Consider the following 1,089,494-nt stretch of genomic DNA (forward strand, 5'->3'; position numbering starts at 1 on the left):
AAACCAACATTAAACGCCAGTGTCTAAAGTAAGAAGAAAATAGAAGTTCTGATAATATCGAACACTTACAGTTCTTTATATCCACAAAAAGTGCTGTATGAACATTAACAAACTGGTACATGAAAATATGCTGACTTTGACTCCAACAGTATCCTGACCCCAGATTCAATCAGAACTACAGTGTGTTGGCAGTAACTCAGGAAATGGCAATTTGCTAGAACAGACTGGAAAATTAAAGCATTAAGACACATCTGGAAAGTTATAAAACCTGTTAACAAGAAGCTGGTATTATTTATTTTCACTTCTATGCCGATTTGAGTCTAATGCCATTAAAGCAAAAAAGACAATTGTTTCCGACATCCTTTTGGCAAGTGATTGATTAGTCATCATTAGACCAGAATTTTAACACAGCTCCCTTCAGTGTGTGGAGAAAACTGCTGGTAGCCACAAACTGCCTTACAACTTTTCTCTTCAGCCTCTCAATTTACAGCTTTCTATTTTGCCTCTCAACTTTTCTCATGTGGCCAATGTTTGTTGTAGTATTTTTCCCCTCTTAGCAGTAGCTGAAAGGATCAAAACAAGCAGCAAAGAGAAATATTGTCTATGTATTAAGCAAATAAAAGTAACATACCAGAAGAAAAATGAAAACTGAACTACCACAGGAAGCAGATGGATTTTGACAACTGTTTACAAAGTTTCAGACAAAAAGGAGACCAATACTGAAAAAAAAAGGGAACCAAATCTGAATATTCAGTAGTCTAGTTCCAATCTGTACTACATCTTTAAGTCTTACTCTTCACTTCTACCTTGCTGACATAAAACTTTAGTGTAATAGAAAGAAAGTCATGTATAAAGAATGCAACTTTTACACTGAGGACTAGACCCACACCCTTCACTGTTAATTCTTACAGCAGTCTCCAGGCCAGCAGTGTCTCAGCTCTCTGCATGAGCTAGCAAGGGCATATTTTTGTACTTTGATTTTGCAACTTTGATTGTTTATACAGTATTAATTGGACTAAGTAAGCTACAACTAACATTTTCATTTGCACCAGGGCCAACACTAACGCAGTACAATGCAGCGTATCTGAAAAGCTGATCAGCTTTAATACATTTAAAGCACATTTCTGGGGATGAGAGAGATTTAAAACCCTCTTTATGTATGCTAACATTTGGGAAGAACTGTTTTTCAGTTTTCTCTAGGAAAGGAACTGACAAAGAAAAACCCTAGGTTTAGAATTGCTGACACTGTGAAATCACATAAGCTGTAATAATTATATGTGTTCATATGTTTCATCAAAACCAACATTTCTGCACTTCAAGAAAATAATTTTGACTTCCAGGATCATAGAAACACAGTAATTTTGTGCATCAAATGACTAATTACTCCAGTGAATCCAAGCCGAATAAAACTATGCTATTAATTGAATCATAACACTCAAATATTCAAATTTGAACAGGACCCCCACTGTACTTGGCACTCCATAAGCATATCATTAATTGCTTGTATTTCCTAAGAAAGATGCAATCACCAGACTTAAAATTTATTACCATGTTTGTAACTCCAACTTTAGACTGTTGAATGCTATGTCCTCAATGAATTGAAGCACAATATTTGACAGCACAATAGTAACTTCCTTCAGGCAACTACATCACACATAGGTACCTTCAAGCATGGCTTGAGAACTGCAGAGTGTGTCCTAAAATTTTATGATGCAGTGATGCCTCAGTAAACAACATGCTTATGCCTTTCAGCCACTTGCTGATCCAAAATGACATGTGCATGCATCGCTCCTGCAAAAGATTATGCTGGCTTAAACAGGCACTGTTACAAACAGCAAATGACTCTTAAATTTAAAGAAAAATATATTCTACATTGTGTATTCTACTATTCAAGTTATACTAGTATACTACCAGGAAAAAAAACCCACCTCCTAAAATAGTTTTGTACACAGCTTTGAAGGCAGTTCTGCAGGTATAGTAAGATCATAATCAAAACTGATTTGTTCTATGATTACAGAAAAGCCAATCCATTTCATATAAAGTAGAAAGCTACTGAATATTATGATACTTCCAGCCATCACCCTGATTTATTAAGTGCACATTCTGAAAACAGCTGTTCGTAAGTAAGTTCTGCAGGGATATGGCTTGCCATGTGGTTGGTGCTGCTTGGTTTCCTGCTGCCAAAATGCAATTAGACATCTCAAATACATCTGACACTCTTTCAATGCCATTCTAAGATGTAATTGCTTCTGTTACCAGAGGATGGGATGAACCTTGGCATCACTGAAATCAGCAGAAGACTTCACTGGGTCAAGATATCATGCAGTTGTGAACAGGTATTTAAATTACAACTGGCTTTCTTCAAAGTAGTAGCTGATTCCATAGCGTTCTGTGATGTTCTTTCCACAGCAAATTGTAGCAAACAGTTTCAAAATAATTCCACTTTAAGAATAAAGAAACTACAAAAAATTAATCAGTCTTCGTTTTATTAAAACAAGATTTGTTCTGCTGAAGGAATGAATAAATTTATAACTGCAAAACATAAACAAAGAACAAAACCTTTACTTCTGGGCATGCTCAGACCTGTGCTACTACAAAGTTTTCAAAAAAAGATGATGGGGAATGCTGCAACTTATAGCAGATAAATCATCAAAGACACAAATTCTGGGATTTTAATTGCATTAGTAACTGAGATACACTTATCTGTCCCCAAAACATCAACAGCTGAAACACTGTTCTATTTCCCAAATAAGTATGAATTCAGATTACTCCATTGTCAGGGAATTACCCCAGGGAAAAGAGAAAAGACAACAGCTAAAGAGATCACAAATCATCATACACTCCTGTTTCACACTATTCAGCAAAGTAAGCAGGCTCCCAAGCACAGGAGCACACATACCAGCTTGCCCTCTACACTACAGATCACTACACCAGCCACTCCTGTTACCTGTCACTGATTTACTTCTGAACAGGATATCCTATCCTGCAATACACAACGTAAAAAAAAATAAAATAAAATCCAAATACAGGACTGAGGAGAAACATGGAAACAATATACATATGAAATTAAATGAGCTGCAAATACAAAGAAAGAACAATGGCACCAGACAAGTTTGTAATATCACTATATTCTTACAAATTCACATTGCGTCAAATGACCACAGACAGAAAAGACAGAGAAGCAGATTAAAAAAATTACAGCATCAAGCTAGAGTATTGCCAAATACATTATCCATTACGAGAACTTTAAAATCACACACATGTATTCTCATTTGGGCAGAAATTCAGCAGGAAACTTAAAATGCAACTTCGGATTAAGTCATAGTTTCATTATACATAAAACTAAATACCTCATTTTATCAGAGTCCAGAGAAAAGCACTCTCATACAATTACAAGAACACTGGATGCAAATTTACCAGAAAGAACTAGAAAGCAAAGAATTCTACTAGAAAATAAACTGAAGAACTGCTAGATCTAAGTGTCAGAATAGCAAGTCCTCAAAACATTAGATGTCTTATGCTTGGTTAACACTTAGCACACTATGAGTCTGGGTCACACTTACGGTTCTCAATAAAAGTGAATAGTAAACCCCAAGCTGTTTAGAATGAGATTGTGTTAAATGGCTCAGTGAGTACCAGGGGGTGTGGTGGGGGGTGTGTGTGTAACACCTTTATAAAATTATGAAATATATTACAAAACCATAATTATGAACATCCAGAAGGTCAACATTACATATGCGTAGAAGAAATAACATTTTCCTCAACTGTTATAAAATAACCTTTATCTAATTGCTGCTAATTAGATTAAAAAAGCATGAATTTATTCCTCTTTAATCAGGTTACCTTTTCTTGCTTCAACATTAAGACACACAAACACAGTGACAAACATCTTTGTCCAGTGTTAGAACCAAAAAAACCAAAACTACCCCCCAACCAATCCTCCCATCAGTTTCACTGAGAAAGCATTTCAGCTCGCAAGGTTTCCATGTAGTGTAGCCTTCACCATCGTGTTTCAAAGTTTCAGCCATGCTGCTAATCAATGTGCTATTCAATAATGACAACAGAACCTGTATTATTTATCTAACTGGAAAAGTGTTTGACTAATTCCTTAAGATCCCAGAAAGCTTCTCTTTCCTCTTTCATGCACACGGTATTTTGAGTATCTCCACATTTTTTTATGCTTTCATTCCAAGGTAGTTTCTGCATTTACTTCTCATATCACAACATCCCCAGCTTGGATCATAGTAGTCATTGAGCACAGGGAATAGGTTTCTGAACAGTCAAAAGTGAGGCATTCAAGCTTAGAGCAAATCTTATTTTGACACTGGCAACCACAGAAAAGTTTCCAGATTTGTATCCCGAGTCTTATTCTTCTAAAAAAATTGTTACATTTAATACTTGCTGGTTTGTTTTTTGGTTTTTTGGTTTTTTGTTTTTTAAGGAAAATATACAGCTTCTTACACTTTTATTTAAATAGAATTCATTTTTCTTTTAAAAAACCTACCCTGAAAAGGGGCTCTATTATTAAAATTAATAATAATAAAAAAGACATTACAAGTTAGAAATATTAATCATTCTATAGGCCTCAAGATAGTTTTATTACTCAGGGTTTCAAGGAAAAGTTGTGTGCTGGAGAAACATGCTTGCAATGAATGAATACGGAGAACAGTATTTTTGGCTGTAAACAAATATGCACTAGTGATCTTAAAAGTACAGTGTGCATTAAACCTTATTTACACACAAAACAATTCATCCTCTTCATGTGTACAATACTGTGAAAAGCAAGATGAAAGAAGCTAGATAGGAAAACATTCTTGTATCATAAAAATATGTTAGATGGGACTTATCCATAGGGTTAATTTAAAGCTTTGCTTTAAAACAAACTTTATTTAAAAATCTTCTTTTGCTTTATCTAAAAATCAACCTTTCTATAAAAACCATTCCTTTAAAACTTTGCTTTAAAAAATTAGCTTTATATTAGACAAAATATTAAATTATACAGGCACAATCAGTTATGAGGGCTATGAGAACTCATATTATAACCCTTCATTTTCAAGTGACTTGCAATACAGTCATAAAATTCTGTGTCTACTGACAACCAGAGGAAAATTCATTCATAGAAATCAGCTTTTATTTAAAAAATAAATTAAAAAAAGAAATAAAAATCTGTTAAATCATTCTTGATCTGTAAAGGAGCTTAGCATCCAGCTGGCTTCACTACATGCACATCTTTTATTTATGCTGGGAAATATACACATACATTAAAAAAAATAAAAATCCCTAAACCAATTTTTGAACAAGTGGTTTATGATGACAGCTTTTATATTTCCTTCAAATAGTGTATCTTGAGATATAGTATTTCAGAGTCCACCTTTATCTCAATACAAACCAGTGAGCCTTGGCACTTCAGAGAATGAATCAGGGAAAATGCACAGATACTGTGTTCAATGGCAAAGAGAGAAGGGTCTGGTATTTTCTATAATTTTCTTGTGTTATTAAAGATGTATTGCACAACTACAGAATTTACAAAGACCTTTAAAGTAAGAGAGATAATATAACAAATTGCAGATTTACAAACCAGAGCCCTGACTGTGATTACATTTAACTATATGCTTAATACAAAGGAACAATTAAGCTTGGATTTTAATGCATAGAACCACCTGCAAGACTGGGGGTTTTGTTTCCTGAACACATTAAATAAGCTGTCATCATAATAACAAAAAAAAAATACAAAAACAAACATAACCCTCAAAACAAAACACAAAAAAAAACCTCACAACCAACCAAAACCAACAAAAAACCCAAAACCTAAAACAAAACACTATGGTCTTTTTTTCCCCATAAAATCACAGTAGTTACAGCATTGGTGGCCAAACATGAATCACTGTGGAATAAGATTTTAATTCAACTAAATATTTTAAACAGATTATTCAGTATCTGTTAAACAAATATTTGAACTCCAATACATTTAACTGGATGATGCTTTAGATTTATTTAAATATTTTACTGAAAGTTTTGACTACAGTAATAAATATATAACAAATGGTACACCAAATTAAAGTTTAAAAAGCACAGAAACTAAAATTTAAGGGTGACATTCTCGAGCCACTCACTGCTATTTGTTTGCACTATAACTTTTCCATCTGTCCCCCCATTAAGGAATGTGAAATTCACCTACAAAATTGATCGATAAGCTATTAAGAAACACACCAAAACCCAAACAAATAAATAAATAAAATATAATAATAATAATAATAATAAAAAAAAAAATCCACCAGACCCTAACCCTGTATTTCTTTTGGAATTTGAGATTTCACTTTAGCCACCACCACTTGATTTGAACAGTGCCCTAGAGAGAAATACTTCCTTACCAGCATGGTTTGTTATTGCTTGACAAGAACCCACAGTGACTTTTTGTCTAAAATAACTGCTTTGGACATGGTTTCAGGAAAAAAGTCAATATAAAAACATGTACAATTATACTTCATTTCAAGAAAGCACTGAATTGATCTGAACTGTATCATACTGTATTAATTTTAATGCCACTCCATAGGCAAATATATATTATGTGTTGAAGGTGTGTATTTACACAAATACATACACAAAATTCAGTCCAAATTAATGTATCTCCATTTTAACTTCTAGTGTAACAATCTAGTCATTTTTTGCACTTTAGAATTCCATGGAAAAATGAGAATAGGCACAATTAATACAGCTTCTAATTTACCGTATTACAGTGCCCTGGTAATACCATAAAAACAATATGATACTATTCAAGCTCATTTTCTGATGAACAGGTAAAGTCTAGTCATGAGGGTTCTAAATGCTTTTTAACTCAAACACACACCTTCTGCAGCTTTACACAATAGAACAGTGCAATACATTATGTCCCCGTATTCTAGGGACAAGAGCTGAGTTTACAGCTGTACCTGTTTCACAACAGACTGGCTTTGCACTTTCTGTAGCTCTAGCACTTCAACTGCTTCATCTATGATCTCCTTCTGTTCCATTTCCTTTTCTTCAATCTTTTTCCAGGTGCTGGTTATAGAAAAAACCCTCGATTATTTTGGTAGCTAGCTCTCACCTGGAGGAACAAGACAGTTTCGAAGTAATGGTACAGCAGAAGTTCTTCTAGAGGGTCGGTTCACAGTGCTAGGGTGACCCTGATCTCCACTTACTTCCCAGTTCCTGGCTTTGGAAGAAGCCTGCTCTGGCTCCTTAGGAAAAGATTCCGACATGACTTTCTGCCTCTTTTCAGGAATCCCTGTGACAGCTGTTGAGCTCAGAAAAGTCCTTTTTGGTTTCCTCCTCACTTTTAATTTTTTAGCATCAGGCTTTTCTTTCTTAGGGTGCTTTCCCACTGTAGTTTTTCTTGTCTGGCACCTATGGATGGACAAAGCAGATTTTTGGGCATGAGGATGAAGTTTCCTTCTCATCCCCTCTTTTTGCTGATTTTTAGGTCTGGAAGTTTGTTTGCCTGCCACTACTCTGTTTCCTCTCCTACCAACAGTACATCTGACAGACTTCGGTCCCGCAGCCTTTCTGGAAAAAACTGGTTCTTTGTTAGTGCCTTCTTTTCTCTTCCATATTGCCTTTGGACTCTCCCTCTCCAACCGCTCACTCCTGATGGAGGTCAGAGGAGTTCTGGTAACTCTACTGTTAAATGGAGTTAATCTAACATCTCCTTCTACTGCAGGCTGGCCGGAGTTCAAAGGTGAAATGATCAGGTGTTTAAAAGAGTTCTCAGAGTGACCAGATACCAGATAATCTGTTCTTTCTGTGGAAACAGAAGATCCATCAGCCTTTTGACTTGAGGCTGCATCATTCCCTTTACCTGGATCTGGCAGGAAAGATGTTGAAGATGAACCGTGCAAGTCTGACCAATTGAGTGACTTTGATGGCATGCCTTCTCTCTGTGCATCAACTAGTTTCCTGTTTGCATCAAAGCTAAGACTCTTGAAAAGCTGTCGAACGTGAGAGGGCTTTTTGGCCTTTTCTCCAGCTGGACTCTTCGGAGGCATCTTCAGAATTCGATTTGTTAGTGGGTCGTAATACTTGAAAGAACACTGTTTGTATTTATACCTTACGGACTCTTTGCTATCTGTGGAGTTATGATTTTTCCTCATTTTCGGAATATCCATAGGTTTACTTTTACACTGTTTTATCTCTGGGCACGAAAGTACATACACCACTGTCTTAGGCTGTACAGGACTCATAATCTTGCTATAGGACTCAGGAAGTTTAAGAGCACATAGCCTAGTTTTCATGTTGGGAGTTTTTTCATTCTCTGGCCACATAATGCTTGCTTTCTGATCAGCTGGATCAGATTCCCTTCTAGACACCTTTCTTTTTGCTACAGGGTAGTTCAATAGACTTGTTTGGGTGCCATGACTGACTTTGACCACCTGGCACCTTGAAGCCAGGCGCCATGTCCTTTTCCTAGGCATTTTAAGCATCTGTGCATTGCATAGTCTATCTGAGGCTACAGATGGGATATGAAAATCAGAGCCATCACTTAGAGCATTGTTAAATTCTGGCAATGCTTTAAATGATGCACTATCTCTTCTATTACTCTCAACAATATTGTTACTTTTTTCATCCTTCTGCCTTTTTTTCTTCATTCTCTTCCCTGTACAGTTGGCTGAGGATTCACTATCAAAGTAGCAGCGAAAACGACCTTCCCTGAAATCACGCACAAGTTCTTCAATTTTTATATCATCTTCATACATTATTTGAGACCAGGTCTTTCCCACAAAAGAAGGAGGCACATGAGGCAGAGCTGGAAGGACAGGCTCTTCTGTATGAACTACAACATCCTGTTTTACTGCTTCTACTTTCTCTATCGACTCACTTTTTAAAACAGAAGAGAGCTGTGTTCCATAGTCTTTATCTTGCAAACTTATTTGGACCTCTTTTAGGGTTTCTATATTTTTTATAGCTGCCTTGGGTAAGTCTGTTCCTGCCTGAATAGGTGCATCACAGTCAAAACTCATTTCAGAGCCCTCTAAATGAGTACGGTCCAGAAATGATATAAAAGTTGAACAGGGATTCTTCTCTTCTTTGAAATAAACTTCTTTAGATGTACTTCTGCCATGACAGTATTTCAAAATAACACCTTCAATAGTTTCGTCCACTGAACTTTCACCACCTCTGTTCGTCTTCAGTTTTTTGCATCTTGCTAGTTGTGGGGATGTCCCAGGACCTAAGGAGCTACTAATACCCACAGTATCCCTGAGATGGAAATCAGACACAAAAGTTTCATCCTGAGTTCGTAAACCATCTCGTTTTGAGAGTGATTGACCTGAGGTAATACATAAAGGATTGCTGCTGCTGCACAGAGTATTTCGATGAGAAACGGAAGGGCGTTTTGGGTGAACTAGTGCTGGACCAGGATTCAAGCATGGCTTCAGTAACACATCACTATTGTGTACCTCCATTCCCGTTTTACCACATCCACTCTGTGAAATCAGATTTGATGCTGCTGCCAAATTCCTAACATTTTTTCCTGTTTTAGGATTAACAGAAGAACCGTGGATTAAAGGACTGACAGAAAATCGCTGAGATACAGGACTCACAGCTGTAAACTGACCTTCACGGCTACAGTTTGCAATCTGAGCATCTTTCAGGGTGTCCCGTTTCTCATTGCTACAAATGCCCACAGAGTGCTTGGATATTCTTATAGCATGTTGCTGCCCTCTTTCTAGTTTTTCAACAAATGCTTGTGTCGCAGATGTTTTCTTTGTACCCTTACGAGACAGGCATGGAACAGAAGATCGTATTTCACCAGTAGACTCCTGGGCTTTGCTGGAAATCTCCTGTCTCTCTCTGTTCCTCTTTCTGTCCATCTCTTCCAGGGACAGGCAAGCAGTCCTAGCAGGCTCTGGAGTGACGGGGAGTGGCATGTCGTCATAGCTTGGTCTAAAGGGGAGGGGAAGAAGCACCTTATATAAATACTTTAAATACGGTTAAGGTTTTTCAAACAGTAGTGTGTTGGGTTTGGGTTCTTTTAAGAGTAATTACCTAGAATGCATCACCTAATGAACAAACACATTACCACCTCTGCTTACTTTAGCAGAGACAGCCCATCTGTAAAAAGGGCAGAGGGCTAGGGGACAACACTCCACAAAGCTAAAGATGACAATTAGTTGGTTACCCTCTTCATGCAACCACCCATTAAGAACAGGCAAACACATTACAATCATTTTATAAATACAGAAAAGAAATAAAAAGTAAAGATATTTCTTTTGTTTGAAGTTGGGAGCTTATAAAGAGGTTATTTCACTGGTAAAGCTATCAATTAATACTGAGCTTTTGTAGAGAAACACAACATTACAATATGGCACAGTACAAGAATACTATAGAGTATAGATGTTCTTTTCTCTATGAAAGGCGGCTGCATGACAGGAACACTGCACATATTGCCAGGGAATTCCATGCTCACTATTTCACACAGACATACCACAGCTTCTGACTCCCTTTTGAGAAGCCAAGTTATGACTGTTCAGCCTCACAGTGACAACAGCAGATTTTTATATACTCTGTAACTGGCTGCTCTATCTTTATGACTGCCTCAAATACAAGTGTTTATGTCTTGCAGAACTAACAGAAATGAGAGATATGGACTCTTCTGCAACATAGGAACCCACAAGGCTTCAATGTGTAACAGCTGGGCAAATCTAATGAACATAGTTGTGGTGCTTGCTTTAATACATGGCAGACATCCATGCACCTCTTATGGTGAATTCATCTGCTAAAAGTATTGTGAATAGATTTTATTGTACAGTAACTTCCTTGGTTATAAATGTTCAGCTTTCACATTTATTTAAAGTTAAAAAAAAAATAAAAATCAGGAGCCAACAGAATTAGAATGCTTAATAGTCAACATCTGCAGAAGTCCTTGAAAGACTTGGACATCAGTTGTTGTTAAAGACAGCTGATACCAAGCAACCTTGCAGCAAGTATTTCTACGTAGCTCCTTAACACTGAAAAACAATTACAGAAGAACTTAGCTGAATATAGCTATGCTTCAGCCTTTTACTGAGAGATGACAGATAAAGAAGAATTGTCAGCTTGGAAGAGCTACTTTACAGTTGACAAAATGATAGGTTTTGCCAGTGTTTAAAAAATAAAATTTAAACCTGATATTTGAACTCTATGAGTTAACAAGATTTAGTCTAGAAAAGTATACTTCATAGAATCACCACCAAACCAAAATTTCTGCCTCCCCCTGCCCCCTTATATTTCAAAGCACCAACTTCAAACCTCAGGATAGAGCTTAGTGGTAGGAAAAGGTTTCAGTGACTGAGCTCATGATCCACCATTAGATTTTGTTCTCTCCCTCTCTGAGCCAATAACAATTAAGAAAACAGTTTTCCAGCCAGCTACATATTCATTTCATCATCATTCAATAATAAACCAAATTTTCCTTAGCTTGCTTATAAACCTCATAAAAGAACATGCCAAAAGCTGGGCTTCTGAGAGATGTCATGATAGATGTGACATGAGAGATGATAGATACACAATTCTACTCTCTATATAATGTCCATTATCCTGCCAGAGGAGGAATTTAGGATGACCTGATGCGATTTTTCTTGACGAAAGAAGCAGTGACCATTACTCATCATTTCATTGTCCTCTAGGTTATTAGGAACAGTTTGGATATTCAGTTCTCATGGAAACACTATAATTTAAGCAAAGAAGTCTGTAGGCAGATCCTCTTCTCTGCCCTCAATGATAATCGACAATTGCTACATTTGTTTTTTTCCCAGTCCTTCTGAAACATCACATATTCTCTGCGGCCTCTGAAAATAATTACTATCAGCTCCCAGAATGCTTCAGAGAGTACTAAGTATCATGTGCTCAAATCCCTGTTTACTGAGGTCATTTGAGGAGAACTACAGAGCCACTAACAGTCATAAACAAAGCAACTTTTTAATGCAAAACAATGTGGAAATGAAAGTTATCAGAAGACCAAGAGCTACAAAGGTCTTGCCCACAAGACAGGGCCTGAAGCACTGTCCATCAAACAAACAAACAGGCCTTCTAAGGAAACAGTCTCCTCAACTCATTGCAACACATAATGCAGGGGGGTGGGATATGGGATGTGGGAAATCACACCGGCTACATAAAAAGCGATATGTAAGAAGTAGGGATGCACTTTGCATAACCCTACCAAACCACACTGATTCACCAGCAGCAGTATAAAACCCCCCTCCCTGAAAAAAATATAATAAAACTTTATAACAAAACTTGCAATATTCCTTGTGTACTCCAAAAGTAGCAATTTTCTCAAAGGTGTATCACCTTTTAGAATACAGTGGAATTCTGGTTATCTAAGTAAACAGGACTGAATTTATCAGAGTACTGATAAGGGTTATAGGACTGAATAAGCAAAAAGAAAAACCTCATATAATGAAACGTCAACAACAACAAAAAAAAAAAACAAACCAAAACAAACAAACCCAAGATTGTTTCTATTATCAAATGACCAAACAATGCCTATCAGCTGAACTTCTGTGGCCCACTGCTGCATGCATTCTTGTCCACCTAAGATGTGAGATAAAGTCCCTTTATTCAAATCAGAATTAGACTGAAAGGCTAAAGGCAGTAGAAATAATCCTTTAACTTTCTCATTTCAGAGTTCTTCTACCTTTGTGATAAACACACGGCATGTGGATACTGCTGGAAGATTGAATATAGGACTAAATGGATTTTGGTATGGATAAACTGCATCAAATTCCTAGGCTTCTAGCTTGCTTAGCAGTCTGTATTCGATTTTCAAAAATTCCTTACAAACAAATGTCTCTGAGATGGAGGTAATGTAAGCTAAAATGCTGAGCTGTAAATTGGGACTGCTCTGTTGAGAACAAGACTGGCCCTGGGGTATGTATAAAACAAGGGTAGCCTTTGAAGATAAGGAAGGAGTAATGATGCGGCAGAATAGCTCCCCCCTCCATAGTCAACCTAGGGTGAAGATAATAAAGGAACAACTAAGACAGATGAGGCCAGTTCTTCAAGATAAGGAACAAACCAGAACAAACTGACCTAAAACATGGACACAATTGTTAAGTAATTCACAGGAGTCTTTTCCACATGTGCAATCACAGAGGTCCATCAGCAAACACAGTGAGGAAGACTATCGGGATAGGCTGAGGGGTCTGAGACCCCTCAAGACCACCACTCAGCAAGAAAGCATGTGCGTAATTAAAATGCAAATATTAATTAGTTAGTTTTTAATTAGTTAGTTCCACGAAATGTAATGAATATGTAAAACATCTCCTAGAAAGTTTGTAAATATACACATAAGTTTGTTGTATATACAGATGCTGCTTGTAGACTCCCGGTGCGCTCACCTTTGAGAAATGATTCACATGTGCACCCAGCAGTGCAACAAAGAATGCTTTCTAGAACTCCAAATCAAGTCTTAAAGAGTTCCTTTGACTGTCTTTTGTGGTAACAGAACTACAGTTCTATACATTTACAATCTTCTGGCAGTTCTGTTACAAAGTACCCCCAAAAGCAGAGTGAAGATTTCCTCTCTTAAATGCTCAGTATTTCTTTATATAAAAACTTCTACACCAAGAGTTTGGAGGAAGGAATGATTTCTTGATTTGTGTGGGTTCTTTGGTTTTTGTTTGGTTTTGGTTGATTTTTTCTGGTGGGGAGGAAAGGCAAAACACCAATATCCTCTGAAATTCAGTATAAGGCAAAGCTCTGGTCAATATTTATTTTCTCCACATCACTACTAGGTTCTGCAAAACAAATCAAGACTCTCAAATATTTCTATAATCCTTTTAAATTAAGGTTAAGATACCTTTTGTGAATTCAGCTGAAAAATAAAAACAGGTATTTAAGAACTGAATGAAAGTATGTATCAATCCAAGTGGTTTTATGTATGAACAAAGACAACCCAGTTCTTACTTCAGATGTCAGTTAAGAATGTGGGGGCTTTTGCTTGCTTCAAAGCAGGCCTGCAACATAAATCTATTCACACTTTCTTTTCCATCTTTGCTTTCTTCTTCCTCCAATCTCTGTCTCTGGGATTACTCCTCCCCTTTCTCCCCCCTACTTCATCTAGATTTTGTACGTAATTTTTCTCATTCCAGTCCTTCTTTCAACAACTTAAGAGGAACATGCGTAGCTTGTTGCTCCTAGTTACTAAGTTTTGTTCACCAAAGAAATAAACTTCTGTCAGTGACACAGCAAGACAGGACTTTTTTTCATTAGGTGTTACCTTAAAGTGAATACTATATTTTCTCCATGGCAAAAAAATATGCATGCTCTTACACTAGCAGGATTTAATTTATTTATTTAAGATGGAAGCTTATTAGCAGTGATGTGTACATGTCCTGGGCTAACTTGTCATAGACACGTCTATTTTCTTGTTCTGTCACATCCCTGGTAATATCAATATGACTGCCTCCAGACAAAATACCCTTATACTTGTTTGTCAGATCTATAGCAGAGTTATATATCAAGATACACTGTACTGGGTCAGACTGGGATTTTTGTCTGCCTTGCAGAACATAATAAACAAGGAATGAGATTTAATTGATTTCCCTTCTTCTACAGGGAAAAAACACACCAACCCTCTCATGATAAATAAAGAGAACACTTTTGAAAATCTGAGCATTAATGAATTGGCCAATTAATGTAATCCATGTAAGTATTAAACGAATGCGTGAACTGCAAGGATCATGAAGAAATAAGCATAGAAATATTCGCCTGATTATCCAAAAGCAAGAAACCAGAAATATGAACTCTTTCAAAACATACCATAAAATACACTGCTATATATAAAGCTCAGAATTATAATAATACATGTATACAAAGCCCAAATTACAAGAATCCATAAACACATGTCAGACTGGACAGTCTGCCATTATACCCATGACCCATATGTTGCTTCTTTTTTCCACACAGTTAGTTGCCATCAATAGCGTTGTACCAAATCCTTAAGTAGTGAAACAAAGCTTAAAAGTACAGAGACAACACAAAAGCAGTACACATGGATATCGCTTCTGTAGATACACTCCTTTCAAAATTTTCTTCAGTGTGAAAGCTTCACCTCAAATGGCCCAATTTACTGCTCAGCAGTGGAACAGAACTAATAATGCACGCATTCTACCAACACATACTTGAAAACATTAAAAAAAGCCAGCCATATTATACCTGTTGTCATGGTATCTGTGTGGATGATGCTGCAAAACATCTTGCAAGAAACGTTCCATCAAGCTACTGGCACCCATACGATTCCTGCAGTAAGTGGTAAAATGTCTGTGCTGGGAGCTGAAAACATGCTGATGAAAGATAAAAGAGACAACTAGTTCAATATTACTGTTAACACACTGGCCTGTTCCAAAAAGTTACTTTCCAAATTAAACATTACACTGTTGCTATGAAAATACTTAAACAAAAAGAAAAACTTTCAGCCTTTTCTTTTTTAAGAAACCTTGACCCAACGAGGTTTTTAAACATGCTTAGAAAGTCTCAATACTAAAATGTGCTGAAACATCTTTTCTGAGTTGGAACATATCTAACATATTAATTCTAATACAATATATAGAGATCTCAAGATTAAAGCTACAGAAATAAACCCACTGGATGCAACGCACAGCAGTGTGCCACTTCAGAAAGCAGACTGCAGTAGCCATGCCACTCCATCAGTATCTTTTTAACAGGTAATAGATAAGGGGGGGGTATCATCTTCTTGGTGTATACACTGTGTGATACTGAATGAAAACTAATCAGTTTATGTATTGGTTGTTCGGTGTAAAGATTGATATTTTATAAGATGATAAAGCCTTCTCATACTCTTTGCTATCTGTTGCTGAATTATACAGAAGCCTTCTTACCTGTTCCAGGTTACTGTAGTGTACATGGCAACAGTTGCAGTATCCTTGTCTATTTTGCACAGTAGATACTCCAGGCCAAGAATGGTCTTGCCGTCTTGTGTGTAAACTGAAAGAAGCAGGTAATATTACCAAGACATGTTGGGATGCCTAATTCATGTTCTTAACTTGAAAATTCTACCCAGCTATCTTACTACAGAGCTGGAACAAATTTGCAAGATCAATGCTTTTATTTCAGAGTTTTAATGGCAAGTAGGACTACATATTTTAAGGTATTCCCAAGCAAATTTCACTAAGAAAATTTTTACTTCAGTGCAGAACAAAGGGTAACAGGTTGAATGCGCAGCTAACACAAATGCTAATTTCAGTTGGCTGAAATTTGAAGAGAACTGTCTCGTCAGAAAAAGGCAGTCATTTTTCAATTCTTCTGGGATTTTATTATTAAAAAAAAAAAAAGGCTAAAGATAAAGAAATCTTGACACCCACACATTAGTTTTGGGCACTACAATGCACCTTCCCCACAGTTTTTAATAGTACGTGGGTACAGATAAAAAGGACGTCCACCATATACTTGACCTATGTTGTATCACTGTCATCCATTATACAAGGTAACAGATAAGGTTGAAAACCAAACTCTTTTTGGTTTACTTTGTGTAAGCAGTAAACTGGATGCCAGTTAGATCATGACCTAACTTACCTGCTACTGCTGTCCTGTTGTACAAAGCCTTCAACACCATGCCTTTCGGTTCCTATAGGGAAAACAAACCAAAACAGAGTATTAAAGAAATAGAGTTTCACCTGCAATTAATTACTTCTCTTACATTTCATTTGTGAAACCTACTATTTTAAAGGAAGATTAAAAAAGAACGTATATGTAGAGAGAGATCCTTTAGTCCCCAAAGTTCCTCTGAGAGCTTCATCAAATAAGCTTTACTCTTTCATGGTTGAGGTGAGTGTGAATTTTTTTCTACTGATTTGTCTGGGATCAAGATTAAGCAATCTGCATTTATACTGCCATATCCATGATCACTGAGATAAAATGTAACATGTCTTTAACAGCTTATTTACAGGACAAGGAAATTACACTGACATAGAAACTCTGTGGACAATTCAGAATTCGCTTGTTCCATCTAAGTTCCACAACAAAGCCTAGGAAATCAAAGTGTGCAATTCAAACTACAAGGTGAACTGATGCTTCTGCTATTATTAGATTTAAAAAAATAAAAATAACTTCAGCAAAACCATTTACTTTTAAACTTCTCACCTTGTGCTGAAGAAGCAGAAGCTTCATCAGATGCTTTGATTCTGTCAAACATCTGTAAGTAAAAACCAAAATAACTGAGAACACACAATGTTTTAAAACCCACAGTAAAGCTCATTCTCAAGTTCATCCTTCAGTCCAAGCTGTTCAGAAGCACTTCACTGTTTTGGCTACAGACATGCACTGTAAAAATAAACCTCTGCTTTACTAGGTTACCCTAATATTATATTTAATAATGCACATTTGCTTTGACAGAAGGGGCTAATTGCTGTTTTAATTAATACCATACTTATGAATACAACTTAGACTGCTAGGTTATTAAGCAATAACCTTGTCAAATTCATTTAATTCATTTCCTGAGTTGCCTTTACAATAAAGATGAAAGATGTATGCTAATAAAATCTATGCATTATATATACCTAGACCAAAGAAAATAATTTTGTTTATCCAGGCTAAAAAGTAAACCTTATTGTTCAAAAGACCTGCAAACCAATATTTAATCCCACAATTTTTAATTAACATATGACTGCAGCAACATACAGTTACATGCTTTAGGGTGCCCAAACACAAAGGGCTTCCAAGCTTCACGCATTCCTTTTACCTTACTGAATTCAAGCATAAAATCAGCCTTCTAGTACAAACCTTAGAGTCATCAGCCTTCTTTATCAACCAAAGGTGACTGCAGACTAGCAAACAACAAATGTGGAGCAGGAGGCCATTTGCAGTGCAGGACGCTTATCTCTTCTCATCCCATCTGGCAACAATGAAGTTAAAGAGTCTTTTAAAACAGAGTTAATAATACATATTTTCCATGCCCTAGGGCACGTAAATTTTTCTGTACCACTTTGCAAACAAGTCAGTCGATAGAATGGATAAACCTCTATTAAAGTCTGCAGTACATCCTTCTTTTTTGTTATGGCAGCTGTTTTGACAGTCTTTCCTACACAAATGTTAATTATGCTTTCTGGAATAACTTTGCTCCTTCTTTCTCATAGTCCCTATGTATTAAATATTGTTATCGTTTTGGATGCCAGCACTCAAGACATAAAGTATATAATATAATATATACTAATATATTCTACAATAACAGAAAACAAATTCCTCTACATCAACCAAATTGAAATGAATCTACTTTGAGCATTGTTCATGAACCTGCTCAGAAAAAGAATGCTTTCTTTTGCTTATGTTACATAAGCTATGTAGATATTGCAGTAATACATTAACTGGAAATTTAAGAGTAGGGTGGATGTTCAAAGCATGTTACAAATTAATCATTATATATGTTCAATTAAGTATTATTATTAGCATTATAAACAGGAAAACAGAAAGGCCACAATAATTTACACAATCACTATTGCCAGCACCACAGTGAAAGTACTATATCCTATCGCAAAACTCAGGACTTCACAATTCGTAGATTGCTCTTGGCTTAGCATTTATGCAATTGTGCGATGACAAGCAAAGTTTCAAATCAACCACTTTTACTTTCTATGCTTTACAAACTGTTTTTACAAGAATCATCCCTTCCCTCCTCAATTCCCGTTCTCATATACGTAGAAAAGATGCTCCTATATGAAGCTACATGTCATCAGGCTTGACAGACTTGTGGTTTGTTTTTTGTTTTCTTTTAATTTGTTTTTACTGGTCATTATAAAATAGAAGAGCTGTTATAGCAGTTGTAGTCAGAAGGAATACCTTAATATCTCAACTCAAAAAACCCCAAAAGAACACTCACTCTTCAAAAAAAACGCCAACAAACCACACAACCAAACCACCAGACTCTTTTTCCTTCCCATAGTGTATCAATTCATGCAGAACTAAACAAACAAAAACAAAGCAAAAAAAAAAACAGCTGTTCTTATAAAGATTCTTATCAGGCAACTCAGAAAAGGTTTTCTATATGGAAAACTGATCTCAGTCACCCTGTTCTGTGTCTTATATGCAGTCAGGACCCAAAAGAAAATGAGGGGAGAGCCCACAAGACTATCTTTCATGAATGATGCTTTATGGCAAATAACTTGTTACACGTGCTCAAAGTCAACTTACCAATTTTTTAAGGTCTTGCTATAGATATATATACTTCAGAAGAAGCAACAAATGTGGAGTGTGACAAGAGAGCAGCAACCAGAGATGAAGCTACCCCATTGACAGGGCAGTCACACAGCATTTCCATCGTCAGCAAGGGACACCACAAACATTCATTCCACAGAACTGCATTAAAGCACTGTGATATACAAATATCTAGTTTCACCTCAGAGACAGCAAGCAACAGCAACTGCAATACATCGAAGGACAACTGCTACAACAGCTCATTACTTCCTTATTTCAAGGAATAATTCCAGTAGTGGTGCACTGCAGAGAGTTCACACACCTGCAAGTACAATTCTGTACGTTACACCCCTAGGCCAAGACACAGACTCGTGCACATCTAAACTGAGCTACAAGCATAGTAACTTTAAACAGGACAGGACTATGTCCTATAATTACAATTAATTACTCCAGTCTGGATCTCCTCATCATCTTTCTACAGTTCAAGGAGATTCAATGGACCAGATTTTCTCACTGGCAGAGTGACATATTAGGTAAGACTTGTAAAAGCCTGGCTATCACTTAATAACTGTCAGAAAAATATTAGAGAAGATATTTACCTATAAAGCTTGCAAGAGAGAAATTCCTATTCTTTTATCTCAAGTGTTTCATAAAGAACATCAGTGTACAGGACAAAAAAGCAAACAAACCAACATGAACTCAGTATGATATACAGCACAAAACCACCCAGAGATACAAACCTGAACTCAAAACAATACACAGCTTGCTTACTATCTGAAGTCAACCAACAGGCTAGGAACGTAAAGGATGTGGAGATGCCTTATTTATGTTGCCAAAATCTGAACAGCCTAACTGCAATCCTGACTTTATCAAAACAGAACCTACAGCTATAAATCCACACAGGATTTTCCAGATGTCCATGCAAAGCCCATGAAATTCTACCTTTGCTGAGATACTTTAAATTGTAAATGTTTTAAACAGTTGGATTAAAAAAGTTGTATCTGTACAAGTGATAGCTTCAACATTTTACCATTGCAAAATCCTGTAAATTGTAACAAAGATAACTAAACCTGGCTATATACATAAACGTTTGATTTGGTGAGTTTCTAACCAGGCTGCTCCCACTGCCTCTAATACCGATGTTTCTTTTTGGTTTTACTGAATCATGCTGTGCACAGCAACCAGAGAATGAAAAGCCTCATATAACCCTATTATAACAGGAGAAATCCATAAAGAGGCAACCAAAAGGCATGAAATACACACATGAATCAATAGTAAATAAATAAATTAGTGGTGCATTCTGACACTATCTGGAAGTGTCAAAGGCATCAAAGAAACTCTCCAGACAGTGTCACTCTTGCACTGCAATAGGTTACACGTAAGTAAAAAGGAGTAAAAAGGTGAATCGAAACGGCTCCTCCAAAACCACCTCACAAAAAACTCTACTGCCCCTTCACCTGAGAAAGCCTATGCTAGGTAAACAAGAGGGAAAACAAGGTTGAAAAGCTCTCCCTGAAACAAAGTTATCTGTTTTCCAGCAGCGCTAGCACAAAGAGAGGCGGGAATTCATTTCAGAAGCTGCTTCTGTTTCACGGCCACACAGCACCAGCTCCATGAGTCCTGTACCTGAGACCCCCTGAACCCCGCCGGGAGGCGCGCCCACAGCTCCCCACCCGCCCCGTCCCGTCCCACCGCGGGGCCTCCGGCAGCAGTGAGGGGCCAGGTCCCGCTGTGCCGTGAGAGCGCTGCGCAGCGGCGGGGCCGCGGGACGCCGGCAGCACCCACACGCGTTAACGCCCGCGCACCCCGCCACAGTAGTCCCTCCTGCTCGAGGCCAGCCCTCTTCCCTGCTGCTCCTGCCGCCCGCTCCCGCCCCGGCACCGCCTCACCTCCATTACCTTCCCGTGAGCCGTTCCGTGGCACACTGAGGTCAAGGGACGCCATCCTCTGCTTCCTGCTCCGGGTCGGCGCGGCGCGGGCGGGGCCGAGGGCAGCCCTGTGGGAGGAGGAGAAGGTGGAAGGAGGGGTTTATGTTTTCCCTTTGCCGGTGGGGCCCTTTGCAGCCGCTCTCTTCTCCGGTGTCGGGGTTGTACTTTCATTTTCCTTGTTCGCTCGGCTTTTGGCGAGCTCGTGTTCCGGGCCAGCCGCGGCTGTGGTGTGGGAGAAGACCCCGTACTACCGTCCCTGCGCCGCCGGTCCCGCCGGCCTGTACTGAGCGGCAGCTCTCTAATGGCTGGTTGAGGAGAGAGGGGAGCTGCCGTCCTTTCGGCCCTGAACGGCTCTTGCCGTGTAGGTGTGTGAACACCGCTTGAGCGGAGTCTGGAAAGCCTCGGTTCCCCCAGCCGCGGCGCTGGAAACTCGCTCCGAAAACCCGGGGGTTGTGTGTTTTTGTCGCGCTCAGTTCGGGGTTATTCTGTTTTGTGAGGCAGCATCTTTGATACGCTTTATATCAGCAACTTCCTCAAAAAACATCATTTCGTATGCTTGAGAGCAGGCTGTAGGGTTTATACCTTTGGTTTGTTCTTCGTTTTCTGTCATTAAAAATGGCTTGCTTTCCATGGTGTGCCTTGTTTATGGTGTGTTCTATCAGAAAGTGGAAGAGCTTAGTGTGAGGTTTTGATGGAGTTAATAGAGCTGCATTTCTTTTACTCAGAAACAGACTTAAGAATATGACCTTAGTTCAGGTTCTCTTTTGTTTTCAGCTGTAGGGTGTTTCTAATGTTTATCTAATCTCCCATGGGAAACCAGCTAGCGCGTGTTTCTCTTCTGCTGAAGCAGCAGGATTTTTAAGCAATCTCTGTAGACGCAGTCAATGCTCTTGTGCAAAGACAGGTGCAGATACAGGCTTGGGTTGTGCAGTGGTGGGGGGGATTGTGAATGCATCATATTACAGAAAGTTTGAACAGAGACTTCTGTAAGAAGACTGTGTAATTATGAAACCATAGCTTAGGAATGTCCACCCACACTGAGCAAGTAATTGAGTGCAAATCTCAAATGGCAGCACAGCAGGAGGAGGCTGTTCTTTAGGAGGAGACTACCTTACTTGCTGTTGGATTTTTTTGGTTGTGCATAGATACGAATTTTTATTGCCAAAAAGAAGCACTTACCACAGAACTAAAATTCCCTGGTGATATTTTGTTGTATGGAAAAAAAAGAGCAGGGGAGAATACAACTGTTTAGTCATATGGAACATAATGATACTGCCTTTAAGGTTAAGAGGATCCTGTATTAATTTTACACTCAGCTATGTATTGTGTTGGGATAACTGAATAACATGATGGCTTAGTTGAAGTATCGTGGCAGATACAAGGTTTTAATACAAGTATATAGAATCTTAGAATAATTAGGGTTGGAAAGGACCTTAAGATCATGCAGTTCCAACCCCCTGCCATGGGCAGGTACACCTCACCCTAAACCATGTCACCCAAGGCTCTGTCCAACCTGGCCTTGAACACCGCCAGGGATGGAGCATTCACAGCTTCCTTGGACAACCCCTTCCAGTCTGTCGTCAACCTCATAGTAAAGAGTTTCTTCCTTATGTCTAACCTAAACTTCCTCTGTTTAACTCTGAACCCATTATCCCTTGTCTTATCACTGCAGACCCTGATGAAGAGTCCAAACACATATGTGGGAGAATCAATCACTTTGTTAACATGGAAAGGATTTTTTATTTCAGTGCTGAACAAGTGAAAACCTAGTTTTAGCTGGAATCTTACGGGTAAGAGTGAAGTTCTGTAAGAAGCAATCATAAAATTTTGCAGATGCAGTATTTCTGTGGAGAAGGTTTATGTGTGTGAAAGCTCCAGCATGTGCCCAGATTATTGCATGTCAGCAGAACTGCATTGTTCAAACATGGCAAAACCGCTTTGAAACACCTTATGTTAGGCTAAAATAGTTTACTTTTATGATGGTTTATAGCAGGCTTGGTGAGTTACTATGGCTCAGCTAACCCTTCATAACTTGTTGAAACAAAGTAAGCTTGTATGTACCAGAATGGCTCATGTAAAATGGAAGTCCTTTGCAAAGAGAAGGCTATAGTCTGCCTTATAATGCCGTATAACTTGTCCTTGGAATGCTCCTGAATATTTTTGCAAGGATAGAGTGTAATACTCTGTATTTTGGACAGTCATTCAAAGATAGCAGAACTTAAGCTTATGTTGCCAAATATTTATTGGCTTTCAGCTCTTTCTGTATTTATGAACTTGAGGTTGCACCCTGATTGAAGCTCAGGTAAGGTATTGAGAGATGCCCTTGTCCCTCAGTCTCCTTTTCCCCTCTTAGGAACCTGTTCCTCACATATGTGCATGAACACTGAGCAGGGCTGGCAAACTTCCTTTCCCCTTCTGAAAATTCTCCCAGTCTGAGCATTAGGCTTTCTTCTCTTTGCTGATACCTATACTCATCTGTTCAATTTCCATAAAATGTCCTTTACACTTTTCACTGCTTTGCTTTCTGCTTTTACTTTGACTTGCTGTTTTTCCACTCCCGTTACCTAAATATATGTCAAGGTTATACCTATGAAAAACATTAAGAAAAATTGACAAAGGTGAATCACAGCTATTTTCCTAGACAGTCTCAGATTTCTTCAACAGTTGGGTTCAGATTGTAAAGGGAGAATGTGACAAAATCAAGGTTGGCAAAACTAGCTGGCAGGAAACTCACCTAGTTTTTAGTTTGCTGCATATGTGCTTTGTATGTTCTAGTTTTAAAAGCCTAATTTATCCTTAAATTGTTGTTTTCGTAATTGTTGTCAAAGGATCTGAGCTAAGTGCTGACTGACTGTCAGCGGTTGAGGGCTGGGGTTAGGGCCATAGAGGGAATACTATTGCCAAAGGTCCGCAAAGATTGATTGCTAGATCTAGCCTGGATTCTAACAAGCACTGCAACTTTCAGGGCAGTCTGAGTACATCTGTAGATTTTGGAGCACTTCACATTCTGACTAAGCTTTGGAAAGGAGGATCTTTTCAACTTTATAGCAGAATGGATGATCCATAATGCCTGGCACTAGATTAAAACCTTTAATTACAAGAAGTGTAAAATTCTCTTAGAAGTTTTTTATTGTTTTTCTCTGAATGTTCTGATGAAGGCCACAGTCCAGTATCTCATACGAGACTAAATGGAGCAATGAGCTTATCTATGATACTTACTTTTTTCCCCTTTAATATCAATTCAGTTATATTTAATAATAAGGGGTTTTGAAGTAAAAGAAAAGAATTCATCCTCTTGTAAAAGGCAAGGGTAATCTTCTATCAAAATAGAGCTTGGGGTTTTTTGTCTGCTTTACTTAGAGTAGGGTTGGCAGATTGCTATTACACATTGATTTTCTTTATTATAAGCATGTTTTTATTTTTAAAATTATTTTTTTTTAATATTAATGATAATACAACTTTGGTATGGCATTAGAATTAAATGCAAGCAAAAAGGAAAATAATTTTTTTTTAATAGAATCCTATTTTACAAGAAGGCAAACTTCTTATGGGCATTCTGTGCACTTTATTTAAAACTGAGCTGTCTTTTTTATGTTGTACTCAACATTTTGTAAATTTTATAATAAGAGCTTTACTTAACAATAAAAGCATTCTAACTATATGGAATATTAGTTTAACCCCCAAACTTAAGGGATAGTCTAAAGGTTGTTCTTTCTATTTTTCGTTCTCTTGTCAGAATTACCTTCTTAAGATTAAAACAATGTCAAATGAAATTATAATTCTAATTGCTTAATCATTTAAACCACCAAAAAGCTTAGTGTGATTGGATAGTGACCAAGGAACTTTAAAATACCTTTTAAAACTGAGAGGGTTATAAAAAGGGGTTTTGAAAAGCATGGACCAAGAAATTTCTCTTAAAAATATTTTACTTTCATGTAGTCAGGACATTAATCTTTAAAAGGTTACCTGAAGTACTTTGCAGTTTGAATCTTTTTGCATATCTTTGGCTATTATTTGAAGGCAGTGCTGCTGCTTACATGGGCTTACGTTTTCATAGTTTGTGGGTTTGCGCTTCTTTTTGTGTACTAAAATTGCTTTCAGTAATATATATCTGTATACATGCACTTTGAAGAATAAAGACACTTTGATTTTAATAGTGCTTAGCAAAACTCTGAGGTACTCGTGCTGATCCCAGGGCGTTCTGCTATTGCTCTTACAGCTGCTGTTGGTATTTGCTGGCAGGTCATTCAGAAGGAACAGCTGATGTGACAGCTGTAAATGTGTTACTTTAAACAATATGGGTACAAACTTTGTCCAAATTCAGCGTTTTCAGATATTTTCTGCATGACAGGCTACTAATGTTCTTACACTTCATTTCAAATCCATACCCTGGCATTGCTGCAGTTGTTTTGAATTTGTTAGCTTAAATTAACGCGGTTTTAGGGCTTTCTGCTCTAAGAGAAACAGCGAAGGAGTTAAATCAGCAGTTGTGAGGTTTGTGTGCCATGGCTCTAACACTGCATGAACTGTTTCTCTGCTGGATGAAGACTAACCATCTGTACCTAAGACAACATGGAGAAAACGTGGTCTTAGTGTCTAGAGAGCCTACTTGTGAAGCATAGTAAAATTCACTTGAGTTAAAAGGAAATTTGTCTCCAGATCCTTTTCCTGTTTTTAACCTGGAAGAGCATTTGGCTTTCAGAGAATACAGCTTTCATCATAAAATGCTGCAAAGTTTACTGTTACATTCACAGTCATTTCTCTCTTCTGTTAATGATTGTTCAGTCTGTTCAACCCTCTGAAATAACTATGCCTAGTTTTTTAGGGAAGTGACACAAACAAAAGGGCTAGCTCAGGAAGTAGGTCAGGGGTTGCCTGTAGGTGAATGCTCATGAATTACAGGATATTCTTTGACCTTCATGTTGTGCATGGGATTTTTTTTAGATTCAAAAATAGTCTCAGAGTTTCTCAATTCTATTCGGCATTGTTTCCTATTTACATTTTTAAAACCACCAATTTCAAAATTGACTGAGTAATGTAGTCAAATCAGCCCTTGAGAACTGGCAAAGTTTTCAAGTATGATTGTTCATTACCAAATTACTTGGAAATGCATGATAATTTCCAACATGTACATGCTGGAAAATACAGTAGAAAGCCATAAGATGACTATTTCCCCATGCTGAAGGGAGCTCTACAGAGTCTTCAACTATGAAGGGAACAAAGACCAACAGGTTCTTGTATTAACCAGTCATATAACATGATTGAAATAGACTTACATTCAGAACAGAATTATTCTCATTTGCATGGCAAAATATTTTGATCAGCATGTTTTAAACCGTTCTTATAGATAAGGGACAAAATTAATGTGGATGTTTTAATCAGATGCTAATGTGAGAGTCTTGAATATTTTAAGTATAGTAGATGACTATTACTCCCTTCTCACCTACCTCACATTCTGTCATTGTAGGAACTCCAAGGTATTTTTGTAAAGTAAATATTAATTCCCATTACTCAAGCAACAAATAATGTATCTCTGATACAAAGAGGTAATTTTCCAAAGCTTCCTGGAAGGTTATTCATTCTGGTTTTTTAAAGAATTTTCAGGCTCCCAGAACTTGAGAACCTGCCTTGACCTCTCAGAATATTCTAAATTAAACGTTTATATCCATCAATTTCAGTGGAACTGTTCTGGTTTTAAATAGATGCAGATGGATGTAAGATGATACTGAATGTAAAATGCCTCGGCAGCTTCCTTGTCAGGGAGTTCCAAATACATATACTATTACGTTGAGTCACTGGATGTTCTGCAGTCAATTTAAGGTGGGGTTAGAATGTATTCCCAAGGTAGTTAAGTATGCGTTATTTTCCTCTGCACTGGCTGTTCTAAATCCTGTTACATTTTTTTAATGTTCCCACAATAAACCACATATTTTCTTACGTCTGAGAGCCAGCAGACTCTCTAGCCTGGTTTATCCTGAGAATAATTTAAAGAAAGATTTCTTTATCCTATTTAGGAAAAAAGCAGACAGTTAAACGAGAAGTTCTGTGGGTTTTTTCCAAGGACAAGACTTAATTTTAAGCCAGGAATGCTGATAAGAAAGAACATCTGCCTTTGAAAAAAACCACTTTCTTTTATAGTTTGAAAATACAGAGATCTTTTCATGGAAAATTTTTTAACAAGAGAAAGTGGGAAAAAGAACTTTTGAACAAAAAGCTTTTGATTTTTCTTCAGCATTTCATATACTATTACTTGAGCTGTAGTGGTTCTTTGGACCACAGTTTAGTCTCTTTTTCTAGTCCATCAGTAAAACTTCTACGTTGTTGGATGGTGTAATATCGAAGTGGTCAGAATTCAGTTTCTGGTTTGCACCCAAGCTACATACAGTTGGTGTAATTCCCCTTTGCCTAGTTTTTCATTTTGAAATGTTCACTTCCCTTTAAAAGAAGGGAGCCTATTTGTCTTGAAAAGACAAGCGTCTACTTAAATAGCCTTTACTATGTGCAGAAAATGCTGCAATTCTAGTCTCTACAAAAAAAAAAAAAAAAAAACCCAAGTGAGAAGGGTTTAAAATAAACCTTTATGTGTGTTGGTGCAACTTAAGGAGTAGCAATAGAATGAGCAAATAAATACCGGGAGTTTTAGCCGCCTCTTTCCTTAGACTGATTTCCTATGCTTCCTTTCCTGAGCCCAGTTTTGCTTTCATTTGAAGGCAATGGACGAGTTAACGTTGCCTTTATAGACTGACTCCTTAACAAAGTGTTTTTCAGAGCCTTTAATAATTTGCTTTGCCACTATCACAAGCAGCAGGCCTATTGGGATTTATAAGGTCCCGTCTCATTAGAGAGGCTGAGGGATGGGTAGGGTTTAGAAGCAAAACTGTTCTCCCCCCTGAGAGGGATCAGTGGAGAGGGCAAATGTAGAGCAGTAGGCAGAAGCTCATGTTGGTTTTCCCTGTCTCACAGTCATTTCTATGGATAAATAACTTAAATCCCCATGGAGTCAACGTCTCCTGGCACCTTTCATAAGATATGTTTTCATCCACTCTGCAGGAAAAAAAAATCTGACAAATGTAGCTGACTAAAAAAAACAACTTTAAAAATACAAATGAAGATGTGCTTAAACCACTGACCACAGCTTCTCAGAACTTCCGTAGTTGATTGATTGGTTTGGATTTGATTTGCACCAGCTTTGCACTGATGTTCAGGAACGATTCTCCATTGCAAGGGCCAACTGCCTAATTTAAAACCTTTGCATCTCCATAAATCCTAGGGAATGTCAATAGCTGGTCAGTCTGACAGAGTAACCAGCAGGCTCCACAATTCCCCATGTGCATAGATATTTCTCTTAGTTAAGATTTTTGAGTAGTAGTGCTGCAAAGGAAAAAGCTTGCTTGATCACATGAGGCCTGCATAGGTTCCCTGCCTGTTAGCATGTATTTTCAGGGAGCTGTCCCTAATTTTATGTTAACCCTTTGATTTTCTCTGTGTCTTTTGCAGGGAATCAGAACTCCTTTTTAATTTCTCTGAAGTTTGTTAGCATTTAAGACTACCTCCGGCAGAATGAGCACAGTAGCCCAGAGTAATAATCTAGCTACAGAATAGTGAGGGGCTGGAAATTGTAATGTCTTCTCCCTGTGGATCTGCTTGTTTTGTGCATTGTTACTCATCACAACAGGTTTCAACAATTTAGCTGTGAATTGTTAATAGATGAATGCAGAACAGGAAACTTAAATACTTTTTGGGTCACTGAGTCATGTCCGTTGTACATAATGCCATAGTATAATCCCGTTTGAGCTGCGGATTTAGGGTTTTAATCAAAAGACCTATCACATAAAAGGTGGATGACTGAATCTCCAGAGTTTATACTTTAAATGGGAAATAAGATCTCAGGTCTTTGAAATAATAGGTGTAGGCAACTATGCTTCTCTCCTAAGATGTTTCTAAGTGACTGTAGTTTCTGGTAATTTATGGGATGTGAAAAAGTACAAGTTGGTTAATCCATATAGCAGTACTAAAGAACGTGAAATGCGTGGCGAAACAACTAGCTTGTGTAGCCTTATTTCTGTTTCTGTAATCTCTCTAGTTCTCTGAGATTAGTTTTACAAACACTGGCATTCCTTTCTATGGGAGGAGACAGCACTTTTGCTAAAATGGAAAAATACTGTTGTCAAGTTGACTGTTTATCTCTTCAATGACTTTAATCTTTAGCACTTAAATACATACCAGAAGGTTTGTTGTTAAGGGACCCTCAGAAAATTCCACGGATTTCGAGTGTCGTTGGAGTGGCAGGTCTAATCTCTTTCTTGATTCTCCTAATACAAAATTTGAATAGGTATAGCCTAAAATAATGTAGAAAATCATTCCTAATTATTTGTGGAAAATGAAAAAGAATGCAAGTATAAAAGCAAAATCTATGAGGGAAAATTAAAAGTAAAAGGCTATTTTTCCAGGTATCATTCTTCATGATTAAAAAAAAAAAACAAACCACCATCTTTTTTTCCCTTCCTTGTAAGTTATTGTCCAGTATTCACAGTTACATAGAATGTAACACCCTGCTGACTTTGTTTGCAGGAGTTACATGAAAGTGCTGGTTTCAAAGATCCTGCTCAAACTTGTATATGTATACATACATATACAAACACATACATTAATTTATATGCTTATGTGTTTTGACCTGACTAAAATAATAATTACATGAAGGATTTTTGCCTTCTGCAGAATTACTGAATTTCTTCCACACATTATACATTAAATTCTTCAGATTTCTAATAGCAGCATAGAAAGAGGATGTGGACTTGCCTGAATGAGGCAAACTTTCATGAGGTGGTTTGTTTTAAATGTGTTGCTAGAGAATTTTGTCACAGTTGCTGACTATAATACATAGTGCGCAGTTAAGCCTCAAGCAAACATTACAGCTTTACCAAAAGGATAGGCATGAATACTCATTACTTTCACAGGAAGGGAGGAAATTACAGTTTTCCTGATTGTCTGGTAGTTAAACTCTGTCTTTCCAGAGCCGATTTTAATCGATGAGGTGTTAATTCAAACAGTGTGGACAGAGAACAGTGAAGTTTGGTTGGGTATTTTTGTTTGTTTTTTAAACAGAACTGTAAGAACAGCTGAATCCTCTAAACGTAAGTAATTTCATTCTTGTGTTGATCATCTTAAATTAACCCTGAGAAAGAACTAAATACCTTTTGTCTGACCTGATTTGCAAACACATGGTTGGTATAACTTCATTGAATTAGTGCACATTGAATTCAGACAGGGGTGTTCATTAGTGCTAAGATTATCTGCACATACTAATAGGCAGCTTGATAAGATCTCAGCAGTGGGAAATAATTTTTAGAACTATCAGGTAATTTTTTTGTTAATGTAGGTAAATTAAAGCTACTTTGGTTTTGTTTATTGCTTTTTAATTTGTGCTTTGGTCAATACTGGTAAAGTATTTCTGAAAGTGTTTTCCATACATCCTCTGCTTTTTCTTTGTTTAATAGGGTTAAAAAAAACCCACAAAGAATCAGAAATACTTTTAGAATTTCCTTTTCAATTGACCTACTTTATTCACTGCTGGACACCCCAGTGTCTGTTATTTGTATGACAATGGTCTCCTTTGTTGTTTTTCCATCAGGTATAAAGTAGTATTTCTCTGCAAGTCCTGCATGCACTGTATGTTCATGAATGCATGTCCCTGTTCAGTGTAGCTCTGGCATATTGCCTTACTTAACATAGAGTAAAAACTCCAAGATTTCATTAACTTACGTGTTGAAAAAGCACAGATGACATGGTAAAATAAATACAAATTCCAAGTAGAAAAAGGAGAAGGCATGAAAGCAAACAAAGTACTTTTTTTTTCTTCATAAATTTTCTTCCAGGCGTATGACTTTCACAAAATTATCTGAAGAGATCACACTCATAAAATTATGTCAGTGGTTAATGGGTTGCATGAAAGTGTATTTAAAAAAAACCAACATGTAATCTGGGACTCACCATTCCAGTTCTACTGTGTCTGAGTATAGAAGGAAGTAAACCAAGGAAAATTTTAGGGCCCAAGTTTACATTCTTCAGAGACTCAAGATTCCCAGTGTGTTTAATCAGAACAGTAGAATAATAAAAAGCTGTATTTAGCTCTACACAGAAAACAGAACAAAATCCTTTTAAATTAAGTGCAATTTTGTCTGCAAAATTCTGTTACCTTTTTTCTTTACTCCCAGTTACAGATGCTGGTTATACTGTGCAATTTGGCTCATTAGAGCCAAAGTACTTTTCAATTGAAAAGGAGCAAATTTAGGTAGGACAGACAGGTGGAAAAAACTCTTTTAAATGCACTAATCCTTTCTTGAGGGAAAAAAAACCCTAATTTTCTTTTGAAACTTATTGCCACAGAATGTCTTCTGGGTCCTTAGCTGTTGTGATTTCTTATTGGTACAGTAGTAGAAAGGGTAGGAAAATTGCTGTGGGAGGTTTTAATCCTCCCTTGGTTCTGAAGGATGAAGGAACTGAATGATCATTCCCAGTACATGTTAAAGTAGTCCCAAGCCTGTTTGGTTTATGGTGAAGGAAACATTCCCTTAAGGACAGTTCCTTGCTGCTCAAAACTGCTAGCATCCATTGCGCTCTCCAGAATGCTCTCTTCACTGAGGTGAACAATGTTTGGCAAATATGTAGCTCTAGTTTGCTAGCTGAGGTTTTTTTCTTTTACTGTAGATCGTGGGTGAGGGTTATCTACCCAGTAATTTTGTCTTTTATCCTACTGAAATAGTACTGAGAAAGCCCTTGAATTAACTGGCTTACTATAACTGGATTTGGCAAAGTACCTAGAGACGCACAGACTTGTGCCATTACAAGCAAAAAAACCTCAGCAAATCTGCTGTTAAATGGTGCCTGAATTTACCTTATCCCAATATTTACAAAAGATGATAACTACTATTAAAACAGCTTTTATCAGTGAAGGTTCACCAGTCGGTTACCTAAAGAAAAGAGAAAATCTTTGAAATACAAGAAATAATGAGGTGCCAAATCATTAGGTCCTTGAGTCTTTCTTAAGGCACCCCCCTCCTGTGGCATATATTAACAGGAATCATACCTCCCTCCCCTTTCCTCATGCTCCAGGGACTCTGTCCCACTGTTGCATAATCTTCATCCTCCTTTCATTTTTAGCTTTCCCACCTCATGTACTATCAGCATTTTAAGTTATACTGGCAGAACAGAACAAACTGTAATGGAGGAGAGACAACACAGGGTAGTTTGGCTGGAAGGAGGTTCTGGTTCCTGTAAAGAGGATCTGTGGACCATAAGAGAGGTGCTTAAAACTGGTAGCCTTGCTAACCAGATGCTGAAGTTTCAGTTTTGCTGCTTTTCACTAAGCACTTCCCTCTTCTATGTTTGTTTTTTTTTGTTTTGGTATTTTGTTTGTTTTTCTGATTTTTCAATGGAATCAATAGAGTTGGTATCTGGAAAACTTGGAATTGACTAGATCCAATCAGTGCTTAACATTTTACATGTTTTGCATTAATGACAGAGGAGTGCTGCTCTTGGGTTATTTCTTCTCCTAGAAGATCTGATATTCAGTGAGGGTGGACTGACAGGTGCTCAACTGATTTACAATGGTATGATGAGTGTGGTGCCATCAGAGTTGGGTGAAGCTATCATATGTAGACACTAGTGGAATAATATTCCTCTTTACTGACTGAGAAACTAAATGACATTGAGATCATGAGGCCTGGCCACAAAAACTCAGCAGGCTCTTTATGGATCTGGGAATCAAGCCATGATGTCTCCTAAAACCCAGTTAAAATTTCTGACCGGTGTTGCAGTGACAGACAGAGGCACTAAGTAGTGATGTTTTGAGGACCTCACTTCTGTTTTAGGCACAAGATTAATCTACTAATTGTGAATACAGAATGAATTTATCTCACCGTAGAGTTACAAAATTATGCTTTCAGTGTGACTTTTTAAGACTCTTTCTGCTCATTCAACATCATGTTCTATAAACCAGAGTGCTTACAAAGGGATACTGTTAAACCTCATCTCTCTATAACAAAAAGCAGCCTACAACTGTAAGGTCTCTTTCTATTCATCATTCACCACATCTGTTGCTTGCTTGGACACTGACCAAAATGATTCATGAACTTATTTTGGTGAAATACTGGGATTATACAGAAAGCCAGTATTTCAAAACGGAGGAACCAACTTCCTCAGCTGAAGACAAACACAGAGTATCATTCTGCAGCTTCATTAGGAAGAAGGCAGTAGCCAAGTGAAGCAGCTGGGATCACACTGAAGTCACTCTGAACTCTGCAGATCACTTCATTCTTCCTTCTGCTACAGAGCTCACATCTCTTATTTACAGTGTGTTTCGTTCCAAAGAACTAAACAAGGTAAGTCAATCTCTCTGTTATATTTTAAATCTTTCTTTCCCTCTGTTCTAAATAATGTGTTTCTATAGCTGCAACACTTGCAGACAAATCCTGTGAGGTAGTGTAGCATATACTGGCTAAAATTGCTTATCGGAAGAAACAATGTGATACTTATTTTAGCAAGAGAAGATATGAAAGTACATGTGAATATAATTTTTATTAAATTTTGAATGTGTTTGTACACACTTCAAGGAGTCTTTTATCCTGTCAGAGAGTGGTAAGTGACCTTCATTTAAATATCTTTCTCCCCCTAATTCACTACTCTTGTGTGTTGGTTTTTGATTTTGGGGTGGTTTTTTTTGTTTGCTTACAGATAGTATGTCACCTATAGCAATTCCCAGTGTTATTAGAAATAAGTACACCAGTTCTGATCAGAACAAATTGTAGAACAGAAACTGGAAATCATTTCAACTTAAGTAGTGGAGTAACAAAATAATTCTATAGAATTAGTCATGCAGAATTAAAAAAGACTTCTATGATCTGAGCTGGGAGGTGAATGTGTTTTCCATAACCACCATGGAATGAGGTAGAATGTGGAATGAGGTAGAATGTGGAATGAGGTAGAAAGCTGTCATTAGGAGCATGGGAATGTTTTTCCTATGAAGCAACAAGAAGGTTTGAAGTCTTCTATACTACTGCACAGTGAGGCAGGGCTAGATTCCGCCTCCTGTTCCGACTTGGTGATATCAATGTCATTGTCACCTGTGGTCTTTCTAAATGTGATCTTGCAAAGCCAAACAATACCCCAGACTGTTTCTGCAGATTTACAGAAGATAAATAGATTGTCTATGAATTAAAACACATTTGCTTTCCAGCTGAATAAACCTGTTTTACTGGACAATTTTAAATGTTTATTAATTCATAGATAAGGAGAAGTGAGTGGGGGTATGCCAGTGTAAAAGAATTTGTCAGACGAGGTTTGTAGAAACCGATTTAATGATTAACTGGTTATGACACCTTCCTTCCACTAGCTTCATACTATTATTTTGCCTCAGCTGAGCTAGGAAGTGCAAATATTTTGAAAACCCAATTTACTTTTGTTGAATGCCACTGCAGTTTCTGCCTGAATTTAAAACATTATCAGCCACTTATGCCAGGCAGACAGGAGAGAGGTCCTACCAAGTTTATTTTAGTGATAGGGATTTTATGTATGCTGCAAGTCTACTTATATATTAGAATCCACTTTTACTGCACTTAGAATCTTTGAGTGCACCATAGTGGAAGTTATTTGACTCTGGAGAATGAACTTATGGTTTGGATTCTCTAGTTGCCTTTGTGGAAAGGGATCATAAGTCAGGGAAACTCTATGTAAGGATTCCTAGGCGGGATCTCACTACAGATTTTTACTGCACTGTTGGAGCCAGAGGAAAGCTCTTGATGACAATAATGCAATTTGTATGTGCTATAAATTATCATAGCATCATAGAATGTTTTGGGTTGCAAAGGACCTTAAGGATCATCTAGTTCCAACCCCCTTGCCATGGGCAGGGACATCTTCTACTAGACCCGGTTGCCCAAAGCTCCGTGCAGCCTGGCCTTGAATGCTGCCAGAGATGGGGCAGCCACAGCTTCTCTGGGCACCCTGTACTAATGTCTCACCACTCTCACAGTAAATAACTTGCTTCTAATATCCAATCTAAATCTTTGCTCTTTCAGTTTAAAGTTATTACCACTTCTCTATCACTACATGCCCTTGTAAAAAGTCCCTCTCCAGATTTCTTGTAGGCCCCCTTTAAGCATTTGAAGGCTGCTCTAAGGTCTTCCCAGAGCCTTCTCCAGGCTGAACAAGCCCAGCTCTCTCAGCATGTCTTCATAGGAGAGATGCTCCTGTCCTCTTACCATATTCAGGGCCCACCTCTGGATTCACTCCCATAGCACCATGTCCTTATTATGTTGGGGCTCCCAGAGCTGAATGCAGGACTGCAGGTGGGGTCTCATGAGAGCAGAGTAGAGGGGCAGAATTCAACTGCTGCCCCTGCTCCTTTTGATGCCATCCAGGATGTGGTTGGCCTGGGCTGCGAGTGCACACTGCTGGCTCATCTTGAGCCAGTTTCTCATCAGTCCATACCCCAAGTCCTTCTCCTCAGGGCTGCTCTCATTCTATTCTCTACCCAACCTGTATTTGTGCTTGGGATTGCCCTGACCCAGGTGTAGATCCTTGCACTTGGCCCAGTTGAACGTCATGAGGTTTGCACTGGCCCACCTCTTGAGCCTACCAAGGCCCCTCTGGATGGCATCCCTTCCCCTCAGTGTGTCAACTACACCATGTAGCTTGTTGTTGTCAGCAAATTTGCTCAGTGAGGGTGCACTCAGTCCCACTGTCCATGTTGCTGACAGAGATGTTCAATGGCTCTGGCCCCAGTACTGACCCCTGAGGAATGCCACTCATCACTGCTCTCCATTTGGATGTCAAACTGTTGACCACAACTCTTTTAAGTGCAATCACTCAGGCAATTCTTTATCTACCAACTGATCCATCTGTCAAATCCATGCTTCTCCAGCTTAGAGACAAGGATGTCATCCAGGACAGTGTCAAATCCTTTGCACAAGTCCAGGTAGATGATGTCAGTCACTTCCTCCCTTATCCACCAGCACTGTGAAGCCTTGTTGACTGTTACCGATCACTTCTCTATTTTCCATGTGCCTTCACTCCAGTCACAGGAGCTATCCCACAACATCTCCATGATGCCAACAAGATCATAGATTATAAATAATTCCTTTTCATTTTAAGAATTTATTTCTCTGCAGACAACCTAATGAAATGACCATTCCGAAATAGTCAGATTTGTGTTTATATCTGATAGATTCAAGAGGAAAATTTACATCTGTTTCCTACTAAAGACAGCTTGCTTAAAGAATTTCCTTCTCCTTGTGTTTCTTAAAAGCCACTTGAAGTTTGTGATCTGTTCTAAGATATTAATTTGTTATTAATAACTGCTATTCCAAGCACTATGCAGCTAGTTTTGCAGAGAAATGTAGTCTGTTGAAGGGTCGTCTTGTTAGCTTATTTATTCATTTTGTCTTACAAAATGTGCCAACAGTTCAGCTGTGTCTTACTGTGGTGGCTGGTTGTCTGGCTAATTTGCAGTCATTATTTCTGATAATGGTGTGATTTGTGTTCATTCAGTCTAAAGCTAGCAGTTTCACAACAGTGCAGGGCTGTGTTGTTGCTGGCTTTGCAGAAAAGAGCAGAGTGGGAGGAAGAGTTTCTCATGGCCTGTTAAAGAAGAAGGGATTGCTGTTACTGCGATGGGCAGTGTCCAAGAGGCACTTGGTTTTAGAAGAGAAGATGCCATCATGCACAGATCAACTCTCCCACACTTGCTACTACTTTTACAGTGTGCTTGAGCATCCTGAGACAAGAAGGGAAAAAATATTTGTCCTCACAAGAACCATCTAGTACTTCCAGGGGAGCTCAGCTCATTCTTTGTATCTTCAGTATGTTCCAGAGGTTGAGAGTCTGGAAACAGGAGCAGAAAGCCTTGTATCAACCCATGGCTGTTCTTTTCCGGAGAGAATTTTTGCTAGCTTGCTGCAGCTCTCTTATACTATTTTACTTCATTACATTCTGTGGATGAACTGAACAGACCTGTTGCAGATACAATATTTTTTTGTAAGTTGGCTGAAAGGGAAACTATCCAAACCCGTTGCTATGAGTCAGGTTTGATTGCAAGGATTATTTGCAAAGGTCAGCACTCTAGAAGTCTCCAGTCCTTGCCAAGAGCGTGAGCTAGCAAAGAGTTTGCAGCCTTCTGCTTCTCCAGCCCAGGCTGTCTTCTCCCATTTTGGTACTTCTTGAAGAATGTATTTTGAGAATCACAAGATACAAGTATGAAGAACTGGCACTTTTTTTCTCTATGCACAAAAGATATTTGCCTCTTCATTATTTTGTCAAGGTCTGAATCCTGCTGCCAGCTTTACATTTGAATCTACTGTTTGGCTTTGGGCAAGATAGTTATGTTCCTTTCCCTACTCTCCTTGTGTCTGTTTATTTTGTTTAATTATAAACAAAGTGGGAATTGTCTCTTATTAGGTGCTTGTAATGTCTAGATCCATTTAGGCTTTGATCTCAAAGGCTATCGCCTTTGGGTACTTTCCCAACATAAAATACTTGCTGCTTTCAGCAAGTGTGAGCCTGGCACAGTTTTATTCTCTTCTGAAGCCTAGACAAGAGACAGTGATGAGTCCTGTACCATCACTGTAATATCACTTTCTACACTCCCATTTCTGCTTTCTAGTAATCCTCTTTTAATGAGGTTAGCCCCACATCATTTTCAAGAGGCATTTTAGAAATGTTAAGAACCATTGTTGATTTAAGAAAACTGAGTAACATGTTGTTGAGGTCCTAAACTGTTTAACTGAGGGTGTTGTACCATATATGTTCAAATGAGTCAAATGAGAAGTGATTTGCAAAGGTAATATGGAAAGCCTGTAAAACCTGTATTTCCAAGCTCCTAATTTAACGCTTTGATCGTAGGTGCTATCTGTCCTTGTCAGTGCTAAGGAGTGTTCCCAATGCCATATTAGGGAGACAGATAAATATTCAGCCCTCCTGAAATAGTATTAATAAGTTTTGCAGGGATACAGGCAGTGCTTATTTTAGACTTGACCTTAAATAGTTGGCTTTGTATGAGTAGGAATATTAGAGTTACACTGATACTGAAGTAGACACCTTTAATCTATTGTACACAGTGAACCCAGTATATTAACTGTGAAGACAAAATAAAGTATGTTACCAGCTGGAATGTTTTGGTTACATACTAGAAAATTTTGGAACTGGATGTTCTGATACATCCATGCAAGAGTGTTGTTTAGAGTAATATAACCATAAGAATGTTACAATCATGTTAGCAGAAACTGCTGATGTAGATTTAATGAGCAGAAGAATAAACGTAGAAGAACAGAGATATATTTAGAAGGCAGTACATAACCAAGCATAGTGTTAGGAGTGACTAGGAAATTAATATGTGAAATGGAATAAGCATATTTGAGGCATGAGTTATGTTGCTAATTTTCTGTGGGGTTAGCTTCTAACTCTTCTTGTCACGATGACAAAGTATAATGGTTTGTAAGCTTCTTTATCTGTTATTCTATAGAGATTTTGTATCTTGCTGGAGAGGGTTATTTTCATTTTTCCATAATGATCTGTTGTTACCCTGCAGTAACTTCAGAATGGTTGTTGTCTAACATACGTTAATTGGCCTTAAATTAGTCTGCTGACACAACAGCTGATAGTCTGAAAGAAACCTCTGCTTTCACTCTTTATTCTCTGCTCTCACTTTGCTACTTCCTGTTAGGAGGGAGTTGTGGTTAAAGCATGTGTTTGCTGGAGGAGTACAACCATTTATAAAACATGCTCAGAGCTGCATGCTCATGTAATGGTCATACGAATGCTAATCAAAATCTTCTTTTGTCACAAATACATTGAACAGTTGCAAAGTTAAAATTTCAAACACATTTTGAATGAGAAATGTAAAAAGCCATGCTTGATTAGAAATACAAGCATCCATGGTCTTATCAATACCGTCACTGTGAAGCTCAGTCACTTGAAAATTTTAAATCAGGTATGTTGTTATTAGGGTGATTTATCACAAAAGAAAATATTGCTGGCATTTGTGGAGGAATAGAGAACACGTAAAACTTCTGTGGAACAATATTTCATTAGTGTGCATATCTTACATGCGGAGGGCACAGCCAAAATGATGTATCATGTACCTCCTGGCTTTGTCATCTGAGAGCTGTGCTTAATGGCTCTAAGGTACTTTCTGTGCCTGCAGAGACAGATTAATGTATATGACAAACAAATGGTGAGATCCAGATTCCTTTTCTCTTCAGTTTAGAGAAAACAGAACACAATCTGCAAGGGCTGCCCAGGTAGGTGCTGGTTCATTCCAACACAGAGGGCATGATGATACAGTAGAGAGTCCCTCTTCAGGAAGGGGAAGGTCTGCCAGAGGTGAAGCTGTGGTTTCTGCACTCCGTAATGAGCGAGGGGACAGTTATATTTAAGAAAGGAGGATATGACTGTGGTTGAACCACTAGGCAGGTTTAGCACCTGGTTTGATCAGAGACTTCCTGTAGGTCATCCTCAGCCTTCTTGTCTGTAAACAGACTGGTGATACTTCTCACTTGAGCCCATTTCCACTAAGGGTTATGAATACTGAGGTCTTTATGAGTGGTTATGTAAATACTTCGGCAGTGCTGACACATGCAATATAGGACCATACTTTAAATCTCAAGTGGCACTGTTTACCTAAACTTCTATTTTTACCCACTTGGAAGAATGCTTAGATTTTTTTTTTTCTCTTTTTTTTTTTCCTTCCCCCCCTTCTTTTTTTCAGAATGAAGCCACTTTATGTGTTTCACTTGTCATTTTCTTGACTTCATGGAATATGGTTGTGGTCACATGACAGACTTGCAGTGGTTACAGCAAATCCTTACATTCAGAAGGAATATTAAAACTCTATATTTCTACTTTTAGCTGTATTAGTGGAAGGGAATAAGAGCAGGAGCAAGTGTTCACTACACAGTTACCAAGTGCCTTCTCTACAGCTTCCCCCCATCCAATGCATATCCCAAGGACATCCAAGTTTTTTGTCTTCTTTGGGGATGGAAGTCTTGGTGCTTTGGAACAGCATGAACATGAAAATAAATCAGCTTTGATGATATGCAGTTGCTGGTTGCAGACATTTGAATTACCCAATTGTGGAAATTGTATACTGCTCAATTGCAGCAGTTGTCTGGATGGTTTGTTACATTCCGGCCAGACCTACTGTAGATTCTTTTCCTATTACAGCTTTATTATTTAGATATAAAGCTATTTTCTCCATTGGTTGTTTAACATCTCTGTGGCAGCAAAAGTGCAGGTCTGAAATCATTGTTTTACCAGTATCAACCGAACCTGCTCTGTAAGGGTTTGTTAATCCTGCTGTAACACTCACTCTGCATAAAATGTTATGAGGCTATTATTGGGTCAAATTACTTCAATACCGCAGATGAAGTGGTGTGTTATGACTAACAGGGTCATGTTTGGCCTTGCTCAAAGTTCGTTGTTTTTGGCATTAATTGTAGATTTTTACCTAGTACATTGTATCTATATTTCTAACACTGCTTCACTGGGAGACATAATGGAGAATGATGGTTATTTGCATTCTTGTCTTGTCTGCTAGAACAAACAAAAAGGTTTCTGGTCACATACCCTATCTATTATAACCCATTCTAGTTGCTGAATTGAGGATGGCTTATAAAGTTATTGTTACCATACATCTAATGAAGATTAAGATGATATTCAAGAGGTAGGCATTGTATATGTGTATGTGAAAGAGAAAACATCCACACAAACCTTGATTCTGCTTTTGTGTACACTAGCTTAAAATGCTTGTTTCCCAGTAGCTTTGTCTGCAGGGCCAACTTTAGGCTTAAATTATAGCATAGCTATGATTTAATTTTGTAGTATGAGTGTATCAGGCACTTCCCATTATAGGAATGTTTCTACATGGAGGTAAATGGTCATCTTAGCTTTGTTCTTCTGAGGCAGAAGTATGAATTTATGACAGTTTGTAATCTCATCGGTATTCCTCATGATTTTTAGGATCTTTTTTCATGTCTTTGTAAAATACTTGCCAGAAAGAGGTATATACCTCTAAAAAACTTACTCAGCCTTCTGTGTTCTGAACTTTACAGAGAAACTACTGGGTTATTTTATGCCTATGTTTTTGAAGCTAGATAAATCCAAAATTTAGCATCTTAAATGTTTGAAGACATTTTTTGATGGTCTTATATTATTTCAATAACCAGACAAACTTGCTGAGACCCAGCATGACAAGCAGGCTTTAGGTGACCTTTTGAGAAACCAGTTGTTCTCCAACATTTGGCTCTTGGAAATGACAAAAGTTGAAGTGAATCAACCAAATAAGCTTTTATTTAGCCATAGATGATACATGTGGAATGTGATAAGCTCAGAATTATTCATAAAGACATTAAAAGGTGGGTTTATGTAATATATTTCCATCATAATATATGAAGTTAACTGTTGAGATAGCCAGCTCTGCGAGCCATATTTTTCCTATTAAGTCAGGACCCACTATTGTGACCTCTGAAATCAATTTGGCTGGCCAGAGGCTCTGAGCACTGTTTATCACACTGAACAAATAGATTTAAGGACTACAACTCATATATTTATGTTAACTTTTAACCAACACAGAGAATGAATAAGCTCTTCCATTGAACCTTTCTGTAAACTTCATAAGTAATGAGGACCATATGTGTGAGAGGGTTGTGCAGTCCAAATATATGGCATAAACTACCACATGTAGTGTAATAAGGTTGGAACCTAACTTGCGTGGTGCTTAGAGAATTCAACCCCCCCGGAAGACAGCATCAAATGAAGTGAGTGGAAATTGCAACTGTTTTGTTTGTTTTCTCCTATTTTAGACTGAAAACGCAATGCAATTTAATTCAAAAGCCATTCCACTGACCTCAGAGCTGGGGCGTAAAGAGGTCAAATGATTTCCCCTAGTCAAACAGGGATGCATGTGGTGTTAGCCATGAATAGTGTCCAAAGTACTGGTCCCGTGTCATAACCATAAGGCCATTCTTAGTGTGACAAAAGCTGTTCTATTTTAAGCAGATCAAATTGTTTGTCCAACTTGTCATTATGGCTCAAATTTATGAATGGCTGTAGTAGTAGCAGAGAAAACGAGCTACTACTCATTACAAGTGTATTACAATTATACACTTGTAATAAGAAGCTATGAATATGTCATTTGAGATGCAATTCTGTAATTCCCTGCTGAAATTCAGAGAAAGATAGCTCATATAGCACATGATGAAAGACTCTTCACAGCAGTTCCATGGCTTTGTGTCTTAGAAATATTTTGTAATAATCTGTATTTCTTGGTAATTCTGTTTTCTGTCCCAGGATTTAAAAGGTACCAGGACTAAGTGCTGGTCTGTGATATTCCTCTGAAGTAACTTCATCATTAACTCCTGTTTTACAGAAAGGGACAGGAAATGAAACATCCTGCTCAAACATTCTGGAACCTATTTGCTTAACATTAAGCAACTGTATTCATATAATTAAGCAACTGAATCAAGGAGGCTCAGTTTTCAGAGCTGCTTGTGACCTCAGCAAACAGGAACAGGCTCCAGTCAAACAACTGCTCAGTGTATACGGGCTGTTTTCTATTAAAAAAAAAAAGAAAGAAAACAGCAGAATGAAGTCTGAACTTGTTATATTCATCCACATGCAGTACAAGACTCCTGTAACCTGTGGCTGCCCCCAGGTCCTATTGGCAGGCCTCTGACCACACATTCCTATTTATTGAAAAGTACTTTCCTTGCTCTGGCTCCTTCTCACAACCCTGGACCGGCAGGGACTGATCCAGTGAACTGCACTGAACCTCCCTTACCCTTTCTAGCAGCTGGCCTGAAAGCCAAGTGGAAACTGCTGGCAAAAAGTCTTGTTTTCTCTGCTGAGCCTTTGCAAACAGGTTCATGAGTGGCTTTTCCAGCCTGGAAATTAGGCAGTTTATCAAAGATCATACAGGAAATCAGTGACAGAATAAGGATTAATATTAAATTTCTTCACTTTCGAAACCTAGACTTGAACTGCAAGACAGTTCTGACTCTAAAGTTTATTAATAAATAAAAAACCCCAGCAAGTGCATGTATATGAGGCTGCATATGTTTCAAGAACACAAAGAAATATTCCTTCTGAATGATGATTCACAGTTATCCCTGAAGAAAAAATCTGGGTCCTTAGTGGTGTTAACAAGCATAGCTCCACTGACAATCCCTTACTGCTTACCTTTTTCAGAGCAGGGTTAACCTATTGAAGTGCTTCATATATGTGGATGCCAGAGGTAAAAGTGTATGGGCTTTGCCGAGGTAATTGTCTTTTCTGAGCCCTAGCCGTAGGGTCTAGTTTCAGCATCTGCACTGGGAGCAATCATAAGCAATGTTCCTCCTGTTCCCCCCCCCCCCCAATAAAGAATTACTGCATGGGAGGAGTAGGAGTTGGAGATAAGGAAAAATGCAAGCTTTGAGAAATAATTGCATTCTAAAGGTGCACTCTTTCAGTTGAGGAGTTTTAAACTACAGGAGGCTTGGTAAATATTTGGTATTTATTTAGGTGCATTTTCTTTCTCCTGCTATGCATCATGTTTGAAAATCTAAATATATAATCAACATTGTTGGGCAGTAGGCAAATGTTTGTTATTGTCATTAGGGTTATTTTTTAGCACCATTAGGAAAAACAGATTCTTGGGAGGAAATGTTAGAATCCAAGTATTGTTGTGTTGTGCTAGCTCTTGAGACACTTAAAAGCAAAATTAGAGACTGGAATACAGGATTGTAATCAACAAGAGTCTAAAAATAGGAATTTTTTTGTTATTGCATAATTCAATTTGAAGGTATTGTTCTGTATATAGGTAAAGACACTTAAAAATCCAGTTATTAACCTGACTGTCCCGTAAAACTGCCCAAATGTAATGTTGTTGCAGATGTTAGTGGTACTGCACTTTGTTTATGCTATTTCTCAGCAGCTGTTAAGCTGTTTGAAAAAATTACTCAGCTGGGTGGTACTGGTATTTAGTGCAGAATCTACCCCCAAGAGGCATGTAATTACATGAATGCAGCCCAGTACATATCATTTTATCAGGACAGCAACCAAATAACATTCCTTCAGCCTGATGAAAATTATGAAAGGCAAATGTTATCATAGCCTCTTGACAGAACAGGCTGTATTGACTCTTACTACATATTTTTCTTTAATTAAGAGATATAAAATTACACAACTTTCTCCCCCCCTCTCCACCCTTGCCTAGCCATCTACGAAGGAGAAATCTAATCCTGCTAATGTGTGTGCACATGCGTAGCTTCACTTGCAGGAGTAATCCTTTCCAAGTAAGCAAACTACCCTTGGAGGAAAGGTATGTACATAAATACAAACTTGCAGATGTGTTTCTGCAGGCAGCGTACTCTGGAGACCCCTCTCCTGTTGTCCTTAGCATGCTAAAATCAGTGGAATTGCAGGAATGCAGAGCTGAGTTCCAAAAGCCAGCTGGGGGCTGAATTTCAGCTTCTGAATGGAGCTAGCGCCCAGCAAAGTACCGGTGAGCTCATCCGTAGTATAATGGGCTGGTTCTGTCCTCATATCAGGGACAGGTTCGTAGTGCAGCTGAGTCCAGACAGACACTATAACTTTAAATGATAGCAGAATTTAGCAGAATGTTTGTTTTGACCATTGCAGATACTTCTGTAAGACTGTGGCCGTCTGTGGTGCGTTGGAATGAACACGTAAAGTCTGAGTGCTCTTTCCTGTTTAACCTCTGTTTGCTATTTATTTTCCCATTCATTTCTCTTTTTCTGGGTCTTTTGTTTGGTTTTTATTCACTCCTTCCTTTCCCCCTCTGCCCCCCTTCTCTCCCTCCCACACTCTTCCTTTGGAATTTTACAAGGAAATTCCTATATGAAATATCATGTACTTGTAAGTTCCAGAAGCTTTTACAACAGAAGAAAACAGACGATGTGTCTGTGGGATCTGTCTTAAAAAAAGCCCAAGAAACCAGACAGGCATATTCTCATCTATAGCTCTTACAGTGTGTCTTATTCTCCTGGGAAGCTTTATTTTCTTTCATCTCTTACTTGTTTCTCAGCTCACTAGCAGAAGAATTACCAAAGTTATATGTGTTGTCCCTGAAATATGTTCTGTATGTTTAGTTCTCTACCTCCTTTGCTGTGTTACGGAAATCTAATGCATTGAATGTATCTGAAAATCAGCATTCCTTTATACAAAGCTAGATACGTGATGCAGAGGAATAAATCCATGAACTTTCAATTGCTGGAGCAATGAAATGACTGTCTATGATTTTGTGAACTGTAATTTGAGGAGTGTGTGGGTAGTAATTTTATAAGAAATAGCTTCCTGGCATTTTAACTGCACTTTTTTGCCTACATTTGCTAGGTGCTTCTCTGTTTTCTGACAGATATAATCCCTAAACTTGCTTCAGAGAGGAACAGAGCAGTAAAATACAAAATCCGAAAAAGAATAGAAAAATCACACTTAAGTAAAACTTTGCATTTGGTCTCCCAGGGATTTATCAGTGATGCTGTGCCCAGTGCTCTGTCTTAAGAAATAAATGCAAGGAAGACAGTTCCTGAAGATTTCAAATGTTGTCTTGATTTGAGCATTCTATAAATGCCTGTAACCAAAATAGTCCACAAGCTTTGTGCTAGCAAGTCACAGCTAAGAAGTGATAGACATGTGAAACTTAAGTCAATGTTTGGGGTTTTTTTAGGTCCAAGAACCTAAAGGAATTGCAGGTTACTATTTGCAGTGCAGTAAAACAGTTCCCCTTTAACTGTTCCATTTATTTTCTTCCCTAGAAAGCAACTCTGCAACATGACATTTGAAGATTTTGAGAACTACTCGTACTTCTATGACCTGTCTGAGGAAGATGAATCACCCCAGTCCTCCCTCAGCATTGCCCATATAATTTCCCTTTCCTTGTACAGTGTGGCATTTCTGCTGGGAGTGCCAGGTAATGCCATCGTCATCTGGTTTATGGGCTTTAAGTGGGATAAATCTGTGTCTACACTCTGGTTCCTCAATCTGGCCATTGCAGATTTCATTTTTGTTCTCTTCCTGCCCCTCTATATTACATATGTGGCAATGGGCTTCCACTGGCCTTTTGGGAAGTGGCTCTGCAAAATGAACTCATTCATTGCGCTACTTAATATGTTTGCCAGTGTCTTCTTCCTGACATTCATCAGCCTTGATCGCTACATCCGCCTTGTCCATCCAGTCTTTTCCTACAAGTATCGGACTGTACGGAACACTCTCATTCTTAGTGGGATCATTTGGATGTCAGCTGCAATTATTGGTGGCCCTGCCTTATACTTTAGAGACACAGTTACAGTCCTCAACAATGTCACCATTTGCTACAACAACTTCCACGTGCATAACAGAGAACTTATTTTGCTGACGCATCACATTCTCATTTGGGTGAGGCTTGCATTTGGTTACCTCTTTCCTCTAGTGACCATGGTCATTTGCTACTCATTGCTGATTGTCAAAGTGAAGAGAAGAACTGTATTGACTTCCAGCAGGCTTTTCTGGACCATCATTGCTGTAGTTGTAGCTTTTTTTGTTTGCTGGACACCATATCACATATTCAGCATCGTGGAGCTGTCAGCTCACCATGATGAAAACTTGCATGACTTACTGCAGGATGGCATTCCCCTCTCCACCAGCCTTGGCTTCATCAACAGTTGCCTCAATCCAATCCTTTATGTTCTGATCAGCAAAAAGTTCCAGGCTGAGGTCAAGACTACGGTCTCTGAGGTGCTGAAGTTGGCACTGTGGGAGGTGAGCCGCTCTGGAACTGTCAGCGAGCAGCTGTGGAGCTCGGACAACACCCATGCGCCTGTGCACTATTGTGAAACTGCCCAGTGACTGCTCCTGTCACCATCCCTCTCCAAAAGAGCCGGCAGGAGATTTGGAGGTGTTGGTCTTGACTTTGCATCTGTCAGTCAGATGTGCATCTTTGCATCTACAGTTTTATGTAAACAGCTGGCTTCATTGCACTCGCTGCTCTCCTTGAAAAGGTTAGAAAGGACACATCGTTTGTGTGTGGTGAACTTGCAGTGCACACACAGCCTGAACTGAAAGTTGTTAGCATAAGTGGAATTGTTCCAACTGGATTTTTTGATCAGGAATGCTGCTGTAATCCTGTTGTTGTTGTGTATCCATACCTCGTTGATATCAAAAGAGCACATAATAAAAATGTTGTCCTTGCCATCACTGATGACGCTCCTGATCAAGCATTCTCATCCAAGAGGGCATGGCCATACATCAGTGGCTCGAGTCTCCTGATTGTCTAGTATTGCCTTAAGTAGGAATCACCTGACTGCATCCCAGCTAAGTGAAACTATTGGTGGCTCTACTCCACAGTTGGAGAAGAATCCTGAGACAGAGAAGAAAAACTGTTTTCTCCCAGCACTCTTCATGTTATGCTCTAAGACAGGAGATTCTGTGTTTTCTGGTCACTTGTTCTTCTAGGGCCAGTTGGATGCAAAATAGTGAGTAGATGTGTCATCTAGGTTTTAGTATCATTTGAAATGTGCAAAGAATTAGTGGAAATGTTTCTTACAGAAGCTGAGATTAAAGACTCTGTGCCACACTTGTTCATTTTCTGTTTAAACTTTCAGGCTCCAAGTGGTTTACAACTGTCAGTTCTTCCTTATTGCTCTGTCAAACAAAGGTAAAGAAATGATATAACATTTTGTTTGCTTTAATGCCAGTCTTCAAAAATTGGGCAGGGTGATTTTACCAATATTCTGTAACAAGCCTGCAGCCAAATTTAGACGTATTTACTAAATGAGAGGCAAATGGAAATGGAGCCCACTTCACTAAGAAAGATTACAGAGCCCCAGCTACACTGTGTTCTGTTCCAACTTGTTGCTTGCTGTAGAATCCCACATGCACCGATGCAAATATATATGCTAAGTGGAGTGGACCAGTTTCCGATGAAATACCACTTTAATTAAAGAGTTGAATGCGGGATAAAACTCCACTAAAAGTAAAAACATAAAGGTTTGGGTAAATTGAAACTGGTTTTTCCTTGTTGGAATAAAGGAAAGGAATCGTTATTGGCCTAGGTACATACAATAAAAGTGCCTTTCAGATAATCTACCTAGTTTCTATGGTCTGACAACACATGTAAGTAGCATTTATACTGCAACTGAGGCCTTATATGTAAATATATTTGCATTTGTATAAAATATGTACATGTGCATGCATAAGCACATCCAGCACTGGTACCTGTACAAATACAAATCGTCTGTCTATGGCGTGAAACTCTTTCTTTGAGCTTTGCTTTCAGGGAGTTTGGAGGTCGGGCAGGATCAGTGGAATTTCAGTGTATTTGACTCGGGGCTGGAAAGTTGGTAAGCAGCACCGTTCCGTTGAGTCATTTGCTGCCTGGTACATACTGACTCATCATAGTATTTGGCACTGTGCTGCTGAATGTGGCAAAATCAAACATTTAGCTGTTTTCCTTCACATGTTCCCTGACATACTCCTAAGAGCGATGCAGTAGTACCACTCTCCTGACTGTACTCCAAGTGAAGTAATAAAATAAAGTTTTTTCCAGAGAGTGTGGTCATTTGCTTTTCTCGGCAGCAATATGCAGTGACTTTCCATTAGAAGACCTCCTATTCAAAGATCTTGGAAGATGAAAGCAAGCCCTGACCCTTTCTACTACAGGAATAAGGTTTATATCAGCTTTCCTCCTGTGTGTCAGCTGTGTGAGCACACATACTGCTATACAGTAAAGAGATTGATTTTCAAATGGGGGAAACAGACTTACGCTGTCTTACATAATTTACCAGAAAGCCTCCCCTGAAGCAGAGAACAGAGATACAGAACAGAATACAGCCAAAGTCGGCCCTGGTCTATGCAATTAAGTGGATTAATGATTTTGCAATATAATTATTAACTTATTCATACCAAGATCAGCTACAGAACTGTCTCCAAATGCTTTCTGCAAGAGTAATGGAAGATACATTAACAAAACTGATAATGTTCTAAGTTCCTGTTTCCAAAGAGAATCTAAAACAATACCAACAGTTCTCTGCCGCTTGGACTAAGGAGCACTCGTTCAACCCAACACAATGGAAAAAGCAGCCCGAAGAAGGGGATTTATCTTATCATGCTATAAGTTACTGTAGAAAAAACACTTCATAGGAAATAGCTCTGTGATCAACCATTCATTCAAGAATAATAGCTATTGGCATGCTTCATAATAGACAGGTTCTGGTTACTTGCTCTTATCTGCTTCCTGAGCAGTTTGTACTTGTGGAGGTTGTTATGTAGGTCAGTTTGTAACCATTACTTTTGTTGAAGCTGTTTTCCCAGTATATCACATATTTAAATTACAGACCTTTCTGCTGGTCTTTCTCTTAAGACACTTGAGATAGAAGCGTCTCATTTACTCTAAGATGCTGATTTTTCACAGGCACAATGACACACCAACACATACCCAAATACTACACAACATAAAGATACGTTGATTCTATGGAGCTCTCTTGCCCTATCTCTTTTTCAGCTGCAGAGACTGTGCTCTTTAGCTTGTCTTGTTCCTGTGCAGCAAGTTTCCTTCTAAGATCAAGGAAAAGAAACCCACAAATGAAATCTCAACAACTGAGGAGTTTGTACATGCATGCTTAGCCTAACATATACACATACAGCGGAATCCAGCCTGGCAGGTCAGATGAATGGCTCACGGGGCTGTATTTAAACTAAGTTAGCCTATGAACCAAACCATTTTATCTACCTGAAACTTTAATTTCAATGTCAAGGAAAGAGTTTAAAGGTAAGAAGCATGTGGGATGGGAGGTCAGAAACAGTAATGGCCAAGGACAGTAAAAATTGTATCTTTATGTCAGAATTTTTTTTTTCTGATGTGGCATTTGCTGATTTCTTGCTTTTAGCAGCACCATGAAAGAACTGATAAAATTGAGCTACCTGATGTAGAAGCAGCAGCCAGAAAATTTGCACAGACAGGGCAATGTGCATTATTACACATGGGATGAAGCCAGTCCTTTAAGAGTTAAGTTTATGGGAGATGGGACTGAAGCCTGTAATTATACTTACTTTCAATTGTTGAATCATGCTTTAAACCTCTAGGAGGCAGATATTTTTTTCTCTGAGACAAATTATAAAACAAAGCTCTTGCATAATGTGAAGCTGGCAGACATTCTGACAGGAGAAACAGGACCTGCTGCCCTAGATAACCACACACATATGCTCTGTGAAAGAGAGCAAAAACTTAGCTGCTGCTGTCAGGCTTCAGCACTGAGTGACCAACATGGCACATAAAAGGCTTCCATTTCAGGGTCACAATTTCTAAGTCCAACAGAAGGCCTAGAAATGTGATTTTTAAGCTTCACAACTTTGACAGCCTTTACATTTCTATCATCCCTATGGATAAGGAATGGAGAACAGTTCTGATTGGTTCTTCCAAGCTTAAAACAAAGTTAAAAATCACTCTAGAAACCAATCTGGAGTGAAGCAAGCAGCTCAAGCTGGTGTTAGTTATACTATTTTATCTTTTGCATTCTAACTGAACACTTGTTCTTTTGCTGGTTTTAGTCTGGAGCGTGCTTTGCTTATTAGACAAGGAAAACACCCATCAGCATAAACTGCAGCTTTGGTCACTGCAGCCTGTTCATCCCCTCACTGCCCTGCAGAGGAGCTGGTGCCCGGGGTCCTGTTGGAAGGTGCATGCTGCCCTCTAGCCGCCTTTGAGTTGCAGTGCCTTTTGAGCACATCCCCACTCTCAAGCTAACCAGTGCTTGCCTCGGCTATTTTAAGGTGCAAGATGCACAAGGACCTTGGAATTCGAATCAAAGCAGGAGCTTTTACCAACCCCATTCTTTGCTGTACTAATTAAGCAGCCAAGGAAAAGATGAAAAATTTACAGTACTTTCACTGCAAATGTTTTCAGACCTCAGAGAAAAAGAGGCCAAAGTCCACGCCACAGGAGACACAAGGCACCATACTGGTCTCCAGTCCAATAGTGTTTCACTACATGCCTTGTCATCATCATTAGCGCATAGCAGTGGCTTCCAACTTAGCTTCACCTCCATTCCCCTCAGTGAAGCCAAGTTTTAGCTTTCAACAAAAGCCACAGTGTATTTGTTTAGTCACCAACTTTAACAGACAAAAAGAATTCATACTACTGTTCTTATCTGTTAAAGAGAAATTGCCTCCACTTTGCCAGAGCCCTGTGCTGTCCCCTTGAAACCATCCCTTCTTCCAGAGGAATTACAGAAATGTCTGAAGATGCAGCTTTCCCCAAGAGCAGTTCAGATTCTTCAAGCCAAGATGTTAAACCTGGACTGACTGTGTAAGTTTTCTTTCTCTGGCTCATGCTCTCTGGTACTACAGTGGGATGTTGGAGCAACCCTGAAATTCAGTTTTAGGTTCTACTTTACCCCTCAGCCAAATTTTAAGGGTTTGATCACACGATGATTTCGAATTAACCATAGACAAGGCCCCATTTTTGCAACTGCATTTATTCTAGGTATCTCAAGACTTAAATCTTATTGAAAGCAGCTACATCCATTGATTGTACGTAATCTTCAAAAGCTGTTATTCTCTCTTCCAGCATATCTGTTCCAACTTTATCATCTTCAACAACGCACTGGATCTGAAGCTTTTTGATACCATAGCCAACTGGTACCAGCTTAGCTGCAAAAACAAAGGAAGAAAAAAAATAGCACTGGTACTATTTGATCAGCAAGATCTCTTAAAAATGCAAATCTAAGATTGAACTTACTAAATCTGCAGAAATACAGAAACAGCATAATTTGCTCCAGATTATAAACTACCTCATTAACACCACAGCATGCATAAAGTGGTTCGAAAAGGGTTTCTTTTTGTGGGTGGCCCCCCCATGACCAAACCAGTGATGTGTGTGAATGGGTGTCTGCTTGCTGCATTAGGTACTGTACAGGGAGCTGCAGAGTTAACAGAGCCAGTTTTAAAGCTTCTGAAACCTGCATTTGGATCTTAACCTGGCTGCCGCACTAATACACCTCTTTGACTATGTGTCAAGATACAACACAGGAATGCAATTCCTGAACTGTTGCAACTACCTACATTTTAACAGATCAGGAGACAGCAAGCACAACTCTAACCATTCATATGCTGTATGTTAAGGGACTGCACTATCTTTCTGCCTTGAAATTTTCTCATACTTACAGGATCCCCAGACCAATCCATCTGCTTGAATGCTTCTAACACATTCCTCTAGCTTGGCCATGTCTGTCTCATCATCCCAAGGTTTCACATCAAGCAAGATCGATGATTTGGCAATAACAGCTGGTTCTGGGGGAAGAAAGCTACCATTAAAGACTAGGAAATGTTCAAAATCTCATTAATATACTTGCAAACTAGCTTTACAAGAGCTGTTTTTCCAATTTTACCAACAAGAACTTCCTCTTGTGACAGGCCTCTTGTACGAACATACATTTCCTAAAGTATTTCAGCTCTACCTATGTAGAAGATGTACATACGCTCTTCAGAAAGTCTTATAAGAAAACACAGATTAAGAATCTTATGCTGTTTGTTACACAGGAAGTCCTTTTCAGAGCATCTGAGAAAGAGCTTAATCCTGTGTAACAGTTTATTTGCCACAGAGGGAATACTGCAACTGCTACAATTCTGAACAGTTCCAGACCAGTAGCTGTGGAGGACCTTGAGTAGTGCAGCCTTTTCCATAAACTTTTAAAGAAAATCCTGGGGTTATCTCCATTTAAACCGAAAGCTCAGCCTCTGGATTAAATCAAACAAGAGTCTATTAACAGGACAAAAGCTATGTTAAGGTTCCTATTTGCTACATGAAAGGCTAAGCCCAAAGGCCATTCAAGTGAAGCTAATTACTCCATCTCATTCCAGTCAAGCCTGTAAATTACAGTTAATTAGTATTTCTAGCCCCCTGTTAAGTGTATGAAAATTAACCCTAGTGTAAGAGATTAAAAAGTTCCTGGTATACATACTTTTGGACTTCTTTGATTCATATTGGGCCAGACGCTCTTCCCTCAGTTTCTTTGCTTCTTCACTTTCCTGAAAGAGAAATCTGAAGTTACAGAAAACCAACAAACCCTGCACCTTCAAAGCATCACCAAACTGACTGGCATCTACTCAGGCAAAAACAAATCATCACAACCATCAGCCGAAAGATGGTGATTTTTTTGCTTTATTCATCATGTAGCCAGTCAAAGCAGGCAATTCATCCCATTGCAACCCATTTCTTTCTAACTCTTTTTACCTTCCAAGCTCTTCTGTTTCACAAAGAGAGCTGAATTTGAAAATTCCAAATAGGATCTGGTATCAAGGTCACAAATTAAAGTAACTTAAACTAGTTGAGGCAAAGATCTGCATACCTGGGTATTCCTAAAACCCCAAACGTAATACAAAAAAAGTCACACGTACCTCCTCATCATCAGATCCAAAAAGATCAATGTCATCATCATCTTTGCTATCTGTGGCTGCCCCTGTTGTGTCCTCCACATCAGCAGGACCATATTTCCCCAAAGCCTTCTTTACTCCTGGCAAGCTGAAAGAAAAAAGCAGGTATCAGGAACCTACTCAAGTGTCAATACAAATACCAGCAGTCTGTCAATGAAACTACAAGTGCATTCAGAATCAAATGCTGCTCAGAAAAAAAAACAACCCACATTGAAATCCAATTCTGCTACTTGAAAAGGAACCTCCCCAAAAATGACTCCTGATGCTCCTGACGTACTGCTGCAACTGAAGTCCCATATCCAAAGACTGTTAATCTGAACTGACATGATCCTGATTAACACTGCTGTTCCACCAAAATGTAGAGGTAAAACCCAGCTTCTTATTCATATCATTTATCTGTAATATAGTCAATGTATGAAAAGTTATCAACTTCCTGTTCATGGTCTTCTATGCATATTTTGTTTAAAAACAAATAGTGACAAAAACCACCTTGCTGCAAACTTTGGATGTTTCAGTGAATGCTTTACCCTGAAAGCTGTCTCTCAATAGCACAAGGAGGGACCACAACCCCCGATTTAATTGTTCTCCCACAGCTCATATAGTTCTGTAGTTTTACGATAAGCTTGTAGTTTTACTGTTACTGTGAACTGCTTCTACAAGAGTCACAAAACCAGCTTTAGCTTCAGGAACTGCGAGTAGTTTCCACAGAGCAAACTCTGTGAAGCAACTTTATAATCTCAGTCCCCTTTAGCATTGTAAAAGCTTCACAAACTTTACAAGAGTTCCCTCCAGACTGGACTGAGGCACACAGAGGAGGCAGTGCAGCAACACTGACACTACCTATGCTGTACCTTTTTAGAGAGGCCTGCAGTCTCCATGGAAGTCAATACAGCACCTTTCATGAACACTAAGATCACTAAAAAAGAAAAAAGATAGCATTTGCTTTTATATTTCCCCTTCTTTGTATGTGCTTCTGCATTGCAAATCATCTTTCTCGTTTTACCTACCAGGACTAAAAACCTTAATGAAGCACTTTCCTTATCTATCATCTACGTATTGTATATTTATCTCTCAAGACCCCTGTAACACTTTCCAATCCATTTTGGTGTTGCCTCTATGGGGTCAATTACTAGTAAGTAATTTCCAGCTTTCAGCAGTTCTCTGTGTAAATGACAGCAACAACACTCAAGCCTTTCTTATGAGCTTTAATAGAAATGTCAACAACTGACCAGAGACAAAATCACATTGCCTAAATGCTAACTGAGGAATATAAAGTACAGAAGAGGCCTGCTCTGCTGCTAGACCTGTTCCTATTCCAACAGCAACCCAAAAAGCCACACGGTACCAGTAAAAAACAATGGCTTGTTCAAACTCGAGGAAAAAAATACAACACTTAGTTAACCAGTTTGCATACGTATTTAAACTCTTTACACGAGACATACCTTGCCTTTTGCTTTTCATACGACTTGATATGATTGTACCACCGAAGAGCATGAAACAAGTCTGCAGGAGGTGGGCCACTGATTGCTTCAAAGACTGCTATATCAGCCTGAGACGGGACATACCTGCGGAGAACAAACCCAAAATTAACTCTCTTTCTCGGTGCACGCAGGAAGACGTGAAGCAGCAGCCACCGAGCACTGAGATGACCACGCCGCACCAGCAACTCTCTGCGTCCCTCGGCCTGCTACTGGGCCCAAGAACGAGCTCCGCGTTAAATGCCCAAAGCCAGGTGGGCTTTGGTGGTCCACGAGCTCTGCCAGCTCCGGCCCTGCGCCCCACACGGCGGCTCCAAACAGTAGCTGCCGAAAGGCCCCATCCCGCCAGGCCAGCGGACCTCACCGCGGCCTGGCGATGCCAGCCTCCCCCGAGCCCCAGCCGCTTCTCACCCCTCGATGTAACTCCTGTCAGCCAGGAAATCATTGAGGACCCGGAGGCCAGCGGCGGACTTCAGGTCCCCAAAGCCCATGGCGGCAGCGGCGCGAACCCACGCGCCTCAACCCAAACCGCCGCTCAAAGAGGCCCAGCAGCCCCCGCGCCTCCGTTATATAGCACATGGATCCCTCCGCAACGTTGCACGCATAAGTATCCCTCCGCAAGAATAAATCGCGAAGTAGTTCTTCACACATTGAATGCTACAGCGCACGGTGTGCAGCGGCTGGGACATTAGCTGTGCGGAGAAGGATCGGAGTAACAGCCATGAAGTTAATGATAGTGTTATAGGGGTATTGTGGCACTCTTTGTACAGTCGTGTTCTGCTCCCCACCCCCGCTCCGCAGGCGCCAGCGGAAGTGGCCGCAGTTGGAAGAAGAAAAAAGCGGAAGGAGACAGAAACTGCCAAGTGCAGCGTACTCGACGGTGGCCGAGAAGGCACTGGGAGAAAGGCGGAAATTGCCGAGTTCCGTCGTTTGCCAAATATTTGACGGAAATACCCGAAGCGGTTCGTTCCGAAGGTTGCCGAGCGCATACGTCAGCGCGCAGCGCACGTTTGTGAGGCTGATCTTTCCGGAGATTGGCGAAGGAGACACCGAGAAGTGGCGGAAATACCCGAGGCAGCCGCCATAGAGGCGGAGGCTAAGGGCAGCCTGTTCAACGGCAGGGAAGGCCGAGGCGCCTCTGCCGCCCGTTCCGCGCCAGGTAATGGCGGACGCCGCGGCGGGGACGGCTGTGGCGCCTCCACAGCGCGGGATCGGTGGGCTGCGGCGATGCCGCCATGGGCGCCCTGCTACCGTCTCCTTCCTCTTGTCGCCGTTCCCGGTGCCCTTGACGGGCTCGGCGGCGGGCCGGGGGCTGCCCCGCGGGCAGCGCCGGAGGCGCTTCCAAGGTGACCCCCGCGTCGGGCAGCGCTGCCGCCGGCCGTGACCTCGGTCCCGGGGACGGTGCCTTGGCGCGGACCCTGAGGAGCGGAGCCTGGGGAGACGGGGCGGGCAGCCGCCTCGCTCTTGGCCCGCTGTAGGCTGAGGGGCTGCCCGGCTCCTGGCGGAGCTGCCCCTCGGGAACCTTTGCGTTTGTTTGTAAACGCGAACCGGTTGCGGTGGAGGTGTCACCCGTTCTCAGTGGCGGTTCTTGCAGGGTCAGTACCTTACGCTGGGCTGCCGGCTATTTGTCGTGGTAACAGTCACCGGTTTTAGCGTGAGGTGACATACCTGTGTGTGAAGTATAAAAAGAGAACCATGTCTTTCAGTTTATGAAATTAACATTCTTATAGGCACATACATGCTTTTTGGCAGCTGGTCTAGAAGGTTTTGCTCTGCGTGTTTGCCACCTGTCAGCAGACATTTAAACTGATAAAAACCTTACGCTGTTTTCTCTCTTACCAAAGCACCATGCTTCGACTACTTGCTGTCCAGAGGACCTTAGCTGGGGTCACCCAGTCCTCCAAAGTATGTGGTAAGTGTCTCTAGTTTATGCGTATGTGTGTGGTGATAAAATTAACATGTGTAATTGACTTATTGAAGGGCATATATGCGTACTTCACTTGAAACTGTGGAGTTCTGCGTTGTGCTGTTCCTGGAACTGGAATTCTATCAGCACTGTGTAAGATAAGGAGCATGGGGTCTGATGGTTTGCATCTAGCAGTAACTGAAGGGTTTTGTTTTCTTTTTCCATCTCTCTCAGGGCGTACAACTGCAACAGCAGCCAGCAACCAAATAGAGGTGTTTGTGGATGGGCATCCTGTGTTGGTGAACCCTGGAACCACAGTACTTCAGGTATGAGGAGCAGCATGTTGAATTGTTCCTGGATTCCCCATCTCACTTCTTGGCAGCATGTTTTATTCTATATAGGAAAAAAAACCCCAAAAAACCCAAAGAAAAACCCTTTACATTGTTCTTTGCGTCGTTCAACAGTGTTTTCACTGACTGTGATGTAATTTTATGTGTGTAATTTTATTGCCTTTGGGCAGTTCAGCCCTGATTGTCTGAAAGATGGTGCATGTAGCACGAATCACAACTGCAAAGATGTGTGCAATGCAGTAACGGCCTTTGATAAATCCTGGTTGAATCATATGTGGCCTGATAGTCTTTCAGAACCTGTTAATTTTGTATCTTGTTAACTTAGTGTCTCAGGTAATTGAAGGCTTGTCTCCTTCTCGTTACTAGTTCTTATGATTCAGAATGTTGATCCTTTGCTTCTTTTGTTCTTGGTTGGGAAAAAAATGAAACCTAAATCTCCTGGCCCATACTCAGCATTGCTGCTTTTCAGGCCAAATTTTCAAGTCGGTATTTTTCCAGTCCAGCTTCTCTTTAAGAAGGCATTAAATGGGGCCATAGTATACTGAGTTAGGACATTAAAGTACACAATGTACAAAATACATCATGTTTTGGGTACAAGTTACTAATTTGTTAAGGCATTAGAATGCCCCCAGCAGGAGTCTACTGTGAAATTTTCTTAAATGATGATTTTTTTTTTTAGTTTTGCTTACATGTGTTTTGTTTGTGATTTTTTTTTTGGGGGGGGAGGGGGATTAGGGGGTTGGTTGTTGGCTTGTTTTGGTGTTTTTTTTAGAAATAATCAGAAAAATTAAAACTTGTTAGTTCTTTTTTATTTAATTCACTGGTATTTCTTCTGTCAGGAATAGCTAGTGCTATAGCATAGACCCCACCGGCTGTGGGGATTTTACACAGGAAAGGACATATTTATCTTCTCTGTGGAAGTCTGTTGTCTCTGTCCTCCTGTCTCTTTTTCACTCATGTCATGGAATAATGTTTGTTTGAGTTTTGGATTCTACTGAAGTTGATGAGTGACTGTGCCTCATGTACAGTACCTGTGAATTATCAGAACTCATTCTTGTTTCCCTCATATTTTTCAGATTTTCATTTTATGCACTTTTTAAATTGTGTGTTCTTTAAAAACTTACTTTTATTGCTAGTGTGCTATTAGAGAGAATTCTTTCTATTCTCTAAAGGGAGGTCGGTTCTCGTTTCACCAATCAGTTACACATTTTGGAAAAAATATATTTGTAATTGATAACCTGACATGTTTCAGCTTGGTCACAATCTTTTCTTTATGGTCAGTTAGTAAAGTGAAAGGGCAAAGGCACTCTGTTCCTGAGTACTGACACAGTTATTCTTTGAATAACTGCATAATGTTTTATGAGGTGGAACTGAAAGGTCTTAACTGAAATTTAGTTTTCCTTTTTTATTCATTATAGGCCTGTGAAAAGGCTGGAATTCAGATACCCCGGTTTTGTTACCATGATCGTCTTTCTGTTGCTGGAAACTGTAGGATGTGCCTTGTGGAAATTGAGAAAGCTCCAAAGGTATTGTGTGTGTTTCATTGGAAGTGCAAATTTCTGCTGTGCTTAGGGCCTAGTTAAGTCCTGTAGATAATTGTTTGTACTCTCATTAGCACACAAATTGTTGTCATTCAGCTGCTTGAAGCAGCTCTTTTCCTTCTCCCCATCGAACTGCAGTGATTGCCTATGGGTCAAAGTCAGTTCTTGGGTTATTCCAGATTACTTTCCTCCTGGACATGAGCATTTCATGGCTGCGTGCTTTCAGTCAGATGTATTTTTATGTTCTGTAAGTCAGGCTTCAGCTGCACATTTTCAGCTGATACTACACAAATAGTAAACTTCAGATACTGGATGAATACAGCTGTGGAATTAGTGTCCGCAGGTTTTTTCTAGCCAAGTAAAGATTGCAGTTACTTATTAATTTATATTTTAATGCATTTATGTCTGTTGTAAAATAATAGACTTCTGGATTGAATGCTTTCTTCAGCGGTATTAAGAAATCTATGCAGATAGTTGAGACATTCTTTTGTATTTCAGTCTTGGATTACACATCTATATTCACAAGTAAAACTCTTTAGCTCACCTTAACTTGAATTCCATAGTTTGACTTTTGTGTGTCTCTCGAAATGTTGGGTTACCACTACAGATGGAAAGCAGGATGATCTGTGTCAAGATGTGACCAAAAAGTAGAAGGAATTTGTTTTCTGAGCAGATTTGTTAAACTTGCAGTAATCTTGTGAAGAATTTTATTCCAAGACTTTTTTGTACAGGCTTTGTCCAAATAAATGTCTCATAAATGATGCATACTCTGAACTTCAGTTCTAAAGATTTTCCAGATCTCTGCTGATTCACTTTGATATGATTTGTATCTGTTAAAACTGACTTTCTCCTTTCTGTAACTATTTGAATTGGAACCCAAAAGTGTAAAATTTTCAACTTTAAAAATATTTAAGTCATAACTAATTTAAACTTTTTATATAGCAGATTACTAATAAATGTGGGTTCTAGTGACTTGAGTGGTTAGTTTTTCTTCTTTTTTTCTTTGCATGGATCTTTTTATTTCTGTAACATGTTAAATTAATAAGAGAAGCCTGTCTCAGAATTCTGGGGGAGGGAGAGGTTGAGGTTTGTGCACGTATTTTATGTTCATGCCTGCTTTTTGTGTTGATTGCAGCCAGTTGCTGCTTGTGCCATGCCAGTTATGAAGGGCTGGAACATACTGACAAACTCTGAGAAGTCAAGGAAAGCAAGGTACCTTTCTTTAGCCTCCTATAGCTGACAAGTGTGCTATCTGCTGAATGAGGTAAACTTGACACTAACTTCAGTTCCTGAAACCAACAGAGAGGGCGTAATGGAGTTCCTGCTGGCAAATCACCCATTGGACTGTCCTATCTGTGATCAGGGTGGAGAATGTGATCTGCAGGTACAACATACAAGTAAATTTTGTATACTTATGTATTAATACTCTTGTCTTAGGTGCAAGTGTGCTTTCCAGCCACCTGGATATGTCTGTTCTGTTCTCTGTCTGTTCTAGGATCAATCAATGATGTTTGGCAGTGACAGAAGTAGATTTAGAGAGGGAAAACGTGCTGTGGAGGACAAGAACATTGGCCCATTAGTCAAAACAATCATGACTCGGTGTATACAGTGCACTCGATGTATCAGGTAATGTTCTTTATTTTTCAGTGGAGAGGGTACTAAGCAGGCTGAGTTGTATCTGTTACTTGTGAAAGAAACACCATGAGGGGCAGTCAGTTTATTAACAACTATTTTTCTCACTGTATGTAAGGATTTGCTTCTGGTGGGGTCTGATACCTGATGTCCTAGAGGCACCAGACAGCTGCATACAGGAAACAGAGATGGCCAAAACATTAAAGTGAAATCAGAATACTCCAGGGCAGAACTGTTTCCATGGTGTTAGTGCCAGAATGGATTTTAAAACATTCAGTGCCTTCTTCAGCCACAGCTGCAAGATTTAGTTTTGCTTGGCAGCCTCTGGTTGCTGTGTTTATGCTGTTCCCTAGTCCTGAGGTTCAGTACTGGCTAACTTGACCAGAGGGAAAAGAATACAATGTACCCTCTTAGTTCGAGAAAGACCATGTTAGGACTAATCGTGGACTTGGACTGTGAAATGCAATGAGCACTGAACTGATCTGGCTTTTTATTTAACCCCACCAAGTTTGTGTAGCCCCATCAAATGAAATTCTTCAGATATGTAGTCCTGCATGTGGTGGCCCTGACTAATGCATCTAAACAACTGTTTTCTTCTTTCAGCTATATGAACTAAGGCTAATGTTTTTATCTTAAGAAAATTAGATAAGGATTGAAAAATGTGCTATGTTGCTGTTTGTATATTCCAGTTTTGGTTTACATTCTTTTTGCACCTGCCAGGTTTGCTAGTGAGGTTGCAGGGGTAGATGACTTGGGAACAACCGGGAGAGGAAACGATATGCAAGTTGGTACTTACGTTGAAAAAATGTTCATGTCTGAGTTATCAGGGAATATTATTGACATCTGCCCAGTTGGTGCTCTTACTTCAAAGCCATATGCCTTTACTGCACGCCCATGGGAGACAAGGTATGTATCCTGAATCATACTGAGGAGACAGTGTTCTCTGTTTCTGTTGTACACTTTATCTTAGAATATATCCATTCGTGATACCAAGGGTTATCTCTGATTTTTGTTGTAGACTTCTCCATAGACTGAATCTAAGACAGTCTGTTATTTATTCACGTCTTATTCAAGAAAAGGAAGTTACAGTTTGTAGACTATTATTCCCTTATTTTTTTTTTACCCTAAAATGTTTTGGCCTTGTAGGTTGTGGTGATGGCTCAGTAAAAAGCATATAAAGGAAAAATCAAATTCATTAACTCAGTAATTGTTGAGGATATTATTTAAAATATTATGGGAAACTAAGCTCCTATATATATATCTAAAGCTAAAACTACAGCACTTTTTTTTTTCCACCATTGTAAGAATATGGTGGTTACCCTGGTGGGTTTGTGGAGCGTGAGATAAGTGATCTGCCAGGACCCCCGTATTTATCTTGCAGCCATCGTCCTCCATACTAGAGAGGCCTTAGCCACTTAGTTGCAGCCTATGTTTCACATTCATGGATAACCTGGGCAATAGTGTCTGTGGTTAGGTAAGTGCACCCCTTGATCATGAGTCTATCTCTCTGTTGAATCTCTTCCTTGATGGCCATAAGTGTCTTGGGCCCAGTGAGCTACAAATAATTCACCCTTACAAATAATTCACTGCTGTCGTAGGCACTTGTTCATGTATCCCACATACCTTGCCACTCATAACTGTCCAGTCTCGGGGCAGATCTCAGGGTGGTTTTCTTAAATATAACCAAGACCTGAAACATTCAGGAGACAGCAGTAGGGACATGCTGGTTTGAACATCCAATTAGCCTGGAGGAAAAGTGGAAGAAGGTATCTCCCCCACAGATGGGCTCTCTGAGGAGAAAAGGTAAAAGTTGTAATTATTAATAGTTTCCAATAGATGGCTCCCAAAGTATGGAGGTGATGACAGTGCTGCAAATACCAGATTAGTCTCACAATTTTATAGATACAATTTTATTGTATCATAAGCTGGGGAAGACACATAGCAAGTAAGGTGTGACATAATGCAAATCTGAGAACACTCGTAGCAACTCTGAGAGCAAATAAACCAACATTGTGATTAGTGACTATTAAACCAATATAATGAATGCTTTTAACAAATTTGGTTTAACATGGTCTGGTCATATCTGTTAACTCTTTGTACTCCATGATAGGTATCAGAAAAGACTCTTGTGGTTTAAGCCAGCAGGCAGCTAAAGAGCACAGAGCTGCTTGCTCACTACCCCTGCCTCCCTAGTGGGACTGGGGAGAGAATTGGGAAAAAAAAATTAAATTTGTGGGTTGAGATAAAGAGACAGAATAGGACAGAAAAGGAGGGGAAAATAATAGTGGTAAAAGAATTAGAATATACAAACTAACTGATGCACAGTACAGTTTCTCACCACCCACTGACTGATGCCCAGCAAGTTCCTGAGCAGTGGCCCACAGCCAGCTTCCCCGCCAGTTTATATGTTCTGCATGGTGTCATATCTTATGGAATATCCCTTTGGCCAATTGGGATCAGCTGTCCTGGCTGTGTTTTGTCCCACCTCTTGTGCCCCCAACCTACTCACTGGTGGGATGGTGTGAGAAGCTGGAAATTCTTTGACTTTGTGTAAACACTATTTAGCAACAACTGAAATGCCAGTGTGTTACGAACATTATTCTCATCCTGATTTAACACAGTGATGTACCGGCTGCTAGGTAGAAAACTAATTCTATCTGAGCCAAAACCAGGATGCTATTTCTGTTTATATGTAGAAAACTGCAAATGGTTTTATTTGTTCTTCTGAACAGGAAGGTAGAGTCAATTGATGTTCTCGATGCACTTGGAAGCAACATCATAGTGAGCACAAGAACTGGGGAAGTAATGAGGATTTTGCCAAGGCTGCATGAAGATATCAATGAGGAATGGATATCTGACAAAACAAGGTGTGTGGGAGGTGTCTGCACCCACGTGCACATTTCTACACACATTAAAGGCACACTTTGCACATATGGACAATAGCACTGACTTTTGGATTTCACTGTTAATACTGTAAAGCTCTAGTGAAGATCAATGGGTAAAGCGTGCTTTTAATGCTATAATTGAATCTACCAAGTCTTCTAATGTTTTTGTAGCTTTTTTTTTTTTTACAGTAACTTTTTCGTTTGTATCACAGATTTTTTACCTGGTTTTGAGAAGGAAAAGTTAAACTTTCAGGGGAAATATTTCTTGTGTTTCTCTGTCCTCATCATTGCAAGCTGTTAAAAAACTCAGTCGTGTTAAATACTTGGTATGCACAGTTATCTTTTCTCTTTAATAATGTTAGTGGTGTTCACTTAGGTTTGCTTATGATGGTCTGAAGCGTCAGAGACTTACCCAGCCAATGATCAAAAATGAGAAAGGACTCTTTGTTTATGCCTCATGGGAGGATGTATTAACTCGTGTTGCTGGTGTGGTAAGAACAATTTTCAATATATGTAGTGTAAAATTAATATCTAAATCTGAGCATATAACAGTGATTAACATGAAAAGTTATACAGAAAAGGGCTTTATGCTTTAAAGTTGGAGGAGAACATTCTACTTTTAATCCATTGTATTTCCACTTACATTTTTTCTTTTGAGTATTATTTCCTGTTTCATGGATTGGACCATCTGAAAAACATTGTCTTATCATGATTTTATTTGGGACACTGGGAGATAAAATACTTTTATTTAAATAGGAAACTAAACTGTTCCCTCAGAATGTTAGGAAGAAGCAACTTAGTCCTGAATTTCTCTGATCTATCTGAAGACTTCTTTAAATTTATTTAAACCGTGCCATCACCACTTTTGCTATTAAAGCCATTAATTCTATATTACTTATATTTGAATTGTGCTTGCCTCAGTGCTTTCTCTGTGTGGTGATTGATACTGCTGTTCAAATGAAGTGCTGCATGACTGCTCTGGGTTTTGATTAAAAATTTTATATGGGACAAAGCAGAATTGAATAACTGTAATTGAATCTTCCTCAAGGATGTTTTTGCCCATGGTACAGTAGCAGGGTTTGTTGCAAAAGCTATTGCTTCTCATATAATACCTTTGAGTTGAGTTTACTGAGCTTGTGTTATGGAAGTTTGTATTCTGTCTGCAGTTCATAGTCATTAAAATAAAAGTACTCAATGATCTTCCTTACCTTACCACACCAAATGAGAATTGGCCACATTTGAGTAATGTGGCCTCCCAAGTGGGAGAGACCTGCATAGAACACAGAGCTGTTCTGTGCTTATCATGAGCTCTGAAGGAGCTGGAGTTGCTGTCCTGGAGAAGTCAGACACTGCTGATCAGTTTGTGCTGCTCCAGGCCAGCGGTTGCACTGCTGACTTTTGCACATCCTAATGTAGCAAACACTGGGCCAAATGGGAATTTATTTCAATGGTTTCTCTTGCTTATGTTTAAATTTTCTCTCTCCAGCTTCGGGCTGTAAAAGGTAATGAAGTAGCAGCAATTGTAGGAGGACTGGTGGATGCCGAAGCACTAATAGCTCTGAAAGACTTACTCAACAGAGTAAATTGTGATACACTCTGCACTGAAGAGGTCTTCCCTACTGCTGGAGCTGGGTAAGAGTCCAGGCAAAGTTTGGTTGTAATTAGTACATTAATAAACTTTCCAGTCTGCAAATGATCTTATGGTAAGAAAGATTCTGAAATGACTAAGAATAGTAATTGCTGATGCATTAGCAGGGTTTGTTTAAATTTACAATATTCATTTATAGAGAGTATTTATGGATTGTTAGTTGATACACAGCCTCTATTACAGCAAGGGTTGCACACTACTGTCTGTTGAGGTTGCTGCAGTTTAATAGGAGGGTACTGAAAGCCAGTTACACCCTTTCATAAATTGGATAATTTATTTCTATTTGTGTTGTGAAAAATGTACTACAGTTAGGATCTTGAAAACTGTGTAACAGCAGGTGAAGTTTGTGAAGGTTGTCAGTGACTGTAAATATAGGGAATATGCACTTTGTAATTCCTTTAATGTTTTGCTGTCTTGATACTCATGAAAGAGAGAGGTCTGCTTTTTTTGGGGGTTAGTAATTTGGATTGAGAAATCTCTTCTTTCCCTTTCTCTTCCAAAATGAAGAATTATTTTGTGCATCTAGGATTTTTATTGCATATTCATTCCTTCACTTTCCTGAATTCTTATCCTTTTTCTTTCTTACATCTCCTTGTTATAGCACAGATTTACGCTCCAACTATCTGCTTAATACCAAGATTGCTGGAGTGGAGGAGGCAGATGTCCTGCTTCTGGTTGGCACCAATCCACGCTTTGAGGCACCACTTTTTAATGCTAGAATTCGAAAAAGGTTTGTATTCCTTGGCAGTAAGCATGCAAATCCATCTGGGTTTGATGCAATGCTCGGGTGGAGCCGCAGGCAGTAAATTGAGAGCATTCATCCAGATGGACTCACTGGATTTAGTTCACCTTTTAGTAAATGGAATGGTGATATATGTGTAGAAAAAGGGGGTCTCTTCTCCCTATGGTTTATAGCTATGTTTTGTAAGCTCTTACTTTGACATTTATGTAAGTTCATGTACTCAGACATTTATTCCTGTGTTACATTACACAGACACTTCAGATTTTCTTCGAGAAGTTTGTTAAACCATATTCCTTAAAGAATAACTTTTCAACATCAGTTTGCTGCTTTTTGTATTGTTGTTGTAACAAATCAGACTTGCTGATTTTGGAAGCAATTACTCAAATTTAATGTTTTCTCTGACAAATAATGTGGCCTTCCCAGACTTCTGAACGTAGCTAATTCAACTTTAACAAGATATGTCAGCAGGAGACAATGAGGTTTATAAAAGCCCTGTCTTTCTTAATGCTGGGATCTTCCAAAATATATAATTTTAAACAATAGTGGCCTTAAAAAATTGAGTTGAGTAAAACTCTGTGTTTCTTTGATTTTTATAAAATGTTTATAAAATGTTTGCTGTGTTTTCAGCTGGCTTCACAATGACTTGCAAGTGGCCCTTGTTGGCTCTCCTGTGAATCTGACCTACACATACCATCATCTAGGAGAGTCTCCACAGATACTCCAGGAGATTGCTTCTGGAAAACATCCATTCTGCAAGGTACACACAACTAAGGGGTGTCACTGATAAATTTCAGATTTACTGGATTTGGATTCCCCCCAGAGATAAATTTGGAGAGAAGTACCATGTTGTGTATGGGGCTATTTGCTTTTAATCACATGCAGAAATGATAAGTGTGCACCAAGTATGTGTGAACTATCTGATATATTCAGGTGTGTAAACTTCACAGTGCAGGAAACTTCTGAGTATTTCTTGATATAAATGAGGCTGTTTCAGCTGCTGCTGTTTCTACTTAAATGCCTGCTTATCAAGAGTCTAGTTCTGTATTGACATGGTAGCATCCTGCTTATAGCACTTCCTCTTGGCTTTATCTCCAAAAGAAATAATGACCATTTCAGAACCACAGTTTTGCATGGAAGACTTCTGTAGAAAGGATGAGATTTATTACTTTATCTGCACCGAGAATTGTCTTCAGAGCCATGGAATGAATTCTTGATTCTTTACTTGCACAGGTCCTTAGTGAGGCCAAAAAGCCAATGGTGGTGGTAGGCAGTGCAGCACTGCAGCGCGGTGATGGAGCAGCTATCCATGCTGCAGTTTCCACCATTGCACAGAATGCCAGGACTAAGAGCGGTGTTGATCCTGATTGGAAAGTCATGAACATCCTCCACAGGTTTGCTTCAAAGCTTTTTGGGGAGCAACTTTCGTTCACGCTGGGCCTTAACAAGTTACCACAATCTATGCAGTGCACATTTCTTGGTTTACACACAAGCAGCTTACCAGGCTAGAACCTGTAGGGAATATAAAACCCAGAAGTACAAACTTGCATAAACTCCTTAATAAAAATGTGTTCCTTGGCCTGTCAAACTTTTCAGGCTCTCCATGAAATTTTATTAATCTATTATATTTAACTGTACAATTTAAAGTTTAAATTCAAAGGTATAGAATGCAAGACAGCTTAATAACGTAGCACAGTGCTGAGTAGAATGCACAGCATACCAGGGTTACTTGCTAAATGATTGCTTTTTATCTCAAGAAAAACAAAATGACAAGAGTATTTAAATAATATGGTTTCTCACTATTCCTTTTACTGTGCAATTTCTTAACTGAGTAGTTAATAGAAAAACTTCAAAGCTTTTAATTTTAGGGCTTGTGATCTTAGTTACTCAGTTTATTGGGATATTATTCCTTTTAAGAGGCAAGCCCCTCTTGGGACAGTCCTTCCCCATTCTGTCAAATTGGAAATCTGTAAAGGAAAAGTTATGTCAGCAGTCGTAGTGGTGCTCAGATTCAGAGACTCAACCAAGTCCTTCTGCCAAAATCAGCTTCATTGACGTGAAACTAGTATAGCAAGAGCAGCGCTTGGTCCTGCTTGAAACTTGAATATAAAAACCTGCTGTTGAAACTGAAACATTTAATACCAAAATACTCATGAGTTAAAGCCTTGTGATACCTTTTTTACATGGGGTTTGTCAGTCTTTCATGTTACCAACTTCCATGTTTGATGTACCATCCTCTCTACCTTAAATGTAAAAAGCAACTTAACTTACTGGAACCTATATGTCTGACTGGTCAGACAAACATGAGCAGCATTGAAAGGTACATACTCTACAGAGAGAATCTCTTTTAAATACAATTGGAAGTCTGGCACCTGATTACATAGGATTATGCAAAATTCTTTCTTTGGAAAAGAAAGAGATTGCCAGACAAATAAGAATTATTATTTCATTCTTTTAAAAGTATTTTTATGTGTGAGTAAATTAATAGTGATAAAATAGTGGTCTGAAGTCTTAATTGCTTCAGAGTAGATGATGCTCTGGTAGCTGGTCTTTTATCTTCCATGTGAGTGCCTTAAATTAAAGGCCGTTGAGTTCAACACATAACTGAAAGGTGAACCTTGATGTTCCATATGACAAGTGAGCTGCCTGCCACTAGGCCCTGACCTGGAATGTCTGCCTTTATTTTGCTATCCTATCTTAAATAGGTGAGATTCACTGTGAAAACTTCAAATGGCATTACTTTGTCAAAATGCAAAACCAACCTGGTATTCTGTTAAATACTCTGTCAGGAATTGTCAGCTGCCTTTATGCTTCTTTTTTGTCCTGTTAATGTTAAGAAATTTCTTACATCCCTTTCAGATATTTCGTTTAAAAAGTTAGTTTTGTTCTGATGGTAGAGGAAGAATTATGAAATAACTTAAAAGTCATAACGTGTTTGTTCCTACAGGGTTGCAAGCCAGGTAGCTGCTCTGGATCTGGGTTTCAAACCAGGAGTGGAAGCAATTAGGAAAAATCCTCCCAAAGTACTGTATCTCTTGGGAGCAGATTCGGGTTGTATAACACGTCAGGATTTGCCAAAGGATTGTTTTATCATCTATCAAGGTAATTAGTAGATGTAAATTAAGAAATGTTGCTATCTAATAGTTGGAGAGAAAGCTGAAACAGTGGTGTTCTTACAAACACATCTGACTCTTTGATAAATCCTAGCCTTTATTTTCTGCCAAGAAGTGGAACTTACAACACATAACTTGATATACTGATTACTTATTTCTTGGGTAAAAATGAGAAACTGTTGATGAGTAGTAAGGGAATGTCATGTCTTTGGGAGCATGGCTTCAAACCTAGCATCAAAACAGCACTGGTTCCCAGCTGTTCTATCATACTAAAACATGGTCTTTCCTTAATTTACCAAGTATCTGTGCTCCAGGAACCCCCAAAGCTGAGTGACTATAGAGACTGAATTAGCACTTACTACTGCTTGTAGTCCATTTGTTCTCTCCAGAGCATTAGGCAAGTAAGATCTCAGAGCAGTCAGCCTAATAGCCTTTATATTACTGGTTAAGCAAGCCTCAGGAACTCATTTTTACCAGGAACACAGAAATTCTGTATTGTGTAACTAAAACATTTCTTCTTATTGTGATTTACTTACATCTTCCATGGCTGAGTACTGTTTCCTCTTTCCATGTATTTAGGACATCATGGGGATGTGGGAGCTCCCATGGCTGATGTTATTCTCCCAGGAGCAGCATATACAGAGAAAGCAGCCACATATGTGAATACTGAGGGTAGGGCCCAGCAGACAAGAGTTGCAGTTACGCCTCCTGGGATGGCAAGGGAAGACTGGAAAATTATTAGAGCTCTCTCTGAGGTACTGTTCCTGTTATAAATTGCTTCTAATAAAAGTATACTGAGAGGTTAAGTTCCTTTTATGTAGTGTTTCCAAAAAAGAGGTACATTCTCAGGGCAATACATGAGTGTAGTCTTACGAAGTAATGTTCTGTGTTGAGTCCTTTGTTAATTCTGTGAGTTAAATGATACTGTTTCCCTTTTGAGGAAAGCACTAATATTGTAGCTGCTGTATGCTATTCGAGTACATACTGGGTGAAGTTCTGTCTGCAAATTTTAACTGTGGGCATCACAAGTCTAACAAAATACTGTGACTTGGCTTCAGTTTGTAAATTATCATTGCCTGTGTTTAGGAGTTTAGATTTTTCCTCATTTTACTTTAGGTATGTTAATGGCTTGGTAATCTAAACCACTGTGAATTAAATCCCTAGACTTGATGGCATTTCTTTCTGTGATGCTCTTAGTTGGCTGGTTTGACCTTGCCTTATGAGAACCTTGATCAAATACGGAAACGTTTAGAAGAAGTATCTCCTAATCTGGTTCGATATGATGATGTGGAAGAGGCTAACTACTTCAACCAGGCAAATGAACTGTCAAAGGTAATTGAAACTGAAGCATCTGGGTGTGATTTAGTGCTGTTACACAGCTTGATGCTTTTTGAAGAAATGGGCCTTCTTCATATGTAATAAGTACCACACGCATTCTTTGACCTGTGATGAATGCAGAATTCACTAAGCAAATGTGAATTCCTATCATAAAGCTGACTTTTTTTTTCCTTTCCTTCCAGTTAGTGAAGCAACAGCTTCTTGCTGATCCCCTTGTTCCACCTCAGCTCACAATAAAAGACTTTTATATGACAGGTACGTGTAGTGTGACCTTTCCATTCTGAAATCGATGCATTTTACTTAGCTTTACAGTAAGGTTCTTAGGAAGCATTTAAAGCTTTCCTCTTAAGATATGGAGGATTTGGGTCTTCTGAAGAAACAAAATTTTTCTAGTAAAATCATCTGGAATGGCTGTAAAGTACAGGCTGTCAGACTGTATTTTCAACTAAGTGCTTTTCCTTTATTCTCTTTGTATTCAGTCTTCTAAATCTCTTTTATATTGTGTCATTTTGAAAACAAACAGTTGTAACACACTGACGTGCATCTGGATTTCTTTTTTTCAGATTCAATCAGCAGAGCATCCCAGACAATGGCCAAGTGTGTGAAAGCTGTTGTTGAAGGTGCTCATGCAGTAGAAGAGCCAGCTAGCTGCTAGAGACTGACCAGACTGCTGCCACCTCCATTCAAGTTACCTGTTGCAGTTAACTGCTGTGACTGATAATTTTCTTTTTCAAAAATCTATCTTCTCGGTCATTTTATTTTGTTTCATTCACATTTTCATCAGTTGAAATAGTCCCATAATATTATAGGACTGTTGTGTTGGACAGAACATGCAGCACTCAACATACTGTACTCAGAGTACATGATGACTGTATACAAATAAATTATAATACCAAACAATCCACTACCTATGTAATTCATAGAGCTCACACTTCTGCTTGAAAAGAACTCAGTAAGTAACTCGGGGAGTCTTGTTTGCTAGGAACAAGTCTACATGGCAAAAGTACTGGATTTTAACTTTCTTCTAGAGTATCCAGTATCTTAACTGTAAGCATTGGTGAGGGTGTGAACATTCTATTTTTGTAATGTGCTGTCAGAGCAAGCTGTGCCTCTTTTGTGTCAAACATACCTAGTTTACGTCAGTGTTCAGACCTACCACTGCTTAAGATACTTGCTTCTCCATTTTGTCTGAGCTGAGAAACTACTCACGGAGGAAATCAAAATTGTTTTGAAGTCATGAAAAAGAAAAGCAGTTTTCACACAGCTTCCTCATATTGAGCTGCTTTAAGAATTCAGCAAAAAGATAAGGCCTTTAGCTACACCAGTTCAAATACAGACTAGATCTCAGAACAGCTTTTCTGTGATATTATAGCAAAGTGGGGGAAGAGGTTGCATGTGGTGGTTTTTTGGTTGGTGGTGGTTTTGGGGTTTTGGTTTTTTTAAGCTTTAGAATGACTTCAGAACAGAGACTCCTCTGTTATGTTAGTTAAGTCTGGAAGAAGGATAGCTTCCTCTTAAACAGGTTACTCGGGTAATAAGGTTTAGAGCAATCCTTCCAGGAATCATGCAAATGGGAACAGTATCATAACGCCATCCCTTCCAAGTTTATTAAAGTTGCATGAGGAGAAGCTTCATTTTTTCACTGTAGAACAATACTGAATGCACAAGAGTGCTGCTGTAGAAGTCTTAGCTTTATAAAATTCAGTTTTAGTTCTGTGCTTAAGATTTTTCAGTAACAAACAAGTAATGTTCTAAAAAGTTGTCTTCCTTTTGCCCAGGAAGAAAGCTCTTCCTGGTTATCCTTGCATACCATGGAGTTCTCACACTAGCTAAGTCTTACATGTTGGACATGGACTCAGCTCCCATCTTCCAGTTACCAGCAGGGTCAGTTCTCTTGGTGGTAGGAAGACAACCATTCACTTTATTCAACGATACTACTATGCATGTAACTAAGACATCTATAAATGGCAATTTGCAGGACCCGCTACTGTGTAAGTCCATGTGTATGACCAACTGTTGCAAAAACCTTCATGTTGTCCCTGTGGAACATTCTTTAGAAGGAAGAGGGGTTTATGGCAGGGACATAGCAAAAGAATGGTGTGAGAACATATGCCAAAATCAAGGCAGTTGGCTCTTCTAACAGATGGTAGGTTTAAGAGGAAAGGGTGCAGCTGAATCCTGTATTCAGTAAAACATTTGGTTCCCAGGTTCCTTAGGATGAAAACCTTGGGGTTCTTCCTGAAAATCCATGTTGTGCAAACAGAGGAATAATTTCAGCTGTGCAACTAGTCAGTTATCACTTCTGGATTTCAAAATCTGTGAAGGTTCAAAACTGTTACAGAATCCTTTTTTTTTGCCTTACATCTCACAGTGTTGCTTAACTCCAGGAGCTCTGGCACATGAGACTTTTGGGGGTTCTTTTTTGAAAGCTCTGCACCCTTCAGTCAGTGTGTGTAGGAGATCCTTATTTCTGTTCAGGAAGTTTCCAGCCCTTACCTTGAAAGACAAGAAGGATAAGAAGTACATGTGGTGCTGTCTGTCCTGCTTCTACCCTTTTACCTCCCTAGTTACTGAGTATAGACCTTTTCAGCTGAACTGGGTAACAGCAACAAGCCTATCTACAGATTTGATTGTTGAAAACCAGATAGTAATGAGAAATCTAAATGAGCATTCTTATCAACTGAGTTACTGTGTAGACCTTTCCTTATCTCTTCTGTTTGCGCTGGTGGCTGGACAGTCAGTGTACTTGTGGACTTTTGTCCAGCTACCAATTAAAGGCTAGGGGTCTGCAAAGGAAAAGAAATGACATAGGCTGGGCAGAGTATTGGAGCAAAAGTTATAGCAATGGGGTTAGTCATGCAGCTTAGTTGTGTTTATTAAGAAGTTTACAGTTAGTGCTAGTACTTGCTGGTTCTGAAGCTATAACCTCAGATTAACGCAAAGTATTATGAGAAGGTGGCAATAAAAAGCTGGGATAGTGGGAGATGAACATTCTCAAAGTATTCTTGACTGTTTAAGTAAGGACTTATTAGCTAGGCAGTGCATTGCCTGAAGGGTCAGTTCTGCTGATGCAGCTAACCTCCCAGTTAGCGGGTACATTTATCCAGACTCTGTTAGGGGTGGGCAGGGAGTTTATCCCACTTTATTTTAAAGCCAAGACCAGATCTGATTTCCCAAATGTAGCCCTAGTACCACCTGGTGGCTAACTGGCAGAATGTCTCTCTGGCTGCATCACCCATTATGGTTCACTAACCTTCATCTCTGCTTCCTATATGATTCTGCCTGCACAAACAGCATGACAAAGAACTGGCATGTGTCTGGGAGACAGATGGATAGGTTTAGTCATTAAGTACCCTCTCCACAAAGCACTGTGTAAAAACAGCTCTTACATACAAGCAATTAAACCCAAACGTGGTTTAGATTAAATGTTGTCTTTATGTAGCCTTGTCTTCTGCAGAAGGCTGTGGGGAATGGAAAAGGGTATGTTAATGCAAGGTAAAACCACACTATGCACTTAAATTTTCAAGCAAGTTTAGGGCAGGTTAACACCAGCAGTCAGATTAACAAACTCTGTCAAAATACTGCAGGCAAATGTAAGCATCTCAGTCTAACGATACGATTTTAAAACAAACGAAAGTTTAAAAACCCTGTTCAACAGCCACCTTTCTGGAAGCACCAGTGTCCCATGGGTATATCCCTACAGTCCCAGAGGGAGACTGCTTTAAATCCTGGCTGATTTAGTGAGCTTCTGCGATAAAAAGAAACCAGAAAATGTGGTCCCAACTGGAAGTCAAGCCAAACTGAAGTATGTTCTCAGCAAGACAGCCAGCAAAACTAGGCCATTCATCAAAAGTTATAACTGACTGTTTTTATGCATTTTGAAGCATAGCTCAAGGCAGAAAAGGAAGCGTCTGCAGCATTTCCCTGGGAAGCAGAATATTTGAGATCAATGCCCCTTCTGATGCTGGTAAAATCTTGCAAGACAGTGTCTGCTCTCTTCTTGGTTGGGGGATGTGCTGTGTGTTACTGTTGAAGCCTACAGAAAAGCAGCTCAGATTCACAGAGCTAAAAAAAAAGTAGAGTGGCAGCCTGGCATCAGCCTTAATCCAAAGAGAAAAGGTAACAAAACCTCATCTCCATCCCTGTTCCCCACAAAACACTCCAAACAATGGCTAATCCAAAACATCCTCTTCCAAAACAAGACCATCTCAATAATGATTTGTTGTGTTGCCCTTAGAATGTGCAATTAGATGAAGTCACCTCTAGTAATGAAGGGTTGAAAGACTGATTCTTTCAAGGCACTGAAGGGACATGAACAGAGAAAGTGCTAACAAGCAAACTGATAGAACAGGACTTGATTGTGACGACCATCATGGAAAAAATCAGCAATAAGTAAGCATGGAATTAAGGAGAGCAGGAAAAGTTAACGATTTCACTGACAACTGAAGTAAGTTGTGTATTAGGATACAAGTACATGTTCTAATGGGGTAAGTTGTCCCAGAGTTACCTGAGAAGCTGTCTTGCTCAAGAAGCAGTTTTTTAATTCCCATTAAAAAAACCCTATTACTAATACGTTACTATACATTATCATATAATTATTTATTATTATTATTATCAAATGGGCTCAGCTACCTTTGGCACTGAAGTTTAGAGAGTCACATGGAAAACTCTGTTCAGAAACAAACATTGACCCCTTCACTGGGAGGGGAGGTCATACAAATCACAGTCCTCTGTTGTCTTCATCCAAAAGCCACTTTACAGTAACACATATTAGCTGATTGAATGATGTCAGCAATGTGTCCCAAAGTACCTGGGTATCCCCAACAATCCACAGCTAAACATACCAGAAATGGTGCAGGGTCATAAGCAATGTACACAAACCCCTGCAGTTCAAACTCTAACATCAGCAAAGCCTGCTATACCCAACACTGTTAATGTTTCCCACTGGCTTCATGCAAGCATCAGTTCACAGTGTCTAATGCTGAGAAGCCTACTGAGATTTTCTGTGTAGCAAGACATAATGTCTGGTAGAGACATCTCCTCCCTCTGGTGCCAATACTGAATTTTGAATATACTTAACTAGTATTTCAAAGAAATAATTTCATTCCTTCTTGTCACCTTCTGTACACCTGTGACTATGTTTGAAATGGATCAGAGATGAGAACCATGCATCAAAAAGGAACATACTAAAAGCAAAAAGCTTCATAGGTAACAAATAACTTACAAAATCCCCTGGAATCTCATGACCCTGGACAGTAATTAAGTCTCATGCTTTGATGTTAACACCAACCAATTTTGAAAAAACCCTGTCCTGCATGCTTTTCATGTTTGAATTATCCATCACAGGCTATTCCACACCTTTGTTGAAAGCATTTTATGGGTACTCTCAGAAGACTAAGGGTTCGTTGATTTAGTCCACAGTGGGAACTGTCATCTTTCCGATCTGCAGTGATGACCACAACCCACTCTATCCTGAATGTAAATGAACAACTGAACTAATAGCAGAAAGAAGGACTGGTGATGAAGTCTATGGCTCCTTAACTGCTGCAATTACAGTTAATGAAATACCAATAGGAGCAGATAGTAAAACTACAGTAGCATACTTTGAATTAACAGTGGGTTTTCCAGTAAAATGGGACTGTATTAGAGCATTCTGCTGGGACAGTTTATTCCATTCATTTGGCCTCTAATTAAAGAAGCCTTCATCTACAGATGCCTTTCATGTACTCTGGACAACCTTCCCACAACTAAGTCTTACTATTTTGTCTTTGCTGAGCTTTAGGAAGACAATACCATTTATTTAATGTAGAGCAAAACACACATTGATGATGAACAGATTAGTAAGTCTTAGTTAATTACTATTTTCAGTACAGTTCACAATTAATGATACTATCATGCAATAGCTAGCATACGTCTGCTCCCACTTGGCTATTTAAATATTAGTATATTTAGAACTATTTTGTTCTGCAACTACTCCTACTGAACTCCACAGCTGGTTATGAAATCAGCTATCAGATGTGCTAGAGACAACCACTGCAATAAAATGATCACATTAAACAACTGTTGAAAAGTAACAATAAGCATTTTTCAGTAATACTACTATGCTGGGCTTTACCAGTTAGCTTGACTTCAGAAATTACCACAGCCAAACAAACCAATACCACATAAAAGCTGCTGCTCAAGATGCTGCTTAGAAAAATGTATCAAGAATTTTGGTATTTGTCACCCTTTTCAGTGTTTAAATACTACAAGATCTTCTATGGAAATGTGGCTGTATGTATAAAAGTCTCTAATGAACATCTACACAGAGTTGTTCCTCCCTTTCACAATATTCATCTGCATTTTAAATAAACTACTGATCCCTTTCACAAGCATTTGAAGATGCTGGAACTGTTCTTTCGAGGAATAATACCAAGACGCTGACGTTATAACACTATTTACTGAAAACCCCAGACTCTTTACCACATGCAGAGACTAAGTCATGCTCCAGAAATTCCTGAGGTCTACACCTAGGGCGCATATGACCTTGTGAGAGAGTCAGGGTTCATTTCTTTATGCAGCTTCCTCCAGTAACTGGTATACAACCTAAAGCATCTATTCCATTACTTTTATTAGACTCACAGAGTTTATTCACTATGTCACTGCCCTCTGTCTCACTATTAATACCGGTGAGACACACCAGCAAAGTATGCCTCATTGGCCAGAAACTAGTGATTTAGGGAACATTAATGTTCTGTGACCACTTTGTGCGCAAATGTGCAATGTGTTTACTGGCTGGAGCAGCTGGTCCAGGGATGTTGCCACTTTAAAGTCAAGGCAGACAGAAAGAATTTCCAGAATACAGTTCTCTGTGTTGTTTGGGGGATGTTTCTTGCTCTGGTATTACATGTTATCCTTGTATAGGAGTCTCAGAGTCCAATTCGTTCTCCAACGTTATTTCAGAGAACTGCTCGACGCTATCAAAATGATGCATCTCCCTATTCAAGTCTTGTCCATAAAGATAAACAAACCTTTTTTAAAGTCTTTTCATTCTGTACTACTAAAACAAGCACACTATCCTGCTTTAGGGTGTTACAGTGTAACACTGTATTGCCAGCAAAACAAGTAAAATAATATTTGCAATTTTTAATAAGTTACTGAAAAGCAAATCCTTTTAATCCTCTCAGGTAAATAAAGTTTGTTAAATAAACTCATCCATCTATAATGTACAGATTTTAATTTCTCTGTTGAATGATTACACAATAGTCCATGTAACTCAGATACAGTAATTTTCTTCTCTTTACTCTGTCCTCCTTAAAAAGCTGGTTTTCTTTTACGACACTAAAAAATACCCGATTTCAGCTTTTCTATTCTATTTTCTGTTCCAAAGTAGATTCAGAATGTTTCTCAGTTCCCTTAGCATTAAGTTTCTGGCTTTGCAATTAACACACATCAAATAGATCTCAGGATGTCACCAAAACGTGTAATGCTACTATGATGCATGTTTAAATTTAGGCATGCAAGTAATCCGATTAAAGTCAGCATCTGCAAAGTCAAACACATAGCCAGAGACAGGGTTTACTACTGTGTCTGTGTTCAGGTTCTCAACTGCTTTCATTGCCATTTCTCTTAACATGTTGGATCATCTGCATCCCATTATAAAAAGAATAAAAATACTAAGATGCCTCTCAGTGGGCTGTACAGATATTCTCAAAAGTACCACAGAAAGACTCAGCATAGGCTGGTTGTTTATGGTGTGCCTTCTCTTCCCAAAACACTAAAAATACTGCAATAAAGAGAACTTGAATTACAGTTGAATTACACTGAACTGCAGTTAAAAGAAGCAATCCTGTTGTTTAGCATAATACCAGATACAAGAAATCACTTAGGATGGAAACTTGAATTTGGTACTCTAGCAAAACCCTACCAACTTTTATGTAAGAGTTTTAATGGAAGTAAGTATTGAGTGACTCTTCAAACACTTCTGAATTACTAATCAGGCCTGCAAGCAATTGCAAAACTGGGATCTGAGAATTTGGCCCTTTATTAAAATAAAATAAAATGAAATATTAGCTTAATGCTGCCTTTGTTGAATTTCTGAATCGACTGAAATAATCCGAGTATTTCAAAAGTGTTTTTTTAATTATCCCATATATGACCAACATTTGTAATCCCTGTCATTCCTGTAATGAATTTTAGATATAGAATATAAAAGTATTTTTTGCTAAAATATCTTACAAAAAGAATCATTATACTTCGTGCTCCAAAGCACACTATAATGACTGGTAAGATTATGAAGTACTCTAGTTATCACATTACTTCTACGCAAAACACAAACTCTTTTAAAATACAATCTAGGAGCAGCATATTTGATTATTTTTTTGGTTTTCTAATGCCAGAGCAGAATAATGCATTTAATGGATTAATAACCTGATACAGAAAAACACCTTTTACGCAATAACTCCACCAAATGCAACACTCCACAATATTAAAAAGTGCTGGGTAGACTAACCATGATTTAAAAAAAATCCCGCTGAACAAAAACTCTGAAGGAATTACAGAATGATTTTAAACAGTTTGCAGTTTAACAAGTTTCCAAACTTGGAATTACTTGGAAATAGTGGTGAGGCTCTCTTTGTCTAGTTGCGTACCTAGTGAACAGTTAAGTTAGGATGTTTGAAGGGGAGATATCTATAGAAATCTGTTTAATTGTTGAAAGTCCTGGCCAAAGTTTAAAGTGTAATGCATACCTATATTTTACTGAGGGTGATCTTGCACTCTCATCCGTGCCTGTGTCAGGGGTGTTGGAATTAGATGATCTTCAAGACCCCTTCCAACCCAAACCCATTCTCTGGTTCTACACAGTTTGACTTAAAGACCAGCTGACTTGGAATTCAAATATAGAATCATAGAATCATAGGTTAGGGTTGGAAAGGGCCTTAGGATCATCAAGTTCCAACCCCCCTGCCATGGGCACGGATACCTCACCCTAAACCATATTACCCAAGGCCTCGTCCAACCTAGCCTTGAACACTGCCAGGGATGAAGCATTCACAACCTCCCTGGACAACCCATTCCAGTGCCTCACCACCCTAACATGAAAGAATTTCCTCCTTATATCCAATCTAAACTTCCCTTGTTTAAGTTTTAACCCATTACCCCTTTGTCCTACCACTACAGTCCCTAATGAAGAGTCCACCCCCAGCATTTATCTGAATGAAACCCCCACTATAAACACACAAACCATGCACTATACCAGCTAAGCAAACTCAGAAAGAATGTTTTGAAAAGCGAGTGAACCTTTTTGTTTAAAGATTACAGTAACTGAGCTAAACCAATGTATTTCAGATTTGACAGCTGAGGGGGAGAGGTTGATAACACGCTAAGTAGCAATTCAATACCTGCATTCTTATGATCTTAGTCTGACTACAGTTCAATTAGTCTGTACCACCTGAATAATCGTTACAAATGGAAAAAACTTAAAATACTTTTTTTTAAATGTGTATCTTATTTGTTTTCTAATTATTTCCTCTTCGTTCAGGACAAATAATCTTTGCAGTTCATCTCTGAACAAGGCTGTGCATAATCTTATCACAAGAAATATCATCACAGGTCTGCTGAACACAGTGACCAATGTCTTCCCCCACAGATACACCATAGCATCTCACACAGTTTTGACAACATTTCTTACATTCTTTTACTATAAATAGTAAAAATAAATAGCAAATGATCTAATAAAAACATATTCAACAAACAAAATGGCAACTTTTTAATATTACAAGATACTGTAGTGTACATTTAGAGCATTTCTCAACCCTGTAAATAAGTCAGGAATATTATTATTCATAAATACCAGGAACAAAGCCCCCAAATCAAAACAGTAACTTAAAAAAAACTAAAACTGATTTTAGAAGGCTGTAAAGCGCTTTGAAAACATTAAAAAAAAAAAAACTCAACCAAATTTCTTGCTATGAGCTTTACTTTTTCACATCTCATCCTGAAGGGCAGACAATGGTACGTTTATTAGCAGGTTAGCAGAATTTCTCTGATAATATATCACAGGTTCCACTCGCATTAAATCCCCTAGAGCTCCTCTACATGACCTATCCTAGGAATAAAAAAAAAAACAACCCAAAACACCAGCCAACAGAAACACCCAAACAACCCCCCCCAAAACAACACAAAACCCCAAACACCCCAAAAGTAAAACCTTGTTTTTTTCCTACCTGTACATTCAGTTTTATTCACAATGCTTTAAGAGAAAGACGTAATAATACAATTATGCGGAACTATCCCCCCACGTCAATCTCAGCTGTTCTACTGAAAAGCTACCAAAAAAGTTACACTAACTTTTACAATTACACATTAATTTAAAATCTATCACACAACAACAACAAAGTTATCAACTTTATGCATTACAGAAAAAAATACGAATTTTTAATTTTTGAAGAAAAACAAAGTTACTAAAAATGTAATTTTTTACCGTACCTCCTTTAATTTTTTTTTTCCAGAAAGCTGATCTTAACAGGTTACAAAGAAAATTATTTCTTCAGCCACACGCCTTTGTATTTTATTTTTATTTAAAATAAAAAGCCACATAAATGATAAAAAACCTGATTTTGGCCATTTGGCTCCATCCCGCAAACTGACACTTTATAAAAACCTTCCGTACTTTTTTCCCCCTCCCTCTCTCCCTCTTTACTACCTCCAAGATGGTAGGAAAGTTGTTGTTTTGGAGGGCAGAGGAGCCGCTCTCTGATGTTATGTCCTCGCAGTGCCTGTAGTGGTGCTGTAGGAGGCTGCTGGCTCTCTTCTTGAGCAGCCCCAGCAGCCCTGCCTTCTTTGCTGGAGAATATATTCAGGGATTCCCCTTAATAATCACCTACCCTCTGAGCACTTTGTAGTTTTAAAATAATAAAGAGCCCCCAAAGCTTCCTCCCCACAAAAAGCAGGATCTTCTGAGAGCCAGAGGGGCAGCAGCTCCACAGCACAGAGCCCGAGCCCATTCCTAGTCCCTCTGCTGGGGAGGAAACTCTGATCTGTCAGCCCAACAGAGGGAAAGGGGGGAGAGGAGAGAGAGGAGAAAAAAAAAGCAGCTGGAAAGGTAAGCCAGGCCCGGCCTGCATCCCCGGGCTCGCGTAGCGCGGCAGGCGGTGCGAAGGGTGCAGGGCGGGCAGGGAGGCGGTCTACGTGAGGCCGGGGATCGGCCGGGGCGGTGTAGGCCGCAGCGGGGGGTGTGGGGAGCCGGGGGAGCGTTCGAGGCTTTCAGGCGCCGAGAGGATCGCCGAAGGGGGGTGAGACGGTCGCCGGGGCCCAGCGGGAGGGTCGGGGTGCTGCGCGGCGGCGCCTATGCCCGGGAGGTGAAGGGCGGCTGGGGAGAACGGAGGCGGGGGGGCGCTAGGCCTCAGCGCGGCGCGGCCCGGCAGCTCCGCTCCCCGCCCTGCCGGGCCCCCCGCGCCGGGCCCCGGGCCCAAAGCGGGCCGAGCCTTGCCGCCGCCGGAGCTTGGCGACTTGGGGGAGGCGGCGGGGACGCTTCGGCCGGGGACACTTCCCCCCCACCCCTCCGCCTCGGGGCGGCGGGGCTCGGGGCGCCGCGGGACTGGACGGGGGGCTGGGGGCGGCATTAATTTGCCGAAAAGACTTTTAATGAGCGGCGGTGGCTGGAGGGGGGGGGGGGTTGCACCCTTTCCCCCAGCCCGGCCCGGGGCCGCCACGGCGGAGGCGGTGCCGGTCCCGCGGGGCGTGCGGGGCCGCGCCGGCCGCGGCCTGGAAAGTTTCGCGGCGTTTTTAGGGTGCTTCCCCCGCCGCCGTCTGCCCCGCGGCCGCGGGGACGGAGCCGGCGAGGAGGGGGCGCCGCGGCCGCAGCTCCCCTCCACGCCCGTCCCGTTCCCTCCCCCCCCCCCCCCCTTCCTCCCCGTCGGTGAACCCCCTCGTCCGGTCCGGTGTCGGGCTGCCTGGCCTCACAACTTTTTGGGGAGGGGGTGGGCAAGTGGTACTGGGGGTGTGGGGAGGCCGTCAGAGTGCCCCCCCTGCCCCGTAAGCTGTCGGCACATGGGGGTCCCAGACCAGCCCCGTTAGCTGGGGGGTGAGGGATAGGAGCGAGGGGCTGCCTCGGCCTCACCTTTGCGACCCGCCACGTGCGGGGTGGGCAGCCCCCTCAGCGCGGCCGGGGTCCCTCAGCCGCCCACCCTGCTCGGGGACGGTTGGCATCAGCAGGGCTGGCCTAGCAGCCCCCTGGCCCCGCAGCCACAGGAAGGGATCACTTCACCGGCCCCTACACGGCAAAGGCTGTGTCTGGATTTGCGCCCTGGGCCCCTGTCATGTCCCTGCTGGGGGACCCTAGCTGTGCCCACGGGCCCAGGTCCCACTGGGGTGGGGGGTGCCTGTGAGGTGCTGCTGCCCCCCGGGACTGGAAATGAAAGGATCGTTTTTTTTCTGTTGTTTTCAGGGAAAAGAACGTCTGGTAGTTGTGAAGTGAGTCCACTGGAAAGCCCACCAACGCGCTTCGCCCCGCACAGGTGAAATAGCTCTGGTTTATAGTGTGGGAGGTGTCTGATTTTGGTCAAATGCTCTTTACTGTGTCTTTTGGCTTGAAATGCTAATGGCTCTGTACAGGTAGCCTCTAGTGAGTTTAGGAAATTAAAGTAACGCTTACCTTAAAGCCTTGTATTATACCATCTGATTAAGATACATAGATCTGTAGTTGCTTCTAACTTTGTTACCTAACAACATACGGTAAAGATCTATTTTAAGGCTGTTCTCAATTCTTTAGAATTGGTAGACTTAAAATTGGCAAATTTAGGGCAATGCATCGGTCCTCTGTAGTTGAGTGCCTTCTCCTATGGACACCCTTGTGCTGGCAGTGTTTCACACTAGGGCTGTCCATACCCACCAGGTACCACTGCAGATGCCTGAACCAGAGCGCCTCTGTTCTGTGTTGTCACTTAACAGCCTGGTAGCATTTCCACAGCCATCTTCAGCCTTTTATATGATTTATTTGTAATACATACATGTATCAGACAAGTTTTATTAATCATAAATTATCTACAGAAAGCAACCCAAAATTTACCTAGTGGGAGTTTGATGTTTCAGTGTTGTTACAATGAGTGAATTGATCTGTACGTAGGGCCTGGTCCTGCAGAGTTGCGTGTACTGTGTTCTTACAGTATGGTGAATCCTCAGGAGGTACAGATTTACTGTAATATCATATTGAAACTTTGATAGCTCATTACTGCTAAAAGGCTGCTCTGTGAGGAGCTCTGCTCCTTTATTGAGTATTCCTACTGAACCAAGAATGATATTCCTGTATTGTGTGAAAATGAACCTGTTTGTCTTTGCAATATTTGGTCTAAAAATAAGACTGAGGCATTTTGTTTAACCTCATATGCAAGTGCAGATTGTTATTTGAATAAATAAAAGACTTGGACTTACAGCCATTTTTGTGTTCAAGTACAGATGTAAAGTATGCTGTGGTATGTTTAGTCTCTGCTTTCTCTCAGAATCATGGTTTTGATACTTTGAGATAACGTTTTAAAGTACATTTCTGCAATGTCGCAATGGCCTAATGTTCCATTTGTTGCTGTATCTGATTGAAGGCCACCTCTCTGCAGCCCCTCTCACCCTGGCAAAACATGGGCCTGTTTACAGCCACACTGAAATAAGTATGTTTCTGTGCCAGTAAGAGAATCTGCCTGTGAGGATGTGATTGCAGGACTGGGGCCTGAGACCTGCTCACATAGAGAAATCCTTGTTGGAAAGACTTCAAAGATAAGAAGCCTGTCTAGAACCTTAGGTCAGGCATAGCCATGTATAGGAAATTATTTTATTGAAGTCTATAGGAATGTGCTCTTAGCGACAGTTTTGAATGTTCCTACTTAACATCTTTTCTCTTTATAGATCCTTTGAATTTTCCAGAATTCCTACAGTCTTAAATGGTTGTTGGGTTTTTAGGCTTTGGGCTATCGTCACATTTTCTATATGGTACTGTTCATCAGATGAGTGAATCAGCTGAAATTAAAATTCCTGCCTAAGTTTTGTGTAGGAAAACAGAGAAGAATCTGTTCAGTTTTGGAACAAAAAGAATTATTTTTCCCTCCTCTTAATTACGTTTTCTGATGTTGATTAAAACTTGTTACAGGTCTGTAAGTTTTCTAGCCATTACTGTTATTAGGAATAATACTTAAATTTAATTCTCTATTTATTGCAGTATAATCTATGTTACCAGTATTGCCTAAAATGCACTGCTGCTTTTCTGTTAATGCGTCTGACATCCTTATGCAATATAAACTGCCTTTTTGCACAGTTGAGGTAATAAGCTTTCAAAAAAGGCAGAATGAGGACAGCATTGCTGCTTCTATCTTCCTCGATAGGTCTTAACAAGTGAAAAGAAGTAGTCCAACACATGATTCCAGGTGGTAACTAAAAATGTCTAGTAAGATCTTAACATATTACAGTGCCTTGATATGTCAGGCACTTGCATGTGTGTGGAGTACCTTGACTTGTGTATGGCTTTTCAGAGGTCTTCTTGAGTAATGATTGTACTATAGTTAATAAAAGCGTTCCCCACAGGAACTCTTGTAGTTGACTTTGGTTGCTTCCCAGTGTTTTCTGTCTCAATTTGGATGCTTTTACTAACAAAAAGACTCTTGTTTTCAGAATTACAGCAAGCTTGGTTTGGTAGCTTAGTGTAGCAGAGAATTGAGCTGTTAAATGACCAGAACTAAGCCAAAGTTATGGTTAGATCATAGAACGGGGACAAAAGTTATAACTTTGTTGTGTTTATGCCAACCACAATTCAGTGTGGTGCAGCTTCCCTTGATAGAACAGGGCACTTCACAGAGAGGTACTAGTTGCCTAAAGTCTCTTAGTATGAAATAGGAAAAAGGAATGTGTTTTCTCTCTAATAATATCATTTTTACTAATACTGACTGAAAGGGTTTACTGAAAAAGTAGCTTTAAATGCTTGTCTTTTTGCAATGATTTTTATGGTCTGTGTTAATCTCTGAAGAGTGGATGTAATTCCATGTTGCCGAAACATCTTCAAATCTCTGTATTTAGTGTTAGTTTCACTAAAAGGGTCAGGCAGTGACAACGCAAGGAATTGTTCTTTCTTGGTCAAGTTGAGGAATCAACAAAAGTACTTCTTAGCTGTTTGTGTTTGTGGAAAAACTGACGTTTTTGGAGATCCACGTTCCACTTCTGGCCCCAAGCTACTGGTTTAGGAAACATATGTAGGTGATTATACCTCGTCTGTGAGATTTCATGAAGACACCAAGAAATTTAACATGAAATTTGTGCTAGTATTAGCAAATGCTAAACGACACAGTTAAGATTTCTTTAATCGTGGCTTTTGTTTGGATGCAATGTGTGAAGCTCAGAGTTCAGTCCTCTTAATTATACATCTTTTAACCACCAACATATAATTGCCTTGCAATTTACAATGCATTTGGGGATTCCATTGCCTAAAAGGGTCTTACGTACGTTGAATGTCAAGTTCTGAGCATACATTTAAGAATGTATCCAACCCACATGATTTAAAATATTATTCTCAGCACAGTGTTTCCTCAAAATTACTGATTGATTTTTGGGGCTGTAATACTTTGGGCTTTCTAATAGTGACTAAGCCATTAACTTCTGTGTAGACTACAGATGATGTCAGGTACCAGATTTCTGTATGACATAATGCTGATGCTCAGGATGGTTTAGGAAAGAATGCCCCCCCAAGTTTGCTGCTGTGCCGTTTTCCAGCCTCTCTGAAGGACTGTTTAACTGTTTTGGGAGAGGGTGTGTGGGGTGCAGAGCTACAGCTTTGTTGTCTTGGAGCTGATGTGCGCTGCAAGAGAAATTATTATGCCTGCTTGCCAGTACTAGAAGTGGTTGGGAGCTGGCTTCTTCCTGTGCATGCCAGCAGGTACAGACAGTTGCGCACGTGTGTACCTGTTTGTATTTAAGTCTTTCATTTCTCTCTTCACAGTCACTTTGCAAACCACCTTCTGGTGTCTTACTGACCACCAGTGGCTGCACTCAGCAAGACAAGTAGCTCTGCTCTAAGTGATGATGTCACACAGTGTGGCTTTGCTCTGTGTCCTGTCTGTCCTTGCTGTAAAGTCTTGCTGGGATGCCGAGTTTCTTGGCCTTCACATGTACAGATAGGGCTTTCGCCAGAGAGATAGGATTTTCTTCCAGTTGACTGCTCAGGAATAAAAAATGGGAGAATGGGAGAAATGAGTCTGTTATAACATTACAAGTGTTAGTGGTAACCTCATAAAAACATAAGAAATACACTGCACTGCTGGTCCAATCAGGGGTTGATCCAACCTAGTATTCTATCTTGGGTAGTAGGAGTAGATGGTGCTATTTAGGAAGAGCACGAAGACCCAGCCACTTTAAGTGTTTCCACCATCCATATTTGTTAAATTGGACAGGCTAGGAGGTGCATCACTTATGTCCCCACTGTATGAATTTTTCTATTGTTTTTTTAAACCTGATAATACTTCTATAGCCTCTTGTGACAGCAAGGTTTAGCAGTTCACTACCCATGAGTGGTAAAAATGAAGTGCTACTTTAATGTTTTGAGTCAGTCTCTTACTAGCTTCATGAAGTGCCTGTAGTTCTAATACTGTGTGATATGGTATACAATTGTTCTGTACTGACCTTATCCCCTACCAGGATTTTTTAAACCTCGCTCATGTCTTACATGATTTGGCAATGGCACACATACATTTTTTTATTCTTCTCTGTTCTTTGCCCTGTTGCTTATGACCAGTTCAAAATCTTTTATTCAGAATCATTTGTTTAAGGAAAATTAAGGTTCTTCAAGAAGCAGCCTCTAGTTTCTCTTTCATGGGTTGTGGCTAATGCTAGTTGGAGTATATACAGGCATAAGCTATGTTTCTGTGCAGGCGTATATTATGTTTCTGTTGAACCTTTCTACATCTTCAATGTAGAAAACCCAAAACAGCTTCCGGAAAGTTTTGTTCCCTGATATTTTTGCAGTGAAGTACAGCTGCTTAAGCATTTGATTTTTTCCAGGGGAAGTCCATGTTTCCGTCATCTCTTACTGAATCCTGTGGGACAAAAATAGTTTCTCCCCCACCCACTGTTTAGCTAAGTGTAGTTTCAGTTCTCTTCAGTTAAGGGACATGTGTCTATTCCATGCTTGTGCTACTTCTTTATGTAGCAACAAAAAGCTCTGTTGAGAACTCCTGTATATTTTGTTCAAAATAAAATATGCCATTGGATTAATCAGCAGATTCAAAAATCTTTGTTATTTATGTATATATATATATAAAAATATATATGGTAAGCCATGGAATTAATAAATAAAACAAGCTATTTTTTTAGATTATGTACAATCTCAGTCTCTGATCCTGCCAGTTTATACACATAGCACCACTGTCTTTTGGGAAGTCTATGTAGGAAACTACCAATAAAGATATGATTGCAAGTTTGAGAAAGTTGCTGTAGGCTTTTTTAATGTAACATTGGCTGCTAGGTGTATTAGCTTTGCTTTTGTTTGTTGCACTAATCGATTGCTATCAGGATTTTTAACATGGTTATATTTGCATGAGCATCGCTTAGTATATATATAGACCCAAAAATTGATGCTCATGCTCATTGATTTCCCTGAGGAGTATTGTCAGTACTTTTGCTGAAACGTTTCATATGGCATTGTACTTGTGCCCTGTATCTTTCAGACAAACGAGAAGTAAAATACTATGCCTGCCTTGACACAGTCAAGCTAAATGCAAAACTAAGACTTAATTACGAGTTAAATCCAAAAGTAAGACTAGGGGCACAAGAATAAATCCAGGATTATAGTGGCTGGGAACTGTGGAGCAGTTTCTTTACAGAAGTTTAACGGAGGCACATCAGGTATATATTTCTTGCTGGTTGCTTTGGAATGTTCTGAGGTACTCTTTTTCTTTGGTCTGCTGCTTGATAACCTTCAGAAAATAAATGTTTTTGGGTTGTGCAGAAAAGGAGAAGGTCATTGATCTGTCAAAAGCTCTGGAAAGGATGGTAGTAGCTTGAAAGAAGGTGGTAAATAAAACAGAAATAGCAGCACGTGAGTCACTCCAACTGAAAGATGCACTGATTCTGTCAAATTTTTCATCCTGTCCAGTATGCCACCAAATAAAAGCTTCAGTTGTGTGTATGGATGCAATTAGTTAAGAATAAGACAACCTTTTTGCTGCCATAGTAATGGAGGAGGCTGTATCTCAAACATATGGGACCCAAACCCAGATCACAGCTCCTGTACTGAGCACATCACCATGGGATTTATGTTTTTGTTTCATGTTGTTGCTGAAGTGTGTGTCAGTATCTGCCTCAAAGGTGTCTGAAGGGATTATTTGCTTCCTAGCATGCCAAAGAAGAGAGAGTTCCCTCTTTCCATTCTGTATGTATGAAGAGCACGGCCAACGGTGAACTTTATTGTTCTTAATACTGATGTGTTGTGAAGGGTCGTACTCCAGGGATTGATTTCAAATATATATAGTAAGTGCTCCTTACTTTCATGTACTCATAATGCTTGCAGGCATTGAGGGAAGTTGGGAAAGGTGATTGGAACTGGATTAGGTATCTGTGCTTGTGTTGTGGCTATCCAGTATAAACAGAACAGGAGGCCTCTGCCCCTGGGGGTCTGTGCTTGCATGTGTGCGTGGAAAGGGAATTTTGTATGAAGAGGAAATGCGAAATGATCCTTATTATTGTCAAATGATTAATCAGGTCACTTGTGCTAGTTATGTTTTGTAGCGCATCTCCATTCTGTCTGCTGTGCATGCTGCACTTGTACATGTACAACTGTTTCAGTAATTTTAAGTGTGTTTTTAAATTTTCAGTAGTCTTCTGTCCTTCTGCTCCTAGATAATATGCTAATGTAAGGCCTGGTTTATACAATTCACTGTTAGAAGTGTGACAGGGTGTTTTGTTTTGCCTTGGTGACCTAAAGTTGCTTCTGTAGGTCCTCCAGTGCCATAGTGCTTTTTGTTTTCTCACAGTACATTTACACAGTGGAAAGTGAAGCCTTATACCTTCACAAGAGGAAACTGCATATTTCCTCAAAAGTCTGTGTAGGTTCCTTCCTTGCACGCATGTTCTTGCCGTTTCAGGCCTTGGGAATAAGTAAATGGATTGGGGTGGTAATCTGACAAGTCAGCACGTTTGTCACATGCCTCTGATTTATAATGTATTTCCTCATTATCACCTCTATGTACATTCATTTGCCTGGTATATGACACATGAAACAGAACTGAGTGATGAATACATCATGTTTAAAAGAGTTTATTCCAGTGAATAGATGGTGTTTCAAAGTTTATTCCAGTGCTTTTGGGATGGCCTTTCTGAATAAGAGCTGCCTTTGAAGGCTAAGCTGAGTGTAGCTGAGTAGCTGCAGAATATGTGTGCTGTTAATTTTATTTGAAGCTACTTTGGGTTTGTTTGTTTTCTTTGTTTCTTTGTTTGGGTTTTTTGTTTGCTTGTTTGTTTGTTTTTTTAAAGATGATTGCCAAAGACTCCATAGTGTTGGGAAATGAAAAGTATGATTGCATGAGTTTGCACTGTAGGAGTCTTATTTTAGAGTGGGGAAAAAACCCCAGCCTCTTGCTGAAATATTTCAGCTCTCCTGGCATTGATGGGAGTGCTTCCTCTGACATTATTAATGCTCACATTTACCTAAAATTAGTACAAGGAGGTAAGAAAAGCTCTGAAGAGCCGTGATGACCTCAGGAAAGACTGCGTATTGATGCTTGCAGAAGCTGTGGGCAGCCGCAAACTCTGAAGACTATTTATCAGTAATGGTCTTCATGGCAAAGAAAGCTTTAAAACCAAAAAGCTTTCTTGCACTGCCTGATGAAATTAAAATTTTGCAGAGCAGGGATAGTCACCAACCTTTTTGTAAGCAGATACTGGAAGTAAAACCTCTGCATTTAAATGGGTTATTTATCATTCAACTTGATTCCTGAAAGCAAGTGATCTAATCTGACACTTAACCTTTTTCACCTAGCTTCCAGCCACTTTATGGTAGATGAGTAGAGTTTTGTTTAACAGGTTTAGGTGTGGTGGCAGTAGCGTTATGCCCCCCCCCCCACCCCCCCCAATAATTTCCTTTAATGGTTTCCGAAGATCTGTGAATACTGATTGAAAGCTATTGTGCTAGCAGATTTGGCTTATTGGGTGCTAGCTGAACCACAGGTTTAGTGACTGGACCTGGCCACTTAGTTCTTAAGCAGTAATAATATCTATTTTATTCTGTCTGACTTTGACCTTTTTGATATTTTCCTTAGACAATCTACTTCATCTTGACTCATCATCATTCCAGGATAGAGGTGTCCTTGGGGCTCTCTCTTAACACTGATATGGTACAGAAGATTTAAAATCAGGTATTGTTCTGGGTCCCTTTTTCCCACCAAAATGAAACACACAATCTAGAGCTGAATGCTTTTTATTTTCCCCCCCCTTATGTGATTTGTCTTAATATTATGATTCTTTCAGCTGATGTTCACAAGGAATAGAGTCACGTGATGTATGAAGGCAAACACATACACTTCTCTGAGGTTGACAATAAGCCCTTGTGCTCATATAGCCCCAAACTGTGCAAGCAGAGGCGACTTAACGGCTACGCCTTCTGTATCAGACACGTTCTGGAGGACAAGACTGCCCCCTTCAAGCAATGTGAATATGTGGCCAAGTATAACAGCCAACGCTGCACCAACCCCATCCCCAAATCTGAGGATCGTAGGTGAGTTGTGGTTACCTGTTACAAAGTGGTAAGTGGCTGGGACATAGGCATAAGCTTTCTTTTATGATGCTGCCTGGTTTCAGAGTGAGGAAGGAACTCAAGTGGATTGAATTCCAGGAGGGAATTTTTTAACAGTCTTAACACCAGTAAACTGTATTTTATTTTCTGTGGGAGCCAAGTACTCAGGATGCAATAATGTGCTGCCAAGGAAGTTTCTGGGAGTTTTTTGCTTTTCTCAAATTCCCTATAATCTGTGGATCAAACCTACTATGCACTACCTGCTGTTCTAATTAATTTGCTCTGTCATTCACAGTATATGCTCTTAGAAAGGCCTGCTTGTTTGGCCAGCTGTGCCAAAAGCACACTTCCATCTGCTTTTTGATGACAAACGGTTGAAAATGCATACCTTCTGGGCTTTGGGAGCAGTGACACATGGGGGCAAATCCAGAATTACAATTCAGTGTTTGTGATTTGGTATTGATATGTAATGTTGTATTACTGGATTAAAATAAATATTTCTTGATAACAGATGAACCAGATGGGAAAGTGATGTCCACTCCCATTTCTTCTTTGCTTCCCCGCTTCTTCTTCCCCTCTCTTCCCAAATAGAGATGCCCATGGTGCCCAGGTATTAAGTGTCTTGCAAGAGACAGCACTTGCAGTTGTTGGAGAGCTGGGAATTCAGACCAGATTTACTGAATTGCCACCCATACTGCAACCACAAGGGCATTCTTCTTTGCTTTTTAAGGCCTTATGAACACCAGTGTCATTGGTGTTGCTTGGGTTGAAATAGTAGAATTTGGCTTGTCTTGTCTGCCAGGTATATATGACTTCAGTTTTTCAGTCAGTTGCATGCTTTGCCTGCAACACAGTATTTAATTAATGTGTATGTTAACTATCTGAGGTTTGATCTGTTAGAAGCGATTTTTTTTAACCTAAAATATAAACAAAATATGCCAAAAAAGAGTCAAGCCACCATTCACTGACCTTTCACATTATGAGCTGCTATTCACTAACCTTTTGCATTATTAGTAGTGTTCCCACTGTGCCCTACATACAACTTCCTTCTCAGCTCACAGCTCCCTCTCTTGTCTGAAACAACAGTTGGACTGTGCTCTAAATTAACTTGCACTTCACCTGCCATTTCAGTTGAGGAGACTGATGAAGTGAGAAAAAACCATGAATGTTTGTCAAAAGCTGTAGGGCAAATGCTCAAATGGCACAAGATGAATAACTTTAAGCTGTAATTTGACAGTTGGTGACTGTTTCTTTGCTGCTGTACAATTGAGGCTCTTTGGAAATAAGCTTGCAGAAATGATCATGGAAATTGTTAGCACAAATGGTATGCTGTAATTTCAGATGCAGGAGCTGACTGAACCAGAGTTGCTGTTTACCAAGGGTCATACTTAAAAACAATAGAAATAATACTACTTAATGACACTTTTTTAGGTCTCATATGTTGCCATGGAATTTGAGATTTTTCTTTACACCTTGAATTGAGTTCACACTTTGTTCTTTTTGATTTTTCTCAAGTTAAAGTGAAGTGTGGTCATGACATCTGGTGTATGCTATATTAGAATAATTCAATTGCATGTCGAGTGTCATATTACAGTACTTGAAGAGGACAGCAGGTGTCTGAAGGAGAAAATAAACTTTTAATTTCAAATGAGAGGATGTGATAGTTTGAAAGAATATTTTAAAAGACTGCTTCTTAGGGCAGAGCTTAATTCTAACAATAAAACTTAATGAATGATAGTGATAAGACTGTGCCTGCTCTAAACTCTTTTTTGGCAGGCAAACCTGTATCTGTTTCTTAGGTGACTTTTTTCACACTCCATTTGATATAAAGATCTTTGCTATGTCTGAGGTCTTCACTCATAGCTTTTAATTTTCTGTGTACAAAATTGCTGTCAGATGGTCATTTTGTCACAGTTGTAGACATGTAACTGTACATGATCAGAAGCAGGCTGTATGATGCTCTGACAGCTATCTTACTGGATACTTTTAAAGATGATAAAAAAAGAAGAGTCTTAACAGGACACATGCATTACATGCCAAAAGCTTCATAGTCTGTCCACAGATAATTAAAAAAATTATCACTTGACCTCAGACAAATGGGATGCTACCAGTCACAAAGATGTTTAATATGCTCCCATATTAGTAGATTTCTTGTTAACCATTAACATTCTGCAAATTAAATCTATTAATAGTGCATGACTTCACTGCTGTATTTGAAGTCTAGTTTCTCTATGTGAATATCTTGTTTTTTTAAAGAGTCTGCACGGGGTGATACAGACATGGGTTCTGTATATGTATGCCCTCTGAATATGTTTCCTAATTCTTTTTTATCCAAATATATGCATAGATACTGAAATTCAACTTCAATTTAAGTACAGGGTTATTACAATTTAGCTGGGTTAAATGCCATTTTATCTCTAATTCTTCTCTTTCAAGAGAATCTTTAAAATATTTTGTTAAAATGTAAAAATTTATAAATATATATTTATAAACATTTATAAGTATATGCAAGATGCTTTCCAGTTTATTTGGATCTACATTTAAATAAGGGACAGAACGCGATACCAGTCTGGGATGTACTGGGAAGCAGAATGCAGTTGTATGTGGAAGGCCATGCCCTGGGATGTACTGGGAAGCAGAATGCAGTTGTACATGGGAAACTGTCCAGCTGAAGCTTTCAGAGCCTGTCACCCTTTGTGTGTCTCATGTTACAATAGTTTTAGCGGATATCGACCCACTGCTCTTACCATATGTCCTCATTGCATTCGACCTCACCTGCACAAAATAAGTGCCTTTGTCACTGAGTAAGGAAGGGGTGGAAAAGACTATATTAGATAACTCCATGTGATCCTGTTATCTGGGAATAACTCACAGACAGGTTATAGAAGTGATAAATTGAGCCACTAAGACAGTCACATCAGAATTGGCTCTCATAGGGCCAGCTTGACAACAGGTTTCACACTCAGAGCTGCGTGGAAGGGCCTGTGCTACTTACAGGTGCTGTTCCAGTCTTCCCAGTAATCTGTCTTCCATGGTTGTGGTTTAAACCCAGCCAAAACACAGTGCTGTAACAGCTACATGGAAGAAAATTAACTCTATCCCAGCCAAAACCAGGAAAACTACTAACGCCTTTCCTGGCATTACCTCTGATCCAAAGCGTTTATTGCCTTAAGTCAGCCGGTTATAGACTGGTTCCGGCAGAGTCAGTTAATATCTGTAGCACTGTGTAAAGTCAGAGCCCATTTGGACCAGGGCCAACAAAAAAGCCATCGCAGAACTTGGAAGGATGGGGAAGTTGGTGTATATGCCTGCCTGGCTCTGCATGGGAGTAGCTAGAGCCTGAGAAGGCCAGGGTTGGGTTGGTGCTATTAAATTATGTCTAGCCAAAACTGCCTGTGTGTAGTCTTCTCTAGCCAGAGAGAGAAAGACCTAAGTGCTCTTCCCAGTTTTTTCTTGCTTCTTTTACTCCAAGGTGTATCAGCGTCAGTTGTGCTGAAAGGCAGAGATATAAGAGCTTAAAGCACAGAGCCAACTCAATGTGTACAGGAGTGTGCAAGTGCTTGTGATCTATGTTTTCATTATGTTGTAGCCTGGCATCTATGAGTTTTGTGTCCAGAGGTGATGCCTGCGTAAGATATAGTAGATCCAGTGATGCAGTATGGTCAGCTTTAAGAGCCAAAGCTTTGTTCTGTGCTGTATAAAAATGATTCTGTTACAGTTAAATGAGCAAGCAAAACCCTTGGTAGCCTAATACTCAGAGAATGTTATCAAAGCTTCTTACCTGTTTATTTACCTTATCTATTATTTGCTTTCTCTTTGTTTTTCACAATGAAAACACACAAGCTAGTTTTACCTTCTCACGTTGGCATAAGCACAAAGTGGCAATTTTTAAGTTCTGAACAATAGGAGGGAAGCATTCACGTGCAGCACAGCTCTCTTTTAGTCGGAATTAGAGGGGGGAAAAATTGCCTTGTGTTTTTTGTCTGTTTATTGTTTTGTTTTCTGTCATACTAAAAGTGCAGTTGCAACTGATCTTGGTCTTGTTCAAACAAAATACTTTAAAAGTGCTTAATTGTAATTTTGGGAATAGTGCTGTTGACTTTAAGGAAAGCTTTGTTGAGCCCTCATTATATAATTTTATTTTTAGAAGTGTGTATCTCACTATGAATTTACAGTATTCCAGCGTGTTCTAATAAGGATTTCACACATCGCTGGCTTTCAGCTTGCCTCATCTAGATTTATTTATTGCTTGCAACTTAATTATTTAGACAATAATAAGTAGCTGGACGTTTCAGCCTTTTCTGATTTATGGGTCCTTATGGGTGTGGATGTTTCAAGAAGTTACTTATATGGAGATTGTTAAAAGAGCATATATGAATTTGCTTTTTTGGTTTTTACCTTTTATGGACCCTTTAGAAGCAATTCATGCATTGTTTCTTTAGGGGTGGTTCAACAAGTCGGAAGTCACTAAACTGAAGTGTTAAACCTGGAGGGGGGGTTGGGGGGTTGGTTTGGGCTTTTCTGCTGTTTTTTCTCCATGAAGAACAGGAATAATTTAATTTTAACCTATTTGTTCAAAAAATCCCTTACTTTTCTTGGATTCATACTGACTGGATTTTGAAGGATACCTTCGTGGGTATTTCCTTATCTTGTCCATAGGTACATTGATGTAGACATCACTCTTTCCCCATATCTTTGTTTTCATCTATAAAGCTGCACATTGTAGATGGAATCCTGCAAGGGCAGAAGTCTTGATTGCTGGTGGCATTCTACAGAAGCAGAAGGGGCCTGCCTGTGTGAAACAGGAAAAGGATCAGATAATAGTTTCTACATTTCTATTAACTGCTTGTTTTAATCAGACAAAAATTAATTGTTTAGTTCTTAGTATGTTTTTTTTTAATCTGTGGCCATAAGTTGCAACTCTTTCCTTTTAATTTTCATTACAGACTTTCAGAGGCTTTTTTTCTGCTTTTTTTTTCTTTTAATAACATGACTTTCAAAGATTTTTTTTTTATACATGTATTAGAATAGTTTAAAATCTGTATTTGTGGATTGTATGTATAAGTATTCCTGTCATTGTGTAGACATTTTCTAGCAGCAGAGAACTTCTTTTAAACTAGGTTTTTGTTTGAAGAGCATTCAGCTAATTCTCTGGCTACAAAATTCGTCATGTTAAACTCCTGTTAAGTGCTTATGCTACTTATTCATCGAGTGCAAATAGTGACCCTTCTCAGCAGGTGTCTGTGGTGAGATTGTCCATATAAGAAACTGCTCCGTGCTACAGTGGAATTAGTAATAATACTAATGTGTGTATTGATGAAAATGTTAGCTGCTTCCAGAGAATGAACAGTCAAATGGAAGGAAGTAGTCTTCAGTGTACTTTTCCTTGGGAGCTTTTCAAATGATCAGATTTAATGGCTTGAGTTCTTGCTGGTTTATGTGTCAGACAGTCCATTTGTTTTGTTCACTTTGTTTTGTGTGTATTTACCCTGTTAGAAAGTAAATATTTTGAATGGTTGTGTGTGAATTTCCTGTGAGTAATGAATGAAGAATTTTATATCTTGAGATTACAAATTGTCACTTGTAAGTTTTTGTTTTCTGTTACAGGTTGGGAACACCACAGTTACCTGTTGTATTAGAAGCAGTTATATACGCTTCTTATAAAACCTCTTGTGTTTCAGTCTGTATTCACATGAGACTGAGGGGGCTTCCCTTAGTGATGTCTGTTTTCTTCAGGTTTTACTTACAGTAGTTCAGTTAGTCACTGACTGCTTTTACTTTTCAAAGGTACTGCAACAGCCACCTACAGGTACTTGGCTTTATACCGAAAAAGGAGAGGAAGAAAAAGAATGATCCCATAGAGGAGGTAAAGGTCAGGCATCAGATGGATGCTATGGCCTTCAGTCTGACAGTGCCCACCCTGGCCTTGAAGATGCCCAATGGACTGGATGGGATGTCCCTCTCCCCTCCAGGGGCTAGGCTTCCTCTCCACTACCTGGAGGCAGATTTAGAAGACCCCTTTGCTTTCAATGAGGAGGATGATGACCTAAAGAAAGGGGCAACGGTGAGGAAAAAGTTGCAGAGCAAGTTGGCTCAAAACCGGCAGCGCCAGAGAGAGACAGAGATTTTAAAAGTCCGCCAAGAGCACTTTAGCCCCCTTCCTGCACCTTTGCAGCAGCAGCCTCTGCAGCAGCAGCGCTCCCATCTGCCACCTTCATCAGCTTCGTTAAAGCCGACAGGGCTACCGCAGGGCGTAGTCTGCAAGTCACCTCAACCTCCGAACACCAGCCTACCAATGCAGGGAGTGGCACCCACCACACACACTATAGCACAAGCCCGGCAGTTGTCTAACAAGAGACCTCTGCCTCTCCTGCCACCCGCTAGGGCTCCTGTCACGGACCCTCCAAGGACTGATCGGGTCCTCATGAAAGCCACAGCCTTCTCTCCGCACTTCTCCTGCATGAGCCGGCTACAGAGACTGGTGAAACTGTGCACTCGAAAACAGCAGCTGGAGACTGATCTGTTTCCACATTTAGGTGTGTAGATAATAGATGCACTGCCACTTGTTTTTTTTTAACTTGAAAAAGGGAAATGTCTTCCTAGCTCTGTCCTGCATTTGTGTGTTGCCCTGACAAATAACCCTGACTAGGTAACATCTGGATGTTTTCTTTAGCTCTAAAGTGCTCAGGGAATGCCTGGACCCATCCAGTATGGTTTACAGCATTTTGCTTGTTTCTTAATGTTCTGTTAACCATTTGGGAAATCAAACAGAAGTGTAGAAAACACTGCTTATATGATACAGGCGTTGTATAGAAGGTTTGCAACTCCAGTAATAAAGGTGATGCCAGCTGTTCCTACAGAAGTGAGGAAAGTCAGAGTGATAGCTGTGTGACAAGTGCACATTACAAAATGAGTGAAAGTAAAAGTTTGGAGATTAGTCCATCATTCTCTGCAGATACAAATTTCCAGGGGACTGGGAGAATTGGAGCACAGGAGAATTTTTCTTGATGGGGCCTATTGGTGTACAGAATATGGATGAGCAAAAGCAAAAGACTACTGCAGGAGGGCAGCACCGTTACAGAAGATAATTGGAGAGGTGGAGTCTTGTCCACATTCCAGAGCAGGAATAGTTTCCTTCTCATTATCTAGGAATCGTTACAACCTCTTGCTGCTTGAGAAGATGTAAGTTAATATAGCCAACTTGCTGCTAGGGCAGTAGTACTCTCTAAAGCGTTAAAAAGGTGGCTGATCTCATGGCTTGTCTGATTATGAATACAGACCTAGGTAAACCTAGACAAACTTGTTTTCTCACCTTCCAAAGTCACCTTACTTTTCTGCTTAGTTTTAAATTGAACTTTTCTAACAAGTAAAATACTGATGGTGATAAGAGAAATGGGAATCAGTGGGTGATATTAGAGCAGGAGTGCCTTTTATGATGGGCCTTTCTTTAAAAGAAAAAAAAAAAAGACTTCAAATAAATCTGAACATTCTTCATACAGCATCTTATTTAATTGCAAACATCTGTAATTTTTGCTATTTCAATTAACCTTTTTTAATTTGCTGTTAAGATCTGGCCTTTGGCACTCATGGGATAGCTTGGCTATTTGTTCAGAAGATAATTAGTGTCCCATAGCATGTCTCCAAAGGAGGTTGTTCTTCAGAAAACCTCTTTGATGATCCTATATATAATGCAGGTCTTTTGAGGAATGGCAACTCCAGAGGCACTTCTGAGTGTCACAGACCCCAAAAGCTTAGAAAGTGACCCATGTTTTGAGAGACTGTAGAAACATCACTTTCTGTGTTTAAAGTTTTACATTCTCAAGTGGTGAAGAGAATACAGTTTCCTGAAAAAGAGGCATAGTGCAAAAACTGATTAGACCTATGAACATGTGCATCTGCATAACTGTATGTGTACTCAAGTAGAACATTTTCTATTTGGCAAATTCACAATTATGTGAGAGTGGAAAATACATTTCTAATTTATTCATAATATGCCTTTATATTAAGGACTAGTTATGCTGGTTCAGAGAATTTCAGGATTTCTTTTTTGTGACAGAGTAGCACTAGAGATGACTACACAGAATCTTTAAAAAGATGCAGCCAGTTTTATGTATACCTACATCACAGCTGAGTAATTGGATATTAATGTAACTGCAGTCTTCAGTTTGAGTATAGCTGAAATGGATTAGATTTTATTCCTTCATTTCTGCAGGGCCCATTAGAAGCAATACAGTGCAATCTCTGGTTTTATTTTTAAACTTCAGGTAAATAATTTGTTACATGGTAACAATTGTGGACATCTTTATCCAGTTATTGAGTTTTTTCATTCGTTAATGGAAGGGGTGGGAGTTAACAGTTAAGTTGAAGGTAAATTCTGGCATTTTATTAAATGTCTTAATAGATTTGAATTTATTTCAAATGAATATCTTGAAAATAAGAATGAAGAATAGAATTTTCAGGATGCTAAAGTTCCTGAAAAATATGGTTTCTGATATTGCTGGTTTATGTTAAAGTGTTGCTTCTCAATGATGAAGGTGTTCTTGATGGTGGGTGGTATTCTAAGTATGTGTGTCTAACTCTGAAAGGGGGTGACCAAGTACAGATGCATTTACCAAATTCAGAGCATCTGACTTCAGAATCGTCTCAGATAGACTTGTTTAGTTTATTTTTAGCAGAAATAAAGTGCTCCTTAACTCTATCCCAGCTACTGCTCCATTTTCAGGGAGCACACAAGAAAGTGAAAACGTAATAATGCTGGCTTGTAAATGCAGTTACGGGATTTTATCCCACATGCAAGGAATTGGCAAGGATTCCACTGGATGTGGGAGAGATAGTAGGAAAAACTGCAAAAGGTGAAGCTCCAGATAAACTGTTCCACCTGAGAACTTGCTGGATTCTGTTTCTGGCTGTCCTGTTCAATTGTGTTTAGCGTGACTAACTGAGGCTGCTGGTGCATACAATAAGTTGATCCTACTGCATCATCATTAAGCAAAAGCATGCTGCTTAGCAAAAGTGCAAGAGCATTTGCATCTCTCCCTTAAGCTCTCTTTTCATGCTAATGTATGCATTTGGCAGACAATTACAGAGGCTGAGTAGAGCAACATTCTGTGTAGCTGTGTGTCTGTCTCTGTCCATGCTGTTCTGTTTTGCAGTTTTCCTATTCTCCTTCTATTCTGGTACAGAGCAGGGGTCAGAATATGGGCAGAAATGAAAGTGACCTATTTAGATCATATAGTATTAAAAATTACCAGGCACTCATTTCCTCATGGCAGGGAGTTCTCTGTTACCTCTTCTCTAAAGATCAGGTGTGCTTGGTATGAAAGCTGGAATATTTTCCTATGGTTGAGAAAGCTGGTGATCTTGTTTCCACTGCTTGTGGATAAAGAAGCCAATAAGGATTTTAAAAGTAAAACTCAAATTTGACAAAAATCAGTGCATGCTGTTTGCACATTGTAATGGAGCTGTTATGGTAACTTTTCCTGTATAATTGAGGATATTATATGACTTTCTCAAACATAATTATGCTTGTGACTATACTACGCATTCATCTTTTGTACCATAGTTTGCTCAGAGACTTGTGTGAGGTAGATACACTTCTCATCCAGCTTTCACGTTTTCAATTCCATTAGGGCTGGATTGGTCTGAAGACAGTGGAGAAGAGTTGGAAGATTCAGAGCAAACCTCCCCTTACCAGGTTGCATGGTCTATCCGAGAAACCCTCGGCTATGATAGACATGGGTGAGTATAATTCTGTAGTATTCATGTTGGCACTGGTGGAATAAATCATGTAAATGTGAGCTTCACTTCAAGTGGAGTTAGTAGAATTTAAGCACTTGTTCAAGTGCTTTGCTGAAACAAAGGATTGTTTGAACTCATTTGTAAGAACTATGAAACAGCTTATCACCTTCTGTCCCAGTTTCTACCTGACTTAGACACCTTTGTGCAGTCTGCTATCAGAAGGGTGCATCAGGAAATAATTCAAGCTTATTTGCCTAAATTTAATTGAGTTTGGTTGGATTTACTCATTAACTTTCATGCCTTGCTTAGTAGAGGTAATTCCTGAATTAGAACCAAATGAAAGTAGTTGCCATTGGTTTCTTGTCTTTTCTACTTTCTGTGAATAGCTTTATTAGTAAACTTGCTACATTTTACTCATTAATCTGTAGAGTAATTGTGCAGGATGATGTTTTAATGTGGGTTTTTTTTAAAGGGTAAGGCACTTTTCATAATTAAGTGTTGAATAAACCTCTGTCAAATAGTTGGGAGCATGAGAGGAAGTGTTGTGATTGAAGGGATAAGCAGAGCTGGTGCAGAAAGACTTACAGTGTTCTCCGTATGCTGCTACATCATAAATCTGAACTTACAGCAGAATATGATAATATATGTCTATTAATGTAAACGTTTTAAGGTGCAAAGTTAAAGCAAAGCATCCCAAGCATAGTATTTTAACAGAATGGAAGCATGTTGGTAACAAATGGAAATTGGGGTCTCAGTAAAATTTGTGCTTTTTATAACATGATTCTCTTTCACTATGAAACTGGACTTTTTGAGACTACAACTCTCTCCCTTTGTTTAATTTTTAAATATCACAGTTAGAGTAATGATGTTAAAGAAATGTTAATTTTGTTGTTACATGAAAATTCTGAAACTTACCAGCACTTCTCACCATCTCTAAAGTCTGCTCACAAGGTGAACAACTTAGCTCTGTCTCTGTCATGAGGACAGACACCAGGATGCTACATACAGAGAGTCTTCAGTGAAATCAAAGCTGTGTAGACTTCACTTTTTTTTACAAAGAAGAGGTTTTTCCTGTTATGAATGACCGTTGTTTTTTTAGGGCATCAGCAGTCAGAGAGAGTGAGCTTTCACAAACACTAATTTTAACTTAAAAGGCAACTTTTAAATTAACTGTTTTGGGAAAACATGAACAGACTTTCAGACTTTTAAATCATACATTATTTTCAGAGCAGACATATCTGTTAAATAACTTCACTTGAACTCATCTCTGTTTGACATTTGGTCTGGTTTTCCCATAGATCCCCCTTTTTTTTTGTAAACTTATAAAGGTCATCTCTGTATGTTCTGTCTTCTATTTGTCTTAACTTCCTTCAGATTCTTCCTACTCTGTTCACATACCGAGAGAAAAGAATAGCTTGTCTTGACGTTTTCTGTTCCATTATAGCATTTTTTGCACCTCAATTAAACACTGTCTTAACTAATCATGATGGATAATTTCTTGTATGGTGCTAGCTGGTTTTTTACTTCCCATTAGCCTGCCCAGTGTTAGCTCTGTAACTACTTTCCTAATTTTGTTTATAGATAAATGTTGATACATTCACATGATGTCAGCCTTCTTAAACTTTTATTCCTGTTCTGCAAGCTTCTGTAGTGGCATCTGTTACCTGTGATGTTTCACCTTAACACTTCTGCAGTGTGGTCTGGCTGCTGCTAAAACCGAATTAGCTCAGGATATTTCTTGGGTGATTTGAGTTGTCAAAATGACTCTTGTTTTGCTAATCTGGAGTGGTGGCTCCTAACTTAGTAAGCTAATAACTTGTTATGAGTCTGAATTTTACCAGGAAACCAATGGAGGTTGTTTCCCAAAACCTTTAGATTCTGAAATCACATACCTAAATTTATGGGAGTTTACTTTCTTTTTTTCATAGTAAAATGAAAGCTATTTTTTCCTCTGTTCACTTGTGTTTGAGCTCATGGTCCCTGTGCAAGAGGGATAATTCTCTACCAGCTAACTCCATTCTTTTTCCGTTTGACTTCGTGGAACACAGTAGGAGTGATGCTTCTCAGAACAGATCAGTAAAAGAAAGCCAAGAATCAATTTCTTTGTTACTGGACAGCTTGTTCTCAGAATTTCTGGTTGTGTGATTATGGGGGTAATCTTCTGACTTCCTGTTGAACTTGTGATACTGTAGCTGCTCTTAAGCTATCAAAAATTCACCAGATTGATTTAAAATTCATGTCTTAACAGTAAACGTTTTTGAGTTCACCTGTGTTCTGGCATTTCAATCTGTAAAATTCATGTTGTTGCAGTCATTTGTGTAAACACAGGGCAAATGTTGTGTCACAGGGTTCCAGGATGCAGAGTTTGAATTCACATAGTAGTGCAGGAGTTGGCGCTGGACACAGTGCAGACAGGAATTCCCCACTGGAGCAGTGATTTGGAGGGAACACAGGGGCTGTTCCCAGCCATAGATTAGTGAAGCTTCCCCCTGGATGATTCAGTTACTGGGTCTTGCAGCTTAGAAAGTGCTGGAAAACAAATGACTTTAAAACAAAGTAGTTTTTCGCTTCTTATGCTGAAATACAGAGAAAGTGAGCGTTTCAAGTAGCAAGTTTGAAAACGGAGTATGAAGGAGCTCACTCAAAGGAGAAAATACCACCACTGTATTGTGAAAGTTGGATTTAGTAGCCCCCTGTAACTAGGAGAACTAAAAGAAGAAGGGAAGGTTCTTCAAATCCCTCCTTACAGTGGGTTTTGAAGTGTAGTTGTTGAGGTGTCTCAGACTAGAGAGTGTGTTCTCCTGGTTCCCTGGCGGTGCCTGGCTGCTCCCCGCTACCCTTTTGCTCTTCCTTTCTGCTGCTTCATGCTGCCTTCATTTTCTTCGTGAACACACAGCTGTAATTCCCCTGATGTTTACATATGACAGTCGTAAAGGGGAGGGTTGGGAAGGAGCATTTTGGATTATCAAATGGTTTGTGTGTGCTTTCATAAGAACGAAATGCCACGCATTAAGTTGAACTTCTGAAGTTTTGTATGCAGCTTAAGAGAATAAACTGAATAGAAGTTGGTAAACTTGTTTATGAAAAACCAATAAAAGTACCTTTCAGTTTCAGTATTTGCCTAATGAGGAAAGTAAAGGCAGTGTTATTGTGATATTTTTAGGTTTCTTTAAACATACAATTATGTTTTGTTTAATGTTGCTGACCTGGAAACAGAATTCTGAATAGACTTTTAGAAACTGCCTAAAAATAAGCCTTTGCCCATTGCAGGCATGATTTCTTTCTATGTCTCATATGTGTGTCTTCATCTACTTCCTTAAAAATGATCTGGTAAACTGCAGTTCAAAATATTGTAACATAGAATGACTTTTCTCTGTCTATTTCAATAAGAGAGAAGTAAAAAGTCTCAAATATACGGACACTTGCATTAATAAACCATCTTTTCACCAGAAAGAAACACTGAGGAATATTCCTGTCTTTTTAAAAAACGAATTTGTAACCATATTTAAAATTAAATCAGTTTGTATGTAACTTCGTTTAAAAATCTTGGCCCAGAATCTGAGACCTTAAACCTACCTATATCTAATTGATCCCATCTATCTATATTAAATAGCACACAACTAGATTTTTCTAAACAGATGGTTTTTCCCAGTGGCCATTCTTGCTATCCAAGATCTTTCCATTGACAACGTTGTGTTTGTTGCTAGGCACGTAACTGCAGAGGTTAATTACTTGTAATTTATGCTTCTAGAAAATTACCTGTATTCTGTTTTAACAAACAAAATATGTAGTATGGTTGACTTTAGATAACATTATATAAAAATGTGTTTGTTTCAAGGCAGTGTTTGCTCCTGTGGAGTCTTTGTGGACAGCCTTAGTGGAGATGGATGCAGTCTCTTATATTTGGCCTGCATGTAAATAGAATAAGTTTCCTGAAAGGGAAGTAGGTCTTAGTCATAGTGCCTTTCAGGGACAGCTGTGCTGCCTCCATTTCTGGATCTTGCTTTATTTAGTAAATATCGTGGCTGGTATCTTGCATCTCTTCTATCATCAGCTAGTTGGGGTCTACTTTGCACAGGTTTGGATGTAAGCACATTCAGTGTCACTGGCCAAGTTCTGCAGTCTGAACCCTAAGAGCTTTTAATTTGCTTCATTTGTTTGGGTTTGGTTCTTTCCCCCTGCCATTCCTTTGTTTCACAAGTAGGAAGTTAGCAGAAAGTTTCTCTGATCTGTAAGGAAAAACTGAACAAACTCTGCTTTGCTTAGATTCGCTGCATGCTCTTTGTTGCTCCATGAGCAAAAATTAATCATTCTACAAACTGGAATTCTTGTTGTGGAGGGCATCTGGGTAGCTTCGTAGGTCTTGTTGTTTTAACAAGTCCTAGTGATGGTTTTATTGTTACATGATTTTTACTTCATTTAACTGAATGTGTTGTCATGGTTTGATGGTCTTGCTGATATGTACCTGGACATACAGAAAGCCAAGATAAATGGGAAAAGGCTTTCTTAAGCAGGCAAAGAATTGGACTGAAAAGAATCAGACTTCATCTGATTGCTGCTTAGTGTTGGTCTGATTTTTTCCCTCAATGCCTTTGGAGTTAAATGTGCATTTCTTTTCCGTGGCTGTATTGTAACTCAGCTGTAACTCTGCAGCAAGGGGAAAGCAGTATCAACTGCTAGGTGTGTTAAGTGTGTATATTGGTTAAGAAAGGAATATGCTACCTGCAGCAGTAAGAGCAATTGGAAAAAGCAGTTTTGGTACTTGTTAATATTTGACCATCTTTTCCAGCATGACCTTTCTTCAATAAGTTTCCACTACATAGTTCCCCACCCTTGTCCTCTCCATTAATTGCACTTTGATTTAAGAGTTTGTCTCATTTGCTGAGACATTTACAGTAAATAAAGGTTAACAGTATAGATTTTTTTTGAACAGCAGGCTCCAGACATTTAAATGTGTCAGATTTCATGATGAATTGATGTAATCTCTAATAATGACATACTAAGAAGGGCAAGTACCTTTAGAATTCAAAAGGAATCCTGCTGTTACCATTTCTCATGCACCCCTGCCTGATTTCAGCCTTTGGGTGTTTGTGGAGCTAGAAGATGGATTCCAACTTAACCAATCTATTAAAATGACAAATTAGTTTCCTTGGGAAAAAGAAATTAAAAGTACTTAAAGCCTATTTGTTTTTATCTCCCCTTCTTTAGGTGCGGTGATGACAATGCAGATGACAGGAGTTCCAGGGTGACCAGACTTTGCACTTACTTTCAGCAGAAATACAAGCACCTCTGCCGCCTGGAGCGGGCAGAATCTCGTCAGAAGAAATGCCGGCACACACTCCGGAAAGCCTTGCTGCAGGCGGCCAGCAGAGAGCCGGAGCGTACTGGGCAACTGATACAAGAACTCCGAAGAGCTACGTGTGCTCGTACCAGGTTAGACCTTCCCCTGTGACTGCAGTAACCTGGGGTCTGGACAGGGTGGAGATGGACAGAATATCCAGCAGCTGAAACGCTGAACTGTGAAACTGGTAGGCATGCACAAGGCAGAAAATCCTCATAAATGCCTGTCAGTGGAGTAAAATAAACGTGGCATACAGGGCTTTCCATGAAGAGAGGCATTCTTCAGCTTTGTGCTTTAAAACGTGGATTGTTTGTTCAGCAGTGCCGGCGTCCGAGTCCTTAAATGTTACAAAACAAGTTAGCGACCTGCTAAAATTTATTCTTGTGAATTAATCTATGTATTTTGGCTGCCGTCAAATACGTGGTACTTTACTAAGGCCGGTTCTTTAGAAGGTGTGCAGTCTGGTTTGCAGGTCACTGCTTCAATTCAGATTTTGTTTTTCAGACAGCTTTTTCTGAAAAGTCTGTACCTGCTCTTAATTATCTTCCCAGCAAATCAAGCTTCGGTTCATGCTTTTTGTTAGATTTAACTCAATCTAACATTAAATGAAACCTGGCAACAGAACGAATATCTTCTAACAGCTCTGAAGGTTACCTTCTGTGGGAATTATTTCTAGATAATGTCAACATCCCTCCAGCTCTCAGCATACTGAGAGTTGGTTGGTTCATGTTTGTGCAGGAGCAGAGTAAGTCTGAACCCTGGCGTTATGTCTGGGGTATCAGCAGCATACTTTTGCTGTTGTGATTTTGCTTGACAGGATGTGTGACTGGGGGGGTAGGAGAGTCTAACATGAGAGGCAGGCTGGAATAGGGTATTGAGAGTATATTCTGGTTATGGGATGCTTTTGTTCCTGGACAGAAGGCTGTGGTTCCTGAAAGTTGGAGGGTTTGTTGTTGGGGAGGTGGGATGATGCTGAAGAGGTGCTCAGAGGTGTAATACAGAGGTATATTGCTAGTTTACAAAGTTGTGTAAATGCCTTCAAACTTAAACTACAGCAAAACCCTGCCAGAATTGACAAGCTTTTGCTGTTTGGTTTGGGTTTTTGTGTGGTTTTTGGTTGTTTTTTTTTCCATTATTTTTGCCTTCTCTTACGCAAAAAAAGATGATGTTGTTTTGGTAGACTGACAAAGCCAGGTATGCTAGTCATCACTGCTCTGGTTAATTTGAGTAATCACAGTCTTTTCAGTTATGAAATTTTGCACAAGAGTAATATTGCTAACTAAAACTTTGCTCAGTCAAAGTGCAGTCGATGACAGAAGTGGCTGAAGGAAAACAGTCAGGCTGCAGACAGCTTTTTGTCAACCTAGAAAACAACGTGTACAGAGGTGAAAGTCAGCCCTGGAATTGCCAGCTTTGTCTACATGAAGGTGACAAATGCCTCGAAAGCAGGCCAACACCAAGCAAGCTGTGTAACGCTTACAGTACTCATCCACACTGCTGTCTGGTCGCCTGCTTGCAGCTCAGGCTTAGAGCATTGAGGCTGTGCTGAGGGAGCACTCAGCTCTGGGCACCTGCTGGTGGATTGGGCTGTAGCACGTTGTTGAAGGAGAGCTTTTACCCATGTTGAGCACAGTCAGGCTCTACCACTCCAGAGATCAGTCTAAGTTTGTCTGAGCACATGCTTGCATGTAAGCTCTGGGGATGCTCGGCATGTTTTGATCTATGAACAGGCTTGGAAGTGCACCTGACTGCCCATCTAGGCATACTCAATACATGGTATTCTAGAGGTTGACCTCATTTTAAGGGTCACCTGTGTTGAAACTCACCTTCTGCTGTCCTTAGCTCTGTTGCAGGGTGTTGTACTATTTACATGGTAGTAGCACACAGCACCTTTCATTACAATTAAGGCCCTGTGAAATAAGCAATAATTCTGTTACTGCAGTCACGCCTTCGCCTGTCATTGACATCTGTCCCTGTGTAGAATCTGGTAATAGCGTGCACCCATCTGAATCATGACACACATGTGTGTTATAATTTTTCATCCCTCTGTGCCACATTCAGTGCAATAGTTTTGCTAACTAACCACCTGAGCCTGGGGTTTTGTTTCTGAACTCTTCTATGTTTCTTTTCTTTCCAGCACAAGCCAAGTGAGGCAGAGAGATGCAGAACCAACAACCTGTAGTGGGACTTCGAAGGGAGAACAGTGCACTAACAAGGCCCTTCCATTTACCAGGCATTGTTTTCAGCGTATCCTCTTAACACAGTGTGGGAGTTGCATTCAGGCATGGGTGCTGCTCTGTTGTAGGGTTTTTGTTTGTTTGTTACGTTTTTGCATTGCCAAATAGTTTTCACAAACAAATACTTGTTTCTTAGTGTCTCATCATCACTCTTAATTTGTCTCCATGATTTGAGTCTGTAGACAGTGGAGATAAAGTGGTTTGCCTCTTATGGTCACATCATTTTACCTTTGTAAGCTTTTCTTGGTGGGTGCACATTAGATGTGAGGCTTGATTCTGAAGGCTATAAGCAGGCAGGCTTCTGACCTGGAATACTTAAGAATTTTGCAGACTGTCTTTTTTGGTTTTAGCTGAAGAATTGTGCTTTTGTTGGAGTGAGTTCTTTTGTTGGAGCTTATAAGTGACTAGTGCTGTTCCAGTAGCTATCAGACTGCAGCACCTTTACAGCCTTTTTGGTTTGCAGATGCCTTGTTTGTGTTGGTTAATTTTTGCAGTCTCCTTAGAAGTAGTCTACAGAGCAGCTCAAAATCTCTCTCTGAGAGCACCATGGTGTACAGCTGTGTTTGGGATTTGCCTCATGATTCTGATTTTTTTGTTTTGGCTTGGGGTTTTTTGTTCTTGTTTATGGTCTTGCTTGTTGGTGTGCATAAAGCAGAGAAGTCAGGACTAGTGATTTTACCCTTATTTTTTCCCCTCTGCACTTCCTTCTCAATGGAAACTGTTTCTCGTAACATGAACAGACTCTTGGTTCTGATGCATCAGTACAAGTCTGATGGCTGGACTGTTCTGAAGGTTTTTCATTTTCTTTGTCCTTTCTTTTGCATTTTAACATTTTATGAACATACAAAGTGATGTTGAGGTGTGAGGGCTGTTCAAGATGGAAGGAATGCTTCTAACATTGTTTGAAAAAACACAATGAAATATCTGTTTGATTTGCTGTAAGTCTGGAAACATTTTCACTCCTGCAAGGGGTTTTTCTGAAGGAAATCTCAGCAAGCTTACATTTGGATTTACTTGACCTTTCTGTCTGATTGCACATCTTTTTTTCAGAGGAGCAGGAAGGATCTTGAAACTTCTTTGTCTGTGCTCTAAAGATAAATGCCAAAAATGTACCTTAAAAGACTGAATTAAGAAATACTCTTTCTTTAATGTTTCAGTATGGATTGTCATTAGTCTGTAAGGAAATAGCCCTGTTGACTACACTGTTCCAACTGTTTCTATTGATGTATTGATTAAAACTCCAGGAAAAGCCTTCTTTTTGCTAAGAACTCATTAGTGAAATGACTGCTTCTGTAAAACTATCTCAATATATAATAAAATCATTAGAGATTCTGCATTTATGCAGTTTTTCACTTTAAAAGTTGGGTTTAAGCTTTACCTAGCTTTGAACTTGCATAACAAAGTTAAGGTACTCATTAAAAATAGCATCTATGGACAGGTAGAGTTGAAGGCTCTGATCTTCATCAGATTGATAAATCAAAGGGCATTCCTCCATCGTTGCCTTCTGTGTTATTCCTGATTCAGAAATGTACAGATATCTTATTGAACCGTTCTCAGCAGCTCTTCTCAAGTTGCACAGCCAAGTTTGCGGATGGTCAGCAGTGCTCTGTGCCAGTTTTTGACATTACACATCAGACACCTCTGTGTGAAGAACATGCCAAAAAAATGGTAAGTACAAAGCCAAAACTGTAATGTATATATTTGTATATTGGGATGATCAGGAGTTTTAACCCCAGTCCTTCTATGAACTCTTGCTTGACAACTAGAAAGTTTATCAGCTTAAGAGCTTGTTTCCATTTATTTCTCCTAAGAGGGTACAACATGCCAAACATTCCCATTTAGTATAAAGTATGTTGTGCAAACCTTTTACATACTTTTGAGGATATAGTAAAACGTGCATGAGAATACCCTTCACTGGAAGAAATCTGATTCATCTCTTGAATCGAGAAATAGAAAATCATTGTGAGAGATCCTGTGGTTAGTTTATTTGGGCTCACTCCTGACCATTGGATCTGAATATAGCATGAGTGTGGTGTGGGTAAGAACACTGCTTCTCAAGCAGTCTCAGTACATAGGGCCCAAAATATTTTCTAGAGGAAGTGTAGATAGCAGTTACAGGCATACAAATAATGGGTTTACTACTTTATTTAGCTGTTGGTGACTATTAGAATTTATCTTTAACCTCCTTTAGGGATCTGTGGATCCCAGAGGAAAAGCAGTGGCCTACTACTAGTTGAGAGAATATGGAAATTAAGATGATGTTCTCTGCTCTCCTTTTATGCCTTCCACCTTCCAGAAAAAGCTTTTAGAATAAATCACAAACCCACTTCTGTGTAGCTCCTCCTTTAAGGCATTAGACATAAAACTCCTGAAGACTGATGATGGTTGGTTCATTTTTTCATTGGTCAGTGATTGCTGTTCAAAAACAATGAAGCCTTAGTTGTTTACCCACAACCTTGCCCTAGTCATACAGCATTAATTCTGTTTCTTCAGTGCTGTCCTACTCTTTTATGGCAGTGGGCAATTGAGGATGTTGGCTTCAGCTGCTGCACACTCTTCCCATTATCTCTACTTCACAACAGTGTTCTGTCTTCAATACTTACAGGAACACTGCCAAAGGTTACAGTTTTGCAATTATTTTAGTTAGGGTTTGCTATGATTATATTTAAAGCAACACTCCTATTTAGCATACCTCATAATATGATCTATGATTTTTGCCATTGGGATCGATGAGAAGGGGAACAACTTCATTTTTGTAACCGTGCCTGGGTGTAAGCTAGCAGTCTCTCTTGGATTACACGTGAATGTCTGTGGAATGACTGGGGGAAAAAGAAAGGAAAGTAATACATGGTCCGGATATGCTCCCACTGTTACTGTCTTATTCCCAAAGGACAATTTCTTGAGAGGGGACAGCTCCCGTAAAGTTCAGCACCAGCAGCAGAGGAAACCCAGGAAAAAAACGAAGCCACCTGCACTTACCAAAAAACACAAGAAGAAGAGAAGGCGAGGCCCACGCCGGCCCCAGAAACCCATTCCTCCTGCAGTGCCCCAAGGGAACCTCACCATGCCTGCCAGTGTCTCACTGCCAGTAGAGATGCCCCACATACGGTCAGTGGTAGCCCTGCCCCAATTTCCCATTGCTACCTTCAGTGTTGTCAGTGTTTTAGATTTGAGCATTTATTTGGTTTGTTGGATAAAATGTCTTGCTCCTGATGCTGCATTTTACCTATGTAATCAATAGGCTAACAAGCTTCCTAAAGAAACCTTATAAAAGCATTTCTTTTCCTAGAAAAAGGGAAAAACAAAACAAAAGGTGTGAGGAAGCACCCATTATAGATGGATATGCATTTGTAGTACTTGTTTGGAGGAATCACAATTTGAACACTGGGGACTAATGGTACTTTCTGTCTAGGAGCCCCTCAACGCCAGAGCTGAGTGCCGATGAGCTGCCTGATGACATCGCCAATGAAATCACAGACATTCCACATGACTTGGAATTGAATCAGGAGGACTTCTCTGATGTCCTGCCACGGCTGCCCGATGACTTGCAAGATTTTGATTTCTTTGAGGGTACTGTTTTATTTCGTTTTATGCTAATGTGAACACAGTGAACTGAAAAAGGGAGTGTTTCTAAAGCTCATTTTGAGGGGCTGCTTGCTTTCCTACAGAGGTAGTAAATTCTAGACAAGGAAGTGTGCATTTGCTTTATTGTTTGTGAGCTCTGAAGGGAAGCCAACATTAAGAAGGCTGGTGTGTGTAGTTCTTGCTTGCTCTTAGAACTACTGCTCTGAAAATCCTAATTGGTTTAGGATTTTAATAATTCATTTTACAATTTTACTGCCTGTCAGTGTTGCAGTTTAATCAAGAGTATTCTCCGTAATGGCATCTTTCTGCCATCGAGTGGGGCTGGAATCACAGTCAATGTTGGCCTTTGATAAAAGGAGAAGAGAGTGAGAATAAAATCTTTAAATACATTTTTGAAACTAGCTTTCGATCAGAACTGTACTTGAATTTCTGGATTCTAAGGCTTAGTATCTATCACATACAACAAAGAAATTAGAACAACCCAGCATCGGGGCATGTGATTTCTTTGGTCATTTTCTGATATAAGGTGACATCAGACTGTTTGAGTTGAAATTAACCTAAATAATACTGACTGTGTGACTTTTCAGGTCCAGGCTGTAATGTGGTAAACAGGAGGGAGTTTGTGGACTATTTGTGTTACTGCAGCATTGAAGAAAATCTCATTCGAGTGCTTTTACGTTAGGTCTAGTAAGCTGGGGAGGTATCTTGTACTGTAGTGGAAGAGGAGGGTGGAGAGAGGGAGTTCCATTGAAGAGGAAGGTGTAATTTCTCATTTTTTTACTTTGCTTATCTAGTTAACACAGGTGAATGAAATTTTCTGTGTACCGCAAGCCATTCTGGAAGGTTATCGTACTCTGCTGCTCTGTTCTGAACTGTCTGTACATCTGCAGCCTCAGAGTGCCAGTGCTGGCCTCACCTGAGAGGAGTGTGCTAACTTGTGTGTCCTTGTTCCTGCAGGTAAAAACGGAGATCTCCTTCCAACCACAGAAGAGGCTGAGGAACTGGAACGGGCCCTACAGGCTGTGACTTCTCTTGAGTGCCTGAGTACCATTGGAGTACTTACACAGACAGATGGTGTGCCAGTTCAGGAGCTGTCAGATAGAGGGATAGGGGTGTTCTCTACAGGTGCTGGAGCTCCAGGAATGCAGTCCTTGAGTCGAGAGGTTAACACGGATCTGGGCGAGCTGTTGAATGGGCGTATAGTACATGATAATTTCTCCGGTCTGGAGCTGGATGAAAACTTGCTCCGTTCTGCTACCTTGTCCAACCCACCTACGCCCCTGGCAGGGCAGATCCAGGGGCAGTTCTCAGCCCCAGCCAACGTTGGCCTTACTTCTGCCACTCTGATAAGCCAGAGTGGCCTTGGGGAGAGAGCCTTCCCAGGACAGTTTCATGGACTTCATGATGGCAGCCATGCCTCCCAGAGGCCCCACCCTGCCCAGCTGCTGAGCAAGGCAGATGACCTGATCACCTCACGACAGCAATACAGCAGTGACCATTCACACTCCTCACCCCATGGAAGCCATTATGATAGTGAGCATGTGCCGTCTCCCTACAGTGACCATATCACATCCCCTCACACCACATCCTTTTCTGGTGATAACCTGGCAGCTACCTTCTCAGCAGAGATGCCCATGATGGCACAGCACTTACTCCCAACTCAGCTGGATGTGCCACTTAGCGGGGTGGTCAACCCCAGAACTCACTGGGGAAATCTTCCTGTCAATCTTGGGGACCCCTCTCCGTTTAGTAATCTTCTTGGTGCAGATGGACACCTCCTGTCCACCTCCCTGTCCACACCACCTACCACCTCGCACTCAGAGACCACACAGCCTGCCTTCGCCACTGTGACCCCCAACAGCTCCAGTGTGCTCCCGGGGTTACCGCAGACCAGTTTTAGTGGCATGGGTCCTGCCTCCGCTGAACTCCTGGCCTCCACCTCCCCTAAACAACAGCTCCCTCAGTTCAGCGCAGCCTTTGGGCACCAGCTGAGCTCCCACAGTGGCATCCCCAAGGACCTGCAGCCCAGCCACAGCTCCATAGCTCCTCCCACGGGCTTCGCAGTGACTGGTGCCACCGCTACCAGTACCAATAATGCATCTGCGCCCTTCACCACCTCCAGCTGAGCTTGTCTGCCTGGCTCTGTGCAGGTAGATGGGGGACCTGTGTTTTCTACCTTTCCTTTTTTTCCTTTTTCTTTATTTTTTTTCTGTCCTCCCTTCCTTTTCATTTTTTTAAGAGGGGGTTGAGAAGAAAACCCCTGCTTCAATACTGACCAGGGTTAGCCCTCTGTGAACCTTGCTGTAGCGTTCACATGTGCTTGTTACGCACCGGTGCTCATTTCTTGCAGGCAGGTTCACCGTTCCCAAAAATTCCTTAAGGATACAGCACAGTTACTGGATGCAATTGATCTTAACAGTAAGACCTAGAAATAGAAAGATACCTCAGATTACTGATGCATGTTACTGTTCCCTAGGGTTTGGATCAGTGCTTGCCATCCCTTTAGCATTTGGTAGAAAGTTTTCCAGTGGGCAGAAGTTTCTTGTTTTTTTGTTTGCTTTTAATTTACCCTTTTCCAAAGGTAGCATCTGGCATGGAAAACTTGGCTGCACGCATTGATTTGAGAATGCTGCACTGAAGTCCTAAATCAAGGTCATGATTCAAGATGAGTTTGGCATTTTCTTAAAATAGTCTCTTGACCTCCTCTGTGTGCGTGTGTGTGTTTGGGGTGCAGGGAGCAGCAGTTCCTTTTCTGCCTTTGGTGAAGAAGTGGGAGTTGTCCCCTTACAGAACTGGTCACTGTTCTTGCATGCTGATTTTTTGTTGGTTTGTGGGGGGGGGTGTTTTGTTTTTTGGTTTTGTTTTGTTGTGATGATTTTTAATTCATTGAGCAACAAGGGGAGCAGCTGATTGGGTGCCCAGATATCTGAAGGCTGATACAAAGTTAGCCCAGGGGAAAAAAAAAAAAAGAAGAGAAATTAAACCAGAAGGATTTAAATAGATCAGAAGTGAAGATGAGTGAAGCTTCCTGTGCGGAAATTCCCTCCCTTGCTGAATTACTGTGGCCTTGTAGCACTGATAATTTGCCTTTTCGAGTGTGGGTTTGTCCAAGAACTCCTTGCCTGACAGGCTGACAGGTATTTCCCAGATGAAACAGGAAGAATTTGGTTGGTATTCTGCCCATCCACACAAGTCTAGGTCAGACCCTTTGGTAAGTTTCCAATGGATGCACTTCTCAAGTTATATCTAGCTACTGAAACTTTTTTTGGATAGTTTTCCTCCCACTGGGAGCCATATAATTTTTTTCAGCACTTGTAGGATTTGATACTCTCTATGGGAAGCTGAATGTATGTAAGGAACTAGCAAGTACCTATCAGCAGTCATGGCTAACCAAAAGAGAAATCACTAAATCAAAATAGAGAGATAGGAACCCCTTCTGTCTGCAGCACAGTTTTGCCTTTACTGCCCACCTGCTAAAGGTAGTATTCAGACTCTTTGGTAGTAATTTCAGTTCTTAAAGAAAGGAGTTCACTAGTTTTTAGATTTTTATGGTTTTTAATCCAAGAGATAGCAACAGCAGAAATCCTGAGGTGTGTTTAGTTATATCTCTTTATCAGAAAAGGGAAAAAGGAACTTGCTTGTGACTTTATAGGGCTCAAACTTGCTACTGTACTCTAACTGTAAAAGTAGCTCCTACTTAATGTAGCAAGTCTCTTCTTTGTTTCTGAGATGCAGATGAGAGAGAATGGAAAATCCCACGTTTCAGTCTCTTACTGATATATTTCATTCTACCTTACAATAAAACATCCTACCTGCATGTATTCTAAGTCTAATTCAGGAAATTAAGAGCTACCAAGCACATGTAACAGAGAGGCCTAATAAATCATTTGAGCCAAGGGTTCATTGAACAAAGTTAAGTTGCTATAGAAATTCATTTTGTTAGCAGTCAGGCCCACACCAGAATCTCTGACCCAAACCTCTTCCTCCGTCTTGCTAAGGAACAGAATTTAGATGGGATAGGTCTTGTGTCTTCTTACTATCATAGAAATCATTCTGTCCCTCTTTTCTTCAAAGGTTTTTCCTCCTTAAACACAAAGGAGTATGGATGATGCATATGTTCTTTTCTGAAATTGCAAGTGTTATGTGGGTGGAGGAAACAAAAATGATTTTCATGCTTCTGTTGTTATGAAGTCCTTATTTCATACTTGGTAAAATAGATCTTAATAATATAAGCCGAATATTTTTAAGTGATGATTTAAATATGTTTGTAACATTTAAATGTTTTAAAATCATGTAAAAAGTTGAAGCCTATGAAATCCTGCTTGTGATTGTCCTGCTGATTGAGGAATGCCCAGTGGTATTGTGAAATGAGGCAGATCTGCCAAGGCATTTATTTATGTTTGTATTATGTTCCCCATACTTTGTTGAGGAGACAATTGTTTGATTTGCAAATGAATTTTGTTGCGTCCGTATACCTTCTTAAATGTGTTTGGATGACTGGCTGAAAAAGAGTGGAGAATTAGTATACCAAATGGTTAATTCTTTAATCTGCCTCTTTATTCATGTCATTTTAGAGGATGTTAATTTCTGTAAATTGGTTTCAGGACTTTGGTCTTAATATCATTCTTGTGCCCACCAAACTTTAAAGAAGCTGCAGCTAGTGCAGGGTTTATTTGCCCCACGTTACATTTCTCTTTCTTAGCAAATGCAGGGGGTGAGGGGAAGGAAACAGAGGAACAGAGAGTCAAGTACTGCTTGGTCGCGTTGGTATGAGTTATGGAGGAGCTCTTTGGTCCAAGGTCATTGTGAGGTTGTACTGGTCTAACTGGGAACAGAACCCAGCTCCTAATCTGGGCATTGATTTAGTCAGGGTATTTCAAAATTGGGAAAAGCTCTACAGGTCCGTAATTCCCATTTGAAATCAAGGGTCGTTATGTACCTACCTGCGTTCCTTTAAGGCAGCCTAGGATAGCAACTCTCTTCCCCAACTTAGACTTCAATTTTTGTATAATCCTTGATGACTCTTCCTTGGAAAGTGAGTACGTAACGTTTTTCAGTGAGCAAACTAAGTTTGCAATAAAGCTGCACTTTGAAAAATAGACTTTGGTTTGTATACTTTTGAAATAGGAATCCTTCTGTCCTGTCTGACACAGAGCTCTGAAATGGGCCACCGCTTTTGCCTTTTCCTGGTTCACCTCCTGTTTTTTCACTGCCGCTGATTTCATGGTTACAGCCTTCTAAGCAGTTACGGGTCTTGATCTTAGCTTTACATGGTGGATCATTCCAGGTGGGCTTCTGCCCTCATGCGGCCTGTTGACTTCAGTGAATCAGTGTCTTACTGTTGGATGTGAGAGATCCAGTCTAAGATGTATGTGCAGCCAGTTTCACACCTCTTCCTCTGGGAAATACTGCAGCTCTGGTTAAGGTGGTCTGTGATGCCATTATTTATGTGGTTCCTGAGTAGAATCCATGCTCGCAAAGGTTTTGGAGTATCATCTTGCATAGCAATTAGCACTCTAATCACCCTTTCACCAAAGAGCCAGTGTAGCAATTTCAGTCCATTGATTTGAGAAGATCAATGCCTGTCATGCCCTTTATGTATTAACAAATGGAATAAAGGTAGTTGAACCTAGAAGTTAATTTCTTTACATAAGATTTGAGTTTTAAAGAACTGAAAAAAAAAAAAAAAGAAAGACTTAGAATAAAATACCAGGAACATCATTTTTTGTAATAATATCACCTCTATTAGTCTTTGTACAAAAGTACTTAACACAGGATGAACTTTGACAATATACAGGAACAGCTTTACGCTCTCCTGGTGTTTAAGGCATTGTGTAAGAGACACTTTAATGTTTCCTTTCACTTAGGAAGACTGTCTGCCAACTTTGAGGGGAGCCGTATGTGCTTAGATACCTCAAAGGTGATTTGTTCTTTAGCCTCGTAGTTACTATGATACAAGAAGATGTACGTCTAATGCAAGAAGATGGAAAAGACGCATCATTTTGTCTCCTCCTGCCTTCTAGTTCCTCCAGGTTTATGGTTAATTCCCTTCTTGTTAGTAGCATTCTTCTCTCTATGGTTGGCATAAAGCTTTAAATTGATAATGCTGAGAGGTAGCACAGTTGCAGGTCTGCCTCGGGCACTGTGGGGAACATGGCAACAGCTAGATTGCCCACTTCATTCAGCAGGTTAGTGAAATGAGGATTTGCAGTACTCATTTGGAAGGCACTTGAAGGCCCCAGAAGCTTATCACTTGCTAGGCAAAACTCAAGAGATGGTATTAGGGTACAAATGCAAGGAAAAAAAATATCAGGGGAGAGTCATTCGTAATAGCAAAGAAGGCAAGCAAAGTGGCTTTTTTTGGTTTTGTCTTCCTAGAGGAGATGGGCATTGAATAATGCGAAGTTTTGTTGTGAGTTGTTAGGCACAGTGTGCTGCTGCTGGCTTCAGGGGCATGGCTGGGGCAAAGGGCCTAGGATTGAACTTGCAAGCCAGTTGCCAAACTCAGTTTGAAGTGTGACTGTAACCACATCAAAGTACAGTCTGGGCTTTCTTGCCAGGAAAGAAGACTCATGAAAGAGTATAATCAACAGTGGACAGACGTCTTCACTGAGAACATGGCCCTGATGGTTGTGTTACATGTGTTGTTAGTCTGCCTCTGAACTCCAGGGCCTACCTGAGCTCCTGCAGCACCTTGACTGCTGTGTTTCCTTGTAGGCATCAGCAGGGCTCCAGGGGTATTTCTCACTGTCTCTGTGCTGCATTGAGCTGGTGAATTCTCCAACAGTGTGAGCCTTGGTATAGGGAGGTGAGTGTTCCTACAAGAGCCAGCCAGCTACCTGCAGTTGAATCTTTCAGGACCTGTAGGTTGTGCGTTTGGTGGCAGGAGGTGCTTTCAGCAGACAAACAGTAGAGAGCTTACCTGCAGTGACCTTCTGCAGTGAAGCAATGGTGTGGGTGTCTGGGCGGCTTCCCTGGTAGGATGTTTAGTTTTGCTTTTGTATTTTTCCATTTCCTGTGAAGGCTTCTCAGTGCAGGCCTGTTGCAAGGTCCAGTGTTGGTGGCAATATTAACTGAAGGAATAGTTTTGGGCTAGTGTGCTGACCAGATCTTCAGGTCTTTCTGATCTTCTGGGCCACATTTAATGATGGAGTGTTGTGGGATTCTTGTACCTCCTTTGTTTCCTTCCCCTCTACATTCTTCATTCTTTTATTCTCCCATTCTGAGATAGTTCTCCAGTGTAAGTAATGCCAACTGGTAAGTCTTCTGTGGTCCTGAGCAAATACAGCTGTAAAATGAAAAGGAGGAGAGATTCCTGCATTTCATAACATACATTTCAGATGCTAGAAAAACAGTGCAATAGATCAGAGTATTTCTCAAAGCAGTGAGTAATATGATGCTTCACAGCACGCTAATATGCCATAAACTAGATGCTGTGGGTACAACATCGTTAATGGGAGTGCACATGCTAGCAGTGAATATGCAGGTATTTTTAGCAGGAGTTTACCTTCTCACAAGTTCCTCTTGTTTTGAGAAGTGCATCAGTAGAAAGTCATATGGAAAACTGTAAATTGTTATTGTCAATATGCACAAGCCCAAATAAAAGTAAGGAGACTTGGTGGAAAAATCTGCATTTCTGTTTACAAAACTTAGACTTTAGGAGGAGAGGCCTGGTCATGAGAGGCCGTTAGCTCTATCAGGTGAAGTTTTGCTTTTGTCTTTAAAACTATACAAAAGCACTGTTGTTGCGAATTAAGTTTGGTGGAGGAGAAGGAGTTATGCAAGACATCTCTTTTGACAATTTTCTCACTCATGTTTTCAGCCCTTTTTTAAAAAAGAGAAGAACCCACCACATTAGTGACTGGTTTGGAAGGTTTTTCCTTGCTGTTCTGCTACTTCTCCTGGTTGTTGGGTTCTTGTTGTATTTTGCTTTTGCGTACTCATTCTCCGTCTACTGTGGAATCAGGTAACATAGTGGAAGCATGAAAGGAGAAAGTGGGCTTGGCCATAGATCGATTGCAAGAGTTGGAGAAGACTTTCTGTCTCCTTGAAGTAAGTGTTGGCATCTTTCAGTCTACTTTGGCTCACAGAGTTCGGTTTGGAAGTGAACAGGAGGAAACTTGTGCTTTTGACCTTAAAACTGTACTTAACCTGATACAGAAAAATTCATTCTTCCTACTCCTTCTCCCTGCTAGTCCCCCAAACACACACACAAGTGAGATGCCCAGAGTACCTGTGTATCGACCACATACATGTGTTGACCTTGGTCAAATAATGCTAATGTTTTACCTGCTTTCTGTCATCGTCAGCCGGTGCCCACAGGGGTGAACTCTGGATAGGTAACATTCCCAGATATCCTCTGGAAAACTTTAACTTTGGTGCAGATTGCTCTGATGTAGCTAACTGCGATGGCATTGGCTTCTGCCTTGGAGTGGACTGATTTACCCTGAAATGACTTTCTAATCTGCGTCTTAAACGGTGTGGTTGGTTCCCGTGCAAATAGATTCATTCTGAAATGATGGACAGTTCGATTCTCATGCAAAATAGCTACATCCTACCAGAAGGGGTTGAACCAGTTTCTCTGAACAGTGATGACCTTCACTGTACAGTTTTGGGTATGTCTCAGGGATTCCTTGTAGAAATAAGGGCAGTTAACAAAAAACAAAACATAAAAAAAAAAAAAAAGGAAAAAGAAAAAAAGTGAATAGTTTTAAAAGTAAATAATAATTTAAGGTAGAGCGTCACCTAAGTGAGAGCGCAAGAAGGAGAGATCTTTGTTCAGTTTTATAGTCCACAGTGTCTGGCTTAGGGACTCTTTCTCTTCTCGGGGCTCTCATCTCAAGTTCAACATACAGAATCTTTTTCATCACGCTCAGCTTTAAACTTTTTATTTAAAGATACCCTTCCCCAATGAGCTTTCAGAATACTTATTGTAGATTTTAAGAGAAATGGTATATTAATTTATGCTATTAACATCACCTCATAAATTATAAGTTTTATACTAAAGCTGTATTGAGTGTAATGAATTACGTTGCATATGTGTTTTTAATAGCTATAAAATTATATACAAGCTTTTTGGAAAAACAAACTAGTGAAGCACCTTTTTACACTGGATCTTTGCCGTGTCAAGGTGTACAGCTATTCTTTGCTACCTTGCAGATATCTATATCTATATATAGATATATATATATAAATAAAATAAAATGGTATCCTGTATCAACAAGCATAGAACTCTTTTTAACCCTTATATTACTGTTCATATAACTCTTTTTAAATTGCGTGTTACATTCTGCAATAATTTATCTGTGGTTTGTACCTATGATTAGAAATTTAGTTACAGGGTAAATAGATCAAATTAAAGAAATCCAACTACTGTAGCTGGAAGTTGTGAACCAAGTTTGTAAGACCTTTTTTCTTTCTTTTTGGGTATTTTTTTTTTCATGTATTTATTTCCAGTTAGCTCTGTGAGTTGGAATTTGAAAAGTCAGAACATTAGGAATCTACAGTGTCTTATTCAGGAATTTTTCCCCTCCTTTCCTCACAAAGGAATTCCCACTGTGACTTATAAATAGAATTAGACTGCTTGTGTGCATGTATGTATTATATATACACACAAAAAATATGCATTAGGAGGGATGTATGTGCGATACGAATGTGTATATTGTATGTAGGTCATAGTTTTGTAAAGAGAAAAGTAGTCAAGAGGTGATGGAATGTATTGTAGAAATGTGATTATTTAGTAGGGGGTTGTTATGTCCTCACTGTTGTATAAATAACTGAAACTCTCTACTACATAATCTTCTGTTATAAGGCTAACTCTGATATCATGTCCATTTTACTGTTTTTAAATGCGTTGCATTGAGCCCTATTTAAAATGCCATGAAAATACCAATCTCCCAAAGACAGCCTTGAAATACAACTAATGGGGGAGGAGGAGAGGTGGGAGAAGTGAGTGATGTTTTTCAGGAGAAATTGAAATGGGAAGGTTTGCATCTGATGGATGGGGAGGCATGGGAATTGCTGTATCTTTGCAAATTAATACCCGAATCTCCTGTGGTCTGACTTGGAAAATGTTGTCCATCAGTGTACTTGTGTTTTCAAATTGGGTTGTAAGGGGCACTGTTTGTGTTCTGTAACAGGATCTTGTCTTCAAAGTAGATTATTTTCTTTCGCGAGGGTTTTTGTGGATATTAATTTTGTCCCCAAAATTGCTGTTGTGGCATTGCAGAACAAAATACATTTTCAATCCAGGGAGTTTCACTTGCGCTGTGAAATTCTGAATTTAATTATGGCATTTAACTTTTCCCTCCCCTCCTTCCCCCCTGTAATTGGAGATGGAAGATTTCGTTATGGAGAGTTCTCACTTGCAATTGTGAGAAGTCAGAAACATTCTTACAGATTGGCTTATTCTTCATACTGTTCTGTTTAGGCTGGAGAAAGCAACCTAATTGTTATTTATTCATACAGTATCGCTTTTAATGATGATGATCCTGGTGACTTTAGAAATCTGTTTAGAAAAACAGCGCTTCCAGTATTGCACAGACACTTGAATTTTTTGAAGGCATTTTTTAAGCAGTTGCAAATCAAATCATAATTTTCAATTATATTTTTTTTAATATCCCCCTCCCTATCAACACCCCCCCCCCCCCAGGCATCCCTCTCCCTTTCCTCTTCCCCACAATTCATTTCTAGCACATACACATACAAGTGAAAGGGCAGGGAGGTGGAAGTTGTCAGAGGCCTTTCCTTCTGCTTATTTGATGGTAATGGGAGTTACGAGCATAAATCTTTTATGCCTTTATGGTGAAGAATATACCAATTTTTGTGTATACCTGTACAGAGAGATATATCTGTATATGAGATGTTGGTAGCACTTTGCGGAATGTGGACTTGCCCTCATGATGTACAATAAATACGTGTGAATGCAATCAATCTAAACCTATATATACATGAATATAGATGTATAGGTGGGGTATGCATTGTATCACACACATGTACATTAGTTGTAACATGAGCGAGTGTGTGAGCTAAAGAGAGAGACTATCCACGTAACATACGTGTAGCAGGTAAGCACTTGTGCCAAACAAGGTTGTTTTAATTCTTGTGAGGGATTTGGATGACATCAGTGACTGATACGAGCTTGGTCACCATTGATCTGCGTTACCTCAGCCCTCACAGTGGAGTTGCCTTGGTACGTTTCTGCTTTCATTTATTCTATATTAATACTCATTGAGGCCTCTTGCAATGCCGACCTCTTCTGTTCTCTGCTCCATTGCGTCCATTCCAGCTCCTCCTTGTCCCTGCATCTCTACTGTTTCTTTTGCTATCAGCAGTCAGGTTTAATGGCCCAATCCAGCTCTGCTTATGCATTAGGGAAATTCTCTTGGTGACTGTAGTGGAAGCTGAATTGGGCCCTAAGCACTTGCTTGAACTTATGCAGGATTTCCCAGCCATTCACTTGTGCTTGAGTATGACAGTGATTTGTAAATGAACACAAACATCTTTTAGAACCTGATGCAAAGCTTCCTAGCATACTAAAAGGTTAACCTGGCACTGTATTTTAGAGGTAAATGCTCAAAAGTAGAAAAATGAACCCACCAAAAACTGTCTTCAGTTTTCAGCCCCAGGGAGAAAAAGGGAGTTTGGTTTGTGTTTCCCGTGGTGCAGGCAGTAAACAAAAGGCAGCCCTGTGCTCTGTTCTGAGCAGTGGGGTTGTCATCAGACATATAAAGAGAAATACAGCTTGTTATATTTTGCCATCAAACAGATTTTAAAACGAGCTGCAGATTTGACCAATAACGTGCTAGCACTTTGCATCCAGTTGTGTATTGAATGATCTCGCTTATGTAAGTGCATTGTGGTTTTAAATGTTTTATTTTGTGTTTTCTGGCTAAGTGGAGCTTCTGTATCCTTTTAGCAGAAAGCAGCTGTCAGAACCTGCTCAGTCACATTTAAGCACTGTTGAAACTCCTGGCTAACTTAGGCTTCAGTTTCAATGCAGAATGCTGCTCCAGTTCTGTCATCGAGTCATACTGCATTCCACGTTTTCCGTATGGATATGGCACGATTTTTTCTTGGCCACAATTCAGCCGTGGAGCTTTGTCTTCCTTGCATTCCTATTAGAAAAAGGTGACTGGTGTGCTGTTCCATCTGAGCTTTCATGCAATCATACGCGACGATTTCTATGATACATATGTTGGGGCGTGTGTATGGGTATGTCTGTACTGTGTGTGTATAATACATATTTATACACACACGTATATTACGCTCTTTCAGTTTATGTATGTGGAGAATGTACCTGTTGGTTCTCTCCTGATATATACTCATGCATACGTATATTAAATATGTATATAGAGTGTAGATGTCCTGCATATACATGTGTATATGTTATGAACCTTGGTTGGCAATTTCCCCCCCCCCACCCTTTGCAAATTGCTCTCCCTTACAACATATTTTCACTGAAGCTGCATTATATAGAAGAAACGGAGAAATGTGTTATCAAAGTTTTATTTTAAAAAGGAGACTCTTATTAATTATCTAAAGCCATCTAATTGTCTTCTGAATTTTTACTAGAAGGGTTGTTATTTAAACAAAAAAAAAAAGGAAAAAAAGAGAAAAAAAAAGAAAACAAAAAAACAAAAGCAAGCAGACAAGCCCTTACTCCCACCATTGCTTAGATGGACATAAGGAAGAAGTGGAAACAAAAGTTTCTATGTATTTATTTCCTTCAGAGGTTTGTGAGGCATTCTGTAATTGCATTCTGCCCCATCCCCCTTTTGTCCAATTATAATTAATGATTCATGGTTTCTTTTACAGAGCTTTTTCCCTCATTACTTTTCTTTCGTAAATCATTGTTCACCTCCTACATTTAGAAGTTATTGATATCACTGAGGATATTTCATGTCCTTCTATCCTTTTTGAGAGAAGTACCAGTGCATCGCTATTGTGTTACATTTTAACATACTTTGTGGAGGATGGATGTTCTTACTGAAGATGTCTGTAACAAGTCTTTAACTTATTTAATATGAGAAGCCTTCTTTGGAATCTATAGTTCGTTTGTTTCCAGTGAGTTCCTGCAACAGTTTTTTCATCGACATATGAAGTAGTTCCCTTCTCACTTGATTCCTGAGGTTTTACAGTTTGGGTTTATTGTTGTGGGTTTGGGTTTTGTTGGGTTTTTTCCTTCCAATTCCATGAAATGTTTTTCTGCAAGTGCAGCAAAACAGATGTCAGAATCTCAACCAATATCCTTTTTTGCAGTTAAGGGTAAATATCCCAGATTTAATAAAGAGAATTTGGCAAGTGGACAATCCAAAGTGCTTAGAGGGAATGCTCACTCCTTTTAAGGCTGTCTCAAGAGAAGTTTGTGTTTGGTGTCATTTTAAAGGTAGCTTCATCACACTTTGATATCAGAAACAGCCTTGTAACAAAGAGCCTCGTACAGTTGTTTGGCCACTAGAGTTTAAAACAAGTTGCAGTGGGAAAGCAAAGGTGAGGCATTGTCTTTTGAACCAGTGAATTGTAGCTTGCAAACGTACCTGATTTTGAAGTAACTGCATGGTAGCAAGGATTAGCAGTCTCTTACACCCCTTCCTTCTTCCCTCTCATCCCCGACATGTGTTCAGCATACTGTACATTGGGAAAAATAAACAACTTAACTCCAGCAAAGCTAAATCCACTTAATGACTGCTTAAAGGGAACATACAAACTTGCATTGCTGCATCCCGTCTCGTGGTATTAGCTGGAAGACTAGCTAATACTCACAAAAAGCCCAGTCCAGATTCCTTCTGTGGATGTATCGCTTTTGGAGAGTGTGGTGCATGAGGATGCCCAAGAAGAAGGGTCCCTTCCTGCTGGGTGCCTGGCAGCGATAGCAGCTCACACTACTGCTTCTAGTGCTGGAGGCTCACAGACAGCATTCCAGGGGCGGGTAGGGAAGCTCGTGTTTGTACTTTCCCTTTAAATAGGAAAGGTTGGCTCTCATGTTCCTCATACTTCTCAATGAATGTACTGTATTACCATTAAAAAAAAAAAAAGAAAAAAAAATCAATGAAATGATAATAGATTGGTCTCCTTTTGTTATCTGGTCCTTGTTTAATTTGTTTAAGGGTTTTTGTATACGAAAGTTTACATTTTTATGTATATTTTTCTTGTGTAAAAACTGATGTAATATGTGTATAAAACACTGTATGTATTATCTGTATATAGTGTGACAAAATGATTTTCTTTCTTTCTTTTGGATGTATTAATAAATCTTGCTGTGAAGTAGCTGTGTTTACTATGTTGAAACCCTCTTCCTCAAGCCATTTTGACATGTCCGAGATGTATGAATATTGCCCAGGCTGCAATCTAATCCATGAAGTGATTTCGTTTTTCTTTTAAAACGTATCCTAAGTGCAGTTACTAAACTGTCCTTAGCTTAGATAGCTGTAGAGTCTGATTCTACTCTTGCTTATTCTTTATTGCTTTCTAATGACATTAGCTAATCAGTTTTGCAAACAAACCAGGATCTTCAGTCTCAGTCCTGATTCTAATTATAGTGCTTTCTAGCTCTGCATCACTGCCCTGGAGACCAGATCCCCTTCATCTTATTTTCTGGTTTGAGTTTGCAGAACTGTACTTGAAATACAATTTGAGGTGTTTGGAATAGATTTTTTTGTTCCTTACATGTTGTTATGTTTTCTGAGGTCTAAACAATATATCCCTGCTTCATCACCGGAACTGGTAAATAGGAGTTTGGCATTATTTTGAGGATTGGTATATGGATGACAAATGAGGGTTGCTGTGGAGCTCTGGTCAGCTCTTTGGCAGGATTGCAAGGCCAGGGCATGCATGTGGTGACTACCTGGATTGTCCAGACGTTGGGAATCACCACTGTCTTGTTTCAACACAGACACCTGAGCACTGGGGTAAAGCTGCTGTTCCGCCACCTTGCTGTGGCTGGTGCAAACTAGGCTGGCACTAACCTTTCAGTGCCATGTTCGCCTTCCGAGAGCAGCTTTTCCACCTCTTTTCAGACAGAACTATGCCTTGGATGCTTTGCAGTGAATAGATTGCTGCTGCATCTTCCCCTTTGCTTTCTGACACAAGGGGTATGTGCTTCAGCTGATGCTTGCCTTGCTGGTCTTCCATCTCCAATATGTTCGAGGTTGTGACTGGCCAAGGGTAAGTAGTCATGTCCTAGGTGAGACCATCTTCCAGGTTCTGTTTTTCATAAACAGTCCCACTTAATTCTGACCTGATCATCAGAATAACCATGAACAGAGATTGATGAGAAGGGGATTCAGTAATCTGACTTTCCTTCTTAATGAACAGTGGATCAGCCGTTCTAGACAGCGTAATTAGCGCAGCATTTCACAGTGCTTGGTTGTAATTCAGGCTGAGGGGTAAGCAGTGTCAGTGAATGATGCAGTCTTCCATGCTAACGCATGCTGCAAAGGTTTCATGGCAAAGGACACAACTGGATTGTACTTTAATGCCTTGTCTTCCTGAGAGATGAGAGTACACTGAAAGTGCTGCATCCAAGCATTTGTCAAGACAGAGTGATCACATTAAAAATGAGACAAAGTAAGCAAAAGGAGAGTGCAGCAGTGTAAGTTCAATGCAGTATGGCTGGAGAAAATCTACCCCAAGCTTGTCCATTCTAGGGAATTTTCGGGGTCTGTGATAGTTGTTAAAAACCTGCTTTTAACAAAACAGCAAAAGTAAGTTGCTATTTGGTGTAAGGTTTGAGGCCACAATGAAGAGTAAGGTTTTTCCTTTTGGATGACTTGGCAGAAGTAGAGTTGCCTGGTCTCATCCCAGGCTGGGCATTCTCCACTGTGGGCTTGAAGAGAAATGGGCTGAGACTCCTCTGCTGGCTAAGGCGGAGACCAGCTGAATCACCTGGGTTTCTTTCCAGCATTTCCATGAACAACAAAGGAATGCTGCTCTTAGGAAATGGTTGCATGGCTCTCGGCCTGAAACTTAACAAAAACAACTGGTCATTGCTGTAGTGCATTTCGAAACACAAGTAGGCTTTGTTTGAAGTATCAGTTCAGGAAGAATGTGGTTCATCTTTCTCTGTATTTACAGTCCTCTCGAGCTCCAACAGTAGTCTTTTAATAGTTGGCAATTATTTTTCTCAGGAAAGCTCATTTGGTTTGTACTGGTGACAGTTTGTTACAAGAGCAAGCGTTGCTCTTGCATGCGGCAAAGCAATCGGAAGGATAAACCTTTATTAAATTTGGGAGGTGTCTTTCTGCAGGTGAAAACCTCTCTCTCTGTATAGTCACAGGCACTTGTCCCATCTGCAGGAAATAATGGGGGATATCTTCCACACTCCCTACACCCCAGAGTGCAGGGTTGGTACTCTGCAGCTGTCTGGTATGAATTGGAGATACAGGATGCTTGTTTTAACAGGCTAAGAGATGATTGGCATGTTTACTGTTGTGCAGTTCAGGCCAGGAATGGCTGCCTCGGTTTACTGCTATTGCTGATTTATGACTAGTGGAAGATGCCAATGAAGAGTTTTGGTACCACTGCATCTAGTAAGAAGACTAAAATGTTGTGCTAAAAATGTCCCTGAAAGCAAAGTATTTTTGATATTCACACACACTCTTGTGTTTCTGTAGGGGAACAGCAGTACAAACCTTCTACACCCACATCCAGTAAATGCCATGGCAGACGTCCTTAGGACAAAGAGGCTTGGTGTCCTGTTCACCCCTTGCATCTTGCTTGCGATGGCTGACTTAGGCACTGGTGTGGAGGAGAGTCCTGTATGGTGAACTTGGTCTGGCTCTGATGCCTGTTTTCTGCTCAGCTTGTGCACCAGCTTCAGCTTCTTGACTTTAAAATACAAAGCCTTTGCTTTCACCCTGTGCAACTCTTAGCAGAAGAAACCCTCAGTAATCAGCCAGCAGCTGTCCCAGGGGCTCTTGCAAACCTCATCTGTGGGGTCCTCTCCTGTAATGCCTACCAGGTAGCTGATGCTGGTTAGGCTGCTGATACAGACATAAATGCTGTCACACTGAGCAGTGTGTTCTCAACAGGTACCATGTGTTTCATTTCCTGGGAGGGTGTCGTGGACTTCATCCACTTCTAGCTTCCCCATTGTATCTGTGTTGGATGCAGTGGTGGACCTTAGCAGCAGGAGACAAAGTGCTGTGGTGAGAGGGAGGAGAGAGGGTCTTCGCAGCTGCAGACCGGTGCTCTGAGCCTGTGCTGTGACCCCAAGGAGGGCAGTAAGGCTTGTGAGGAGCACAGCTGGCATCTGATGCAGCACTGTCTCCTATCTATATAGACCTTCATCAGAGAGTGCAAAGTACATAGTAGTATGGCTCATGCTGAAAAGAACCTCGCAGATGATTTCTCATGGGGTTTATGTGTGTTTAAGCATTTCTCTTCAAGCTGTGGCTTTCTTGCACAGGAGTCGAGAGGAGCAGCACTCATGAAGAAATTGGACCCAAACTTGATCTGAAGGGGTAGCAGCAACCCTGCCTCACCCAGCTAGTGCCAAAGCATCAGCAAGAGTAGAGAGGCTGATGTATGCCAAACGTGGGCTTGTACTCTGCCAAATTTCAATTTCGAGCTGTGGGTCTCAGTTACAGTGCTGCCATATCAGCATTGGTCCACGTTTGTGCCAGTGGAATTGTGCAGAACTGGACCCTGGAAGTGTTCATAGGTATTTCCCAAAGTGACCATTGTCACCAGTTCTACATGGAGCATGTGGCACCTGGTTATAGCTTCCCTGTGTCTCTCCATGGTGGTGCTGACCCCTTCCAGTGTTAGGAGAGGTGCCCAAGTCCAGGAGCCTTGAAGTTCTTACAACCAGTTCTGGGTATGTCTTTTAAACAATGCTTTTGTTGGGGTTTATTCTCCATTTGCTAACGAAAAATGTTCTTTGCCATCACTCCAGTAAGATGAACCCAACTGGGATGGGGGGAGAGGGTTAAGTGCCTAGAAGCATACAAATGGGTTAAATCAAGACACATGAAGCATCTGGGGTTCTCTGCACATTCCTGCTGCCTGAATCAAGAGGCACAGATTGTCATCAGCAGAGGATACCTCCCCAAGTGTGTAGTCTCCTCTAATCAGTGCTTTCAGCAGTTTGCATGTATTTGCCATGCTTTGGTAAAGAGCTTTTCCAGTCCAGCTGAGTGTTCAAAGTCGGTAAAGGCACTTGACTTACATATGAGAGCACTTGGTTGCTGTTTGCTTTTGCTGTGGGTTTTTTTCCCCCTCAACCACTTTAATGCCTTGTTTAATCCTGCAGAATTTAATTTTTCAGTTAGCCAGCATTTGCTCAGTGGAGCCAGCCAGTTTTCTCTATTACTAATCTCATTTTTGCTGCTCTCCCTTGGGTCCTACTGTTTAATATAGCTTTTGTTTGTTGGGTTTTGGGGCTTTGTTCCCCCCTCCTTTTTTTGCCCAGTGTTCTGCCCATTCCATACAATGTTTTTGTTGTGTTTTTTTTCTTCTCCATCTCCTTTCCCCTCAGATTGCAACTGAAATTGTTGCTGAAGCGATGCTGGTAAGCAAAATTAGATTCTTAGAGCTCAGAATTGTTCCTTGTCAGACCTTATCCTCCTCACTTGGCTGCTTCATCTCTACCAGCTCTGCCCAGCTACAAGGCCTTGCTTGGCAGAGCTAATCCTAATACCCCTAACTAATGAATTAGAACCAGCCAAGGTCTCGTACATTGATGTTGTCTGAGGTAGGCCCTTTGAAAGGTGATGGAGATGAGGGTCTTGACAAATAATATCTCTTCCAAAAATTCACCAAAGCTGCTGTGATGAGTCTGGAGAAGAGAAGGTTTAGGGGGGACCTTACCGCTCTCTACAACTACCTGAAAGGAGGCTGTAGTGAGGTGCGGTTGGTCTCTTCTCCCAGGTAACAAGCAATAGAACTAGAGGTAATGGCTTCAAGCTGCACCAGGGGGGGTTTCTTCATGGAGACATTAGAACAGGCTGCCCGGGGCAGTGGTGGAATCACTGTCCCTGGAAGTGTAGATGAGGCCCCCAGTGATATGGGTTAGTGATGGCCTTGGCAGTCCTGGGGTAACAGTTGGACTTGATGATCTTAAAGGTCTTTTCCAACCTTGTTGATTCTATGACATTTTGTGTGCCTTGCAAAGCTGCCTGCCTGTAGCAAATTTCCTGTGATGAAGTGCCAAAAAGATGATGCCTCTATCAGACGCTGTTTCCCATTAAACATGCTTAAAAAGCTAGCAGTCCTGCTCATATCGGCTCCTGGTCCACTGTGATGTTGGATGCTTTCATGCAGCCTGTGCTACAGGGAGCAGAGTGTTTCACAAAGACTGTGGCTGCGTCTCTTTGAGCTGTCCCTGCTTTGGGGCAGACTTTGCCCACAGGCAGCACTGTTTCCATCTGCCTTTGCCAGGTTACAGAGAGTGGGGCTGGAGGGTGGCAGCCTAACTCTTAATTATTGAATACCTGCAGGATCTCTTCTCCTTCATTCATCCCCAGTAACACAGCATATTTATCTCTTTGTGCTCCTTCCTTGATTCTATGACTGGTGTTCTCAACCAATGCCAGAATGTGTGGGCTGCTCTTAGCGAAGTCTGCAAGAGACAAACAACACATGGATCTTCTAGTAGCTACGTGTGTCTATGACAGACAGTACTTTTCATCTTCCTGCTGCTTTGTCAGCCCTCCCCAGCCCACATTGCTCATCCTGTCCTATATGGGCCAACAACCAGGTGTAAGACTCCCTGGCTGGAAAACTGGTGGGTTTTAAACGCATGGCCCCTCCGTGTTACTCTCTGATCCTATAATTGAAGCACAGCCCGTGGTGTAAAATTCTTAAATGCATCAAAACTAATCTCTAATGCCATAAAATTTAATCCACTCATTCACGTAATTCATAATTCAGTCTAGTTTTCCTTCTGCCCCCTGTTTTTCCACCCGCTCTCTGGGACTTGATTTGCAGTGTGCTCCACAGCAAGCGTGTGGGAACTGCTGAACGCAGTGCCAGGCCCTGGAAAGGAGCAAGCAGGGAGAACCTGCAAGCAGCAGGCAGGCAGCCAAGGGCAGGACAAAGGTGCTGCTTGCTGCAGGGTGCCATTGACCTTACTTGGTCCATCAGCTTTAGTTTTGCATTCCTGGTTTCATTCATTGCCCAAACTCTGCAAGGAGCAGCAGGCCATTGTAAGAGGTTTTTGTAGTATAAGTATTGCTTGAGCTTTTAATAATCAACACAAAGTCATTCCTGACCTGCACCAGGTTTATTCTAGGGTGGCCATGACAGCACTGCCAGTGCTGATGACAGACAGCACCTGATGGAAATGACAGTGACAGTGGGAGAGCTGTGGGCCTGGGGCTGTGCAGGGGATGCTCAAAGCAGGACAGGTCGCTCGGTTCCAATTGTTCTTTTGAAACCCAGACATCATATCCTGCAATATGTGGCACAGTCTGTGCAGAGGGTCACATGTGCAGAACTGATGCTCCCCGAGCAGCGTGAGATAAGGGAAAAAGCATGGGGAACTGGAATGTCTTTATTACTTTTTTTTCAAGGGGAGATTCTCTTTCACTTTTCATTTCCTCTTGTGTTTCCTTTCTGTATTTGTGCTTTAACATTAGGTTTGATTCTGTCCTGATAGCATTCAAGTGAAGGCTTACATATTTCATCAGGATTGTCTCTTTTGTTTCCAGGGCTGAAAGTCCCAAACAATATGAAGCAGTCACAGCCGCATACACATCTGGAGTCCTTTCATCCACTCCAAACAGGCACGTTCCTTTATTCCTATTCACCGTCATTACTTAATTTCCTACAGAGGCTGCAGCTCTTTAATGCCTGAGTGACGTATGTCAAAATGTCTCACTAGGCTCTTCCACTGTGTGGTAATTCAGTATATCCTGTTTCCAGAGCTGAAGAAATACATTTCCTTCACTTTAGCTCATTACTCTTTAGGAAATTGCTTTTCTTCTATTATCCTGACAGCCTGGATTTTGACAGCTCCAGACTTGCTGGGTGAAGCTCCTACAGTTTCTGCAAACACTTTTCTTGCTTGAGACTCCCCTGTCTGACACCTATCATGTCCTTCCTAGAGCGGACCTTTTATTTGCGACTTTTCTTACCTTTTCCAATGGAGGCTGGTGTCAGGATATAATTTACAGTGCTGACCCTGAAGGTTTACAGAAAACAGGCTTACCATCCCCTCTCCATCAAGGTAACAATGCATTGCTTTACAGGCTCAGAGATCTCCATTGCTGAACTTGTATCACCGATTCCTGTGTTAATGTAACTTTTATGGCCAAGTTTTAATAACAGGAGCCATCACTTGTATTGCCTGGAACAGGACCTTCAAGAAAGCATTAGCAAAGATAAACTACAGGGAGCTCTCCTCAGCGCTTTCTAATCTAAGAGCCACTTGACCTATCTGGAGGAAAACCCACAGATTATCTCGCAGAAAGCTGTCATGAGAGCTTTCAGTTACAACCAAATACACAGGAGCCAAACTTTGCTGTCTCCCCTTCCTCCTCTGTGCTATTGCTTGTGCATGTAGGAAGATGGGTGTCCACTTTTCACTATGGTCCTTGAGCCCCCGAGCCCAGCAGCAGCAGGGGAGCTGGCACAGCCCTTGCTGTGATGGTTTAATCAGTAACTCTGGCAACTTCTCGCTGGTGCTTTCCCTGCACTTTGTGGTGTCCTCTGGCATCTTAGGAGGCTTGGATCCAGAGGGATGGTGGCCCCATGCTGAGACACCTGGCTATCTCATGGCTAAACCAGAAATGTCCTGTGCTCCTGCACATGCTTCTTGATGTTGTAGGCTGCTAATAGCACCCTCCTACCTCTCAGGGACAGCTTGAAGAGAAAGTATGTGTCTGTGAGGAGTTCCCATGCCATGTGAGGAAGGAAGCAGCACAGATGGAAATCTAGACCTGTTCATAAGAAAACATTCTACCAAAATGAGGAGCTATTTATACTTGATGAGAATCTTGCATTTGAATCCTAGACCTGAGTAATGCCATTTATTCTTCAGAACTGTTTCATTTTACCTGCATAAGGGTCGTGGCGGCAAACTGCCCCACCTTTCCTATGGGCTGTCCTGACACAGCCATCTGTCTGCAGCAGAACTCCCATTTGCAAGCAATCCCATTTGTTTTCTCCTTGCTTTCAGTTTCCATCAGCTCTAGGTGACACCTGGAGAACAGCAGTCCATGGCTCCCCCCAGTCTCTCTAAGGAAGTAAAAGCCTCCCAGCTCTTCCCTTTCACCATACCCCACCAAGACTGACATGGCTTATAGCAAAGTTTCCCCCTCTTTAACTGGTGTCACTGGGTAGGATGCATTTATTCACTGCAGACACATGTTGATGCTATTCCCTTCCTAACTGCTGCTCTGAACATGTATCTCATTTTCAGGTGTAATGAACCTCTCTAAGCTTCTTGTCTCATCTTCAATTCTGAACATTTCTGGCAGTTTCCCATGGCAGTCTGATGGGGAAGAAGCCTTACCAGATGAGCTGACTGCTTGCTGATCAGTTCTTTCCTCTTTTGTGATGAATAAGCTCCTGATGGGTGTTCATCACCTGGGCCCTCCTTCAGGAGCGAAAGGAGAGTGGCTGGTGGCACCTTCAGCATCAATGGGCTGTCAGGTAAGTGGATCATATGGCAACTGCACCCATACCCATTGCTCTGTCCTGCTGGTGTGGCTCTTCTGCAGGCTTCACCAGTTTGCCTCAGTGTAGTCCTAGGTTTTGTAGCTGTTTTGTGGCTGCTTTTAAGGCAGCCTTACACCTGCAGTTGTGCTCTCCTGTTGACAACTCTCTTGCCTCCAGTCAAAACCAGACACCAAGCTCGGGGGAAAATTAATGGCACCTGCAAATTACACGTGCTGGAATACTGAGCTGCTTCATTTGCAAGTAAAATCAGATATTTTGGTATCTGAGGCCTGTGCCTTATGCATCTGCATATCTTAAACATGTAAACAGCTGGAATTTGTTTTGCAGACATGCTCAAGTTGGCAGCCAGGCATGCTGGTGTGGCTGTGCACAGCCTGGCTGAGATGGCTCCTCTGCACATCCAGCACTGTGCATGTGATGCTGGTGATCCCTGTCAAAAAAGCAGTTCCTGCTTTTCCTCCAGTGGGTTTGGGAACAGCTCTCTGCAATTCCCTTCGCACAGCTGATGTTTCTGACGACCTGGGACTCACCTTGCAGCAGCATACCCTAGGCCAGGTGAGATCCTGCACCACAGCCAGAAGGTGAGGTTTACATCCAGGAGACCTGCCTGGCCCTCTGGCTGAGCCCAGCCCAGCCTTGGCCACTTACAAAGAGGACCCACATGGCCTCAGTCAAGGGTGCAGTTTTCCAGGCCCTCCACATTGGCTCGTCTTTGCAGAAAGGCAGTATGTGCATGGTGTGCAGGCAGTTGAATCAAGCAGGGATGCGCTGCTTTTCCTCTCTCTGTTGTTTCCCTCCAGCTAATCTCAAATCGTTTTGAAAGCTCATATTTTGATCTCAGTGTATGCAGAAAACAGAATAGCTCCGAACCCTCGTCCCAGCAGCCCACAGGAATGCCCTTGCTGCACTCACTGTTGAGTACACACAGCTTTCTGTCACATCCTGGGGCTTGAGGCAGCAGGCAGAGCTCTCCCATGAGGCTTCCAGGCTGGCAGAGACTCAGACAACTCCAGCACCATCACAGACCATTTGGTGGGACCTCACGCTGGGGAATATGAGTGGAGGTTGCTCCCTGGCCCCATGTGTGGAGAGACATTTTAGGATCTATTGCAATCATGGATGCAATCTATTGCAAGGATGAGGGGTGATGATTTTAAACTAAAAGAGGGGGGATTCTGGCTGCATGTGAAGAAGAAATTTACAATGAGGGTAGTACAACCCTGGCACAGGTTGCCCAGAGATGTGGTGGATGCACCATCCCTGGAGACATTCAAGGCCAGGCTGGATGTGGTTCTGGGCAACCTGATCTAGTTGAGGATGTCCCTGCTCATGGCTAGGGGATTGGACTAGATGACTTTGAAGGTCCCTTCCAACCCAAACCATTCTATGATTCTATGTCCCTTGAAGATGGGCAACAAGAAGTCACTCCCTTGAAGAGCAGGGAGAGGGGAGTTTCAGCAGTGGGGAGAGGAAAGGGTTGCGTTGTTGACCAAGGCAGCGGCTTGGTGCAGCTGTGCTCGTGGCAGCCCTGAGCTCTCACCAGTGTTTCTTTGAATCCAAAGTGAGGTTTTAGGCACCTTGTCTGCTGGGTTGCTTTGTGGGTGGCTGGAAAGCCAGAGGCTCATGGCACTATCCTGTCCCTTGGGCTCTCTGCTTCCCTGTTGGGAGCTGGAGGCTGCAGGCACACATCTGTCTCGAGGGCTCAGTGTGGGGGACGGCAGGGCACAGGACCAAGATTGCCTCTTTGGTATTATGAACATGTGAAGCACAGCACACGGCAAATCCTAATCCTAATGGCTGCTGGAGCATCTGCTAAAATACTGACCCTCCTGCCCTCCATCGTGTAGGGATATGGTTGAAGGGCTGCCCGTGGTTCTTTCTCAGGCTGGTGATGTTCCCAAGCAGCACAGCCCTGTGCTTGGCTAGGGGGATGCCACCTGCACCCCTTCTCCTGCCCTGACTTCCTCACCTATGGACAAGGGCCAAGGCTGTCATTCCCTGCATGGTCTGGCCATGGGCAGTGCTGTGCAATGCTGGCTTCCCATCCTCACTGCCCAGCCCTTGCACTGCATAAACACAAAACGTGTTTCCGAAGCTGGGCTGCTGAGCAAGCACTGTGCTGAGCGCGCAGGTGGGACAGGCAGAGGCGTCTGCCCCGCAGGACAGACGGATGATGTGAAACCATCAGACGGGTGAGCGAGCCATGATCAAACAGAGCAGAATTACCTGCAAATGCAAAAGAATCGAAGCATGTCAGGGAAAGCAGGAACACAGGAGGGATAAAGAGCTCAGCATTAGGCTCCTCTTGGGGAGAGTGTCAGGGCAATAATAACGTGCCAGGGCTTTGATTTCTGGTGAATGCATATGATGTGAGTGATTTGTTCACTGCTGGCAGAAGGTTTTGTTGGGGGTGAGACCAGGAGGAGCAGCCCACGCTCCTTGGCTGTCCCTAGATAAGGAGCTGTTTGATGTTGCGGCACTCTGCCATCGGAGCAGGGAGAACTGATGAGCTGCCTTGCACAGGAACTTCATCCGGCACCACGTAAGGTCCTTTATCAGTGTTTATTATTATTGTTGGTGTAATTGTTGGTATTATTACTGCTATTTGTTATTACTGACACCTGCAAGACACACGGGCTATTTTTTCTGCCTTCCTAAATGCCAGCACCTATTTTGTTTGCACTGAATCTGGGCAAGCCACAGCCTACCCTGGCTGCGTGCTGATGTGGGGATGTTTGCAGGGGGCTCCTCAAGCATGGAGTGGTGTGTGGAGGTGTATGTGTGCACATCTGTAAGACAGAATGCCATTTCTTAACCACTGTGCTCATTCCTCCTTAGTGCAATGCCCAGATCAGGTAAAATCAAGCTCCAGTACATGGAGAAATGCGTTTCCCCATTCCCTTTTGGATGCCAGAGCCTCGTTGTCTCACAGGACTGCGGGCTGGGTGTGTTTGTGTCGAATTGCTGATAAATTCATGGAAAGTCAGAGCTGAAAGAGTTTAAAGTGCTGATGTTTTCAGGTGCAGAAAAACTGACCAAGACCGTTTGGCACTCCCTGCATGGGACTCCTGCCCTGGAGTGTCAAAGCAATTTTGGAATCAGGTGCCCAATGCTATTCACAGGGAGGGTGAATGTACATTTACATCCACACCCCAGATCACACAGACAAGGGTAACCAGGGTCAGGCTCCCTTAACAGCAAGGCAAGACACTGTAGTGACTTAGCTGATGTGGGGTTGAGCCTCAGGCCAGGATTGATGTATAAGTGGAGGGATGTATGATGCAGTTTCCATAAAACACAGTCAGAGGCAACAGTGCTGTGGCAGGTGGGCAGCCACAGTGCAGGCAGTAGCACCACTGAGGAAGCTGTTTGCAGACCCTGATGTACATCTGCTGCTGTCTTCGCTGGCACACAGGAACACGGAGGAGCTGGGCGATGCCTGGATTCAGCTGACTGACAAGGTGGAAGCAACCAGCCACAGTTTCTGCAGCACCCCAGGTCTGTGTGCCAGGGCAGCACCCTGCTAGCTCAGCCACCAGCCCTGCCTGGGCCCTTTCCAGGTACAGACATGACGTGTGGCACCAGCTCCAAAGCACACTGCACATGACAGCCGGAGCACTGTGAGGCCATCAGGAAGCCTGGGTGGCGGATGAGGCTGTTAGCACTCTTTCAGCCGTCTAATGTACAAGTCCTTATCAGAAAGCCCTGGCTTAATCTCAGCTCAACTGGAAAAATGCCGATGACTGGAAATGTCATCAGCTGCCTGTGGGCCAAGCTGGCCCTGAGCTGATAAGGAGCAACGCGGAATAAAAATGTCAGCACAAAACTGGAGAAACACGGAGCCTGGTTGCATCTGTCCTCCATCCCGTAGGAAGCCGGGCCCCTCTGCTGCCAGCCATTCCCTAAAGCCTCAGCGAGAAACCCTGCTCTCTCTGAGGAAGGAGAAAAGTGGCTGATCTCAGTGCTGCAGACAGAAAGTGAAACTCCTGCCCCATGGACTCAAAGAGGGTAAGGAACCCATATTTTGTTGCTCGCTTTATCTTAAGGCAAATCTCGTGATGTTCTGGGTTGGAACCTTGTTTTTTTGAAGCGCTGGTAGATGGTGGGGGAAGGAGACCCAACCAGAAGGAGATCTGACCCCCTGAAATGTGGGCTTGGAGCACCATCTGGGCGCTAGTTTTGGGCAGCAGCTCCTCTCACCCCATGCAGAGCATGCACTCAGGATCCCACAGGAACATCAAATACTGCAGCCCTTGGGCAGGGATTAATCCCATAAGTGACTATCTCACCTTCCCTCACTGGTGGGAGGGACATGTTAATTATCTATGAGGAATGGGGTGCAAAGCTCAAACCCTGTGATTTCCAGAGCAAAACAGTGTATGAATATGGTCACCTGCGTCTTGAGTCTGTGTTCCTTACAGAGAAGTTTAGGGAGGTATATTTGCATAGCCACTTGCACAGTTCATAAGTAAGTAACTTACGAACTCATGGAAGCAACCTGTGAACTTTTCCATCTGTGTTTTAGTGAGGAAACTTTGAAAGAAAGATAGGAGCCAGAGAGAAGCAAGGCAGTATGATTTACAAAGGCTGCAGGTGGTATCGATGCTGGCTTTATGTCACTATTGTGCTGGGGGATAGAAAGGAGAGAAGATGCACTAGTTCCTCACCCCACTGGATCCCTTGGCCAAACTCCAACCCTGGGACTTGCTCATTGCGCCCAAGGCACATGAGCCAGCTGGATTGGTCTCCTGCTTTTTTACTACACCAGCCCTGATGTCAGCTTTGCCCTGCAAGGCCCTGCAGGGCATCATTTCGTGCCCAGATGTGTATGATGTTTGTGGATTGTCTTTTAGAAGCTACTCCTTCTCTGGTTGGGCATGCTGGGACAGTCTGTTGCCAGCTCAAACAAACATCAGTATAGGCTGGGGATAAAGGGATTGAGAGTACCCTGGAGGAGGACTTGGGGTTAAGGGAAGTGATTCTGCCACTCTGCTCTGCTGAGACCACACCTGGAGTACTGAATCATGCTCTGTGGTCTTCAGTACAGAAAGGCATGGACCTGTTGGAGACAGTCCATAGGAGGGCCACAGAAATGATCGGAGCACCTCTCCAATGAGGAAAGGGTGAGAGAGTTGAGGTTGTTCAGCTTGGAGAAGAGAAGACTCTGGGGTACCTTACTGCAGCCTTTCAGTAGTTAAAAAGGGCCTATAAGAAAGATGGGGAAAGACTTCAGGGCAGGGGCAGTTGCAATAGGACGAGGGGTGATGGTTTTTAACTAAAGGAGGAGAGATTCAGGCTAGACATGAGGAAGAAATTCTTTACAATGAGGGTGGTAAAACCCTGGCACAGGTTGGCCCGAGATGTGCTGGGTGCGCCATCCCTGGGGACATTCAAGGTCAGGCTGGATGTGGTTCTGGGCAGCCTGATGCAGCTGAGGATGTGGCTGCTCATTGCAGGGGGGTTGCACTAGGTGAGCTTTGAAGGTCCCTTCCAATCCAAGCTATTTATGATTCTGTTCTCTGTGAAACCTCCCTGGCCGAGTTTCCCCCAGCTCCCTTTTTGCCAGCGTGGTTCTCATGACTGTGTTTATGGCATCATCGCCGAGATTAAACCCCGGACTCTGCCTGGTCCCGGTGTGGTCTTCGCAGACACGGGCCCTGCGTGTAGCCGAGCGGTGCTTCCGGATTTACAGCGGCGGCGGGAGATCCGGGAGGGTGCTCACAGGTGGCGGCAGAGGCAGCGCCCGGGGTTTCCTTGCCAAGGAAGGGGTGACTCCGGTTCCTCGGCTCCGCCCGGCTCGGCGCAGGGCCCGGTCCGGCCCCGCTAGGGGGAGCTCGGGGCTCACGCACCGGCCCGGGTCTGCGCTTCGCCCGCCGGCACCGGGAGGCTGCGGGCGGCTGTGTCCGGGCTGAGTCACCCCATATGCCCGGGCAATCCTTGCCGCTAGCTGTACGCGGAAGCGGGGGACTGCTGAGGGGCACCAAGGAGCGGGCAGGAGGCGGGTGTGGGCCGGCGGAGGGAAAAGCGGTGGTGAAGGAGAGCTCTCAACGGGAGAGGCGTGAAGGCGCGCAGAGAGGTGGCCGGGCGGGCGCTGAGCGCTGTGTGGATGGAGGAGTAAACAGAAAAGCTTTGCTAGAGCTCTTGGTTTTCAGGAGGTTAATTTACTCGGTGACATTAAATCCTCCCAATTATTTCTTGCCACGGGTACTGCCTATTGAGTAATTTACCTCATATAAACCTATCAAGCGGTTCTCACACGGCAGTTGGACAAACACACCCCAGAATTTTGATGGGACTGGACAAAAGTAATCAACAAGATTAATTATCGCTGTTAATTGCTTGCTTTGAGGACTCAGTTGCACACACCCCAACATGCCTGGTGCCCTAAGTGCTTGGAAAGCCGGGCCAGTGGGCTGGGGTAACAGCAGCAGCAGGGGCTGAGGGCAGAGGAGCCCTGCCGTTGGCACAACACTCATGGAGAGACAGATGTTTGGGTGTCCGTATGCCCACGCTGGGACAAGGAGGTTTTGTGGAGGTCTCTGGACAGCAGTGTTGTGACCAAGAGCGTGTTTCCTTAGCTTCCAGAGTGATTTGCTTAATCAGCCTTGACTTCCTGCTCAATCAGGCGGCTCCTCTGGTGGGGCAGCGTGGCCGGAGGGGCTCTGAGGAGCTGCCTGGGAAAGAAGAAGGTTCAGAGGCTGGAAAACTTTCCCTGGAGGGAGCATGAAGGAAGTTTAAACTAATTTAGCATAACAAAGGAAAGGTTAAGAGGTGATTGGATCATCATCGCCATGTACTTCTTTAGGAATGAGACTTCTGGGAGCTGAGGGCTCTTGAGTTTGGAGGACAAAGGAATAACAACATACAGTGTCTGAAAGAGGAAGACGGGCAAAAAAAAGGGTGCCTCCCTTGTTAATGCTTAAGGTTATCAACTCATGTACTCAAGGATGGAAGAGTTTCCATCCCTTGATATCTTTAAATCCAGATGGCAGATCTTTCTGAAAGACAAGCATGGGGTCACACAGAAATTATGGACTTGTGATTCTGTGGCTTGTGTCTTGCAGGAGTTCATATGAAATGATTTTATCTGGTCCTTTGGCCTTAAGATCTATACATCCCCTTGCAATAGCTAACAGCTGCTGCAAACCTGCTAAATCCAGCTGGTAGTTTGTAGATGACCATGACGTGATACACTTTGTGCCCTGTGCCATGGCAGGGTAGCCCCTTCTCTCAATGGATTAGTGTGGTGCTGCATTTTCCCATGCTGGTTTTCTGCCCAGGGATGGCTGAAGGCTCGCTGCTGCATAAGTTGAAGAAAGCGTGTTCTGCAGTCTGGGGTCTGCTGTTTGCTGAGGACTACTGAAGTATATGGCATCATCTGCAGAGGCTGTATGGTGTTATTTCTGCTGAGCTATGGCTACTCTTCAGAGTGACCATCAATGAAATAGTGGAAACCAATATCTGCTTCTATAGAAAACTACGGTTTGGGAGAAGGAGGCCTCTCTTTTCCCCAGGAAATGTTCAGGTTTCTGTTGTCTATGTCCAGATTTGCCTGATGGGGGCACGAACCTAAAGCTCTTGGCTGCCAAACTCTCCTGATTTGAGCCTGCTGCCTGGTTTGAATTTCTTCTCCTTGGAGTCCTTGGGTTGCTCAGCTGAGCGTTGCGTTAATGTTGGGCTTTGAATTTGCTATTCCTCCCCTGAATCGCTATGCTCTGCCGCCCAACCGTGCAGTAGTTCCTCAGCTGATGTAAATCAGTTTAGCTCCGCTGCCTTCGCCCTTCTGTCACATACCCTGGCTCGCACCGCCTCCTGCAGTCTGGCACCCTGAGGCAGCCACCACAGCAACCCTGTTTGCCCCAATGGGCCCTGTGTAGGAAGGTGAGGGTTAGATGGAGATGCCAGTTAAAGCCCAGTCAGCTGTAGCAGAGCTTCAGTGGAGAGATGCTCCTGTCATCTCCAGCCTAGGGCTGGGCCTGGACTCTTGTATCTCCCGCCTTTTGGACCGGGCAAGTGAAGCATTGCTGCCTGTCAGATCCCTTGGTGCTGGTGACGTGAAGGGTTCACCCCCATGAACATCGCCATAAGCAATACGTAAGAAGGCAGCATCCATGTGCTAGGTCCTTGACTTCAGCAGGCTTCCTGGTGGATTCAGACTTCCAGCATGACTCAGGATATTGCAGTGTATCCTTAAGATAACATCTTTTGCTTGCCAACATGTAGGCTGGCTGCCAAAGGTGGGGGAGGAGATCTGTTGTGAGTCTTTTGTATGTGCTCATAGTAAATAGATATATGCCAAACTGATTGCAATTGCCTTTCTATTTCTCCACTAGGAATTGAAGGAAGGGAAGCAGTGCCCCATGGTCTCCCCCAGACCACTGCCTTATACCCAGGGTGCCTGCAGCCACCCATCACTGTTGCAGCCAGCACACACCCCATAAACGACAGTGTCACGGTCCAGGTTTTGGCACATGCTTCGAGATGCCTGACCTGTCGATCAGGATGCTCTTTCCACTCTGCGTCTGAACGTGCTGCTGGGTGAGAGACGTGCAGATGTCCCTGGTTATGGGTGAAGGGAACTAGGGTGCAGCAAAGCAAAGTGACATGGGAGTGCTGCTGGCTGGGGTCAGAGCTGCCCATGGCATGGGCACCCTGGCTGGGTCAGCCCTCGCCCTGCAGAGCTGAACAGTGTGCTGGGCCAGCTCAGACCCACTTGCAGGACAGAGTCAGTCTCTGATCTACTGCCCAGTTGCCAAATCATTATCTTTTCTGGTTTAAATGCTTGATAAAATGGCCTTATTTTGAAGCCTGCCAGCTGAGCTGCTGCTTGCTGCCCAGGACTGACACTTCCAGCTGCTCTCTGGCAAGATGCTTTCTTAAATGATTAGGAAAATAAAAGTAATCAAAGTTGTAACCACATCTGTGGCTGCCTTTATTGCTGGGAGCTGGGAAAACCAGCTCAGAGGGTTTGAGGTACCTTCTGAAATGGAAGTCTTCTCCTGCAGACAGCACAGGTCCTGGTGGTAGGAAGACCAGACACTAATGTGGCTCTTACTGAAATTTCTGGCACTGGTATTCTGTGGCTAAGTGAAAAAAGCAGCCTAAAAGCCATCTAATTTAGGCTGTTATCCTAAATCAGCTGTGGGTTCTCTTCATGCACACCATCCAGCTGTGCTGATACGTTGGCAGGCCAAGCCAATGAGGAAATCTGTAGTGTTAGTGAACGGTTTTACTTAGATGCTTCTCTTTTTCTATTAGTTCTTCCTAAGCTGCAGTATCTGTCCTCCACCCTTTCCCAGCACAGCTGGCAGAGAAGTGAGCAACACCATTATTGCCTCGGTGGAAGAGAACGGCAAAGGTACAGAGCACATCTGGAGCATTGCTCTTGAATTGGAGGGACAAATTGTCTGCTGGTGTAAAAAGCCCCACCTCAATGGCATGCCGATGAGGTGACAGCAGTTTACTGCAGCGGAGGCTCTGTCCCTGTCATCTCTAGGAAAAGATGATTAGGTCCAGCAGATTGCTGACTTCTTTCATGAGGAAGCTGTAAAAAGTTCTTTTCTTCTGCTAGAGCTTCTCTCCAGGGAGTAGTTGGCAGAGAGAGGCGAGTCTCTCAGCAATAGTATGTTTCGAAGTTATTATGCCAGCAGAAAAGAAACACAAGGATTTGAACTTGATAATACATATTTCTATATGACAGGCCAGAGCACTAAAGACACACACACAGAGCCCTCCAGGCAGACCTCCCCAGGTCTGCAGGGCGCCTGATTCACTGCACTGTGGACCACGGCAGCTGTGAACAGGAGCCCATTTCAGGGCTAATCCACCCTTAAACACAGCTCCTGGTTTCAGTGGCTTGGTCCTGCCACCAAGCCAGCTCCTGTGCTGGCTGGGAGGGATGGAGATTTGGACAGAGCTTGCCCGGCCTCTGGATATGTCTCTTTTGTCTGCGAACAAATGGGGTCACCTTCTCTCTCCACCCTACTGCTGTAATGAACCTACTGGTTGTGGTGATGCATTCAAGTAGTGAACAGTGCAGCTGAGCCAAAATCTTTGTGGGGCTGTGGTAATAATAGTGCTTTCATGTAGGAAATGAGTGAATTGTCAACCAAGACCTCCTCTTTTTGTAATGATTAACCCTCCGCTAATGATTTGATATAATATTGGGTGACATTGAGTGCTGCAATATTGATGTTTAATGTGGTCCAAAGCAAGGGCTCAGGAAGCAATAAAGATTTACTCTAGCTAATGTGTGAGAGCTGGGTTGTCCCTGGGCCCCCTGCTAGCTGACAGTCTGACGTGTTTGCCGTGGTGTGGCAGCCTCACCTAACAGAAGCTGAATTTCTGGCTAATAATTTAATGAAGGCTTTGCTGTTATTTCCAGTTACTGGAAAAAGCCATGATTCTTTTCTGCTGTGTGTTATAAAATCAGCCCTTCATACTCCATGGAGCCAGGGGGTAGAGCACCTCATCCTTCTCTTTGAGCTCCTCATCAGTCTTCCAGAAAGCCTGCCCACCCTCCAAGGGGCTGGGAGGCAGCTCCCAAATGGAGGAGAGGGGCAGAGGCAGAGCACTGCATGGGGGAACCAAGCTGGCTCCAAGACCCACCCTGCCCCATACACAGCTGAGGTAGATGGAGCTGGCGCCACAAGTAAGTGGCGTGGGAGGAAAACTTGGAAGGACAAATTACTGCAGGTATTGATTCCCAAGGCTGCTTGCAGAGGGATTTCGTTTAGCAGCACTGCCAATGACATTATGTGCAGGATCTTGTCCATGGCTGGTTCAGTGGCATTAAGAGAATTACTTTGGCCTAATGAATAGGAATAAGAATATTTCAACCTCCTCCCTGGAAAGTAATGGTGGATCATCAAATGTGCAGCCAAGTTCAGGTCTAGTCACTTGCCAAGTGAATGCAAATGACAGGTTGTTTTATTTAATGGAGACCATGGTGCGCTGGCCAAAATTCTTTTCTTTGTGGGTTGGTGTGTCCCTCCCCCCATTCTAAATCAGACTTTGTCTCTGCTCCCGACTGGCTTTTATATTTCAAGCAGAAGAGATTTTTGCTGACTCTTGCACTGAGATCTGTCTGTAAATTGCTCTAAACCTCCTCAATCAGCTGTATTTCATGCTGCGCTGTGGGAGGAGGCAGGAGCTGGTGTGCTGGTGGTGGTCACCACCAGCCTGCAATGGAACTGGATCTCCCTGCTGTCTTCCAGCTCAGAGCCAGTGAGATGCTGCATTGCTGTCACTGCTGCCCCATTTCACCAAGATTAAGGGGATGCTGTGGAACCCCTCACCCTGGCATTGTGCCCTTTGCTGGCATGATGTACGAGCACCTGGACTGCATTGCATTTGGATTTAGACAAGCCACTCACTCCTGCAGAGCACCTCCAAAGGCCTCCTCCTGCTCTCTGCACCACTGTTAACAAGATGTTTGAAAAGGGCCATGTAGACACACACAGCCCAAAAGCCAGGCAGATGCACTGTGACACAGGATTTGTCCCCAACTCAGCACAGGGTCCAGAAAACCGGGGCCAGGGGCAGCGGGGAAGGGCAGGTCCTGTCTGGTCAGGACCTTAATTTTATGCTACACTTTCAGTGACTTACTAAACTCTTAGAGCACAGGCTCACAAATTACATCACCATGAGACAAAATACCATCACGAGCAATCATTTTTAGACGGGACGCAGCGTTTTGCTTCATATAACAGTGATGATTCGTAACAGTAATGGCAGAGGGTGGGTTTTTCCCCCTTCTTTTGTAAAAACAAGAAGTATTTGCAAAGTGAACTCTGATGTTTCAGCTACAGTCACCTCTCAAATGAAATGGCTGTGACTGCTCACCAGCAGTTAATCCTTGCGTGGAGGTTTTTGCTCAAGGATACAGGGTTTTCACTGTTTGCTCAGAATCAGGGTTCTGTCCTAATTAATCTTTTCATTGACAGGGAGAACAGGTTTCTGCATTGTTTTGCCAAGTGTTTCAATGTATGAGCAGAGGTATCACGTGGGGGATGTGTGTTTGCAAAAGAGGCTGATGGCAAAGATCAAAACTGATTTGTTGTGCTTGCAGAGGCAGTCTCCGTATCCACAAACCTGCGCAGGGAGTGGCTGAAGGCCTCAGACACCAGCATTTGGGGCTGTAATTGTGGCTGTGAGTGGGTGACCAAAGTCCTGTTGACCTCACAGAAGCCATAATTTCATGCTAGGTGTCTCTCCTGTCCTAGTCCTCCCTCCCAGTCCCAGTCTCTGACCTGCCCTGCACAACATAACTCAGTACAGCTCTGGGCCTTTCTCCTGCTCCAAGGCTGAGCAGAGAAGGGGCTGTAGGGTGATTTGGGAATGAGCTGGGTTGGGATTGATGCTCGTCAGGTCTCTGACCATTTGCAAACAAGCTGTAAAACCATCCAGACAATAGGCCTGCAGAGCCGCCTTTTTGGCTGGAACTACGCCTGGAAAATGTATTTCCCAAGTGGGGACTTGAGCAGTTACAAATCCCTGACTGATGTGGTCGAAATACATGGCAAACACATGACCCATTGCTATGATCCGCCAGCCTTGATCCTGCTGATGTGCTTGTTTAACCCCCTCTGACACCACCCAGAAGCTTCTGCCTCTGAGCACCGCCAGCACCAGCCCTTCCTGGTGCAAAACCCCCAATCCCTGCAGGCACAGGCGGATGGGAGATCCCTGTGGGAGAGCTGGCCCGGCTGCTGGGAAAGCAGCAGTGGAGAGCATGGGAACGGGTGAAGAACTGGCTGCACTGCTCCCATGGAGAGCCCAAGAGTGACTGCTTGGCGTGAGAGCTCACCAGGGTCATGGTACGTTGGGTGGGATGGAGGATTGTCACCTCCTTCTTGATATGTGATTGCTTCAGAAGGCTGTCAGTCCCCTGGCTCCTTTTCTGCTGCCTGATCCTTTGCTTGCTTCCTTTGTCCTTCATGGCAAACCACTGCCAGGGTAGGTGGGCTGTGGTGTGGGATCTGTTCTGGGATGGATGGAGGTAAGATGGAGGTCCTGTTTGGGCTCCACAGCCAAAACATGTGCTTTCTGGGCATGGCAGCGTAGCTTGGGGACCCTCAAGGTCATGGGCACCACAGGACCTCCCTGTCCCACCCTGCTGGTTGCTGAGGATGTTCATGTTCATGGGTAGGCAGCAGCAGCAGCAAGCTGCCATAGCCCTTCACAAGTTGTTTTGTCTCTAACAGGTCTCTAAGGGCACAGCTCTCCTTGACTGGTTGTCATCCACAGCAACACCATGACTGGGCCTTAAGTTGGTACCAGCTGAGGTGCACAGATGTGTAGCTGTGTACTTTTGCCTCTCTGGAGAGCCACAGTGCCATGTCCTGACACTGGCATGAACACTGTGCCTGGTGAGTTCAAAGGATGTTTTTACACAACTGGGGCTGGGAGGGACTGAAGAGGTTTTTCTTTTTCTTCCCCTTTTTAAACAATAAATAATGGCAAAATCCATTCCTTGCTTCTTAAAAACAGCTCTTTTTCCTGATGGATAGATAGATATAATGAGATTCTCAAGCTCATAAATCTGCTGCGACTTTATTACCTGCATCTGTTGGAGATGATGTGAAGAGAACTTCATACAGAGAGGACTCTTAAAAGGTTACAAAGGGAACCAGCAGTCTGCAGAAAATCTTCATCTAGAGAAGGCAGCCAAGAAAACCTGCGTAGAAAAAAGCACTTGAGCTGGATGAATAGAATCATAGGTATCAGGACTAAATGCAAGCTGCACCGGCGGTGGGGCACCTTGCCGTGAAGTGAGCTGAAGCCAGTCCCCTGCATGGGTAACTGGTGCAGGAGCACGGTGCAAGGGGCTGGCTGGCACCTCTGCCCTTGTGCACCCATAGTTCCTATACTGGTAAGGTGGGGGGCCACAAACAGTGGTGGTGTTAAAGCAAAAAGCATAGCTCAGTGCACTGGTGCTTTTTGATTCGCCTTCTGGTTCATGTGCCACCAGGGCAGAGAGACTGGTGAGAGGCTCAGCCCCTGCTCTGGGCTGCTGGGTCAGCCCTGGTGGACAGCGCCATGGGTGGGATGATGGCACATCGTGGCCTTGTCACATCCCTACGCTGCTCCTCCTTCCCTCTGGGCTCTCACGAGGGAAGATACAGGAATGGGGATGGGTGCAGGCAATGGGCACAGAAGATAGCTGGTTTTTAAGCTGGTTGATAGATCAGTGGGGATCTGACTGGCCCCCAGCTGAACTGGTGGCAGCTCTGTGCTTGCTGTGGAGCCCTGGACCAGGGACTGCGCAAATGCTGGAAGGATCCCAGTGGCTCCTGAGTGGGGTGGTCATTTCTCAGCTGGGATGTGTACCCTCTGGATGCATCTGTGTCTGAGAAAGCAGCAGGTAAATGAGGATGTCTCAGCATGAGCCTTGCCCCAGAGCCCGCCTCAGTGCTGCCAGGGGGCTGCGATTGCCAGACACAGTGAAAATGGGCTGGAAATGGTGCTGGAAAGTGCAGCTCCCGGAGCACAACAGGTGGTTGTGCAAGGTCATATCTACAGTGTGGTGCAATGATAGCTTCATGATGCTATAATGCAAGCTGGCAGTTAATTTGGTGCAGAGAGTGGGGCTTAAACTTTTCACTCCCCATTGCAAGGGGGAAGATAGAAGGAGCTTTGCTTGCTGGCTTTCCTGCCTGATGTAGACTCTGCTCACCCTTACTGAGCCAGGGAGTCAATCCAGAAAGCAGAGTTGCAAAAATGGAGAGAGCAGACGGCATCTTTAAGCTGTGATCATTGAAGAATATTAACCAATCTTGAGCTTTATGACTGCCAAAAAGTGATGCTTGAGTAACGTGGCACCAGGAATCCTGAAGCACTTCTGTAGCCTTGGAAAATGCAGCTGCTTTGGGATTTCAGCCCAAGACGGCTGTTATTATCCGCTGTGCAGAATGAAGCTTCTGTAGGGAGCTTTTACAAAGGCCATCATTCTTCCCAAATAGTGGTTGTTTTTATCACCTGGCAGTAATGATACTCTCTGGTCCCTTTAATATCTGAGTGTGTTCCCAAAGTGAGACCGGGAAACTCATTTAGGGCTCGCCCCCTCCGAGGGAAACAGCTTACAATGTTCTGCCAGGTAGCCCTTACCGCTGCGACAATGGACACTGCTCACCTAATAAAAACCTTGCTGACAGACACGGCCTCCTGGTCATTTGTTGTGCAGCACAGCAACATATATCATGGCTGAAATACGCGCCAAGCAGCAATCCTAATGCACACAGTGTCTCTGCTGTAATTGATTCGCAGGCAGGACAAATACCCGGTGGAGAGCGTGAGGGGCTCTGCGTGCTCTCCTGGCTAAACCCTTATAATGGTGTGTGAAATGGTATTGCTGAAACCTGTAAGCTAAAATCCAGCTTGTGGGTTGGCTGGCTGTAAAACCACATCACCCAAAATACGCCTGTCCCTGCACGCGTTGGTTGGAGCACCTGAGCTCCAGTTCAGAAGGAAAAGTCTTGAAAACCAGATCAGAAGTGATGACTCTTTCCAGTAATGTGTCTGCAGCATCGCATGGGCACTGACTTCCATTTTTCAGCCAATGCTGAGATTTTTTTTTCTTCAGGTAAATGTTGAACAAGGAAAATCCTTGTCCAGTTGCTTGTTTTGGTTGGTAAATGCCCTCAGTGGCTGCTGCCTGCCATCGGTGACCTGTGTGTCCTGATTCTCCTTTTCCAGAGAGGGGGTGAGTGATGGCACCTGCACTCACACAGGGAGGTGTGAATTTTAGGGATGGCTAAAGTTGGTGGGCATGGCTTGGCGTGGCAGCATGGTTCCTTTCCAACTCTGGCTGTAAAGCATAAGGTGGTTCTGGGCATACCCAAGGCCCCTGCACTAGGAAATAGCCCTAAATTTTGTCACTCAACCAGCATCTCCGGATGTCTGGTCAGAACAGCTGTGGTACTACATCCCCATCGCTCAGCAGCTGGGGCATGTGGGCTGCAGAAGTGATGGGAGAGATGTGAAACCTCACCAGATACCTCTAAGCAGCCTCCCCAAATATATGAGCTGGCTGGTGAGCAGGTGGAAGAGGAGGGCTGAGGTCTCACAGTGAGCTGCTTTAATTTCATCATCTGCAGAGGGCTGCTTCACCATGCATCCCCCTCCCCAGGATCAGGTGATGTTAGAGACTTGATCCTTGGGAGGTGCAGGGGAAAATGTCTTATGGTGCGAAACTGGAGGAGTTCAGCCTGTTTAGCTTATTAAAAAGAAGATCAAGAGGTGACTTAATTGTGCTGTGTGAGGAACCTTCACGGGGAGAGAAAGGCAGGTATTAAAGGGCTGTTTAATCTAGAGGAGAAAGGCATCACATGAGCCCACGCCTGGAAGCTGAAGCCAGGCAAATTCAAATAGGGAATCAAACAGACCTTTTAAAAAATGAGTATTAATAAAGATTAAACTACCCAGGAGAGCGGCGCATTCCCTCGCCTTTGATATATTTAGACCCAGACAGAATGTGTTTCTGTGCCATACACTTTAGCCAAGCACGAGTTACTGGGCTCCATACAGGAGTAATTGGATGCCAGACTCGGCCCTGTGTCAGGGAGAGGTCGTGCAAGATGATCTAATGGTCTCTGCTGGCCGCTGGTCCTCCCACAGCCAGAGCTGTGATTTGTGTGCCTGTGGCCGGCTGACAGGGATGTGGCTCTACCAAGAAAAATAGGCAGGGAAATGCAAAGGATGTGGCACCATGGTGGTAGGGACAAGAAGACAGGTGTGTGGCCAGAGTCAAAATACCAGAAAGGGAAGGCTTTCAGCCAGAAAATGTCTTTTCGTTAACAAAAATATGAACTCTGTGGGTATTTAGCAGACAAGTACACGTTATGTGCATATTCACCCCTCATTTTTTGCACAATTCCTTAAAAATTAAGCCACCTCTCGAGTTTTACATTGACTGGAAAATCAAGGTTTCAATATGAAAACCTCATTCAGGGAAAGAAAAAGGTAAGCCTTATCCAAATTTCATGTAAGAAGGGTACATGTACAAATATACCCTTCATGTAAGAATGTACATTTCATGTAAGAATGGTACCTGAAAACCTCAGTGAGACCCAGGAGTGGCTAAGGAGCAACACTGCTCACTTGACAATGCTGAAGTACACTGTGAACTTACTTTCCTCTTCATCTTCATGAGCCACTCCTGAAGGGCCGGCAGGTGAGCATGCCTGCAGAGGAGCTGCTTGGGCTGCCCATCCTTCTATTTAACAAGGCTGTGATTTAGCAGAGCTCATTTCCCACTCGGTGCCCGGAGTCCCTGCCCCAGTCCTGTGGGATGGTGCACTGGGAGCAGGGTTTTGAGATGCAGCACAAAACATGGAGGGCCAGGCTGAGCAGCGGGCTCCTTCAGCAGGGACGGAGCCTGCGGAGGGCTCTTGCTGAGTTGTTGTTGTTCAAGGTGCTTTTCATAATATTTCTAAAATGTGTTTGCTTCCTCTTGCAAATGTTCAAGCATCTTTAAAGTGTCTGTGGTGCCAAGCTGCTTCTCGCCCTCTTTTAAGAGAAATAAGCTTTCTTTAAGGAAAAGGAGCTGCAAAAAGCACAGCATGCCCAAAGTTAACAGCGAGCAGACCGAAACTAAATTAACACCAGCAAGATTTCAGCTGCCCCTCCAAAATATTGTGTCTCTCAGCAAAGGGTCCAGGAAAAGATGGGAGAACAGATTGTTTTAGTGCATCATAACGGTGTCTCTGAGGCACAGATGAAGCTCAGGCTGGGTTCCTTTCCCCTTGCCAAGCCTGCGGTGGGGACTCCGAGCACCCAGAAGTGGACAGTAAGAGATGCAGGCTCAGCAGTGCACCTGTAGGCCTGGGGTAAGACTCAGGATGCTGGAACTGGCTGGTTTAGAGAAGCGTCACCTGGAAAAGCAGAGCATGAGCCCAGAAATGATCCTGGTGGTGAGAAGGAGGCAAAGGACAGGTAAGGAGAGCCTGGCCCTTCTCCACTGCTATAAAGGGAGAAGGGAGAGTGAGAGCATTAACCGCTGGCCATGGTGTCACAGCTCTGTGCAGATTATGTTGGCCAGCTTCAGTGATGGAAATAGGCAGCTAACAGTGAGTACCTCTTTGTAAGGGAAAATAGTCAAAACAGCTTGAAAACTATTCATAATGAGAGCTCTGAGACCGACAAATGCTACACACACAGAGTGAATACTGTCATTAAGCACTCTTTGGATGACAGACCCAGCAGTTCATTATCCCCATCACTGTTTAGGGAGGGTGGAGGAGAGAGTGGGGTGAGGGTTCTTTTAAATAATGCTTTTTTTTTTCCCCTAAATTAATCCCCACTGCAGAGCAGAGCAACAAAGGAGCAGCATAAAGACAGCATCCTGCCTCGCCAGTGCCCTCCATGGCTGGAGCATGGGGCTCTGGCAACCACCAGTCAGGAAAATCAGGCATGGAGTTGATGGGAAGGGGATGGCCTCATGGTGAGCAGGGCTGCAGTCAGCATCAGTGTGGCAAGGGCCCTCTGCAGAGCGAGGTTATGATGGATAATGCACAGCCCAGGGATTGGCTCTTGTGGATGTGAGTTAAAGGTAGGACCGTGGGGTTGCAGGGGTGGTGTGGGGAGGGGAAAGGCCAGGCTGCAGGTTAGACACAAACGTGTGAGTCTGGCAAAGCTAACAGCAGCCCGTGCACCTCTGCAGCAATGTGCCACACAGCATGGCATGGCACACGGGATGCCTCTGGGCAGGCAGCCTGCTCTGCTTCCATACCCATGCCTGTGTCCCATTCAATTCACCCTGCAGGAGTGGAGCAGCATGCCAAAGACCCATACAAAGGGACCATGGTGCTGCTGCTGCCATGTGTCCCCCCAGGGGCATGGAGCCGGCCGGGGGCATGTCTCTGACCCATTTGCCACATGTGCAGTCCATCGTGGGATGCCTGCCGAGCCTCGCAGGATGCAATAGCATGGGGCAGTGCCTGGGCTTTTATATGTGCTGCAGGCAGTCTGTAGCCACTTGACACTGGGCACACGGGAAGGACCAGGTGTTTGCTTTTCTCTTCCCTTTTCTCACATGGGTATTTCTTGCTCAGCCTGCAGCTGAAGCTGCAATGGCTGATCACAGAATCCCTGTCAGCTGTGGAGGGAGAGCCTGCAGGGCTCTCGCTCTTGTGGCACATCCCCAGCAAAGGTTTTGCCACTCAGTGCCACCAAAACAGAATTACAGCCTTGATTTTATTTTATTTATATTTTTATATTTTCTATTGAACTGTACTTACCCCCATGCTTACTTTTATATATATATCTATATCTCAAGGTACGGTTTAACAAAAATTTACTTTTAAGGCCCTGGCTAACATTGCTGTGAATCCAGCAGACTTCAGCCCCACCACCCATTCACAGCAAATGAGGTACCAAGTGCTGGGTTCCTCCTTCTCCATACGAGGATGCTCATGAGTAGGTTGTGACTTGTCATGTGGATGCAGGTGGGTGTCTCGGGCCATGCCTCTGAATCCCCTGCACATGGGAATGGCCACGAGGAGCAGGTCTCCCAGCTCTTCCTGCAGTTGATCAAATTCCATAGTTATCTATGCTCAGGGAGAAGGCAGAGGATGCCAGTCCTGGTGTAGGTACAGAGCTGGCAGCATTTGCAGACAGAGCCAAAGTGTGTCCTGACTAGGGTAGGTGAGGGCATCAAGAGATGGTGTTTTATAATTAGGCTCCTTGTCTGATAAAGTAGTGCTTTTTCTGACAGGGATGGTGTTACAGTACTGCTTGTGTCACCTGACCAGAGGATTTTAGGGTGTGAAAATCCCTGTATGCCCATAGGACACCTCTGCACACTGCTTGCCTCGTCAGAGGGACCCAGCACCCTGCCATCCAAATTGGCCTGCGTATCCTTTGGGCATCAGGAGGAGCTTGGACAGGGCTTGTTAAAACTTGTGCAAATGCTTTCCCAGCCTGCCAAGCTGCCTGGGCAGCTGCCATGAGTCACTGTGGCTGCGCTGTCACTCCACCCCTGTGCTCCATCAGCATTATCTCACCTTCATCTCCCCTATCTGCGGGAATCATCATAACTTATTCCTGCGTCAGGATGCTGAATCTCCTCAGTTCCAGCAACAGCACGGCATTCACAACCTTGTCATTATCCTGAGGCTGGCAACCTCAGGCGGAGGTGTTCATGTTTTAAGTCATTGAGCAATGTCCTGTTTGTGATGCTATGGATATCCAGAAATACAAGCTGCAGCAGCCCTTTCCACCTTCCCGCATCACCCGCTGAACCCTCCACTGTCAGACCCAGCCTCACTGTCCTGCATAGCCCTTGAAATAGACCCCAGTGTAGAGCAGCTCAGCTGCAGGTCACCTTATGGCCCCCTGTTCATGTACCACAGCCAGGCAGTGCTGCGCAGTAGGGCCTGCCAGGAACTGCAGATCGCTATTTTAGTGGTTTTATCATGACACCCAAAGCATTGCAACCGGCTGGCTCCCAAGTGTGGCTCTGCTCTGGTTTAATGAGCTTTGGAGATTGCATCGGCACCACACACCCGGTTGCTTGACAGCGGTCAGCGGGGCTAATTAATCTGGTGTGTGCCCAGAGCCCCATGCCTGCCTGCAGCCCCAGCTGGGGCAATGCCGATAGCACAGCTGAGATCTGAAACTGCCTTAGAAACAGTGCTTAAAGGAGCCTGTTCTTACCCAGCTCTCCCCCTTGAACTGAGGCCAACACTGTTTCTAATCTCACAGTTTAGCTTCTTCCTTTGAAAAAAAACAAAAAATGGCTATTTTTGAAACAGTGTCCAAGTGGGACTCTGAGACTGGCTCTGTAACACCACCAGGCCAAATGAAGATGCTTCTTGCTGGTACCTGTATCTGGCCTCTGCTGAGACTGGGGCTCCCAGTCCCTGGGAGATGGGTTAATGCTCTTTATATCCCCCTTTTACCCCGAAACCCCAAGGCTGAGAGCCCCACCAGGGTGCCTGTGGGGAGAGTTAACAGTGCTGCCGACTTTGTCTCTGGCCGCTTCAGCATGTTTCCCTCTGTGTTTCCCCCGGCCCTTTGGTTTATGTTGCTGTTGGAGCTGGAAGGAGCTGCTTGGATGGGCACCAAGGTGTTTGTGTATTTGAAGTTCAGAAAAGTGAGAGTTGCTGAGATGGCTTTTTCTTTCCAGGAGGAAAGCCATAGCTGGGGCTGGGCTTTTCTTCCTCTTCCTTCCACCTCAACCAAAATGAAACCAAGCTTATAGCTGCTTCAGTGGGTAATCACTGCCTAAGTGTCAGAAAGAGCCATGGAAACCCCCCTTTGCTCCATAAAACTGAGGCACATCCATCACCCTCCTTGACACAGCTGTTGGCAGGGAAGCGGCACCTTCCAGGCACTGGGATTGTCTCGTAGTGCCAGCAATGAGCAGCAGTGACGGGCAGCCTGTGATGGGAGGCAGCATGTCTCCCTGCCTGTCCCCATCCTCATCCTTGTGCAGGCCATGAGAGATGGATGGCCCCTGTGTGGTGCTTGGCTCAGGCTCAGAGCAGAAGGTCTTTGGGCAGGGCCACAGTACCTGGGGAAGGCCCCTGGCAGCGGTTTGAGCTCCGATCACCCCATTGCATGGATGCAGGAGAGGGATGCATGGAGATGGGTGCGTGCAAGCCCCTGTCTCCCTGTCACCTGGCTGAAGCAGCACATGTCACCTATAGGAAGCCCTAGGCCTGGTTTTCTACACGTCTACAGGATGTCTCCTCATCCAGCAATATGTTTGTATAAATAAATTGGTAAATGAGAATCGCTGGGCAAGATGCGGTGGCAGGGTGCCAGCCCCAACCCAGCCGATTCATTTGCAGTTCTCATTAGCTTGGGCTGACCTTTGCTCACATTTCCACCACGAGCACGTTCAAAACAAGGCAGACATTTAACTTTGTTTTGGGCAATGTTACTCTAATGTGGCTTTTTTCCGCATAGCTCTCTCTTTTATGGTAATCAAATGTTCTGCCAACTTTTCCCTTGCTATGTACACCAGCGAAGGGAACCAGATGCTTTGCATTTTCCTCCGAAATGTATCTGAATGTTGTTTTTTGTTTAGTGTTTCAGAGGGAGGGCTGGCTTACAGACAGCAGTTCATAACTCCAGCCCTCGCTGCACCGTTTCCCAACTTACGGTGGGTCTCGGCTCTGCCTCCCGGCTGGATCCTCAGTCTCTTCCCGGTACATTGTGGCGGCAGCCCCCGAGCTGTCCCAGTCTCAGCAGGGCACGGCTGCCACTGGGGCCCCCAGTGATGTGGGGTGAATAGTGTGGGGCTGGGCAGGCCTTTCCTGCTGAGTTCTTGCACAACAGAGCTTCTGAAGCCTGGCCATGTTGTGCAACCAGCCACAGCTCTCGTGGAAACTCTGGGGTCAGCCCAGAGTCACATCTTGGGAGGGAAGTCACAACCTTCAGGAGCAGGTTGTGCTGCTCATGGAGAGCAGCCTGTGTGGCTTTGCCCAGCAAGTGCTGCTCTGCCTCTGGAATTGGAGGGGGTTCACTCTGGTACCCCTGACTATGTATGGGGGTCCTTGTGCTGGGGTGGTTTCAAGCTGATGCTCTGCATCCTACGGGCTGCTCCTCCTGATGTCCATGCAAGGTCCGAGTTGTTGAAGCCCACCCAGTGAATTGTTTCTGAGCAAGGAACACAAGTGGTCTCAGGCAAGATTGTCAAAAATACCTGTGCCATTGGGGCACTTCTGGCCATTTTTAATAATTTCTCTCCTTTACCTCCATCTGTACTTCTGCTGCTATTTTTATAATCGCTTTCTGCTTTCAACTCCTTATCTCCTTTGGCTTTCCCTCTCCTTTTCACTCTTTATGCCGTAAAATCTTTTCATCACCTTTTTCCCCTTCCCCCCCTCCTTTTTGGGTCTGATTGGGCTTTATTTCTTCTTCTCTGCCAGATTTATGTGAGTTGTCAAGTCCAGCAGCTATTTGTCTCTGCCTGATGACAGACTCGCCTTTTCCACACCCCCACACTCCCCCCCCAGATCAGATTCACGGCTGTTCTGTAAGGCCCTTTAATATTTTAATGTTCCAACTATAAATTCCATTTTCTTTGAGCTTCAATCCTTCTGTGGGCCTTCCCGTGGCTGGGTCGGTGGCTCCCCCCTGCTCCCCGCTGTGATTTGTGGCATGTCACAAGCGGCATTTGGGGTGGCTTTGCTCTGTGCATGGGAGCGGAGGGATGGGGAGGGGAGCGGAGAAGGAATTCGCTTTTCCTTAAGCTCAGACAGTTCCTCAAACCTTGACAGGAATTGACACTTTCTGTGCTTCCAAGACGTGATTTGTTGTGGGCTTGTTGTGCTTTTTATTAAAATGCTCTCGTGGAGTGCTTAAAAAGGTTGGCTCTGCACAGCCCCAGCTTCCTGCTTTAATAAATGCAGCCTCGGCTCACAGTTTTTCCCTCTGATGTGTCAGCTGGGGACTCGCTCTCCATCTCAAATACACCCAGACTGCTTAAATCATCCTTATTTTTCTCACAGGGAGAGAGACTTCTTTGCTCTCTGAAACTTTTCACACCCTAAGTTAATAAAACTTCTCTGCTGTAAGGGATGGATGTGACACTGCTGAGGGTTTCATGGCCGAGCGCTGGATTATTGCTGTAGTGTAAAGGGCTCCCCAGCTCTAGTAAGCACATTGAATGTCTTCTTAAAATACGAGGTTGAAATGCACTGGCAACGGCTGTCCCTGAAGGCTGCTGGAAGAGCTCCACGTTGTGTTGGAGCTGAACACCTCAGGGAATTGCTTCCCAAGGGGCAGTGCAGCCCAGGGCTGCCTCTGGTTTGTCCAACACAAGCCATCAGTGAAGTGGTGAGGTGCTGGAAGAGCTGCCCTGTGGCTTGGCTGAAGGGTACTCCTCTTGGAGGGCTGCAAGAAGCACTGGGCTTGAAGTCAGTGCAGTGTTACTGTCTGTATAAACCCGAGAGACCAGGAGAGCAAAAACAGTGCTATGCATTTTGACAGCGTTTGTACAGAAATCACTCATCTCCGCTATTAGCATGAGATTGGTGGCTGATCTGAAGGGTGACAAAGCAGCCCCGCACCATGCCAGGAGGGACCTGAGAGGAAGCCGTCAGCAACACCTGGGGCAGCTCTTTCCTCTGGTGTGTATAAACATTTAACTGAGGACATGTTAGCAGACTCTTCTGCAACAAAGAGTCCCGAGCTGCCAGCCCACGCCAGCTCATTGCAGCCCTACACCCGCCTCTGCAGCACAAGGAAGCAGGGCTATATTTCTTCCCTTGATTTTTGGCACCTGGGACAAGGCGGGGGTAGAGCTGCTGAGTGTTTAATTCAGTGCGTTTCATTTCGGATATTAGTGGTGCAGCTGAGTTACGATACAGGAGCCTAGAAAGGCGTCATTCCCTCTCAACACATTGTGGATTAGTTATTTTCCTATTAAACTGCTTTAGTCACGGTGAGCCTTAAATGGGTTGCTGTGTGTAACAGGCATTGACACGAAAGCCTAATCCTACCTGATAAGTGGCAATAAGGACCTATTGAATTCAATGAGAATTCTGCTACGGATGTATGTGGACCAAAGCTCGGTGTCACCCTCTGTATTTACATCCACAGGGCTCTACTGAATACCCACCAGAGCAGCCAAAGCAGGGCTGAAAGGACACAGCATATACACAGCAGTGGTGGCACTGGCTCAGCAGCACCCCTGATGCTCAGCTCACCAGGAGTCAGGGCTTGGGGATTCATCAACACCTCTCATGTCTAGGTGGGTCTGGCTCATCTGGTGGGGTGTGAATGATTTCAGTGCAGGTACAGTGAACCTCCCCGGGGAGAAGCAGTAGGGAGCCCCATGGGGAGAAAGAGCCTTTATAGATTCTAATCATCATAGTCTGAGCATAGGAAGCCTTGCAGATGTGGATATGTGAAAGCAACGTGCTGCAAGGAGGCTGGTCTCCATGGGGAGCAGATGAGAGCACCAGCCTCTGTGTCTGCCCAAGTCAGTGTCCATGGTAAAGCCAGCACCAGGTTTTGCTCAGTCCCCTTGGAAGGTTGGTGGCAACACCAGGCTCCGGGAGACAGAGGAGCTCTTCAGAGACAGAGGCGACGGGAAGCTCCACTTGCACCTGCTGCAATTAATTAATTACGAATCCAGTTATTAGCTCAGCCCCATGGCTCCCCTCCCTGCCAAGCCCCCAGCTGGCCAGGGAGCAAGCCATTATTTGAAAAGGTTTCCCATTAAACGTGAAAGCAAAGGAGTATTTCAAAGAAGACGGGGCAGGAGAGACAGTGAGGGCATGTGCACGATTGCAATCAGCTCTCAAGGATGTGCTGGAGCGGCTGGATCCCCATCTTGGAGCAGCTTGAGAATGGTGAAATTGATTTCATTAGCCCACTCACTCCCTGATTACTCTTGTGCCACATGCAACACTCCCATAGCCCCTACTGCATGGCAATTGCACACAGGCACCCGTGGGCCCCACTCCAGCCTGCCAGTGGCAAAGCAGCCCACCCAAATGAGCCCACCCAGCTCATGCTACAAAAGAAATCCCTAAAGAGTTAAATTTCCTGATGTGGGTGCCTGCGTTCTCTTTGTGCCCAGCTCTCAGGCTTTTAACCCAGGCAATGCACATATCTGCTTTGCCCCCCATTTCTCTATTACCTGCTTTCTGCTCTTCGCTTTAGAGGAGGCGCCTCTTTAACCGCAGTGATTTACAGGCGGTGTTATGGCAGGACAGGTCTGACACTGATTGAGTCGCTTATCTGACGTCTCTGTCCTGCTCTCTGACAGCCTCTCCCCCAAGTATCAATCTGCACATCAGTTCTTTATTCCTGGGTGAGGGAAGAGCTGTCAAGGTTGCAGCTACACTGTCATCTTCATCTAAGCTGCTAGCTGCCCTTCATTGCTTAAAGACCCTCTTTAACACACGTGTGCTTTGAGAGGGGGCCACAGACCTGGGGGTAAGGAGATGCCAGCAAAATCTCATTTGCTCTCAAGGCGCCCAGGGCTTGATGGATTGGCTCTCATCTGTCAGGGTGCCCATAAATAAACAAGAGCTCTCATGATGCAGGCTCAGCCCCACTGCTTCGATAGCCAGCTCCCTGCAGCCCCATGCTGGCTGCTGGACAGCCAGTGCAGGGACACTGCAGGGAGCTGGGACCACTTGAGATGCAATGGTTCCCTTGGGCCACGGCCATCATCAGGGTGATAGGACAGAGCATAGAGAAGGTGGAAAAGACAAGTGCATGGGATCAGGCTTGGCTTTGGGGTTTGCTGGGAGTCCTCACTGCCAGATGCTCTTGTGACCCCCAAAGATGGGCTGAAGCAAAACCAGAGGGGACCACGTCATCCCGGTCACTGCCCTCCGTCACAGGGCTGTGGGATCAGGACAGGGTTAAGCTGGCACCCAGCTCCTGCACCACAATGAGGTGGCTGAGCTGGGACAGTCTGGACCCCTGTGTACCCCCGAGGGTGGCTGGAAGGAGGCAGAGAGGGCAGGCTGCTCCTTGCTTAGTACCTGTGTCATCCCCTGCATTGCATGCAGTCATTGTTTCCCCCCAGACCCTCATCCCCGTGGCTCACCATTACTGAGCTCTGTGGTTGCAATGCCTTGACTGCACCTTCCTGCTCAGCACTGAGCTGTTTTAGTCCTAAATGATGTTTTTGTTAGCTAAAAAGAGCACTCCTCTCCAGGGTCACCAGCAGCAGTGGTGCAGAGTGGCAGGAAGGGATTGGATTCACTTTTGGGTTTGCACTCAGGTGCTTCTCTTGGGACAGAGCAGCTTCCAGCAGTGCCTGGCTCTGGGAGGAGAGGCTGTGTCTGAGGGAGATGATGCATGTGTGCACAGGGGCTCTGTTAAAGCCTCATGTCACCTCGGGGTCACCTGGAGGGACGGGCAGTGCAGGGGGGATGGCCCTGCACACCTCTAGCTGTGCCCGTTTCCCTGACGTTTCTGGCTGCCCATAGCCCTCTCAGTTCGGTTTCCTTGTTGCTGCTCTTCCATAAATAAAAACCTCACTGGAACATAATCTCTACCATAATGTTTATTAAATAGTAATTTTAAAAGGTTTTTATACAAATCATATAAACACAGTTTGATTTTTTCTTTTTTTTTTCTTTTTTTTGTTTGTATTTTTTTTTACACCGAAGAATCACAGTAAAAGCTCTTTTAAGTCCGTAAGTCCTGGCTCAGCCAGTGAATGGTCAAACACCTTGAACTGCAAACCTTGGAGAAGTTCCATTTCTGCATATAATTTCTTAATGCTTTAATTCCCATGCTCAGCCCCGGCACCTTCCCACAGAATGAAATCATCCGGCACTACATCCCGCCCGTTAGCAACACGTCCTCACCACGGGAAGAGCATGGAGGCAACAGCTCATTTCAGTGAAGGCATTAACACCAATTTTTTCTCTCTTTTCTGAATTTCACAGAGGGAATTGTGATCGGAAATCCTAATCTATTTGCAGAGGAGGATGCAATGAATCAAATGCACTGACGACTTTTCTTTCCCCTGTTGAAGTTACAATCAAACACAGTTTTCTGTAGAACAGTAAAGCACCCAGCAGAGGTAAGTGAGGTATCGGCTTTGCAGCATTATCGGCCTGCTCCTGCCTGGCAAGCGCACGCACGTGGGTCCTGCCCCGTCGGGAAGGGGCAAGCAGGACGCACGGGGCAGGCGCTTTGCTGGGCCCAAGTTAGTGCCAAGATCAGCAGTACTCTCCTGCCCCAGATCAAGAGATATATTAACACGAGTCAGTCCCACGGAATAAGTCACATACACGATACAGAGAATTCACGTGCGTGTGCAAACACACTATTTCTGAATATATGTATACATGAACTCTTTTCTCTGTACGCCTACTAGACACCATAACGTCACCTTTTTAATTTATATATTTTCACCTATTGTTTGCCTAAGTCAACTTTTCTACTGTATGGTCTTTTTCCATTCATCCTTCCCCTCTCCTGCGATTTGAAGGGGATAAAAATCATTCAGCAGCAGCAATCCAGCTTTGAAATGGTCTGGTACATTCCCTCTTACTGCCTGTTTCTTCTGTGTGGTAAAATAACACCCCTGTGGAATTTGTCCACGAAGAACGCCAAAAGAAATACAGTGACTGGAAAGGAGAATCTGAGATACATTTACTGCTGTTTCTGTTGGGCACACAGTGTAAATTAAAAAAGTGAAGGCCTTTGTGTCTGCCCGTCCCTGCATGTCTGTGTATGAACTGTGGATGTCTTGATGACACAGCTGCTGGTATCAGCTTCCCCAGTAACCCAGACATCTTTCTCATAGTGGAGAAGTCTTCCCCTTCCCCCCCCCCAACCTTACTGTCAGATGGAGCTTTCCATGAAACACTAGATAAATGTTCCCGTTCCCACCACACTGAGGAGCAGCTGTGGCACTGTCCGTGCTCATCTCCTCATCTCCCCAAACACCTGGCCTCCTGCAGGATGTGTTTGCAGGCGCTGTGCCAACTGAGCTTCACAGCACATCACACCTTTGGCGTTCTGTGGTTAGTGAGGCGAAAAAAATCCATCCCCAAACTATTTGCTAGGCAAAATGTAAAATCAGGACACGTCAGGTATTTCCAAAGTGCTCTGGAAAAGCAAGCACAACGTGTTGGGAAGCTTTCCTGCTTATATATGTGCAAGCTGATAGGGACAATCAATCTGTGCCGAATTGGAAAAGAAGGCATTGGTTTGGGGCCCAGCACTTGAATTCTTGTTTCTCCATTAAATTGTTTTCATAACACTCCTCTCCCACGGCACAGTGGTAAGTGGAGAGGTATCAGCTGCCAGACAATGTAGCCAGACCACTTGAAAGCAGAAGGACCAGACTTCTCCCAGGCTCTACAAGGTAGAGAGTGTTGAAGAGTGTTTTGCCAGGGAAGGATGAAGGCCTCACTTGTTGTTTGATACAGCACTGATCATCAGATGGAGGAAAAATACTTCTTCTAAGGCACTTGTTCAAAGTAAAACAAAACACAGCTCATCATAAATAAAACTTCAGGTTTTTGCTACTGATCGGGAACAGCGCAGCTTTGCTCCGAAGGGATACGGCGGCAGCCGTTTGGTCCACCAGTGCCGACAGTGCCAGCTTGTGCTCCCCAGCTCCATAAAGAAGGGGAGCACTGTGAAAGAGAGAGGGCCAGTGAAGGGCAGGGTGGTGGGTGCCATGAGTGGGTTCCCAGGGACATGGCCACGGCTCCAGCCTCCTCCCCTGTTCATTTTCCCTCCCTGGCACTTTGGAGAGGCCTCAGCACCATGCCCCAAGTCAAACCAAGAGTGAAGCCCCCTTCCCAAAGCCATTGCCTGAGCGCCGGCAGCCTGACAGGCTTTACTTTTTGTTTGCTGCAACTTTTGCATTATAGCAAAAAGAAGAAGGGCAGGATTGAGATGGGTGGGAGATTCAAAGAAAGGCCTTCCTGATGAAGGCCTCAGCTGTTGCAGTCCAAGATCTGGATTTAATAAACGGCTCTTATTCGCAAATCGCTTTAAGGCTCTTCAGCTTCTCTCAAAGAGGTGCTTCTACACATAGGGTTTCCTTTCTATTTTGTTTCTTAATGATTTTGGGAAGCACTGTTGCTACCACTGACACTAAAGCCAGTATCACACCTTTCCACCCTACCAGGAGAAGGAAGGTTGGAGGTAACAGCACGCTTCCATTTTCAGGACTGGAAACTGCAGCTTTCTGGACTTAGTGTGAAATGCACAAATCCCTACAGCCAAAACGATATCTGGATGGGATCTAAAATGGACAGGGTCTCCGTGTGTGTGTGTTATTTCTAAAGAAATCCCTCAGCCTTCTCAGCAACTCACCAGAGAAAGGAGGTGGAAAATAACAATCAACATTTAGTTTTAACATCCAAAAGGTAAACCAGTCTCCTTTGCCACAACCCAGCCACTCGCATCAGCAGAAAATGAAGATGAACCAATAAACAAGGGTCTCGGTTCCCCCTCGCCCAGCACAGTCCAGGTTGCGGAAAAACCCGCTTGGTCCTGGCGGAGCGTGACCCACCAGTGGGACCTGGTGGCAGGAGCAGCGCCTCCCCTCACTCCTCCCGCACTTCTCATTCCCCATTATGGCATTCAGTTCCCATGGAAAACAGCAAATAAAGTACCCCCCTGCCAGCCCACCTCACCGGGCACAATGCTGAGGGTGATTCCCAGGACACCCATCAGGCCTCCGAACAGCACTTCTGGTGGTTCATCTTGACTTTGTGCTTGATGCCATCGTACAGCTCGAAGTTGTAGTTCTCCAGCGTGGTGGAGCTCCGCGAGGACAGCCCGGCATACGAGCACGTGCAGTAGAGAAGCAGACCAGCGCAGATGGCCCCGAGGAGGACGCCAAGGGAGCTCATTGCTATGATGGTCACCAGGATGGGATCCAGGGTGTACAGCCAGCTTTTTTCTTTGTCCAGCTTTGGGGTTCCTGGAGAGTTAGTAGAGAACAGTGTGTCGTTCCTATCCGATCCAAAGTAATCTGCAGTGGAATGGGCACTTCTTATTATCCAGGGATCGCTTTTTCCCCATCACCTTTATTCATTTCTCACGTGAGTTATGATGGCTTTACAAGAGTATAAGCCCTGCCATGGGTATCTTTCCACAGGATTCACTAACCCAGGTCTAGAAGTAATGTGAAGCACTGAACTACCAAGAAAGTGAGGTGCCCTAATTCCCTTTTACATCTCAGGCTATCTAAATAGCATGCTAGCATTTTACACCCACCAAAACTCTGGCCTTTCAAGTGCCATTGGGTTCAGAACTATGGAAACAATCTGTCACAGCACCCAGGCTTAATTTTCTCCATTTACAAGTCAAAATGCCATGCAAGCAGCAATTAATGCTTGAAAGATCAGTTCCACTTGTCCTAACACAAATACAATATATTGACTTTTAAAGGTTGCTGGCTGGCTGTTGAAAAAGGAAAACAAGAAAAGAACCTAATGTCTTTGTCCAGACACTAAGTCACCACATCAGTGTATTTTTTCAAGCATGTTCTAGCTTATAGCTCCCACTAAAGCTGAAGGTTGTGAGTAATTAATTGTAGCATCTCATCGTGAAACACAAGTTTCCCCAGATAAATTGCCAGTGTGGCATTTGGGTACCAACCTGAATCATCGTTGTCTTCAAAGTCTTGCTCAGAGATCGGAAAGTCATCCTCCATTCTTGGGAAGTTTACTAGAACAACAAAATGGGAAGCACCATTTGTTTAAAGTGGATTTTTGGGGGCATTATTGTCACTGGTCACTGGACTGCAAGACTGGTTGGAAGAAAACAATAGTTAAACAAAGGCAAGGCTCTTCCTCATGGAAGGAGGAAGAACTCTTCCTTCGACTAAAGTCAATGAAGACTCTTTCAGACTTGAGAGAACAGCATCTTCCCACTACATCACATTTCATTACCACCAAATGACCAGCTTTTAAGAAGAAATGAGAGTGAGTGAAAAGCAAAGAAACCAGATAACTTGAATAGCACTAAAATATTGTCATTGGTGCCTGCATAATGGCCATAATTCACTATTAACATGCTCATGGGTATTATCCTTACAACTCTGAATAGGATCTTAGTGCCTGTCATTACTTGCCACTAATGCTAGATCCATTTAGGACACTCTACTTTTCATGTTTTCCCATACATCTTACTGGACACAGAGCTTCAATGACCCACTTTCTCTTTGGGTACTCAAATTTATCTGAAATTTGAGTAATTTGAGGAAGTCATGTTTCATCATTATATGTTTTAATGCTGGTTGAAATGGGGAGAGCAGCAAATGGGTGTCCATATCTAGACATTTATGTTAACACTCCTCTGATCCAAATTCCTTTTAGTGGTGACATTTCTCTTTATTGTTCAGCACAGATCAAGCAATAGTGACCAAATGCATACGCTGTAATCCCAGAGCAGAAGTTATTTTCCTGTGCAGCCTTCCTAGCATTACCTCTATGTATAGTTACCATGGCTCTTTTTTCAGTTTTCCAAAAGAAAAATGCCCTTTCGTTTCTATCTGCTTAGATTTTTCAAAGCTGACAGTAGCTTGGGGTGCTCAACTGAGAAGGCACCTTGAAATGATCAGGAATGCAGAAAATGAGGGACTGCTAGAAAATGCTAGAAGTCACACTCTTGAAATAGTTATGGTTAAAAACCAAGGGTACTTCACATCTTGTGTGAAAATAGCAAGAAGCGTTTAAAGAGTTTGCTTATAAACAACAAAACCCAAAGAATGTAGCTTGTGCCTAAAAAGCCACGTGTGAAGAAACCACTCAAAACCCTATAAAAGAATATTTGTGCATATTTTCACAGAGATTTAGCACTTGAAAAGCCCTCCTGAATTGTCAAATCATGTATTTTTGCTATCCCAGGCAATGGTAGGAGGCAGTTCCCCACCAGAGACTTTTCAAGGTTCACTTCCACAGCAGGGGGCTCTGCTGAATGCCATGCTGCCCCAGCACCACCTTATATCTGAGTGCAATGATCCTCTGTGCTGGTACTCATGATACTTTCCCAAATACCCATTCCTTGGGTAGAGTTCCCTTCTGCCTTCTGCACTCAAAGGATTAAGGGATTTCTTTGAATTTTCAAGTGAGCCTGGCAACAGGAAGAACACTTGGGCCTCCTGAGGATGAGGTCTGTGTCTAGTGAGCCAGGTAATTCAGCGGGTAGGTTGTTGAAGAAACATAGGTGCACACCATTTTCTGTAAATCCTCACTTTAGCAGCGAGTTCACATGATTTCTCAACACTTCCAGAACTGACAGGCCCAGATGGCAACATCTTAGGGCTGGGAGAACTGCCTGAGGGCCCCTTGCAAACATTTAGAGCTGAACATGTGGAAAAATAACTTGCAAAGCAGTTCACACGCGGAGACGTCTGCTCTGCTAGTCCTCCATCAGAAGACAAGCCATGACATTTGCCAGCCGTGTCACCCGCACAACGCTGTGGAAACTGCAGGTTGCTCGAACACAAGCAAAGGTCAAAACTGGACCATGGTTTGCTCAAGGAGCCCATGTGTGGGAAAAGACTGTTGAAGCCTTTTGCCTTTCCATATTGTAGCTCCTCTAAAACTGTGTGAGAACAAGCTAGCGATTTGGTGCTCTTTTATTTCCCAGGGTAGCCTTGAGGGAAAAGCCAGAAAAAAAGAAAGTATTGGTTAATCAACACTTTCAAAAGAACACCAGTTCTTCCAGCCTGAAAGGAAGGAGCACTGGGAAAACTTGAAAAGAGAGAACATTTATACAAAAAGCCAAGCCCAAAATCTATTTACTTTTCTAGCAATTTTCTCAATTCCCTATGCTAACATGACTCCAAGTCTTGCTCAAAAGATACCTTGTTCCTCACCCATTCTCCTTCCTCCTCAGGCCTGTGGTAGGCCCTCATTCTTCTGTTCTCTGCATGCCATTTCACTGCCATCAGATCGTCTGTTGTCACGCAGGGCTCTACCCTGGCTTTGGAAAAATAGGACTCAATGTTTCTTTTTCCATCCTTGGGTTTCTAAAGTCATTAACAAATCAGCTCTGCCTGTGGCTGTCTGTGGGAATTGAAGCTGGTGGTCTCATTGCAGTTCCTAGTGGAGATGATTTCTCTCACAAAGACTAGCCTGCTATTTGTCATCAATTGCGCTCCTTTGTGACAAGTCTCAGCAATATTGTCACAAGTGGAGCAGGCCATGGAAGAGTGCCCCTTTGGAAAGTGGTCCCCAGAAAAGCCCCACAAGCTGCTGGACAGAATGGGAGAAACATGCTGTGCCTTGTGCTGTGGGGAGACACTTCCCTAAAGGGCAGCTTTCAGGTGCAATTTTCTTTGCATTTTAAAATGAAAAAAAAAAATAAAATAATAGAGAAGGGTAGGCAAGAAAATTAGGGGAAACTGTATTTAAACATGAGGAATGCTTTCTACAATGTGAAAAGCCTTTTTCAAAGCGTGTGTGCTGAATTATAGCTGTGAGCACCTAGCCAGTCATGCCCCAAAGATGATGTTAGCGATGCCTTTGGAAATGGCCAGATGCTGATAAAGGCTGTTATCTGTTGGATCTGAAAGCACTGCCAGCTAAAAGGCTAATTTATGGGACCTGAAAAAAGAAAGATAAGATTCTAATCAAAGACAAGGAGCGACTTAAGTACCACATTCATATGAACTCACATAGAGGGAGAGGAGAAAATTAGTATTTCCAGAGATTAAGGAACTTCAATGTACATCTGGTTTAAAATAGCAGCAGGGGTGGGAGGGATCGGGTCAGGGAGGGGATTACTGGAAAGAGGTGACATGTAGCTTAATATGCCTTACCAGGGCAGCAGGGGAGGCACAGAGTACACAAGAGTACAATAAGAGCAAGGTTCTCTGGTGTCCCACCACAGATACACACACACCTCTTGCAGGAAAGCTCTCTCAGATCTACCCAAGGCCCCTCAGCTGCAAAGCTGAGGTCAGTGCATCATATGGACTGGCATGTACTTCCCACTACCACACACACTCAGTGCCAGCCTGCTTGCAGGGGCTTACCAGCAATGCACACTGCCTCAGGCAGAGACCTTTGCAGCAAGCCAAGAGCTATTGTTTTGGAGAGGACATCCAGTCCGAACATAGATGAATTCCTCCAAGGCAAATGACCACCATCAAGAAAAAAATGCTGTTTTCTTCCTGAACTGACTTCATCTGGTTTCAATCAGGGCACTGAGCACTGCATCCTGCCGGGTCCCTCCATTGCGGGACAAATGTTCGTTACCATGCATCACTCTACATCTACATGCATTTGCAGATGGTGCCTCTCAGTCTTCATAGGTGAGCAAAATGAGCCTCTCAACAGAAGGTTCCTTCCCCAAATGATACACTAAACTTGCAGTATTTTCCAGCCCTTTCTGTTGCCTGCCCACAGCCTCCCTGGCACACAGCAGAGCGCACTCCTGCCATCCTGCTCCGCATTTCCTGCAGGCTCTGCGGACAAAGGAGATGCAGCAGGTGATGGTGGCTGGTGGGCTCAGCTACCTACTATCTCTCACTCTCTCGTAACAACTGAGCCGTGCATCCTGGTACAAGAGGGGTATCCGTCTGCCCTCTGGTCCTTTCCACAGTGGGGAAACAACCATATGCTGCTTGCTTCCCTGAAAGCAGCAAGTGTCCTCCTATGTGTTCACCCCTCTCTCTTGTGGCTACAACATCCATCTTGGCTGGTGCTATCCTGCCCAGCAAGGGGAACACTGGAGGTGTACAACTGCTGCCCTGCCAAATCGCACCCAGGAAGGGCTGAAACATTACACACAGCTAAGTCCAGGAAAAGGGGGTCAGAAATTACCGCTCCCCAGCGCTGGCAGCCAGAGCTCCAGCTCTGCGCTCACGCTCGCTTTTCTCCCTTTGCTCATTCCCAGCCCTTTTCTCTCGGCAGCAATAGTGCGACTCCAACTCACATCACTTTGTTTTGACACAGCGGAGCAGCCGCTGTGGCCTCGCCTTGACTCCGCTCTGTTTGGCGGCAGCAGCGCCGCGCTGCTCCTTCGGCTGGGAGCCCAGGGGGCTGCGGGAGCAACACTTCCCACCCTCCGTGAGCAGGGAAGTGCTTCTCAAAGCAGCAGCACAGGCACCAGGCAGAAACACTCCCTCTGAATCCCCCACCGCTCTATTTCCAGCCCCAAATCAGCCTCACTTCTCCCTTCCTCACTCCTCCAGAAACACAGAACGAATTTAGTTTACAAAAGGGCTCAATCCCTGCCAAACTTCAAATTAAAACAGTGCTTTGGCTACAGGTGAGCAGTAAAGAAAGCAAACAAGCAGCTTCTTCCTGGCCTCTGCAGCACAGGAACCCCCCGACCTTATCCTCAGATTGCCTTGGGGCTGCTTCAGCAGCAATGCATGGTTCACATTGCAGAGCAATCATCAAACCAAGGGGCATTGAGGAATCTCTTGTGTTCTTTGGGTTCCCATGTGCAGAGAAGATAGGGAAGCATCGCTTGCCAGGTGAAGACCCCACTGAAAGCTCTTGGACGTGTGAAGCCAGGCTGGGTGTGGAGGCAAACGCAAGCAGGCAGCTATTACCAGCCCCAGCACTGCCCTCCAATGCGTGGCACCCTGCCCTCGCTGCACGCATGGCGGGTGGCCAAGGCAGCTGCCCAAACTCGGGACCCTGCCAAACCCTCCCTCCAGCATCACATCCTCTGTTGCAGCCCAAACCTTTCCCTGGCATGTCCTGCTTTTGCACCTCTCCTCAGAATCAGCACGAAGCCAGGGAAAGAGTGATGGCAGCATGTGTGTGTAGGGCATTACAGGGTGGTTTTCCTCTTCCCTTCTTAGTGCTGGACTACCCAGCTAAGGAGCCACTATTTGGGTTTGGTGCTCCGTGCTGGAGCTCACCAGTCCCAGCTCCTTGGCGCAAGGGCAGCACTGCCAGTCAGCTACCACAGCACAAGGGCTGGAAGCCGGGGGAGAAGCTGGCAGCTCTGCGGCATCCTGATACGTTTATCACCCTCCCTGTTGTTGCTGTTTGTTTTTACAGCAGCAATGGCTAACGACACTGTTCCTCAAACTGGCAGTCACGCCTGCAATCGCTGCTAAGAGCCGCCAAAGCCACTGATGGAGGAGCTGTGGCAGAAAGCCAACAGGCTGTCCAAGCTCGCCTCAAGGCCCTTGCCTGGTGTCTGTGCACCTCGCTCTGCTGTTCTGATGTGGGGTAAGATGGGGCCAGCCCTGATAAAGGTTTTCACAGGGTTTCTAGAGGGGCAAAAATCCCAGCACAGCCCCATGCACAGCCTGGTTTCTACCTCATTCCCTTCCATTCACCAGCAGGGGCATTTCAACCCTGCCCAGGAAAAGCCAGCGTTGCCCTTTCAGCATGGGGACAAGCAGCTCAGGGTTCCCTATGCCAGGTGTCCTGGCAGGAGGCTGACCCGGCTAGATGCATGAGCACTCCTGAGCCATCATCCATCTTGGGCATGCTGACATTGCCCAGGCAAGGCACAGCACAGCCCTTCCTGTGGCACCCTTTGCTTTGCCAGGTCATCGCTCCCTCTGTCACACCCTTGTTAGCCACCGGCTTTGTGCCACCACTTAGAGAGTGCCCTTGGGTCCTCACCCACAGCCACACGGAGTCACTTTCCCTACAACACGGCAGCAACTGCAGAGGTAAAAAGACACCATCACCCCACATACCACCAGGGGACTCACGCCTGCACCCTTCCCGTGACATGCAGGAAACAGCAGGCTTCCACCCCTCATGACACTCTGAGATACGGAGCCCCTACCGCTACCCCATTTACCCCTTCTTCTTTTAAAATAGACTCTTAAATGCCTGACACTACCTGCAGCAGAGGTTGCATCAAAATCACACCAAGTTGTATTCTTCTTAAACAAAGTGTGCTCATTTTAGCTGCCTTACTCCCTACGATGAGCAGCAGCCTGAGCAGCACCCAGCTCCCCGGTCAATCTGGCTGTGGCGCACATAAGGAATAATTAAACCCCAAATGATTCCTCCCTTTTTGTCTGTTTACTTCACAGAATTTTTTTTCCCCTTGTTGGGAAGCCATCAGCCAGTCTCTCCCTCCCTGCTTTTCGCATGTGCATATTTGTTTTGAGTTTTGCTTGGACAGTCACTGAAGTGTACGAAATGCAAATTACAAGTGTATGGGCTTTGCTGTACAATTAGATGGGGGGGGGAAGCTAAAGAAAAGCTGGTTCCTCAGTTCCATTTGTGTTTGAACACCCACAACGAGGGATCACATCTGAATTAATTTTTGTTGATGGCCTGAATTCCTAGTAAAGCCAGGAAGTTTCACTGCAAAGCTGAGCTGCATGCCAGAGTAAAGAGTATGATAGAAGGCAAATAAATGCAGAAGGGAAAGAAAACCTCTCAAATTGGCAGCAAAATATCTTTCACATGAAATGCAATGCTGCTGACTCCTCTGAAGGGGCAAAAGGCACACCTAGAGAAGATGGGAAGATGCTGCAGAAGAGACCCCTTTCACAAGCTGGGAGGAATCGGATGGAGGGAAGGCAGGGGACACACATCCTTGGTGCTGCTGCGCTTGGGCTGCTCCCACACAGCTCTCCTATGCAGCCCGACTTGCAGAGGCCCAACAAGGATTTCAGGGAGAGGAATGCATTGCCATTTTCATTATTCATTTTGGTAATGGCTTACCCTGTGTTCATGGTGCTTATGGACGGAGCGCACGGTTTGGCTGAGCTGGCAGCCAAGCCAGCCCCCAGGGCCCTGGGAAGTCGGACGTCCTGTCTCCAGGGGCCCAGATGGAGAAATTCTGCATAATCACAGTGAGCCATTTAGCACTTAAGAAACGCTATCGAAATCCCCAGACAACCCCAGTGTCAGTCCAGCCGCCCAAAACTCCCACTACGGGCTGGTACAAATGTAATGGATCTAAAAGCCGCTGCTAATGGCCTGATCCTGAATGTGGCAAGGCAGGGTGCGCACACAGGAGCTGTGTCTGCATGCAACAGGAACAGGAACTTCACTTCGCTAAAGCAAACAGCCCTGATGCTCCAAAAGAAAACATGGAGTTTTGAAGCACCGCTTTGCTTCAACCGACATCGTTCTTGTTAGCACAGAAAGAAGAAGGAAGAAAACCCCCAGATATTTGTATAAAAATATCATCATTTTATTACATTCCACACAATACATCTTCAAAGAGTTTCAAATTTCCACAAGATATTTTTCACACACAGGCAACTGGGCAACGCTGGGGATGTCAGGGCTTGAGGAGCAGGGGAGAACTGGGAATAAAAATCAGGAAGTGACCTTCTGTTTTGTCTTTGGTGATTTTGGTTTGAAAGACAGGGTGTCACATTCTCCTCCCTGACACACCGATGCGCACTTGCTACGTCCATGGGGGTGAACCTGGTTGAAGCGAGGGGATTGTCTGACCTAGGGAGATTGAACTGACTGGAAACGTGATGCTATCACCTGCTGACATGGCCAGGGCTGACCTGAAAATGCAGCAAGCACATGCCACTATTTCACATCTGTTTTAATCTGGAGCTGGCTGAGGGGGAGTGGATGGCCGGGATTTCACATCACCAGCCATATGCACTGCAACATCAGTGCTGCATAATGAGAAGGCTCCCGGGGAAAGCATTCCGGCCCTGGAAGCTCCTCTCTAGGAGCTGCCTCTCTAGGCAGCACTACCTGCAAGGTGACGGGAGCTCACATGGGTCCCTTCCGTCTCTGCTGGGACAGGGACATCCCTGCTGCCCTTGAAAAGCTCATGGGAGTCAGACCTTGGTGGGATGCTGCCCCAGGCACTCACCACCCCTAAAGTGCTCACCATGCCAAATCACCCCAGGCTTTTCTGCACTCCATGCACACTTTAGACACTTGCTGCTGCAGCTGGGGGGGTCCTGCTGAACCCTGTTGAGTAAACAGCATGTGAGCTAAAATAGGCTGCATGAATAAAGGCAGGGAGGGAGAGGAGACTGACACCCCATCAACAGAGATCCCCTGGGCAGAGGGCTCCACTGCAACAGGGACCAATATCACAGCACTGTTTGTGTTTCCAAAAGGAAGCTCAAGACTGCAGGGAAGTTAACAGAGCTGCTCATCTCAATTCATTCTATGCAATATTTATGGGCAAAGGATGGGTGGGGAGCACTAGCAAGTTTAGGATGGAGGAGGGAATCTGATCACTCAGCACAAATGAACACAAACCTTGCTCACTAGAGGTACTTTTCTCGCCTGCAAACAGATTAGAGTTAAGGATTCAAACAACTTTTGCATCTCATCATTCAGTAATTTATATAAGGCATTTCCACTACAACATGCTGGGCCACTCAACAGTCGGAGGCATGTTAGAGGCTCCATCTCACCTCCCTGGTTAAAGCAGTAGCAATAGCTGGGCCCCTCAAGGCGCGCCTGCTAGGCTTTGCTTGCTAGATGCTACCGATGCTTTAAGAAGCAGAACATTAGCAAACGCAAAACTAACTGACATTCTAGAAAGTCAACTGGCAATTTTTGTGATTCAGCCGCTAGGAATTGGGCAGAGTTAAAAAACCAAACCTAAGACCCAGAAAGGGGAACTATCCTTGTCCTAGCAGAAAGACAAGGAGGAGCCCTCTCCCCTTTTCCTGTGTAAAAGTAAAACCATCAGCACCCAGAGCAAGGATACTTATAAAATAAATAAACCTTCAATTCTCAAAAAACTACAGTATTCAGCATCCACCTTAGACCTCCTGAAGTCTATGTGTTACCCTAAGGCTGGCTTTAACAGATACAAACAAAACATTCATTATGAGCTTCTCTGATATAAGGCAACTTTAAATAGATTCACTTGCAGGTGAGGGAAGGAAGATTTCCTCCCCCCCCACACACTTCCAAACAATGGCTGTGTTATCATGTTGGCTGCAGAAAGAATAAGATGGAGAGATCTTACTTTTCGGATGTCTATGAATCTCTCTGGATTCTTCTAGCCATCTGAGGTGGACATTCCTACTGTCCAGCCTGGCCTCTTCTTCTCATTTTGCACCCGAGACATTAACACTATCAAACAAGAAACCCAGCCAAAGCTAGATAAGGCAACAAAAAAGCATTGCTCTCTTTCCCAAGTAAACAAATCAGGGTATTTACCATAAACATGACCCAGACCTTCCAGAGAGGAGGCGGGAAGGGGGAGAAATGGAAAACAAAACAAACAAACATTCCCTGTGCAAGTAGAAGCAACAACAAGCAAATTAAAAAGGGGCTGTTTCTAAATATACATTCAGTCAGTCAGACACGCACATTCCCATGCACCCTTGCATACACAGATTTAGCACTCTCGCGCATGAGCCGCACACACAAGCTTCCAGGCTCTCCATCAAGTTCCCTTGCAGGTTGCCTACTGGGAGGAGGGAAAAAACCCCAAACCAAACAAGCCTATTGACCAAAAAGCACTCCCCAAACAAACAAACAAACACAACGAAACAAAAAAACCCCACCCCACACCCCGAGACTCCTCGAAAAGTAATCGAAAGGGAGCATTCACTTCTGAAGTGAAGGGGCGTTGTGTCTCTTCTGGCGATCCAAGATGCAGCATTAGTTTAGAGTTTGTAAAAGATTCAGGGAGGGCTGGGGGGGACAGAGAAGGGACGGAGATGTCTAAGAGTTCACACGTATGCTAGGTAAGGAAAAAAGTGCAAAACTGAGGCAACGTATTTGAAGTCTTAGTTTCTGTCTGTCTGTCTGATTTGTGTTTTGTTTGTTCGCTCGTTCCTGTTCGGCTCTCAGCAGCGCGAGCTGGGGTCTTGCTCTAGTTTTATGGTTAGGGTGGGCTCCACGGCCACAGGGGCCCCGTTGGCATAGTGGGAGGTTTTGTAGGTGATGGAGTGATCGCTCTTCTTGGCCGCATAGCGGAACCGGTGGTAGTGGAGCACAAGGGCCAGCGCGACGGAGACCAGCACCACAACAGCACCTCCGGCGGCAATAACGTAATACCAGTAGGCTGGGATGGGCTGCACTGACACCGTGTCCACTGTGGGCTCGGTCCCTGGCAGGAGGGTTGCCCCTGGGGAGGAGACACAGAACAGGGTTGCTAGGTGGGAGGCATGCAGACGCACAAACAGAAACACACATGCTTTCAAGAGTACAGCACGGAGTAACACGAGGTGCCAGGGCTGCCTCTGGATATGGGGTGTGCGCCTGGGGGGGGAGCACAGCCTGGCATTCACTGAGCCCACATATTCAAGGGGCCTGTTTCTTCCCTCTTAATTCATCACGCTGCCTGGATTTCAATACATATTCCATATGCACATTATTATTACTGTTATTTCTGGCATCAACAAATGTTTTCTTCCCCCCTTATTTTTTTGCCTTCTCCAGATCAGCCGCCTGGCTTTGCCTCCACATGGCAGATGTTGTCAAGCAGTGACAAAACACATCACTTTCCTAATTGGAGGAAGAGCGTAATCTCAGATGGGCAAGGAAGTTACCGCAGGAGACTGGGAAAGAAATTGCAGGGAGAAACAGTTGCTGTTCTAAAAGAAAAGACAGAGAAGAAGACCTCTGTCTGAAAGTGTTCTGCACACAGGCCTGCTCTCAGTAGGTGCCCATTCACAGGCTTAGAGATTTCCTTTTTACTTTTTAAAGCAAGAAAGAACGGTTGCGATTATTTACATGGCACAGACTGGAAATTCAACCCAACGCTCACATCAGAAACTCATGCTCTCCGCAGCTTAAGCAAGCCAGGACCATGAATTCATGCTGATAAAGCAAACACACCCTAGGGAGGGCTGGAAAAGTACCTGCCTCCCTTGAACTCAAGGGTAGGCAGTGCCCAAGCTCAGCGCAGCAATGGCTAACCCTTCCTACTCCTGCAGCTGCAGCATGTTTTGCAGGGCAGGGCTGCAAGGCGCTGCTCTCCCTTCCTAGGTCATCCCGGGACAGCTGTGTGCACATCTGGTGATCCGCCACCACAGGACCTCACTGCCAGCCCGCACAAGCACGCACACATGTGCCTTGGCCGGCACTGAGCATTGGTGTCTGTGCTGACCGGCACGGCCCGAGACGAGCCACACACTGCTCCCACCTCCCCAGCTCCGTTTGTGTAAGTAACTCCAGAGAGATGCACTTCTGTACCACATTTATTCATTGGCTACTTCAAGGGGTCCGAAGTCCCCAGGGAAGCTCTCAAAGGGTTTGCTCTGGTGCTGGACAGATTGATCCCCTATTCTGCTTGTCTTCTCCTCTTGCCCCTGGCATGCTGTGGGGGGCACGGCCTGTAGGTGCTGGCAAGCAGAATTTGAGGGCTCCTGCAGTTTGGTGTCAGCATGTTGTTGAGCTCTGCTCTAACCAACTCCAGCTTGGTTTCCTCAGCAGGCTCGGAGGATGCCAAGGAGGAAAAGTAGAACAGTGCAGGATGTGTGTACTTTGCTAGCAGCAAGGGCATCTCACAGCACAGTTTCTGCCCTCCCCTACAAACACTGCCCTGCCAGCAGAGCCACTGGCTTCCAAACTTGGGATGGAGACAGCTTTTCTGCTGCTGGTGGCACAGAGGATGAGGGAAAATGCAATCACAAGGCTTTCCTCCTCTCCCCATCCCCCAAAATCTGAGCACAGGGAGTAAAACCAAAAATGAATACTGCACCCAGATGCATAGCTACAACAGAAAAAAAACTCAAAACCAAGAAAAAAAACCCCACACAGTCAAGCCAAATCCTGCTTTTATGGAGCAGCAGGCTGGGAACCACCCACATATTTGTCATTGTACGCAAGGAATTCGGATGTCTCAGGAGAAGCCTACCTGCCAGATACACCACCCTCACCCCGTCTCACCCCAGCTACCCCTCACTGCCAGGAATGGGGGTGGCCCTGTTGTTCCTGCCCCCCCCCCAGTGTCTAAGAGAGGGGATACAGGGTGGGCTGTATGTTGGGGGTGGGAAAAGCAGGGAGCAGGCAGTCCTATGCCCTCCTCCTCTATTTCTACCAACCACCCTGGTGAGGGGGAACAGAAGCAGCACATTCCTACACGGGGGGTGTCAGTGTGGGACATCCCTTGGGGGCTGCCATCAGCCCCCAGCAGGGTGAGAGCATCACCGATAACCTGCTGCTGTCTCCAGCACAGATCCCACTGACCAAGCCGCCCCACACCCATACAGAGCCCACCACCATCCCCAATGGATCAGCAACGCCTCGCCTCTGCCTGACAGTGCTAGGGCACGGGGCTGACCCCCAGGAAGAGCATGGGGCTGCTCACTGTGCAGAGGCCACTCATGTTTACACTCAGTGACAGTCGCTGCTTACATAGCGCCTCGGTCCATTGAGAGATTTACAGACAAACAGCGGCTCACACCACTGATATGCACTGGCCCCGCTGGTGGAAACTGGGGTGGGAAGGGGGGGGGGGGTGGGCAGGTGTCAGGGATGCCGACAGCTCTGGAGCCTGTAGGAGAACAGCACTCCCCTCTGAAGAATAGAGGGGAGGAAGGTTTCCATGGCTTTCTAATGTCTGTACATTACCCAGTGCAGGGCAGGGAGTAAAAAGGGTGGGTCTGTCAATAGAGGAACACACACCACAGTGCTGAGCCTGCGCTCCTTGCCCCTTCCCCACACACCTCTGCCTGCCTGGGGAAGAAGGGAGGCAGCACGATGTGCCTCAAATGATCCCGCTCATGGGAAGGACCCCTGGAGGATCTCGGGGCGGTGGCAGATTCAGGATAACCTCTGCTTGGCTCTGACCTACTCCAGATGTCCCTGTGCAGCAGCCGGGGCTGCAAGCATGAGGGGTAGTGCAGAGCCTCTCCTTGGCCCCTGTTTCCGCACTTCACGGCCCTGCTGAGGAGATAGCAGAAGTCTGGAGAGTTCATTTAGCAACTGAAGTCATTAAGGAATCACACTCAGTTGTCTCTGAGCCCTAACGAAGCCAATTCCCAACACTAATGATTGTTCTTCCTTACACTGGCAGCCACTAAATATAGCTGCCCATCCACTCAGCACACAGCGCTGATGTTATCTGCTCTGTTTTTACTGGCTCTGCTGCTCTCTGGAAGTTTTCTCTTGTATCAGTGGAAAAGTTCCCTGCTCGGGGAGATGGAGCAAAAATCCATCTTTGTAACTTAATAATTTTTCCACTCCCTTCTGCCTTCCGCCACACACACACACACACACACACACAACTTGCCCTTCCTCGTTTATTCACTAGGACTCCTGCCTTAATAAAGAAATGCCTCCTGCTGTTCTGCTCGAGTTTGTGAGTGCTTTGTTTATGCATGGCTTGGGAGACTGCTCAGTGGAAACCTTATTTAATCCCTAAAGGGTGGCCGATTTCATCTGGGTGCGCTGCTGCACTTACTTCTCCAACCTGGCCAGATACAGCCCCCTCTTCTTCCTAACAGGGGAGACTCCACAGGAGCCTGTTTTAGAGCCATGCAGCAGTGGATATAAAAACCCAAAAGAAGAAAGAGCAAAAAATCCTCTGGGGAAGAAAAAAGGAGAAAATCCTTTCCAGAGAGCCTCCTAGAGAGCTGCCTGCCTTGCTCTGCCATTGCTCGTATTGCTCTCTGAAATCACTGACATTAACTGCTGTGGACAAGCAACACAGCTGGAATTTCCATAGATGGCACAGATGAAAGCAAGTATTACACTCTTCTAATCTGAATGCCACAAAACCAGTGTCAAACTCAACCCCTTAGTTGCTGCCTGTTATTTCTCCAGGAAGATATCCTTGTCTTGATTTCAGGATACTCAGTGTGGAACCATCCCAAAGGCAAATTCACCCCAGTTTGTCTCCATGCTTTTTGGAATACATCTCTGATTTTTAACCGGGTATTTAGCTAACTTCTTGCTTCCAGCCACTTGTTACACCTTCTCTTTAAGGGTGAGATGCATTAACTCTCAAATGCAGCACAGTTTAAGCACACTTGACTGGTCTCGTAAGATCCCAACCCACTAGGCTGAAAGATATTCCTCCCACACGATTCTCTTCTTATTTGCCTTGTGATCCTGGCGCCTGGAAGGTGTGTATTTTCAGCTTTGCTCCCAAGCCAGGGGAGGAAGAATTTGCTATTATTTTTAATGGCATCTTACTTTGTCAGCTTATCATGTAACTGCAGGAGTGGGGGCCACAGAACATCTCCGTACTTCCTGCAGTTTTTCCAGCTCACCCAGTGCTAGGATGTCATTAGCAATGGGTGGGAGCCCACTGGCACAAGCTGGTGAGCTCCTAAGTGAAGGAAGGCGTGCCTGCAACAGCATCTGGCTGTGGTGCTCAGGGACCTTGCTGTGCTAGGCACAGCAAACACTGTCCCTACCAAGCCAGTGTGCCCTGAGGCACGCTGAATAGGACGTAGAAATGGGAGGCATACAGGCAGCAGGGCATGGGGTGAAGAGAAAAGGAAATGACATGAGTTAGCAGGACTTTGGGACAGACCCAGAGGAGGGTTCAAACTGAAGACAACACACATTACAAGCCCCAAAAGACAAGGATGATGTCTGCAAAACAGGCACCAGACCAGACCCAGGAGAACATAGAGTGATGGTGTAAGTAAGGAAGGGTCATGAGGCTTTGTCAGCTGAGAATATTGCAGCAGATTTTCAGTAACACCACAAGCCTGAGTTGCAGATAAATAAGCAGCCTACAAACCCAAATTCTTAGTTGTTACAGTACGGGTATGACTGTAAAATACAGTGTTACACCCTGCGGATGTCCCTCCTGTTGGTAATGCTCCACAGCCTGCCTCACATGCCAGGGACAGAGTTGTGCACATGACTTCAGTCTCAGTGTCCACTTTTCTTTTAGTAGCACAGCTCTCAAAGCACATACCCACCAGAGACAGCTTTGCCCCACACAGAAATGCAGCTGTTTCTAGGGAAGAGCCCAACCGTATCTTACAGCAGAGTAGGGGATGAGAAGAGCTCAAGTGAGTATGAAGTTAAGGGGAGCCCTAAGTTTGCTGTTCATCACAACACACCCCCCAGACACATTCCTGAAAAGGAGGGCAGGAAAAGAATATCCAAAATCAAAACACAGTGAAAAAAACCTCAAACAGACTGAACTGATCTTCCCTGCAAAAGCAGACAGCTTTTCCCACCCCACAGCAAGACAAACAGCCTCCCCGCTGACTGCTCACACAGAGAGGCAGGTTTTCCGAGTTCCTCACCTTTTCTCTTACTCTGTAGGTTTGATCAGACAAATGCCGGTTTCTATCCTCCAGGCTAGTATTAAGCTATTAAATGCACCATTTCACCTTGTTTTCCTTTTATTGACTGTCACCTTCAGAGCTCCTCTTGGCAGTTTGCTCTCCCGCTTCTACCTCCCAACTCCCTTCCCCTCCCAAGCACACCATCCCTGCCCTCCTCCGCCAGCAGCTCAAACACCACCACTGCCAGAGCACCTCTAAACTAGAAAACAACCTCCCCCAAATGAATGTAAGTCACTGCCACCTCATTTCACTTTAAACTGGTTACTGGTTTACTTGCTTAAGTCGGTTGATAACTACCCTTTACTCCATAACTTTTACATTATGAGCTCTGCTGCTCTTCAGGAGGCCGGGTACCTCATGATGGTGGGTAACCTAATGTTATTGAGCCCCAAGACAGTGTGACTTGTGTTTGCCTGCTCCCTGTTACCTAGCAGGAGTCAGAGGGTGCCACCTCCTGCTGCTGTGGTGGAGGAGGTTTAGCATACACTTGCCATTTCAATGCTCAGAACATTTGCTGTTTGTACAAGCACACACATTGCTTTTCTTCGATATAAAAGCCCATGCCAGCAGAAAGAAATCACCAAGAGAAGTGCAGTTTTACCTGGAAAGTAGAAGTTCTCACCTGGGAAAGCTGTGATGGGTTCTGCAAAGGAAAAACCAAAACCTAGTATCAGAGAGGGGGATATTACAAGGACACAGTTCATGTCTTGATTTGCAGCGGCCAAGTGGAGCAGGCATGTGGCTGTGCCCCACAGAAGCCACTTGCTTGGTGCTAGCCAACCTCACCAAGACAGGGAGAAACCCGCTCTCAGACATGTAATAAGCTTCGACTCAGGCTTCAGAGGAAAACATGTCTGAGGTTGAGGGTAATCTGGATTCAGCTGGCTGGCCTGAGTCATCCAAAGGCAAAGCCCCAGCAGCCCAGTGATGAAACCCTGAAACCCCCTAAATTTCCAAAAGCAGTTTTGTTTCTGGCTCAACTCTGGCCTTGTTATTCACATGGGAACTGTGTTACTTCTGGGCACTGATGCCATGCTCCTCTCTATCTCACAGTGACAAGAAACAAAGACAAGCAATTTTTTTTTCTTCTTTCTTTGAAGGAGTAATCTATTATAAATTACTGGATCAGAAAAGCAGTAATTGGCACTTATTACTGATTACTTTTTTGCAGAAGTAATAGATTTCTGATTATTTTTAGATTACTTCTGCATTATGCCTGTGAGTCACAGAAGAAGGCTCTGGCTCTACTGAGTGCTATGAAATCATCACTCAGGTTCAGAATGTGAATGACACATTTGTCAAAGGAAAAAACTATTGTGACTTATTAGCGTTCTTTCACACTGTAAAGGAACCAGATTACTTCCCAGGATTAGATCTGAAAAAACAGGAGTAGCCTGTGCTGGAGTCAGATATTCTCATGGCTCTGAGAGAGAGGGAGCAGCACTGTACCTCTGCCATTTCATTATTATTTTGGTTACATTGGAAATGACCCATGAGTTATATTGAAGTTTGCAGTGGGAGCCCTTTGTTAGAAATGATGTGAAACAAACTACCCTTATGGGTTTTAAGATTCCCATTCAACTTTCTGGAATGGGACAAATAATTTTGCACAGCAGTTTGGTGTTATTTTTAGGGCTGGTGATGCTTGAAACTTTATAATTTACTAATGCTTTTGTTTTGAAATGTTAAGCTTTCGGTTCATGAGGCCCAAGATACAGAAACACTGGAGCTAGGTGAACTGCTGAGCTCAAAAGAAGTTAGACAGGAAATGTTCTTAGTGTTAATCACCAGTCTTGCTTCTCTTTAATGCCATAGAAGGCAAGGGATTAAAACACCACTGTCAAATCTTAAATACAGGGAATTTGACATATGGAGTATTAGCTCCTTTGGCAGATGGGAGACCAACAGAGTTCAAAGCATCAAAGAATCTGAGACTGACAGCGCACAAGAGCATCTCTGGGGCAGTCCTGGTCCTCTGTTCTATTATTAATGCTGGTTCCTGCACCATCTTCACCATCACCTGCCTGCACAAGGTGGCAAGAGATACGACCAGCCCTTGCCAGGCACAATTTGTCTTGCATCTCCTTGCCTGAGATACAACCCTTGGAAGAGAGTGTCAGTCCCTCTTGGGTTAGGAGGCATTGGGATCCTCCCGTCCCTTGGTGTGGCAGAGGAGCTTCACTCAATGGGGCCTTTCAAAGCCCAACGGGAAGAGAGACTCTGCTCTACCCACTTTGAACTGACTTCAGGAGGGTCAGACACTCTGTGGGTGTTTAACAGTGAAACTTGCCTCGCCCGGGTCACGCAGAAATGCAGCTACTGTGGGCAGCTCTCAGCACAGAGCCCCCTAAGGGGATACTGCTGGTCCCATGCTCAATTGGGATGGCTCTAAATCCACATCCAATCCAGGTGGTCACGAGAGGTATCAGAGTGCACGCATGGATACGCCGGTTAGGGGAACAGCGTAGACCAACAGCTCCACCACCAAACTGCTAAAACACACTTTTTTTCCCTTTTTTTTTTTTTTTAAAGTCCTCTCTGCCTTTCACATTGAATGAATCCACCTGGCTTTTGGCCTGGTTCGGGAACAGTGAATTCTAGGATAAAAGTTTCCTTTGTTATGCTGTTAACACTGCTGTAAAACCCCTCTGCTATTTTCTTTCTTACTAGAGAAGACTCCTTTTGAACTCATTGCCCCCTCCAAGCGTGTAATACTGACTGACAGCTGGTTTCCTTTGTCCAGCACTTTCCTTTTAAATTTGGTGTATGTCCTTATCACGCAGAATAGTCCTCGGTAACCCTCAGCTGCTCTTCCAGCTTTGCGTGGCACAGACATGTGCTTCCTGACTCTCGCACCTACAGCCCCCATCCCACAGAGACTGAGTCCCCCTCATTTCCTTCATGAGCAAGCAAAGTCCCAGCTGAGATCCAGAACTCCCAGTACCACAAGCAGGGGAGAAGTGGCCCATGGAGCCTGCACGGGAAGGTTCTCCAGCCCCACCAGCCACCCCTGGCCCCCATGGCTGGATGTAGAACGTACCCATGCAGTTCTCCAGCGGGATGTCGGTGCCTATCCTGATGTCATCGAGGGCGAGCTCTCCCGAGTAGCCGTTGCGTATAAATCCCTCAAACACGATCTGTGAGAAACCGGGACAGAAATGTCAGTGCTGGGAGGCACAGAGTGGCTGCTACTCCTGAGGTAAAGGGCAGCAAACATGCTCCCAGCTTTCCCTGCACACCTGCGGATGACCTGAGACTAGTCCTACTTCTTGCCTTGACTCTACCACCCTTTCCCCAGGGAAAGATCATTACCTAGCCTGCCAGCATGTGGCTTACAACTTGTTCAGTTAAATGCCTCTCTTATAGAACAGACTCAGTGAATCAATGTTCTGCATTGCAGGCCGTCCCCCGGCCCTTGCACAAACGATGCAAGTGGCACCTAACACTGACTGACAGCAGCAGCAGATCTGGCCTGTGGTATTAACTGGACTATGATCAGAAAAAGGAAGGGAAGGACACAAAATGCACGGCTACATTAACAGTAAAGTGTTGTTCCCATTAATATTACATAAGAAGTATTGAAATGTTAGCGGAGAAGGGTCAATTTATTCCTACTTAATCACAGGCAAAATATATTTACAAAAATAAATAGAGTCGTTAGCTCTAAGAACTGCTGAGTGGAGAGACTTGCATATTTACATAATGATGCTGTTATTTAGCTAATGCCGGCATATTCACATTTAACGCACAAACTAGTCAGCCAGTGCCCATCATTCTTATCTGTAGGCATATTGTGTTTACTGGTATTTTATTAAAAAGCCAAACGCACACATGCAAACTAGTCATGCAGCTCCAGTGAAAAGCTTTTCCTGTATATCTCCCTGCCTGCTCTCGAGGGTCCAAATAATTTCCTAGGCCTATGTATTTCACAAACCTCCTCTTCCCAAACTAGGTGACCCCTTCCATCTAGGATGCCCAGGCAGCCCGGGCTACCTCCCTAAAGGGCTCAGCATCTGACTGTGCAGGACACAGAGTGTCAGAGCTGTTGGTCCCAAGCTTGGGCCATCATTCCACATGGGAGGCAGCAGCTCCCAGGGTCAGGGTCAGGGCTGGAAGCTGGATGGAGCAAGGCTCCCTGCAGGGGTGGTCATTGAAGTGCTACCTCAAGCCTGTAAGTGTGTTCCCTTCTGCTTTGGAGGGTGCTGGATGCCGTGCTGATGCTCATTAGCAAGTGACAACAGTAGCCCTGGCTCCCCAGCAAACGGCACACTGCCCGGAAGGGCTAATCATGCCAAAGGCACTCCTGGAAGCAGCAGCCTCTCTGTGGGGTGCTGGCACAGCCCTGCCAGAGGGACTCAGGCGGCTGCAGCAAGCAGCACAGCTCCCTCCAGATCATCCCTTCACTTCCACTGATCTCCTGACAGTGCTGCAACCTAGCCCTCTGATCTGGTCTAATGAGGCGTCTGAGAAATGGATTCATGGAGACTGGTGAAGGGCTGTTTGTTGCCTATCCTTAAGAGCTGGCCATGCTCCCTCCCAGCTTCCCACTTCTCCTGGCTGGAGGGTTTGGGTTTGCTCTCTGGAGCTCTGCTTCTTGTCAAAACTACCTGATGACCATCAGCTGGGGGGGGAGGGGGGGGGGGTGGTGGGAAAACACTGAACAAATCGAAACAAAAAAAGAAGGGAAATATTTGGAAAGTGGGAGACTTGAGGAATATAAAAGGCAACAGGCTGAACAAAGGCCCAAGTCTATGCAGAACACAGGCACTCTCTGAATAACAAACAGTGTCGTTTAGTTACTATGGTAACTTGAGAAACATAATGAAAACAGCCACATTCCCTAATGATGAATGGGCCCTGGCTCTGAAACACTGAAATAAAGATGCTGAGATGCCTGCCCGGTCCAACACACCTTCCCTGAGCATCTTACCCGGTACTCCATGTCATAGCTCGGCAAGATGATGCGGCCTTCCCTCCACTCCTCCCCTTGGTCCTCCATGATGACCCACAGTGCCTTGTGCTCCTGGCTGGCTTCCCGCCAGACCCGTAGCATCACTCCGTTGCTGCCCCATGCCTGGTACTGGAAGACCATGCAGACAGCACTCCGGGGCAGGTAGATGGCGGGGCTGACGATCCGGGCTCGCAGGCTTTCCCTCCTTCCACTGCTCTGCAGCTGCAGGTAATTCTTGCCATCTGTACAAAGAGGAAAACACCATTATATTGTATTATATTATATTCTGTGGGCCCTTGCAACAAGTGTCTCACCTCCTGCCAGGTAGCTTTGGCAGTACTCCCACACCCGTGCCTGCAGGAATGGGGTCTCATGCTGGCATCTACTTGTGTGCACAGCAAGCCATGCCACTGCTGCGCCCTGGGCAGGGCATCGAAGAGCACACTTTCCTCACCAGTCTGTCTGTCCCAGCAGGAGACCAGCAGCAACACCAGAAAGCGGTAAGCCAAAGAGCGACATAATTAGGAGAAATTAAAGAGAGTTATTGTCAGAAGAAGCAATGCCATAGTAATGACATTGGCAGGGGGGTGTATTTATTCTCCTGGGAGCTCGCTCAGTGAACAAGCCTGAGGTGGGTTTTTCTAACTGCCAGCACTGAAAACTCATCTCGGGATGGGGATCTCAAGCTGTGTTCATCCTGCCTCTTTTCATCCCCAGCTGTAAATACTCCACAATCAGGATCTAGCTGACAATTTTGAGGATATGCACGACAACAGGAAAGGTTGCCTCTCAGTTTTTCTGTAGTGCAGCAAAACAGCCCCTAAAGCACAGAACAGAGGAAGGACGTGGTCCCAGTGAGCGAAGTATGCACAGGTAACAACTGGGTAGCTGCAGACTTGAAGGTAGCTGAAATACATACAGCAGGGATTCACTTGCTTTAATATTACATTGAATTGTGCCATGCTTTTTGTCAGTCCTCAGGGAGGAGATTCAGTATGTTTGATATCTCAGGAGAAGTTCAAGGCTGAGAGACTGGAATTGGAGATACTTGATATGAATACCGATAGCAGCAAAAGTGCATGGATACAAATCCCTGGGCAGGAATCAGTGGTTTCCAGCCCTCTCCAATGAGAAGCCTCCTCAAGGAGTTTCCCATTTGCAGCTTGAATGCCTGAAGTCCCTTAGCACAGACTGAAAGCCAAGCGTATAGCTGATGTGATCCTTACCTGTCCCCCACATCATGCCCAATGGCCAGCTGGATTCCCTGGGTTGCTCCAGCTGCAGTGCCTGCAGTACCAGGCAACACAGACAGGACAACAGGACATTGCTGTAGTTTGCATTTCACTCAACAGAAGGATGAATGTGCTTCTCTTGCTACACGGTGGGCAAATGTCACTTCATGCCAGCTCTCCTGTAGCCCGTGGGGGTTATGTCTGCCCCAGGGCCACACCTAAAGGTCTGTTACTTCCTTTCCTCACATCTTAGCTTGCTGCGCTTGATGGACAAAGCACTAAGCAGCAGCTTGGCTCCTGCTTGCCCTGCTCCCTCTGTGGCTTCAGTGCCCACAGCAATGGCAGAAGAGTAGTGTCTGAACTGAGAATCTCGCAAAGGGCACCCAAAATGCCTCCAAAACCAGAGAGACCTGAACTTAGACCCTGGGCATGGAAAGACAGGTTCCACCCAGAAAACAGCAGCTGACCTCGCTGCTGCTCAGCAATCCCGTAACATCCCAGACCAGGGGAAATGGGTCGGTGGTTGCACAGCCACTGGTTTGTCACTGCAAGTTTGTCACTGCCAGGGAGCTGGGCTGAAACCAACCACCGTGAGCTACACAGCTTTCTAAGATAAATTTAGGACAGGACAGCAGAAAGATCTGCCATCACTCTGCTCCTGGGATGTATGGTCAAGACATTTCAAAAGCGTATCGGCTCCATATGAACTTCCAGTGACTGTGCTGCGTGAAGGACAAATCTGTCTCTGACCGGCCACAGGAAAAAGAAAGAGCAACGCTTTCCAGCAGTATTTTCCAGCACCTATGAAATGTACCTGAGCCACTGGGCACTTTATGCCAACAAACAATAGCAGAGAAAGAGATGAAAGCATGTTTGCCCACTCCTGCTTGAGTGAATCACTTGAAAAAGTACCATGCCGTTCTCTAATGGAGGAGTGTTCTTGTGATGTACCTCAGAGTGGTAGTGGTGGAGGAGATGGGGGAGATAAACAAGTGCGGGAAGGCAAAAAAAAAAAAGAGCAAGCTGTACTCCATGCTTAAGGAGTGATAAGGCATAATAAGTCATCAAGGTCTCCTGAATTAAAACCCTCTTTTTGTAATTCACTACAAGCCTCTTCAAAGAGAAAAGCAGCAACAACAAACAAGGTGGAAGAGCAAATCAGACTGCAATCGCACAATTATCTCACAGCTGAAATGGTCTCACAGGGAAACCTTTAATAAAAGCACCACCCAGGCTCAAGAATGATCAAATCCAGCTCCTCAAAGTTCAGGACTGACCTTTGGTGCCAGTATTTAGGCAGCCTGTCTGAGTGCAGGGATGCGAGTCATCCTTGCATCCACCCAAAGCCCACATGGGACTGTGTTTATTGTGCAGTTGGAAATCCCCCACAATCCACACCCCTCACTGGGAGCTGCTGGTACCCAGTGCCATTGCCTCCATCACTTCAGGAAAAGAGCTTTAGTGCCTCTGAGTCACATGTCTCCTGCCAGGGATGCCAATGACCTCCTGTTTGTTCCCATTCCTATCAGGCTGCGGTATCAAAGATACTCCTAAACTGCAGCCAAAACCAATGTCCCCCTCAATCGCACAGGCTCCTTCAGAGCCACAGGAGGCCTCCCACGTCCTGCTTCTCCTGTTCTCCCTGCCCAGTGCTTGCTGGGGCCCATAGAGCTCTCCAGGACCTACTGGCAGTCCCTAGGGCTGTGGGGAGGATCAGTCTTCAGGTGATGAACCCAGATGCTCCCCTGCAGGTAGCAGTGAAGGTTTGGGCACCATGTGCTCCCCTCCTGGTACCAGTTTCTGGAGTGGAGAACCTGAGTGCAAGCAGACATGTCTTTCTGCATCATGTGAAGATGAAATGGCTGGATCACTCTGATGGCTAGCTGGACCTCCTGAAAAGCCCTGCAAATTTGCTGAGATTGACTGAACAGGGGCACTTTGGAGCTAATTGTTGGAACAGCATGTGGGAGCCCGGTGGTTCCAGTAGCTGCTCTGTTTGATACAGTCAATGGAAGTGCTTGGCACAGAAGGAACCTGAAAGGCTGATTTTGACTGCTAAAACACTTGAAAGGAGCTTTGCAATGATGAGCTGATCGATTCTTTCAGGATCAGAAATACATTTTAATCTCTTTCCCAGAACTCTGCTTTGCAGCCTCTATTCCAGATAACACTGCAGCTACACCCCCCACCAAATCGGCACTGGCAGTTCAACATGCTGGCTCAAAAAAGGCAGGCCAAACCTGCCTCAGGCATTTTAACCTACCACTGCTTTTGCAACTGATGCTACAGCATAAATCTCATGGAAGATTTATGGGATCATCTGGATATAGGAGAGCCAAAGGACCGTGAACACGCAACCACCCCAGCCAGATGATGGCAGAGTCACTTGTATGTGAATGGCAGCAAGTCCTAGATAAATCACCAGCCAGGCTCTGCAAACAAACCATCTGGCCAATGTGGTTTCCTCTTGGCATACCCATACCCTCCTGCTAGCAAGCCATCTGAGAGGACATTAGGGGCAGTGGGGGATGAAGCCTTGTGGTCTGGGTCAGGCTGCAAGCACAAGCTATGGCAGCTGCCCCCTCTGCAAGGTCAGCCTGCCTGTGCTTGGGTCCTGCACGTCTCACCCCCTCTCCCAAGAAAAGCACCTTTCCTCATCGATCTCAGCAGCACATCTGGAGGTCTTCCAGCAAAACATGTCGGGCAGGATGTACACAAGCAATTACTGAGATTCGCCCTGCATCTCCACCTCACTGGGTATCACTGAGTTACAGCTGCTGCCGCTCCTATGGAGGACCCACACTGAGTTGTCTTCACTTATGTCCCTCCGAAGGTCACTACATTCTTCTTCATAGCAAAGTTTGTTTCATGGTGTGTTTTCGTAGCAGCACCACGTCCCAACGGCAGCCACCTCTTGTCTACCAAATCCCATAGGTGACAGCTCTGCCCTGGGCCCTCTCTGCTGCCTGCATACTACAAAATACCACCCTGACCATCCTGTGTCAGGACCAAGCGGGGCCTGATCCTGCCATTCTTTTGTCCCATTAAAGCCCTTCCCTTTTACTAGGTGAGGATCAGCTCAGATCCCCTCATGGCTGCAGGATGCTCTGGTAGCAGGGGGATGCAGCTGCATGAATATGCAGATTGAAACTGGATAGTTATTATATTCTTAATTTTTTGGCAAGTCATGCAAATTCACCTCAAAAGGCTGCCACAATAATTTCAGTGACAGGCTTGTCCTCAATGACAGACTTTCATTTATGAAGGGAAATCAATCCCCCGTAGAACTAATATTTATATTAACTAGATCACTGCATCTGCTGGAAAATCCCCTCAATTTTGATTATGTGTTAATTAGCCTGCCAAGTCCTTGCCATTTCACTCTCTAAATCAGTCCGTGAAAAGGCATAAAACCCCACACCTGCCCAGAACCAAGCCCTCCGCCTGCTCTCCGGAGCCTTTCTAATGGACGAGCCATTACATCCTCTCTCTTAATTAAGCTTCACATCCTCAACACCATGGCACAGTTGTGAGTCCTACTGCCTCCCCCCCGAGTGCATGGAGGGCACAGTGTCCCTGACAAACCAAATGCCAATTAGAGCCTGACATTTATGCTAAGTGAGCTTCCTGCCACTGCGCCGCGTCCACCGCCAGCCCAGCGGGCACCCTGCATACCCCTATGTGAAAGGGTGCCCACAGACCCACCCGCACCTGGCATCTTGCATGCAGAATTAACAGCATTAACCACGTCAGTGCTTCCAGCGCACACTGCAGCTTGCTCATGTGCACACATGCTTTCCTGAGCCGGGCTCTGTGATTCACAGGCTGCTAAGTCACTGCTGTGAAGTGATGGAGTGATGCACATGCTAAGATCTGTGAGACAGCGTCTTGCTTTGCAAAGAGCATTCCAGTCGGGTTTTAAAGGCAGTGTGTGTCACTTGTGTTTGGGACCAAAAAGTGACTCTCTGCCTACAGCCCAGTCCAAGTGAGTGGGAGCTTTGCTGGCAATGCAGGGATAGACTGTGGCCATGCGCTTTCGCTCATAACAGAGAGTATGGGCATGAGGATGGCCACAGCCCGACCACGTCCTGGCCCTAGCAAACTTCCCCTGACCTGGGTGCTGGGGAATCTCAGCTCCACCATGTGGCAGGCAGCCAAGGTATGAATGGTTTAGGGTTTGCTGTTCCTCCACTGTGCAAACCATGGTCAGGAGAGCCATGTACAGCTTTGTTGAGAGGCAGTCTGTGGTGCATACACTGCATGTGTGGTGCATGCACTGCATGTGTGGTGCAGACTGCTGGGTATGTGGTCTCCTTCCCACAGCATGCAGCTGCTCACTCATTGTGCAGAAGTGCTTGACTTTTACACCGCTCCACGTGCAAAGCTCCCTCCTACTTCAAAAGAGGCAGGATTGACCCTAGAGGTCAGAATGCGTCCTCAAGGCATAAACCGTAAGAGTGAGTCTCATGAGAGTAAGTGCAGACCCACTTGAGCCCACCTCTGCTCCATTAACACCATGAAAACCTTTCTGCTGGTTTGGACAGAGTAGGATCAAGGCCTTTAGGCAGCAGTTCTCATGGAACTGCAGGAAAAACATGAAACTTTCCCTTTTAAAGATCCCATGGGAAAAACACCGGAATGGTAAAGGGTCACCATCAGCGTAAAAACAGCTCAACATTTCTTTTCCTTAAAAAATAAGGTCTTATGAAACTTCAGAGCACTACAAACATTCCTCTGCTGGAAACGCTTTGAAACAAATAAACCTTTCCCTGCAGCGTCTGCAACCCAAATGAGCAGCATTCCTGACCCTCAAAGCCAGCAAGGCTGTGGCCCACAGCAGAAGCTCTCGGTGGGCTTTGAAGCCCAGCCCAAGAGCTATGTGGTCAGGAGAGCTGCAAGGTTAAAACGGCTTCCTTTTCTGTGTGCATGTACAGCTGCCAACACCCAAACAACAGCGGGTTCACAACGCTGCCAGGGCCCTGAACTCTGACACCGCGTTCACCCGATGGAGAAGCAGTGTGTGGTAGAGGTGCAACCTCACAGTGTTCTTCTAGGACCACAGGGTATTTACTCACTGATTGCAAGAAAAGGGGAGGGGAAAAAAAATGGGCAAAACACAGCAATTCCAGCTCTGCAGTGCTGGCCTATTAGCGTAGCATCACTGAGAAGCAATGCAGACGCACCTACCAGCTAAGGATATGAGCCAGGATTTTTATACCCTTCAGGATCAAGACCATGGTGAAGAGCTGTGCTCAACTTGCCAACCCAGATTTATTTTCAGGTCTTAAGACCTCTATCTTGACATCAATGGCACATTGCCATTGCGTGCAGCAGGACAGGAGGATGAAGCCTCATTGAAACCTGAACTTGTTGCTCCTCGAAGCGTGCTAGGTGCAGCTAAGGGGAATCTTTCTACAGACGGGAAACATCTGAAAACACACAGAGGGAAAAATCCTGGCAATTCCTTGTGGGGGGCATGGAAAAGGGAGCAACGGTATTTTCTAGGCTTGCAAAGGGCAGGGTAACAGCTGGAACCATGCTGGGTTTCTGCTGAGTTGAGCACTTTTGGTCCACTTCCACCAACGGGGTCCCCAGACACGTAATGGGAGCCTGCAAGAGAGGACGTGGAGCTAATCCATGGTGTGAAGAGCCCAAGGAACACAGGGCTAAAAAAAGAAACGCAGAGCTGCCTGAAAGAGTATCTTGGAAATAAAAATAGTGGGATGAGAGCAGTGGGTGTCTTGTCAGTCTCAAGAAGTTCTCCATGCCAAAGATGAGGAGGAATTGCATCCAGCGCATAACATGAAACTGGGAGATATCTGAGGAATTCAGGCCTGTCTCTCAGCAGACTTTTCTAATCAAGTGCCTCACAGAGGATATTTCACCATGGTCATTTCCTCCCCCTTTCTCTCATGCAGACTGAGCCAGGCTCCTCCTTTCATTATTATTATTTTGCTCCCCTTTTAATTTTAATTTTTGTTTTGCCATTTTCAGAAGAAACAGAAACACCTCCCACATGGCTCTTAAAGGCACAGCACATTTCCTTGCTACCATGGAGCAGCCACGGCCTCTAGCCCAGGCCAGCAGCTTTAAATCAGAGTAAATTGGGCTCCAGCAGCTTTGAGTTCCCGTTAGCTTTTGCCCTGCCCCTAAACCAAGCACAGCTGCTCTCCTTCACCCAACTGCTCACCCCAGGGTGGGGAATTCACAAGAAAAGACCACCCCGAACAAGGCCTTTTCATTCTTTACTCCCTGGAGTCTGAGGATGGATTTTCTAAGTAGAAACAAAGTGCTGGAGGGAGTGCGAGGGAAAGGCAGGGGAAGAATGGGGGAGTGTGAACCGAACAATGCTTCGATTCTGTCCCCACCGAGGGGCTGGCATTGCCTCTTTTTTATGTTTTTCAAGTTGCTTTTAGAAGCTTTGTGGGGAGGAAAAAAGCAAATAGTTGTTTCCTTTTGTGTCGCCTTAATTTCTAAGAGCAGACCAAAGCGAGGCATGGCAGTGATGCCTTTGCATGTCAGCCCTTCTGCAGCCCTGCTCTGTGTGGGCAAGGCTGCAGCATGGCAGTGCCAACAGCCATCCTTCAGCCTGTGACTGGTGTCTGCTGCTGACTTCTCCCACCACCATGGGCAAGTCACTTCAGCCCCCTGGAGCTGCTACCTCCTCCTCTTCCTCTGCCTGTACAGAGCCAGTTGATCTGCCAGGCAGGGTTCCAGTGCCCCTGCCTTATTAGTGCTTCAGTGCCCAGCTTAGCCCAGCACTGTAAGAGAGACCTGGCACAAAACCGGATCATTGCAGTCAGTAGGAAAATGTTCCCCGGGTTCAGTGATGAAGTTTTCCAATTCATAACTAACTAGGAAAGAGAAGAAAGGGTAAAAACCAGAAGGGTAAAAACCAGAACTGCATGCTGAGCTGTCTGAGGCATTACCAGCCTCTCTCAGGCTGTGCATACACATGCGCACGTACACAGTCTTCCAAGAAACTATGGCCAGCTAATTGTAGGGAGACTCGGGGGAGAGGAAATGAAATGAAAAATTGAGTCTGAGTTATAAAAATAAGTAATTTTTATCCTACTTGCAGGAGGCTTATATTAATTAAACATTATTACAGCGAATGAGATGGGGAGGGTTATTAAGTCTGGGCCTGGCTGTAAGTGTTCTCTCCTGTTGCCTGAGGCTCCACTGAGCTCCAGATACTAATCTTCTAAAGCACTCAAATGCTGAAGAGATAAACACTTGAAATATGAAAATATTTTTCCCCATAGCAGATGCTGTGTCCCTGTGTCACGCCGAAGAATTTGTCAGATGTCCACACAGGCTGCACTTACAGCATTTCCATGTCTCTTAGAAAAATGCCGAGCACCTCAGGAGCCGAAGAGAGAAATGATGTGTGCATTTGTGTGGGGGTGATTTGTGTGTGGAGATGTAGCAGATTCTCCTCTTCCCATATGTTTCTGGAATACATATTTTCCTCTTTAGCACTGCCTACCAGGTGTTGGCTGCACAGCTTTCCAACTGGCTGGCAGCACTGCCAATCTGGCCAGCGCCTCTGCCAGGTGGCTAACAGGTTCGCCTGCGTGTTTTCGTCTCAAGACTCAACCTTTACTGGGGAGGGCACAGAGGAGCCCTCAGCATGCATGCCTCCCTGGGCACACGACATGCAGACACTGGAGTCACGGGGTAGAGCTGAAGAGAGGTAAGAGAAGCCAGCTCTCCTTGGGGGAGTCTTAAGCAATGACTGATAGTGAAGAGAAGTGATGCTGTAGTGACACAGCCTACTGTTGTAAGGAACTGGCAAATATTCTTCATGCCACCAGTGCCACAAAGTCAGTGAGGGTAAAGAAAGGGCATGAGTCCCAAGGCTAGTTCCAAGATGTGAAGCTGAAGAACTTAATCTGTCAACCACACTGCCAGAGGCAGGCTCCCTTCCAACCCATGCCAGAGCATCAGTGAGGGCCGCCATAAATTAGGCAAATCTTCTGCTTCCAAAGTACAGAAGAAAAAAAGAGCAAAAGTCAAACAGCAAGACGCTGGCATATTACAGCATTTTTAGGGCTTAGCTCATCCTTCACTTGGAGGAGGCTGAAATCCAGCCTGTGCAAGCCCAGAGTGCAGAATAGCTGAAGACTATAAGCAATCCGAGCAACATATGGGAGGAAGAAATGCATCTCTAACGAAAAAGGAAATGCATTCTGGGGAAAAACCTTGGGTCCTATGTGGAAGAAAGCCCAGGCTAGCCTTCACAGTCACAGGGGATTCAAAGTCCAGTGTCTGACTCAAGACTATCTCAAGAGGATAGTATAATTCAGTGCCAGTGGTCACACTCCTATAAATAAGTCATGAACCATGTAGCAAAGAATCTGAAAGCTTCCACAAAAGAAAATGTTCAGCTCTGCACAGCATTCACAGCTCTTGATAGCTGTGCAATAATCAGTCATACTGTTCAGACGGAAAAAGCCCCATTAGCTCCCTCTTCCCTGCTTTGATATTCACCATCTTACCAGGCACAGTCTCAGGGCTTGGTTCAGAGTTGCCAGTCCAGGTGTTTGTAGGCTGTAAAGACCACGTATAACCCGTTGCCAAGTCGTGTGACCAACCACAGAGGTCTTCAGGGAGGTCAAAGTTGCAGTTGAAGTTTGCAGGAAGGTGGAAATCTTATAAAAAGAAATAGAAGCAAAATAAAGTTGGTTTAAAAAATGACCTACCCATGAAGGGTTGCTATTAAAAAAACAACCCAAAACTAAAATAGCTTGCAAGCCATAAATACTGACGAAAGCATGAAATCTCATTCACACTGATGCTTTTAACCTATCTCACATTTCATCAGCTCCAGGGATCAGCCTTAAGTTCTGCACCATCAAAATACTCGCCCCACGTCCTGCTGCTAATCCACCAAACTAAGCAAATATAAAAGCAAGGACCAAATGCTTCCAGACTCTAATCAGCACCTTCTATTCACCCCCTAGAGCGGTCAAATATTAAATGCCTTCTTAAATGTCAGGGAAGAGTGCTTCCTGAGTGCCCTGTGCTCATCAGTTCCTGCTTTGGCTCCAAAAGGAGAATCTCAAGTGCTCCAAAAACCCATCTCCTCAGTGACAGATCTAGCCACTTGCACCAGACAGGAGCTGTCTGTCAACGTGGTGAGCTGTCACTCACCACTTCCTACCTTCTTGTGGAAATGCCACCAGGGGAAATGTGAGGCCACCATGAGCTCAAGGTTTTGGATTCTGAGTGAAAGAAGCCAGCTTCTATTTCTAGCTCCACTATGGACTCAGTACATGGTCTTTGGGCAAGTCATTTAACTTTTCATCCGTGAAACAGGAGCAGAGCTAATTCCCCTGTGTCAACAGCTTTAAAAGCTCTGGAGAGCCTTCCCGCAGAGACAGGTCTGTAGGCAGGAGGGCACATGCCAAGGGCTGCATGTAGCAGCAAGGCAGCTGCTAGCTCCTTTGGTTGGGGAAGCAGCCATAAGGCACAGAAATGGTCTGAGACCATTCCAAGCACTCAGTAGACATGCATGTCACAGCCCAATTACAGGCAGGGTTTTTCTTGAGCAAAGAGGAAGTTTTAAATCACAGTGCCCACATAGTTAGCGATAGCCAGAAGGAGGTGAGTGACTCAAGCGATAGGCATCAGAACTCTGCTGTGAGGAGCCGAGGGCTTTCTTTACATGCTCCCACTCTGAAATAAAACAATGGAGATCATGGATCCTTTTATTCCAATCTAATCTCATACCCTGGAGAGAAGCATTGTTTCTGTTTGGCTGTCATAAATCTGATTGTCCAGAGAAATATACTCATTGTTTATGAAGTATGAGAATGAAAATTGTTGCTAAATCTGAGGGAAGCTGATGGGGAGGCTGGTTCCACGCTCCACAACATACTGTAGTCGCTGTCTTGCCCTGGACTGCACCCAGGAATCGTGTTCCTGCAGTGACTATTACTGGCCTAAATATCCTCTTGGCAGTTTCCCAAGTGCCTCAATGGTAGCAGGGCTGCACAGGCTTATCACTGAGGCAGAGCAATAAGAATCAGGCCCTTTAAGCTACTTCTGCAACTTGCATTTCCAGAACGCAACTACAGCAGAGTCCTGATGGGAGGTGTGAAAAAGCCAATTATTGTCCTTTAAAAAATATATTTATTTCAAAACCCGTTATTTTTTTCTCTGGGACTGGAAGCTGAAATGACAGAAGCCCTAGGAGCTGTCTCAGAGGATAGCCTTTCCTCATGAGATGTCTTGCTGAAGTCTTGGTGTATATGCCCCAGGCCCAGTGCTGAGGTCCAGGCTCTGCTGTCCTGCCCAGAGGCATGTACCTCCTACACAATGCACTGTACAACTAACCCTGCTTGGCTCTGCTAAGCCCTCTCCCCTTAATCTGCACATTTCACAAGCTTTAGATGCTCACATCTCCCTTGCAAGGAGCAGAAGAACAGAATGTCTGCTTCTACACGGAGGAATCTGAGGCAGAGAATATCAGTTCCTCCCAGCACTGACTCTTAGCATGTAGCCTAAACTAACATTCAACCTCTTCTACAGTCGGAAGAGGCAGGCAAGTGCCAGAGATACCAAACCGTTCCCTGTATATCTGACAGCCATCTAAGGCTGGAAGGACAATCTCCTGCCTGAAATTAGTGTTTCTCTCTCTGCTGCCTGCACAGGGAGCCCAGATTGTCCTCCTGAATTTTAGGCAGCTGTTATTAGGGAAGACGATCCTTAACATATAGATGTTCAGGACATCAGCCTTCTCTACATGTGATTTACTCTCACAGTTGTGACCACTGCAAAAGGAGCCCTACATACCAGGCAGTCTGAATCTCTCCCATGAATCACATTCTGAATTTATGACACCCAGCCAAGGGGATCTGGAATGGAGGTGGTTCTAAACAGGGCACTAAGTGAGTTTCTTCAGGTCACGTAAGGAGGCTGGGAGAGCAGCTCTTCAAGTCAAGTCTTGCACCCTACGGACTGAATTAGCTGCTATCTCTTGCTCTTGCATCCTTCCTTGATATAACTTATCAGATTCTGGCAGGTTCTGTTTGTGATTTTTTTTTAATCTTGGCCTATCACTAATAATATTACTCTAAGCTTTCCAGGAATCAGCCCCATATATAGGAGCTAATGGGAAGATAAAGAGTATTTGCTTAGCTCTTAACTCATCATCTACTGAGATAAAGATGTGCTGCTCTGATACATACCCTCCTCTTCTCCACAGCTATCACCACACTCGGTTGCTTCTTCATAAGTTGGATATGGGGTGGTGGTCTCTTCACTCTTCAAAGTGGGCACCAGCGTCTCTGCTGTGGGCTTTACATCTGAAAAAGAATGGAGTAGAGATGCTATTTCAATAGGCAGTATAAAAAGCCTAGGTAGGAGGAAATAAAGAAAAAAAATCTTTTTCTTGTGTTCTTATAATGGCAGGAAGAGACAGAACAAGAATACCATGAAATTTCCACATGCTAGAAATGTCAGCATAGTTTGAACTTCAAGTGAACCGGCTGTTTCCATATGGGAGTTCCTTTGATTTAGAGTTCCCTTTGGATGAGGCTCTCCTCTAGACATACACGCTACTTTTTCCTCTTAATTTTTTAATGTACACGGGTGCTGGCAATCCGCTTGGCTGCCATTGCTGGGTAACAGGGACCACAGGCAAGACGCCTTTTCCTTTCAGAAAGGCACATGACGCGTTAAAAAAAGCACACACAACATTCCCACCAATTGTGCCAATTTATAAAACAAGTCACTCAAACCCACAAATGACGTAACCGCAAACGGACCCCGAGGATCCCCTATTGCGCTCTGGCTCGCTGCAGAAAGCATCTGGTTTCACACTCCGGGCTCCTGACTACACTTTCAAAGGGTCTCTGTCCAATTTCCCTCTCTCCAACACAGCCTGTGTGAAACAACCTCCAAGCAGGTGTCAGGGGAAATTTAAGCAAGAAAGGGAAGGATATTAAGATCAACAGTAAATGACATTAGGTTCCAGCAGGCTCTCCTTTTATGGGTGCATTAACTGGAGTTCAGCAGGCTTGATTCTTTCCGTTTTTAAAAAGAGGCTGCTTTGCTCAGTTGTGTGTGATTGTGTTTCTTTGTTGGCACCCTTCAGGATATCATTTAATAAGCCAGAAGCAGGAGGAAATGGCTAAATACATTGAATATTTTCCATAGGTTCCTTTCTGCCCTTTCATTTTCCTGTTATTAAACATGTTGCACATAAACTCTCAGGGTTTTTTTTTTTCTTTCCAGTGGTTGTCTTTTGTTCAGGATAAAATACCAAACAACATCAAAGTCTTTTAATTTGTAAGTTCAAATTTGTTACAAACCCATAAAACTCCAGATTCAACAAAGAAGAAAATTGTAAGCAGCCAGGCACAGAAAAATGCCATAAAAAAGAAAAGAAAAAAGAAAGAGCAGCAGGTGAAGGTAACATATCAAAAGCTGCAAGTTATTTAGAGCTGGTGGTACAATTTTTTTTAGGCTGTTGCTCTCGTATACTGAGATTTATAGCTGAAATGTGAAAATGTGGAAGGACCTTGAAAGCCAAGTCCCATACGGACACAGATGCTGAGCGGATGTAAATCAACAGTGTTGCATTGCCCTAGACAAGCCGCAGAAATATATCTTGAAGAATCAGTTACCATGGCAGAGCTGCAACACGATGGTTACAAGAGATAATGAACACAGCAGGCAGGACAACATCATGTGTGAAATGGAAAGTGAAAAAGAGAGGTCTTGCTTGCTCGCTTTCTCTCTCCCTGGCCCTGCAAGTGTCTGTGCAACTGGTGGTAACCGCTGATCAAAATGCAAAGTCACTGAGCAATTGAAACCAGATGTTTGGAACTTCAAAAGAGAGAAAACCAGCTGCAAGTGAACATTCATCAATCTCCACTCTTCAGAGGGAAAATTTTGGCAGGTCTTTGAAAGAAGCCGATTCCTGACTGCCTGTTTCCCGATTTTTGAGTTACTAGCCAACTAGTGCGTACGCACAGTTGCTGTTAAGTTACCTGTTTGACGCAGTGATTAAGATGCGTCCTTGCTGATAAGAAATAGAAGCAGCTGGGTAGGGTAAACACAGGCTTAGGCCCTCACTTGAAAACGTTTTAAATCAGTTTATTTTAATCCATCCCTTAATCTTGTGCCCAAGCAAGTGCGATTGGGTTTTCAGAGCCAGTTCTGTGATGTGCCTGGGTCCTCCCAGCAAAGGAGGGCTATATCTTGGCACTGTCAAGAACTGCTGCATGTAGCCAGCCTGGATTTAGCATGCAGATAATGCCATGGGCTATCTCTGCTCCCCAGGTTGCATCATGGATACAAATGCTTTTTATAACATGGTGAAGCCACAAGATTACAAGCCCAGCTCTGATTACAAAGCTGAATGCCTCTAGATCAATAAAGCTACGAATATTTATGACTTGGCAGTTGAGTTTTAAACATTACAATGTGCAAATGATTAGCCAGACTGGGAAATGACCATAAAGCACCCTGCCTGGAAAAAACATGGGCTGTTGCTGCTGATATTGAAACTGAGTGGGAACATTGCTGTAAAAGAAAATTTGGACCAAAAATAGCACAAGTTGAGGATGCCAAGCCCCTCTTCTTAGTTTGGAGGAATGCAATGGAGGGGCTGACATGTACATGGTTGGAGGTACTGTGCAGCTGCCCCCCTTTGTGGCAGTGATGCACACTGTGATCCACCAGCCAGCAATGTCCTGCAGAGATCTGGCAGTGGGAGACTCCCAGGAGCTGCAGGAAGCAGCAATGGGGGAGCTGCCCGAACAGTTCTGTGGTTGCCCAGGGAGGTTGTGAATGCTCCGTCCCTGGCAGTGTTCAAGTCCAGGTTGGACGAGACCTTGGGTAATATGGTTTAGAGAGAGGTGTCCCTGCCCATGGCAGGGGGGTTGGAACTTGATGATCTTAAGGTCCTTTCCAACCCTAACCATTCTATGATTCTATGGAGACCACTTCGGCATGGAGCCTTGGCTCCCGCTGCTTGCATGAAAGCCACAGTGCCTGCTTCTCCTACAACATCCCAAAAATGTTGTAAGATTTAAATTAAGATCTAATCTTGATTTAAAGTTTAGATCATCTACAGTGGATTCCCAGTCCTGGGGGAGATCTGCCATTGACTTCAAACGTGACAAATGATCATTAGTAATTGTGTGTAGGTGTGTTGTGTGATTTGCTGTAGTCTGTAATGCATCTCACAGCACACCAGAGGAGCAAAGGGTAGCAAAGACTCTACAAAAGGGTAGAAAAAACCCTCTGTGTCCTTTAAGCTTCCCAGAATGGGAATTCTTACAAGAAAATTCCTTCTACAGATGTGCTTATAAAATGGAAATCTTACCTCCTTATCACTGACATCTGGATACCAGATTCAGATTTAAGTAGATTATTAAAAAATAAAATAGATTAAAAAAAAAGATCAACTAGCCCCTGGCACTGAAAAACAAGCATCACACCCAGTTAGCTGTAGGGTGCATTTTTAGGTTTTGGGGATAAAACTATGGAGCAATCAATCACTGTTGAGCCTCAGAGGGTCAGAGGCACAACCTCTACTGATGTCAGTGAGTGTGCTAGACAGTTTTCCCCTCTGTATTAAAAACAGTGGTGGCTGCAAGGCACACCACTTGTGAAAAACAGGTGGGTGAAAGTGAACCAACTTCTCTTGTCCTAGGGATCTCGTAGAGACATCACAGAGTTAAATCCCCAACTTTGTCTGCAAAAGGATTGCCACATGGAGTTTAATGAGAGGGACATCCTGCATCAAGACCAGTTCTTTTTAAGGCAGAAGTAAAAAGATGGGGTCTGGACACACTGCAGGTCCTGCCCTCGTGGCTTCAATCTCCTTGCCATGGCATGGCCCTGAGGTGGGATAACAGGGAGAGAAATAACCTTACACTTGCACCTTGCTGGTTTAGTGCTTGCTGCATCCCCAGTGCAGCCAGTGGGCAGACGCATAGGAGCTCTTACCTGTCCAGTCGCAGCCCAGCACCTCCAGGCGCATTCCTATTCCTGCTGGGGACCACCTCTCTGGGTACACTCGGATGTACTGTGCAGGAACAGGGTCAAACCTCCGGACTTCAGGGATATCGTAGTGGATGTTGCCTTCAAAAAGCTAAGAGAGAGAGAGAGAAAAGGCAGATAATCTGCGCATCCCACATGCTCTCCACCAGACTTGGCAATTTGGGTCTGGCTGGATAGAGCCAGCCTGAAACATTTCAGCTGTCCGACTCCAGGCCATTGAGTCCGGCTAAGCAGATATTGGGCTGCTCCTCCTCAGTTTCAAGAGGACCAGACAGGCTGTTCCTAAGAAACTTGCACAATCTCACTTGGCCTCTGCTTTATTTCCAGGGGTCGGATTCTGATCCAAGCCATGCAGGGGAAGCCTGGGGAATATCTGCTGGCTTCACATATACATAAGATCACAGTTGTCCTTTGGCAAATACAGAAGCTACTGCGTATTCTAGGATATTGTGAATGCTCAGTTTTCCTCGCAGTCCAAGTACTGATGCTTTTTAGCTTCCATGCATGAACTCAAGTCTGTGCAGAAGGCTATAGATAGCATCAGGCCTTCTAAGACTCATTTGTAGGATCAGGAAAAATTAAAACTTACCCAAATTTTCAGAAGCAGATGAGTTTGCATAGAAACAGAACAGGCAGTAGCAGAGAATTCATTTATTCCTTAAGCCCCCTGTCACTCCCAGACTGCTAAGCAGAAAGATTATGGGGAACTCCGATGATACAGGGAATTTAAGGGTCATGCCAGTATGGCAAAAGGGACTTTAGTACAGCAAATTTCCCAAAGAGAAGTTGTGATTCATCTTCCTCTTCCAGAGATGCAAGCTACAACAGCTTTCCCCTTAGAATATGTAATTAGTTTGTGCCAAACAAAATCGAAGACAAAAACTTTTGGACTCTGACCTGCAGGAGCTGGGAGGACCAGAAGGTGATGCCCACATCCCCAGGTCTGGTGCACAACAAGATATGAAGGAAAATTGCCATCCCTGGTGCAAGGTGGAACTACAGCCTCTAGTACAGCTGATGAGCAGGACCAGAGGACACAACCTTGGATTTCACAGTGACAACCCAAATTCCCAGAGTCTCTTAGTGAGGAGACACAGCCAGTTTCCCAGGACCACATTAAGCAGACTGAAAATAGCCAGAAACACAGCTCATTTTACAGCGGCTCCAGGCAGCGCCTACCTTGGCTTGCATTGTTTTGGGGTCCTGGATGAAGTCCCAGTCCTTCCCATTCATGCTGTAAGCCACCTTAAACTTCTTCACAAAGGAGCGGGACTCTGTGGTTGTCACACTATCCCCTCCACGAGCCCCCTGGATAATGACGCCTCTGACGTTCTTCGGAACGCCAAGGTCCACCTGCAGCCACTCCTCCCCGGGCTGGGCTTGGGGGACACGGGGAAACCAGCCCGAGCGGCTGCTCACCAGGCGGGCCATGCTGGGAGACCAGTCATAGCCTCTGGTCGAAGAGGCTGAGATCTGAGAGTCAGGGATGAGGCCGGAGAGCATTCCCAGCAAGTTGGAGCAGGGTGAATCTGCAGGAAAGGAAAGGGCATGAACAGTCAGGGCAGTTGCAAGGGAGTGCTTGTGGGTTTCCCTGCAGGTTTAAGCACTTTGCCTCCAGGGACTGGGTGCCTGTCCCCCAAGTGTATGCCTTGGGATGGGTGCCTCCCGGTGTCACCATTCCCACCCCAAGCAACCACGACAACTGTGGGAACGGCACCCCAGGACAGGCTGCTGGAGGGACAGAGAGGAGGGCTTGAGACCAAGGACAGTGGACCCTCACCGGTGATGCGGCAGCCATACAACTCCAGCCTCAGGGCGATGCCGTTGTGCCAGCTCTGGGGACGGATGCGCACAAAGCGTGTGAGCACCGGGCTGTGGATCTTGTTGAGAACCACTTCCGTGGCATCCTCATTGGCCTGAAATGTCTGCAAGGGAGAGGGGGCACAAATATGGTTACGTCTTCTCCACATAGAAAGAAATAACCAGATCAGCAGACAAAATAATCTCAGCAGGGTAAAGCAAGAAGAGGCTTTATGGGCAGCGCCAGCCTCCAGCCAGGGCAAGCACCCAGGGGCAGGCAGGGAATGCTGAGGTGCTGGCAGGACAGCATGCTGAATGGACTCCTCCATCAGGCAGGAGAACCAGGAGCTTGCTGCCCTGCTGCCTCTCATAGTAAATCGAGCTATAAGGCTACAGATGCTTTGAGATCACCCCCAAACTGAAAGCTGCTCCAACGCAAAAGGCCAGATGTCCCTGAATGCTACGTGAGATCTTTGTCTCCTCTCCATGGGTAAATGGGCTGACATCCTTGCACAGAGCACCACTGGGACACACTGTGTGCAAGCAGCAGCAAGAGCAGGGAGGATGCCTCCTCTGCCTGGGGCAACAAGCTCCTGTCCCAGCCAGCCCCTCGCCCCTGCCTCTCCTACACACATACAGCCTGCCACACAGAGACAGTTTTTCAGGAGAGTTTATGATCCGACATGATATGAAAAGGCTGCTGCTTTACCAGATGGCTGTAATCAATAACTACCAGATGGATGTTAAATCCACCCCTCCTGCCCATTTTAATAGGCTGGACAAGGACTAGATACTTATGTTTCTGTTTCAGGCTGCAGAGCCATAGTGGAGAAAGACAAAATACCCAACCTGAGGATAATTTTCAACCCTTTCTCTGCCCCAGCATAAAGCACTAAAGCTCACAGACCAAGGCTGCAGGCATTGCCTGCTTTCCCTCTAAGCATGGAGGCTCTCAGGGGTTGAGAGGACAGGGATAAGCATCCTCCAGACTCAGACAGGAGCTGCATCCTCACTGAGATGTTGGCTGGGCTCTTCTGCAGGCTCCTACCCTGCATACACTGTGCTAAGCACAGGAGCTCCAGTAAGTTTATCTCAGAGTGAAGCAGGAGGTTGCAATCTCTAGCACCAATCATCTGTTGGAGGCAAGAGTCAATTCAACTGCAGATCCCTGTGATCCGGGACAGAAAGAGGAGTGAGATATCCTGACCTCTCACCTTGAATAGCATTTAAGAAGTATTTTATAAGCATCCCACCACTCTAGGCCTGCACACAGCACATGTCACAGCTCTTCTCCCAGGTTCCAGCACAAAAGGTGTTTGCAGAAAGGGTCAGCATCTCTTTGCAGCACCACAACCAGCTCTGGGCTGCCTCTGCGCATCACCATCCAGCCTAGGATGGTGGCACTCCTGCCACGGCAGGGAGCAGCACCCCACAGAGGGCCTTGGTTGCAAATCTGGCTGGTAATTGGGATTTGGGGTTGACGTGAACTTGAGCAGAAATGGTAATCCAGAGAATATATATCATGCTGCTACCGTTTAGCAACACAGCATGGTTTATGTGTTTTTAATATCCTATTTTACCCTGTCTGACCCCACTTCCCATCCTTTTCCTTGCTCAGCAGACACCAAATACCCTTTTTTCCAGCAGGAGGGCTATAAGAAGAGTGGTTACTGTGAAACACTCTCCAGGCATGTGTACATGTGTGTGTGTCTTGTAAACCTATGGGAACGCGCACACACAGAGGCTGCAGTGGATGTATTTCCACACCACAGCAAAGCCTCCAGCTTTATGTCAACACAGAAGCTGACACACAACACCTTACCTCTGAACCTAACACCGGAGGACAGGAAATGTTTATCTGAGCCAGTGCAACTATTTTAGCACAAGGAGCAGCACTTCAGGTCAGCCTAAAGGTCCCTCTGTCCCAGGGGTGGCTCTTGATGGTGGACCCAGCAGATGCCTAGGGTTAGCAAGCCCCAAGGGAGACTTCTCCTGGCAACCTCTCTTTGCTTCCCACCATCAGCAGTTTGAAGACTCCACAAGCCAAAGGTTGCATATGGACCAGCATCTTTAACAGTCACTGACGAGGTTTGCTGTTCTTTTTGATTGAACATATTTCCAGTTTTGTTCTTTTATAGCTCACTTCGCACATACAAGCATCAGGGGCCAGAATCCAAGTTTACACCAGTTTAATTTGTTGCTGACTTCTGCAAAGTCAAGCTTGACAGAAAGCAGAAGCAGGACTGAGCCCAAAAACTTTATCACCACCACATGCATTGATGAAAGCATCTCTCACATGACCTTAGTCCCAACCACCTGCTTCCAGGGAGAGCAACTTCAATTCTGCTTTAGGTTTGGGGCCCAGTAATTTCCTCAGACTAAATCACACTCAACAAGCTACGTAACTCTGAACTGGGGCCTTGACACTCTGGACTGCCAATTATGAGGGCAGAAATGGCACCTGAGTTCCAGCTCTAGGATCAGCTGCATCAGCAGGATCTGCCACAGTGAACCTTGTTTCTGAGAAGTCCCAACTGATCATAGCAAGTGACTGCTTCATACCCTGCTCAGCATAACAGAAATAGGCCATTTTCAGAGGGCAGGTGCCTAGTGCTGTTAGAGAAGTGGGGTCCTCCCATGTGCCTGGCCTCTCAGCCTCCTTTCCAAGTAGAAATGCACTGCAAGCCTGCAAGTCCTGATGCTGCTGAGTGTACGGTTTCTCTGCACTGCAAATACCGACCCCAGAGCCCAAGCACACTGTGGACAGAGTCCCATTGACTTGAACAGGCTCTGTATCCTGCCTCAAATTAGCACTCACAGTATGGGAAGAACTAGCAGGAAAATGTGTGAAATTGGGAGAGCCAAGAAAGCAAAGATTTCTTCCCCCTCACCAAAATAGAACATTGCTATTCCTCCCAATCTATCTGCTTCCCATCCCACTCAGCACATATTTTGAGCCAAGTCTTCGAATGGTGTAAATCAACATATCACCATCGAAGTATAAGAAGTCACAGTAATTTACACCAGCAGGAAGGAAAAAAACCTGGCTGTGATTTAGGGAGATAGATAGATAGATAGATAGATAGAGAGATAGATAGATAGACACTCAGCAGAGAGCACACATGCGCACGTGCTGAAGCGCGACAGAGCTAGAAGATGAATGGGAAAAACATTAACAAATTAAAAGCACCTTCCAAGAAGCAGTCAAGGAACTAATTTTTACTGCTGCATCAAAAAGCTGCCCATCCCCTCCCCATGCACTTTATGTTTACTTCCGTCTGAGTCCAGACGCCAGAGTCTACATGTAAAATTAAACTGATAATCAATGAAAGCTGACCCGCTTAATTAATCTGCTGCAGAAAGCAAGCGGTGGGAGATGATGTCTAGGCTAGAGGAGGATTGGGCGAGTTCTCCATGTGCGCACGCATGCCACCTCTGCACCAACACTTCTAAGTTGTATTTCTGACATTCTGGAACCACTGTGGGGTGACTGGGGGATTTCTGAGGCTGCACTAATTCCAGTGGGTATGGGAGTTGTGTCAACAGCAGTTTGGAGTGAAAGGAATGAAGGACAGGGAGATAGAAAGCACTGTGAAGCTGAAGAGGCATCGCGTCAGGGAGGGGGCAGGAGGTAACTGCTCTCCAGCTTTATTTATTGTGCTGCTTGGCCGCTATGTAATTTCTTGGGGAGCTAAAGAAAGTGGCTGGGGGAGGCAGGGGAGAAGGCCAGGGATGGCAGCAGCCCTGCCTTCATCCGTATGTATGTGTCTCTCTGGACCTACTAGATTTATTGCAGGATTATGTTACTCCTGTGGAGACAGAGCCCTGGAACAGAGCATGCTAACAGGATTAGGGCTTCAGGATTTAGACAGAGAAGCATGAAGGAGAAAAGTAGGGGAGATTATTTTCCTTGTCAGATAGGGAAGGCATAAAATGGGGCATGTTTGATGGTGGGAGGATTCTGGCTTGAGTGGAGGGTGGATAGTTCTGGATTTATTAAATCCAGGAACAAGGAGCTAAAAGAAAAATGATACTTGGCAACACACAAGGAAGCACAGCCGTCTGGGCACAGCACAGCATGCTGGGCTGGGCTTGCCAGCGCTGTGTCTTTGAGAGGCTCCACTCACATCTGGGAGTTGCCAGGGACAGGATGAGAGCCACTCTGTTAGCCTGCAAAGGAGATATCAGGCCCAAAAGTACAAAGCTGCAGCCTCACTAGGAAAGCCAGGGCTATAATCCTCCCCTGGTACTGCACCAAGGGTGAATGTGCAGGGCTGCCTTTCCCAAACCCTGACATCTTTGTCTTGCCTGCAATAGCAGCAGAAGCAGGCTGGGACCTGGGGAGGCTTCTGGGTAAAGGCTTTGTGCTGTGATGTCTCTGGGTAGCAGAACTTGTGGCCTTCTGGCTGATCATGCAAGCTTTTCTGAGTTTTTCAGATAAAGAAGATAAAGCTTCTCTCTCCCTCCTCAGGTAGATAAACACAAGCGACCTCGCTGAGAACTGAAAGGACAGAGGAATGGTCCAAAGAGAAAGCACAAGGGTCTCCAAAGAATCATCCTCAATATTCACTGCCAGCACCAAACACCTCTGACATCTCCAACTCCATGGAGTGCCGAGATATTCAGTTGTTTGCTGCAATTCAACTTGCCTTCTTTCATCCACCTGGAATATCACTCAAGAAGGTTAGCTGATAGCAAGCACAAAGCCATGAAAATAAGTAGGAAATGGAAAACATGCACCAGCTGGATATTGCTGCCATTTGTCACCAAGTGACTTCTACAGGCTCTCAAAGCAAATGTTTCAGTTGCATCCTCCCATTTTGCACACAGGGCAATGGAAGCAGCGAGAGCACCCATCACAGTGCTGACCCAACACGAATCCTGAAACCCATCCAGTCCCTCACCACACTAGATGATCCCAGGAGATGATCTCCACAGTTACTAAGATGGAGTGGCTCAAATAACAAAGGAGCTGGAACTCAAGACCCTACAGAGAAGGAAGTGGATCAGAATGGATGAGCACTTTGTTTTCCAATAAAATCCTCATAGTTGAATCTGTCTGAAGAAAACAGCCAAAAACAAAAGGCCAGATCCTGTCAGGTGAAGAAAATGGCCAAAACTGAAAGGTCAGATCCTGCCAGGTGCTCTTTTCCTTCCTTGGGTTCAGGAATGAGTGGTTGCTTTTTAAAGACATTTGCAAATCACTAGATAAGATCTCGGCACACACACACCAGTGTCTGCATCCAGAAGATAACCTCTGGGGCCATCAATCCCGGATGGCAGTGGGGGATGCAGCAGGAAGGGCAAGAGCCAGACTAGCCTTTCTGGGGCAGGAGTTGTTTGGCCCTGTCCCATAAGGATGTGCTATTGGGTAGTAAGGGACGAGTATGGGGCAATAAGTGGTGGCTGCTCTCCTCCCCATCTCCTTGCTCAGGGACACATAGGCAGACAGCTCTGCACCTCTGGCCAGGTCACTGAGTTAGCCTCTCCTCCTGGTCCCATGCTCCAGGCAAGGACAGAGCATCACCCCCTCAACAGGGGGATGTCCAGGGTGTGCTGGGCTGGCCTTTGTGGGGAGTGGGCTGCCAGGCAGTAGGAAAGCCCGTGAGGGATGGTTCAGGAAGGGGAAGGTGTGAGTGTGGGGCTCCTGCCTTCCCACTGCCACCCACCCCAGAAATGCAGTAGCGCTTGGCATGATAACAGCCCAGCCAGCCCTGCCTGTTGCAAGCATGTATGAATCTTCTTTTCCTCTGCTTCATCCTGCCTTTCAAGCTTCCCATGCTGTGAATGCCAGCAGCTGGGGCCTCAAAGGTGAGCCATCACGTTCCACAGGGAAAAAGCTTGGCTCCGCTCTCCTCAGAAACACTGGAGGGAGGGGAAGCAAGGGGGTGAAAAAGAGGAAGTCAGAGCTCCCAACCCTCTGCAGAGTATCATCCCCTCCCCACCACTCCTGCACTCACTGATTTTCTCTTTCTTTAGTTCCCTGATGAAGATGCAAATGTTAGCTGACCTACCTATAACATGGCAGAGCTTTGCTTTTGGCCTACACAGCTAGCAGAAATTCAGAGCAGTGTTTGATACACCCCATATGCCTATGTGTGCATGTGCATATATATATATATGCATGTGTGTGTATATATATGTATGTGTGTATATATATATACACACATCTATATCTGCACGTATATAGAGGAATAGAGAGTCCCTGTCTGTCCACCCCCTTCCCTCCCTCCCTATTCCTCATGGCACCAAATCAAGCTGCGGCAGACTTGACAAATCTATTTGGCATGGTTCACTCCACCGTTGCAGCCTGAACCGTGCGGAGTGCCTCACTGACGCAGGGAGGAATCTGCACCTTGACTACAGACATCTGGGAGCTTTCCTAATGCAGGAATGGCAGGGATTAACTTGAGTGGGGAATGTGGGGCCAGAGCCCCCTGGCACCAGGCCTGTGAGCAAGGGGCTTTGTCCTGGCCCCACTCAGTGGGCTGGTGGCCAGTCGTTCAGAGGGGAGGGAAAGCAGTCACCCGGATGCAAGGGGTAGGCGAGCCACCAAAAAGCAATTACTTATCCTCCAGGCTTGGGAAGTGTCTGCTAAATTAAGGCCAGACCATGGGAAAAAAAGTGAGACTGGAATAAAGGAGTAAAAAATGAGAGATTTGATTCTTCCTCCTTTTTATGAAGAGAGAAAACAGAGCAGAACAAAGCTGATAGCACAAATCCTGAAAGGGAGGCAATTAACACGGCTAAGTGACTGTTTTGGGTTGGTATCAGCTGGGTTTAGGCTCTTGCTGGAGTGATGTCATGAAGGGTCTGCTGTGGCCAGTGGGTCCTGGAGTAGCACAGAGCCTCCCCATCGGTGCACAGCCACCCTGTTAGGTTATATGTGAGCTCTGCCATGAGCTGCAGCACTGAAGCCAGCCTGCCTGAGGTTTGAGCAAGCCCCACTGCCGACTCTCCTATGAGATGCTAGACTGCCCTGTGCCTCTCTTTCCCTACCTCTAAAATAGGACTAACACCACCTCACTGGCACGCAAGGAGCTCAGATGCTCCAAATGTTGGAGGTATGAGACCCTGCTTGGGGCCTCTGTGCACAGAGGACTTGTTCTGGGAAACAGAGTGAATTTGAACCGTGAGACACACTTGAGGGGAAGAGGAAATCAGCCCGGAAGGGAAGGAAATGTCTGGATGAATCCTGGACAAGGAAGGCTACTGCATTTCATGCCAGCAGTGCCTGTGCCAGCAAACGGAGGGAACAGCTAATTTAACCAAAGTGCTGAGCTATCAGAAATTGCTGGGACGTGCGTGTGGGGGGACGTGTGTGGGACTGAGCCACTGTGCCACTGAGCTCACACAGGCAGATTGTAGTGCATCAATGGGGAGGACCTGAGCTGCGGCAGCAGTGCGGGTACACAGGGAAGGGCTTTCCCAAGGTGCCCTTAACCAGCAGACAACCACATGACCAGGGCAAGTGACAGAGCAGGACCAGCCTGGCACTGTGGCTTGCTTTAACCCCATTCCCCATATACCAAAGCTCCCATGCAGACCACTTCAAGTTTGCCTTGCCTGGCCACACAGCAGCACCTGCAAGGCTTGGAACATCTAAACACCCATATTTATCCTCCCTCCCCATTGCTCCCATCAATGTGTGCCTCCCAGAAACACAGTGAGAGCATGCAGCAGCTCCCAGGGCTCAATGCACTCTTGCTGATCATGCCTGCTAGTGCAGATCCCACAGCTCTGGCAGCCTGAATTGCTCCTCATTATTTATTGTTCATTTTGTTGTCTGGGATGGTGTGATCGCCTTGTAGGATTTGTGCCCTTTCATTTCCAGGCCCCAATAACTCCTGAACTACAGTTTCATGTGGTTTTGTGATTGTTAACCCAGCATGCAGACGGGGCTACAGCCATAAAAGCTCAATGAATCTTGTATGGCAAAACACAGGCTGTGAAAGCATTTTCTCCTTCATTTGCAGTCAAAGAACATACTCTCACCACCACGAAAGATGCAACAGCAGCCAGGTTTTCCAAGGAATAGTGTTTCCTCATTGCTGTGCAGAGAAGAAAGGACTATTTCTGATCAGGGCATCATCAGTCTTTTAGCACTCATCAGAAAAAAGGTCCCTCACAGATTAAACCCTCTGGGCCTGGAAAATCTCTCTCCTCTTCCCTCCAGTCAGCTGCAAGACTCACCAAGGCGCATGTAAAAGAGACAAGAAGGCATTTACCTTGTGGTTTTTCCCATGTCGGTACATCATCCAGTCCTCGCCATTGGTGCTGACCTCCAGCTTGTAGGTACGGACATAATAACCATTCTGGGTTTCTCTAGAGATGGCACCCTGTGTGGCAATGGCTGTGAGCACAGTCAGGAAGTGGAGGTCCACCTGTCCAGGGTTAAAAGGACAAGAGAGAGTGGCGACCACCAGAATTAGTTCCTCCCTCCATCCCTGAAAAAGGCTTGAATTCAGTCTGCCTCGCTGTCTGCGGGCACACATTTCAATGGGCACAAACCCCCAGGCTGACTTCAGCAGGATGCTTGCAAATAGGACCGTGGGACAAGAGTGATAAAGCATCTTGATGTCTGTCCACACAGGACCATCACAAAGCCTTCTTCCTGCCACAGACCAAGCAACAGGATCTGCACAGAAGCTCATGTCCATTAAAGCAGAACAGAGGCCGACGTTTTCCATGTAAAATAAAATCATGATGTCCAATTAGCAAGTGCTGCAGTTCTTGGTCTTCCCTTGATTTTTTTGTTGTTGCTTTGGTTTTGGTTTTGATGGGGGTTTTTTACAAGCTGAGAAGGGTCAGCAGAGCTGGCTCGGTAGCACTGCCATGAATGAGGCATGAGATGTCTGCTACAGGCAATGAGATTCACCACTTCTCGTTCCCAGTGCCCTTTAGCAAGCAGGGTCTCATGGCAATGTGACACAGCCAGAAGCCCTGTGTGGACAGACTGTGGCCCTAACCAGCTCCCAGGGAAAGCCTTTGCTCTATCAGCCTCACATGACTTTAGGCCGCTCATGCTTCCTGCATCACTGATAAGATAAATACTACTCCAGTTGTTTTCCCACGTGCCGCCTGGACACTTTGGTCCTCAGGCCAGTGGCGGAGTCAGTGGCCCTTGTAAGTGGCAGAGGACCCTCAGTCTCTGTCAGTATGCTGGAAAGTCCATCAAGGTTTTGGGCAGGAAAGAGGGAGAGGGACAACAGGTCAAGTCAGCCCTTGTGCAGGCAGGCTAATGGAAGAGCCAGCCTGTCACATTTCACAGAGGCACTGCAGCTCCCCTGCTGCTTGCTCCCCGTGAGCCACACAGGCAATAAAATATTCAACATGCCCTATGGTCAAGGGTCAGTTTAACAGCGTGACACTCCATTTGGTGGGGGAAGAGACTAGGGAGCTGGAACGTGTGCATACCTGGAGGTACTCTTTGTTGCTGTCTACATTAGGGGTCCAGCCATTGTCATCACTGTTAAGCCGGCTCTGTTGAGGGGTCCATCGCCCATCTGAGTAGGTGGAGGAGGCACTGATCTGCATGTTGGAGATCCTGCCAGACTCCATCCCCAGTGGCATGTTGCACTGGAAGTCTAGAGTGGACACAGACGGACACACAGATCAGCTTACAGTCCCAGTACTTCACTCCCAAGTGGTAGGCAGTCCTGAAGTATCCTCCCCAGCTAACCCTGAACAAAGCTGCCTGCCTGGGAAGATCAATAGATCTGCACCATCCTGGAGGTTGTGTGCTCACAGATGGCACTGAAAAGTAAAAGATGGGGCAGCTTTATGTTCGCATGGCTCTTTGAAAACTAATACAGTCCAGATCTTTCTCCCCTTCTCTATCTCCTTCACCTTTGCACAGTTTCGACACAATCCTCTCCTTTCATTCCCTTCATCTCCACCAAGATGTCCCAAGTCCCCTTGCCACAAAGTTCCCCATCTTCTTGAAGGCTGGAGGTGAAATCTAAAGCACTGCCAAGAGGAGTATGGGCAGACGCAGCAAGAGGATGTTTACTGCTGTGCTGCTGGCCTGGAATGGGCAGGTCTAAAGGTTTTGCATGTGTGTGAGTGTGGATGTGTCTGTGTGTGTGTTTATGTGCATGCACTATATGTGGTATCAGACCCATAGGAATTAACCAACCAAGGATGTGAAAGACCCCGATAAGTTTTGATTTTGGTTTCCTCACTTCTAAGGCTTTAGAAGTCACAATTAGTTCAATCTTATTGCATATCTCATATTTTATGACAACTGTTCCTGTAAAATCAATAGCAAAGAAAACGCTGATAGGAACCACTGCTGTAAATCAATGGGGCTTTACCAAACTGCTTGTGTTTTCAATGGGGCCAAGTCAAACCCTGGTGGAAATGATGGGCCATGTTAAGATCTCAATTAAAGTTTCAATTTACATCAGCATAAATCAAAACAGGCCTAGCCCTTTTACAGCTCTTGTGCTTGATTTCTCAAGCTTTGTGTGTCATTAACAGTTTATTTCCCAAACATTTTGAAGAACAAAATAGAGGGCTAAAGAACAGATTAACTGAGCATGAAGATAGGTAATAGTGAAGAGCTCATGCTTGTCTGTAACATTCACAGCCTCAGCAGAACACCCCTAACTCAATCACAGAGCAAGAGCATGTAACCCAGCTGCCCTAGCACTGCACAACCCCTGCTCTACCCTGCTGTCCATCATTGGGCTTTCAGTGTCAGGTCAGGGACTCCCTCTCTTTCTCTGGGACTGAGGGGTGTCCTGAAGGCTTCTGTTTATCACAGGTTCACTGTGAACAGAGGTCGAGAACTGTAGCTCTGATGTAAAATTATCATGGGAAAACAAACCGCATCTTCCCTTGCCTTCAAGCTTTATCACAAAGAATTAAAATGCTCTTCATTCTCAAAACACACAACTTACTTGCTAGCACCACATCAATTTATCTCCCTAAATAAAGGATCTAAAACAAATTTTGGGTTGAAATTCTTAGAGCTTTAGGCATTTTTTAATTAGACAGTCAAGAAATTCAAATTTGTAGTTTGGGGCTATGAAATTTTGGAAAACCAGAGAGCAGGAGAGAGTATTTTCCCCCATGCTTTAATGAATCTGCTGCACCCACTGGGCTGAAGTTGTCCCCTAAATCCTTTGGGATGAGCACAGACATGAAGGATTCTATCCCAAAAGGTATTGAGAAGACTTCCTCAGAAAGCAAAAAGTCAAAGAAAGGTCAGAAAGTGTGATTCTTACTGAAATCTCACTTCCACGAGAAACAGAGAACACACTTAGTGTAACTGCTGTCTGCATTGCTGGGGGGAACCAGTCCCTTGACACACTCCTGCCTGTGCCAAATGAGAGAAAGACTTGAAAGAAAGAAAGAAAGAAAAACAGGTGACATGACTCGCTAAGGCATATGCACACAATTCCAACTTACTTTCTGGGACTTCCTGCTGGATCAAGTAGTACTGAGCAGAGAAACCATCCTTAGCCACTGCCAGATCCGTATGGAAGGTGAGGGAGAGGACGCCGGTGGTGGAGCGGATGTCTGATGGCATCTTAGTGCCGCAGTACCTGCCTATCAAGGGGCCAACTGCAAAAGGAAGAGCAGCAAAGGTTTTCCACCGGCCTGCTGGGTCACAGGCAGATTGGCATCACTCAGCAGGGATGCCTCAGCAGGACTGGCGGGATAAAAGAAAGGCTTTGGGGTTGGGCTATTTTTTACATCCGCTGGCCTGGTGCCCTGCAGTACGTTGTGCAGAAATATCCACTGCAGCAGGCGTTGCTCTGCAATTGCTGGGAAATGCTCCAAACTGCTCTGCTTCTCAGTGTTGGAGCAGGGGAGGGAGGTCCTCCCAGCACTGCATGAACCCTTTCCCAAGGGATGGCCAGTTGTATCTTGGAGGGCCCATGAGGCTTTTCAGGTCAGTGGTTACAACAGAGCAGCAGTCTGGGGTTTAATGTATGCAGCCTTCTGCAAGCACACCATCTCCACAGCTGGCCATGGAGCACCCTGACAGCAGGCTGCATGCTGCAGCTCTAACTGAGGTTAGGTACCTTTAGTGTGCAGACACAGACTGCACAGCTTTGGAACTTTGTGAAACACCAAGAGAGATAGAGAACAGCAACACAGTACCCCAGGGCTTACCCTGAGGGATGCCATCCCAGATGTCCAGCCAGTCATACTTGCAGTCTCCTTCCCCTGCCTGCAGTGGGTCATGCTCAAGGTCAAAGAGCAGAAAGTGGAGGAGGATTTCTGTCTTTGGCTTGGCTATGATGGTGAAGACGCAGTCAAGGTTGTGTGGATACTTGTCAGGGAAACCTGGAGACTCAATTGTGCCGTTGGAGGAGGTGAAGTTTCTGGAGCAGTCCTCAGAGCCTGTAAGTGGCAGGAAAAAGCCCACAGCTTAATGCCAACAGCCTGACACTGTGGAAACCCCATTTTGAGCTCACAGAGGTTATGTATTCACTTCTGGAAATGTTCTGTAACCCAAGAGCTCCGTGAATTCCTGCAAGGACCAAGAAGGTGATTTTCAAATCTTTCCACAGGTGAAGAGAAAAGGTCCATGTGTTTACTGGAGTGGACTGCATGGTTCTAAACCCCTAAGACAGCTCTGCAAGTGTAACCTGTACATTACTGCTGATACTGTCAGTTACTCCAAAAACAGGACTAGGAGAGTGATCCCACCCAAAGCCACAGCAGTGATTTGGCAGGCCAGCAGCCTGCCGTGTCCTCCACACTGGTGATGATGGCTGTCATGGGACTGGTCCTATCCCCTAAACATGGACCTTGCAGGAAACCTGTGTCCACTGCCCCCAGAACTCATGGAGGGGCCAGAGAGCATGCAGGGGGCTGCTACGTGGTCCTCACTGCTGTGGCTGCCACCCCCTGGCCACGCTAGCATCAGCTCCAGGTCAGATGGAGGAGCTCCTGTTTGGGGAGGATGCTGTCTGGGAAGGGGCAGTGAGGAGTAATGAGGATGTCACCTTTTGGGAAAAGCTGTCCCCAGGGGCTGGTCTCCTGCAACCTCCGTCCCTCTGGCACTGATATCTGTGCCTCAGTTTCCTCTCAGGAATAGCAGGAACACAAATATTTACGCAATGAAGGGGCCCAGGGGAGGGTGCCAATGTCTCCACTGTTAGCTGGAACCCCCCGGGAAGCACACAGTTAGCCTGCAGCCCCCTGAGACCCACGCAACAAACAATGGCCAGCTCCAGCTTACGTCCCCACAACGTGGCCATGGCAAGAGTAGGGGCCATGGCGGGGGGTCTCTGCCAAGAGGAGGAACAGAGCCCTCTTTCTCACAGGCTGAGCTGCCTGCACCAGAAATGCGAGTTATTTCTATCCTTAAGGAAGACCTCTGCACGGCGAGGAGGGCAGACAATGTTGCCTCTTATTTATTGCTGACCTCAGCACTGGCCTCGGCTGCGGCAGGGCCAGCTCAGTGCCCCCTCTCACACAGCCAAGGTGCCTCAGGGTGGCTGGGGAAAGGGGAATTTGTGTCATAGTCATACCACGGTGACTTTGAAACCCTTCACTGTGGAAACAGGACAATAGGCAACAGAAATCTGCAGCCTGGAGCTATCAGAGGCATAGGGGATGTTAAGAGAGGCTGCTGGCCACTGTGGCAACCCGGCGTTATCATTGGCAAAGGTTGCTGCTTCAGTTTTACTAAGACACCCTCCTTCTCCTCTACAAACCCTTCTACTCCAGCTCTTCCAGGCAGCACGAACCTTCCTGGGACTAATGGGAGACTTGTTATTCAATTCAGCATTAACCTACAGGAGTCAGGCCAGCAGCCCACAGTAATAGCAGGATCCCAACGCTGCATTATGCAGTGCCTAGCTGGATTGCTACTCAGGAGAGGCTCTTAATTGACTACCTAATGAAGCAGCCAGCTTTTCTGGTGTGAACCTGCGGGGTAAAACGCAGAGGCAAAAAATAAGGCCAAACACAAATCACATCCCTGTGAACAGGGATAAGGGTGTACTTCGTTCCAAACAGCTTGAAAGGCAGATAGATAAACAGGGAAAATAACACCAGCTCCAAGCTAGGGGGAAAAAAACACAAAGACTAAATGCAGAGTCAGCCTCTCTCCTGTCTAGAGTCAGGAACTGTCCTCTAGAGAGCTGAGAGAGACGTAACTATGTCACTGCATTAGACAGTGACAGTTTCCTCATGTGGGGCTCTTCCACATTTGGCATCTTTGTCTACAGTTTGGCTGATAGCAGCAAACACAATGATCAGCTTTTTATGCAGAAGCTGCAGATAATCAACAGGAGTCATGCTGGCTTCAGCAGCATGGACCAGCCTGAGAGGAGACTTTGATGGCCAGGGATGGAGGTCTCAGACCAGCCCTGCCAAACTGAGTCACAAAGCGAGCAGCGGGGAGGCTGGACCGGCCAGGGCAGGCGGCTCTTGTCTCAGCCCACAGACCACTGACTGATACCCATCGGGGGATTCAGACACTGGTATGCAGTCGCTTGTATGCAGATTGCTCCTCTCTCACACCATGATAAGGGAAACGTAGCACAGGGTGTGGAAACAAACGCTTACTTGAATTGTGGTTTTTAGGTCATCTTTAAGAAAGGAAGAAGCTGCAGCCACGATGCCTTTAGCCATGGGGACAATGGCAACCCAATGACCTTTAAAGGTGGTGATGTTTTTGCTGGCTTCCCTGACAGTTCAAACAGAAACTTTGCCCGCGCCTGCCTGCCTGCCTGCCTACAGACAAGGGCAGGGTTTGCTTGTACTGCATTGGCCCACTGTCCTCCCTGGGCACCCCAGGAGGGGCAGGGGTCGGGCAGATGAGGTATGCTGGGGTGCTCCAGGATCATCCCCATCTCTGTGCCAAAACCTGCCTTGCCAGGCTGGACTGTGGGGGGTGTGGCTGGAAGAAAGTGTGGCTATTTCTAGAGAGGGTGTATGCCTGGGGGGTGGGGGGTGATGGGGGCAAATGGCGTCCCAAAACCACTTCAGACCTGAGGGCAGCTCTGCAGGGACCTATGCTGAAGGGCACGAACTCAGCTCTGGATGCCATTCAACATCTGCTTTCCCCCAGATCAGCCCTTTCTTCCTTTCCATCTCTAACAGCAGCAATAAAATCTCCTTTTTCCTATGAATTTGGCTCCTTGCTGGCTCCCACTTGGGCAGACAGGGTTTCTGCCTGCCATCCCTTCCCACAGCCGCACTCAGCCAGGCCTGGCCACCTCAGCCAGCTGGACCATTCCACATTGCCCTGTGTCCTGATTCAGAGCATGGACCTGATGTGCAGTCTGCTGGGCTCAGAGGGTTGTGTGTGCAGGCAGTGAGAGTCAAGGGAGGTGGGTCAGCAGTCTTCCCACCTAAACACAGACATTCTTTGCCATCCTCCATTTTGGCAACTGGCCTCAGCAAACCCCAATATCCAGATGAGCCACTAAACTCTTTCAGGACTAATCTGCATCCTAACCATTCACAAACAGCCGTGGTGAGATGGCAGCACCACAACAGCTCAATGGCCAATTGTACAGCCCAGGCAACCACTTTCCTCATCCACCTGAACCTCCAGACACCTCACCATTTCACAACGAACTTGAGGAGTCCATCCCCACCCTCTTGCAGCTGTCTCCACATTCCCATCTACCTGTGACTGGGTTGTGAGCTGTCTGCATCCCTCTGCCCACAAGGCACTGGTGCCCATGCTCCCTGCCTTCCCTTTGGAGAGGCTGGGGAAGCAGCCCTGTTGTGCTCCTTCCTGGTTCTTCACCAGGCACGGTGTTTTTTTGTGCTGGATGCAATGCAGTGAAAGCTGTGTGTGTTTGCTTCCAACGTACCACCAAACGGATGTAGGCACAGGGCAGGCACCCACATCCTCATGCAAAACACACTCTTGTTGCCTCGGCATGCAGGCACACCTCTCTCACCCGCTCACACAGAGTGGGTTTTATTTTCTCAAGCCGCCTTCTTCACAGACACACAATTCTGGCAAATATTTAGACAGAAACACTATTAAAAGGCCTTTGAGCAGCTTTTCCTTTTCTCAAGAATAGTTCAGTATTAAACAGTATTATGAATAGTTCCTCTTATATCTGCCTGGAAAGGCATTGCCTCTGCCCGTGACAGCACTGCTGACAGCAGTCCCTTGAAAACCAGAGCTCCCCAGTCACAAACCTCACTTCCAGGAAGAGAAAACACAGCGTCATTGATAAGCCCTGAATCGCAGCTCCACAGGAGGGGGAGCTCCATGCACTCCTAATAGAGGGACAATCCCCTCTTAGCCCTAACAAGCTCCACACATGCCAGGGAGAAAAGATTTATGTTTCAAGTCCTTGAATACAAGAAATCATTTAAGGAGGAACCCTGCTTTTGATGCCACACTGTGATCCAAAATGCACTATCATGCGCCACTAACATCTTCACCTTCTTAGAAATGCGATGCAATAGACTTGTCTAACAAACAAACAAACAAAAATAGCCCTTTATCTCTGGAGAATATGCTAAAAATCATACTGAAAAGATAGCCAAAGACATCTCCTTGTGAAGATCATCGTGGCAAACGGTGCCTGAGAGGCAGGTGCTGACTCAGACACTCACCTGTCTTGTAGATCTCGTAGCGCAGGGAGAAGCCGGCACCTTGCCGTGCGTAGTCAGAGGTGAACTTGATATAGAGAGAAGGACCAGAAGAGATAATAGTAGGAGGTGCTATGTTCCCACAGTGCTTGCCCAGCAGGTCTGCTGCTTCACTGTCCCCGTCTCGGATCTCGATGTAGTCGTACCTGTGGAGGCAGGTGAAATGGCTGTGAAACCATCTGTGAGGGAGGCCCTTTGGGATGCCAGGAACAAACAAAACCCACTTCTTTGTGTCTGTATATGTCACAGACCATCTTCCAGACAGCTACCTGGGACTCTGTCATTCACACTATACCTCTCTCTGCTGATGTTTTCCCCTCTTTTGTCTGTCTGGCTACAGTTAAGTCCTCACATCATGAATTTATAGCACCCACATCCACTTTAATGTTAGAGCCAACATGCAAAATTTAGGACACAATTTACCTCCATTTCCACAAGACTCCCTCAGCATGGGAGAAGCACAGATACAGCTCTCCTTTGGCTGCTCTCCTTCCCTTACCTCTCTCCGTAAGTGTCATTGTGCTACTTAGTACAGCTCAGTTTATTCCACTACCCAGGCAGGATTTGGCCAAGCACACACCAAGCATTAAACAAATAGTCAATGTTCAATCCATGTCAGCGGGTAGCTATTTTGTGCACTGTCTGACACCACACTGGTCCTTTAACAAGCACGGCAAGTGCCTTTACTTAGCACTTGCACAGTAATACTGAAGCTCTTCTGTTAAGTGCTAATAAAGGTTCTCTGTGGATGAGAAGTGTAAGAGCTGGGTAACCACATTCACTATCCTTGTGCATTCTGTAACCGCAACCTGCCTTCACTAAACCCTACCTGGAAATGTCCCACTTGCCCACTGGCATGGCTCCTAAGCATCTGAACGGTCTGGGGGAGGAATGCATTGCCTTCTGGTGCAGAGATAAAAGCTTGTTGCAAAGTCTGGCTTTAAGGTGAAACTCCCACAGATTCCTTCATATTTTCTAGGCCATGACTGATGGCAAGGTGCACCAGGCTCTGTGTGCTGCGAACGAACAGATTTTACGTGAACATCTTGTTCTTCTGCGGCTTTCTAACACCCCCACTCTCCCACCCCTCTTCTCCTCTCTCTGGCCAGCACATTGCTATTTACAGAAACTGCCCATCTCTCTTCAACTGTTTATTTGCTTTGTATCAACCTGTTTGAACAACATGCTACAGCCCCTCTCACGGGGCCAGGGAAGGAAAAAGCATTTCCAGGCTGCCAGGAATCTGCCTTTCTTCTTTGTCACAAGACCTCCTGTTTGGGAATGGAGGGCTGAAAGAAGAAGTAGCTCGCTGGATACAGAATAATCCTCATGTGACTCATTCCTGTTCTGCGAAGCACGCATGGGCAGGCAACCGCCTCAAAACAAACTTAGAGGGACTCAGTGTGCTCCTCCACAAAGGAAGATGGCCTGGACAGCTTTCGTTTCACTCCTTTCTGGGACTAAATCAGGCTGAGAGCCAGCAGAAAAATGCCTGCAGATAAAATCCTGTCTATGCCAGACCAAGCACTCAGATAGCTCCAATCACCCAGCCTTTAACTTCATTACACGCAATTGGCTTGGCCAAGGTGAAATCCGAACGGTCTTAAGAAGAGGCACTCACACAGGAAGAGCACTTGCTTAATTGAAGGGTGGACACACAGTGATGTAAATGAAGATCTGCTCTCTATGCTCTCTCCTCACCTTGTGACCCCTTATTACCCTGACACCATCCAGCAGCACCCTGCGTGACCTCACTAATGTCCATCATGTGTGGCTTGATCCCACCATTTCCCCAGGGAAAAGGAACATAGAAAGCAGTGTTAGTGCTTCTTACGAGTAGAACTTTTTCCTCCCTGTTTTTCTATCTGTTTAAAGTAGTGCTGAGCAAACAGCAGGGACATTTTGTTCTTCAAATAACTAGCTGCTCTCAGCTTGCTTGCAGCCCTTCCACATCCAAAGTACACATCTGTGCTGCAGGACTACTGGCTACTAATGAGATTGGGAATATATGGCAAAAAATTAATTTGGTGAAACATGAATGTTGGCAAAACACAGTTAATGGAGTAGACTGTAAAAGCTGCTATTTGCATGGCACGGGGAGAGTTTAGCTGCATCCCAGAGAATCACATCTGTTTGTGTCCTCATGGGGTTATAACTCGCCAACACAGTACATGATTTCAACTACCTGACTGTAATGATCACAGCTTCCATGGTAGCCAACACACCAAACATCCTAGTGCTGTCCACATGGCTCCTCAAACCACCCAGTGCTGTAGGAGACCTGGCAATTTCAGAAGCAAATTCTGGACCAAGAAATATTTGCTTATTGAATGGGTGAATAACTTCCAATAATACATACAATTTGGGAATATTACAATCTGCTCATGGGCAATCTGCAAATGGAAAATTAAAAGAATGAATCTAGTAAGTAAATCATCAGGAAATATTTGCCTCTGAATTAAACCCTGTTTGGCTTCATCCAAGCATCTAACTGAGCTTTCTCCTACTGAAGCTAATCCTTAATAAATCAAACGTTACAAACAACTAAAAAAAAGCCCTTAGGAGAAGTTCAGGGAATCTTTCTTGGCAAATGTAGAATGAATAAAAATGCATAAGGGTTTTCTTCCCTAGTTAAAAAACCTTGGCCCAAGCCCCCTGCTCCTCATGAGGCAAAACTCCCTTTCTTCAGATCATATAAACAGCATGAATTGGGAGAGCATTACACTCAGGAGATACAAGCAGGAGCACCTACTTCCTCTCCAACAAAGCAATTAAGCTTTAGGCTTTCAGAATGAAACACCAAAGACGTCCGGTCCAGACCATGAAACTTTCAAACTTCAGCAAGAACACTGGCTAATCCTCACCACAGACTCTTTTGGCATCATGTGCTTTGGTCACGTCCGTGCTTTGGCCCGCAATCAAACAAGCTGATAAGCTCCATTCTCCTCACACTGGGTCACCAGCCATGTTAAAATCTAGTCTGGCCAGACCTTTGCTTCTTTGCTTCCAGACCTAACCTTAAGCATGGTTTCCAGACTTTTTTTCTTCCCGTGTGAAAAACAAGAAGAAAAATTGGAAGGAAGAAAACCCAACCCTGGGGATGTTTTCGACTAGTATTTCATTTCCAGATAATTACAGACTAGGGCACAGCTGGGTGGGAGACGTTTATGCAGCGATGGCATCCAAACCGTCTTGACCAGTGCCCAGCAATTTGCATTTCACTCATATAACCAAATCCATTGTTTCAGTCAAGGAGCACCAACATCCTTGTAAGCTGACCTCTCTGGTGTTACCTCAACTGGGCAAGCCGCCATCTCCAAGCACATCTCATAGCCACTTCTCCCCATCTAGGCATTGCTCCAATAAGCCAACCATAAATACGTGAGGGCAGGGTGCAGCATCCATAGCCCACAAGGATAGTCAATGGATTAACCAACTCTTGCAGGGAAGGTGACCGCAGTTGGCTGCTCCCCCAGCAGCAAGATATTTTCAGCTGCTGCTTGAGTGGGAAAGCCAGCCAGCTGGTTTGAAACCACCTCAAATAGAGGTTTCCACCAGGGAGTTTTAAGGCAAGGAGGCAAAGCTGAAGTGCTTTTAACTGCCCAGACAATGTGTGTGCGTGGCGGGGCCGGGGGGAGGTTGAGAAAGGAGGGAAGTGCATTGCTCAGACACTCTTCTTGGAGCTGTTTAACAGAATTAAACAGAAAACATACAATGCTTACAAACATTGCTGCATTTTTATTAAGGATTTTTAGTAGAAAGTGCTTTACTGATGCTAAGAGAGCTTTCATAAACTAATTATAAAGCACTTCTAATGCCTGTATTACTCATGCTTGCTTGCTTGCTTTTTCCTTCACTCAACCCTCACTGCTTCCTAGTCTTTTCTTTTTCTCTATTTTCCCTAAGTCAGTTTGCTGCTGGCTCTCCAAACAAGTCTGCAAGGCACAACAAAGGCAAACAAGACCCAGCTGCAGTAATTGTGAGAAGACCTCCACCTTTTCAGTCCTTTTCTGTTGTAAAATAGCTTAACCTACTCCCTGGCCATTGAGCTGTGCTCCACCAGCACAGACCTCCCAGCTACCCACTCAGGCACTGGTGAGTTCCAGGAATGCTATGACCCACCTGAGGAGCAGCATCAGAAAGCCTACAGCTCCTCTTCTGAGGCACACAGATCAGCACAAAGCCGTTTGGGGACTCATACTGCTCCAGACGTAATCAACAAACCTATTGCCCCTCAGCCCCAGGTCGTAAGAGATGCTGATTTCTTCTCCACTGTAATATGCTTCAAGGTTGTCACATGGACGTTAGCTTAGGATGCAGAGAAATACAAACAATACATTTTTTATATGTTCACAGGCATAATGCGAGTCCTCCCAGTACATAAACTTGTGCGAGCCTGGTTTCAAAGCCCAAGGAGAGCTGGCTCCCCAAACCATGCTCTGACCTAGTTGGCAGCTTTCTCTGTCTCTTCCTAGAGCTATAATTTGAAGTGAGTGAGGGCTCACATTCAGCTAAGCCCAGTTTCCAGTGCTTGCGAGGGCCAGAGAGAGTCACAAGGCTCTAACCTGAACTTCCCCAGTGTTTAATTTGGAGCTATTATTCATAGGCATTTTCCATGGGGCTCATGACCGCACCTGGCAAACCGTAATAATGGGGATGCTCACGAGACTGTGTGAGGTAGGAGGGCAGAGAGCAGCAGTGCTTGGCCTAAGGTCAGGCAGGAAGTTTGCAGCACAGCCAAGAACGGGAGCCAGCCTTGGTTAGACAGATTTGATTATACTGGGAGAGGCTGGCCTAGACAGACAGCGAGACAAATAGGTACTGACTGTATGCCAAACACCCTAAATTTGGGAATGCCCACTGTTGACCTGAGTCTTCGAGACCCTGGGTCTGCTTGAACCATATGTCATGGTGTCTTAAACAGGAAGGGAAACTGCAATTCGAGTGAAACTGAGCAGGCGTTAATATTCTGCAGGTAGCTGGAAGATGGCATGGGGACCACAACAGCAGCTAGCAAATGCAACTGTTCCCTTTCAAAGCATGGTAGGTGGTTTGTTTCTCAGAGATTGTTATAAAAAGCATGCGGGTTTTGTTTTTTTTAAACATTCTCCAAGAAAAGGCTGTTTCTTAGAAGTCAAACAGCAGCTGCAGGATAGAGATGGTTAAGAAACGGTGAACCAGCAGCTCTGTGCTTGTTTTGCAAGCCAGGAGTGGCGAGAATTAATGTCCATTCCATGCTAGCTGCCTTAGTCAATTTTTCTGTGTCACCACCCATCTTCATGGTCTTTCATATGCCACCTTCAAAACAAATCCTTATTTCACGGGTAGTTATGTTGTGAAAGACAAGAAAGGTTTTCTGTGATGTTTATACAATCCTGAGCAACTGCAGGACATACCCTTCAAAGGTTAAACTGCTGCAGAAGCTACTGGGGACTTTTGGATGGTTTTTTTAATAGCCATGATAGCAGAGGCAAGCACCGCTGTTGCCTGATGAAGCAAGAGCAGTGAAGTTTGATCTTAGCTGCCAGCCCTTAATCAGAGTAATTAATTATAAATACAGCAGATGAATTGGATTCTCCTTTGACTTGAACTGGTTTTACACATGTGTAACTCATCATTTGAAGGGTAATCACTCCTAATTTATCCTGGGGTGAGAAGAGAATCTGTCCTCATGGACACAGATCCCCATACAGATGTGTCTACAGACCTAAAAAAACTTGTGTCATATCTAACTTCAGCCAACTAAACATCCTCTGCTCTCAGTGGAAGCAAATTCCTCACACCCAGCTTGGGATGGGATTCATTGTTCTTCTGCACTGATGACAGAGGTAGTTTAAATCACTCCTGCTGACTGGACCTGGACTTTGGGAGGCTGAATATTGGAGAGGTGAACCTGGTCTCACTTGGTAGCTTGTGGGGCCATTTTTACCAATGCTGAAGGCAAAAGATGCTCACAGAGTAAGCATCTTGTTCTGCCCTGATGGAAATAACTGCCCCTGGCAACAGCAGAGAGAAACAGGCTATCATTGCTCTGAATCTGAAGGGATTTCACTGGATACCAGTGACTAAAATGACCAAAATCCAGTGGCAGCAGGCAAAGAGCCAGGCCTGAGGTTGGGGGGGCATAGCTGCTTAGGATTTCTCGGAAGTTTGTTTTGAATTGGTTGCCTCCAATTGCATATTGTGTAATCACAGCATTGTGGGGTTTTGTAATCATTCCACTGTGTTTTGGAATATTTACTTATCTCCTCAAAAATTTGACCAGAATTTCTGAGAAATGAGGAAAATCCAGTCATACAGTCAAAAAAAAAAAAAAAAAAAAAGAACAAAACCCCAAAAAATAAAAAGAAGAAAAAGGAAAAAAAGAGAGACAGGGAGGGAGAGAAAATAACCCTAACAGATTGGAAAAGTTCCTCAAAAATGCCTTGAAGACAAAAAATGGAAACTACAAATAGCCTCTATTTATACTCCTTGGGTTGTTTTCACCCCCGTACAGGCACCACTGAAGGGAAGAGTCTTTCAGCAGTTACAGATAACTGGGGAGGGGCAGCAATAAGGGTAGCCAACTGCTCCTGTAGCAAGTTCTGATTCAGGAGGGAATTTCAGCTCCTAGCATGCTGCATGCTGCTGCCCCCCCTGAGACGGGAGAGCAAAGGCTCCCTCATGCTCTGCCATTCATCCTCGGGCTGCCTTCTTCAAGCTGTGTTGCCAGATCGCTGCGGAAAGGCGCGTTGGAGTAGAGAAGTGCTCTCATCTGGGGCATGTCTGGAAAACCGTTCATTACATAAGAAAACACGATGTGCTAATGTGCACTTTAGGGGTTTTCTGCAGGCTGTTGTTCAGGAGGTACACATGGCTGTTTAATTTTATTCCTGTCTCCAAAACCATCTCTATAAATTCCTTGCCTTTCTATCTTTAGCTACAGGGGTCTTTTGTTGCAAGATGTCTTTGTTACTCCTTGGAGGAAAAACTCATGGCAAAACCAGGAATAAAATATATAAAGCATGTTAAGAATAAGCCCCCTTTCCGTGGCATTCTGCCTTCTGTCGATGCTCTATGGGAACTGAAGCAACTCACAACCCTTTCATACCCCAAAATACAGGACACTTGAGAAAATGCATTTGCACTTTTTTCCTTCTGCTACAATCCATCTGTGGGAAAAATTGGACTCCGGTTTCTATGTCATTTTACTGTCACCACTCACAGGCACTTGATCACTAACAGAAAGCAAAAAAAATATAATAGAAGATAACAACCACAAGAGGAAATTTACTGCCAAAAAACAGCAGAGTGGGCAGAAGGCAGGGGGCAAATGATCACTTTGCTGCTTTGCAGTGGGGCAAACAGGCTCCCATTGCCTGATGCGATCTGGTGCCCAACAGCTCAAGCAATACAGGGAGACCAGTTTGGGCCAGGCTGGCTGAAGGTCTAGGGACTGGCTGGCAGGCGCTGATGAGGAATAGGGAATGCTCACATGCTCTGCTGTGCCAGACCTATGGAGAACACCCCTCCATGGAGCCATAGCGAGTGACATACCATTGCACCTTGTATCACTCGTGGCCTTAGACATAACATGCGGTGAAGAACGAAAGAGCTGGTAATCAGTGGGATCAGACAGGAGCTTTGCAGCTTGGCTTCCCACATATCACTCACTTGCACTGCGTTTTTTCAGCACAAAACCAAAATAAACACCTCATTAAGCACCAATTGTATAAATGAGGTTGCAAGAACAGAGCCCTGACCAGCCCACCATGCTCCTGGCTGTCTACATCCCTTGTTAATGATGGATGTCACTCCAGGACCAGCCCACCACAGGACGGCTTTCTGACCCCACAGTTTCTCAGACACAGCCTGTTCACAGCCCAGCTCCTGCCTTAGCTGATGCACAAGCAAGCAAAGCTTTGCAGCCAAGCCTGGCCTGCAGCCTCTGCTATTTGGACACTTCCACAACAACCCAACCATGCCAGCTTGTAATAAGAGCCGGTTCCTGGGACAAACAGCACACAAAACCTGTCTGATCCCTCCTTGGATACATCTCCTACCTATGCCCTTCTCCCCCCAAAATATGGGTACTTGCAGTTCAACAGCCACCTGACCCAAGCCTTGCCCAAGGTCTGAGCACAATCAATGCCTGGATGAGGGCAAGTGCTGTGCCATGCACACAGCACACCTTGTTGCATGCTCACAGCAGCAGTGGCCTCCCACCCAGGTACCAGAGGCAGCAGTGTGTGTGGGATGAATTAGCCACTTGCAGGGGCTGGTTGGTACCCTTGAGGTGAGCTCAGCCCTGCCTGGGACAGCAGGCCGGAGGGGCAGCCATGCCAAGATGGAAGAGAGAGACAGAGACAATGGAGTGGGCATCACTGCATGAGGCTGGTTGGTACCTTTTCTCCTTAATGTGCTCTGGAACATTAAGGGACAGGGGGGTGGGAGTGTCCCTGTTTCTCCCACAGACAAGGGCCCTACCATTGCTTTGTTCAGGAAGGTTTTCTTTGAAGCAGCCCTTTGTGTCACCCTCTTGCTCAGCCGTGGCAGTGTGTCTGCTTTGTCCTGCCAGCTCAGCCATGGAGTGTTTACAAGCCTCCCTCACCCTTCCAGGCTGTGGTTCAGCTCCATTGACACTGAAGGCAACAGACTCCTCTCTTGGCGTGTGATGACTCAATTACTTCCTCTGACACTCTATTACTATAGCCCTTACATCTCCAGATTGAAGATAAAAAAAGCAGGCTGGAAGGGGGACAGGGAAGGGGAGAGGTCTCCTGAGGTCTCCTTCAATTGAGCTGTTGGACATCTGAAGAAATCCCCATCTGCCATATTTAAAGACACAGAAAGATGTTTTGCTCCTGAACTGCAGAAAACTCAGAGGGTTTTCACAAAAGAAAACTGAAGAAATCAAATGGGTCAAAAAACTTGAACATGATGCAGTGAACAGAGATCAATGGTAAGTCAATCCCCTCTGCTGATGGAGATCCCAGACCTTGCTCCTGCTCATGATTATCAGCCAAACATCAGCATTACCAAAGGCACATCATGGGAGAGCCAGGCGTTGCACCTTCCCTTTTCACTGCAAAATAACAATGTAAATGAAACCTCACACCAACGCTCACAAAAGAGGAAGGAAGCTGAGCACATGCCTCAACCTCTCATGCTGCTGGGGGGGGGGGGAGGGGGGGTCCTGCTCCTTGTTGGATATCCGTCAACAAGCCCAGCTCCAAGGGTTCCCTGGAGGTTTCTGATACACTGAGCACTTCCCATGCAAACACCCTGCACGTGGCACAGCATCAGCAGGCAACGGGGCTGAACGCAGTGGCTCTCCCACCACCAGTGAGTGCGGGCTGTCTCAGCAAAGGGGGATCCCTCCCCAAAGAACAGGGGTGCACCCTTCCTCACATCAATTGCAGTGTCTTCCCTGTCTCTGGAAGAAGTGACATTTGGGGCAGCCACAGCACACACACCCAGCAGCCATCCTGCCAGCTTCTGTGCCACGTGTAACAGGCACACTGATATCTCCATGTCTGACCCACTGCTACTTCAAAACCACCATCACTACTGGACTGTGATTGCTCAGCAACACTGTACGTAGCTCCCAAGAATTCCTTGGGATTCGGGGGTGGAAACCCAACAAAACCCCACAGGTTATTCACTCTTTCTAATGATCTACTGATCTACTCACTAAGCCAGCATAAGGCAGGCTTTCTATGATGTGTTTGAACTGCTATATCAAAGACAGTTGCTTAAAATATCCTAGCTGTGATTAGTGGACCATGACTGCTATTAACTCATAAGGAATTCCAGGATCACCAGACTGTGGTTTGCAACATATTATTACATTGCCATTCAATGGTGGTGTGCAGACGCTTGATTTCAAGAAAACGGAGAACCAAGTGTCAGACTTAAAACTAACCTCCCCCAGTTCTTCCATATGAGCGCTCTGCTGAGCTCTGGCCAAGAGCAACCAGAAATTTCTTCTGTTTTCAGTCTGCTCTTAGCAGTCTGTTCTTTTTATTTTGCATTCATATTTAATTGCAGAATTCACACCCAGCCAGAAAAGGCTGGGAACAAACTAGTCGTCGTCTGCAGTGCTCTGAACTGCTCCTGTGTGATGCTGCTACGCAGCAGCCCTTGGAGGGGAGCGTGCAATGTACTGTTGCTATCTAGACTGAGCTTTGTGCCTGCAGATACCCAGGTGTTCTCTTCTTTATAAGGCAGGGAATTTAAAGTGGTTTGCCAAAGCAGGACCAGTAAATCGCTAACAGGGAAGGGAGAGAACCCAAATCTCACAGCTCCCAGACCCGATATTGCTGGTGAGTCTGCCACTCCCCCATTACAGCCTGACAATAGGGATGATATCCATTAAAAAGGCTGTGTGTAGCTAAGGCAAACAGTTGCTCATTAAAAGCCTAAATCAGTTCCTATGGAAATCAAGGTAAAACCTCCTGCTGCCTTTGCTGGGCTTTGAGTCTGATCCTTAACAAAAAAAAAAAGGGTGTTTTTTTTTTTAATATCATTCTGGCACCTTCTAACCCCTGCATCCAGACAATGAACCTGTGACATGGAAGAGCACTGCTAGCCCCACCGTGTGATGCAAAAAAGTGACCAAAACTCATAACTCCACAGGCATTTAGGGTCCTGAGACCCAGCTGTTTGGGATGAGCCTCTGTGAATGGTGTCATTGATCTCACCCAGTGAGCCAGAGAACTATTGCAGAGACAGCCAAGGACCGTGGGCTCTTCGCTGACACCATGACCATCTCAGCGCTGTGGCTGTTCCAGCAGAATTGCTCTACTAGTGTGGTATGGCATTTGCACTAAGCAGGGTCAGCAAAGATGCAAAGGCCTTAGAGTAGGAGCGTGGCTTGCACTGCACGCTCACAAAAGGCACATACTTCAGCTAGACCCCTTTCAGCTAGACCCCGAAGCCAGTCAGTCACCAGAGCCAGCCCTCTGCTCACTCCATCCCCAGGCGCTGCTGGGCACCGACGGGTCCTGCTCCCTCCCACACTGGCCAGAGAGGCTGAGTAAGAAGCTAGCAGGAAGAAGGGGGAGAGGTCTCTATCTCTAGTGCTATTGTTCCCAGTGTCACCAGCTGGCCCTTAGTTTGTCAGAATTCCAACAGGAAACAAGGTGCAAAACCAGATCCAGCTCCTATGCACCGGATGTTGATGACCTGGCGGGACATACGAGACCCCACAAAAGTGCCTTTGGGGCCATCACCTTCTGCAGAGCAAGAGGAGCTCTCTCAGCAATGTGGATGGGCAGCAGAGAAGAGACATGAAGAACCCTGAGTTGTTAACTCATGCACCGGTCTAACGCCATCAAAGCTAACCTGTTCACTGATGTTTCATTTGGAAAATGACCTGGTCTTGACAGGAATTATGAACCATACAGCGGATGCTGCATGGAGTTAAAAAACAGTAGAAGCTTACTTGAAGACAAGCTGAGCTGCAGTGTCATGTTACCCAGACTGAATTATTTCCTGTACGTTAGAAATGTTACTTCTGGCTACCCATGCCACAAATGTATGAGCAAGCAAATGCCTTCCTTAACGACTCATCTTTGACTTCCTCTCTCTAAAGTTAAAGCTCCACTCCCCAGCGTTGCAGGAGATGCAGTCACTTCCCCTTGCGTCCCAGCAAAGAACCAAAGAACCCCACAAGCCCTGGTGTTCTCTAGTGCTCCAAATGTATTTCCCATTTCAGGCATTTTTGCAATCTCAAGATGAACTGCATTGTTTCTAAAATGTTTACTAATAAGCTAATTATGCATACTTTTCAAAGCATTTACTAATTAGATGTCCATAATTGCTGCTTTGTCTACTTTTAACCTTTGCTGACAGGAGGACAGCTTCTTGCAGTACTATGCTCTTGTTTGAGGGAGGTGGTCAAGAGAGCCAAGCTGAACACTGCAGCCACCAGCTGCCTGCCTGTGGGCACTGGGGCTGGCTGCCGCTCCCCCAGCTGCTCAAGCAAGGGACTTGGGCCAGTGTCTCTGCTGCTCTCTAGGAAGGATGCTTTGTTCTAGTGCCCAGCTTCCTGGAAGCACAGGAGATGGCCACGCTGCCATAAGAGGTCTTCACTGGCTAGCCAAGCCCATGTGCTTCATCCTTTGTACTGTGGCCTGGGAACACAAGTATGCTACTGCCAGCATTCCCTGGCAGGCAGTGCTCTGCAAGATGGGCACTGGAAGCATGGTGTATTCCCTTGCCAAACCTTGGTCCTCTCTGTCCTTCAGGCTGGAAGCAGGGACATCTCCTGCCATACCTGCCCGGTACCCAGCATGCAGCAGGATGCTGAACTTGGTTCAACTCTCTCAGCACCACTGTGGCACTTTAGAGGTCACAGTGACAACTGCATACATTTCCTCATTAAGGTGGCCCCAATTCCTGTTTCTGGAAACCCTTGGAGAATTTCACCCTTGGATGAAACACGAGGAGCCAAAGTCAGGAGGAAGAGCCTGACTGTGCAGCTCAGGACTGTCTCCAATGTGCTGGCTCCTGCTCATTTTGGAGCCCCGGTCCCCTGTCTCCAGGAACCTTTCCCAGCATTTGGCGTGTGCCACCAGAGGGGGCTGCGAGCCACGGATACGGTCCCCGAAATCCGCCCGAGGCAGGGATCCCACCATTGCAACCCAGTAGCAGCATGTGCTGGAAAGGGCTGCAGGGAAACCCGCTGGCACGGCCATGATCGGTCGGGCGTTCGTTAAGAAATAACGTTCCCCTGGTGCAGATGTTATGACTCAGCTCAAAGGTCTCCTGCGAGCACAAGCCCAACGGCTGCAGTGTGGAGGGAGCATGCCTCTGGCATGTGTATACAGCAACATCCCGGTGCTCAACCGCAGCGCTGCCCAGCCTAATCCTCATGGCCAGCGATGGCAGTCAGCAGCCAGTCTCATGAGGGGCCTTTTAATGTTCCAAAAAGAAGCCCAGCAGCAGAAGGGAGGCATAAATGGAAAAGGCGGTTGGTTATAAACACAATTCATTCAGAGCTGAGGTTTCTGACTTGGATTTTCCAAGCAATCAGTGCTGACAGAACAGCAAAACGGCGCTTAGGAAGGAGCCAGTAGCTTGGCTATGTGGCTGCACAAGCTGAGCTACCCCTCCTGACTGGACAGCCACCCGTTACACACCTATGGCAAGTGGTTCAGGTTGCTCCAGAGATCACAAATGAACCCTGGCATGCACAAAGCTGCCCAGGTACCACCATGGCACACAGGGAGTGGAAATATTTCACCATAGCAGCAGCAGCATGGGCTTTTCCACTGGATGACACTTCCCTGTTCAGAGTGCAGATATGATGGTGCCCGAGCAAAAGCTGCACTCACAGCCGAGAGAGGAAGAAATGGTGAGCAGATGTGCTATTACAGTTGTTCCTGAATAGTTCAACAAGTCTTTTATCAGAGCATCGAACTTCCCTTTGGCTCTGCCCTACAGCTGCAGGACAGCACAAGAATAGTCTAGGTCCCATAGTCCCTATCACAGCGTGCCCTACATCCCACAACACGCATCTCTGCTCTGCTCCAATTTTCTTAACCTGAAGTGCCTTCCCAAAGTAAGGTGCTTCCTCAAAGCGCAGATAAAGCACAGGGAGGTGGAGAGAAAAATAGTTCTGGGGCTTCAGTTCCACCCAATTACTTCATGATGGTGGTGGACACAGGTGAAAAATAAAAGCCCAGATGTGCTTCCAGAAGAATAACAGCAACACCCAGTGCTGAGCAGCCGTCCTGGCTCCCACCTCTGAGCATCCATCCCTGGCTGATGCTCCCGCCCTCCAGACAGGGAGTGCCGGCTGTGAAGCTGCACCAGCAGCCAGCTCTTGCTCCACATCCGGACTGCAGCAGGTAGACGGGCCCTTTCCGGCCAGCTGCTGATAGAGGGGAAATTACTGACCTTTCCACAGACGTCCCTAGGGTGCCAAGCAGTGCACAAAACACAGGAGGAAACACCTCCCGTCCCAAAGGGAAATCTAAAGCAGATACAAGGAAGGGCAGAAGGGACATAGTAAAACTAAGAAGACTTCTGCAGATACTTTTGTAAGCCTTAGAATGGGTTTTAGGAATGTAAATGTTATGTTTTATGAGGGAGAAACTTTGGCCTAATAAGGTAAAAAGAAACGTTGAAGCAAGAAGCAACAGAGGAAGGGTGTGTTGGTGTTTACCTCTGGCAGCTGGAAGCACAGACCAGCCTGCTGCTCTGATAGCTGCCAGGTAGCAATACAAGCTTAAGGAGAACCTTGCCTGCCCAGAGACAGAGGGCCACAGTGGGGTTCATCAGCCTGTCACCTTTGTGTGAATGTGCTCTATATTAATGATCAGATGTCAAAAGAAGGGCTTTGCCCAGAGACTGTTTCTTTGATGCTGAACTCCTGTTCCTGTTAAGGTTCCCACCTGCAGCTGTAATGAGGCCTTTGCCTCTTCATAGAATACCCTCTCATGCTCAGATGAGATTTATTACTAGCTGGTCACTTATTATAGCTGCTTAATGCCCAAGCATTACACAGTGGTAATACTTGTCTCCTTTTGGTAGGTCACTTACAAAGAAATATCCCTCCTATCAATTTCTTTCAGGCAGTGTTTATCACATATGATTTCATTTGTTTTGTTATGCTTCCTATCAACCACTGTCCATGACAATCTTTTAAACACACTCCTTTGCAGTGCTGGCTCTGGGGAGCAGGCACCCAATGTCTGCTTGGCTCCCAGCTCATACCTGTTGCCATCAGAAGCCCAAGTGCACTGTGGGTGAACCCCGTTTCACTTGCACAAAGGTGGCCGTTGAGGGGGTAAAGAGGTGCAGGCAAGCTTCGCTTTCAGGAGAGGTTTGATATTAATACCTGGTTTCTAGAGAGCAATGTTGCTGCAGGAGCTGAAATGAATCAGAGACCCTGACAAACCCTCCACTATTAATGTCCCACATGGGGGACAAAAACCCTTCAACCTTTAAAGGCTGCTTTAAAGTCTCCTTCATGCACATACACGCAGAAAGGGAAAGCGTGAGACCACATAGCAGCCACTCAGAAGATCTGCCATGATAAAGTAGAAGGCAGCAAAGGGACAACATCTCCAGCACTCAGGTACCCCCTCCAGCACACCCCACCTCCAGCTTGGGACCAGAACCTGCTCTCTCACAGGCAGCAAAACGTGGCAAAAGTTGTCCAAGGTGCTCAGATCTAAACCTGACAGCTTCCTACCAAGTGGAGTTAAAAACAGATGCCCATGGTGGTTTCTGGCTCTCTGACCAACTTGGCTTTGTTTGCCTGAGACCTTGGAGAAGCAGAAGCAGGAGTCCCTCCTGCCCAGTTCAACCTCTGTCTTGCACACAACGTTGCCCCACCTAATATCTACCACATACTCTGTAGACTGTGAATATAGGCCTATAAAGCTTTTATTACTGTGAATATGGGGAAACTGCATTAGCTATGAGAAGGCTATTCAGTTCAGCCTGTGCAAGCAATAATAAAATCTGATAGCAACTATCATTCTCATGCGCATTGCTGAGGCTTGTTGTGTTCATCTATGCTCACTATAGGCCTTCCTCTAACTTCTCCCTCTAAACACAGGCCTGATCTTGAAAAGTGCTAAATGCCTTGCATACGTAGTGACTTCAGAGAGAGTTCATAGTGCTCTAAGCCTTATTAGCCCAGGCTTTATCTGTAGGGGGTTATGAGATCCCAAATTACATCAATCAGCACACCTTCATTAGAATCAGAGGAGCTGATTTATGGTAGCTGAGGGTCCAGCTCTACACTTCATAACCTTCCGTACATCATCAAACCCATGCTGAATTCTTTGTTCTCCACAGGACCGATTCTACAGCCCTATAAAAGCTTCCCCTGTCCCTCTATCCCTTTTGAAAGCAGAGTTCCCCTCTCCATATATAACCCCCTTTTTAATCAACAGGACCAGCATGTCTGCCAAGACTGCTGTGTCAGGCCCCAAGCTCCTTCACAGCTCAGGCACCCCCATAGCTGGCTGTGGATTCCAGATTAAACACACAGGTTTATGTGTCTGCTGAGACCATGTTATTAACTCAGCCTTTTATGGTGCCCTTTGATGCCGTTAATTATTCTTTACTAGTTGTTAATTGTTTTTCCTGGGCATCCAGTTTGAGTCCCATCTTAGAAGAAGTCAAAACAAAAAAAGGCAAACAAAACCAACCTCCCAGTTTACCAAAAGCAGCAGAGTAAGCACTGTGCAAAGTCAGATCCAGCCCAAACAGCTCAGACCGTCAAGCCCCTAGCCTCACATGGCCCAAGCCTGGGTCTCCAGCCCTAGGGCTCTGTATGCCATACCTCTGCATAGTTACACACCAGGAAATTGCTCTGCTCTCTCAGCATGGTTTAAAAGGACAGTGTGGCCACTTCAACACTGAGAAAAACAAGCTGCCTTTTAAGAGAAGTCAAGCTCAGTTTCAAAGCCAGTTAGCTCTTGCTTTCATGTTGATACAAGGCTGAGTTAAGAACCAGCATTTCAGCGCAGAGTAGGCTCATCCTGTTTGTCCAAAGCTGCATCTTATAACCACCCAGCTGGTAAGGGCATACTTGCCCCTGAAAGGCAATGAGATGCAGATCTATGTGGCCCCAGGACAATGCTTGTTTTCACACACAAGGAAGCGTGAGGCCCATATCGCTAGGCAAAATTGGGAAGAAAAGGAAGAAGAAGTCTCTTACTTGCAGTCGTGTTTTTCAATTTCAAAGTGAGGGTTGAAGTTGAGGATAATCTTCTGGTTGGGTTCAGGGGCATAGATGACCCACTCACAGTTCTGGTGGGAGGGGTAGTCATTGGGGTACCCCGGAGAGGTGATGTACCCAGCATCCTTGGAGTTCAGGCGGCCCCCACATGGCTGAGCTGCAGAGACACAGAAGGCAACAGAGCATTGAAACAGGTTCAGGGCATTGCCTGCACATAGCTGGCCCCTCCGGACCACTGCTAGGGGTGGTCTGATAAAGGCCGTTGACATCCATTCAGCACTCTAATATGTCATATTAATCTCTGTGCAAGGGCAATTATGCTACACAACAAACGTGCTTCTTTTCCCCTCCACCTCCTGCCACACTTACATACCACATTTCACACAGACCAGAAAAAAGAAATAAATGCTCTTGCCGAGGCAATTACAGAGCCATAAAGCAAGAGACAGATTGATATCAGATCATCTGGAGCCGCCTCATTTTATCCCTTGTTTTACCTTCTTTGCAAGCTGCTCCATGCCAGTCTCCCACAGCTGCCTCAGGAGACACTAGAATTTGGATGCTACAAATACATCCGCAGGAGCACAAAAAGTTTTGCTGCTCCCAAAGGAGGAAGCTGAAGCAAGGCAGGACTGATGGCTCCAGTCTGCAGCCCCACGACAGCCGTTCCCCGCTTGCTGTGCTCTCCCTGCCCAACCCTGCCTTCCCCCATGACCCTATCTCAGCACACTGGCTTCCCATCTGAAACCTCTCAAGCTAGCCCCAGCCATTGGAACTGCAGGCGCAGACACTCAACAGTGGTGGTTTTGTGGGGCTAGCCCACAAATGGCTGGCAACGGCTGCGTGGTGAGCAAAGGAAGCACTCTCAGCTTTGGGTTAGAACAGGCCCTAGAGGGTGATTTCATCTTCAAAAAAACATTTAATCTCATGAACACTGCAAATCAAATTTATTATTGCATTACTTGCTGGGAGGAAAATCTGCATCACATGCTCAATTGATAACGCACTACAAGTCCCAACAAAGTCCCTTTTTCCTCAGGGCCCCTATTGCATGTGGCTTGCTGCCCCTCCTGTGTTGCCACCACCCCATCCCAACACTATGGCCCCATGGGCTGCCACAGCTGCCCTCAGAGACAGCACTGCCTCCTCAGACCCAGCAAAACAGGCAAAAAAATAGCAACATGAGCAAAACCCAGCAAAAACCTAAACCACTCCACAGGGCAGGCTGGCAGGGATACAGGGTGAAACCCAGACCCACACTGCAGAAAGGCTTTCCCTTTCCCGATATAAGAGAGCAACCACACGTCCCACACCCCATCAGCTCTGTGGACCATGCTCCCCACTGCCCTGAGGGCTTTTCCTGTCCCATCTGCAGCAGCAGTTGCTGCAAAGCCCTGAGACCTCCTGGTCTTGTATGGGGTCAGACGTATGCTGTGGGTCTGACTCTGTCCCTCAGCCACAGAGGTGTCACAAGTCTGCCTGCTCTTGGTGGGGACATCCCAGTCACCTTCAGACTGCCCCGTTGCCAGAGCCAACACAAGCAGCGGGAGCAAGGCAGGACCCCTCGGTGGTAATGCTTCCTGAGAAAAAGCACTTTGAATAAACAACCTGCTGCCTGCACGCTGCCTGCAGAAAGCACACGTGCCCTGTGAGGGAACAATGAAGCAGGAGGGCCCTTCGTGGGGGAGCACAGCTTCCTTCACCATGGAAAAGAATTGTCTCACTTTCTCCCCTGTTTTTCATGCCCTCTAACACATTCATTCTTCAAAATAACTTTCTTCTCACACACCCATGGCAGCTCTGCAGCCTTCTCTTGTCTCTTAAAATAAACCTGCAAGCATCCTGAAAGAATCCGAGGGGAAAAATCGCAACACTGCCATAGAAGAGCTGAGAATACCAGAAAACATCTGGTTTTGTTCCACAGGAGAGCTTGCTCAACACACAAACATTTACAAACCTACGTCCTTGCACAAACCTCTTCTCTCAGTAAGGCATATTTGCCCACACGTGTCTGTGCGGGCTGGGGGGGAGGGAGGGAGAGAGACATTCACGTGGAAGGAAGAAATTCACGGACTTGTTGACATCAATGTACAAATAGACGTGTAATTCACACTTCACTCATGTACGCACTTTCACACCTTCTCATAAAAATTCACACCTCGTTTGCACACATGTCCACCCCCTCCAGCAAAGAGAAGTATTCAAGCTGCGGATTATTTTTCTTGGAAAGGGCAAAGTCTCCAAACAATGAAAATACAGTCAATCCTTCCACACCTCGTCATCCCCTCCCTGTCTCTCCAGCTTTCACACACATGCTACCCGCTAGGCTGATACCACCAACATCACCCACCACTCAGAAGTTGCTAGCCCCTTAACGCTGGATACTAGGAATACTCTGTGAGCCGTTGCAACTCAACGGGTTGGAGGGGAACTGCAATGTGAACATTGCTTGCTCTGGATCTTCCCTAACAAATGAGCTCAGAAGCAGAAACCCAGATTTATCCCAGTCTTAAAACTTCTTCCTTGCCCTGCAAGGCCACTGCAGGTCAGCAGGACCAAGCCAAGGAAATCCATCCCTGGGCTTAATCCTGACTTCAGGTCAGTTTGGTACCCAAGCTAAACTGCTGGTGCTGGTGAGGACAGCCTGAGTGAGTGGGGCTGGAGCCCCGTTCTCTGTAGCTGTGGCCTCTGCATCAAAACAGACAAACAGGAGAAACCACTGAGTGGACGGGAGCACCAGCCACATCCCTCAGGTGTTCAGATACCACCAGTAAAAACTTTCTGTCCCAGAGAAAGCCTTCCGCCTGCATGAAACCTTATTTGTGTATCTCAGAGGAACAGATTGTGTCTTCTCGTTCATCCCTCCCCAAGAAGGTCTAGGAAAAGGAAGGTGGCTGGTTCAGTACAGCACTGACTTTACACACAGCACCAGGACACGTGATGGCCAATAGCATACCAGAAACCCAGGACTTCTTAAGAGTTATCTGAAGAGGAAAAATGACTTTAATATCTTTGTTCTGTTGGACTTCTTCTCTTCTGATTCACCCTAACACCTGCAACACAAAAATCTATCACTGTGCCCACTGACAGGCAAAGGGTTTGTCTCAGTAGACATGCCAGCCACTGGCTTTCTGTATACAATCAGGCCTGTTTTGTACACAGTAGAGAGTCAAACTTCAACATAAATGTGTCCTTTCAAACTCATGCATTGAATCCATGAAAAGAATACAATTCAGAAGAAGGAAGGTGAGTGGCATGGCTGCTGCATGCTTTGGAAGCAAGATGTGCTCCACAGCTGATGGGCTCTGGCAGCTTTTGCGAGCCCTGAGTTCACTTAAAGCTATAACAAAATTCTCAAGTATAAGCCAAGTCTGCCAGGTGCGTGGGACGTCCTTTTGCACAGTGAGCAAAATGCAGGCATTGAAAGCAAGCTGCTGGGGCCCCTGCCAGCCTGCATGGTGGAGGGACCAGTGCAGCGAGGCTGTGGGAGAGCAGGCGGGCTCCTCAATGGAGTCTATGGAGGTTGACACTCCCTGGCAGGGTTGGAGCAGGTTGTATTCTGGATGGGAGATCCCCAGATCTCCTCCTTTGTTATGGCCCACCACATGACTTAAGGCTATCCCAGCAACCCTCTTGCAGTACCACTCCAACAGAAGTACACCAGAGGATGGCAAACATGCCATAGGGATGGGCAAGGAAGACCTGGAAGACAAATTCCTGCTAATGCCACAGCATACAGCAGGCAACTCCAGTTTCCCATGGAGATGGGCATCAGCAGCTGAGTTCTTCACCCTTTGCAGGGGGCAGACCCCCCTTTCCCTGCTCTGACCTCCTGGAGGTGTCCAGGCTGATGAAGTCTTCTCCTGCCTCCCCCAGGCTTCAAGGAGCAACCATCACTCAGGGGACCCAAAAATAACAGCCACGCCTCGGAAACCTCCACCTAGACTTTGGACTTTTCAGCACTTCAGCTCATCAGCACAGGCTGAAACCTTAGGCCAGGAGCAGAGCGTTCTCCTACTTGAATTTCCTGGCAATTAAACCCCTCTGGATTTCTCTCACCCCAGGAGAGCAGGGCTCACTGTTATTGTTGGACCTTCAACACAGAAACTAAAGCCAACTCTGCCTGTAACAAAAATAATCATCACCAGAGAGGCCCGTTTCACAACAAACACACAGAACAGCCTCTCAGAGCTTGTAGTGTCCAGCAGAAAACTATCACATGTTTTGATCTCCTGGGTACAGTTGACTTTGGGGATGTAATTCAGGGATATGCACAAAAGTTAAGGCATTCTTGTTGCTTTAGAGGCAAGTAGCAGCATTTCTGTCTGCGCTGCTCGGAAAGAGCAGCCTTTGAGGGCAGGAAAGGAGCAAGGGAGACAGATCCCTGGAGTTCCATGGCAGAGATGCACCGCCTAGCCTCATCACTTATCTCCCTTCCCCACATGAGGCCCTCACAGCCCAGCTCCAGGATGATTTCTACGTCCCAGGATTCAGCACTGGGCAGAGTAGATCCACCCTGCCAACCATCCAACAGTGCAGCAAAACACAGGTTCTGGCTCACAAAACCTACTGCCCTCAGAGCTGCTGAACCTGGCATGAGCCATTGTTCATCAAACCCTGAATTTCAGCCCCATTAGAGTCAAACAGCTCTGCAACAAGTGAAGTTTTTCAGGGTCCATGTGCATCCAAGCACTTTGCTAAACCCTGGCATGGAGGGAATAAACAGATCTCTCCTGCTGAGGATTCATTAACGTTCATCCTGCCTCAATCCCAAGCCCGGGAAAGAGTCTGGTTATGGCTAATGTGGCAGGGGCTCTCACACCAAACCGTACAGCACAACTTTCACATCAGGCAAACTCAACATAAACACAAACTCTTGGGATTTAAATGATACAGCTTAGCCATCAGCCAAGAAGAGAGACATAATGCAGAGGAAGCTAACAAGATTAGATATTTTATCCCCAGTAGCATAGATCATTTTAGCAGAAGCATGTTTGCTTTGGATTGTGAGATAAAGCTTCAAAGGCTTCCTGAACAAATTAATGGACAAACACACCCAAACAGCACAAAGCACTTACATGCACATTTCATCCCAGAGCAGTACCCACATCCACGTCTTGGGATTTCACACAGCCAGGGAAAGTCCCCTGGACATTTCATCGAGGACCTGACCCGGTTTAACTAAATTTCCATGTAAGAGTAAAAGCACAGCAAAGCAGGATTTAAAGACTGCTTTTGTGATCTCAACTAGGGTTTTGTTTGATTCAAAGTGTTTCAAGCGTGTCACGAGACAGGCTCATAAAAACACTGCCTGGGCTTAAGCAAGAGAGGAACGCACCAATCCATCAGTTGAGGAATGCGGCCGTTTGACCACTTCCTAAGGCAACTGGGAGGGATGCAATATATTCACTTTATAGCGCTGGCCAGCAGTGAGAGGGGAGCACCAGAAAGCTCAGCAAATGGAACATTTTAGCTGTGAGCCTTAGCAGTAAAAGAGATCCTTTTAAATTATTTTTAAACACGAAGGGAGTGTTGGAGGGAGCAATAGAAAGTGAACTGAAGATTTCTGATGCCTGCGCTTTCTTTGCCATGTTAATCCACAGACAAATTAAGTGGAAACCTGAAAGAGAGACCTACTCAAGCTTCACTGTAGAAAATGAAAGGGCCAAATCCTGCATGCAAATCCAGGTAATTTGCTTTGAAATCACTGAGTTCAGCTGACTTCCACCCCTGCAGTTCCAGATAGCCACCTTTCAGGGGCTGGCATCACCTTGTAAGCCTTCCTTCAGTGGCAACCTTGACCTTTAAATGTTGCCACTTTGGGGTTTCGGTTGTCCCCCGTCCCCCTCCCCAGCCTCTTATCTTTGATGAGATTTTATAGCCTCCTTTTACATGCCACCTCCTCTAACTTTGTTATTTGTCATCTTATATCACAGACAAATGTAATTCCAATAGGGCAACCGGCTTAATAGTGTTAGTCTTTATATAGATATATGTGCACACAGTTCTCCCAGCTTGCCTGGAAATGTAATTGGTGGGTCTGGAATTACAACTCCTGGCAACTCCAGTAATCATTTGAGAGTGTGAGTGTGTGTGTGTGTGTGTGCGCACATGCATGGGAGAGGGATAACTGCATACTGAACTTGCAGGAATTATGCCTGTTTCTCCTGTCTCTACAATAGGCTCCCAGGAGTTTGAAGTCTTGTGGAAACACTGCCATCTCCCAGGAATAGGTGACATCAGGAGATCTTCAAGCTGCAGGTCGGGCACTTTCTGAGGAAACCTCACTGGTACCACAAGCAGGGAAATGGAGGCCTGGGGACACTTGAAAGCTCAGAGTGGAGGCAGAAATAAAGCACAGGCTTCCTGCATGGCAGCCTGCCACCTTACCTATAGGCTACAGTAGGAAATAATATGAGGATGAAACAATTTGCTGTGCCACCTCTGTGAATGCTATCAATAACAGGCTGGTTCGAGGGCCACGGAGGAAAAGCAAGAGACATTTTAATTCCACATATTAAAGAAAGAGCCATGGATTCACCTAGGATTCCTTTCTAAAGAGCTTCAGGCTTGATGAAAGGTGTTTGATGCCTCTGAAATACTAATTAGTATTGTTATTATGACAATTCTAAGAAGAAAAAAAAAAGCCTATATCATCTCTCATCTCCCCCTGCACCCTCCCAGCTTCCTCACACCTTTGGAGCCCATCTGTCAGGGTCCATTCTGAAACCAAATCTCTGCCTTTCCCCACAGGGCAATGGCAGCTTGTTCCTGCCTCTTCCCAGAGCGGCTGGCAGAGCTTCTCCGAATCCCACAACACCCCCGGCAGCCCTCCCTCCCAGGGGCCCTGTTTGACCTGCAGAGCAAGGCAAGAGGCAGCCCCATGGACAGGATGGGAAGGGAGGCAGTGCCTCCGGAGCCACCCGGGGAGATGCCCTGCTGCAGCTCCCTCCGTGCACGCTGCCGAGCAGCGGCAGCTTCTGCCTTTATGATGGTTTGCTCAAACCCAGCTACTGCAGAGCTGCACTACTAGTGCTGAAGTTATTACACATTCCGGCGAGTGCCTTAAACACATTGTTTCCTGCTGAGCACATATACAGCAGTCAAACAGAAATGGAGAAAAGCAGGAGCAAGCCTGGGGGTGTGCAAGGGGGAGAAAGTTGCCAAGGGGCTCTGGGTGGGCGAGGGAGAGCACAGGGAAGGGAAGGATGTAGGAGTGTCCATGTGGCAGGCAGCAAAGGTGGGGTGTCTGGAGGGGCTCCGTGAGAGAAAAGGTAGAGATTTGTGTGCTTGTGAAGAGAGAGGAGAAACCAGGGAGGTAAGTGTGTGCGTGTGTGTCTACCTGCACAGGGGGTTGGAGTTTTCCTCCGCCCTCACCCCATAGGCACCAGGGTCCAAAAGGAGCCTTTCAACAAAATGTAAGCAGAGCAGAAGGAGAGTGTCCTTTTGACTTCACCATCTTCCTAGGAGAGATGTAGAAATAGGCAGGCATTCAAGCCCCACACAGACAGCACTTCACAGCTAGGGGGTGACCCACCAGAACAGCTGGGGCAGATGTCTTGCCTTTGTCTCAAATGCATGGGGATAAATCAGGACAGGTTTCAAAGACCCAGAGCCCAGCAATTCATCTCTGGAGCCCATTTTCTTTGACTCATCAAGTATGAAGAGAGGGGGAGAAGCATTCAGACAGAAAGTCTCTGCAGCCATCCATCCCTGCAAAGTAGTACTTCAGGCTGTTCTGCATGCCGACTCACTGCTTGTGCCCTTTTCCCCAACCTGTTTGGGAAGAGGCTGCGGCACCAAGGCTGCAGTTGGAGCCCCAGCCCCGCAGCATTACCCTAGCCATCCTACCCAGTGAGATCCACAGGCACTGCTTGCACATAGAAAGGGTTACAGCTCTGAGTTGTGATTTCGAGTGTTTGGCCCTGTGCCTGCCGACCTCGCGCTGACAAACCTCTCCGCCGTGTCTGCGCTTGTGTCTTTTTATTGCGCAGACATCAATCCTGGCTCAGGATCTGGCCTTCCGAGATTGCGATTTGGCTCAGGCAGGGAGAAGGCTGACCCTTTGATTCTGAGCATGATTAAAACCATGCTACTGTAGCGCTAAGCTGTGCACAACACTGCTAGCAACAGCCCTGATTTATGTTGTTGCTAGTATTGCGGTTTCCACCAGGGTGTAGACAGGGATTTTGAAAATAGCCCAGCTACCTCTTTGTCTGTGTGTGTATTATAATTAGATACGTGTCAAAGGGCTGTTACAGAGGGAGGGTAGAGCTGGAAATGCTCACACCCTGCTTCTGCCCCCACCTCCGTGCTGACACCATCACCCCCAGCTTGGGCGCATACAGGCAGATCAGCTCTCCGCACTTCCCGGATCAGACAACTGTACTCCTGAGACCCCATGGGGACGCGGTGGTGACTTCACCCCACAACAGAGAGCAAGTTTAGCCGCTTCCAGTTTGCTCACAGGCTGCTGCAATCTGCCCCCACCATCGTGGCTAAATGCCGACTTTCTCTATTTCGATTTCAGATAGGATCACGGGTCTCAGATACAGAAGATTTATTTTCCTAGCACAGCTGGTCTGTCAGAGGTCATATAATTTGGCAGCAATCCCAGTGCTTAAAAATTAATTTTTCCTTATTAATACAACTGAGGGTCCCACAGGATAGGATCCCAGCCTTATCTGAACCTGACAGCTTCCTAAGCCACATGAAGGATGCTTTCTCCTCTCAGGCTATCTGTGATACAAGGCCACCATGTCCTGGAACCCAGCAGGACTGGAGGTTTCTGCTAGGAAACCAACCCACCCACCTGACCAGAGTGGCAGGCCGCTTGGACAGGGAGCGCTGCCTTCTCCAGCCCAGCAAAGAAGGTTGCTTTTGCATGTTAACCTTCAAAGCCACACATGAGGTACCAAACACCAAGTAAACATTGTGAAAGGGGCTGGATGGGAGAAGGAGCAGGGCAGCGAGATAGGAAGCACCTCTGTAGAGCCCCTTGGGATCAGCGTGTCCGACTGTCACTCCAGACACCACACAGCATGATTTTTCTGTGTCAGGGAAGTTAGGAAAACAAAAATGCAGCACCCTAACCTTGGTCAGAGCCCCCCAGTGGGCTCGTATCAGTCGTTTGCAGTGATAGACCTGACAACTGTCCGATTCCTAGGGTAAAAAAGCTTTTGTTCCCAATCAGAGCCAAGTTAACAGTGGAACGGGCAAAAGGCACTACACTCCAGGCTTGCGTGGGTGCGCGTGTGCGTGTTTGTATGTGTGTGGCTGTGCGCCTCCTTGGCAGCAATTTGTTTTGATCCCCCTCCCCACCTTGATACATCCCTTAAGTCATTACTAAAAATACTAGCTTTTAAGCAAACTATTTGGAAGGCTTCAAGAGTGAGCTTTGCTTGGAGCTGCATAAACATCATCTGAACGGCTCAGCACTTGGGTCACTCGGATCTGTTACTTTCTTACTTGATTGCTTTTTACGGGAAGATGAAAAACACACAGCCAGCCAGCCAGCCTTCAGATTTATCTTCCAGGGTCTCCCACCCACTCCCCTCTATGGTTATCTCAGGGTTTGCTTGGCTACATACAAATTGGCAGCTGCACTGTTTATCTCTTACTGTAGAAATATTACACGCAGGGTTTTTTTCCATGTGGATTATCATATTATTGTCTATTAAAAACATCTCCCCTCTCTACTAACCTCCCTTAGGGAATCTTAACAGGGACTTTCATAATGGGGGAAGGCTTTCAGATACACCAGACTGAAACATAAATCCACCTACCTCTGGCATGTTTTTCTTACTAGGCTGGCTAATTCACTGGAGCCAAGCATAGGCTGATTGAGGGTCACATCCCATTACCTTTGAGCGCTAGGCTAGCAATAAAGTCATTTGACGGGGTTTGCAGCACCACAACATCTCGGGAAACAGCCACTGGTGTCAGCCACAGGGAGACAACTTCCTTGCTGGCTCCACCACCATGTGATGCTCTACTTCGCCGGGAAAACCCCGTGTTCAAACGGACATTTCTTACAGCGACTGAATGGCCTTGGAGACACAAGTGGCTTATAAGCCCCTTCCCACTTATAAATCCTGATCCTTAGCCCACTCCTGGATGGAAGGAGGCACGCACGCAGACCCATACACTCGGGCTTGGCAGCCACAGGGATCGTGGCCAAGCTGGCCAGTGCACCCTCCTCAGCTCCCAACCCGACCTGCCTCAGCACAATACCCACTCCAGGAGACCCGACACTGCCTCTGCAACAGGGCTCATCCGAAGAGACCGCAGCACTCAGCAGGGGCCTCCCGGGACTTCGCCCTTTCTCTTCACCCCATCGAATGCCTATTCATTTGTTTTCTTACTTGAACAAAAGATAGGAATTGGTTTTTTTTCCCTTTCCTTTATAGCCATAAGGCAGGAGGCGATGCCAATAGGCAACTGAATGTACCCGGAGCGTGTTTGCCGGAACGTCTGTGCTTCTCTACTGCAAAAGAGGACTTTCTCAGCCGGCAGAGTCTCTCCCACTTCCCTTTCCAAGGGAAGCTGGTGGCCGGGCAGCCGCGGGGCAGGGAGGGAAAAGGGGCAGGGGAAGCGCGGACACCGCGCCTTGCCTCTAGCGCTGGCGGGGCCAGGCCGCGGCTCAGGGCGCTGCGGCTCCGCGGGCCGCCGAAGGCACGGCCCGAGGCCAAGACCGACGTGCGGGAAGGGAAACCCGCAGCTCAGCAGCTGCTGGCTTGGCACCACAGTCCTGCCAGGCAGCTCCCGGGCTGCCGACCGCAGAAGGAGCCCCGGGAGAGCGGTGACGGCCGAGTGAGGCATATATCCTTTTCCTCCAGATGGGGACCCCGCACCCCCGATAGCCAAACCCAAAGCCAGCACAGGGCCAGCCTCAGCCCACCCTTGTCCCTCTCCAGTCCCCAAGCCAAAGCAGCGCAAGCACCGGGGTTCATCGGAGCGCCTCCTAACAGCTTAGCCTAGCTCTTCAGCGAAGACCGGGAAAACCCACTCGCGTCCCAAATCCTGCCACGAACCCGCTAGGTCTCAGGACACACCAGGGCTTGTAAAGTAAGTGCGGTCCCGCACATACCGCGGGCAGGCTTGCCCCGGAATGCCGCCACCGCTGCCCAGCCTCGCCTGCTGCCAGCGCCGCCCTGCACGGCTCCCGCTTGCCTGCGCCCAGCCAGATGATTTCCCACCTAAAGTTTTCAGAGGTTTCAACCCGGCACGGGGCCGCGGGCATCCGGATGCGGGTGTCCGGGATGCGGCCGGTCCCTACCGCTTCCCATCACTTCCCTGTGCCACCCCCGAAAGAAAAACAGCACGCAACTTTCCAGGGTGGCTCCGTCCCCTCGCCCCTTCACGCTGGGCGGCAGGAGCTGCGCGGCTACACCCGCTGCGCGCCCTGCTGAGGGGTGGGGGGGGCTGCGCCATCCCCGCCCCGCCACACGCACGACACCCCCCAGCCTCCCAAAACCCGTACTGCGAAATCTGCCGGTCCCTCACCTACTCCCGGTGCAATGCCCGACGCCAGGCAGAGCCCCGGTGCGTGCGCCCGGGCACCCGAAAGTTGGGCGGGCGGGAGAGCTCCCTCGCCAGTGCGCGGCCGGAGACATCCCTGTCCCGGAGGGCACCTTACCTGTCTCCGCGGTGCCTCCGGAGCCGCGCAAGCACAGCCCTAGAAATCCCCACGCGAGAAGAAACGTATCCATCCTTCGGAAGGAATTAAAACCAGAACCAACAGAACCAACACCCGAGGCGGCGGGGCCGGGCTTCGCCTCCCTACCCCGGGCGCGCCGCGCCCGGCGTGGGCGCCCCACTGGCGATCGGCTCCGGCGTGGGGCTCAGCGCGGGGCGGCGGCCTTCCCCGGGAGGGGGCTGCGGGGCGGGCGGTGCCGGAGAAGCTCCTCTCCCTTAGGGCGACCCGCGGGGCCGGCGCCTCGGCATCCCCCGGGGCGCGGCGGCGGTGCGGGCTGGGGCGCCGTCTGCACCTCCTCTCGCTCCCCGCCGGCGCCTCGCAGCCTTTTCAGGCAGGGCGGCATGTGGCTGTCAGCGCCGAGCGCCGGCACCGCCCCCCGCGCACCCCCCGCCCCGCCCCGCGCCCGCGCCCCGCCCCGCCCCGCCCGCAGCCGCGGGGACACGCGGAGGGCGCCGCGGGGCGGCTCCGCGGGGTTGGGTGAGTTCTCTTTGCGGCGCCGAGCCCCGGGTACCGCCCGTCCCTGTCCCCGTGCCCGTCCGCAGTGCCGTTCCCCGGGCGCCCAGAGCCTGGCAGCGGAGGCAGGAACCGAAAAGCCCGGTTGAAGCGGTTGCGAAAGAGCAGGGCTGTGCGAAGGGAGACACCCAGAAATTGTCAGATGGGGGAGCGTCAGGACAAGGATTGTCCCTGCTCGTGGGCTTCGCCGCTGCCGGCCGAGACCCAGGAGCGCCGTGCTTCGGCCGGGGACCGGGAGCGGGGTGTACGCGCTCCCCGGCTGCTGACACCCGTGTTGTGGTGTCAAGGCTGCCACAAGGGACAAATGCAAAACCCCTCGGGAGCGCAACCACATTTGGCTTCCCCGCGCCCAACGGTTTTTCGCCGGGATGCTCTTTTAATGCACAAGCCGGGAGCAGCGTATTCGCAGTCACCTCAGGACTGCACAGCAAGTTTGTCCCTCCCTGCCCCTGCGCGGGTGAGAAGCCCCCGCCTGAGCTGAAACAGCCAGCACCTTGCGTTCATTTGCCGCTTAAATTTACAGACGGCAATAGGCTTAAAGGGTGGAACCTGGCAAAAAGGGGCTAACCCACATCTCCATCCGGTCTGAGAGGTGAAACGAGTCCTGAAACTCCGCACCAAAAAGGTTCCAAATAAAACCAAACTATGTTGTTGATCAGTCCCTAGATCACAGGTTCCGACTTCCAAATATACAGTAGACAAAGAGATTAAAACTACATTACTCATTTTATTTTAAAGTTGGTAATTAGTGAAGGCATACTGGCATGTGGCAGAAGTGAGACACATCACTGTGTGGGTGAGGAGAGGGAAAGTACAAACGTTTCACTGCTATTCATTTCGGGTGATGAGACTAATTATTTTGTACTCTGCTGTCTATCAGTTACGGGCAGCATCCACCAGCTCACGTCAATGAAATCACGATCCCAACCTGTTTGAGTGCACCCGCACGGCAAGCAAGCGCCGAGTTCCACTGGGGCCAGTGGATGTTCATTGACAGCAACAGCTTTGGCTTGACCAATAGATCTGGTATTTCAGCCACTTCTGAGGAATGCTCTTCCTTCTGTGTGTTTTGATACCTGATTTTGACTCTTCTGTGTCTCAAATCTGCTTCAACACCTGTTGAAGCCAATGTAAAGCCGGTGGCAACGGGGTGTGTTGCCTTATTTAATGTATTTTGATATGGAATTATGCAACTATTATTTACTACCTGCTTATAGTTATACTACTATCAAGCTAGAAGAGTGTGATTTTTTTGTGTGTATAACTAGCCCTTGAAAACTATACCACAGATATCAGAGTGTAATATAAGCCCACAGCATGAATCATTCCTGTCTTGAGATGTGCATGGGAAAGGAAGAGGATACCAAGCCCTAATCAGAGACAGCCCCATCTCACCCACCATACAGCTCAGGGGCAATTTTACTCACGTTACATTCAACCAGAATTTCCCCTAGTTAGGGTCAATAGAAGAGTGCAAACATGATCTTGAGCTGATGCCAGCTCTGATCTGCTACTGAGTGAAAAGAAGATAACCCAAGGAGAGAAAATGGTGATGGGAAATAGTTACCTGCTGCTCCACAGAGGTTTCTCTCAGCTGCTTTTCAATAGCTCCCCACAAATCCAGACCTGTGTTTAGTGTCAGATCTCAAGTCTCCTCTTCACAACTTACCACTGTCAGGAAAGCAAAGGCACAACTAAAATACCAAGCAGTACTACTGTAGTTTCTATCACTGCATGTGTTCAGGACAGCATTACAGCTAGTCCAGCTCTGGTACAAGTGTCCAAAAGACTTCTTTTGGGAGCATTAAAGACTCCGATCCTCTCTCAGGTTTGAAGGAACTGAGCACAAGGTGATGCTATGCACCTTGAACTTACCTCTGCCTGTTTCCAGGGCTGCTGCTGCTGCTGCTGTGGGTGTTGCTCCATGCCCCTTGCAAGGCTGGACCTCATCATCTTTCCATGCCAGGGAATTGCTGCTTCTGCCAAAGGGCTTGGGGCTCTGGTCTCTGTTCAGTCCTTCTGTGGGTATTAAAAACCCATGAGTAAGCACTGGCCAAACCCATTGGGAGCTGCAGCATTTTTCCATATCTGTATGTCAGAAACATCCACAAAACCTCACTGAAAATGAGACAATATGTAATTTAATGGTACTGTAATATTTAACATGCCATCTGCATTGAATTTGCGCTGAAGGAATTTTGCAGCCCAAGCGTTAGTCAGAGCTGTGATGCAGTGAAATTTCCCTCATCTCTCTCCTCCCCTCAAGCAGAAAGCCTTCTCCTCAAACACTGCCTAGTTCCCTGCTGCTGACCCAAGAGCCCATGTACTTAGGGTTTTCCCTGCTCTTCCTTCTAATTGCAGCTCCTTTTCAACATTGATAATACAGACTCATATATTTTCAATCACAGCTTCCTTCTCCTAAATGAGTCCTTCTCACCACACATACTGACCATCAGGAGGTGTCTGTAAAGCAGGAAACCCCCCAGGTTTTCCTTAGGGCCTTTCTCAATCCTGATTTAAAAGAAAATAAGATTAAAACCAAGACATCCTCTATTCCTGTAACCTTCTCTGGGCTCCAGAGGAGCTGGACAAACAGGGTCGCTCCCTCAGATTTATGTCAAAACACACTATTTCCAACGCAGAACTTGACAGCCTTCCAGAGAAAACAACACGGCAGGACTGAAACACAGTTAGGAATAAGAGGGGGGAAAAATGATACCCAGCCTAGATAAAACCATAAGAATTGTCAGTCAGCAGGAGAGCCGGGACTCAAACATTTTTGGCAGGATACCCGAGGAGTCGAGTGTGGGGCATGGGGGCGGACATCAGGAGTTGTTTCCCCAGCTCCACACAGGAGCACAGACTTTTTTTCTTGCTGCAGTTTTCCTCCTCCAGACAGTGCTTTGAGATCCTCAGCTAGAAAGCTCTAAGTGCATCACATAAAATGTTTTTATTAGTCTATCAGGTGCATGATTACGAGATCTCATTTTATAGCTACAAATAGCCAATAATTACCTTAGCATCCCATTAGCCCTAGTCTTCAGCCAGACTGTTTGCTCAGGAATTCGCCCATACAAAAAGCAGGCCAATACCCCAACTTCCAGAAGGCAGTTTGGCACGTTGCATTTGAGTCCATAAAATTCCAGTGTAGAGGTGGCTTAATTAGCAGGCTATCCAGTTAATTTTTCATGGTGAGTACCATGGTTGCTAATCTGTGGTTGGAAGCAGTGGCTGCAGGGTGAGCTCAGAGACTGCCCCTTTGGCTCAGTGGATGCTCTAGCAGGTCCGTGCTTGCCCACCCACCCCACTCCTGCCCACCCCGTTACTGCTCACCTCCTCCCAACATGTTCCTCCCCTCCATTTTTCCAGCCCCACTGCAGGGCAGCAGGGAGCTGTGTTCTCCTCATGCCTCTCCTGCTCACAGGTATTTGTAGAGGAGGAGCATTGCTGGTGCGCAACAGATACTCCAGTGTTCACGCTGCCCAAGTGCAGTGTGGTCTGGATCTTAAGTGGCCACGGTGGGCCCTGGGCCACTACTGCCCTGTCATAGTGCCAGGAGCTGGTGGAGGGCTGCGGGGAATGATGGGGAGCAGCACCACTGCAGGGAAAACAAGGGGAGCACTGAGGCAGCCTGGAAAGGAGAAGGGAGGAAAAAAACAAGAGGAAAAAGAAGAAAAGAGCAGAGAAGGGAGGTGATGAAAGAAACAAAGAGGCAGAACAAGGGGAAATGAATAAACAGCAGAAAACAGGGAAGAGAACAGAGGAAGCAAACTAATGGAGTTAAAATCCATCATCAGATTAACAGGGAGAGGGAGAGCAGTTCCTGCCGGCTCGGCTCAGGAGGTGCTCAGTCGCAGAAGGGGCGCAGGCATGCTGCTTGGGGGCTGCTCCAGCAGCAGCCTCTGCAGGGGCGTCGGTGGTGCCGGCTGCGGGAGGAAAGCCCCTGCATCTTCAGAGTTAATAAAAGAAAGCTTTCAGACTTCAGCAGGCTGACTAAATTAGGCTGAATATAAAGGTGCTGTATTATTTCTCAATACGGCAGCGGTATGAAAGGAGGCAATGGGTTTCTTTTGAAGCAGCTGCTGTGTAATCCAGGGCTTTCAGGTGTACTTCAACCAAACGCTCTCGTAGTTTCAGCAGGTTAACTTCATTAAGGGCTCCATCTACCTCTTTAATGTTCACTGACATCCCAATAGGTGGGTACATTAGGCAGAAATAACCCCCACAAGATGATTGCATGCTGTTGTTTGGCACAGTGAATGGACCTGGAAGGGGAAATGGGGGTCACACAGTGACCCAGACTGGATAGATCCTCAGTGACTGTAACATGCCCATGGGCCTGGCCCTTTGCTAACAGCAGCAGAAGTTACTGCAGCAAAACCCTCAGCCTGCAAGAGCCACCCTTCGCGACCCCATCTCTGCCAATAACCTGCTTGGCTCCTGCTTTGCTTTGGTGTTCTCCTTTTCCATGCAGCCACTGATGCTGACCCCCAGCTTGCGAGGAAGGCACCAATCTTCCACAGTTTCTCACCTGCTGTAAAGAGTAAAGGAGTCCACAGAGCTGTAAAGGCCATTTGTCCCACCAACAGACCCTGGCAATTCTGGTAGCTTTGCTATGGAGGGCTTTGAACTGGGCTTGAGTTTCTTACCCCACTCTAACTGTGGGATGAAGTTAAGGCTCTTGAAAAGTCAAACAACCTCTTGCAAGTGTAAAATGACCCAAGCTCTGAATGTTCATCTGTTAAAAGCACCAATAATGGACCACTGACCATGGTCTCTGCAGTCCCCTACTCACAGAGCAGCATCTGGTCAGCAGCATGCTGGAGAAGCTCCAGTTGGACCTCACTCAAGGTAGGCTCAACAGTAAATTTTCCACAGACTGAATTAGAGGGGCACATTTGTGGACCCCTACCCTGTCACAGTCACAAACCAAGAGCTTCATTTAAGGTGTGCTGAGGTTGGTGGGAGTTCATCCATCAACTTCACGGACATCTGGATGTGACCCAAATGGAGAAGCATGGCAAAGCCAGCATGACGTCTTTAACTGTAAGTACGGCCATCAACTTCCGCTGGGCTGGCTTCCACGGTGTAAGTGTCATGCTCTGTAGTAAGTGCTTACAGGGCTGTGTGCTCGGTGTTATAAAGGGCTATGCCAGCAATCTTATTAAAACACCTCCTTAAAAATACACAATTTTTTAAACCAACAAGTCATTTAGAGCCCCCTTCTCCTGAAACTTGGCAAATGAATCCGTAGTCCAGAAGTGATTTCTTTTTCTTCATAAACAAAATGCCATTACCATGCTTCGGCTCTTGGCTTGATAGATCCTGGCGAAAAAATGTGTGTGTATATTTTAAAGGGCTTTCTCCTTTGCTTATCATGCTTTAGCTTCTGACCTCTCTCCTCTCCACCCGTGCCTAGGCACATTCTGGCATTGACTCCCGTGGTGGTACATCGCACAGCCCTCCCAGCAGCTGGGGTTAGACACTCCCTCCAGCAGATAGCACATTCTTCTGTAGCACTGTCATGGGGGAAAACTTGAGCTATGGAAGGTTTTATTTCCCTTTTAATCTTTTATTTTCTTTGATGTTCATTTTAAAATAAATTATTATGCCTTATTTGTATTACGGTACCTGGCTCTGCAAGGACTGGGACCCCTCTGCTGTCCAAACACAGAGTCAGAGACAGTTCTTGCCTCAAACAGTTTACAATCTGAAGAGACAAAGCAGACAAAACCCAAGAGCCAGATACAACATAGATGACAAGCCTGTGGATTACTTTTGCATTTAGTTAAGTTGTAAACTGTTGAGAGAGAGATTGCCATTTAACTATGCCTGTGCAGTATCAGAAGTAGGAACTTTCTTCTGATGCTGCTGGATATCCAGTTGTTTGGAGATGGGTTTTCAACACAGACCACTTAGGTGAAGATGTCCCAGTAAGTCAGTGATTCCTAAGGGAACCATTGCTTTTCACCTGACGTCACAAAGCATGTATCAGTGATCCCAAAAAGCAATTTCGTAACAGAAAAAGATGTGTAATAAAAGACAGATGAGGACAGGAAAGGGAACAGATCTAGAGGATTCCAGCTGATAGCTGGAAGCAAGGCTGAACTGTGTTTTCATCATAGCCCAGCACCCCTGTGTTTTGAGAACATTTCAAAGCATGGTTGGCACAGTGAGCATGTACTTAAGTACATACTTACCTTCCTAAAAATTTCATAGTGATGCTATGATCCTGCTGGAGACAGCTCTGCTGGATGTATCAGGATGAAGACTGTCTTCGTAATCCTCCCTTTGACGTATGTGCACGTCTCAAGTCAGACCTCACATTTATGCTGCCTCCTAGACAAGAAATCCATAATCTTGGAGCTCTACCCTGCTTCCTCTCCCTTTTTGTGAACGTTTAGAGTCACAGTCATCACCTGTTCCCTCTGGGGATGGGGCTGCTTCCTTATCATTGCAGAGTGGCATTTTTGCTCAGAGGTGTCTTCCCTCTCTCCTCAGGATCCTGCAAATAGACCCCATTGATTTTTTAGTGTAACTTCTCGTGGAAATCAATGGTGCTAAGGCTGCTTCACAGTCAATAGGATGGCACTAAGGCCCATGCCTCAAATATCTATGTTGGATGCTCCTCCAGGGAACTGGGACCTGCAGAACAACAGTCAGAAAGCTGCCCATTTTCTAGGCAGCTCCTATGGCAGAGCAGTGTTTTCAGTCTTGTGCTCAGCTGCCTTCACAGGACATTAGAATTGCGTGGCCCTTCCCAGATTCAGGCTGTGCTGCTCAGAAATCCAAACCTAGGGCTCAGCACCAAGAATCTGTTGAAGGAGAGAGAGGTGCTAGAATAGTGACTATCACACACTGTGAAATGAGGGGTGGTTTTGTGGCCATACAGCCACAGATTAGGAGAATCGTTAGGGTCTTTTCGTCTTCCTGAGCCAGGCAAGTGACCCAGGACCCAACCCAGTGTAAGCCTGTGGGCAGTACGGGACCTTTACCATACTCTGTTTCATTTCCATGTTAGCAAAATGGGACTGCTAATACCTTTTCTCTCCCATCCCTTGTCTGACGTCTCTGCTCAGTTTTGAACTCCTGACTGGTCCTTCCCCAAGAGCAGCACAGTGGCTACTGTGATACAAACAAACATCAGTTGCAGGTTTTTCCTTTTCTTGCTCCGTGTGCTACAGTTATCAGCATCAACCAGGAGGCCAGCACAGTCAGGCTTTCCCCTTGCTCTCAGCACCTCAGAGCATTTGGGTTCGCAAATCTTGCTACTAATAATACATAGTGCAAAGTTGGTAGATAGAGAGCTCAAAGTTTTCCATGTGTGTGCTGAAGTTTGATTGTAACTGTGGGTATCATTATCATCAAAGAGACTGAGGAATGGCAGCTTTTAGTTAAACAAATGGAAAGCTGTATTTAGTCTCTTTTGCCACATTGTGATAGGAAAGAATAAAGGCTTTTAAATATATTTTACAGCTGCCGTTTCTTAGGTTTTTCTGCCTTACAATAGTCTCCGTGGTTCTGACTGGGAAGTTGTTGCAAAAGCTTTTTGTTTTTAAGCCTCCTATTGAAATAATAGATATTAATTACCTCATTCCTGAATTTTTTGTTGTGCTGGAAATTTCAGATGGGGGGTGTGGAAGGATGAGCTGTGAAAAATCAACAGCTGAGAGGGTGTGTCCTGAGCGAGTAATGAGAGAGGGAGCTGAGATGGCATACTGCTAGCAGAGCGTGCAAGGGAAGATACATCCCCCTGGAAAGCGAAAAGACAATTGACAGAGGAGCTGGGGGCTTTTTGGAAGAGCAGGACAGAGGCAGAGCTGGGAAGGGGCAGCAAGGAAGCCAGGTGGGAGCAGGGACAATGCTAGAAAGGAGCAGCATGAGAGTGTACTCTTTGGAGAGAAAAAAAGAGCTGGATTCATCATACTGTGGCCACTAGAAATGAATATCAATGAAGCAATTAGCTCTGTGAGCAATGGGACAAATGAGCGCTGCTTTCTAGAGGTGCTTAGCATGTGGTTGGATCCACCACTGTATGATACAGGTTAAGCTCAGGTTTTTCCTGTTGTGATGGCACTATCATGGTCTCTCTGCCCTACCTCCCCAGCTGTTTTTACAAACCTTGCAGGAGATTTGTGTTTCTGATTAAATTGCCCAATAGTTCAAAAGTTACCGTGGCAGCAGCAGAGAAACACACGCTCATATACCATATATAAGCCTCTTCTATTCCTTGCAAACTTAAGCCAAAAGTATGCACGTATATCCCAATACTTACAACCCAGTGCTATCCCAAAGGGCTTCAGTTAGTTTAGGAAAGTGATTGCAATTACCTCTGGTTAACATGACACAACACAGAGTTATGAGACCCATTCTGGGCAGAGCAGAGGGCCCTGTGCCCCCACACTACCAGTCACCTCTCTCCTCTCTGCTCTAAGAAACACTGTCTTTCACCTGCTGAAAAACATGGAGGCAGTGAGTGGCTTTCTCTTCCAAGTGCTCTAACACTTTTGGACCGAAGGCAATTGAGTTCCCTCCTGCTCTGGGCTCGGTCCCACAGCGCATCCATGGGCCCCATATGTGCCAGGTCCTGGGTGGCTGTCACCCAGAAGAGACTGGTTACAGTGCTGACGCCAAACAGAAGGTGAGCAGCAAATAAGCCCCATCTGTTAAACACATGAAAGGTGAATTGATGGGAGTTCAAGCTAAGTACTGAAACATAGCTGTGAATCTGAAAGCTTTGTTCCAAAGAAACAAAGTCCTGCTTTAAAATAAGTCCAAAAAAATCCCATCCTGCTGCCATTGAAGTCAATGGCAAAATTCCCACTCCTTTAACCAGGAACAGGATCAGGCCACTTCCAGACAGATTTACAGCTAACACATGCTGTAATGCTCACATACTGAATGTGCTTATTTCTATTTCCAACCATGTTAAAAAATTATAGCAAATGCCTATGGATTTGTGCGTATGAGTTATTGTGCTGCTAATGAGAGGAAGAATTACTCGAACATGGTTTAGATGGTCATCTGTTGCCAGCACAGATGAAATTGCTGGGTCATTCACTGGCTTCGTATCGCTGTTCATCCCATTAGCATTTCCATTAGAATTATTGCAAAATGTAACTCAATTTCTCGCCATTTTTTTTTTTCCTTGGCAGATGTGGAGAGGGACACAGGCTGTGTTTGCAATTAGAGCTGCTAAGGAATTGGAACTGAAACTGTAGGCACACTCTTGTGCCACACTGCAGCCACTAATAGCATACTCCTCTGACAGGACCATTTTTGCGTAACCAGGGGAGCGGGAGAAGTTCTGGGTAATGAAACAAACCGAAATGACTTCTTAAAGGTGAAGGCCCCTATACGTAAAGCATGCATGCTCATACACTATTGCCTCATTCATTTCCCTATGCTCCTTGCTTTGGGCAGCTGAGTCCATCCCTCTTAAATGTTAAGTTTGCAGTCTAAACCCCTCACAGTTCTTGTTTGTTGGAAGTGCTGCCAAGAGCCAGCAACCAGTGGGTTTTCCAGAAGCTGTGTTTGCCAGTCCCTCTGGTACAGAGGCACCATGTTCTTTGCTGCTATCATTACCCAAAAAAAAGAGAAATCAGCTCAGGCCTGAAGCCTCCCTCCCCTCACTCCTCCCACTTCAAAAAAACCCCATCTATTGTTTTCCTGTAATTGATGAAGCATAAACATTCAGCTCTGCAGTTTTACCACTAATCACTCTACTTCTAAGACACGTGTTCGCAGCTATGCAAGGCACCAGCTGCTGTCATTCCAATGGATATTAATTTATATTGTCTCCCGCTCCGTCCTCCCTGCACCGATACACAAAGGGAGTGGGGTGGCGGCGGGAGCTTTAGATGAAGACATCTGCTTGAAAGGCAGACAGTAGCCTCACTGCTGAGATTGCACCTGGACCGCCACTGGAAAATCAGGCACACCAGTTGCTTCCTGGCACTCCAGGCTTCCGTACGCACACAGGGTTTTGTCTGCCGTTATTCACTTGTTTACCTCGCTCCGAGGGAAATGAAACGTTGGGACAGAAGGAGGCAGGTTACAGGAGCAAAGCTGAGCTGACTGAAATAAAACGTCTCAGACACGCGGTGCAGTGCAGGGAGAGGGGTGAAAAGAAGGAAGAGGAGAGCTGGAGCGTCTGATTTTGCCCCTTTGAAAGGTTCTTTCATGATGGTTGGCTGTGCTCAGTTCTTCTCTGGAGTGGCCAGCAGCTGCCCGGGCTCATGTGCAGGATGAACCTTTAGCCTTGGGAGGAGGCGTTGGAGGAGGACTTGTTAGCTACCCCTCTGCAAGATCCCGCAGAGACAGACAGACACTGCCGCCTCGCGCCTGTGACCCTGCTGCAGCACACAAAGTTGGCCTCCCTCTCAGCCCCCAGGCAGCTCCCACTAACAGAACTTAGGAGCATCGCACACACATTCACAGGCTCTGCCCATCCGCAGCGTGACAGCCACAGCCCTGCTCGCAGTGGGCAGGAGGGAGTCTCACAGACCACCACGGAGCCTGCCACAGACCGCCTCTGGGACCGCCGCAAGCCACTTCTTCAGCTGAGACCCCCCGAGGGAAAGCCCTGTGCATGGGGACACACAGGGGCTAACGCGCTCTGGTAGAACAGTCTGTTCTGCTAAAGCGCCCAGATACCATCTCCCAGATAAAACAAAGCCGAGGGCTTGACTATAGGGGATATGAAAGATTTCTTTCTTCTAAGAGCAGGGCTGTTTCCCAATCCCTTCGTGTTCGCTAATCAAATACCAGTGTGACTGGGGTCACATTACATTATGCTGTCAGCTCTAAGTGCATACTGTATTTTTCATGTCCTGTCCTGGTCTGCTGCCTTGTGTTGCTGTTTCACCCCAGAGGCAGCACTAGAAGACTTCTCCTTATTACTCGCCTTGTAGTTTTGCTTGGAAGCCCTGATCCAGGCTTGGACCTGGGGCTGCCACATCCCATGCAAAAGGCTAGTGCAACCTTTACTCAGCAGAGAAGCTGGTTGAGCGGTTGCTGTGTGGCATTTAATTACACTAGTAAAGAGCTGAGGGATGGTAATGTGCAGTTCAGATGTGAGGTGCTGTTTGCCCATGTTTCCTGCAGCAATTTGTCACAATAAAGAACGAGGCTCAAACTGGGCACATATTTCATTCTTTTTAAGACGTAAATGGACATGAGGGTTTGGGATTCTTTTTTTATAACGTCTGAGCTAGCAGGGTTCCTGAGACAAACCTAAAAACCCTTTCTCGTTATTACATTACATGCCTGAATTCCCACTGCTCTCTACCACATGAAGTCACTTACTCTCTGCGAGTGGGTATAAAATACTGTTTCTGGTACAGAATTCATATCTAGGCATGTTTTACTTTGCTTTTTGCCCAAGGTAAATGAGAATGTGGGTGCAGGCTGGGGAGGGCAGCTTTCTTTCCTGGTGTTTTTTCATTAGCTTAAGCTGAACTTATTGATTCTTTCGGTAATCGCCTCAGAGCCTGTAGTTATGGGAAGGTGACACAACCATGCTCCACAGAACTTTCCCTGTTTCCTGAGCTCATGGTTTCACTCATCTACTCTCCCTGCAGATGTCCAGAGAGCTCTGCTTCCCCAGGGATGCACAGGTCATGGGGCACCAACCAGGGGAAATATTAGTGCTCCCTCTACACATGCACCCTCAAATAAGTAAAGGTATTTAGGGACAGGAATGTTGCTTTTAGCATCCCTCTTCCTCTGCCGCAGCCACTGAGAGGATGAAGCTAAGGAGCACTGACCATTGAGCCATCAGGCAGTTTAGACTGACTGGTCCCACTAAAATATACGGCTCCTGAAAGATGACATTGGGAAGTAGTAAGTTTTAACAGGCGCTTTGCCTCCCCCTTCTTTTGTATAAACAGAGGTGACATCTCGAGGGGCAGGCTGCAGATGGTATTGTTTGTCTCTTAGCAACACGCACACCCCAGGTTGAAGTTCCACGGGGAATTGTACCCACGCCACTGGTAAGTCAATATCTCTGAAGTAGAGCACATTCAAAGGGCTGCTTTCTAGCAGCACTCTTAGGCAGAAACCTAAGGTCTTGAGGCAGATCAGGGAAGACTCATATCTTAGGGTCTCAAGTTCCTCAATACTCTTCCGATGGATTTCCCAGTCCATTAGGCACGCTTTCTGTCAAGGTTGTCCACATTCCAAGGAGCTCTGAGCCAGATGATACTGGGATGATTTACTGGGGGTGGGAGATGACAAACAGGCTGTAGCAAACTTTTCCTTGTGGACTTGGCTGCTCAGTCAGCTTCGGAAAGGGCTTGGGAGTGAGAGAGAGAGCCTATGAAGCATGCACAGCACAAACTTCTACTGCCCCAACTTATTCCATTCTGTGTGCACACAGGAATCCTCACAGAGCATACACACATAGAAGGAAGAGCATATTATTATTATTACTATTATTATTATTATTACTGTTGTTGTATTAGATAAATGATAGATTGTTATTATTGTCTTAGATTAATTAATCTAAATGCATTAGATTAATTAGATAAATTGTATTAGATAAAATACATTAGATAAATGATAAATTAGATGTAACTTGGGATCAAAATCTCAGGGCTTGCCCACATAGCAATTCTGTATACTGCACCCATGCAATGCAACTCTGAATAGGAACTTGTATTTGAAATAACAGCTGCTTTTTGTTCGTCGGTTGGGTTTTTTGCTTACCTTTCTTTTAGGGGTGCCATGGTTTCTGTGTGCAGCTGGTGCTCCCTTCCACGCAGAAGACAAGGGCTCCTCTCCCTTGAAAGGGTTAATTGTGCCGTGTTTGCAAAGGTCTTGGAGAGCTCCAACCTCTGAGTGCCAAGTTGTCTCTTTCTCGCTCTCACTTCCAAGTACTACGATTATGTGGGCCAAATACAAGTTACTTTTACACGTACTGTAGCTCAGGCCAAGGGAGAATAAAGGTGCAGCTCAGATCTCCAAGCTCTGTCTATATACACAGGGTGCCTTTGTGCCCTGGGACTCTTCTGCAGGTGTGACTCACTTAGGTCAAGCTATTGGTGTTCCAAAACGTCGGGGCTGCCTGCCTTAGGGAGGCACAGAACATTTGTAAACCAGCTACATAAAGAACTGTTCATCTTCCACGTGGAACACCAGTTAATCACAGGATCAGCAGTTGCTGGCACCACTGAGGAAAACCATCCCTCGGAATGAAGCCAAGTCCTCAGGACCTCTCATCGCAGAGGTGCAGGAGGACAGGAAGACCCCCAGGTGCACATGACTGCGAGCGGGCTATGCAAGTGTCCAGGAGAGGTGGAACTAGAAGTGATCCTCTCTGCCCTGCCATCACTCCCCTGCCTCCCCCCTGCTGCCAACACTCCAGCATCTCTCCATGCTCACCATGGCAAGAGGGGTGACAAGGGGACACAGGGAACCTCTTCTCCCAGCTTGTCACAGGAGGTGCAGATGAGAAAGCAGCGGTAGAGGAATGTGCTGTGATTTCTGGCACTGTGGGGCTTGGAATGGATGCAGCCCCGATGTAGCTCCCAGCTTGCTCCCAGATAGGAGGTGAAGAGCTGTGGAAAAGAGGAGTGGAGGGCTGGGAGGCGGGAGCCTCCTTCTCCTAGTTGGTTTTCATCCATGTTAGCAGCCCGCATGCTTGACCCGGCTGATCAAAGCCTCAATAGGACATCGCCCTCATCTTCCTGCCCTGTCACAGCCAGCGGGGGCATGAGTTATTCCTCTTTTGTGTGTGAGGCCCTCCTCCCGGGGACCTCATCTTCCCTCTAATCAAATAATCAGATGCGTTTATTGTTGTGGAAATCATGCCCTCCCCTGCAATGCCTGACCAGCAACAGCTTCCTGGCTTTGTCTGCAGCCCTGCAGCCTGCGTCCAGCCTCTCCTCTGGTGTGGCCCTGGGGGGGTGCATGGGGCAGCCAGCCGCTTGCTCGCTCAGGAGCCTGCTCCTGTGTGTGCTGTGCCTGCAAGGAGGGGACCTCTGAGGGGACCCCAGCAGACAGGAGGGAAAATGCACCCACACCAGGGTTTCCCTCTCCATGACCAGCCTTTGCCAAGGGAGAAAACCATCAGCATTCCACTAAGAGAAGATGCTGTGTCACTGGGACACAGGAGTGAGGGAGAGGATGGCCAACAACCACGGTGTATCCCATCCTTGTCCAGACACAATGGGCACGGGGCATGCCATGCAAGCCCGTCCCACCCAACTTCCCCCCTGAGGCTGAGGGGCCATGTCACCCTGTGCCTGTGGGGCAGCAGCTCTGTTTGGGACCCTCACCCCACCAGCTGCCTCTGCTGCTGCACCACTGCAGGGACCTGCTGCTGAACTGTCCTGTTTCTTGGGCTCTCCAGCTCAGCCAACAGTGTGCTTAACTTGCCTGCTGATCCCCCCCAAAAAACACGTTACATAGCACATATTTTTTTCCTCTGATCCCATATCCTGTTAGGAAATGTCCTGCCTGCACAGCACCAGCCTGAGCTTTTGGGGTATTTTTTGGTTTTGTTTTTCTTCTTTTGTCCAGTTCCTTTCCTGTGTTTACACTCCCACAGCGCAGCATTTATTAATCTGAGGATAAGGACAACTTAAAACATCTTAGCTTGAGAAGCCTCGCTGCAGGGGGAAAAGTAAACTGAGCCCATGCCCTGCTTAGCCATCAGCCTGTGCTGGCCCCAAGCGCCAGGGCAGCCCTATGGCCAGGATCCCTGGGCTCAGGGAGGTGCTGCACAACCCCTGGCACCCCAAACACCTTCCCCTGCACACAGACTGTCTGAGACATGGCATGTTTGGTTGTCTGTAGCTGAATCACCATATCTGGAGCCTTCCTGCTCTGCACGGGGACCCACGCAACATGTCTGGCTGTGCTCAGCCTTTGCTTGGCCTATTTTATGTTTTCATACCAACTGGTGTTCTGGCTTGTGAGCCAAGGCTCTGGCTACGTGAGGTGTGGGGAGAAGGGCAAAACAGAGATAAAAGGAGAAGAGTGAATTGATTCGAAGTTAATTTTTTTAAATCAGTAAAGGACTTATGTATATATAAAGGCTTAACAAGTTAAAGCAGACAAACAGGTTAATTGTCAGCTAGGTGATAAACCTGAACATCCTGGGTATATGAAGCATCAAAGCATTAACCAAAGCAGAGGGCCCCGAGAGCTGCCCCGTGGGCTTGGTACCCAGGCCCTGTTCAGGTGAGGCTGTTTGCAACGCATGTGTTCATTCCTGCTCCTGGGAGCACAGGAACAAGTGTGCGTGCCCAGGGCACCACTGCACCCAGGCTCTCCAAGGATGCGCAGCTGATGGGCATACAGTTGGCTCCCTACACCTAAAGCACAGATCCAGCTGGACTCAACCTCATTGAAGTCAGTGAGAGAACAAGTGCCTCTTGTTCCGCACAAACATGCAAGGGGAGATGTGTAACCAAACAGCCAAAACAAAAGCCACGCTCCTTGAAACACTGCCCCAAACACTGCTCATGCTGGGCCAAAGGCTCCCATTGTTCTCCCAGAGTCTGCAGGGGCAGGGAGGACCTGGAGCTCAGCTGGCAGACAGGCTCCCCTCCTACCTCTGGGGCCCATGGAACACCAGCCAAATGTCACTGCTGCTGGCCAAACTCGTGACTGATACAAACCACGTTGCAGGGTGACCTCAATCATTTGCTGGCATCCCTTAGCCAGCTCCTGCCAAGGGAACAAAAAAAACCCTAGGGGAAAACCACCACGATACAGCCCTGCCATGACAGTGACCACCCTGGCCGTGTTTTTGGACCTGCTGCTCTGGTTGTCACCTCCCTGTTCCCTGCACCCCTCATGCAGCCATCCTGAGCTGAGGAAGCCCATGGAGGTGGGAACTTCTTCAGCATGCCCTGCACAGCTGAGCCCATAACTATGCTGCTCTTTCTTGTCCCCAGGCCATCGAACTGATGTGTGTGATATCCCTGGTCTGCAAGGGGAAAAGGGTTGTGAGGGCTCCCTGATGCCTTCATGCGTAAGTCATCCCAGGGAAGGGGAAAATTCACAACCTAAGCGAAGCCTCACAATTTCCCCTCTTTTCCTAGTGCTAAATACAGAAGAAAATCCACAGGCGAGAGCCTCAGGAATTCAAACGTGGTGAATGCTGCCTCTGCCCTCAGGAAACTTGGCCAGAAGTAAACATCCAGAGGAATGTAACCGTTGCAGATGATGGTGCTTGGCTTTTCAAATCCAAGCCTCTAAACACACTCCACTTTGGCTGTGATTTAGCGTTCTTGCCTTTCTTTTCCTTTTCTGTTTTGTAGCAACGGCAGTCTAACCACTCTCCAGCCCATCCTCACCCCCCAGCTTTGTTCCCATCACTGCTCTATCCACTCGCTTGTGCCATCAAAGCAATCTGGGGGACTGAGTTGGGAAATGACCCATGTCATGAACAGCCCAGTGAAGAAAAACAAGTCTTTTTCCTTCAATAGCAGCTCAGTTACCTTTGTCCTCTCACAGCAATGAAAATCCCTACAACTGGGGAAGGGGAAAGAACATGAGGGAGGGAGTGGGACCAAGCGTAGGGGGGAGGGATGGAGCAGGAGGGGGAGACTTGCAGCACATTGCTTGTGTTACATGCACATTGCACTGAGGCTTCACTGTCCTCTTGCTGTATATAAAGAAAAATGAATGGCCTGGATGGCTTAATTACAACAGAGGGGAGGGAGGAACAAGGAAGGAGGGAAGCAAGAAAACACATCCTCCATGGTAAAAAGGATGTGTGCATGTGCCTCTGAACAGTCCCCAAAACACCTTCCTTGTACATAAGCCTCCCGTGACTGAGTTAGCTGTGATTGATTTGGCCAAATCTGACTGCAGAGCTAGCAACTGGCCATGCTAAGAGTGTCTTTGATTTCCTCTGCTTGCTGAAATAGCCAACAGGCTGTCAGGCTGCTTAACATAATCTTAGAGCAGCCTTATGATTGCTCTAATTTATGCTCTGGTTTCAATCTCTCTAGACATGCCACCTGCCCTTCCCATTCCGGCTAGCCCAGGGAGTGCACTGCTGCTGCTGTGCCATGGCCCTGGTGCCTACCCAGAGTGCTCACCCATTGTGGAACCCTAGCAAATCCTTTCCACAGCTGGAGCAGGGACCTCCCTGCACACTCAGCCCACCTCTGGAAACCATCACTTACAGAGATGCAGGTGCTGGGGCTACACGTAGCATGTGGAAATGCTGCTCTAACAGAAAACCTCCTCCTTGCTTTGCTGTGCATGGTGCAGTCCTGCTTGCTCTGTGCATCCATCCACTCACAAACTAAGAGCTCACCATTTCTACCACTTTTCTTACATGCACACATTGCTGTAACTACCAACTCCCCCTTGGAGAGAGGGAATGCCTGGAAGTGATTTGGAAAGCAAACTCGCTTTTAGATCAAAAGCAGCAATACCTAAGTATATATACACGTATGTATGTGCAGATATATGCCTAGGGGGAAGGCAAAAGGAAAGGAAGGTGGAAGGGAGGGCTGGTTTATTTACTTTTATTTACTTCTAAACTAGTTTCTTCATATTTGCTCCTTTTTTCATTCTCTTTTCATTCTTAGAGAAATTATGGCAGATGAAGTCTCTTAAAATTGTAGCTTGCTGATTTGAAAGTCTAGGCTGCAATTTTTTATCTTCTTCTTTTTTTTCCCCAACTCTGGATTGAAGGATTTGATGTATGAAAACTCCAATTTAACTGAGCCTAGAGATTAAATCACATCGCACAGGTAAGGTTTTGGCAGAGAAGCAGACACTGCTTCCTAACCAGTACCCAGCATTCCGAGAAGAATGGGGTAGGTTTTAATGCAAGTTTACTTTTCTTGTAATGAATTTTAATGACAGCTTTCATGACTGTTTCTGTGATTCATAAGAGAAAATTAAAAACCTGCACCTTGAAACTTATATGACAATGGTGCTAACATCTTGCAGCTTCTGGCATTATCTCGCAGAGCCCTTCCAGTCCCGTTTCTATGCCACATTGTTTTCCTCACAAAATGTATTTTAAATATAAAACACTGAATGTTCATTGCTCCTTTATACCATTTTTATTCATTACCTGGTGAAGGCAAAGGGCACGGTTTTATAAAGAATCCTCACTGAATGTCTTATTTTGCAATTTTACTCTACTGTACACGTTTCCCAAGAAACTGTTTTCTTCCAGATGCAGATATTCTTCTGGAAAAGCAAAGCAGGGCTGTTTCCTCTGCACTGAGGTGTTTTTTCAGCCAACTCCCCCGGCTTGGGTTAGTTTGTCAGGCATAGTTTGGGAATGGTTTGAGAATTAATTCTGTTTTAAACACCATAATCACCTTTTTGGCCCCTAAAATCAGTTCGGGATTTTTGTGCCAGGCCAGAAATAAAACAGCTTTTGCACACGTCAAAGGCTTGTTCTAGACAAGCAGAAAGACAGTGGAGATAAAATCTGTGCCTTTCTTGCAATCTATACCCACAAAGCAACTGATTCAAAAGTGGCTGCAACTTGTCCCTGTCTGTAACAGGGACCCTGTGTGAGCTGGGCAGAGCCCCAGCCAGCACTGTGCGGGGACACCAGCCCTGGGGGCCGCGTGCTTTGGCTCTGTATCACTTTCAGGTGCCAGTAAAAGTCTGGTGTTGGTTACCTACCCTCACAGATGGCTCGAGGCTTCTCAGCAGTGAAGGCAAAAGTTGTGTCTGAAGGTCAACACGGCTTTGGGGATGTCAGATATCGGGGGAACCCAGGATGAAAGAGGCAGTCAGGGAAGGGGACTTTGTGGTGTCGGTGGTACCCAGGGAGGTGAAGGGAGGAGTGTAGGGAGCAGGCTGTAAGACCTGAGTGGCAAGATGTGAACTAGGGGAGGGGATGGTGACAAGTGAGGGGCGTCTCTCTCTCATTCTCCATGCTAGTTGATGGGTTTCCTCACAATTCCTACTTGCCCTTCTGCTTCCTCCCTCAGGCACAGGTAGCTTTGTACTGCAAGCAGGTCCTGATTCTGGCCTCAGTGGAGGGGTGTCACAAACCTGGAATGCAAAATGGTAACTGGGGAGCAGTGGTATCAGGAAATGCCACCTTCCTTGTTGGTATGTGACGTTCACACATCGGGGACAAACCCCTCTCTCCACCATATATTTCTTGATTAGGTCTGACATGCCTCACCCCCCCCCCCCCTTCCTCTTCCCTTCCTCTTTTTTGAATCCCTCTTCCTTTGCTCCAGTTGCCTGCCCCTATCATTTCTCACTCACCCCCCTCACCTCTCCTTCCCCATTCCCAGAGCAATCCTGTCTCTCTGGTTGCCTGTATCAGGCAACTCCTTTCCAGCCCATGGGGAAAACCAGCAACAGAGCAATGCTCCCCAGAGCAGATCCCGTGATTGGGAAGAAAGATCCCTTCTCAGTCTCATTTGTTACCGTGCTTTCCCAAGCCATGCCTGAATGCCTCTGCACCTTCTCTGGAGAGATAAGCACACCAAGCACAGGAAGCCTGAGCAACCTCCTCAGAAGGCCTCTGGAGCTTTTGAGCCAGAAGCCTCTAGCTCAATCAATACCTTCTGGGAGGCTGCAGGAGCAGCCCAGCTCCACTCCAATCTTGGTAATGGCATTTTACTCCCAGAAAGCCTCCCAGGTAGCACAGCTCCTCAGCCCGGAGAGGCTGCTATGCTCTGCCCCTGGGTAGTGCTCAACTGCTCCCACATTGCAGCATGTCACTGCATGAGGGTTAGTCACCCAACAGTGGGTTGGGTTACTCACCCAACAGCTCTGAGAGCCACTGTGCAGAGAGTCTTACAGCAGGATGCAGGTCCCATGAGGGTGTAGTCTGGTTCAGTAAAAATAATTAACAATCAAAGGGATTTCTTCATGCAGACACAGCAGTGACTGCAAAACAGATGTTAACTTGAGCCCAGGTCCCAGGGAAGTGAGCCCTGGCATGGGGAAACCATGGGAGACCACTGCCAACGCAGAAGGAGCACCTTCTGAAGCTGTGGTCACTGAGCTTCCAGCTTTTAATACACCCCTTGTTTGATTTTTGGCACTATTTGTACAACCTCAGCAGAAGGAGAAACTGAGGTAGCGGTGTTTCATTTGCCCGTTTTTTAGCTATGAGTGCAAGTTATGATGCAGTGACTTTTAAAATTGGCATCTCTATGGATTATGATTTAATGCCTGCTAAAACTGACTCAGAGTTGCCCATGAACTTGGCATTCAAAATGCTTCGGAGTGCAGTACACATACATTTTTACTGAACCACTACTGCAATTTCTGCTGTATCTTGCATTGTAAGCCTTCTACACTTTTCTGTCCTTCTGTTTTGTTCTTTCACCGTTTCCCTTTGTAGTAAAAAATACTTCCTCTCAGAAGGTCTGTATTCTTCCTTCTCCTTGTTTTGGTGACTTTTCAGTAAGTATTTGCTACTTGGAAAATTACTTCATCTAACATAACATGACTGCCTGAATCTCAGTGCTGCGACAAAGATTTACGCTGGCACATAATCTGGAGCGCGAAAAGTAGTGTCATCAGCATGAGTGCAATGACCCACGTACCTCCAGTGAAGTACCTGTGTAAAACTTTCAGGGAGTCCTAAATCTCTGGCAAGACAGCGCTGCAGCCATCTCACTGAAATACTGCTTGGACCTGGTACCTGCTGAACAGCTGCAGAACACCTCGGTTCTTACCAACAGCAAGAGCTTCAGCCATGAATGTGCGGTTTCCTGAGCTGAAATTCACCACAGTGGCAAGGGAATTCTCTCTCACTTCTCCTTTCAAGGGCTATGGCTTCAGGACTCCAGCTCTATAACTAAAGACAATACAGATTTGAGAGGGAACCAAGCTAAGCCCTGTGATGTTTTTCTCTATAAGGCAGTGCATGGCTGGTTTTTGGTGGTTTTTTTAAGAAGTCACCTTACCAATTTTGATCTGGCCTGATCACACATGATCTTTTCATATCAAATCACACCCAGGTGTGGGGATGACTTTTTAGATACAAAGGTGAGGAGGATTCTACACACAAATACAAAATCATACATAGTCTTAAAGCCTTTATTTTAATGCAAAATAAACCAGGTAAAATTTATATAGCCATATGTAACAAAAGATTAAAATCTTTGAGGTGGTACTAGAAAAAAACCTCTCAAATCTTGTGTTGAATTTCTCCCCCAAAACAATCGCACATGACTTTAAAATCAGTTTCATTTAAACATGCAGATATTGTCAGGATCACAACCACCATTCTCCCTCACAATAACAGAACAATGTCTTAGAAAGCCTTCTCTTCTGTGCAGATAGTGAATAAGCGCTTCCAATTCCGCACCTAAGGCTTAAAGACCCTGCACAACTACTGTGACAGAGATGGTGTAGGGCCTTCTGGGAGTGCAAAGCAGCCCCTGCTCAGAGCAGTGTCAGGATGTGGCCCTGGCAGAGCAGCCGGCAGGATTCATTCACAGCACTAACTCTCTGACAAACAAATCTGTGATGGCTGGGAGGAGGAGGTAGCACAATTCATCTGTAAAAAAATTAGGCAGCATGTGAAGCTACTTGTAGGTCAGGAAGCTGGAGTGAACTGGAATTCAGGGCTGCATGCACTTTGAAAAGGCAAAAGCCTTTAGTTTTTCTTTAATGCTTAGTTCCCCCCCCCCCTTTTTTTTTTTCCCTCCAACGGGCAATTGCTATTTCTTTATGCATTCGAGAGGTACCTAGAGACTTCAGCATCGTAATATATCACAGTGGTAGTGTCAGCTTGCAAGCCAAGACCATGGCTCACTAGTGGGTGGTCACTCAGAAAATCCACAGGCTCTCTTTTTATCTCTTAATCTTTCAACTGCTGGGCCCGGGCTGGCCCTGAGCCAGAGCCAGAAAGGCAGGCTGCACGCCACCAGCTCAGGAAACCAAAGCTTGCAGGTTCACGTGAGAGCGGGCCGCTCTCCCCCTTGTCCCGACTCCTGCTCGCACGCACACTTACTGCACGCTGCTCCTGGGGCAAACCCCACCTCTCCCTTCACACCCACTACGTCAGTAACTTCACTGCTGGACTGGCACATTTTGGATGAGGGAGCGCGAGGCAATTACGTGTCAAGAGCATTTCAGACTCATAATTTTTCCCAAACATATGGACATATGGGGAAAAGAACAACTTGTTACTTAACGGCTCTTTTGGATTTTGCAAGTGTGTATTTTCAACCGTCAGTTGTAGCACCTCGTGAATTCTGCACGGTACATATTTTTCCACAATATGGTGCTAAAATCATACATTTTACACTGCAGAGAAGCTGACTATATATACTGTAGTTACACGTTATACTTTTGAAAATACCATACCTCGACCAGATATTAAACCAGCAAATGGTAATTTTCTCCCAGAACAATGGCACCAGAGATTGATGAGATGCTCTGTAATACTTTTTGGTCTTGTTCCCCCGGTTAGGTCAGACTGTTCTGCACCCCTCACCTGTAGGATGCATCCATATATTATACTTTCTTTTTTTTCCCCTTTTTTCGGAAGACGCTCTGCACTGATCTAACAGCAGAAGCATCACTTAATAATCTGCTGGGTAAGATTTACAGCTCAGGTGGTGTTTTGTTGATCTGTCCACCTCAACCAAGTGGAGCCAATGCAGCCAAGGGGAGCTTCTAAGGAGAGATTCAGGTTACAGGCAGACAATTGCGCAGGTCCTTCAAAAGCTAAAAATAACGCAGGAGCTGTTTCTATCCAGATTTTATTTGGCCCTGGCTCTTGAAACACTGTAAGTAAGTACTGTTCACTGTGATGCCATCTGAAGGGTTAGTTGAGGGTGATTTACAAAGGCGGCAGCTTATATTCAGGGCTGTTCTTAATTGTGGCCTGGCTTGATAAAGCCACTGTCACAAACCTATTAGTTTCTTTACAGCTGGATCAAATGTATCAGGGGTTATATTTCAAGGAGGGAAAGGAAAGTATTTTAATTTGTTTTTGCTTCACTTTCAGCAGGCCTTCATAACACCAGCGGCTACCCTGTGGCTGCCAAGTCCTGGCTCAGTATCCTGCAGCATCTAAAACTCTTTGAGAGAAGTACAGGGCTCTGTACAGCACGTACGCGACAGGCAGAGTTTCCTTGGGGAATGTGCCTTATTTATGGAGGGTACCGAGAGACGTCCAGCCTTACATTCAACCCTCCCTCCAGAGGTTTTTCCCTCCTACATTACTGGGGAAGAGGGCAGAAAGACATGGAATGAGAACTGAACTTGCTCCATAATCAGTTGCATTCCTCTCCCTCTCTCCCTCCCACCAATGCTTCCTCCTGACTGGATTTAGAGCTGTGCCTGCCCCTGCCCTAGGGAGTCCAGCCCTACGTCTGAATCATGGAGATGTTCTCCCACTACCCCAAACCTGTCTCCTCTCCCCTGCTTCCCAGCCTGGCTGGTGGGTACAGATTGGTGTGAATGCAAATGACAGAGTCTGCGGGGCAGCTACATGTGCTCCTCAGGCCTCAGGGTTATGCCAGTCTCTCACCGGCATTAGCAGCACAGAAGAAACGTTGGCTGGGTTTAAACACTGCTTCTCATCAGGGCCATTACTGGTGGTGGCTCCTGATGAGAACCATGCTCTGGGCCTTCCAGAACTCTTGCTCTAACAAGCCCTTTTCCCAGGGGTATCTAGGAAAGGGACATGATCCTAGCAGGACAAACCTTGCTGGTGATATTTAATACCTGGGAAGTGACTTACGTGATTGAATTTCTTGCATACCAAAGGTGTCAAAAAGACATCAAAGAAATCCTTGAGCTTAACGCGTGGCCAGGTCACAGCCTCTCCCTGATGAGGAGAGGAGCCCAAATGGCTTAATAGCACTCTGCTATCAAGGCAGAAGTCAAGGAGTTAAGGGCACTTGGAAACTTCTCAAAATGTATTTCTAGGTGACAAGACTCTATGGTTTCCCCGTGACAAATCCCTTGAGACAAAGCTTTGCACAGCCATGGCCCTGTTGGGCCAGTAGCACAGGTCCCTGTGGCTGAGGACATGCATTCCTGACCTCCCCAAGGCTGGCTGGCAGCAGAGCAAGCTCAGGCTGTGTGGGGCAAACAGATGGCACGAACCCCACCACCCTGTGCCCCCCTCCAGCTCTGCTGTGCTGCTGGCCCCTCTTCTCATCCACACCTTCTCTCTTCCTACGCACTGCTGCATATAACATTCCCCACTGGCCTGATGGCCCCTGGCTGCAGGAACTTGAGTAGTTTGGCACTTGGCACCGGCTGAGGCTGAGCTCCACTGGGGGGACTTCAGGTGGCCCTGCACTGACAGGCTCCTTCCCGGGGCAGCAAGGCTGGTGAGGGCAGGGCACGCTGCTGCTGGCACTGTGCTGTAACCTGGCTGTGGCGGGGCTCCTGCTGGAGCCAAGGCAGCACCTGATGCAGTAACTTAATATGAATCATGGAGCTCATGTCTGCCAGCATCTGCTCAGGCACTTCTTGTAGGCCAGCTCTACTGAAACCCCAAGAGCTGGCAGCAGCTGAGGATCTGATCTCCAGGGTTTACATTTGAAGAGAACATACTGTATAATGAAGAAACAGTCATGAGTGCACACACGTACAGACACACGTTTCTCGGGTGGCTGGCTGCCCTGTCCTCTGCGAGCCTGCCCAAGAATGGTGGGTAAAGCTTTTTGTCTTACTCTAAATGCAGCAGCTGCAACAAGAGCAAAATCTTGCTACACAACCTGCAAAAAATGAAGGCTACAAGATAAATGCTGCCACCAGCAAACAGAAAGAGGAAGACAGGCCAGATTACAAATCTGCAGCATCCTTATAGCACAGCGCTGCTGGTCTGAACGTGCCTGGAATGTGGCCACTACCTCTGTGGCAGTCCCTTGTCAACGCACACTGGATTACACAAGATTCTCAGCTCCGCACAAAGTCCTTATTGCATGCTGTGTTCCTACTTAAAGGCTCTACAACAGCACTCTGAAGTAAACTCTGGTGACACCACTGCCCTTTGTATATACAGACAGCTGCATACTGTATAGGTGTAACTGGATTCGGTAAATAGCCCTGAGGTGTATTAAGTGTTGCGCTTCTTTTACAGCAGCCACGGTCTATTTTTAAAAGGAATTAAAAAATACTCAACTGTCTGGTACCTCATGTACTCAAAACACATCGTACCTCATGTGGCTTTAGTCTGCCTGTTAGAAAGCACCTACGCTGAGCCCAGCTCAGTAAGAATGACTCCAGGTCTCGTGTGCCACTCTTACAGGCAGCTACGCTTAGGAACAACTCCACCAGGATATTATGTCCGATGGGATTCCTCCCGAGCTGTGCTAGCAAGTCCAGTGTGTAGCTATACAGCTGCAGTCATGGGGTTCTTCTGCCTGGGATCTTGTTGCCTGTACTGGTACTGTTCTGGACCGGTCCCGCGGTGTCGGACAATTTCATTATACGCTGGTGCACGGTGGGACTGAGGAGGGGAAGGTGGCACATCCTGCCGGAGGGGTCCTTTATGCTGGTTTGTGATGGGCTGGCCTGGGTAGTACTGGGGGTACCTCAATTCTGCCACTCTTGTGTCTGGCACACGGACGTAGTTCCCCTTAGATGGGTGGATGACAGGCTGTCCTCCTTGGTAGTAAGGAAGATCTCTCTCTTTGTATACTACTCGTGGCCCTGTTAAATATTCCAGTGGCTCTGCAGGTCCACGCCTGAGGAGGAAAAAACATAATGAAGCACATAAAAAGGCAGCCTGCTAGCCCAGCGACGCGTTATTGTACTCACAATCTACGTTTACCTTGGAAAAGGAAATGCCACCTCAAGCATGACAGGTCCAGATGAATCAAAAGAACTTCTGAAGGGTAACGAGCCTCCCACCTGCGTGCTACGAAAGTTTGTGACACCCAGGATGTTGGAGGAAAGGTCCAGTGCACATCACAGCCCTTTTACAATGGCGGAGCACTGGAGCCCTTCAGTGCCCAAAGTCAGCCTCCTCTGATCCATTTGCCATAATGGAAACACAGCTCCTTTAAACAATGCATGTTTGACTGAATCTTATCTAGCCTGAGGATAAACAGATGAGTTGGGTCTGCAAAACTGCAAATCCCGTGAGCTTTACATGCACAAATATTCATGCTTTCCAAGCCATTTCCCACTATTTTTTCCTCCTAACATGTCAGACTGTACAACTTCCCAAACACCACAGTTGCAAAAACTGGAACTCTTGGAAGAAAGACTAGGGATGTTACCTGTGTTTAATGGGCAAGCTGCCAATGGGGTTTCAAAAACTCCTGTGATATGGAAAGCCTGATACTACAACAGCCCTGTAACTTATCTGCATCAGTATGGACCTGATGAGCTCTAGTTCATGAGAAAAGCAACATGTGAGCATGTCATCCCTGGGGATGCGCCATGGAGACCTCTTTGTAGCTTTCTGCATCTTAATTCCATGATTTGCACTAATGAAGCATTGATATTTTTTCCTAGTACACCTTAACTTGTGATACTTTTCAAATGGCAAAAATAATTGTTCTTACAGACATGTCACCAGAGCATCCCCAAAAGTTCAACTCAATTAGGAGTTTTTGCCAGTCTGATTGCAAATGTCTTTGCACTTTGGGCAAAGCCTCCTACTGACTGCAGAGGAAACTTCTCTCTGAGTGAGAGCTGAAGGAAGACAACAGGGTTTTGACCCAAATAGGGGCTAAAAGTATAAATCAATTACACCTGCTCTGTGGCTTTGAGACTGAACTCATCAACTGCTTAAATATTCTTTGCATAGATTTAATATAGAAGCCATCATTCTGGTCCAGCAGATCAGGTGTTCGCAATTGATCAACGACTCCCTTGTTCACACAGAGATTTTACAAGCATGCTCCCCCTTTCTTAATCTGGGCTCCCAGACTCACTGGAACTTGTTTTGCATGAAGTAAAACAAAACATGTGGTTTTCTGCTGCACTCGTTTAAGCCCATGGGGTAAATCATGGACATAGGCAATGAACAAACATTATCTGCCTTGAAATGAACCTACAGTTCTCCCCCTGGAATAACTTAGTGCAAATGTTTCCTGTTTAAAATGGAAAGAGCAAAAGGAAGAATTCCAGGCCTTGGACTTTTAGGACCCTATGCTCCCAAGGGACTTTTTGCTTTAAAAACAGAACATTATAAAAGACAGGCACTCCCAGCCTCCCCTTCTCCCCCCTCCTTGTGAGACAGTCCAGACAGAGTGCTGAAGGGCCTGAAGCCACCCTCTGAGATACTAAAAGGACTCTTAACCATATGCATTGAGACAACTGCTGTCTCTGCTCACACACCTACGCCTTGCAGGAAAGCCTAATTTCCACAGCAGGCCAAAGTGTTGCTCCATGTATTCCTATACAATGACTTGTTCACTAGTCAGTCCCATCACACTCAGCTTTTAGTTCCTCTGTGTGCAAAAATGCACTTCCAATCATAAAAGGCTTCTGCGATGGCAGGAACTGCTTTGTGTCAAGCAGCAAACCAATAGAAACAAGTGTCAAACCTACACCCATCACCTTTTAATATAAGGATAATGCTCAAAATCCTGCATATTAGATTTTATAAGAAGTTCTCATTGGCAGCTATAGTCAATCAAATTCTTGTGGATCACATTAAAAAAGGACTGAGCTTGGAACCTGATTCAGAATTCACTGAAGAGCCAGGTAGCTTTTGGGCTGCAAAATTGAATTACTCTAAAATAACAAATTCAAAACTAATTGGTATGAAAATGACTGGAGAACAGGACTGAGCCATCAACGTCATCTACTGAGGCTTCAGCACACAGCTCATCCCACATCTCACGCAGGAGGTCTGGATGCTGCAGTGTTTTGCCATCTAGCCAAAAGAGCTGTTTCTAGGAAAACTCAGCTGGTCCCATTCTTAGCAGATGCTGTTACTGTGCAGAGAGTAGTGCACTCAGGCAGCTTTGACCTAGGACTGTGCAGTGGAGTGAGGCATCAGAGCACAAGCACACTAGACCTGAAGCATGTACCCAAGCTGCTGAGCTTGTGCCATCAGATCTTCATTGCTGTTGCCTGCGCTACAAAGGTAAATCCACCACTGGTTCACTGAGAGCAAATACATTTGATTGTGTAGATAAACAGCAGAGGAACATAATGGAAGGGAAAAATCTGCCTCTAAAAAAATCAATGTTCAGGCACCAGTTTGCCTTCTCTGAGTATGAAACACCTAGAGATGGCATCATTCTTGAGTGTTTAAGTCAGGGCTTAGCAGCTGGGAGAGGTTGTACATGGAGACAAGGCTTGAATCAGCTTTACATGGATCCTTTAGGGAAGCCCCAGAAAGACAGAAGGCATGCAAGGGTTTTAGCAGCCTTGGCGATAATACAAGCAGTGATAGAACCAACGATTTCCAGAACTCTTGCATTAGTAAAACCTCAGGAAACAGTGATAAGTGCCCAAAACTGGAGGAAATTTCATGACAGATAACCTCATGGCTGCACCACATTCTCCAGCTCACTTCCCTGGTGATCCCAGCAGGTGACACGCAGGCAGATACATATGCTACAGTGACAACACTTTTCTTCCCCTTATGACCAGCACTGCATGTTGAAGCCAAGTTATTTCCTGAGGATTCATTCTTCCCCAACTACCAGCCATACCCAGTGAAGTCTGGTTCTTAGGGAACTGCTCACAGTGCAATCAACCAGCCTGGGGAGTCTCCATGAACCACTGACATGAACCACCATCTAACAAGTCTTACAACACAGAAGAAACAGCCCTTCCTTTCCCAAGTGAGTCAAATTAACCATGACAAAGTCAGCCTTTTTAAGGCAGAAGGAAAACCTACAGATACCAAGCTCTGGCTGTAGAAATGCTGTTATGATCAGGAGTAAGTCCGGGACACTGGGGGCAGTTCCTGTCAGGAAGAACAGGTCTCCTCTGAAGCAGCACCATTTTCACTTGATAGCTCATGGTGTAAAAGTATATGCTGTTGTTTATCCTTAAACAAATTGCCATAACAACTCAAAGCAAACACTTTCTACTTGGCAGCCCCTTGTAGATGCTGTGCTTGTTTCTACAAGAAGCCAAACAGCCCCTGCCTTTTCACTCGGCAGACATTGCCACCTCTGAAGAGGGCTAATGAAATTCTTCTCCCCTCCCTCCCTGTTTTTGTTGGCTCCTGATGAGTTCAGAGTTCACAGGGCTGTATCACACCTCCCAAGTGACCCACGGTTTGGGGGTCAAACCAATAACCTCAAGTGGAAAATCAATGACCCAAGGGAATGATCAAAAATCCACAAATTGGGTCAAGCAGGTCCAGCCACTCAAAAGGACCAGCCCAGGAGCGTGCCCTCTGAGAGGACATGCTGAGTAGGAGCTGCTCTGACCATCAGCTGTTTTCCAGATTTTGGGCAGTTGTTTGACCTGGGGGCCCACTGAAATTAATGGCAGGCAGAAGGTAGGGAAGCTGACACAACATCCTGGGAAGGAACTGATCTCAGAGCTCAGAAAGTAGTTTTGCTGATAGTTAACTCTGCTGGCTCCCACTGGACGAGGCATCACTGATGTGGGTCTAGCTGAAAGCGAGGCTGCTGTTGAAGCCAGCAATGGAAGGATGGGAGGCAGAAGCACCAGATTCAAGAAAGGAGTGAAACTGATGGAGCAGTGCAAAAATGCACTCCCCCAAAACGCCATGGGCAGGGTACCCCCTTAAAATGTTCATTTTATTGTGAGGAAGCTAAATCTCACCTTGCCCTGCAGAGAAAGCAGAGATCTCACATGTGTTTTGCCACATAATTTCATATGCTGATTAGCAGCTCTGCTGGTTTATCTTCTAAATGATTCACCAAGTTAAGAACTGTGATTGGTTTTCAGCTTTAAGAGCACAAAGTAGCCTTGTCGAAATAAAGCACCTAACTTGTTGCTGATGTTCAATTAACAGTATACGGGTTGTTATTTCCTCTATGACAAGTAAAGCCTGAAGTAGGTTTGTTCCCCCCCCTTTATTTATCTTCTAAGCACAAAGAATATAAAATCTAGTATTTTCTGGCTTTGCTGCACAATTTTTAAGAGCCTCTGGGTTTATTTAAAACTGAACCAAAGGATTTGTAACACTTAAGAAAGGCTTCTTTTACCCAAAATGTTATTTAGTTACTGAAGTTAAACCAGTATCTATAGGTTTCAAAACTCCAACTAAACCACTTATTGCTTTCTGCAGTTCCCTTTTATTCTATTTTAAGCTCCGATTTCGGTAATTCTTCAGTTGTGCAGAATCTCACAGGGTAGACTGGCCTAAATATCTGATGCTTCAAAAAACAACCAGAAAAAATCATTTCATTTCAGGTTTACTGTGTTTCATTGTTAACCCCCATTTGCAGGTCACCTTTAACATCAGCCATGAGACACATGCTTGGGTTTTCTGAAAGGAAAGCAAAATGACAGTCTGGCTGTTCACGCTGTGCCCCATCACATTGGGGGTTTGGATTTCATCATGACAAAGAGTTTTTCTTGCCTCTGTTCTATAGGGAGAATCACAGAGGTCACCCTCTTAGTACCTAGTAAAAAGCAAGGAAGGGAATGCTCTCTTCTTACATCACTGTCTCCTTCTCGCTGCTGGGGGAATATTTTGCAAGGGATATAATCTCACATGAAAAACTGCATTCTTACTTTGTCAGGGAGTACTTCTTGAAATACTTCAAAGACAACTACAGACTAAATGGCAAATGGAAAGCCCACATTTGGTTGCAGCCTCTTTCATGTCTAAGCAAGACATGCAGAGACTCTGGGTGATGGCATCAGGCAGCTCAGGCTGTGATTAAAGAACAGGAGAAAGCAATAAGGTCCTATCTTGTGTCCAGATTCTCACTGAAGAACTCTATTGTATGCATCGTGATTGCATGCTGTTTGTTCTCCGCCAGGAGGATCTACTTTTAAAGAAGAAAGGAGAAGCTGATGTAAGAAATAAATTATGCAAACAAACAATCTTACAGTATCAAATACATTACACTGTGTCTTTATAAAGCTTTTCTCAACATAGACTAAAAACACTGACTGAAAAGACCACGCAGTCCCTATCCCTTCAGATACAGTATTACAGACATCGTAGTGCTGCTTGTAGTTAGTGGCACTAAGAACTTCTGTTGCTTAATATTCAGTGTGCATATAACTAAAAAAGAAATATAAAAAGTTAAATCACTGCAGGTTTACAAAACAAATCACTGCATGACTCTGAGCTTCATTAAAGTCCGTCTTGAATCTTGATAGGAGAGATACTCCTTTAACAAATATTCTTTGCTGTTTCAGACCAATACTTCCCATAGACAATGATGGGGTTTGCATTTAAAAAGCCACTGGAAATCAAATTTGGTATCTTAGCGCTGCAAAGAATCTGCAGCACAAGGAAGTGCTCAGTGGCTGCTGTCTGTGTGAGAGGCTTGTACCTCTCAGCAGAAGGCAGATGTCTAACAATGTCGTACTAACCTCAAACACACCACACACAGATTATTTATGGGCTGAGCTGGTGAAGGTGCTTTCTTCTCCTGTTCTTTTATCAACAATACAAGGGTAAAAAAAATCAGATAACGTAAATGAATGCAATCCCTGGCTCTCATGTAGCACATGCCATGCGGAGAGAGCTGTTTTTAGTTTGAGGACTGTGTTTGGAATTCCTTCAGTGTCAGGTTTCCAGTTACCAGACCCTCATCCCTGGGCCAGGCACGACTGCGGTTGGACTGGATTAGCAGAACACTCTGCAATGTATATTACATAGCTTTGACTTCTATAGGCTTTGCAGGCCCATAAAAATAACGATCATTTCATGACCTGAGTTTCTGGGGCAGGGGGAGGAAAAAGCAGAAAATCCTCTCTCTCCCCTTTTTAAAAGAATTCATATTTGCTTTGGATTTGGAGAAGGAGGGATCCATACAAGTTTGTTTGGAATTCAAGCAAGAGTATGTCTCAGATGCAGTGTAGGCAGGCCCAGTGCTATTCCCTTGCAATCAGTTTTGCGAAACTTAACAGTGGCCTGGACTGCCCTGTGCATGAGAGCTTCTGTGTGTAGTTTTTCTTTCTCTACAGTACCATGGCTTGGAGTATTTAGAAACAAACACCAAAAGCACTACAGTCCAGGAAGGTAAGCGCATAGACAGGTTTACATTACTCTAGTTGAAGTCTAGCCTTAAAGCAGCTGGAGAGCAAATGTCCAGGGCTACATACTGAGAGATGTTGGGCCCCAGCAGCTCTCCCTGGGCAGTTCTTAGCAATTGGAGATATTTAGGTGTCCCTCTTGTTTTTACATCTAGGAACAAGCATAAAGCTTAGTCTGATACTAGCTTTCCATGCAGATAAGCAGACTGAAGAAACAGCTGTAAGACAGTAAGATAGGAAAACAGTAGTCTGACAGGTTTAAAACTTTACTATAGGATTACGTTACCACAGCATGAACAGTCTCTTTTGCACGCAATCAAATTGATTGTTCTCAATCCATAATGGAACAAACTATGTCACAGACTGGCTAACATCAGAATTCAGACTGCTATTTAATTAAACCCCCTCAATCAGCAACAAAACCATTAAATACCGTGTTGTTCCTTTGCTCCAGCATTAGTTTATTTTCCACAACAGATATCAGACCAGCTTCTGATAATCCCATCCTGCAGGCAAAGCTCCCCTTTCTTTCCTTCTCTAAATTCAACTTACAAACATAGGAACTACAACAATCAGGATTAAAACCCCCAAAGCAAGAGCAACAAAACCCCGAATATGGTAGCCGGTGCTCTATAAATGCCCATTAAGCATTCAAAACAACTAGCCCAATAATCCTTCCTACTCAGTTCCTCACTTTTTTGTTCATATGCTCTCAGGCATGGTACATCTCTTCTACCAGGAGGCATAAAATAAAGTGGCACCTATTGAACAAGATGTCGCTATTCTGTGATCTCTTCAAGCTTAGAGGGATCTTAAGTAGATTGGTACTTTAAGTAGCGAGTCATTACAACATGTGTCATTTCATATGTTACTCATTATTCAACACAACATAATACCATGTGAGTCATTAACCTCTTGGCATTGGTAACCTACTCTCAATGCTAAGCAGTCATGCTTGTTGCTCAGGAACCCCCATGCTCTGTTGGGAAGAGACCTCACTTAGATTTTAAGGTCCCTTTGGTCTTTTGTTTTGCAGATCAGCAGGGGCTGAAAGCTCCTCCTACAGATTAAAAGAGTTCTTGGCCTTTTCTCTCCTGCATCACATTTCTGAGACAATACTGGCCAAGTTATATTGGAGGGAAGAAAACTTCTTTTTAAAGGATATATGAATCTTAAGCCAGCAAGAGAAGCAAATGTTTATGCTTCTCAGATCAATTTTGCATTTCAACACAGACTCTAATACAAAGAAGTACTGAATGCATGCAGAACTCCCAGCACTGGGGCAAGATGCTAAAGTGAAATCCCCCTTATGGTAATATTTGTACTGCATTACTGTGCAGTAGCTCCAATGGACATGGGGGCCCCACTATCGCTGCCTGAGGAGAGCCAGCTATACTTACCCCAAGAGCAGGCAAGCAATGAGAAGGGAGAGAGATGCAGAGAAGGTGAGACCTGAGCGCTGGCCCAGTACAGAAGCCAGAAACACTACCCACATCTCTTTGCCTCACCCTAACCTCTACTGCAGATCTCCACTTTTTCTGGAGGCTATAAGGGTATAAATTAAAGGTCCTGTGGTGGTTCAGGAGATTTTAATTTGATATAAATGAAATTCCATTGCCATAGTCAAAATTCCTCTTCAGAAACAAACAAACACATCACACAGGCACCAGGAGAGCTCCTCCTCAGCAAGGAAGCCTCCTCCCTTTGCCTATCCAGTTCATAGCACTACTGCTATCCATGCTGCTTTGTAAAGTGCTTTCAAAGACATGTAAACCCAGTTTCTATCCTATTCTCATTTTTTCACCTGGAATGAATTTAAAGCAGGGTGCTTATTCAGCTGTGCTGCTCAAATAGTTTTCAACAAGTAACAGGAATCATTAAAAGAATCTTCCTAAGTAGTAACAAGCCAGGCCCAGCTCTTCACTACTCAGCTGCTGGGATCTTAACATGCTGTCTGATCTTTAGTGGGCTAGTAAAACCCTGTGAGAAGTGGTTATTAATGTTATTACCAAGCTTTTAGGGTTGGGTTTTGTTTTTGTCCAAAGAATCTCTCATTTAAATTAAAGTATTCCTTGCAGCATTTTCCCCCACTGCCATGATGAAGCATGACTGTCAATTCTGCCTCGCATGGTACAAACTCCATGCTTTAATAAAAGCATTTTCCTCATCTGGAATATTGTGTCCAGTTCTGGGCCCCTCAGTTTAAAAAGGACAGGGACCTGCTGGAGAGAGTCCAGCGCAGGGCAACTAAGATGATTAAGGGAGTGGAGCATCTCCCTTATGAGGAAAGACTGAGGGAGCTGGGTCTCATAGTTTGGAGAAGAGGAGATAGGGGTGACCTTATTAGTGTATATAAATATATAAAGGGGATGTCAGAGGATGGAGCCAGGCTCTTCTCAGTGGCAAACAATGAAAGGACAAGGGGTAATGGGTACAAATTGGACACAGAGGTTCCACTTAACTGAGAAGAAACTTCTTCTCAGTGGGGTACGACATGACAGGCTGCCCAGGGAGGTTGGATCTCCTCTTTGGAGCATCAAACCCGCCTGGACACGTTCCTGTGTAACCTTATCTAGGTGTTCCTGCTCCGGCAGGGGGATTGGACTAGATGATCTTTTGAGGTCCCTTCCAATCTCTAACCTACTGTGTGATAAAAAAAGGAATTTGGTTTTGAAACTGATGGTAGCTGGTTATTTTTTCCCTCCGTTTCGTTTCCTTCTGGGTGCAGACATTCTGTTAAACTCACTGAAATGTGCCATTCCCTATTTTCCCATTTGCAACAAAGGCAAAGCTCAAGATCCAGAGGAAAATAATGGCTGATTTCTGGAAGCAAGGGGTATCTTAAAGACAAGCAGCTCATTTTCAGTATTCCAGTCCCTGTTGTTCCCCTACTGCTCATGTACTGAACTGCTCCTAAAGAGTGCAAACAGCCTGTAAGTACATCCTCCCCCCTATATTTTCTTTTGTTAGAACCATTCATTTCTATACAGGCATTAGATTATACATTTCCTGGCTTGTCACAGTCCATTAACACTCTGGTAACCACCCCTTTTCCAGCCATCCATTAAACACCACCTTTAATAATTGAGATTTAAAGGCTCAGGGCATGATAAACAGCTGAAGTTCTAACTTTACAGCTGCCTCTACAGAAGTGTGTAAATCTCCAATTTTGGATAGGCAAATCAGTTAATTAGACTTGCATTAAGTCACAAACTTTGCGGGTGCTCTGACAGCAGATGTCCTGAAGTTGAGCTTTAAATAACCAGGGTCAAACCCCTCAATCCCACTGGGCTGGGAGAGACGGAAACGTCCCACCCGGTGCCCAGAGAGCAGTAGCACTGATTGCAGCTGCTGTGGCTCGTAGACGGCCGGGAGCGCCCTGCGACTGCAGCCCGTTCCAGCTGTGTTTATGCTGGCTTCTTCCTTCAGAGCTTCTACAGTTACACGAACATCAGTGCAGCTGCAGCAAGCGGGGCGGCTGCCGGCTGGACATGCTCTACCTGCTGCCTGTGGTGGAGACAACCCCTGTTTTACCACCCTGCCTTTCCCAGTCACCAGCACACAGGTTCTCTTTCAGAGTGAGGCCATGCAAGTTGGGGGGTTGAGCTCAGTTTCCCCTTACCCCTACCTGCAGCTGAGGAAAATGCTATGTGGATGGCCCTGAAGTCACTGCTAGCCAGTAAATGATCAAAGCTGGTGAGATCTGGAGCTGCAGGCCACTGGGCTCTTTAGGGGCATGGGTAGTAAGAGGTTAACCTTCAGTCATGAGGCCCAAGTGCCTGTGCTCCACCTCCGCATGAGTTATCTCCCTGTTGCTGCATTTAAAAATACTGTATGTAATTAACTGTTATCAGGTTGTTAAGCAGTGTGCTGAAGTGTGAACTTATCATTCAATTGTTTCCTCTATTTACAAAGTCCCTGCCATTCTCTGAGGCGGCAGCCTGGGACAGGCTGTTGACTTGTTCAGATGAGGAGGGTTTAGCGCACCAGATTCTGGTAGCAGAAGCAGATTCTGGGGAAGTGAGACACAGCCGTGAATCTCATCGGTTCCTCAAACACCCCCTCAACATGCCCTGCAGAATAGCTGTGTGTGAATGAGACACACACACGCCATCAGTATCAAATACATCACTGTAATTTTGCTCTGAGACCTGAACCATGCAGCATTCAGCAAATGCACGAACAGATCCCAACCGTTGTAACCCAGGCTCATGGGTATAGGTAGAGATTTTACTTACATATATGGTGCTAATTTTAATGTCTTTATACGTATATACACAAGTTATGTGGTCCATTCACAAATTAAAACAAGGTCTCCCATCCAAAATGACATGAGACACCATCGTAGAACCACAGAATGGTTTGAGTTGGAAGGGCCCTTCGAAGTCATCTAGTCCCAACCCCCTGCAATGAGCAGGGATATCCTCAACTAGATCAGGCTGCCCAGAACCACATCCAGCCTGGCCTTGAATGTCCCCAGGGATGGTGCAACCACCACATCTCTGAGCAACCTGTGCCAGGGTTTTAACACCCTCCTTGTAAAAAAATTCTTCCTCACGACCAGCTTGAATCTCCCTTCTTTTAGTTTAAAACCATCACCATCAGATCTATGTGATTTCCTTCCATGCATTCCTGGTCAGATGCAGCACCATGCATCCAGCAGGACTTACTAGCAAGGTCCCTGAAGCACACAGTGCCCTTTGCTCTTTGATGCAGTCATCAATACCCCAGATCTGTGTGCATTCCCCCCAGCATTTGTAATAGAGGAGATTATATAGCTTCTAAACAAATTTCTTCTGTGCCATCTGCACATCATGCCGAATGCCAGACGACAAGATATAATTTGCAACAGCAAAGTTCCTGGAGCACAGCAACCTTCTAGAGACAGCAAGCACAGCCTGTGACAACACAGTTATATCAGCTTAGTCATGTACCCAGAACAGAAGATATCAGGATGCTAAAGCTGGAAGAGGGAGCAGAAGACAGAAAAAAAGAATGCTTTTAAGACACACCAAAACACTGCATCCTTGAGCAATGGGAAAGCAATGCCAACAGCTGGGAATTAGTGATACCTTTGTGAGCAGTGATAGTACAGCCGTTAGAAGATAGTGGCAAGCCAATACGGAGATAAAGAGAAGCTTTGGACAGCACCACCAAGTATAGACTTTGATATCTTTTGAACACATATATACATCATGTATCAAAGACTACCATGTGCAGCAGAATCTTACGTGCAAGACGTGATGTTGTTAGTAACTTCAGCTGAAATTACGACGGACACTAGGACATTCAGACTCGTACCCCTGCTCGGTCCAGGAAGGCTAATACATGCCATCAGCTGAGAAAAAGAGAAGCAATAGCACTTCCTGATCTGAACCTGGTGAGAACATGGCAAAGATTTCAGACAGCGTGTCTCAATTTGATTCAGGGGGGAAGAAAAATTAAATTAATATACCCTCTAACTTGGAACAATCTTCTACATGATGAATCAACCAATTATCTTTGCTCTAGTATGTTCAAATCAAGGGAATCATCATTGAAAACAACAACCAATTTATAAAGCTCATTTAAAGCCACAGTAAGCTAAGCTGCTGATTCACTAATGAACAATAAAGGTCACTGCTACAATATCATTCTAAGTATTTGCAGATTGTGCAGTGTGATAGACATGAAGTGGCATGTTCATAAAGAACCATCAAGATACTTTGCAGAGGGAAATAAAGATGGAAAGAGATTCATGCTCTGCCTAGATACCAGACTGACAAGGGGGAATAACTCAATGCAATGAGGAACTTTGTGCCCCAGACTCATCCGGCCTCAGCCAAACCCTCTGGATGTCAATGGAAGCATTTCAAAGAGTTTTGGATTAGGCTCTTGTATTGGAGAACGGTATCTGAAAGGGGAGGCGAGGGCACAGAGAGAATGAGACATCTGTATCCTGGAATGAAGTCAGGAAGTTAAGGCCTGACAGCCTTACAGAGCAAACAAATAGCTTGAGTACTAGATGTGGATTGCTGAAATGCTTCACTCCACGTGGAAGAATTCCTTTTCAAATGTCTCTTTCAGGTATTCAGAGAAAAAGACTGACCAAAATGCAGTTTGTTTGTCACTTTTTGAGTGATCATGATCTGGAGAGGGGCGCATACATGCAATTACTAAGAAACAAGACATTCTACCAGATGAATAGCACACCTCTGCTACATGGATGCTACCAGATGAATAGCACACCTCTGCTACATCTACATTTATTAACAGCATGGCAACTGGGGCAACGTAGCAGAGTATGCCCTAAATTACAGCATCATGTCTCTGACTACTACCAGAACCACATGCTTCAGAGGAAGCTGTAATTAGTGGACAATTAACAGTTTGCATAGGCCTTACAGCATAAAAGCAATCCCTCTTCTCCTCTCCCCAGAAACTAACTCGAACCAATGCAAGTTTGCAGAAGGGTGCAGGTTTCAGAAACAGAAAACCCTCGATGGCATGCCTGTACTTAAGATGTGGATATAAAAAAAAAAACGAACAATGATAATATTTAACCTTGACAGACCTAATATTTGAATCCCATAGACAAAAAGCACAATACAGTCCAGACAGCCTGTAGTTAGTTGACAGTGACATCTTTTGCAGACCTCAGTGTTAAAATCTCAGTGCTAACTTGGGTTCCTCTTTAACAAAAATAAGTGTAATTCTACTTCCAGGAAAATGGAATTTTCTTTTTAAGAACTTTGCAACATTTCAAAACCTCCTCTTTTTCTCATGATCAAAAAGTAAAACAAACAGCTACAACATAAACCATTACTCAAGAAGAACATTACAGTTTCTAAGTCAGAAATGCACAAAGCAGCAACACCATTCTGAGGATGCAAAATGGTCTCTGTATACTAAAGTCCTTTGAAAAACTTATAAAACTTGTGGTAGAAACTAGTACAACTGAAAACAAAATGTCTAAGGAGAAGAACGGCAGGGTTAAGGATTCTGTATTGATTTATTTTCCCACACTGGGATTAAAGTGATTTCAGCTGGGACCCAGAATTACAGATGTAATTATGATTTCCATTTATATTTTTAGACTGTGTACAAAGAAGTGTAATAATGGACAGCTGAGCATTTTCCATTGTCCATTAAAAGCAAAATGTTTCTGATGAAATCTCTGTTAAGACCAAGGACCACTGCAGTAATCTCTCAATAACACAGCCTTTTTCAGATGTTTGGTGATGAGAGAGAAGGGATAGCTGTCGTCTTTCACACAAAGAAATCAGACCAAAATGGCACTAAGGTTATTTCCCTCAGTAATACTATAGAGATTCCAGGTTAAGATCTGTAACAAGTCTCTTAAAAGAAAAAAGTCAGATTATTCATTAAATAACCTTTCCTATATCATTTAAAGGGTATTTAACAAAAAGCATTGCATTAAGGGAACATTAAAGAGGCATTATTTAAACCACAGAAAGTGCAGTGAGTGAAAAAGCTAAATGTCTCCAAGTACCTACCACATCCTTCCCCCACGCTTTACAATGCATGTTGAAGTCCAGGTTTCCTGGAGGCCTCTGATAGCTAGGCAAATGACTGCTATTGAAAAGCAAAATGGATTCAAGGTAAAGCAGGTGCTTAAGTGCTCTGATGGATCTGGGCCTAAAAATTCAAGTTGTAAACCCCAACTCAATTTCAACTGACTTAATTGAATTTGGCTTTTTTAATTCCCTTTCCTTACAAACCAATCTGCTCTGTGCTTTCTGCCACAAAGCGTGGCACAGTCAGTATCGCAGCACAGCCTGTACCTCCGAGCTGCTTCCACTCGCCATTCCAGAGGAGGCTGCACACCACGCAGTAAAGAGATCCTTATGGAAAATGCTGAAAACCAGCATGGTGTATTCAGGCAGCTGAAATTCAGCCTAATTTGCTAGTCAGTGAGAAATCCAGATGCCTTCAGACACCCTTACAAAGCTAATTAGAGGACTACCAGAGTCACCCAGTAAGAAACAGTATGTGCAGCAAAGTTGCCGTAGGCTTTCTCAGCACAGCTACTGGGATCCTTAAAGCTTTTAACTGATTTTGGAAATCTTTAATCACTGAATGTAGAAAGGGTGCTGTTGTTTGAGGGTCTTTAGAAAAAAAAAGACTTATTACGTTCTTTAATCTACTCACTTTATCCCAGCTATTGTTTTAGGTGGTTGACTGCTGTTCAAAAGCATACCACTATTACCTCTTTAAGAAAGCAAAACAAAGGGGAAAAACTGATGATACCATGCTTCTAAAAATACATTCTTTTTATACTGAAGACATCTCAGTTCCCAGTAAACATAGTATCTCAGATGGAGCCAAAATTCGTAACAAAAATGCTAAATGAGGGACCAAAGCCTGGTGACACATGGGTGTGTACAACAGTACGCTAACACCTAGATCCAAGCAAAAAGCCATTCACATGGATTTTCAGCTGTGAAATCCTGCTGAGATTGGTTTTGCTTGCCAGATTTTGTCATGATCTACAACAGACTGTACTTCCCTTCACCTGGAAAACTATTTTTCTTCCTTAAATGAAAAAAAGTGCCAGCAACTTCACATCCGAGGACCCCCACAGGCCTGGGGGTTTACTTGATAATCTGGGCTGGGTTTTGTTCAGCCCATTCACCATCCTCCCTGGCTGGAACTGGCTACCAATTTTCAAGGTGCTGTCTCAGACTATCTAATGCACAGATCCAATCTCCTTGCAGAATTACATCTGGAGTGGAACAAAAAAGCCAGATAATTCACTTTGCATTAAAGTTAACACTCTCCTCCTCTTGCTTCCCACGTATGTTATACAGTGGACGTGCCTGCATGTTCTGCTCCGTTTTTTCAGCTGTTGCAAACGCATAAGCTATCAATTACTCTGTGCATGGAGAAAAGATGGTGACTTGAGGAACAGCTTCCAGTTTACATGACTCCTCACCTCATCATCGCTTAAACATTTAAATGAATCCTGTTGGGCAAGAAGCCTGAAACAGAGATTCCTCAGGCACTCTCTCCCCTGCCATTTCCCCCCTCATTGAATGGTTAATCAGAGCAGAATAACTCTTTAAAACTAATATTTATTCAAACAGCTGTAGGATCCCATCTGCTTGTGCACAACTAGCGGAGGCCACAGCGATACCAGACAGAAGCCAGCAGAAGGTATGAGTCCTGTCAATCTCTTTATAGCCAGATTAAGTTACGTTTGGCAGACAAAGTTTTCGAGTACAGCAGAGACCATTACCACAAAGGCGTGGTTAAGGTTTTAGCATATGCATTAGTGTATTTAATTTATCTCCAAAATAAAACTTGTTGAAAGTGTGACTCGTAGCCTATGCACTAACACCCATCACATGCCTACAAAGTTTTGCAGGCATATCCATGACATCTTTACCTGTAGCAAAGATGCTAAGTAGCTTATGCAGATTTTCCCAAATAACCATCAATAAAAGAACGGTATCACTGTGCATCTTGTGCTTTGTTTATGCCATATTTTAAAGAACTGTTCTAGTAGAAAATTTCCAATAGGTGCTAAGTGACAAGATTAGCACTAATTTACATAACTATTGAATGCTAGAACAATGCAATCTTTCCAAGCCTGAGATGAGAGTAAAGACTTTTAAGAAAGCAGGAATTATTTTTTTCTAATAGCATACGACAGTAGCTTTAGCTCCATGCTTGCTCTGAAGTTACTGGTCCATAACCGCTAGTGATCTGAACATTTGCAATTCTTCAACATCCTTGAATTACATTCATTTTGAAGTCCTACTTTTACTTCACTTATATCTGTTGTAAGATGGGATGGGCTGGAGAAGAACATATAGAGCATATATTCCTTTTTCTAGGATCTCCAAAATATGGAGAGACCGCTAACACTGGTGGGCAGAGTTCCTGGGGGGGAAAGAAGTCCTAATCGTATTTTATGAAAGTACTACCAGACTGACACAGACAGGAAAGAAATTAAGGAATATCCTTTAATAGTGATCACATTTCAGTCTAAAGCTACTGCTGATGACAGTCCGCAGGGAGACATCCATGGATTGCACCATGGATCAGGCTTGTACTAGCTTCTATTTGCAGAGTAAGGTGTTACTCAACATGGATTAACATAGCCAAAGTGTGACTTTCTAAAGTGTCACAGTTGAAAAGCAACTTAAAAGCCTTAGGTGAATTCATGGGACAGAAAGTTGGACAAAACCCTCTAGAATTTTGAATATTCTCTTGATGTGTGTTTAAGAAATTTCTGTGCAGAGAAATTAAATATGTCACCTACTTAAAAAATGGAAGCAGTTTGGCTGCCAGTTGTATGAGCTGTGTTGAAATAGCTGCTCTAGCAACTGTTTTTACTATTAAATTCTTCAGTAATTCTCTTAATCCCAAATTAGATACCTCTTTCCTTTAATCAGCGAGTTATATACAAGCTCTCTCCTCACAAGGCAGGGTTTCACCAAAGATAACAAACAACGGCAGGTCTGCTTAAAGCAGTGCCCCTCTGTTCCTACATGGCTTGCATCTCCCCCACTCTGTTTCTTATCCCTTGGTGGGTGGCACTCTGAGTGCTCACGACTCTGTCCCTGTGTGTTTGTTAAAAAACCCAGAACTATATTTGAGGTCTTAAGATTTCACAGCTTGTCATTACCCTGCAGCATGCAGACTGTCTGTCCACATACAATTCATTTCCCTACTTTATCTCCTTTCCTCTTTCCTATAACTGACTCCCTTCAAATGACTTGTTATTAGAAACTTGAAACTTGCCATTGTGATAGTGCAACTTCCTTGTTCCTTTTAACATCTTTCCTGTTTGCTTGGTTTTGTTTGTTTGTTTGTTTGTTTTCTGAGCCTGCTTTGCAAAGATTGGATGGAGACAAAGCAATAGGCTGGATTGTGAAGAACTAACTGCAGTCTGCCTCTGAGGGACTGGTGCCATCTCAAAGCTGTTGTTTGCTTACAGGAGCCTAGCTGAGCAGTGATAGAACATACAGGAGGTTCATGCACAATGCTATGAGCGCTGCAGGAAGCTCATTAAAAAAATCCTGATCCAACATGCTCAAAAACCATACATATTTACACCTGATGCTGTCGGCTTCCTGTATTTCTCCTTTGTTAGCTGTTTTTAAAGACAAATGTCTTTCAGCCACATCTCCAGACCTATTTATTAAGCGAAAGCCAAAGTCAAGAACTGCAGTGGAATTGTCTTATTTTACAATGCACTTTCTCACAGAAAGGAAAACCTATTTCCTCACCTTTGCAGCCTAGAGTTCACACTTTTTGATCAATTCTGAATTATAACCCAACATAAGCAGCAACATTTTTATTCCAAATATTCATACCTATAAAACAGCCAGCTGAGCTTCCCAGCCTGTTGGTCTCCTGAGCAGTTTCAATATCCATCTCAACAATGCAATGGATGTATTTGCATTTTGTAGCACGCATCTTATTCCCCAGGTTTCACTCAGCACATCACTCTGTTGACGCATTCTATGGGCTATATGCTTTTGGTTTTGAATTTGATCGGCTTCTTTTTAATTTGCATTCACTTATCTTTTTTCTGCAGATCCTCCATCTCAACCTAACCATTTTGTACTGACACTTCTTTCTTTCATTAATGTTTTCTTCCCTAACACTTGTTTTGTTCTTTTACTCACTGGAGGCATAACTAATGCAGCTTTTTCTTTTCTGAAGCAATGTCTCCACGACTTCATTAAATTTTATGATATTAATCCAAGCCCTTTTATTCAAAGGCAGTATTTTCCTCCATCTCCTGTATTTTTAAGCTGAATTTGGTGCCCTCAGTTTGAGTGGGATGTCCTTCTGCCTGGTTACGCACTAAAATCCATACCAGATCCACGTGTTTTTGTAAATGTGACACAAAGTATTATTTTTAGTTACTCCAGGTAGTAGCTCCTTGCAAAAGGCTGCTGTTTAGTTTCAAAATATTAACTGACTTGTAAACTATTCCATAGTTCATTAACTGCCTTTTTGCTACGGGAAGTTGACTGACTTATTAGAAATATTGACAAAACCCAATCCATCTGCCTCCCCTTACGCTCTCAAAGGATTCTTCTGGGACATTTGGCTTTTAGTGTTTTTTTCCAAGCTATGTCCCAGTTGCTGCGGACGTTTTCTTTGGACAATTTTCTTTAGGTATTCCCATGGAAATTAGAGAGGTGGCCCGCCAGCCATGAACCTTGACCTTTCTGACTTTCTAAAGTATACTTTTTCAGTGTTCAGACTTAATTTGGCTTGGATAGCAGCATCCTGTTCACTTTCAATGATATTTCTATTTTATTAGGAAGCTGGACATGTTTTACAACCACATCTCCTTCCTTTTGAATTCACTGTAGAGATTTCTGTATTTGTGATCATGTTTACAATTTTCTCTCCTCCTTTCAGGTAACTCTTCGGAAAGACACAAGGCCATGTTTTGAAACATCTACAGTACCCTGACCCTCTCTTACCTGCTCTGCTTTTAATGCCTGAGACTTTTTCTGCAGAAGGTATACATGGATTACTTATGAACTCTGCACATTTTTGGACAAATATGTTTTGACACCACACACAAAAACAACCTTCACACTTCACATATGACACTGAGGTGATATTTACACCATGGCACACTACGGCAGAGTAACTGAAACTGAAACAGAACAAGTTACAATACAGCACTTCCAGCTTTCGGCTGCACATACGTATCACCAGTCTGGTGTCCTGCTGTGGATTTGGATTCTGTCCTTCTTGAAGCACAGTGACTTCCCTGACATCTCAGAGACCCTGGGCAGTTTCCACAGCAATCACTTTAATGATCTTGCAGAGTTAAGTAAAGTTTAAGCAAATCTTAAACTGTTTGATATTGGATTTAAGCTAATCTTTTAATGAGCCCATCAGCTTGGTTCCCAAGCTTGTGCTCTAGCATGTAAGAATCATCTTTTTTCTTTGCCAGTATTTCATCTTGCCTGATTTATTGCAATCTATTTTGGAGGCCCTTGAGTAGGACCAGTATCTCCATTAAAACTGATTCTAAATTAATCTGCCTGGACTTAAACTCCAACTAAAACCATAGACATATTTTATTTAAAATGAGACCACATTGGAAGATGAAAGATAAAGACAGACAAGGCTTTTGCTGCATTTTCAATGAAATTACACCTGTCAAGATAAAAATAGTATTTTTAAAATATCCCTGAGTTACTGATACTACTTCAGATGATTAAAACAGAAGAGAAAGTTAATAATCAAGTATACCATACTGTTAGAATATTACTTACATTTCACAACTAGCATGATGAAATGAGGTGGGCCATTCATCTTTGCACCACACTTAGTTCTAATCCTATGTAAGATTCCAAATCATCAAGTCTTTTTAGTTTTGCTGTTATGTCATGGGAATATTAAAAAAAAAAAGATTTACATTGAAAATGAAAAAAGACCACTCGCAATTGGCTTACGAATCTTTCTCTTGAGCCTCTTCTCTTAAGTTTAATCAGCATGAGGAATGGGGGAAATACAGGCATCTTGTAGCTACCTGAATTACAAAGCTTTTTCTCATCACCCTGCCCTTCAGTTCTTTTCCACCACTTTGGAAGGAAAACCTGGGCATTACTGGAAATACTGTGTATTATATTATGCATCAAAAATTAATAGGTTTGTTTTGTAACTGTGTAATATATGTCCAGTAACATGGTTTCACTAACAGACTGTGACTTTGGTGATTCTGGACTGGGATGATAAATTATTTCACTGCCATTAGAGTTCTGGCAAACTCCCCCCCTCCCTTTATGTAAATATACCCGCAGATGCTGTTTTTAAGCAGGTGAGTGTATCTCCGACTTAAAACAGTGCAACAGGCAGTAGTGGCATTCCCTGTGATACCCGCAGTCTGTGTCAGCATTGCCACTCGCCACTCTCTGCCTGACATAAAGCACAATATTGTGGTAAAAAATGGACACCCCCCCCCCCCAATTTAGTAGAGCCATGTAATGAAGTCAACTGAAGAGCACCAAGATGGTTCCTGGAAGATAACTTGGCAGAACAGCAGCAGTATTATGGGGCAGAGCAACACTGTCACCATTACTGAGAACCACTGTGTCACCACATAGCATGTTTCAATGCAGAAGAGTCAACATCAAAAAACAACCAGGACATCACATTCCTCAGCAGATGGCTATAACCATGACTGCACAGCTGGGTCAGTGCCGTGAAACATACTGTTGGATGTCAAAGAGGAATGTGAATCAAATATACAAAATGAGAAAGGGAATAGATTTTTTGCAACATGGAATGGAATAAGTTAAATCAAAGGGATTTACAGCAAAAAAATTAATTGTGATTTAAACCAACAAGCAGGGAATTTTCATTTAAGTAACTGATTTTAAACCTTGCTTTTTTACCTAGTCAATTCCCATAGGTTGGGAATGTTCTGACAAGTTGATTTACAGCTAATTATAGTCTGCGCTAAAACTGTGATATCTTTTTGTTAACCAGGAGAATACACTATATACATATTTAAGTAATGTCAGTATATTAATTTCAGATTCTGCTAGACAATAGTGAATGATGACTTATTTAATAGACAATTCCTTGTGATTTGTGTCAAGTCACTTTCTGATGACATTTTGGGGATTCAATTAAATTCCAGAAATCCTGCATTTTGAAATAAAATTGGTTAGTAAAATTAAAGCACTCAAGTGCAAAAAACAGCTGATGAAACTTGCTTAGTAATTCATTCCTTCTGTTTGAGGAACCTTATCTTTTCATGAAGTAGATGTTAAAGAAACTTCGCTTTTGATACAAAGAGTTGGAAATATTTTTGACTCAACTCTGGAGGCTACCTCATAAATTGACTGCATGGGGACTGTGGCCCCTTGAGTCAATGCTTTATAGGGTAAGATGCTTTCTTGCTTTCATGCTTTATAGGGTAAGACCCAAGTGCTCAATCTGTTTAATTTATCGAAAGGGAGGTTAAGAGATAACATAAATGATCTCTGCATAGGAATACTGAAAGGGAGGCATTTTGCAGGCTTGTCTCTTAAAACCTAGCAGGAAAATATTTACCATAGTATCTAGAAACTGAAATTGGGTTATTTCAGACTTGGGGAAAAAAACCCCAACATAATCTTTTTAAAGAGCAAAATAATTAACCTCTGTAGAATGCAATGAATTCTCCACAATGTGACATTTTAATTCCAGGTTAGATGCTTTTGTAAATACATTTACGAAAGTAATGTCATAGATCAAAATTTAAATTTACTTTGATGCAGAAATGAGGCTTTTGGGGAGCTCAGGCAAGGTGATCAAAATTGCCCTTTCTGGCTTCATACCTAGAAACAGGATGTGCAGCATTTAGCTGCTGCCTTAAGCGCAAGTTGCATAGTCAACCTGAAGAGAACCTTCCAGCATGGCAAGACTATGTGCTGCCACTGTACTGCAAGGCTACTTCCTTAACACATTTGCAAATTTCCCAGTTTTAGGAGGCCTGTTACATGTAAGAAGCATATTCCTGTGAACCAATTACCAGTTTGCTCAGTGGTCTTCTCCCAGCCAAAGCAATTGATTGAGCAATTGGAACTCATCTACACAGCCTGAACTCATTTTTCCATGCTAGCAGTTGTTTTCCAATGCTCTTACTGCCTTTCCAACCCCACCCCTTTTCTTGACAAAGATGCATGTTTTTCAATAGCAGAAGGATTCCAGAGAAAGTCTGGAGCGTTAGCTTTCCCTTGGAATCAGCATTTCTTACCAGGAAGATGGCTGAGCTTTCTCATCTACACTCGTCATGTCACCAGTGTCCTGTCTCCATGTCTGACAGCCTGCTTTTGGTCACAGCCAGCTTTTCCATCAACACAGAAAAGAACGTGTCCTCGAACACGACATTTCTCCAAACAAGGCTGCCATTGGCAAGACTGTGATTTACATTAAGACAGACTTCCATAAAAGCAAGCTCAAAAACAAAACTATGAACAGAGCAGCTTCAGCATTGTATCTGTTCCATAGCTCCATCAGGAAAATATTCTGTATTACATCAAGAAAACAGGCATTAAAAATAGTTTGAAAAATACAAATTTTTTTTGTCTCTCACACCCTTGCCCTGCTCCTCTTCCCAAAAGAGGTTAAGAGATATAAGAATCAAGCCATTCTCCTAAGCAGGAAGATTTAACATTGCTTAATACTACTACTCAGCAGTACTTAGCCATAGCCCCAGGGCAACACGTAAGTATTGAGTGCAAAGAACTATATCTCTCTTGCAAAGCCTTCCATTCTGTCTTTCCCACTTAGCTGCTTTTCTGCAGACAGAGCAGCACAATGCAGTGTGAGATGACGACCTGCCACTCTCCTGCCACAGCCACTTACCATCTAATTCAGATGTTTGCTTCTCTAGACATTTCCAAACCAAGTCTACAGACTGGCTTTATTTGACTTAGAAACCTAACTACATAACTCAGCTGTTCACTCATTAGGCCAGTCACATACAAAGCCTTCCTCCAAAGGCTGCTGCCTCCTGTTTTCAGCTTTTAATTAAAAATGTAACCTTACACAGGAACAGATCCTGCACTGAGGGGCAAAAAAGGGCGTCACTGAGCTCAGTGAGACTGGGACACTGGATTTGCTGCTGCATCGACTGAAAAGGCAAGCACACTCGACACAGCTGAATCCCTCAAATACAGTTAATACAGACACATGACCTGAATCTGGCCCATAATATCTAGGCTTAAATTAGCAGCTGTGGAGAAAAACAGAAGAATACAAAACAAAAGGAAAAGGGCAAAGCAGCAACGATGTTTCAAAGCTTAGATTTTTACAACCCACAAGCAGATACGTTTGGATGCTGCTGGCAGTCTGAATTCCCTCTCATGCAGGAGGTGTGCCTTTGCACAGGAACAGGGTAGTGCTTAAGGGCACCAGACGTTCATAAAGCTGTTTGGCAGGTGATCATTCCTCTTTCTTGACCAGTGGGGAGGAAAACCAAAGCTCTCATACTCAATTTGTCCATATCCACACACTGGCATGACTCCTGCTGGCTTCCAGGTAAGCAGAACAGTTTTACTGTGTAGATCCCAGCTTCTCTTGACATAGCACAGATCCCCCCTTCCCTCCTCATTGAGTGAAACTGGTTGCAGTCTAAACACTTGCCTCTCTTTCCTTGTGTGTGCCACACCAGCGTAGCAGCAAAGATCCTGGACTCAACACAGTATTGCAGTAAGAAACTGTCTCCCAGCATCTACAACCCTCATCTGAAGACTCTCTAAATACCTCTTATTAAACTGGACTTAAATGGGCAAGTATGCAGACAGTTATATACCACGTCTATATCAAATGTGATTATATAACCCCCGTTTTCAAGAAGGGGAAAATGGAAGACCCAGGGAATTACAGACCAGTCAGTCTCACCTCTGTGCCTGGCAAACTCTTGGAGCAGATTCTCCTGGAAGGCATGCTAAGGCACATGAAAAACAACAAGGTGCTTGGTGACAGCCAGCATGGCTTCACCAAGGGGAAATCCTGCCTGACCAATTTGGTGGCCTTCTATGATGGGGCTACAGAACTGATGGACAGGGGCAGAGCAGCTGACGTTATTTACCTGGACTTGTGCCAGGTTGTATGGAGCCTTGGGCAACATGGTCTAGTGTGAGGCATCCCTGCCCATGGCAGGGGGTTGGAACTTGATGATATTAAGTTCCTTTCCAACCCGAACTATTCTATGACTCTATGATCAAGATAAGGACAGGACAGGACAAGACAAGGAGGGGAATAAACCCACAGGCAGGAAATCATGAAATAATACTAGAATGCTGGGGATAAGAAAGCAGCTCTTCGAGGAAATTATTATCTCTGTGTTTCTAACTTCCTTTCTTTTTTTTTTTTTTTTTGTAATAATGCTGCCCATTAGAGTAGTATTCATGGATCCTCCACTGAGAATAAGTTGGAAAGTGGGTAGTTTTTACCTGGATTCCTTTAATACTTCTGGGCAGTCAGCCATCAGAAGAAAAGAAATCACTCATTTCCATTAGTGGCTGGCAATGAGACTACATCCTCTTCTGGATTTAGACTTCACTGTAGCAATCTAGTCATTTGTGACTGCCAGGGCTTAATTACTGCAGCAACATGAAACTGCAAAACTTACAAACCCCAAGTATAAAAGGCAGCAGTGGATTGCTGGACTGCAGGCACACCTGAGGGTGCGCTGCCCCAAAGCTCTTCTCCTGCCAGGGAAGAAACCCTCTGGAGGCACAGCAATTCATGACCTGTGTGCAGCAGTGCAAGTGCTCGGATCAGAAAGCACACACAGCCCTGCTGAAGTGCAGGCCCACACTCTCTAGCATGATCCTCTTAGGCACTGAGAGAAACGGCACTTTTCACGCTGATCTTCAAAAGCTTATTGAATGTTTGGATGAATTCCTAAAGGGTGAGACCCAGCCAGCTAAATACTCAAACCTGTTAGAAAACCTAGAGTCGCATTTCCAGCAAGTCCCAGTTTTGGGAAGAACAGACCTATTTTAAACAAAAACCTCAAAATCCAACCAAACCTATCCCCCCTCCATGAAAACGCAAAGTGCAGAGTACCCCCTATGGTACACACACCTAGCGGACATGCCAAGGATGCAGAGCGTTTGAAAAAGAACAAGATAGAAGGAATACAGACAACACTGCTGCATAAAGCAAGGGCACATCTACATCTGCATTATTGTGCCCACTTCTGGTCATCCTCGAAAGAAATACTAGTGAAATAAAAAGTATTCTGGGTGATGGGAGTTAAGACTTCACTGGGAAATTTACATTTTATAAAGACTGAAAAAATAAGGTTGATTAGCTTTGAAGGGAAAATGAATAAAAAGAGACATGATACTGGAATATGAAAATTGCTGTAGAGAGTTACACTGGCCACCAATTGTTAATTCATTCTTGTAATTCACAAGGAAGTACTCAACAAAATTGAAATTTAAAATAGATAAAAAAAGAGTGTGCATAATTAAACTACACCTAACTAACCTGCAAAATGACTACTAAAAACATGAGAGGAGACCTGAGTACTGGAGAGCTATGGAAAAAGATGGCTACTTACCCAGGAGAGTAAGAATACTCACAGTCAGTCAGGAAATATGTACAAGACACTGCCTGAAAGCAGGCTTCTGTTAGAAAAGCCAGCTACTGCACAGGATGAATTTCCAAAACAATGGCTGACACAAATACTGTTTGAAGGCAGTAACTAAACTACAGACAGGTCGTTCAGTTTAGAAACCATGTACATTGAAAAATACCTACAAACATCCAATGATGTCTTGTGGTACAGCCTCTATATATTGGTTTCCAAAAACATCTTTGTATTTTCATCTGGAATTGGACACAGCACTACACATTTATCAATCAATCTCTCCAGTGAGACCTTTGAATGTAGATTGTGGAAAAAGAAGCAGATTCACTGATTTCCTAAATGCCAGCATTATTTCACAATGAAGAATCTCTTCTTGCTTTTAAATAGCTATTTTTGCTTTGCCTTTGCAAATTACCTTGCTTGTAGGACCAAGAAGTGGACTGGGCAACCCCCTTAAGGTCTTTCTTAGGCCTCTAATTCTAAAAGGGGAATATTTTTCTATTTTTGTTTTCCTCCCACTATATTTCCTAGCATCCTCTCGTTCGCCTTTCTGGCTTGCTACGGCTTACACTCTGCTATTAGAACTCCCACAGAAATGGGACTGAAATCTCTGAAATGCTTCCTTTTTGTTATGCCCCACTGGTTTCATACTAGAATTACTCTTCATTGAGTTGATAAGGATTAAAAATTAAAAAAAGCCCTCAGAGAATTCACTCTCATTTCCACAGTGCTCAGTTAAAGCACAGAGATGCTCTACTGGAACAAGACTGCTAGTCAGTCAGTCCTTGCAGCAGCAGTGGGACTTCAGTGGCTGTGGCTGCTGCAGTGGAGGCTTCCCACAGCAGTACTCTGTCAATGCCAGCTAAGACTGTACAATTGAAGCATAGAATGGTTAGGGTTGGAAAGGACCTTAAGATCATCTAGTTCCAACCCCCCTGCCGTGGGCAGGTACACCTCACACTAAACCATGTCACCCAAGGCTCTATCCAACCTGGCCCTGGACACTGCCAGGGATGGAACATTTAAACTCAGTCATTTATGCCCTGCTACGACCTGTTATTACTTCTGCAAAGCCAGTTTCCTCAATGTCATGTTCCCTACCTGTGGATCATGACTCTTGCTGACATATTCAATGCAAAACCTTTTAAAATACATAAATTCAAAAGTCCATATTAAGAGTAGAGTTATAAAGATGGCACTAAATCAGCAGCATAAGGTGGCAAGACAAAACTGCAAAATAATATCTCAAGCTGGAGTCAGATATAGCTGTGGGCTGAATTCCCCACCCACTGGAGGGAGGGTGAGTCAGACTGTGCGTGTGTGAGGCTCAGCGCCATACCTGGGTAAGGATGCATACTGCCTTTCCATCCCCTCGAAGTGGGGACTGTATGAGCTCCCATCTGGACCTTTTCCAGGCACCTGTGGAGAGGAGAGTAATTAGAGATGAAGATCAATTATGCAGCCCAGCTACTAACAATGCATCTCAAAATGATAAGGAGAGAACACATGATGCTGCAACATGCCAAAATTGACAACAGAAAGGCAGGGGCTCAAAGAAGATACAAATCCCGTACATAATCTTATCACTGCTAACAAGAAAGGCTTCCGTATCAAAGAGCTATTTAGAACAGGTACATTCTTCAGAGCCTTTCCCTTGCCTGTGTCCTACCTGTGAAACTCCTCCCCTGGCTGGCCTTTCCCCTAGAATTCAGTAACATGAGGATGTAATCTAATTAAGCACATCCCTTCTGATTTCTGTGGCGTAACTACTTGAATCAAAGCTTGTGTCTTAGTATCAGGTTTGCAGATTTTTCCTCTCTTCTGTGTTTTGGTCAAGTATAAAACGTGCTATAAACAGGCTTTGCTTGCATTCTTAACACACACGCAGAAACTTTCTCTAACGCCACTGCAAAGCTAAGTATCCCGCTGGGAGTTAAGTGTATTTATCATGCTCTGGTGCCATTTCAAAAGTGAAGCATTAGTGCACTCAGTCAAAATGCCAGCTCGCTGCTTGGTTTGTTTTCAAGATGGCAACTGGAGTTGGCTGGAGAGTGCAATTCTATCAGGAAGGCTCCAACTAGGGTACAAAATGGTGAACTTCAATGCTTTTAGCACACAGGAGCTCTCCCAATTTCACTCACTCAATGCCTGCTGATGGCCCAAAGTGTTAAGAGCCTTGTTAAAATGGAGCTATTAGTCTTTTCCTCCATAAATGCAGAAGGCTCTGACTGCCTTCAGTGTTTCCTACATTAGTATGTATTCCTATTCCGGTGCTGCTAGAATCAGCAGTTTTATAAGGCAATATACTAAAAGGCCATTTAAAATCCCCCTCCCCTTTTACAAATTAATAGCAGAAAGGAAGATTTAATGCCTTTTCAAACATTTTTAACAATTCATTAAAAAGAAAAGAATAAATCACACACAGCTTTCGGCAAATGCCTAGTTGTAAAAAGAGAAAACAAAAATTAACATGTTTTTAACATTCTACAGGTTAGAGTACATTCCTGTCAGTCCTGTAATTTATGAACAATATGCCATTTTCACTGAAGATATGTATAAGCTTCTACAATGGGAAGGGTTGTGCACTCAGGCATAGCCTTATCTACCTTTACATAGCATTTCTGTGTACAGTCTCTTATGGACCGATCACATAAGCCAAGGCCCAGTGCAAAGAGAGGCACTATCCCTTGAAGCTACTAAGCAAGCTTAGGAATTATTCCAGACAAACACCATTATACACTCACCACTCAACCAATACCATGCAGCATCCAAGATAATAGGTGAAAAAGATTATTCAGCACAGATCTCATGCTAACTGTCCTTTATTAGACTTAAACCAGAAAGGAGCTCTCACGGAACTGACGGCCACAAGAAATAACCACTTCCCATTTGAAATGACCCACGCTTTAGCAGTCCCTGACTTTGGACAAGCGAAAAATAACAATAATTGCCTTACATTTCAAAAAGAGGGCAGTAAGCTAAATGGATCATTCATTCATTTTTCTTTTTTTCCACCAGGAAAAGCAACATGTAGAGAGAATTTATAAAGATAGAGTCACCTAGGTGAAGAGTCACAGCCACTTCGGCTGTTCTTACACTGCTAATTTGATTAGGTTGATGATTTCCCTTAATTCGCCAGGTACACCGGTGAGAAAAGAGCCTCCAGATTTCTGCTGTTTTATGAGGAATGATGAGGGGAAAAGAAATGAACATATAATTTGGTTCGCTCAGCACAAAAGCCACGTAGCATACAGTCTACCTGCACGGCTGTAGATAGGCTGCTAATGATGTGCAGCAGCAAGATGTTTCCGAGCTAAAGGATATGCCTGCTAACTGTGCATTTGCAACCTCATGCAAGTTTCCTGGTGATGACTCTCACACCTATCGGGAGTAACAGCTGTCAGTCAATGTGCAGAAACACAAACAGATTCGGAATGGCGCCAGCACCCATCACTGATCCCAAAACTTACACCACTTACCAGAAAGTAAAAAATATTTACATCACAAGCCCTTTTTGCAGCCTGAAAACACCTCTTTTCCAATGGCTTCCTACAGACCAAATAGACGGCGATACCCCCTGCCAGGTCTGTTTGTATATATGATTTGAGAGACAGTTACCATAGAAACGCCCTGGCGGTGGATACACAATTTTGCTAATTTGGATCCATCGAGCGGCTGAGCCTCTACACCCTATATAAAACCCCAGACGCCCTGGAAAAGCATGCTCTGGCGCTGCACGGCTAATTAAAGACTCCGCCATTTCTTCTCCTTTCCCTTCTCCATCTGTCCATGCGACAGTACAAACGTATCATCACTCAGCCACCAACAAAATGGTGCCCAGAATAAAACACTACCCCAATGAAAGGAGGAATTGCGAAAATGAAAATACCTCCTTCATGCAAGTTATTTATGTTTCAGAGAGAGCCAAAGCAAAGGGTTCCTTGCTGTCTTTTACAACAAACTGAACTGAAAACCAGTGTGAGAGGTACTAATTAACAAGATCAGAATTCTCCTCCTTCCCTGAAACAGGGTGTCTGCAGCTGGCCCTCAGTCCAGGTGCAGAGGTCTTAACCACATAGCTAAGAATCACAAAATATTTAGGCGAGCACACAGTAGTCGCAATAAAAAAGGATTAAAACCTGGAAGTTCTATCAAAGCCAAATGGACACTGACCATGAGGTGACCATCAAGGTGTGGGAGCTGATGGAAGGTGTGTTACTTATGTGAGCCCATAATGGAGGTGGCTGGAAATGCTTTTCAGACCAACACCCCAGTCAGTAAAGAGAAGACAAGACAGCAGATGAAATATACTTTTCGCATATGGTAATGCACAACAGAAAGAATGATCCAAAACATGCTCCTTTATTTTTAGGGTTTAAATTAACGACATCAACTTAAATATGAGCCATCATTATGAAGAGATCATCTCAGTCTAAAGCAGCCTCAACTAACAAGCAAAACATGAATATGCAAAAATAATGGGGTAGAGATAAACACAGAAACAGCCATCATCCCATCAGTGCAATTAAAAGAGCAGCATGCTTAAACTGAGGAAAGGAAATGCTATCTTTATCAAAACCCAACAACAAACAATTCATGAAACTTAACTGTGGCAAAGTGTTGGTATGGCCAAACCATCTGTAGAATAGAAAATTAATAAACTGGACACACATATGAATCAAAACAACTAGCATCAGCCTAGAAGAAGACAGTAAAGCCTCTGACAAGTAGAAGAGAGGTAAAGCCTTGAAGAGTCAGTCATTCCCTGGAAGGGAGAGCAGGCAGAAACCTCTGTACCAGCAGGTTATTCTCCTTATTGCCCCCTTGGGAATAACAACGACTTTTCCGAAGCATATAGCAGCGGTCACAAAAGACAAACGGGCAAGACCCTGCATCCATATAAGTCAATGCCTTCGGGGTCAGGATTTTCTGTATGCCAGTAAGGCATTTTTTCAACACGGCTGGTAACAGTTTTGTTGTTCAAATCTCCTTTCCTGAAAACCAGTAATTTCCATTAGCAAATAAGATTTCTGTTACAGAAATGCATCACTTCAGAGGAAACCCTCTTACACCTCTACAGCTTTAATGAAACCCCTGCCAGTCCCCAGCGGCAGGACCAGGCTGGGGGAAGCACAGACTAAGTTGCGCACCGTGTGCTGCTCTCCAACTCCACAGCCTTCAGCAGGGGACCAATGTGACAGGTCAAAAGGCAGAGAAAAACAAGTGCAGGCTGAGCTCCCTCCTCTTCCCTGGACAAATGGAATGGAATGCACATTTGTTTCAAACCAGAAAACCACAGAAGGATTCATAGTGTTCCATTTCACATGCAGATCCCAAACACACAGAGAGGGAAAGCAACTACAAAGAAAAAGAGAACACAAAAGCTGTGCGGGTGTCAGTGCAAGCTCTGTCCCTGGCAAACACAGCAACTGCAGGGCACTTTGAGGAGTTTTCTAATACCCAGAAGTCATAAGCTATAGCAGGTATCTCTATCCTGCCAATTCTCCCTAGGAAAACCTCCCAGGACAAAAAAACCCATAAAGCAGGTGATGTGAACATGCACTTGCAGCTCAAGCCAGACCAAGTATCTTAGAGGATTCAAATATTTGCAAATAAATTATAAGGCTTAAGGAGAGCATACCTGCAGGCAGGTAGCTTGAAGTAAGTCTAAGATTTGCCTACAGGAAAATTCTGGGGCTGCAGAATTCCTTAAGAGCAGAGAAGGGATTTACTTCATCCTGAAGCTTGAGACTCCCTTGAAAACTGCAGAACAGTGCAAGAGGCTGTATTTTTTTCCCAGGAGACACTGCATTTCATTCCTCCTCACCTGCCTTATACTGCTTTCCTCCTGGAGCACTTGTTAAAAGCTAAAAGTCTAGCTGCCAGCAGGAAAGCTTCCCTTGCCCCTTTCATATGGATCAAGGTGTTTGGGGTCAGACAGCCATTGCGGTATGAACAGTAACAACTACAGTGATCTTTTTTGAAGTTTCAGCTTCATGAAGCCAGAATCAACTTTTTCTTGTGCATTCACACACGGCTCATGGTGAGAGTTACCCCACTGCAAATGGAAGCCAGCAGCAGCTCCTTGCCCTAGTACTGGAGACACACTTGGCAAGGACAGGTGTTGGAGGCAAGGCCCATGGAAGGGGTGTTGGAACTAGATTTATCTTAAGTTCCTTTGCAACCCTAACTATTCTATGATTCTATGACAGTGTGCTTTCAACCTGGGGCTCTACCTCCTCCCACAAATTCCCACCTGAGCCACTGGAGCTCCCTGCTCCAGGTCCATCCCAAGTGAAGTTGACACTGAAGACCTAAGACCATGGGTACTGCTCATAAGAAAAAGAACAATGCAGAGCCATTTCCCGGGTGGCTGTCTCAGAAAGCTGCAGTCACTGTTCCCTCTCCTGCAGCTATTTTTTTTAAAGCTGCACATAGAAAATTTCAATCATCTTTGCAGAGATCAGTTTGTTAAAAAAATTGTTTAAAGCTTCTTAACTAGCTATAGAAAAAAGCACGGCTCGGAGTCAAAAGTTTCACACTCTTGAAAAGGAATAATACAGAGTGGGTGTTGCATTCAGGCTTATTCATTTTTCACTTACAGGCTAAACATCTCTTTTGCCCTTTTAATTTCTCCTTCTAAACCTTCGTTTTCCCCACTTCTGAACAATAAGCCTCCTCCAACATTTCAATTACCATTAAGATCAGAAAGAAAGTGAGATAAGTAGCAACAGCTTAACTTCATCAAGGCTGATGATTTTAGCTATACATTTGCGGACCCAGTGCAAACCACCACTGACTTCGCTTGTGTCATGCCTGACTTAAAACTATGGGCGATCATGAAGAGCTTATGAAGATGGAAGTCCTGAGACTCCTAACTTTTTCACTGTGTCCACATCGAGAGTGACTTGAGCTTGTGCATTGTGGTTTTCTCACCATAAAAAAATGGTGTGATACTACCATTGTATTTTACATGACCGACATGCACTAAAAGACAGGAGTCAGCAGAGTGAGGCATGTGCTCTGCCATCACCCAGGTGTTTTGAAAATGCCACGCAGTTCTGATTTTTGCCTGAAAGTCTGTGTATAAACATGGCAGGCAGAGCTGCTGCATTGCTTAGTACACTTTTCAATAGTCTTGTGATCATCTGCAAAAGGACTTGATTCAGATGCTGGTTTGACCTCTGTTCTCAAAGCTCTTCTTTTGTCTGTGAGCGTTTCTAATCACATGGGTTGAGATTCAGCATGCCAAAAAGAGCCGTGGTATAACGGAATTTGCCCTTTAACCTTCAGGTCTCCCCTCTGCTGAGACACAGTTGGTTTTTGTTTTCAATTAAGTGAAAACTGGAGAAAAACTGAGAGAGGTAAAAGTGGATTTGTTCCCCACCCCAGCCTCAGCGTTTCATGCACAGGTGAAGCACCAAAATTCACCCACTTTATTTTTCTTGCATTTAAACGGTCTGCCTGGTTGTAGGCACTGCAAGTGCAATTTAAGAGCATGATTTGACTCACTAACACTTCCTTTAGCTGTTCAAACAGAGGTGGGTTATGTAATGCAGTGAACTGGATGCTCCATGTGAAATGGAGGAAGTTGATGAACGAGGTCTTCTTAATCACTTACTGCTGTGATATCCTAATTATCCCACCCTCCAAGACCTCCAGCATTTCCACAGAAAACATGTTTTCCTCCATCCAGCTTTTTAATGTTTTGCATCAAAGAGTAAAAATTAAAAATTCTACCAGTGTCCACAATTCAAAAGAATTTTCCTGATGTTTTCCTTACATACACAAAGAGGGATGTATTTTGCTTTCCTGGTTTTGCAAAGAAAGTTGAAACAGTGATTTTGCGTTATTATAACACTCATCATTTCTCCCTCTAATTTGGATGGTTTTTAATAAAGCTCCATTGATTCCACTGAAAGAAATCCCTCCTGGCAAAAGCAGAACACACATGCTGATTGCTAAATATGCAGCAATTATCATATTCAGCAGCGCACTTTAATATCTTATTTATAGATGTATCTATCTATAATTTGCTTTAATTAAGTTGCATTGATTTTAACGACAGAAGCAGTCTTCAAAGAAGAGTCTAATGTTATATGAGCCCATCAGTACTTCTTTACCATTGTTTAGATATAAGACAGCACCTTTAATACTTCTTTTTGATAACTGTAGTAGCGCTTTTCTTCGCTAAGTGGCTGCAATAGCAAACCAAGAAGATACTCTACGGGAACTCTCAAAATCACCTCCACTGCTGGAAAGAGAGCACTTTCAACTTTCCTGTTACAAACTTGCTTGTAGGACAGTTGCAAGCACAAGGAAGGAAGCAGTATCTTCCTGGCAGGTCTTGAGATACCTTTCAGTCCTGCTCCCACTCCCTTTTACAGATATCTTGGGACCGTAATTGTTAGAGGTTCTTCAATCAGGGGCTAACACCATCAAAGTTTGTTTTGGGTAATCTGGAAACTAATGTTAACTTTTGTATTTTCTTGTTAACAGAATACACAGGGAACATACTTTGGGAAGGTGGATCAACAGACAGCTACAGCTGCCTGCTCACAGCCTAATCATGACCAAGCCACCATCTCATAGACTCCTGAAGTTCTGTTTTCTGGGCTCAGCCACAGGGAATATTGAGTCTTCTTTCTGTTCAGTACATGCTCACTTTAAGCATTTTATACTAGTCTGGTTTTGAGGTTATTCCAAAGAACACTGATGTTATTATTAAGCTGTGATTAAGTTTGTCAAAAAACACCTTGAAGAACTAAAGGAAGGTATTGCACTCCTCATAGAGTCTCACAGCCTTGGTTTCTGATGGGTGCTACCACATACCTTGGCCCTGATTCAGGAAAGCACGCTAAATACTGATGAGGGTGGTTTGTTTTAATTTCAATAGCATTTGATTCCTCTTGGAGGCATTCCCAAAGCTGACATACACCTGCATCTCTCAGTGGCTGTATCTCCTTTTTGGGTGAAAATACGCAGGAAAAACATTTCTGTCTCTGTATCCTGAACACGTCTTCACACATTTGAACACAGCATTCTAGTGATGATGATCTTGGCATCTCCATCTCTGAAGTAACCCTGTAAGATATTACTGGTTCATATCAACTGAGGACCTATCTCAGAAACAACTGAGGTAGCTTTATAAAGTTACTTATGCAGATCTTAAGGTATCATTCCCTGTTAGTTTTGGGGTTTCTTTTTAAGTGAAAAATAAGTGCTGGCTTTTTCAAAAGCTGCCTTTCAGAATATATCAGCACTAATTTTATAAGAACTGTTTGTATTAAAATGCAAGGGCATGATCTCAAAGGAAAAGCACCAAAATAGCAATGCAAGTACATTTTCAGTTTCTGGTCATCATTTTTTATTCACTGATTATTGCTTAAGCGTTGATTAATAGTTATGTTCATGCTGCTAGAATGCATTTCCCTTGGGTGAGGAAAACATCCTTGTCTTAAGGAACGAAGAGACAGTAATCAAACCATCCTTCCTCTTCCCTGTAAGAAACAGACGCACACTCCAGAGTCACTGATGATCTTGGTTTTGCTGGTGAGTAGTTTTGAACACTTTCATGTAGAAAATCAGCTGTATGCAATCAGAGCACTACCTGGTTGGTCAGATTGCTAGGCAATTACATGCTCCCCTTCTGCCTGTCTCTGTCGACACATATATATACATACATACACATACATACACATATACACACACAAATGTCCATACTTACAGTCATTGTCTCTTCTCCCTGTGCAGGGAACACCAAGAACACCGATGATGGCAGTGCTCCCATACTGGAATTAAGCAGGGCTGATTATCTCAGGATTTACTTTTCCTCCTCAGTAATGCCCTACCTCTTGTTCAAGGAGGTGAAACTAATGGTTTAGATTTAGAGGGAGCGGAAAATTCTCCATAAAGGCAATAGACTGAGGGAAATACAAACACAGATGGGAACTTTAAAAGGGAAACAGGCTGTTCCCATAACAGTTTAAAAACATGGCAATTGCCTTAGCTTAGTAGAAAACAAGCTCTCAGCATTTGCTGTATCTTGCAACACTAAGAGAGAAAATAGCAAGGATGGAGGTGAAGCCAAAACTGCAAAGTGTTTTTGCACAGCCCCACAAAGATAATATTCTGCTTTCCGAACCCCAGCTCTGAGATCCCCCAATCCCTGGTGCTGGAGGACTATGGTTTACTTGTGACCGTGGCAAAATGAGATCATTTCCTGGCCTGTGTCTGTCTCTGTGGGTGGCTTCTTTTTCCATTAGTCATATAATATGTTTTGGTTAATTCTACCTCTTAATTGTCTTTAATGAGCACCAGACTTGTGACACCCTCACTTGCAAGCCTATTCTCAGCACAGAGGCAAATAGAGGTCTTTAAGCTGAGAGCAAAACTTAAAAGCAGCAAAACAAAAAACTCTGAGCACCCATCAGCACTGATTCTTTCCAACTATAAGAGGCCATTTCAATTGCTCTTCCACTGAACCAGGCCAACGTAATTAATCTCTTCCCAGCCACTAGAGAGAATAACTTGTCACTGAGCTACACTTGTGATGCAATATACAGCATACATAGCGCACACATGTGAATACATTTCTGAAGCAGATCTCCTGTAATTGTTCTACAGTACTGTGCACAATTCCTCCCCCCCGAAACCAGACCTCTGCCTTAGCCTGTTTGAAACTATGCTGCTTCTTGTTCTTCCCAGTCTTGCATTCTTCTCTTCTCACTGTAATTAGTTTACAAGACTACTTATCCAGATGATTACTGCTTTTAAATGACAGTCGTCTTTTCTTTTACTCCAGTTCATTGTTGTGTATCATTTTGTCTTGCTATCTGAATACCCAGCTTTTTCTCATTATGTTATCTCCTGATATAAGGCATTTTGAAATACTTCATGAGAGACACTGTATGAAGTAAATTGAATTGAATTTTCTCTCAAAGTCAGGGGCTTTCAGCATCTTTCTCTAGCTAAGTCAGCAGAGTTCTTGGCACCAATGCCGGGATGTAATGGCCCTGCTTTGCAGCCCAGCTATGAGTTTGTGTTCTTTTTAGGGAAAATGAAATGACACTGTCAGTACCTGGAAAGCAAACTGGGGACAGATCAATATTTCCATTTACGATGAGGAAGGCAAGACAAAAATGTTTGTGGTATTTTTGAGGTTTTTAGCATACACATTGAGATAATGCTATTTCACCGTATCTACCTACATCTGGTGTTGGTGCTGAATGTGTACATGGGGGGTATATGCATTTCTATGTCACAGAAGAAAAAAGGGAGGGAAGGGGGAAATAGCAGGGCATGGAACTAAATTGCAGGCCAAGTAGTGGAAATAGTGAAAAAGCTTCCTGCAGGCAGGCAGCTTCACAGGGGAGAGCGAGCCTTTCATTGTCTATAAAGTCATGCCTTGCTGGAGGTCCTCAAGTGTAGAAGGGGTAGCGCCTAGAGGCAGTAAATCTCTCACTGTTGTATTATTACATTCTAAACACTTAGCTACTGTACAAACTAGCACACTGCTTCAAGATAAGAAAAGGAGGAAGAAGGGGGAAAATGAACAAAGGGAAGAAGAGGAAGGTGGCAAGAAAATTGGGAAGCAACCCCCTGCCACAGCTCTCCCCAGAAATACTTCACATCAAAGAAAAACCGCAAAAAGTAAATCGTCATGGAGTTAAAAGTTAACCTCAACTCCTTCCATTGTGATCTGATACCACTGTGGAACAGTACTCCTAGAATTTGAATGGTTAGTCTGTAGCACAGGGTATTAAATCCACCTTAATCCTGTTAAACATAGATGCCACTAAAGAGAGGCGCTCTCTCAAAGGCACCATGACAAAAGCTCTTCACAGTGCAAATTCCATGTGGTTAAGGAAAAAAAAAAAAGGCAAGAGAAAAGTCCCAAACCCGGATTAATACTGAACAAACAACATCAGCATAAGCAGGCTCAGAGAGAGGAATTGCTTTCCATATGCTCTGGCATCAGGTTCCTCCGGATCTTCAGATACCAGTCTGTAAATGCTACAGACATTGTTTCTCCTGCTTGCAACTGCTGTTGGGTGGCGACCTTCTTTGCTTGCTGATACCAATTTAGCAGTTGGTACAGTTTCTTTGTGATTTGGTACTGTCTGTTGTTTGCCGGTACCAGATGGATACCAGATGGGTAACTGTGGGCAATGGTTCCTCTGTGTTCCAGTCCCAAAAATCACTGCCTATAGGGTCAGTCCTGTCAGTTGCCTCCTAAAAAGCACTTCAAAGCACCGTTCTGAAAAACCTCAACATCTGTTCCTTACTCCTAATGACCTTAAAAAAACGTTGCAGACATACTTTCCTTTAGCCAGGAGTTACTGTGCATCTGCAGGAAAAATACAACCTTGCAGATGCTTGCAGCCATCAAACTCGCTCCTGGCTAATGGCAGCTCCAGAAGCCACCACCTCAACTCTGAAAGTCAGCCCCAAATGTGAAGCATAATCAATATATTTTCTGTGGCAGCTCCACAGTGTAGGAGTTCAGAGACATTTCAAGGCATTTTTCAAACTACTTTCAGCAGCGAAGTGGAAGAACATGAAAACAAGTGCCTTTGAAAGGCAGCAGGTGTACCTGAGGACCAAACACAAGGCATGGAGGGAAAGCAAGGAGAGAGAAAGTGATGGAAGAGATCTGTTAAGTATTAATTTGTGATTGGTCTTTCAAAATGTTGACCTAGTTGTCAAAATACAGACAGGAGCTGAAAGGTCAGTTAATGGTTTTGAACACCGCTTACTGCAGCTCCCTCCTATGTTATTCCATATGACTGCTTCTGTTTCTAAAAAAGGGAGAAAAAGTTTATTTAGGACAGAACAGGAGCATTTTGGCAAATTCTCTATATGTGCTAGAGGAGAATGCTGTCTACAGAAAAATATAGCTGACATCAAAGCATGTTCCCCACCCCCTGTCTTGCTTCATGGAGAAGTTATGATAAACAGGTTATGTGTTCCCTAAGGTTACCATGGAAACTCATTCTTTTCAGGCCATCATTTGCAAAGGTAAAATTTGCATTAAAATGTGATGGAATTTGATTTTGTGCATGTGTGTGTGAAACTCAAGTGGGGTCATGCTACCACGCAGTATAGCTATTATTTCAAACCCAGGAGCACACGCTTAACAGGGAGATCTATTAATCCGCGTAAACACCTCAGTGACCAAATTACAGTTTAATTGCTAACTTGACAGGTATCTTCCTAGCAAATTAAGAGAAATACTTTGAAAATTAGCTTCAAATGCAAATGTTCACACTAATCCACTGGTGGGGACCACTGGATAGTATTTTGCTAAATTCCCCTATAATCATTCCACAGGAAAGATTGAATTTAGATTGTCAGAACTACTTCGTTTTGATGATGACAGACCAGGGATGGAAGGCACAGGAATGTATTTCAAATTATAAATTTTTATCTTACCTTGAAAGAGTTACCATCAAATTATACAGGATATAATTTAATATAACCATGCTTACTCCAATATAAGAAAATTTTGGATCTCCTCAGAATCCCAATTTGTTCACTTTGGTCTGAGTCATACCATAACTTCAAAGTCACAATATCACTCTAGGTATTTGCTACTCTAACTTTCCTTGGAATACCTGATGGTGTAAAAGCACCCAGGCTGGGCCTCCCCAAGATCCACGTTTCTTGAGAGCCACTGCTGTTATTTGTTGTCATGTGCAGCATTGGTCTTCCTAATACAAGAGTGCGTTATTTGCAATAGTAATTTTGCCAGCCTATCAAGAAAATCAGAAGAATCTTATGTATAATTGGTGACCATACTGCATTTTAGATGAGATACCACTATTTATCCTCTTGTTTAGTTGCATGCATTCCAGCATACATGCTGAATTTGATACGCTACTTTATGAAATCTATGCTACTATGGGACGCTGGATTATTCACACATTATCTGCCTTGAATAGCATGACCCCCTGAAGGCAGCAGGGCCAGAACTCATATTTCTGCTTGGAAGGCAGACATCCCAATATCACCTGGATTACAAAAGACTCATTATCTCCTATCATACAAGACTTACGACATACAGTTCAGCTGGAATGGCTCTTCTCAACACTGGGCAATATGACACTTAACACAGCAGCCAAGCCATTTGATGAGGAAAAAGCAACAACACCACAGGCAGCAGTATCTGTCCCTCTCGCTTTCTTATTGTTAAAACCAAATCAAATTAAAACCAACCCTTCAGATTAGCTTGCACAGTGCCAGTATTTTATCAGACTCCCTTCTTCATTGGGAAATTCCTGTCTGCAAGTTCCATTTACTGAACAAAGCAAGAAACTTCAAGAAGGTTTTAAAAAACAATTGCAAACAAAAATGAAATTGATACTAACTTTTGCAGAACTTCTCAAATCTCAGCACATTCAGTAGAAGGAATGTGTTCCGTTGGAACCCATACTGAGCAAGCAAAAAGGTGCTTAGCACTCCTTTTTCCCAGTGTTCTTTAATAACTAGAGTTGAGGTTGAAAGTTGAAAGGAGCTGGACTTGAGCAGAAAAGCCAAACTCCTGTACAGCACCAGCCTTACAGGGTAAATGGAGTTCTCTTTTCCCATTTTTTGTACTTTATTTTAATGCAGTCTTGATATTAGATTAGCATCTGCACTGCAGACCTTAGACTGGGAACTAATAAAGTTATCCTCCCAATCTCTCCATGTCTGAGTCAGTGACTTTCTTTTTCATTTTAAATAATTATAACAATGTCGCCTGTTTGTTGAGAAAAATAGAGCCTTTATATATTCATAGATAATTGCTATACCCAGCATCCAGCGATACATTCTAATTACTTTTCACACCTTAGCTGTGAACAAATCTTGAACTTTTTAGTGTTTTTTAACTGCAAGACAATATAGCCAGAGCACTGACACCCTGACTGCTGAAACCACGCCTAGGATGAAATTTAACAAGCAGCTCTGTTAATGCATTTTGCAGTGAGGAACTTCAGCAAAACGCAAGGAGACCCAAGGCTTCCACCTCAGATCTTGTGCTGCAATAATGAAAAGTGTTGCATAGACACACAATAGAAGAACTCAATCCAGAAATCAAAAGTAATCAAAAGTCCATTATTTCAGTTGGCTGCAGTCACATACTTAACTTTAACAAATAAAGGATCTGTACTCTGTAACAGCCTCAATGACATAGTTGTATTGCTTGACCCAGCTTCTTTCAAGATTGACCCTGTTCTGCACATGCTGGGCAACCATTGCTGCTTGCCTCACTGGGTCATTCTGCTTTCCATTATGTTAAATGGACAAATTTTGCAGTCCTTTGTCAAAACTGCTATCTGCTTTAGTGGGATGTCATCCCTAGCAGGCAAAACTGAACAGTGACCAGCACCTTTAGGAAACAGGGCGCTGTCTGGGACAACAGTAGCTAGGCAACTCTTTGGATCATCAGTATTTTTTTAGGGAAGAGATTTCTTTTTTATCAGCAACACACTGAACGAGAACATAACCCAGGGAGATTAAGCTGTGAGAATTCAAAAAGAAGTCATTCGTGTCAGCACCTATTTGATAAATGCACCAGATAGGTGGTAGTAAAGGCAAAAGCTTGTGCCTAAGAAGGGATTAAGCTTGAGGCCTGATTTCAGGCTGGTCTAACAAATACCGAAGCACATGCTCAGCTTCAGACATGAATTTCTGTGGCATTACAGACTTGTCTTGTGATTAAAAGATGAGCGGTGTTGTAACCAGGGCCCTTTTCTAGAAATTGAAGCATACCTCTTACTACTGGCCTGAGGAAGAGGAGGTCGATTTTAAAAGAAAACCTACTCCTCCCCCCTCCTCCACCTTGTAGTCAGGCCTGAAGTTGATTCTAGGGTATGCGGGGCACTGACTTGTTAGGGGTCGGGAGCAAGCTGTCACATATCACTGAATGTAATGAAGGTTCAAAGTGCAAAGTATTAGATTCAGCAACCCCACATGCCCCGGCTCCATGTTAAAATCTCAGTCCTCCTGCACCTTCTGCATGTGATGCTGGCCTGAGATTTGACTGTGCACACATGCTCAGGGGAAGTGGCCACACAGTTACCCATCTATGGAGTGATCAACAAGTATACAGAAAGCTGTTAAAGACTGGCAGAAGCTTGCCAAAATGGAAGCAAATTGCAAAGACCCAGCTACCATGCTACCCAGAACTACAGTGAAACCAGACTACAGCCTAGCTCTGAAAAGGCTATTTCTGTGCCCATGAAATTGCGCTCCAAAGGATAAAAGCTGCAGAGCCGTGGCCTGTGTGCCCAAATGTAGTAACTCTTCAGCATAGATGTAGCATGGATTACATGTCCACAACCTCCCCTCATCTATATAATTACCAGCTGGAGGTTTGCCTCTTGCCTCCCTAAACATAGTGGGAAATTAGGAAAAATATATACAACAGAAAACCTCTAGGGCCCTTCATATCATATCACCATGATCTGTGGCAGCTGTCATGATCTCCGTGATCTCCCCACTCAAGTTCTCCATTTTGGCAATGTCAGAAGAACCTCTCCTAACTGCAAAGGACATGACCACTGTCACATGTGTTAATGTGGAACCTCTCCGTGCTGTGAATCGGCAAGGATGGCCACAGCCTGGCACCACCACGTGTTTTTGTCTGATTTCCTTCAACTACTTGGATGAAGTAAGAGAAATTATTGAAATACAACAAAAAGCAGCTGTGTGACGAGCTACCTTGTGGCATAGATGGCACAATGTAATTCTGGAACTCACATACTATTGTAAGTACAAACAGCACCGGTGGACTTCGGTAAGACGACATATGGCACCAGAACTGTTTCCCTTGGTAAATAAGAGCGTGTACACAGTGCTAAGCATGAAGACATGAGCATTTCAGACTCCCCTCTGGTTCAGATAACCTATGCCAAATTCAACCTTTGTGTAAGTAGGAATGACTCCAAACCAGTTTTTAGAGTCATTCTTTATTACCAGAATTAATGGAATTGAATTTGGCTCTCTTTGCATGTGCCATTTGGAATAGTTTATTTTTCACATGAGGTTTGGCAGGGATCTCTCCAAAATAATTTCTCCTGAAACTTACCCCCAAAAGCCAGCCCGTAAATTTTGAAATCCCTCTGTTTAGTTTGAACGGCTTTTTAGAATACATCCTGATCTGCAACCTTCATTATACAGAGATAAGAAGTGACCATAAAAAGTCCTTGGTTGGTAAGTTAATCATACACCCTAATAAAATGTTCCAAATACTATCTTAATTACTATTTTAATAACATATATACAAATACTTTCAAATCCATAGTTTTAAAAGCTGCTATACTTTGAGTACATTTATATATATATATTTAATTCAATGTTTTCTACTATTAGTATGTGGGCTCAGAAAGTCTGGAATTCACAGCAGTTTTTGCTATATGGTTTCACGTAGTACATAAAATTGTCGGCTTCTCCCATTGCGCTAGAAGACAGGAATGTTATTATTCTAGAAGCTGGAATTCTGGTTTCTAACCGTGGTCCAACACAAACGTCTGTGCATTTTGGGAACCTAACCTATTTGAAATGCAACATCCTGAACCTGGAATTAATTGATCATGAAAAGTATAAACAGCTCCTTATTCATCCTGAAGCAAGTGTAGAACCCTTTGACACATTATGGAAAAATAATGCGGTTCTTAACGCTCCTTTTTTTGTTCTGGTTGATTTTTAGGCTTGGATCCCTGCCAGGCACACAATAAAGTACTTGGCCTTTAACACAGACAGGCATGATTCTTCTTTCATACTCTCAACTGGGAACTGACAAAACTCAGTACATTACAGATTTATTTCAACTGAAATGTTCACAGCTACTATCCAGAGACAGCTTTTCTTATATCTTTAGGTTATTTATCAGCTTGCAAATCTGATCTGCAAACAAGGAAATAGCTTTTAGAACCAGTTAACGCAAGGTTTTGTACAGTGAAGCTGATGCGATCACTAACAGGTGAAGAACTATTTGCAACGTGGCGGGTGTTACACGCAGTCCTTGAACATACATTAAAAAGATAAAGTTTCAAGGATTTACTGCCACCCTGAAGGAAAGAACTGATGTTTTAAGTAACTGGATTTGTATAAAGTCTGTAAGACAATCCAAGTAAATCCTCAAATAGATGATTAATTCCTCATTATTTAAATGCCCTTAAATACAAGTGCAGATGCTAACTTCACAGCTTTGTCTTGACAGCTCCTTTGCTATTTCTCATGATCTGGTATCAGTCTTTGACTATAAAGCCCTGAAAAGATGTGCCGCATGAAAAAACCCTCCAGCTCCTAAGGAGACTAAGTTCTAGCAGCTTAGTGCTTACATGGTTCTCTCAGGATCTGAGTGACACTGCAGTATATGATAATAGTATATAAACATATAATGCCTCTTTCTGTAGACCTGGATTACATTTGTATAGGGTAAGTTCATGAGCGCTTTCACTATCTCATGCCCAACTAAGACATGAGTACGTATGCACATGCCTAAACTCTGTCTTGAGCAGAGACTTCCCGATATACCCTAGGTGTCAGAAAATTTCAGGGTAATCTCACATTACACTGACAAGAACAGGCATTCATTTTCCTAGACAATATTTATACTTCTCATCAGCCTGTCCTTTGGTTAACTAGCTGAGGTTTACTTTAAGCCTTGAGATCCACCCTATAGCATTTGGCTTATCATCTATCCTAGTTATAAACGTAAAGGGGGGTTGGCAGGGGTGGGGATGAGTCCAAAGGATGCAAACCTCAACAACAAACCAAAGCACAAAGGAACTGGAAAATTTCAAAGGGTATGGCTCTCTAGCACAGACAGTGCTATATACATGTGTCTGTTTATGGAGACACACTAAACTGAATTATTCAGTTACTTACAAAAAGAAAAAGAACAGACTGTGGGGAAGGGAGAGCAGAATGAAGGCGCAACAGAGCAAAAAATTCATCCCGCAACAGATGAGAAGAACAGAGGAAAACTGGAAAATGGATGTGGGGGGGGCGGGTGGGAAATGGATGATGAGAGAATAGCAGGCCTATTTAAAATGAATTTTTGACCTTATTTTTAAAACATTTATGGATCCCAATTGCCTGTCATGAGATCATTTTCCCTTACAATGCCAGCTTTTCAGCCGGCTCTGCACTTTAACTTGATTTATCCCACTTTCAAAAAAAAGTAGATTGTTAGAAATACCCCTTCTATTAGAAATTCTGCCCCACTACAGTGTCAGCTAAAGGCCACTTGTCAATGTCAGCTTTATCAGATAGAAATTTGCCTCGTAAGTTCTCAGATACTTTTTGGGGAGGACAAGACCCAGGGTACGTTTCTGAAGCTGTTGATTTGTGATGGGATTGTGTCTTCTCAAATTATCCTCTGTTATTTCCCAACTTATCTGCATGTTTCATGAGATGGTGGGAAGTGATTACAGCAGCTGCTGTACATTAGAAAGACATCTTATAGGAAAGCTGGCTTAGGTAAAACAGCTGACTGACAAAAGCACAGAAAGAACTAACAGAGTATTAAAAATACATAGGGAGATCTCCTTTCCAGCTGCAGCTTCCCTTATGCCATAACCTCTTGTGGGAAAGAAGAAAACTTATACCAGAAGGTTTTCCTCTTCCTCAGCTGCCTGTCTTTAAAGAAAGACCTGACATCCTTAAGACAAGAGTTAGTTTTATTTATTTATAATTATGCAATTAGTCATCAGCATGTCTCTTCACTGATGAGTAAAGGTAGAAAACGTCATCTGTTGTTCAATCTGCGTGAGCACAGTACTGCTGAGGGTCAGCAGTTCGAGGTGGGAAAGGTGACGCTGCTTGAGGACTCTCCTGGCAAGATCCTTTGAGGCATTTGTTTTCTTGTTAACATTTTTGATTCTATTGGTGTTCCATTTTTTTCTGTCTGGACTGATGTAACATAGGTATTTTACAGGTAAAACTACATGTAAGAGTAGAAATTTCAGCCAGGAGTCCAAAGGGAGCAAGCTGTGGCCACAGTATTTTCCAGACTGAAAGACAGCGCTTATGAAAGCAAGGCTGGATGGATCAATGGATGATATTGTTGCAGTGAAGAGACCACAACTCTTTGAAATTTGTAAACCACTTCAACAAGAGGAACTGTTGCAGCAACAAACTTCAGAGTATTAAAGCCCTTAAGGTAAACTCTGATTTTTAATCAGACTGCCATTCCTCACAACAGGGACATTTAAATTATTCTGCATTGGAAGGACAAAAAGAAAAACCCTGGTGCCATTATTATGAATCAGTTCAAGATTGAGATACTTAAAGCTCCCTTTCAGGTGCTCTGATCAAGGACAACTTGCCTCACAGGAAAAGCAAAGCTTTGGAAATCAGTAATCTCTGGACAATATACCTAATAGGAGAGGCTTAGAAAGGATTACCTAGAAGAAACCTTTATGAATCTCAGGAAACTACACTGGACCATAAATCTCAACCTCCTCTGAGGATTAATAAAGCTTTATCAGTTTCAGATAAGAAGCAGAAAACCTCAGGCTGCTGAAGAGTGAAGAGGTACCACTGGCCCAGTCTGGGGCTTCTGTCAGACTTATCACACCATACATTTCAACAGAAAGACACATCTGATGCAAATTCTAATTTTAGTTTACAAAAGCTATTCAGAAGAAGAATGGGAACGACACATATTCCCAAATTTGGGTCAGAAAATATAAGGCAGTAGATAAAAGTTAACTGCTTTCAGGCAAGAATAACATATACAGCAACATTTGGGGGGTTAATGAACAAATACGTAGGATAACTTATGTAAAACCACCCTTTTTACTAACTCTCTGTGACTGCAATAGTCTTGTCTCACACACGACTTTTTTGGACTACAACCCCAATGCTTGAAGATTTCACCTCAGCATTCATGCTGATAAGTTTGGAGGACATCTTAACTATTCTGTGATCCTATGACATTAAAACCACGGTTAGTTCAAACCTCAGGTGTCTGTACATTCTTAAGATTTTAACATAATTCCGTCTCTTTTTAAACTAAAATTTTAAATTTAGCATAAATTGCACCTTATCAAAGTTACACTTGTGAATGCTGGTTGATTATAATTACTTTTAAAGAGACAGAGTCCAACTCTGAAACCTGCTCAGGTGGAGCTCTTGAGTACTGCAGTTGTGATCCCACAGACTACAGCTGTTGCATTTATTTAACACATTCAAAAATCCAGCACTGCCGATTTAATCTCTGGTTCTACCACAGAACCTTTGGTAGTGGGGTAGATAATACATCGTTGTGTGGTGTAAAACAGGGAGTACAGCATGTCTGTAGCAGCTCTATAGTGTAGGCGTAATATTTTAACATCTTTTGGTGGGAGAGGAGGAAATTATTCCATATTTCACTTACTAATTTCAGTTACTGAGGATGTACTGTGGCCAGATTGCTACTGTCCAGTGTGCAGACAGAAAGGCAGGAGCAGACATGCCTCTGTTTCCTCCCTCTCACTTTGAAGATAAGCACAGTGAGAGTCTGCTCTTCTAACGCTCTTTTAACCCAGGGAACCACTGGATGAACTGCCAGAGTACCATAAATCCTGTTGAAAAGCCTTGATTCTACCACATGTGACAACATCTGGCAATGACTTCATACCTTAGGCCTAAAGAGAGGAAACCTGGGCCTAAATCAAACACGGTGAACAGACAAGTTATTTTTAGCCAACTTTTCATGTTATTCATATTTTCTTTGGTGGGCTGGCATTAAGGATTTCTCTATTTCTACACCCCCCAAAATTCATGTTAAGATGACAACAGTATTTCTGGAAATCACAAGCAAATCAGCACCTTCTGCTAATCCTGAACCCTGCAAAAGCACTTTGCATCATACTGTGGACCTACCCAGCGCTGGTCGTAATCAGAGGGTTGCGTTCTTCCTTCGTCATCCTCGTAGAAAGGCAAGCCTTCCCGCCTGGCCTGATGGTACTCCTTCCGTAACTTCTGGATACGATCAGCATTCCCACCACCTGTGCAGCCACTGAGAGAAAATAAAAATGCTAAATACAACTCAGATGTACGCACGTACACCAGGCACCTATATGAGCACACACACAGAGTTGCCTCACCTGGGACAAATGGATTATGAATAGTTGATAGTCCTGACTTGTGCAGTGCCTGCTGGCCCACATCACCCTTATCTTTGTTTTCTTGTATTAATAAAGCTGCTAATTTTGAACTTGAGCCCCATTTTTTAAAAAGCTGTCCCTGTCCAAAGAACTTAACAATTCCAGTGCAAGACAAGAGACAACAGATGGATGCAGACAGATGGGGGGAGCACAAGGAAACTTTTAACATTCCTATGAGCAGCTATAAATGGCTATCATATTTTAATAATAATGATGATGATGATGATAAGCTGCCAAAAAAATGTTTCCTTTTGCTCCCACGCTAAATGTGGAATTCCCCTAAAATTACATTTGTTCAAGGTAAAGAATACACTATATTCACAGAGAAGCATAAAAGAAGTTTTATCTTACAAAACCCAATCTTCCTCCCAATTATATGAAGAACTAAAACATCGGCCATGAAAATACAGGGGAGAGAAGAGAGATGGGAAAGAACACTACCAAACCTTGTCACCATTTTTTAAAGTGGTAATTAAACAGTAATCCACTTAGTAAGCCACAAAGACTCTTGTATGCTGAACTGCACACACTGCGAACTGCCACGGTCATGCCTAGTGGAGTTACTTAGTTTATCGAGTTAAACATGTATCTGTCTTTGCAGATTTTGACCCTGGTGAGCCTTCTAAAACCTTACAGCTGGACTTGTACAACTGTGGAATCTCAAGCTATACATGGAAAGATTAAAAAAAAAGAATGATGAAAATAACTAAGAATAATAAAAAAAAAATACAACCACATTTAGAATTAATAAATTAAAAGTTTCCTGCAGCTATTTCAGCCCTGCTGTAGTCAGCACTGGGGTGAATACTGACTGTACGGCTCAGTAGCATTTACTGGCATCCACAGGGAATTGTCATACAATTTATTTGTGGCCATTCCTAAACTCAGACAATTGTTATTTGCAGAACATCATCATATATTCTCCTAATCTGCAACCTTAACTCTGCCTCATCAACAGGGCTAGAGAAGTACAGATTTATTCATATGAGCACAGACACTGTGGAGCAGCTTGTCACACTCCCCTCCAACATAGGTATGCCAGAATCTGGGGAAGCATTTAATAGGATTTGCATAGAGAAATGAATTTGGAAAACACATACAAAAGATTGGACATAGACCTAATAGGTCAATAAGAAGTACTTTCTAGCATCTAATAGCAATCTAGATTAGTTGGAAATTAGCTAGCAATGAAGGGAAATTCCATGTAGACTGCAAATGCAACTGAATATGCAGTCAGGATTGGAAATGTTTACTTGCAGTATCAGTATGTTTCCATGAAAAATCAAACACTTAAATCACTTGCCTTCCCTGGATCCTAAATTATCCAGCCCCTCTACTCTTACGAAGTCCCAGAGGTTTCAGGCTTTTCTGGCTGACTTACTGAACTCTTCCAGAGCATACACAATTTTTCTCATGATCTGCCAAGGCAGCACAGAAAGCTTGCATAAACACTGTGGACTGTTAAGGGAAAAAGAAGTACATTCCCTTTTCCCCTTGATTCCTTCCACAGATAAATACCCCCCTTCCTTGCATGAATTCTTGTCAAATAGGGGAGAACCATTTCCAGTTTGCAAAACACTACAATTGAGAACTAGCTAATAGGGGTTATCAGTTAGAACAGTGAAGCTTGGTCCATGAGCAGCACAATTCCCTGACTTTACTTGTGAGTACAGATAAAGAGTCTAATTAGGGCTGCTAACATAAAGATAAGGTCCAAAGTGTTGTCCCTGTTGTTTTGCAAACATCACTACACAAAGCAGCACTAGCTAAGAGAGGAAAATGCAGAAATACAGGCAACAGGTCTGGTTTATTCCAGTCCATCTGGCTCCCTGTAGTTCTCTGCAAACTGTCTTAGTGCCTGTCACCAGTGCCCTAATGGCCACACACCCAATTTCCATCTCCAGGTATTCTGACTGAAGAGGTAATCTGAAAGTACTGTATTTCCCCCCCCCCCCCCCCTTTTTTTTAAATGGAAGCTGATACCAATTCATCATAAAAGGCACCAACAGCAGCTTGTGCTCCATTTAATGCAGATCTCCTGTAGGTGAGCTTCCTTCTGCTTAAACCCATCTAGCCAGCAAGTGGAAGAAGGTGTTGCAGAGAACAAGATTATTATACATATTAAAAGACTGGGACTGACAGCATTTTCTTTAGCAAACCTCTGCCACACCATATTAAAATACAAATCCTAACCATGAGAATGAGTAGGAACGTTTGAATGAAAGATAGCAGCACATGGGAAGCTATCCATCTGGATTAGTGTGAAAACACAAGCATAATCTCTGTGGAAACAAGCAGCTCCGTGAAGTCTGATTTCCTGTGCTTCTCTCCTGTGGGTTCTCTGGTGTCCGATTAGGGACTGAGTTCACACTGCAGTGTTTCTCTCCAGCAAGGGCATTTGCCTGGGTGTCTCTAGCAGACTGCTTATTTTCATGAAACTTAGTGACCCAGTATCTTTGGAACACTGGATTGCCTGTCAAGGCTGGTCAAAAACAGCCAGCAGGTTCTGAATTGTAAGAAAGGTGGGGAGAACATGTTGAAAGAGGGTCAGTCAGTACATTACCTTCATTTCTTCAGGAAACAGTTAAAGCTCCACAGCTCTTTAATCTTTCTTTTTCCCCTCCATCACTGTTTATAGTCAGAAATGTAAAAGACATTGGCTTTTGAAAGCTGTATTCTAGCTTACCATGAAAGTTTTACCCACTCCTGAGTAATGCAAGATGAATACGATGCCCTGTGCAATGCTCATGAAACAGTTCTGAATTTCAAGTTGGCTCCTGACAATTATGTGAATATATGAACCACATTCAAACTCACCAGATGAATTCAATCAGCACTGTGCAAATATCGCATACATAATCTATTAGTTTACCCCAAAGAAACTGAAGCATTGAATTCAAACAGAATGAAGTCATCAGTAATAAAAAAAAGAAACTGATAAGGCAATATTAAAAAAAAAAAACAACACAATTTTCCAAGATTTGCAGGGAAGATCCTCCATTGACTGTAAACTATTCTCCCATCTGCCTATAAATACATAATTAAAAGATATAGGTTTGATCAGATAGCAGTTCTCAGACAGGGAACAGCAGATGAACACCAGTTCAAATATTTTGGCTGCAGGAGTATTTATACTGAAAAGGAACCTGAACTTGCAGAAGAAATACAAAAACAATACGCAATCAAAGTCAATTTATATTAGGAGACTTACTGAAGCTTTATACCAAGCCTAGTAAGTACAGCAGACAGATTTCTTCTACAGTAGCTTTACATTTAATGCAGTGCTCCCTCCTTAAGGAGATATAAATATTACAGTCCTCATCATATCTACAATTCTGTGCACAACTCACTCCCCTGACATGGCTCCCTGCACTGTACGATCTTCAGAGAACTGTGCAACCACCCCCTCCACCACGGGTTCCCAGGCTCTAACATTTAATCTACCCATGGACTTCTCCATTGTCACAGGGCTGTAAGAGAACCGTCCACTCTGCGCTTTGCAATTAATTTCAGACCCATTTCCCACAGTTGTGCTACATGTAAGCAGAGTGATTCAGAAGCAGCAGAGATAAATAATGTCTAGGTGAGGGAAAAGTCTCCAGGAAACCTTACAAGGAGTTTAGCAAAGACTCAGATGCTGATTTCAAATGACAGTAACAAAACCTGTCCAAAATCCCAAGCCAAAAATCATCTTAAGGGAAATTCAACAGTTCTTTGAATAAGCTGCACATACTGCAAGGATTTTTCAGGGAAATATTAAAAAATAAATAATAATCTTATGTAACATTCAAAAGAGGTAAAATGAGCACATTCCCATGAGCCTTTCTGTAGCTCTGCTAGATACAATCATTACAAATGAAAGCTTTCTTCTGCCCTGGGAGAAAGACGAAAAGAAGTCTGGATGATTGTTCTAACCCACGGCTCCCGGGGCTGTACTTCCAGTAGATAAACACCAGAGATCACCGTCTTTGTCCTGTGCCTGAATCTGTCAGAGGCACCTGATAGGTTCCACCTTGCCCACTGTACCTGTAAAGGGACCTGCTATGAAACTCAATCAATACAATTGGAACAGGCACCCCAAACCAAAAAGGAAACCATTATTTGGCACAGACTTAGCTTCAAGCTATCTCTAACAGTATGCAAAATATGACTGCGAAATTTGGTCCCACCATCTCTGAAGAGACAGATGAACAAGCACCATAGCAAGAACATTATATACCCAATATGACAGACAAGTCATTTTTTTCAAAGAATCAAAATATCATCATCAGTATTTAATACATATGGCTCATTTTTTGGCAATAAAATCTCCCCTCTGTTCTTCCTCTGAGCTGCTAACCTGGATTTCAGTCCTTCAGGTTAAAAATGCCATTTTTTAAATTAAGTGACTTCTTACTGCAGCTCTCCAGATAATACAAAATTAAAAACAAGTGCTCCATGTACACAGTAAGATGAACCACTTAAAGCTGTATATAAACATGCATTTAAAGAGGCGATAAACATTTTGTTTCCAGTGGTTTTCCTAAACACATTAATATTGCACAGAGCTTTTTTGCCAGCCACTTCTTTCAAACGCTGATTTCACCCAGCTGACTGTCAGCCTCTCAACAAACTGGCACTTCCAAGTGAAAATGAAATAAAAAAGAGGAAAGAAAGGAAACGAAAAAGTGATTTTCTATTAACAAACAAATCCAAGACAAAATGTGATTCACAGAGTCAAGAGAATGGACAATCTTCCACTCACAATCTGCTATAAACAGAACTAATTTTATATACTGAAAGGAACATAGTGGTCTGCAAAGATATACAGCATAAAGGAGTCCGACAGAGCATGTAAGAGTATCTTTCACTTAGGATAAAACTTTCATTTTGAAGTTACAACAAATAAATATTTGAGTACATTACTCCAGCCCTTGTCTTTCTACCCTGAAGTATCACACTGATACGAAGATATTTCTGCAACCTCAGTAGTGAGAGGAAATAAAAAGAATGGTGGGAAGTGATAAAAAGAAAATCAATGATAAGAACATAATTTTACAGTATTTCAGCTTTCACTTTTGTCAACCACCACGAGAGAGTTTAGAAAGAAAAGAACATTTGTTGTTTTCATATGCACTTGAGTAAATGAATGATGCTGCTGTGAAAGACTTGTCAGAAACACCTTGTGGCATCACTGGTACTGCCTTACAGGCCCAGGAATCACCTTTGATACACAGCCAAAGCCAGCCTGTGTCCTGGCTATACACACCCTATGCTGAGGACCTAATTTGAGAACAATGTCTTCCTAGCTACCAGAGCCATGCACATGGTTGTATTGGTCTCTGTGACATTTGCTTTCTTGCGCTGGGTGGGAATATACCCTATGTATATCCAATTACTGTCTTTATCAATGGAGAGGGGCCGCAGTAGGACACTTGACTTGGAAACCTGTAAAAAGTGACCATGAGGAAGATTTTGAGCCAAGTTCCATTTAGTCAGGAATATCCTGAAAGGGTCTGTATAGATGGGCTGACATGAGAAGCTTTAGATGGATATGTTTCTCTCTATCCACAGGTACATAAATACATATAAAGTCAAAAATCATAATTAAAATGGAGGAAAACAAACTACACTGAAGAAGCTACTTATGCTTGTTTGAACTCTTACACTAAAGTCCCTGAGACTTAATCTTCCTTACAATATTTAGAAAAGTCATAACTGTGTTTCAATGGAAGATACACTGTCACCTTTCAATTCTCTAGGCTAACATAAAAGCAGAACAACCACTTCTGTCCAAAAGGTCAAAGACTCCTAGGGCAGCACATGACTACCATTTGTCTGGATGTAAATTGAGACCTATTGACCCCGTAACATCACTACTGACCTCTTGACATTAGGAGCTTAGTAGAAAGACAGAAGATGATATTCTCAGGTTCCTACAGACTCATTAGGAAGAAAGAAGGAAAGAGAACCTTGCATGATATGAATTAGCAGTGTCATTAACCTTTTCTTTCCCCAAATAGCTCATAATATGTTTACAGAAGCCTCAAAAGAATGATTTGAAGATTGAGACCAACAGATTTGTATCACTTTCAGTTTTTCCAAACTGTTTATAAAATCTCTCAGTCGCTTGACATAAAGCATCCTTTTATGCTTCCCTCCTTTCACATGACATACAACACCTTTTCCTGTTTATCATGGCAGATGGCCTAGACATTCAGATGAGCATCATCTTTTCAATGCAGGCCACTTCTCATCTCCATTAGTCTCCTTTTAACTTACAGTTGACTACAGCTGGCCAGAAATAATGGGAGGTGTAGCTTAATTTGTTTTTATGGAAACAAAATTGGCACACTGAGGTTTAACTTCACTGTAACAGCAGCTATGGCATGTGCTACTCTACAGAAACAGGCTATTTGCAATCAGTTAGGAAGACAATAAAAAAAAAGGTGACATTTTCTTATTTGTAGCCAGCTTGTCATCTTCACTTAAAAAAAAAAGACTTTTCTTCCTTTTTTTCTGCTCAATGGATTGTGCCTCGACAAGAAAGGCAATCACCAGATTTTAAATAACAGTAGAAAAAAGATGCCTTACAGTTCAGGCTGGTTAATGGCAATGTCTGTTTCTGGCATGTGACCAGTTTACTGCTGTCTTGTTGATCCGAGATGTGCACGTGTCTCCAAAGGGCTAGGAAAGCAGAAAGATTAGGGACTCGGCTGCTGACAACAACCAAACTCTCTATAAACAACACACAATGAAAATAATGAAAACCAGAATTTCCTGGTATTTTCAGTAGCCTCTAGACAATGCAACAGTTTCTGGTTTCTTCACTAAAGATGATATCAATTATGCCTTTTATCCATCATGCAGAAGTCACGTGTGAGGCATAATTGAGGGCCTTCTCTCCAAGGTAATTTCTTCTGGATTTACACGGCAAAGTACTTAAATTGCCTTTTTTGGCACTTAGTATTACAACATGGCTTGGGAGGGGGTATTTTACTTTACTGATGTAAAGCAGCTGGCATATTTACAATTGATAGGTCACATCAACACAAAGCAGATTTTCAGCCCTCCAAACTCCATTTACAGCAGCTTTAACAATTCAACAGAGCAAATACTGAATGCTAAACTCTTGTGTGGAAATGTAGCTCTATTTCCTAATGGCTATCACAGCTGCCTGCGACTGGCAGCTAGCTTTTTCACTTGCAGACTATTGCTTTTTGCACTACAGTTTATTAAACTTATCGCTAAAGCTGAAATAATAAGTACTTTACAGACTTCCAATGAATTAGCCATTCAAGAGTCCCTCAGGAACTCCCTTTAGCACACACAAAGCAAAGGCAGGAGGGAGAAAAGGTGACAATTCAGTGCAGTCTTAATTTCTGTGCTCCTTTGTAAGGGAAGAATCGAGGATCTAAGCATTCACTCACAGCAGATGCTGCTGCCCATGTTCTAAAACATATTTTATTGAAAACTACAAAGCCCGGAGTAACTATCTGCTTTTTCCCTGAAATTACCTCTCCAAGTTTCACACTAGAGACTACAACCTGCTCTTCGTTATATGCATGCCACTGGCAAAGTGGCAGCAACTAATCCTCTGTGTGGTTTGTTTTTATAATACCTGGCCTAGGTAGAAATGAGGCAGAAATCTCAACCTCAACTGAAAAAAAAGAGAACTATCTGTGCCTGTAATCCTGGTACAGATGTAGTTTACATTGAAAACAAATACATTAATTTATACGATGTGCAAAGCATCAGGGAAAAGCACAGCTCTCATAGCCAAAAGGCATCTTTACCATAAAGTTGGGTTCTTTGTGGGTGTTTTTAACGAATGGTCACTCCAAGGATTACATTAATCTAGCATCAGGACTTTTACGGGAAAAAAATACAAATGTAATTTATCTTTTTTAACTGTCAGCTGCATTTCTAAAGCTTTAAAGTCTGAAGCTTCCAGCGACCTTTTGTCTTTCTGCCATGGCAGGAATATCTTGGACAGCTGTAAGAGCTTTGTAAGCTATCTTTCTCAAAATCCATTAGCTAATTCAAGGAACCTAATTAGAGCTGCCATTTTGATGGAGCATATTGAATGCTCTGTATAAACTAGTAACACCATCAATGTTTATTAAAAATTGCAAGAACCAAAGCTCTCAGTTCCATATAAATATTAATGGACAGATACACAATACTTATTGAAATATAGATGGCTTTATGTCCACACAAACACACAGAGAAATACTTACAACTCAGTGTGATGCATTTATTCACAAATGCTAAAGTACAGAAGCAAAACCTAGGGACAATTTTACACAAACTGTTGAAAATTGACCAGCTTCCATTTACACTATCCTTATGTGCATTAAGGGAAGCAACGCACACTAAAGATGATTTGTTTCTTGTGCTTTTCCTGAGTAGTGTGCTGACAATTTGGAGTGTATTTTAAGCTTACCTCAAGAATGCACTCCAGCTGGAACCGTTTTATAGCTCCTCTTAAACCAGCCACTCCAATCACCGTACTCTGTAGACATTTACACATATTCCAGTACTACACTGTTTAAAGGCATCCAAAGATTCAAAGGGAACTTGCGCTGTAGAGTTAAAACTCAAATTTTGCTGTAGACAGCAACAAAATCAGTGAAAGGAGCCAGACATCTGGAGCAATGTTCTCCTGCATTCTGCTCCCCAAAAGCCCAACTATAATGAAAAAGCAACTCACAGACAACGATACAACACATGAAATACTGACCATTCTAGGAGTGTATCAGAGCCCTAATTGGGTTAGGCTGTACAAGCATATGCCTTTGGCTGCAGAAATAAAAAGTTTTCTGGCTACTTCACAGCTTCGTTTTTAACTTGATACTTCATAAATGGAACTGCAGAAAACCTCATCTGTTACCATTTCAATCTGACGTACACTTTCATATGCATCTAACACTGCCTGGATTCTATTTATATGTACAACTAAATATACGTGCAGAGAAAAATCATCAGATTTGCTACAGAAAGACAGCAGATGTTCGTATTAAGCCACTGGCACATGCAAGGTGAAGCATGTAATCCTTATAAGGAAAGCATTTAACGTTCCAACTACAAGCCAAAGAAAAGCAAAGATATTATTTCTAACAGGTTTTACTAGCTGCGAGTGCAATGCACAGCAACATGCTCAAGTGACTCTTACAACACACGGAGCTTCTCACAGAGAGGTGTACAATCCACATGCACTCTTTGGAACATCCTAACTCCAATATAATGGTCCAGAGTTCACTTCTGAATATATACTAAAATGATGCACAAAGCGTTTAATGGATGTGCAGGAAAAACCAGGCTTAATTATATTTTCTACGCTGTAGTAGTGCAAGTGCAAAAAAGTTTATGACAGTCTTACCATGGTGACAACCCTGAAAGTAAATTCAGTTTAGTTCTCTGAGAGGGCAGCACTTCCAAAGTACAACTGAGATCAGAACAGTTTCACAGGAACACACTCGAAAGTCAAAACATCGGTTACCACTAGCTTCTCTTAGGAATTATACATGGCAAATTTAGCTTGCGGTTATTGCTCAACAGAAACCCTGCCAGATGCTAGAGTTGTTGATGGATTTTGCAAAGTTCTGCCGCCTTCAAGGCCACCCTGCCTACCCTTCCAGCAGCCTCCCTCCTCGGGCACCTCTCCCCAGTGCAGCTGGGCTCCTCAGAGCACAGTTTTGTTCACATTCACAAAGACTGCAGAGTGCACATTCCTCCATCACAAGCTCCCCATCAACAGAATTAAACACCTTATAAGCTGACCTGCATTTCAGAGAAGTATTTCTGAACTCAGGGGCCTAAAGTTAGCAGTGTAACTTTATTACTTTTTATTATGGTAGGCAGTAGAAGCTCCCAGGCTTGCAGGCATACACAGCCTTTCTAGCTCCTCCTACTTATGGCTTCAGCTCCACTGCACCTCTGAAATTACTCCCACTTCTCCACTTGGAGAAGTCAAAGCTGAATTTCAAGTGTTTAAGATCAAAGGTAACTACTGCTCCTTTTCAGCAATTGCTTTGCAAAATGTTAAGCTAAAATGGAAAGAACGAAGTAATGGAATCTTCAAACTACACACAGTCATTTCCTCACCTAGAAGAGGAAGAGCAAGCCTATCTCTTCGCATCTGGCTGGGGAGTCCCAGAAATACCAAAGCAAGTGTTTTGGTTCAGGCCCATCTCTATCTCCACAGAATAACTCCTTTATGATTTTAACCACTGTGTTCAGAGACACACCTTAAAAACCATTTCACATCTATTTTTCTCTTGCTCTCTTCATTCATATTCAGAAGTCTTGCCCTTCATACCTTTCAGCCAAGGGTGCTAATTTCTTCCACCCATTTACTGGCTTCCCATACAAGCACAGCCCTGTTTCAAAGGCTACTTTAGTACAGAAACACCACCCCTGATGCACTTTGGTCATCAACTCTCCTTCCAGAACTTCTTCAGACCCATCTCCCAGAAGCGTTTCACAAAGCAGCCTGCCAGTAACAATGAGGCTGCAGTTGGTACGGGACACCCAATGGCACTTCTTCCTTTCTGCTCTGGTTCAAATGAGTGTCTAACACACGTGTCACGTCTAACGCACTAACAGAGCATTAAACTTGCAGTACTGGTAAACTTCTCCCTACTCTCTAAGCCCCTACTTATTGTAAACAATTCTTCAAGCTGTTCCAGCAATTCTGCCTCTTCCTTGTTGCTATTCTTGTCCTGCCCATCCATAGCATTTCTAAGGATTTTACATTAAAATCAGCTCACCCTTTCCCCCTGGAACGTGGGGCACAAGGATGAAGAACGCTGATCACACCCCATTCACCTCATCCTTCATTTCTCCACCAGGAACCTCTCTGGTCCCTGCAGCCAGAAGAACCTACGACTGGAAAAACATGTCTAAGCTCTGGCAGTTCAGGACAAGCACTTTTGGTGAAGTGAGCAGCCAAGTTTCTATCATGTGTGTGGGAAGTACTCTAAGTCTTAGAATTCAGTCAAATTGTCAGTGTTCAAGGGGTGGCAAAAGGCACAGTCTGGCATAAGACTAGGCTGTCTTCCCTTCCTAAATATAAAGCCCCCATTCAGCGTATGGAAAGACTACAGCTTCTTATTGAACGAATCATATGCTTCTTATTTTTACTTTTACACAGACAAACCAACCCCTTGTCCCTCCAGGCCCTCCCAAAACAGCTGTCGCCATGTTCCATACAAATTCACCTTCAGCACACCTCCTACATTGGCATTTTCAACCCAAATGGTTGAAGACTGGTTATTAATAGATGGAGATACAGTTTTCCAATGGAAGTCAGGCCAGCAACTCCCCTCACACAACTGGTAAAGCTGGGGTTTGTATGGCTGTCCCCCTTTCTGCCCTCTAAGGCTGCATGCTCCTTGGTCCAACACCTGGCTGCGTATCCCTGAAGGCAGCATAAGGCCGGTTTGCTTCTGGCATCTGTGGGATGAGCACTCCTTAACAACAACTGCAACACCTTTGAGGTACAGCCTGATAAGCACACAGTACTCCTGCATGTGCTCCAAATTAAGCAGTAGTCAGCTCAATAAGACACTTAATTGATGAGTGCTACTTCCTTCACTTGTCCATTAAGGTAAGTACAGCACATGGACGTTTCAACTCATCAAAGATGAGAAAATGCATTAATTTTGGTTTTCTTGGAGCTGTTAATAAATCTAACACTGTCTGGCAGTTTTCTTCATTTCCTACCATTTGACAGATACTGTGATCACAAGTTACAGAAGATGTTTTTCCTCTGAAATTATCACTCTGGTAATACAAGCCAGAAGGGAACTTCATCAAGATACCAAGAAGCTGGGTATCATTTTTATTTTTAACTTTCTGTGGCTGGTTTGTGAATATCTCAATGTGATAAAAAAATAAATTCCACCCAGTACTATTAAAAATACACACACACACACATTACAAATGACTGTATTACAGCAAATAACCACAGGGTGTATTTATTAGTAAAAGTCAGTATTCCACTCCTATAATCAGGCTGGCTCTTCTCAGACCCCTTTACTGTAAGAACTCCTGTAACTGTTTTCTTCCTCTTTTTCTCTCTCAAATTGACATTTGTATGGAATCAAGAAAAATCTTCCTTAATAATTTTTCATTACTAATGGCTTTTTTTGGTATGTGTATCTGGGAGGAGGGAAGGCAAAGGGCAGGAAAAAGGAGCTTTAAGTGCTCTGCAAATTATCCTCCTGAATCTGGGCCCCATAAATCCTATCAAATGTTATATTTCATCAATAGGCTGGAAAAGCTTTTTTCTCTGCAATGATGAAGCCTGGCTTTAAAATTTATGGTTTCATTTTAGAAATGGACTATAAAAAGAGTCTGACTTAGCTGTCTATCAACTGTAGCTGACATTAGCAAGTTAGGTGTGGACTTTCAAAGTGTTATATGTATTCTTTATTTATTATACATATACATACACAAATATAGAGATATATGAGGACATGTATATCACTGTGGGTTTGTGCATGCGTAAGTACACAGCTGGCTTTTAAAAAATTATTTGTCTTAAATTTTTTCTTCCAGTGCAAGAGATCTGAGATATTCAGCAGATTACATTGTAAAGTGATAAAAACGCTCAGGCTAGGGTTGGCTCAAAGATCTACAGCATCATAAGCAAATTGCATTTTGCTACCCAAATGATTGAGATAAAGTAGTTTATTTTGTTCTCATTCTGGAGAGGTAAAATGCAATTCAGCAAAGGCAGAGCAAGGTTCAGGGGGAGGCAGGAAAGATTTCAGCAGGTTGTGGGAAAAAGAAAAGAGGAGGTGGGCAGCAAAGGAACAGAAAGTTTTAGATGGGGGAAGACAATTAGCAAAGGATTGATAACTTGGGAAAGAGGATGTACAGAGCTTCTGCACCTGTCACGCATGGCAAGGGAGGCAGACAGCCAACCTTCCCTGCCTCTGTGCAACTCCCTAACCTCTACTCCCTTCCACAAGCCCCTGCCTCCCCAGAGAGCTGCTCCTACTTGCTCTCTCTCCTGCACTCCCTGGGGAAGGAGAGTGCTGAGAACATGGCTCCTATTCCTGTTGCTGCCACCACTGACAGGAGACATGTGGGTGTCACAGCTGTCCCCTAGAAGCCCAAAAGCTTCCTCTGGCAGCCAGAACAGCAGCTTCCTCAGACGGAGGAGGAGGCAGCCTGTGCATGCTGTCGAAACACCCACTCCTCCTCTCCTCCCTCACCACCAGAGCTGGAGGTTTGCAGCCACTGACTACTACTTATTTCCCCCATGCTTAAAAGCAGTCTCAAAGGTAACACTTCTAATAGAAGCATTACTGCTCTCACAAATCCTCATGCCTGAAGAAGCAAACCACGTTTAAAATAAAAACCAGATGGACAAAGTGACGTAGCTGCAGCCAGAGAAAGTGAAGTTCCACTCCAAGTGTAGGGGAGCCCATCTCTCTCCATCCGCTACAGAAGGACCTAGTTTCCTAGCTCAGACAGTTAATGATAGATTACATGAAAACAGCAAATCAGATCATGCTGTTGAGGCATTATATGAACTAAACAGAAGAGCAGTTAATCTAAATCTCATGTGGGATGGTTATTATTGCATGTTGCCATTGTTGCTCCTGAGTCCAGATGTAACATTTGGGTTTAGTGGCAACACAGAAAAACCTGAAAGTCCTGTTGTTCATTATAAAACAAGGAGAAATCTCACCCTGGGGAACATGGACAAAGCTGACAAGTGAATACTACAGAAAAGGTCAGGAAGGAGAGGTGAATGGTTCTGAGTCAGGAGCAAGAAAACAAATCTCTTCTTCCATTGCCTCTGTTTCCTAACACGAACAGGATGAATAAATAAAAGATCCCATCACTGATGCTGAGAACGGTGATGGGATATTTTATTTATATTTGTATACCATGGTCGCAGATCACTCCTGAAATTCCCTGTTGGGAGGATGTTGGCCAAGGTTCCAGTCACCAGGCCTACTGGGGACAGCGGAGGGAGGCACTGCACCAGCAAGCAGCACAAGACAGGACTCCAGCTGCAGCTCCTCTAACATACCCACTGCAGGGGCCTCTTCTGACTATGGAAGGATGCTGGCTCTACTCACTGTAGTCAGTGGTGGCACACACTAGCAAGGGATGATCACTCATTTGGTATTATCAAGCAGGGGAATAGACAGGGGAAATACCACCCATCCACATCCTGTAAATCAAAATGTGTTCTGCTTCCAGTGGTATGTTTCTACCGTAAGTATACAAAATACATTGTGCTCACACCAATTTATGGAAATGAGATGAGCTGAAACTGCCTCTGTTTCCAAAAAGGGTATCTGTATTAGTGAAGGGTAACTTTATGAAACCTTGATCTACAGACAGCGCACCTCTGGAATTCTATATTTTTTACTGGAAGGAGGCATGGAGCAGTGTCACATCACATGAACAGAAGTTACTTAAAAAATACAAATCTCAAAATATTTCAGGTTCATACAAGTTAACTGCACTCCACAATGAAATTCAGGACACTAAACCAATATTGCCATGATAGTGTTTTCGAAGACAAAACACACTCATCCCAGAGCAAATCAAGAATATTTCTAGCAGTGTGTTTTTTTCCACATTTTTTCTGTATGTTTCTCCTTGAAGGTTTCAAAATAATCAAGCAATTCAGCTTTCCCTGTAACTCCTGGGACTTTTTCAAACCTGAATTAACTCTTCAATACACAAACATCATTTTGCCAGTCTGCAAAGAGACGCTCCTGGCACTGTTCAAATCATTACTTTTCCCTTCTAAAAATCTATCCTCTGATTTTCCCCTCCCCCCCAAAGGATGCTTTTTTACTCTTGTTATTCCTTCTTCCTTTGACTCCTTCTTTTCCCACCTCTTCCCTGAGACTCGTCTCCTCCAGCTTTTTTCTACTGTATTTTGCTTAAGCTCTTACGAAACCCTGACCTGTTTACAGAGAAAAACTCACAGAGCTCAAGGGCTAATGTTTTACCCCTTACTCATCGCCCTGTATCTGGCTGCAGTCAACAGTAACCGAAATTCATCATCATCAATGGATTTTCAGTGACATGCACTGTATTTGCTCAGATAATGGCCCCATATATTGCCTTTGAAATGAGGGTGTGACCATTACTTAGGGATATTCTCAAGAGGCTGTAACTGGCACTGCTGGGACATGTTTGCTTCATGTTTTGAAGGCAGACCTGCAGAAAAGCAAGCTTTGAAGTTGTTTTTTTTTGGATGGTACCGTGTTCTCAGAAGGACACACCAATATTGACCTTAACATAGCACCTTTGGATTGGTGCAGGCCATTTGCTAGCTGGTTTGGAGCACAGGGGAGGACCGGTCATGTGCTGCCTCTGAAAGGTCAGGCGAATACATGAGGGTACAAACCTTTCCAGATTCTGTGCTGAGGGCCAGGCTAGATAATGTAGGCTGGAGCGGCCCTTCTGAGAGGTACCCTCGTTACCTCCTCATATTTTTGACATGGCCTTCAAATCTTTCAATACTGCCAAAGAAACACCTGCACACAAAACACCACTGCAACATCTCCATCAGACACAACTCTCCTAGCAACAGGCTCTGCACAGATGTGTAATAAAAAGACAGGCCTGTTCCCCCACACAGCAGAACAATGGAAACAGTAAGAGCAGGTTGGGGAGCACAAGACAACACAGAAACAATATGGTCTGCAGGATGACTCAACTTTAAAAGCTTGTCAACTGAGCTCAAATGTGGATCTTAGCCTCCATTTGTGGAGCAGGAGAAAGATGGATATGCTGTATCCAGTCCAGCTCTGTACACTTACCCCATCTGGAGAGCAAGCCGGCCCACCAAGATTTGGGAGAAGGAAGAGAAAAATATCACGTTTATCTGCTGTATTTTCTCTGCAATGGCCAAAGTTTAAAACTCCATGGATGTGCATTATCACTGATTTCATCACAGTGACCATAACATTTTTTTCCTTCCCTCATTTTTCTCCATTCAAAAATTTACTCCATTAATGCACAAAATTACCTCCCCCCCCATCTAATTCATTGCTCCCAGAGGAATAGCCATTAAAATTGATTCATGAATACACTACATTTACAGGCAAAAGTGGGAAAAGAGAAACCCCCTCCCCATCATGTCCCTCTCCAGGAGGGAGTCTGAGACTCACTGAACAAAGAACCCTCAAATCTTCTGTCATATAGCTTAGAAGTCAGAATGCCATTTCCAATCTGTATCTCTTGCTTCATTGCAGAAGATACGGACCTTAAAATAGGCAATGATCAGTACTGTTTCAGGCTCTAGCTTTTAGTTTTTCTGCAGACTCTATGCTGCAACAGGCCACTTCCTCCACTCCTGCCCCCAACTCCAGCTGCAGCAGTGAAGATATCTAAAGGATATAGGCAGCTGTAGAAAATGCAAGACCCTGGCTCCCAGGCCTCATTTGCGGTTCACTCTTTTCACATACATCTGGATTTGACAAAGTCATGCTTATCAGACAGATCAGCAGATAGCCTGCTATCTGTGTCACGGTGCAGAATTAGGTCAGAAGAGCACTCTTCCAGCTTGTGTTTTGCTGTTTAATCCTGCATAGAGTAGTTGTGGAGGCAGCAATAAAGGACAACTCACCACACTAACCAAATTCTTCAGCCTCTAATCCTGGTCAATTTTCCAACCTTGAGAGGAAAATGAAATAAAATTCATACATTATTACTATTTAACTGCATATTTCAATAGCATAAATTTCTGAGGATACAGCTGAGACCTGGAGGCAAGTTTATTTTATGAAAATATATCATGTTCGAGGGAAAATTTAATGTTACAAAAATAAAGTCTCAACTTCTAAGCTGTTGTCTTCTGTGATGCCATAGCTGGGTCTTCCAGCCAGCCTCACCAGATGGCCATGTTGGCCACCATCAGAATAGCAGTCTGGAAACAAGTGCCCTACAGCCTTGCCTCAGCGTCTTGGCTAGAATACACTCTGAAACAGCAGTTATGTACTCATAATTCAGAGATATTCCCAGTGCTCTTGCTTAAGAATTCCTGAAATTTGTGAAGAGATTAAAGCCAAACTTCTAGTCCCATAGAGGTCAGGGAAAATAACAGAATGTTGGTTACTAGCTTTTAAATGTTAATAATCACTATTCACACTAAAACCTCGTTACACTAAAAGCAACCCCTCCCACTTCCCAGAACACAGTATGAAAATCTGCTTAAAAATAGTACTAAAAAAGGAAATTTTCTCCTAAGCAGTAGGTAAGTTCAGTTGCAGAGGATTCCAGCACCTACATACTATTTTTTGTTTGAGGGAGGCTATGCAACCATTCCTCCTCTTACATACAACTGTGCAAATCAGTGTGTTAGTGATGCTTTTGCAAAGAGGGTTTGACAACAATAGAGAGTCCCCAGCCTGCTAAATAAGAAGTGACAACTCCATTTGAAAGCTGTCTCAGGATGTGTTTTATGTGCAGAAATTATCTGTGACAGTTCAGATCAAAATAGAGTTTTCATTTCATGTGGGAGGTAAATGGACGATAGAATAGGTTACTTTAAATGCTGTAGTCTAGTCCAATTAATGTTTCAGACTTTTTTTGGTATGGATTTCTTCTGTATTGTATGCTCTAAACTTTGGGGAAAAAAAAAAAACAACGTAAAAGTCATTTTGTCAATAGCATGATGCACAGAACAGGCCAAAAGGTAATAAAAGTGGTTAACAAAAACAGTCATGCAGACGTATGGCAAAAAAGCTCAAGTTACAGTAATCTGGCTGTGAAACTAATAAGTATAAAACAGAAAAGCAAACATCACTTCATCATTCTTTCAGGGAGAACCAGGCAGGGGAATCTGTTCCAATTTCCCACCTCAATCAACAGAAATATTGCCACTTTGATGGAAATAAGACTTGTACATCAGTCTTCTTTCTGAGCAGCAGATACAAATCCACATGCTACCCTCTGCTTTGCAGATCACGCAACAGTTATATTTTCTAGTTATGTAACTATAGCAATGATATGATTTAGACTTGAAAACACTGTCACATTCAAGATACTGCTCCGGCCTCTGAAGCAAGGTTGCAGATTTTCCTGTTTCCCAGAACATCATACCTGCTGATTCTTTCAAAGATATGCCCCATTAAGTACCAGGCATACTATGCTACTGGAGATAAGACAGGATACAATATGAAAGCATTAATGACTTCATCTGTTCTTGCACCCGTTTATGTCCTCTGGCAATTGCCATGACCTTATTACAGTGACTATCACATGTTACTACCTACATCTACAAAAATGAAGCATCCACTACCAAATTTATGCGTTTATGTAAAAATTCAGATGTGAACTGCCACTTTTCTTCCCAGTAAACATACATTCACATTTGTTACTGGTAAATCAGTCACTTGTTTCCTGACCCATTTTAAAGAAACATGTTTTCTTAGAGGTCTGGAGCCATCACTGTTACTCAAGCACAACAGTGGCTCTCATGTAGGGCTTAAGGGAGCTGTGTTGATTCCATGCCAATAGCTTCCTACCTTTTTCAAAGTCAATGGGGAAACCAGAAGTTCATGCATTGCTTTTTAGGTGTAAGCATGAAGTTTTCTGAGTAGAGAAGCTACAGACCCCCAGAGTGAGTGATCTCATCCCAAACAAGGGCCCACGAACCTTACATAATCTATTTTGTTCATGCTACACTTTAAACAATGCATACTTTGGATCTTTTCTGAGAAACAGCATTTTTCTTGGCACAATTTGTAATTTCCACCCACTTGGAAGAGCAGGTGTCTTTATGTATCATTTCTCAACCCTGGGAATAAAGAAAACATTTAGAAAACATGTTAAAATTGTTTTCCTAGAGTCAGAAGACATTAATTTAAGGTTCCATGGGCATTACAGAACAGACCTCCACTATAAATGCACCAAGCCAGCAGAAACACTAACTGAGACAAAGCACTCAGAAGATATGAGACCTCAGTATCTCTACTGGCCCAAGACTGAACACTGATAATCTTACTCCTCGGAGGCAGGTTTTCACACAAAAGAGAAATTAACATCTATCTATGCGCTAGGGTCTTGAAAAGAACAAAATAACAGAACAATGAAGCTGCTCAGACATCTGCTTTATTTGCCATAGCTAATAGTAATGAGAGAGTGGGGAGAGAGCAGATTAAAGGTGAAAAGGTATGAATGGATACTGTTAATCATTTCAGAAACCACACAGCCATGTAAAAAAATACCACTACTCAGACTAATGAGTCTAAATTTTGGGAGGAATTCTCAAGCACTTCTCATATTTAGACTCATAATCTATTTGCAGCAACACTCAAAGAAAGAGAATTAGACTTCTGCCTATTCAGTTTTGGAGCCAGAACATGTCACCAAGTGCAAGAGACTTTTAAAGCTCTGTAGCGAAGAGGTCAAAGCATCACACTGATGAAGACAGTGGTATTTAGAGAGAAAAGGCGGAAAAGATCAATCCCTTCCCCCCATCCCCTTTTCTCTCACTCTCTGAGGCAGCTGCTGCTTAAACATTGCCATTGTATAGAGAAGCACAAAATAATTGCCTCCTGTTTTGTTTTGGGGTTTTGGTTTTTCTTTATTGTTTTTTTTTTTTTTCCCAAATCAGGGCAGGGACAGCAGCATATGTTACAGGAAGAAAACCACACCTTATTCAGGTGAAGGGCTGCAGTCTGTCTGCCTCCAATTTGTGTACTAACAATCAATAACAATTAGGAACAGGTTTATGGCTCTGATGATGTTCCCCAACCCCCTCCACAACCTCACACCCCTTTGTCATGTTATGGAAGTACCCGCTGATAGGAAAGAAGGGACTTCAGCCGCAGACGGCTGCCTCTGTCATTACCCGAGAGCAGAGCAGAAGCAACCCACATCCCCTGGTTGGCAACCAGGGCTCAATTAAAGCAGTCCTTTCAGACAATTACTGAGCATTACGGTGGCTCAGGCACAGGAAATAGTTGTCCTCTCCCCACTTTCCTACAAGATGGACCATGTTTTAAACAGGTCCTTTCCAACCCTAACTATTCTATGATTCCATGATTCTATGTTTCCATACCTCTGAAGGTGCATTGTTGCTTACTTTTTAGTTACCAGGCCATGTATGACACTTGCATTAGAAACACGCTCTATGCTTAAACTTACAGGCCGGTCTCAAAATAATTGTTTTCCATGGATTTTATGTAAATAACATAATGATCATTTGTGGTTGATTCCCATTTACAAGGTAATAACCATATTCAGGACTAAGTAGGCATCAAAGCCTAAAGGCGGAAGTGTTTATACAAGATAAAACTCCACTGCTGAAGGACATGTTCTAGCTAATACTGGTTTGAGAAGAACTGCCTCTAAGACACTATTATGCTGAAAAAATTATTTAAGATTCAAATTAACTGAATGAAGAAATTAAACCATAAATATGGGTCGAAGACTGAACGATAAGATGTTGTTTGAAATGTTAAAACGTTAGTAGGCTCTGTATCATTTCTTCTTACAGTTTCCAAGTCACTGGAGGGAAGGAGCCAACAACCTCCCAGAGTGCAGATTCAACAGAGGACTCTGAGACTGAAAAGCTGTGACACTGACCTACAGGTACACAAGTAGAAAGCTTCAACAAAACAAGGAGGGGGAAAAACCAAAGAGATTTATTGCTCTACAAGATGCTATATTTATTTCATTTTTAGCACTTTCTAGAGGTATCTCGCACTCACTCCTCTTGCATCTTTTTTTTATCATGAGTTGTGTTTTGTTTTCCTCCACTTCAGCATGGTGGAATGAAAAAAATGAAGGATACAACCTGCTTTGCAGGCAACTAAAGAGTATAGCATCCTCCACGCAATCATTCTCCAGTGCTTTCTAAAAATGGCCTCCAGACATCAAGGACAAGTTAGTGATAAAAGAAAGATAACCAGTGTGGTTATTTGAAGGAACACCATTTTCTCACGTCCCTCTGTCCTAATGAAAGACCTCACTTTCTCTCAGGTGCAGGTCACAAGGTAGTTTAAGACAAGCTATTTCTTTCATTTTCTATGACAGTCTAACATCACTCTCCACAAAATAGTCACAATTCTCTTAGACCATCCCGAGATCAATACTGATACCTTGATCAATGTCAACAAATGCTCTGCTGCTGCATGACCTGCCAGAGAAACTGCTCTTTAGCCACAGTCTACGTGGACTCCACATGGTGCCAGGACTCCTTGCAGGAATGTAAGGACAGTCACGGAGGTTCGGAGTATATACCAAGTTAAGTGCATCAGAAGACCTGAGCTGATGAAACAATCAACTATTTCTTGGCTTACTATGACCCCTTGGATTACTGTCCGTGACAGTGGACTTGTTATCATGGACTGAAAAATAGCACGTTTCAGAGTTTCTCATCGACTGCATGCTCTGCACAGCTGTCAGACAATAATTACAATTATTCTCTTTTTATTCAGCATCCTGTTGACTATTAAGCCATTTTCATCACATCTCTTCAGTCTTCTCAATATTTTTGCTAGCACAATATTGAGTGATTCTCAGCTTTTCGAACATCATCGATTTTTACAGTTTTCTTCTAACCCAAAGATCTGGTTCATGATTCTGCCTATACTTGTCAGCAACAGCTGCTTGCTAAATGCTTGGGTAACCTCTCACCACTGGTACCTTGATAGAAGCAGGGAGCAAAGTCCTGGACTCTTTTCAGGAGCAGTTGTTTTATCCTATTAGATGCTTGAACGCTGCATAAGAAGGTTCCCATTGATTCACTCTGAGGTATCAGAATCTTTTCTGTCTTGTTTTGTTTAGAGCTAAGTCACTCAGTGGTACAAAAGAATTAAGACTAGCAGAGAAAACGTAAAGATCTGCTACTGTAAACCCAAGGTAAACTGGGACTGCAGAAAAATCAGTGTATGGCAAGAACATCTCATGGATGCTTAGATATAACAATTCCCGCTGTAACGTTTCCACTACACAGTTAAGCTGTATGAGTACCGTTCAGATCTAAGCATGGTGCCTAGAAATGAGCAGTCATGCTGGAAAATCCTATCAGAATTACTGTAGGTCTGAGGTGTGCTGCATGGTTCCTTGTGCTGCAGTCATCTCAACTGGTGTAAGAGCTTTCCCTGGTGAAGTGAGATGACCAACCGAGTGTTTATTTTGAGTAAGTATGAGAAAGAGTGGGATACTGCTTGAAGACTCCCAGGACTCAGTTATGCTTCTCACTGCTTAATGAGGAAGGCTGGAGATTGCTTCACCTATAGTTCAGAAGAACCTGTAGCACAGGTCCCACTGACCTTGGATAACCTCAAACAGAAGTGAAGACACTGAAAACATTTCTCATGGCTCCAGTCATTCTATGTCCATTTTCCCTGTCACATCCAAGAGTTATTTCTCCATTCTTATAGACATATATCACTGTTCTCTTAACTGGAGCTACTCAGCTTTTTGCAACAGTCCAGTGATAGCCCTTTTCCCCCTTCCTCAAAACTTAACCCTTTGTCCATTATTTTACGACTTCTAGGAAATGATTTTTTGTCTCCCACTGACCTTTGACTATTTTTTGTCTTGCTGTGAACTCACATCATCACCTGGAGATGAACATACAGATGCTCATACACGAGCTTGCCTGTGCTCCTCATGTCCATTCTCTTCCACCTCCAAAAGTCATGTTTGTAGTATGCAGAGTTAAAAGCCTAGCACAAAATCCCATACCCTCATCTACTGGCCAGTTTTACTAAATGAAGATTATCTCTACAATGAAAGAAGGAACCCCTTTCTTCCATTTACCTAGTAGCAGCTAGGAAAAACCTTAGAAGAGGATTTTTTTTGGAAGTCATGGTTATGGATAGAGTGTGAGCTCCCTGGGGTCAGCAATGTAGATTGATCTTACACTGGGCTACACAGCAAAGCTTGCACAAGGCCAAGTCACCAGGGCTTTCTCTGGAACTACATCCACATCCAGAAACTAAGAGATTGTAAGGCAAAAATGATTGTGTCAAGAAGCTGGGGAAAAAAACAGCAGATAGTTAACAAAAAAATTAGGAACTGGACTGGATGGGAAAACAAAAGAAAAACAAACAGTTTCTTGGCAAACGACTTGCTGGAAGAATAAGCCTCACAACTGTGAACAGCATAATAACCTTCTGCTTGTTGTTTCTCTTCAATCAGGGAAATGGGACTAGGTTAACATTCATCATTTAACCAGAACTGCAGTACAGAACAAACCTGACTGAAAGCATACTTAGCTAGAACAACTCTGCAGGGCTAATGATGGGGCCAAAGAGACTCATTCTGACAGAAGACAACCTGGAGAAAAGAAAAGCTGGGCATTTTGAAAACCCTGAAGTCTAAGAAATAGAACAGACTACGGGAGAGTAGCGGGAAAATAGAATCACATCAGATTTAACCATGTCCCTTACACTTTATTTAAAAAAAGATTTAGCAATTTTAAGTAGAGCAATTTTTGAAAGGAAATGCATTTATTTGCCTGTAATGCTACCAGACAACTATTAATTGGGAAGAAGAAAACACAGTACACAACGCTACATCCATCCATCCATCCTGCATATCCAGTAAGGCAGACTTTTTTGTTCAAGGAAAATATCCTAGTTACATTGCTTGCCTGCTAAATAGAAATACAACATTGTATTAAGGTTTGCACTTTAAATATGGAAGTGACTGGTCTATAAACAAGATTTTAACAGCTTCTCTTTTGAACAACTCCGACTGTTTAATTAATCTTCAGCCATTAACCATTCATTTAAAATGCCACTTACAAAATCTTAATTTTGCACATTATCAGCTGGTTCACAAACAGCTATCTATGAGCAGAAGCGTAATGATCTTCCTCTCTCTTTTCCTGGAGCCTACAAGCTTATAGCCAATTCTAGCTTCTTAATTAACCACATGCACATATTAGCATTTAAAATTAAATGGTGTTTTGTTAAAAAATACTGTGCAGAGAAAAGTTAATACATACACATTCTGCTGCTGATTCAAGGAGTAAGTACAAGCTTTTGGTCAAACAGCATCCTGCGTAAGACAGAATTCAGCATCTCTTGCTCGCACTAGAAAATATTCAATGGCAGGAACACATGCAAGACCATATGATTTCATTCCAGCTGCATGAACTATCTCATTTTGTCTTTATTTTTACATTTAAGAGGCTGACACCACCATCTGCATTTCACTCTGTATCCTCTGGTATGGTCTCATCTTCCAGTAACAGACCTGTTCTTTCTCCAGGGACCTAACTTTTGCATTTGCATCCAAATGACTAAAAGAATGGGACATTACCAATAAACAGGCAAAATTAACACAAAATAATTCCATGCAATAATATATCACACAAAAAGACAGGGCTGGAGGAGAAAAAAACCCCTAATCCAAACCTGAATGCTTAACACAGCTGCCATAACTCAGGCTCACCAGCATCTGCAGCAGGACAGTCACAAGGGAGTTGTGGGAGTGCAGTATATAAAATTTTACACATCTGTCAATATGTGAGGTGATCCAAATGCAAACCCTAGCAGGCAGGATGCATGCAGGCACATTTGTGACAATTCTTGACAGAAGTTATTTCTGCTGAATGCATGGCCTTGAACAAGCAAGCACACATCACATGGCAGCAGCAGCTCTTCTCTGGTTAAAGTATAACAACTTCCTCCTGTTTAGACACGCTCTAAAATGCTCAGGGTCACCCAAGTTCCATGAAATCTGGGGTTTCTATGAAAAGTGAAAGATTGGGCTAGGGTCCCAAACTGGAAGGATCTATCTGGATGAGGGGTTCCTGGGAAACAGCACTTTGAACTCTATCTGAAAAGTAGTTTTTCCTGACTGCTACCAGTACATTCATTTTTCCCATGTAAGTGGGAAATAAAACCAAGGCTCATTTAAATGTGTCCCAGGAGGTCCAGTTACTCAACATTTTCCCTAGGTAGCACAGTGAGTACGCAGCACCCCTTTGTCCTTTCTGAGGAAGAAAATCACAAATAGTATGAGGAGCCAAAAAACACAGTGCAAGCCTCACTTCTGTGGCACATCGCACCACCCTGTGCAACTGGTGCCCAAAGGGGTTTCTGAGTTGCCCTGCTTCCATGAGGACAGCCCTACTGAGCTTCTGAACTTCTGCTGTACCTGCCAATGCGAGTTTGAATTAACTGTTGTCAGAAATCTATCTGCCAGGAAGGACAGTAAGTTGGCAAACAGTAAGTTTCTGGTTTTAACGTTATGGGGAACAGTGACCAGACAAAGGTTCAGAAGGCCCAGTAGTATGCTTCAGTAAGAATAAATTCCAGAGGAATCAGAGGAGAGTCTCAGGGGATGTAGGATAGTATAGGACAGGGAAAAAGTGTAGATGATTTCAGGACACCAAGCATAAGAGGCTGTATGGTTAGGGAGAGTAAATGATTTGCTTGTACTTGTCACTTTGTAAATCAAAATATTCCAATGCATGACCATCATTCTCTTTCCACTGTAACACAAGGCAAAGGGTATGTAGATACTACGCAGCCTCATTCAGTTTCTACCTTGCGTCCACAATATTCATCTTAGAAAATAACCACTCCTGAGTAAAGGACCCTCTACTTTTACAGAAGTGGATTGCTCTTTTGGTAGTCAGAGACAAAAGGTGTTGTAAATGGATGCGCAATGAGCAATGCTCACGGTACTTAGAACTGAGAACAAGAACATTTCAGTTTCTGGCTTAGGAGACATATAGGGCTAAGTAACATACCTGGGCAATCCTAACTTGCCCTTTTTGAGCAAAGCCTTCTCTGTACAGCTCTGAATTCCTATGGCCTTGAATTGTGCAGGATAGGAACGACCCACACCTGCCCAACAGACAAGCATTTAGCCTGCTTTTTAATTTACAAAGTTCCCTTTGCTAAATGTCAAAGCTCCAGACCCGTCTTATTCTCCTCTCAGGCTTACACATAGCTTACATCTGTCATTTGGTTTGTCAGGACACACACAACAATTTCTTCCTTTGATCCTTTCCAGGGAGAGGCGGATTGCTCAGTGTCTTGCCCCTCACTCTCATGACTCTGGCCAGCAATGCGAGTGGGACGCCAGGGGCAGAGTTAGGGTTGTGCAGAGGTATGGGTTTCACTTCCCCATTTCCAACTTTGCATGCTGCTAGACAGAACAGCCTGGAAGAGTGGAAGTTTTCATAAAGGAAACTTTCACCCTGAAATAAGGAAAATCCATTTTTCAATTAATAAATTAACTTTGCAGAGTATAAGATCTTGCACAGTGGGTCCCAACATAGCATCTCCAAAAATGGAAAGCTGACTCAGACTGGGGCTTTGGACTCTGCTCCTATGTAATAAAACAGTGTTTGGGTTTTTATAAGTATTTTTTTTAAATCTGCAAGAAGATACAGCTCTGAATCTATTCTCACTAAACAAAGGAAAGCTGTATCCATTTTTGTCAGACCAGCACTTTGAAATTCCCCAAGATAAGACACACAAATAAATGAAGAATTATACTTGGCAATGAGTTTGGCATCAGACCTTAAACGTTTCATGGTTTTGGGCTGAGGAAATAAGTTGAGCAAAGTTTCTAGAACCTTTCTGGAGATGTGCTCGGGGTGTTTGAATATACTTGACAGCACCATGTTCAAGGAAGGAAAAAAGAGGAAATTGCTTATTTGAAACGTGAGAAAGGGTTGCACCATGTGACATGCCTGACATTTAAGTGATAATAGCGATGTGCATATGCTCTTTTGGCTTTGGTCTGACACCTCGGCTGTGCCATGGTGCAACTTAGCACTGTCAAGGTACAGCCTTGATGATTAAACTCGGAGAGATGTGACTTACCACTTGTTTCAGGAACATATGGGCCACAGATCACCAGCCTCTGCCGCAGGCTGGGGAAATGTACAGCGTCTAAGGCAAAGACCCTGCAAGCTCCCCAGCTGCAGAAGGTGGCTGTGCAGGCTGCACCATCCTTTGGGATGCCATTTGCATTACAGAAAATTGTGGCTAATTAGAAATAAACAGAAAAATGCTTGATTTACAAAGAAATGTGTGATTTTGCCAGCTTTTTTTTTTTCTTTCACTCTCTTTAACTTAACATTCACAGAATACACTGATCATGCTAATGCTTTCGCTATAGTCATTAATAAGGACAATTTACATTTATATAGCACCTCTCTTAGTTAAGAATTCCAAAGCTTTCAGCAAAATATACACAAAAAATTACATCTATTTCACTGAATATAGTCATCGTTGGAATGAAAATCAACAATTGTGAAGCAGTGCAGAAGAACATTACACAACAGTTGCAAATAAGACACTCAGCAAACGCTTTAAAAACCCAAAGCAAAAAAACCCCTGAGATGCCAGATGCAAGCGTAGGTGAAAGGGGCGTTAGTATGCAAACAGCAATGTGAAGCAGGCCTGTGTGTGCCCTGAGGAGCAGTGCGCAGAGGCAGCAAACATACTTCATGATGATTAAAGCAAGAGACTTCATACATGTGCAGCCCACTGCTTTTCTGCATACTGAAGGAGACTATCAGTTTAAACATTCTGCTGCGAAGAATGAACCAGAAACCCTCCATGAACGCTGGCGATGAGAAAAGGGAAGGTATGTGTTTGTGAACAGAGAACAGCCCTTACCTGACCACTGAGCTTCATACTTTACAAATGGCCTCCAAATTTTAAAAGGCATTAGTTGTGTTAATACACTCTTCAGGGAAAAAAAAAAAAAGCTTCTTTTTCCAAATGATGAGTTTTAATTCTCCATCATAAGGACACATAACTGGAATTCCCAGACCAAAATGAAATCATCTATTCTTTCTGTGTGCAAGTCCCCCTTCTACCCCAAAACCCATTTAATTTAGTCACTGATCAAGTCTCCACATGCTATATTACAAGTCGAGAGTCAGAGGTGGGAGTAAAAGCCATCCATCTAAAGTAAAATTAATAACAAAACTTTGAGAGAGAGCTTGCATGCGTTAGCAAGACCAAAGCACAACCTATTACATGACAAATGTGTTGATAAATGTTCAGCCCTGAAAACACAAAATAACTCTGGTTCGGCTAATAAGCATCCATTATAGCCCTTTCCCATTGTTTTGAGGCAGACAAGGTAGTTTTCATACTTGACCCTTGAAAGCAGATTTGGTTTTGTAATTAACATGTTATCCAGGGATTTTTCTTTCCACATCTCTTTCTTCTTTCAATACTCTCCCTCTAGCACAGAAACGTTTCCTTGCCTGAAGTTGCCATTACATCCAACAACTGCTGGCTGAGACCTCATGACCCACTGCATAAATTCACATAAAATTATTCATGTTTGGCACATTTCTGCTGGCGAGTAACAATAAACTTTTTGTCTCAGACAAAGGAAAGAAAGATTTAAAAAAAGAACAAAGGCAGCCTAATAAGAATCCTGTATTTCCTATTTTTTTCCTAATCTGGTTAAACAGCCTCTACAACCCTGAGAAATTCAACAAAGCAAAGTTGTTGTGGACTGTTTGCCTTTCAGTACAGAATCAACACATACGGAACAGCTTCTCAGCGTGACTTCTGATCACTGACTCAGATATGAGGTAACTTTTCTTGCCTGTTAGGTGTTTTGGTTTTAGCTTTTCATTGAGCTATTGTGTAATTACAACTAAATCCACACTGAAATCCATGATCCTAGCACCAAATCCAAACCTGATTAGGACTTCAATCTTGTCCACGTAGCAAGTCAAGAGTTCATTCAGTGTGGTTACAAGCACAATACAAGCAATCAAATAAAAGAGGCCAGAGAGAAAGACTTGAGCATTTCTTTTTGCTGCATAGCAAAAACAATGTATAGACCACACTTCAAAGCTGATGGGATTTTTAAAGTGTAAAGCTATGAAGTCCCGTTAAAACTGAAATTATGAAGCAACCTTTACGACAATGTCTTCCTCCAACTGAGTTACATAAACCTGAAATTAGACTTCCCCCATGATGGGAATTCTCAGCTCTCAGTATACTGAGTTAGCATGAACTCTGTTTCTGATCCCTTCATTACACGCAAACGTTTGTGTGACTTCAGTGACAATAGCCTCAAGAATTTTCTAGTAAAGCAAAACTTGTTAGATGGCAAAAAGCTGCGACTGCTACCTCCAATTTCACCCTCTTCACCTTTATGCACTAGGGAAAGAGTTAAAAATATGCAAGAAAAACATCAGCAATATCATTATGTTTGGGAAGATTTCTACCATACTGTATTTAGGTGAAAAAGAGAGATACTTGGCCCATTCTCTGCTACAAACTTAGATTTATGTCAGATTTATGTTTGATTGCTATTTATAACAATGACTCAGTAGATGTTTTTAAAATGCTGTGATGCCACAAACTGAAAACACTCCTATATCTGTGCTCACATATTTCTCCAAAATTAACAAGTGTGGTATCACATAGCACAGACTGAGGCTATGGGGAGACACTACAGATTGTAACATGAACTCAAAGCGTGAACAATTCCTCAAGTCCCTCATGGCTTACTCTGTCAGCTCTTCTTTTCACATAGACTTGTGCATCTTTCCTACACACCAATAGATTGGTTTGAAAAACCCAGCATGGATATATTTAATGCCATGGCAGTAATGAAGTCTTACATTCTTCTAGCCCCAAATTCCAGAAATAATCAGTTTTAAAATCATCACAATGGCGGGTACACCATCAACTCAAAGGAATTTCTGTTTTCCTTTTAGAACAGGGAAAAACTTGACCATCTTTCTTTAATGCTATCAACCTGGAAGCTTGACAGTAAGGATTAAAAATTGCTCTTTCCTTCCCGCTTGGTTATTGGAAAGGCTGTGAAAGGCGATCAGTCTTGTGAAGCCACACTTCACAGTCTGCATAAAAATGCCATGATTCCCAGTCCTTTCCACAACCTAATGAAAGTGCGTAATATCACACAGCTGGGGAAAACTGAACCATAAACATATGCAATATATCATGCTATCATATAAAACCTGTTACTAATAGGCACTTGATGATCAGCAGAATCGAAAGGGATCTGAAAACAGAGATTATTTTTGCTGCAGGGTAAGAACTTTTCCCGATTGAAAGAGGGAAAAAACACTCTCTCAGCAGTGTGGGAATTGGACTGGAGTCAGTTCATTCATTCTGTTTGTGAAATATGGACTTTTCTTTAATGATTTCTGTTTGACTGCTGCCTTGCTCAGATGCTTCGGGGGCACTGCTGCAACAAATCGTGATTTTGGTGAAGAGGAAATTCATGGCTTTCTGTTCAGTACATACAGGGGTTTGGGGCACCTGAACAGCCCCCCAACCTAGCCTCACGCTCTCCACCCTCCAAACGATCATTGTTTGCTGTGCCAGATGGCAATACTACCTGTCACCAGGCGTCTGTGGGTAGTGCTGCTTGTTTATTTTTGCATACAGTCCTTCCAAGTGCTCCCTCTCCATTGGTGTTGAAGGAGAATCACGTGGATATACAAAGGTTTCTGCTACTGCTGGTGATGATGGCCTGTAGAAGCTTGCTGCTGGATAAACCTCTCGGAAGTGGTTTACTCTGGCATAATTTGGATCCACCTCATCGTCATCAATGTCAGGTCCTCCAGGACCAATAGAATAATCACTCAGACCTCTCAATTGCTTTTGCCGTAGCTCCTGATGCTTTGCACCAATCCTAACAACGAAAAAGAAAGCACAAATATACAGTTGGTTCAACAGTAACCACAGGCACCGATTCATCATTCAAATTCGGAGCACCAACCCCAACTGTTTAGATCTTCCAGCACACTGTGAAAGTGGTGCCAGATAAAACAAAATGGTGCATGCAGCAATTTTGTTGTTTATCTCTGGCAATCAGCTTTGTAACCAAGGTTAGTTATCATTCTGATGAAAAATGTTACTGCTGAACACCCTGTGGCTTTTCACAAGTGTGCGTGCCCATGAACACATACAGTTTTAATTCCACACTTACCCTCCACTTTTCAGTTAATATACCTAACCCAATCCTGAAACTTTTTATCTAAATTGGCCAGTAAAATTGTTACTGCCCCTTGGTCACTTGACCCACGCAGATCCTCCTAAATACATTACGTTGAGAAAAGTGGATTAAATGTGAACGCAAATGGAGAGATGGCACAGTTGTCTCAAATCACAGGATCACAATTAATTTGCTGCAGATTTAATTATTTTATTTTATTTTGGCTACATAAATGTGGAAATCATGCCTTATTATATAGGGGATAGGGAGAAAGTAAAACAGCAAAGAAATTAATAGAAACCTGACAGAGATGAATTGGTACATATAAGTGAATTAAAGACTATTACTGGCAGTACTCCACTGTGATAAAGCTTTAAGTGGTATTACAAAATGTTGCTGCTAATCAGGGCCATTGTGTAATCTCTTTGGAATAGTAAAACATATTCAGGTAAATTCCAAACTCAGCTGATATTCAACGGTTCAACATTCATGCTCACAAAAAAAAACCTATAGCAAGGCACTGTGAGAACGCAACTTCTGTTCAGCTACTCTTCAACAGAGTGTAATTAAATGCAGTGAGATGGATCTGGCAGAATGCTGACCATGGTATGTAATAAATAGCATTTACAGAAAATAACGCAGCATGGAGGGAGAAACAAAGAACGGAAGACAGATACAGAAATACAATGCTTGACAGAAGAAATCAACATTTGCTGTTGACTGCATCTGAAGTACAGCAGCAGCACAGAAAGAACAGCATAATTTGTACCACAGGAGAATAAGTAAAAAGGGTATAGCAGACCTGGTTACCCCGTTAAAGCACCATTATGGCCTCAGGACACTGCATTCTGAAAAATCCCTGGAAGCATTAAAAAACCCATGTAGACACGGCCCTCAGTGACATGGTTTAGTAGTGGACTTGGCAGTACTGGGGTAACAGTTGGACTTGATGATCTTAAAGGTCTTTTCCAACCTCGTTGATTCTATGGTTCTGTGACAATAAATGCTAATACTTTACAAATGATTTGTAACTAAAAAGGTTAACAAATGATGAGAACAACATGCCTTTCTACCCATAAACTAGTACATCCATGTGTATTACACATGCTTTCCAGTTACAACTCTCCATTAACTGTGTTAGGACATATTTAGATGCTAGTTTTTAACACTTAAAATGTAGCCATACTTTACAGCGGGATGAGCCTGTGTACGACACAGTCCTTGACAGCTGGGGGGGTGCTCACTATCCATTCTGCCTTCCCTTAGTGAAGGAGACTACCTTTCTCCTCCTTCATACTGTGTGCCTCACCTTGAGTACTGTGTGAAGTTTTGTGTGCCTCAATAAAAGGACCTCAAACTATTAGAGTGTGTCCAGAGGAGGGTGACCAAGATGGTGAAAGGCCTCGAAAGCAAGACTTAGGAGGAGAGGTGAGGTCACCTGGTTTGTTCAGTTTGGAGAAGAGACTGCCCAGGGGTGACCTCATTGCAGCCTACAGCTTCCTCAAGGGGGGCAGCAGAGGGGTAGGTGCAGATGACTGATCTCTGTTGACTTGAGACAGGACACAAGGAAATGGAATGAAGCTGTGTAAGGGGAAGTTTAGATCAGACAGCAGAAAAAGGTTGTTCACTGAGAGGGTGGTAGGTCACTGGAACAGGCTGCCCATGGAAGTCACGGCACCAAGCCTGCCAGAGTTCAAGAAGTATCTAGACAACACTTTTAGATGGTTTAGTTTTAGGTAGTCCTTCAAGGAGCAGGGAGGTAGACTTGATGTGTATGGATGCCTTCCAACTTGAGAAATTCTGTGAAATATTTTACCATAAAGAGCATGGTGAGGGAATAACATCTTCCTAACATGCTATTTCTGCTTTTCCTCAAGTTCCTGATCCCAGCCCTGCTAGTTCATTTTCTTTGATTTTTCTTAAGACAGAATTAAATGCACTCACAAAGCCTTACTGCAATTTACTACAGTATTTCTTAGAGATGAAAGGATGATGAGAAGAAATAAGCTACAAACGTTTTTTCCTTCATGGAGCTCCTCTTCCCTGCACAATCATCTCCTCCGGTAACCTTCACTCCATTTCTCTTTTGCTTCAGATTTTAATACCCACACACTCCTATTTTGTACTGAAACGGTGGCCTTGCTCAGGATAGGTATTATTCTCAAGTGCAACCTCAGCCAAGGTAGGGCAGGGTCTTGAAGTTGCACACTTCAAAACAAGTCTTTGATTCTGCACAATTCTGACTCTATCCACAAGGGAGATTTTATTGCAGAATCTTATGGAAAGCATAACCTGGTGTCAATATGTGGGAAATCAGTTAGTAAGGCACACATTCTCTCATTTTACTGCCAACTGCACTGGGGTAGGTGGCAGATGGCTCCTTGGGACAGTGAGAGTGGAATGGCATTTGCAGAACTATCGGACATGCAACTTATTCTTTGTAAAACTGGTGGTGACATTGGTATACACCTTGATAAAAGTCATGCTTTTATTGATAAAGCAATGGACAATGGCATGGGGAGAAAGTCAACACTGAGATGCTGTATATGAAAACAGACACTAAAAAGGAGTGGTCAGCTTGCATTTCTATCTAAACCACAAAGCACTGCTAGCAAACGAGTAATAACTGGAGAGCACCTGAAAGCATGCGAAATGTTCCCAAGAGTTTGTGAACAGGGATAAAAGACAGATTATGCAGCAGGGAGTGGTGAAGGGAGCCAGTCTGCCTGTGTCCATGAATGAAACACCACATTCATCGTTCACTTAAAGGAATTCGGAGAAAAGTTATTACTTGGATCATTCATGTAAAAACCAGCCTTTTCAGGTAGCTCATCATCTGAAAGCACTTGTCCTGCTGCAAGGACAGGGGTAGATTTCCATTGCAAATAAGGCCTCAGACATCAATGAAGCAGGGAGGGAGGTCTATGCTGTTGTTTTCCATCTTTTATACATATAGACACTTCAAGAGAAACCCTCTTACAGAATGATTAATATTTCACATGTCCCACATGGGATTATGTCAGAAATGTAAAAAAGAAGGCACTACTGTTGTTTAAGGAAAAAAAAAAGTATAATCACACAAGTAACCATTAGCTCCTGCACCAAACAACTGTCAATCTGGTAGTAGTCTTTGCCTCTGATTATCCTGCATTAAAAAGCATAATGCACTTTGAGATTGTCATTGTCTTCCAGATCAAGTCCGATAAAACACCAAACATTCTTTAAAATGTGGGAAACTTTGAGGGCTTCACCCTCAATTAGTGATCTAAAAAGCCCAAACGCGGAATTTAGTGCAGGAATACATCATATGAGGTACCAGTTTCATGGCACACACAGGTCCCTGAGATGATACAGGCAGAAGAAACAGAAGACACTGTATTTCAAGGAATGGTCTTATCACATGTTAGTGCAGAAGGCATGGCACACAGTCCCAAGAAGAGTCACAGCAGTTTCTCAGAAAATGATGAGCTGTAATGGTCTCTGGACCAATACATCACCTGTCCCCTATGTATTTAAGATGTATTTGAAAGCAAGAGTAGTGCAGCACAGCAGCATCTTGTGAATCTTGCTTTCAAGTCTGACAGTGAGAGTAATTTGTCCTGCTATCAATACTGGTATATTCTGCACAACAAAAGCTGGAATTAGGTCACCACAATTTTCTTTTGTTCCTGTGAATAAGCCTAGCTTCTTCAACTTCTCCTTCTGAATGCAGTCTTCAATTGCTGTTACTATTATAAGTCAAACCTGCTCAAGAACAATTATTTCCATTATATATTCCACAGACCAGTCAATACCAGGTTATGTGAAATTCTTCATGATCAATGTTTCATCTTTCCAGTACAGCTATTATAATTGCATTAATATTTCTTGTTTCATTTTTATTCTTCCACATAAATCTATAAAATCTTCTCAGTGATCTCTTTTTCATTTCAATCCAAACATCCAAACATAGGGAAGCATACTACCAGATGGCTGGAGGTTTCTTTCTTCCCTTCATTCTTTCCTTCTTCCCTTCATTCTTTCCTTTCTTCCTTCTTCCCTTCATTTCTTCATTCTGTCTGTTTACCTGTCCTTCCATGCTTTCCCTTACATTTTTCACCTTTGAAGTTTCTTCACATATTTTTGTGAAGTTTTAAATATCTTCGCTGTATTTCAGCATCATGTTTTCACCAAGTTTTAAACCAATCTTTTCCACAGCACATCCCAGTAGATGCCCAGGAATTCTTTACCAAGGTGCAAAAAATTAATGTGCTGATCCTTCCATCACTCATATAACACTCTGCCAACCCTGCTAAGCAGGCTGCTTCTGCTATAACACACTCTAGACATTTACCATTTCTGCACCTCCCTCTGCATTTCTCCCTATCTGAAACAGCAGTATCCTTACTCCAAATCTCAAAAAATAATATAAAAAAATAAACCCCCCAATCTTCCAAATCAACACAACTATCACAGCAACCAGCTTATTGAACAAACAAGAGAGACCCGAGCTCACAGCACAGGATGGGTCTGGTTAAACAACTGGTGCAAATTTGTGACAAGAGATAAAATGTCACTCAGCACCATGATGCTGGCAGTGAAACCAGAGATGAGGAGAGGCACAGGTCACCATCTGAACAATTTAGTGTAGCACTAAAATTTCTACAAACTTCCTGATGGTGGAAAGGGAAAAGAAAAACTCTTCAGTGAATGAAGGGAAGTTAGATATATTTCCTTTCTGGGTATCCCGTATCAATCCTGCTTGCTCTCTTCCGCCACCTGAACACCATGCTTTTCAGTTAAATGACTGCATGACAACTACATCAACTTCCCTTAGCTGTGTTTCTGTATAAACACAACCTTTGCACACAAGCAGCCAGAGGACAGGCAACAGAAGTGCAGCATCAAGCAATGCCTTTTTTTTTTTCCCCTCTTGTAAGCCATCTTTTTTGCAATAGCACTCAAACACGTATCCTATCCTCATCTTCTGTGCTGCTTTCAAGACCCAGTAGCTATCACTAGAACTTTCCTCTGCAACAATTTCAGAAAAAGAAATACAGTTTGATAAAATATATAACCTCAATAAACTATAGGTGACATTTCCACAGCATCCTATTTGCAGAAGTCAAATGAAGACAGGATCCTATATACCTAATGTACTGCTGGAAGTGGGATGTGGTATATTTTGAAAAAGCTTCTCTACACCGCACATGCTGCTCAGTAGCACACCCCCAGAGCTGTAAATCAAGGAAATGCTCTCATTTATCCTTCAAACAATCCTCCTACCTGACATGTCCACACAAATCTTATATGGTGATTTCTCATGTATTAACACTTGAAAGGATGCACAAACCAAGAGTGCAGCAGCCATAAAGGGGTTAACAGCCCAAACAGTTCCTTCCAGCTGCAGCTCAGACACAGGATTGAGTTACTGTGGCTTAACAACTTATTGTGTTTCTGCTGAGCTACTGTCAATGACCACATATGTATTCGCTGCCTGTGACAAACACAATGTAAAACGCTTTAGCCTGATGTCAGTGACAGAGACATTGACAGGCAAAAGCTGGACTAGAAGACTGCAGCATACACATTGTGAGGCAGCTGGAGGAAGGGATGTGGGCTACCTCAAAAAAACTCCAGAAGAGCTGAGCAGAAGTGACTTTTGTAGCACACCCAGAAATGCTTTTGGGAATGGGAGGGCTAGGAAAGCAGCAAGAGAGACTCCTCATCTCTTGGTCCACAGGCAGAATCTGGGTGGGAGTCTGGGTTGCAAGTGGGGAACAAGAAATTGCCTAAGCTTCTAAACCCAGTGCTCTAAGCCTCTGTGAAAATTAAAACATAGGACTTAATTTTACCAGCACAGTAGCCCAAGGGTGGCCAGAGTCATCAAAACCCATGGAAAGACTGCCTTCAATAGGGAACAAACAGCAGGATGCTAGATGCAGCCCAGCCTTTGGTTCTGGAAACCCAACATCAGCTCAAAATGAGCTGTAAGAAAGTAAGTCACACAGTCTAATAAGCCATCACCTTGGATCAGGACAAAACTCAAAGTAGCATGTCCTCCTGGCTCTGCCACCCCCAAGCAAGGGACAGGGCATCTGCTGCCCAACATGAGATGTGAGAAACAACTCAGTGGCACCAATGGCTACTAGGTCTAGCCACAGTGCGAAAACTACAGGTGGCAAGCTCAGCCCAGAAGAGACTGTGGGCTTACTCGGAGAGCTGCAAGGCTGCATTCTGTATCAGAACAGTTTTGGCTGGGGAAAACTGACAAAAATAGGCCCACAACAAAACAGAACAACCTTTACTGATGTGCATAAACTCCTCCTCCCTTGCACTCCCAGCATGAGCTTTGGGTCATCATGCTTCTTCTGACTTTGCAGGGAAAGTGTAAAAGCAATGCAATGTTTTTTTATTGACTGTGTGCTGGGCAGAGCACAAAGAACGACATGGTTTGAGCCCGAAGGTGCCTATCTGAGTAGTCAAACATAGGACAGAAACTGCAGTGGCTGACCAAAACAGTGTATTGCACAAAGGGACCTTGTTCATATTTCACATAAATTGAGCAATATTTCTTGTATGGCAGATTAAAGGCAACAGACTTTGTGGAAGCACAAACGGGTACATGAATGAGCAAGATGCTGGCTAAGTCAATGTAAGATGTTCCCAGTGAAGGCATACAAATAACAAGCAAAGACAACATGTTTAACACAGGGCCATAGGTCTGTTGGGATAATTTCCATTCTGTTCACAGTAAGAGGAGCAGAATAAGAGGAGGCAAACAAGTGTGTGTAAAATCAGTTTGAGGTATGCTTATGCTCTGAAAAAGGACCTGATCCTTTAAGTCTTTTGAAATCACTGAGATGCTAAACATTCTTCCACTCATTTGGTTGTTCCTTATGAACAGCAGAATAAAAGCTGCTGCTCTGTTTTTTTCCCCACTCATGTGACTCTCCCTGAGATCTACATACTGCAATGATTACTCAATTTACATCTGATTTAGTATCTTAAAACTTCAACTGTGATTTTACATAACATTTCTGCTTCTGTCTCTCATTTACCTAATTCACACATACATTGAGTAACGGGTTATGTAGAGGAAAGCAGCCTATTTCTGCAGGAGGTCACTTAGATTTCCATTGGGTTTAATGTTTTAATTCCTTTCTAGCTGTTAGCGAAATATATTTTGGTAACTAAAATCTTGTCTTCTCATTCATTTACATAATAGTGGACTGAATACATCCTGCCTTCAGATATTCATAAGCCATAATCACTGATGGGAATGGGTATATTTCGCTTGAATATCTGAGGAGATAATTTCAGTACAGTGCTTTTTTTGTTTATTTTGTAATTGTTTTTCAGACAGACATGGTCTGTAATGACATTACCAATCTTATTCAAACCCTGCGTCTTTCCTCAGGAAAAGACTGATTTGTATTTTTTCAACCATCACGTAGGAAAACTCTAGAGAGGCAAGTCTCGTAGCTAAAAAATAAAGAAAAATCCACCTCTTGCCAGTAAATTGAGGCCATCTGATATGGATTCATCAAGACCAAACAATATCTAATTTAGTATTATCTTTCAGGGTATTCTGCTGGAAGCATATTTGTCAAATATCTTCCCCATAAGCTATGCAATTGTTTCTTCATTCCAGCTCATTCTATTGTGCTGGATTTGAACATCATCTCCCCCATAATTAGTATCTGTAATTGTAAACAAGAACAGAAAAAGTCTCAGAAATAAAATAAGGCAAAGCTACAAATTCAAGGCAGTAAGAGACTGTAAGTCAGGTGTCGTGGTTTAACCAATGCCAGACAGCTTGTCCACTCACTCCCCCCCCCCTTCTTGCCCTCCCCTATTCTCAGAGGGACGGAGAGGAGAATCAAAAAGAATGCAACTCCCACAGGTTGAGATAAGAACAGTTTAGTAACTAAGGTATAACACAAATCACTACTGCTACCACCTATAATAGTAATGATAAAGGAAATAAGAAGGGAAGAGAATACAACACCCCATCACCAGGCGACCGGTAACTCGCCCCCCCAGCCCAACCAAGCACCGACCAATACCTCCTCCAACCCTGCAGTCCACCTAGCCCTCTTCCGGGTCCCTCTCCGTTACATCCTGGGCATGACGTGCTGTGGTATGGAATACCTCTTTGGCTAGTTTAGGTCAGGTGTCCTGTCTCTGCTTCCTCCCAGCTTCCCTCCTCCCTGGCAGAGCATGAGGCCCACAAAGTCCTTGGCCAAACCAAAACATCATTGTTTTTCAGCTCTGTTCCCAGCTGAACGTCAAAACACAGCACTGCACCAGCTACCAAGAAAGAGAAAAATGACTGCTACTGCTGAACCCAGGACATCAGGCTACACACAACAGATCTTAAAACAGCATTAACCAACCCAACAATAAAAAACACTGGGGCTAAACATAAAATATTGCCTGTTCTAGATAACTAGCTCATACCCATGTAATACTGAAGTGACCAAAGAAGCTGCCTTCAAAGGGCTGTAAGTAAAGAAACAGAGGAAAGAAAAACCTAACAACTAGATGGAACTACAGTGACCTTAAAATTTAAGATTATGACAAACTGGAGATGAAACATAGGCCTTTCATACCACAAAATGAGGAGCGTGAGCTTTGGACATACAAGACTGAGGTCCTAATGTTCTTCCATTTATTTCAAAGGTGACAGGGAATGATTGCCACCTTACACAGGATTATGCCCTCTAAAGAAAATCCTGGCTTTAATGAGGTCAGTGCATTTTCCCTGACACTATAAACTTCAATGAGAACAGGATTTTACCTTTTCTGTTAAAACTGAAGAACTTTTTCTGTCTCTCTTTTGTCCATATTAGTTGTACACGGAATGAAATGCAGCAGATTATAACTATTGGAAAAGCCAAGCATTTTGCTACATTATGCAATTTTCTTTACACACCAAGTTTTTTTTTAAGTGACAATATCAGAAAAGTTGGAAGGAACCCTCTGAAGGTCACCCTGCTCAATCTCCTGCTGAAAGCAAGGCTGACTGTACAGATCAGGTTGCTCAGTCTCCTGTCAACAGGATATTCCTTGGTTTGTGACAATGCGGACTGACAGTGGAATCACTCCAGGTTTGTCAAAGTTACCTTAGCATCTTACACCTAAGATGTTCCAATGCTTTTAAAGCCCCAAACTCCTCCTGTGAAGTGGCCATGAGTCTACAAGGACTATGCAAACCACAGGTAAGTTGCAGGCATAGTTCTCAACTTAAAGGAATTCTCAGGCTGCTGTAATTTGTATTTTTCCATTAAAAAGTAAGGTGCTGTGAGCATCATACCTGAGAAGTCCCCTTTGATAACATTAGCTCATTTTGCAACAACTAATCACGACAAGAGAATCAAAATAACAGAATACTCCTAGAAAGTAAGATTTAACTTTGCTTATATTTTAGTTATTGGGAATTTAATGTCAGGAATGGAAACAATACCAATTGCTGTCAAAGCCACAGATTCACCTCTCCAACCAAAACCTCAGCCAGAGAAGTTCATCGGATAAACAGTGAACAAGTACAAACTAACTGCAGTATATACCTGCAGCAATACTATAGGGAGTATATACAGGGAGACTTGAGTCTATATTCATTGCCACTGACCAACTCAGCTCCAGCAACTGCTGTAGTAGATATCAATCAAAAGCACTGAGGATTGTAACAGTCTGAAGAAAAATACCAGAGACACTATGACCATGGGATGACACCACATTGATTTGACACTTCATGAAAACCCAGCATTCACAAAAACTCACAAGGTAATACCTCTAAAGAAGACACCCAGAAAGACTGATAGCTACTGAGTCCCTAGGGCCTCCTCTTCAGTAAGCAGGTATTCTTGGAACATCTCACAGCTCCACTTAACTAGTGAGACATCATGAGTTCACACAACCAACTCTGCAACTGTATAAATATTATGCTTTCATTTGAATGGAATCCCAGGAGTGGAAGGAGCAAGCCTAGCTCAGTGATATGACAGTCCATGCATATTTCTTTATTCTACACATACAACACTGAACCCTGAACCTATTGAACAGAAGCTCTCTTTTCAAGATTAGGAAGAGGATCCATTCATCTGCCAGCCTGGGATTCACACGTTGTTCCTAATTAATTATAAGCAAATTATCTGAAGGGGGCCTATAGGGATGCTGGGGATGGACTCTTCATTAGGGACTGCAGTGACAGGACAAGGGGTAAGAGTTCAAACTTAAACAGGGGAAGTTTAGATCGGATATAAGGAAGAAGTTCTTTACTGTAAGGGTGGTGAGGCACTGGAATGGGTTGCCCAGGGAAGCTGTGAATGCTCCATCCCTGGCGGTGTTCAAGACAAGGTTAGACAGAGCCTTGGGTGACATGGTTTAGTGTGAGGTGTCCCTGCCCATGGCAGGGGGGTTGGAACTTGATGATCTTAAGGTCCTTTCCAACCCTAACTATTCTATGGTTGTATGATTCTATAATAGTCCTGGATTAGAAAGCAAAACTCAGCTTTGACTTTAACACTTTCAGGTATTTGGTTTAAGACCACTACTGAGAATTACACAGGCAAACTGATTTCCTGCCTATCTCCATGAGTTCCCATTTTGATCCTGTAGGTAAATTAATCTGAGAACAGGAATTCTGTGCTGTGGCACTACTTCAAAGTGCATGCCAGTGATTAATGTCAGACTTTCATAAATCACATATGGAAGGGCAATGAATGAAATACAGCTTCCAAGTCATTCTTATGCCCTCATTGATTTTGGGGTAGGCAAGAACTGACCTATATTCAGTACTGCATCAAAGAAATCTCTAGGCTAGTTTAGCTTGTCTCCTAGAAAGCATTCTATTACCCAGCTTGGCGAGTACACTGGCCAGTTTTACTTTTATTAGTTTGACCTGTGAAAGTTTCTAACAGCAGTGTTTCTGGTTTACAGTGTCATTTTAAAAAAACATCAAGTAATAAAGCTCCAATATATACATAAAAGAACAACACATTAGCCCATTTATGCAAGAAAGAGCCAGGCTATTGGCACCTGATCTGCTATGACATTTTAGATGGGCCAGTGGCACAGCCTGTGGAAACTGGTATCCAGAGCAAAGTGAAATCAGTGCCTCAATAAAGGACAAACCAATGGCTTAGATAAGAATTTTGGTGCTTAAATTCTGAGGGCACAGCTATGACACCTGGAAAGTGGTATTTTCATCAGTCTCCAATACCTGAATAGTACTGTAATTGTTAAAGGCCAATTCCACGTGCCATTGTTATCCTCAATTCTTAATGTTCTTGAGCTAGGATGATCTGGGATCAACTCTCAGCCTAATGCTTCCTTAAAAATGTCTCCAGCAGTGGATTAGCCACATGAAGCAGCTCAAAAATTGCTATTTGGCTCTAAATGCCACATTACAACCTGCAAAAGGTAGGCGAGACCCCTCTTCCTCAGCTGTTCATAACCAAACATCAATCTCTCAGTGTTCCATGGTAGGCTTTTATTACATGTTCTGGTATGCAGAGAAGCAGTGGATCTAAAATGAGAATCATTCAGAATCAATGTGTTGGGATTAATCTGTCCCCCTGTCCAGTGCAAGTGCTGCCACAGTAATAAACAGAAATCTGATAACTTCATACTGTCAGCACAAAATGAAACTATGACCTTGACCTGTGCAACATCATCCCGTAATTTTTTCATAACTTCAACATACCATACTACACAGCTATGATCTAATAAGAATCTAAAAGTAATTAACTGGAATTTTTAAAACTGAAGCCTTAATCAAATATGTATTCTTATCAGGGTTGCAAGCCAGCAATAAATTGGGACATTTAAAAAACTGGGATCTAATCCAATACGTGATCTGATCAGGGTTCAATGGTTATAATAAATTGGGAGTATTAAAACTGGGATCACATCCAACACTTTATTTTGTCTAAACCACAGGACCTAGCTGTGCTGCAGAGTCAGGAATATTCAATGAACAGATACACCATGTTGGATTAACCCTTAAGAAATAATGATGCTCAAGCTCAGGAGTCCCAGAAAACCACGTGGTTCAGCACAGAGCTTAATGGTGAGAAGAGCAATTACCAACATTTTATCAGAGATCAATATGAACTATAAACAGCCATAATAAGGCTTTTAGACTTAGCAAGTGGATAAAACAGGCACAAAAGCTACATGGGGTCAGCAATAATGTGTATGTGTATGAGCATGCTCTAAGATGTATGATGCATTTGAAAAAATAATACCTTGATTTCTGTAACAATCTGAGTTTCAACTTCAGATTCAAACCAGTCTGGCTTTGCTACCATACTGCCATGCATGCAGCTATTCCTGTTTTCATTTTGATTTCCAGTAACATACAAATCGTTTGTAATTAAATATAACGAAACAAATGCTGACAGAAATGGAATGGAGTTTCATACACGAGTATTCCCTCATATAAGTGGTATCTAAATGTTTTTATTTCTGTAAAATGCATTCCCTTCGTACAGGGATCTTGCAGCTGCAAAATTAAACCTCTGTTTGCCAAGTATCAAAAACATATGTATTGATTTTTTAACTATGGGAATAGGCAACAAGCATCAGAGCTGCTAAGACGAGAGAAATGCTCTTCAGTTGCTGGAAGGTTCCTCAAAAGTAAAGGAAATTCAGTCTTTAATACAGAAACTGAAACAATTTAATTTTACCCAAATTTGTGATTTACTGTAACTTAAGCATTCAGCTCAGACATTCAGAAAGCAAGGGCCAGATGTTCCTTCTGCTTTTGCAACACTCTACTCACTTTATATTATTTTAAAAGTCCTCAATTACTTCCAATGAGAACTACAAAACCGACACTGTTTTAACAACAGAACAAGCTACTTCTATGAACAAGCGCAAAGCATTACTTTTTCTACAGAGTGCCTCATTTTCAGCAACTCATTTGCTACATACAAAATCACCCCGTTTTCAACAAGGTGCTTCCTTTTGTGAAATTTACCCTAATATCAAGGAAATGTTCAACTCTGCTGGAAGAGACACTTTGGTCTCAGCAGAAATATCCCAACCAAATAATCCCAAACAGGAAAAAAAAGTTTTCTTTCAATTGATAGTCACTTTGTTTACATTTGAAAGGCAAACAAATTATTATGGGTAAAACTCCAGTGTCTAATATACTTATCCCAGTTTGTTTCATGATGATTTTTAAATGCTAGAAAATTAAAACACAATCCCAAACAAGTGGGAAAAAACATGGAGAAAGGGAGGAAGAGAAATCTTGTTTTAAGGGAAAGAAAGAAGATGAGAGGATCTCTTCCAGTATTTAATAATGTAGTGGAACATCTTGTGTTAAAATGATAAATTCTGAGTAATTTACACAGAACACACTAAAAATACAGATTTGAGTCAGCTTGATCAAAATAAACCTCAGACATAGCATTTGCTTTTTCCTTTTATGGGCAGATCCTAGACCTTTGGAGTACATGCTTTATTACAGCCAAACTCTTTGAAGCATGAACAAAATGATGAGTTTATTTAAAATAGGGCCTCAGTCCAATGAGCCACTTGACTTGTGTCAGGAAGGACAAACCACTACCTCAGAACTATATCACTAGTTAAATCTGTCCTCCTGAACTGTGCCATGAACTTCTGACTTCTTCAGTCAAGTTTCAGTGACATTGCATCAGTGTGGCACAAGGAAAGCTAAGGGAGATAGGGGCAGAAGAAGAAAACGGTGACATTTCGAGGAGGTGTTGAATTTGCATTCAATTGGATACAGATAAAGGCTATTACTAAAGAAGAAATGCCTAACATCCTAAGTTCCTGTTAACCACTCGAAGTTTGCAGAAGCAGTAGTTGTATAATAAAGTACTGGCTTTGAAAAGGAAGGAGGCCTGGGGCTGAGGGTCTGGAACAAATTCCTAGCCTGACAGGGGCTTTTTACAAACCTGGACAAGCAGCTGCACTGCCTGCATGTCAGATTCACACCCACAGGATGTTTTTTTTTTTCCTGCCAGATTTTCTCTCTTCTACCTCAACTGTAAGTGCTCGGGGTCAGGACCAAGCTTCCCTAACAGCAATGAGCACAACGAGACCTTGATCTTGGTGGGGACTGCTAGGGAATACAAGCAGTCAAAAAATAACGATGTCAGCATTTCAGTGCAGGATGTGGAGCTGGTTCAGAGAACTGCAGCTATAAGGCAGCACAGAGAGTTGTACTGAAAACTGAGACTAGAACAATGTGTAATGGAAATAGAAATTACTAGGCTATAGAAATACTAGATTTATTTTCACTCTTTGAGGTTCAAATCTGAAACTTGGCAGCCCATAAAAGGAGCTGCCAGGCAAATCTATGCTGAGGACCAATGTGCAAGCAAATGTAATCCTTTTGCGAAGCATCTGCACTACAGAACGAGTGCTGTATACTCTGTCTGCATACGCCTACTAGCTGTAACACATTCTGGATGTGCCAGACTTGTTGCACATGCACTGTACAGTTCTTTCTCTGTGCAAGCAGGAAATCCAGCCTATTCTGAGCATGATGCTCATGCAGTACACCTACGTAAGATCTGATGTTTCTTCTCAGAGCCAGAGTCACTGCACAGCCAACCCATACACATCTGACAGAACACATCGAACATCTCTGCACATCTGTTAAACCTGCCACAATTTATGGAAGAAGGCTACATCCTTCAGAGAAAGCCTACCCCTGGAATTCTGTGAAACATCTGCACTCATCCAATACCCACCAAAAAACTCTGCAAAACTCTGAGAGACGCCCTGCTCCTGTAAACTGGAAATGCACTTCCTACTGAAAAATACTTCTCAGCTGAGATCCTGGAACAGAATTCTGTTTTTTGGAGAGCTGCCAAGCATATACTGCATGCAAAATCAACATCCAAAACCATGCGAGGTCCACAGCTGCTAAGATGCTGAAAAGCACTTGATCATTAATCCTGTCACACCCAGCCCAAAAATCAACTACTCTGATCTCTTCCACCAGTATCCAAAATGGACAACTCAGCCTCTGAAAAACACCTGATATAATGAAAAATCGTAGTATCAGTTAGTATGACAGATCCTGAAATATTTAGGAAGTCAGCATTAAAGAAAATTGATGTTTAAGCAAAACTCCCTGACTTTAAGACTGTAATAATGGGATTGAGGATCTGAACAAGAATTACTTATACAGCTGATCTTGGAAAGGTAAAATTAGGTGCATGTTTAAGTTAATTCCACATAGGTTAAATGTTAGAAAAGCAATTTTTATTTTGTTCAAGCTGTTAAATATGGGATTTGTTCACAGGCATCAGGCGACAAAACATGCTAAATTTCTAACAACAGTTCCATATTCTGTTCTACTACTACATCATTGGTAGTTTTAACATATTTCAGTCTCAAGAAGAACAGGTTTGAAAAAATATACCTATGCTCTAGTAAGATTCAGTGAAGCTTGGTTTTATAAATATGAGACCAAGTATGCAGGATTTCAGCTAGTGAAGTCATAGAAGCAGAAGATCTATGGTGTGGATGTGCTACAAGGTTTTCTTTGCCAATATGTGCATTAAAATCTTGGACTTGAATTACATTATAGAATTACTAAATCTTGGGACAGAGCTATAAAACTTGTCTTTACTGTCTTACTGAGTATCATCACTAGGTGTATAGTCAGCAACTAAGCAAAAAGACTGAATTACCTTCAGGTCAGGTAATGTTTCTTCCTACTGATTTTAATCAATTTCCCAAACAGTTCTTATCCATATATAAGAACTGCTTTCCTTATACAATTTTCATCTGGAAAGGATGAATTCTCTTCTGTTTTACGATCAACTCAAGAAGAGTTCAACAGTCAGCCCGCATATAGTTTTATAGTGGGCAAATATATACAGCCATGTTCTTCCACGTTTGGAAAGCTGAGTGTTTTTTCCAGCATGTGTTGTATGGCTTTGAGGATAATGTCAGGGAAAATTTATTTCACTCCTGGTTTGTTAATTATTTTATAATTTTAATTCCCCAAACATACAAGATGTATTACCTGATACAAAAGTGTGATATTTCTATTCTTGTTCATTATGGAAGAAGAATCAAATAAGTGAGTTAAAAATATCATCTTGGTTCATCCATTTCTCAGCACACCTGCTGCTCTCCATTTCAGTCGCAAACTCTTCCAGGTCAAAACTGAAATCATTACTAGAGAAACCAGAATGATGAAGACATTGAGCTGCCAGTTTCTAATGCAGCCTTACCAAGTTACTGTCAATCAGTGACTGTGATTTAAAAAAAATAGCATACAACACTAAAGAAATATTAAGAACAATTATCTTGTGTCCAATTGGAACGTTAGACCTCCAGACAGAAGGGTTCATTCCTTGCAGCCTGCCAACATTTTAGTAAATGACACTGGCCCTTTAACAGATGGGATACATGCTTCTTAGCTTGCCAGGATCCTAATAAAAGACACTGGCTTCTTTACAATGAAGGACACATACCTCTCAAATTGCCAGTATCCAAATTGAGAGTCAGCAGTTTAAAATAAAGGCACTCATCAATCTGGCAAAATCAAGGACACGGCACAGAAATTTTAAAACAAATGGTACAAAGTTTCTCATGACACTACTTAACTCAGATGAACTAAATACTTAAACACTGGCTAAGCATATCCAGTAGCAGCACTGTAGCAACTGGATACCTTACTAGCTATTAAAACAGTAGATATAAGATGCAGACTTCAAGAGTTGGTGTTTGGTTTTATGTTTTTCCCCCATCAAACCTGTTAGCTACTACTTATTCAGCTGACCACCTACTGCATGACTCGAATGAAAGCAGGGTGTCTTTTCCCTGGGGACTGATCAGCACCCAAAGGCTGGCCCATATGGAAAAACCCTGCCTGCTTAAAAGAAACCATACCTGCTTCCATTCGGTCTCCCAGGAGCAGTGAAGGAAAAAGACCTCTGAAAGCTTTCCCCATGCCCTGACAACCCATATTACTACAACATGAAAAGTTTTACAGCAACTGCAGACACCTCTTGAGAGCCACAAAGTGTGGGGTCTTTAACTTTTGTGATAGTAGCCATCAGAGGGAAACAAAGACCTTCAGCATTTCATGAAGTACATCTGGATGACTTGGGGAAAGGGAGAAAGGCGTTCTCTGAGCCTTGTCAGCACTTACAAACTGTCCCCAGTTCCTGAAGGGAAACCAGAAAAGTATGAATTCTCTTTGTCTGGAAAGATAATGAAGTTGCTAAGGTTGGGCATGAAGAAAGGAGTGTTTTATGAATGGGACAGAGAACTGGACTTATTCACATCAGCGGTTCCTCTCATTTCAGTCCCAAAGCCTTACCTCAGAAATATTGCAACTCACAGCTGGCACACACCCAGCTTCTTGCTTCACCCATCTCACCCACCCCACCCCCTCATCAGACTGATTTTAACCATCTGAACCTACTTTACTCCTGGTGCCTCTTGGCATACTCAACATTTGTTGTGTACATATTTCTGCAACAAGTGGCTAATGAGCAAACAGAAAAGAACATACCTAAGTACAAATACTACCAGTCAACGGCACAGCCAACTGAAGATGGAGAGGTCTGAAGTGTTGGAAAACACAACAGAGGCTGTCAGGAGAGAAGGGAGGAGGTTCTTGCTTTCGAGAAGTAGAGGAAAAAATTACTAAGTCAGCTGGTGTTGGGAATAGGCAGAGGTAAAACAGGTTTTGAAGGAACTGATATTCATCAGCTTAGCGGAAGTTGGGATTTGAATAGCACCTACCACAGTGAAGAGCACAGAAGCTGCAGGAGGCAGACAAGCTCCTGTCATACAGCAGCCATGACTCCGCCAGGAGATCAGACTATAAAGCTGGTTTCCTGGACCTGACTGCCAGCAGGCATGGACCAGGACTTTTCCAGCCAGGCTGTCTTCAAGGAATCCCCTACTTTGCAGTTTTTTCATCTGATGAACAAAGATGCTGCCACCGTTTACCCACCTTTCACGTTCATCTTTCATCTTCTCCAGCTCCTCCTCCTTAAGCATGCCTTGCTTTGGATTCCCCTTCTGATCTGTTTTCCCACTTTTATCTTCTTTTTTCTTACCAAATCTGTTTAAGACATCAAGGAAGGAGTTGAGAGGAAATAATTACTAGAAGAAAAAAACAGTACTTATCATAAAACACAGAAATTTTAGGTAATCAGAATACTGTGAGTTTTAATCTTAGTCATTCATCAATTTCCCACAGTATGAAATGGGCTATATGCAATAAAGGACTGCTTACAAATTGATTTGTCCCTGTACTTTCAAAGCTATTGCTTGAAACAAAGTTGAAAGGCCCCACCAAACCTGAAATGTAAGGCGCTGCATGGCTGGACTATTAACAGGCAGATTTTAAAGTGGCTGAAGGTTATGACATGACACCTATCTCAGAGTAGTCTGCAGTGGCTGTGGTGTCAGCATCCACACTGACTGGACTATGTGTTTTGCTCTTATCTGCAATTATTGTCTCTCTCATTCATGTCTGGCCATAATTTAAGGATTTGTTCTTTGTTTCAATGAGGATGCAATTGGAAAGGATAAAATCTTACTAAGTTCTGAGAGTACAAAACTAGGTAAGTTTGTAAGAGCTCTTTTAAAGAGTACTTCTGGACTTTCCTTTCTGCCTACTGTTATACTGTCATTCAATATTTATGCTCTGAAAGTCCTCCAGAGACCCCAATCAGTTCGGGGGTCCCACTGTTCTATACCCTGTACAAATATGCATAACGTAAGTCTGCTTAATGCAGCCTATAAAAGGTGACTGAACTGAGGAGCTGCATTTCATTTCTGACAGAGCTAGACAGAATACTGGGGTCAAGCATGTCAAATATGTTCATGAATTATGGGCCAAAAGGTATAAAAACGTCCCCTACTCTTCCCAATTTGAAATTCTCAGTTGCACAAGTAAATGATCAATCTGTGTGTTCCTACACAAATTAATGTGTCCTTGCATGCCTGACAACAATGATATACAGAAAAGTAATGATTTCTTTATTAAATATACCTTAGTGCAAACTATGTACTCTGACTCAAAGCTGCAAACTCTCCTGTGAAAGTCTGCAGCATTGCCTCGGTGATCTTTTTTTTTACCTTTATTTTTCGTGTCAGGCCAAACTGACTTAAGTAGAACAGCTGAACTACTATGCATATACTTAAACTGTAAATCACTGACTTTAGGTTTCTCCTCTGGTGAAAGCAGAAAAAAGCAGAAATCTTGCAAATACTCAGGCTCATAAGTTAATGATCCAAATCTTTTGTGACTTTCATCAATAATTCTGAGCTTCTGATCAAATGAAGTTCTTGGGGACTCTGCAGCAAGTCTTCCACACAGGAAGAACTTGGTTAGAAAGAGAATGATGATCGCAAGAGACAGACATGTAGCATATGCTGCTAGTGAGAAGAAGGGAAAATACTACTTGGCTCTGCCGTGGGCTGTGCTGGGGAGTAGAAGAGTCGTATCTCAGTGCATGGTTTTTCTTCTGTATGGCAATGAGAAATATGGTGTCTTAATGTTCTTTGAGGGATCCTTTGATCAAGCCATATACACACCTCACCTATAAACAATCTTCAGTTCTTTTTTTGTGATCCCTACTCATTCCAGTGCTTCCAGAAAGACAGCAGGTTCTGTCCATGCTTTACTTTTCCTGAGTATTGAGCAGCACACTGATTCCACTGCTGCTTTTTGAGTTCTAGTAGTCCCAAGACTGTGGAGCCACAAACCCCACCAGAGAATGGTGGTGGCAGTGAAAGCAGCAGTTGGGAAACACAGGAGAGACAGAGGCCATACGTACAGAGTGAGAAGATACAAAGTGAGAGAGGCTCACAGATTTAGAGACACCCCAAGTGAAAAAGAAAAGCTAGATGAAACTCTGTATATATTGCTCTCTACAGAGATGTCAGGCAGCCAAACAATAAATTGCCTGAGGACGAGCACCAGCAGGCTGCACCTGAAACATCCCTGCTCTCTAACACACATGCTGGGAAGGTCTCACGGCAGTTTTCTCAAGAGAGGGTGTATCAGCACTTGCATCTTGGTCATAATCCAACTCTGGTACTTTGTTTATATTCAGGCTGCCTACTTTTCTGCCACAGTTTCAATTATGGGTTTGTGGAGTCTCATATTTGACTGTAGTGTGTATTGATTTTGAAAACATTATTCTTGGGCATTTTGTATTGCTGCAGGGAGTTGAAGTTGGATATGCTGCATACTCAAGAGGAAAGTAAAAAAAAAATAAATCTTTAACATACATCCCTTTCAAGTCAAGGTTTTATTTCTTGCTTACTGGGGAAATATATTTTAAATAAAATAAAGTGACAATTTTGATTGTAATAACTGCCAATGACAACTCTTAGCAAAAATAGCGCTGTTTGCTGGTAGAGCTGCTCTTGCCATAAAATTGTCAAGTTCCAGCGTAATTATAAATCTGAAATAGTGAGTTGGTTCTGATGAAAACAGCTTTTGTTTTTTTTTGCTTTGCTATTTTTTTACTTCAGATGGGATTTGTGCAGGCTTACAATTTTACCTGTTACGTTAAGTATACAGCGTATTGCCCAAGGCTAGGGAAATGTTCAGATTTTTGGCCTCTTTTGCACATTGCTATAGCATGAAAATCCATTCTCTTTCACTGTTATTGTAATATGTCTTTCAGTTCAACCAAAATCTTGCACAAACATTAAAAAGTAAAACCAGCAAAAAATTTAACACTGTTAAGAAAAGCAATACAGAGAAGACAGTATTAAACCAAATGACCCAGTGTCATCTCTGCCTGAATTTACACCCTGTTCTAAAAAATTCATGGCCTGCTCACTGATGCATTCTAATTGCCATGGGCTTCCAATGATAAAATTAACTTCCACCCACTGTAATTTTGCATGGGCTTGTGCACTACAGGCTTAATGGTTCTCTACTGAGAAAAAAGAAGAAAGAAATAGAAGTACTTGCTGCCCAACCGTGTTTGATCATGTTCTCACTGATATCAGTGTGAGGCCCTTCAGTGCTCTCAGCAAGGACAGGATAAAAATCTGTTGTCAAAATTATCCTATGGAATTAACCAAATCCATATAAAATTCTATGAACACTGAATAGCTTTAGGATTTGAATTTCCAATTCTCCAGGCAACAAATAATTGGACTGTGGTAAAATCTGCATTCCATATTAATACTATCATCAGAAGAATAAAAATATTAATGAAAAAATGTATGGCATACAGGCTTTTCAAAAGGTCTGTTTTGCCATACTGGGCAGAGCAAAATTCTCTTCAACAATATTTGAAGGAATTGCTACTCTGAAAACCCTAAGTAGCAAATGGAGAAATAGAAGACCTGAAAATAAATGCATCAGCTGTACCCGCTCATTCTATACCCATCTATAATCAATTTATGCCAAATGAAGCCACTTGTAATCATAATGACAGTAAGGAAATAAAACCATATCTGCTCCAGCTCTATGATTATCCACTGTAAATGCCTGGGAAGTACTGTTAAAGAAGTTAAAGCCCTAATAACCTCAGTATACTTTTCAGTTGAGAAAATTAATATTCCAACTACTCAGAGCATAGTCCTCCGGTAAACAAAAGCATAAAGGGATTTTCTTTATGTGATCAGATCTCTGAGCCCTTCATCCTTATGGGAAAAGCCCATATGCAACAGTTGAAAAACATGCTGTGCAAGAGTGAGGAGCGATTCTATTTCTATTAATTTCAAATGATGCCCTGCAAATAACTAAATTTTTTCCTGTTAGAAGCATTAAATGAAGTTTGAATACCAAATGTGTGTTGTCTTTGTGCAGTATTTATTACCATTCTATTGGCATACGTATGCTTCTTTACAAGGCTTCCAAGAGATAAAAATTAAAACAAGCGTCCTATAGACCTGCTCTGTTATACTTGGGATAAACGTCTTATATGCAAGACCTACAGCTGTGGTCATGGCAACACTTCGTTTCCGTGTGGAGCCGTGAGCTTCCAGATCTCAAATGTGTTGATATTTGCTTCAAGGATTAAAAAAGCAGGCAGGTCTATAAAGTATCAGACTTCTAAGCAGGCGAAACATCTGGTGAGTCGACCCCAGGCAGCTAGCTGACTGGATTTAGCAATTTGGATTTCTTAGTTAATTCAGTTGCCCTAGATCAGTAGGTGTCACTGCAGCTAACAGGGTACACAATGGAACTGCAAACATCTGCGGGGAAACAATTCCAGAGGGCCTATGACACAGTCAAACAAGATAAGAAGTCTAACAATGTCATAAAATCTTGACATCTCCAGAAATAATCTGTAAAAAAAAGAGTGATTTGTAAAGTACATATAACAAAAGCTCTGACTCCTAGTCATTTCACAGCAAATGGGGAAAAATGCCAAGATTATTAAAGCAGGTCCCTTATGAAAGACTAGAAATAACCCTTAAAATTAAATTTAAATGTGAGTAAGAATGAATGAGTGAGCAAGAAAGATAAAGATACTAATAAGGTATGATTTTCAAGTCCACACAGGGACTATAAAAAGCTTATTAACTGCCACTATTGCTGTGTGTTTTAAGTTATTTTATCACTCAGCTTTACAGCAGAAGGAATACTCTAGAAGCAGTACTGTGTTTTGATTAATCACTTTTACGCATACACTTTTACAGAGTATTAAACATTGCCATAAAGATCTTTAGTGAGTCAGACTTGTTGGTGATTACAGGCCAGGTTCATTTTACATTTACGTTAATAGATGCATTAATGAAATACATCTTTCACATTTTTAGTGGCTCTTTAAATATGTAAAAGGTTTGTTACTGAATGTTTACTTATTGGGCCAATGTATGCCATTGAGTATTACCATTGAGTATGCCATTACCAGTGGGACCAAGAGCTTTTCAACAGCTGAAAGAGGAAAAGAAAGAAGAGAACACGCTGCAGTAAAAAATGTTTCAAGAATTTAAGAACGGAGCACACAGCAAGGGCTGGACAACAGTGTTCGAATCTTCCCCAGTATCCAAGAAGAAAATTCCTCCATGCAGCTCTGCACTGGGGGCCTGTGAGCCTGGAGGGTAAGCATCTCTTTTCCTTGCCTCACCGCCAGCTCCCTGCTCCCAGTGAGTTGATCCCATTTCCTCCACGGAGGATTTAGCCCCAGCAACATCAAGATGCCACAGTGTACACGATCTATTGCAGCAAGGCCTCCTCATGACAAAGCCTTGCCCAGAAGCCTCCCCACTTTGGCAGGGTGAGAGAAAAACCCAGATAAGATGACAAACACAGGAAATGGCCATTTCAGCCCCTTCTGCTCTCTTCCTGCTCCTGGTGAGGTTTGTTCAGAGGAAAATCTACACGGCCAGCCTCGCATGTGCTTCCCTGCTTGCCCACCTGCTGAGGCTCACTCCCAGGGCAGCACCAAGTGAGAGGCAGGCAGCAAGAGCAGCAGCTTTCCATAATGAACAATGAGCAGCTTAGGCAAAGACAGCTCCCATGAAAAGGGAACGATGATCTAACCTCTGATTTATTCTATCAGTGGAGGCAACATATGAATTTGGTAAAACATCTTGTGCTACAATTCTTATTTGTATTTCACAAATGCAGATAAATTTAATAAATGTATCCTCATATTTACCAATCTTCAAATTATTTTGGAAGATAATCCACATCATTCTAATGCGCAATCAGAGTTAAACTGGTTATGGTCAGCAGGAAAAGAGAAGGTCATGCAGAAAATGTGAATATGAAGAAATCCACATTACTAACACCAACATATGTTGCTCCTCTTATGTCAACGTTAAGTGAACAAGTGCCTTTTTTTTTTTTCCTTTTCATTTTAATTACTGTATCAGGCTGCTGGAGCTAGACTAAAATGACTGCGCTTCCAGATCCAGCCTAATGGGAGCAAAACTTATCTTTTTAACAACTCTGATTAAACACAACCTCCCCCCACCCGTTTATTTCTTTGATGCCCAAATTAGCATCTTTTCTGCAGCATGCTGAATTAATTAGTACAGTGACAAAGAATTAGTCCAGATAAGATCAAAGCTGAAACCATATTTATCTGGAATTTGAAATTAAGAGCAGAGAGTATTAACCCTCAGCACTTCAAGGAGCTTTCCACATGGCATACTTAGTAAGCCTTCCAGGAGTTCATTCAGAATAAATCAACAGTGCAATTTTTTTCCTCACTGAAGTTTTGCTAAAAGGAAAATAAATTTGCCATAAAGCCTGCTACAATGGGGAACTGCCTTTAAAGCATACCCTGAACATGCTACTCATTATGTAACTTGCAGGCATCAGTAGAACAAAGCAAACAAAGCTGAGAAAAGACTGTTAATCTCATTTGTATTAATGCTTGGATCATCACATCGTTCCCAGACTTAATGGCTTATGAAAGAATTCCCAGCACCAAATCTGAGAAGCTGCTTGCTCTAACACCTCACAGGTAAATAATCTATGATCTTCAATGGAAAGGGTCACATGCAGAAACGCTATGTCAAACAGAAGCCCTGAATTACAGAATGAAGGTTACTCTGAGAGTGTCAACCATGTAGGCAGCAATAAAAGAAAATCTTCATGGCTAGTATCATTGTCTTGGATGTTATCTCTTTTCAGTATCAGAAAAAAGACTGAAGGCTGTTTACCATGTGAAATGCAAGATGTTGCTCTTAGGCCTAGAAATTGCAGACCACAGGCAATCTAAATAATCACCCCCAAACACCTGCACCCATCACCTTCCCTAAGCCTTTGAGCCTCATACCCTTTAAAAAAAAATAAAATAGAAGTTGGTCTTAATTTAGATACATGTGAATCATTGTAAATCATTTTGGTAATTAGGTATTAGGAAATCCTTACCAATGGGGCAGTTCTGTTCGTCTCTACCAAATATCAAATCCTACTTCTGAGGCATATGAGCAAAGAGGCTACAACAAGGACTGTGATGGTACCCTAAGACTTGGGCCACCTGAGTTAGAAGTGGTTGCTGTAAACTGACAAAGTCCACCTACTGAACCAATGGAATAACTCTTATCAGCTACTATACACAGACAGACAACAGAAGGCAGCTATGAGAAGTCATCCTTCATATTCCAAGGAACTTGTTTTTAAGAAACATGCCAAGGCAGTCTGAGCGTTGGAGACAGCATCCATGAAGAGGGGTCACCACTACTATTATGTGATCAGGAAAATCATGATATTGAATGGCAGCTATGTATCTGTTTCCACAAAATGATGCTTCAATCATCTCACGACCGTGTTTCTAGAGTCTTTAGTCACCAGTACAAGAACTCTGCATTCAACATCACATGCATCAAGAAAGAAAAAAACGGCAGTAATAGAGCACAGCTGTGATTTACAGCTTCATTAGAAGGAAAAAAATTGATTTATAGTCTGTACAATACAACAAGCCCTGCCAGCTTGTCCACCAGACTGTGGAATTACCCTCCACCCAAGTTAAGGAATTATTCCCATAAATTCTTATTTTTCCCTACTTCATACAGCATCAGCCATTTTCTCCTTGTGGTTCCACCTTACAGGCAAGTAATTTCTGCTGAAGTGAATACTAATCCTGTCCCAGCCAGTGCATAGGAACAGCTATGCCGGTTCTGCATTGAGTATGCAAATGCCAACCTGCCAACCCCATGGGAACGTGACAATCTCACCTATAGCGTGTTAACTCCATACTCAAAGCAAAGGAAAAAGACCAGACTATTAAGCCCTTGACACTGCTTTCTTAATTCCCATTTCATAGTCATCCATTTTCCAATCTCCATGAAAAGAAAACAGAGCAGTTAGGCTAGCCACTAATTTTTCCCGGAATGCAGAAAAACAATACATGTATTTTCTGACTGAACCTTAGATGAATAGGTTCAGTCAGAATTCCTATTCATCTAAGGTTCAGTCAGTAAGACAAAGTAGGAGACAGAGACTCCATGTGCAGTCTGTGGATGTTGCCAGCTCCCCCTCCAGAACTACCTGCTGACTTTGTGCTTTTCTCAGATGTGGCTTTGGAGATTCTGCAGTCAAGTGAGAGCCAGTATGCCCTGGTGTCCTACCTGCACCTCCAGTCCTCTGCAGGTAACTGAGAGCCACCTGAAGGTGGGACAGGGAAAAAAACAACTGAAAGCTAAAAGATAGCTCTTTAGGTGCCAAACTTGTCAAGAACAGGCTGATGAGTTTCTTTTTTTCTGTTTCAGGCCTTCTCCTCATCTGTTGTGTGTCTCTCTTCCCTATTACTAGCTACATGACCCTAGAATTCACTGAAGTATCAGCTACATATTATGTATGTATGTGTCTGTATTATGCCTGTTTATAATGGGAAATAATTCATTTTTCTCATCTCATAACTCTTGTGCTGCTTTGTGTTTTTCTTAGCATTTCAGCTACTGAGCCACTACATAAGAATCTCCACTCATGCTGCAAAACTTTTCGCTCAGCCCTCTTGGCTATGGAAAACCAACGTGCAATGTGACATTGACAGAGCTGCAGATACAAAACTCATGGAGCAAATTAAATACACGTTTGCAAAAAAAAAACCACCACAACACCCAACCCTGAAAACCTGCTACATTTGCACCAGAGCCATGGTACGCTGAGGTGTCAGACTTGCTAATCGTCTCACCACTGCAGTATTCACCTTCTTAACCAAACCACGTGCCTTCCTCCCCTTACATGCTGCAGAGGGGATTTGTTTGGGCTTATCTGACTTTCATGAAGTGAAACTGCTTACTGCAGGTTCCAGCAAGATCTCCAGGAAAAACACGTCCCTTAAAACAGAGCAGGAATACAGAGGACTCCCCTATGTTTCAGTTGAGACAACAAGCTCCATTCTCCATGGGAAGGTAGTGACTCTCTGATGATTAATTAATGTTGAGCATATATCATCATATCCATTCTCCAAAGGAAGAAACTGAAGCATGAAGGGTAAAAATGTTCAGCATCATTTGAAAGGTCCCGTTCTCCGATCACCTCAGAGCTATTATTATAATCACTACATATCTACCTGCCTCATTTTCCAGCCAGCTTGCTATGATGCTTTTTCCCCTTGACTATTTCTCCCCCATCTCCTTTAAGTTATTTCCTCATTCATTTCTTCCTCCTCTCCTAACACACTCTCCCCCTCCTTGCTCTACACGCCTTTCATATGCTCTACTGCTGCACTGCTACAGAAATACCTCTTCCTGGCTATTTCTGCTGGAGACTGCACAAAAGGAATGTGGCTTGGGAACCAACACTCTGGCCTTGTGATGCTATGCAGAAATATTCAGAAGAGACATGCAGATATCTCTACAGCTGCTGAGCTACCAAAGCCAGTCTCCATTCTCAGTGGGATGCATTAGATTGTATTTTAGCTCTGCACTGCTCAGAGTGCTTGAGAAACTGAACTAAGAGACAGTACACAGTGAAGAGACTCTTTCGAAGGGAGACCTCGAGAGAGAGATGGCTCTTGAATAGGAAAAGGAGGTTGTAAAGGCAAACAGAAAACTTAGTGTGACTCGTTTTTCCCAATGAACTTTTAAGGTTAAAGCATCACAAATTCCACTTCTGCACCTGTACTGCAGCTGAACATATTTACAAAGCTGTAACATTCAAAACAATGCCAAAGGAAGAGCGGAGTTATATGTAAAGTATTTAGAAAGATGTGTTTTTGCATAATAAATAAGAGATGGTTTTGCATTTTTAAACTGTCAAAATCAGTCCTTCAGATAAATAATACCTTCCCTCCCTGGCCTTGGCTATTGCACATTACTAATTAGACACAGTAGTTTGTGGTTAACATCCTTCCCTGCAGATTTATTATTAGCCTGTATATTGTTTTCAGTAGAATTGTGCTAATGGTAAGGTCTGCTGGAGGCCAACTGCATGAAGCCACTGGGAGGAGAAATCTGTTTGCCTGTCAAAACAGTGGCTATCAATTAGAACTGTAAATGTGATTCCTTTAAGTGTCTTGGATGGTAGCAGAGATTTCCAGTGATGGATTAGGGAGCTGAATCACTTTCATATTGTACTCAAGGAAGCTTTCAAGCAAACAGCTGTCCACATGAAACAAATTCACCGCTATTTTTGAGCAAATCTGGAAGAACCAACCTGATCTGCTATTTCTCCAGAATCCCAGCTATAGGGCATTTTATGTGGCATACTGACAAAACTGGTACTAGAGTATTCTGTGGTTTGCTTAGAAAAACTTGGCTTAAGATAGCTATAGCAGCAGGAAAAAAAAACAATGAAGTTGTTGAAAGACATAATGCATCAAAAAAGAACCAGTGAGATGATACAATTCCGCTGTTCACTGATTTGGGATGCAGGCCTGGCACACAGAAAGCAATTTCCCCTTTGATACAAGCACCCAGCTCTCATTAGCATCAGTGAGTTGTGTGGACATACTGATGGGAATATATTCCCTGTATTTTGCAGGAAATTAACACCACTCACTCGGGGACTGAAGGAGGCACTGTCTGTCACTCAGGCAGCCTCTCTGCCAGTTAATTAAGCAAAAACCTCTGCCACAAATCTCAAGAGGAAGCTCTTCCCTGTTCTCCTTGGTAGAGCAAAACTGACACAAAGCAAAATGTCAGGAGCAGGAGCTGGGAAGTGGTGATGTTCAGGGAAGATGTACTTCAGCCTGCCTTTGCTAAGATCTTTTGCGACTAGGATTTGTGGGTTTTGTAAACAGTTATTACCAATCAAATGGATTAGCTATAGCTGACTTTAAGCTTTAAGAATGATTTAAGAAAGTATTTTCAACTCATACATTGTGGTTTTTGGTTACTGGTTATTTTCAGTAGAGGTAATCTCAGATGGCATGTATAAAAACAAGTCAGCAAGACTGCTAAATCCTCCAGGACTCTGATGCTAATTTCATGCCAAGAAAGTGACTAACCAATACAAGAAGAACAAAGGACTCTACCATACTCACACAATGTGGCTCTGGCAGCTGAAGGACAAGATTTCAGGATGGGGAAGGTTTCACCCAGTTGCTACATGACAAGACTCTCTGTTCAGGCCGGGAGACACGACTGAACATAGTCAGTACCACTTTATAGATAAATATCAGAACTGACTGAAATTTTTAGCCAATTACAGGAACTACATAGCTCTGTCATATCTGCTTTCAATGGTATTGCTCATGAACTATGTGCCAGAAACTTACTTTATAAGGTTTCAATGAAAACCTGGCAACCACTTCTGTTTCTTGAATCTTAAAAGCGGTAATTCTGGCGCAATCAGAGAAATACATCTGACTGGATAAGGCCAGAGAAAATTGCCAGAATAGTGCTTCAAACCACGAAGTATTTTATTTTGCTCGCTATTACAACCACGTAGCTTAAAGTTACACAAACAACATAAACAGCCCAGATTCTAAAGCTTTTTCCTCCTTACTTATTTCTTGCCTTTCACACATTGACTCTATACCACAGATATTTATGCCCTGCATTTAAAAGAATTATTTGGCATTGGTGTTCGTATTGCCAGCCTGTTAATTTTCACATGACAACACAGGGGAAAATCTCTCTGCTTTCTTGTACAGCAATGCTTTACTCATCACACAAAGGCTTTGATTTCTTTTCCCACTACCCCCAAAGCTCCATGTCCTAAGGTGATATTTACTCATTCAACTGTTTGCAACACTAAGCCACTAGCACTAATTTTACCTAGTGACCAAAATGAGCACAGATATCTTACAAATTCTGCATGTTATCATCTCAGCATAAAAAAGTTAGTCTGAAAAGGAACTTAATTATGGGGGTGATAAAACAAATGCTAAATTCAAAGCCCACAGCAGCATAGAAGGCTGAAGAACACAGATGAAGACTGTCACTTATTTCATTAAAACTTCTGCCACAGGAGCTGCCAGGAGAAAACAGTATCACTGCATGAATAAAAACTAAATGGTGTTGATAAAAAACTACTCCAGGGTGTGCAGTCAGTCAATTAACTCTTTTTTTTTGTTTCCAACCTGTGCCTGGTTCAATCACATTTTTTACTGAATGTATTAGGTACTAGCCACTGTCCACTAAATAATATGTAGGGAAAAGAAAACCTGGCTCACAGGCTACCCCATGAACCGAACACAATCATTCTTCATTATGAAGAACATTCTGCTTATTTGTCATTAACCTCAACTGATCTCACATATTGTTTCCATTTCTAAACTTGAGAACTCATTGTTTAAAAACTACCTTCACAAGCAGAGGGGAGGAGAAGCTACTCTGCACTTCTTGAAAAACACGTTTTGGCCACAGGCCCAAAAAATTTACTGCATTAAAAAACCCCACAACTGTACGAACACAAATTTCACCACACAAGTGCTCACAGTTGATGAATTACATTTAGCTCAAAGTATTTCATCTGTAAAACAAACTAGAGACCTGACTGTGAAACAACTTAAGCATCTGCATTTCAATTTCTCTGGCTGTATCCTTGGTCTCGTACCATGGGAAAGAGTGGAAGGAATGACTAATTTATCAACTATATACCACTTATTATTTGACCTTTTTATACCACTACTACTTTCACTTTATTAGATAGAACATTTAAAATAGATTTTTTTGTTAATAACTGAGTTGTCTCTGTACTCTTGTATTATTGTTGTTCATCTAGACAATGGGACCAAAGATGTACGTAGATTTGGATGAAGCTTCGTTATTGACTTACAGGGCCATGATGCTGTTGTTTGGTCACGGTCTTATAACTAAAAAGCCTAGTTGCCTGGCCTCAATTTTGCTTTTCTTCTCACATGGGTAAATTAAACCCTTTTACCCCGTTCCCTCCAGTCATACAATTTCCTGCCATCTTCTTCCTCACTTATATGTATCCATTCACTTGTACCATGCTCTCCTTTCCAGCTGCTGATGAATAGACAAGTATCACTACAAATATAGTCCACTGATCCTTGGAAAAAAGAAATAACAGGATATGGGAATGTGAAGCAAAAATCATGGCCAAATCCAAGGTCCAATTTCAATAACTGGAAAGCAGTACACATGGAAAAAACATTCCCCGAAGTCCTCACAATAGCTGGAATTAAGGACGACATCTTTTGTGCTATTAGACATACTTCCTCTAGCAATTAGTTAGTATATTCTCTAAATAAGCAGAGTAGCGAAAACCAGTTAATGCCCCAGCACCGCTATTGGAAATCTTTAACAAAAATCGCTAGCATTTAGCAGACTGCTTGAAATCTAGTTCCAAATAGAGGACAGTGAGGATTTAGTCTCTTATAATGTGGCTATACTGTCTGAAACTGAAATAAAAAGGGGAAGGTAAAGAAATGGAGATACTTAGTGGTTCTCATCTTGCTCAAGATATATCCAGAAGGTGGAATGGAGTCTGAGAATGAGAATGCCTGCACAAGGGAAGAAAGTAGACAACAGACTTAACTGCACTAAAGTGCAAAATATTTGTTTTTTTTGTTGATTCGAATAAAAAAACTCAGATTTGTTTAGGCTTAAGCAAAAAAAGACAAGATAAATATACATGTGGGAGGAGCAAACATCAAATATCTGTGTGAGTTCTGTTGCGGAGGAAGATTGCTAGGAAAGAGAAAACACTAGAATTGAAACAAATGTCCAGTATCACTAACGTCTGTGCACTAAACATCTTGATCTTCAAGTTAATCTTATTTCTGTTAGCTACTCTTTTTAAAAGCCTATTTAGTGGACACTACATTCCAGTTTCTTGTATCAGCACAACCAGTCAAGAAAAAAAGTGAATACACAGAGGCCTGAACAACACTCCACCTGGGAAATTCCTTCTCCTCTTTCCAGTAGTTGATGTCCTGAATCCAGCATTGCCTAGGAAACAAAGCACAGGCTTTTTGTCTCCTTGTGATTCCAATCACAGCACGTGCTAAGGAATGGTCATTTCCCCGAGCCAGAAGCAACAGAGAAAGGTCTATTTTTGTTCTAGCCCATCTTTTTAATTCCCCCAGTAGATGCAGTGTTTACCATTTTACAGAACAGCTGCTCCAACCAAATGCAAACACTGTGTTTGTCTTGTGGTATTCAAGCTATTGCGCCAGAGAAACTCTGTGTCTCCTTTCAGCAAGATATTTCTCAGATGCACTGTTTTCCCAAATATCAAACACAGAGAGAAAACTGGTTGAAAATAATTTCATTGCAACTTTATCAAGACATGGAGAAGTCTTTCTAAAAGGAAAACCATTGAGATAAACCAGAAAAGGCTTCTCTTATCATTATTAAATAAAACTTAAGCACAGGATTAAAGTTAGCCGGATCACTTATGCTATTAATTACCTAATTTTTTAACCCATCTTTATCATTACCCTTGATGTTCCTAAAATAAAGCAAGCTGTTAGACCCCTTCTTTTCTGAGTCACAGCCCTTTGCAAGAGACTGACACACGCCTCTTTTTCTGAACCTTATACTTAACTCCAAATGAGGACCCAAAATAACTCAGCAACCTGTATTCATAAGATGTCATAAGTCCTACTTAAATTACTTTGCTTACTGTACTTCACCATTAGCCTCTGGGCCCTTCGACAGCCTGCAAACAGTGCTGTTCTTTGAGCTCTCCTTTCAGATTCAAACCTAAATATTAACATTAAAATTATCTCACCTAGACCTTTGCCACATCTAAGCCACATCCTTGTCCTTGCGCAGCATCTATAAAAGTCAGCTGGCATACAATTTGCTCACCTTTATTCTCACATGTGCCCTTCAGGCCATTGGCAACTGTTTCAGGCTGGAATCACGGCTATCCACTAGAATGCTCTTCACTTCATACATGTTCATCTTGCTAAGAACAGCTGGGATCCTCCACCTTGGGACTCACTGGAACATTTCTTAGTTGAGGACCAACATCTGCGAAACACACTGAACTTGGAGAACTGCCAGATCCAGAGTTCAGTGATGTTCAGAGAAGAGTATTTTCTTCAACATTTGTATTTGCATTTTTGTGTACATGGTAGGAGAGAAAAGGGAGCTGATGCAGATAGATATTACAGTCAGAAAGCATATGATAACAGCTACAAAGAGGTTCAAAGCTTTGTAAAATTTCTAAGACGAGCTACATAATAAGGTAAGTGCTTTAAACCCTCACTAATTTTAAAAGTGCAAGCTCCTTATTTAAGTCATCAAACACTAAGACGGAAAAGGATGAACTCAGTGGGGTAACTCAGTGCGGAATAAGAGCCGTCTGGCTTCTCTCATGAATTCACGATCATGTAAATTGTGTGATCTCCCCACTCTGCCAACAGAACAAAAGTTTAATCCACCTAAGTAAGTCAATGTATCAATTTCTATGACTCTCTGAAGCTCATTAAAGCCTGCAAAAGCAGTGAAAACCTGATATTTTCAACAGGCTTTTGCCACCAGTGTGAAACACGCTCCTCCCCCCAGTCCTTCTTAATTTTGCTGACATAGGGTGATTTCCAAAGGCACAAAGTTTGGCCTCCCCAAAGCTGCAAAAGCTGTCAGCTCTCCCTTGCTGCCCCACATGCTTCCTGGGCTTTTGCACCTAAGCAAGAACAACTTTTCTCCTGCAACATCTTAGAAAAGCAACTCTTAAGAAAACAGTGGCACATCTGAACTGGAATGGATAGAAGCCTGCAGCAACAGTCTTCTGTACTTGGGAAGAAGCTTCATCAGCAAAGTAGCAAAAAAGAACGGATGGCAGAAACCTGTTTAGCTGCCTGGATCCTCACTGTTCTGATTCTGACTTCCTCCTGTTTCTACCCATCACCCTCTCCCAGAACAGATTAAAAACAAAAACTCAGCACTGTTGCTTGTACAAGGTTCAGCTAGCTCCCTCATCACCTTAAGAAGGTGACAGCCCATAGGGTTAGGAGAGAGGAAAGCCTAGAACTCTATATAAATCAGAATTTGAACAAGTGAAACTAAGATCAGAATAAACAAGACTATTCTGATCTGATATTAACAGTACAGTAGAGCTTGTTTTGTGCAATGAGCAAATTATGTATGTCAAAGTTGAAAAGCTAATATAATATCACAGTATCACACAGTATCACAGTATCACAGTAGGTTAGAGATTGGAAGGGACCTCAAAAGATCATCTAGTCCAATCCCCCTGCCGGAGCAGGAACACCTAGATAAGGTTACACAGGAACGTGTCCAGGCGGGTTTGAATGTCTCCAAAGAAGGAGATTCCACAACCTCCCTGGGCAGCCTGTTCCAGTGTTCCGTCACCCTCACCGAGAAGAAGTTTCTTCTCAGGTTTAAGTGGAACCTCTTGTGCTCCAATTTGTACCCATTACCCCTTGTCCTTTCATTGTTTGCCACTCAGAAGAGCCTGGCTCCATCCTCGTGACACTCCCCCTTTATATATTTATATACACTAATAAGGTCACCCCTCAATCTCCTCTTCTCCAAACTATAGAGACCCAGCTCCCTCAGTCTTTCCTCATAAGGGAGATGCTCCACTCCCTTAATCATCCTAGTTGCCCTGCGCTGGACTCTCTCCAGCAGGTCCCTGTCCTTTTTAAACTGAGGGGCCCAGAACTGGACACAATATTCCAGATGAGGTCTCACCAGGGCAGAGTAGAGGGGAAGGAGGACCCTTATAATATAGTCATAACTTTTTTGTTCCCATTTACTTTTACTTCATGAAATCCTTGGAACTCATCTGAACTCTTAAATAAAACCCCAACCACACATACAAAACCATATCTTGTACATTAACACATTGAAAAAAGAATGCTACAAGGCTGCTGACCAATTTTCTTTTCAGCAACCCCCGTAGGCAGAATGTGTTCACAGTGGAAACACCATCACTCCACTTTCATGCAATGCAAAACTGTTCCTATACAGTCCGTAATGATCTTTTTGATAACTCAAGCAGGGCAGGAAGACTTGACTACATTCCATAAATCTAGCTAGTATTTTCTCCTGTTACTAACTCATTGGTGGTGCAGATTTTTCAAGAGCTGCAGAGAATCAGCTGCAGTTGGATAAAGAGGATCAGCAGTAGCCACTGGTGGGGACCTATGCCCCAGTGTTGTCCCAGGAACATATTCCTTCCAGTTAACTTATACATCACTGTGATTTGCCCACTGCCACAGTTGCAAAAAAACCCCAAACATATTCAGATCTTCCATTAATCCAGTATCTCCCCTTTACATCTCAGCTCTGCAGCCAGTAACACTTGCGAGTTCCTGCAATTATTATTGAAGCAAAGGATTCAAATGACCACTTGCCTGACACATACATTAAGCCATTCTGAACAGCTTCAGCCAAAACATGGCTCAGCACTCCAGGAACTGGGACGAGCACAACAGCACTTGCATGAGCAAGCACAGGAAAGCATGGCTGCCAGCCAAGCACACAGTGTGGCTACAGCCAGTGACCAGCTCTATCAGCTCCAACAAACAGCATTACATATACGGGCACCTCAAACCAAGCAGTGTGCACATAGCCCAGCTGCAGATGCATCCCTCTCAAATCCCTACTGAATTAAAACCAAACCAACCAGCCCAAAGCAGGCTCTGGAGAGAAAACAACTAAAAGGTTAACACTTACAAGTGTCAGAAACAAAATGGCTGTCTTTTAAAATGCCATTATTATCTCTCAGTTAGTTAGCCCTGCTTCGTATCAGGTACACAGGGAAGGATAGTAAAGGGTGGTTTATTAAAGAGTTACTCACTTCTGCCTGTCTAATGAAGATTCAGTTAGTGACTACTCAAGTTATAATCTCCCCTGACCTTCACAGATGCAGAACACTGTAAGGCAATAGAAGCAGCAGGAATGGGAAGTGAGCCGTGCTGTTCTCCATGGCTGGGAGTCGCTTCCTGGTTGGAGGTACTGCAGGAAGCATATCCTGACCTTTTCCAGCCAGGCTCCCAGCACCACAGCACAGGGCAGGCAGCCACCTGGGAACCAGAGTCCTCTGTGGGAAGGATCTGGAAGTTTTCTCAGGTACCTATGTAAATGCCTACATAGCTATAAATGTATTTAAATATGCACATAATCATACCCAAATGTAAATACCCCACTTTCTGCAATACATGCTTATTTAAATATGTACATACTTAAATGAGACTCCTAAGTAGAGACTAACTTCTGTCTTTCTCTCATCAATGTGGGCCCAACCCAATTCCTGAAAATACAAACAGGAATTTGTTAATCATCTTCACTGAGCATTAGATCAGGCCTCAGAAGTCCCTCCCTGGCTCCCCCCTGTACATACACTATCAAAATTCTTTAACAGCTTAATACTTCCTGAGGCCAGACATTACAATGATTAGTTCAGACAAGGGAATATCAGGACACAGCGGTCTTGTGAGAAGAGAGGTCTGGGAACTCTGAGTTAGTGAGAGAGAGGAGATTTCCTCCTGTGCCCCTTTCAACATGTACGTTTTCATCAGATAAACATAAATAAGTAGTACAGCAGTTGTTTAGTGAGCAGCTCAGGGACATACTGTTCCCACTGTCCTAATTTTCCTGACACAATTGGTAAATTTAGACATCTAATTAACAATCTGTGCCATTTATCACGTTACTCGTTGCTGGATTTTTTTATAAGGCCATCAATTAAGCTTTTCAAACCTCAGACATATTCTCTATCTCCAGACTGAGTCCTAGGCCTCTCACAGAGTGATTATTAATGCCTCTAACACCTTTCCTGTTCTGTTTATATGGGTTTTACAAAGCCCAAAGGAGATGAACTATCTCTAAAGATAGCTTCAAAGTAATACCGTAAAACCTGTGTGTGTGGGATGGAGCAGACTAAGCAGGAGAAAGAATGGAAGAATCTACAGTTCATCTCTAAAAAGTCAGCCGGGTACACCATCATCCAGTAAGAGTCGTATTATAAAACATCTGCATATTTGTTGTCATTTTCATAATTAGATTTGCAGCACTTACTTTGTAGGCCTTGCTGTTATGGGTTTATAAATCCACATTTTTACCTTTGCTTATTTATCCTCTTTTGTGCTAGTAGCTCTTCCCTCTATGTATGTAAAAATGTAACATTTTCCACAGTGAAATATTTAACCCTAGTAGTGACACAATTTGATTTCAAGTCCCTTTCATCGCTGAAGAAGGAAAGAAAAGTAAGAGCATTCAAGTAAGAAGGAAGATCTTTCACAAGTTTAGTGCCAACATGCAAAACCAGCTTGTAATCTATGACAGATAACACAAGTTTTGTTTGCAACGTAGTCTTTGACCAGACCAATGCTGCAGGCCTGTGCTACTGTGAAACCTCTTTAACAAGCAGTGAACTTATTATCACTTCTTTCCCAAAGAATAACAATCACATAGCATATAGTAGTATACCCTCTCACTTGCTCTCCTCACACAGGTAGGGAAAAATTGGTTTTACACTTCATGTTTAGCTAAATAAATGTCACTAAATGTGCATCTACAACAGATTTCTATAATGATATTCCAGTCTGAGAAAGGTACAGGCAGGAAGAAAAAGCCCCAGGAGAAAACTAGGTTCTCTTCACCCCCGTTCTTTTCCTTCTAGTGTTATGTGAGGGTCCTGAACCATCCAGATAATTGACAGATTACTACTACCAGAAGCAGGCAAAGGAAGAAAAACCTTTGTACAAGTATCTATTTATACCTGCTCACATGCAATGCAACGCATTTCTTTTTCTGTCAGTAGTAGCAATCCACTGAAACTGAAAAGGTAATTACCTCCAGGGTCATGCCTCAACCACATGAAACGTGTTTACAGAGATGCAAGGCACTAAAAACCGAAAATGCCTGCAATGACCATTCAGTAGGCAAAGACATGCTTTAAATAATCCGTTTTTAGGGTATGGTTGCTGTTTGCTTTGGCAACTTCTATGAAGAAGATAAGATAGGGTATGCAGCCCAACATACAACTAGAAGGAAAAAAGATTCTGACCAAGTTTTTTAAGACAGTAAACACCTTGTAGTGAAAAATCCTGGCTGACATCAATCTAACATCAAATAAGAAAGGCCTCCTCTATGCCTCTCAGCAGCTCACCCAGCTTCCCATGAAGAAGTCTGACCTTACCGTCTGTAGCTCCAAGGCAGCCCAGCATTTCTGCTCTTCTGGGTCCCAGAGCCTTGGAAGGAGCCATCCAGAGCAGTCCCTGAGCAGTCTTCTTGGGGAGCTGCTAAAGGCAGCCAGGAAGAAACCCAACAGTCCTTTCACTCTGCTCCTCTGCTAGCAGTACTGCTGCTTCTCTGCGGGAGCTGCAGCCTGCTGGCAGAAGTCAGGTCCCCCAGGTTCCTTACCTCTACAACAACTGACCACTTGGAGTACTCTGGGCTCTCTAGAAACCAATCTCAGCGTCAAGATTGGGTGTTCAGGGAAACTAAAATGAGCTTTCACAAAAACCACTAATGCTTTTGAGTGCCTTCCTCATCTCTCCCTGAAATACTTTTAGTTAGGTTCCAATTTTTGTATCCTGCCTGGAAATGAGATGAAGGCCTCTTGAACATTATTTAGTAATAATAAACTGGGCAACACAGGAGTTTTAAGGCTTTCTGCTTCCATTCTTTTGGTAGTTCTTTCATGCCATGGACATATTTCTAGCAGGAAAAGCAGTAACCCCAGTTTGCTGGAACTGAGTCGCATGCACGCTTGAAAAACATTCTGGCTGATACAAAGAAATTGCAGCATTTCCTATCAAGATATTCTCATCACAGAACTCCAGAAATTCAGGTCACAGGGAGGTTATTTTTCTGAAAGGGATAAAACATTAGGATTCAAAACTTAAAAAAGCATCTTACAAATTTAAGGACAAGGCTGTGACCAGTGGCCAGTGAAAATCTACAAAATGTCTGTGAATAGAATAATTATTACTGGTTTCCAAGGTGAGAGCTAGCACCTTTGACTGAAGAGTAACAACTAACTTGGGTTAGCTGAAACCTTGATTGAAACCATTGTGCTTCACTCACTCTCTGTGGTTGATCATGCCTAGGGAGACTTCCTTCATTATATAAAGTGTGTAGGAGATAAATGGAACAAAAATCTCTAGGATAGTTAGGTCAGATGACATACACCACAGTGACACATTTTCCTCTATGAAGCCAGAAATTTCCAGTCCTCAGACGTGATAGATGTGTCAAGTTTACTTTTCAGGGAGAAAAAAAGGTGCTGTTATAGCTCTGGCTAACCTTTATAGAAACCCTTAATTCACAGAACAAGTGTGGAATCGTGTCTGGGAAAAGCTGATCTCCTGCTTCATGCCTTCAAGCTACTACATGCCTTAAGTACCCTGACAAGACTTTGAATCAGACAATAAGGATGAAACGGAGGAAGAGAGTCTGTTGGGGCACAGAGAGGGAAAGGAGGGGTGGAAGGGGGGGGGATGAGAAGAGCAGATGGTAACATTTGTTATGTTTCACTTTCACAGTCCAAATAAGTCTAAAACCCAAAGCAACTGTGCTGCTCCAATGTAATCAAGTGCTTCACTAATGTGAAAACCTTTCTTTATGAGACACAGTTGAGTACAGACTAAGGTTGCCTCTGAGTGGCCACTCCAAAAAACCACCCTAATCAAAGCCATTTGCCAGTCTTATCAAATACAGATGCACTAAGTTAGGGGCTGGAGAGCATCTCTGTTAGCAACAAAAATTGGCAGTAAGACTTGGTACCTTAAAACAGAATTCAACTCTTCATCATACAAAATCTTAAATAGATTTGGAGGTTCTTCAAAGTCCAAACACACAGAATAATGATGAACACATGTCTGTCTTCAGTATACTTTTAACTCAAACTCAAGTATTTAATAAACTAATCCAGCTTCATATTCTCTAGTACATAAGAATTTGAGTATGAAGTACTGACCTTAGTGTTGGAGGGGGAAATGCAAAAGTTGAAGAGGACCCAGCTGCACTTTACCTGCAAAGAAATGCTCAGCTTCCACAGCTGACTGTTAAGATCTTGAAAACATTAATTTTGTAGAATTACAAGTATGTTCCAAAAAGCTACAAGGCACTGCACTTACCCCCATACTGAGAAAAGCATTATTTTCTTTGGAAAAGAAAACAATATGCTCCATTTCCTAAAACACATCGCGGGCAAGACTTCATTCTATGCTATCTGTGAAGAATTAAGTACAGCTACTCAGAGCACAAAATATAACTCAAAAAGTAATGGGCTCTGTGATAAATTAAGACGTTCCTTTCATAGATTATAGTGCATTCCTGTCACATTAAGGCATTTTGAGCTACAAAGCCAACCTTGAGATTGATTGGACTATTTTTTTCAATAATTGAAGGGACTATATGCCAACATTTATATTCCAAATAGTTTTCTTAAACCTTATTGAGGATATTTTTCTGAATGTTAAAATGAAATATAATCAGATTTATGATTAAGCACTGCTTTATGGAGTAAGTTAAAATTTGGAGCAATGCTACAAATCAAGAGGAACAGTATGAACAACTGACTTGCATATTTGGAAAAAGGTAAATACACTACTATAAATGGTAAAAAGTAAATGTGGTTTTGTTTTTTTGTAATACTTTAACATGTTGAGTATTATTCTAATATATTTTTAGAAACTCAGATAATTCTTATTATTTTTTAAACATGACTGACACAGGAAGATGCAATGACCACACGGTGTTTTTTTTTTTCAGAAACCTCACCGATTACTCAAGCCTTATTTACTAAAAGGGGGGCCAAAAATCTTTTCTGTGTAAAATAACCTGTGACTGAACATACAGCTAGGAACCTACATGTTTTAACTTTGTCGCAGGTCTGTGTCTTCCCACAGCTCAAAGTCTCTTAAATTCACTGACAAATGAATTCCTGTTGTGAAGATGAGGTTCTTGTCCCTGTCAGGCTGCTTTTGGAAAGCAACTGCAGAGGTAGCACCATGACTGGCTCTTCCTCCCCCCCAGTATTTAATAAAGGTCTGCAGAAAGTTAACAAAAAAGTACAAACCAAAAGAAACTCCAAATCACCACAAAAAACCCCAACCTCAAACCCCACAACACTGGACAGCTAGAATCAATCAGCCATCAGCACAGCTATCTGTCCTTCTGAACTGCACAGATTACATCTCCTTTGCTATGGTAGTTAGGTTTGCCTCTGACCTTAGCAAAGGATGGGCAGCACCCCTCTGCCCTGGTCCTTACATGGGGAAGATGTAAGAGAGCCTGGACACACACTATCATCCAAGCTATCCTCAAGGTCAACATGGCAATGGCAGAGTTTATCTTTGAAAGGTAATCACCCTATCCCTGGGGGAAGACTTCCTTGCTCAAACACCAGGTCAAAACTGCTCCCAGGCCACTCGGTACTAGAACAGCCTGAATATTGAAAAACTCCTTTGAATCCCTCTACCTCCCAGCACTGTTTTATTTTTAGATAATCCATCTTATGTTTTTACTCAGACACTGTGATAAATAACTGCTGTTTATAAAACGGTATACTAATATTTTTCATTAAAATTATTACAACACTCTCGCTGAGATAGATTAGCTAAATCATAGATGTGATTGAAAACCAAAACAGTATATAAAACTTACTAGAGATTTGTTTGCTCCTCAGCCTGCTTCCTAATATGCACTAAGAAACTCAGCTGCCTGACCTATGCTGCCCAAGTTCCCTAAACGAATACTTGGGAGAGGCAAATAAACAACATAAAACAGTAAAGCTAAAGAGATTACCAATTTATCTCTTATTTCCTGCTGATCATTGCCAGACTGTGTTTCTGCCCCAAAGTGCAGGCTTCACTATTAAAGATGGACAGAATACAAGAATATTCAGCAGAGGCCGGCTGTTCAGGAAATAGCTATAATTTGGTAAATAGCATAATAAACACTTGAGCATCCTTGATGCAATGGGTAATGAGCCAGTGCAGTCATAAGTATGTACATAACAACGTTAAGATTGTATCTATTTCACATCATATATCTACACACAGAGTCATGTAGAGATGTCTGTATAATATTTCAACTACCATATTTGTTTCCCTCCCGACAAATTTATTACTTTTTCTTCTGTATTCAGCTGGTTACTTGTAAAAGACAGCAGTGTTTTACTTTCACTCTTTGCTCTTTCTCTTTCATTTTACTTCTAGTATGCCTACATAAACCATCGGAAGCTTTTGTTCATCATGGCAACCGAATGCATTAGACTCTGAAGCACCAGAGATCCTGGAACTAAATGCAATCTCACAGCAAGTCATCAGCATGTCTATAGCCCATGCAGTGGAAGGCGATTTGAATCTCCAGCCTGTTCTCCTTACCACTATGGAGAATAATGACAAACCATAACATATCCCATTCATCTGAGAGAGTAATGAATTACAGAGATAATTCAGCCAGTCATTATTAAAAGATTACAACATTAAAAATGAAGGTAGGTTTGGTCTGTTTTTTTCTTAAAGGCAAGTGATCACGTTTTCATACAAAATGAGTGAAACAATATACAGTGTTATAGATTCCCTGATATATTGTAAGGGTCAGCTTGTGATGAAGTTCTCAAAGTAAGTTAGATATAAATTTACCACTTCTCTTTACCACTTACTGCAACTCAATCCCAGTTCATACTGGTTTATTCCAAATGCTGAAAACATCAGTACTATTTAACAGGAGTCTCTAGAATTTCTTGCCATTTGTCTCTGACAGCATTACCCATTTCAATAAAACTGCAAATGCCTACAGTTGATTTTGCTTAATATCATTCTTGGTCAGGATTTAAATAATAAGCAAACAAAAAAACCCACCCAGGAACACCCCTGCCCCAAACCAGACTATACTGCATGTTGCATGCCATGAAAAATGTAACTGGAACAAAGTCTCTGCATTACATGCTGAGCTTTTCAAGTCTATGCAGCTTATGATTCCATGTTAAACACCAGTGGCTTCAATTCAGAACAAACCTGTTAAGCTTTAGTAGTAAAAAAAAAGTTCTTTATCAAACAAGCATCAAGCTCTTCCATCCAAGGGATCTGGTTACCCATAGACTTTTCAGGTTAATTCAGTGACAGATGAAATATGTACATACCTGAAACTGTTCTCTATGTAGTATAGCTAAATGCATGTTTCCACAGGAGACTACTCAATCATTAGATGCAGGACACAGCATCATCTAACATAAAGGGACTCCATAATATAAAACACCTGCAACCTTTCTATCAGCTCCATCTAAGTGCCTACCCAGGGTCAATTAAAAAATACCTTGAAAGTTTGATTCATAACCTTTTCATTTTCCCAAATACATTTCTGCTCTTTGCAGGGTAGGAGTTGGGAGGAGGGGAGAAGTGGGAGGAGAGGGGAAGGTCTACAAGAAAAATTATGTTGTCAGAAAACACCAATAGTCACAGCAAATCTTCTGTAAATGATTTTTGAAAGTCTGTTTCACTTTATGTATAGCTGAACACTAACAAGCATAATGCCAAATTTCATTTTGGAAACAAGCTGCGAAGGGCATGTGTATGTGGACACAAATCGTAACCAGTTCAGACAAAGGGAAGTCCTGCATCGGGACTTCTTATGGAGCAGACTGTGAAGAAAGTACATTCTTGGCTGGCACAGGCAGGGGAAATCTGCAAACGTACTGCTAGAGGGCTCAAAGAAGGGGAATCAAAGGTGATTATTTTATCTCTAACTGTATTTCCTTTGTTCATTCATTCACATTATATGGTGGACTTCTCTGAGGTAACTGGCAAGGGCTACTGCAGGGTGGCTACGTATTTCTCGCTGTCCCTTACCCAACAAGTCAGAGCACTGTTACCACTCTGAACGCAGGATGGGGCCAAGGGGGATCCAGAGAGGAGAGCACTACTGAGGAAGGTCTTAAATCAGTATTCTTCTCTTTAAAGGAAGAAGACACACAGTGTCAGCTCCACTTTTAACAAAATAAGAGACAGAAAGGAGGGCAACGATACCCCTTCATTTTCACGTTTAGTATTCCCTCTCCATTCCTGGAGAGTTGCCGTTATTCTTCATTACTCATTTTTATACTATAAACTTCTGGCTGAATCTGCTGAGTGGCTTTCTTAGGAGTCTCTCTATTAGCCCATGATATTTGGGTTTGTTTTGAGCAGGCTTCTTACCTTCCTCGTAGCATTTTCAGTGCCACACTAAATCCTACCAGAACCTCATGGGCCTTCACCATCTGCTTCTCACAGTCAGTGCCTTACCAGAAGTTTGTTATTGCTACTATATACATTTTTGGATCATGAGTTGATTTAACTTAAAAAATCTTTTTAGCTCTGCTCCATGTTCTAGTAATCTCTCAAGCCAGATTTTTAAGAAATAATCGTAGTAATGACTATACAAAAGAGACTACATTTTTCAGGCACATCACGCATACATTTTTATGATGTTAAATCTTGGGTTCAGTGATCATTGCGGTCCTCTTCCTAAAGTACTATAGAAGCCCATTTCCATTTTCTAGGATGGTAGATTTTACTAAGCAAGCAGACTGTAAAAGGTTATCAGGTTTTTGTTTGGCAAGCAATTTTTCTTTGAAAGTCACAGATCGCAGTGACATGGTGTCAAATCCTGTCACAAGTTTTTAAATTGTCAAGTTTCCTTGTATTTTCACAATAAGCTGTTAAGGATTTTAAACAAAGTGACTCTTCAGATTAAAACCCATCTTACTCCTTAGTAAAAGGACCTAAAATTAAAACGTGAGAATAAAAGTAAGTATTTTTAACTGACCCAACCTTTTTCTTAGTTATCTTGTGAGAAATGCTTGAGCCTTGGAACTGTTGTCTCAACCCACACAAGATATTGTATGGAAATCTAGAAGTTCTCCCCTCTCCAAAACTGAGTGCTACATGGCAGAAAGTGAACTTCACAGATTTGCTTCCCCTGCCTTATATTATTAAGTAAATAAAACTAGTTTCTCCCACTTTTTACTCCTTTTAGCCCCGAACAACCAACAAAGCTAACAGACAAAAATTAATTACACGGCAAAATTCCATCTGGAATTATTCCTGTGAAACACAAATCAAAAGAATGGGATTGCGAAGATGCAGCAAAAGGAAGAATTTGGTCTCGGAAATCTTTGTATACCAGTGAAAATAAACAAGTATCAGAAATATATTCCACTTTAGGCTGCAGTTTTCAGAATAACCAATTAAAAGTTATTTCTGGGAGAAAAAGTCTGATACTGAGTCACTGACAGAAATACAGAACAGGTTCACTATTCAGGGAAGAGATGGACCTTATCAGCTCTCAGTTTCACGCTAGGATCTCCCCAGCAAGTCTGCAAAAACATTCATCACTGATGTCTAAGCAAAACTGGGAATTAATTCTCCTACAGTCTTATATCCCAAAGGGAAAAAACACCACATTAGCCACAACATTATAAGGACTCACTTCAAGCTCACAGCTCTATGTACTGAGGAAACACTGTGGGTCTCATCAAGTACAGGACTTCCATGAAGTTCAGCAAGCTCTGACTCGGGCCTGGAAACTTTTGCCACAAAGCCACTACACATTTTTATTTCAGTGATTTACAATCAATCCCACATCTGCTATTTTTCAGTTCAGGAAGACTGAAAGGCTTTGGGATGCTCTTCCCTATTTTCAAAAACTGGTAGTTATTTAGGTTCCCCAAAGCCTTCCCTCTGATCACTCTGCTCTGTCTCAGTTGGTATTTCTATTTCATTCTCTGCAATCTGATTTGATCACTTGTGCAGCTGATCCCTGTTCCTTCCACTTTTGTTATGAAACAATAAGCACTTTTACACTCAGCCTCATTGCTGGTCATGCAAATTCGATCTGAGCTTCTGGAATTTTTCTGTTGTCATTTAAATGCACAAATGTTAGCTGTTTTCAGAAGAAACAGGGTCTAAACTCCGCCTGTTACAGTACTCTCACAGCTTGCTTTGTTCTGTTTCAGAACTGCTACAAGTATATTGACTTTAATGAAGTTCTGTTTTTTTCAAGAGACCGACACAATTATTACAAGTCCAAGTTCCAAAATGGACAGATCTTGAACCGAAACTTCCGTACTAAAGGCCTATAATGATCTTTTTCTGCTCAGCCAAATGGATTGTTATCTGTGTTGATTCGATGCAACTTGTCTGTGCCATTCAATACAATTGATCACGAGATGCTTTTACAGAGCATTTGGTTATCCTTGAAATTTGGTATCCAGGGGTCCTGGAAAATGCCCACAGCTTGAGCTTTCTTCAGTGAATACCCCTCTCTATAGCTGATACTAAAATTGTTCTTTTTCTTATCTTGCTTCCAAAATTCCCCATACACATTCACAGAAATTCTGTTTAAGCCTCACTGTCTCATTCCTGATAGCAGCATCCACTTGGTAATTTTAATTAAATCTCATGGCTTCAATTATCTGTATGTAGACATTATATCAATTTAAGTTGTCTTTTGGGTTGGTTTTTTTTTCCTCCTCTCTGATATTTTATTTTGGTCTCCCTCACTTCTGCTTGGTCAGCCTTTGAAACTGGGTCCTTGGGAAGGCTACATCCTGTAATTTGGGTTGATTTTTTTAAATTGTTTTTTAAAGCACATTTTGAGTCAATATTTACAAACAGAGTGAAAACCTCATACTTCAGTGCTTCATTTACAATATTCTCCTTTTAGCTTATAAATTAGCATGACATTTATTGCAAGCAATTTAATTTTCTATTTTTCCTCCTCTGATCACTACTGTATATGCATTTTTCTCTGATTTATACTACAGATTTCCAGATAAATCTTTAAATCTGTAGGCTTATTTTAGGTTGCATCTGCCTTGCATGGTGGTTATTAAACAAAAACCTAAATGGTAAACATAATTTTCCATTTAGCTTTGTGGAAATATAATGACGGAGCTTATCTAAACCCTACTGGACAACATAAAATATCTGCTCCCCTAGACAAGGATTTCTCCTTACAGAAGAGAGAGGTCCCCATTTCAATCTGACTGGCATTTTCTAAATACAACACTTACGATTCCACACAAAGAAATCTGCCTGAGTTAATGACAGCCCAGATTCAACCAAGCTGTCATCTACCTGGAACAGCCACACTAGAACTTGCTATTGAGCTTTAACAATATTACAAAGACATTACAATATTACTGCAATGAATATGGTATCAAAGCCAACAGAAACCAATGCTATCACATGCAAGCAGCCTCATGAGAGTGACTTAACCTTTGACCAGTAAATTTGATCTGTTATAGGCAATTTGTGTCCCAAGGTACTTGGTGAATGGCTGATGTACACAAAATAAACAAAGACTGAGAAAGACAATAAACTCACAGCCAAGATCAACAAATGGTCTTGGTATCCCATGAAGCCATTAATACAATACTCTATTAAACATGCTTTTCTCCAGACGTGGGCTGTTTCAACATGTTTGAGGGCCTCTGTGTCCTTGAGAAGACAAGTGAAATATATAGTGATGTGACGAGACTATTCTACGGTAAAGAAGCTTATGTAGCCCTTAAGCACCTCCTTGTTTCCCTCCCTTAGAGTATTTATAGTGCTGAAACATGTAAACCCACCACCTCCTCTCCTAACCTTTTGCTGTTCTCATTATAGAGACAGAAATAGCCTGTCAAAGCAAAGAAACTCAGCCTTAACTTGATATTCTGGAAATTAGTCATACAATACTTCAAAAGATTTATGTGCTAATCCCACCAGTTCCATAAAAATAGAAGAATACAGGTAACAGGTTAAAACATCAAAGGCAGAAAATCCTGTGTTTCTGTGTGTGATGTGTGAATTATACATACACAATCTATACACATAATCAACACACTTCTCAAAAGTTACCTATTTTAATTTTAGCTCCACTGTAGCCTTTTACTATGGTGTGAATGCATTGTTTCAGTAAAGGTCTAGAGCAAAGAAGACAAGCATATATAATAGAGCTGTAGTTTATTGCTTTGCTCTGATGAATTGAGCCCTCAAGAAGTTATTAAACTGCTGAGGTAGGTCTTAACTATTTAGTTATTCTGAACCTCGAGCCTCACTCCCCCCCCCCATTCTAGGATTGTTGGTTACTTCACTTTCTGTGCTCCTTTTTTAAATCTTCCCCAGTGAAAGATCATCATCTCTGTGCTCCACTTTAAATTGCACACAAGTGCATGGACAGCAGTTTACGGTATAATGTAAGTTTTCTGCAGCAGGTCCAGGGCCAGCAGTGATCTTTCTTCCCACTCTGACAGGAACATCATCTTTCAATTTCTTTAAAATCTAGCCTAAAACCAAAAAAGATTAAACTTATTCTCTCCGGTGTGAACGCCGCCACAAGATAGAGGAAACTGGTATTTAAGCCAGAATAAATGTGAAGGATAAATTAAATAAATATACTGCTATTGGAATATTTTTGTTAGCATACTCCATACTGCCTAAACCTTGGTGTGCTTCTAATTAGACCACTAGAGCACATATTTTGTGTGACTGTGGCTTCCTTCCTCCCCTTCAAGCAAGCAGAAACACGTACATCTTTGTAAACCACTGAAATATCTCTACAACACAGATTTTTTTAATAGTAATTTCCATGCAGGAAATGCAATAAAGGCAAATTTGCTTTATTACAGCACTAGGGACTAAAGCCAGCTATCCACTCAAAATTAGCCAGCTTGCATGCCAAATCAGTTTTCACCACTCACTGGATGCAACATACTTCACAGGCAGATCAACAAATTATGCTGCTTAGAAAGAACCAGCACCAGAGGATTTACAGGTCTCATTGTGGTCTTACAGAACATCGTCAGCATTCATACTACAGCTACATAAATACAACTTCCACTTTGTAATTACTGAAATTAGCAAACATCTCACATGTAGGAACAAAGCAGCTAACACTACTGCTATAGGCAGAGAGAATTCAAAGCTGATCTATACCTAGAAATTTCTCTATGTAGCCTCCCAAACCATTTCAGCCCAGACCTCCTGAAGCCTGCCTACACCACCCTCCATTGCTGCAGATGACTGATGGTTCAGGAAGCAACAAATGACAACCAAGCTAAAATAGCCTAAATACGAATTCATTAAGAAAAAGATAGGCTTGAGGTCTGCAGAGATGAAGAGGCATATTAACCTACTGAAGTACTACCCATAATAATCTGCCTTTTTAAAAGAAAGAAATAATTGCTAATTTCTGAGAAATCGAGATCAAGTCACTCTCCAGTGAGTATGCATGTATTCTAGTCACAGGAAAAATAATCTGCAGCTGCATAGTGGGAAATTTTTTCTCAAGAGCACTGCAGACTTGTTTTGTGAAATCTTTACATTTTGTCCAAGTTTTTATATTATAAATTGTGTTTTAACAGTTTACAGTGGAGACTGCATCAAAACACATAAAAATCAATAATTTAAAAACATGTATTGCTAAGGAGACTAAATGAAAGAAAGTGAGCTTTTTTGACAGCTCTTCTTTGCTCCATGTTAGGGAGGCTGCAAGATTCAAAAGCTTATGAATAGAAACAAGCCCTTCCAAATGCAGAAGAGGATATGGAAAGCACATTCAGGGTAAAGGGAGAGGGGAAGAAAAGGAAAGCTAACTTCTTTGAACTGTTTATTTCCTCAATCTAATCTTAATTAAAACCAGGACATTACGATGTCTGTTATACTAAGCTACTGTACTAAGGATAAAAAGGTAAACAAAAAGACAACAGAGGTAGAATGAACAGTGCCCAACTCATTACTCACTAGGGTTCTTTGGCCAGAAAGAATGAGTGATGGCCTTCCACCACCAGAAAATAGCTTTATGATTCTATCTACACATTGTTACCAACCAATCTGATAATCTGGGGTTAGCATGAGGCCAGTTATTCACTACTTTCAAATAAGGGACAATGAATGGCACAGACATACAGTTCATCACTTCAAACCTAATGCTGAAGTTAGTAAAAGAACTATAGCAGATTCTTAACGGCCTGTGTATCTTGTACTACGCATACACACAAACACAGACAATCATTAACCTTTAAGACTTGAATTCATTTATTTCTTTAATTCTTAATCAGTGGTGACACGTATCTCAGAGTTCATATAATATGCACACGGCACACAGAGGAATATACTTTCATGTCAGTGCTGGGCTAACACTTCCTATTTGCCCAGGTTCCTTTTTATTAATTATTTACTGTTTCTTCTCAAGAATAAAAAAAAGAAATAGGACAGAAAAGGAGTTGCAGGAACACAAAGGGAAAAGGAAGATGACATCTTCATTTTCACCCCTAAGACTTTTCTAAAGAGGAAGATCAAATTCTCTCGAATGCTCCATGTCCAAGCCAAACCCTAGAGACACCATTTCCACTGAATGAAGTAAACAAGCAGATGAAGGTTCTTTGAAAGTAAATATTTCTGTGATGGGAGCACTCAATAGCATAATTCTGTAATAAATGCCATGAAACATCATGACCACTGCGAAATCTGAGCTTTTGCTCCTCTAGAACAAGGTGCATAGTAGAAGCTAAACAGACGAGGGCAGAGCCCAAACTCTACTAGGCTTGTTAGTCAAGGGTCTGCATAAGTTGGGTGACAGCTAGGACAAGAGAACACCAGGAGATAGCGGGGAAGAACCAGAGTGGGGTTGAGTAAAGAGGAGAAAGTAACAGTAGCAGAAACCGGTGAGAAACAAGCATCATTGAGAGGATGGAGGGCTGGATGTGTTAGGAAGATGGAGTTAACTCCAGTTAACTCCTGAAGTTAAGTGCTGAACAAGCACGAGCTGCTGGGTAAGGATCAATCCTCCACCTTTGCCTTCACATCCTAATAGCTTCCTATAAAATGTGGAGTGATGGAGCTGAAATGGGACACAGCCAAACGTGGTGCAGAGCAGGAAGCTGTAAAGAGTTTTTCTTTCTTACTACTGATGGACAGAGATAAAAAGCAGGAGCTGTGGTGGAAAGGACATAAAGCCTTACTTCATCACTCCTTTAGTCCTGCCAATGTTCATACACATCATGGAAGTTTTGCAGCAGAAGCAAATGTTAGGGCAGGGCTATATAAAATATTTCCTGCCCAGATACGCTGCAACATATTGCAGTAGAAAGCATGCTGCTAAGACAGGATGGCTGGCAAGTGTTCATGGCTGCTCAGAGCAATGTTACCACACTGGTCTGTTAATGCAGGCCAAACTGGGAAGGAGACAAGTCGGTGCTGTGCAGATAGGGGCATACAAGTGTAGTGAGAACAATGACCCATCAGTGTGATCCGTAAGTGAGCCTGACATAATCTGGAAGCAGCATGAATCCAAGCCAGAAAGGAAGAAAGTGGTGTGGTCAGATCTTCAGTGTAAGAAGTGAGCAAATTTTAGACACTGTCCCACTGAGTGGGTTTAAGGTTTACTGAATGATGATACCCTGTGTACGGGCCTTTGTAAAAGGGGGAGAACATGCTGCCAGCTTCCAGAATGACAGAAAAGGAGAGAAAGAGGAACAATCTGCTGAGAAAAAAATAGTTTGCCCATGTTAAATTTGAAATGACAAATCATTTTTTCTTTTTTTTTCTTTTTTTTTTTTTTTTCTTCTATCAGGAAGGCATAAATCAGAGTAAAAGACAGAAGGTCAGCTATAATTCTGAGGCATTATATTCCAAACCACATTTCTGAACATAAGACTATCTGTACCTGGAGGCAGTACAGAGAGGAGGAGGAGGAAGCCCCATTTTGTCACCTCATGCACTACCTGTAGCAAGAAGGGTAAGCACCCCTTAGTAATCCCTGTAGTAAGGGTGAGCAACCCAGTATGCTGTTAGTTTTCAATAACAGTGCAAGGGCAGAAGATTGAGATTGCCAACTGGGCTATGCTTGCTTCCTATTTTTATTTTTCCAAAGAGAGAACACACCAAAGTTTGCTAAAAATGGATGGGAAGGTAAGCAATAACGGACAAGGTTACAAAGACAATGGGCAACAGGAGATTAACAAATGAGAAAAATTGGGTAGCTGGAAAAAAAATGAAAGAAAGTAAGAAGTCCTCAGGGAGAGAAGAGAAAAATCCTACAGATGAGAGGAACATTCTTTTGAGAAAAATCACACAAAAGCTTACTACTTTTTAACTTCAATTTTCTTCAAAATAAGCCTATTTGCCTGCTATAATTTTACAGTTGTAGCCACAATAGGTTTTAGATGTTGGGGTTTTTTAAACAGATTTATCTGAACAATGATCATATAAAACAGGGAAATGTTGTTATTTTTATTTTTTATAAGCACAGAGGATAACTTTTGCATAAGGACAAATGCGGCTCAGAGAAGCTAAGTGAGTTAACCAGTGTCACCCAAGAAAATAGTAGCAGAGCAGGAACCTGAACAAATCCTCTCTCAGACTATTTTCCCATCTCCCAAACCATCTATTGTCCATTTTCTTTCAAAAATCCTGTGTGGAAAAGAAGAGGGAAGAAAGAGACAGAGCAGTTCAATGGGGTCAGTTTTTTCTGAAGCTAACATACTTCATATGCTCTGAAATTGTGACTACCCCAAAAGGAGCTTTGTTCCTTTTATATGTCAGCAAAACAAAAGGTCAGCCTATTGAAATATTGGTCAGGTCTGACTTTCTTCTATTAATAACAAGTAGAGACACATTTTTAAAAGTAATAGTTAAATAAATGGCTACATGTCTGCAATCATTTCAACTTAAAATGTCAACTGGATTTGAGATGCCATGTGCATTTAATCAATGACTCTGCATTATAATATAAATATTGCTTTGGTTTGACTGCTTTGTCTGGCATAAATCATAATTCAGGGAGATGAGTACATTTCATTTTCCCTACAGATGGCTGTTAATAACAATACCTATTAAACTGGCACCTGCCAGCACTTTGTAGTTAAGGAATCTGTCAGGAGCCCCCCTCTGTATAATTTCACTGTTAATTGTTGTCTCTCCCCTTAACCCCCCCATCCCATTTACCAAGTTCATGTTACAAGACTTACTGAAATAGAAAATTTGCAAAGCTGCCTTTTTCTTTGTCTCAAGGCAGAACTCTTACTCTGCTCTGTATTCCTGTTCAAAATATGCATTTATTGGTTAAAATGCAGCTCAGGAAGCCGTATTCAAATTCTTGCGGGCACAACTTTAAGCCCTCAAGGATCTCTGACCATAATAATTAATACAGAAATACCCACTGTATCATGGCTTACATAGAAAGTCTTGAATTCAAGTTTTATCCCTCATAGAAGAGATGGGTTTTAGAACAACTAACAGCCAGCTAGAGCAAACGAAGGCTATACACCGCCACAGTGTTCAGTATTCATCAAAAATACTCTTTGTTTTCTACGACTTTTTCTTGCAGAAGGCATTTCTTGGGTAAGAGGAAACAGACAGAAGAAATATGCCACCTCCAGAAAAGACCTGGAGCTTACTTTTTATTGTAGCAGGTGTGGCATGCACAGAGGCCAGTATGAAACAGGCAAGTACACATTTATGTGAACATGTCATAGGACTGAGTGCACAAAGTTAATCCTTACAGACAAAGTACACTGGCTTTTAGTTTTTCTTTTCTTTTTGCTTAGTAAAGGCTTGAATGATATTTCAACTTGAAATGAGCATGCAACTATTTCACAAAAAGCATGATCCTTGCAAACAGTTTGCAATTTCCAGTCCTTTTAAATAGTCAGAGGGAACTTTTTGCTCTGATCTGTTAAGTAAATATAAATCTTGTTATCCAAGTTCAGTAATGAGAGTGAAGGGTCTATTCTTCACTGCACTTGCATACATCTACCGTTAATGAGATTTATGCATGCATATTAAGAGGAGAACAGATGCTTAATTAAACAAATAAGCCTTTAGTAGGCAGTCCACATGATCATTTTTTGTACAAAACCCCTTATTTTCTCTGTTGTAGTGTGACTACGAATGCAGCCAAGGAGGAAGCAATACAGTGGAGGAAAAGAAAAAGTCACACGTAAACTGAAATGTTTGTCTTTTTTAGTTTAAAATACTTAACAAACTCAAGACACATTAAATTGATTAGGTATCTCCTCTCCCTCGTGCTCTTGTGGTCCTTAAAGGAAACAGGAGTTTTATTTACTAATTTATCTATTTGAAAGTGGCAATTTCATTAAGCAAAAGGAAATCAAGGCCTCTAACTCATCTGCCTCCTTAACTGATGCTGTCTATCAAAGACACAGGCATGATCTCAGATCATTTTGCTACTGAGGATAAAAAGCTAAAATATAACCTAGTCTTTTTTTTAACCTATCCATGTCCGTACTGATTTCCAGCAGTGTTGTGTACATACACACAAATACATTAACAGCTTATATATGCTGCCTCTCTCCAGCAAACCACATCTTTACTATTTGCTCGTTCCTCATTATATTGCTAACTTTTCTTCTACATGCTCAAATTCTAAGGGCACACAGACCAGAAAAAAAATCTCTCCATAAGCTATCATAGTGCTATACTTAATGGAAGTCAATATCTGTATATTATGCTATCTACTCTGCAATACCATTACAGGCTCAACAGTTCTGGTTGTAAAAAGTATCATTCTGAGCACAAGGCCTATAACAGTAATAATGAAAAAAGGGTCATTTCTGTCTTCCAACAAGAATGAAAAATTAAAATCGCTAAGGCACTTAGCTCAAAGGAAAATTGGCAAATTAAGGGGACAAAAATAAAATATTCATGGCTCATACTGTGAAATGGAAGGTAAATAATTTAAGATGAACTATTGTGTGAGGAAGGGCGATCTTTCTGAAGAGGAAAAAGCAAACGTAACAAATACACACATACAGATTCCTGCTTCCTGGGCTTGCACTTGCATGTATATACACACAAATATACAAGTCATGGTCGATGTGCAATATTTGTGAGGAACAGACATTTTCTCACCTATACTAATTTTGAAATATTTGCTGCTAAACTGGTGAAGTCCATTTGACAGGAGCTGCCTTATACAAAGAAGGTTGGTGGAGATTTTTCCCTGAATCCAGCCTAAAAATGAAGACTGACTGAGAGGGCGTTCTCCCACTGTACTCCAGTTCGGCAAAACTCTCTACTCTGAGTCACCAATTACATACTTGCTCTTGGATTTTCATACCACAAAAAAATTATGACTTCAGTCTACCGGTCTCTGCCTGGGGGAGCTACCTATTAAAATGCCATTGGTGTGGCTGCAGTCCATTAGCTAACTTACCTTCATACCCATAAAGCAGAAAGGGCTGCCCAGAATTTCTAACAATCACTGTCTGGAAAAGGTAGTGAGAGTTCTATAGAGTTATGTTTATTATATGCCAGGACTGTAACAACTGCTATGGGATTAGGATACAGATCAGCACCACGCAGCAGAGGTCACACTTCCCTGGTGATGTAAAGGTTCAGTTTTTCTCTAACTTAATTTAGAAACCAACAGAGTCTACCTTTGCAAGAAATAACATTCTGATAGTATTTCAAGGCATGGCAGTAACTACAGATCACCAATTCAAAATCTGGAGTTCAGCACCAAGCAAACTGAGGAATACTTCTTTTTTTTTTAATTAACCTCTTGCTTAGATCAGCTTTGCGTTCTCCGTGCTAAGTGATAATGCATTTTGCATTAGTGCTCGCCACCAAGGATTTCTAACACCCTGCACCAACAGGTTAATTAACCCTTCTAAACAGGCTACAAAGCCACCTCACAAGGCTTTTGACAGTTCTAAAGCAATGACATTACGCACTACCTTTATTCAAAGGCACAAATATGCTGCTTTTCTACAGTGTTTCTCATAGAAATACAAAACACCTTCAAAAAGGAGTGCAGGGAAACTCACATGAGGTCTAGAAGTGGCTTTTTCCTAAGACTACAGTGTACATGTAGTCACAATAATAAAAATATTTATTGTAGTTGTTTTCCTGATATACAATATCAATTTACTTCACTGTCATCTAGCAGTGGGTTATTTACTGAGCTATGATGGTGTAATGTGCCAGAAAACATAAAGAAGTAAAATATAATGCTCTTTAGCTGGTATTACATACAAACAGTTAACAGTGTGAACTTCTGCTGTTCTTTGGACAGCACATATAGATAACCAGTACCAAGGCAGGCAACAGATGCATCAGAACCAACCAAACAAGAAAACAAACACTGTGCAGTCTGCATCACAGTAAAACAGTATTTAGGATTATAAAAACTGATCAGTAACAACCAACATCGTTTGCATTTCAAATCTCCAGCAGAAGCAACCTACTTTGCTCCAAGTGCCACAGCCCTTAAAATGCTGCAGCCAAGAGTTCCAGTTAATACTGGGTGAAACAGCGGGACTTTTTTTAAAGCAATGATTACAAAAATAAAAGCATGATTTCTGGATGGTCTCCCTGAATCACACTCACATAAATAAAGTTTCAATCCAGGAAAAGCTTAGCAGGAAAGCAATCATTCTCTTCTTTTTTTTTGGTAGGTGTAAAAAAGAGACCAGGAACTACAAGTAAATAGCAGCTGAGCAACAGATGAGGCACTAAGTGAAATCTGTTAGCAACTGCTAACAGCTTTGCTATTTTCTGTTGTTAAATTAAAAAAAAAAAGTCAAAAACCAATGCAGTAGCAATTCCAATATGTTCAAAAATCTCAGATGCAAAAGACTAAAGCTCAACGTTGCTTCTCCTACAGATAAATACTTGTGTTTGGTTTTAATACCTTGAAATGCTTTGTTATTGATTATAATGCAGAAAAATGCCAATTTACATGGACACACTATTAAGATAAAAATAAAACTTGTTATAGGTGCATATGTGACCCAGCAAGTACAGCACAAACATCCCACCATAGGGGGGACTTTCCCAGCAGCTGTTTTAGCCTCAAATTCTACTTTCCTTCGCCCTTTACACCTGACTCCCAGTCGTTCACCAGAAACTGCATGTGTCTGAATTAGCATTGAGCTTTCTGGCAAGATCTTAGAAATATTTCCATTGTCCTTCTGGTCCTGGAGCTTTAACCACACATGATTATTTCCTCTTTATCTCAACCTAATCTTCACATGGGTTCAGCAAGTCTGTTTCCCTGTTCAGATGCATCTACACAGCAGAACTACACAGACACAGCTGAAATAACTCTGAACAAAGAAGCCCACAAATTACAAACACTATGAACATCTCAGTGTGGTGTTACAGCTCTCGGTAGGATCAATTATTTACATGGCTGTAGTGACTGGACCAGCTTAAAAATCCATGGCACTGGCCAGACCCAGGCAGATATATCCTCTTCCCACTCCTGCCAGTTGCTTTCTTCTTTACTCTTGGGTCTTTCTCTCCTGTCAGTCTAGCAGGCACTCTGGTTCTTTGTTCTTCATTTTGGTGGTTTCCTGCATGGAGGATCACAGTACAACCACCACCATATCCACAAAAGGCACACCACAGATTTCCTTCACCATCCAGCTTTCTGCTCCCTTATGGTGTTTACATTTCTAATGCCTCCTGTGGCAGGCTCCCCTTCAAATTTAAATGCAGCATGTCAAAAGCTGAACTCATCTCTGTTTCTAAAATACTTTTCTAGTTCTTTCTCCTAAGCTACCAAGAGTTAATAGTCACCTTGAAGGCTGCAGAGGCTCACAACTTTGTCATCTTCAGATTCTCTCTTTTCTTCCACAGATATTCTACCAATCAAACATGCCAGTTTCATCTCTACAATGTCATAAAAAGTCTGGCTGTTTCTTTCCATCTGTGTTGCTGAAATACTTGATCATTCAAACCTTCTTACTGCAGTCTCCTCCTCCCTAGCCCTCCTGACATTCACTCCTCACTCTTCACATCAGTACAGAACTCTGATTTGAAAAATAGCTCTTAAATCTAGTATTTAATCAGTATTTGACCCCTTCTAAGCTCCACCATCAGTTTCCTATTATTTCTTCTAAAAACATTCAGATTAGTTGGTTTTGGTTTTTCATGTCATCCATAGTTTCTCCCTGAAAACATACCAGGCTGGTTTTGCTCATCTTGAGGAGGACATATGGTCCCCAATTCTTTTGTAAACTCACACAGTTTACTTTTGTTCAGTCTTTATAGGTCATCACCTTTCTCTCCCTTTTATCATGGCTGGGATTCCCTAGGACTCTCACTTTCTCAGGAAGGAATTTCTTTTCAAGAACAATTTTATAAATTCTAAGAAGAAACACTGGTGAGAACACAGAACCTCTAAAAACCTCCCAGCTGAACTGTCAGCACCTACAAACAACTCCTCCGATTATTATAACCTGTTGCTTCCATCTCTGTGGCTTTGGAGAGATTTTCAATGGTGTGAAACAGAAATTCCCATTCTGTGCTGCTATACAGATAAATATTATTAACAATTGCTGTCTGCTGGGAAGACTATCAATCTAAACAAAAAGCAAGCTTATGAAAAGAACAGATGTATAAAGCTTGTGTACAACCAAAATGCGAGATACATTCTGAAAAGCGAATCACTAAGAATGGTAACCTATTGTTCACAGCTTTGCATATTGATCATCAGCAGATTTTCTTGTCGACTACAATTGCCTTTTTTGGATTCTGATGTCATCCTATGTTCCTTCTGGCTCAGGCATCACGCCCCCACAAGTAAAGACTTTGCACTTCAAACTTTGATTCTGCTAGTGATATGTGAAACAGAATACTTATCCTTTTTTCAGACCTCTGTGTCACTCCCCTCCTTTTCCAACAGCCCTATTCATGCCAGAGAGTTAAGAAGAATAATGAAAATAGACATAAAGTTTAAGATACATGAGAGTTGTTGAAGTCATCCTCCTAATTATTCAGTGTTTTGACTACTCTTCCATGTTAAGCCCTATTTCTTTAAACGGTATGAACACAAATGCACGTGCAATGCACAGGTGTGTGTGCCTCCAGCATTCCTAAAGAACCCCATTTAAATGCAGACTGGCATACACATGCACCTTCCTCTTATGAACAGTAATGACTACTAAAAACATGCAAATGCGGCACATAAGCATGCCTGTATGTTTTTGACAGTATGCCTACAGTGTTCAAAAGTTGACAGGACAATTTTAAGGATTTCTATTGACGATACATAGAAGGTCAGGTAAAACTTTCCACATTAATGTAACGCGCGCCATTTGACTGCAGAGGACATACCAACCAAAAGCTACAATGCAAGTTCATATGTCACTGTCCTAATGAATGTCATTGTAAGTGAACTACCTTGCAACTGAATTTCTTAGTTGACTAGTTAAATGTATCTTTGTGTAAGCAATGATTCTGGCTTTGTATGTTTCTAGCTTGTCTACAATACAACATGCTAAGAAACACCAACAGCCTCCTAAAGCCAACATTAAGTGCTCAGTCCGATAAGTAACCACGTTTATACAGACCAATCTTCAAGTGACCATTAAATTTCATTCAAATACTATATATTAATTGCAAAGATCTACTTAAATGGAAACACTTTATTCCTCAACAGACTGAACAGGTATCAGAGGCAGGGACGACAGCATCCAGAGTCCCTACAACACTCCAGCAATAGCAAGAAAATGACTTGGGGAACTTTGTCTAATACCTAATAACTCCACAGATGCAAACCCAACAAATGTCCACAGAAGAAATCCAAACACAAGCCTGCAGGCTAGGCAGGGAGGATGGAAAGCTTTTGTCCACTGCAGGCAATGGCTAAAGCTGTGAAGCAAAGATTTTATCATAGCTAGTGGTTAACAGCAACTGCAAATGTTACTGGACTGTTCAGTCACATGAGCGATCCTGCTCTCTCCAAAGCTTCTGAAAGAAGCAAATAAGCAAGAGAAGAGAAGGCAAAGGTCTGAACGTGGGAGTGGATCATGTATTACTCAGAAATATTCCCCACAAAGCCCTCCTCACCAACACACAATTGTTTTTAGACTGAAACCTTGAATCTTTTCTGACATATGGGAATGAATTTCAAAGGCACAAAAAGACATTTTGTCTGCCAAATGTCTTTTGCCTCAGCTACAAGTTTGGTGTAAAAGTATAAACTGCTTTCTTTTTAAATAACATAAACATTACTTTGAGTCCAAGTGAAATAATTTTTATATTTTATGAGAGTATCAGTTGTTCCCTACATTATAATGAGAAAGTGTGGCTGTTCTGCTTTGTACGATACCGTACCTCAACATGACACCAAAGCCTTTCTTCTTTTTCTTTTCCGGATCTTCATTTTCTTCCTTCCTTTTTTTCTCTTTGATTTTAGATTTGCCCTTTTCCTTTTTCTTCTCCTTTTCTCTATTTTTTTTGTCTTTTTTTGCTTTGGATTCTGTATCTTCTATTTCAGGGTTCTCTGGATGGGCAGATTCCATGTTTTGAGCTTCCTGACCAGAGTGAGAGCTCTTATCAGAGAAACCATCTGCACAGGATGAAAAAGAAGAAGCAGTGAGGGTGGCTAGGGGCCACCAAAATGCAAACACGTGGAATAGAGCACACGAGTGTCTACAAAGTGCTCAAATGACTCACAACACTTAGTCATCTAATTAAATAATTTAAAAAGCAGACTAAACATATCTAGTGAATTCAAGCAGATTTCTATTGCAAATTAAATACAGAGTTATTTTAGTGACTTGTTTTCTAGTTGCTATTCCTGAGACAAAAAATCCTGACATGGTAAAACACTATTCTGTTTGAAATCTAGCTTGTTAACCTCCATCAGCTTGAGAAAACTGACATTCTGGGATGCAAACACTGAGAGCTTACTTCAACAAGAGATTCTGGCAACTGACACAACCAACCTACGTAACAAAATCTTTCTATTTTAATGGCTGAACAAGAAATAGATAAACTGCTCTGTCTGGTTGGAGAAGATCCGTGCTGTTTCTATTTGGGGGGCTCAAGATCCAAGCACAGTTTTATGCTCCATGTTAAAGGAGACATATTTCCAGACTGGGGTCTGTAAGCCCATGGTGACAGAATGAACAGCAGGGTGCTATCAATACACTCTGCCTTGTCTATAACAGGAAACAAATTTCCTGGTTGGAGAAGGGGGAATTGTAGACAGCTCTGTAAAACAAGCAAGATAATTTTTAATGTAATCTGAAGAAGGCAGCTGCTCCTTGAAGTTGAAAAATATAATTATTTAAGGATTGAGTTCTAAATCCTCCAACCCACCCCCGCCCCAAAGGAGATCAGTAAAAGACTTTACACTAAACCCTGTCAAGGTTGGATGGGGTACTGCAAAGACAGGTCTATTCATTGCAAGACATGAACAGCTTTTAAAATATGATCAACTTCAATTGGACTATATCATTTGCTCATGTGCTTTACAAAGTTGGCCCTCAGCAGTGCTAATTGAAGGTGGCTCCTTCCATAAGTGCTATTAGCAACATACCCTCCTCTCCATCTTCAGGTCCATCATAAGACTTGTCAATGGCAGCTCGGAAACTCTCATTACACCCCCTACCACGGACCACATGAGGCCTGGGTCTGTGAAAAGGGAGTTCATTTTTCCTAACTTCAGCCACAGCAGTCTGAAGACTCTCAAGAGAACTGGACTTCTTCAATCCCAGAGTAGGACCGAAATCTCTGCCAGAAGAGTCTGGAAAACAAATAGTTAAGTTTTTATACAAAAACCACACAGAGAAATGAAACTAGTCAGACTTACATTTAATTGTGTACTTTATTACTTGGGGCCTTTGAAATAGTGTGCAATCAATGTAATTCGTTCTAAAAATAACATCAAGCTATACCTAGCTCAGTAGATATCCCTGTTCATAATTGGGAGGGAATGGCACATAATTTACAGACCTAACAACAGTGATGGGCAGGCAATAGGTGGCTCACTCTGCATCATTTTGAAGCCTGCACCAGTGGTAAGGATGGGGTTACTTCTTCCCCCTTTGACAGCAATGTGTCAATGTGCTAAAGGTCTCAAGGAGAACATTATCCTTAGACTCACAAAACCAAACACTGCTACACAACAAGAGTTTTGGGTTTTAGAATGAATCAGGTTGTATGAACAGTTAATATTTTCAAACACGTTTATCCTGTGAGAAGATATTATTAGCTCTCTCCCAGTCTGATCAACCTTTTTCTTCGAGCTAAAACTAGAGCTATGATATCAACATACACAGCAGGTTTGTCAAGAAACAAGTATTTCCAGCAAAGTGCTGCTTAACATAAATGATGCTGCTGCCTCTTTCCTTGTTTATAGGCATAAGAAAGCACTTCATACAAAAAAGAGCAAATATCATCCCAAGACTCCCAAATCTTTCCTCTCTTCAAATGCTTGACTATCTGACCTTAGAAAGGCATTACACTGTGGCAGCAGTAGTGTTAATGAGTTTTAATATAATGATAGTAGAATAGGTAAAGAAAAAAGTTCAGTGAATACATGCATACCAATCAGTGAAGAAATTCACAGCTTGATTTAAAAGCCTTTGCAGTTATCTGTTTACTTTTTATATGGCAGAACAGGGAATGTGACATACAAGCACAGAGGAAGAGACTTTGCCTTACAGTATGCCTTCGGTCTTTGAGACAACTTTTAACTGATACTAATGCAAGCAACAGGATAATGTAAGAACAGAAGGCCTTCACATACAAGTCCATATACTTTCATGCCTGAAGAGATTCAAGGATCACAGAAAAGACAGGTAAGTTAGTACTATATGCTGTGATTTTAGCAATCCTAGAGTGCAGGTATTTCTGTACTAAACCAGTGTTACCAGTGAATTCTTAAAAGGAAAAAAGCTAAGAACTGGCACCAAATAGAGACTTATCAGTAGTGCCTGCATAAAGCAATTTACACTTCCACTACCTGCAGACTGATATGTAGCTGAATATATCTGTGTGGTGTGGAGACAAACAAGTTTAAGGAAAGCCTGATTGCTGGGTCATACACTGTAACCTTCTTTGTTCACTAATTGCCATTCTGGAGACTACCATTATTGTCAAATTAGCAAGCGCTGAAACAGAGTTAGAGCAATGACTTGCATACAACATAAAGGTGCTTAAAATCAAGTAGAACTTGTGCTTTAGTGACAGGCACTGTGATGCCTATCTCAGGCTGAGAAGGAGCAAAACCAAGAGAAGCATAATCATGGTGAAAAGCAGCAAAGTGAAAGCCACTGATCAGCAGAGAAAAAGCTGGCTCGAGGTCATTTCACTGCCTAACATCAAAGCGTATTGTTACCTTAACAGACAGTATAAAATGGTAAAGATTAACTGTATTTTTCCCTCACTAGCAAAGAAAGTTAAACTTCACCTGTGTTCCACCATTTAAAAGGTGTCCTCATTTATTAAAAAATCTAATGAGAAACTTTAGTGACAGATTAGTATCAAGCACTCAGCTGCCTCTTTCTAAGACTGTAATAATTTAGTCTGAAATTTCACTGGCAACACTGGAAGTTTCTCACTATTACCACCAAAACCTACCTGTGAAGAAGCACCTGAACTCAGATAAAAAATAACTTGATTTTTTTTTTTTCTTATTGATGCTTCAGTAGTAGCAATGCAACCTCATTAAGAAGGGAACATTAAGTCAAGCAGTTTACATCCTTGCACATTCTCACCAGTGAGAAGTTAATATTCTTGCAATTCAGCTTTTATTCCTTTTTTTCTTACATTATAAGGCTGTAACAATCACACACGAATGCACAACTCAAGATACAGGAGCTGAAGAGCTTCCCTATGCAGGGAGACCAGTCCCCTTGCTTTCACAGCCAGCATCTATTACTGGATGCACAAGACCCCACAATGAAAAACTACCAGATCCCAACTACAGAAATTACTCCCCTGCTTAAGTTCCTTTTCCATTTCCACAGACATTTAGGACTGCCATAAGATGCATTTTTCCTCATGGGTTAAAAAAGCCCCCAACAAACCAAACCCCCCATAAATAAACCACAAACCCCCCATCTCATCTTTTACAAGTTATTAACAGGCATTTCTGCAAGTGCTTGGTGTATGTGTACATATCTAGCCCTCCCCATATTTTGAATACAAGAATACAGTTTGGCAAGGAGAACACAGCCTTTTTTTCTTTGTAAAAGTAAACCTTCTTTCTGTTCTTTTATTACTATTATTATTAGTTTCAGGACTTTCCAGGCTTCTCTCTTCCCGCATCTGCACATTCCTTTCTTCCTCTTTTTTTTTTAGCCCAGCAAAAGGAAAAATGCCAAAAGCAAGCTGTCAGTCATGAAAATCAAAGGGAAACAAATGACACAGCGTTGTGGGCAATGCAAGCCACCCCAAAGGCACGTGTAGAGAGAGAAGCCATGAATCACTGCCACTCTAAATGAAATACTACTCCTAAGACACCCTAAAGAGTAAGCATTTTATATATTTATCATTCATTTTACTTTTAGATAACGATTCTTCTTGAAAACCAAAGCTATAGGAATATACCTAAAGGATAATATTTACAGGCACATATTTGTGTGAGCTAGACTAATTTACTATTTACTTTTTGAAAAATACAGTGAGGTAAAAAGCAGTTATAAAGAAAAAAAAAAGGAAAGTGTCACTGAGACTGAGAAATTAGAATAAACACAGAGTTGCGATAGATTATAAATAGTCTAGCTCTGTATTTACTGGAGCCCTAAACACACACATTCCTGGTTCCTACTGCACTGCACATGATGGAGGTGCATGAGTTGCTAGGGAAGAGAAATGGTTATGAAAACAATTCATCTTCTACCCTGTGGATACTGGGATGCTGGAGATAGCACTCGAGTGCTTTTAGCAGGCAAACAACTATTTGTTCATGAAACATCAAGGCTGACTTATTTTGTGGTAGGACTCAGAGTGAGATATGCAAATAGCTTGTTTTTTATATCCAGATACTTCCTCAATAATCAATTGATTAAAGGCAGAGAATGGTTTAGGAAAGAGGAATTTAAAAGTCATTACATCATGTAGCTTGTGATTTTCAAATGAGAGCTTTAATAGGACATTTCTGTAGAATAACCTTAGATCATACTGTAGCCTGTTCTTCAAGACTAGTTTATACAGGTAGTCTAGAAGATTATGAAGGGTTTGATAAAAAGCAAAAGAAAAATCACTACCTTGCACTCACATATTAAAGACAACATGTATCATTTTGTTCATTTTATACATCAAACTAAGTATTCCAAATTAGAAGCAGGAATACTGAACACAGAACAACCCCACACCTGACATGAAAAAAAATCTAAGAAAGAGAAATCAAAGCATGGGTGAATTTAACAAGTTCCCTGATTAAAAGAACCAACTACAGTCTTCAGATTTACAGATATTTCAGTCTATTTTACCACATGTAATGATTGCAATTTAGCCCATATTTGCACAGACTGCAATTTCAACTATGAATAATGGCAGTTCACAATTTGTAGCCTAGAAGGTATGCTGAGCTTTAGCCAACTGAGGAGGAAATGCTTGGGATAAGGCAGCCATTAAGCAAGAGGTAAAAACGCACTACTGTCGTCTTAGAAATGTATACTGGTGTCACTGTTTTCTATAGTCTTATCACTAACAAAAAACAACACTGCAAAAGAACGTTAATGTTTCAAAAAGAATAATATGTACAGCATTAAAGGTCTCAAAATACTAACAGTTTTCATAGTGCAACAATTTAAAAACTAAGAATTAGGAGCAGAAGAAGAATGAGATTCAAGCAAAAGCAGTCAGAAATGGCACACATTTCTAGGTTAATGCTGAAAGTAGACAAAATGCAGCCAAGCCCTGTCTTTGCATAAAAGAATGTCTGACAGTATCTGTTAAAATAATTAGCTTGCTTTATTTAGTTACACGGGTTTAACCTCTTGCACAACCTTCCACTTCACAGTATAGCTCTGCATATAGTGAAAAGTTTTCCTAGGCACTTGAATCCCTCCTCTTCCCTCCAGCAGGCTAGTGTTCTCTCTCTAGTTGGTTCAAACTGAAGCACTTGCCCTTCGTACAGGTCCCAGTATAAATTAAGCTACCTGACCTTCTACAAAGCAGGAGCTTTCTCCTCAAGGATATTTATATATATCAAATTGATTTTAGATAGAGCAGTTACAACCTGCTAGAGGAAAACAGCTATAGGAAAAGCAATACAGACAGGAAAAAGTCAGTTTTTAGAAAATACGATTCCCCAGGGATTTCAGGCACCTTGTAAATTGATCAGTCTGAAATCGAGTAGTAGTAAAAAATTCCAGAGCCCTGTGATTGCTTTACTTTTTACTTCCACACCCACCCTCCGATAAGGTCAAACATTTCAATGTGGCTTTAAAAGATTGGGAAACGTGACACTTTCTGAGATTAATTGATATAAATTACACTTCTCAAACTAAACCAACATTTTTGTTCCCAGGCCAAAGTTTAACACGAAGTGAGAGTCCCTGCACTAATATTTAAACAAAGTCAATTTAGTGGTATGAGGTTAACATCTAGAGAGTTACCTTTGACCTATGGGATGAAGGAGGAAACTTCTTCAGTAGCAGAACAGAAAAAAACCAAGCCAATACTTACATTACTTTCACGGTTATGATCTATGTATTTTGTTAAGTCTTAAGCTTATTTTGAAAAAGCTGCTGAATAATTACTCAATCTTAGTCATCAAACTTGAAATCATTTTTAAAAAATGACTAATTTAAATCAGAAGTAACAAATCAAAAGGATGCAAAAAGTTCCTATTAAGCTTTCTGTTTTCTTTGTTAATTCAAAGTTCTTTTTTGCATTCTTTACACAGAAAGGCAAAAAGAAACCGTCTTATCAATAATTTTAGTCACAATTTATTCTTTTAAAAATTGCTATGTCCTTTTTATGCATCAGGTTTTGTCCTGAACACATTTTTACAAACACTCATATAAGCTGCATGTTAAAGATTGCTTTAAGCATCATTCAGGGATTATTTTAGGCTATAGAAACAACACGGAAAATGATTATTGTAAAAGAAAGGCTAAACCAAGGCAACAAAGAAACATGCATTTTAATTTTGCCAATTTAACTTGCATTTAAAAATTAAATTATATAAGCCACTTCCACTGTGTGTGCTTTTCCTTACCTGTGAAAATTAAGACTAAGAAAAGAAGTTGGAGTTTTAACAGAATGACCCAGGAAAAGGATACCTTTTGCTAATAATGGCACTGCTTTTGCACACCTGCCCACACTCTGATCAATGTATCCTACATGCTTGAGGTATTTATGAGCTATCTTTATTGCTAACCCCACCAGCACCAAACTGCCCAACAGCCACTCTAATTTAAGATGCTCTAAATATTGTTGCCATGGGTGACACATGAACATGGAGTAAGGCAAAGCTCTGCTAATAAAAAGGCTTTCACAGCATTTCAGTCCTTGCTCATAAGTAAAGTTAAAATTTATAGCTTTTAAAATACTGGATCTGAGAGAGGTCAGGTTAAATGGCTGCTAGTAATAAAAGGAATCAATATGCCACAGCATCTGAAGCAGCCAGCAAACTAAATAAACACTTCATTCAAATCCACTTGGCCCTGAATTAAAAGAACATAAAATACTGTATTTATTTTGTTTGCCCTCCACCAGTCCGTGGTTTGCATCACTACATCCGCTAGAATTCTACACAGAGCAAGCAATATGTTGGCCAAGTAGCAATTAAACTGTATGTCAAGGCTAGCAGCAATTAACTGGGCATTAACCTTATCAGGGAAACACTTCTGGATTAGCCAACTACAAACAGGCAAACATCTCAGTCTGGGAAGATTCTGCAACATGTATTTACAAAAGCTTCAGAGGACTCAGACTTTGTGTCTCAGGCACAGAGTAAATGAGCCATTTTCAATAATAATCCTTTCTTCACAAACCCGGAACAAAACCAGAATCACCTTTTCCAATGATTAGCGTGTCCTATTAGCACCGAAATGCAATACCACTTGTTCCTTACAGCACTTTAAAATAAAGCAGACCAAAAGAAGTCATGAACTAGCATCTTTTGCTCCTCACATTCAGTTGAGCTTACAGACTAATTTCCAGAAGAAGTTATGAAAACCTATTCTCTTTTGTTTATTTGTAAATATTTAAATAGAAAGTACATAGGTTAATTTTGAGCCTAAGAAATTAATGCACTTTTTGCTTAAAGTTGTCAGCAGGTAACTTATAAAAAAGGCACATACACACCTGCAATCAATCTATCTCCATATACACACACTCACAGGCCATTCACAAAGGCACTCATATTTTTGAAATTGCTTTGTTTGCGACTTTAATAATATTTGTCTTGAAATAGATTTGAACAGTTGATGTCAAAATCCAACTCTTAATGGGGATATGCAGAATTTTGTCAAACATTCTAGTAACTAAGAGAAACAGTTACCTGGCACAGCTCTGACTCAAAATCCCTATAGAATTTGAAAGGATTATGTAGATTTTCAGCAAAAGTCCTCAGCAAAGGTTCCTTTTTATTTCCTAGGGAGATTTTTTAAGATAATTTGAATGTTTAAGAATTTGATAACATTATTTTACTATAAATTCCTCACAGCTGAACCCACAGTTGTAGTGATAGCAGGTCTTTTAACTTGGCTTTATTTTACATGGTTCAACTGTTTATTTTTTTGTTACCTCCCCTAAACTATGCTTTGTACTGAAACTTCTTTGCTTGGTCTTGTATTCCAGAGATGATTGTTTTTAGAAAAACAAAAAACCCCAAAGAATACACATCCCTCCCGCCATATCTGAATGACTGAGAAGTGGGAAACCTATATTCTTCCAGCAGGGTAATACTTTTTGTTTCCCTATTCACCAATAACTCAAAAAGGACTGTAAGGAAACCTTTCAAATTTTGTGTGCAAATACGCTGTGATCTAGGGCCTTCCCTCAGCTTTTAGGAAAGGAAAGTTTAATTTTAACATGTCCAACGTTAGTTGGATCTGGGTAAACTTGGCTATAAACAGGAATGGAAATACATACACACTCCCACAGGTACATAAGCACAGAATGATATTCCATGTGCACATTTTCAGCAACTACAATGATCCCATCAACTGACAAACCAGAAGCTAGAAAGGAATATTCACACATGCTCCTTAGCCTATGTGTTTAAATAAGTCGCAAATCTTAGTAAGAAACTCAGGGAGGCAGAGGGTCATGTGAGCAGAAAGAGCATATAAGTAAGATAAAAGACTTCAGTACTGAGAAGGTCTTAAAACATGAGAAGCATTTTCACGGCTTTCTGCCACAAAACTGAATCCTTAGAAAAATCATGTCCAATTCATGGAATAAATGGCAAGGAATGTTCCTTCTAAACAGCTGCAGCAAAGGATTTTGTGAAACTGTTCGGCAGTGTGCAAAGACACAGACTCACACCCAATGACATCTGGCTGTCTTCTGGGGTTTTAACAGACACGATTCACAACTGGATTAGAATCCCAGCCTTGCTTAAAAATAAAATCAAAATATTACTTTAGTTTACTGGTTTGAGGCCTAGTCTGTACGATTTACTGCTTTACATTTGTTTGGGCATGAATAGTACAACTCTTCCTTAAGAGGTCTGCAGCTCCCTTGCTAGATAAGTCATCATGTTTCATTTTAATGTAAAGGTTATTAAAAAGAAAAAAATAAGGCAAGGGTATGAATGAGATACCAAATAAAGCTGGTTTTGCAAATATGCATTTTTTGAAAACCTCATTACATTCTTAGATGTTCAGCAAGAGTGCACCTAGCCTTCAATATCCCCCATGGAATGAGGAACCTCCCCAAATCTCTGTTTCCCCTGCAGCAAATTCTAGGATACTAAAGATGTTACTCTATTAATTACCGACTTACGTATTTAGAACCTTTTCAATATGCAGTTTTGATCTGCTACAATGTGTTCAAATGGCAAATTAGAAAAGCAAATGGAATTGCTGCATGGAATAACTTAGAATATGATTTAACTGTAGTAGCAAATGGATGCAAACTTCTCTTTAGATTTTTCTTATCCATTTTTCTTGCCTATGTACAAATCACATTACCCTTTCATTTGCCCAATAAATGAAGAGTATATACAAATATGTTTCAAACATAATATGGTAGCAGACTGCAGAAATGTAGGGCCAAGAGAAGGAAAACTCATTCCAATTCTTCTTGGCAACATCCCTTATCAACGAGTGGGGACATTTCTGGAGAACGTCATCAAAGCACTATCCTAAATTATGATTTAAAAAATTCCAAATTTCTCCAGGTTTAACAGGATGGTAAGCATCAGCCACATACTGGATACAGGTTAAATACAATTAAATTACATTTTAATACAGACAAATCCAAGATGGCTTATCTTAGAAAAACAAAGGTTTCCTCTAAGCTGGGATTCAATGTTACTGGAAAGCACATGCTTCTGCTCAGTGACTCCATGCATTCTTGGAGCATAAACCAAAGTCTAGTTAGATCAAGATGCACTTGGATAATCAGACTTTTAAATCAACCATAACAGAAAACTGATAGACTACCATAAGTCAGGTGCAAAACTCAGTGCCAAATTTAATCTACTTCAGCTATTTGGTGGCAGGATTCTTAGATGAAATTTCAGAATCTGGTACTGCAAAAGCAACTGTTCTACAGGAACAGGCAGCTCTCACTGTGTTCTTTTTATAGTTCTCCAGCATTTAGAAAAAAAACAAGTATTTACATATTTTTAAAAGAACACTTTTCCAAGTAACATCTTTTATGTTGTTCTTTTGTCTTATTTTAAATAACAAGCTTCCTCCTCTGCTGATATTTTGCTTGGTCTTTTGTGAAGATTGATGGAATCCACCCAAAATACGCTGGGCAATGCTAGCTTCTGAAATACTAACCTGCAGATACGCAATTACAGCTTTGGTTTTGCTTGAGATTGACAGCTAACTTTAGTAGAGCCTGACCTGTAGCCAGAACACCTTCTTGGAGACAAAATAATTAGATTAATGTGCAAAGCAGGAGTTACTCCTGATCATCAGCCAAACAGGAAATAAACCTGTGTACAAACAAATGCTGTCAGATATACAGCACTAATAAATAAAACCAAAATTTATTTTTGTAACCTTTTTCTGTTACATCAATTTGAGAGTTAGCAGGTATAAAGTTTTCAGATACTAATGGGATATTGCAAATGACATTGCTATTCAATACCCTGAATCATTTGCAACAATAAATGTCTTTCCAGTAATCTCATTCTGAATTTTATATTTAGGTTATTTAATACTAAATGGAAGGCACATCAATCTCTCTTTGCCTTCAAAATCCAGGTATTGCCCATAAACATAGAGTTTACTTACACATGAAGGTAAATATATTGGGCTATATATACACAGTCATACAACATAAAGGTATAAAACTTCATCGTTTGCAATCAAGTTGCTTCCTAGTTGCATTTCTAAATGCTATGATAGTATAAAAATTAGATACTACTACTTGTGTTACTTACCCTTCAGTAGATGCAAAAATGATGACTGTTACTAATATTCTTGAAATTATAAACTTTTGCTCCAACTACAATAAAAGCCAGTCTCAGCATGAAGAACAAATGCACACAAACAAGTTGAACAACTTTGAGGATATTAAGTAACTCTGCCAGATTTCTCTAGCATTATCAGAACATCCTCATTTGCCTTTTTACAGTGGCTAGTGCTGCAGTTTAACTCTTTGAAGTTGACTGACTGCATAAGAAAATAGTTCTCATGTTCAGTGATCACCTTGTATAACAAACTTTTAGCACCTATACAAGTATACTAACTTCCTCTTTCCTCTGTATCAACAGTGAACACTTGTATCTGTATTCTAGCCCATATCTTAATTTTCGTCAAATATTTTTGCCTTATTTATTCCTTCTCTGACTGCAGGCCAGTATTTTCTCCACATTAAGAGGGAAATTTGGTTAATCTGTGAAAGTCATGCTATTCCATTTCCTCAAGATAATGCAAAACAAGCCATAATGTGGCTGAATATAGACTTACGGCAATCAATTATTTCAATATTTATAAATTCTTCAAACCTCACACGTATTACCACATGGTTAATCAGAGCAGCTCGGAAGCTTCTTCCCTCAACCTTTAATGAGTATGTCAATCCTCCCATTGGATCGTGATACATACTATGGAATTTACTTCAGAGCATAAAACTAAAAATCAGAAACTGAAACACTGAGGTTAATGTCATTAGAATAAAAAGTGAATGGTTCTACTATATGCTTAACTGGCCTCCCTGCAAAAGAGCAGCCCACAGGAAGGAGCAGAAATCTACTAGTTGTGTTTGTGTTTTGCTGGAAGAGGAAAAGTAAGTAATGGATAATCAATCATAATTTCTTTTCAAAGCAACAACTCTGATAAACAGTTATGTGAATAATTTTATTTAGTTTTGGGTTTTTTTGTTGTTGTGGATACTGAGTTTACAGTTTTCAAAGGGAAGCAAGAAAACTCAGGAGAAGCAAAATCTGTTGAAGCTTAGCAGATGAATGCAAACTATTCTTGCCTTCAATGTTTAAGTCTCTGAATATTTGAAGGCAAAGAGAGCTCCTGGAGAAATAAGATATAGAACTTGTCATATCTTTATATTTCTCTTTGTGCACTGGCATTTGGTGGTATCAGAAATAGGACATGGGCTATAGACTTTTTGTTTGATCCAGCATGACCACTGTTATCTTCTTGTGATGGGATACAAATGAAAGGTGTCCAGAAGAACGTGTCCAGAAACAATACCCCCTCCAAAGTAAAGATGACACTGCTTCCTGTTCTTATCAATTCTTCATTATCTGCATTATGAAAGCACACAGAGCCTCTCTAATCATGGGCCAAAACCCCACTGCACTTGGTATTACAACAACTCAAAACAGAACTATTATTCAGTACCTCTAATAGTTTTTGATCAAGACGACCAGTATTTCTGCAATGCCACCTCAAATTTTGAGTGGCTAGGCCCTAGATATGTTTCTGCAGTGATTTCCTCACAATTTGTAAACACTTTGTAAAGTACAGTTCATCTCCTACTACATTCCCTTTATACTCCTATGCCTCAGATGTTTTCTATTTTAAACAGAAAAAAGCAGATGTTTTGGCACATTATTAATTTACTCAGATTTCACATTGAGGTTGAACTTGAATAGTTAACGTAAGTACAGTATTTCAGATGAATGTTGCAGGCAGCAGCCTGTAACAGAGCTCATTAACACGTTCCTTCCAATCTTTTAAAGACAACATTAGCAGTTCATTTCTTCTAAACAGCAATACAGAAGAGCTAAACACAGAATTTCCTTAAACTATTTTTGATACTTGTTCAAGTCAGTTCTAACAGTACGGTCCCTTCTTGCTTAGGTGCTGTTCACAGAATGGGTTAATTTTTCTCAAAATAGATTATAAAAAACCCCCAACCACCCTTACATCTGTTTTAGCACAGAAACCCTCTGATTCGGAGTTGGTGTTCTGTGGCAGCTTTAATATGGTCTCACTGCTGACTCTGCCATTCTTCTATGTCTGCGCTGTTAACCGTCAGAGAAGACTTAAATGATATTCCTGCATGCTAAGGCACATTACAGGCATACCACTTTCTAGTTCGTTCAGTTTGAGCTAAACCAGCTACCCTGAGTAAGAACTAATGTTGAAATTGCCTTATACCATATGACTGTTAAATTTCAATCACTAAGTTTTCTTAGTCTGATTAAGCAATTAAACTGCTTAACTGAAAACTACAGGCAATTGATTCTTAAGAAGGTACCAAGAAATTCTATTTAAAGTTTAAGAACAGTTCCCTACCAATGATAACAGCACATGAAAGCTCAAATTGCGAAAGCGTATTTCAGTATTAGTCGTTCTAGTATTGTTGGCTCTTTTGTTGCTTATTGATTCTATTTACTTGAGCAGTCATTCCTGGTTTCCATTTTCTAAAAATCACTAACAAAATGGGCACTCTGTTCTGCTAATGCAAATTACAGTGCAAGTGAAGACTCTTCATACACTGTAAGCGTAACTCATCATTAAATTGAGAGAAGAATTACTGGAATTACTGCCTCTGCTTCTTTAGCTACCAAAACTTCCTTAATAATTCCAAAGTTTCCTTCATCCAGTTTGGATCTTAAAGTATTTGCCGTAGCAAGAGAGAAGCTAGATAGGAAAAAGGTGGATGTTTTAATGTCAATTCATGTAGGTCTGAACGAGTTAAGTGTTGCAGAAGCACTTATTTTTTTGTTGCTGAGATTTGAGGAACACTGAAATGAGCAGGACTACCTAACACGGTAATTAACTTCTCAGAACAAGGACAGAATTTGCTCTCCAGCTGATCATTTTATTGTTTTTCTGTAGGTGAGTATGAGGAGATCCTTCCATCCCCAGTTGACATGAACTACTAAACATAAAAAATGGTGTCAGAACCTTGCCAAGACTCCCCTAAAAACAAACAAAACATCAAAAAAAAACCCAACCCAACCCATTCAAAACAAAACCAAACACCAAACCCCCAAACAAAAAGATGGAAAAAGATTGTGTTGATTTGCACATATGGTGCTAGGAAGATGTTGGGGTTTTTTTATTAAATACAAGTTAAATGAACAGGCTATTTTGGCTTGAAGCAATCAAGTATATATTCACATCTCTTACCACTAATAACATTCACTACCTACACATTGTTGCTTTGGCATCTTGCAGGGTGAAGGGGCATTATAGAAGACAGGTAAGCTAATCACAGACAAATACCACTGTGCTGAGGGGTGAGTGCTCAGGTCAGAATTTTAAAAGACTAGTTCCACATAAGGAAAAATAAGGTAGAAAAGGCAAATGGAAACCAGGCAACCACAGAGTCTATACAGGGGTAGGATTTTATAAAATATTAACTACTTGCTCTCAGAAAATGAATGCTGTGAGGTTTCAGCTTCGATCTTGTGCCCTATAACTCATGACTCCCCCCATTTTATTTATAATAGCTAGGATACTTAATCTTTTTATACTACCACTCTATATTGTTCCAAATCCTAAAGTTTAGGCCCAGCCAGTACTAGCTACTTAAATTCAAAGTGATTCCTTAAAGCATATGTGGTTTATAGAGTACAGCAGGATCTTTCTACATAGTGTTTGCTATATTAATAAAGAAACATTTTTGTTTACACATACAGTATTACTGTATCTACTACATACTAAATAAAATGCATAATTTATTTGCATTTTCCTGTCTGATTTTCTGAAAAGGCTCATAAAAATTTAATGAAAGTGGTTAAAGCAGCAGACTATGTATTAAAATTATATACAAAAAAATGACCTTAAAAGAGTACTATTAACATTGCAAAGAAAAGCATTTCAGCTTGGAGATTGCCACAGCAGAGGTGCCCATGGTTAACTTACCTCTGACTGTAAGAGACTAATTATGTCCCAAATACATGGTGACAATTTCATGTACAGAACTCCAGCTTCCTTCTTTTAGGGAAGACCCACAAATATCTTCTCCACATGTACAGTAATCACCCCCATTTCTGACTCAACACATACTTTAATAACTGCTCTGACATAAGCATTAAGCAGTCCTACATGTGTCTTTCTCAGATGGAAGTAAGCTTTGTTTAAAACACTAATGAGATCATTTTAAGACAAACATGTACTATCTGTGTTTCAGAGACAAGGAATTGAAACAGAAGGATTTCAAGATTCTCAAGGCCTGATTCTCCTGTCCTCCACTCCCTCTTCTGAATACTTAACATGTAGCATTTCCTGGGCTCACAGTACTATTGTCCCTGGCCTTGGTTGCAACCTGAATGCATTGAGCACTTCTGCAAATCAGCACACAGGCAGGTCAAGCAGCAGTAAGGTGAAGAACGGACTGACTATCTCATTGTGTGTGGTCTGAAGACACCTCCGGGCCCCCAGTAATTCTGAGGTATAGGCAGAGCTAGAAAATAGTTTCAGCAGCACTTAATGGCTAGAAAACAGAAACAATGTTTCTTTTTCCCTGAGATATCATAACTACTAATATCATATCCTCCAACTATAGTAAACGTAACACTTTGACCTCCAGTAATAAACAAGGCCAGGGTTAGGCCTTACACAATAGCCTTCATTACCCTTAAGCAGATCCCTCTTGTATACTGGAAGAATAGTCTTTGGGAAGAAGTAGGTTTTGGTTATATAGGCTCACACAATAAGCATTCATAAAAAGGGTGTGATTTGCCTTTGCAGATGACATCCTTACCGCTTACTTCCGACACCTTAAACCTTCAATCTTACATTCTTTTAATAGAGTTTTATAGTTTCCTAGATTATTTTTATTGTCTGGTTTTGTTTGCTTTGAAGAAAAGCCATTTTCTTTACTGCAAGGCTGTAAAAAAGGGCTGCCACTCTCTTCTTTCCCATGTGGATTCCAGATCCACTGTGCTAGATCAGCACAAGCCAGCCTCCCTCCCGCTCCCTCTGTTGCCAGCTCACTGCACCCCACACTGCATTTTCTCACCTAGCCACATGCCCAATCTCCCTCCAACCCCCACTAGCTTGCTATCATCCCAGCCTCTAGCCATGTATTCTTACTTTTTCCTCTCCTAAACAAAAACAAATACCAGAGTTATTTTAGGAGACAGTAAAAGAACAACCTCTGTCAAAAAAAGCAAATAAAACCCAGGCTTCAACTGACACTTGAATGGAAAGTTTTACTTCAAACAGCTCCAATTTCACAGGATCTGTAATGGGATGTGTCACGCATGACACTTAACAGGTGATAACGTAGTGACTATTGCACACTACACCCGTGCTTTATACACAAAAAGAGAAGAAGAAAAAGCAAACCATGTGTAAAGGAGAGCAAAGGTTTTTCCTGAGACTTCATGATTTACCCATATTTCCTACAGGGTGGCAGAAAAAGAATTACTGTGAGAAATAATTTTTCTCCTGCATTTTTTTTAATGTGTTTGCTTTTTAGGTATAAACTCAGACTGAGAATTATTCTTTGCAGCTATTTTATGATGCACATTTCAGTAATAAGCAGTGCGCTGTTTGATGCAACAGCTAACAAAATTTAGTCCTGATTGTAATGCTCATTCTTTTTTGTACCTTTAAAATTAAAGCCCATGTGCTATTTTTTTAGAAAAGAATGAAACTCCAGAAGCTTCGATTGAACAATTTTGTTATTTTGTTTTCAGAATTAGGCTTCTGAGCCAATTATAAAGCAATAAAAAGAGAGGCATCTGAATAACCACACTATATTGGATTTCTCTTTCATAACATCTCTGTTTGTCAACAGCAGTATTACAACTGGCAACCAAAAAAAACCCAACCCTTTTTTTAAACACAGGAATTTCTGCCAAGTGCAGATAGCAACAAAAATTGTAATTACATGAAAAACCCAAACAAATCAATGCCAGATCCTCTGTTCTGGTCCTATTGCACAGAGAGGCTTGAAAACTGCCACAGCAAGTTAACTGAGGTTTTTGTTTGCAACCTGTGTAACAGCAATCCCCTTTTCTGTAATGGACGTAGGCTTCTAGTGCCAAGTTCTAGTTCTGTTCTGTTTGTTCCTCTGTTTGCCAGTTCTGATCATGGCACTGGTAAGGGAACTGATCCCTGTTTAAGCTTTCAGTGTGGCAGTCAGGGTGTTGCTGCGATCATGGAACTAAGGAAACCAGCATTCTGAAATTGGGAAAATTGTAGAATTAGGGTCTGCCTCTTTCCAGTGAATTCACTGCTATGCCCCAAGCCCTCTATTCAAACTAGACAGAATGGGTCCTTCCTACTCCCTTCAGTCTGTGAACTTAGCAAGCAAGCAACAATAGAACAGGAGGAGATGGTCTCACAGTAAAAAAAACCCAGTGCTAACACTGAAACATACTGTGCAAGGAACTGTCCCCATCAGCTGCCCCCAGGAGAAGACTACGCCCTGGGTGCTCTCCTGGCACTGGGGGCCAGAGGAGAACCATATGCAGAACAGTAGGCAGAAATCTCTGCATGAACTAGTATCATGATGTCCAAAAGAAAGCGATTAAATAAAGATTATGTAGATATAACTGGGCTAAGTCTGTTAATATCCTTGAAAATCTGGAGGCGAAGCTTTCAGGTCACAGATTTGCTCCCCTACCAAACAGATACCCAATCCACAAAGGTTTCTTTTAGATGTAAGAGCTAGCTTCAAGAGGAGGGAAGGATTAGCGATGAGTTTCATGACAGAGGGTGAACAACTAAAAGGCCAGGAGTCAGATACAGATCAGCCTCAGTATATGTGCCAGACTACTTGAGGAGAAAAAGAAAATAAAAAATCAGTATTTAAGTTTCTTTAAAGAACCCAAACATAAGTAAGTTTGTTCTTGTTTCAACAGGGATCTTCTGTGCACTCATCAGTTTAAGATACCAATCATTACGCTTATTACTTAAAGGCAAAACGAAATGATTGGACACTACATCACTCCATGCAAGTCTAAATTAAAGCCAATGAGAAATTGTATCTATCAAGACATTAGGCAGGAAAAAAGGGGGTAAACACTACAATAACTTATATATTTTGAAAGGGCAGCATGGTGCCATTGCCTGAGATACAAGGAAAGTACCTGCTGGTAGTCAGAGGTAACTCAAGAAGTGCTTTCTATTTTTCTATGAAATGCTTTCCATTTGGGTTGTTACTGCTATGTACAGAAACACTCTCCTGCTCTGCTCTTAGGTCAGAAAAAAGCATTTTAGTAGGACACTTAATTACGGATGATATTCCTGGTACTTTCTGAGTGCTACGCAGGTAAGTGCTAAGTAGCATCGCTTTATTGAAAGACCCACTAAAAATAATGCCATTTCATGAGACATACAAATAGCAATACAACTCTTTTCTTCAAAGTTAATTTGTGAACCATATTGCTCTGCACAGCTTTTATTACACAAAGATGTGTATTAATAAATAGCGCCAGCAACCCACTTTAATATAATAAAACCTGATTTCAAACATTATGGAAGACAAACACTGTACAAGATACCATTCCAGAAGTGAGCTGAACTAGAAATAGCTATTACTGGTAGCTGTCTTCAAAATCCTTCTTATTGACATGGCAACATGATGAGACTCCAAAAGAAAAAATGAAGAAGAATCATTTGAAGTGGAGAATTACAAATGCTTCCCTGTCTATATCTCAGCCACAGAAGGCAATGTAACTGGCAAATACACAGTGTTACAAAACATTAAAACCTCACAAACACACACAAAACAAATAAACCCCAAACAAAACTACAACAGTCAAACCCATGGGGCTGTGTCATTTTTAACTTTTTTAACTAGTTTAAAATAAGTGTCCCTTTCCCCTCTTCATCCAGTAGCTCATTTAGCTCAGTGCTCTTCTTTCTGCATCTCATACTTCATACTCCAAAATGTAAGTTACTCAGCCAGATGTATTATCTGGGATGTTTTCCAAATTCATTAACTCCTTGGCACCAATGACTTTAGGATACCCACTGCCAGCATTGAATATTAAGCTCAGCAAAACCCCAGCTCCTGGAGGGAAAGGATTAATAAAATGAGGCATTCGGCAGTGGCTGTTGGTCTCTTTGATCACAACAAGCAACTAAAAGAACCACAGTAGCTGCCAACACTGGTCACAGCCAACTTTTTAGTACCTAGTACTCTGAAGGCCTTTCCTGAACATCTGCAGATCATTCACCACAAACCTTGAAAAATGCACAGGTACTATTGGAAGGAACATGAAACCAACAGTCAGAGAGAAGACTGGCAGGAAGGCTGTGACTCCAGTTCTAACTGCAGAGGGAGGTAAAGGTTACCCACGTGCATTAGGGTCACATCAGCAGTTTCTTCTCAATTAGAGAAGAAGCAGTCTGAGGCAACTCATTTTGCTTTCTGAAATAGATGCAGTCTGGCTGTCACCAGCTAAAGGGCCTTAGAGATACAGGAGACCCAACGGATCCACTTGCTGTTTTCAGCTTTCTTCTTAGGGCCAAAGGGGTTGTTCCATGAGGGAAACCAGCTTACTATCAGTCATCCCGGCACTTTGATGAGCCATCTGTTCAGGCACCATCACCAGAGAAGCTCTCCGATTTAAAGATCACCTTTCAGCAAGAAGCCCCCAGGATTTTAAATATTAAACTTCTTTTGCTTGCTTCTGTGCCTTAGTCTGAATCTCCACTGTTTCAATAAAAAGCAAACCAAATTACCTACATTCTTCAAACTTCCTGTTTCTTATGCTTTGATTGGGGTTAATGCCAGCTTTCTAGTTGTTGGGGTTTTTTTGCCATTTCCAATCAAATTTAGTAAGGATTCTTACTGGGTATTCCACGACCCAGAGATGCCAAGATTCCACATCCTAATAACCACTTCTGCAGCAGAAAGAGAGAGCTTTATTTCTGCCCAATACTGCACTCCTCATATAGACACATTCACTATATTTACACGTTCCCCTACCCCCATGTCAGAAACAACCTGGAATACGAGGCAGCTGGAAGCTCCAGCTCAAAACAGGAACTTTCAGCAAAGACATGAAATCTGGCAGACTCTGCGTAGACTTTTGCTTTTTGCACAGCAAAAAGTATCACAGGTCTCAGGAAGAGAACACGTGCCCCAAACAGCCTATAAGTGACAACTCATGCCAGCACCACACCATTTACAAGAGAGAGTATTTCAGCATGCAACAGATCACTACAGGCACAAAGTTATTTACCACAGAAAGACGACCACTTGAAATACTAGAAGGCCTTATGGAAAGTGGATGCATTCATTACAACTATTAGAAGTCTGCACTTTCTCATTTCATACTACTTGAACATTCTAGGGTTTTTAATACTCTCTTGACTTGCTTCACTGAATTCTGCACAGAACAATATTCAGCAATACTGACCAGGCGGATAAATAGCAACTATGAAGTGTGAGCATTAACACCCCTCACCCCCACACCTCAGCTAATATAATAATATGCCCAGAACTACTTCAGGAAATTAAAGAGGAAAAAAACACAGGAGGTAGAAGAAATATGAATATATGAGTATCATGGCTGGAAAAAATTGCGTGTTGGATTTTTTTTTCCAAGTCACTTCTCCATCAGAAGGAAGCTGTAACACTGGGTAAATGCTGAGCATGACATTTCCCAGGTCACATTAAACAAAGTTCCTGCCCCCTTCTCTGCTCCTGGAGTAAAGAATACTCCCCAAGGAAAAAGGCTGTTGGTTTGCAATCCCTGGATGCCAACAACTCATACTGGAAAATGCATAATTCCCATACTGCTGAGATGCGATAGAAAAGAAGTAAAACTTTCACCTCTGTTGCTTAGTTTTGAAGACTGCAGGTTGGGTATCTGCCAGACCAGGCCTTCTCCTCTGAGAGAAGGCCATCTTTACTGCCATGCAGACTGTCCACTCCCAAGTTTACCCACACACAAAAATGAGGCATTCCTGACACCCAGAATCACTCTCTAGCATCTTGCTGTACTAACCTTAATGTCACAGCTTTAGCAGCCATATCCCTAGCTATGCATTCACAGGAGTGCTCTGTATAGTTCCCATCTGGAGGAACTCTTTAGGTTTTGTTTCACGAGGGTCAAACTGAAATATCTATCTTTGGTACACTTTTAGGGCACGAGCTTCCTTCCCAGAGAAGTCCAAGTTGTGCAGGACTTCTGGGTAGATGTTCATGCACTTTCATGCTTAGATTGCGAATATGGAAAGGGCCTTCCTGTTGAAGCCCTGTTTTACCACACTCAGGCAGCACAGAGAATTCACATGTAGCTGGGTGAGACAGAATGAATAAAAGCTTTGGCTCAACTTACGCTTTTACAAGATCATTTGTTTTCTGGTTCAGCAGCTTTCTGTGATCAGCTGGACTGCAAAAGCCCCTGCCCAGTCCCTGTGGTTCTTCAGGAAAATTGTCCTTTCTGTCTAAGCTGCCTGTTCACTCCACCTGGCACTTACGAAAACTTTGCTCTGCTCATCAGACTCAGCTGCTCCCAAGGACTCCTCGGTCTTTTCTCATTCCTTAGGACAGGACCAGACCCAGCATTTAGCAGCCCCCCAAAAGCTAAAAGATAGCCATAGCCCTTTAACAGCAAGTAATACCACACAGTCAAAAATAGACAAACCCAAGTTTCACTGGCCATTAAACAGACCTCTCAGAAACTCAGTTGAGTCTTCAGGATAAGAAAGAAACACTCAAACTTGCTCTCCCACTTCCCTTCTTTCAGCACAAAGACATCTCTGTAATCTGCAAATCTTCTTTCATCCACGCTTTCTTCCTCAGATGTGTCTTTCTACCCCCTCCACCCTGGTCAACTTCCTTCAGCTCAGGCTGATCCCAGGATCAAAAACTATCGGTTACAAACTCATTCTTCTGTTCTCCTGAACTTCCTTTTTCTTGCTTCCTTAGCTAAACCAGAAGAGCACTATTCTTTTTTTCAGAATTACTTTCTTGCTAGATTAGCTCCCCCCAACAGCTCATCTCAGAATTATAACATTAATAATGCTGGCATAGAGAGAAAGGAGGCTAGGTATTTGTGATTACAGGGGTGTCATGGGATCCTGCCTCTTCAGCAGACGGGAAACCATTAAATCAACTACGCTATATTATAAAACCTCAACCATAGACCCTTGAATTTGCATCCACACTGCAGTTGGTCTAAGTTCAGATCTGCTCTAGATCCTAAATCTCACACAAGAACTTTGAGGGAAACAGGTTTCTCCTGCAAGTTTGTTATTGTTCTCAGATCAGTTCTATTCACTTTAACTGTAGTTCAAAGAAAGATCAACGGGCCCTGCTCTGCCATCTCTTAATACAATGTGCACTAAGAGTCAGCCACAGAACACAAAGAATTCATGAAATCAAAGTGAATAAGTGATGTAAGGAAAGATTCTTGCGATTTAAGGATGAGACAGCAGGGATGCCCTTCTTCAGTTTGCAGAGCTTATTGTTTTTTGGTTTTTTTTTTATTCCTTGCTCCTGCCACTGGTAAGTAATTTTATCTATGGGAAGTAAAATTCTTAAAAAAAAAGATAAATAAAATAGTCAGTGTAAGTTTGGCATTTGAATTTAAAAAGGGTATGGTTTGACATAGCAGATAAAGTGATTTAATAGACAACTGTCCCTGAAAGCCACAGTTCTCATGTCCATCCACCTACTTGCCAAGTTTCCCAAATACTGGCACGCAAGCTTGCCTCTCTCAAATGAGTGGTTCAAGGAGGCAAGCCTAGCACTATTCACTTTTGTCTGTCTTGTTTTAGTGTTTGGCTGCTTTAGCTCTCTAAACCATCTCACCAGCTAAGCTGTGGGACTGGAATAACAGAAGTAATGGGAACCAGGCAGCTTTGGGTAGGAGGTATGGTGACTAAGACTGCTTTTTTCAGCAGCAGCAAGCTGACTTAGATCAACACAGTAACATCAAACTGCACCCTCAAGTGAGGGATTTTTACCAACACATGACTTTCTCAGGACCTAACAAAAAAGGGGTCACAACAATCATCACTGCACAGCTAATAAAGTTCTCAAAAACAAGGAAAAAAAAAGCCGTCAAAGGAATAGTTACAGCTGGTGAGTGAGGGACATAAAATGATCCTTCTCAGAGTAAAACTGAGAGCTTGTTTCCCTCCATAGAGGAGAACTATCTAAACAGGTTTATCCGTGAGAGTTGTTTACCAGCCACATAGGCCTGGCAAGCAAAGAGGGTTTGTAAAGACCACCAGCCTGGCACTCAGAAGAGATCTTGATCAAGAAGCTGCTCCTTCCTCAAATTCAACAATACAGCAAGTTCTGTTAACTCAGAATAATTGTTTGAAGCTCAGGAACTGCAATGCCCAGCCTTCCTTTTCCTGAGGCAGTGTAACATCAAACTACTCATGCAGAAATACACACCATTTGATAGCGGGGGGGATATGACTCCTGCATCAGTTCCATTTTTAACAGCCTTTTAAAAACAATCAGTATCCAGGCTGTCCAGTTTGAGCTTCTCTTACTCAAGTTCTAATTTTGTTTTCATCTTGTCTCAATACACTTTCCTATCTCTGACAGGTTAAAATACATGAAGTTCCAACAGACAAATGAAAGTTTTTTCAACTAAACATTCATACTTTTTTAGCTTTTCCACCTAAACATTCATACATTATATTTAGCACTCTAAATACTAGAAAAATCAAAAGACCATTTATCTCAACACTAATTCTTAAGAGTCAGCTCATGAAAGCTAGAGGCTCGGGATTTATTCCTACAGACTTCCAGACTTTGACCATTCAGACATGAAAAAATCCTGCAGCCCAGCAGTTCAGTATTGTGCTCTCCTGTCCCATAGGCTTAGTAAAAACACAGTTTTGGTTCTTGTGCAACTAGGCAATGTCAAACTAGGCCCTTTACCAATCCCAATGTAGATGGTTAGAACAATCTATAACATGGAAACTAATACACATATTAAAATAAAAAATAAAGTGCACTAAAAACAGGGTAGTAAAGCCATACTGGCATGGAGTACTAAGTAAATTAATTTATCATCCTAGTTTCACTAGGTAAGCTGTGTTTGAAGATAAGGAAAAATACAACAGTAGGCAGAGATTCAATGAAAGCTAAACATTTTAACGTTCGGACTAGAAATCCTCACAAACCTCAACAAAATAATAGATTGAATGTAACATCTTTGACTTCAGACCTTACCAGACATAAGTATAGAAGTAAACATTAACTCTAAGTGCCCTGCAGAAAAAAAAGGACTCCTGCTGCGTGAGTTAATACAGATTCTCAGACGACAGCAATTTCTTGGGAACTCTATAGTCAAAGGAACACTCTGCTTGGACAATCAAAGTTGTTGATGATGATTATGATGATAATAATCATAATAATAACACCACCATCACCACAAGAAAAGAATAATCCAGGGAGAGAAGCCCAAGGTGAAGATAACAGTAAAAGGGTGAAAAAATCTTGCAAAAAATACTCCCAGCAATCAAGCATCAAACTTAACCCATAGCTTCATGATTCAAAACTTAAAGAGTCATGAGTTATGGATAATATGGGGCACTGAAGCGTCATAGACAGATATTTGCATTTGGTTTTGTGTCAAACTGAAACACCACTGAGTACTACACTGGCTGAACTAAGGGATAGCACAGCTTCCAGTGCCACTGGTTTGCTTGCTTCCAGTACCCAACCCAAGATACATAGGTTAACTTAGGCTACATGGGTATTGCTAAGGTATGCTGCAGTCTACAAGGTAGGCAATTCCTCTCCACACTTGCAAGAATGATTGACACAGACAAGTACTAGACTTTTATTATCAAAGAGAAATGAACTAAAATCAACCTTTTTTCTCCTCTCACAAATGAAAAGGTAAGTGTCAGATTCTATAAATTACGTGCTTTCAGTTCAAGGTCCTTGTTTGGACAGGCACTTCACTTGCATATGTCAGGCAGCTCAGCCATTTACAGGAGTCTTTTCTACTGTGGATCTAGTCACTATGTAAATCCTTATGAATTCAGTACTAAATCCAATGCCCCCTTTGGAAAGCTCAGCTTTAATGACATCTACAGCAGTGAGAACGCTTGTTTAACAAAATTATGAGATCTGATATGAGGAGAGGAAAACACCACTTCCTACACAACTCTTCAATGTAATTGTGCTGCCTGCAAATCAAAAGCAAAACAGAAGCCAAACTTGCTACAGTGGCACTGGTCTCAAATAAGCCTAGCAGTACCCACTAAGCTTTCTGTAGTCCTTCCTAACCCAACCATTAATCCCCAACAAAATCCTTCATTAAAAGAGCCTTTTGTGCTACACAAGTACACATAAGCCACTGGATTTTGCCGTGTTCCAATAGCTCAACCTTTGCACGATTCCTCCAGTTAAAGCAAAAAAAACCCACAAAAAAAGTTCTCCAATTTTGTGTGCCATCTGTTCTCTTACCAGAACAAATTGTAGCACACTGGATTCTGCCTACTCCAGACCCTGCTCTGTCCCCGCAAAAATTAAGCTAGAGTTCTTAAAATCATAGGACGGTTAGGGGTGGAAAGGACCTTCAGATCATCAAGTCCCAACCCCCCGGTTATGTTTATATTTGCAGATATAGCAGTGGCTGGGTACACCTGAGTTTACTAGAATGTGATCATTCTCACTATGCAAAAGCTATTTTGCTCTCACAGACACTTCCTAGAAATGGTTCAAGAGTTAGGATGTAGCAGGCACAGCTTCCAGAGGCAGCCTGAAGCCATCTTGCAATAGAGGCTCAGAGCACAGATGAGGATCACCCTTTGTCACTCAATGTTAAAGCCAAAAGGGACATTCAGTTTACACTTGTGTAAGTGTAACCTTAGTGTCTCAGACTTACATTGCAACCATGACTCCTACAAGAGGCTGAAGAACCTTTCCTGAAGACAATGATAAAGCTTAATCTGTTGCACTTTCCATAGCCTATTTTAGTGGGTCATATAAAAAAAATCTACGCATAACCCTAATTTTTCAGCCAGTCCTGGGTCCTAAGACATAATGCTCATACTGGCCTTAACGAAACCTCAGTAAAATTATTTAATGCAGAATACATCCTGGTATTAAATGATGCAGAGATACATCAAGACCTTTAACCTACCTTATTCCCAAATATCTCCAGTCCCAGTCTGAATCCCATCTTAACCACAACTCAGTTATCCATACATGAAGCAATACAGACTGGAGACCTACCAGATATGTCAGCACTTGATTCTCACAAAGCCCTTACTTTTGCAGGTTTTAGCTGTACATCCACCTCTTCCAGCCTTCTTTCTCAGAAGGCTAAACCTACCCATAGACTGAACATTAACCTGGTAACCACCCCATCAGCAAAATTAACAGTAAGGGGCAGAACTTGACCAGAAGCATCCGTCAAGTTACCCCAGTAGGCTTTTTTCCTGCTCAGGTCCTAAGCCTATCTCTTGCCAAATAGCATTAACTCAAATTCAACTTAGTAAAAGAGCTGTATCATTCAATCTTGCAAGTACTAATCCATAGCCCCATCACATGCTCCTCATGAAGCAGCCAGCAAGGAAATAAGATCTTCAACTCATCTTGTCTCAAAACTGTCTCGAAACATAGCCCCAGCCAAAAGCATGGTCTAGTGACATTAAAATAAAAATAGGAAAGCTTTTTTTGCCCATTTTGCTAATTAATATGTCAGAGCTCATAAAGAAAGACTCATCAGCTTTTCTCCAGCACTGCATCATCTGAAAGAGCTGTGTCAGCAAGAGGCCTCAGCAGACAGTCAATACATACTAAAAGCATTCTAAGCAGTAAATCAGAACACAAAAAAAGAATTTAAGGAAAAATATAATTAAAAATAGCCACGAAGAATTGAGTACTTGATTTCAGTATTTGATACAAATCAGGTTATATTTAAGGTACAACAGTCCTGCCCTTCCTTATTGATGATATCCTCTTAGCTGCCCTGGAATTGCTTTTCTAAAAAGCTAAGAGTTCCTGAGAAACTAAGCTGAAGTTTGCTGATTTTTCACCTCTGTGAATTTTCAGGGATATTTTTTGCTTTATAAGAGGCACCACTTGTCTGCTTCTCATTCCCATATCTGGAACTAAGTTTAGGGAATGTGGACACACCATTGCTGAGCACACAGGAAGGTTTGCAGAGGACAAAGACCTCCTCAGAGGATTCAGAGAAGATGCCTTGCACACAAATACTTGAACTCTGGTCTTTTCCAGAAAAGGCCATCTAGGCTACATCAATCCAGCACGCCGGTGCTTTTGCCAGTGGTACTGTAGCACAGAAAACCAACTGTATCCTTGGCTGTATCAAAAGGAGCGTGACCAGCAGGTCAAAGGAGGTGATCCTGCCCCTTTACTCTGCTCTCGTGAGACCTCACTTGGAGTATTGTGTGCAGTTCTGGTGTCCTCAACATAAAAAGGACATGGATCTGTTGGAACAAGTCCAGAGGAGGGCCATGAGAATGATCAGGGGACTGGAGCACTTCCCGCATGAAGACAGGCTGAGAAAGTTGGGGCTGTTCAGCCTGGAGAAGCTGTGTAGAGATCTCATAGCAGCATTCCAGAATCTGAAGGGGGCCTACAATGATGCTGGAGAGAGACTCTTTATTAGTAGTGATAGGACAAGGGGTAATGGGTTAAAACTTAAACAGGGGAAGTTCATGTTAGACATAAGGAAGAAGTTCTTTACTGTGATGGTCGTGAGGCACTGGAACAAGTTGACCAAGGAAGTTGTGAATGCTCCATCCCTGGCGGTGTTCAAGGCCAGGTTGGATGTAGTCTTGGGTTGCATGGTTTAGTGTGAGGTGTCCTTGTCCATGGCAGTGGGGTTGGAACTTAATGATCTTAAGGTCCTTTCCAACCCTAACTATTCTATGATTCTATGATTGTGGGAAATATTTGCAACACTAAGAACACCCGTAAGCACTACTGCAGTGTTCCACCAAGCAGGATGAAGGACAGGCCAGCTATGAGAACCAGAAGTCACAGATGCATTTCTGTGAGGGTGAAATACAGGAACAAGTCTCCAGCCATCTTCCCACAGAACATACAAGCTCAGGATGTGTCTAGAAATGCTTCTAAAAATCAAATCACCTTTTTAAGGAAGAAAAAAATAAACCCTGCTGCAATTGTGGGTGCAACATGTAAAAAGACAGATGGGGCTACAGCTACAGATCCTTCTAATGCCTTGGTCTTCTGTAGACTTGTGATAACGCTTTTTGAAATGAATACACACTACTAACTCCTGCTGCTGCTAACACGTAATATGCGAGGGATACAGCAGCTACACATAAAGCTGAGACTATATGCTTGAAAAGCCACTGCCCCAGAAGGAACAGAAAGGATATTTCCCTAGAGAGAATTACTCAACTGCGTATTTCATAGAACAAGTCATGTTGAAGGAGAGAAGGGATAATTGCATTGATTGTTGGTAGGTGATAATTAATTCTGTAGAGAAATATGTTTAATTTCCTGAACTCTAGAATAGGATGGAAACTCTCTGTTCTGTAATGAGAAAATAATGGTGTTTTGCTCCCAGCACAAGAAGCTGCAATGTCTCCCTTAGTGTGTTCTTGGAAAAGGTACCTATAAAAAGGCAGCATAATGAATGATACCGAAACATGGGTTTGGTGATGTGACTGTATGGCAGCAAAATGTGTGTATGATATGTAATTCCAAAAAACATACAGTAAAAAGGGACCAGAGAAAAAGAATACCATGTTCTTGAATAAACATTTAAAATAAATATTTGAATGGAACAATGAGAAAGCTGAAAGTGCAGCTTGATTTCTCTTTATGAAGGGTTAGGAAACAGAACACAGAGAGGGGAGAAATATGTTTCAATAGTAATTGAACAGCACTTAAAGAACCAAGAAAAATCATTCACAATTCAACCTTCTCATAAGTTAGCTAACTCTCTTTATTCTGAAGGGGGGGGGAAATATTCCAACCTGAAGGATCTTTGTATCTATTCCTTAGGTGATCTATTGACCACTGAATTTAGTCAATGAAAAAAGATCCTAGGTACAAGTAAGAAGTCTATGAAAGGTAAGTAAAGGAAACAAGTCAAAGTTTAATAAGCATGTTTTCACACAAAATTTGTAGGTGTCTTCAAAGAGAAAACTTTCCAAAGTCACAATTTTCAAGATTCTGGAGAAGTGTGCAGAAGAAAGATCAAATGAGCGTAAAAGTGATATTATAAAGCTTAATGTACCCATAACAACCGATTGCCAAAGAGTTATGATCTCACCGGGTTTCCCTACGATATTCTTTGATAGGAGTGAATTCCAGTGATCTTTGCAAAACTTCATATTTCAACATTTGTAGTAATTTTTCTGCACAGGAAAAAGCCAAGGGCCACCCTGTAGCTTCTTCAAGTTGACAAGATCATCTGACATTTTTATATTCTTAAAGCAAAAGGTTGAATGAATTTTTTCTCTCCAGGAGTGATAATATTACAAGACATCTGCACTACTCCCGATTCAGAAGAGAATCCAAGAAGTTCACTGACACAGGAAAGATGCCAGAAAGAACGAATTTGTTTGTTAAGTTCATGAAAAGGTTTTCAGATAAGTAAAATCCACACCAGAGAACTAAAGGAGGACACCCAGTTGTACAGAGAAGGAATACTATAAACAATCAGGAATCTCATAGTTGACCTTCCTCTACATGAATTCAGCTTTTTAGTTCTATCAAAGGAGTGGAAAAAGGCAATGTGCAATCATGCTACAAAAGGGGAAGCCTGATACTTTAGGGTTTTCAAACATCAGAAGAGATTGCTGAATAACTTTTCTAGAAAGTGTAAGGTTTCTTATGTCAGCTTACCCGTGGCTTGTGAAAAATTACAATTTTATGTGACATTTCCTTGACAGTTTTTTTAATACAAGAGCTGGAAGTTGAACAGTACCATGGTGTGGTTTGCAGACCTTATTTAATAAGAAAAGTTTTAGAAGAAACAAGGTATTTCTATCGCAAAAGCCCGATGAACGGAAAAGCTGTGACGTTTGCTTTGTAAACTGTAGAATTTTTTAATGTTATCTTCAATATTCCTGGGAATGGAAGTGGAACCCAGAGCAAGAAGAAAAAGCAAGAAATACTTATATTTTTCAAAATGTGTATCATTTGTCTCCACGCTCCACAAGACACATTGTATGTGCACTTATTTAAAAGGGAGTCTTCTTCAGTTTACAACACCTGCACTGACAAATAAAGTTACAGCTCTTCTGCAAATGACTCAGCTACATGCACTGTTTGGCTGGCAAAGAACAATCCCTAATTCATCACTGTACAACTAAGAGTCAGTGCATACAAAGTAATGCCTTAATTTGCAGCTCTTTCAGTCACCACAGTTTCTGTAAGCTGACTTAATTTACTGCCCATACGATTTCCAAGTTGCTGACTTTCTTCCAAAATGGGAGAACTGCTTACCTGATTTGTGTCCGGCCAACAAACCAACTTTGCTTTCATCTGCCACTGGAGGAATAAAAGAAAAGACACAAAGATCAGAAACTTATTTAAATTCACAAGCCTTTGAAATACTGTCAAATTATTTCAGACACATCACATCCTAAATCTTTTAACTTATAATTGTTTGTAAAAAGCTTTTTTTTTTACCTAATGCACCTGGGGGTGCTTCAAAGTCCAAATATCTGAATCAAAGCCCACTGAAACCAATAAAAGGACTATCAGCAGTCCTCATGGGTTACAGATCAGGACCTCAGCACTTACACACTCAAAACTGAGTTGTCAGAAGAGCAATTGCATTTGTAAATAACTCATCTTGCCAGACAAATCACAGGGCATAGGAGAGCTGTAACATTTTCAGATCAAAGACCTCAACTGTAAAAAGAATCCAGATGTGAAAACCATCTGCAAGACATCTCACTGACTCACAGGACCCTCTCCAGACAATGAGGTCCCACAAAACCTGATCTTTTCGAAGGCTTGTGCTTTCTTCTATGTTACAATTTATTTTACCTGTAAATCGTACCTTTGTAGTATTTCACAACATCTTATAAAAGAAGATGTTTACATTAGCATCAGTTTGCAGGCAGACAAGTGGAGGAGCAAATTCTGAATGTAACAAAAATTGTAATTTTTCTTTAGCAACTGTACTTCAGTTTATTATCGTGTATCTCAAGAAAGTAATTAAAATACTCTCCCAAAAGGCTGAGGGAAGAACCAATCACCATTTCTTAAAATGAATTCCATGCAAAAAAGAAGGTGCTAATGTAATGTTAGGGATGATAAAACAAGCACAGGAAATGAATGTTAGGGTTGAAAGCTTATCCTTGAACTCTGCCTGCCCAAGCAGCCCCTTATATCATGCCTTAAAACATTATTTCTTTATATGATAAAATAAATTGTCAAGTCATACCAGAAATACCATAAATGGGAACTTAGACAAAGCTTTGCATAGTGGTCACCATAAAAGGTTTACACACAGGGTTACCTGCAGTCATACAGGAATGTGTTATTTTCCACCCACTGCAGTGATTATTGACATTTAGGAGCCACTACTAGAAAAATAATCACAGTAAATATTTTCTTATATTGTCCCTCCACTTTTAGGGAAGCTTTTCCCTCCAAAACCAGCATCAGATTGAGGACTAGGATTCACAACTGGAATCATGAATCCAAAACTGGCCATGGCATCTCTTCTCTGCCTCTGTTATCTGACTGTCATCTGATTATTGACAGAATTGACATAGTGTCGTTTTGCTGTGCGACTCTGATACTAATCAAGGAGGACTCGTACTTTGCAGCATTACGCAGAGATGCTGCAAAACAAAGCAACCATGGTGCTAGTCAAAATTAGAACTGCAATTAAAATTCAAGGCAGTTCTGTACTCCTTGTCCTTTAACCTCTCTTCTAGGTTTTTCCAGTCCCTGGAAATATCTATTTAGCTCCCTGATACACAGTTTGATCCTGTAACAGAAAAAGACCAGACTTTGCTAGAAGGATAGTTCAAACTCCTTTTCCTCCTCTCTCCTCCCAAATTTACTTTTAAGCAGAACAAACATGGAAAACTTTAGTCCCAAAGGTTAGTGTTTTGACAAGTTATGACTGTGTGAAAACAAGGGATTATAATGGAAGCTGATTTGCAACGTTAATTATAGCAGTCACTAATGGCAACCACTGTAATATATGATAATTACTTAGAGTAGGTTATGTTACAGTACATACAAGCTTTAAAAAAACAGATACCAAGGTTCACAGCATTTTTTTTTTAAACTATGCTGATGACTTGGTTTGCCTGAAACTAAGTTTTACATTATTAAAAGGGATAAATCCATTTAACTTAATCATACTTTACACACCAGCTTCACACGCAAAAATTAGATTTTAATACTGGAGGGAAAAAAGCAAGACTAAAATGATTACAAAATGAAAAATAATCTTACCAGAATACAAGGTTAGCATTATGAGTTTAAGTACACACAGAGAAAATTTGGGAAATGCAAAAATTAAAGTTTTATATCAAAGTTTGAGCAAAATATGCGTGCTCCTTCAAGGGGTAATTTTAATTTCATGGGATATTATGCTTAGGCAGTAACTTCTAGACTGGCCATCTTTCATTAGACTGAATAGGAGTGCTACAGACAAGTCCAGTGGATGAAAATCCCATTCCTTCTCTTGTTTCCTCTGGGAACAAGGAGAAGACGACAGTAAAAAAGAGAAAGGCTAACGAGAGATAACTACTTTATATGCTAAAGTTGAAAACTTTGTAGCTAAAAATTTCATTTAGGAAGCATATAGGATGTTCTGTTTCACAAAACAGCATTTGAAAACACTGCTCCGCATGACGTTAAAATTTCATGCAATCATTCAGCTATGCCAAAAATAGTATTTCCCTGGCCATCTTTCTCAGCTTCTGAAAAAAAATATGAGCTAAGTGTAAACTTCTTTTCTAAGACTCTACCACTGTTCTCTATCTTTGCAGAAAGGCACCTAAAAGATTTTAAATTGAAAAAAAAAAATAAATAATACTGTCTACTCTTAAAACTAAAGTAAAAAAACCCTAATTATTTTTATAATGCAACATCAAGAAGTAATTATATTGTAACTATGAAAACTTCAGCTCATATATGGGATATGTCAGGAAAGCGTTTATAAAAAAACTTCCATTAACTATTTTTATGCAGACACTAGAAATACGATACATTCTTGAGCTAGAATTGTTAAATCCAAAACACTAAAAAAAAAGGAAAAAAGAAATCACCTAATTTGGGGACTACAGACACAAAAACAAAAATCTGAGAAAGATCAATGCAACAGAGTAAACACATTCACCAACAAGAAGATACTTCTTAGAGTCATAAACTGAATAAATACTTCACCTTTTGATATGCCCCTGGAACTCCTGGGGATGTTACTTCATGAAGTTATTAATGTTTGTCAGTATAAAACACCCTAGCTCTTTTAAAGAAACCTCTGTAATTTAGAAACTGCATTTGCACCAGAGAAGCCAGTTACATTTTCACTGTCAGGTAGCAAAGTAATTGCTGAAATACAGGTGACAGAAGTTCAACAGCTATTTAAGAAAAGCATGTGCATTTGGGGGACTAGCAAGACCGCAGATTAGGAAAGATGGAATATTACTAGAACACACAAATCTCTCCAGCTGATAGCAATCAGTTATTTTTTCCCCCTAAACAATGCTAACAACCACAACAAATGGTAAAAAACCCCAATCCGTTATGCCATGAATACTCAGATGTATTAGAATCCCCCATCGTAATATTCTGGAGTGCTGTTTTGCTTTAAGAAAACAACAGAAGCACCCTGCAATGTATCCATGTGCTTCCACATAATCTTTTGATTGCCATTTCTGTACCCTACTCAAGATAACCAAGGTAGCCATTTTATTTGAATTGCATGATTTTCAATGGTTCAGTACATAACAAGCCTTCTGTACTGCCTCAAAGTTTACTTAAAGGTCATACTACTTCCTAGCTATGATTTACAAAAGCACAAATCTATGCTGTGGGCAATTATGCCCAGTTCAATCACTGTACTATTATATTATTTTTCCCCAAACAAGGAGTTACCACTATTCACAAGATGCAGGGTACTACTATTCAACATAGCACCTCTTTTATGAAGGATCAGTTTCACGCATGGACTAACAGCTACTTAAAACCTTCTAAATGTATGAAAGTTACTTATATTTCTACTGGACAAACTGATACGTACCTTTGAAGACCAGCTGCAGTTCTGCACTCAGGAAAGAAGTAAAAAGGATTAAAATTACAATTAAAGAGAAATAATAAAAAGAAACACTGAAACATCAAAGAATTTCCTAGAAAACAAATTTCCTGATACCTTTTTATTAGTCTATAAGAAGCCCAATATAATTTTTTTTATTATACATTGATCAATTAACAAGGGCTGTATTTCCATATAAATGATGCTTCTGTGCTTTTAAGAATGCATCAGTCTCTATGGTATATACACATGAAAATAAAGTAAAGCTCCAAATTGATCACTGTTTTTTCTGATTAACTGTGTCCTTACTCAGCCCTTTCATTACAATGAAGGCACAGCACCACTAATTAATTTTAGTCAATGACAGTGCCAATGACATAATACTCCTGCTATTTTTATTTTCTTGGTGAAGCGTTTCCCCATCTACGAGCCACATAAATCACTCGGGGAAATTGTGCCAAATGTTGGCTCACAACTATCACTTTGAAAATGCTGCTTGCTGTTCTAGGTTTGCCCTGTAGTACTGCATACAAACAGTACAGGCTTTTACACTAAAATTTACATAAGCAATAAAATGTATTAGGAAGGGTAAACTTGTGCTGTCTTAAAAGTATTTCCTTTAATAATTCCCCTTCTCTCTAGCAACAGTGAAAGTTCACATAAGGGCCCATGTCTCCTTTTCTGTGGTCACCTGGTTATCCATCAGCTACTCAGTCTGGAAGGACTGAGTCCTTGATAGATTCCTCTTCCCCTTAATATTGAAAAGCACTGAGACTAGCAAAAAGCTTGCACAAGGACCAAGGATAAATTATACTTTTGTGGTAAAAAAGATAAGCCTTTTCCAAAATGGCATGCACCACAACATTTGAGATACCCTGCTCCTCACGAAGACAGGAATAAATCACATCCAAACTAAAGATTCTGGATTCGTTTTTCACCTGCATGAGGTTTTCTCTAATTAGATTTTTCACAGGAATTTAGTTAGAATTGATTTAGTACTTGAATTCAATTGTATTCAGAGAAAATCCCCACGGGATACATCCTATGCGTCAGCACATGAGAATGTAAATGCCTAAGCTTGCATTCACTATTACTACTACTTGTTGAAGAACCAGTAGTGTTGTCCACTGGAAAGGTTTTCTTCAAGAAGAAGATAACATTGTTTCACAGTTTCCCAGTCAGTGCCCTATAAACTTCTCCACTTTCTTTTAGTGGCACAGTTACTCATTCTTGAAGGTTACATCGCTAATTGAGGCCATCACAGCTTCTTTTACACTTCTCTTGTCTTCTCTAATCCTCTTTCACCTCTGTTCCAGAGAAACTGTACCAGGCTAAAACTGATCCAACTCCCCCGTTACACATCTCCTGTATGTCATTAACACTTCTTCCCACCTCCTAGGGTTAAACCACAAATTTCTAATCTAATCTATCATTCACTGGCTGAAAATACTGACAGGGAACAGATTTAAGACACAGTGTAGGTAACATTCATAAATTTGTTTTTAAAAGTTACTTCATTATCATCTGTACTTTCTTATAGTAGCTATACATTAACTTAATTGCCATTTCTCCCCACCACTTCATTAATCTAAACGCAGATTAACTCATTTAAAACTTACACTAAAGCAACATAAGAAACTATCGCCCTCAGCCATGTGTTACCGTTTTCTCAGCTCTATGACCACCATAGCCCACATGATGCTCCCAGCCTGCTCCACAGCAACTTCCTTTTCTACAAAACCGGTCCAGAAAGTTAATATTCCTTTCTGCCCCTTTCTGTTTTTATGCCACAGCACACCTTCCCCTCAACTGCATCAATGCAGATTTAGTATAAAACTGAGTAACGGAACTCTCCTTGTTAAACATCTTCCTTTTTCACACAGAATAAACCTGATTTTAGTCTCATTTCAATTAAATTCACAGTGTCTCTATTACTTAATAAGTGATTTTGTTTCATTCCCTACTTATGGATCTTACAAACAAGAATTTGAAAGTCACTTAAACTAAGAAAACTGTGTTGTGTTCATTTCTTAAAATTTATTCTGCAGAGTGGCCTCAGAAAACATACATCTAATGTGACAGTACTAGAAAGTTACTCATGACATAAGCTATAACAACTTTAAAATCTCTCTTGGCCCTTGATCCCAAAGCCAATCGCAGCTACAAGCAATAATGATTTTCCTAAACCCATGATGGTTTTGGTTTTGGAAAGTCGCTCTCTTCAAGAGATGATTTGTTAAATTACTGTTTATAAGCCAGTAAAATTGAAAAGTCTCTTAGAACTCAGAGCCATCTTCTCCACTTCCCCATTAATGCTCTAATGAGCTTAACTGGCTCCCAAATGCAGTTCTGAGGTTGATTTCAACCCAAAGCAACTTGATAAATATTCCATGCATACAACATGCTTAACAAAATACTGATTTTAAAATACCAAACCACTTTTGGTTCGACTAATACCATAATTCTCACTAGAGACTCCACAAAATGTATTCTTTTTAATTGTATCTGAATCAAATCATTGATTAAAGAGTACTCTCCATCAGTTCTGCCCAGTCCTCATTTGGTTATGTTTTGAAATATTTCAATATCCAAAATTACACTCAGAATAATCTGGTTCAGCGCAAATCACAAAGTAGCTAATAGCATCTTCACTGCATTTTCCACATACTTCTGGATGCAAAACCCTGGTTTCTCTTTGTTTTAAGGTGTTCTAGAAGTATAAACTGTAAGCAAATGCATCCCTTCGCTAACAAAGAAATTAGTTAAATACTGGCTTCCCTGCAGAATACTTCATACCTTACATCTTGCATATTCACTTGCTAATTATTCCTAAATACATACATAAGTTGGCCAGTATCTTTAATAAATAAGCCCTAAGGTTAAGGGCCTCTACGTCTAATGATGTTTTAGCAAATAATATTTTATGCATATCTAAAATCAAGTAAAGGGTATTTCAATTTCTTCAGGCTGTAGAGCTTAACCAGTTAAGATCTATGGGTTTTTTGCTATTACCAGGAAGGGAATGGGAGATGAGCAGTACTTTGGGATAGAGGTCATGGGTTATTATACCAACATCCTCAAATATAAATCTACGCAGTACTTTGCCTGAATTGATGCACAACAAAATTACTATATACTCATACGATTCAATTTCACATTGCTTCAGGTTAAAACAAGCCACACTTTCATGTGTTTGCATACAATTCCCATGGCTGCGGTTTTCACAGTACATTAATGCATAGCCTAAATCACTCCTGTGCATAAAGATTTATGGAAAATAGGGGCATTGGAGATAAATAATAAAACACCGCTTTTCCTTTCTTTTTCTTAATAGCACACAGATTTTCACCTTTCAATACAACATTTAAAAAAATATCCATATTGCCATTCACTCTCCACAAAAATTACCTTTTAATAGTTAAAAAAAAAAGAACAAACTACTGAAAATGGATTCTGATGAAATATACAGAAATTCTTCTCTAGACAACTGTGGTAATGTATGGCAAAATGTGTCTTTATAGAAGGTTGTTACATGGAAAATCATCCTTCCAATGACATGTATAGAAGACACCAATTTCTTCATTTTTAATCTGTCATTAAGTTTAAAAAAAAAGTGCACCACTTCACTGGGAAGGGTGAACATGACATAATTGTGGCATTTCTGAATTTTTCTTGTTTCTAACACCATGCTATAAGCACAAGTTGAAACTTGGCATACAATCTAAGCTTGGTCAGTACAGCCATGCATTCTAAGTCAGCATTTATTTGGCCCTGCACAAATTCTTGAAATCACAGTACAATCTTTGCCAACACATTCAAACACCATCAGGCCGTAACAAAAATAATGTGTCACTTAGTGGACGTGTCAGGTGCCAGGATCAGCACAAGGAAAGGGATAGCTGTGCTCTTTTGTCACCACCAGTTCGAAATAAAAAGCAGGCAAGACAAAGAGAAATATACTGTAAGACACAGGATATGAACTCTACCAGTGAGCCTGAAAGCACTGTCATTATCTCAACACAGCAGCAGGAAAGAACATTAGGACTTATAGCTGATATGGAACAAATCTGTACCCTATTACTCTGAATGAAGCTGTAAATTTTGAGAAGCCTTTGAGACTATGGAAATCATGGATGCTAAAGCAGGGAACTGGTCACCCTACCACCATATGCTTTGCAGAAGGACATCATCACTACCACTGTGCTTGCTTTTTGATGTTTGGGGTGTCTACAATTGTAACTCAGTAACACACATGCCACAGATTTTTAATTTATCTATTTTTAAGCAGATTCAAGCAAAAAATACCTCATCTGAAATAACCTGAATTCTTCAAATACACCACCTCTAGACAATGGTACTTCTAGATTCATGCTGTTTGTGAATTTAGCAGTGAAAACTTGTGTCAGTTCATACAACTTCTGACACGTGCATGGCAGCATAGAGCCCTGCCTAAACAAGTTGGCAGTGGTTCATGACCATTGTTCCTGTCCTGCTGTCCAATCAACAACCCTAAAATGCACTAAGAGTTAATAAACTAAACCATATCTGCCCTACAGGCAAGTAACTCTCATTGCAAGATTTGCTCTGGAGACTGACAATGACAAATCGATGCAACATGTAAGCAGTACTGAATACTTTTTGATCACCCATCCTTATTTCCTGATATTATTCACTGAGGATATTAATTCAGAATAATTATTTTGTAAATAAATATGACTGGAAAACAGATTAGGTACTCAAAGGTTTCTGGGCCTAAATTACATAAAATCTGAAAAGATAAACATCAGTGCTAAATAGGTTTTCATTGTGAACCTATGTAATTGCAGACTAGTGTTTACTTAAGAGTTTTGCTTCTTGTGCCTACATTAACCTTCATCAAAGCCAATACAATTTTATTAGCTCTCCAATTTAATGAATTTACTATTTACTCATAAAGTTCACAATTTGTAGAGAAGTTTGGATTCTGGGGTCTCTAAATGCTTAAAATTTTCTGTTACTGACCTTTGATGATCCTTCTGATGGTGATGCCATTATGCAATCCATGCCTTTCAAATCTTATAATAAGGCAATAGATGCATTATATACATTTTAAGGTAAAGTAAAATGTTTTGTAAAGTGAATAGCAGTACAGATTTCACACTGATGCCCTGTATCACACCTGATTCAGAGACAATTTGTTTTAAAAGGAAAGAAACTGCACCTAAATTGCATTTGTATGGCTTCAGAGCTCTCCTCCTGAACTCCAATTCCTTGATTTTTCTGTTCATGATGTTGGACTTATTTTGGAAGGCACTGGCAGAACTTAAGTACAAAAGAAAAGTAAGTGGACAGCACCCCATGAGGACTAGAAAAAGAGGGCCTAGCAGTTATACAAGCATTTTTGGGTGGTGTTCATCTCCTCTTTGTTACAAAATCTGCTCCATAGATCCTCTGTGATTCTGAACAAATCTTTCTGACAAGCTCAACTCTGGGTCTGGAAGATGAAAACAGCAGCACTTTTCTTATTTTGGTGGCAAACAATGCACTGAAACCAGTAACAGATACACAGCTCCACGCTGGGATGTGAAATTACTATGAGTCCCGACTGCAGTTAAGTAATAAGCAAAATATAAAAACAAACTAAGAAGTAACTTTCCTTCCCCAAAAATCCGCTTTGGAGTGTGCATTACATAAATGCTCTATTTGGAAGCACAGTTTTAAATACCAAGTTACTGGGATTTTTATTTATATTGGAAGCATTTTATATTGCAGTTACTTCACCTAAGATTTTCATGTTCCTTTTCCTTTTACTCTTCCAGCCAGAAGGTGGGAAGTTGAACACGGTACTTCACTGCTTACTAGAAAATGACTGCAAAAGGTCCCAGCTTTCATCTTTCTCGGTTTCTTTATTTGTCAAGCTATGTGCAAGCAATTCTACTTCATCTACTGTTATTTGTATAACACAGGCTGATTGTAGTTTGTCCAGTCCCTCCAGTTTTTTACATGACTATCTCAGGTAATAGATTTACCTTCACATCAGTACATATGACAAGGATAAAACTTCAGTGCTTCCAATCAGGCTGATTATTATCCCTTTTGTTTTTTATTTTCATAGCAGAAAGGGCACTTTCAACAGCTACCTTCGATGAGAAAGAATTTTTGAAAGCTCTTAAAAACATTTTTGCACCTAATTCTTACTTTATTGTTTCTGCACCTAATTTAATTTCAGTTTTTAACCGCTATGATTTAGTGACTCATATACACTCTCAAGGCATTGTTTCTGAGTGTCAAGAGCAGATTACTTATACAAACTTGAATCTCAAAAAATAAACAAATACAGACCAGGACAAAAAGAAGTGCAAATTACCTGGTAGTTACGGATATGCTCTCAAGCACACTTCCATGGATTAATTTTACACTGGTGCTTGTGAGCATTCTTTCTAGTGACTTCTTTAAGAGCTGTAGGTAAATCTTTCTAAAAGAAGACTCAATAAAGTTGAAAATTATTTTTTCCAGTAGACTACATACAATACACGTTTTTGACTTAAGTCTGTAAAACTCATTCCTTGTCGAGGAGCATTTCCATTCTTAAAAAAATATGCTCCTCTCTGCCAAAATAATGGAACAGAACTGCAAAAGGATGAGTATCTGCTCTGGTCATGCAGCAGCTTTAAAATTCTGCCTTAAGAACTACCCTAAATGAGTTCCTACCCATTCTTACCCTGCATTAAGAACTTCTTGACTTTTCTTACATTTCATTAGATTACACACATATTATGTTACATTTAAATATTACATTAAGATGACAGTAGAAATCAGCAATACAAAATCTAAGACCAATCTACAGCATTTCAGGGAAGCAGGGAAAAATCAGCATCACCAAAAACCTACCTTAGAACTATATATGAAATTCATTTTTTATTACTGGTGTACAAAATTTGATCCAACAAAACACACAAATCTATGATTAATGACATCCTAATGGGAAGTCTCAAAGTTACTCTATTGAATTCAAAAGAAACAGATAAAAAGTGCCAAAAAAAGGAAAAAAAAAAAAAAAAAAAGATTATTTGGTTTTCTTTGAGGCTTAAGAACTTTGTGATTTTTTCCTTGAACTCTTATCAAAACATGACTCTGTTTTCAACCGCAATAGTTTCAATCTTCCACCTGCAAATGCCTTCCCAGTATTGAAAGAACCCTTTACTTTCTGCTTCACCCACCCTGCAAGTTTTTCTGAACAACATTGACCATTCTTCAAGCATTTATAAAGATCTACTGCAACACTTTGATTGCCTGCTTTTGCCATTATGAATGAATACACAGTTTGTCTTATAAAAGTTATAGCCTTTGTCCAGTGTAGTTTTGCAATCATTTATATGCTACGTGGAAATGGCTTTTGTTATTGCTGTTTTGCTACATTTTTTAGACATATAAAACTCGTACAGCAATTCCTTCTGCTCATTTTTACAAGCTCGTTTTTCAGCTTAGATTTCAATACAAAGGATAGAACGGCCTCTGAGAAGGAAAAAAACGAACCCTTTCTTCAGCTTCAATAAAAAGGGTATTTGCAATTAGATGTTATAGAAAGCTGACCATTGTCTTCATCACTGTAGCTCCTCTGCAGAACTTACTCCCTGATGTTTGTGTTTAAGAAACAAAAGCAAGAAACAGAGATGGTGCAGATGGGATAAGACTAAAAAGCTGACCTGTATGTCACCCCGCCCCTTCTTACCAAGATCCATGCTTTTTGAGGCTTTCAGATTAATTGATTCGGACTGCTTGGCTGGTGTCAAGGATCTGAAGTTGATGTGCTGATCTGTTAAATGCACTGCTGAATTCATGATAGGGCTGCAGGAAAAAAATTAAAAAAGGACATGTAAGATATTTAGGCACCAGTTCAAAACACAAGTGAACTAATTAAAACATGCAGAGACATACATGTGTTTATTCCTACAGTTGCTTACAACCGTACATTTTAATATCAGTTATTGATCCTCAACTTTCTTTTCTGAGACTTAACACCTCCAGTCCCTAGCTTTTTATCACAGATGCAAATATAAATATAAATGCTTAATTGGTTTTTAACAATTCACATTTTATCTAGCAGAAGATGAGGAACATACCACTGCCTGCCCATTTGTCATTTTTTATTTGGTTTTGGTTGATTTTGGTTTTGTTACCCCCTGCTAATCTATTTAACCATTGCATTTCCAAATAGCATCCTACATGAAGCTGGAAAAATACTGCCAATGTAGCTGGCTCAATTCTACTTCATCTGCTAATATAAAGCATTTTACAGCCTTGTACCACTTCTGCAGAGTGCAGAGGCTGGAAATCTTAAGGAAGGTGCCATAAAACTCTGAAGAATTCCAAGGAACTGTATGCAGTTTTTTTTGTTTTCCAACCCAAATCATTCCATGATTCTCTGATTGAATTTTCAGCATCAGGATATGACAGGTTGAAACGATGCTTTGCTTTGAAGCCTGTGCTAGTTGACACAAAGTTTATGTCATCATGACAAAGTATATGTCATCAACTGCTCTCATGAGACCCGCCCTGGAGTACTGCATACAGTTCTGGTGTCCCCAGCGTAAGACGGACATGGAGCTGTTGGAGCAATTCCAGAGGAGGGGCAAAGGGACAATCGGGGGGCTGGAGCACCTCCTGTATGAAGACAGGCTGAGAAAATTTGGGCTGCTCAGCCTGGAGAAGCCTGCGTGGAGATCTCATAGCAGCCTTCCAGTATCTGAAGGGGGCCTTCCAGGGACTGTAGCAATAGGACAAGAGGCAATGGGTTTAAACGTAAACAGGGTAGATTTAGATTAGACAGCAGGAAGGGGTTCTTTACTATGAGGGTGCTGAGGGACTGGAACAGGCTGTCCAAAGAAGTGGTAAATGCTCCATTGCTGGCAGTGTTCAAGGCTAGGTTGGACAGAGCCTTGAGCAACCTGGTCTACTGGGAGGTGTCCCTGCCCACAGCAGGGGGTTGGAACTAGACAATCTTAAATTCCTTTCCAACCCAAACCATCCTGTGATTCTATGAACTTCAACATGTTTGCACTTTTTTTCTGCACTACCAAACTTCTGTATTTGCGAAGGAAATTAAAGCTTGTAGCTGCTATCAAGCACACAAGCCTTTACAACAGATATTCTTAAAACATCTGAAAAATCTACCCAATGCATTTCCAACTGGTAAAGTGCCCAGTAATCTTTCCCCTACGAATTTCAATGTTCAAAATTCCTAAAGCTTCATTTTGTAACTTCAATAACATTTTTGGACCACAATCTGCATAAGAAGCCTCATTTGGCTAGGACTTTTAAGAGACTTCAGTAATTTCATCTACACATGGCACCCACTGGTGCGATCCATATACTGTGGACAGCAGGCATTACTGCAGCTTGTGGACAACTGAAATGAACAATGCACTAAATGCTAACGTAACATTCCCAGCTTATATTAAAGGATCTTTCAGGTGACTGAAAGCAGTGGCACAAATTTTACAAAATAAAAAGCAATTTTAAAGTAAATTAGAACTACTATCACAACCACTAATGACCAGCTAGCACTGTAACTAGTAAGTACAGTCGAAGTCCAACCTATGATTATAATCCTCATTCAGCAGATCCTCACTGGGATGTGGTGGGAGAGGTGGGGGAGTTTCGTTTTCACCACTGCCACGATCAGACACGGGCAACTCTGAAATAAAATATAAAAAGGGGTTAAATAAGCTGCAGAAACAAGTACATTTCACTGATCAATGACTGGACCAGAAGGCCTCAAGCAATGCTGAAGTGAGTCACAAATTATTCAAATCCCTAAACTAAGTAAACTAGAATTAAAATCACACAAAGCAGAAAATATATCCCTTGGGATTTCCTGAGGAGCTGATTTTCTGATTTGCATATGCATAATTAAAGGTAAATATAGGGAAACTTACAGTGAAGTTGAGTATAAGGCACAAATTGCTTTACTCCATTTGAGTGGTTTTTCACTTAGACGTAGCTGTAACCTAACTGATTGTAGGTTCTTGCCTTCATTCACTCTGGTGGGGAGCATTTACCACTTTTCATGTACAGAAGAGAACCACATTCCCAGCAAAGAGTTCAAAAGAAAAAAAATTTCTGATACCCCATGGCAGGAGAATAAAGAGGCATTTCAGAATTACAGTCTTCATTTTCCTACCATTACACTAATTCCTTCTTTACCTTTACAAAAGGCATTCAGCTCACACCAGAGAATTACTTTGGACCAAGAGAAACATGAACTACTTAGTTAAACCATTCAGTGGTTTGCTAAGCAACATTTACATGCCTGCAGTATTTAATAGAACTGTGCCTGCTGTAGACCATTTTATTGTCCTGTAAATTCATCTCAATCTAATCTTACAAAAAGTTCCCACATTTTGAAATGTAGAATATGTCTTCACCCCTCTGATACTTAAAAGGAAACACAGACACTTAACAGTTCTTGGGTTTGAATGGCAGGTAACCAATGTAACAATACTGATGTACCACACTTTCATGTGACCTGTTCCCTTGCACTGAATGCTGCTAGTCTTTTTTACACAATCCTGCATGAAAGTACTAATCTAACTTGAGACAAAAAGGGTATACAGAGGGGATAAAGGCAGACAGCAATAGATTATACTCATCAGGTAAGAGCACAGAGGTAGCAAACAAAATACCCCAAAGAAAGCCACACTATTAGCTCACAAATCCTATAAAACCCCTCTTGGCTGAGCAACCTCCTAAAGGTTAAAGAGTCATAGAATGGTTTGGGTGAAAGGTAAGAAACAGTCTAGACCCTGTACCTCAGGAAAAGTGAGAACATCAAAAGAAGAAAGTGAAGGTAAGCAGACGAGGAGAAATGTTCTAACAAGACCTTAAAAACATATTAATTGCCAGTCTGATTCAGAAAACAGGAATGGTACCTGATGTATACGCATGCTGGCTTTGTACATTATGATCACATTCTTTCAGACTGCAATTTCAGGACAGCAAATGGAGAAGAGGAAAATGGGAAGTTTCCACAGCAAAAAGATTTCAGTGCCATTAACTGGTTTGAAAGACGAATCAGAAGATGAAAAGACTTACTCATGTAAAAATACTCAGAACTGCCAAAACCGAGCAGACTATGAAGCTCTTCAAAAAGATTGCAGGACGTTAAGGAGGAAATGCAGGTGAAAGTCCTGGTCAGTGACTGCAAGGTGATGCACATGGGAGTAGGGGAAAACTCTTGCCACATACACAAAGGCTATTACTTTTAGTGATTTCCACTCTGGAACAGTACATTAGAAGTGCATGGGATCGTTCTTTGAATATATACTTAGTGAAGTCAAAAGGAAATAGGCATTTAGAGAAGAGTCTGAATGCCCCATGCAGAACTCAGGGTTAAAGGTGTGCCTCGTTTTTAAACAGCATCCAAGGTTTCATTTTCCTATCTGAAAAAGGACGTAACATAATTCAGAAATTCACTGAAAAGGTGTCAAGGGCAGTTGGACACATGTAGAAACAAGGAACATGGACTAGGATTCTTTGAATTAGAGTAAGAAGCAACAAAAGGGGATACAAGAAGAGTCTATGAAATTGTAAAAGCTATGCAAAAGGTGAAACGGATGCTCTCACTAAGAATGTAACATGGTAACACAGTAACCAGAAGGCACCCAGTGAAAACATCAAATAGAAAGGACATACACAAAGTAGTATTTTTTCCTATATAATTAAATCATGCAACAGATTGCCATGAGGGAGTTTTGGAAACCAAGTTTTTAAAAAATATTAAGAAATCGAATGAAATTTGGAGAGCTATTAATGGCACAATGGTCCAGACAGAACCTCGGATTTAGGAAGTCCCTAAACCACTGACTACCCAGGGTAGGAAACATGCCTGGTGGAAGGAGAAGAGGAAATAGAAAAAAAATAATCATACATCACACTGCACTATACACCTGTGCCTTACCCTCTCTGAGCAGCCTCCGATAGCCATAGCAAGAGATTGAGTGTATCACATAGTTATACACACTTCGATTCACAGCAACTGATACATCATTTCATAAAGGCTGTTTGGTGATGGGTTACCACTGGCATTTTTCTTGCAGAACACAAATGTTACACACAGAAGAATGTTGGACTTCCTGAGTGAAATGAAAGTGATCACAAGGACTACAGCTTCCAGCAGAATGGGAGCAGGAGAAGAGCGAATTTAACCTAAGAGGCTCCATGTTCAAGGCCTTAGGAAATTACCGTAACAGATCCAGAGATCAGAGAAACAGCTAAACTACTAAACAAAATGTACCGAATTTTTAGATTAAACAGTTTTGGGTAGTAACTAACTGAATCTCTGTATAAAATAATGTAATGTTTACAAGCAAAATTTAAACATTAATTTTAAATTTCACTTCTTAATTTTCTAATCTTGGCATTGCCACACATGTATGAAAACAAAGATGCCTGCACAACTATGAAGACTTGGCAATCTATGGTAATAGAGGAAGCTCATGATTATTCTACTACTTAACCAGAGACGTGACAGCATTTCCCCTATAACCATTTATAATGTAGGGTTATAAGAGATATGTAAGAACTTCTAATGAAACACATTCCAGTAATCTTTCAACACCAGAAACGTAAAGCTGTTGGCACTGAAGTATCAATTCTCAAAGAGGTTGTTCTAAAAAACACTGAATCTGTGCAACAGCTTGGCAGCAAAAGAAGTGAGGACCTGAAGGCAGCAAGTATTATTCATGCAAAAATAGAACAAACACTGGCATTTCAATATTGGATCAGTATCCCCTCCCCCTTTATTTAAATATCCACAGGCAAGACAAAATGTAATGTTTTGGCTATAAGCACTTTTCCCCAGACATTTGTTCTTGCTCATGTATAATAAAAAAGACTCTTAAAACAGACAGCAATATTAGCAGGCCAAGCTTCAGTGTGTTTTTGCTGAGCTTTTTTATAAAGAATTTTATTTGTAGGAGTAGTAAATGATACTGGAAACAACTTACTAGAAAAAATTAATTGAGAAAGTGACATTTTATAAATATAATACAGCTCCTGTCATTAAATTCTTATATTAGATCCTGTATTATGTTAAAAAACTCTTCTACCTTTGTTATTCGTTGTAAAAAAATACCAACCATACTTCTACATACAAGATCTGGATAATACATCGTAAGAATGTACAAGTGACTGCTCCTGCCTGTCATAAAAAGGCTCATTACAACTGTGACTCACATCCTTAAACAGGGACACAACCCAAAGTTCATAACTGAGTTGAATGAGGGTAGTGCACAAGGCATAGCGTTTTGTCTTTACAGGTGCCTTGAAAGCCTGAGGATAAGATAATAAGAAACAATGCAAAAAAATATTTGAACCAGCAACTGGAAATAAGTGACACGCTCATATGGAAAGCAGAATGAGTTTTAGCTCAATCCTCCCTAACAATAGCCCTCAGCAGCACTCCAGAGCATCCTTTCCACATCCAACACACATTCTCTTCTGAGGCCATCACAGTTTTTTGCGATAATGCCAACTTACCATCCTTTTTTAATTAAAAATATGTCTACTGAAAATGATTTTACAAACGAGCTGTAAAGCAGTCATCCTGATTTTTGGACTGCAGTTGGAGAATAGTTATCTGAATGTACAGCTCTTTCATGTCTTTTGTTGTGAATTTTATTTGACAGGTTACCTGTTGCCATTCACCTATATCAATGGCTCCAGAGCAGTTGTATATATGTTTTTTAAGGAAGTATTTAAAGGTGTTTGCTGCGTTTTGATCCTTTGGCAATGACTGACTCTACAGGGCAGGCTAGCTCTGAGTATGACCCTTTTCTCCTCTAACTACAGAACCAATATAAATTCCATATAAAAGAAACATAAAATAGATCTAAACAGAATGATCTGATCTTTGGATATTTACAATGTTTGAGCCTGTATCTAGTTCTTTGCCTGGAGTCACACTGTCAAAAATATCAAAGTCAACACAATTATTTACCCCTAAATTACACAGGAGTTTCTCTTGAGCTTTACTGGTGCAGGCTCTTTGGTTTTGGTTAAAATGCTCATCACAGCAGCCTATGGAATTACTTTTTGCAGGCCACCCAGATTCCACAGTTGTCTCGAGAAGTGGGAAAAATCATGCATAATTCAACTACATCAAAGAGAATATTTTTTTTTCTTACTGGAAGGTATTTAAGTATGTGCTTGGCTTGAAGGATAACAGCACACTTAAAAGGAAAGGGGTCAAGACCATCTCAAATACTTGACTTTTCAGATAACCAGTACCTTGCTGAGTCAGGTGCAAATTGGACAGATAGTACAGAATGCCATCAGAAACGAAAGATGACAGAAAAATAAGTGGTATAAAAAGATCTTATTTATATGTTTGTACAAAGAAAACCTGCATGTACGAGCAAACGCAATGTACACATCTACCTAATTTTTTTTAATGAGTTCATTAATATAATTCCAATTTGTAGATTAAGGAAATGTTTTTAACCTTTGAACAAATTTTACCTTAAGTCTAAAATAAGCAAGTCTACCTTATGATCATCACACCTTTGTATAAATTCATTTAGCTTATAATAACCTGGGACGTAATCTAAGAATTCAATGCAAAAATCAGTGCACTCATTAAAGTTATATAGAAAATAAACATTTTGACAACATATATTTTGCACTCATCACTTGTTTTTTATCCAACCTTACGTGTTGGGGCAACGAGCTAGAAACTGTTACTTAAACTGGAATTTGTGCCAGGAATCTAATTCACAACTTCTGAGTCAGCTCTCCCACCCTCACTGGATCTTCAAGCCTCAAAGTAACATAGTGTGCACTTACCCTAATTAACTGCTATTATAGAGGCTGTGGATTTCAAAAACCAAAACCACAAAGCACTTTCTTTTAGCACAGAGAAGGGTATATAGGCGCTACCTTTTATTCTTTCCTGAGGACTGCACGTTACAAACGGCTGAAGAATAGCATCATTGCGTCGGGAAACAGCTGTGAAGTTATGACTCCCATCAAAGGCTGATTTTTGAAAGACTCCCTGGTCTGAGCGTTCCTAAGGGAAAAACAGAACCACACACTGTAACAAAAATACCTAAATGTTCAACAATGCAGAAGATCAGCCATCACTACAGAGTGCAGGAACACACTGTAATGCAACGTGTTCACTGTACATTGATTCCTTTCAAATGAGAACTTGAAAGATATCTTCAAAATTACTGTTTTGCTGACCATGAAATCAGACAATATCTAAGCTATAACAATTATTAAGGATGATGCGCAAAAATGAAGACTGGTTTGTTTTTTTTTATGACCCACAACTGGCTTCATTCAAATTCTCCATCTGGGAGGGCAGCTTGTGACATTGTCAACACAAGAACATGGGCAATGCCAATGGTATTTTTCTGCCAGCCAGCTGGTTCCCTTCTCTCAGAGACTGGGTGCATATGTTCCGATGATCACACACTAGAGCAGTTTTGCAAGTAAAGTTACACCAAACTCCCAAACGCAGGTCTTCTGGCTAGCAGCTAAACAAACTCCTGTCACACCTCTAGTCAGCTTTTCTTTCGAGATATTTCCCACCCCCCATACATGCCATATCGCCTAATTTATTCTCCTGAGCAGTCGCTCAAAAGAAAAAAGGGGGGGGAATAAATCACAGATTCTAAAACTGGGACAGACCCAGAAAGATGTTTCTGTACTTGTTATTCAGGAAATACAAAAAGCCCACAGAGGGGACTACTGTGGATAGTTTTCAAAATAACCTTTATAGTTTCTGTGATTTTGTATCTGCTTTTTAAAGGGGCCTCCAACTGTCTTCTATTTTTAAACTGCATGTTCATTACGCCAGCAAATGTTATGCTAAATATACCATTCCTTACATCTCATATAGTCACATCTCCAAAAGAAATGCATGTATCTAACCCTTAAAATTTCCTTGTAAAATGATACAAAGGATTTAATCCATTTGCAAGTGACAGCCTGCAAACCAATGCATAAGGACAGTATGTTACATCACCTTGCAACCTGCCTTTCAAGATGAATAATAGTAATAATAACAACAACAGTAACAACAATAATAATGGGCTAATAACAATTAAAATTAATAATAAAATGGCAAAAAATGCAACTCGGAACACAAATCAATGCTGGAATGCGCCTGTTGACAATCCAGTTACAAATGTAGTCCTAGTGGACAGAGCACATACTACATGTTTTCCTCCTTTTCAGTGCAGCATGAGGTATTTGAAATAACTATTTTGAACCTCTGTACGGAAACACACACACCACACAGCCACTGACAATTATGTTTCTTCTCGCTACTGGAAATTCTTTAGTTTACATAAGATACTGGTACCTAAATTAAGCCTTGCAATATCCCAACCACTACTACACTGGAGACTTGTACCCAGTGGGATAGAGGGCCTTAAATTATCATCAACAACAAATCTGCTTTTCCAGCTCTTTAATAAATGACAATCAATATACTAACAACTGATCAGTAACCAGCCTAATTAAAGTGTTCAGCTTATAAAACATATCTGTCATGGAAGGCCTCCATTAGTGTCCTGACCAATAAAAACAATAATGCATTTCTAAACATATACTTCTACCAAGCTGAGATGCAGTACTCAGGAAGCTGTTTTGGGGAAAGGGAAGAATGGGCAACAACCCATTTCTGCTACGGTCTCCAGGCTCAAATGGAATTAAAATTGAACCTAAAGACTACCCTATAAAAATTAAATGAATTCTATTCAACCAAGACTTCATTATGCATTTTTTATAGGCATGAGTCAAGATTATTTACCACTTTCATATATCTGGATAATATACAAAACTATACACTTGACTATAAAAAGCAGTCTCGCACCTTTATAAGGTCAACCTGATGTCTGAGTTCAAGTTTTTCTCTTCTAAAGTTTGGCTTTTGTTAAATGAAGAAAACTTGCAGGAGTGAGCTTTATTTGAAGGTGAGCTATCTTTCTTATGTCACATGAGTGCACAAGAAATACAACATACACTTCCTAATTTTTCTTATAGCATAATGCTATGTCTCATGCAAAAGGAAAGCAAAAATCCTCTAACACATTCCAAAATTCTTAATGAGAATTTCTCATATTTCCCTGGCACAACTGACATCCGTGAAGCTCTTGCAGAGTGTCCTCCCAAAGTCTGGCAAGTAATATACTTCTAGATCTATTTCTCAGTCAATCAATGATGGTAGTAAATCAAACAGGAAATTACCAAGAAAATATTAAAAGTTAATGATACTAAAATAGACCTGCATTCTTTTTTCCTGTCTGATATTTTATACAAATGCACCCACAAACATGATTGTTCTTAATATCTTAAAATGTTCAAGCAATGTTTAAGTAAGAATCTTGAAATCATCTCTTGGAATTCTATAAAGGGATTTATTACAACCTTTTAATATCCCAAATGCACTCATGTATTTTTATTTTAAGGAACTGCACAGATGTTAAAAAAATATTAAAATTTTACTCTAGGGTCAACAGTAAAACTGGAGTGGGGCAGCCACTATATATACCTACATCTATGTGAGATGAAGAGTGTGCACATTTCCATGAGGTCTAGAAAACAGAACCATTAAAATTTCTTTCTCTTATTTTGTTACCTTACTTAAGCAATTTTTATGGTAATCAATTCAGAAACCCATCCTGAAGGGGTAGTTTTAACTTACCAGGGAAAGTAAGATATTAATTCCTTGATGGTTAAAAGGAAAGAAAAAGAAAAAAGAAAGAAGGTGGGGGACAGAACCAGAACACACACACACACACACACACACACACACACACACACACACACAGAGAAATAACAGGCAACTTTTAGCCTGGTCTCAACAGAAACAGCAAGACCAGGAGATATCAACAAGAAACACTCCAGGAAATCAAGAATTCATTCTGCCAGGTCTCTGTGTGACCCATACTTCAGCCACCATATCTCTTGTATGAAGAAACACTGGGACCAGAAGGACATTCATCTAATAAATGTATTTATTGCTTCACCTCTGTCTGCACCTCTAGTCTCCTGAGAACTACCAGCTGGATCCTCCCGCGAATGTTCCCCTCCATGGACATGGAGCGCCTCAGTGTTTCCATAGCCTCGTGATTTGACTTGCCCAGAAGAGACTCCCCATTTACTGCAACAAGCTGATCATTTACTCGCAAACGACCATCCTACAAGCAAAAAATAAAACCAAAAGATTAAAAAAAAATATTACTAGGCAGAAATGCTACATACAGGAAAGCAACATACAGGCAATCAGATATTACTTTCTAAAATTTAAGAAACAAGAGACTGCATAGTACCAGAGAAATCTGTGGCCATTAATCGGCCTTTTTTTCCCCCTCCTTCTACTCTACTTTGAGAAGAGTTCCTAGGGCAATTGCAAACACAGAAGTGCATGCACACAATGCTGTTTTTCTTGCATATACAATTTAATTCGTATCAGTTCTAAAAATAAAACAGGAAAAGAAGCATTTGGTTAGTTAAAAGGACCCACATGATAGCTGTTAGTATCTGCAGTGCAAACACAAAGGAATACTGCAGTGTTATTTTCCATGCATTATTATCTGCTATTAGGGTCTGGCAAGAAACAGCTCCAAAAATTTTGTGTTATAGTCTCACTAGTGTCTATCTTATCACAATTACCATGACACCATACGGGGTAGTGTTCTCAGTTCAGAATGGTTAAGGCTTAAGCATCCTTATTTTAATTAATGCCATCCAAGTATTTTAACATCTAAACCTGCTGTCAATAACAAAATTGGGGTTGAGCCATATCAGGTAGCCTATGCTTTGAAAGAAAAGTCATTCAGTTTCATGGCCAAGGTTAACCAACATTTGTGGGTGTAATAAAATCGTGGACACTGCTATTTTGTGACTTAAGAGTCCTAGCGCTGTTGCCATTATTATCTGTGATTTATTTCTTTTCATAAAAACATGTGCCATGGACTTTTCTCTCTTTAAAAAGAGGATAAGGTCTATTTAATTAAGAGACAAGAATTTCTTTTTAAGCTAGACAAGTTCACAATTATCAGGTTGCCATCATTCTTCAAAGGAAGAGAAAGAGCAATAAACTGGAGACATACAGTATAGAAGGGCAGTAAAGAAAGAATGTCAGCGAAAGAACTTAGACAGAAAAACACTCCTTAGTTAAAATGAATCTGATTCATTCATAGGCCCACTACATACTCTTCATACAGTATTTTTTTGAACTATGTACATATTTCATGCATTTAAGTAATCAAAACCACATATACTTTTTGATTTTTATTTTTTCTATCACTAAGATGTTCAATTAACTCTTCTGCTATTGCTGCCAAGTCTAAGTCACTGGTGCTCAAGTAAGTTACAGCAGCAGTGAAAAACTCAGCTTTAGTAAGTGATATTTTTGTTGGAACTGGATATCATCATTATTATGGCGGAGTATGAATAGTCACAGAGCTGAAGAAGAATAGCATATACTAAAATCCAAAATGAACTGAGAGGTACAAGAAGATGGGAAGACAGAACTGGAAGATGAGTCAGTATGCGAAGGAAAATGAAGAGAAATAAAACTTTTCTCAGGAGGGTATGGGAATAGAGCATAGGAAACTGCAATGCCATTTGGAAAAGATACTGAAACCTCTCCAAACTCTTTGTTGAACATTTCATGCCAACTTAAATTTACACACAGCCAAAGTCAATAGGTTAACCTCACCCTTTCTCTACATACAAAATGATGCCATCACACATGCTAAAGTTTTAGGAGAGAAGAGTTAACATTGTTGAACAGGGAGTTTTATTATTTGCACATGTTGCAATTCCTTTGTGTTCTATCAAAATTTGCTGAAATGAATGGAGCCATTCATGGCAACAGGAGTGTAAGGAAAAAAGAATTTATTCTTTGTGAGTTTCTGTAAGGCTTTCAAAATTTTACAGGTCCTCATGTCCTCCTATGGTCCCACAGGTTATTGGATTACTATTTTTTCTTTCTGTGGATGAACACCCATGTATGAACATACATTAAAGCTTCTTACTAAAGTATATACAAATACAATGTCAAATGCGTCTTGTCATGACTACCTCTATTGACTATGCAACTGTCCTGAACACAATGTGTGTTTTTAAATGAATCACTGCAGCCTCAGAAAGCTCAGAACTGGCCTAATATTTGCCTTTGAATACTTTTGTATGGTACTTTGTATTTATTTATATTTTAATAATGTCAGTTCTTAAAGAACTTCTTTAGATGCATCTCCCTTCTTCCCACTCTGTTATATGCTCCATTTTAATACAAAATTCAACTGGAATTCAACACTCCAGCTATGATCTGAGGAAAAAAAAAAGGATGCATGCTTTATAAGTGCTGATCAACTACACTTGCCAAGTCACCTGCACAAGGTAGGTTAGAAGACAGCTGAACACTTTTCACACATGCTCAGGTAGAAGTTATTTCACAGAAAAAAACTTCTGATATATTAAAAATTGAAAAGAAAAAAAAAATAAACCCAGTGTCTCACAGTTTCCATTCATAGATTTTCACATCACTGGTGTTATGGGCTGGTTTAGAAGCCTGAACTGCAAGACAATCCACTTGGCTTAAAACAAAGTAAATGTTGTTTTAACACGTTTTTAACTTTCATCTCCGAAAGGTAGGTTTCTTTGTGGCTTCCAAGTAGAAAAACAGTATTTGGCACTTCAGCAAAATAGTTTTCAAATGCCATCTCTGACACAGCAAGTGAGCTAATCTATTAAAGGGTGAAGTTACTGTTCCCCTTGCTCATTAAAAACTATTATTTTAATGGAGACTCACAGCAATGGGTAGAACCATACACCCCATGGCTATCATATTCAGGCAGTCAGTCACAAGACTCTCACTTTTTACAGCAGAGCAGGGAGATATAATGCCATATTCCTTGTGGAGTTTTGTTTTTAATCGAAGCACACCTAGTTATTTCCCTTATCACATCAGTGACATTTCTCTTCGAAGAATTTCCTTGATGGCATTTACTGGAATCATCCAGTTCCCCACACACTGCATGCAACAAGCAACAGCCCTCAAAAGCCTCAAGGAGGTTCAAGCTACACCTTGTCTGATTTGAACAAACACACACATATAAAATACTCCATTGTTTTTTTTCTAATAAATGCTCTGCTGCATTTCAGCTGCAGTAGGCAGCAAATACCTCATCATCAGGAATGCATCACAAGTGAAAAGCCAAGATGTCTCAAGATGAATGTGAAAGCTGAAATCCCTAAAGTTATGGGAGAGAGATGATGCATTTAAACTCAGTCAAATGTTTGTTTTTTCACATGAAAGGCTCCGAATAATTATAAATATCAAGTATTCTAGTAATCTCTTTATCTTAGGAATGATAAAAAATATAGACACTTCAAAGCTGCAAAAGGAGGTTAAAAAGGGACATAATGGTTCCATCAGCAAACTCTAAATGCAGAAGTAAGAAAAAGTGAGAGAATTCTCATGTCAGTGACCATTATGATTTCCTCCTGTGATAGTTTCCCAAGAAAACTATGTACATCGAAAAGCAAATGCACATGTCTAAATCCATAATACCCTGTTTCAGAGTTACAATGACTAGCATGGGAATATGTTCTGGACAGCTACCAGCTGGAAAGAAAGGCTTTTTAAAAAAAAACCAACTTGCTAGAAGAACATATTTAAAATAAGGACAGTAAGGACAGTAAGGACATCTTTAAATATTTACACACAAAAATGTGCACATTTTTTAACTTGATACAAGAAATTTTATTAGTTGTTAATAGCCACTGATTAAGTTCTATATAAAGGTCATTAGACAGGAGAAAGACAGCTGTTCTCCATCCATACGCAACAGTTAACTGTGGTTCTTAAGACACTGCCAGAATGACTGCATCCTGTGAGTACTTATAAAAAAAAAACACATCAGAAAGATTCTCTCAACAGTTCTGCATGAAGCTAGAGCCTCAGCTACTACCTCATCTGCTCTGGAGCCTACATTCAGATCAATTGCTACACAGCTGTAATAGGTGAAAGGGTTATAACAAGGTAGATCAGAGAACAGGTCACAGGACCACAGGTTATCATGAGACAAAATGATCTTCTGGCCATGGTGACTATCTATGCCAGTTGCCTGTTTACTTTGGTGTGAGCACAGAAAACTTGCTTTGTTAGTATGCAGACCCCTCAAGCCAAGCTTTGAAGTAACTATGGAAGAACAGAGAATGGTAACCATACAGAACTAGAAAAAGTTGTTTTATATGTCTATGATGTGACAAGACAGGAAGGCAGCCCACTCGTGCTGTCAGAATATGGCTCCACAAGACTTGCTATTCAAAACACTGAGTTTATCTGTGCCAATACAGACTGTCATAGCACCTACTGTGGACAATCACTCAGGAAACACAAACCTGGGAAAGCAAGCCACATTTTGACAGTAAAATGAGTTGCAGTTCATAGAAGACATGCACATAAATTGAGTTTATCCAGCCCTAATTTGTCCAGTCACTCCCTAACTCATTTCTGATACACAACAAGTAGATGAGCTTATTTCAGTTGTATTTTAAGCCCTGAGGTAACCACAGTCAGTATTCTGTACTGCATACTTGAGAAGATCTGAGCTTTGAAATAACAGTGGGACTAGGACAGGTAAATAATAGAAGCAGGGAAATATTAAACAGTTACATCAAAGCTAAATCTTGATTACTGCTATTTACTAGCTGCTGTAAATAGATGATTATGAAAGTTTTAATGCTGTGAACTGTCTTACTCAGCAGGCTGATGTCAGTAGAGGAATTTACATACAATGAATTAAAAGGTATTTTTACAGAAAAGAGAAAAGTGAGGAATTGCTGAGATAACACAAGAGAAAAAAAATTACCTTATGGATCCACAAAAGTTAAACATACTAGCTCTGCAAGATTAACACTCTTTTCTAATTTCAAGAAAGTTCCCTTTTCCAAGTTTTATTAGGGAAAAAACCCGCAGTCAACAGTTTTTCCTAAAGATTAGAAAATAACTCAAATACTTTTAAAATCATAAAAATGCCCAGCAGTCCTTATATGGTCCTTAGAGGGAGCACAACAATTCAAACACTTTCATTTACTGATTTAATATTACCAATTCAATCCACCTCAGGAACAACTGGTAACCTGCATAACTTATGGCAGGCTTAGCCAAGTCACATTTTTATTACAGTGGTAAAAAATATTTGGAATAAAAAAAGAAAGAAAATGACGAGCTAGCTTTTAATTTACAGCATAAATTAAACTCATGTTCCTTAACCTCACAGAATTGTCAATTTCTACTTTTTTTGTGAGAAGTTTATCTTTTGATTGTTTTTTATAGGTTTGCCTGTATCACTTTGGGAGGACTAAAATCACCGCAGACAGACAATAAATGTAGGTATCTGCCATAGAGGCTAACAGTATGCAAGTTTTCCCATGTGCCTCTGTAAGCTGTGGGGAAGCTGGGAGGCAGCCTTTCCTCATCCCCTCATCCTTCACCCTTTTCCCCATTTCCTAGAGCACCCGAATGCCCCCCAAAATTTCCACCAATTCCCTTTGCTTGGGGCAAACCCTACCATGCACACCACCAGAATCTTTGGACAAATCAGTAGATTTACAGTTCACCTAAAGGAATGAGTGAAAAAAAGTTATTACCTCCTAGAATTTAGCGACATTCAGTACTTATCATAGAAACATCAGAAATTTAATGCAATCACCATCTGATGGGTTTCTTCCATACCTTAAAAGCAGCACCTCCGTGAATAATTGATTTAATGAAAATCCCAAGATCAGCTCCAGTCTCCCGAGATTTGTTGCCTTTTAAGCTCACACCAAGTCCAGCAGATCCAGAATCATTCAGAGGAATCTCAAAGGTCAACTGCTCTGTGGTTTCTGGAGAAAGAATACTGCAGTTTGGTTCTCCTTTCTGTTGGAGAAAACAAGGGTGAAAATATGGGTGAAAAGGGGACAGAGACAATGGATGAGTTGTATCCATAGGTTCCTAAGATAAGAAGCAGTCCTCTTTTCCAGAAAGTAGCTTGAAGAAATAGCCTTATAACGAACAGTACATTTAGCTGACATTTTGTCACGACATGGCTTAAAATGTTATTTTTAATGATACCCACAAATATGCATAAATAGAAGGTAAAATAGCTTAGTTCCACATGATATGAAACTGATGCAGCAGAATATAGAAAAGATATTTACTTTAAACACAGCTGCATTAAAAATGTAAGCCATAAAAATCTCAACATCTTTACATGCAGCTCACAAACTGTTACAAGAGTTGTACTGTTAAATCCCATTCCCTTCTGAAAATTGAGATTCATCCTTAAAAAAATTATCCTTCCCTTCAACCTGTCTACAGGGGGAAGTTGGTGCAACAAAAGCAAGGGTGAGAAATGAAAACGCAGTAACTTATTCTGCACTAACTCCCTTTGTACAGACTTTTAATCCATAGAGGTTTCTTAGGGATTTTTTTCCTCCTGGTACAGGTCAATCCCAGAATTTTGCCTAGATTAGATTGCTGTTTACAAGAGTGCCAAGTCAAGTATCCAAGTATCCAAGAAAGGACTTTCTCTTACTGTACACTGTATGTGCAGTTTTGTAGGGTTGTATGTGGTTGAGGGGGTGGAGGTTTGCCTGTTCTGTTTTTTTAAAGCAAGTTAGAATAGTGAAAATAAACAAAATCATATTCTTGCCTGAAATATTCATACTGGCACTCTAGAGAAAAAACTAGGACAGGAGACCTACTATAAAGTGCTCATGGAAGGCATTACTTGAAAAAAACCTTATGCATCACACCCAATTTTACTGCACTCTTCCTTGTCCATATAAATCGAAGACAATTCATTAGTTTATGCTTCTTGTCACTTGGATATTTTTTGTTCTTTGTAACAGGAGTGTTAAAAAATTAATAGGAAAAAACAACATGAAAAGGAAATACAGGGAAGTACAAGTTGAAAAAGATGACTGGGGGTTGCTTGCAAGCGTGTCAAAGTCTTATGTTAAATTATCAAGTAGAGGCCACACACAAGGAGGAGTGAAGTAGCTGGGCCAATCCTCCTTTTACCTAATGAAGCATTGTTTACAGAGCCTAAGCTGCAGTACATACAGTATCAATGCAATTGTCAGCAAAGGCACCAGCAGTACAGGTATTTTAGCAGCAGCGAGAGTAGTCCCCTATATTCATCTATTATCTGGTCTGACTAAAAAGAAATTCTGAACCAAGAGCAGAAATTACTGTCCTGAGGCAACAAATGAAGCAAGCACTAAGTGAACTTTAATTTATTTCAGATGCCCTTTCACTGATGAGAAGCAGCCACTGGCTAGAGGAATTGCATGAGCCAGAGTGCTAGGACTATAAACCTCAATCCCAATACACACCATGCTCACATTCTTCCTGGAATGTAACTGCGTGATATTAAGTCAACACAATTTGCCTAACTGTGAAATATAAAAATGACATAGCACCAACACTGACAATTGTCTTGATGCCAGCACTTGTCTCTAGTATCTGTTACTCATTTGTGCTTTTGTCTTCATTGACCAGTACACAATTCTCAGTTACAGATCTGTCACTTTCATTTCTTAGCTGTGGATATTGAGACATCCTGAACATAACTCCCCAAAACCTACAAATTCATAACTACTGTGAACAATACGGAATGATAATTTGTAAACAATCCTGCTCCAACTTCCTTCAAAAGAATCAGTGTAAGGAAAAAGCCTCACTATTTACTGGCCTTCTAACAACAGCATTTTGCACTTAAGGTTTTAGAAGAAAGATTTTCTGCCCCATCTTCTATTTTTCAAAACACACATATACTTGCCAGCCAATTCACAACTCTTAGATAATAACTCTACTCAAATGGAACATCCTGTCCAGATTTGGACAGGCATTTTTCTCAGTGTCGCCAGCATGTGATGTCCCGTGCAGCCCTTCAGGACAGTCTCGTTTGTATTACTTCCCTGGTGCCCGAAGCAAGCAGTTCCTGTGTGCTGCTGCTATTTTTCTACTTTAATCCATGACACCTGCACCAGACTCTTGCCCCTTCTGTATGTCAGTATTGTGGTTTTGTCTTTTCCAGTACTACAAGAAAAGCAGTGAGGGGGCTTATGTCACAGGATGTCACAGTGAGGGGGCTTATGTCACAGGATGTCACAGGACATACATCTAGTTCAACATAGTCCAATTATCCTAAAAGACTCTCTTTTTCATTATATTCAACATTAGCATAAGATCTTAATTTGATTTAAGAATAATGCTGAATAGTACTTAAAATAATTTGTTACCCATGAAGGAGGTGAATGACATTCCAATGATTTCACAGGGACGGGTAACAGGAAAGGAGATGCACATCTGCAAATCCTTGATGAATTCATTATGAGACCAAGTAAACTGTCTTTATCCCCCTTAACATTTTCATTTGCTACTCATTGCATGGCATCTGATAGCAAATGCCTGGTAGTCAGTCTACAACATCAAGACTCCCTGGTGCAAATACAAGACTGAAAACTTGTCTTTATGGGAGAAGCAGTAGAAAGGAGGAAAAACCAGATGAGAAATAAAAGGGAATGAACAGAATCTAGAAAAGCTTGATTTCATCCTATACTTGCTAAATGGTCTCAAATTATTATCCTGATGATAGTGCTCTTCCCAAGAAATTCATTTTTACTGATAGCCAAAAGAGCTCCAGCCATCCTTAAGTTAACAGCTCATCAATTAACTACTTCATTTGGGCAACTAATTTCATGAATGATGGTCCCTGTTCCTAGAATATGAAGGTATGAATATTAAATGCTGCTACTGCCTCTATTTCCCTGACTTTGCTAAAACATTATCCCAAGACATCAATACTTTACAACAGAGCAACCATCATCAGCTCAATTATTGTGTGGTAAAGGGAAGTCCTCTTCAATGCACTAATGCTTGAATTCTATTAGAAATATTTCTTATCTCAAGTTTGCCCTAGAATCTGAATTAACTCAAACATAGAATGAATGAAAGGAGTTACAACACAAATATGTTTCTAGCCCAGGAAACACTTAAGTTTAATGTTGTAAATTACCCAGTCAACAATCACATCGTGTATTTTCCATGACAAATGTATCACATTTCAGCACTTCAGGAATTAAATGACAGTATATTACTGAAGTTATTCCCTGCTACAGACATAGGTAAGTAACTCAGTGGTGCTTTGATGAACAAGAAATTTTGGCATAAATCAAAATCCAGACAGCCCAGTGATAAGGCTTCAATATGGTCAGAGCTTTGAGGTGGCCTGGCCTGTACTTTTACTTTAAGATGGGTACACTGGAGACTTTTAAGTATTAATAAAACATATTTAAAAAGGAAAAGAAAAACACAAGCCAAAACAGAACCAGCCCGGCCCCCCCCCCACAGGAGCTAACCTACACACACACAAAACCAAACCCTCCTCACAAAACCCCACCAAACATTGGAATAATCAGTCTCCACTGCTCATTCCGTCCTTGCTGCTGCTCGCTTTGTCCTTGTTGGGTAGGTGCCTCCTTCAAGCTTTAATACATCTTAGCCTGTAATCTTTCAGTGGCTTCCTCAGCTGCAACAAGCTCTGAACAGTCCCCTCTAGATATGCATGTTTCCCTTCCCAGTCACCTCTGCAACTTAGTGATGTTTGTTCCGTACTATTTATAGGGGTCTGCGAGCTGCAGCTCCTGCTGCAAAGCTCCCAGCTCCCTCCTGGTTGCACCATCCAGCATCCTACCCAGATAGTTCCTGAGCTCTTTCAGCTACTTGCAGAAGACAGTCTCCTCTCTTTTTCTAGGTGGTTTCTCCTGGACCAAATGCAGTAATCAGAAGTCAAAGAGGCAGTCTGTCTGCTTGCTGTTCAGAATCAGCTGTTAAACAGAATGGAGCAAACAACTGAACAGGCACCATTCCTCACAAGGAAAATCAGGACAGGAATATTTTCATCTACTGAGATAACTGCATGGTACTCCAGTAAAATGAATTCTCACATTTACTGAATCATCACAAACCAGACAAAAAAGTTCGGAAGAGTTTGTATGAAGGTGAAAGAATACAGAGGTCACTAGATTTGGGAGCAGAAAGCCCTAAAGATATGTGCTAAATAACATTAAGAAATGCAGACTGAATTTATTCAGTCTTAATTCATGGGCCTCAGGATATGTGCAATTAATTGACATTCTGCCAATGATTTTACTTAATTTTTAGATGCACGTCTATACCTCAAGTCTCCGATTTCTTAATTAAAAGCCTATAATAAAAGACTTACAACAACCTAAAATTTTACTTGTATATAATTTTCACCAACAAATTCTCAGTATTTTAAACAGTAATAAAATACTTATAGCTTTCTCTTATTCCCACAGCACACAAAACCTGCTCAGTCACCCGCACAAACAGAATTGTAACCTTTGAAAAAAGCACTCTGCATTGTTTTCTTTCCCTTTCTACTTAGTCCCTGGTTATATCTACTCAATATTGTGTCAATCCTCTGTCTACCCTGGGACACCACTTTCAATTAGTTCTTTTATTTAATCTTACAACGCCTGTTCTCATTGACCACGGTACTTTTGATCTGTGGATTTATGATAATCTAATGCATATCTCTCACTGGAAAGGTTGCCTTATTTATCCCCATTGTTCTTTTGCCAAAAGAGAAGCTTACAAAAAAATTAGCTCTCACTTAAGGCAGGAAGGAAATAGCATTTGTTTAACACAACAAGAGACCTTTCAGTACCTGTCTGCTGCCCTTGACCAACACACTATTATGGTCTCTCAATATGCTGGCTGCCCCTTGCCTGGCTGCTCATTTCTGATAAGAGATGCCAACTCCCTGGAGTGCCATTCAGAGCCAAGAGCAAAAGGCAAGAGACCCAGGAGGGTTATTTTCAAAGGCTTATGAAGGAAATAAGACATTTACATGCTTTTGCAATTATTGCTGAAAAGAACAAAAAAAGGAAAAAAATATCTGTAAGAGTTAGAGAACAGCCTTTAAATTGTGGTACCACATAACTACCACTGGCAGAAAAGCTTGAAAAAGAAGTCTTTTCTGCAGAAAAGATGATATGTCCTTATCTGTGCTATTCTCTATGTTCTTTCCAAGATCTTAGCCACAATTAAGAAATACTTTGCTGACAGCTCAGCCATTTACTCACTATAAAAATCTACACTGTATTTGCAACAGATATATAGTAATACTCTTGAAAATAATACTCAAAGGTAATGTACTGCTGTAATCTTGTCACAATCTAGTAAATAACTGAAGTCACTGCTGCATGTATTCATCTTTAGCATTTCTGACAGATGCTTTCAGATTGGTTTCTTTAAAATCATCTGTATTCCATACTGCAATAAAAACTAAATCGTCACTAATGGCACACCCTGCTAAGACAAAAAAGCCAATAGCAAATCCATGGAGATATATCATACTGTACATGGATACTTTTTATATTAACACAGTACACTACAAATTTGTGTCGTATTAGATAGAATAGTTCTGGTTTCAATTATGTAGACTCCCTGGAATTACAGCTTTGAAAACTGACAAAACTATATACAGCTCTTCATCCAAGACAGATACATCACATTTCACTGTTTACTATTCAGTGTCAGAGGACACTTCAAAACCGGAGATTCTCAAGTTTGCCTGACATGCCTATTTGAGATCCTATAGCAAGTTTCACCCAAGGAAATGGTGTGTCTTTGCAGAAGTGTTTTGTAATTTGATGTAGCACTTCTCTTCAGCTTACAAATGTAGTCTCACTTAACCTTTTACATAACTGTAGGAAACAGAGGAAGAACAGTTAACTTGGTCAGTTCTCAATAGAGGTATGCCCTACTGTGAAAACACCCATTTTCATCCCACATATGGGGTTAACCATGTACTTAAGCACCCTACTGAGCTGGAGCCTTATGCAGTTAATATACCATGCCACTTTGATCCTAAAGTCTTATCACTCATGAAGATGGAAGACTACATGGTATTTTCAGGGTGAATTTAGGATTGGTGTTACTGCATACCTTCAGAATATATTTCTGGCAAGCAGGTCACAATACTGATGCACAAATCCAACTCTTTAGTTGATTTACTGGTTACTGTTTTAAAGGGAGAGCAAACAAAGCAATAAGCAGTGTATAATTCTTTTATGTCTACTTCAAACACCACATGCACACATTTCATGTAAAGTCAGCTTAAGAAAACCTTTTTCATGGATTCTAAGGTAGAGAGACTTAAAAATATTCATATGGTATGTGGAAAAAAGCTGGTGACCCTTATAAATGGCAAGATACTACAGTTGCCAGTAAGATTTAAGAATTGCCCGAATACTTTGGTTTTATTAAACATAAATTCTGTAAATCTGGATAATGCATCTAAAATGTACAGAGACATGTAAGAGACAGACTTTACACGCCTCCATTCTAATGTATACATACTTCTGATTTCATAAGGTGGGCTGCCAAAAAATTCTGGACAATACCAGAGCTGAGACTCATGCTATCAAATAAACAGTTTTCAAAACTGTTTCAAACCCAATGCTCTGAGGTAGGGTTTCTCAAATTAGGAGTTTTTGGCAGTAATCCTGTAAACAAATACAGTATCTCATGGTACAAGTAACATGATGCTCTTTCCTTGTCTCCACTCTATTTCTTTACCAGCAGGCAGAGCACCATTAGTAGTTCTTGCAGGCAGTAAGTGCTATGACCAGAACTTTCAGACAACCCGTCTAAGGTTAATTGTATTGGCTGGAAAATAGGAAGACTGAGGTCCTAAAGACAAACCATTACTAGATCATAACACTGATAAGCTTGACAGCGAAAGCAATAGCAGACCAGATATAGCAAGGTCTCTGCAGCCTTGAAAAGGCTGACGACCACTATTCACACAGAAAAGCACAGTAAACGTGTTTGCCATATTCGTAGTTATATTGGCACTTCACAGCACATGAGAGCTCATTCTGCATTTCAAAATTGTTGGATCTAGTTTAAATTAAAACCAAAAAAATAACTTTTAAAGATACCTGAATTATTCAAGCAACTTATTCCTCCCTTCGGTAAGTTAGGCCCACTAAAACCTGGGATAATGGGATATTTTCTGCCGTACTTTCTGTTCACTATGACAGGAAGGACTGTCACATTCCTTCCAGACAGTGATCTTCCACTGACTTTTATAACAAGCACAATAACTAATCAACAAACCTCAGTGCACAGTTTCCAGTACTCTAAGCTATAATGAACTAGTAACCATCTCTGAAATAAGATAATGAAAGCTGAAAACCTTTGAAGGAGCTGTACTACACAATGTTTTTACTCCACAAAGATACATTTGCATAGATACAACCTACAGTAATTTCTTAACTATTCCAGATAAAGAAAAGCTACCCCAAATTAAACACTCTCCTTCAAAAGTTCTTGAAAAAATCACCCCAATAACCCAAAAAAACAGGACTTCTTAAAGCCTACAGAGTTCATAAAATTGTTCAAGAGAAAACATGTCACGTGTGTTCACAATATCCTTCTCTTCATTAACGCAGAACAATTCACAAACTTAATCTTGTATATGTTATTAAAAACCACTATGTATATTTTCCTACCCCCTTGCCCCAGTCAGGTTATCCTGCATTTGAACAGCAGTAACACAACAGAGAATTAGTACTTGCTGGAATCACTTTCTGATTGAAATTAATTGACCATTTCTGCTTACTTGAGTTAGAATCAGTGGTTTAACCTACCAAAACAGGTGCAAAAATGGTTAAGTCTAGGTTGAAATTCCACCTATCATTTCCTGCACATAAAAAGGCAAGAAAAAATTAAAAGGAAGCTATAGAAATTAAGCTTTGAGTATTAAAACCAAAAAGGACAACACTTCAGGCAAACAAATTTAACCAGGGGAAGACTGAAACATAAAAGTTAATCACATGGTAAAGCAGAAAAAGTGCTTAATTGAACTTGCCAGTCATCCTGCTTCCTTTTAACCTGTATAGTACATGTGTAAAGTAAAAAGAAGACTCAGAGGTAAAGATCAATTACTTCATTATATACACTGCTGTTGTTCTATTAGTTTTTGTTGTAAAAATGCTGTTTTACTCCTTTTCCTCCATTCTTCAGGGATCAGCGAATATGTCATAAACCACAGAAATACTGATTACATTTGAGACTGTCAAAGCTATCTTAAAAAAGAAAAATATGCAAAACCTGTACTATATATGTGCTCTAACTCAAAGAAAAAGGCATTGAAACATTTTCAGTGCTATACAATTTCTGGCAACCGCAGAACAGGCACATTCCTCTGCTTATGTGCATCATATCCTCTATCCTGAAGGTTCACGAAAAATGACAATAAAGAACTGCATAGGGTCGTGGTGTGGAATGGCTTACACGAGAGCTGCTCTCATTCAAGTAGCTTTGCCTGTTTTACCAACACAGGGATAAGGACAGACAAGGGGGGTAAGTGATCTTCACATCATTATTTTTTAAAAAATGGCAGCTTCAGATCACACATTTTCCCTGAAGAAAATACATGATGCAACAAATACACATTATCAAAAGACTGTATTTTCAAAACACAACAGAACGATAGCCACGGTTTTATGTGTATTCTGTTTACTTTGATGAGAGCTAGAAAATCCAAATCTGTCCAGTTAAGCCAGTTTCCCTCTGTAATATTCACCATCCTTTCTAAAACAATCAGTGTTACATAGTTTAAAGCCCAAATGCACCTTAAAGAATGCACTAATCACTGGCCACTCTGTAGAGTGTGGTAATTAAGTGAATCAAGATCTTCCCCTGAGTTTTGGAATCGGCTCCTTACTCAGCTGCTACACTGTCAACAGCTGGCATGAATTACTGGGAACATTTGGCTAACTGGATAATAAGGACAACAGCCTGTGGTTGGTCCAAATTCTACTTCACTGGTCTGCTTCAATTACAAAAGAAAAACCCCAAAACAACCAAAAAACCCTAAACCTCATTAGATCCCCTTTTTCTTTTTTTAAACCAGTAACAACACTACAAAGATGGGGTTTTCTATCTGATCCCCTCATTACGTGCAAGCAATACAACTGCACAACTCTCAGATGTTGCATAGGCTGGTGTAACTGAAGGCCCAATTGCCAACAATTTAATGATGCCTGTTTGCACCACTGACTCATCCTCACCCACATACATCTCTCTTGGCTCCGTCATAAATGTTTGCTATTCTGAATATGTTTTCCTATTTGCTAGCAATTCATCAGGATAGATCGCAGTAACAAAACCTCCGAACTCTGCTCCCACCTAGCTTGCTGAAGAGAAAATATCCGTGAGACCAAGCTTTCTCCAAACCACAGCTGTTACAAGAAAAAAATCGTATTATTAGAGACCAAGGCAACCAAATGCCACCGCTGATACTACTTTATATTACTTGCTTTGTACCCATGCAACTACCAAATTCTCTCCAGAAATCAACCTAGGAACCTGGTTCTCATGGGGCAACATGCTCGTAAGTGGTTTTGTGCATGGTCTCTAGTGGGTCCAACTTCCAGAGGCATCTTTGCCCTAGGAAGCTGTGGGGAGTGAGCACGTTTACTAGGCAGTCCTTCTCCTTTTCCTTGTAACAGGTAACAGCGAATCTAAAGAAAACAGCTTCTCAGGTTACAGACCCTGGAGAACAACTCAAATTAAGAACAAGTCTGATATAAAGCAATTACTTTATTATTGCCAGGCATTAACAAAAACCCCAAGTGTTTAGGTAAACTTTGCATGCATGTTACATAGCCAGAGCATTCAGTTACAGCTGTCCTTGAAAAATATTGGATTATCCACTGCCTTTCCTCCCAAAATCAAACATTTAAAGTGTTGGCTTTTTTCTCCTCTTTGATCAAAACAGCACTGTAACTTTCGAGGTAGCAGAGGATTAGTCCAATGAGTATCATGGCTAAAGCTAAACACAAACAAAAAAGCTAAAGCAATTTTAATTTCTTTTTTTAATCTTTGTCGAGACTATTCTCAAACATCTCATGAATTCTAACAAGCATTGTGTTATTATCAACATCTGGTAGCTTAAGGGCATGGTAATCCACACTTTTGCTGTGAGCTACCAAACAGATGTTGCTGAAAGGCTTTTTAATTTTGAAGGGCTGCTCCCATAAAATTACCCAGTGAATTTGTAACTCACATTTGTACTATATTGTTCTTGATTGGGATAACAAGGAACACAGAACAGTATTAGAATTCACATGTCATCTCCCTTACAGTGAAGGCCAACATTTATGCATCATTCTTTTGCAGAGAAAGCAATCTAAGCGAAGGTCAAGCCAGCAGGATAAATGTGGCTACTTTCTGGATTTCAATCATGCCAGTCATAAGTAAGTCACCTTTTGAAAGGTAGTTGATCCTTACTGTAGGGGCTAGAATTTAATAGCATGCAATTGTGGCAGGTAAAAATTATAAATAACTTTCAGATTCTTCCAGTCTTTTATGCCCACACATTGGTAACGTAATTTCAAAGAGAATTTGCACTATGACAATAAAGAATAAGGTATATTGTTGGGGGATAGGAGAGAAAGAAGAATAATACATACTTTTTTAAAAAGTATGTTTTCCAAGTGATGTGTTTTATAAGTTAAACCTGCAAAAAAACCCTGTTGATGGGCAGCCTTTTCGAAAACTAATCTCTTATTTAGAAGAGCTGATGGAAGAAAAGAAAACCCAAATATAATAGATAATTTAGTACTTTCAGACTCAGAAATTTCCCCCCACATAAATACTGACTCTCCAGCTTAAGGCTTACTAAACGAAGTATTACAATGACTAACTTTGGTGCTTTGGGAATCTGACAATGAATGCCCAATTAAAGGGCAGAATATAGAATCACAGAATCATAGAATAGTTAGGGTTGGAAGGGACCTTAAGATCATCAAGTTCCAACCCCCCTGCCATGGGCAGGGACACCTCGCTCTAAGCCATATTACCCAAGGCCTCGTCCAACCTGGCCTTGAACACTTCCAGGGATGGAGCATTCACCTGCCATTATAAAAAAGGAAAATGAAAACAAAACCAGTTTTGTTAGGACACTTCAGAATTGCTGTACTACAGGAAAAAGTGGGCACCAGTGGCACAAGAGGAAAGGCTCACATGAGAGAATCTGAACTCCCTTTCAGCTTCTTATCCTACCATAGGCAACAGACACCCTCACCTCAACAAGTTCCAACTGGTAACAAGGAAAAAAAGGAAAACTGTCAGCAATGTTTTGTTAGGAAAGATAATAGAGGATTTCTGTAGAAGATCCTGCTAACAGTCTAAAGCAAAAGGAAAAGCAAGAAGACTGCATCTTAAGAGAAGGACAAAGGTGGTTTGTGTCCTTTAAAGGAGATAAAGTGAGACAAAAGCAGGAAATGCTGTCCTTCCCTTATCCTGAGAACTGCTTAATGAAAGGTCAAGTATAGCCATCAATCAAGATAAGGAAGAGGCAACCAAAGAGATGACCTTCTTTGAGAGGAAACACGTATGTATCAGATAGCGCTCTTAACACTGATGTAGTGCTCCCTCTGTATATGTGAGAGAAAAGAGAACAGTTTCATGACAGTGTTAAAAAAAGAGTAAAAATTAAACACTTGGAATAGAACAAAATCAGACATGCAAGAGCCTATTAAGTCAAAGACTAGCAGCCAAATAAAAGCTTGCTTCCAAATTTGTGAGGAATGCAACGGAATTCTATTCCTCATGCTCCTGCACCTTGGCAACTGGCTTCGGAGGTGCATCTCCTGGGGGCAGCCACCCTCACTAGTTTGTTATTGATAAGCTGCAAGAACTTATTACATGCACTTTAAACTTCTGGTTTAAAGTTTGTTTGACTTTGGGTTTAAAGTCTTTTGAAAGAGAATTATCCATTTTCAGCCACAGTTACAAAATTAGTTTACAATGTTCACCTGTGAGTTATGCTTATGATGTCATTTTGGGGATGAAAAATCAGATTGCATGGAAATGCATCTAAAGTAGATAAAATGAAATATCCATCAAAATCAAAGGGAAGTGTAAATACTTCTCCAATGCAAGCCTTACACAGTTATTCTTTGATGGATAACTAGCTGGATAACCCTTTGCTTAGCCAACAACAGTTAATTTCTTGGTCTAGTTTTAAAACATGTAATTGTTTCAATATCACTCTTCAAGAAAAAAATGACAGATTTACCAGCTCACGAGGTAGAAAGGCTTCCTCCTGACGAGCCACCAACAGACTGACAGTTTCCCCTTGCTTTGTGCTCCTCAGCATAGCCACAAGCTCTTCTTGGGTTCTGCCAGTGACGTCCTGTCCATTCACCTACCAGACACAAAAGAACAGACAATATCATGTCTGTATAACTGTCTTTCATCATGTGCCCCTCACCTAACACAGGTGTCATTCAGTGACTGAGAGCAAAGAAGAATTAGCAACAGCTCCCACACTGTCTCTCCCTCTGGCCCTGCACAAACCACTTAACCTTTTTCCCTCATTTTCACCATCTGTTAGAGCAGCTCTGTAGTACTTACCCACCTTGCAGGGGGTTTGTGAGGCTTAATTAGTTTGTAAAGCACTTTGAAGATGAAAAGTATAGAAATAAGACCTAAGTATTAAAACTGTTTACTTTGACAGCTTTTTGAGGGTAGTAAGTAAAACAACCCATTAGATGAGGCTGTAAGTCACAAGGTATCTAAAAATATTAAACAGACAGATTTGAGCAAAATTGCCTTCAGATGAACGCTTAACCGCCTTGATATTAATCTGAGATTTTTGGACATGACTGAGGACCATGCTCTGTTTCTAAACTGATACATTTATCTGCTTTAAGAACCAAGATTTTATTAATTTCCCTCTATTCAAACAGGCACGGGTCTTTGTAAAAAGCACCTTTTTCCAAATCACAGTGTCAAATACTTGTTGACAAATAATACAAAAGACATGAGACTTTTTTTTTAAGGCAAGATCAAGAATTGTAATTCCATCATCAGTAGCATGTATAAGGAAATAAAACATTTATGCCCAAACCAGCAGTCAATACTCAGCAATGCAAATACAAGGGATGTTTATCCTAACCTCTAGGATTCTGTCTCCTGACTGCAAACGACCATCTTTTACTGCTGCACCTTTTGGTAAAATATTCTTCACAAAAATCGGACCAGGACCGTGCACTGAAGAGTCTCTAGTAACCACAGTGAAACCAAGTCCTTCTGGACCTAGAAAGTCAGATTAAAAACTCTCAATATAAAATTGAAGAAGAAAATGATGATCATTAAAAGTAAGTCAACCATGTCAGACCATATTACAGGCACTCATTCAGGTTAGCTCTTAAAAAAGAAAGCAAACAAAAAGCTGTAAACACAAGTATTTTCTGCACATCTGCACAATGCTATTGATGTCAGAACACATGCCCAAATCCTCCTGCAACAGCTACAAACGCAGATACTTTTGGATACTCCACAATAATACAAAACAAGCGAGAACTTTCATTTTAAAGTGTTTACATTTTCTCTCGGTGGTTTTAGTATCAGCCTTCACATTGATGTCAAGTCTTTGAAATAAATCAGAGCAATCAGAATTGTTTATTTATGAGCATACATATAATTTAGCAGGTTTTACTAAAGCTTGGTGAGAAGTGGAAAATGTCACATGACTCGAATGCAAAAACTGCTGAAAACATGCTGTTAAGAAAGGACAAAGTAGTGTTTCAAAGCTTCCATTAAGTGGAGTTGTTTGCTGCTTGGAAATAAACAACCTCAAGCATTCATAGATAAATGTGTTAACAAATAATTAGGGAGTAAAAATCAATATTAGCAGGTACTGCTTATAAGCCACCAAAATCACCCAGGAACAGCAGGGTCCATAAAAATCTTTTTTATATTGAGCAGGATTGCTACCCATTGTAATAGCCTTCAGAGATACCATCTCAGTATCTCATTCCTATTATTTCTAAAAATATAAATTACTGTTACAAAATCAAAAGCATTACACCTAAAATACGGAGAACACTGAAGCAGGTTTTGTTAACACAAAGCTGAAGAGTTCAGGAGTAAAAATGAGTGATTTAAGTTAAGAAATAACAAAAAATTAAGAAATGACAGCTTGATTACATTCATTACATGTTAAAAGCATAAAGTTACAGACAGTTTTTAAAAGGGCCACTTCTGGCATCAAATTTAAGTCTCAGCCAAATCAGAGACAAAAATTAAATGGAAAATATAAATGCTAATTGGGATCTGCTTGAGCACATTTTACTACATGTGCATAAACTTGCTACTCCACGCAAAAGAAGACATCTGCACTGAGCAGCAATTAAAGACATAAACGTAAAATTCAGCCTGCTTGACAGCTGAATAAATACAGATGGGAAGAAAGTGCAGAAAAAAAGGGAAAGACAGGTAAATCTGTAGTCAGCTCCTTGGATAACATGAAACAGAGCAGAATGTATTTTTAAACAGATCTTTAAAAGCATGTTGTACCAGTGCTGTGGTCAGTCAGCAGATATGAAGAAAACACATCATCATCAGACAGTTCACATTTTCATTCTGTACTTATGAAAAGTCTAAAGATCTCTTAATACTGCATGCTGCTAATGAAATACCTTCTGCATCATCAGTATCAGATGTTTTAAAATCAATAGTTCTAGGGAACATGCACCCAAAATTTATCAGAAAGCTGACTGGTGAGAACTTCACTGTTAACAGACCTCTACTGTTTGGATGTTTTGGAACTTTTCAACTACACTTCTAATGTCACTAGTTTAGTTAAATCATGTATATAATAGTTAAATCATATATATTTAGTTAAATCATATATATATATAATCTCACTATAGAGAACATGATACAGAATTAATCATATCATCTCCAAAATCTTACCTTTTTTCAGGTCAATCTTTATTTTCTTCGCATTTTTTTTATTGCCAAAGCCCATAAGTGGAGACAGGGAGGGAGAAGATGGCTTTCTACCCAGACGTGGGAGGTTGGGGCTCTTAGCTTGTTGTAGTGTTGCCTGTACACCTGCCTCAAAGCTGCTTGCTCCAGAAAGATTAACTATTTTCAGAACAGGTTTTGGATGAACAGGAGGTGGAATCTTTGTTTTTGCAACTCCTTCTTCGTTATCCAGAAAACAAAGAGGAGCAATAGCAGACTTCTCATATTGTTCTCGATTATACGAAGGAAGGATTTCCAAGATGACACTTGGAAACTTCATTGCCTGACGGAAGATGTCCTGAGCCCTTTAAAGGAAAGGTATGAAAATTCACTTCACAAACTGGAAAATTTGGGCAGAGTTTGAAGTTATTTTAAACTCCTTTACTTTTCAAGTAGGAAAACCACATCTGTCAGAATTCCTGACATCAGCCAGAATAAACTAATGAACACAGTTCTGCATGCGGTACATGAGGAATGGAAGTTCTGATGGCAAAAGCTCACCAAAAGACTCCTGAAGACATAGGTTGTTACCTTTTTCAAGTGTTTGTCTGCTACATATTTTCTTGTTGGCATAGAAGCACACTGAGCACTTATGACCAATTGCTCTGGTGGATACAACTGCTCTGAGCAAGCTCAAGACTCTGCTTATTCCAACTACAGCCTAACTGCCCCTCAGATTCCTTAATCTTTTCATTTTCACCTAATGCAACTACTGGCTGATTCTACAGCTGTAAAAAAGGATGAGGGTATGGGATATATTAGATATATTTCAGAAGAAATATTGTGACTGCAAATGTTGCAATACAAAAGGATGATGGTATGGGATATATAAATATCATTTTTAAAAAAAGGTGTACAAAAAGGTGCAACTCTTTGTGTGGTTCTACCTAAACAGATAAATAAATAAATAAATATTACTCACATCTTCCAAGCAGTAACCTCTTCCGAAGGTGGGCATATAGACTTAATAAATGCCATTATAGGTGTGCTCAATTGCAACATCAGAAACTGTGTCAGAGCATTTAATGAAACTACTCCCCTTGAACTGGTGGCATGGTAACAATACAGACTTCAGGTTCCCATGCATTTCAAGGCAATTAAGACAAGTCAACCAAAGCAACTGTTCATAAAGCTTTCCCTGGATTTTGAGTAACCAATAGATCTGGACAATCAAGATATTTTACAAACCCTGGATTCTAAAGGAACAAAGGATGCTTCTCTCTCTATATGCTTTCCTCTCCCACCTTCTGATGAAGTGCACTGATTTTCTTCCATATTGCATAAGACAACTCAAGTACAAACAGAAGTAGTAGCTGAAGCACATTTTGAGAATGAAAAATCAAGAACTCTTGCTTAGCAAAACTAGGTCAAGAGGGGACGTAGTGGCCACATTAATTTTTAAATAAATCATGGTGTCCTTTTGAAAACAATTTACAGTTCTCCCACCTTTCTGCAGCATGTCTGTCAGTCAAAGTCAATATTTTACTGAACTCTTCGCTATAGATTTACACTCAGTTATGCAACAGGAGTTAATCTTGAATGTACTTCCAAAATAAACAGCTTTTTACACGTATACAGAAAGGAAGCTACTGGAAACGTTAACATCTTGAATACACACCTATTGCTTTCCCAGGTGAAAGCCACATGGTACTTCCACCTTGCAGCTATACACAGCGGAAGGAAGGGTTTGTTTTCAAGAAGGTTTTTTGCAGCATGAAGATACTGAAGTCAGGGGGCAGTCCCAATGGATATTGCTGTGGGAAAGTACCATCTTGTCTACACTGAGTGTATGGGCACCAAGGGTCAGAATAATTAGTTGACAAGAAGCTTTCAGAAGAGAAACCTCAAACTCACAAAAGAAAGGTAGCACTGAGAGTGCTTTAAGGAAGGTATACTTTCAGTATCACCCTCAAAGATTATGTTTCAGATCTGTAAACAGCACTGTCCCTCAGAGGTTATAGTTTACACTCTCATCTGTGGCCTGTAAGTGTTTCCAAGGACAGACCTTACTCTGATAGTAGAAACTATGACATGCTCCCAGCATGAGGATGTAAACTCATAGTCGGGTTTCTTTCACACCCCATCTTCATCCTTGCAAGTAGCCACTTGGTCATACATTGCAAGGTAATTTAATAACTCAAGTTTCAAGAGATGAATATTTTAAATATATGAAAGAGAAAATATAAGACGATCTTCAAACAAAAAATAGTGTAAATAACACCAGACATCCTGTGGGAAAGCTCTTGAGGGGCAAAATAACTGGCTGCACTTCAAAGAGAAAAAATAATGTATGGAGGAATTTACATTTCTTGAGACCCCAAATGCATACTTTAAAAGAAGTAAGGGAGTCAATTAAAAGAGGTGCTAGAAACTCTGCAACACAACAGAATGTAATTGAATGGATTAACAGCAAATGAAAAAGCAGACCAAGAGTCCCAATAAATAAAACTATTATAAACATGGGAATACAGAAAGTAGGCTGCTATTACAGTTGCAGGAGCAGCAACCATCAGGAGCAATACTAGAAAGTCTCCGCTGAAAACGGAGACAGTATGTAACAGTCTCTGCTAAGTGTTAAAACAGCTTTTACAAGGGTTACGATGAAATGTCAATTTGAAACTAGCAAACAGATTTTCCTCTCAAAGGAGTATCTGATGACTGCTTCTGGGTCAACAATTATTGGGACAATACTCGTCACATCCATTGCAATTACTACATTTCTGTGACTTGGACTTCTGTCAGGTTAGTACAGCTATGTCATGCCAGATGAAAACTAAAAGACATATCCACTGAGAGTTTCAACCTGAAAAGCTGCATTCTTAGCCATTCTCAACAGCCAAGGAAGATGGATGATGCCAGAAGGCTGTTCTGGGAAGGCAAATTCAGCAGAACAATGTTACAGCACATGGGACCAGGCTAAAGCTTGTCCAAAATACTCCTCCCAGCCCCTAAACGATGTGGAGTACTCATTGCCCCCAGTTTTTCTCCTCAGATCCAACACCACGAAACCACTACTTGTAACTGTAATATAAGGTGATTTAGACCAATTAGATTACATCCTGCTCTGAATCACATTTTAGTTACTTCTCTCACTCTCCCCATCACAGAGAGAGATTGTCTAACAAGACCAGCCTCTCTAAACTAGCAACCGTCTTTGTGAATATCTTATCCAACTCCCAAAACATTACAACTTGGAGAAAACTAAGTCTCCTGCATTTCTCATTTTGAAGGAAATGCCTGATGGGGAACTGGCAAGTTTACTGCAGTACTTTTAACTGTCCCAAAATCTAGTAACCTTATAGAAAAATTTGTGGAGTCCTCCACTCCACATATATTTCCATGGGTGTAAAGTCTCTGGAGAGCTAGATACCAAAAAAAAAAAAAAAAAAAGATTACATATAATTTTGAAAAGGGAGGTTTTGATTCAGGCAAAATCTCACTTGAGAAGGATACAACTTCATTACAAAACTGCACAGGTGAGGCAACAAACATTTTCATATATAACATTCATGTTCTGATAAAGTCGGTATCTCATGTAGCAACATTGGTGGAAGAGAATGGCACGTATTGTATTGCAGCAGAATATGTTTACCACCAAATATGCAGAAAGCAGAAACTTAAAAAGCTGTTAAGCAGCAAAAAGCACAGCCTCAAAACCAAGGTAAATACCCGCACTACAGAACTATGCTGGTTTTATGAAAACCTATTTTGCAAATATTTATCCCTAACAGTGAAATTACTTATTGGATTTTAGTCTGGAAACCTTGAACTGTTTAGAAAGTTAAGCTTCAACTCCCTTGACATCTCAATAGATTTTTGTTATATTATAAACAATCACTCAGCTGTCTAAACATATGGATTAAAAGTAAAAACAAATTACTGTTTAATTACTACAGCAAATATCTGTGAAATTTGAGAGGCTATTCTTTTGTGCAACAATGTCACATTAATTCACAGCCTATCAAAACAACCTGTTACTTCATTTGAGATAGGGAATAAATGTCAACAGATTTGTAATAAAAGTCATAAGAGGTGAGACTTCCCATTTAGCTCAACTAAGCACAGTTTGACAGTAGTAGTATTTTTAAAATATTAAATGCTCAGAAAGCTGCAGCACCAAAAGAAACCCAAAATGGATCTTATTTCATTTGCAAAAGCTCATAAAAACCACGCTGCAATGTTGACTCATTCTGAAAGTCTTATGAGGGAAAAATTACAAAAAAAAAATATGGAAAGAGATAACAGAAAAATTAGAAAGTGAAGATAACTATTAAGAATTTAAAGCTACTTAAATTAAGTAAGCACAATAAGTTCACTAAGACTCCAAGTCAATTCCTTCCCTCAGATTTCACATTATTTGAAGGCTTCAGAAAGAAAATTACAAAGTCTCTGCCAGGTACCAATTTTACAGGCATTTTATCTGAAATAAATACTAATCCCTTTGCATGAATCACTTAATAAACACAGCACTGTATAAAATCCTGGCTAGTTAAAAGTATCTGCAAACTAGCACTTACTGTGCAAAGGTTTTATCTGTAAGGTCCACATGGTTAATCTTCACAATGCATTCATTTTCATGGAATAGACCATCACGCCTGGACCTGCTGTTTTCTTCTATACCACGGATGAAGAGCCCCAGCATCCTAAAAGACACACACACAAAAAAAGTGAAACCTATCCTTATTCTGATGAATGAATCTATAGCAACTAAAAATAGATCTTAATCTCTACCGTGTATCAGATGAGACAGAGTAGACCACTATGAAGGGTTTAGCCTGGAGAAATTATTTCCAGCTTGCTCTTTATCTAAAAGGCAGGGGATTTCAAGAAACACCAAGAAAAACTGCTGGATACTAATGCTATGCTGCTTGCTAGAACTTGGGGAACCACAGTCCCATAAGTCATACTTGGAGAAAAAGAAGAAAACACCTAGATCTCCCTATCCAGTAAAACATTTGAATGTAGTTTAAGCAATATTTTTCTGAGACTAAGAAAACTTAAAATGCTCCAAAGAAATGCACAAACAGATAAAAAGTAATTTTGTAACTCAACTACAGTAAACTGAAGAGGCATTAGGGAAAAAAAAACAAAACAAACCAAACCCAAAAAACCAAACCAAACACTATTTCTACAAATGAAACTTTCTAGTTGCCAAAGTCCCTTGTTTTGATACATGACAGCAATACTATTTATTCATGGAGCAGGAGAGCAGCAGAACATCAAAATCTACACAGAAACTATTGATAATGTGGTAAGAAGACACGTATGGGTGGTGCAAAATTCCATTGTGGCTAACTGCTGGGAACACTAGGCTAGTTCTGTCCTACCTGGCGCATCGCTGGACTGCAGACTACAACTCAACATAGATTTATCCAATGATACCATCATAATGTCCAAAATACCTGACAACTGCATGTTTGTGAAGAACTTTTATAATCAAGTTTTACCCACTAAATTTCCATACCACATCAGCATTGAAGGCAGATGACCTTTAGAGACCATTTACTACTGGTTGTACTCCATAAAATATTAACGTGCAATTTCCAACATGCCAGCATTCCAACAACAAAATGGAAGTCTTGTATTTTTTTCTCAGATTCATGACTGCCCCTCATATTTAAGTCTATTCAACAGATTCACAGCATGCCATTAACTATTTCAAACAATGCTATTATGTTCACTGTGAACCTGGTTTTAGATTTACTGCATGAAGATTTAAAAATTTATATCATATCAATGTACTTTAAGCAAAAACTTTGTTCCTATTGACTATTAATTCTTCAAAACATCTAACACAATAAAAAGATTTAATCTATCACACAAAGATTCTCATGCAACCAGTGTTACCCTTCACTCAAGGATTCAAAGGGGAAGTGGTGGTAAGGGGACACAGCTCTATTGACGACAAACATCCAACTAGGGGCAATCAGCCACCAAAACCCTAATAAAATATATAATAAAACTATTAACTATAGAACTAATACTATATATACTATATACTGTAAATTCTAAACTAATACTATAAATACTATATATTTACTATAGAACTAATAAAAATAATTATGTTAAGATGCAAACCAATAAAAGTAAAAAAATAAAAGAAACTACAAATTAAGTCAGATGCTCACTATTTCTGTGATACTTAGATACTGCATCCATATACTGCAGTAGGATTGCCCACTTATCTGAAACTCGTGTGTGCAAGTGGTTTGAGTTACATGTGCTGTGGCAGCTTAAATTCATTACTCCATTACTTTTTCCCATAGACTCAATTTTAGCATTATTTTAATACACCATTAAATTTTAATTTCTCTTTTTAATGATATCTAAGTGCAAAAGAAAGGGGAGAAATTATTTCTATTAGTTTTGTAGTTCCTGCAGAAACTAAGATTTTCTCAATTAATACAATTTTTAATGACCTCTAGAAAAAGCTTGCTCTGCAGCAGCACTGGGCTAAAGCCAGCATTACCTTGTTAGAAGATAATGCTGCAACTGAAATATGAGACCAAGTTAGTCATGGCCAGCGTGCCCCCATAAACTGCTATCTTGTGATTAACAGAAATAAAAGATGCTCTTCTGCACTTTCTCCTGTTATGATGAGTTAAAATTTATACACTAGTCTCAGGCTTGATTAAATAAGAGGGACAAGCAATTTAAGTCACTCTAGTGCTTTTACAAAGATATCGGTATGCTACTGCCAAGGGTCATTAAAATTTCAAGACAACTGTCTAAACCAGTAGTCCACCTGTCAAAAACCCCTTTGCTCCAGGGGATCACCAAAAGCATTTGCAAATAAGGACATATTATCACACATGCAATGTAGACCAAGGAACTCCATGTTTTCTTCATGGAGGTCTTTAAAAGCTGCACCTAACACACTGATACTTCAGTACAGAACTGTATTACAGTCACAATAATTACTGATTTTAATAGCTTGCAATTTCACCACATTTTTACCTAATGATCGTGAAGTAACAGTGTAAGCCCTACAACCTTTATGGCATACCTATAACAAAGATCTATTGTCTCCATTTCATGAAGGGGTAACAGACACAAGTGCCTTTCAAGACAAAGAAGCAGACTGCACAGTCAAGGACACAACTCTGACTTCCTACAGTTCCCACTGAAGACCAACTTTCTTCTTGAGACAGTGATGATACTTTTACAGGCAGCAGGTGGATGTCCATTTTCCCTTTTGGTAACGAAAACCTTGTGAATGAATTTGGGTCTACTTACAAACTCGGGTCTTACCAAGAAAACATTTATATACGCAGACCTTTCCAAGGCAATTTAGTCTTTCACATTCTCTGTTCTACATGAAAGTTGACAAGTAAAGAAACACTTAAGAATTAGACAATTTTTACTTTTGCAATAATTGTCTTTGTGTTACAGGCAGCCATTTTGCTATCAGGTAGTGTCACTTACGACTCTGGCAATTTCCCATCTCTTATTCAGAGCTGCCAGTGTCAAATTAATTCTCTGGTTAAGGCTCTGCATGTCAAATTTCAGCCTAGAATTTTTTATATTTTAACATCTGGGTTACCTAGCTTGAAAACCAGTTAGAATGAAAATGCTGACACTGTCTTAACTACAGTGCATCAATATGAGCATGCTGCTATAATAGGCTTTTGTGATCTCAACAGACTATGTTAAATCATTTATAATTAAAGTAATTGTATTGTGACAAAGAAAAGTTCATGGTATAGTGCACATTTTATAAATGCTATACAACCAGAACTGAAGGGTGGCTTGAAAAATATAAGGCACGACCAGATAAGAAAAGGGTTTTTTTTATTTTTCATGTCTGATATGTCACTAAGGAAGGGCCTATGAAGAGAAATTCAACAGGGGATGGGAACAAACAATAAAAAGAAAACTAACCGTTCCCTCCGCCCTGAAACACCCCCCCCCCCCCCAACTAAACTCAAACCCTACACCCACAAAACCAACTCGACACCAGAAAAAACAACTAACCCCCTAGGCCTCCACCTTTAGTATTACATTGTTCTACAGAGACTCTACCATTCAGAGAATAAAACCAGAGGCAATTAAAATGACATACAGGAACATACGGGCAGGTATCGTCTTACACGTAACTTAGACTAGAAAATATTTTGGGGTGTCATAGATGAGTTTTCATTTGACCATTTATTTTCCTTATGGTTAAATCATAGGTATTTTAAGAGAACTACAGCTGAAATCCTTTCATAAATACACTTCTAAGCAATGCAGAAAATCCTTACCTTCCACTCAGTGATGAAAAAAAGGGTACTACATGTATTCCCAAGGGTCCACCTTCCCCAGAAATCTCCACTGTTTTTGTCAGCTCACTAAAAAAGAGCACAAGGAAACATATCTCATATGCTTCTTCACAGAATTCTCTATGTTAAAAATAAACTTCTGATTATTTAGATAGTGAAAAAGGTAGAAAAAATATTCAACTCTGAGCTCACAAATATGTAAAAATACAATGAAATGTAAAATGGCTATCAAATTCTTTAATTTTTTAGATTAGCATTTGTGTACTTTGAAAGACACCAAGTATTCGACATTTTCCTAAGTCAACACTTAAGTAAATTAACCAGAATATTAAAGAGTAAGCTTGTAAGTCAGGAGAGACTTCATCAGTAAAACGAAAGGGTTCTTCTACATGTTCTTAATTTAAGCTCCACATGAGCTGCTTCAGGCAATTTCCCCATAGGGATACATTATAAACACAAAGATCACACATTAAGGACATCAAGCCAGTAAGTAAATTAGTCAAATCATATTTAAATATCTTGATTTCTGCTATCAGTTGCAGAGCCTCACTAACAAAGAGCAAAACAAACTAAAATCCAAAGTGCAACTCAGCTCATTTTATCAGGAAGCTTCCTTCCTCAAACACCATTATCAGAAACTTCTACATTGTCTCTGTCAGATTTTTGCTGTTTCATGGCTATGTGCCGTTTTCATTTCCTATTGAGTATTTTACACTGCCAGCCTTCCAGTGACCTTAACTCTATTCTGGGTGATTATAATTTGAAAAGGAAGCTATTTGAATTGGCTAAAACATTAAAAAAAAAAAAAAGAAAAGGAGATAAATGGGTGTAATGTCTGTATTCAAGCAGACCACATTCCTTCTTTCTATACTTACCTACTTTAACACCCCTCCCTTCAAATTGTACTGAACACCATCAACACTCAGGATTAGTTACAGTGGAAAACTACTGGAGTTTTGCATTGCCACTAAAACACCCTAACAACCTCAAGCTGTAAGAAGCTCTGTGCTTGCACACCAGTCCTATAGCCTTTACAGAACACATAAAACTGAATGAAATGGCCACTTAACGGACTGCCTGAGTTGAAGACTCAGCCTAACTGATGTAAATGGAGGCTGCTGTTGAGAATAAGATTTCTGACCTTTCTCTAAAAACCATGCAACAGATCTAGAAAGCCCACATTTGCAAGATAAGATGACCAAGCTGACCCTTCTGCATCACCCTACCCTCCCCCCCCCCCCCCCAAACGATTTTTTTCCTAGTACAACTTCCTCTGGGATCAGCTGACTGGTCTCACTGACCCATGGGCTTATGATTGTTGGGTATGATGCAAAAAGCAGCAGAAACTCACAGGCAGAACGGAGGAATCTGTGACCAGCCAACACACAGTTACACCGGATTAGCTACAACATAAAAACACACAGCACAGCTCGGCCCTCTCACAAGGAGGACAATTACTACAACTGATCTTAGACAAAGGCTGGCATTGCTTCCTCATAATGCAAGAATTCTTTTGATTTTTTTGTAATGAACCTTCATCCAGCTTCATAATAATTAATCAGAAGCAACTTGCCCTAAGATATAATAATTCTTAGCTTAGTCAGCTTAATATGGGATTAATCCTATGAAATAAATTCATATGATTTTCTCCTGGTCTTGGAGCTTGGAGAGGTGTGTGAGTTGTTTGTTGGGAGTTTTGGGGAGGGGTTTTTTTGTTTGTTTTTGTTCATTATTATTCCCAGAAGTCCAACACTGGAATGTGACCAAATTTCATGGACTTGATTTTCTATAAAATTGAAATGGACAGACCCTGAACAAGAAGCAGCTACCACTGATCCCAATGTAACAGATTTTCATGTTGTTATATTTATAACAGACACAATCAAGAGGCATTTCTATTTGCTGATCCTCTTGTCTCCCATATTTCCCCCTCTTCATAAATCAACCAGGGAAATCCTGACAAAATCTTCCTGTAAGTTTCTTTTTGGAGACATTTGTTTTCTAGTGAAACTGGCCAGAAAAGCTAATGAGGGTTGTTACCAAAAGCTCAAAAATGCATGCATAGGATATCAAACCTTCCTTCAATTCCATCTTCTACTTCCTCCAATTCTCTTAAAAAAAAAAAAAAAAAAAAGTTAAAAAACTACTTTATTGCCTTTTGAAATTCTACAGAGCTAAAACATGAGCAAATTAAGTAGTCAAATCCTATAGATCCAGAAAATAATCAGAAGTAGTGAATGGGCTTTCATCTGAACAGGAAAAATCTAAATAAGTTACTGTTGTCCCCACATAACCCCATGTCACTTAAGTACTCCAGGGAAGTTGTCTTCCCAAATAACTGTAAAACAGAGCAGGGATTTTTTTTGAGGGCTATCATTACAGACAGGTTAGCTGTCATATTAAATCAATGCACTTGCAGCTGTAAGAAGGCTCAAAGCCAAAGACAACACGCAAGTTTAGTTTTAAATCTAACATGAAATCTCCACACTAAGAAAAATATGTTTCTTTGTGAAAACAAATAGCCCACATAGAATCACAGAATCATAGAACGGTTAGGGTTGGAAAGGACCTTAAGATCATCAAGTTCCAGCCCACTTGCCATGGGCAGGGACACCTTGCTCTAAACCATATTACCCAAGGCCTCGTCCAACCTGGCCTTGAACACTGCCAGGGATGGAGCATTCACAACCTCCCTGGGCAAACCATTCCAGTGCCTCACCACCCTAACAGGAAAGAATTTCCTCCTTATATCCAATCTAAACTTCCCCTGTTTAAGTTTTAATCCATTACCCCTTATCCTATCACTACAGTCCCTAATGAAGAGTCCCTCCCCAGCACCCCTATAGGCCCCCTTCAGATACTGGAAGGCTGCTATGAGGTCTCAATGCAGCCTTCTCTTCTCCAGGCTGAACAGCCCCAACTTTCTCAGCCGACCTTCATATGCACATTCTGTATTAGTTTTGAAAACTCTGTGGCACAACCTGAAAGTCATGGATATAAGGAAGCACTAAATATCCAGAATAAGAGCACATTCTGTATACATATATAAAAGGTACTTTAGAATTATATTTTAAGAAAAATCTATGAGTCAGAATGACTTCTCAGGACAAAAGTGATTCTTACATCTGAGACAAAACTGTCCTACATAATAGCTTTAACAGATCTTTGAGGAACGTGTTTTTTAGAACTGTTTTCATTGTTTTGTTTAGGAACCTCAAAGATCAGAGACTTGGAAAAATTTGACATTATTCACTAATGCTGTCCATCTTTCAGCAGGTTTAATCTGCCCACAAGAACAGTGAACTCCAGCTGCGTACTACTCCACACTGGTTAGTTTACACTACATTGGAGAAAGTATGCAGGAATAGGGCATGGCTGAAGGAGATCCTAAACAGGGGGAGCTTTAAGAATTCTAATTACTAAACACCCAGGGGAAAAAGGGACAGCAAAATGCTGGGACTCTTTAGTTCGACAGAGTCAAGTACAAAAACTGAAAGAAGGGGGTAGGAGAAAGCAGAATGGCTTTCCACTGCTGGTTGATAGCTATGATACTGACAACAAAGAGGATAATACATACAGATATATTCTTACAGAAATCAAAATAAGTGAACTTTAAAAAAAGCATTTATCTCAGTGAAATGTATCAGAACTGCAGGGCTCATCCAAACCAGAAACACAGCACTCGGGCTTCTTTATATGCATGCTGGCATCTCCCTTCCCCTTGCTGCACTAGAGGTGCCTCAGAGGTCTCAGCAAAGGGAGGACACCTGCCTAGCATGACCTGACTGTGGCATCCAAGACCACATTCAATATTGTACTATTGATTTTTAACCTGCAGAAGCTCTCATCATTTACTATTTAAATTCTTCATTGCTTGATGTTTATTGATTTCTGCCAGATTCTTTACAGTCTATCACATTTGTCAGGAAGGCTTGCCATGCATATTATTAAAAATGTTGATGAGTACAGTTTAGCAAAGAGAAGATGTATGTATGTGCATAGTGAGGGTACACAGAAGTCCATGTGTAACATGGAAAGCAAAACTTAAATGGAGTGCTGCACATATCCAGTGGTGAATCAGTCTGATGTTCAGATTGGCAGTGACCTGGCTGTTGAATTCTATGGCTCCCCCTCCTGAGAACTGTATCAAGAATTAGCAGTTTGTCAGTTATGCAATGGGAAAAGGTCTTTTAGCTGAAACCTTCTCTGCACTATCCAATAATACCAAAGAACCAATCTCAACCACTGAGCAGACAGATCTGGAAAGACCTCTCTCCAGAAACAGACTATGTGCAGCTCTCCAACCGGACCTAGTTTGCTAACGCACTCTGACCTTCCCCAGTGACAAACATGAGGAGAATCTTTGTAGGGTATTTCTTGGAGAGTGCAGTAGATGCAGCCTGAAGCAGACTGTTTTGCAACATACTGAAGACAGTACCTTGGGAAAAGCTGCATTCTGCATGGGTTACGGGGAAAAACTTGTCATCATATGCATGTCACAAGAATCTACTGCTTGAGTAAACACAAATCAAGCATTTATCATTCCAATGGCATATGCTTTTGCCAATTTAGGCTTATTCAACACTTGCACATAAGTCTTCAATTCAGGCACAACATGGCAAAGTGAAAACCTTTGCATAGATCACTGAATTCCTCATATGTGTTTAAGATATAGATCATTAAGCTGCTGCCTCTGAAAAGAAAAAAATCTCTTAGCTCAGGATGTCAGCGTTTCCCTTGCAATCAGAAAAGCACAGCTGATACTGTGAATGCGCTTTGTGGTGGTGCTGACCACAGCCAAGTAAAAGGCAAAGGAAATGTCACTCTGATGCAAGGTGCTCACAGATGAAGTTACGAAGCTGCACTCCCTTACTTGTTCTTCACTTGCGCTTCCCACCCAATGAGCCAATGCTGCTGTTCCAGCAGGGGAAAGCATCCATTAACAAGGGGTGCTGACATCTGGTAGAGAGCACTGGCCTACAGGTAATACCATGATACCAAATGGAATTTTAAAGAGGAAGTATGCACGGATTTATCCAAATAAAGAGGGTGGTGACGCTGTCTATGAACTACTTCTGCATATAAAACAGTACGGTAGTTGACGGCACGAAAGTGTCTGTACCAATTCTTCCAGAGAAGCTTCCAGAGTAGCCAGCTCAACTCAAGCTGTCAGACAGCCCATTTCCATCTACTTCCTACCCCTTTTCCACATTTTAACTTCCCTCTTCTAAACTACATACTCAAAGCTCTGGTGAAAATATCTTGAAAGCCCTGAAGATGAAATGAGTTCAAGATGTTAAACAGTGTGAACACACTCAAATGATGAAAATCTGAGCAGTATCTATCTAGGGATAGAGAGCACCCTCCAAGGAGAGAAGAAAGCAACTGAGCATGCAGCGTCAAGGAGAAGCTTTCCAGTCACAGTTAAGAAAAGTGCTCACCCTCTTTTAGAAGAGACAGGCACATTTCATCTGCTCCACTTTATACAAAGCTGAACAAACTATCCACAAAGCTTAAATATTTGCTGTGAAATAATATCAGAATGTTCCAGGTTTCAGGTTTGAAGAGGTAATCAATCACCCTCTCCTAACTAAAACGCGTTAAATCTAGTAAAGATTCACCGTAGTCCAGATTCCCCCCCCCAGTAATATTAGTTCCCACAAGATTGACTGCCTAAAAGTTTAGAGAGAAACCAGACAGCCTGCATGCACCAGCTCTCTGTGTCTTTTTTATTTAAATCAAGTTGTTCCAATCATTTGTTATTAGACTAATGAAAGACACAGTAGTTTAAAAAAAATAAAATACTGAGAAGGAAAAGAAATGCTGCAGTTACACTTTAATTATGTACCTACAATGTTTAAACCAAGGAACTGATCCTGACCTCTGTGAAAAAGAAGTGGGAAGACAGCAAATTGGAACATAATGAAAACATGTAATGAATTATCTATGCATAAATTACCCTTTGAATTCCAAATAATCCACTGCTATTAAACTAAACATCCATGTCCAAGCAGATTCATGTTTACTACTCCTTAACATTCGATTTTACGAGGAAAAGCAAGGTTTTCAAAACCAGTATTTCTATGTATAAAGTGCTAAGAGATTCAATATTAAGGGTTGTGACAAATTTCTATCTGACTTCTGTGGAGTATCAAGATCCTGCTGTTACTTTAAAAATCTTTCAGTCCTAGTCCAGAATATGAAGGGAAGCAAGGAAAAAATATTAAATGTTACACACTGATGGCATTAGAATCATAGAATCACAGAATAGAACCACAGAATCTAGTGGAGTGCCCTCAAGGGTCGGTACTGGGACCAGTACTATTTAATATATTCATCAATGATTTAGATGAGGGAATTGAGTGTACTATCAGCAAGTTTGCTGATGACACTAAGCTGGGAGGGGTGGCTGACACGCCAGAAGGCTGTGCTGCCATCCAGAGAGACCTGGACAGGCTGGAGAGCTGGGCGGGGAATAACTTGATGAAATATAACAAGGGAAAGTGTAGAGTCCTGCATCTGGGCAGGAACAACCCCAGGTTCCAGTACAGATTGGGGAATGACTTGTTAGAAAGCAGTGTAGGGGAGAGGGACCTGGGGGTCCTAGTGGACGACAGGGTGACCATGAGCCGACACTGTGCCCTTGTGGCCAAGAAGGCCAATGGCATCCGAGGGTGTATTAGAAGGGGGGTGGTTAGTAGGTCGAGAGAGGTTCTCCTTCCCCTCTACTCTGCCCTGGTGACACTGCATCTGGAATATTGTGTCCAGTTCTGGGCCCCTCAGTTTAAAAAAGACAGGGACCTGCTGGAGAGAGTCCAGCGCAGGGCAACTAAGATGATTAAGGGAGTGGAGCATCTCCCTTATGAGGAAAGACTGAGGGAGCTGGGTCTCTATAGTTTGGAGAAGAGGAGACTGAGGGGTGACCTTATTAGTGTATATAAATATATAAAGGGGGAGTGTCACGAGGATGGAGCCAGGCTCTTCTCAGTGGCAAACAATGATAGGACAAGGGGCAATGGGTACAAACTGGAACACAAGAGGTTCCACTTAAACTTGAGAAGAAACTTCTTCTCAGTGAGGGTGACAGAACACTGGAACAGGCTGCCCAGGGAGGTTGTGGAGTCTCCTTCTCTGGAGACATTCAAAACCCGCCTGGACACGTTCCTGTGTAACCTTATCTAGGTGTTCCTGCTCCGGCAGGGGGATTGGACTAGATGATCTTTTGAGGTCCCTTCCAATCTCTAACATACTGTGATACTGTGTAATAGTTAGGGTTGGAAAGGACCTTAAGATCATAAGTTCCACCCCCTCTGCCATGGGCAGGGACACCTCGCTCTAAACCATATCACCCAAGGCCTCGTCCAACCTGGCCTTGAACACTGCCAGAGATGGAGCATTCACAACCACCCTGGGCAACCTATTCCAGTGCCTTACCACCCTAACAGGAAAGAATTTCCTCCTTATATCCAATCCAACTAGTCTTCCCTTGCTCTCAGCATCACCTTTGCCACCAAACAAAAAAAAAAACCATCCACCTTCAGAAATCACAAGAGGGTTGTCATTAGTCCTGTCTTTATTTATTCCATTAAAAACTCTACCAATGACCCAGTGTTTCAGTTCTCTCTTCTACCAAAGTTCAGTTCTCAAAAGGTCGAATTAAAATTTTCAGACTCCTGAGGGATATAATCCTGAAAAGTTTCCCAGTACTTTTACAGTGAAATGTTTTAAAGAGAATCCAAGCAAAGGATTTCCTTCCTATTAGCTCCGAACAGAGGAGCTAAAACTCGTCCATGCTGCCATTCATTTAATTTACCAAATGTGCAACTAATTTTACCTGCTTAAATCAGTGAATGGATTTACTTCAAATGGAACAGTTTTCCTACTTGAGTGAGAAATGTAAACCAAGTCAAGTCTGAAGCCTTTAACTTCAGCTGACTAGGCTTCAGAATCATAAAATATTAATCATGGTATTCTTTTCTTCTGCCTCCTTGTGAAATTGGCTGTAGTTAGAGAAGGGACACGGACCTCAGATAGGTTTGTGCTCTGCTGAGAAGGCTCAGATAATTTTTTTGGATGACTAACTACTGTTTTGCTTAAGTGCTATAGGTCATAATAATTACCAAACTCAGTGATGGGAAGGAATATATTCTAGTGAAGGCAGCAAGAACAATAGAAGCTTCTTTCTTCCATACTAGGTAGTGCCTCAAAATTAGGCTGAAATATTAGCCTTACTAATATCATTTAACATGGCTTATTTAAATGAAGGCTTATCATGATTTGGTGGTTTTTCACAGCCCTTGCATCTTTGAAATATCACAAGACAGATATCTGCACAAATCAGAATTTATTTATATAACTAATACTTTCTTTCAGAGAGAACAATGTAAAAGGAGTCAATTTAGATATTAAGATGCTAGTTTTACTACTTGTGGAAAGCTGTTTTATTGTTTCATAATATTTTATTAATATAACCTTATATTGAGTCAAATTAAGGTATAAGTAAGAACGATAAATGGTCTCTAGTGATTAATTTTTCTTTATAAACCTATTACTCTTTAAAAAAAAATTTGGGGAAAGCAGTTTAAAAAAACCCAAAACAACTCTTCACATTTAAGGAAAAAGCCATACAAAAATCAAAATAACTGCCTTAATTTAAATTCTTTAACTTTTGAAATTACAGTGAATTTCACAGAAATACTAACTTTGCTTTACAAAATAATGTGTTCTGAATTCCTTTTAAGGTGACTGAATAAACTGGACTATAATACAAACGCATGAATATAATTCCCAATTTTGAGGGGAAAAATAATCCTCATACTCCACATCTCAGCACTTGCAGGCAAAACAGCATTTTCAAAAATCTCCTCAGGACACAGGAAGCACAAGCAAGGTAAAATTATTTTACTGAGCCTCTACATTTAAAGAAAGACTGCTCCCTTCTCTTTATCTTCATTCTGAGGGATAGGGGGAGAGGTGTATATGTGTGCCTGTTTTGTTGGGGTTTTTTTATGTTTCTCCTTAATGCATCAGTCTCAATGTGGAATTGAGGTTAAGCTGGCAGATTAAGACAACTCATTTTAACCCAAAATTATTTTTTTAGATATATATATATATATATATAAACAATTCAGAAATGTACTCAGGAATACCTTGTTCTGACCAGTTTTCCTTTCCCTCGGCTCCCTGTCTGTTCAGTACTGGTGCTCAGGCCCCAGTTGAGTGGACCCTGACCTATATTCTTTATCACTTTTCCTTCCATGCTCCTGTGTCAAGACAGCTTGCAGAATTCTGCAAAAATCCTAAGGGATTTACAGAAATCCATGCTTATTATAGACTGTTCTGTGACATGCCAGAAAAATGGCCATTTCAGAAAAATGAATACCTCTGAAGAGTATCACAGCAGTCTTTTTCATTGTCAATGCTTCCAAAAACCACCAAAATTAGGCTGAAGATTAAAAGCAAATGAGCATCACAACCTTCTGAAGAATGCCAAATGCAAGCAATGACTTGTTTAACTCAATAAACAATAATACAATCTCAGAAAATTCCTAAGAGGACTTAGACTATCTAAAATGCCCTAGTAAAAGCATAAAGACAACAGTAAATATGAGCATAGTATGCACGGAGCTTGATTAATCCCCATTACAAATTAACGGATCAAGAGACAAATGAGTGCATACATTTGGTGATGCATAATAATTACCTCAGGTGAAACAAGCTGTAGAAGTCTTTAGCAACATTCCATAAAGAGAAAATAAGCATTAGCAGCTAAACCGACAAAGTTCTATACCTGCATGATGAACACTAATCAGGCAGTGTGTAACTTAGAGGCCTGGCAGGTGCAGAGAAATCTGGAAGAGCACTCCAATTCCTTTGCATGATGAGACCATGCTAAAAATATGTACCAGTACCAGCAGACAAGAGAAGAAGCTACAAAATGGCATATAAAGGAGGTGACAAGGAGGCCTCCAAGTAGGAAGAAAAGTATAGACAGATGAGTTGAAAAGCACAACCACACCAAGACAAAAGAAGTCTCACATAAAAGAAATAATAACTCAAAGAACAAGAACAGCTAAGAAATTAACTCCCTTGCATAAAAAAAGACTAATTTTTAACATGTTCTAACAGGAAAGGGGATCCTTCTACCACAGTCCTGGCATGGCCCAGAAGACCACCAGGATTAGAGCCCTGCTTTTGTGAACTTCCCCACAAGGCTTTGGGTATCATGCATCCTTCCCAGACTTCACGCATCCTTCCCAGACTTCACTAAGGTAAAATGGGAATATCAACACATGTTCTTAAATCAATTGTTTGTGAGGATAAATGCTCAAAGATTAAGGTATACAGATACTGTTTATTTCATTTTTTTTCACCCAAGAACGCTGAAGAACCTGGCAGAGGAGCTTGCCAAGTCATTCTCAATAATCTATCAGCAGTCCTGGTGTAGAGGGCAGGTCCCTGAGGATTGGAGGTTGGCCAACATGATGCCTCTCTACAAAAGAGGCAGGAAGGAATACCCCAGAAACTACTGCCTGTCAGCCTGACCTCAGTGCCGGGGAAAGTCATGGAGCAGATCATTCTAGGGAAAATGGGGGGATCGTGCCCAGTCGGCACGGTTTCATGGAGGGAAGGTCCTGCTTAACCGACCTGATCTCCTATTATAAGGTGACTTATCATAAGAGATGAGGGAAAAGCTGTGGACATTGTCTGTTTGGACTTAGTAAAGCATTTGACAATGTGTCCCACAGAATCCTCCTGGAGACACTGGTTGCTCATGTCCTGGACCATTCTTTGCTGGGTTGGAAACTGGCTGTATGGCAGAGCCCAAAGACTGGTGGTAAATGGTGTCACATATAGTTCGCAACTGGTCACTAGTGGTGTCCCTCAGGGCTCAGTGTTAGGGCCAGTGTTGTTTAATATCTTCACTGATGATCTGGATGAGGGTATCAAGTGTACCCCTCAGTAAATTTGCTGATGACACCAAGGTGGTTGGAAGCATTCATCTGCTGAAGGTTAGGGAGGCTCTGAAGAGAGATCTGGACAGTCTGGACCAACAGGCTGTGGCCAGTGACAGGAGGTTCAACAAGGCAAAGTGCCATTTAGAATTTTCCCTGTGATTTCAGGAACAATAAACACTAAAGCTCATTATTAAAGCTCTTGGGAAACACAGTTTCTTCTTATTTCAGCTATGCAGCTCTCAAATTTTACTGTATTGGCTTCCAATGCAGATTATATATTTACCTAAGTTTCACTCAAAATGTACTCTCATCAAAGTAAAAGTGATTCCTGAAACCATCAATGTAACCACTACCACCTTCAGTTTTAACAGCAATGGCCATCACTGTTTTATTATAACTGAAGAGAGAAAAAGGATGCATTCCATCCGACTACTCTAGTGAGGCAATGCACAGGGAAATACTGCAAATATTGGCTATAGTTTTCACAGTGTATAAACATAGACATAAAATCTACTACCGGATATAGCAAAGTAATAACCTTACTACCCAAAACCAGAGGTGACATTTTAACTAAAAAAGATCATTTTAGGATTATATGGTTCAGCTGAGTTGTTATTTATTGAGATATATTACCTACAAATATCCTCTATCTTGACATTAATACTTGCAGGACTGAGTAGAAAGCAAAAACAAGAGTATACAGCAGCAGCATATTTCCCCCTTAGCCTTATGCTACAAACAGCACAAGAAATTCATATTCATCAACAAGGTTAAAAGACTCATGCACAAATATGTGCTTCAGTATGTGAATTGAGTACATTTTTAGGCTGGGAAAGGAACAAGGAGAAAGAGATCATGACAATGATGAGAACAATGCAGATTCATAGATGCAGCTGGAATGAGAAGCCTGTCTTATCATGCATGTTGATAAACCACACTTGAGTTAGCACTGAACAGATGTTCCTACCTGACAGGGAGCCGGGCCCTCTGAGCCAATAACAGTTCTGTCGGTCCACTGAGGTTCATCTCCCCATCCTGAAATGATACCTGGGAAGCACCCTGTTGAGAGATTTCAAATCACATTTTTAGACTATTATGTATTTATGCATATATATTTTTGAGTCAATATTTTGGAGAGAAAACAAGTCATAAGTAACATCATCTCACTGACAGTGAGGACTGAATGACTCTTTCTGTATGCAATGTACGTGACACAGCATTTGGAAAAACAGGAGGAGATCTAAAGTCCTGCTCTTCACACCAGAGCCCCACCATGCTTCCACTACAGAAGTTCACAGTACCGCTTCCTTACCTGTCTGTCTAACCTGAATGTCACTCTTTCCCATACTAGGCCACCTTCCTTCTGCAACAGCCTCCACAGACCATGGGTAAACCCAAGGGCTTTTCCCCCTCCTCTTTCTATCCCTTAGAGGCATTTATCTGGTAAAGACGTATTTTCAGTTACTTCACAGAAAAAAAAAGAAGTAACAAGTTGGCCAGACATAAAAATACAGTTCACACAGGGACCTGGCATTAATGCTAAAGCTCTTGAAAACCATTTTTTTTCCTTCTTTTTGTGATCCTTAGACTCTCAATGTTTGCATTTTTTTTTCCATACTGGGAGAGGGAAAGAGGTACCAATGAGATAAGACCACTGTCAGCAGGTGATGTATTAGCTTTAACGTACTGTACTTCGTTACAACCCTTATGGCAATAATGTAAACAGAGCAAAATCCGTAACAAAGACCTTCTTTGGAGAGGTCACTTCTGTCAACTCCACAACAGGAGTATAGCTGGAAGACATAAATCTTCAGCTGTCAACACACCAAAAGAATTCAATTCGGAGCTTGATCTTAACCAGATAAAGCCTAAAGTTAATAATTATTTTTCTGTTGTTGCAGTGGTACAGTTTTCCAGTGTATATACTCGCCATATCAAGTTGTCTCAAGGCAGAAGGTTGCAGCGCTATAAATTAATTCCAAAGAACAAAGCCAGCTAGACAAGCAATTTAATTTTCAATAAAAGCTCTACACTGTGTATTAAAACTTCCAATGTCTCTCGAAAGGTGGCTCTACTCAGAAAGATGGCTTTAAAGGTTTGGAGCTTTCAGTCCTTCAAAGATCTGCAGAACTCATTTTCAGTTTATAAGAATCAAGAGAGCTGTTGGCCAGAGTGCGTTGTTTTGAGTTCTAAAAAAAGAATCATGACCAACCTCGCAAGCAAACCCTTACAATATAAGTCAAACTGGATCCCCTTTTGGTTCACACACTGCTTTTGAACCCACAATATTGGTATGGTTCTCTTTGTGCGTTAATCAGAGCACAAGCCAACAGACGGCTTCCACTGCAAGCCAAATATAGCTCACTAAAAGCGAACTGATGTCACTAATGGAAGAACTATTCTAAGAAATGTATACTGAGTATGTGCCATCTTTTCCAACCACTCTTCACACTGGAACCACATGTCAAGGACCAATTCTTGTTACATGAAGCATATTCCATACTAACCTCATAAATCAGGAGCTCAACCTCAAGTAAAAAACTCAATCACTTGTTCATATTTTACAGACTGATTGTCAGTTTTCAATAGCAGAAGGATTAATGACCCTGATTCCCAAAACTTAACTCAAATTCAGCTGACAGTGCAATAGATTTACAGTGACAGTATTGCAGTTTTCACTTAGGAAACAGGAATAAAAAACAAAATGGTGTGGTAAAAACAAAAGCCAGTAAAGCACATGCATCTAAGAACACTGGAAGTTTTAGAATTTATTTACATAGGGATATTTTGAATTAGGCAACTCTTCTCAGTGCTGTGAAAAGCACATTCTTCAAATTAGGACTGAAGCAGAAGAGAGGGATCCCATCAAGTAACAGCCCTCTGAAAACAACTGTAAACAAAATGCTTTGAATAGTCTTATATTCATTATGTGACAGATCTTAAATTAGGTAAATATGTGTGTTTAACAGTGGAATGAGTGAAGAGTACATACCAGTCACATTTTCTACTCTGTGAACATGCACAGTCTTCTCAGTTCAACAGTTAGTATGGATATATATTAGCTCCAACAGTAAATATGCTGGACTCAGAATCAGCTAGGTTGGAAAAGACCTTTATGATCAAGTCCAACTGTTACCACAGGACTATGAAAGTTACTGTCTAGAAAAAGAGACAGGGAGAGACAGAACTCACTGAAAATGGTCAAATCAACTGTTCTTATTTGAAACAAAGGGTGCGGCCTTGAGCAGGTAACAGCAGATGGCTGCCCTGAGAGCCAGGTTACTTACCAGCACCTTGCTCTGTTTTCTCACTATCATCACAACCCAGAAATCCTGGATTTTCATATTAAATAAAAAAACCCTGCACCAGATCTGTTTTCTAACTAAGCTCTGGTTATAGTGTAGTTTTACACTACATTTTAGCTAAATAAAAAAATAAAAAAATCTTTTGTTGAGGTGGTTCCGCAGCAAAAGTGTGCATGTTCACCCAAGAGTGGACAATACCACCCAGTCCAGTAGAGAGCTTCAGAAATATCCATGGGCCACCAGTGGCCCTAAAAGGGCCCTAATTCACCTCTTTTCTCCCTTGTAGGCTCAGAATACTATTGTTAAGACTTCTTGTAACTTTGCAGGAAGTATAAAATTGCAAGTATATCACTTCTTAGAAAAGTTATGTTGCAAAAAAATCCTCTTCTACTTGGAAAAAGAATTCCTATTGAACAATAACACACGAGGCTAACCTCAGACAAATTTACACATAGGAAGTCTACATAAACAATCGAAGAAAATCCTGAGTGCAGGGCATACTTGGAGTATGAAATAGTCAAATGATAACAATAAACTTCAAGGGAATAAATAAGATCTATTAATAGAAGAAATACACATGGAATCTCTTCAAGTTAGTAATGGATCAGTCCAGTACACCCAAGGGAAAGTATCTTTATCTGAAACTTCCCTTTAATGACAAAGTTAAAAGTGAAAATATATGTTTGAAGTACCCGTTTACAGTATCGCATTCCCCAAGGGCATCAGCTTTTTAAAACAAAGGAAATGCATCCAAACCCTAAAGCAGAAGGTCACAGAGCAGGGTGGCAGGCTGCAGAGTTCACTCTCCCTACATGGCCAACAGTAAACCTTCTTCCAAGAAGGTTCAGTGGGAGTTCAGACCCTACCAACATAACAAATAGTCAGATGCAAGGAAACCTGGGAAGGCGGAAAGGAATGCTTCGTTTACAAATGCAGGAAATGTCTCATCTTGCTCTCACAACAGACAATTTTAATTACTATATTTTAAAATTGACCATTTTTAGCAGCACTCTCAGGATCATGTGAGCATTTCTGACAGCCAGAGTGAGTTTAAAAAGCCATAGCACTATTTTTAGCTTTAAAAATCAACACTTTCATAAATATTCCCAAACCTATTAGTCCATGTTACAAAGTAAATGTGTTTACCTTTAGTTACAGCAACAAATGCAATACAAATGCAGCTGATACTGCATCCAGAAGGTGATCCCCAGGACCATATAGCTCAAGGAACACACATCATGGCCATTTTTCATTCAGTAATAATGTAACCAAGCACGGGTGAAAATACGATAGCTCTATTTGAATCAAAGTTTCATGCATCCTGATGTAACGTCCAGCAGTTGGATACAGTGCTGTTCCCAAGTTCTAGCCTATTGTATGTGACTGTTCCTCAGAAAGGCTTCTCCATGGGTCACTTTGGTCTGCTGGGACAAAAAGTAAGTTGCCTGTGTCTGTGTGTTTGTGAAATAGCTAAGAAACTTTCTTTGACCACAATAACCACTGCCCATCATTACAACACTCCTGTCACCCTCAAACTGTAAAAAAAAAAAAAAAAAAAAAAAAAGAATACAGCAAATCATAAGTTTTAAAAGTGTTTTAGACTAAAAAGTGATTCCTACATTTCCTCATCTGGCCTTAAATCTGCAATGGGCCTAATCAAAGAAGTGGCCCTAAAATCCTACATTAGGAAAAGTTATTTTATTATAATTACTTACAAAGTACAGAGTCAGGTTATCACAAGGCCAGGGAATACTCTGACAAGTTAGCTGAAACCTGGTTATAGAACATCGCTGCAGAAGAAATAATTTTCTGAGGAAAAGCAATAAGGGAAGAGGCTCTGAACAGGTTAAGCACTACACACTGAAAATACCAACACAAAAGTCAAAGTCATTAAAATATTATATATGAAAACAAAGTTGGTATCAATATATGGTTTCATCTGCTTAGCTAACCTTTCATTACCAAGCTAATACCAGACTATTTTCCTGCCCACACAGCTTTACCACTTCCTGAAACATATTTCAAAATGGTTCAATATTGCAAAAGCATGCATAATAATGCCTCAAAAAACGTCCAGATTAATCTTATTTTAACATACAACTTTCCTTTTTTTATTATTCAAAATAAGCATAACAAAATATCAAATATCTTTTTAAAACCAATAATAGAAAATGGAGTAAATTTCTCAGTATGCTTCTAAACATTACAGAACATGTCTGAAAGAGAAGACGCTGATCAACAGACATGCAAACTCTCATACTTAAAGTGTATTTATAACCACAACTTATTTATCTCAATTAAAAAATTCCTAACCATCTAACATCCCCACAGTATTGCTATCACCAATATATCAAGGATGAAAGCCAATGCAAAACAGGCTAATAAAATGCTGCTAAACTGAAAGAAAAAAATATTAGTGTTTGTTACTGCGTATTTCTTATTTTCCAGCAGTCTGCTTGATTTAAATCACTCTGCCTCCAGAAAACGTGATAAGTATTTTTAAACAGCTTACAATACTTCATTTCACTTACTTATTAAACTACATCATCCTCTCAACCATTCAGAATGAAATCCATTTGAAATGGATAATTGATGCAATTGTGAAGTATCTAACAAATGCAATTAATCACTTGCTAAAGACGACTTTTGGGTAGGTAATAAATACGAAAATAAGAACCATGCAACCTTCTCTCATGGATGTCAGTTGAAATGGACAAATTCTACTGGACTGGCAAAAGATATTTTTGAATACAAGAATAGCTGTACATCTTCAGATACTTATAATATGGAAGTGGATTCATGTTTAATTAGCACAGCACAAAGAAAAGCCATAATATAGAATGTTTTTAGCAATTACATGACAGTTTCAGGAACCACAATAGCAACATTTCTCCCTCTCACCTATCAATGGATTTCTTGAGTACTGTAGTGAGCTGCAGTCTCAGCACTTAAAAAGATATTTTAAAAACAAGGGCATAAATAGAGACCCTCCTGGGAATCAATCTTTAGTAAGAAATTATCCCCCAAAATTGTTTGCCAAAAAACTCTTTGTTGAGGGTTATCATTACAGCTGAAATGTACTGCTGGATAGATATTCCGTGCTGTTCAATGCAAAACTCAAGCTGGTTGAAACCCCCTTCCCTGGTGGGTCCAACTACTCTGAGCAACTTTGCACGGATGCAGGTTAGAAGCAACTGCATCACACATGTAATTCAACTGAAGTACTCAGTATCACCATGAAAATTGGGATAGGAACATCTTATACACACACATGTATTTTCAAAATAATTGCTCATGCCTTAGATCAGTGGTCAACAACTTCTGCCAGAAGTTTATGAGGACAAAGCCTCAGTAGTAAACAGGGTGCACTCAACACTGAGAAGACAGGGAGATGAACAGTGCATTGTGGGGTTAAGTACAGGAGACAAGGTTTTCTCCCCCCTAATTAGCAGTGGTCCAAAGTCAGCAAGCACACTGAAGCCCCTTCTTTCCACAGAGGTAAGATACTGTTAAATATCAAACACAGCTCCCACAGAGAACAGGAGTCAGCAGGAACCAAAACTAAGGAGCTCTTCAAAGACACAAACTACACCAGCCAGTTTCTTAACTCATAACTCCCACTGAGGTCTCCTGGAAATGCTCACCCTCTACATGTAAAACACACTTTGCCAATACCAATCTTAAAAATGTTCTCCTCAATACTTCCTGCTCTACCTAACTCCCAATTTGTTTCCAGTGTTAACCATCCAAAAATCTACCTAAGGAGTGTTCTCTGCATGGAAACAGCCATGCTCTGTTTTTTAAAGTCCTACGCACACAGTAAGTTCTTTATTTGTAAGAGCAGAAAGGGCTATTTTAGGCCTGGAGATCGAAATTGTTACATTTAATTTTGGTCATGAAACTTTCAAGGAGTCCTCAAATCTCAAACACTAAGAAAGAGGGGGGAAAAAAAGCAAATTCCACGAGTACTGGAGTTCACACCTTTCTTGGCAGTTGTTTTGCATGGGTGAATGGAAGGAAGAGGTGCAGCTTGAGTGCCTAAGTAGTTCCCTTAGTGAAGGGCTCAGAGGAAAAGAAAAACAGAAAAGTTGCCTCAGTTAAAAATCTCCAGAAGCAGCTTTCCTGCACATAAAACTCTGGAATTAAGCCCAACATTTTAAGAATTTCCAGAGTGAGGTGTGAGCAATGTCTTTTTCAAAGCAATAGAAAGTTGCTTTTAAAAGCATTGATAGCATATTGATAAATATTTGCATTTAGCACCTCTACTGGCCAAGAACCAATTCTTGAAGTAAAAGGAAATGTTTCAGTAGGGGGAAGAAAAAAACAAACCACCCACCAAAACCCCACACACCAAAACCAACCAAAAACCTACTGGAAACATAAGTAATACCCTAAATGTCTGCAACTTCTAGAAGCTGTCACTACTGAAGTAATTACTGAAAGGATGGAGTACATGGCCAGCCATATAACCATTGGCACCTTTAAAACAGAGGATATATTTATTAGCCCTCTCCTCCATTTATCATGCTGATTTAATTGCCTACGAGCCCTCTACCTGCACTGCAAGCCAACTAGACAGTACAAAGCAATGTTAGGAGGTCAGTGTACCTGAGCCAGTATAGTTTGCATCTCAACAAGATTATTAATTTACGATCATCTATACTAAAAGAGTATTTTAAAAGATTCTGGCTGATTTGAAACATGGCAACTCTTATGCGTGGGTATTAGAGCTAATGTATATAAATCCCTTGTGGCTCCTTCGCGTGGATCGTCCACCGCTGGGTCGTCGTCGTGTTCTGGACGCCGGTGTTCCTGGGTCCCGGCAGCCGGCGGCCCAGGAGCGCACATGTGGAGCTGCGGTGCCGTTTTGGCCAGCGGCGCGGTGCGGCCATGGATTTCTGCTGCCTGCCCCGTCCGGAGGGCCTGCAGTACATCGAGGAGAAGCAGAAGCGCAGCCGGGATACTTTCCGCTCCTTCGTGCAGCGCAGCCCAATGCCCGGTGGGGGGCGCGGCGGGGTTACTCGAGCCACAGGGGGGTATTTGGGGTCCCTGAGGGGTATTTGGGGTCCTGAGGGTGTTAATGAAGTCTAGGGGGTATTGGCTGTTTTATGGACACCCCCTTGTCGTGGGGAAAGTGCTCACGTGCCCTTGTGAAGTTGGAAGCTATGCTGCTGGTGGCTTATGCTTCCGGTAGGGTATCCCATGCCAGTCAGGTCTCAAATGAAGGATCAGACAAAGTGTGTCCATGGGCAGGATGGGCTCACTAGCCTTCGGGCAGCCATCCTAGGAGAAGGACAACTCCAACTTCAAACCCGAACAGATGGAGCTTGTGCAGCCCTGTAAGGCCATCCATCTAAGAGAAGGGCACTCTAATCAAACCTACGACCTGAGGACTTTGCTGTCACCGTCCAAGCTCGCTAGGCCCTGGCAGATAAACCTCAGGTGTAAAGGGTGAGGCCAGTTCTCCGCATGCTGTGCCTCACCTAAAATAAATCCACTGCGCAGGCCCGAAGGGTTTACCCACACTTGCAAAGCCCTGTAGCGACAAGCGATGGACGAAACGGCAGGTGATAAGGTGCACTGGAAGTCGCAGACCCAACCCTGCATGCAGGCGGTTCAGGACATTGGTCGCTCAAGTCTGACCCAGCACTGCTTGCTCCATATGGAGAGAGGCCTAGAAAAGGTGGCCTAACCAAAGCTCATCTCCCCCTTCACCTGGTTGGCTAGCCGTGGCCAATGGGCATCTTCTATTGCGGTCAATTAAAGACAAAGAGACAAAGGCATACACCTGCCTCCAAAGGTGTGTCCAGATTGACACTCGCATGTTGGAACATCAGAACTGTGCTTGATACAGTGAACAGTGGACGTCCTGAGCGCTGTTCTGTGCTAATTGCCCATGAATTGTCACGACTTAACATCGACATCACTGCTTTCAGTGAAGTTCGCCTTCATGAGGAAGGTAGCCTCAAAGAACATGGTGCTGGCTATACACTCTACTGGTCAGGCAAACCCAAAACTGAAAGTCACCTTTCTGGAGTCGGCTTCATGATTAAAAACTCCATCATCTCTAAACTTGAAAATCTGCCGCTAGGTCATTCCGATCATATCATCCCCTCACATCTTCCACTACACAATGAGCAAAGTGTTGTTCTTTTCGGTATATATGCTCCAACTCTGCAAGCTGATCCTGCAGAAAAAGGAAAATTCTACTCCGACCTGCATCACCTCACTCAAAGGTTCCTATAGAAGATAAGATCATAATCCTTGGTGACTTCAATGCCCGAGTAGGAAAGAACTTTGAAGCCTCGAAAGGAGTACTAGGCAAGCACGGTGTTGGCAGCTGCAATGATAACGGTCGTCTCTTACTAGAGTTCTGTGCAGAGCAACAGCTTACCATCACCCAACACTATCTTCCAGCAGAAAGACAGCTGGAAGACAACCTGGATGCATCCTCGATCTAAACACTGGCACCGCACTGATTATGTTTTAGTGCGTCAGAGAAATATTCATGATGTCTGCCAGACCAGAGTGATGCCTAGTGCAGAATGTCAAACAGATCACCGCCTTGTGTGTTGCAAACTTAATTTTCACCTCAAGCCCAAACCTAAGAGGGGCGGCATTCCAAGGAGGAGGCTCAATGTTAATAATCTCCAAATAGCTGCAGTGAGGGACAGCTTTCAGGCTAACCTTCAAACGAGGCTTGAAGACCAACTTATAGATTCTTCTCCTGAAGCGCTTTGGCAACATATTAAAAATAGCATCCTGCAGTTCTCCGTAGGATCCATTGGGTTCTCCTCTAAGAAAAACAAAGACTGGTTTGACGATAGCAACCAGGAGGTCCAGGAATTGCTCACAAAAAAGAGATCTGCTCATCAAGCACACCTCGCTCAGCCACTCTGCCATGTAAGAAAAGCAGCCTTTCGTCTTGCATGTAGCAAACTCCAACAGAAACTTAGAGACATCCAGAACAAGTGGTGGCTCAACCTAGCAGAGAAGACTCAACGATGTGCAGATTTGGGTGACCCCAGAGGATTCTATGAGGCTCTGAAGGCAGTGTATGGACCCACATTTCAGGTTCAAAGCCCCTTACTTAGTGCAGATGGCCAAACGCTTCTTACAGATAAAATCTCCATCCTGAATCATTGGTCTGAACGTTTTCAAACCCTCTTTAGTGCTAATTGTGTAGTCCAAGGAGAAGGAACCCAGCACATTCTGCAACATCCGATGAAAAATGAATTGGATTTAGCCCCTACCATGGGAGAGATTCTTAGGGCCATACAGCAGGTGAAAACTGGCAAGGCAGCTGGGGTTGACGGAGTCCCACCTGAAATATGGAAGCATGGAGGCCAAGCACCTCATGCTAAATTTCATGAGCTAGTTGTGCGCTGTTGGGAACAAGGTAAAATACCGTCAGACTTTCGTGATGCAATCATCATCACACTGTATAAGAAAAAAGGTGTCAAGTCAGACTGCTCAAGCTACCATGGTATAACTCTGCTCTCCATCCCTGGTAAAATTCTTGCAAGAATACTACTGAACAGACTAGTACCTGCTATCGCAGAAGAACTTCTACCTGAAAGTCAGTGTGGCTTCAGAGCTAATAGAAGTACCACAGACATGGTATTTGTTCTCAGACAACTACAAGAAAAGCGTAGAGAGCAGAATATGGGGCTATATGTAACTTCCGGTGATCTCACCAAAGCTTTTGACACTGTGAGCAGAAAAGGCCTTGTGGCTGACCTTGGAACAATTAGGTTGTCCCCCCAAGTTCCTCAAAATGATCATTCTGTTACATGAGGACGAGCAAGGCCAAGTCAGGTATGGTGATGCACTCTCTGAGCCTTTCCCAATAACCAATGGTGTGAAACAAGGTTGCGTTCTCGCACCAACCTTATTCACAATCTTCTTCAGCATGATGCTCCAAAGGGCTACAGCAGACCTCGACGAACAAGACGGCATTTATATTCGATATCGTACCGATGGTAGCCTATTCAATCTAAGGTGACTGAAGGCCCACACTAAGACCCTAAACCATCTTGTCCGTGAACTGCTCTTTGCTGATGATGCCGCCCTTGTTGCCCACACAGAAGCAGCTCTGCAGCGTTTAACATCTTGCTTTGCGGCAGTGGCCGAGGTTTTTGGGCTGGAAGTCAGCTTGAAGAAGACAGTAGTCCTCTACCAACCTGCACCGCAAGATTATCGCCATCCCCACATTACCATTGGCGAGTCAGACCTTAAGACAGTTCAGCAGTTCAGCTATCTGGGAAGCATCATTTCCTCGGATGCCACGATTGACAAAGAGATAGACAACAGAATAGCAAAGGCACACAGAGCCTTCGGAAAACTCCATAAAAGAGTCTGGTGTAATAAACACCTGAAGAAAAGTACAAAGATCAGTGTCTATGAAGCCATTGTATTGTCTACTCTTTTACATGGGTCTGAATCATGGGTCATCTACCATCATCACCTGCAACTCCTCGAACGCTTTCATCAGCACTGCCTCCGTACAATTCTAAACATCCATTGGACTGACTATGTGTCTAATGTCACTGTCCTCGAACAGGCAGGGGTCACCAGCATCGAGGCCATATTGCTGAAATTGCAGCTGTGCTGGGCAGGGCACATCTCTAGGATGAAGGATCACCGCCTCCCCAAGATCATGTTTTACAGTGAACTTGCCACCGGTAGCCGCAAGAGAGGTGCCCCAAAGAAGAGATATAAGGACTCAGTGAAACAATATCTTAGCCTTGGCCAAATTGACTGCCATCAGTGGTCCACCTTGGCCTCCAATCGGGAGACTTGGAGGCACACCATACATAATGCTGTTGACTCCTTTGAGAGTTCATGAAGAACTAGTCTCGAGGAGAGAAGACAATGCAGAAAGAATCGCACCCCACCTATACCACCCAAGGAGACCTTCTGCTGTGCCTTTTGTAGCCGGATTTGCCTATCCCACATTGGCCTTCTTAGTCATCAGCGCGCTTGTAGTAAGCGTGGGTAAAGCCCTTCCCAAATCTTTGTTCGTGAAATTAAGCCATGATGATGATATAGATCCTGAGATTCTGCCAAGATATTTACATTCATATTTTATTTACCTTTTGAGTTTTTAATTATATTTTAAGGACTATTGCTAAATTTACTATTCAGAAATCCATGGCTGCTCTCTTATTTATAGAGAATATTTACCAGTGCTATCAGCAATACAAGACAGTGAAGAAGCAGGTGTTTTCAAGCTAAATCTTGTGATTTCTTTTGCATCATCCACTTGGAGACAAAAAATCTGTGCTCAAAAAAAAGCACACAACCCTTGGACATAAGAGCTACTATAAAAATTACTTGTAATCATTCCTGTGGCAACAAGCATCATTTAAGAAGTGCACTATCATTAGCTCTATAAATGCATATTAATCCCTCCTCTTGTTTGGTAATTGCCATTGGACAAGTAATACTGCAAAGACAGGAAGGATACTAGTATTTCCACAAGAAAATCCACCAAAGTTTCTCAGACCAAGAGCACATCAGCATTAACTTCCCCAGCTTGACTCAGTTTTTTTTAACTCCCAGGATCTTTAGTTGAGAAAACCTTTACAAGAGATATGCAAAGTACAAATCTGTGTTTTGACTCCTTTCTTATTTGTGTAAACAGGAACTGGTTGTATTCCTTTTTAAAATTACATAAAAAAATCTCTGAAACCTATACACATTATATCAGGATGATTTCTCCATGAAAGTATTACACAGTTAATATCTAAATCTTATCTAGACAATCTTAGGTATGATGCCACATCACCATGTTCCCCAAAAAGAGGATTTGCATTTTATTCTAATTCACAGCACTTAAAAAAAACCCAAAACAAAAACAACTAAAACCTGAAACAAACAAAAAACCCAAACCACCACAAACCCAAGACACACCTAATGAACAATACAGAAAAGAGAAAAAACAAACTACCCTTTTCAAATGCAATTGCACTACCAAATCAAAACTGCCAAAATCCCTTAATCGTGTTTAGCTGTCTCTTTCATCCATAAGAAAATTCTTGTGCACCTTCACCACCACCACCAGTGACTGTGAGCGAACAACAGTGGTTTCTAAAATTTAAAACACACACCCATTTTCAAGGTTAAAAAACACAGTTGACTAAAGATTATATTTAATATTTTGCTGCTAACTCTCTTCATGAACAGAGCATATAATGTGATGCCTTAAACAAGTTACGCTGGTCAACAGGAATCCATAGTTCTGTTGTTTTCGTAACAGCCAAGAAAACCAAATTGTTACCACCCATCAGCCTGCCAAGCACTGCTCGAAGCCTGCCAGAGCCAACTTTAAGCTTTGTTTTGGATCAGAGATCTCTGTTCAGTCCTTCGGAAGTTACCAGTAACATCAGTAACATGCTGTGATGGCGTAAGAATGCTCTGTCTTGCTTTAGAAGCTACTCTCATAGCCACATTCAAGTGCAGACAGTCACTTCAGTAACTAACAGCAGATGAAACTCTGAAAAAGCCTTTCAGTGATCCCATTGCCCACATGTTCTTCAGATATGTGATTTTGTAGCACAACATTAATTGGCAATAGCCTGAAAGATCCCTTGTACCAGTGATCAATGGATCCCGCTCACATCTGAATACCTGAAGAATCAGGCCTACCTCTCAGCCGACAGCTGTGTTGTGGAACACCAGGCTTAGATGAGGCACCACTCTGCTTCACCTGATTTGGCTTTGCCACTTGCAGATTTTTTTCCTCAGAGTACAGCATATGTTAGCAATTGCTAAGCTATGTTACTACTATTCCTCATGTGGGATTATTACAGTGAAGTAACAGCACTGATTAATCAATTAGCATGGATTCATTAGAGAAGAGATGAAAGACAGGGCAATGTAATTGTGTTTACTGAACAATGGATGACAGTGTGCTTAAAGCCCCGGATTTCTAATAATACACAGCCACCTAGCATGATATATACATAACATTAAACTATTTAGAACAACCTCAGAGACAACAATCAGAATGTGACTCTTTGCCAGTGTGCAAGCAACGCAGAAGCCTGAAGAATGTGTAGAGGGCAGTGAACACAAGACAGATGGTGCAGCTAGATGAATATTTTAGCTTTAAACAAGTCTTTGTAGAGCAGCTACATCATTTCCTGTAGTCCAGCATGCACAGAAGCTTTTTCTCCAGATGTCTGAGGTGCACATCCTTCACTGCCTACCCTTGTCAAAGGTCGAATACTGAACTGACATCAGCAATTAAAAAACATGAATACCAAACTGCCAGACACATCTCGTGTTTCAATATATGACCCCCTTTAGGCACTAATGCAATAGCCAAAGACCCCTTCTTCTGTCTAATGGTGGTATACAGACTAGCCAGTAATGTATATGGATATCAAGAGATGAGACAAGAATTAATTTCTTGAAAATATGGTGCAGTCAGAAGGTACTGAAATATAGCTTCTGCTGCACTCTGTTTGAAAGGATAAAGGCTAAACAAGAATGTAAAAGGTTACAGAGAAAATGCTTTGGTAAAAATTAACAGTAGAAAATATGCCCGGAATATTTCACTAGATCAAAAATCTTCACAAAGCTCAGGTCCCATGAGAGACCCAATTTATGGCATGACAAGGAACTGAATACTCTCAGAAACCCACACTCATCCAGTATTTTCCTTTCCTGAGATACTTCCACAACACCTCAGGTAACCACAGTTTGTTATTAGCGTACAACTCCCTCAGCTTGGACCGCAGCCCTTGAAGACAAGGTACTAAAAGTTCCATTGCCTGTTCAGATTAAAGGCACTTTCATTTCTGCTGGGAGTAAAGTAGTCCCCCTCAACTTTGTGGGCTGCAAATCTGTTTACTTTTCAGAAGATTCAGGCAGTGAGTTAGTTTAAGACTTACCAGCTGGCTTCAGTCTAAGCGGCTTATTGAAAACAGCCTGAGCATCATCCTATGGACACCTAATACTTAACCATTTTCTCCAAATTTTAAGAGATGCTAAATTCTCATAATATTTTTTTATGCATATACATACATATCATAAATATGCATGTGTATCTATAAGACAAAGGGTAATAGGTTAAAACTTAAACAGAGGAAGTTTAGATTGGATATAAAGAAGTTCTTTACTGTAAGGTTGGTGACGCACTGGAATGGGTTGCCCAGGGAAGCTCTGAATGCTCCATCCCTGGCGGTATTCAAGGCCAGGTTGGACAGAGCCTTGGGTGACATGGTTTAGTGTGAGGTGTCCCTGCCCATGGCAGGGGGGTTGGAACTGGATGATCTTAAGGTCCTTTCCAACCCTAACTGTTCTACGATTCTGTCAGTTGCAGACAAAGCTCTTCCAGAATCATATCTGGTCACAAAGATACCATGGAAGTCTCACAACGTATCTCAGTACAGGCAGGAACTACTTCTCTTAGAAATAGTACTCTCTCCTCAGCTCTGCGCATTCTCCAAACCAAATTGGCAACCTTAATTTCTTAACAAAATTCACCAACAGTGTGGCCAGGGAGCCATCATGACAGCTTAACACAAGTTGGTCTTGCCAGGCCTTTATTTGACAGGTAAACCCCAAACTAGAGACTCTCGAATGTCATACTTTAAACCTAACTCTAAGAAAGAACTAGTCAGAGGAAAAACAGGCCATCAGACTTGAAGATGTCTCTGAGGGCCCATGAGAACATCTTAACCTAGACAGTATCAAATGAATTCATAAGGGTTAAATTTTTGTCTGAATCTCTTCAAGGAATTGACAGTTGCCTGCCTCCAAATGGAAGAAAACACATTGCCCTACATAAAGCCCTTGATCTTGATCCCAATTCTCAATGAAAATTAAGGCAACTGGGTAGCATTTTAATTCTCTTGAACTGTGTACAAAACCTTATTTTAGGATCTGAAAGTACAGGCACAGTGTTAACCTGAATTTATAAGTGGATATTATTAATAAACCTGAGTTGACTCCTTTGAGCCAACACATTACTATCGCTGGCTTACCTTAAAGCTAGCAGGCAATTTAAACTAGAGACTGATCACCTGAGAGTATACTGTTATTTCCAACAAATCCTTATGAATCATAATGGTATTTTCAATCTCTCCTAGGATTTTTAAAAGTCATCAGAAAATAAGCTTTCAGAAAATGATTCGGTTTCATGTTAATTATTAACTACATCTTGAAATAACAGCACTGGTTAGTAAATAATTTGACAGCACTAAAAATTGCAGTGGAAGAAAACAATTTCTCACATAGTTGAAAGAAAGCGGGGTGAACAAAGTATCGTAAGCAAACATGTATCAGCATATTCACTGGGAATAAAATAGAACAGAAATAATAAAACCATAGAGATGAATTAAACACAGGATATTATGACAAGTACAATTTTACTTACTGATCAGATTATGAAGGAAACAATCTTAGCTAGAACTCTCACATCCATGGATTGTTTTGAAATCATTTAAGGGAAAATAAGCAAAGGAAATCAGAGGGGTAAATTCATTTGCATGCTACAAAGTTACATTTGCCAAAAAAACCCTGCTTTTTTAAGGTTAGAGATGGACTTAATTGCACCACAGTTATCGGCGAATAACAGCATCTTTAATTGCAAGAACAAAGGTCAGAGAACACATTGCTGTTGCTTAGGTGTGCATGACAGGCAACACGAACAAATAATTCTGTTTGCTCTTTGTTACCTATTTGAGTCAGTTCCTCAGACAATGGTACAAAACAGAAGAAGGTGAAGCAAACTGTAGTTGTTTCATAAGCAGACCCAGAAGCAACACAGAGAAGAAGGTGTTCTTGGAAATAAGGCAGCTAACATACCTGTTTTACATGTAAAGCAGAAGCAGCCTATTCAAAAACAACCAAGCAACCAACCACACACAGAGACAAAAAAAGACCCCAAGCCAAAACAAAAAATGTGACAAGGTTCAATACATCTGAGTACTTTCTAGTGCTTCTGAGCTAAGGCATGTGAAGTGAGATTGATTTAAACCCATTATTGCCTTAATCTACAATTTCCTTGATTTTAAGAAATGTGTTGACAGAAAATTTGAGTGACCTTAACAGTAAGTTAAAAAGGTTTTTGATGTTTGTGCATTATTTAAGCTTTAAACCTCAGTACAATATGCTTTTATTTACCAGTTAAATATTTCAAATATTATTACTTATGAATAAGCCCAATATAAATTATCCAGGTTGGATTATAATTAGAAATACTTCACAACCAACAATAGCAAGAGCAGCAGCATGTTGCGGGTGAAGGGATAGCTGTTTTTTGTAAGGTTTTTTAGTTTGATTCTTTAAGGAAACAGGATTACCTGTGCCTGAAATATATAATTTAGAAAAGCAAATCTGTAAGTATTTTGTACAGTGAAGTTTCTTATGCTATCACACAGAAAGCAAAGCTTTAAGACTTTATAATTGTATTATAAAAGTCCAAACCACTGCAAACTCCTAGGCTTTGCTTGCATCTTTCCCTTTTTCAGCACTACTAATCTGCATATTTAATAGCTCCACTCTTTACAATCCTTTTAAAGGCTCCACTGATTACAATCACTGTAATGCATTCTAGGTGTTCAACAGACATGATCTTTTCTTCTAGATAGAAAAGGTAGGAAGAAAAAGCTCCAGTGAGTTACTTTGTGAAGAACAAGGTAGACTTCCTAAAGAAAGGCCTCTCATTCAGAGATGAACTTTGCCAAATTCAAAAGCAAGTGACAGAGGCATTCAGTGCTTTCTTCTGAAAATCAGCTTAGTCTAAGACCTGGTACATCATGCAGGCACAAGCAATACATCCTAGACAAAAGTAGCTCCCAGTAGATAAAAGGATCATGGAGGGAATGGGATTTTTTCAAGTATTTGTACATAATCTCATGCAGGGCTTTAAGTCTCAACAAAAAAAAAGCATGCTGAATTGGCCTTAGTATTTTAATAGGAAGTCCTGGATACGTGAAACAAAACAGTGGAAAACCAGGATAATACTGATCTGTGTTGCTAAACCAATGTACTGCTGCATTTTAAGCTACTCAGAACTTCCCCAATATACATTCAACTCTTGTACAGCAGTAATGGAGTGATGAAGCCCAGAGATCACAAATGCAAGGGCCTGGGGAGCTGAACTTCTACTCAAAAACCAGTCTGAACAGTTTGTTTCTCTCAAGCGTGAACTGCCTACAGCACAGTGTTTCGAGCACTGAAGGAGTCCAGGTTCTTAGGGGAACAAGGATAAGGCTTTCTATCTGCTTTGTCGTCTTCCAGCAAATTAACCCTTTCCTATTTAAATGGTTATAAAAGTCAATAGCAACAAGTTTAATAAGCAAATTTTCACTGGAACTTAAAGTGGAACCCAACCAGTATAGCTTCAGGAATAATGATTTACTTTCCTTGTGCAAGAATCCTCACTGCTGTATCCAATTCTAACAGCTACAAGCATCATCAAGTCTGGAAAAGACAAATACAAGGATGGAGGGAGCTGAATACAAGCTGAAATAAAGTTTTAACAGTTGGGGTTGTTTTTGGTTTTGCGTTTTTGTTCATTTGTTTTGGTGGGGTGCTTGTATGGGTTTGTCTGTGGATGGTTTGGTTTTGGTTTTGTTTGGTTTGGGCTTTTTGGCATGGTGGTGTTTTTGTGTTTGCTGAGGGTTTTTTTTTTCTTTCAAGTCTGAACTACCTCATATCTTTTTAACAGTCAAACAGGAACTGTTTACCATATGAAAGCAAATATTATTTCTGTTGTTATGGCTATTTGGACATCTGATAGCCTCAGGCAACCCAAAGGGGCCCCAACAATAACAGCTCAACTTAGAAGTCAAAGGGCAGATACCTTTGAAGTGAGAGATGACACAGAAACAGTTGTAGACCTTGAAGTTTGGTCCTGAACACTTCAGAGTATATTTCATTCATCCTCACAGCCCTCTTGAAGGCAGAACAGGCGCATTTGATCACTGGTGGTGCTAAATGTCAGAAAAACCTAGCAGTAAAACCCTCTTCTTACAACCTCCTCTAGGGAAAGGGAAAGGCTATCAACAGCTCATTTCAGAAGGGTTCAGGGCTCTGGCAAATAGCACTGGGAATGACTTGTGGATTCTCAATTAGCTTGCAGAAGCTGTTAATATTTTGTGAACTAATTAACTTTCATTTTTTTTAAACAATTCTCTGGTAAACATGAGTGATAGGGAGCCTTCAATTCTTTAGCATCCTGGCTGAACTGGCATAGAAGTTTTAAGGTTATCAGTCTATCAAGACTCATGAGCCCGTTTCAAACTAGTGGAAAGGACAACACTGGATTTCCAGTTCTGCATTTGGCTTCACTTGCAGAGCCCTACAACATAATTCAGAACACAGCTGAGGTACCATCTTGAAAACAAATGCTGGGTGCTAGGAGCAAGTAGTTTCAAGTTGGATTAACAATGGAACTGGAAGCCCACAGCCAGCTCTCCTGGGTCTTTACTTACATTCTACAGTGGTGGCGATACCTCTTGGCACAGGAAAAAAAACAAAGCCAGCAATTATCTTTCTGCTGGGAAAGGGGAATACAAGCCATAGGTAAGACTGCAATCCCAGGAAAGGACCTCACCTTGCCACTTGGGAGAAATCGTGGCTTTTTGTGCAATAGCTGCTTCTCAACAGTAAGGAGAGGTGCATAAATGTGTAGAAAAGGCTTCTATCGGGGTGTAAAAGCTGTTACACATATGTTTTCAAAGCTTGTCTAGGGACCTGTCATCCCTCTTTAAATCAAAGATTAATAGTAACGGTGCACCCAAGAACTGCACCAGTGAGAACGCATTTGCCACTGGTACTTTTTCATTTTTTCAATAAAAACAATAGCTTCAATCTGTGATCAGACTTCTAAATTCCTTGACTACTTTTACAACTTCATAAAAGCTATTAAGATCTAGCTTACTGTCTTCATTGGAAAACTTTTGGGAGTCCACAAACCAGAAAAAGTGAAGTTATAAACCATACTTCAGATTATAAATTGGTTGGCATTTCTGACACTGGCAGAGACAATCACTTCTCCCTTTTTTTGCTAGTGAAAAGACAGAGTTCATGGGGTTTTTTGTTTTTCATGAAGATAAAACTGAGATGTACTAAGGACTGCTGCTGGTTTTCCTCCTGGATTCACTTTGGATTTATTTATAGCAGGGCTTTCTACCTTTATCTGCAAATGTCACAAGTGAGCTAGTGACTTTATATGGTTTCTTGGTTTAATAACTATGGTAGATACAGCACATGTTCTGCCTCTGCCCCTTTCTGAAAATAAACAAAACTAATCAGGTCTAAAACCTAGTTTATATCTCACTGTTCATACCGAATAGAAAGAGTTGGGCACAGATAACCTAATTTTCACCTGTTTCTGCTTACTGCATATACAGTAACTCAATTTAGATTGATCGCCTCATGTTTGCAGGCTTACTACAGTGGCACAAGGGTACTACATCCATTCAGCTTATTTTTTAAAAAGACAAACCAAGATGAAATGTTGTTTGTGCTTCTTTTTTATTTTATTTTAGCTCTTTGTTTATCTCCTCACTTCAAAGCACTTCCAATATGAGGCACAGTTTCAGTGTGACAACTTTGTAAAATTAAAATAGAAAAAATGTGCCAGCATCAATCTGCTTTACATTGGAAAGCACAACAGCCTTGAGACAGAAATGACGACTTATGAGAGCAAGCTATAATGAACCCAGAAGTGCTATCTGCAGTAGGAAATATACGTTCAGCTGGAGGCTGAGCACTCCTGACACAATTTGTCTTCTTCAATTGGAGCCTCTTGGTTCCCAGTTGCAGTGTACAGTCAAGCCTGACTCCAAAAGCAAGGGAAAATTATCAGTAAGCATTCCCACAATTCTGTTGGTTACCATTTCTTATTTGACTTGAAGCTGCTTAAAGTCCAAATTAGAAAACACTACAGCACAGAGCAAAGCTGAGCCTGCAGGAGACTTCCCCTGTCTGTGGCCGGCAACTAGCCGGGCAGGAAGGAAGAAAGGAAGCCACTCCAGCAGTGGGAGCCCCCACCAATCCAGGACACACGAGCCACCTACCCCACCAGAAACCAGGGTAGCCCACCCAGGCACAGTGCTGGGGAGCAGGAACAACTGCAAACACACGAGGCTGCCAGACAGGACCAAGTGGCAGGGCCAGCCCATCCTCAGTAACCCTTAGGCCCTTGCATGAACAGGGTGGCCTCGCTATAGCAGGGGAAACATCCTAGTGCACAGGAGGACTCCAAGCCTGCCAAGCGGCTCCCAATTCCCCAATTTAGGAAGTCCAGATCTCATGGCAAGACAAGCACATTACTAAATATGGTCCCATTTAAGTGAGAGGTTAGAGAGGGTTAAGGGTCTGATCCCAACAGTACCAGTAAAAATCAGTGGTAGGTAGTTGAGTCCTTCTCAAATTTCAATGTTTCTGGAAAATAAATATTACTCTAGTGAGCTATATTCTTGGACTCCCTTGCACAGACAACCTTTCATTACCTGTGAACTGCAATATTTATCTAGTTCCTGTTCTTTTTATAACAATGTATCTGAGGCACAATCTCAATTCTCGTAATTCCTTGTTCACAAAGGGCACCACATGAACATATATGCTATATATGTCAATAAGCGGGTAGCATTGCTTTCTATTACTTTCCAAAGGCATTCTTTCCTGCTAAAAAGACCTTTTTGTAGGCTCAGAGACATTTTTTTCTTCTGCTGAAAAAAGTAGGGCTTTTTTCCTCCCCTTTAAAAGCTGGTGAATCCCATGAACTCGCTATCTAACTTTAACTTGTACCATTTTACTTAATAGACGTTTATCAAAAGCCTAGATTAATTATTCCAGCTATTTAAAAAGCCAACTAAAGAGGTTTTAAATTGTATATATAAATCAAACAGTATTTTTTCCATTTGGTTTTTGAGGTGAAAACTAAACAGAGTTGCCAACCAGCCCTAAATGTGTATGTTTGTCATTACAGAGTGAAATACTAGCAGCAGTGGAACAGAAAGCCAGACCTCAAATAATCTTATTAATTGAATAAATGAAAAAAGAAGTATTTCTGTGGTAAACATCATGAGCATATGAACATATAATATGTAATGAACTGAAATATTGAATCATTTTAACAAAAATAAAATCACTATAAACCTAGAGCCTGATGTTAGACCTGTGCTTAATAGGTAACTGGCATCAGACGCTATATAAAAGTCATTTAAGAGAACTCACATCAATAACTTTATGCTTTATGCACTTGTATAGCATTATAAATACATATAATTGGCAGATTAATTTCCCCAAAGTGTTATAATCCTTTGGCATCATGTCAATAGTATTTAAAAAAATAATAATTTTATTTAGGAGCACACACATCTGGTTCTAATGAACTAACTTTACCTGGTAATATCAGTGTTTGTCTGATTGATGACATTAACACAATAGCATCGTCAACTCGCCTCTCAAAACACCAATTTGAAAATGACAACTACACACCAACTAGACATTGAAAGGTAAAAAGGCAGAAAATCACAACGGGCATCAGCAATCATTTGGTTCAGTGTTTTGCAAACCTAAGGATAGCTTTGTTATTATTAACATGGCAATCCCTAAACTAAAAGTATTTCTACTCTTGACAATTTCTTGTTCTGAGGTGCTTCAAAGAAAAAAGAAAAAAAACAAACTATAGGTCAGAGATAATCTTTTGTGTATTAACTGGACTATCAATTTGACCATAATGCAGTATCCATCTCAAACATTCTGGCTAACAATGTCTGGATCTATGAACAGTGACCCAGACGATTTCCCTCCTTCTCTCCTGCATGACAGGATGGAGAATTTTCCCTTGCTTAACAACAGGGAATCAAAGATGGACAGAACAGCCTGATGACTGACATGGGCTATTTAAAAGTTTACAGGGTAATTTTTAAATAATAAAATTATTGTGTAAAAACTTTTCTAGCCCATTCTGACTCTCTACTCCTCTAAGCCTCCCTGGTAGTAACGAGAGGAGGACTTGTAACGTAAGGTTAACAATAGCCTTTGGCCTTTTTTTCCACAAGGAACAAAACTTTGACCCTAGCTCTTCTTACTACTGTACAACAGACCAGCCCAGTCATCAACATTTTCAGGATATCTTTTGTAGAATGTTATTCCTATAGGTATACAACATTACTGAATTCATCCTCTCAAATGGAAATCTGAGAGCATCCAAGGAGCACATACTATGCATGGAGGAAATGTGGATGCATTTATCCACGCAGCATACGTTAGCCATACTAGCCTCATAGCTGGTCTTCATGCCACAGGATTTCACCAATACCATTAAGAAACCCCAGGTTTGCAGAAGCACACCAGAACATCTGAGCCGAGAAGCAGCTATGGTGGACACCTCAGATCTGAGGAAAACGTTCCTATGTTCTTTTAAACCAAAAATACAGTTCAGACACTAATTCTTGGGCTAAAGAGACTATAACTACAGGAACTTCTGAAAAAAACAAAATTTGCTACTAAGAACTGCAGCTTTTTACGGATCTGATCTATTTTTAAGATGAAATATCCCTAATTTGGCTGTACCCTTTGAAACCAAATTGAAGGGGATGTTTTTCTTCCTGCTGATATACAGGATTTTTCCCTCTTTGTGATTTGAAATCCATTTAATTGATGATGTTTTGTTCCCTGGCCTCTCCTCCTTTTAATGTGATTGCAACTCCTCATACAAGTGTTCTATAAAATTCCACTTGGAGTATGTCTCTCCTGCATCAGAAACAGAATTCATCTGGGCTCTTATGGAAAGCATCTAAAGATAAGAAAATGAAGAATAACTGGCCCTTGCTCAGTAGTGCTTCTCACAGAACTTACTTTACAAAACAACATATTTCTGATTCCCCTTCTGCTGCTTGAAGGACAGAAAGATTTATGCAGATAGTTAAAGGGAGCTGTGGGCCTAAAAAGTGAATTCCAGATTTGAGGAGCTTTCACCATACTTCTTAGACTGATATGTGGCCAGCTGAAAAGAAGGGGTTTCCTTCTGTTTCTGTAAAGCTCACAGATACACCATGAAATTAATTGTACTTGGTAATTTCAAAAAAGCAGAACAGAAAAAGAGGAGGCCAATTTATTTCCATGTGTTAAATGTATAATCATCTCAGATACACCACAATTAGGTCAATGAAGCAACCATGATACAAGAACCACAGCAGCTCTTTTATTTAAGGTCCAAGTTCATGCCACTCTAAGCCAGCTGCTAAATGGACAACAACAGAGAGTAATTGTGCTAGCTCTAAGATACAGTAATACACTCTCAGCCCAGCCATGCTACATGTTGCAGTTCAAATATAATTAGTATGGCACAATGGGCACCCCTTGGGACTGATGCAAAGAAGAAACCTGCTTTGCTTGAATCCTAGAGAGGAACTCGATAATCGGTATGTTCTAATTGAAACCTACAGTAAACCAAGGCTCAAATCAAGATGAATTAAAGGCAAAACTTATTGTCACTAATACTTCAAGAATAGACAAGTAATTTTTAAAAGCTCAAGTCATGAAATTTGATTGCCAAGGGAAAATGTTCCTGTAAGATCTGTCTTGCGGCCAAAGTCTGTGGTTTGGTTTTGTTTGGTTGATTGTATGGGTGGGTTTTGGGGGTTTTGGTGGGGTTTTTTTGTTGTTTGGTTTTGCTTTTTTTGTGTGTGTGGTTTGTTTGATTGGTTTAGTGTTTTGGTTTTTCTTTCGTATGATACTCCTTGGGATGTGTAAAACTGCGGTGAATACACTTCTTTAGAATCTGAAATACATCGTAAGAACAACAGTGCCAGATCAGACCACAGGTACGTCCATCTTTGGGTGATCAGGACAGGAAAACCAGGGTACCTCATAAACAGGTAATTATTGTCCCTCGTAGCACAGAGGAACAGTGACAACAACTTGCTCTCACATCAGCTCAGAGTCTAGTAACTTCATTTTAACTGAAGATTTACTTATTGACCAAACTGTTTGTTTACTAAGTTTTATTTATTTAAAGTTATTTCAGAGAATTTCTACTGCCTGGGTTATGCAAAAGATCATAGTATGCTTACAGGCCAGATGAAACCATTGCAATTACTGACAAATACCAAAAGTTGAGATGTTTATTCAATATCTTGAGTATCACCATTTTCGTCTATCTTCACAGTGGTCTCAGTTTGTTATTCCCAACACCAACATGTCCTTTCCAATCGTAACTATTCTATGATTCTATGTCAAACACATGTAACAGCAAAATCACGCTGTAACATGGAAACAATAAAATATTCCTCCCTTCATTCCAGTTGTTATTGCAAGAAATTGCTTCACAGTAATCAGGACCTTCTGCCATAAAAAAACACCCTGAATGTGTAAGTTTCAAAGAGCACTATGTTATTATTATAACTCAGAAACCTGTAAATCCAGATTAGCTTAGACACCAACTACACAGGAAAAGAACAAATCCCCAGATAAAATGTCTCCAATGGGATGGGTAGGTTAGTGTCTAAAGGGCCTCTCCTAATAAAAATATCAAACCTCTTTTGAGTGTGAATAGCTGTCAAACCTGCAAGAGAAACAAAGAAGCAGATCTCACTTTCACAGACACGGAAATATTAACCAGAACAAGAACAGAGCCTCTGCAAGATGAAGTCTTAAAAAAATCCAAAGTGAGTTTTTTCCTAATGTCACAGCAACATCTGGATCTAAGTAAGTATCCAAAATCTCTGCCATTATTCCCAGTTGTCCACTGGCTTTCTCTGTGTTATGCAAAATGTTATTTATTTCAGCAGGACACCGACTGAAAACCTATTTTATTTTAGCTAAATGTTTCTAGAGCTTAACAGTAAATTATATGCATGAGCCATGTTGACTGTCATCTTCCACTTTTAATTTGACTGTCAGACATACAAGCAACTTGCTAATGTTTCATTCCAATTTCAGTGCCATGAGCCTGTTGCGTAAGCTGCCTGCTAAAAGCTGTTCCAGATGGAATGACAGTATTTTGTAGGACCCCAAAGATGTAGCTAAGAGATGAACGTGTCAACAGCATTGAAAGCATGACCTTTTCCCTTTTTCTTAACTTTTTTTTTGTCAGCAGTTCTTATTTCCACCCTATAATTTTTCCATGTTCTTTAAAAGATAGGCCACATGGGAAAAAGCAAGAGTTTAAGTCTCTTGGCCATCTTCCATCACCTGCAGCCACATCCACCTGACTACCCAAGGCAGAGGACAAAGGAAAAAGGTTTATAAACAATCAAGAGTCTACAAAATTACAGCCAAGACCCCAAATTTATTTTAAAGAGGAAGCAAAACCCAGCCCCCTACAAACATAAGTGCCAGAATGATGGAGAACTTCAATGGTTTCACAATAGATACTTTCTTTCATTAATAGCTAGTAAAAAGCCTGCGCTTCTCTCACTGGAACAGGCTTTAGAAAGCAACACATTAAAAATTATTTTCTTTATTATTTTTACCTACTGTAGCATTTTTACTAATAATCTATATATTAACATCACGAACATTCATTATTAGCTCTCATTCTAATAAATCACAAAAGGTCTACTTATCCTTCTCAAATAAAAATATGTAAATTGCACCCACTCCTCATCTTAAACAATACAGGTAAAACAATACACTTTCCTTGAAATGTAGGCTATGCAAGGAACACAAAGAGGACTTCCTCCTCCTTGCCTCCCCCCGTACCTTTTTGCACCCTCAAAAGAGGAAATTACTACAGGGCACTTCTGTCCCTTTTCAGATGATCAATTCAGTATTATGAAGTATTACAAATATTTCATTTACATTTCTTAGCTTTTCCTCTACAATATAAAGTAATTTCTTTCTGACACAGAATGCCACAGCACAGAGCACAAGGAAGGGGAAAAAAGCAGTGCAGGGTTGAAAAGCAACAGAAAGAATCAAGAAGGAATGGCTTTTGTTAATTTGACAGCCCTCAGCTAGCTGCATAGTTGGATTTATAAAAGGCTCTTTAAGAGCAGCAGTTTTTCATGGTGTAAGAGTGCCACACAGCTCTGGTTCCTGCAGTGCCTCACACCAACAACTTCAAAACTAACTCGCTGCAGATGTCCCTATGATCATCTAATCAGACATCAAAAGCAATACACTGACAAGCTCCTGCACTGATTAGGCGTGCTCTATATATGTTCACAGCATAAACAGACACACAGTAGTTGCTTTAAAAAAGGATTCACCCACATCAGAATTCCCTTTTCAAAAACTCAAACTGCTCGGAACTCCCCATCTGAATGACAGAAAATTCTTTTAAGTCTCCCCAGATCTTCTGCTCAGTTCCACACACCAGTGTTTCAAGAGCAGGAGTTAAATTATTAATAGGAAAACTTTAACCAGAAATAAATAAATGCCTTCCAGAATTTAAAAAGCTTGCCATTCCGAATGACAATCTGAGACCACACGACCTCAGGGGAGCATTCCTGCCTCTGCCCTGCAACACACATTGTAATACCCAAGATGAGTTTCCATCTCTACTTTATTTATATTACATTTATGTTTATATATTATTTATATTTTATGTCCTTCCAGCACTGCTAGTTCCTGAAGAATTACTGCATTTCTCTCAATTTCTGGTTTCCTTCACATACCCCACCTCCTGGAAACTTAAAGGGGGCTTATAAGGAAGATGGGGAGAGACTATTTAGCAGAGCATGTTGCGATAGGATGAGGGGCAATGGTTTTAAATTAAAAAAGGGGAGATTCAGGCTGGACGTGAGGAAGAAATTCTTTACAATGAGGGTGGTAAAACACTGGCACAAGTTGCCCAGCAAGGGGGCAGATGACCCATCCTTGGAGACATTCAAGGTCAGATTTGATGTGGTTCTGGGCAACCTCATCTGCTTAAAGATGTTCTTGGTCATGGCAGTGAGAAAGGACTACATGACTTTTAAAGGTAGCTTCCAGCCTACTATTCTGTGATTCTACCACATAACTATGGGAGAATTTCATATTGAAATTCTAACACATGCAAAGGTATCAGAAATCAGAACTACCTGACCTAGTCAGAGTGAGTAAACAATTCTGGACAAAAGTTTTACCTTCTAAAATCAGACAGACAATACCACCCTCATGGCAGTGCGGTCTCTTAGCTCAGGCCTTAGCAGAAACCTACTGGATCAACACAAATTACAGACTCTACAGCATTATCCCATCACTGTATCAAAAAAGACCTTTTGTGCTCTGCCCTGCTTTTAAATAGCTTTGTTAGATGAATTAATATTTCTGCCTCTTTCTTGTAATAAAAACCCACACACTTTGAAAGTACAACTGATAATATTTCTCTCAAAACCAAGCTCTGATTGCAGCATTTATGTTTACGTATGTACATAAAACAGCACGTAGAAGGCACAATCCGTGGAGCTGCATCCTCACACACACTCACATTATGCTAATCTGCAGACACTTAATCAGGAAGGCTAATACATTACAAACACAATTAATGGGCAGAAGAACCAGAGGAGGTTTCGACCTTTTTTAGCAAGGGCTTGAAGCATAAAAATGTTCTGATTATACATGAGCCCTATCCAAAATTGCAAATTATATGTCCACAATGCATAAAATACAGTCAATTTCAAGACACATCTAGGTAAAAACTGAAATGATATTGAGCCACTGGAGCAGCTCTTCAATTGATCCAGCATCTCATTGTATCTTAAATATGGATAAATTCAATTTGATCAGGCATTAGCATTGATTAACTCCAAGTTAAACTAAGTATCTGTCCAGAAAAGATGCAACTAGAAAAGAAAGTCATGCAGAACATAGCATCCCCATAATAATCAGCAAGTTAACAAGAGGGGATAAAACCTTAGTCCCAGCAGAATTAATGCAAAACTCCAATCAACCACAATTCTCCATCTAAAACATTTGATCATGGTTTATGATAGTAGGGAAGTCTGTCCCTGGGCAAACAGAGGCAAGCTGAAGAATCATCTCCAGAAAGTTCAGATGTTTTAATTACACCTTAGCAATTATTACCTGGATGAACTGGCTTGAGCAAAAGCAGCAAAATGCACTCTGCTCCCTAAAAAGCTCAAAACCAAACCAACAGAACCTCATAATTCAGACTTTCTGCCTTGCTGCATATCTCATCTTTATCAGTTTAGAGCTTGGGTGGAGGGATCCAGCGAGAAAGTTCTGAGTCAGTGCTGAAAATCTGAAACTACAGCTTCTCTCAGCAAGCTGGGGACAAGTGCTAAGTGGCCAAAGAATGGTTCTTTCCTCTGAAAGGCTTTGACCCTTTCAATCATAAAGCATGGCCTCTCTCCAGGGGAGATCCCTGGTTGAAGACTTCATGGCCTATTGCTAACCCCACTTTCTGAAGCCAGGGCATTCACAGCCAAAAAGCAGCTGGGCCAGCACTTGGCTACTGCCATAGCAAACCCACAGCCACCCAACACATCAAAGTGTTTTAAAATAGTCATGCTTCCCTGTGGTCCTCCCTGGAGGCCCAAGGAGGGAAGTTTCTGCTCTGAGAGCCTGGCCAGGGCTCTGTGATTATAACTGGACAGAAGAGTTTAACAGTTGCCTTCATAAATTAATACATTCACTAATACTTTTTCTTCAATAACAAATTCAGATATTTGTTATCCCTGTTTTTCTTTGATTATAGCCTCCAAATTTTTCAGTGGCAGCTATCATGGTAAGGAAGAGAGGTTTGGAAGAAAAAAGATACTCCAATTTTGTACCATCTGTTAAATGACTTCCAATCTGAGAGAACAGATGCTGGACTTCACTATCTGGTTTTGATTGATCTAGAAGTATTTTGTTAATTGGGACTAAAAACTACAGCTAAGACAAAATAAGCATCAGAGAAGATATGAAGGAATAGCTCAAATTCTTCTCAAGCTACCTGATCACTCAGCAAAGATTTTGTAATTTTGGTAATCATCATATGGCATGAAAAAAAATTAAAATCTTCCTTTGAATGAATGGGGTAACATCTTAAAAACAGAGTATGTGCTCTGCTTAGATTCTATAAATACTGTGAATGGTAATGGTTCAAATGGTTCATCAGCTTCACCGTGTTCACCTGAACTGGGTAGCAATGTTCTTCTATTACTGCATGTTTGCTGTTCTATTTTAGGCATTACTTATCATACCCTCATAAAAATAAATCAGTGCTGTCTTCAGAGATTCAGATGATAATCACCTCTCAAGAAAGTGATCAACTACTGGAGAACCAGTATGTACCGTCTAAGCACACAATCTAACTGCAACTGTTTCTACAGAGAACCAAACTGCCAGTTCTACATGTGCCAAACATCAAAACGCCAGAAGTGCCAAAACAATTATGGTAATTATGGAAGTCAATTTCAATTACAAAATGATTGCTAAGATAATTGGAGAATAAATACAGAGACTTCATTTTTACTACACACACTGAAAATTGTTTCGTCTACCCACAGCTCTGGTTTTTCTAACTTGCACGTGACTGCAAGGAAGCAGTTTAATGTGAAAAAACCCTCATGTTTGTGGCAAAGGAAATGCAGTATTAATTTTACATTTCCAGCAGCAATATATGGAACAAATCTTCTCTAAATATTGCTTTAACACCTGCATGAAAGAGCACAGCTATATTCAAAATGCAGCGTTCGGTTGTTTGTGCCATGTTTTTTCATTTGTCAGGTATTGATTCTTCCCCGTGTTTTAAAACAATCTGTACCTAATTTAACCTATGTTGTTTAAGCCTTCTATGCTTCCCAAAACATTACGCCAAAGCATATTTCAGCATGATTGAGAATGAGGGGTTTATAAATGGCACTGTTGCAAAAATAAGAGCTGGTGTAATGTATTTTCTGTAACAGATTTTTACTTTAACAATGAAAACTTTCAACCCTCTGGGCCTTCCCCCTGGCCCTTACATGGCATTTCAAAAAGACCCAAGAGCCTTCTCCACAGTTAAGTGTCCAGCTTTCACTGTTACCCTGCAGCTGACAGGAGGATACTCTCTATTTTAGGCATAGAGAATCCCTTTCAGCCTAGAGGATCTTTGTGCACTGATGCAAGTCAGTGAAGCATGGTGAGGGTTTAGCTTCCAGGTCTAACTGCAATCCTCATATAATGGTATAAAATGCACTTGTCACCACTAATACTGTATTTGGAGAAAACCCAACAAACCAACAAGAACCTATCTTCCTCTCCTTTATGGCCAAAAATAAAACATTCAAAACATGACCTGGAATGCAACAAATTTCACCATTTTTTCCACTTTTTTTTTTTCCCATGGTTATAATACACCAGAGTTCAGCATCACACATTGACGTACTCACTTTACACATCTCAACTTTGCAAAGAGAGAAAGATCTGCATTGTTAACCAGGAATTCTTCTTTGTACTTTTATTTATCAGACTAAGTCAGTATTTCATTAATATGTGAGTGCTTTCAGCAAACATCAAGAAAAACCTCTCAGCTCAAATAGGTCTGACAAATGACATGGGACTTGGACAAAGTTCAGCTCCCTGTAACACCATAATGTACATGAAGAGTCACTAGAAGGTTTAAAATTACACCACTTAGCAAATAACACAAGCCATTGTAAAATAAGAGGCACACTAAATATTTAGATGCACATACATTTGGCCACGTAAAGAGAAATGACAGTAACTAAAATCCTGTGCTGCCCTTCAGAAGACCAGTTAAGACTGAGATCCGCTGAACATCATTTATACACAATGTGACTTTCTATTTACTTACTTCACTCACATAAACTTAACCAGAAGTATGATCTTTAATACATCTTCAGCTGAGAAGGTTTCCACCACCAGCATGTGTTGCTGATCCCCAGTTATTTCCTCTTGCTTCCTAATGTGCCAATACAGCCATCTGTGGAATTTTACTATAAACTAGTTGCGATTTAGTGCAGAAGCAGATCTGAAATCTTTCTAGGCAAACATCAGGTCTATGATAAAGCTTTATTCTGCTCGATGCACTTATGTATCTCAGCTGACATTGACAGAGTATAAAGAATTTCATCTTTTTATAAGTAACATAGCAACACCTTCCCCACGCAAACACAAAGCTTCAGGCCTTAAAACTCAAAAAATGTGCCACAAGCATGACAAAGACATTATCATTTTTAGATTTAATGCAGACTGCAATAACATCTAATTAAGAGTTACTACATCCTCTCTAGCAGTGTCTTTGCACTAATATTTAGTAATAACTATTTGTTGAAAACAAATTTGTCTCCAAAGGGAAGTCAGGCTGCAAAACAGAAAAGCAAGAGAAAGAAGAGACCATGGAGGATAGTAGTAGGGTGCTAAAGGAAGACAGAAATGCCATGAGAAAACAAGGGAAGTGGAAAAGCATGGAAAGACAGATGATGCATATTAACAGGGAAATACATTTTTCCCACTACACAATGGTAACTGGACAAAATGATACTGAACAAATACATAATTGCTAAAAGCTCAGTTCATATTCCAGTGCCTTATGTCACCAATGAGCTTTATGTCTTATTTTTAAAAGAGAGAACCGCTGTTAACTGACTGTATAATCTAAACCAGCCATTTTGTCCAGAAGAAATTCTCTCCTTTACAGAAAATGAGTATGATGCACTTGTTTTAGAAACAAGTACAGACATAGCTTATAAAACTGTTGTATACCAAAAGGTAAGAACAGGTTTTGCCCTTCAAAAAAAGGTGAATTACATGACACCTACTGCTACAACATGCTTGAGACTGTGGTCGCTGGGATGAGAAGCACTGGGGTGGAAATCAGCAGGTGGGCCCAAAGATGGATCACTGCTCCTTCGAACTAGAAGTGGTGTACCTAAGAGACAAAATAAAGAGCAATGGTTCAAGGGTGCTACAGGCACACAGGGCAAATGTGGTTTAACTAAGACATGCATACAGTGCTTAAATATAACTATCTGTGGCAATATCCACCTGGTAAATTACTAGCTCTAGTGAGGTTCTTCCATTTATTATTTATTGAGCTAAAGAAACGAGAACATTTTAAGCTCTATATAGAGTTTCACCAATGAGTTGCTAAATTAGGTGAAAACTGCTGATGAACAGTAGTAAAAGGCACCTTCTTAGAAAAATAAGTATTTGCACATATCTGTGACCACATGCACCATCAAGTTCTGACAAAGAAATCATATGCTTGGTCTAAGGAATAACTAAACACAGGAAGAACTGGACTGCTACTGTTTGGTTCTGCAGCTGGTAGTGCTTACTTAACTGAACCAAACTAAATGCCTAAAGCCTTTTGTTCCACACACTAAGGACATGTCTCACCGTGATGTTTTACATTAACCCATCAAACTCACAATCTCATCTTGAACTGTTCCTTACTTTCTCCTATTGTATGCCCAAAAGCTGTAAAGAGCAACTGCTTGTCTCTCCCATACCAATCAGTTATACAAGCCCACACTTAAACTGTATGGAAGTTTGCTCTGAGTATGATGGCAAGACCATGTATTTAGAGTCATAAATCTTATTTCCATAAGCTCCCAAAATGCAGCAGTCCACCATCACTACTTCTGTACTGTCTTGACCTGAGGCATATAAATGACAGATAAGGCACAGGTTTTTGGGTACAGACAGCTAAAGGGTACCTGGACAACTCCCTATATATTTAATATATTACATGCTTTGGACTGGCTCTGCAGAGACAAACCTAAATAAGGATACAGGAGAAGAAAGGGAAGAGATGTTATTCACAGCAGATCTGCCTCCCACTACCAACTCCGAGGATTCCCAGGGAAGAGATGTAGGCAGTTGCAGTTGTTTCAGAGAAGCTGTAGACTAAACAGCTTTCTCTTGCATGCATCTCCAATTAGACTCACCAGCTATTCATGTCTATTCACACGCTGTCTGGGAACAACCTTAAAGACCAGTCAGCAGCTTCTAGCAACACAGCCATCCAGTTAGGTATAGAACACTCTCTGCAGAACTTGCAGGTGGAGTGAGAGGGAAAACATCTTTAGTAATATGAGAAAAGAATTTCTCACATTATCCAAAATAGAATTAAACAAAAATTACTTTTTCCCACGTCTTTCCAAAATAATTTATGCATAGGCAAAGAAAAAAAATGAAGAGAACATTGGTCCGAGACAGTCATTTTTCAAATGTTGCAAGTGAGTGAAAATAAGATTATAACTGTCAGTTATAATATTAATTATAGTGGCTGGGACCAATGGCAGCCATAATTACTAGATCTATAATAGAAGTTGAATATGCAACAGTTTCCTCATTAGAGATGCGCTAACAAAGCTGGAGTCATTGTACCACATTCATTCTCAGCACAACTTTCTAATTGTAGCTGGGATAAATACCAGCACCTGATGCTGAGGAACAACCAGAGAAACAAATGCTCTTACTCTTCCTCACAGTGAGCAACAGATTTTTTATGCAGGTAATCCCTTCCATATCCACTCGTACAGAAAATCAGTAAGACAAGCAAAAGTAAGACTTAAATTTGTGTCCTGATATTGAAGGAATGTTGAAATATCAAAAGGTGAATGTTGGGTTTTGTTCCAAGTGATAATAATCCTGATGCCAAGAGCTATGCATGTTTTTATGAGAAGATTCTGAAGAAAGCGATTGATAACCCACTTTGTATGTTTCATGTGCTCTTCCAAAGGTGGTAGTAGGTGAAAAGGAACCAAATCTCTCCACTAAAATATTCCTGCTCTTCACATGGTGCAGAAAAGAATTTTTTCCTCTCTAAGCACATTTGATAAGAAAGTGTGTGCAAACTGAAGCCAAAGTGTTGGATTTTTTAAGTTACTCCCTTCTGTAAGATAAATAATTATTCCTTAAAATAATTTTTCCTGTGTATATTGTGAACGACCAAAGTGTTTCCAGTGACCTGTGCCCAATTTTCAGTCTCTCTTCAACACAGCACTTTGAAACAGATGCTTGAGACACTTTTGTGTGATTCAGCATAATTTAATATCCAACTCCTTTGACATAAACGTAAACAGCACAGAGAAATACTCTTGCTAAACTATCAGAAAGTGCTTTATATTGGTACTTTTATATGCAAAACTTTCATAATTCAGTGAGCCCAAATTCTAAGTAAAACATACTGTTGCTTGTATTCTTCAAGGCCATTATCCCAGCCCCTTTTCTCATTTCTGTACCCCTTTTTCTACAAGGAGAGACCACCAGTAATTCAAAGAGAGTAAAAAAAATTCCCCACAGTCAACTAAAGAAGCCAAAGATGGCTGGGGGCACACAGACAGGGATGACACATCCCCAGAATCCACACTCGCTCCTCCTCCCAAAGTCCACGCTCTGAAATTAGGTTTCTCCTTTTCCTGTCTTCTATAACCAACTCCTCATTTCTCTCTCATTCCTCTGGCTGAAAGATGAAGTCTTCCATCACTGTGACTACTGGAAGGCAGGACTCTCTTTGTTCCAAGGTCTCCCAGCTGCCACAGCAGCTGAAGAAAGAAGATGTCTCCTGCATCACAGTATTATATAAGTCTTGTCTAGTAAGACAGGACCCTACTTCAGCATTTCTGTCTGTTCCCTGTACCGACTGCTGCAAGGCGCTGATTTTACCACATTCCCTTGTTCTCAGTTTTGAAGGTCTCCTTTCACTTGCCTTCTGCCACTGCTTTCCAAAAAACACTGACGCAAAATTACATGCTCCAATTCCTGGTTTACTGCTGTCCAAACTCTGAAAACAAAGTTTGCAGGAGCAATGGGATTAGAGGAAATACTGCTTTCATGTTTGGGAAGATGGCCTTGAAGAGATTTGGTTTCTTTCTATTCCTGCAAGGCTTTGCTTATTGCTATGAGGATAGGAAATTTATGGTGCTCATTTTGAAGTCTTCCCTCCTTGAACAAAAACAACTGGACTTTCTGACCACTGTCTCCAAGCCTTTCTCTTTTCTCCCAGCTTGCTGAAAATTTTAAGGCCCTACGGAGCATTTTCTTGTTGAAGAGAAAATTAGAGTCTATCTTCTTAATTTTTTAAAAATGTATTTATGAACACATAACATCATTTCTCATACAGAGATATGACATAACATCTCTGGGAATTAAGTCAACTGCAGTCTTTAGCTGCAATAATCCAAAACAATCCCTCTGGCCCTTATTGTTTTCCATGCATACACCACAAAGACAACAGGAGTAAGAAAACAACCTTTTATTAGACAAAAGTAAATTGAATCAAAATGCCCTCTCTAGTAGGGCAAAACAAATAGTAAGCAAGATTAAAGACCTGAGAAGAAGTGAGAAGGTCCCTTTTTACAGGGAGAACACCTGATCCTCTTTCAGGAGACAGATTGTTAGCAGCTCCCTGAACTAACCAACTCCCCTTCATTTCCCCTCAACCCCTGTAAGGCTCAGGGCTGCTCCCTGCCATATGAACACCTTTCCCTGCCACTCAGTGCATCCCAGCCCAAGCTTCTCTTGCAGTCTCCTTTCTTCTCAGCCTCTTCCTGCCTCTTCTGTAGTGCACATGCATGCTCCCTTGAACTCAGAAAGAGAGAAGGATCCCCAGATCCCAGGAAGCCAACTCATGAGTCAGACCATGTCTGTTATACACACATACATTAAATTTGTCCATCACTGTCTTCCTTAGACATGGATAAAAGGAAGAACCATCACTGATACCATTTACTACATACTATAGACAATTACACATGTTTACTTAAAGAGATTGTCATTGATTTTCTTCTGTTGAGAAACAGAATGTTGCCTTTTTCCTGTTGCTTTCCTTGTGTCATGCTCTGATTTTCATGTTATTGTACTCACGCTCTTAAGTTTATGCTGAACATTTATAACAGCGTAAATTCAAACAGAAAATTCATCTTTTCCCTCAAATCATGATACACAGAAAAACTCCTTTCTGCATACCAAGTTGATCATACAAACATGTCATTTACTAGCACTACTGTTTGTGACAGTAGCACTTTGTAACTTAGGAATTGTGTTTAAAAAAAATCCTAGTTATCCTCATCTTGCTGCACTGCATTGGTAATCTCCAGACAATGAAAATTCAAACGCATGCCCAAGACTAAAATTCTTCTCATGGTAGCAGATTTTAACCTCAACTGCTTCAGGGTGTATTTCCCCTTCTCTCAAAATTTGCAGAGTACCTTCTATTGTGGTACCACAGCACCTCCTAAGCACAGGGGGATGGCTCAGCCTTATTCACAATACATACTCTGTGACAAAGCTGATTACAAGAATTCCTGTAGTTTTTCCTTTGTTTAAGTAAACTGTATCACTTGGTTTCAAGCCATGTAGATCTATCTTTCCCTTTTGCTAGCATCACCCTAAAAAATTAGTATTTACACAGATTCATGGTTAACAGTGTATTTTCCCTGAACTCTTCTGTTTTGGAAACATTCTTTTTTAGCTGCAAATATGGTTGAAATAAGCATATGGAAGAAAACACACTTAGATTTAAATTGATTACTGTCCTGGGTTTAGCAGTGGCAGTCATTTTTCTCTTTCTTGGTAGCTGGTGCAGTGCTGTGTTTTGACTTTCAGCTGGGAACAGAGCTGATAAAAATGATGTTTTGGTTTGGCCAAGGACTTTGTGGGCCTCATGCTCTGCCAGGGAGGAGGGAAGCTGGGAGGAAGCAGAGACAGGACACCTGACCCAAACTGACCAAAGAGGTATTCCATACCACAGCACGTCATGCCCAGGAGGTAACTGGGAGTTAGCCGGAAGGGCGGGGTGGACTGCAGGGTTGGAGGAGGTATCGGTCGGTGCTTGGTCGGGCTGGGGGGAGCAAGTTATCGGTCGCCTGGTGATGGGGTGTTGTATTCTCTTCCCTTGTTATTTCCTTTATCATTACTATTATTGGTGGCAGCAGTAGTGATTTGTGTTATACCTTAGTTACTAAACTGTTCTTATCTCAACCCGTGGGAGTTGCATTCTTTTTGATTCTCCTCTCCGTCCCTCCGAGAGTAGGGGGAGGGCAAGAAAGGGGGGGAGTGAGTGAGTAAAGCTGTCTGGTTGTGGTTTAAACCACGACAGTTCTTTTTGGCGCCCAACGTGGGGCACGAGGGGTTGAGATAACGACAGATCTGACCGTCACAATGATGATTTATTGGATCTCAGAGCTTCAGAATGTTGTAACTTACTTAGAGCCGGTATTTGCTGTGTTAGTGTTTATCAAGTGTGGGGCTTGGGCTAAGGTTCTTGTCTCACTGTACTTTATGGCAATGACTTGTAATACGGGCGAGCTCCAGCAGCAGGGCGGGACGGACGTGGTCGTGGACTGGTCCCTGGCCGTCCGGCTGCTCCTCACCGTCCTGGCCCTCGCCCTCACCTCCGTCTGCTTGAGGCCCTGGGGAGCCGAGGGGGGGCGGCCCCGGGAGCCGGCGGCTGCTGAAGCGGCCCGGGAGAGCGGCCCCGGGGACCAAGCGGGAGCGGGACCGGAGGCCGCGAGGGGACGGCTGCCGGTGGAGGAGGTCGGGGCGGTCGAGGAGCGGGAGGAGGCGGCTGCCGAGCAGCGGGAGAAGGCGGCGGAGGAGCCGAGCCCCGCAGAGGAGCCGAGCCCCGCGGCCGAGCCCAGCCCCGCGACGGCCGAGAGCATTCCCCGGAAGCCGCCCGCCGAGCCCCAGGAGGACGCAGGAGACCCCGCAGCATTTCCCAGCAAGGCAGAGGAGGAAGATCTGGACTCAGGAAAAGAGAAGCTGGTGGTGGGAGAGCCGGCAAGCACAGCAGCTACACCAGCCCCAGTGACAAGTACAGCAGCATCATTTGAGAGTTCTGAAGGTTTTGGATGGCCTTTGGGTACCCTTGGGACCTGCCTGCTGATTGTGATGGGGATCAGCATGTTGGCACACACACAGAGTGTGTTTTACCCACCACCATTTTGTCTGACCCCGAAATTTAAGCAGAGTCAGGTTTGGGTCTTGTCTGGGGTTAGACAACAATATGGGAGGACCAAGAGGTTTCCCCCAAGGCTGGACAGCCATGAGTGGCAGGGCATGTGGGACAGTATGGGCAAGTATCTAGTCCACTGGGCCCCTCCAGTGCTTTGGAAGCATTGGAGATGGAAGGACAGTGAATTATTTTGAGCCTGGTGGGCCCATGACCCTTAAGGCCAACAGAACAGAGATGCAACATCGAGATGGACTCATGATCGAGGGGTGGACTTAGCAATGGACACTATTGCCCAGGTTATTCACAAGTGTGAACACTGCACATAGCCTCTCCTGCTCTGAAAGACTGTTACAAGAGATGGAGCCTGACATCATGGACCAGATGGACTCAGCAGCTTTATAGGGACTGGTCCATGCACTACGATGAGAGTGCACTTAGATAAGAGTGATGGTATATTGAAAATGTGGGATCTGAGCATGACGTGAATGGTATGGAATAAGGGGTGGATAATGTCCTGGGTTTAGCAGTGGCAGTCATTTTTCTCTTTCTTGGTAGCTGGTGCAGTGCTGTGTTTTGACTTTCAGCTGGGAACAGAGCTGATAAAAATGATGTTTTGGTTTGGCCAAGGACTTTGTGGGCCTCATGCTCTGCCAGGGAGGAGGGAAGCCGGGAGGAAGCAGAGACAGGACACCTGACCCAAACTGACCAAAGAGGTATTCCATACCACAGCACGTCATGCCCAGGAGGTAACTGGGAGTTAGCCGGAAGGGCGAGGGGGACTGCAGGGTTGGAGGAGGTATCGGTCGGTGCTTGGTGGGGCTGGGGAGCAAGTTATCGGTCGCCTGGTGATGGGGTGTTGTATTCTCCTCCCTTGTTATTTCCTTTATCATTACTATTATTGGTGGCAGCAGTAGTGATTTGTGTTATACCTTAGTTACTAAACTGTTCTTATCTCAACCCGTGGGAGTTGCATTCTTTTTGATTCTCCTCTCTGTCCCTCTGAGAGTAGGGGGAGGGCAAGAAGGGGGGGGAGTGGGTAACAAGCTGTCTGGTTGGGTTTAAACCACGACAGTTACATTGGGGGGGGGGATCTATTAAAAAAAAAATTGCCATTTCTGCACAATTACAAACTGAAAACTTGCACCAACACAATGGCAAAAGAAACACCTCCATGCCAGATGTAAGCCCATCTTCTTGTTTTGTTTTGTTTGAAAAAGATGTAGAGAGACATTAACAAATACCCTAAATAGGAGTGCACTCAGCCTTACTTCACTTTAGCCCTTTGGCAGATCAAAAATCAGCATTTCAGATTAGGAGGGGGCTAACCAATCACAAGTAACACGTTTTAGAACATTGCATATCCTCAGGTAAATAATGTAAGGTTTGAAGCTCAGGATCTCAATGTGGTTGGGGGAACTTAGGAGCTTCAGCTACCTTTCCTGAGGTGTCCCCTAAACTTATCAGGGTCTCAAGGCTCTAAATTCTGGCATAAAATTTGATGCCTAAATTTAAGACAGACGAGTATCACCTACAGTGACCACAACCACAGAAAAAGAGATTATTCCAACCCTTTCTTAATTTCTCTGTTTTGCTCTTAAGTCTTCTTGCTCAGGAAAGCACAATTCACCTCCAGGCTCAAATCCTTTTATTCTCTGGGATTTAGGCTGGAGGCTGCTGTTACAGGGACAAATTCAAAAAACTGCTGAAGACAACCAGAGTTTATTACCCATGAGCATTTTCAGTAGGCTGTGGTATCTATAATGCAGTCAAATTATGTACTAAAAAGTTATTTTTGCATTGCTTTGGGTGCAAATGTTCTCAGATGACTTCTGAGTAAGCTGACAAATCAAGGAACACAGAAAAAGCAAGCACCCCCTGCATCAGTGACAGCTAAAACATGAGGTCAGCTTGTCTGTTTTTCCAGGGAACAGGGAAAGACTACTTAAGAGGAGAACAAAAGATACACTTGGACAGAATACCATAAGCGGGTAGAAAGAGATTTACAATAAATCACCTATGCATTAAAGTCATAATTTTCACAAATGTGAAGTTGCACCTCAGCACAGACAATTCTTGCTGGAAGATCTCTGAACAGACTCACAAAAACAACCACCATTTACACCGGAAGTCAGAACTGCTTTCAAACTGGTCCTGTCATGAAACAGTTCAAGCACTGAAACAAAATCCTGCAAGCAGGACATTAATTTATATTTAAATATAGGAAAGGTCATTAATATATGCCTATTTTAGTTCTTCTATCAAAGAATTTCCACGTTAACAGGCATACAGACAGTTCTGCTGGTCAGCACTTTTTGAGAGCACTAAGCAATCAGTGCACCCTCAGATTTATTGCTTACCACCACCTGAGGCAGCATGTAATGGCTCTGCCATGTGCTTAAAACGTAGCTGACATTAGCTTGTACATTCTACCTTCCAACGGGACTGCGCCACTGATTTTTTTACTATTTTTAATATGTAACACTCTGGTGATGTGACTTTTATGTTTAAAGCTAACTCAAATTGTTCATAATAGTACCTATCAATACAGCCTCAGATCTGTCGCTATCTGTTCTTACAAAAGCGAGTACTGCAATTTTAAAATTCCCATGGATACAAGATTAAATTCATGAACCAGGATGATGTAATAGTTAATACAATTGACTTAAATCTATAAACAGATGGAAATACATCTCCAGTAAGCTCCCTCTCTTTTATATATTGGCCTGGTGCAGAACAAAGTTTCCCCTATTGCTCTAAATGAGTTGTAATGTTTCTTACAAAACAAAATAAAAGCAATTGCCTACAAGCAAAACCCAGTGAAAGATTTAAACAGAGATTGTTTTGGGGTGGTGGTCTTTGGAGCCATACATTTCAAAAGAATTGTTTTCTCTCATCTTAAGTCAGGTTTCAGTTACAAAGCACAAGAACTGTTCTCACCACTTTTATGACCAGAATGAAGTATCTTTGGTGTTGTCATTGCCTAATGAAGCAATTATGGAATATTTATGCTTACAGCTTTGGGAGTTTCAAAGATGGATGGACATGTAAGAATCACCCATGCACATATTTGCAGTAATGAAGTTAATCTAGATCCCATTTTCAGGACCAAAATCCGTATCCATATGAAAAGAAGTTTATCACTTGATCTTAAGGCATTAGGATACATAGGTATCTACATAAGATGTACAAGTAATTCTGCTACTTTCTCCCTGTTTCAAAATTTCTCTCAAGGAAGTTTCCAGCTGAAAGACAAGACTTTGGTTTGGATCTTAACTGAGTATTCTCTTCTTACACTTAACGTCACAGTACACATCAGATCTAGAGTCATTTCAGGATCTTCTGACCTCTACCAACACAATGCTCCTATTTTCAGCTCCCCGTAAGACAGTCATGGAGCACACAAAGTTACTGGAGTGCTGAGAGCACCATGACTCTGCAGTCTTGACAGCAGGTACCATGTGGAAGAGACCTAGCAGAAGCGAAGGAGCTACAGCCCAATCCTCCTGAAGAGAGGATTAATCATCTCACAACAGGGAGCTGTGATTTTTTTTTTTCCCCAACATGAGATCTAGCAAAATGTACCACTCTCATCCTTGCTGGGCAGACTGATGAGGAGCTTTGTGAGAACTATTTGGCTATTGTCAACAAAAATCAGCAGTTCTGATTACAGGCCAGGCTTTCTCTTATTCTTGTTCAAGTGAAACACCTTTGTGAATCAGCCAGTGGGTGCAAATCTCCAGCTTCAGACACAAGATTAAAATTTACAGCAGCTTCAAACATTCTGGTTTTAAACTATCATTTACGAAAAAAAAATAAATTTGTGTTGCATTACAATTTCCTTACACACACAGTTTTTTGGTTGGAGTGAAGGGGGTGTTTGTTTATATATACCTAAAAACACCAGTTGTCTTAGTCATCCAACTTGCTGCAGACAGTAAAACATATACATCTTATTAGACTGGGTTTTTTTAAAGCGGCATATTATCTGTAGTTACTGAATTTAAATAAATCATTTTAAGCTAATATATCCTATAAAATTTTAAAACTAATAGATCTCAGACTCTCACACCTCATTTTTATTCATGGATTGAAAGGTGAAAATAAGTATTTCTGCTATTTCAATTCCCAGCCCATTTCTCAACTTCAAATGAAATACTTAACGAACTGTACTAGTTGAATAAACTGACATAAAAAAACCCCAACAGTCTGTGCACCTGCAAAAGAGGCCAGACTGCCAAAAGCTGGTTTAGCACTTCAGCTAACATCAGTTACAGGTGCTTACGCAGTCACTTTTCCACAGTTCAATGGTTCCATTTTCTTTAAAACTTTGGCAGCTAAACTATGCAGCTTGAGTATCACTTTGGTAGCATTTTATTGCTAGTAGTAGAATAGCAAATTATCTTTTTTAATATATTTTAATGATATTTTAAAGGAGTATCACAAATTAAGGCATTAGCATAGGTGTTTGTAATATTTAAATGACCTATACATTTATATATCTGATCTAAATGAACAACCTTTTCTGGTCTGACCTTTCCTTTTAAAAGAAATCCTATTACAATTATTTTCTATTCTGGTCATGGTGAACTAGTTCTAGTCTCAAATTTCAAACTTCTTCCTGCTAATTTTATAAGACATTAACATAAAATAGTGAAACCTCCTGAACTTGAAACCTTCTGTGAGGTTTCAAGGAATAAGATCACAAGAACAGCTATACTGGGTCCACTTCATCTGCTATCCTGCATCTATACGTGGTAGCAAACACTCAAGGAGAAGGCATGACAAAGTGTTATATTCTACCAGCTTGGAAAAACTAATGTTTGAAAGATTTCCAAATCAGAGTAGCATCTAGACCACCTTATTTTAACAGTTACTGATGACTCATTTCCGGTGAGCTTGTCTAACTCTATTATAACTCATCCACTTTTGACCTGTAACACTTAATTACACTGTCTAGTTGAATGGTTCATGAAAAAGTTAGTTTTGGGTTGTTTTGCTTTGTAGTCTGTTGAACCATAATCTTGCTCAATACTTCCAGTTTTTACATGGTGAAGGAAGCAAATAATCATTCCCTGTTAGTCTCTCTTAATATTTAAATGTTAAGATGACTATTTTTGTAGGAAAGTTTAAAAGGACTCAATCACAGAGGGTCATTTGTCCTTTTCTGTCAAAGGGTTACGAAGAGATGACTGAAGTCTTTTGTTGGATTTCTCTCTTTCCTGAACGTAGCACATCCTTCTTTTACTTAATGTCTAGAGTAAACAGACTTTCCTCTAATGAAGTAATGAGTTAGGAAGAACACAAAACATAAATCAACAGCCAGTGTGGGGGAAAATTGTGCAGCATATTGGGAGGGAGGTGCATCTTTTGCCAACTACATTCAGGTGTAGCAAATACACAACTCTCCATTCAACTTGGCTGAGATTCTAGATTATCTGTTTGTAAGAAACAATCAAAATCTGAAGTGGCACTTCAAAGTAAAGAGACAAATAACTATCAACTATGGCTCTTGAAAACGTGTATTAAATAGATAGTGATGAGAAAGAACGACACGGCAATGGGCAAACTGACTGAATCATTTACCTGCTACTTGTAACTAATGATGACTTTCATGAGGATGGGCTCATCAGTATCCTGGAACATGCTCATATGGAAGCGAACAGTAGACAATCATTATCAAACATGGCAAAAAATGTGTAAAACTATCAGTTGGATTCTTAAGAAGAAGGGTAATCTACTACCTCAAGACCTTTAGATGAGGTGTTTCTTCAAGTTAAATGAGAAAATGTCAAACTATCCATCAGTCAAGCTTAGCAGGCTCATTTTCAAACTGAAATACACATTTTACCATACTGCCTCAGAGCTAAACAGCACATAGAGATTTATAAGCACACTTACACACTCCTTTGTCTCACCTAGCACTAAAGTGTACTTACTGACAGAGGCTGCACTACAGCATTCCAGTATATTATGCTATAGCCTTCCAAAACCTTCAGCTGCAAACATTTAGCCTACTAAATAGGTTGATCTGTTTCTTTTTAAGAGCTACTACCTTTGAAACTAAGTATGCATCATAACACTATACAAATACTCACAAAACCCAGCAACATCAGAAAATTAGTAGTACAGACAGAAATCTGAAGGAAAAACACTGACATCAAGCAAAGTATGTCAAAAAGCAGCACACACTTTTATAATAAAATTTATTCCATCATTCTAAGTCCCATTCATCACCTTCCCCAGAACCTTCCCTGAGGCAGTAAAAGGCTGGAAATTAACATCTCAGCTAGAAAGCTACCGCACAAAAATGTGTAACTAGTAATGGAAAAGTATTTTTCTTCCTACTTAACATACTTTCATGGAGATACCTGCTGCCGCAAAGTAAGGCATTTTAAACCAAGTGCAAAAGGAATAGGGACAAGGGGAATAATTGATGAGAAATAATTCTGGGCAAAATCAGAGGCAGAGGGGCTATAAAAAAGAAACAGGGGTTTTTGGTAACCGACTATGCCCATAAATTTATTAACTCCACTACTGCTAAATTTGTGGGTACTGGGAAAGGAAGACTGGCTTTTTTTCTAAATGAGCAACCCAAAGACAAAGAAACACATGGAAAATTTTTATATATGCATGTGTGTGTGTATATCTATATTTACAGAAAGCATTACTGTATTCTTTTGCTGCAAAACAAAGATAAACTTCAGTTATGCTGGTGCAAAGCTCATTTCCATGAATCAAGGACAACTAAATAATACCAACCTTAAGTCATAGGGTCAAAATATGCCAAGCCTGCACTCTGACTGAAAAGTTATCTTCAAACCTTTAGCTTGCCTAAGAACAGAAACCATTTGTTTTAGGAACACAAGTAGACTTTAACTGATCATCACATTTCTTTAAAAGCAGATTAAACTGAATGCTGCAGAGGACAAAATCTATCAACAGTGTCATTCCCACAACACCTATGACAAACAGAACAGAACAGTGCTTGATATCACTACTATAAGGGCAACCTTCCAGTGCACAAGAAGAGAATAAAGTCATATTTCCTTAAGGAAATAAGCAGTGTTGCCTCAAATCTCAGAAGGCAGCATGTGCTTCTAAGAATGCATTTCTGTTGAAACTCACCAATTTCAAAATGTTAATTTTCCCACAATCACACAAGAGAGACTTGTTATACACATGTAGTACACTCGGTGTACTGACAGACATCGTAACACTCAGCCAATAAACTGTCATTGCAAAATTAAGATGAAGAGGACAGCTTTTGTGTAAGAAAAAGGTGTCCTTCCAACTTACTCTGATGCAGTATAAACACTGTACATAAGCATTAGCAACACTTTTGTTTAGCAAATTAATAGTTTCAGTTTGTATCTGTTTTCGTAATGTTTTAGAAAGCATAATCATGTGGCTTCCTTGCATTTAAAAAACCACTGTGTATCTCAACACCAACTAGAAAGAGAACTAACCAAATATATGCTCTTTAAGATGACCACAAGCCTACTTGTAATACTTCCACTTCAAAGAGCATGAGAAAGAGAGGGAATTCTTCCCAAGCTCTAAAGCCACATAGAAATGGACAACATCTGTACCCTGGAGGTAACAGTTTAAGACCTGTCAGGCCTATCAAGGGAGAAACTTTCAAAAACTCCCAGAAGAAAGCTTGCCTTCAATTCCCTTGGACTTCAAACTAAAGACACTGCCAATGGAAACATCTCTGTCAACTGACTTAGTAACCCAAACACAGAGGGCCGTTCAAAGTAAACAAGTGTTTTGAACAATCCCATGAAGCACAATTTAAGCTAGATCAAGCCCCAAACCACACAAATATTTTCAGCTGATTAAGTATATTCTCTATCTGAAACCACCAAAACACTTGCAAGGAAATTCCATAAGAGTGCAAATAACCTTTCCCAAATGTTAAAAAAGACACAGCCACAACACCAACAACTGTGTCAAAATGGAAAATCAAAACTTTCTAGGCTAGTACTGTTATTATCCTGTACTAGACCTATTGGAGGGGTTGGAGCATTACCAGATAGTAATCACCGTTTTCAGGAAACAAGTGTCCACTGCAAAGGCACTACATAAAATAATCGTCTGAAATAACTGACTGTTCAAAGGCACAAGAGCCTCAATATCACTTGAGCTTTGACCATCATTGCCGTTTGTAAGCTTATGTTATGAGAGAAACTATAATCAGCCATCCCAACCACCATCTGCACCCAAGTCTTCCACTTGCCTAGAGCCTTAATCAGACTAGAGGGCTGAGGGTTATATACATATATATGAAAGGAGAAAATAAAGAAATAAATAAAGCAAAGACATGCAAATTCTGAAAAACCAAAGAAGAAATTTTGGTAAGAAAAGCAAGACACTTGCCCTACTTAGCATTGAAAGCTTCCAAAAGAGTGAAGTTAAACTGCAGTTTACAAGACAATTTTATAACCTGCTACTAATAACTGTTACAAGCAACAATTTATTTATCTAGCCTCAATTTTACCTAAACACTAGTAAAGGTAGAAACTCATTAAGAAGCTAAGTTTTCTTGTAATAGCCAAAGCAACGTAATTGTATCTGCTTCCTGTGATGCTTGCACTCAGAAAACAGCTTCAGGAATCTTCAACCTGACTCCCAAAGAAAGGGAAAATGAGGAAAGAATAATGAAAACAAAACAAAAATCATCATGGAGATATCTACACAAACCTCACTTTTTCCCCCCTATTTATTTAGAAGTGACAAGTATCACCGAATACTGTCTGTCTTCCTCCAAGAAAAATCATGACTACTTAACACCAAGGAAAGGAGCAAGAGAAAATGAACAACTAAGGTTATGTGCCCTCAGCCATCATCTATCAAATAAAGCAAACAGACCACTAAGCCAGTCATGAAAGCATTTTCAGCTCAGAGGAATGTGTCCATAAAATGGATCCTCCATGAGTATGTTAGTGCAGGGCTGAAAAGGTAAAAACAAACTGCCACCATGGAAAAAAAACCAAAAGGCTAAACCTCTTACTCCCCCTTTTCCTGTTCTACTAACTGCCATGCAGGGAAAAACACTAGAAAAGAACACTAAACTATTAAGTGCAAAAGAAAACCAGAAGGGCCAGTAGTGTGCTCATGGGTGCAGAGAAAACTACAAGATGGCTTCTTATGAGGGCCAACAGAACTACAAACATGAAAAACTCTAGACAGTTCAGCTACTTTAATTGAAAAGCCTTCAAGGAATTTGAAAACTCTCCTACTCAAAGTGCCTCTACCGGCACTCTACAGGCTTGAAATGGTATAATGACACACTAGTGCTTTAACAGAAAACACAGCCAAACATTTCTGAAGTGACTATGTTGAAGTTTGCAGTTGGAACTAATGATCACACAAAGCATTTCTATATAGACAGGTCACTGCTTGAAATATCATGGACACACCACTTTCATGCACAGATTTCTGGAGGGTAACCATTTCTTTGGGAAAGAGTTATTAAAAACCTCTAATTCAAAGCTGGCAAATATATAAAAAAAATTATGAAAATACTTTAGGAATCACAGATTCACAGCGAAGGTCACATCAATTTACACGTAGCCCATTAGTTGCTACCATAAAGTTGTGTTTCAACACTCTACATTGCTGGTTCATGTTTAATAATTCTAACAATAAACATGTATGCATTCAAAAACCTCAAACTACTAGAGAACCTCAGACAGAGCTATTTGCACATTCTGTTAGTATCCCTAATATACATAACCCTATCCATCAAGGGCTCTCTAAAGATCTTAACACACTGCACAAGAATGTCATCCACTACGCCAGCAAAGCTATCTTTAAGATGAGAGAATGACTTTTTAATCATACATCAGCAACAAAACAGCAGTTTGGAACAGAGAATAAAAGCAATCAGTCAGCAAGGTCTGCAAAGGTAAGCCCCTCCTCTGCAAAGATTTCACAGCCAAGATCTCTGGCCAAAGAGATGTGCAAAAACCTGAACAAAACACACAACCAAACCCAATGCCAACAAAAACCAATGCTAGGTAACCCAGTAATTACCACCTACATACAAGGATCTCCAAATGTTTCATCATCCCAAACACTTGTTAGTTTACCAGTCGTTATATCAATGAATAGACTTGTACACAATTTGCCAAAAATCCGACATAATACATTTTGTTGTTACAAAGATCAATGATCAGCAACAGTGACTGGGCAAAAAGTATTTATCTAAGCAGCATTTGTAGAAAGCAAAACCCACCATCTGTGCAGAATAAAGGAAGTGTGTTTCTGAAATGACTTTGATACACCATTTTTAAAAAAACATTACTGCATCCTAACTTTCAATTATCCATTCAAAATAATTGTGTCTGATTATGCAAGCTCAGACCAAAGGAGATGAAAGAACAATACAGAAATGAAACACTACTAGAGATGACATCTACTCCCAGAGAGCATCACAATCTTGTGGAAAAGTTGGGAAAACAACTAATTGTCAGTCATAGTCCTGCTCCAGTGAAATAACTGTATTTAGTCTTCTAAGGGTACACAAGTACAAAAGTGATGCTTACTATACAAGAGCCTTCATGCCAGGCAGCAGAAGGGCTGAGGAGTCAAACAGCCAGAAGACCATCTCTAACACAGAATTTTGAAATGAATTATTTTACTGAGGCATTTGTTGCCTTACAATTGGGCAGAGAAGAGATTGAGAGCAGCCCTGTAGAGAAGGACTTGGGGGTGCTGGACAATGAGAAAATGAACATGAGCCAGCTTCAGTGTGCGCTCGCAGCCCAGAAAGAGAGTGACCAGCAGGTCGAAGGAGGTGATCCTGCCCCTCTGCTCTGCTCTTGAGAGACCTCACTTGGAGCATTGCGTGCAGTTCTGGTGTCCTCAACATAAAAAGGACATGGAACTGTTGGCACAAGTCCAGAGGAGGGCCAGGAAGATGATCAGGCAACCGGAGCACCTCCTGTAGGAAGACAGGCTGAGAAAGTTGGGGCTGTTCAGCCTGGAGAAAAGAAGGCTGCATGGATACCTCATAACAGCCTTCTAGTGTCTGAAGGGGGGCTATAGGGATGCTGGACAGGGACTCTTCATTAGGGACTGTAGTGACAGGACAAGGGGTAATGGGTTAAAACTTAAACAGGGGAGGTTTAGATTGCATATAAGAAAGACATTCTTTACTGTAAGGGTGGTGAGACACTGGAATGGGTTGCCCAGGGAAGTTGTGAATGCTCCATCCCTGGTGGTGTTCAGGCCAGGTTGAACAAAGCCTTGGGTGACATGGTTTAGTGTGAGGTGTCCCTGCCCATAGCAGGAGGTTGGAACTTGATGATCTTCAGGTCCTTTCCAACCCTAACTATTCTATGATTCTATGCAATTCACCATGGCTAAAGTCACACAGCTAAAATGTATTCAACATACTGCAAGTTCAGTATTCATTGTGAGGTTTTGTCTATCCACAGCTTTATACCTAAGGAGCAAGGGAAAAAAAAGGCAATAAAGAATTTATGACAGTATTTGAGGTTAGAGATGTTGAAGTTTACCTCCATCCAATTTTTCAAACATAAATCACCTATTTAGGCATTCAGTTGCCTGTATCATTCTTTGATAATTGCTATAATGTCCACATCATCAGTGTACTCTGGCAAGTTCTGCTCACAAGGAGCAGTCTCACCAGACAAGCTCTCTCAGCTGCCAGTTCAGCAACAACATACCAATGTTCTCTACTTACCCACAGAAATACCAAAATCAGTAGGTCATTTCTTCACTGTTTCAAACAGATAACTGAACCCATTAAATAGTTGTGTTTCTTTAAATCTTGTAACAGATATTAACAGCTGCTTTATTAACATTTGTATTGTAGCATGAAATATGTTCCCTACCCAACCACATTTTCTGTCAAATAGGGATTTATTTTTTTTTTTACAACAGATCTATATTTATTTCATTGTCAACTGGAAGATGCACACCAGGATTTTCTATATTAAAAGTTCTTTTATATTTTGAAATAAGAAACTCTGTACAGTTAACAAAAGTTAACAAACCCCTGCCAGACTTGATATTCTTTTGCGCTAGACTTGAATTATGGATAAAAAATAGAAAGGGAACTGGAGCAGTAGTGTTCAGTTTTACATGCTTATTAAGCACTGAGCTCTTTAGTATTCTTTCAGCAGATCACCAAATGGACATTGTTTCTACCTAAAACCATGGATCTGGCTTCACAGAATACAGAACATCCAACAGAAATTAATAGGCAAAATTGTTCCACAATCTGACAACGGTAGAATAATGGATTCCCTGCAGTCCACCCCTAAAGCCATTCTGCAAAAATACTCCAAAAGGTTAGCACATATGACTGTTCTTGAAGCAGGGCTCTACCATGGAAGGCAACACTTATCACTACATCTATATTTAATCACATCCTTGCTCTCAAATGAAAAACAGATTTTAAAAATTATTTGTTTATTTCTGCTAAAAAATGTGGGTCAGTTCAATAACTGGACAAGGAGCCAAACTACTGTGGTTCATGCATCAATGATATTGATGCAACCAAAATATCCTTCTATTTCTTCATTTTGCCTGTAGTGGAAATAAGGACATAACTGAAGGTCCAAGGACTTGTACATGAAAAATACAGACAAAAATTAAGTCTAAAGAACTGTAATCTGTGCTACAAAAGAGGAAACAATTCTCTACACTATATTTCAGAGTTTATAGGACTGATAGGTAGAAAATCTTTCATTTACATCATAAAACAATCTGAAAGAGAACCACTGAGACAGACAAACATTTGGGTTCTCTTGTTTTAAGAAGCAAGCATCCATTTTAACTTCAAATATGTATTAATTTCCATTGAAAACTAAATGGAACCCTAATCGGCTGCTCTTCTCATGTCATATTTCATGTCCTTTACACTCTATAGTAGAAAGATGCTATAAATGCTATGAAAGCTGAACTACCTGGTAGCTTACCAGAGAGCTCAAGAGCTCCAGCATTAAGTGTTTTACATAAAATTGTATGAAGCTGAAATACTCTTCTCTCCAACACCCAACTTGCATACAATAGTATGCTAGACAAACTACTCAAAATGATTGGACTTTTTACTATAGCTCAGAATGTTATGGAGAACAATCTCTACTTTCTGAAACATGCTAAACTGTGTTGACATGGTATTATTTAAAAATATGCAATAAATGAAGAGACAAACCATTCAAGCACTGTGCCTTTAGCCACAAATTTTACCAAATTTTACCATGCTTACCAAAACTACAGATCAAATACAAACAAGTTACAGCAAGAATAGTCTTTCCCCAAGATTTTTAGGCATGAGAAATTCCTCTGTGACATTAAATATAGAAAAAGATTTTTCTGTGTTCTAGAAAACAGAAGTGATCCATTAACACAGAAATTTGAACACGAAAGTTTTCATGCAGCTTGAATTCCAGTATTTGCCTACATTGAGCACAAAAATCAGCACAGACTTCATCCAGTGAGCTGTATTAGAAGTTTTATTTTAGCTCACTGGTTTTGTTTATCAGACTTTTCCTTTAAAAATGTAATTAAAATAAGCATACAAGTAAATATTCAATTTCTGAAGTTGTAATCAGGCTGCCACACAAGAGTAGTACAACTAGAGGTACTATTTCTATCCTTACTCCACCTGCTTACACTCAGAAATTTCACTGCATGCCATTAGAAGACTGCCAACAGTACTGAGGAATACAGAGTGAACTGGGCAATGAGCTTTGTGGAATTCAGAGAAGCCTCTCCTGAGCATTATTCATTTGCTAAATACTGCCAGTGTACTTCAGCTTTACAGACAGACAGTAGAGGATTCACCTTCAATCTGTTTTTGAAAGCTCCTATATCTACTATCTAGGTGACAGCTGAGCCTGCTCTAAACCCGCAATGATACTTCAAACTGCCTGGTGCTCAACGTACGAGACTCTCTCTTTCTAATTGGAAACCAGTCTCTGAGCTCTTGGCCTTCCAGGTACAGCGAAACAACACAGGGGAACAGAGTTGCAGCACTTCACGTAGTACCCTCTGATATAACAGGGAATTAAGCAGAAGCCTCTCCTAATCAGTTTGCTCACCTGAAAGTCAAACAGGCAGACAGACCCTGCTGTGCAACTTCTTCAAAGGCAAAGAGCTGAACTGTTTGAAATCAGAATCTCCTTCCTTCTACCTCCCACCCCAAAACAGGGCACTAGCTCAGAGAATCAATAAAAGTATTTGCACACAGCAGGTTTACTCATTGAACCAGGTTCCTAAAAAAAAATAAACCACCAAAACCACCAAACCGAAACCAAGAAAACCCAAACCCAAAAAAATACCAAAACTGTGGATTTTTTTTCAACAACTTTGTAATTTGCATAGGTTTCATGTAAGAATACAATGAAGAACTGTCAGCAACCTATCCCCTCAAAGAAAGGAGAAAAACAGAGACCGCAGCTGTACTGATGGGCACAACACACAGCAGGGTAACAAGGCTCAGGTGCAAATTTGCCATGCTCCATTGCAGTCTTCAGCATCACTTGTTCAAAGGCCCAACTTTTATCATTACATTTGTCTTCACTGAACTGCAAATTGCAAACAATTAAAACAAGATCTTCAAATACATAAAATCGACTACAGACATACCCAGAAAAGAAATAAAGCAATAATATATATTAGTAAAAACTAAAAATCAAAACCCAAACAAATGAAACCAAATCCTCCCAAACCTAAACAAACATACAAGATGTACATACCCAGTTTTAGGGCAGAAGGAGTCACTTCAATCTCACCACCAATTGGCTGAAAGGCAGCCAGCTGAGCCGCTACCTCTGTCTCGAAAGAGTCAGGGCTATTTCTATCTGTCAAATTGCCATTGGTGCCATCAGTCTTCCGGTGAGTTTCTTGTTCATCATAAACAGCAATCAGCTATCAAAACAAAAGAAAACAGTTTGTATACTTAAAGTATTCCCAAACTTCATTTTTTTTATTGTTCTTTTTTAATTATTTTTTTTAAAGTAAAACTTATTCTTCATTGGGAGTACAAAAATATCAGTCTTTTTTTCAGAACAGCTAGTAATAAACATAGATTCATAAAAGTACATATATTTGTGTTTAAATACATCGAGTTCAATATGACTTCAATATGTGCTTCAGCACTGCCCTGTGCTGACAATTTTGTTTCAGAGTTAGCACACTACCATTAGTGAGCATTTTACATTGCTCCAAAATATTTAGGGCTGAACATGCTTATAAACACAGAACAGCATTTAATCCTTGGGGGTAGAAGGTGCTGTTGCAATAAAAAAATTTAGTGCTACTGCCTGACACACCAGACCAAGGTAACACAACCATGAGCAAGCAGATACATGTTTTATTTATAACTACATAATAATCACATTATAAAGACAAGATACACCTGGCACAGTGAAAAGAGCGTGAAGTTTCCTTAGTTGCACAACCTATGCCGCTGTACGGATGAAAGTTGCTTGATCCAGCAAGTTCACATACACACACATCTCTACCTACCATGTACCTATAATCTTCTCCTGCAATCTTATACCACATACATTGTTCCAGGCACATAGGAAGGTCAAGATTAAGCAACAACTGATGCTGACAGGATCCAAAAAAAGAAACCACCAGAAAAACCCCTACAAATACAAAGTAATCAGACAAGGTGTGCACAGCTTCATCAAGTTCTCAGATGCATGTAGCTGAGTGTAAACTGTGTTACAGTTTCAAGAAAACAGTTAACTATGTTGCAGTTCTGGGAACACAAACCCAATACTACATTAATTAGCAATGAATCTAAACAAATTAGAAGACTCTGCTCTTAACCAACAGGATGCTTGACACCCCAGAGCCCTCTCCAAGAGCAGAGGAGGTAAGGGCAGCAGTACAAGCGCTTTTCCTGCCCCACTAGCTGACATTGCGTAGTTCTCGTACCATACTTTGCCCAATAAGCGTTGTACAAGATATCTTCAGGTGTTTATTTCACTTTTTTTTAATTCCTTAGGACTAAAGTTTTTCCTAGCTAATCCTGAAAAAGACCACAACACACACAACTGGCTATACACTGTCAGGATACACAAAGAAACAAGTTTAAAGCACTGATTTACCACTTGTTATTTAAAGGTAAGCATTCACATTCTCTTTCTAAAAATGTTAGCACATTGAATCTCCTCCAACACTTCCAGTAAGTGTCAAAAATTATATCCCATGATAAATAGAACACAAACATTTAATGGAGCTCATTTGCCTATGGGGAGAGAAAATGCATGAGAGAGAAAACAAGCAAACAAAAAAAGAAGTAAAAGAAAAATCCTGAAGTGCTTCTAAGGAAGAAACTGACATTTTCAGGTCTTCCACTCATTTATAATTTGGTTCCTAGAAATGTGTCAGCTCACATTCACCAATGCACATTTCAGCAACACACAAAACCCCTTAAATAATTATGCAGAAAACTTGCTCTCTGTTTCCACATGGAGTGCATTTCCTTTCCACAGCCATTGAGCCAGCTCTTACAATATAAAATTTGTATTTGTTTAAAGCATATAGGGAAGATTCATTCCGGTAACAAAGACAACTCTGTACCTTACTCCTGTGTTATAGGCAAACCTTACAGGTGTTCACACTTCATTCATCACCAGGTGATCACTATGCCCCTCAACTACATAGAGCCAAGAAAGGCTGCCTTAGAGCGTGGCACCAAAAGATCATGGCAATTTTCTCCAGTACCAAGAAAAAACCTGCAAACCCTATGGTGTATTTCCTTTGTCTGTAAAATGACCATTCATCACGTTCATGTTATTATGGAAGTTCATTGTGGGGAAGTTCCACAACTGTTGTCCACCAAATGTTCTGCTTTCTCAGACTCACTTTTGCTGTGGAAACTTAATTCCTAAGAGGCTGCTTCTGAAGAGAAAATTTGAGATTGTGTAGGACCACAGCACTGGAAACATTTTAGGTAGTAGCAGGATACCAAGTTCACTTGAGCATTTGCAACATAGAATCATAGAATAGTTAGGGTTTGAAAGGACCTGAAGATCATCTAGCTCCACCCCCCCATCATACAGTAAATGGACCTCAGTTCTGATTTGATGGCAATAAACAAGGGAATTCCTCACCTGGACCAAGCTGAGCTTCCCCACGGTTTCACATCCTAGCATATTAAATACTATACACATTGTAATACTCTACGTTTACTGACCCAGGGTGTTGCAAAGGTCAAGAGTAGAAGTGGCTCTACTGATGGAGGAGATCAGCAGGAACTGTTAAGTAGAAACATGCAAACATTACTTCAGACTCAAAAGCTCCCCAAATACATAGTAGTAAAACCCAGCATGATAAACAAGGAGGAGACTGATGTTGTAATTACCCTATTTCTATATACTTTCTTCAAGTATTTTCCAGTGGTCACTAGCAGATGCCAGAGCAGCAGTCTGGCCCTGCACTGCCACTCTCACAGGCTCACACACATTATGGTATTATCACATACTTAGGTTTCTAAATGCTGTCCGTTTCCTTTATTCCCCTGAAATTCAAAGGGAATTTTGTATTACCATTCCTACTGAAGTTATTTTAACAGACAAATAAGGTCACGGACAGACTGACAGCTTTAATATACAGCAGCTTACCTACCAGCCAGCCCAGAAAGCCAAACTGCATTACCACTGCAGCTTTTACCACAGGAATTCCACCGTTTTCCCCGGACCGGGGCTCCCGCTCCCACCGCCGTGCGCCATCTCCTGGGGCAGGCGGCCATGGCCCGCGGCCAGCCCGCCGCCTTACCGCTGCTCCTCTTAACGGGGTCCCGGACACATCAGGAAGCACAGGGACACCTGAGGGCAGGCGAGCCCTGTCCGTGCCACCGCCCGGCCTGCTGCGGGGCTCCGGTGTGAGTGCCCTCAGCTCGGGTTACAGATGAGATGTCCAAGGAACCGGCCCTAGGACATCAGTGAACGACCCCATCTGCATAGGGGTTTGAGGGTTTTGTAAGAGGACCCCACCTGCAGTGGGTCCAGGTTAAAATAAAGTTTTGACTATAACAACACCTTTTTTTGTGGTGTTGCTCCACCAAGGATCCCTTAAGCACCTACCCTAATGTTGTGTGACACTTCCTGAGAGCTAACAGGTTACAATACAAACAACTGCCTTGACAACTGGTCAGAAAATGGGTTGGGTTTAGGCAAAATGACATACAGAAAACACAGGGGATAAAAACCCCAGGTCTTCACCCACTTACTTATACGGAAGGATTGTAAATGGCTTAATGATTATATCAGTTCTGCATCTCAAGGTGGCTGCCGCTTTCATTTACCTACCAAGAAGGTTCAGCAGATGGAGGAGACACATCAGCTCCTCCTGACTCCCACAGCAGAGCCAGAACAAAGACACGCCTGCCACCACCTTCTTTCCCTGCTGTATCCACGGCAGCACTCCACTTCCATGCTGGGAGCTGGGGCAGGCCAGGCACCACAGTGCAAGGCAACAGCAAGCAAACACTCGCGATACAGCCCAGCAAATGGCTGGAAGACGATTTCATCTGAGCTAAATCACAAAGGCCTCAAGCCTGGCTGAAAGCAGGGACGTTTCTTACTGCTGTCAGTCTTTGAGCAAGCTCAGTGGAAAGCTCGCAGGTCCCCCGTCTATACCCAGGCACCACCGTGACAGTCTGGATTTTTTAATTCAATTTTTAATTTAGTTTGGGATCTTTTAAAAAAAGCAAAATGTATTTCTCTACGGTACGGAACACACCAGTAATAAATTAATATGATCTAGAGTTAAATTCCCGGTTTTTGGAAAGGAGATACCTCAGTACTGCATATGGAGGTAGCAAAGATGCAATGCCTCTCCTCACCAATGAAATAAACAGCCATTTGCTTTCTAGAATGTTTATGTGGGAGAGAACTCCTCAGGACTGCAGAAGTACCTTATTGGTAGCAAGTGTAACATGATAAACACACTGCTAATCAAAGCATTATAAATATCAGCTTCAGCCTTTCAAATGGAATGAATACAATTAAGGTTATGTAAATTAACTATTCAAAAATAACTGTAGTAATTGACTTCTCATTTCCAGTATGGAAAATTCGTTAATTGGAGCAGACTGCCAACCTCTTCTGATAGAAAAGAACTTCAGCACATATTAAGCAAACCTCCACAAACATATCATGAAAACAACAACAGTTTGCAACACTGGTTTATTCTCACCCAGTTCAATGTTTATAAATACTAAGAGTTCAGTAGGTCAGCAGATTGTTTTTTCCAACACATCAAAACACTGCTCTAGATACTGGTAAGCTGTAGATGTTATGCTAGTGTTCTGGTGGGGTTTTGTACCCTTTGCTGTACTCCAGCATCTCCTTTTTTTAAAGGTTATTTAAAGATCCTGAATATTTACTGTGAAAGATACCTATGTAGTTCCATACAGGTAAAATGGTTCCACACCAGTATCACTGTAATATCTACTAACAATCTACCGGTTACTTAGGCAATCAATAAATTATCAACATTTAGCACTTTCCTATGATTTCTGATTACTAAACTCTCCCCTACTGATACTGACATGATCACAACAGAAGGCAATGATGATAAACACCTCTATTTTATTAGCATTTTTATTGATTATAAGTGGCAAAGCTCGAAACAATGTAGTATGGCCAAATTTTATTTAAAATCTTTGCATGACCTCCTGTGGCACAGCTCTTTCAGTAGTTCACTGACATTTAAATTACAAAACTTGCTGAAAAGTAAAACAAGAATATGCAAAAAATTACATTATTATATTCCCAAACACTGCAACACACACATTTGATTAACATCAGCCCTCATATACAAAAAGGTGGCTAAATACCACTAGCAAACAATGATGTGACTGACTGAAAGGGACCCAGTACAAAGCAGCAGCGTGATGTTTTACCCCAGGGAACTACTGACCACTAAGATACACAAAACAGATGCAACGTTTCATTTAAAAACACAAGACAAAGTGTTCCCCTACCCTGCTCCTCTGTGAAACCCTCCATTTTCCAGGGGCTCAGTCCTTTCAAAACTAGTACCACTCAACTCTGTAAAGCCAAGCTGCAGCAACCCTGCTGTTGCTCTGTTTGCAGGCAAGCTGCAGAGCCATGTTCGAGCTCACAGCTCATACACAGACACTGCAGCCATCCTTCACTGTGTGCTGGCATATACACCACACACACAAGCAGCAGTAAAAATAAGGCCTTCCAAATTACAATTGCATCAGTTTTGGTTTAGTGCTTGCTAATCAAGCTCAATTAAATACAAACAATTTTGATTTGCTTCAGAATTTCAAAGAAAAACATCCTCACCTTTGAGCAAACAGCAGAACTTTACAGCTCTTGCTGTAAGGCACTTGTCTGTTAAACCAGAAATAGCTGACTTTCCATTGCCCTAAACACCATTTTAAATAAAAGGTTTTGTAATTATTTCTCTCTTCAAACTACACTTTTGACAACTAGATTACTCTTAATAAGGTTAAAACCTGTATATTTTACTAGCATTTCTGCACTGAATTAGATAATAGACACCACTATTTCCTCTCTGACCCCAAACACCAGGCATGTACACACAAGGTACTAAGGAAGAAATGGTAAAATAAAAGCTTGCTTGCAATTAAATTAATCAGCTTTCAATTACTGTCAGGGTAAAATCACTAAGAGAAGTTCTCAGACACAGACTAACATCGGTATGCAATTGAAAAGATGCAATTTCCAACAGCTGGAATAATATATTCAAAATCACATAAAGGAATTAAACGCTCAACTTATATTACATTTTTCATCCAAGCTGAAGGGATATTCTTCCTTTTAATTTTTTCACATTTGGAACTTTATTTACATTCTTCTCTCACTATGGATAATGAAATGTAACAAAATTACCTGTTTTTTTTTTAAGACATGTTTTTATCCTGTTCATATGCTCCTTGTCTGTGACTTCAAATGCTCATTTAAGAAAAAGCCTGTTTGCTTTGGTTTGGTTTTTTTTTAACCATTTCTGTACCTATGAGAGCCAGTTCTCCTGTGGGAGTGATTATCAGTTACTTAAAAATTGATGCAGAAAAACTATTCTCCCTTTTCTGGGTCATTTAGTAAAGACTTTGCATACAAAGTGCTCGCATCTTCACAAGGAGCTGTCAGGAGGGGTGAATGAATAGCTTGGTGACTATTTCACTGAACTTAGTGACATAAGGAGAAGCAATGGCTCAAGCTACAGCAGAAAATGACACTTATCACAGCATCACATTACCTTGCTCTCTGATCCCTCAATTTGGGATCTGTAGGATTAATCTTGTATTTCTGTATGTACACATACATACCAGAGGTAGAAAGACAGTGTGACACACTAATACCAGAATACACCAAAGATCAAACTAAGAAAAGAAAAAAATCATCAGTTCTCCACAGGTGTTTGTACCTGCACACAATCAGAAACAGGAGAAAGGCTGCAGCTGACAGCAACCTACACATGACCAATAAAGAAAGGTAAAAGGGATCTTTCTTCTTTTTCGCCTTCCTTTCAGCAAGATGATGCATTTGGCCAGGTCAGTTCTTTACTCCAGCCATTTAAGACACCTGAGCACCAGTGCTAACACAAGATAAAGGCACAGATACCTCTTTAGCCAGCAGTTTGCACCAGGCTATCTTAAGTTCAAAATCAGATGTCTACTGAGGCTGCTGTGGCCTGACTTTCCTCTTTCCCCAACCACTAGCTTCTACTGATCCTTAACACAAGTGCTACAACTTGCTAGAAACATAGTGCCTCAGTTCAAGGAACTAAACCAGGAAGAAAAGCAACTCTCCATCCTCCAGCTGCTTCAGCTCTGCAAAACACTCAAAGCAAATTTCACTCAACACATCACTGAGCTGACTTCTCCTTAAGACTGCCATTGTCTGTAATCTCGCAGAAGTGACATATCTTTGTCTCCTTTAAGATGGACCAATGTTTGTTCCCCTGCTCCGGTGGCAGCACACTAGAGTGCTGTGCACATGTGTGTCATCAAGTGTGAACACAACAGCAAGAATGTTTCTGCAGTTCTTTCAAGGAGTTCTTTCTAATAGAAACTCTTCTCCAGGGATGGGTTGTAATTTTAAATTATGCCCACAAGGAGACAAGAACACTTTAGATCGAGGCAAGAAGACCAAGAGTAAAGTGTATCATACACTGAACAAAAAAACCACTTCATAAAGCCACTGTGGAAGCTGTCTCAGAACTCCACAAACTCATTAATGTAAAATCAGATTTCATATATTACTTATGAAAGACTCCTGTTCAAATGGTTAAAAGATGAAAGACTGGTAACAGTGCAACATAGACAGAACTAAGATAATTAGGGTACCTCAAAAACGGATGAAAGTGTTCTTTAATTTTTCAATTTAAAATTTTCCTGGAGCTCTACAGCCTTTCTTCAGTATTCTTTCAAGGTATTCTTCTGGTACATACTGATAAGTATTTGAAATGGTATTCCTGCATAATAGTTTGCCTTGGAATTCCTTTAACTTAAAATAAAGGCTGTCAAGGAAAACTACCAATATACACACCATATGGCAGCCTTCCTTCACACCTACACATGAAAACAAATTACAGATACATTACATGAGAGCTATGGTGATTAGATCATCTTGTTTACCTACATGCCAAAATCACATACACCAAAGTATCTTTCCCAAAGACCACCTGACACTTTTCCTACCCTCATTATTCAGATTTATTTTGGTACTGCCTAAAACTAGCCAAGAACAGAATCCTACCGCACACAGTACAAACACTGGAAGCCTCTGCTCTCAGAACTTCTCAAGGATACAAGGAAAATACCACACAGGAAGAGAAGCAGCATGCCCAAAAAAGAGAGACCAGACCCAGCCCAAGTCCCAGCTCTTTATGGAGGAAGGGAAAGGAGTGTGACAATGACAGGGAGGGATCCTTACCCAAGTGACAGTGCAGCTGTTTTGGCACAACCCAAGAGACAGAGCAGGGGACAAGATGAAGAACTGAGGGTGGAATATGAGGCCAGGGCTGGGTTTGTTTCAGTTTACAGGGCCACAGAAGGTCATCAATACTGCCAAATGCTTCCATTGTTTCTATTTCACCATAAGCGGGCACCATGGCAAGGGGTAATACTTTAAATTCTAACTTCCTTCATAAATCAAGCTGAGATTTTCAAATTATCAGTAAGCTGAAAAGTTTATCCAAACAGCGAGATACAAACTGTTTCCAGTCTTCACATTTTAAACAGCACACCTACTTCCCAAGGAATTTGGAGCTCCTCTTCTTGCCTATCACTTACTACATCTAAAAGAGAATTAGTGACAGCAGTATGTAAAAGCTGCAAGCTAAACCTCTGGAGCTCCTTCCCCAGCCCTCCTGCTGTGCCTGTGTTGTGGCACTACCAGACACCCAACAGAGTTTTTGTTTGCTGAAGACCTATGCTGACTGCGCTTCCCTGATTTACTACATTTGTCATTACTGACATCAACAGCCATTGGAAGGGGTCTGAACTCTCCATTACTTCACGGAGATCAAAACTTCCAGACTGCTTTGTTACTATGAGTCCTCCTATTTAGCTCTTGGTCTTGTCACTGAATTTGGGCAAGTAGCTAAATTTATGAACCAGAGTTTCCAGATCTCTAAGAGTTCCTAAACAGCCCTCTGTAATTTCTCTTGTGGCTTTTCTTGTGGTGTTTGCTTGTTAAGGGCTTGGGGGGTTGTGGTGGTTCTTATTGTTGTTGGGGGGGGGGGTTTATTTGCTATTTTGTGAAGGTTCTCAACTACTCTAACTATTCTAGGTTAAAAATAAATGAAAAGAAAAAAAAAAGGTAAATTAAAAAAAAATTACTAGAAAAATTATGCCTGAGAAAAGCGTTTTGTGCCTGCTTTTCAGCAAGCTTAGCTGTTGGTTTTGTGTGTGATCAAAATAAAAAGATACCCCTATCTTCCCTGTAGCTAAACTGGCAGCGTTTGAGGTTGGTTTCTTTTTAATCTTTTTTAAAAGGTCATGGCACAAAAACCCACAAAACTACCTGATTGATGAGACCTCATATACTTCTTGTCCAACCTATTCCTCTCCATGGGCGCACGTGACTGTACTTCAAACAATGCAGCTGATTGGGTACTTAACATTGATATTTGTGGCAAAGTTTGATGAGCCCTTCAAGCATGACTGATATGTAATTTTTTAAGCCACTTAGTAACTACTTGAGAGCTGTTATGGAGATCCATAGTAACAATACAGATATTCCTTGAGGGCTGACTCTGGGTAGCTTCCCTGGCAGATATAAATGCCAGTGATAAAATGTCAAGGATTTATAATTATGATGGCGGATGCATAAAACACATAAAGCAAGCCTTATTAGGGCTGATTGAAGTAAATATACCAAAGGACATTCCTCTTTTCTTCTGTAAGGGATTCACGCTCAATGCTATTTGTAGCCTGTCACACTCATTATGTTTTCATGTGAAATAGCTTCTGAGTTTTGCTAGATAACAAATGCCCTTTGTTTTTATTCTTTCTCTATCCAAGTGAAAAAACAAATGAAAGGAGGAATGTAAAATGAAAGACTGATTATTTCCTTTCTATTTACCTTAAAACTGAGTACTTTCACCTGTATGGGCTTTACAGAAGATAAGCTAATTTTGGAGAGTCCATTTAAAATGGCACTATAAGAAATGTAGATACTAATATCAAAGACTCTATTACTAGAACTGTTTGTCAAATGCAGCTATTGTAATCAGTCACTGAAAAGGAAAAATTCACTGTGTATGAGTATCTGAAATAAGAGTTTATCCTTGTAAATGAAAGTACCATCTTAAGTTACTATAAGCATCAAAAAAATGTTCACTTTCATGATACGACTTATATTAATTCCATAATATGAATTCTCTTACCTTAAAATACTACTATAATGCTAAATTAACAGTTTCATGCAAATCCACTGGCAAGCCTCCTATGGTACATACAACAAAACAAGCCAGTAACACAAAACCTACATGGCAGAATGCGCATCTTCGTCAGAGAACACGGGATACTCTGAGCCACACATGAAGCGAGGCAGAGGGGAGCTCAAACTGCTCCCAATTCCCACCACAGCACAAGGCATTCCTGCGGCCCACTCCTACTTTAGGAGGCACCAGCAAACTGCATTGATATCTTCACCCCACCTTCTCACCACTTTCTGGATGCTTCCAAAATCCTGGAAAAGCTGTTGGGTTGCAAAACATCCAGATTGATGAGCAGTCCTGACTTAAGGCACAAATAAGCATTTAAGTGGACTGCTGCTGAGCATTCAAGTTATAGACAGAACTGCAAGAAGAAAAAAATGAGCAATTCTTGGACTCAACAGGCTTCTCATTGTTGGGGCTTTTTAACAGTGTTTCTGAGGAACCCAAAGTGGGAACAAACAAGCACCAGTCCAGCCAGGACAAAGTCATGTGCAAGGTGGTAGCAGGTATACCTGAAGCACGCACAGTAAGTACCGTCCTCCTTTCTAGTAGCTTGCACACCATGCCACTCATACCCTGCACATGCTTCTCAGCCCATCCCACACACATTTGTGGATTCTCACAAACCCACATTAACTGTCTAATCAAGTGGCTGAAACATTGAACAGCTTTGTATAAAATGGGCAGAAGCTGTTCCCTGATAGCCTTCCCCATTCCAGTCACATCTGATCTCGGTATAGGAGCGCATAGGGCTGAAAGGGAGTTGGGGAAAATGAAGTTAAGGAGTTCACCACCATTTGTGCTGCTCTGCTTCTGACCCTCCTCAGCTACAAATGCTTGAATAAAACATTGGCTTTCAGAACACTGCCAAAGGTACTTGCAGTACCAACAATTTGTACTTGTTCAGTCTTTCCTAGTGTCTCAATTTAAGAAAGCAGTCCTCCAAGGTAGCTTGCTACCCTTCAGATTATACAGACATGTGAAAATCTGCAGAAAGTCAAAAGAGATTAACTCTCTGCTGAAGAGATCTTATACCATTTCAGTAAGATCAGAGGGTGCAACTGAAAAATCTTAGGGATTTGCAAGGCTTCTTATACTCTAGGCAATCACTTATGACATTAAGAAGAACTGTGCATTTGTAATTAAGCACTTCAACTTTCCTGTCTTTTCCATATTCCAGTTTAACGAGTTGTGCCCACAGAACAACTCATGCTGGAAGCGACCTCTAGAAGTCACTGGTCCAGCTCTTCACTCAAAGCAAGGACACGCCAGCTCTTAAACTTTGAGGCTGGATCAGGTTGTTCAGAATCCAACCCAGTTTTTTTGCATCACCAAGGATAAAGGTTTCACAAGTCTCTGGATATCCATTCCAGTGCTTGACCACCTTCATGGTGCAACAAAAAGCCTCTCATCTTATTAGAGCCTTTCTCATGACCACTTAATGTCCATTAACTCTTGTCTTCTCACTGCAGACTTTCTGGAAAGTAGGGAATTGTCTCCTCTACACACCCCCATTAAGCAATAAGATGCCCCTTATTCTGTGAAGTTCATTCACCCTTCACACCCCATGTCGTGTTCAACCATGTTGGTGACCCTGTGCCTCCTGTGCCTGTTGGAGCTTGGTTCAACTATGTCCATGTCTTTCTTGCACAAAGGAGAGAAAAACTGGACACAATCTGTGGCCTCATAAGTGCTAAACAGAGGGGAGGAACTGCTTCAGTGACTTGATGGCTACACTACTGCTAAGCACCTGAATGTGCATTTAGCCTTCTTAGCTGGAAAGCTAAAACAAACCCTGATCAACTTCTAACAAGTCATTCTATTGTTTTTCCCTCTCTCACCGATTTGGCAGTATGAATCATGTGCAAAAATAAGTTTTGCTTTGGCCACAATTACTCCATGACAGCATATAAATTAGCTGTTTATTTGGTTTTAAATGGCTTTGAGGACATTATTGGGTAGCGAATGGAACTTCAGAATGAAAAAAAAAAGGCAGCACAAAAATACTTGAATTGTAAAACCCACCAGAAAGTGTAAAACCATCTGTACACCATAACATACACAATGACTTTCATTAGTACAGACAGCCTTGATAAATCTTGGGACGTTGCCACACGTCATACAGTTCTCACACCGTGTTTCTGTCTGTGCAGAAAAACATTTCAGTATTTATAACTGCCAAGAGTCCTACTCTTACTGATGCCTAGCTTAGTGAGACTGCATTATTTGCCCTGTCTCTGACAGTTTATATGTCAGGCTCCAGAAAGGCAAGAGTAAGCTTACAAAACTGGTTGTCACCTTGATGAGGAAAGGTCTGTCCCTAATGATAAACTAATGCCATCAGTCTCTACTAGTTTGTTATTAATTCTGTCAATAGACAGTATTCCTCTGGAGTTCCCAGTGCATTATAATAAAGCATATATACCCCTTTGAAAAAAAATGGAAAACAAACACATTGCCTTTCACACAGTGACCTCATTTTCATAAGAGTTATGACCCTGTATGCTGCAGCAGTATAAGCCAGCTGAGCTACCATGTCCCTAAAGAAAGGTCCTAAATGTAATGATCCTTTTATTTGAGACAGAGAAGAACAGAAGAAGAGGGGAGAGAAGTTTAACCGAAATGCAACAGGAATGACACCCAAATCCTCAGAATGTATTTGGTAATTGGCTAGTTTCACATGGCTTGTTTTATCACACTCATTAATAGACACCTACAAAGTCATTAATTGTCACCCATAGAGGATCTGTGTTGGGTTTTTTAAAGGCAAACTGGTTTAAGAAGTGTACAACAACTAAAGAAGAAACCTATAAAGTTATGCTGTCTCCGAAGATCAGAAACACACAAACATTCAGAAACTTGAAAAGAAGCGTGGTGGTTCCAAACACTGTGGTTCCAGAAATGCGCATTCCCAGATGAACTACCAGAACAGAAGGACCAGGAAAAAAAATATTTTGACTTGACAACTTAATGCACCATTACTGTGAAAACAATGAAACTAAAAGTAAAATTTCCAGAGATAGTCACAGCTCTGGCAATAACAAAAAACCCTTCAGTGACAATTACTCATTTCAGCAATCAGTTCACAACAGACATCCTACTGCTGCCTTGCTCATTACACTCCTTAAAAAGAATGATCTACACGTTATAAATCTCAGTCATTTTTTACCCTCACATCAGCTGCCCACAGCATAATTTCATAGTTAATTTTCTTAATTTCTTGGTAAACAAATTAAATACTGACATCACATTCAAGATCCACAGTAAAAACAGACATACTATTTTAAGACTTAGAATTCAGAATGCAACTGAGAAAACCATAACTTTTTTGCGAAGTTAGTAGCAGCTATGTATGTATGTATGTATATATGTAAGTTAGGCACCCTCGGACATGAATGTGTTTGCAAGCAAACAAGCTCTCACATATGTACCCTTCTACTACCCACACATTGGTACTTGTTATTCAACTGTGAACACAGCAGAATACACAAGAAAAGATAGCCGCCATTAGAAAACATTACAACACTAGGAATGTTCTTGTCCTTCCACAATAGTATAGGATACAAACAAATTAAACCAAAGTACGTTTCCTGTGATACCGTAATTACTTGTTAGATGGATTCTGACAGGATCCTCATTTCCAAGGCCAAATTTCAATGTCCTATTAAGTACCGTGTTGAACATGTACTTGATGCAGTTTTGCAACACGTAGCTATAAGAACTACAAGTTTGATCTCCAAACAACAATTAAAAATATCTTAACATATCTTAAGGAGACTATCTTCTGTAATAATTGAAATAAGGGAAGCTTCTCTGTTGTACTGAATGAACCGCAACACACTGAGTGTGGTTTCGTACCTACACTAATTCAACTAATGCTTTTTATTAGGTAATAAAACCCACTGAAGAATATATTTAACCAGAAACTTGAATTCAATTAACAGGTTCCCACTACTCTGAAATATTGTTTAAATATGAACTAAAGCTTTGTTTTTGGAAAAAGAAAAAAAAATCTTCATGCTTAGGGCATAGTTTAATTTTGGTTACGGTATTTTAATATTCTGCGAAACAGTGATACGGCTGGGGAATAAATGACTTCAGAACATTCAGATCATTACTCAGAAATTTCAAACGTGATTTTTTCACAGAGAAGCTTGTTCATCCATTTTCCACTCCTCGTTTCAATTTAAAAAGGGACCTATTCATAAAGCAAAGCATTTTTAATAAAAACAACTCAAAGTGAATGATATACCAGGCTCTGCTTTCAGAAGTAAGTTCAACTACTCAATAAACCATGCAATGGGAGAGGAGTAAAATACCTTCAGTTAATAGAAAATTCTCCGAAAATGTTTCAGTTGTCATGAGTCTTCAAGTATCTGAAGTATGATCAAGAGTCATCAAAAATGAAGCCACACAACTAGCCAAGTATTTTAGCCTCCTCTAGAAACATGCACATGGCTATTCCTTGACTTATCTGCACTGACAACTCACCAGATGCTGTAGAAGGGAATTTGTGTTTTCACAGCTTTACTACTAGTACCTGAACGGATTCACAGTAGAATCACTTTTGCCACCTTCACTGCCACATCACCTTGTTACCTTACATTATTATAAGTTGGGAAAATATGCGAACAACATTGATTCAGTTCTTCTATGGAAGATTTTTTTAACATGTTTTTATACTAATAATAATAGTACCGCCAATACTGCCCTGTTCATGAGAGTGACATTCTTGCTCCCCTGAACCAGTTGCTCCACACACACAGCTTTCCATTCTGTGGCTACACCACACTAAGTGTTCAGTCCCCTCCAGGTAAGCCATATTCATAACAGCACATTGCTCTTTGAGGCTTCCTAGGCTTTAGGAAACTCAAGAGGGAAATAGATGGGAATCGACAAAAAAAAAAAATCCAGAAGAGGTAACAAATATATTTACTCTGCCTTGAATACTTATCCTCCACTCAAATCATTTTCTTTCCAAGAGACTAAGAGTGTTCATTCACACTTAGCTGAAATCGTCTCAAGGGTTCCTATCCAGTGTAAGCTGAATAACTTTTATTAGTAATTCAGCAGACACACACACACTGCATGTGGTGTCTTGATGCTGGTTTTGCGGAAGGTCCCCAGAAATAACTGCACTCCTGATTTAAAAATCTGGGTGTCAAAACTACTGAAGAAAAAAAGAAGAAAATAAACCCACCAAAACAAAACCCAACCAAAAATCAAACACAAAACAACAAATACTCTGTAGTGATGAATGGAAGCCACAGCCATCAACCCAAGGATGCCCACTATCTACTTTGACACAAATTGAAGAGATATATGTTTAAGAGGCAAAAAAATGACAGTCCTTTCTCACTTCCCTCAGTTTTAACTTTAACCTACAAGTTAAATCGGGCACCACACTATCGGAGACTGCAGACTGATTCCCAAAGGCCAGCATCAGTTTGGCTGCTCTTACTGAGAGCAATGTGATCTAACACCAACATCATGCCAGAATGGCATTTCCAACAGAAGGCAGTGCTCAGAAGTGCGCCCTCCAGCTTTTCCCTGTACAGAGATTCAGGGATTTCAGAAAACGTGAGGAACAGAAAACAACCAAAGCTCATCTACTCTTCAGAGACACTAAGAGAAGAGCCTACTAAATATCCATTGTACAGGATATCAAAACAGAATTGATCATTGTGGGTGGATTAAAGACTGAGGATGTTGCCTCATTGTTGCATTTGAACTTAAAATTAAGTTTAAATGAATTAGGCTAACGCAAGTCAAAGACATTACGGAAAATGTGACAAGGGGTGTGCACTCTAAACAGCAGCTCTGGCCAAGTTAGTAGTTTTTTTTTTTTTCCTCTGCTTTCTCCTATACATGCTGTTCAGGCTACCTGGGAAAAATACATAGGTTTTTAATCAAAATGAAGTTTGCAGAGCTGTGCTTCCAGTCTACTGATCCTTCCCTGTGTCAGTAGTCCACTAATAACTAATTAGTCCTTGGCCTGTTGACCTTCAAGGCTTTAGTACAGGGAGAGACAAAAAAGACTTCTCCAACCCTCTTCCCAGGGCTTCAGTCCAAAGTTACTGCAATAATCACTGGAAGGCTTCTGCTCGCTACTTCTCTCCTTATGTGCTTTCAGACTCTATGAAGAGACTTTACAGCTTCTGTTGACCCAGCAGAGCTCTTAAGTCTTTGGACACGTCACCCCACTCCACCGGGAATTATAATCATTTATACTAATCAGTTTTGATCTACTCTTCAACTGTAACTTGGCAACATGGAGAGAGATAGGCTGCTGTGTAATCTGCAAGGTAATGTAAATTAAGACTAGAAGAAGTAGCAGGATTCCACAGCCAAATCCTACCCTCCACAGGACTGTTCACAAGTAGTGTGTTCCTGTGCTACATTTTAAAGAAACTCAAATTACAGAACAGGGGAAAACCTAGAGCTAACCACATGGAGCTAGAGCTTCCTGGAGAGAGAAAATAACAGGCTCCTGACAGCCATAGCTGCCACTTCTTGGCAAAAAGTATATTCTCGTTTATCTAGGCAACTGAATGAACAAGAAGTTCATTCAAAATGAAAACACAGCTGAGAACTGAAAAGCAGAGAAGCTTTCTAGTCTTCCTTTCTTACAGCCTCTGAATAAAAACTAAACGCAAGAGCTGAGCATCATCAGGTCCCAGACCCTGCAAGATGACTCCTGGTCTTCTTTGCTTTATCAGCTGCATAGTCCGTCATGCATCATCTGCAAACCGCTTCTGTTCAATGTGTCAGCTCTAAAAACAAACTCTTCTGAATACACATCCAGAATGTTTCCCATTTTTTTCCTAACCAAAATTCATTTTAGTTCTCCACAGCTTTAATTGAACTTCAATTACTAAAACTAGCCTGATACAAGCCATGAAGAAGAAATTAATATTCTACTAAATGAGAACTGTCACTCAGCATTTTCTAGGCTAAATGTAAAAATTAAGACTCTGAATAAATGTGTGCCAAGTATCATTTCATAAATATGCATATAATGCATTTTCCTCCTTATAAAAAGTGTTTAAATTTAAGACATTTAATTGTACATCAACATTTTAGTGGTGATCAATCACTGAAAATCAATGATCATTTTAAATAGATGTAGAAATATATTTCATTCAAATCCAATTACTTTGAATACATTTTTGTTTACTTTCAATTACTTAAGCCTGCAGTCAGTTCACTCACTCTCTGGTTAGGAAACAGGATCTCAGGACATAACCCCAGTAACAACTAGAGCATCTTTCTCTTCTGCAATCAACACAGTTGTTATGCTGACATTGAAATCAACTGGTAATCCAAATTTCTCATCCAAAAGTACATCACGGAGGGTTTACCCACAACCAGTCTCTTTGCAGAAGTTTTTTAAATGCCACTAAAATATTCCAATCCTATTAGAATGCAAATACAAAGGGTAGAGAGAGCACAATTAATACCATTAACATTCAAAGATGTCTTGGTCCCCATTATCAGATATTCTCACATTAACTGATGTTTTGTTAAATAAAAAAAGAATGCACAAATCCATTAGCAGCTGCATTAAAAGTGAACAAAAGAGGCAACAACTGCTGATATGATTATTCACATAACCCTTCTTGAAAGTTTCTGTATCCAAGAGTACCAAACACACACTGCTTCGACTTTCATTTCATAACAGATATGTAAGCACGTGTTATTGAAAGACAGCCATGACAGGGTCTCCCCAGTCTTGGTACTTTCAGCAAGCTTTGAAAACCAAGCAGTCATTTTTACCAAGTCTCTAGATGGTTTCCTTTAAGGTCTTTTAAAGCCGTAACGTGGCACTTTTTGGGAGAAGAGTAGAAGCATTTTTGTACAAGGAGCATGTCTCAGTTTCAACCACTCCAATGCACCAGGAGCATGTCAGCAGATGGAAGCGCCCATTTCAAAGAGGTGCCTGGAACATTCTCAACTGCCTGCCCCAGCATACCCTGTTCCATGAAAACTTTCCTTTACTGTATATAATGGTACATCACCCTGTTAGCAGGAGCAAGCAAAGTAGCCTGCCATTTCATATAGGAGGGAGGATCACAAGCAAAAAGCTACACTTCAGTTACATGCATACAAGCAGCACTTCCCACCCGAGAAGCTACTTCATTCCTAGATGAACATGGGTGAAAGGTAAATCCTGTATAAATACATTTCAACACGACCTGCATTTGCTCCAAATCCACTAGTCCAAGACTCTCAATTCAGTACCATATAAACAGGAATCATGTAAATTCACAGCACATCACTGTTGTAGTAATATTGCCAATACCCCCTGCACAAGTCTACCTTTACTTTGCCTCATCGTGGACGTGTTGACAAACTTGATTAGTCTACAAATCTCCCCAAAAGAAGATTACCTAAAACATTATTAGAATTGCTCAAAGATGTACATCCCACTCATAGGCTCACCAATATTTAATTAGTCATTCAGATAGCATTTCCTTAGGTATTGTTAAAAAAACCCCACAAATGATATCTTCTGAGTCACCAATAGAGGGAGATTTATCTATATGGCAAGTACTTTCTTCCACATCTTATGAATGTGAAGCCTACCAACCACAGCCCCTCTGAAAAGTCTGGCACTTCCACTATTCCCTCACAGATGTTCACATTACCAATTAATCATCACCACAGGGAGTCTCAGCACAGAGGCTAAGGGTTGAATATACTCACTTCAATCTTACTTTGGAACCCTTTCAATTTCTTCCAAAACAAAAACAAAATACAAATGAAAAAGCATTTTTATCCACACTACAAATTCCCTGTTAACATCAAGGTAAATTGATTTTAAGGTACCACAAAATCCCAGTTCCAGCTCCACTGCCATTGTATAGATTCTGATGCCTTTAACAAGATAAACAATCTATAAAATTTAAAGCATATACAAATATTGTTAAAGTACCATAAAAAACATGAACTAAAAATGAGCAGCTCTACTACTAAACAAGAAATACAAAGCATTTGGTTAGTTTTTTAATTAAACACTTTCTTACTATAAGCAGTCTATTCAGACAATATGAAGGACTTATCCATATTCTTAGTGGAAATATATTAATGCTATTAGTTTAACATTTACTATTTCAACAAATATGTAATATGTAACGGCTACATTCCAATTCCTTAATTATAGGTAAATTACCTAAATACTACATCTCCAACAGACAAACTGCACTGTTCATTAAGTGTATTTAATGCTAGCAGCAAATAATATAGCTAATGCACTGATAATAGAAGGTCGCACTAATAATCAAGTACAAAGAGTGTACTCTCTGTGTGCGTACATATATATTTAATGAACATTTATGAAGCACAGCAGAACTACCATACAGACGTATCTTCACAAACAGACATAAAGGCACAATGAAGCTGATTTATCCATGATAGTACAGGATATCCATGACAAGCCTGGAGTTAAATCTATTTTTCCTCAAGTCCCAAACTGCAACCATGAAATTACCTTTTTTTTTCCCCTTTACCAACATTTTTTGTCAATAGTTGACATGCTTTACAAAATCTTGATCTTAATTTTACATGCAGGAGAACAGATGTGCTATGTCAAATCACTTACCCATGACTGCCCACAAAACCAGCAAAACACTTCAGAACTGAAGGTCTGCTCCATGCACAGAATAGGCCACAACAGCCCTGCAGGTCAATGTGAGCACCCCTGCTGCAAATATCAACCTGTTCTTTTTAAAAGGGAAAAGAACTTCAGCTTCACAGATCCAGCTTGTTTCAAGCACAAGTGAGCAGCATCCACATAAACAGAAAGGCATTTGGAATTAGAAGTCTTTATTCAGGGTTTCAGGTGAACCTTGGGTTTTGAAGAACCCTGAGCTCTCATGGAATACACAGAGCTGCACCTTTGTAAGAAATAACATCATTAGAAACCACACTGCGTAATTACTCACACTTCAATTACTTGCTGAAATGCTTTACTGGGAGCATTTATAGTCATATCTGCAGAGACATGCAAATATCATTAAGCAGAAGCCATGTGCTCTCCCATAAAGCATGTTTTCCAGTTTAGGATCTCTTTGTGTGGGAACATAATTCCCATACCAAGAGATGGGAAGTTCAGAAATGCTGATTCATGCTGCAGAAGCTCTTACTCCTAACATCAGCATATACCCTAAAATAAAGACACTCAGCTGCAGGAGGGGAATAACTCCTTAATCGTCTTTGCGCCTGAGAAGCACACAAGAGTGAATTTCTTCATAAAAATACGCCTTTCTCAAGCTGCACCCATTTCATGATGGATAAACTCTACATCCTTTCCCAAATCTCCCACTCAAGTGTACTTTTACAAAAAGGGAATAAATTTCAGCAGTCTATAAAGCAGTTTGGTCTTATATAAAGCAAGCCGTCATCACTGTTTCTGCTAGTAGTGGAAGAGTAGACAGCAGTTATTTCAGAGTAGACAAAAACAGGCAGGAGCCAAAGCAGGTAAGTACTAACAAAACCACATGATCAAATTCTTGATATATACTACAGAGATCTAAGTTTCAAGGACTTCACATCCTCTAGAAACATTCCCTTTACTATAAACGAAATATTCCAAAACACAAAAAAAGCATGGAAGGGTAACTGGAAAAAAACACAGACTATGAAATACAGCTTCAATACAGTTTAGGCAAAAGTGTTGCAAACAACCTTTGTAGGAATTAAGATATGAACACCTAGATCATGCTCTAGCTTTCAGTAATGGATACTACTGGGACTTACAGAAATGTTAAATACTCAGGACTTGCTTAACAGCAACTTTGGAAACTGCACAGACATATGAAAGAAAACCCAAGAACTTAAAGGACTCCAAAGCACAAGTAACGGAAAGACATGAATACTCACCCTAAATGTACGCATATATAAAATGTGGCCCACAACTTTAAAAACGTATAAAGCCTGTATTTAAAAATGGAAGGAGAGGGAAATAAAGTACTTTCTCATATTCTGATCACAGAGAATGAATTAAATTATAAGTGACACCATTCTAATGAACCAGAGCTGATTACAATCTTTCTTTATGAAAAGGTATGCAAAACCAGCAAATAAAATGCATCAGAGCTTGGTAAAGATCAGTAGCTTAACCCCAATGTTATCTACTGCACATCTGCCACACCACATTATCTTCCTACTCAAGCATCATTTTTGCATTCAATATAGTAGCTCTATCAGATTAATGCCCAAGACATCTCAGCTGTGTTTCAAGTAAATAAGTGGACATACAGGAATATTATGCATGGCCTGTATCATTGACACTAAGCAAAGAAAATGTGATTAGCACCAAATTGCATCTGACAGGGGAATCAGAAAGCTGTCAAACACAATGACATGGATTCAGTATTTAGAAGGTAAAAGGGGGAATAAAGAAGCTGGCCAGTCTGGCATGGAGACAGCAATAAAACACAACAGCTATGATAAATTAATTCATTTACTTATGAAAAATTAGAGGCTTCCACACATGGCTCTCATTTATAATCTTGTCAATCTGGCAGAGTAAATAAAAAGCCTATACAATGCACAGTGGGAGGGAAGAAAAAGAAACAAAAGGGGGGGGGAGAAAAAAAAACAACAGATTTTTGCATTTAATCTAACAGAATAATTTCTTACATGAAATCACACACCGGATCAAGCCTTTGATAACAGTGATTAATGCAAGGTTATAATGTAATAGTGGTTACTGTGTTTGCTAAAGACAGCGCTAAAACAACAGGAAGGTTGAGATCAAACGCTCAGAAGCCATATAAAGCAAAATGAAAACCTCACATGCAAGAGATGCTATTACTATATCTATGAAAAGGATGGCAGGAAGAGTTAGGGGAGCTGGGAGAAGTAGGAGTAAATTCAAAGAGCCCAGTCCCTGGGGTAAGAACAGGCTAATACTTCAATACCAGCAGCTAATACCTCAGTAGCAATATGGCTACAGTCATTTCATCAACTGAGATCACTGTTATAATAAGGAGATCAGAGAAATATTGGCCTTTCAGAGAAATATGTCAATGATCACCATGTTTGGCAATTGCCAATTGGTGAGTTCAGACCAGAAAATAGTGAATTTCCTGGTACTGAAAGAAAAAAGTGACCCATATCTTAACAGAAAGGCATGGAACACTACCATGAAAACATAAATGCCCATGAGCAGCAGCAAGGACAACTGTCAGCACCAGCATGGAGGCTGGATTTTCACCTTCTGGCATTCTACATTTTGACTGATCACTGCAGATCTATTAAAAATCCCATTTATCTTTAGATAACTACCTTGGCCATAAAGTGCTTAGGGTACAACCAGTTTATACGTAGTCCTGAATACTGGAAAGGCCAAAACCCAGGGAAAAGAGTTGACCCCACCACTTGTTACACATTTACGCTATAGCAGCCTTAAAGGACTCCGGATCAGAAGGCCATTGTGCCCCATAAACAGGTTAAAAGTTGATGCCTACCCCAAAAAGCTAGCTTTGAAAGACAAGCCAGTCACTAGCAGCATTCTCACTCCATCTGCTACATGTCCACTTTATATGAGAGTGACAGAGGTGAGGCATCTTGCTGATGAGCATGCAAGAAGTCTGTGGTGGCACACATTTTGTGGCACAGCTGGAAACAGCCCAGACCATTTAAGACCACGACTGATGTCTTGCCCAAAACCACCTTCCTCTGTCTCCAGACAGCACTTGTGTGGAGTGGTGAAGAAAGCATGAAGAAGGAAAGCCTCACTTCTAATTCAACAGACTCACCAGCAGAGAGTCAGGTCTGTGCCACAGCAGCAGTTTTGTCAGGCTCTTGGCTAGCACTAGTGTTACTGTTTATACCATAACCTCCACAGAGTTAAGCAAAAATACCAGTAGCTTTACTGGGCTGTTTTGAAATCTGTGAGATGCTTTAGAACATTTTTTAGTTCACACTGGAGAAGCATTGCAATAAATCTATTTGCAGAAAACTATTAGCCCTGAATCACTGAACAGCTAGGGCTGGAAAGGACCCTAAGATCATCTAGTCCCAACCCCTGCCATGGCTTGAGTTTGCACCTTTGCCACATACCTCTAATCATTAGAGCTTTTTTTAACATGCATTATTTTAACTAAAAATTTTTCTTTTTGGTCTACAAATTAAGTACTTTGTATCCAATTTAATATATACAATTCAATGCACACATAGGTCCTGTTTGACACCTGTTGCAAATCCACAGACTATAAACGTGGCAAGGCCAGCTGGGGCTTACTTGTGAATTTCTGCAATATTCTGGTTCTCTTCTCCTATCTAAACTTAAGTATGCAACCCTTATGCTCATGGAGGCAGCCCTTTCAAATCCAGGCTTCTTGCTGGCTAGACAGGAAGATAACCAAAGATGGCCATTGCTTAAACACCTCAGAGGAAGATAGGTGAGCAGTACTAGTGGCATGACTGATTTCCTACCTGTTCATATTTAGAGTCCTAGTGAAAAATTACATGTTATGGAAATAAAATGGGCTTTTTCCAGTCTCCTGCATCTTCAGAACAAAACTAAACCAATCCTGTAACATTCCTATAGTGGAAGATTTTCTACATTATCACCTAGAAATAACACTTTTTTCTCGGTTTTGGCTGGTTGGTTGGGTTGGTTTTTTTAACAATACAGAAGTACAAGTAGTAAGGCTTTAGGATTAACCATTACTCCAGGTCCTCTGCCAATTTTCAGCCTGCTTCACTTTTCCATCACTGGATTTTACTCAACCTTTTGATTGAAGACAATCTTCACGTACTTTATGATACCAACACTCGATGCCCAGAAGAGGGCACAAGCGACCCTGGGGAAGCCACAAGGTCAGGCTGTCGGAGAACATTTATGAACCGACCACTCAACCTTTAATCGGTCCAATTCACAACCATAACCTCAAATGAATTTTTAATTCCTTCATATCTCTTTTTCACAAAGCTTTGAGAGAGGCAATTTAAAAGGCTGCACAGCATGCATCGGTGGTAACATCACCAGAGGAAAAAAAATCACTGTTAAATGACCTCTATACCTAAAATGTTAAAATCTAATTCCAAATTTTCATCCAATTTCAAGCCTTACGTAACACAAAACGTGCATATATACAAGCTCACGTGGCCCATGTGAACTCAAGAGTATAACCAGAACAGGAAGACGAAAATAAAAAGCCTGATGCAACTGGAAGTTATAGGAAATACTTACTGCGTCACTAAATCCCCATGCAGGATAATGCCGGTTAACGATAAGCTACTTCACATACTTCATACCACTTAACTGGCCTTTTAAAGCGTGTTAGAAGTACACTCTTCACCATAAATACCTTTTCGTTTTAAACTACCTGCTACACTATGGCAATGTTGTATTACAGCCTGTAACTGCCATAAAAGCCTGCCTTATGATTAAACCTGTTGTACTGTACCCTGGAGCAGTTTCTGCAGTTTCGTCGCTTTTAAGACACACAGCTAAAGAACATGAAGCATCTAACTTAACAGGTATGTTAAAAAATGCCTTTTCTTAAAACACCCATAGCTACAATCACAAGGCGGCATGAGGCAGGTAATTGCACAGTCCCACTGCCACTGAGAATTTCACAACTGGCCAGGATAAGAAGCATGAGCAGCTGTAATATCTTGACTGAGCATTTGCTGCTCAATTAAAATACAGTTTTGTAAAACATTTCCCTATTATCTTTTCATCTGCACTATTGTAAGCTCTTTAGCCCACAGGGCTGAGACAAGGAGCAGATCATAGATAATATGGTAATGCTGGAACAAGCACTTAGGAACAGGTAAAATAAGAATTGAATTAACCGTTCTTTACTTCCTTTCTCCTTTTATCCCTTTAATCTGTTTCACTCTGTACTTGCCTGGTACATTTCACTTGTTAAGACACTGTTCTGAGCTCTTCATCCTTTTTCCAAATTTCAGGAGAGGCGCTGATTAAACTCAGCTGCAAACAAGTGCAGAATTGCAGTCTAGGTGCTTCATTTTCATTCCTTACCCACAGGTTCAAGTAACTGCAGCAAATACTTAAATACTTCATAATATTTAAATCTGAAAATGTCATAAAATCAAAAATCTGTGTCATTCCAGCTAGGCACGGACTAGGGCCCAGCTCCTGCAATATTTGGCCTATTTAATTTAATCTGGGGAACTGCCCTAACGGCTGCATCAAAAACTGCTGAGAACTAAAGCTTTGCAGAGTGCTGCCAACACCACCCTACAAAAAGAGCAGTGTAATTCACGGTAACAGTGCAGCACAGCTTAGTCCATTCCCTGACATAATGCCTGCCAGCGTACATGAAAAGAAGTAAAAGCACACTGGCAAGTGACTTTCTGGAGAGGACATAGGCCCTTGCTGCTCACCCAGGAAACAAATCAGTGCTGCATGCTTGTGCTGCTCACTGATGCCGTAAGAAGGCATGTATAGCATCTGAGTGCCATAAATGCTCACCCAAGCACACCCAGGCAACATGAATTTGAAGCCCACTGAGGGAAGAAAGGATTAATGGCAACAGTAGGACCCCAAACTGTTTTAACCTTCTCTCAGGGCCAACTCAAAAATAAATTTCTCTATATTCACCATAAGAGCCACTACTTACCCAGCCTTACCCACCACTGACAGCACCCACTGTCTTCCCTCACATTTCTTCAGCACTTCAAGTGGCAATGATATTAAACAGACACCATTGGTGAGGGTTGGGAAAAAGAAAGCAGGGAAACGATGTGTGCATCTGAGCCCAAAACTCAGCATAACCCCCAGTGATTACGCTGAGATAAAAAAGCGTAAAAGAACCAAATCATCCCAGCTTCAGGCAAGTTTAGAGGCTAATAAATGCCTGGCACCCTAGGAGTTAAAGATGCAATGTGGGCTCAGTGGGGTATGCACACTGCACCATGTCTTTTTTGCAGAACTCAACATTTAAGGCTCAGAACAATGATTTTTTTTTTTTCCTTTGTGGCATGGTTTAAGCCCAGTGTCCAGGACACTTTGGTATCTGACAGCAGTCAAATTTTGAGGCTCCAAACAGCAAGAAAAACACCCCAGAAGAAAAATTACAAAGTATTAGCTTCTTCTTCATGGGGCCACTTCAGGCAGGTCTGCCCTGCAAAGGACAATGGAGTGTGGTAGAGGCCAGTACACTCAATCCTCCTCTAACCCTGCCAGCACAGGTGTGGGTCACAAGGGACCAGGAATCTGATGTATAACTGTGCTGTTTCACACAGAGAGGCACGATGACATGAGCAAGAAAATTAGTAAATAAGTAAAAAAAAAACCTGGTATCAGTGGCCTTGCCCCACACAGTCTCTTACTTTCTGCCATATCTGGGGCTATTGCCTTTACCCCTGGCTCCTCACTCCCACAAGTACTGCAGCTGGCCCAGTGCAGTAAGAGAAATGACACAAACACTCAGCAAGGAGGTGCTTACTGAATGCATAAAGCTTCCCTTAGTACTAAACATCTTATTTTTCCCAGTTTCTTCAATTTATTTACTTCCTATGTCTAGCATTATGATCTCAAGTGTGACCTGTATAGATTCATCATTTTGCCTTCAATGCAAATGCCTTAAAACTCTAATGCACTTCCAGCAAAAGAAATCTGAATTTATTCTCCCAAAGGCAACATGACAGCTCTTTTAAAAAATGCACAAATACAAAATTAATTACAAAGAAATTGTTTCTCATCTCTTTTGCAAACATCTCTTCATATAAAATAAAGTATTAGCTAAGTAATGACTGCCATGGAGTATTTGTCATTGAAAGCACGTTTCAGATGAATTGACAGACAAAATGGCAGCCAAAACAAATATTTAGCATTAAAGGTGAAACATTAGCTGACAAAATTAAAAAAAGCAAGGAAATACTAAGTTAAAGCTTTCTAGCTTCACTTTTCATGTTACAGCTGAACTTCAAACAGAAAGTGATGTTGCACTGCTCCGCACTACAGTAAGCATGCAAAATAAGTTCGGCAAAACAGAACAGTGAGCAGTGCCAGCAGCAGCTTTTGATATCTCTGCTTTTGTCAGCTTGGATCTAAACAGCAGCAGAACTTCGCTATTAATTGACAAGGTTTATGCTTTCCAGTCTCCCTGTACCATGGGACAGCAGCTTCCCTGAGTTCTCTGAGTGAACAAAAAGGTCCTGTCTCTTGAGAAGCAATTAAGACAACTGAAAATAGTAGTGTTCCACAGAGGGTAAAGCAGCAGTATCAGATAACTACAGAAAAAGCCAAACATAACTGTTTTTAAATTACAGCTGAATAATCCAAAAACATAATTAAAAACTCAATGCATTTTTCAGAAAATAAGCTTAGTAATCTCTTTATTCTATAGAAAGTGGTATTTTTAACCATCTCAGTTTCCTACCTGCTTGGAGCAATTGACCAGATACAGAAGCAGAGGCAAAGTGCCTCCGTAATTATAATCATCCAATATATGATCTAAAACAGTTAACAATTCCACTTCACAACTCTGGAATACAAAAGTATTTCCCAAGCACATTCTGACACTAAAAATCCTTTAAATGGGTAAGTCTACCAAAAGTCCTCTTTAACACAAATGTCATAAAACATCCTTAAGTAACTTCTTCTAATGCCTACTACAGAACAGTTCTTTTAATACTTCCTTAAAAATAAAAACCCAGAAAACCACTACACATTTCTCCACCCCTCTCCCCACAAAGAGGAACATTACTGCTACGAACAGTAGTGTACCCAAAAGTCCAATCATCTTGGCCAATAGCAATCAGACAGATTAAATTCATACTGGGGTTCAGACTGATGATAAATAGCATGCCAGAAATAATGTACAGAAACAACATTGGAAAATGTGCTCAGCACAAGCGCATGATTTTGTCTGCAATGGGTTCCTGTACAATAGCACTTTAACAAGCCCTACATAATCAATCTCATCTACAAGAAAATAATGAGGAAGAGCTGAGCACCTATATAGCATTCAGATGCCACAAAGGACTCAAGGCCCATCTTTCCATCCTTTAAAAGTCCCAGGCTTCCCTCTGTGCTTGTGCAATAGCATTACTTGCTAGTACTCAAGTCAAGGACAGACTATTGCGTTACTTACACTATCCCATTATCCCATTTCAGGAGTGAAAATACCAACATGAACAACTCATGAACAACTATTAGCTTGTGAATGTAACTGTAGATCAGTTGCTCCTGAGAACACAGTAGGCAACTGCAAACTTTGGGTAAGCTCTTTTTCAACACTACTTATTGCACTCGCTGCAATAAGCTAAAACATCTTGTAAAACATATGTTGTCCTAAAGGATAATACTGGTTATTTATAAAAATGGAGCCATTCTCTTAGAAATCCTTAAAGTTACTAATGTACTCTCTGAAAAGCTTTATTAGAGTTTATCAAGAAAATACACTGGCCAAAGCATAGGTTATTTCCAGTTTTAGACAGAAACTTTGAACACAGCTGAGATGCACCTGAGAAATCACACAAAATACCTGGGATGCTTAAATTGTCAAAAACCCCACACTGGTACCCTGACAACCTTCTGTCAGTTAAAACTGCTGAAGAACCCTCAACATACTGTAATGCAGGTGAATCACTTCAACATCTAAGGAAGTTTTGCTTATATATTCTGAGCAAGCATAATTTAAATCCTCAATCACTTTACATCCTCCCAATCTGAGCTGCTTAGGTAAAGCCATGCATTTCTGTTTTGTCACAGGTTACTGATGCCAAGGGTTTCAGGAAATTGTTCTTTTTAAACTCACTGGAGATCTGAAAAATGAGGTTTTTTTCCCCTTTTTTAAATATACCTGTCAACAGCTGGTTCTTTAGAAACCAACACTGAACCTGCAGTAACAAGGTGAGATTTTTTGCTTACTGGGCTGTGAGAATTCTGTTAACAGGGTCCTAAACATCAGCACTTCTCAAAACAGAATAAAAAATCCAAGTACTTCATTTTGCCTTCCACTGAAACTTCAAAAAACTAATTCAATGCATCTGTAGATTAAAAAACTCTTTTTTTTTTTTTACAGTAACACCAGTTTAGATACTACATAAAGGCAGTTTGTCCTGCCTCAGATTTAAAAAAACTAATAACTAACTGAACAAAACCCAAACCTAGGAACCCAAGCCAAATAAAATAATGAAAGCCCAGTTTGTGGGATTTATCCTGCAGTACTGAGAATGATTTCTCTGCCCTTTACTGCCAATAATGATTAGATGCACCTAATACTTCATGATCCTCTTGGAAGACCACAGAAGAACATAAATCACACGTGATCACAAACTGCCTTCCCCAAATCCCTCTTTCCCAACTCCCCCTTCCCACTCTGCAGCATGGAGCAAGGCGGGTAGAGGAGAGGACCAAAAGCAGCCAAGACTCCCAGACACACCAGTTGAGACCTCACATCTGTGCAGCCCGGTGAGAATCAGGCCTCAGCCAACAGCCCAGCAGCAGCAAGAGAGCTCATTAAACAGCCTGCCAGCTCCGGCCCTGTAAGCTGGAATCACAACAAACCATTCAAGGCAATTGAATTAACACAATCCACTGGATTTTAACTTACAGCTTTAAGGAATTTGGTTTTTAAAACCTAAATAGCTAAATAAAGCCGTATCACCAAGCTAGCTCCCACAAAATACAGTATTGCACCAACATTCACCCCAGGAAGAACATCATCTCCACTTTATTTTTCATCCTAAACTTGTACACTGGTGTAAATTTCAATGACAAAGGTGCTGGCAGCATGAAAACTTGGTTAAATAGAGCCAGCAGCAAATCCACAGAAGAGGTATCCCTTGCTCAGATTTTCATTATAGACCATGAACAGGATCAAGCAGAATTATTTAAAACCAGAATGCAAAGAAAATGTGGGTTCAGAAGCTACCCAGACAACGATAACTCTGATAAGACTATGACAAGCAAGGTGCACCCAGTATTTCAAGTACAGAGTTAGTTCTTTGTCCAGGAAAACTATCTGCTCTGAAACAAAGACTAACTGTAGCAACTCAACAACAAAAAAAATCTACCAGAGACACACAAAATAGGCATTAGATCCATCACCAAAACTATCTTTTAAATAATGAAAATAATTGTTAAGCAACTAAAAATATAGTAAGTATTTGAGTTTTAAGTAAACCATTAAGGCACAGGAGCAACATTTTGACAGGATGATACTCAACCACCCCAAAAAAAAAGTACAATATCTGGGTGGGAAAACTGTGAGTTAATGGAGAAACTGAATTTTCACTATTTAAAAGGGGACACAAACATTCTGCTATGACATCTGTTCATAGGTTCTACTGCAGCAGAAAACCAGCAAACCACCAGAATTTTAGCTGTCAAAACAAATCCTCACATTAAAGAAAGGAGGAGGAAGTAAGTGCTGAACAATTACGCACTTCCAGCACCACAAGTCTAGCATTTAGACGGGGGGGGGGGGAAGCATGCAAGAAGCATGGCTGTAGGCTTAACACTCAGTCAAATGCTACAAGAATTACTAAATTGGAAACGCACTCAGACACACGCAGAGTTTTACAACAATTTACTGAGATCTGTGAAAAAACCTGGAGTCAGACTCATGAGTTAACTTATCTCTGCCAGGGTATCTAAACACATGCCCAGCTTCAGGCGCATGAACAAAATCCCTATGGTCTGCAGGTAACTCTCGATGCTGAACCCTCACTTACACAGCTTTTTGGACGGCATCAGTACAAGTCTCTTGACTTCTAACACCAGAACTAACATGAGAGTGTTGAAGAGTGATTACAGCACAGCCAAGAGACACTTCCACTGCAAGGTGGCACAGCACAGTACCACTATCCTGCAAAAACATTCATGATGTTGTTGCACTTAGAAAACAGCTTTACATATCTAAATTTACAAGCCATGCTGAAAGCAATTATTTCTCATTCATATAATTTAACATTTAGATCTCTGAAAGTCCTCAGTTTAATTTTTACTTTCTGTGTTGTAACCATCCCTTTAAATACTGCTCGGGAAATCACAGGTTTTATGCCATTGATTCTTGAAGGTAGATTTAAAAACACAAAACACACTTTTAATAATGTAATGACCTTCCTGAACACTTTGTAACTAAGTTTTAAGAAGTTGGTTAAGTGGAGAAAACAGGGAAAAGACACTTGTGAAAATACCACAGCACTGTATGTGAACGGGGACCTGAGCTGTTTAACTACCATTTAATGTACTAGAGAATATTGAACCGGTATGCACAAACTGCAAGCACACCCCACTCTCCTTCAATCTTTTAACATTACAAAACCCAACACGATGTCAATGGCTTTGAAGACAGTTACTGGAGACCAGTTTGGGAAGAACCCCACTAACTAGCGCTTTACACAGATTTGTCAACAGGTGGTGTTCGTGTCATATGGGCTGAGCCAACCTGACTGCCAAAGACAGCAGGGACACCACTGCAGTAGCTACTAGTACTACTGCAGAGTTCAGAGATCAGTGAACTTAAATGCAAACAAGCAACAATTTTGGAATCTGAGCCTGTATTCCAGCCTACGACAAAAGCAGAAAACAGAAGCAGAACTCTCTTCAACCTTTCAAGATGTTATAAATAACATTTTAAAAGGGAAATGGTCACAAATGTAACAGAAGCGAATACAGAAATTGGAAACACCAATTTCCAAAGTTTTCTCGTAAAGATGTGGTCCCAAAACAACAGGTAAGAACTGCAATAGGCATGTGGGGCATACAGCACTGAGCTGCGTCAGTATCAGGAGATCCATGTGGGCACAGAGCATCTCAAAATGTATTTTTCCTTCCATAAGGGCAAAGAAATGAAGCAGTCGTCAAAGGAACAGGCTCTTCCACCAGGGTATACATTCTAGAAATGAAGTGCTCTCTGTTCATAGGAATGACAAACCCCTTTGCATGCATACACTTTGTTTTTGTACTCCTGCTAGGGAACTGAAAATTCGATTCTGTCACGTTGTTAATCCCCAGCAATACCCACCATCAGCAGTTACTGCTGCATGTGTAAATAGGTGTGAGGCAGCGCATATTTTTCCATATTTTATGAAATACATTCCATGATATTAAGGCAGGTGGGTAAATCAAACTTTTCTCCTCCCTCACAAATTGAGTTTGATACCAGAAGGCTGGCACAAATTAGGTTGTGATCTGATCCAAAATGTTTCATATTAAAACAGAAAAATTCCCAACAGTACTTCATTTTCTGTATAACTGAACTACACCAAGCAGAGAGAGAAGAATGCTTTTCTGTTTAACTGATCAAATTAAACAAGCAAATTCAGTCTGGAAATAATACCATGAAAAGCAAAACAGCTATTCCTTTTAGCCCTACCACACAACACACAAAATGAAGGAAATTCGCAATTAAGCTCTGCTTCTTGACCTTGCGAACAGGAAGACCAGTCATTAGAAAGAAAGCTTACTGAATTTGAAACCATGTTACAAAGCATTGGTTAACCATCTTTTTTTTTTCCATCTTCCACATAACCAACAATTTAGAAAGCCTCATCCATGTTCTAGGGCTAGTTTTATAGCTTATAACCTGCTGCTTCTTCCCCCTAGCCCTCCTCTTTGCTGTAGCACTTTAAGAGTGAAGTCTTAGTCTACATCACTTGTTTGGGGTTACTCATTTGCTGGCGATACCAGCTGAAGTAAAGCAAAATGAGCTCCACACAGCAGAAAACAGCTATTTTTAGAGACCATACTTGGCACCTCCTGTGAAGCACACAACCCAAAAAGCAGCAGAGCAAGCCCTGGGGCACAAAGAACAGCAGGCAGCTGACACCCGCACTGCTCCTGCAGGTGGAAGCAGGCAAGCCACTGGATGAAGGCACTGCCAGAACCTTGCTTGCTGCGACAAGTTCAGGACTTGAACCAAGAAAGCAAGCGGTTGACACGCTGGGTTTTGCTTTAAAGATGCAACTTTTGTCTTTCAGCAATATTTTTATTTCCAAATAAAAGTGCTAGCTCCAAATGGCTCCAGAAAAGGCAGGATGTCACTGAGCCCCACAGCCCAGCATTGCCCAGGAAGCTCTAGAGATGCAGCAGCAGCTCACCTTGTCCAGAGGCACATCCCAGCTACTGCAACTCTCCCAGCGGAGGGAGCACCATGGCTGAGCACTGACACCGAATCTCTTACAGGGTCTGAGGCTTGGAGATCTCCTCAAGACAAATACTAAGCAAACCAGGGGCTTACACTGAAACAGATACAGCATAATGGTCATTTCTGAAATGCAGGAAACTTGATGTAATTACTTTCTTCCTTATGTGACCGCTATATGGCATTCTGCTCCCTCATACATGGTAATTTTCTTCCAGCCGCTTATTAGAATATTAGGCAAAAAAATGCATGTGCTACTGCTACTTATTTCATATCTCTTCTCAAGTTAAGTTACAGAAAACGAGTAATTCTGCATCAGGTCCAACTAGCCAGAGATCAAGATTTTAATAACAGATGCAGATAACCTTATTATCAAAAACAGAAATGCAAAAAGTGTTTGTTTTCATGTCTAATAATATTGCAATATTTAACACAGCATCGTAATTGACTTAACATAAGGCAGCCTAAGAAACTAAGATTTGTATCTGCCTTGGGGGGAAAATTGTCTATTTCAAAAAACAATTAAAACAATTTGTGCCAACCCATCTGACCGCCACCTCCATCACTGCAAAGTCAAACTATCCGTAACTTGCTGTGAAATTTGGCAGAAAAATAGCTCCAAAATCTGCTGTATTTGCTGTTTTTATTACAGAGACCTTTCACATAGCCTATGCAAAATCTATGTTTACAGAACTTGGGTGCTCATACTATTAAACATCAATACAATCTGTGTTTATATCATCTCCATACTAAACAGATCAATTACTTCTGATATATTGCCCTGTCATGCCCACCGTAATACTAAATCAAACAAATGGAGCTGCAGGGAGATGAAGCTGATATATAGGTATTTAACACTGCTTTTTCTCCCTTTCCCCCTTTTTAAAATACTCCTGGGCACCACTGCCACAGGAAATAACAGAACTGCCAACAAATCACAAGCACTACACAGCAGCACTGCAGAGTTTTGTTCAGGGCCATCAAGTGAGAATTTAATCCAAGATAGCACAAGAACAACCTTGAGTGAGAAATGAGGCTAGTGGTCTCCTTCACTTCTAAGAGGCAATTAGAGTGTACTATTTGAGAACGCCCCAAGAGTGCCTTAGGGTAACAGCAGGACACTGAGTAACAGCCATTTGCTTGGTCAATCCTTACAGAACTTTCTTAAAAGACATACAGATAACCTTGCAATTAAAAAATGTCTTTGTAAACATTAGAGCTCTGCAAATTTTATTACAGTAAGACTCTTTCACACTTAATCACTGTCTACTGTAGTATTCCTGTACAAAGAAATTTAAGTAGTCATTATCTTTTTGAATACTCTCTCATCTCCAGAAGCAACTAACATTATTTCTAAAGCTCTATTAATCTCATTTACAGCTAGTAAACCAAGATATAAACGGTATCTATCACTGAGAAATACTTTATATATTAGAGCTGTTAAAAGCATTCCAGTTCATTTATAGGTCTATTATTTAATGAAGCCATACTCCATCTTAATATATAGAGCTAAAAATTAGCCTAAGAAAATTTCTTTTCCTTGCTCAAAAATGAACTGATAAAGATAGCAGAAAATGTAAATTTAAAATTGTATTTGAACACTCTGAACTAGCTTTAATTTTTGCCTGACAAAATATCCATTAATGATTTTAAAAAAAAGATTATTCTTTTTAAAGATATTTTCTTACTTTCACTCAACGAGAGTTCTTCGGAACAAAATAACATTTACACAGCATTTTCTCGGGACTTCCACATCCACGCTTCTTTGAGACTCCACAAAATGAGAAAGGGGGGAATTCCAGCCGTTAGTACTCTCAGAACAGTCCAGCTGTATAAGAGGACTAAGTTTACCAGCCCATAATGGCATAGAAATAGGTTATTCCATGTGCAGGTCAAACAACTTTCACAAAGCACCTAGATCAACAGATGTTTTCCTTATGGAGTTACCATCCGAGGTACTATACATGCAGATGAGCCTCCTCAAGCACAGCGACTTTCTGACCAAGTTGGCTGGGACAAGTTGCTCTGTCCTGACAGCACTCATTTCAGTCCTCTCTGATCTGATGACGAGTATGCATCTACTGCTTGACCAGAGCTAGCAGCAAACTCCCATCACGTAAGAAGGTTATTTAAGAAAGGGCTATGATGACCATACCAAATCAAACAGAAGGGAGTTGCTGGCCAGCACAACTCACCTGTGGCCAGCAGCTCTTGCAAGTCCTGGGAAAGCAGGAAACAAACCATATGGTGATCGACTTGTTTTGGTGGACCAGGTTCCAGTTGGCTGATTTACTGCAAAGTGAGTAGAGGAGGTGTCCTGTATGTGTTACAAAAACTGCTTCTTTAAATGAAAACATAGCGAGAAAGATATTCCAGAACATCGCTTAAAAAACCCTAGCATAGCATCCATAGTCAAAGCCATAAATATTTAGCATGTTTCCTGAATACTTGATACCGTTCAAGAAAATCACATATGACTATTTTTTAGATGGATACATTTCTGCTGCAGCAGAAGCATTATTACTAATTTCAAAGCACTTAACTTACTCCATCTGAATCATCTTCACAAAACAAAACAAACCTCTAAGCAAAACTAAAACTTAGAAAAGTCTGTTTGGGTTCACTACTGCTTAAGTTAAATACAGTAAGATAATAAAAATGCAGAAGATTATTCAGAAGTTATAAAAGTTAACCTTAAGACATGTCAACAGAAACTTTTAATATAAAAAAAATTAGACTGTGTTCTTAATTTTCTGAATAAATGCTTCCAAATTGCTGGAGCAGTAAAGAAAGTATAGCCAGCCGCTATTCATTTGGGCTAGAGGAATACAAAAACTGACAGACCTCAGAAGAGCAGTAACATAGAGAAACTGTTCAAGTGAAGACAATATATATGTCTGAATTCATAAATCCTTTCAGCAAAGAGCTGATGAAACCCAGTCGCACACTGTTAAATATCTGTTTCATAAAATGAGAAGGGCCACAGTCTGCCATGAACTCCAGAGCCCAGCCTCACACACTTCATTCCCAGGTAAACAACTGGACAGATGGGCTGCAAAAAAAGCCTGTAGAGGAGGAAAGAATGATGAAAATGCTGCACTGCCGAAGTCAGTTCACACAATGAATTAGAAATAAATATAAATATAGGAAAATTCTACTACTCTGCAGCATATTTTAGCTTCTTCTCTCCCTTTAGTTTTAATTTTTATTTTAGAGAAGAGTTTCCAAGCAGCCCTGTAAAGAAGGACTTAGGGGTGCTGGTCGATGAGAAAATGAACATAAGCCGGCTTCAGTGTGCACTCAGGGCCCAGAAAGGCAACTGTATCCTGGGCTGCATCAAAAGGAGTGTGACGAGCAGGTCGAAGGAGGTGATCCTGCCCCTTTACTCTGCTCTCGTGAGACCTCACTTGGGAGTATTGTGTGCAGCTCTGGTGTCCTCAACATAAAAAGGACATGGATCTGTTGGAACAAGTCCAGAGGAGGGCCACGAGGATGATCAGGGGACTGGAGCACCTCCCATATGAAGATCGGCTGAGAAAGTTGGGGCTGTTCAGCCTGGAGAAGAGAAGGCTGCGTAGAGACCTCATAGCAGCCTTCCAGTATCTGAAGGGGGCCTCTATGGATACTGGGGAGGGACTCTTCATTAGGGACTGTAGTGGTAGGACAAGGGGTAACAGGTTAAAACTGAAACAGGGGAAGTTTAGATTGGATATAAGGAAGAAGTTCTTTACTGTGAGAGTGGCGAGGCATTGGAATGAATTGCCCAGGGAAGTTGTGAATGCTCCATCCCTGGCAGTGTTCAAGGCCAGGCTGGACAAAGCCTTGGGTGGCACGGTCTAGTGTGGGGTGTCCCTGCCCATGGCAGGGGAGTTGGAACTGGATGATCTTAATGTCCTTTCCAGCCCTAACTGTTCTATGATTCTACGAATACTGGTCACTTAAGCATAATGAGACATTTGCTGCTCAAGAGCTGATCTACTCCTGCTGCTTATTCCTCACCTATCATCTCAGCCTACCACAGAACCATAATTAGAGACACGAAGGTGGTAAGGTTCAGAGTCGTTAGGATTAGAACTGGGCACAACCTGACGTTTTCCATTAGGATGGGGGGGAGATGCGGGGAGGGTCCTCTCATGTGATTCTTAGTCTTGCCATGCCACATACAAACCCTTTCAGTGTCCACCTCACTTCATTTTGAATCTTGCCTCGGTTACACTCCAAAGCACGGATTAAGCCAAATTTGTTTTAATCATTAAACAGGGCTGGAAGTTTCAGGTTCACAGGGAAATCAAGTGAATTTCTTCTAGCTCCATTGTGCAAGTTGAACGCGACTCTAATTATGCTGTCAAGCTGAGGATTGTGAACTCTTAATAAACAGAGACCTGTTTTCATGCAAATTTTACTAGTAATAAAAAGATAGGGAGAAAAAATATGTCAGCAGAATTGTTCCTGTAAGCAAAATGTTTTTCAATGCTTTCATGAGTTGTCAGCAGCTCTGAGTAGAAACAGTTACCAGGGTAAAGTCTTGCAGCAGCAGCTGAAAGTTTTCAGTCAAATGTTCTACTTGAGACCAATACAGCGGAAAGGAAAAGGTAACAACTAGAAGCACAGCCGTAAGGGTCGGCATGCCATGTTTACACAGAAACAACACTTAGGCATGAATGGCTTTCTTCCCTGCATAAAATGGGAGTGCATTTACAAAACCAATCCAGCAAGCACGCCTGCCTTCATCCATACAGATTGCCTACAATGCCACTTACAAGATCTGCAGGACATGGCAAAGCGCAACCTGTTTCAAAGGTCAGAGGATCAAGATGGCATAACATCCAAAGAACAGGTAAAATACAGCTGAAATAATTAGGCTCTGTAATTTTTTACTATCTGATGTAATTTGTGGGGTCCAGAGCAGACAGTATTGCAGAAGTTGATGCAATAATAATCTAATGCAACTTCGGTTTTACCCAGAATTAATAACAAGCTATCCTAACTTAATAAAAAACTTCCCAAAAAATTAACCTACAGATCACCAGGTGAGACCCAGTGAGCCTGCAAGTCTCAGGGCTCCAGGCTGCTCTGTAAAATGGCAGTAAAGAAAGCATTTACCTACTGCACAGGGGTGCTGTGACAATTAATTAATGTTTGTAAAGTGCACTGAAGCTGAAAATTACTAGATACCATGCTAAATATTAATTACCACAACTACACCACAGAACTGGAATTGTCATACTGCTCTTACTGTAAACTCCGCTCCTTGAACAAGCCGAATAAAGTTCTCAGCACCAAGTTGAGGTGGGCACCATATGAACACAGCCACCCAACATGCCCCACATGGCACCTTCCCAGCCGTACCGCTAGGTATTGTTCCGAGTGCACTCACACGGGTACACGTGTGGAGCACACTGGGTTCACTTCTGGCTGCAGTCATGAAGATAGTTATGCATACAAACCATCTGGCTACAGTTTCTTATTTATACGTTGCTTCACGCTATTATATAGTTTTGAAGAGTGTGAAGGCAGGTTATGGAGCTCAACAGCCAGTGCAGCAGCTGGAGCTCAGGAACAGTTCATGATTCCCCTCCCACAGATGTTTTGAGAAGCCGCTAACTTTTTATAGACACCGTAGTTCTAAACCCAGTGGAAACTGGCTCATGTCATAGTTTTACAGCTTCATCATCTTATTCCTCTGTGACAGATAGCTCTTAGGGACTAAAACAAATGCAACAATTTAAACAATGGACGAAACGGCATCTTTAGAGCAGATAATAAATTACAGGAAATCAGCAAGAGATGCAATACATGTGGAAATACAGATTCTATTCAAGTAGCAGCATTTTGCACTGTCATCTCTTTATAGAGTATCTCAAACAGAACAAGTTCAAGAGGAAGACAAGGAACGCCCCTGCCCTGGGCTCTCAGTTGCCACACATGCTTCAAGGTGAATGCAGATGATGGTACTCGACAGATTTGAAAATTCTGATCAATACCACATCCATCTCATTATGTCTTCCTCACTGAAGCAAACACCACAACCTGCTTGCTCTCAGCCAAACACAGGCATATGTATAATCAATAACTTGCAATGATATGAGGTCAGCTCATGCGGTAAAGATATTTCCAGTGTGGTTCAAAAAACCACTTAACCATGCTTGTTAAGGAAGCGAACAGCCTATTTTGCTTCTAGCTCAGTCACTGGGTTTGATTTTTTTTCTTCTTTCCTTTTTTTTTTTAAATAGGAAGAAGATAATAAAACATTAATTGAATGTGTCAGAAGAAGGATGTCACAAGAAACATATCAATACAGAGAGACACTGCAGACACGTGCTCTAAAGTAATTGAAGGATGCTGGCTCTGCTCCTAAGTAATTATTACATGGGTAATCCTACTCCCTATAGAGTTAGGCAAAGTTATTTATTTATTTTTAAAGATAACTTGCCCATGGAGAAGTAACTGGTGTGCTCGTCAGCTGTTAAGTTTCTGAAAAATACTGCATTTTGCTGTCTCCCAAAAATGTTGCCTGGAACACTCAAGCAACTAGTCAAAGGAGACAGAGGCACAGAAGGTTCAACTACATTGATGTCTTACAGCTACATTAAACATTTAAAAATCTCCTCTAAGCCTCTACCTCACGATAACACCACCAGCTTTCATTTTTACAGCGCTCAATGCCCTGCACTAAAGTAGCAGGGGAGTATTCAGGGGAAAAAAAAAAGCCTCAGCTTGAAGCTATGCAGAGAGGAAAGGCAGCTAGCAGCTTGGTAAAGGGAGGTAATAGCCCACACCCTTCCCTTCTGCAGAGAGAAGAATTTATCTCCAGCTGGGATTTTCTATTGCACATAAGAACTGAAACACATCCAAGCAGTTACACAATCACCACATCTTTTCCTATTAAGGCAAAGAAAACACTGTGCAGTTTAACCAATTGTTCTAAGCACAGACTTGTCACTCCCTCTGCAAACCAAAATCCCTGCTCAACATCAGTATGTGTCCAATTTAACACGCACCAGGCCTGGCCTTTGTATATGGCTGGCAGAGATCCTTCTCTAATTCATCTGGTACTGCAACCCAGAAGCCTGGTGACAACCACGCTCTAGAGCTCAGGTTCCCAAGTCTCACAACGCACAGCAGCCTCCAGTCAGTTTTCTTGTCTTCCATCCTTAAAACTTAGTAGGGAAAGCTCTTCAGCACAGAGATAATCAGATAAGCAGAAGCACATTACAGCTTATATCAGGATTTCATCTACTGCTACACCTGAATACCCACCAGATGGTCTTTCCAGCCTTTTGACAAGTCAGCAATCCTCCCTTCTGGAGATATACACACTGCAGGGAGAAATAAACCTGTTTCCTTACCTAAAACAACTTGGTTGATCCATTCCAACAAATCTCTCTTCATTTGTATCTCTTGAATGCCTTTGTAAAAGATGCATTTAATCAAATTAGGAAACCACAACAGAGATTTTTTTTGTATGCATTTGAACAATATGCAGTGACATATCTAATATGGCTAACATTCAAATACCAGAAAACTAGAGCCCAATAAGAAGGGACAACATTTAAGATTTTAAAAACTGTAAGTAATCTAAAAGGTTTTATTTCCCATTTTAGGATGTTTCATCAAAGATAGGAAGTTTTTTTTTATTCCCACCCAGTTCCTCCCTCCCACAGAAAACTGTCATAAGAGGCAGAAGGGAGTCTTTTAGTCAAGGAGTTGCCAGCTCTCAAAACACATTAGCGCATATCTCCTAATAATTGATCTTATCTTCAAACTGCAGCTGTGGGACACATTTTAGGAGATGAACATTTCAGCTTTGACTTGAAGGAAGTTTGTCACTTTTTGCAGTCTAGAGGAACACTTCAGACCATGAAGCTACACCCCATCAACCAGCAAAATTACAAAGCAAATAAAGACGCTGCTTTCTTCTTTTTCAAATAGCATTTAAAGGCAAGTCAATCTCATAATCAATGGAGGGTTCCATTGCTGGAAACAGAAGACTTTAAGAGTAGATGACAGTATATTTTATGTGGATGGAAATTAAGACTGAGTGACAGAGGGACAGAGAGGCATTTGTACACACACATGTGCACTAGAAAGACATCAGCAGAGGAGTAGATTTCTCCAACTCTGAAAGAAATATACAGCACAAATAATCATGGTGACAATGAAGCTTGACAGTGGAAGTATACAGAATAAAAGCTGACTATTAATAAAATATTATTAACTCTTCCTCTGAGCATCTTCCCAGCTCTACACAGCACATTATCACTACATTAATCTAGAAGTACTCATGCAACAGTAAATCACTTTGGTGATTATCTATTTTTATCAGTTCTTTATGATTTCTTTTCCATAATGGAAACAAATAGCCAACAAACAAGTTCCAATTTGCTTCTTTTCTAGCCTTAGTATTTAAAGAAAAACAAGCTTACATGTCTTGTTAAAATGATACAATGAATTTCCTTCATTAATAGACACTCGAAGACCCACTATGCACTTCCCCTCTACACATACACACCACCCTACCCCAAGTCCCTACCAGCATCTCAATTATTTTGCTTTTTCAGACCACGCAGTGACCAGCTGTGCTGCTCTAAGAGGCCTTGGAAAACTATGGGAGATCAGATCAGAAATTATGCTCCAACACAAAGAAAAGTTGCAAAAAAACACAAAAAAAAAACACAAAAAAACCAACCAAACTTCAGGATACAGACAGAAAATGGTCAAATGTATAAAATGCTGGGCTTAATGTTCCACCTTTCTTGGACAAGTGCCACTGAGGACATCACTGAAGAAGTGAGGAAATACAGCTTTACATCATCTCATATCCGTCTGTATTTTGTGCTCAAACCACATGTCTACCCACATTCTGCTGTTAGGAAACAGTAGCTCAAGCTTTCCTATTGCCCAGAGTTGTTACCACACCAGAGGTGATTTTTCTGCTGGTGCTCTGCTCCACACACAACCACTGTTTGCAAGAGAACCTTCCTAAATTGCAGTTTTTCATCTCTAAAATGGATTTTGAAGCACTGAATCATTTAACTATTAAGGGTGGGGTGTCAAAATAGAAGCACAAGAATTCTGGTTAAGCACAGAAAGGAAATCAGAAAATACCATTATGGTGTGGATGACAAGTAAGCAAACAAACAGAGCCTCATAGGCCTATTAAGCTAACTTTCATACTCGAGATCTCAATGTTAATTATAGCAAGTTAAGAAAAAGCAGAGTAAAAGACACTTTGGAAGACTTTTGCCTGGACAACATTTAATATCCCTTCCAACATTCAGCGTAGCTAGTGAAGTTGAGGCAGCTTGCAGATTATTTTTGGCTGGCTGGTCTTGTTTTAATCTAACTCGTCTTTGAAGCAAGAAGCCCGTTCATCATGACTGTAAGGCCCAAAGCAAAGAGTCTGGGTCTAAAGTCCAAACATGCTGAAGCCCACTAGAAGCTATTAAACAATCAACCTGGCAAAACCTCTTGACTGTAGAGCTGTACTTCAAAAAGCTCTGATGACAAACTCTGGAACTCAAAATTACCTGTACAGGTGGGTGCATATTCTCTTTTCTAAACCATGTATGAAAAATCTCAGTCAAATTTACTAAATTTTGCTATTTTTACACTTGAGAGAACATAATTCTGTAGTGCTATCAGATTCCACTTCTTCACAAACAACTAAACTATGTTTTTTGGTGCAATGAAAATTGCATGCTGTAAGCCTTCTACTCCTATATTCTTACACATAGATGTGGACAGGGCAGGAACAACAGAAGACAGAGTCAGCACCCACCAATTACTGCTGTCTACTCAGATTAGAGTCCCCATTTATTATAAAGGAAGAAGGACTACAAATGTTTTTCTTTTCTTAAAACACTCATCCCATTGTAACATTTCTTTGATAACTTCCTTGTAATATCTTTCCTATCACAGAAAGGGATCACACAACCACCTTCAATAAGTAGGAACACAAGGTCATAAGATGAGTCTTAAATAACTATGGCAAGCTTTTGAAATAATCTGGGGCTGAAGTCAGTTACCTGTAACCACACCTGGCAAATCCTCAGAGCTCAAAAGACACAAGCACCTGAAAAAAACCCACCACAAACCCCACTGCTGCTCCCTCGCCTTACAAGAATATAAAATCATATCTGGGGAACCTGGTGGTTAACTTGAGTTAGCCATATTCTAAGGGCTAGGCCAATTTTACTAAGGAAGATGCTCTTTTCTGAGTACTCCAAAGGTAAAAAAACAAGTTATATACCTCATAATACAATTCATCGCATTTTAAACACTAAGGTTAAGATCTCTGCCTAAAGTGCCCAACTATTCCAGCAACCTTTTCTGAGTACCTAATTTACTACACTTCTTACAGGCACTTAGAAAACTGCTCACCCTCCAGTGAATGCAAACACTTGTTCCTGTGAGACACCACTGTAAGTGCATTTTGAAAGTTACATACTTTAAATAACAGCAAATGGTATCCATTCATTCCACAGGTCCCAGCTTTTATCTACAGGTCAAGACGTATATACCTGACAAGGTACATTGCTGCCCTGATTCTTTCCCAGGTACTTGATCAGCCAGACAAAACTACAACAGACCAACTAAAACCTCATCTAAAAAGTGACAGAATCAGTACACCTGAGCACAACTCAACACATACCTCTGAAGCACACAGACAGCCACCTCAACCTCCAGTGACCTACAACAGTACTCAGATTCCTGACACGCCAACCACAGACAATTCAAATTTTATTTGTGGCTATGGATTCAACTATCCACTACAAAAGATCTTTCAAAATATACTGGTATATACTGCCATGTTCAAATTCACACCTGAGCTTCTTGGATGGCTTTTATTCACACAACAGAAAACATGAAAGTAGCCAACGCTTCTCATATATGTACAAAATCGCAGCGGAACTTTAAAGTGGGATATAAAATATGTACAGATGAAAACATCCGCTGCTCCATTAAAGAATGAAAACATGTAATAAATACTATGCAAATTATGACGCCAGCCAACCAATACCTACATAATATTACAAACACCTTAATCTAAATCTAGGAAGAAAGAACTGTTTGATTAGGATCAGGTTATCAAACAGGATCCCAGATGCTGGCTTTTGTTCAGCATCCTGTTACATGATGTCCTATACAGCTCTAAACATCACCTGCTCAACAGTATTTTGTGCTTGTGAAATACGAGCAATACGTTGACACAGTACAGCAACATCAGGGAAAAAAAAATCATTCGATGCTTTACTCATGAACCCTACCCAAAAATTAAGACAGAAACAAGAACAGCTGATCCAGGAGAAAGCAATTCCAATCTTCCTGATGCCAATTTAGTATTCCAGATGAGCATACACATAAGGATGTCAATGCTGATGGCCTACTGCCAGCAGACCTACTGGAGACTGAGCTGTCTCATTCAAGATGCTCACTTCCAGGGCTGATGAGCATGATGTGGCAAAGATAAAACTTTGCACTACCATTCCCCAGGGTGCTGTTTTCTACAGAGAGAAAGTCCACCTCTGGGCCTGCCAAGACAGCATCTTTTGCAATATTCAAACCACATAAATTTGGAAAGAAGGTATTTTTCTATTCCCTTGCAAAGGACGTGGAGTCCATGTGCCTGTTACCCCCCCCCCCAAGTCAAAATGACAGCTAGATAGAAGAAAAAATTGAAATAAGGAGAAATAAGAATATTTTGAGAGCTTAAGCAGTATGCAGAATATCTAATTGACTTCAATGGTGTTTGAAAACTTAACTAATTGTGGTGCTCACCATCATGATTATCTGCATATGTTAACAGCTGAGGACCTGAGTAGAGTATCCAACATAGTAATTTCCTGCAATTAACTACTTCAAAGGTGACCTTTATTAAGCTATCTTACCAACACATTTATTTAAGCAATAAACATTGCTTAAATATTCTTCTTTATTCTTATTTAAGCAATAAACAAAATATTTAGCATCTCATGTTATTTTCTTATTTCATTCTTTGGCATCACAAAACAACACCACAGCTATGACAAGAGGAGATAATAGGGAGAGCATACTTACAGGTTAACACACTCAGGTACTACTAGAAACTAGCTATCGCATTCCTACGCTTATTCAGGATAATCATGTAGGCTATCCCAATCCTTGTATGATCACAAGATCTTCAGCAGATTTGTCAGGTCAGCTGTGTTTACAATCCATTCCAGTATCATTGACAGGCTTACGCATAATGCCTTCATGATACCTCAGCTGTCGACTTTAATGCCACCTCCATTCTCCAGAGGGGCAAAAAAAACTTTGTGCCCTCCAAGTAGTGCCTGTTGGCTATGGCATACTTACTTATAAGATTTGCTTATACAGTGCCTCTTCACCAATTGAGCATTTATGGGCTATAAAAAATGCTTACTCATCATAATTCTACAGTGGGCAAAGTGAGCCCAAAGTGAAATACAGAAACAAGAGAACTTGGAATAGGAAACCCTAGCACTGTCCCTATTTACAGAAGATCTTATAGCTCCATCTAGCTCTGCACAATGGAAATCACTGGGACATCTAAGAAACTGCAACCTAAACCCAAGAAATTTCAGCCACCACATACACCTTCGTGGTGGTGGTTAACAATAGCTGCAGATACTCTAGTTCTTAATGTGTGCAGTTCTGGTCATTTTTAAAGGTAAATTATTTAACCAATTTCGTGCATGTCTGTCTATTCTGCATTGTGACCACTCTCTTCTCAGCTATGTAGTTCATTCAATGGAACGAGTACACTGTCAATAGATGAAACAAAGGGTTGTAGACTGCCTACTGTTGGACCTAACACACCACTCATTGCCACACTACTTTACAATAGACAGACATTATAGGTACAGGTTGTGACCAGATATGAAAGATGTAGATTTCCTCAGAGATCCCAGTGACAGGGAAACAGATGCACCTGGCTGATCCCAGGCTCTGTCCTACAGCTCATGAGACATATTTCAAAGCAGCTACAGCCTCCAACAGCAGGCAGAGATTCCAACAGGTCCTACAAAGAGCATCACTTACAGGGGAGAACACACGATTTCAGCAGATACCCGCTCAGTGCTGTTAAAAAAAGGGGTATATATTCATTTATATTGAGACAAAATAAGAGTAAGGCATAAGACCAGGTCATTAATCCCCTCCCTCTGTGAAAGAAGGTTAACTCTTTTATGGCTAAAGCAATTCCCGCCTTCTGTGCCTCATCTAAAGTACTATCATTTTGACTGGAATGAAAACACATGCAACATTTGAACACTTAAATAAGAATATTTATAAAATAGATTCTGTCAATGTTTTTCCTCAATTTATGTTGATGCTTACTTAATTAACAGCACGCATTTGACTGTTTTTCCATTAAAAATTCTTCAACAAGTCATCACAGTATGTACTTCTATCCGATTTTCTTGCCATAGGGAAAACTATATCTGTTATAAATCCACAACTCCAATTTGAGATCAGGATAAAATACTAAATAAGATTAGCTTGGTTTAAAAAAGGAATAGAACTCTGATAATTTTCAGTAGGACACACTGCAAGCAACTGGACTTTTCCCAGCTACGCCTCAAAACAATACAACAGCTTCAGAGACTACACATATACAAAACAATCTCCTCTTCATGTGTTTATATGCATAGTTTCAATTCTTTTCAAAAAGAGCAGGCTGTGTGTTTTTGAGCAATTCTTCATAAGGTATCCTGCTTCATACCTGCTATTAAATCTTAACAAAAGAAGAAGAAACGTAACTGAGAAAGACAAAACCAACAATTTCCACAACCACTCTTGTGATTATTTTTTTTCCAGTTACCAGAATGAGTTTCTATAGCATCTTATAACTACCATTTCTTTAGGATTCTCCATCACTAGCACACGCCAGTATTCATCCTGCTCCTCCTTGTGCAACAGATTGCTGAATGATCACAAAGCAGCAGCAGACAGTAATACGCTGTCAATTTTATTTAGGAAGTTCAGTCCCTTTTAAAAAAGAAAATCTAGCACTACTCTGAATTTCCCGTAACTGCCCCAAATCTACAGCTTATTTTTCATAACTGGAGTGACAACCTTATACATTACAATACCAAGTATCCCTACTCTCATTTGTCAAAAGGTTTTCATTACAAATTAAACTGACGATATCTGACCACTGCGCTAGAATTACATATAAAATGTTAAGAGGAATACACTGAAAATCAGTAATCTTCACATAGTATGTATTAGGCTCTTTTGTACAGTACTTACTGTTTGGATATTTCTCATGCTTCCAAGATGCAGTGGTTAAAAAAACCCAACCAACTCCTAGGCAGGAATATTCAAGCGCAAGACAGAATTTTGCATGTCTTTTCAAGGCCACCACACAGAGGAATGGCCAAAGTTTCCGTCAATAACTAAGCCTGCTATTAGCATCCTTATTAACCAGTGTCAGCCTTCAATATGTAAGTGCTCACTTCCTAAAAAAAGTAAAGATTTTTCTCTGAACTTCCACCTCAGTTTTCAGTATCACAGCTATTCTCTGAAATACGCTGTAACGAGGTGCAGGCAGAACCACCACCTTCATCAGGAGACCACCAGACTGGCAAAGGAAGCTCACCTGGGGAAGGCGATTCCACTGAACGGCACAAGGCTTGCTGCAAAGCAGCACCACAATCTGATGAACTAACATTGCTCTCTGGAGGTTTTCAAGTTTGTCCTGGTGTGCGGTTGGGTTTTTTTCCTGTTTTATTATGGTTTTGTGTAGATATTGTTCGGAGGAGGGCTTGCTCTTGCTGTTGTTTTTTCATAGTGGTGTTTGGAGTTTTTGGTGAGGCTTTTTTTGGTGGGGTTTTCTGTTGCTTGGCTATGTTTTATTAGGTTTTGTTCAGGTTTTTCTTCTGAAACACACACACTGCAAACACAACATGTCAGCAGAAACACAGACTACAGGGCAATTTCAGGACGTGGGAGAAGTGGGATCCCTCTTGAGCCAATAGAGCTTTGCGCCTTATCCTTTGGCATCAAGAAAGGAACTCTGCCTGAAAATAGTGAGAAAATAAACCTCCTTCTTGCATGGGCGACAGAAACTTAACAGATCTCTACATTATGCTCATGAAATGCTCTCATGAAGAGGAAAACACTTCAAGACCAGAGTTTAGCTGAGCCCAATAAAAGAAATACCAAGCTTTACAAATTCTGAGAATGACCTGACACCACTGAATTCAATTGTACTGTAAAGCTCACAACAGATGCCTGGATAAGAATTCTTCAACAACCAAGGAGCTGGTGTCTTTATCAAAATAGACTGGGCTAAACAACAGCAACTCGGCCATCACAAGGCCACTGCCTGCACAGGACAACTCTTAAGTGCCACAGGAAGCACACTGAAACATTCTAGTGTCCCATAGGGATCCCATAAACACCCAGCTCTTTGTCTCATTTGTCAGAAATTCATTACACAGATAAGAACAACTTATTCCACATCACCAGTCCAAGCAAAATTGAGAAAAGAAATAGAGATTTACAGAAAATACAGTCTGTTTTATACCCAAAGCTGTAACCAGGCTTCTAGAATAAGATACTGCTAGTGATGCTGTTCTCAGTCACAGGATGAGGAATCAGGGAAACCTGACCTCATGTTACTATTTGCACCCTTTGGAAGGAAACCAAAAGAAGGAAAAAGGAAGGAGAAAGGAAAGAAACCAAATTTGCTATTCAAAAATTTCCCATCTCTAACCATACAACCCAGAACCAGTTACGGAAAACCTCTCCCACAGAAACTTCATAGCCCAGTTCATCCAGTTCCACACAGTTATAAAAATGTTAATAAATACAGTGCTGTGGTTAAATTTAATTTTTCCATAGTCATCAATACTGCAAACATGAATACAGCTCTCCTTTTAATCTTCCATACATAGTTCTTGAAAGACACAAGAAGCTATCTCAACATATGTATATTCTCACCTTGCAGAGTGAAACAAACCCTTTCATACTTGATCATCTCTTTTTTTCCTGGGACTCTAGGAAGACACCTACAGACTAGACTTTCAGTCTTCTTCACTTACAAAATACCACCTGTCTCAGTGAAGCTACTGCCTGTCACATTATACAGCTGAAGGTACTAGAAAAATGCCCGAGTGCTTTAAGCACTGTGTGTTTCTGCTTAGCATTAGAATGTTAAACATCATACATCAATTAAAATGTCAATATTTATTTCACTTCATATCTGATATCTTAAGTTAGTTTTTTCTTATCTGTTAGCACAGAAAAAAGAGCACACATTGCTAGCAGTAATATAAAATACCAGTGTGGATCTGCTGTACAGCAAAACGTAATGGGACCCAGCTAGAAAATACACAAGATAAATAAGGGAAGACATACACAGAATCATATTGTTTTCTTAATCCCAAGGAAAGTGCTTTGGATGACAGAGTCACCACCAAAAACAATTCCTTGTTTCCTAAAGCCTTCTTAAACTTCAGCGGCGTTTACACTGTGAGGACCAAAACAACGGTGTTAGAAAGCAAGCCATGTAAGAACATTTGCATGCAGAAGAGATACACCATAGGCTAACTGTAAAAAGCTCCACAGAAGTTAAGTCTTCCCCTTCCCCAACACCGCAACTGGGGAAAAAAGAAAAATAAAAAGTAAAATAAAATAAAAGAATGATGCAACACGTTTACTCAATAATGTTGAGTAATTATTTTTATTATCGTTACTTTTATTTATAAATGACATTTATATTCAAGATCTAAAATAAATATTTTCCCCTGCTACAGCTCCCTTAATTTCAGTTTCTGTTCTCATGACTCTTTGCAAGTCCTGTGCACTGCAAGAGCACAAGCTATGTGCTTCAATAAAATCGGTCCATTTCTCCAACAGGTCACGCAGCAACTTCTTGTCCAACAGCCCGTGGTGTCTTGCAGCAGTGTTCTCTCAGTGTTGTCTGATAGTCCATTATTTCGCAGTTCTCTTCACACTGAGACCATGCTGCCCCTCTTCTCCACCTCTGTGCACCCTAAAAACCCTGCAGAGGTGAGAACACTGTTCAAACACTGCCCAGATCAAACAGATTTGTTATTTCTGAGTTCAAAAGAAAAAACAAGCCACCACAATGAACAAAGACGATGTTCGCTGAAATTCTTCCAGTTTTTAACAATGCCAAAGATCTCAAAAGAATTCATACAGCTTTATTTTGTTGGGGCTTTGTTTGGTTTTTGGGATGGGTTTTGTTGTTGTTGTTGGGTTGTTTGAACATAAATATTTGACTGAAACTACTGTTAAGGTTTAACATACGTTTTACCAAAACAGGTAACTTTTACTTAAGAATTAACTAGACATTGACACCACCAAAAATCCTGATTCAGGCTGGTCTGCCTTAGTCTTCACATTAATCTGCTTAAAATTCCTAGCGTTTAAGAACAAACAATGGCCACATTACAGGCTTATAACAAGGTTAAGCTTGAGAAGTTCTATTAATACCCTCCCTAAGGCGACCAGAAAATTCCTTAAAGCAAGCAAATTTTTGGCTTTGTTGTGGATTATGCTCTAGGGCAGCTTGCTCTAGCTCCCATAAGGCAGTGACTTTATCTCATGTCTGCATCAGCAGCCCATCTCCTTTTGTGGGCCTCATCAGCTGAGACGCTCATCAGGAGTCACAGAGTAAGTTAACAGCAAGATCTGGAATTCTGCCACGTTCATTCTCTATATCCTCCACACAAATTAAGTTTTAAGCGACTGTCAAGCATCTGACTCATTTGTGAGAAATAACAGTTTTATCTGTCTAAATTCCAGATACTCAAGAGCATAACTGAAGCCCTCAGAAAAAAAACAGTGGTAATCTGTTGTAATGGATCCATGATAACTGTGTCTACGCACAGTTAATGCACTAACACATTTCCCGAGTCTGAAAGGGTAGCAGCAAATCAGGTTCATCTTCCTTAACTGTAATCTTTGGTATTTATTTCTTTAATGCTTCTTCTATATCACAACTGTGACTTTTGGAATTTTAATCAAAGAAGTTGCTATAGCTATGCAACTCTGAATGAGCCTGAAAACTAATGTACGAGTTTGCTACTAAGTGAAACTAAACGTAACTACTTCTTTTTCAGTTGCTCAGGACACTGCCTGAATCTTAGAGTTACTGAAAAACAGCTTTAAAATAATTCATTTCAGTAGCATTATTGGCAAACTGCAGAGAACCACAGAGTGATCTCAAAAGCCTGTAAATAAAACAACTGAGCACGGCCAGACTGTGGAGACACCTTAGTGAGCAATTAAAGTTATTTTAAGAGGTCCAATTTAGTGAACCCAAGATTAGTAACAGTCTTGTCCTACCACCCAGAAAGGATGTTTACAACTACTTCAAACAAAGGAATGGTTGTTGAAGTGTTGTGAAGGAGAGAAACTGGTGTCCACAAATCTTTCTACTAAGTGATGTTTCTCGAGTTCAGCTGAACAGTTCCCTGCACCTAGGGATGGGAGCCAGCTTTCAGGCACCTGCCTAGTATAATAAATGGCGGGGAGGGGAGTGTTACTGTTTGAGGGATTTTTGTTTGTTTCGGTTTAACTAAACACTGCACTTGTGACTTCCCCTGCCCAATTGGTTCGGTCTGTCTTACATTAAAGAGCTTGAGTTTGTGAGATAGCCCATTTGATCAAGAAAAGCCCTGCTGGATTGTGAGCCATTCAAGCAATATAATCTATATTAGACTTTGCATTTTTCTTCTATGCCCCGCCCCCCCCCCCGAACAAAATCATGCTGGCTATGCTAAGAACTTGGCTATGTTTCTTTGTTCTGAAGAGCAATAATATAACAATGATACTAGAATTGCATTTCTGACAGAATGAATTCGCTGCTAGAGACCCCTGGCCTTAATTAGTTAGTTGTGTAAATTTCGCAAAAGGTGTTCAATGCGTTCACTTAAACCCATTTCAAAACCGATTTTGCACCAGGGCTATTAAGATGTGCAATACATGTTACAAGCTAGCTTTGGATACACTAAAATCATACTAAATTTATCCAGGAGATGAACTATTTGGCAGTTGTTTCACTCTTTGGAAGTCCATCTTTTCCAATTAGAGGTCAATAACTGCAAAGAAATGAGACATTTTCCACACTGTAATAGCAGTCCAAATACACTGATTAAGTTTTGCTCTTCTTTCTTCTTGCCTAGTAAATACAGTGTTAACCAATGTGTTTAGAATCACCCCTAAGAATTCACTATTTTTAGACAATGTGTGGTTCCTTTGTCATCTGATCAAAACCAAAGAATCATCAGGAGTTGTACATATCCACTATTCAATAATATGAACAGAATGTCAAGTTATCAACATCCCCAAAGCATAGACCAAACTGCAAATACATTTTACTAGCATATGTATCTTTGTGTTAGAAGGAACATACTGCTAATATTTCTTCAACCTGTTTCTTTAATTTTTATTTTTTTTAATTAAAGTTAGTGTTTTCTTCCTGGAATAGCATCAGGGAGAACGCTTCTTTATGTTTTAAGTGGTGGTCACTCCCTTAATATTTCTGTTTCTAGTGATTTTGGAAATCCTACTCAATTTAAGACATGTCAAATACCTATCAGTCTTTCCTCATTCAACACTACTTTTTTTAGGTGCCTTCCATGCTTAAGCTTTTGATTAAATGGCCTTAATTTCTGGTCTAATTAAATGGCTGTTTAATTCTTAGTGTGTCTGTTCCACTGGGAAGCAGTTACAAAGAACACACTGCAAGAAAGCATTTTCAATATCCCTTTAAGCTAAACGTATAATCTACAGTCAGTAACAACAACAAAAGCTATTAATAAATGCTCTTTTTCTTTCAATAACATCAACATCATCATAAGCAGGTGTCAGAAAACCTTAAGATTTTCCTGCTATGAGTCTCTGTCAGCTTCTACACCAATTCCAAGTTCTGAATTTCTGAAGCAGTTTTGATACCACACAAAGCCTTGCTATCTTCTCAAGAAGAATAAAGCATGTAAGAAACATGCATCTGTTCATCTACCATCAAAACGAAAGTATATTTCTGACACTTGGAAAGGGAGATAGTGTAGAGGAAACCTTACAAAAGGTGATTACTACATGCATTTGATCTCTCTTCCTTATATATTGCCTCATGAATTTTGCAAATCTAATGCAGAAGAATAACTTCATAGGAAAGGACACTCTCTTCTACTCACTCACACCACTTGACAAACATTAAAAAGCATTACTTTTCCAAACAACCCAACAACTCTGGACTCCAGTTGGGGGAAGGCATGAGTGGAAAAGCAGAAAGAATGAGTATTTACCCACAGTTGGAAAGAAAGGCAACGGAGGCATTTTATCAGTCTTTCATTGCTGGTCTTACTCAAGGTAAGTTTTTTTCCAGACAGGAGCCTTATTTCCCCAGATGTGCAGACCCTCTGCTCACCACTGCTTTCTTCTGCTTCTGACGTTTGCTTTAGAAATTGATACATTTTTTCAGTTAGTAGTTGAAGAAATTAGACTGTAAGACAGACTTTAACTGCTGGGAATTTACCGTTTAGCCTCAGTTAGAACATAAGAGAGAACAGGCTATTTCTTCTCTGGTCAAAAACACTGTATTAAAAACTAGTTTGGGGATTTAAGTGGTACAGAATCCAATAAACAGCTTGAAACAACAATCCTCCAACCATTCTGCCAAAAGCTCACAGAGCTTCACCCTTACTACTAGGTGTCGTCAATAGACCTTAAAACCCACCATTCTCATTAACATGAAGTAACAAATGTTTTCCAATTGAAGGATTTACCTTGCAGAAATACCGGACAATCTAAATCAGAGCATTATCCTATCCAGCAAGTCAGCGCTCCACAGAACACCAGTGGTAAGGCATATGTAAGGAGGCTCAACACCAAGGCCACTCTCCCTATATCAGCTTTCCACAGAGAATCACACAAAAGCGTATGTGAAAAGAATACAGGCTTCAAACCATGGCATCTCCTTCGGCCTTGGCTTTCGTGTTACTTTTCAACCTTCTACTCCTGGATTTGCAGTATGACAGTTCTGACCAGCTATCATCAGCAAGATGATGCATCTGAATACCTTGCTGGGACATCATTTTCAATAATGAAGAGCACCGCTTAGCTTAACAACTTTGCACTAATGTTCCTTGGAGAATTTATCAAATTGAAGCCTTGTTAAGTGACTGCTGATGCAATCTCAGGAGGAAAAGCATAGTACAACTGCTGGTGAAGGAACCTGTAAACACTGTGTAAAAGGGCTATTTAAAAGAAAGAAAATACTCAGCATAAGAAACCCTTCATCCCACGCTTTCTCAACATGTCCTTAATCTTTAAAGTAGTATTAGTGAGACTTACTTGCCTCACTTAAATTCATCCAGGATGTTCACACTGCAATTAAGTTATATGCACAACTTAAGTAACTTAGCACTTAAAAATGGAACAATTAGAACTTTGATACAATTAAGAATTAGGATTCTCTAGGGGACTGTCTGTCTGCAAAATTACTACTTGGCCTTGCTACATTAAGGCACAAGCCATAGGAAAATTGACTTTGCCTTCTGGGAAATGTAACTCTAAGCAGAGAATTTCTGGGGATTGTTAAGTCAATTGTCATTCATTAATTCCTTATTCCTGAAAAGAGGTTCTTCAGTTTCACCTTTCCCCCTTCCGCTCTTACTATTCTTTGATGACAAGTTAATTCTCAAGACTTCAGTTTTAAAAACAATGTACATGGGTCAGAGTGCTACAAAGATTTGCTAGGTTCAAACAATTTCATATTAACAGTGACTTTTTATGGCACTTCATCTGCTCTCTCACCAGCTGCTTAGGGTACCTTCTGCAGTAAAGCTCTTTTGCTTTTACTTTAAGAGTTGCAATTATACAAATTAATGGCCCAGTTTTAGTGAAGCTTTGCACAACTGAATAGAAACACTACGTAAACTCTCTATGCAGGCACAGTGATGTCAACTAAAAGCAGCACTAATGCCAAAGAAGAGACCCCACTTCAAGAAAGTCAGTTCAACAGAATGCATAGGAATTCACCAATTCCATGCAGCTGCAATTTTGAGTGCTGTGTTTTCCTTCACTGTTGCCAGCTGATTATTTTCATAATCACCCTGGTTTATCACTTATTAGAAGAATAAAGAAATCTAGTTCAGGTTCTCTGTCTACCGAGCTGTGTTTCTCTAAGACTGTCAAAAAGCATGTCAAATGTAATGGAAGACAGAAAGCACACCGGGAATGCTTACACAGGAGCAACTGAATTGAAATTTCTAATTCACTTCACACAGGAATCCAATTATTCAAAGTCAGCCTAGTCAAAAACTGTTTCAAAACTGAGCCTACTGCTACATTTTAAGATTGCAGATTCTATTCCAACTTTTCAACCCTACATAATTAAAAATTAACCAAATCATTTCATAATTTCTCTCTTTCCAATGTCTGTATGGTACAAATAATGGGGATCACTTGGCAACAAAGCTTTTATGGAAATGTACTATCTCTTCATGACTCAAGGTCACAAAGGCCATCTTAAATCTTACTGATAACTTCTTTCTGACTTCCAAGTGGAGGTTTGAGTTGGAAAAATGAGATGTAGAAAGACAGTTGAAAGGTGCTAGACACATCTTGTCTCACTGCACCACAGCATCACATTTTATGGAGTTAACCGAGACTGTACCTTTTAAGTTCCCTCTTAAAATCAGCTGGCACTGAATCGTGCTTCTAATTTTGTGCTGAGTAGATCTGAATTATACACAGGACATTTCAGAAGATGCAGAGTGATTATATCAGGCTAAAAGCATAAAGGTAGATTAGAAAAATCATAATGATGCTCAAAAACTTGCCTCCCCTTTTTAAGCCAACTTGCCTCCACAGCAATTCAGCAGCTCAGGCTTTCAGTGTGTGCTGCAAAGGGACAGCATGCTGAATGAACTGCTCTTGAGCCAAGCAACCAGGACTTACAATGCACCGTCCCAAAGGACCTTGCTACGCCAGCTGTCCCTGAGCCAGCCTTCTGTCTGGTTTCATACAGAAGTAACAGTAAGAAATTCCCCCATATCCAGACACACAACATTCTGAGCCACAAATCTTGAGAGCAAAATCCTCCATGCAAATATTACTTCTCTTTAACCAACTATTCAGTTAACAGTAAGCCAGTAATACTAGAAAAAATTCTTCTTGAAGCCTAAATGTGTAAAAGTCCTTCTTGAAGAGCTGAAAACCCTTATTACAGATAAATCCCAGTATCGTGGTTGTGTTCTCCTTAATTAGGCAACAAGAGTAACAAAAAGCATTTTTCAAAGCAAGGATTTATTCACTTGGTAAATGATTACTCTCTCTCATAGTAACCAAATGAATAGCAAGAACAAAAGAGCAGCCCCTAGTGTTGCATTCTTCACCTGATCTGCAGATCTTGAACTTGGCAGCAGGGCTTTTTTTGTTCTTTCTCTTAAAAACCTTCCATCAGCAATCCATCATAAAATTCAAAATAGCTTTCTACACAAGCTGTCAATAAACTGCATTCTCTCAAGCATTATAATTCAATTCTGTCCACTTAGTAGAATATTACTTCAGTTTGGTTTTAAAGGAAAAAAGGCAAAACAACTAGATCTACATTTAATTCCACAGCATATAAATCACATAGACACAAGCTTTCAGGCCTCTTCTTTCGGTGCTGACACTGTTAACATAAAAAATTAAGTAGCCACCCAGAGGTTCTGACTCCTGGTTTATAACTCTAGGGACAAAGTTTAAAAGGCCATGAGAAAAATAAATGCTCTATTATTTACATTTCTGAATTATGATGATGGTGGCATGGAATCTCTCTGCAACCCTCACACCATACCATAAAACTTCCTGAAGTAATAATTCCTACATATTTTCAGTCTTCACAGTGAGTTATTCAGATATTAAATTTCCTATGAAATTAACATGACCTCTGGAAATGCAGCATCTTAAATTATACTCCTTCACTTATTTAAATTCCATATACCTCACTATGCTTTATGCATTATTCCTCATAATTTCAGAATATTAGGAAGTTAATTTCTAAAATTACTGTATTTTATTATTAATGTTGCTCCACTAAAAATCAAAGGAATTTAAGTGGAAATAAGGTTCTCTGTACAGCATTCTAACCCTCCAAATGGACTGAAACTGATAATCTGTCTAAGGGCTGGGCCTTTAGGTAGTCCAGCAGCCTTTGAAAGGCAGGAGAGGACACTCATCTGAAGCCAGGTGGTACCAGTCAGGTAACTCCAAACAGTTCTATTACATGGTCAAACACATTCCGTCAGATGTGCTAAAAAACTAAAAGCTCACCTATGGAAGCCTGGCTTCACAGTCCAATACTATCTTCAGAAAGCTATTTGTGTTAAAGTATTCATTCCCAGTAAGCCCCCTAATACTAACAAAAAAAACCAACCCCCAAAACAGTAATGAACAGTAACATCACCCCTCCCACATACAAACAACACAGGAAAATTCATTAGTACAGCTAAGCTGTACTAATACAGCATAGCTGTACTAATGATACCAGCCATAATACTACCACTGAGTAGCACATACAAATTGCAAGTGCATGTTGAGGCTACTGCTAGTATTAGTGGCATCTTGCAGACACAACAGTACTGTAAAACCTGTTTAAATTTCCCAAGGTAAAAGTTATAATGCCATCATATCTTAAAATCATCCATATTGACAACATCCAATTCTGAGTACAAGTCTTTCAAGGAGAAGTACCAGAGCAAAAGCTAATGAGCAAATGCTAAAACAAAATAAATTCAGGAGCTAAAGAACTCCAACCTCAAGCGTGCTCTTGCTGAAATAAACGTGGCTTAACTCATGCTTAATGCTGTGCGAACATGTCTGCTGGACAAAGACAGAAGTTCCGATTTTGAGTGAGTTTCTGAATGAGTTTTGAAGTTATTACAAAAACACGCAAGGTTTGGTTAACCTTACACAAATACCACTTCACCGTTCAGCTTTGGACTATTTTTTTATAGTTGGCTGCTCTGTAGCATGAGCATTGAGTTAACTCAAAAATTCATGTAATTGCTTCTATAAGATGTTCACGGTACATTCAGAAACACAGGTAAGTTTAACAGAAGTGACTTTTTGATCTTCCATTGCTTTTGAAAGCACAAGTGATACATTTTGAAATCAGAGTTCACGTCTTCCTTGCCAAGCTTGCTTGAAACGTATCTAACAATTCTTAACCCAATCAACTGGAAAATGATTTATCTATTTAACATATGGGTGGAAAACCAGAAAACAACCTTTGCAGGTTATGAACATTACACAAATCTCACCAAAATGTCCACTATTTAATTCCATTTAGTCCCTTGTGCAGCAGTAAAGACTGACCCATTAGAACTCCAATCCAATTGCTTCTTGTGCAGCACTGCTGGACTTTCTAAATCAAATTTTATCACTCACTGATTCTTAAACTCACGCTCTTCACTGAAGCATTTAATTTGATGCAAGTGTTAACTCTGATCTAGAGAGACTGGGGCAGCCAGTGAAAAGTATCTGGGAAGGCATCTGATTATTTACCATTACAAGAAGAAATGAAAATGGCCTGTAACACAAGAAAGTTCACTGGATTTCTGAAAAAACGCTTTCCTTTGTATTCTCCCTATACTTCAAACATACACACAAGACAGGCACGTGGATCCTGACAGATAGCAAAGCTTTCCTACCATCTAATGAAAAGGATATATTATTTTTCCTCATTCAGTTTTTTTGCCTTTGTCCTTGGAGCAGTATAATTTGAGGTGACATAATATAGCGTAAAAACAAACATGTTCTTGGCAACTGAAACTCAGGATACTGCCCACTGTAAAAATCAGGTTCAAGACCATCTAAGACCCGAAGGTGCACAAGCCCTTTAGAACTGATGCAATGCACCTGCAGGTCCCGACAGAACTGTTGAATGAAGTGGCTATGCCATTATCTATCATATCTGAGAAGTTGTGACAGTCCAGTAAAGTTACCACTGACTGGAAAAGGTGAGACATAACTAACCTCATATTAAAGAAGGGAAAAGAGGAAGAGTCAGGGAACTACAGGCCAGTCAGTCTCACTTAGGTGCCCAGCAAGATCATGGAGCATATCCTCCCGAAAACTATGGTAAGGCACATGGACAATAAGGAGGTGATTGGTGACAGCCAGCACGGCTTCATTAAGGGCAAACTGTACCTGACAAATTTGGTGGCCGCCTATGACAGGGTAACAGCGTTGGTAGATAACGGAAAAGCAACTCATGACATCTACCTGGACTTGTGCAAAGCATCTGGTACTGTCCTGCATGACATCCTTGCCTCTGGAGAGGCGCTGGCCTCATGGATGGACCACTCTGTGGATAAAGAATTGGCTGGATGGCCACACACAGCAAGCTGCGGTCGACAGCTCAACATCCAGTTGGAGATCAGTGACTAGTGATATCCCTCAACGGTCAGTGTTGGGAAAGATCCTGTTCAACATCTTTGGTGGCAACGTGGACCAAGGCATCAGGTGCACCCCTCAGTAAGTCTGCCAATGACTCCAAGCTGTGCGGTGGGGTCACATGCTGGAGGGAAGGAATGCCATCCAGAGGGCCCTGGACAGACTCGAGAGGTAGGCCAATGCTATCCTCGTGAAGAGCTCAGAGAAGCTGTGGATGCTCCAGCCCTGGAAGTGTTCAAGGCCAGACTACATGGGGCTTTGAGCTACCTGGTCTAGTGGAAGGTGTCTCTGTCCACGGCAGGGGGTTGGAACTGGATGATCTTTAACGTCCCTTCCAACCCAAACCATTCTATGATTCTGTGATGATACTTTCATGCTATAGAGTAGAACACAGTATTTCAACTCTTGAAGAAAATCCATAATGGTGTAAAATTAAAAAAGCACACTGCTGGTATGAGTAGATAACGCACTATCTGGCCTTCCAATTTGAGAACTGTCATAATAATACTGCTTCAAGTTTTTGTTGCAGATATGAGATACACACTGAATTCATAACCAGGATCCTGAATTGGAAAAAGGACAGGCTGATGAGATTACCCAAATATTACTTGCTAACATTACTTTAATGGCTTTCACATTTTGATAAAGAAAAATGTGATAATTAAACTACAATAAACAAACCTCCATCAGCAATGAGGAAGATCATTAAGTGTACTTGCAAGCTTCTGTTTTGACAGGAGCTGTTGGTGTGAAGAACACACACCCTTACTAACTCAGCCAAACTGTGGGAGATCAGTCATCCAGGATCTATAGCACTGCCCTCTTCGGAAACCAGAGCACAGCAGCTGGAAGCTGGCAAAAAAAGCAGCCTCAAATGTTAAAGTTTAAGACAACTTCTGCCTCCTCCTTTTCCCCAGATGCTTTGGTGGTTGGTTTGTTTTTACAAAAGCAGTATCCTTTGGATACCTGCATTTGCAAACTCCTCAACCAAAATTTAAGAAGCCAGGGGTTGACAAGCACTTAGGAATTCTCCACATCCTCTGATCTACCCGAGCACCAGTTAGTCCTGATTTGGAAGCACACAGGCACAGCAAGAGCTGACTGGCTTTATAGGAAACATCACACATGCTGAGGAGCACTAGGAAGAAACTTACCAAAGCCCTCAACAGCTGGAAAAGAACTCACACCAGCTTCTCATGTGCTGTCAGATATACACAGAAATAACCTGACAGAGATGTTACCAGGGTAAGGCAAAGAAGGTGCAATAATAGAGGCGAACTACAAAGGCAATTAAAACCATGTAAGAATAATACTTTTAATTATTCCCCTGTATTAATATGGGAGGAATCTACAAACTGAATATTGCCTCTACAACGGTACAACCAAAAAAAAATCCCAAATCAGGATCCAAAGGCATCAGACAGGGTGAGGGGTGGGGGAACTATTTTCAGGAAAATTCTACATACCATTAAATAAACTGTGCCTGGCATTCACCATATCTGAATTTTTACAGTCCCTTCCCATGCTAAACTTTGGCAGTGGCTTAATTTCAACTGATTTCCTTTCATATTGTGATCACAGAACCACAGAACCCACTGGGCAAGAGAGGTATCTGGAAACCGGCATTCTGTTACAACTTTTCAGCGCTAACAGGCTACAGGTTCTGCAACGAACAAGGTCAGGAAGAAGGACCTGGTGACTGCTAAAACATTAAAGGACATAGTTTAAAGATGGACACTTTTTTTTCTTTTAAACTGATTTTAGAACTAATTCCCCATACGGGAGCAGGGTCCTTTCATCTACTAAAGCAGACACCTCTAAGATCAATCGGAATAGCTGCTTGTGTTTTAATAACCAGTCATAGTGAGAAGCCAAAGAATAGTGCATTAAAAGTACAGACTTTCAAAATTCTTAAGAATTTATTAAAACCTAATCCTTAGGGGAAGAAAAAAAGCCTAGAGTGCTCTGTCATGTTAGCGTTTTCTCTAAAGATGTTAAAAGTATCACACTGAAATTACCTGAACTAATCAAAAATATTTGTGAATATTCAGATTTCAAATGAAGTTAAAGGAGTACCTGAGGCACACTGCAGAAAAAAATACATTCAAAGGCAGTATAAAGCTACAAATAAGCTTTAAAAACTAAACTGTATCATTTGTCAATGTGACAGCCTAAAGTGGCTCCCTTGCTAAGACTGATGCATACCGCATAAAAAGCCAGAATATTAAAAACCAGCAAAGAGCCAAACAATAAATTAAAATATCTGTACATTGTGATCTTCTCCCTTTATCAAAGCATACTATCAGTTATGCTTTCCCCCCACCCATTACAACGATGTTTTATCAGTAACATCTGCACATGTTAAGGACTAACCACATGATTATCTACAACTGGGAAGAAGAGCTAAGGAAAAAGATAAGATTTAATAAAGACAAGAAACCACTATTTCATTTCCTAACCCAACAGTTTTTTGCTACTCTGCAGAAGGATGGCTAGGCCTTTGAGCAATTGGACAAAGCATTTAACCATCGCATTTTACATACCCCATCTACGATATTGAACATGCTGGGGTCTGATAACAATTTATTGGTAAAATGACATTTCTGGGCTAAGGTTACATATTTAAAGTCTATCAACATTAATAATATTAAAAATCTAGTAGAAGTACTTTGTATCAACTGAATTAAAAGGAACACAGGGGAAAAGAGCATGAATTTTCAAACCAGAAGGCAAGAACTAAGCTGGATTCTTCTAAGATGAATCTTTAAAGACAACTGAGAGGCAAAGGAATGCAAATAAAGTCTCACCAGAAATTCCAGGTTACATTTACGAGAATAACCACCACTTGTTTCCAAGTATTCCTTAGTTCCTATGCGTCTGTTTTTCCTGTGACTTGAAGATACACATGAAAGTGCCTACAAGGAAAATTATTCCAATTATGAGACTACTACCTACTAGAATCAACCTGTTCTTATGCTGATTATAGGCTTATTTGGTCAACATGATGTAGATCCCCTAAGCTTTTAAAAGAGGTAATAATATTCTCAGCAATAATTTCAGAATTAAAGAAAAGTAAGAGGTGAGTTCCTTCTGAAGAATGACAACTTCAGAGCTAAAAAACTTCCTTGTCTCGGGATTCCTGTGTTTTTATGTGCTGCAGGCTTTAACATTGCTTCAATTTGGGAAAGTCACGTTCCCCATGTAGACAAAGTGCCAAAAACCTGTAAAACTGAGTGCCAGATTACAGATTACTGGTTTTACTACACGTGAAAGAACATTGCGTTTTTAAACTATTAGCTAACAGGCTAGAGGTGTGACCTCTAATCTGGGTTTTCTGGGAGGTGGGGGACACAACACACCAGGGGTGTTGGCTTGTTTTAGACATCTGTCTCACTTAACTGCTATACATACACCCTCTTTCTTCCTAAGTCTTCACACTGCTCTTTCTTTACTCTGCTTTCTCCATGAAGTCTCAGTACTGAGACCTGCCACATCTGCTTAAATACAGAAATAAAAACATCTCTTGTCTAAACTGGGACGTTCTTTTCAAAGCCTTTCCAAGTTCTTGCCAATACAGTATTTAGTAATTATTTAAATGACTCCACATTGACTTGTCAGTATTCTTATGCCAATACTTACACAATACGTGTTACACTATAATTACATTTTTAGTCAATAGTCTTAATATTTTTAAACATTAGGGTGGATTGTACTTTAAACATTAAACTGTATGAAACATGATAGGGGTCCACCCAGTCATCCTCCTCCTTTCTTCACACTGTAGATTTACTTTAAGGAGAAAATTCTTCTACCACAGCATTAACACCAAGGACCTGCATTTAAATAGCAAGTAAGCATGACCCATAAAATCATGTTGCCTCAAGCAAAATATTACTGGACATAAAAACTGTATTGCTAATGAATTACAGTCTCTCCTGCAACTGCTGATTAGTGCTTACAGTACTGGGTAAGTGTGAAAATGTAGAAAAAACAGGATGTCCTTCTTCCATAGCTAAAGCTCTACTAAAGGTTTCACAGAATCAAGAATAGTTAGGATTGGAAAGGACCTTAAGATAATCTACTTGCAACTCCCCTGTTATGGGTAGGTTCGCCTCACACTTGAGTATCATGAGGCCTTTACTTTTGGCTGCCCTATTGAGAAGACTCCAGCTATTTATAGGACATCCCAAAATCCTTACTCTGGCCAGTCCCTGCCAGCAGGTTATGTGGTGACCAGCTATAGCAACAATCAACTCAGAATGCTATCTGTGCAAACACAATGAAATCCAACATTCTCACTGAAAGACAGAAACCATAGTTTTTCGTTAGTCTGCATAAACTTAGAGGGCTTAAAAGCAGAGTAGTACATCTACCATAAATTCTGTAACTTATTAAAGACAGCTAAAAATGACTCTTAGATGTATAAGTATAATGGCAGGTATAAACTGATCTTTCTCTTAGAAAGATTAGCATCTGGATCACCTTTAAGAGACCCTGCTTGGCTGTGTGAGTAGCTAAACATAGCTGGACTGGCAACACAGCAGACAGTATTCATGGTAGGTGGGAAAGGAAGCTACAAGGCTAGCTAAAGATGCATTTTTAAAGCTTTCCCATATTCTAGATATACTCCAAAATGCACTTAGTTCTCAGTTTTTTGAAAAACACTTCATGATCATAGATAAATCTTTTGCACTGGTCACACTTATGCAATGCATTTTAAACAAACCAAAGTCCTTAAAAACGTTTATTGTTGACTTTTTTTTTAAATGAAGGTACAAAGAAATGCGAAATTACACACTGAAACCCTTGAAAGTATCTGATCATGAAGTCTGCTGAAACTGCAAAAAAATGGGTCATTCTCCAGTAAAAATTATCTGTGATGAGTCATTTATAACCTGCCAATAAAACTGACATAAAGTTAAGTCTTTATATTCTTAATATACACACCCATTTTGACCAGAAAGAACTCCACAGCCTCTAGAGGTACTCTCTGTATAACTGTTTGCCATTCACCCTCTTATGAAAAGATTCAAATGCCTGCAATTAGCCACAACATTTTACAGTGAGGAGAAACATCAACACTAATCAGAGCTGTCTTTTACCCCCTACCAATAAGTTAAAAAAAGTCAATTCTCACCTACATGTCAATTCTACATATCAAAACATAAACACTATAGACCAGGATTTTATAACACTCAGCTTTAAAACAAGCATGGAATTTCATTTGCACAGACAAACAAGTGTTTAGTAACCTCATTTCCTGCACAACAGTGAACACTTACTGAATTTCCCGCACTCCCTGTGCTCATTCCACCTACACAGAGAAGCCTGATAAAATATTCCAAGACACCATTAACATCAGACTGCTAGCATTAGCTATAGATACAATAACATTTCAACATCAGTAAGCATGGATCATTGCTTTGTTCACATTTATTAAAGTCCTACAGAATTACTTCTTTAAATTTGTGTTTATTTCCAGCCTCTTAAGATACTTACTAGTAAAACTAATGACCCAAATATATGAAAAATGAAAGCTGAGAGAATGGAAAATTGCACCCAAACTAACCAAATATGAAATCCATCCCTTTAAATTTCATTAAAGCATCTACACATTGTAAGTATTGCTTATATGAGGAGGTTATTTTGGGTTTTTTTTCCATTTACCTAGAAGCTTTTCTCCTTCAAGTGAATGATGCCTACTTTCTCACCACCATATCAGTGCCTCTTCATCTCTACAGCTTTACTGCTTAGAATAAGGTCTCTTTGTTGCTCAGATCTGAACAGCTGTGCTGCACTCTTACCAAGTGAACCAAGTTTCACTGAGGTGTTGGAGCAAGTCCAAAGAAGGCTAACAAAGTTGGTAAAGGGTCTAGAGAACAAATCTTAAGAATTGCAGCTACATGGGGACTGGGGTTGCTTAGACTGGAGAAAAGAGGCTCAGGAGAGACCTCATTACTCTTTATAACTACCTTAAAGAAGGCTGTAGTGAGGTGGGGGTCCATCTCTTTTCCAAAGTAAGAAGTGAGATGACAACAGGAAACGATCTCAGATGACTGCACCTGAGGAGGTTGATTGGATATCAAGAATTTCTTCACTAAAAGGGTTGTCAAGTGCTGGAACAGGTTGCTCAGGGAAGTGACCGAGTTGTCATCCCTGAAGGTATTTAAAAGAGGTGTATATGGCGCCCGGGGACATGGTGTAGTGGTAGACGTGGCAGTGTTAGGTTGATGGCTGGACTTTTGATGATCTTGAAGGGCTTTTCCAATCAGAACGTTTCTATGATACTATCATCATCTCCAATCTCATTCCAAAAAACACTCCTCCGCATCACACATCTGCATTTAATACAACACAATCTGAGAACAGAGTCTGAACAGTGGAGTACCTTATTAGAAGGAATACCAGATCTACATTAAGAAACACATAAAAGCATCTCATCAGTATCATTAAAGTCTTACAGCTACACAAACACACAAATAAACCACCTCTCTGATGCAAAAAGTGCTGGCTATGTAAGTTCTACACTGTCAAAGTTAGAATAAAAAATAGATAGGGAAATGGTAAATTCAACATGAAGTTAAATATACAAAGTGGAAAAATAAATAGCTTGTTAGAAATGGGCTATTTTCACATCTTAAGACCTCTTAACAGCAATTTTTATTTCTAACATATAATTGTACAATCTATACACAATTCCTAACTGAGGTTTACATCAGTTTATTAATGAAACTTCTCTCCAACAATACTTAAGTTTTCCATAACTGTAATTTACATGGACATAAAGGTACTTGTGACGCTGGTTTTGACAACTACTTAAACAGTTGAGTTTTTCATAATAGACCATGAACTTCTTTTGTCAGAAGTCCAAGAATGAATTCGACTGCACTAAGCAACCAACAAGGTAGGGGAAGAAAAAAATACACTTGTAGTCTCCTGGGGTGAAAAACCAACTAAAAATGTGTGTGCTCTTTCCCAGAAAAAACTAAATGTATGAAAAACATCCCAAGGTAACAGTGAAATTAAAATAATGCTGCAAGGCTGCAATGCAAGCATGGTATCAACTTGAGGCAGCGATAGAGTATTTCCAAACAAGGTTCAAGTAAAGTTCAACAGGGTTTTAAAATGCAAAGTTTTTTCTTCTTTTTTAATGAAGGGAAAAGAAATGCTCTCACATTTCACAGGTGAAACCATGTCCACAACAGCCTAAAGCGCCGCAGAAGACTGTGTTTGGTTGCAATTCATGGGTAAGGTCTATTAAGCACTTACTAAACTTATTCTAGTTTCCATTATAATATTATGGCTAATCTGATGTAGTCTGTTATGCCCATCTTTTTCACCTCATGTCAACCCTTCAATGGATCAGGGGGATCCAGCTATCACGCAGCCACGCTAGCTCTGTCAGTCCTAACATGAAGTGCAATTGTTTAAAGCTACCTTCTTAGTAGGAAAGCCTAGAAGAAATCGTTGTGGGTGTGTGAGCAATCCTGTGCTTTAGTCTCAGCCCTCAAGGATGCCATGCTGGAACACAAAAGTCTTCCAAGAAGCTCCAAAGCACAGCATTCAACCTTTCTGCATTAACCACTATCCCAGAACGGTGATTACTCATCAGTAGATTCTGATTCTGCAGAAAGACCATCAAAATTAAACTTACCATGTAGCAAGCCACAAACCAATTTTTTTTATGAAGAAATGTCCTCATTAAAGCAGCAATCACAAGAGGCTACACCAATCCTGAACCAAACTATGCGCTAGCCACAACGGTCTGAGACATGATCTTTCTTCTTCACACAGCATGGCTACTTCTCACTCTGCCTGATTCAAAGCAGCAGAGGTGCTACACTGAAGCTGCAATATCCAACCTTCACTTGAGATTTATCTCCAGGGCAGCAAATAACTGGATGTCACACCTACTAACTCAATTTCATTTGTTAGTGAGGGTTTTTTTCTTTGTCTCCCTGCACCACCACATTCTGAATAGGACTGATGGACTCACTGGTGAGATTATTTTGAGGACTATTGATAACTTATGTACAGTAACTACCTTTCAATACCTCTTTGGAAAAAAGCAGCACATAAACAGATCAGGTTTGATAGATTTATACTGCAGTCTTCAGAGAACAAGATCTAACATCTCAATACCTAATTTATTTTTTTTTTAAGAGCTTAGGATATGGTTATTTCATTATACCGCTGCAAATAACTAACAAGCGACATAAACAACCAATGAGCCTACTTCAACTCAAGAAAATCAGTACTTGTTTCTGCACCATTCACTTCCCAAGCACTGCACAGGCTTTTGCATAGTCTGGATTTGGTTCAAGCTCCTCAGCGTAGTTCTCCAAGAGATTCACAAAGGGTGAGTGCCAAAATCTTTAATGTCTTGTTTCTGTTACTTAGAAAGTGTATTTACAGGAAAATCTATGTACTGGATTCAAGTTTTTAGACATTAGATTATGACTGTTTTGTCAGTTCACCTGATGATCCAAAGGCTGATCTGAGAGCACAGCATATGCTGTGAGAAGACATTGTTGGGGTTTGGGGGTTGTTTGTTTTTTTAAGGTGTCCTGGGTTCAGCAGTAGCAGTCATTTTTTTCTCCTTCTTAGTAGCTGGTGCAGTGCTGTGTTTTTGACTTGAAGCCTGGGAACAGTGCTGATAACACCAATGTTTTTAGTTACTGCTCAGTAATGTTTACTCACACCAAGGACTTTGTGAGTCTCATGCTCTGCCAGGGAGGAGGGGAAGCCAGGAGGAAGCAGAGACAGGACACCTGACATAAACTGACCAAAGAAGTATTCCATACCACAGCACGTCATGGCCAGGATGTAACTGAGAGTTACCCAGAAGGTCTAGTTCACTGCAGGGTGTGGCGATCGGTCTGTGGGTGGTGAGGTGTTGTATTCTTTGATCCTTTTAAAGAGAGTCATAAGAAATCTTTGCACAGTTCTAATCGTGGTTCAATGCCTAAACGCTATAGAACATTTAACATACACACACACCCCCACACAAGTGCTAATCAACTGATGCAACCTTCAACCCCAGGACTCAAAGATACAAAAACTAGCAAAGCAAGCAGCAACACTGTCAGAGAACTCGTAGTTTGAGTATGTGGATTTTCATTAGGGTAGATTCAACATTTAAAAGGTACATAAGAAGCCTGTCACATGATTTCGTAAGTTAGTGCACACAAAACAAAGCATCCGCACACATTATGATATATAATACCTGTATGTCATTATCCTTCAGAAGGGTATGACAGGTCAGCAGGATAAAGGCTCCCAGGTGGCCTCACAGCCAATACATTTTGGGTTTGAGAGCCTCTGAGCATACCAAGCTGTGGGTGAGCTGTGCAGAACACAGGAGAGGGCAAGCAGCTGACACAGGAACTGCCCTTCTTCCCTCTTTTCCTGTCCCCATACAGTCTCTGCTATGGGACAGTCAGAAGCTCTGAGCCTTCCCAAGGAAGGCAGGGAGGACATACACAAATAGGCTTCAGAGGTGACATGAAAACTTTTCTCCGACACCAGCAGGATTCCAGAGTATTTGGTGTTAGCCAAGAGGCCATTAAGGGCTGCTGCAGTGAAAACAAACCCAAGAGCTGGGCACAGCACAATGCTTTCTGAGGAACTGCTCTACCGGCCCTTTCCATATTGTTCCACACTCCGTATTTATATTTATTCCTTTAAGCACCTTCATTAATTTCCATTATAATAAAAGCACAGATTTCAAGATCCACAGTTCTGATAGACGGATTCCCCATAAAATGCCGGCAGAGAGATGAAATTACCTGCAAACTTTGTCCAACTCAACACCCCATCACACATTTATAGAGTTCCCAGTCATCAAAACATCACAGTGAGATTAATACATGCATAAGTATTAAGTTTGTCTCCCTCAACAATAGTTCAGGGAGGTAACCATTTTATACAAAGTATTTCTGTGAAAGTACCCTGGAGACTGCACATCAGACACAGACCAGTTAAAGGGACTGCTGTGTCAGCAGAGAGTCCCTGTCTCAGTAAGCCAGAGGCATCCTGCCAGAAGAACACCTGCAGACTGAACATCCACAATGCGATATGCAACATACACAAAGAAAAGAGCAGAAAAATTAAACAATGACAGCATTAATTACTTGAACAGCTCAATGATTCACAACTGGGACAACATTTATGCCAAGTTAACACAGGCATTTCTTCCCACTGGCTAATTTCAACATTTATGATCCTGCCATCAAAGCAAGTTTCATTTCTACCCACTGGCTGGTTCTTTGTATCCCAGTTACTCACAAACACAGAGGATGGTCTCCCTCAGCTCCATTGATCTGGTCCAGAACATGACTGTTTGTGATTTATTTCTTTAAAAACAGCACCACTGCTTAAGTGGCTTCTCCTTCTCTCAACTAGGGCAAAATCCACCCTAACATGCTTGAGCAGCATCTTTATTTCTTATTAGTACATTATGGTACGTTCTCATTCCACAGCTCTAGTAGCACAGAAAACATCAGTATTACCATACTGCATTTGCTGTTCATATAATCCAGTAACATATCTCCCCACACTGGCCTATACCATATGCAATATGAAATGGTAAAGGGGTCTTTCAATACTCTCGCTCTTTAATCAGGTTTCCTTCTACTCTTCAAAAAAAAATAAAAATAAAACATTTTAGGTCACAAAGGACTGTGCTCAAATTCTCTTCCAAAACACAGCCTGGCATCAACTCAATTATTTCCTTAGCTGTAGAAATACTCCATTTCAAACCTGCTATACCTACAGGCTTTAATGATCTGCTGTAACATTCGCATTTTATATTTCTTCTTTTCCCCTTCTGTTTCACCACAGACACTTACACCTAACACTGTTTTGCAAATTGAGACTATATCTTTAAGAACCTCATTTATCAGTGTAAATCAAGTCTAATATTAAGAAATAATATGTACTAGAAATAGACTGAAAATAGAACAAAAACCCAGAAGACATTATTTCCTGTTTCAACAAATTTCACTCATAAATTGTGAATTTGATAGAAAGGGCATGAGCTTCAGAAAATATGTAAATTATTTGTTTGGATTGCTGTTGCTTTTCACTGTTGTCTAATAACTCTTGTAAGTATTCTATAGCTCTTGAAAGTACGGGAGAGACCTGGTGAAAGCTACTCGTCAGTTTAGCACATTGTTACTCAAAGTTAAATAGGCAGAATTTTAGTTTTACAATGTTTCTTCATCATTTTAGACATCAAATTATTAGCCATTGACTCTGGCCAAGGTGCTTTAAAAATATGAGCTCCGTAATTCAAGATAATAACTATGGTTGCTGAGGTTTCTACAGTTCCCCGTGAACTGGTCACCACTCTGTGCAATAAGCTCCACCATAGTACACTGACAACCTTTAATGATTAATCAGGTTAAGACCACGCTCATGGTAAAGCACAGGATCCCACACTACACCTGTTACCTATTGAAACAGCAAACAAAGCAACTTTAGATTTTCAGATTAAACCATTAATTCAGGTTGTATCTTTGCATTCTGACAGGAGAACCACCCCAAATCCACAAGCTGCCCAGCTAGCCACAGCCCATGGCAGCAACCAGCATGGCAGAATTCCTACCACGGCACCACCACGTTGGGTGATGACACTTTGAAGGTACCTCCTTATTCTCCCACCTCTCCCCTCTCTGACTCCTCCATAGTGCATGTGAGCTTGCTTTATTCTTCCTGAGAAGTTCCCTGAACAGATGACAAGCCGAAGCAATAACTGGAGCATTCAGCAGCAAACCGCTAGACCAGGCAGAAATCAAAATATATCAGCAGACCAAACCATGTGACAATATACGTCAAAAGACCTAACACATTTAAACAAAATACAGTGCACTTGTACCTCTCTGAATTGCTGCTCTCATGTTGGCATTTTGATTTTCGATTTCTTTTCTTTGCTCTTAACTGCACAACCCAATAATACAGAAAGGTAATTACCATTAATCACTTCCAAATATTACATGTTGATATTTGCTTGGGACAGAAATGTTGGAGAAAACATTTAAGAAGGTAGAAGTTCATATAAGAGACTACTTTCATCTCCAAAATTCCCAGCAGCTACGTCTGTAGCATAACCGAACTTAGTTTTGTGTTAACAAATTTCACTATTGGAAAATGAAGCCTTTTTCTGAGCTAAGAGCTTCCACCACACTTAAAGTGCTTTACTCTTACACATGCCAAACTTCTGCCTGCACGTGGATCAATCTGACCACTGGAGATATTATACAGATATACAGATATGCACAGAGAAATAAATACTTATTTGAGCATATATATATTATTATATCTGAGGATATAATATATACCCTCAGATCTAAAATGTATTATATGATAATATATAATCATACTTAGAACATCAGATATCTCTGATAAGATTGTCTAATATACCTGTACTATACAAAGCTACAATATACAGTATAACTTCTATTAACTTTATATATATTTATATAAAAATATATAATTTGCAGTAATGTGTATTTCTACATTATTTATGTGTGTGCTTATACCTAATACAATATTATATAGCTTAGAGGAATTGCAGGAAGAGTAGCATGCTTTCATTTTTGTTTTTTTTATCCTAGAAATGAAATTATAGAGCTGCAGACAACATTAAGATACATGTACGAGCTCAAATACTTGCATAATATTCAGCATTCAGAACTTCCAGGTTTAAAAAAGTAATGCTAACAGCAGTGAAGCAACATTTACCTGTTGCTGGATGTTACGACATTTTGGCTTCTTAGTTATCTCCAGCAGTACAATCAAGCCAAGGCTACATGAACTCTTACGAGTGGGGAGCAAGGGAATCAGGGACTTTTTGTTTGGGTTTTGTTAGGTTGCTTTAGGTTTTGGAAGTTTTCTGTTTGTTTGTTTGGTGTTTTTTTTTTTGTAGGCTAAAAGAATACAAAGCTAGCAAAAAAGCTGAAAACACAACAAAACTTTTAACCTGTCAATACTACACCAATTTTGAAGCCAACAATAGTTAATTCATTTCTTAAATCCTCTGGGATGAAGAGATAACTCTGCTTTACCTATGAATTGGTCTAAATATTAATTTATTTGCTTGCCTACTGAGACTAAATCAAACACAGTTAAAATGGTTACTGTGGTTACAGCAATGGAACAAGAAAAAAAAAACAGAAAAATTTATTTAACCCTCAAAATACAAATGAAAAGCCTGCAGAAAACAAAGCACTACTGGCATTTACACAACAAAGAAAAGTACAGATCCACATTTTATGCGGTTTCAGAAAAGACACATGATGTCAAATCCAGGAGAGAGGTTGATTTTTCCTCCCCTCCCACTACTTATAATTACAACATATTTACAAAGGGTGTTTTGTTTGGGGTTTCTGGGTTTTGTTTTACTTTTTTGGTTGATGGTTTTGGGGCTGTTGTTTTTTTTTTTCAGAACATAGCCATAAATATACTATTACATCTTCTTTGCAATCATTGTCATAAAAGATTGTTTCACCAAATAGTGAGGGAGGGGAAGAACAATGCCAGAATGGTCACACATTTGAACTAAAAGGTGGAGCAAGAGGCGAGGGGGGGACAAGGAACACATGACCCATACACTTTTTATGTTAGCTCTCTGAAGGCAAAATAGCATTAGTACAATTTCTAAGTGGAATTGTTTTGAAATTATGTTGTCACCAGAAATGTCCATCCAAATAGCTCTGCACATTAAATGGCACTGCTCTTCACAAACAGCACTAAAGGATAACAGCAGAAACCCACAGCTGTGAAGAGAGGTATAAAAAAAACCCCAAAACCCAACAACCTTGAAATAGTATCCTTTCAAATCAAGCAGCAGTAATTAATGGTCCTGTAACAAACTGTAATTAACCAGTAAACCACACTTAAGGCTAATAAGAGAGCAACCCTCTTATTACAGGGCTAGTCTCCTGACAGCAATGCTGGCACAGTCTTTTCTCCAGCTTCCAAAAAACGCACATGCCACACCTAGCCAAAAGGGACACAGATATTCCAGGGCTTGGTAGCAAACCCAGTGAAATCAACAGACAGGATGAGGGAAACCAGACCATTTTGAAATTAAAGAAATTTATAAAATACTGTAGCTATTTTAATAGCCATTGCAGCAAAGACGTGTAACTGTGGTTGGGTTTACTCAGGCACACAGATGCGACACTGATATTCTTTGTGAGGACTATGGCTGCTCTCATCTACAAATCCTACCTAATTCTAGTTATTTACTTACAAATAGATTTTACATTATTTCATTGTCTATCTCTATTGTAGGTTTTCTCCCCCCAATCCCCAACAAAATCATTACAATTCACATCTTTAATAAAGTGCAAAAAATCATACAGTGTCAGAAGTTGTAAATTAGCTTTCTAAGACCTAGAATTCTCATGTTTTCTGTGACGTGTTTGCTTTAATTAGCATGGCTCAAAAAGTGGAAAATCATCAACCAATGCTTCTCATAGGAGATTGTGTTAATGACATCATCATATTCACTACTTCAAGAAAAAGTTGGAGGACCAAGCATCTGATAGCCATACAATAAGCATTAAACAAACCCAAATACAGACGATTTTGTACATATACAAGGAATTTTCCTACAGTCTTATTTCAAGATATTAAAGTAGCTAACATACATCTGTAGCTTGGCCAGCTTCTCAGACTAACCTTGCAGTTTCCTGGTACACATGGAACAAGGCAGTCCAGGGAAGTATAAATGTTTCAGTAAACTCCAGGCTTTCTAAATTACATACATCATCAGTCATCCAAGGCTGGAGCTGCAGACAGCTACCCACAAACAACCTATCCTCTGATTGGAACAGAGGTTCATCCAGCTCCTACCAAAATTCAGCCTTCCCCTGTGTGTAATAATCAAGCATATCATCCAATGTCTGCTGGTGTTTTATTATCATAACACAGTCTGATGCATCACGAAGCTTAAAAACTTCTCAACCTGCTCTCGGAAGTTTACCTGCCCCATTAGTCTTTACTTTTTTGTTCTACAGATTAGCATGACAAAAAAAAAGGTATTAATTATTAAATGCAAGCCACAGAGGCTGTGGAATTAGACATCAAGCCCACATTTTTTACTGGCTGATTATATTGAGAACACACTACTCTCAGACAGCTCTAGATAGCTTTGTTTCTAACATTAACATGCTTGTTTTGAAGATGAGACTGCCTTCTCTTTTACTATTGTCTGAAGATGCACATTAAGCAAGTATCGGCTATTGAAACACAACCCAATAAATTATTTCTAGCTTGCTAGCTTGGAGAGAGGAACAGATCAGAAGTCTTTCATAAAACATATGGGAGCAATTCTAAATTCCTGTAACTTATCTTTCTGCAATCTCTGTCCTGCTCCATTATTTTTATTGCATTTTATACAAAGGAAAGGGAAACACGTGAATCACTTGAGGTGCTTTGTCTTTCTGCTCCTGAGTTCGTTACTTACTGTATATGTAAATGATGTCTAGGGATAACACTAACACCAATATTAAACTGTTCACACTGCACTAATATCTAGTATTCTTACATAACAGGTATGATCCACAATACTCACCAGCCTGCTGAAACGCTATTAACCAGCATATCTCCAAGAAGGGCAGAGAGATGTATTCATTTCAGACCAGATATTTTACAGACATTGAACCGTTTCTTTCATTATTAGTTTCTCCACTGCCTCAGGACAACTGTCAAGAAGCTCTCACTACTTCTAGAAGTAAATACAACTTTTCAGTGCTTTTATTTTCAACAGAAATGAGAGTCTATGAAAAATGGGAAAAAATATAAAGTAGAACATCACTGCTGTCATTTTGAAGCATCCCAGCAGCAGACAGGGTAGATAAGATGAGACTATGTGCAGTGTGGCTTTCTGGCCCATCACTAGTGTAAGATATTCACTGCATTACAACAAGCAAAACAAATCTCCCCTTTTCCTATTCTTCCTTCACTAACATTGTACTTCAAAGCCCTAAATATAAAAGGAAGTTTCCTATGGAATAGTTAGCTGTCTCACTCAATAGGAAATATTTCCACTTGGCATAACAGACAAACTCCATATTTTCTCCACAAGCAATTAGAGAACAATGTGATATCAGTGCAAAGTGAACCCACAGCTCCAGGTTACTTAACAGTAAAAGTCCTTTCCACCATACTAATAATTTATAATCCAAATACAATTTGGAACATTTTCAAGTATTTCAACAGGTTTTTTCAAAGTTGGGGAAATCCTCCATGAAACACAGGAGCAGCCAACTGCTGTGTCCCACAGAACTATTTAATGGAAAAAGGAGATAATGTAACAATACTATTTTTAAGCATTAGTTACACAAGTGCTGACTCCTTAGTCCGCTTGATCTAAAACAGGCTGTTACCAGGCTTTCCTTTAAAATAAATTTAATTACTTGTGAGCAATCCAAATGACTCTTCTTATAAAGTGCGAGCGCGCGCGCACACACACACACACACACACACACACACACACACAGAGGTATACTAAACAAAGAAGAGCGTAATTCACAGTTCAGCACAGGTAGGACCAAAGATCATGAAAAAACCTCCTCAGGGACAGCAAAAACACCCACCAAATAACTTTGCCCAACATCCTAAGATGCTAACTCAAGACAAGTAGAAGGGTTATCATGAGAATAATTTAACAGAAGAGCTTTTAAAACTCATTTCATCTTGTTATTTAATCCAAGGATTAAATCTTGAGTTGAAATAAAATTCAGTACCTATACTGAAATTTAGTTACACATCTATTTCTAGTTTCATGAAATTTGACACCTCTTTTTATTGCAAAAGCAGTAGATGTGGAACTCACAAAAATAGACTGCTCACTTGTAGCATAGTAATAACAGTCTTAAAGGTAAATGAGTCAGATTCTCTTGTCATCCTGTCAGTGCATAAGTGTTTTAAGCCTACAGAATGAATTGGTGAAGAATGTATATACCAAAAAAATCCTTTTTAAGCAGGTGTTCATTAGACATGTATTTGCATACATGCTGTGATAAGCTAGATAGTATCTTTGTGAGTGGACATGAGGAGACTAGAGCTAACCGCTCAAGGAAGTCACTATGATAGGGACACTAAACAGGTAACAGTAGCAAGCCAGAAGACTCTTTTACTCAATGGCAGTATGCAGTCCTCTATCATAAACAGAATTTCCCAAAGCTACAATTAATATCAATGCCTACTAGAAAGGCCAGAGCTACAAACTACTACTACACTAGCAATTTCTAAAGCTCATGCAAATTAATTGGAAGGATGAAATTAATTATGAGAAACCCAAACATCAGTTAGCTTCTCTACAGAAGAGATCAAAGACATTCATTAGCTCACTCATTTTCCTTGAAAGTTTGTAAGAAATCTTTCTGGCAAATAACCCAAGTTCAGCACAATACAAATCCGCTTTAGTAATAAACTCCAATTAAGGGTCAAAAGTTCCTCATCACAACATTTTCAGTTAGGGCTACAAGTGTTGAGCAGACAAAGTAACAGACTGGATAAGGCCAAACCGAAGAAGTAGCAAGAACAGAGATCAATTAATACTTACTAGTCTAAGAGAAGGAAGAAGAAAAGTCTTATTTCTAATTCAAAGGAGATTTCTGTGCCCGTTTACAGTGGCAACACTTTATTCCTCTGATCTGCAGATGAGAAGAGAGCATATAGAAGAAAGGAAGGGAAATCTGGATGGAAAGGAGAAAAAAAACCCTCCACACCTGAATCCACATAAGCAATTTTCTTTAAGCATCCTTAAGCATTTACTTGAATTAGATGATCCTGCAAGAAATTACTCCATGTTCCAATATGGAGTACTGGCAACATACAAGACTGACATTGAGAAAAAAAACAAACCGAAGTGTTCATTCTGGTGTATGAGAAAGGGAAAAAACACTAGATCAAACTCAGAAGAAAAGCTTAATCTGCTCATGACAGCATAGCAATGCCCCACTTCAGCCCAGAGAAATTAATGTTATTGCTGGGTTTGGGGAGTTTGTGTTTGGGGTTTTTTTTCTTTTTAATTGAAAAAGTTCAGGCAAGACTCCTGCGATGTGTCCTAAAAGGACAAAGGCTTCCTACACTACCGGTGACACAGCAATTGGTAAACCAACACCTTGTTAAAGTAGTGTTTCCTTCTTTACTCCCTGATGCTTTAAAACAATGGGAACAAGTACTTTCCTCCCTGTTGCACAGCTAAAGGAAGAATAACTAGTTGTCTCCCTGATGATTGTCAAGACTGCAATAAACCATCTTAAAAGTCTCTGAAAGCACAGAGAACATATCCTACAGTCAAATGACCTGAACTTTGACACTACATCATCATTTGCAGTTGACAGTACCAATACTGATACTACTTTGTCTACATATTAATGGAAAAATAAGTCTTAATATTTGCTTCTTGGTAATTGCCCAGCTCACTTCATGTAATACAGGAGATGTGCTTTAGGTAAGTTGTCATTTGATTTTCAAGCTTCCATTAAATTCTCACCTGTCAAAAAAGGGCAGGGAATTAGAAAAGCTATTTCATTTGCTGACCTTGACTACACAGACATTGGGACATAACCCCATGAGACAACTCTCTATTCCTCCTAGTTAGAATGTGTTCAAGCGCTCAGATTTTTGCTCCCTGGGTGATCTTTGCCCAGGGAAATCTGCATTCCTTGAGGATAAAGACAAGACTGGCAAAGCTGCTCTCAGTGACTGAATACTATTTATTTTATATAGACAATCTATTAAGTCTGTGCAATAAACAGTTTTGCACATTCTGATCTTGTAGGCAGTGATATTTACGCCACCACACACATTGTGAAAGGCCAACTATAACAAATGAGGGGACAAAAGGACACAGTGTAAGGCCAGCACAGGCCATGCAGAGAAATGCAGAACCTGGTATATCACAGTGCTCTAGAACAGCACAAGAAACTTTCTGCCATCCTCAGAAGACAGAGCAAAACAGATGTGTTTTTTTTAACAGAAGCGCTTCAGTTAATATTTCAACACAACTTTAGTACTTCTGTGTCATCAGTTGGTTTCCTTGTTCAGGGGAGGAGTGAGGGGAAAACATTTCAAAGCCGCAAGGATGTTATTTAATACAACCAAAATCTTAAATGAAATGAGATCATGAGTTCCATGCAGGGAGAGTCTTCCAGCTAGGCACAGCAATAATTATCCCTGAGACCCAACTCTCAGACTTTAATGGTATTGCTGCTCAACACTGGATACAATAAGTAATTTCCATAGCAAGTGCACATTGGTGTCACTACTGAAAGAAAAATAAAAACCATAAAAGCTTAAAAGCGATTATCTGACAAACAGATACAAAGGTCTATGGAAAACTCGTAAGCCCCTTATGCAATGATGTAATGAACACTTCCTATCCTACATCTCAGCCTGGTGAAGACACCCAAATGATTCTCTTTTTTCCCTTTTACTGTACTTCAAGAAAGCGGGAAAAGGTTGTTTAACCTGCTGCTTTCTAGTGAAGGCAGACAATTGTTCAAGAGGAACATAACTTTGGACCTAACAACAGATGTCTTTCTCACAAGGAAGCATTTCCTCTATGCCAGAAAGGAAGTTTCCAACTAAAATCTTTGGAAGCTAAATAAAAACACTGGTTTTGTAAATTCCTACCTCCTAGTGGAGGATGATATTAAGTAAGCAGTCACAAAATGTACAGAATAAAAACATTTAACAACCTGCATTATCAAGAGTTACCTGAAAGGCTTTCTCTTTTTTCTTGCTCTCATGAAGACCCTGATGGAAACATCCAGACACAACAGTATTTCTTAAACTGTTCTATCATTCCAGCAGCACTACATACCATATATATTGGCTGTATACAATTCGTTTACGCATGCTTACATACTTCCAAGAATACTGAGGTTATACACAACTACATATGAAAACTGCTATCAAGTTGAAATAAAACTTAAGGGTTTGACCCATCACAGACGTTGCACATATTCTTGTGCAACTTGTGTAAAAACAAAATAAAATATTAGTAGATTTCCATTTTGTCATAAAATCCTGGTTCTCGGAGGACAAAAAAAAGATAAAGAAGAATTTGCCATACAAATGTACCTAAGATGACAGAGTAAGGAACAATATGTGAAAGATTTCATACTGGGAGACAGAAGCCATAACTGGCCACTTACTCCTATTTTAGACATGACCTCCACATGACTTGCTGTGAACTACCAAACAGAAGGATAAGATCAGCATAAACATTATTCAAAAGGCGAAGACTCAAATGCTGAAGGTGAGGGGCAAGACTTGTATCAGGAGCTATAGCATATTAACAAACCATAATTCTTATGCCACATGGCATAAAGCAGGTGTTTTCTCTAAAAAAAAAAAGATACCAGTACAAATCAATCATATATGGGCTCCACCACCTTCTCCCTTCAGCAAGCTTTGCCTTTTCATTTCACAATAAGATATGTACTCTCCCATACTTCTGTTGTCTGAAATAGTCTCGATTGTTATATGTGCTTAACACCACAGCCTGCTGTCAGCAGAAATCGAGACAGAACAGAGCAAGTTGTGCCTTCTGCAAGCCTGCTGCTTCTGAAAATAAGTTGTGACATGCCTCACGTGATTCCCCACCCCCACCCCCTTCTCTTAAACTGGCTTATGCACAAAATTCGACTGATGTTTAAACAGTGTCAGGCTGTCACAGGGAGAAAATGACAGTGCTACTGTGACACAAAACATGACAAGGAGAAAGATTAATCACTTACTCAAAAGTGGAAAGTCGAATACAAAACACATAACCATGTGTCTCAAATTTGTTACAGCAGGTGAAAGACTGAATGTTGATCTCAAGATATGCCTCATAAATTCCAGTTAACTTAAAGATTAGTTTATTATAACAGCAAACATACTCTGAAAACAAAGATGACAGAGTTGAAAGTAAAAAGTTCCCTAGGGCCGAAACGTTTGCTTTGGGATTAAAATGTATATACATACACCTAAAGCAAGTTAGCTTCCTACTCAGCACTGGAAAAGAATTTCTGAACAGGAAACATTTCTACTGAGAAGAAAGGAGGAGGTAAGAATTCAGCTGTAAATAAAGCCTAAAAACATAAGGGTGTCACAGCTACAATCAAAGTATTCCAACTTTTTATTCCACTATTTTCCATCAACTCTACTAAAGCAGGATATACACCTAAATATTTTTCACCTCCATTTCCATCACATTTCCATTTCTGACTGAAACCCATCCTACCACTGGGCACCTTTCAGAATGACCTCAGTTTTTGTGCAAGGGGGTCATTCATTGGTTTACTTATTAGACATGTCTGAAGACTGCAAAGGTTAAGCCAGCAGTGCTGTTAGTGGGTATGTTAGCAAACTCCTCTGGGGAAACAGAACAAAAGGAAAACGTAAACTAATTACCATTAAATACACCCATAATAAAGTGGTGACAAGCACAGTTTCATGATTCAGGATTTTTAATTCTTGAAGGGATAGGATATTTGGTTCCTAACTGCAGCACAACTGAATTTCTCCACTGAAGGGAAAGGTATAAAAGCACAGAAATAGCAGGTGACTTACTCAAAAAAAAATGCAGCAGAAAACAACACGAAAATATTTCCACTCGTAACAGAAGGTTCTTGCCTCCCTGGCCCAAGCCTATCTAACAACTCCTTTATGTGCTCTGTAGTTAAACTACTCTCTGGGAAACAGTTCCCTATCAAGCCTTTTTCCCTTTCACACATTTCAACCCAATTAAAGACAAGAAAGATTAGTGTGAAAGAGACAGTTAATTTTAGAAAATTTATGCATAGACCCAAATGTGTTTAATTACTTCACTATTTCCCACATGTAGGAAAATCATTTTTAAGTAGGCTGTAAAACAGTGTTTTAAAAAGTAAAATCAATGACAGGACCAGTGCAGTACAGACCAATCAAGTGGGTATCAAACTAAAAATTAGCTTCTTAAAGCATTTATTTCATTTTTCAACAGATTTTTAAAGAAAACCATAAAACATACTCAAAATCCTTCACTTTTGTGCTTATCATGAGGACACTGTAAAGCTCTAAGGAATTTTATACACAATGAAAGTCCCTTCTTTCTTTCTTCCGTCCTTTTCCCTTCTCCCGAGAACAAATAAGACAGAACCATACGCTGTGCTTGAGATAGCCATACTTCAGCAATTTGACTCCACTCCACACTGGCAGCCCACAGTTCACAGATGCCCTGCTGGAGGAATACAGCAGAGGAGTCTGAGCTAAAGGATGTACAGAAACCTCATTGCTTCTTCCAAATCCAACAAAACATACCAAAGCCATGCATTTACAAAAGTGCTCAAAGACTGTTTTTTCTACTTACTTCAGTTTTGCTCCAACCAACACTCACAGTACCTAATGCAACATTGCTCATTCAGAAAGCCAGTGACAGAAGACTTAAAACCTGCCAACTTTGGAATCATTCAACAGAAAGTTGGGAGTTTTCAGTGGTTTTGTTCTGGGAAAGGAATAAGGAAAAGAGAAGCAAGAGGAAGAAGATAGCCAAGCTCGGGGGGGGGGGGGAGGAGAAACAAAAAGCAGTACTTTTTAAACAAGGTTTATTGAGCCAGAGACCTGAGAACGGTGATTTAAAGGCTATGCATCCACACTTTAGATTTCATATGCAGCCAAACCTCTGAATATCAAAATCTATACATTATTTATACCTGGAGAACTCCCCATAAGCCTTACCAGCTTAATTATCGATTTCCCCACAATCAGAACATACATGCCATGTATTCTTCTACACATAAGCCCAAGCAGTCTTGTGAAGTTGCTTCTGCATTGCAGAAAAGGGAAAGAGCACCTTAACAGCTGTTTAACACTTAATTTAGCACGTTTTAATTACTGGGAACTGGGAGCTAGAGCACTTGGGAGGCCAATCTTCAGCCACATATCAAGATAATAGAAACTTGTAGTTTGTTCAGTTCTGCCCTCATCTTTTCTTATTCCAGCATCAAAAACATTTCAGGAGCCTTTATTTGTGCAAAGTTGTTCAGCTACTTTGAAAGTTATGTTCTTACCCCACTTCTTTCAAACCTACAATTTGCTCCAGAACATAAGAATTAACAATGTGCATTCAATAATAGGATATTTAAAACATAAGGGAAAAGGAACAAATGCTGAGGAACACCATTCATCACAAGCAGCTTTCCAAAAACAAATAATGCACAGACACTGTTTAAAGATATGACGAGTACCAACTGATTCAGTGTTCAAATGTTATCACATTAGCAAACAGAAGACTTCAATTCACCTTAAAAAAAAAAATATCACTTTTCAAAAGAACCAAACTTAGTCATTTTTCTCCAAATGTTTCTGTATTTTTCAAATACAAATGATCTATCCATGTGTCTTTAAAAAAGCTCCCATAGCTGTGTAAATTCAGTCCCATTCTTAGCTGAAGCAGAGCCTTCAATCAAAACATATAGCACAAACTCGAAACACTATATAACTACAAAGAAATTATAAGCCACTGCAGACTGAATATCTTTCTCCAAAACACTGAAGTTCAACTAGACAGACAAATGAAGAGAAACAACCCTGTTGCAAAATCTGATAGACACACCCAAAAGACAACACTATCTGAAAAGTAAGTATGTGATCACAGTACTTAACTGTGAAGTCTATTTACATTTGGCACTGCTGAAAGCCAATGCATGCAGTAACAATTGAACTAAATACAAATGCTTTAAAAATCTTCTGCAATTAAGAACTGGGAAGAAGAGATCAATATCTAACTAATAGCACAGGCAATTTCTGTACAAGATGTGTCTCAGACTTACCTTAAAAAAAGAACTTTGTTACAAATTTCTCAGTACTAAAAAGCTAACAAAACCCTAGCTATTAGAAATAATAAAAAGTGTTAAATGACTCCAAACCAATCGTTTTTCTTTCTTCTCCTGGAAATGTTTAATTGCTTCAAATGTCAATGCATTCAATATGCTCATTGTTATTCTACCACTTAACTGGGTTTTCAAGACTTTTTTCACAAAAATTTCTTTTGGGATACACTACATGTACAAAACCATTTAAAATACAATGCACCATGCTTCCTTCCGCCAGAAGTACTATGTTATCAGTAACACAGTGAGCTAATGACTAAGGGGGCAAGAACTATTGAGTTCACTGGCACTCAAATGCCACACCACTTTACAAAGGAGAGGGGAGAGAACATCGGAACAGCAACCAGCTGGAAAAGAAGAAATGATGGCCCAAACCATCCATAAGGTACACAAGGCAACAGCACAAGCACATACATGCACACACTTCTTACAAGGAGACTGAATCACATAATTAGCAGAGCTGATGTAGTTCAAAGACTTACAATGATGGACCAGTGTACTTCAGTGAAATCTGTACTGTGTCTTTGGATTTACAAGGTAACAAAACCTTGCCACAATATTGCCACTGCTAATCACCCAGTACGATGTCAGTATGACAGCAGGTCCCACTGCACGCTATCCTGTAAACTATTCATCTCTCCTCATCTCTTTGCAACACACCCTGTCTGTCTTGTGGCTTCTGTCCTATGGAAACTTTGCTTCCACGTTTACAAGGTCAGCAACTTGGCAGGTCCAAGACAAAACTGATACCTGATGTTTAGATCTGCCATTATTTCTTGAGCACATACTGATTATAATGCCAGGTTCCCAGAGTCAGAAACAAATCTGTGAAAAGCACTACCAGCAAGAACACACTTAACGCTTGTTAGCAGAACATTCATCTGGAGCCTCCCTTTACTATCAGCAGTGCTCACATGCATAATGGAAGAGGAGTCTGGCATACAGACTTACTAGTGCTGCAGCTGTATTTGTGGCTTACCCTCTCTATGCACAGTAAATCCTACTATTACAAATACTTCTGAACTGGCTGTGGCCAGTTTCACTGTTTGCCTCTTGCAATTCATTCAGCTCTACACCTACAGTCTTCCATAAAGCACAGGTGACAAAGTTTAATAAATCTGTTGTTTGTAAAGTGCCAAAAAAAAAGGAAGGTATTTAAGATGTTCCTTATGTGCTTCAGTACTTTGCCAAAATAAAGCAATCTCCTCTAAAACTTGGCAATCTCAGCTTGGATAAGCAGTTGACTGCCACACTAACAGAGCCTCTCAGACTTTGTGTTAGACTTTATTAAAGAAATTGTCTTGTCTGCAATATGTTCATCCAACCAACTAGCCTGTATACATTTTTCCTGGCAAGACAGCAGCTGGAAACAAGGAAATCAAAATGAAAAAATGAACAGGAATAAGGAATGTTCACACATTTGGGAGTTCTCTGGAAGGCATGATTCAAAGGGATTTAGCTATGGTAACAGACCAGTCAAAGAGACTACTGCATCTTCATACTTGCAGTTCACATCATAAGGACCATTTAATCTTTCAGCCTTTAGCTGCATAAAAGAGTAGAAAATCAGTATATGATGCAATTAATCTAATTTATACTGTTAGTAAGATAATTACAACACATACAGTTCTGAATGTAGTACTAAAATGTGTAGGGATAAGTCTGTACATAAATGCAGGCACACAAAAGAAGACAATAGAAGCAGAAAACTCTCACAGGCCAGAACAGAGATAAGCTTTCCAGTGAGTGATCTGAGGAGTTCAGCCCATTCAGCTTCCCTAGAAGTTCAGAGCTGATGACAGGAAGAAAAGCTTATCAAGCAAGCATCAACACTGAAAGCTAACCCTGGACACACTCAAACTGAAAGCGAAGTAACCTATTTTGAAAAGTGACAATTAACCTGTCCTTTGCCCAGATTAACACATCCTTCTCCAAACTGCAAGCCATAAACCAGGAATTGCCTGGTACTTGCATACTTAGCAGAATACAGGGAGGAAGCTTTGGGAATCATAACATTATGACGCAGAAAATCTGCAACCCATTGTTCCCTAGGCCAGCTAAGTATTACAACTACTTACATACTGCAGCAGTGGTCTGAGGTTTTTGCTTGGGGTTTCTTGTTGGCAGTTTGGTTTTTTCTTCTCTCCAGAAAAGCAACATCTTTAAAACCACAGATGTTACAACAAAGCCAGCAAAAGGTAGCTTCTCATAAGAGGCAAGACTAGCCAAGGCCAGAGGAAGACAGATCAGGAATTAGTAATTTGGTGGGGAGACAGGACAGTGGGGAAGCAGCTGTATGCTGTCAGTACATTGGCTGGTTTCTATGTATAGACAAAAAAGAAGCAGCTTTCTTGATGGGTTTCTTTTTAGTTGGTTGACTGGTTTTGGTAGGTTTGTTTCAGTTTGTTTGAGGGGTTTTGGTGAGGTTTTAGTTTGTCTTCTTTTAAGAGGGGTCAGGAAATTGCTTACTCTATTTCCTTCACCTTAAATGCATCTTTTTACCTATTGCCTCAAACAGCTTTTTGCTAAATCCTCAAAACTCATTGCCAGCGAAGAGCAAGCACCCTGCTTCATTACACTGTATAGCTTTCCTAGATCTTACACAGCCTGCACTTATGTCAATCACTTCTCAAATCCTGAGTCATCCCTCATGAGAAAAACCTTAGATTCCTCTGCCTAACCAAAGAAGAAATAAGAGACTAAGAGAAAATCTGCTTTCATCCCTAAAGAGTAGGGATAAATAGATAGAGGGTAGTGAGTGGGAAATACTCACTACCCTCTGCACACAAGGCAAAGTTCTGTATCTTGTTACTAATTTCCCACAGAAAGTATAGTAAATTGTTCAACTATGTGCCAGAATGAGTGGTATTTAGCCTAGCTTGTAAGTGACTCCCATTAGAACTACAGATCTAATTCTGATCAAGACCCATGGGGGGTTCACTGTATCAAGCTGCCAGGTCACACTGCAGTATACTAGCATCACTTCCTTAAACTGAAAACCACAGATCCCAGTTAAATATTAAATCTAGTCTTTAAACCATTTTAAATCTAGGTTTAAACATATGAAGATGGTCATTCCAGATCTAAAAGTATTTCCTAGACATTTTAAAATCACACCTTCTATGAAGGGCAAGTACTTCTAGCAAGCTATATACTCTGTATAGAAATAGTCCATATACTCTAGAATACCCACTGGATGCATAGCAAGCAGAAATCACAGCACTGCCAACTACTAAGGCTGCCTGAAGCCTCACAGCTTACAAAAAATACCATTAAGAACAGTTGCATACTTCTTTGGGAGGTTTGAACTGCTTGGAACAAGTGCTTGGGGGCTTTTGTGTGGTGGGTTGTTGCATCTTGGTTTTGGGGGGATTTTTTACATATTTAAGGGAATCTCCAGGTGATTTATATATATTTTTTTTAAATAAAACAGTTCATCTGATTCAGATCATATCTAAGCAATTCAGATAAAAAAATACAAAATAAAAAGAAGAAATGGATCTGACAGGAAGGGTAACGTGCAGTCTTGACGACTAGGGACAACAAGGAACGGCACATGAAGGCTAAAAGCTGCTTTGGTTTTTCTTAGGAGATGAGCAATGCAGCAGTTTTCAAGTGTTTGCACTTTCAGAACAATAAATTAGAAATAGTTCACTGCCTTTAACAGATACTTTGATTTTCTCTGTATCAGATTGTCCTGAGTTCAGCAGTAGCAGTCATTTTTCTCCTTCTTAGTAGCTGGTGCAGTGCTGTGTTTTTGACTTTCAGCCTGGGAACAGTGCTGAATAACACCAATGCTTTTAGTTACTGCTCAAATGTTGAGTCTGACCAAGGACTTTGTGAGCCTCATGCTCTGCCAGAGAGGAGGGGAAGCCGGGAGGAAGCAGAGACAGGACACCTGACCCAAACTAGCCAAAGAGGTATTCCATACCACAGCACATCATGCCCAGGAGGTAACTGAGAGTTACCTGGAAGGGTTAGTTCGCTGTGGGGTTGGATGAGGTATCAGTCGGTGCTCAGTCGGGCAGGGTGGGTCGGTGGGTGGTGAGGTGTTGTATTCTCTTCCCTTGTTATTTCCCTTATCATGATTATTGCTGGTGGTAGCAGCAGTAGTGATTTGTGTTATACCTTAGTTACTGGGCTGTTCTTATCTCAAACCGTGGGAGTTACATTCTTTTCGATTCTCCTCCCCTTCCCTCCGGGAGCAGGGGGAGGGCAAGAAGGGGAGGGGGGGAGTGAGAAAGAAACTGCGTGGCTGACTTGCTGACAGGGCTTAAACCATGACACAGATAGGGTCAACAGCATGTCTTCTATTAACTGGATAAAACTGTTTCCCACTACTTTAAACTGTATTGCAGAACACATTCACCAGGCAACTCTGATAGTGTTTATAATGCGTTCCCAGCACAATTTTGGACTGTTGGGGTTTTTTCATTTCTCAAGAGTAAGGAACATACTGGGGAAAACGCCAAGTACTGGAAGTCCCAGTCACACCCACCATTTACAAGGCAATCAAACATGAACACAAGATCAAGCTACTTCAATAGCTGCTTGTGATTTTTCCTTAATTCTACCACATATGATTTGAAGCTATTTCAAGCATGTTTATATTCTCAGCTATCCTCCACAGAATGGCTAGTGTTACTAATTAAACATCAGAAAATGGAATAGTTGGGAGCATTTATTCATGAGCTTTACAGGTTTGGGACAATCTTAAAAGGGACTGAATTACCCCTTTTAATTTTTACTTTTAAAGTAATGAATAAGCCAGAAAAAAAAAAATCCCCCTTCTTGAATTTCTAAAAGAGTTTAATAGTATATGCTGCTATCTCTATTAATACAAGGGTAGACGATTACATCTAGAACTAGATTACATGCCATACTTAGGCTACCAGGAAGCTGAACACAGTCATGCTCATCTCTCCTCTTCTGCTACCAGGTTACCAGCCAGCTAGGTCTGCTACAATGTTTGTCCACATTAACTTCCAAGCCCTATTCTACTACCAGAATACAGTCAAAGACGACAAGCAAGCAACCCACAAACAATTTATAGCTAATCTTTGTAATGATCCAGATCATTCAGAACCTTTTGATGTAGCTCTCCTAGAGCCTACTGACAGTTACGTATAATTTTGGTTTTTGAAACAGCTATTGATCAATTAAGTATCACCCCACAAGGATATTCTGTTCAGTCAGCCTACAATCTCCATTTTCAGCTTTTGTGCTCATTTTAAAACCTCCAAAGTGCAGAATTATTCATACCCTCATTAGTTTTAATGAAGAAAAGCTGGGGTTCCAAATGCTGCAATTATCAGGTTTTCCTCTCCTGCATGTGGCCAATCATCAAGTTTTCTAAACTTTGAAGTGGCACAGCTAATCAGTGTAGCTACAAAACCCTTTATGCTGCACTATAATCCTTTTCCACACAATTACTTCTTTTTGTCCAAGGAGGTGAAAACCAACTCCTGTGCAGTATTTTGTACTTCAAGAAAAATAGCTTGTTGGTTGCCAATCTGCATTTAGATGAAGCAGAGTATACATATAGAAAAAATAAACACACACACAACCTAAAACCTGCTTTAAGAGCTGTACCTGTGACACAGGACAAGAGGAACTGTCCAACACTCACATTCTTCCAGGGGAGCAGAGAAGACTCTAACATGAGCAAGCTGGGTACAAGAATAACGTCCCAGAGTAGGACGGCGCATAAAGTGGTATAGGACAGTCCTTAGGAGTCTTAACTAAACATGTTGTAAGTAATTATTCCCATATTCCCTACCAGCAACAAGCAAACAGAATTTCTTTGAACACAGGACAGTGACAAAAATAGGACTGCAAAAGGGCAAGAAAATCCCTGAACCCTGTGAGCTACTACAGCAAAGAAGGCCCAGTTCAACAAAGCAGTGCCGGGAATGATGGTCCTAATTTCCCAAGTACCATTTTTTGGCCCCATTCTGGTGTACTATTGCCTAGTAACAAAATTCGAAACAAACGTTATTCCTGTAGTGTTTGCCAACAAAGAACAGGAGCTTCAACTGCCTATATACCACACTAACATTGGCAGCACCACCTCTCCTCTACCCAGAACAACCGCTGATTCTTACCTCTTTTGGCAGGCACAGAACCCACAGAAGGAATTACTTTGGGAAACTGTTCTGAGTAACAACAGTGTTTTCTGTTTGTGTCAGACTAACTTAAATGCAGACCAGTTCTTGTACAGTTCAAAGGGCAAGAGCCACAGGATTGGGTGGAGGCAGACACCATGCTCTTCTGAAAGCAACTGCACACTTAGGCCAGCTCAAGGCTGCCAGGAAACCAGAAATCACAACCAAGGCAAAATTAAGCCTGAAAAACATTTGTTGTCTTTTAGTGGCCCTAAAAGACTGGAAGCAGGGCCTTCATTCACTTAAGCAGAAGCCCCTTTTCCAGAGACATGGGCAACCTATTATGCCATATACACACAGTTGTACGCAACTGCTAACATTTTCCCTTTCACATGGGAAGATGAGGAGAGCAATCTAAAATGGTTTTAGGGAAATGGGAATGTGAATCGCTCATATAAGACAGTAAAAAGACCAAACACAGTTACACATTCTTTGCTGTATGTCAAGCCAGCCTGGCTAGGGCTGGAAGGAGCAGGGAAGGTTTCCGAAGAAGGGATTCTGAATGCTGTATCTTTGTAGGCTTTCATCTTCACAAAAGAAAAAAAAAAAAAAAAACAACCAAAAAATCAACCTTTTAGCAGAGGAGAAAAAAGAAAAAACCTTTGTTGAAGTGCACTTCATATTCGATTTCTTAGATTAACTGCTACTGTCTCCAAATGAACTTACCTTTCCACTTCATGTTTATATATGAGACTCAATAGAAGTCTAGCTATGAAGATGTTACTTGAATTTCCATTAAGTGAATGCTGCTGCTATACAGAATAACAAAATACAACCTCTCATCTAAAAGGAAAAATTCAAATTCTCCACCCTTTTATTCATCAGTTACTATAACCAGTTTGCATGGGGGCCAGAAGAACTATAGCTGCATACAAGGATTATAAATAAAGCCAGTGGGTAGTTTTAGCTTCATATAGATCTGGTAAGTTGAAACTAAATACACCTCGTATAGATCTGGTAAGTTGAAACTAAGTACACCACATGTGATCAAAGCCCCTCACATAATATATTTCACACCTACCTTCAGCAGTTTAGACCTCAATGTCACAAAGGTAAAGTACACTTAGTTCCTGTTGCTGTATTGTTTATTCATCTCACTACCATTATTCTATACTAACCTATGGGAACTTCATCATACAGGTTTTATCTTTACAGCTTTGACTGCTATAGGGCAGATATTAGATATATGTGAAAGTTTAGGAAAACCTTCTTTAAAAGCTGAAGATAAAACGATGTAAGAAGAAACGATGCCATCCAAGGAAAAACTTCTCAGAAGTGTTAATATAAAATGTATTAGCTCCATATGAAAAATTCCTCAGATTTTAAGCACGTAAAACATTAAGATCAGGAAAGATCTCAGTACTCTGAAATCCAGCTCTTTGATTTCTTATCAGTCTCTGTGTGGTCCCAGGAAGGCAAGCAATCATAACTTGAAAGTCCCACTAATATGACCTGAGTCAAGCTAAACCTAGCAGTTTAAGCTTAGGACCTCAATCAACAGCAAATGAGGACATTTCTTCAGCAAGAGAAAAGCAAGTCTTCATCTTCGCTAATGGAGGTTCTTCCAAGAAAATGATTTGCAACTTGATTACATTAACTTGATTGCATGTTCTACCATAGTGTATTTTATTATCCTCTTGAGAGCTATACCTTAAAGTTAAAACTGCACTGGAAAAAGTTTACTACTTAAAAAAGCCACACTAATTATCCTAGCCTGTTAAATAATCATATAAAAAGTAGTACTTGAGTTCATCAGAAAGTTAGCTTTTATTTTATCTGAAAAAACAGAACCTACTGTTGCAAAAGTGCCAAGAGGCAACACAAGTCAATAATCAATTCTAGTGTCACCCATCCTTCCCTCCTTACTGCCAGCTATTCTTCCTCTCAGTTTTGACTTCTGGATTACCTGGCTTACCTCCTAACAGGGAAGTAGTCTTTAAAAACAAGGATGCAATTAAGAGCCTGAATTTGGGGTATAAGAACAAGAATCAGACTAGTAGCACTACAACAGCAAGAAACAGCTCTAATAGCATCAGAATGATCAAACAAAAGCCTACATTCAAGAATCAACCCACCACACACAAAAAACACACATACAAAGGAACTGGTGCATGTGGAGTAAGCATCGAATGGATTCAGTCAAGGGCTTGGAGAAGGTGGCAGCACAGCAAATATGTTCTCTTGCTAGGAAGTTCAGAATGTTTTAACATGATTTCATTTTTTTCAGATAGACAACTTATTCCTGGAGGTCATTTCTTGTAACATTTTCCTAATGGCACTTTTTTACTGAAGGATTTTTTTTAACCTCCTTTTTATTTGGCTGATTAGCTAACTTAAAATACACAGAAGCAGCACTGCATCCTGACCTTCAAATGTGCATTTATTAAATGTGAAGTGGGTTTTTGTTTGTTTTTTTACCAAAGTTGTTGAACTATTGTTCCATCTGCCTTTGAAGAAAGAGAGGAAAACCGACAGATCTCAAGACTTGACTCTTCAAATTCCTGTAACTGAATTTTACTATTAATGCCATCTTTGCAGAATGAACAACCAAAAAGCATTAATACTGAATAGCTATAGAATCCTTTAGTTTGGAAAAGACCATTAAGCTCATTGAGTCTCACTCTTTAACACTACCAAGTCCATCACTAAGCAGGTCCTCAAATGCCACATTCAAACATCTTTTAAACTCCTCCAGGGATGGCAACTCAACCACTTCCCTGGGCAGCCTGTTACAGTACTTGACAACCATTTTGGTGAAGAAATTTTTTCTCATATCCAGTCTAAACCTCCCTGGCTCAACTTGAGGCTGTTTGCTCTTGCCCTACTGCTTATTACCTCAGAGAAGAGATGGACACCGACCTCACTGTAACCACCCACCAAGCTGTAGAGAGTAGTGACATCCCTCCTGAGTTTCCTTTTCTCCAAGCTAAGCATCCCCAGTTCCCTCAGCCACTCCCCGTAAGACTTGTAGGCAGGTTATGAAAACAGTCAGCCTTTCTAGATCCTTGCAGAAGACACTTCTAAACTTGCAAAAAAGAAAAGATGAAAGCATGCTCTCTTATTCATACACATTGTCAAAAGATATCTCATGTATGACAGGTGCACTGGGCAACCGGGCCCAGTGTTTCACCACTCACCAAAAAATTTCTTCCCCATATCTAGCCAAGCTGAAAGACAGTAAGTTCAAAGACCATTACCCCTCGTCCTATTGCAACAGGCCCCATTAAGAAGTCTGTCCCCATCTTTCTTTTAAGCCCCCTTAAAGTACTGAAAGGCTGCAAGTACTGAAGTCTCTCCAAAGCCTTCTCTTCTCCAGAAGAAGAACCCCAACTCTCTCAGCCTCCAAAGTATATTATGAATAAACCATTATGTGGAAGTATTTAAAAGCTTGGCTTACTTTATAGCAAGACAACCCAATAAATTATCTTTACACAACAAGGTTACACTATTTTCATAATGCATATCACTCCCTTGGTAAACATTAACACGTGTGTGCTTATATGCACTTAAGTATCCACACGTGTATATAGAATTCTAAGTATTTGTTACATCAAGGAAAATGATTAAGAAGGAATAAAAGTCTCCCACCAGGTTATGCTTACACAATGAGATGTTAAGCTCCTTTTCATCAGGACATATGAGTGCCTGTTCAACCCACCATTTGTGACCAGATGCACTTAGAATGACCTCCCTCCCTCCATCCCTCTCATTGTTTAAGGAACAGCAACTGGAACAGCTTCAGCTGTCAGACCACCAATTAGTGCCCAGATGACAAAACACATTTTCAGGTTGAAAGGAAGTGTTATGGTTGTATAGTTGACTACTCCCCAAAACCCAAGTACCCCGGGTTCCAGAGCTTCTACCTGCTGCATGTTTTTAATACTCTTTTTTAAATGCCAAATACAAATCAGACAGAGGGATCAACAGAAAATCAAATTAGAAAAGCACAAATTTCAGACTTACATGTATCTTACATGAAGAGGATTTTAGCTCCAAAATCCCCCTTTTTGCATTTAAATGGGCAATCTTATTCCAAAACTATCAGGAATTTTATTAGTGTCATAGATCCACAGTCACAGTCAATTTTAAAATTTCTTTTCACTCTGAGAAAGGTAATGGAATACTTATTATCATAAACAGAAAACTCTGGTGGTTACAGATGTGCAGAGAAGGAGTTCACAGTTCAGAACATTCAAACACTGGAAAAAATGAGAAGTTTGAAGTCCATCTGGTAAGAAGCTTTATAACTAGATTTTCACTTTTAAAGTTGGTAGAAGTGAAATAAGTAACCCTTGCAGTATGTTCCAAGACAATATCTATTTTATGAATAACTACATTACGCAGCACTAAATATGTAAAAGCCTATTCTTCTTCTAGAATAAATAGGTTAATTTATGCATACAGGCACTGTGCTATGGCTCTAAATCTATAAAACTGGATTTTCTTTAACAAGCTAAGCAACATTTGACCAGGTGTCTCTTCTTACAGCTATGAACTTATCTTCAAGCACGTTGCTAGACCTGAAGTTTATTACAAGAATGTTTCCAGTAACCAGGAGCACATGATAGTGTAATTGCACACCCCGGAATGTAATACCACACTTTAAAAATGGTTATTTTAATGATTACGCTAATGAGTTCTGAACTTCCAACCTATGTGCATACAGTTTCATAATTACACAGCTTGAAATCCTCATCAGTAAATCCAAATGCTCCTGAAATCCAAATCATTTTCTAATCTTGAATAATGCATGGCACCTCTACAGCACAAAATTAAAACAAATTTCATAAAAATGCAAAGCTTCATAATCTGTATTCTAAAAGAAACCGCATTACTGAAATAAAGTGTTGCTTAGTAAGTACTAATGATGGGGATTTTTTTCCTCCCCCTCCCTCTGGTACTCACAGTTCAGATCCCACTTCAAAAATAAACAGACTAACTCCTATCAAAATATCTTTTTTTATATATATGTATATGGTGGCTCACAGCATACCCTACTACACAAGTGAAATCAGACATCTGTTTCCTAAACAAGCACTGGCTCAAAATGGCATAAAACCTTTTCTTCCTGAAAAGTGTGAAAACATATTTTTTTAAAATAGGCTGCAGCTTGACTGGCTTGCATATGATTTCATCAACAGCAAAACCCAAACTCCATCGTCACCAACGGGCCAGCAAATCAGGGTCTGCAGTTTTTCTGTAACAATGTCCCCCATCCCCAAGGCCTTTTTTGTTTGTTTTTAAATTACAGGTAGAGCCCAGACCAACTCCAGAGGTTTTTAGCAAGCACTGGCACTGCCCTTTTCAACAACTTCAAAAGCCTATGACTCAAGGTGAGGAGAAAAGCCACGGTCACAGTCAATGCAAAAGGATAGATACTTTGTTCTGATCTAGGATTCTCTTGTGTCTCTTCCCTTCTCCATATTTTAGGGTGTTGACAAGGATAAAGGTAATATTTGAAATGTTCTTTTCAATACTTCCCTGCTTGTAGACACACAACGTACAGCTAATTATCAGGCACCTGAAGAATATTTATACTGGGACTTCCTTGATAGAACTTAATGAACGTTTTATTCACAGTAGTGTTGTGTATTTATATCTTCATTGCCCAGAAGTAGCTATGAATATTTAAGTAAACAAATACTGTCAGCAATAACAATTTCATATCCCAGTAACTTTGATTAGGGGAAATTACAACTGAAACATTCCACAAATCATTTATACAAGGAAAAAACAGAATAACACAACAAACAGGAACACTGAATCATGCTTTTGGAGGTTGTAAACATGTTATTCAAAATAAAAGTTACATCCATTTTAATGTTTGCCAATTTTGTGTTTGAAAGAAGAATGACCTATTAGTTAACCTTTCTGCTTATCAAATTTTAAGATTTCCACTCATCTCCAATATCTCATTACCAAAACCACAAAATATAAAAGCGAAACCAGAAGCAATCGGGAAGAGTCACAGAGACAAATACCTACACGTATTTTGGCAAAGATACTAACCACAGCCTAAAAATTATACTTACGGAAAAAAGCCCCAAATACTAAATCCAAACCTAAAGAACAACAGCCCTTACATACCAGTTTTGCCAAGTTTCTTCATTTATCCATGTTGAACATACCAGGCTTTTTGATCTATTAATCCCCATTTTACCTCATTAACAAGGAACTAAACATAAGAACTGCCTGCCTCGGGACAACAGTTGTCTCACACAAGGCATTCAAACTAACAGAAGTGTAACCAACACTCTGACAGAAGCACTGGGTATCAAAAGTTTGAAGCATGTATTGGCTGCAACCAGTTTAACAGTCAGTAAAATCACATGATTAAACCAACAACTTGACCATGGTACTAACCAACTAAATGTCATAAAACACTGAGCGTCAAAACCCTGGTCCAGAGCAACATTCACCACCTTGGGAGGGGGAGAGGGCAGGGGAAGCTATACTTTTTTTTTTCTTTCATGCATGCCTTTTTTGGTTCAGATTTTTTGAAACACACAGAGCATCCAAGTTGTAATATACCAGGTATGAACCACCCTATGTCTACGGCACACTTAAAATGATACCCCCATGTTACATGAAACTAACATCATTAAATTGCTTTCTGTGCTACCAAACATCTCTCACATTGCTTATTCTTTACGTCAAAGTGATTTTGTTTTTTCAGCTTCTCCAGGGAAAAGCTGACCAATATGCAACAACCTTTAGAGCGGCCTACATAATAAACCACTGCAGCATATACTTTAAGAGGTAAAACAAAACCCCTCCGCTGTAACTAAGTTAACATATCTTGCTTTGTTTTTCCTAAACAAGTGTGATCTATTGTTGTACAACAAACTGAAGAACAAAAAAAAAACCTCTATTCTGCATCCCAGTTATCAGAAAGTTACAAAACCCTAGAGAAAATACTAGGAAGCTCAATTACATAGAATTCTAGAGTTCGAACCACATTTCTCCAACTTCAGTATGCATTACTGGCATGCATTGCATATTTCAGAATCAAACCACATGACAAAGATCTGCAAAGCATGACATTTTCAGGCTCTGCTGACCCATTGGAAGATAATTGAAACAGGCCAACATAGAGGCCTCTGCTACTCATTTACAGGAGATTTTAAAGCAGCAATACTGTATCTCCCCATTAAGAGACATGTCCTCAGAATTCCACAGCCCTTTCTTTTTTAAACTCCTGCCCACTTGCTTTCTTATTTTGACTTCATTTTACTGCTTTTTGACCTGCTTGTAGAAATCATTTTCCTTACCACCTTGCACTCTTCAGGCATACCTTCTTAGCTAAAGGTGATTTTAGTTCTGATTTCATTCTCCATTTCATGAGGGATTCAACAGTTGGAGGGAACAGAAACTGTTCAAAGGCAGAATTACTTCATTATAACTTCATTTAAATACACACTGCACATTAGAGTGCGCCGTCAGTTTCACAGCTGGAATGACAGCTCTGAAGGCCTACAGAGTCAAATACAGGACAGAAAGTAACTGTTGTATAAGTATTATACTCAGCCAACAGCACTCCCAGTGACTAAACCTGCTTGGAGCCAATGTAAAAAGTTCAAAATCCACTGACAGAAAATATGCCTGTCAAGTACTTGGAGAGACATTTCCTTTGTATAATTACATCAATCTTGAAGTTCATACCTACTTCTGAACCCAGGTGTTTGTCATTTTGCTGAGACAACTTTTCCAAACCAGCCTCACACTCACAATCCTGTCACTGAAACTAAAGGCATGTGTAAAGACTTCTGCCTGAAGTAAGGTTTAACAGAGTTACGTAGCATCCTTTACAAAATAAAATCTCTTCAGCTTCTTATGAGGAGCATGCGTGGGCCCATTAACTATTCTGAACGCCCAGCAGTTAAATTCTCTAGCATTTGGAGACCTTCCAGGAGATACGTTTTTTCAATATTGCACTTCTGCTGGTAGCGAACAGAGAAGGAAGAATTCATTGACTTTGCTATTTAGTATTTCATTAAATACTTAGCTAAATTAAGTATCTGAACTACACTTAATTCATACCATCTACTTGATATCATCATTAAAATCACCTCAATGACAGTTACAGTCTCTACAAATCTTGAAACAATGTCACTGTTTCAGCATTTTATTGATACTGCTTCACGTCCTTCTAAAGCTTCTGCTGCTGCTGCTAAAAAACACAAGTCACCTCTACTTCACAAAGGAGACATCCAAGCAGAAATCACTTCTAAGACTACAATGGCACTCAACAGAGTATCATATCAGCACAATGCCCATCACACACAATCACATACCTCGTTTCCTTCCACAAAAGCAAAACCCACCACACAATCCAAACCACCCCACACTACTTCAAGGGTCTGGTTTTCCAATGTTTCTATTTAAAGGCAGCTTCAGAACCAGAGTCCCACCTAGTACCATTATAACAGAAGATCCTTAAGCCAACAGCTGTGTGTGAACTAGAAACTTCATCACTAACATATTCAACCTGCGACACCCAACAATACATTACAGCAAAGGCTCTGACAAGTTAAAAACTAGATGGTATGTCAAATATTCTGCAAACTACTGCTCATACTTGCATAAGTATTCCTGTATCAGCATTTCAAACAGAGGAATCCTGGGTGGACATGTTAACTTTTATTAACTGATAAGGCTAGGAACGCATTTCCCTTTGATGCAGTATCTCCTTTTATGACATGTTATGCTTATGGTCTTATGACTGTTTACACTTATGGTCTTATCCTTTATATACAGCTGTGTCAATCCTCAGAACCCAGTATTTAGTTTTCAAACACTACTGGAAAAAAGTCTTAGGGCATTTTAAGTACGCTTTGAGTAAATATGGTCAAGCCAGAAACACAAGTTTGATAAAAAGAACATATACCAAACAGAGCTCCATTGTTTTTAAGAATTCCCACACATGCCACCATAAAAAGACACTGAAGTACACCTTAGACAATTTTCTAAGGTACTGAGCAGTATCCCATTAACCATAAGCAAAATACTGCACTTGATATTAAGTCACTGAAGAATCAATAGCATAAAAAACTAGCATTTCTATTTGCTATATACAAAATTATTTTAAGTCACCAAGCATACGGCACTGTGAACAGACAGCTATTTGCCTGAAAGTACAGGCATATCCCATGATTCGATCTTCAGTTTCAAATCACTAGATATATTTTTTCCCTCTGATTTTATGAAAAAAAAAAAAAAAAAAGATGAGGAGAAAAAAAGCAGCGAAGTGTTACACATTATACCCCTCCACCTCCATGCTGAAATAACTCACCAATTAGTTTCCCAAAACTAAATTTTCCTGATAATTACAAAAAATATAAAAGGGGCCTCTTTGCAGTTGCCATTTCTCCCCCCAGAAGGGACATGTATCTTATCTGAATTGAAAGTTAGAGGCTCATAGCTTCTAAAATTCATAACTGCTTAGACTTCCAGTAGCAAATGACAGGAATTGCTCCTGAAATTCAACACAGTTGAGGCAGTTGTTCTTGTCATCACAGGATTTGTCTGTTTGTCACACATTCGATCATGCCATTTGAATGATTCTCAAAAACAATCCTAAGCAAAGGAAAAAGACTATAAAAGATATTTCAAGTGGCATGAAAAAAAAGATGTCTTACAAAACTCTCATTCCTCTACCACTGTTTTCATGCAGCTATAAAAAGAAACACAGAACTGCTTGAAAAGGTGCGTCCCCCATCCTGCATCTGTCTCTTCCCACCCCACCCCCCCCGCCCAGTTCTACTCCAGAAACACAGAGGTATAGCACCTATGGGCAGATGTGTTTCATTTAGGAATATTTAACACCCACTTCACTTGCCAGATGCCTGAGAAACAAGAAAGTAGCATAACTTCTTTGAAGAGACACACCAAAAAGCAAAACCAGTATTTTTATCCAAGTTCTACCTTATCTTTGTCTTCCACAACATCTGCCAGCACATCATCTGGGTCCAGAATGCCTCCATCTGTATACTCCAGGTGGTGAATATTTACCCAGGAAGCTGGATCCTGTAAGACAGGCACAAGACTTGTTAATCTAACCTTGCATGGTTTTAGTGTTGTCAGACAAAGCAGCTTTGTACCTCTTTGCTCCCCATCTACTTCCCTCTTTAATCATGGGGTGGAAGCTTGGAACCAAAATTCAAAATAGAATGAAAACTACAGACACATAACAAGACACTACTTTTAGAACACTACATAAAAGATCTGCAAAATGTACATTTCCTTGTCATTATTTATTTAAACAGTTAATGTAAGTACATATACGGATGGAAATGCACCACTCCTGACAGTTTATAGGAGGAGGAGTGTATGCCTGTATTTATATGTATTTAAAACTCCCATTATTTATTTCTCTGAGGAAGCAGGTCAGGCTACTGTGGCAAAATATAAATGAACAGAATAAATCACAGTTTGCTTTCACAAATAAATGCTCTCAAATTCTACTACAACACTGTGTACCAGATGAAGAAGAATCAAGTTAGCTTTCCAAACCAATGTTTTCCTCATATATTATTACTTGACTTCAATAACGGGAGCTTAGCCATCATTCCACTGACCCTGAAGCCAAAAGGTTCAAAACGCACTGCTCAGCAGCAAATTCTCCCTGACATGAAATACAAATCAGGAAGCAGACACAGCATCCATAATCACTGCCCTCAAACCATACCACCTTACTGTGTATACCTAGGTTCTGAGAGGGACAGGCTAAGTGGGAGTTATGTTTGAATTGCCTTAACATTCAAGCATTTCTCCTATTAGGGCCAGCTATGGTTTAACAAGCACATGGCAGCTCATTCAGTGATAGCAACAAGTCTGAGTATCCTATGGTATCAGCACTGATAAATGTTGAACTGGCACATTTTGGACAGCACACTGAAGAAAGCTTAGTTGAGACTGCAAAGCAGATTTTACTGTTCCAACAAATATTGTGGAGACTGGCCAGCATATGCTAAAATTAATGGTCGTGAAAGTTGCACACACACATGTAGCTTTGAGAAAGGTTTCAGAAATGGACAAAGAAGAGCACTGCTGATGTGCAATACACAATCTCAGTAATTCCTTTATATTACCTCTGTATCTCCAACTTCTTCCTTGTCAAGTCTAAATAGATCACAATTCTCAGAAACCAAGTGAAGCACAACAGACACACTACATAGACTAGCAGGTCCCTTATCACTACCATTTGGATATTCCCCATGCAATTAAGTCCCTCAGAAGTACAGATACTGCACTCCATATTTATTTATGGGCATTCTATAGCTGTGGCCATTAACTGATGCAGATAGAAGATAAATCTGGATAATTCCATTGTAGGTATAGATGTGGATCAATTTGATTATGTCATCAATAGGCAGCAGTCAAAAAATAAAATGAAAAGCCTCACACCACAACTACCCTAGCATTACCAACAGGTCAGCCCATCATGCCACTAGCATCTTTGCTGTGTGAACTCTAAACAAAATGTTCTGCCTGTTCTGACTCATCTTGCTTCTACAGTTCAGTTTCAATTCTTCCACTCACACGTACTGGTTTTGGCTGGGCTAAAGTTAATTTCCTTCATAGCAGCCAGTTGCTGGAACAGTGTTGATAACACAGTGATGTTTTAGTTATTGCTGAGCAGTGCTTACACAGAGTCAAGCCTTTTTCTGGCTTTCACACCACCCCACCAGCAAGTGAGCTGGGGGAGCACAGCCAGGACAGCTGACCCAACTGGCCAAAGGCATATTCCATACCATGGAATTTTGTTTTGCCTATTAAACTGTCTTTATCTCAGCCCATGAGTTCTCACTTGTACCCTTACAATTCTCCCTCCCAGCCCACTAGGCAAGGAGTGAGCAAGCAGCTGTGTGGGGCTCAGCTGCCTTAGGTTAACCCACAGTCTTTTTACCCCCTTACACTTGTCTGAGGATTAAGTGTATCTAAAGTACACTTTGGCTTAACGACAACCACCCAATTAAGCACATAAAAGTATCTCTATTTGTAACGGATCTATTTAATCTGTAATTCACCTCTAACTACAGTTATTTCATCTTGCACTGAAACCACCCATTTGTAAAACTGAAAATGTTTGTTCATTGTGGGTATCAGCTGTTCAAAATTAGAAAGTTTAAGCAAATCAACTATGATGCTTTTGTCTCTTCAAGACGCTGAAGTGTAGACAACTATCAGAGCTCAAAGCTCTGTTTTAAAGCTCCTGATTTAAGCATTTTTACTATAACCACAAAATCCTAAGATGAAAAGGAAGAAAAGAAATGAACCTCTGTGGAACAAGCAAGCAGGTTAACTTAGCTCGAACAATTTACCTAATGCAGAAACCTTGTGAAAGAGTGTCATTTGACCTGCCAATTAACTTACAAAATACGATTCCCTCAAACTTGGAATACATCAGTAGCCAGAAATGTTCCTCCTGAACCTTTTAACTAATGCAGTCACACAAAAGGTTTTCTAAGTTAGTGACACTAAAACAGCGTATTTGAAAAACACTCCTCTTAATTCAACAAACTTCTGCAGCTAACAGAGTTTTGCCTGAAGATATAGCAAAACCCTTTCTACGTATTATGATGTTTAAGCATCCTGTAGACAGAATAATGTAGGTGTGAAAAAAAAAATAAACAGCTGATGGGAATATCTTGCTTTCAATGTTCCCTTCTATTTGTGATTCAGTAGCTGCATCAACCCAGATGTGTCATGGAAAAAGAAATAAAGAAAAAAGGACAGCAAAAGCTCTACTGTCCCAACAGAATGCAGCAAGTTGGCAGGAGACAAGATCAAGACACACAGCCATCCTAAACTAAGCTTAAATTATTAACCTTCTTTTCACTCTGGGCCATGACAAATATAGTAATTTAATGAGTTTGTTAGTGGCCATATCAAGAGAAAAGTCTCTAAATCAGTCTGAAAGGACAGAAGATGCCATTCCTCACCAATCTTTTGTAGCAAGTGGAGCCAATGTTAACTTTTTTTGAAAGAAACGAATGACAATTTGTAATGAAATACAAGAATTAAAGCAGAACAAGATTCAAATTGCTTCCTTATCAGAAAAATACATCCTAATAGTTTAGGCACCGCTCCCACAAACACTGTGACTCAGGTACACACAGTGTGAAGACACTATGACCTTTTGGTCCCAAGACTTCCCAATTACAGCAACCACCAGAAATTACAAGAAGACTGAACATCTGCTGTGTCAGAGATACAAATGTGAAACTGGTTTCTATTAACTTAACCAGAACTTCAGCCCTGCAAGGTAAAAAAAAAAAACAACAAACCCAGCTACTAAGCACAGAGAGAGATATGCTTCTTTTTATAGACTTGTTTGATGAAGCAAATAGTAACTACTTCTAGACAGCCTAGGTGGAGGAAATTCCCTCTGCAGAGTCACAGCAGTAACAACAGTTCATTCGCCCAGCAAAATCACTCACCCATTCCAAAGTGATTTCAAAGTCAGAGAACATTCTCTGTTCTTTGGATGAACTCCAAACACTGCCATGCACAGGATACAAAGTGTCTATATATAAAAAACCCTAAAATCTATATAGCAATTTCTTCTGTGCTGCTTTACTCCCACCAAGAGACCAGACAGCTCCACTAAATAAAACACTGATATTTTAGCTAACCTGCCATATAAAACAAGCCATTAACTACCAGTACATATAAGAGCTGAATATCTTACGTCCCAAACAGCATTTCACCCCACAATGAGTAGGGGATGGCCAGTAACAGGAGGAAAAATGAATGTGCATGCATATGCATACACACACACTCGTAAGTTATTTACAGCTCAAGGAGTAGAACAGGTCTGAAAAATAACTGTGGTACATCCAAGATAGAATTGTCATAAGAGAAATCAAACCTTTCCTTTAAAAAGGACGGTCTTCATTTAAGTTTCCTATGTTTTAGTAAGAAACAACCACCACAAGAACTTCCAGAACACTTCAGCTTTCCATATATTGTAAAACTGCTAGGCAGGAGAACGCATTTCCGAAGTAACAGGGTAACTTTATTAAAGTATTATCACCAGTCCTTGCAAAACAGACAGCTTTTCTGCCTCTGCAGTGTTTCCTGAAAGGTCTGAAAGTTGGAACCCAATAACACAGGTCACAGGTTGTTGCGGCATTTGACGTGTGAAGGGTTGATCCCAGCTTGCCTATGTTTGCTTCAATGAAATAACACTGCTTCTCTGTTGAAAGCAGAAAATGCTGAATTTCTAAGTTTATAAATAACACAGGAGAAGATGACACCTCATTCCCACTCAGGGAAGGGATTAAGGACATATTTACATGAGAACGCACTTGCTAAGAAACCATGAAATATAAAGCAAAAGAGTTTAAGAACTGTATTCTGAAACACAGAGGTTTTAGCTTGAGATTTAAGCCCTCTTCCAATGAGTGACAGTGCCTAGAATGATTCTTCCCAGCTTCTTCTTAACCATCACCACTGGAAGTTCATACACCCGAGAAGAAAGAATTAGTTTTGAAAAACCAAAGAATTAGTTTCTTGTAAAAATAAAACACTAACAGCAGCCTAGAAGTTCTGGGCAGCTTTCAAGTTTGGTTACTGTCTATCTGTGCTCCTAAATGCTCTCCTGATAGCAGGGTCATTTAGGTGAAAATACATCTACAGGCTTTCTTCAAAACAGTCCCAAAATACCCTAACAGCACAAGCAGGGAGAAGTTCTCCTACAGCATGGCATATAACCCTTGTGCGGAAGTTTAGCCGAGGTACACAGAACAAACATGTAAATATGTACAGAGAAAGTACAAATAAGTCACCTGCTATAATGCATACCAGCACTTCCCAAATGAATATTGAACAGTTACTCTAATGTGCACTTTACCTTAGGGCTGCAAGTCATGTTTGTGTTTAACATCAAGCCACTTAAAAACTGTTTATCATCATTTCCTTTATGTGTGGGAGAACACTTTAGGAATTACTATGCAAATATTTACCAAATGTTAAATTAAAGCCAGGTCACATGAATGCACAAGTGTGATGTAGGCAGAGAAGTGATATAAATTCAAAGAAGTGGTTTGACGTGCACAGAATCACAGAATGGTTGAGATTGGAAGGGACCACTGGGGGTCATCCAGTCCAACCCCCCTGTTCAAGCAGTGTCACCTAAGGGCACATTACTCTGAACTGCATCTAGATGGCTCTTGAATGTCTCCAGGGAAGGAGACTTCACAACTTCTCTGGGAAATTTATTCCAATACTCAGTCACTCCCACAAAAAAGTTCTTCTTTGTGTTCACGTGGAACTTCCTCTAGTTTTGTTAATGCCCATTGCCTCTCGTCCTATCTGCTGGCACCACCAAGAAGTCTGGTCTCATCCTCTTGACACCCTCCCTTCAGGTACTTATATATATTGATCAGATATCCGCCAAGCTTTCTCTTCTTCAGGCTGAACAGACCTAGCTCCCACAGCCTTCCTCATTGTCCACTTGTCCAGCTCACATTTCTGAGTTCGCCTATGAGGACATCATCAGAGACTGTATCAAAAACCCTGATGAAGACCAGGCAAACATCCAGTGGTCTCCCCTCATCTATCCAGCAAGCTGCCCCATCGTAGAAGGCAATCAGGTTGGTTAAGCATGATTTCTCTTTGTTGATTCCATGCTTACTACACCTTATCACCTACATATCTTCCAAATGCTTAGAGATGGCCTCCAAGATGAGCCATTCCACCACCTTTTCATGGACTGACATGAGGCTGACAGTCCTATGGTTCCCACCAGGGTCCTCCTTGCTTCCCTTCATGTTGCCACAGAATCCTAATCTAACTGTCACCACCTAATGCAAAACCTTCCAGTTCAAATAGTCTAAAATAGGTTCAAGAATTCTTCTATGCATTTATTTTCAGTCAAACAGTAAGACTCCTCCCACACCAGTTCTCAGGCTGGTATTTTAGAAGTACCTCCACATGATTGCTACACTAGAGCAGAACGACTTCAATGAAATACTGCATAAAAAAGGATGTATTTAAAAACTGGAAAGCACGTATGTCTGTCCCACATCCACAGCAACAGAATAAAGCCTCACTCAGAGTTGGGGGGATATTTTAGATTAAGGTCAGTAAGGGAGAGATTCTGCCACTAAATTATTTTCAGATTGTATATTACAAAGTGACCCATTATGTCCCAATATATAAGAAATATTTAATGATTTCTCTTAAGTATTCAAAGGCTGTATGATATCTCAACAGCAAAGAGCACTAAAATCTTAGTTACTCTCAAACCACAGCTTGTGGAGTGGAGCACAAAAAGGGAGTTGGAGAGGAACAGATGGATGAGATTGCTCACAGCCTCAAAATTTATCTCTAAATCCCTCTCAAAATGCATCACTAAATCAGAACAGACTCCAGCACTTTTGGTTTGTTTACCACAACCACCTCCAAGCAAGCCTGAAGTGGTACTTCCAGTCAGACTGCATTTCAACGGCCAGCAACTGGGCTGCCATCATCAGCTGTAGTAGAGGTGGGGCTTTGGTTTTATCGGACTATGAATATTAAGCCGCCCAAATCAACAGCTGATAGAAAGCAAATGCTTGCAATGTTACATATTGTCACTGTTGGTTGTTGAATAGTCCTCAGTCACAGCACAGTGATCTAGAGCCGAATAGTTAGATCTTATCAACAGGACGAGGTATGCGCACTTCTACAGCCCAAGAGAAACCCAAATAAAAATGTGTTACTCCCTGTCCTCCTAGAAAGCAAAGAACTACATCTAAACATGTGAAGACAGCTGAAGTAGCAGAACTGTATCATTTCTGTAACAATATTTATGTTGCAGATTACACTTTTGTGGAATAAAAGCAAACACAAGAAGCTTATGTAAAAATCAAAGATGAACAGCTTTCTGCACAAAAGAATTCCAGATATTTACTGAGTTCAGCACTGACCAGATCTGAATAAAGCCTCCCTATACATAAAAACCAACTGATTATAAATTAGGTCTTTTTTTCAGAAACTTCTGAAAATAGAGAAGGAACATTTAGGTTTCACTGCTCATGAAGCTTCCAGAGTTTGGTTTGGATTACAGTACAAAGTTATAAACCCACGTTTCTAGGTCTCATTACTGAAAACAAATTCTCACCTGGAATTAATTACATTATCCTCACGGCTATATAGTTCAACTGCATAAAATTAAAAAGACATTTTTAATCATTCCTAGCTAGAAATTCAAAAGCAGCAGAAGCCTTCAACATCACAGGACTAGAAAAACATTACAGCATAGCGAGACAATAGATTCCTATGTATTCTACAGTATTCGTTCTCCTCTGCCAAAGCACTGCATCTTCTTGCATTAGAAATGAACGTGCTTAAGATGCCAGAGAGGAGATAAAGCTTCTTTATATCCTTCTGCCAGGTGAAGTAACACACATTCTCTCAAGTCAGTAGTATTCTATGCTGCTTGAGGTCAAAGACAGGAATTAAAGATGAGGGCAAAGGACAGAGGGTAGCCTGCTCAGAAGGAAACTGCTTTTAAGCATCCAGCAAAAACTGTAAAACAGAGAAAGCCATACAGTGGAAACAGTCTCAGAAAGGTGGCTACAAAAGGTGCTTTCTAAGCTGTCTTCCAGATAAAGTACTCTAAAAATAATGCCACCCAAGAAAGTTGTTTTCTGCCTTAACCAGGGGTGACAGAAACAGAAAAAAATCCAAACACTCAGACTCCTAAGTTGGACAAGTTTGTCTCTGACAAGACAGAGTTCTTCACTTTTAACAGTAAATTTAGTAGGGCTAACTAACAAGCTTCCAACTCCCCTACCAAAACACAGCTTTGCCTCCCTTTCCATAGTATTTGCAAACAGCATGGGTATTTTCAGTTCAGCTGATGCAGTTACAGGCACGTAGCCCTGACGTGTTCTTTACCGTAAGGCATAAAGTGAACCCAACAAAAACACCCACACAGAAAAAGAAATTCAAACCAAAACCAACACAACAACAAACAAACACACAAAAAGACACAACAACAACAAAAAAAACCCACACAAACAAAAATAAAAGCCAACCATATTGACAGTGACATCACTTTGAGCAGTGTTTGTCAGCTTCCTACTAGGAAGGCATCTGCCAATGAAGAGACCCACCTCACAGTTTTAACACTTGTAACTCAAGAGCTGATCTCTCAGGTTTCCCTTTCTGCAAGAAGAGGTCCAACTAAACAAACTGCTTGAGCAAATACTGTTGATATTATAGGCTGTATCACGACTGCAAGATATTTAAGTACATAGCTTAAATAACTACAAAGATTTTGCACATTCCATCAGGCTAAGATAGGACATCACTGCCTCCTGCAAGAGGGCCTCTTAAAACGAGTTTTCCCCTAATAGCAACTTAAGCAATCTTAGACAAATTACCTCCAGAAAATTAAAACAATACTAGATTACCACATTACTATTGAGCATGGTATCATCCTAAAAGCACCAGCAGGCAACTCCTATCTAAAACTTCTCCTTAGTAAGCTTCCCTCATTATTTCACATACAACAGTTACAGTATACTGAATTGTTTCCAAGTTTGACTCAAACCAAACAAAAACTGTAAGTATCTGCATGCATGAGAAACATACAAAATAAGGGAACTAAAGAACCCTTAAATCAGTACATGCTTTAAAAGAAAAATGTTACCTTCAAACAAGTATCAAGGGCTGTCTTCTCACGAGGATTAAAAATACATCGACCACAAAAAGCTTGAACCTCTCAAAAGATCAAAATACTTATTAACATGGGTATTTACTGGGTAAAGACACATCTGATGTGTTTGTGTCTGGTTTATGTCACCTTCTGCATCCTGATTTCAATACAGCAAACAAAATGCGAGATCACAGAAGTAAAGCCACTCTAAATAATGCATCCATAATGCCTTGCTTCTGGCCAGAGCACATATTTTGATTTTCAGTGAAGTCAAGAAGTTTTCTTCACACAGTGAGACAACAGAGAAGAATTTCATTCCTTCTAACAGGAATAAATTAAACATTCAAGTATGAGCTGAACCAACGGTTTCTTTCTTCAGAAACAATGCGATTTCTCCTAAAAGATCTCCTTTCAGACTGTAACAGGGGAAGCTTTCCAGGGAAGCAAACAAGTAAAAAACAAATCTCATTTTATTTATTTATTTTCACACACACAATTTTTATTATTTTTTTTCCGATTTTTTCACTTCACTTTTTAAGGCTAGTTGTGAAAACCTATCCTCCCTGATTTTGGGGGGATGGGGGTTTAATAATCGGATGTGGTATAGCCAAATGGTGCAACTACAAAGCAGGAAAGAAATCCTGGAAAAAAAGATAAAATTTTGCATAAGGTCACTTTGAAGACCTGATTTTAAACATTTGTGTCTTTGAAGGTGCTAAAAACATGATGGCAAAAGGGGACTCTAATCAGATCAGGTCAGGTCAGTACAGAAACAGATTTGTCTCTGTCACTAAGGTGGGTTTTATCTCAGCACATCTGCAGTTTTTGTGAAGTCTGCTCAGGCTGTTTCCCTTGCTGGCATCCTTAAGGGTAGGAGGGGAAAGAGCAAAACAAACAAAGGCAACCAAACAATTCATGCGTAAGGCCTGTGGAGTACCGCAGACTTGTGACAGAAAAACTGCTACCCATCTGGGAAAGGGCACAAAAATCTTCCCTTGTTTTACTTTGAAGTCAAGGGGATTACTGAGTGAAGGCAGACAGACAACAACCAGAAAGCAGTTTCTTTTTAGTGTTTGTAATGAGACTAACAGAGCATAAGCACAGCTCACTAAAAGCTTTACGTTCAACATGCTAAATGGTCAGAAAAAGCACACCAGAGAGCCCAAAACATTTCTTGATCGTTAGCCACATTCAATTATGCTCTGAGAAATTAACAGGACAAAGTACTACTATGACTATGAGTCAAACATAACAGCAAGGACTGATAACCACTTCTTTCTCTCTCCTTCACCTATCCTTTTCACACCATCATACATCAAACTTCATTTTGATGAATGAAACTCACTCTTCTCCTACTCTTTCTTCCTCTTTCCTACCCCTATTTGTTTTCATGTGCAATTAACACATTGTTTTTCCTGAGTAGATGGAAAAAAACCAAGCACCTACAAGTTATAGTAGCCACCTCCTTAAAGCAAGACAGGCTTAGACATCAGAGAGCTTCTTTCCATCTCGGGCAGTCTCTAAAGGTGAAGGAAGATGCTTGCTACAAGCAACATAACACAAATTACATACATGCCACCAGCTTACTTCTTTAAAAATACCTCAGTCCACATTTTAAGGATAATGATCCTGGCTCTGAGCTCCTGGAAGACAAACAACGAAACACAAACATACTGAAAGTCCTTCAGATATGTTATAAAGTATAGCAAAGGGAACATGGTGAATAGGTTTCCTCTGCTTGAGTCACTTGACACCTACATACTGTAGGCCAGCAGAACAGAAAGAGTGAAACATTTTCTGTCCCTCAGAGACAGTGTTTGCAAAGAGATTATGATATTTCTTATTCTTTAGCCATCTTCATATGATTATGTTTTGAGAAATTAACATGTACCAATGGACTATGTACTAACAAATAGAAAGTGTTCCCACTTTTCACAAGGAAAGTGAAGATAGTTATCTCACCTAGTGAACTCTACTATTACTAGAGAAGAGGAAGATGGCTTATTGTGATAATTATTCAATATTATACTGAATACGCAGGGGAAAAATAGTCATCTCTGAGGAGGAAAACAGAGAAAACTGCCAAGATACCCTTAGCATGGATTTTCCTATAGTCAGAGCAGAAATATGTAAATCCAAAATGACCCAGAATATTTAAAATTACACTTAGTGCAGCTTCAATTTGCAGTATTGGAACCCGTCAAAAATAAGAGTAGTCTAATTTTGGATTGAATGTGAATGAGTGAGAGCCATGAATATGGCCCGCTACCTGAATATTGCCTGAGTAAAATACAATGTAGAAAAAACATTATGAGAAGGATCACACAGCCCACTGCTACACTCCAACACTGGACATTTAAGAAAAATATGCCAGTGAAAAACATGTTATCTAAAACCAGAACAAGCAAAGATGGCTGGAGACACACATGAGGCAAACAGGCCCATACTGCAGTTGTAACTATAAAACTAACGCCCTTAAAGCCTCAGTTGAAACTGGAGTGCACTGCATGTCAGGCTCTGAATCCAAGATAACTACACAAATGCAAGAATGCAAGCATAAACTGATCTTCAGTTATAAAGTAAGATTATCCTTTAACTCACCCAGCCTATTAGAATAGATGGCTTCAACAACATAGCAACACAAGACTCACCCCTTTGTAAGTGAACACAACAGCTACAGAACAAACCATCTCTAAGTAAATCCACAACATTTAAAGCTTTAACTTCCATATCCCAAGTTCTCCATGCCAAATACTAGCTACAATACTCGGAGTAGTATTGTTATGCTAATAAGAAAACTGCTACACAGCTACAGGCACCTGGCAAATAACAATTAGCAGTGATTCTGGATTTTTGCTTGGTATCAGAAGGTAATACTGGGGGGTCAAGCGACCACAGTCATGATTTCTTAAAATCCAACTTAAAAGTAAGCACACAGAACTATAAAGCTACTCCTTCAAATTGCCACCTGTTCTCCACACAGAAATGATCAGGGGACTGGAGCACCTCCTGTATGAAAGATAGGCTGAGAAAGCTAGGGCTGTTCAGCCTGGAGAAGAGAAGGCTGCATGGAGATCTCAGAGCAGCCTTCCAGTATCTGAAGGGGGCTTCATCCCTGGCAGTGTTCAAGGCCAGGTTGGATGAGGCCTTGGGTGATATGGCTTAGAGTGAGGTGTCCCTGCCCATGGCAGGGGGGTTGGAGCTTGATGATCTTGAGGTCCTTTCCAACCCTAACTATTCTATGATTCTATGATTCTATATAGGGATGCTGGGGAGGGAATCTTCATTAGGGACTGTAGTGATAGGACAAGGGGTAATGGGTTAAAACTTAAACAGGGGAAGTTTAGATTGGATATAAGGAGGAAATTCTTCACTGTAAGGGTGGTGAGGCACTGGAATGGGTTGCCCAGGGAAGTTGTGAATGCTCCATCCCTGGTGGTGTTCAAGGCCAGGCTGGACAAACCCTTGGGTGGCATCGTTTAGTGGGAGGTGTCCCTGTCCACAGCAGGGGGCTGGAACTAGATGATCTTAAGGTCCTTTCCAACCCTAACTGTTCTATGATTCTGAGTCTATTAAATGAGGGAAAAAAAGAGAAAAGGCAGGCATGTGTAAAAGAATACTGTATTTCAACAGCAAAGTCCAGGTTGAGTGAACAACACATTTATTTTGCCAATTAAAATTTAATGTACCTTAAATTCAAACCATTCAATACAGCTACAGATAACAAAACCACAGGCTAGCTGTAAACCCACACAACAGAGTTTGTAGCAAACTCAGCACTGAAGCATACGAGATCTTGAAACAAAACCATGATAAATGCCTCAGCGTCAATAGCAAGAACAGCCACCACTTCAGTCTTGCACCTAGAAACTAAGATTATTCTATTTACAACTGTTTGGTCCTTCCTTTGACAAAGTGATTCATGCATTTGCAGCTGACACATGACTGCTTATCAGAAGCAGCAGAAAGTTTCAAACATGTGACTGAGCAACAGCAGACTGAAGTCCCACGAAACAGAACCCAAATACCTGTAAGATCACGCAGATCAGGCATGCTGAAATCCTGAACAAGCTTGTAACAAAACTGAGCTTTAGACAAAGCTCAAGTAAGAAAGAACAGCAGTAAAATACAGAGGTAGAACCTTATATTCCGCATAGAAAATCATTACCTATTTTTTGAGAGGAAAAAAAAAAATCCCCTCAATCACATGAAAGCATTCCATTTATTTCACAGAGAAATCAGACTTTTCTGCACAGTACCACTTATTTCCTGTATGGATCAACCCCCAAGCAGAGGCTGGGGAGGAGTTTTGCCAGAAGCTGGGCAGACTTACACCATCAAGGCCAGTCAGACCCCAAATCATCCCTGTCTTCACCAGTTCCAAGGCTGGTGTGTTGCAGCAATGGCACCACACACCAATGGCATCAGTTCTCACCAGTGCCACTTCCCACATCAACACTGATCAGCTCTCTCCACACCCTTTGACAACCTACTAACAGTTACAGTTCATTGCTCTGTTTAGAGTTGCAGTGAGCACGGGTTAAAATGTTCTGAAAGCAGAGCTAACAAGCAAGCACTGCTTAATGCATGAACATTAGTCAGCTTCACTGGTTCTGGCTATTGTTTGAAAGAAAATGAGCAGGAAGTTTAAAAAATAATAAACACATTTACCAACACAATATTACACCATGGGAATTAGTATATAATCTCTCTCACATTCTGTGTTGTATTAATACAATTTATATGATCACAGTACTACATTTTTAAGTTTTAGTACTTGACTTTCGAGATACAGCAAATACACCTGGGAAGAGCCCAAACAACCTCTACGTGTAATCATATTGGCAGAGCCAAATGATGAAACTGGTCAAACAAAAACAATTCTCACTCCTAAAATCAACTTCCATCTTCTCCTGATAATACAGAACATGTCAGAATTCACACATCATCAACACTTCGTGCCATATGCCTAAACACATCTCACAAAGTTGATTTTGGCCAGATAGAAGACAATAAAGAAGAGAATGAAGTTATTCACTCTTTCATTGAAATTTAATACCACTAGTGAGCAGAAGGGTTCATCCCAACCTGTCCCTTATCCCAAAGCACAAAACTGCTTTCTCCTGTTATTCCAAGTGTCTTCAGGAAAACAGATTCACAAAAAAGAACAGCTTCAGAGATCTAATGGAAAAGAGAAGGTGGCAAAACAAAATGAAAATAACTGCACAACAGCTTACAGACAGGCAAGTAGAGTATTCTGCTGAAATACAGAAATGACACATAAGGATCATATACCAGTTACTGTTTAGTGATGATGCAGAGGGTTGACCAATGTACAGGGGGGTTGTACAGGGGGGTTAGAGGAATTTGCTTGTGTTAGAGGATTTTACTTGTGTTAGAGGAATTTACTTGCCTAGACAAGGTATTGTCTGTTGTAAGTGCTTACTAAGCAGAACAAAGACACCAAGTCCTATTGATAAGCAAAAGCAGGCACCTGGTCGTATTGATAAGCAGACACCTGATTATAATGATAAGTAGCTATTGATAAGGAAAAGCAGGCGCCGGATACGGGAAGAAGCAGATGGTTTATGGCTGGGGCACCGACCAAACCCTAAGGCCATATGTGTAAAGACTAAAAGGTGACAAGTTCAAGAAGAGGAAGACTCATTTACTTCATCTTGAAGACCCCTACCCACAGGAGGAAGACTCATTTACTTCATCTTGAGACCCCTGCCCATGACCAGAGGGGGCACTGCGCAGGCGCAGAGGACTTTCTAGGTCATTATAATACGAAGCGGGGTAGAAAATGAATATGTATAGGCGTATTGTGCAACCTTGTAACTTTAGAGGATAAATGTAGAGGGAAACAACACTGAGGCACGCATGCCTTTTGGAGGACCAATCCCCCGTGCGTCTTCAGCTGAATAAAGCATACCTACTTTACAACTTTAACCAAGTTGTGGAGTCTATTCCGCTATCAGTGACAACTTCCTCCAACCCTCTGACCAGGAATTTCCTTCTAGAGTTCACAGGAGGGCTACATGGAAACTTTCCTCACACAATTTTAATCCACTCAGTCCAACCCTACAAGAAATTTCAAATGAAAACAACAGCTGGTAAGCAAACCTGATTAAATGTTGTATTTGCATATATTTTGCAACAGTCCCGAGATGCCATTACAACCTTCCTCTTCATTTGCAGTTTGATGCCATCCATCACTCATACAAATGAGTCATATTTACTTTTCAGTCAGCTACCTCACTCATTCTCCTCCGGCTCCACAACTGTATCCATATACATTGGCTTCATATTATGCCATGCACGAGCACTGACAGAAGATTTCACTGTAAAATTAAAAACCTATTGGAAATGCCTACAGCAAACACGACATAACATAGTGAATAACACAGTTGTTCACAAGAATGCTCAAGGCTAACCAGGTTACAGGAATGCTTTATCACAATGCACTGTCAATAGGACTTCAAGTGTAATGTTACCTTCTCATTAACACAGGTGATTATATCTCGGTTTCCCAACACACATACACAAACACCGGTAAAGAGCCATTCAGTGATGAGTTCAGCCACAAAATGCTGAAGGCTTTTCAACAAAATAATTGGATCTGCTTTCACTAAATTTTATCGCTCTGTGCGGTGCCTGAAAAAGGAAACCAGCACATGCAATGAAGCAGTTGATTCTCTTCTTTAAATGGCTACTAAGAAAGGATACAGCCATTGTCAGTTAATAGAAAAATGATAACATCAGAATTTGCTGGCATAATGGTCACATAAGGTAAGTGATTTGGCCTCCTACAGAACCTGCAACAGCTTTGCCTGCATTATTAGCGGTTTCTCTTACACAGACTATGAATTTAGGCTCCAGAACAAAAACCAACAAGAAACAAACTTAAAAATTCATTAAGTAAGCCTTAGCAAGATTACAACAGTATTAAACAGTTTGATCATTAAACTGTAGCTTGCATCTTTGAGTATTAACTCATGTTTATCTAAAACAATCATGTAAAAAGTGATGCAGAAGAACATTTTTCACTAAGAAAAAACAATTGTATGAGCCTTACTACACATAAGTTGTTTCAAAACTGAAATAAAAACATCTTTGCAGAATGTTAAATTCAAAACAACTACTGTCTGCAATATAGGACGTGGAGCTAAGATCTGCACTGTCAAGTCCTCTTATGAACACTAACATCCTGGATTTTGCCATATTACCAAGTTGGATTTGTTGTTTTGGGATTTTTTTTCCTCTTCTCAAAAACCCCTAGTGATAAGCCAAACAGTTAATCTCTAAACACACAATGCATAAAAGAGATAATTTCAAACCAGAAAAATGGAAGACACTTATAATCACCACAGCATTCACATTTGAATGACAGCTAAACATAAAGACACATCAAGCATTCAGCCATCTGGAAAGAAGCTGGTATTTTTTTCATATTGTCTATTCTCAAACCCTTAAGGCAAGAGTCAGAGGTTGACCAAGACTTCCATTTAGAGAGATGCTCATTTCGTATCTACAGCCATGAACAAACTGCAGTATGAACAATAAGCCAGACTCCTCCACTTCCACTGAATTTAAAAGGTGGCTGTGTCAGCCAAACAATACATGTATACTGCCAGATGTATGTTACATTTGAAACATCTGAAGTTGTTTTAGTTTCTTTGAATACAGCTTATTTAATAAAATCATGACAGCAACAAATATGTATTTTACTCTTCAAGACAAGAAAGAATATGATGGCAATATATATATATACATATAACTGCAAAAGTCATGATATATGAAAAACCTCAACCGAAGAAGGTATTCAGCCTCTATTCAGAGTTAAATGGTAATGAACACTGCTGTAAAACAAACACATTGCAAGTACAGCTAGCAGACACACAGGATGAAAAGAGTGAGAAGGATGACAGTCCAACTTTAGCACTACATTTTTAATACTACTTGAAAGGTCTAGTAAGGAAAAAACACACTGCATATGCAAAAGGAAACCATATACTCCTTTCAGTTTCTGACTTGCTGCAATCACTCCCCCACAACACAAAAATCTGCTTTAAATGAAAGATGGCCTAAACTAACATTCTTCCAGACTCAAGGATTAAGGGGTCAATACTGGCACACTCCCATGTGATCCATCTTGCTTCAAGTATGTGAAAAGGGTAAGAGTCTAGAGCAATTTTGCTCTGTTCACAATTTCGAACAATAAATGGACTGAATACAACAGTAATCATCAAGGAGGAAATACCCCTCAAAAGTCATATACCTAAAATGCATAGGCCACAAATGTTCTTCTAAGCATTTCTGAGTTGAGTATTTTGAGGAAAAAGTCATTCTTAATTTTGCTATTTGTTAAGCCAGTGGAGTGGTTTCTATTAGGGTTTTTCAGGTACAGCTAGGACCTCCCATCAGTCAGCAGCTGAATGAGAGCTATCCAAGTAACCGTTCCCAAAACATTAATACAGAATATTTTCTGGATCTTTGAGTGCTAATCTTCTTGCCTAACATAAAGATGTCATCATTTATCATTTGCCAAAACAGACCCTCACATTAGATTGTATGTTTTTCCACACACACACATCTACTTCCCCCCTCCAAAAAATAATCTACCTTCCTTTTTCACAGCAGTTTAAACAACACCTGCACCATGACTGCTACACTAATATGCAAACACAGGTCTTTCTCTATGCACCATGTCAAAATGTCAATCAACCTTCTCCCTTTTTCAGCCCAACACAACTATTTCAGGTTTCCTGCTTTTCAGGGAGTTTTCTTTTTGTAGCTTATAATGCCAGAACTCCTGGAACATTTTTCAGAATACATTTCTTACAGCCAGCAGGGGAAAATTAATTGTGAGTTGGCAGCAGCTAGGTTTTAAAATGAGCCTCATTCTGTGGGAGCTGAACATGTAAACACCCTTCAGTCCTTCAAAATTTTCAACAAGTCTTTCTACCCCACACAAGACAGGGAAAGATTCAATTCAAGGGAGCAATCTCCTTTGCAAGCCTCTATTCTCTGGGCAGAGAAAGAACAGGTTGAGAGGCGTCAGAAGCAGAAGATGACAGCCAAATTCCTAACATCCGCTAAAAAATAAAAATAAAAAAATGCCCAAACATATGCCATATTTGTTAAATAAGGCAACTGCTAGAAACAGACTTTTGAAAAACATGCCAATAAAGTAAATTTGATATTAGCATGCTGTTGTACCCTATCCTACTGAATGGGAACAGCGAGCAGAAAAGACAAAGACAATTTCTGTATAAAATCTCAGTTGACTGAGTAACCTAAAGAAAATACAATTGAAGTCAATGAGCCAAAGCAAAGCATGCCGCATTTTTGGCACACTAGAGTAAACCAGGTATTTCCTCAAATTTGGAAGTCCTTATTCAGTATGAAATAAACCAGCTTGTAAAAAAAAAAACCCAAGTGATTGCTGACAGCCCCTTACTGTAGCCAAATATTTTATTTATTAGGATAAAAAAAATTTGTACCTCAATAAAATTCATTGTTATAGACAATAGAATTTTGACTCAATGCGAGTGAAAGAAATACGGTTTGGAGGTAAACTGTATTCCAATATTCTACAGTATTCACAACATAGAGATATTTGATTGATGCAATAATGTATTTGCCTCTTTTTTCCTGCAAAGTTAACAAATACTGATATCTTTTTCCTAAATGCAAGAGTCTTTACTCAGGGAAAAGAAAACCAACTTCCTGTACGACTTCTGGTTTCCATACAGGCTTTCATGTAGACTAACTCACAGTTCAAGTAGTTCAAACAAAAAGCAAGATAATTTGTAAGAACTTCTTTAAAGAAATAACTTAAGTAGTGAATGGAAGACTTCAAGGTTATTTATTTTAAAAGTAGAAGCTTGTTTCAGTTTAAAAACATGCAGGCGAGATGCAGTACAATCACCCAATTTACTGATAACAAAGTATGACATAGGCCAGAGTATCAACAGAGGAAGTTACCTACTTGGTTTTGCTCTCAATAGAGTGAGGAACAGTTTTCATTACACAGCTACACAGGCCTTATTACCCATAAAAGAGAAAAGGTCTGACTAAGCCTTTCAAGGCTTAAACTGCTACAGAACAGCAACTTCACTTTGATCAGATTTGTAGAACCCCAGAATTACTTATATTTTTGGAAAAGCTACAAACACACTGTCATAAGTAGCCTTGTTTATTGCTTCTCCTAATTGTGCGCTACTGTCCTACCTTTGTGATGTTTAGCATCTAGGATAAATCCAACAAAACTTCCAAGATGAGAATCCTCCATTAAAATCCTTACTGAGCTAGGTAAGAAAGCCTCATAGAAAACGTTACAGCTGGCAGAATGAGAATTTCAATAGCTGCTCAACCAGGGATCCACAGGAAAGACATTTTGTAACTGACCTCCAGGCAGGAGTTGCAGGGTTTGGCAGCACATGCAATTATGACAAGCTATGGAGGAACAAGTTAGTTAACTTATGCAGGTAACATGCTACCTTCAGTATTCATAAAACTCATCACTTACAAAAGGTCTGTATCTAAATCAGTTTACAGACAACACTTCCACTAACACCAAAGTCTTAAGCCTTAATCTTACACTCTGCTTTCAATTCTGGCTGGGGCTCAGAAATAAAAAGCCAGCAAGCAGAGAACATTAATGGAAAGCTTTGTTATGCTCTAAATACCATCCATCAAATTCAGCACCAAATGAGTATCACAGGGGATTATTAAAAAAATTATCATAGTCCGTTTAGGCAAAAGTCACAGCAGGCAAACTGTGCACTAAGAACTGCATTCAACAAAAAATGCCACCTACAGGGACTGAAGTGAATGGAACCTACATTCAGTAGTAGCTGGACTCCTTAAAACATACAAAAATGGCACAGTTATACCACAAACCCTCTACATGAAATTCTGGCCTTATCCCATTAATGACATGCAGCACTATAAGACTAACAAAAAAGAAAAAAGGCCAGGAAAGTCTATATGCTCTCAAAACTTCGAATTTGAGGAAAAACATAAATAAGGAGCTACTTCTACATGAACATCATCAAAATGCATAAAGATGTGCTTAACTGCCTGCCCCACAGGCACACCAGCCAAGAGAACAGCTGCAGAGCAGTATGTGCATCTTTTCAACCAGTCATTTTCTACAACAGCTGAAGATCACCTACCTACTCAAAGGAAGGAAAGAACCTTGTAATGGTAACTTTCAGGGAGATGTGAAAAAAACACTGCCACTGCCTTTCACAGATAACAGAAGGCATAAATCCATGCCCAAACTAAAAGAAATAACCCTCAACTGTATGATGGTCTACAGGTGGGTGCTCAAGGTGCATTCCAAAGTTTGGACACAGGACAAATCCACCATAAACAGGGAGTCTCTCCTTCAAAGGTCCAAACAGAGACATACTGGATTCTAAACTCTTTGAAGCCAAAAGATTACTCTAAACTACTCTTAGCTGACCTGTACGCTGACACCCAAATTAAAAGAAACAGGAGATGATTATATGGGGTTTTCTTCCCCTCAGAAAAATCTAAACCTCAAGACACTCAAGTTTGGCAATAAAGATCAGCTCAACTGTTGACAGATTGATGAGAATGAAATAGTATAACAATCTGACGGTCTTCTAAGGTTTTAGGGAAGAAAGATGAACCAAAAAACTTGATTACTCAAAGGAAAAATAAAGACAGACAATTTTGCAGGAATACAAGTCTCAGATCTTCTTCCAATTGTGTCAAATTCCCCTTTAGTCTGAGCACTCAATTTTCTTCTACTGATTGAGGAATGACTGCATTTTTTGAAAGGAAAATTATAGGGAGGGTGCCTGTTAAGATTCACCAATAGCTTCACTGGGAATCTGGAAAACATTCTATCAGATAAGCTGCATGGTAAAACCATTTGGCTCAATGGAGTCTTATCTTTGAAGTTGAATCCCTAGCCAGAAAATGCAAAAGAAACTAAGAGCCCAAACAGAGCCAGCTGTTAGCCTCTACCCCTCAGACTGAATTCTGATTCCAAATATCAGGCTTTGTTAGACTACAATCATTCATCTTCCTATCTACCATTCATACAAATGGTACCCTTATTATCAGCTCTAAGAAGCATGTTCTTTCAAGCATTCTGTGGTTTTCTTTTTCATGCATATAGCGACCAATAAAGAAAAGCACTGAAGTATGAGGTCTCACTGGCAATAAATGCTGCCAGTGCATCCTCATGAAACCAATGAGCAACTTGTCTAAACCTCCCAACTCGGAATCATTCCCAAGAGCAAATTTAAGCACTAGAATAGTGCTGTGGCACCTGCCACAACAAAGAAAAGTCATTAGTTATGAACGGATGTACTGGTGGCATAAAAATTACAGGTTTACACTAGAAAGCAAGACAGATGTTGATGACATTAAAACATTACAACAGTTCATTTAATGGAGGTGTCTATAGCACAATCATTAGGTGTAAGAAAAAAACATTTACAGAATCAGGTAATACGTATCTCCTCTTTAAACTGAGGATAGTGGTTCAAAAAGTCCTATGCCATGGAATCAGTAATCTCTTCTCACACAGTTTTCTTTACATACAAGGTATTGAAGTAATATGTGAGAAATAAAAGTACTGATAAGACTTACAGAACTATCACACCAACATATAACCTGAATGGAACAAAGAATGCTTTTATTGAGGAAGATGCTATTGAACTACTGCATGGACATTTTTTCCAAAAGTTCTTGTAACATACCAATTTTCTGAATTCCTTATATGAAGCAGCTTTCTCATTTACCAATGTATCCAGGTCAGTGGAATTCACAAGTCTGCTTCTAGCAACAAGTCATTCACATGAGCTCATCATTTCTGTTTAGTCAGTTCCATGACATAAAATGGGTATATCTTTATGCATAAGCAAGACTCAAGAATGACATACAAAAATACGAAGCAGAATCTGTTTTCAACAATACTAATTGCTCAAGATGTTTAGCGTTATCATATTCATTAAAGATAAAACACAGGCATCATAATACAGGGCTAGAGGGAGTTTTCAATAATGAAGCAATAGGTCTTCATGCCTAAAAAAGCTGCAGTTATGACATTAGCATCATTACAAAAGCCTAAAGAATGTTCTGCTCAATGGGGAGAAAATATGCTGTTTCAGTAGCAGAATGCACAGTGTGGTGTGATTCAACTGAGCTATCACACTGAACAAGTAAGGGGGAAAGTACTAGCATATAACATGAACCATTATTTCCAAATAGCTGTATCCATTAAAAACATTATGTTTTTAAGAAAATACCGACAGAACACAATCCTCCTTTTTGAGATACTCAGGTGAAGGAAATACTAAAGCTGCATTTTATGCAGCAAGCAAAAGCACCTCCTGGTTCCATCCCATGCCAGAAGGAATTTATATCTATTCTTTTACATTAGGACTCCCATACTACATGCTGCTTCCCAAATTGGAAATAAATACACCAAAAAAAATACTATTTGGGGCTTAAATTCCTTCTTCACAAATTCATACAAGACTACCCAGGGCTTGTCTTCAACTGGGCAAAGAGGGATAGGAAGCAGTCACTCCTGAGTAGTCTGTACAGCTCTTCAATGGTTCCTTTCTATGGCTATTTAAACACTCAGTTACTACTTGAGAGACAGCAAAGGTTTTGTAATAGCTACTGAGTAGTACTCGCAACTTGATAAATATGATCTGGAAGGCAAAAATGAAAACTGTATTAGCACACACACTCAAGTCTGAGCTGCAATATTTTCAAGATCATTCTTCTCATTTTGCCTACTGAATTTCCATCAGTTCTATCCAGCTCTACACTTCCACTGAAACACATTAACATCAGGTAACATAGTATTCAGCCAAAAGCCCAAGTTACTGCCAGTAATCTACTTCTTAAAAAGAACAAAGGGATCCAAAACTTTCTTTTTCAGGTTACATAAGTACATAATGTTCCATAAGACATTTTGTACAAGTCTGACAAAGTCCAATGGCAGTTTTTCTCTTTGGATTATAAACACCTGTTAGAGAAAAGGAGACTAGAAGTCTACCAAAAATCTCACTACACATCACTAGTGGCCACAGACATTTTATGCAAAAGTGTTAAAAAGGCAGGTACTTCTTAACTTTGTTTTTCAGCATCACTGTAAAAGTGATACTGAAGACTCTGTGAGAGACACAAAATTCTGCCACTTGAAAAGCTATTTCCAGTCTCCATGAAACATGATCATGAGTGTTACTAAGTCAGAACAGAACTTGTTTTACACAGATTTTTTTAAATCATTTGCCTCCTTCCCTTTTCTTTACTCCACCCCACTTAGCATGGCCTTTCTATATGAGTCAGTTACCCATAAACTCATATGACAGTAATGGAAAAGCAGTGTATGAAGCTATATTCTCCTTTTTTAGTACGATATCATAGTGAACAAATCTGAAGGCTAAATGCAAAATGATAACCAAGCTCTTGATTGAAATACATCAGTTTACAATACAATGTAAAAGCTCACTAACATACTGTAGCTAATACTAAGACAAATATGAGAATGAATAGTTAAAATATTTCCTAGCAAAACAGTACTTAAAAACAGAGCTCAGAACTGCTATGGTAAAAAAAAAAATTATGGATTATCCTATGCTTTATTTGGGATAGGGTTAAGAAAAGCCCACAAACATTCTAAAACAAACTCAGATAGGCAAAAAGAGACAAAACAAAAAAAAAAAAACCCACACAAAAAAAGCGTAGCAACCTGGTCCAAGACAAAAGTGCCACACAAACACAACCGTATTACTCTGCCTTTATAAAGTGTTTAATACTTACAATTTGCCCAAAATGGAAAAATGTTTATAACAAAGGATTTCTTTCAAAACTTCCCACATACTTCTTCTGAAGACATCTATTGTGGTTTTGCAAATATTTTTTTACAAGCATAGATTTTGGAGTCAAAGTAAATTGTCGTCTTCCCTACCCCCAATGTTTTTAGAGAAACTACAAGAACATTCAGTACTCCTTCTGCTTGCTGGCTGATTTACAATAGCAATACATAATTCCAGAAAACTAACTGTCATGTTGTGGGGCAAGCAAGAACAGAAAGAAAAGGAAAAAGTATTTTATTAGTAGGAATTATAAATATATATATATACACAAAAAAAAAACTGTTGAGACAGTCAATCTGCAGCATTAGCTCCTTAAAGGCATCTAGCTTGGGAAAGATTGCCAATACATCCAAAACAACACACAGTTTTTGCTTTAATCAAATATGCACCATTCTTGAATCAACTCAGTCACTATATTATTGCTTTCTACTCGGTCTGACTGCCAATCAAAATTACCATTACCATTCCAGAATCAGCCGCTGGTTTCTGTACATTCACATGAGTGAAAAGACACACTCTAAAGCCCATAACAACTGGAGATCAAGTCCCTATAAGACAGTTATCTAATATTTTATTGTGTGTGTCAGCATTCCTAAAGTGAAGCCCACAAAGGCTAAGTGAGCCACTCAAGAATACAACTTAAAATGACATACTTAAAACTGATATTAAACCAAGAAATTGCAGTGCTCATTAACTTTGCTACATGGCTTCCATGTCCCATCCACTCAACTGGCTTCTATGAACAAGACTTCAAACAGCCAAAGTAGTCACTTCAGCCAAGTTACCTAGGTTAAGTGCCATGCACGCAAACATGAGTAAAATAGTACACAGATGCTAAACACCGCTTCCCCATCCCTGGCTCCTCCAGAGAGATAAAGAGCACCTAGGAGCAGCAAGATGTTTTTATACATTTTCCTGGGAAAAGTTTCACTGCTGCTTAGAGAAAGGTCACCGTGGATTTCACTTGCTAGTTTGAGCCAGGGCATACAGTGCTTTCTGTACCAACAGCACTAAAGACCTCTCAGTTAGCCAACTAGCACCTCCAGCTGAACCAAGGGCTTTGCTACAAAGCTACCAATTCAAATATTGTCTCCTACTTGTGGGAAGCCACATTTCAAAGGGGAGAACCATGAACAAAACAGTGCGTTTAGCCTGAATGCATTTAGCCCCACATGCGTTGAGGAACTGCTGTCAAAAGGACCGCTAGGACTCAAACATCACAAGAGCATATGGAACCCTTCAGTGCTGACCCAGAACCCTTCTTTCTCCCTCTCTCATCCACATACTTAGGGAAAAGCAAACAAGCAAAAGGCCTCTCACAACTGACTGGACAATCAGTGAGGTACCTTGTCTTTCATCTATGGGCTATGTCTTATAGTCACAGAGAAGCACAAGCAGCACAAGGCACAGCAACCCAAGTATTCTGCAGTACATCTGCTCTCACTCGAGCAAAGAATCCTAAATACAACAAATGACATGCAAGTGCTCCCCAGGGCACCAAAACCACCAGTTACAACAAGTACTAAGGGACTGGGCTGACAGGGAATCATTAATCCTACTGCATCCACCTGTTGGCAGCAAGCCTTAACACACAACAGCACTAAACTGCAACTAAGGCAGATCCTGTGCCACAGCAAAGTACCACTGAGCATCCACTGTACCACTAAAACACAAGTTACTTTCTGAGATGACAGTCACGTCCCTGAAAATTTATTTACAATCCTCACAACTGATCAACACTTTCTTAAACACAAGAATGCTGGGAAGGGACTCTTCATCAGGGACTGTAGTGATAGGACAAGGGTTAGTGGGTTCAAACTTAACAGGGGAAGTCCAAGCTACACACAAGGAAGAAGTTCCTTACCATGAGGGTGGCAAGGCACTGGAATGGATTGCCCAAGGAAGTTGTGAATGCTCCATCCCTGGCAGTGTTCAAGGCCAGGCTGGATGGAGTCTTGGGTGACAAAGTTTAATGTGAGGTGCCCCTCCTCATGGCAGGGGGAGGTTGGAACTAGATAATCTTAAGGTCCTTTCTAACCCAAACTATTCTATGATTCTATGTAAGACTATTTATATAATAAAATCCCAGAACACAGAAATCTCCTAATTGATACTGTAATACAGAAAATAGTTCATAAGTCCAGACAGATAACTTGTACCCTTCAGTGCACCAGACGAGACCTGCAAATTCAGAACTGCAACAGCACCTCTAAACCCCACTGCTAAACTCTGCAGCATCACAAAATAATCACTGCCTTGATTTTTCAGCTGAAACTGGCCCAATATTTTGTTTCATTTAACACAGCAATTGAGCCTTCATGACCAAACCTTGCCAACACAGCCCAACCAAGAAACCAAATTAAACTTGCTAAGAAAACACAACAGGCTACAATCAGCAACTGAGTTCTCAGCTATTTACCAGAAGTCTCACAGAAACAGTCATTTACTGCATCAATTTTCCTCTCATTACAATTATAAAGCATTGCTGAGTACTCTAAACCAATTTAAAAATGTGCTATTTTTACACACAAATTCGAATATTTTACAGTATACATGTATACTGATTAATATCTAACCTCCTATCTTCCACTATCAGGCAAGTCACTGCAGTGTAATAGCAAAATAGGCTTCCAGAACAACCCCCAAAACAGCCTCTCACACACATTTTTGTGGTATTTGGCAGTACCATAATGAATAAAAATTTCCTAAAGCTTGTATTGTAGCTACCTTTCTCATTTTCCATTCTCCAACTATGGATGATATTCCTTGTATGAACTTTCCTCCCTTCTACAAATACTTCAGGCACTTTGAACAGTCCCATTCTCCACTTCCTTCTTCTAAAAGCTTTTAACACTTGAAACAAAATTAAAGAACACTTAACATTCCAACAGACATAGCAGCATTAGCATTTGGCCACAGAAAGTATTCCAAGCATTCTAGATATTCTGAAAAGAAAAACAAATCTTCAGTTAACACAAACTTGTTTATGTTCCCACACCTCACAGCAGATTTTAGATGCTGATTATCTTGAGATTCTACACTTTTGTAAAGAAAGTTAATTTTAGAAAGAGCCCATAGAAGGAAAATGGCCAAACACCCAATCCATCCTTGTTAAATTGAACAAAAACTCTTTGCAAGGTAATAAAATTAATTGTTTGTGACTTCTGTATGATCTATTTTACCACCTCAAATTTTGCCTTGGGAAAGAGCACTAACCCCAACTGATGTTTGTCAAGATAAGAGGAAATTCATCTATCTTTTTGGCTAGTTCCACCATAAATCATGTAGAGTGAAAACTAACTAACCAAAGCACTGGAAGGGAGCTGTTTAAATTTCCAGTGACTGTGGGGGGAGAGGATGCAGAAGTCGTAAAACTTTCTACAGTGACTTGAATGAAAACCTGTTCTCTATTTTTCACGTCAGGTTGCTTCTCCCACCCTCCCTCTTTACATATCCTTGTCCAAGCACTGCCGCACCATTCCTCAAGGTGAACAGCAATTCTTGAACAAACTGGCCCATATCCACTTTGCCCATCTACAGTGCAGAGTAGGGAACACAAGACTTCTATAAGGAAATAGCCAGAGAAAAGTTTTGTTTACAAAGGCAGGAAATACACTATGGTCAGAAATGTGCACTCTGACCTCTGGCTGTCCTATAGGGAAGGCTGGATGATTCTCGCCTGACAATGAGCGGGGCACAGAAGATGACTGCTTAGCCTGAAAATGATTTTCTTCAGGTATTACCCAAATAGCAGATCAGATATAAAATCATGAAAACCTATTGGACTGCAGCACAATAAAAGTCTGGCATTTACCTGAACCTTTCTGATGCTGAAACTGTTCTCCTATAAATGGGTTACTGAGTCTTCTAGAACAGTCAGGGCCCTACCTAGAAATGCAGACACCCTTCTCTTCTCTAACGGAATCCCCCCCCCCCCCCAAAAAAAAAGGAAAGAAGAAAAACCATTTTAAGTATTCATACAAAGTAGGCCACCTTTCAGCCATCATCATGACAGTAATTCCAAAATCATCACAACCACAAAACAAAGCTGAAATCAAATTTAAAATGTTTAAGTTCAAGTTCAGCTGAGAGTTAACTCCGTTTCTGACAAACCCCACTCTTGAAGAGACCTCATACCTGTTTTAGTCCTCTGAACCCTACTTTGGTGAGAAAGATCTCACAGACTATTGGCTGCAAGAACACCGAGAATGCTGTAAGTATTTTGTTGTTATTACACACACGCACTACGCGTTAGGAAAGAGATTTTTCACACAAAATATTTGTAAAGGTCTATGACTCAAGGCAGCTTAAAGCAGGCCACTTGCTCAGAAAGACTGACTAACAGTGACCATGATAACCTCTACCACAGAGCAGTCTCAGCTGTTCATGATGGATTTCACGTATCAGTAGCAAGTTTCACTCAAAACAAACCCACAAGAACAAGAATTTTACTTCCAGTTTTGCATGCAGGACGTCACAGCACTGGTGGAGCACAGGAGAAACCAGCACAGCACACAGAAGAAGTATCGTAAGTCACTGGCTATACTTTTTATTCAGATGTCTTATGAGGATGAACAATTCTACAAGGCCTTAATTCAGGGATTGTAACTTGCACCTTTTTCGCAAAGCAGTATTTGCACCATTAGGCCTTTCATCCATATTAAGCATTATCCCATTAGCCTGCAGCACCTGCCTCTTGGAGGAAACAGAAAAAAAGTATTTTTATGCTCAATTAGGTACAATCTAAGAAAAACTCAAGTTCCTTTCATATAAAGGAAGTCACTACCCATGCAGATAGCACCACACTCAACAGTTAATGCCAGAAAACACAAGCTTTCATAAAAACAACATAAGTTACGCTTGTGTCTGTATGAAGTTTTCAGTCAACACGCACAGCAACAACATAAGAAACCTCAAACCACGTAAAATCAGCCATGCTAGCTTGTTAACCGAGCTGGACGCACTCCCGGGCCGCCAGCATCAGCTGCTCACACCAACTCTGTGGTGGGGTACTCGACAGCACGGGCCCACGCGAAACAGGCGCCACCACGACCACCCCCCGTGGGGCCGCGGGGCCCACCAGCCCGGCCCTTGCCTCCACCGGACGCCCTCCAACCCAGCTCGCCCGCCGTCCGGTAACCGATCCCCCAGCCGCCCTCGCACCGGCCCCGGGCCTTCCCCCAGGCCACCCCCTAGCGCAGACCGTTACCCACTGCCCCCCAGGGCACAGGCCGGCCCCGCGCCCTCACCTTCTCCTGGGCCTTGCGGTAGCGCTGCAGGGCCTGCTGGGTGAGGTCCCGCACGCGGAGCTGCCCGTCCTTGCAGGGCACCACGATGCCCGTCCTCCCGAAGCACACGGTCACTTTCATCTCAGCGGACCGCCATGCCCTGCCCGCCCAGAAACGGCGCCCTCCGCGGCGGCGCTGCCCTGCCCGGCCGGGCCGAAGCTCTGTGGGGGGGATGTATGGCGGCGCAGGTGCGGCTGGCCCGGCAGCGCCGGCAGGTGCCTGTCCCCGGCCCCGCGGCGCGGCGGGGGCGGGCCGGCAGGTGCGCGCGGAGCCTGCGCCTCACCGCGCGCGGGCAGCGCCGGGAGCGAGGCCGCGGCCTCCTTCCGCCGCGCGGGCCGCTGTGCCCGCCCCTCCCCGCCCGGCTCTCTCCGGGGAGGCGCGGGACGGGACGGACCGGGCGGGGCGGCTCCGCACGGCGGGGGGAGCGGCCGGCGGCAGCGGCGCCGGTGGCAAAGGGCGCGGGGACGGCGGTGCCGGGCAGGTCGTGCCGAGGAGTGCCGCGCTTAAAGGAGCCGCTGCCTCGCAGAGCCAGCGCCGCGCAACGCCAGGCGGCTCCGCGCCCTCCCGGTGCATCCCGGGGACAGGTGCCCGCCGCTGTGCAGAGCGGGATACCCACGCTGCACACATGCGAGAGCGCTCTGCCTTGTCCTTGCTGGTAGTGACCTGTAATGGCCTTCTACAGGGGCATTGCGCTCTGACGCACAGCCCTGAGAGGGAATAATGCCTCAAGTACCCTACAGCCTTCCCTGCCTGCACAGCACCGGGTTGTGCCACTGCTAGCACAGCGCAGCCCTCACTGTGTGGCCTGCACAGTACGGGGCAAACACACGCAGAGCAGGCCCTTGGTCACGCAAACACAGCTAGAGAGAAGTAATGCACAGTAACCTGCACCGTGGTGCGATGACCAGGGCCACAGGACAGCTGTGTACTGCGCACCCCTGACCTACCAAGGCAGCAACACAGGACCTCACACATACCTTCCTATACTACACAGCAATGTGCAGGCAAGCACCACAGCTACCCTGTCACATACAGCAACACGTGCAGAAGTTCGTAAGCCCAAAATGGCAACAGCTCATATACCCTTCAGCAAGTGGTGTGGCAAAGCCACACAACCCGCACAATGGGCTGAGGGCTCTGCCGCACACTGCTAACACCGGATACTCTGCAGAGTACATCTTTCTGTACCATCTGGTACTGAGTAATGCCCCCTGCATCTTACCTACCACCAGATCCCATGCAACATAGTGCAAATACATGAGGCAGCCCAACACCATTACAATGATTACAGGTCAATATACACATGGATATGTGTACAACTTGAAAGTCACCACAAAGCAAAGAAAAGGCTGCATAAAAACCTCGAAACCACAGCATGACATCACACAGTACAAGGGGACTATTGCTGCAGTAGAAGTTAATGTCTCACCAACATTAGCATTCAAAAAGGCATCCAGGCCCAGAGCTGTGTAAAACACAAACAAATGATAATACCAGAGTTTCAGTGGAATGGGCGAAAACAGCCTAAGCTGGCGGTTAAAGTGAATAGTGAACTTTGTGGATGACATGGGGACAATGCCACATAAACTCCCATGAGCAGAAAGTTTATGCTGATTCCTCAGGAGCAGGCACAGCCAGAGTGTGTAACTGCTGCAGTGGTGAGTAATTCCTCCTTGGCTTTTCAAATCTGGACATGTCTGCCACCAGCCCACAGCATTTCAGAGCAAATCACAGGGAAATAGTCCATTAAACCATATCTAGAACTGCTTTCCCTGGGTATGTCCGTGTGTTTGCATGTGTAAGTACACAAATGTGCATCCCATATACTTTGAACTAGAAAAAAAAAAAAAGACTTATTTTTCCTCCAGAGCAAAGCAGCAATGCAAAGGAGCAGGAATACTGTTTCTTGAGGAAACACGGTGGGTAAGATAGCAGGCCAGAAACACCTCCAGGGCATGCAGGGCAGTGCTGGATATGCTAAGGGCAGCAGAAAGGTTCCCTGGAGTCAGCCCATGTGGCCATCCTGACCCACTGCTGGGTCCATGCTGGCTCAGCCCCAAGCCAGCTCACTGTTGGCTCCCAACAGCAGGGAAGGGCTCAGTGGTTTCTTGTGGGTCAGCACCACCATGAAGTATTCATCATGCTGCATAATTCTTCCTCCCCACTGCCGGCGGGACCAGCAGGTCAGCTGGGCTATGGGAATGATTCACATGGAAAATAACCAAGGGGAAAAGGAAAGACTTGGTATAGCTCCTAGCAATTCCTAAGCTGGGTTTCTGAGGAGGGAGCAGCAGGGGAACCTGGGGCAGGGAGGCAACAGCTCCTCACACCTTTCTTTGCTCTAGAGAAATGGCAAGGGGGAGCAATCCCACACAGCAGCCTCAGAGCTGAGTCAGTGGGAGCAGAATGCAGTAGGAGTTCAAAGGCTCTCCTCTGTCTCAGCTGCTGATGTGCTGGTGGGAAGCCTGGCTCTCTGTGCTTATATGGCTTTGGCTACAGAGAGCAGGGGGGTATAGGTTAATAATTGACTGTGAACATAAAGGCTTTGCTCTCCCTGTTTCTCCCTCCCTTTCCCCCTTTCTCTGTTTATGGGCAAGGTCTGGCACATTCAGGAGTACACATGGTATGATCAGGTTTTTCTCAAGTCCTGAAAGCACAAGTGGTGTGCACTGTAACTGGAGCTGGCTGGATCTTGTTGATGGAGATGGTGTCTTGTGTTAAACCAACTGATACGTCTGGAAAAAGTTAAGGCAATTTTGGCCCCAGCGCCATACCTGAAGCATAAACGTCAGGTTTCAAATTGTCAGTGGTTACACTGTAAGGATTTACAGAAAGAAAAGGTTATATTTAAATGTGCATGCTTATCTTACAGAAACTGAGATTGTATTTCATTATCACGCATCAACAAGGGGGTGGGAAGAAAGGTTGCAGAGGAATCACCACTGTGTTTACCTTCTGATGGTGTTTGTTTGAAAGTTATGCATGGTATTACAAACAAGACATTACTGTGTTCTGGGTGCACTACATGTTTGTTTATGCTGAAACAGTCTGAAAGCCTTTGAAGCCAGCTGGTAACAATTAACACCTACATATCAGGGTTTTACTGGTAACTGTCTCTGGGGCTTCAATCTACACAACTGTCTGAATAGAAACTCCTTCCTTTATCAAAGAGCTGGCCATGATGATTGTCTTCTTGGGGTGGGGAGTGCAAAGGGGACAGCGCTTTTTTCCAAAACCAAGTTCTTCCAATGTAACTTAAAATGCAGCAAGGAAAGCTCTTATATTGGCACAGCAAGCCAAGTATGGGAGTACCAAGAGAGTTGAACTGGAATCCCCATAAAGCACTTCTTAAGAAACTTACAGCCTGTGTCAATGGAGTGAAAGAGAGCTGATGGTAGGTTTTGCTTATCAGATCCCTACATCATTTGTTTCTGCACGGGATCATCATGAACAGTGACTAAAAAATACTTCCCTGGAAAAAAAACATACCCCAAGAACCTTTGAGAGCTGCAGGATCCTAACCCCCAAAGCAGCTGCAGAGTCACATACACCTCTCCTTGTCAGGCATGCAAAACTTCCAAGAATAAGGTCATCACTGTTATCCATATGCTCACTTTAAACTTACTCAGAGTAAAATACAACAACTTTTAAACCTGACTAATAATGAGAATAGGCTTTACTATACTGCTGTGCATTGAAGAGAGGCTGCCTGCTTGGTTCCTTTACAGAAATCTAAGCCATATTTCATTTTAAGGAGATCATCATCCAACTAATGCTGTAAGCAGCATAAACTGGCTTTGCCCCCCAGAGGAAGACTTCTGCTCCCTCCCTGCCACAGCTGTTTGTTCCTATCCATTCCCTTTCATATGCCAGCATGCACAGTTGTAGGCCTGTGCAATGAGATACTGTGGAAATTAGTTTTTTTTGCCAGATTAGCTTTCAGCCAAATCTGCTCTGCAAAAACCAGAAAATCAGGAGAAATCAGAGCTCAGTTCTGTAATGGGGTTTAAAGCCTGTGCTGGCCCAAGGGAGGGCATGGCACAGCAAGACAGCAGCCTTTTTTGGTTTATACCAGCTTACAGTACTTTGCAGGCGGCCTAGTTATAAAGAATTTCAGACACAAATACATATTCATATCCGTGAGATAATATTCATAACATTCATGTATCAGTTTCCTGAGAGGGGATGAGCAGATTTAACAGCTCATTTTCACTGAAGGATACTACTGTTGTCATTCTGCCCTCCCATTGCCCTTTACCACCTGAGGCTTCTTGGATATCTCCATGAGCCATTTCAGCTCATCAGTCTGGTAGAAAGCGAACACTGAAAAAAGGAAAAGGATTGCTTTCTGCTTTGTTAGCAAGTTAAAGCGGCTTAGGGAAGGGTCAGACACACCCCAGAGTGGGCTGGATGGTGAGGACAGGGCCCTGCAGCTGGAAGCAAGAAGGGGAATGGACCAGACCTCCACTTTCATCACGTGCAATATGTCATTTACCCAAATGACTGCCTTAGCTAATCTACTGCACTCTTCATGTCTCTTTGTACTACGATTGAATTGACTGTTTTCCCCTCTGGCTCCTCTCCACACAGGCTATGGCTGTCAGGACCATCCACTCCATTCCCAAGCTCCTGAGCATCAAATCAGAAAGCTATATCCACAACAAAAGGTGCTGACCAGGTATAAACTCACTTTACACCATCATCATCACTTGTGATAGATCAGCCCTCCAAGTAAAAGTGCAGAGCTTCCATCTCATCTGCACTGTTTCACAGGACAGCGATGTGGTCACATCTCTGTGCCTTACCCAGGTCATACTGGTACTGCTGGAAGTCTCCTCCTGCACAGATACTGTACCAGTAATGCAGCCCTACTGGCATCCCAGCCCTCCCTCCTGGCCTTTCCCACAGTGGTATTGTGTTAGCACAGCTCCAGCCAGAGGAATTTAAGACTTCTGAATTAATCTTGTTCTAAATTGAGTGGCTCTTACAGTTTCTTTGTTATAACTGGAAGCTGCAATAAGGATAATCAGCACTTTGCTTTTATACCTATGAGGCTTTATCTAATGATCCCAAAATAGTCGGCAAATGTGAGTGAATATTCACAAGTATTGTGCCAGCAGACAGGGACTGGTTAAGCAACTTGACTGAAAACACAAAGGAATTTTTCCTAGTTTTGCTGCTAACAAGACAACACAAGTTTTGACCTTTAATTTTTGGCTCTGAGCAGTGCCTCTGTCGTACACTATCACCTGTTAGGCATTTAACTATTTGCCATCAGTAGCCAGGGCTGCCAAAGAAGATGCTTTTAAAGCACTATTGGCTCAGCCTCTTTTCTACTATTTACAAACCATACAAAGGAACACAGTCTGAGTTCAGGTTCATTCCAAAAGTCCTAAAAAAGCATGAAGAAGTTATTAGTGCAGGTATGTTTTGTCATGGGCTTCAGACTGGTATGGATTTGGGAATAAAGTTGAACCAGATAAAAAGAAAAGACATTATAATTTAAATCAATCTCATAATCCCTGGAGGTCTGATTTGTGTTTTTTCAAACTTTTTCTCTGCTAACACAGTAAAATGTATTTGTTTGCTACTTACTGAATGTTGTTACCAGTAAAACCTTCAATTACTAATGGCAAAAAAGGTCATAATTCCTGCTGTTTATATTTTGCATTTCTCCCAGCTCAGATAATGAAAATCAATAGAACCACTTTCCCTGCCAAGTCTCAGTGGTACAATGTTGGTGAATAAAGGCAAAGCAAACTAACAAACGTTCCTGGGAACTGCAGGAGAACGTTAAAAAAAATACAGTATTAAAAAAATCTGTTTGCAATCGATATAAAATCCGATTCTTCCAAAAGTTTAATTGGAACCTAATTTAAAGTTGAAATAATAAATAAAAAAATCATGAGATAGACTTGTAAAGCAAGATGATTCTCATTTTCCATTTATGATGTCATCCTTAGTTCACTTTGGATCTTCTTTCTGCTCATATAAGTACATTGATCTATCTCAACAAGAGAATTTTGGTTTGTTTTTTTTTAGTATCTGTATTCTAAAAGGATCTGAAAGCAGAGTGGTCTTGAATAGCCAGTGCTATACCCCTGTAATACCAAAATAAAAGTGTGGAACCAGCTAGGAGAAATCCAGTTTCAATTAGTCTAGGTGGAGTCACACCTCTCCTTCCCCCTTCCAGTAAGAAAGTGTCCCTTCTTCTTGCTGCTGGAAAGGTAAGGGAGGGCTGGTAGAGTTCTCTCAGCAGCAGCCGGGCTGCAATAACCCGTGTGCTAACCTACTGACACCAGGTATACCTGTCAATGCATGCATGCCTGTGAAAGGCAAGGCTGAGTGCACAAGAGCTGAACACTGAGGGCCAAACGCCACCCTGCCGTGTGGGAAGTAATGCTTTGCTCACAATCGGATAATGATTTGTTTACAGTTAATTAGACATAAGAGCTGTTGATAACAAGTGCTGTTTGCAGTGTGGGCAGGAGACAGCTCTGTCTCAATAGGTCCAAAGGATATTAATGTTCTTAAAAGTTTGACAGGTGCAGAAATTAGATCCTCAAAAAAACCCCAAAACAACAACCAAAGGTATGTTAAGAGAAATCCAGATGGGAAGGAAAATCTAAATCGAGCCTCAGGGGAGATTTATGTATAAAAGTTACATGTTTAAAGACACCTTTAAAATGGTCCCTGCCACGAAGTTATATAAACACCTTAGTGATACAATCACTAAGACTTACAGAAAGAGAAAGAAAAGCCTTTTGAAGCTAACTTAAAAGCATTGGTGGATACAACCCCAGATTTCTTTCTTATTTCTGTTCACACATCTCAAAAATTCTTACTCGTTGTTTTCACTTTGACTACTGAAGTCTGCTTCACTCCAGTCTCAACCTCATTCCGTATGAAGGGTGATTTTCTGGTCCATAACCAACACTAAGGTCCCATTTATCACTTTGTCAGAGTTTCATTGTTGTTCTGTCTGTGGTCAACCTTGGCCAGGATCAACCTCTGTGCCAGGATGGCAGGATGTTTCCCCAGGACATCCAGAAAGGGAACAAGATGCTCTTCTGTTCTGCAGCAGTGCAGTAAGATGCAGCACTTTGTGGAAGAGCTGTCTTGTGATAGTGAACATTATCAGGCAACAAGATGGTAGAAAGCCCGCCCAGCCTTGGGCTTTCCTCCATAGTAAGGCTAAAGTACGAATTGAAGGTTTCTTTATAAACTCCGTGATGATTTTGGCTGTGTACTGTCATCTGGGATTTGGTCTGAGCCGCCCCTCCATGATGATCTTGCTCATCACATCCAGGTAGCTCAATGTACAAACAAGGAATATAGTAAACTGAGGTTATGCAGAAGCACATAGGTTACCCTGAAAATCAGTCAAGGTTAACATTTAAATCAGAGGGATTTTTTGGACAAAAATCTGTAGTGGTTATACATGAGGAATCCTCCTCCTGAGAGGAAAATGAAGGACCTGCCCTTTTACTACACCACTGACAAGGAGATTCAGGTTAAGATCCTGAGGTATGTCAAGCTAGTTCTAATACAGCGCATTGTGTGTTAAATTAATATTCCAGATCCCATGTCTGTGGGATGCTCTCATGCCACCTGTCAGCTTTGCAGTGGTGATTTGCTCTCCTACCCATGAGGCCAGACAGTGTCACCCTTCCTCAGGAGGGCTCCCAAGGACAGTATGCAGCTGCTTCACAGCAGAGCGCTACATTTGCCTACTGATCTGAACAACTGGGAGCTTAAACTGACTCTCTGTTCTTCCCACCCTAAGGCTACTCCTGTGGCAATGCAATTTATTCATCTCTCCTTGCTCAAAGCTCTGCCTAAAGGTACAATACGGCCTTTGATTATCTGAGAGAACAAGGCAAGTTTTCAAGGACCATCACTGGTTTCTGTTTAATAGTATGTCATTTCCAGATTCTGTTTACTTCTAGCTTTTAGCACTGATTTCTTTTACTTCGGGTTTCATTAGATGTTCTGTTTGCAGCCGTTGTTCATTGCTGCTAATGTCAACATCTGTTTTTGCTGTAACCAGGCCAGTATATGTAATTTTAATTAATATAAGCAATTTTTAAACGTCTATTTTATCACAAAACCCACGAAAAGACCATTTGCATCACAGCTGAAGATGAAGGGTTTTAAATATATTCTCACCAATCCTCAGTTTTCTGTTTACTTTCTTTTGTCTTCTCCCTTTCTTCATTCCAGGCTATTTTATACTGTCCAGTAATATAAGCTACTGATGCTAAAAGTTTTTACCCATTCATTCCCCAAAGCTGAAAGATTTGCTCTATGCAAGGAAAAGCTGCAGGCTTCCAGGCCAGAGCAGCCTGGAGGGACCTCAAGGAGAGAGGAAATTTCAGTCCCTGAGATCACAAATCAATCTCTCCAGCAACACAGCAGGGAGGGGAGAAGACTCAGTGGAAAGAGTAGCTGCCAGCTGCATTACCTTCAGCAGCTGAAGGAGGAGGGTGTATAAATGGCTGTTCCCCTCTCTTGACCACAAAGGATTTGCTTAAAATGGATGCCAGAATGATGATTAGAGGAGAGCCCTCCCTCCTCTCCTTTGTTCAGGAGGAGGAGGGGAACATAAACCCGTGGCTACAGGGGTCTGGGCTCACCTACTAGTCTCAATCTGCTTGTATTTACTTCCCCCTCGTACTTTGCCATCACCATCAAAAAGGATTGCTTGATGTTCCAGAGATGGCTTAGTGCTTTGCAGGAATATCAGAGTCTCCAGACTGACCCATAAATTGCACTCTGCTTATGCACATGATGCCGACGCAGCTATCTGGGTCAGGCGTGCTAAGCACCCTGCCTTTCCTTTAATGTTTTACCATGGACGCTCCCTCTCATGATCCTTTTTTCCAGATGGTGCCTAATCCTTGTATATATCTAAATTCCTCCAGCTACGATTTCTTGATCTCCTCAATGACAGATATTTTTCTTTAGTGTATACCGCACAGAGTGTATATTCTTCTTCTACAGCACTTCATAGTATTTGCCAACAGTTATTTCAGAATCTTCATTCTTTTCCACTATATTCCAGCTTTCACACCCAAGGCAACAGCTGAACAGTGAGCGAAGCCAACTGCTTATCTGTCTGATTTGTGGTAACTGATACACACCTTTCCTTCCAAGAAGCAATTCATTCATGCAGATGTTTTCTGCAGATGTTTACGGAATAATCCCAAATTAATTGAGGAGGAAATCTGAACAAGAGCAGTGTTCTCACTCCCTACCTTTATAATCAGTTTCACTAATGGAACCTCATCTTCCCATTCACCATTTTTTTACCTATCCCACCTTTTCACATCATACCAGTGCAGAACTCCTCCAGCCCAAGCACTCTCAATCCCTTCACTGCCAGGTATGGAAAGGGTGGCCTTCATGCATCAACAGGGATTTCAGCTGCCTCCAAAGTGTGGGAAACTGCTTCCTCTGGCTCCAGCTGGGTCACGGTAACCAGCACGGACATGCCTTTCTGACTCTGCAGTGCAGTACTCTCCTCTGAGCTCCTCAGAGCTGGGGCCCCAGTTGAGGTGGCAGCCTATTATCATTAGGATGTAATATAACAAGTAATACAACAAGTACTACTGAGATAGTTGGTGCTCTTGGGACTGGTTTTGGATGGAACATGGCCAGGAGGCAGAAGAGGTCTTTTCCAGCTATCATATTTAGTGCTTTGAATGACGGATTAATCTTCCTATTAAAACATTTCCTAGCAATAGTTAAAACTTCCCCTTATGTTCTCTAGGGCTAGGATTTGCCCTTAAGCATGTACAGCTACTTAGCATTCTGGCTGCAAAGCATATTTTGTTACTATTTGTGTGGTATCCAATATCCTGTCTTTTGTATTCTCACCTCCTCCTCCTTCCTTTCCAAGGTGCCCAGTAACGCATTCTCCTAACAAGCGTATAATTATTTAGTTATTGCACTGCTTTATGATTGCATTGTTGGTAATTGCTCAATATTGCAAGTGATTTATTAGTAATTGCAGAGTCTTTCAGATCTGTCTTCAGTAGGAGGACAAATAGTACCTTGCATCAATAGACATCAAAGTCTTCAAGAGGGAGTTTTCTTTAATGATGGGGGGTTTTAACTATCTTTCCTACTGCAGCCTTGAGGGCCAGAATTTCTTTCTCTCTTTAAACAACAGCTCAAAGTTTCACTCCTGCCCTGCAGTGGAAAAATACATTACATCAGTCTTCGAATAGAGTTTTATTCTGTAGTCCAGCTATCACCTTCTTGTAGTTTCATCTGCTTCTAATGGGATTTTACTCTGATGATAAATATTCAGACCGAATAACCCAGCCACTCAAATTCTTCTTAGAGCCTTCTGACAATTATTAAACTGCAAGTGGTTTTCAGATATTTCTGTCATTTAGACCTTCCCATACTGACTTCAGTGGGAATTTGCAGGTGGAACAGATGAGAATTCGACTTCCCTGTCATTAATACATGCCTTCTGGTCACACCTTGCCAGCCTTTGTGTAAAACCCTCAGCCATTTTATCACACCCTTCCTCCTAGGGGATTTCTCATCTTTCCACAGGCTGCAGCAACAAACTCAGTCCTCCTAAGCTTAGCTGTGTGGCAAACAGGAAAAGGTTTTCCAGCTCCTCTCAGAGTGCCTGGCGCTGTGCCCCGAATTTCCTCTGCCTGCCATTTACTGCTGCAGCTTCTCCCTGCCACTAGTGCCTGCTGGGAACCCAGCTCCGACTTCCCCTGTGTGAAAAGGGAGCTAGTAGGCAAGGCAAACTCCCTCATCTGCTCAGCAGTTTACATTCAGCCTCTCCTTGGCTACATCCACCTCCCCATCTCCTAACCAGGAATGTAGGGACACCATGTAGCATCCCATCACCAGGGGTTATCAGACATGCGGTGCCCAGGGCTTGATTTAAACCTGGAACACAGACCATGCAGGGAGGAATACTGTTCTGAAGATTCTGAGCTAGACAGAAGAAATTAACCCTTCACTAATCAGATGGCTGCACAGCAGTACTATATTTCTGCTGATTAATAAGTGTGGAAAAAGAAGACAAACCTCAGCCATGTCTGGTAGGGACATAAGGACTTCTTGGGACCTAAATAAATAGTTCATTTTTCTGACCTATGGGGCACCAGTCCATAGTGTGACATCTATCTGTAGCTGCACATTCAGAGCTTTCTTGAGTTATCACACCCATAGGACAAGCAAGTACCTAATACACCTACAGAATATATGTGCATAATACCTACATAATCCCACAGCTGTAAATAAATAGATCCAAGACATAAATCTACAGACTGCTTCCCCCTTGTTCCAATAACAAGCTGATCTTTCCTTTGCTAGGGAAGAAAATTGTTTCCTATTGAAGTCACTGGCTTCAAATGGGAATTGGGTTTGTTGTGGACTCTTCCAAAACTTCCATTGCAGAGGTTCCCATGCCGCTGACTCATCACATGTCTGCTGGGGACAAACCGGACCCAAGTCAGCTTCTGCAAGGCCTAAGGCAGCCAGCTGAGGTGCTGCCACACAGCAGAGGAGGCAAGGGACCAAAGCCAGACACTTGGGAAGAGAGGGAAGGAAACAAAAGAAAAGAGCACAACCGTACTCCACAAAGCAAACCTGCCTCCTGTTCTATTAGATGTTACATATGAGGGAAACAGAATTTTACCTTTTCAGTCATTTAATCACCATGAGAAAGAGGAATCTGAAATTCGGGGGTAAAGTGCAAGTAATGTGCTTGTCAGCTACATGCAAAGCCAAAGGGATTTTCAGAAAATAAACCAACATTCTATCTGTTTAGACAATGTTAAGTATTTACTGAGTGCTAGATCTGTCTGAAAAACAGAATAAAACCCAACCTTTACGGTTCTAGTCAATGCAAAGCTAATGCTGGAGGCCATAATATTGATATTTAAAATAAGACATGCTCTTCAATAATACATGATATTTTTCAGCTGAAATTATTTTGCCCCAACATGTTTATGCACATTGCAGAGATCAATAAGGATCAAAAAATGAATCTTGCATGAGTTAGTTTTATTGTATTTAAGCAGTAATTAAGGGACTTGACAGTTTAAGCAAATATGGGTTGTGTTATCCACTAACATCATGATCTTTAGCTTCTCTTCTTTAATTTCATACCAGGGAGGAGCCTGGTTTTCAGAAACCCCAAAGCCAGTTACCACGGACAAACTTGGGAAGCACCAGTGTGTATTTGCCACTGCCCCAAAGCAGCTAAATTTGGGTTTCCTTGAGGCTTGAAAATCTCCGTGTTTTCTCCCTGTGATGAGAAATTTACCCTGAAAACCTCAGCAGTTAAATACTGCATGCACTATCCTTTGCTGTTATCTGTGCACATATTTACAAACATGGAGGGGAAGTTTTCATACTGGCATTAAGAGCAGCTTCTCACCCCTCCAGAACTTAAATTAAATGGATGGCAAATGCTCTTTTTGCCCTCTGCTAGGCTTTAGGAATGAAATACACCCACTAATTCCATAAGGAAAAAAGCAAACAAACAAACAAACACATGCTGAGTTCTTTTGCTTGCTGTTTCAACAGCTCTTTCGGATTTCTAAAAATAGATTATGATCTGGTCATACTAATTTTGTTTGTATTTGAATTCATCATTAAATAACTTTGAACACTGAATAATCATCATTAATACGATGAAATAATGTTATTGGTGGTTTCAGATGCTTTTCAATTAATGCAACAAAGCATGAAATTTCTTATTTTTGCTGTAACTGGCCCATGAAATCTTTTGCTCTTTCTCCGTGATGTCCTTTGTATGGATTTTTCATTATAAGGTTAACAGTTTTTAATCTGTTTCCACAGTTTCCTGCAGCTGTTACACTTCTGGCATTGAAGTTAGTTTTGTGGTTACATGGAAGTCTCTTCCCACAAGGTTCCTCTGTGGTCCAGAGGCACATTACCAAAATGACCAGAGGGGTGGTTCCTACGGGAAAGGCTGAGAGAGTTAGGGTTGTTCAGCCTGGAGAAGAGCCTGGGAGACCTTATTGCAGCCTTTCAGTACTTAAAAAGGGCCTATGAGAGAAATAGGGAGACTTTTCAGCAGGGCCTGTTGTGACAGGACAAGGGGTGATGGTTTTAAACTAAAAGTGGGGAGATTCTGGCTGGACATGAGGAAGAATTATTTTTACAAGGAGGGTGGTAAAACCCTGGCACAGGTTGCCCCGAGATGTGCTGGATGCCCCATCCCTGGGGACATTCAAGGCCAGGCTGGATGTGGTTCTGGGCAACCTGGTCTAGTTGAGGATATCCCTACTCAACTGGGGGTTGGACTAGGTGACCTTGAAGGTCCCTTCCAACTCAAACCGTTTTAATGGTATTTAATGATAGCTCCAAGGGAAGTCATCCCAGGATTGCTGATGGGCAGGGACTGGTAGGAGACAACAAAGAAGGGTGCAACCAAGAGTTGCTGCTGTCTTTGCAGTGCCCTGCTGCTACTCAAAGGGTTTTGAATCAAAGCTGCTTCTTCCAGCAGCAGAATTACCTTCTTATCACTCTATCCTCACTTTGATTTCCCAATCTATGAAGGCAAAGTGTGAGACAGGCCCTGGGCCACAGGCAGGCCAAGTTGGAAGCAGTGCTGCCTGTGCCATCCAGATCTGCAGCACACAGCCACAAAGGTTTCATGCCTCATAGCAAGTGGGGTACATTCCTGACTGCCAACACCCTCTGCCTCCTCTCCTCAGCACAGCTAAAATCACGCAGCCTCGAAGCTCCCAGCCTGCCTCTGCAATGCTTGTAATTAGGAACACTTTTAGCTTCAAAACTGAATCCTGCAGGGTGGAAACCACTGGCAGAGACTAACAGAGACAAACCCTCTGTTGCCATTTCACAAGTCAGGAACACCCTCCAGCCAAGAGTGAGCTTCTCTGGCAGCCTTCAGCCAGCTGCGGGCCTCAGGTAATGATTTGCATTCATGTGAGCACAGCAAGAACTGGAGTGAAGGCAGCAGGGCCGCAAGTGGGGCTTTCTGCACTTGCCCCACAGGACTTTAAGGATACTGACTTGGTGTTGTTTGAAGTTTTCCAAGCTGACAGCAAGAGATCAGCTTGGAAGAGCCCCAAAGCATGGAAAATTCCAGCTCCATTGTTTGCAGTTTTATTCACGTTCAGGCTGTTTGGGAGCACAGGATTCTTTTTTTCACTGAAAATGTTGTAACTTCAGTTACAACAGCTGTTACCAGGCAACCCACATAAATGAGAACAGTTTGAGCCAATGAAATAGACGGTTTATTCGAGTTGCTTGGAGCCCAAATTCCATAATCATGAGAACAGCGTTAAATGGATAAATAAATAGTGAAGGAGAGGCAAGGAGTCAGAGTGAGGAATGAGTAGAACAGAGCAAGCCTTACTGCAAGAGGTGATACAAGGTAGGAGAGCAAAAGCTTATGTATAACATAGCAGGAACAAGAAGAGCAGGAGACATGGAGGTCAGAAAGCAGGCAGAAAGCTTGGCAAGGACAATAACAGCCCAGAGAAGTTGCTAAGCCAGGCTGCACATGGCACACTGGGCCAATTGTCCTGTGTCCCAGCTTTCTCTGCTCTGCCCTGGATTTTCTGAGGCAGCAGCACTGCAAATATGTTCAACTCTGTTGTAAGAAAGTTTATCTGGAACCTGGGACAAGGGCAATGGATATCAGAGCTGAAGCCTTGCCCTGTTATCACGACCAGCGTGGTACATATTGCCCATTACCTGATGTTGGAGCAGCTGCAACACTGCAGAGACCCCTCTCCCAATCATTTTCCTCAGAACTGGGATCTCATGTTGCCTGGTGGCTGTGATGGGAGAAATGTTTAGGGTTACAGCTATGGGGCAGACATATCAGAGACAGGTACAATTTAATATTTGAGGACACTGTGAATGTGTCATGCTTGGTATGCCCACACATCAAAACAGCTGTTAAACATGGTAAGGGCTTTAGAAGAGAGCTCAGAACTTCTGCAATACAAAACTTGCACTGTAGTCAGAGACCACCTAAACTTGTTACACTCAAGAGGCTGGATGGACCATGGTGGTCTAGTACCTGCATGGCGATGACATAGAAGAGACAGGTCTTTAACTGAGCTGGAAAAGAAGTCTAACAGGATCCAGCGGGCAGAAGCTTCATATCACGTTACCCATGAAATACCAATACAATAAAATAATGATTTCTCCATTAAACCTCAGCTCTCCTAATGGAATACATTACAGTAAAGTCAGTTTTGTGTAAGAAATCCATAGGTGTCGTATCAGGAGGTTTCTCATGCGGTGCATCACCATAGGGAGTACACTTCAGAGACTGATGACATTATTTAATTATGCCAGTTTGTCACTGTGTTCTCTGAATTACCTGAGCAGGGTACTAATGCTCTGTCTCTGCATAGGAAGTTATATGTGGGAAATGGCACAGTTCAGAGCACAAGGGCATCTGCAAACAAACATTTTTAGCAGGGCTGCATGGAAAAAGGGTGCTAATGAGCAGTGATTAAGCACACAACCAGTCAGAATGTAATGATTAGCGATTGAGAAGCAATACATAAAAAGAACAAGAAGAGACATTTTGTGTTTCAGGTGCTGCCAAATGTGAAAGATAAAGAACTCTATTATATTTTTCAGGTTTTTAATGTGGTGCAACAATTGGAACCTGCTATGGAAGTGGCTTAGGTTTTTCTAATCTATCTGGCAGTTTTACAGGGAAACATGGGGTTTTTTAGTCAGTAAGATTTTGGTAATTTATGTAATGCCAGGCAGATAATTTATGGTCCTTTGAATTTTCTGTTGAAATTTGAATTGACTCAGCTGGAATTGTAATAAAATATTTTGAATAATTTAAACCCACCCACTTGAAGATTTTCAATCAGGCTACAATCTTTTCATAAAGAATTTCCACATTAATGGCTGACATGCTCCAAGTTTTAACAGACTCCTTAGCGCTTTTCCTCATAGGATGCTCAGATCTCAAGAGATCCTTAGGAAGAAGGGCTTAACCACAGAGTTGTCCTGACATACATGCACTGTGAACAGTTTGGGGCCTGAAGCCTAGAGAGTCTCTGAAAGAAAGGTACTACTACCAATTTGATGATTTTTTTGAAGTTACTAAAGAAAACCGTGCCAGAAAAGTAGTGCTGGTCAGCACTATGCAGTCCCAAGGGCTGCAACCTCAGTGTGAAGATTTGAAGGGGAATTTCTATCCAGATATGTCCATTTCCATAGCAGGGAGTTCAGTGCCATAATCATCTACCCCATCTGCTCTCCTTTTGAGTCCATTATAGCATTTAGAACTATGTCTTCTTTTATTACTTCTTGCATTTCTGGTAGAAAAAGCTTATGAAACCACAGGGATAGCTTTGAAACTGAAGTACTCATTTGTGATTGATGCTGTATAGTATTGCTGACCCAGTGGGTATATTTGAAATGTTGGCAGGTTATTTTCTTTCCTTGAGTTAGTCACAGTTTTATGGTCCTAACCTCACAGTTAATGTAAACTTTTCCCTTGTTGGCTGGCAAGCTCAACTTAAGATAAAACTGCGAATGGGCAAAATTGAATCTCATGATACTTAATACCATGTGTAAAGCCCAGCAGATGGAGTCAACTTACACACAAACATTTCGGTTTTTGTTAAAGAAGCTAGAAAGCAAGACTTGCAAGTATTAAGGCCAAAACCTTCATAAATCATCTGTTTTTACTGTGCTGTAAGGGCTCAGAATCCAAAAGAATATACTTCCTTTTTTAAATTTGAATTTTAGAACTTCTTCCATTTCTCGGGATTACCTTATTCAGCTTTAGATTTGCAGCATTCTTTTGCTCGGCAGGGGCCTTTTTGGCTTGCTTTTTTTTCCTACTTTTTTTAACTTGTTCATTTGTTTCAAGAGAGTCATCATTTCAAGAGAGTCAGGCAAAATAATGAGTTACTACAGAAAGTGGAGATTTATAAATAAACCAATCTATTTATGCATGCCTGGATGACAGCTAAAGGCTTTGCTGTGGAACAGCACAGTGGAACAACACCAGCACCAGTGCACCTGCATCTGCCTCCTCTCTGCCAACAGTTGAAGTCAACCTGTGGCAAGCTCCATGGCTCTACTCACTCTTCCACAGCTTTGATCCTAAAGTCAGCGAGATACACTTCTCTCTCACTGTAATGTAAATAAGGCTCAGCTTGTCAGAGATGGAACAAAACCTGTTGCCCCCTTTCCACCAACCCAGTGCGGATCAGCAGTTCCCAGAAGGGTTGCATCAGTAAGAGAGGACACTCCTGTGGACAAGGACCTTTCCATCTCTGCTGGCCTGGCCTTGCTTAGCTTTCCTGCCTCAGCTCTAAACAGCACAGGCTCTGGGCCTGATCCTCCTACAGGCTTTGCTCTAGCCAAGTTCTCATTAGCTTCGGCAGCGACATCAGAAACTGCTCAGCTGTAACAAAAATCACCAGTTTGTTTTTTGAAGCCTCTTGAGTTTGCAGTTAATTGTTACAGCTCTGTTTCCCCTCCATAGCACATTCAGGCTTCAAGAAAAGCAGGTTGCTCCCATTATTTACTTCAATGCTGTCTGTGTGGTTCTCAGTTCATGGCTGTACAGCAGTGGGAGCACCAAGGCCACTGCACAAGGTGGTAACCAGCCACAGTAAGGACTGTGACTGAACTGTGCTCACTCTCCCACCATGCCAGATGAACTGCATTTGCACGTTTTCCTGTGTGTTTGCATACAGATGAGAGTAGAACACCTAAGTGTGAGCCCAGCATTTATACAAATCAGCATTTATACAATTCACATTTATACAGATTCAGAGCCTCTCTCTGCTTCTGTCTGTGGGGCACACTTCCAAGCTCCCTCAGAGCTGACAAATGAAGCAATCTACCAGTAGAAATGATTGCTCACGTGCCCATTTATATGATATAAGAACAGGATGCGTATGCCCCAAGGTGATACGAAAACTTCTGAGGAGCAGTTAGGAAACCTTCCCACCCCCAGCTGACACCCACAGGCTTAGCCAAAAGAACTTTCTTTGGTGTACTAATGGATTTACTGCCTTTCTGAGAACTCCATGCAAGCACAGTAGTCCTTTTCCAAATTTGGCCTTGGTTCTGCACCCTCTGCACTGCGACACACTCTGCTTTGAGAGGCTGACAGCGCTTGTCCTGCATTTCCCCAAAGATTAGAATGTCATCACTTGTGTTTAAGAGCTTCAGGGACATGTTGAATTACTTTCCTGATACTATCTTTACTTTTTTTTTTCAACAGCTTAGCATATTCCAAACATTAATCTTCTGTGCTGTCTTGAGGCAACTTGACCAGAAAATGCTTTGTCAGCTGTAGGTTGTGACAAGATGCCAAAATAGATAAAAAGGAGTCACACCCTCTGAAAGTTTTGCTTGCCAGGTACTTATGATGAACCTGTTCCTTTAGCAGGGAGCATTCCAGAAGGACTGATAGCAGAGGTAGGTCCTCAGCACCACTGAAATTCAGCCCCTGCCTTGTGGCTGCCTATCCAATATGGGCTCAAGCAGCCACTGGTCTGCAGAGTACCTCTAAGAGCAGTGCCAAGTCAGTGACTGGAGACAGGCCTAGGGACCACCCCACACAGCAAACGTAGAGGATAAAGTGGTAAGCATGTATTAACTGAAACCACCCTATGTCTCAGACTCTGCTTGAGTGTGGAGCTGCTGCACTGCCAACAGAGGAGTAGGCACCCAAAAGATTTCACAGCTTGCGTTCCTGAGGCAATGAGGTTCTTACAGGGGGACAGAAGGTGGAGACTTGTTAAATTACTTCAGTACAAATGCCAAGCCTCAGCAGGAGTGACCCAAACGTGTATCTTGCTCCCACTGTGTTTAGTGCTTCATATATCAACAGAGATATTGACAGCTTCTAAATCCTTCACCCTGGGGACAGCAAACATGAGGTATACGCTCAACCAAGCAGAAAGAGGCAATCCTGAAGATTAACAGACAAATCTGGCAGCCCTTCAACACCCGTACTCTATCACAGCTCCCATCAAAATCAATACAGGTTTAAAATGGGGACTCAATCATACTATTGCTCAGAGTAAGGGGACAGTTTATTATCACAGTCCTGGAGCAGACTGGGGTTGCTGTAGAGGTCCTAATGCCAGTTATTACCTAGAGGTATGAAGCTCATGCATGTCAAACTCGTGCATGCACACTCAGCCCTACACTGGCCTTCCTCTATTTGAATAAAAGCCTGGTATCATAAGCCTATGTGCTTACAGGATAATCCTAAAGGGCAGAGTACAGGAGCCATCCTTTTTGACTGTCTTGGGTGTAGGATGCAAGGCTTTATTTGATATAGCTCACCCAGCTGAGTACATGCTTACAAACCAAAAGAGGACGTAGCAATGCTTGGGTGCAGCTTTTCCCACTATGCTGCTACCTGCAGTCCAGGAAAGTGATGCTCAAGTCCGATGGGGCTTCGGGCTTCCCAGTGTATCCATGCAAAGCACCATGTTACCTAGCTGCAAGGAAGGAAATGCAGGATCAAGACCCTACTCCCTCCCCTATGCTTCATAGGTAATTTTCCACATTTCTTCAGGTAAGAGGATTTCCTTTGAATGGCATGTAACAAAATGCTCTATTCAGAGGCTGCGTTAATGTACAGTGAATGGTGGTTACCACTATAGGCAGTGATTGCCACAGAAATGGTCACAAAAGCAGCTTTTCCATGGGAAAAGCAAAGAAACTCATTGCAGAACAAGTCCAGGGAGATCAGAGATAACTGCACAGGCCATTCTAGATACCACCTGCACCTAGTAAGAAGGGGTAAGCTACAGCATTTTTCCAGAAATGCACACCAGGATCTTATATTCTCACTTCTCTAAAATGCCTGGGTAAGAAACTGTTAATTTAATATCCAAAGTTTTTGGTTAGAATAACAAAATTCAATGGAAAATAGCTGCCTTGGGATATAATCCCTGGGAGTGAAATGCAATTGCAGGGGGCAATTTCCAATATGAAAGGTATTTGTGCAATTTGGCGAGTATCACATTCAATCCTGAAGTAAAACTAGACAATGTCAGGAGGGAAACCAAATGAAGGGGTGTTTTCACTTAAAACTTGACTCTGAACACCTCTCAAAAAGAGAATATAGCCAGAAAGTCAACCATCTGCTGATGCGCACAGTGAAATCAAAAGGTAGACAGTAAACAGAGGATACGTCCAAGAAGTGAGTACCACAAGCAAGAGTGACACCCACCTACCAAATATGCATCTGTTCCCTCCCATGTGCATTCTTCTATGAGGTTTGCAGTTCCCATATCCTGCTTTTATACGCTTTAATGTTTTAACAGCTGAGTGACCCCAGAGGCATTTCTGACAATGATTACAAAACAAGGCACCAGGTATCCCCTCCCTCCCTGCTAGATCCTCCATGTGTCTATGACATCTGGATAAGGTAGAATCACTGGGCAAATATAACCTGTAATGTAACTTTGCTTTCATGTTTTAACATCTCAGAAACACACAGTGCAGGCTTTGCCTCAACAATAGAGTAAAAATATAGGCATGCAGCATGTATAATTTAGAGGCTAAGGTTTTGGCCTCCAGGGCTTTGCTAAGCTGATGGTAATCCACTTGACAGGGTGATTTTTTCCCTAAATGATTCAGCATATCGCATCCCTTTTGTCCTGCTTATTCAAGGAGAAAATGCCTAACTGAAAGGAATAGCTTGTGGGGTGAACCCAGAACAACTGGGTATGGTTCCCTCACAAGATAAGTGACCTTGCATGGGGCATGCAGCCCTGAAAGAAGGTTGTTTCCAGGCATGCTTATTTTACCCAACATGGCAGTGCCCTGCCTTCCTTTTAGAGCCATGACTGGCACTGTAGCCAATTAGAGTATTGTTAACTTCTGCCCTGGTGAGCAAAGGTTGAGACATGCCCTGCCCAGCCCTGGCAAGGCATGCATCGCGATGCAGCTAGAGCCACATGGATGTACCTGGCAGCTTTCATTGCAGGTGATGAGGGAGAGAGGTAGGCTGTGAGCAGCTGGAGTAGTTCATGTACCCTGTTGCCTGCTGTTTGATTGTGTCTAGAGAAGAAAGAACATATAGCTGGCTCCAGGGCAGCAGATGAGCTATTCGCACTGTCCGAGTTGAGCCCAGCAGCCTTGGATTTGTCACTGCTAAACTGGTGCATTTCTTACAGCGAGCCTTGGCTTCCTTTCTATGCCCTGATGTCTGCACAGATTAAATATTACACAAAACTAACACTTCAAGAAAGAAAGCATTCCCCCCCTTTTTGCCCCTCCCTAAATGCCAGTGCAGAAATACTTGTGCTGAGCAGTGTAAAGTTATGTGCCCCCAAGCACCTTCCTCCAGCACTAAGTAACTCAGCCATTTTGAAGCCTGAAGCTCCTGGGAGCCCAGCTTTGGCACTCTTATTTCTGCAAACACTGGTTTCTAGGCTGTGTTTAATAATTCCTGTTAGATGCATCTCCACGGGTGACCCAGATTCAGAAAGCTTCTTTGTTTCAGATTGTTATGCACATATTTAAAGATGGGCTTAATGGCTTTCTCAGATCAGGGCCACATCAAACAGTTGTATTACTGATGAAGGAATGATTGCCTGCATTTGAAGTAGCTGTATACGTCACACCAGGCTTGTCAACAAGGTGCAGATTCATCTAGGGATTCTCTTGGTTGCTGCTTAGCTACTCAAAATGTACATCTGACGTAGCCAGCTTCTTTTTTGTTGTTGTTTGGCTTTTAAAAATCCCTGTTAGAGCAGCATGCAGTGTTGAAGCCTTCAGCCTGTCTCATGTGATTCCTCATCCCTAGACAGCAGCAGGATGAAGGGACAGCACAGCATCATCTTTGTGCGGCAGCTTGCTCCTTACGACTACGGAGTCCCCAGCTTTGTCACATTTCCTGCAGTTTTAGACAACTGTGCCAGACTGAAGTGTCAACCACAAGAACTGGAGGAGGGTTAGCTCTGTGCTGGTGCCTTACTATAAATATAGAGTTGAATCTGTGTATTTTACATTCAGTTTGTTCTTCGAACTAAATACTTCTTCCTCTCACTTCATATTCCTTCTGACTATTTTCCACAGTTATACAGTGGACTTGTTATGTAGTGATACTGCTGTGCTCCAAATTCTTTCCCTTCATGTGATATTTCAATTATACTTCTTACCTGGCCTTATGCCATTTCTTAACTGTTTCAAGGTGTGGGTAGGAGCCTTTACACATTCCCCAAAACATTACATGTGAAAATCTAAACAGCTAATATTCGTGCCAAAATATGCTATACCCATTGCTCATCTCTCCAAGGGTGCACTAAGATAGCTACCAGATATACACTGGTGTGACAATTGGCTGCAGGGTGTGTTTTGGCAAAAAGGGTGCTCTGTTAGTCAAGTTGAGAAAAGAGCAGCAGAAAGTAACAGAACAGAGGGGTTTTACAGTTCTGCTAACAAGTCGTAAAGCAGCTGAAAGTATAACTTCACCTTCACATCCTCCATTTATTTTTAGTTTTGCAAGTTAACATAAAGTGTGCCACAAATAATACCTGATGAGAGAAGAGAGGGGGAAGCCAGGATGAGGAAGGGATGTGGTTTTATTCCCATTTTCAAAAGGATGGAAGTTATGCACAATGTATTGCCTTCTTTGCCAGAAAAGCTTGGACATCACAAGCCCCATATCCCAGGGAAGCAACTACCATTGGAGGAGATAATTTGTCTGCATAGTACCTTTCCAGTGATATTTTTTATTACATTCAGTTGAACAAATACTCTTCAGGGCAAGCTCTAATCAAGAGCCTGTGGAATCATCCTCTATATGAAATCCTTCAGCAGCCCCAAGTACAAAATACAGCTGCAAGCCCATAAGAAGGGACTGAGTTCATGTTCCAAGTGCTTAGTCTTGTTAGAAAACTCACCTAAAAGAGGTTCTTGCTTAAAGTGTACCAGTTCTGAGTAGGATTTGAACCAGTCTCTTGACATTCAGAGAAGTGTTCTTAGACACTGAGCTACTGAACAAGAGGACAATAACAGGAGGATGCAGCAGCACTGCATCCTCAGACAGTTCTCTGCATCTCAGCCTTTGTCTCCTCCTTTTACAGATCTTTTTTAATTGAATTAAGCAAAAATTTGGGGAAAGGAAAAGAAGTAATTCTGTTAGGCAGGACAGTGAGTCTGATCCAAACCAATTAAAAACTTGGATGATAAAATTAAACCAAAAATCAATTACTCATTTGGTCCCCATCATGAAGACTTTTTTTGAACTCATCATTTCCTAAAGTTATAGTGTTCCAATAAATATACAGGTGCAAATTCAACTGTCTAAATCAGCAACCTGATCCTTTGTCATGGCTACAGAGCTGCTGAGAATGTAGTAACTTCATTGGAAAATTGGATTAGATTCAGGAACTAAGATATGTGAAACCAAGTATGTAACTAAGCCTGAAAAAACTAGCCTACAGGAATAAAAACTGCGTTTGTGTGTCTCTTTGCACATTTATTCAAAACAAAGCAATTTTTCCATGTGCATCTTTTGGCTAGCTCAGAATATTCCACAGTCGGAACCTGGGGGAGAATGTGTGGAGAGGGAGGAATTGCAATGTTATGGCCATCCTTAAGTTCAAAACCACAATCACACTTCTCGATGCCAAGAAGCTTACAAAAGCCATTTCAAATTGTAACAATTCAGTGCAAAATTGAAAACATTCATTTGACTCCACCCCACAACCAGATAATCAAATCAAAACCTTGAATCCAAAAGCATTAGAAAATGTGATCCGCATCCTCTTGCAGTACCACACATGAAATAATGCTATCCACCCTGAGTTGCACACAAATGTGTAGCCCAGCAGAATGAGAATAACTGGGACATTTTGAGCTCTCTGTGGGCAAGGCTTAAGACTGCAAAGCGGGTCTGTAAAGTTCCCCCTAAGTAAACAATGGCACTGTATTGTATTGAAACACATGAACACAAAGCTGGATGAACTCAGTGTAGAATAACACCAATTGCTATTTTAGTAATTCTCTGCAAAATGCTGCAGCCAGGGAACAGTTTATATTAATCTATGGGTTTGGGATAATTTAATATTACTGCTATTTCTACTTCAAAGAGAGTGTAGATAAAACAAAATAGTTTTATTTTGTTAAATCGCAGTTATTTTTCTGTAATTTACATATGCCTTCTTATCCTACAAAGGAAATTTCAGTTAATGTAATTCCCAAATTGTAATACATAAATCAGGATCTAGTTCTATGATTCTATAATTCTATTCCTAAAAGCAAAACCTAACACACTAATAAGTCTCTTTTTACCTAGAGGCATTCCTTCTCAGTTTTAATAACACAAAAAGAAATGACTACATGGCTACTGAGCAAGGGAGGAAACCTTATTGTACATATGGAAACCAGACAAAAGATACTTTAAGAAAAAACTAGTCAAAATGAAAACCTCATACTGTGTTCTGCCATTTCACAAAACATGCCCTTAGCTGGATTATGGAATAAAATAAACATGAATCTTATTTTGTATTATTATACAAGCTTTCATCTCAGGAACTCATAAATAAGTTTGGCAGTGACACAATGTCTTTGTGGCATTGGTAAGTATTATTGTCCCTAGGAGGCAAAGGGTCACCTTGGGAACCAACACGAGGTGAAGCATCTCTCCTGTATTGAAATGCCCATGTCATCATAGAATCATAGACTAGTTTGGGTTGGAAAGGACCAAGTTTATGTTGCTGTGGGCAGGGACACCTTCCTCTACACCAGATAGCTCAAGGCCCTGTCCAACCTGGCCTTGAACACTGCCAGGGATGGGGCAGCCACAGCTTCTCTGGGCAACCTGTGCCAGTGTCTCACCATCTTCATAAGGAAGAACTTCTTCCTAATATGTAATCTAATCTCCCCTCTTTCATTTTAAAGCCATTACCCCTTGTCCTGTCACTACTGCCCTCATAAAAAGTCCCTCTCCATATTTCTTTTAGTCCCCCTTTAGGTACTGGAAGGCTGCTCTGAAGTCTCCCCAGAGCCTTCTCTTCTTCAGGCTGAACAAGCCCAACTCTCTCAGCCTGTCTTCATAGAAGAGGTGCACCTGCCCTCCTATCATCACGGCCCTGGACTCACTCCCACAGCCCCATGTCCTTTTTATGTTTGGGGCCCCAGAGCTGAATGCAGTGCTGCAAGTGAGGTCTCACAGGAGTTGAGTAGAGGGGCGAAATTACCTCCTTCAACCTGCTGTGAGAGTCCAGAGACTCAGCTATAAAAGTGCTTTCACATGTCTAGCCACAGCCCTCCAATTTATGGCAAAATAAGAACACTTAATCAGCCATACAAAACCCCCAACAAATCCAATATTAGTAATAACAATAGCAATAATAGTTCCGCTCTGAGGTAGTCATAGTTTTCAACTGATAGGTTATTTTTACATCATTTTGTTTAAGCTTTTAGCCATTTAACTGTAATTTACTATTTTTCTAAGACTTTAAAGATATCTAATTACCATTTCTTTCCAGTCTTCTTAAAAAACCTTAGTCCCAGTAATGGATGTTGGCAGACACAGCATTAGCACAGATTCTTTTCATCCCTGTAGCCTGTGACAGCACAGACCCATAGCCAGGGTGAAGGAGCTCTGCACTGGGGCATGCAGCTTTACAGGAAACCTCCCCACACCTGGAGTAAGAGTGAGTGAGCCAAAATGAGTGCAACACAGAGGGAGTGGCAAGTCCTTTGGAGGCACACTGCTCCCGTATTTCACGCATCATCAGGGCTCTTAGAAGGGTTCCTCAATATCCACAAGAATTTTGCTTCAGGGAGTACTAGAGAAGGTAGGAATTGACTCTAATTCACAGCTATGTTTTATTTTCAATGCTCTGAAAAGAAATGGTAGTCAGCCACACAGTATAAGGCCAAGGAGACTTCAACAAATACCTAATCTGACCTCCCACAACAATCAAACAGATCCTGCTGTGGCTACCTTCCCCCAGCAATACATGAACTGTGCAACTTTCATAACAAGAGCTATATAGTGCTTCTTTTCTTTCAAGAGAGCCTTAAGGCAGGCAGATTATGGATGTAGGACTCAGAAATCTCTATGAGGTAGTTCTTAAGAAACAGGTAAAGAAAAAATGCCACTGGGCAGATCAGCACTTTGTCACTGCTCCGCTATTTAATGAGGAAGGAGCAGGAAAGATCAAAATTGTCAAATCAGTACCCTCTTGATCCCAGGCAGATGCTTTATAGTTTCCTTGCACTTTAGCAACCCTTGTATGGCTTGTTATGCTAATAGCTTTTAATTGAATTCTATCAATGGCAATGTGAACGAAGCGCTTACTGCGTACAATTGAGTTACCAAGCTCTGCAGGTCTTTCAGATGTGACCAGATATTGTATCTTTTCCTGTTGTTCTCATCTGTAAACTTTAGGTTATCCATCAGTGCCAAAGCAGATAGGGCTTTAATGCAGTCTGTGTGCAATCAGATGCTTCTATTTCCTACTAGCCTCCAAGTGACCCTGTGGCCAATGCCAGGCAGGCTGCAGCTCATTCGGAGAGCATTCTTCCATCTAATAACCCCCAGCACACAAAATACCAAACTAAAGCATTGCTGATGTTCAGCCAACTGCTTTCCCATGTTATTGCAGAAACAGGTCAAGTAATATCTCCCCAGGTGTGCTACCTCACTGCCTTTCTTTTCCCTCTACCTGTAAACACTGTGTGGGCACAGCATGCTTGATGCAAGAGACCCTCTGCTGTCTATGAGAGTCTGCACTCACTACGCTACCTGCTCCTCTCACACTCACACCTTGAACTTGTTCTAACCTCCTCAGCAAGGAAATAGCGAGAACTTAAATTAGGCATTACCTTGGCTTGAAGCATGGGCCAAAACTGTCTTTCATGTAGTTTGGACAGGGGCTGGACATGGTGCAGGCTTATCCACCAGCTAAAGCTTGCTTTTCCTTGTGGGCACTGACAAACTATATGTGAATTATTCTGGGTTCACTACAATAGACCATGGTCTAGCATCCAGCATATTTGAGTTTATGCTGCAAACATCACTAGATACATGTAATAAACTAGCAGTTATAATGTTAAGGTACCAGGAAGTCAGTGGAGGCTATTTTCTTAAGGCAAGTTCACCTTTTCCAGATTTCAGCTTTGGGCCTGTTTTTGAAAAGCTTGGCTTTCATTTCCTTGAAACCTTAGAAGGTTGCAGGGAAGAAACAAAACAAAAATCTATAAAAATAATGAAACTAGAGATGGAGGCATCTTTTACAGCACACTGAACCGCAAGCAAAAAGTGTAAATTAGGGGAAAATAAGCGACTACAGAGTGCTTATACAGCCAGCCCAATGTTTTCCCGGGATCTGGAAAAAAAAAAAGCTTAATAATAAATGACAACTCCCATCCCACAGCAAAGCAATAATTTAAAACTAAATTTACATTGTAATTAGCCTTTCAAAAATGCAAAGAATTTCAATATAGATGTCCATTAATAATCTCACTGCTGTCAGGAAGCCAGTTCCACCCACACATGCTACTTAATTAAACTCAGAGCTCCTCATTCATACAGACGGTTATGAAGAACAGGTGGTTCCTAATTTGAAGATAATGGATAAGTGCATCTCAGTATAATTTCAGAGCCTCAGATTATCTCATTTACTGTTTTTCTTGTACCTTTGAAGATTTTATTTTAAGCTCAGTTTTGTTTTTCTCTTGCAGCCATGACGTAGGGTATCTATAACAGAACACTGTGTGTGCTTGTCTTTTAATAAATGACACAGATCACTTTCAGAGCCATTAAAACTGCTTAAAATTAGCTCACTGGTTAACCTGTAACATGCTGCATTTTTGATGTGACCATAGGACTATTGTTCACCCACACACATACAACAGATAAGAACTTGGACATTTGGGAAGTGTTAAACATTTCCTTCTCCTCTCCAGGCTGAAGAAACTTGAATTTCCAAAGACAGACTCGCTAGAATTGCCTTCTCACACAGCAATGAGCCTAAGAAGTATCTTTGAGGATCTAAAGGGAAGACATGAGGACAATTTCCTACCCTTATATGGCCTGAATAACCTCTTTCCATGTGGACTGGCCATTTGCAAGGCAAGCTCCAGTTCTGTCGAAAGCCTTTGTGCTGTGGATGACAAGCATAGTGATGGGAAGGCTGGTGTACAGCAAGGGTCTCTCAGGCTGCCAGCAGCTGGGAAGTCCCCTGCTGGTCTGCAGGGTATTGAGAGCATCCTCAAAGGAATCGGTAAAACTTCAGCTGGCTGGTGGGAGAGCTTTGTACTGTTAGAGGAATAGGGGAGGGGAAGAGAGAGGGGTCTGGGAAGAACAGAGGTGGCCAATGAACAAAGAAGTCCATAGTCTTTGTGCTGGGCTGCCAGACCTACGCTCAGCCAGCACTCTGCTCTGTAGAGTAGTGGAAAAAAGCCCTGTACAGCACACTCAGGATTGCTCCCTGCATCTTGATGGCTCCCTTGTATGTTGTCTCAGTGTTGTGCGAAGGCAGGCAGCAAGCTTAGGCCTTGGGCTGTGCAAGTGCTGCTGAGCCAGGCTCCATGTGAGCTGGCTTTGGGCAGAATCACTGAGTATGCCCCTTAATTAATTAGTATTCAGTCTAATTAATTAACCACATGCCAGGTTGTCTGTGGGTTGATAATGTGCATGGGCTGCACAATGTTTATAAGGAGGTTTTGCCTAGCAGTTTGTATCTAGAGAGAGTACAGAGAACTGGAGGAACAAGCTAAATTAGAGGGAGGTTTTATTGCCACCTGCAAATTTTATGGTACTTTATGTGGGGTTTCACTGTCCTCAGCTGACAATGCATGAACTGCTGGAAGAAAGCAAGGCAGGGAAGAGCTGTGTCTGGGACTCAGGTCTCCTGACACCCTATTTACCCGATAAAAATTTAGCTGAGGCCCTTTTGCTGTGAAGAAGAATTTCAGCACTTCTGGTGCTACAGAAAGTCAAGTTGCACCTCTGTACAAGAGAGTGGCAGTGATAACTTCTAAACTCATTGTGTAGGATTTGGAGGTTCCCTCAGAAGGGCCAAAAAGGAAGAGGAGAAAAGCTGAGACAGCTCCCAGACTTTACCGAGCAAGGCATCATTTTTGGCATTTCTGCTGTGAAAACTTCAATGACCAATTCAAAACAATGAAGAATTTAAAGACAGAAGCTATCTATAGTAGGAACAAATGGGTATTTTATATCCAATTCCAACAGCCATTTAAAGAGAAAACATAATCACAGTATAATCAATGGAGTGAGTAATATTCACCGGTTGAGTGATGAATGGCTCTCTCTAGAGGAAAGGATATTTTAATGTATGACTTCTGTCAGCTAAGGTAGCTCTAAGATGCAGCCTGAAATAAATAGCCATTTTATTTTAAGAAAGCCAGATGATTCAAACAGTGCAGGCGAAGACACAGTAACACCTCCACTAACAGTTTATTCACTAGCCTACTGTTTCTTTTGTTAAACTCTCTTCTACCTCCCACTGTTACTGAGGCAACTTCTATTTTTCAGTAAAACTTTATTGCAAGGTTGCTTTGAAGCAGAAAGGTTAAAATGTGGTGCTATATGTTACCGCCTACCAGCCATCAGTGTGCACAATGGTGGTTTGAACTGAAATGAGTACACTAAGTTGGATTGCTTTGCACAGTGTAGGCCAACGATCCTTCTGCATGGGCAGGGTTAGACATGTGGACCCAGCCATGCCTGCAACTTAGCAGCCACAGGTATAGATGCTGTTATCCAGCTGTGGGTCAAAGTCAAGTCCACTGGAGCTGATGATTTTTATGTGATGAGACTATCCCTTATTTGCATTTATTCAGTGGAATGTTACAATAAAATAATTGTTCATATTGAATATAAGGGTGCTCAATCATGTCACTGCATCTTGAGCAAGTACCAAAGGAGACACACACACACACCTCTGTGTGTGTGTGTAATATACTCTGATTGGGCCAGACTGGGTCAAAGGGAGATGTTTTCTCTGACTATGCCCTGAGTTAAATGAGAGGTTGTTGGAAGTTTTAAAGGCTGGGTTGGTTTTTAGTTTTTAGTTTTGTTTGTTTGTTTGTTTCTCTGGGGAGAAAAGGCTATATTTAGAGCTATTTTTCCTACATACTCATTCTACAAGCACCTCAAAGCGGACACTATCTTTTACATGCCAAGAATGTCGAGGCCTTTACCACCATCAGAGTCCTGTGTCTATTCCGTGGCCTACACTCTACTGTTATATCATCCATCTTTTTAAAAATCAAATAATCCTGATATTATACAGCAGTCAGAAGAGAGATAAAAATGTAACAGTTAATGCTAGCATAGCAGATGTCGTGTATTCAAAATCCACTGTCGAACGATAAGCGTATGGTAAAAGAATCTAGAGCAGATTGTCTCCTTTATCTTAAATTAGCTGTATGCCCATCAGGTGATCTCTGTTCTCTGCTCTTTTATTCCTACCCACACTGCTTTCTTCCTCTTAATAGTCAGCCTTGTGTTTTTATCCCAGTTTTGTTCCTCTTGTTTGTGTAGCTGTACAACACAATAAGCCCCACTGGAAAGTTCCAATTCAGTTAAGCAGAAATAAGCAAAATCAAGTGAGAGGCCTGGGTTTGCAAGATCTTAAACCTGTTGTGTTGCTGTTTGTAGATGAAGACATGTCTGCCACTATCACTCTCCTCTTTATAAACAGAGCTTCAACATTCCTTGGGAGTGCAAAAGCCTCATGTTCAAGTCCATACTCTACAACTTTGGTGCGAGCAGTAAGCCATTTATGTAAGGAAGAGTTCAAAACCTGTGAGAGTAGAAACCCTGTTTATTTGGGTTTTTTTTTGGCCGCGTCTCCAAACACTGCTACCAAAGCCTTGGAGAAAAGTTTGTGCAATCAAAAGTTTGTCTGCCTGCTCCCCGTCAGCATACTGGTTTATTTAGTAGAAGACAGCACCTGTCCCTGCAAGTCTTCTCACTCAAGTACCCAATTTTTCCTGAACCTCTGGTATGATCAACTCTAATAACCCCCTCACACATTTCACTACTTTGCTGACTTTGACCCTATTGAACAAGAAGTTATGAGGCCTCCCTGCTCTCCTGTACTACTAATTCTTACTTCTCATCATGTCTTCATATACATGTTTCCCTAAGGTCTATGTGCCCTAGTCCAACAATTGCCTGACTTCATGCCTAAACACTACCCTGAAAAGAAATGCTTTCTTGAGTAAGGGCCTCATTTTGGAGCAACCCCAACTTTTAGTCCAACAGGCCCTTTTCTCTCCTTCAGAGCCCTCTTTCATCTAAGTGCTCATTTTATAAAGCTTTCTGCAATCAATTTCCTCCTCAATGTCATATCCACTTCCCCCTTTATTTAAACTATTGCCCTCTTTTTTGCTTCTGTCAGATTCAGAGTGTAAGCGCTGTGACCAACTCTGCATGCCTTAATGGCACTAATAATGTATCATTATGTATAATGATGTAATCAGAGAAAGTTCAAGAGGCAGTTCAAGCATGGGGAGGCTGGAACCAGCCCATCTTCAGACGTGTAGAGCCTGCATACAATTTGGTCTAAAAGGAAAAAGTGTAAATAAACAGTTAAACTATAGGGGAAAACGCAAGGGGAAAGCCATGGTATTAATTTTATAGTAATGCCACATATATTGCAGGAATAGAGAAGGGAAAGTAGATCTGAAGTTTTGGATTGCTCCAAGTAGCATTATATCACTGAAGATTTTGCATAGGACTATTGCATAATGGGAGAAGCTTGTGCTTGCAGGACACATTCCAGCAGCAGCCAGGAAGAAAGGCACATTGTGTAGCTTTCACCTTCCCTTGCCAGATTCCCTGTTATTATTTCAGGAAGGCACAATTACGGGCTCACAATTTTCATAGATTTCTGAAAAATGCCCCATTGATCAGATTTTAAGAACTACCCAGAAAAGGAACTCCAGAATTAATGGCAGGCTGAGACAGTCTATATTAGTTTGTTCACAAAACCTCTTTGTAACTGTCAGCATGTGGACCCCATGGCTGTAGGATACACTGTCAGTTCCTTAGAAAGATGGAGGAACGTCACCAATTCATTTTTCTCTGTCAAATGTTTCATTTATTATTGAGTCTGTATGCAAGTTAACATCTCTCTCGTGCCAGCACTACTGCAACAACAACCATTTTTGTATTTCACTTGCCAGCTAAGTTTGCACTACACTTGCTCTAGCACGGAGATGACATTCATGGCAGCGTGCACTTAATGAATGAACATAATTAGCTAGAGGATGTCTCGGCAGGCTGGTGAGGTGGCAGCACACTAAATTGCTACGTAAAATATGAAGCTAAATGACTGCTACACCTGGAGCAGGTGATAACTAAGCTTGACACAATACAGTTGCTTGTCTCTTAATGTGCCAGTTAGAGTTCACTGACTATGGACTGAAAGTTGGGAGAAGCAATGTAGGTGCCCTACATCCTGCACCCCTGAGCTCCAACTCATGCACCTGTGGGCAGAGTTCCTTAAGCAATGGCAGGATCCTGTAAAGATGTCAGTGATCCCCAAATCTTTGATACAAGGTGCTCCCTTTCCCTGTAGCAGATTCAGGAGAGTGGAGCAGACAGTCTTCAGCAATTCCAGCTTACAGTTTGGCAAGTGAGAACAAATCTTGTTTACGATGATTCAAGGTAAGAGGCTGGAGGGAGCAGGGGCAGACTGGGGACCACTTCATGTTGCTAAATCTGCCACATAGGTTGTCACCTCTGGGTGGAACAGAGGACTGGGGGAATAACTGTCCTGCCCTCTGGAGACAGAGTCCCTGTGGCATTCATCATACTGGAAGATGAAGGTATGAAAAGAAAGATGGCTAATGGCAATACAAGTGTGCCTTTGCTAGCAAAGATCTTGCTAGCGAAAGGAAGACACCACTTTTTGTCCTTGTGAACACTTCTGGGCTGCTGCACCATGCCATACTACTGCCTGCATAATGATTGTGCCTCCAGCATCTACAGCTGCAGCTTTGTTTTGCTGGGTAAAGCTGAGCAACAGAAGGTTGGTCTGACCGAAAAGAAGTCAAAATGAAAAGCCAGGCAATTATTTAGAGACATGAGAACTGGGAAAACAGACACTGGCATCTCTTCATTATGGTTAAAGATAAAACAGGGCTGAACTGAACTGAAATCTCTGTTTAGATGAAGTTCTGTATTTTGCAGAGTAGGACTGCACCTGAGTCACAGCGGGTTATTTGGCATGTGAAGGGATATTCAGATGACTTTAGAGCTGTCCAGCCTGAACAGTTTATTCTTGGCTAGAAGGTCCAAGTGAGGGACTTAGACCAACACACCTAGAAAAGAATAATATAGGTGAGCATGTTGGCTCAGCTGTGTCAAACCATTTCCCTGTGTTGCTGTGCTCCCAGCTAAGCCATGGGGGAATGAGCTGGATTATTCTTTACAACTTGCAGAGTCAATCACATCCACTTTCCTGAGTCTTTGTTACCAATGATGTTGTAATAAGCATAAAGAATGCAGCTTGCAGTTTGAGATCTCGGGATGAATTTGCAGTGCTGACAGCTAGAGAAATCATCTCTTGATATATAATCAGAGGAAATTTGATACAGGAGTCACTGCGAGAGGATAAATGTGTCATTTTTAGAGTCACTTTGACTATAACCCCACTTTAATTGCACAAAATACAAAATAAGTGCCAAATGGAAGTATGAGAAGCAATTTTTTCTGTTCATTACTGACACAGAATAAGCCAAGAGCTTATCCTTTCAGACTCTGCAAATTCAAAACACCCTCTACATTTTAAGCCCCATTTCCCTAGAATGAGAAGTAAAACATATCTGCATATTGTTACAGTTATAAAGCTGTAGAAAGAATCTTTCTTTTCTATAAGTAAGATTGATAGGCATTTTCCACTAAAACTTAATTTCAAATGAGAATATAAATTGCAGTTTTTTATGTCTGCTGTGCAGTAGGAGCTTGCGTATTTTTAATCAGTTTGAACGTAATCATATGGACAGTGCTGCATCCAGACAGGTGACTGACCAGTCAGTCTCACATCTGTGCCTGGCAGGATCACAGAGCAGATTCTGCTGGAAACGGTGCTAAGGCACATGAAAAACAATGAGGTGGTTGGGGCTGTTCAGCCTGGAGAAGAGAAGGCTGCTTGGAGACCCCACAGCAGCCTTCCAATATCTGAAGGGGGCCTACAAGGATGCAGGAGAGGGACTCTGCATTAGGGACTGTAGTGACAGGGCAAGGGGTAGCGGGTTCAAACTTAAACAGGGGAAGTTTAGATTGGGTATAAGGAAGAAGTTCTTCACTGTAAGGGTGGTGAGGCACTGGAATGGGTTGCCCAAGGAAGTTCTGAATGCTCCATCCCTGGCAGTGTTCAAGGCCAGGTTGGACAGAGCCTTGGATGACATGGTTTAGTGTGAGGTGTCCCTGCTCATGTCAGGGGGTTGGAACTGGATGATTTTAAGGTCCTTTCCAACCCAAACCATTCTATGTTTCTATGATTCTATGATATTTCACTTTGCTCAGGGCAGAAAAATAAGACTGCCGCATCTAACAACAGTCTCACTAAATAGCAGTCCTTGCAACTGTATTTTGGTAAGCAACTACAGCTTGCAGAGATCAAGTAACCACGGTGTTTAGTCATCTTTACATCCTCTGAGATCAAATGCAGTTTGAATAATGACAGTTAGAACAACTTTCTTTGGAAAAATGGTACAATTCAGGGAACATACCTTTCTTCCAAGACTTTTAACTTCTTTTTTTTTCTGAACAAAAAGCTGCTGCTTTTTACCTCTGCAAAGGAATTTAAACCACAGCAACCATATCTCTGGTTATAAACTTTAAGATATTATCTTTCCTACTCAAGATTTACACTTGTTTGGATTTGGAAAATTTGGAGCGTATGGATCAATTAAGAATGAATTAAAGTGACATTCCAGCATGAAAGAGATATTTGGGAACCAACTGGAAAGTAATTAGTTTAAAATGTCAGCGAAGTTTCAAATGGCTCATAAAAGTAGCAGTGGTGAAACTTGGGCTTTGATGAAGTCAAAGAGGTCTTTAAATCTGACTTCAGTTAGGGCCAGGTTTTCAACCAAATACATTTTGACTTCATAGTATGTTTTCCCCAGTTTGAACAGCAGACTTCCAGGGAAAGCGAAATCCTGGAGCTACTGGTGCTTCAGGATGGTGTTAAAGGGTATAATCTACCTTTACAGTGGAACATTTAATGGAAATGAATGGCCTGTCCAGGGAAGTTGTGAATGCTCCATCCCTGGCAGTGTTCAAGGCCAGGTTGGACAGAGCCTTGGGTGATATGGTTTAGTGTGAGGTGTCCCTGCCCATGGCAGAGGGGTTGGAACTTGATGATCTTAAGGTCCTTTCCAACCCTAACTATTCTATGATTCTGTGATTCTATGTGACTGCAGATCTACACTTACCTCCAGCTCCTTTCAATAGGACACCTGAGTTCTACCTTCACCCTTCCACCCTTCTACCTCTTTCCTTAGGACAGGATTCAGCAATCATGAGACTGTTGCCTCTTTAACATTAAACCTTGTTTTCAGATGAACTGAAACCTCAGAATTACAGAAGACCTACACTTCCTGTATACAGATTTCTTCTCCAACATCCTCTGACCATCCTTTCCCTCCCCATTTTAGCTCATCAAGCTTGTTTCAGGGAAGCTCTGACCCTGAAAATACAGACATACATTTACACCTTAAGCATTGCAGCTAGTATCACGAAGGCCAAACCCACCATTTAACCAAACATGCTCTTCTCTCCTCCCAGCCTACCTCTCCCCACTTGTCTCCACTCCACTTTCCTTCCTGACACTCTAATTAGGGGCTTTAAACTGTTAAGTCTTCAGGATATAAATTATATCATCTTGCATGTTTGTACATTGCCAAGCACAAGAATAGCAACTGCTCGCCTTTGCTGGCAATCCTATGACACCTTTTGTAAGAGGGTGGAAGCTCTGGAGGTCTAATTAAATTTCAGTGTGGGTGATCACATTCTGCTTTTCTAAATGCCTTCTGCTTATCTAAATTCCTCCTGTACTTACAACCTGCTACAATATTTCTCTTTACTTCCCACTCCAGCATGCTGTGTAGTGCGACTGTGTGCTTTTAAACAGCTGCAGTCTTTCCCAGAGCTCCATTTCATTAGTGGCTAGCACATCTTGTGTCTGTATAGTTTGCAATGTGACACATACATCTCTCTGTCTGTATATGTGTGTGTGAGAGATGGTGTATTTTGTTAATATGGATTTCTTTAAAGCATGGAATAAGACACTTGATTCTTCAACTACACTCCACGGAGTGCTTGTAGATGGCCTATTACAAGCTGGTATGTCACATGGTGCTCATTTGCTACTTGTTTCCAGCTGCTAAATTGCACTGTGACACTGGTTAAATATACCTTAAATACCTTCATAATGTTACTTAAGCAAGTAAATTGCTTCCATTGCCTGAAGGAAATTCTGCAATTGTAAGCATGGGGGAAAAGGAAGGGAAAGGGCGATCAACAAGAATCTCTGGTTAATGTGATCTCTCTGGTTAATGTGATCCATGCCACAGCAGATTCCTGCTCTCAGACAGAAAAGCTACCCTGCTCTAAGGAAAGCCTTACTTTCTTAGCAACATATTAGGTGTCGGGTCCCACTAGTGAAAGCTGTGTTTTGGGCCAGACCTCTGAAAAGTGCTGGTTCTTTGCTTTGTATCAGACATCCAAAGCTTTTGGGGATGCTTGGCACATAATCATAATTAAGTTTCTTCTGGGAAGGGGATCAAGATCGTTAGCCATCCACTGAGGTACACAAAGTGACAGGTCACCTGGAAACTCCAGGGTAGGGTGGATCAATAGTGCCACTCTACAAGGACAGAAGCCCTGTTACAGCAGCTTGTGGAGCTGAAGACAGAGGCTGTGCCCAGTGCCCAGAAAGAGAAGTATGATATTGCAGCCTCTTGTATCACAATACTAAGAATACATGTCTGTTCGTTTAATGAATCTGAGCATTTACAAGAACTGCTGCCACAGTCCATATGCCATGTCTTTTCTCTCTCTCTCCCTTTCTTTTTCCTCTTCTTTTATAGCAAATCCACAGAAAATAAAATTAGACTTGCAATTCATGTTCTGCTTAGGTTGCTGTGACCCTGAGGATAACATGGAAAATGCCAACTATGCCAACTAGAAATCTAGTAAGTGAAAGAACTTTCTATGCACACATACCTTCTCCCCCTGCATAAATGTAAGGACTAGTCAGAAAATAAGGGACTTATTGCTGCTATCCTGCCTAACATCTTTGCCCCCAGCCAACTCCCAGTATCTACAGGGAGTTTCTACCATTGTGGACATAAGTCTATGCAAACAGCACGTTTGTTTTACAACTATACAAATACACATGCACGTTGACAGCTCAGCGTGGTCATACCATGGCAGCCAGACTGTGTGCTAATGGGCAGCACACAGCAGATTTGGTTGACTTTGGCAGGCTTGTGCTGCTCTCTGCTTGCATTAGCATCAGAACATGTAACAGGCTGTTCAGAGTAGCTGCAGAAGTTGTTGATTTTAGATTTCTATTTCTAAGTGAGCAGTTGGGGTTTGTGTCCTGTTACACAACAAGGACAACAGATCAGTTACACGAATATTTAAAGCTTGTACACTTCCACTCTCATTATGGTGTTTGTCACAAAGATGAATTAATGTTGTGCCATTTTCAGTTCTCATTACAATCTTTGTCATGAGATGAAATATTAGACTCTTAAAGTCTCTATGAATCATAGCAGCATGCTCTACTATGTTGACCTTTTCAATATTCTGTGTTTGGACTGGCTGGCATTTCCTCTTCTCTTCCTCTGTAGTAGCCAGGCTAAAATTGTGGGAAAGGCTGCACTGAGCTTACCAATGGAAATAAAGAATACTGATGGAGTCAGCATAGGATAGGCATGTCTGGGTTTTCAGCAGTTCATTGCAGAATTAGAATTCTAGCTACCATGAAAAAGGGGGGGTGAGGGGGGGACACTGAAAAAACAGATCTGTAGAAAGCCTGAGTAATTCTGTAAAACACTAACACACATACACATACTCAATGAAAAGAAAGTAACTCCTGAAGAGTTGTAATGAAAAAGCAACCCCCTATCTACCAGCCATTGCTTGAAAAAAATAAGAAATAGGTCACAAATCTATTGTTAAATAGCCTGAAAATTGTCATCCAACTTCTTCCATTTTTTTTTCCAGTGCCGGGTGTGGAGTTTCCAGCTTTCCTTACATCAGCACTGCGCAATGAAAGGCTGGACTTGGGGTATTGTGCAGTGGTTCTCCACTGTTCTCTAATAGCTCCTAATGGACTGTGACTAGGTCTGGGGGAGGATGTGCTGTGCATGCCCAGTGCCACATGCTGCCATTGCAGAGAAGAGCCCACCCAGAGAGGCTGAAGTCCTCTGGCCACATAGAGAGGGAGTGGGGCTATATCATATCTGGTGCATGGTTTAGTGATCCTGCAGTGATCTTCAGTCCATCCTCATGTAGGAAGCAGGGGACAGCCACTCTCCCAGGGCTGTGAGAGAAAGACCAGATGCATCCCAGCATAAGGAACTCTGGGATCTTAACTCTGTCTTAAAACACATCTGTGTACAGCGTGCTGCTCCTGTAGTTAAATATTATGCACCTGTGGATCTGAGACCACTCTTAACAGTCTATGGTTTCTGGTCCATTTGTCACCTTTACAAAAGCCTTTAAAAATAAGAAGTTATATCTATTGAACTTAAAATCTGTGAGCTTGCCAAAACTTTACTATTTTAAATCATTCTGTGAAGTAAAAAGTTAAATGGGTTGGAAAATGTGTCATTTTAGTTCCTGTGAGGAATCATAGAAGCAAGAAGAAAAGGGCCACGTTGCATCTCCAAGAGCAGGGAGCAGGGGCTGGGGACCACAGCTGACCTGAGTGTTGTTTAACCTATAAACACTCAGGCAGCCCACTGCCTGACCACTGTCTCACATTTGCTCTCTCAGGATGCCTCCTCCAGTGTGGGCCTGTCAGGACCACATTTCTGCAGAGCTGAAATAAACGCTGCACAACTTCCAGTAACGGGGACAGCTCTTCCTACATGAGTGGCCTGAATCAGATTGAAAAGAACAAACTCTTCTCAGATAAATTGAAACCAGAGTTCAGAGTTTTCCCAGGAAGTCCACAAATCTGAAACAGAGATGTCACTGAGGAGCTCAGTTAAAGGCCATACAGGCTTTCAAAACAAAACCTCAGGATAAATATTTTGGTTTAATGTAATATCTTTCACATGAAAGCTCCTGAGCCCACTCATTGCCAAGGAGAGCACACCGCTTAGGACAGGCAGGTGGGTGAGGCACTCCAGTACACTTGGCATCCTCAGAGTGAAACTCACCTGTTACCTTTCTCCTGTCAGAGTTATTACAGAGGGTACAGAAGGGCAGTTTCATGGTAGCAACATTAGCATGTAATAACAGCCAGGCTGTTCTCTCACCAAACTGGGAAGCCCTTACCTGCAGAAAGGCATACATTTAAACCCACTCTGTCTGGGAAAGGTCCACCCCTGCAGGCCACAGCTCCTCTTATGTGGATAACATAAAATTACATAGATAATGGCTGCCTGCAACCACCTCCACACTCCTGCAAACTTCCCATCACAGCTGAGGGTAAACAGTGAGAGACAGCTCCTTCCTATAGGCCACCACCCTCTCTCTGGGGTACGTTCAGCAAACACAGTCTCACCCTAGGACCCACAGGATGGAAAGTTTAAACTTACTTTCCTAAGTGGAGAATTGATATTGAATTTGGAATGCAGGGCTCACAAGAAGCTCTGGAATATGTGGAAAGGAGCACTGGCCTCTGCCTCACCATTTCATTCTTTGGTTCAGCAGTGTCACACAGCCCTGATCCTGGTGGTCTGACAGCACACATTCCCTTCTGCCAACCCAGCTGTGAACTGCTGTGGTGTAATAAGAAAAAAAAAGGAAGATTATAACCTCTTAAAGCAGCTCAGCTCACCAATGTGAGTCACAGCATTCATTTATTCTGGCTGAGACCTGCACATTGGCAGCAGAATGCAGAAACTGAATCAAACTGCAAAGCAGCAGTACCAAAGCAGTGCCTACACAGAAGATGGCATGACTATTTCTAAGTGCAGTCTAAGAGCTTTCACACTGTTTGCTTTTCATGACATAGTTAAGTCCATATAACACCTCCTATAGATGAATTAATACACTTTAGGCGTACCTTTCATGGGCAGTATATTCCTCTTTCTCTTTAGGAAGGTGTTCCCATGGAATAGGTACATCGATATACCCATCTACTCCCCCAGGCAGAATCCTTCCTTATCTTCCATATCTAATTCACATGTATGGGCCAGGTTTTGAGAACATGGGTGTTGCTCCTGTTGGTCTCTGTGACCACTTCTGCCTCCTAAAGAGGTCCCTGGCTGGACTCCTTAGCAGCCACTGCTCTTCATAGGTGTAGGCTGAGAACTGGGGACACTTTTTCCGAGATGATACATTGACACACATAACAGAGTTAAATACTTAAACTGTATGTCAATACTACATATAGGAAACCTGTCCCAGCCTTCAACTGTCAAAGCAAAGCCAAGCATTCCTCCCTGGTAGCCCTTGGGATTGGTTTACAGTGGTTCCCTTAACAGAGAAAAGGCACCAACTTCCTTATCCACACAGAGAGGTAAAACAAAAGCTGAGACCCTCCTCCATCTGTAGGACCAGCAATGTTATGAAGGGGCTCAATCAAGGCCCCTCCAGCTCCACAGCAATGATTTTTATTTGAAATCCAAACACGCAGCTCAGCGCAGCACTAGCTGTGAAATAATTCTCCCCCTTAAGGAAGCTCTGTCAGTGTTTTCCTTGTTTTGTGGTAACAGACCTGAACATATAAACAACCTCATGGCACACTCTGGGTTAGTCAGTGCCAGTCAGTGAGAGCCCCCCTCCGAGAAGACACTACAGAAAGAAATACTTCTAATTTAAAATCCTTGTAAGTGCTAGAGACATTTAAAGCATTAATCAGCAATTAATACAAATAAGAAACTCAGTCTCTCACATCATTAATACTAATTATGCTTTATAGTTGCATTTTCTGAGTAATATGACAGGCAACATGCATATGGAGGAAGCTGCTTGACAGAGGTGCAGAAATTGGAGGCAGCTGAAGTGAAGGAGGAAGCAGAGCACCAGACATGTTTTAAAAGGCCCTTGGTTTCCTTGAGCAGGGGAAGGCAGCTCTAAAAAAGCTGGAATTGGGCCCACAGAAGATTCAGGAGCTCACGTGGAAGTGGACTCAGTGCAGGCGTCTCAGGTGCTTGGTGGCTGCTCCTGATGCACAGTGGTTGGCATTTGCTGTGGCACAGCTCCTTTGGCTGTGGGTGTTTGCTACCTATGAGACTCAGACACAGTGTGCTTCCAGTTGAATACCAAGCACTGGGGTAATTTTGGGAGAAGGTTAGTTCACCTTTTGCCACAAGGAATGTGACACTGGTGACTCTGAGGACACCAGTGACGACGCTGAGGACAACTGAACTGAAACTGGGCCAGTATTTTTGCACCCTGCCTCTTTAGCAGTGGATTTCCTGTCCTGCATGGTGAACCTCAGCAAATACCACAAGTCTCTTTAGAAAGAGCTTTTCACTGAAAAGGTGGGGATTTTATCTCGCACTATATTTACACATGAAATGATGAGTGGGACAAAGACTGCTGGAAAAATCGATCTGGCAGTAATGTGCTTGCTGACAAATCTGCTGTATCCAGAGAATCAGGAGGCAATTTGTGCCTAAAGAAAACAAAACGCACACTAAAGATTGCATTTACCCCATTTTCTCGGGTTGTAACTATTACTAATCACATGCTGTCACACCTTAATGTTGTTATCTGCTCTCACTTTACACGTTGTACTTTCCATGTAGTCATTATGTACTCCTGCACTGGTCTGATACACAACATGACATGCAACTTATAAGCAAGGACAAGAAGGTCCAGGTCTTAAATCAATTATGATATGTATAAAATCTCAGCATACTACTCAAAGGCAATCTGAAGTATGCTTGTGAGAAATGCTTTCTGTCCGGGTTCTCTGTTGCTTCCTTTGGCCTGGCTCCAGCTGCTTGTCCTGTCAGGAGCAGACTTCATTCAGATAAGCCAGCAAAAGCTGGAGAAGTCATTAGACAGGTTGTCTCTGTCCTGCCCGGTGTTCTGATGAATTATATTTGTGAGGCTACAGAGGCATTTGGCTTTATTTATTTTACTCCAACAGGGAGTCCAGTTCTGACCTGGATTAGCAGTGGCAGAGCATCTTAACTATAAGGTCATGAAAGATGGCCCTACGCAAACATATCTCAAGTTCACATGTGGTCTCTGGCCTTCCTGTGCAAAGGAAAGATACTCTTTGCATCATGAATAAGTATTGAAGAGCAAGAAAGAATTTTGCCGATCAATAAAACATAGCTAGCCCAGATAAGGGAGAAGGAGAAAGGGAGCCCATCACATCTCTACTGTTGGCAAATACTGTGTTTAGTAGTGATGACTTGAAGAACAGCTCTTGTGCACATGGACTCTGTCTTGCAGCATGACTCTGCTTAACCTGTGGTGTTACAATTAAGCTGCCAAACCAGAGAAGAGCCAGAGCAGGAGCAGCCACACAGACTAACACTGCAGTGCCTGTGCTCAAGCCTCACAAAGGCTGTGCACAGTGCTCCCTGGCAGAAAGTAAAAGCCATCATTCCACAGCACAGCTGCATTCTGCTGCTGGCAGCGGCTCTCCAGAAGACTGAATATTTCAGCCTCAGAGAAATTCTGTACATAGCTTTAGGCAATGGACATCATGCTGGCAAGAAGTAGCAAGGCTTCTTATTCTTGGCTCTGTCACTGACCTGCTGTGTGACCTCAGGCAAATCACTTCACTTCTGTGTGCCTCTTCTACTTCCTGTCTTTCATCTGTCTTGTCTGTTTGACTGCAAGCTTTGGGAGGGGGATCATCTCTTACGATGAGTATGCAGCACCAACCACAGGAGAGCTTTAATCTCTGTTGGGACCTGGAGGCACGGTACAAAACCTACAGCTATTCCATAGTCCATACTGTCTACATTACCACTTTGCACAAAAGTCTCGCAGAGTGGTCAAAATAGGCTACTACTCCAATATTTGTGATATCAGCATTTCTCAGATCATCCAGCATGTACCCTAGCACTCTGTCTACAGAGTAGGCAAGACATGCTGCCTAACAGACCTGTTGTATTTTCATTTTGATTGTTGCCTGTACATGAAAAGTCAGATTATGAAAAGGGCTTCTTTGCCTTGAACATATGCTTTGAATGTGCTTTTCTGAAAAGGATCAGAGATGTTACAAGAAAGTTTCTTCTACATACGACCATTCAAAACGCTGAAGAAAACGAACTTTTATGACCATATTTCTTAAAAATGACAGTTAACAGATAACAAACAGTATTATTACTGTTAATGTGATGAAAACACTCCATATCTACAAGGAAAAACGTGACTGAAGATGCCCTAAAGGGATGGAGTTTCATTGGCTGTAGAAAATGCACACTCACCACAGGTACAGTTCTGACCACAGGTATGAGTGAATGGGTAGCCTCTGTGTGCACATGTGTGTATAGACAGAGAAGAAACAAGACAGAAAACAAAACCGAAGACACTATGCCAAAAGACAAGTGAGAGTGATCCCACAGAAGTATCCATTTGCTACATGGACCTGTTGTGTCTCAGATTATCAAAATATATCTTCCCTTTCAGAACCATTGGTAAAATCAAATAATCTTTAATCATTCATCTATACTTAGCAAGGAATGTGGTATATCTCCTGAAAATACTTCTTCATGATTGGAATGAAAGATCAATTTGTCCTTAGGCAGTTCAAATCAGCTCCATGACACCTATAACACCCCCTGAAGAAACTCCTAGGAAGGCATCGCTTTCTCCTCTATTATTGCATCTCCTTTGTGGAATTCCCATACAAAGTATGCTTTTTCAGACTGTAAAGTAGCTCTGGGCTTTGGTAGCACCTCTAAAGAACAGCTGTCAGCAAAGACAGCAGCTCATGTTATCACACAGCACAATGCTCCGTGCTGTTGTGAGATGAGCTGCTTCCCATTGTCCCATTTGTGAAGGTGCTTTCTGGCTTTCTCCCTCTCTGTTGTGACGGCTTTTGTCTTTGCACCACTGGTGCAAAACTAAAGAGATCTCTGAACAAGGGAGCAGTTTTGTTCTCCTGCAACAGAGAGATATGCCAAGCTTTTCAGCTGAAAAATAAAATATAGACATGTTTTTGAATCCCCTTTTGTTTTTCCTAAGTTTTACAACCGTACTTATCTGTAAATAAAATCATCATATATATATATATTTTTTTTTTTTTTCATAGCACACTGCATAAATACAACTTCATGCATCTGGGAAGCTGACAGCTGCCCTATGAGATAGAGTGTGACAGTTTAAAATCAAGGAATCAATCACTGAGATATAGTGCCTGGATGCCGTTTCCACCAGGATATATTGCAGGATCCAGGAGCTCGCTATTTGAGATATGCCATCATAACTCTGATGGATTAAAGCACCACATCTAGGAAACAATTGTGCAAGAAAAAATGGTGTCATAGATCTGCCAGGTTACAGCACAGACTCTAGGAGCCAACCAGGGGAGGCAGGGCTCTATCTCCGCTCCCAGAAGCCGCCAGAGCAGCCTGATGACAGTTCTGTTCTCAAACAGCCCCATTATGACCTAATTAGCATACATGAATTGCAGATTTAAAACATTAAAGTGATGTACAAATCATTAATTTTTTGTCAAATCCATGTCAGCCTTGTGTATGCCTTCCTATTTTAATGTTGCATGACAGTGAAAAGAAGTCTAATCCTCTGTATATAAAGAGGAGAGATTTGGTGTAGCTGATATAATGAGATCTATTTAAACACTGGATGTTTTGCAGCTTTCAGTGTATCTGCTCAGAGAAGAAGAAAAAAGAAGCCACATTTGTCCCATTAGGGTTAATTGTGAAAGGATGTAAATGTATTCAAAGCCCCAAGGGGAGTTCTACATGTTGTCTGTACAAAAGAGAAGATAGAAAACTTGTTTTCCATCAAAACTTCTTTTTAGTTTTGCGACAAATAAGAAGAACCACATGCTTACACAAGATGGACCTGATCTTCAGAAGAGTTGAGCCCTCACAAAAATCAAGTCCTCACTTTGAAAACCAGGTCTGAGCCGCAGTCTCAGCAAAGGCACACAAAAGAAACCAAACGTCAAAATCAAGCCCACGTTGATTCCAATGTCTGCAGAGAATCATTGCAAAAAGGGAGGATGACTACTTTAAAGTGTGACTTCTTAAACTATTTGTGCTTCACATTGTCGCTGGGAACCCTAAATATCACCTGCAGGCTGTGGTTGGCTGCCTCCCTGAGCAACCAGAAACTGTTAGTTCATGTTTTTGAATGGGTCTCCATCTGTTCTTGCCTCATGGGTTGATCTCTTGCTTAGTATCCCGTTTCATATTTTCTCCCTTTGCTTTCCCCTCCTTGGCTTTAAAGGAGCTCTACATCTTAAGATCAGAACAGATGATGCAGTCCCTGTTGTGAGTTGAAAGCACTATTCAACACCTCTGGGCAAACCTTTCTGCCATCTTATTAAAGTGTTATTGAAGTCCCCTTTCAATAAGCCAATTATTCCTCCCCAACAAGTGGCATTTCACAGGCATGACCAAGCAGCACACTTCCACCAAACAGGCTGAGATCCAAGCGCATGAACAGAGAGAGGTCTTCTTTGACTGACTACACCATCTTTCACACGGCCTGGCCTGGGGACTGATTGAATTCCAGGGTGTTGCATAGGAGGTGGGTAAGAGGAATGGTCTTGGCAGCTATGTTCAAGTATTTTATGCATCAAAAGACAAGTATATGGGTGGCATAATTCTGGCAAAGCACAGAACTCCAGATGCTGGCTGGGATTTTTGTAAAAGATGATATAATAAGGCACCCAGTTCCAATTTATTTTCCATGGGGAAATCCTACAGCAGCAGGTTTGGTCAAGGTGTGTGTGTGTCTTTGTTTTAGATCTGTGCATTTTTGCAGTCGACAGCACTCCTGGGCAGATGATTTCTCTTACAGTTCACTAGAATGACTTTCCCAGCAGCAAATAATCAGCAGCGTAGCTCATCTTTTCTGACAAGAGCTGAGCACAGAGATGGCTCTCCTCAGGCTAGCATCAAAAAAGAATATAGAGGAATGAGTGCCATTGAGAAATGTGTTGAACTGAGAGACTGCCTGTGTCAGCTCCACACCTGGACAGATGCTCAGCACTTACCTCTTAAGTGCTATTTCAGTAGCTAAGATGTCTGTCCACAGGCCTACTGGCCCTGCCTGACTTGTGTAGACAGCCTCAGGGTAATTCCATTGTCCTCGCGTTCTGAAAAAATAAACCCCCAAATCCATAATTTAAATACACTGTTATCTTTCTGCATGGAAATGCTGGATATTCACAAAAAAAAGATGAGAATGGCTTCCAAGGTCACATCCCCATATTCATCCGTATGGCAATAACCCAAATCAGCTTTGTTCAGGGCCAGATCAGTTTCCAACCACCATGACAGCAACCAAAGGAGACGGATGAAAACGGAGGAAGCTGGTGTAGGTTAAAGATGGCTTTGGGATTTATATGCTGGACTGGGTTTAAGAAACAGAGACAGCAGGCAGTTTCATTAATTATTTTTGTGGCTATTTTAGGAGTCCTCTATGGACATGGGAAGAGCCTTGATGTGTTGGCTAGGAATCAGTCATCAGCATGTGGTGAGTGTGCTACAGTGACACTTGGGCACTCTCTTTCAGTGTAAGAGTATTAGTAGCTTTGGTGTAAGGAGGAAAAGAGCAAGTGAAAGGCTACACTAGGAACCAGGAATGAGAGGGAAACCTTTGGGTTTCATTATCCCTTCAAATCTTGCCAGAATTCTGAGAGTCCCTGAATACAGGGCAACTCCCCAATATCTTTCCACATTTGCAGTGCAAGAAGGGGTATTAGAGAAATGGCTGTTAAAATAGGGAACATTCTTGTAACAGATGTGTTTTACAGAACGATGTTTAAAGCTTACTCAAAGTGAAAGATCTTGTTTTGTATACGAGCACTCTCTGCCTGTGACATTGATGTGTTCTGGTTCATTTGCAGTCTGCAAACTGGTACTGTGTTTTAAAGTGAAAGGGGGAAAGGGAAATTGCACAAATTCAGAGACTGCAGGAAGAGCAGAGGCTATCTCTGAGCAGAGCCAGCACTGAGCAGTAGGCATAACTCCAAGAGCTGAAACTAAAGTAGCCTCAAGGTCCTTGTGAAATTAATCCCTGTGTGAAGGGCCAAGGCAACCAGGCAAATGCTTTTGCAAGAGCCTTCTTGCAGCCCACGAGGGACTCTGAGAGCATGCAGGGCTAGTTCTGGCCTTCTTTCACAACCCGGAGTCCAGAGGAATGCAGTTGTAGGAACTGTCTCCCTGAAGAAACAACAGCTTTAAAGTGGATTGGCAGAATGCAAATGAACTTCTAAGCCCTGCAGACCATCTTGGCCTTACTCCTGCTGCTAAGGACAAGCTGCTTGGCCTTCACACAGCAGTGGTTTCATTGCTGCTTGCTGAATTCCCTGCCCTGCTCATCCGTTTCCTTCGCTGCCCTTGCACACACAGAACACTGTACAGGATATAGCCGTGTAACCTACAAAGCCCTTCAGCTGCTTGGATTTTAGGCCTGACCTGCAGCTACTCTAAAATGCTGTGTTAAGGTGGCTCCTTGCCTGGTAGCTCCTTAGTTCAGGATCATATGGAGCTATGGGAGAATGATCTGAACAAAAGGTGCACTAATGAAGCAGTAAAATCAGCTGGCTCCAGGGACTTGTTTAATTTCATTAACTTGAGAGTTGATGCAATACCTCCTGCAGTAATTGGTATGTTGATCTTGTCCCTCTGCTCTTGTATGAAAGAGGGGAGCATAAGATCTCCGTTTCATCCCAGAGCTCAGATGAGCTAGCCTTATGCTGCACTCTGTTAGTGATCTTCAAAAGGCATTATTTATAAAAGTAGCTTTCTGGGATACTGTTCAATCCATACCCATTATCCATGCAAATTCCTCAAGCTGTATTGGGTTAGATAGCTGCTGGTATAGCTGGAAAATGAACCAACCCACAGAAATCTTTGTTCTTTATTGAGCACAATGAGGTCAGGATTAGTCAGTCAAGGCATTGGATTAATACTATTGGTAGCCATGGCAATTGCCATTGGTGTAACAATCCATGTCACCTTTCCCATTAAAATACAGCTTAAAATACCTATGAGAATCCCATAGTCCTCTCTGAATCCCAGAAATATCACATGGCATTATTCAAGCTAGAATAAATCCAAACACATCTTTATTCAAATAAACTGAAACCACAGTAAGTCAAATTAAAGAAAAAAAGCATTTGAAGTCTGAGAAAAGGGCTGTGTGCATTCTAATTCTGATCAGGATCTTGCCATGATTCATTACATCTCCAAGACTTATAGTTCCTTTAAACAGATAAGGTAATTGTTCCCTCTGATTCCTGTTCACTCAGTAGTTCAGCCTGGAAGACCAAGCTTTCACCTGAAAAGAGGTGAAAACTTCTGTGGAGATCATCTCCACAGCTGCTGAAGATGCTGCACACACTGGCTGAGGACCCAAAGGCTTGCTGTAGGAGGCCATACCACTGACCCTGGCAACCAAGCCTGCTCATACCTGATTCCAAGCTCCATGGTCAAGTTTTCAGATATAAATCAGGGCTTGTTTCACCTCAAGGCTGTTAAGTTTTCCTCATTTTGCATAGTCACCAACCAATCAGTATAACTGTGCTGCCAAAATTACAGTTGAATTGAGACAAACTGAGCTTGCTGACTTAAGTATGGAGCAGGGAATGATGTCCTTCTGTCCTGCTTACTAATTTCCAGCTAAATGGCAGTAACAAGCAGCTGGAATGTACTTACATCTTGAAGTGTCACAGCTGTTTGCAGCTGCCCCTGTGGCTGCATCCTTTGCCTTTTCTCTAGCAGCCAATGCCAGCTAGAGAAAAAAATTGAGTTCTTGCTTCTGTGCTTCCCACTGGGAATTACTGCGTTAACTCAGTGTGACAGGCCTGTGCTTCTGAGCCCTGCCCAACCAAAAGATCGCTATTTTGAAATGCATCAAGTACCTCCTGCTAAAGCTTTACACACAGTAGCTTCATTAAAAGATTGGAAGGAAACTAATAGGATTGGCTTGATCAAAGTGTGTAATAAGCAAACATGGCAAAAGGCATTTTTATTCCATTAGTTTGTGTGTTACAATATGCCAGTATTCTACACTGGGCCTCTTTTAAGTAAGCAAGTATTCTGCATGGTAAATTTTTCTGTGTAGAGGTGTACCCATTAAAATCTAAACTAAGATTATACATTTGTTATCTGCCCATGAGTTGTATCTTAGGTGAGCGGAGGGGAAGGCCTGAAAAATGAACTTTGCACACTGCTCTTCCCTTTTCTGGAACACTTTTATTCAGAAGATGCTGGATTATAGTGCTTGGAAATGCAGTACATCCATAATAAATAAAATAATAAAATAAAATATGGTGTAAACCACCATTTGTACACATGAGTACTGAAACAATATCACACCTGAGCTGGGTACTCTCTTCCCCATAGCAAGGAATCAAAAAATGCTGAGGATCTGCAAACACCACTGTGGCCACCCAGACCTTTGGAAAACCACACCACTTTTGCCTGGGCACCTTAGGGCCAGGAGCACCTCCAGCACCTCAGCCTGAAGCAAGTCAGGGTGTGCTACTTTGGAAAAGCTGCAAGCTCCCTGTGCCATTCCTAGAAACTATGACAGATTCACTCCTAGATGTGAAATCACAGATGAATTTCTCAGGCTTCCAGAGGTGTCCGTTTCAATACACAGACCTCCACCTTCTCATGCACAGCCTTCATCTGCCATGCTGCAGTTTGCTCTTGGTTTATGCCTTGAACTTCACTTCTCCACCGCTGTGTCAATAGCCACCCTTCACTTCTGTGAACTGAATGTTCTGTCATGTTGTGTGATTGCACATAAACCCCTTGTCCACTAGATCTTGTGTTAAGATGATTTTTGCAGTTCTGATGCTAGGAAAGTCTAAGGGTCAACTGTAAACTAAATAAAATTTCTTGCCATCAAATATTTAAAGCCATTGTGCTGGCATGGATTTAGAGATTCTGAGAAAAAAAAGGGATACCCCAAAATCTTTATCCTACAGATACTTCCATCAAAAACTTAGATTATACAGCTGTCCTCAAATAGCTCAGGCTGACAAACAGCACACGTCTCAGATGCAGACAGAACCTGATGAAAACACATTCATTTGAAAATATAATTTCTTTGTATATTCCCAGATATTTTCTGAAGCCTAGGACTGTCTGAATAACTGTGAGAGGTTACAGAGCTGTGAATGTTTTTTCTTATATAGCATGCAAGGTAGCGGGGAAGTTGATATGTACTCAAATGAAAGCCTTTGTTGAAACTGAGCTCAAGTGAACAGCAAATTCAAATCAGCAGGATGCCAGTGCCCTTTGTGCTTGCTGTCTGTGTCTTTAAGAATACAGAGTCAAAGGATTCCAGCAGAGACACATGTACTTCATCTTCCCACTGCCTTCTACAATAGCAAGGGATGGAGCCTAGTTGCAAAACCTGTTCGTGACTCCATAGGACCCTCTCCAGGCACTTCACCTCTCTCCTCCATGGCCCCAGTGCACAGTGCTGTCAGCACCCACCAGGCAGAGGAGCTGCACTGTGGTTCTGCAGCTAAATGTACATTGTGGGAGTTCAGGGGCAGCTCCCAATTGCAGTGAGGCCTCGATGCACTGGGCTGCCTGGAGCCCTGGTCTAGGAAGAAATTGGCCAGCAGCCATTGCTAGGCCAGCAAAGAACTGAGAGGTATGTGAAGGAGTAGTGCGATTTGAACACTTCCATAAGCCCTATCCTAAGCATCTCCCTGCTTTTTAAGGACATGGAGTATGTCTATTGGCTCTTAACCATCAGAAAATTCTAACAGGTGATGTTCAGGGCTGGTTCACCTCTGTTCTCAGGTGCTGTTTATCTCTAGTATAAAGGCTGTGAGCACAGCAGAGACCATATCACATGTGACTACATGGTTAAATGCAGATTAATGTTTCCTACCCATGTCCATTCAGAAGCCACTGGGACACATTAGCTCAAGCTCTCAAGCTGTTCAACATTCACAATGCCTGAGGGTTTTTTCTCTGCAGTGTGCCAACCAAAGGACAAAAAGAAAGAGCACCAAATATCATAAGTCTTTTAAAATGATCGAAGAGGCTGAGATTGTGATGGGGGAATAGAGATGCAACCCACAGAGACAGAGGTGAGGGGATGAAAGAAAACTCATGGTTTGCCTTCCACTGTTTTGTCAGAGAAATTAATGTTGGACATTCAAAACTGCACACTGTTTCTGAGTTTAGCCATATGATTTGGTAGCTTTTTTTAGTGATGCCATATGCACAGTCTGAAAAAGAAAGGACTGGCAAAGCTACAGGAACAGTGATTTTTTTTGAGGGGGGGTGGCATGGGGAGGCATCCCTATATATTTTTATTTGACTTGAGAAAATTATGTTATTGTGTACTGAAAATGGACAGGAGATTATATACGTGGTCTTAATTTGAAATATCTGTTGAGGATTTGTATTTACAGAAAGCTTGAAGTTTCTTCTTTAAGGAAAAATCAGCCTGTTTAAAAAGACATAAGAAGATCTCAGCTATCACTACTCATATACTGAACCTGCCCAGAGCCAGCTTCATTGGAAAGCACATTTTGACATGACCCAACCAGACAGCTTTCACTCACTCCACCCCCACTTCTTGCCCTCCCCCTACTCTCGGAGGGACGGAGAGGAGAATCAGAAAGAATGCAACTCCCATGGGTTGAGATAAGAACAGTTTAGTAACTAAGGTATAACACAAATCACTACTGCTACCACCAATAATAGTAATGATAAAGGAAATAACAAGGGAAGAGAATACAACACCCCATCACCAGGTGACCGATAACTTGCCCCCCCAGCCCGATCAAGCACCGACTCATACCTCCTCCAACCCTGCAGTCCAACTAGCCCTTCCCACCAACTCCCAGTTACATCCTGGGCATGACGTGCTGTGGTATGGAATACCTCTTTGGTCAGTTTGGGTCAGGTGTCCTGTCTCTGCTTCCTCCCGGCCTCCCCTCCTCCCTGGCAGAGCATGAGACTCACAAAGTCCTTGGCCAAACCAAAACATCATTGTTATCAGCTTTGTTCCCAGCCTGAAAGTCAAAACACAGCACTGCACCAGCTACCAAGAAGGAGAAAAAATGACTGCTGCTGCTAAACCCAGGACACACCCCTACTTTGGTGACACAGAACACATACAAGAGTTTATGGCTTCTCTGTGTCACTGGAACAGTACAGGGGCCCTGTGCACAGGCCAGGGAATCTGGCATTCAGTGCATACAAAATAATGCTTAGAAGAAATTTTACAAATGACTATGCAAAACTCTTTTCTTCCTGCCATTATTAATAACTGTGTAATTATCAGGCTGCAAATAAGTTTGAATCAAATGCAGCAGCACTTTATGAAAATAGAGTGTATATATCAATGTACATTGTGTATAATTGGTGCCATTTGAAATGATGAAGTACTACTAACTGATCTTCATAAAATAATACTTTGCATTTATATGGTGCCTTCCATCTGAGATCTCAGAGCACTTTGCAAACATTACTGAGTTAACTCTCTCCGAGGTAGCTGTTGCTCTCAGTCTACAGATGTGGAAAGCAAAGGCAGAGATGAAGACCATATGAGGAAACTGGGGCTCTAAGGGCAGGCACTTCCTGCCCTCTAGAAAAACTCACAACCTTTCTTCTTTTGAACAGAAGCTGTTAGCTTTCAGCACCTCTGAAAATCAAGCTACTTTAGTTGCTCTTTTGGATGCAAATGCCCAATTTAGCTTAAATGATTCCTTCAAACTCCTCCAGGAAATGTGTAGGAGAACTCACAAAAAGGATCCAGAAAGCTTGGCTCAGGGCCCTGTGCTTTGGCTGAGAGACTATTCTCTGCATACTGCCTGACCACTGTGACCACAGCTTGTGAAACCTTGCTTTGTCTTCTCATGCCTTCCCCCCTCCCCACAGTTTCCAGGAAACAAATAAAAGCTAAAGATGTCCGTAGCTTGCCACAGGAGTGCTGGATCCACTTCAAGGGCACATGAAGTCAGGACCTATAGCAATAAGGCAGATAGTCCCAATCCCAGCAGGTTTCTGAGGAACTTCTAAAAATCACATGTAAAAATTCTCTCTGAAGAAACAATCACACTGATCTGGGATGGGCTGACAGAAGAAGGTTAGACACCTGCTTGGCAGGTATGAGGATGGGTATGGGACCAGCAGCCAGAGGAGAGCTGGAGTGGTACCAAGCCCTTCATCTGGGTAAAATGCAGCCAAGGCAGTATATTCAGCTTCACAAAGAAACTGGGACTTTGCCTTCCGGGCTGCATTTAGACAGATGCCAATGTCCTGACTTGATGCCTCATGCTCCTTATCACACAGTGCCTCACTCAGATCATTGGAGGCTTTTGAGAAGTGCCTCCCTCTCTCGTCAAAGTGGGTCAAGGACATAAAGCGATGCTCAGACACCACAATGTAGTCTGAAGGCCTGTAGCTGGATTCTCCCCTTTTTCCTCGCACTCTTGTTGCCATGACTGCAGAGCTGATTCCCTTCACGCCCAGCAAGAGAGCTCTGTTCTGGGAGCTTGCACTCTCTGGCCAGGGCTTGAAGGCAGGCAGAGAGGCAAGCAGGCAGAGGGATGCTGATCAGGCCTCCAAAGGGAAATGCTGGATGCACCACTTGGTGAATAGCATTTACCATTAATTTGCAGTGCTTCACAGGCATGGCACCCTCAGCAAGGAGCAATCCCCTCCTCACCTAGGTAAAGATAAATGATGCAGCTCCAGAGAGAGCATGTATGCTCACAAGGGGAATCAAGGGATAAAAGCCAATAAAATAAAGTCAGTTATAAAAAAAAGTTGAGTAATATTACTTGACATGTTTCTTTCTACCCTGTACTAGGTACAGGGCCTGCCACTTCATTTTTTCATGGGGCCTAATGCAGTGAGCTGTGTTTACCCTCTGAGTCTCTGATTAGTGATTTTGGCCTGTGTTTTCTATCTATCTATCTATCTATCTATCTATCTATCTATCTATCTATCACCTCCAATCTACTGTCCTTTTTTCTTCCTTTGTTTTAAAGACAGTACATTCTTTCTCTTATTTCTCAATTTACTGTTTGAAAGAAATATTTACTAAGCTAACGTGAAATGCATCAGAATGCTTTGCAGAGCTGCCAAGAGGTCAAAGGTCTGAAATAAAAATGGTGTTGAAACAGTAATTAATTAGCTGACATTCTCTTAGGAAATTTGCTTTGGGAAAAGCTATGGTAAATCACGACAACAGACAAAGTGACAGAAAAATGAGTAATGAGGGAAAGAGGGATAGCAAGAAAGAAAATCCGTATGGGTAGAGCTATTCACTTTTGAAAATGATCCCATTTTTCTCAGCCATTGTCCTGGCCCCCAAACAAAAATCTTCTCCAATAAATAATTTCAAGCTGTTTTTTTCAGTGACTAAGCCTCAAAATGTTCCATCCTAAAAAAATTCTTATTTACTGCATGCAAAACCGATTAACATACTTCCAATGCATTTATAGGACTGCTGGACTGTGGAGGCCATCTGGTATGGGGAATTTCTGGAATAGCAGTGTCATCTCTACACTAGAACTACCAAGAGGCCTGAAATTTCCACCATACTTTATGTACAGCTGTATAGATGATTCAGGAGCTGCTTAGGCAAAAAAGAATTTGTGCAAACCAGTGGGCAAAGATGTCATCTCTGCCTACATAGGAAACTTTCCTAAACCTCTCATCCTAAATTACCTGTTACTTCAGAGCATGTTACCAAACCCTGTCTGGAAACAGTATGTGCCTAAGCTCTGTGGGAATGCATTTGCCTTTTGTGCTGCTTTCCTTGGAAACCTGCCTCACCCATCTTCATACCCTGTGTACTCTTATTAGGACAGGCTGGCAGGTTCTTGTGATCAGTAAGTGTACTGGGGGAAAAAAAGAGAATCTGTGTTTGTCCTTGAACTGGGATGAATTTGGCATGAAGTCCCTGCAGACAGACCATAGATACAGAGCCTGTACTTCTCAAAGCAGGAAAATTGTCCAGACCTACTAAGGTTCCCGCTTCAGAGATCTGTTCATTGCCCTGCCTGAAACTGGATTGGAATGAGAGAAGAGTACAGCTGTCTTTTGATGGCAGTATCTTCTCCCACTGCTACTGTCCCAAGGCTGAACTACAAACCACCAACTGCCAAGCAACGGGCTGGCAGCAGCTACCAGTAGAGGATGAGTTTCCAAGTGTTGGTGGATGCATGCTTATCTGTGCCTAGGAAACTATACAAGGTCATGTTTTCCCCCTGCCAGGAAAGCAGAGGAGTCCCATGAATGTTCTGGCTCCAGCCTATTCAAATCCCCCAGCTTTCCTTGGAAGTGGAAAGCGCCAGGAAAGCAGAGGAGTCCCATGAATGTTCTGGCTCCAGCCTATTCAAATCCCCCAGCTTTCCTTGGAAGTGGAAAGCTCAAGCAGCTCTTTAAGAGACCCTGAGGATGTCTGACCAACATGCTTATTTATAAACTTTCTTCTATGCTTTATGACAGAAAATATATGTAATAAATACCATTATGTGGAAGAAAAGCAAGGAATACACTTGGATAATTCTCTGTGTGGGTATACAAAAACCTGCTGTGATTTGGAAGCTTAGATGTGCCCTAACATACGGCAATTATTAAGCCTCAGGTATTAGGGAAATCACATCTGTCTGTGCTGCACAGCTGAATTACCTAGCCTGGTCCCATTATCCAATAAATAGGCAGCTTTTAGGTATTTCTCAGATCTATACTTGTAGTGATACTTAGAAGCAAGTTGTCAAAAGCATTTTTTTTCAAAGGTGGTGTTTAGAGCTAATACAGGGGAAAAATAATCCAGGTTTTGTAGGTCTAAAAGATGGGATTTGCAAAGTTGTCTCAGGCCTTTCTGACATCCTGTTCCTATTCAGGATGAACGTATGAATTGTAAAATGCAGCAAGGGCTTGAACTTCTTCAGATTAGGGGATGATCCCCCATGTTAGCTCAAAGGAGATTCCTACAGAAGACAAGGGGAGCTCTGTGTGGATTAAGGGTGCAGAACTGGGCTGACAGGTTGGTTGCATACAACAGTTCTTTAAGCTTTGCTATCATCCTCATGGCAACTGCAGCTCCTCTGCCTCTCTCCCCATTAGGATTCCCCAAAGAAGCCTATTTTCACCTGAATAAATATTCTGCTCCTGTCTTCATTTTTACACATGAGTGTTCCACTTTGTGCTAGAAGCATGCTACAGTAGCAGTACTCTGGGGATGCTGCTCTAATAGATTCACAAGGTTGACTTGTTTAAGTGGGATTTCATTGTATTACACAGAGGATTTTTTTCATAAGGATGTGATTATTCCAGGACTGATCCTACTGCTGTGATATGACCACTTTTGGCACTGTGCATGCATGGCATGGGATTAGTCTTCTGGCACCGTATAAAATGACTTAGACATGTTGTCTTACTTATTAGCATGTGGTATTGCAGATCATTTTACAAAGGCAACAGCTGCAACCATTACTCCTACAGTTATGTCATAATTTGGTATGTCAAACACCTCTATATAGTGCAGGCAAGAGGAACATTTATTTGTCTTACTTGTCAATACATTTGTTTCCATTTTCTTAAGCTTTTCCTTTTTGCAGTAGTAAAACAATGCACTCTCCATACAGCTAGCTTTCCCAGGAGCTGATGAGAGGGTGCAAAAGGAAAGCTACTCAGGAGCTGTGGAGATTAGCACATGCAAGATCCTATTCAGAATGGATTCATACAAATTAATATAATGAGCATTATTGTTAACACCACCATGACAGCTAAGTTAGGTTCAGGGAGCCAGGATCTCTGAGTATCCAGAGAAGACTTGGCAGAGGCTGCATGCTCAGTCCCTCTGAGGGTACCCCTGCTCCCTGCTAGGATTCCCAGCCAGCTAGCTCTGAACCACGACACATCACCTCCAAGGAAAAGAGTGAATCATCTCCAGCACATGCAAATCTTGACTTGCTCCAGGCAATATGGATGCCATTCAAATAGGAACAATGTATTTAGGCAAAAAGGGGGCCTCTGGATCATAGGCACCTCTCAGGGGCTCCAAGCATGTTGGATATGTGGAGGGATACAAGCTAGTCACTTCTGGAACTTACAACTGCACTTAGCCTTTCTTGAAACACCTTCTGCCCCACAGCACAAACTACATAGAACATAGGCTTGCTGAGTGAAGGATAACTGGATGATAAAAAAGTCTGAGACAATACTTCAGTTTCACTTCAAGTAATACAATTGCACGTAGAGTCACAGGTTCAGTGTTGCTCATCTGGGCAGGGGGGCTAACACAAGATGGTCTTGAGGAGTGGGAGGTGGATATAAAGCTTTCCTCTACTCTTCCATAAATTCAGAAGGTTGAAGGCAACTTCTCTGACAAGTTCATGCTGCCATGTCCCTCTGTACCATGTTGGCTCCGCCTCAATCCCAGCCCCTTCTGGCTCTCTCCCTGTTGACAATGACCAGCACACAAAGTTAGGCCAGATGAGCTTGGTGTGTGCACACACCTTAGTGTACATTGAAAAATGAGCTGTTCCCACTGTAACACGTGTTAAATCCTTTACCAAGACAGCACATTTTGGCCTAAATGTGCAAGGAGCATTCATAGAAGACACCCACCAGCAGATCCAAGGAGGTGGACTGTGTCAGAGCACTTATGAAGAGCAGCTGGAGTTGACTCCAAGGTAGATGCCACTAGAAGAGACTGTGTTTTTGAGCCATCCCTCCTGGGAAGGAAGCTGCCCCAGTGTCACATCTAGTGAACTGCTGCAAGAGACAAACACACTGTGACTTTGGAGCTGCTGCTGAGAGGAAAAGGATTCTGACATGAGCCCTCTCACTGCTAGCCCAGCAGAATTCAGTAAGAACTGGCATTTTGCAACCATTCTAGCCCTCCAACCCAAGTCCTCCACACCACTTATCTATTTGCTTTGAAAGAAGAAAGAAGGAGGGAGGGAGATGGGGGTGGTGGAAACGGGTCCTCATTGCAACCTGCAGCAGCTGACATTTTTATTGCCTTTTCATTAAATAAGCCTCAGACACAAGAGCACATGCAAATTCCCCAGTGTGCACTCCTCCTCCTCTTCCTCTTAAAAATTCATTAAGGAAGAGAGCCACAATCAAGCCAGGAATGCAGGGTTACCTCTCCTACTTGTAGGCTGTCATCTACACATCTCTGACTGGACAAAAGGTCACCACAGAACAATGCAAGGCTATGGCTGCCTTTGTCTCAAAAGGCAACAACAGAAATCCAGTATGAGTTTCCTTATCCTCTGCAGTTAAGTGCAAGTGTGTGTGTGTGGAAAAGTGAGCATGCATGGAGTAGTGAAAGTAATTTGTGCTTTCAGACATCCCACTTTCTTCTCAAGTTTGATAACAGCCTAAAGTATCTCTGATCCCACAGATCCACTAGAAGCCACAGATAAGTAAGAGGGACTAATTTGTACTGCAGTGTCCTCCGACAAATAGCAATGCCCAGCAGTGCAGCAAGTACAGAATTTGATGCTCACCTCACTTATCTTTTCTAGACTAGATCTGGATTGTAGGTCGGATCCTGGCTGCAAGAAGCATCTTATTCTAGTACTTCATGGGCTGGTGTTTTCTTCAGGGCATTTTCCTTGTATGTTCAAGGGCTTCTAAGTGTCTAAAGGCCACACCTTGCTCTACTCACAAGTAAATGGGATCCATAATACCCACCTCTGCAAAAAGAGAAAAGCTCCATCTGTACAGAACCTGCAGAGAGTACACCCCAAAAGCTGTCACTTACCTCCCCTTTGGAGGTAACTTAGAGAAGTAGTTATGTTAAAATCAGGCCTGGACCACAGTGATACAAGTGTTAGACTTTAGATAATTTTGTGGTTAATATACACAAACATGCGTGTGCAAGTTTGTGGTGCCCCTTATGCATCTTGGCCACTGCGACACATCTGGCATGTAATCTTATCCACATTTTTGCCTCATGGAGGTTCTTGTGTGGAGCTGAGCCAAGAAACTAACTTAATCCAGTCCTCTCTGTAGGCAGTTCATATCAAAGCCACTCTCTTTCAGCAGGTGTTGCTTTTGCACATGGGAAAACCCCTCATGGGAGATGAGCAGCCATAGGCAGAACAGAAAGATGCTAACACTGACCTCCAATGGGGCTCGGCACAATCGAGAGCAAGTCCTTGAGATGATCTGTCAGCATTTGTCTCTTACCACCAGGGATCTCTGGGGAGAAGACTTGGGGTCACTGCCTTGCCTCTGAGAGATACTCTTCTGCCTGCCCTCCGGAAGCACTTGAGGGCCAGGTGAATTTCTCTGCTATTGCATCATTTTTCCTTGCAGATCTGGCAGCTCATAATACCTCTGGTGCCTGACAGCCCCACTCTTCTCCGATTGATAAATAATCTCTTTCTGATTTGAGCAACCAAGGAACATCTTGAGCCTGTCACACTGGAGAAGATCCATCAGTCTCTCGTGCCACAAGTGAGGTGTTTGAAAAATGCTGTTTGTGCAGCCATGCTGGGGTATTAATTCCTGGCATACCACTTGTATTTTGATTGTTTCTCACAGAACAACAACATATTTTAACTCTTTGCAAATGAATCAGCATCCTGTTGTTATGGTAACTCAAATCCTAAAAATAATGTAAAGAAAAGACCACCTTTAATTGATCTCACAAGAAGTTGTTATGGTAACTGAAATTTTAAAAGTAACTAGGTTAAACTCAATTTCTTTTTATCCAGAGCTTTGCATAAACAAATTCTGATTAAAAGATCAGGTTTAATTTAATCAGTTAATTAATGTCACTAAATGTCATTTATCTTACAACTCTCATTTATATTCAGTGCAAAATTACCTAACTTGCTGAGTTCAAACTATTCAGCCATCAATCTGGTATTCTGGAATAGAATGACTGTACAATTTATTTTTGGTCACGGAGTGGTTAAAATTGAATGCACTTCTTTTATATCATATAAGGGGCCTAGTTTTTCCCTCTGTAGCATGGGTTCAATGCCATCAGGTAGTCTTGCTATGAAAGTCACTCACGTGCTATATGAATGAAGGCACATGCTCTGCTGACTTCTGTATCTCTCCAAAGGAAGTATCTTCAGTCCTGTCTGTTTCATTTCTCCTCTGCAGTGTCCAGACTTTCTGTCTCTGCACCCTCTCCCCCCCAGGGCTGTCTCACCTTTCTGCCCAAATCACTCTTTCCTTCCTCCTCTGTCAGAGCTGGCAAATCATTTCCCACTCTAACCCCCTAAATCGGCAGTGACATTTCCTCCACTGTGGGTGAATTTACCTCTTTCAAGAGCTGCCTATCTGTACATTGCACAGTCTCTGACACTTGTATCAGGTATACCTCCCTTGCTTGCTCCTGTTTTGTTTGAACTTTCCACATTGCCCCTTGAGTGCTCCCACTGCACCCCGAGTTACTGCAGTCAAGCCCAGCTCTCTTCTCATTTCACTGGTATGTTCCTCTGTAACTTCCTTTTACTTTTGCCACCGAATTTAATCTCCTTGTCCTTGCTACCCAAATCTGAATTACATAGCTCCTGGTTACTGCTTAATTCGCTGCTCATTTTTTCACAGATTAATAGAGTGAAAGGCTAGGCAAGGTTTATTACGACCATTCAGCCTAACAGGCCACAGAATTTCATCCAGGAATTTCTGTGTTGAACCTGTAACTCCTGTTTGAACGATTTGTATGACTTTTACAAAGACACCTAGTCTTGATTAAAAGACTGCAACTAATGGGGAACTCACTACATCTCAAGATAGTTTGACCTAAAGATTTAACCCTCCCTGTTAAAAGTAAATGCATCATATCTTTCATCCAAATGTGGCTAGCCTCAGCTGACAGCCCTTGGACCTCTCATGGACTTTAGCATTTGAACAGTTCACCTCAAGGGAAAAAATTACTGTGGGTCAGCTTCCCTGTGATAATCCCCCCTATTCATGCTCTTACCTACAGCAAACTACAATAATGGAGAGATGATTTATTAGGGGAGCCTGTCTCCCCGAGTAAGAGGGGAAAACATGCACTTGCATAGAAGGCACGAACTGCTTCCGCATAGCAGTTGGTATAAGGTAATCTATTTTTCCTGGAACCTTGTCTATATGTCTTCCTTTCTGCTGCAGTTTCTTTCCCAGATGGAAGATTAGCATCAGAAATTTTCTTGTGATATTGATGGTTATACATCTCAGTCAAATTACTTCTTAACCTTCTTTTGGATAAGCTAAAAAAAGACTTGTAAGAGCTTTTTAAGTCTCTCATTGCAAGGGAGAATTTCCAGGGCCAGGAATCATTCTTTTGGGTTTTTTGGTCCTGCTTTTCCAGTTTTCTCCATCCTTTCCGCATGTCTGAGCATGAGCACTGGACACAGAATTCAGCAGATCACTCAGCAACCCCATATCAAGAAGTGACATCACTCCCTCCTCAGCCCTACTAAATCCGTTTGTTTAGTTGCCCAAGGATTGCATCAGCCCCTGTAGCACCAGTTTCACACTGGAAATTCACATTCATTTGTTCATCCAAAATAGCCCCTGCATCCTTTCCAAAATTTCGACTTCCCAGTTCTCACTCTGAAACTGAAAATACAACCTGCATTCTTGGCTTGTGTCTACGTGACCTTCCCAGGGGCTGTATGCATACAACAACTTTCTAAAAGAAACCAGCTTACCACACAATCTAGATCTTGCCGTAGGAATGCTCTGTCCTTATTAGCATCACTTATCATGCCAGAAATGTTTATTTAATCTGCAAAGTTTACCAGCAGTGCCACCTTCTTCCACCTCAGCTGTAACTTCTTATACATTTGCCTCCAAGCTTTCAACCTTGCCTCCTCTGCTCTTAAATCTTTAGCTTTGTAAACCACAACTCTGAAGCACCAATTTCCCAAAAGCACTGAGCCTGCCTCCAGAGCAGTGCAAGCAGATCATAGGATTGAAAAATACCCATTAAAAAAGAAATCCCAGAAATTACCATTTAAGGGAAACATATGGAAAAGTGCCCTAGTCAGCCACAGCACATCACAGTGTACCACATCCACTCTTCAATCAGTGCCTGGCTATTCTCTAAACTGTTTGAGTCAGGTCCCTGTGTTGCATCAGTTAATACTATCAACATATTATTATAAATCATATTAACAGCAAATGCAGTATGTGGCTTGTAAGCACAAGCATGCCAACAGCTATGAATCAATCTCGTTGCCTTTTTTGAGGTACTGTAATCAATCCATAAAACAGTTGTGGAAAGGATTGTGCTTTGTCCTTATGAAATGGAAAATTCTCAAAATGCAAGTGGTTTCATATCAAATGCTTCTCCAAAAATTAAGCTTTTAGTATAATCAACATGAGTTTAAGAAAAAGTACCCTTCTCTCTCACAGCTGTCAGAGAAACAGATTCTACTTTACATCTTAAAAAACCCCCCCAAACAACCAACCCCCAAAAGCTACCTTGTCTTCCTTTTAAATGCTTGATTGTCATTCACGACACAATCTGCTGTAACTGTCCTGCTTCGCTCCCTCACTGAAACGGACATTTCTAAGTTTTGGCAACATCACTGCTAGCAGCTAATGTTGGTTCTGATATTTTGCTTTCCCTGCAAGTACGATCTTCAGCTGATGTGCACGGTGTTACCTGCTTATACTGAGAGTGGAATATTATAACTGATGACATTCACTGAATAGCTAAGAGGAGGATGATAACTGGGGTCCTACAAATTTACACATCAAGCATTATTTATTGTTATTGTGGAGTTTATGGAGAAGCCACATCTCTTGTGCCACTCTTAAAAGTGACCTCAAATCTTTAGTCACTGGGTTTATGGGGAGGAGATTTCCTGTGTGACATGACAGGGCCAGTCACCAAATACAGGTTAATATGAATGAGTAAGCTTTGGAAAATCACAGATCACCAGATTTACTCAGAGCTCCAGCTAAAGTTCTGTACCGTCTACCATACACCCAGAATGCCTATTACTAGAGAATCCCTAGGAGTATGGAAAAATGCAGATGATCTGTAGTATTTTGTGCTTGAGGTGTACATAGCAAAGCAGCTGATCAGAACATGCAATCCATTTTCTAAACTGTAATTAGGTGAACAGAACATACTCATCTTTTATATATATATAGTCATTAAAGATGATTGGAATTAATCTTTTTCCCATAGAAGTTTCTAAGAACTCTTTTTCGGAGAAGTTCCAAGTTTTCAGGAAAAAAAATTAAAATCAACCCTTTAATATTTGCATTCTAAAATACCTCTTTGGCATTTGTGGTTTGAGTATCTCCCACTCCCTTCTTCTATGTCCCTTTGGCACCATGGCTATATCCCAGGTCTTATGGTGTTCTGCTGCCATCTTTCTTGCTGATCCTGCTGTGCAAATATGTCTCTGCCACTGTTACAAGCATGATCCCAGCCCACTGTGAGCTAGAGAACACCGAGTTTGGTGTGGGACATCACATCAGAATTTTAGAATGAAGAGAGTTGTAATTTGCTTATATACTTCTTTTTTACAAATAACAGGAAATTTCTGTTGAAAGCAGACACATTTCAGCTTTGTTTGAATGGCATCTTTTTTTCATAAAGGCTTTTTCAGAGTAGCTTTGTGGAGGAGGTCTGGTAGTCACCACAAAGTTTTGATTAATGCTCTTAGAGCACAACATCTCCCTTACTGAGGAACCCAAGCCATGGGATGAGGTACATATGAACCTGACACACAGAACTCCAGTACCCACAGAAGTAGTTTGCTGACACAGTGCCTGACTGAAATCTTCTACGTACAGGTACTGAGTGTCTGTTCATAGCAGAATGCATAGATAGTTACTATACATTTTTCCGAGTCCACACAGGGAGAGGATTGAGGCCCTGGCCAGACGGAGATTGTTACATCAGAAAAATATTTGAAAGCATAGATCCAACTGAATGAAACTGCAGCCAGGCCAAGCTTGTGTACAGCCATTGAAGTTACTAGGGGCACAACAGCTGGAGGACAGGCAGGGGAAGCCAGAAACTGCTCAGCTGAATCCTCTCCAGATTATGTTTGACACATTATTTATCTTCTTCTCTTACAGGTCTCTCTTGCCAAGGAAGTGGGGGACAGAAGTATAGCTCAAAGAGCTGTTTACTTTCCTTCTGAATGAGCAAGATCAGTCTACAAGGCTGAAAATGCAATCCTGTCTTGTTAAAACAAATAAAAAGATAAGAAATGAGGTTGGCTCTTCAAAAGTTTTTCTATCTCTAGGAAAAGCAACAGGGCTTAATTCTGTCTGTCACTCACTCCCCTCTCAGGAGGGGACCTTCTGTCATCCACTACACCAAAAGCTTCCACATCAGACAAAACCATGCGTAGATGTCTGTGTGGTTGCAGCATCCACAGGCAACCCACAGCCTCTGAGCACTTTTGAAATCAGTTGGACGATGGCACAAAATCCCTTCTTTCCTGTGCCATCATCTGCTGTGCATTAGCGGACATGTGGGATAAGGGCTAGCCAAGGTTCTGGCCTCTGCCTGTAATCCATTTCATCTGCAGGGATGAATCCACTTTGCAACCCTAACAGCTGAGCAGTGCTAGGCCCTCCTCTTAAACAAATGCTCTGGGAGAAAACAGTGGATACATTGGGAATGACTTACACTGGGATCCCCAAAATTATCTAGAAAGTGAATACTATATTAGATATTGTAAAACCTAATAATAATCCATACAGATATTTTGGAACCAGATGCTCAAGATTATTATTTCTCAATATATCAAGGTAAAAAAGATTCAACTCTGCTATAATTGGACTTTCAGATTCCCAGGGAACCAGCCAGTCCTCACCAAACATTGCGTCTGTACTCAGGACATTCTGTCCAGCAACAGCTTTTGAATTAGGTTGTATTCTGTTGAGAAAAGGTTCACAAAGTTCAAGGCAGACAGAGCGTAGCTCCTGGGCACACACAAGAAGCATTATGTGATGGCTTCCTCAGGCCCAAAGCAATCCCAGAGCAAACTTCCCTGCAAAACAGCCTTTAGATTCCTTCTGGATTTTGGTTAAACACATCTCTCTCTTCCTTTGTTACACTGGCAGTTTTCAGCTAGCTCCCAACCCAATTGCATATGTCTGAAGAAAACCAGCTCCTTGTATTTACAGAGAGTACTGCAAACAAGAGAAGCATGAAGTTAACATAAAGGGTTTTTACTCCCTCAGAAATGAATAATGAGCAAGATGAGCTGCCCAACAGAAAGAATAGCCCTTGATTCAGTGGATTAATTTGCTTGATACCATGAAATAAGACAATTTAAGGGAAATTAGAATTAATATAAAACATTTGTCTTCAGACACGGTTAAACAGTACCATGGAAGAGTATGATAGTCAACAGGGTGTACAGAGAGGTTCAGGCTGTAATACTGAAGCTACTTTAAAACAAGTTTTTGGTGCAAAATATTGTGTATATGTTTTTTTGTAAATCACAACACAGTTGCTATATTGCTCGTGGGCAACTCTACAACCTTGTTATAGGGAGGCAGACTGACAAACATATTTTCTTCTGCTTACTACTTTACCTAACCTATTAGTAGCATTTGCTTTAGAGTAGCACCCAGGGAGATGGGTCATGGACTGGCTCTCCATTTTGCAAAGTGCTACACAAACACAGACTACAAAGACTGCCTTTGCCTTCAGAGAGTTTACAGTCTGATGTCTTTTCTTGCTCTGCCATGAAGTGCTACATCTGATGGGGTATGTCCACAGAACTTTCTCATTTTTTTCTCAGCATGTTTCTTTGAAAATCCTGCTGCTGCTTTTTTCATTGTTCTATTATGAAGGACAAATCTCTGAGAGTCACAGGTCTCCTTTTCCAAGTCACTTCTCTTTATGCTTTGCACTTGCTCTGTCACTTGGTCAGAGGATGACATTCTCTGACTGGCTTGCATACACAGTGTGGTGGAAATAAAACCTTGGGGTCTCCAGTGATGTGCAAGTTGACATTCCCATGGATGGGTAGGTGATCTGAATCCATAACTAGCCCTGGCAGCAACGGGTGGCAGATTGCTTTGGGAGCAGTTTCACCACAGTACACAGTGCTACTAACACTGTAAGCAGCTCTTTGGCCACTGTGAGCATGGCAGAACTGCCAGCATGGCCTCCTCCTGTGGAGAATAAGCCAGTAGATAAATCACCATGGGTGGGCTTTAAAACACTGCCTACATTTTTAATGTCCTGCTGCCTAGCAAGTGTCCCTGAGCATAGCACCAGCAATATTTATGTATGGATGGGCATGCTCCCCATATTCACGGGTAAGTGCATAAATGTTAGGGATAATAAAGAAATCTATATGGAAGCATGAATCAACCTAATCACATTCCCAACATTTGGGAATCAGTGTGCCAGGGCTAGTTCAAGGAGGACTTATGCTGTACCCAGGACAGCTAACCTAGACAATGCAAGTGATTGTGGCCATCGACAGATCAGGCCTTGAATGGAAAGAAAGATCATTTGTGACTTCTATGATGACCCTCTTCTTTGAACGCAGCTACAGAGAAAGCAGGGGATGGCTCTCTGCCTGCAGGCAGTATCTCCTGTGTTACCTATGGTGGAAGCTGCTCAGAGAAGAGCTGCAGTCTTGGCTCTTTCTGTTCCCCAGGCACTTGACTGCCACGACATTGTGTGTTACACAGCCCTTGAGAGCTACGGGGGGGACAACCCTCTTGACAGCAGCCAGGCCTTCACAGCAGCCTGGACCATGACTCCAGGTAGCAGGGACTTCCCCATGCTAAACACCTAGTGCCATGGGGCTTAGGTCCCAGCTCAGCACTGTGGAAAGGGGGCAAGCCTCTTCTTCCTGGGCTTAGAAAGGGACAGGGGGTGTAAGCATACAAACCTCCCTCCACTGCTGAATGAAACCAGTCCCCAGCTCCATCCTAATAAGACAGGGAGGCAACAAAGGTATGTAACCCAGGCTTGGAGAGGGTTAAGAACAAGTGTCTTAAGGCTGCTACTGGCTGTGCTTTGCTCTCCCAGGTGAGGGAACTCAGTCAGCAAAGAGATTTTTAAACTTCATTTTCCCTGTCTACAGGTGCCTGTCTTCCTGTATTAGTCCAGGGAACTGCACACCAATTACCTCATATATTCACTGAAAGTGCAGTACAATACAATCTATTGTTATATAGTGGCCTTGATAGAAAACCCCATGAAATGCTTGACAGTAGTATTGGGTCCATAAAAGTGTGCGTGGTCATGAATACATGTGAGGGTTCAGTCCCTTGCTCTTGATTCCTGTTCTCTGCTGGAAACCACTCTGTTACAATTCTCTCAATTTCAGCACGGAGCAGAGTTGGAGGAAGGGAATATCACAGCTCTGTGTCACTGTCTGCAAATGTACAAGGACACAGAAGGGCCATCCTGCTAGATGCAAGATAAATGGACCCAGGGGACACACAGAGACATGCAAATACAGAGTCATGAACACTGACCCATAGCTGACCACCAGTGACTGGCCTGACCTTCAGCACCATTAGGGCTGCCATAGTAAGGAGCTGTGTGCTCATTGCTGCAGCAGAAAGGACCAGATTTTCCACGGCAGCACTTTGGCTCAGCCACACATACTGTACACAAGCAGCTTAATCTAATCCTTGCAGCACTCAGCAAATGAAGGGCATAAAGTCACATCATGAATCACCTGCTTTCTCTTGCACAGGGCCCACATTAGAAAAAAGGGATTTTGCTTTCAAAGTTCAAATTATTTGTAACCATTTGAATAAACTTACTTCTAAAAATCACAATAAAATGTCAATGCTGTGGTTCTATCGCGAGTCAACTGGGGCTGGATTCAAAGAGCCAACTGTGAAGCTGAAAACAAACTTAGCTGCATAATCTATGCTCCAAAAAATCTGAGAAAGATTTATGGTGTGCCTGACTTAGACAACTGCTGGTTTTGGAGTCTGTATAGCCAGTGTAGAGGGACACATGTGAAAACTAAGGGGCCGATAGAGGATCCTGAGGTGCATGGAGGACCACTCTATCAGCACAAAGAATGTAGCTCACTGAGGTGAGTCCACCTCCCATGCCAGGGAGCACCTGTGGCAAGTAGAAGTTGGGACAAAGCAGAAGAACCTGCTGCCCCTTCCCACCTGCTGACCAGTTTCTCTACCTCATCCTAGCCAGAAAGTTTAAAGGGATCCAGAACGTGGTGTGTTGTGACTTCAGAGGGGCAGCTCCCACTCTGTGTATCTCAGAAACTGTTCAAGACCCAAGGAAGAAGGCCAAAGTAATTCTTTCTGCTATTAGTATCACTGCAGTAACACCCATGTGCTGCAGCTCAGACCCCGGCGTTTTCCATGTGTTTGTAGGAATACCTTGCAGAATGAGACACTTAGAAAAAGTACCCAAAGATTCTAATATCCTCTTAACAGACTGCTTTCCTTTACAACGCTTGAATTTTCTTTGCAGTGACCAAGGCACAGACAAAACAATAAATCTCACACTAAATTAGGCCTGATTTTCCTCAAAGCCCTATAGAAATTCAAAAAGAAAGAAAGAAAAGACAAGAAAGCTGTAACCTCAAAAATCTGCCCATAACTAAACTTCACACATTATTATCCACACAAATAGCCACTGGTCTCTCAAATGTTTTAGCAAGCAGTTACTAATGAACTACATTGCAGACTAAAGAACAATGATCTAATGATGTTTAAAAAGAAATCATAATTCTCTTTGTTATGTGGTGCCCTGCCCAGCGCTGGGAGCCCCTGCTGCTAGGAGATGTCCAGAGAGAAGATCTGTTCCTAAGGGTCTTATAAAATCTGAATCCTGCAAAGCATTAGCTGTGCTGCAGTAACTGGAGGGTTCACTGAAGCTTTAGCTAAAAATTTTGATGTATTAGCAGTTACAGGGGAAAAAAATGGGGTGAAAATATTTTCAGTCTGACATCAGATATAAAATATTGGTGAACTGAAGAGTGCAAGAAATTCTGCTTTGGGTTGAATGAAAATTTGGACTGAAGCAGTTTTGCTGACCTGTACGTTGTGTAAACAAGTTCAGAAATAGAAATGTCATGCCAGCAACTGAAATACCACAATGTTTCGTTAGAAAAAAATGACCAAATGGTGATAATTTGAGTTTTAGGGATACTTCTTTTTAATTTTTAAACACAGCTGTTCAAACCAAGATCTATTTCAAAATAATCTTGCTTCTGTGAGGTCAGATCATGTAATGCTCACCCAGGGACATGTGTGGTCCTTTGTGACTCCAGTCTAGGGCTGATATATCCATCCGTCTTGGTCCTGCCCAGGTCCTGCCTGGTGCCATCACAGTGTTGCTTGAGAGGCTTGCAGGTAGTTTGCTGGGTAATGGGGCCCTGCTGCATGTTTCTGTGTTTGTCGAGACTGGATTCAGCAGCTGATCAACTCCCATACCTTCAGTGTGAAAAATGCAGGTTAGACTCTAATACGTACCTGATGCCCTTTAATTTCACTTGGCTGGTGCTGATAATTGGAAAATGAACATTACCCAGGCAGCAGAGGACGGCTGTAGTGGGTTTGATATAATCAGCATCCCCATGAATGCCCAAGTTAGTCTTATTTTAATTCTGGTAATATTTCTGTTTAAAGGCAGCTCATTATAGGCATCTATTCAAAGGCTGGAGACTACATCCAAAATGAAAGCAGAAGAAATGAGCACAATGTGCTGGCTTTTCACCTCCCCCTACTTCTTTCCGTATCAAATTAACAGCAAAGACCTTTAAAAGCATCTCACATAAGCATCCTTGTTATCTAAATTGTCCTGCTGGTAAGAATCAGGCCCTGAGCACAGTTGTATTGAGGTGACTCCCACTGCTGGATCGATAGCTGGCAGGGCTCCTCAGCAAAGAAGCTGACAGTGGCTTTGCAGCCTGCCACTTGGAATACTCAGCATCCTAATTCTCTGCCACATGCAACCACGGGAAGCCCCCAGAGAAGAGAATATAGAGCAAAACACAGTGGAGTCCTCTCTTCCTCCATTTCTGGTCCCTCTTGTTTATACTTGCCAAGGTTCAACAGGCATTTCAAAATGTCGGGGAGCAGGAAAAGAATATTCTGCCTGTCTCCATTTTATAATGAGCTTATGTGAGAATAGTGGGAGGGGGGAACCCGGGCCATCACTTTGTGTCTGGTTTGAAATACAGTTGTTTTTCTTTTTCCATAAACAGAAAGGTTTCAGAAGGATAATGCTAAGCAGAACAGAGAAATGACACACCATTTATACAGGTTTTGTTAAGTAATGAACTAGATTCCTTAGTGATCAATCTCTCGCCTTCAATTAACAGCAATAAATTCCTCATAAAATATTCTAAACAAGGCTGGATTTTCTTCTTGCTTTACATTATTTACGCAGCATGTTTGTTATTCTTGTCCTTAAAGCAACTTTATATATTATGCCTAGTTTCTCAGCCAGAAAAACAACTTGCCACTGCAGCATGATCTCAGCAGTACGTTATCGCTGCCCGCCTGATCCCTGCCGTGTAATGCACGCACACACACTGCCCCTTAGAGGTGGCATCCAGTCATGGCCACGGGGACGAAGATCGCCGCTGCGCAGGTACGTTTTGATTGCAATGTGTTTATGCAATTGTGACCAGCTGGCTGGCTTACCAGAAAGAGAAGCTGATTTAATTTATTTTTTTTTTTTTAATTCAGAGTGAATGTCCACATTTTGATCTCAGATAAGCAGTAAAAATCTGGCATAGCTCCTTTGATTTCAATACTGATTTTTGCAAGGAACATATCCTATGTCATGTTCCTGACCCCAGCTCCTTTTCCTGAAAACTCTGTCACTTAAAGACAAAGAATCACAACTGCAGCCGCAGTGTCTTTCCAGATGCTGTTGGACATGGCTGTGCTTGAAATACAAGAAACCCCACAGAGACTGGAAGCAAACTGACATGTTGCCATCTACCTTAACAAATGAGCATGGAAATGATGAGAAAGGAAACAGCAAGCTAAGCCTATTACTTCATCAACTGCTACAACAGCCACTAAACCTATTTTTGCTCCACTCTGCACTTCCCTGCTCACTGGAGATGCTGCCTCAGCAAGGCAATAGTCATCCTCATGGAAAGCACGACCGTGACAGCCCAGCCAGCCCTTGGCCACCTCAAGGGATGCTCTCTTGTGTCAAGTGCTTCTCTGTCTCCTGGCCTAATGGAATAATAAGGAAAAGCCATCTCATTCTTCCCATCAGCAGCTGCCTCTGCCCTGCCTAGCCAAGCAGGGTAGCACACAGACAGACAGGGAAGGACGAAAGAGCAGCAAATGCTTTCTTGTGTCCATCTGCCTCATCTGAGAGCAACTTCTCTACCTAGGATTTTCTGTTAAGCAAACCAGCATGTATGTGTCTCCTGTGCAGGGCTGGAGGTAGGGAATGAACAGTAAATTCTGTGGGACACAAAGCCACCATGTAAGCATGCTGGGAAATGAGACATTTAATTTAAAATGAGCAGAATGAGGAGCTCTGGGCTGGCAAGAACTGTGAGTCATGCCCCCAGCAAGAGTCAGCTTCAAGTCATTGGATGGACTTGGCATTGACATTTTAGCCTTCTCTGTCACTCCCTGTCCAAGAGAAAGCAGGCATGTAAGCAAAGGGCTGGGTCCATTCTGCACAGCAAAGAAAAAGGCTTCACAAACATGACTCACCCCTTTCCCCCATTTGCCCCTTTTTTGACTTTTGATAACTCCAAATGCCAGATGAAACACCAGTGCTTGCATCTTTTTTGACTTTTATCAGCACTCTGCACAAATTGATCAGCCTTAGAGGCAGCAGATCTTCAGGCGTGAGATAACCATTTCTCTGGGCTAGGGACCTCAAGCAGGAAGTGGTGTGAACTGAAATGGGGAGAACCTCCAGGGTCCAAGAGTGATCCACCATAAAATCATGATCCAAGAGCTGGAAAAAAAGCATGGGTTTGGCTCTGCTATGGCTAGAGAGACAGGAAAGAGACTGAACCAATTAGGAACAGAGAAAACACAGCTCTATCTCAGCACGGAAGCCAGGAGGTGAGGGTGCAGTTTGTCCTTATGGCTGTCCATACTAGGATTTGGGCCACTCTCAAATTTGAAGGGAAACGTACATCCCAAGGGGGTGGGATACAGGCCCTTTGGCAATGCAAGTCAACGTCCTTATTCTACAAATTAAAATAACAACCATTTTGCAAACCATTACTGGAATTGCTGTGCCTGGATTCAGTGTGAGGAAGTGGGACTCATTAATCCCCATCTGACATTGCCTTTTATCTAGTGACCAGGGTCAACCTACAAGGGGAACACCCAGCCAGACATTAACAAAACAGGAGGTGCATGCATGTGTTTGCACAGGAAGAGAGAGTGAGTTATAAAAATGCTACTTTCCCTTGGGGAAAAACTTGCTACATGAGATTTTAATGAGTAATTAGGTTCTTGGAGACTGCCCCTCTACACAAAGTTGACCCAGCGCTGCTAGAGATAGAGGTCAAGAGAGAAGTCCCCTCCACAAGCACTGCCCTTCCCTGGTGGGGATGGACGTGTCCATGCATGCCTGCAGACCAGTGTGTCTGAGAAAGTCCAGAGCCCAGAGGTCAGCAGATCAACCAGTTCCAAAATAAGTTCCTCTGTACTTGTAACAAAAGCATCCACCATAACCCTTACCTTCCTTTATCCCATCACTCCCTTTGCTCCGCCTCCCCTTAAACATGCCTTTCTTCCTGTAGAGATTCAGTGTGGGAGAAGCCTTGTCTACATACTAAACTTTGACACAGAGGGCTGCAGTTTCTGAGGAAGACAGACAAACCATTGACATGCACATCACTTGACAGACTTCCACACTAACCTTGAGCAGTCCTTCATCAGGCCTGACCAGAGACAAGGAAGTCTTATTGGGCTTTTTCTAGGTGCCAAGTGTATGCCATCTGCAGGTAACTGACTTTGCAGAAGAGGAGGAACTCACCCTTTCCCTCAGGCTGCATTTGCATGTCCCTTCTAGAAGGCAGTGCAGTAAAATGTCCGGAGTGGGCTTACTTGAGAAAGGAGATCTGCCAAGAACTGAGTAAGGACTCTAAGAACCGAGTCATTGACCCAAGCCCCTGCTTGGGGTGGCACCACCACCACACAGATCCCTCCACTAAATACATCAAGCCATTTTCAAACGTCAAAGTTGTTTTCCAGTACTCATTGTAAGGATGCAGAATGTACTAAAACACCAGCTCCCATCCAAACTCTCTCTACTACAATAGCAGATGCAGAATTCTCTTTCTGGCTTGCAAAGAAGCGATGGGATGCAACAACCCACAGAGCTCCCTGTGAGGTTGTGCCTGCCACACCCTGCTCCCTAGCCTTCCTCCTCCTCCTCCTGGGGAGAACAATGGGGCTTTGTCAGCACTAGGAGGAGTGAGCACTAGCAAAGTACAATGGCCTTTTTCATCCTAGCTTCAAGGCATTTGTGGTTGGAAAAAGAAATGCATTCATCTTGCAAGAGCAAGGAATATCTGTGATAGAATTGGGCTTTGCCCAGAATTCTGTATTTGACCTCAAGGGAATAGAGCTGAACATGGATCACAATCAAAATATTTTAGCTTACTCCTCTCTCTTTGCTTCAGATAATTTTGAGAGCCTGCACTTCTTCCTTTACCAATATGCTAATAGCAGTAGTGACCTAAGCTCTAATGTCTTTAATGTCCTCCCTAGCTTGGGGAGCCTATTCATGTCATTAGAAGGACAGAAGGAAGCAAAGGCTTGCTTGTTGCTTGTGAACAAACTCACCTTTAATCCTCGAGTTCCATTTAGCCAGGGAAGAGTTAACACCCACACCTCTCACTGAACAAATTGGCTCATCCAGGAAAAAAAAAAATATCCCAGAAAATTGGATGTCAGTAGATTATCCTTCTCCAGATCCATGGATTAGTGTGCTTTGAGAGGGTATCCAAGTGGAAAAGAATGTAATATTACTGTATGTGCAAGGAGAGCCTTCACCTCCACTGCAGCTCAATTACACATTTCTCTTATCACAGACATCACATTATGCCTACCCTCATGCCTTTCTTCACTTAAGCCTATTATTGTATTTTTAGGAATACTGGAAAGTCTCTTGAAATTGTGAAGTTCCCTGCCACAGTAGATCATACGTTGGCTAAAGCACTTTTTTCCCCCTCAGTTCTCCCCCTTCTGCTCTTCCACATCACTTCCTGATTTGATTAGTTCCTTGTATGAAGGGATTGAGACATTGCAACATGCATCTTTCAGTTTCCTCATGACATGAACACACATACAAGCTTCCACCTACAGCTTAAGGCCAAACTCTTCTCAGATTCCCTTATGCCAACCTAGAGCAAATGCTACAGGCTCACATACCTTAGGAGTCAAAGAAATTACTCTGGACTTCTGTAGGTTAAGGAAAAGTTTGGGGTGCAGAGAGAAACCAGGAACCAGCATAGCTGGTGCCAGCTGTCTCACATGGCCTGATGCTTCACCACAGAGGATGTGGGGCAGTCAAAAGCCAGGGAGGCTGAATGACAATGTCTGCAGTGCCAGCTCTTTAAGCTATTACAAGTCTTGTGGCAGTGTGACATTTATTCTTAGAGCTCTGGCCTCAGGATCCAACAGCTTTTCTGACATTCTCTGCTTGCTCTTTCTGCTTGCTTGCATTTTTTCCCCCATTTACTCTTCATAGTTATGGAAGAAAGCTTGAAAACAAGAACCAAACAGATCTAGTTTGAAAACAAAAGGCTGATTAAGAAAAGGATGTCCCCAGCAGATGGAGGGAGGTGACCTCCCTCTCCTCACCACTAGAGAGACAGCAGCTGTGCCCAGTTCTAGGCTCCCCAGTACAAAGAGAGAAGGACATACTGGAATAAGCCCAGCAAAAGGGCAGAAAGATGGTAGAGGAATCAGAACATGTGCCGTATGAGAAGAGGCTGAGAGAGCTGGGATTATTTAGCCTGGAGAAGAGAAGGCCCAGGGGGACCTTATCACTGTGTATAAACTCCTGAGGGGGGGCAGGCAGTAGGGAGTATAGGTCCTGACTCTCCCCAGCAGTGCCCAGAGGCAGCACAAGAGGCAGTGAGCACTAACTGAAATACAGGAAATGTCATTTGAACATAAGAAAAAATATATTTTTATTTTCTTTTTTCTCCCCCCTGTGAAGGTGACTGAGCACTGGCACAGGCTGCCCAGAGAGGCTCTGGAGTCTGCATTCTTAGATGCTCAAAACCCTGACTAGACAGGGCCTGGAGCAACGTGCTCCAGCTGACCCTGCCTTCAGCAAGGGGTGGGACTGGGTGATCTCCACAGATGCCTCCCAATCTCAGCCCTCCTGCGATGCTGTGATTCTCTAACAGAATGCCAGAATTACAATTTAAAATGATAATTTCTAGCTTTAAAGCCATTTAAAATTCTGGGAGGGGAGTCGATTCATTATTTTTCAGGACCTCTGTTAGCAATATTATGTCACATTTCCCTTGAGCTCCAATCCTCTCCCTTCAGTAGATGCAAGCTCTGGGACCAGCCCTGGCCATACACTGCACAGCATGATAGACAATCACCTACAATAGCTTCTCATGGGTGAAATTTGAACATCACTTTAACCAAACAAAGATGAAGCTGAAGCTTCAACATTACAATATGCAGCACCTCGGCAAGTTTCCAGTGTGTCTTGCATATTTGCTCATTTAAACAACCACACATGAAACTGAACTTAGGGATCAAAAAGAGTGAAGATGTTGGGAGTTTTAGATGTGAATTTGTTTGAAGTTTGGTTCAGATAGGATCTTCATCAGCATAATTGACTCTTACAGCTTTACATTTAATTTTTGAAAGTCTGTTAAGAGTAATCAGTAGCTGTATTTATTCTCCTTCATTTACCTGTTTGCTGTCAATCGAGATTAAAAAAGCTCACCTTCCTAGTATAAAACAAAGGTTTAAAGGTAGTAATAATCCAAATCAAATTATTGCCCAAAACCTCAGACTTTCTTCTTAAAGTATTCTTTTACAAGTATGTTACCAATAAAAGGAGGGCCAAGGAAGGGCAGGTCCTGCTTGACCAACCTGGTCTCCCTCTAAGACAAGGGGACCCACCTGGTTGATGAGGGAAAGGTGGACATTGTCTATTTGGACTTTAGTAAAGCATTTGACACTGTGTCCCACAGTGTCCTCCTGGAGACACTGGGTGCTTATGGCCTAGATAGACAGATTCTTCCCTGGATTGGAAACTGGCTGGATGGCAGAGCCCAAAGAGCCCCAAACCATGTAGTTGAGGCCTTTCGAGACATGGTTCAGGGTTGTCTTGGCAATTCTGGGGTAATTATTGGACTTGATGATCATAAAGGTCTTTTCCAACCTAACTGATTCTATGATTTGTTTTGACTAAAGCTGACCATCTCACACAACAGGGTCTCTTTTAATGAGTTTGTAAGTTGAATTGAGTTGCATGTTGAAGTGCAGAGAGAGATGAATATCCAAGTATTGTGATCAAGTTATGAATAACTGTGGAACTAAATCCTGTATTAGGGCATTTGAGCCAAAATAAAGGGGATACTTTTCATTAAATAAGTATATAAACTACAAAAGCAGAATTGCCTCCTGATTTGGGATAGTTCAGTTTTCCATATACATATTGTGAAACATTGCAAAGGGGTTAATCCCCCGATTTAGGGGAAATGATGAGGCTTACTCCTCTGAAAAACTGAGTGATGTAACAAGTGCAAGGATCAGGCGGAGAACAGTGTCCACAGTACAGCAAGCCTTGCCAGGGGAATACATCCTTTATCCTCTGAATTATTGCAGAAGAATATGTCTCTCTGCAGACACACAGAGTTATAATTGCTCATGAACTTGAAATTGCACTTGGGAAAAATAGTCTAAAAGATGGTAAGGATGAAAAATGTTTGGGGTTTTTGAAGTTCAATGCTAGGTGGACAGTTGCGATTATTATTCCACTCTTAGCAGTTGACTGTTGCTGTACACTAGAACTGATTAAGAAAAATATAAGTGCTGATGAAATGAAAAGAAATTCAGATTCTTTTTTTTTGTGTGATCTCATCTATTTTTTCTCATACTTGATCTCAAGTTTGAGTAACTTGATCAAGCTGGTCTGCGCTAAGACTTCTAAAGCACAAGGAATGCCTGTGCACTGGGATACATTGTGATCTTGCTATAGGCACTACAGTAGTTTACTGTGTAATAGAGTGAAATATCTTGCAAAGAAAATGGTGCCATTGGGTAACACCAACCAGATCTCAAGAAAGAAGCTCAGGTAGGCTGTCCTGCTCAGGTCCCTGTAGTCCCTCTCCACTGAACTCACAAGTTTCTTGGAAAAGAAGGCCATTTCTCAACATCTGCAACATACCAACTCTGCTGTCAGTACTCAATAAACAAATAATTAGAATAACAAATGGAATTGTTTCTAAATATAATGTTCCACAAAGCTAACAGAGATGCCATCTGCTCTGTAAGGTAGAAAGCTGGAGTCTATAAAAACTTTCGTATATGCTTAATTTTACACCCTCAAGCAGCCCCAGGGACTGTGGAAACGCATAAAATTGAGCAGATATGTAAACATTTGCAGAGCTACAGCTCCGTAATTGGCAATTTTGCAGCTACTGTACTTTTCAAGGATCTGGAAAAAATTCTATGGCAGAAGGTGCCTTGAAGGTCAACAGAAATAAGCTGAGGACAGCTCATCCCCGCTTTTATTCTTGTGCTTGGCTTAATATGGATGTCTCCAAAACTCGCCCAGTTTGCGGTGGAAGGATGGCACATTCCCAGCACTTTGGCATTCAAAAGACAGCAGAACATATCTCACTCCTGCTCTGAGCTGGAAGTGAAAATAGAGTGTGAGGAATCCAAAAGGAAGTTGTTGAATGCATGGCAGATGTTGTTACATTTGGCCTAGCAGTGCTCCATGTGGCAGTCACACGACTGGTGATCTTAGCCAGAGAGGATAATAGGGATGGGCACTCCAATAAGAGGGTTTCCTTTCAAATACAAGTGAAACAAATGTTCTAAGTGAACTAATAACAGCAGAAATAACAAAAAATTATTAAAATAGGGCAAAGGGAAGCTCAGAGCTAATAGCATGTCATCTGGGAAAACAGCACATCAACAGACAAGGAGAAATGTAAAAGCAAGAGAATAACTTCATAGGAAAGTAGGCTGAAAGAGCCATCTTAAGACCACCCTATTTAACTCCATCCCATTTCCTTGAGCTTTGACTGGCAACATGTCTCTTACAGACAAATGTAGAGTGAGGAAGGGATACACGCTGGTATGAATCATGGCTTTCTAGGCCATCATTTATAATGGGAGCTATGCCTGAGCAGAGGTACATTACTCACATATTGAAGATGATTTATGTGTTTTTTATGTAGCTGTTGGGCTTTAATTATTCACTTGATTATCAATAAAAAATAAGCCGTGAGCAGTACAGAATGTTAACATATCTGAAAGGAGCATGTAGCCACTTGTGTGAAGCAAATGCGCACATGCATGGAACCATCCCTGTCCTGTCAGTGCCAGGTATGAGGACAAATTCACAAGCAGGATTTAGCACAGTTCTTTTTTCTTCCCTATCCTCTCCCCACCCCTTTTGCAAACAAAACCTGCCAACCTGTTCATCAGCTCTGTGATGACAGACAAATGTTTCAGCAAAACATGTGCCAAATATCCATTGATATTGGCCGAAATTCAATATGATGAAATGAATTGATGCTGGCATCCCATTTGGGGCAATGCAATATCTGATCAATAGCAAGTAATTGGACATCATTTTGTGTAGGATAGAAAGCTGGGGCTGTTACATCACTCCAAGTTATGGATCATATTAATCACTGCCTAACTGTTTCATCAATGTAATTTCTTTTCATCAACATACTGTGGCATTTAGAACATTGGACATAAAGCTGGTATACTGTATTAACTCGAAATTAAAAGCTCTGCAGCCCAACAAAATGGAACATCGTTACCACGGGTGTGAATAGTATTCTCACATCGTAGCGCAAAATTATACAATTGGCACCTTTAACAAGCAGAGTGAAGTGACAAGGAAGGGAAAAAAAAGAAAGTATCAGATAGCAAGAACTCATCTGGACTGGGGGGGATATGTACTCATACAAGCTTTACTTTCAGTTCCTCCTTTTTAATTGCAATCAATGCAAGACCAGCAGGGAGAGAAATCCATGTTTCTTTTCAGCTTTTGCTAGTTCACAGGTGTTGGCAAGTTGTGAAACTACTGAGGACATATTAACAGGGCAGGTCTAGCAAAGGACAAGATGTGGTCTCTCCATCCCCCTTTCTAGCATGGAAATATGTGCACCTCTGTCAGTGATCACTGGGATCCTATTACTTACAAAAAGAGGCTTGAGGAAAGAGCATAGAGTATCCACCAGAGGTACATTTGTGGTACCATTGCCTTCTATCAGATGACTCTTTTTGCTTCCATCACATAGTAACAGGAAACCTTGCTTAGCATTTGGCAGTGAAGGTAAGCTTTTAGGCAGGCCAGTCATAGAACTAGTGCCATTAGCTCTGCCACAGCCAGAGAAGACAGACAGCTTCAGTCAGACTATGGCACACTCCTCTGAGGGACCAAAGAGCTTTTTGTGGGGTACACTTCAGATACCTGCTTAGGCAACTAACTGCACAGTCTGGCATGCCATCACTGAACCCAAACCTCATAACACAGACTGCTGTTTCCAGTAAGATCACCACAGAAAACTGAAAGTAATCCTTTACTCCTCAGTACATTCACCCAGGCAAATCCCAGCTCTGTGCTGGGGGAAGACACAGGTATATACATCCTCCCACACCATGGTTACTGTGGGAAATAAACTGGGAAAAGTGAGTAAAAAGGTGTTTAAACCTGACCACTGTTTTTCAGACCACAAGCACAGAAAGCACAGTTTATATCTTGCTCAAGAGGCTGAATGATCCTAAGCTTGCAGATAAAGCTGGCAGAGAACAGCCTCATGTCTCCATTATTATAACAGAGAAAAGCAACAGGACTGTGTCCTGCCTGAAGAGAGAACAAGAAGGCAAGTCAACAGCAGGAAAAAACTGACAACCAGATCTTATTCTCAGAGCACCTGCATTTCCCGCTGATAGCAGAGCTGCGGGTGCCTGGCACTTCTTAAAATGTAACCAGCTTATTCATCCTGTCTCAGGTGAGAGCATTTTCTCTGTTCTCTTTGGTGTGAAGCCTGGTGGGAAAGACAAGATGAGAACAGATAATAATAATAGTGTTTCAACATCTCCAGCTCATGGTTTCTTGCCCATATTTGGTGATAGTTTTCTTTAAGCTCCAAACTCTGGGTCTGTGGGAATCTTAGCTTTCTCTTAAAAAAATGCTGTCTGCTCCTTTTGATGAGGTAGAAAGCCTGAAAACCTGTCATCCAACAGAACTGAAAAATTAGAAACCTAAAAGAAACCTAAGTGTGCATTACTGTTACACATCTGCCTTTTTAAGTGTATGTATTGGACTTGCACAGCAAGGTCTGGGGGAGAAGGAGTTGGCTTTTGTAAGAAGCTTCCACTATGTCTGACAGAGCCCATCCCAGTCGTCAATGCTGGCCAAGGGACACCATCAGTGATGGTGATAGCACCTCTGGGATAACATATTTAAGAAAGGGGAAAAAAAACCCTGTGAATTTTGCAGCTGGAGAGAAGAGTGAGAGTATGTGAGAGCAACAGCCTTGCAGACGCCGAGATCAGTGCAGAAGAAGGGGAGGAGGTGCTCCAGGCACCAGAGCAGATTCCCCTGCAGCTCATGGAGGTTAATGGGGGAACAGATCTCCACCTGCAGCCCATTGAGAACCCCACGCCGGAGCAGGCCAGTGCCCAGAGGAGACTGTGATCATATGAGAAGCCTGCACTGTAGCAAGCTCCTAGTAGGACCTGTGGCCCCATGGAGAGAGGAGCCTATGCTGGAGCAGGTTTGCTGCAGGTCTCATGGGAGACCCACACTGGAGCAGGTTTGCTGCAGGTCTCGTGGGAGACCTACACTGGAGCAGCTTGTGTCAGAAGGACTGAACCTTGTGGAAGGAGCACACTCTGGAGCAGATCAGGAAAATCTGCAGCCCCTGGGAAACACTCAGGTGGGACATGTTTATGGAGGACTGTCTTCTGTGGGAGGGGTCCCATGCTGGAGCAGGGGAAGAGTGCAAAGAATCCACTTTGGTTTTGATTTTACTTAAAGAATTTAGAACCTCATGTTAATAGTGAGCTGAGCTATTAATTTTCTCTGCTTTCTGTGACAAACCCATACAGTATTGTATACAATAGGAACCGATCTCCCATTGAAGCCACACCAGCAATTTCCTCACTGGATTGGTTCATTAAAATGTCATTGGACATTTTAAAACTATTTCAAGATCAGATGGTGCCTGTGCAGAGAAGAGGACAAGGCTGCAGGGGGGAGTAGCACAGGGCTATTTTTTTTTCTGTGGCCACTCAGGAGGTTTAAGCATTACTGACATAATCTTCCAGTCTCCCGTCTCCCCTCTCCCCATTTCTGCTGCTGACACTGGCTGTTTGTGCCGTTAATGGTACAGGCTAAATATGTAAATCTGTGCCTGCAGTTTGTGGGGTTTTTACATACTGTGCCATTGAAGCTTAAAGCGATACTGCAGCCACTCCTCAGGGAACGCTCCTTCTGAGCTATGTCCATTGCAGTCACTATCACAGCACAAATCATCTATACACATACGTGCACTTACACACAGAGCTCTCTCTTAATTTTTCTACTTCCCATTGCTGTCAGTAGCTCTGTACTGATACCTATTGGTGCTTTATACTGGACAGCTAACCAGGACATGGGCAAAGTGGGAGGGCCCCTCCACAAGCCCCATAAGAAACCAAGTGTGATTGCTTCATAGCTCCACCTACTTGGTTCAATCTCCCTTTTACCCTCTCCCTCTGCTTCCTTTAATCTAAACCAAGAGCTTTTTAGAGTGCAAAGACATTTGCTCTTTATCTATTGAAAATAACCCCCCATAACCCTTTTGTCTATTCATGTCACTCAGATGATCAGCCACATCCTCTCTGCAGTGACAGCTCCCCAAGATGCACCTATTTTCTACTGCTCTGTTGTTTTATTCCTGCATTTTTAAGAATGACTTATTTTAGCAGCTAATTATACTAACAGCCCTTCAAAGATAGGGCCAAAAAATGTAAAACTGCTTACAGAAGGGAAATTAAGACACTGGGTTATCTTAAAAGGATAGAGTTCACTACTAAATTCATTGGTGCTAGCCTGTGGGGGTCACCTGACAGAAAAGGTCAAGATAATTATGAGGGGTGTGCTGAGTGCATTGTATCCCTGATGCATGAAAATCGGTTAGGTTTAAGTATTTTAGCAGTACCCAGGACAGATTAAAACTCTTTGAGAATCGCAAAAGCAAAGTAAATTTTAAGGTCCTGCCTATGGGATGGTGCTCAAATATTCTGCAGGTGGAGCACAACGTGGAGCTCAGGAGCAAGAATCTGGTGCCTGGAGATCCCTTCCTCATTTCACAGTGGATTTACTGAGGAGCAGATGGGCAGCTGTCCTGCTTTTTGCTCAGCTCCTCACATACATATGCCACGATTATTTCATCCCACCAAATTCCAGGACACCTAAGATTTGATGTCACTATGTCAGACTATAGTGTCTGTGTATTACGCTCATTATCAGTATACAAAATGAGGTTTACATACTGTATAATGATACTTATACAGCACTCATCATCAAGGTATTTGAGCTTCCTACAAAACCAGACATAAAGCATCCTCCTTTTTCCTCTACAACCAACTAAATCGTTTTTACAGACATACCGAGAACTCAGACACTCCTGTAATTATTTCCATGCTGCCTCTGTCATTCTCTTGGTCTTCTACAGGAGCACAATTCACTTCCCCTGGTATTAATGAGTAATAAATAATTCATACAAAAAATAAAAAAAGACACCTAACAAAAGAGACATGGGCATACTTCATGTGGCTACTGCATTATACAGTCTGTGATGTCGTTTTCTGTGGTAAAGCCCTGCAGAATTGAAGAGACAATGATAACCTTTCCTTACATTTTGAAGATCCTATAGAACAGAATACAATTAACATCTTTGTCAAATAATATAATCCGGTAGGATGGCTCAAACAGGTTGCAGAAGACAGCATTCTATTTCAATTCCAGAAGAGAGGACTGCTACGCTTCTATAGATTCCTACAGGTTTGATCTCTCTTAACTTCTGCAAGACTTTTCCAGGGGGGTTTGCACATGAGGTAAGAATGGTGGGAGGAAAAATTACTGGAGAGAGACAGGAAGAAGTCTGGCCTAAATTTACTACCGAGAGCTGTCCTGGGAGGCTTAAATATAGTGGAACTATTCAGCTCCATGATAAAGGGGTCAGGTATGTTCAAAAGAAGGCTAATGGGGATGAAAACAGAGAAACAACAGGATATGTAATTAAACTGCTTTATCTGCCTAATAGTGATAGGCGGAGTACAAAGTTCCTGGCTGCAGCAGCAGCTCCTCAGCTGCAGTAGTGGCAGCAACCAATCGGACAGTTGGTGGAGGTGCCAGACTGGTGCTCTTCATAGCCTGTGAAAAGCCCCTTTACCCAGGGGGTTCAGAGAAGGCATCTGGTCCTTACATGACAGACAAGGTGAATTATTTTGAGCACAGAATGGATCAGACATCCTTGCTCAGTTGGCATGCATCTATCCAATGTATATGGCACCTTTCAGTTGTGTTCTACACAAAAGAACTGCACAGTAGTCTACCATGAACACTCTCCATGCTCCCTTTTCACTCAATTGCCTCCTCACACCAGTCGTGTTTTTAGCATACCCCTACATTAAAGGTAAGACTTGGTTTTGAGGGTTTTTTGGTGGCTGTTCAGCTTTGGTGTTGTTTTTCCCAGAGTAGCAGAAAGAAATAGAAAATACTTATTTTTTATTGTTCATTCGTCTGTAAGCTGATGTTTAAGGGAATTGACCATGATCTACGCTGTAAAAGGGATCCTGCATTGGTGGGAAGAGGGGGCTTCAACGGGGTTAGGCAAGAGAGGACACTGAATGGTTGTTTGGTCTTAGAACACAAATACAGTTTATGTTCTGTTAGACAAACACAAAAGTTAAAAACAATCACCTGGAACACACAACTCTGAGACTCCAGACTCAAACACGCAGTTAGGAGATGTCAGAAATGTGTGACCTTAATTAACCCTCCTGTGTGCACGCATTCTCTAATTGCATGAGCATATATTATTTGTCCCCAGAGGGCCTGTATCTCACAATGCAGGGGACGGAAAAGAACCACTGCACAAGAAGCTGTTTAACGTTGTTCTTTCTCCTCTCTGCTTATGTGGTCCCAGGCTTATTTATTGAACACTATTCACTTCATGATGAAGGTAGGATTACTCATCTTATCACAGACATTCTTGTCACATTCCTAACTTCAGCAGCTGTGGACCTCACATAAATTAAAACACTGTTTTCATCTGTGGAAAAGGAGGGCTTTGGCATTGCCCCCATTTAGCTGAGGAGATTGCTGAGGAACAATATCTATGAGAATTTCTCCCTCTGAAATGGTTAATAAGGCAAATGAAATATGTTTTTTTGCTGTGAGCAGAGCTTTTCAGTTTGAATAATAAGTGGTGCTACCAGTACTGCATAAATTTTGCATTTTCATCCTAGCCCATGTAAGTGCAGGTACCGTTGTTATTCATAAGAATAATTAACCCATTTTCAGCATCCTATCAGCTGATGAACCCCAACAGCAGCCTCACTTTACTCAAGACTTCAGCTAACCTAGAATGAAGTCCTTTGCACCAAGGTTGACTTCCTTAAACTTTTGCCACCTAGTTCCTTGCTACACTAACTAGACTCATTTGTCTTCTTCAGTCTGTCCCAACAAAATTTTCATGGGCTAACTTCTATTTTTGTTCTATTTTAGATACGTGTTCCACAAAGGGAATATTTTTTCTCCTTTAATTTTAAAACCGAACAGTTTTTAGAAACACCTGTCACTGTTCCCATCTCTCCAATCAGTGAGCCGTGTGGGTGTCTCTCTCAGTGGAAGCTGACAATTTGATGATACTTCATCAGTGTAGGACCCTGCTGAGAAGTAGATTGAGACAAAGAAAATGCCTCTCATCACTGGAACAAATAAGAAATCAGATTTTCTAAATTACTGCTAGGTAAGTTACATTTCTTTCTTCTTTTTTTGGAAGTCTGCATGTTTGTGTACTGATATTAATATTGGCCAGTTCATCCCAACTTCTCTCTCACAACCACACAAGCACTAATGCCACCAGCAAAATGACAGTCTTCAGAAAGAACCACCAGGCTGGGATTCAAGAGCAGTACTAAAATACTGGCCTCACCAGAGTTTTCCTGCAAATCTCAGGTAAAGTTTCTTTAAGGTCTGAATTCACTGAAGAATACAAGCCTGGAGCAACAATTCTTTAATCAGAAAGTTTATCTTGATCCTGGTGGTATGTGTGCTCTGATTTGTAATTGCAGGGGTGTCTACATTATCAGGAAGGACAGCTATACTTAAAAAAACCCCAAATTAAAGAAGGCCTTAAATTCCACAAAAAAGCATGTGTTAGTACTGGAGAGCAGGGAATATAAGAATACAGGGCAAGAGTTAGGGAGGGAATGGAAATCCAGCCCCCCTGAAATCAGTTGGAGATGACAAATCAAGGGGGACCTTCCCACTTGATATTTGGAATGGAATGCCCTATTGCCTCCTAGATTGCTCACAGTATCATTCTGCAGGTTGACAGAATATTCAGTACATGAGTGGCTGGTGACAAAATCCTCAATCTCAGGCCACATTAAGAATAAGTAGTTGATGGAAATCATTCCTGGAAATCTTCCTTATCATTCAGTGTGTCAGAGTTCCCTTTCCTTGTATTACAGATAACTGGTGTCCCTTTGAAGGTGCATGACTGAGAGATTCAAGGTCACCTGCAGCCATCATCTAGACAAGGAGTAAGAAAGACGAGTGGTAGGGGTTAGTCATATACAGTGCTGCAGGGTTACAGAAAGCATTGTAAGAGTTCTCTTAGGATGATACGGGTGCTTTTTGCACTCCTACACACAAGGGATGAACTGGGCCTGGTTCCTCTTTCCTAGTAGGAGAGTTTCTGTACCTTTGGTCAGGCACTGGGGAGCCCTCTACAATAACTAAGACTAAGCCAGTATATTTGCAGGCAAGAAAGGATGCCTGTCTGGGAATTTAGATACCATGGGAGCTGAGGGGAGTCCAAACTGTATCAGGAACATCACCTGCCTATTTCTGGCCAGGTTGCCTGGGACTTTCAAAATCATGTTGCAAAGAGGATGTAAAAGTCTTCCTCCTCTAAATGCACCCTCCCCCTTTCTTCCTTTCCTATTTCTTCATGGTCCAGGGACTGTTCTCTCCTGATGTCCACAGTCATTTTAACAACCTTAAGTAAAGACAAAGTTTTCTCCTGCACAGAATCCTCTGTATGCTGCGCTTCTTCTGTAGGCAGATAGTCTCTCAGGAGACCATGAATGAACAGTGTAGCACTATCAACATTAGTTCTGGTGCATGGAAGAAACCTGCCCTCCATCTTCATGGCGTGGTGCTTGGATCTTGCTGACCCAAAACCCACCGATCTCTTGCATTTTTCTATAGCTTTGCTGTACTCTCTTCAGTTCCTCCTTGGATGCCAAGTCCTGAATAGCCCACAGTACAAGTTACAGCTTGTGATGTCCAACTGACTTTTACTGTCATCAACAGACTGATATTTGTTTAATGTAGTGAAATGAATGCCTCTCCTAGCTGTTTGGAAAGCAAATCCCTCTTTACCCTCCAGCGCCTATTTGCTGTACTTGAGTGAGCCTGGTAAAATTCTTGGGTTATAATTTAGTGCTGCTGTGTTTGTGCAGAACTAACAGGATTTCTTAAGGCCTCTTTGAGTTTTTTAAGCCAAGGAACTACTCTTTTCCTTGATGGAGCTCTCCACGGCCTTAACAGCATTGCACACACAGATCTTCAAACAGGGACAGCAAGCAAACAGCATATTACCTGCAACAACAGGTACTGCTGAGCATAATGATACGCTGAGATAGGACCTTACTGAGCTTTCTGAAGTTCCCCACAACACAGTCATATTGCACCTTTTATGTCTGTGCTGAGGTTCACCCTGGCTGGACACGAGGTGCCACCAAAGCTGCTCTGTCACTGCTCTCCAAAGCAGGACAGTGGGAAGAAAATGTAACAAAAGGCTTGTGGGTTAAGGACAGGGAGAAATCACTCACCAATCAGTGTCATGGACAAATCATTTAATAATTTTTCATTTAGGAAGTATAATGACTGCATACATGAACCAGCATCAATATTTATGCTAAAATATGTGTTGTTTGTATATGAAACATTATACATCTTAATTGAGATTATTTCCTTTTGAAGAACTCTTTCTGGAAATGAGTACAGCCTGCTGGGCATTCCAGTTGTTAAATGAAAAACATGCTAGGAGACCACCACAACATTGGCCGACATTTAACAACTTGCTGTACCTCCAGAGTATAACTGACAGCTATTCTAGAGAGCCCACTGGTGCCATATATGAAAGTAAATCATGCTTCGATTATTCCATCTTATAGCTCACTGCAGCACAGGGAACATGCTTTCCCAGCAGCTGTTATCAGCTTACTTGGAATTCTTGACCAATATCATTGAAAGCCTAATATGATAACAAAGGCTACAAATTATTTCCACAGTATGTTAAAGTTGAGACAGTGAGCTGTAAAATAAAGAGAAATCTCTCTATTAGATAGACCTGTCTCAAAGTCACTTTTTCCTTTAGAAATCATGATCTACACAGTTTCATAAATCGATGAAAGGATCTTGACCATTAAACTTAATTGATACTGAATTTAGACGCATGAACTTAAATCATTTTGCCATTTTCTTTCACAGTTTTTGGCATTACATTTCTCCCCATCACTGTATGAAGTGAAAATATCACATGCACTGAGGAGGTAAGATTAGCATGTACAAAAGATGAAGCAGTGCGAGAAGCGACATCTGGGGCAATGCAAAAAGATGTTTCAAAGACTGTAAACAGGCAGAAGCAAAAACAGAAAATAAAACCTGACTTTTAAGTAAAATTAGCAACAACTTGGATTTATATAGTGCTCCATATGTTCTAGATGAATAACACCCAAGGCGTTTTAGATTGAAGTAAGGTAAAAAGTACGCTTGAGGTGGGAAAGTAAGGAAATAATTAAATTTCTTGAAAATGCTTTCAGCTTTGAGTAGGTGTGATTCTTCCTTTTACATGGCTGGTGGTAACAGTGCTGAGGTGCTGTTGGTTTACATAATTGGCTTTGGATGGGAGCCATGCTGCAGTGAAAGAGCAAAAACTGCTTGTAGTGGAAGTGCTCGTTCTATTTATTTATTTATTTATTTTTAATGTAATGCTGCAGCAGAGTTCCGATTCCTTAGAAAAATCTATCTAGAAAGAGTGAAAACACTCAGCTGTTTGGAAATGCCATAGAGCCAGTTATGGAAGAAAACAGGCCTTCCACGGAGAGAGAAGGAAGAACTGTAAAGCTTGGATAGCTTTTCTTCCCCTGGATTGTAAAATGGTTCACATGTGCAGAAGAGTAGACTGAGGAAATGGTTCTTGATGGTTGTGTCTAAGTGGATGTCTCCAGCTCTTAGTAAAAGTTAGAACAACTTTCTTGCATAATCTATAACAACGGACTTTCAGCAACAGAAGTAAATATGGCACAAAGTAAACAGCTGTCTAACAGTCTTAAGCATGAACCACAGACATGAACGATGCATGGTCTGTCATTTTACAGAATTAGGAGTTGCACATAGTACAAAATGGAGTCTTTCCTTTCACTAAGCATAGATCCCCACATCAACCAAGGTTTGCTTACCAGAGAAGTACATATGCTATCCCTACCCCATTTCTTCAGAAGAAAAGTGCCACCAATGCTTCAGCCGCTCTTTCCCACCATGGTTTTGCATTTTTCATAGGAGAAAAGCTCAGCAAACTGCAATTTGTTTGGGCCATCACTGGTAAACTGCAGGTGGGTAAGTATTTTGGATGTGGATATTTTTCTAGACAGTCACTTTCATTACTGTTGCTGCTATGAAGCCTCCCCATGCTTTCTGACATAAAAGCCATGGCCAGATACTGGGCCACTAGTCCTGGAGGCCTATATGGCTGTAACTTCAAACACACGCCTTGGAATAAGATTTAGATTTGTCAGACTGTTGTGGGATTCTCAGAACAGTGAAATAGGCAACCAATTCACTTGCTGGCTACAGGCCAACAGTAGGAGTTTTACAACTTATTAAAGCAGTCATCATTTTTATCATCACTTGGATTTATCAGCTATATCGTCCTAAAAGCCCCTATCAGAATCAGGGTCTTAGTTTTTTATAGACAGCTACAAGATGCAGATCATGTTTCAAAGAGATAAAGGATAAAGATTTATGCTTGAAAGAGGTAATCAAATGACTTCTGCCTTGGAAAATAGCATCGATAGCCAGTACTCAGTCTGTCCAGCTGGCTCAAGGGCGCTTCCTGATTTGGAGGGAAAAAGCTTGCCAGCTTTTGAAATTAATATATTATTATTACTCGTATTTTGATTTTTAATCCTTCACTATGTGAAGCATGAACCTTGTCAAAAAGGAAACCAGAAGGGTGCACATATGCTGCCAAAAGTCTGCTAGAAAAGGCTTCTTGGCTAAAATTTTCAAAGCTGCTTGAAAGGGTTTCCTGCTGACTTCAGTCCTGTAAATCCATCCTTCACTGCATGAGGATAAAGGAGAGGCTACTCATCAACATCTATTTAGCTTTATGGTCTGCTTAAGATTTCCCTTTGAACTGGGGGATCTTACACCCAGAGCTTCCTTTTTAGTGATGACCCAGTCTGCTGACTGCGCCTTTACATAAGAGAGCAAGGACAAAAAAGCCCTAACCATAGCCTTCCATATAATGGAGACCTGCAGGTTGCCACAGTCCCTGAAGCTGATCTGATGGACTTTGCTGTGCACCAGCAAATAATCCAGCTCTTAATGTCAAGGAAAAATAACTCACCATCAGTAACTATCAGTGGAATGGGAACAAAAGGTGATTGAACTCAGTTTTACTATCTCATATACAATATTCAACAGAGGAAGGTTCATAATAATAATCTAGTTCAGGTCAGTGAGGCAGTGATTTTGTGCTGTTTATGGTTATTCAACATGTGGAGCAGATACAAGGTCAGTCAGAGCAAAGTTTCTGGTATGAACTGGCAGACTTATAATTTTCTGTTTTACCTCTGCAAAGTAGTTCTGCTGAGACTTACATGCTAAATATTTCCATCAACACTTCTGGAAATTACTGCTAAATTATTAGCTCCAATTAGGATGTAAATGATGCCAAAAGTTTGTTCCTCAGGGCCATGAAAAGTTAACAGAAAGGCAGTCTTGGAAAGATCACCACAGAGTAACAAAGTACATGAGAAAGTAGTAGCTCAGATTTATGTTACGATCTTACTTTTGCTTCATTAATGAAGGCCTAGGAAACACATGAGAATCCTGTTCTAGTTCCCATCAACTTCTGTGGGCAGTTTATCAGAATCCTAAGGCAGCACATCCTTGTGATGCCCTGCTGAAAACAGAATGGGACTCCTCTAATAATAAAGAGCCAAAAGCAAGGGCACATTAAAATCAGCCACGACACTATTAAAGATGCAGCCAAAATTGCCACAAAGCAATGAAAGCACAATTTCCAGTAAGCCATATCAAATCAAAGACTACAACATCTTCTTAGGAATATAAACCCCAAGATACCTGCTCTTTAAGCTAGCCAAAAGAAAAGCAGCAGCAGTTTCTCACGAAAAGTCAACAACTGACAGCAACTAGCGCATAATGGGCTAGCACATACACAGTGCCCTATACAACGGAAACTCTGAAAGTCTCTTTTTGTCTTAAGGGCAGTCAGCATTGCAAATATCCCTAGTATTCATTATCTTTGTTTTCTGGTTAACTCAGAGACTGTTTCCTAATGTTCTGTCTTTACTAGAGCATGCTGTTTCCATCACTGCAACCAGCTTTTTCTTTGTTGTTTTCCTGTATGGTAAGTAAGGATAAAACACAGAAACATTCTTTCTCTCTTCTACATTCACTGTGACTTTGACTGTCAACTTCCAGTTACAGCATGCAACCCAGAACAACAGAAATACATTCTCCTGGTCTCCACTTCATTTCTCAGGTTTTTCCATTGCACTTACCTGAGCCACAGGAATAGTTGTGGAGAAATGGAGATGACTTGTGCTCTTCAACTTCTGTTCTAGCCAGCAACACACTGGCAGTAATTTCTTTCTCCTGTGGAGATAAAGAGAGATAATTAAGATAAACTAGACCTGCTGTTGTGCTCCCTGCTGGGAAGTATTAAGAAGAAAAACATGCTGGCCTTTCAAAAGGCTTTGAGGTACAGATCAGCTTTACAATTTGGAGATAGAGCAGAGGCTTTTGATGAATTTTACTTTGGACAATACAACAAAATTATTTTACCTTTTTTTCCTTTTGTGCACGTCTCAGTGATTGGACTTAATGCTGAAGTTACAACTTGATACTTCTATGCTGAAACTGGGGGTCAGGGAAATGCTACTTTAATACCCGTGGCAGTAACAAATGCTACATTATGTTAAATGTATTAGAGAAGGTTAGGTAGTGTAAAACTTCTTTCCATTTTCTGAACTTGCTCCTTGGGGGTGTGGTAATGCAGGGTTTTAAAATACTTAACAATTTGCATTTATATAAAAAAAGAGGAAAAGCATGTACAAAGGAAAACACAAACATGTTCGGAATGCCTACTGCCAGCAACATCTTGGCATTTGCCAGTACTTAAAGGTTATGTCTATCATGTTTAGATGTGGCATAAAGTCTTTCACCCTTTTTCAAGTAATTGGACATCGTACTGATAGGCAAAATTGAATGTGTCGTGAACAGCTCTCCTATAGATTTACAGGGCTTATTGACAGATAGTGCTTGGAGAGAAGGCCTAATTTTATGCATGAACATGTCATGCTGGAATAATTACACAACTGCTTGCTTTCCTTCTGCAGTACATTGTGAAAACCCATGATGGTTCCTGGGTGTTCATACCTTCTTCTGCTTTTGCATAAACGTAACTGCTGTAGTTAACAAAGGGCAATAAATTATGGAGGTGAATGCCATGTATAACCAAAAATAAAGATCTAAGTAATTGTCTATATATAAAATGTCTTGCTCTTAGGGAGTATGAAAGGGACTTGAGCCTACACACCTTTTGCATACAGCAGCAAATGCAAAACTGGCTCTCACTGGGGAATCTATGGTCACCGTTTCCTTCTCCTACTTCGTTGGCTGACTGACAGATGTGTGTAAAAACTGGGCAGCATTTTGTCTCTGGAAAGCCTGACATGTTTGGGGGATTTTGGGGGGTGTTTGTGTTTTGTTGCTTTTCTTTTTTGTTCATGGCAAGTTTAACCAGTGTGAAATATCCCATCTTCATCTAAAATTAGAAATCCTTCTAGATCATTGCTGAAAATCATTGACAGCTGACATCTTGCTGTATGGGTAAGGGAAGGAAAATACTATTATAGGGAGCACATCTCTTGAGCTGAAAATAGCTGGATGCTGGGAGGCTGGTATTAGGGGGATGAAGGAGTGTACTTACACTTTCTCTGTTCCCATTCTCTCTAGGCATCTGTTCACTGTCACAGTTTTATGTATTTTGTTGGTTGGCTTTGTTGTTTTGTTTTTTGTTGGGTTTTTTTGGTTTTTTTTTTTTTTTTTCAACTGGTACTCAATGTTCACACCTATATTTCACATTTGGGAATGCATATTTCAAACAACAATACAAAAAATATCCACGAAGAATGTATCATCTCTGAAAAAAACTGACAACATTCTCACTAATTTAATTTCTAAATACAAAACTGACTGCCATATTGCGGCTTCTGTTTCTGTGTTAAGAGAAGTTAATTTTTTGTGTGAGTGGCTTTAATGGCAGTCCCCCTAGTTTGATTTCTTTGTCATTTAGGATTCTTAAGCTTGCAAACCTCCTAAAGAAAGATGCAGTGAGTGCACAGCTGGCTCATGACATTCAGTTTAGGATAAAGCTAAAAGAGTCTCTGGATCATTTATGTCAGAGCACAAGCACTTGAGTTTCTGTGTGCATAGGTCACATCAGGTCCACAACCCATTCTGCCTCTGCGGCTGCTGGGGCCACCATACTGTTGGCCACCTCTGTCTCCCACTGGGGAGATGAAAGTCTCCGTTGTTAATTTCTAGCTGTCATGTGGTATCAGTTGCTTGTTTACAGAAACTTACACTACAATGAGCCCCCTGGCTCTTTGACTTGGGAAGAGCAAATTCTTTTGCTAATCAGGATTTATCAGGGGCAAATTCCCTTCCTTCACCCACTTCACAAGCAGGTGTATCTAATTGGTGCACATGGATCTAATTGGTGCTCATGGAGAGATTGTCTTCTCCTAGTGGGCTTTCTGCTGATATGTTTATTTCTTTTCCTAAGTGAAGGCTTCTTCCCTCGTGCTGTTGTGTGGGCAGCATGTTGCATGGTTGTTTTGCTATGTGACCTGTGTCTGTTGCTAGCTTTAGTATGGGTCCTTGACAAGGCTGCATCTGACTGAAGTGTACTCAATGGAACTTTGGGCTGGACACAGTTTCCAACCAAGGAGGAGCAGGCAAGCCTTCAAAACAAGAGGGAATTGCTTGCTCTGGGTAATCACTTGATGTCCTTTCAGTATTCTGCCATGTGAGGCATTCGTAGTAGTGTGAGCAAAACAGAGTGATGTTTGTTCCTTCCTTTTCCATTAATTTTGAAGCATTGCATCCACTTACCATGTATTCTTTTTTTTTTTTCTTTTCCTATTTGCTTTTACTCAACAGCACCCAGACCATACCCATTTTTGATGGAAGCTTAAATAAATGTTGCTAGTTGATGACTATCAATTCTGCAGAAATGCATGCATAAGAAGATAAGTTTTCTCAAAGCTGTTTGCTTAGGGGTAGATGAATGCTCTAATGGTGTGTTTGTTGAAAGGTGATTTATCTGTTGCTATTATTGCCCTTTAGGGCCGGTGGCATTATATTAGTAGGTTTGATGTTTGCAAACACCTGGATCCCTCTTTGCAATTAGGAAAGTGATACACTGTGTCTGTCATTCTGCTGCCCACCCCTCCTTCTCCACGCCGTCTAAACAAAAGGTGGAGAGTAGCAAATCTCATCCTAAAAGCCAAAAAAGGAATAATGATAATCAGTACTTGCTTCTGGATTTAAAGGGAAAGATGAATTGCTCAAATAGAATGCAAGAGAACTTTCCTTATGTCAACAAATAATTCATGATGTGTATATGGGCAACCAACAACTCTATTATTGCAGTAGTATGACAAATATTGTGAAGGGGACAGCAAATGGGACGTATCATTCTACTGTCTTGACAAAGATTATAACAAGAATGGGAAACAGGACAAATGTAACTCATTTTGGAGACAGTCCCAGAGCTGTAAACTCATTTGTTCTTCAGCATGAATTATACAGCAATGCAGAAGATGAGAATGTGATTTTCACCATGTTGTATATTTTAATCACTTTTCTTTGCTACTAAACAAATAACTCATTGTGAAATGTGGATAGATGGGGAATATTAGTTTTTGAACTATGAACTAAATGAAGAGAAGAAGGCTGTAATGTACGAGTTGTGCCAGTTACATTAGAATTTGATAAGGGTCAAATCCAGCTTTGGTTTAAAGAAACGGAATTCCTGCAGATTTCTGAGAATTGCCTGCCATGTCCCAGAGTGGAGCTGGACCCATGCCCTTGCCTTCCTGAGCTTGAGACTCTTGGAGACCATTCCACAGCTGGAACCCACAAAAGAAGCTATGGTGGAAAAAAATACGGTTACTAAGTCCCATTGGACCTAGTTCTTCTTGGCAAAAAGAGAAGGCAGCTTGACTGTTGTTTATGCCAACTGATTTGGATGCTTTTTTGGTGTGGAAATGCAACATTTGAAAATGCCCAATGAGTTTCATCCAAGGCTAGAATCCTTAAGTAATCTGTTCCATGGTAGAAGGCAGCTAGGGATCTCCCTAAGGTGCCAGTGGTTTTCAAGAGCTTGACTTTTGGGTAGGGGGACATTTGTGAAAGTCTGTATTAAAGAGAGGAAGAATTAGCTATTAATTTGTGTGCTAAGTTATTTTCAGAGTAGCTTACTGTCTCTCTAAAACCTCTTTGTGTCAAATCCCTTAGGTTTATTCTCCATGTTTAACTTGGTATTCTGCATTAGAATGCATTTCCTCTTCTTCTGAGAGGCAACCTGAATTTAGTAAATGGAATTTCCATGTTCCGGGTGGCTAGAGGGCTTGAAGTGACAAATGATCCTTCATGAAGGTAGATGAGAATATCAGGGCTCCCCTGGTAGGCAAGCAATCATAGCATATGTGGGAATGCAGGAGGCAAAATTTTGATTTTGATCCTTAAGTGTGCTGTGATGGCAATGAAAGCCATGGAGTGGTTTGTGTGAATCACAAATGAGTGCATGTGAACAATGGGCAAACAATCTGGGCTCTTTGTCTGAATGTAGGACATCAATGTGGGTTTAGAGCACAGAGTTGCCTTTGAAAACCTGAAGAACAAAAAGTTAGTTCTGTCTGTTCTGCAGGACTCGGGACAAAACACACCAAATCTTTGTTTTACTTGTGGTTCAAACCTGATTTTAAGTTTTAGGATCAAGTTTTCAGAATCAGTTAAACATACTTGTATGCTATGCACCAGTATTTCTGCACAAATCAGGCTATGCTGTAAACTACTTCTGATGGGGCATACAGTTTCCCCTACCTGGCTCAAGCTCCTGGCCTCCCTGGAGTGCTGTGAGGGTTAACTGCTGTAAAGTGTTTCATTCTTGCTGCAGTGATTTCTACCATGCTTGGTGGGAGCTGGGGGACAACAGAACTCTTTGGTGTGACACTGAATCATTATTTTATCAGGAGGTAGGAGGCCTTTTAAATGGACATGCTCAAGTTCTGCTGGAGATCCCAGGTTACACTTTGATTTCATCAGTTTTCTGAGAGAGCTGCTGAGATTAGGCCAGCAAAGGAAAGATGAGAATGACTTCTGCTTTGAAGTTGAAAGGCTGGGGGAGACAATGGAATGCGTTAAGATTGGTCATCTTCTGCGGAGTACAAGAGACTATTATTTTTGGTTGTATGTTGAATTAATAGGAAGGATTTAGGTTAGCAGGAATGCTTCATTAGACACAAATTTTCTATCAAACTTTCCTTTCAGGAAAAGAAGGCATGGACCATGCTCAGAGTCTGAAACACCATGGTAAGTTTAGAGTCACATGAGTGAGGTAAGAGGGGCTATTTAGGGTTTATGGTTGCTCTAGGTCAGATCAAATTTATTAGTCTAGGACTGTAATTCCCTGGAGTCCTGGCTGGTCTCCAGGCTGCAGTGATCTCAGTTTCTCAGAGGACAGATCTGAAAGCAGCATATCTGAAATAATAAAATATTTCCTTTATTTAAATGAAACAACCCCTAGCTACCACAAAATGCACCTCTTCGCACCGTGTGTAACAAGCCTGCACAGCCAGGAGCTGGCTCCTGGTGAAGGGAGCACCATTTCTTCTAGCAAGAGGCACAGAACCTATCCCCATTCTCAGGGCAGTCATCCACTCCGTTATGCCAGTGAGCAGGGTACAGCACAGAGGCAATGCTCAACACCTTCCTAATGCTTTGGTGTGGGAAAGGCTTCTCCCTTTGGGTTAGGGATAAGGAATAGATGAGATTATGGAAGATGACAGTGAGATGAGTGGCCTGAAGGCATCTCTTGGAAGGAATGACCCCCTGGCTGGCAGTGGGAGTCATACAATCTATTTCAAGAAAAACTGTTCAGGAGTTCCGAAGTCTTTCTTGGCTAGAAAAGTAGCAATGCTTCTACTGTTTCCTTTAGAGCCAAAGAGCAAAACTGGTAAGAAAAGCTTGAATTAATTTGTTCACTCCAAATTTCACCTGACTTAGCAGCCATTTGGGTATTGAAACAAAGATCAAGGTTTCTTTACTTTCTATGTTGTCCTGTAAGTAAACTCATTCTTGCCTAGATTACTGGTGTATAGGGTGAGTTTATTCTGTCATGTGGTGTTACATTTCTGAAACCATGGCCAAAATTTGGCTCTCAATGACTGGGGTAATCACTAGGACTAACCTGGGGAGGAAGAAGCTGTCACAGTGCTAATCCATCACATGGCAATAGCCTTTTGTCTTAGCTGTCAGGCATCAGAAGCTTGGATATATTGTTTGAGATAATCAGGGCTTATTCTTGGCTATCATAGCAGAATGTTACTTTTCGCTTCAAAAAATGCAGAGGAAAAAATGTTGGTTTAGAATCATGAACCTGGCAATGACCTGTTGTGGTGTCCATGCCCTAGAGAGACTAGTGAAACAAGGTAGTAGAGACCTTATTTTGTATTTGGGTTTACCCTTGTCTCAGTTCTAAGCCCTCCGATTTCACAGTCTGGCTGAAGACTGGACTTCAGAGAACAACAGCTCAGCATAATGCTGGCGATGCTTTTGGCTTTCTCAGTCCTTCTAAAATGGGTCCCCAGTGGCCCTGATGAAGCATCCATTGGCTTTTCACATCTCTGCTAAGCAGCCTACCTAAGTGCTAGCTGCTATTCCTCCTCTGCCCTCAGGTTAAGGGAGAAAACACAGATCAGAGAGGTCAAACATCAAGAATGGAGCACAGCCCCAACCAAGGCTCCTGCTCAGGAGCAGGAAGAGAGTGGTTTCTGCATTAGAAAGTGGTGGTTTCATTTTCTAAAGCCTTTGTGTCTAATATGACTGCACAGGTTTAAAGGGCCTTTCTCCCTTCCTTGCTTTCTGCTCCAGCTACTGAAGCACACCTAGAATTCAGCAACGTGCCACCTTTGTGTCACTCCTAAAACAGTAAAATGTAAATGGAGATCTAAAAGTAGATACAGGACCATAAACTTGCCCAGAACTCTGCTTGTTTTCATTCTCTGCTTAAATAAGTAAACTGTAATGAAATCTACATTTTGACACAGTTCTGGCAGTTTTGATTTACATTTTCTCTGAGGCCCAGCAAATATTTCCTCAAGATCTTATCTGAGGTTAAAAGTATTTCTGCATTTCAACATGCACCTCTGAAAAGCGTCAAACGCTTTAGCCATTGTTTGTGCAAAATACAGTTGTGGTTTCCCTCTCTTTATGAAAACCTTCTGAAAAGAGTATTCAGAGGTGACATTAACTGCTTGTGAAGGGTGTTGAAGTATACTTTTTGTGTAAATCACCTGTTCAGTTTAAATGGTAGGTCTCTCTTTCATCCACAGATTGGAAAAAACCTTGAAAGCTAAATGAGGATGCCAAGAGGGCTGTGCTGATGGTGATCTACCGCATATGACTCTTCCTTGCCTTACATACCACAGGGCCTGGTTTTGTGCAACCAGTATCTTGGAGAAATGCACTTCATATTCTGCGATCTTTGAAGGTACCCAGCCTCAGTCCTTGCTGAGACACAGCAGCATGCCAGGTGACTTGGCCAGAGTAACTCTCCAAGGAGCAAATGGAGCTAGTGCATTCACTATTGCTTAAACCCCACAAGGCTGTAAGAAATGGAGAGGCTTCTCCCACCTTACTCCCCACTTTGTGTATCTGCATAAGCTTCATCAGAGTCTGACCCTAACCTTTTTCCTTCACTACAAAGTTTCCTGTGAAGCACAGAGGTATATAAATTACCCTGGGAAAAAAAAAAAAAGAATAAGAAATTCTTAATTGGGATTTGCTGCTGAACAAGGCATACCAGCAAGAAAAATAACCAGTCTACTGAGGCTTTCACACTTTGCTTCTGAAGACCTGACCATATATATATATCCTGTAGCAAATCTGATTCTTGAAATGGAGTTTGACATGGGCTGCAGACATAGTTTTGAGGTGTGCTGAGCTCAGCTGTGGTACTCTGTGACAGATTTCCTAACTGTAGCTGGGCAAGCTGAAGACAGACTGTGATTTCATCATTTTTGGACAGAGAAGCCCCTTTAACACTTAAGTATTATCCACATACTGGTATTCTGGCAAGCCTGTGTTCATGCTAATCTGCTAGGATGGTCCTGTTCCCACTCATAATGTGGCACAGCATGTCAGCTTCAACCAGGCAAAGATGCCAACCTCAGTTGGATGGTGAATAGCCTGCAGAAGAGCCTCCTGCTGGTGGAAGAAATGCCAAATTAGGCCACATGCTCTCTCGTTGGGATGCACTGTTCCCAGACCTGCTTTGGTATCAGTTATGGAGGGAATAACACCCTTTTTCAGGAAAAAGTGTTAACCCTTCCATTTCAGGTGCTCAGTCTCCCCTGTTCAATTTCCATATGACATTTCTGGGGTTTGCCTGCATAAAAAGAAGATATTCTTCCCTGACAACTAAGAGAGAGGTCAGACATGGCTGTTGAGATGATAAGCCCCAACTATGTGTGGTGTTGACTTTGGAGTTGTCTCTTTCTATTAAACCATTTACCATTAGGACAACAGCACTGAGTGCTGCACAGGCACTGATTCCAAAGCCAGTGTTTGCCCCCAGCAAGATTGCTGTCTAACTGTTCAATGTATCTTTGCAGAAATCCAAGTTTCCCATGCTCCTGTGGCTCTTGGCTACCCCCAGAGTACTTGCTGAGAAATGAGAGACATGTAGGCAATATACTCTGCTGCATGTATTTCTCTGACCAGGACTTCCCAGGATTCACAAGTGGAACATTGTGGAGGACACAAAAGCTTCTGTAACTGCCTTTTTCTAGTCAGGATGATCCCTACAGCTTCATAAGTAAGAATATCATACCTATCAAACTAAATGTGGCCTGCCAGCCTTGCTGTAACGTCCCATCAACAATCTTGCATTGATGCTGAATTATAACTTATTTTGCTAGAGACTCACGGTTGCTTCTGCCTTTCCAGCTATGATGCTGTTTGTCCTTTGTGTAAGCACCATCCTTTTCTTTAAATAACATGAACGGGGAACAGTCTACCGCCAGCTAAAATAGCTGCCTTTCCACACTTGCACACCACAGGAACTCTTTAATCAGTAATGTCAGCCAGGGACACATCTCTCATAGTTGAGAGATAACAGTTATTTGCTGGCAAATTCTTGTGTGATAAGCCCAACAAGTGGCTGATTACACACTTTCTCAAATAACACAGGAAAATGCCACACCACATATCCAAAAGTACGTGTTGCAGCATCTGGAAGCTGCAGAAGAATTTTGTCAAGATTTTTTTTTTCTCCTCCTGTTTACTTCTTTGCTGCTCTGAAATCTGAATGTGATGTTGACATTCTTGAGCTATCCACCAGCCTTTCTGCAATGAAAGGCTCCATAAAGAGAACAAAGTCAATACTATAGTCAAAGTGCAACTGATTAATGGGAGAGGGTTTCTGTCGCAACTAGGCTGCATAAGGTCACAGTTAAGCAATTTTTCATAGCCGCTTCATCCACTGAATTTCACTCTCATGGTTGTGCTGCTAGTTGAAAGGAAAATGAGCAAGTACATGCTGGTTGAGTAAATTATAAAAATACATAAGCTGGAGGAAAGCTATTTTTTTTGTGAAAAGCCTGCTAATGAAGAGAGAAAATGCCTTTGCAGCAGCGAAATTAGTTTAAAGTAAACAGGTGAAAAAATAACATTTCCAAACACTGACACTGTGTTTTTAAGTTGTAGAGGAGAGATCTGTGAAGCAAGAAGGTTTGTCTGAGTCCCTTTGAGTACTGTTCCGACAATGATGTCTGGATGGTGCACATTTATAGCTTCGTCAAGGTATCCAGGCTGATCAAAATGTTGACCTGTGTTTTCAGCTATTCTTGGGGTTCAGAGCAACTCAGTGCAACTGTACACGCAGTCTGGAAAACCAAAGGACCTGAAGGGTCCCAGAGTGAGGAGAGAGCTGGGATATGATTCAGAAATAGATGCTGTGTTTCATGTGTGAGAACTGATGGCTCTGTGTGGTTCAAGTCCACAGTGGTCCAAGATGTTCTTGAGGTTTCTATCCCAGTCACAGTATTTTGTGGTATTCGTGCCATCTTGAATGGGTGGGTCTTTTGAGCTAGAATCTTGCTTTTAAAACAAGCTTTTTGGAAGGCTTTTAAATCATTTTGGGCAAAAAACATTTAGAGCTTTTCTAGCTTTGTATCCAAATCTGAGGTTGTTTTCAAACAGGGATAATTAAGTCCACATGTCCTTTTGTTTTTAACCTGCCAGGATGTGAATAGGGTCAGGATTTGCAGTTGTTGTGGTGGCTCTCTGTGTCAGGGACAATAAGTGCAAGCTGAGATTTTTAGCATTGGGTTGCAGTTAGGAGAAAAACATCTAGATTATACTTCTTTCTCCTTTCCCTCCTCTCAGATATTTGCTTTTCTTTTGTGTATATGAAGCCTGTACCTGATTGATCATCTGAATTTTAGTGTATGCACCTGCCTGAATACCTGACCTGAAGTATTGTGTGCAGTTCTGGTGTCCTCAACATAAAAAGGACATGGAACTGTTGGAACAAGTCCAGAGAAGGGCCACGAAGATGATCAAGCAACTGGATCACCTCCTGTATGAAGATAGGCTGAGAAAGTTGTGGCTGTTCAGCCTGGAGAAGAGAAGGCTGCATTGAGACCTCATAGCAGCCTTCCAGTATCTGAAGGGGGCCTATAGGGATGCTGGGGAGGGACTCTTCATTAGGGACTGTAGCGATAGGACAAGGGGTAACGGGTTAAAACTTTAACAGGGGAAGTTTAGATTGGCTATAAGGAGGAAATTCTTTCCTGTTAGGGTGGTGAGGCACTGGAATGGGTTGCCCAAGGGGGTTGTGAATGCTCCATCCCTGGTAGTGTTCAGGCCAGGTTGGACAAAGCCTTGGGTGGCATGGTTTAGTGTGAGGTGTCCCTGCTCATGGCAGGGGTGTTGTAACTAGATGATCTTTAGGTCCTTTCTAACCCTAACTATTCTATAATTCTATAATAGCAACAATAGGTGTTACTTTTGCACTTGCACAGTGAGTGAGACAGACTCTGTCTAGGCTGCTGAATTTCATGAATTGGTTTGCACAAGTGGGAAGAGAAACAGACATTAATGGAACTTAGATGCTTTCATCTCCGTCTTGCTTCCTCCCTGAAACTGAAGGCAGTAATCCCGTTTTCTTCCCTTTACAACTCACTGACTATTCCTTTTCTTGTCCATTGCCCAGATTTCCCTCTTCTTTCCTTCTCTCAAGCTAGATATTGTGCCACAAACTCGGGAAGGACTGTGTGTTATTTCTGATGTTTATAGCACAATTGGCCATGCTAATGCTTCCTGTATAAGCTGAAACTGGGCATTTCTCCAAGACGGCATGTAGTGCAAACATAACCTGGAAACTTTTTCAATAGCCCCAGCTAGAATTTGACTCACTCTCTCTCTCTCTGAAGGGTGCTCTTTAGGGATCTTCGTATGCAGTCTTCCGGGTTTAGGCTACAGGTAGCTTAAAAGGAAAATGTGTCTGAATATTGCCTGTGGATATTAAAAAGGCTGTTTCTGGCTTGAGACAACCACTATTCTTTATAAGTCCTTTTGAAACAGTAAATCTGCATTTATTCATACTGGGTGAAGTAGACAGCTGGCACTTTCTGATTCCAAGACAAACAGATCCTGTGGATTTTGCTGGCTGAAAAGAAGCTAATACTCCAGAAGTGGAAATCCACATGGCTTCCAACAATGAGAGTCCTATCAGCCAAGCAACAAGATTTCAAGTGTGCTGTGTGTTTAGCTGGCAGATTCTGAGCTCATTTAACTCGCTGACATCAGGTTAGTGCTCATGTAAATGGATTCATTTCAGACTGGTATATGGGACCAAAATTCGACCTATCTGGTTAGGCAAATATTTCTCCTCCTTTCCATATACAGCTACTTCTTGTTTTGTTTTATATGCTAGATGTTAATCTTCTCAATAGTGATATTCAGAGTTTTTCCTTTAGAAGGGTACTTGCCCATTGCAATATATTTTGAAGCACTATATGAGGTTAGAAAATAAGAAATTCAGTAAGAAAAATGTTTGGTACATACCTTGCAGTTTCAAATTATTTTCCTTTAAAAACCTCTACAGAAACCCTCTACTATAAAGCAATTTGTTCACTAGTAAATAAGACTCAAAGTGACTTACATATACATCATTACCCAGTTGGTCCCTCTCCACCTGTTTGCCTCTAGTTTCCTGAAGGACATAATCTTGCCTTACCTGAACATTGTTCAAACTTCTGTATATTGGTTGGGAATTGCTAGGTGCTATGCAATATCAGTTAAAATTATCTTGCAGTATATGGCTTGATTAATGTTTATGATTCTCAGAGGAAAAGACTAAATTCCTACGTAAGAGCTTTCACGTTGATTCTCACAAATTCCACAGAAAATGGAGTAGTTAACGCTGCTACTCGAGCTGACATATGGGAGAGTCATATGAGTTTGGAAATGAGGTGGAAAGTAGTCTGTGAATATTCTTCTGTTTCTATGCTAATCAATACATCTCCTTCTCTGCATTAGGACCTTTCCTGAAGGCGATTCATAGGGACAACTGGTCTGTCATTCGTGGAAGCATTAGGCTGACAAATGCTTCTCTTTACCAGAGAAACTACCCAGTAGTCAGAGGAATAGTAGTATTTTGTTTGGTGTGTTATTTGGTGTCTTTAGTAGGCAGCCCCCAGAGCCGAGCAGCATGGGTGGTAGAAAGGGTTGTGTCACTTGAAAGTGTCCTGCTTTTTTTGAGTAATAGACAACCCTCAAGTGTAAGACCTGTTTTGTTTTCAGGTGGCACCCACTGTTCCTGGTACTGTGTATTAAGTATGTGCTAACAGTGTGTAGGGCTTTCACAAAACAAGTAATTTGAAGTGCCTGAAAGTCATGGTGACAGTATTGCTACTGCCACAAACACTGTAGAACTCTACCATTTCCATGAAAATGGTGAGGCAATGTGATGAACTAGAAAGCAAGCTACCAGCTACCAGCTTGCTTTCTTACCCATCTCATTTGTTTGCTGCTGAATGGCTACCTTGATTTGCAGTGCATTGGCTGCATTCTGCAGGTTTGCCTCCAAAGGCTCAAGCTAAGTAGAGTGAATTTATCCTGCTGTAAGGGTTGTGAAGTGCTCTGGAGCAGTCAGCAGATAAATAACCCTGCCCATATCAATGATTTGTGTAACAAACAGGAGTACATCAGGAGTGGCACACCATGTTCTTATTTGCCAAGGAATCTGGCACCTTCAAGTCACAGAAAAATGTATACTGTATATAGTAGTCTAACTCAGGTGGGGATGTTGGCAATTGTCTACATCCTGGGCTGTGGCCCACGTTCCTCCCCCTTCCCACCCATGTTTCCTGTGCTTCTAGTGTGGTAAGGTATGTCTCTTTTTGCCTCCAAGCCTCCAGTGGAAAAGCTACTACCCTTGCCTGTTGGCATTGCTTTCTCCCAGATCTGCTGGAACAGCAGCATGCTTGCATGCGTGCTCTCCAACTGGTTCCAGACTAAGCCAGCTGGTTTTGCTCCGATCAGCTGATGAGTGGTGTGAACACTGTGGCACATCCTGTGCAGATCAGGGAGTGGGGAACCACACTGTCCCTGTGGTAGAGCTGTCAGTGCCTTTCCAATAAGGCTGACAGCTGCCTGGGGCATTAAACGCTTCCATCTTGCGAAGAACAGTGCTAGGTTTGCTGGATCGTGTTGGATTGCTGCAATGATCTGCAGCAGACACCTCTCTTGGCCACTGGTCTACTTCACTGTATGATAAGGATGGGAAGGGTGTTAAGGTTGCTGCTGAATGGCATCACTTGCCCCAGATGAGCAGTGTGAGGCCCTGCATGAAGCCAGGGAAAGAAACTGAGAAGCACTCTCGCCTCCTCTTTATCCTCCACCCCACTTCCTTGCAGCTCTGTCTTCTAACACACATCATGATTGCTGATAGATCCACTGGCTCTTCCCATCTTAAACTGCTAGGTAGGAGTGTGCAGGGAGCCCTGATCATAGGCAGGAAGTGATGATCTCCTGAGACAGGTTCTGCCCATCTTGCTGTCTCCTTGCACTAAGTTGGACAGGTTTCCCTGTATTTGAGGACTTCACCACAAATGATTTACCCTGCAGCCCAGCCTGTGGCTGGAAGAGCTGCTTTTTCAACCTGACAGCCTTGTTCTCTTGCCACTGCTTCTGTGTCAACATGTGTTAGTTAGGAGAGCTCACTATCTTTTCTCAATGGCCTTTTGTAGCTCTTCTGCCTCTTTTTGTTGTGAAAACATCCCTAAATCCATTTTACTCCATCTGCCTGCAGGAAAGCATCTTGCTTTAACCCTCTGCTGGCTTTTTGTCAATGTGCAGTCTCAGTACTGAGTGGTTCCTCTTCATGGAAGTGGCAGCTGTGTCCCTCCTTGTGGGTCTGTTGCTGCCCTGGTCTGTGCCTTTCTATGCAATGCTTTCAGAATCCTGCTTTCCTGGCACTTATGGCTCAATTTGTGCAGAGTGGAATTGCACCAAGGCCTGTGAGTGAGAGATGCAACAGCAGAAGGCAAAGCTGGGAGTAGTGGGAGCAGGTGTCTGGCACCTCGTAGAGTTGGAGCTAGTTCCCTGACATTTAGAAGGGATAATGGCTGCGCTATTCCATGCCAAGAATTGGGAGCATGGGATTTATCCAGCCTATGCCCACCTACTTTCTGCATGTGGACATTTGTTCTCCCACCCACCTAATTAGGAAAATAGAGTGTAGAAAATGAAGGGGCGGATTTGTTATTTTGTTGTGGCTGTTTGAAAGCAAAGTTTGCTTTTCAGCCTCATATTACAGTCCATGGAGGGACAGTATTGTCTCCAAACCTGGCATTAGTGTTGGCTTTCCTCAGGAAGTCTATTGGGAAGCAAAGCTATGCCACAGACTGTCACTGCAGCAGAAGAAAGGATCAGAATCACTGGAACGAGTCTCCATCTGAGAGTGAATGCTTGGAAGAGGACTGCCATTGGAGATGGGCAGAAATAACCTCTGGGTAGAGAGGGAAAATTGACACGAGTCTGCCGAATATTTCAATGAAAAAATTAATTCTCAAAGCCAGGGAGCTTATAATAAATCCTGCCACAGTCCCTTTGTTTGCTTCTTCTGTTTTGGCCCCAGACAATTGGCTGGATAAGGGTAGGACACTCAGCATGGCGAGAGAGTGCCCAGGAAAAACCCATTTCTGTAATTTACCAAGCCAGCCATTATCCTGTTTCATTCACCTCTAGGTAACTTGCTATGCTATACAAGCAAACAGTAAATAGTAGGTTTGTTTCATCTAAGAACTCTTCATCAATCAGGATCACAGGATCATAGAAAAAGAGAGCTGGAAGGGGTGCTGGGAAGGCCATCTGTCATCCTAGGGTAGGATTTGCTGTAACTACCTCATTACTGGCAGATGTCAGTCTAATTTACTGTGTAACTTCAGCAGAACAGGATGTGAGAGCAGTAGATGGTGAAAACCTCTCATACATGACAGAATCCAGATAAATTACTACTCAGCCTGAGGATTTGCCCTCAGAGAAATGTACCTTGGCTACAGGCAATGGGGCAGCTAGAGGTGCAATGCCTTTGGATCTTCCTCAAGGGGTTGTGTATGTTTGAGGGTTCAGAGACCACAACTTCCTAATCTAACATACAGAACGCTCAGCAGGGAGCTCGGTTTTAATCTTTGCCACTATTACTAGTTTTTAAGGGATGACTTCCCAAATCTGAGGTAAGTTCACCAACCATTGCTGATGGACTGTTACACTGCAGACAGCCTTTTCTACCACCTCTGCGAATCTAACTCTTAATATCTTTTGCTTTTCTCAGAAGTTCTTGAAAAAAAAATATCCAATTTTGGCTCAGATAGAGCAATTATTCAACACAAAGGAAGGAATATGTGTTTAAAAACAAAGGCTTTGGTACAATCCAAGTAAAATATTTATGCTATTTTTTTCTGGTTCAGCTACTGAGCTGAAAAATCACTATTTGCATGCCCTTGAAAACCGCTGGCTGTCCCACTGAATTTGTGTCAAGTGGTTGCTCCAGTTCCTCTTCCTACTGGTGGTCTTAGAACTGAACTTGTCACAGCAAAATTGTCTCCTCTCCTCTGCTTGCAACACTGTAGAGCTGTTCTGGTCTAGTCATCAGTGAGGCAGAGTAGAGGTGACTTCACTCATCTCTGCTGATAATCTAGAGGGCTTGTGACGCATCATACTCTCCCATCTTAGTCAATTTAAGACTATTATTATGAACCTGGATTTCCTATTTGTTTTTTGGCTCGCTGAACCTGCAGTCATGTCAAGCACTGGTAGTTCGGCTGGCAGCATCTCTTCCTCAGGAGCTGCCTTCCAAACCTGAGCATGTGGGGTAAGAGTCATCAGAGTGTGGCTGAAAGAATTGATCCTGAGGAATGTAATAGTATAAAATTTATGAACTCCTATAAGACCTAGGACACTGAGCCACAAAGACATGTGTTTACAGCTTCTAATATCACAAACCTGATTGAGGGTCCTAGATTGATTCTGCAGTATCCAGGGAGAAATTAGCATCTTGGAGAGTGATTCACAAAAGCCAGCAAGCTGAAGATAGATGCATGTTTAAAGTTGTGCCCCTTTCTAGAACTGAGATACCACATTCAGCACTGTCAAATAAGACATCTGCCCACTTAGGCTTCAGGAACAGCTGCTTTTTCCTTAAAGTTGGGGCTTAAGCTTTTCATTTTCAGGATACCCTACTTCCAAAACACTTCTCATATATACTGGTCATACTCCTCACCAACAACCAGCTTTTCTGAGAAGACTTTAACCCACACCTCAAACACAGAGTGGGTTCTAACACTGAAGATGTATGTTACTCAGAGGTTTCAGTTTTCTCTGTGGGAACTCTCAGAGAAAGCACTGGGGGACAAGGGGTTTACCTGAAGAATAAACAGGAGACCTGGATTCAGCTCTTTTCAAGGCTGTTAGTTGTGCTTTTTCCAACAACTTCTTAATAGGAAGGGTTAATATGAAGTCTTTGGTGAAAGAACTAGAACCCATATCTGCCGCCTCTCAAGGGACTATCCCTTTGATAACATTCTTCATCTCTCACAGCAGCCCTATAGTTTCAGTGAAAGTCTTTTCCTGGAATTAGATTGATGGTTAAGTCTATTCCACCAGAGCTGAGAGCCTGACACCTCTCAAACAAGGAAGGAAGCTGAATACAGAGCTTCCCCAGCCTGTGTCAGTGCTTTGAACACTGAGAAAATCTTTTCTTTTTCTCCTGTATAAAAAGCAACTTAAAGCTACATTTTCTGTGGAGCTGGTCCTGTAGTAATGCACTGGAGTACTCTAAGGTGCAAGAGGGGGTACCTGAAAATGGAGTATCAAGGGCCTAGGGATGCTATTATAGAGGGAGTTCAGGTGTTCACTCACTGCAATGAGTCTGTTTGGGGGTTTAAGTCTGGGGGATTTTCAGTCATAGTGTACAGGGAATGAACAGCTCCCAGCTAAGGAAGCAGAGCTTTGGATTTATGATGAAGAGTTTTCTTGGTGATAGGAGCAACAAGGAGCTTAGCATGGGTACCAAGCCTGCCTGTGGCTTGATAAATAGTTTGAGCTGAAGGGTGGCACAGTAGAAGGCCTTTGGTAACATTAATACTCCACTCTTTTCTGAGATTAAATCCAGCCTGCATGAAATTTGCTGGCAGTGGTTTCCCGCTTAGCAATAATCAGGCCATACTGGACAAAATATTCAAAACATATAGCAATGTGGGACTTGGGAAAGTATCAGCACAAAATTATGCCTTCCAGGGTAGAAAACCAATGGATGTGCTGGAGCTGATTAGCACCATTTTTAATGAATGAGACCCTGGCTATGTTTCTTGTTTGGCATTGGCCTACCAAAGAGTGTAACTTGTCTTAACATCTTTTTGAAGTGATTCACTGAAATTTCTAGCTAATGGATTAAGAGTGTCATGAATAAATTGGGCTATAAAAGCCTGGGTGAATGTAACCATCTCCTACTGACAATGTGCTGAATAAAGCAGCTGTGATGTTCAGGTAATTGGCAAACAGGCCACCTGTTGATTTTCTTATCAGTGTGGTTGCTACCTGGGGTATGATTCTAGTCAAGGAGAAAATAGGGTTCTTTTAATTAAAACAATTTGTGCAACATCATTTCACTTAAAATTGTCCATGGCTTTTTAAAGAAGATTGAAAACAGTCTAAGCAGGGACTGATTTGGGTCCTACAGCAGGATAAAGGGGGTTTTATAGTGCATATGTTACAGGGCTAAAATACACGTGTTAACCTTGGCAGCAGAAGTTAATGAGCAGTTTGATACTTTATAGAGGTTCTATTTCTCCAGCTGCAATTGCGTGAGTGCTTGTGCTGGTATTGGTTGGGATAGAGTTAATTTTCTTCACAGTAGCTAGTATAGGGCTGTGTTTTGTATTTGTGCTGGAAGTGCTGGAAACTGTTGATAACACAAGGATATTTTAGTTATTGCTGAGCAGTGCTTATGCAGCATCAAGGCCTTTTCTGCCTCTCACACCACTCCACCAACGAGGAGACTGAGAGGCACGAGTTGTTGGGAGGCGACACAACCAGGACAGCTGACCCCATCTGACCCAAGGTATATTCCATACTATATGTTGTCATGCTCAGTGTATAAAGCAGTTGGAAGAAGAAGGAAGGGAGGGACATTTGGAGTGATGGCATTTGTCTTCTCAAGTAATTTTTACGTGTGATGAAGCCCGGCTTTCCTTGAGGTGGCTGAACACCCACCTGCTGGGGGAAGTGGTGAATGAATTTCTTGTTTTGCTTTAGCTGTTAAATTGTCTTTATCTTAACCCATGAGTTTTCTCATTGTTATTCTTCTGATTCTCTCCCCCATCACACTGGGGAGGAGTGAGCAAGCGCTGTGTGGGGCTTAGATGCTGGCTGGGGTTAAACCATGGTGTTCTGCACAACATGGGGCATGAGGATTTTGAAATAAGGATAGTAATTGGGAGAGGTAATGGGCAAAACATGGACTGAACATCACTAGAGCGTGCAATGATTCTGGGGAATTTCTGTTCCAATTGTGGTGGGATGAGGGGTGGATCAACCTACCATACTGTTCAGAGCTGTTTCTTTCTGCCAGGCATTGGGTGTGCATCTGCATTTCCCTTAAGCTGTCTTGAAATAACAGTTGTAATCAGCAGCCCCATGTTCCAGGCAATCAGGTCCTTGCATACATGTGCTCAGATGCTTTCTACACCCATAGCCTAGGTAATGATACAAACCTGGAGCTCCTATCTAAAGGAGTATTTGGCTTTTATATAAATCTACCACACTTCCCTAAATTCACGGCAGAATGTAGTTTTGACCATGTTTGCAGATAGCTTTGTGGAAAGAACTTTATGTGCATATAGCTGTCTGAACTCCAACACATTTCACAAATAATACACACAAAATAGCTGCTTCAGCTGCTGCACCAGCATAGCTACCCTCTAGTGAAGTGTTTACCTGACCATGCCAGCAGCTGGATTTTATGAAGGAAGTGGAAAATTCAACAGAGTACAGAAGCTAAAAATGTGAGCCATGAGATAAAAAATGAGGATGCAGTGATCAGTACTTCTGTCCTGCAGTGTGGAACACTGCCAGCTTGAATTCAATGTTACCTCAATCGATGAAAGAGTGAGAATCCTGAATACTAAATGCACATGAACCATGAATATATTTGGTATGATGTTCAGAACCAGTAGGGGAAGCAGGTGGGAATATGAAAACAGAATTACTCATAGCATCTAAAGTGAGTATACTTCAAACACCACTTAGCATCTAGTCTAGACAAAGACAGGCATGTTTAAAATGGTTTTATCTGTTTGTGGTTAACCACAGTTGTTAATTGTGGGTTTTCCCAGGGCACATCCATTTGCAGCTTTGCTGGGCCTGGAAGGTGCCTTGTAAAGGAACTGCCAATTAAGGAAGGAAAACTTGTCAATGAAGATAATGATCAATACTCATTGATACATCTAAATAACACCCAGTCTCCACATTAGAAAGGGAGAGGATTCTTTGTTGGTCTTCCGTTCTTGTGGAATGGATTTGAGCAGGCAAACGACATTGTGGGAGGAGGAAGTGTGTGAAATGGAGTGACACAAGAAAAACTAAAGCAGTGAAGTGGAAGACTACAGAAAAATGGAGAGACACCCAGGTGAAAGAAAGTCAGGAAGCTGGCAAACTGCAGATATCTGAACTCCCTTATACAGGGAAAACGGAAACAAATAAAATCCGGCCTTATGCTGCCCCTTGTAATTTTCCAGAAATATTCTATAATTTTCCCTGGAGTCCCATGCTGACAGCTGGCAGATGCTGAATGAGAGAGGGTCCCCAGAATGAGGGTGGCAAGGTCACATCTGGAATGCCTGTGAAGATACTGATGCAGTGAATCACAAGCAACTTTTGCTGCCACATAGTGGCAGAGAGAAAAGCTGCCATATGACAGATCTTTGTAGTCCTTGTCCGAAGATGATGTCTTTGTATTTTTATTAGTGATGTTATCTGCTAACAAGTGTGCTAATTTTAGGATGTTAGAATCACGGAGGAGGGGGAAGACCTTAAGCAATACTGTTTCTGCAAACTTGACTTCCTGTGCAAGTAACTCCTTATAAAATACATAGTACTCTCCTATGCCATATGTTTATTAAAAAGTGTTGCTAAGAAGGTGCTTAAAAGCTTGTATTTCAGAGACTCTGTATGTATAGTACCTCTCACTGCTGTGGTTGCTATAGCAAATCCTTGTTCTTAATTGAATACTACAATAAATAATACTTTAAAACTGGAGAGGAAAGTAAATAGAAAAAACTCCATTAGGAGTTCCATGAGCCACTTGAAATTACTGATCATTTTTCATGTTTTGCAAGGATGGAATGTTTTGTGCAGTTGTAGAATAGCAACACCTGCATAATTGTGATGCTTTCTCTGCATAAATTGTTCCTCAAAACTTCTCAGGATACGATGTGGTTCAGAGCACCTCTGTCAATAAGGAAAAGAGCAATGAGTGGGATTAAAATTAGCTGTTCTCTTAAAATTATATACATTTAAGACCCAGTTTCAGAGTAGAAGAAGATGAGAAGTGTAGAAGTGAACCTTGAAATAGTCCATGCTGTAACTGCTGCCAGTGGATTTGGACTGGAGGTAATTTTCCAATCTTTTCCCTTGGTGTTAAAATGTAATAGTCCATAAGCATTGCAGTTAAAGATTTCACTCATACTGATGGCAGACCTAGAGTACTACAGATAATGCTGTCCAGGAGAGAAAGTACATGCTGGGGAGGGGAACAAGACAGAGGTTGCTGAGCAGCTGCAAACTATAGCAGCTCCTTTCTACCTGGGTGTGAAAAGGAAGAGAAAGAACCTTGAAGGCCAGATGGACTCTTTGAGGGCTGAGAAAAATGTCCCATACATAATGATAAACAGCTGTGAGGCAAAAGACTTGCAGGCCCCTGAGGGGAAGAAGGAATAGTGAGGTTAATAGAAGTAGATTATGCTATCATAGTAAAGCAGTGAAAGATTGATACATGAAATTCTGGGTTCAGAGTTACTAGCATGAGGCAAATGGTATTTATATATAAAGCACTGAAGTTGGAATAAGCTGATTTGGGCCCATTTTGTCCTTTGATCAGACTCTGCGTATGTCCTCGGTCCTCTGTCTCGTCTTCCCACCTGCATTCTGGGGCTAGTGCTTTCTTTTGCAAGGCTTTTGACAGAGGCAAACATACTATTGACTTGCTCAGATGATGTGGCAACATGGGCTATAGGCAGAAGACATCTTTTGTAGACTGCTGCTCACTCAAGGAGTGGAAGACATTTATTCCTCGCCAGCTAAGATGCTTCTCATGGATCTGCATCCTCATTAGCAGACAGCATCTTTTTTTTTTTCTTGTAATTAGCTCACAGTTCAATAGGTACCTCCAGTCTCTTTTACACCTGGAAAACAATCAACATGGAAATAATAGAAGCACATGTCTTCCCTTCCTACTTTAAAGCAGTCTGAGTTACACACATTGTTAAACACATAATACACAACAACTGTGTGTTAGAGCTCTCCAGCACATGTGTGAAATAATGTTGGTTGTGTGTTTTTTTTTCCTTTCCTTTCTTCATTGGCTTCAGTTTGAAACATACTTTAGCTTCTCTGACTTCTGTATTAGCCTCAATACACCAGTCATGGATGGGGCCATAAAGAACTGTTTCCAGCCACCTGAACAGTGGAAACGGGAAGCGAGGGCAGCTGGAGGGGGGAGCGTGCACCAGCTGGCCCTGCTCCTGAGGCATTATAACTGGATTCTTTGGGGTAGAAGGGTGTGAGGTCTCAGGTCATTTCCTGCCAGGTTTGCTCTGAATGGGAGAGGGATATGTAATTGTGCTGTCTCCTTGTACCATTAGTGTCAAGACTCATTAGGAACTCAATCTACTCAGTGGCAGTAGGCATACAAAAGAAAGAACTAGCCAAAGTCTGCAGACTGCAGAGCAGGAGTTGGTGGAGGAAGCAATTGTAAATTCCCGTCTGGGTAATTAGAGTCAGCAGGGAATCAGATTGGCTACGGCAGGGCTTTCATTTTTCCCCTTGCTGTTTTAACGGGATTGGCAGGTGCTGCTTTATTCCAGGGGTGAGGTGATGTGCCTGTGTCATAATTCACAATGAGAAATGATCATCAATTTGCTACCATGCTCCTGGGGTGAGCTGAGCAGGCAAACTGTGATTACTATTGTTATCAGTACCTTGTTAGTATGGAGCAGGAGATTGTTGTGGGCAGTTGTCTCTGGAAGGGGTGGGATCTGTACTCACAAAAAACATGTTCCTGGCAGCTTCGCTACATTTGGAAAGTTTGGCTATTTCACACCCTTTACACTGGGATCTATTTGGGATCACTCAAAAGGATGTGAAGGACCTGGAAAATTTATCTTCTGATTAAAAATTGGCAGCATATTGGCATGCTTTATTAACAGGGAGTTACAACACAATAAACAAAAATGGACCCTCTTTCTTAAATGCACTGCTTACTACTTACCTGTTTGTCTAGTGAGAGGTGGAAAGGGACATAGTCAAGCTATCCTATTTGCATGAAAAGCAGTTTAAAGCCTCAATCAAGATGCTGTGAAATCAACAGACAGATTCACATTGAGTTCTCTGGATTCTTGCTCAGACCAGTGGGCTTGACAGAAGAGTTAAAAGGTGCAACAATAAGAAATGTGGTGAGAAGCATGGTTTCTGGGAAGAAAGGTTTTCTTAACACAGTGCTTGTTCCATGAAAGTTCCGAGAGAGAGAGAGAGATCCATAACAAATTGACTCCATTTACTGGCAAACCTTCTTCTTTCTAACTCTATCCATCAATACTCAAATGATGGTGCACAACAGCATAAAATGCAGTTCACTTCTCTGCAACTGTGTGGTCCTGGTGCTAAGCTCTTGGATTTCCATTGAAGGATACAAGAGTTATTATTTACCACTGGCAAAAAAACCCCAAAATCCTACTGCAGGCTTTGCAGACTACTTTCCTGAGTACAATATACAGGAATGGATCCACAAGGAGGAAATAAGTGCACTGGCAAACCATCTTGTTTTCTGGGCACTCTTTGGGCACAATTAACTCTGGGTAAATTGTTGGACAGGAAATGATGTTTTTGTCCAGGGAAATACACCAACATTGCAAAAAACGTTTTGTTCTCCATGAAGCAAAGCTGAGGCCTTTCAAGAGGTATTTTATGGAAAATATTAAAGAGAAGTGAAAGTATCACTCTGAAGAGCTAGTCTTTAGGCACCTGTTGGAAGTGTGAGCAACCCTGTTGTGTCCTTGGTTTCCCCTGTTCTGGGAGAGTACTCTGCTGGCCAGGCTGTTCTGAGGTGGTACTTTGGGCTCTGGCCAGATTCTCCCAAACCTAAGGTGGAACTATATCTTACTAGAGGCCTAATGTGGCCAGTATGTACCCGTGAAAATTTTCAGCTTCAGTAATCCAGTACTTTCCCACTAAAAGAGCAAATTCGTCTAAAAGGATAAGGGGAAAAAAAGAGGTCCCTGCCAGCTCTACCCTTCAAGCTGCATTTTAAGAGCCTATTTGGAATGCAAACAATAAGAGATGTGTGTTTCCCTCAGTGACTTTCCTTTGAGCCTCTGTGCATCTCTTCAGCATGTTGGGTTACTGGCAGAATAAGAAACTAATACGTGAAAACCTTCCTCTCATCTCCAGGTTCCTGGCTGCAATGAATCAGCTCAGATCTATAAGCTGCTTAGACCTTCCAAGCACTGTAGCTTAAATAATGGCAATAGAAGCTTCGTTAGCTCCTGATTTTTATAGGTGTCTCTCAGTCAGAAGCTGACAATCCATACAGATATATGTGTTACTGCAAATTATTTCTCAAGCCCATTTGGGCTATTGCCCATGCCTGGTAACTCGGAGTTTGACTGAGGCTCTCCTACCCAAAAAATGCATGCTTGCTTGTCCCTTATACCCACCTTCAGTTATCCAACAACTACTTCTCTCAAAACAAGGCTGATCCTCTCCCTTCCTACCCATCAGCCATCCTTGCTGGGTCCTCTGTCTAGATGGTTTTAAATCTGATTTGGGATTTGAGTGTTAGTGGGATTAACTCATTAGTGGGGCTCAGTTCTGGCAAGCCTGCTAATCTGTGGCAGTGGTGCATAGCACTGTGACAATATTAGACTGAAAATGAGAAATCTAATGAGATTAGCATTTTATGCATTCAGACAGAGCCTGGGTGTTTGTTCTGCAGATGCTTGGTGTGAACTGTAGTAGGTCTAGGAGGAAACTGATCTGTAACACAGCACCTAAACACATAGGAAGAAGATTGCAGTAGTGCAATTGTAAGGTTGAAATAGTGCAATAGAGATTGCAATAGTGCACAAGAAGCATCAGTAGCTTGTTGTAGCAAAGAGAAATGTCTCTGTTCCCATCAGCTGACTTTGTCTCAAAGGCATTTGCACATATGCCCCACAGACTTATTTCTTTTCCTAAAGACGAAGGAGGGCTGATCTGTGTCTGGGGATCACTTTGCAAGTTAATCCTGCCTTTACTAGTGATGACTGGGGAAGGTTTTAGTGGCAGCTTTCAGGGAGAAGAAAGATGCTGACTTCCAGGTTGTTTTTACATCACACAGGGATGCAGAGCAAGATATGCTTATTAATGTATGACTACCAGACTGCTCCATTCTAAAATTACACCCACAAGATTAGTTGCCTGGACAAGTTCCAGTTGCACTTTTCCCTCTCAAAAGCGTTGTTTTTGTTTCAGGTTTAAACACAGAAAAGAGGGAGCCAATATCTGTAGCCTCCTTTGGCTGCAGGGAGAGGGAGAGCTCTGCCTGGTTTCTTAGGAGCACCTAATAGAGCAAGACACTCCCCAGTGCTGGGTGCATGAGCTTTTCCTGCTCTATCACCCTACTAAAGGTTTGTAGAATTTTCGTAGGTGACAAGGAAGGAGCTGAGGAGTGATGCACCAGGGCTGGGAGTCACTACTAAGTGCTGTCCTAGCCTGCCACCCAGTGCTAGTTTCTGGCACTCTGAGTTGCTAATGCGCTCCAGCAATGCAACTGGTACCTGGCATGCCCTGGACTGGCTCTCCCTGGACCCTGCTGGAATATTCCTTTCTCTGACTTACTGAAACATATATTCAGGTCCTGTTTTAAATAAGCGATGTTTTAAAATGGGCTGGCTTTGGAGAAATGTGTGACAACTTCTTCAGATTCCTTCTTGAGTACTGTGGGCTCAGAGTAGGCAATAAATGGCTCTTGGGTGTTGCACACTCAGCAGGTGATGGGCGAGCCTAGCTTCTGGGTTTAGTGAGCCTTAAGCAAGAAGGAAAAGCTATTATTTCTGGTCTTGTTTTTCCAGGACAGCTTAGGAAGGATCAGAGCTGCACAATCCGTCAGCATGGTGATGGATCCAAACCAATGCATCCACAAAATGATGCTAAAGTTGGCAACAGTTTTCTAGCTGAGATCAGTGTGTATCATCATTATAACAAACAGCTAGCAGCTAGGGAGAGGTGATAATTTCTAAAGATACCACAAAACTGCTTGAACACCAGAGGTGCAGGGGAGGAAGGAATATTTTCTTGGAAAAGCAAGAATGGTTAACAGTGTTGTGGATCTGGCTGTTCCAGGGAGATGATGGAAGATGGTGGTGCAGATGACATGTTTTCATTCACATGACTCATGATATCCACAAAACAATCCTCCTATTACAAGGCTAAAGTGCAGCTGGTGGAAAAGATGTTATTTTGTTAAAATATATTCTAATAAATTCTTTTCACATAAAATCTGGGGTAGATAATTTGGGAAATCATTTTGATTTTTTTAAGTGTTTGGGTTTTGTCTAATTTTGATTGTTTGGGGTGTTTTTAGATGTCTATCATTTCACCGTTGCAGAAAAACTAATAACTAAGTAGTGACACTGACAAAGCAGAAACTGTATGTACAACTGAGAGCTTTAACTGAGTAAAGGAGGTAAAAAAATCTGGCACAGTCTTACAAACTGCTGTTCGTCTATGAGCAACAGTCAGTTGTTTGGATTGCAATAGCGCAGACTAAATCTGCCACACCAGTGTTTTATCAGCTAAAGAATTTAATAGAGCAGCAGCCTTTGTGACTGTGTCCTGACATTCAGCCTTGACAATGCTGCCTGGATTTATCTAGGTGACCAGATATATTGAGCTTTCACTCTGCAGTGTGGGGGGTGGCAGCAGGAATGAGTGGTCATTTTTCTTTAAGTAGTGAGAGAGATTTTGCTGCCAACTGAAAAGGAAGGGGCAGAGAAGAAAGAATGTGATGAGGTGGCCTTGTTCTAAAGTGTGTGAGGTACAGAGAGCAGGCATAATACAGGAAAAGGTGAATACAGAAGGAGAAGATGAAAACTAAAGGTGCATTTACTCTGAAGGGTGCTTAAATGCCATTAATATGTATTGTAAATCTTTAAATGCTCTGTTATTCGAGCATTGTATTAAGTGGAAGGAAAAAACCCACTGCTACTGATTTGCATTTTGTTATTAATTCAGAGGAAAAGAGAGGAAAAATTGTCAGCAAGGTGCCTTAGCTAAGCTTTACATAATAGTAACAATTTATGTATGGGAAACAAATACTTAAAAAAAGGAGCAAAATGAATAGAAATGTAATTCAGAGCAGCACTAGCACTTCATCTTCATGAAATGATATGGGCAAAGCCTGAATTCCAGCACTGCAGTGAATTATGGGATGTGGTAGAGCTTGCAGGACTCAGAAATAAAACACGATCAGTTATAATGTCCCATTAGGAAAAGGTGATGTAATGAATTTCTTCTTTCCTGGCCTAGCAATGACATTTAATTTGCTAGGTTATTTACCCCCTGGATAAAATTCATAGTCTCTCATAATATGAAAATATCTCCTTAGATACATTTGTGGGGAATCTCATTAGAAGGTTTTGCTGAATGTATTTTTTGTCAGAGTTGTAAAGGTAGTGAGCTTTATCAACATGGAAGCTCGACTAGGAGCCAGAATCCCTGGTGCTTATTCCTGGTTCTGCTGCTGTATGATGTTGGGTGAACACCCTTGGCTGCTGAGACCCATTCCTGTCATTTTTCTGATTCCATCTGTGACAGGTCAGCAGGTGTAGTAAGGACCAACTTAAGCTGCCTAAGCCAACCCAGCTCCTTCTGGGTGAAATGTGTTGCAGCCATTTAGCCTGTCTGATAGGGAGGTAATTTTCAGTGGAACTGATGATGCATGGCTGTGTAGAAGCCTGAGTAGCAGTAGCTATGGTTAGGAAAGGGCAGATGCCCAGAGCTGTAAATAGCAGCTCCTTGAGACAGTGTTACATGTGCAGGATCCATCCCTGAACTCAGCAAGGATTTCTGGATGCTCCAGGAAAGCTGCCATTAATGTGATTGTTCTATTCTTTTGGCTCAGCGCATAGGTTGAGATGTTATAAAGAATGGCCCAATTTTGGAGCTGCTACAAATGGAAAAAATTACTCTTTAATGGCTTGGCTGACATGTTTTTCTGGACTAAGGAATCAAGAATGAGCAAGATCCTGCTCAGCAGAGACAACTGCTTTAAAAGGTAACCTATTTTAATTTGACCTTTTTTAAAATTTTGAAAAGAGGCCTGAGAATTCCTAAAGAGCTCACCTGGAAACACAGCAGGCTTTCTGGTTTAAAAAAACACATACAAATCACTCCAGAATAGGCCTTGCAGTTTCTAGTACTATAGAGCATATCTGTCTCTAGTAACAGGTATCTGCTAGTACATCTCTACAGGTCTATAAATATTCAAGATTTAACTCTAATGAAAAAGATTGTCTCTATATAAAGAAAATGTAACAGTTTATATGCAAATGTTACAGTGCTATCTCTTTAGTTATCTCAGTTTTAAAAAAAATCAAACCATGGCCTTCAGTCCTATTTAAATATAATAAAATAAAAAAAAATCACTTTCTCTGCAGAGATCCAGAAAGCTGAATATATTTTCCTAGCTGATTGATGCTTTTCCATTTATTTTTAAATGTAATTTTCCCTGGGTAAGGAATTGTTCTCTTGAATGTCAAAAAGGAAATATTTCCCAAATCATAGGCTTGGATTGGCTGGCTTGAGCCTAATGAGATAGCTCTGCTGGAGAGGGGGTAGGCTGGGGAAGCAGAGAACGAGTGATTTGTCATGCTGGTTTTCCAGCCATTGCTAAAGAGCTGCTTTGTAATGCCAGCCTGCCAGATCTCCTGGCCACAATCAAATTACTCCCTCCGCATGCACGCACATCCACACCCTCGCCCTTTAGATCTATCACTGACAGAATAGTTATTAAACAAAAACTCAGCCAGGGGAATTATTAATCGCCAGGCTTCATTTCTTTATCAAATGTTGTGGCCCAGAGGGAGAGCTCTTTAAGCTTTCAGAAAGACCGTAGTGCATTAATCACTGGAGGGAAGTGGGGTGTGGGCTTGGCATTTGTAATACTTGTCAGATCAGAAATAGGAGATACAGAGATCAAAAGAGATGTTTATGACTTGGAGGTGAAAGGGTTTCACTTTTCTTGTTCTTCTTTGCATCCTCACTTCTTTTTACTGTTTGTTTTGGGGTTTTGGTTTTGCTCTGTTGGTCTTGTCCCAGCACTTCTACTAATTCTGTTCCTATACCTCTGGCCCACACACTGTCCAGCAAGAGAAAGGCTTTGAGTTATGGATGCAGCTTTCTGTGTACCCAGTAGCAAACCACTGGTCACTCCTTTTGAGTGCCAGCTTGTTGCAATGCTGCACTTGATTAAGCACTGACCAGGCAGCAAAATGCAAAGTTGGGAAGCTGGGGCCACTTAGCTTGTCTGTATAAACTGATTAAATGCTGGTACCCAGCACTGAGCATTGGTCCTAAAAAGCACACCTGATTTCCTGGAAGTTTAATACTGAGTTCACTATTACATGCACAAATATATATACACATATACTTTTGGAAAATTACTGCAATCACAGTACCTCCAGGCCATGCATATGGCAGATTAAGTCAATATTGTAGGCTGTCTGTGGCTGGAAGCACTTACTGTGTGATTAGTTAAGGCATTAATTAACATTGACCTTGTTCATCTGATCCTGAGACCTTTAGCCCCTGCAGTATGCTAAGAGGTTGTTACTCCTACAGGGTACCTTATGAGGAATGCAATGTGAGCTGCTCTTCAGTTGACATGGTTTTTTTCTCATAAAAGGATGATGTATCAGCTGAAGTGAGTAGCCTTTCTTGTAACATTTCAGCAATGATGCACTTTGCATTCCTGATTCTTGCTCTGTCACATGAAGAAATTCTTCAAACTGCTGATGTTGAGAGCTGGGTTTGCTAGTACAAGTCATCCCCACTTGTATACATGATCTTCACAGCTGCAGAAACCCCCCTAATTTCTTGCTAATACCTTAGCTTGAGATGCGTAATAATTTTAGCAGATATTGTAAACACATGTCCGCTTCCAACATCACCTGAGTTAATTATCAAAAAAGCCTGCTTCTGCAAAACATACACATCTATATAAAAAAAACTGTTTCAAGAAAGAGTATGAGTGTATGAAATCTGTGAGAGTATGAGTGGGTAAAATCAACTTAAAGGTTTTATATATAAATACCAGTTTACCCACTTATAAGATGGCACTTGGAATTTTTTTGCACTAATCTCATGTCAAAATTAGCCAGCATTTTGGCTGCAGTGGGGGACCTGCAGGTATCTAGAGCCACCCTGTCTCACAGGAGCACTTGAGGGGAAAACATCTTTAATTCTGTGGTATATACGAGAGGTTGCAGTCAGAGAACGGGCTGTGTGTTAACATGCCTTTATACTGTGGCTGGCACACAGCCTGGTTTTGTACAGCCCTGCTGTTATCTGGAGCCTCTAGGCACTACTGTAATATAAATATTCTGGAAGAATAATAGGGCTATTTGTGGTTGTTGAGGGCAGCTAATGTAGCTGGTATGCAGCATGTTTTTCAAGCCTTCATCTCTTATTTTTCCAAGCATCCAGCAGGAGAGAAGAAACAAACCACATTTTCTGTGCACAGACAGAAGGAATGAGAGGAGGGATGGATCACATCAAATGGATTTTGAGAGAGCCACAAAACACTTGTTGCTTGTTGTCCCGACACTGCAATATGATATTTGCATTGTGATGTTGTATCAATATGTGAGACGATCTGTCTTCTTGGGAATCTCATGCCTGGCAAAGCAGTTCCCAACTCAGAGGCTCACTTCTTTTAAAGGGATTTTGACTGTACATGTGCAAACAGCAGCCAATTCTTTGGGATCTCCAGAGCAATCTGTGTAGATTTAAACACTGAAAAACTTGAATGCTATACAGTTCCACAGGCAAACAATTCCAATGATTAGTTGGACTCCCAGGTATATCACCATATACTGAAAAGCGTATCAGCACGCCACTGAATATCAGGCAGTCTACCTAATGAACAGCATGGCAAAAGACAGTGTACAGGCTAAGAACAATAGTCAGTCTATCAAGAAAACCCTGAAACATCCATACCTTTGGATAGGCTTTGCACAGCAGGAACCATCTCTGTGTTTACTGCTGATTGAATCCATCACTGAAGGAATTGCTTCTATGACATTAAACGGGTTATCCCCTATGTGATACTTCTTATTTTTCTGGCTGTTTTTCAGAAGAGGTGGAGGAGGCAGTAACCGAGTGTGTTGTGTTACCACACACTCCAGTTTATATTTGAGAAAAATCATGCAGATGTCATAATCCCGTAACTCCTGAAATACGTTCCCCATGAACTGGTTTGGCTGTGTTTATCAGGGAATATTGCAGCTAGTACTTGGAGGATTTCAGAATCAGTGGGATTTGAATTAGGATTCTGAAATGAAACAGGAATTATTAGAAGAGAAATTCTGGACAGTAAATTGCACATTCTCTTTTGTTCCATCAAAGCTGTTTTCCCACCTTTCTGTGAGGAGCTGTAGGTGAATTTCTTCATAAGGAGCCATACTAAAGGTTTACAAGCCTCTGTAACAGCTAAAAAAACTAATAGGTCCCAGGAAGCTATGGAACTCAAACATGTATTTAGTCATGAATGTTTTTAATTAACAACATTTTTGCTTCCTTTAGCTTTGTCCTAGTTTGCTTTGTACCTGAAACACACCTAGTACAGATTCCTTGGGCTCAGAACCTTCCTTGCATCAGATTACCACAGGTCAGCAGCTCTGCCATGACTGTTCTCAGGCTATGTCTTGTTCCCCTATGACTGAGCTGAGGTAATTTACTCTTCTTTCGGAGCAGAGTACGAGACCTCAAATGGCACTACAATTACCGAATGTTAGGATCTTGCACACAGGCTGCTACCCCTGAATAGCTGATACCAGTAGCACACATATAGGGCACTCAGATAGGCTCAGTAGTTCCCACAACAGCAGTGGGATCTACACTTTTCAGGTGAGGATGTGTCATGGGCCTCTAAGGTGGAGACAGTGGGTAGCTGGCTGAGGATAAGGAGTTAAAGAAGCCTTGAGACTGGGCAACAAAAAAATTGCTTCTAAAGCATTTTTAAAATTTCATTCATGAGCACTGAAACAAGGTTTTATCACATCCTGCACTGTGTGTTTAATAGAAGTGGCTGACATGTTCCTATACAGGCTTAGCTACAGACTTGGAAGAGCTTTACTAGTGTCCACAACAAAATTATCTGCCTTGTATTAATCTGTTCCTGGTAGACCCAGCCTTGTTAAAAGTTAAAAAGGAGGGTTGTGTCCAGATCTGTCTGCTTCCAGGGCTTTGGTTTCAGTGTAGGTTTCTGGCACCCACACCTAAATCATTAATCCTGATAATAGCTATTACCAGTCACTTCACGAATTTATTTTTCCTCTCAGAAGACCTATATTTTATATATATTGATATATTTCTATACTCATAGAATCATAGAATAGTTAGGGTTGGAAAGGACCTTAAGATCATCTAGCTTCAACCCCCCTGCCATGGGCAGGGACACCTCACACTAAACCCTGTCACCCAAGGCTCTATCCAGCCTTGCCTTGAACACCGCCAGGGATGGAGCATTCACAACTTCCTTGGGCATATATTTATATATTTAAAAAAATATTTTAGTTATAAATATATATGTGTAAATTCTAAAGCATGAGTTACTTTACCTGTAGAAGATAATTAAAGATACTGCTATACTTAAGGATGTTACTGTTATGCACAGGTAACATTCTGCTGTTCCTTTCAACGGCAGTATGCAGTCAGAAGTAATTCTCAATGTTACTACCTGCCTCTCAATGTTAATTCCTGCCTGTTAGTTGTGCTATGCTAATACTTACCAGACTGAAGTGAGATAGAAACCTTGCTGTAGTTAGTACTGCACAGACATCTAGCAAGACAGTCCTCACTCTGCAGTGTAAACAGGGGTTGGCAGGGGACAGAAGGAAAAGATCCATCTGTTAGTGCCACCAAACAGGTGAGCAAGAGTCAGAACCATCCCCACCTTGGACAATGAACGCTCTATTAGAGAGACTCCCAGACCAATCCATTCAAGCCATCTGACTGCTCTACCATTTCTAATATTAGAAAATGATACTACTTTAACTTGCCCTTACTTCAGATTGAGCCATTACTTCATGTCATACCTACATACTATTATTTTTCCTTTATAACTATTTTATTATCTTGACTACTTTCAGTTTATTTTTATGCTTACCTAATAACTGCAATTCCTTTTCCCTTATGCCAATATATATTAGCTCTCTGCTTATTCTCACCATTCTCCTTGGGAACAGCATAATTGCACCACATTTTTCTTGACCTCTTGCTGATACTGCCTAGCTGGGTGCTGGGATTGAGAGAGGGACTGAGAATCCTAGGTTAAACAAATCCCTAATATCTAATTTTGCGAAAAGTTAAGGGAGAGAAGAGAAGGAAAACAGAAGTGGAAGAAAGTGACCAGACTTCCTTTAAGTCCCAAGTTCCAAGGTAAATTGCTGATATGAGGTCCGAGGATTTAGCCCTGCAAAACAATGCACTTTGGAAAGAACCACTTAAACTACACACAACCATGTTGTATGTACATGTAGGGAAACTGTTTTACTTGGCTGCAACCCCTTTGGGGAAAAAGAAAGATGTCAATGAAGGCATCATCTTTATGTGCAGAGACTGGTAAAAAAACCAAAATCCAACAGTAAAACTGACAGATTGTATGAAAGAGGGAAGATGAATAATGTCGAACATATTACAGTAGGATTACATTGACTGGTGTTATAGCTCCAGCTAAACTACTGCACTCATTTCTGGTTGCTTCATTTGCAAATGACCATTGCAGAGATGAAGCCAGACAAGAGTGCAACAAAATTATTAAAGACACAGCATGGAGGAATGGGAGAGCCTATGCCAGATGAAGTGAAAAAAAGCCTAGGATGACTTAATTTGAAAAGTGCAAAGTAATAGGGAAGATAAGAGACAAGAGATAATGAATTTCATTCTGTCCCATGGCCTAAATGCGAGTCAGCTCTTGATGAAATAAAAAAGACAAAAATTTAATATGGATCAAAGGAAATTTTGTTCTCAGTGCACCATAAGAGCCAGATATCTTGGCCTGACTTTTGTGAGCCTCACACAATTCAATGCAACATGGAAGTACAGCACTATTTTTAAGCTATTTCTGCTCCCTTCTGATAAGAGGACCATGGCTCTGTGTCCCGGGCCAGGTCTGCTGCTGCAGGACAGCAGGGTGCAAATTAAAAGGGTCATTTAGGTGGCCAGTGTGCTCATACTGCCCAGGACTGAGTCCTTGCTGACAATTCTGCTACAGAATTGCTTCATTTTCCATTAAATCTGCTGCAGATAATCCTGCTTTGCAGTATCACTCCTTGTTAGGTTCATAGTGTGCTTCTGCAGGTTTCTAGCCCTCTCAATGTGTCTGAGCTAGTAGTTGCCAACCTCAGTTGAGTATACAGATCTTTCAAGGGAAGTGTTTTTTCATGTTGCGTTTCATGTAGAGAGATAAACAGCATTTTTCACCTTTTGTTATTGTCTGAACAATGTAAGCACAAATACTGCTGAGGATCACAATGTCTCATGTATCTTGGGAATACATTATCCAGCAAGAGTAAAACAGAGGTAAAAGAGAGGAAAAATTCTTAATAGTTGCATCTCTCACTTATTTCATGACTTAGCAAAACTGCTGCCCGTTGAGATAATCTGTGTGGCCATTGTCTCCAGTTATTTGTCTTGATTCAGCTATCATGACTAGTATCCAGAGCATGCCAACTGGTAAGGGAAATAAAGGTTGAGATTATACCAGTTCAAAGGAGAGGAGGATTAAATCAAGAGGAATTTTGTGGACTTCCTTGAAGTGTCCATTTGCATTTACACTACTGTAATAATTTTGTGGTTGCTTGAAGCTCCTTTTCTGTCAAAAAATTCTTCCTGTCATCTTGGAAGCATCTGTCTAAAGCTACCTGATTGAGCTTTGGCTCTTAGGTTTTAATTAAGCTAAAGAAAGGATTCTTTTAATTAGGGCTCCTGATTGAAGGAGATCTAGGAACATTCCATGATTGTTGAAAGAGAGGAGGATTAGGAAGGAATTAACTCCCTAGGTTCTGGTTTTCTGGCTGTCTATGGTACCCTGAAAGAATACATTGACAACTGCTTCATGAACAGATAAAATTGAAGACTTTGGTGACACAGGAGTGAAATACCATATATTTGAGGAACTCTCTACATTCAGATGATGAAATCCGCTAAGAAATCAGTAACCTGAAAAAGCCTTATATAATTACTTGTAGAGAGAAGAAAAAGGTTGAATTCTGTATTGTCAGAAAGTCAGGCTAAGGCCTTCCAGCTGCATTTCATAGAGGTAATAGTGTTTCTGAGAAATGAGTAAGTTGAAATGGTCATCCTCCAGGAACTTAGACTATTCAACTACAGGAAAGCATTTTAAGGAAAAACAGTCAAAGTACAATACCAGAGAATAAATGCAGGTTTGGTTTTAAAAGACAGTGGGGTTGTTCAAGTAAACTTGATATAGAATAAGGTTATAAAGGAGATATGGCAATGACAGTAACTGAGGTTAAACTATAAAACAATGTTAGCACCAAAATCAGACTTTACATCTGCACATGGCAGGTACAAAAGGGGTATGTGTCTGGTTGCTCATGAAAATGTATTTATATATTGGTAGATAAAACACTTTTCACAGTATGACACACCAAAACCTCAAAAGTTTGGGGTAGGTACTGGACTTTGAAATCACTTTAATTGAAGTTTACTAAGCTTTCAAAATTACACAGTGTAAAGCAGGCACTGTTTTTTAATGTGGTTCAACCAGCCCAGCTCCAAAAATCTGTGTGTTTTGTAACACAGCCCCCATAACTATTTACAATTGAGTAAGGTGATTTCCCCTGGCCCACAAATAAAATTGCACTGGCAGAACTGGGATAAGGGCAGAAAAATTAAAACTCTCAGTACTCCTTATTCTTGCCACTAGATTAAACTTCTGCTTCCACACTTCAGCACAGTACAGCCTTCATTAGGAAAAAACACTTTAAACAAACAGATGAAGTGCACATAATATTTTTACTCCTCAAAATCTGGAATACTATGTGCCATTAACACTGAGTCATTGAAATTGCTCCAAAATGAAGTATTATAGTGTGTTGTGCCAATGCCTTGGAAGTCTTTATGTTAAGGTTTCAACAAAGGAAACCAAAACAAAACTCCAAATCTGAAATTTCCAGTTTAGGCATCACATTTCAGTCCTAATGCATGGGAAGTAAAAAGTATTATGAGCCATCATGTCCACACAGAGAGGCAGATAAAAGTCTAAAGTCAACAAAGATCAGACTGCAAATATGATACACATTTAACTGAAGATAATTAACCACTGGAACAGATGGTTAAAGGATGTGGTAAATTAATCGCCTTGAGTCTTTAAATCAAGATTGTATGTCCTTCCTTCTGAAAAAGATGGCACATTTAGCTATAAATTATTGGGCTTGATGGTGGTATTGCTGGGTGAAATGCTCTGGACTGTGTCATATGCACGAGGTCAGAGTTGATGAACATAATGATCCATCCTTCCAGACCTTACCTTACATGAATCCATTATGTGAGCTTGAGAAGTTTTATATTTTAACAAAGCAGTTACAGACTGTTAGGTTCTCAGTGTGCAGCTTTAGAAGTTTCTAAATACTCTTTCATTCTATGTTGTAAAGGGTCTGAATTAATCTTGTTAATATTGTTTAAAAGCACGCAACTGTAAAATATGAACATGCTTTGGTTTTAACACATTGATTACCAAATCTCACTAAACCAAAAAATGATCCTCAGGTAAACACTGATAGTGGATTCCCCCACGTTCATTGCTTCAGCTTTTGGGTGGGTGCTGGAAAATTTTCTTCTGCATCTTTTCTTGGGCAATGTGAAAGAAGTGACATGTCTGGTGTAAACAGAGGTTCATCACACTGAGATGTCTCCACTTTTGATTGTTTGAAGAGTTCTGTGACTACTCCAGCACTCATGGATGTGCCAAAACTGTAGTCTACTGCTCCCTAGTCTGTTCTTTTCCATCAAAGTACCAGCTTGCCTTGTGATAGTTCCTGTTTTTTCTTCACAGTGCATACGCTTTTATTATCTTTTAGGTGAGACCTGGGCTGGGATTCAGGTGCCAGAACACAGGCATCTAGTACTATCTCAGATGGTCTTGAATATCATGCCTGGACTTCACTGTGTCTGTGAAGAGTGTAGAACTCTAGCCTCATAGTTTTCTGGAGCAGCAGCTGGAAACTAGATAGAATAGTCAAAGCCATGTGAACTGGCAGTGGATGCCTGTATTAATGAAAAGTTTTTGGTCATTAAAAATTCCAGTGAGCTCTTGGTGGAGAGTCCCAAAACACTGGTCTAATCATGCTGCAATGTGATATATTACTTTCTGCCATCCAAACTTCATCCCCACAGTTTTACTTCTTGTTCTGTGCTACTGTATTGTGGTGCTGAACACTTCTGTGCAGTTGCTGAATTTCAGAATGCACTCATCTGTGGTGATGATTCTTGACAGATATATTGTTTTGTAAAATGTTTTGGGATCATTCCTTAATATATCTTTGATGTTTAAGATCCCAAAGCACTCTGTGAGAATTTTATATAGAAAATGCTGGGTTCTCCTCTCTTGTTACAGTACAAAGAAGACATGACTAATGATGTTGGGGGTCTCTGGTATCTAACATTCAACTTTTCACCAAAGAAACATTTGAAGAGTCATTCAAAGAGAGACTGCTGAGCCCTTTGTGGGTCCTAAGCTGAACACCCCATGGTAAAAGCACCCCAGAATTACAGTTTCCTCAAAGAAATCTTGGTCTTAGTGAATTTTAATTGTCATTCCATGCACGTTAGCATCTTTTGTGATTATGAGAAACAGCCTTGAATGTCTACAAGGCAGTTTTTAGTCAAGCACCAGGGAAATAACATTTTGAATATCTAGCCCCCTAATGCTGCTTAAATTAAATCAGTTTCTCTCCTCTCCTTTCTCTTTTCTTAATTCTGATTGACCCTCCATACTCATTTGAATTATATTATTTTTCTGTCTTCATCTATTCTCAAAGTTTATAGTCCCTTGGTTAGATAACCATAAATATTCAGCCCCTCTCATATATAACCAAGATTAAAGTTCTGTATATAAATCTGGCAGCAAAGTGGTATTTTTGCTCACTTTAGAGTTGTAAATATATTTCTTCAGTAATGACTGAACAATAATTCATCATTTTCACTTTTTTAATCCCCACATAAATATGCAAACCAAAACTGCAACAAATGTTTTTGCTGGAAGCTGGCTGTTGCACATAAACACCTGAGAAACCCAGGTTATGTCTGTGAACAAATGTAGCTGCTGATTCCTTCCATATTAGAAGTCTGTTTCACTTGCGTTGCAATTAGAAGTTGTACAATAGACCACATGGAAAGAAAGGCCATTGAGTCAACTTCCCTTCATGGTGTATGGTCTAGCACCTGTGATCTTTTGCTTAGGTATATAATAATCTAATCAGCACTGTACTACTTTAAGCTCATTTATTTTCTGAATCCCATACATACTCCTACACACACAGCTGTGTTCAGCTTTGTGGTGGATCCCACAGGTCTGCCCAGGCAAATATGTGGATTTGCTTACTGCAGGTGATGCATGGATGGACTGTAAGGGATGCTGCTTTCAAACTCCCTGCACACCACTTCAAAGTACAGCATTGCTAACTAAGGATAAACTTATCTGCCCACATGTTTTCAAGGCTATTGCTGGCTCCAGCACTCATTGCTACATCCTGTGGGAAGGGGTGGAATCAAAGCCATGGACCCCTGCACAAGGTTTACTGTGGGCTCTATCGTGTTGACAGCCAACTTAATAGTTGTCTGTTATGCTGACTAACATCAGGGTTGCAGCATGGCTCCTTGTGGCAGCCCTGGGAGAGAGGCACTAGATGTAACGCTCTGTAGGGCTTCAGGATCAAAGTTCTCCCATCTTTAAGTACTACATCTGTACAGGTTGTGAATTTTAAGTAAATAAATCTGTGGCACCCATCCAGACTTCACATACATGCATAACTGATGGCCTCATTTCTCGACAGTCCTCTTCTGAGAGTCTACATCAGCAGCTCTCTGCATGGCAGTCTATTTTCTCTGACTTAGTTTCCTAGTGCTGCTCACTCTCTAGTTCTCTCCTTCCAAACTACACTTTCCTTCATATAAATTCCTCTGCAAGGTCTATTCTCTAAACCAGTTCAAATCCTTAACAAGATGCTTTTCACCTAGTAAAACAAGACACTTCGTCAATTGTTCCATACTGCACATTAACTGCCTTTTACATTCCCTGCTGCACCTGCGTCTCTCTCTTCCTCTATGTCCCCAGCACCCAGCCAGATGGGAAGCTGTATCTATCTCTCACACACACATGAACCTGCATACACAGTCTGGTCTTACTGTCAGGTAGTTCTACCACAAAGCTCTTGACCATAAGTGAGGTTAGATTATACATCCAAGGGGTTTGGCAGACTCATGCACTCTATTTTCACCCACTCAGTCCCCTTTTAAAATCCACTCTTCTAGACAAAAATAAAGACTGATTGAAGTTAATCTCATTTTAATCTAGTTTTGGGGTACAGACTCTTAGCCTGCGGAATAAGCTTGGATGATCCATATTCTAGATAGAGTGCTTTCAGAACCTGAGCTTTCTTACAAATAAAAATAAATTATAGCTCCATGATTGCTAAAAAAAAAAAAAAGTTATAAATATACTGTGTTTCCAAGCCTGGATATAGAGGGAGAGGTGTTATTTTGTAACGACTCACGTAATGCAACAAGGAAAAAAATTAGGCAAGGTTTTGGACACAAAAGCTTATTTCAAATATGCGCACAGCCTGACCTATATTTGAGCTCAAATTCTGTCTGCATTGAGTATGTTAGGGTGTTAATTCTCCAGCTTCACAATGGTGTATTAGCCTCAACAGGAACTGGTTCATTTTAGTGGCTGGAAATTGTTGCAAAGATAAAAAACTGCAGATCAGAAGGAAAAGCAATAGATGATGGAGCAATTATTGGGCCCAACCACAGCAGTCTGGCCAGGGGAAGTTGTTTTCCTTCTGAGTCAAGCCAGTAGTCAGGTAACTAACTCAACTAATAAGTATTAGAATCACTAGAGAAAGGCGAAACTTTTCATCTTGTTGCAAACTTCCCATCAATATAAGAGAAGGTTTGTAGAAGTAGAGAGCCCTTGATTTATTCACACAGGGACCAGACTAGAATCAAATTGCTTCAAGGAATTTGTCCTCTTTCCTTCTTCACCAATGAACTGCTTCTCAGAATCATCTCCTGACTGCTCTTCCCCATTTTGTAGTAGCTGGATGTTTCTCAGATGACAGCTAAAACTGGAAGCAGCATGTTATCTCTAGGAAAGTAATACAGGTTGGTCCCCTAGGCAGTGCTTCAGGCTCCAGATCCATATAAAACACAATGCTCAGAGTGTGCAGTTTGGTTCAGATGGAGGAACAGGCTTTTGTGTGTTAAAGGATGATACCAGACAATGGGAGGCCAATTCTTGAAACCTACCCTCAGATACCACCAAGAAAGACCAGATCTTATGCTCTACTCAGCAAGCAAGAGACGGGTGAAGCTGGAGGCCAAAAAGCCACCCAATTCCTTTAATCTTAAAACCATCTTTGTACTTGGGTAGTGTCTGATGCAGGTTCAAGACCTGAAGGCTACTTTGTTTTATGCTTTTGCTAAAAGAAAGTGAAGGATGAATTCCCAAGAATGCTTAGGCCCATGTGTAACTCTTGCTTATGATCTCTGAAGACCAAGGGCCCTTCAGGTCAGGATTTAAAGAATGTGGGTTTTAGGGAGATATTGTCTACTATTATACAAAACACCCTAGATCGAAAACATGAATCAGTTCTGTTGCAATTTCATCCTGTATGCATGGAAAATTCTTTTAAAGTTTGGAATGAGAAAACCAGTCCTCTCCTTCACTGCGGTTAGTAACTGCCACATATGAATTACAACAGAGTCCAGACAGTACTCAACTTTGCTGTCAATAAAATTTTATTCCTGCCTTTGCTGTGAGTCATTGCTACGTGATAATCGTAACTCATTTTCATGTTTTGGTTTTGCTTCCTGCTCTAGAACTCAGGACGTGGGAATCATAGAATCATAGAATAGTAGGGTTGGAAAGGACCTCAAGATCATCAAGTTCCAACCCCCCTGCCATGGGCAGGGACACCTCGCTCTAAACCATATCACCCAAGGCCTCGTCCAACCTGGCCTTGAACACTGCCAGGGATGGAGCATTCACAACCCCCTTGGGCAACCCATTCCAGTGCCTCACCACCCTAACAGGAAAGAATTTCCTCCTTATAGCCAATCTAAACTTCCCCTGTTTAAGTTTGAACCCATTACCCCTTGTCCTATCACTACAGTCCCTAACGAAGAGTCCCTCCCCAGCATCCCTATAGGCCCCCTTCAGATACTGGAAGGCTGCTATGAGGTCTCCACGCAGCCTTCTCCAGGCTGAACAGCCCCAACTTTCTCAGCCTCTCTTCATATGGGAGGTGCTCCAGTCCCCTGAACATACTCGTGGCCCTCCTCTGGACTTGTTCCAACAGTTCCATGTCCTTTTTATGTTGGGGACACCAGAACTGCACACAATACTCCAGGTGAGGTCTCATGAGAGCAGAATAAAGGGGCAGGATCACCTCCTTCGACCTGCTGGTCACGCTCCTTTTGATGCAGCCCAGGATATGGTTGGCTTTCTGCGCTGCAAGCTCACACTGCCGGCTCATGTTCATTTTCTTATCGACCAGCACCCCCAAGTCCTTCTCCTTGGGCTGCTCTGAATCTCTTCTCTGCCCAGCCTGTAGCTGTGCCTGGGATTGCTCCCACCCAGGTGTACGACCTCGCACTTGGCATGGTTAAACTTCATGAGGTTGGCATCAGCCCACCTCACAAGTGTGTCAAGGTCCCTCTGGATGGCATTCCTTCCCTCCAGCATATCAACTGAACCACACAGCTTGGTGTCATCAGCAAACTTGCTGAGGGTGCACTCAATCCCACTGTCCATGTCAGCAATGAAGATATCTCTTATTATATGCCTGGATGAAGCTTAGAATAGGAGGTGGGAAGCTTTGTTGAAAATCTCTACTTGCTATTTCCATATGAGCAAATTCTGTTAAACAGCATTGCAGCTGTTTGTCCTGGAGTTGGAAACAGGAGTAACTGGAATAGCATATTTACATTTTGCTGCCATCTAGTCAGGGAAAAAGCAAATGTATGAAATATATGAGTTCAAATGGTTATGTGTGAAACATGGCCTACTAACTTCAGACTTGGGATAGCTACAGTTGATCAGCTACACTAATGCATATTTCTTGAGTGACTTGTGGTGAGTTTGTTAATAAGGTTTAAAATTAAGACATTTGTAATTACACACCTTATGGTGCTGTTAAGAGTGTAATTCACTGAAGGCTTGAAGAACTCAGAAGCTGGTATCAGGAATGTCATCTGAATGCCTATAGCATTCATAGTGTGCTGTGATAACCCAGCTCTGTGCTCGTTTCAGGAGTCCAGAGCAAAGCTGTAAGAGGAGGTAAGGACCAGGCTCACAAATGTGGAATTTATTGGTATTCAAAACCCACGCAAGAGGCTTTACATCATTTTGTTTAGGGGCTGGTGTCTTTGTGTTATGCATGCACAAGAAGGGAGAAAGCAAGGACAGGTAGCTGCTATATGAAATACGGATCTAGGTTGTACCTTGATTTCAAATTACTACGCTGACATGGTACCATTGCAAGAGAGCAATTAGAAATGGGCATTTTTGTCTCTGACCTCAGATTGCTTATGACAACACTGGAGCATTGTGTATGGAGTAAACAATGTATATTAATGTCTACTGCATTATTGTCCTACTGCTGTGCCAACATTCTTGTGTATGGGTGCAAGTGGTATTTTGTAAGAGTCGGGGGCAGGGGGGAGGCGTGGGTGGAGTCCAAATGTGTCTTTGTAGCTTTCCCCCTTTACTTTTGGATAACAAAGACCCTTGTATATTTTCCCCCTTTGTAATACCCTAAGATGCAACTCCCTCTGGGATTCCCTAATCTGTGTATCAGAGGCAGTCCTATAATCCCATATAATTGTATTAGTCTCAATAGCAGATTAGCTCCAAGTACCCCTACAGACAACGAGCTGTCAGCTCTGCTATTGTTTCCCACATAATGTGATTCCAGAGAGCAAAGAAGAAAAGCGGCTGAGAGCCCTCTGTCTCACATTACAGCCCACAGTTTCTAAACCAATTAAGAAAAAGGGATTTACAGTCAACTGGATTAGGGTTCTGTTTATATTATCCCATATTTCTTTTTTATAATACCTTCCATTTTCTATCTAGCCTTGTAATCAACTACCCTTTTCTCTGCCTTTTGAAACACCCATCCGTGTCCTTACCTATTCATTTACCAATCCATCTCACATGTAGGAGTTCAGCCATCTGTCTGGTTAACTTCACCAGCCTGCTTTACTGCATATTTGTTTAGAGGACACATGGTGCATGAAGCATACCAAGTAATGCTGAGATTAAAACCAGTGCCTGATTTCAGATCAGTTTCAAGATGACCTCACTAATGTAAGTGCATTTGTGTGACAGTGTTTGGGCAAATTTCTCCATTCTGCTAACTAAAATGTTCTACCACTATCCTATCACAGCAAAATAATGCTGGTATGCAGCAAGGTGCTCAACCATTATTCAGCAGGAAAATGCTACCTATAAAATCCTTCAATCCTTCCTCACAGAGGCAACAGTAAAATGACACTCTGGAAGCACTTGTGTTAGTAAGATGAAAGATCATCTTGCTAGTTTGGTCCTTGATCTGGTCATAGAATCTGATGCCCTGCTCCAATAGAAGTGTCCCTTTTGCTATGACAAGAGGTAATGCTCGCTGGAGGATGTAGGCTAAAACACTACTTCACCTGAGAACAGGCATCAGCAATCAAGAGGCTGGGATGTGATTGCCACTAAGGACTGTGCTCTCAAAAAGACATACAAAAGGCCATGAATCAGCTACCAATAGTAATTGTTTGCTGTTATTTCATCAAAATAAATCAATAAAACAAAATTAACACAATCCATATTGCCAGAAATGTCTCTGTTATCATCCTGCAGGGTAAATTACCTTACATTCCCTTGAATTCCTAATTCAGCATAAATTTGCACTAAGGGACGTTAGCACGTTCAGGTGACTGTGATTTTATGTGTTTTCCTAGATGGAAGTTGCCCAGTGAATATGTTTCTTTATGGTTCGTTCTTATGACAAAATGAGTTTGGGGCTGTCTTTTCTCTGAATGGGGGCTCTTTTCCTATTGAGTACCATTTCTCAAAAGTATTTTTCCCAATCAGCTCAATATTTAAACAGGCTTAAATTTTAAATCTCACTGTACAAATCCACTCAGATTTTTAAATTACAGTAATACTTCACCAGGTTTCATTTTTAAGGCAGTGCAATATGTATAATTCATTCCATGAATCTTAGATAAGGTTGATATTATGATACAGTGCAATTTGCTGCCTTGCAATGAAGCTTCACAGCTAAGGTGAGTTCTTCCACTTCAGGCTGTAGCTTTATTACAAATGGTTTTAAAAGAAATAAGGATGAAAAATGAGAAATTAAGTGTTCCCATAGCTGGAGAGCTCCACAACCAATGGCTCTTTTAGCTCTTGTTCATGGAGTGCTTATGGCAAAGTACTGCTCCACCTTACAGTTTCCTTGGGGCATTGATGACCACCAAAAGATTAAAGCAAATAGGCAAAAGTTTTCAAAAGCAATGATTAGCTTCCACTACTTTAACAGTTGGGTCTCAAATGTAATGTATTTAAAGATGGTCTTTTTTTTTTTTTTTTCAGTTTAGTGTTTCTTGCTCCTAATGCCACCAGCCAAAACCGGTAAGAAATACAGAACGGCTTGAGCTCCAAATAAGCCCATGAACTATAAATGTATGCAGACACCCCAGGCATAGTTACTGTAACAATGCCCATTCCAGCTCTCTTTTGATTGTTTCTGCAACATCGACCCCAGTGAGTACCATCAGAGGGTTTGCTGAAGTTTCCCAGTATCCCAATAACAACAAGTGCTTGCAACCCCCTTTTATAACCAGTCAGCAAGGAAAATTACTCAAGCCAGGCATCTAAAAATGGAGATACCCCAAATAACAAATTAATCATGACCCTGGACCAGCTGGGTGCTGCTTGTATGACAGCAGTTGATTCAGGAGCCAGATGGCAAATGAACTGTATACTGTTATATGATGATGGAAAATCATTCAGGATCCAGATGGAGGTAGATTGCCAGTTTGACAGTCTTAATGTAGGCTACTTAGTGCCTATTTTCCAACAGTGGCATAGTTATCTCCAATACTTATGAAGATTTTTGCAGCAGTATGAGTGTATACTTTGTGATGGCCTAAGGATGTAAGAATGCATTAGTGTTAAGGTGGACAGTTGCCAACACTTCAGCATTACTCAGGTTTGTCAAGCTTTGGTTCTGGCGTGCCCTAGCAGAGCTGTTACAATCAGCACTAGCTACATTTTTTGCTGGTAAACATTCACAAGATTTATTAGCCTAGACACAAGTTGTGAGCATAGCTTCTAAAGCTTTCCGGCAGTAGCAATCTGGAAAAATTGATGTTTACACAGAAATCCTGTACCGTTCATAATTTGAAGATGCTGCTGCCATGGTGTATTTCTGTCAGCTTGCCCAGAATCAAATCTCTTAGTGATAACCACAGAGGGATAGGAATATCCAACTCATCATGGAGAGGTGGAATCAAACTGAATACAGAAATACTTGGTTGGCAAAGAAAGGATAGGTATTGGAGGAATTATTAAACAGTTATTCTGTATTCACCTTCAAAGATATTACTGGAAACACTTCTCTTTCCTATATGGTTCTCATTTTTATAATGAAGACCACTTCAAAATTACCAAAATGGGGTATCTGTTTGAAACATTCTGCCTTTCCTTGTTTTTCTTGAAAGGCAGTAAGCAGAAAAAAAACATTTGTGGTATGGTGACATTAAAAAAGGCATGACCAACATCCAAAAACCAGCAAATGGAAATTTAGTACAAGTTTACAAGAAACATAGGCATAATCTTTAAAAGCTATGCTTCTGCTTTGCTTTTCTTGTATAAAGAAAGCCTGAAAGGTTGTATATATTTTTAAGAATGAGCTGATTTTAACTTGGTTTTTACATCAGCAATATCAGGACTGGCATCTCTCTTCTGTAGTTTCATAGAAAGCCTTGCAGCATGTTGATCATTGCATCTGTATTGAATCTTTAGTACTAGAAGTTGGTGTTCTTATGAGAAAAAAACAAATGGCAAATAGTTTTGAATAAGCTGAGGATAAACCTCTTCACCTGCTGATTTCCCATCACAGGATAAAAGCCTTGTGAATTTTATACTGTGGTGATTTTGGTAACTTCAGTAATTGCATAGTTTTCCTGAGATGAAGGTACCTGAAATTTTAACATATGGAAAAACTGCGGTTGGAAGTAGGGTTACTCTTTAAAAAAGCAAACATTTTTTCAGACCCTTCTATATCATAAGAAGAACGCAAAAGCCACATCACTACCCATTTCTTTCTACCTCCAATAGCTTAGTAACATACCAAAGAAAAAGCTCCTTGATAAAACAATTGTTCGTTAGCTCCCTTCTTTTAGTTATTGGCTGAGTGTTTCTTCTCTAAACAGTATTTCCAAGAGACTCACCTCTTATCCATCTCCTCTCAAGCAAAAATAGGAGGATTAATACTGCTTACATTGCAAACACCAGAAGACAACTACTTAAACATCTTCGCATATAATATAAAGTGTAGGAAGCCTTCTTCTATTACTCATTTTTCAGAGCATCTCTAGTTTCAGCTCCATTCCTAAGAAATCTACTAATTATTAGATCTTGTTGGCAAAGCAGTAGGTTAAATGTATCCAAAAGGCTTTTGGACAAGGTAGAGTTCTTTGCTATGAAGTAGTCCAGTGGTAAGACTGGCATAGTGAACTAAGCAAATGAACCTGAAATGCAAACCCCAAACTTATTTTCTAGTACCCACAGTCTGAAAAAGTCAGTCCTAAAAAGTACATAGTATTATGTTGCCAATACACTGATGCCTACTTGCATTTACTGTGTGTGTTCTTCTAGTTGCAAAGTTTTTCCAGACAGCATTTAAACTTTTTGAACATACATAAATTGAGTTTTATAACTTAGATCTAATAGTTACTATAAAATCTGTAGGTAATAAAATACAGGCAACCATAAAAGCAGGTTTTTTACCTTGATTGTGATGAAGTTAACAGCTAGCTTTTATGATTAATCTTTTATAGGTTGTAAAGCACACAGATTATATGGCATATGAACCCACAACAGGTACCACGTAGCATCAATCTAATACACATCACCCGAATGAATTTAGCAGAAATTATTTCCTGTTAACTAATAAATGCCACAAACACATTTGTACAAAATAAACCCACTTTGTACAAAGTCTTGCTAGATATTTCAGAGCACATTGTCAAATAATTTGGGGATATGGATTAGATATAGGGAATAAAGGAATGTAAAAGACAGAGTGCCAGGCAAGCCCCACAGACTATTACCCACTTCTGGTGATACATGTGGGTGCTAGGGATATAGCTAGTAGTAGCCTGGGGAACATAAAAAAGGACTCCAGAGCTCTGGGAGAGGTGGTTAAGGGCTCTGGAGCTCAGATTGTCTTTTCATCTATTTTCCAGGATACAGGGGAGGACCTAAAAAAAGCCAGGAGGATTGGCCAGGTTAATAAATGGTTAAAAGGCTGGTGTCATAGTCAGGGGTTTGGGTGTCTTGAACATTGGACCCAAGTTTGTAGGCCAGGTCTAGCAGGGGCTGGTGGAGCTGGTCTGAGCACAGTTTTGGTAGGAGGCTTGCCAGACTGGTCAAGGATGCTTTAAACTAGATGTGTTGGGGGAGGGGGGCATCATTCCATTCCAACACACCCAGTCAGTTGCCAGCACCTATAATAAATGATAGGAGCAATGTAGAGATATTCCAGCTGCTCCAGCCAATGAGACAGCTTCATTTGGAGCTTGGCTTAGATGCCTCTATACAAATGCCCATAGCATGGGTAACAAACAAGAGGAATTAGAGATGTATGCATGTCTATGGGAGTATGATATAATAGGCATCGCAGAAACATGATGGGATAGTTCCTATGACTGGAGTGTTGGAATGGAAGGTTACAGACTCTTTAGGAAAGACAAGCTTGGCAGGCGCGGAGGGGGAGTTGCCTTTTATGTTAGGGATAGGCTGGAGAGTATCGAGCTCTGTCTGGGGATGGGTGAGCAGTTAACAGAGAGTTTGTGGGTCAGGGTTAAAGGGAAAACAGCGATGGGAGACATTACTGTGGGGATCTGTTACAGGCTGCCTGATCAAGGAGAACCTGCGGATGAAGCACTCTATAGAGAGGCAGGAAAAGCCTCACACTCACAAGCCCTTGTTCTCATGGGTGACTTCAACCACCCTGACATCTGTTGGAATGATGGTACCCCCTGGCACAAGCAATCCAGGAGGTTCCTCGATTGTGTGGAAGACAACTTCCTCCTGCAAGTAATAGAGGAGCCAACAAGGAGAGGTGCCATGCTTGACCTCGTCCTCACCAAGAGGGAAGTGTTCGTTGGAAATGTGGCACTCCAGGGCAGCCTTGGATGCAGCGATCACGAGATGGTCGAATTTGAGATCCTCAGGAGAGTGAGAAGAGCGTGCAGCAAGCTCACTGCCCTGGACTTCAAGAGAGCAGACTTTGGCATCTTCAGGAACCTGCTTAGTAAGGTTCCATGGGATATATCCCTAGAGGGCAGAGGGGCCCAAGACTCTTGGTTGATATTCAAGGATCACTTGCTACAAGCTCAGGAGTGTTGCATCCCAACTACAAGGAAGTGCAGCAGGAGGGCCAGGAGACCTCCTTGGATGGATAAGGAGCTGCTGAGGAAAATTCAAATGAAAAAAGAGTCTTATAGAAAGTGGAAGCAAGGACAGGCGGCCTGGGAAGAGTACAGGGATGTTGTTCAGGCAGCTAGGGACCAGGCTAGGAAAGCTAAGGCCCAGTTAGAATTAAACTTGGCTAGGGATATTAAGAATAACAGGAAGGTATTCTACAGGTACATAGCAGATAAAAAACAGACTAGGGAGAACGTAGGCCCCTCAGGAAGCTCTTGGGAGAAATAGCTACACAGGATTTGGAGAAGGCTGAGGTTCTGCATGACTTCTTTAGCTCGGTCTTCACTGGCAAAGGCTCTGACCGCACCACCCAAGTCTTTGAAGGCAGATGCAGGGACTGTGAGAATGAAGACCTTGGGCCCACTGTAGGAGAGGAACTGGTTCGAGACCATCTTAAAAATCTGAACGTTCACAAGTCCATGGGTCCTGATGAAATCCATCCGTGGATCCTGAAGGAGCTGGTGAATGAAGTTGCTAAGCCGCTGGCCATCATATTTGAAAAATCATGGCAGTAAGGTGAAGTTCCCGATGACTGGAAAAAGGGGAATATAACCCCCATTTTCAAGAAGGGGAAAATGGATGACCCGGGGAATTACAGACCAGTCAGTCTCACCTCTGTGCCTAGCAAAATCTTGGAGCAGATTCTCCTGGAAGGCATGCTAAGGCACATGAAAATCAACAAGGTGCTTGGTGACAGCCAGCATGCCTTCACTAAGGGGAAATCCTGCCTGACCAATTTGGTGGCTTTCTATGATGGGGCTACAGAACTGATGGGCAGTGGTAGAGCAGTTGATGTCATCTACCTGGACTTGTGTAAAGTGTTTGACACTGTCCCACACAACATCCTTGTCTCTAGATTGGAGAGACATCAATTTGATGGATGGACCACTCGCTGGATAAAGAACTGGCTGGATGGCCGCACATAAAGAGTTGTTGTCAATGGCTCAATGTCCAGCTGGAGACCTGTAATGAGTGGTGTCCCTCAGGGATCAGTGTTGGGACCGGTCTTGTTTAGCATCTTCATTGCTGACATGGACAGTGGGATTGAGTGCGCCCTCAGCAAGTTTGCCGACGACACCAAGCTGTGTGGTTCAGTTGATACGCTGGAGGGAAGGAATGCCACCCAGAGGGACCTTGACACACTTGTGAGGTGGGCTGATGCCAACCTCATGAAGTTTAACCATGCCAAGTGCAAGGTCCTACACCTGGGTCGGAGCAATCCCAGACACAGCTACAGGCTGGGCAGAGAAGAGATTCAGAGCAGCCCAAGGAGAAGGACTTGGGGATGCTGGTCGATGAGAAAATGAACATGAGCCAGCTTCAGTGTGAGCTTGCAGCCCAGAAAGCCAACCGTATCCTGGGCTGCATCAAAAGGAGCGTGACCAGCAGGTCGAAGGAGGTGATCCTGCCCCTTTATTCTGCTCTCGTGAGACCTCACTTGGAGTATTGTGTGCAGTTCTGGTGTCCTCAACATAAAAAGGACATGGAACTGTTGGAACATGTCCAGAGGAGGGCCACGAGGATGTTCAGGGGACTGGAGCACCTCCCATATGAAGAGAGGCTGAGAAAGTTGGGGCTGTTCAGCCTGGAGAAGGCTGCGTGGAGACCTCATAGCAGCCTTCCAGTATCTGAAGGGGACCTATACGGATGCTGGGGAGGGAATCTTCATTAGGGACTGTAGTGATAGGACAAGGGGTAATGGGTTTAAACTTAAACAGGGGAAGTTTAGATTGGATATAAGGAGGAAATTCTTTCCTGTTAGGGTGGTGAGGCACTGGAATGGGTTCCCCAGGGAGGTTGTGAATGCTCCGTCCCTGGCAGTGCTCAAGGCCAGGTTGGACAAGGCTTTGGGTGATATGGTTTAGAGCGAGGTGTCCCTGCCCATGGCAGGGGGGTTGGAACTTGATGATCTTAAGGTCCTTTCCAACCCTAACTATTCTATGATTCTATGAAGATGCACAAGAGATTTTAATGCATGTTTTTAGTTATATTTTCCATTTAAATGATCCTAAAAATCAACAACTAGCAACACCCTGTGCTAGTGCAAGAGAATGAGAAAGTGCAATGGACTGCAAAGAGGTGAAATTCTGTTGTTTGAATTTAAAAAAGACAGCATAGGCAATAAGCAGCTTGCTGGACGCATACAGCACCCTGGATTTTAATTGGCTGCTGTAAGAAGCTTGTGATAGAATAGATTTTAAACATTAAGTGGAAGTTTATAATGTTCAAATTACATTAATGCAAATAAAAGTACTCAAAAATTAAGTGACATGAATAGAAATGCCTTCAGTTTTCACCCCACCATGATTTTCATTCTTTTGACTCCCCTCCTTGTTCAGATCATTCAGATTACAAATATGCTCAGTAGAGAGTTTTCTAGTAAGTAGTGATGTATGTTGGTTTGATTCACCTAGACTGTTTTGTCTAGTAAGCATAGTCTGTTTTAATAACAATGCTCTTGCCGGAATCTGCAGTTATTTAGAAATGTATTAGTTTTAAGGTTTTCTAAAAAATTCAGTCCATGAAGATATCTGGGCATAAGCTTTAACTGGCAAAATCTGCAAATTTTCAAGTTTGCTGTTGCTGTTATTTGAGGCTCTGTGTGTACCTGGGAGTTCAGCAGGATATCAAGGGGCACTGGCCTGATCCTGCAAAACCTCATTCACTGTGGGAAACAATAGCAAATACTTTGGGATGAATCAGCAGATGTTAACATGTATTTTCCTCAAGTTTGCACATTCAAAGGACCCTTTCCCAAAATTATTTTCACTACTGCATTTAAGGTATTCCACTGTGTCATTTCTCTGGTACTTAGGAGATAGTACAAACCCAAGGGCCGAGGAGGAAGCAGGACAAGAGCCACTTTACCTGGCCTGTGGGCCTCTGGCCATCTTCAGCTTTCTTCTTTGCCATTCCTCTAGGGATTCCTCAGAAAGATGCATCACCACCATCAAACATGAAAGGAAGAAGTGCCTATCCCATTTCAGCTGTCTGCTCGCAGCACAGGGTTGCATAGGACCAGGCCATGTAGAAATGCAAAGCTGCAGGCCCCCCATGCTGCTGCAGGAATTCAAGCATCCTCTTTGTGTGGCATCTTGCAGTGTGCAGGTGATAGCAAGGAGCTGCAGCGAGGGTAAGTCTGCAGCTGGACAAAGTGCTGGTGTGTCAAAGTCTCTCACTTGCATCCCAGCACAGCTCAGTCATCATGGCTTCCAGGATTGGGGCTTTCCAAACCAGGCCGGCTAATGCTTCCCAGGGCTCTGCTCCCCTCATATGGGGACACCATTGTGACATGACCCTTTGGTGGAATTGCTTCCACCTTGCAGCCTCCCTGGGCAGCAGAGTTGACAAACACTGACATTTCCTGCCTTTTGGTGTGCTGGCTGCTTTGGCTTTCTCTCAAGCTGCTCCACCCCCAACATGGGACACAAACACAGTTCACCTGGCAGCCAGTTACTTTAGGCCCCACAGGTAAGCACCCTCTCCCGTCTCCTGAGGAGCTGTTGGGAAGTGCTTGGCACCACAGAGATGGCGGTGAAGAGGTGCCTGTGTTTTGCTGAGGAGATGTCAGCCAGTGCCAAGCTGAGGAGAGGGATGTCTGTGCTCTGCTGAGATGGCTGACAGTGCTTGCTGAGGAGATGGGTGCCTGTGTCCTGCTGAGGAGATGGCTGCCGGTGCCAGCTGAGGAAATAACTGCCAGTGCCATACTGTGGAGGTAGGGCTTGTGCTCTGTTGAGGACATTAGTGCCAGTGCCTCCTTAGGAGGTGGCCTCTGGTATTTGCTTGGGAGATGTGTGCTGCCTCACCTATGAGGAAAGGATGTTTTCTTCCATGAGATTGAAATGCCCCTGCTGCCAAGATGGCTGCCAGTGCCCTGCAGAGGAAGTGGTCTTAGGTGCCTGCTGAGGTGATGGAATGATGCCTTGCTGAACAAAAATGGATGCCAGTGACTCTCTAAGGAGATGGATGCCAACATCATTCTGAGGAAATGGCTGCTGGAGCCTGCTGGGGAGATGGGTGCCTGTGCTTGCTGAGGAGATGGTAGTTGGTGCCTGCCAAGGAGATGGTCACTGCCTTGCTGAGGAAATGGATGCTAATGTCCTTATGAGGAGATGGTTGATGATGCTGGATTGCTACTGGTGCAGCAGGAGGAATTAGGTAACTCCTGGGTGGTGTGTGGCAGCCTCAAAGGGCCCTCAGGTGGTCCAAATGGCAACCATCTTTGGGGGGGTCCTTCAGGGGTAAAGCTGATTCACACAAGCCCTTTATGTTCACCATATTGACAAAATGAGGAGAAACTTTTGTTTGTTGCTTTGCTGTGTGTTTGAAGAGTCCATTTTAATAGCATTATAAATCCTTCACAAAGTAATGAGCAACTATATGGAGAAAAATACTGGAGTGATCTCACAGCCTACATAAACCAGAATGCACTATTTACCAAAACAGGAAAGGCAATGGTGATAAGCCATGCCAAACAGAAATGCTTTTTCAGGGCTGCTTTCTTCAGACTGTGATTTACAGGAAGTAGTTGAACTATTTGAAGTGATTAACCTATTTAATGAATTGAGTTTCATACTTTTCAAATTGTCATTGAGTATGCTCAGAGTTTTGTAAACATACTTGCAATTATTTCAGAAGTGGCTGATAAGAGTTGTCACCCAGTACGTTTCTCATTAATTGTTTGCTGCTCTGCTTTGAAAGCAGACTGTTGTATTCTGTCTGTGTGCTTCATTGCTCAAGTCTTATGACATTTGCCTTGAGCTCTTGGGCCCCTTTTTCAGCTTGCTGTTTGAACACTTCTTCCAGAAATATCCATGTGAGTATGATATATCCACGTACACATGGAGATATAAGCCATGCTTTAGCATTTTTAACTTTTTTTTTCTTTTTAGTTATAAAGCAGCTAGTGTGAATGTTTGCAGAATAATAAAAGAGTGTCTGAATGGAAATGGAGCTACTATTAAAAATAAGCCCATTTGTTTAAACACACATCTTCCGCCTTTCTCCTCCAGCTTTCATTCAAGTACAGAGGTATTAGATACTTGACCCTTCTCTATCCAGAAATAATACTGACAGTGTTAAATAGACGCATTTCTACCATTCAGCTATGTGATCCAAATGTTTTTTATTAATGTAATTTGATGGACTGCTTGAAGAGGCTGTGGAGCTCCTCCTTGTGCCAGTACCACATTGTTCTGGGCATGACTCTTTGGGAGCAGCAAAGAGAATGCTATAGAAGCCATTGCTTTTCCTCCATGGGCTAATAACATCAATTTGTATGTGATAAGCCATACGGTAAGATTCTGGGGTCTGCTGTTTTCATTACACTCTGAACAACTCACAGAAAATCTAGAGTCCTTCATCATCACTCTCTGTGTTTATATATATAAATAAGAAACAGACAATTCCTTTCGATTAACTGTAGCTCCCAGATTGCAGATATGTTTTTCATACTCATTTCCTTTCCCAAACACTTTTTGTTTCAGAAATTAAAAGCATATGAATTCAAAAGTATCTTGGAGAAGCAGCCAAAAATCAGGTCAGAGGCAGACTCAGATGTTAGAGTCTCTATTACCACGTTTGAGTCCAGGAGATAAAAATCTGGCTAAGTGGCTTTGCATTCTCCAACTTCAAACAGTGGTGTTAAAATGTAGCACAATTCTTAGGATTCCTGAGCAAAGCAAGGTTATGTCTCCTTCCTTTGCTTTAACTCTTCTCTTCGAAGTCCTGGAGTCTTTGAGGTGGGGTATCTTATTTTACTGGTTGCTTTATAATGAGGAAAAAGGGGTTGTGTTGTTGGAGTTAAATATCACTTAAGAGCTTCAAAGCTCCTGCTTTGAGAGGAGGGTCTTTGACTTTACATCTGGGTGGAGGACACACATGGAAAGGGTTACCATGAGAAACAGTCTTTCCCAGCTGCTGCCTGTCTTAAATTACTGTAGCAGCAGCAGCCACAGTTACTTACTTATGCCAAACATTGTTTTTTTTGGCATATTTCAGCCTGCTCGGTTTCTTGCAGGAATTCCCACAAGGGTGGAAGGGATTTCCAACTTGTTGAAACCTCTTTTAAACAATCTGAGATGGCTCTGGCAGTTTCTATAGCTTAAGTCAAGACTGAAAAATGGACTTCCAAAGTCCACAGCCATGTTAAGTATGAAAAGGGACTTGCATGAGCTTGTGTAAACAGTTGTCTCCACACTTTGAGTAATTCTCTTCTTTTTCTGAAATGATAGATACCCACCTTTTGCATCAGATGTCTGTGTGGCTTAAATAATGTGTAGTCATTGTTCTTTTATCTTTTATTTATTATTGTCAATATTGCTATTCCAACAAATAATTTTGGATTTTTCTTTACTTCAGTCTTGCTATTTTTTCACAAGCTCACTAGACAGGTAGGACAAAAAGAAAAGCCCAAGCCCTGCTCCTCTTTGCTCTAACAGCTTAACAATGGAAATGTGTTTTAATTATATTCAGCTCCTGCACAAAAGGCTTAGTCACTCAAAGGTAATAAGGTGTAATGGCTTCCTGCCCCACAGAGCGCTCAACCTGCCATACAGCTCCTGCTCTGAGGCAGCCATGTGATGGAGAGAGTGGGGAAAGGACCAGCAACAGTGGCTGTGAGGATAATTGTTAGCAGATTTGAGAGCCTTAGATTTCACTTTGCTTCTTTGAAAACAACCAGGGCCCCTTTTACGGCATTCAGGGAAATTTCTAAAAGATCAGCCTCCTACTCCAAACAATTATTAGCACCATGTCTTCATTATGTTAGCTGTAATGACAGTTATGGTTCCCTTTGATCTTCTGGTGCATGGCCTGGCCTGTCAGATGGCACCAGCCTGCAGCTGGATGCCTAGGCGGGCAACAGTCTGCTCTGTGATTCCTGTAGACTTGCTAGTCTAGTTTGGATCAAAACCTGAATAGAAAGAGGCAGGTTCCCTCCAGTCTTTTAGACTCTTACTGTAGAGGTACTATAGCTCTGCCTGCTCACTGCAGGCCCACCGCAGCCCAGAAGAGGCTGGGTTGAGGAAGAGGCACATCCCGCAGTTGCCCATGGCAACTGTAATCTTATGGTTTTGCTATATTGCAGTCCTCTGCAAAGCTAAAGGCTGATGGCTCCAGCTTTTGATGAAAGTTGGGCAGGGTTGAGATATCGTTTACTGTGGGATGGAAAGAAATGGGAATGGCAGAATGGGCTCTAACAGCAGCAGGTTTTGCTGTCCCGGCTCCACTGCAGCCAGCAGCATAGAGAACAGCAAACCCAGATCTGCAGGATTTTTCTATCTGGCTTGACTATCTTACTTCAGCTACCTAAGAGCATCCTAAACCTACTTGGCTGGCTGTCCTTGGGTTGAGAGGTTTCAATTTCACCTGTGTTACAGGGTAGCCTTGAGCTGGCTCTTGACTCAGCCTTTTGATGAATTGGTTTTCCTTCTAGTTCAGGCATCTGATGTGAAATCTAGTTAAATTGGAATGTCTGACTACTCTCTCACTTTCACTCTTAATCTTGAAAGGAAACAGGAGGAAATTGCTCTTAGAGTATACAAGTCAGGAACCACTGTGGGAAATTGTTTTGGCTGGATTTCAGAAGGCCAGACTAGATAATCAGGGTAAGCCTTTTAGAAATCTATGAAACATCATGATGGAGGTACTGGAAATGGGTTAAAGTTAAATCCTAGTGAAGTCTATTTCTTTTTTAATTTCATTTTTTATTTTTTTTTTGGTAAGTAAACCCTTTCTTGATTACAGTAAATGCCTTCTTAAGGGATCAAAAGAATGATTTTAAAGGACACTGCTTACTCACCAAATTCATTATGGTAATGCCTCATCATACTTTGCCAAGCTGCTCTCTCTTTTATCTGCTGCTGCGGCCTTTTGTCTGTTTCTGCAGTTAATCTACATTCTGTTGGTGTCAGGTTTTTTTTCAGCTTTTGCATCTCTGTTTTATTTGATATGGTAGTAACCCTATGGAATTACAAAATCTACTTTTGAAGTTGATTTCATTTTGAGATATTAAAAAATTCTCTATTATGAAAAATAAGGAGCTCTTGATTAATTATTGATAAGGACATTTACTACTTTTCTAATCTAATAGTGTAACCTAGTAAATGCTGCTTCCTGCAATGTAGCATGCTACTCTCACACTTAAGCTGGGATTTATTTGTATAGTTTAATGGCTTTGTCTTCTTTTGATAGAAATGTTGTGATAATTTGTTCTTGTCAAACAGTTTGGGTCGTGTTATATGACACACTCCATATGAGTCAAAATGACAAAAATTGACAAAAGCCTTTTTCCTCAATATCTTCAAATTACAGCTTTCCATTGTCAGATCACTTTTTTTCTAATTTATTTTTAGTGGATGTTAGTGCTTGTGAATGGAAGTGAGATTGACAGCCCTAGACACTCCTGCTTAGTATGAGAAGAGGACCTTGACAGACAGCTTGAAATATGATGCAATGACAAAAATCTGTAAGATACTGTAATTCCTGGCTATGAACTATACCCAAAGGACAGCTTAGGTCACAGGGGTGTGAGAGTACTGTAGCTTTAAAGAAATAAATGACTCTGAGTCAACCAATGAAGTAAAATTTTAGTGAAGTGCATGTGACAGTCTGTGTGGATACAAATCTCCCACAGTATGATTAGAGGTGGACTAATCGGTTTGTTTGAACAGATTTTTTGTCATAGATACTTCATAGGAGATCTCAGAGAAAAAATTCAATGAAGCAGTAATAACAGGGCAATTGCAACTAAACATACATGAGCTATTTGAGCATGACAAAAGGACAGGGGTTTAAAGCAGCAGTTTCCCAGGGTGCAAAGCAGTCGTTCCTGCTAGCTCATCCAAGAGGAGGGGTGACTAATTAGCATGAAATACTCCTAATGAGAGTTAATCTAAGAAGAAACATGTAAATCATTAAGTAAAAGACCCATGATAGCTTGGAGTTCAGTGACCATAGGGATACCGAAAACTTAATAGTTGAGTTGGCATTTCATTTTAAGACAAGGATTTTTTTCCAAGAAGTTGACAATACAAATCAGGAAAAGTCCTTTCACATAAAGAAGGATCTGGCTGAAGAGTGAAAATGACAGGGAGGAATAAAATACGTGACAGCAGATGAAGGTGGTGTTGGCAAACACAGAGCAGAACACATGTGATTTTGCTTTTCCCTCACTGCACTTTATGCCCAGGATGGGTGACCAGAAATGAACAGAGTTCCACACTGAAACATGCCATTAATTTATAGAGTGGTATTACAAAAACAAACAAACAAACAAACAAAAAAAAAACCCAAATCACTTTCTTTCTGTCCTGTTTCTCATTCATCATGAATGTTACTTTCTCTTTTTGAGCAATGACCAGATGTTTTCCACTGAGATCGTCTCAAAGATACCTAGGTTGGTTTGTTTTTTTTTCTCCCAGAGTAGTTACAGCTAATTTAAGACCCAGCTGCCTTGTTAAACCTGCCAAGGTCCTAATGGAAAAGAACAAAAATGTGTGTGAGGTTCAAATCCTTTCTTCCAATTTCAAGCTAACTCATTTGAAAGCAGTGTTACTGTTGGCTGACTGGAATACAGGAATAGACTGGTTTACTTCCACATTTAGGATCATGTAAAGGGAGTTACTCCAACTTAAACACATTCATAAGTCCTACAAGTTGGTTGACTCCAGGAAGAAATCAGATGTTCTGGAAAGCTAGAGAAACACAGGAGATGAGGCAGCTTTCTAGCAACTTGGCATCCCACCAAGATAAGCTAATATTTTGGAATTACTTTGGTACTCTGGTAGAACAGATTTATTTATGATCTAGTCTGCATTTTGCTGGGTTTGGAAGCATATATATCTTGAGAAGTCTGTGGAGAACTCTGTGGACAGTTTCAGCTACAAAGGGCTTGGAGTAGCAGTAGTTTGGGTCTTTGTAATAAAACACATGAATTTCATGAAGCTCCTCTTTCCTCATTTTTTTCCCTTACAAACTTTCAGCTGAGTTTTGTGCCTGAAGGGCTTATATTAGGGTTACACAATAGACTTTTGCCACAGTTATGTTGTTTGGACACACCATCCTAGACAACATTAGCTTGTAACATATTTCAGCCAAAACTGTGCCGGCCATTGTGGCTGTTTCACAAGTGTAATCTGTAGCAGGATCATTTCTTATAGTACACAATGTGTAGTATACACTGGTATTCCAGTGTGTAGTAAAGATATAACCTTACAGGAAGCAATAGGCCAGGCTCTTTCAAGCCCGGTAAGACAATGTATTTTTTAAAGATCTGTAATGCTGAGGGAAGGAGCAACTAGATGGTATTTAAACGTGCTCTGTTCTTTTGCATGCCAATAGTATCCAGTATGACTTTTGTGGGATCACAACTTCACATACATACAGTGCTATCTTAGTCTTGGGAGTAAGTTTAAGGATCTGTTCCAGATTCTGGACATTGTCCAGATTTCTGGAGTGAATACCCCTGCAGTGCTACATACATGATATTGATTCATGAGACACACTGTAAAATCTTTTTTTCTTGTTTTCAGAAGGTCTGCTTATAACTGTAGGCTGTAAACAAGGATGCTGGAAAAAGAAAAACAATGTGCAAGTCTTTTAGCAGCATTAAAACAGATCCAGAAGAGTTCTGGGGGCAGGAAAACCGGAGGGAAAATGCTGTGATGACAGTGCTACTGCACAGTGATATATTCTGCCTAAGACAAGGGGTAAATGTGTACCTTAGGCCTCAACTCTGAAAGACACAAGTGTATTCTGTACCTGCTCTTTCCCTTTGCTTGCCTTTAGTTCTTTAGAAATTATTAACCACTAGACTCAGTGATTTAATGAGCTTTTAGACTGAGACTGTGCTTTCCCACCTGTGGTACATCCTTTTCTATCTGCATTTGTGTTGACACACAAGTTGACTGACTATGTGTCATCAGCTCTTGGTGGAAGATACTTTCCTGTGTAATCTGCTAGCAAAGCTGTTCTTGTGAGTGTTGCCTATCACATTTCAGTCAGGAAAATGAAGAGGGTCTGTGAAAGCCTGTCATTTAAGCTGTGTTTTCTCACCTAGCTAGTTTTGAATGAGGCTGTTCAGGGCATGCTCATATGAACGTCCCAGTTGATACACATGAGCTCAAGAAGATAGCATGACTTCACATGGAATGTAATGGGGAAGTACTGATGGGAAATGTAAACTGTGGTTTCCTTGGCTACCATCCCAAGAGGACGTTTTTGTTTTGGGACTTATCCTTCACACACCTATGTAGGCCAAAAAAAGAAATACTGGAGGAGGGCAGGAAGGGGTAAAATGAAGTGCTATATCCTCACACAGGCTGCGTGTCTGCCTGGTAGGGTCTCAGGACTTACTCACTGTTTCCTGTCTGAAACAGAAGCTGTAAATCTGAGCCTTTCCAAGCAAGAACATGTGTGTCTGCTGCATTTGGAACCCTGGCAAACCCTTGGCTACAGTGTGCTGCAGACAGTCCTAACACTACAGCTCATTATAATTTTGTTGAAGGGGTAGGGGCTGGAAAATCAGTAGTTTTACTATGCCACTGTCTTTAGAACTGACCCTCTTTACTGTTACCAGGAAAATCAAACTGATGAGACAGTCATACATGGCAGGTTTCCAGCTCTATGCTCTTGGGGTGGGAAGGAAGGATTGCCCTTTCCTTAGGGAGAAAGAAGACTGGATACTTTCCAAGAGGGAAGGAAAATCCTCCTGTGACCACTGTGGAACCCTTAATGAAGCTACCTGCTTCTGAAGGAAGAAACTTACTGTAAATACAGCAAGGCAGAGATAGGAGAAATAATTATATTATAATGGGGGACATTCCCTTTCCTCTCATCAACAAATATAGTATTTCATCATCTACATTCAACCATAAAAGGCATTTATGCTTCTCCCATGCACACTAAATAGGAACTGTCTGGTTCATGTGTTTCTTGGAGTCAGAGGACTGATATATCTCTGCTCTTGTAGTTCTAATTTCTTACCAAGGAATACACTGTAGTAGCAAACATGCCAAGAAGGATGTATCCAGGTGGAAAGAAAGGACTGAAGCACTTAGATTGCCCAGGTCACAATATCACTTGGGAAAAATATTGTGTCATCAGGGTTTATCTGCAGTTGTAAGTAATGGAGTTGACAGGATCTCTCTGTTTTCTCATGTGATGGTTCAGTTTTAAACTAGCAACAGGTCTAGAAAATCAGGCATCCAGTCAGGGTTTTCTTCTTTTTTCTTGCAAGCTATTGCAAATAGATAATTAGTGGGAAGCAGCTGTTTTGAGCTTGCTAGGGGGAAGAACATGTTCTCTCCGATATATCCAGACGAAAACTTGGCACAAAGGCAGAAGTCCTGTTGTCCACTTTACTCCAGACTTCAGGGTGACTTAAGCAAGGATACATCTGTTCTGCTTTGTTTCTGGTTCTTTCCTGCGCAGTAGATGTCCATCATTTAAGGCGCTGAATATCTTGAATTAATCTCTATGTACAAAGGCATTTCAGGCCTCTTTATCTGTCTGTTCCCTCATATGCTGGCTTCTATGAAAGGGCTCACAGTGCAAGTCTGGCTGAGGCAGTAGGCTATGCTCAGTTATGCTCCAAAAGAAATGCTGTGATGCTAAACCATAGATAGTGAATTTTGTAGTGGGGCTTACCCATGTCTGTAATCTCATGTATCCTTTACTGGGTCAGGGAAGAGGCCAATCCAGAGAGATATGAGGGGCCCTAGATAAAGACAAGCTCTGCTATGGTGGGTTAGTGACTCAGGCACTTACAGTAGGTGAGATCTGCCTTGTCCAATATTATAGTACATGGCTACTAAGAATTTCAACCTTAGTGCACCAGGGCTGTTTGGATATCCAGGTAGCTACAGCCCCTCCTAGGGAGAGCATGAATTTCTGTAGGTCTACTCTAGAAACTCGCATACCAACAAACCTCTTCCCAGAACCAATGGCCAGGAATGCCTTTGAGCTTTTGGGTAAAGGAAACAAAATCTGGAGTTAAAATACAAAGGAGTACTGGGCTTTTTTTTCATTCTCTGTTCTGTTTAACTGGAGCTCAAGCATTGTTGATGATGAATAGTAAACTAAACACAGCTTCAGGTATGTAATAACATCTGTATTTCTCATCCCTGCTCCAACTCCCTGCCTCCTTTATTCCTTTTTGCCTGAGCAATGAGCATGCTTTCAGCTGTGAAGTGCTCTGTTTCAACATCAGCACTTGTCACCAAAGCGATTTCTGGTCATATTTGGCCTTGATCTCTCATTTAGTGCTTCCTAAAAACCAGAACTGAAGCTTCTTAAGGAGCCCTTTATAAATAATGCTGAGTGGTGATTTAAGAAGAAGGGGTAAGATAGAGAGGAAAAACAAAAAAAAGGCATTTTCTTCCAGTGTCAAGTGGTGCTTCCATATTTTAATGGCTTTTGAAGTAAGGCAGTCACTGTTGCTTGGTCCCAGCTAGATGCTAATTCCTGCTGAGAATGCCTTGTGGCAGCTTTCAGAGTGCTCTGGAGCTGACTCTGTACTTGTGATTCAGAGCAGATCAATTCCTTTTCCTTTCTGCAGTGAAATTTGGGTTCCATTATAGACATGAAGGTCCTGCAATGTACTGGCAGCATTACAGCAGCACAGCATGCCAGGCACCAGAAACCAGTGCAGTATGGTAGCTGGGGTTTGGATAGATACGTTAAAAAAAAACAAAGTGCAAAGAACAGATCGTAGAATAGCTAAAAGTCTCTTTTCTTTATTTGGCTGGTCTTACAGCAACAGCCATGAGGGCTTTCTTGTCCTTGGGGATATCAAGTCAAGGTTGAAATATTTCTTCTTTATTTAAAACTGTGGCCTACTGCATTTTCATCCTACACCTATTCCTCTACTACTTGCTCTTGCATAACCATTTAGCCCCAGTTCATTCAGCAGTGATCAGTTTCAGCTTCTCAGATAGTGGCATCATGGTGATCCTGGGGAAGTCAGGCATACAGTCTTACCTATTACTGAATAAAAGAGGATTATTTGTCTCTTATTAAATGCAGGGTCAACTATAAAATATAGAAGGATAGGTCTAAGCTGTAGGTCTAGGCAGCAGTCAGGAGTGTATTGTCCAAGTATTTAAAACCTAAAGTTCTGAGAAGAATTAAAGTATTACTCCATCCCACAGCTCCATCACTGGATACCCACCCCTAGAAGTACTTCATCTTCACAGTGGTGCTTCTTCATCTTTTCAAGCTTTTCAGCAGTGAAGTAGTTAGTAATATGGTTTGGAATTGGGATCAAATTGGATTGGAAAGGAGTAATTAATAGCTGGCATTTCAGGCTATCTGCAGACTCAGGATGATACTGTAAGTGATGATACTTAGGTTGCTTCCTTGTAGCTCACTTGTCAATTGTTACACCTAGAAGCATGCTTAAAAATGTAAAGTGACAGCCTGGTGTACAACTGAGACATCTGGCTGTTCCCCACCTTTCTTCCCAGAAAAGAGCTTGCCTTCCCTTTTGGGAAGTGAAATTTTGTGTTCTATGATAATTATGACCATTTTCTGGCCCACTCAGGCTAAGAAGTACTTTCATATTGATTTCAAAGAACCCATGATTTAGGCTTCTTTCATACTAGAAATGATGTCTGCTTCCACTTTAAACTGATAACATTTGTGACTTCAGAAGCTCATATTCAATACTAGGGATTTTATTATCTGGTCAGTGCTGCATTAAAATAACTGAGAAAGACAAACTGTGCAGGAGAATTCTTCTCAGGCAGAATCGGCTTATATTTCTCTTCCCAGTGCACAGAGCATGGTCCACTAAGCTTTTGAACATCAAAGCATGAGACACTGGTGTCTGCCATTTAAAAGCAGCTGTTCCCCTAGGAGAGCTAGGGAGTGGTGGACAGTAGTGCTGGGATCAGATGTGCTATCATGTTAATGGCTTGAATTTGCAGCATGGTGTGGTGCAACAGCCTGCAGAGATGCTCTAGCTCGTGGTCCCTGGAGAGTATTTGGAGAAGTCAGAAGGGGGAGCAGAGTGTAAACAAGCCCCATTGGAAGTAAGCATAAAAGTAAAACAAAATAGACCAGGCTTTGTAGTTAAAGACAATGCAAACTACACTGAAAAATGCAAGACATGGCATTAGCCTTAGCCTGTCACTGAGAATGTCTGTTTTGTTACAGTCATCTCCAAGAAAAGTCTACTTGCATTAATTTCAGTAGTAGCCTTTGCAGGGCAAGCTCATCTGCCACTGAATTTTTAACTCTCAAAAGCCTAACAAAAACAAAAATTAAAAAAGCCACAGCCCCTCCTCCCTGTGCTGTTCATCTGCCCCCCTGCTCTTCTTCCCTAATGTTTGCCTTTAAGATGATGATGAAATTGCATTCCACTCCAGGCAGCAAACCCTTTGGAAATATATATTCTCCTTTTTTCCCAAATGTGCTACAGACATTGTCTCACAATCTGTAGTAATTATCTTGACAGGTCAATTATTAAGCAAGAAATTAAAAAATTAAATTTAAAACATGATACAGGAGCTTGGCTGCTGGTTTTTCCTTTACTGCTACTTCTCTGCAGAATGCTCTTGGCACCAATTGACCTGGGAACTGCATTGCACCAGAAAGGGAAATTATCTTCCCCTATCTGGATGCCAGAGGAACAACAACCTCTAGGGAGAAATTTCTCTCTAGATTTGTGGGCATTCAGAGCAGGAACAGGACCTGCTGACACATGGCTGATTATAGTACCCTGCCTAGTAAGCTGAACAGTTACTCCTACTGGCCTGCCTGAAAGAACTACCTACTTAGGAAAAGAAACTTGGCATGGAAAAGGAAGAGAATGAATGGAGATAACCCTTCTTGCTTTACTGAAAGGACTTAAACAAACGTGAATTTCTACTTATCTGGGATCTGAACAATTTAATAATATCCACATATCAAACCTTATAAGGGTTTTTTGAAGAGTCCCTTTGAGCTTGTAGGTTAGTAATATGTGAGTAGTATGTACCTGGAAGATTCATGCTAACAAGTAAGCTCTTTGGGGGAAGTAGTTCATCTGTTAGTTCGTATTTCTTGCAAAATTGACATTAACATGCATTATTGTGAGATAAATACTTCAACACATCATATAAGCAGCTATCGAAAAAGGTACCAACTGGAGTCCTTAAGCTTCTCCACTGATGGAGGAACACAACATAAGGAAGAAATTGGGTCTTCAAGGTGCCTTTCAAGGCTGATTGAGAAACTAGCTTGACAAAGAATCTCCTGAAATCTTGTTTTCTGCTCTGCTCTGCTCCTCTCCTGGGTCCTGGGATAATTTGTAATTCAAGCTTGGAAAGAATCCTATGCTATTTCCTTCAGACTTATTCCTTCCACATGTGAAATCTAGTAATTTAAACACCTCATCTCCTTTCATAACCGAGGCAAGAAAAAATAGCCAATGATCACTGATTGAATCCATATTTCCACAAAGTTCCAGTTATTTTGTTTGATGTTTAAATATAAATTTAAATTAAGGTAGTTCAAGGAATAAGTACACATTAACAAAAAAATACAGATCGTTGTGGCAAATGAATCTGTGCTAATGAAGACTTGCAAATAAATCCCTAAAAACCTACTGGCCTCATTCCTGGGGTGTGATATCAAGCAATGAATTTGAAACCAGAGACAGACTTACTAGTAAGTGCTGGTTCAGCTTCACAGGGTGGGAAGCAGCTCAGAATGAGTGATGATGTATTTTGGCTTAAAGCTTTAAGAAAAGCATAGGATAAAGACTGAAAATAAGCTCCATTACCTAATTACTTGGGGCTCAGTGGGAACTCAGGATGCTCTGTGAGTAGTATTTTTCAAGCTTACAAGAGTTGAACTCTTCCTCACTAAAACAAATCATGCATCTCCTGTACTGCCTCATGTTGTTAAGGGCCTAACCATACTTCAGATCTTTGTGATGCTATACTCCTTCCCCATTCTTAAATACTGAGGACTGTGAAGGACATAGCAATGGTAGAATTAAAGGTACCACAGTTCAAATCTGATCTGACTTGCTTTCAAATAAGTCTTTGAAACGAAAAGAGCAGAACATGCATCTTGGAGTTGATGTTTTAGGCTCTCTGCAAGCTCCAGCAGAAAATGAACTGGTTACATCTGAGTTATGTTTTCACATTTGGTTGAGGTTGGGTTTGGTTTGGGTTTGGATTTTTTTTGTTTATCGTTGGGTTTTTGGTTTTGGTTTGTTGTTTTGGTTTTTTTTTCCACAAGCAGAACTGCTACAGAAAACGGAAGAATGCTGAGACTGAAAAATACCTGAGGAAGGCCTGAGCATTCTTTACATCTTCCATGAGAAAGAGTAGCCAAATGACAAGTCAAAGTGGTTGCAAACGGAATAACTTTCTTGATTCTAAACTGCTTCCACTTTATGGCTAGACAACATCTCTAACTTCAGAAACTTGTACTCTATTCTAAGGATGATTTTATGTTGTGAGTGTTGTCATTACAGTACAGGAAACTGAAGAAAGCAGTAGAGGTTTTCCCATGGAGTTAAAGTCTCTGTTTCCTTGCCTCTACTCAGATTTTTAAAGCAATATATTTGATGACCAGGGACTTTTTGAAACCAGAGGGGACACTGGCTCATTCTGTACAGATTGTTGAAACAATGAAAATACCATTAATTGCAGCCACATTGTAGAAGACAAATGGGTAACACTGGGGAGCTGAATTTTAGCCCTCTTCCTCCACATGGCATGTTTCCTGCAGCAATTCCCAACTGAGCCATCAGAGAAAGAACAAGATGCTTTTCCCTGAATCAGCAAAGCCATTGTGTGCAAAGCACACATTTTATGTGTGCAAATTCCCAGGTTTAAAACAATCCATTTTTCAGCTGTTGGCAGTTGAGGTGGAAGGCACATATTCTACCTGCCACCAGCTTTCTCCTTCCTTTTCCACACTTGTAACTGTACTTTCTCTTACTTGATCTAGCAGGGAAGTAGCAAGTACAGTTCCAGTAAGTAAAACACTTCTAAGTTATATCTGTCTAAACCTAAAGCAATTTCCAAACCCATCTCTCCAGACCCATTTAGTCAGTATGCAACAGACTGGTGTGGAAAGTAGTCTGTATTGTGTGGTAAAACTCAGTGCCTGCCCTTGGAGAGATGGAAAGACTGGGTGCTCATGTACAGTGAGATAAGGACCTATGCAGTGCTCAGTGCAGCTGCTCACTGCTCATTTCTGTTATAACACTCTCCAGCAGAACAAGCAGAGAGAAATGGTGTGTTGGCACAACCATGCTTTCTGAAGTCCCAAAGCAGCCCATAGAGAGGGTGTCCATGACACTGAAGCCTTGCAATAATACTAAGGAGATACTGAGTTCTTTCCTGATGCACAAAACTGGGCATGCCTAGCACAAGATTTGTAGAGACATGTGAGTATTTGAGTTACTCAGCATTCATGGATATCCTCAGGTCTTCCCTACAATGCAAAAACTTCCTTGCTAAGCATTAACAGCCCAAGTTATATGTTGTGTATTCTGCTTGCTTAGGCAGCTGCCTGGCTCTTAGGCTGAGTGCTGATTACTGATAAGCCTGCCAGGAAGTACATGGAGTCCCTGTACCCAGGGCTTTTACAAAGGTAGAGCGGACAAGATCTTCCGCATGCTCCATCCACACAGAAGAAACCCAGGAAAACCTGGTAGTACTGCTTCTCAGCAACAGAAGCAGCAAAACTTATTCCACCAAACTGGGCTGAAAGAAAGAAATTTATAAGCAGGAATGCAGGTGCAGCTGGCACATTACTTACCATTTTAAAAAGCTTTGTCTGTTTTACTTACCTGAAAGATTCCAGTGGGTGAAGACTTTTCCTGTAGTATCAGAGATCTTGGTTCTACTTTGACTAATCTTTCTAATGATCTGTTTAACCAATACAAAGTTCAGTCTATCTGATGTATGTCAAGTGGAGAGCCTATTTAACTTTGCATTAATTATGGCTGGAGATAGTTACGACTGAGAAGATACCAAATCACAGTTCATTGCAGTGAAGCTTCAACTGCACCACAGATGAAATAGCTGTATAAATCTCCTCTGTTACCAGCTAAAAGAAGAAAACACATTCTAATAATAAAGAAATAAAAACATCCCTTGTATTAAAGCCTGACCACCATGACCTTTGTGCAATGCATTATTGACAATTCCGTTAACATTTATTTAAACTTAATTTCCCAGAGCAGGACATGACAGAAAGCAAGAAACATTCATTTCAATTGTAAAACCTTTCACTTTAATGCATCTCTGAATTAATTGGGCACAGCCTTCATTTCAAGTGAAATAAATGGGCTGATAATTGATTACGACCTCAGGGAAGAGCGAGATCTGGTTGGCCAGGAAAAGTGACCTATAAAAGGTCAGGGTTTTTTTCAAATCGGTTTTTTAATAAAGCATCTTGATGAAGAAATTATCTGCAAGGCTTAGATGAAATATTCTGATTTGATACCTAACTTCTGTCAAAGAGAAAATGGGATGTGATGTGACATAATTCTTGGAAAACTTCAGGTCCCTTTTGAAAGATGTGAGTCCTCCTCTGAGGCCAAATACTAGTGTCCTGGGTTCAGCAGTAGCAGTCATTTTTTTCCTTCTTGGTAGCTGGTGCAGTGCTGTGTTTTGACTTTCGGGCTGGGAACAGAGCTGATAACAATGATGTTTTGGTTTGGCCAAGGGCTTTGAGAGCCTCATGCTCTGCCAGGGAGGAGGGAAGCTGAGAGGAAGCAGAGACAGGACACCTGACCCAAACTGACCAAAGAGGTATTCCATACCACAGCATGTCATGCCCAGGATGTAACTGGGAGTGACCCAGAAGGGCTAAGGGGACTGCAGGGTGGGAGGAGGTATTGGTCGGTGCTTGGTCAGGCTGAGGGGGCGAGTTATTAGTCACCTGGTGATGAGGTGGTGTATTCTCTTCCCTTGTTATTTCCTTTATCATTATTATGATTGGTGGTAGCAGTAGTGATTTGTGTTATACCTTAGTTACTAAACTGTTCTTATCTCAACCCGTGGGAGTTGCATTCTTTCTGATTCTCCTCTCTGTCCCTCCAGGAATAGGGGGAGGGCAAGAAAGGGGGGGGGAGGGGGGGGCGAGTGAACAAGCTGTCTGGCTGTGGGTTAAACCACAACAACTAGGCTTTGTTATGCTCTGTAACCCAGCGTGGTTTTCCTTACCTTACCTTTTCATCTTTTGCCAAGAGAGGCCTGCCAGGCCTTCCCATCTGCTGAAGAAAGGCTCATGGAAGGGAGTTTGGTTGGTTTTCTGTCCTGCCTATTATGAGTACTGCTTTTCCCTTCCAAGGTCTTCTCTCCAGCTGGACCTTTAGCTGAGAGGCTGAGAAGAGCAGACAAGGGATGCTGATGCTTACTGTGAGGCTGATGGTCACACTTTCATCCATGGCCAGGACATTCACTTTTGGAGCAAGACCCTCTCCTTATAGCTGGACTGTTCAGACTGTTCTCAATTCTTGTCCCTCTTCCAGCCACACTTTTAGAGTACTGTGCCCTTCCCTCAACACTCTTGTGCTGACACAGCACTACAGCAATTTTGTGAATATGGGAGTACTACATGTTCCCAGGTCAATGAAAACCTTTCAGTGTTCTGACTGATAATGAGTCCTTGCCTCACTCTGCCAAGATGGCTGTAGCTTGACCACTTTCCCTGTGTCACCAGAGGAAAGTGTTTCCTCTTCTTGTGCTGCTGACTCAAGTGTCTATCCTAAGTTGACTGATTATTAGTTCATCCTGGTGTTCTGAAAGCCTCTGCCTCTCTATGAACAGATCCAAAAAGTACTGACCAGGCTTCCTGCTGTGCTGGTTAAATCAATTAGAGCACATCACTTCAAGGCATCTCTTCCTTGGGCTGGATCCCAGCTAATCTGTACAGAGATAATAAAACACTGATGCCTACCTGATGGACAGTCTACCTCTCATCCATAAAGGGGCTGCTGGAAACATGGTGTTTCTGGAAAGTCTTCCAGTGCTGATGACCACATACCTACAGCAAATGCTTATTTGGCTCCTGGTTATTTTGTAATGATGTGTATTGCACTCTTGCTGGAATGTTTTATCAGCACTTGGGTTTCTCAAGAGGAGGTAAAAAAAGGCTTTCAGTGGATGAGCAGACAGCCTGGTGTAGCTCCTGGAAATGTCTATTTTTCACAGCAGAATTAACTATGTTGTTAGTACTGTCATCCTCAACACAGCACAAGAGCTGTCCTCTTCAAAGTATTTCACTGATGAAAAGTAGTTACTTCTGCTTTACTGCAGTGTTAGTTGTTAGGCTCTGAGAGATTCAAAACCTCTCATTTTTGTTTGTGGAAGCTTCATAAAGACTGACTACATTTAATCATGGATCCAAACTGGAGTCGTAAATTCAGCTTTGTAGATGTTGGAGATTTTAGACCATCAGGGAAGTGATCATCCCTTTGTACTTGGTGCTGGGTCAGGCTGTACCTTGAATCCTGTGTTCAGTTTTGGGCCCCCCTCAATAAGAAAGTCGTTGAGGTGTTGGAGTGAGTCCAAAGAAGGGCAACAAAGCTGGTGAAGGGTCTGGAGAGAACATGTCTTATGAGGAGTGGCTGAGGTAATTTGGGTTGTTGACCCTGGAGAAAATGACGTTCAAGCGAGACCTCAAAAGGAGGTTGTAGTGAGGTGGGTGTCCATTTCTTCTCCTAAGTAGCAAGTAATAGGACAAGAGAGGTTTAGATTGGATAATAGGAATAATTTCTTCACCAAAAGGGTTGTCAAGCATTGGAACAGGCTGTCTAGGGAAGTGATGGAGTCACCATCCCTGCAGGCATTTAAAAGACTTATTGAGATGGAGCTTGGTGATGTTTTAGTGGTGGGCTTGGTAGTGTTAGGTTATCAATGGGACTCAGTGATCTGGGTATTCTCCAACCTAAACAATTCCATGATTATGTGATCCTGAAACTCAGTTGAATGCCTTATGCTTGTAAAGACCCACAATCACAGGACAAACTGTTGTATCACCTGAAGATGTTAGTTCCTTAGAGTCCTCCAGGAGAACAGGAGGCGTGCCCATGCACTCAGCAGCTCCAATGCGAAACATCCTGCTGTTGATAAGTTAATAGAGCAGAGTATGAACTGGAATGAGTGAGATATGGGCACGTTGCACTGAGAAGAGAGCCTTGTGCCACCACTGCAGAAACAAGATGTACCATAGTTCACCTGGCAGAGCCCTTGGGTTTTGGCTGTACTTTGCTTTCCAGCTTTTGTTTTGCATGAATCCCTTTTTTTTTCAGGCCCCTGATGAACCCTAGGGATTTCCCTGCCTTCACAGCCTTTGGGCATTGACTTCTATTGTTTCAGTGATCTCTAAACAAAAGGACATTAAGTGTTTCTCTCCCTCAGCTGAATGGAATGTGTATCCAGCCCCGGAGCTTTAGTGGGACTTGTGGGAGGTCAGGCCCCATTACACAGCGCATTGCCCCGGGCATGCTTTCTCCAGGAACTCTACACTGAACATTCTTTTTCTGAAACGTCTTTATAGGAAAATCAAAGCTCTTTTTTCTGATACTTAAATTTCAGAAAGCTACTGCCTCCCTTACAAATAGCTGGTGTGAGGGAGACAAGGGTGTAGCACAAGCCATATTTGTCACCTCTGGGAAATTGCAGATGAAGACAGTTTTGGTCAAGGAAGGGTCCTGCTAGTCTGTGATGGCTACTTGTTAAAATCTAGCATTCTCTATGAGTTAAATCGATAGTCCCACTGTTAAACTGGTGGTCTTTCCCCTCCCATATAGCCAACTGATAAGCGAATCTAATTCTAATTTAATGCCTGAAATTGCATATGATTCTTTCTCCAACCCCCCCCCCCCCCCCGGCTTTAGGTCTCTGTAATCACCCAGAATTAAACAGTGTCAGTATTGGTCAGAAAGCATAATAGGCTTTACAGTATACCAGTGTAGGCAGCCTAGGTCTCTTTACAGAGACCTGACACACATGGGTTTATATGAACAAGTCCATGAGGACCAGTGAAAGAACCTTTCTGTGTTTTTTGGCTGAAAGGATCCTAAACTCCCCTAGAAACCACAGCAGACTGTAGAACTAGAGTACTGTATATATCTCCCACCTGCTGGTCATCCAGCTCTTGAAGTCAACCTTTAGAAGCTAGGAGCCTCCATGCAAAGAACATCTATTTGAAGTTATAAGTAGCATGCTGGCTCCAGGTGGAAGTTGTCCAGAGAAGTGAAGGCAAGATGGGCTTGGACTGCTGAAGTGGATGTAGCAATGTTCAGTGGCAAGATTTTGGGGTAGGGACCTTACAGATGTAATTGTGATTTTGGACTCTTCCATGCTCTGCGCTGAGTTACCTTGTCTTAAGCATTCCTGCCCCCACCACTGGTTTCTCTGTTTGTGAGGAAACTTGAGAACTGCTGTAAATTAGAGCTCAAAACTGTTAAGGAAAACCGAAGTCACTGCCAGGATTTAGTTCACAAGCAGTTCAACAGTACCTGCAGTCAGAGCAGGTGTCCCCAGGTGGAGAGGATGGACAGCTCAGGACTTCTTGACAGCTCTCCCAGAATAAGTCATCACCACAGCCCCCCTTAGCTGTGAAATGACAGAGGTATGTAATTGACAAAAAAGAAAAGAAAAAAAAAAGGTGGATATAGAAATGAGCAACATTTGGGATTTCTATCTTGTGGAAAACTTCATTGTTTAAGGACTTTCTCATTTTTGCTTAGGACAAAATGCTGACATGTGAACTATTGGTTTTGAAGAGAATAGTAATTCGGCAGAAAAAAATAATTGAAAACATTGAAATACTAAAATTTGTTTTTCCAAATGAAAAATATCAGCTTTTACTTTGTGTGTGGCATAGCCAATATTTTCTTGTAGAAATTTCTTTCACTTTGTAGCAACTGCTTTTCATTTCTCCCTTGACGTTCTTTCTCTTTCCCGCTTTTCTCCTTTTCCTTTTTACTCTGCTCTCCTCTCCTTTCTTTTCCTCTCTTCTCCTTTCTGCAGATTTGTAACCACTAAGCTGTTTTGCATGAAACATGGCCTTTTTTTTTTTCTAGAGACCTCAAGCACCATGCTGAGGACCTGGTTCAAAGCTTTGCCAAACATTCTCCCAGCCCTTAGATTTTCTAGTCTCCTAGTCAAGAGTTAACGGAGTTTAGTCCTAGTTACAATATCTGAGAAGATCACATCTTGCAATGATATGACTCTAGGCATGAAGTAAGTGTACTGATATGTAAGTTACACTTAGAACTACTCTCGTATATCACAGGTTGGGTTTCTGTCCTGTTTCTTTCAATAGCACCTTAGAACTGCTGCTACCCCAGTGGAACGTAATAAGATGCTGTGTTAGCAAGAGTATGGGAAAAGGGTTGCAATTTGGTGCACAGGCATATTCATGCCCCTCAGTAGAAGCAAGGGCTGAAATGCAGTATCCAAAAGGCACTTGGATTGTGCTTTTGTCATCCTAACCCAGAAACAACTCTGACCTTCATGTCTTGCTGTCTAATGCAACACTGACTATAAACACAAGGATTCGTTCTCTGCTTACTCCTGTGCAAATAGGGTGTAAATTCTTACTGTAGTATAGTAATGTTTGCCTTCATTTTGCACTTTATAAGCAAAAGAGTACCAGAGAAATATATACCATGCAAGAAAAAAAATCTTCCATGGCTACATTATAGATTAGGAGGAACAAGAACTCTTGTGGTTTTGAATTTGAGGGTGAAGCTGATCCAGTTTGGCACTCTTTTTTTTCAGCATGAATATGCACTCCAGCTCCCTGCCCTAAGGCATTTTTACTTAAACCTGTATTGTTCTTTGAGGATATTTTGTCCAACATCCTTAAAAACCTTCAGTGATGGTGATTTGATAGTCTCCCCAGATTTACTCTTGCAGTGTACTCCCATTAGTTTTTTATGATTAACCTAGCATTCATGGTAATTTCAGTCTATTACAACTCATCCTGCCGAACGTCAGAGAGTAAACTCATCCCTTTCTCTCTGAAGCTGTTCTTTCTGCATTTCAGGACTTAGCACAGCTCCCCTCCTTGTTATCTTCTCCACATCAAGCAACACTAGTTTTTGCAGTCTTCATGCTGTCTTTCTGTGTCAATCTCCCTTTGCCTCACAGTTGGTCTGTATCTTTTAAATAGGTAATGTTCCAGAGGAGGCCTTCATAGTAGTTTGGAAACAGCATTTCATACGATATGCACATTACACTCTCATTTGTACAAGCTGATCTGTTGCCTTTTTTTCTCTTTTGTCATACAGATATGCTATTGTGCTGCCAACTCATGTTCAGCTTGTGATCCTTTCTTACAGAACTGCTACCCAGCCTTGTTCTCTACTTGTACAGTTGATTGTTACTGCCTGGGCTCTGCATCTTTTGTAGATTTTCTGGGTGTCCTCACTAATCTATCATGTAGACCCCAGTGAGAACATGAAATCATCCTTATGGAACCTCACTGGCCCATCTTTTCCTTTTGACAGTGAATGGTTTTCCAACCAAGCTTGTACTGCCTGACCCTTGGAGTACTTTTGTCTGGTCACATTTCCTTATCTTCTTTTTCAAATTAGTATATCAGTGTCAAAACCCTTACTGAAGTCAAGACACACATTTTCTCTTTATCTCTTAAAGCTACTTCCTTATTGTAGAAGGAAGTTAGACTGGTTTCACATGGTGTCTTTGTGACAAATCCATGTTGTCTATTACTCATTTTTTCTTCTAGGTATTCAGGTAATTTGTTTATTTGTTCCAACGTTTCCCCAGGAATTGGATTTTAGGATTTTAGCTTTATTATTCCTTCTCTCCTCCTGCTGAGCAATATATATATATATAAATGCAGGCATTCTTCCTTTTGTCGTTTTCTGAAGCCTTACCCTTCCTTTTGGGGGTCTCAGTGCACAAACTCATCTTCAGCCAATTCTTTAAATATCCTGGGACTTTCATTAAGCCCAGCTGATCTAAAAATATGTGAATTATCCTACTACTGTGTAGTGCAGCCTCAGCATGTGTTCAGGGTGTTAAGTGCTCGACACAAGTAATAAAGATAGTTCTTTCGCTGAAGACCTGATTAGCTGTACATATGGATAAGTGAGACTAAGCAGAAGCCTATGGACAGACAGAAGGCAGGTTAAACAATGAAACATCCTTCATTAGCTTAAAAGATGAAAGTGTCCTCTTGAGCATGGTCTGGTTGTCATCAAACGTTTTGCAGGCATTCCAGCAGGGGGGATTTTAAAGCAGGAGTCAAAAGAGGACAGTGTTTTAGCTGGCCTACCTTTTTACACAGATGTTCTCTAAAGCAGTAGAACAGGCAGGTATGAAGACTAGACACAGGAACAAATGGTGAAGAAGACATCGCTTGGACTGCTAGGCTGGCCACTGTGCACAGAGCTGGAATCACGAGTCATGGGCTAAGTTAAAGCTGTTAAAACAAGTAGGGAACATAAGGATGAGCCTCCTGCCACAAGCTGTCTGGTGGCAGCCAGGGTCCACTGGTGTGTTCTGGTGGTGTGTGTCACTGGCAAGAGATTTTACCCAGCATCTCTGCCCTGGAGCCCATTCAGATGACCTGCCATCATGGTACTGTAGCCCTGGGGAGGTAGTGTGAGTGTAGCTGAGCCATGGTTTCAGTGAAACCTTATTCTGCTTTCTGTTTGCTCCCTTGTTTGGCATAGGGTTAAGCTAGACAGGTTTGCATGAAGGGGTTAGCGTAGTTCAGTTTGGACTGGGCACATTTGCACTCTGATCTGCTCACTGCTCAGCTGCAACTGCTGTCAGAACATCAGTCCAGGGGCCAGGTGGATGTGAACTTCCATCCTGATGACTAGCGCTATGTGGGCTGAAGCAGGGAGATGGAGTGTGTGTCCTGGTAGGAAGGATGACCAGAGCAAGGGAGAAAGAAGAAGCTATGAGATATCATTGGCCAAAGGTATTTTTTACTCAGAAGCTTTGGAGAGTTTGGGGGCGGGGGCAGGGGCAGAAGTACTTACCAGTTCAACCATACCATTCCTGGCTGCTAGAACAGCTGAATAAAAAATTGGCCCAAAGTGGCTACAGACTATCCCAGCATTTTTCTCCTGATCTATCTGAGGCTGTTCTTGGAAATGATTATTTTAATGGTTGATTAATGAGTTGTGAGCCACAGGGGGTAATTAGTCTGCTAATCACCAGGTTCAGCAACCTCACCAGCCGCTCAGATTGCTCTCAATGGCAGCCCTTTTACCTCCATAATGCTAAAGTGGCATTAAGGAGCACTGTTAATGCTGTGATGCTCCGGTTGAGCTCAGTCCAGCCTTGCCAAACAGCATTAAGTTATACGTATTCTCCTTCACACCATGGGGCTGCACTGTAGGGATTGTTCCAGCATCGGGCAGCTTCATTAATTCAGTCATTGCATCTTGCCATATAATGAGAAAGAAAAGTGCACTGGCTGAAGGTTTCATCCCACTGCCCAGGTTTAAATAAATAACATGAAAATAAAGAATAAAGTCCTGTAGGCCATGTGTGGTGCAGGGCCCCAGCTGAGCTGGTTGCCTGTGTTTGCCAGACTGCTGCTGAACTGTGCTGCAGGTGCTCTCTGTCACGGTGACACATGTTTGAACAAGGCACCCTGTGAAATCCAAAAAAGTGCATTTCCTCTGCTTTGTCAGCACGGCTCTCCTTTGCCTGCAAGGTTTTTCAAAAGCATGAGGGAAATGACTCACCCAGCAGAATGTGGGAATTATCCTGTTTAGCTGCTCTGCTTTATCCTGTCAGAAATGCACGATGAAAAACTCCAGTCACAAGAGACCAAAGGGGCTCCCATCTGACAGACACCAACTGTTTGAGAGCACTCAGATCCTGTTATCGAGAGGAGCCTGACCCGTGTGCTGCACCTCCATTTATCATCATTTTACTCCAATTGGAAGTCTTTTCAAAAGTCTCCATGTTCTTTCATCCTTTTCCCACTTTCTGCTACCCCAAATATTCTCTTCTTTTCTCCTTTTTCTTTGTTTACTTTTAAACTCTCTGCCCTCCCAAATGTTTTCCCTTCTTTTAACTTGGAAAAGGATAACATTTTAGAGATGATCCCAGGCAAAAAACTTCTCTGTTAAAGCAATATAAAGAGAAGGTTCCTTCACTGAAATCAGTGGAGTTAGTCCAAATGTAGCTGTCGAACTGGGCAGAATTCATCTAGCCAAGTCACTTTTATTTTTTTCCTTTTTAATCTTCAAAGTGATCCTGAAAGGTGCCAGATAGCAAATGAAAATGGTTTACTCACACAACCTATGGCCCAAATTGGTCCATCTCCTGTTTGTCATTAAGGTAGTAAGTGTTACTCTACCAGGTATTTTATACTCAGAGTGAGAGATGGTTCTACCCATGAGGTCTAAACCTTTCTTCATGAAGGCGTTTAGATGCCTGAGCACTATTTAAGCACTCAGGAAGATTACTTCTGTGTTTAACTTCTTAAATCTGCCTAAATGCATTCTGGATCAGTGTCCACAAGAGTGAGGGGAAGAGATGCTACTGTCATTCCTGTTTTATGCGAAGAAGAAGGATGATTCTGAAGGATTCTGTCCCTTAAAAATGGAATCCTGATGTTGATATGCTGGCACAGTCCTGCTGACTGTATCACCTGTCCACAGTGGGAAATTAGTCAGGATCTAGTCATGAATAGTTCCCATTCAGCATAGAGTCATAGGGGACTGTGGAATGTGTGTGGGGTCATTTTCTTTTCTGCTGCCCAGCTAGTAGGTGATGCTTACATGGTTGTCCTGTCCCTTGGAGCCAGAAAAGCCCCTAGAAAGTCTCTGGGTGCAGCTGTGGGATGGTGAGAGAGAACTGCTGACACCTGCACTCAGGGGAGCAGGCTTGAGGGATTGTAGCACATGTGCCTTCTAAGTGAGATCTCCTGGGGTACAGACAGGTCCCTGGAGTATGGGGCTAAGGTACTGCCTAGTACTGTGAATACTTTGAAGCAGTTATGATACAGCTGCATATAGGCTGGAGAAATAGGGAGCAGGCTGGAGTTTTCAAATTATGTTTTATTTTAACTAGGGAAAAAAAATCAGCTGATGAAATTCCTCAGAAATCAGAAACAGAACAAGCTTCAGCTCAGAAATTGTGTACTTTGCCTCAAATCTGGCATGAACTAGCCAACCAATGCAAAAGGCTACATGAAACATCTTGGTTTTCATGGTGCCGAACACTAGTCACGCTTTGTCATTGTACTGTGAAAATACTGGGACCCATCAGTGTTTGTGCAGTGTTATTGGAAAGCTGCTGAAACTCAAGTCATGCCTTCGGAAAACAAAGACCAAATAGTTTTACCATGGTTTTGATTGGTATGTTTTATGCATTTTATCCGAATGATACCTACTACTACCAACAAAAAAAGAAGAAAATATTAGTTAAGAAAATGTAAACTGAGTCTTAGGAAGAGCTGGGGTAGATTCACTGTGAGGTTAATTGCCCCTGAGGCACACTGAAGCTGAGCTGTTTGGCTAGCTCCAGCTTTTCCTAAGCATTCCTGCTTTTCCCTCACCTTCTGGTGCCAGTGGGGGCAGCCTATACTGAAGATCTGTGATGCTTCTGTTGTTTGCATTTGTTGGCAGCACCTTTTGCTATTCAGGTGTACGGTGTGGTTTGGAGTGTTAAGGCACAGGGTCCTTGTCTGTGGTTGAAAGTGCAGGAGATCTGGAGGAACTGATGAGCTCCTAGGGCTCACTGCCTTCCTCTGGAGGGAGAGAATTACATAGGAGCAGCTATGCCATATTCAAAGCATAATTATTTTAAATGCTAATTGAGTAAAAATATAAATTGTGACAATAACTTTGGTTTTGTGATGTTGGAAAAATTTCAGGTGTTTCACAGCTTAACCAAGCTACCCTTGAACCATTCTGACCTTCAGATCTTCTCTTCGTCCTTCCCTTCCTTTCCCTCCCCCTTCCTTCTCGTATTTTCTTCAGGTCCTGGGTAGAATCAAGAAAACTTTAAGAAAAGTATTGAACCTTCACAAATTCAGTTCAGATTGACCCTAAAATCTTTGTGAGAGCCTGGGAAGGACAGAGATAGGGAACCCTCTCCTTTGGTCTGGGATGCGATTCACATGGACCAATTGCAGCAACATTTTGGGGTTTCCACAGGTACCTAGTTCTGTGTTTTTAGTCATTGTTTATCAGCTCTGATATGCCAGGCACAGCTACAGGTTGGGCAGAGAAGAGATTTAGAGCAGCCCTGTGGTGAAGGACTTGAGGGTGTTGGTTGATGAGAAAATGAACATGAGCTGGCTTCAGTGTGCACTCGCAGCCCAGAAAGCCAACCGTATCCTGGGCTGCATCAAAAGAAGTGTGACCAGCAGGTCGAAGGAGTTGATCCTGCCCTTTTACTCTGCTCTTGTGAGACCTCACCTGGAGCACTGTGTGCAATTCTGGTGTCGTCAACATAAAAAGGACATGGAACTGCTGGAACATGTCCAGAGGAGGGCCACGAGGATGATCAGAGGACTGGAGCACCTCCTTTATGAAGATCGGCTGAGAAAGTTGGGGCTGTTCAGCCTGGAGAAGAGAAGGCTGCGTTGAGACCTCATAGCAGCCTTCCAGTATCTGAAGGGGGGCTATAGGGGCGCTGGGGAGAGACTATTCATTAGGGACTGTAGTGACAGGACAAGGGGTAAGAGTTCAAACTTAAACAGGGGAAGTTTAGATTGGATATAAGGAAGAGATTCTTTACTGTAAGGGTGGTGAGGCACTGGAATGGGTTGCCCAGGGAGGTTGTGAATGCTCCATCCCTGGTGGTGTTCAAGGCCAGATTGCACAGAGCTTTGGGTGACATGGTTTAGTGTGAGGTGTCCCTGCCCATGGCGGGGTGCTGGAACTAGAGGATCTTAAGATCCTTTCCAACCCTAACTATTCTATCATTCTATGCAAAGTTATTCAACTTCCTCATAAAATTGGGTGGAAAACTTTATATCATTCTCTCAGTTCAGTGCTTGTGTTGGTAAAGAAAAGATGGTAGCAAAAATAAGGCTGAAACACCAAATACCAACACCAAGTAGGAAATGATGTTGGGGCAAATTGCTAAATGGAGGCTGATGAGAGGAAAACAAGTTCACAACCATTCCCACCTGTGATTACAGGAAGACTGAATTTTCCTCTTTGTTTCCCCTCCTTGGCCATAACAAAGCTAATCCAAGCATTTTTTGATGTTCAAGATGTTAAAAAATTGAAAGCATAGGTCCAACTACGCATTGCACATGAAACAATGCTGCAAGTTTTCCAGAGCCATTTGCACGGAGACAATCCCCACACTCCTTATGCCTCTGATCTCTTGTGTTCATGTCTATCAGGGACTACTTCTGTCCATTTACTGATTTATTTCCAATTTACGTCATATAGCTAAAATTCTATCAAGAGCTAATATGTAACACAGAATCTGTAAAAAGGAACATCTCCATTCAGCCCATTTTTTCAGGCAGTGAGAAAACACGGAGTGCATAAACAGGTTACACACCACCTTAAAAGCATTGCAAACGTAACTATGGATTGGTATGGTAAAAGATTTCACCTTACAGGGACATTACAATTGTTGCTTACATGAGGATATTCTTAGCATGTAATAAAAAGGGAAAGCTTGAATTATTTATTCTAGCAGAGTTTAAATTATTTCCATGCAAACTTTTCTGAATGGATAGGAATGAGAATATACTGCCTTTTAAAGTAATGTTAATAGAAATAGATCATTTAGAAGCCCTAAAAGCATAAAGTTCAAGAAAAGTGTCAGGTATCACACGAACCTTCATATTGATCTGATTCTGAAAATTGACTGGGCAAAGCTGGAGTCTTGCTCGAAAGATCTGTTCATTGTTTGCATTTGCTGCCTTTTCTGACAAGTATACTTTGTGTTTCTAGATATTCCCACAAGCAGCATTGGAACAGCCAGCGAAGAGGATTCCCTCTAATTCCTTCCTCTGTATAACAATCAGAATAGTTTGGCCAGTTCATTGTCATTTAAGCACCTGTGCAAATCTACTTCATAAACTGAAGGCAGTGCAGCTCCTTGTGCTTTACTGAGGTTGGCACTGGGGCTGTAGAGCTTTTGTTGCTTGCCTGGGTGGTAAACAGAACTGAAGGAATCCAGCATGACTTCCTGATCCCGGGCTCAGTTTGCAGTGCTGGTAGCTGTGAGGAAATCCGTGCAATAACTGCTCCACCCATAAACTGAACAGGTCTCTTAGTCAAAAAGAAGCCTGGATCCCCATCTTGTAACTTTAACAACAACTTCCATAGCTTCCCTTGCTGAGCACATTATGGCTTTTAGAAGGCTTCTTGGGAGACAGAAGGGAGTCATTATCAATAAATAATTCATTTAACTATTCTCTTTTTTTTTTTTTTTTTTTTCCTATTCACAAAGAGTTGTGAAATTCTCACATGGATTCATTATTTGGAATTATTTTCCAGTGAGTTCATGGAAAAATACTAAGGTTTCAAATCATGTCAGTTGGAAATGTTAGAATTAACTGTGCCTTCATGCTGTGAAGCATGTAACCAACAGGTATAAGTTGAATTGCACAACTTGAGCTGTACAAATAACAACGTGTTTAATAACGAGCAAATGTTGAAGTACAGAGCATCTTATTTGGGCTGGTCCATGTTACTTCTGTAACTCACCTCATCAAGCCTGGAAAAAATCATCACATACCTTTGTTGGCTAACGAGTCATGATGTGGGTTTTAGCTGGGATGTGTTCAGTAATGCCACCACATACTGAAAGCATGGCTGGAGCTGCCAAATATGTGCTTGTAACAACAGTGTAGGGACATCCTGTATGCCTTGGAGTTGTTTTTACTTTCTTTACTTTTTCCTCTTTTTTGCATTAGGACTGTGCATACTAGTGCTATTTTAGGGAAGAATATATTTTCAACCCACCTTTACCTTTTACCAAATTCTTCACCAGGGAATTCATTAGAAGTTCTGTATACTGGGAGTGATAAAAAAGTTTTATTTTGTGGGACTTTTCTCATGATCTTAACTCAGAAGAACTGCAGAACATATTTGCTGGTCTGTTTAGTAAGGGCGTACTTTACCTTCAGTGTTCAGGGAGTTTGTAACTTTCATGAAGCGTTGTTAGCAGCTCTCAGGGGAGTGGGGTAAGTTTTGGTTTTGTTTCTTATTTCAGTGTGAACACAAACATATCTGAGAGTTTACTGAAGTTATAAGAGTCACCTGGATAAACTGGAGAGTCTGCTGCAAGAAACACCATGACTTTCTGATTATGGTAACTGCTGACCAGTGCTTGCAACCTTTTAAGCTAAGTTGGCATGGTCCCAGCTTCTTCACTAGCTATCAGGAAGGTCTTAAAGCTGGAATATTCCCCATGTTTGATGTAGACTGACAAACCAATCCCACAAAAACTGTGGGAATAAGAACTTCAGTAGACCATAACTGAGGTTGCCAGAGATGCTGAGTGTCAAGAGCACAATTTTGGTTTCAATGAAATTTGCACCTGCTTATACCAGATTTGCACTTCTCTCCAGCAAAGGTTTAGTGGATGTGGCTAAGCTTCTGGTCACAGAGCTCTGTGCTATGTTGCTGCTCCTGTGTGCTGAGAAGACGTTATAGGTAGGTCCCAATGAGCTGACAAAAACATGAACCAGACATCCCAGCTGCTTTGAAATAGTCCTGATAATTCATGTTAAGGTGAATGACTTACTTCAAATCCAGCCATTTGCTAGTTTAACATGTCGTTTCTACGGATTTGCCTACAGGCCGAGGTAGTGGCAAGGTGAGGGTACAAGGATTCAATGCAGGGGGACCCCCTGTGCTTTCAAACTAACCAGCTGCTCCTCTTGTTGTCTGATTCACCAAGGTTGAATCATCCATGTACCTGATAAAACCGAAGCAGGGGAACTCATTTGCCATTTCTGGGATATGTCTACACAATTTGCTTTGCTATCTAAAGTGACCTATTGGGCTGGAAGACCTCTGCACACATATCTTCTTATGTGAGGCACTATCTTCTTGTTTTGGACATGCTGCTTTGCTCCTGAGCTGCTGTTCACTGTGCCACAACCTCTCAGGGCTTTTTTCTGCACTGCTGTGTCTACACAATGTCATGTTACAAGATGCACACTTTGTACCTGCTGATGTCAGCATGAAGAGGAGGAAATCGTCTTTTCACTTAAAGTGTTGTAAATCAGCCCAGTAAACCAGACTATACATTATGCTTTTGTTACTGAGAGTTAAATTACAAGGAAATGAATGGTGCATAATAATTCCCCATGTCACAGAATTCTCCACTTCTCAGCAAAATAGTCTCACACAAGCAGGTTTACAGGGCTTGTCCCATCGCTGTGGAAGAGGCGCACTCTAGTGGCTTTTTGCCTGAAAAATTGCTGCTGGGGGTGGTAGAACAGCTCAAAATAGATTAATCTAAATGCAGAGAAAAGTGATTATGACAGGAAGTTGTATTCAGATAAGTCATGTTATGCCAGTCCAAGATTTGTTTTGGTGAAATAATAATATATTCCCGAAAAGATTAAGGGGTTCTTTTGTATTTATTGGAGTCATTATTAGTTAAACCGTGAGCTCATTTTCATCATGTTTGCAGCCTTATTCGATCAAGTATAAAACGGCAACCAATAATTCAATTCTGAAAAGTAAGGTTTCTCTTGGTTCCAAATTACATTTGGTGACCTTCTACGACTGTGCTTTCTTCAGTGGGTTTGGTGGTTAAAGACTGCAGAGTGAACGTGCATTGCTGCTTGCCTGCTAGAGATCTAACGATCACTAAAACAAAGCTTGGAAACAGACAAAAACAGGTCCACATTTACCTGCCTCAAGTGACCATTTCTCTGTCCAACATGTGTACAAGGATAAGTACAGCTAGGTATAATTAACCTTCTCTTTCATGTCATACAGATACCTATAGATAATGTCAAAAGTAATCTTAACACCCCCCTCCCCCCCAAGAATCCAACTATCTGGGACTGTCCAAGGGATATAGAAGCTAATAAAGGGGGATCTGGAATCTTTTCCATACCAGTTATTCTTTCAGGCAGAAAGGGCACACAGGAAAAGGGTTTTCTTTGCAGGTTTACCACCCCTCCCCACACGACTTCACCCCCTTGCAGAACCAGGCTCTGTTCAGCTCAGGGAGGATGTGTCAGGAGGGAAAGTTGGGGCAGAGGCACAGAAGCTGCATCTTTTCAATCTCCTAAGCTTGTGTCTAGCACATCCGAGAAACCTTTTTCTGATATTGGTCCTGTGGGGAGGATGACAACAAAGAGAGATGAGAAAAAGGTTTAACTGGAAACAAAGGCTGGTACAGAAGTTCTGAGGCTTTGAAAAGATGGTCCTTGTCCCTTAGGAGTCCCTTGGGATCTGTTTTAGGCACTAAGCCTCACAGCCTGGAGAGTTCAATTAAAGACTTGACATAGAGTTTGGCCAAGATGTCCTGCTGCAGGATTATGGAATGAAGGATATGAGCTGACCTGTGGCTGCTAACACAAGGTATTTGCTCAGTTCCTCTGCATTCAACAACAAAGGATCGCAACACTTGCAGGCTCAGGAAAGCACTACTATGCATTCATAACTTGCAGGCTGAGTCAACAAGAGCACTGTCCTTCTTCCATCTGCTGCCTCTCCTCAGTTTCATTTTCTAACTGGATGCAAAAAAATTATGCTACTTCAGAGCGCTTTTGTAGAACATGATGGCTCTGCTCTAATTTGACTTTTGGAGCTGTGGGCTTGAGAAACCGGCCTCATAGAATGCACTGTTCTACAGTCAGAAAACTCACTGTCCATGTCATGCATATACAAGCATGTGATTCAACAAGATGACAACTTTAGAGACAACCAGTCAGGCTCAAAAGCTACCACATCTTTATCTTGGTGAAATATTTTAGGACCTAGACTCACAAACACAAGACAGACCCTATTACTGCTTCCAAATGCTCCTCAGCCTCGCTCCTGCATGGTGCTGCCATATGTGAAACTGCATGGGGAACAACTGCAATGCTCAGTTTTGCAGTTCAGTGTTAATAACAAGATGTGTGTTAATAACTGCGTGCAGGACATGAGATGTACACTGCAGCATTTTGGGTGCAGTTTCATTTCTATTGTTCAGCTGTTTCTGTCAAGGGGGAGGAAGCCTCCAGGGGATGTGCAAGGTAGATCTGAAGGGCTGTTACTCTTCGGGTTTAATCTAGTCCTTCCATGAGTCAACAGCCTTCACTTTGTGCTATCTATCTATTGGAGCATCCAGACAGTGAGAGCACAGGAAGAGGTAATCAGGGTACTTTGCTGTCTAAGTACTTATTGTTTCCATTTTGCAAAAAAATAGACATTGATAATGTGAGGAAATGAGAGATTAAAGGATGGTGATGTATGAAGAATTGATTATCGGAGCTTCTAAGAGTGAAAGATGGCTCTTCATTTGAAAACCTCTTTTCCCCTCTAATAAACACTGTAAGACATCATTTTGTATTAAAAGCTGATGTGTGTGGCTCTTTTTCTTAAGGGAAAGAAAAGAAAGAAAATGCTTTGTTTCTCAGAGGCACCATATGCACCACATGCTGCAGTTGCTATGGTAATTATTCACATTTTATTGAATAGCACTGCAAGGGGTCATACAGAAATGAATCTGACTGGCCAAAGTGCTTGTTAGAATGAGTATGTCCAGTTATTTATAAAAGCTTCCATGAAGCACTTAAGGAAAATACGTGTGCGAAGGTGAGGGCGGGAGGGAGGGAAGGGAGAGAAAGAAGGGAAGGAGAGGGAAAACTTCTACAAAGCCAAGACCAACACAGTGATATAACATCTTTTTCCCTCAACGGGAGATGGCGTTCCATAAGCCCTCTTGCAGAAGAAAAACTAGCAAACTAACTTGCTTTTACTGAAGTTATTAACTTGTTTGGAGGCAAAATGTGGAATATTTTCTGCACAAAAATACTAGTGGGTAGCCAAGCTTAAGGCAAGTAGGACTTTAAGGGTTAACTTTGAGCTGCCAGACTTGTCTATGTTTATACTTCTCTTGTCCCTGTTTGGGTCAGACAAAGGGCCTCTCCTTTTAGTTCCAGTGTGCTTTAAGACTGGCTCTTCAAGGGGAGCACTCACCTTCTGAGCTGACTGAAATCCTGAAAGAGTGAATCACCTGTGAGATAACAATTTCCAAGATTTCAGAGTTGGCAAATGCCAATATGGCTTGAAATCACAGCCTAATCGTCATCTACGACCGAGCAACTCAACTTCGATATTTCTCTGAAACATAATATTGCAATTAATGGAGCGATCCATGCAAGAAATATTCCTAGGCAACGTAAATACATAAGCAGGAATTAATTTAGCTAATTAATTTGATTGCTGTAAATTGATAAAATTTTACCAAACACATAAATCATGTCTGCATATTTTCTATATAGAGGTGATTAGTGTGCCTTGGTGTCAGCAGCACAGATAAAGCTCAAGACCTTACTGTACTTAAATCTAGAGAAATGTACTCTTCCAGTGACACCAGTGAAATGATGTCCTTGGACTGCTTGTAGCTAAAGGGATGTCTGTATAGATAGGCATTTGCAGTGACTGAATTTTGTATACTTGGGCATGATGTAAGGAGGAAAGCCACTTAACAGATCTGAAGATCCTAAAGTTCTAATGAACTTTGGCAGCACAGCTTCTGAGCAGTTACCATCAACCAGAACTCTGCCATGGTTTTCCAGATCTCTGGAGACGCCCCCGTGCTTTGGGGGTTCATTTCAAAAGAGCACTCTGGGATCAGGGCCCTGCGTCAGAGTGATGCAGATGGGGTGAAGGTTAGCTGGAGAATTAAACCTCCAGATGGGATGGAGGTTAGCTAGTGTTAAAGCAAGGCTACTCACTTTGCAAGCTCTGCTGGTGCAGGGTCATCTTTTAGTGCTTTGCTTGAACAGCACCTATTACAGTGGGGTTGTGGTGTGTCAGTGGGTTCTGGAGGGGATGAGGCTTTTATCTGTTTGATAAACGAAACAGCTGATATATGAACGTGTCTGCTGGTTAAATTGCAGGTGGCACCAGGCACATAGGGCCTATGGGCAGACTGCTCAGCAGGAAGAGAATTCACAAAGATATTTCCAGTTTGGAAAGCTGATATGAAAAACAAGAGAATGAAGTTCTGTAACAACAAGGTACAAATGTCTGTATCTTATTAGGGGTAATTAGATGCAAAAATGTCAGATGGGAAACAAAGAAATAGAAACTTTGCAGAGCCAGAAGTCAAAAACATGATGGTGTTATAACAAAAGCAGAAGTGCTAGCATATATATGTGTATATATATATATATATATATATATATAATCTTTATAAATTAGGGACAACACTTTTTTTTTGCTATATTTAGTACTTGAACTAAGTATCCAGTTTGGGGTACTGTAATTCAAGGTAGCAATTGCCTGGCTAGGGAGTGCTGACAGCAACCATCAGAAACTCAGAAAATGTGGCTGGTGAAGACATACTAAAGGATTAAGGTTGTTCAGTCTACCAGAAGATACTTAGGGAAGGTATGATAAATCTACAAGCAGAAAATAGGTTTCTTCAAAGACAAGGGAATAATCTATTTTCCTTACCCATAACTACAGATGAAGAGAAGCAATGGGTTTAAATGGAGCTTGAGATTTAAGTCATGATTAGGAGAACTTTTTGCACTGTAAGGCTAGCGGAATACAGGGTAAAACTGGAGGCTCCTGTCTGTGAGGCGTGGGATTCTCTTGTAGGGAAGAGACTTACCTGTTTTAGAAGAAGAAGGAGGTAAACAAGGACACCTTCAGAGGTCTTAATGCTCCACTTCCCATGATTATAAATAAATCCCCATAAATCCATAACACATAACATAATACATATGATGACTCTCAAATCTTATTGACTGAAATTGCGAACTTGCACCAGGACTGGGCTTCTGATTAAAATTCTTTATGGACTGGGCTTCTTCTTTGAAAGCATCTCTCAAGGAAGTAAAAAAACCCAAACAAACCACAGATTGAAAAATGTGGAGCATAAGGAAAAGTAAAGGAGAATTCCCTAAGAAACAGTGTACGCCAGAGGAGTCCAGCTAGGTTGGCTTACAGAATCACAGAATCCCAAGGGTTGGAAGGGACCTCAGAAGATCATCCAGTCCAATCCCCTGCAAGAGCAGGGTAACCTAGAGTACATCAGACAGGAACTCGTCCAGGCAGGCCTTGAATATCTGCAACATAGGAGACTCCACAACCCCCCTGGGCAACCTGTTCCAGTGCTCTGCCACTCTCACAGTAAAGAAGTTTTTCCTGATGTTCACATGGAACCTCCTATGCTCCAGTTTACACCCATTGCCCCTTGTCCTAATTTGAGAATAATTGTAGGAACGTTCTCCCCTCCAGAAAGAAGGTTGTCTTCTAATGCAACATGCATACGAATGATACTGAATTCAACTACTTTGCCAGTGTTAGGGTGAGTCTCTTCGCTCTGAGAAAGGCTCTGCGCAGTCTGTGAGAGAGGTGACTGGATACAGACAAAAGCCATTGCCTCATGTCTGGCAGCCCAGTTTTTCAGGCGAGAAGAATGGATGTCTGAAGCCTAAAGGAACAGGATACCCAAGGTTGCTCAGCATTTTGCAACCTTCTCTGTTGCAATGGGGGTGAATGTCCAGGGGAAATATCTCTGCTTCTCTTCCCACTGCAATGTTTTATCATGTGTGGTTTACCACCAGGTCTCAACTTCATCCACATGAAGCAGGTGGTCTAGCCTGGGACTCGATTTGGTTGCATAGCAGTGTCCAGATGTGGCACCTAGTGAAGGGGGGATGGAGGTTGAGCTCCACTATGAAGTCTCCCAGGGAGCAGATGTCATCTTGTGCCACCAGAGAAGACTCTTCTGGTAATCAGGGAAATTGCTTTAACAAGCTGTCCGCAGGGGTGTCTCAACACCAAGGACTCTTCTGGCTCAAGTGTTTGTGCTTGGTTGAGATTGGATTTCACAGTTGTTTCCTCCCTCTGTTCAGAGCTTCCTCTTTGTGCTACAGAGGAGATGTGTTTTGTCTGAGCATGGGATTTGGTCTGCCACCACGCAGATGGAAGCAAGATTCAGCAAGCAATCCCTGCAAGCCAGAGACAGAGATGTTTTTTAGCTAGCAAGGGGGGAGCTTCTTTTGCCTGCAAGTCTGTGTCCATCTCCTCACCAACTCCCACTAATTATGTCAGCCTGTCTTTCACCCAACTTCCAGCCACTCTTTTTCAATACCCACATCTGTGACTACCAATTAACACAACAGCAAGTCAGCACAGCACTACCAGCCAGCCCCCTGTAGCCATAAATGGCATTCAAATACTGTTTTGACCTGAATGAATTCCCTTTGTTGGACAGTTACAGCCTTATGGAGGCTGTAATTACAATGGTAGCCTTAGTTCTGCAGATATAATTTAGCAGTGATGTACTGAGAACAAACAGGATTACAAGGCGGTCCATATGCCCAAATATTCACTACTTAGATAATTTAAAAATCTTTAAGAAATCATTACAGCTGAAGCTGAAATGCACAGCATGTGATTACATGCTCACTGCTAACAGTAAAGCTTGTCACTTGCTATGGGAAGCAGGCAGCACAAGAGCAGAATTTATTTTTGAGCAGCAGGTGACATAAATAGCAATCCTGGGGGGAGGAAAGGTGCCATTAAAAACATCACCAGAGGCTCAGCTGCAATCTGAAGGACTTGGTGAAGTGATGTTTTGAGAAGAGATTGTAGTTTAACATATAAAATATTTAGATAAGGCACTAAAGATGTTGTGCTTAGCTTCTAGAAACGCAGAGGGCACCTGACAATGCTTTATTAACAGCTTAGAAGATCAGTGGTGGGAGAGCAGGAGAGCAGAATCAAGAGGGATGTAATGCTCAAGTTGGGTAAAGAGATTTTGAAGGAAGCACTCCAAAGCCTGGGCCTGGGAGTGAAGGCAAAGAAGGCTGGTGACTTAAGAGGAAAAGATACCTGGCCATTACTATAGCAATGAAGGGTGCCTGGGAGACATATTCAAATTGCTGAGGGCAGAAATGTCAGAGAAAAGGATACCTGAGCGGAGCTGAGAGGCTGAAGGAACTGATAAATGAAATGGGAATTGGAAATGGATTGACAGCATTTCACATTTTCTTGCAATCAAGTACTTATTGCCCTGAGAAGGCCAACTTGAAAGCTTAGGGTAGGCTTAGTCTATCGCTGAATACCTGTCTCCCAAACACAGGCTTTACTTAGAATACTCCCTGGCAGCTTTTCTTCAGGAATAGATGCTGACTACTTCCTCCCTGATCTACAAAAGCCATCAACTGTCTGCTTTGAGCCACAGTATCCTATGGTGTAGTTGCATAAAATAACCAGTTAAGTACCACAGGAGATGGGCACTAGAGCCCTGTATGAGAAGACATGCAAATGCTGAATCACTTTTGTGCTCCACAGTAAGGCATGCACATTGGCAGGGCTGAGTCAGGACTCTGCACTGATGCTTTTCAGTGTACCAGTGTGTGGATGGGGAATTGCAGCCTTGGGATCAGCAGCCTCCCTGCACACTAGATGTACTTTGAAAATTAAATCTCTATTCTAATTCCCCAAGTCTGTCTGAATGAATGGCTTTCTCAGGAAAGACTTCATGAGGTTTTTATGAAGCTTGTGTCATTCGAAAGCTAGTGACCTGAGACATGCAATATGTTTTGGATTAAGTTGACCTCTACAATCAGAATGGGAAGGAGAGGAAAAAACCAAACCAAACCAATCCCTTTTGTGCTTTTTAAAGGAAATTACAATGTTTAAAGCTTCTTACATATGTAAACTTAACAGAACTGCAAATCAGTAACTATTTTTTGAAAGGCTCTGTAATGAACCTATGTCTTCAACTACTGCTAAAAGACAGGGACCTTAATATAAAGTACAGGGAATTGGGCAGGATTTAACTTTGTAGCTTTAAGTGCCAGATCTTTCAAAGCCAATGTTTTGCCCTTCTGTTATTATTGTGAAATGCCTCCATGACTAGATCTGGAGAAGAACAGTTATAGAGAAGGATATATATTTTCATTTTGCTTTATTGCTGGGATATGAAATACAGTGCAGTGCAGGTACATCTGGCGGAAGCGAATATGCTGGAGAACTGAGCTGAGAAAGATGTGGAGTGCTGTCTGATTATCCCCAAATTCTGGTTTGCAGCCATAATCATACTAATAAAATAGATTCTCTTAAGGTTATCAGGAATAAAATGTTCTCTTCTTTTTGGATGAAACAAAGAGAAGAGATTAATGTATTTCAGCTCTGCATTCTAGCTTTTCAAACATTTTTAAAAACACCTGGAAAATTAAAACAAATGAAGTCAGTGTCATGCACATTTCCTGAGGGTATGATCTATTATCTCACCCACATCACTAGTGATATAAACGATGAGCCTGGACAGATCAGTTTTGGATCCTGCTTCAGGTATCCCACCAGCAGGAAAGACATCCACTAAATACGTATTCTTTGTGACTGATTTTTAATGAGTCCTGCACTCATCTTATAGGGATTTCTTCAGAGCTTGTTTTTTGTAGTTATCTGGAACAGCATCAGAGGCCCTTACAGTGAATACCTCCCCTGGATCTTGTCAAAAAGGGTTTTTTTTCTACACTGTTCTGAGTGGGTGTTGATGGGACAAGATGCCATTTGTACAGGTTGGGGAAAAGGATGTCTTGGTGGTGGAGATGTGAAATAATGAGAGTCAACATAAAACGTTGACTGAACAGGAAACGTTTAAAGATGATGTGCTGAAAGCTATATGTAAAGCTTGTGTGTAGGCTGGGTTGGACATCGAGGCAAAGATCCCAGTCTTAGACACCACATGGACCATGGGCAGGATGGGGATAACTCTAGAGAAATTGAACAGGAGGAAATGAGAGAGTCTTGAAGTACAGGAGATGCAAAGTCTTATTCCAAAAAAGTTGAAATACAATACTTGAAATACAAGTTGACAATATAGCTGACATTTTTAAAGCAAAATAATATCAGGTATGTATCATGAGCTTAGGCAGAATAGATAACAAACAATTTCAGACAAAAAGGAAAAGGAGGAAGCATTGTTTTTAAAATGCTGGGGGTTTTAAGCAAATTTTCCTCTTTTTTCCATTTTTGTACAGATGAAACTAGTTTGTCAAAGTGTTCCATGCCAGCTCACAGTTTGGAGCCACCCGAAATACCTTTTTTTTTGGCAAATTGAGCTTTTGTTGAAGTTGCTTTAACTTGTTTTGACTTCAGCCCTCAGCTGCAAGTGGGGACTTCCACAAGTTTAATGATGCAGGGGAAGAGGAGTTGGAAAACAGCAGGGGTGTGAGATGGAAGATAACAGTGGGAGTGTTAACAAAAATACTAAAAAGGTTTTTATGGTGAGAAACTTTAAAAAGGAGAGCATGAGGGCATGTGATGTAAGTGTATGTGAGATGCCTGATAGGTAGAACAGAGAATACCTTTCTCTATGTGGAGAAAGGTACAGGAAGGCAGACTGAGGGAGCAGCTAAACCAATGGAGAAGATCTGTAGATGCAGTGAGGATCTTTTTCTCCCATCTCTCTTCATTTTTTTTTTTAATCCTTTCTTGTGCCCCTCACACTCCAGGAATCAGTGAGGCTCCTTTTCTTTTCCTCTTCATGAACAGTTCATTTTGCTTCCTGCAGCAAAACTGGCTCCTAGTATAATTACTTCCTGGTGTCTCTGTGCATTTACCTGTGCCTCACAGCAGGGCCCTGTGTTTAGCTCAGACAGACTCCTCTGGTCTCCTCCTACCCCATGTGATGTGGCTTCCTATAAGGAAATGTCCCAAGAGGTTTTCAAACTTCCCTGAAGAGTAGGTTTCTTTTTTCAGGCCTCAAGGTTTCATGACAACACATTCACCTTTGCTTTCATAGCAGTTTATGCTGGCTCTGCTCTTTTCTCTTCTTTTTGGATATTCTTTTATTCCAACAACTCCTGCAATATGTATCATTTCAATTACCCTGGAGGTTTACATAGTGCTTACAATGAACTGAGGTGTGCTTCCAACTCCTGCCCATTATATTCTGACAAAGAAGGTCAGAGGCAAGGCTTTGTGACTGGTGAACAGTGTGTGAGACAAGGTTCAAAGGGAAGGAGCTTATATAATAGTTACACATAAGTCTTTTCCCCTTTCCACAGTCTAGGTCTGTCTTTTAATATTGAAATTTAAGCTGCAACCAAGGCCTGTGAGACTTCATTTTAGAAGAGGTTTTTGCTAAAGGTAATAGGGGAAATGTGAATTGGCTATTTATTTGTTTGTTTGCTTGTTTATGCTCCTGGACAGTAAGAATATAGGCAATTTTTATTCCAAGCATTCACTAAATACACTGTAGATTTCTTTTTATAGAAGATTAATTTAACCAAAGATTATCTAACAGGCAAAGGACTGCTTCATGGGAACTTTCTATATCTATAGGGCTTTTGGCTTGTTTCAGTGTTTATCAGCTCCTCAACCCTTGTCCCTTCCCCTTCAACGTCCTAATCATAGCAGCCCTAAAAGCCTTGGAAACTACCCGTTGTAACTAAAGGTTCCATCCATTACTTAAAATTAGAGGAGTAGTATCTGTTTACTAAAAGGAAACTGGTAGGATCCACTACTGACTGGCAGTCCCAGTGCACAAAGACAGAGCATCTCCTGCTTTTAGAAATGAGGATTCCCCAGATGGGTGCCTTTGAAAGTAATTTAGTGGTGTTCTACTCCTTAGATTCATCAATGTGTGCAATCTGGCAACATCTTGCAAGCACACCTGGCCAGGACAGAGGATTGCATTCTAAACGTCTAACAAAAGGATCTCCCTTTCCTTTCTCTCCTCCTTCTGCACTTACTAAGCTAATTACTTCATTTTCAAAAGTTAAAAAGCTCTTCTCTATTCATCCTTCACATGCCTCCCATCTCTCTGGCTTGATCTTTGAATACTCTGTGCTTTGAGAAAAGACAGGGTAAAAAGCTCACATTCACTTTCCAGTTGGAAATTCAGGGCTTGATTTTTTCCTAGCCCAGCTTTCAGCTGTTAGTCAAGGGTCAAGCCACTGCAGACAAAAGCTTTCAAACTTCAGAAGACATAATTCAGCAAGATTGGCTGAGGTGCTGATGGAAGAGAGGTCTGAACATGTCTCCCTATGGTTAAGGATGACAGTACACATAAGTACATGTTAATGGGGATGCAGCCTTTTACCTTCTGATACCTCACTTGGTCAGGACTAACTTATTGTCACCTTGGATAATCATTCCCCCAGATATCAGAGACTTTGGCAGAAGGTCCTGCTTCTCTGATTAAAGCTGAGCTATCAGAAGGAAAGTAGGATAAGTACAGCGTAGCATGGCTATTTCTGCCTTGAAAGAATAATAGTTACTCTAAGTCATTTTAGATGTCTTAAGTCTTTTTTTCCTCCATGTGCTGCTGACTAACTTACTGATAACTTCAACTGGGGTGGGACAGACCACCATGTCCTTACACAAAACTACCTCTTCTAAATGATATTTTGGGGAGTAACAGCAGGAGAGCATCAACAGTCAGCTCTACACACCCTGTAGAGGGTGTGATGATGTTGTTCTGGAAAAGCACTGCTGCTCCTCTACCAACGCTTGCTTGCATGCCGTCTCTCGCACAGCTTGAATGGACAGGAAAGAATTAATACTTTTTATGTAATTAAAAAGCTACTGAAGTAGCAAACAAATTCAGCAAGCATCTTTTCCTCAGCTTCAGAATGCATTTTCATTATTGGTGTTTTTTTTCTGAGGACTCAAAATTCTGATGAACTTAGGATCCATCTTGAATCCTAAACAAAGAAGGCAATTTCTTGGCTTATACATTCCCTTAGGATGTATACATTCCCTTAGGACCTTTGGTGCCTTTATTTTCCAGTCCACATCTACGTTTGGCTGTCTCTACTGTTTAGGAGGAGACTGTCCACTGCATTTTAGGCTGCCATTAGCCATCACAGTTCTGTGGAAGAGGATGTCTGTCTCGCATATGTCAGACATTTAGACTGTATTGAACATGGACAACCATTATTTGCTATTGCTTTTCCCACCAATTATTTATCAACCTTTTACCCACTGTCAAGCCAACCTTGCAATCAATCCTTCAACGTCTTTTTATTTTTATCTTGGACTGGAGAGTGTGAATGTGCAAATCCAGGGAGATGAAATTACAACCCTTTAGTTCTACAAGCTGTAACTACTAATAGCATCTTTTGATGTATTCTTTCTTACTGAGTAAACACCTACTTAGCCATGCTAGGAAATTGTAATTCCTTAGCTCCATTTTGCCGCCAAACATACCTGCTTTATTGTTCCTTCTTGGCATGCTGCCCATAATGTTGATCTGCTCTTACTGAATTAGCCAGACCCCCAGCTTTTCCCCCCTTCACTGTATATGTTTCATCAACACAACTAGATATTTCTCTAAGTACAGTGGCCTTTGCTTCTGCTTTCTGCCCTTTCTTCCTCAGACCACATAAAACCCATCTTTCAGAAACTCCAAAATTACTTGTTCTGTGAAGTGAAATTTTCAGAGCCCTTCAAATATCCAGTGTATGAAAACTCTTCTTTATCCCATTTAGGATTACAGCCAAAAATAAAAAAAAAAATTTAAAAAAGGCAAGACAGTTCCTTCCTTGCAAAGAAAATAGTTACTAACCTCAGGATAAAAGCAGATACAATTCCAGTGATGGAATTTTTTCCAAAGGAATTGTGGAGAAGGCAACTGCTGAGGGCAACAACAAGCAAGTTGTATTACAGCAACAGCTCCCACAAAGATTTGTCACCTTTAAGGAAGAGAGGAAAATAAGCATTCTAACAGTGGCCTATTTTGGAGCTACAGTAATCCTAGTTTGCATCAGTGATTTGCAAATGGTCCATCTCCTGACACTGTGTCAAGTCAAACCTTTGCAGCTCAGCAGTCACATCTGAATTTGTGACTTTCACCAATATCTAAAAGGCATGATCTGAGAAGTGTTTGAAGCAGAGACTTTTGGATTATGTTTAAATTTCAAGTCACTCAATATTCACTTTTATAAGAGCAATATATTCATATATTCAATATATTCATATTACTGGCTTTCACCTTGTTATTTTTATACTCACTGAGATATGACATGGCTGATGAGAGTCAGCGGCCCAAAACCAAATGTCAATGAAGTACTGGGGGGAACTGTAAAACATACTCTGAATACTTGGAAAATCTTTAGAGATAATGTTTCATACTGCTTTGGAGAGGCAAACTCTAGTGTTTCTTGATTCTTACATCTACCCTTTATAAACTGTGTAGGAGCAATTCTCAGGACATGATGAAAAGGATACACAGGTAGAACAGTAGGATGATTTGCCCAAAATCAGGAATCTCCATGGTAGCTAAGAGAGAATATAAAGAAACACAGCCTGAACCACAGTCACATTCTGATGGGAGCTACCGAAAACAGAGATGAAGTGACATGAACACAGTTTACAAAAACCATGTAAGTCAACACAAGTTTTAAAGCACCATGTCAGGATCTAACTTCCTTTTTCTAGCTATTATTCATATTTTGCTTAAACTCTGAGCCATCCAGGTTCTCTGCACACTTTTCTGCTTCCAAGGGTGAAACTGGTGTCAGCTTTGCAACCAGAAGTGGTTCCTACACTTGGGACTTTCCGCCATTGATTTCTCTTTGCCTGTTTCTTCACTTAAGCACTTGCAGGTTTAGGCCCATGAGCCGTTCATTTGGGATGATCTGCTGCTGCTGCTGCTGAAGCCACAAAACTCGTTTGGGCTCGAGGACTGGTATAATCCCTTTCAGGAATTAGTAATTCAGCCCTATTACAAGAAGAGCCAAAATGACTGTCAATGCCTTATTCAAAGACAGGAGTGCAAGTACCCCACACTGCTGACAGTTCTTACCCTTCTGCCTCCTGAGCTATGCACAGAAACACAGCAGCAGTAGGTAGACTTCCTCCCCAGCAGAGGAGAAAAGGTTAAGTCCCAGAAAAGCTGAAAGGAAATTAAGAAAATATTTCAAATATCTCTAACTTCTGCCACTATCATGTTACTAGTGTCAAAATAATGCCACTCTGCACTGCAGCAGGCATTGCACTTTGCAGGGATTAAATTATTAATGGTAGTCTGGAGGTGCTCATTTTGCTGAGTCAGCAGAGGGTCGCACAGAGGCAACTACTTATTTATCAGTTTTCATTATCCTGTTTGTGGATTTAATCACATATCTGGACACATCCTAAGTCCCTGTGTGCTGGGACAGGCAGAAGAGCTTCCTGTGAATTCCTGGAGGAACTACTGGTCTCTGAGTTGTGTTGATCTCATTTGATCTATGTGGTTGCTGTATGGCCTCAACTAAGCTTTTTGACAGCTTATGTGGAATGAAAAACAGTGTCAGCAGGGGCTTCACAGTTTCCATCAGACCAAGGAATGACAAATTATCATTCCAATGATGAGGACACCACAAAAAACAACCTCCTGCTGCACTTACTCCTGATTTTCCAAGATGAGGTAGAGAACAGAAAAAGGGTAAGAGGTGTTGAAGTCAGAGAGGTTTTTCTTTGCTTTCGTCTGTTCTCGATATCATTTACCACTTTGATGAAGAGCATGAACTACCAGCTGGTTTGTATGGCACATTTGCATGTCAAGATATGCCAGTGGTTGCTGCAAAAAAGGCAAGTGTTTTCTTATGGAGGCGCAGTCTCAAGGGCAGCTGCTGGCTCTTGACGAGGTTTCCATGGCAAGCACCTGAGTTCCGGAGTGCCCTAGGAGCAGTCTGAATGTACACCTAACCTCACTGCAACCTACAGCACTGCTGCTGCATGCAGCACACTCACAGGTTTACTTTCCAGAAGGCTTGTAAATATGCTACTTCCTGATTTCCAAAAGACCTTGAAAACAGCAGATCATGCTTCAGCCATCCAGGGAGGTTCCTCATCCTAGGCATTAAACCTACCTGGGATGCAACCTAGCTCTTACAGTGGGACAGGGAGGGAAGAAGGAGGCTAAAGCTTTGGATCTACTGACTTCAGTATCCTACAGTGGAAAAAGTTGGTGCAGTGTTGTTTATTTTAACTACAGGTATTTCCACAGCTCTTATCACTGTAGCATCGGAACCAAGGCCAAAACTCCACCTTCCTGTCAGGTCTGCAAGGCTGGAAGCAGACATCTGAGGGGTTAAGTGTCTGGTGAGTGGATGCAGCTGGAGTTTGTTAACCTGTGAGGCCCACTAAAGCCTGCAAAAGAAGGAAGAGGAAAGGAGAAGGTAGTGGAGGGAAGGGATTGAGTGTAGTTTGAGGTGGGGTTTGGGGCTGTTCTTGGATCCTGGCACAAGTGGTGTTTTTGTTGGAGAGCATGTCTTATCTCTAAGAGGCAGGAAGACCTTTTGCTCTGGCTCTTTAGGTCTTTTTCATCTGTTTGTGAAGCAGGCTTTTTCACCAATCAGCAGTTCCATGAAGCAGGCTATTTTTCACCAACCGTCAGTTCCCACAGTCCTGCTATATTCACCTTGGAGAATGTAAGATTGTGTGAGCTAGTTTGTGCCTTAGGAGAAAGCTGAGATTTGAAATGGGGTGTCCTTGGTTTGCAATGTAACTTGGCCTTTTCAAGCAGAGTATTGTGAAGAGTTTATCCTTCAGCATATCCTCAGGCTCCTGTAGAAGGAGTTATTTTACCCTGCAAAATCTGTGGGGTTTTTGAAGAACTGACAAGCATGAGGCTAATTTAGCAAAGGAGTTTATGTTGATTTTTTCCCTGGAAGAACAAGCATCCTTCTGCCTATCTGGCAAGGTGAATGCCTGTTTGCTCTGTCTCTCAGAGTCTTATGCAAAGATCTCAGCCTTCAACAGGAATAGCCTCTTCCTCGCAAGATTTTGAGTAAGAGCCTGGGCAATTTGGCTTCCATCTTCTGGGAATGCTGCAGCCTATTTCTCTGGAGGGATTTCATTCTGCATGATTTCCTGCCTGAAAGGAGTACATGATGCTGAAGGAGGATTTTTCAGCAGAAAATGCTATTTTTTTGTGGGTAGTCATGACATCATTCAGCAGAAATACCTAATCCAGGCCTTGACTCTTACATGACTGCATTCTGCCAACTGCTCTGTTTTTATAACCGCCTTGTGTAGTCCCATTTTTTTGAGACCTTCCTCCTGTACCTTGTTATACTAATTAGCTGTCTTACCTTGATTTGGATGGTGAAGTCCTGCTTAGTATGTATGCCCTCCCTACAGTTTCTATCACTGAGGTTTTCTGGAAGGGAAAAATACTGTCATATCAGCAGTAGATCAGTAAAAATTGCTTCTGCATTTAAAAAGCTTTTGAGCAGCCCTTAAATGCTGCTGAAGAGAGGTACTGCTATGTGGTTAATGGAGATTTGGTGGATGGGGAGGGAGAAAACCAAGAGATAAGAGTGCGACACTTGTATTAGCAACTCATGACACCTCTGTGGACCTCAGCTCACTTTTATGGAATGAAGGTATAGTTGTCTGCTACTCTGCTTAGATTGTGTAGTTATTGTCAGTGCTTTGGATTAGGGACCACATGCACTTGTGTATAGGCATGTAAGAGGCCCTGGTTCTGAATCTTAGTACAAGATCATGACAAGAGTAATAAGGTGGGAGGCTGTCATGGGAGAAAAAGGGCAGTTTCACTGGGATGTTTGCATCCCCTCTGAATATGCATACCGCTAGCCCATAGACAAGGAAGACCTGATCTTACAATGATTTGGTTAAGTCTCATTTCTATAGCTTACTAGTGGGCATCTTGCTTTAGACTTTCGTGGTCATTTCATCAAAAAGAAAAAAGCCAGCGCTGTGTGACTCCAGCAATCAGTGATACCATGAAAGTGATGAATTTTCAACAGATAACCAAGGCAATTTGCCACAGGTTTAAAGGCTGAAATGGGCTTAGTACAAAACAGCCTGATGAATAATACAGGACAAAGAAAGTATGCTTTATGTATTTCTGACTAGCCTAGAAGGAAGACTAAATCCAGCAAAACTAGTTACATACCACAAACCACACGAAGTAGCAAAGTCTGATTTTTAAACTAAATAAATGTAAGAATGTTGGCGATGTTTCACGTTGGCTTTCTCTCAAGTGAAGGATTAACTGTCCACCAGCAGTTTTTGTGGTGGGAGTCAGGAAACCAGGACTCTGGGCTGGGTACAGCAAAGACTCCACAGCTTGTGACTAATTGGGGCACTACTGCCAGTATTTCAGCATTTTTAATCATAGCCATTTTTTAAGTATCTTTCTCCATGGAAAACACAAAACAGTCTCCCTAATCTACAGAGATTTTTTATCTTCTTCTTTTCTCTTTTGTTTTAAAGCAGTGTCTGCCATAAGCCACCCTGCTTTTGTCCTAATCCTGAGCCCTCAGTCATACTTCTGCTCCCATAAACAACTCATCAAAACTGGTCAGTCCTGCAGTCTTGACTCTGAGAGACAGACAGGAAGAAAACTGCAGTATACAGAATAACCTTTCCTCTGGCACCTCCCTGCCATGTCTGTAATCAGGGGCATAAGGACTGGGTGTAGCTAGGCCTACAGCTGAGCTCCCCTTTCAGGACCCTGATTCTGCACTGTTACCATCTGGTAGGCTTGTCTAATTAACCAGGAAGGTTTGGCATTTTGTTACCTACCCCATCTGCTTTATTCTTTGTATTTTCTTGGCATCTTGAGTTATGGCTGATGACATTTTCAAATCCAAGACACCTATTTTCTAGAAAATACTTTGTCCAAGACAGTGGCAATTTAAAGAACATTTTGAAGTCCAAAAGGGTATCAATCCCTGCTCCTATAACTGAAGCTTACTTTTTTCCTTATGGCATTAATTTCCTTTTGAGGAAATTAATGGAAATTTGAGGAAATTAATTTCCTTTTTGAAGGGAATCAAACATATTTACTTGTTTATTTCTGTCTCTCAGTTGCTTTTTTGTCTTGTGTTACCTCTGATCCATTCTGTGTATTTCTATTTACTTTTCAGACAACATTTTTGGGTTTGGTTTTTTTAGTCTTGATCTGCAGTACTTGCTTCTGCATGCACCCAGCCTCAGCTTGGAGTGTAGGAAATGCAGGTGGTTTCTATCATGAGAAGCCATCCTTGCAAGGGGAAGGTAAGTGCCGCAGTTAAGGCAAAGGTTGAAACTGCTCTTGGAAAGCATGCCCAGTATCTCTTTCAGTGTGGGGTGGCTGATTGTTTTGTAGTTTGCTTCTCTGTAGACTTCTCCCGTATCTGCTTATTTTTCTCTTTCCTGGACACTTGTGCTTGACATTGTCTGATATTCCAGAGACTGGTCTTTGAACAGCTGCCAGCCACTCCCCTGGGTCCTGCCTTGGATTTCTTGTGCTGTCTGAAAAACAAATATGAAACAATTAACAGGAAGATTAAAATCACTCAGTGCTTTTGGAATCCCTGAGAGGGATCTGTCTGGCACTCAGGTATATCCCAAAGCTAACTGGCTCATTCTTTTCTTTCTTCTTCTCATCTACTCCAATTTCCATTGGTTCACAAAACATTGTCCCCCTGCCCTCTCCCCCAACAAACCAATATCAAACTTTATGCAAGCTGACCAGCATCTGCTGATTATGTTTTTGCTGTCTCTGCTCAATTGCTGTGACATGGCCCAGTGAACATTTGTGATAGGTTGGCACTACATGCCATTCTGCTAATGCCTACTTGGTGATGATGAAGAAGCCACTTCTCCGATCCATGCCTCAGTTTCCTAATCAGTAAAACACTATTTATCTGTTCTGGAATCTCATGGCAAGGAGAATTCCAATAGGAAGTTATTTTTAATTATGTCAAGTGGGTGACATTCCAGTGATTGTACAGATGGTGAAGATTGTTTTATGTAATGGTTAGCTAGGGTTTTTTGTGGAATTTGGTTATGTTACAGGATAATACTCACATTTTCCAGAAAAAATTTTACAGCCTTTTACAACAAATATCTCCTATCAACTATGTCTTTACATTGTCTCTTCATGAGAAGAAAATACAGATTCTCTCCAGTGTTTTGTTTTGACAATTGTTAGCAAATCTGAACTCAGATCATTTGAAACACAACCATTCCTTACTCCTTCATGCTCAATCCTATCTGGTTTTCTTGACCACTGCACAGAAAAATTACTCTGTGACCTGCACAATGCTGCACTTCAGTGTTCCTTTTAATTCTCCAGCAAGACTCCATTTAACTCACAAAATATAGGGTGATTTTATTTTAAAAGGATTATGACTGGGCATCTCATTTTTCCTGAGACAGTCTGCCTAAATTAGAGCAGACTGAAGTGAAGAGTGTGGAGGGGGACAGACATGAATGGGTTCCTACTGCCAGAAGACATCAAAGAAGACTGGGGACCCAGATTTTTCAGAGAAAAGACTGTTGTGACTTCAGGTCCTACTGCTGTCTTAACACGTCACAGAACTTCAGCAGGCTGATAGCTTCTGATGGAGCTACAGTTCAATCCTAGGAAGATGCCAGGACTTGTTTTAACATCTTCAAATGATGGGCAATATATTCTCTCCCTCAGTGAGACTTCTAAATGTAACGTGGTTAGAGTCCATTCTTGTTTCAGAATCAGTCCTGGTGAATTTGTGGTTCTATGGTCTCTTTTTAGTGGAATATTTTCATTACACTGGTAGAAGACAGCAGGGAGGACAGAGTCATAGCTATAGGAAGTAGCATTGCCATCAGTAGTCAGGACCATTCCCATGCAGGAACAAAGACCTTCATGTGGATTTAGCACAAACAGCAGCAAATCTAAGAGTTATTTTTCTGGTGAACTCTGTTGATGGGTTGTCACAGTTTGAGCTAGTTGTACTTACTTGGTCGCAAAGGATCCATGCACTAGGCTATTAGAAGGACAAAAGTTAAAAGGATTTTTCTCACAGCTAGCTATGCCTGGGATATTTTTTCCTGAGCCCAGCTAGCAATGTGGATATCCATATGAACTTCAGAGAGCATGCACACCTCTGCATGGCTGAGGACAACTGGGCATAATCTTCTTTACTTACATGAAGAAGTGATTTGACAGAAGGCAGTTGCACTGGGCTGCTGCAGGGCTGGTAGAGTCAAAAGACCTATTCTCAGGCTCAGGGCTGGAGAAGCGTGGAGACCGGAGACCCAGGGAGTGTGGAGAGTACATGCGGAGGTTTGGTGTGTCCCACATTTGTAGACATGTCCTAAATGGCCCTGCATTCTAGGTGAACAATCAGAGGGTCCCAATAAGTATGTTTTTGTTGTAGGAGCATGTCCTAAAACACTTTCCTCTCCAAACCTTTCTTCTTCCAGGTAGCCGTCTTAGGAAAGCCACTTGGGAAAGTTTTCCTTTGTTGAAGGAGTAGATAGGTGTCTTCTGATAGCACTTTGGGTACTTCTGGTTTGACTGGGACTTTTCAGAGATGGCAATTTAGACAAGAGGGAATAAAACACTTGCATTAAAGCTGGTAGTGTTGTCCACACTTTCAGACTCCTCGGCTTAAGAGGAAAGACCTCCGTTGTCACAAACTTAAGCTTGTTAGCTGTTATTTTTGTTAGTTAGTTGTTTGTTAGTTGTTATCTTTCTCCCTCACACTGCTTTGTACACAGTGATTTGTGCTCGAGTGGCTGTTTCAGATATGAAGCCTGTTGAGTTTCTTCCTGGAACATCCTGCCACAGTAAACAAGGGAAAGCGGAGGCAAAGCTTTTCCTCTGCAGCCAGCTGGAGTGCCTGTGCTTTCTCACTTCTTCATGCATTCTTACCCTTGACCCCAGTGTGCTATCCAGTTCCCTCTGTGTCAGGTTCTCCTGAAAGCTGTGATTTCCTCTCCTGACAGGCAACAGGAAGATGAGAAAGCTGTTGAGCAACCTTTGCTCTGAGAATACTGGAAGGTTATTAACAAAGCATGCCTGACAGGCAGGGTTTAGGAAATACTGATAACATCAGGAAGAGGGAGGAAAGTAAACAGTCCAGTAGCTTAGGGTGTGTTTGTCATTTTAAAATTGGCCCAGGCTAGCAGCTTTAGAAGCTGTTCTTTCCTTTGCAGTTTTACTGTCACAGACCTGGTGTTGCATATGAGGTCATACCATGTCCACCAGCAGCTGGGATGGATTCAATGCCTTTAGCTGGGATTCTATTCTGAGCTGGATAAGTTTTGGCTTTGTTTCAGCACCACCCGGGAGAGTAAAATGGTCCAGTTTACTCTCTTCTCCAATGCGAGGGTGTGGCAAAAGGTAAGAGACTTTATTTCCACTGCCTCAGAGCCACTGCAAGGAGAAGCCACCAACTTTGCAAGAGAACCAAGGCCAGGAACAGAACTTGTATCATTGACTTCCACTAACCCTGCTTTGTAAAAGCCAGCTAGGACATTTAGCTGGGAACTATGAAATCCCATCCTCTGGGCAGTTTGAAGCTCAGCTTTTGATACAGGCTTTTTCTAATTGTCACTGACAGGCAGATCGAGGGTAAGATTACACATTTGAGTTCTTGTTTTTTCTCTTCCCTCCCCTTCTTTATATCTTGTGTCAGATCTAGTTTCCAATACATTTCTGTGTCAAAGCACCAAACTTCATCCATCATGAGCACATTTGTGCAAGTCCTTATAAAATAACCCTGCTGCCATGTCTCTCAGGAAAGGTGGAGACTCCAGTCATATTGTAACATGACAATGGAAGCACCACGAGTCTGGGTAGTGAGATTATATCTTTTCCATTTGTGGAGTAACTGTTGTTTAGTATGGCTTGTCAGTCTGTCAGATAAAGGCACACAGCCATCTATGAGGAATTATTAATGAAGATTCAGATGTTTTTCTGCTGGAAACAGATCACTGTTCATCTCAATGACTTTTTACACTAGAAAACTAAAAATAACCCCAAGTTTATAAGATCTTCAATGTCTGGCAGGTTTTGCCTTTCCTTTCCTGTAGTTCATTCATCAGAAGAAGGTTAAATACATAGACCCTTTTCTAACTGTTTGAGGGGAGCATTTCAGAGCCATAAACATGAATACAAGGTGTGCATCTTTATTAAGCACATTCAGCCCACAAAGCCGCTTTTATCCAAACAGAAAACAAAGACCAAAAAAATCCCTCTAGCCTCTGATAATTTACACTTCTGAAAAAAAGGCAAGTTAAGGAAAAGAAGTGCTAATCATACCAGCTTGAATAAATATGTTGTTGTCAAATGCTGTACAGCTTTCCCCACTTTTCCTTGCCAATGCAGCTCAGCTCCTTTCGAAGCAGCCCTGCTGTTGCAAAGCAGGGCCATGCTGGAGCAGCAGTCTTGCCTTTGCATCAGGATGTACTGGGGGATGCCAGAGGCAGGAGAAGCTTGCTGGGCAGAAGGAAAGAATGCTACATAGGCAGCTGTCTGCTGACGACCCATATTCTTGCTTTATGACTTAGAAAAGTCATTTCTATAGATGCCCTTGGTAGGTCTTGCCTTCTGGCTTTTCAAAATAAATGGCTCAAGCCCAGGAATATGACTGTTTCAGCACCACATTATCTTACACATTACCAGATTACGCATATGCCGAAGGCACCAGAATAGGCATGTGACATGATACCACCTTCAGAAATGGGCAGTGAAGCTCCCTGTACACACACGTGCACACACACACACACACACACACACACACACACACATACACATGTCTATTTCAGAGACCACATTGGAAATGGGTGATTCTTTTCCTCTCCTTACTTCCTGGAGGATGGTATACAATTCCTGTCCAAATGCACAATCCTTGGGTGTGCCTTTGCATTGCGTGGGGTAAAGCTTTCAGTGCAACAATGGCCAACACTCTGAAATCCAAGGAAAGGGGAAGATCAGACTCTTCTCCCTGCCAAAGAACCTGAAAGTGGTTCCACGCGATTTAACATAACTAACTGATTCTCTCGGATGTACTAGGGCTGTGTTCTATGCTTAGTGCTTTTCAAAACCAAACCAAGTCAACAGAGTGCTCTGCAGTGTGAAACAAAGCAAAACCACAAAACATTCATGTGTAGTCACCAGACAAATATTTGCTAAGTACCAGCAGAAATGAGGAGTTGATGGGTCCCATATGTAGAAGCTAACCTGGGCTTTGTAAGATTTTCCATGAGATTTCTGAAAAAGATCTATAGCAGCAAATGAGATCAAATATACATTTTCTTGTTACACTGGACAGTTAACACTGAGGCTGTGTTTTTTTGCCATAGCTGAGTCTATAAATACAGGCTAACAAACTTGGATAGGATTCCCACTCTGTAAAAAACCCAGATGACAGCCTCTAGTATTCCTCAGCAGTAAAACACTTAGAGTTGTAATCAGCTTCTCAGCAACACAAGATATGAAATAGCTCAGAAAATATTTACCTTAAAAGGTAAATCTTTTGGAGATGTAAAATTTTAGTCTTCCTAGATATTTTTGTATTGATATGTTGCAGTTAGATCACATACCTTGCTTCTTGCACAGTGTACACAGATCTCCCATTAATTTGATGAACTTTGTGATGCCTTCAACAGATGTTCCAGTGTTGCCATAGCACTGGTATTTAATCCTTACTGGGATGGAAATGCATTGTACTGGACCGTAAAAAACCTGAGGAGGCTGGGTTTGGTTTGTTTTTTCCCTGTTTATTTTAAGTGTGTTCTGGATAGCAGGGATAAGAAATATTATTGTTTTCATGTGCTGACATCAGTTCTGCAAGAAAGGTCAAACCACTGGAATTCTATTTAATATTGCATAGGAGGAGGATCAGTAGGCTAGGTTTAAAAACTAAAAGCAAGATGTTTCTCCCAGTGGTTGGTTGCCTGGAGTGCAGATGTGCTGGGGGATTTTGCACATGTGACTTTAAGGGCTTATGCTGGTAGAAGTAGCATTTGGGGAATTTTGAGCTAGAACTCCTGACAAAGAGTCTCTCCTAAAGCAAACTGGGTACAAAGACCAAAGCAGTATCTCTGTCTCTCAGTATCCATGCTGTTTCCATACTGGCATTCAGAAGTTTGTCTCTTCCATGGCCATTTTCATGTTTTTAACACAGCATCAAATGCCATTAGGAGGGCTCTTCAGACCTTCTGACATTCCCCTAGGAAATGTCATCAACGTAGAAGCCAGCAATTACCCCTAAGAGCAGAATGGAGAACTGCTGTTCCTTTGAGACCACTTGTGGAGCTTGCTTTAACATTCTGGGGTGACCTTTAGCCTGTATAGATGTTAGAAGCTTTAAAATTATCAGTAGATAACTTGCCACATAAGCATAGTTTCTTCTGTCCCTCAGATTCTGAGTAGATTAATTAATTTCTGTCTGTAGCCTTCTATGTGATTTTGATGTGGAAAGTGCTCAAGAAATGCAAAGTGTTATTGCTGAATAAAAAAGTCAATGAGAAAGATGAATGCAGCAAAATGTGAGGGCGAACTGTAAGTATTTATGTGGGAGACGTTTTGTTGAGTCACCCAATATTACAGTCTAAGCTGCCCCTGAAGATTTATCTGTTCCTATATGGCTTTCCCAGAAATAAGTGATAAAGATCTGGGCAATTAAGAGCAGCCTACGGCTCTGCTGGAGGGAGACAAACAGAAAGGGGGAAAGAGATATTCTAGGGGGTAAAGGATGCTGTGATGATGGGAAAATTGCAGAACCCGGTGAAACAATACTCCATAAAAATCACAAGGGTAGCCAGGATGAAATTGTGTCAGTGGGTAGTATAGGAGAAAGATACGGGGATAGGTTTCCCTATGAGAGCTGTACCACTGCGTGGTCGTCGTGCCTTCTTGGCCAAGCTATGTGGTGACTTCAGTGAGCATGGGCAGCAGCTCAGAAGCTGAAGCCAAGAGAACAGCAGTCTATTTGCAATGGGAGAAAAGCTGAATCTCAGAATTAAGGGACTGCATTGGTATGCCAGAATTAGCAGTCTATTCACACCTTCTGAACTGCTCTGGGACTGTAAGAAGAGCAGGTTTCTCCTGTGGCAGGCAGAGGACTAGGTCACTGAAGTGACACAGAACACTCAGCGCTGTAGCTGGCTGGAAAGACACTGAGGAGCAAACCCAGGGAGGTAGCAGGCCCAGAGCCAGAAACAGTGGGTGCAGTCTCACAGGATGCATCTCACAACACTGCAAAATGCAAACAGTGCATGGGGAACTGAATGCAGCCTCCCAGTGAAGTGTGTGGGAGATGTTCCTGGTAGTGCCAGCAGTGGTGGGACCACGAGACACCACAGAGTGATGCAAGCTTGGATCCTGGGCTGGTGTCTCCAGTTGAGCCTTGGGAAAGCTTCTCCTGGTGGACATGTTTTTTTGAGTTACCTAGTTTGGGGTAAGCTTGGGTATTCCCCAGACACTCTTTGTGGGAATAGATGATTTCTTCTAATGTGCCTGAGACACTTCACCTCCCTCATAGACATGGCTGCTCCTTAGGAACATGGAACCTGTGGACATTTCTATCACTCTCTGAATTGGCAGATTAGAGAGTTTCCATTCTCTAATAAAACCCTTGGGCAGCTTACCTTGGGTCTACCATTGCAGTTAATCCAAGTCTTTGCTAACTGATTTATTCCTGAATGATTCAGTGACCCCAGCAGACTCTGTTGGTACAGAGAGAGGGGAAAAAAAGTTATGGGAAGTTGTTATTTGATTGGGGTTTTGTTTGTTTGTTTCAGGCTTGTTTCATTTGAGTTTTCCCATGGACAGTAGCCAGATCTTTGTCCAAGGCTGTCTGTATGTGAACAGGGCATCACCAAGACTAAATAACCCCCATCATTAGCCTTCTGTCACTATCCCTTGGCACACAGATCCAACTTGGAAACAGAGAGGCAGCAAAGAAAACAGATGTTGAAAATGAAATTTGCAGGCTGACAAGGATACAGGAAGATCACTGTACAAAAAAATGCTTCCTGGACGATCACAACCAGTGGACAGAGAAATCTATGCACTGTAAGTGGAACAAAATGACACTCAGCCTTCAGCATTTCTCTGTTCAGCTTTTACCGCATTTGTGCTCCTGCCAAATCCTGTTACTTCTTTGTTTGCAGTGATTCTGGAAACCATCCTTTCTGAACCTGACTGAAAAACCTTTGAGAGTGGATCAGGGACTGAGTACAATGTCTTTCAGCATTTATTGCATCTTGGTTCACCTCTGTGGATCAGCTTTTTTGTCTGAGCTTTCTTCACAGCTAAAATCTTTTCCTGCTGTTTCTGATCGGGTTTCTTCCTTTCTCAAGAGTCTTAATCAGTCCCTTCTATTGCCAGTGTTTTTGTCCTCCCCTACTAGTCACACACAGCTCTGCCCTACAGTCCCCATTCAGCCCATCTACATCAAGGCAAGCGTGGTGGATATATCATCTACTGCTCTTCCAGCACAATCCCCAAACTGTATTTAGAACTATAGACATTATAACCACACGCAATGGGAAAGTAGAACTGGAGGGGCACTCAGCACTGCAGGAGGGTGTAGAAATGGCTGTCTTTGAGTGTGGGAGAAGAATCAGTATCTTAGAAAGCCCTGTAGTGTATTTAGAGGCCTGGAGAGGAGGGTAGAAAACAGGCTAAACTGCATGTGACCAGAAGCTTATCCCACTGAATTTCTTGTCAGTGCTTCTGTGTAACTGAGAACCTGTTTGGCAGTGGAGAGAGACATGAAAAATGCTGGAGAACAGGCTCTGTGCATCTCTGCAGAGCAGCACATGTTCTTGCTGTGGTGGACTGACAGTGAAATGCCATATCGATACCAGATGAGCTCTAGTTGCAGAGCAGCCCAAAGCAAATGGGGAAGGAGTCCGAAATGTTGGACTTGAGAAGAGTCAGTATGATCCACCAAGATAATGCAGAAATTTGTCTGACATCTGAAATGCTGTAGCCAGGAAAACATAAGGCTGTCCCTAGCAGAAGAGACAATAATTGGTTTTCAGCATACCAGATCAGAGATTAGGCACTCCCATCTGTAACCTGACATGCTAGAAACAGTAGCTTCCTGTGCTCAATATTCAAATTGAAGACTGCAACTGTCCACAACATCCTCGTCCATTTATCTCTAGAGAGAAAGGATTAAATTTCCATCCAGCTTAAGTTAATTTTGAACTTGGAAATTGTGCGATTTCTTTCTTCTTTGTCTGATCATTTCCTTATAGATGAATGAAGGAGACTGGATAAAGCAGACCAGAAGGAAAGCAGAGGGTCTGGCAGCTGGGGACATGCAGGGGGACACTGCTTTAGGAGGGCTTGCTGTTGACCTCCTGAGAGAGCTTATAGTGATGTCAGTAGCGTCCTACTCTCTGATATAGAATAAGAAAAGATAACTGAAGGCAATGACTAGCAGGTCCCCTTTTTTTTTCTCACACATCCTCGCTCCAGTTTTGTTTTTCCTTGAAGTGCTATTACTGAGCAGGGTGCTATATAACACTCAGCTTGCTATGTAAAGCAAGAGAGCCAAGGAGCTTTAAATGAAAAGTAGTTAGCCTGTTTTGTGTGTTCCCCATTGATGTCCCCTGAGGAAGCAAGCAGAGCTGTGGTCTGTTTTTACATCTGCTTCATGAGTGCAGTGCACAGACCCCATGCCCAGAGACATGTTACAACCCCACCTCCTCCTAACACACCAGCACATGTACCAGCATAAATGCGTAAGCAAAGAATTGGGTTATTTTCTCTCTGTGAGGTGGATTTATCCCCCCCCCTCCGCCCCCGTGCACCGTGCCTCACGAGCCTCACGACCCTTTTGCCCCCTTTGGCAGGCCCCTTACACTTGTACTCTGGAAAACAGTAGTAGCTAACATTTGTGCCTTTGGCAATAAAACCACAGGCCTTGCAAACCCCAAATGGCAAAAAGACATTTCCATTCCAATCCCAGTTTTAAATTAAACTGTAATGAAAAATCAGCAGTGGCAGCTGGGACCAGAGACAGTGATTGTCTCGAGGAACAAAAAAGGAGAAGGAGGAGGAGAGAGGGAGAGACTGGAAGGAAAGCTCAGCCTGGTAATAAAGCAGCTGGTAAACCTTCAAGAAGAAAGAAATTAGAAAAACAAATGTAGCAGAGAGGGGAGCGGGGCCGCCCGCCCATCCCCGCAGCGCCCCGGCGGAGGGCTCGGGGGAGCTGCGCTGGCCTGTGCTGACATCTGGAGGAGACGCGGGGCACCCCGCTCCTACTCCGGCCCGGCAGTCACATCGCCTCGTTCATCTCCAGCCCAGAGCAGAATAGATCCACAGCTCTCCTACAGCCGCGACGTACTTCACCTGCCTCCATAGTTACACGCAGTCAGGCACGAAGCTCAGGGCTAAACGGGTAATGCTGGTCCAGGAGTTTTGGTAGGTTTTTCAGTGAAAAATGGAAAACCAGCCATCAAAACCTTCAGGTTTGTTTTTCATGTGTCAGTTCCTCAAGAAGTCAAAGTTTTCTTTGGCAAGCAGGCACTTTATTATGTCCCAGTGGGAGGCTAAAACAAGGAAGGCAGACCAGCTTTAAGAGGGATGTGGGTCTGGGATGTGAAATTTGTTTAAGGCTTTGGGTTTTTTTCTTAATAATGTATATGGCAATTCAGCCAAAGACCTGACTTGCATTTTCCTGGCATACCTTAAAGAGACAATTGCAAGAATATAGTGCTACAACTCATCCTTGTGGACAAAATTGTAACGTCCATGAACTAAATGAATTTATATGCTTTTGGTTTTCTCAGTTGCTATTAATTTTTTTGTATTTCATCACCTCTGCATGAGACTGAGGGATAAAAAAAGGGAGAAACTTTTTGCTGTAAAGAATTTGCAGTGAAGAAAATCAGGCCTGGGAGGGGAAGTAGAAGTGCAGAGGAGAGCAGGGACACTCCAAAGGTCACGTAGCACACGAATAACATTTCTAAGAAAAGAACTGAGGTCTCTGGAGAGTCAGCTCAGTGCTCCATGCACAGGACTACACAGTCTTCTCTAAGCCTCTGCTTTTCCTGGACTTTAACATACACCCGATAGGGTGAGACTGAAGGGTTTGTGGCACTCACATATGCTGCACGTAGGTGCCTAATTCATTCATATAGACAGACACAAATGTGCCCATCACTTCGGTGGCAGTGCACCGCAAATAACCGCACAGGGTGACACCACTCACTTGCCTATACAGCTCTGCAGTAAGCACAGGCCTCCATACAGTTTTGATGTGAGTTGCAAATTTCAAGCACATTACTTGCAGAGCATTGAAAGAAGTGCTGGTAGAAAACAAATCCATAGTTGTGTTGATCTCTAAGTTTTAACTGTATCCGGAAAATAAAGGAGTTGCTAGCCAAGTGTTCTCGTTACATTGTCTGTAAGATACATGGTCAAACTGGGACATGAAATTAAGATCCCAATCCAAATTCCTCAAAAACAGTTAGGTGCTTCGTTCCTTTGAAAGTCCCAGAATAGTAAGCATCTGAATATTTACTGCCTAAATTTCCAGGCTGCTGAACACCATAGGTTTCTTCACTGAAGCCATAGGAAAACCCTTAAAAATTAGGCCAGTAATATTTGTGTCTAAATAAGAATTTAGGGCCCACATTTAATTCAGAGGAACTGTGCATCTACTTACAGAAGTCTCAGCCTATCTCTGTGCCTCAGTTGTGGTAGATGATGGTAACTGCTTTGTGTGTACCTGTATAACATGCTTCATTTTATATGGCAAAAGGGTGTTGCTCTATATTTTTGTGATTGTTTGCAAAAAGCTGTTGAAGTTATTTTATTATAGGATAAGGGAATTAGATACCCACCTTCCACTGATCTGACTGTGCTTCATTCCTTGGCAGAATTATTTTAGAGAAGAAAGAGAGAAAAATTACAGGTGAGATTTCAGAATCACCCCTCGATCCTATTTTCTGATCTGCATCACAAGACATACACAAGCAAACCTCTGTTCTCCTAGTCAGCTCCTCTACCACCGGCCTCCTGTGCATACAGGGGCTGTGGTGTGGGTAAGAGCAGTCCTGCTAAAGTGCCTTGGCCACCACACATGCTTCTACTTGGCTGAAATGCTTCATTCAGCTCTGGGTGAGCCTCTGGTGCCGCCCATCACTTGCAAATGTACACAAGAATCCAGATGTTTGTGAACAAGAATCCAAATGATTCCAGGACCTTGGGACTTTCAACATAGTGGACACTTTTCTCAAAACCTGCCTTCCTCATAGAATTTTTAGTCATACCCTGAACATCAAAGTCTCACCTCTGCTTCTTTACACAAACTGCTTATGTTGGCCTTAATGTTACTGTTGCTGTGCTTGCAGTTGTGGAGGGGGTAAGAGAGAGACGTTTAATCAAGACCACAGTTGTATTTCACAGCTGGGTTTTTCTCTGCTGCTTATTTGTTTTTTGTAGAAGCAGTATTTGGATATTTGCATGATAATGCGCTTTTTAAGGTGCTCTTGGATGGGACTGGGTCCTTTTTGTTTGTACAGTGGTTTGAGCCTTTCACAGTTGTGTACTGGCCAGAGGCCAAAATTCTGCTGTTTTGTGCCAGCAGCTTCCACTTACTCCCAGATAATGCAGAAGCCCTGGGAGCTGCCTATGGCTGTGTGCGTCTGGGGACAGAGCTGAAAACTCAACCAGTGACTTGCTAATTCTGTACAAAGCTGTAAGCAAAGCAGGCTCAGAAATCAAAACAAACTCCTGTGAAGACCTAAGATAGATACAATCTCTATTGTTGCTACTTGGGTGAACTTTCACTTTTCAAACACAGTAACTTGGTTATTGAGACCAACTCTGGGCAACCATAACTGGTTCCTTGTAATTATTTTCTGTTATGGAACCTCTGTAAAAAAAAGAAATAGTAGGAGCTTTTTCTGTGAAAGGTTTCAGAGGGTTTACAGACCCTGAACCATATCAAAGAGGTTTCTGACTTGAATTCCTGAGTTATTTAAATTACAGGAGGTCACATCAGAGTGTGTTTTACTTAAAAGATCTAGTGGGCAAAGCTTTTTATGCTGTGGAAACAACTTAGTGCACATACTAACATTCCTGTCTCTTTTGATCTATGCAGAGAAAGCAGTGCAGCTGTGAGCTAGAAGGACATAGAATAGGAATAAACTTGGATCTGTTTGTAGATCCATCAAAGCCAGTGGCAAATGTCCCATCAGTTTCCCAGAGCTCAGTTTAAAGCCTCCATGAGCACAGCAGATAACTCTCATGCTGTGGGGTTGGTAAGCGATATACCACAGAAGTCTGGAACTGTGTTGGCATGGAAGGTCACCATTAGAATTAGGCTCTGGATCTCCAAGTGCTGCTGGGTCTCTACTCCACGCCCAAACCAGAAACCATCTCTCTTAAAACATTCCTTCACATGGGAGAATCATAGATTTATAGCATATACATTGCAGAAGGGACAATAATGAAAAACTGTCCTGACCTAATGGAATTGGTTTTATAGATATTTTATTTAGTCTTTGTGTGAGTCAGCATATCCTTATACAGAATGGAAAAAGCCCTTTCACATCCAAACCTGGCACTGCAAGGTATTGGTTACACAACTAGAAAGGAAAAGCTGTACCTAAAGGTCACAGGCTGCTCCTTGCCTGTCATCTGGGGTAACTGAAAGCAGTCCCAAGCCCAAACCTTCTGTTATCACTGCTGACAGTCACTGCAGTTAGAAAGTCAGAGAATCAATCACAGCATGGCTGAGGTTGAAAGGGACCTCTGGAGGTCATCTGGTCCAAACCCCTGCTCAAACAGGACCACTCAGATTGGTTGCCCAGGACCGGGATTTGTCTAGACAACTTCTAAGTATTTCCAAGGATGGAGATTCCACAAACTCCCTTGGGCAACTTGTGCCAATGCTCAGTCATCCTCACAGTGAAAAATTGTTTCCAGATATTCAGACAGAGCTTCCTGTATTTCAGTTTGTGACCCTTGTCTCTGGGCCTGTCACTGGACACCACTGAAAAGATCCTGGCTCCAACCTCTTTGCACCCTCCTTTCAGGTACTTGTGTACAGTGATAATATTTCCTTTGAGCATTCTCTTTTCCAGGCTCAACAGTTCCAGCTCTTTCAGCCTTTCCTCAGGAGATATGCTCCAGGCTCTTCATCAACTTTGTGTCCATTCATTGGACTCTCCATATGTCCATATCTCTTTTGGACTTGGAAGCCTATAACTAGACACACTGCTCCAGGTGTGGCCTCATCAATGCTGAGTAGAGGGGAAGGATCACCTCTCTTGACCTGCTGGCAATACTTTTGCATAATACAGCCCAGCCACCTTTGCCGCAAGGGCACGCTGCTGGCTCATGGTCAACTTGGTGTCCATCAGGACCCCAAGTTCTTTCCTGCCAAGCTGCATTCCAGCTGGGTGGTCCCCAGCCTAAATGTTGATTCCCTCTGTAGGGAAATCGTTTTGTTGAAGCATTGTTCTTCAAAGGCCAAAGCCTCATTCTCCTCCACCCCCAAGTATGTTGGGACTGGTTTTATTTTTATTTTTCTGAAAACTGCCAAAGAATTCAGCTGAAATTTTGCAAAGACAGTTGTCTCTTGATCTCGAGAGAAATCAGATGGTATTTTAGGAGCTCAGAAATTAGCTCATGTTCCTGCAAATCCAGCTGATAACAACTTGCTCAGTGCCATTCACACAGCTGTAGGGGAGAATATTAAAAAACTTTCAAATTCTATTTATTAAACTTGCTAGAAAACTTGTCAGAGGGGAAAAAAAACCCCACAGCCCTCTTCAGCAGCTCCATTCCTCAGCTCATGTGAGATGCCATGGTAGCAAAAGAAATGTCTGCATCTTTACTGGAGGAAGTGAAGTGTTAAAGTAACAGAGAAGGAATTAAGAATCTTGACTCCTATCACTGTCTCGGGCTATTTCTGATCAGTTCTTACCAGAGCAGGTTCACTGATTCTGCTGCTTGACTCATTCAAGTAATCAGGATGACTGAAAGCCTAATTTGACATGAGTTTATTTGACAGTGATGGATAATAACAACACCTTGCTGTCTTGCGTGTAACAGTGATTCTGGATGGTTAAACTGTTTTTGGCAACTTCTGAGTAATTACAAAGAGCTCATGCTTTAGCTTGCCTAAGCTGGTGAGTCCTTTGGAAAATACAATTTTAATTGCTTTTAAATATATCAAGGATAAGAGGGTTATGAGGGGCAGTCAACATGGCTTCACCAAGGGGAAGTCGTGCTTGACCAATCTCGTAGCCTTTTATGAGGAAATAACACGGTGGATGGATGATGGTAGAGCGGTGGATGTGGTCTACCTTGACTTCAGCAAAGCGTTTGACACGGTCTCCCACAGCATCCTTGCGGCTAAATTGAGGAAGTGTGGTCTGGATGATCGGGTAGTGAGGTGGACTGTGAACTGGCTGAAGGAGAGAAGCCAGAGAGTTGTAGTCTATGGGGCGGAGTCTAGTTGGAGGCCTGTATCTAGTGGAGTGCCTCAAGGGTCGGTACTGGGACCAGTATTATTTAATATATTCATCAACGATTTAGATGAGGGAATTGAGTGTACTATCAGCAAGTTTGCTGATGACACTAAGCTGGGAGGGGTGGCCGACACGCCAGAAGGCTGTGCTGCCATCCAGAGAGACCTGGACAGGCTGGAGAGCTGGGCGGGGAATAACTTGATGAAATATAACAAGGGAAAGTGTAGAGTCCTGCATCTGGGCAGGAACAACCCCAGGTTCCAGTATAGGCTGGGGAACGACCTGTTAGAGAGCAGTGTAGGGGAGAGGGACCTGGGGGTCCTGGTGGACGACAGGGTGACCATGAGCCGACACTGTGCCCTTGTGGCCAAGAAGGCCAATGGCATCCTGGGTTGTATTAGAAGGGGGGTGGTTAGTAGGTCGAGAGAGGTCCTCCTTCCCCTCTACTCTGCCCTGGTGAGACCTCATCTGGAATATTGTGTCCAGTTCTGGGCCCCTCAGTTTAAAAAGGACAGGGACCTGCTGGAGAGAGTCCAGCGCAGGGCAACTAAGATGATTAAGGGAGTGGAGCATCTCCCTTATGAGGAAAGACTGAGGGAGCTGGGTCTCTATAGTTTGGAGAAGAGGAGATTGAGGGGTGACCTTATTAGTGTATATAAATATATAAAGGGGGAGTGTCACGAGGATGGAGTCAGGCTCTTCTCAGTGGCAAACAATGAAAGGACAAGGGGTAATGGGTACAAATTGGAGCACAAGAGGTTCCACTTAAACCTGAGAAGAAACTTCTTCTCAGTGAGGGTGACGGAACACTGGAACAGGCTGCCCAGGGAGGTTGTGGAATCTCCTTCTTTGGAGACATTCAAAACCCACCTGGACACGTTCCTGTGTAACCTTATCTAGGTGTTCCTGCTCCAGCAGGGGGATTGGACTAGATGATCTTTTGAGGTCCCTTCCAATCTCTAACCTACTGTGATACTGTTAAATATATACCTTCCCTCCACCTTGAAAATAAGAAAGGTTAAACGTCTTTATCAATTCTTCCTAATTCTTCAAGAAAATTTATCTCCATTATTGATGCTGCTTTAAATGAACAACAACAAAAAAATTTCAACACCACAGTTTTCACACCCAACTTTGTAGAAACTCAAAATATAGGTCTCAGCCTTAAGACACTTGATCTTCTATTTCACAAGTCATTTCAAGTTGATATCAAACACTGACTTACTGGGAGGTTTTCTTCTCCCCCTCCCCCCCCCCCCTCCCGAAGCTATATTTAAAATGCATCTGTCATTCCTATTGGACTGATGGCCATCATTTGTCCATTTTCTTTATCTGTGGGGAAGGGGAGGGAATAATTTGGCAGAAATATTAATCTGCTTGAGAAAGACTAAGGCTGTTTGATATTAATACAGAGAATGATTAATCAAAGAAAAAGCAGTCCTCCAGTCATAAGCAAAGGATGAGGTCATTAGCTGGGCAGCAGAGACCAGGCGACACTTGAGGATATCCTCTGGGGTCAAGAGTGAATAAAGAAATGCAGTTTTCAGTCCTTTAGAATATGGTAATGGCCTTATTGGGTTAGATCAAAGATGTCCTAGTTCAGGGAAGAAGTATAGGAAAGGGGGCGAGTGCAGGGTATTCCTTCTCTGCTATGCACCTTTTCAGCAGTTAATAGGATAGGGACCTCATAAGCATATAAATCATTGTGTTTAAAAACCACTCTGCGTGTACCTAGCATGAAAATGTCCAGTCATATTTCAAATCGCCTCTGCTTTTGGTCTGCACCAATAATGAGTGGCACTGAACCGCACAGTGTAACTAGGCATAGCATGAAATAGAAACCATGCTGTAATTCCACCAGTGATGCTCTTACGCAGGTCTGAAAAATATTGGAGATGGGAAGCCCTCGGTTCATTTCTTCAGTGTCTGTTGAGGACTAAGAGTGTGTATGCCTTCCCAGAAACCTGTCACTACAAGCTTACAGACAGCTGTGTGTTCCAGCAGTTCGTGAGCGCTGCGGGCCTTGTTTGCCTGTGTTTTCCTGTGTACTAGTGCTTCCAAGTCAGTGTCTGAATAGGATTAGCAAGGGGAAAGGGTGTGGGAGGTGGACACTAAGAACAGCATTAGTGCCCAGAGGGAGAGGCAAGTACAGAAGGTGATGAGAAATAAAAGGAGTGGGTGAGATAACAAGTGTGAGCTAGAAAGCTGAAACCAATTTTGAAGGACCTGCTGCCTTTATCCTTGGCACAGACAGTCCTGAAAGCAGTCTTGCTTTTAGCGCAGAACAGAGAGATACAGTGTGGGTTGTAAGCTGCAAGCCCAGCTCTCCAGGGCTCTGGAGGATCACTAGGTATCAGTCCAGTCAGTCTGTGGGTGGTTCCTCCTGTCTGCAAGGGATTTTAGCACTTAGGTAGTGTGGCTTGGAGAGCAGGCTGGCTCTTTGTCCTGCTGAGTGTTCCTGGATATAGGAACAAGACTCCAAGGACAGATGAGGGTCCTTGGATGCTGCTCTGTCTGAACTTACACATCCACAAGGATTTGAATCCTGCAGAAGGGTCTGCCCAGGCACTGAAATCAGTGAAACTGTGTGCAGATGCAAGAATTGACCCACTTGGATGCAGTCATAGGAACAGGGGCCTTTCTGGGTCAGAGATGAGTTGTAGATAAATGTGCCTTCATAGACCCAGGGTTTGTGTCTCAGCTGTTATGCTTGCAAGGCAGGATCTGAATGTACCCAAGTCTCCTAGAAGCGCCCCTCCCTTTCTGCTGCATATATTTTATACAAAGCAGATTTCATCTGTAATAATTCTTTAAAGTCAAAACAACAAGTGCATTTGTTCAGTCTATTTTTAGCCTTGCCACTTGTTTAAATCTTGGGTGCCTGACACTGCTTAGATCTGTGATAAAGGCAGACAGCAAGAACGTTACCGTGCTTTGATAGAGCTGGTTTTTGTCAGCACACTCTCGCCTTTGTCGTCAGCCTTAGAAGGCAAAAAGCTGGAAACTGTTCATGGAGAAATAACTGAAACTCATTCTGCCAAAGAAAGAATAAAGGAAAGAAACACAAAAGACAATAAAAAATGAAAAAGACCCTTGAAACGGGTTGGTCAGTGCCCTCATGATGAGGGTACTGAGCCCGGGAAGTGACTCAGCCTTTTACAGGATCAGGCCAAAGGACAGCTTGTCTGCTTTGCATGGGAGAACAAATACCTGTCTAAATCCTGCCAGAAAAGCACAAAGCCTGGAGATTCTTTTCAGTATCTCTCTTCCCTGCCTCAGACATTTACACTAGATTCCTCCTGATGCGAAGGGAGATACTAGCATCTTCTATTCACCTAAATCAAATCACTGATTCCCTTCCCCTTCACTTGTATGAGACCTTGTAGGGACAGGAGCCATGTTCTTCCTGTCTTCTGCAAGAGTCCTTCACCCAGCTTCTACCTTTTTGTAGCAGGCAAAGAGCCTTCTTTCTGTAACCTCTTCTTATCTGTTAGCCCCAGCAAATTGAGAGGGAAAGACATCCATCCTAGTCTTCCCAAGTATATTTTCAAGTGCTATATAGTAAGGTAAAGGCAGGATCAGGATCAGGATCCCGCTCAGGATCCTGCTCAGGATAACTCTACTGTTTGCCCAAAATCCCATAACAGTTTGCCCTTGGTTAAAGCATCGTATTTTCCATTTACTGAAAACCGAACCAGCAGGATGTGGCTCATACCACCTAAAAACAACTTCTATGGATGTTGGAGGAGCACTGTGAAATCCCTGCAAGTACCTGGTCCATGTGGAGTACTCTTATGATTGTGCTGTTTGTTAGATTTAGAGAAATCACATTTTTCCCCAGCTCAGAGAGAAGGTCTCTGAAAGGAAGGGTAAAAAATTTGATATTATTTTGTTTGTTTCTAGTCTGTAGAGTCTCCCCATGGCCCACAGCACCTTTTTACCTGACAGGCCTAGTTTCTCTAGGTTTGGTCAGTAATTCTGACTTCTCTTGCACTTATTCTGTGGTGCATTGTAGTTTCAGGGCTTCTGTTATGCAGGTAACAAGCTTGCATTTTCAAGTGTCTGGAGTCTCTAAAGGAGACTCCTTGGTTTGCATCTACTGAAGTAGTTTCACAAATTCAGCCCTAGACGCTTAATGTATTGCACATGCTGTACCTCTCAGTAGCAGTGGCTCTATTTCCACATGTGTAAATGCCTTGTAGACATTACACAAGGAAGAGCTTTGGGTTTTACAAATGATTTGGAGCCTGTTGAGGCTTTTGACACCCTAGAAGAAAGGTGGTTTGGAGGCAGAGCTTTTTCAGTGGAGAAAAGATTTGCTTGTTCTTTTATCTCTTTTCTCTGAACACCACTGATGTGATGTGAAAGTTTGGATTCCTAGCTCTTCAGCTCAAACAACTGTTGAAAGCAATCGATCCTACAGCTCTGAAGTTGAACATCAGTTCTTGTAAAAAGACGGTTTATTTTCCTGATACAGAAGACATGGGGCAGTGCCGTGTGCTCCCTTATTAGTCTTACTTATGCTTCATAGGTTCATAGGGGTATGTCACTCAACATCTGGTTTTTATTTTATTCATTTTATTTTATTTATTTTATTTATTTTTCCAAAACTATATTTGAGAGAGATGTTATGAGCTCAGAATTACATTCTTAACTCCTACAATCAGGTTACTAAACACAAATGGCCAGTTTCATCACTGTATGTGCAAGTACCTAATTTGTGCTTGCAGTCCCATCTCTTGTTTCTGTGCAGTTAGATGCACACAGTTTAGAAACCAAGACCTCTTTAGAAAAATAACCCAAACCTGCTGTGACTGACAGTGGATGATCTTAAGGTCCTTTCCAACCCAAACCATTCTATGATTCTATGAAGCTCAGTTTCTTAGTATTTGATAATTATCTTTAGGTGGCAAAGAGGAAAATGCAGTAAGACATATGCAGTGTTATGACTTGCGCTGATTAAAAGTAGCATTTGCCAAGGATATGATGCACTGAAAATTACTGATACAGTGCTATCAGCCAGCATAGCTGTGAAGGATTTGTTTTTATGTCTCTGCCTTTAATTTCATCATGATTTTTAAAAAATCCCAGAGAGTGCTGCAGCTGCTCCAGCATTAACAGCCTTGAAACAGAAATGAGTTACTTAGCAAGATACAGCTGCAGAAGAGGGAAAAAAAATCCCCAAACAACAACCCCAACATTTGGATTGATTAATCTACCAAGATCGTTATTCATATTTTAAATTAATGTTGTTTCAACTCAAATCAGTTTGCCTCCAGTCATTTTATTTAGTTATGTTTTTCCTAAAGTGGTAACAGTTTCCAAGATATGCATAAAATATGAACACTGCCCAAGCAGCTCAGCAGCTCCTGCCGCTTGTTGGCTCCTACTTGTTTCAGTATCACAAATTGAGCCACTGAGATTGCTCTCTTGAGGCTCTTTAACCACAATGATGTAAATAACTATACCTCCTTACTTTGCCCTTTCTGTAGAACTTCCACCATGTTTGGTCTTTTCTAGGTATGGGGGATTTCCTATCATCATTATTAGAGGTTGGAAAAGGACCCAGTGTATTTGCACGTGTTCAGGCATATAAGTCCTAGGGGACTGATAGAAGTTCAGCAGTTCCCAGCTTGATTATCACCCACTCCAACACTGCTGTTAGAGAGCATGTTTCTGCTCCCTTTGCTTCCAGTGCCATAAACCCATTGCTATGTCATGAATTTAGTAGAGTCCTTCACTCTATGGGTCTTGCATTACAAAAGCCTGCCTGTAGCTTATCCTCTTTCACAGAAGATAAACACAGGGGAACTTCCAGCCACTGTCATCAGAAAAAGGGGTCTCAGAGGGGGCTGGGCATTTTTTTCTTCTCTAAAGTTTTGCTTATGTGGCTGAGAGCTGCATGAGGCCTGCTGTGAACTGAGAGACAAAGGGCAAGAGCTCCTTTGTCTACTGGGCAGAAAGAGGCATGGTGCTGGTCCCTGCTAAGCCAGTGGCTGGGCTCAACATAAAGCTGTCCCTGCTAGCTCTGCACTCCCCTCAGCCAGTGCTGACTTCTCCAGGGGCCAGCAGACAGCTTCCCCATTGCATGGCAGAAGCCGCGCACATCCTTGCCTGCCCCACATCTGGCCCTTCATGAGTGAAGTGGGTATCATGCAGGGAGAAACTCAGACTTGACATTGTCTGGGGCTGTAACCCGATATAGGCTTTCACATACAGTACTAGTGAGATGTAGTTAGGCAAGGAAACAAAAGAATTGGAGAAATCATCCATAAAAACATCAGCCAGCATCAGGCTGGAAAGGATTTTTCTTCCAACATGTCCTGTGAGATCTCACTCTGTAGTGCCTCCATCCACAGGAAGATGAGAGGAACGTGACTCCTGAATAAACAGGTGCTACCACAGGGGTGTTCCTGGAAGCACACCGTGAGAGTAGGCAGTCCCCCAAAACAATGTTTCAGACCTCCTGACATGCTCTGATATCCAGGAGATTTCCTTTTGCAGTCTGTAATATTCATGGATTTTGGAGAACTGTTATCCCTTCTAGTCCTGTGAGATCATCTAATTTATAGGAAACTCAGAAAACAGGAAATCTGTGGCATTTCCCATCCCTCTCACATTTTTTTGAGCTCACGATACAATTCCATTTTTATGATCTAGAGAGAAATACATCTTTTGGTCAACTGATTATCGTGTAGCATTTAATACTACTCATGTCACTGACTTATACAATCACGCATTTTGCAGCCATGCATGCTTTACCTCCAGTATAGCACTTACAGACGCCCAACTGGATTAATATTTTATTCCTTATTTAAAAAGAGCTGCCCAAGGTTATCTTATCCTGTCAGACTATACTTTGCCCCCTCTCTAAATAATTCCTTTGCCCTCCTATCTTTTCAACTTTTTATTTAGCAGCTCTCCATTTCTCCCAGCTAATTTATTCCTTAAAGTGCCTCCTCAGTCCTTTTAGTTTGTCTGTTCTTTGTTGATGACATTCATGCACCCTAGCTCAAGTAGGCTACAGCAGCTTTTTCTTCGTCTCTCAGAAGTTGCCTGCAGTACTTTAATAAGTCCTATAATCTCCTTCTTTTCGTAAAGAATGCATATTCAGTTTACCTAACCTTTCTAAAAACTGCTCTGCGTCTGAGTCATCTCTGTTGCCCTCTGGTACTTTTCCATAATATCCTTCTTTTATAAGATGACCACTCAGGCATGCCACATCTCAAATGTGACCTCACGTATACTTAACCAATGCTATAATAATTTCCTGTGACTTATAATTGATACCACAATATTAATGTTTCCCAGGAATTTACAGAGTGCTGAGGTTACATTCCTTTTTCCTCGAGGCTTTCCCCACACGCAGTCTTCCAATCTGGCTCTCCTTCGTGCTGTCCCACAGTCTTCTGCCATTAACCATATACTTCCACTGTCTCCTTATGCAAGTCTGGACAAGGTATTGGGAACCATGCTTCTCTTTAACCTTTCTGTATTGGCTGGTAGGGACCACTCTTAGACAAATACAGCCATCACTTTCCATGCATCCAGCTTTGTGTTGAAGGGTTAATGTTATGAGGATCTTTTTTGCATTCAGCCCTGTTGCCCATGACTTTGAATGCTTCCAGACGCCAGTGCTGCCTGTGCTGTGATGGCACTCAATTAGGTATTTACTATTATTGGCAGTCTTTCTGGGCAAGAGATGATCTGAGTCTCTTCTGAAGCAGGTGTTGGATCTGAATGGTGAAAAATAAAGTGCATAGTTGTTCTAATAGTAAGAAAAGGAATAAGCCCAGGAAAATAATGAAGAATTATTGAGTTTCAGTAGTTGTAGAAGTTCAGTGTGAAGTAAACATATGCTTGATGCCTCTATAAAGTGCAAAGTATTTCTGACCACTCACATTCCAGCAAACCACATACTTCAAAGGATAAAACACGACTTGTTGTGTTAGAAAATATATTACATTTTTTTCAAGTGACTTTTGGCTCTTTCAAGCCTGAGAAAATGATTCTATAAGAGTAGTATCTGTGCCCTGTTACCATAGGCCTCCCACAGGTATTAAACCGGGTATCTTTAGCCTCAGCATTCTTGAAAGCAAATTTCAGCTTGGATAAAGGGAATCCCTTTCAGTTTTACAAAGTAATTGTGCACATTTATCTAGACACTCCAGGTTGTAGGCTCCAAGTGCTGTTAACCTACAAGGCAACCACTTGTGTGTATACATCATGTGCTTTTCCAGCTTTCGTACTTGTACAGTAAGTATACAACTATGCACCCTTAGACAAGGCCTCCCTATATTCATATAATTACATCCCTTGAGTAGACATTAAAGCAGATATGTTGCTTATTTTGTAAAAAGCAGCCTGGCTGGCTTAAGAGGTACTGACTGAGATTTTGTTCTTACACAGTGTGTATGACAGCACTGCAACCAGGTCACAGGTCTACAGCACATACATAGGTGAAAATACGATTTGTGCAGAGTGTGATTGCAGCTCCCAGTCTATAATCACTTCATCCTGAACTGTACTTGTTATATAATTATCAAGAGGCCTGAGGTGACAGGGCAAAATAGGACACTGGAAGAGGTAGAAAATTAATCTGGGATCTATTCAGACAAAAGAACACTTGCTAATTAATTTCACTAGCACTCTGTGCTTCTCTTATGCTTAGAGGACTACTCCAAACAACACAAACCTAGCAGTGGGCTAAGCCCAAGACCCCCTGCCCCTGCTCAAAGCAGGCTGCTCAGGACTGTCCCATCACACTCTTAGTGAAAAAGTAAGTTCTTTGTTAAATCAAATTTCCTGGTTTTTTTTGTTTGTGCCCACTGTCTCTTGTCATGCCACTGGGCATCACTGAGAAGTCCCTGTCTTCTTTGTTTTCCCCATCAGTTATTTATATGTCCTTAGAATCATAAAATTACAGAATCAACTAGGTTGGAAAAGACCTTTAAGATCATCAAGTCCAACCACTACCCCAGAACTGCCAAGTCCACCACTAAACCATGTCACTGAGGCCATCTACATGGTCTGTGAACACTTCAGGAATGGTGACCACCACTTCCCTGGGCAGCCGGTTCCAATGCCTGACCACCCTCTCTGTGAAAAAATCTTTCCTAATATCCAATCTAAACCTCCCCTGGTGCAGCTTGAGGCCATTATCTCTTATCCTGTCACTTATTACCAGCCACCTCCTCTCTCCACCCTCCTTTCAGGTAGTTGTAGAGGGTGAGAAGGTCCCTCTGAGCTTTCTCTTCTCCAGACTAATGCTCCCAGCTCCTTCAGCTGCTCCTAATAAGACTTGTTCTCCAGACCTTTCACCAGCTTTGTCACCCTTTCCTGGACCCAGTCCAGCACCTCAATGTCTCTCTTGTCTTGTGTAGAACACAGGATTCGAGGTGCAGCCTCATCAATGCTGAGTACAGGGCGATGACCGCTGCCCTGGCCCTGCTGGCTACACTGTTGCTGATGCAGGCCAGGAAGCTGCTGGCCTTCTTGGCTGCCTGAGCGCAAGCTGTCTCTGTCAGTCAGCACCCCCAGGTCCTTCTCTGCACCTTTCCAGCCACTCTTACCCATCCCTGTAGCATTTCATGGGGTTGTGAGACAAATGCAGGACCCAGCACTTTGCCTTGTTGAACCTCATACCACTGGCTACACCCCATCGATCCAGCCTGTCCATATCCCTCTGTAAAGCCTCCCTATCCTCCTGCAGATCAATACTCCCACCCAACTTGGTGTTGTCTGCAAATTTACTGAGGGTAAACTCAATCTCTTTATGCACATTATCAATGAAGATGTTAAACAACACTGGCACTAACACTGAGCTCTGAGGAACACCACTAGTGACCAGTCACCAATTAGATGTGACACCGTTCACCACCAGTCTTTGGGTGAGCCCATTCAGTCAGATTCCAGCCCAGCTTTCTTTTCTCCAGGCTAAATATTCCTAGCTCTCTCAGCCTCTCCTTGTGCAACAGATGCTCTGATCCCTTTACCATTGTTGTGTTCCCGTCTCCAGGTAGAGGAGTTGTTTTGGTGACACCATCCACATGCTTTGCTGGGGCCTCCTCAGAGAAGGTAGAGTGAGCACTCACTGCATGCACACACCACAAAGCTAAGTAGGTCTCCTTAGGCTCCCTCAGCAGCCAGGAACAAACTGCAGTTGCTTTGTGCTTGTGAATTCCTGAACTAGTTTTTGGATTTGCACAACCAGTTTGATTTCCTGAACCTTTGGTGAACTTCAGCTATATGCTTTATTTAGGGATGACTCAAGTTAAAAATATGCATATATTTCTAGATAGATTTCTGGGAGTTAAAGACTATCCCTCAAAACCTTGGCTGCCCCACATAAATGCCCTTTCTCTAGACTCAGTCCTTGGCTGGCCTGAATGAACATAGCTGCGCTGACATGAGTGAGTGCTCAAGGAGCTGGGCTATTTCATTTTCTCCCTGAACTCCTCTCACTTTATTCCATGGTTTTCTTTCACAAGTGCAGCGTTGGTTGCCCTCTGACTATGCAGCATATCACTTCCCTTTTCCTCCATCCTTTTGTAAGATTTTTGGCCAGCTCCTTAGCTGTGATAGGAGCTCATTGCTCCATTGAGCTCAGTTTGGTTTTACTTATCAGAGCTGCACAATTCATTTTAAGGAAGCTGTGCCAATTCATAACAATTGATGTTTTAACTCCTTTTTTTCACCTCTTGTTACAGCATCTCCCTTGTTAATATTCTTGGATATTCAAGTTCTGTGGAGCTTGCAGCAAGAAAAGCGTTCTTTCCTTCTCCCTTCTTGCAGCAATTTCTTGGTGAATAATGGAAAAGAAATACCCACTGGTAAAGCAGACATCTTACTGGAGCTGCCTGGCTTATCCCTATCTGCTCAACAGGCACACGGTTTCAGCGTTAGTTCCTAGTACAGGAGACAAGGTGTTTTGTGCAATTTTTTATTCTCTCTGTAACTACCTGTCTCCAGCTTTTTAAAATTAGATTTTTTCACATTAATTAAGTTCTGTGGCCTTTACGAGAAAATTACAGGAATATTACCTTTTTAGATCAAATTGGTATTTTAAAGGTCTAATAACTAAAAGTATGATTTCAAAATTAAACACGATATTTCGTCTTTGTCTGCTATGCTCATTAAATATTTAATTAAATTCCAGGCTGAGGTGGATTGATGGGTGGGAGTGGGGGATGTGAATTGCCTTTGCACCCACAGAAGTCTTTTATTTGGAAGTCTAAAGGTTTTGTCAGGAGAGTGAGCCTTCAAAGCCCAACTGCATGGCACCACTGCTGTTGAAGAAACAGTGAATCATAAGTCATGAATTCACCTTCAGCTAAACCTTGTATTCACCTTACCCTCTTCTGGGTTTAGCCTAAGGAGACAGGGGAAAGGGCTGACTGCAGCACAGCCCCATGTGTACAAAAGACCTTCTCCAATCTCTAGGGACCTCCAGGCACAGCTAACCCAGGGCACAACTCTGCTTCTTTCCTCTAGTATAGGAAGAAGAGTGAGCTTTTCATTTGCTCAGATCTGTGGGGCCAGAACTTAGTGAATTCAAATGATTCTTTGTAATCTTTCTCATTCCCTTATTCTGGAACTCTCCCTGGTGTCACTCTGGTCCACTTTGGAGTTGTTAGCTTTTATCTTCTTCCTCCTGTGATGCCAGATAGATTCTCACCATAGTGCTGCCTGCACTGCCTGTAGCACCAGATTACTTGGAGGCTGGGAGCATGTACCACATGTTAAAAAATCTGTGGTCTCTGGTGTGTCAGTATGAATCAGGCCTCTACGAAACTGTGCCATAGCCAATATCTTTTTAGCATGCCTACCTTTTCTTCATGTCCAAAGTGTATCAGTATGAAATAAATACTGTAATTAACTCAGTTGCTAACCATTATACAGAGATTGATAATAAGATCAGACCCCACTCGAAACTAGGTAGGAATCCTTGTACTCTGGAAGGCCAATTTCCATTCAAAGTCTATTCTTCATTGATTTAGAGCTATTTTTTTCTGTGCCAACCTTATTCTTCAAAGTAGACAGTTCTTACCCATGAGGATATGTCTATAACAATGTTTTGATACACAGCAGTCTGTCACACCTTCTTCGCCAGACTTGTTCTAGTCTGAAACTCTGCCTTGGATAGGTTTGGCCAGTATTCCAAATGAAGTCTCAAGCCTTGTCCGATGACCTCAATGCTTCCTTACTTTTCTTTGAAACCTATCACCCAGCACTTTTTAGGATTTTACTTGCCTTTATAATGGCCATAGTACACTGCTGGCTCAAAATCATTCAGTGATCAAATATGATATACCTAGGTTTTTCTCCTTAGTCATTTCCAACTAATGAGCCAAAGCTTACAGTAGGAGTTCTGTTATTGTCTCTAAGTGCATGACTTCACACTACTTTATTCCACTTCTGGTTTTCAAATTCTTCCCATCTGATATAGTTCTTTCTTCTTACTGACAATGCCTTTCAACTATGTGTTAATCAGTTTTGCCTATACCAGCTGTTCATGCCAAGGTCATCAAAATACAGAAGATACAGAATGAGACTGGTTTCAATAGCAGCTGTTGAGGACTCACACTAAGATAAACAGAAACAATTGCTTCATTCCCTTTAAGAAGTTTTCATAAGTTCTCTTGCAATTTTAAAGCTGTCCAATTTCTCCAGTTAAATCTGTATCTTTCTATATTATAGCATATTAAATGCATTATCAAAACCCTATTAGTATAAAGCAGATCACTGCCTTGAAAAGTGAAATCCCATGTGCATTTTCTTTTAACTTCATGTCAATAGCTCTTCATTGTAAAATATATTCTTTAACCTTGCATAGCATAAAGGTCAGGCTAGGACATTACTTGAAAAATGGAAAGCACCTACAGTGTACAGTTGGTTAGCTATGCATTCATATTATATATTGTTTATTATCTAGATGCAATGTCAGCACTTATCAAGTAAGAATGAATTCTGTGTGCTAGAATTATGACTCTCATCTTGAGAAAGTAACAGAAACAGGCAGAATAAGCTGGTATTAAGTGCTCATAAGATCACCTTTCACCTCTGGGAAGCTGGCTTTAATAGAAATTCATCGCAGGGAGAAAAATGTGACTTCAGCTCAGCCCCTCTGCAGTTCTGCATACCCTGGGCAATGGGATGCGTGTTCGTTGGGGGAGCATGCAAGAGCCTCTTGGAAAGCTCTTGTAGGTGCTGCAGCTTGTACAGGGCTGCTCTCTGTGAGGCCTGTAATATCAGGGCCTATCTGACCCCATGGAGCTTAAAAGCAGTATCTAGAGGCTGAAGCTGTACTTTAGTAGCCCAGACTCCAGGAAGGGACGAGGTGAGTGGGTTTGGCCACGCAAGGGAGTTTGTGAACAGGGAGTCTTCAGCCCCATTTTACCCATGTATACCCTAGCACTGACACGAGCGGGCAGCTTACTGGGAAATGAAAGCCACTGTGGGCTTTGCAGTCAAGGACTGCTTGAGGAGTATGGGCTGGGGGAAGCAGGGTCAGGCTGCTTTGCCCCTACTCCTCCTGCAGGGGTTTGGGGACATTTCTCATTTCCTGCTATGCAATGCCTGTGAGCTGTGGGAGAACTGCAGCAGAGACGTCATCAAGACTGAGTGTGGCCTTCAGCTTTTGAGACAAAATGCCCACATAAAGCAGGAGCTGCTACAGGGAAAGAGCTATGCAACCTCATTTGCTCTCCTTCATTTGCCTTGCATACGTGCTGGGAAAATACACACACAGAAACAGCAGCTACACTGGATACTCCTCATACATCACTCTTGCTCTTTCCTTACCAGCCCATCTCCTTCCATCATTTGCTGTACAGAGGTTCTGCACCAGACTGATCCTGAGGAATGCCTTTGCACAGTCAGCCCTGCCATTCCTGTCTGTCTCAAGTCTCCCCTGCTGTTCATAGGCTACTATTTGATCATTGCTAGTTTGGCCTGTCAGTTCTCCTTACAGCCAAGCAACCTGCCCAGACATTTTTCTTTCTTTATTTTCTAGATTACATTGTTCTCTGATGTTGCCTGACTGCATGAAGTGGTCTCTCCCTTTCTGCCTTACTTATTCCAAGTATCAATCACTCTACAACTACCTTTACTGCTATTAACCTTCTTCCTGTCTTCCAAATCAAAACCTATTTCTCACTTCCATATGTCAACACCAGCAACAAGCATCGATTAAATGTCTTTCATTTTTAAAGCACACAGCCTTGCTACCCTTGCTTATATCTTAATGCTTGCCATATGCTTCTCATCAGACTCTAAATTCCTCTGTTTGCTTCCTCTGAGAAGTCATTCTTCATTATAATAAGTTGCCCCAAGTAAATTTATTCATCATCTTTTTCTATGACAACCACGTTCTTTCACTACGGGAAATTAAACACTGTACCATATGGCCAGAGCAGCAAACTTTAGTACTCACTTGCTCAATTGTTTTAACACTTTGCCGCCTTCATACAACAGTCTGAGTTTGTATGAAGGCGGCAAAGTGTGTCAGGCTAGTGTGTCAGGCTTCCGCCTGACATATGCATTAGACACTTTAATGGGAAGGAGGATATTAAGTGAAGTTGACAATGTGAAGAAAGATCAGTATGATCCCATTAAGTTCCAAAAAATTCACTATTTCTACTATTTTTCACTGGGTTGGGGGAAAAAAAGAGCCCCTTAAACTAATTCCTCTGAACATGCTATGTCATTAGCCTGCTGTGCTGCCATATGACACCTTTCAAAATCAGAACAATGTGAGAATTCAGAAGTCTGGGAACAGCATATATGTGGCTCTGCTGTGCATCCCTTTTGTGAGCCTCGTACTGTCATTATATTTACTTTCCAGGCTGCAGTAGTTCCTCAAGCCACACTAGGTCCTGTCTAATTGATGACACACCGTAACTACTGCTAGATGCTTAATTTTCTCCGTGTTTGTCTTAAGAATTTGGCTGTCCTGACAGAGCCTTTCTGATACATGGAGCAAATTGCATGTAATAGTATAAGAGGAATACAGACTTCCTCTCCAGGAAAGAAGATGTTGACTTCTTGAATCTCTTTCATATACATGTATTTATCTCTTCTCAGGAGATAAAAGAAAAATAAAAAATGGGAGTTGAAGACAGCCTTATGCTTCCACAAATGTATTTTATTTCATAGCAGCACATGTAACTCTTTTGCTTTGGTCATTATCTATCTGTAGGCCAAATCTTAAGCTAGAAGAAGGCACCCCTGTCCCTACAGTGAGTAGAATTATATCTGCATATGCCAGGGCTGAATTTGGCCCTTCCCTCCAGAATTCCTTCCTGGTCATTTACTGAATTTCTACTTTGGTCAGGCAGCTTGGAGAAACCAATGCCTTCATTTAGGCCATGTTCCTGTTTCTGATTTACAGCTGGTAGAGACTTAAGAGCTAAGCAGCCCCTAGTTGATGACTGTCATGCTCCTCAGGTGTGAAATTTTGCCGCCTTATACTAGGTGCAACGTGACTCACTGCTGGCTAAGGTGTAGCCTATTAAGCATGTGGGTCATCTTTAAGTTTTGGGTAGAGGAGCACAGGCTGCTGAATGGAGTTGCTGGGTGAGTTTCTGTAACTTCTTTGGATTTTCCTGTGCTTGTTGCAACTCCAGCTCTCAACAGTGGTTTGCCTTGTGATAGAGGGTGAACTTTTGTTCTGCCACTCACTCACATTCCTGTGGCCACAGGCTGTGGGCCTCAGAAGTTGTGTATAGAGTAGCCATGGATAGTCTCAGCAAGGCAGCCATGTCACTGGGCACAGAAACTATTTCAGAGAGAGAAGGAAAGATTGTGAAGTCAATGTGGCATGTGACTCTTGTGTGCCAGTGCTATTTGTATGTTGATGTGTGCTAACAGGCATTTTTTTTCCTCAAAAAAATGGTGTTTTGAAATTGTAAAGTTTTGAAATTATCAAACCTTTACAGAACTTTACTGATTTTTAACTCTGCTGAGCATGAAGAAATAATAGCTTTTACCAGCATTATTCATGCATCAGATAATACATAGTTTCTCATTTTATCAATTCAGTGTTATCCTGTAAGGGCTGAACTTGACTACACTATTATTCCTACTGTTGTGAGTTAAGCACTGACAATGTTCTCAGCAGTTTATTTAAGGAAAAAAGTAGTAATACAGCAAAAAGGCATTTTGCATCCAGCATGGGGCTGCAGAAGGAGCTGTGAATAACCTGTGATCTTAAGGAAAAATCAATGACAATCTCTCAAAGCTCAAGATTGGTTTTCAAGGCTGTTGCTAGGTGAAAGGACTAGAAATGTGTCTGCTGGTGCTCCTGGACTGCCAGGCAGATGTGGGCAGCTGCTCAAATGGCAGAAGTCCACAGAGTCCATTTGGGCTCTGTTTGTGTAAAAGCACCTGCTTTTGCCAAGGTTCCTACAAGTTTAGACCTCTGCTTATCTAACATAAAATAACAATATCCAAGGATCTCCATTACATTTCTTCTTTCTAGATCCAGTATTCAGCACTGGTTTGTAGCAATCAAGAAAATGGATACCTGATATAAAATTCATAATAAGCAACAAAATGAAACCCTTCAAAAGTACTTCCTGTACTTCAAGTAGTGATGATTTTATTTAGTGCAAGATTTCCTTTATGCTGGTTTCTCTATTATCTGTATTGCTCAGTGTGCAGAGTTTCTGCATTATACATGAAGATAAATCTGGGAACACAAAGAATCACAGGAGGTCATCCCTTGTGTCCCTTAGTCCAGAGGCAGGAAGGAAGGATTATACATGTCACTCTTGACCCCCTGTAATGGAGACTATACAATCTCCCTAGTAAGAGAGCTCTTCCCAGTATCTTACCTAGGTCTGCATGCAGCAGTTTCAGACCATTACTTCTCATATCCACCATGAGAAAACAGGTCGTCCCTCTTGGTTGTGAAGTAGACTTTTTTGTATTGGAAGACTGCTATCATATCTTCTCCAAGTCTCTTTTAGAATAAGCAATCTCAATTTATTTTCTCTTTTCCTGTAAATCACATGTTTTTAGACATCTGATCATTCTTGGTTCTCTCCTTTGGGCTCTCTACAACTTATCCATGTCTTTCTAAAAGCCCTTTCCTATCATTCCTGAAACACTTGATGAGACCTTCTCTTGAAGCAGTCAGGGAATACGATTTTCCTTTAAGTGCTCTCCATGGATAAGTGAAAAGGCTGCTAAATGGGCTCATATAGCTGTTCTCAAATTTAAAATATAACCCTCTTTGAATAGCATTGGTCTGGTGAAAAAGAAAAAGGAATTATGCAGCTCTGGAATGTATTCATTCACCTGCAAAATGAGCTGACATTACAACAAAATACTGAATATAAAGACATTTCTGAGTGAGTCAACATGAATACACATCCACATGAAATTAAATGAGTTCATTGCATGTGTGCCACTAAACAGTCAGTCAAATAGTAGAGACAAGGTGAATCAGGGAGTTAATGCATTCATTGCTGGTAGAGCAGCTCTGAATGATATTGCTTTGCTAGCCGTTGTGTAAATGCACAACAGTAGATGGTACATGGTAGATGTTGCCTTGAAGAGCAAACAACCTAAAAAGGAAGGGAAAGAAGTGGTAGGAGATGTCACATTTCACAAACAAGAGAATCAACACTTGGGAAAGGAGCTGATTTGCTCAGCATTGTTGTGTTAAAGAAGAAACTGGTACTCACTTTTCTGAGCTCCCCTTTTGCTCAGGAATGTGAGTATCCATGGGGCATTCTTCCTTGCCATGGACAAATCTCTGGCCAGTCCTTGTAGTCGTGAGATGCTGTCTTTACAGATTAATGACCTTGAAGGGACCCAAAATAAGGTTTCTTCCACAAAATCTGATTATGCATAGTGAGCGCACAGAAGTCAGATATGTCATGAAGGCCAGCAAGGAAATGTGCAGTACCTATGTGTACAATCTTCTTTTCATCTCCTCTGGCTTTAGAGATACTGAGTTGTCAATGAGCAGACTGTACAAAGATCATCCCTCTTCTGCCCTCTTAGTCTACACCTATACGAGCTATTTAGTAGAAGATTAAATTTCTATTGCTTTAAATGGATCAGCAGAGTTCCCCTTGGGCTGTAGTAAAGCCTTAGGAGAGAGGGAGAGAGCTAGAGGTTTCCATACTTTGAATATTATTAATTTTCTGATTGAAGGTATTTGAATGGCTCTTTCTGTGAGGGTCAGCTGGCTTTGTGAAATATTTTTTTTCATTCTGGTGGGGCTGTTGACCCCTTTTTCCCTTTCTCCTTTTCCATCTCATAGTCAACAGCTTAAACATTGCAGATGCTAAGAATCTTCCACCCCCAGTGCCTCAAAGTTATTTATGGCAATCTTGTCTGGAAGCAACCTTGCCCCAAGAAGGAGGAAGAACTGAGCAGCTGCATATGCTGCAGGCAAGCTCCTTTGTATGTTCTGAAAGCTTGTAGCCTCTGGCCTAGGCAGCCCAAGGTCTCCAGAAAGGACCCAGCTGGCCCAGTACCTTAAGAGGGCTCCTCTAAAGAGGGAAAAGCCAGCTCACCACACAGCACACTGAGAACTCCTAAAGTTTGTTCTCCTGCCATGAGATCTTAAGGGATGATAGCTTTCCCTCTGCTTTTCTTTTCCCAAAAACTGCGTCCTTCTTTTACAAGGCTTTCTTATTTGAAAGTAATACCTCAAAATACTTCACTGTTGATTGCGGTTTAGCTAGCCCCTGCCAGCCTTCCCAAGAAATCTGACAGGCGCTCTTCTGGGGGATCCTAAGAGCACTCAGATTAGGGGCCCTTCTTCACAAGGAAGAATGTATGACTGAATTGCAGCCGGAGAATGAGATGGGAAAACAGCCGCCCTAGGCTACTAAACTGGAGCTGTAAATCTCCAAATCACCCAGCGTGAGCCCACTCTTGCTCCCTTGCTCCTCACTCCTCTGCCATCTCCACATGCCACAACCCTCACTCCTTCCCAGCTTTCAGTTTGCACAGCAAAAGTGAAACCCCTTGGGTTTTGCAGTTGCAACTTGAGAGAGGTCCAGACATATTTACGCAGGCTTTTCCAGGCCTGTGGTTTGCACTGTATTCCCTCTGAGCATAATTTACATAGGGAGTAAATGACTCTTGTGAAATAAAGTCTTAGTGTGTTTAGATGCTGTTCAGTTCAGTTAACATTGCTCATGGTTTCAGAGATTTGGATAACAGTTAAGATGGCATTTGAAAGTGCAGCATTTCCCAGTCACTTCATCCAAACAGTCCAAATATTCACCAGTGAAAAAAAGCCCCAACAAAATCTGAGAAGCCAGAAAATGCCCACTGCATTCCATACTACACTTTTGTTCCTCCAGCCAGGAACCTTTTTTTCTTTTTCCTTTTTTTTCTTTCTAATGCCATATGTACAGCTTGAGGTTATATTGGAAAGTATGAATCTCATGTGAGTTACAAATCCTTAAGCCACCATTATCCTTATAATTTCATTATCTCAGTTCCTACCCTAAAACATTTAAAACTGACTGAACACCCGAGGTTTCCCTGTGAAGTTTATTTCCTAAACATTACCGAAGTACTGTTGATAAAGCCAAAATGTGCAAAGTCAGCACTTCTGAAACCAGCCTGATTTATTAAAGTAGAAATGTGTTTTTCTGAATAGGATCCAAATGCCAAATAGTTCTTATCGTTTTATGTTTCGATGTCGTGTATTTTAGTTGATTTTCAGGAACAACTACTTCCATGAAGTTGTGCCAGTTTTCCTTTCCCTCATAATATCACTTTAAGATGCTTGGCAGTTTGTTCTTTTAACTATGAATTTACATTGTCTCTGGGTATTTTCTTTGTCTTGATTCAAACTGTTTGGCTTTCCTTGTTCTTGATGTCACTGGCTGTTTTCTGATACTTCATTTATGCTGCTAATGGTTCCCAAATGTTCTCATGTTACAATAGGCTCTATTTTTCAGTAGAAATGTTTTTTATATTCTTGGTGAAGTTCATAGCATATTAGACTTGTGTAGCGTAGATCAGACTAAATGATCACTGTGTTCCTTCCCAGCATGTAAAATCTGTAAAACAGTTTCACATGCATACAGGTTGCTTTGTCATTAAAGATAATTCTGCCTCTACATTTCCTTTTCCAACCTCATGATATTACAATAATGTTGTATCCAGCTGTAAAATTTGGACTAGAATTTAAATTTGATGGTTTTCATTTGGCAGGTTATAAAGGCAAAAGCTGTTATGTTTTCCAGAATAAAGAATGGCACTCATGCTTTCAGCATCATCAGCTTTGTGTTTATATAAAGAAAAATATATGAAGAGACGTAGAAATATCAGAGGTTTCCAGATTTTTTGTGTTTTGTACAAGTAGTAGCAACCTTAAACATAATGGTAACTAGGAAAGTAACAAGGGGGGAAGCTGGTTTACTACTGAGAATGTGATAACTAAACTGAGTAGTACCAAACCCTTGCTCCCAATTTCAAATTCAACTTGGTGAACTTGGATCTAAAGCTGAACTCAGGCCTTTATCTGACAAAGAGCTATCTGTGTTGTTTTCTCAATGCAATAAATTGAAGCAGGCATGCAAAAGACTCCTGCTTGGTTAGTCTTCCAAGTAGTTCTGTTGAAGTCACGGAAAATTAGTTCAAGAGCAGCAGACAAGATTTGGCCTATCAGATCAGAGTCTTTGAGCTGGCTATGACAGTGGTCTTTGATAGCTGTTTTACATGTAATATCAGATTTCAAGTAAAGAAAACAAAATCAGGTAACCAGTGAAAAAAATGAGTCTTTCCCCTTTTCAAAATAAATTGCCAGCAGTTACCATAGTAACTGCTAACAGTAGAACACTTCAACTGTCTTTATTATGAACAGCAAAGTAAAATATTCTCTTTTTATTGGGAGACTTAAAGAATGTTGATTCAAAACAATGGAATAGCTAATTACTGTTTGCATAGCAATTCGTCTCCAAGACACAGATGGACAGGAGGTGGCTCAGCTCCTCTCCAGTGGTCAGCTGAAAACTGCAAAGCCAAAGCATGATTTGTTGTTCAAATTAGTTAGACTGTCTAGAAAGGAAAATGATGTAGTGGACCTAGAGACTGGCCTTCTTTGTCAGCTCTTAGAGAGGTTTCTGCTAGCAAGATCAGAAATTTAGAGGAGATGATGTGTAGAAAAGCCAAATATGTCCCATTGTCAGAGCACTTCAGCTGAAACCATTTCCTCAAACTAATTCCTAACTGGAGAAAGATTCTCAGTCATTCATGTGTTTCCTACATGAAAAACAGTTGCTTTCTTTTCCTTCTAGTCTTTGGATCACCATCCTTATATTTTCCATCCTGTCTGTTTTCACAGCTACTTACAAGAACATATTTAAGCCCTTTGGATTTGGGTGTCATGGGTCCAGGCCAGGTGCATAGCAGTTAGCACCAGAGCCTCTTCCCAGGCTGGTGCAAGTGTCAAAGCCATTCAGTACTAGAGCAGAAAACCAGACTGAAGGCAAGGGACCAGCAGTTCGAATAGCAGAAAACTGGCAAGCCTCAAGTTGCACTGATGAGCGCTGGCACTGCAGTCTGAGGTATGGGATTATGACACTGAGCCTGGGTTGGAAGGAGGTTTATGTTAACCTCCCTCCCTCAAAAATGTAGGCCAGCTCACTCACCTCCCCAGAAGCTTTCACTTTGTGTTTTCCACTGGCAAATCCACCAAGCTCTTTCCAGTTCAGTCTGACACAAACGGGGGGGATTCCACCATTGCTATGATGAGACAAGTTGCAGGTTTACTGGTGTCTCAGGAATTTCTCCTGAAAATTACTGAAATCATCTTATTCCAGTTTCAAGGGGACAGCTAACCTTTTTCATGAAGAGCACAAGCACCAGTGCAATTGCCACTGAGAGTGCAGACATCCAGCAGGGAGATCCAAAGACTGACTGGGTACAAAAGCTGAGTTACTCTGCCATTCCTTAAGCTAATTGCTGCCAGTCAGGTTAGGAGTAGAGATATAATTTGTGAAACCATGGCCTGTCACTTGTATGCTCAGACAAGTGTCAACATCAGAATTAGGCAGGACAGGATCCTCATCTGTCATGAAGTTAAAAGAAGTGGCACTATCTTGGTTTGCACATCTGAGAAACCTGTGTCTTTGGTTTTTAATCAGTTCTGATCAGAATCTGTTGGACCATTTAAAACTACTTCTCTAGCCTTTATGTAGATTGACACTTTCATCCTTTGAACCTTATACCTTCTTAAAGTAAAAGGAAACCATACCAAGTATAGTTAAGTATCCCTTTCCTTAGTCATCATTTGGCCAGACCTTTTAACCTGAGGTCTTTTAATCTCTTGTCACAAATCAGTCACTTCAGCCCATTAATGTGGTTTCTTGCTGCTGTTTTAATTCCCTCCAATTTGCCAGCATCTGCCTGGCTTTGAGGTGCTCTGGAGAAATGGGCAGTGTGTGTTGGCTCCTCACATCAGAGCCAAAGGAGGAGACACTGCTACCACCCTGAAGTCCTATTGGACATGAAAATCTGAATACTTATCAGCCAAAAGGAGGGTGGGAGAAACTAAGGAGATCCAGTGGAGGTGTGCTGAGGCCAAGTGAAATCTTTCCTTTATCATTTGTTTCCATCAGGAAAACATTAGGGATTTATGGTTTGCAGTTACAGCTGATAAAAACATCTTTTCAGGAAAGATATCACAAGGGAGTTACTAGAAAAAGGGTACAGTCAAAGTAGGGTTGCTTTTTTTTTAGTGGTTGATTAGGCCTGGCCATGTTATCATATATTTCTGCACATGCAGTGGAATGCAAGGAATGATCATAGAAACAGAGAACAATTTTCACTGGACAGGGCCTTTGGAGGTATCTGGTCCAATTTCCCTCCCAAAAGCAAGGCCTTCTACTGGTTTTCTAGGAGCCTTGATTTTCCCATTGCAAACATTTCTGCTAAATCTCTGATGATGCCTTCTGAATAAGTAATCAAAGCTTTCTTCAGAGAGGCTGTTGCAGGTTTCCAGGGCTAAGACAGCCCCTGGGAAGCTGAATATAGAGCTTTTAGAAGCATTAACCCATAAAACTCATCCAGCAAGTGCTCCACTAATAAGAATCTGCAATTAGTACTGAGATGTCCCAAAGCCAAGAAGAAAATACTAATATTGTACCAGACAGCCATCAGATCTTCTACTGTAGGTCTTCTAAGGTGTGTTTTTTATATCTTTGCCACATTTAATACATATTAATACATATCTTTGCCACATTTAATACACGAGGGCACAAGTGTTTTATTGGGATAGATGTATATCACCAGGGACAGAAGTTAGTGAGTGGGCTTGATTCTGACTGTCGAATGTGGATTGTGCTCCTCTGTTTCAAGCAGCCTTATGGGATGATGTGCGGCCAGAGCCGAGGAGGAGACCTCAGGCTACTTTGTGTGATTTCAGGAGTTGTCTCACTTCTGGGCCCAAGGATGACAAAGCCATCTCTGGGTCATTTGAGTGAAACTTATCAACCTCTTAGTTTCTTCAGATTGTCTCTTTCTGTATTTTTGAGATCCGAAAGTTCAGTTAAGGGGAAAGTTCTCTCTGAGAACAAGATTCGACGCCACGTTACCAGAGCTAATTGGGGAGCCAGCCCTAGCTTCGGTTCTGTCTGGTCAGATTCCAGGAAAAAAGACTTCAGAATCTTGTCAGAGCAGAAGATAAAAGCTGATGTCAAAAGAGACAGTGTGTTCTCTCCTACTTTTTCTTTTGATGATGTAAGTCCTGGTGGTTTAATAGTGCTGGTAGTTAAGCAGGAAAGTTTTCTGTAGTTAACTATTTGCAGTGACAGATATTAATTAGTTTTACTTTGACAGCAATTCTTCAGTAATAGGTCTTCAATGGCAATCCCTGTTTGACTGATTTATAAGAGCTCTTTACCCTCTATTAAGAGACAAGTTAAACTTAAACTTAAATCTTATTACTTATAATTGGGGCTTGGAAAAAATAGTATAGACTTCAGACTTTTAAATTTTAATTATGAGTGCATTTAATAATCATGAGAGTGAGCAGCTAATTGCTCTGGTTTGAACTAGACACAATGCACGCTCTGTACAAGCTTCATCTTGTAGTTCAGCCAGCGCACCTCAACCCTGAATCCTGTTAATCCAACCTTGTGGGGTTTTTACAATGGGACAGCCAGTTTGTCAATGTGTTTTATGAGCTACACCGAAAAAGGAGCAAGGCTAGGATCACCGAATTCTTTCTGTATCCAAAAGCAGGCTTTGAGCTTACAGCTGCAGGAGGCAACTGCTCATGTAATAGCCCATTGTTCAGCAGCAACCTTTTTCTTCTGCAGCTGAAACTTAACACAGGTAAAATTAAGTGCTTGTCCATAAAACTAGTAATTTTTATGTCAGTTTTTCTAAAACTTTATTATTCTAATAATATTTTCAGTATTGTATACATTTTCAGCTATTTTATCTCTCTTTCTGGATCAGTATTCTATCAAACACATGTCAGTCCTTCATATTATTTATTTTTCCTTCTTTGGAGATTGGGTGCACTTAGATGTGATAATAACTTCCAGCTTGCAGTACTCAAAATTAATGGCTAGAGTATTGAAAAGCTTCACATAGATGTTAATAATCCTTTTTTTGTGCAGTTTTTGTTGCTTCCATCTGTTACCACAGGAAGGATGACTTGGTAATAAACCCTGTTTATACCTTCACCACAAAACAAGAGAGGAAATGAGATGTCAGCAAAAATGCATAGTGTGACACAACCATGTTCAGCAGTATTCTTTGTGACTTAAAGCCTCTTACAAATACACTGTTGTTAATGCTTGTACCTCTGAAGAGTTTGGGGATGTTGCAGTAGGGCGAGTTCATTCAGAATACTGCTCCTCAGGTGCAGTGATGTCCACTGAGAATGAAGTCATCTCTGTTGTATGATTAACACTCTAATGTGATTTGAACTTCACCTTCAGGCTGAGATAGGACTATGCTGCAGTGTTTTACAATACTGAGAACTATTGCATGCTTTAATTTGAAAGCTTGTATCCAAATGGTGTAATTGTGAGTGTCCACATTTCCATGAGTTGATCTGAATTTGCAAGTCAGCCATCCTGGTAGCTCTGCTGGCATAAAATTGAGATTCTGTTCTCAGTATGCAAAGGTCTGGGCTTTATTCCAGAATCTAGCAAAGGATCAATACAGTTCATGACTACCCTGTCTCTATACATTCATATGCTGGGAATATCTGGGCCCCAGCAGACACCCACCCTCCCTTTTCCCAATCTTACAAACTCAGCTGGATTCTCCAGAGCTCTGAAACCACATGCAGGTGTCTCCTAATTTTAGTAGCATCTACACGATAACTACCATGATGTGTGTGAGACAGAAAATCCCACACCTCTCTGATACAATGAGCTTGGGCTTCACATGGTTTTCTGAGCAGCCCTGAACATGCTGTACTAGAGAGGAAACAGCTGAGCAGTTGCAAGGCTTCATGTGCTTTTGTGGGAAGAAGTGAGAGACTGGGAATATGGGACATTCTTATTTGCCCTGCAGTGGAGGTATAGGCTTTTTTACATGGTGTTAGCTAGGCAGGCCTTCAAGGCTAAAACATTCCACACTGGAGACCTCATCCAGAAGACTATAGTAGTCTTAGGCCCAGCACAAAGTAGCTTGTGGAAAGGAAAGGACACTTTTCACATGGCTTTTTTTATAGGTTATTGCTGGGAGTTTCAAGACCACACTTTCAGTTACCAGTCTCATGCTATCTTCTGACAGTGGCTTCTGTCATGGCTCTTGGTACTATGTACAGATTCTGTACTTGACCCTGCATCTTTTTTTCCCTCCAAGAAGGCACAGTGTAGAAAAAGTGAAGCTCCCGTTAACTGGCCAACCCAGGTGTGCCAGCAGGCCCATGAAGTCCTGCTTGCTGAATGTGGCCTTGCAATTAAGTCATTCCAGAGAACATCTGAAGGACCACAGAGGTTTTAACTATGCAGGTTACTCTCCTGCTCAAACTCTCTCCCCACCCCAGTGGTTTGCAGCCTCAGTGGTCCAGGATCATGATTTAGAAGAGTGAGGTTAGGCCAATGGAATTCTGACATGTCAGGGTAGCTGAATGCAAGTCCTTTGGTGTGTTAACCAGAGCTGCATCTCTTTACTGTGTCATCTGGATGTACTGCAAGTTCTAAAAAGCCCTCAAATATATTTTTGAAAGCAGTCTCCCAGTGACATCTTTCAACAGCACTTAAACCTTCCATTAATATTATGAATGAATCCAGCACATAATCTGCTGCTGAAAAAAAAGTTCCAGCACTGTATTCCAACTGCATTAAAAGCTGTATTTCCATTAATGTAAAGAATGAATCCAGTGTGTAATATATTGCTGAATCAGAATTTATGCAACAGGTTAGTTAGGAGGCTACAGTCAATTCCTATAACATGACTATCTGAAGCCTGACTTAATACTACAATTGAAAACCAGCAGCAGATTGTGCTCTTCCCTGAATGCCTGTGTCCCTTTCCCTTCTCTTTTGTTATTTTAGGAAAACTCTGAAATATTGAGGTTTATTTCCCAATTTGTGAAGATGTCTATGCTCTTCAGCAAGGTATTCTTATTTCAGTGACAGGAGTTACAAGCAGAGGGATCCTCAGTGATCTAAGCAGCTCTCTCCAATTCAAGACATAAGAAAATCAGGAGGTGGCAGCTCAGTGGAGGGGGGGGGGGGGGGGAGGGGAAGACATCCTGCATGGCCAACAAGTTTGCAGGAGGAGAGAGGGACCCTTTCAGGCTCAGATGAAGCAAAGGGTCCTGGTAGAAATTCCCCTTCCCTGAAACTGGCACCTACAGTTGCGTATTATCTTCCCGTGTGCCAGCTAGTGCCTTGGTGGGAAAGAGAAGGGCTTTCCCTGCTTGGTTTAGACACCTTCTTCGCCTCTCTTCTCTCTCAGAAGTGCTGCCAGTAGTGACATATGCCTGTATTGTTCCTCCCATGAGATGGCAATATATAATGCTACCTAAAGTTATCCCTTACAATTTCACTTCTGCTCTGATGAGCCAGGATTTTACTAACAGGTTTATTGCCAAGCTTGATATCTTGGGAATTAGCATTACTCAATTTCTGTCTCTATTATCAGACTCATTCTTTCGGCCCCCATCTATAGGATTCCTTGTTAATCATTTCATACTTTCGTTATCATCTTCTACAGTTTTAGCATTTCTTTTTTATTTTTTATTAATGCAAAATCGCTTTATCAGTCTGCTAATATTAGCAGAGTTTTAATTTTAGCTACTCGTGGCCTTCTCAGAAATGCTTAGACATCCTCAGCCAAAGGCAGCTGAGGATATGTAGTCCCTTGCAGGATCAGATCCAGACATGAAAGGAACTTGTATGCTCTCTAGATGTATTAAACTAATTACTTTGACTTCCACATACTCATTGTGGGTTCAAAGGCCAACAATGGGGCATCCTATTTGAAAATTTCAAGGGAGATGGCTGAGCACAGGAGAGCCTGGGAGCAGGTTTCAATTATTTTATTAGACAAAGGGTTAAGAGCCATGCCTGGGAGGAGAGATGAGTGTTTCTTGACATGGGATTTAGAGTGCAGCAAGGAGGGCTTGAGGGCTTTTGATCTGGCATCTTTCTCAAGCATTATCTCACTTCTTTTAAAAAGAAAAAGGGAAAAGAAAAAAGGATGGAAACATCTCCTAGGCAGGAGATCCTGTGATGAATTCTGACACCAAGAGGAGCTTATGAAACACTTGTGTGGGTACAGCTAGCAAGTCCTGGGGCAAACAAAAATCCATCCCAAAATGTTAAGGAGTTTTGTTCACTGGGAGCAGATCCCCTCTCCTGATATTTTCAGCAGTAGATCAGGAAACAAATTTCAATATTTTGGACAGGCTTATGCATTAAGAGTTATGGCCTTGAAAGGCCATTAAGAAAATAACTGTAGTAAAACTGTGAATCAATTATGGAAGAATATCTGAAATAAGATTTTAGTTTATAGATGCTTTCAGGCAATAAAGTGTGATGAGTTAATTCTCTTATGCTTATTTCTAGAGCTGCAGAGATGAGATTAGAACTTGCAGATTCCTGGCACCTTGTCCATGCTGAGTCCACAGACAATTTAACTTCTACAGCATTTACTGTGCTAATGCATGGGACATGGTAAGTGTTTTAATCTTACTGTTCCAGACTTCTATTTCTCCACTTTTCACTTTTTTAGCCTCCAATATGAACCCCAAATAACTGCTCTGCAGGAAAACGTTACTGTGAAAGAAAAAGCATATAATTAATACAAATTCCAGATTACTGAGTGTAACTGGCTATCTGTTCTGTGATATACCACAGGGTGAGCCTAGGACAAAAGCATATTCCTATTACATCGTTCTATGCAGCTTGGGATGTCAGTAGTCATTTGAACCAAGTTAGAAACTTTTCATAGAATGGTTTGGGTTGGGATCTTAAAGTTCATCCAGTTCCAACCCCCCTGCCATGGGCAGGAACACCTTCCACTAGACTAGGCTGCTCCAAGCCCTGTCCAACCTGGCCTTGAACACTGCCAGAGATGGGGCAGCCACAGCTTCTCTGGAAAACAACAGCATCTCACCACCCTCACAGTAAAGAACTTCTTCCTAATACCTAACCTAAATCTACCATCTTGCAGTTTAAAGCCATTCACACTTTCCCTGCCGCTACATGCTCTTGTAAAAAGTCCCTCTCCAGTATTCTTACAGGTCCTTTAGGTTTAAGCAACACCCCCTTTTTGTCTCCCCTGCCTGTTCTTCCTGAAGAGCCTGTATCTTTCCATTCCAGCAGTCCAGTTACAGCAGCCACCCCAATACATCTCTGTGATCCCAATAAGATCATGACCCTACAGGTGTGGACACGTCGAACTCTTCTTATTTGTTCCCCGTGGTATGTGAGTTTGTATAGAGTCATTTATGCCGGGCCCCTGATGAAGCCGATTTACTGGCTGGAGTGGTTGGAATTCCTATGTGCTCTTCTTCAGGTGATCTCCTGCAGGTGCTCTCCTGCTATTGTCTTCTTAGCCCTAAAAATAGGCAGTGGAACTATTTAATGTGAAACCTGGGACTGAATTGTAAAATGTGTGAAAACCAGTACAGCAGCTACTATAAGTTCCAGTAGTTTTCATTCAAAGTTGCGTTCAGAACAGAAGCTACAAAAGAGTCATTTCAAGAAATATACCTTAATAGAGAAGAGGTATGTGAAAAGTCATATAAGGGTGGGCTAGATTCAATTCACTTTCATACTTGTAATGAAAAATCCAGTGTGTTCTCCAAATGCTCCTGATATGAATCAGTACATCCAAGAGTAGGTGTAAATAGAGTCTGATAACAATTTAGCTCTATTCCTGCTGCCTACGCTACTGCAGTATTTTAATACTACAGAATTGTTAGTGGATTTCATCTCTCTGAAACCGTGTTATTTCCCCTCCTCCTCATAAGGTAGGGAAATATCCCTTCTCACAGGTAAGTAGGCGTTAAGTCTGACAGAGGAAGTGGGGTTGTTGAGTGCCCTGGATTATGTGCACACCCAGGTACAAACACACTGATGTGGTTTGCTCATCACTGCTTGTACCTACTAGGCTGATCACGCAAGAAGTTGATCCAGAAACTGAAATTTCAGAATCAGAGCTGAAATCTTTTTGCAGAATGGATTTTCTAAATAATACAATTGCTTCTAACAGAACTAAGTCCTTTGCCTAGTCCTGTGAAGAGAAGCTGGAGGATTTAGACTCCATGCAATAAATATATAGTCCTGAAAGGCATTTCTTTATGGACACTAGGAGAATTTATGCCTTAAAAAGTCCTGGAGAGTTTTATTTTCAGGCCTTCCCATGTGAAGACTTATGTTTACTGTCTCTGTGTTCTTTATAGCATTAAACACTAAACTTTCCTTAGTGAGTTTCCATAGTGAGACCTTCATATGATGAAAACAGTGAGGACATGATGGTTATTCCTGTACCATGAAACATCAAACATTACCTTCTTTATACCATTGCTATGCCTGTTAAGATTGGATATATTAATTCTTCGACTGTTGGGTGCAATTTCATGTTCCCTAAGTGTCAAAGTGAGTCAGAATCCATGGACCACTACACATAAAATTTTGATTTTCTGTCTTTTATTTTATATGCTATAAAAACAAAATGTTCCTGAAGCTTGATCAAAGCAAGGAAAGTAAAAATGCTGCATTCAAAAAACATTGGAATGGGATGTTTGGACAATGCCAAGAGTACCCTCCCTTCTCACTTCTGTTTGGTTGCCAAAAAAAATTTAAGCCAAACTGATGCAGTTGGTGAAGGGCATTTAGCTTGTGGGAATCGTATCTTCTGACAGAAAATGGTTTCACCAACACTTCATGCTGCATTTTCCAGCAGGTTTTCTGTGTGCAGCATCCACCTCAGGGCTCCTGCAAGGTGGTGGCTTTGAGAGGTTTGTGAATACTCTCTAGCCCTTTTTCAAATCAACTTTTCAAGGTGCACCTACTTGGTGCTATAGTCTGCAGTCCATACCCTTCGTATGGGTGTCCTTGTGTGCAATACCCCTGAGCACTGAAATCGTTCGGTTAGGATGATAGAGAATATACCCCACCCAGAGTTTTCCCATTCAATCTGTACCTGTCGTCCATGAGACTGTCGGAAACCTGTTTTTACCTGCTGCTGTGCTTGCCTCCACAACCTCCTGTGGCAGCAAGTACCAGAAATTCAAACACATTTTGTAAAGAAACTAGCTCTTTTATATGTTTTACCCCAATCTCCTACTGGTTTCATCAAGTGCCCTGTGTTCTCAGGTTCTAGGACTTGGTGAAAACAGTTCTGCCTTTACCTGAGCAAGTGCAGGCAGGGGAGGTGGAGGAGGTGGGAGGAGGAGAGAGCATTACATGGATTTCCTACAATTCCCTGATCACAGAGCTGTATAAAATATGTCCAATAGTAGATTAAGTAAACTAAAGCCCTAGCAGAACCCAGAGTAACACCCTCTTGGTAGCTGTGTCCTGCCCCTGAAGACTAGCTCAACAGTTACAGATTCCTAAATAAGGGGACCAAATTAGTGGCTTAAATGTGGGCATTCACTGCATGCAAGAGAGCATGTAGGCTCTCTACCCTATACAGGAAACTTGTCTGGTTCTTAGCCTACATTTCCTTTCTTTGGAATTATTTTTATATTTCTAAGCATAAACCCATAGACTACACTAAGTAATTCCTTTTCTTTCTTGATTTTCATTTTCTCCGCATATTTATCTTGTCTCACCCATACCTGTCACACTGTCAGGTTATGCAGTACAAGGGCTTTTTTTAGCTTGTTCTCTGTTCACTAGATTCTTCTGTCCTATGGCAATTTTAGCTGTGTTTTTACTTCACTCTGAGTTACCTGAATAAAATTTGTCTGTTGGCTGTCTTATGTATGTTTTATCTCAAGAGCCATTTGGTGTCTGGTATTTCTCAGCCCTCCGACTGGTTTCTCTTAAGGTCCGTGAAGGTTTGTAATTCCAGAGACACCCTTTTTGTAGTCTCACTGCTTGAAACGGGGAACAAGAGACAGAATGGAGAAATAAAATCAAGTATGTGCCTGTGAGCTACCCTCTCCTATTAGGGGCTTTATGCAACTATTTGCTATTAGAGGCTTCACGCAGCTGTCACCAGAGATGTTTCTGAATCAAAACCTTGGAATTAAAATTGTGGTGCCCTGGGGGGAAGGGAGTTGCTCCAGACCCGAAACCTGCTGCTAGGGTCCCTCTGGCTTCTCTCTCCCCCCAGTTTCCTCTGAGGCACGTGTTTCCTTGTGAAATAAATAGTCGTAAAGGATGCAGTGTTGGTGCCCTCTTGTGGGGGAAAAAAGATGTATAAGGTGAGGTAAAAATAGTGACATCAGTGGGACAACGTCTAAAACAGGTTAGAATGGATTATTTTGGCAAGGGGTGCAGATGGGGTGTTCACTCAGCTACGCAGAAAGTCTTAGTTCATGGACTTACTGATAGGCACCAGAGGGGTAGTGGCCAAATGAGATTTCAACAGACCGCCTAAGGTGGGTCTGCCTGCCTCATATCTCACATGTGTGGCATGGCATTGTGGAGCACAGCCAAGAGATGCTGGTGTCAGTGCCACCGCAGGCAGCGTGCTGTCCCCTACAGAGAGCCAAACCCCACCACACTGGTGGGGCAGCTGCCTTAGCAATACCTCACCTGGGCTCGAAGGACCGGGCCAGTAGCTTGGGCCCAGCTCAGATCTGATGTGGCTGCAGGTTTGCAAAGGCGGTTTCAGTATCCTGTAATACTAATTTCTTTGGACTCCACTGTATGGCACAGTGAGACCTTGCATCTCAGCATCTCACATGGGTCATCTCCGAAAGGGGACTGTATAGCTATTTGTTTTATTTATGTAATATATGTTCAAGGCTTCTTGCGTCTCTGTGTTCTGGCTTTTCAAGACCTCTTTGTAACAGAAAGAATGGTTCCCTCTGAATTTCAGCTCAGTGTATTTCCCATTCTTTTTTTTTTTCCATGAGCTAAGAGCCCATTGGTTTGTTGTCAAATGGTTTCTGTGCTATCTTTTTATGAAAGCACGCGCGCACATTGTTGTAGTTCATAAAAACAGGCTCTTCACCTGAGATGCCAAGCTTTCATAGGCTGGCCTGCAGTCTGTCATCTCCTAGAGAGTTGTCTGAGACACCTTCAGTTTCTTTCAGCAATTAATAGTTCTGGTTTTAGCAGTTTGAAGAAAATGCCTGTGGACAGTGAACAATTTCTCGATGCAAGAGTTTGCCTGCAGTAGTATGTGAAAAAGAAAGGCACTTGCATCTTTCTGAGGTAACAGGCTATTAGATTCCACTTCCTTTAAGCACAGGAAAAAAAGCTGTGAGCCAGCAGAATCCAGCCTTAAAATACAGTGATGGGATAAAGAACAGCCTTATTGAATCAACATTAAGTAGCAAACAAGTCATAAACCTGAATCTAAAGCCTTCTCCCAGGCTTGATGATTTGAGTATTTCCATCAAAGCTTTTGCCTAGCTTCAAGGTTTCTTGAAGGTTTCAGTACCCTGACTTAGTTCATTTGCAGGTGATAACTATAATCCTTTGGGCTGGTCCCAGGCTCCTCATTTCAAATTCACTAAACTATCTTTTTAGGCAGAGTCCTGAAACCTACTACAGGCTTGGCTAGATTTCAAAGTTACTTGCCGTTATTGTCAAGCAATAGCTGTACTGTATGACCAATCACCAGGATGGTGACAAGGAAATCAGTACTATGTTTTAGCTATGAGTAACAGCCAAAACTATTTAAAATAGAAGCTAGGGGAAAGGTATGACTGTCATTCAAGTAAATAGTGAATGCCATTTACAAAGAGACAGAGAAAGAATTCCTCATGCAGGTGGTGTGGGAAGTAATGTATTACATTTCAATAACCACTTGCTATTTTTTTTTAACCTTGCAGTAAAGACGTAATGTGTTTAAGAAGGGAACCTCCACCAGGTACTCAAGGACTCCCGTTGTGAAATGAAAGGAGAAGAGATGAAGGATGCAGGCAAACTCTCATGCTACTGTCAAATCTTCCAACCCCATCTTTTGGTCTTAGAGGGTTTGTTTTCTCCTTCATTTTTACATTCAATAGCACTGATTCTGCAGTAAAGATAGACGGGCAAAACCGGCCTGTCCTTTCTACCTCTACTCTTTTCTATGGGATGAGTTCTGCCACAAACGTTCTTCCAAGGTTGTTTGCCTCCTTGGCATACAATTCGTTCAAGCCATCTGCATTTCATTATCAATTATATACAGTCCTTCCCTGAAGCATTTCATTACAAATGTCAAAGTCTTCTAGCATCCTTATCTGCAGAATGATTTGTGTCAAATCTGCCTTATCACAATCTGCCACCAGGGTTTTTACATGTGTAACTTCCATTATAGTTGACAAGAGTGCTATATATGCAAATCTACCACATAGCAAGCAAAAAAAAAAAAAAAAGTCTCTTTTTTTAAAAAAATAATCTGATTTGTGGAAATATCCTCCGTATATTACAGTGAAACAAAGGCAAGATTGAAACAGCAACAGCTAAACAGTCAAATATGATATGCCAAAATGAAGACTACTAAGCCTGCTTTACAAGCAGTTCGTTAGGCCTTACTGTGGTCCACCTTTAGCCAACCAAGAGGATACTCCCTTATTTCAGGGTTCAGGTTATTAGATGGATGAATCAACAGCCATAGTGGAGGGCAGCAACTGTATTGTGTCACTTGAGATGTTACAGGCCAAAATGTGAAAAAGACAGTCAGAACAACTCAGGAAAGGACCTTAACCCTAGTAAAAACCTGAACCAAAAGGTAAAGTTTTGTACAGGACCTCAGAGGTAGTGAGCTTGGTTCTGTTTGTCACCAAGCACCCACTCAGAATCAACATGCCACACAGTACTCTGGCCACAGGAATGCTTTTACTGGCAAAGCAAGAAAATGTATGTAACAAGGTACAGTGTATATTGTTCATATCCACTAAAGACAGTGAAACTATCAAGTTAGCTTCTGACTAAAAGCTTCCAATTTTTTAGTTGGCTTTGACTGAAACAATGAAAGGGGTATCAGTTCTGGTGCCACATATGTGGGAGTGCATCAGTGCACAGTCTGAGTTTACAGGATATGAGGCAGTAAGCAGTGGGGTATCAGCAAATAGAAATAGGACAGGAACTCTAATCTATTATAACTATAAATTATTTGGCTCTTTTCCAGGGCTTTGTAGACATGAAATTTCTTTCTGGGTTCACTTCCCACAAACTTCCTGTTTCTCTCAGGCAAGTTTCAGAACCAGATTCTGATGTTCATTTATTCATTTATAAATTCAGAATAACTCAGTTGAGCCCAACATGTGGCAGTATTTTAAAACTGTCCTAAGTGAGCTCAAAAGGGCATAGAGGGTGCTTCATTTCTTCATCTGTAAAAAGAGGATGGACTCTTCTTTCATCTTCTATTTTGCCTATTTGGTATTATAGCAGAGTTACTGTGCATGTATCGGTAAATCTTAGCTTCAGTCTCTATATGCTTATACAGTACAAGCAACAGATCAGTACTCACAAAAGATTTAAGCAAGTTTTTCAAGGTGCTATCCCAAATTCCAAACACCATGAGAGCAGAGCTGTGTAGCCCTGGCACATGTACAGTAATTCAGAAGGGATCCTGACCAGAAGGATTCACCCACACAACGAAAGTTCAGGATTTTAACCCTGAAAGTGATTAACCAGTAAAATAAACTTTCAAAAGAAGTAGTGGGATATCTCTCTTTCTTGATGTTTTTAAATCAACCTGCAGCTGTGTTTCTGAATGTTATGTTTTAATCAAACACAACAGTGTGATATCCAAGCAGAGACTGGCTAGAGAATCTCTATATTCTATCTGTTTAAAGAACTCAAATTGAGTAAGTTAGTGTCTTAAAACTTTCGAATCACTCAGGTCTAAACAGGAGAGACGAAATATAATGGAGACTCGGAAGATCATACAAGGTGTATTCATGCATGAACCTGCAAAAGGCCTGGCAATAAATTGAGAGTAATAGCAATATAGTGTCTATGTAAGAGACATAATTTTAATAATAAAAGCAAATAGAGACCAGATTTGCATAAAGTGATGTAATCCCATTCTTATTATGTGTGTGTGTGCTCCTGGCCCTCCCTAAGTATGCAGCAAAGTGCACTTGCAAAGACACCTTTCAGTTAAGTGTCCAGACTATAGACATTAGTATTAATTATATTATTAACATTATAAACCAAATAGCAACAACAACAAAAATCGAACAAAGAATCCCCCTTTAAAAGTGTTATCTTTACCATTTAGCTATATTTGTTAGTGGGGTGAACATATATGAGCAAATTTTGGAATCATGTACCGAAATGGATATTTGAACTTTGATGGTTCTGTTACCTAAGAGAAAAGGTGACTATCTTTTCAAAATGAAAACTGGGACACTTTTGCTTTGACATGTTTTGGGATTGTGAAATGTTTCTATGAAAAAGCTGCTTCTTGTAAAACATGAGTAGATTGAACACTGGAAAACCTCAGGTATAGCAGTGGTATATACCTTTTTTTCTGAATAAGTATTTCCAGTAGTTTAATGTCTGAATCAAAATTTTCACTAAGCACTGAAAAGTCCTGTCAACATTTACTCTCCAAAAAAGAACAACCTAATGAGGGCTTGGCTCACCTGCTTTCATTCACTTCCAAATACTACTCAGCACACCAGAGACCCATTCCACTGATTGGTTTATGTCGTGATAAAGACAGGACATTGTGTTTTGGGCAAACATGATGTAGCCATTTATTTAATAAAAAAGCTCAATATGCAAAAATGAGCTGTAAAAGATTCTGTTCCTGCACTGTGAGAGTACACCATGCAGAATCTGGGCTTGTACCAACATTAACACTCACAGCATATTGGCATTTCAATAGAGAACTTGTGTACACTGAATTGTACAATAGTTCAGGAACGGTTCTATTAATTTGGGAAGCATGATCTCAGTTTTAAGCCAGCAGAATCTGATGTGTAAAGTAGCTATTTCTGAGGAAGTCAGAAGGAAAGATACAGGGTGAAAGGGGTTATTATGTATGCTTTGTGTATTTGAGGTTCTTTGTTTAAAGTAATTTTCCACACATTGTTTCTGTGGAAGACTATAATCAGTGGGCTGGTTTTGTCAAGATCTATAATTGTGAACAGAAAATGATCAAATATGCTATTTTAAAATTTCTCAGGTTTGCAGAATTTGAGTTTATTAATTTCTTTTCAAACAGTAATGCTCTGTTTATGAATGGCTCTGTGCCCCAATTATTTGTGCTCACATATGGCTGATTCTTCAAGGACCTCCTGAGTACAAAGAAAAGCTTAGAGGAAAGAGTCTTTGTTTTAGTATTCTCCAGAAGATGCTTGGGAGAAGCTGAGATTAGAAGTTAGAAAAAGACAGGTATCTCTCTTTCTGGAGTGAGACTTCTAGGGTTGCTGGGAGCTGTTGGGAGGAAAGCAGGTTCTAGGTAGCTGGAATTAGAGAGTGGGTTACACAGCTAGTGGGCAAGTGGGAGGAAGGATAAGAGCTTGTTTTCCTCCCTTTTCCATAGCACTTGCTTTTAAGCAACAGTCTCTTTGAGGACCATCTGCTTTGTCTCACAGCCCCTTGGAGGCAGACAGGTTTCAGGACCTGCTTTGCAGGTCTTTGATCAGAAGCCATAGCATGTGGAAGGTCTGCTGCATGAGCCTGGCTTTCATATATGGGGCTGTGCACAGAGCTGAACACAAAATACGTAACAAATCATGTATGAAGAAGCCATCACCTACATCAGGCTGAGCAAAGCTCTCTGCATGTTCTGTTACGTAACAAGCTTTGTGCTGGGTGCTTTGATAATGATACTTCAGAAGCTGAATCTGCAGTTTTTAAATTCTGATGAGTCTTAAATTGTAAAATCAGTAAGTTGACAAGAGTTGAAGGATAAAGCTTCCTGAGGGAGAGACAAGATTGCCTCCTGGCTAAAACCAGCTCTACAGAATTGATGATCTGTACAGGATGTCCTAGTTAGCATTACATTTCAACACAAAATTCTTCAGGACTTCTAGAACTGAATTCTGGAATAGTGAAAAATAGACAGGAAAAGCACAATAAAGTATCTTTCATAAGTTACTTGTCACAGCACCTGGTGCCATGTATTTTATTTCTTACTGGTAGGTAGGGTCATTTTAGGTTGCTGGAAAGTGCCAGTCTGCCAGGAGGTCACAGTGATCAAATCACCTATTTCTGCAACATCTCAAATGTATTTGTCTGTACTGGTAGAAGATGCTCAGGAAAACAGGAATCAAAAGAAAAGCTGCTACTGACCCAAGAGATATGAGAGAAGGAGGATTAAATTACAAAGGCAAGATGCAACAGCAGAGTGAGATGGGATGTAGGGATCACGGCATGGACACTAGTGCAAGGAATGTGTTACAAAATCTTGATGTTAAATTGTGCAAATAGGCCAGTCAGGGAAGTATCTTTGTACCGAATTAGCACGGCAAGGAAGTGATGAGAAAAAACTCCCCAGACAGTCCTGCTAATGAGTCTTATCTCTGATCTTGAAGGGCTTGAAACAGTTTACTTTCCATGCCTGTATAAGCCATTTGTGCTAGTAAATCAGAAGTGTGTGCTCCACATCCTGTTACCTTCAGATCTGCCTCAATAGCCACAAGCTGTGTAATGCCAAAAGACTTTCCTCTAGCTTAAAAAGAAAAAAAAAACCTGAAGATCCTTTTGATCTAAATTGAATCTCATTCAGGACTACATAAACCCTTATGTCTGTGGTACGCAGCACATGCTTCGTGGCCTTGTTCCATTGCATTCACGCTGATGTCCTGTGGTTTGCTTGTCATTTTTTGCAATCAAGTCACATGAAATATATTATTGTCTACCTTGTTCTGATAATCTTGATACCACATTTTCCTGTTGCACAAACATCTTTTTCAGGGTGATTTGATCTGAAAGTTTAAACCCAGCAGAAAGGAAACAAAATGTGAGGGTTTTTTAAACATCCTTCTTCATTCTGAGAGCTGGTTTTAACCTGCATCTAAAATTTAAGTGTTGGGATCAAAGTGGGGTAAAGGAATGATGTAAGGAACTGGACCATATCTTCTTGCAGCTCTGATACCATCAGTATCCTCCCAAAGATACAGGTTACTTTGATTTTAATTAGAGTAGTAAATTTCTGCACCTTGTTTTCCCACTCAAGAAAATTTCTAGTAACTCCATTATGGGTTGGTGTCACTACTGCATTAGACTGGGGTTTAGGCTTGAACCCATACTTCTGGGCTACATGCTCATTTTCACGCTGCTCTTCTTGCATGGGATGAGGGCTAGCAGTTGGCACGCGTATGCACTCCGGCTTCAGGCAACACAAAAGTAACTAGCTCAAACTCTTTGGTTCAAGAGCCATTAAGTCATTTGAGTGCAAGCTGACAGACAGCAAAGCCACAGTTGGAGGCATTTGCCTACTGTCAATTTGCCTGTCACCAATATGAAGAGGTCACTTAGCCCCCAGCCATGGTCACTGCACTATTCTTCACTTCTCCCAGTCAGAAAACATGACAGATTGCCACAGCTAAAAACCAACATCCAATCGTTGTCTCATGACAGGGACAGGATGAGTTAAAACAGAAGCAGCTCTATCATGCAACTCTTTTGATGAGCTCTGGCTATTCACTGAAGGTAGCATTGATGTCACTGAAATAGTGACTCAGTTTGTGTGTTTCTTGAGTCACCTGCACTGAAACTGGCAATGTGTGTGCCAGTAAAGTCTATTTCAACTTTGGTTTTTAGTGATCTGACCACATTCCTCCCTCCCCCACACTAAAACAAGATTGAAATTGTCATCTCACAAAATCAAATTATGAGCCTTCCTGAGAAAGAGAGGCTAGCGCAAGGCTGCTCCAGGTCTCACTCAATATAAAGCCTTATATGAATATATAAAGCCATATAAATCCAAGGCAGCACATCTGCCACAGCAGCTTTTCCCATTTCAGCTTCCTGGACAGAAGGCACAATCCAGATTCTGCCTCTATACCTCCTACTCACTTGAAGGCAGAAGCCACCTGCTCTGGCAATAAGCAAAACAGCTCTCTACCACTTGTGAGAATGGGGTGGGCTGTGTCTTACATCGTTTTTCTCCCTGGTGTGCTATATCAAATGCAAGGTACAATCCTGCTTCATAGGCAAGAACACTCCTGCAGTTGAGTGAGGTTTGCTGTGGGCTGGACTCTAATGAGGTCAAGCTATGCCTCTTCTGGGAGCAGGGTGCTGGAGTGGTATGGGAGGCTGGCCACCAACTCAGCTGACTCTTTCTTTGATCATACTGGAGCAGAGGTTTATGTCTCCTAAACAGCATATGGTATTTTTCCCTCAGTGACCTAACCTACAAATGCACGTGAGGGGTGAAAATAATTTCTATCAGAACTAGCAAGTAGCAATGAGCAGATGCAGGTATAGTTGAACTAAATCTATAGCTCTGAGTAGGAGTATATTCTAGATCTGGACTGCCTTTAAGCAGCCAACCGAATTTCTTCAGATAGCAGCACTGAAACCAGCCTGTAATCATTGCCAGTAACACCTGATAGCAGGACTACAAATCCTTTGCCTCTGCTCTGGGCTCCATTTTCTGCCATTGCCTTGAGCTACCAGGTCTAAAACTTTCTTCTAAAGTCCTTCCCTAAGGAAAAGGAAAAAAGGAAAGGAAATAAGACGGGAAGGGCCTTCCTTTTACCAAAGGAGTCTATGTCACTCTGTTAGAAATCAAAAGAGCCTTTTGAAAAATGTTATTAATGGGTGTAGGCCAGTGACATTTTCAAAGCAGATGGAGTTATTAGAGTGCAGACAACAAGGTGCCAAATAAAAGATTACTGGGGGAGAGCACAGGCTCTTTATACTTTCAATAATTATCAAAAGTCAACTACAAACATGGACAGGGTTTACTTGGTTGCAATTGCTACAGCTGTAAAACGAGTAAAGGGAATAAAAAGGGAATGTGAGCTGGGTTAGATCATCATGAGACAGGTTAGTTTTACCTTACTGATGAAGTGTTGTTGCAATAGTAAATAGCAAGCGAAGCTCACAAGCAAACAAATAGCAAGTGAAGTAGCTGGGGTGGCAACTAAGCAGCTGGATTGAAGTCTCCAAAGTGTGTGATGTTTGGACAGGGATGCTTTCAGGAGACAATATAAGCAATGAGAGCTTTTACTCTACTCTGCTCAGCAAAACCTGTGCTGGAGTTTGCTTATAAATGATGAGCTCAGGTTTTACAATTCCATCAAGTTAAACTCTTGGATCTCTCATTCTTGGGAAGAGGATTTAGTGGAAGTACACTATCCCTACAGCTGGAACAACATCTCTGGTGTCCTGAGGGATATAAAAAATTGGCATAATTTATCCTGCACTGCTATTATTCATCCCTTCAGGAATGACTTTTCCACATGAGCAAATGTAGGACAGGTAGGTTAAGCCATCTGAGATACTGCCACATAGTTAACAGATGGCTGTAAAGAAAATCCTAATGGTGCTTAAATGTTTTCCAGGGATGGTAAACTAGCCCTTGTTTTAAATAACTATGCTGGGGGGATGCTCGTGAATTCCTTTTCACAGCAGAGATTCACAAAAAGTCTATCTGGTGTGCATACGTGGGCATTGTAGAGCACATGGGGGAGTTTCTATACGTGGGTTATGGTGCATACCTCTTCAAGGAAAGAACAAACAGTGTTTATTCCTTATGTAGGACAATTTGCATTAAGTTCCTGTGAGTTACGTTTACCCCATTACCAAAGAAATAAGGGTAAATAAGGCCATCATAACATTTCTTCTTAGTAAGGCAATGGTCAAGCGAAATCCTAGATCATCAGAAGCCTGTAGATTTTTAATAAAAAGTTATTGGCTGTGCTTAAAGTAGGAAGATCCATATGTTCTCCTAACCCTTTCTTTAGAAGCAGGGCCAAAAGACATGGGGTTCACCATTTGTGAGGAAAAAGGTAACTGAGAAAAAAATAAAATTTCCCATAGGTAATAGAGATTTAAGTTAAATGTGGCTCTCATTCAGTGTGGTTTTGAAGTGTGTGTCAGTCTGAGCTAAAACTGTTTCAACTCTTACTCAGATAAGCACAGAAAAAGCCTTTATGTAGAGGTTTCTTCTGTGTTGCTTATCACCAGCATTTTACTGCTGAGAATGACATTGATTATATGGATTTAAAATATGACCTGTGTCCCGACCAGGATATTCCAACCAGTATTCTCTGATTAAAGAGGAGAATCTGAGGGTAGAAATTCACTTTGCAAGGATGCAGAGTGGTTTCCTCTCCCTGGGTTTTTTTTAAGCCTTTTGTTACCAACACTTTCTGTGTGCTTGCACATGTTTTTCAAAATGCCAGCTGGTGAATTGTCAGAGTTATTTTAAAGCACTGAGGACTTTCCTAAGACTGTGGCCACTGTATTTTCCAAGGAGGAGCAGAATAGGGTTACTCTCCACCAGATGCAGAAATGGACAAGAACTTACAAGAAAACCACATTTCTCTTTACTCTCATAACTCCTGTAGCAGGCTCAGTTTGTAAAAGAGGTTGCTACTAGCCTTTCTGGATTCATATCCAGTTGACTTTTTTTCCTAGTGCTAAGCAACTGCCAACCTGTAGAAGAAAGCCTTGATCTGAAATAAAAGTTTTGGGACAGGATCATTTAACTCCACCGCCACATAACCCATTCTTTATTGCACCCCGAGTAGTCTCTAAAAAGAAATTTGAACAGACCTGGTTTCATTCACCTCACCAAAAGTTGCAGTCTGCTATTGATCCTGATTTGTTTCATAAAGAATTAAGGTCTTTAGGGTTGTAGAAGGTCAGTTTTTCACTCTAGTGAAGATATTTTGGTCTAAGTACACTAAGTACATGGCAGCCAGAGTCCTGTGTTGTATGTATCTACCGAGGCCCTTTCATTCTCACCACTTTCACAAGCAGATTCCATCAAATCATCTGCAATAATTGCTCTTATTTGATGGCTGGGAAACAATTGGTCATAATTCATGGCAGTAATCAAACCTCCCACAAAATGATGAGAGAATATTTGCAAAGCAGTTCTTCAGAGGAGGGTTAACGACTATTTTACCATCACACAGTATTTTCAAGTAATGCTTGGAATTATCCACCCACTTGTTTCTAAAGTAACTTTTACCATGGCTTCTAGGTGCTATGAGAATACTAGGAAAAGAATACTTCCATTTTCAATCAATGGAGGGGATAGATTTACCCTTTTTGTGATAAATCTCTTCAACCCATTATCTCAGTCTGCTTACAGGCTAGTATTTCCCATTTTAGCTTCCCTCAGACTTGGGTTTCTCACAAAAAGTAGCAGCTATACTTTCTTTTTAGATTTCCTCTCATGAGGACCAAGCTTCACCCCAGAACAAACTCCTTTGAACTGCCCAAATCAAGGGATTTTCCTGAGTAGCACAGTGTGGAGCAATCCCCTTGACATTATATAGGCCTTTCCTCAACAACATTTTCCATCTTGCCAACAAAAACTCTAAATTGTGTCAGGAGCTTGTCTGTGAGTTCTCTTGAATTATCACTCAGGGATGGTTTTGGTTTCTTTGACTCTTCAGTTATCAGCAAATCTGTGTGAAAATGGAGGTAGAACGTTTGCAACTGGTCTGACAAGTTGCATCATTCTAAATTGGAATGCAAAGCAATAAACCAGGCTATGAAATACACATGTTTAAGTAATGTATCTAGCAGTGTGTGGATTTGGCATGTTGCTGGCATGTTTTGAAGAGACAGCTCTTCACCCCCTGCTCAGTGATACAGAGCCACATGATGAAACTATGTATTCTAGCGAAAACCAACACTGGACAAATTGCTAACATAGAATCATAGAATCATAGAATAGTTAGGGTTGGAAAGGACCTTAAGATCATCAAGTTACAACCCCCCTGCCATGGGCAGGGACACCTCGCTCTAAACCATATCACCCGAGGCCTCGTCCAGCCTAGCCTTGAACACTGCCAGGGATGGAGCATTCACAACCTCCGGACAACCTATTCCAGTGCCTCACTACCCTAACAAGAAAAAATTTCCTCCTTATATCCAATCTAAACTTCTCCTGTTTAAGTTTTAACCCATTACCCCTTCACAGTGCTGAATTTGGGAAGGATTTTATTGGCCAAACTTATTGCACAGAAAAATTTAAGCATTTTGACCGTTAGATGTTCAGTGGGCTTCACAGTTTCATGTGCTTATGTTAATGTACTCCTCTCTGGCTGAACTTAATAACATACTCCTTTTCTTTTCCAAGGACTGCATACTGTGTGGGAAATCCTGAGGTGTCTTGTTTCTGCTTGAGATAGTGCTTTTTCGTAATGACAAAGAGAAAATAACACTTCTCTTCAAAATGAGAAATCTTGTGGATTTTTAGCTATCCTGTAACCTTTGCTCTGATTCCCAGGAGGGCCATTTCCTCACTGTTTTCTGATGCATTCTTTTGATTATGTCCTAGAGAGGGAATGTAAGTTTGTTACCTACTCTGACAAATTACATGAGGAGAAAAGCCTTCTCAGAAGACATGTTTCAACTTTTTCAACTCCAAATTAATGTGGGAGCATCAAAATTATGATGATTGATTCTAAGATATCCAGGAAGGAGGATATAGGCTGGTAAAATCGTAATAATGGATGACTTTGTTGGATTTGGGCTTGTAATAAAAACACATGCATTGATGGTTTCCCTGAAAAAGAATATCCCCAGGGGCCAGAGGCCACAGTAGTTGAGCTTTCTTTAACAACAGCCACAGGCTCCCTGTCAAATTCTAGCATTCATAAATGCTCCAGAGAGCATGCTTTAGAGATGCAGAGATACATAGAAATAATTTGTGCCTAGTTCCAGTAAGAAGAAAATTGTATGTTGGTCTCATTAGCAAGGATACTACTCATTAGCAAGAGTGATAACTCTGTTTGGCAGTAGCAGGTGACAAGATGTGTGTGGGGAAATCTGTTTAATGCAAAGGCCATGAGCTTCTCAGTAGCAGCTGCATCACCATCTTAAAGCAAAGGCCCTCCTTTAACTGTCCTTTTATGCATGACAGTTCTCAGCGTTCTCTTTCTTGTGAGATATACAACAGCCTCTGTATTGATGGGGTTGAGTATGTTTATCCATCTGTGATAGCTGCCTAGGGGAAAGTGATATGTTTGAGGTCTTTAAAAACGCAGATCTGTACCTAGCCATGCAAAGACATACCAAGGATACGTACTGGTAAGGCCGTGGACATGTTTCCCTATCCTGAACTTTCTCTCCTTTGTAGCAAAGGATTTCTTCGTCACTGATGCGATCTTTCCTGTTGAGGAATCAGGCCCACCTCAAAATACAAACATCCTGTTGGCAACATTTAAGAACCGTTTAATTTAAGAACATATAACAAAATTTAAGAACACGGTTCTGCAGATCACAAGTTTTAACCCTGTTGTTCTGACGCCATTCTAGAAACTCTGCTTCTTCCCCGGCACTGTGCTGTCAGTGCCATACTGTTCCTTCCTCAGTAAAGGACCAATGTCATGAAATCTTTTCATAATGGAAAAAAAAAAAAAAAAAGTGGCAATATGCTTTAAAGCCTTCAAATCCCAAGTCCTAGGGGGTTGCCATTTTTCACAGGAAAACAATTTGATCTATGAACCAAAGGCCCAGAGGCTTTACTTTTATGCACACCAGATCACCCTCCCCAGTGTAGACTGCTCAAGTCTACATTGTCTTTCCCCTCATGAAACTGAAATAATCAGTAACCCTGGTAACTGTTAGGATGGGGCACTGTGAAATCTAGTCCACCAGCTCTGTGCCTGTAAACCTTTTATCAAAAGCTGGTTGACATTATTTATACTCAAATTAGGAGTATTCTTAATGTTCTGGAATTACTGGAAAGAAAGAAAATAAAAAAGGATATGTACCTCTCTCTCTCCTCAGACTTGTAAATAATATAATTTTATAACTTTTCCAGGTCTTTTATTTGGAGCATAAACCAGGAATGATTCTGTATATGATGTCCAGAACAGACTGATTAAAATGACATGTGTGCACATGTGTACGATAATAATTATATACTCTCTCTCTACAGTATTTGTCTATATATAAGACACTGATTGTAATGATTTCCTTATCATCTGTAACTCTCATGGCCACATGGGTGGTATCTATACTGAAGCTTTCAACCATCATTAAACCAAATTCTCAGAAGCCAAAACCGCATGTGCATCTAAACATTTTTTAGAACAGCAATACTATCTACAACTAGGACATCTCAAAGCCCACTCTGTGCTATTTGAGTCCTTCTCACTCAGAGACAAGGAGAAACCTGCAATCATGGCTACAGCTGCATAAAATCTGTTGTTAAACACTAGCTTTGCTCCCTGAAGAAATGTTTCACATCTGAGTAACGTACTCAAGGTCCCCATATACCAGAATGAAGACCTCTTGGACTACATGGGAGTGCCACACATTAGAAAACAAAACCCAGGACTTTTAACTGATTGGAAGAAACCACCTCAATATTGACCTGCACAGGGTTTTCAAGTTATTTGATGCTATTTGATGCTACTGTCCATTGACTTTTTTTTACCAGATTATCCCAATTCCTCATTTTTTATTATTCTTTTAATTGAGCAACATCACATCTCCAGTGAGCCTAAGAGACACAGAGATGGTTGCGAAAAAACCCGAAAAAAATTATTGACTGTGGTATCCTAAGTCAACTAGACTTTTTTATGGATGAAAATATTACAGAGCATAGGGTCGGTAATACCTCACCCTAACTTCCCACTGCTCAGACTGTTTCCACAGGGAAAGTAGGTCCTGAATGGGAGTTCTTGCCCTGCCCTTCTTCCAGGAGGGCACCCCTGCCCTGAGAGACTCCCCGCTTTAACTGATTACATCCATGGGAAGTATCCACAGGTGGAAAACACACACTGCAGGATGCCAGAAAATAGCTAGGGCAGAGTAATTCATTACATACAAGCCTGAGTATAATTATGGGAGACTAAACTATATCTTGGCCCCCTGAATGTATTAGGGTGCTCTGAACCCACCTGTCCTTAGAAGGGGAAAGGTCTGTGCCGTAGGGCTGCTTGTCTCAGGAGTAATTCCTAATAATGGGGACCACGCCATGATAGGTGTGCCTCCACTGCTACCATGATCGGGCCTATCTCAGGAGGCAGGTAACAAAGTTACCTTGTTTAGCTTTCAGCTCAGTTTGGCCCAAAGATTAGGGTTGTCTGTAAACCAGAAGAGGAAAGGAGTGTTGAGCCTGTGGAGGACGGCAGTTCTAAGCAGACCTTGTCCCTCTGCTAGCTGTGCTGCATTACCTGGATTTGGGAACTCAGTTCCTTCTTTGCCTTCTGTTTGCTCCAGTTTCAGATGTCCACAGGCATCACAGAAATCCTTAATCATGCAGCGTAAATTCTTGGCAAAACAATTCCTTCCCATCAACACTGGTACTCTGAGTTGCCAGTATCCAAGGGGAGAGTATTAAGCTGTGAAATTGAAGAGAGGAATTTGCTGTAAGCTACTTGGGATCTTTTGAAGAAAAGCTCACAGACTGTTTGCTGACTGTGGTGAGGAAGTAACTTTTTACTTGTGCATAGTACCCATATTGTGTGCACCTGAAGTAAGTGGACTCCAGTTGCCCTTGATACACCCATCACAGTTCGTACTTGTGGTAAACAGGCTTTGACACACAGTTGTTTGTAGTCAGAAGGTCAAGGTCAAGATCTAAGCAGGATGTCAGTGCCTTGTCAGCTCAGGTGTAATGAGAGCACACTCCCTGTGGCTTCACACTACACACAGAGGCAGCAGCTGAGGTGACTTCTATGGCTGCTGCCTCTCAGCCAAGAGAGCATTGCTGGGTGAGCTGGGAGCAGGTACAGTTCAGAAGATGTGTAGAGATGGGAAAGGCTTCTGTGCTTTCATTTTATTTACACTCTGTGAACCAAAGGCCTGGAAGGAGGGATCAGGGCCTTGCTATACCTACATGGCATAGAGCTTACTCTCTCAGTTGAGGAACTTCCAGATTAAAGGCAGAGGACAAATATGACTGAGGAGGAGGGGAAGAATGAAACGGATCAGAGGAGAGCTGGAAAATCATTTGTGAGAAACCATTTAGCTCCTTCAGTTGTCCTTCAAAAAAAAAAAAAAAAAAAAAGTGAGGTTATATATGTATTTACTTGGCAACATGATAGCCTTAAAAGAAAATGTGTGTCAGTTCTATGCTCCTCAGAAACACTTCTGCGTATTTGATAGATTAAGTTATTTGATCATCAAAGTCTTAATGTGCTTAGATAAAATGCAACTTTCAAAAAGAGATTTAGTTTGTAGGGTTTCAGTTCCTGGAAGCTGTGTGGTCAATCATTCATTTCAATATTACTTATTTTATCTTGGTAGCATTGAAATTAATATTCTCAAAATACAGCCAATCTTGATAAAAGATTCTGACCTTGTTGCTTCCCTGAAGGTAAGTCTCGCTGAAGATGCTGATTTTGATCCCAGGCTGTCATAGGGAGCTGTTTGGGTTTGTTAATAAGGCACACTGCTAGTAGCAGCATACACTTGTTTTGAATGCAAGCAGGGAGGGAGTACTGTCTTGTAGAAGATCTGTTTACTCTGTGAGTTTAGGGCTGTACATGTGTAGTTTCATTATGAGAATATTTCATTTAATGTTGCTGGTAGCTCTGCAGAGCAGTAGCATACTGAAAACTTCTTTATTGGGTGGCCTTACCAGCTGAACTTCCAAACAAGGGCTTTATTCTCCACATGTGAACTCAGCTGCTGGTTTTATTTACTGCTATTCACGGGCATCATTATCTGTGACATGTGTTACAATGCTGTGTAAAGATCTCAAGCACTGCTCTGCATATGTTGAGTAGACTCTCCTAGGGTTATCACCGGGTGCAGGTATCAGCAAAACTGTGCTGTAGGACCAGATCCATGTGTACAGAGTCAGAGACCAGATGCTTTTCATGCTCTTTGCATTGTTTTCCAACCCTTTTTGGTGAAGCAGAGAAAACTATGTGTTAGAAGTCTGTGCTGGGAAAGGGGCTGGCATCAGAGACTATTTTCTACTACTTTCAACCCTCTGGGAATTCTTCAGAGTTCTCAACAATTTAGTCTCAGGCTGTTTACTGTGCTGAAGTCTCTGCCTGGTGGCCTGAGAAACATGTGGCCCTGACAAAACAAAGAGAAGGTTTGTGCAGAAAGCTAGACCTGGTTGTCCAGCCTTATACACAGGACCCCAGTGAACTGTCTGGAAAGGAAGCACCCAGAGACCTCTGAGAACAGTAGGAGGGAGACTTCAGTGAGAGTTTTACCATAGCAGTGTTGGAACTGCACTGAACAGTTGTTAGCAGTGACTGCCTAGGATCTAGAGAAAAACAGCTTGACTATTTAAGTTCATTTTACATAAGTTGCCTCTGCAAATAAAGGAATTTAATTTGGCTCAAATCTTTAAGCAAACGTAATGAAAACCACAAAGCTTCATCAAATGTTTGACTACAATGCAAGCACATCGTGAAAGGACTGTGAGATTTTGATGTCAAATCAAAAGTAGCCAGATGTGGCAAAAGTATTCACAGATTAACTGCATTTCAAGCAAGTGAGACCTGAATCTCAACCTTGGTTTAGAAAGTCCAGATCATTTGACTTTTGCATAGTTTGGAACTTCAGCAAAATTCATCCATACAGTTTGCACTGAGAATTAAAGGGGCTTTGCAAAGCTTTACTTGAATACAAATTCTCCAAAGGAACAAGTTCTCCTCTTTTCATCTGTTTAGCCTCTTATTTTTTTCCCTTCCTCCCTCCAAGGCATTGAGACAGGCGTTGAGGCAGGCATGGAGACAAAGGACAGCCCCCATCTGGCTTGCAGAGCAGGTCTCATCTCTTCGACTCTGCTCCCTGTATAAGCAGAGCTACATGCAAAGCCCTTTCTCCTCTTCCTTCTCTCCAGAACTGCAGCAGACACACCAGGAGCAGAGGCTCCTGCAAGGAGAAAACCAAAGGAGTGAGGCAGTAGAACAGGGAAGAGGGGGACAGAACAATACTCCCTTTCTTCCTCCTGCACATGCCTGAAACCTCAGAGCTCCTTCTGCTAGGAAGAGAACTCTACCTCCAGTGTCTCTCTCCTGTTTCCCTCATTATGCTAAACCTCGCTGCCAACTTGAATGTTGCCTGTATGTTTGGGGGGCAGTAACTGAGGGCAGAACTAAATAGGCTTGATAATTTTTTTACAGCATTATTACCCTGTGACACAGCAGACACTGGGGGTACCTGAGATACCAGGCACTGGTGTATCAAATGGTTGCAAAAAAACCTCCCAAAATTCTAAACTCTCATAGGTGTTCCCTTTCTCTTGGCAGGTATAGGTCACCATCTGTCTGCAGGCAGAGAGACTAAGCAGCATCCAGCTGCAAATTCCCTAATTAAGGTGATCTTCAACTGTGTCAGTAGCATGTGGCTTACATAATGTGGAATACTTATTACCCAATGTAGAGTACTGAGCATCCTTTTGGCTCTCAAACAGCCCCTCTGAGGAGGGGTGATCTAAACATCCCATAAGAGGCTGAGGGTTCACTGGGGAAGAGGAAGAGTGTAAGAGAGAGAAATCTCTGTAGTCCACTGGTCATTGTCAGTCACCTGAGAAGGGTCAAACCATAGTTCTGATTCAAAACCTACTCTGGTTTCCCAGAATTTTTCACACAAAGCTCTTTAGCAGTTCTTGGGATGGCACTGTGAGGGTACAACAATTAGGCTGGTCCATCTCTTCTCCAACTCTGTGATGTGCTGCAGTGAACCCCTGGTAAATCGCTGTCCCCAGACCATTGGGATGTGACACCACAGTACTTCCATGAGCTGTGGCACCTACTACCCAAGCATAACAGCTAGAGATTACGTTGGAGAAGGCTGAGTGTTTCAGTTTTTCAGCTCTTTGCTAGTTCTCAGATGACACAGGACACCAACAGCTTAAAGGAGAATGAGACATATTCTAGGTATATGTCCTAACCACCTAAAAAATCCCTTTCTGACCTTAAATCTATGCATCCTTTGACAACACTTGTGAATTCAGCCTCTGGAGCTTCATGGGACTACTGTATGCAGGCAAAGGAATTGCACTTTTCTGCTAATAGGTACTTAGGGCAAGATTTCTGGACATTTCAAGGTTCTGGCAACCAAGCAGGTCCTTTGTAGATTGCTCAGTTGCACTTAAATGCCCAGAAAATGATCCCTGTTGCTCTTGCTCTAGACTCACATTCTTTGTCTGCATTTGCCAGCATCACAGAAAACAAAGAAAGTGTAGCTTAAAAACGACTCAGAAGTGTCTCGTGGTGTGATGCTCTGGTAATCCCCCAAAGACATCTGACTGAATGGCTGAGTAAGGTGTTTTATTGACTATCTTAGCTATGACAATGTTTCTCTGTATATTTTTCTTCATAGTTCTTGTTTTTTATTGGAGTTTGCTAACCAAACACTAGTTTTTCATGGAAAGGAAAATGGGTCACCATTACTGGAATGCAGTTCAGGTCTCTGAAAGATGCTTTGGCTAGCTGTAATTACAGAAGGAGAGATGTGGTCTGTGTGCTGAAGGCGTTTGCGGTCACTTGGAGACTTGTGTTTGAAGTAATAACTGTGCTTAGTGACAGGAATTTTCTTAAAGCACATAGAGGCCCCTTTTCTCACCAAATAAAATGTGTGTATTCACCACCTTGAGCTAAGAGGTTGCTTCTTTTACTCACATTTTCAGTGGAAATTCTGAATCATGAGCCAGTATTAAACATGGGTGGCCGTTTTCTTTAGTATGTCTGTGTTTTCCAGTAAACAGCACACCTTTTCTTTGATCTTTAAACAGAAAGATTACTAATACACTTAGCAAGAAAGATGGGGCTTGTTTCACCCGGGTTGTATTCCTGATGGTGATGAAGTTTCCTTTGGCTTTTGAAGCTAGTGAGACAGATGTTGCAGTAGGAAACAGAAACAAGGACATGCAGAAAAGGTGTCTCTTCAACTACAGGTGAAGAGATGCTCAGCAACAGCCCTTGCTTGACATGGCTCCTTGGCCAGGTAGATCTGCTGTGGACTACAGAGTGCCCCTTTGTCTGATAGCACAGCCCTGTTGAGCTGATCAGCTCCTTCACAGAAGGAAAAGCCGTGATTATGGGCTAGTGTTTGGGAAGGCGGTGTCTCCATCAGACAGGATGAAGACCCAGCCAGTGTTCTGTTGATAAATGTACTGTGCTTGAAAGAGGTCCTTTTTCACTGGCTACTTGTTTTCATCAGTCCCTTGAGTAAAAAAACATGACTTCCTGGAAGCAAAGGTACCTTTTGTTCTGGCAGTATTCCTTAAGAGTTGCTTGTTTTAGTTGCAGAAGTTACTGCCTGGATAAGGTTTTATAAAACAACTTGGTGGATGCCAGGTATTTTTTGGAAGCTACTTGTCCTCAGTCCTTACAGATGGGGACTGTGTGAGCTATTGCAACTCCTCAAGTCCTAAATCCTTTAATTTAGTTTACCTTCTTTACGGTCCAGGAACCCACACATTTCTCCATGGCAATCTCTTTAATTCCTGTTTTGTGATCACTGTATAGCTAAGCAGGAGCTTCTGCCATGCATCTCCTCTGAGCTTCCCCTTGCTGTGCAGGTAAGATACTGTGAAGTCTGGTTACTGACAACCGGATGATGCAGAAGGGAAAGTCCTGGCTGGGCTTCTAAAGCACAGGTCTTAAAAGGAGCCAGGGCAGGCATCAAGTAGATTTCCATGGAGCTACGGTTGTGACTGAACAGCAGAGGAACAGCTAGGAAAAGGAACAGAAATGAAAGCAGTGGTCTGGCTTTCAAGGATGTAATAGCTAGTAAGAGCTAAGTAGATGTATCTGTTTCATGAAAGCAGAAGCACTAGGCTATGATTCCATCTCTGACCCTCATGAGACTCTCTGGTCCTTTTGTCTCATGGTCATGGTCCTGCCCAATTGTGTGGTAGCCCCACACAAGCCTGATCAACAGGAGAATCCATAGACAGGAGGCACTTCTGCTGCCACTAAGTCAGCTACTTATTACAATATCTTGTTTCACTCAGGCCCAAAAGTCTTAATGAGCAAATCCTGTCATTCTTTCTGTCTTACAAACAGAAAATTATTTGATTGAATAGACTAGCACAAGTTCTTTACATTTGTGGAGGAAACTAGCCAGAAAAATGTCTGAGAATCCCAGTTTTGAGCTTCCTCCCTCAAAATTTGGCCTGAAAAGTCTGTGTAGAGTTCTCATACTCCATAGTTTCTGTTCAGCTGAACTGCCGCATTTGAAAGGTAGTATGCTCCCTCCTGCTCTCATCAGCTGGTAGTAACATAATTTCTGCTTTTCTCAGTGTTTCAAATATCTTTTTGAAAGAACCCGAGGGCAGCAAATGTTGTGTCCTTCACAACAGTAGGAAAAGGAATATGCCCTTGCAAGTCTTTGCACAATCCAGACATTAAATCCCAGCCTCAATTCTGAGAGATGGCAACAAACTATTTAAGTTGCAGTGAAACTTGCTCCTGCAATTCACTGGGACAGGGGATGAAATATCATTGGTGATGGATTTGCCAACAGTGTACTAAAAACTAGGAGGACTGATACAGGATTTAGTATTTGGAAGATGTTCAGTATTTCAAAGTTGTTAATGTTTTGCAGCTTTTAAAAATGATTATGCCTGATATGTGCAGCAGCTAAATCTTTCTTGTTGATAATCAGAGCTGATTTATCTCTCTTTAAAAATTGATCTTATGACATACAAGATCTTATGACTCCCAGGAGGAATTAAATAGCTTAAGCATACTCATTTAGATGAAATTCACCCCCTGACCTCTTTTTCATATCTCCAGTTCATACCTGTCCAATTCATTTTGCCAGAAAAGCTGTTTAATCTTTCCTGTTCCTCCCTCTTCTCCAGTGAACCCCCACACACTGAACTGAACTCATAATCATAGCACAAACATAAAAAACCTCAACATTTTATCTCTCAAAGAAATGGGAAATTTTTAATACAGGGTAGACTATTATAGCAATGATGGACTGGACCACTCAAGGGACGTGGGTATATGGAATGTCTCATTGCAGTTAAAGTCAGACCAAAGGCAAAGACTTAGATCCAGCTCCCCAATAAACTTTGAATGGACAAAGTCCCTACCAATTGGGTTAGTAGGGACTGCTAAATCATTTCAGTGACCTGTATTTTTTCCACTTTTATTATTTCTGTGTTGCATGGATGTGTTGTTGCATGGATGCTGTGTTGCATGAAACTTATAGATTCACAAGCGTAAGTCACTTTCCACAGTTTAAAACATTTTGTGAATAGCAGTGTACAGTATCTTCAGTACAGATCCACGTTTCAATTAGTTTGTTTGATTTACTTTAGTTCAAGAGCCTTTTTTTCCCAGCCTTAAATAAACTTTGTAGAACTCTGTAAGAAGTATGACAGAATTTAAAACTACTTGAACTCCGAAGTTAAAGAAATACCTGTGCTAAGGGAAAACAGTCCACAGCGTTTCATAGTGTCATTTCATTCCCGAGTGCTATATATTGGCTAGGAAACTGCAATCTTAAATCCAATCATTAAACTCCACAAGCATTCCGATTTTTCAGCCTGGAAAGAAAATTTTGTAAAATACATACTGAGGTTTGGATTTCAATCCATCTCAAGCTATGCAGGTGTTAAAATGATGTTATTCTTGTCATTTATCCTTCCTTAAATTTTTGAGTAGCTGTAGTTGTCATCCTTAACATCTTTCACCTGTTCACATTAGATCATTGTACCTGTTCAGCAAGATTTAACTTTCCTCAAGTTGCACATTTTTATTTCAAGTCTTAACCTTCAAGAAGATTATGAGTTGTTCTTTGCTATACATACCTATTTGGTTTACTGACTTACTGACTTCATACACTCCATGCTGGCATGAACTGGGAAGATCTAAAGAGCATTCCTGAGTGTAAATAGATGGGGGGTGACTTATAGCAGTGATAAATCTGAAAGGATGAAAGCATTTACTGATCCTGAATCTTATGTTTCATGTTGTAAGACAGAAACTGGGTTTACAAGAATACTGTTATTAGGGGTTCAGCTCCTGGAAAAGCCCAAGCCAAAATACTTTTTCAGCCATGTTCCCCACAAAGCAATAGAAGACAAAGATGGAGAGGGACAGATTGTACAACCCTCCTCACAGACTGTCCTATAATTGTAAACTTCATATTACAGTCCTAAACTGTGGCATATCACTCCCCACACTAAGCCATTACCTGGCAAACAGAGAAGCACAGGTTGAGATTGTGCCTTAGTAGTTTATTTTACCCTCAAACCTCTGATTTCCTGGAGGTTATTTGGACATTACTCATACTTCTGCTTGTCTTGAAAGTGGATTTTGTAGAAGAGTTGGCTGAAATACTCTTATTTGATTATTTTCCTGCTAAAATAGTCTTTTCCCCAGTCTGGAAGTTTCCAGAGAGAGCTTTTAAATTTTGAAATGCTGTCCTGTTAGAATATCAGGCTTTTTTTTTATTCTTATTGACTCCTTTTTTTGTTTTCTTTTATTTTAATGCTTTCTTGTCACACAGTCTGTACCCTCAGCTCATGTGACTTTTTTCACAGGTTTTTTGGTTTTTTCTCATTCTGCCATCCTTTATCCTCTTTTGATTTTGAAGTATTGAAGAATGGCAGAAAGAAACTGAAAAATGTCCCGAAATAATTATGAACATTGTCTGTTTCTGGCATAGGGGATTAAAAAAAAATAAATAAAGGGATAGGACAAGACAGAAAAAGACTTCATCTTGAAAATAAAATGAAACAAACAGATCCAAATAGTGTTATTGCTTCAGTGCATTGAAAAAGATAAACATTTTTGGTTTTAACTTTTTCAGTGTTTTTTTGTTGTGGGTTTGTTTGATTTCTTTTTTTTTCCTTAGTCTTTTTCCTATTTCCCATTAAGATGTTATTTAGGGATAAATCGCCCAGTACGCTCTCCCCATTGCACTGTGGATTTTATAGAGCTTATTTCTTTAACACAACATGCATGCATGAACTTTCTTATGGACAAATGTGGCATAAGAAAAAAACAGTTTATTAAAAATAAAAATCTCTTTTTCCAAAAATAAAGCAGTGACAGAACCTGAGATTTCAAAAAGCTTTGTTACAATGAGTATAAATCATTTACGTCTCCAGAGCAGAATGTATTTTGAACTGCCTTGTTCAGACTTTCATCATTTGTCCCTTATCCAGCAGCATCTCAAGGCAAACCTCAAGTTTTTCTCTCTTTCAGAAGCTCTTTATTCCATGACAATCCTTCTCAGTCTGGTGAACGGTTCCAGGGCATAGGACTCTCCGCTGTTACACAGGATCTTGCAACCAGCATTTCTCTTGGGCAGTAGAAGTTAGCTAGTTATTTTCACCAATAATTTTCAAAGGCAATGCTTCCAGCAATAGTTTTTAAATGGTGAAATCAGTGTATTTGTGGATGTACAGAGGAGAGTTTGGTTTGCTGGGAAGTTCAAGTAATTTGGCAATGGTTATGTGGCAGAAGGACAGGAGAGAATGTAATGATGTGCCCCTCTACATCTCTGCCTAGGAGCTGGTTCTCTAAGCAGGGTACTGGCTGTGAAATTTGCAGTCGCCACTTCACTTGACGCTTTAGTCATTTCCCTTTTGCTTAAAGTCATAGTTAACAGTCTGCACTCTGCCTCTACAATATTTCTAGGAATTTAGGTGTCTGTAGAGGAAAACCCTGTTCCAGACATACCAGCTTACATTCTCTTCGTTGTCAGTCCCTGTTTGCCCTATCAAATTTGAAATCAGCCTTCTGTTTGCCAGACAAGCAGGCTATGTATCTTTCACAATAGCGTCCTCTGAATGATACTTGTTTTCATAATGAATTGCAGAGATACTCACAATCAGTGCACTGATCTGCTTCCAGCAGCCCAACGGTATTTGGCAACAGGCAAGCTGGATTCCCAGCTGGTCATTTATGGCCGGAGTTTTGACACATTTCACAAGGAGCATGAAGGATTGATCCTTTCATTCATACTGAAGGCTCTGAGCAATTTGAGGCAGGTCAAGCAACTCCTGAACCCACCAGAGAAATGGTAAAGGCTTTATGTCAAACCACAAGAGGGAGATAATTGCAGTGCAGAGTCCATGAATACACTGGTCTTATGGACTGTGTTATATTTGTGCTGCAAGACACATCAAGAGGAAAGGCTGTGCCTCCCAGTTTAGGGACTGATCTTGGAGGCTTGAACTGATTTAAAGAACAATTGCAGCCTTGCAATATATTCCTCTTGTAATACATTCCTCTGTTATTAACAGGAATTCAGAATTTAATTAAATACAAGGAGTCCCAAGGTGTGCATGCCAAAGACATATTGATAGCATGAATTTGAAAACTACAGCTGCGCACACCTGAGGTACCATGTCACAGTGAAGTCTCTGCTGTGCTCTCTCAGGTTTTGTTCCCCTGCTGTCCCATAGCTTGGTGGAGGGGAGTATGTGTGCATTCCACACTCTCCCAGTGTGGTGAACTGATACTACCAGACTAAGCTAGCCCTAACAAAAGAGTATGTGCAATACATGAACAGTGATTCACGGCTGTGCCACAAGGATTGGCATTGGAGGTAGGGTTTTTATTTTGTCCCTGGTGGAAAATTTATCATAAATGAGACTGTGGAAAATAAAAGTTCCCTCTGTAGCGGTACTACACAAATCTATTTTCAAGCAAACTCACTACATGTTCTTCAACTAAAAAGCTGGCATTTTTAACACATTGTTAGCACTCCATGTACAAGTCAGTGGATCAGGCAATGAGCCAGTTTTGCTCTAAGCACACAAGCCTCGACCAAACACAGCTCAGAACAGTACTAAAGTGGGTGTCCCATGGCTGAATCAAGAACCATCATGAGATCTCAGGGAGGCTGGGAAAGGTGAGGAAATGCTGATTTCCCTTTGTCCAGGTTCAAGTAGATGGAAACCTGATGCCAGAATCTCCATCCCACAAGCAACTTATACCTGGAATAGGAATGGAGAATTAGTTACATGCAACACCCAAACTTCTGAATCAGTCCAGATTCTGATTTTGTGCTGTATTCAAGGCTTAAGCTTCAAGCTAGGAAGTTCCTCATTCTCTACAGATTATTGCCCTTAGCCAGGAAACACAGTAAATCTAGTAAATCACTTCCCCAGAGACATGTTGGGTACCACACATCATCTGAAGAGTCTGAATGAGACAGTTTCACATCTTTTCCTCATGCATAAGTTCATTACTGTGCACTGATGCAAAGCAGTTTCCTTTCTAGGAACCAGCCCACCATTCTGATTCAAAAGATTTCCAGAGATCTTGCTTTCCATTTCTGCTGCCTGCTACATGGCAGCATGAGCTCCATTATCAAGCCATTGCAACAATCCCATCCGCTCACCCACCCACCTAGAACCATGGAGAGACACAGCAAACAGTCCTTTCCCTCCCAGAGAAAGCTGTGCAACAGATAGAAGCAGAGCTACAGCTAGGCTTAATACAACCTTAGATTCTTGGGTTTTTAGCTGCATTCACTGCTGCCATGGGCATGTATTCACTGTTGTACTCATGGGACTTGGATTCACACTGCTGATTCTGCCAACAGGGAGAAAATGTCATGAATATAATTTGTGGTCATTGTGGTCACTGACCTCTGCCACATCTGCCTTTGTTGTTTAAGTAGGGCAGTTACTCCCACTGTTTTCAGTGGGAATATTTAAGTCAGAAGAGACAGGCATTCACATAGAAAACTTAGAATAAAACAAACCGAAAATGAAAAACACACATTGTCCAAAAGAATAATGAATGTCCATGGTTTCTTTCCTGAGCCAACTGCTTCTTTGTTTAAGTGCTTTTGCTCCAGAACAGTGCTGGAATTGCTCCACTGCTGATTTGTTTCCCCTTCTTGAAGAAAACAATCAGGTGAATTGCTTACCAAGGTAATTTTGCTGACCTGTGCAGCATTTCCCCTCTTTCCTTTGATTCCCAGCCTTTAAATTAATAAGCAATTCTGCCTCAGAAAAATTGAATCTGAGCTGCTGAATGACTGAATTCCAGGGGTAAATTAACAACTTGGCCTCTTTGTCAAAAACCACATCATGTGCTGAGTGAGTATGTGCCTGTCCCGTGTTCTAAATCTCATTAAACCAAGTTCCCCATCCATGACCTTTGGAAGGAGGGTCCTGCAGAATCTCATAGAATTGCTTACCTTGTTCCAAAGGTAGCAGGCTATGACACAGCAGACACAAGAAATCATGGCAAACATGATCAGGCCAGTAATTATCCATGGTGTGAGTCCCATTGAAATGCAATCCTCCTTGTCTGAAGTTGGGGAGGCAAAAAAGTCATTACTGATAATTTGTATTCCCTTCTTCTTCCCCACCACCACCACCCAAGTTAATTTCCAAATTCTTTCCTCTCTTCTCTTCATATTAACAGAATAGCAAAAGTGAGCTCTAGAGAAGGATTTTCCTGAGGTGAAAAGCCACCTTGGAAAAGTGTATTCCACAGGAAGCAGGACATTGCAGTTTCCCAGGAAGGGTGAAACTGTTGGTACACAGGGCTGAAAGTGTAGACTGAAAATAAACCAAACCAGGTCTGAGAGCCCGATGGTATTTCAGATCTGAGCAAAGCTTACATGCAGTGAATACTACAGGTGATTTAAAGGGCAGCATGGATGAAAGAAAGGCAGTCATGTTTGGATAGGAAGGCAGGCTGAAGACACAAGATTGCCTTTGCCCAGATCACGGAGAAAATATGATAGGGCATGAAATATCTGGCAATAGCTATGAACATCTGGCTATCCATAAAAACGGAAATGTATAGCTTTGGGAAACACTGCAGGCAAAAAGGGATACCACATCTTAATTCTGAGAGCTGGTTTAAGTTTACAGAAGGCTGAGAGATAGTTTTACCCAACCACATAACTGTAGCCTTAGCTTCTATCTTTGTTTAGTCCTTGTGTTAAGAGGTAGGAAAAGATAGCAAGAGAAGGACAACAGGCAGTTAGCATGTTGGAACTGGACTATACAGAGAACCAAGAAGAGGTATGAGCAAAACTGTTATTAACTGTCTTCACTTAATATAGCAAAGAGTCACTGAGTGAAAGGCAATTAAAAATTAAAGCCTATTCAGTGAGTCTTCTGAAGTTAGTCCAAGCCCTCCTCAGTAAAAGGCAAAAAATCCTCAGCAGCTGTCAATCTTTTCTGGTCTAAAAAGACTATAAACTTGAAGGCCTGCTTCAGAGAGGTGAATATAATCTTCACATCAGTGTGGCATCAGAGTTCCACATACCACTACTAGCACAGATATTTACAGCTGTTTTGTGTTTTAGTTGTTGGGGTTTTTCTTATCCTAGGCACATAAAGAGAGCTCCCAGAATGGCTTTTTTTTTTTTCTCTGGCTAGAAATAACCTTAGCATTTACACTCAGCAGCCTGTAAAAAGAACAATGGGAAATTTGTGCTGCAGGCAAAGGTGGGACCGCAATACTCTAGAAGATGTTTCGCTAGCTTGCACACCACCAACAGTATACAGAGCTTAGCATGGCCTACAAAGCCTGCGCAAGAAGATGAATAACTATGGAGAGGTCCCACTGAGCAATCTGCTAAGTCAGCTCCACTGTGACCAGCTCCCTGCTAAGTAGTTTTAAGCTGTCTTAGAAATATCTGTGCAAAATCTAGTCACGTTTTTCACTGCAGCATAGCTATGTCCAATGTCTGCTTATCAGTAGCCTGAAGTGAGGGGAGAAGTAAACTTACCTTGGATGTACAAATATGTTTCCTTCAGCCGGCACTCTATATAAGGAGGGGGTAAGAACTTCTCCAGGCAGTAGGTATACATGTCCATATGTTTTCTTTCCAGATTTTTAAGGATGAAAGTGGTGCTGCTTTTTGAATGCATTGTCTGACAGTAGGTGACATTACTCTTGGGGATAACATTCCCCTCACTCAAATGGAGTGCACAGATCTCCTTCTTTTCATGCCCTTTGAAGAGGGTCATGCTGAACTCACTCACATTTTGGGGGTTGGGGAATATAAACTTGAAGTTTCCATTTTCAAATTCCACCGTCGTTTGGGAGTCGGAGACATGAGACTGATCTGAAGACATGAAAACTATAAGTATAGTCACTCACATAGCAATGAAAAGAATCCCTAAAAATGTTAAGATACTCATTTAAACAAAGCAAGTGAACCATGTGATTGAAACTTTAGGCATGTTGGTACTCAGAATAGTCTGGCTGTGGAAAACAGCCTGTACAATGAGATACCAGTGCACCATTCTGATCATGTCAGGCATTACTGAGAAAATAAATAAGACCTGGCCTATTGTCGACTATAAGGCTGGAGAGTCACTGTTAGCATTGGATCAGTGAGTTACTTGAGAATGTTCAAAGATTGCCTTGGACAAAACACTATATGAACATATAATCCCTGCCTCAGATGGATTGTCCTAAAACTAGGTGGGACAAAAATTATCATCTCTGGTTTATGATTAATATTTTGCACCCTAATGATCATAGAACCACAGAATCATTTGGGTTGACCTAAAAGACCTTTAAGATCATTGACTCCAACCATTAATCTAGCACTGCCATGTCCTCCACTGAACTAAAAGCCACATCTACACATCTTTTAAATACCTCCAGGGATGGTGACTCAACCACCCTTCCCCAAGCCTATATAGTGTTGCATTGGCTATTGTGATTCAAGTGGCACTCAGCCTCTTTGAATTCACAGCTTATTGTGATCTGGCATTCAGCCTCTTTGAACCTCATACAGTTGGGCTCAGCCCATTGATCCAGCCTGTCCAGATCCCTCTGTAGAGCCTCAAGCACGTCAACACCCCACCCAAGTTTGTGTCATTTTCAAACTTCCTGAGGGTGCACTCGATCCACTCGTCCAGATCATTTATAAACATAACAAAACTGGCTTCAGTATTGAGCCCTGGGGAACACCACTTGTGGTCAGCTGCCAACTTGGTTTAACATCATTCACCACAACTCTTTGGGCTTGGCTATCCAACCAGTTTGACGATGTAGCTGAAAACGTGAAATGGGATGTAAACCCCAGACTGTTACAGAAGTGCATTAACCACAAGACGGATCTTTCTTTTCTAGAGTAGTGGTCCGAGGCTTGATGTGAAGTTTAAACCTAATTATTTAGATGGCCATAGCACCTTTATTATTAACATAATGGGAGGAGTCGAGGACAAATATCTCTGTGTGCATATATCCACATGCAATCAAAAAATCAAGTTTGACCTTCCCTAAAACTGTCTAAAACCTTTGAGACATTGTGCAACTCTTATTTGGCATATTTATTGGAGAAGATAAAGAAAACAAACTGACCAACCACCTCCTGCTACCTCACAGTCTGACTTTGTAAATCAGCAACCAATAGCATGAGAAACTCCCTCAGACAAAAATATGTTGAAGTGTGCTGTAAAAGAATTACTACTTTTTCATTTGAGGTCAGTATTTTCTGATCTAGAAAGGCATTTTAAACCATTAAACAAATTATGCACGTGTCTTACCTATATTTTTGCACGGTCTTGATGAGCAGCTATCTGATCCTGAAAAATACAGAATAGTTTCCTGTTTAAAATTCAAGAAGAGAGATGCAGGAACAGAAACTGAGCCATTCAATGTTAACATGCTAAAGTTATTTTCCACTTTGTTTCGTTAGCCTATCTCATCCTGTCTGCGCTACATTATAAAATCTTATGATGTGATAAAAGGGAAAAATAGGAAATAGGAAGAACAAAATAGAAAGACAATGCAATAGGTAAGAATTGATATTGATTATACATATAGAGAAAGTGATGGACTTAATTCATAAATAGAATCCGAGATCAAACTAAAATTTCCCCCAAAGGAAATCTGCCCCCAGACAAAAAAAAGCATTTTTTTTCACTTCTTATGAATCCAGAGTCTGCACTGAGCCAGAATTATACTTTGCTTCCAAACTAAAGTGCTCACGTTGGTCTATGTTCTTTCTGTTTCCCCCGCTGCTCAACACTGTACCAAAGCATTTTATGGTACATCCAGAATGCGTATCTTGAAGATGCTCCAGTGCATGCAGCAAGAAAATATTCAGGCAATGCATACAGTTGTGTTCCTTTTTCAGTAGCAGTTTTTCCCCTTCGCGATTATCAAACTGCTTTCAGTCTATTGTGCATAAGCAGCCTCCGTTACAGAAGACAAGTGGTGCACGACCCACTATACTGAAAGTGGAATTTTCTGGCTGGATTGGTGGCATGTACTGCTTTGAAATGGTTTGTTGTCAGTACTGGCAGCATAACACAGCCCAACAGGGTTTTATTAGGAAATTTTATTTTTGTGGTACCCTAAAATTCAAGGTACAGATCAGTACACAAGTAGGCAAAACCCTGTTATCTGCTTTTCTGTTTTCTGGTAACCTGAGTAAGTTCTTCAGAAACTGCTGAGATTGAAATATACCCTACATAAGGATTTTATGATGTTAAGAAAATACAGGGCCAATATTTAAAGATTTTGATGCACCATCCTATTCCTGTTGATACTGCTGTGTCAGTAGTCTAGATCCACACAAAGTCCCCAACTGTGTCAGGTATTGCACAGGATTACACAGTATAAATAATTCTTTTTCCAAGGTACCTGTTATGTTTGACATCCAGCCTACATATGCACAGGAACAGCTTATTCTCATTTGGGTACTTTTGTATGCTCTCACATCTTTCTGGACAGAGCCAATCTTTTAGTGCCCATCCTTTTTCCTTTGAATTCTTGCTCCCCAATTACTACCACTGGCAAAGGCATTGCAATGAATGATACTTGTTTAAAATATTTTTAGTGTGACACACAAGCTAATGGACTTCTGGAAGATGCTTTGTGATGCTCAGTTGGAAAGCAGTAGCAACTGTTACCTCTTTTTGATTGATTTACTCTCTCCTAGTTATCATATTCCTCATTTACTGAGCATGGTCAGCACCCTTATCTAATTCAGAGACAATTATTTAAGTGTGTGATAACAGAAAAGGTATTTGGCATCTTGTACCACTGGTGTGAAGATAAGACAGATAGAACACACATCTCGCCAACCCACAGTGAAATAGAGCTCTAGATACATTGAAGGCACAGACACAGAAAGTGTGAGCCCTCATAATGGCATATAGTGTGAAAAGCTGAAAGCAAAGGTCTAATAAACAGTTCTTGATGACTTGTATGTTGCATGGTGAGAGAAAACAGCTGCTATGAGATCAACATTTGAAGTAAAGGTCTTTTGAAATGCTCTGTAGTTTAATGGCATGTAGTTTGGTAATGTATACCTTTTAAATTATGCCCAGCAAAAGACACATTATTTAGGGAAGAAAAAAAAATAGTGTATTGTTACAGCAGAAGCTAGGGAGCATGGTGAATGTGCAAGCCAACCTGATACTCTTGAGAAGCATCCACCTGTAGCTGAGACCTCTACATTTGTCACTGGTTGTCTGAGAGGCAGATGGGGCTCTGTTAGGACAGCTACAGAGCCAAGTGGTGCTATATTCACCCAGCACCCCAGAGGAGTGCAGGGCTACCTTGCTCTGTGTGAAGTGACGGCTTTGAATTTAATTTCTCTGTCTCTAAGAATAGCTAAATTTTGCTGTTAGCTAATGAAATTGCCCTTTCATAGCAGGTGGTTTAAAATGTTTGTCAGATATCATGGTTTTAATCCTTGTTTTTAATGGAAAAGGGCAGAGAGAGGTCATTAAGCATGTAGTTCATATGACCTTGTGGCAAGCTGAAAGATCGTTGTGTATTCTCTCAGGCCAAGAAGCCTTAACTGCCTGTTTTCAAGAAAGACTCAGCAATGTGTTTCTCTGAATGAGCATTTTGGCAAATGTGATGCAATTAGTATTCCTCTGAAGCAAGTAAGTGTGCTTAGCATAGTATAAAGGGACCACATTTTACAATGAGATCAACGATGCCTGAGATTAAAACACAAAACTATCTACATGGATGACCACAATGGGTGAGATCTGTTATGAATTTCCAACTCACTAGTTGTACTGTATCAGCTCCTAATGTGAATGCTCTCACTGCATACTAAAAAGTGGCTTACTCCCCTTTCCCTGTGCCTGATTGCTGTTCTCTTATGCCCATTTGTGAGGGTTCAATCCTAGAGTGGTCATACGGGCCTGTAACACTCCGTAGTTAATGACCAGACACATTTGGAATGTCATCTGCTAAGTTACAGTCAGTATAAATGTATATTTAGTGGGATGGGAGATAAGAAACTGGAGTTTAAGCTTCCAGCAATATTGAGAGATTTGATCACTAAACCTTCCTAATACCACCTCAAAAAACCAGGTGGATAAAAGACTACATCATAGTATTGTTGAAAATGAGCAGACGAATCTCACTGAGTCAGTAATAAAACTGCTTAGATTTGGCAGCAAGGTTCCTTTTTGGTATTTTTCATAAAGGAGCTAATTCAAAACTGCATATGAAGGTTTTGAGACAAGAATAAGCAAATCTTTTATTCATTTCATAGCAGTGTCACACTGTGGAGTTGCATACAGTTGTTCCTGGTTCACCTCATGTGAAGCAGTGTCAAGACAAATGTTGTTGTTCAGATGTGAATCCAAGAGATGAGCATTTGTATGAAAGTAACATCTTGCTATGTCAAACTATGAAAGAGTGTGTGTGTGTACATTTTATATATGTGTGTATTTACAGTCATGTACATTTCTGTCTTGATTTCATTTTTACTGCAGTTGGAAAGCACTTTGGCAGAGGTTTGGGCATTTCTATGGTAATGTGAGTGGAAGGCAGGTTATTTTTGTTTTATTGGGATTGTGATTTTGAGCTTTCTGGTTGCTCTTCGGCAGAGCCAGTGCAATTTTAAACATCCATTACGCATTTTGGTTCTAACAGAAGTTTAAAACCCACTTTTGCTTAATTTTAAACCTTGGCTGTAGGGTAGGGGAATAGAATATTCCTGCTTGGTTTTCTTGCTGTTTGTTTCACCTGCCCCAGCTCTCAGAAAACTAATTAGCTGATGACAAAAAAAAGGGATCATTTCACTTGGGTGTGTTTGCCTCTGAAGGTGAGCAAGCAGAGTGCAGACCCTGCCTTTAAACCAAACACATTTCTTTTGTTAAAACCAAATGCGTAATGAAACCACACAGTTTTTAAAGTTGCTATAGCTTCGACCTTTCAAGGCACTCTGAAAGATGACAGTGTCTATTCAGTGTCATTAGTCATATGCTTGAAACTAACATGTTCCTAGCTTTTAAGAATCAAGGAATAAGAGAGGAAAGCCGTGCTTCTGGGCAAAGCAAGTAATGGACAGAATTACTCTAGGAAGACATTTATAATCTGAATGATTTCTATGGTATAACATATATTGTGAAATAAAGAAACTCATAAAATACATCACTGACACAGCAACCATTGTTGATAATATTTCAGACACCCTTCTGAGAAATGACCATGATTTCCTCCTATATTGGCAACAGGACATCTGTGGGTAACAGTAATAATGCTTTGCAAATGTTGGCATGCAAAAGCTCATGTGCAATGTTTCATAGCAAGGGCCTCAAGTGCTATAGAATCCTACAGCTCTGTACTCCCAAACCCCATTGCCTGTGTTTCTCTGCAGGCACCAGAGAGGCTCCATGTTCTTACAACACTTTCTTTATCACAACTAGGTTATAAACTCATAATACACATATACACACATACATCACCTTCTATAACTTATTTACATTGATAAAAACCCTATCCATAAGTCACAAGTAGGGCTTATAATCACTTAGTCAAAAAAAAAAAAAAAACACAAAAAAACCCCACAACCCAACCAATCAATCAAACCAACAAAATCTCAGAAATTACTCTCCTTTTGCTCCCAGAAATTCGCCACAGTGCTTGAGAGCTCTCTGAAGTGCTGGCTTGTTCTCTAAATGACAGTATCATGCTAATGTGTCTTACATGGAGCTGATCTTTTACAGTCCTTTTCTTTTTAGCAAGAATGATCATAATTAGTACTGATAATATTAGTATAATATTGATAATATTAGTATAAATACTGGAATAATAATAATAGTAATAATAATTATAATATTAGTATAATAATGATAATATTAGTATAAATACTGGAAGCATTGTGATGTAAAAAAGTTGAGAGATAGATACAAATTTTGTTACAGGCAGGCTCTTTCTCCTGCAATCTCCTCTCCTCAGCCCCCTGACCCAATCCTATCCACCATATATGGAGAAAGGGAAAGAGAAGGGAGAAATGCTGATACCAGATAGCACAACTGATTGCACCCTTAAAATGCAGCCTATTTCTTCCCACTGGGAATGGCCTAGCTAGATAGCTAGATAGCTCCAGCCACATGTAAAAGCATATTGGTTGAGTATACCTGCTAAGTTGACTAGCTGAGAAATATTTAACAAAACTGATACGTTTTTTTGTTCTCAGATCTAAGAATAACTTTTTAAGGAGAAAAGGAGCAGCTCATGTCCCTTTAGAGATAATGATTACCATCCTCCTCCCATGTGATTTGACCCGTTATTTCAATCTCTCTGAAAACTCAGTATACTATTGCTGTATTAGTTAACCTTCAGAAGGGTATCTGCATTGCCTGAAGATCTGGAAACTGGTTTTTATTTAAATGAAAGCTTAAATTCTGTATGAAACCTCAGGAGTACTTAAATTCTACAGGGGGACTTGAAACCCATCCCACATCACTACAATTTCAGAAGCAACCATATTTGATAGCCTTTGGCATGACCTTCAAGAGAACACGTTCAGATGGTGCTTAGTAACAGTGAGCACTAAATCTCAGGTCTTACTTAGCGGATGCGTCATACTAAACCCTTGGGAAGTATACTTACAATAAAAAAGAGACTCTTCTTAATCAGATATTATCTGTATTGCTGTGCCAGCCTGGTAATAGGGTGGCGTTCAGAGAGGCTACAGATAAATGTGAGCTCTGTTATTTTACTTTGTGTAGCTGTGATAAAACACTGACTCTTGTAAAATGCTACATCCATGTTTGTGGCTGGATTAAGATCAGTGCTGTCACCATGTGCCTTCTCAACACAGCATTAGGGATGCTACGCTTCCTTTTAAGTCATCTGAGTGTCAAGCCTGCACCAAAACAAGCTCTTCCACTCTCCCATGCCATACATATGTTTAATAGTAGAAAAATTCCCTACCCAGACAAGAGCAGGTTCAATATCAATAACCTGGCTTCCCTTATTAAGCCATTTACTCTCATGCTGCTATAAGACCTCATGCCCAGCAAGGGAAGCTGGTGGGAGCATTACAGTCTAAACAGCTAGAAGATAACACTGAGCAGATGAGCTAAAGGATATAAACAGTGAAAAAGTGTACTGTTCAGTTTCAAAGCAAACACTCTGTGCTGGCAGGAATTCTCTTCACAGCAACTCTAGTAGCATTAAAGTTGAGAGCAGTCTTTTTGCAGCTGTTTGCCTTAGTTACCTCTGTTCCTCCAACCCTTGCTATTATGCCTCATTTACTGTCTCCCATCATTGGGTGAGTTCTATTCCATAGAGACATCTACTGCAAAGAGAATAATCCAAAAGAGTACTCACCATACAGGGCTTCAAAGTGAAAGCAGAGGACACAGAAATTTAGAGCAACGAACTTCATGCTTGCCTGACACAGAGGCACCAGCCTTCTGTCTACTGTGAAGATGGGAAAGAATTCGCGAGTAGAAAAGGAAGTGGTCTGTGGGCAATGGGGGAAATTATATGATAATCAGAAGGACTTTTTAGTTTAACCCCTGACTACGTTACAGCTATGTCAGCATTAGCTGTCGCCCACACCTGTGGAGTTTGCTGCTTTTTCCTACTTCATGGCTTGCTGTCACAGACAAGAAGATGAAAGATTTTCTGACATTACATTTGATGTTCACTTCTACAAAGACTGTTTCTGGTTAAACCTGTCATGATAGAGGACACAGCCATCTACAGAACACTTCCTGCAGATGGCCCGTAGTCAGCAACATGTGCCTTAAATTAGCTTACAATACATGCATATTTGTAACTGGCAATATGGTTTATCCACACCATTTTCAGCTGGTCTTGCATAACTGATGGTCTTGCGCTATGTGAAAACCATAACTTAGGAGTCTCTTTCATGTCCTGGTCCTGGAATTCATTGAAAGAACTAGTCCAAATTTCAGAAAGATGCCCTAAGCCCTGTGATTTCTCAAAGGCTCACTAGATATAAAGCTTCCACCCTGGTGGTCAGGCTTGCTCTGCATGGACATGAGAAACTTCATGTGGCTCTGTGAGAGGAGATCTGACCCGTTGCCCAAGGGCCTGAGGTCAAAAGTTTCTCTCCTTTCCTTTGCCTGCTTTTGTTCAGCATACTCTATTTTGGCCTGCTAACCATCTGTATTCTGGGAATGCTCTAGCACCCTTTGGGATAACATGTTCTATGATCATTTAAAACTGGCTATTTATTTATGCTTATGTCATGGTTTAAGCCCAGCTGGTAACTCAGAACTATGCAGCCACTCACTCACTTCCCCTCTTCCTTTCCCCCAGCTCCCGGGGGGGGAGGAGAATCGAAAGAATGCAAATCCCATGGGCTGAGATAAGAACAGTCCAGTAACTAAGATATAGCACAAACCACTACTGCTATGACCCATAATAATGATGATAAGAGAAATAACAAAGGAAGAGAATATAATTGCTTACCACCCACTGACCGGAGCACTGATCTGGGCCTTCCAGGTAACTCCCTCCAGTTTGTATACTGGGCATGATGTGCTGTGGTATGGAATACCCCTTTGGTTAGTTTGGGTCAGGTGTCCTGTCTCTGCTTCCTCCCGGCTTCCTGTGCCCCTCCTCACTGGCAGAGCATTAGACGGAAAGTCCTTGATCGGGTAAACATTACTGAGCAGCAACTGAAAACATCGGTGTTATCAGTGCTGTTCTCAGGCTAAAGTCAAAAGGAGAAAAATGACTGCTACAGCTGAACCCAGGACATCTTATCATCCTAATTTCAGTGCAGATAATATGTAGCTTCTAAATAATGTTTAATATGTTAGATGCAGCTAACATTTCTAATTGCACAAAGAGAAGACACAAAAGACAAATAGTGGTGCCTGACAGATTTCCTGGGGCTGAGTCCTTGTAATGGCCATGCAGTGGTACCAAATAATCTGTGAATAACAGGACTGTATTATAGATTCACTCTTGTGAATAAATCTTTATGTGTTGTTTTCCTCTTCCCCACAAAGTGATTGAATTTCTTTCACTACTGCTTCTAAAGATCATGGACTGGCAGAGATTTTTAGTCTCTTCAAAATCTTGCAAAGCCCTTCAGATCTTTGGGCTTTGTTAAATTAAAATTGGAGCTAAGCCTGAGTCAAGTCAGGATTTGATATAAATTTTCAGCTCAGGTCTCCAGAGCCAAAGTTAAGCAACTCTAACTAGAGAAAGTTTCTGCAGTATGCTTTTAATTCCGGAGCTCAAGAGTAATGTATGGTCCAAGCAATGAGAAAGCTGAAAAAGATACAGCTGACTCCTGAGCTTTGCCTATGAAGTTATGACCCATGTTGGGATCTACTGAGGTGCTAGGTAGGATCATCTTGCTGTCCCCCATAACAACTTGTGGTAAGTGTTGAAACAACAGAGCAGCCCTCTTCTGTGAGAGGATTTTTATTGTCCCCACAAGCAAAGATAAGACAAGCAGCCAGAAAGCTTACAGTAAAAAGAGCTGCTGCTGCTACAAAATTAAGGGAGGACTGAGAATCATGTGTAAAGTACCCATACACACCTTACAGAAGTGTGTGCTGACAACACACCAAGGGCTGAGTCTACAAAGCCTACTGCTGGCTGCCAATAAAGGTGTGGGGGAATGAATGTATTCCTTTGAGCAAAGATTTAGCTATATTTTGTGAAAACAAGCTTTAAACCAAATCAGTATTGTTAGCATTCAGAAAGTGGGTTGTCTGTCTTAAAAAATTAGATATTTTGACAAGAAAAGTTATTTTGGCATATGAGGGGGGTTTTTGTTTGTTTTTTAACCAATATAGGGTGTTTTTTTTTTGGAGCAATTTATTCCTTCCCTCCCCTCTCAGTGACCTTATCAGTTATACAGATGCAGAGGTTACTAATACACATCTATTTCCCTCCCGGGGTAAGAATAGCTACCAGAATAGATCTCACTACAACAACTAGTAGGACCAAGTCCTACTGTCCAGTAAACAGTTTGTATTTGTCCTCTCCTTCTACTGTAATTGTAGCCTCAAATCTAGAATTACACCTTCTCCTTTTCTGCTTCCTGGCACTTGGGATTGCTAGAAGACACTGCTCCCTTTGTTTCAAAAGGGTCCAGGCCAGGGTGCAGTTTGGGGTACATTTGGCAGCACTCTGAACTTTGATCTAAACAGTGATTTCCTTCAGTGGTCAGGTATATTTGATGATGATCCAGCAATGCCTGGGGCACTCACAGTGTTCAGAAGTGGAAGAGACACAAAGCTTAAGCTCCGAGTTGAGCACAAGAAATTGTGCTCACTTAATCCCACACCAACAGAGACTCCTCTGTTGCCTTTCAGTCTTTCTGTCTTTGCTTCCCTCCTCTGTCAGTGCTCACCTCCTTCACAAAGACATTGTGACTGCAATTTGGAAATGTTTCTTGTAAATACTATGGTTGGTTACAGTTACAGTTAAACACCTGGGACAAGCAATCAGTTTCCACAGCACGCTTCCTATAACTGCAACTATTTTTGTTCACATACACGTGTTTCCTTTTTCCATCATCACTCATTTGTCTTTGTCTTGATTTTCACTCTCTCATCCACATATGCCTCTCAGAGCTAGCTTCTTTCCTCCTCTTACTGACCCTCAGTCCTTGTCTACTCCTCCTCTTACTGACCCTCAGTCCTTGTCTATTCTTGTCTTCAAGCAGAGGCTACTCTTAAGCATGTGCAGTAGCTCCTTTCTGGAATGGAGCTTCTCCTTCCCCCAAGTCCCATTCTTTCATCATGGCCTACGCTCAACACTACCCATACAGTGATAAACTCCTTTTTTCTCCTATCATCTCGCTTCTGGCTTGCCATTACTGACCATTAACAACTTGGAAATCCTTATGAGCATTTTTACGCCTTTAAAAATGCATCCACTGATACACCCAGTTCCAAAGAGAAAAGGACTTGCTCATCCCTTGGTCCATACACCAATGCCGTCTACCATGTGACCTTCAATGTTTCCCCCTTCTAACTCCAAGCAATTTGGAAATCATTGCAGCTGCTTCCCTAAGGAAGCTAATTTACAACAACAATTTTCCCTGTGATGAACTAAGTGTATTTTGCTTTGCTCTGTTTAATCGTATAACTCTCATTCTACTTATTGGTATCACCCTAAATAATATTCATGTTAGCAAAATGCTACTGCATTGTTCGGCATGAAACAAAGGTGGTGTTTACATTGAAGTAGCTTGTTCTGTCTCAACAGTTTTCGACTTCTGCTTGTGGATGATGAGCAGATGCCCACAGCAATATAAAATATTCTCTCAGTAGAATGTTTTGTGATTCTTTCTGCAGAGGCTGCTACAGCCTATCCACACAAATTATATCTGTTGGCTCCTGCCGCTTCTCATTCTTTCCTTCAATATCTGGCCTATATATTCTCATGACTCTGGGTCATTCCCTCAGGGCTGGAGCAGAAAGCTTCCACACTTGGGTGTTTTTGTTTCCTGTCCTCTTGTCCTGGGCTCAGCTGCAAAAGTTATTTTCTTCCTTCTTAGCAGGCGGTGCAGTGCTGTGTTTCAGGTTTAGTGTGAGAACAATGCTGATAACACACCAATGGTTTAGTTGCTAAGTAATGCTTACCCTGATCAAGGACTTTTTCAGTCTCATGCTCTGCCAGTGAGGAGGGGGACAGGAAGCCAGGAGGAAGCAAGAAACAGGACATGTGACACAAACTTGCCAGAGGGGTATTCCATACCACAGCACGTCATGGCCAGTATATAAACTGGGGGGAGTTACCTGGAAGGCCCAGATAGCTGCTCAGGTCAGGCTGGGTATCAGTCAGCGGGTGGTGAGAAATTGTATTGTGCATCACTTGTGTTTATTGTTTTTTCCTTTCCCTTTTTAGTTTTATATTCTCTCCCCATGTTATTATATTTATAATGATAATAATGATATTATTATTAGCAGTAGTAGTAGTATACTGTACTTTAGTTATTAGACTGTTCTTATCTTAACTCGTGGGATTTATATTCTTTGGATTCTAATCCGCATCCTGCCTAGAGGAGTGAGGTGAGTGAATGGCTGCATGGTGCTGAGTTACCAGCTGGGCTTAAAGCACACCACCTCCAATGCCTTTCACTGTGCTATTTTTAAGGTTCTGTGATGGCTTTGAATCCTACTTCCCATCTGCATCATGGCCTATCAGGTTTGTAAACAAGCTGCAGTCATTCAAGATGTAGAGGTTTCAGCCTGAAATGCAGCTCACGTGCTCCCTCATTTGTTCTAATGTCTCTTTTGGTCTGATCTCTCCCACAGTCCCCTGGGGTACACTGTAGGGTTCTATCAATGTGGGGTACACCCTTAAGTTCTCTCTACAAGCGTGCCAGCAGAAGCTACCACGGCTCAGCTCACCTGGGCAAACTGCTCTCTGCAGAGCAGACCTAATGAGACAGTTCTCTTTGGGGTGTGAATGTGCATGGCTTTGCTTCTTGGTACAAGATCGGGTGCTCCATGGATCACCTTTCCGGATGATGCTTTAGAATATTTCATTGTCATCAACTTTTCCAAAAGAAGAAAAAAAAAGTATATTAAGAAGTTAAGCCCAGGTTTAACACATGCAAGGGCACAAACCTGTAACTTCAGTCAAGAGGCACGAAGTGGCAAATTCAGTGGGTGTAAACAGGTTGTCCAGAGAGGTGGTATATTCCCCAGCCCTGAAAACATTCAAGATCATGTTGGACAGGGCTCTGAGAAACCTGATCTAGTCGAAGGTGTCCTTGGTCACTGCAGGGGGTCTGGACTAGGTGACCTTTAGAGGTCCCTTCCAACCCAAACCATGTCATGCTTCAGATCCTGTGACTAATGTTTTGGACTGAACGCCGTATAGGTGAAGGACCACCTCCATCTGGTCTCAGGAGCTGCTACGCATCTATGTATCCAGCACCTGTGCCTGTTGCAATAGTAACCTAAAGTGATACCTAACCACTTCTCCAGGACACAGAGCATAGATAGGAATGGATCAATTAATGTCATGTGCATGTGCTGGTGATGTGGACTGCAGACCTACAGGATGGCTATGGAAGTTTTACTATCTTGAATAAGAGCAACAAAGATAACAGCCATACTATGTTCCTGCCCTGCAACGTGTAACAGGAAGAGGAGCAAGTATCCCTCAATAGCATATGTCTGAGTGTGCAGGAGGTGTTTAGGCGAGTACCAGAGTTGTAAGCATGCTTGATTCATGGGCAGTGCTCTTGGAGGTAGGAGGATACCTTCTGAAGCCATTGCAGTTACACTATGGCAAACATGCTGCTGTGTGGGACTTTGTCACCAGCACTGCTTGTACCTAGGTTCAGAAGGAAGGTCTTTCAGAATGGCTAGTAAATATTCAAAACTCAAATGAAGTGCAAACCTGGGGAGCCAGACTGTTACTGTTTTGCCAATTGCAGAGCAGCACATGACAGATGTATGCTGATGAGCTGGGTGACCAGGACAATTATTCTGCTTTTGGATTGGAATTTGTCTTTTGGGTGTGACAGTGATGAATTAAACACCGTCTGTAGAATTTTCACACCCCAACTGTTTCAAAGCTTGTAGTGGGGTGGGGACTCCTGTTATGTGGTTATCTGGTCAGCTGCCTTGGAGGAGTTAGGACTGAAAGAGCCACATACTGTGGTGATACTTGGGGTTTGTGGTGTGATTTTTATCTCAGCATTGTCGTGATTACTTTTTAAAGGTAAACTTTTGCTACCACTGTGTTATCAGTATAACAAAGGGGAACTTTATCCAACAGAAACAGCCTTCAAAGGTGTGATGTGTTCTTTCAGGTAAATCCAGTGTTGTGCTGAAAATTGCAAGGACCAGTGAAGCAGCACAAGCCTGGCTTGAACTTCCAGAAACACTGAAGGACCTGAGGACACACATGCCACTGTTTGTTCCCAGCTGACTTACACTGCTTTTGAAAACCCCATCTTTCAAGTGTTTTCAGGCTGGGCTTTGCTGGTGCTATTAGTGGTTATCTGGAGCTAGGCTTAGACAGCTCAGGCCTTAGAGGATTTAGAGGTGAACAAACAATGAAATCACAGCTTCCTCAGACATGAAACTAAGGGTCCTCTGTTTTGTGTCTGTGATTCAGAATCTCACAGGTTACTGCCTTGGGAACAGACTGCTTTGTAGATGTAGGGCAAAGCTGCAGAATGCAGTACTCCCCCTGCAGACCAGAGATCACTTGCTCTGTCACCCTCAAGTCTTGGTTCTGACACAGTCCTCTTTCCGATACCAGAACAAAGAACCAAAGCCGAGCACACCGTTGTGCTTTGTCACTCCTTCGGCTCCCGTGGAAAGGGACTAATGAAGGATTTATTTCCCCTTTGGCAGGAGGTGCTCGGAGAGCTGCCTTCCAGCCTGAGCTCACCTAGGATCAGCAGTAGGGCGGGGGGCAGGTGGAGCAGTGGTTCCTGGGCAATGAAACCGGTGGCTGAAAGTGCTTCGAGTCCCACCGGTGACCCGCCACACCTGCTCTGTGTGCCTCTGCTAGCGGAGCCCCTGGAACAACATGAACACCTATTTCAGGAGGGTGTTGAGTAGGGCCCAACCGAGGGATAAGCACGACACAGCCCTCCCGCTGCGGTCGGATAGTGCCCAGGCACACACAGCCCCCGCGGGGTTCACTGCTGAGGGTGCTTCGGCAGCGCCGCCCGCACCGCCGCGGAAAGGCCGCATGGGGGCGCTGCTGGCCCGTGAGCCGCTACCCGGCCCAGCTCTGGCTGCAGCAAACCCCGGTGGCCCCTTCCCAGCCCGGCTGCGCTGCTGGTACTGCTTTCAGGTGCCAGACTGTGGTCTTGTCACCCTGACCTCAGCCCAGCGTAGCTCGTGCGTTGCAGCGCGGCCATCCCAGGGTCACACAGGGGCACTCCCTGGCTGCTGACCCTTATGAAGGTCTGGCTCCTCTCTGCGGTGTTCCAGAATCCCATGTGACTCCGTCCCCATACACATGGCTTTATGTTTAAAATGTTTGGGTTTCTCATCAGGAGAAAATTGTGAAACCTGCACAGTGGAGACCAGCACATTGTTTCCTTCTGCAGTGCCTGCATTTGGAGTGACAGAGCAGGTTTCTTAGGACTCATGAGATTTTGAACATGTCAGAGCTGAGAATGGTATTCAGTTTAGGCACTGGAACATTGCTCATCTGTGCTCGCTAGTTTGATGAGAAAGAACAAGCTGTAAGAACAATCCTTGCAGCAGGCCAGCAACGACCAAGAGTCAAAGGAGTTTGAATAGAGGTCACTTTTTCTTCATGTCACTGTGTTCCATTCTATTTGTTATCAGCCCCTCCTCAGGAGACTGGGTACAGATTACTGCTTCCAGCCAAAGCCCAGGTTGGCTTGTTAGTAAAACTGTGATTACCCACATCCAGAGCAGAGAAGCTTCAGGTTGGAAGGTCCCTCCATACTACATGATCAGTAACAACTTACTAAGTCTGGTTATGCTGACAAACTTGCTGAAATCAGAGCAGTTAATTGAAAAGATAAAACATACACTTATGATCAGTGCAGCTTGTGTGGCCTTACACGGTCTGGAAACATCAATCATGCGAAACATGTTAAAGGAAGTAAGTGGCACTGGCCTGCATGTGTTAAGTTGGAAAAGAGGACAAAATTCTCATATAAGGCCACACATTTCATCATATTGTCAAGAGAATGAAGAATAGGATCATGCTAATACCTTATCCCTGTGTTGATGTAAAGTTCAGGACACAAAAGAAATTCAGAGCAAGCTGAGCTCCATAACAGGAACTCTGAGTTCTGGATCCTGGCCAGAAACAGTTCTCAGAAGCCACACAGAGATTCCAGCAATCAAAGGCATCATCTTCTCCAATCTGCTTGGCAGACCCAGCCTCTGTAGCACAAGTAGAATATTTAAATACTGGTGCCCAGGGCAGTTCTGGGCAGGGGGCTGCCCTGCCTGTGTGGAGGAAAGACTCAGACCCTGTGTAAGCCATTGGCATGAATAGTGTGTTTGGTTGTCCGCTGAACTGTCATCCTTCAGGAAGTGTGGTTTGGCTGGAAACCCCTGCAGCACCCAAAGGCTGTTTCATCCCAGCTGAATGTGCTGTGACGGAGGGGCAGCTGAAGGGATCATTGATGCTGGCAGACTTGAAGACACTGTAGTGAAGAGCAAAGGAGGACAGCCATACCTCCAGGGAGGCTGAAGAAACTCCCCAGAGGCCAGACAGAACTCATCAGTTTGCTGTCACTCAGAAAGCCACTGAGTTAACCAGTATTAAGACTGGGAGCAAATACCTACCTGCAAGAATGTAGGAGACAAGATGGGAGTTGCCTATAAAGATGTGTTTGCTATTCATCCCAGACTACTTTTAATCCAGTGAAGCATAGCTTAAAAGCTTTTGGTGTTCTTCAGGAGCTCACTGTAAGGGAGATGTCTAGGCATTCCTCTCACAGCCAGCTTGGGTGCTGTCACCATGCAAAAGGAGTTTGCAGTAAAAATTAGAATGAAAATGAGCAAAAAATAGAAATCAGATGTCTGTACTCTGCAAAGGACATAAGTGATTGAAATGACTACTCTAAAACATGACTTTAACCACATTGATCACGTTACAGATCACCATAGATATTCTGGTGAATTGGCCTTTGTAATGTAAAGACTCCAGGCTTCTTCAGTGAAGTTCCTAGCTTGGGAAGAAGTTGCACAACTTCTTAATTGCTGGGCCTGGACCTTGAAGATATGACATTCTTCCTCATTTTGAGGGCCCTCCACAGCTACATATTACTGTGTCAAATCAGCTTGCTTTTCAGGGACTTCACCCTGAGAGAGCAACCAGAAGAAACTGCAGTGCATGCAAGTTATGAAAGTTAATTGGGCCAAGACACAGCACTAGTAGTAAAAGTGCTGGGCTCTGCAGGTGCCCAGCTCCCATCTTGGTTACCTGTCCTGCTGTATCTCTGGTGCACACTATACAGTTCAGGATGAATGTATTCAATAAACTAGCTTTTAATTGGATCATAGAGCAAGCCTGAATGCGGGAAGTATCTAGTCCCATTCAGCAAGCTCTGCTGTAACTAATACACCCTTGTTCTCAGCATAAAACCTCACTAATGTCTACTCAGTCTAAGCTGTTCCCAGCTACTAATAAGTTGGCCCAGGCAGATGTACAGGCATCATATAGGAATGTGCAGCTCCCTACTTGCCCATGACTGACTGCTGGCAAGCTTAAAAGAAAAGGCATTTCACGCTTGGTCTCTTTGATCTCAGCTCTGTGGTTGCTGGTCATTAAAAGTGAATGTTTGCTCTGAGGGCTTTTGGTGTCCTAGCCAAAGTGCCTCTTCACTTTTGGGTCTGTAGCCTAATGCAATTCTGACTAAGCCACGGCAAAGCACAGCCATATCCAGAGAAGTCAAGCAGCCTACTGGAGTCTGCTGCAGTGTAGTGAAGCTGGGGAAATAGAGTTGTCCATATTGTTTGGATAGATACAGAATCCTGGATTTTCTGTGTCTTCACCTTAGTCAGCTGAGCCACAAAGACGTTAACCCAAAGAAGTCCTTAACCTGCAAATTTTTGTAGTTTATGACAATCTTTTAGGATAGCATTACCATTTGCTTTTTCTATTGCTCCATTCCTCACTAGGAAAGATTCTTGACCTGTTCTCACCTGGAGGAGCCAGCCCTTACAATTACACTCTCATGAATTGCTTGGATGACTGTCAGGAAAGGTGAAAGTTAGTGTTTCTCTGCTTTCTCTGTATTGATTCTACTGCTAAACATTAATGTTACATTAGTGTCTGGGCTAATCACATCACTGTCCCAAGCTGATCTTTGGAATTCTCAGGAATCCACTTCAGTCTGGGAGATGCCTTGGTTTGCTGCTAGGACAGGAATGGAGCTAAGTTTCATCAGAGAGCCCTGGAAAATACGGTTTGATAGAACTCAGTTTTCTTTCCACAGATCTGTTTATAGAAAGCTGCTCATTCTGTTGTTTCAGGTGATCACTGAAAAGTCACACACATATGTCCTCTCTTTAATTCAAAGCCAACTCTTCTTGCTGATTGCCCTGTTTGATTGCTGCAATTCTTTATCCCTGTCCATCTGCCATACTGCATCAGCAACAGAGGCAAGGTGTGGCCATTGGAAAGCCATTAGCAATGAAGCTGTGTTTGGTACATTCCATAGAGATCAGCATCACAGCTGATGCTTGGTTTTGCTAGCTGAACTATCCTTCCTTTGATGAAAGTGGCCTTTCAGAGGCTGCTGTGTGCCTCTTCAAAGGTGCTTTTGGATGTGATTATACTCCAATTGGTTATTCCCAGATCTTTTAAAAGACTTTTTTCTGTGTTGAGACTGTCGTAGTTTAAAACCAGTCAAGCAGCTTGTTCATTCACTCCCCTCCCTTCTTTCCCTTCTTCTTTCCTTCCCCCCCCCCCCCAGCTCCCAGAGGGCTGGGGAGGAGAATCAAAAGAATGTAACTCCCACAGGTTGAGATAAGAGCAGTCCAGTAACTAAGGTATAGCACAAATCACTGCTGCTACCACCAACGATAATAGTGATAAAATAACAAGGGAAGAGAACAAGATACCCCCCACCAAAATGAGTCCGACCCACACAGGAGCCCTGTGCCCTTCCGGGTAACTCCCAGTTACCTCCCCGGGCATGACATGCTGTGGTATGGAATACCTCTTTGGCTAGCTTGGGTCAGGTGTCCTGTCTCTGTTTCCTCCGGCCTTCCCTCCTCCTTGGCAGAGCATGAGACTCAGAAAGTCCTTGGTCAGAAAACATGACTTAGCAACAACTGAAAAAATTGGTGTTATCAGCACTGTTCTCAGGCTGAAATCCAAAACACAATGCTGCACCAGCTACTAAGAAGGAGGAAAAAATGACTGCTACTGCTAAACTCAGGACAGTATCCACCCCTTATTCCATACCATTCACGTCATGCTCAGATCCCACATTTTCAATATACCATCACTCTTACATATATATATATATATATACATCCACATACACACACAGACAGAGAGAAAGAGATCATTTCTTAGTGCATGGACCAATCCCTATAATGCTGCCAAGTCCATTCAGTCCATGATGTCAGGTTCCATCTCCTGTAACAGTCTTTCAGGGCAGGAAAGTCTGTGTGCAGTGTTGGATCGTTGCCTGCTGATGTTGATCATTCCTTTACTGCAGAACTTGTCTGGTTCTATCAAAGTTCATTCTCTGTTGGGATGATGGTTGGAGGGAAGTCAGGGCTAGTCGCTGGTGACCCGAAGATGTCTGGTTGATGGGCTATAAAAGTATTACACAGCAGGCAACAGCATACAATTAAGTTCATTGGCTGTTTTCCCCTAAAATCAAATCTCCTTGAGGTATACATTGAACTTCCCCATCTTCCCGCATTACCCACCAAGTATATCCAGGTCCCTGAGCAAAAGCAATCCCACAAGTGGGTTTGCCTTTACTTGAAGCAGGAATAACCCAGACTCTCTTCCCCAGCAAATTCTTCATGTACACCACAGGAACTTTGTTCCCCTCTACAATATGTAAAAGTTCTGATTGGGCTGGGCTAGCCCTGTTGGCAGATCTTCTGGTGTTGACCAACCAGGTGGCCTTTGGTAAGTGTGTATCCCAATGCTTGAAAGTCCCCCCACCCATTGCTCTCAGTGTTGTTTTTAACAGCCCATTGTACCATTCAATTTTCCCAGAGGCTGGTGCATGGGAGGGGATGTGATATACACACTCGATGCATGCTCTCTGGCCCAAGTGTCTATAAGGGTGTTCTGGAAATGAGTCCCACTGTCTGACTCAATTCTCTCTGGGGTGCTGTGTAGCCACAAAATGTGTTTCTCAAGGCCCAGGATAGTGTTCTGGGCAGTGGCATGGGGCACAGTGTATGTTTCCAGCCATCTGGTGGTTGCTTCCACCATGGTAAGCACATGGTGCTTGCCTTGGCGGGTTGGTGGCAGTGTGATATAATCAATCTGCCAGGCCTCCCCGTATTTATACTTCAGCCATCGTCCTCCATGCCAAAGAGGCTTTAACCGTTTGGCTTGGTTAATTGCAGCACATGTTTCACACTCATGAATAACCTGGCAATAGTGTCCATTGTTAAGTCCACCCCTTGATCACGGGCCCATCTATATGTTGCGTCTCTGCCCTGATGGCCTGAAGTGTCATGGAACCACCGGGCCAAAAGTAATTCACCTTTATGTTGCCAATCTAAGTCCATCTGAGCCACTTCAATCTTAGCAGCTTTATCCACTTGTTAGTTGTTCTGCTGTTCCTCAGTGGCCCGACTCTTGGGTACATGGGCAGCTACATGACGTACCTTCACCACCAGGTTCTGCACCTGAGCAGCAATATCTTGCCACAGTGCAGCAGCCCAGATGGGTTTACCTCTGCATTGCCAGTTGCTCTGCTTCCATTGCTGCAACCACCCCCACAGGGCACGACCCATAGGTTTTTAAGCACTATTTGTTTTGTTGGTGTTCACAGTATGAGGGAAGCATACAAATGTGTTACTTCTTATGCTAGGGGTCTTACTACACATGCAATCAACAACCCAGGATTCTTTATTTTTCAAGTCATTGATTCATATTATATTGATTTAGGCATTTAGCTCTGCAGGCCGTTGGTTTCTTTCCTTCTCTGCTAGGTAAGAAAAAAGCTGTAACAAAAACCCCAAGTAAGGCAGTCATGCAACTTCTCATTGGGTTGCTGTGGTTACAGTACATGTTCTGGTGACATCAGGGAGGGCTCTGTAATGCTTGCGTGATGGACTGCTTTGGTGCCTCTTTTGCTTGAAGAAAAAAAAAAGGAGTTGAAGGGGAAAAAATTAATTTGGCCATTTGCATCTTTCCTTCTAGTTACGTTTTCATAACTAGGTGATGAGTGTTAGTGGTTTACAGAGGAGCAAGTGGTGATCTTGTTATTAGCTTTATATAATACAGCTAAAAATTATTCTAGTTAATATGGAAACGTAACTATTTTTCCACTGAGAAAGAAACATTTCACTGTTTCCAAGCTTTGAAAACTCCCCCAGTATCACCTTTTGTCTGTCTAGGTTTTCCTGCTGTTTTCAAGGCTATTTGAGTTTTTTCAAGTTCTTGCATTTCACTTGTAATACGGAACAGCTGATCATCCTTGCTTACCTGGACTCAAGGTACACAGGGCTTCAAAAAGTGACAGGATAAATCCATGCAAGAGGAATCCCTCAGATACAAAGACATCAGCCTTTGAAGTTCCTGAGCTGCTGGTGAGGGAGGGATGGGACAGTATTCTAGGAAGGATTCATAGCATACTTTCTTTGATTTTATTCTTTTTCCTGACATCTGCTTTTGGTCACTGTTGAAAGTGAACAGTGTGTGAAGTGCATCAGTTGTCTGACCAGCTATAGACACAGTTATATTCTTAGGTTCTCATTGTTGCTGACTATGATAGCAAATTGCAATTTGGTTTGATAAATAGCATCAAACCCTAAGAAGTACAATATCCTGCATATTGTTTGAGGCTCACAGAATTGTAATGCAATTTGGGTAGGCTTATTCCTTTACAGGAAAAAGGTACTACTTTGGGGTAATTGTTTAGGTCAACAACTGCATGTTCTCTAACTGAGCTGCTATTTTCATTGCAGACCAAGCAGTTCACCCATGTTAAGAGTCTCCTGTAGCACAGTCTCCACGATGGAAAAAGTCAGATGTGCTCAGTACAGACAAAGGAAATAAGCACCCTTGAAAAAAAGTCAAGGAACTCTGGGAGCAGCCTGCAAGACTGTGTTTAAAGTAAGTAATGTCTTGCCTCCTAACAGGTTAACTGGTTACATCCAAGTCAAGCAAGGGCCATTCCTGAGTTCACAGAAGCTAGGACTGTTTAGCCTTAAAAAGGAAACTCTCTGGAGGCATCTTATTAGTAGATATAAATAACTGATGAGGGACTGTGAGGAGGACAGAGCCAGACTTTTCTTAGTGGCAGCCAATGACAGGAGAAGATGCAGTATAAGAAATACCATTTAAATACAAGAAAACTTTCTTATTGAGGGTAGTCAAGCACTGGCACAGCAGCTGACTCTGCTGTGAGCAAGGGTGTTCAACTAGACAATCTACAGAAGTGCCTTTCCACCTCAACCTTGCTATAATTCTCCATGCCTTTGTTCAAGGTAGTCTGAACTGTGGCATTCTCACATTCCCTGTGATGTCTGTGGGTAAATTTTAGATCTCATCCTGACTCACCCTTTCCAACAGAAATACCAAAGGGGAGAAGCTTTCTGCTTCACCATCTAGGAATTCAGAGATTATAATCACCATCTGTATAGCTGCTGCAGTGTCTTTTAGCATCACTCCTACCTTCTCTTCTATCTCGAGTCGTGCCTGCAGACACTGTAAAGCAAGTACTATTTTATTAGTACTCATTTGTATTGTACTCTTCTTGATTATTGTAAGTAATAATATTACCACATATAAAAAAAAAGAGTTACTGCTGCTGTGTTGTCCTACTACAGAACTAAATGTCGTCTGGTATTCCCACAGTGAGTTAACGGTGACTATCTTATTTTGTGCCTGTGGAATGAAGAAACAGAAGCTCACCATGAAAAAAATATGCTAGAGATTTCATTTTGCAGCAGCAGCTGTCTGTGGATTCACACAGAAATGTGGCCATACAGTAGTCTGTAAGGCCGAGACTACTCACAAAGGCATAAACGTACAGATTTAAAAATCAATATGGGGAAAAGAAATGCATAGGAGCAAATGTAAGCCCATTAAGTAAGCCTGAATTACCTGAATTTAAAAAGTGTAGGAGACAACCATTTTTAGTTAAAAGTCTCTGTATAATATGTGCCCAGTTCAGACTGCTTTGGTGACAATGAATACGTATGTACAGCCTGCCTTGCTGTTAGAAATCTCTGTCCCAGAGTGAGTTACTTGCAGCAGGGCTCAGAGCCAAGGACACGGCCTGCTACATACTTTGCCAGTTTCAAAAGGGTGTGCTATGGTATCCCATGCTTAAATACCTACAAATAGTACAAATAAGATGCCTGACTGCATATCTCTGTTGGATAGTGCCGTATCTGACTTGTAAAAGGAGAAGAATTAAACACAGTATTACCAGCAGAGATAAAACTCCATCTGGAAATGGACTCAAAAGGCTACTCCTTAGTAGGTTGCAGCACCTAAATGGGTGATATACATAGGAGTTTTTCAGATCAGAGATCTTTCTTGCATAAGAAAGAATGGTGCTTAATTGTTTTGAACTTTTTATAGTCAGTTTCTTCTGTCTAATGAATAAAGAATGTTTAAGTGCCTCATACCTGTTGAAAACAATGATTTCTAGCTCTGTTGCATGACGTAGATTTACAGTACTCACCCCTTAAATCTGCTGGTGACCTGTGCTGTAACAGAACAGTGATGTTCATAGCATACCCTCTTTAGTAGTCTCAAAGAGCTTTAATGGGAAAAATAAATCACTATGATGTTTGCTATTGCACTTGCAAAGTTTTGAGATAAAGATTTCCCAAACTATCAGTGCAAAACTGCAATCTTTCACAGATACTTAGCTAAAAAAAGGAGGGCCTGCCAGCCTTGAAACTTTTCCACTGGAAGTGCAGAGAGAGTGAGCACCCTACTAGGGTAGTCAGTGGTCTAGGCATGTTGCTGCCTTTGGTGTGGGATCAGGCAGCAGTAATCTGTGTCTCACTTCCTAGGTGAGTACCACAGCCTTCAAGAAAGTGTCTTTCCTAGTTCCTGTCTCTGGCACTGAAAAGGAAGTCTAACTTTGACCTCAGGAAAGTTTTGTCAACCATAGTTTAGTTGCTGTTTGCATGGATGCACATGTGCGTGCACACACACAGATTGAGCGTTCTCTGTATCAAATTCCTGGCCAATTCTAGTTCTGTGAAAGTGACTAATAGAATCAACTCACCCACCACTGGTGGTGCATACCTAAGCAAACAGATTAGGGCAGGAACTGAAGAGAACTCTGCATGACTTGTAAAATGTCTTAACTTCAGATTTTGTTGGGGTATTCTCTTTAAACACTTTGCAATTACAAAAATGCTATGGTATCTCTAGTGATCACATATCATGAGAGCATCAGTTTCATGTTGGAAGAACTGAAAACAGCATTTCAGCAAAACATGGAAATATTTTCTAGCAATTAGACAGAAACTGGCAACACTTCCTTTTTCAGATAATTTATAGGCTGTATTTCAGAACAGTCAAGGCAAAGCATTTCTGAATAAGTGACAGGTTTTTACAAAAGTTTATAATACTATAAGATTATAATAATGAATTTAACTTGGAATCACATAATGATTATCAGAACAAGTTTGACTTCCTCTCAATTCCTCCAGAGTCTTCCTTTTGCAGCCTTTCATTCAACCATGGAGGTTGTGACCTTCCTCTGGATGCCATCCACTTACTGAATAAGACTTAGACTGCATCCCTTCCTATTTCACATATTTGTTGCACAAAGCACTAGTTACCTGGTCCTATGGAGCATTGAAAAGCAAAAGAGGACAAAGGAAGCCCATGTCCACTTCTAGCATCATGGCTGCCCTGCATCCAGGAACCATAAACCAAATGCTTAAGGTGTATTTCTGACAGAGCCATCTGAAACCTGAGAGTGAAGTCACTTTGTCCACTCACAGCATCATAGAATCATAGAATAGTTAGGGTTGGAAAGGACCTTAAGATCATCAAGTTCCAACCCCCCTGCCACAGGCAAGGACACCTCACACTAAACCATGTCACCCAAGGCTCTGTCCAGCCTGGCCTTGAACAACACCAGGGATGGAGCATTTGCAACTTCCTTGGGAAACCCATTCCAGTGCCTCACCATCCTTACAGTAAAGAACTTCCTCCTTATATTCAATCTAAACTTCCCCTGTTTAAGTTTGAACCCATTACCCCTTGTCCTATCACTACAGTCCCTAATGAAGAGTCCCTCCCCAGCATCCCTATAGGCCCCCTTCAGATACTGGAAGGCTGCTATGAGGTCTCCACGCAGTCTTCTCTTCTCCAGGCTGAACAGCCCCAGCTTTCTCAGCCTGTCTCTTCCACTCCATGAAGGAACCACAATTACCTTGTGATCAGTGGTAGCAAAGCAGTTGCTGTGTTTAATAAAAGCGTATGGATGTCTGGTCTTTCTTAATCATAAAAAGCAAAGTAAAAACATGAGAAACAATAATGGAAGTTAATCTGAAAATTGCAGTATAAATTATGACATTAATAATAAGAATTTTGATGCCAGATCTGTGCCTGCAGCTTACATATGTGAGGGGAAGGAACAAGAGTTTGGAACCTATTTTAAAACTATTATAATGGCATTACATTATTGCAGAGACACAAAGAGTAAAGAGCTTAAAACGTTTCATCTTAATGAGAGTACTATAAAAAGACTAGACAAATAGTCATAAAATAAAATATGATATAATGAATTAGTTTGGCATTATAATAGAAAGGAAAATATTATTAATTTGTGAAGCAGACAGTCATCTTTGCTACAGAATTAAAAGTGAGAGAGCTCTTATAAATGCTACCCACACAATGTAGCACCTCGCCAAAGCTCAACTATGAAACCAGCTTATTCTGCTGATTACTGTAGTTCTAGCCATCTTTCCTGCATGTAAAACATTAAGTCAGCCAGTTATGAAGCTATCAAATGTTTCCAGAGTGTCACTTACCAGAAGGATTTGATAACTTACACAGAAATGAACTGTTTTGCTTTCTGATCTTGATTAAGTACCGCTAGCACACCACATTTTGTGAACAGTTTCAGATGCCGATTATTTTTCATTCTTGTTTCCCCCCTCAGGTATTTCTACAATTTTTGTCCAGCTCATTGCATCTAAATTTTTAATCCCTATGATGCAAATTATTTAGAGCAGCATTTGTTTTTCCATAGTACCGCCTAACACTGCTTTTAGTGCAGAAGAGAAGGCCTATTTTTAGTCTGAGTTTGGCTGAATTTGTTTAGCTTCAAATGAAGTAAAAAGATTTCAATAGCAGAAACTAGACACCATGTTTAGCAGGTAAGACGGCCAACTCTGAAAACATACAAGAAAAGAAGTCTTACCAGAGTTTCTACAGAACTTCAAACATCTCCATTTTCCCCACTCACTTGAAGAGAGGTCTCTGCAGTGAGGCTGAAGGCCAACAGAGACCAGATTTCAATGAGAATTTTCAGAGGGAGGAAGGAGGTTGAGATATTTCTTATAGTTTGTGATGATGCAAATGCTCAGCACTAAGTACTGTGGAAGTTAGTACATACCAATCCCCTCACACTAGGGAGGAAGACTTCATAACTTGCACAAAAGTAAGCAATACTGTTGGCCCTATTTGTTCCTAGTTCAAGGGAGATACAAATCCCCAAGTGGAAGCTTTAAAAGCAAGTCTAGGGTCTTGTAGAGCAAGATTCAATTATTGCCTCTGTGTACTGAACTCTAGGAGTCTCTGGGGCCTGGCTATTCAGTTTCTAGTTTGAAAGAAGCATGGAGTATTTGCTCAGTGTAGATACTGGTATTTATGTAGAAACAGCAATCTCATCTTTTTCATGTAAATGGTGATCTTAGCCCAAACACTAAAGTTCATTTCCCATAGCAAACCCACATCCCAGACACTGATCCTGGCTGGGAAGAACAAAGCATCCTGCTGTTTGTTTCAGGTTTCAACACAAGCTGCTGCACCACAGAGCATGAATGCTGATAAATCCCACCCATGACACAGCATAGTCCAACAAGATGTTACCCAGTTTTTCGAGCTTTCCCAGTTGTGTGTGTTCTATCACATATCCTGTTACCAGAGGTGGTTGTCTTGAAGTCCCATCTGTTGGAATCAGGTAATTATGTGAGAAATTCCATTTCCCTTAAAAACAAGGTCTTGGTTTTTGTTGGAAAAAACCCAACTAATCCAAAAGCTGTCCAATGATGAAGGAAATATATCTCAAAATGGATTTTTTAAGTCAAAGTCATAGCTGTCAGATTCCCTGATATGTGATTTCTCAGGGTAATTCCACGATTTTCCTGCACTCTGGCAGGGCAACTCTGCGCAACTTCTGCTGCACAGTTACTGTCAAGGATACAGTCAAGGATACAAAAGATGACTCTAATGACTAATGGCCATCAATACATTCTTTTTTATTTTGAACAGTCAATATTTCATTAATTACTGAACTGGCTGTATTATAACTAATAAGTAAGATTTGCTTTCTTATTATCAGTTCTCCTGGTGAATAAAGAAGTACTATAGAGCATGTTTGCAAGAAAATTACATGCCTATGAACACTGTGCTATAGCAGAATTAATCCAGATTCTTTAATTAATTAACAAAATAATTAATATTTTGGGCTTGTAGTATACTTATATTGAAAAATGCCTCTGCCTTACCACTTCTGCTGGAGGAATCTTGCCTATTGCTGATGCTGTGAAAAAAAAGTAACTTCAAAGGCTTGGGACCTCATTTATACCATGGGGAAGTCTGAACAGAACAGAAACATTGTTGTGTAGAAATGTCCCACCCCAGAACACCACATGAAGCAGATCAAGCTAAATGTTTTGAAGTACTGCTCTTTCAAAACAGCAGCCAGAAGAGAATGGAGGAGAAATACCGTCAGTGAAGAAACTGAGAACTTCTTGTTCAACTGTAACTTCATAACTACTAAAAAATGTTCCTTAAGACAGCTGACTTTGGAAATAGAAGTGTCAATTTTAAAAGTTAAAAAAGAATAGTGCAATTTTGAGTAGTTCATAATCTCTTACTTCATGGAAGCATCTGCCACATCACATCATCAGAAATTATTAATTTGTCCCTTACTTGAACTTCAGGGACAATTTTTACAACCCTCTTTCCCATAGTTACTAAGATCTTTTATCAGTAACTGTTACTTGCTCAAACATACCACAGTTCCGCACCATTCCTCTTTGATATAAAATATATAAGTGCCCTTCAATAAGACTGCTCTTTTATCAGTCACAAAAAAACATTCACACAAAACGATAACAAAGTCATGTAAGTGCTGAATGTCTGTGTGAAGAAGTACAGGAATAATTATGCCCAAGTGATGTTTAAGAATCTGCAGGATCAGCAGAGCGTGGTGCTGCCTATTTGTAATTCTTTCCCCATTCTCTGCAGCTCAAAGGTTTGATGAATTTCACTCCTTTCCCACACTTCCCTCCAAGCCATAAGCCTGCATTCAAAATTTAGGTTACCCTCCTAGGGACTGTAGCAGCCCCACAGCCTCACTGTGTTAGAAGCTAACTTGAAGTACCATTTACGTGTTCAAGCAAGCATGCAGTTTAGAAATGTCAAAAATAAGTTGCTTTTCGTAATGCATAAAACCATCTGCTATACACCAGCCTTCTTTGGTTTGGATTTCGTTATAGAACTCTTGGCTGCATCATCTGATTCCTATTTATGCCTTTTCTAGAGGCAGAGCTCTTTAGTTATGGTTCAGACTCTTTCCATCGCAGGGAAAACTGATGCATTTCCTGATTTATTTTTCATGGCTCACTCTCCAGCAACAGTTTTGTCTAGGATAAGGAAGAAGCCAGTCATATCTTACCTTTCAGCATACTTTGCCTCTAAATCTCACCTCTGGCCCTCACACATATACATGCTCTTTGAAGCTGCAAAGCTTGAAGGCAGTACTCAGATGGGAATTGTATCAAATCAGTTAGGAGTTATGTGGCCAATGCAAATGTTAGCTTTTCACTAGCAAGAAATTAGGCCCAGGGGAATCTTGAGCAAAGGTCAGGAAGTTAGGAAGGATAGGAATAGGTCAACAAAAGTCTGCCATGGGTCCTTGATTATTTGTTTTTTAATTTGGTAAAGATCTGTGGAAAACAAGAAGGATGGATTTTCCCTGCAGACCGCAAGGCCTGACTGAGTAGTGAATTCAGATTCACATATTCCTCCAAATAGTGGGGAATCTGAATATTTCACAGGAAAATCTCTAATGCTAAAATGATGGAGTGCTCATTGCCTACTGGGAGAGTAGCCATTTGTCATATGCTTTTCTGTATCAACTAGGACTCTGGTAATGGCAAATGGCGGGGGGAGAAAAATAGTTCAGATAAAAAGTGGATGAAAACAAAGATAGAATATTGGGGGTGAGTAGGGGTGTATGCCTATGTCATTGTCCTTGATGCAATCAAGTATACCTGTGAATGCTCACTTAGGTGCAGCCAGAAACTTACTGTCTCTGTTCCACAAACAGGCTGACATATCTCCTGCCTGGGTGAAGCACGTACCAAAAGAGACTCTTCTGGAACCTCAGCAAGCAGTATGGTCTCGTTATTAGGCTGTCCAGGTAAGAATCTCAGTTACATTTTTAAACTCCCTGTTCTAATAAGCAGAGTTCTAACACCAAATCCTTTTGCCTTTGCTTTTCACATTTTTCAGATGAGTCAGGATTTCCTCTTTATTGCCTTTTCTGGGATGTACACTAACCAAGAGTTTGCACCTTTCACATTAGTACTGCTGTGATCTGACAGAAAGCTACATCTGTCTTGCATATAACAAATTTTTTTGAGTGCTGATAGTGGCAAGACACTCTCCAAGTATCAGGGAAAAGCAGAGAGCTCAAGGTCCTGGAGGGCAGCACAGAGCATCAGGGGAATAAAAATTCCCTAAGGTCTGGGCTCTGCAGTCGTCAGAGCTAGCTGCTATATGGACCATGTGGAAGCACAGAGCATCAGGGGAATAAAAATTCCCTAAGGTCTGGGCTCTGCAGTCGTCACAGCTAGCTGCTATATGGACCATGTGGAAATAGGTATAAAGATCATCTCTGCGGGCACTTAGGCTCCACTCATCTCTGTAGTGCTAGATATATATTATGAGAGTATCATCATCAATAAAATCTGAACTGAAATCCCACTTTGGTCTTCGCTGCTACATCTGCTGATTTGAGTGCACCTATTACCCTGCCAGAAAATTCAAGTGGGGAATCTGGCTTAGAACAAAAATGATCATGCTTACTCATATATCATTTAGCTCAGGGAAGGCTGCTACAGCGGTAAGGAAAGCCAGAGAAAATTAAGCACTGCAGAAATAAGAGAAGGTTGGAAAAATAGCTAGTGAGGATGAAAAGAAGTTCAGAACATCCAGAGAATTTGGGCAAAGTAATTTGCAGCAGGATAATTCATAAACATCATGATAGGAATTATTTAAGTGTAGGAGCAAACACAAAATATTGCTATTGCTGTTTGTGAGATGATAGTTTCTGTGCTGCTCTCCCATAACCTTCATTATTCAGGTAATTTAGCAATCTGGAGCTTATTTAGGGCAGAATTCTTCTCTGATCATTATAGGTGAATGTAGCCTGTTCGTGCTTTCCTGTGTTCCATACACAGGCAAGGAAATGCTAGTGGACTAAGAGGAATTAGTCTGGGTGGATGCAGAGGGCCTAACCATGGTCAGCTTAGCTGCCATAAATGAAGGTGAATTGAAACATGCACGGGTTCTACAGTGACACAGATTCATAACCATCTGTGGTCAGAGGTCATGAGGCTGTTGATAAGGGTCTAAAGCATCTCTTTACCCAGGAGGGATAGGCTTAGAAAATAATTTACTTGAGCTGCTTTTGGATTGCTTAAGAAAACTAAGTTCTTGGTCCCACTGTATATGAATTGTCAAGGAAAAGAAAAAGAAGAAACAGTTGATTCCTGATTAGGAGTCAGACACATGATTCAGGGGATGTCTGAGCCTACTCATTGCTGTGGTGGAAAAAAAGCCTGCCCTGAATAATTATTCATTCTTTGCCAGGGTAAATGTATTGGAAGACTTCACAGCTTGTACAGGTGGGTGTGTGGGTTAAATTTACCTTTAACAGTCGTAGAACACATTTCTCTGAGCAGGCTGCACTTGAATAGGCAGAAATTCAGTGATTTTTACAGCGATATCAGATGTGTGACCTTTGACCAGTTTTTATCCCCAAAACACCAGGTTAGTGGAAAATTAGGGGAAAAATCCCAGACTGATGTCAGAATACTAAAATGCCTTCAGACTTACACTTAATGCACTACAATTGTACATCAACATTGAGAGAGCAGTTATCACCTGGAAATACTGGCAAATTGGGATTGTGAGTGTTTATTTGTACAGCTGGAAGTGATGGCAGATGAAGGGGCAAAAGGGGAAAAGCAATGAGATCTGGTGTTCTGGGAGCTGCTGCCACTGCAGGAACATGGCGTTAGAGGGCTGTGGGGTTTGGGTTCACAGTTACGAAGCCAAAAAGATGGAATCACAGGTGTGAAACGGAGACACATGCTGCCATGTATTTGGGTTGCAAGGTGAAATTTTGGTAGCAAAGAGTCAAAGTAGTGGGTAGTATCTCAGAATGCTGCAATTGTTTGAAGTTTCTATCTTTTAACTTTTTAACTGTTTTTTTTTAAGCTTCTATGCTTTAACTTTCTATGATTCTATGATAAGTTCCAGCAGCTTTGTGTGTCAGCTAGCATTTAGTGAGGGAGAGTGTCAAAGAGGTGCAAAGAAAACAGGATTTGAAACTAGGACTAACTTCTTGTACAAACATCTACAGGAGATGCTGTCAAAGTCATTAGAGGTACTTTCTGCAAGTAACTTTGCTGGAAATGGAAAGGTGATTGGGTGGTTGGTAGTGTCTCTGACCACATCACAGCAGCTCTAAGCAGACAAATAGAAGACTTGACAGGTTTTAATGGTGGCATTCTGAAGAAGAGAGCTGAGAAAGTAAGTGTTGGCATGAGCACACAGGCTCACTCAGAAGGGCAAAACACAGGATCAGAGGGGAAAGGTTCATCTTGTCATCACTGCTTTCTAACATGTAGCCACTTCCTGCTTCTTCTGAGAACAGTGAATAAGAAATGAACACGAATTTGGGCAAAGCTTCAAGGTTTTTATTGAATTGTACATAAGTAATAAACAAGATTATACACTGTTGGTATTTTCATGGAAAATAGACTCAGTTAAACACAGCAACATACTTCTGCTTTCTGGATAGATGCTAATTTAGCATTTGTAAAACACAAGGCCCCAGCACAGCTGGAACATCCTCCCAGCAACAGCCTAAGAGGGCTCCCGCTGGGCAGCTTTTCTCCACAACCAAGTTGTCAACACTGGCTCAGATATCATCAGTGTTAACTCCAGCCCAGCACTGCTGGGACACAATGCCAGTGAAAGGAGCTGAGATCAGGCTTTTAGAGCAGCAGTGTCACCAGTGCAAGCCTACAGTGATGTCCCTGTGGCAGTGCAGAACACTAATGCCAGAAATGGAAGCAATAAATAGCAATGCAAGGGAACAAGTTAGCATTCCTTTGTACATTAGTGTGCTCTTCTGCCTTTGCTCCCAGACCTATAGGATTAGCCTTGAAATGACACTCAAGCCTGTTGTAATAGTGTTTTGGATTTCAGTTAATTGATAGACATGGTGAAATCTGACAGTGACAGCTGCAACAGCAATAACTCTTAATGCCATACATATATATATATGTATATATATATATACTACATATTGGTACAATACAACTCAAAGAATCAATGGACTAATGTAGCCATTTTTATGTGACAGGGTCAACCTTGAAATATTAATGCATGAACTATTTATTCTCCTTCAAACCGTAGAAGTTACAAAGAATATTCTCTCTGCTCCCTCTACACCTTGTAACGAGACAGCTAATTTTGTTTCTTTAACTTAGGTGGATTAGCAGACTCCATCCCATCTAGGAAATGGTTTTTTTTCCTTGTTTCAGTTAACAGTGATGTGGAATGGAATCACTTTTTTCTCTAGCTTTTCAGAAGGCATTTTCACATAGACCCCAGTAGTGAGACATCGTCTTCTCTTTATCTATAAAATACAGGAAGACAGTAAAATAAAAAAGTGATTACAGCATAGTCATTGACCAGCACATTTTGGAAAGAACTGATGAATGTTATGCCTGTCCTGAGCAGAAGGTATTTTAGACACCTTTTCCTTCCACCCCTCTTTGTAGAAGACCCACTGAGACCATTTGAGGGAGAATCAGGAGTTACAGGGGCCATTTAGCAAAAAGCAAATTCCTGCCATTCATTTAGCCCTTTGAGGGTGCTCCTGCCAAGGGTCAGTCCTGCTGACCTGAGCTGACTGCTTTCTGGTACTCTGGCAACACAAATGAGCCATAAACAAATCTAAATGGCAGCTCCAGCAAGTTGTCTCAATTTGCATAATTGTGACAGCATTGATTGCATCAGTAAAAAGGAGAATCCCAGGGCATTTGTTCCCAGTGTTCTTCCCTGTTCTCTTTTCTTTCTCCTTATCCCCATCACACAAAGGGGTGTTATTAGCAGGACGGGCCTGAGTTGATGGACTTACCAGTTTGCCCATGAGAATGGCTGAGATGATGATACTGTAAAGAAAAAGTCCTGAGGCAGTCGCTCCTAATACCCATAGATACATGGCTGTGTCTGGACAAGGTTCTGGATCTAAAACATATGATATCACACAAGTCAATGTCACATGTGAGCCTCATGAGGAAGCCCCTAGAATCAATGTCAGCCTCCACACTGCTTTTCTCTAGCATGTGCTATCCCAGGATACTACCAGGACTGAGCTCTGGGTCCCTGCTCACTCAACCTCTGATGAAAATATGCTTCATCTGTAAGAGAACATAGACCTTACTCTTCACTGTTTCTGCCCTTACATATCTAACTGCCAAGACATACGTGTACACTGTATGGTATTGTTTATGTTGTCAAGCATCCGTACATTGCTATATATATCACATGGCTATGACGGCAGGCTTTACGTGTGTGCAGGGAGGCCTGAAAGGAATAAGAGCTAATCATGATTCTCAGAGTTTGGATCAGTGTTCAGCCTCACTTCTTACAAACAGGACTTTGAAGACCTCTGAGACATAACAGTAGCTCCCTTAACCTGGGAGTATTACAGTATTGTAAAGCTGGTTGGCTTACCAGTGACATAGAGATGAGTTCCGTTTCCCTTGTTCATAAAATAGGGTGGAGGGTACATCCTTTCCATCTTGCAGATGTAAAGACCAGTATCATTAGCTTGCAGGCCACTGAGGGTGAGGGTCACATTGTTTTGGCTAGGGCTAACACGGCACTGAATGACCTCTTCCACACTGAGGGTTTTTAACTCCGATGTGTAGGTTGAAGCACAAATTTCAGTGAACTGGTCACCTGTCTGTTTAAGCAGAGTCACTCGAATTTCCTTTGCATTCCCAATATGCTTGTATTTACACACCAAGTTGGCAACTCCTTGCCTGTTGGCCAGCACCATTGCTGGCTGAGTCACTTCCATTTCTGTAAGAAAGTAAAGAGCATGATGGTAAGTGAACGGTCAAGAAATGATTTGCAGTCATTTACTTGAAACCTGCACAATAGGAAGGGAGTCCTTCCACCTCCTATATCCATGGGTAATTCCTAAAATTGCTTCCAAGAAGAAGGACTCCAAGACCGCAATCACATTGGCACTGCATTAATATACTTCAAAAAGCTCAAGAAGTGCTTTGATTACTATAAATGGTATTATAAATCCCAGCAATTACTTATTTCTTAAACATCAGGTAATTTGGCCCACTTACTGGAGCAATGACTAGAGCCATGCATGCTCATTCCCTCAGTGCAAACATTTTAATATACATAAGAAAGCAAAACAAGAGACTGAAAATGGTAACGGTGGAATCTGAAATTCAAAATCATGCACTTAAACCACGATTTCTGCTCGGTAGAAATAAACATGTTCACATTTAGAAAAAAACCCCAGTTGACATCCTGTATGGCACATGGAACAGAAACATTAGGGCAACGGTAAAAATGGATAGAAAACCTGTTTACAGATTTTTGTTTCTGACCTTTTTTGCTCCTCCATTTTTAACCAGCTATTCCCAAGCCACAGTACAGCAACAGTATATACCCCAAGCCACAGTATAGCTACAGACAGCAAAACCTGATAAATATACTGGAAAAAGTCACTACAGATCTTGAAGAGAAACTAGTGTACCATGTACATTCGCACCAGCTGCTTTCTACGCCTCTATACTCTCTCCTGTATAGAGGAGAGTATATGGAAGGCACTGACTTGCTTTAATGAACTGGGAAGGCACAGTATTATTTTTTCAACTTCATTTTCTATCAGTCCATTTGGGGGTGGGGCTTCTTCAGCTCTGCAGTGCAAGAGTTTGGGATGAAGAGAAGTACTTTCTCCATCCATTCAAACCTCTATATCCACATTATCAGCTGCCAACAGCTCCACTCACAGAGACTGATTTGTCAAAGTCTTTCTTCCTTTTTGCAATACTCTGAATCCTTCCCAGCCTCTCTACAGATGCTACTGCTCTATAGTCTGTGACTGGTTTTCCAGATACCTTGCAGTCTCCCAGGACACTGTCCCCATACTGTCTATGGAGCAGTCCCATGTCATCTCCGTCTCCCTGCTGTACACAGTCCATTTCCCGCAAATGTCTACAATTTCCCGAGAAAATGTAGACACCCCCAGCTATCTGTCCTTCTTCATCTACCCACCTTGGACAATGGCAGTGGCTCTGCAGAGAAAGCCCACGGTGACCAATATTGAGAGCATTCCTGTGCTGGGACAGAGGCTGAAGGTGGCTGATGCCTTCCAACTTAAAGACAAACTGGAACTCTCAGGGCTGGAATAAAAGGCGACACCTTTCAGGATACTGAATCTTCGAAATAATTTAACCCACACAGAGTCAGTGTGTATATATATAGCTTTGATCCCAGATGCAGTACCTGAAAGTAACATGAAGCTTTGTTTTGGTTTTACGAGAAAGGAAGCAGTGGGTTTGATTAGTACGTGCACAGTTAACCTCAAACAGCACGAACAAAAACAAGTATTCAGCAAATGGAAAAATATATATTCAATCTGAAACTGCCATCCATTCTGCTTTAAGAACTGGGGGAGGAAAGATAATCATCCCATAGAGTACTTCAGGCCCTTTAGTGCTGCCAGTTTACACAATCATGGCACTTAATATTTTAGGAATCGTTAGGTATTTTCTATGGGGACAACAGACAGAGAACTATACTTCTGCCTGATGTGGGCAGTGAATCAGTGTGAGCTAGCTTTTTCATGGAAGACTTCCATCCACCCCCAATTTCTTTGCTTGCTTTAATGATCGTGCTTTTGATGTCTGAAAATTGCTGCCCCCTTCAAAATACTCATTACACTTGCAATGACTTCATCCTTTCATACCAGCAATGTGACTTGAATCATAACCTAGCTTCTTTAGGCTTTCCCCTTTCCAAGAAAAAATGATCTAGGTTTATAGCTAATGACTTCCACATCTATACAGAAGTTTCCTACCTACAGACTTTACCGTCCAAGTACCTTGACATCCACAGATGAAAAACACTGCAGGATCTTTGATTATTGCTATCTCTGCTTAGAGCACTTGAGTCATATCAAATCTCAGTGAAACAGTTTTCACCCATTGGCCTTTTAAAAGTCACGTAAGGCCTGAAAAGCATTTTGCCTTTTTATATGGTAGACTGTCATATCCATGAATCATTGCCTGAAGAATTCCATAAAAATGAAGTTACACTTCAGTTACGCTGAAGGTCATCTTTTTTTTTCTCATACTTTGAGAAGTATTTTAGATGGTACTTCATCATTTATATATGTAGATCTAGTAGACTGCAAAGACCTAGTTTGGGACTGTGACCTAGAAAAGCTAACAGCACTAATTCTTGAGCAGTAGCTTGCCCAATCCTAAGATACAGGATAAATATTTTATCTTGAAATCACATAAATGCCTAATGTTATAAATAAATTTACTGCTTACTTACTTAGGTGAAGCAACAATTGTTTGTAACGACAGATTCATAGTCAGTTGGATCTTAACCAGCATTCAAAACAGAACTGATGATAAATAAAAATACAGCTATGGGAAAACAAAAAACTGCACTCTAATAATGAGTCAGGCACATACTGTACTACTGGTTAGGCAAGCATAAATCAATTTTGATATTAAACGCAATATTAAATAAATGCTATTGCAACATCATGTACTAGAATATCAGTGAGATTTATGGCATGAAATTACCAGGTAATTCCTGACATATTGAGAGTAGTGACCGAATTACCTATTCTATGTATCTTTTGGATTTCGATGTTGTATGCAGTTAAACAAATGATGCATTTGAACCTCATAAAGCATAGTGTCATCACCTGATAATTGATTGAGACTACAAATTCATGGTGCAACTAACCCTTAAACACTTGCAAAGGATTGCCATGTAAAATGTGCTCGCTGCCCCACATATCCACAGTATCGTATACAGCTAGAGTGAGAGGCAGTGCTATGGCACTCCTGTCTTTGGCAGTTGAGACTGCTCTGGCAAACTGTGTTTTCAGTGGTACTTGTGTGGCTGTTTTGTTCTCAGGGTTCCTTTACACATCGGCAACTTTTCACATTTTACCCTCATTCTTCCTTAAAAGCCTCACATTTTGATGACTACTCTTCTAAGTAGGCCGCAATATGTCTCCCTGGGTAGTCTCCTGAGGTTGCCTCTGTCTTCACAGCCAGGGCAGTCTGAGGGGAGTCCAGAGTTTTCCCCTTTTGATGGATACCTTGCTGTGCTGCTCTCCACCCTTGCTAATCAGATTTTGGATCTTAGTTAACATACACAAATAGCAGATGGATGATGCAGTAAAATAGAGATCTTGTTGCAAAACCAGTCTCCACTGCTTGCATCCTTCCCAGCTGAGTTATGGCATGGAACAAGGTCACATGGAACCTGGATGCATTTACCCTAAAATAAGTTCCAGAAGAATCACTGGGGAGAGCTTTTCTCACTGCTATGCCTCTCTTCTAACTACTCTTTAGCTGACAAAGAGTCTCTGAGCTTTTGCTTAGTCCACTTTCCCTGAATATCACAGCCCTGCTTTATAAGTGATAGCCACAGGACCTATCTTACCTAGTTACTGCACCTTCTTGTCTGTGTGGTCTGGCATCTTCCTGCCCTGCCCTCCTCATCTTGAGAACTTGTTTTCTTCCACCCTTTCCCTGTAATTGGAAGTTGACACATGGCCAAGGGCCAGGGCAAAGGAGTAGATGAAAGAAGAGCCCTCCCTTTGACTTTGAGATTCAGAAGGACTTTCAGGAAGAATATTCCTCAAGCTGTCTCCAGCAGCCCGTGCTTTGTATCTGCAGTATCCGAAAGCTCAGTTCCTTTAATGCACATACTTATATTCTAGTACTTTTTGTTCCTAGGGGTCATATTATCCCAGGTCATCATATCCCAGGAAAACTTTATACCTTACATATGCTACCATAGCAAAGTCTCAGAGCAGAGGATGGTACTAAGGGCCTTGCAGAGCTAAACTGCAGAGCCCTGAATTGAGGACTTAGCTTTGGAGCGGTTTGGGTCTCATGCACTCTTTGACTTTGGGTCAGAGAGGGACACAGAATTTACTCTGAGCACTGGACTACACTACTGTGATTAGTCAGATTGCTAGTAAGTTAAAGAACTAGGTATCTCATATAAGTTTCTTTCCATTTTGGGTTAGTTGCTTACATTTTAGTGATTTGAATTGCTTTTCTTCATTGAATGCTTGTTAGGGCAAACCTTCCTGCTGACGCCCTGTCAGGATTCCCATTGCAAAGCGTTATTATTCAGAAAATTAGCTTCACACTTTAAAGCCTGTCTCATGCTGCCCATGGTTTTTTTTCTTCTGTGACAGGAACTCGCTTGGTGAATTGCTTGAGATGTAATGGGGAGAAGAGAAGCTTCTCATTTGTATAAGTATCTGGTTTCAGGGTATCTTGTTAAACTCAGAATGTGAGATCATGTCTTGTTATGTTACACAGTTCACGTTTTTACCATGTTAGTTTGCCACAAACCCATTGGGGTTTTGAAATGCATTGTCATTTGAAAAAGAAAAAAATCCAGATCTCTAAGTGGTATGGCTGAAGAAAAAATCTTTTCTACAAAAATAGGTGAAAAGAAAAGGAAATAACAGTGACTGGAAAAACATTGTTTCATTACCATTAAAGTACTATAACCTGATTAGTGTTAAGTAAAGCCCTAGATATGACCAAGTTGGGTGCATCAGTCTTGATTTCTGAAGGAACCACAGTTCACATCACAAAACCACTGATTTTTAAGTCTCTCAGAATTGTGGCCTTTCTGTCAGCTTCTAACCTGGCTTGGCAGATGCTGCTCTCAAGTCATAAACTTGTGCCCTCAGCCCAGCCTCAGCAAAGGCAAGGACAGCACTAGCTGAGAAATTTGCCTTCCACTACTTCTCAGGGCACACAGGGTTGATTGTTTTGTGCACTTCTGCTGACCAGCAGATTGTCCAGTAGGATTTGAGGTGTGGGTGGATGTATGAGTGTCCTTTTTCTTTGTGCTACGGTTGTTGGTATTTCTTTTTTACAGTCTAGGCTTTGTTTCCGCTACTGTAAAGTTAAATATATCCAACAGGCTTTCCTGAAAATCAGTGCATCTATAGTTACCTAACAGAGGGAAAATTACCTCCTAACTATTCATGCGAACCATTATCAATTAACCTTGAAGGTCTGCACTGTACTCCTTACCTGGCTTTGCTACATGTTATATGTAATAGCCCATCCATGCCCCAGTAGCAACCAGGACCCCTGCCTGTGTAAATGTATTTCCCCCTCCTCATGCCCTGTACAGTTTACAGTCAAAATGTAAGATCTGAGATTGTATGGAAAAAGATACATACAGAAATTAGAGGAAATAAAGCGACAGGACTGAGAAGCAACACAGGCGAAAGATCTTCACACCAACTTCCTTACTCTTCTCCAGTTACCTGTAAGGGGTTATGGCAAGGGGGAGATTTCAGGAGGAATTTGAACAGACCCTGAAGTATCTTGGCATATGTTTATGGATTTTAAGGAGCACCACAAATCTCTTTTAATAGGCCAATCACTTGGGAGTAAATACAGAATAAATCAGACTTCTTCATCGAAGAGAGAATACTGAAAGCCAGTCTGTTTTCATGAATAAGCAAAAAAGAATCAAATGAACCCCCCAAGTTTAAAAAGAAGGAGTTACATATAACCTATGATGAGCTGCAGCTACGAAGACATGGAGAAATACTGGAGAAAGGTTTTACTTCTGCTTCCTTTTGTTTCTTAAAGCATTGTGAAAAGGAGTAACAGCAAAAGGTAGCTGTACTTCTGATTGTCTCTGGCTCTAACAGTGCAGTGGTTGTATTTATCGAGAATGCAGTCATTACAAATGATTAAAAAAAGAAGAGATCATTACAAAGCTTTGCTGAAGACATGTGAAGAGTGTTCTCCAAAATAAGATGCATAAGAAATACTTTAAAAGATGGAGTGTAATTCATGTGGCATATAGCTTAAGTGCCTACTTTCAGTTTTCACAGGGTTAAGTCCCTGATTAAAAAGAAAATATATATACGTAATGCAATATATTACATTAATATACATTAACAGCATTTCAAACTATAGGATCAAAGCAGGGCTCCTGGAAAACCTAGAATTAAACCTGTAACATTTATAAAGCAGAGCATTCAAAGAAATTTATGTAAATGAGATAGTGCCCCAGCTCAGAGGACATATAGAGAATACAAATATTTGAAAGACAGGAGACCTGACAAGGAAAGGCATTTTCCTAAGCTCACAGAGGGAGGTTCATCCAGAGGACATATGAAATACATTCTAAAGCATCTGTTTGAACTGATGACAAGTGGATAATGAAGATCACTTTTGTTCACCAGTCAAAGTCTGGAGGCCATTTATGAAGAGTGAATGAGGGGTGATAGGATGGGATGGGCTGGGAAATTGAAATGAAATTAAATTAAATGAAATGGATAAAGGAAACCTAGCAATACAGCAGAAGGGGGAAGCCAATGGACAGGCACAAAGAGAATGACAAGGAGTTCAGGTTGATAGAGCCACAGTAAAGTTTTGAATACATAGCAGTGAGCCAAAGTTTGTCACGGGTAGTGAAGAGAATGTTTCAGCAGTTAAGATGAATAGTGATCATGGCTAAGTCATCTGGTATCTTGTCACATTCTACCACATCCATACTTGGTCTGATATGCCCATGCAGGGACCTGGATCTCAGAACTACAGCACACATACGCATCTCTTCCCGGGGAACAGTAAGTTTGTGAACAGAAGCTACAAACCTCAGACATCCTAGGGAAACAGCTTCTGTGTGGAAATCTCAGAAGGCTTGTGATGAGATGGAGATACAGAAACAAGAATACCGAGAATGGATGGTTTGGGAAGATAACCTTTGGCTATAACCTTGCCTCGTTTTTCTGCTTCATAAAACTTCTTGCCTCTTCCCTTGCAGTTTAATCTACAAAAACCATAGAATGAATACTGGCTTTGTTATAGATTGTTTATTCAGAGCTTGTCAGAGAATCTTCTTCCTGTGAACTACATCTAAGTTCAATATGGTTGATGCCCTGATGTACGGAAGTGATATACTCAATCTGTTTGCCTTCAGTCCATGGTCCACTACATGTTAACTGAAAATTTACAGTGATGTGTGCAGGGATTGTTAGTTCACATTAGAATATGTGTTAAATCATATGCAATAGGCTCTGGAAAACAAAGATAAGGAATTTCTGACAGGATTGTGGAATAAATCCCAGGCTTTGCAAGAATCTCCTTGCTTTTGACACATAACAGTTGCAGAAGAAATTGTCACCCCATAAACCAAACCCCTCTGCAAGTGGGAAGCTATAGCCAAGTTCTGGGTTTGTAGCTCGCATCATGTGAGTCAGCAAACTAAAAGCAGATCCTGTATCTCCCAAAAGTGTATCAGCTGCAGGATTTGTTGTTCAACCCACTCTTCACCACAGAATCTGATATCACACAAAGCCTTACCCTTGCATTACTGATAACTCAAACTCCCTTTGTCTTCTCTAGTTTACAAAGTACTTGAAACCATATTTCTAGGACTTAGCAATTCCCCTTTCCTGAAGTCCCAACCAGGGCAAAGTATGAAAGCAAACCCTAAAATGTCAGAGAGACCACATGTGCAAGGGGAGACCCAAAGTGATAGCTGACAAGCCTCTACCTTCCTGTTCAGAAGCTCTTTCTTAGGATACCTGTTTACTGACAGATCTTACCATTCTCTACAAGCTTTATCTTTCTCACTTTCTTAGACAATCACATCTATAGCGACTCTAAGAATATTAACTTGTGTCAGTGTGGCCAGCTTACTCTCCTGGTTATTTGAATTTAGCACTTACTAATGCCTGCATTTAAAGGCTCTGATTGCAGTGAGCATCCATCCAGTGTGCTTCTTCACAGCTCCAGCTGCCTCTTCCCCCTATCAAGACATGAAAACCTAGGTAGGAAATCCTATATTTTAAAATTCAGATCCAGCATCCAAACGAATTCTTAATGTTTTAGCCACAGTATAACGCATACCAGAAAATAACATAGTGGGCAGTTTGGTTGACCTGTGTGCTAGAGATAAAGGGAAGAATCAAGGAAGTGTGCAAATGTGTTATTAGGGTGAAAGAGATGATGGAACAGGGCTGCAAAGTCAGTAAGAGGGGATAAAAAGGAGGATGGGCTTGTGGGTAACACACCATTTGGGGAATTTTTCTTTTAGATAGTAGTGAGATTATATCTGGTACATACAAAGAAAACAAAAGTGTTGGATGTGGTCCAATGAAAATCAAGCCCTATGCAAAATGGGAGGAAATGTTTTGAATGTCATAATTTTGATGAAATGTTGAAGGAAAAGGGGAAATTTTTGAGAAGATGCATGTACATCTTTTCCTAAAGCTTTTTTTGAGCCCCTGCCAACATTTTTCATTTCTAAATCATCAGCGTTTTTGCGAAGAAAACAATGGTGTCTTACACACCAGCAAAATGCAATGTTGTCTTTTTTTTTTCTGCCTAGAGCCAGTAATGGGTGAAACGAGAAAAATGTGAAGGGAACCCTTTGCAGCAAGAGCAACAGCAGTTAAGCAAAACTTTCTTGAGAAAGTTTCACTTCCTAAGGCTTTTTGCTATGTTTGCTCATTTAAATGGCCATTGTATTAACCCACTTTTTATGATTTTCAAACCTCAGCAACCAACTTCTGTCTTGTAAAAGTGTTAAGCAGAAGGTGTGGTTCTCACTGTTCTAAGGACTTACTGCATCAACCAGTTCTGCTGCCACAGCCTTCTAAGCGGCATTGCTGCAATATTACTTGCCTAATATATCAGCCTGTGGTAGGTTCTTGCCACAGGTCAAGACTCAATGAACATACGTGGTATCTTTGTACCGAGGTCTTTGGGCTAGAGGGGTTAGGCCAGAGTTGGTTCCCCTTCATTCCCATTCCTCCATTCCTTCAGCAGCTATGAAACTACAGTCAATTCCTGACTTGAAGGGGTTTAAGTACAAATGCTCTATAAGAGCAGTTTGTTGCTGCTTTATTAATAGTGCATTCTGAAACATTTGAAGCCTCCAAATTATTAATTTTTTTACTTTTCAATTAGCAAAAAACTCAGGTTTTCCTTTCAGGCTGATTGAAATGAGTCCTCCTGACTTTCCAGATTTACCAATGAACCAAAACCAATTAATTATTCATCGAGTTCCAATGAACACCCTTCATAAAGCGTCTGAATTATGCAAACTAATCACCTTCTGGGAAATAGGTATAGATCGTTTTATGGTACGAGCTTGCAATGTGACTCAATGCCTCTTCACCTGCTCTCATGGCACACTATAAGCTTCCTCACTCATCTGATTAATCAGACTTTTGCTTCGTCTATGGTTTTCAGCTCATTTCTCCCCCACTATTGCCATTGATCTTCTTTAGTTTTCCTTTGCTTACAACAGAATATTCTTTATCTTTTGAAATATCAAGTGCTGCCATCCTGTGAGGCAAATGTGGCTGGGAGGGAAGAAATGGTTAAATGACGTGGCTCATGAAGTTACTCGTAAAACTTGTCACTAGTCTGATGGTGTCAGCAGAAAGGGCAAGAGCAGCCACCTGCCCCTGTTGCACCCATAGCACCTCCAGGTAGCACGAGTACAGGGGTGGTGGGGATGGCAGGCCTGCCCTGCTCTCTCTAGCGCATCAGGCTTTCTTGTCTGGCACAGGGAGGAATTCTCCTCACACAGGTCAGGCCTTGCAGGTGGACCTTTGGGGAAAACAAACTGAGAAACAACAGAAATAGGACACAGAAGTTCAAATTGAGGGGAGAAAGGAAGACGCTTTGATCACCCCCTCGTCTTGCAGTCACCCTGTTCTCTTCATTTCCCCTTTCTCTGTGCCCTGCGACTGCTGATGCTGCATGAGTAAGCATGGTGGGAAGCAAGTGCTCTCCTGAAGTGAATCACAGTCTCTCCCTCCCAACAGCCTCTCTGAAGCAGGACCCCAGATTCATTCATCAATATACTACCAGGCCCTTCAGCTGACCTTGAAGAGGTCACATCCACCTCTTGCTTTTACTATCACTCTTTGCAATTTGCACAAGAAGCGTTCTTTGTCTTGCGCTTTTCACTCCTGCACAGGGCCAGGGGGGCCCTGGGATGGTGTTCTGGGTGCCTCAGCTGGGCACCCATCCTCCTCTTTGCACTAAAATGGACAGAAGCCACATGCACAGTTAACCTGGTAATCTATTTGCTTTGCACGTCCGAGGATTAACTACATTTTTAGCTAACCTGCACGTGCTGTTCTTGGGATCCACTTTGTTACCCTTATTAACTGCCCACAGTTTCTTCAAGGCTTTTGTCCAGTAACCTGCTTTAATAGCAAATATCATAAAGGCCACAGCTAGAGTCTGTACACTCCAAACTGAGCAAATGCCTACTATAGCTGTTTGCATGATTGCTGGACATTTCCCCCCCCTTGACAGCTGGAAGTTTTCTACAAGAGTGGCTGTCTACAGCAACCATCATTCGTTTAGCAGGAAAGGGAGGACAGACACCAAGGTATTACGTCTAATAAGTACAGATCAGTTCTCTAATCCCAGTGCCACCAAGAGCTCCAGCTCTTGCAGAGCAGGCACGAGAAGGGCTTAGCTGATGGCACCTTATCTTCTGAGCTGTTAGTGCTGATTTCAGGGCTGTTGTGAAGCCCGGACATTCAACATGTCTTCATGGGAAATCACATTTCATGTGGTTTGACTTCTGGTGAAGACATGACAAAAAGTTCGTGCTTGTGCTCTGCAGCTGCAGGCAGCTCTAATTTGCATTGGCAATCATCACCCTCCAAGAGGAAATTCTCCTCAGGGAGCAGCACTGTTTACCAACAACAAGGCCACCTCTGCTGTGACAATGTGGGCACATGTTCCGTGTAGGCACTGCTGTGCTGCTGAAAAATTCCTGTTGTGAGTGCCTCACACAAAGCAGTACTAAGCCTTCCCACCAAGGGAGGACTGGCCCACAGTGAGTACAACGGTTAGGTGTGTGCTGCTTCGAAGGCTCAGTTCTTATCTCTTAAGCTAAAGTGGCTGCTGCCCTCGCGCCTCAGCATTTCCCTCAGGCAGGCCAAAACTGATATCTAATCCATTAAACTTGTGAGGTTTTACTGTATTCCTTACTGTGATTTGAATGAGAAGACACTGCACAATGCCTGAATTATCTCATAACACAGAGAAGGAAGGGCCCCTGCCCTGAGGGTGTGATTTCACTGACAGCAGGGCAACTGCTACCAAAATGGGCAGGATCATTCCCTGCTCCCCAGAATCCTTAGCCCCGTGACTCTCCTTTCCTTCTAGCAGCACTAGCCTTCATGCAGTTGGGTAAGCCAAAACCTTTTTCTGCTCCAGTTCATCCCACAGCCGAATTAATGCCAGTGCCAGCACAAGGGTTGGGGTGGTATGGCTGGAGGCCAGAATGGCCTGGATGGTGCTGCTTTTTCTTGGCGATGCTAAGGTCAGGTAAAGCAGAACATGAAAACATGTCCTAAAATACTACCTGGCACAAAACTCTCCTGACAGTGAAGACAGGGATGGAGAATTCCTCACAGCTTTCTCTTCAACCATGTACATTCTTTTTTGTGGTTTTGTTTGGGTTTTGCCTCTTCAGCACACCATATATAGTATATTTAATGTATAGTGAAGATAATGAAATACTAAACATGTGATCTGTGATACGGCTGAGCCTGTGAGCTGTGTCAGCTCAGGGAATACAGCAACAGAATTAGTCTTGGAAATCGACATTTATTCCTGCACAGTTGTCTGGTGAGGCACTTGAGGTTTACTCGGCTTTGACCTCGAAGACCCTAAGCAAAGACTGCAGTAGTAAAATCTATGGAAATGACAGATTTGCTCTGATAGAAAGGGCAGAAGGAAGGGATGATTGAATGATTGTTGTGAGAAATATCAGTGGTGTTGTATTTGAGTGGGGGAATATCTTCCAGAGGCAGATGCATGCAGTTCAGCCCAGAGACAGGTAGGCATGGCAAGTGAATGGGATGGAGTTAAAGCAGGACTGAGCTCTCCAAAGGATAAGGCAAACATGGGCATACTGGGGACCTCAAGAGGGAGTTCAGGAAAAGTAGACCTGGGTGCCCAGAATTTCACTGCAGCTCTGTGGGTTTATAAGGTAAATCCTGCTGGATCGGTCACAGCCATAGGAATGAGGGAGATGTGAGGAACGCTGCTACGTGCCTGTGAGAGCAGCAGGCACTGCTCTGGGTGTTTGCCATAAGCTACTTCCTTCTGGAAAGAATGGCTCGGGACTTCAGTAATACCCTGGCTGCACCTGCACGTGTTTGCCAGCAGCTGTGCCTGAGTGCTGTATGGTATTTGAATTCCAAGATCAAGTGTTAGCTACCAGCTCTGGGTGCTGGCAGGAGGGCAGCCAGCGTTACCTCAGCACAGGGGTGAGCCAGCAGGTGCTCTAACCCAAGGACCCCACACATGCAAAGCAAGGATGTTCCAGTACCAGCTCCAGTTAAGCAGTTCGGGTGCAACAACCCAGCTTTGGAGGCTGAGAGGTTTTCCCAGGAGTGTTCTGCACTGGTTGTATTTACTAACAGACACAAGTCATGTAGTCCAAAGCAAGATTTAGCCAAAAGAAAATGGTGCAAAGGGAACTTTTTTTTTACAAGATTTCTAGGCAGATGTTCCTGTAACTCTGGGATTTGGCACTCTCAGGCTTTATAAGTAACTCATGAGTTTCCCCCCTTCTAAGAAGAACATACCTTTTACATTAAAGAGTGGGCCTCAAATCTTAAAAGCATCACTAGCTTTTCCCTCCCCTTGAATACACCCACATACACACGCTTCACTTCTACAGTGTGGTCGTCCTCGCCGCTGCCATAGGGCCAAGTTTTGTAATCCTTTATCTAGTCCTTGTAAATGGGGCAGTGGTTACTCTTGTAATAAGAAAACACAGTAGCTGACTGCAGTAAATTGCCCACCCAAAAGAGGAGGGAAAATAAAAATTTCTCTAAATGCAGCATCCCCCAAAATATTAAGTGTAGCCAACTAGGTAAAGAAAGACTGCTATAAAAGGATTGCAAAAAGGTAACTTAAAAAGAATATGATCTGAGTACACATTGATATTCTCATCAGACCTCCTCGATACTTGATAAATGGGGCAGGGCAATATATCCTTTCGCCTTTCCCCTTTGGCAAGTGTTATGTGTTATCATGCAGTGTATTCTTAGAAAAGCATGTGCCATACCTTCCTGAAGAATTCATTTCTTGCAAGCCCTCCCCCTTTTCAGTTTGAGTGCTGTGGGTTTGCACGAAGCGTCATTGTAAAACAGGTCTACCACAGCCAAATGTCACTTGGTATTCTCAGAACCAGCAACAGCGTGCCCTGAGCAGGAATGACAAAACACCGAGATGCATGAGCCAAGTCTTCCCTTTCGTGCCCTCCTCAGCACGGCTGGTCTTTGCTGTAATGTTGAATGGATGTCTAGCGCAGCTGGGTCCCCTATCAAATGTCCTCAAGCAGGGAATGTGCCTCCTGCTATTCCTACTCTGTATGGTTGCAGTCGTGCTGATCAGACCACAGCTGAAAGCTTGGTGCCCTTCTGCAGGTGATAGACCCATTTGCAGTGAGGTTGCAGAGATTCGCAGGGCCCCACATAAGGCACATTATGTCAGGTGCTACATGAGGTCAGGAAAAGGTGTCATGGGGCTCAGCCCAGACCTTGAACAAATCCAGCCCTTCAAGTTCATCCTTCACTACCCAGTCACTAGAGCACCATTCCCCAGCCAGCAGGTGAGGCAGTACAGGTGGGGCACCTGGCAGCTATTCTGGTGGGAGCACCACACAGGAGAAAAACACTGGAAGTCTGTTGGACAAGTTTGTGCAGAGCCTGATTCTCCTGCCAGGGAACATTTCATCATCACTATGCATTGCTCAGTGCTGCTATCATCATAACTCTTACGGGCCTTGAAGGAGTATCCCTGCATGCAGATGTGAGGGGAGAAGCCCAAAGTTTATCTGTAGATTGCGAGCTTACGAGGAATATTCACCATTCTCCTGGGATGGAGTCAAACTTTGTCTTGCAGGGGTTTAAACTGCAAAGCACAAGTTTAAACCAGGAATCAAGCAAAGCTTGTTTCTGGGTTTCGGACCACTGAGCTTTGTTCACTGAGACAAGTGAGCACTAGGGCTAGTGAATGCAGTTCTGAGAACTGTGGTGAGCCTCCAGTTCCCTTACTTTATGATCATGGAGAGAAAGAACCAGTAAACGACCTCTAAACTCTTTCTCCCCTCCCCATACCCCCTTATGTGGGAACTGTCCAAGCCAGGGCTGGGAGACCTCTGGTACTGAGCACTGAAAGCCACTGCTCACAAGAACATTTGTTACTCTCGGAAATGCATTAAATTCCTTGGGACCCTGGGGAGAGGCTGAATGGGATCTCAGCAGATGAGGCATCTCCAGACTTTTTTCCCACATGCTCACAAGCTGCCCATGTTGAACAGAGGGCTGCAGCCCACTGTGTGTAGCAGCACATCCCAGTAGGTGATTTGCTAGAAAGGACCCACAGTTTTCCCTCCAGATATGTAACTCAAGCCCCTTCTTCTTAGCAGCAGTGCAGTTACATGCATGGCCCAAAACTGAGGTGAAGCACATACCAAAATCCATGGGCTGCTGCTGGTTACCTCCCTGTGGGCCTTTAAAGACAGCAGAAGAGTTTTGATCCAGACGGATCAGCAGGGAGAGAAACGCCCATCATTTTGATACCTGGATCTGTCACCTTTCCTGTCTGCTTCCTCCTGTCCCCCATCTGCTGTTGGCAGAAGGATTGTGGATCAGCGTGTGGATCAGTCAGGATGTGGCCTCAGCTATGCATGGCCCTTCGGGGAAGGGGTGTGCGAGGCAAGTTGTGCGCTGTGAGGCTGCAAAGACCTTTGCTGCGGTGGAGCAGTTCATTGCCTCCTCCAGCGGCCTGGCAGGGGGAGAGGCAGGAGCGGACCTGCCCAGTGCGGCTGCAGCCTGCAGCAGCCGGGCAGAGGTGAGCGGGAAGACTCGGCCCGGGCCCGGGCCTCTCCCCCGTCGGCCCCGCAGCCCCAGCAGCTCGGCGCCGCAGGGGAGCAGCGGCGGGTGGCGGCCGCGGGGGGGCGCGCTGCTAGCCAGGCCGGCGGGGGTGCGCCGCGGGTATTCCAGCCGTTCACTGGCTTTTCCACTGGGAACCTCGCGGTTCTGTGGGAAGGAGATCCCAACCTCTCACCCCTCACAGTTTATTACCTCCTTTTTTTCCCTTCCTTTGTGCTTCCCTTCCCTCTAGCCCGAAAGAGGCCTCGCAGCGTGGACACTGGTGCCCATATAAAGACTAGAAATGGAATGGGGAGTGTGTGCTGACAGAGGAGGAGTATGTGGGGTCCTGTGTGTTCAAGCTCTGTGCTTCAGCCTCCTTTCCCTGACTTTGAGACCACGGTATGTGTGGTTAACAAGAGATGACAGTGTGAACGCAGCTTTCTGTACATTTTGGATGCTGCTGGAGCCCAGTGCTTTTCCACCAGCACACGCAAGTAAATCTACAGCAAATAGGAGCACACTGAATCCACTCACTGCAGAGCTTGGAGGAGAAAACCAGGACCTCTTCAACCACATATGAACATGTAGTGTTTCATATCCATGACTCAACGGCTCCATGCAAGAATGAACCCTCTGTTTTAGTCCAGGAGCAGCACTGAAGTGCTGTACAAACTCTACAGCTTTAAAGGCTGGGAAATGGTTTGCAGATATTTTTAATGCAATTTCAGTCACTTAAAATCACTCTGCCTTGCACTCTTGCATCACCTGCAGTTAGTGAAGCAACTGTATTTCTAAGTGTTGGGTGCACACAGGGTTCTATTTCAAATTATCATGGCTGCCATTTTATTTTGAAAGCAATAAAGGCATAGGTGAGCATTAAGTTTTAGGATGATATTCCATGTTTCTGAATTTCCTCTTTTATTATTAGGTGCCTCTTCTAATTCTTAATTATTTTCTCAAAAGCTGCCCATGTACAGAAGCTTAGTTTGTTTTATTATTGTGAGGGCTCGTGTTGAGGTTATATGTTTCTATATTTTCAACCAAAAATATACCAACCCTGTATCAGTTTCTAACTTTCTGTTAGCAAGATGTTCAGCCTTCACAATCTCATTAGTGTACTGCAACACCCCACTGAGTCTGAATTTTTATCACACATCCTCTCCACCATAATTAGCAACCCTCACTCTGAACACTGCTGAGTCATTATCCAAATATTCCAGTTTCCATCTACTTTTTTGTCATGGTCAAGCCAGCCCGTGAATCCAGTATGACTCCAGAATACTGGGTGAATAACATTTTTACTTGAAATTATTAAAGCCTGGAGGATTAGAATCCCGTTGTGTTCAAGGGGTAAAGTTGAATCAGAATCCTTCTGTGTAACCAAGTAAAAGTCGAAAGAGTGAATAGAACTGTTGCTTGTGCCTTCCCCACTGTGAGATGTGATTACTTCAGGCAACACTCAGGCTCATTTGAGTGTTGTAGCTCCCAGAGGATGGCTGCGCTTAGCTGAGCAGCATACTCCTATCCTGCAGATCACCATGTATAAGGCACTGTACCACTGACATGGTTAGCTGAGCAGTCATGATACAGAGAGAGGGAGTTCTGTGAGGCCATTTGAGCTCAGTAGCTCTTTGGCAGCTCTGTGCTTCTGTGAAAGTGTGGATAATATAAAGCTTTTCTGTTCTTTTCCTGTTAGCAAGCACTGAAGCCCACTGAGCCTTTCTTCTCTGAGGGCTTGCACATAGCCTGCGTCACTTAAGTCCTCCTGTGAAGCCTTTGAAAGTCCTGATCCCAACCACACCAGCTTGTGTGAAGAACTGGGTCAGGATTTTCTTGCTGTGAGTCTGTAGCATAGCTTTGCTCAAGTCAGGAGCAGACTTCCAAGAAGCAGAAGCAACCTGTTTTCCCAGACTTGTCTTCTAGCTGATCAGAAGAAACACTTGGCGTTAGCTAGACAGGAGTTAAGGGACGTGGATGAGGTCGGGCTTTTATTAATCAGCAGTTTCAGAGGCAGAGAGCAGAGCCCCATTGCTGGCAGTGGTGCAGATCAGGACAGTTCCTGATGTTAGTCCAATGTGTCAGAATATCACTGACAGCACAGCAAGCTCTGGCTGCAGCTCCTGTTTGTTTAGCTGGCAGTGAAAGATTAGGGAAGAAGCAGTCCCTCCAGAAAGATCATTTAAATGTCTCAAAATTTTAAAGCAATTGCCAGTTTTACATTGTGCAAGTGCTCATAAGACTGGCTGTAGTCTTGTGAGGGGTTGTGTTAAATACACCCCCATTGTAACAGAGGGGATGTGCTGCTGTAGTTACAAGATGGAGTATCCAGAAGGAAATCTTAGTTGAAGTACTGACAAGCCTATCCTGTTTTAAAGTACATTTGGGTTAATGCCTTCTTTCAGTTATATAGTGATCTGTTTATTCTTTTGTCTCATGTTAGTCTGGCACATAGACAAACTAGTGTCAGAATAACTTAAAAATCAAGTTGTAAAAGGGGGTGAGACATTTCTGTTCTTAAAATAGCTGTTTCTTTGGAAGCTGTTGAATGATATGGATTTATCCAGGAAAAGGATGTGTGTGGGGGGGACATTGCTTCCTTTGAAGATAGCTCCCTTAACTGTGACAAAGAATAAAGAAGTCTGTACCAGAAGGATTTCTCCTCTAATCTGAATTTTCTGCACTATCTTGAGTAGTCTTGCTTAGGCAAAAGTCACTCCAGACTTCAAGCAGATGAGCCTTCCTTCTCCAAGCACTTGGTTAATATCCAGGTGTGGGTGACAGCAAACCACAACAGCCTCTTAGAGCACCTCTGGTAATAAAAGAAAGGCACCAGTACTCTCACCAGTGGGGCTGGAGATCACAGCAACACTTGGAGGAACAGCAAGCAGTTTTCTGCCCACCTATGAGGAAATACCTGCTTTGCTACAGATGGATGTCAACAGGGATATCTTGCTACTCCCTTCTCAGATCAGTTCCTTTCTAGCTGATTACCTGGTCCAGCCCCTTTGCAGTGACCACGGATGTCATCAAATAGATCAGGTAGCTCAGACCCCCGTCAAACCTGACCTTGAATGTTTTCAGGGGTGGGGCATCTATCGCCTCTCTGGGCAACCTGTGCCAGTGTTCCCAGGGTCCTTTCTACCCTGGACAAAAATGGGTTAAATGTTTCCCTTTTTCCACTCAGGAGCCTGACTGCCATGACTTCTCAAGGATCATGGAGAGTGCCTTGGCAGCTACATCAGCTAATTCCCTCAGGACTCTGGGATGCATCTCATCAGGTCACATAAGACTTGCGTATATTCAGGTTCCTCAGGTAATCAATCGTGCAACTGATCTTCTCTTACAGAGGAAGGGACTTTGCTCCCCCAGTTCTGCCGTGCCATCCATCTGTTCCAGATATGTGGGAAAAGAGTTTGCCAGTGAAGACTGAGACAAAAAAATTGTTGAGAACCTTAGCCTCCTTCTCATCCATTGTTACCAGTTTGCCAGTGTCAGTTATCAGGAGGGGGATGTTTTCTTTGACTTTCACGGAGATTTGGCATCAAATCAGGGCTGAACTATCTAGAGGAAACTATCAATGAATACAAGGTGCCCAGGTGCAGAGGACAGCTATTATATTTATATTATATGATGATACTATAATGAAATGAAGCAGCAAAGGAAATATATAATCTCCCGTGAGAAGTACTGAGTATTTGCACTCCTTCACTAAGGACTCTTTCCCAAATTTCTTTTTTTTTGCCAGAACAAAACCATCAGGGTGTTACTTCATTGTGCACCAGAGGAGGGAGATACATGTCCACAAACCTTCTGAGAAACACATTTACAGGAAATAAAAAACACACAAGCTAGTCTTTCTGCCCTATTCTCTGTGTGGAGAATGAACCCTTACTCTCTTTCACACCAGTTAAATATCTTATCTTGGGATTAAACTAGTGCTAACTATTGAAAATGTAGTGGGCTACATAGTGATCATCACACGGTCTTCACCAGGTGCATGAGTATTATCTGAGGAAATCATAGCCCACTGAGTGTCATACACAAATGACAATCACTGCTGTTCTAAGAAGTCCATCTTTTTAATTGCTTCACTGGCAGATGGATTCTACCCAGGGTCTTTTTCTCACTGCAGGCTGCCTTTGATTTTTTGCACTTTCCAATCAGGTAATTCAGTATGGTTTGCAGATGCATCACACTGCATAGACATATGCACCTCTAAAAAGATCTCATGTGGGTTTTTTCTGCAGCATTAGATTTGCTCCATAACTTAACCCTTCATAGCCTAAAACAACTCAATAGGAAATGAAACAGATTTTACACAGGTAAATTTTAGCTTTGAGATAGCAACTTCCACTTACTCTCCATACTCCTTGCCATGTGAAAGAAAGATTAACAGGCAGGCTTCCCATTTACCTGAAAGACTCAAACTTCAAGCTGTCTCCTGAAATACTTTAAAAGTAAGAGCATCTGCAAGACTTTTACAAAGTAATTTGCTTTATTCGGCAGGGAAAATATAAGAAGATATGACATTGTGGCCTCACATGGGGCTCTTTCGAAGAATCCATGTGCTACAAAATGGATTCCTTAGGTAGCATGCACAGTTCGTAGTGCCTGAGCTAATTTCTGGTGGCTTAGGAGTTCCTGTCTTATTTAAATTACTTTCAGGTACAAGTCCCTGGGCAACAGGAATCCCATATTGATTTGTGGGTTTGTTGCTTCAGAGTATCTGATTCCTTGAACCACTTCTGTTTCTCCTTGTTTTGGTTCTTTGTAACAGGAGGTTGTCATGAACGTGCAGCTGTCCTCTGTGTCTTCACTCTTCACAGAGAGACTTTTCACCTTCTCAGGACCCAGGCTGTGGCCAAATGGATGGCTAAATTTGTTTTGGGGTTTTGAAGGAACTCTCCTTTACATGGCTGTCCTCTCTGTCCACAGGACCTGCCAAGCCACACCAAGAGAGCTCTGCTTCAGAAGCAGAGACCTCCAATTTGAGGGCAAAATAACCCCTAGACAGCCTCTTTGCTTGCACTTTTGTATTAGTCCTTTAAACCAACTTATGTATTGACATACTATTTCCCTAGGGAATGAGATTCCTGCTGTAATGCAGAGGTAACTCTTCCTACAGCTGATGCCATCAGTGAGATTTAGTATTTGTGAAACAAATACCAGCACATGCTGATACTGCAAAGAGCACTTGTGCTTTCATTCAGCATCACTGTAACCAGTTTCCCTATCCTGTCGGTTAACATTTGCAAGCACAGCTGGAACCTGGAGGCCAGTGGGCTGTGGATGACAAGTTTGTTTTGATTCAAGGAAGGGAGTGTTCCTTTGAAAGAGAAGGCATTTTATAATAGAGCATCAGTATTGAAATCTAAATTAACATGATCCAATTGCCAAGGCATCCTCACTGCAGAAGGAGGTTAATGAAGCAGCAGTCCCTTCTCTCAGGGCAGTCTCTGCTTCAAGAGAATGAGTAACAACATGAGCTGGAATCTACAGTACATAATGCCATTAGGTTTATTACTCCCTTTTTACAGCTTGCAGTAAAAAAAGACTGTTGCAATTAATGAATGAAGTGGATACAATGCTGCAGTCAAGGTCAGGGTGAAGCATAAAATGCAGAGCCCAGATCTGCAGTCACATGCTGACAGGAGAAAGCACTATAGTTTGTCAGAAAGGGAAAACAGGATCAGCTCTTCATTGCAAGGAAATGTCTTCATCACATGCATCTGGCAGCATCCTACCAAAACTCTCCAGGAATGATACATGGGAACAGAGAGGAAGTTAATGAAGGTGTCAGAGCTCAGGAAGAGAGAAACTCTTCAACCAATTAGCCAGAAAGTGGAGACCCTCCTCTCCCAAATTTGACACCAGTGATACGCTTGTACCAGCGTAAACCCCAGTCACCACTGGCAGTTCACTTTTGTGTAGTGGAGGAAGGTAGAATATTCACTTCTCAAGCATTAAACTGGTGCTTGAGTGAGACAAAGCCATCTGAGCCCAAAAGGAAGTAGTAAAATATATTCTCTCTTTTAATTCCTTTTTTTCCTTGGACATACACCCAATTTTAAAAGCAAACAGCCACACATGTCAATCACACTGCAGTGCCTTACATTTTGTTGTATTCTATTTCCCAGACAGTCAGCTTTCATCTGTTTAGCTTTTCTTCAGAGCATGGGATATCACTTTTCAGATTGTAAAGTGTGAATAAAATAGATCTTTGATTATTACTGAAATAAAAATGCATACTTGTTATCACAGTGATTGCAATTGCAGAAAACGGAAATCATAAGAATTATTTCTCAATGCTCCTGTTAAAGGCCATGAGATGATTGCTAGCTAATGACAGAAACACATTTCTTCCAGAACAAGCTAGTCCATCTTGAAGGCTTAGTATCTTTCACTGGAGCAGCTAGGTTTGTTGGAAACAAGACACCACTGCCAGATGGAGCATAGGTCTGTATGTTTATGTTCTGATGCAAAATGCATGTGAAAAGCCTTGAGAGTTCTGGGTCCCCCAGGATGAGGCAAGACAGTAAGATCAAGTTTGCAAGAGGGCTGACAGATGCATTCAAATAGCAAGTTTCTTCAGGCACGGGTTTTTCCATTAGAAAGGGCCACACTTTGCCAAGCAGAGAACAGGGCAATCAGCAGTCACTGAGATGCATGGACTATTTGTGCAAGGAGACCTTACACTGAGCAAAACGGGAAATAAAAAAGCATGCTGCAATTTAACTGTTAAAGAAACATAATATACTTACAGAAGTGAGTATCTGTGCATATGTTTATCCCCCAGCATATATACATTCCCCGTGGGGAAAAGCATTTTCAATATGTACTAATTTGGAGGGGTGAGGTGGAGCTGGATAACCTTCCTTCTGCGCTCTGAGAAACACTCACTTGTCTTCTGGCATGTGTATGTGTGCTTGAAATGCACTCTGTTCCTCCCCCTTATATCACCCCCAGTACCGTGATGTTGTGAAGCTGTTGCAAGTCAAGCATCAGGAATTCTCTCCTGCAGTGGAACTGCTTCAGAGCAATGCTGTGCTTGAATACAGTGTGAGGGGATTACCTGTGGTTTCTGGGTTGTGAAACAAGAGGTATCACTTACAGAGCTTTCTATTGATACTGCTTTCTTGGCTTCACTTTGATGCTGACTTGTAACCATATAACTAAGCCATATAACTAAGTGATACAGTGAAAAATAAGCTCTGGTAAGAACACAGCTGTGATGGCCAGGTGTGTTCCAAGTGGTAAGTAAGATGTCCATCAGAAAGGAAGTGAAATGTGTGGAAGGAGGAAAATGAGAACATTTATGTGTTTCTGTCCCAGCCCCTGCAACTTTGCAGTTGTGTTTTTATCATACTTTCCCCTCCATGGCTTTTAGTGTTGGCATTTGTTGAAGAAGGGATGAGGATTTGATATAACAACTTCTAAAGTTATCACTGTCATTTGTACTACAGTATGAGGAGCTTGGCCAAGACTCAGGGTCCCAGGTACTGTACAAAAAGGTAGTGACTAGTAACAAATTGCCCAAAGAGGTTGCAGTGTCAGTAAGGAAGATAGATAGGAAGTGCCAATGAAAGCTCAGAGGCAGTACTGACAATAAACCTTATCTCTCTCTGCTTCTCAGTGCCATCTCTACATTACACTGCTTCTGTGGAGTCTTTCTGGTAAGCCCTCAGCCCAGTTGACCTTGACCACCAAACTGTTGGGTTGTAAAGGCCAGAAAGTATTGTCTTAGACCAGATTCTTAGTTATCCAAAGATTCAAAGAGCCTCAGGGCATCTGCAGGAATACATGAAGGAATATACTTCTGTCTGTTCTAGAGAGTGGCAGGTATGTCGCAGGTTAGTACACACAGTAATATATATCTTATAATGTTTTGGTCAGGCATGTCTTTATTCTTGCTGTACAGGAATATGCTTGTAACCTGTGCAAGAATAAATTGCAGACTAATCTATTGTTGATATGCGAAGCAAGTTCCAGTTTGCAGAGGGAATGTATGCTGAGCATACCCCATCAATACCCTGGCAATCTTTAAATGTCAGTTTGCATCTCCTGCTCCCAAGCCAGACACTCACCTTCACTTGCTTTCTTGCTGTCTAATGATATATACTCCTGACCTTTCGTGAAGAGCAATGGGACAGATGATCCCAAAAGGTTGTCATCCTCTGTCCGTAAGTTCTAGGGGACAGCTTAGGCTATGGAAACTCTGTGAGAGACGGGCAGCTCTGTGACCACAGAAAAGCTCATTACAATAAAAACCCAAAGTCTACGAGTGATCAGACAGTGATTAGGTCCTTTTGTTTATGAGAAGCAGGCAGACCCATGCAGGATACCCAGGCGGATAATGCTGTCAGTTTCCTGTGCTGCAAGGTGAGGAGGAATGGAAGAAATGCAGGGACTATAAAATCAGCCATGTCTGGGAAGCTGCTAGAAGTTCTGAGCTGTGGCAGAAGGGCACAAGTGAAACTGCAGCTGTGACCAGACAGCACATCTCCTGGCTCAAGCTACTAGTTCCTCTATTTCCCGTGGAGCAGACGTGGGGTGTGCTACAGTGGTGTGCTCCAGAGGGGGGAGTTCACAAGCAGTGTGAAGAATGGCCCAGTTGTGCTTTCTGCCCTCCCAACCACTAAGCTCCATATATGTCCATGAGCACTATGCCTCTGCTTCCCCTTCGATTCTTTTTTCCTTTTTTAACCTCCTCAAGCAGAGACCACTACATCACTCGTATGTGTGTTGTATGTATAGCCTGTATATGCCACAAGTCCAGCTTCTATCCCAGCATAGTGCCAGCCCAAGTGCCTTCCATGTGATAACCTAGCAGTGATGAAGCATGGAGAGGCCAGGCAGGATGCACCCACTGGTTCCAGCTGGGGAAGGAGGGATGTTTTAGTGTAAGGCAGCATTCACAGTGTTGATGAGTCACCCAGGTATGCACAATAACTGCACTGGTGGCTCTTCCAGCACCCGCAACATCCTTTGCACTGCCTATTGGTTTCCTGTTCCCAGCACAAAAGCTGTTTGCCTTTAGTGAGTTAAATCTCTTGCTTCCCTGTATTTTCTCCCTGCCTCAGCTCCTTTAGTATTTTGCTGTGCTTTTGCAATTTATGCATCTGAGATTCTAAACATGGAAAGATTACAGCCTGAACTCACTCCTAACCTGTCTGAGAATGATATTTAACTACTAGTGCTCATGCCATTCAACAAAAGGCAGCACTGGATTGATCAGTGCCTCAGATTTCACTGATCTTTGGCTTCAATGTTTTTCTTGTTCTCTAGTAAAAAGTGCTAAACATTAGTTTGTTGACCCAGAATTTATATGAGGGTAGAAGACACTCCCACAGCAAGTTGCACAGATATGCAACTTCCTCACACAACTGATACTAACATCAAGTGGATTCCTCCCCTCAGTTAATGGACACAAGGATTTGTTGGCATGAACAAGGAATTAATCATTATTGACCAAGCACTCATTATGGCAGCTATCAAGAACAAGTGAGTTTAATTTTTGTAAAGAGATCTGTTTAATGGGGAAGGTGACTATCATATTTTGCGTGTGAGTGTGAAGGATTAGTCAGGTCCTTGGTTTGCTTGGGCTGTAGCTGGGCACAGGAAGAGTGCAACATGCACTCTCAATTGATGACTAGAACAGCTGTAGCAGAGTCACAGGGAATCCACTCTTTGATCTGCAGTCAAAAAGGGATGATCATCAGGGTTCTCACTAGGCTTAGTGATTAAAGGAAGAGTCTTATGAATATATCCCAAAGCCAGGGCTAGAGCAAATTACAACAAATTTGAAGGTGGAGAAAAGTCTTACTTTTAAATTCCGATATTCTGGATTTGTGATTTTTCATTTTTTTGATACTTCTTGTATCCCAGAGGCTGGTGAGTTGACCCAGGCAAGTCAGCACACAGCTAAGTCAGACATCCTTAATCTAGAGATATCTTAGACTCAGTGAGCGTAGTGTGCATGATGTGCAATCCAAGACATATGTCCACTGTTTTTTCATTTATTATATTTTTACATATATACATAATGATGGGGAGAAAAGACAAAAGCTTACATCTGTGTACAATTGTTTTCATGTCCATACATAAAAAATCCCTCAGTAGTTCCAATGTAGGAGATGCCTTTGCTTTAAATATGTCTTAAAATAGTGATTCCTATGTGATGTATGCAAGAAGTTACATTTAATGGTGTGCAGAGGCTAACTCTTGTCACAGACACAAACATGCAAGCACAGAAGAATCACATCTTCTACACCTTCTACACAGATACTAACACTCATGTCATAGCTGGTGACCTAAGGCTTCCAGTTTCTGCTAGCATACCTCAACAGCAGCCTGAACAAAATGTTCTTCTGTAAAGTGGTTGCACAGCAGATAGCTTTTATTGTTGCAAATCTCCGTAGCTCAGCAGATGGGGAAAGAGCAGAGGGAAAATCAAAATCCATGCCCTAGGAGCCAGGCCATCTTAGTGATTTACAAATTACCTCAGTGGTCTGCAGTCATTCTGGGCACTTGATATCACTCAAGTCCCTCTGTCTTCCTCTCTCTTGCATTCTCTGTCAGTATAATAACGATAAATCCAGGAGACTAAATTCAGCATTGCAGATTAGTGATGGGAAGGAAACTGGATGTGCATAAATTAAACAAGACCATTTGCCTCCTCTGATCTGCAGATGTTTTTCTCTCAGAATTGCAACTTCTTTTTTGCAGGTGACACCCACACATCTCCTTCGCTTACTGGCGATGATAGTAAAGGAGATAAACAACTGGAGCTCATGCAGTTACACTTAATCTTTGTATGTCATCATCACCGAGCAAAGCCACAGCAATAGGAAAACAGAGCGGTTTTCTGCTGCTCATTTCTAACTGACATTCATCACCAAGTTGCTCATGTAGCCTATGGACTCTTTGAACTTCATTTTGGGCCTACTCTCTTTCACAGTGTGTGGGTACTGCCGTACAGTGCTGAGCTGCAGTACAGGTATCTTCTACCCATACCCTGGTCCTCCTTTTGCCTCTCTGCCTCAGATTGCACAACTACAACAGAAATTCCGCAATAAAAATAAAAAGAATAAAAAAGAGAAAAAAGAAAGGAATACTCTGATTTTAAAACCTTATGCTGCAGGATAAATGTAGGATTTGTAAATTATCCTTTAGTTCAGAAAGAAGAAAAGGGAGAAATAAGGCTATTTTTTCAAATCTCTTTTGGTTTTGGGTAAGTGTATATGCATGGTTATTTTGACTTGAATCTCAGAAAACAACCACAGAAGCTTCATCATTCCAAGGGCTGCTTTTATTGGAGGAAATTCATTGTAGCTGCTGTCCAAACTAATGCATTTCTTCAGCTGCTGGAGATGAGCCTGGAGTGGCTTAGCTCCACTTTTCCTGCAGTCAGCCATTCATCCATCCTGCCTCTCCAGCCTCCTGTGGTTTCCTTGGCCGTTTCCCTTTGAATATGATTTACAGCTTTTATCTCAAGAGATTCCTGGGACTCAGCAGTGCACCCAAGTCTACACGCAGGACCTAACTTTGTTTCCATCATCAGTGCAGCTTGTCCCTAACCCTGATGCATAGCAGCCTATGGAGTAAAAAGTACTTCTGGAGACAAGGACTAGGGTGTTTTTTTTAATACTGTTATTTGTAGCATATGGCCAGGGAGAGGCAGAAGTCTGCCTAGTGTCATGCACCCTACAGCTGGTCTGTTCATTTCCATTCCCTGAGGGACTGTTCCAGAGTGTCACTAAAGTGGTTTCAGAGTGGTTTCTCCTTTAACCCCTTTTGCTTCTCCCATCCTTAGTGCTGGATTGCTCCATCACGGAGCTGGACTTGACTAGCGTAAGCTTTTGTCTGCAGCATAGAGAGGTTGTTCCCTTGCTGTCCAATTCTGTATCTTCATAGTCTCATACTTTTTGGTTGCTGTCAAAATAAAGCATTGACATTACTTCAGTATTCTGCTAATGAGAGAAAAAGCTACATGGGATAATGTTCCCAAAGGAGACTTCCTGCCCTGGACTTCAGCTTCAGTCCCTATGCCTCAGGAGCCAATGAGCTATGCAAACAGAAACAGTTCCTTTCTCCAGCCAGTTTTGATTTGGCTGGGGAAGGCTGAGAAGCCCAGGAAGAAATGCAAGCAGCCTACTTTGTCATTATCATGAGATAAAAAAACCCCAAACAAACAGCTCTCATCTTGACCACTGGTGGTTGAAGATTAAAGTAGCCTAAAGGCTGTCACAGGCAGCAAGCATAGGAGGAAAATCAGTTCATTCTGACTCACAACAGAGTGATTCAATTTAATGGGGCACTGACAGGGCTGTTGGCCATTACTTTAGCCGTTATCTAAGTTAGCCTGATTGATGGTTGTGTGCTGCTACAGCCTTCCATATGAGGGGCTTGAAATGTCACTCAGACTCTGTACCTGCAGTGTTGACACCTAAGAACCTACCCTGACAATACCTGAAGCCTCTTACTGCAGCCCTTGCTGCAGCTTCCTTCAAGGGAGTGGACCAGCATTTCTGAGCAATGTATGCTCAGATAAGAAGACAAAGTCGCTGCAGGCAGGCAAAACACGCAATTGTAGTTAAAGAGCCACTCCGGTCACACAAGGGGGCAGAAGAGAGGCTGGATGGGAAAGCTTCCTTCTGGCATTTCCTGCCTTTGATTTCTTGATTTTGCAACCTGGTGTCTTTTCTTTTAAGGTACTTTAGTATGTAATTTCTTAAGCTTCTTTACTTTAGAGCAAAAGGATTTTGTAAAAAGGCCATTTGATCCTCCTACCAGGCTGAAACCACTATGTTAATTTCCACAGAACTGCACTGTTAGAAATTGCTTGTTTGTGTCTTTGTTTTTGCTGGTTAGGGAGTATTTTTTCCTGACTAAAAAACTAGAGTTGTTCCAGACCGTGAAAACATTTCAGCTTGACGCAGAATACTTCTCTTGATGGAATAAAAAGCCAGTGAGGAAAAGGAATGATGTGGCCGCATAATGATGTCATGGCTAGGAAAATTGTGGCTTTTGAAAATTCCCTGTCATTTCAGTTGTTAGATCAATGAGACACAGACATTTCCCAGAACTGAAGTTCTCCTGGTAGGTTTATAGGTCCTGAAAATAAAGTCACATTTCTGTCTTTTCTTTTTTTTTTTTTTTTTTTTTTTTACAGGAAAGAAGTATAAAGAGAAAAAACAAAGTGCGAACCAGTGCCTTGATCTTGGAGATCCAGTTTAAAAGCAAAACCAGAGAAACCCACCATGAATTTGAGACCATTCAACTTTTTGTCTCTTTGCAAATGGGTTTGTATAAAATTGGCAGCCTCCTGACACTTTCTCAGCCAAATTGGCCACATCAAAATATCTGCATGCCCCTGAGGCTGGAATAGTAACATACTGTAATGTGATGCTCTAACAAAAGCACCTAATTGTGAAGAACAATCCATTTGCATCAAGATAAGCGGCTAGTAATGTTTCCTTCTCAGAGCCACTTACAGACACTGACTTTAGCTACAAATTACTGCCTCGTGCTGTCTGCAGCCTTTTCTACTCTTTATTGGACCTTAAGAAAGCTGATGTTGTACTCATTACCCATACCTGTTTTCTGGTTAGTGTGAGTGACTAACAAAATTATGCCTTGGTCTGTGATTCATCTTGAATGAAGTATTTTCCAGTCACACAGCAAAAGCCTTGCCGAAAGCGGAAAGATTTGATCTTTAGCACTGAAGCCTTTGCTTGTGTGCTCCTAAGGTTCAAGCTTTTTGTACTGTGTTATTTATTAGTATCAAACATACCATCAGTAGCCAAAGTTGCTTCTGTTGTCAGGGCATGTCTGCAGGTGTAATGAACATGGCAATAGCCAAAAGCCTGCTATGCATAGGAAATTAAATGTGCAGAAATTAGATGCACTGTGGGAAGCACGTGGTGTGTGGGATTCCCACGTGGTTGTTTGGCACAACTGAAAATCTGAAGATTATGGGAAAAATCAAAGTGATGAAAGACCCCCAAATCCTTCAAACAGAAAACATGCATCTATCCAATCACCACATGGCTCCAATCTCCTATGGCAACTCCTTACTCCAAACTGAAGAGGAATGTGGCATACAAGACAGCCTTTGTGAGGCGAATAGCTAGTCAGGGGTACAGTGGAAGGCTGCACAATGGTGTTAGAGGTTAACAAATGGATGGGTTCCTGAACTGCTGAGTCTGCCATAGGGATGAAAGGAAAAGAGATGATATGCAAAGGAGGAAGATGTGATATTGCTTGTCAGACATGCAGGGTCCATGTTTATAGCTGCAGAAGAAAGAAGAGGCATTTTCAAAAACTCTCATGCGCTAGAAGGATATTGGAATTTGGTGTATTCAAACTAGAAGGAACATCCAAGACTTTTGGCGTTAGTAACCCTGATAGCCCCAGTGGTGAATGTTCAAGATACTGCAGAGATAACTCCTCAGCATTTGTGTCCTAGGGGCTTGGTTCCTGGAAGCATGGAAGAGACAGGCTGTTGTTTTGTACTGTGTGGGATACATGCAGAACAGGAATCAGCATGCAGGGGGCTGGAGCAGCGCAACCCTTGGTTGACCCCTTGCAACATATGTTGATTGCCATTCAGATATGATGACTGCATATCAGATGTTCATTTGACACTGAGATCCAGAAGTGGAGGGAAGGAGGATGAAAAATTAAATCACTGTTTGGCAGGACTATATTTGCATTTGAATTAAGACCTGTGTGCAAGGCAGAAAATCCTATTGATCTCTTGCTGTCCTCCATAACGGCCAGTTTCCAAGTTCAGAGTTGCAACAGAGGGAGGTTTCTCTTTACATCATCCTGTAAACAGTATATAGCCCCCAAAGACAGGGCCAGGGAGGGCCAGGGCTGTCCTGACATGTTATGCATTGCCTAAAACCAGATGGAATAAATTAGGATTGCTCTGTTTGTCATATATGCTAATCCACATATGCAGAGCCAGACTCCAGGGTTAACTGGCTTGCTTCTCTGCAAACACTTTCATTTAGTCCCTTACAGTGGTGGATAAAAGGTATTTACTGGTATCTCATTGCCAACAGTCTGTAATCTGTGTTCCTACATTTCTTTAATATAGCAGCAATGTCCACTTTTACATAGTGCTGGGGCCTTTCCTGTCCTGATCCTTCATGTTTGTTTCATTGTATGTCTAGGATGTATCTCCCTTTCTTTTTGGTCAGTCAAATAAATTAATACTTGTTCCAGATGTTCCAGGACTTACTTTCCAGTATCATGTCCTGGGAGCTATCAGTATGCTTTAGATATGGAAATTACAAAAATGTTAGGGGAAGGAAAGCAAATTATACCAACATTTGCTTTAGAAAGTAATACTTTTCTCTGACTAGCCTCAGGCCCAATGCATTTATTCAGTTTTAATTTACTGTATCTATTTAATCATTTTAAACCAAGATTGCAAAAAGTATAATTATACTCTAGGGAATATAGATATAATGAAATAGAAACATCTATATCTAGAAATATATACATGAAATTTCAATAGAGAACATTTGCTCTGTTTTATGCTTTTGATACACATTTGCCATCTCACCTTATATTTGCACTAGAAGATGTGATTTTTCACAGCACATTGTAATCAGAGCAGTTGTTAACATTGGGTTATACAATGACAACACTGGTAGATGGCATGGAGACTGATGAAATAGTGCCTTAACCCTGTCAGAGGACTGCACAAAGCCTGCTGCTCTCTACCAGAAGTGGCTGGATGCCCCTGGCACAGGATCATCCACATCTCCCCTCCAAGTGAGGAGGAAGGTGGCAAGGCATTAGCATTCCCCCGGTCAGTGCCAGCAAGAACAGCCAAGCTGGGAACATGCAGGGATTGTCGTGGGTCCCGTCTAGCTCATTCCCCTCTGACCCCTGCACTTGCACCTTGCTGCCTCAGCTGTGGTACAAAGGCACAGTAAGGGGCTTTTCAGGAAAAGAGAGTAAAACGTTTATGTGGAAAAAATGTCAGTCTTGGAGGGTTTGTGCATCTGGTGAGGGGAAAGGAGAAGAAACATGCGAAAAGACTGGTTTTAATTTCTTCAGCCTAATCATAACCTTTTGGGTCTGCTGAACTGACCCAGAGGAGTGTTCTCAGGGACTGCTGGGTCCAAGACCACAGTCCCATACCAAACATGCAGCGCTGCCTCATGGCAGTGGGTGCTCAGGCAAGTCACTGCTGCATAGAGGTGGCATAGCACCCTCCAGTAACATGGTTTGTGGCGATACGACTCAGAACAAATGGTTTGGGGCTCAGTCAGCAAACTCACATGAAACTTTGCATTTGGAAGTGCCAAAGTTTTTTTCTGGGGTTAAGGTATCAAAGCAGATTGTTGCCACACTTCCACATCTCTCCTTTTGTAATGTCCCTCCAAAGAGGGAAAGAACCTGCTTATCCCAATTTGGAGGAAAGGGAATGTTGCACAATCCTAATTTTACTTCAAGATGGAAATATGATTTATTTTTTATTTAATTATTTATATATTAGTCAGTATAAAATAAACCTCAACTCCTCAGTGTGAAAATGGATGTTATGCCAAGACAATCCCAATTACAATTTAGGATGTCATATTAATGTAAACATGCTTAATTGAAAGGATGAAGCAGATTTTGCTGAAATCTTTGTCATAATCCAGCATGGAGCATTCCTGAGTAACATCTTTAGATAGAAAGGTAACCTCCAGTCAACAAAAAGTTCCTTGAAGAGCCTAGAGCAGTTCCTGCAGGTGGCTGAGCACTTGCAGTTCTGATTCACAATGGTGGGAATGAAGTACCCTCTCACAACCCAAAACCTTGGGTGCTTATGGGAAAAAAATTCAAGTGATCATTAGTTGCTCATGTCTGGACCCAGATTTTCGGAAGAGCTCCCAGAAGTGCTGGAAGATATGCACATGTTTTCAGGAGGACTCAGCAGAATGCCTTCTGGATAGAAACAAAAACTGAAAAAGGAAGTAAAACTCTCCTCCAAATCTGACCTCTCTGTCTTCTAATGCATCCCATACAACTTTCTGTTCCCTTCCTGTAGGAGGCAAACAAAACAGAAATGGGGTTCTTCATGATGATGACAGATCTTTCTTCCTCTCCTGATTGTCTTTATTTTGTCTCCAGATTGATTACTTTCTCACTTTGTGGATTTGCTTGATCACTACTTCAAATGGCCTTATGGCAAAGTATCCAACCTAAGGAGTCACATATTGAAGGTTTAGTAGTTTTCTATCAGCTTGATTTGTCCTGGCAGCCCATTTGTGCCACAGCCTAATAGCTTGGCTGACCTTTCCATCCGTCTTTCAAGCATGTGTTTTGAAGTTCAGACTGTGCCCTGGTCTTCTAGGGAAGAAAATACATATTTTTTTACATTTTGTCATATTTAACAAGGGTTTCTGAGGATTAGACATACAGGAAAGGAAACTAAGGGTTAAATCTAACGCAACAGTTATTGGGAATGGTCAGATGTTCTGGGTCTCCTAACAGCTACGCAAAACTGGAAGTATTAGGAGTAGACCAGCTCTGAGTTCTGATTCCATCTTTCTGTCTTACCCACTTACAACCCTCATCACAAGTTGTATCTCATTTTCAGCCATCATGGAAAACAGTCCTTTTAACTTCCCTCTTGGTTTTGTTTGTTTGTTTTTCTTTTAGTATATTATATCAAAGTTTAGACAATACTTGCTGTGGTGTAGTTATCCATGATCAATAATAACAAACATGATGAGAAAATGAGAGGCTGTCCTTCCATGTCCAACAGCAAGTGACTGCCTAGAAGCACCCAAGGCCACGAATAGGTCAACTGAGGAGTATCACGGCTGCCAGGACCGATATGCAGTGTAGTCTCGTGTTGGTGCATAGGATGGGTAACCCTTGTTCTTCTGGTACGGTGGGTGCCGGGGAGTCATGTTCATGTAGTCACTCTGATGGTACATATTCTTTTTAGATTTGTGCTGTGGGAAAAGGGTGAAGAGAAATGTGAAAACATTTCTGCAGTAAGTTTGTCCCGTCTGGGGTGAGCACTTGAAAAGGGAAATTAAGAAGGGGAACAGGGATCCTTTGAACAGAGGGGGGTTGAGTATTAAGAAGACTTGAGAGAAGTTAGTAAAGGATTTAATTATTTTTTCCTTCTTTGAATTAACAAATCATCTCACCCAACTCTCATATTAACTACTGACAGTTCTGACCTTAGCTCCCGATTCAGGGAAGCAGACATACTTATTAGGCAGCCTCAGGTTTAAGGGCATTTACAGAAAGATTGGAACACATATTCTCATAAAATAATCTATGGAGTTTGCCCAACCTGAATGTACATCTCCAGCTTATCTACCAAGAGATTTACACGGTTAAGTTTTCCAGGTAAAGGAATGTTGAAAATCAAGGATACAAACTGGTGCCTCTCACCATCAATTCTCGGCTGTGAAGTGACTCAGCAGAAGCAATGCAGCCTGGACAGTGAAGACTGTCCTCCTTTATTAGGAGGAAAAAAGAAATCAGCTTAACTCAAACAGAAGCAGGAAAAATCAGGATATGTGTATCATGGTTTGCCTACCATTTACAGAAGTAACATGCAATGCCTTTATTGTTCTAAGCTTTCCTTTGAGGTGCAAAAGAATCAAAGTTGATGTTAATCTTTTAGTTGTATCACTATCTGAGCCTCAAAAAACTCATTTCCACTGTTGAATTCCTGCTTTATAATGTCCCTGTGAGACAAGGGAGGCATCATCTGTCTCAGAAATACAAGTAGCAGAAGACAGGTGAAATAATTTCCCTGTAATCATAGAGGAAGTTTGTGGCTACAGCAGCAGTTGAGCCTCTGACTGCTGCAGGCTGTGCATAAGGTTGGTGTTTCTGTGTAGCTGAAGGCTTTATTGATCAGGGGCCATGTAAAGTGCTTCCTTGGTTTTTGTTAATACTAATTATACCTTCTTTTGTAAATCTCCTTTATACTGATGTTTCCTTCTTAGCTACATATATATTTACATATGCTGCAATATGCTTGTGATGCTGCAGAACTGGAGGAGCTTTGTATTAGAAAATCTGGTGGCTGAGTTATGCTGTACATATAGAGTAGGGCAGTTACAATGAAACATTTTAAGCTTTTTTATATTAATCATATATATATGCAAGGTGTTCACTGTAAGTTACATGCTGTTTAAGTCATGCAATGCAGGTGATATATATATCAGTAGATACAAAAGCTTTACTTGTATGTGCTCAACTCCATAATATATGGTTATTAATTCACCTAAAAGGCAATTTTGCATGGGAGAAAGACATTTTGCTAGCATGAATGAATGCTGGACTGTCACAAGATCAAAGACTGCTGCTTCTGGAGAGGAAAGCAGCCTTTCCCTCCAGGGAAGGCAGAACTGTACGTAAATAGACAAATCTTTAGCTGCTTTCAGGAACTCAGGTGAAACAGGCTTGCTGTGGCTGTCAAGTATCACATTTTAGGAGTTTTTTTTTTTTTCACAATTCACAATGTCTTCTAGGCAGCTGTATTTATATTCAGCAACACACTAAATATATCCATGCTCAGAGTACATATTATCAGGAGAATATCTCCAGCAGAGATAACAGCAGGTAAAAACTGATGCAGCGAATGGCACACATCACAGTGCAGCCTTGCCACTCTTGCTGGGGGCAGACATGTTAGTAGCAAAGTGTGTAGCCATTAGGTACCAAATGAATATAGCAGAGAAAATGGTTCAGATTATAAGTGATGGATTTGAATCTACAGTGTCTCACCAGGACCAGGCACAGCCACTGTAGCATAGCATTGTAACACTGTCAGCTGTTTGCTGTAATCCTCTCAACTCTCCTAGGAGTCAGCTTCCACAGTAAGGCACAAAGAAGGACCTGCCTCTGCATTTTCGTATGGCAATGCCCCATTTGATGTTTTCCATCAGAAATAACTATATATTGAACAAGCATATTTTTGTGAAACGCTTAACAGATCTCAGGATTCAACCAGCAGTGAGAGTGGCTTTCTGTATACACACATTGAACCTCTTAGGGACGCTGGGCCCTTTTTACAGGCTACCTCCTAATGTACTGATAATTGCTATTTAATGGCAAAGATAAAAGAAAAGGGCAGAATGCAAGGAACACAGCTCTCTATGATCGTTGTTGAAGTCTTTTCCACATGGAGTAACTAGTGTAAATCAGCTCTGGGAGATCACAGTCCTAAGACTTGTCTAGGAAGATGTCCTTCTGCTGTCTCTCCATCACACCTCACTCTCTCTGTACTCCATGAGGCAGAACTGGATGTGGCCTTGACCAGCCAACTCTCCAGAGAGATTAGAAAGCAAAAATAATGATCCATAAGAGTGTCTCAGCTTTCTTAGCATTAATGTACAGAGGCAGACGAGGGACTACTGAGATCACAGTGCTCCTATTTGCTTGCAGCCAAGCTGCTAGAAATATCACATACTTGAGGGAATTGGTGGATAGGCACAAGGCATCAGTGCAGATGGCCTTGGGCCAACTGAGCATTCCCTAAGATAGTTTTACTGTAGGTGAGCTCCTTCTCTCAGTCTAGGCTCAAAGAGTTTTTCCAGGAATGCTTGTAGTGCTGGATTTCCTTGACACAGACAATTGGCAGAGCTAGAGACTCTGTCACAGTATTTCTAGTGTGCTGGGCACTGGCAACACTATGGCAGTACTATTTGCTTTAGCACTCTACTGCAGATGCCTGACTGCCCACCTGGACAGCACCTGGTATTTCACCTCTTTTGGGGTGTAGCATGGGTGTGCACATATAGCGGGGGTGAAGAAGCACTGTGATCCTGAGGTGAGGGGTATCAGTGAGTTGGTGGTAAGCACAGCAAGTATAGCCTAAAAAATGAACTAGGACAGAGCACAGGAACTAGGACAAAGAGCAAAGGAAAACAGTAGTTTCTTACCCAGTAGTTAACAAAAGCTGCAGTTATCAGCATACTGTAGAAAGCAAGAACTCCAGTCACTGCTACCATAGTCCACAAAGGAATTGCAGACTGGGGCTCTTGTACTTGCATGGGTGTCTCTTCAAGGAAAAGAACAGAGAAAACTTTAAGTACATGAAAGTTACCCCCTCAATCTTTGCTTATTTACTCCTTGTTCCAATGAACAATTTGTATTAATCATCATTTAAAATGTCTTCTTCGGGACATCTGGAGCAGTAATGTAGTTTTACCAGGCAACCGAACTTATTTTTTTTAAAGGAAACTAACTGCATTAAGCCATCATGTAGGGAGTGTGTACAGGGAGGATACTGGCCTACAAAGAGTTCTCAGCTTACCTTTCACATGAATGACCGTCCCATTGCTCTTCTCATTGTAGACATACGGGGGTGGATACATGGCCTCAATTTTGCAAAAGTAAATGTCAGTTTGGTTGACACTCATATTCCAGAGATTGAAGATGACTTTGTCTTTATCATGAATCCCCTCACAGTTGAATTCTTTATTCGAATTACTGCTAATTTTGGTCGTGTTCCATAAAATAAAGCAAACTTCAACTGCTCTGTCTGTTCCTTTGTGCAGTGAAGCTCGAAACTCCTTCCCCGTTCCATTGTATGTGTAATTGCAGACTAGAGTTGCGTTTTTGTGAGCTACAGTGATCAAAGGACTCTGATCTACTAAAATCTTGTTTTCTGGAAGAGAGAGGAGAAAGTGAGAAAAACACTTATTTATAAAATACTGCATGAGATACAGAAACACTTCAGAGCCACACATCCTCCCATGCAACTCTTCTCCACAACTCGTCTCCTTTGCTGACACTTCCTTCCAGGGTACACAACCACCAAGCTGCAGAAGCAGTTTCTCACAGGAGCTCTTACTGCTACAATTCCCCTTTAAATAAATAACTACGTAGTCACTAGAGGAAGAGTGTGAAGTCAAGAGTGTTTTTCTTCAGAATCAGAACACTGGTACAGAAAGTGGCCCATGCGATAAAGACTTAACTTCAGGGCTCAGAAGGCTGCTCTGCAATGTGTGTGCATGTGTATACATATAAGGCCACCTTAGTCTACCCTTTTGTTAGCAGGCATTTTCCCAGGAGACATTATGGAGTGAAAATGCTGTGAATTAAATGCTGAGTTTAGCAGTCAGATAAGAGAGTATTATTTATACATTTGCTTTTTAATCATATGACAGACTTGAAGAGTTTGCAGGTGGATTTGCTGAACCATTTCAACAGTTTGGACCTTGGACAATGAGCACTGAAAGCACGAACTGCTGTTGTTTCAATGTAAAATAAGTCATTTCTCTAGCTAGCAGCTGTAGTAGATTCTTAATCTCTCAAAGGACTCAGAAGCTCACTAATTTGATGCTGCATTGGCACTTAGCACTTGAATGGCCTGCAGAAAAGCATCACATGAAGGTATAATTCAATTTGAATTGACCAGACTAATACATAAACAGGAAATGTTTTCTGACATACAGACCTCAGTGCTACTACCTGCCAAACAATGAAACACTGCAAGGACTATGCAGAAAGACAACTTCTTCCAAGAAAAATCATCCTGTACAAACAAGGCCCAACTTTTCAAATGGTGACCTGTAAGTAGGAGGAAGGGAGTTCTGGCTTTCAGGCTAGGAACTTGCCAGAGCTAACGCCAGCCCGTTCGTGTGTGTATATGATTACGTAACTCTTCACGCAAGCTCAACTCACATGAGGTCTTAGTAGCCTTTTATAGATCCCTGAGAATTGCTGTGCCTGTGAGAATTACAATTGCACCTCTTATCCTGAAGGTCTGCTGCAAAAACTATATTCTTTCTAATTAATCCATGTGATGAGACTTCAGGAAAGGCTAGTAAGCGAAATGAATGGGAAGGAGGCCAGATCCAGAATGCCTCGAAAACAAGTATTTCACTATGTTTAACAATATTTAGGACCGGAAAGCTACATTTACTGTGTTTATACCTACACAAGAAGACAGAGTACCCCAGCCTTTTGCACAGGATACTCCTTTGGGATGAATGTGATCCAGGGAGCAAAGTAAACACAAAGGTGCATGAGATGGCCAAGACTAGTGATAGGGTGTGGGCAGTAAAAACAACCCACTGCTACCAGGTTCTCTAGTTATCAGCCCAACCCATGAAACTGCTGAAGTTGTTCATTTTCTCACTGAAAGTCTTGTTTACCACCCTTTTCTACTCATGAGAGCAGGAAGCCATGAGACAGGGAATGCTCTACTGCCACAGATTTATCAAAGAAAGACTGTAGTCTAATTTCCTTGTGTTTCTTTGTTCAACATAGTTAGCATGTGGGGTTGAGCAGGGCTCATTACAGCTCTGAACTCCCATGTTTGTAGGGAACCCAAACACTATGAAGCTTCTTGTTTTGATGAAGGGTATTTCCAGGCTTTCCAGCAGAAAAAAGCACAGATCTTGGAATCCTGGAACTGAGCAGTAACTGAGTAATGACAAACAAGGCAGGTTTCTACTTGAGCTGCTGCCTGTGGTGAATTTTCATTGAAATGAAGACATTTCAACAAAACATTTCAGTTTCATCGAATCAGCATTTTCCAACAAAAGCTCTCACATGGGCTTATAAGGCATGAGTAAAGAGGGGGAGGTTTGGATTCCACCGCTTTAGACAAGGTATTTCATCATAATTTTCTTGGCCAGAAAATTGATCTTTGGCCTAAGTGGCAATGTACTCATCTGCAATAGAACTGTACTACCTTTAGCACAGCAGAATTCTACGCATCTCGCTCGAGACAGTTATTCTGATTTGAACTGCAATAGTGCCCACCAGTACAACCCTGACAGAGACAGAAAAGGTCTCTTCTGAAGGTATATTCAATCCCTGTGACAGAGTTTACAACCAGAATAGGCATCCTGGAACAGAGACTTGCAGAAGGGTTATAATGCAGAAAAATGCTTGCCTGTCTTTTGCTGCAAGTACTTATAGAAAACTAATGGATGTTTATTGCTAAGCCTGTTCAGATTTTCACTATGGCCAAAGGAAGGACAAAGAGCAGTAAAATCTCATCCCTGAGGGACCAACTTCAAAAGTTATTTTAGACTCATCTGCAGACCTCAACGACTTCCCGCCACCTTTTGCTGTTGTCAGCTAATGTGGAATCCTGATGTTTAGTACCTAGCTTCATGCCTTGAGATTCACTATTTGGCTACAGTTTTGGGCTATTTATGTCCTTGTCATAATAGTGTGCTAATTTGCAACCAGTCTCTTTTGATACACCTACCTAAAATAGTAAGTTCTTTCAACTTATTTCCACCTCTTGGGGTTTTGGTCTGGTCTGTTTGCCTTGACGTGCAGGCTGTGTGTTGAATGCCTGACCCCATGCTGCTGACATTGGGATGCAGCACAGCTCAGGACTGGGAAAAAGTGTATTTGTGAAGACTTTAAATAAAGACTACTCCTACATGATTTAAGCTAAGCACTCAAATCTGTTTTCACAAAGTGGCTCTAGTAGTTCAAGTCTAAACTGATTGAGGAAGATCTTTTGGTTTTCATTTGTAGGAACTAATTAGTACCACGGGAATCAGTTGGGCTGCAATGCCAGCAGGGGCAAGGCAGGCTTACCCCACACAGAAGTGTTAGACTGGCCTGCTTCCTCCTCCAGGCTTGGGTTTTTTTGAATTGGAGAAAGTAAATCATGCCAAACTGTGTATTAGTTTCATGGATAAGACAAAGTAAGAACAGACATCCCTTACTTCACTTGTGATCTGAATAGGATTTGATTATATTCTTAGTTGTAGCTGGACCATTCTGAGCAAAGATTGGCTGAGAGTGCTTTTGCCTACGTACTTTTTCTTGTTAAGTGTCACTTTGGGTTTATTAAAAAGGTGAAACTCTGAAACATTTAGTATGTGTTTCCATTGGTGTATGCTTTCCCCTAAATAGGGCTATGATCACCATTTCCAGAGCTGTGTTCAGTCACACTGCATAGTAATAAATATCTGTATCTTGGCCTTACCCAGCCAAGAAGATGGCACTTATGAAAAATCATTGCCAGTTTCACAAAGCTGTGAAGTCTGAAACTGTAAAATCATTTAAGTCAGTGTACACAGGCTACAAGTTTCCCAGGATCGTACGATTTGTATGCGATGGTATGTGAGACCTCAAAATGTTTGCTAAGCTTTTTTATACCTCATCTGTCGTGCAGGACATGTGAGGAGGTTTTGCATCATGAAAGAAAAGTGCCATCCACAGATAATATCCATAAAATTCCAACTCCTTAATCATGGACCCCTGATACAAGCAAAACTTCATTGACTTTTCTTCTTCCTTTTTTATTTGCCAAGAAAGTGAAATAGAGTCGACAAAGTATGGAAAATAACTATTTTGAGGGTTTTTTCCAGAACTTTCCGTGAATCATCATCAGCTATTGGAAAAATATTCTGCTAAGAATATTTTGTACTCTCTTTTCTTTCTTTTCCATGCCAATTGACTTGAAGGAGCTTTTTGCCAGAGCAAGGAATCTGCAATAAGTTGGGATTTCTATAAGTAAAGTAAAAAAAATGGCCCAGATAAATTGCTGGGGTGGTAGGGGAAAAACTGAAAGGAGGTTATTTAATCCACAAACAGAAAGACACACAGCTGTGCTATAAACAAAGGTATTCCAGTTCTGCTGCTGGTGGTCTGTTGAGCAATTCCTTTAACTTCTCTTTCCCAGGTATGTGGGTCTTTCTCTGTTGCTTTGCTTTTTGGTCACCAAGCTATGTGTATAATGTGCAGCTGGAGGGAGCTTCCCCTTGTAGCCGTTACAGACCTGTTTTCTGCTAGTCTTTCTTACACTGGTGTGAGTACTGCAGGAAACATAGTGCTACACAAAGCCCAGTTGACACTTGTTGCAAACTGACAAGAAAAAAACCCAGTGTGAACACAGGGGGTTTCTTGTCAGTTTGTGATTTTGGTTTTTTTAAACAAGAATTGATTGATGTCACCTGTATCTTGGCTAACCTCACATCATACGTCTTCTGCATGCTGGTAACCTTAGCGGGTTAGAGGTTGATTTTAACACCCAGAGCCCATAAGCCAGAGGTTATGCGGGTAGAAAAACAATGAGGTAATTCGTGGTACTCTGCAGTGGGAACCCACTGACACTACTAATTTCACAAAATCCATGGGACAGACAACTAGATCTACCTGTCTCTCTTACAGGCTCTAGTAAGGTAATTATTTAGCCAACAAAAAGTGAGAGAGGTCAAACTGTTTAACTCATTGCTGGTACTTGTTCCTTCCTGCAATCCGTTTCTTCTCTGACAACCAGAGGCCCATTTTGGAAATAATTATAATGTTGCAATCACAGAATTATAAACATGGGAAAAGAAGAAGAAACAAAAAGCCTATGAACTCTTAAAGAAATGTAGATCATGGTGTCATGCAAATTACAATGTCTTCACTGAGGAAAAGAATTATAGAAAAGTAAGGGAGAAATAAGGAAAAAACAGATTCAATTGTATCATCTCTCATATCAGAAAAAGCAAACCTTCAAAGATGCTCTATATGTGAAAAGTTTTATACTGGAAAACAGATTTTTATTCCTATCTGTAACTTCCCTGTAAAATACAAGACACTGATATTTGGAGAACACCCAATAATAACAGTTCGCAGGCCAGTGGTTTAAAAAATTGTCTGTCTCAAGATTATCCTAGCAAAAGCCATCATCTCTTGCCTTGCTTTGCATTTTGATGTACCCCTTGGAAAGCCTTGTTAACTCTGAACGTACGAACACTGCATCATCAAGACAACAGCAAGGCAAAATACCCTCAGCCACCACAACTGAAGATTTGGAAGATTCACTAAGACTCAGGATTTCAAAATCCCAAATAGATATTTTACGTTGTTAGAGATCTTCTCAGAAAGAAGCAAGATATCTCGTGAATAAGAATAAACTTCTAAACAAAGCAATCCCCACCCTCCCATTTTTGAGCTCAGTAAACAACTCTGCTTGTGGTCCTTTTATTTTCTAGTTCTGTGAAGATGTGGGTGGGCTCAGCTCTGCAGCCCATCACATCAAGCTGGGCCATAGTGGGCCCTGGAGCTCTGCACTTAAGACTTGGGGGTTGGTAGAGAGGCTGACCCATGAGAGGCACTGGCACCAGGTCTGCTCAACCTCCCTGCCCCCAAAGAGAAGGCACTTCTGAGCAAAATCTGTAAAGCTGGGGAAAGGTGAAATAAACCCTCCTCTATCTATGCATGCAATTCCCAAATGCATCTGAAGACAAATCAAATTAAAATAAATCTCTTGGATCCTATCTTGCAAGGATACTTCTGGCAGGAAAATAAACAGCTTCTCAGTAATATCAAGTTGCTCCATATGCAGTCTTAGCAGCACGCTCTGTCTGTTCCCTTTCATCCAAACACAGAATGATTTCTGCAAGTCAACTCAAAGCTATTCTAGTCCTTTTCTCCCCTGATCATCACAATGAGGAAAATCAGCAGACAGGATTGAAATGGGGGGGGGGGCTGTTACCTGTTACATCAGCAGTGGGGATGAAGCAGAGCACCACGAGGATCCCCAAGAGCATGGTGCTAACGGTGGGCCTGATGCTTTGTCCCCACCCCCTCCAGGCACTGTCACGTCTCCCAGGGCCCCGTACCACCAGCCCTCCTTCCTTGTGGGGCCAGGCTGCACACTCAGTTGCTCACACAACTTCTCTCCTCCTCCCTCTGCAGCACATGATACACAGCCAAGTGAAACCACTGTAATGGCAACGCCTGAACAGGAAGTTAAATTGTTTGATGATTTTAGGATGTTGCCTCTGCAAAGCTCAGTAACACCTGAAAGTCAGTGGAAGCCCGCATTTCAAAATAGGGACTCTTGTCCCTGTATTGCAAGATGCTTGCTTGTGTTTGGGGTCTGCAGTGTTGCTTCTATCAGTGAGAAATGGACTTCCCTAGAGGCACAGTGCTGCTTTTTTACCAAGAGTACATACAGATCTATGCTGTTCCCATCATCATGGTAGATGCAAACAGCAGTTTTTAAGCTCCTGGTGGCCAAACCTGGTCCCTCAGGAAGCTGTGTGCTCAAGAAGCTCCATCTGTCCTCACTCCCAGGAGCAGAAACCTTCCTCTCTTGGCCTGCCATCTTGCTTCTGTCTGCCTTCCCAGCCTCTGGAAACTGACATATTTTGGCAGTAGATAATCTCAGTTTGTTCATTTTCATTTTTCTATATCTGCCGGCTGTCTAAATGCAGACCAAACAGTGCAAGAAATAATGATCTGGTATACCTCCCCTTTTGAAAAAAATCCCAGGTCATAAATGAGCGTAACTGTAATCCCACTGACATCTAAAGGCAGCATAGAGCAGACACTCTTCTCAATCAGTGCTCTCAATAGAGGTCTTCTTATTTAAAGTTCTTCTCTTTGACTCACTTGGTAAATGCTGACTCCTCTTTGCCCTGCAAGCTTAATGTCACATCTCCCCTTGAAACAGCAGGATTCTGAGAGCCAGTTAATGGCATTTATAACTGTGAGGAACTCCGGTTAGCAACTGTTTACTTTTGTCCACCAAAATAGAAATATTGAACTGCATCGATGCCTGTCATTATCTGTGATTTATCTGAGAGTGTTTAGGAGGAAGACTTTCAAGGAAACTGGGCTGTTGCAGAAAGGGATGAAGACCCATGAGCTCCTTTTCCCTTAGTATCTGAGGTCTTTAGGCCATGTTTCGTCAGAAATTTCATATGCAGTCAAGGGGCAGCTTAGCTGGTGTATCCATTTGCAACCTAGGATTTTTGATAATATTCTTTTGTTTTGTAGTTGGTCTAAACTGCCTGAAATACAAAAAGTTTGGGAATTTCCTTGTACTTAAAAAATAAAATAAAAAAAAAAATTCTCTCTTTCTTAGCCCATTTTTGTGGCTTTTAAATAACCTTTTGAGTCATATGAGTGTACCTGCAGTTATCAATGAAATAGTCTCAATCTAATTTGAAGTGAGAATTTCCCAACACAGTTACAAAATTCAGTACCTTTTTGCTGAAGTGCACCATCTTGGAACTGAAAACCACTGTTGTCACACCTTCTGGCTCAGGTAACTGAACCTACACCATGTTTATTGAGCCTGCTGCACACTTCTGCGGCCTGGCTGTCAGATCCTTTCTGTATTTGGGATACAGATTCAAAATGCACAGAGGGTACATTCTCCCCTCATCACAGAATTATCAGAGTATACTGCAGAGTGCTACTGCCATTCATTTTACTGGCATGTGTTGTCAAAGGGGCACCATTCAGATGGAAACCTGATTGTGGAAACAGCTGTGTAGGAAGAGACTGCTCTAGGAATGTCACTAACAAAACCCAAGAGTGAACAGTGTACATTCTCTTCAGTGTGGCCATGAACCCATTTATTCCCTTCCATCCCTTATTGCTCCTCATGTGCCTCTCCCATGCTGAGGACAGGCCAAGGTATTTATTGCAAACAGGGGCTGGACTGGTGGAATGGAGGAGAAGGGAGAGAGGACACTGAGAAGTTATCCACTCTGGCCCTGGGGTCCAACCTCTGAGGTATCGTTTCTCTCTATGCTGACGAACAATGGTACCAGCATTTCCTTTTCCGGAGCCTCTGGTCCTTCAGTCATAATTTTAGTTTTGCCTAATGGTCTCTTTTTTGATCCCTGGAATAAGGAAGGGCATTCCGCCCTTCTTCCCACCCCCAAAATAGCTCTTAGCTCATCTGCCCTTCTTGGTTTTCTAGGATTTTAAAAGGGCACAAATCATCCCTGTGTTCCCAAGGGTATGGCTTCTTTCCTTCTCCAAATTGCAGCTCTTCTCTAATGTAAACAATTCATTTCTGATCACTGAGATACTCAACTTTGTCGTTTCACGTGTATGATCTTTTTCTGTTGCCAAAGTTATCACGAGGGTAGGGGAAGGAGATACTAAGTGCAAGCTGTCTTGAACTTAGGACAAACCACACAAATGTTTAGCTAGGGAAAAAAAGAACAACCTGAAATTGTCCCTCAGTGTGCCTCACTCCAAATTTTTCATTATTCTCCCACCTTTCTAAGTATCTTCTATACCCTGAGCATTACCCAGGGGTGTTCTGCATTACCATTAATTGAAGTACCATTCACTTCTTATCTCATTTTCCATTCAGAGATCAGTCTGTGTGTATGCTGGCAGACAGGCTCTGCTTGCTGTCACAGCACTGGAAATCTAGACTAATAATTTCAGTGGAGCTAGAGCTGTGAGAGCCCTGAAAGAGCTGAAGATGCAATTTGGACATGTTTGGGAAAAAGGTTTCCATCCCATCATAAAATGGCTGAAATTGCAGTCCAAGAGAAGTAGTTAAGAGGTTTGTAAATGGGTTTTCAGGGTATGCAAGAATCTAGAATATGGGCTTTTTACTCATTATGATATGTAAATAAAGAAACACTCCAGGTATTTGACCTTTTTGAGCTTTTCATCCCTACTGTTAGAAAACCAAGTACTGAGAGGAGCTATGACCTGAGTTTTAGAGAAATGCTGATATGATCTAGTATGGTTTCTCAGAGGATTATCTGGAGATCTTTAAAATAGTCCAAAGAAATCCCAAGCAGGCTTCCAGTTTGCCTTTATGTTGAAGAATGAGGAAGTAATGACCCACATATCCTGAGCCAAGCACTCAGCTGATAAAGTCAAGAAAGAGATTCCAAATTTGTTATGATTAAGGAAGTGAGTTGTTTAGATTGTTTAGATTGAACTCCCTTCAATCACTGGAAGTTGTATAGTGCCATAATTGTTCCCAGCACATACTCCTGGTCTCAGGCAAATAAAAATGTGCATGCATAAGAAGAGTAATTGCAACAATATATTATCATTCACTTATTCCTGAGAAGTTCAGTCTAATGGGAGGAGAGTTTTACTAGGGAGACAGTGAACAATCATCTTATGTTCACCCCTACTGTGTCTAGTAAGCTAACCCTAAAGAGTTATGTTGAATTTGTCATCCAAGGCACAATCTGAAGTTACATATTATCTCTACACATGGGGAATGGAATCACAGCAAGGTGAAAAGACATGCCCAAGGACATGCCTCAGGTTAGTGACTGAGCTAGGCACCACTACAAGTAGCCCTGTGCTCTTCAGTTTTCATGATCTGATCTGCTTTCTGACAGCCTCTGTCCTATGTTGTCTTTTCCCTTGCACGCCCACGAATTTTTACTGTGTTGTGAGTCTTTCCACACCCTTCTTTCTGTGAATCCAGATGCCTTCATTCCACAAGTACAACCATCACACTTAGAAGGGAAAGTTAATATATACTCCTTCAGAGGCAATTTTCAGTTGGTTTTCTGTACCTTAAAATATTACAACTGATGTGTAGTATGAAGAAACCTTCCAGGGCCAGAGTTTAACAGGGCATGTCACAGTGGAAAGGGAGATTTCTCTTTTGAAAAGATGTGAAATCTTGTTTCCAGCCCTCAAGATAGCAGCCCATAAATGTGTCACTAATATAAGACTAAGAGCTACCATCAAACACATACAAATTTGAGAGAGAGCTTGAGGGAATCCTTCCCTGTTTGGGGAAAGGAACATTTTCCTGACAGGATGATTATTTTTAATGCCAATAGCTGGAAGCTCTTCATTACTGTTTGTTGGGAAAGGGGCAGGAGTTCACACACGTACATTCCTGGCTCTTTTCAGGTTAAAAATATCATCCAAGTTTCAAAGTTGTAACCATTTCTTCTGGCTGTACCTATTCCTGGTTTGGGATGTTAGAACAAGTCCCAAGGCAAGTGGTTTAATGGGTGAAGATGGAATGGCTCAAAGGTGCATGATTAACTCCATCTATCACCTGCCTGTAATATGACATATGGCTGCTGCTTCATTAGGGGTCACATGTTTAGGTAGGAACACCTGAAATGAAGCCCACAGGTGAGCATGTATCTGCTAAATGTTCTGTGATAAAAGAGTTTTGAGATTAGGGTTAGAGGTGGAATGATTTCTTTTAGCTGTGTTGTTTGTTTCTCTTGGGAAGAAAAGGTGAGTGAGACTGCTGCATACTACTACTGCGTTTGACAAAATTGCTCTAGTTTACTTCAGCTGAGACCTGATTCTTGGGACTGGTAGAGCAAAGAGACCCTGGAAAAACCATTCTTGGATCTTAGCCTGTTTTAGTGCTGCTGCCAGGAGCTGGAGGGACCGGGCTAGCTCTTCCAATTCTGCACTGAATGATAGGCCAGTGATCTGCCTTTCCTAAGGAGGAGTGTATGGGAAAGCTGGAAAATAACCAGTAAAGACATGAAGGGTATGGCAACAAAGCAGTGTTGTCCTGTATATGAATATCTGTTTAAGATGGAGATAATTTCTTTCCATCTCCTTTATACTGCTGAAAACAAAAGGTATGAACAAGCACTGCAGGAATATTTCAAACAAATCTTCAGATGAAACCAAAGGCTAGAATTCTTCAGCAGACAAATTCAGAGCTCAGCTTTATGCAAAAAGGCAACTTCCAGGCCTGGCTGCCTACAGCTTGTCCAGAGAAGTTGCATAGATCCCTAAACATCAGTAACAACATTTGTACCTGTTAGGGCTGTGTTTTGATATCTGAGGGCAAGGTGGAATTGTCACAGGTACTGCAAGTTGCAAGGGTCTGTAGAGGGCTGCTGGAGGAGGAAGGCTTTCTGGAGCTGGTGGAACTGCAGTCACATACAGCAGGAGCCCAAGCCTGGGAGGTACACATGCAACAAAATCTGCCTGGAGCTGGCTGGTCTGCCAATTGTGCCAGCATTTCCTTTCGGAGAGAAATAATTGACCAACATCATTGCTGCCAAAAGCAGCACGTGAACAGCAGGGATAATCAGGAAACCAGAGCCCTGGGGTGAAATACGAATGAAATCAAACTGGCTGTGTATACAGTTGAGTCACTTGGCAAATGTTACTCGTAGTAAGGGAATGCTGTAGCTGGGGTTTCCAGGGAATTGTCTGCATTGCCTTTATTTATGAAAGAACAATGTACATAGCCCGTATTTATGGGTAAAGCCTTAGCTAGAGAAAACACTTCCACTTCCACCTCCACTGGGTTCAGCAGAAGCAGGAAAGCCCAGGCTCAGCTCAGATTATAAGGTTTAAGACTGTCATGATCAGGTCTATTTTTAAAAGCTTTAACTCTTTCACTCCCCATTGTTGTGTTACTGTTTGTCTAGCCCAGATGCTACATTTTTATAGAGATGGTACTGGTGCTACCAGCATGGTACATGTATGGTGAAGCACCGTCCATTTACAGTTCTTCCCATTTACACAAACTTGGAAGGAAGCATTACTCATGTTTATGAATAATTGAAACTAGAATAGAGCACTCTGTACAATGAGAGTCCCGTTGAGGAAGTGTTGGAGGGGGGCTGCTCAGTGACCTTGATCATACAATGGAATATATTCTTTGTGATTGCTTCATTATGAGTAGCCCTCATGGGAAATAACTATTTTGGTAAACACTAATGCAATCTAACCTGTAGGATAAGCATTTCCATATTACTCCTTTCCTTGAAGACAGTGGCTTCTTTACGCCTAGGCAAACCTAGCTTATGTCCAAATTCAACAACTTTCTGCCTAAAAAGTGCCCTATTCTTAGACTGTGGTGTTGCCAACATCAGCCCACAGAGTTGTTTTCTGCCAAAATACTATGAGAAACAGGCTTTTCATTGTATTTCTGCCACTTCAAAAAAAGTACTGAGTCATAGCACACTGGAAATATTTATACTGGACTGCATAGGGAAACATCATAAATATATTAGAGTTTTAAATATTTCCATAGAGGAAGTAGGGACCAAAATTCCTGATTCTTAACTGTGAAAAGTGTCTAAAGCAGGAAGAAGCCCTTTTCAAATCACAGTAGGAAGCATCTGCTTACTCATTTGTATATGCATGTGAATAGTGACAAGTACTTATTAATTTTATAATGGATCTTTTCTTAGAAAAGAAATCCTGATTTTATTCAACATGTCAGCATTGCTTTAAACTATTCCTTTAAACAGGAAATTGAAAATAACCATTTTGCTGTTTACAGCCTTGGTGTGTTCAAAGAATAGAACTCCTTGCTAGTTTAAAGAGGAGAGAAAAAATCATCTGGTTTATTGCAAGTCACATCTGCACAAGAGGCAGAACGAATTTCCATGCTTTATTTCAGAGGTGTCCACTCAGTATACACATGCAAGCCATGAAGTCCAGTAGGGAGCCACCTGGGTACTGAATGCTTATGTGTCTCTCCCCTAATGTGTCTTAGGACATGGAGCCAACAAGTATTGGTACCACAGACATGCCAATGGCATATAATGGCACAGGATTATCCCTCATCATATGAACCAACAGGCATATCACACAGCTGACCTGCATGGCCATCACTAAAAGGCTCACGGTAGACGGCAGACTGCAGATTAGCTGTATTGTTCTTATAGGCTAAAACTGTCCCTTAAACCAGAAATTATCCCGAAACTGACCAATAACCAAATACCATGTGCTAGAAAACTTGTATCCAAGCCAAAAGATAACTGTAAGGATTAGAAAGCTAGGTATATGGGCTTCCACTTCACACTGCTGCTGTCTCATATACATATGGATTCCTTTCCAATAAAACCAGCATAATCTCGTCTTCTTCTATACACAAAGTCTGACCCTGAAGGGGTCCTTCTACATATTGCTTATTGCAGCTGTCTGGATAATCTTTCAGATGATATTAAAATACAATCAAATTTTAATACCTCACTAAGCTTTGCAGGTTACTAAAAGTAATGTAAAAACTCTGGTTTTGCTGATTTCAGGACAGCCTAATAATTTATAAGAATTAAAGTACATTTTTGTAGCCAAGTCTGCTAAGGTTTTATGATAAAGCTGGAGTTCATTATTAAATTTCTGAGCTTTTACTTTTATGCCTTACGAACATGAAGTTTTCCTGGGCTTCAGCAGATTATTGTTGATGACTCAGTAGCCTTAGTTCTACATTTTAAGGTACTTGTGTATCCTTTGTATTAAGAAATACTCTTACAAGCCTCTTTGAGTGTTATGGGGCATTTCAAGAAGGCAGTCATTAATTCAACCCTCCTTTCATAATTTGAAGTAATTCTGTTGATTTTTTTAATTCTTTTTACAAACCAAACTATTCTGTATCACATTTTGTCTGTTCAGTCAAATGTCTCTCAGTCAAATTTCTGTGATTAGTTGCATGTGGGTTTTGTGTTATATGTGATATCCTTGGAGGTTTTCACAGAGCAGCTCTGCAGGATAATAGACAAATTAGTACACAGCAGAACTTTTGGAGCCAGAAGGAAGTGATTTGTGACTATTCTCATGATTAGATCTCACTCCTGGTTTCCAGGGGTCATGTTTATTAAGCTGTTAGATTAAGAATTTAATTGTCAGTCCTAAACGTTTGCATTTTCAAAGACATTGGTCTGCAAACAAGTCATCAATTGAAATGTATTTGTATAATCTGTTTGGTGAATATTTACAATTAATCCTGCAAACATAGAAGCCAGGATTATGTGATGGTCAAGTCACAAGTTAGAAAAAATGGACTAAATTAAACAAATCACTTATTAACATAAACAATTAATTCCTCTCTGGGGCTGGGAAAATTACATCGCACTAAAGAAGCTGGTAAAAATAGATTCCTCTTTTTCTGAATATTGAGAGGGGATTAACAGCATGAGTGCAGCAAACCCTTACAAAGAAGGTAAATGTCTTTGATTCTATCAGGGAAATTATTTGAAAGAAGCACAATCTCTAGTAGTATTGCAATGATGGGAAAGGAGTGTTTAGCTCTTTATTTGACCTGTACTGAAGGAGAAATGCAACCTTCCTTTTCAGTCTTTCTACTTGATTATCTTGTAAAGAGATTTAACTGACATCATGGCTTTGATATTTCAGAATCTGCTCTTGGCTCTTCCCTTCATCCCTGGGGACAGGTTATGCTAGTTTTCATTTGTTCATTAGCTTTAAATAATTGTTGAACCTAAGCTAATATCAAAGCATTAGAGTCAACACCAGTTCTGAACAAGCAGAAGCCTACAAAGGTGTTGAGGGCAAGAGACAGCACAGGAGCACTTGAATTCTTGGTGCAGCCTGGCTGTAAACACTGGCAGGAAGTGAGAAGAGCACATACTGTACACAGCCTGGCCATGAACAGGCAGTCTAAAATGGAGTATATTGTTCAGCTGTCATCAGCTGAAATGATAAATTATTGTTTCAAGACAGCAGTATAGATTTCAAAACATAAGGAACAATTCCACGGTCAAGATCCAGATTGCACTCGTGCTAGGAATGCCTGCTGCTTGTTGTTCCATCCACCAAAGGAGAGCAGTGGCTGTGGGGTAGTCAGCTGGGAGGGAGCAAACCATCTGGGGCCCAGGTGCTGTGGCTGGGTATGTTAGAGTTCCAGAAAACCCAGCTCATACCCGTCTCTTCCAAACAGCATCAGCCTCTGCCAATCTGCTCAACTGGGAAACCTCTTCTGTTGCTGAGTAGCACTTGAGCTCATTGCATCTTGCTGAGAATAATATAACTGTCACAGATTGAGGGAGTTATAGGCTCTCATACCAAAATCCATAGCTTCACAGAGCTCTTTACTTAGCTGCTACTATCTGCCTGCTCTGCAGGGTATTCCTTTGTCCATCCTTCCACCTACACCAAAAGCCCATTTTCATATGACAGCAGAGTCATCCCATGTATGTTTCCTTGGCCAGAAACAGTCTAGTTTGTCTGACTATGAATATATTAATGTACAAAACACAGCATGACATTTGCTGCTTGTAAAAAAAGGCCAGCATTTGGGCACAGTTTGACTAGACTGAAATCCTGGCCTTAGAAAAATCAATGTGAGTTTTGCCATGGATTTCATAGGGCCGAGATTTTGTACCAGTTCATTTTCTGACCTATTGAATTTTGTTAAGCTGGTAAGCCTGCACTGGGGACCATGCGAGAAGACCATCTACCCGCATTTTGATTTCTGCTATATTCGATCCTGATCAGAAATGTTAAAAAGCTTTTTTGCCTTTATTTATTTTTTCTTGGAGTAACTAGCTAATCCTGCTTCTAGCTCTGGGCAGAATATGAAAGCAAGGCAAGAGATGTATGTGTTCTCCACTTAATGTAAAGCTGCAAATTTCAGCTTCAGGTCTGCACTCCCTAATGTTTGCAGATGCTCAGGCGATGGTATGCTTATGTGGTTACATCACATTTTAGGAAGTGATGCTGGAAGGATGTAGATTAACTTGTTGATTTATTTCATTTGTGGTTGTTCCGTCAGCATCACCACTGTTCAAGTGAGACAGACACAGGCTGAATTTTGATGACTTTCAGACCTACAATTTCATTCGTAGGTGTAGGAACCAACTGAAAGGCTTGAGATCAGTTTCTAATCCAAACAGTTCAGAACTTGAAAAACATGCCAAGTTTGGCTCTTGAAAGTGTAAGGCCTAAAGCCTTCTAAGCGTGCCCTCTCACCACAGAGCACACGCACAAGTCTTCTGTAGTTTGTCACCTCCATTTCCAAAGCCATCTTTGCTATTAGGTAGCAGATGTGTTCAAATAGAATACAATTTCAGAAGATACGGTTGTGCTACACTCTGGGCAGTTGGCAGTGGTGATTTATACCTGGGTATATGTACTTCAATGGGTGTAGCTAAAACCCCATGAAGACTCTTGTATGTTTCCCAGTGAGACCAAATGTCTCGGGGTGATGCAATCATCTGTTTCTCTAGCATTTGTGAAAACCCTGATGACACAGGACTGTTTTCTCCCAACAGGGACTAGAAGTACAAGAGACTTTAACAGCAGGAGATGCTGCCAATTTCTGAACACTTTCACAAAGCTCTCTGTGCACCTTGAACCAGATACCACACACAGATAAGAAAGCTTGAGAGTCATCTGCACTGCAATGAAGTCTGGCAGAAAATGTCTATACAATAATGCTGAAGAAACAGGAGGCTGAGAGCTCTTCTTGCTGTACAGTTAAAATGCTGGCCTTGTGATCAAAATAATAAAAGCAGTGAAGGTCTTATTTTCAGAGGAGCTAATGGCTTCCAGCTTCCATGGCCTTCCTTTAGAAATAGAAGGAGAAGGAGGACAGCAAAATAAAGAGTATAGACCTCAAGAAGGCGTATTTTAAAATGTTCAGAAATTTGTTTGGGAAGGCCCTGCTCTGGGCAGGTATAAGGAAAAGACTGCTAATAAAGAGAAGATGGAATTAAGAAACTAGAGAATTACTGAGGATGAGCACAGAAATATGGCACTAGCATATACACTTGATCACAAAAGAGCACAAAATGAGGTAACATGAGCAAATTCCCTAAAGTAACAAGAAACACTTCTGCAGGTGCACTGAGTCAGACAAATCCCAGGGAAATGGCTAATTACTGAAGAGAAAGGGGAAATGCTGCTGTGATAGCCATGTGCTGGTTTTGTCTCAGGGGCTTCAGGAGCCAGCTGCTGGCAGGTAACCAGTACAGCCAACACCACAGCAAAGCAGCATGATCTGCACCTAGGGTAAGGAGAGAATGGGTTCGAAAGGGGATAAACTATAAAAAAATAAACTGGCTTTGATGAATTATAGCCAAGAATAATTGGAGAACTACCTGATGTAATTTCAGAACCACTTGCGGTTCTCTCAAGAAAGGTGAGGTACGAAAAAGTGGAAGAGGGCAAATGTAATACTTTTTTTCTAAAAAAGAGAGAAAGAAAAGTCAGAGCATTATAGAGAGATCAGCTTTGCAAAAAATACTGGAAAAATTACACAAGCCATTATTCACAAGTACCTAGAGGAAAAAAAAACCATGGCTTTCTGAAGAACACACTGTGTCAAACCATCTAATTTCATTATTTGATGAGGTAATCCTTACCATGCTGACAGGGAGAAGCAGTAAGTGCCATATATCTTGATTTTCATAAAGCTTTTGGCAAAGATTTATGTAAGCAAGGAAGAGAAATATGGCCAGATGAAAAGTAAGTATCAAACTGATTGGAAACAAGGCTCAGTAGTTACAATTTGCTGTCAAAATAGGAAGATAAACTGAGCTCCTCAGTTCTGAGTTCCCCAGGAGTCTGTTCTGGCCTGGCACTGTTCATTACTTTCATTAATAACTTGGATGATGAATAGAGTCTGCTCTTCAAATCTCCACATAGCCCTGGATGGGAGGGAATGCAGGCGTGTTGGGGGATAGGATTCAAATGGTAAAAACTGAACAAACTGTAGGACTGTTCTTACACAAAGTGTAAAGTACAAGGTTCACTAGCCATACAGAAACAGTCTGTAGTGTGAGTATGCGGTGAGGCACAACAGAAGGAAAAAAAAAAAACAACAAGAAAAGAAACCCCCAAAACTGTGAGGACCCATTCATGGATCATAGGCTAAACACTACTATCATGCAAAAGGCAAGCACCACAGTGCACAAGCTGGGAGATTGGACTGAAAGTTATGTGAAGATGTGAAGTCATCCTTCAGCTTAGTTCATCAGTAGAGCCTTAGCTAGAGTAGCAAGTGGTGGCTGGGGCACTGTGTAGCCAGTAAGCTGAGCCCAAAAGGAAGGAGGTGAGAGGAGTGCAGTAAAATCAGTCAGCAGCCTGGAAAGGATTGAAGGGTGTGTGTTCACTCAAAGAAGAGGGGACTGAGTGGAGGAAGAGCAGTCATTGAATGCACAAAAGGCTGCTACAAAGATAAAGGAAATCACGTGTCCTCCATGTCTGTTGTAGGCAAGGCAAGCAATGATGGGATTGCACTGCGGCATGCAGGACTTTCAGCATTGGGAAAAGCTTTCTAAAGGTAAGAGTACCCAAGCAGAGCAGCAGACTGACTACAAGTTTCCATCTCTAGAACTGGAGGCTTTTAACTGGTTAGACATCCATCTTGAGCAGTTTAGGTGAGGTACATATCCTGCTTAGTATCTCAGTTCCCTCATGCCCCTTTTTCTTTAGCCATTGGAAAGTGTGTAACACATCAGAGTGAGCAGATGTGGCACTTGTAAAGCTTCATGAATCTTTTGTAAGTGAAAGTCTCTTGACCTTACTGTAAGATCGTAAATGTAGGGGGAATATTTGCGCACAGCATCCTGCCACCTGTGGAACAAATGACCTGGTTTTCTTTGAAATACTTCATGTAAAAGGAGGTACCTTGACTGTCTGGTAAAATCAACAATCTACACATCATACGTAGTTTTGAGTGTCACAGCACGTGCTCACTGGCTTGTCAAACCCATGAAAGCTTTTAGTAAGGGCTGCTCTGAGTTTGGGATTTTTGTATTCAAGAACAATCTATCCAGGGAAGGAAACCCTGCTAAAATAGGCACTCAGGTTGATAGTGGCCCTCCAATGAAATTATACAACCTTTTACCTCCAATTCATGCATTGATGTTCTCATGAGTTACTGTGGTATTCAGCAAGTTATTACATATTTATTATAAATCAAATGGCAAGCAACACACATCAAAAGGGCAAGCTTACCAGCTAAACATTGCTTGTTCACAAACACTCAGGGCTCATGCATCTGGAAATTGCTTTTCTGGAAAAAGCTTTATTTGCAGATTTACATTACTCCTGGGTTTCAGCTCCATAAAATCCAGCAAAACAGCTGCTGTGGTATTTTGGGTTATTCCTGCTTGCAGCCTCAGCTGAGACTGGGACGTGTACATAATAGCACAAGAATGGGAGCAGATAGAAGCAAAGCATCTGACACAGCCTCATTCAGCCAAGTCACCCAGGAGAGGAGGTTGGCCAGTGGCCCCACTGTGACTATGATCACTGGTGTCCCTTCTGAAGAGCATTTCTTCCTGCTAAGGAAGGCACCGTCTGAAGCAATATGTGTCATCTTATATGTTGTGCTTATTCAGAAAAAAAAATTTGCCATTTCCAACCCAAGCGGCTGACTTAAACTCCCAAATAACCTGTGGTAGGGATTTATCTTTAGGAACAGAAATAACAATAGCCTTGGGAAAGTCAGACAACTCCAGCTGTTTATGATTTCACATTCTAGCAGGGTTCTTTCTGCCCCCAGTGGTCTCCTAAATGAACTAAATTTTTCCCAGGCTGCAGGTCGTTAGTATTTTTAGCTTACAGCTTTGTGGTCCCTGCTTCTCCTGAATGATAATATCTTTCAGGAGAACATGTCTGTCTCCAAGACCATGGGCCTGGAAGCTTCTGAGAGGTTCCTTGGGGTGCCCATGACTCTATGATCACATGTGATACATAAAACACTGCAGTTGTCATCTGCGATATAATATGCATAGAATCATAGAATAGTTAGGGTTGGAAAGGACCTTAAGATCATGTAGTTCCAGCTCCTCTTGCTCTTCTTTGTGGAATAGGGAGCACCTCTCTGGTCTTCTCCATTCATCTCTTAGTTTTCTAATTCCTTCTACCTCTCTGCACAGTCCAGGATTCCCCACCATGGGATACTTTTTCCAGCCACTCCCCTGTCTCTCTCCTTTCCTGGATACAGATTTTATTTGCCTCATGCCATTTCCACTAGATTCTGCAGAAGCCCTTAGAAAAGGGATGTGTCTTCTACCAGTTTCTGTGGTTTCCTTTGCAAAGGACAGCCTGTCCCCAAGTCCAGCCAGATCCTCCAGCCAGATGTGTATTCACACTGCCAAACTTTCAGAGGTTTGCCCACTTAATTTCTAGCTAGAGTGCTGGAGTTGTTTGCAGAATGCCATGGTAACAGAGGAAAACATGCTGTGTCATTTCATGGTTGGGAAAAGTCTGAGGAGCTGGGCCTGAAAGTCTCAGTGGTCTTCTTCCCTCTCTCTTCTTCTATTTCTCACAACCCTTCAGGCAAGGATGTTTCTGTGCCAAAAGCTGGCCCACCCAGAGAAACACAATCTGTGCCAGGTCACCTAGACATGATTTCAATACAAATAATAGGGCACATCAAGATAATCATAGGTAACAGATGTATTTTATCTATTCTACAACATTTGGAAACCTAATGGCAACATCAAGGAAGATTTTTCTGGGTAACTAATGTGATGAAAATGATTGTTATATCTGCAAGGCATAAACGAAATTCATTCACTGGCTTTTACCTACAAAGTGAATTGAAAGTTTTAAAAAAGAATGGGATTGTGCTACTAGGGTGAAAAATAAAAGTCCCACAGGAAATGATCCCAGTTCTTCCTGTCTTTTTGGTACTGCATCAGACAATGATAACTTTACCAGAGGAATGCATGCTTGTCAGAGTGCTGTTGTGTTCCATGAACTTACTCAGCTCTCCTCTGCTGAGTGCAGTGGAGATCTTCAAGGTACTGTTTTCTATCAGTTTTGAATCGGATACACTGTGACCTTTTCTCATTATTTGATGCTACCTTTGAGTATACTGATGTGTCACACCACAACATAATTATTCTCTTGGTGCAAACACAGAGCCATGCAGCGAGAGTCCCTTTGGCTTTTTAGCAACAGTGACTTGAGTCACAGCACCACAACAGCAAAGAGCATGTCCTTTAATGCTGTGAACATAAACCATTCTTTGTATGTCTTCTTAGTATTTAGGTCTGTGAAATTCCAGCCCACTTTGGAGCCACAGAATTGTATCTATAAGACAAAGACGAATGCACACTGTTTAGAAAACCTAGCCTGTACCCTATTTTTGCTAATTAAAACCAGATAACATATGACAAAAAGCTTGTTTCAGGTTTGCAATGAGTTTATAAACTCCATGTTTATTTTATCTGGGCAGATTACTTCTCTGTACAAATTACTTCTATCAGTTTCTTGTAACATCTCATTAGTAAATCCAGGCTGCAAGGAATCCTATCTTAGAGGTTCACCTGCTTGCAGAATTACACTAAGCATCAAGATTAAAGGTATGAATGACTCTGGGCAGCAAAAAGGCACTATTTTCTAATCTTCAGAGAACAGAATAAGCACAAGTAGGGTACAGCCCTCAAATCACACAGTACAGTATCAGAATGAGGATTTGGAAAGGGGCAACATTTCAGAAGTTGGTGATGAATGAGTTTTCACTTTTTTTGTCTGCTACCTGAATGTATCTCACTGCATTCTCTTTTCAATATGTTATTCTCAACTGCCTGTCTGCCTAGCATAGATTAGTTCTGATTTGAAAGTTAATCTAACCCATCCCCCAACAAATCCTTAGACATTGTGTACATGTACAACTGGGGAACCTCAATGAAGCAATATAAGCTCAGTAGTAATAAGAACTAATGGCCATGGCTTAATGAAGAGTGGCAGTTCTGCTCTGGGGAGATGTTGGATGGATGTGGCTGTTCCAGTAGCTTGGTCTTGGGCTGATTCTCTTCCCTTCACATTTGCTGGTCCGTATCTCGTTGCATATACATATAGACAAAACCAGGAGCTGCTTCAGAGTGGGGAGAAAGGCTGGCATGCAGATGATATGCTTGGACAGGACTCCCATGCCAGCCTGGCTTCAGATCGCCTTTCCTTTGGAATAAGGCAAAAAGCAGGTCTGTGTTTATCCCTATATGAATAGTAGCTCTTCCAGGTCCAAGTAAATGAGCTTTTTTTTCTGCATATCTCTGAGCTGGAACACTGCTTTTGAAGTATTGGTGTCTTCTTTAACTTGGTGTTTCAATTGCTGAATGTAATAGGCTGCTCACTAGAGGACCTGGGCAATTAAAAGTAATCTATTATGTGTTTTTTAAAGTTCCACTGTAAAACAGTGGGGCTAGAAACCAGGATGCAGAACACACATGCATTCAGACAAGTAAGCTTTAAATACAAGAGCTAGAAAACAAAACTAGAGGCAAGAGGTCTTTCCTTTTTCTCTTCCTTTTAATTTACTGTTCCTAGTACTCACTCAAGACGAAGAACTCAGGGGAGGCAAACATTTTCTGTCTCTCCCTGGTTTTGAGACTAATGCTTTCTGACCAAACCAACAGTACTGGTGATGCAGCTGTGTCTGGAATTCAAAGATATCTCAGTAAAGAGCACATACCAGTCTCTGTGAAGAGCCTTGTTTCAGACCAAAAGTAAATAGCCAGTGTCACACAAACCTACACAGTGATCGAACACTGGAAAACATGACTGGATTTTTTTCAACTTAGTCATGAAATAAGGTTAGACTTCTCTAAAATTGCCTTCTTTATATGATGCTCTAAGCTGGTAAATTGAACCCAGAAGACAGATTTTAAGCATTAACCAGTGAAAACACAAGCAACTTTTCATTTTCTCAACTCTCTTGAGAGCAGCCTTTCCTATTTAACTCTGAAGAACTACACTTCAGAAATAAGTGATCTTTGCTGCCATGCCTCCACTCAGACACAATAATAAGCAACAATCTTTCCAGGCTTATTTGCCATTTCTTTCTGTTATAATTTAACATCTTTTTCTTAAACCCTGTAGAAGCTTTTACTACAGATAAAAAAAGCTCATTCTTTGCTCCTGCATTCTCGGTGTAGCATCATCTTTATAATACAGCAAAACCACACATATTCATTTATTTTTCTTGTAAATATCTCATTGAATGAAGTGAAAAAGGTCTGGGTCAAAAAACAAGCACATCTGTCCTCTCCCAACTCCACTTCCTGAAGTCTTTTCCCATCTGGGAGCAAGAATGAACTCAGGGAGTCCTACGCCAGCAGCACACCAAGGAAGAAACCAAATTTGCCATTTATACTACACTTACTGTGTAATGCCCTGGGTAATTATCTTTTCCTATGCCTATGCTATTTTAGCTATATAACTTACAAAATCTAAAGCAAGTATCGTTCAGGTTTTTGACTTGTTGATGCTGCAAAACTTTCAACTTCTTGAATATTTAAGGCAAGAAGGATGAGTTTGTGGTTTAAGTATAAATCTAGGAGTCAAGAGGTCTGGATTCTATTTCTGTGCTGTGCCACAGACTTCCTGTATGCTCTTGAACCGCACACATGACCTCTTTGCATTTTTATACCCCAGCTATTAAATGGGGAATAATTGTTGCTTCACACACGCTGCTGCTGTGAGGCTTAATTCATGCTTCTCTGACAGTGGTTCAGGTTCCTCAGAAGAAAAGCACTTGAGAAATAAAGCCTCATCCCAGTTTTAATATTGTCTGAGCTGTCTAGCTTAAATGTAACCTCACCCAAAGGGAATGGTATTTGTAAATGTCATTCTTGTAATGAAAAACCTGTTCTCCCTTTTCCGTCCCCCAATGCTTTCTCCACTTCTTCCCCTTCTTTCTCTTTCAATAAGCTGCAGCATTTTAAAATAACTCCTCATCCCATGGGACATCCAACTGATCACAGACCTGGGTGTGGGGTTTGTTTTATGTGGAGTTGTGCATGCACTTATGTTGCAATGTTCTTTGTCTCTGAGCAGGCAAACAGCTCCGCAGAAAGAATAGAGCGTATCTGCATTTGATTTAAACAGGCATTCAGAACAAGCTGAGGATTTCATGGAAATTATTGGTCTTTAGTTTCATATAAAACAAAGGGATTCCCAGACTCTGACATTTCTGAGGGCTTGGGGGGGTTTAATCGCCTGTAGAGGGTTTCTCAAGGTGCAGAGATGAGATACTACACTGCTGTTGGATATGAGTGTTTCAGTTAATGAATGACTACTGAATGATCCATTACTGAATCAGCATAATAGAAAAATTACAGTGCTTGTATATGTGGAGAAGACAGTGCTTTGTGGAAGCTGGCTGTGTTGTCTGGGCCTGATAGCTAACCAGAAGTTTGTATTATTGGCATAACTGCTTAATTAGTGCCATCTTTGTGCTAAGGGCAGTTCAGTGTGACCCTGCCCAAAAGCTCCATCAGCTTTAAGGCTGATCAAGGACTGCAAAGACTTCTGTGAGTTGTGAAATCCAGACCCTGATTCTGAGTGCAGTGGCTTGTGCATCCCAACGACAGAGGTGTGCCACCCTCACAGCAACTACTCAGGTTAACCTTGCGGAGTAAAGACTGATGGTGAACAGGGTGATCCTGCCAGTCTGTTGTGCAGCCCCCAGAATGCAAGAATAGGACCAGGAGTGCATGGGCCTTTCTTTGCACCCAGAACACAATGCACGTGGTTACTCTGGGCTACTTGAGAAGCCTAGAAGACCGTAACAGTGATACATTGGTCAAGTCACTATATAATTCTGCACTTGTTGCCCTGAAGCCCCATTGTGCGTGGCTCAGAAAGTGGATCCTTGGGTTTAATCTGTACACATAGAGAGGTCAGTGCTTTAAAAAGCCGGTTAGTTTCCCAAGTTGTGTGAGGTAACCACCAATTTTCAAATTGGTAAGAGCCTTCCACAAAATAATAGAAGGAGTGCTGAGACATTCAGTGCATTTTGGGGGAGCAGCATTGCTATAAATGCTTTGTCAAAGAGAGATTGTCAAACAGAATAAGCATAAAGAAGAGGTAAAGGTTTGATGTGAGAAAGAGAAGGGGTAAGTTGCTACTGGTAGGTGTAAGCACCAGTGCTAAAAAAGATGATGTTTTCTGAAAGATCTGCAGGAGCCTTCATCAGGAATAGGAAAGGCAAAACACAGGACCGAAGTTTGTAACAGTCAGAGCCATAAAAACAAGGAAAGGAAGTTGGAGCTGGCTGCAAAAGGGAGAGGAAGCCAGAGGACAGGATTAGGAGAGGACACAAATTTACCGTGGGGGTGCCACGGTGTGACAAGTCCAGGGTCCTATATTTCCCTGCATCAGGTAACAAGTATTAGCTATCAGTGCTCTCCGTGGACATAAAGCAACATAAGCTACCAGATGAGAAACACAGTTATCAGATGAGGAACCTTTATTTACTGCCCATCTCCTCCTTTTCTCCATCAATTAGCAACAAGGGGGTGGTGAGGCATTTACATGGTGCATGCTGTGCATATTAGCTGTCAGAGCTGCAGCCCTCTAACCATTCAGTGTTTTCAGGGAATGCAAGGCTCCTTTATCAGTAACTGTAGGAAGCTGCATTAATCAGTGGGGCATTTCTTAAAAGGCCAAATGGATAACCTTTTGCTATTTGGCCTGCAATAAATTGTCTTACACCAAACCTTTTCATTTTCCAGTCGGTGTTCTCCTAAGGGTTAAAATATAAGCCTTCAAAACTAGAGATGAAGGAGAGCCTGGGAAAACAGTGATACTGCAAAAACTATGTGTCCCTCCTACACCTTCAGTACATTCTCCTCATGACTGCAGACTGTCCCCAGGAACACTTCATCTGAATTAACTACAAGCTCTGCAATATTTTAAAGATCTCTCTAGGACATTTCCTGCCCTCCCCGTGCTCTCTTACTCAGGCAGATATCCCAGTGAAAGTCCATGGGAGTTTTGCTTGAGACATCTGTTCAGATTTCCATTTCTGCTTTCTTATTTTGAGCCAGTGTTTTGCTCCTTTCCTCTGGCTCCTTGTTTTTCTCTACTTGCTCCTTAGTGCAAAGTGAGGAGAGGAAATGACTGATACAAAGAGAGGAGAAAAAGAGATCTGCCAGAAAAGAGCAATAAGGGCCAGGAGTAATGGGAAAGACTGGCAACCTGCTCAAAATTAATTTCCTAATACCTCCCAGCATGCTGGACATGGACAGCTTAGTGGGTAGAATTTGAATTCAGCTACCCAATTTTTGTCCCACAAAGCACATCCCTTTTGCTTGTAGATGTAATTACCATGTCAAAGGTAGCTTAATTAAGTGTGATGGAAAAGGCAATCAACAGATTTGGCAGCTGCCACTTGTATTATTAAGGTCTGGAAAGGTTTGGTATTAAAGGTAGGAATTAGATTTCTATAGGTCTGAGGTGCCTTTTTAGTGTTCTCTCACACAGTGCCTATGCCTTTCCTTATCGCTGACTCACTGCAACAACTCAAATAGGTTAAGCAGTCACTCAAAAAGAAATTGCAGACAAAATGAAAATACAGTTCATTCTTCATGATGGTTTGAACCACCCAGAAAAACCTGCTTTCCTCATCAGAAGAGAAGCATGGCACCACTTCAGCCAGGAGGCAGGTGAAAGTCACAGATGTAGCTATTCTTATTCCTTTTTCTGTGATGATTTGACACGTCGAGGTGGTAAACATGACAGTGGCTGTGCACCTTTTTTTCTCATTTAAACACATCCAGCAGCCACTTTGGTTTATTTCCTGAGATGGGTTTTGGTTTCTTTCCTTTTCCAATTTCAGTATGAGAAATTCCAGCCTAGCTTCTTGTCGCAAATATGCTACTTCATGTTTGTCCTGCACAGTAAGTGTTGCTTAAATATTTTAGGGATCTGATTGCTTCAGTTAAGAATTTCTGTCTCCATGACAACCCTTCTGTGCTTTGTAATACCTTTGGCAAACACAGTGGAACTGACTGTTATTTATTTTGAGCTATATAACATTTAGCACTGGAGATGCGAAAGGAAATAGGATAAAATGAAAATACCAAAAGAGCTAATTTGCACTATTTTCTTTAAAACTGATTTTCAACACGACCACATTATCTCCTGCATGGGAAGCCTGCTCAGCTTGAAAATGCCTGTTTTTTTTGTGTGTGTCAAAACTGACTTCAGGGCTTGCTCTTAATCTCGGCAATGTGTCCTGATACAGACCTGCTGCAGAGCTTGGCCTTCAGTGTCATGTCCATGACTGCTAGTGTTCCGTGAAAGTTTAGTTCATGTTGAAAGCGCTCCCACGTGTTACATAACGTTTGTGTTTTTCCCCAGGCATCCAAATTAACTGCTCCCACCCTGCAAAAAACAGAACCCTGTTCATCTCCCACATGAGGGAAGGTGTTGCAGGGTGACACAGTTCTTGTGAATCTTAAAGATGATCCCATACTTCCATCATTTGGAAACTTCAGTTTTGCAGATAATATCCCCTGTATGGAATTTCAGTTGTCCGAGCTATAGCTGGTTTCCTATCAAAAAATACCACCTGAAGTAATTTGGCTAGGTATTTTCCACTCTATCCTCAGGCACATTCTTATGTTTGTGCTCTTTTTTTCCTGATGCTGTCCTGTATTTACCTCAATTTTCTAGTTTGTACCTGCTTCATATGTGGAATGGCTATCCTGCACATCTGTCACTTATCAGACTTCTGACAGTGGTGCTTTGCATGAGCTCTTTGTGAACAGAGCTTTTGGTGATGTATTTGAGCAGTGGCTTGATTTCTGGGTGCATCTGTAGATGCATCAAAACAAGCCTTTATTTTCATATGTCGTTAAATGTCAGGGTCCTTTAAAATCAGACCATGCACAAGTGGTTAAAGTTGGCTATGTTGTATTCACCAGTCCCTGGTGAGGGGTTTGCGTGTAATGCTTTAGTGCTTCCATACCTCTGAAAAGCAGCAAGAACAGGCAAAGTCTTCTGTCCTCCCATGTCATGCTAGAACTTTCTCAGAGAAATAAAGAGCCAGGAACTATGTATAGCCCAGGCATTTTGATAAGATACCCATATAGCAGTGGGTTTTAGTATTAAAAATATCCTTTACCTGAGAAAGCTTTCCCTTTCATTCCCCCCCCCCCCCCGCCGTTTGAAAATGAATGCACATTTAGAGTCTAAAACTTCATGCTGAGTCCATAAACACTGTCTATGCTGATGTTTTCCCTTGTCTAAGCCAGTCTCTTATGCTTAACACATAATGTTGTTTCATAAAACCCACCAAGATGCAGCCCCAGAGGTCTTCCATGCTCTCCTAATTCCTTCTGTCTTGATTTCTAAAGCCACTCAGCTCTGCCTCCTCCTCTTCATCAAGCGCTGTAGTGCTCTGTCATGAGAGAACTCCTAATAGCATTAATGACTCCAGGTGGTTCTACCTTGACTATAAAACAATCTAATTAGGCCACCTTCTGGCTGAATCTGATTTAGACTTTGATTCAGGAGAGACAGGAAAGATGAATGAGTGTGTGTACGTAATACTGACTGTTGTAAAAAGCAGACATTGTTGAACACAGTTGAAGTTTTACTGCCTCCTCTCTCCTTTGTTTTTGTTGTTTCCTTTTTGTACTCAGAGCATCCACAAAAAATCTTGGTGTAATATGATATAGCACTTAGGGCAAGTAGGATGATTATAAATGGCTCTTGCCTCACTTCTGGATCCTACAGATGTTACTACATGAGGTTTGGTTCTTCCTGATTCTATAATTTGATTTTAATGGCTAGATACTATTGGAGCATGCAAGTGCTACAGGCAATAGTGTCCTTTTACATTCAGACACATCTTAGCTAAGTGCTGTTGTAGAGCTTGAACTCTAAATGAGCAGATCTGTGTTTGAACACCAGCATTTTATACCAACCTGGCAGACAGCATTCTCAGGAGAGAGCCTAATACGTCTTTTCTCATTTGGTAGAGCAGTTTTCTTTCCTCTGTCCTTCGTATTTCTATTTCTTCTGCTACTGTTAGGGATATGAAGTTTGAGAGCCCTTTCCAAGGGCTTAATGCAGCCTGAGGACCAAATGTGTAATTCAAATAATGATGCATTGCTGTTCCCTTGAAGCACAGTATAGAACTGGCACCACTCAGAGTAATATTTTGGGCTGTCACTATTTCGTCAAAGAACTTGGATTGAATCTGCCAGTGTTAATGCTTTTAGGATGGATGACTCCTTTACTCCAGAAGGGTTTTCCAGTAACTGAAGGCAACAGGTAACATCTTTGAAATCTCTGTATTTACCGAGCAGTGAACTCTCCATGGTAGTGCACTTCAGGCACCCTCCAGGGAAGAAACAGGTTTCATCCCTCCTTCTCCTCATTTGTGCTCCTTCCAGTTTGGTCTTGTTTCTGTAGATTTCTATAGATTTCCAAAGCCCTCAGCTCGGGGAACAAGCCTGAACTCAAACCCAGCTGACAAAGACAGTTTACTCATAGCCATAGGCTGTAAGGAAGAGTTCTTTGGGGTTGGAACCACAGTACTCGTGTAAGTTGAATACGTGTTGTACCTTATGCTATACAATAACTGGCCTTTATGAAAGAGCATACCACGTGTGCTATTAATACCTGCAGATGAAAGCAGCTGCCAGGCAGCAAAACTGGTGCATGCAGAAAAATCAGGCAGACACTCAAATTTTCTCTGTTAGGGAGCTGTAAATCTTAAGGCAACTTCAAACAAAGAATCTTATGGAGGTTTGAAAATTAAATTAATAGTAATTGTTCTCAACCCGTGTTTACCTTTGAAGGCAACTGCTTTTATTCTGGACATACAGAAGACTTGCCTGGTTTTCCAGTTATATTGGTCTAATAAAAGTCATTACTGCTCCTTAGAAATGCTGCCTCACACAGTCTGTAGTTAGGTCATAACAAAGCCACAATCATGAGTGTTTGGAACACAGCCATTTAATACTTTGTTCTTTGTATTCAGAGTATCTCTCTGCAAAACAGCAACAGTTACAGCTTTCAGAGGAAGTTAGCAAGTCCTGGGGAAGGGTCATTTGTTTCTGATAAACCAGCCAGCTGCCCACGTACTTTTTGAGTAAATCACCACATTCAGTTACCAGATTTGCAGACTGTTTAGCATATTCATAAAGAGAATAATTGGACTTGCGAACTTTATTATTTATCTTTTTAAACATCAGTTATTACAAATTGAACTAACTGAAATTCAGGTTCCAAACAGAAGTGTATGCTCAATTGAGCTAATTCTGAAAGCCGTATGTGGAAATTGCTACAAAGATTAAACAAATTTAACTTCCCTGCCATCATGCTCAGAATCCATTCTTGAATCACCTGCTCTCTGTATTGAAAGAAATGTATTCCTTCTCTCTGGGCAATAAGTAGGTACATTTGGGAAACAAAACACACTATGAGCTCTAGAAAACATAAAACAGAAAAGAAATAGTGGCATTCTTCAGAAGAACAAGCCTCTTCACAAAACTTCATTTCCCTTTGTGTCACACAAGAACTTTTAAACAGAGTTTTCTGTGTGTTGTCACTACGCATTGTTTTGCCTCTCTCACTGTCGTTTAGTCCATAGACAGTTCCCAGAGTATCAATATTCAGTGTTTCTTTCCTGCTTCTCAGCAGATTAACTCAATCTGCTCCTACCCGCCTTCCTCAGACAAAAGATTTCACTCATGGCTGTCATACATTTCCCAGATAAAATTTTAATGGAGTCCCACTGGTCATGACTTTCATAAACTTGATTTACTGTCTAGTTTACTGACCTCACTTAGCAAGGCTCTGCCTCCCTTCGTAACAGCTGTGAACACGTTGCCGTAACAGGAATTTCCCTTCTTATAGACCAGCAATTTGCCCTTTTGTGGTCTGAAATATCCAGGGAAACCTTGATGGTATTAATCTGTAATTCCTGGGAACCTATCTCACACTCAAGACACTTTGGGCATCTTAATAAAAGGTAACTAAGGAAATAATTTAGGGTAACTGAGCAATGTTCACTACAGCACTGAGACTACAGAAGGTATTTTCTAAGCAAATTGGTTATTGAGAGTAATATCTGTGGTCTTTAAGTGAGTAGGAATTTAAAATTGACATGAGAGTAAATCTGGGGACATGCAGGGCATGCATGATGTCACCATTGACTCATTTGCTCATGCCAATCTAGACCTTCATATTCCTCCATTTCTATATGTTTCTATTCCACATGCCCATTGGAATAATGAAAGACTGGGATCTCTGCAGCTGAGCAGCCACTCAGGAGCTGATGGAATTGATATCTGTAACCTCCAGCTGTATATGTAGGAATGGCAATAGGGACCTCCTGCATTTGCAGGGATGTAAAGAGCTGGCAGCTAGGGAATGAAGGGAAATGAGATTGCAAGGGGCAGGAGGAAATGACGACTGCAGCAGAGGTGAGATCACACCAGTATGTACACAGACTGAGCAGCAGAAGCACAGAAAGGCAAATGCAAAGGTGTAGAGGATGTGGGAGGAGAAGTCCATGAGATGTACAGAAAAAGAAGGCAGAGAAAATTCTCGTGGCTTAAATAGCTTTTTTATTTATTGAAAAGCACTTCTGCTTGTTGAAAGTTTTAGGCAAAGAAAACCAAGGCAAAGATGCAAAAATACATAGACAAAGGGGAAAAAAGTAGACTGGAAATAGTCACTTGTGATGCCAATAGACAGTGCACTTAAGTAGCTTCTGTATAAAACAGAAAAATAAGAACTGGGTATCAGGAGCAAATTCCCACCTCCAGTATTGTCCCTAGCAAAGGTCTCCCCTTCTGAGGGAAGACAGTGGTTTTGTCCTAGATGACAAAGACTAACCTAAGTATCCTGTGGGAATCAACAGGAAGAAGCTTGCAAACAAAGGCTTAGTGCCAGACACAGTGGAAGAGAGGTGGAATGGTCAGGGGCAGACACAACTCAGGCAGGAGCCTCACTAACTGCAGTTTCCTGCCTTCTGCTCATTCCATTCACCAAGGCGCTGAACAGTCCTTCAACAGAAGTTTCCAAACTTATTTTCTGTTGCTTCTTTATCAGCATTTTGATAAGCTGGCTTGTTGGCACTCCTGACCTGAGGAGTGTTCCCATGAAGTGCCTCTTTCTGTGTTACTTAAAGTTACAGGCATCCTCTACTGTGGAATTAGCAGATCAACTTTCAGAGGCCAATTATAAGAGATATCTTGGAAGTATATGAGAGCCACTTCTTCTTATCCAAGCTCTTAGCCCATCCCTGCTGTTCTGTCACATGTGCGTAGCAGGAATACTTGTGCAAAGTGGGATGTCTCCTGGTTTGGTTTGCAGGGTAATACATTCTAGGATGATATTTGACTGGGTCATGGCAAGAGGTTTGTGGCTGAAAAAAAAAGTCTTAAATGATTCATATTCTGTCAGGGGCTAAAAAAAGCCATATAATATTGGACTATGCATATTTTATCATCAAGTTATATAAGTAAGCTATTAAACTCCATACGATTTTTGCAAGTCTGTGTTTTATAGATTAGTTTTACAAAGCTTTTTGTGTTCCTGCTGAACATAAACAGCCTCTCAGATCTCCACCTACTATACCAAGTATTCTCCTGATTAATTCATGAAGTCTATAATATTCAAAAGCAACCAGGGAGAAGAAATACATTTTTAAGCCTCTTCTAGCTTGGGCAGAGCAAACTCTCCATGTTCAGTTCAGGAAAGCAGAGTCCTTGACCATTTTCATTCAACACATAATGAAAATGTTCTAATGAAAGTTCTTTCATTAGCATCATGTTTGGTCCTCTGTCTTTGCAAGGAACACACAGTAGTTCTGTAGTTACACAGTGCACATGACAGTGTCTCTCAGAGGTTGTCGTCATCAAGGCTAATGCTAGAAATGAAGGAAGCATCAGGACCAATTCAGCCTCAATTGAAGCTTCATCCACAAGTAGGTGAAATTCCAAACCTCAGCTCTTCCCAGCTAGGAGACACTGGCACCCGCTGGTACACTGGTTGCCCAAGAACCAGCCAGGACACTGTGCAGAAGCAAGTTCTGTAAGCTCTCCTGAGTGCTTCTACAGTCACCCACAGGCACACCATGGCAGACGGGAAGGACAGGCATTCAGTATGGAGAGTTATAGCCTCGCTTGGGCAGGTGAGTACAGCAACACAGCATGGACTGAGCTCCCTGGGTGTTCATTGCTCCGGCAGCTGCTGGGGTTTTGCCTCAGAGTCCCTCCAACTTAGAGCATGTTGGGTGGCTGCAGGCTAATGCACAGGCATATAAAGTAGCCCTGAAACTTCAAGGATGGGATGGCAGAAACAGTAAACTTCCCCAGAAGCAAGGACAGCTGCTTCACAGCAAATAGAACATCATCTCAGATAGGTGCTCTTTTATCCATGGATGTCTGCCAGGGCTCAGAGCAAGGCACGCTCCATGTGTAGTATGTTGTTTTCACTTTCACAAAACTGATTAGCACAGGCTGAGCCTGGCTGGCCACAGGCATGCAACAGAGCCAGAACAGTAATCCCAGTATCTCTGAGCAGCCCACGGAAGGGAAGTACCAGCAGAAACAAGGGGAAAGCCCAGTCTCCCGAGGCTTTGCAGGCTCCAAATTGCTGGCTGGCTCACTAAAGGCTGAGTATTGTGTTCAGCCAAACAAACACTCAATAGAATTGCATTGCTTATTAGTTGTAGCTCTTGGAAAACCTCAGTCTGAAGAAGAAGATGGGAAAATAGTCTCTCAAACAGACTTTTGTGTCTACCTCATTCTGTATGTGTTTTATGATAGGCTCTGTGCATAATGCAACAGCAGGGCATTAGGGTGAGCAGTATTACTCTGGGAGGTATCTAGGGAATGAGGTTTTGATGTCTTTCTATTACCTGTACTCTGGCAGGATTGACAGGGAGACAAGGAAAGGTTAGTTCAAGGTTGTTGAACCTTTGCCTACGCATTGGTGTATCTGTCCTCTTGCACTGATGATGAGCTAGGCTTACTGAATGTTTTCAGAGCTCAGTTTAAAGTCGATGTCATTCTGCTAAATTAAGAAGACATTTAAAAAGAAAATGCATGACAGTATTATCAGTGTCATTATCCTTTCCTCCCGTTAATTCTCACTGGAGTGCTTCATACTCAATGCCTGCAGAAAAATCTGACAAATAAACATTAAGTCTGCCAAGCTCATCGTTTTTGGCAATGTCCCTTTAACTCAGGTGTCAGCTGCAGGGGTTCTTGCCACCGTTTCTTCTGTAATTCTCTTAAAATCCCACTAGATACCATAGCAACAGCTGGATCACATGCTTCTCTGGTATGCTCCCTATAAGCAGATGTGAACAATGCTGGCTTATAGTCTCAGCAAGTGCTGGACAGGAAAAGGACTGAATTCAGCCTCCAATGTTTTTTTTAATAACTCCCAGCAAAGGTTTTTCTGTCATTTCCTATGAGACAGGTAAATCCAGACCTGCAGGCAAAGCAGATTCATATTACTTCCTCGCTTTATAAAAGACCATCAAGGTAGCTGACATTTTACAGCCATTTTCTCCCCATCCTATGTAAGCATTTTTTTTGAAGCCTGAGGCTGAAATATCTTTCCATGTTCAAATGTGTTTGCAGTGCCTGAATGCATCCTATTTCTGCTTTATTGATGGGTTAGTCCTGCTGTTAAATTGATTACACTCTGGCATTTTTTGAAACTTTACCCCAAAGAGGAAATTCAGGGCTATTCATATGCGAATTGAATGCTCCATTTCCAATTGTGTTGTAATGATTTTCTATGCATGTGACAAACATTTGAAGTAATACAGGTCAGTTTGGCCTAATAACTATGTCATTGTTTCATAAATCACAAAATAAAGCTTTTCCCATGTCAAGTGAACATTTAATAATACCATCGCTTAGAGGAAGTGTTCATAATCCTTTTCCTTGACTAATGCAGAAAATCTATGTACAGCCTTATTTATGTTCATATTTAGGCAAGCAAAATATAATTCTCTGTTTTAATCTGATTTCTGTTTCCAAGTATCTCCCATAAATTCCTCCTATATAACACTAAACCATATGCAGCCTCAGCTGTGTCACATTCCCTAGGTTCAAAACCAACTTGCAATGCACAGAGTCTGCAGCTATGTCAGACATTGTGTAATCAATCTGTACTTTAATTATGGGTTCTTGCAAGGACAAATAAATCATACCCCCATGCAGCATGATGCAGCATGATGGAGGGGCTAAAACCCAAAACAGGGAAAGGGAATATTAAATTTATTCCTTTATGCAACTCGATGGAGGTTTAGTAAGAAATCAATGCTAATACTGCTGATGAAAATCCAGAATAGATTCTGTGATTGGTAAAATCTGAAGTGGCTCTGAAATTGCAGATGCCTGTGGAGTTCTTAGACTAATACTTGTTTATAAAGCCTGCATCAATTTAGATGCAAAAACTTAAGGGATCTAATTATTTTCCTTATGTTTTACAAAGTCTTGTTTCATTACATATCACCAAGATAGAAACCCAGGGAGGAAATCTTAAGTGATAATGCCTGATGCTGATTTTAGCTCTTTTCTGTCTGAAGATTTAATGAATGTGTGTGTGTGTGTGTGTTTGTGTGTTTCACAAGGGGTCTGCTTCTGCCACTCCCTTGACAGTGTTATAAGAAATATTTGGTGATTACTGGAAATGCTCACTGGTAAGGTCAGAGTAAGGGAAACAGCCTCAAGGCAAGTAAAATGTATCGCAGTAAAGCATACTGCATGTCTCCTCCTGGATGGCCCAGCACTGCCATAGGCTGTTGCGTAGCTCCTCACAAGCAAATAGTCTGGAGGGTGGCCCACCCTGGCTGGCCTCAGAACAAACCCTCCAGGCCAGGCGGGCCAAGGGTGCTTGTCCTGCTGCTGCCCCTTGCAGGGTCTGGTCCCCAGACTGTTGGTTCAGCATTTCTCCCGGGAACAGCAGATGAGGATGAAATAATGACAGTGTTCTATGAAAAACTAGACCAGTCCAGGCTCAGAAGATGAGCTGCTCTGTACAAGCCTGAGCAGCTGTTTGCCCATCTTGCCACCAAGGACTTGTCTTCCTCTGCCAAACCATCTAGCTCTAAGAAGGATGCAGGTGCAGGCCTGTAAATTGATATTATACTTAACTGATTACAGGCTCTTCACCTTCAGCCTGATTAAAGCTGACTTGAGGAAAAGCAAGTCCAGAAATCTAGTTCTGTCTGTCTAAGGGCTGCTGAAGAACTGGGCTAGTCAAACCAGGCTAAATTAGAAATTAACAGGCACTGCCCTGGGGATGGTCTTAACAACCCATGAGTGAAGAAAGTAGGCGGGTAATCATCACAGCTCCTAGGAGGGTGAACTGCATGCAGATAGACAAATTTAAAGTCAGGAATAACAACTGTGCTTAGAATTGGAAGCAATTTACTTTATTGTTTTATCTGTAGTCATTGTGCACAAGCATTTTTGCTCAAAACTCCTAGGCAGACCACGTATGTTATACTTGTAGAAGGACAAAATCATTCTTAAAGCATAACCATAATCACAAAGATTGGTGCATCTCAGATCTTTTTACTGACATTTCATCACCACGAAATGTTTTTTTATTGTAGTCTGTGGCAAGAGAAATTCCAGAGAATTGTAACATGTGCAATTAACAGAAGGGTCAGCATTGCAGCTTGTATAAATCAGGGTAGCTGCAACTTGGAGCTATACTTACTTACATCAGCTGTCTGGCCCCAAGAATGTAAAATAAGATCTGCTTTGCAGAATGAGACTACTGTTACCAAGGGTCCCATGACTAGCCTTTGTATGGTGAGACAATGCAGAGTTAATAGGATTTTGCTGTTAGTGAATTTGATCTGATACTGTGCTTTATTTTATTCCAGTGCAGCCTGGCAGATATTTAGCATCAACAAAGCAAAAACTGTAAGAGCATTTCTTAGCTATTGTGAACATTTTCCTAAGTACACTGTTATTCCCTGGGAAGTGGACGCTCTGGGTTTGGGAGCCTGTGAGCGACTGGGCTGCAGGTAGCACCACAGGGCAGCCAGAGTGGCCTCTCCTCATAGAGGGTGCCCTGGAGTTGAGACTGCCAATTCAGCCCTGGCATCATCACCATGACACTCCTCGCAAATGTTGAAGTGTAAACCAGGAAAACCGAGCTGCACCTCTTTATTTCTTGACAAGTACTTAAAATAGAAATACTCTGACCTGTTTTTTTCTCTAAGCTACTCCTGTCTTGATATTCCCATGTAGAATAAAGCTGCATGTCACTCTGCACAGCAGCCCAGTTCTCAAAGGCTTAGGCTGGATTCAGCACAGCAACCCTATACTAGGGAATATCCACCCAGCCACACTGAAAGCAAGAATCATTTGACAGTGGCTTAGAGCAACCCTTTTCAAGCCTTGAACAGCACAACAACTCAAATAATAGTCACTGCCTGCTTTGCTCTTTTCATGCTCTCTCCTACCTTGGCACTGCAATAATAAAAAGCCTCTTTAGAAGAGAATCCATACTCTGTGTCGCTCACCCTTCTTGTAATTTACAGGAGCTAAGGACACCAGTAAGGTCCAAGAATAACAGGCATTTCTGCTGCATTCAAAGATACCTTGGCAAAGTCTTCTGATAGATTAGAAGAAAAAGTAAACAGTTTAATGGGTCCCCAGGCAGTGTCACCCATGTTTAACTTTTCATGTAGATGAGGCCAGCCTTGCAGAGGGCTTTGCCTGTCCAGCGGCTGGTGCCCCTCTGCCTCATGGCAGCTGAACTGAAAAGGGAAACCCTGCAGGAGCTGCAGGAAGGGTCAGTGCTCAGCTGGGCAACAGCATGTCCCAGGAACACCCTTGATGCTGGCTGCGGGTGGGCACGGCCCTCTCCTCATGTACCTGTCTGAGGGCTGGGTACAGCATCCAGAAGAACAGGGCATCTCTCATGTTTTACAGACCCTCTCTTCTCACTCCTGCCAGCTGTTGCATCTCCTCACACACAGTGCTTTCCTTATTCCCCTGAAGCAAGGACAAGACTTTCCTGCTGCCTTCTCTCACTAATGGTGGAAAATCCACAGGCCAACACTGTAACACTCATGACAAGATGGGAGCTTTTCTCCTGACTGAACTTTTTAACCTCTGTCTGTGAGGTGTTTAGAGATTCATGGGAGGAAAGATGCCTTTTCCCGATACCTTGTCTGATGATGTGACAACCTGGACTGTCATTACAGGGCAGATGTTTTCTGCAGCAGCTGGACAAAAATAATTAGTACGACAGAGGTATGAGCAGTCCTGCACTGTGTGTGCCTCAGCAACAGAGGCCTCAGGCTTTGGCTGCCTGAGCAGCAACATGAAAAAGTGGTGTAGTTCAGGGATCTATTACACTAACCTGAATTTAGCTTGCAGCACAGTTTGATCATTCAGCTCATTCAGAACAATCATCTTTGACCTCTCTTGCTTCTCAGTTAATGCCTTCTGCTCCTCTTCGGTGCCAGCATGGTAAAATAGAGACCTTCTGGAGGAGGTGGAAGAGAGGTTATCAGTCTGCTATGTAGACTGAAGTAGCTGGACTCAGAAGGGCGACTTATTGCCAGAGTGGATTTTGTTTTGCTCTTCAGGGGTTACAGCTGTTCCTGAGCAAACTTTTCTCCCCTTCTCTTATTTGCATAGCAGATTGCAAACTTTACAGGGTACTTCAAATGGCAGTCTGGTGGAACATGAAATCCTTGCTACCAAGAGGGCTGTCATTTGGCAGATAAATAACATCAGTGCTAAAGTATTAAGAGAAATAATAAATCTTCCACCCTCTGTGTCTTATAGCTATCCTGGGTCTATGGAGCTCCCAGCTGGTTTTCAGGAGGGAGACAGATTTATGTAGAGAACTAATGTGCATGTAAATCTCTTCCCCATATATGCTGCCTCCTCCTGTGTTGAATCTTGGCCTTGGTAAGAACTGTCGTAACATCCAAAACTTTTTAGCATTGACTGACGAGACTATCTGCTGTGAAGCCAGTCCTCTGTTAGGTCTCTCTGAATTGGGGAAGGAGTAAAAACTAACTTTGAGCAAGCATTACATTCACTAATAGATCCATACTGCTCAGATTCAGCAACATTCATACTGAAAGCCTCCAGTCTGTTCCCCTCTCTGCAAACCTCCTCTTACATACGTTGACAGAAGAGAAGTACTTCTGTATATATATAATTCTGCCATGCTTTCGTGTCACCCATTTGAATATTGCCCCCTCTCATGAGAAAACGCATAAATCTGACATTGTTGTAAGGATGCAGAGAATTTTCATTATGTGTTAAACAGATGCTGCTCCAAGTTTACTCTCAGAGTTTCAAGTTTCAGAACAGACTATAAGTGCTGAGAGCAGCAAGTTCGTAATAGAACACAGCTCTAGTTAAAAATGGGAAGTCTACTAAGCCATGTAAGTGTATAAATGCAGAGTACTAGTCAAGCTATCTTAATCTGGTGGCTCCCTTCAGCCTGGATGTTGTCCTGTGACGTGGTCACCCTGCCAATCAAGTTTGTCTTAGTGGGGCTGCCCCTCACTGCTTCTGAAAGAGCAGAGAAGGCAAGAACTGGGTCTGTCTTCTACCACTGGTACAGAGCTCAGCTTCTCAAACCAGGGGCTGTCACCACTGCTCATGAGCAGAACCCCAGTGTATACTGACAATGAAAGGGGATGCACCGGGAAGCATGTGTATCTTCTGGAAAGACCATGGAAATCAAGAATTGCTCAGTGACTTTCATCTTGAGTGTTCAGGGAGGTTAACAAAATGTGAGACATACAGTGCAATGTGGCCGCAGTATCTTTAACTCCAGGCATGCAGAAATTGTCCATGCATAGAAGGACACCATTCCTCCCTCATGTACCCTGATTCAGGAGATGAAGTTTCAGTACAACAGGACTTTTTGCCTAACTACCTACTTTGCCAGAGAGGTTCTTTTCGTGCTGATTGCCTCCAAGCACAAAGCTCACCCACACTAAAACCTTGAATGCAAGCTTCACTTCATTTTCAAGAAAGGGTCAATCAAACACTTGATCTGTTATCTTGTGAGCCATCACCACAGGCAGCATTTTTTAAACTATCAGCACATCCCAAGAAGGGCGAAAACCTACAGCTGGCTCACCAGTCCCTCTAGCACTGCCAAAGCACAAGCCATGCCCAGCTTTAGATGCACCACAAATTAGTCTCGTTCTGAAACCAAACAATATACCCTGTCTCAAACACTGGAGCAAAAGAGTAGCTCCACCCTCCAGAAACAATTTAGCCTGCTATGACCTGCATACTGAAAAGCATCTGTTAACAGTAACATGCTGATTTAAACATAGCAAAGCAAAGAAGATGGCAACTAAAATTAAGGTGCATAGGACACAGAAGAGTTCTGTTCAGCTTCTTGCTTCATATTGCACCAAAAAAAAAGAGGGAGGAGAGATACCTTTTGTCTTTGTGTGTGTGTGTGTTTAACACAGCATTACATAGAAAAAACTAATCCCTTTGATTTACCAAATCCATTTTGTTTCTTCGAGGGTTAAAGCCTGCTTGCCTCAAACAAGTGAGTAAATCCAATTGGCTTCAATGTGACAACTCCCAAAAGGCAAACAGGATTTGATTCCCTTCAGAATGTAGTAAACAGATTTTGTGAATGAGCTATTTGAAATGCTGGATACTTTGTGTGCTAGCTTTGGTGCTGCCCTATAAACCCATGATGACTGTTTTTCTTGCGCTGAAGGTTTAAATGGCTTCCTATGGCTCTAAATTTAAACCAGGGCCTCTCAGTACAAATCATAAATTTGGCCATGTTGGTTTTGTAAGATGGAGAGAAGAGGGAGAAGGAAACACTCTCTCTTAAAGCTGTAGTTAGGGCCGATTTACTTTTACTGGATGTTTTAATTCCTTGAGAATCACACGATCTCCTAAGACTCTTGAAGAACTGTAAACTCTGTATCTCTAATATGAGAAAGCGAGGGTGACTGAGCCACACTGAATAAACTTTCCCAGTTTGCTGACACTAGGGGCTTTCTCATCTCCTCACTGACTGAATTTCTATGTTGTTACTAAGCCCTCTTGCAAGGAAGCAGACATTTGAGCTTGAAATTTGTCTCACATTTGCTACTGACAGTGCAGGCTATTTTCAAAGTAGCCGGAACTTCTTTTCTTTGACACCTTGGATACTTCACAAAAGACAATTAGACAGAAAGGTCCACCTACAGCACTTACACCATGATAGGAGGGAGCTCCCTTGACAAAAATGTTCACACTGGCAGGAAAACATATCAAGAAGGTAGTCAACAGTCCATATGCATGAAACCCATCCAAGGAAAATAGCTTCGGTGATCTAAGTTTGAGAGCTGAAAGAACGTGGCAAATCACCCACTGGCTGTTTAAAAAGTCAGATGCATAGAGGCACAGAGTCTAAATAGTAAGAAAGAGAAAATTGCAACAAATACTGTGCTAAGCTCACTTTATGCTGATTTAACTATGCCCAAAAACAGATTTAGTGCCATCAGGCAGAACTTCCGTGTCTTTAGGTCCCCTATGGCTGCCCTGATTGCTCAAATTGCAATCTCCCACTGCCCTATATTCCCTGTCAAGAAGCAGGGCTTAGGCAGCTTGCGTTTTTAGAATTGTTTTTGGATCCTCTTTTTTCCTTTTTTTGGTGAAAGTAAAGCTACAGAAGGAGAGGGGGAGTGGAGAGAGTGTTATATAAGCAGTGCAGATAGGGAGTTCTGATGAGGCTTCTATTCTGGGCTGCAAAATAAATAATCAAATAAAATGAAGATGCAGGTGCTTACACCAGGAATATGGCTCAAGGTCTTGTTTCCTGGGCACTTCCTCCCTGATAATAAAAATAGTGTCATGGGACTCATCTGTGCTGTGGTAATCAAGCTATGTAACATCACTGCATGCAGCAGACCTCACTGTGCAGGGGTCTGTTGGAAACTGGCCTAGTCATTGGTAACATGTGCTGCTCATTACTCAATTCAAACATCATATTTTAAAGAAAAGTTTTTGTATTCAGAAAAGGCATCAAAGCAAAATGCTGGATGTGAATTCCATCTGTTGCCTGCACCAAGCTCGACTTAGAATCACTTTGGAGCAAGGGACTCCGTATTCCAGTGCTCCACCTGGATCATGAGGGTGACACCAACTACAGCCCTCTGGGAGGAGAAGGGCACTGCACCCAGTCTTGTGTCCTGCCCTTGACAGAATAAAATGCTGGATATTTCGGGCAAGTTTGCAGGCCATGTAATGTGCCATTCTCTGCAGAAAAGATTCACAGGCAGGACCATGTAATCCAGGGCTATTTGGAAAAGAAAACTGATGCACACCTTCTTAAATTACCTACAAGGACTTCGTTTTCAGTAATATTATAGCTTTAATTTTGCTAAACATGAAACAGGCTCCTAAGCCTTGAAAGAGCAAATATTATTGGAATGGAAGACAGAAGTCATCCATGAGCTAATTTCCTCTTTTGCCCAAGTAAGATGAGATGGTTCCCTGGAGTCTATTTTCCTAAGATTTTTTTTCTCTAGTCTAGTCAAATGTCCTAATTAATAGATCTCAGTAGAAAGAAAAAAAACCCCATCACAAAATGAAAATCATCCAAAGCTCATCATATGATCTGAAGTGCTTTCGAGTTCCACTGTGTGAAATTTGCCTCTCAGCAGTGTGTGGGAAGCCCCAAGAGCTTGGCTCCTGCAGGTTCTGTGTTGGCACAGAGGTGGGCTGTGAGAAGATGAAGCTGTACAATGCTGTACAAACCTCATCTATGTGAGTCTCCCAGATCTGGGGGAGTGGGGGTGGCTAGGGGGGTAAGGGGATGTCTGTGCTGCATGGAGGGCATATCCAAGCCACCTTCTAGGAAGTTACTGCCTCAAATCATGTTCCTTGGAAGTAGGTATTCCAAATCCCCTAGTTAGGCCTACAAATCTTTTTCTTTAATCTTATAAAAACATTTAAAATCTTCATCTTGAAGGTCATAAAAGACAAAGCATCACTCAGTCTCCTTCTCCTGAAATCCTGTTGACGTAAATTGGGGTGAGATACAGAGATAAAGGTGATTAAAAGGGTCAGGAATGAGGCAGAAGTAGTATAGCTAAAACCAAGACTGTTTTACGGTTCAAAACTTTTGATTTCAGAACTTGCAGCACCATGTAGGAAGAGTGCAACAGGGTTGTAACTATGACCCCAGCTAGTCAGCCAACAGGCTGCACTCAGAAGTTTCAATCCAGTAGGAAACTGTTGATTTACATGAAAAAGAGGCAAATGTTTCAGTAAAAACTTCCATCTTTTCAATAAATACAAGTCTAGAAGTGTGGGGTTTTGCCAATGTCAACTGCCAATAAGTGCCATAAACACCTACAAGCACAAATACACTTAGGGAACAAAACCCAAGCTTTTTGCTGGAAGATACCATGAGTTCAGCTGAGACATCTGAGCACATTTGATAGCCAGTGCTGCTGCTGCTGGATTCATAATCCTTTCCAGATAACTCTGAAGAAAGAAAGCTTAACCCCATTTGACCTGCACTTACTCAGGGTGTCTCCCACTTCAGCAGCCTGAGCCACATACAAAGGACCTTGTTTTTTTCAACAGTTTTGATAGATTTTCAGGGACACAAATGTGCCTGATTCTGAGGCAGGGATGATGTGGTCTGTGCCTCTGGAAGTTGACTTGCAGTTTGTTAACCCTAGCTGCAGCTGTTGAAGTCCATTGTGCCAAAATAATGAAACGCAACCCTGATTTCCTTTTTTCTGGGTCAGGTCTTGACAGCGAGTGACGTTCTCAGCTCTGAGAGCAGCTGGGGTGACTGGCTCTCAGAGCATTAGGCTCTCTGTCTCCTATGGAAAGACTTTGGTCTGTTGTGGCTGTTGCTTTGATTTTATAGTGAAGTGTATTTTTATACATGTCTGTAAAAACAAACACAGTTTACCCCACTGCCACACAGATCCCTTGTGATCCCTTGTCAACAATGTCAAGCCAATGTTACACTCAATCCCAAGGATGACTCATTTTTTACAACTGCGGTCTTCTGAGAACATTACAAAGGGTACAACGGAAATGGTTTAATTCAGAAGTATTTCCTGCATCACCATCAGTGGCTTATTTTTCCTGGGTCTCCATTTCCTTTGCTTCTCCAGTGGTTTGGGTGCTCTATATTTAGCCAGTTCACTGAAGCACACGTGGAGAACTGAACTGAGCGCTTGCATGAAAGCTTTTCCCTTGAATTTCTGCCTTCATAGTAGAACCCCCCGTAATTTGACTGTCTTATTACTCCCACGTATCCCTGCTGAACACAGCTGTGTAAGATTTTAGCAGTGCACACCACATTTTTAATTCCCTGTGTGCCTCTCCCTCAAACGAGAAGCAGATGACATCTGCTGCCAGGGTGACTCAGCGTACGAAGAACTGCAATCTCAACCCAGCAGCCTATGCTAAATAACCTAACCCATTTACTTCAAAAGTCAGTCAAATTTAAATGTCAGGTATTAGATTAAGGTGCAGGTGGGTGGGGATTGGAATGAGCCTAGGGTAGGTGAAGGAAGGGACAGAATGTGCCTGAACTACATAGGCAAGCACTGGAAGAGGGACCAATGTGGCACTGGTGCTTGGACCCACACCCTGCAGCCCTGGGCAGGGTGCGTGACAATCTGTAGCCTATCCAAACAAAAATATCAGGCAAAGGTCTTACTGCAGTTGGAGTGGGGGAGAAAGAAATGCAGGGGCAGACCAGGAGAGCCTGTATGAACCTGCCTTCTGCTGCAGGAAGTCTAAGGTAAGAAGGTAAAATGACTGGTTTCACAGGTGGCTCACACAGAATGGCCTGCGGGGAGTAGAAGCTCTCAGGAAGCAGAAGCTTGCTTTATCTCCATCAGTGTTTTGGGAGGGGGAAGAGAGGGCACTATCCTGCATAGGCTTTGGCATGTGAGCAAAAGATATTAGGTAGCCAGCAGTTAATCCACTGAAAAGGTTGATTCCCTGCCTTTGTAACAATGGATTTTCATTTCCATGTGGACAAGATTTCTGAAGGGATAAAAGATAAATGATCTAATGCTTCTCAGTCTGCTTGATCAAGTGTAATTTTCCAGCAGTGCTTATCAGTGTCCAAACTTGTTTTTCATAAGAATGTAATGTTTTTACAAGGTCCTGTTTGGTGGCTGAGCCTCAAAAGGGCTTTCCTGTATGTGTGAAGGTATCGTTGATGTTAGTATCTTCACTGGAAGTTGCTGTTTATTTACAAGCCCACTATAGGGGAGCTGGGCTTAATGTTGCTTTCTTTGTGTATATGACAACTTTTGTCATATGCTTGTCATATTTTCCTTCAGAGTAGGAGCTTTCCACAGCTCTCAAAGCTAAGCCCCTCCCTGCAAAAAGGTTTCCTTATTCAGAGATGAGGAAACTAAAACAAGGAATGATTCAGTGGTTTTCCTGAGTTCACACAATGATTTGGAACCTATTTCGTGTCTCTGATGGAAGAAGGCAGGTTTTGTGGCTACATCTAGTGGCAGGAGTCCTTTACCCTTTCTGTGATCTAGAAGTTATGTTACAGGTAAACACTTCCACGTGCCCTTGTATTAAGTGATCAGGATGAGTTCTAAATTTTCACTGATTGTGTTAGGAAGAATTAATGGCTGAGGTGAAATGCCCAGTTCCTGAGGAGTGAAAGCACAAAGAATTTGCCAGCTCTTTTCTCCTGTAGTAATTTAACTCCAGTTTCAGGGGGCTCCTTTTTAGGAGCAGAAGGTCCTAGATTACTTTCCCCTGAGATCACTTGCAGAGCTCTCCGAAAGTCCTGATGGCTTTGACTGCACAGCATTGCAATGTGTGAGTGAGAAGACCGGGAGGCAGCTGGTATCCATTCCAGAAATACATGGGCACTGGACTTTGCCAGGGCCACGCCTGGGAATGTCTCAGCTCTTCTAATGCAGGGATGCAGAAGCACAGACTGTTTCTTCCTTTGAGCTGGTTAGTTCAATCTGGCAAACTCACCTAACTTTCTTCTTGGAAAAGAGCTTTGTGATTTAAAGGAACTTACCCTTCAAAGGTACCTCAGCCTTTGTGCAGACTCGGTTGGAAAATGCTCTGGAGAATCTGGACTGTTGGCCATGATATATGTGACAAAAAGTCAGCCACAAAGAGGGCTGTAATTTCAAAATGCCACATCACATGCATTACAAAATGGCATAAAAAGCTACAGCTGCTCTGCTAATAATTCCCTACATGCCTTAAAATGAAACACTTTATGAACTTGCTATCTGTCTTAGACATCCTTTATCATGATATCCTAGCAGCCTCAAGTTAGTTAAATTATCATAACAATAAAGGAAGTGTCCATCTTGCCTTCTGTTCCACACAGAAACCCTTTATGAACAATAGCAGCCTCTCTGATGTTGATTAAGCCACTTTCATGCATAAAAATGTTTGCAGTGAAATTTCAAGGGTCAGACCGAGCTTTCATTTTGTTTGATTATGTTTCATAGACATATACATTCAGTCATTTCCCAGCCCTTATCAAGAAAGCATGCACTCCTCTAGTTACAAGGGAGGAGTGAAGAAAAGAGCAAACTACAACATGCAGGCACTTCAAAGGCAGGGAACAATACTATCTGCAGAGAAACACATACACACAGCCTGCTGCCCATAAGGAGCTGGATGAAAAGACTAAAACAGCACAGAAGGAAAAAAATAACAGAGAAGGCCAGCTGTGTCTTGAGGCACAGTTTCAGTTGTCATGTCTACTGCAGTATAGACGATACACCTTAGTCATGCTGAGGATGAAGTGAAGCTGAGCTGCCATAGAGTGCACTCTCCAAACATAACATGTAATAAATGCATTGAACAGGCCTACTTGAATGCTGCAGCCTGTGTCATCAGCTCTGGAAGGGATGTTAGCTACCGCCCAGCCCTTCCAACCAGTATATAAAGATGTCTGAGGACAAGAAGTGTGTCAGAGCTCTAAGCTGCCCATGAGTTCATTGAAACTTGAGACCTTTAAGGAAGAGCAGAGTGAAAATACAAACACCATTAATTCAGTAGTATACCACAAGATAGCTTTGAATGTAAGCTGTGTTGTAATCAATACTTAATGTTACAGTGAGCACTTCTTGGTTTCAGAAATACTGTCTTAAAGGTACAAAGCACTTAAGGGATTAAAAATAATCTTTGCATGTCCTGCTAAGATAAGTGGGGGATGTTTGCACTGGGTTGATCCTGTTCTGTTACTCTCAGGCTGCACCACACAAGATAGTACTCTATTGTCTTATACTTCAAACACTGTCTTCTCCCCCAACAGAACAGAAAGAATTCTCATTTGAAAAGAACAACCCCATCACTATTTTAAGGTGAAAAATAGTGAGTCAGCCCAGAGATTTCTTTTTCATATTTAATCTTTCACAGATTTCAAATAGCAAATTCCTCTATTTGTTTCTGAAGTTCTCACACGAACCTGATCTGCTGGGGAATAAACTGTAATGCAGCACTAGAAAGCCAGTCATTATGGACTGATCACATTAACATGTAATTAGCACATAATTTTCTGGAGATTCCATATGGCTCCAATCATATCATTACTAACAGCAGCACATCACATCATCCAACAAGAGCAGGTCAAGCCCTGACCTTTTCCTAGTGTACATGTTCTGATAATAGATATTATTTTTGGCTAGAAAGATATTTCTAGTGTAATTCATCATCCAGCTTATTCATCTTTTTTCTTAAGAGTGAGTGTTCTCTTTGATGATCTTGGTGGTGGTGTCTGCTGTCTTGCTGCTGTGCCCGACAGTAACATAACAAAGCCGACTAGATCACCAGCTCAGTCTCACAACTGAGTAAGAGTCTGGCATTTTACCAGCTCAAATAGTGCTGCACTGGCTGCAGGGCCCAGGAAAAAAATGCAAATATTTCAGCTGTGCAGACGGCTGTACAAATAGCAGAGCAGACGAGGCAGCCTCATCTGGGGAGACAAAAGGCACGTGTGATGACCTCCTTCCTTCCAGTTAAACAAGAAGAATCTTACCCATGCTCATTGTCACAAGTTCCCCTCCTCTGTGAATGTGCACAAAGGGCAGTGCACTATATCTACAACTTGGCAGCATGACAAGAGCCCAGAGAGGATGTTCTGTGGTCAAGTCTCGCTATGCCCTGCCTGTGTGTGTGCCTGCTGTGTGTGGTCAAGGTGTCTGGGGCTGACTGAGCACACAAGGCAGCAAATAGCAACTCAAGCTGCCACGTTTTCTGCCATTCTGTCTCTTCTCCACCACCAGCATTTTTGGTGTTGCCATTCCATGTGTTTGCTCTATCTCCCTGTGGTGCCCTGCTTTTCTTGCACTCTCCTTTCTTGAGTGAGTACACAAGTTTGGCAGGAAAAGCACAAGCTCCCTCCTCTCTGCTGAATATCCAACGTTTTGGTTTGGTTGCTCCCCCTTTTCAGCACTGTAGGCTTGGATGTTTGGGCATGATAGAGTTTTCTTTGCCCATTTCCATCTATCAAGACTGGCACAATGACCAGTCTCAGCTGAGATATTTTTGGCTGACAGTGTCCCAACATGCAATGTATTGTGCAATTTACTTGGCTTTGCTTCTTACCACAGAAACTAACAAAATCCATACTGTGCTTCTTGCCTGTCAGGAAACTATACTCTGCATTCATCTCTCATTCGGGAGACAGGCTATGTGACAGAGATGATTAATCCTAGCCACAGATAACACTTCCTGTCTTTAAATAGTTTTGGTAGATAAATAACTTCCATAATGAAACACTATCCCACAATGGGGTTTTGGTCTATGCCAGGAACTTTTGAGTTTTATTTCTGGCTTCCAGACAAAATCACTTTGTGGATAAAAGTAAGTGGAAGCCTGGGGGTTTTGGTGGTTGGGTTTTGTTGGGTTTTGTTATTTTTTCAGAGAGAAGATACACCCTCGGCTTTTTTCACACTCCTTGGGATTTCCAGCTCTTCATCACCTACAAATGCAGCCCTGCTTCTCTGGACACTTCTTTTGCTACAAGCTAGTCAGAGTTTTCCCTGCAGATGTATTGAAAAGACATGTTACTCAATGTCAGAAAGATTCCTAAAGACGCAGGATGCAGGCCATGGCTTGAGGCAGATTACAGTCACGCACAGTGCTCAGAGGTTGCTCTAGGAGCACTGCACTGTCATCATGGTTCCTACCAGTGCAGACCTCATTCCTGAATCCAGGTCACTCATATGCTCACTACTGCTCATGGGTAAGATCTGGACCAAAGCCCACTAAAATCATCAAGAGTCTTCCCTAATTTAAGTGGGTTGGAGTCAGGGCTTTGCAGGATGCATGAACCCCAGCCTTCCCTGCCTCTGGATAGCACAGTTGTGATCTAACGCACAGGTGCTGAGAGCATGTTTACACAACTGGGGAAGGCTTGGCCTCTGTAAGATAAGGCACTTTCTACCATGGGCACTGTCCGAAGGGTCCTTAAAAAAACCATTCAGACTCCTGCAGTCTCTGCAGTACTTGCCATTTAAGTCCTTTTTCAAACCACAAAAATTAGAGCATGCACTGTAGTGATTTTCTTCAATTCTCTTCCACCAGACAAACCAGGGAGAGGGGGCCAAGACCACAGGGTCTTGGGGCTTGGGGGGAAATAAATGGAAACTAGAAATGCTATGTGTAGGAATTTCACGCTTGCCAGGACATTTAAAAAGAAGGAGTTGTGATGAGATAAATTCTTTGAAAGAGCTTGAATTTGTTTTCTTTTCTACCCTGCAAAATAAATGTGCTACATTCTGCAAGTTCATACTAAAGATAGTTGTGCAGGTGCAGGAGCATCACTGAGCCTCCAGAAATACTCTGACTGCAATTTTAGTTTTAAACTAGCTACAGAGGACAATCTCCATGTGCCCAAGGCTGCACTGCTGTTGCTGCTAGGCCCTGAGCTAGCTGCCTAGCACTGCAGAGACCTGCCTGAGATTTTGCTGGTATTCACAGTACCTTAATGCAGAGCAAAGTGGAAACTAAGACCCGGTACCTCTCTTTCTGTTCCCTCAAGAGGAGCCAGTTGCTATAGTAATGGTCAACCAGCAAAGTAGATCTGTTCACCTGTTCAGCCTCCCAGGCCAAGCAGTGAGAAGCAAGTTTGTGTTCCATGAATTAGAAGCAGGGAAACTCTTTCACCTGTCTTGTCCTTTGGCTAAGCATTTACTGGGAAAGGACTTGGGCAGTGTAATTGAATGGCTGTGCTAATTCAGCCCCGCCTGTGGGAGGTGCTTTCCACAACCCCCTTGGCGTTCTCCAAGCTGGAAGCCCAGACAACAGATCAGCAGAGCACTGAGGCTCCAGGCACCTAGCTCTTCTCAGAGAGCAATGGTCCTTCTGCCCAGGGTGGAAGTCATACAGCTACTTTTTTCTGCTGCAATTTAAAACTAAATGGACCAAGTAGCAAAGTCCTTATTTTGATAGCAGTTGTGTTCAAACATGGTTTTGCTTCTGAAAATGCTTACTGCTGTGGCTCTTATACCCTTAAAGAATATTGTTGTCAGAATGATCTCTAAGAAGAGTTTGCAAAACAAGTTTCTCTGCTAGAAGCCTAGGCTACAGCTAAGGTATCTTAGTATACGGGTAATGGTTTTGGACTGAAACAAAACGATCAGAGTAGTGATCGTTTTTTCACTTACCTGGTGAGGCGGGGGAGCGAGCCCTGAGAGGGGCTCTTGCTTCTGGCGCCAAGCACCCAGCACATGCTGGGCACGACCCACTCCGGGGACAGCGGCAGGTGGGGAGTTTGACTGGGGCAGTACACCTGTACCACAAAAGCTCGCTTGACCTTGATTTTCAGTATGAATACAGACCGTGAAAGAGGGGCCTCACAATCCTTCTGGCTTTTGGGGTTTTAAGCAGGAGGTGTCAGAAAAGTTACCACAGGGATAACTGGCTTGTGGCAGCCAAGCATTCATAGCAATGTCACTTTTTGATCCTTCGATGTTAGCTCTTCCTATCATTGTGAAGCAGAATTCACCAAGCATTGGATTGTTCATCCACTGATAGGGTTTAGACCGTTGTGAGACAGGTTAGTTTTACCCTACTGATGATGTGTTGTTGCAATAGTAATCCTGCTCAGTACCAGAGGAACCACAGGTTCAAACCCCTGGTGCATGCGCTTGGCTGAGGAGCCACTGGCGCAAGGCTACCATCTGTGGGCTTATGACTGAATGCCTCTAAGTCAGAGTCCTGCCTAGACACTTGATGTTGTGCTGTTGCAACACTGGTTGCTCGAGATTGACAGGCAAGGGATGAAACGGCAGGTGACAAGGTGCATTGGAAGCTTCAGATCCAACCTTGCATGCCAGCAGTTCAGGACACTAGTCACTCGAGATTGTCCCAGGAGATGACGGTCCTGTTTGGAAACATCCTGAATGCCTAAGCAGCCTTTTTTCCAACCAGATTTGCCTACCCCACATGCCCTTGGTCATCGTGTTTGGAGTAAGCATGGGTAAACCCCTTCCCAAATCTTCGCCTGTGAAGCCAAGCTATCAAATGTTTTCAGAGGCAGTGGGAGGCTAGCATAAGAACCTCAGTGTATTGGGTTTGCATGAGAAGGTTTTGGTAGTGGAGGAGTACAGGATGGCTTCTGTGAGAAGCTGCTCAAAGCTTACGCTGTGTCCAACAAAGCCAGTGGCAGCCAGCTCCATGTTGGAGCAAGGGAAGAGTGTGAGGAGTCTTCTCCTTGAGGAGGGAAAAGCAGCAGAAAATACATATAACGAACAGACCACAGCCCCCATTCCCCATCCCCCTGCACCACTGAGTGGGGAGGAGGAAGAGAATTGGACAGTAAAGTTAAACCTGGGAAAAAGGAAAGGATGGGGGAAGGTGTTTTAAGGTTTTGTTTTTATCTCTCATTACCCTACTCTGATTTGATTGGTAATAAATTAAACTAATTTCCCAGAATTGAGTCTGTTTTGCCCTTAACAGTTATTGGTGAGTGATCGCTCCCTGTCTTTATCTCAACCCATGAGCCTTTTGTTATATTCTCTCTCCTCTGTCCATCTGAGTAGGGCAGTGACAGAGCAGCTTTGGTGGCACCTGGTGTCCAGCTAGGATCAACCCACCACCCTTAGTTGACTGTACCTTTATCATTAGATCAGACATCCTACCTCAAAATAGGCTTTAGATATTCCGCTTTAATATTTTAGCTCTAGGAGATGAAATTTAAGCTCCAAATGTCATATTTAAACTCCTAAATATAAGTGGCCTGATTTTTCAGGGTGTTAAGCATATGCAGTGCCTGTTGATTTCAATGATAAATGTGGGTGCCTGACAACCATTTTGGAAACTCAGGCCATTTTACTTTGTCATGACACACAGATTCCTAACTTTAAGCAGCCAGGCCTGAGACCTTTTCTAGCTTCATGCAGTTCTGCCTCAACTTTAGCGGAAAACCACTTCCACTAAGAAGTACCCTTTGCTTACTTCCTACCAGCCCTATTTTGCATGCTGGTGTAAGTATTCATTTAAGGCTGATTTTGCAGAAGGAAACAACAAAATGACATCAATTTAAAACACTCCTTTTATCTTTATGCAGAATAAATCATTTCAGAAACATTTAAAAAAATGTTCCTTACAGAGACAATGACCTCATTTTTATACAGCAATTACTACTTAGACAGAAGAGAATTTGTGCTGCAGAACTGTTCTCTTTGGTACAGATGACACATTTCAGTGGGAAAGGCAAGGTTAAGTACATAACAAAGTTAAATACACACAGTGGATCTAGCCATATTTGGACTGTATCACAATCTAAATAACACTGGAAAATTAAAAATGAGCACTGCTTCCCAGCTCTAACCTAGATTTATCCTGCTCATCCCACATGACACTTGATCAGAAAGGAACAGGAGTGCATTTAGCAGCAAACAATATGCCAGGTCTATGATAGATTGAATGAGCCAACTGCTCAAACACATAGTCCCACTGGACGGACAACTAATACAAAGGAAAAGACATTTTCTTTAACCCATATAGTTTACACTGGTTCAGCATTAGTTACAATGACCAAAATATTTTCCTCTTAGGAGAATTTCATATATGTTAGGGCTATAAATGCTGCCAAAATTTCCTTCCTCTGATCAATACCCATATAATGGCACATGCTTTTAGTGGTCTTAGTCTCAATCTTAGATTTTCAGAGAGAATTAGCAGCATATGTTTCTTGCCTACATCTCCTTGCCATCTGTGGATTCTTTAGGTTCAAAGGAGAAAACAAATACATCAACAATTAGGGAGCCATTTGGATCTTAAAATCGCAAAGTGGGAAGCATCTGTGGAAGGTTGCAGATAGCCTGAACTTTCACACTGGAGTGGATGTTGCAGACTAAGATGTCTCAACATGGGCTCAAAAGAAACAGAAAATTGATTAACCATACCTTTCAGAGAGCAAGGGTAAGATGGAGAAGTGGGGGGTTAGGGAAGATTTTGGAGACCTAAGGATGTAGCAGAGGGAGAATTTGTCCTTTGAAGTCTTTTGAAGGAGGACATTTGTTTCCAAGGGATAGGTCTGAGCATCAACACACCTTGTTTATAGTCCTGCACGCAGCATTCTGACTAACAGTAATTCAGGCTCTGGATACATTCTCTTCTGGAAGAGAAGTTAAGCTGCTTCCTTCAGTATGTCCCAGAGTTCCTGCAAGTCCTTTGATACTGAAAGGTGGATCTGCACAGGAACAGTCAGGTGAGCAGGGAGTAGGCAACAACAGTCCTGCTATCAGCTGCTTAACATGAGGCACTAACAGGTTACTCACTCAAAGGGAAATCTGGAACTACAGTGATGCGGTTGTGGCATGCTGAGGATCTGGTTGCAATTTGACACTTGTATTTAGTGGTAGGATTTCTATTTAGTTAGTTGATATTGTTTACAATGGTGTGAGAATAGCTCAGAACAGATCATATTCCCTTTTTTCTGACTTTCCAGACACAACCATAATGTTTTAAACACAGGTGCTGGGCTCAGTCTCACATCTTTGACAGCATACACAACTAACCCATGACTTAGTCACTGTTGGATTCTGAATAAACCCATACAATAAATATACCCAAGCAATAAAAGATGAAGAACATATGGGGTGCTTCTATGACAAATTTCTGGTTGGCTGTAAAACAAAGCCCAAAGTGAGCACCGCTCATAAACTATTTAAAGGAGACACAGCTGCCATCATCACCATTTCTGCAGCCTGGCACAGCTGCACAGACCCTACTACCATCATTTTCAACTGTGGCAGAGGACAGCTTCTCAGAAAGCAGCTACTGCATTAAGAGCCTTGAAACATCCTCCTGCAGCTATTAAGGCCCTGGCACTCCCCAACAAGCCACTGCTCTCTAGTGCTAGAAGAGGAGTGGGCAATGCAGTACACCCACCGATGTGCAGCCCAGCTTAGACAGCCATGACCCATACCACCGCCACAATATAACCTGCCCTGGGGGCAGATCTGCAGATGCAGCTTGGGTCCCTTTTCTGGTGAGCTGGAGCATAGCCAGTCAACTTGAATGCTCTTGAGCACTTCTGTAAATCAGCAGGGGTAAGTCCCTGGAAAGACCAGACTTCTTTTGTACCATTTATTGTTTGTATTGTAACAGAACACAGGCTCCTGTGCAAAAATCTTGCCCTGGTGGAAGATGAATGTGGCAATTTGTCTGTAATTGCAGAAACAGCCCTGTGGGAACTATCCCTCTGTCCAGGTAGCTCAAGAACTGGGTGTCTCCAGTTTGGCCACTTTAATCATACCAACTGCCCACTGTGTCGACAGCATCAGGCGTACTGCTTGCACAGCGGCCATTAGGGCAGCAGATCTGTCCTACAGCTGATGCAGCCCAGATACATGGGATTTGCTGTCTGCTGTGTGAGTCAGTATTGCCAGCCCAGACAGCAGTATGGGTGTGGTAACCCAAGTCCCGTTCCAGCTCTTGGTGCTCTTTCATGCCAGATATTCACAAGTATGTTACAGGGGACCTACGTCTTGCTGAAGAGCTGACAGTCATCTTTGACACAATACAAGAAGTGGAAGAATATCCAGTAGAGGAAATGGAAAAGGAAGGACAAGAATAGCAAAGATAAAAACAGGCAGTTGCACACATAGTTTTTTTGCACTGTAAGCATTGCCAGATTGCTATTTTGGGATGCTTGTATTCTTACTGGTCACTCTGGTGGCTTTGCCATCTTTACAGATGTCAAAATGGAGTGCATATGGAAGAGGTTTGTAAGGGACTGTGCAGTGGCTTCAGATATTGTCCAGGGAGTTTATTTTAGGACACAAAGGAGAAGACAACTTGTACTTGCAGGAGAAGAGGACAACTGGTCAGTAGAAGAGGAAGAAATGTTTAGACACTGATGATTTTTACAAGGATTTAAAACTTGTGAAGGGGTCAGCCGAGCAAATTGGTTAAAGTGAATGGACCACTGGGAAGATCTGGCGGAAGCAGCAAGACTGCAGAATAACCTAGTGTACATACAGCTCTGGAAAGAGAAGTGCTATTAAAATGACTTCCAAATTATAGTCTGGAGGAACTCACTGACGTTGCTAAACATGAACTGGCTACACTAGCTAAATGCACAGGCATACCCTTGCTGGGGGACAGTGGGCTCTCTCCTTTGAAGCTATTTTCACACTATGGCAACCACTTTGCTACTTGTTGGTATACATAGTACCTGTTGCAAGCCCAGTTGTCAGGCAAAAAGAAAAAAAAAAATCAGGAAAATCACGGGGTCTAATACCACAAAAAACTTTTTCAAGTAAATGTATAGAAAATCTGCCAATTTAGTGGAGGCTTATGAGCTGCCCAGTCACATTTATAAAAAGGTATTTAATAACATAGCATCCAGTTACGACTGTAGTCTGACCTACAGAAAAACTACCTGCCAGAATATGATGATGAGTCAAAATGTCTAGGTCTTTCTCTCTTTCTCTGTGTGTACATATTGACACAGTACAAGTGAAAAATGAGTTTCAGGGTTCTAACAGTAGAGAAAGTACCTTTCATCTAGACAGTATAATTTTGCAGGATTTTACTCATAAACAGTGGCAACCTGTGAAACTTTATGCCTGTCAAGTCCTTCCTCCAAAAGCTTGCCCACACAGACTCAGAAGTAATCCTCTAATAAGCAATATAAGTGTGTCAGAGTAAGATGGAGAGGGATTTTATTTCCAGCTTTCTTAACACCATATGTTCACTTAATCCCACTCTTCGTTTAGTTAAAGGTAATCCCTGAGTACTTCAGTACAAATTACATGCAAACATACACTATGTGTATGGGTGTCCCTGTATTTAACACTACGCATGCGTCTCTTATTCTAAGAAAGAAACCACACTGATACCTTAGGCAGATGAATTTACTTTACCAGATGCCCCCAAGTCATCCACCTCAAAAGTACATATTAAGATTCAAGAAGGAAATTTTCTTTGAAAGAAATACTAATGAGGAATGCTTGGATTTTTGCCCATCAAATTTGAACAAAAATCTTCAATGTTATTTTGAAGTGCCATTGAATTTTTCCTACTTCACCACTAAAATGATGCAAAAAATCATGACAGCTCTCTTTGATAAATCCAGAAGCATCACACAGACCACACTGAACACGCCAAAATGTTTATTTTCCTTCACTCCAGAATGAGATTTTTTTTTACATAAATTGTTAAAGTTTCAACATACAATGAGAAAAAAGCTGAAATTTACAGTTCTGAAATCCTTTCTCCATTCATCTACAGCTGTTCAAAAAAGAATCAGAAACTTCCCCAAACTATTTTCAGTCACTCACCAGTTAAAGAACAACTTCACCAATTTAAACTACTTCTTTAAAAAAATGTGGCAAGTCCAGCCAATGTCACTTAAGTGGTCAAGATAGAAATTCCAGTAAAGCCTAATGTATGATTTACAAGGCACATGTCAAATATTTCACATACGCACAAAAATGACAGGGAAAAAACTAGTTCTGCTCTGTAAACATTTGATCCAGTGAAATAACACAGAACTTCTGGAGAAAGCTGTCCTTTCTGCCTAGTCTTACAACTTGATTGGTGCCAGTTGGTTCCTGAAAAAAAAAAAAAGTCCACTTGAGCAAGTCATCGTCCAGAACAAGATCTGAGGACAAGATGTGGCTAAAGATACAAGGCAAATTATGAGCTGTCAAGTAGAAGTAGCAAGCAGAAACAAAAACCTATTTATTTTTCCACTCCTCTCTTCCACATATCTCCTTTAGTATTTTAAACATCATGTGGACTTTTTATGTAAAGCAACGGTTCTCATGACTGCAAGCCTTTTGATATAATTCTATCATTTCACTGTGATGTTAATGACCAGACCTCTGCCTTTAGACCACCCAAATGGGATGTTTTAATGTTTTTGAAGTTATGCATGGTGTTTGCTCCTATGTTGAAAATTCTAGTGTTGCTTGAATGAATGTATAGAAAAGAATCGCTACTTGTGAATTATCTCAAAATTCTTATGAATGAGTAACCTCATAATATTCAGCAGCATCATTCAAAGAAAGCAAAGATATTCTTGCCTGTATTTATTTGCAGAGTTGTTTGCGAAGTTGTTGCCATAGCTTTGGCCTCCTTTTTTAGATCATCGTTACCATATAATGACTTCTCAAAAAACTGACCATGACAGAGTGAGTGTCCTCTACATTAACATTTGTTTACAATGTCCCCCTTGCTTGTTGGCACCTCCATTCCAGTTCATTTCACCCTTTTTTCCCCTTGTGCTAATGGTCCTTTCTGAGTCATATTCATCACATCTTTTTTTTTTTTTCTCTTGGTTTTAAAGGTACAATCAGAGTGAAAAGCATTGGCTCCTCCAGTTTCCAAGATGATGATTAACTTTGTTTTATGAATGGCCAGTGTGGCTACTGTGACTGAAACATACAACTACATTATTTTACCTTGTAATCATAGTTAAGTCAGAAGAAGGAAAAACAAATGCGGCTAGAGAGTATTCATAGATCTTGGGGGTGTGACAGATCTTAAAGCCTATAACTGCACTTCAGAAAGCTACTCATCTGCCTCTCAGTAAGGATGTCTAGAAACAGCAGCATTTTAACTTATTTTGTTCCTAAAGATATAAAAATACATACATTCTAATTGCACTTTGGAGAAGGAAAATTAATAAAGACAATTGTGCCATTCCTCATTACCAGAAATGCCTCACAGTTAACCTGCCTCAAGCACTTTCAGTATCAGCGAATCCCTTGGGTAGGATTTTCCAAAGTGGCAGCATTAGCTCAGCCCTGCTCCCATTAAAATCAATTACTGACTTCAGCCTGAGAGTCCAGAGAGTCCCTGTGGTGCCCTCTAAGTTGGAAGATCCTAATATTTGTATGTGCAGTTGCTTCCGTATTTTCATGTGCATGGCTGCACAGGTGCTCTGATACATTCATGAGGGCCACGATTTTCCTCAGAGGCCCTAGAAAGGAACCAGAACGTCAGCTGTGCAGAATAAAGAGTAATGGAGGGTAATATAAATCATGGCGGAAAGCGGAACTTCACATAATTTGAAACTTCATCGAGTGGTTAGTGAAGTCAGTTAATTGTAGCCTCTGTGCCCCAATTCACAGAGCAAAACCTTCTAGAACTTGCTTTCAGTACTACTTCATGTAGTGTATTTTTTTATCTATGGAATCCAATTGTCATAGGCAGTCATCAAGGCAAAGAGTTTAGTAGAATTAAAAAAGGGATTTAGGAAGCTTTGCAAGCAAAGACATTTGCAGCTGCATGCATTAGATTACAACAATGCAGGGGACAAACAAGCTTCCTGCTTCAGCAGCATAAGCTGATTGCTTTGAGGGTCAAGAAATGTTTTCTTCTTGTGTATTAGCTCTGCTGATTTATTGAGATGTGTAATGTTATGGTTTGAACTTTCACTGAAAGAAGTAATAATGAATGCGATGGGTAGATTAGTTATTAGCCTGTATTATGGTAATGTTGCCACTTCCATAAAAAGAGGATCAGTCAATGAATTTGTGATGAAGAGCAATTTCCCAAGCCAGGGACTAGTTTGGCACAGAATCCAGACCTTGGCTATGAATGAGACTTCCCTTCTAACTGTAGGGAGGTAGCTTACTCCCTCTGTGCTTTAAATCATCACCTAAGAAATGGTAAGACAATGCTTCTCTAGCTCTTAGAGGCGTAATGAAGAGAAAGTGCATTAAGAAGAGAATGGTCATGTTTTCGTCCACAGCCATTCTGGATTGGATTCAGAGCTGTCATCCCACTGTAAATCAGAAGTACTGTAGCTGGAATTAGTCAAGATTTCCCGATTTACATTAATGAAATGAGTTCAGAAAATGCTGTTTTCATTCCATGGTGGTGCTCCTGTGTTTGAACTTGTTCCCACATGCAAATAGCACTACCTTTTCTTAAGAAGAACAGTAGCCCTGAGAAAGCTTAGTAGCCTTAACCTAGAAGATGAGTGGTTTTGCAGTGGAATATGCATCATGCTGACTGGCTTGAAAGCCCTGAAGTTCCTGTTCAAGTCTGCATTCCTATTATGGCATACTGTTGTCATTATACCTGTTGCTTCAAGGTCAGATCCTCTTCAAGATACTCTTGTTTACCCTGAACAGTGGATAAGATCCGAGAAAAGTCATTTTTAACGTGTAGGCTAGATGAGTTGAATTATTTATGTTAATGGCTATGGGTGCTATACATGTTGCTAAGAAATACTGCAATACTTTGTCATAACTCCCGTTTGGGATTGCCATTATAGCTGGCTGAGCAGCAATAGATACAGAGTAGGTTGAGCAAGTTATTGATGCACAGGAAAGGCTTTTTAATGATTTTGTACCTTGAACACTGTAGTTGGGGGGAAAAAAATGATAAAGAAGCAGGTGGAAACAGTCAGACTGCTCTTCTGCTCGTTAGAGCTGGTAGGGGTCACAGGTGCTCAAAGTTCCATGATGGGATAGCTGCATGCATATATAGATGTACCTACATATGCGCAGATGTATACAGTTTTCATTGACAGTCTGGATCAGATCCAGCTGGTCTTCACCAAAATGTGAAATGCCTACTGCACAAGTCATTGAGCTTTCTGAGGTCCAACAAAACAATCAAGATGGGAATTGGTGGGTTTTAATTTTGAACTCTCATATTTCCAGCCTTTGCATGGTGTATCCTTTATGGAAATTCCCCCAACTGTCTAACGATACAAAAGCCTATGTAATCTTTATTTATGTTTTCTTATTCATAATTATTTAAATACAGTAAATAAAACCTTTGAAGGATTCAAAGTTAAGTTCAGCTGCTAACACTGCTTAGCTGTACTTAAAGTTGAGATTGATAGACAATATTTAGGGAGGAAGAAGGGTTGATAGCCCTGGAATGACTGCCCTAATTATAAAAACAACAATCCATATTATCCTTTCTTATTTGGAAGCAAATATACATTTAAACTGACCTTTTAACCTACTCAAAAGGCTTACCTATTTTTATTATTTCATTAGCTGTTAGTTTTATTGGCAGAGGTATGACTAAATCTTCTGCCTACCTTGAAAACTCTATACAGCGTATATTGCAGGTATGTACTGTTTCCCTGGCCTGGGGGATGATTTTTTACTAACTGACGTCTGTAACTGTATAGTGGTTCTGCAGGATGCACATAGATCCAATCTGGTCCTCATGCTTAAAATGGTCTGGCTCTGATCTCTACCCTGCATGAAATTAACTGTGTTGCCTGTTGTCTGCTCTCAGGCTCAGGGCAACTTAGCAGGTTTAATATAAAGGAGTAACAAACCCACATGCAAAAACCAGAGTTTTCATTAGTCAGATGCAGTCCTTCTTTCCTTTTGATACAATTTCACAGTTGAGCATATGAAGCTTTGCGCACTCCATGGCCATGCAGCTCCTGAGCTGTGGTGTTGACCATGACTTGGCAGTGCTTCTGTGCTCGGTTAGAAACAGCTGGAGCTGCACAGAGCTACAGAATGAACCTGGCCATGGCACACCCAAGCTGCTCCTTGCACTGCCCATGCACGCACTGTGCTTATACCCTGAATCTTGAGTCTGCTTCTGTGGGAGGTGTTCTCATTCTAATCCCTTCAGGGTCATGGAGATCACCATGGAAGTCTGGTGGGATTAATGTAACCTGGAGATGTAATCTAAACCTGCTGATAACATCAGACTCATAGTCGCTGCCAGCTCACTCTCACTGCTGATGTTCAGCAAGTGCAGAACAGCACTGGAAATTGAAGTACTTATCACTTTTATTAAATAACGTGAGCCCAGACATTTATTAATTGTGGAATGTTTTGACAGACTATGAAGCAGTGTAGCAGCAGTGACCTAGGATTTTGAATGGTTGGATTCAAGTTATTGTATTTGCAACTCCAGGCAGCCACTGTAGTCTCTTGATGATAAACACATGTATTTTTACTCCACACTGATAATTTATAAAAGAAATTCAAAGTCGCACTTGAAACCGCCTGATATTTCTGCATCCATAACTTCTGACCTTGGAGTGGCAGGGATATGGCTAATTGTCAGCATTTTATTGTGCCGTCCAGAATCTGGAAGTGATTTCATGCTAAAGCTAATTTATATAGCAAAGATTTCTGCTAAATGTAGGTGTGAACTTTCATCTTTCAAAAGACTTAATTGTATGTACACATGAAAATCATTTTGCCCGTGTAGTAGCTTGTGCTTTTAAAGGTTTCCTCTTTATGTTGATTTTGACCTAGCTAATAACCTCATCGGTAAATTAGTATTTACAGAAGTAAAACAACTAGTGTGCTTTTGCGTAAGTGTTGTCAGTTATAGAAAATAGTGTGCTTTAGCTGACTTAAGTGGCTAAACTACTTACAGACAAAACCTGATGTAAACCATGCCTATGTCCTGGCATGGTATGGCAGCAGTTCTAGGGAGCAGCAGAAGTACCTTCCCAGCCGAAGGCAGCTTAATGCCACCTCTCCTTGTGCCGGCATCTCCCCCAGCAGACCACGCAACAAACTCTATTTAAGTGAATCTCCTCTCATACATCATTATTCGCAGTAGCACCCAGGGTTCTACCCCGTTCTGTAAATAAGTTACAAATGGCGATCTCGGCCCTGGAGCTGCGGTACATCAGAATTAAGGATAACTCCCAACGGCGGAGAGCGTGCCCGAGGCGGCCCGGGCCAGCCGCTGCCGGC

General features: G+C 41.8%; 10 protein-coding genes, 4 long non-coding RNA genes and 2 other non-coding genes across 39 annotated transcripts; 7 read left to right on the forward strand and 9 right to left on the reverse strand.

Moving 5' to 3' along the window:
- Nucleotides 1-6,505: 6,505 nt before the first annotated feature.
- ZDBF2 (zinc finger DBF-type containing 2) lies at nucleotides 6,506-21,146 on the reverse strand. Of its 2 annotated transcripts, XM_061378115.1 has the most exons (7): nucleotides 21,051-21,146; nucleotides 17,755-17,866; nucleotides 17,116-17,167; nucleotides 16,549-16,600; nucleotides 15,855-15,960; nucleotides 15,172-15,299; nucleotides 6,506-9,918 (listed from the first exon to the last, which is right to left on the reverse strand). In XM_061378115.1, the coding sequence occupies exons 3-7, from the start codon at nucleotides 17,165-17,167 to the stop codon at nucleotides 7,074-7,076; spliced, it is 3,183 nt and encodes a 1,060-aa protein (XP_061234099.1). In that variant the 5' UTR covers nucleotides 17,755-17,866; nucleotides 21,051-21,146; the 3' UTR covers nucleotides 6,506-7,073. The 2 variants fall into 2 exon arrangements, with proteins under 2 accessions (XP_061234099.1, XP_061234090.1); XM_061378106.1 differs by lacking the exon at nucleotides 21,051-21,146 and having other exon boundaries at nucleotides 17,755-18,745.
- On the forward strand, nucleotides 21,028-47,156 carry CMKLR2 (chemerin chemokine-like receptor 2). 8 transcript variants are annotated; one of them, XM_061378144.1, is made up of 3 exons: nucleotides 29,953-30,223; nucleotides 33,322-33,469; nucleotides 45,896-47,156. In XM_061378144.1, the coding sequence occupies exon 3, from the start codon at nucleotides 45,912-45,914 to the stop codon at nucleotides 46,962-46,964; it is 1,053 nt and encodes a 350-aa protein (XP_061234128.1). In that variant the 5' UTR covers nucleotides 29,953-30,223; nucleotides 33,322-33,469; nucleotides 45,896-45,911; the 3' UTR covers nucleotides 46,965-47,156. The 8 variants fall into 8 exon arrangements, with proteins under 8 accessions (XP_061234173.1, XP_061234128.1, XP_061234137.1 ...); XM_061378153.1 differs by lacking the exon at nucleotides 29,953-30,223 and adding an exon at nucleotides 33,538-33,645 and having other exon boundaries at nucleotides 32,582-33,469; XM_061378189.1 differs by lacking the exons at nucleotides 29,953-30,223; nucleotides 33,322-33,469 and adding an exon at nucleotides 21,028-21,124.
- A 4,416-nt stretch (nucleotides 47,157-51,572) lies between these two features.
- EEF1B2 (eukaryotic translation elongation factor 1 beta 2) lies at nucleotides 51,573-55,584 on the reverse strand. Its single transcript, XM_061378202.1, has 6 exons — nucleotides 55,436-55,584; nucleotides 54,989-55,111; nucleotides 53,511-53,634; nucleotides 53,075-53,141; nucleotides 52,278-52,403; nucleotides 51,573-51,764 (listed from the first exon to the last, which is right to left on the reverse strand). The coding sequence occupies exons 1-6, from the start codon at nucleotides 55,513-55,515 to the stop codon at nucleotides 51,610-51,612; spliced, it is 675 nt and encodes a 224-aa protein (XP_061234186.1). The 5' UTR covers nucleotides 55,516-55,584; the 3' UTR covers nucleotides 51,573-51,609.
- Nucleotides 52,636-52,769, reverse strand: LOC133207396 (small nucleolar RNA SNORA41). Its single transcript, XR_009724032.1, has one exon. It is a non-coding gene; the product is annotated as a small nucleolar RNA SNORA41 (small nucleolar RNA).
- On the reverse strand, nucleotides 53,213-53,293 carry LOC133207394 (small nucleolar RNA SNORD51). The gene has a single exon (XR_009724030.1). It is a non-coding gene; the product is annotated as a small nucleolar RNA SNORD51 (small nucleolar RNA).
- Nucleotides 55,585-55,933: 349 nt separating the features above from the next.
- NDUFS1 (NADH:ubiquinone oxidoreductase core subunit S1) lies at nucleotides 55,934-71,076 on the forward strand. The gene is made up of 19 exons (XM_061378398.1): nucleotides 55,934-56,183; nucleotides 56,869-56,936; nucleotides 57,165-57,256; nucleotides 58,699-58,806; nucleotides 59,957-60,033; nucleotides 60,124-60,205; nucleotides 60,317-60,447; nucleotides 61,174-61,359; nucleotides 63,186-63,320; nucleotides 63,715-63,829; nucleotides 64,825-64,970; nucleotides 65,588-65,716; nucleotides 66,356-66,485; nucleotides 66,959-67,119; nucleotides 68,673-68,827; nucleotides 69,418-69,593; nucleotides 70,036-70,170; nucleotides 70,359-70,431; nucleotides 70,740-71,076. Exons 2-19 carry the CDS (start codon nucleotides 56,873-56,875, stop codon nucleotides 70,829-70,831), a joined length of 2,187 nt encoding a protein of 728 aa, XP_061234382.1. The 5' UTR covers nucleotides 55,934-56,183; nucleotides 56,869-56,872; the 3' UTR covers nucleotides 70,832-71,076.
- A 9,752-nt stretch (nucleotides 71,077-80,828) lies between these two features.
- Nucleotides 80,829-126,082, forward strand: INO80D (INO80 complex subunit D). Of its 4 annotated transcripts, none has more exons than XM_061378269.1 (13): nucleotides 80,829-81,259; nucleotides 82,604-82,673; nucleotides 90,441-90,536; nucleotides 90,649-90,895; nucleotides 96,701-97,449; nucleotides 100,543-100,651; nucleotides 105,860-106,084; nucleotides 108,130-108,239; nucleotides 109,764-109,897; nucleotides 111,120-111,337; nucleotides 111,642-111,799; nucleotides 112,772-113,964; nucleotides 123,732-126,082. In XM_061378269.1, the coding sequence occupies exons 4-12, from the start codon at nucleotides 90,678-90,680 to the stop codon at nucleotides 113,938-113,940; spliced, it is 3,090 nt and encodes a 1,029-aa protein (XP_061234253.1). In that variant the 5' UTR covers nucleotides 80,829-81,259; nucleotides 82,604-82,673; nucleotides 90,441-90,536; nucleotides 90,649-90,677; the 3' UTR covers nucleotides 113,941-113,964; nucleotides 123,732-126,082. The 4 variants fall into 4 exon arrangements, with proteins under 4 accessions (XP_061234253.1, XP_061234257.1, XP_061234247.1 ...); XM_061378273.1 differs by having other exon boundaries at nucleotides 123,735-126,082; XM_061378263.1 differs by lacking the exon at nucleotides 123,732-126,082 and having other exon boundaries at nucleotides 112,772-116,913.
- A 35,317-nt stretch (nucleotides 126,083-161,399) lies between these two features.
- NRP2 (neuropilin 2) lies at nucleotides 161,400-249,303 on the reverse strand. 7 transcript variants are annotated; one of them, XM_061378307.1, is made up of 17 exons: nucleotides 248,897-249,303; nucleotides 237,238-237,415; nucleotides 220,539-220,720; nucleotides 216,111-216,341; nucleotides 215,400-215,555; nucleotides 213,402-213,571; nucleotides 212,213-212,368; nucleotides 203,965-204,109; nucleotides 203,364-203,713; nucleotides 202,131-202,275; nucleotides 198,359-198,475; nucleotides 195,665-195,817; nucleotides 185,911-186,173; nucleotides 184,021-184,117; nucleotides 181,603-181,623; nucleotides 165,491-165,559; nucleotides 161,400-164,861 (listed from the first exon to the last, which is right to left on the reverse strand). In XM_061378307.1, exons 1-17 carry the CDS (start codon nucleotides 248,967-248,969, stop codon nucleotides 164,557-164,559), a joined length of 2,811 nt encoding a protein of 936 aa, XP_061234291.1. In that variant the 5' UTR covers nucleotides 248,970-249,303; the 3' UTR covers nucleotides 161,400-164,556. The 7 variants fall into 7 exon arrangements, with proteins under 7 accessions (XP_061234291.1, XP_061234301.1, XP_061234281.1 ...); XM_061378317.1 differs by having other exon boundaries at nucleotides 161,400-164,810; nucleotides 181,582-181,623; XM_061378297.1 differs by having other exon boundaries at nucleotides 181,582-181,623.
- Nucleotides 249,304-273,010: 23,707 nt separating this feature from the next.
- On the reverse strand, nucleotides 273,011-688,662 carry PARD3B (par-3 family cell polarity regulator beta). 5 transcript variants are annotated; one of them, XM_061378222.1, is made up of 23 exons: nucleotides 688,347-688,662; nucleotides 659,491-659,592; nucleotides 559,806-559,977; nucleotides 538,928-539,037; nucleotides 506,918-507,009; nucleotides 494,975-495,061; nucleotides 491,249-491,374; nucleotides 486,678-487,036; nucleotides 484,876-485,015; nucleotides 483,994-484,122; nucleotides 471,555-471,740; nucleotides 465,844-466,002; nucleotides 462,731-462,860; nucleotides 457,391-457,490; nucleotides 455,526-455,641; nucleotides 444,034-444,078; nucleotides 414,671-414,877; nucleotides 413,461-413,695; nucleotides 371,577-371,687; nucleotides 353,030-353,326; nucleotides 322,449-322,584; nucleotides 301,930-302,009; nucleotides 273,011-275,091 (listed from the first exon to the last, which is right to left on the reverse strand). In XM_061378222.1, the coding sequence occupies exons 1-23, from the start codon at nucleotides 688,464-688,466 to the stop codon at nucleotides 274,737-274,739; spliced, it is 3,594 nt and encodes a 1,197-aa protein (XP_061234206.1). In that variant the 5' UTR covers nucleotides 688,467-688,662; the 3' UTR covers nucleotides 273,011-274,736. The 5 variants fall into 5 exon arrangements, with proteins under 5 accessions (XP_061234206.1, XP_061234197.1, XP_061234216.1 ...); XM_061378213.1 differs by having other exon boundaries at nucleotides 465,832-466,002; XM_061378232.1 differs by lacking the exon at nucleotides 444,034-444,078 and having other exon boundaries at nucleotides 465,832-466,002.
- On the forward strand, nucleotides 684,863-830,517 carry LOC133225799 (uncharacterized). Its single transcript, XR_009729285.1, has 2 exons — nucleotides 684,863-684,900; nucleotides 830,439-830,517. It is a non-coding gene; the product is annotated as an uncharacterized LOC133225799 (long non-coding RNA).
- On the forward strand, nucleotides 769,630-776,823 carry LOC133224312 (uncharacterized). The gene is made up of 3 exons (XR_009728831.1): nucleotides 769,630-769,741; nucleotides 773,676-773,824; nucleotides 775,144-776,823. It is a non-coding gene; the product is annotated as an uncharacterized LOC133224312 (long non-coding RNA).
- LOC133224318 (uncharacterized) lies at nucleotides 801,894-805,952 on the forward strand. Its single transcript, XR_009728832.1, has 3 exons — nucleotides 801,894-802,411; nucleotides 803,923-804,030; nucleotides 804,985-805,952. It is a non-coding gene; the product is annotated as an uncharacterized LOC133224318 (long non-coding RNA).
- A 121,632-nt stretch (nucleotides 830,518-952,149) lies between the features above and the next one.
- On the reverse strand, nucleotides 952,150-964,261 carry LOC133225804 (inducible T-cell costimulator-like). Its single transcript, XM_061378598.1, has 6 exons — nucleotides 964,189-964,261; nucleotides 958,140-958,178; nucleotides 956,366-956,704; nucleotides 954,815-954,927; nucleotides 954,111-954,201; nucleotides 952,150-953,600 (listed from the first exon to the last, which is right to left on the reverse strand). The coding sequence occupies exons 1-5, from the start codon at nucleotides 964,244-964,246 to the stop codon at nucleotides 954,112-954,114; spliced, it is 639 nt and encodes a 212-aa protein (XP_061234582.1). The 5' UTR covers nucleotides 964,247-964,261; the 3' UTR covers nucleotides 952,150-953,600; nucleotide 954,111.
- A 14,232-nt stretch (nucleotides 964,262-978,493) lies between these two features.
- On the forward strand, nucleotides 978,494-989,168 carry LOC133225826 (uncharacterized). The gene is made up of 3 exons (XR_009729294.1): nucleotides 978,494-978,585; nucleotides 986,012-986,104; nucleotides 988,334-989,168. It is a non-coding gene; the product is annotated as an uncharacterized LOC133225826 (long non-coding RNA).
- A 181-nt stretch (nucleotides 989,169-989,349) lies between these two features.
- CTLA4 (cytotoxic T-lymphocyte associated protein 4) lies at nucleotides 989,350-1,006,248 on the reverse strand. 3 transcript variants are annotated; one of them, XM_061375774.1, is made up of 4 exons: nucleotides 992,293-992,528; nucleotides 990,721-991,071; nucleotides 990,122-990,231; nucleotides 989,350-989,617 (listed from the first exon to the last, which is right to left on the reverse strand). In XM_061375774.1, the coding sequence occupies exons 1-4, from the start codon at nucleotides 992,348-992,350 to the stop codon at nucleotides 989,519-989,521; spliced, it is 618 nt and encodes a 205-aa protein (XP_061231758.1). In that variant the 5' UTR covers nucleotides 992,351-992,528; the 3' UTR covers nucleotides 989,350-989,518. The 3 variants fall into 3 exon arrangements, with proteins under 3 accessions (XP_061231758.1, XP_061231750.1, XP_061231742.1); XM_061375766.1 differs by adding an exon at nucleotides 1,005,902-1,006,248 and having other exon boundaries at nucleotides 989,511-990,231; nucleotides 992,293-992,420; XM_061375758.1 differs by having other exon boundaries at nucleotides 989,511-990,231.
- A 13,188-nt stretch (nucleotides 1,006,249-1,019,436) lies between these two features.
- CD28 (CD28 molecule) lies at nucleotides 1,019,437-1,033,837 on the reverse strand. The gene is made up of 4 exons (XM_061378614.1): nucleotides 1,033,641-1,033,837; nucleotides 1,027,491-1,027,844; nucleotides 1,027,117-1,027,235; nucleotides 1,019,437-1,024,161 (listed from the first exon to the last, which is right to left on the reverse strand). Exons 1-4 carry the CDS (start codon nucleotides 1,033,693-1,033,695, stop codon nucleotides 1,024,021-1,024,023), a joined length of 669 nt encoding a protein of 222 aa, XP_061234598.1. The 5' UTR covers nucleotides 1,033,696-1,033,837; the 3' UTR covers nucleotides 1,019,437-1,024,020.
- Between the last annotated feature and the right edge of the window lie 55,657 nt (nucleotides 1,033,838-1,089,494).

Source organism: Neopsephotus bourkii, unplaced genomic scaffold, assembly GCF_033783945.1.
Source record: "Neopsephotus bourkii isolate Nb327-2 ecotype Australia unplaced genomic scaffold, CSIRO-AGI_Nbou_v1 NB_196, whole genome shotgun sequence".
In the NCBI taxonomy this organism is placed as follows: Eukaryota; Metazoa; Chordata; class Aves; order Psittaciformes; family Psittacidae; genus Neopsephotus; species Neopsephotus bourkii.

Bases quoted from the DNA above. Each gene is read 5' to 3' on its own strand.
- NRP2 (XM_061378297.1), bottom strand. From the start codon at position 248,969: ATGGATACGTTTCTTCTCGCGTGGGGATTTCTAGGGCTGTGCTTGCGC. The intron at 204,110-212,212 runs GTAAATGCCTTC...TCTCCCTTGCAG, and splicing joins GACATGGGAAAAACCACAAG to ACATTTCAGGCCAATGAGGA. The intron at 195,818-198,358 runs GTATGTATCAGA...TCTTTTTATAAG, and splicing joins TAGCTGTGGAGAAGAGGAGG to ATTTCCACCTTCCTGCAAAC.
- ZDBF2 (XM_061378115.1), bottom strand. From the start codon at position 17,167: ATGTTTGACAGAATCAAAGCATCTGATGAAGCTTCTGCTTCTTCAGCA. The intron at 15,961-16,548 runs GTAAGTTAGGTC...TGCTTCTTTCAG, and splicing joins CAACAGGACAGCAGTAGCAG to TTTACACACAAGACGGCAAG. The intron at 15,300-15,854 runs GTAAGAAGGCTT...ATCTTTCATCAG, and splicing joins ACTACAGTAACCTGGAACAG to CATGTTTTCAGCTCCCAGCA.
- EEF1B2 (XM_061378202.1), bottom strand. From the start codon at position 55,515: ATGGGCTTTGGGGACCTGAAGTCCGCCGCTGGCCTCCGGGTCCTCAAT. The intron at 55,112-55,435 runs GTGAGAAGCGGC...TGTTCTCCGCAG, and splicing joins GACAGGAGTTACATCGAGGG to GTATGTCCCGTCTCAGGCTG. The intron at 53,142-53,510 runs GTACGTGTGACT...TTTCTCTTTCAG, and splicing joins TTGGATCTGATGATGAGGAG to GAAAGTGAAGAAGCAAAGAA.
- CMKLR2 (XM_061378129.1), top strand. From the start codon at position 44,366: ATGTGTGTGCACATGCGTAGCTTCACTTGCAGGAGTAATCCTTTCCAA. The intron at 44,440-45,895 runs GTATGTACATAA...TTTCTTCCCTAG, and splicing joins AAACTACCCTTGGAGGAAAG to AAAGCAACTCTGCAACATGA.
- PARD3B (XM_061378213.1), bottom strand. From the start codon at position 688,466: ATGAAAGTGACCGTGTGCTTCGGGAGGACGGGCATCGTGGTGCCCTGC. The intron at 455,642-457,390 runs GTTGGACTTCGA...TTTTTCCTGCAG, and splicing joins AATGAGGATTATAATCATAG to CCCTATCATGAATTCAGCAG. The intron at 371,688-413,460 runs GTACGGTATCGT...TGTCTTAAACAG, and splicing joins GGCTTTGGTGTCATGTTGAG to ATTTGGTAAGAAAAAAGAAG.
- CD28 (XM_061378614.1), bottom strand. From the start codon at position 1,033,695: ATGCTCTTGGGGATCCTCGTGGTGCTCTGCTTCATCCCCACTGCTGAT. The intron at 1,027,845-1,033,640 runs GTAACAGCCCCC...TCTCTCTTCCAG, and splicing joins CCCCACTGCTGATGTAACAG to AAAACAAGATTTTAGTAGAT. The intron at 1,027,236-1,027,490 runs GTAAGCTGAGAA...TTTTCCTTGAAG, and splicing joins GACGGTCATTCATGTGAAAG to AGACACCCATGCAAGTACAA.
- INO80D (XM_061378269.1), top strand. From the start codon at position 90,678: ATGTATGAAGGCAAACACATACACTTCTCTGAGGTTGACAATAAGCCC. The intron at 100,652-105,859 runs GTGAGTATAATT...CCCCTTCTTTAG, and splicing joins CTCGGCTATGATAGACATGG to GTGCGGTGATGACAATGCAG. The intron at 106,085-108,129 runs GTTAGACCTTCC...TTTTCTTTCCAG, and splicing joins GCTACGTGTGCTCGTACCAG to CACAAGCCAAGTGAGGCAGA.
- CTLA4 (XM_061375766.1), bottom strand. From the start codon at position 992,350: ATGCTCTCAATATTGGTCACCGTGGGCTTTCTCTGCAGAGCCACTGCC. The intron at 991,072-992,292 runs GTGGGTAGATGA...ACTTTCTTACAG, and splicing joins AGCCACTGCCATTGTCCAAG to AAATGGAAGTGACTCAGCCA. The intron at 990,232-990,720 runs GTAAGCCAACCA...CATATGTTTTAG, and splicing joins AACTCATCTCTATGTCACTG to ATCCAGAACCTTGTCCAGAC.
- NDUFS1 (XM_061378398.1), top strand. From the start codon at position 56,873: ATGCTTCGACTACTTGCTGTCCAGAGGACCTTAGCTGGGGTCACCCAG. The intron at 58,807-59,956 runs GTATTGTGTGTG...TGTTGATTGCAG, and splicing joins AAATTGAGAAAGCTCCAAAG to CCAGTTGCTGCTTGTGCCAT. The intron at 60,034-60,123 runs GTACCTTTCTTT...TGAAACCAACAG, and splicing joins GAGAAGTCAAGGAAAGCAAG to AGAGGGCGTAATGGAGTTCC.
- LOC133225804 (XM_061378598.1), bottom strand. From the start codon at position 964,246: ATGAAGTTCGTTGCTCTAAATTTCTGTGTCCTCTGCTTTCACTTTGAA. The intron at 954,928-956,365 runs GTAAGTTTACTT...CCCCAACTTCAG, and splicing joins AACATATTTGTACATCCAAG to ACAAGGAGGATTGCATTTCA. The intron at 954,202-954,814 runs GTAAGCAATTCT...CCCTGTTGGCAG, and splicing joins CCTGCTACCTTTGGAACAAG to AATCAGCAGTGTGAATCCAA.